Raw genomic sequence first — 1,153,433 nt, 5'->3', positions numbered from 1 at the left:
ATTCATCATTTCTAATGGCTGAGGAATATTCCATTGTATACATAGACCACATCTTTATCCATTCATCTTTTGATGGACACCAAGCCTCCTTCCACAGTTTGGTTATTGTGGACATTGCTGCTAGAAACATCGGGGTGCAGGTGTCCCGGCGTTTCACTGCCTCTGTATCTTTGGGGTAAATCCCTAGCAGTGCAATTGCTGGGTCGTAGGGTAGATCTATTTGTAACTCTTTGAGGAACCTCCACAGAGTTTTCCAGAGTGGCTGCACCAGTTCACATTCCCACCAACAGGGCAAGAGGGTTCCCCTTTCTCCACATCCTCTCCAACATTCATTGTTTCCTGTCTTGTTAATTTTCCCCATTCTCACTGGTGTGAGGTGGTATCTCATTGTGGTTTTGATTTTTATTTCCCTGATGGCCAGTGATGCGGAGCATTTTCTCATGTGCTTGTTGGCCATGCCTATGTCTTCCTCTGTGAGATTTCTGTTCATGTCTTTTGCCCATTTCATGATTGGATTGTTTCCTTGCTGTTGAGTTTAATAAGTTCTTTATAGATCTCAGATACTAGCCCTTTATCTGATAGGTCATTTGCAAATATCTTCTCCCATTCTGTAGGTTGTCTTTTCGTTTTGTTGATTGTTTCTTTTGCTGTGCAGAAGCTTTTTGTCTTGATGAAGTCCCAATAATTCTTTTTTGCTTTTGTTTCTCTTGAACAGGGCTATTTTAGATAGGATATGTAGGAATCAAGGGGCTAACTTATAAGCAGCTGAAAAATTAAAAAGAATTAAAGCATATGGAATATCAAAGAGAAGGGAATAGCATAGTCTCTCACAAATTGCCACCCACAGCTCAATCATATTTTAGTGCCAGGTGAGAAAAACTTTTTACATGTGTGTGTGCATGCATATGGTTTCAGGGTTAACAGGTACATGGGAGGAAGTTCAGGATTTATAGAGTGATATCCCTCCAAGGATTTTGAGATCTTAAAAAAGAATTTGGTATTTTCTTAATAGTAGTGGGAGAAATCACTCAATGAGTAAACAAAGTTATAGTAGCACATTGTAACACACAGCATGTGACTGACAAAATGTTTTGGCAATTGATACTATAACATTGCCAATGAGGAAAGCCTGTTTGTACTACCAGTTGAAGAAGTGAGAAACCTTAGTGACATGATCTTGCTTTTGTCTTTTGCCAAAAAAAAGCAGGGAGGTGGATTCTCTCTTGTGAAGATGGTTGAGACTGATGCATTGTCTTATACTAAGTGACATAGGCCCTGCCTCCTGTGTAAATTATTTGGCTTCAAAACAAAAGTAGTACAGAGGATGTGCTCAGGAAATACTAGAGTAAGGAAGAAGGTCTACAATCTTCTTGAGCAGCTCATTCTTTAACAATTCAGCTCTAGGAAAGCTAGCTATAGCACCAAAGCCAGACTGAATTAGAAAAAATCTATCTAGAGGTGCGCCTGGGTGGCTCATTCAGTTAAGTGGCTGCCTTCAGATCAGGGTCCTGGGATCAAGCCCAGTGTCAGGCTCCCTGTTTGTGGGGAGCCTGCTTATCCCTTTGCCTCTGCCCTTCTGTGTCTCCCATGAATAAATAAAATATTTTTTAAAAAGGAAAAGAAAGAAAAATCAATCTATTAATTTACAGTGAAAATATAACTGTCAAATGATGACTCATGTTCATATTAGAGCTTTACGTTTTTGGGAGAGAAAAATCATAGCAGGAGTACCCTTCCCTTCTCTAATGCATTGGAGGTGTGCAGTTGGTTGGTTCTTTCATTTAAACTTTTTATTTTAACAAATTTTTTAAAATACAAAATCATTGTGAGGAACTGCCATGTACCATGTATCCATTGCTCAGATCCATCAACTATTTACATTTTGCCCCATTTATATTCTCTTTTTTTGTAAATTATATCTGTCTGTACACAAGACACACATACATGCATGTGTATTTTTTTCATGAATTTTTTCAGTAAATTACTGACATGGTGCCCCTCACGTACTCCAGTATGTATTTTCTAAGACATGATAAATAAGACGTGATTACCAAAATCAGGAAATTTGACATTGGTTCAATCCAAACTTGTTATCTCATTCACAGTCTATTTTCAAATTCACCCAATTATTTTAATAATGTCCTATATAGCTAATGTCTTGCCTGGTATAGGATACAGTTCAGGATCATGGATTGCACTTAGCTGTGTGAATTGAATCTCCTTTATTATTACTATTTTTTAGTTGAGGTATAGTCTATGTACAACATATTAGCTTCACATGTGCAACACAGTGATTTCATAACTATATATTATGAGTGGTCAACCCAGTAAGTCTAGTTAACATTACATAGTTAACATTATATATCACACATAGTTTCAGAATTTATTTTTTGTGTGATGTGAACTTTTAAGATCTACTCTATTTGTGATTTTCTTTTCTTTGTTTAAAAAAATATTTTACTTATTTATTCATGAGAGACACAGAGAGAGAGAGAGGCTGAGACACAGGCAGAGAGAGGAGCAGACTCCATGCTGGGATCCCGATGTGGGACTTGATCCCGGGACTCCAGGATCACGCCCTGGGCCAAAGGCAGATGCTCAGCTGCTGAGCCACCCAGGCGTCCCTCTTTGTGATTTTCAAATATGCAATATAGTATTAACTGTATCACCATGCTGTACATCCCCATGACTTACTTATTATAACTGGAAGTTTGTACCTTTTGAATCCCTTTACCCATTTCACCCACTCCTTGCCTCTGGCAACCACCAGACTATTCTCTTTATCTATGGGTTCGGTTGGAGTCCACATATAAGTGAAATCATATAGTATTTGTCTTTCTCTGTCTAACTTCACTGTTATTGACTGTAGGGTCTATATCAATGTCCCCTCTCTTATTCCTGATCTTGATATTTTGCGTGTTTTTTTCTATTTTTTCCTTACATTTTCAATAAACCAGCTTTTATAGTTTTATTGATTTTTCTCTATTGGTTTTCTTTTTTTCTATGTCATTGATTGATTTCTGCTTTATTCTATCTTCCTACTTTAGTTTAAATTTGCTCTTTTTTTCCTAGTTTTTTTAAGGTAGGATTTTAGAGCATTGATACGTGAACATTTCTCCTCCCTATGCCCCCCCAGTATAAGCATTCAATGCATGATTGAGATGCATCCTACAAATTTTGATGTTTTATGTATTTGGTTATCAGCTCAAAATATTTTTAAGTATTTTCCCTTGATTGTTGATTCTTGGAATTGTATGAAACCATATTTAAAAATGTTTATTCAATTACCAGATATTGGGAGATCTTCCACTTTCTTTCTGGTACTGATTTCTAATCAAAAATTTATTGTGGAGGCGGAGCAAGCTGGCGGAGGAGTAGGGTCCTCAGCTCACCTGGCCCCAACAACTCACCAAGATACCTTCAAACCATCCGGAACACCTACAAATTCAACCTGAGATTTAATGAGAGAATAGCCAGAATGGGACAGAGAGAAGGGTTTTCGCTTCTAACAAGGTAGGAAGGCGGAAAAGAAAAAATAAAAAAGAATCCAGTGGAGGAGGGGCCCACGAGGAGCCAGGCTAAGGGGGGCGGGGGCCTCGGGACAGGGGAGCCCCGCCTGGGGAAGCGGGAAATTTAACTCTGCCCGGGATTCTTCCTAGAGGGAGAAGGGCTCAGGGAAACTGGGCAGAACCCAGTTCTGGCAGTGGAGCCCCCAGGTTCCCGGGGGTCACTAACAGGAGGGGCGCCCGGCGGGGGGGACCCACTCCACGGGCCGAGCGTGGTAAAGGGCTGGAGCACACCCGGCAGGGCCCTGGGAGCAGCTCAGCGGTGGCTCTGCGTGGAGGGGGCTGCGCGGCCCAGGAGCGCGATTCCAGCTGAGCGCGATTCCAGCGGAGCAGGCCCCGGAGCCCAGGGCAACGGGGGACACAGCCCCCGATCCTGCAGTCCCCCTGGGACAGGTGAAGGCGGGGAGGGCCCAGGACAGCGAGGATGCTCCTGCCACTGGGCAGCCCTGAGCTGTGCATGTCAGCGCCCCCACCCCCAGAGCATCCAGGCCTCTGCGGATGGGGAGCTGCGGGAGTTACTGCTGGAGCTGACTCTAGGGCTGGGGAGCTGGCCACCGCCAGTGGGGTTGTTCCTCCTGGTGTCACCCTGTCCCTGGGACAGAGGGGGGCCACCAGGGAGCAGAGGCTTCACGGGGTCAATAGCTCCCCCTGAGCCGTGCACCTGGCAGGGGGCAGGGCAGCTCCCCCAGGTGCGCACACCTGAGAGTCAGCACAGCAGGCCCCACCCCCAGAGACCAGCTGGAAGGACAGGGGAAGAGCGAGTCCGTGGCCGAGCAGCGCAGGAAACCTCCAGGGGAAGTTGAGGGGCTTACAGTGTATAGAACCAGAGGGTACCCCTCCTTGTTTTTTTTTTCCTTTTTCCAGTACAACTCGTTTTTATATCAAACTGTAAATTTCCAATTATTTTTCTCCTTTCCCACCTTAACTACAATATTTTCCCACCTCTTCATTTTTAAGTTTCTACCTTTTTGACTTTCATATTCTTATAATTAGAGGTCTTAGATATATTTTCCACTTCTAGATTCCCTTCAACATACTCAACTTAATTTTGGGAGATATACAAGATATGTATTTTTTGTTTTCTCTGCCTCATGTTGTTTTACAATGGTGGAACTTAATACCTCCTAAAACATGACCAGCATGCACCCAGAACCAAGTGGTATACTGTGCTGGTTCATTCTGTGAGATTCCTCATTCCCATTCTGCCTCCCTCTTTTATCTCGTTTATGTTTTGGAGGTCAATGTTGGGGCCCTCTACAAGTATTTCTGGTTTATGTAAATTTGGGACTGAGCATCTTCTAACATACAGAACTTAATATACTCAGACCAAGAGGATCACCCTCTAGGACCCCTCAGGTAGACTACATTCTCCCTCCACGACAACTTCTTCACCACCAACACTTCCAGTCTCCTCCCTTTTTTTTCTCCTTTTTTTCCCCTTTTGCTTTTTTCTCTTCTTTTTTTCTTTTCTTTTCTTTTCTTTTCTTTTCTTTTCTTTTCTTTTCTTCTTTTTTTCTTCTTTCTTTCTTTCTTTCTTTCTTTCTTTCTTCTTCTTTGGGATTCTTGGCCTTTTATTTTTTACTACTTGGTTTAAAATTTGTTTTTCACTTTTGTGGTCCTTTATTTTATTTCGTTCTGATCTTTGTTTTCAATTTCTGGGCTGTGACCTCAGCAGAATCATATAGAGTGGAATTTACTTAGGTCATGGTTGACATTCTTGACTCCGCCCACTGATACAGCCACTCTGCACTGAGCAATATGACTACAAGGAAGAACTCATCACAAAAGAAAGAATCAGAAACAGTACTCTCTGCCACAGAGTTACAGAATTTGGATTACAATTCAATATTATAAAGCCAATTCAGAAGCACAATTATAAAGCTACTGATGGCTCTGGAGAAAGCATAAAGGATTCAAGAGACTTGATGACTGCAGAATTTAGATCAAATCAGGCTGAAATTAAAGATCAATTAAATGAGATGCAATCCAAACTGGTGGTCCGAACCACGAGGGTTAATGAGGTAGGAGAAAGAGTGAGCGACATAGAAGACAAGTTGGTGGCAAAGGAAGGAAGCTGAGGAAAATAAAAAAACAATTAAAAGACCACAAGGAAGGATTAAGGGAAATAAATGACAGCCTCAGAAGGAAAAATCTATGTATAATTGGGGTTTCAAAGATTGCGGAGAGAACCAGAGGGCCAGAAAGCATGTTTGAACAAATCATAGCTGAGAACTTCCCTAATGTGGGGAGGGAAACAGGCATTCAGATCCAGGAGATAGAGAGGTTCCCCCCCCCAAAATCAATAAAAACTGTTCAACACCCTGACATTTAATATGAAACTTGCAAATTCAAAAGATAAAGAGAAAATCCTTAAAGCAGCCAGAGACAAGAGATCCCTAACTTATATGGGGAGAAGTATTAGATTAACAGCAGACCACTCCACAGAGACCTGGCAGGCCAGAAAGGGCTGGCCCGATATATTCAGGGTCCTAAATGAGAAGAACATGCAGCCAAGAATATTTTATTCAGCAAGGCTCTCATTCAGAATAGAAGGAGAGATAAAGAGCTTCCAAGATAGGCAGAAACTGAAAGAACATGTGACCACCAAACCAGCTCTGCAAGAAATATTAAGGGAGCCCCTGTAAAAGAAAGAGGATGCCCAAAGAAATAATCACAAAAACAGGGACTGAGTAGGTATTATGATGACACTAAATTCATGTCTTTCAATAGTAACTCTGAATGTGAATGGGCTTAATGATCCCATCAAAAGACGCAGGGTTTCAGACTGCATAAAAAAGCAAGACCCATCTATTTGCTGTCTACAAGAGACTCATTTTAGAACTAAGGACACCCACAGCCTGCAAATGAAAGGTTGGACAACCATTTATCATTCAAATGGTCCTCAAAAGAAAGCTGGGGTAGCAATCCTCATATCAGATAAATTAGAGTTTATCCCAAAGACTGTAGTAAGACATGAAGAGCGACACTATATCATACTTAAAGGATCTATCCAACAAGAGGACCTAACAATCATGAATATTTATGTCCCTAATGGGGAGCTGCCAAGTATATCAATCAATTAATAACCAAAGTTAAGACATACTTAGATAATAATACACTAATACTGGGAGACTTCAACACAGCGCTTTCTGCAAATGAAAGATATTCTAAGCACAACATCTCTAAAGAATCAAGAGCTTTAAATAATACATTGGACCAGATGGATTTCACAGATATTTACAGAACTTTACATCCAAACGCAACTGAATACACATTCTTCTCAAGTGCACATGGAACTGTATCCAGAATAGACCAGGTACTGGGTCACAAATCTCGTCTCAACCAATACCAAAAGATTGGGATTGTCCCCTGAATATTTTCAGACCATGATGCTTTGAAACTTGAACTCAATCAACAAGAAGAAATTTGGAAGAACCCAACCTGTGGAGGTTAAAGAGCATCCTGCTAAAAGATGAAAGGGTCAACCAGGAAATTAAGGAAGAATTAAAAAGATTCATGGAAACTAATGAGACTGAAGATACAACCGTTCAAAATCTTTGGGATGCAGCAAAAGCAGTCCTAAGAGGGAAATACAATGCAATACAAGCATCCCTCACACAATTGGAAAAAACTCAAATACACAAGCTAACCTTGTACCTATAGGAACTGGAGAAAGAACAGCAAATAAATCCTACACCAAGCAGAGGGAGAGAGTTAATAAAGATTTGAGCAGAACTCAACTAAAAAGAGACGAGAACTGTAGAACAGATCAACAAAACCAGGAGTTGATCCTTTGAAAGAATTAATAAGATAGATAAACCATTAGCCAGCCTTATTAAAAACAAAAGAGAAAATACTCTAATTAATAAAAATCACGATTGAAAAAAGGGAGATCACAACAAATACCAAAGAAATACAAATGATATTAAAACCATATCATGAAAAAAAATAAATAAAACTATATCATGAGCAGCTATATGCCAATAAATTAGACAATCTAGAAGAAATGGATGCATTTCTGGAAAACCATAAACTACCAAAACGGGAACAGGAAGAAATAGAAAACCTGAACTGGCCGATTACCAGGGAGGGAATTGAAGCAGTCATCAACAACCTCCCAAGACACAAAAGTCCAGGGCCAGATGGCTTCCCAGGGGAATTCTATCAAACGTTTAAAGAAGAAACAATACCTATTCTACTAAAGCTGTTCTGAAAGATAGAAAGGGATGGAATACTTCCAAACTCATTCTTTGAGGCCAGCATCACCTTAATTCCAAAACCAGACAAAGACCCCACCAAAAAGGAGAATTATAGACCAATGTCCCTGATGGACACGAATGCAAAAATTCTCAACAAGATACTAGCCAATAGAATCCAACAGTACATTAAGATTATTCACCATGACCAAGTGGGATTTATCCTGGGGATGCAAGGCTGGTTCAAAACTTGTAAAGCAATCAGTGTGATAGGTCATATCAATAAGAGAAAAACAAGAACCATATGATCCTCTCCATAGATGCAGAGAAAGCATTTGACAAAATACACTATCCATTCATGATCAAAACTCTTCAGAGTGTAGGGATAGAGAGAACATTCCTCAGCATCTTAAAAGCCATCTACGAAAAGCCCACAGCAAATATCATTCTCAATGGGGAAACACTGGGAGCCTTTCCCCTTAGATCAGGAACACGACAGGGATGTCCACTCTCACCACTGCTATTCAACATAGTACTAGAAGTCCTAGCCTCAGCAATCAGGCAACAAAAAGAAATAAAAGGCATTCAAATTGGCAAAGAAGAAGTCAAACTCTCCCTCTCTGCAGATGACATGATACTGTACGTAGAAAACCTAAAAGACTCCACCCCAAGATCACTAGAACTCATGCAGCAATTCGGCAGTGTGGCAGGATACAAAATGCCCAGAAATCAGTGGCATTTCTATACACTAACAAAGAAACTGAAGAAAGAGAAATTAAGGCGTCAAGGCAATTTACAATTGCACCCAAAAGCGTAAGACACCTAGGAATAAACCTAACCAAAGAGGTAAAGGATCTATACCCTAAAAACTACAGAACACTTCTGAAAGACATTGAGGAAGACACAAAGAGATGGAAAATATTCCATGCTCATGGGTTGGAAGAATTAATATTGTGAAAATGTCCATGTTACCCAGGGCAATTTACACGTTTATGCAATCCCTATCAAATACCATGGACTTTCTTCAGAAAAGAGTTGGAACAAATCATCTTAAGATTTGTGTGGAGGGATCCCTGGGTGGCGCAGTGGTTTGGTGCCTGCCTTTGGCCTAGGGCGCAATCCTGGAGACCCGAGATCGAATCCCACATCGAGCTCCCGGTGCATGGAGCCTGCTTCTCCCTCTGCCTATGTCTCTGCCTCTCTCTCTCTCTCTGTGACTATCATAAATAAATAAAAATTAAAAAAAAAGATTTGTGTGGAAGCAGAAAAGACCCCTAATAGCCAGGGGAATGTTTAAAAAGAAAACCATATCTGGGGGCAGCACAATGCCAGATTTCAGGTTGTACTACAAAGCTGTGGTCATCAAGACAGTGTGGTACTGGCACAAAAACAGACACATAGATCAATGGAACAGAATCCAGAATCCAGAAGTGGACCCTCAAATTTACGGTCAACTAATATTCAACAAAGGAGGAAAGACTATCCACTGGAAGAAAGAGAGTCTCTTCAATGAATGGTGCTGGGAAAATTGGACAGCCACATGCAGAAGAATGAAACTAGACCATTCTCTTAAAACAGACACAAAGATAAACTCAAAATGGATGGCAGATCTTTTTTTAATAAGTTTATTTTTTATTGGCGTTCAATTTACCAACACACAGAATAACACCCAGTGCTCATCCCATCAAGTGTCCCCTCAGTGCCCGTCACCCATTCACCCCCACCCCCTGCCCTCCTCCCCTTCCACCACCCCTAGTTCATTTCCCAGAGTTATGAGTCTTTATGTTCTCTCTCCCTTTCTGATATCCTACACATTTCTTCTCCCTTCCCTTATATTCCCTTTCACTATTATTTATATTCCCCAAATGAATGAGACCATATAATGTTTGATCGTCTCTGATTGACTTACTTCACTCACCATAATACCCTCTAGTTCCATCCACATTGAAGCAAATGGTGGGTATTTGTTGTTTCTAATGGCTGAGGAATATTCCATTGGATACATAAACCACATCTTCTTTATCCATTCATCTTTCAATTGACACCGAGGCTCCTTCCACAGTTTGGCTATTGTGGACATCGCTGATAGAAACTTCGGGGTGCAGGTGTCCCGGCGTTTCATTGCATCTGTATCTTTGGGGTAAATCCCCAACAGTGCAATTGCTGGGTCATAGGGCAGGTCTATTTATAACTCTTTGAGGAACCTCCACACAGGTTTCCAGAGTGACTGCACCAGTTCACATTCCCACCAACAGTGTAAGAGGGTTCCCTTTTCTCCGCATCCTCTCCAACATCTGTGGTTTTCTGTCTTGTTAATTTTCCCCATTCTCACTGGAGTGAGGTGGTATCTCATCGTGGTTTTGATTTGTATTTCCCTGATGGCAAGTGATGCAGAGCATTTTCTCATGTGCGTGTTGGCCATGTCTATGTCTTCCTCTGTGAGATTTCTCTTCATGTCTTTTGCCCATTTCATGATTGGATTGATTGTTTCTTTGCTGTTGAGTTTAAGAAGTTCTTTATAGATCTTGGAAACTAGCCCTTTATCTGATACGTCATTTGCAAATATCTTCTCCCATTCTGTAGGTTGTCCTTTAGTTTTGTTGACTGTATCCTTTGCCGAGCAAAAGCTTCTTATCTTGATGAAGTCCCAATAGTTCATTTTTGCTTTTGTTTCTTTTGCCTTCGTGGATGTATCTTGCAAGAAGTTACTGTGGCTGAGTTCAAAAAGGGTGTTGCCTGTGTTCTCCTCTAGGATTTTGATGGAATCTTGTCTCACATTTAGATCTTTCATCCATTTTGAGTTTATCTTGGTGTATGGTGTAAGAGAGTGGTCTAGTTTCATTGTTCTGCACGTGGCTGTCCAATTTTCCCAGCACCATTTATTGAAGAGACTGTCTTTCTCCCAATGGATAGTCTTTCCTCCTTTATCGAATCTTAGTTGACCATAAAGTTGAGGGTCCACTTCTGGGGTTCTCTATTCTGTTCCACTGATCTATGTGTCTGTTTTTGTGCCAGTACCACACTGTCTTGATGACTACAGCTTTGTAGTACAACCTGAAATCTGGCATTGTGATGCCCCCAGGTATGGTTTTCTTTTTTAAAATACCCCCTGGCTATTCGGGGCCTTTTCTGATTCCACACAAATGTTAAAATAATTTGTTCTAACTCTCTGAAGAAAGTCCATGGTATTTTGATAGGGATTGCATTAAACGTGTAAATTGCCCTGGGTAACATGGACATTTTCACAATATTAATTCTTCCAACCCATGAGCATGGAATATTTTCCATCTCTTTGTGTCTTCCTCAATTTCTTTCAGAAGTGTTCTGTAGTTTTTAGGGTATAGATCCTTTACCTCTTTGGTTAAGTTTATTCCTAGGTATCTTATGCTTTTGGGTGCAATTATAAATTGTCTTGATGCCTTAATTTCTCTTTCTTCAGTCTCATTGTTAGTGTATAGAAATGCCACTGATTTCTGGGCATTGATTTTGTATCCTGCCACGCTACCAAATTGCTGTATGAGTTCTAGCAATCTTGTGGTGGAGGCTTTTGGGTTTTCTATGTAGAGTATCATGTCATCGGCGAAGAGGGAGAGTTTGACTTCTTCTTTGCCAATCTGAATGCCTTTAATGTCTTTTTGTTGTCCGATTGCTGATGCTAGGACTTCCAGTACTATGTTGAATAGCAGTAGTGAGAGTGGACATCCCTGTCTTGTTCCTGATCTTAGGGGAAATGCTCCCAGTGCTTCCCCATTGAGAATCACATTTGCTGTGGGCTTTTTGTAGATGGCGTTTAAGATGTTGAGGAATGTTCCCTCTATCCCTACACTCTGAAGAGTTTTGATCAGGAATGGATGCTGTATTTTGTCAAATGCTTTCTCTGCATCTAATGAGAGGATCCTATGTTTCTTGGTTTTTCTCTTGCTGATATGATGAAAATATTGATTATTTTACGAGTGTTGAACCAGCCTTCTGTCCCGGGGATAAATCCTACTTGGTCATGGTGAATAATTTTCTTAATGTGTTGTTGGATCCTATTGGCTAGTATCTTGTTGAGAATATTTGCATCCATGTTCATCAGGGATATTGGTCTGTAATTCTCCTTCTTGGTGGGGTCTTTTTCTGGTTCTGGAATTAAGGTGATGCTGGCCTCATAGAATGAATTTGGAAGTATTCCATCTCTTTCTATCTTTCCAAACAGCTTTAGAAGAATAGGTATGGTTTCTTGTTTAAACGTTTAATAGAATTCCCCTGGGAAGCCATCTGGCCCTGGACTTTTGTGTGTTGGGAGTTTTTTGATGACTGCTTCAATTTCCTCCCTGGTTATTGGCCTGTTCAGGTTTTCTATTTCTTCCTCTTCCAGTTTTGGTTGTTTGTGGCTATCCAGGAATGCATCCATTTCTTCTAGATTGCCTAATTTATTGGCGTATAGCTGTTCATAATATGTTTCTAAAATCGTTTGTATTTCCTTGGTGTTGGTAGTGATCTGCCCTTTCTCATTCATGATTTTATTAATTTGAGTCTTCCCTCTCTTCTTTTTAATAAGGCTGGCTAATGGTTTATCTATCTTATTAATTCTTTCAAAGAATCAACTCCTGGTTTTCTTGATCTGTTCCACAGTTGTTCTGGTTTCGATTTCGTTGAGTTCTGCTTGAATCTTTATGAACTCTCTTCTTCTGCTTGGTGTAGGATCTATTTGCTGTTTTTTCTCTAGCTCCTTTCTGTGTAAGGTTAGCTTTTGTATTTGAGTTCTTTCCATTTTTTGAATGGATGCTTGTATTGCGATGTATTTCCCCCTTAGGACTGCTTTTGCTGCATCCCAAAGATTTTGAAGGTTGTATCTTCATTCTCATTAGTTTCCATGAATCTTTTTAATTCTTCCTTAATTTCCTGGTTGACCCTTTCATCTTTTAGCAGGATGGTCCTTAACCTCCACGTGTTTGAGGTCCTTCCAAACTTCTTGTTGTGATTTAGTTCTAATTTCAAGGCATTATGGTCTGAGAATATGCAGGGGACGATCCCAATCTTTTGGTGTTGGTTCAGACCCGATTTGTGACCCAGTATGTGGTCTACTCTGGAGAAAGTTCCATGTGCACTTGAGAAGAATGTGTATTCAGTTGAGTTTGGATGTAAAGTTCTGTAAATATCTGTGAAATCCATCTGGTCCAGTGTATCATTTAAAGCTCTCGTTTCTTTGGAGGTGTTGTGCTTAGAAAACCTATCGAGTATAGAAAGAGCTAGATTGAATTCACCAAGTATAAGTGTATTATTATCTAAGTATGTCTTAACTTTGGTTATTAATTGATTGATACATTTGGCAGCTCCCACATTCGGGGCATATATATTGAGGATTGTTAAGTCCTCTTGTTGGATAGATGCTTTAAGTATGATATAGTGTCCTCTTTATCTCTCAGTACAGTCTTCGGGGTAAATTTTAGTTTATCTGATATAAGGATGGCTACCCCTGCTTTCTTTTGAGGACCATTTGAATGGTAAATGGTTCTCCAACCTTTTATTTTCAGGCTGTAGGTGTCCTTCTGTCTAAAATGAGTCTCTTGTAGACAGCAAATAGATGGGTCCTGCTTTTTTATCCAGTCTGAAACCCTTCGCCTTTTGATGGGGTCATTAAGCCCGTTCACGTTCAGAGTTACTATTGACAGATATGAGTTTAGTGCCATCATGATATCTATTCAGTCCTTGTTTTTGTGGATTGTTCCACTGAACTTCTTCTTAAAGGGGAATTTTAAGAGTCCCCCTTAAAATTTCTTGCAGAGCTGGTTTGGAGGTCACATATTGTTTCAGTTCCTGCCTGTCTTGGAAGCTCTTTATCTCTCCTTCCATTTTGAATGAGAGCCTTGCTGGATAAAGTATTCTTGGTTGCATGTTCTTCTCATTTAGGACCCTGAATATATCCTGCCAGCCCTTTCTGGCCTGCCAGGTCTCTGTGGAGAGGTCTGCTGTTACCCTAATACTCCTCCCCATAAAAGTCAGGGATTTCTTGTCTCTTGCCGCTTTAAGGATCTTCTCTTTATCTTTGGAATTTGCAAGCTTCACTATTAAATGTCGAGGTGTTGAACGGTTTTTATTGATTTTAGGGGAGGATCTCTCTATTTCCTGGATCTGAATGCCTGTTTCCCTTCCCAGATTAGGAAAGTTTTCAGCTAGAATTTGTTCAAATACATATTCTGGCCCTCTGTCCCTTTCGGCACCCTCGGGAACCCCAATTAAACGTAGGTTTTTCTTCCTCAGGTGTCGTTTATTTCCCTTAATCTATCTTTATGGTCTTCTAATTTTCTGTCTCTTTTTTCCTCACTTTCCCTTTTTGCCATCAACTTGTCTTCTATGCCACTCACTCGTTCTTCCACCTCGTTAACCCTTGTTGTTAGGACTTCTAGTTTGGATTGCATCTCATTCTATTGATTTTTAATTTCTGCTTGATTGGATCTAAATTCTGCAGTCATGAAGTCTCTTGAGTCCTCTATGCTTTTTTCTAGAGCCACCAGTAGCTGTATGATAGTGCTTCTGAATTGGCTTTCTGACATTGAATTGTAATCCAGATTTTGTAACTCTGTGGGAGAGAGGACTGTTTCTGATTCTTTCTTTTGAGGTGAGGTTTTCCTTCTAGTCATTTTTCTCAGTGCATAGTGGCCAAAAACAAGTTGTATTGGGAAAAGGAGAAAAAGAGAGGAGAGAAAGAAGGAAGGAAAAGAGAAAAAGAAAAAAGACAAAAAGGAAGAAAAAAAGAAAAAAGAGAAGAAAAAGAGTAAGAAAAAGAAAAAAAGGGAAAAAAGGGTGGGGGAAGCAAACAGAAATCAAAAAGCAAAAACAAACAAACAAAAAAAAAACATGGGGGAGTATCTTCTGTTTCTGTATACTTTAAGTCCCTTGACTTCCCCTGGAACTTCTCCGTCTAGTTGGTCTTCTGGGGGAGGGGCCTGTTATGCTGATTTTCAGGTGTTAGCACTTGGGGGAGCTGCTCTGCCCCCTGCCTGGTGCAGGGCTCAGTGGGGGTTGTTTACCCCCTGATGCCCCAGGAGGAACAACCGCAGTGGTGGCGCCCAGCTCTGGAGCCCTGGAGTCAGTTCCTGCAGTAACTATGGAGCTCTCTGTCTGCCAATGCCTGGATGCTCCAGGGGCGAGGCCACTGATCTGCTCAGTTCGGGGCAGGAGCATCCTTGCTGTCTTGGGCCCTCCTGGCCTCTGCCTGTCCCGGGGGGAGGCCGGATCCTGGGCTGTGTTCCCGGCGCCCACTGCTCCCAGGCCTGCGCTGTTGGATTTGTGCTCCTGGCCGGGCAGCCCCCTCCACGCGGAGCCGCCACCCGAGCCCCTCCGAGCTGCTCCTAACTCTGGGAAATGAAGAAGACGTAGTGGAAGGGGAGGTGGGTGGGGGGATGGGGTGACTGGGTGATGGGCACTGAGAGGGGCACTAGACAGGATGAGCGCTGGGTGTTATACTATATGTTGGCAAATCGAACTCCAATAAAAAATATACAAAAAAAATAACAATTAACAAGTAAAAAAATATATAAATAGATAACATGTAGTAGAACCTTGCCTTTTTTTTTAAACCTTGCTTTTTTCTATAATTTGTCCACCTTTGGCTATTAGTCAGCAGATTCAAGTCATTTTAATTTAGGGACGCCTGGGTGGCTCAGTGGTTGAGCATCTGTCTTTGGCTCAGGGCATGATCCTGGTGTCCTGGAGTTGAGTCCTGCATCAGGCTCCCCACTGGGAGCCTGCTTCTCCCTCTGCCTGTCTCTTTACTTCTATATCTGTGTCTCTCATGAATAAATAAATAAAATCTTTAACAATAAATCATTTCAATAAATCATTTCAAACTTTAAAAAATAACTCATTTCAATTCAGTGTTTTTTAAGGTAGTTGGGTTAGTGTAATTATTAAATTATTTTGACTTAAGTCTACCATTTTCCTTTTTTGTTTTCTAGTTGTCTTCTTTTTCCCCATTTATTTCTCTTTTCCTCCTTTTAGGAGGTTAATTGATTATTTTTGGTATTCCATTTTAATTGCCCTATTGACTTTAAAATTTTACCTTTTTACTATTTTCCAATGATTACTCTACAGATTGTAACATGAAACTTTAATTTTGGTGGTCTACATAGAATTAATACTGCATTATTTCACATAAACTAAAGGAAACTTATAACTCACTTCACAATTTTATTTAACCTCGTCTTTTGTCCTGTAGTCTTCATATATATTACATCTATGTATGTTTTAAACACAAAATACTAAAAATTTAGGAAATAAAATTATGTATTTTTATATTTACCTACATATTTACTAATTCAAGTGCTGGAGATGTGAGTTTTACCATTTGGTGTTCTTCCCTTCAGCCTGAAGAACTTTCCTAGGTATAGTGGTGACATATATTCTCAGCTTTTTTTTCCATTTAAATATTAAAATGTCTGTTTTGTCTTCGTTTTTTTTGTCTTCATTTTTGAAGGATACTTTTGTGGATGTAGAATTTTGAGTGAAAAATTTCAAGCTTTTTTCAGCACCTTAATAAACATGTTATTTTTTTGTCTTCTGGCCTCTCTGTTTTATTTTATTTGTACTTTTTTTTATTGGAGTTCGATTTGCCAACATATAGTATAACACCCAGTGCTCATTCCGTCAAGTGCCTCCCTCAGTGCCCGTCAGCCAGTCACCCCATCCCCCCACCCACCTCCCTTCCACTACCTCTTGTTCATTTCCCAGAGTTAGGAGTCTCTCATGCTTTGTCACCCTTTCTGATTTTTCCCGCTCATTTTCTCTCTTTTCCCCTATGATCCCTTTCACTATTTTTTATATTCCCCATATGAGTGAAACCATATAACGACTGTTCTTTTCCGATTGACTTACTTCACTGAGCATAATACCCTCCAGTTCCATCCACATAGAAGCCAATTGTGGGTATTTGTCATTTCTAATGGCTGAGGAATATTCCATTGTATACATAGACCACATCTTCTTTATCCATTCATCTTTCGATGGACACCAAGGCTCCTTCCACAGTTTGGCTATTGTGGACATTGCTGCTATAAACATCGGGGTGCAGGTGTCCTGGCGTTTCCCTGCATCTGTATCTTTGGAGTAAATCTCCAATAGTGTAATTGCTGGTTCGTAGGGTAGCTCTATTTGTAACTCTTTGAGGAACCTCCACACAGTTTTCCAGAGTGACTGCACCAGTTCACTTTCCCACCAACAGTGCAGGAGGGTTCCCCTTTCTCCACATCCTCTTCAACATTTGTGGTTTCCTGCCTTGTTAATTTTCCCCATTCTCACTGGTGTGAGGTGGTATCTCATTGTGGTTTTGACTTGTATTTCCCTGATGGCCAGTGATGTGGAGCATTTCCTCATGTGCTTGTTGGCCATGTCTATGTCTTCCTCTGTGAGACTTTTGTTCATGTCTTTTGCCCACTTCATGATTCAATTTCTTGTTTCTTTGCTGTTGAGTTTAATAGTTCTTTATAGATCTTAGATGTAGGTCATTTGTAAATATTGTCTCCCATTCTGCAGGTTGTCTTTTCATTTTGCTATTTCTTTTGCTGTGCAGAAGCTTTTTATATTGGTTAAGTCCCAATAGTTCTTCTTTGCTTTTGTTTCTCTTGCCTTCATGGATGTATCTTGCAAGAAGTTGCTGTGGCCAAGTTCAAAAAGGGTGTTGCCTGTGTTCCTCTCTAGGATTTTGATGGATTCTTGTCTCATATTTAGATCTTTCATCCATTTTGAGTTTATCTTTGTGTCTGGTGTAAGAAAATGGTCCAGTTTCATACTTCTGCATGTGGCTGTGTTTTCTTTTGGGAATCCAGGCATCATTTGCATTATTGTTCTCTTATATATCATGTGTCATTATGTCTTCTCATTTTCAAGTTTCTTTTCATGTTTTCATCACTTTGAATATGATTGATTCAAGTGTAGTTAATTTTTCAGTGACAGTTGTAGGGATTATTGAAAATGTTTATATAAAAATATGTTTTAATTTGGAACACAAATTTACATTATTGATAAGTATTTAACGTCAGATTGAGTTTTTTCCTTTGCATTAACTGTACCTCCTTTAACATTTACAGTTTTTAATTCTTTAAACTGTGTAATGAATTTGATAATGATACTATAGTACAACTGAGTATAAAATCCTTCTAGGCCTTTACTATTCTTTTCATTAGTTCATAGATGTCTTGCCCTTAAGTGACTGGCATTTATAACATCCTTATGTATTCAATTTAACTTGTTTAGAATTAAGACTATTTTTATAGCAGTTTTAGAATTGTTAAAAAAATTGAGGGAAGGTACAGAGATTTCCCATATACCACCTGCTTCCCCACAGGCATAGTCTTCCCCATTATCTGTATTCCCCACCACGGTGATACATGTGTCAGTGGAGGTTCATCATTTGTAACAAATCTGTCATCACCCAAAGTCCATATTTTACATTATGGTTCACCCATAGTGTTGTGCATTCTATGAGTTTAGACAAATGTATAATGATATATATCCCTGATTTTAGCAGCTTATGGAGTATTTTCACTCCCCTAAAAATATTTTCTGTTGTGCCTGTTCATCTCTTCTTCCCTCTTCCAACTCTTGGCAACTAATAATAATTTTATAGTCTCCATAGCTTTGCCTTTATATTGCTGGAATCATAAAGTATATGGCCTTTTCAGATTGGTTTCTTTCACTTAGTGGTATGTACTTAAGGTTCCTGCATATCTTTTTTTGTCTCGATACTCATTTCATTTCAGTGGTGAATAATGTCCCATTATCTGGATGAGTGACAATTTATCTCCTCACTCCCTGAAGGGCACTTTGGCTGCTTCCAAGTTTTGGCAGTTATGAATACAGCTGCCGTAAATGTCCATGTGCAGGTTTTTGTGTGGACATAAGTTTTCAACTCTTTTGAGAAGTACCATGGAGTATGATTGCTGGATTGTTTGGTAAGAATCAGTTTAGTTTTATACGAAACTGCCAGACTATTTTCCAAAGTGGTGGTGCGATTTTGCATTCTTACCAACAGTGAAAGAGAATTCATGTTGCTCCACATCCTCATCAGCATTTGGTGTTGTCAGCATTAGATTTTTGCCATTCTAATAGGTGTTAGTGGTAACTCATTGTCTTAATTTGCATTTCCCCAATGACATGTGGTGGGGAGCATCTTTTCATATGTTTATTTGCCATCTGTATGTCTTCTTTGGTGAGGTATTTATCTGTCTTTGGTCCATTTTGTAATTGGGTTGTTTGTATTCTTGTTGAGTTTTAAAGTTTTTTTGTATATTTTGTGGACTTCACAAATTTTTTTCAAGTCTATGGATTTTCTCATTTTCTTGACATTGTCTTTCACCTAGCTATTGAGTTTAACTTTTATACAAAGAACAATGCACATTTTTACTAAACTTGGTTATTTGATTTAACTAGTATTTTAATTAAATCTGATAATTATAATTTGAATAAATAGACTGGGTATAAAATGAAACTTATATTTAGTATGCACACAGCGTAATAGTGGAAGGAGTGTGGGTAAATATACTAGAACATTGCTTTTTGTCCTTGGGCATTCAGCATACTATGACCATTGGACAATATATTTTACAGATGGAGTGAAGTATTTCATTAATTTTTTGAGTAATTTAAATGGAAATTGTTTAACAGAGATTCTGTTTTCCTTGGGAACTTTGGAAGAGCAGAAGGATACTTGATTAAAACAAAGTCACAGCAAATGGATTTGGATAATACTAAAGTGTATATTCAACCAGCTGTTGTGACCAGATAAATTACCCTTTTACATTGTAGGGATATTTATACCTGCCAAGTTATCTGGATACTTAAGTCACCAAGATGCAGGAGACATTCAGTCCCACTGATTAGATGGAGAATGTTATGGACTGAAATTAAAAACATAGGGAAAATGCCACGAATTAGGTACTACAGAGGAAAAAAGATAAAACCAAGTTATGCCACATGAAGCTTTTGGAGTATGAGGAAATAACTCTAGGACTCACACAGATGGTAGAGGAGTAGGAGGGGATTGGTATAGGGGAGGCTTCAGACCTACTCCAACTGCTTACCCAGAGCAACTATAATTTTTATCCATATACCTTTTGGGCTTCTGCTTAAAAATTCATTGAAGAATTATGACTTTAAAAGTTTTTAAAAATTGCTGTAGAAGAATGGAAATGGAATAAGGTACCCAGGGATCCCTGGGTGGCGCAGCGGTTTAGCGCCTGCCTTTGGCCCAGGGCGCGTTCCTGGAGACCCGGGATCGAATCCCACGTCGGGCTCCCGGTGTATGGAGCCTGCTTCTCCCTCTGCCTATGTCTCTGCCCCTCTCTCTCTCTCTCTGTGTGACTATCATGAATAAATAAATAAAATCTTTTTTTAAAAAAGGAATAAGGTACCCAGTAATTCACAAGGTAAATATAGGAATATAATTTCCCATGGCTTCAGATATTAATTTCCACTGTATATAGAATGGGTCATGACCAAAGTGACCTTAAAGATTTCATACATGCAGTTAATATTATCTCCTAGATTTTTCTGGGATATATGAGTGGAATTCATGATTAGAATACTGTAATAGGGGATGCTAGGGTGACTCAGTGGTTGAGCACCTGCCTTTGGCTCGGGGTGTGATCCTGGAGTCCCGGGATCAAGTCCCACATTGGGTTCCCTGCATGGAGCCTGCTTCTCCCTCTACCTGTGTCTCTGCCTGTCTCTCTCTGTCTCTCATGAGTAAACAAATAAAAAACCTTTTTAAAAAACCAAATACTGTAATAGATGTATGCACTTTATCTAAAAAAAACTCATAGGGGTTTAGAGTCATAAGATGTACCTCACAATCTAAATACAAAGACACAAGGAGAAACATGAAAAACAAGTGGGTGGTGATGTTTCTGGGAGAGTAGTATGGACTTTTTGAACTGATAGCTGTTTTGGATAATGGTTACATGGTGACAGTAAAAAATATAAAAGCAAGATAGAGCAGTGATGGTACCTTTCAACTATACTTATAATGGCCAGAGTTCTTCTCTTGCATAGCATCTGGAAGGTTCTTTGCGTACCTTGCTGGCAATTTTAACTCTCAAAAAGAGGGCTTTGTGTGCTTGAAGTTGAGAAAGACATCCCATAAATAGCAGAACTTGTTACCTCTTAAATACCTCTACAATAGTATTGGTCAAAATAGCAATACAAATTAATTTCTAGAAGTTATCTCATGATTTGCAGTGACATAATTTTTGCAGATGGAGGACCCCTCTCTTTGTGATGGTGTGTCCACTTTGGGTTCTCTTTTTCCTTATGCCTTCTAATCAGTAATAGGAACTGAGGCCACATTCTTTCTTAGAGAAGGCCCCTTTATTAGAATTTCTTCCCTCTGCATTCTCAAACTCATCTCTACAAACCAGCCACATTAGAATGGTCTGGCAGGACCAGGATAGGGCTAGGGAGAAGTGCTTTAATTCTCAGAATTTGTTTTTCTGTACTACCCATGGAAGATTAAGTCAGAAGGCCAGCATTTGGTGGGTGGGAAGGTGGGTTGGACAGGAGAAAGGCATCAAGGCATAGGCTGCATGGCCTTTTCCATATCTGAGCAAAAGGAATTCTTTTTTTTAGATTCATTCATTTGAGAGACAGAGAGGGAGGGGCAGAGAGAGAGAGAGAGAATCCTCAAGGAGTTGAGTACAGAACCAGACACTCAGCTTGATCCCAGGCCCCCAAAATCATGACCTGAGTCACACAGGTGCCTCTGAGCAAAAGGAATTATTAAAGCCTCACCCTACTAATCAGATAAAAGAGCCCACCCACAGATTTGGGACAGTGTTCCAGCTCAGTGTAACCAATAGGTATTTGGCTTTAATGTTATATTCTTTAGTACAGTAGTACTAAAGACAGTGGGACTGATGCAAAGATTTCAGCTTAGGTACATTGTACTAAAATTAAGAGAAGTAATGGTAACTGTGAAAGATGAGGAGTACTAGTGTTTATAAAAGCAAAGAAATGGAATGGGTCACCTAGCTGGCCCAGTTGGTGGAACTCATGACTCTTGATCTCAGGGTTGTGAGTTGAGCCCTATTTTGGGCTAAGGTAACACAAAAAGAGATTAGTGAAATCTCTTAGGTAAGAGATCTAAATCTAAATCTCTTTTAGGTAAGATATTACCTAAAATCTTTTTAAAAAAAACAAAGAAAGGAGAAGCTGTGCACAAAAGCCCATCATAGACTGTGATTTCAGAAAGTTCAATAAAAAGTATTAATTCATTGCCCAAGACTCTAGAAAGGGAGATTAAAACAGGGAGATTAAAGCTCAGATTGAGTTTAGAGTGTCAAAAGAAGACAGTGCATGACTAAAGTGCTTTTATCAATACTGAATGGGAACATGGAATAGATGACTTAATTCTTTTAAAAAAATTTTATTTATTTGAGAGAGTATGAGCTGGTGGGGGGGATGGGCAGAGGGAGAGGGAAAAGCTGGCTCCCCACTGAACAGAGAACTCAACACAGGGCTCGATCCTGGGGTCCTGGGATCATGACCTGAGCTGAAGGCAGATGCTTACCCAACAGAGCCACCCAGGCACCCCAGGTATAATTCTTAAGGCAAATGGCATATGATAAGAAATGGTGTCAAGAAGGTTGATTTGCTTAAATTTTTATTTTATTCCTCTCCCTTCTCTCAAGAGAAATGGCCTTCTACAAATTCAACCCTGATTGATAGTGGCCTCAATATTTCTTCAGGTCATTGTAAGCATAAGGACAACCATACCATGGGTTGTGATTGCTTTCTGCTTTACTGCCTTCATTCTTTACCTGCCTCTAGCATCACCATTCTACTGCTACTGGTAAATAGCAGTAAGAAGCTTAAATGTCACCATCCCCATAGCCATCCCTGGTGCTTTCTGTCTAGCTGAGAATAATCCTAAATTGTTTCTGCGATGTTGAAATTTGGTAGTTAAAGGCAGCAGTTTGGGGTCAGAAAGACTTGGATTCCAAATCTTCACTACATACTACTTTATGAACTTGGATGCTTTCTAAACTCCAAGCCTCGGTTTTCTAATCTATCAACATATTCCCTACTTCCCAAAGTTTCTGTGAAAACTAAAATGTTTTAAAACCTAAAGAATAGTGTCAGATTCATGTTAGGAGCTTAGTAAATATAGATTTCCATGTCCAAAGTATCTCTGGATACTTGGCCCTTAAGAGATGATATTGTGTTCACACAGTTGCTGTTTGCCTATTGCAGGCCCAATGCCTAGTAGGAAATTATGTCTCATGAGTCCTAGCCTGAATATCCAAAACTTAAAAGTTGCTTCTGAAGCAGTTTTTTGATCATTCATTTTATTGCCACCTAAACTCAAAAGTGTGCCAGCTTACTTAAACAACAAAGACTGCCAAATGTAAAAACCTTTCTTTTGGAAATATATTTTTTGAAGACTCAATTTAATTTAAAAATTATTGATGATCCTCTTTATATCTGTCTACATTCTTTGGCATATCAGAGGGTTTGGCTGGCTGTATGCTCCACAGATGGGCTCTACTTTAAGAAAACCTAGTAAAGCAAAAAATCTGAATTTATAGAACATAATCAGTGTTACCTTGCCTCAGGGGTTTTCAGTGTGTGTGTGTGTGTGTGTATGTGTGTGTGTGTGTGTGCGTGCATATGCATGTGTGTGTGTGTAGCCTCAGGTATAAGATTACCCATTAGGGGTTTGTAAAATGATATATATTCCCATATTTTTCTTCTCCCCTTTTACTATCTCTATAAGTATTCTGGCAGTAAAGCATGTATTTCCTTAGGGAGCAGCATGAGCAGCTTAAAAATTCAAAAAATTACAGGTGACTCTGAAACAATCCTAATGTATTTGCTTTACCAAGGTTTTGGTTTACAAAATTACTTGTCAATGATGCCACAGGGAAGGTACATATTGTAACTGCACTCATTGAGAAAATACAGCTAAATTTATAATGACTCATTTCACACTCTGGAAACCTATCTACTGCCTAATGTAAGGAATGTGTGGAAGTGTGATTGTCACTACAAGCTCTCCAAAGCATTCTCTCTTCTAGTCAGCATTATTTTCTTCCTTCTGTCAAAGAAGAGTTGGATGTTGGAGAACAAGGAAGGCATGAGGAAAGGAGTTTTCTACAAAAGGATTTGGGGTACTATATTGGTTATTTTCACCCTCTACCTATTGTCCATCCATAAAGCATAGAAGGATGTTATGCTTTCACAAGGAGGTGACATTTAGGCTGAAACCCAAAGGAACATCAGATTGGGGCAAAAGGACAAGAACTGGCAGAGAGCAGGACTGGTAACTCCATCGTGATCACATGTCAGCTGTTATCCAGAGGCATAGAACCAATAAGAGGCATATGTAGATATGCCCCCTCCCTCTGTGTCTGTTTGCCTCTCTGCCTCTCTCTCTCTCTGCTGGTAACTCATGTTTGTGGTAGGAATGCAGACAAGAGATGAATGGAGCTCTCCATAAGAAGGAAGGAAAGAGAGAGTGAAGGAAAGCATAAATGGATACTTTTGAACACTTGGCACTATAGGGTTTGAGGGTATGACACTGTAACATTGCCTGTTTCTCAAAAAGCAGTATAAATAACATAGCCTGTTTAAATCTAGTTAGGTGCCCTCTGGCCCATATGAGTATAGATGTTAATCAGTATGCATGAGTTCAAAACATGTCCGGCTAAATTTGACAAAGCAACAGGGAAAGGGTTCATTTTCATAAATGCTATTGAGATAACTTGACACTAGCATAGGGAGAAAATAACTTATACCTATATCCATGCAACATATCATGATCAACAACATAAAAATTAAAGTGTCAAATGTTTAGGAAAATTTAATTACAAGGAAGAAGAGAAAATAGAGCAATTATGGAGTCTATGGAGGGAGATAATGTTTGACTAAAGGAGAAAAATAAATTATAAAGGAAAAGATAAGCAGTGTGATTGAACAGAAAATTAAGAGAAGGAGTCCAAGATGGCAGAGGAGTGGGAGATCTTAGTTTCATCTGGCCCCAGGAATTCAGCTAGATAGCTATCAAATCATTTGGAACTGCTGTGAACTCAACTAGAGAGCTAAGAAAATAGCTGCAACTCCACAAATAGAAAAGCAACCACTTTCTGCAAGAATGAAAAGACAGAAAACTTATCTCCAAAAAGGGAACAAGAGGCAGTACTGACTGCTAGGGACCTAACCAGTATGGACATAAGTAAGATGTCAGAACTAGAGTTCAGAATAACGATTATAAAAATACTAGCTGGGCTTGAAATATGCATAGAAGACACTAGGGATAATCCCTTTCTGGAGAAATAAAAGAACTAAAATCTAATCAAGTCAAAATAAAAAAGGCTAATAATGAGATGTAATATAAAATGGAGGCTCTAAGGGGCACCTGGGTGGCTCAGTGGTTGAGCATCTGCCTGTGGCTCAGGGGTCTTGGGATCAAGTCCCACATTGGGATCCCTGCAGGGAACCTGCTTCTCCCTCTGCCTATGTCTCTGTTTCTCTCTGTGTGTCTCATGAATAAATAAAATCTTTTTTAAAAAATGGAAGCTCTGCTAGGATAAATGAGGCAGAAGAGACAAATAATGATATAGAAGACAAATGATGGAGAATAAAGAACTGAGAAAAGCTGAGAAAAGGGGAGATAAACTACTGGATCACAAGGGGAGAATTTGAGAGATAAGTGATACCATAAAGTGAAACAATATTAGAATAATTGGGATCCCAGAAGAGGAAAGAGAGAGAGAGGGTTAGAAGATATACTGGGGCAAATTATAGCAGAGAACTTCCCTAATCTGGGGAAGGAGACAGGTATTTAAACCCAGGAGGGGGATCCCTGGGTGGCGCAGCGGTTTGGTGCCTGCCTTTGGCCCAGGGCGCGATCCTGGAGACCCGGGATCGAATCCCACGTCGGCTTCTGGTGCATGGAGCCTGCTTCTCCCTCTGCCTGTGTCTCTGCCTCTCTCATTCTCTCTCTCTCTCTCTCTCTGACTATCATAAATAAATAAAAACTTAAAAAAATAATAAACCCAGGAGGCATAGAGAATGCCCATCAAAATCTATAAAATAGGTCAACAGCCCAACATATAATAGTCAAACTTGCAAATCTCAAAGACAGAAAATCCTGACAAGCAGCTTGGGACAAGAGGTCCATAACCTACAAGGGTAGAAACATTAGATTGGCATAAGGCTTATCCACAGAGACCTGGAAGGCCAGAAAGGACTGGCAAGATATATTCAGGGTGCTAAATGAGAAAAATATACAGCCAAGAATACTTCATCCACCTAAGATGTCACTCAAAATCAAAGGAGAGATTAAAAAGCTTCCAGGACAAACAAATAGAAACTAAAAGAATTTATCAACAATAAACTGGCCCTGCAAGAAATATTAAATGGGATCCTTTAAGCAAAGAAAGCCCAAAAGTAACATAGACCAAAAAGCAACAGAGACAATCTACAGGAACAGTGACTTTAAAGGTAATACAATAACACTAAATTCATATCTCTCAACAGTTACTCTGAATGTAAATGAACTAAATGCCCCAATCAAAAGACACAGAATATCAGATTGGATAAAAAAGCAAGAACCATTGATATGCTGTCTGCAAGAGACTCATTTTAGACCCAAAGACACCTCTGGATTGAAAGTGAGGGGGTTGAAAACCATTTATCATGCTAATGGGCATGAAAAGAAAGCTAGACTGGCAATCCTTATATCAGGCAAATTAGATTTTAAACCAAAGACTATAATAAGAGATGAGGAAGGACACTATATCCAATAAGATCTAACAATTGTAAATATTTATGCCTCTAATATGGGAGCGGCCAGTTATATAAACCAATTAATAACAAAATTGAAGAAACACATTGATAATAATACAATAATAGGGGACTTTAACATCCCACTCACTGCAATGGACAGATTATCTAAGTAGAAATCAACAAGGAAGTAAAGGCTTTGAATGACACACTGGACGGGAAGGACTTAACAGATATATTCAGAGCATTCCATCCTAAAGAAACAGAATACACATTCTTTTCTTTTTTTTTTAAGATTTTATTCATGAGGGGATCTCTGGGTGGCTCAGTGGTTTGGTGCCTGCCTTTGGCCCAGGGCGTGATCCTGGAGACCTGGGATCGAGTCCCACATCGGGCTCCCGGCATGGAGCCTGCTTCTCCCTCTGCCTGTATCTCTGCCTCTCTTTCTCTCTCTGTGTCTATCATGAATGGATAAATAAAATATTAAAAAAAGAGATTTTATTCATGAGAGACAGAAAGAGAGAGAAAGGCAGAGACATAGAGGGAAAAGTAGGCTCCCCATGGGGAGCCCGACATCAACTTGATCTTGGGACCCTGGGATCATGCCCTGGGCTGAAGACAGACACTTAACCACTGAGCCACCCAGGCATCCCAATGCACATTCTTTTCAAGTGCACATGGAACATTCTCCAGAATAGATCACATATTGAGTCACAAATCATGTCTGAACTGGTACTAAAAGAATGAGATCATTTCCTGCATAATTTCAGACCACAATGCTTTGAAACTTGAACTCAATCACAAGAGGAAATTTGGAAAGAACTCAAATACATGGAGGCTAAAGAGCATCCTACTAAAGAATGAATGGGTCAACCAGGAAATTAAAGAATTTAAAAAATTCATGGGAACAAATGAAAATCAATACACAACTGTTCAAAACCTTTGGGATGCAACAAAGGTCTTCCTAAGAGGGAAGTATATAGCAATACAAGCTTTTCTCAAGAAACAAGAAAGGTCTCAAATATACACCCTAACCTTACACCTAAAGGAGCTAGAGAAAGAATAGCAAGTAAAGCCTAAACCAGCAGGAGAAGAGAAATAATAAAGATTAGTGAAAAAAAAATGAAACAGAGACCAAAAGAACAGTAGAATAGATCAATGAAACTAGGAGCTAGTTCTTTGAAAGAATTAATAAGATCAATAAACCCCTGGCCAGACTTATCAAAAAGAAAAGAGAAAAGACCCAAATAAAATCATGAAAGAGAAGAGCTCACAACCAACACTGAATAAATACAAATGATTTTAAGACCATATCATGAGGAACTATATGCCAAGAAATTAGGCAATCTGGAAGAAATGGATGTATTCCTAGAGACATATAAACTACCAAAACTGAATAGACCCATAACCAGCAAAGAAATTGAAGCAATAATCAAAAATCTACCAACAAACAAGAGTCCAGGCCTGGATGGCTTCCCAGGGGAATTCTACCAAACATTTAAAGAAGAATTAATACTATTCTTCTGAAGCTCTTTCCAAAAATAGAAATGGAAGGAAATCTTCTAAACTTGTTCTATGAGGTCAGCATTACCTTAATCCTAAAACCAGATAAAGACCCCACCAAAAAGGAGAATTATAGATCAATATCCCTGATGAACATGGATGCCAAAATGCTCACCAAGATACCAGACAATGGGATCCAACAGTACATTGAAAGGATTATCCACCATGACCAAGTGGGATTTATTCCTGGATAGTAAGGGTGGTTCAGCACCTGCAAATCAATCAATGTGATACTCCACATGAATAAAAGAAGGGACAAGAACTATATGATCCTCTCGGTAGATGCAGAAAAAGCATAGGTGCATTGATAGATGCAGAAAAAGAATCCTATCTTGATAAAAAAAAAAACTCTCCTCTGTGTAGTGTTAGAGAGAACATACCTCAATATTATAAAAGCCATTGACAAAAAGCCCACAGTGAATATCATTCTTTATGGGGAAAAACTGAGAGCTTTACTCCTAAGGTCAGGAAAATGATAGGGATGTCCACTATCACCACTGTTGTTCAACATAGTACTAGAAGTCATAGCCTCAGCAATCAGACAACAAAAAGAAATAAAATCCATCCAAATTGGCAAAGAAAGAGTAAAACTCTCTAGTCTTCACAGACAACATGATACTCTATGTGGAATACCCAAAAGACTCCACCCCAAAATTGGTAGAACTCATGCAGCAATTCAGCAAAGGGCAGGATGTAAAATCAATGCACAGAAATCAGTTGCATTCCTATACACTAACAGTGAGACAGAAGAAAGAGAAATCAAGGAGTTGATCCCATTTACAATTTCACCAAAACCCATAAGATACCTAGGAATAAACCTAACCAAAGAGTTGAAGGATCTATACTCAGAAAACTGTAGAACACTCATGAAAGAAATTGAGAAAGACACAAAGAAATGGAAAAACATTCCATGCTTACAGATTGGAAGAACAAATATTGTTAAAATGTCTATGCTACCTAGAGCAATCTATAGATTCAATGCAATCCCTATCAAAATACCTTCAATTTTTTCCACAGAGCTGGAGTAAATAATCCTAAAATTTGTATGGAACCAGAAAAGACCCTGAATAGCCAAAGGAATGTTGAAAAATAAAACCAAAGCTGGTGCCATCATGATTCTGGACTTCAAGCTCTACTACAAAGCTGTTGTCATCAAGACAGTATAATACTGGCACCAAAACAGACACACAGATCAATGGAACAGAAGAGAGAACCCAGGAATGGAGTCTCACCTCTATGGTCAACAGATTAATCTTTGACAAAGCAGGAAAGAATATCCAATGGAACAGAGACAGTCTCTTCAACATATGGTGTTGGGAAAATTGGACAGCCACATGCAGAAGAATGAACCTGAACCACTTTCTTACCCTATACACACAAAAAAAATCTTAAAATGAATGAAAGACCTAGTGGTGAGAAAGAAATCTTTCAAAATCCTAGAGGAGAACATAGGCAGCAACCTCTATGACCCTGGCCACAGCAACTTCTTGCTAGACATATCTCTAAAGACAGGGAAACAAAGGTGAAAATGAACTATTGGGACTTCATCAAGATAAAAAGCTTTTGCACAGCAAAGAAACAGGCCACAACAAAACCAAAAGACAACTGACTGAATGGGAGAAGATATTTGCAAATGTCTTATCAGATAAAGGGCTAATATCCAAAATCTATAAAGAACTTATCATACTCAATATCCAAAGAACAAATAATCCAAGCAAGAAATGGGCAGAGGACATGAACAGACATTTTTCCAAAGAAGACCTACAAAATGGCCAACAGACAAGTGAAAAAAGTGCTCACATCACTTGACATTAGGGAAATAGGAATCAAAACCACAATGTGATGCAACCTCACACCAGTCATAATGGGTAAAATTAACAATTCAGGAAATGACAGATGTTGGCAAGGATGTCAAGAAAGGGGAACCCTTTTACACTATTGGTGAGAATGGAAGCTGGTGCAGCCACTCTGGAAAACAATATGGAAGTTCCTCAAAAAGTTGAAAATAGAGCTATACAACCCAGTAATTACACTACTAGGGATTTACCCCAAAGGTACAGTGATCCAAAAGGGCACCTGCACCCCAAAGTTTATAGTAGCAGTGTCCACAATAGCCAAACTATGGAAAGATTCTGGATGTCCATCAACAGACGAATTGATAAAGAAGTGGTATCTATATACAATGGAATACTACTCAGCCATCAAAAAAGTGAATCTTGCCATTTGTAATGATGTGGATGGAACTAGAGAGTATTATGCTAAGCAAATAAGTCAATCAGAGAAAGACAATTAGCATATGATCTCACTCCTATGTGGAATTTAAGAAACAAAACTGGATCATAGGGGGAAACGAAAAAATAAAACGACAAAATCAGAGAGGGAGACAAAACATAAAAGACTCTTAATGGTAGGAAACTAACTGAGGGTTAATGGAGGTGGGAATTGTGTAACTAGTTGATGGCTATTAAGGAGGATGCACAATGTAATGAGCCCTGCGTATTATATAAGACTGATGAATCACTGAACTCTACCTCTGAATCTAATAATATATGTTAATTGAATTTAAATAAATAAACAGAAAATTAATATAACTAAAATACAACAAACCAAGATAAAAGTTAAGTGACAAAATAGCAAGTTATATTTAATAATCTGATGGCATTTCCAAATATATTGAGTTTTTATAAATTTGAAACAAGTTCACTGTAGATGGTGGTCAAAGTATATGAAGAATCAAAAAAAAAGTATATGAAGAATCATTACATAAGATGAAACACCATTAGTAAATTAACACAGGGATCAGTGTGTAGTCTTGCCAACAATTAAAGAAATGCAAATTAAAACAATGATGAAATGTCACATTATAACTCTAAAGTTGGTAACAATAAAGGGATATTAATAAAACTAGTAAGACAGCTTTTGGGTAAATTGAAACATTTATACATTTTTGGTGACATAGTAAATTATTTCAGTCAATTTGATGAACAGTCTGGCAGTTTTTAGCAAGAGTCATAAAAATGTTCATACCTTTTTACTGAATAATCTCACTCTGGAGTATTTGTTTTAAGGATATAATTCAGAAGAAGGAAAGCATTATGGGTTATTTATGTATCATGGAAAACTGGATATATCCCAAACAGCCATTAATAGAGAGATGGTTATAAAATTATTGTATTTTAACTTAATGGGCTTGTATGCAACCAATGAAAATGATAAATATGAACATTTTTGAGACATAAAATTATATACGAAATATTAAATAGTAACAAATTATAAGAGCCTATGTTAAGAAGGTCTGAAGAGGCTAGAGGTGTGTATTCTCTATGATCTATTAAAATTGACCTACTAGGACTCCCCATCCATGATGGAGCCTCATATTAAGGAAAAATCTTAGCAGTTGAATGCAATTTGAACGTATGAGCAGTAATAGAGAAGAGGGAAAGAGAACGTCCAGATAAGAGGTGGGGAAGGGAAACAGATCTAAGAAAGCTCAGAAAATGAGAGGCCAGATTGTTTAAGAAAGACAGAAGATGAGACCCTGTAAAGTTAGAAAATCTTTCTGAATTCTTCCTCTTTCTAAAAGTTGAGTCAAACTGGGACACTGGGTAGCTCAGCAGTTGAGCCTTCAGCTCAGGGCATGATCTCCAGGTCCGGGATCGAGTCCCGCATCGAGCTCCCTGTGAGGAGCCTGCTTCTCCCTCTGCCTGTGTCTGCCTCTCTCTCTGTGTGTTTCTCATGAATAAATAAATATAATATTAAAAAAGAAAAAAAAGTTGAGTCAAACTAAATTGACATTAAAATAAGCAAAAGAAATGTCTCATGTTAAAATTTCATGTGTAGTTACTTTAAGAAAAGAGAATAAAGAGCAAAATAATACCTATTCAGAACATGGAAACATATCAGAAAAGGCATGATTTAAAAACAGATCAGGGACACCTGGGTGGCTCAGTGGTTGAGTGTCTGCCTTTGGCTCAGGGCATGATCCTGGAGTCCCGGGATTGAGTCCCACATCGGGATCCCTGCATGGAGCCTGCTTCTCCCTCTGCCTATGTCTCTGCCTCTCTATCTCTCTGTGTCTCTCATGAATAAATAAATAAAATCTTAAAAAAATAAAAACAGACCAATATTGCCACGTATTAGTTTTTAAAACCCAAAATACATAAAAATGATAACAAAACATGAAAGAATTATATAAATCAGAATTAGACAAATGTATAAATGTTAGTACCAAACTTGAATGAGAACTGGAAATCGTTGGGAAAGTTCAATCTAGAAATGAATAATAAACTGGAAGAAATACAAGAGGGAGTAAGCATAATAAATAATGCTTTAAGAGAAACAGAAGATTAAGATCAAGAGAGCAAGATTTGTACACTCTGTTAACTGAGCCACCTAGATGCCCTGAGAATGAACTTTAGATAACCAAAAGATCTGTATATATTTCTAGAGATATGTCAACATACGGATTAGTGGTGAATATTAAATATATTCTACAAGTAAGTCTAAATGAGAGTTAAAAGGGAGATAATATATGATGAGACATTGTATATGTAGTATAATCATAAAACAAATGGGGGAAGGAAGGGGTTAGCATATGCCAAATGTTTAAACTAGTCAATAATGATCTTGGTGGGGGCAGTAATAGTGTTGTTATGCAAGTATTACTGTGTGTTATAGGAGTGTGGAATAATCTGTCAATATTCTCAATACTAATATCACCCTCAATGAGGGCAGAAAATGATTCTTGGAGAGTGAAAAAAAAATTGACACAGAGTTCACCTATTGCAAAAAGACTTTTCCTTGGGGGTTTTTCTTAAAATTATTTAGGGACAATTGTTTAAACTTCTCTTCTGTCTGAGCCAGTTAAATGGCACAAACAATAGCTAATGAAAAGCAAATGGGACAAACTTTGGCCAATCCAAAAGCTTAAAAAAAAAAAAAGACAGCTGGGGAATGAGCAGTCAATAGGGACTTTGAAAATCTCCAACATATTCCTGGGAATTTATCTTATTTATTTATTTATTTTTAAAATATTTTATTTATTCATCAGAGAGAGACGGAGAGAGACAGAGAGACACAGGCAGAGGGAGAAGCAGGCTCCCTGCAGGGTCCCTGGGATCATGCCCTGGGCTGAAGATGGCGCTAAACTGCTGAGCCACCCAGGCTGCCCTATTCCTGGGAATTTAAAGGACACATTCATTTTTAGGGCTGGTACATGCTCAATAAAAGCACGAGAAGACCCTAAACTCACTGCAGACTCACACTTGTTCTCTGCACAAGGAAGAAGACTGAGGCATGGTTGAAAACTGCCCAGCTGACTGTTGGAAGTGGGCCACAACATGCACACACAACCTCGGGGTGATGACTGGGAGACTTCATGGTCCCAGACATCTGTGTACTCATTAACAGAGCATTAAGCTACCCAAGCAGAGACTTCAGTGACCACACACACAACAAAGAATGCTGACTTCACGTAATTAGTGTAGGAAATTCTCCAAACAAATAGCAGTGGCAACACACTGTGGTAATGATTGTGAAAACACTAAAAACCACTGAGTTGTAACCTTTAAAATGATTAATTTTATGATATGTGAGTTATAGCTCAGAAAACATCATTCTCGTCAGAGTGAAAATAAAACCGTAGAATGTGAACATTTGGAAATTGAGCATCAATGGCTAGCTAACTAGGCCTGGGACTGATCCAGACCTGACACTGCCAGGATATACAGAGGAATGTGGTGAACCTCACCAGGAGTATGCAGTCAGCAACATGCAGACACTGGGGAGCTCTGGTAAACAGCAGGAGCTCTTTGCCATATAAATTGTACAGAAAGAAGAACTGGATTAATAGAGGCTTAAAATCAAGTTTTTAAAAAATTGGGCAGGATTATTCTGTAGTGCCTAGTGATTGACTGTTGGGTGATGAAACCATAAGGAGGGGGGAGGAGCAAGATGGCGGAAGAGTAGGGTCTCCAAATCACCTGTCTCCACCAAATTACCTAGAAAACCTTCCAATCATCCTGAAAATCTATGAATTCGGCCTGAGAATTAAAGAGAGACCAGCTGGAATGCAACAGTGAGAAGAGTTCGCGCTTCTACCAAGGTAGGAAGACGGGGAAAAAGAAGTAAAGAAACAAAGGCCTCCAAGGGGGAGGGGCCCCGCGAGGAGCCGGGCTGAGGCCGGGGCGAGTGTCCCCAGGACAGGAGAGCCCCGTCCCGGAGGAGCAGGAGCTGCACCAACCTTCCCGGGCGGAAAGGGGCTCCCAGGGAGTTGGAGCAGGACCCAGGAGGGCGAGGATGCCCTCGGGCTCCCGGGGACACTAACAGACACCTGCGCGCCCAGGAGAGTGCGCCGAGCTCCCTAAGGGCTGCAGCTCGCACGGCGGGACCCGGCGGGACCCGGAGCATCTGGGAGGGGCTCGGGCGGCGGCTCCGCGGCCCCGGGAGCAGCTCGGAGGGGCTCGGGCAGAGGAAGAGGCTCCGTGCGGAGGGGGCTGCGCGGTTCCAGGAGGAGCTCGGAGGGGCTCGGGCGGCGGCTCCGCGGAGGGGGTTGCGCGGCCCGGGAGCGCGAATCCACCAGCGCAGGCTCCGGAGCACAGGGCGCCGGGACACAGCCCAGGATCCCGCCTCCCCCGGGACAGGCAGAGACCGGGAGGGCCCAGGACAGCAAGGACGCTCCTGCCCCAGCTGAGCAGATCAGCGGCCCCGCCCCGGAGCCTCCAGGCCCTGCAGACGGAGTTCCTGCCGGAGCTGAATCCAGGTTTCCAGAGCTGGCCCCACCACTGGGGCTGTTCCTCCTGCGGCCTCACGGGGTAAACAACCCCCACTGAGCCCTGCACCAGGCAGGGGCACAGCAGCTCCCCCAACTGCTAACACCTGAAAATCAACACAACAGGCCCCTCCCCCAGAACACCAGCTAGACGGACAACTTCCAGGAGAAGCCAAGGGACTTAAAAGTACACAGAATCAGAAGATACTGCCCCGTGGTTCTTTTTTTTTTTTTTTTTTGCTTTTTGATTTCTTTCCTTCCTCCACCCCCTTTTTTTTCTCCTTTCTTTTTCTTTCTCTTTTTCTTCTTTTTTTTTCGTTTTTTTTCCTTCCCTTTTTTTTCTCTTTCTCTTTTCTTTCCTTCTTTCTCTCCTCTCTTTTTCTCTTTTTCCCAATACGACTTGCTTTTGGCCACTCTGCACTGAGCAAAATGACTAGAAGGAAAACCTCACCTCAAAAGAAAGAATCAGAAACAGTCCTCTCTCCCACAGAGTTACAAAATCTGGATTACAATTCAATGTCAGAAAGCCAATTCAGAAGCACTATTATACAGCTACTGGTGGCTCTAGAAAAAAGTATAAAGGACTCAAGAGACTTCATGACTGCAGAATTTAGAGCTAATCAGGCAGAAATTAAAAATCAATTGAATGAGATGCAATCCAAACTAGAAGTCCTAACGACGAGGGTTAACGAGGTGGAAGAACGAGTGAGTGACCTAGAAGACAAGTTGATAGCAAAGAGGGAAACTGAGGAAAAAAGAGACAAACAATTAAAAGACCATGAAGATAGATTAAGGGAAATAAACGACAGCCTGAGGAAGAAAAACCTACGTTTAATTGGGGTTCCCGAGGGCGCCGAAAGGGACAGAGGGCCAGAATATGTATTTGAACAAATTCTAGCTGAAAACTTTCCTAATCTGGGAAGGGAAACAGGCATTCAGATCCAGGAAATAGAGAGATCCTCCCCTAAAATCAATAAAAACCGTTCAACACCTCGACATTTAATTGTGAAGCTTGCAAATTCCAAAGATAAAGAGAAGATCCTTAAAGCGGCAAGAGACAAGAAATCCCTGACTTTTATGGGGAGGAGTATTAGGGTAACAGCAGACCTCTCCACAGAGACCTGGCAGGCCAGAAAGGGCTGGCAGGATATATTCAGGGTCCTAAATGAGAAGAACATGCAACCAAGAATACTTTATCCAGCAAGGCTCTCATTCAAAATGGAAGGAGAGATAAAGAGCTTCCAAGACAGGCAGCAACTAAAAGAATATGTGACCTCCAAACCAGCTCTGCAAGAAATTTTAAGGGGGACTCTTAAAATTCCCCTTTAAGAAGAAGTTCAGTGGAACAGTCCACAAAAACAAGGACTGAATAGATAACATGATGACACTAAACTCATATCTCTCAATAGTAACTCTGAATGTGAACAGGCTTAATGACCCCATCAAAAGGCGCAGGGTTTCAGACTGGATAAAAAAGCAGGACCCGGGATCCCTGGGTGGCGCAGTGGTTTAGCGCCTGCCTTTGGCCCAGGGCGCGATCCTGGAGACCCAGGATCGAATCCCACGTCAGGCTCCCGGTGCATGGAGCCTGCTTCTCCCTCTGCCTGTGTCTCTGCCTCTCTCTCTCTCTCTCTGTGACTATCATAAATAAATAAAAAAAAAAAGCAGGACCCATCTATTTGATGTCTACAAGAGACTCATTTTAGACAGAAGGACACCTACAGCCTGAAAATAAAAGGTTGGAGAACCATTTACCATTCGAATGGTCCTCAAAAGAAAGCAGGGGTAGCCATCCTTATATCAGATAAACTAAAATTTACCCCAAAGACTGTAGTGAGAGATGAAGAGGGACACTATATCATACTTAAAGGATCTATTCAACAAGAGGACTTAACAATCCTCAATATATATGCCCCGAATGTGGGAGCTGCCAAATATATAAATCAATTATTAACCAAAGTGAAGAAATACTTAGATAATAATACACTTATACTTGGTGACTTCAATCTAGCTCTTTCTATACTCGATAGGTCTTCTAAGCACAACATCTCCAAAGAAACGAGAGCTTTAAATGATACACTGGACCAGATGGATTTCACAGATATCTACAGAACTTTACATCCAAACTCAACTGAATACACATTCTTCTCAAGCGCACATGGAACTTTCTCCAGAATAGACCACATATTGGGTCACAAATCAGGTCTGAACCGATACCAAAAGATTGGGATTGTCCCCTGCATATTCTCAGACCATAATGCCTTGAAATTAGAACTAAATCACAACAAGAAGTTTGGAAGGACCTCAAACACGTGGAGGTTAAGGACCATCCTGCTAAAAGATAAAAGGGTCAACCAGGAAATTAAGGAAGAATTAAAAAGATTCATGGAAACTAATGAGAATGAAGATACAACCGTTCAAAATCTTTGGGATGCTGCAAAAGCAGTCCTAAGGGGGAAATACATCGCAATACAAGCATCCATTCAAAAACTGGAAAGAACTGAAATACAAAAGCTAACCTTACACATAAAGGAGCTAGAGAAAAAACAGCAAATAGATCCTACACCCAAGAGAAGAAGGGAGTTAATAAAGATTCGAGCAGAACTCAACGAAATCGAGACCAGAAGAACTGTGGAACAGATCAACAGAACCAGGCGTTGGTTCTTTGAAAGAATTAACAAGATAGATAAACCATTAGCCAGCCTTATTAAAAAGAAGAGAGAGAAGACCCAAATTAATAAAATCATAAATGAGAAAGGAGAGATCACTACCAACACCAAGGAAATACAAAGGATTTTAAAAACATATTATGAACAGCTATACGCCAATAAATTAGGCAATCTAGAAGAAATGGACGCATTCCTGGAAAGCCACAAACTACCAAAACTGGAACAGGAAGAAATAGAAAACCTGAACAGGCCAATAACCAGGGAGGAAATTGAAGCAGTCATCAAAAACCTCCCAAGACACAAGAGTCCAGGGCCAGATGGCTTCCCAGGGGAATTCTATCAAACGTTTAAAGAAGAAATCATACCTATTCTCCTAAAGCTGTTTGGAAAGATAGAAAGAGATGGAGTACTTCCAAATTCGTTCTATGAGGCCAGCATCACCTTAATTCCAAAACCAGACAAAGACCCCACCAAAAAGGAGAATTACAGACCAATATCCCTGATGAACATGGATGCAAAAATTCTCAACAAGATACTGGCCAATAGGATCCAACAGTACATTAAAAAAATTATTCACCATGACCAAGTAGGATTTATCCCTGGGACACAAGGCTGGTTCAACACCCGTAAAACAATCAATGTGATTCATCATATCAGCAAGAGAAAAACCAAGAACCATATGATCCTCTCATTGGATGCAGAGAAAGCATTTGACAAAATACAGCATCCATTCCTGATCAAAACTCTTCAGAGTGTAGGGATAGAGGGAACATTCCTCGACATCTTAAAAGCCATCTATGAAAAGCCCACAGCAAATATCATTCTCAATGGGGAAGCACTGGGAGCCTTTCCCCTAAGATCAGGAACAAGACAGGGATGTCCACTCTCACCACTGCTGTTCAACATAGTACTGGAAGTCCTAGCCTCAGCAATCAGACAACAAAAAGACATTAAAGGCATTCAAATTGGCAAAGAAGAAGTCAAACTCTCCCTCTTTGCCAATGACATGATACTCTACATAGAAAACCCAAAAGTCTCCACCCCAAGATTGCTAGAACTCATACAGCAATTCGGTAGCGTGGCAGGATACAAAATCAATGCCCAGAAATCAGTGGCATTTCTATACACTAACAATAAGACTGAAGAAAGAGAAATTAAGGAGTCAATCCCATTTACAATTGCACCCAAAAGCATAAGATACCTAGGAATAAACCTAACCAAAGATGTAAAGGATCTATACCCTCAAAACTATAGAACACTTCTGAAAGAAATTGAGGAAGACACAAAGAGATGGAAAAATATTCCATGCTCATGGATTGGCAGAATTAATATTGTGAAAATGTCAATGTTACCCAGGGCAATATACACGTTTAATGCAATCCCTATCAAAATACCATGGAGTTTCTTCAGAGAGTTAGAACAAATTATTTTAAGATTTGTGTGGAATCAGAAAAGACCCCGAATAGCTAGGGGAATTTTAAAAAAGAAAACCATATCTGGGGGTATCACAATGCCAGATTTCAGGTTGTACTACAAAGCTGTGGTCATCAAGACAGTGTGGTACTGGCACAAAAACAGACACATAGATCAGTGGAACAGAATAGAGAATCCAGAAGTGGACCCTGAACTTTATGGGCAACTAATATTCGATAAAGGAGGAAAGACTATCCATTGGAAGAAAGACAGTCTCTTCAATAAGTGTTGCTGGGAAAATTGGACATCCACATGCAGAAGAATGAAACTAGACCACTCTCTTTCACCATACACAAAGATAAACTCAAAATGGATGAAAGATCTAAATGTGAGACAAGATTCCATCAAAATCCTAGAGAAGAACACAGGCAACACCCTTTTTGAACTCGGCCACAGTAACTTCTTGCAAGATACATCCACGAAGGCAAAAGAAACAAAAGCAAAAATGAACTATTGGGACTTCATCAAGATAAGAAGCTTTTGCACAGCAAAGGATACAGTCAACAAAACTCAAAGACAACCTACAGAATGGGAGAAGATATTTGCAAATGACATATCAGATAAAGGGCTAGTTTCCAAGATCTATAAAGAACTTATTAAACTCAACAGCAAAGAAACAAACAATCCAATCATGAAATGGGCAAAAGACATGAACAGAAATCTCACAGAGGAAGACATAGACATGGCCAACATGCATATGAGAAAATGCTCTGCATCACTTGCCATCAGGGAAATACAAATCAAAACCACAATGAGGGGATCCCTGGGTGGCGCAGCGGTTTAGCGCCTGCCTTTGGCCCAGGGCGCGATCCTGGAGACCAGGGATCGAATCCCACGTCGGGCTCCCGGTGCATGGAGCCTGCTTCTTGCTCTGCCTATGTCTCTGCCTCTCTCTCTCTCTCTCTCTCTCTCTCTCTGTGACTATCATAAATAAATAAAAATTTAAAAAAAAAAAAAAAAAAAAAAAACCACAATGAGATACCACCTCACACCAGTGAGAATGGGGAAAAATAACAAGGCAGGAAACCACAAATGTTGGAGAGGATGCGGAGAAAAGGGAACCCTCATACACTGTTGGTGGGAATGTGAACTGGTGCAGCCACTCTGGAAAACTGTGTGGAGGTTCCTCAAACAGTTAAAAATATACCTGCCCTATGACCCAGCAATTGCACTGTTGGGGATTTACCCCAAAGATACAAATGCAATGAAACGCCGGGACACCTGCACCCCGATGTTTATAGCAGCAATGGCCACGATAGCCAAACTGTGGAAGGAGCCTCGGAGTCCAACGAAAGATGAATGGATAAAGAAGATGTGGTTTATGTATACAATGGAATATTACTCAGCTATTAGAAATGACAAATACCCACCATTTGCTTCAACGTGGATGGAACTGGAGGGTATTATGCTGAGTGAAGTAAGCCAGTCGGAGAAGGACAAACATTATATGTTCTCATTCATTTGGGGAATATAAATAATAGTGAAAGGGAATATAAGGGAAGGGGGAAGAAATGTGTGGGAAATATCAGAAAGGGAGACAGAACGTAAAGACTGCTAACTCTGGGAAACGAACTAGGGGTGTTGGAAGTGGAGGAGGGCGGGGGGTGGGAGTGAATGGGTGACGGGCACTGGGGGTTATTCTGTATGTTAGTAAATTGAACACCAATAAAAAATAAAAAATAAAAAATCTAAAAAAAAAAAAGAAACCATAAGGAATACAATGACATAATAACTCTAAAATTGAGGCTAGTGGTTATATTTGGAAGGAAAGAGGGGGCTGTGTTTGAGATTGGGCATTTGGCAGAGTTTCTGGGGTGGGCTTTTTTTTTTTTTTGTCAGGATGGTGGTTACAAGTCTATTATTCACATAGTTCACTGAGCTTTACTTTTTTTTCATGCGGTTTTCTGTGTCTGTTTTAAAACAAGAAGAGGAGTGCCTGGGTGGCTTAGACAGTTAAGCATCTGACTCTTGACTTCGGCTCAGGTCATGATCTCAGGGTCATGGGATCCAGTCCCTTGTCAGGCTCCGCACCCAGCATGGAGTCTCCTTGTCCCTCTCCCTCCCTGCTGGCCCCTCCCCTCTCTCTCCCTGAAATAAATAAATAAAATCTTTAAAAATTTTTTAAATAAAGCAAGATAAGAGACCTACATAAAGCTAAAGGTTAGAAGAGGTTAGAAGGACAAAATATGGGTTATTGGCATATGTCTTCAAGTAAAAATAATAAGACTAATTATTAGGAATTGACCTTCTATCCCATCCTAATTATTGCAGTGGAGGAATTGTAAAGGAGAATAACCTCACACTATATCTAGAATGATATTTTGGATAAAAGGAACTGTGTCCTACTATGCTAAAAAGGGAGCCTATATAATTGGGCCACTCTACACAAGGAGCATCCATCTTATACCCATGAATTGTCCAGGATGAATTTTTAATTTAGTCAGCCTCTACAGTCATTTTTCAAATATTACAAACAATGGGACCTTTATTTAAGAATGTCATGTTGATTCAGGATCCTTGATGTAGAATTTCAAGCTTCTCCATACCCAAGGGAGTTCCTTCGACCAGTTATTTCAGATCTCCCCTTCTCTCCTCAAGCCTCAATCCACTCCTAGTCTTAGCAGATGACCTCTTCCACTTTGTGGAGACTCAGTCCCTTGTATGTCTTCTTATCTCAGCCTCAACACATCTGTGCCTCTATATATGTTTATTGTTCTTCTTTCCGTTCTTACAGGAAGAACAAGGGCAACATCCTCCTCCCTAAAAAGTGGTCCTTCTGTCTCCACTTTAGTTTCCAAATGTGTGTTGAACACTTCAATCTTGATACATTGCCATGTACACCTTACTTTCATCAAAGACATCTCTAAAGTATGTAGCCTCAGAGACTGGGAGATTCTCTATGCCACTGATGCCAACGACAGAGGTGTAAGGGAGATGATAGGAAAGCTGGTTTTGGGAAATGAAGAGTTCCATTTGGGATATGATCCATTTGGAAAAATGGCAAACGAGCACAAACTGAAGATCCTTGGCCTGTGGTATGCCTGCTATTAACCTGTCACTGTTATGCTTCATTTAAACAACATTTATTATTCACCTAGTATGTAAAAAGTAATGCCCTAGGTGCTGTGGGGCAGGGTGGACACTGAGATGAGTGAGACATAGTCCTTGCCTTCAAGATACTAACAATATGTAGCTTATTTTAATATTTATAATATACAGGGCAGTGGATAAAGGTCAGGGTGGGATGAGTGGGAACAAAAGAATACTAAGTGTGGGGTAAACATGGAAATAAGCATTTGACAGTTTTCCAATTGGAAAGTTCTAGGCAGCATTGGTGTGTTCTGTACTCAAGAGTCTTTCAGAACAGGTGGAAGAAAACATAGCTCTTTTGGGCATTACTTTACCCCTCTTTAGTATTTCAAAATTCCTTTTCTTTTCCCACAGATGCTATAGGAGGTAGATACAAAGACATAAAACCATGGCACCTGACTTCAAAGAGTTTACATTCTAGTTGAGATAAGGTACATCTATGAACTTAGAGACAAATCATGAATTAAAGGGTGCCACAGAAGTAAATATTATTGAAATGCCTTTTATGAGTTAAACAGTATTCCAGGAATGAGAAGAAAGATACCAAGATGATGAAAATAGATCCTTGCACCTATTGTGGTTAAGCCACGTTGATCTTGTTTTAGTTCTTGGAATATGCCAAACAGTTAGAATCTGATAAGATTTAGAGAGCAGTGATAAAAGCTATTAGTAAAAGCTGGGCTTTAGCAAGATTAACCTGAAAACATTTTGTAATAAAGGCTGAAAAGAGACAGTGAGGTCTAATAAGGCATTGGAGTTAGAGAAGTGAGAGTTAATACAGGGTCTTATCTGTCACGGTGCATGAATATGTACTTTGATGTCAGACATACGTGGGCTAGAACATCAGCTCTGCTGTTTATGAACTGCTTGAACTTGGACAGGTCACTTGTCCTGTCTGAGACTCGCTCCATGTACTAGTCAGGGTTCTGCAGAGAACAGAATATCAATATATAGTGATTTATTACAGGAATTAGCTGATGTGATATGGAGGCCGAGAAGTACCACAATCTGCTGTCTGCACGCTGGAGAGCTGGGAAAGCCAGTGGTATATTTCAGTGCTGGTTCTGAAGGCCTGAGGACTGGGGGAGTTGATGGTGTTACTTTGGACCAAAGGGGTGACAACCAGGAACACAGATGTCTGAGGGCAGGAGAAGGTAGATGTCAGATGTCTCAGATCAAGAGACTTCTTGAATGATGAATTTGTATGTTCTCTGCCTTCTTGTCCGTTCAAGTCCTCAACAGATTGGATGGTGCATTGGTGAGAGCAATCTTCTTTATTCAGTCTACTGTTTCAATTGCTAATCTCACTCAGAAACACCCTCGTAGACACACCCAGAAATAACATTTACTATCTATCTGGGCAACCCTTAGTCCAGTCAACAAAAAAAAAAATAAAAATAAATAAATAAATAGCCATCACAGTACCTTCAGATGTTGGAGATGGAGAAGAGGGAACAGATGGGAGAGATACTCTGAAGGTAGAATATAGAAGACTTGACAATTAGAGGTGGGGAGTGAGGGGAGTGGAGGAATCAAAAATGTCATCTCTTTGGACATGGATGACAGGGATGTCCTTCATAAGTCCAAGGAGCAGAAGATGAGAAAAATAGGTGACAATGGCAGGCAGAGAGCTGGAAACTTAGAACTCTGGAAGGTGTTTGGGTCTGGGAATAAGTTTTTGGAGTCATACGCAGAGTGTATACTCTTAGGATTGCAGGAAGCTGTACGTATCTTACCTTTCCTCCTCAGCTTTCTAAGAATATTGAATAATGTACACAGAGATGAGGAAATCTGTAATCAGGGGCATATGCATTACTTTCAGAATCAGCTCAAAGGGCAGAACAGCTATTCATAGTGATTTATTTCCCCTGGGCCCTGATTCCCCTAATTGTAATCATCACACTTAAGACAAATAGTGAACTAGATGACACATGGGAGGGCAGAGGTATAGGATGTGTCAGTCTTGTGAAGTTCCTAAGATTGGCTGTTAGTGGTTTTCAGCTCTGAGAGCCCAGACTTTCATCACTCCATGTTCATCCTCTTGCACAAGCTTGGCACATAGCAAGTGCTCAATAAATATCTCTGGGATACATGGCTATTGAGTAAATACCAACCCTTTAGTCCTGATGATTTTATCTTGGAAATATCTGTTCATTGTCTTCCTACAGCCACTGCCCAAGTTCCAGAAATAATGAAAATTATTTCTCATCTGATCTCTGAGGAGTCGAAAAGGCCTGGGGTTCTGGTCCTGATTCAATTCATTATAGCTCCTCGACTTGATAGAACTGTGTTTGGTTTATCTCCCTCCTTCTGAAACAAATATTAAACAATTCTCAACTAATGAAAATACGGCCACAGAATCACTGTGAGTTTGGTAAAATCCATGATTGATGCTGATTCCTTTGACAGAATGCTACTTGTATCTTAGTGTTTCCATATTACAATTGATGGAGAAGAGAGAGCATTGTTTTTTGAAATTTCTCGACAAAGGAGAATATAAATGTCTCCTAGTCCTTTGTAAATTGTTGAGAGGACGTGGCAAATAAAGGGAAACCTGGAAGGTGCTCAGTCGCCAAAAAGAGGTCCTTTGGACTCTTGATGGCAAGAGAACACCGGTATTTTTGGTTCTAGAGCAAATGGACCTCATATGTGGGTTTAGAGCTCAAGCAGGTGATTTATAGACCATTAAGAAGCAGCCATGCTAGGAAGCTGCAGGAAGACAAATCTGCCTTGTTTATTATGTATCTCTAGCCCCTAGCACCGTGCCTGGTAGTGGTTACGTGATGTTCAGTTCGGTGGTCGTTGCCTAAATGAAACAGGGGCAGGGGTACTCCTATATTTATGACTGAACTGAGTAGGATACTTGGCTTCTTGTCCTGGTTCTGCCAGTCTACCACTTCTGTGACCTTAGGAAAAATCCTTTCTGTTCTTGGGACATCAGTTAGCCTATTAAGAAAATGATTTTCTTTCTTTTTTTTTTTTTTTTTTTTTTTTAGAAAATGATTTTCTTTGTGTTCTCAGGTTCTGCAACTTATATCAGTAAGTGTGGTTTTTCACAATGAATCTACAGAAAGTCTCCCCAATTTGAATAAACTCTTGTTACAAAGCAAGGCACAGGAGCTGACTCTCTCAGTCTGACAGTACACAGTGTGATGTTTGGCTTCATCTTTGTGCCTTAAAAAAATTGTCCTCTGTGTGACCAGAATGTTGGACTCTAGTGGGGCCATATTAAAGAACTAATCCTCTGAACAGGATAAAGACATGCCCTTCTGCAAACCCTTATTACCACCCAGAATCTTCAACTGCAAACCAGGCAGTCATTTATTCATGAGGCCATGGCATCAAGACATTCTACCAATGAAGTGTTCTGTCCCTGGTATAAAGCTTGTTCAAAGTGATAATTAGAATAGAGGCTCTTAATAGTAGAACCATTCAGTGTCAGCCTCAGGGGGCTACTAACTCATGTTGGAAATTCTCTCGGCTGCTTTTAATCAAGAACGAAGCTACAGAGACTTTTTTTAAGTTGCTACTTCAGTAGGGAAAGAACAGTACAAACGTTGCTACTTTAATATGACCTTCAGCTTCACAAAGCATCATGGGAACTTTTTCCCCCAATGGTGCAGAGCAGGGATCCCAAAACAATTTATTAGAATGGGCTTGTGTATCTTGAAGCCTTATCTAATTGGCATTCAAACCTGTTGCTGTCTCTTCTCCTTTCTCCTTATCTCTAAGGGCTCTCAGCAGAGAGGAGAGAGCATCCATTAATCACCCCTTCCCTCTCCCTACACACATAATTGCATGCACATGCTTAGGTGAAGATGCCCACCTCTCCCATCCCATTCCACCCCAAACCCTAAACACACTCGGGACTTTGGAATAGAATTGTGTTAGATCTGGAAAGGACCAGAAACATCGTCTGGGCCACCTCCCTCCTTTTATAGATGGGGAAGCTGAGGCTCAAGAAGAAGGTGTACACAGCAAAGCCAGCACCCAAACCCAGGTCAGGTGTTGTCAGTTAGCATCACATTTCTATATTTCCCCACCATGAACTCAAGGTTTCAAAGTATAGAAGCTTTTCAGTTCAACCCAATATATACATTATTCACTCTCTTTGTATATGAAACATTATCCTAAATCCTTGGAGATATTCTATAGGGGTAAGAACCATAATCCTGATCTAGTGGAGGTAAATGGAGCTGTATGTAAATGTGTTGAGTACAAGCAGATTGCTAAGTGTTTACATAGACGCACCAAGTAATTTGGAGATTAAAGTCAGAAGAGATTTGTACAGGAGTGAATTGTTGGTTGGAGGTGCCTGCTCTCAGTTTCATGAAGAGAATTTTCATGATGCTTTGAGAAGCTAAAGATTATATATTAAAGTATTAGCATTGGCATTGCTCTTTCCCCCCTTGTTTAGGGAAACTTCAAAAGTACTTCTAATTAAAATAAATACTATCCTTTAGCGTCAGCAAACATCAAGAAATGAAAGGAATAAAAGTAGGTAGTTTGGGGAAGTGCAAGGAAATAGAAATATGCATACATTACTGTTGGAAATTATGAGAAATTTCATAGTGTATACTAGGAGCTTTAGACATGCACATATCTTGTTACCCAGTATATTCGACTTCTAGAAATATATCTAAAGGAATGAATATGTGTTTGTGTGTTTAATTGTGTACACACACACTGTGTATGTAAAGGATGAATACAAGAAATATTACAGTACTAAGTTAAATCAAGGGACAAGACAATTGTTCTGTTAAAATATCACTATATTTTTATATACTCATGTGTATCATACATAACCCAAATGTAGACCTGTCCTGTTTTTACCAGGTGTCCACCTTGAGGTCAGTAACATATATCACATTAAAATACACCCACAAATACAAGTCTAAAAATAGACAAATGATGTGAGTTTTAAGGATTTCATGGGAAGATAGAGTTATTTCATTTGTCAAACAGCAAAACCTTTAAACCACTTTCCCTTTACCCTTTCTCCCTTGTCAATGTTTGATGTCCTTCTGTAGCTACTATTCTCCTTTTCTTTTCTCACAAACCCCTTCAGAGATTCTCTCCCTTTCTGTTGCCAACATCTCCTTTTTTTCCTCCTCTACTACCATTGCCACTGTAGCCTTCTTTGGTTCCCTAGTCAAGCATTATCCAATAGAATTTTCTGCAATGAATAAAATGTTTTCTAAACTTCTCTGTCAAGTATGGCAGTTGCTAGCTACATGTAGGTACAGAGCACTTGAAGGGTGATTATTGCAATTGAGAAATTGTTTTAAATTTTATTTGGTTTTATTCTTTTAATATTTATTTTATTTATTTTCTTTTTTTAAATTATTTTTTTAATTAGAATTCAATTTGCCAACATATAGTGTAACACCCAGTGCTCATCCCACCAAGTGCCTCCTCCCTGCCGGTCACCCAGTCACCCCTATTCCCCGCCCACCTCCCCTTCCACCACCCCTTGTTTGTTTCCCAGAGTTAGGAGTCTCTCATGGTCTGTCACCCTCGCTGATATTTCCCACTCATTTTCTCTCGTTTCCCCTTTATTCCCTTTCACTATTTTTTATATTCCCCAAATGACTGAGACCATACGATGTTTGTCCTTCTCCGATTGACTTGCTTCACTCAGCATAATACCCTCCAGTTCCATCCACGTTGAAGCAAATGGTGGGTATTTGTCGTTTCTTTTTTTTTAATAATAAATTTATTTTTTATTGGTGTTCAATTTGCCAACATACAGAATAACACCCAGTGCTCATCCCGTCAAGTGCCCTCCTCAGTGCCCGTCACCCAGTCACCCCCACCCCCTGCCCTCCTCCCCTTCCACCACCCCTAGTTCGTTTCCCAGAGTTAGGAGTCTTCATGTTCTGTCTCCCTTTCTGATATTTCCTACCCATTTCTTCTCCCTTCCCTTCGATTCCCTTTCACTATTATTTATATTCCCCAAATGAATGAGACCATATAATGTTTGTCCTTCTCCGACTAACTTATTTCACTCAGCATAATACCCTCCAGTTCCATCCACGTTGAAGCAAATGGTGGATATTTGTCATTTCTAATGGCTGAATAATATTCCATTGTATACATAAACCACATCTTCTTTATCCATCCATCTTTTTTTAAAAAAGATTTTATTTATTTATTCATGAGGGACACAGAGAGAGAGGCAGAGACACAGGCAGAGGGAGAAGCAGGCTCCATGCAGGGAGCCCGACATGGGACTTGATCCTGGGTCTCCAGGATCAGGCCCTTGGCTGAAGGCAGCACTAAACCGCTGAGCCACCCGGGCTGCCCCTCCATCTTTCTTTTTTTTTTTTTTAATTTTTATTTATTTATGATAGTCACAGAGAGAGAGAGAGGCGCAGAGACACAGGCAGAGGGAGAAGCAGGCTCCATACACCAGGAACCCGATGTGGGACTCGATCCCGGGTCTCCAGGATCGCGCCCTGGGCCAAAGGCAGGCGCCAAACCGCTGCGCCACCCAGGGATCCCTCCATTCATCTTTCGATGGATACTGAGGCTCCTTCCACAGTTTGGCTATTGTGGACATTGCTGCTATAAACATTGGGGTCCAGGTGTCTCTGCTTTTCACTGCATCTGTATCTTTGAGGTAAATCCCCAGCAGGGCAATTGCTGGGTCATAGGGCAGATCTATTTTTAACTCTTTGAGGAACCTCCACTCAGTTTTCCAGAGTGGCTGCACCAGTTCACATTCCCACCAACAGTGCAAGAGGGCTCCTCTTTCTCCACATCCTCTCCAACATTTGTTGTTCCTGTCTTGTTAATTTTCACCATTCTCACTGGGGTGAGGTGGTATCTCATTGTGGTTTTGATTTGTATTTCCCTGATGGCCAGTGATGCGGAGCATTTTCTCATGTGCTTGTTGGCCATGTCTATGTCTTCCTCTGTGAGATTTCTGTTCATGTCTTTTGTCCATTTCATGATTGGATTATTTGTTTCTTTGCTGTTGAGTTTAATAAGTTCTTTATAGATCTTGGATACTAACCCTTTATCTGATATGTCATTTGCAAATATCTTCTCCATTCTGTAGGTTGTCTTTTAGTTTTGTTGACTGTTTCTTTTGCTGTGCAGAAGCTTTTTATCTTGATGAAGTCCCAATAGTTCATTTTTGCTTTTGTTTCTCTTGCCTTCATGGATGTATCTTGCAAGAAGTTACTGTGGCCAAGTTCAAAAAGGGTGTTGCCTGTGTTCTCCTCTAGGATTTTGATGGAATCTTGTCTCACATTTAGATCTTTCATTCATTTTGAGTTTATCTTTGGGTCTGGTGTAAGAGAGTGGTCCAGTTTCATTCTTCTGCATGTGGATGTCCAATTTTCCCAGCACCATTTATTGAAGAGACTGTCTTTTTTTCCAGTGGAAAGTCTTTTCTGCTTTGTTAAATATTAGTTGACCATAGAGTTGAGGGTCCACTTCTGGATTCTCTATTCTGTTCCATTGATCTATGTGTCTGTTTTTGTGCCAGTACCACACTGTCTTGAGGACCACAGCTTTGTAGTACAACCTGAAATGTGGCATTGTGATGCCCCCAGCTATGTTTTTCTTTTTCAATATTCCCCTGGCTATTCGGGGTCTTTTCTGATTCCACACTAATCTTAAGATTATTTGTTCCAACTCTGAAGAACGTCCATGGTATTTTGATAGGGATTGCATTAAATGTGTAAATTGCCCTGGGTAGCATTGACATTGTCACAATGTTAATTCTTCCAATCCATGAGCATGAAATATTTATTTATTTTAGAGAGTGAAAGAGCATACACGTGGAGGAGGGGCAGATGCAGAGAATCTTCAAGCAGATTCCCCACTGAGCATGGAGCCTGATGTGGGGCTCCATTTCAGGACCCTGAGATGAAACCAAGAGTCAGGGATCCCTGAGTGGCGCAGCGGTTTGACGCCTGCCTTTGGCCCAGGGCGCGATCCTGGTGACCCGGGATCGAGTCCCACATCGGGCTCCCGGTGCATGGAGCCTGCTTCTCCCTCTGCCTGTGTCTCTGCCTCTCTCTCTCTCTCTCTCTGGGACTATCATAAATGAATAAAAAAAAAAAAAAGAAACCAAGAGTCAGATGCTTAACCAAGTGAGCCACCAGGCACCCCACAAATTTTATTTAATTTGAATGTAAGTTTAATTAATCACATGTGGCTATTAGGTTTTTGAAATATGGTTAGTGCAACTGAGTGAGTTTATTTTTAATTTTATTTAATTGTAGAGAATTTAAATTAAATTACCCATATGTGGCTAGTAACTATCATATTGGGCAGCACAGCTCTAGTGCCTTCATAGGCAGAACAAGCTAGGTTTCCTCTGGATCTTCAACTTTGCTTCGTTGAGTTCAGAGTATTTGATGGGTGACTCAATGACTGTTCCTTAGCATCCACCTTGGTTTGAAAATAGTGGAAAGGGTAGGAAGCATTGTAAATAAGCAGTAATTTTAGTTATTTTCACAGGTATCCACAGGGAAAAAAACAGATATAAATGAAAGTCATTGTTATGGTTAACTTGGATAATGATGACTTCTTTTTACTTTTTCTGTTTTTTAAGTAATATAGAGTGGGCATATATTACTTTTATATTTAGAAAACATGTAAAACAAATATTATTAAAATATCTCTCATACATGATTTAAAAAAAATCAAATTAAGGAAGGCACCTCTTCAAGGGACCTGTAACCAGTTCCCAGAGCAGTCTCTCACTTGGCAAATGGGGAAAAGCCCAATGGCGGGGCCCTCTGGAGCAGAGCCTAGGAATGGCATGTGTGTACATTCTCCCAGCTGCTTCCTCACATCAAATAGCTAACAAACCAGAGCTCCAAAGCCAACCCAGTTCCCGCTGTCATCATTGATGAAGCCTGTACACAGATGGAGAAGTAAATAAAAGGGAGAGGTGGTGAGTTTTCTATATTTGACCCAGTTACTATTTTTGCCGAATAAGGAGAAAAAAGCTTGGGATTTCAAGCATGAAGAAATAGATCCTGATTTTGTGAGCAAAATCTTGCAGCTCTCTTTTAGCCCTTACTGGATGTGTGTTTCCTTCTTGGAATCAGGGCAGAATTTAGCAGAATCCATGTGGACTCAGAGTTGTGACCTTACAACCCAGCCCAGAAGAGGGAGGCTGTTGGAGTTAGGCCCAGAGGAACCACACAGAGGGTCTGAAGAAAGCCAACTGACCTAGAGACCCATGGAGTAGACATGAAACTGAAACTTTCAGTTTAATATTTAGAATTGTCATTACCCAGCCTCCAGATTTGGATTCCAAAGCTGCCTAAGAAAAGGGGTCCCCTCTGAAAATGGCAAATACAGTAGTAGGATCAATGAGGCCTTTGTGCAGTCTTATATCTGGCTTAGCCATACCAAGGCCAGCCAAATGCCCATGTCTTTGGCAGTATCCTGTCCCTCTTCAAAGTACCTCCTCCTCAGAATACAATGCCAGAAGATAGCTGTGACCCTCATTTACTCTCTGCCTGGTACATGAGAACTGCAAGGGTTCATGCTTTGATACCTTCTAGCATTTTCATTGTTTATTTCTTACAGGGCTCTAGAAGGCTGAAATGCTTTATGATATTCAGAAGTATGAAGCTAGAAAGAGGCAAAATGTTATGGTAATTGGGGGTTACTTAGGGGCAAGGGGCAGGGCCTTTCCACCATCATAAAAGCAAACATTTCACATTGTACTTGCTTGCTGTGTGGCTTTATAGGTGAGCTGCTGTACTCTGGGCCTTGTTGTATAGCAACAGAAGGTAAACCACATTTTAGCTTTTGATTTTGTGTTCATTTTTACTAGTTATTTTTAGTTTTAGGTTCAAGTCTAGGAAAACTTAAAAATCACTCCTTCCTGAAATAGCTCTAGTTCCCTGAAATTGGAAAACTAAGATGCTCTCAAGTTGCAAATCATTGCATTGATGATTATAAGACATTCTTTCTATTAAACAACCAGAGATTAAGTGAGCAGGAAATAGACCCTCTGGAGTCCTGAGGTGTTCAGTGCCTCTACTTTGCTTGATCATATTGCTCTTGAACAGTGCCCATGGAGCAGATTCTGAAATATTTTCTTCTGGCAGACTTCAAGTGGCTCTAGAGAGGCAAATGCACACGCTCCTTGTTTATTATACACAACATGGCTACCAATGGGTTCTTGACACCGTTCATTACAAAGTGCTGTCTTATCTCTAATATAGAAGTGCCTTGAGGTTATTACTTGTAGTATGCCCACAATAGGCCATTCAGCTCTCGGTTGGCTAGAGTCCAGCACTGAAGACGCCAAGGACATAGATTTAATCCCAAATGGACCATCTGGCTTTAGATAGAATAGAAAGTTAATAGTTTTGTGCTTCTAGATTGCAGCGGTCCCATTACCTTCCAAGTTGCAACACAGTATGCTCATTCAGTGGGACTGTGACCTGGAGTCCAGCCTGACTAAGGGTCTGTAAGAGGTTTTACCAGGAGGAAAACAGGGGCATGAGAATTCACAACTCTAGGTCACAGTAGAAGGACCATATTAGGAAAACAGTGGAACCAGGAGATCAGAGATGAACCCCAGAGTAGTGCAGGTGTTTGGCGAGGCATACCCAGGGCCTCAAGTAGGAGATGGCTAACCACACAGATTGAGTATGGGAGCTAAAGAGTGGTGGGTCAAGGAATGGTGAGTTTGTGTGAAGGAACTACCAGAGTTGTGTAAGGAAAGTCTAAGAAAACTTACTGTGCCTCTAAAATATTTCTTTTTCTCCCTCCACCCCAGATTTATTGAGATATAATTTACATATGATATTGTATAATGTGATAATTTCATATACATATGTATTACAAAATGATTACTACAATAGGGCCAGTTAACCCATCTATTGCTCCCATAGTTACCATTTTTTTCCAGGGTATTAGAACTTTTAGGATCCTACTCTCCTCCTATACTTCCATTTTTTTTAAGGATTTTATTTATTTATTTGAGAAAGAGCACATGCACATGAGAGAGAGCATGACTGGGGGTGTGGTGGAGAGTCAGGGGCAGAGGAAGAGGGAGAAGAAGACTCTCCGCTGAGCAGGAAACCTGACACAGGACTCAATCCCAGGACCCCAGGATCATGACCTGAGTGGAAGGCAGACACTCAACTGACTGAGCCACCCAGGTGCACCTCCTCATATACTTTCAAATGTGTTACTATTAATCATCATCACCATGCTGTACATTGGATCCTGGAATATTTATTATGCTGCTTCAGGACTCTATTGGTGTTGCCGCATTTCTGAAATTTCCAGACCACCAGTCTCCTATGCAGGCAGAATTTGGTATGATTCACCTCAAATTCCATAGGATCCTGAGATTACCCCTATTATATCACTAACCACATTGTGTTTTACTTGCATTTCTATTTCAGTTTCTCTCAGTAGACAGCAAGCTTCTTTGTCTTTGGATCCCTAGAACCCAGATATCATATAGGCTTAATGCATGTCTGTCGGCTGACTGAATTAATGGAAGAGTGGAGAAACAGGGATGAAAAAAAGAAGAGATGTGTGGATTCTTAAAGAATGAGTACATGTTTGATAGGAAGAACCTGCTGTGTTCTGGAGAGAGGGAGACCTTATACTTGCAACCAGCAGAGATCCCCAGAGGCCGCTGTTGTGGAAATGGATCTCCAAGGGTCAGGGTAGCAGAAATTCCAGGTGACTTCCTAGAACCTGATATACCACTGCAATTTAAAATTTTGGATTCACAGTGTGTTGCATATGGCAATCAACACCTTGAAAATTTTCAGAAACCCTCACTGGTCCTTCATGAAGAAATAAATGTTGCGGCTATATTTGTTTATCTCTGCTCTCCTCTCCCCATTTTGTCTGTGGTTGTATAATGTCATGGTTAGGGGCCCATGGTTGGAGTCAGACCGAAGTAGTTTTGACTCCTGACCCAATTGGCATCACATCCTAATCTCATGCCATTCTGTAAGCCTCAGTTTCCTCATCTGTAAAACAAGGGTGTTAGTACCTTCCTCACAGGACTGTTGATGGTGAGGGTTAAATCTGCACATATATGTAAAGTATACCACAGTGCCTGGAACATTAATAGGTGATCAGATGACTATCTGTGACATGTCAAATACCCTTAGTGGTCACCTCTGGGCAGTGTGACTGGAAGGGTGGAGGAAATTGAAGACTTTCATATTTGACTGCTGTATTGTTTCAAATTTATAGATGGCACAACTTACCTTTGTAATTTTTGAAAGTACCCCCAAAAAACAGACACAAAAGAAACTGACCTCCAGGGATCCCTGGGTGGCGCAGCGGTTTGGCGCCTGCCTTTGGCCCAGGGCACAATCCTGGAGACCCGGGATCGAATCCCACATCAGGCTCCCGGTGCATGGAGCCTGCTTCTCCCTCTGCCTGTGTCTCTGCCTCTCTCTCTCTCTCTCTCTCTCTCTGTGACCATCATAAATAAATAAAATTAAAAAAAAAAAAGAAACTGACCTCCATGTCATGACCCTAGAGAGTCTCCAAGAAGGAAAAGAAGTCAGACGTTGTCCAGTCTGTGCCCTCTGCCCACCATAAGTGCAAGAAATTTTGTTACCATCACCCTGAGATGCATACACTTTCTACTGCACATTCTTTAGGGCAGGATTTCATGTCCAGGCCATTTCATTTTTCATATAATTGAAAATGCTAGAAAGTTATCTATTTATATCGAGCCCAATTCAGTCTGCCTGGGATGCCCTCCCATTAAACCTACTCAGTTTTTGCCTTGTGGGGGCTCCCAGAATAAGTTTAATAGATTCTGCTGTATCTGATACCTTATGACAAGTCTTGATAAATTTAAAAAGAATTCTCCTGTCATTCTGAAATTATCTCTTTTCATAAAATCCCCAGATGTTTCAGCTATTCCTCTGAGGATATAGGCCCTCCCCCCACACAGTCACAGATTTGGTTCCGTGGAAGTAGACATCAAAATGGACTTCAGGGTGCAAGCCCTTTATTATGGATCAATGCTTGTGAAAGGATCAAGGAAAAAACTGATTGCAGGGAGGAAGAAGTGGAATTACAGTTCAGGATCATCAGAGTTTCAGCTAACCAGGCAGGGAGCTCCGGAGAGAGTATTACCTGTCGGAGTTGCCCAGTGGCAGGCTGAAATGGCTAGGCATTGTGCTCTACCTCCCTCAGTCTCCATGTATGGGACGTATCACCTCAAATGAGGCAGTTCCTCCACAGTTGAGCCTGTCTGCCAACTGCACTACTCACAACTGGGTCACAAGTCCTTCTTTGGAGAAGAATACGGGTTAGCACATTCCCGTATCTATCACAGTCTACCCATTGTGTCATGTTGATTCACTTCTCCACACAAATTCACTGACTGCCTTACCAGTTCTAGCATTTCAACTTCAACAAAAGTCTTCAACATTTCAACTGGGTGATCTTTGATCTTTTCTATGCTTGTAGGAGCCATCCTATTAAGGAGTTCACACCATTTCCTGGGGTCCTCCCCAGGGTGTTGAATCCTGTATCTCTGGAGAATACTCACAAGTCAACAAACTCTTCATATTTAATTTTATGATTCCCCTCACCTTATCAAGCAACCTCCGAATCTAGCCCCCTGTGTCATTCCTCAAGGTCCTGTGGTACATGCTGCCTCTGCCATATGGAACACCGCCGTCCCAGCTAGGTTATGCCACAACTTAGCCTTAGTTATAGGTCTAGTTGTCAGGAGAGGGAGAGGGGGATACTAAGGAAAGAGCCTGCTGCCTTTTGGATAGAGACTTTTGAATTATGTCCTGGCGATGACACGGAGAACTTACTCTTACTTAGATGGACCACTTCTGTACGCTCACAAGGTTCAGAAGTAAGGACTATTTCCTCCTTAAAAGCTTGATACATCTTGCCCACTGGTGCCTGCCTTGCCACAAACACCCTCTCAGTTCTGGTGAATGTTTTAACACCCAGACCACTACTTTGGGGTGGGAGCCATTTGTGCCTCACCTATTACTAGTGAGGGGATACTCCTTACTGCCCTGGCCGTGTGTGATCCAGCTTCAAAGACCTATCTTATTACCTGCTTCCTTGGACCACTCCCAGCCCCAGCTTCTTTACACTGGGTTTCTTGGAAGCAGACACTAAGATGGAATTTAGAGGACAGGATATTTTTTAGGGACTGACACTTGTGAAAGGAAGCACGCTTGAGTAGAGGAAGGAGTCCAACTACAACAGAGGCCAGTATAGCAAGGAGCCCTGGGGCAAGTGTTACCCTTCACAGTTACTCTGTGACAGGCTGAAATGCCCAGACCTTTTTATTCCCAAGCCCTCGGCCACTTGGCTGTTGCCAGATGATGATGGCAGTCTTGAGAAAGGCATCACTTCAGGTCACTTTGCTCTCTGCAGGCATTACCTCAGGCAAGGCAGCTCTCTGCTTCTGAGGCAGACCCTGAAGGAGCTGACAGCTGGAGGCCATGTGTGAGCACACTTCCCACAGGTGGGCAGCCAGTCCTTCCTTGAAGCGGGATCTGGGCAGTGTGTTTGCCACTGCCTATTGACTCATTATATAGCATGTCTATTATATAGCAAGCTTTACACATTTTAAAAAGCACACTCTTCCTACTGCTACAAGTTGTTCTTCCACTCTTCCTTAGCTTTGTGCCAATGTTTGCTGGTAGCTTGGTGAATGGAATGCTGGGAGACTTGAGCATGGCCCTTCCAAAGGAACTGCTCCCATAGTACCAGCACATTCCATTTACTAAGCTCAGGTCCGTTAAATACCTTCTAAGAAAACACTGATTTCAGGACGCCCAAAGAGCCAGTTTGGGGCTCTTTGTTATTCTTCTCCTTTGTCCTTAGAATCCTGAATACAGCAAAATGTTCTTTCTGGCCAGGTGAAACTAGGCCATAATTAGCCTTGCTCAGGGCTCTCAAATGTACAGGCAGCCCTGGATCTTCATCTTTAATCTGGAGACCAGAATCTCATGTGCTTTTCAAAGTGTGCAAAGCATGTTATATAATACTCATTTCGGTGTTGGCTCACAGCTGAGATTAAACCTTGACTGATGAATGAACCTTTCAGATCTAAAGGCAATAGCTAAGTATGAAAATCCTTGAACTGGCAGCAGCATGATAGCGTCCATGCTAGGAAAGCATAAGCAGCTTTAAAAACAAGCATTTTCTGCTAATTTTAGCTTTCCTACACTGTAAGAAGACTCACCAATTCTTTGGCTCCATATTTAAGAAATAATGAGAACCGCTATGCTCTTACCCCTTATTCTTCATTTTCTCACATGAGGGGTAACTTTTCCCAGCCAGCCATCATCAGATCCTTACTTCATGATCTGCAGATTATAGCTGTTACTATCATCATTATTATAGAACACGATCCTGCCCTTGCCTGAATATTCCCCACAAGCCTGCTTTCTTCAGGACCCCTTGTCTAAACCATTTCAGAATTCTGCACTCTGACAGCCACCATCAGCATTCACTTAAAATTCAGTGATATTAAAAAAATAAAATAAAAAATAAAATAAAATTCAGTGATATTATATTCTTTTGGTCTAGTGTGTGCCTCTTCTGTTCTGACTCTACAAAAGAGAAAATGTGTGTGTGTGTGTTTATGGCATTTACCAGCAAATCCAGTTGCTACACTTTCAAAAAATATCCAGAATGTGATTGTGTGTACTCAATATTTTATATGTAATCTCTAGCCTGGCCCACAGCCAGAGCCTCCTAACTGGTCTCTCTGGTCACTCTAAGTGATCTTACTTGCTCCAGTAGCAGGCTGAATGATTCTTGAGTAATGCGTATGACATCATGTCACTCTCCTGTGCAGAAGCTCCTGACCACTTGTGATTATATTTGGAATAATACCCAGACTTCTTGCCATGTCCCACGAGGCCCGTCTGACCTCTTAAAGTTCGTCTCACTCTCCTCCTTTTCTCACGGCCTCAGCCATGCTGGATAAAATGAGATAAGGCAGATGTTATAGCATGCACGATGGGACATTTCCCATAGTCCTGGAAATTTGGCTGAGGCTCAAAACCATGGGCAATGGGTGTTAAGTAAATTAATAATAATGAAAGCTTGCAGCCATTCATCACTTACTATGTGCCAGGTATGTTGCTAAGTGCTTTCACACGGGTTGACTCATTTAAACACAACCCTGCAAAGCTGGTACTATTATCACTCGCAGTTTGTAGATTAGGAAACTGAAGTACAGAGCTAATAGGTCCCTTGTCTGAAGCCATACTGTGAGTACCAGGGTCGAGAGCAGAACCCAAGTGGTCTGGTTCTGAGTCCATGCTCTTCATGGCCACATTTCAGCTGCTCTTCACAGTGTTAAAGGTTCAGCCAAGGAGCCACCAAACATACTTTTCCAATATTTGCTAAACTGTGCCTTTTGACCTTCCCTCCTTCCCCCATCCAACCAAGATAAGCAGAAGAATTGGGCTTTTTGAAGATAGGATAGTCTTGGAAGAGAGGAAATTTATATTAGTGAGGTGCTATCAAGCCAAGTGGGGGTTACCACTTGAGGAAGGGGGTTTCCTTCCTCATAGGAGGCCAACGACTCCTTATGTTCAAGCCACGTGAGACTGCACTGCTGATGTGTCCTGGAGTATTAGTTGCACTGAGCTCTTTAATGGCAGGGGCTGTCTTTTTGGGTCTCTGTATCCACAGTTCTTAGCACAGTGCAAGGTAGGGGATAGGAGTTCAGTACATGGAGTGAGGCACAGATGCACTGGGGAATTTGCATGTAGAGCACTTCCTTCAGCTGGCTGAGGAACATCCAGGAAATGAGATGGATGGGTTGGGCCTTGAGCAGCTTATGATCTAGACAGAGAGATGGAAAGTAGAGAGCATATGAAACAGAGAGAGAGAGAGAGAGAGAGAGAGAGAACAAAAAGACACACACAGAAGTCCAATCACCAAGTATGAAAACTAAAGGAAATCAGCAAAGAGGGCTTAAGAAAGTTGTAGTTACTGTAATCTTCATTTAGTAGTTGTCAAAACGAGATGCAGAAAGATGATGAAGGCCAGTGGATTTATGCCCATAGTGCAATCAGACAAAACAGGAAGATTCAGTCACTTTGATTTGCTGGGTCTCATCTCCTAAGTCCTGTGATTCACGGGGCCCCAAAGACATGGGAGTGTTATTGCAGGAAAAAGCTTGATAATGAAAGTTGCTGGAGAATAATGACTACGTCTTAGAGCCGCATCTGATTTCACTACATCTGTGCCCATCAACTTGGTTAGCAGTACCAGAGTCACTTGAAGAATTGTAGCCAGAGTTAGGGAGGCTGCCAGCTATGACCCCTGCAGCAGACACTAGAGCTGGGAAATTGAGTAAGGAGGTGAGGGAGAGGGATATACTTTTGACAAGAACTGTGTGTAAGGGGATCAAAGAGGTCTTTTTACAGATAGGTGGCATGGTAGTATAGACAATCACCTATGAGTTAGGGACATTTCAACCACAGTGTCTGGCTTCCAATTCTGACTGCTTTTTAAAAAATTTTTATTTGCATTTATTCTATGCAGAATTTACTCCCAGGCCATAAGTTTTTGTTTCTTCAATTTCTTCTGGGATACCTTTTTCTTCTGTGCAACCTCCTCTTCTGGTTTAGGAACAATCTGCTCTTTTTCAGTAAGAATCATCTCGATGTGGCAGGGAGAGCCCATGTATGGATTAATCCGGCCATGAGCCCTGTAGGTTCTACGTCGCATCTTGGGGGCTTTGTTCACCTGGATGTGCTCAATGACCAGAGAATCTACGTCTAAACCCTTAAGTTCAGCATTACTCTCCGCATTTTTAAGCATGTGCAATAAAAATTCAGTACTCTTCATGAGCCACTGACCCTGTGTCCAGCCCCACTGTTTGGTCTGCGCACATCTACCAACTCCACCATTGTAGCGACGGAATGGCACACACTGCTTCGGCAAGGTGACATCTTTAAGATACTTGGTGGCTTTTCAGATATGCATACCCTTGATGGCCTGGGCAGTTTCATGCATGTTCTTAAAGTGAACACGAAGATTTGAACCTCTCGACTTGCATGATTTTGTAGGGTTTTCTGGGTCCAGCGAGTAGCGAACCATCTCTGGATGTGACCTCAGGCCACTTGGGGGAAGAGCCAATTCTGACTGCTTTGTAACTGTGATTAACTTATGAATTCTAGCACCGGCATGTGACATGTTAATTAACTCCTATGTGACTGTTTTCTCATCTGTAAAATGGAACTATTAACATTGCCTACCTCATCGAATTGTTATGAAAGTTAAATGAAATAGTGTATGTACAGTGCTTGGTATTTAGTGGTGCTTAGCAAATACGTCCTTTTATTATTAACTCCTACCAGTATTTTTGAGACTGTGGTTTCAACCCATTAGCAGGTGAGAAAAATCATTTAGGTAGTCATGACTTGGATATTTCGTTAATAAAATAGCATTGGGTAAAAAATATGAGTGCCTTGAATGTTGCAAATATTGTTTCATGAAACTTGTGGCAGATATTTATGTGTGTGAATGTGTAACACACATAGATACATGTATCACAAACAGATGCATACACAGGCATATGCAAAAATATGTACATAATTATATGTTTAAGTATACACATACACTTATACAAACATAAACCTAAAAACACATATTCCTGTGTTCATACATAGTTGCACACATATTTACAGATATACAAATACAGACACATGCACATATATACAGATACAAAATATCCATATGTATATACAAGTGTGTAATGCACAGATACATACAAGCATGCTCATATAAACATATTCATCTAAACCCTACACACAACACATACATGCATTAATGTACAAATACACATACATACTTCCCAAAATACAAATGAACATACACACAGTATACACACATATACAAACATAGCATACTTATCCAGATACATGTTCACACATATGCTGTTGTGGACACACATGTATACATCCACCCTCATACCACATGCACAGATACAAGGACACTCATGTATACCTACACAATACATATACATACATACACATAGAGCACTATTTTGTTGGCATGAGAACCAGGCTCTAAATTTCAGATATGCCTTTGCCTCTGATTCATTTTCAGACTAGATCCATCTTCAGACCCTAGCGCACTTGGTGCCAGTGGAGAAAAATATCACACCAGAAGCATTTTAAAATAATTATTTGCAGATTTCATTGCTGCTTTTAAACCAGTTACATTCATATTACTTACCAAAGCAAAGATTTTAAAAGTAGCTTTGACTGAATTCATTTACAGTTTTGCCTTTGAATCTTTAAAAGGAGGAGAAACAAAAGATGCCAGTAGCTACCTCTTCAGCCAAGGAAGGACACTTGGTGGAATTACTGAGTTTGGCTAACTACCACTCAGAAAAGACTGGTGACAGGTGCTTGGCTGGCTCAGAAGAGCATGTGACCCTTGATCTTGGGGTCATGAGTTCAAACCCCATGTTGGGCTTAGAGATTACTTAAATAAATAAACTTAAAAAAAGACTTGGGGCACCAGTCATTCCTATTCAGATCCTTTAGCTTCTAGAGATGTTTGGACTGGTGTTGTATCACCAAAGCTTGACTCCATGAGACAGACTAATGCTTCTGGGAATTGTTTCAACTGACTAATTCCAGAATGGCTGATCCCTAACTAGAATTCAAGGAGAAAGGGAACTTAGATGAACAACACATATTACAAAAACAGAGAAATCCCAAATTAGAAGACCTTTTATATTTATGCAACATAAAGGAATTTTAAAATAAGTGACTAGAGAATATGAACTGTACTTTCAAACTGTCTTTAAAAAATGTATGGAAGAGAAGCTCATGGTCTTCATTAGGTTGGAGGAGAGGGAAGTACTACAGGTATGTGAAAGCCAAGAATCCTGGACCCCTCATCTGTGGTGATGGAAAAGACTTGGGGAACTCTAGGCTTCAGTCAATATATGAAGGATGAAGGGGACATAATTATAAATGTTGAGGATGGAGAGTACCAGGTAGAGAGACCCAGTAGAGATAGGTCACAAAAAAGAAGAATTTAAGATTATCCTGGCACATTTCCAACTTGACTTCTTTGTCCCCCACAAAGAAATCATCCCTGTGTTGAGTCTGAAGATACTGAAAGAATAGAAGACAGCCTCTGGTCTCTAAGAGCTTAGAGTCTTACCCTACCCTTACTCTGCCCGTTCCAAGCTTGCTACCCTAGAGCCTAGATAGAGATGGCTAGCTGTCTGACTAATCCTGTTCCCCTTCCACCATATGGAGTGGTTGCTGGAAAGTGGCTGCATACCCAGGGACTTCATTTCCCAGTTTTACAGTTTGATGGGGTCATGTGACTAGTTCTCATCAATAGCATTAGAGTGAAGAGATGTGTATCACTTCTAGGCCAATTATGTGCGTTTTCTACATTCCATTTTTCCTTTTCACTGGCCTGATGCAGAGGAGCATGGCGATCTGGGAAGCCATGTATTGAAGATAAAAGGGCCACAAGGTAGAAGGAGCCTGGGTCCCTGAGTCGCTGCTTAGAAGACAGCTACCTACCTAATAATACCTATTTGGGCTTTTAAATGAGAGAGAAACAAACTTCTATTATGTTTGAGCCTATCACATATTTGAGTCTATTTTTTTCTAATAGTTACCCTACTCTAGTTAATACAAATACTTTATGTGAGATGTATCTTTCTGGATTTATAATTTATATCAGAACATTCCCTGAGTTTGGACATTGTCTTAGTCCGTCCAGGCTGCTATAACAAAATTACCATAGACTTGTTGGCTTACAAGAAAACAAATTTATTTCTCATAGTTCTGGAGGCTAAGAAGTCCAAGATCAAAGTGCTGGCCAATTCCATGTCTGGCAAGGGCCCACTTCCTGGCTCGTAGAAGACTGCCTTCTCACCATGTCCTTTTTTTTTTCTTTTTTTCCCCACCATGTCCTAATATTTCCTAATACCATCACATTGGGAGTGGATATAAACATACAAATTTTGGGGGGACTATTCTGTCTATAACAGTCATGGATTCAAAGTAACATGAGGCTATCTAAAACCCTCTCTGCTGATTTTGGCTGCTAGTTCTTGTGCTTTGCAAGTAGGTTAAAGATTTTTAATAAAGGAGACAAGCAGCTGAATTACTCTTGACGTTAAGATACTTTACTTGGTACCAAACATGTAAAAATTATTAATTTTGTTTAATAAACAATTAAAAAACACTCTGCCAGGCACTGTTATAACTGCTTTATACATATTAACTCATTCAATTTTCTAAACACTTGTGTGAGTTAGGCTCTATTAATGCCTCTGCTTTACATATGAAGAAACTGAGGTGCACAGAGATTAAATAATTTACCCCAAATCACACAGGTAGTCAGTGGCAGAGTGGGGAGAAAAACCCAGACAACCTGGTTCCAGAGCTCATGCTTTTATCCACCACGGCAGATTGCCTCCATTAGTGGATGAGCTCCTAGTAGAGAGCAGATCCGATTCTTTCCCTCAACCCTCATAGGGGTAATGATTTCTCAAGCTTTGAGAAGATCATAGTTTTGCTTTGAGCAGAAGACAGTCTCCCATCCCCAAACTCTCCCTGAATTAAAAAGTAGATGACTGCCACCTACTGCCTCCATGATACCATTTTGAGTGTTCCTTGGAGGTTGCATGTGTGCAAAGGGAGGGAGGCAGCCAGCCCCACATAGTTGCTTAGCTTGTGAGAATTAATAGGATCACAGCACACAGTGGTATGATTGCAAATAGAAATACTGCTCTGTTCAAACAAATCTGTTTCTTTCTTCATGCCAAGAACTACAGTGGGTAAACTTGCATTCAAATTGGCCTTGGTGCATACAGTGTTGTTTCTTCTGTAACAAACCCTTGGCCTTGGCCAGATCTCACTAGTCCACAGTCCTCATCAGTGAGTGTTCAGTAGGGCAGAAATGGACCATGGCACTGAGTTGTCAAGGGAGCGATGACTTTGGATGAGAGGGGCACAGAGAGGCAAGTAGCCCACTACCTGCAGTCCTCGCTTGTCATCACTGAGACTGATTGAGATTGGGTTGTTGATTTTCATATATCCCTTTCTGTACTCCTTACTTAGAAGTTCCTGTGGAAATTTTCTAACTCTTTTTTTTTATATAAATTTTTATTTATTTATGATAGTCACACAGAGAGAGGGAGAGAGAGGCAGAGACACAGGCAGAGGGAGAAGCAGGCTCCATGCACCGGGAGCCCAACGTGGGATTCGATCCCGGGTCTCCAGAATCGCGCCCTGGGCCAAAGGCAGGCGCCAAACCGCTGCGCCACCCAGGGATCCCGAACTCTTTTCTTTATCGCTTTTTATTCCTAGGGTTCAACTCATCACTACCTCCACTAGCCCCATTATTGAGGTACTTCTTCATCCTTCTGTCTCTATCACTTCTTTAAAAATCTCAACATATTTCTACATGTTTAAATCTCTAGATATAAAATCATGAGAAATTAGAGAATCAGAGCTGAAAGGATCCTGAGAAAAGACCTACCCGACCCCTCATTTTAAAAGTAAGGAGGTGAGAGGCACCTGGGTGTCCGGTGCCTTGTGTGTCCGGTGTCCAAGTGTCCGGCTCTTGGTTTGAGCTCAGGTCATGATCTCATGGGTTATGAGATCAAGCCCTGCATTGGGCTCTGCACTCAGTGGGGTAGTCTCCTTGAAGATTCTCTCCCTTTGCCCCTCCCACCATGTGCACACACATTATCTCTCTCTCAAATAAATCTTAAAAAAATAAAAGTGAGATTGTGAGGTCTGTAGTTGTGTGACCTGTTGCAGAGTTGTACACCTGGAAGTAGAAGTGAGTAAAACCAGTACTGAGGGGGCAGCCTGGGTGGCTCAGCAGTTTGGTGCCACCTTCAGCCCAGGGCGTGATCCTGAGGACTCGTGATCAAGGCTCACATCCGGCTTCCCTCTGCCTGTCTCTGCCTCTCTTTCTCTCTCTCTGTCTCTCATGAATAAATAAAATCTTTAAAAAAAAAAAAACAGTACTGAGAATTGATCTACGCTTGTAAGTCAGGGCTGTTACACTAATGAGCCACATTCTCCCAGACAAAATATTGATGCTCTTTGGGGTTGGCCTCCTAACTAGTGTACTTGGCAGAGTCCTGGCTACCATTCAAAAGGCCACATGATTTAATGAGTGTTCTGGGCTGGTAAGCAGAGGTTGCGAGCCAGTGCAAAAAGTTAAAATAGATATAATACAAACATCATCCATGCTTCTCGTTCTCTCCCACTATTGCCTGCATCCTAAGCACATCTCAGGTTTCTCCCTCTGGAAAACAATGAAATCACAAATAAACTCCTTCTCTTTTGAAATGCAATAATTCCTCAGAAACCAAATCTATGAACTTTCCATTTCCTTCATGTGAAAGAGTTTATGGTGTAGATTATTTGTAGAGCAACTTCAGCAGGCCACCTGGCAGCTGGTCACCTGGGGAAATGATGAGTTACTAGGGGCCAATGGACTGTGAAAGCCAAACTTCTGCTACAAAATGGGGCCCAACTTAAGGCCTGGTCACCAGCCAAGACATGGTTCTGAGACGCTACTACTGATTCTTCCAAAGCAAACAGGCATAGAGCTGTCAGACTAGTGAGAGCAAATCTACACATACTTCTGGGAGCATCTGAGTATCTCATATTGTGGCCACACAGTCCCCACTTGGCACTGTGTAACATGGAGACTCTGAGGCCACACAGAGCTAGGTGTGAATCCTGGGTATGCCACTACTTGCTATATGATCCTTGGCAAGTTACTTAATGGATCTTTGCCTCAGTTTACCCATCTGTAAAATAATAAAACCAAACTTGGAAGATTTCTGTAAGATGACAAAATGAGATACTCTAGCTGTGATAATAGTTGTCTCAAAAAATTGAGAATATAAGCACACAGTACAACAGCTGAGCTAGAAGCATGGAGGGAGTTCTCACTGGACTAAAGCTGAGATTCCTTTCAGTGCCATCTTGATCTTACCTGCTTCTGTCTTTAACCATGTAGTGAAGAATAGAAATGATAAATCAGTTTGTGTCCTCTGAGTATGTTCTTGAATGAAGCTGTGTGTCCTGGTACTTAGAGAACTGGGCAGAAGCCAGTGATAATAGCTGGTATTTATATAGCACTTAGTATGTGTCAGATGCTGTTTTTAGTGCTTTTATATGTTCATTAATTCACTTAATCCTCATAATGACCTTAGGAGATTGGCACACTTATCATCATTATCATCACCATTTTATAGGTTTAGAAACTGAGGCATAGAGAGCTAATGTAACTTGCTCAAGATCACACACCTGGAAAGTGGAGAGGCCAGCCTTGTAAATCCAGCTGCTGTCTCTAGGGTGTATGCACATGGTCATCCCGCCATCCTGTCTCAAGGGGAGAGAAAGTCGTCAAAGTGGGATCAGCCTACCTTTTGAAAACAGGCTGTGTTATGACTCTAACTTGGTCTCAGTACTTTCCAGGCCATTGATAAAGAGTGGAGTGTGATACATTGACCTTTATGGCATATGTATGTTTGTTTGTTTGCTTGTCTGCCATCCCTGCCTTGTGTGCCTAATGTCAGAGCCAGCAAGAGCAAGAATGGTCAACATCCAGGAAATAAAAACTTTGGATTTATCCCCTTTCTTCTGCAAAACTGCAAATTGAGCCCTTTTTCCTACTCCATAGATTCTATTCTTGCTAACTCTTTAATGGGCCAAGTCAGCCTTTTGTTGAAATGAATGAAGATAAAACCAACATTCACCTTGTTAAGTCTTCTCTCCAGAGAAAAGTGAGCAAGCAGGTTTATCAGTAGTGTAGTCAATTAGACTACAGTTGTAGTTTGGACTCCAACCGGACAATTGAACTGGTAATTGTAGTGAATTGGATCAGTTCTAAGATAACTTTCAGCTACAAAAGTATATGATGCTGCCAGTGAAGATTGGGAATTCCAAGCGTTTTTGTAATTTCTGCCAATTACAAAAAAAAAATTAAAGCCCGTCTTCAAGAATTTCATAGTCTTGAACTTCACAATTTCACTGCAAGGGAGAAGCAAGTGGCAAGGAAAATTTGATATTTGTTGCCCTACATTCAGAAAAACACAAATGTTTTTAAATATTATAAACATTTTTAGAATCCCCTAGCCTCTTACTCTAGGTTTAGAAGGCTGATCAAAAATAAGTCAGTAGTGGTACCTGGGTAGTTCAGTTGGTTGAATGTTCAACTCTTGGTTTCTGCTCAGGTCACGATTTCAGGGTTGTGAGATGAAGCCCTGCATTGGCCTCCATGCTCAGCTCAGAGTCTGCTTGAGGTTCTCTTCATCTCCCTCTGTTCCTCTCCCTCATGCATGTCTTCTCTTTCTAAAATAAATAAATCTTAAAAAAATAAGCAAATCAATAAGTAATAGATGCATAAATAAGTAGCTAGTTAGCTAGCAATGATTTCTACCCAAATTAGGTCTCTCTCAGTTTCCATGACATTCAGTCTGTGAGCACCAATATTCTTTTTTTTAAATTTTATTGAAGTTTAATTTGCCAACATTTAGCATAACACCCAGTGCTCATCCCACCAAATGCCCCCCTCAGTGCCCATCACCCAGTCACCCCAACCCCCTGCCCACCTCCCCTTCCACTACCCCTTGTTAATTTCCCAGAGTTAGGTGTCTCTCATGATTTGTCACCCTCACTGATATTTTCACTCATTTTCTCCCCTTTCCCTTTATTCCCTTTCACTAATTTTTAAATTCCCCAAATGAATGAGACCATATCATGTTTGTCCTTTTCCGATTGACTTATTTCACTCAGCATAATATCCTTCAGTTCCATCCACGTCGAAGCAAATGGTGGGTATTTGTCGTTTCTGATGGCTGAGGAATATTCCATTGTATACATAGACCACATCTTCTTTACCCATTCATCTTTTGATGGACACCGAGGCTCCTTCCACAGTTTGGCTATTGTGGACATTGCTGCTATAAACATCAGGGTGCAGGTGTCCTGGTGTTTCATTGCATCTGTATCTTTGGGGTAAATCCCCAGCAGTGCAATTGCTGGGTCATAGGGCAGATCTATTTTTAACTCTTTGAGGAACCTCCACACAGTTTTCCAGAGTGGCTGTACTAGTTCACATTCCCACCAACAGGACAAGAGGGTTCCCCTTTCTCCACATCCTCTCCAACATTCATTGTTTCCTGTCTTGTTAATTTTCCCCATTCTCACTGGTGTGAGGTGGTATCTCATCGTGGTTTTGATTTTTATTTCCCTGATGGCCAGTGATGCGGAGCATTTTCTCATGTGCTTGTTGGCCATGTCTATGTCTTCCTCTGTGAGATTTCTGTTCATGTCTTTTGCCCATTTCAGGATTGAATTATTTGTTTCTTTGCTGTTGAGTTTAATAAGTTCTTTATAGATCTTGGATACTAGTCCTTTTTCTGATACGTCATTTGCAAATATCCTCTCCCATTCTGTAGGTTGTCTTTTAGTTTTGTTGACTGTTTCTTTTGCTGTGCAGAAGCTTCTTATCTTGATGAAGTCCCAATAGTTCATTTTTGCTTTTGTTTCTCTTGCCTTCATGGATGTATCTTGCAAGAAGTTGCTGTGCCCAAGTTCAAAAAGGGTGTTGCCTATGTTCTCCTCTAGGATTTGGATGGATTCTTGTCTCACATTTAGATCTTTCATCCATTTTGAGTTTATCTTTGTGTCTGGTGTAAGAGAATGGTCCAGTTTCATTCTTCTGCATGTGGATGTCCAATTTTCCCAGCACCATTTATTGAAGAGACTGTCCTTTTTCCAGTTGATAGTCTTTCCTCCTTTGTTGAATATTAGTTGGCCATAAAGTTCAGGGTCCACTTCTGGATTCTCTATTCTGTTCCATTGATCTATGTGTCTGTTTTTGTGCCAGTATCACACTGTCTTGATGACCACAGCTTTGTAGTACAACCTGAAATCTGGCATTGTGATGCCCCCAGCTATGGTTTTCTTTTTTAATATTCCCCTGGCTATTCGGGGTCTTTTTGGATTTCACACAAATCTTAAGATTATTTATTCCAACTCTCTGAAGAAAGTCCATGGTATTTTTTTTTTCTAAACCGCTGAGCCACAGTCCATGGTATTTTGATAGATTGGATTAAATGTGTAAATTGCCCTGGGTAGCATGGACATTTTCACAGTATTAATTCTTCCAATCCATGAGCATGGAATATTTTTCCATCTCTTTGTGTCTTCCTCAGTGTCTTTCAGAAGTGTTTTGTAGTTTTTAGGATATAGATCCTTTACCTCTTTGGTTAGGTTTATTCCTAGGTATCTTATGCTTTTGGGTACAATTGTAAATGGGATTGACTCCTTGATTTCTCTTTCTTCAGTCTCATTGTTAGCACCAATATTCTTGCCAAGATCTGTGCTTAGCCTTTAGGATGGCAACATTTGCTTTAAGGTTTATAGGACTTGTAAGACAATGGATTCCATTATATTCAAGGAAAAAGAGGATTGTGGAAGCCAACAGGTGATACTGTATTTGATTCCTGGCATCAGTGTTTGGTGCTAGCCTTCATGTGACTGGGCACCTGGGATTTGATCGAATTAAACATGATATATTCATGGTAAATGGCCTCTAGCTACATTGTTCTTCAACAACCACTGCAGGTAACATTCCTAGACTGACCCTACTGAAAGGGTACCCCAAGGAAGTCATTCCAATACAGAGAATATGGAAACAAGCAGGGTTTGAACAATGTGCAAATATTAATTTTGCACTTCAATAAACTTAACTGAAAGGCTCAAGAGAACTTTTTCCTGTGTCAGTGGGTCCACACCAAATTTATTTTCTCAAACAAATAGACAAATAGGCAAACATATAAATAGTACCTTTGTAGGGATACCTTTGGGAAGAAAATAGAATTACTTATTTTTTTAGAGAGGGAGAGGGACAGAGAGAGAGTCTTAAGCAGGCTTCATGCCCAGCCTGATATGCGGCTTGATCTTGCAACCCTGAGATCATGACTTGAGCCAAAATCAAGAGTTGGATACTTAACCAACTGAGCCACCGAGGCACCCTGGGAAGAAAATATAATTAAACTTTTATGTGCAATTTCCAAAGAAAGTAATAGGAAGGAAAGTGTGGACTTAATTGTTAGAGTACACATGACTGTGAAATAAAATAATGTATAATAAATTTACTAAATGGAATGGTGTTTCTTTTTTTTGGGAGAAGATATTTTCTTTTTTTATTTTATTTATTTTTATTTATTATTTTTTTATAATAAATTTATTTTTTATTGGTGTTCAATTTACCAACATACAGAATAACACCCAGTGCTCATCCCGTCAGGTTTTTCTTTTTCTCTGGACCTATCATTTAAAATTATATTCCATTTAGAAAATACGGTGTACTCCTGATTCTCGGAGTTTATTAACAGTATTTTTTTGATCAGATGACATCTCTTAAACCTTGTCTTCAATTTCTTTTAAGTTTTCTATTTTTAATCGAATTGTAATTGGAATATATCATTGAGAAGATCAATTGAGATAGGCCCTTCCTGTTAGCTTCGTTGTCTTTAAAAGGAAAATGTTACATTAGAATACAGATTCTTAGTCTGGACCCCATGGATTTGGGCTGCAAGAGGGGTCTCTAAGCCCCAGGAAAGTGTATGAAAAATTGTGTGTGTGTGTGTGTGTGTGTGTGTGTGTCTATGTAAATACGTATGTGCAGTGTTCTGAGGAAAGAGTGTGGGGCTTTCATTAGAGTCTCAGATGTTCATGTAAACCCCAGAAAATTACGAATTTCTGAGTTAAGTGCTTTCTCAGTTCCTGTGTAACTCTAAAGTTCAAAGAGATTTGCCAAGCAGATTAATTACAGCTCTTCCTTGGTTGATAGGAAATGCAACAGGTGGCTCAGTGAAGGCTGTATCTCATGTACCATAGACAAGCATAAATGAAAATCTGTGTAATGAGATAATGTAATGTATGATTTAAAGTAATAAGAATCAATCATTTGCAAGCCCCAATAATTTTAGTCAAGTTAGTAATATTAAAAGATTTCTTTAAACCCACTTTACTTTCAGTGTTCTTTATTATCATGCTAACTGCCTACTTCTCTTTTTTTTTTTTTTTTTTTTTTGCACATCCACAGATATCCCATGGCCTTTCAGAGTAAGCTACCCAAATGCAGAATAAACATGTGAGGGAGACAAGATGAGAATGAAGCTGAGTATGATTGCAACTAGGTCAAATCTATTAATATGTGATATTTATGTCTCTGCATGGTTGAAGCTGCAAATCCTTTTGCATAACATTTCCTCTCGCTTTGATAGAAAATTTCTCACTCAAAATACTTCAAAACCATCATTTAAATTTTTGTCACCCCTGAAAATTTCATTTTTAAATGGATCACAATGTTATCATGCTGAAATAGATGTCATAGGATTACATCACTTCGCATGGTGTGAAACTTTGTCTCTCTAGAGTGAATTTCACTGCTGCATATCAGAAATGTGTCTGTGAACTTGGGAGGGGGTTAGAAGACAGAGCTAATGAGGACAAGGTCACAGGTTCAGTCTCTGTAAAAGTATTAATTCAGTAATGTTCTCTGGCCACAGACTGTACCCCAACTCCAGCCAGAAGACACTTGGGGTTAAGGGAATCCAGGAAAGAAAGGGAGATGATTTTGTAAACCCATCCCCCATGACTAGAGAGACAACTCAAAGGGCACCCATTTTGTAATCTCCCAATGTCAGTGTTGGAGAGAACCTCAGAGCTCTTCTTTTTCTTCTCCATCTGATGTGCACTAACTTTGTCAAGTCCTTATTGAGTCTCCTCTGAAATACCTCTAGTAACAGGTCATTGCTTCTCAGTGCCACTCATTCAATCTTGGAGCAGTTCTGATAAATTCTTTCTTATGTGAATTACATAAGACAGTTTACAGAACTGTCATTCTGTAAAGTAGTCTGAGGCCTTCACTGTGGGATCCACAGAATACTCCAAGCCAATCTTTTGCAAGTTAGGAAACAGCAAAAGGGTTGAAGTAGGGGCTTCTAGCTTTACTCCACATTGCCATCCTTACTGGCTTATGTCAGCAGAGAGAGTCCTTGCTTAGACAAGGAAGCATTAGAGGCAGAGGTCTTTTTTCCTTTATATAAAGGACTTGGTGTGAGGCACCTGGGTGGCTCAGTGGTTGAGCGTCTGTCTGCCTTTGGCTCAGGTTGTGGTCCCAGGGTCCTGGGATTGAGTCCCACATCAGGCTCCCCGTAGGGAGCCTACCTCTCCCTCTGCCTCAGTCTCTGTGTTTCTCATGAATAAATAAATAAAATCTTTGAAAAAAAAATAAAAGGACTTGGCGTATAGCATGTGGGAAGGGAATCTAAATTCCCTTTCAGGTCTTGAGACCAGTTCCACACAGCTTGGTAATACAAAATGGACCATTAGGGAAATATCGTTTAACCCTCAGCCTGTAAAGAATATTGCAATGGAGCACTGTCTCAGATTTTGCATTCGGGACATTAATCAGTGGTCCATACCAGTCTGTCCTTGCTTCTCTAAAGAGCTTAGTAGGGAGACCTTTACCTTTGAATGATAAGATTGACTTTTAATCCCTTCAGATAACATATATTAATTCATTCATCTATTCAAAAAGTATTTATTGAGGGCCTTCTATGTCCTAGCTGTTAGGGATATAGTGTTGAGCAAAACAGATAGGGCCAACTGGGAGAGATAGACATTAAACAAATAATCACACAAAATAATGTATAAGTCCTAACCATGATTGTTAGAGAAATGAAAATTACAGATGATTTTCAGAGCATATAATAGGCCTGACTTAGTTGAGGGCTTCAAGACAGGCTTGCCTGATGTTTGAGTTAACCTGTGAAGGATGAATAGGAATTAACAGGAAAAGATGTAGAGATGGGGGAAGCAGAGAGGCAATAGCCTCCTCAAACAGAGAAACTGAATTCTTATACATTGGTGGTGGGGATGTGAAAATGGTGCAATCACTTTGGAATCAGTTCATTAATTGCTTCACATAGGACTCAGCACTTCTGCTCCTAGAAATCTACCAAAGATAAATTGAAAACATGTTGCACACAAACATGTGCATTCAAATGTCTACACCACTTTATTCATGTCTCAAAACTGAAAGTAACCCAAACAACTATTAATACATATGTAATACAAAATGAAATGTGGCATATTTATACAATGGAGTATTATTTTTTAATTAAAAAGAATAACTATTGGTACATGAAACAATATAAGTAAACCTGAAGAACATTGTGATAAGTGAAAGAATCTAGGCACAAAAAAATCCCTTTATTGTGTATGATTCCCTTTATTGAAATACCATTAAAAGGCATATTTATAGAGACTTGAAACAAATCAGTGGTTGCAGGGGGAAGGGATACATAGATTAGTTGTTAAAGGGTATGAGCAAACTGTTTGAGGTGATGGAAAGTTTCTAAAACTGGATTGTAATTCTGGTTGTAAAACTCTATAACCTTACACAAGTTATTTTTAAATGCTTACAGTAGATGAATTTGGTATTATGTAAATTATACCTTAATAGAAGTATTAAAACTAAAATAAACACTTTTATAAAGGCTGACAGAAGCCTGGTCTGGGAAGCACCTTTGTCCCAGTGAGCCAGAGAGTTTCTTCCCTGCTGAGAGACACCAGGACAGACAGAAAAACTGGAAAAAGGAACCTAGTCAATAGCTAGTGGCCGGATCTTAGAAACCTTTTTATCCTCATAGGTAAAAAATTCTTTACCTTTCCCCACCAGAAACACCATAGCAGTTGAAGGCATCAGTTAGGGCATCCCAACATACCCTTCCCTTCTCCCGCTGATAACACCTTGCAGCCTGACCTTATGGTAACCCTCTGTGTACCCCTTCATCAGTCAGCACTAGCAGGAAACACAGGGAGCCCCAGTGGCACCAGATAAATGAGGTAGCCCAAAATAACACCGCAAAGTCTCTGAAAACAAATTGCCATTGGAGACACAGCCCACAAAATTAGGCCAAGACCTGCATGCTAAACTAAAACAGGGTGACTGCCTGCTGAAATAAAAGAAGTAAATAGTTCTCAGAGTGTCCTAACATAATGAACAAAATGTTCAAGATAAACTTGAAAATCACCCATCATAACAACCAGAAAATCACAACTTGAATGAGAAAAAACAATCCACTCATGCCAACACTGAGATGAATCAAATGTTGGAATTATCTGACAAGGATTTCAAAGCAGCCACCATAAAAATGCTTCTGTAATCAATTACAAATTCTCTTGAAACAAATGGAAAAAATAGAAAATCTCAGCAAAAAAAAAAAAAAAAAAAAGTCATAGAAAAGAACCAAATGGAAGTTAGAGAACTGAAAATTTCAACAACTGAAATAAATAGCATGCTGAATAGGCTTAATAGTACCCTGAAGATGACAGAGGACATAAACTTGAGAGAATAATAGAAGCCACCCATTTTGAACAACAGAGAGAAAATAGATTGAAAGGAGACAGAGCCTCAGGGACCTATGAGATAATAAAATATTCCAACATTTGTATAATCAGTGCCTCAGAAGGATAGGAGACAGACAGTGAAGCTGAAAGAGTATTTGAATTTGAAGAAATGATGCCTAAAAAGTTGTAATTTAGCAAAAGACACAAACCTACCGACCCCAGAAGCTGAATGATCCATAAATAGAAAAACTAAAGAAAAAGTCTAAGACAGATCCTAATTAAACCTTTGCAAAATAAAGACAAAAAGTCTTGAAAGCAGCCTGAGTGAAATGACATATTACCTAAAAGGGGATGCCATTTCAAAAGTATATTTCTGATCTGAAAATATAAAGGCCAGAAAAAAGTGACATAACATTTTTCAAGTGCTGAAGGGAAAGAACTGTAAATAAATTCTCTATCAGTTGAAACTGTCTTTCAGGAATGAAGAAGAAATAAAAACATTTTCAGGCAAAGGAAAAGTAGGAGAATTTTTCACTAGCAGACTTACCATTAAATATTAACTAAAAGAGATTGTTCCAACAGAAAGATCATGATAAAAGAACAAATTTTGAAGGATTAGGAAGGAAGAAGGAACAATGAAAAGAGCAGAAATATGAGTACTTACAATAGATTATCCATTCTCTCATGAGTTTTATAAATCATATTTGATGATTAAAACAAATAGTATAACGCTAATACCCAAAACAATGATATTTAAAAGTGGGAAAGGTAAAGAGACCTAAATAGAACTGAAGTTTCCACAGTTGAAATGGTAAAAAACTGATACCAGCAAACTGTTTTTTTAAACCTTTTTAAAAAAGATTTTATTCATTTATTAATGAGAGACATACAGAGAGAGAGAAGCAGAGACACAGGCAGAGGGAGAAACAGGCTCCATGCAGGGAGCCCGACATGGGACTCGATCCTAGGTCTCCAGGATCAGACCCTGGGCTGAAGGTGGCGCTAAACCACTGAGCCACTGGGGCCGCCCCAGCAAACTGTTTTTTATTTTATTTTTATTTATTTTTTATTGGTGTTCAATTTGCCAACATATAGAATAACACCCAGTGCTCATCCCATCAAGTGCCCCCCTCAGTGCCCATCACCCAGTCACCCCCACCCCCTGCCCACCTCCCTTTATACCACCCCTTGTTCGTTTCCCAGAGTTAGGAGTCTCTCATGTTCTGTCTCCCTTTCTGATATTTCCCACTCATTTTTTCTCCTTTCCCCTTTATTCCCTTTCACTACTTTTTATATTCCCCAAATGAATGAGACCATATAATATTTGTCCTTCTCCGATTGACTTATTTCACTCAGCATAATACCCTTCAGTTCCGTCCATGTCGAAGCAAATGGTGGGTATTTATCGTTTCTAATGGCTGAGGAATAGTGCAAACTGTTTTAAAGCATGTATTTGTGGTGGCTGCCACTGGAACTTTCACCACTATAGTCACCAGCACCGGAAATACCAGGAGTAAGGGTCAAATTCAGTTAACTCTAACACTGAAAAAATGGATTTTTTTTTTTACTTTGAAAAAGTATTGTCATAACTCTATCAACATACTCAAGCACCTGTGATGCATTTCTCTTGTGGATGGATTAAGTCTTCTCAGCAGCCTTGCCTGACTCTGTCCAACTTCATGCTCCCTGCAGCTTATCTCGAGAAACAAATCAAGCACACCTACTTAAAGGTCCAAACACTCCCCACTATAAGCAAGGAGGAACTCTGTAGAGGAAGGACCAGTGGGAAAGGACAGCTAAAACACAACAGCAGAGTGTGCACAGCACACACTAGAAACACTTTCTGAAGTTTTTCTTCACTTTCTGTTGTTGTTTCTTTTTCTTTCCTGCACAAAATGACGAGACAGAGAAATACACCACAAAAGAAAGAGCAGGAGGTAATACTCACTGCCAGGGATTTAATCAAGGTGGCTATAAGTAAGATGTCTGAATTAGAATTTAAAACAATGAAAATAAAGATTCTGGCTGGGCTTTTAAAAAACATAGGAGACACTAGAGAATACTTACTGTAGAAATAAAAGAACTAAAATCTAGTCAGACTGAAATTAAAAATAGCTGAGATGTAGTCCCAAATGGAGGCTCTAAAAATTAGGATGAATGAGGGCAGAAGAGAGAGTCAGTGATATAGAAGATAAAATGATGTAAAATAAGGAAGCTGAAAAGAAGAAAGAAAATTACTAGACCACAAAGGGAGACTTAGAGAACTCAACCATTCCATAAAATGAAATAATATCCGGATACTAGGATCTTCCCAGAAGATGAAGAGTAGGAGAGAAGGGCAGAAGGTTTATTTGAACAAATTTATAGCTAAGAAGTTCCCTAATCTTGGGAAGGAAACAGGCATTCAAGTCCAAGAAGCACAGAGAACCCCTCCTCAAAATCAATAAAAATAAGTCAACACAGTGACATATAATAGTGAAACTTGCAAACTTCAAAGAGAGAATCCTAAAAGTAGCTTGGAACAAGAGGTCCTTAACTTACAAGGATAGACACCTAAGACTGAACGCAGACCTCTCCACAGAGACCTAGCAGGCTGGAAAGGACTGGCGTGATATATTCAATGTGCTAAATGGAAAAGCTATGCAGCCAAGAATACTTTATCCAGCAAAAGCTGTCATTCAGAATAGAAGGAGAGATAGAGTTACCAGGACAACAAAAAGTAAAGAAATTTGTGAACACTGAACCAGCCCTGCAGGAAATATTAAAGGGGATCCTTTGAGCAGACAGGGCCCCAAAGTAATGAAGACCAGAAAGGAACAGAGACAATCTATAGGAACAATGACTTTACAGGTAATACAATGACACTAAATTTGTATCTTTCGGGCAGCCCGGGTGGCTCAGCGGTTTAGCGCCACCTTTGACCTGGGATCAAGTCCCACGTCAGGCTCCCTGCATGGAGCCTGCTTCTCTCTCTGTCTGTGTCTCTACTTCTCTCTCTCTCTCTGTCTCTGTCTCTCATAAATAAATAAATAAAATCATTTAAAAATAATAAAAAATAAATTTGTATCTTTCAATAATTACTCTGAATGTAAATGGGCTAATTGCTCTAATCAAAAGACAATAGGATATCAGAATGGATAAAAAAAAAGACCCACTGATATGCTGTCTGCAAGAGACTCATTTTAGACCCAAAGACTCTCCAGATTGAAAGCGAGGGGGTTGAAAACCATTTATCATTCTAATGGACATCAAAAGAAAGCTGGGCTGGCAATCCTTATATCAGGCAAATTAGATTTTAAACCAAAGACTGTAATAAGAGATGAGGAAGGACACAATATCATAATTAAAGGGTCTATCCAATAAGAAGATATAACAATTGTAAATATTTATGCCTCTAATATGGAAGTGACCAGTTATATAAACCAATTAACAACAAAATTAAAGAAATACATTGATAATACAATAATAGTAGGGGACTTTAACACCCCAAAATGGACAGATCATCGAAGCAGAAGACCAACAAGGAAGCAAGAGCTTTGAATGACAGACTGAACGGAAAGGACTTAACAGATACATTCAGAGCATTTCATTCTAAAGGTAGCAACACACATTCTTCTTGAGTGCAAATGGAAAATTCTACAGAATAGATCACATACTGGGTCACAAATCAGGTCTCATGGATACAAAAAGACTAAGATTATACCATGTGTATTTTCAGACCACAATGCATTAAAATTTGAAGTCAACCACAAGAAAAATTTTGGAAGGACCACAAATACATGGAGGCTAAAGAGCATCCTACTAAAGAATGAATGGGTCAGCCAGGAAAGTAAAAGAAGAATTAAAAAAATACATGTAAGCAAATGAAAATGAAAACACAATTTAGAACCTTTGGGATGTAGCAAAGGTGGTTCTAAGAGGAAAGTATATAACAATACAAGCCTTCCTCAAGAAACAAGAAAAGTCTCAAATACATAACCTAACGTTACACCTAAAGGATCTGGAAAAAGAGAACAGCAAATAAAGCCTAAATCCAGCAGTAAAGGGATCAAATAAAGGTTAGAACAAAAATCGATGATATAGAAATAAAAAAACCAGCAGAACAGATCAATGAAGCTAGGAGTTGATTCTTTGAAAGAATTAATGAGATTGATAAACTCCAGGGCACCTGAGTGGTTCAGTGGTTTAGTGTCTGCCTTTGACTCAGGTCGTGATCTCAGGATTCTAGGATCGAGTCCCATGTCAGGCTCCCTGCAAGGAGCCTGCCTCTCCCTCTGCCTATGTCTCTGTCTCTCCCTCTGTGTCTCTCATGAATAAAAAAAATCTTTTTTAAAGAAAGATTGATAATCCCCTAGCCAGTCTTATCAAAAAGAAAAAGAAAGGACCCAAATAAATAAAATCATGAATGAAAGAGGAGAGACCACATCTAACATCGAAGAAATTCAAACAATTATTAGAGAATATTATGAGCAATTATCTGCCAACAAATTAGGCAATCTGGAAGAAATGGATGAATTCCTAGAAACATATAAACTACCAAAATTGAAACAGGAAAAAATAGAAAACCTGGACAGACCCATAACCAGCAAAGAAATGGAATCAGTAATCAAAAATCTCCCAATAAATAAGAGTCCAGGCCCAGATGGCCTCCCAGGGGAATTCTAGCAAACATTTAAAGAAGAATTAATACCTATTCTAATGAAACTATGGAAATGGAAATGGAAGGAAAACTTCTAAACTCGTTCTATGAGGCCAGCATAACTTTGATCCCAGAACCAAAGACCCCCGCAAAAAAGGAGAATTATAGACCAATATCTCTAATGAACATGGATGCCTGAATTCTCACCAAGTTACTAGCTAATAGGATCAACAGGATCCTATTAAAAGGATTATCTACTATCACCAAGTGGGATTTATTCCTAGACAGTAAGGGTAGTTCAACATCTACAAATCAATGTGATACTCCACATTAATAAAGGAAAGGACAAGAACCACATTATCCTCTCAATAGATGCAGAAAAAGCATTTGACATAACATAGCATCCTTTCTTGATAAAAAAAAAACTCCCTGCTGTGTAGGGTTAGAGAGAACATACCTCAATATCATAAAAGCCATCTACCAACAGCTCACAGCTCACATATCATTCTTTATTGGGAAAAACAGAGCTTTTATCCTAAGGTCAGGAACATGATGGGGATGTCCGCTATCACCACTGTTGTTCAACATATTACTAGAAGTCATAGCCTCAACAATCAGACAACAGAAATAAAAGACATCCGAATTGGTAAAGAGGAAGTCAAACTGTCACTCTTTGCAGATGACACGATACTCTATGTAGAAAATCCAAAAGATTCCACCCCAAAATTGTGAGAAGTCATACAGCAGTTCAACAAAGTGTCAGGATATAAAATCAATGCACAGAAGCTAGTTGCATTTCTATATACTAACAGAAGACAGAGACAGAAGAAAGAGACATCAAGGAGTTGATCTCATTTACAATTGCACCAAAACCCCTAAGATACCTAGGAATAAACCTAACCAAAGAGTTGAAGGATCTGTACTCTGAAAACTATAGAACACTCATAAAAGAAATTGAGGAAGATACAAAGAAATGGAAAAACCTTCCATGCTCATGGATTGTAAGAACAAATATTGTTAAAATGTCTATACTATCTAAACCAATCTATACATTCAATGCAGTCCCTATCAGAATATCATCAGCGGGGCATCTGGGTGGCTCAGTGGTTGAGTGTCTATCTTTGGCTCAGGTACTGATCCTGGGGTTCTCAGATATGGTCCCACATCAGGCTACCTGCATGGAACCTGCTTCTCCCTCTGCCCGTGATCTGCCTCTCTCTCTGTCTCTCATGAATAAATAATAAAATCTTTTTTTTAAAAGCTGTAGTCATCAAGACAGTATGATACCAGCATAAAAATAGGCACATAGATCACTATAACTATAACAGAAGAGAGAACCCAGAAATGGAGTCTCAACTCTATGGTCAACTAATCTTTGATAAAGCAGGAGAGAATATCCAATGAACAGAGACAGTCTCTTCAACATATGGTGTTGGGAAAATTGGACAGCCAAATGCAGAAGAATGAACCTGAACCACTTTCTTACACCATATACAAAAATAAGGTAAAAACGGATGAAAGACCCGTGAGACAGAAATCCATCAAAATCCTAGAGGAGAACATAGGCAGAACATGTGACCCTGGCCACAGCAACTTCTTGCTAGACATATCTCTAAAGGCAAGGGAGACAAAGGCGAAAATGAACTCTTGGTACTTCATCAAGATAAAAAGCTTTTGCACAGCAGAGGAAACAGGCAACAACAAAACCAAAAGACAACTGACTGAATGGGAGAAGATATTTGCAAATGTTTTATCAGATAAAGGGCTAGTATCCAAAATCTGTAAAGAATTTACCAAACTCAATACCCAAAGAATAAATAATCCAACAAGAAATGGGCAGAAGACATGAACAGACATTTCTCCAAGGAAGACCTACACATGACCAACAGGCACATGAAAAAATGCTCCACATCACTTGTCATCAGGATAATACAAATCAAAACCATAATGAGATACCATTTCATGGATGAAATTAGCAATTCAAGAAACAACAAATGTTGGCAAGGATGTGGAGAAAAGGGAACCCTCTTACACTGTTGGTGGGAATGTAAAATTGTGTAGCCACTATGGAAAACAATATGGAGTTTTCTCAAGAAGTTAAAAATAGAGCTACCATTATGAAAGCAACATGAAGAGATAGATTCAAAAATAGTGTAAATGGGGAGCCTGGCTGACTTATTTGGAAGGGCATGGGACTCTTGATCTTAGGGTTGTGAGTTTGAGCCCCATGTTGTATGTAGAGATTACCTCGAAAGAAAATCTTTTTTAAAAAGATTTTATTTAGGTGCTTGACAGAGAGAGAGAGAGAGAGAGAGCGCACATAAGCATGGGCAGAGGCAGAGGGAGAGGGAGCAGCAAACTCCCCACCATGCAGGGAGCCTGATGTGAGGCTCGATGCCAGGACCCCAACATCATGACCTGACCTGAAGGTAGGCATTTAACTGACTGAGACATTCTGGCACCCCACGAAAATCTTTTTTTAAAAAGAATTAAACAAAAAATTATTTACTCCAGCGAGAGTAAGTGAGCAGAAGGAAGGGCAAAGGGAGGAGGAGAGAATCTGAAGCAGACTCTGCACCAAACACAGAGGCCAATGTGGGGCTTGATCCCAGGATTCAGAGATCACGACCTGAGCCCAAACCAAGAGATACTCAATTGACTGAGCCACCTACGTGGCCCTTAAAAAGAAGATCTTAAAAAAAAAAAAACACCGTAAATGAATCAAGATAGAACCATTAAAAAATCTCTAAGCAACCAAGAAGGCAAGAAACAAGGAATTAGTAACCAGAAGAATTAAAAAGAAAACAAAAAATAAAATAGTAAATTTAAGTGTTAATATATCAGTAATTACATAAAATATAAATGGTGTTAATACAACAATCCAAAGACAAAGATTTGACAAGTAAATAAAAAAACATGTCCCAACTATATGCTCCTTAAAAAATTTCAATGCTTTTTCTAGTTTCTTGAGGTAGGTTCTTTAGTTATTGATTTAAGACTTGTGTTCATTTCTAATGTAAGCATTTAGGGCTTTAAATTTTCTTCTCAACACTATTTTTTTTATGACAAGTAAATTCAATGGCATAAATAAATTGAAAGTAAAAGGATGAAAAAAGATGTATATTGTATATATTAATTTAAACAGGCAGATATGACTTAATATCTGGTAAGATAGACTTCTGATAAAAATTATTACAAAGAGATATTATAGAATTATAACTTTTTATAATCATGCAGGAAGAGATTACTATCTTAAATGAGTGTATGCCCAAAATCAGAGCCTCAAAATACATGAAGCAAAAGCTGATGGAGTTAAAAATAGTGATAGGCAAATCCCTAATTATACCTGAGGACTTTAAAACCTCCCCTTTCAGCAACCAATAGAACTACTATACATAAAATCAGCAAAGATATAGAAAATTTGAGCAATGCTATCAACCAACAATATCTAATTGACGTATATAGAAGATTCCACCCAAGAATGATAGAATGCACAATTTTTTCAAGCACCTATGGAACTTTACCTAGATGATACACCATATATATTCTGGTCCATAAAATAATCCTCAAGACATTTAGAAGAATTCAAACTATTTGGTGCATTCTCTGACAGTAATGGAAGCAAACTAAAAATCAATAACAATTACAGTACGAAATTTCTAAACACCTTGAAATGAAAGTATCGTTCTAAATAATCCATTAGTCAAAGGAGAAGTCTCAGTGGAAATAAAAGAAATACATTGAACTGAATGAAAATGAAAATAAAACACATCAAGATAAGTAGGAAACAGTTAAGTAGTGCTGTGAAGGAAACTTATATAACCAAATGCTTAAATTAGCAATTAAGACAGGTCTCAAACCAATAACCTAAGCCCCTGCCTCAGGAAACTAGAAGAGCAAAATATAACCAAAGGAAGAAGAGGAAGGAAATTATAAGATCAGAAATCTGTGAAATGGAAAATATGGAAACAGAGAAAATGAGTGAAGCAAAACGATAAATAAAACCAGTAAATTGATCAATTGAAAATTGGTCTCTAGCAAGACTGATGAAATTAAAGACAAATCAGGAGTAAACTAGGGGATACCATTACAGATCCTACAACCAAGAAAAAGATAAGGGGATACTAGGAACAACCCTATGGCAATAAATTTGAATACTTAGAAATGGACTAATTCCCTGGAAATCAAAAGTCCAGAGACCTAAGGTGAAATAGATAATCTGAATAGGTCTATAGCCATTATAGAAGTTGAGTTCATAATTTAGAAATCCTTGAAGAAAGAATTTCTAGGTTTCACTGGGGAATTCTATTAAACACTTAAAGAATTACTGACAATTTTATGTAACCTCCTCCAAAATAAAGGGAGGAAGTACTACGTGGTATGTTTTTTTAAACAACAAACATTTATTTTTTATAGTTCTGAAGGCTAGAAGTCTAAGATCAAGGTGCCGGCAGAGTTGGTTCTCGGTAAGGGCTCACTTTGTGGCTTGCAGATAGCTGCCTTCTCATTATATCTATGTATGGTGGAGAGCGAGGGAGCTTTGGCCTTTTCCTCCTGTTATGAGGGCATGAATATGATCATGATGGTCCCTTACTCACAATCTCATCTAAATCTAACCAGCACCCGATGTCCCTACTTCCAAATACTATCACATTCGAGGTTAAGGCTTCAGCATATGGATTTGGGAATGGAAGAAACACAAATATTCAGTCCATAACCTCCTTTAACAAGTTTTCATGGTAACAGAATACAAGAAATTCACCAAAAATTCACATTTATTTAAAAAACTATTCAGTAATTTCACTCCTCCCCATATAATTTTTGGGCACCTGTTAAGGAATGCCTTAGTAACGATGGCAAAGCTTCTCAGCACATTTTATGAGGACAATATTATCCTGATTCCAAAACCAGATAAAGACAGTACAAAAAGAAAGGAAAAAAAGAAGAAAATGATAGACCAATATATCTCATGAATTTAGATGCCAAAAATACCATGAAAATATTAGCAAACTGAATTCAGCAATGTATAAAAAGAGTTTTTACACTGTGGCCAAATGAAATTTATTCCAAGTTGCAAGGCATGATCGACATTTGAGGAACAATCAATGTAATCTGCTGTATCAAGAAGCTAAAGAAAGATAATCATATGATCATATCAACTTATACATAAAAAGCATTTGTCAAAATCCAACATTCATCAATGATAAAAACTCCCAGGAAGTTTGAATTGGAGAAGAATTATCTCAAGTTTATAAAGAGCATCACCAAAAAACTTACAACTAACATACTTAATGGTGAAAGAATGGTTTACTTTTTTTTTTTTTTTTTTGGAGAGAGAAGGGGAGGGGTGGTTGTGTGGAGGGACTGAGAAAGAATCTTAAGCATGCTCCATGCTCAGTGTGGAGCCGACAAGGGGCTCCATCTCACAACCCTGAGCCACAATCAAGAGTTGGATGCGTAAGCAACTGAACCACCCAGGCACCCCAAGAATGGTTTACTCTTCATATCAGGGACAAATCAGGGATATCAAGGATATCTGCTCTTGCCACTCTTATTCACCATAGTACTATAATTTGTAACCTCTGCATCAAGGCAAGAAAAATAAAAGGCATACAAATTAGAAATAAAGAATATCTTCCTGTTTTGAGGTGACATAACCATATATGTAAAAAATACAAAGAGTCTATAAGAAACTTTTAGAAAAAATAAGTGAATTCATCAGAGTTGCAATTTATTAAGAGCAAAACACAAAAACCAATCACATTCCTGTACTAACCGCACCTGTGGAAACAAATTAAAAACACAGTACTAGGGATGCCTGGGTGGCTCAGGTCATGCTTCCCCCTCTGCCTGTGTCTCTGCCTCTCTGTCTGTGTCTCTTATGGATAAATAAAATCTTTTAAACACACACACACACACACACACACACACACACACAGTATCATTTATAATCACTCCAAATAGAGTGAAATCCTTGGAGCAAAACATGTACCTGAACTATATGATTAAAATTACAAAATGCTGGTGAAAGAAATAAAAAAAGTGGAGAAACATACCAAGTTTATGGAATGGATGACTCAACATACTAAAGAAATTAACTCTCCTCAAATTGATCAATGCATTTGATGTAAACACTACCAAGTGGGTTTTTGGAGGAAGGGGGTACAGATATAGACAAACTTATTCTAATTTATATAGAAAAGCATGGGCCCTGGGACAGATTAAAGAATGTTTTTAAAGAAGAATAAAGTGGGAGGAGTTTCTTTACCTGATAATAAGTCTTACATATACCTACAGTAATCAAGATAGTATGAAGAGGTAGACACATAGGTCAGTGGAATAACATAAAGAATCTAGAAACAGATCCTCACAAAAATATGCTCAATTGTGTTTAACAATTGCATGAAAATAATCAATGGGAGGATAGCCTTCTCAATAGAGAGTGCTGAAGCAATTTGACATCTATAGGCAATAAAACAAAAAGCTTCCTCCTAAATCTCATACTCTAAGACAAAAATGAACTCAAAACATGTTAGAGACTTAAATGTAAAACATAAAAGCTATAAAACTTTTAGAAAAATCATAGGAGACAATCTTTGGGAACTAGGGTTAAGCAGTGTTCTTAGACTTGATATCAAAGTGTGATTCCTAAAAGGAAAAATAGAAAAATTTAAGCTCATCAAAATGAAAAACTTTTGTTCTGTGAGAATCTATGTGAAGAGGATGAGAGATAAACTATGGGCTGGGAGAAGGTATTTGCAAACTGTATCTGAAAAAGGACAAATACTAAGAATATATAAAGAGATCTCAAAACTCAGCAGTAATAGGGGATCCCTGGGTGGCTCAGTGGTTTAGCGCCTGCCTTTGGCCCAGGACGCGATCCTGGAGTCCCGGGATCAAGTCCCACGTTGGGCTCCCGGCATGGAGCCTGCTTCTCCCTCCTCCTGTGTCTCGCCTCTCTCTCTCATAAATAAATAAATAAATAAATAAATAAATAAATAAATAAATAAATAAATATTTTAAAAAAACAAAACACTCAGCAGTAACAAAACAGTTATATTATAAAATGATCAGGAAACCTGATGAAGAGACATTTCACCAAAGTGGATACACAGATGGCAAAGTCCATGAAAAGATGTTCAACATCATTGGCCACCAAGGAACTGCAAACTGAAACCAAAATGAAATGTGACTACCCATCTACCAGAATGGCTAAAATAAAAAATAGTTACAGCACAAGCCTCCAAGGTATTTTGGAAACAAGGTTTCCAGCACTTTGAGGGGACTAGCTATTATTAGGAAAAGATCATTTATTACTATTTAGTAAAAACTCCTTCATGAGACCCTTCAGATGTATATCAGTGGGTCGTGTTGGGGATGATTGCCAACATATATCTTAGGAGGTAAAGAAAAAGGAAGTTTCCAAAGGAATTTTTATATGTTCAGGTAGACTTATAGGATCTTGGGGGTTGGGCTAAGATTGCCTTTTGCCCTTAGCAAAGTATTAACATTGAGGCATCTGAGTTCCTAGAGGAATGTCACTCTGCCTATTTCAAGGATTTGTCAGTGGACTGTAGGCCATACGAAAATTTAATTGCTGAGAAAATATAAAATGTTACAGCCACTCTAGAAACTAGTTTTGCAGAGTCTTACATGTAGTTTTCATATAACCCAACAAGGGCACTCTTGGGCTTTTATCCCAGAGAAATGGAAAATTTATGTTTATACAAAAACCCATACACAAATCTTCATAGCTGCCTTATTCTTTTATAATCAGATGTGTTAATCTATTGTACATCTGGCTCACCACAGCTTTAGTCTTAATAGCCAAAAATTGGAAACAGCCCAGATGTTCTTCAAAAAGTAAATGATTAAACAAACTGTGGTATATCTATACAATGGAATACTGCTTCTCAGCAATTAAAAGGAACCAACTATTAATACATGCAACAACTTGGATGAATCCCCAGGAAATTATGCTGAGTAGAAAAAAGCCAATCCCCCAAATTTTTTAAAGCATGATTCCATTTATATATCATTTTTGAAATGACAAAATTTTTAGAACGGATACTTAATTAGCAATTGCCAGTGATCAGGGTTGAGGGAGGGGGCAGCAAGAGGGAGATGAGTGTGATTACAAAGGGAAACAAGAGGGATCGTTGGGTAATTGGAACTGTTCAGTATGTTGAGTTTTGTGATGGATACCTGAACCTACACAGGAGGGAAAAATGTATAGAAGTAAACACAGAACACACACACACAAGTGAGAATCAGTAAACGTAGGGTAATTTGAATAAGATTGGTGGATTATATCAATGTCAGTATCCTGGTTGTGATATTATACTATAGTATGCAAAATGTTGCCATGTGGGTAAACTGGGCAAAGCGAGTAAGTGATCTCTCAGTTATTTCTTTTATGGACATAGGACTTTTCGATTATCTCAATAAGAATTTCAATTAAATGTGCTACTGCAGAAATATAGAGAGGAAATGAGGAAATTGGATTTGAGTGATAATGGAGGTCTCAATCAATGAATTAGTCAATCAAAAAAAACAAGGTACAGGATAGTTTGTGCAGTATATTCATGTTTATGATTTAAAAGGATGCATATGTACACATGGGCCTCTGCGAGGTCTAGCATGGGGGCTCAGGAGATTCACTTTTTAAAATATGCCCTTCTGTGGTACTTGGTTTCTTTTTTAACCACGTGCGTATATTACTTATGTTAATTTATACTAAAAAATACATAAGAACTAGGCAAAATATAAACCTCAGTGTTTTAAAATACGAATTTTTATGGTCAGTACTATCGTAATTATTACAAGAGGTAAAAGAATCTACAGAGATCTTGTAGGGGGCAAACAAATTTGCTAATTTTGTTGGAGGAGGAAGCTTTAATTGAAAAATGATTCCTGGGCAGTCCCGGTGGCTTAGCAGTTTAGCGCTGCCTTCAGCCCAGGGCATGATCCTGGAGACCCGGGATTGAGTCCTGCCTCGGGCTCCCTGCATGGAGCCTGTTCTCCCTCTGTCTGTATCTCTGCTTCTCTCTCTGTGTCTCTCATGAATAAATAAATAAATAAAATCTTTAAAAAGAACAAAAATAAGAAAAATGATTCCTATTGCTCTGATAACCCCAAACCCCTAGACTCTAGGCCAGAGCCAGTCGCAGAGGAAGCTATCACAAGGGAGTGTAATAAGTTGTATTATCAGCTTCATGGTAGTTTTTTTTTTTAAAGGTTTCTGAGGACCCTGTATTTTGATGTCAAACTGTATGGAAGAAATGAATTCGGGATCCCTGGGTGGCGCAGCGGTTTGGCGCCTGCCTTTGGCCCAGGGCGTGATCCTGGAGACCCAGGATCGAATCCCACATCAGGCTCCCGGTGCATGGAGCCTGCTTCTCCCTCTGCCTATGTCTCTGCCTCTCTCTCCTTCTCTCTCTGTGACTATCATAAATAAATAAAAATTAAAAAAAGAAAAAGAATTCTTTGTGCTGGTGTTTTGTCATTTATACTGTCTCACTGATAACATTTTAGATCTGTTCATGAAAAGAGTCATATATAATTTAAAAGCTTATATCCTCCTAATGCTCAGGTATAAATATCAACGATATTGACAATGGTTGGCTTCCAGTATTTCCTACCACCTACCGGAAGGGAAGAGATAACTGATGTGCAGATTATATAAATCAACTGGGCCTCATTCTGGGTGCATCAGAACTCCTGAAAAGGCTGATCCATTATGATTAAATGAGGAACAGCTATGGAACAGGTCTGCAGTACAATTAATTGATGTATAAATTCTCCGAGACCTTTTGAACTAAATGTAAGCCTCAGCCGTATGCAGAGGCAAGACTGCACAAAGGAGTCTTTGTGCAGTTGTAAACAGCTAAGGTGGTGGGTCACACTTATGTTACTTTGGGCCAAAGTGATTTAGAAAATGTTTGTTTTTTGACATTGATGAAAGATCTCTGATAAATGACTACTCCACAGCAACATTTTCATCATAAAACCTGTATGTTTGTCCCCTTTACTTTTATATCCTGGTTTATACCTTAGGAAGGACTTGACAAGCAGCTGATTGAAACAGCTTTAAAAACAAATACTGTGGGCTTTTGGCTCCCTCTTCCACAGATCTTAAGGTTTGGAAAGTATCACTTTGCAACATTGCTCTCCCTGCTTTGGTTTTGTTAAGTGATCACACTTATGCTTAATACTCAGTGACTACTGTGCTCTGCCTCATATCCTTTGAGAGACCTTTGCAAATGGAGATGAAAACTAATCTTGGTTCAATTCAGCCATGCAACATTTGGCTTGAGTAGAACGTGTCTAATGAATTGGATTGTAGTTGAAGCTAGTCTCTAGGTTGGCCCAGTGGTTAAGGTAGAATGGCCACCCCCTACCCTGTTCTGATATCTGGCTTCCAGAGGAACTCCTGATGGGTCTGGGTGACTGACTGGTGAATGACTTGGGATTACAGATAATTTTTGACTGTGCAAGTCTTGGCAACCATGTGTTTGATACTGTTTTCACAACACATTGCTCTCCTTTCCAGTGTGTTGGCCAATCTATCAGGACAACTTGACTTGGAAGACTTGTAGGTATCTCAGACTTACATTATTCCAAAATGAACTCAGGACCTCCCTTCCAAAAGTTAAGTTTCATCCCTCACCTCTTCTAGTTGCAACTCTAACTTCTTATTCTCTAGTCCCTTGTACACTCAGTGAACAAGTCCTGTTGATAATCTCTCCAAATGCCCATCAACTCTGCCCTTCTTTTCTATTCCCACTATCAGTGCCTTAAGTCAGCCCCATAGCATTACCCAACCAGATGGCTTTAACATATTCTTTTTTTCCCATTCTTGCTCTTCCAAGAAATATTGGTATAATATTTAACGTATACAGAGTTCTTATTGTGTACTGGGTATTTTCTAAGAACTTCATATTCATTACCTTGTTTAATTCTCACAACACTATAAGGTAAGTGCTGTTATCATTGCTGTGTTACAGATAGAGGAAGCTGAGGGAGAGAGCAGTGGAAATACTTGTCGAGGTTTGCACACATCTAGTAAGTTCCCCAGTCCATCCTGTATTGCAGTTATTCTCATGCTTTAGTGAACATAAACATCATGAAGGGGGAGGATTATGCTAAATGCAGATTCCCAAACTCTACTTTTTGATAGCCTTCTGCAACAGGTCTGGAGTTTGTCAATCTGCATTTATACTAATACTACCAATTCTGATGCAGGTGGTCCAAGGAGTATATTTTGAGAAACACTCGTCCACAGCTTTTAGAGTGAACTTACTAAAACACAAGTCTAATAATTTCATTCTCTGCTTTTAAACTTTTCAATGGTTCCCTGTTGCTTTAAGGACAAGTTCCAATCCCTTGGTATGGCATACAAAACCCTCTAAAAGTGGCTCTTGACAGGCTCTCCAGCTTAATCTTCAGTGCCTTCTTCCTATACCAGACTTCTCATAATTGCTTAGGCTATTCATTAATTCACTCATTCACCCCACCATCACTAACAAAGTTTTTACTCATGCTGTACTAGATGTGGAGATATAACTAAAAAGATAGAGTACATTCTCTCAAGAAACTTAAGCTAGTGGAGGTTCATTTTAAGGGGGCAAGTACAAAACACAACGAAAGCAGAGTAGAAGAAGCACTTAACTCAGCACGGGAGTCAAGGGAGTCATCACTGAGGAAGTAACATCTGAACTTAGACTTAAAGGATCAATAGAAGTTTACCTGATTGACAGACGGCGGGAGGAACACTCCAGGTAGAGAAGTGCAGCATGTACCAAAGTAGGGAAATACATATTCCAGAATCTATATACATATTTCTGTAATTCTAGAGTGAAATTATAAGGGGATGACAGAGAGTTGTCAGAGTTGAAACTAGACAGGTAAGTAGGGCTAGGGAATTATATACTGTAAATAGGCAGAAATTTAAGATGGTCCCCAAGATTCCTAGTGTTAACTGGTCTGGTTTTCTTGTTCAAATTCTCCTACCCTTTGAATGCAGGAGGCAGGACCTATGACTATGATAGGATATCACTCCATTGTGTAGGTTACTAATTCACCAACTTTGAGTTGATCACAAAGGGAGAGTATATTGTGTGGGTCTGACACAATCAAGTGAGCTCTTAAATAGGGATTAAAAAGTCAGAGACATGTACCTCTGCTGGCCAGGAAGAAAGAATGAAAAATTGTTGTGAACTGCCTATGGGGAGCACGTGACAAGGAATTGCAGGTGGTCTTTAGCAGCTGAGAATGATCTCTGGCAAACAGCTAGCAATAAAATGGGGCCATTATTCCTACAAATGCAAGGAAGTGAACACTGCTGACACCTGAATGAACTTGGAAGAGAACCCCAAGCCTCATATGAAAATTATAGCCCTAGACCACACCTCAGTTGCAGGGTGGTGAGACACTGAGCAGGGGACCCAGTTAACCTATGCCTGGGAACTGTGAGATAATACATTTGTATTGTTTTAAAGTACTAAGTTTGCAGTAATTTGTTATTTGACAATAGAAAGCTAGCATATATTTCATGTAAAAGAATTTAGATTTTGTGCACATTTGAGAAATATGAAAGGAGTCTAAGCAGAGTAATGCCAATATATCCACGTTAGAAAGAAATCTGACAGCAATATAGAGAATGAATGGTAGACAGTGAAGGGGGAAATCCAGGGCATTTTCCTCTCCTTTTTGTTCTACTTTGGACATCATGTTCAGTAATGGCTGTGCTTTCTCTGTGTTTCCTCATAGCGCTTGCCTACATGATCTCATCCCCTACCAAGTAGTCGCCACCATGGTTCTAGTTCCCACTGGAAGGTTACAAATTCTGGCCTACGATAACCCTAACTACACTTGTTCTTTAATCCTTGGTGGGCAGGTAGTAATTAATCTCTGGGTTACCTTATGATTGCCGTTTGACTTCCCGGCAATTTATTTACCTATTCAACCAGTCCTCTCCTTTAAAGTCCCCATGTTTGAAATTTCTAGAATGGTTTCTCTTTCCTGACTAGGTTCTTACTAATACAGGTGGTAAATTGACAAGTGTGGGTGATTGATAATATGTAAGATGGAGTCGACAGTGAAGGATCTCAGACTTAAGAGTCTGAGCAACCAGCTGGATGATAATGCTGGCGACTTTTCACTGGTGAATTAAATAAAATATTTAAGTAATAAATGCCACTAATCATACAAAAACTTGTTCAGAAAATGGAAAAGGAATTTGATTTAATACATTTTTTCTATGAAGTAGCAAAACCTTTATACTGAGATCTTGTTAAATGTTGCAGAAAAAGAACTATAAACCAATATACTTAGGGTACACAGATGTAAAAGTCCTTTATAAAATATTAAGTTAAAACCAGCAATATGTAAAAAGAATAAAAGGAAAAAAGTATGATCATTTCAACAGACATAAGAAGATTTTGACAAAATCCAACACCTGTTCATGATACAAACCAAAACCTCAGTAGACTAGAAATGGAAGGAACCTTCCTCCATATGATAACCCACAGGTCTCATGATATTTGATGATCAAATACAAATATTTTCCCCTTAACTCAGAATTAGGCAAGGATACCCAGTCTTACTGCTTCTATTGAACATTGTTCTGGATATCCTAGGAAGTTCAATAAATAAGATAAATCAAAGGCATAAATATTGGGAAGGAAAACCTAAAAGCATCTCTATTCATATACAACATGATTGTTTATGTAGTAAATTCTAGAGAATCTACAAAACAATTATTGAAACCTACTAAGTGAATCAACCAAGGTGATGTGACTCAATATAAAAAAATAATAACGGTAGATTTCCAATCCAAGATAATGATGTAGGAAGCCTCTAAACTCACCACCTTCATGGAACACACCAAATTACACCTATTAATAGAATAATTCCTCCTGAACAAGAACAAGGATTGGCTGAACAACTACTGAACAATCAAAGATAGAATGACAAGAGACCAGTAGAGAGACAGACACACACCATGGTTTAAAAGAGTAACTACCAATAGGCATTAAAAAGCCAGCCAGCCAGCAGAAGTCACTAAGCACACATAGTCTGCATACACAAGATTACTCCTTCAACTTTAGGAGAAGTAGAAACAAACACAAGAAGTCCTAATCCATAGAAACAAACACAAAAAGTCAAGCAAAATGGGGAGACAGAAATATGTTCCAAAAGAAAAAAATAAGAAACAAACTTAGAAAAACAACTAAATAAAATAAAGATAAGCAATGTGCTTGGGAAAGGCCACTATCCCTGATGAACATAGATGTAAAAATCCTCAACAACATATTAGTGAGCTGCATACAATGATACATTAAAAAAATCATTCATCATGATCAAGTGGGATTTATTCCCAGGATGCAAGGATGGTTCAATATTGGCAAATTAATAAACATCATATACCACATCAACAGAACAAAGGATAAAAATCATATGGTCATCTCAAAAGATACAAAAAAGCATCTGACAAAGTATAACATTCATTCATAATAGAAACTCAACAAAATGGGGTTAGATGGGACATACTTCAACATAAAAAAAAGCCATGTGAAAAACCCACAGCTAACATCATCTTCAGTAATGAAAAACTGAGATCTTTCTCTCTTAGATCAAGAACAAGACAAGGATGTCCACTCTTACCACTTTTATTGAATGTAGTACTGGAAGTCTTAGCCACAGCAACCAGGTTAGAACAAGAAATCAGAGGTATCCAATACTGGTAAAGAAGAAGTTAAACTGTTACTACTAGCAGACAACATAATACTATACATAAAAAATCCTGAAGACTCCACCAAAAAACTACTAGAAGTAATAAATGAATTCAGTAAAGTGGCAATATACAAAATTAATATGCAGAAGTTGGTAGCATTTCTATACACTAACAGTGAAGTCACTGAGAAATTTTAAAAAACAATACCATTTATAATTATAAAAAAAAATCACCTAGGAATAAATTTAACCAAAGAGGTGAAAGATGTGCACTCTGAAAACTACAAAATGCTGATAAAAGAAATTGCAGATGACGCAAATAAATGGAAAGATACTCCATGCTCACGGTTTGGAAGAATTAATATTGTCAATATTTCTATATTACCCAAAGCATTCTATAGATTCAATGCAATCCCTATCAAAATACTAACAGTATTTTTCAGAAAACTAGAACAAACAACAGTAAAATTTGTATGAAACTATAGAAGGGGGATCCCTGGGTGGCACAGCGGTTTGGCGCCTGCCTTTGGCCCAGGGCGCGATCCTGGAGATCCGGGATCGAATCCCACGTCAGGCTCCCGGTGCATGGAGCCTGCTTCTCCCTCTGCCTGTGTCTCTGCCTCTCTCTCTCACTGTGTGCCTATCATGAATAAATAAAAATTAAAAAAAAAAAGAAACTATAGAAGGCCCTGAATAACCAAAGCGATCCTGAGAAACAACAAAGCTGGAGGTATCACAAGTCCAGATTTCAAGATATACTACAAAGCTATAATAATTAAAACAGTATGGTACTGGCACACAAACAGACACATAGATCAATGGATCAGAATAGAGACCCAGAAATAAACTCATTTTTATGTAATCAATTAATCTATGACAGAGGAGGCAAGAGTATATAATAGGGAAAAGACAATCTTTTCAATAAATTGTGGTAGGAAAACTGGACAGCTACATGTGAAAGAATGAAACTGGATTACTTTCTAACACCATACACAAAAATAAACTCAAAATGAATTAAAGACCTACACATGTGACCTGAAACAATAAAAATCCTAGGAGAGAGAACAGGAAATAGTTTCTTTGACATTGGCCATAGCAACATTTGTCTAGATGTCTTCTGAAGAAAGGGAAACAAAAGCAAAAATAAACTATTGGCACTACATCAAAATAAAAAGCTTTTGCACAGTGAAGGAAACGATAAAGAAAACAAAAAGACAACCTACTGAATGGGAGAATATATGGAAATAACATATCCAATAAGGGATTAATATCTAAAATATATAAAGAATTCATATAACTCAACACCAAAAAAAAAAAAAACCAAAACCAAAACCAATTTGATTTAAAAATGAGCAGAAGGCCTGAATAGATATTTTTCCAAAGAAGACATCCAGATGGCCAACAGACACATGAAAAGATGCTCAATGTCACTCAAATCAAAACCATGATGAGATATTACCTCATACCTATTAGAATGGCTAAAATTAAGAAGAAAAAACAAACATGGCAAAGATGTGGAGAAAAAGGAACTCTTGTTCACTCTTGATAGAACTATAAATTGGTATAACTACTGTGGCCAGAAGCATAGAGGATCCTCAAAAAATTAAAAATAGAAACACAGTACTATATAATCTAAAAATTTTACTATTGGGTATTTACCCAAGAAAAATGAAAATACTCACTTGAAAAGGTATATATACACCCCTGTGTTTATTGCAGCATTATTTGCAATAACCAAGACATGGAAGCAAAGTAAGTGCCCATCAGTAGATGAATGGATAAGGAATATGTTGTGTATGTATGTACACAGACATATATACGCACACTGAAATATTATATAGGCATTAAAAAGGATGTGACTTTTTGCCATTTTAGATAAGATGGATTGACCTAGAGAGTATTAAGCTAAGTGAAATAAGTTACTGAGAAAGACAAATACCATTTGATTCCACTCATAAATGGAATCTTAAAAAAGGAATAAACAAAAAAAATCCATAAATACAGAAAACTGATGGTTGCCAGAGGGGAGAAGGATGAGGGGCAGTGGGCAAAATGAAAGAAGAGGAGAGAGAGATACAGGCCCCCAGTTATAGAATAAGTCACAGGAATAAAAAGCAGAGCATAAAGGAATACAGTCAGTGATAATTTTTTTTAAAGATCCTGATTTTTTAAAAAGATTTTATTTATTTTAGAGATAGAGTACACAAGTGGGAGAATGAGCAGAGGGAATCTCAAGTGGACTCCGCACTGAGCATGCAGCCCAATGGGGGGCTTGGTCTCATGACCATGAGATTATGACCTGAGCTGAAATCATGAGTCAGACACTTAACCAATTGAGCCACTCGTGCACCCCACAGTCAATGATACTGTAATAGCAATATAATGTAACAGATGGTGGCTATACTTGTGAACATAGCCTTATATACTTGTCAAATCACCAAGTTAAAACTAATGTAACATTGTATGTCAACTATTCTCAAATTTTAAAAATTATAATAAAATACTAAAAAAATAAGAACTGAAAAATAGTATATATTTATAGTGGCAAAAACAATTGAAAAAAAATTTGGGAAAACAGTTATGTTTATAATTGCATCAAAAACCTGAGTTGGGGAAAAATAAGACATATATGAGATCTCTACATTCAAAAGCACAAAATTACTGGTTAAAGACTTGATATTATTAAGATGTTCATTCTCCCCAAATTAATTGCTAGATTTGTCCAATAAAATAAAAATCCTGAAAGTGTTTTCTAAAATTTATGTAGAACTTCGATGGACCTAGAATAGCCAAATTTCTTCCCCCTATCTTTATTGAGGTATAATTGACAAATAAAAATTAGGTATGTTTTAAGTTCAAGACTTGATGTTTTGATACATGTGTACATTGTGAAGTAATAGCCACAATCAAGATAATTAACATATCCATTACCTCACATACTGTTTCTTTTTTCTTCTTTTCTTTTTATGGTGAGAACACTAAAGAACACCCTCTTAGCAAATTTCAAGTATACAATACAGTATTTTGGACTGTATTCACATTGCTGTACATTAGATCTCCATAATTTATTCATCTTTTATAACTGAGACTATGTATTTGTTGACTATCTCTCCCCCAACAACTCCATCACCAGCTTCTGGCAACCACAATTCTACTTTGTACTTCTGTGAGTTTAACTGTTTTTGATTACACATGTAAGTGAGATCATGCAGGGGTGCCTGGGTGGCTCAGTTGATTAGGCATCTGATTCTTAGTTTTGGCTAGGGTCATGATCTTGGGGTCTTGGGATTGAGCCCTGTGTTAGGCTCTGTGCTGGGTGTGAAGCCTGCTTAAGATTCTCTCTCTCTCTCCTTCTCCGTCTTTACCCCCTTCTATCCCCCTCTCAAACAAATAATAAGAACATGCAATATTTGTTTTTATGTGGCTGGCTTATTTCACTTAGCTTAATGTCTTCCACGTTCATTCATGTTGTTGTAAATGGCAGATTTTCCCTCCTTTTTAAAAGGTGAATGATATTCTGTTAATTATGCATACTAATTTTCTTTATAAATTCATTTGTTGATGGGCACTTAGATTATTTACATATCTTGGCTATTTTGAAATAATGCTGCAATGAACATGGAATGCAGATATATCTTTGAGATAAAGATTTTAATTCCTTTGTATATAGGTATCTAGAAGTGGGCTTGCTGGATCATATGGTACTTCTATTTTTAATTTTTTGAGGAACCTCTTTATTGCATGTTCATTTCCATACAATAAAGTGAATATTGTAGTAAAGCAAGTCAAATTATGTTTATGGTTTCCCAGTGCTGGAGAATCTCCAGCAAACTCCCCACTGAATGTGGGCCCCACATGGGGCTTGATCTCACAACCCTGAGATCATGACCTGAGCCAGAACCAAGAATTGGATTTACTCAAGATTGGTTTGTAAACGTATAAAAGCTATGTTTACACCATACTGTAGTCTATTAAGTGTGTGATAGCATGTCTGAAAAAAACAATTATATACCTTAATTAAAAAATACTTTATCACTAAAAAATTCTAACCATTATCTGATCTTTCATCAAGTCATAATAACTGATCCCAATCAGCATAACAAATATGAGAATAATAAAAAAGTTTGAAATATTGTGAGAATTACCAAAGTGTGACATAGAGATGTGAAGTGAGCAAATGCTATTAAAGATGTCACGTTGGTGGGTAGCCCCGGTGGCTCAGCGGTTTAGAGCCGCCTTCAGCCCAGGGCCTGATCCTGGGGACCCTGGATCAAGTCCTATGTCAGGCTCCCTGTATGGAGCCTGCTTCTCCCTCTGCCTGTGTCTCTGCCTCTCTCTCTGTCTCTCACGAATAAATAAATAAGATCTTTAAAAAAAAGATATCACGTTGATATACTCACTTGACATGGGGTTTGCACAAACCTTTAATCTGTAAAGAACACAGTATATATGAAGTGCAATAAAACAAGGTATGCTTGTACTGTTTTCTAGTGGCTGTGTCCAGTTACATTGTCATCAGCAGGACACCAGGTTTCCCTTTTCTCCACATTCTCACCAATACTTGTTACGTTTTGCCTTTTTGATAATAGATATCCTAACAAGTGTGAGGTGATTTCTTATTGTGGTTTTGACTCACATTTCCTTCATGATGAGTCATGTTGAGCAACTTCTCATACCTGTTGCCTTTTGTGACGTCTTCTTTTGAAAAACATGTATTCAGGTCCCTTGCCCATTTTAAAATCAGGTTATTTGGAGGCTTTTTTGTTTGTTTTTGCTGTTGAGTTGTATGAGTTACTTACATATTTAGAATATTACCCCCCCCTTATTGCTTGATGTATGGTTTTCGAATATTTTCTCCCATACTGTAGGTTGTCTCTTCACTCTGCTGAATGTTTCTTTTGCAATGAAGCAAATTTTTAGTCAGTGCAATCCCACTTGTCTATTTCTGCTTTTGTTTTCTCTATATAGAGGTCATATCTAAAATAATAATTGCCTGGATCAATGTGAAGAAGCTTTTCCTTTATGTTAGTTTTTATAGTTTCAGGTCTTATCTTTTAGCCATTAACCCCTTATAAGTTGATTTTTGTATATGATGTGAGATATGGGTCTAATTTCATTATTCTGCAAATGAATATCCAGTTTTCCCAAAATCACATTTTTTTGAAGTAGGCTCCACACCCATCATGGAGCCCAACATGGGGCCTGAACCCACAATCCTGAGATCAAGAGTCAGGCACTTAACTGACTAAACTACCCAGGTGCCCCCGTGCCCACCCCCCCCAAGAACTGCTTATTGAAGAGAGTATCCTCTCCCAATTATGTGTTCTTGCCATTCTTTCAAAGATCTGTTGACTGCAGACATGTGAATTTATTTCTGGGCTTATTACTCTACTCCATTGGTCTTTGTGTCTATTAGCATGCCACTGCCATACTCTTTTTGATTACTGTCACTTTGTAATATGTTTTGAAGTCAGGAATTGTAATGTCTTCAGCTTTATTCTTCTTTTTAAAGATTTATTTATTTTGGGAAGGAAGAGACAGAGATTGAGTGTTCATGAGTGGGGCGAGGGGCAGAGGGAAAGAGAGTGGGAATCTATCTGAAGAGAATCTCCAGCAGACTCCCAACTGAGTGTGGGCCCCACATGGGGCTTGATCTCACAACCCCGAGATCATGACCTGAGCCAGAACCAAGAATTGGATGCTCAATCAACTGAGCCACCCAGGCACCCCCAGCTTTATTCTTCTTGCTCAAGATTGGTTTGGCTATTCTAGATCTTTTGTAGTTTCATATAAATTTCAGGATTTTTTTTTTATTTCTGTGGAAAATGCCATTAGAAATTTGATAGGGTTTGCATTGAATCTTAGACCATGTTGGTAAATATGGACTTTTTAATAGTATTATTTCTTCCAATCCATGAACATGAACTATCTTTCCATTTATATATGTGCTCTTTAATTTTATTCATTGATGTTTTATAATTTTTGGTATACAGGTCTTCCACCTCTTTGGTTAAGGTTATTCTTAAGTATTTTATTCCTTTTGTTACTATTATGAATAGGATTGTTAGTTTCCTTCTCAGATAGTTTATTAATGTAGAAATGCTGTTGATTTTTGTATGTCCATTTTGTATCCTACAGCTTTACTCAATTGTCTTAGTTCTAATAGATTTTTTAAAAGAATAGTTCCCTCTATTCCTTACACTCTGAAGAGTTTTAAAAACTTTTTTTAAAAATTTTTATTTATTTATTTATTGAGAGAGAGAGAGAATGGCTGGGACACAGGCAGAGGGAGAAGCAGGCTCCATGCAGGGAACCTGACATGGGACTTGATCCCGGATCTCCAGGATCACACCCCAGGCTGTAGGCAGCGCTAAACTGCTGCGCCACTGGGGCTGCCCCACTCTGAAGAGTTTTGATCAGGAATGGATGCTGTATTTTGTCAAATGCTTTCGCTGCACCTGTTGAGAGGATCATATGGTTCTTGTTTTTTCTCTTGTTGATGTGATCTGTCACATCGATTGGTTTACAAGTGTTGAACCAGCCTTGCATCCCGGGGATAAATTCCACTTGGTCATGGTGAATAATCTTCTTAAAGTATTGTTGGATCCTGTTGGCTAGTTTCTTGTTGAGAATTTTTGCATCTGTATTCATCAGGGATATTGATCTATATTTCTCCTTTTTGGTGGGATCTTTGGTTTTGGAATTAATGTGATGCTGGCCTCATAAAACAAGTTTGGAAGTATTCTGTCCCTTTCTATCTTTCAGAACAGCTTTAGTAGAATAAAAAACTGTGTGGAGGTTCCCAAGAATTAAAAATAGAGCTACCCTAGGACCCAGCAATTGCACCGCTGGAGACTTACCCCAGAGATACAGATGCAGTGAAAAGCAGAGACACCTGCACCCCAATGTTTATAGCATCAATGTCCACAATAGCCAAACTGTGGAAGGAGCCTCAGTGTCCATCGAAAGACGAATGGATAAAGAAGATGTGGTCTATACATATAATGGAATATTTATTACTCAGCCTTTAGAAACAACGAATACCCACCATTTGCTTCAACGTGGATGGAACTGGAGGATAGTATGCTGAATGAAGTAAGTCAGTCAGGGAACGACAAACATTATATGGTTTTATTCATTCAGGGAATATAAAAAATAGTGAAAGGGATTATAGGGGAAAGGAGAGAAAATGAGTGGGAAATATCAGAGAGGGTGACAGACCATGAGAGACTCCTAACTCTGGGAAAAAAACAAGAGGTAGTGTAGAGGGAGGTGGGCAGGGGAATAGGATGACTAGGTGACGGGCACTGAGGGGGGCACTTGACAGGATGAGCACTGGGTGTTATTCTATGTTGGCAAATCGAACTCCAATAAAAAATATACAAAAATATTTTTAAAAGATTATTTCTTTCTTCTAGAGAGAGAGAGTATATCAGTGGGAGGAAGGGCAGAGGGAGAGTGAGAAGGAGAGAATTTCAAGCAGACTCACGTTGAGCATGGAGCCTGATGCAGAGCTCGATTCACAATCTTGAGATCACAACCTGAGCCAAAATCAAGAGTCAATCAACTGAGCCACCCCTTAATAGATTTTTTTGTTGAGTATTTAGTATTTTCTTTATTTATGATCATGTCACCTGCAAACGGAGATAATTTTACTTCTTTCCTTTCTGTCTGGATGCCTTTATTTTTTCTTTCTGTCTAATTGCTCTGGCAAGGACCTCCACTGGTACTAGTCTATGTTAAATAGAAGTGACAAATATAGGCACCCTTGCCTTGTACTGGAACTTAGAAGGAAAGCTTTTACATTTTTCCAACTGATCATGCTGTTAGCTGTGGGCTTTTTACATATTGCCTTTACCGTGTTGAAGTATAGAATAGCCAAATTTTGAAAACAAAGAACATAGTAAACTCATATATATTAATCCCAGTGTTACTATAAAGTTTCAGTAATTAAGACAGTATGGTACTGGCATAGGGATAGAAAAATAGATCAGTGGAACAGAATAGGGATTCTAGAATTAAATCCAAACTTCTAATGTCAATTGATTTTTGGCAGATGTGCCAAAGTAATTCAGTTGGGAAAATAAGTTTTTTTTTCAAGAAATGATACTGGAATAGTTGGATAACCATATAGGAGAAAAAAATGAATCTTGACCCCCAACCTCACACTATACACAGAATGTAACTCAAGGTAGATCACAGATATAAATATAATGCTTCAACTACAAAGCCTCTAAAAGGAAACAAGTGTTTTTCCAATTTGGGGATAGGCAATGTTTTTTGTAGATAGAACACAGAAAGAAAGAAATCTAAAAGTAAATATTTTGATCAATTAGATTTCATGAGAATAACGAATTTCTGTTTATCAAAAGATACCATTTAAAAATGAATAGGCAAGCCAAACGCTTGGAGAAAATATTCACAAAACATAGTAAGCATAATACAAAGGTGGAAAAAAATTTCCCTCTATCATAATATCTAATTATTCAGTTGCTTGTTTACCTGTTTTTTCTCTCTCCCACAGAAATGAAATTCCCATGAGAGCAGGGTCTTTTATCAGTTTCTAGTTTAGTGCACACTGTAGGTACTTATGAAATATTTGCCGAATAAATAAATAGTAGTCGTTCATTCAGTTAGTAGGGGCTGTGAGTGTACATTTATTCACTGTATGAGGATTGACATCATACAAAGAGCCAACTTGGCTGTGTGTGGGAGGCTGTAACTGTGTATGCCTCACAGCTTAGGGTGGATCTGCTTTGTATTTCCTATTGTTGACAACTCGAGATGTCTTTATTCCATGCCTCTGCCTTAGAAAGTGAAATTTGATGTTTGTTAGTCACCAGGATACTGAACCAATCTTTGAGGCTTAAATTATTCCTTGAGTTATTCCTGTGCTTAGCTAGCAACTAAATTGGAATGTTCCTAAGGTAAATCTTTTGGTTTGGAGTATGGCAAACCCCAGAATTTTGTCATGGTTTCAAAGTTGTTTTCGCATATTGATGAGGATATCCAAGTTTTGCAAACTCCAGATGAAAGCACTTAAGCAAACTGCATACCACCTTCGTACAGCGGCTCATTAACAAACGGGACTTACCAACCTTATCCTATATCCCAAAATGCCAGCAAAGATAGTGAACACTAGGAAAAATTTGGCTATTGATTGTTTATATACCAGCCAGTGTGAAAATTTTGCTTACAAATTCTCAAAATCAATTTCCATTTATTTGCACACAAGTAAAGAGGGCAGGGTTTTGAACTCAAATTGGCACCTAAATAAATGCACCCGATAAATGCTTGCATTTGGCCAGCATTTCTAGCCACCATCTGGAAGGGCCAAAGTGGGCAATTTGCAAAGCTGTGTTTACTCTGAATAAATTCGAGAGATTCTATTTCAGTCCAGTATATACTTAATAATAAAACATTGGATTAGACAAACTGAAGACTACCGTTAGAGACACTTGTTACAGATTAGCTAGCCTCAGTCATAGTTTCACCAATCAAAGAAGGGATAATAGCATGCTAGGTGGTGTGAGGAGAAAGCGACTAAGCTGCCTCTGAGAAGAGGATTCATCTGTGCTCTTGAGTGACTATTCAATGTTCCAGTGACCCATCACTGAAGAACTCTCTAACTTACATTTCATTACAACTGAACATTTCTTTTTTTGTATATATTTTTTATTGGTGTTCAATTTGCCAACATATGGCATAACACCCAGTGCTCATCCCATCAAGTGCCCCCCTCAGTGCCCGTCACCTAGTCACTCCAACTCCCCGTCCACCTCCCTTGCCACCACCCCTTGTTCATTTCCCAGAGTTAGGGGTCTCTCCTACAACTGAATATTTCTTGAATACTTTCTGTATGCCAGGCACTAGGCTGCCTACTTAATTTTTACATTTACAAAAGGCTTTTATATGCATGTCCTCATGAAGTACCGATCAAAGTCTGCATCATGAGCTCCCATTTAAGAGATGAAGAAACTGAGGTCCAGAGGGGATCAAGTGATGGCACATCACCAGTGGGTGGAAGAGTGGGATTCTGATTCTTCTCTGTGTCACTCCAGAGATTTGCCTTGGTTTTTTTTTTTTTTCCCTTCCCTATCACAGATATAACATCCACTAAAAGGTGTGGTAGACTTAGATGAAGACAGAGACTAAGATAGCAAGAGGGATTCCAGGGTCATTCAGGGAGGCTCTTCTGAGGTCCCAGGGCTCTAGTGCTTTTCTGGAACTATATCAAAGGTGTGGATCCTATGAGAACTGCCTCAGAGAGTCTGGTAATTTCTCAGGGAGCCATGCAGAGTGATCCCTGAGGTCTCCTGAAACCCACTCCAACCTGTAGGAATGTGTCCAAATCTCTGACTCCCCACCTGGGAAGGGAAGCCTTCAGAGATGAGTCGTTCTACCTGTACCTCTCTGAGTAGACTCCATCTTCCCTCTGCCAGACTTCAGGACATCTGGGATGCATATGACTTGGGGTTCTCTGAATGTTAGAAGGACCAGTGAAGACAGATCTCATCCTTCAGGGCTCAGTTGAGATTTGTCCTGATGGGCAAGTGGAGAGGTTGTAGGATACAGTTTTTTTTTCTTAGTATGTGCACAGGAAATGGATGGTATGTATGGACCAGGGGCTGGTGGGGGCTTTGGCCCCAGGTTCAGGAGATTTCTGACTAAGAGCAGAGGCTGGCTGCTTTTTGAGGGTATTCACTGATTCCATTATCACTGAGGGACTTGACAGATGGCTGGGCCTCTTTAGTTTCAAACAGGACAATGGCCTAACACCCACAAATCAGAGAGACTTCCTGGAGTTTCAATATTTGGACCAGGATTCTGACTCTGCAAATCATTCTGGAACTCAGGATTCATTGAAGCCTGTCCCTAGGGCGCTGATAAAGACCCAGGGCTACAGGTTTGGGAACCTGGAGCCTAGGGATGCTATCAGCAGGAGGCTTTGATGCAAAGGGAGGCAATACTCCTCAGATAGAAGGGCCCAGGCTTGAGAGCCAGATAGGCATGGGTTAAAGCTCAGTTCTGCTACCATTTAGCTGTGTGACCTTGAGAAAGTTGCCTAACTTCTCTGAGCTTTAGTCTTCTCATCTGTAAAATGAGGATAATAATGATACCAATTTTAAGGGGCTGTTGTATGGTTAAGGGCATGTAGAGCTCTTAACCCACCACCTGATACATAGTAAGCATTCAGCCAATGATGGTCAGTTTTATTATTGTGAAAGATCAAACCATTCTTCTCTGAGGTCCTTCCTAGGTCTACAATTCTACCATTGTGGAATTCAGATCTTGCTATCTAGGTCTGAATAGAGGACTACCTTCCGAGTCTACTTCTGTCAGAAATCTACTTCTGCCTATAGCCCTGTGAGGATGGGGACTTAGTCTTAATCATCATGTGTCCAGTAGCTAGCACATAGTACTTGATAAATGTTGAAATATTTAAATTAATCTATCAGTAGATTACCATGAACTCCCTTAGTGCTGTCTGACATTCCTGTTCCAAGTGCCTACTTGGTGACACCCACTTCCTCCTCTCAGACAGTTTTGCCTGAAGGCCTAGTTAGGAAAGTAGGCTTCAGAAATGAGAATATGGTATTTACACCATTGACTCAGTCAATGAATATATTCATTAAGCATTGTTGGAAAAACAGTCTCATCTGTGCATGCAGTCTTTTGACCCCTACTCAGCTGCATAAGAATGGGCCTTCAGCCTGGAATGCTTTCTTCCCAACAGATAGAGTTCTCACAGCCCGTGCTGGGCTTATCTCCTTGAGTGGGGATCTTTCCCTGTTTACAGACTTAATGCATACCCCTTTGTTCTACTTACGCATGTACATCATATGATACCTGGCCAGTTTCACTGCTCTGTTCCCAGTAAAGAGAAGGCAGGGTTCTTTGTTTGCAACAGGAGAGTGATGGGTGCAGACCTTCTCCTTGTGCACCAAGATCTGCCAGCCATAAGGGACTGATGCCCACTACTGAAGCTGATCTTACTCTGTTTTCTCTGTGTGGGTGAAGTGTTGTTCTATCGAGTGCCTGTACAACTCATATCTATTTTGGTGACCTCAAACAATAGTTGATATAGTGGACTGCTGTTCCCGGTGGCAGGCATTTTTATCCTCTGTTCTCTACTGCATACAATGGGACTCCTTCCCTGGAGGTGGTGACAGGTGTCACTTGCTTGACAGGTTAACAACAATCTAATATTTTCCAGGCATCATGGAAGTGAAATTCTAGGAAGGTGTAAAACTAATTAAAACCTGCTCTCTTCACTCTAGGAGGCTCATTATTTATTAGGGAGTACAAGTACACAAAAATAATAGTATCATTTCTTCATTTGAACTAAAGCTCATTCTCATTACATTAAGCATAAAGTTACATATATCTTGGTTTCCTTGGAAAGTACTGGTTTATTCTTATTCCAGTGAAATGATCAATAGCACCCTTTTTACTCTCAAAAATGTCTTGATTTGAACCATAAGTTATACGGTCAGTTTAAGCCACATGAGTTTCTCCAATATGCTGTTTTGGAAGTATAACCAGAGTATTGTGTGAATCACAAATAAGGAGCGATTAGATTTTCCCTGGGGCTGGATGAGGGAACATGATTATGGAGGAAGTAGAGTTTGAAGAACATTAAATAGAAGTTTTGGCAGCACAGGTGGTGATTATTGATGTTTTCCCTTTTCTTTTGTTATGAATATTTTTGTACTTGGATGTCCATAGCCAGGATCCAGGAGTCTTGATAAAAAAAGCTTAGGGATCTCCATTTAACTTCAGAAAGTATATGATAAAAATTTAGAGATTCCATTTATTGATACACCAGGAACTATGCCAAAAATGTCATGCTTATCATCTCATTGGATGTTTACAAACTTATGTGATGATGTCTACAAACTGTCATCCCCTTTCTATGGGAGAGGAAATGAATACTACATGAGGTTAAATGACTTGTTCAAGGTCATACCCAATCTTGATGGAGTCAAGGCTCAGAGGTCATTCTGACTTCAGAACTCACGTTATTATTTTCAAAATTGAGGTACAATTCTCATATAACACCTAAGTTTAAGGTGTCAGCACATTGATTTGAGATATGTATATGTTGCAATATGATTATCACCATAACATAGCTAACAGCTCTATCACATCACAGAATTTTCATTTCTTTTCTGTGGTGAGTATATTGAATATCTAATCTCTTAGTAACTTTGAATTATGTAATGCAGTATTGTTGACTATGATCACAAGGCTGTGCGGTAGATACCCAAAACTCGTTCATTGTTTTATTCCAAGTTTGTTCACTTTGTCCAACATCTCAATTTTACCCTCCCTGGCCCCTGGTAACTACTCTTCTCCTCTCTTTTTCTTTCAGTTTGGCTTTTTTAGATTCCAAATATAAGTGAGATCATACAGCACTTCAAGGTTTATTGCAGAATTAATTACAGTAGCCAATATATGGAAACAAGCTAAGTGTCCATCAGCAATTGAATGAATAAAGAAGTTATTTTCCTATACATACATATCTATGATAAAGTTTAATTTATAAATGAGGCTGGGACACCCTGGCTCAGTTGTTCAAGCATCTGCTTTCAGCTCAGGTCATGATCTCAGGGTCCTGAGATTCAGCCCCATGGCGGGCTCCACTGTTGGTAGGGAGTCTTCTTGTCCTTCTCCCTCTGCCTCTGCCCATTTCCTCACTCATGCTCTCTCTCTCTCTCTCCAATAAATACTTTTATTAAAAATAATATATTTTATGTATCTTATTTACTTTTATATATCTTATTTTATACATTTTATTTACTTCTTCTATATGTCTTCCATATATATACAAATGGACTATCATTCAGCCATGAGAAAGAAGGAAATCCTAACATTTGTGACACCATGAATGGACCTTGAAGGAATTATACTAAATGAGGTAAATCAGAGCTCACATCCTTAAATCTTTCACTGTCCTACTTCCAGAAATATCCATAATCTGGAATCTATAATTGCCTGTACATCTTTCAATTTCAGTTGATCATGGTAACTGTCTTAGGGACCACCATATATTGAGTATCCACGATGTGCCAGGCACTTCACAAAACTTATTTTGATCTTCATGAAAACCCTGCTAAATAGGTACTTCTCATTTTATGAATAAGGAATCTGGGGTTCAAGAGATTAGGTCCCAACTCTTAATTGTAAACTTTCCATCTTTCAAGATGGAGAAGAATGGTAAGCTTGGTAATGCCTTTGTGGAGTACAAGGGCTGTACACTAATGGATTTCATTAGATACTTCCTGAGCTGGTAAGAAACGCAAAACCTGTTCTTTTTAATCAGTGGACCTCTGAGAAATAACATGGGCAGTGGAGTGTTATCTCTTTGCTTTCTCAGAGTCACCAGCCATGTCATCCTGGCCAAATTCATTCCTCTCTAGGAGTTTGTTTCTTCATCTGTATGGTGGAGATAACTCCTACCTCACAAAACTTGCCAGGAAGATGAAATGAGAAAGTGCATGCAGACTATCTAGCCCAGCATCTAACTGTTCATTGCCCTTCCCTTCCCTGTAATTATATATCTTGCCTTTCTGTGGATAGTTGGCAGGATTTGTTTCACCTTTGTAGTAGTTATGAATGAAATTCAGCTCAATGCTTTTTTACATGAGAAATATATAATTTTTTTTACATTCGAATTTGGATAAATCAGGGAAATTAAGGTGGAGCAGTTCTGTACTTGATTCTCTCCCTCTGTAAAATCCAAGAATTCTGTGCTCTGAGTGTTAACATGAAGATACTAACCTCTCAAGTAATGTACATCTTGGAGGATTCCATAATTTGACCTTTTTTCCTTTATGTTTTTAATAATGCATACACAGAGGAGAAAGGCAAAAGCTTGCAAAGGTTATACACTGAAGGATAAATTGCTCTTCCGCAACACTCTCAATCCCCCAGTCATCCTTCCTAGAAGTAACCACTGCAATTATTTCGTGTGTCTCTGAAGAGATACTCTGCTCACATACAAGCATATTTGTATATTTGTATCTTCCTCTTTTTCACAAACATGATCTCATATTCTACACACTGTTTTGGGCCTGTTTTTATTATTTAGCAATGTGTCTTGGCGTTCTTTCTGTTTACATATGAATAGATTTCCCTCATTATTTTTAGTGGCTACATGATATTCAAATATATGGATATCCTATAATTTATGTAAACAGCCCCAAAGTTGTTTATGGTCTTTTGCTATTATGAATAATTTTGAAGGCATTATCTTCATACACACATCATGGCTCACGTGCACAGTCATAAGAAAATGGCTGTTACCAGAATTCCTAGATCAAAGTATATGTACATTTACAATGTTGATAAATATTGCTGAATTGTCCTCCAAACAGGGTGGCTTGGTTTAATTATCACAAACAATGATTGAGGGTGTTTCTTCACATCCTGGAACCCAGTATTGTTTTGTATCCTTTTTAATCCTATGTTGGAAGATGATCGTTTATTTTAGTTTAATTTAGTATCTCTTTTACTCTGAGTTGATCATCTTTTCATATATTTGAAAGTCATTGCTTTTTTAAAAAAGATTTTATTTATTCATGAGAGACACAGATAGAGAGAGAGGCAGAGACACAGGCAGAGGGAGAAGCAGGCTCCATGCAGGGAGCCTGATGCGGGACTTGATCCCGGGTCTCCAGGATCACACCCTGGGCGGAAGGCAGGTGCCAAACCACTGAGCAACCCAGGGATCCCCATCATTTTTTCTGTATACATATTCTTTGCCCACTTTTCTTATGGCTTATTAAATTTATTTGTATGTAAATCATATATTAAAAGATTTAGATTTTTTACTGTGTATGTTGAAGGCATTTTGCCACTTTTCTTTTAACTTCATGTTATTTGTGGTATTTTGATACATGAAATAATTTTAATGCCTCTGTCTCTTGTTTAATGGCTTTTGATGTATGCATTATACTTAAAAACATTCCTGAGGATGTAACAAATCAATTTTCTTTGTTTTTTTACTTTACTGGTATCATTTTAAAGAAAACACTAACAGGGGATCCTTGGGTGGCGCAGCGGTTTAGCGCCTGCCTTTGGCCCAAGGTGCGATCCTGGAGACCCGGGATTGAATCCCACATGGGGCTCCCGGTGCATGGAGCCTGCTTTTCCCTCTGCCTCTCTCTCTCTCTCTCTCTCTCTCTCTCTGTGTGTGTGTGACTATCATAAATAAATAAAAATTAAAAAAAACTTTAAAAAAAAGAAAACACTAACAGTTATTGATCTGATGTTTATTTTAGTATAAGAAATGAGGCAGGTATCCAACCTCATTTTTTTCAAATGCCTAGCCAGTTGGCCCAATACTATTTATTGAAGAATTAATTTCCTCTTGTTGATTTGAAGTGCTTCCTTCATAATCAGACATATATATATACACACACGTACACATCAGATATATATATTCTCTATTCTGTTCCATTGACTCTCTGTTCATTTACCAGCATCAAACTGTGTTAATTACACAAGTTTTATAATTTTTAATAGGTATTCTTGCTAGCCCCCTCTCACTCCTCTTCTTTTTCAGAATTTTCCTTGGGTTTCTGACAAGTCATGTTTCCATTTGAACTTTAAGTGTGGCTGATTCAAAATAGACTTTTATTTGTATTTTACTGGGATTGTTGAGTTTTACAAACACTCACAAGAGGATTATTTCAGTAAGAATCATTCTGTTGCTAATTTAAATGGCTTATTTGATTACATTTTCTAACTGTCGGATATAGGAAAGTTAACGTTATCTTTGCTAAAGAATTTCTTATGAAGTTATAAAAAGTGTGATGGGGAAACATATGTGTTGAGTGTACATGATGAGCACTCTAGTTCCAGTTTTGAAATACAGACATATATAAAGCCTCCTAGAAAATATATTGATAAGACATGAGCCAAAATGTCAATCTTGATTATCTCTGAAAGGTGGATGATGATTTAAGATAATCTTTGGTGTGTTTTTCATGTTGTTCTGTGTTTTCCCTAGTTCTTGCAGTAAGCACATTTTACTATTATTTCAGGAAGAAAAGAAATATTTTTACAGAGTGTTGACAACACAATTAAGAAATGTAACTTTGGAATATAATTGTAATGCTCCTATAGGGAGGAAGGGAACAATATGTTCAACTGCATAATCAGAGTAGACTAAGTGGTATAATAAATTAACACCAAAGATTCAGCAGCTGGAAATAATAAAAGCTTATGTCTTTCTTTCAGTCTCATGTGGGTCCACAGGGACTGTGGCATGGAGGGGGCAGCTGTTGCATATAGTAGGATTTGAGGGGCCAGCCCAGACTGATAGGGTCACTTCCATTCACTTTCTGTTGGCTAGCATTTAGTCATAAAGACATATCTAAGTGAAAGGGTCACTAGGAGGTATGATCTAAGTGTGTGCCCAGGAAGAAAAGAACCTAGTGAGCACTCACAGACTCTAGTTAGTCTAGTGAACGATTCCACTTGTACACTAGCAGTTTTGCATCATGTTCCAGGGAAGTTATTTGGTTTGGGAGTGTTCTTCCTCGGGAGCTTTCTTAAAGTTGTTGAGCATACCCAGAATAGTTGAACAAGCGGAGATGTATTCCACCCCCCAGGATTCCCATGCAAATTACTCGGTTTCTTGTTACCTCTGTCCAGCATTGAGCCATCTCCAATCTCAAGTTAAATTTTCAGACCCTGATTCCCTAACCCTCATCTGCTCTGGCTTGGCATCTTCATTTAACTCAGTATCTGACCTTTGTCTATGCTGGGTGCTGCGTTTTCTGTGTGCAATCCTTTGATGAACTGTCTACATTTCCTTTCTTGGCTGAACTCAATCCATCTCCTGCTTCCTGACCTGACACTGGGTTGTGAGGCTGACATCTCAAAAGGACGCTGTGTCATCTTACCTAGGGCTGATTACTTCCTGGAGAAGGAGGGAATATGTTTTCTTACACTGGTTTATCGAGTGATCGATGTACTGCTTATAGTTCAATTCATGCAGTCACCTGTCCCAGTGGCCTTTGGTACCCTGAGTTTGTGTAAGGAAGCTGATGGATGTGTGCAGTACAGCCCAACATGGTTTCTCTGGAAAGGATCACTGGTGGACACCTGACACCATCACCTTCTCTCAAAATATCAAAAGCATGATATATTAAAAATATTCTGGGATCCCTGGGTGGCGCAGCGGTTTGGCGCCTGCCTTTGGCCCAGGGCGCGATCCTGGAGACCCGGGATCGAATCCCACATCGGGCTCCCGGTGCATGGAGCCCGCTTCTCCCACTGCCTGTGTCTCTGCCTCTCTCTCTGTGTGTGACTATCAAAAATAAATAAAAAAAAATATTCTGTGGGTCCATAAAAGACAAACCCTCAACAAATATCACAGGAAGCCAGGATCCTATTTCACCAGTTCTGTGCTCACACAGAAAGAAACTATTTCTTTCCCATAGGGGTTTCAGAGTGTAACTCCTTTTTCACCCAGGACAGGTTTTCTGTGATGTGTTTTAAATGGGGCCTTTATTTAAGCAGTCTGTACTCTGTTCATGTTTTGCTTTCCAACAAGCTGCTAGACAAGCAAAATGCCTTGAGCCTAAGACCAGCCTTGATATTGAAGTCTAGAGCTATTTTTAAAGTACCATTTTATTTCTGATTATAAAAGCAATGCAAAACCATAACTTATGCTTTTGAGTACATACTAAGAACTCAGTACTGGGTGTGGTATTTTGCGCACACTGACTAATTTTCACAGCAACTTTCTGAGCTAAATATAATTTCCATTTAATTTAGAAGGAAACTCAAGTCCGAAGACATCCAATGTCTTGTTCAGGTTCTTATAGTTGGGAGGTGGTGTTGCTAGAATTAAGACTTGGCTTTTCTGATACTGTTGCCTACAAACCTACAAACTGCCTCCAAATCATGCCTCTATACGTGACTCTTACAGCAGGTTTGAAAGAGGTACAATATAATGAGGAAAACAATAAGAATAAATGTTACCATAATACCTTAACTTAGAGATATCTATTGTATTTGGTACATTTTTCCCAAGTCTTTACCCTGATGGATAAATTAATAGATTTTTTTTGATGAACAGGTTTTATTCATGGTTTTGTATTCTGCTTTTAACATTTAACCTCTTATTGTAAGCATATTTTCAAGTCATTAAATTTTGTTGAAAGCCTTTTCATGGTTGCAAACCGTATGACTGTGCCATAACTCATTTAACCAGTCTCTTATCACTGGACATTTTTCTGCTTTCCTTTTTTGCTATTAGAAAACCAATTATAGGGATCCCTGGGTGGCGCAGCGGTTTGGCGCCTGCCTTTGGCCCGGGGCGCGATCCTGGAGACCCAGGATCGAATCCCACGTCAGGCTCCCAGTGCATGGAGCCTGCTTCTCCCTCTGCCTATGTCTCTGCCTCTCTCTCTCTCTCTATCATAAATAAATAAAAAAAAAAAAAAGAAAACCAATTATAAATAATTCTACCATGAACTCATTTGACTATATTTTGATTGATTATTTCTTTGTTGTAATGCATATGTTTAAGGGCCTGGCACATGTTGTCAAATATAACAGATTCTCAATAGTTTCTGTATCAATCAGTCATAATTGACCTTAATATATTTCATAATTGATTCTAACCAACACTAGAGGCATCTTTTTCACATGGCCATCGAATACCAAATAGATCTGGATTTTTTAAAAAAGGATATGGATTATTTTTAAGTGCCATATCTTTTTCCTTTTCTAAAGATCTGTGTCTTGAGGATAAAGGCAGGATTGGGATTCTACCCCACTGGCTCAGGAAGGGCTTGATGACCTCAGGATACCTGAGGTCGGGTGGGATGGCATCTGCAGCAGTACATGGCTACTATTTAGGAGGACCTACAGAACAGAGACTGAAGGCATTCTGCATGGTATAAGGATTGTACATAGATACAACATTTGTAGCTACATTCCATTTGTGAGATTGGCATTCTTGAATAAGGAAGAGAGGGAAAAATAACAGCCTAGAGAGTTTCTTCCAGTTTAGAGACTGAATTAAAAATACTACCCATTTGAAGCTGTCGTGCCTTTTCCTATACGATGCCTTTGTAACTGCCCCCATAAGGCACACAGATTATATACTATTATCTTTACTTTATGGAAGATAACAGCAATAACAGTGGAAATTGATCCAGCACATACTATGGGAGAGGCATTGTGGTAATACTTAGCATGTATTATTCTCCTTAATGTGCAAAAGTACCCTATGAAATAGGTACTGTATTTCATGGATAAGGACAATGAGGTACAGTAATTTAAAATAACTTATTTAAAGTCACTAGTTTAGCAAGTGACAGAACTGGAATTCAAACCTACTTAATTAATCTGTCTCTAGAGAAATCTCAGGGAGATTAAGGGCCACATTTAAAGTCTCCCAGAGACTAAGCAGATGAACTGGAACTCATGTAGAGATCTGTGTGTTCAGTGACTTTTCCTCTAGGAAAAGGCTTCCTCTACATCAAGGCTCCACTGAAGCCATTTGGATATGGTTGGCAATGTCAACCCTCATTGAAAGTGCCCAACACTGTTAAGAATCTCTCAAGCACGGACCATCTTTGCTCACAGAGGCACAGTGGCAAATATTGTTTTTTTAAAATAAATTTATTTTTTATTGGTGTTCAATTTACCAACATACAGAATAACACCCAGTGCTCATCCCGTCAAGTCCCCCCACCCCAGTGCCCGTCATCCATTCACCCCCACCCCCCGCCCTCCTCCCCTTCCACCACCCTAGTTTGTTTCCCAGAGTTAGGAGTCTTTATGTTCTTTCTCCCTTTCTGATATTTCCCACACATTTCTTCTCCCTTCCCTTATATTCCCTTTCACTATTATTTATATTCCCCAAATGAATGAGAACATATAATGTTTGTCCTTCTCCGATTGACTTACTTCACTCAGCATAATACCCTCCAGTTCCATCCACGTTGAAGCAAATGGTGGGTATTTGTCATTAAATATTGGTTTTGTTCCCTGACATCTGTGTATGCCTCTATGTGTGTTTTTACCTGTGGGGACCTGAAAGTTCCCACAAGCACCATTTACCAATGAGTAGGTAGAGAAAATGAGAGGTGAAATAATGTGTCCAAAGTCACATAGTAATGAAAGCAGAGATCATAAAACCCATCTTTCACAGCTGTTGAGAGTGTGCTATGCAGGTTGGAAAGTGCTTGTCGCAAAGTAAGCATTTAGTAAATAATAGCAAATATTAATAACAATGATAATAATAACAGTTATCCTGTTAATATGATACGGTAATGAGTTCTTCTGCCTCATTAATCCTGTCCTCAACTAAGGACCACTGGAGTCATTCCTTGTCTTACTGGACCAAACCCTACCTGAGAGATTTGACAATATTTATTCTACCTTGTATGAAGAATGCCTCTCAGGAAGTTGCTGATAAGCTTGGAGAAGCTGGCTAACCCCAATACCCTCATATTTGTACCAAAACTACAGAGGCATCTAAGCAGAAACATTATGTCCAATGTGTCAACCTCACACATATCTTTGATAAGCAGAGGGAGGCACTTCTACTTTTTCACACTGTACTTGGACACAAGTCTGCCTAAGCATGATAGGAAGCAACAAGCTATCCAGTCTCTGCCATTTGAAGTATTGAATAGCAAAACCCTGTGGCAGTCTAGGAAACTTACCTCTACAGAATGTGCTGACGTAGTGGAATGAAATTAAATGGGACCTCATACCTAGTGTATTTCACCACCAACATGTTTTATTCATCCTTGCTTACTGTGTGAATGGGCAATTTTCCTCCCAGATGAAGAGGCACTCTAAGAACAGAGCTATAATTTTCTAAGGAGAATTACTGGGCCCCAGTCTTGAAGGAAGAGGTCATTTTGGCCAAGAGAAATGAATAGTTTTCTGGTATAGTATTGTCTTTACCACTAAAATATATGCTGTGTCGATTCTAGCTTGAGTTTTCATATGAGCGGTGAATGCAAATATTGAGAGGCTCTAGTCCCCTGGTATCAAAGCCATATATTCTAGTGAGGCTAGAGCTAGACATGGCTCTGTTTGGAGTTCTGGCTATAATTATACTAGGGAACACTTTACTTCCATGTACATTAGATTAGTCTTCTCACTGGGAAATGGGAAAGCAGAGCAAGTGATGGCTCTCAAAGAGTCATAGTGAGAAAAGTGGGTTTGTATTATTAGCCCCCAAGGGTTCTATATTGACATGCCCAGACCAGCCATTACCATGAGAGCAGGCAAGAGAGGTATGGCAAATATTATAAACCCCATTCCCACTACCAAAATAAATTGTTAAACTAATGGAAGACTTGGTTCTTACTGAGCATTGACTATGTAAAGGAATATTATAGTACATGTCTTACTAACAGTATTGCCAAACCTCAAAACAATCATGTAGGATAGATACTATATTACCGTCATACCCATTTCAAAGATAAGGAAACCAAGTCTCATCAAAATTAATTTTCCAAGGACAGCTTGTAAGAGACAAAGCTAAGGTTGAACCTAAGTAGTTTTATTCCAGAGTCTCTGTGTTCTTTTTTTTTAATTTTTATTTATTTATGATAGTCACACAGAGAGAGAGAGAGAGAAGCAGGCTCCATGCAGGGAGCCCAACGTGGGATTCGATCCTGGGTCTCCAGGATTGCACCCTGGGCCAAAGGCAGGCGCCAAACCGCTGCACCACCCAGGGATCCCTCCCGAGTCTCTGTGTTCTTAACCACTAAGCCCTGTTATGAAAAACAGGTGCATTGCAGTGGATAACAGATCAACACAGACATTTTGCAGTGTATTCATTAGAATACTTGTGACCAGTTCTGTGTGGAGCATTTCATAAAAAGTAACCTCATAGTAGCCTTAAATGTTAAGTATCATTATCATCTCCACATACAGATAAGGAAACAGGCATCCACAAGGCTGTCTACTTGTACGGAGCTGAGACTCAAAACTCTATAGTTTTTCTGGTTTGAAAACATCAGCCTACAAGGAGGCTACAAAGAAGAATCAAACAGGGCCCTTCCCTGTTATGAATGTGTTTTAACAAGTGAGGGATGACCTTTAACCTGAATCACTGTGATGCAAAGTCCAGGGCAAGTTCCATATGAGTAATGAAAATGAAAAAAGAGAAGAAGGAGAGAGGGTAAATAAGTGGAGGGAAGAGGAAGGAGGTAGAGAAGGAGATGTAATCCAGTAGAAGAGGGAGGTCTCACTTCTGTTCAGGACTGGCTCCATGAAAGAAGAGGTATTACATATATCCTTGAGGGATGAGTGAGACTTGAATAGACAGAGCTTTCTTTTATTTAGAGCATGCTAGATGCTGGGCATTGTACTAGGAACTTAATCCATTAAGACTGGGTATCACAAGAACAGTGTCATTATTTCTAGTTTGTAGATGAGGAATCAGAGGCTAAGCAAGATGTTGCCAGATGTGGGTGACTGGCATGAACAAAGTCCTGACCCAGGGACCATGAATAGAAGTGTTGTTGGAACAGAGAATTCACAGGGATACTAGAAAGGTCCACTGGGCCCAGATTACATGAGTTCTGGTCCTCTATCCCATTGCCAATGGAAATAATGAGAGCTGGGTTTTAGGAAGATTCTCAGGCATTGGTGTGCAAGGATGAATTGAATGATACTAACTAGAGTGGGTAAAGACACTTCTTCTATACTCTGAGCACAGGGTAATAAGCACAGGCCTCAGAGGGCTGAGTCTGAAGTGAAGCTCTGTCCTTGATTAGCTGTGTGTTCTTAGGCAAGTCGTTCTGTGTATCTGGACCCTCAGTTGTCTCAGCTGTAGATGAAGATTATAATAGAATGTCCCTGTCTCACGGGGATGCTGTGAGGAGTAAACAAGACAAACTATATTGAAATGCTGTGCCCAACGCTTGACCCATCATAATCATAGGCTAAGCAGGAATTTCTATTTATTTTCTTCATGAAAAACACTGAGACCAGCTCGAAAGCTTGGAGGCTGTTATTGTAACGCATGCATGAGGTGATGAGAGCCCAGCCTGAGGTGGTGGAAAGAGAGGATGAGAAGAAAAGAAATAATGATGTTAAGTATAAGACAGCAACTCCTCCTGACATTGTTGGGTTGTTGAGGAAAACAAAATCTTACTTTAGCCAGAATATTCTGCTGTGAAATGCAAAACAGATTTGAAAATGAAAATTATCTATCATGTGGGCTATATTCATCGGGCTCTTGTTAGACTATAAGACATTGACTCCAATTTTGTAGTATCTGTATCATTCTTTAAGCATTCAGCACGTTGATTTCCTATCTCTTGAAGACTTTCCATTTTGCAACTATTGAAATGAAAGGTTTAAGATAAAGCAAGGGATTGGAGAATATATGAAAATGAGTCTAAAAATGGAAGATTGAGTTTCATGTTTACCACCTTTTATTCTGTGATTCAGAAAGACTTGCATTTGCATCATTTCCATTATGTTTTCTGAACTGGCATTAATGTTGTAGATATTAAGTCTGATATTTAATTAAAGGGAGGTTGTCTGTTCCTGCTATTGCTATCCAGAGCTATTAGTCACTTGTCTTAGGTGGCTAGAGCTGAATCTTTCTACCACAAACCCATGTCAGTTATTTGATACATAAATTAGGTCCTGGAGACAATGAGTTTATGAATTAAAAAGTGTCAGACATACCTTTGATTTAAATATTCAGCCCACTATTAAAAAATCCTAGAATGCCAATCTCCAGTCCTTTCTTAAAAATGAGTTTATTAGCTGGTCATTAAACATAGTGTATATGCCACACAATTAATTTTATAGGAAGTTTGCTGAAGCCTAGATAAATGGACAATTAGCCTCTCTTCTGAGAACAGATCTATTATCATAATCACTAATGAAAACAATATTCACATGCATACATAAGACAAAAATGGCCTCTCCCTCTGTCTTAGGTATTTGTTATAGAAGCCAAAAGCTCAATCTGTACCATCTAGTAGGAGTAGTTCACTTCATTTTTTTTCTTTCCCTTAGAGTGATAATCATGTTTTCTCATGGAGCTCTCTTATCTTATCTATATTTAGTTCTTCAGCTTCTCTTATTTGAAATCTAAACCTTGTGTTTAACACTGGAATATACATATATTTTAAAGATTTTATTTATTTATTCATGAGAGAGACAGAAAGAGAGGCAGAGACACAGGCAGAGGGAGGAGAAGCAGGCTCCAAGCAAGGAGCCCTATGTGGGACTCGATCCCGGAAATCCGGGATTGGGCCCTGAGCCAAAGGCAGACGCTCAACTGCTGAGCCACCCAGGCTTCACTGGAATGTATTATTAACTAGATTTCAAATACCTAGATAAAATAGAGAGCATATAGATTTCAGTAGGAGGCTTTAAAATCATAAATAGATCAATTATTTATAATGTGTCTATACATTTATAGCTTAGATATCTTTGAATGAAAAATAAGAAGAATGACATATGTGGAGATGGTGCATACTTCGATAATTGCTATAGACAATAGCATGGATGGATAAAATATAGAAAAGATAAAAATGCACAGCTGATCTTAGGTGGAATACAAGCTTCTGCAGGATCAGACACAGGAAAGAAAAGCCTGAATATGAGTAGAGTTCAATGTTGCTGGGCTCCTGCTCTAGTAATAGGCAGTGATAGCCAAGAATTTAGGCCCTTTTGAATAAGATAGCTAACATGCTTCAAGTATGAAGGAGTATTAAGACTAACTCAAAGCTTAAAATCAAGGACTGGAAATAAGGGGCAGAACACTTCATCTTGACTCATGAAAGGAAGCTACAGAAATGTTACCTGAAAACCTATTCCCAGCAAGATACAGGCCTTAGGAAATAGGAGAATATAGAAACAGCCTCATGACACAGGAATAAATCAAGTTGTCCATTTGTTTGATAAAAGGATCTGTCAAGTCCCCAATATTACCACAGGACAGAACTTCCGAAATGACACTAATAAGGCCTCGTTCTGGAATAGGGACCTGTAGGGCTGGGTGGAGACCAGTATAAAAATCTAGATTAGGGGCAGCCTGGAGGGCTCAGCGGTTTAGCACTGCCTTCGGCCCAGGGCCTGATCCTGGAGACCCAGGATCGAGACCCACGTTGGGCTCCCTGCATGGAGCCTGCTTCTCCCTCTGCCTGTGTCTCTGTCTCTCTCTTTCTCATGAATAAATAAATGAAATTTAAAAATTCTAGATGGGAAGAGATGAAAGTAGAGACAGAACAAACAGGCCCTAGGCATGTCCCTGTTTTCTTAAGAATTTATTTATTTATTTATTTGTTTATTTATTTATTTATTTATTTATTTATTTATTTATTTAGAATGAGTGTGAGCCAGGAGAGGAGCAGAAGGGGAGGGACAGAGTCTCCAGTAGACTCTGCATTCCACATGGTGCCTGGGGTGAGTCTCAATCCCAGGACCCTGAGATCATGACCTGAGCCAAAACCAAGAGGCACATCAGTTTTAAGGCCACTGGCGTAACAGTAAGAGGAGATACCTCCTTCATTTTTGTGCCCTAGCTACCTAACTTTCCTTCACTAGGCCCAGCTAGGAATCTGGGAGCCCATGCAAATATAAATGAAGCATAAATAAATAAGTTAATGAGAGTGCTTTCTTACAAAAAATGTTAGTAAAGATAGAAGGAATAATAAAGGCCTCTGAGCACATGGACTCTGAGATCAAAGACCCTGGTGAAACTGAACCTCTGTTAAGCTGAAGAGACAAAAACTCTCCAGATGTCTTCTAATAATGACCAAGTTTGTATCCCAATGTCACAAAGAAGCACCAATGACCTCTCCAGGATGACCTCCAACGACCTGAAGACATTTACTGAAGTAGCCATGTTAAGTTTTCATAACATTTACTATCGAGTAAAAGTGAAGAGTGGCTTTCTTCTTGGTCGAAAAACAGTTGAGAAAGAAATACTAACAAATATCAATGGTGTCATGAGACCTGGCCTCAATGCCATTCTGGAACCCACAGGTGGAGGCAAATCTTCATTGTTAGAGGTCTTAGCTGCAAAGGAAAGATCCACATGGATTATCTGGGGATGTTTTGATAAATGGAGCACCTCGACCTGCCAATTTCAAATGTAATTCAGGTTATATGGTACAAGATGATGTCGTGATGGGAACAGTGAGAGAAAATTTCCAATTCTCAGCAGCTCTTCGGCTTCCAACAACTATGATGAGTCATGAAAAAAATGAGCAAATTAAAAAGGTCATTCAGCAATTAGGTCTGGATAAAGTGGCAGATTCCAAGGTTGGAACTCAGTTTATACGTGACATGTCTGGAGGAGAAAGAAAAAGAACTAGTATCGGAATGGAGCTTATTACTGATACAGCCATCTTGTTCCTGGATGAGCCCATAACTGGCTTAGACTCAAGCATGTCTGAATAGGGACGAACAATCATCTTCTCCATTCATCAGCCTCATTATTCTATCTTCAAGTTGTTTGATAGCCTCACCTTGTTGGCTGCAGGAAAACTGATGTTCCATGGGCCTGCGCAGGAGGCCTTGGGGTTCTTTGCATCAGTGGGTTACCATTGTGAGCCCTATAATAACGCTGCAGACTTCTTCCTGGATGTCATTAATGGAGACTGCTCTGCTGTGGTATTAAACAGAGAGGACCAAGAGGGTAAAGTCAAGGTGACTGAAGAGCCTTCCAAGAGAGGTACTCCACTCATAGAAAGAATAGCTGAGTTTTATGCCAATTCTGACTTCTGCAGAAAAACAAAAGAGGAATTAGATCAACTCTCAAAGAGTCAGAAAAGGAAGCGCTCAGCCTTTAAGGAGATCACATATGCCACCTCTTCCTGTCAGCAACTCAAATGGATTTCCAAGCGTTCATTCAAAAATTTACTGGGTCAACAAAACTAAAAGACAACCTACAGAATGGGAGAAGATATTTGCAAATGATGTATCAGATAAAGGGCTAGTTTCCAAGATCTATAAAGAACTTATTAAACTCAACACCAAAGAAACAAACAATCTAATCATGAAATGGGCAAAAGACATGAAGAGAAATCTCACAGAGGAAGACATAGACATGGCCAACATGCATATGAGAAAATGCTCTGCATCACTTGCCATCAGGGAAATACAAATCAAAACCACAATGAGATACCACCTCACACCAGTGAGAATGGGGAAAATTAACAAGGCAGGAAACCACAGATGTTGGAGAGGATGTGGAGAAAAGGGAACCCTCTTACACTGTTGGTGGGAATGTGAACTGGTGCAGCCACTCTGGAAAAGTGTGTGGAGGTTCCTCAAAGAGTTAAAAATTGACCTGCCCTATGACCCAGCAATTGCACTGTTGGGGATTTACCCCAAAGATACAGATGCAATGAAACGCCGGGACACCTGCACCCCGATGTTTCTAGCAGCAATGTCCACAATAGCCAAACTGTGGAAGGAGCCTCGGTGTCCATCGAAAGATGAATGGATAAAGAAGATGTGGTCTATGTATACCATGGAATATTCCTCAGCCATTAGAAACGACAAATACCCACCATTTCCTTCAACGTGGATGGAACTGGAGGGTATTATGCTGAGTGAAGTAAGTCAATCGGAGAAGGACAAACATTATATGTTCTCATTCATTTGGGGAATATAAATAATAGTGAAAGGGAATATAAGGGAAGGGAGAAGAAATGTGTGGGAAATATCAGAAAGGGAGACATAAAGACTCCTAACTGGAAAACGAACTAGGGGTGGTAGAAGGGGAAGAGGGCGGGAGGTGGGGGTGAATGGGTGACGGGCACTGAGGGGGGCACTTGACAGGATGAGCACTGGGTGTTATTCTGTATGTTGGCAAATTTAACACCAATAAAAATAAATTTATTATAAAAAAAGAGCAAAAAGGGATCCCTGGGTGGCGCAGCGGTTTGGCGCCTGCCTTTGGCCCAGGGCGCGATCCTGGAGACCCGGGATCGAATCCCATGTCGGGCTCCCGGTGCATGGAGCCTGCTTCTCCCTCTGCCTGTGTCTCTGCCTCTCTCTCTCTCTGTGACTATCATAAATGAATTAAAAAAAAATTAAAAAAAAAAGAGCAAAAAAACAAAAACAAAAACAAAAATTTATTGGGTAATCCCCAGGCCTTTATCGCTCAGATAACTGTAACAGTCATCCTGGGATAGGTTTTAGGTCCCATTTTCTATGATCTAAAAAATGATTCTACAGGAATCCAGAATAGATCAGGGGTGCTTTTCTTCCTGACGACCAAGCAGTGTTTCAACAGTGTGTCAGCTGTGGAGCTCCTTGTGGTTGAGAAGAAGCTCTTTATATATGAATATATCAGTGGATATTACAGAGTGTCATCTTATTTCTTTGGAAAACTGTTATCTGATTTACCACCCATGAGGATGTTACCAAGTATTATATTTACTTGTATAACGTACTTCTTGTTAGGATTGAAACCAGTTGTGGAGGCCTTCTTCGTCATGATGTTTACTCTTATGATGGTGGCTTATTCAGCTAGTTTTATGGCACTGGCCATAGCAGCAGGCCAGAGGTGGTATCCATAGCAACTCTCCTCATGACTTTGTGTTTATGATGATTTTTTCAGGGCTGTTGGTAAATCTCAGAACCATTGGGCCTTGGCTCTCATGGCTTCGGTACTTAAGCATTCCTCGATCTGGTTATGCGGCTTTGCAGTATAATGAATTTTTGGGACAAAACTTCTGCCCAGGAGTCAACGTAACAACGAATAATACCTGTAGCTATGCAATACATACTGGCAAAGAATTTTTGCTAACCCAGGGCATCGAGCTCTCCCCTTGGGGCCTGTGGAAGAATCACGTAGCCTTGGGATGCATGATTGTTATCTTCCTTACAATTGCCTACCTAAAATTGTTATTTCTTAAAAAATATTCTTAAATTCCTCTTTAATTTACATAATTGATTCACACATTAAAAAGGAAGCATCTTGATTTAAGTAAAAAAAAAAGAAGGAATAGTAGAAAATCACTATTTGGTAATTGTCAATGGATGACAAAACTATTGGGTTACATTTTGATGAGGATATTTACATGATTTGAAAGGATCTCCTCTACAAGGTACTTTGTAATAACAAAGGGGCAAATAGTAACTTTATAGTGAAGAAACCAGAAGACATCATAACTAAGTGATCAAAATTAGCATCCCCAAGTAATGGGACACATAGGTAATTGTGTGTATCTTGGTTAGACGCAATAGGAGGGGTGTATCATTTTTGAACTAGCTCTGCCAAAATTATATAACCTGAATTGAATCACAAAGGAAAATCAACTCCTAATTGATGGACATTCTACAAAATAAATTTGTGGAATTTGGGATGTAGAACATAAGAATTGCTTTTACTGTCAGCATTAAATTATTTGAAAATGAAACAAAAATCTATATGACAATAAAAGTACTATACTACCAAAAATAGTTTTATCTTGCTAAAATGATAATTAAAGGTAATTTTACAATCTTTACTACTTTTAATAGAAAACTAAAAATAAATGAATTAAGTATTCAACTTAAAAAAGAAAAATAAACTGGAAATATGGAAATTGTAAAGAGCAGAAATTAATGAGTTCGGTAAAAGACAAATAAAATGACAGGATCAATAGAAGATTGGTTATTTGGGGAAAAAAGAATGAGTACAACTAGAAATATCAACAACAGTAAAGAAAAGACTGTATTGGGGAAAAAGAATACAACAATTATGTAGATAAATTAGAGATTTCAGTGATCATAAGATATAATAAACCTTGTGCCCATAAACATGAAAACATAAAAGAGTATTTTCTTAAGAGGGGTGTCTGGGTGGCTCAGTCCATTAAACATCTGCCTTCAGCTCAGGCCATGATCCCAGAGTCCTGGGATCGATTTCTGCATCAGGCTCCCTGCTTGGTGGGGAGTCTGCTTCTCCCTCTCCCTCTGCTGCTCTCCCCTGCTTGTGCTTCTCTCTTTCTCTGTCAAATAAATAAATGAAATCTATTTAAAAAATAATTTTTCTTAGAAAAGTTATCAAAAATGACTCAAGGTAAACACAAACCTCTATAAATCAATAAACTGAATTGATAGCCAAAAATTTTCTACCTTAAAAGACATTAGGCTCAGGGAGTTTTACAGAAAAATGTTACCAAGTCTTTTGGGGTCAGATAATTACTCTTTTACAAACTCTTATAGAGAATAGAAAAAACAGGGGAGAAATATCTAAATGATTTTGGAAGAACTAAGCAGAGGCTCCTGCTCTACCTGCGATTAAAACTTTCTATAAAGCGGGATCCCTGGGTGGCGCAGCGGTTTGGCGCCTGCCTTTGGCCCAGGGCACGATCTTGGAGACCCAGGATCGAATCCCACGTCGGGCTCCCGGTGCATGGAGCCTGCTTCTCCCTCTGCCTATGTCTCTGCCTCTCTCTCTCTCTCTGTGTGACTCTCATAAATAAATTCAGTATGTGGTTCTACTAGAATTGGGGATGACATGGGACTAAATAAAATTAAAACTCAGGGTGCCTGGGTGGCTCAGTTGGTTGAGCTTCAGATTGATTTCAGCTGGGGGTCATGATCTCAGGATCAGGTTCCACACTCAGTGTGGAGTCTGCTTGCCTCTCTCCCTCTCCCTCTACTTACCCCCCACATACACTCAAGCACACTCCACACTCTCTCAAAATAAATAAAATCTTAAAAAAAAAAGAAATGAGAACGTTTAAAAATATTAAATATCTGTTAATCATAATATGAAATCAAACACAGACCATCTTTATCATTATAGGACAGGAAAATTGTCTTAAATCAAAAAACAAATCATAACGAGCACAACTAATAAGTTTGATTCTGTAAAAAAAATTTCTGCAGAGACACCATTGAATATCTTGAAACCATAATGTTGAGTGAAAAAACCATGTTACCTCATGGTGCAGTATAATTCCATTTGTTAAATGTTGAAAAATACACTCATGGTATACATTGTTTATGGATGTATATATGTATTACAAAACAATTTTTAAAATGAAGGGAACTTTAATACTGAATTCCTAACAAGAAAAGTGGGGAATCGGATTGGGAAGAATACAATGGGGTTCTCAACTTTATCTGAAATGTTTTCTTTTTTATTGAGATATGATTGACATATAACATTATTGGTTTCAGGTGTACACCATAATGATTTGGTATATATACAGAAATGATCACAGTAAGTCTACTTTGCATCTAATACCATACATAGTGACAAATTTTTTTCTTGTGAATAAGTTTTTAAAGATATACAGTACAGTATTATTAACTATAGTCACAACGCTGACATTATATCCCATGATTAATTTTTTTGAAACTAGAAGTTTATACATTTTGACCCTCTTCATGCATTTTGCTCATCCCACTCCCTTTGCTCTGGCAACCACTCTATTTTAGGAATTGTTTTTTATTATTTTTTTTTATTCCACATAGGAGTTCATAAATATTTGTCTTTGTCTGACTTATTTCACCTATTCCATCTGTGTTATTCAAATTCCAAAATTTCCTTCATTTTTATGGTGAATAATATTCCGTTGTGTATCTATCATCTATCTATCTATTATCTATCTATCTATCTATCTATCTATCTATCTATCTATCTATCAATCATCTATCGAGAGAGATACCACATTTTCTTAATCCATTCATCTATCGATGGACACTTTGGTTGCTTCCATGATTTGGCTATTATACATAATACTGCAATGAACATTGGGGGTATATGCATCTTTTTGAGTTAGTGTTTTCATTTCTGTAGGATTAGTGCCCAGAAGTGGAATTGTGGATCGTTTTGTAGTTCTATTTTTAAGTTTTTGAGGAATGTCCATATTGTTTTCCATAGCAGCTGCACTGATTTACATTCCCACTAACAGTGCATGATGATTCCCTTTTCTCCACATCTTTGCAGACATTTGTTGTCTCTTGTCTTTTGGATGATCACCATTCTAACAGGTGTAGGATGATATCTCACTGTGGTTTTGACATGCATTTCCCTGATGGTTAGTGATGTAGAGTACCTTTTCCTGTACTTGTTGGCCATGTGTTTGTCTTCTTTGTAAAAATGTTTATTTAGATCCTCTGCCCATTTTTTAAGTTAGTTTTTTTGGCTATTGAGTTGTATGAGTTCTTTATATATTTTGGATTTTAACCCCTTATCAGATATATGATTTGAAAATAATTTTCCCATTCAGTGAATTGCCTTTTCATTTTGTTGATGGTTTCTTGTGCTGTGCAGAAGCTTTTAAATTCAATTTGTTCCCATTTGTTTATCTTGTTTTTGTTGCCTTTGCTTTTCTTGTCACATACGAAACATCATTGTCAAGAGTTATGTCAAGAAGCTTACTGCCTCTTTTTCTTCTAGGAGTTCTATGATTTCAGGTCTTAGATTCAACTCTTTAATCCATTTCAAGTTAATTTTTGTGTGTTGTAGAAGATAGTAGTAGATTTTCATTCTTTTACATGTTGCAGTCCAGTTTTCCCGGCACCATTTATTAAAAAGAATGTCCTTTCCCATTGTATACTCTAGGCTCCTTTGTCATAGATTAATTGACCTTATGTGTGGGTTTATTTCTGGACTATTTCTGTTTTATTGATATATGTGTCTGGTTTTTGTTTTAAGTATTTATTTATTTTAGAGAGAGCAAGAGTAGCGGGGCACAAGGGGAGGGAGAGGGAGAGAGATAATCTCAAGCCGACTCCTCACTGAGCACAGAACCTGATGCGGGGCTTGATCCCCTGACTCTGAGATCATAACCTAAGCTGAAATCAAGAGTAAGTCATTTAACTGACTGAGCCACCCAGGGGCCCCTGACTTATGAGTCTGCTTTTATGCCAGTATCATACTGTTTTGATTACTGTAGCTTTGTCATATAGTTTAAAATTAGGAAGTGTGAGGCTCTGGCTTTGTTCTTCTTTCTCAAGATTGCTTTGGTTATTTGGAGTCTTTTGTGGTTCCATACAAATTTTAGGATTGTTTTTTCTACTTCTGTGAAAAAAATGCCATTGGAATTTTGAAGGTAATTGCATTGAATTTGTACATTGCTTTGGGTAATATGGACATTTTAATAATATCCAGTTCTTTCAATCCATGATCATAGAATATCTTTACATTTATTTTGTCTTCTTCAGTTTCTTTCATCAGTGTCTTATAGTTTTCAGTGTATAGGTCTTTCACTTCCTTGATTATATTTATTTGTAAGTATTTTATTCTTTTTGATGCTATTATAAATAGGATTGTTTTCATAATTTCTCTGATAGCTTATTATTAGTATATAGAAATGTGGCAGATTTTTGTATATATATTTTGTATTCTACAACTTTACTGAATTCATTAATTCTAACAGTTTGTGGTGTCTTTTAGAGTTTTCTATATGTTATATCATCTGCAAATAGTGACAGTTTTACTTCTTCCTTTCTAATTTGGATACCTTTTATTTCTTTTTATTGCCTAATTGCTCTGACTAGGGTTTCCAATACTATGTTGAATAAAAGTGGCAAGAGTGGGCATCCATGTCTCGGTTCTAATGTTAGTGGAAAAGCTTTTAGTAAGATATTAGCTGTGAGTTTTTCATATGTGACCTTTATTATGTTGACTCATGTTCTCCCTATACTCACCTTATTGAGAATCTTTATCATAAATGGATGTTGAATTTTGTCAAATACTCTTTTGAGCATCTACTGAGAGATCATATGATTTTTATCCTTTGTTTTATGAATGTGGTGCATCAAAATGACTTGCAGATGTTGAACCATTCTTGCATCCCTGGAATAAATCCACTAGATTGTGGTGTACGATCCTTTTAATGTATTGTTACATATATGTTCATCCGGGATGTTGACCTATAATTTTCTTTTTTTGTGGCGTCCTTGTTTGGTTTTGGTATCATGAAATAGTTTTTATTTCTTAAAAAAATAAGGTTTGAAACAAATATGGCTAAAATTAAGATTTGATAATGCAGAGCATAGGTAAATGGATGTTTGTTAATATCATCTCTTCACATCTATATGCTTGAAATACCAATACCCCATATCCAACTGGTGCACTATAGTGGAAAAGCATTAGTCTAGATCATGGTTGAAGTCCACTTGCTAGGTGTGTGACCTCTGCCAGATGACTTAATTTCTTAGTATCTTAGTTTCTTCACTCGAAAATTGTGGATAATCGTAGTACTTAAAGTGTTGTTCTGAGAATTATATGAAATGATTCCTGTGAAGTGTTTTGCACATTGTGTAGTACATAATAAGTACTGAATGCACTCAGGCCTTTGTATCATTCTCAACAAATCACCCAAATTTAGATTTTTGGGGCCATCTTTTATTGTTTTAATAATGTTTCATTTTGAAATAATTTCATACTTGCAAAGAACTCCCGTTTACCCTTCACATAGATTTTACCACAATCATTCCTATTGTATTGTTTGGATTAAAACATCTTCTTGAATGGGAAACCAAACCATCATAGAGCCTATGCTATGGTGAAACTGGACTGTGTGGAAGGTAGTATGTAACCATGGTTAAGATTGTAGGCATTGTATTTTGACAGTCATCAGTGGGATCTCAGCTTTCCTACTAACAATATGTTAGTTTCCTAACAATTCCTAACTAACAATATGTATGTCTCCTACTAACAAGATGTGACTGGGTAAGTCACCCAACTTCTGTGAGTCTAAGAGAGAAAAAGTTAGCACATTGTGGCAATAGTGGCCAGTGGTCCATCCTATGAATCAATAAGTAGCCCCTACATTTCTGAGCTGGGATTATCTTTGTAGCATTTTCTGAAATGCTTAGAGAGGCTTATTCTGGTGTGTGGAGCAATCTAGGGTATGGCATTTTTCTCTGTGAACCAGAGTCACATGAATGAGACTTAGATTCAGATGCCCGAGGCCAAATTTTAAATTTCCTGGATTTTTCTTTTGGAATGTGTGTGTGTGCATGAGCACACATGTCCTCTTGATTTGTTTGATTTTTTTCCAACCCATCAAACCCAGCTTCCACCTTATTCTCCTCCTTGTTCTCTGCTGAGGCTTTTAGATATGTCTGTTATTTTTCTCTTGGAGAGGAGAAGGCCTGATGGCATCGTCTGTGATGGGTTTCTGACTGGAGTGGCAATGAGTAAACGTGGCAGAAGGGATCATCCACTTAGGGTGACTTAAGGGGAAACAGAAGAAAGTTTTGGTCCTGTAGAACATTGAATCCCCAAAGTGGGTCTGAGGGACTTTGTCAGTCTTTCTTAAACAGTGTTTCCCATGTCTGTATCTAAATGAGAAAAAATAGACAAGTTAGTGCATTTTTCATGAAGCTTTTTAAAAGGAATGAACATAATGGCATGTCCTCTGCTTTGAGATTATGTCCTTCCAATTCTTTTGGTAATATAATGTCTTGCCGTTTTTAAAATTATCATGGTAGATTTTTTCTTTTTAAAGTTGGGCATGGAGCCCAACATGGGGCTTGAACTCAATAACCCTGAGATCAAGACCCAAGCTGAGATCAAGAGTCAGATGCTTAACAGACTGAGCCCCTCAGGTGCTCCTATCATGGTAGATTTCTAACTGTCCTCATTTGGTGATCAAACTTTGTAAATCTTACATATGTGTCCAGTATATCCATGGGAAATGTTACTGGTCCATAAAATCAAGAAATCTGGGGACCATTGATTCGGACTGCCAAAGATGAAAAGTTTCTTTGAAATTAAGTGCCAATCTCAGTCATACAGATAATTGAGGAACTTAAACTCACATAGCAAGTTTGTAGCAGAACCAGGACTCGAACCACTTTGCCTGATACTCAGCCTACTGAGCCTTCCTCTCCTCTGCCTTGCTGATCCAAAGAGAAAGAAACACTGAAGAAAACATCCCTTGACCTTACCATATAACAAGTTTTTACCATGCACAGTTTATTTCCTGTTTTGTTTTAATTTCAGGAACTAAAAGAATAGCCAAAATCCCAATGGGAAATGATGATGCCTAAGTTCCCTGCCTCATAATCGTTAACCCTGTTGGAGTGGAGGCGGGCAATAAAATGGTCACTGAAGTTTTTGCTGACTTGTTTTCACTGTTGAGTCAGAAGAAGCGCCTACTCAGAGCATTAATTTCTGATTACCCCTTAATCCAGCCAGGTTAGAAAATAAGATGGAGAAGAATAAGAATTTACATATCCTTTTCAGATCGTTAAACTAGCAATGGCTTGCAGAAGTGGGTCAGTGCTATTACAGGGAGGAAACCTGGAGGTTTCTGAGTGCTACCTAAAGTAAGGAAATCAGCTTCTGGCCTAGAGAAACTGATGGGTGTGAAAACGGTTCAAAATTGGACCATCTAAGTAGCTCACACCTAGAATTTTGACTACAGTGTCAGTATTATAGGGACCCTAGAGTCATGAAGAGGCACTGCTCTGAGAAAACATCTGTCTACATACACTCTGGTTAAATAAGACCTGGCCTTTGATTAGAAGGGCCTCCAAACATCACAGTGTTTTATACTAGTGTATTCATTCATTTCCTATACCTGCTGTAACAAATCACCACGAATTTAGTGGTTTAAAAGAACACAAATTTATTATCTTACAGTTCTGGTTGTCAAAAGTTGAAAACAAATCTCACTGGACTAATATCCAGGCGTCAGCAGGGCTGTGGTCCTTCTGGAAGCTCTAAAGGAGAATCCATTCCTTTCCTATTCTGGCTGCTAGAAGCTGCACATATTCCTTGTCCTGTGGTGGGATCACTTAACTTTCTGCTTCTGTTGTCACATTGCCTTCTGTCTTTCTGACTCTAACCCTCCTGGCTTCCTCTTATGATTGTGATTATATTGATCCTACCGGGATAATCTCAGATAATTTGCCCTTCTCAAGATCCTTAATTTAAAACATACCTGCCAAACCCTTTTGCCCTGTGGGATAGCATTCACAGGTTCCAGGAATTAAAGATTTTATTTATTCATGAGACACACAGAGAAAGGAAGAGACACAGGCAAAGGGAGAAGCAGGCTCCCTGTGGGGAACCCCATGTGGGATTCAATCCCAGGACCTTGGGATCACACCCTGAGCCAAAGGCAGATGCTCAACCACTGAGCCACCCAGGCATCCTAGTTCCAGGAATTGAGATGTGGATCTCTTGGGTGGGGTGGTGGTGGTGATGGCAGCATTATTTAGCCTACCACATCTAGTAAAACTACTTTTTCAAATGAAATCATATGAGGAACCCCAATACATAAATTGCATCAAAGCAAAGCAGCTATGGTTTTTTTTAAGATTTTATTTATTTATTTGGGAGAGAGAGAAGGAGAGAACGGGAAAGCACAAGTGTTGTAGAGGAAGAAGCAGGCTGCCCATCTAACACGAAGCCCAGTTGTGGGACTCGATCCCAGGACCCTGGGATCATGACCTGAGCTGAAGGCAAGTGCCTAATCGACTGGTGCCCCAAAGCAGCTATAGTTAAAGTCTTACCCATTTAGTCTCTACTACTAACTATCTGTGACAATCCCAGTAGGACCAGTTTGAATACAGCCAATTTATACCTGAAGAGAGGACATCATTTGGAAACACCCCAATCACCACATCCTTTGTGTTCATTTTATTCTTCAGTGAAATCAGATGCCTCTTGATGCTTATCAATTAGATCCATAGGCTAAGAGACCTTGCTCATTTAGCCCCACATCACCAGACTCTGAGGTGCTCAATGTTTGCTGGATGAATGAATAATCAATTAATGGTGAATGGAAATCCTTAGGTAGCATCCATTTCCTGTTTCCCTGCTGACAATTATTCATGAGTCAGACCTATAAATCAGCATTATTGGAAAAAATAAAAATGGAACTGTTCCACCTTGTGCTCCCTCACTATCTCCTGCCCCAAACCATTCATACACATGCACACACACTGAATTAACTGCTTGTCATGAATCTTCATAGAATGTATTGTTTCAGATCTTGATCATGGACATCTTATTTGCACATCATGGAAATACAGTGGTATTGTGGTGTCTTTCTCTTCTGTTTCCCAGAAACTCATTCCTAAGGGCAAGATTAAAATGGGAAAGAGAATATTAGAGACAAAGGTGCTTTATAGGCAAGAATGTTACAGATGTGGATTCTAAGGCCTAAAGAAGGTAAAGGACTTATCCAATATCATAATTTATAATTTATAAATTTTATAATTTTATAGGCTCTAAACTAGAGCCCAGGTCTTCTGCTCCTGAATAGTGTTTTTTCCATTCATCCACAGTTGTGCAAAGCTGAGTATTTCTATCAAGAAGATGTTTAGCCAGAGAGATCATAAAGCCTGAAGTTTCAAGGATGGTACAGTAATCTCTTATCTCAGTAGACGAAAATTGGCAATCTGATGGCTCTAAGGCAAATACAACTTACAGGCCTATTTAATTTGTTTCAGTTTTTAAAAATTAAATTGATATGTCTTCAAATAGAACAGGCACACTCCAGCTCACCAACAACCCACCACTCCCCTTTGTCTTACATTTACCTCATTTCACTCACTTATATATTTGACCTTGTAGACATTTGAGTTTTTAGCCCCTGACATAAACAATGAAAATGTACAAGACCTGTCAGTGTCTGGGGGTTACAAACTCTATTTCTTAGTGTCTTTCACACTGTAAATGGTATAAACATTTATTTGACAGACCATATGTCTTGAGGATTGATGGTTCAGAAAATAATCACCACAGCTAACCCATGTTTTAGTCAGTGTGTGAGCAGGGAGGGATGATCAAGCAGACCATAGCTCCTTCTTTCCTCTAAAGCAATCATCACTAACTTCTCACCTGGATATTTCCTCACCAACCCCTTTGGAATCTTTGAGTCTGACTCTCATTGAAATAAGTCTTACATCACATATAACTGTGACTTTGGCAGTGTAACCTTACAGCATATGCAAAAGATGATTGTGAAGCTAGTTATCATGTGAATTCTTGGGCATGAGAAAAATGTTAATAGTGGGGGCGGAACAGAGCTCCAGTCTGGGGGGTGGTTGGAAATGAAATGATAATTGAAACTATTGTTGGACACATACAATGAGATTTGGGGTGAAGGCTTTATTTCAGTTGGGATATGAGTGCCCAGAGTCTCCTCTTAGATACACCAGAGAACGGGTTCCAGGTAGTAGGACTAAGACTACCCTACCCTTAACTGAGGTTGGGCTTCTGGTATCCTATTTTGCATATATTTCATAGCTTTTTGTACTAAAAGTTGGGCAGAGCCGGGGAAAGTAGGGGTTGACAGTTACCACACTTCTGGGTACATCATTGGCATCCAGTCAAAACATTTTAATTGGAATGGCTTGTTGGAGGTGATACCAAATCTACTCAATAGAAATATAATTGGTTCCAAGATGTGGTTCTGGGTTTGCACACTGAGAAATATCAAAACGGCCTTAGAACTTTAAGCATGGTACACCATGTAGAGTATTTTTGGAAACTCTGGTTTTATTTGGAAAATTATATCTGATATTTGGTCAAGGTTTAAAGTTTCCTGGGCTTTGAAGTAATTCTGGCTCCTAAACAGTGAGCCTTCAAAAGCTTTGACTCTGCCACAGGGCATTGATGTGATCTATAAATGAGAAGAGAACAGTATGTAAAAGGAAAAAAGTGCCAATTTTGACATTAGATATAACAAAGAGAATCCCTTCTCCAATTCAGCAAGAGTCCTATCCTTTAGGAGCATAAGTCCAGGCAAAGTTTAGGAAAAGGCATGAGCAGGAAAACAGGGTACAGCACTTAACCGGCTCTGCCGCTGATGTCATATGGCTGGGGGACTGCCCTGTTTGCCTACTTCTTGGAGATAACATGTCGCATAAGTGATAGTGAGAGAAGTGCAGTTCACTCCAGAAATGTCACCTGAAAGACTGGAATATATAAGCTCCATGAAGACAAGAACTCTGTTGATGACACTGTTATATCCCTGTGACTTGGACTATGTGCCTGGCACACAGTTGGTTCTTATGGAGGCCTCCACAGGCCTGAAAGTAGAGTTCCATTTCATCATCCAGATTCTGAACAAGTTAAGACATACACAAAACAGGAAATATCACTTCATTAATGATGGAGGCCAGGCTAGGACACCTAGTTTAATGAGCAAGCAAAATGTGTCTGTTAAATGAATTGTAAAAATTAGGCAAATTTACCCACTTAAATAGAAGCAGCATGGGACCAGGGCAGGCTGCCTACCTGGAGGAGCAGAGTAGAACACCTGCTCCCATGAGTACAATTGCTCCCAATAGAAAAGAGGACTGAACTGAATTGAGCATGTCCAGTAATCTACTGAAATTTACCAATCCAATAAGTGTTCCTTGCCTGTGGTGCCCAATAAAGATTTTATAAAGCCATACATGAATGGTACCTGTGGAAGGTGGAAAGTGAACTTGAACTGCAAAAGGTCAGAAACACCACCTGTAATAATTAGTATAGCCCAAATACTGACATTCATGTTTGCTTGAATAGAACTGGGATAGCCCAAATGGGGTTCTTATGTAAAGAGCTCCTTGGAGCCCACAGTAAGTTTCTATAGCAGACTTTAGATCGTCTCACATGAAAATAAGATGAGAGGAAGGACTTCTGGGGAAGGAGAACTAGGAAAACCTCTTTCACCCTCAGGTAAGGTGAATTCAACTGGGGGTCAGGGCAGAGGACTATGGATATAGCCCAAATAAGAGATACCAGCTTATGTTTTCTCTGATACCAAACTGGATGAAGAAAAAGAGATTCAGTAAGCCAAAGCAAGTTTTATGCTTTGTTGTGCTTTGTAGAATGCCTCTATTTTCTAGATAGGTTTCTCATTGAACTAATCCAAGACAACAAAAAGAAGAGCCAAGGGGCCTAATGCTATCAGAAGGAGATCCTTGCAAGGGGCCTACCTTGTTTCTGAAGACCTCTCTGATTGAGAGCCACACGCTAGAAGGGGAAAACATTTGAATCTTCATTTCCTTAATGCACCAAGTTCAGTAGTTGGCAGTGATTGGAAAGGATTGTCATAAGGGGTGCCACACTTTTGAGATAATAGGACTAGCGGGTTCTGCACTAGCATTACTTTTCCTCTCAGGGAAGGTGTATGCAAAGAAATCACACCATCACCATATGCCCTGGTGTGGGAGCCAATGTGCTGCGCTCAACTGTAGCAGAACAGAGTTGACAATCTTGCCATCCACTAATGAAAAATCATCCACACTTAATCTAAGTCTGTTTTTGCTTACAAACTTTGCCTAGACCATCCCTGTTACTCTAAATGATATCTGAGAATCAAATCCTTCCTCGGTCTAGGATTTGCCTTAAATCCGAATGACCTGTCTAGTTTTCCTTATGTCACGACCATCCATATTCTCTCAGTCCTGCTTAAGCTTTAGAAACAATTAAATTCATTTTGATATTTATAGATGGTCACTAATTCAACATTTATTGAGTGCCTCCTCTGTGCTCTTTTTTTATTAATTTTTTCTCTGTGTTCCTAAAGCCCTTTGCATACACTATCTCATTTAACACAACAACCCTGCAAGTTTTATGCTATTCTCCCAATTTCCCAGATGAGGAATCATCTCATTAAAGAGATGAAATCACTTGCCGAAGTTCCACAGAGAATAAATGGTGGAGCGGGGATTCATACCCAGGTCTGTAGAGCTGCCAAGCTCCAGAGGCTCTTTCTAATAATAAGCTCAGCTGCTTCCAGTTGCCTTTCTAGCTCATCTCCAGATCAGGGGAACCAGTCCTGTTCATGCGATGTTTACTTTGTTTCTTCCCCCAGTTGAAACAGAAAGAGAAGCTGCCCCCATCACAGTAGGATGGGATCCTTGATGGTAAAGGTTGCTTACTCATTTCACCTTTGGGGAAGAACAGAACAGTCCTCTTTTTATGTTTTCTGCTTCTTTCTCTGGAAACTACCATCTATGAAGAAACATAACATTAAAATGTGGTTCAGAGTTTCTTTCAGTAGCTGCTGGGACTAACAAATGGCCTTATTTGGCAGAGCTTCCAAGCACAAAGTGAGGCTTTGTTCCACAACAGAACCTTTGTAGATGTTTTAACCTAATCATCGACAAAGGTTTCAAATGGAGACCTGAAGCAGTTGCATTCAAGCCTCTAGTCAGCAGAAGTATAGAGCCCCATCTCCACAGATGGTTGTTAAGGTCAAGCACCATGGGTCTGGCAAGTCCTGACCACCAAACTTGCCCATCCCTATTATGGAGGTCAAAAGACAGGGGAGGATGCCTGGCTGACTCAGTCAGAAAAGCATGTGACTCTTTGTGTCAGGGTTGTGAGTTTGAGCCCCATGTTGGGGGTAGAGATTTCTTAAAAATAAATAAACAACAAAAAAAGGAGGAATGGTGGGAGAGTAGGGGTGTTATTATTTCTCAATCTCTGAATTGAAATGTCCCAAAAGATTGTTTTCTTAGAATATTCTTCCTCACTTGGGCGCTCAGGAAACAAGAGTGGGGCATCTGGGAAATATGAGCTTAGAATTACACAGTGGATTTCAGGGTCCTGTTGGAGTCAGGCAGTGTGTTCCAGAGTGTGGCCTTCCATCCCAGCTGACCCGAGATAAATCATCTAATAGAGAGTGGATCTTATATTACCCATTGGAGAGTTCCTGTAGCTCTGGTACAAATTGGTGTTTTTATTTCTGTAAACAGAAATCTTGTACAAATGCTTTCTCATTAAAGAAGCCTTGTTGGTGAATCCTTTTGTAAACTGAAGAGACCTTTTATAATGCAAATAAGCTCCCTCTAATCTATCTGTATTGTTTCTGAGTTTGTGTGTAGGATTTTCTTAAAGAGGATGTATTAGTAATGTCCCAAATCACAAATATATTGTTTATGTATAAGTGACTCATTTTAAACACAGCCCACCTAGAAATTCATATCCCATTGTTTCTCTATACTTTTAATGAGTCTTGCAAAATACTGATTTTAAGAGCCATTTCACCTTGCAACATCAAGCTTTGGGATATTTGCGGGAGATTTTCAAAACAAAATAAAAATCAAGCAGATCGTGAAATAAAACAGAAGCCAGGTATCAAATATCAGGATAATGGCACTAAGATCTTTGTTTTTGCTTTTGTGTTTGTTTTTCCTTTAAAGATGAAGTAGGTCGCCCTGTGTTCTCCAAATAGTAGCAGAAATGCAAAAAGGTTTTCCCTTTTTTGGTTCTTAAACTGGAGTTAGGGCACTGATATCTTAAAAAAGAAAGAAAGCAGTTAAAACCAGGAAGTTTTGTCTTTTTTAAAAATTTTTATTTATTTATGATAGTCACACAAAGAGAGAGAGAGGCAGAGACATAGGCAGAGGGAGAAGCAGGCTCCATACACCGGGAGCCCGACGTGGGATTCCATACCTGGTCTCCAGGATCACGCCCTGGGCCAAAGGCAGGCGCTAAACCACTGCGCCACCCCAGGGATCCCTTTTTTTTTTTTTTAGATTTCAAACCTCTGATGATGGGTGTTGAGTCCTGTTTGCTTCTTAGTTGACTAATTTGTATGTTGTGCTCCTTTGGTTCCATCTCGATAGATGAGGCAGAAACAAGAGACTAGAGAAGGCTTTGAGATTTGGTTATAGTCCTCTAAAAAAAGAAAGTACCCATTTTTAAGTGGTACTGGAAGAAAAGTAAGTTTGGGCGACAGCATTGGTCACTCTGACTAGAAATCTGTTTCACTGATCACCAGCAGTAGCAGCATAAGAAGGACTTTATAAAGAAAGAGATACATTTTTTTTCCTGAGGAGACATTACACTGGGCTGGTGATCCCAGTGTGGGTGGTCTCTTTCTTAAAGGATAGAGCTTTCTAGAAGATAACTAGAAGCAACAAGGACACAAACCAGCAAACCCCAGGAGAACCTGGGAGACCAGACAATGAGAAGGAAGAGTTCTAGAAGCAGATCCTCATCTGAGTCAGAGGCTGAGTCCCAGAAACGGAATGGAGACCAAGCCTATTGTTGTGAGGCCAATGTCAAACAGTAATTGTTTTTTTTTTAAATTTTTATTTATTTATTTATTCATGGGGGTGGGGGCAGAGACATAGGCAGAGGGAGAAGCAGGTTCTCTGCAGGAGCCTGATATGGGACTTGATCTGAGACCCTGGGATCACGCCCTGAGTCAAAGGCGGACGCTCAACCAATGAGCCACCCAGGCATCCCAGTAATTGGTTTTTAAAGTTATTTGTAAATTCAGGGACACTGGGTGGCTCCATCAGTTGAGCCTCTGCCTTCTGCTCCGGTTATGATCCTGGGGTCCTGGGCTCAAGCCCAGAGTAGAGGGGCCTGCTCAGCAGGGAGTCGGCTTCTCCCTCTCCCTCTATCCCTCCCCCCGCAACTCCTGCTCTCTCTCTCTCTCTCTCAAATAAATAAATAAAATACTTAAAAAATAAAGTTATTTGTAAAACCAGCTGAAGAGTCGCTGGTAAAAAGTGCCCAGCTAACTGAGAGGATACATTCCCCACATTTGGGGGTGGGGCCAAATGTTTTGCCCAGAACAGTGGGCAAAATTCCTAAAAGAATTCTCCAGATTCCAGTGCTCCCAGTGAACCATACAGGAATATGTACATATCACATTTTGTCTTATTTTCCTTCCCCATAATTATATGATATTTTTGAGATGCCAAATTGGATAGATAATACTCAATTATATTCCTAATAAATGCAAACACAACTAGAGAGCAAGAGGAACCATTTTGTCCAAATGTTAGTCACTAATGACATCTTTGAAACTAAACTTGATGAGAATCCTCAAAGGAAGAGATAATGGATGAACTCGTACAGTATAAAGTAAATCCAACCGCAATTATGCTCTGCTTTCTTATATAAGGAAACAACTAATTTTGAAACAAATAGAATTGCAATCCTGCATTTGATTTAATCATGAATTTATGTGTTTTTTAAATAACTACCCATTTCTCAGTGACATCTGCATCATCAAATTTCCTACCAACGGTGGATCTGAAAGTTCTTGTCTGCCACTATGATAATCCAGCCTTGTGCTTTAATTTTTATGTATTCATACAGGGGTGAGGAAAGTAGTTCAAAGTTACCTGAAAAGGAAGGTATCTGGAGTATTAAAGAATCAGATGGGCTTCTTGAAGTCTAAATAACATTTTGTTTCGGATAATTTGCTCATTCACTTATTTATATAATTATGTAATTATAGCCTCAAAAAACACATTTTATAGTATAGGATTAAAAAGTACTATCATTGCTGAGCCCTTCAAAAGTAATTGTTGGAATAAATTATAGCTAATGCATAACTATTAGCCCTCAATGAAAGGCAAATGACATGAAGCCAGCAAGAGGACCAAACTAGAGGGAAGTGGTAGTTATATAAATGATGCTCTGAACGCTGGTTGGGCTGGCGTTGCCCAGAGACCTGAAGCACCCAAGGAGCTGTACCGAGGGGGGGGTCTGCTCAGCCACTAGCATTGTCCTTGGCACATGGGTGGGCCTGGGAAAAGGGCAAAGGGACACGTGAAAAACTGAGCTCGCCTTCTGGCACGTAATGCCAGTCACCTAAAGGGTACCATTCAGCTCAAGGGGAGAATGGGAGGAGCAGGGCCGGTACTTCAGCCTGTCCCACTACTTCTATGTCACTAAGTCCGATGGATGTTTTTCAGTCCTCATCTTCCTTGGCATCTGCCCCAGCAGCTACTGTTGACCACACTCCCCTTGAAGCACTCATTTTCCCGGCCACCATTCTGGCTGGTTCTTCTCAGCTTCCTTAGTTTTCTCCTCTAGCTGACCTGTAACTCTTTGAGCTCAGTAGGCTTGTCTTCAGTCCTCCATGCTCACTTTCCACAGCCCCCAGGTGGACACTCTCACCCCTTGGCTTCAGTTACCATCTCTGTACTAAGTCAACAGAATTCAGATTTCTCTTTTCCTCTGAGCTCCAGATTCCTAAATGCAACTGCCAACTGCCATGCTGCTGGGGCACCTCTGTTCAGCACATTTCAAAATGGACTCACTGTCCTCCCCCCCAGATACACATCTGCTCTTTCTGCTGTGTTTCCCATGTGAGTGAGCAGCTCCTGCTGTCCCCCCTCCTTCAAGTGAGCAAGCCTGTAAATGAGGCGTCCTTCCCAACCCCACCTCTCCCTCACACTCTACATCCAGTTCATCAGGTCTTTTTCAGTATAACTCTGACCCCTCTCAAATCAATCCACTTTTCTCATTCCCTCTTACCACCCTCCTATCCCAAGCTACCATCATCTCTCACTGGACATCCTAACTGGCCTGAGCCCTGCTCTTCTGCTCGGCCTTCCCATAGCCCATTATCTTCACAGTAGCTAGATCTTTTGAAAACATCATTCAGATCATGCCACTTTCTGGTTTAAAATCCATCAACAGCCCCCCATCCCCCACTGCCCCTGAAAGAGAGTCTAAACTCCTTATCATGAACAAAAGGCCTTGTGTGACCTGTGCCTGTGAAACTCATTACTGCATTTTGTACCATTCTTCCCTTTGCTGATTACCCCCAGAGCCAGCCCAGAGTTGGCAGTGTCTCAACTCCTTAAACTTGGCATGTGCTTTCCTTTCTTGGGGCCTTCTCTAATGTTTCCTCTGCTTCTAATGGTTTCTCCTACCCACCAACCTGTATCCTACTGTCTTTGCATAGGTAACTCTGCATCCTTCAGAGATCAGACCAAATGTTACCTCCTCAGGGAAACTTCTGTGATCATTCAAGCTGGGTCAGGTCCCCATTATCTGCTCTATTAGCAACCTGTTCTTTTTCTTTCTATCACCTAGACATCAAGCAAGTAATTACAAGAAGTATATAATTACAATTATATAGTCCCCTCCAGTAGTTTATAAGCACCATATGGCCAGGGATGGTGTCTGCTTTTGAATCACCAACATATTTCTTACACTGAGCATAGGACTTGACACAAAATATGTGCTCAAACTATTATCCGGGAAAAAATTTGAAAAAGAAATGTGAAGAGCAGAGATAACCCTATCAGATATTTACATGTATTCTAAATCTATTCTACAGCAGAAATAATCAAAACTATGATACATTAATAGTATACAATGTAGAATGTATAGGAAGTCACCCAGTGTATATAGGAAGTTACTATATGATCAAGTTGTTATTTTAGAAAAAGGATTTTTATCCATATTTGGTATGGATCAATTGGCTGCCCATCTGTAAAAGAAAGAAGTTTAGTTTATATCTTCATATATTATACCAAAATAAATCCCACACGAATCAAAGATTTATTTATTTATTTATTTATTTATTTATTTATTTATTTATTTATTTAAAAAAATTATTGGAGTTCAATTTGCCAACATTTAGCATAACATCCAGTGCTCATCCTGCCAAGTGCTCCCCTCAGTGCCCATCACCCAGTCACCCCATCCCCCTGCCCACCTCCCTTCCCACTACTCCTTGTTCATTTCCCAGAGTTAGGTGTCTCTCATGTTTTGTCACCCTCACTGATATTTTCACTCATTTTCTCTCCTTTCCCTTTCTCCCTTTCACTAATATTTATATTCCCCAAATGAATGAGACCATATAATGTTTGTCCTTTTCTGATTGACTTACTTCAGTCAGCATAATACCCTCCAGTTCCATCCACATCAAAGCAAATGGTGAGTATTTGTCGTTTCTAATGACTAAGGAATATTCCTTGTATACATATTTTTTTAGATTGTATTTATTCATTGAGAGACACTGAGAGAGAAAGAGGCAGAGACACAGGCAAAGGGAGAAGCAGGCTCCATGCAGGGAGCCTGATGTGGGACTCGATCTCAGGACTCCAGGATCATGCCCTAAGCCGAAGGCGGATGCTGAGCCACCCAGGCATCCCCTGAATCAAAGATTTAAATGAAATCCTTAAAGTACCAGAAAAAAAATGGGATATGGGAACAATTGTCTGTTGAGCCTATGCTCTAGCTCAGTGCCTGATGATAGTGAGTGAGCAGTCCCAACTTGTGGGTTGTTGACTGAATGATGGATTGATTGTCAAGTTCTGTACTTGATGCCATGTAGGGGCTGCCAATACGAGGGCCTGGACCAGATTTGCTGCATGTAATTCGTTTGGTTCTACCAGTGTTAAAACTGTTTTGGTTTGATCTAAAACTGGAAGATTTCACATAAAAACCTGGATTTCAGACTTTTACTGAAATGTCTGGGATCCCTGGGTGGCGCAGTGGTTTGGCGCCTGCCTTTGGCCCAGGGCGTGATCCTGGAGACCCGGGATCGAATCCCACGTCGGACTCCCGGTGCATGGAGCCTGCTTCTCCCTCTGCCTATGTCTCTGCCTCTCTCTCTCTCTCTGTGTGTGTGACTATCATAAATAAAAAAATAAAGAAAATGAAATGTCTTTTTAAAAAGTGCTGAATTCATGGTGGTTAAATAAGTAAGTGAATAACTCTAATACCTGTTATTGTTACCTCTTGCCCAGTCGAGTGTTGTTTCTGATCACTGAGGGCAGAGACTCTGTCCCTCTTGCTTACCACCATAGGCTTAGTGCCTGGCAAAGGGGTAAGGGAGAGGTTCAGGGAGAGGCACCAGCCTTAGCTCAGGGGTACTGAGTAAGGCAGCTATAGGAATCTGCTACTGAATGCCAAACCTGTGGGAGGCCCACTCAGTATTCCCAGCGTGAGAAGCCATAGCTGGTAGGGAAGATTTGCCCAGAGGGAACTCCTAGAGCTAATCCTTCTGGGGCTCAGCTATCCCAAAAGGGGCATTCAGAATGGGGGCACTGAATTAGGCCCTCCATTTTCCAGAGTCCCATAGAAATAGATACCTCACCAGTGTGAGCATTGATAGTGAGGGCCTAAATGTCATAGGTAATGGGTGTGAGCAATAGACAATGAGGCAAGCTTTGAAGGATGGTTTAGGGGCAGCAGTGATGAAGGACAGCAAAGATAAATGTGGCAGGGAGTAAAGTTCCAGAGAATTTGGAAAAGGTAATTAGGAGCTTCTCTGTATTGAATGCTTTAGCAGGTGCCAGGCACTGTGCTAAGGGTTTTACAGGCATTCTCTCATTTAAGCCTTGAACAACTCCATGAAGTAGGCAATTCTTTATAGATGAGGGAATTGAAGCATAAAGAGATTAGGTAGTTTTGTCAGGGCCATGCAGCTTGTAAGGTAGCAGAGTCATCTTGAACTCCAGTATAGAGGCCTCCTCTCTGGACATATAATAAAATAGACTCACGAGACCTGGTATCCCTATGGGAGAATTGCAGAGGTTGGACAAGATTGCCATCGAGGGCCTTTCTTAGCGTTTTCATCTGGCAGTGACAGCTTGTTTTCCTGGCAGAAGTGGCTGAGGCCCCTTTTAGGCCCAGCTATCACCTCCCTGGTCTCACTGTCCTGTGCTGTCATCCTGCACCTAGAAGCCTCTGTTCCACTTCTGTTAGCTATCTGCTGCTGCAACCCCTGGTGCCCAGGGCTCTTCTACACCCCAACACCAGCTGACTTAAGGCCCATCTTCCCCTTGCAGAGCACCTTTCCTGCCTCCATCTCTAGTCTCCCAATCGAGGTTGCACGGGAGGTAGTTGAGGCCGGGGGGTGGAGCGGGGTGAGGGGGTGGGTGAGCTTTCTGGTGATTGTATGCCCAGCTTTATGTTTCACAGTCTCATGGTCTGACTTGCTTCCCTGCGTTGGCATGTTCTCTGGGCCAGGCTCTGTGCTAGATGCTCTGTACTCCAGTTATGGCACGTGACACTTGCCACAACACTAAGGTAGACATAGTCATGCGCATTTTATGTGTGAGCAAACCAAAGCTCAGGGAACTGATGCTGAAGAGCTCACATCTAGAAAATGGCCATTGATGGAACTCAAAGGCCAATCATTTTCCTCCTACACAGCTTTCCTGTCACTCTCTGTGTGGGTTTTGGCAAGTGACCCAGCCTTTCAAGCCTCAGTTCCCTCATCTGTGCGATGAAGATGATAATAGTGTTTAGCTCATAGGGTTGCTGTGAGGCTCACAACACATAGTGTGCATAGCATATAGTGAGTGCTCCATACACTGTGGCTGTTGTGCTTTCAGTGGCTATGGTTACTATTATGGTACCATTACCACTGTGAGCTCTTCCAGCCATCCCTCTGCCCACACAGCCGGGGATCCAGGGTATAAGAGCAAAGCCTCTTTGTGGCAGGGGAGCATGGTGACATTTTGTCTCTCAATAGTCAACTTCCCCTTTTCCATCCCCTCTTCCGTGGGAGAGTCGGCTTCCAAGTCCCGCTCTGCCCAGGTGACGATAATAATGAGATATCTACATAATAGGCGACGGAGTTGCTCAGGCCTAAGAAAATGTGAAATTCCTGAGGCTAGGCAGCCAGTGCCTTTAAATAAAATGGAAATCAAATGAAAGAAGAGATCCTCACGATTGTTTAAATCATTGCCTCTTGCACCTGCAGAAGGGAATATGTGGAGCTCACATGTTGAAATCTAATATGCGGGCTCCTAATCTCTTAGAACTGATTAATGAATTTTAAAGATAGAGCTTTAATTAAAACAGGTCTCTGTGGACAGAAAGCATGCTATTTTGTGAGCTCTGTAAATATTGCCTTTTAAACTAATAAGTTCAGTTACCAGAAATACTACTGCATATAAACAGTTGGCTTTTTTTCTTCGTGTGCTGTGGAAACATAACCAGATATTGAAGAGAGGCTGCCTGCATTTCAAAGCCTCACATTTGGCTTTCAAAATAATAGCAACGTAGATGTGCAGGGCATCTTTTTCCTCTGGAGCACAAAGAACTTTCCAGGCATGATCTCATTCTGTCTTCAGACATCCCCCCTATGAGGCTGACCTAAGGAAGACAGCATTCATTGTGGCAGCATCGCCAGGCTTTTTTGACTCGCCTCAAGACCTCCATTGCACCCCCATCTCCTTCTTCAAGCCACTGAGAAAACTGAGACCAACCAAAGAGATGCCACAATTTCTTTCCCTTTCTCCTCACTCAGCCAGTACCACTTCCCTCTTGTTCTGGAGAATAAATGAGTGCTGTTTACAGTTATACCAATACCTATGTGCTAGGTACTGGGCTAAGCATGGTCATATTATTTTATATAACCCTCCAAATAAACCCGTGAGCTAAGTACTAATATTAGCCCCAGAGGCTACTCCACTCCCTCAGAATAACAGTCAAAACCTTTGCAATGGGCTGCAAGTCCCTGTTAGCTCTCTGATCTCATTGCCTCCTCTCTCTCCTTTGTTTGGTTGGATATCTGAGAGACAGGTTAGTGCAGCAGGCCTCACACTTAGGCGTTGGCTTGCCACTATTTTAAAAAGGAGACCCTCTATTGGGCATCTTCTCTATGCCAAGTTTCATGCCAATCTTTTTTTAATTATTTTTTTAAATTTATTTTTATTTATTTATGATAGTCACACAGAGAGAGAGAGAGAGAGGCAGAGACACAGGCAGAGGGAGAAGCAGGCTCCATGCACCGGAAGCCCGACATGGGATTCGATCCCGGGTCTCCAGGATCGCGCCCTAGGCCAAAGGCAGGCGCCAAACCGCTGCACCACCCAAGGATCCCCCAATCTTTTTTTTAAAGATTATTTATTTATTTGAAAGACAGAAAGAGCACAGGAAGGAGCAGAGGGAGAGGTGCAAGCAGGCTCTGTGCAGTGTGTGGAGCCTGATGCAGGGTTCAATCCCAGGACTCTGCGATCAGGACCTGAGCTGAAACCAAGAGTTGAATGCTTGACTGAGCCACCCAGGTGCCTCCCATGCCAATCATTTTTACATAAGCTATTTACCCTTCCCAGAAGCCCTGTGAGAAAGCTATCATTATTATACCCATTTTAATAATGAGAAAACCAAGGCTCAGGCCAAGTTCTTTTCCCAAGGTCATAGATTTGGTAAATGACAGGGCCAGGGTTTAAAACCAAAGTGTCAGGGTGCCTGGGTGGCTCAGTGGGTTAAGTGTCTGCCTTTGGCTCAAGTCATGATCCCAGGGACCTGGGATTGAGCCCCACATGGGGCTCCCTGCTCAGTGGGGAGTCTGCTTCTCCCTCTCCCTTGCCTGTGCTCTCTCTTGCTCTCGCTCTATCTTTCAAATAAATAAAATCTTTTAAAAAATAAAAAAATAAAACCAAAGTGTCTACCTCCAGAATCTGCTCTATTTTTTTTAGAGATTTAATTTATTCATTCATGAAAGACACACACACACAGAGAGAGAGGCAGAGAGACAGGCAGAGGGAGAAGCAGGCTCCATGCCGGGAGCCCGATGTGGGACTTGATCCCGGGACTCCAGGATCACGTCCTGGACCAAAGGCAGGCGCTAAACTGCTGAGCCACCCAGGTGCCCCAAGAATTTGCTCTATTTCCATTAAACCCACTGCCTCCCAAAGTCTTAGTGATGTGCATTCCTAACTGAAAATCAAACAGTGGAGGATTTGACCTTGGAGTATTTGGCAGAAAGCCTTAGCAGTAACCAATATTTGTATTCTCCTCTTCTTAGGCACACAGCTTACTATATCCCCAGGCTCCCCTGCAATAAAGGGGTGGCCATGTGACTATTCTACATAAAATATAAGTGGAGAGGATATGAACTTTGTCCAGACTTAGCCCTTAACAACTCCATGTGCTCCTCACTCCCTTTCTTATATATCAGACTGATGGGGGAGAACTTGAAGAGTTGAGGAGCCTAGGTCTAGGATGACAGTGAGGGAGCTGCTCTATCAAGAAGACTTATGTTGGATTGTGACATAAGCAACAAACAATCCTATTTTTGTTAAGCCACCAAAGTTTGAGTTAAAAGACTAGCTTTGCTTACCCTCACTAATACAGAGGAAAACAATAATTTCTGGGTGTCCATAATATAGATGGGAAGGATGGAAGTATAACAAGCCAAAGAAAGTAGACTCCCTAATGAGGAAAAATCTGACATATGGTAAGTGAATAACCTCCTTTCTCCATTTTCATGTATTCTTCCTTTTATTTCTCTCTTCTCTGTCCTTCAGAGGAATCAGAAGAATTTTTTGAGAGACAGAGAGAGAGAGAGAGAGAGAGAGAGAGAGAATGCATACATGCACACAAGCGGGGTGGGGGTGGCAGAGGGCAGAGGAAGAGAATCGCAAGCAGATTCCTCATTCAGCAGAGTCCAATGTAGGGCTCCACCCCACCACCCTGAGATCATGACCTGAGTTGAAGTTAAGAGTAGAATGTTTAACTTATTGAGCCACCCAGGCGCCCCAAGAATCAGTAGAACTTTGAATGAGACCATTTCCTCCCTAATTAAAAGCAGTAGACACCAATGGGTAAATAACTTCTGTGTATATGCAAACGCATTGATCAACCTCAATGTCTCTCAAATTGGTGGAATATGGGAGAGATATTTTGAAGAGAAATCTAATGTGTAGAAGTCACTACTGACCAGTCAGGGGTCTTCCTTCCTCAATACCAGTCCTAATGAGACTTTCTGGAGATCAACCTGTCCTCCCAGTCCTCTAGCAGGGACTCTGACCCATGAGAGTCAACATAAGCAGCATCATTCCATTGGATGAAGGGAGTTCTGCATGTTTAATACCAGAAACCCTAATGGAAACGGCTTTGGGCAGGAATCCAAAAGTCTTCTATATTTTTCACAGGTGACACAGAGGCTTACTGCAGCTTTCATCCACCTGTGGAGTCATTACTCTTAGATTTGGAGGGAGTTTTGATAGACTGTACAGATGCGGACACGGAGACCTCGAGTGGGTGGACATGACCTATTCAGCATCTTATAGCTGGTCAGTGCCAGAGTGAGAACTAGGTTAAAATTCACTGCTCCAGATCCTTCCAAAACAAACTTGGGATTAATCATTTCATAAAGATGAGAAGTCATTTTAATTTAATAAATCTTTTACAATGTGCTAGGCTTGGAGGCATATCTTCCCCCAAACTCAGGGAAAGTTGTAGAAATATAGCTGAGTGAGTAATCTCTTTGTATATATATATTTATTTGAAGATATCAGGATATTGTAAATGAAGTATTTCTGAAATATTAATTTGGAGATTTGCCTGAAATCATGCAGTTTTTGCCTCAGCTGTGTTTTGTAAAAAAAAAAAAATTGTTTCTTAATGAGTGACTAATAGCTGCATATCTATTTATCATTATTCAGTCATTAAACATTTAGAGGCCACTTATTGGGGAACTGTGCTGGGTGTTGCTTGGAAGAGTATGTGGATACATGAGCCAAAGAGAGTGCCTTGCTCTGCGGTACAAGCCATTAAGCTCTTGGGACGCATTCCCTGTATTCCTCCACAGGAGCCTTCCAGAAAGCCAAAGCAGCTTTGACCATACACCAAAGTCCTGCCTTCCCCTGGTCAGCACTCCTTTATCCAGGATCCATCTTTTCAGGTTCATGGATTCATTACTACTGTTTTCCCCACTACTGAGCCTCTTCTGCTTTAAATGGTCTGTCTTACTTTTTATTAAGCATTAAACTTTTTAATTTTTACATTATCTTGGTACAAGATATACAACATATAAACAAGCAAATGGAGAAAAAAAAGTGCTAACTCCACCAATCACAGGAAACCACTGTTGACATTTAGTGAACATACTTCTAGTCTTTTTTTCCTGTGCATAGAGATACATTTGTAATTTATACTCATGGAACTATATTTCAGACACTATTTTATAACCAGCCTTTGATCTATTATGAAAAGTTTTCCATGCCCAGAAATACATACTACATTTTAGTTTTTATTTCTAGTGGCTATATGACATTTCACTGTGAAGGGTAGCTATAATCTACTTAATAATGTCGTTGAACATCAGATTATTTCCAATTCTTCACTGTAATGCATAAGTATTTCTGTATTCATCCTTATATATACATTTTTATGCCTGATATTATTAATAATATCTAATACATAATAAATAAAATATTTAATTTATATTTTATATACAATATATTTCAAACTGTATACTAATAATCTTATAAATTCCTAGAAACTGAATTTCTACATCAAGAGTTATATACTTTTTCAAGGTTCTTAATCCCTATCTGTTTTGCCTTTGATCCAGCTTCTCCTAAAAATATTGCCTCCCAGATTGTTCCAGTTTTGGCTGCAGAAACCTCAGACCAAATGTTGCCCCACCAGTCAAGACCTCAGTTCACACAGCCAGGTAACTATTGTCAGGGCTGAGGCTAAAACCTGCATTTCCTGACCCAGTTGACTTAGAAACATTTGGGTTGCTCCTGAGGTTTAGCAAAGGCTGCTGCCAGTTCATTCCTTCCCACCAACAGTGACCTGGCTGGTCCCTGGGAGAGGAGAACCTGGTCTGTAACAAGGCTTATTTTAGCATTTTTACCTATGTCCAAATGGAGATCACATTACTAGAAATACAAACATGATTTATTGATTTTAAAAATGTGTAGCTGTCTCCATTCTGACTGCCCACTAAGGTGAGGAGAATGCTTTTAGAATGATATACGGATAAATGTGAAACAGAGTGAAGGGATAAAGGAGAAGCAGCCTGGTCTGGTAGAGAACAGTAGATCATGATCCTGACTCACTCTACCACTAAATCTCTGTGTGACCTTGAGAAGTCCTTCTGCAGAGCTGGGACTCAGTGTCCCATTGTGCACAAAGAGGAGGTTGGTCATTGCTCTTTAGGATTCCTGCCAGTTTTAATGACCTAGGATTAAAGATCAATAGGTTGAAATTTACACCTTTTTCTAAACTATGAAGTTTATAGAGAGGGTAGGCATTTGAGGAAGTCTAACAATAGACCCTTGGTCCAGAGCATGCAGAGAAGAAATAGGATATTTTCTGGTCACTCTTATGAAAAACCTTTAAATCAGCTCACTATGAATTTAATGTGCCTTGGGATGCTTGGGCGGCTCAGTGGTTGCGTGTCTGCCTTCGGCTCAGGTCATGATCCTCGGGTCCTGGGATCGAGTCCCACATCAGGCTTCCCACAGGGAGTTTGCTTCTCTCTCTGCCTATGTCTCTGCCTCTCTCTCTCTTATGAATAAATAAATAAAATTGTAAAAAAGAACTTAATGTGCCTTAAAGCCTCCTGAATTGAACTAACTTAATGTACCTCATATAAAATCTAAAATGCCTTTTTTGTAAGATGTTCTCTTAGGTTACCATTAAGAAATTTTTTTAAATGCTGAAAATGAAACTATGAAACAATGCTATCTTATACATCAATTATGCATTCCAATATCAGTGATGTTAAAATTGAAAAATAAGTATACCTTAGAATGAGTGAAACAATATTAATATATTTCATGATGAAAACTTAAACTGCATTGACAATGTAAGAAAAATGATCTTGAGAATATCTAGCCTTCATACCCACAGACATTTCTGTATTGTAGAGAAGAAGAGAGCCCAGAGAAGTAATGAGAGTAACCCAAATTCACAGAGACAGTATGGGACTGGAACCAAAAAGCATTAGAGGAGAGAAACACTTGCAGAATGGAGGAGTAAGCACCTTCAAAAAATACTCCTTAATGAAAGCAAGGGAAACCATGACAAATTGTCAAAATAAACTTTTCTACAACTCTGGTAATTAACCAAAGACTTGCAAAAATCCATGGAGCATTTTATTCAAGGGAAAACTGTATCTTGATAACATCAGAGGCCTCTCTTGTCTATTAACTTCCTGTATTCACATCTTCCTCTTCACAACTAAATGGCAGCCTTGAAAAGCAGTAGCCTAGTAGCTACTGGAAGGAGAACAACAGAGCATCAAACTGTGTAAGGCAAAAATAATAGAATTGCACAGAGAAATAGCTGAATCTACTACCATAGTTGAAGACTTCAACATCCCTCTATCAGAAAAGAATTGATCCAACAGGGAGAGTATCAGTAAGGACAGAGTTGAACTTAAAATTACCATCAATCAACTGGATATAATTGACATCTATAGACTATTTCATCCAATAACAGCAGAGTACACATTCTTCTCAAGCTTACATGGAACATTCACCAAGATAGACCACATTCTGGGCCATAAAACACACCTTCACAAATATAAAAGAATACAAATCACACATTGTCTGCTCTCACACAGCAATGGAATTAAACTGGAAATCACTAAGAGAAAGATAAACAGAAAACCCCAAAATACATGAAAATTACACAACATACTCTATTTATTTATTTATTTATTTAGGATTGCAGATTTTTTTTAATTGGAATTCAATTTGCCAACATATAGGATAACACCCAGTGCTCATCCTGCCAAGTGCCCTCCTCATTGCCCATCACCCAGTCACCCCAACCCCCCGCCCACTTCCCCTTCCACTACCCCTTGTGCATTTCCCAGAGTTAGGTGTCTCTCATGCTTTGTCACCTTCACTGATATTTTCACTCATTTTATCTCCTTTCCCTTATTCCCTTTCACTAATTTTTATATTCCCCAAATGAATGAGACCATATAATGTTTGTCCTTTTCCGATTGAATTATTTCACTCAGCATAATCCCCTCCAGGTCCCTCCACGTCGAAGCAAATGGTGGGTATTTGTCATTTCTAATGGCTGAGGACTATTCCATGGTATACACAGACCACATCTTCTTTATCCATTCATCTTGATGGACACCGAGGCTCCTTCCACAGTTTGGCTATTGTGGACATTGCTGCTATAAACATCGGGGTGCAGGTGTCCCGGCGTTTCATTGCATCTGTAACTTTGGGGTAAATCCCCAGCAGTGCAATTGCTGGGTCATAGGGCAGGTCAATTTTTAACTCTTTGAGGAACCTCCACACAGTTTTCCAGAGTGGCTGCACCAGTTCACATTCCCACCAACAGCTCAAGAGGCTTCCCCTTTCTCCACATCCTCTCCAACATTTGTTGTTTCCTGCCTTGTTAATTTTCACCATTCTCACTGGGGTGAGGTGGTATCTCACTGTGGTTTTGATTTGTATTTCCCTGATGGCCAGTGATGTGGACCATTTTCTCATGTGCTTGTTGGCCATGTCTATGTCTTCTTTGGTGAAATTTCTGTTCATGTCTTTTGCCCATTTCATGATTGGATTGTTTGTTTCTTTGGTGTTGAGTTTAATAAGTTCTTTATAGATCTTGGAAACTAGCCCTTTATCTGATATGTCATTTGCAAATATCTTCTCCCATTCTGTAGGTTGTCTTTTAGTTTTGTTGACTGCTTCTTTTGCTGTGCAGAAGGTTTTTATCTTGATGAAGTCCCAATAATTCATTTTTGCTTTTGTTTCTCTTGCTTTCATGGATGTATCTTCCAAGAAGTTGCTGTGACCAAGTTCAAAAAGGGTGTTGCCTGTGTTCTCCTCTAGGATTTTGATGGATTCTTGTCTCACATTTAGATCTTTCATCCATTTTGGGGATCCCTGGGGGGCTCAGCGGTTTGGCGCCTGCCTTTGGCCCAGGGCGCGATCCTGGAGTCCCGGGATTGAGTCCCATGTCAGGCTCCCGGCATGGAGCCTCCTTCTCCCTCCTCCTGTGTCTCTGCCTCTCTCTCTCTCTCTCTCTCTCTCTGTGTCTATCATAAATAAATAAATAAATCTTAAAAAAAAGGTCTTTCATCCATTTTGAGTTTATCTTTGTGTATGGTGAAAGAGAGTGGTCTAGTTTCATTCTTTTGTATGTGGATGTCCAATTTTCCCAGCACCATTTATTGAAGAGACTGTCTCTTTTCCAGTGGATAGTCTTTCCTGCTTTGTCGAATATTAGTTGGCCATAAATTTGAGGGTCCACTTCTGGATTCTCTATTCTGTTCCATGGATCTATGTGTCTGTTTTTGTGCCAGTACCACACTGTCTTGATGACCACAGCTTTGTAGTACAACCTGAAATCTGGCATTGTGATGCACCCAGATATGGTTTTCTTTTTTAATATTCCCCTGGCTATTCGGGGTCTTTTCTGATTCCACACAAATCTTAAAATAATTTGTTCCAACTCTCTGAAGAAAGTCCATGGTATTTTGATAGGGATTGCATTAAACGTGTAAATTGCCCTGGGTAACATTGACATTTTCACAATATTAATTCTTCCAATTCATGAGCATGGAATATTTTTCCATCTCTTTGTGTCTTCTTCACTATCTTTCAGAAGTGTTCTGTAGTTTCTAGGGTATAGATCCTTTACCTCTTTGGTTAAGTTTATTCCTAGGTATCTTATGCTTTTGGGTGCAATTGTAAATGGGATTGACTCCTTAATTTCTCTTTCTTCAGTCTCATTGTTAGTGTATAGAAATGCCACTGATTTCTGGGCATTGATTTTGTATCCTGCCACACTGCCGAATTGCTGTATGAGTTCTAGCGATCTTGGGGTGGAGTCTTTTGGGTTTTCTATGTACAGTATCATGTCATCTGTGAAGAGGGAGAGTTTAACTTCTTCTTTGCCAATTTGAATGCCTTTTATTTCTTTTAGTGGTCTGATTGCTGAGGCTAGGACTTCTAGTACTATGCACAACGTACTTTAAATAACATATAAGTCAGAGAAGAAATCTCAAGAGAAGCTTAAAAATATTCTGAACTAAATGAAAATGAAAACACAACTAACCAAAATTTGTGAGATGCGGCAAAATCAGTGCTTACAGGAAAATTGATAGCATTCAGTTTATGTACTAGAAAATGAGAAAGATCTAAAACAATTATTTAAGTTTCCACTTTAGGAAACTAGGGAAAAAAGAGTAAATTAAATCCAAGGACTTAGAACAAAAGAAGTAATGAGAATTGGAGCAGAAGTGAATTTAGAATAGAAAATTAATACAGAAAATCAATTAAACCAAAAGTTAAGTCTTTGAAGAAAGATCAATAAAATCTAGGCAGACTAAATAAGAAAAACAATAGACATGAATTAATCTCAGAAATGAAAGATAGCCATCACTATAGATCCTATACATATTAAAATGCTAAAGGAAATCACAAGGATAATTAGAAAATACTTTTGAGTGAATGAAAGTGAAAAGACATTATACCAAAACTTAATAGATGCAGTGAAAGCATTGCTCAGAGGGACATGCATAGCCGCAAACTCCTACAACAAAGAAGGAAGATTTTATACTTTTTTTTTTTAAAAAGTTTTCTGTATTTGAGAGAGAGACAGCCCATGAGTATATGGAAGGAGGGGCAGAGGAAGAGAACCCTCAGCAAACTCCCTGCTGAGCACAGAGCCCCTTGAGGGGCTGGATCCCATGATCCATGAGATCACGACCCAAGCCAAAACCAAGAGCCAGACATTCAACTGACCGAGCTTCCCAGGTACCCCTTTTAATACTTTTTAAAGGATTTATTAAGAAGAAAGATTGTAAATCAATAATCTGTTTATACCTTAAAGAACTAGAAAAATAAGAGTAAACCTAACCCTACAATAGCAGAAGGAAGGAAATAATAGTTTTTTAAAAATTAAAGAATGGAATTTGGGGTGCCTGGCTGGCTCAATCAGTAGAGCCTGTGACTCTTGATCTTGATGTTGTGGGTTTGAGCCCACAGAAGGTACTGAAACATAAAATCTTTGAAAAGAAAGAAATTAAATAAAGAATAAAAAGAAAATAGGATCAACAGAACCAAAAGTTGGCTCTTTAAAAGATCAACAAAGGTGGCAAACCTCTAGCTAGACTGGCCATAGAGAAGATTCAAATTACTAAAATCAGAAATAAGATTGAGGGCATTACTACTGGCTTATAAAAATAAAAAGTATTATAAGGCAATACTATGACCAGTTGCATGCCAACAAATTAGATATCCTAGATAAAGTGGATAAATTTCTAGAAACATTCAAACTAGCAAACTTGAGTCAAGAACAAGTAGAAAAATATAAGTAGATTCATAATTGAGGTTGAATTGGTAATTAAAAACCTCCCATCAAAGATAGCTTAGGACCAGGTGGTCTCACTGATTCTATCAGACATTTACAGAAGAATTCACACCAATCATCAAACTTCCAAATCATAAGACGAATGAATACTTCATAACTCATTCTTTCAATCCAGCATTACCCTATCAAAGCCAGACAAAGATGTCACAAGCAAGGAAAACTACAGATTAATATCCATCATGAGTATATATGTAAACATTCTCAACAAAATACTAGTGAACAGAATCCAGGAGTATAGTATATTAAAAGGATTATAAGCCATGAACAATTGAGATTGGTCTAAAGAATACAATGGATTCAACATTCTAAATAAGTAGCCAATGTGGTTAAGTCTGCTAGGGCTGCCATCACAGATGGGATTTGCCAGTTGTTTACATTTTCCTCATTTGTTTCATTATTTTATTCCTTATTCTCATTCCCTCGCTCTCTCTCCATATATACACTATGTATACACTATGACCCTTGAACAATGAATGCATGGATTAAGGGCACCCATCCCCATGCAGTCAAAAATCTGTGTATAACTTGGGATTCCTCCCCAGACCTAAATAATAAATAGCCTAGTCTTCACCAGAAGCTTTACCGATAACAGAAGAGTTGATCAACACCTATTTTGCATGTTAGATGTTTTAGATACTGTATTCTTGAAGTAAGTCAGGGAAAAGAAAATGTTATTAAGAAAATCATAAGGAAAAGAAAATACAGTACTGTGCTGTATTTATTGAAAAAATCCATGTATAAGTGGGCTTAACCAATTCAAACCCATGTTGTTCAAGGGTCAGCTACAGATTTGTGTATACACACACACACACACGCACACATGCATGTATATAATTATTTTGAACCACTGTAAGATGAAAACATTGTGCCACACAACTCTTAAATATTACAATGTGTATTTCTTAATAACAATGCCATTCTCAGGGTACCTGGGTGGCTCAGTGTTTGAGCGTCTGCCTTTGGCTCAGGTCGTGATCCCGGGGTCCTGGGATCCAGTCCCACATCAGGCTTCCTGCAGGGAGCCTGCTTCTCCCTCTGCCTGTGTCTCTGCCTTTCTCTGTATCTCTCATGAATGAATGAGTAAATAAATGAATCTTTTTTTTTAAAAAAGAACAATGTCATTCTCTCTTTTTATTGCATACCACAGATTGGGTGGCCTAAACAACAGAAATTTATTTTCTCACAGTTATACAGGCTTCAAGTCCAAGATCAAGGTGCTGCCAGGAGAATGGGCAATGGGGAAAGGGTAGTCTTTTAACAAGTGATCCTGGGAAAACTTGATATTCACATGTAAAAGAATGAAGTTGGGGGACAGTCGGTTAGGTATCTGACTCTTGATCTCAGCCCAGGTCTTAATTTCATGGTTGTGAGTTCGAGCCCTGTGTTATGCTTAAGAAAAAATGAATTTGGACTTAAGAAAAAAAATGAATTTGGGCCCTTACCTTCTAGCATATTGATTGACTCAAAGAGGATTAAATTGACTCAAAGGGGATTAAAGACCTACCATATAATAGCTTAAAATTATAAGACTCTCAGAACAAAATGGGAAAAGCCTCGTGAAAATGTATTTGGCAATGATCTCTAGAATATGACACCAAAAGCACAGGCAACAAAAGAAAAAATAAATTAGACTTCATCAAAATTAAAAACTTCAGTGCAACAAAGAAACGCTATGACTAGAGTAAAAAAGCAACCCACAAAATGGAGAAAATATTTGCAAATCATATATTTAAGAAGGGATTAATATCCAAATATATATTTTAAAAAACCCTACAACTCTACAACAAAACAATTAAAAATTGGCAAAGGGCTTAAATAGGGTTCTCCATAGAAAATATAAAAATGGGCAACAAGCATATAAAAGATGCTCAACATCATTATTATTAGGGTAATGAATATCAAAACCACAGTGAGATATCACTTCATACCCATTAGATTAGCTGTTGTTAAAACAGTAAGTGTTGGTGAGGTTGTAGAGAAATTGGAAACCCTTGTGCTCTCCTGGTGGGAATTTAAAATGGTGCAAAACATATGGAAAACCGTTTGATGGTTTCAGAAAAAAATTACAATTACCATATAATATAGCAATTCTACTTCTGGGTGTATGGTCAAATCAATTGAAAGCAAGGACGTGAACAGGTATTTGTGCACCCATGTTTAAGGCGGTATCATTCACAATGGCCAAAAGATGGACTTAATCCAAGTATCCTCAATGGATGAAGGCATAAACAAATGTGGTCCACTCTTACAATGGAATGTTAATCAGCCTCAAAAAGGAAGGAAATTATGACACATGCTACAACCTTAAAGACATTATGCTAAGTGAAATAAGGCAGTTCCAAAAGGAAAATACTGTATGAGTCCACACATGTTATGCAAGGTACCTAGAGTAGGTAAATTCATAGAGACTGAAACTAGATGGTGGTTATTGGGGCTGGAGGGAGTGGGAAATGAAGAGTTATTTAATGTGTAGAGTTTCAGTTTTGGAATGATGAGGAAGTTCTGGAGGTGGATAGTGGTGATAGTTGCACAACAATGTGAACATACTTAATTCTCAGAATTAAGGAATTTACAAAGAGTAAAGATGGTAAGCTTTATGTTCTATATATTTTACCCCAATAAAAAAAAGAGAATGGCATTGTTCTTTTTTTTTAAAGATTCATTTATTCATTCATTCATTCATGAGAGACACACACAGAGACAGGCAGAGACATAGGCAGAGGGAGAAGCAGGCTCCCTGCAGGGAGCCTGAGGTGGGACTTGATCCCAGGACCCTGGGATCATGACCTGAGCCAAAGGCAGACGCTCAAACACTGAGCCACCCAGGTGCCCTGAGAATGGCATTGTTATTAAGAAATACACATTGAAAAAAAAAAAAAAAAAAAAAAAAAAAAAAAAAAGAAATACACATTGTAATATTTAAGAATTATGTGGCACAATGTTTTCATCTTACAGTGGTTCAAAATAATTATATACATGCATATGTGCGTGTGCGTGTGTGTGCGTATACACAAATCTGTAGCTGACCCTTGAACAACATGGATTTGAATTGGTTAGGCCCACTTATACATGGATTTTTTTCAATAAATACAGCACAGTACTGTAAAGTATTTTCTTTTCCTTATGATTTTCTTAATAACATTTTCTTTTCCCTGGCTTACTTTATTATAAGAATACAGTATCTAAAACATCTAACATGCAAAATAGGTGTTGATCAACTCTTCTGTTATCGGTAAAGCTTCTGGTGAAGACTAGGCTATTTATTATTTAGGTCTGGGGGGAGTCCAAAGTTATACACAGATTTTTGACTGCATGGGGATGGGTGCCCTTAACCCATGCATTGTTCAAGGGTCAGCTGTATACGTAGTGTATATACGGAGAAAGAACGAGGGAATGAGAACGAGTGATAAAATAATGAAACAAATGAGAAAAATATAAACAACTGGCAAATCTAGGTAAAGGGATACAGAGATTCCTTGTATTATTCTTACAAATTTTTGCGTTAGAAAGCATATAAAAAAGAAACAAATTAGATAAATGATCTGTATAAAGTGGTTAGCATGGTGCTCAGCCAAGCTCAGTCTTACCCCCGCCCCCTTTATTTTCTTTAGCATTGCCTGAAAAGAAAAAGAGAAAAGATAATTTTTTTTTCCAAATTAGTCAGTCTTTCTTCTTACTCCATTGCTGCCTCCAGGGCTGTTATTCTGAGGGTTTCAGGATCGTAAGGGCAGGTGGTTGGATGGGTAGGCTGACAGTATGGCTAGTAGCTAAGCCATCCCAGGATACACTTAACCCTGTTGGGGTCATTTGTCAGTTTGGAAATCAGCTTTCTGCAATAGAATCATGAGTACCAGGGACAGGTCGTGGCCACTCTTTCTTATGCCCCCTTGGAACTGCTACCCTGAACATGGCAGTTAGAGAATCTCTCCCTCCAGGAAAGTCTGCTGAAGTTATCTTACTTTTTTAACGGCCCTGGGAGTTTAACCATTGACTCCTCGTCTCTGATATGGGTAGGCCTGGCAGAGGCAGTTAGCTTTTGTATTCCTTCTGTTCCTTTAAAATCCTTAACTACTGATGTTTTCGCGTTTCTTTCTTCTAACACTTGCTAGGAAGTTCTGCAAGAAGTGTGCTTGGGCAAATAGGGCCACTGAGGATCAGGAGAAATAGCCAGGGGCCAAAGATGACTTCTCTTGTGTCACAGAAACTGTATCTCATCTTTCTCTGAGGCCCCCTAACTCGTTCTGTTTCCACTAAGACCTTAATATGCAGTAGCTCATTAATCCTCACAGTAATTACATGATATAAGCCTTTCATATTTAAAGTGCCCCCTACTTTAGGGACGCCTGGGTGGCTCAGCAGTTGAGTGTCTGCCTTCTGCTCAGGGAGTGATCCAGGGTCTGGGGATAGAGTCCCGCATGGGGCTCCCTGAAAGGAGCCTGTTTCTGCCTCTGTCTCTGCCTCTCTCTCCGTGTCTCATGAATAAATAAATAAAATCTTTTTTAAAAAGTTCCCTACTTTAGAGATGGGGAAACTGACGTATTTTTTTATAAATTTATTTTTTATTGGTGTTCAATTTGCCAACGTACAGAATAACACCCAGTGCTCATCCCATCAAGTGCCCACCTCAGTGCCCGCCACCCAGTCACCCCCACCCCCCGCCCTCCTCCCCTTCCACCACCCCTAGTTCGTTTCCCAGAGTTCAGAGTTTTCCATGAAACTGAAGTTTTTTTTTTTAATTTTTATTTATTTATGATAGTCACACAGAGAGAGAGAGGCAGAGACACAGGCAGAGGGAGAAGCAGGCTCCATGCACCGGGAGCCCGACGTGGGATTCGATCCCAGGTCTCCAGGATCGCGCCCTGGGCCAAAGGCAGGCGCCAAACTGCTGCGCCACCCAGGGATCCCGAAACTGAAGTTTTTAATGTTTAAAAGATCTGCCCCAGCTCATGTAGCTAATAAGTAGTACTGCCCTAATTAAAACCTTGGAAATCTGAATCTTGATCTGAAGTCCTACCATTAGGTTGTGATGCTTATGAAATGGAGACACTAATACTTATTCCATATGATTACTGGAAGATTACCTTAATCCAGGACATGCCATGATACAGTGATTAGCACAGGTATATGAAATTCAGTACTCAGTAGGTAAATGTTGGTATATTTTATTAGTCATGTTGATGTCATTAGATCAATTAGGATCTTTTAATCCAATGTTCATCTCATGTAGATACTGAGCTCATCCTACCCTAAACCACCAGTTTATTAAATAAAAATAGACGATATTTTTATTGAGTGCCAGGCACTATTCTCAGCACTTGACACGTAGTGACTTCGTTAATCTTCATATCATCCCTCTGAGGAAGGTACTGGCATTACCCTGGTTTTACAAAGGAAGAAATAGAGGCCGAGAGAGATGAAGTAACTTACTCAAGGTCCCTGGCCAGTAAGCCAGGATCGGAACCCAAGCACTTTGTTCTCCAAAGTGCCAAGCTATATGCTGCAGATGTATCAGCTACCAGTGTTATTACTCAATTCCATAATTATATGCTAGAGTTCATATTATGGGCCAGAGTTCTCTTTCAAATCCAGTGAGTGACCAGTGTGTACTCATTTTGCTAATCCTTTAATAGAGAGGTTGGAATAGGTGACTTGCATAAAAAAAATCAGGCGGAAGACTTTGTTGACAATTCAGGATCTGATTTCTGCTGAGGAACATTTTAACATAATAATAATTCAAGATGTAAATTAGTGATTTTTTTCCAATGCAGACAGTACAAGTAAAACAGAAATTATGTTCCTCAGCAGTATTTGAATTAAATATACACATGACGTGAATACTTAAATGATATTTTTAAATGCAAATAGAAATGTGATCATTTAAACTATTGTTTGATTAAAACTAATCTTGGAATTAGTCATGTGTCCTATTATCACACCAAATGCAGCAGGGGTAAAATAAAGGAAATTAAAAAATGAAAAATTGTATATAAATGTCAAAATATCAGTGTATCTGAAAGTATTTTAAGGAAATAGAAATGTAATTAAGATTATAGAATGTTGAAAAGATGAAAGTTGAATTGAACTATCCAAATCTCAGTACAGTTACATGATAAGGTTGGGGCCACATTTATCTAGAGAGCTACTCTGATGAAGATGGGAAGGGTGAAGAGAAATTCAGAAAGATGATACATGCATATCACCCTGTAACATTCCTTCTTAACTATACAAGAGTTCTGATAGAGACCAAATTTAATGTATAAAAACATTTATTATTTTTAATTACATTAGCTATACATGTTCATATATACAAATTAGGAAAAGCAGGTAAGTAGATGTAAGAATTTAAACACTCAATCTGTCACTCAGAGATATGTGTTATTTAAATCTTGATGTTTGTCACAGCTCATTCTTACACACACATGTTAGTTTCAAAAAAATTGCTACAAATACTGTTTTAAGCTTAAAAAATATTTAAAACACATTTTAATAAATAATGATCTACAATGTCTTTTTAAATGATTGAATAGCATTTCTTTATTTGAAAGAACCATACATTATTCATCTGGTCCTCTATTACTGGCATTTTATCTAGTTTGTGGTTTATATCTATTAAAAACACTATACCTGAAACTATTTACCTTATGTTGGCTAATTGAATTTAAATAAATAAAAATAAATAAATTTTAAAAACAAAAAACCCTAATACTAAAGTGAAGATACGTTTTCAGGATACAGATCTTGCATGTACTTTGTTAGATTATACGGAATTATTTTATGATTTTGGTGGTACTGTAAAAGGCATTACTTCATTTTAAATTTCAATTCCAATTGTTCGTTGCCAATATGTAGAAATACAATTGAATTTTGTATTTAGACCTTATATCCTATAAGTTTAAGAAGCTCATTTTTTTCTAGAAGCTTTATAGTAGACTATTTGACATTTTTCACGGAAACAATCATGTCTTGTAAGAATGAAGGTGGTATTATTTCTTCCTTTCAACTCTTTTTTGATTGGAGAATAGGAAAAAGTATTTTCTTCTATTTTATTTGTAGCTAGGACCTTTAGTACAATGTTGAATAAGAGAGGTACAAGTGGACATCTCTGTGCTATTCCTGATCATAGATGGAAAACATTAACTCTTACCATTTGAGTGTGATAGAGAAATTGCTTTTAGAGAATATCTGCTGGCTGTAGTTTTTTGTAGATGCTCTTTTACCAGTGTTAGGAATTTCTCTTTTATCCTTGTTTCTTGAGAGTTTTTAACATGAGTGGGTGTTGAATCTTGTCAAATATTTTTGTGGCATGGAGTGAGATGTTTTTTAAAAATTTTAAATTCATTGTTATAATGAATTACATTATTAGTCTTTTGAACTTTGAACCAACCTTACATTCTTGGGTTAAACTCAACTTGGACATATTATATTATTCTTTTTATATATTATTAGATTAAATATACTAATATCTTACCAAGGTTTTTTTATATCTATATTCAAGAGGGATGTTGTTCCCTGGGTTTTTGTTTTTGTTTTGTTTTGATTTGTTTTTTACTTTTAATGTCTTTGGTTTAGTATCAGAATAAAGATGGCTTCATCAACTGAGTTGTTAACTATTCATTCCTCCTTTGGCTCAATAATTTTCTTTGAGGAGGTTTTTAACCTGGGACTGGGGTTTTGTTTGTGGGAATGTTTTGACTACAAATTCTGTATCTTTAATAGCCTTAAGGATATCAGGTGATTTCTTTTTCTTGGATAATGTTAGTGGTTTTGTTTTTCAGTGAAAATTTCGGTTCCATCAGGTTGCCAAAATTATTGCTACAAAATTATTCAGAATATGGCCTTAATAATTTTTAAAGCTGTAGTTATAACACTAGTCTCTTTTTGGGATGTTGATGATTTGTGTCTTCTCTTTTCTCTTTTTTTTGTATATATTTTTTATTGGAGTTCGATTTGCCAACACATAGCATAACACCCAGTGCTCATCCCGTCAAGTGCCCCCCATCAGTGCCTGTCACCCAGTCACCTCAGCCCCCTGCCCACCTCCCTTTCCACCACCCCTTGTTCGTTTCCCTGAGTTAGGTGTCTCTCATGTTCTTCTCTTTTCTCTTGAGTAGATTTGCTAGAGATTTACCAGTTTTACTGATCTTTTCAAAGGAACAATTTAGTTCCATTGCTATTTTTTGTATTTCTTTTTTTAATATTATCTTCTCTTGATTATTTCCTTCTTTTTGTTTGCTTTGGGTTTAATTTCCTGTACTCTTTCTAGTTTTTGAGGTTGCAGCTTAGATTATTGATTTAAGACTTATAGTTTTTTTCTAATTCATGCATTGACTGCTGTAAAATTTCCCTGTCTACACTGATTTAGATGAACATAACAGAGTTTGACTAACGTATGTTTTAATTTTTATTCAATCAAGTTTTTTTTCTGATTCCTCTTGTAACTTCTCTCTTGTTTCCTAAGTTACTTAGGAGGAATCTTTTAATTTCCACATATTTGGAGATATTCCAGATAGCTTTCGGTTTTGATTTCTAGTTTAATTATTTTTTATCCAGAGAACATAATTTTTTTAGAGATTTTATTTATTTATTCATGAGAGACATGGAGAAAGAGGCAGAGACACAGGCAGAGGAAAAAACAGGCTCCCTGCGGGGAGCCAATGCGGGACTCCATCCTGGACTCCAGGGATCGCACTCTGAGCCACGGCAGACGCTCAACTGCTGAGCCACCCAGGTGTCCCCAGAGAACATACTTTATATGATTTTAATTCTTTAAATATTTTTGAAGGACTTACATTTCAAAGAAGATGGAGTAGATATACTTTATCGTATCTTTTCTGCTAAGTACAACTAAAAGCCATGGAAGTTATAGATATACCAAATATAAGAAGACTTTGAAACACAGAGAAGAATGCAAACCATCTATGGACCTCAGGATCTGAGGCACAACATGATAGTGAATTCGCTGGGTTTTCTTTTTCCTTGTATGTCTCAGACTTGGAGCTGGAGAAGTCAGCAACACAGAAGCAGCAGTGGGCACATATACCAACCCCCCCCAAAAAAGAAGAAGAAGCCTTAATAAAAGTACATTCTCTCTAGAAAAAGGACTAGAAAAGAGGCAGCCTAGCAGGACAGAATCTTTAAGATAGTACTGCTACACTTCCTCCAAACACCATAGAAAAAACTGTGGCCCTAGCCCCACTCATACCAGTAAAGACAGAATGGGGAGGCTAGAGTGCCACCTTCGCAGATTATAACAAGGTGACCCAGTACTGCCACCAAGTCAGTGTCAAAGAAGTCCAAGTAGGGAACAACTTTCATTCCTGGAAGCTAGAAATGAGCCCACTACCTCGTGGTGTCAGTGAAGATCATTTGGGTGCAGTAAAAGGATGTCGTACCCCTTCAAGCCAGGGATATATTAATTGAGACCTAATGGGAAACCCAGAACTCCTACTCACCATTTTGCAGTAATGAGGTGGCTCCTCTTGACTGTCAATAGAGGCCAAGCAGGAAACTTGGATTTCTAACCCCACTTGTCAGCTATGGGTATATTTCACCCTCCCCCTGCCATAGTAGTGTCAGAGAACAATAACTAAGTTTTAAATAAACTAGATTCAAAGTTTCATAAACAGTATGAAGTTCCCCAAGTTTCAATAGAAAAATATGAAAAGCCAGGAGGATCTCAAACTGAATGAAAAAAGATAATCAAGAGATGCCAACACCAAGCTGACATAGATATGAGAATTATCTGGCAAAGATTTAAAGGCAACCATCATAAAAATCATATGAAGGGGTAATTGTCCCCAAGTACAATCAGGAATAGTGAAAAAATAAAAAGGCATAGCAAAGAAATAGAAAGTCTTAACAAAGGTATAGAGGATGCAAAGAAGAACAAAATGTTAACTTTTACAACTGAAAACACAACTGGAATAGAAAGCTCTGTATGGGTTCAACAACAAAATGGTGGCAGGGGTAGGGGTGGTGAAGAAGGAAAGAATCCATGAACTGGAACAACAACAAAGAAAATATACTAAAAATATTTTGAGTAAAGCTTCAGGAACCTGTGGAACTATAACAAAATATCTAATGTTAATAAGAGACCTGATAAAAAAAAAGAGATTAAAAAAAAAGAGAACAGAGCTGAAAAAATACCTAAAGAATAATGGCTGAAAATTCCCCAAATGTAGCAAAGACAGAAACAGCTTCAAGAATCTGAACAAACTGCAAAAGGAGAATCCCAAAGAAACCCATGCCAAGACACATTACAATCAAACTTTTGCAAAATAAAGGCAATGAAAAAAATCTTTAAAGCAGTAAGAGAAAATTGACACCTTGATTATAGGGAGAAAACAATTGCAGTGAGAGATTCCTCCTCAGAGTCCATGAAGGCAAGAAGAACATGGCATCAAATTTGGGAAGTTTTTAGTCATAATTTCTTCCAATATTTTTTCAGTACTGTACCCACTCTCCTCCTCCTTCTCAGATTTCAGTGACATAACTGTTAGGCCTTTGATTTTGTTTCTACATGCCTGAGGCTGTGTTTTTGAATTTATGTTTTACTCTTTGTTTTTTTCAGATTAGATCATTTATATTGATTTATCTTCAGTTTCATGGATTTGTTCTCTTCTCCCCATTCTGCTACTGAGCCTATCTAGTCTGCTTTTTTATTTTAGTTATTGTGTTTTTCAGTTCTAAATGTACTTTTTTGTATACATATTTTATTTTTTCCCAAGACCATCTTTTTAGTTATTCACCCTTGTTGTGGCATTTTTATAACAGCTTCTTTAAACAGATAATTTTTAAATAGCTGCTTTGTCAGATAATTTTAGCATCTGTGTCATCTTGATATTGCTGTCTATTGATTATTTTTTTCCATGCAAATTTACATTTTCCAGGTTCTTCATAGGTTTAGTAATTTGAGCTTTTTATTGGGTGTTTTAAATATTATATTATGAGATTCTGGGTATTGTTTAAATCAAATGGAGAATGTTGATATTTTACCTTTTGCAGATAATCAACACTGTCTTGTTCAGGGCACAATTTCCAACCAGGCTTCTGTGAGTTGTGATTTCAGTGTTCCATTTTCTTTTTTTAAAAAAATATTATTTGAGAGAGAGAAAGAGAGAAGCACGAGCAGGGGGGGGGATGGGCAGAGAGAGAAAGGGAGAAGCAGATTCCCCACTGAGCTGGGAGTCCGACTTGGGGCTCAATCCCAGGACCCAGAGATCATGACTTGAGCCGAAGGCACTTAACTGACTGAACCACTCAGGCGCTCCAGTGTTACACTTTCAAAGCCTTTGTATGATTTTTGTATCTGTATCATCTAATGGCTAGTCTGGGACCTGAGTAATGGGCTATCCTTTTTCTCAATTTTCAAAGTCTATATTCTATTGCTTAGGGTCAGATTCACATATGCACATGATTCCATAAACAACTTCATGGGTTTGATATCCTGATCTCTCTCTGTGACCTCATGGGTACTTCTGGTGCCCTAGGCCTCCCTATTTTGGTCCCCTGGCTCAATAGCTGGGTCTGTATTTACCCCATGTTGCTGTGCACTTCCCAAATACACACTTGGCACAATCTATGGGAGAACAGAGAGGGAAAAAAGGCAATGCAGATTCAGCCTACCCATTTTGGATTTTAGCTCCTTTGATTAAAAAGACTGGTTTTTCTCCTTCAGAGTTTTTGGCTCTTACCAGACTCTGTTCCTGCTTTTGTTACTGCTACTTCCTCTGATACAGAATTTCTTGAAGGCTGGAGTGTGAGAGAATGGAGAAAAAATTTTAAATGTGGACTTCCTCCACTTTGTGGATTAGCAAGTTGCTTTCTTTCTTTTTTTTTTAATTTTTATTTATTTATGATAGTCACAGAGAGAGAGAGAGAGAGAGAGAGAGAGGCAGAGACACAGGCAGAAGGAGAAGCAGGCTCCATGCACTGGGAGCCCGATGTGGGATTTGATCCCGGGTCTCTAGGATCACGCCCTGGGCCAAAGGCAGACGCCAAACCGCTGCGCCACCCAGGGATCCCAGCAAGTTGCTTTCCTACTCAATGAGCAATAACTATAAGGTATCTCCTGAATTTCTCTTTGACCATGTCAATTCTCACTTCCAGGTTTTAGGCTGCATTAGGTCTAGGCTTGATGATAGCAGAGGGAGTAGAAAATGGTAAATTAACTGCACACTTGGTAATATCTTGAATTATGATCTAGTGCTTCAAACCACCTGCTAATTATTTTTCAGAGTCCTCAAATAGAAACTCATACATTCTATCAAGATTTTACAACTGATCTCAGTGGGAAAGAGCATAGGGCTATGCTTTCTCCAAGTTACTCAGAATTTGAACTTATCAATTGTCTTTTAAACAATTATAATGTAGAAAGAATATATTTTATATTTACCTTAATTTTTACCATTCCTTCCACTCTTAGTTATTTACATATACCGAAATTTCCCCCTAGTATCATACTTTTTCAGACTTTAGCATATTAATAATATTTGAAGTCCCTGTTTAAAAGAAATAATAATGTCCCTGTTTAAAAATTCCAACAAATGGATCAGCTTTGAGTCTGGTTGTGCTGATTATGTCATCTCTTGACTGTGTGTGTGTGTGGTAGGGAAGTGTGCGTTTAACTTGTTTTTCTGTGTTTCTTGTAATTTTTAAATTGATCTCTGGGCATTATGAGTAGAAGAGCATCGGGAATAAGGGTGAATAGTATTTAGTTTAGCAATGAGTACATCTCTTATGCAAGGCCATTGGTGTTAGGGGTTGAATCAGTCTAGTCAGTCATTTTGTGGGGTTTGGGTTTTGTTGTTGCTCTTCCCCTTAAATATGCTACCATCTTCAAGTTCCTCCAGATATTTTGTGCTGTTACTTTGTTCTTATAATGGGACTGGGTGCTGATGGGTTTTCCCCAATGTTTCCATTATCCCTCTTGGTAAATTACTAGTTCTGATACACATACCCTATGGAGGTTGACTCTCTCTATATTCTTGCTAAACTGCTATTGCTTGTTACTTAGTGGTACACTCATAGTAGGGGATAGAAGAGTCTTCTTTTGTTTTGGCTCAGCTTCTTTCTTAAGCAAGTGCTGATCACTTGGGTCTCAAGGGTAGGGCTTTCTCCATGTTCTTTCCCTTCTTGTCTATAGTAGCCAAACTTTGCCTTGTTTTTGTGGTTGATCTGGTAGGAGAGTTCCTTCCCCGTTTCCTAGATGATATGGATCATTATTTGGTATCTTACAGTATCCTGAGCCTAAGAAGGAATCCTGCCCCTCCTATAGGGACAGAAGGTTCTTGATTCTATCTCTGTCCTAAAGTGATAGATTTCTGCTTGGAGCATGAGCAAAAGGATTTACTGTCATTCCCCTAGTGACTTAAAACTTTTGTCATAAAATATAAGGTTTAGGGAAGCAGGTGCGACTTTATACTAGTTCCTCAGCAGCAGGCTACCTACTTCCTCTATGCCTATGTTAATAAAGTGAGTTCTTTCCAGTCTCCTGACCTCCCTTTAGTATTTCTAGCGAACACCACTGGGTGTTCTGTGGAGGTCTGTGGAAATGACTGTGAGCTCTCCTAATGTCTATGGTTCTTAGCTATTCCAAACGTAGCTATTCCAAATATGCTAACTCATACTTGGCCTTTAAAAATTCATTAGAATGGGGACCTCTGGCTAGCTTAGTACCTAGAGCATGCAACTATTGATTTCTTGATCATGAGTTCAAGCCCCACATTGGGTATGAAGCCTACTTTAAAAAAAAAAAAAAAGAATGCATTAAAATGTTAGTTGATACCACTTGTGTGGCAGCCTCATTTTCCCTCTGCTGGCCAAGGATGAAATAGATTATGTGCCTCATTTCTAAGAGGGCTTAGTCCCCCTGGAACTCATTTTACTTGCTTTTCCTGTGACTTCAGATTTCTGTTGGGCTCAAGATATATTCTGTTTTTATAAATTACCCAGAGTTTTTTCATGGTTAGAGTGGAAGTGATATTCTCTTACACCTTTCTACATTCTGAGTGGAAGTACAGTCTTGTGCATGTATCTTGAATTATTTGTTACTATAAATTCCTAGAAGTGCAATTGAAACAAAGGATATGCATAAACACATAATTTTAAGACTTCTTTGTACATATGGCTAAATTGCTGTTGGGAGAATTTTGAACACATGCTTCCTTCAGCTACTGCTATAATAATCCAACATTATAATTTCCATATCAAAAAAGCTATCCATTTAACTAAGATGTGTATGTATTTAATTTAAAAGCTTTGTCTTGGGGCTCCTGGGTGGCTCAGTCAGGTAAGTGTCCAACTCTTGGTTTTGGCTCAGGTCATGATTTCATGGGTTGTGGGACGGAGCTGAATCATGCTCCATGCTCAGCAGGAGGTCTACTTGGGGATTCTTGCCCTTAGCCCCTCCCATGACTTGCTCTCATGCTCTTTCTCTCTTTCTCTCATAAATAACTAAATCTTTAAAAAAAGAAAAAAGAAAAAAAGCTTTGTCTTTTGAACTAAGTAAAGATATCTTTGAAAAACAGTTATGTATTACTAAACTAATGGGAAGGACAATAGGCTAGTATTGTCATCATTAAAACATTTGCTAATGAGATTTTTGGGGGACTTCAATAATCAAACCTTCTGAGAGAATATATAAAGATCACCTTTCACGAACTTCTGCCTTATGGGGAAAAAGTGTTTCTTTGAAATGCCAATACAGCTGAGATAAACTAATGCCTCAAAACATAACTGGAAAGATAAGGGAAAATAACAGAAATAACCAATTGATACTGGGGGAAGAAGAAAGCTCAGCTGATCTCTGGATGTCACAGTTTGGCTAGATATCCAAATCTACTAACTTTCAAGCCATTTTTCCTCTTACTGCTCTATAATCTGGAAGTTGTTGAAATCATCTCCAAAAACACATTAGTAGCTGGGGCTCTGGCTCCAGATCCCTATGTGACCAGTCCTCCTCTGGTGAGCTGGTCTGGATGACCCAGACTGTTTTTGGCCAGACCAGAAGCAGGCTAAGCAAACTGCTCCTTTTCTTCTTTTCTCTTAGAGCCACTCTGGTTCTTTATTTGTCGTCTGAGGGCAGAGGCATCCCCTATCCTCTGATCAAGACATGTTCTGGGGCCAGTAGGGAAATGTACCTCCACCTTACCATACCTTGCTAATAACAAGGGCAGTATGGAATGGTTAGAAAGATGCTGCCTGACATACTCTCCTTGCTCTTGTTGCTTTGGGATGGTGCTTAACAGCAGACCAGTGGATGTGAGGGGACTACACAGAGCAAGAATGATACAGAACAATCTGCAGGGTCCAGGGCAATAAAATATTAGAGGGAAACATCGGCACTTTGGCAGTCAGTGGATTCAGCAATGTCCACTCAGCCTGGGCAGACCAGGATGACTGATCACCCTACTGTATTCCCTCTTGCCCATTTATTTACAGAGCTTACTATCTCTCTTCCCACCCTTCATGTTGTCCTTGTAACTCAACCTAGGGGGAAGAAGTGGGATGTCATTTGCCAAAGGACTACCAAGAACAGGCAAGCCAAATGGCATGGACAGTCCATGCTAGCTTAGAACTAAGACTGATCAAAGATAAGGAGCAGGTCACAGATCCCTGGAACCTGTGAAGTCTCTCCCTGTCTACCTAGCATTAAGAAAGAAATAAAACAAGGGAGAGAAAATATCCTGGATTTTCTAAGTATTTACTTAAAAGAGAATAAAAAAGGGAAATCACCCATAAATGACTGAGTTTACTTTGAACTGGTAAGGTTAAGTTTCCTGTCTTCAGTAGATATAGGAGGTCTAGAGCTAAGTTTAATATGTACACGTAGGTATTTGTTTCTCAAATTCACATCTGCAACACAAGACTGAGAATTTTCTTCTCTCTCGACACATTCTACAATCCATCTAACTTCTGACCAAAGATTTTTCTTTGGTTTCTAAGAAAGTTGTAGACCATGACATTACCTTGAGCTTTTTTTTTTTTTTTTGGATTTTTTTTTTTTTGGGGGGGATACCTTGAGCTTTTAAAGCATCTGGATTCTAAACATGAGTATTACATTTGAATTCAGTTTTATTTCTTCTGCCCTGCAGCCCAAGAAGAAGATTAACCCCCGCCCCCAAAAAAGGGGTCCCTATTCTGCTATTTCCCTTTGTTGATGAACTCGTATGAGACAAACCCAAACCTGGGATTCCTGAAATATTCAAGTATGATCAATTATCTTTAGAGGATGTGTGGGCCTTGCACTCCCCTTGATGACCTCAGGTCAGCAGGTTATTGGGTGAGTGATTTTCTGTTGTCTGTCCAACCATGCTTATCCACAAAGATCAGAGCTTATTCATATGATGAACAGGCACCCTCAGGCTCACTTCATAGGCCCATAATACCAAGCAAGGTATGGAGCAGAGGGGAAAAAAAGAAAAATTTACAAAGCTAACCAGAAGGCAACCCACAGGGAGGAAGGGAAATGCATGGTACCTTCTCTTCCCCTCTGAAAACACAACTTCCTACTCACTGTGTGTTTCCTGCCCACATCAAAGCTCCTCTAAGTCTCCCCATCCCTCTCCTCTTCCATGCTTTTCCTCTTCCTTTTGGGAGATGTAGAAAGATGGGGGAACTGGAGGTTATACCTTGTGTCCCTAAAAGTGCCCACAGCTGCAATGATAATGGCTAACTTTCTATAAGCAATGATAATCTTCTACAACTGCACCAAGAACATGAACTTTCCTGAGAATGTTTGGGAAGGGGCAGGGTTATGTAGTGCCCAAACATGAAATATGAGGAAGGCAGAAGAAAGATGCTGGACACTTGGGTGACCAGCCATCCCAGTTTGCCTGAGACTCTCTAGCATTTTGCACTGAAATTCCTGCATGCTGGGCAAGCCCTCAGCATGGGAGATCCAGGATGATTGGTCACCCTACCATGTTCTCTCTTGCCTTTCTATTTACAGAGCCCTCAGCATGGGAGATCCAGGATGATTGGTCACCCTACCATGTTCTCTCTTGCCTTTCTATTTACAGAGCTTACTATCTCTTTCCTCACTATTCATGTCCTTGTAATTTAGGTTAAGGGGAAAAAGTGGGATGCCCTTTCCAAAGGACTGCATCCTAACCCTCTAGCCTTGTGATCATAGCTTTTCTCTGCTCTACACATGATAGATGACCTTCAGAGGCATGGCATGCACTATAGACAACTACACTGTGCTCGAGAGGGCAGCACAACCAGGGTGGAGTGTTCTTAGGGATTTGCTTTGCCAAGATCCCAGAAGATGCCATGTTCTTTCTTTGAAGCCCCAAAGTCTCTACATCCTCCTGGACCTGGATTGGAGCTGTGACAGAAGGAACCCATATGCCCCTGCTCTGGCTGAGCCATGAAGCCAGCTAGATCCCACTCTGTGTTCAGTGGGAATGCTGGGCCTGGCCCACCCAGAAAGCACACCAAGTCTACCCCACCTCCTCCAGTCCCTTAACACGGCTTTCCAGACACCACCCAATGCCTCTAAGGCCAATAACAACCTGGGGAACAAGTGATACCTTTGGAAGAGCAGCCTGTCCCTACCTCCCCCAACATTCCTCCAAGGGCAGCCCCTCCAGTCCTTACAGGGTCACCCATGTGAAGAGATGGCATTCTCTTGTTCTTCCCTAGGGCATGGAGTGTGAAGTCTTCTTGGTTTCCTATAACTCTCTGTATATTTGTATAAATAAATGAGATTTTAATGGATAAAGGAGAAAGATGATATGGCCTCTGAATCTATACTCAGTTCCTGGGAAATGTGCTATAATTGCATCTTTCTCTTATACTACACAAGTACTCAAGTTAAAGATTTTTTTAAATAGAGAAAGTAATGAATCTTCCCCTAATTTGTTTTTAGAGAAAGTAATTAAGTTCTAAATTACTTGTGACACCTCACAATTGTCCGTGGCACAGAAGTATGCCACGCCACCACAATCAAGAACTATTTTTCTAGTTCTTTTCCACTCGAGGTATGTGTAGTCCATGGTGTAACATGGGCATTGCCTGGGAGCTTAACAAGAAATACAGAATCTTGGGCTTCACCCAGGCCTGCTGCATCAGAATCCACCTTTTAACAAAGACTGCAGATGATTCATACTCATGTTAGAGTTTAAGAAGCACACTAGAGCAGTGGTTTGCTAAGTGCAGTACCTGGACCAGCGGCATCAACATCACCTGACAACTTGTGAGTAATGCAAATTCCTAGGCTTCACCCCAAATCTAAAGTATCAGAAACCCTTGGGATGGGGCCCAGCAATCTGTTTTAATAAGCCCCTTGCCAGGTGATTCTGATGGGAGTTCAATGTTTGAGAACAATGCTCTAGAAGATAGTCAGAGATGTGTGCTGAATGTGTTCCCATGCTGCTATACACAACACATGGCAGGCAATGCTTATTAGTCATGCCCTTGTGTCTGACTGAACCTGGCCATAGCCTCAGAACTTTTCAAAACAGCACTCTAGAGGCACCTGGGTGGCTCAATCAGGTAAGCATCTGACTCTTGATTTCAGCTCAGGTCATGATCTCAGGGTCATGGGATCGAGCCCTGCATTAGGCTTCATGCTGGAAAAGCAGCCTGCTTAAGATTCTCTCTCTCCCTCTTCGTCTGTTCCTCCCCTAACCCCCTCCCCACCCACCCCCCTCTATTGCTCAAGCATGAGCTTTCTCTCTCTCCCTATAACAAAACAAAACAAAAAATAGCTCTCTAGTCAGTCATGACCACTGTAATGGAGGTGACCGACTTGTCAGACCAACATAAGGGGCTACAGGACTGCCTCCACAGTAACGTGTGTGCATATCTTAACCAAAGAGAGAAGCATTCTTTTGGGGTGAGGGAGGAGCTAAAACAGCCTCTGTGTAACATTTATGAAGATGCTAATAGCCAGAAGGATAAGGATTAGATCCTTTAATCTTCAGTCTCATAAAGCAATACCATGATAAATTCATGTTTTCAGTGGCAGTGTTCAAGAGACATTCCTGCCAAGCTTGTTCAATACACTAACTCTGTTCTAGCCCTTGCCCAGCCATCTCACCCTTGTGGCTGGTTCACATGTGTTACAGGGTAGGAGAGCCATGGCTGTGAGCTTGCTAGTATAGAAACTCACTACCCATTTGTAATACTCCATGACCTTCTCGATGTTTTTAAAATTAGTATCTGTCCTATCTGTTCCATGAACACAGAGATCATTTGCCTGGCTCATTGTTTGTACTAATTTCCTAGGGCTGCCATAACAAATTATCACAGGTTGGGTGGCTTGAAATAACAAAAATGTGTTCTGCCACATGTTCAGAGGTCAGAAGTCTGAAATCAGTATCACTGGGCCAAAATCAAGGTGTCAAGTAGGGCCATTCTCCCTCTAGAGGCTGCAGGAGAGAATCTGTTTGTTACCTCTTTAAGCTTCTAGTGGCTTCCAGATTTCCTTGGCTTGTGACTGCATCACTTTAATCTCTGCTTCTATCATCACATCTCTCTTTGACTTGGATCCCTCTGCCTTCCTCCCATAAGGACCCATTGTGATGACAGTGAGCTCACCAGGATAATTCAAGCTACCTTCTGCTCAGGAGCCTTAATTAAATCACCTCTTTTGCTCTGTAAGGTGATAATCACAGGTTCTGAGATTCGAATGAGGATGTCTCTGGGGGCAGTCCTTAGCCCAGTGCACTACTGAATCCCCATCAGTGCCTGGCTTACAGTGGGCACTTAGTGAAACTATGTGAAATAAGTGAATGCAAGAATAAAGGAATGAAGAGGCAAGAGTAGATAGGATCACCTAGGAATTGTCATGACAGATCTTGGCAATTTATCTAGCTTTCCTGAGCCTCTGTTTTTTCATCTATAAAATGGGTGTGACAAGACCTACTTTGTAGAGTTATTGTAAGACTTATGTGAGCTACCGTGCATAAAATTCTTAGAATAGTGCCTGTCATGTTATCTAATATAATTTACTATCTCTAGCACAAAGCAGAGGGCCAATCATGCAGAAGGTGCTGAATAATGTATGTTGAATGAAATCAGGAAAGAAGGCACAGACCTTGTTTTCCTGACACTCTTGGCTTGGTAAAGATTTTAAGAAAAATCTCAGAATTGCTATAATACCCAGAAGAATGTGAAAAGTGGCCTAAAAAGGGAGAATGAAAGCAACTCTGAGATGGTCCTTAAGGAACCAGATGGATTTCCACAGTGGGCACAGGGGCAGTTCAGATGGAGGATCTGCTTGAACAAAGGGATGCATGGTGCATGTCTCCCTTGAACAAAGGGATGCATGCATGTATAGCTGGAACCTCAACAGCAAGTAACGAGAGGAGAGAAACCCATAAAGTTGCTTAGGCTCAGACTGAACAGCCTTGAATGCCAGGCTAAGATGTTAATTGAATAGGCAAGGGGAAGTCCTCAAAGATTTTTTAGCTGGGTAAATTATGTATCCAGTATGTTTTAGGAATACTGACTGGGAAATGATGGATTAGTGAGGGGAGAGGCAGGGGAACCTGGCAGGATGCTATTGCACCATACTAGGAAAGGGTTAAAGAGGCCTTTGTAGGAGGCAGATGGCAGAAAGGACAGAGGAAAGGATGACTGTAACACATGTTGCAGGGATTAAGTTAATTTTTAGTAGCAAGGGATAGGGGAAGAGCACAGATTCCAGGCTTTCCCACTGACTGGCTGTGAGGGTTAGGAAAATTAAGTCCTTAGTGGCTCAGCTTCCTCTTCTGTAAAATGGGACTGGCTGCCTCACAGAAATGTTCTAAGGCACCCCATGACATGGACTACATAGAATAATTGTGACTTTGGTCGGCATGTGGAGCGTATAGGAACTATTTCTTTGAAAGTAAAAGAAAAACAATTCAATTGAGTTTAAACCAAAAAAGAGAGGAGGAGTGTAGGGGCACCCGGCTGGCTCAGTCAGCGGAGTGTGTGACTCTTGATCTCAGGGTTGTGAGTTCAAGCCCTACCTTGGGTGTAGAGATTACTTAAAAATAAACTCCTAAAAAAGAAAGAGAGAGAGAGAGGAGTGTATTGGTTCCTGTGCTCAAGCCAGGGAAGCTGGCCTTGGGGACAGCTGGCAATCAGGAAGAATGGTTTTAGGCATTTGTTCTTCCTCCACGCGCCTCTCTTTATGTGTCAGCTTCATTCTTTCCTGCTGGAGGCTGGCACTCTCCATGCGGTGAGAAACCTGACCACAGGGCAATCTCAAGCTCATGTCTTTCCAGGCCACTGACCCAAGGACAAAGAATGTCCTTAGAATGTCTCCAGCTCCAATTTGTAAAATGCCAGAAAAGGATGTATATTGGCCAGGCTTATATCTTACCAGTGCCATTTGACCTCTGTCTACAGCCTCAGTGGGGATGTGAAGTAGGGTACTTTCTAGAGTCACATAGTCACCGTGCGGAGAATACTTTCTCAAAAGACAGGTGGGGTGGAGCACCTGGGTGGCTCAGTCAATTGAGTGTCTGACTCTTGATTTCAGCTCAGGTCATGATCTCAGGGTTGTGCAACTGAGCCTGCATTGGGCTCCATGCTCAGCGCAGAGTCTGCTTCTCTCCTTCTCCCTCTCCCCAGCCCCATGCCCATGGGCAGGCACACACACACAAACACACACACACACACACACACACATACACACACTCTCTTTCTTTTAAACCAGTAAGTCTATCTATCTCTCTATCTCTCTTTAAAAAGGAGAGAGAGAGAAAGGTGGGGACCCCAGTTCAAGCCCCACACCTTGGATGTAGAGATGTAGGTAGAAAAGAAGATTCCCCAAGGAAAGGTCTGAGGAAACTTCTGAGACATGGGCAACTACCATAATGCAGGGCCCATAAGAGTTGAGGGTGATGAAGGAGTGAAGGTGGGCTAACAGTTCAGGCCTGATGATATCATTCAAAATGAAACATTGGGGATTCAGGAGATGGAGCTCGTGTGTTGGGGCATGTGCCCTGTGTGGTTATATTCCTGCTGCCCTTGACCTCCAGCATATATAAGGGAACTGCATTCCTAATGACATCAACTCCAGCATCCCTTCAATCCCCAGCCCTGCCTAGCCTTGTTAATACCTGGGTCTGCCTTGAGAAGCCCTTGGCCATTGGTGATGTGTGGCTCTGTTGAGCTTCCCTATTCTACTTTCTTACTTCTTTGTGTATGTAGGGGGTGAGTGGCTCTGTCCTGACCCTCTTTTCAGCCATTGCCAGGAGGCATACACTTGATGGTTAATTAGACACTCCAAGTGTGACTACAATGTGACCGAACTCTGTGCTTCATGCCAACTCATCCTTCTTCCCTCAGGTTATGTAATTTTTTCTCAAAAGTGTTATCAAATCAGGGCTGTGCAAGCCAGTAGCACCTCCTGGGCATTGGTGACCCTGGCCTTGGACTTTTCAGGTTAAGCAAGTGTGATAGTACTTTAATAGTGATGACAACAGCAGTTAGGATGAGTTTGAAGAGGAAGAGTCCTATATGGACATAGATAATTATCTTCATAAGACCTGTCTTCTTTTCAAAGTCCCAGTCACACTCATCATCTCCTTAGATCCTCACGATGACTCTGGGAAGAAGTTAGGGCTAGTGGAAAGAACACACCTGGCCACTTGAAAAGACCTGGTTTATATCAAATTTTCATCATTCATAGGCAGGCCATTTCACCCTTTGAGCCTCAGTTTCCCTTCTGGAAACAGAATAAGATCTATATTGCAAGTTTCCATGGAAGATTCCTTGTGAAAAAATACAAAGTGCCTGACATAGATGTTGAGTCAATCTCCGTTCCTAATCTTACAGACAAAGGACGCCCAGGGTTATGATCATTTAGCTGTATTACCTTGGACCAGTTACTAAACCTCTCTGTGCCTTGAGTTCCTCATCCATAGAGAGGGGAAGGGCTACTAATAATGTATTTAACTTGTAAGGTAATTATGAATGTTAGATCATGTATTGATTTGCAAAGCACATAGAAGGGTGTATTGCCTAGGGTCAGGACTCAATAAAGTAAGTTTCAGAATCAGGTAGAAAGGACTCTGAATGCAACTTCACTAAATACTAGCTGTTTGACCTGGGGCTAATTACTGAAGTACTCTCAGCCTCATCTGCAAAATAAAGATGATTGTATCATCTGCCTCCTACAAAGGCTTGTGAAGATTAAGTGAGTTAATGCATATACAACCCCCAGCACTATGTCTGGCACTAATTTGTAACTGATAGATTTTCCCCCTGACTCAAAGGTAATGACATCATTTAAAACAAAACAAAACAGGGGATCCCTGGGTGGCGCAGCGGTTTGGCGCCTGCCTTTGGCCCAGGGCGCGATCCTGGAGACCCGCGATCAAATCCCACGTCAGGCTCCCGGTGCATGGAGCCTGCTTCTCCCTCTGCCCCTCTCTCTCTCTCTCTCTCTCTTTGTGACTATCATAAATAAGTAAAAATTAAAAAACAAAACAAAACACCTTATCACCAGGCTCATAAAAGCTGGAATTTATTCAAAGAAATAAGACCCGTAGTGGTGGATTGAATGGTGGAACCCCAAAATAATGTCCACGTCTTAATTCCCAGAAGATGAGAATGTGATCCTTTTTAGAAAAAGGGTCTTGGCAGATGTAATTAAGTTAAGGATCTTGAAGTAAGATCATCCTGGATTGTCTGGATGGGCCCTAAATCCAACAATAAAGATCCTCCTAAAGAAAGGAGAAAGAGATTTGACACAGAGCCACACAGGGAGGTGGATAAGAAGATGACAGCAGAGATTGGGGTGCTGCTCTATGAGCCAATGAATGCCAAGGATTGCAGGCAACTTCCAGAAGCTAGGAGAGAGAGAGAGGCAGTGAATGGATACTTCCTCAGAACCTCCGGAAGGAACCATCCCTTCTGGTTTATAGAACTATGAGAGAATCTGTTTTTTTTTTAAGATTTTATTTATTTATTCATGAGAGACACAGAGAGAGAGAGAGAGAGGCAGAGACACAGGCAGAGGGAGAAGCAGGCTCCATGCAGGGAGCCCGACGTGGGACTCGATCCCGGGTCTCCAGGATCACACCCTGGGCCGAAGGCAGTGCTAAACTGCTGAGCCACCCAGGCTGCCCGAGAGAATCTGTTTTTGTATGCCACCCAGTCTGTGGTACTTTTGTACAGCAGCCATGGGAAATTGATACAGAAGTTAAGCTACTGATACTAGAAGTTGAGCTAAGAGATCAGTTGGGGTGGTGGAGGTATTTTCTGGCCTGACACAGCATCTCCAGCCCTTGTCAAAGTCCTTTCAGGTAGAAGAGAAGATTCCCCAAGGGAAAGAATGACTTCTTGCCCTAACCAGTAATCACATCTTTATGGTATGGTACCCTAAGGGGCTCCAAATAATCTAAGATGTTGGCTATAAAAAGACAGTTGGGAAATGAGGCCAGATAGACTAGTCTGTATGATAGAAGAGGTGAGAGAGAGAGAGAGAGAGAGAGAGAGAGAGAGAGAGAGAGAGAGACTCCATAGGAATCAAGAAAAGATCAATCTACCCTTTTGGCTACATTGTCGTTTCATTGCTTTTGAAAATTAAATTCCACTTAGGGAAAGGAAAGGGAACTATGACTTATTGATTGCCAAGTCTCTGAAAATGCTTTACACACAATTTTGCATTTGATAGTAACAACTACCCTGAAAGAAGACAAGTACTATTGTTCCTCTCATTTAATCAAAGAGGTAACAGGCCCAGAGTCTCATGACTAGTGAGTAAGAGAGCTGAATTTTAAGCTTACTTGTGAAAGGGGGAAATGTGTGTACAAGTTTATACATATGCCATTATCTAGAAAGATACATTTTCATCATATTTTCCAAGGGTATTATGACTCCAGAAGCTGAAGAACTCTTTTTGCTGGGGAATCCCACTGTTATTTTCCTAGTCTCCTCTGAGGTGTGCTGAGGTGTCGCTTTCTTGGGCAAGTCTTTATTGATACTTCCCTCTAAAAATAGTTAAGGGAACAAAATTGGTAAGGTACCCCTCCTGCATGCCTTTATACTATTGTTTCACTGTGGTTTCCATGCAGGTTCATACTTACTCTTCTTCTGGAGGAACTGTGAACAACCCAAGCATGGGTAATATGTTCTCTTCATCTCTGTATCACTGACACTAAACATAGGCCTTAGTTAATAGGATGAGCCTGGCATTATGTTGGATGGATGGAAGGGTAGGTATATGGGTGTGTGGAAAGATGATTGGATGGATGGATGGATGGGTGGATGAATGGATGGTTGATTGGGTGGGTGGATGGATGGATGGATGAGTGGATGGTACAGGGTCTTTTCATGGTCAATACCCAGGCCTCTTTCCTTGTTTGAAAGCTTGTGATACATTAAGAAAAGAAGTAATAGCAAAGTAGGGTTAAAACACTTATGCTATGTTTACAATATTATTACTATATTAACAATTTTGACATACACTTAAAATATCACTGTAGTATAACTTTATTTGGATTAAATGAGTTATTACCTACAAAGGGCTCAGAACAGGTCCTGGAATATACCAAGTACTGTGTGTTCACTGTCATTGTTATTATTTAAAAATGATGTCAAAAGATGAACTTTGAGGCCTTCTGTGAATATGTGGCTTAGGCCCAGGGGCTTCCTTCCCTCACACCCCCCATACCACATAATCTGCCTTGGTGGATGAATAGTAGAGTAACTTTCTTCTTTGAGGAGCAGTTCTCATTTAATCCCTTTGTCTCATCTCTGAAAACCCTTCTTGCAGATCCAAGTTGAAAGACATTAGTTTAGCTAATAAAGTATATTATACTTTATGAAAATGAAAAAGACTTATAATCAGGCAATAGAAAGAGCACAGGTCTTTGAGTCTCAATGTCTACTCCTGACTCTGTCTTTAAGATACCGTGCAACCTTGGCCAATTCCTTTCCCCCTCTGGCCTCAGTCTTGTTATATGTAAAATGGGGTAGAGAATTAGACCAGATGACTTCTTTTTTTTAAGCTTAAAATTTTTTTTAAATTTATTTGAAGGAGAGAAAGCACACAAGTGAGGAGAGGGATAAGCAGACTCCCACTGAGCAGGGAGCCTGACTTGGGACTTGATCCCAGGACTCTGGGATCATGACCTGAGACAAAGGCAAACACTTAACTGACTGAGCCACCCAGGAGCCCCTAGACCAGATGACTTCTAAGGCTCATCTGAGTTTTGGAAATACTATGACTCTCTCAGTCCTCTGGTAGAACAGGATGGGCAGAATGAGCTAATAGCATCTTCTGATTCTTGAGTAAGGCAAGATATGACTATTTCCACTCCCTCACAAAATAAGAGGAGATGGGCCATTGGGAAGTTCCCAGTGACCTCAAGGAGTGAGGAGGATCAGAGGGATAGGATGGTTTAGTTCTGTTTTCAGGATTTCAGACTATGGTTCAGTTGACTAGTTAACAGATGCTTTTAGGAAAATAAGTTGGCTAGAATGATCTTGGAGCATGGAGGGGTAGAACAAAAGAAGAAATAGCCATTTTTGCATGTGTGCCATGAACCAAATAGGATGCTAGGCATTTCCAAATGCACCATTTTTTTGCATTTTTTTAGAAAAGGAGAGGAGGGAGAGAGAGAGAGAGAATCTTAAGCAGGCTCCACACTCAGTGTAGAGCCTGACACAGGGCTCAATCCCACAGCCCTGAGATCGTGGCCTGAGCCAAAATCAAGTCAGACACTTAACTGACTGAGCCACCCAGGTGCCCCTGCATTTTACAGGTAAGGAAGTGAAAGCTCAAAGATGGAGTGCCCCCATCAGGCTGATAGACTTTCAGTTTCTTGTTCCTACTCTCTCTCCTACTTCCCTGGTAACTGGTGGAGCCAGACTGGTGATACATGAGTCCTTTCCTGGTGTGCCTGGCTCCAGGATGGCTGTTGGATGGTATTAATTATTTTAGTCTTTGTGATAGCTGAGATCTGTGAAGAAGGCGGTTGGACCAGAATGATTTGACTAAAGAACCGAAGAAATACCAAACAACAAAAAATAAAACACTTGCTTGGCCCAAGTACACCTGTTTTGCTGCTTCCCAATGCGTGTCCAGGTTGAGGCCCTCCTTGTTTGATTAGACCAGCAGAAGAGCATTTTCCACCAATCCTGTGAAGAATTCTGTTGCTGCCATAAGCACAAGGCAAAAATCTCTGAAGGCCATTCCAGAGTTTCACAAAGTGCCCTTCTCTCCACTGACATCCTCCTTCCTCATCCTCATCCAGTGCTGTTTCCTCATCCTGCCTGGGTTTATTCCCCTCAAGGGGTTTTTTAAAAAAGATTTTTATCTATTTATTCATGAGAGACAGAGAGAGAAAGAGACAGCGAGAGAGAGACAGAGACCCAGGCAGAGGGAGAAGCAGGCTCCATGTAGGGAGCCCGACGTGGGACTCGATCCCTGGTCTCCAGGATCACACCCCAGGCTGAAGGCGGCGCTAAACCGCTGAGCCACCCGAGCTGCCCCCCTCAAAGGTTTTTGAATGTACAGTTGACCCTTGAACAATGCTGGGGTGAGGTACGCTGACCATCTGCCCCCTGGCGCAGCCAAAAATCTATGTAAAACTTTTGACACCCCCCAAACTTAACAACGGATAACTTACTATTGACCAGAAGCCTACAGATAGCATAAGCATTCGATTAACCCATACAGTTGACCTTTGAACAGCAATTGTTGGAACTGTGCAGGCCCACTTACGCAGGGATTTTTTTCTAATAAATACAGCACAATACTATAAATGTATTTTCTTTATGATATTCTTAATAACATTTTCTTTCCCCTAGCTTACCTTGTAGTAATACAGTATGCCTTACCTAGAGCATACAAAATATGTGCTAATGGAAAAGAGGTCTCTTTACTAAGATTATATCTTTGAGGTTCTCAGAGAGGGACTAGCCTGATAGAGGAGGGGATTAGCCCCGTTTCAGTTGGGTTTCAATCATTTGCAATGAAAAGTCCTAACAGATACATTCAGGGAAACCCCTCTCTCCCTCAGCTGTCAAACCAGAAATCCACTGGTCTCTTAGTAAGGTTGCCCTAACCTTTTGCACGCTGCAGCGTGCAGGAGGGATCTATATAGCTGAGAGCTCAGGTCTGTGTTTTCTGCCTCTATGGATCTCCGCATCAAGGAAACAGTTTTCTTCTTTCACCATGCTCCTTTAACCCAGCCTCCTTATCTCCAGAAGTGCCTATTCTATTCTGTTGTCATCCTCATAGGACGTTTCCGACCCCAGGCTCCTGGGATGAAGGCCTGCTGCTTCCCTTGCAAATTTCATTTTCCCAGATGACAGTCTCTGTGCCTATTAAAGGCAATTTCCTTGATTAAATTCTTTTTAATGATGGATCATATGGCTTCTGGAAGCCTGGGTTCCACCATTTACTTTACTTGACATTTTGAAACATTTTAGATATATAACAAATGACAGCAAATAAAAGCAGTACCCCTCCCCCCATTACCTATTTTGTGTTTCTGGGAAGCATGTCCAGATAGCTTTAGGTAGGAGCTTCAGGGAGCGGCTAGACAGCTTTAGGAAGATACTGCTGTTTCCTGGGTTTAAGGGGAACGACAGCATTTTCTGTCTTTCACCAAGTGCTGCTCACTATGTCTCTTTTCTGTGCCAAGCCATGTGCTTGGGGCTGAGGCACTGAGAGAGAAGGAGGGAGAGAGATGGACAAAGAAGTCACAACTCCTGTCTTCAAACCACACATGTGACCTTATTCTAGAGAGTCCACATCTGTCAGCTATTTCATCTTCTGCCTTTGTCATGGTGCTGCTGTGGAGAACAAGTAGGTTTATGGCTGGGGAAGCACCCCAAGAGTCTCTCAGGTGGGAGGTGGAGGTAGTAGTATTCTTGTGGTCAGTCTTAGTTACTTCCAGGCTGATCCAGGGTCTCCTTTTCTTTGACTCTGCCTATGCCATCTGACCTAGGGGCTGGACCCATCTGTGTGAGGTCCCAGAAAAAAAAGCATCTAGAAGAACAGAGATCACGAAGAGCACAGACCCAGCATAGTCACCTCAAAAATGCTCACGGGGCCAGTAATGAGGAGTGGGGTACCATGACACCTCAGGTTGCTCGTTGATTTAGCCTATGGCTTGTGCTGAGTGAAAGGATGTTATCCAGACTTAGTCCTCAGCCTGGTGAAGCCACTATACCCTTGCTGAACTGCTCAGCAAGCACTGGACACCAAATCCAAATCTGATCTCACAATCTTCACTGTCCCCTAAACTTGTGCACCCCATCCTCATCCCCACCCCTTCCATCTAGCTTTTCTGCACAAAATCTTAGAAGTCATCCCTGACTCCTCCCACTCCTTTCTCATTTTCAAATAGACACTGAATTCTGTTCATTCTATTTTCTGAATTCTGATCTCATCTGTCTGCTTCTTTCTCACCTCCCTATTCCAGGACAGGCCACCACTGTCTCTCACCTAGTCCTCTGTAATAGTCAACTAGTTGGTCCCATGCTTGTACTCCTATCTACATTTAAAAGGGAAAATCAGAGCATGTCAACCCCTTTCTTAGAACATATATTGGCTTCCCATTGCTTTCAGGAGAAAGCCTCCATTCCTTACTATGATCTGTAAGGCCCTGTGTGTAATCTGTTCCCTCTCTGCCTCTCTATCTTCATCTCCTACCAAACTCTCCCTAAGTCTATGCGCTGCAACCTCACTGACCTTCTTGTGAGGTTTATCCTATTTCAGAGTCTTGCTTGTACTTGAGAAGCTTCCCTCTCAGTCCTACCCTTTCACCACCAACTTTCTTTACTTTCTGGTCTCTGTTAAGACTGGATTGACCTTCCTCTCATACCTCCTTAGTACTCCATATATTGTCTTCTTCACATTTCTCAAAGTGGATTGAAATTAGTATGCAATGAGTGGTTATATGTGGCCCTCATCTTCCCATCTTGAGCTCCATGAGGGTGGTGGCCATGGCTCTGCTCACCACTGGGTCTACAGGCCATGGCCAAGGCCTAGTACAAGTGTGGCACAGAGCAGGAACATGCTGACTCATCTAAGTTTGGTTAGTTTTCTAAACCAGTTGACATCCAATCTCTCTGCTTGCTCTAGTCCTGAACCTGAGTGAAAACCATTAATAAGTCGATTTTGAGCTACATTCTTTGCCTCAAATCCTTCTACTATCTCTCTGTCCTACTCAAAGCCACCATCATTTGTCTCATCTAGATTTCTACAGCTGCCTTTCTATCTGGATACCTTTCAGCTTTTTCTCCTCAAACTCTTTTTCACTTACCTTAGACTTACTTTTTTTTATGCCACTCTCATGCCTGTGCTTATGCTGTTTTTTTCTACTGGGAATGTTCTTTCCTGATATTTCATCTTGCCCAAATTGTACCCATTCTTTAGGACATACTTTAATTGATAACCTTTGAATTTAGTTTTCTCTTATTCTCTCCTTCTCCTAGCTGAAAGAGATTCTCCTCCTCTTCTGAACTCCAATGGTATTTTTATCAGTACTTCCTTCATGGTTCTGATGACTTTCTGTCCTGTATTAGTGTTGTGAGTGAACAAGATAAACTCTGACTACCACTTATCTGGGCACTGGGAGCAAAAAGTCATCTTTCTATCCCCCTTGGTACCTGGCACAGTGCCTGCCACATCAGAGGGTCACAATACATGTTTGTGGAATGAATCCATGAACTCTCCTTCAGTCTCTTCCTCCCCTACTCACCTGACTACTCAGATATGCTGTATTAGTTTCCTACAGCTGCCATAACAAAGTACCAACACTGGGTGGCTAAAACAGCAGAAATTTATTGTCTCTCTTTTCAGAGTCTTGAAGTCCAAAATCAGGGTGTTGGCAGGGTCGATTCCTTCTGAGGGCTGAGGGAAAGATCTGTTACAGAACCCTCTCCTTGGCTGCTAGTTGCCTGTCTTCTCCTTATAGGCAAACTTCTTCTCCTTTACATTGTCTTCCCTCTATGCATGTCTGTCTTCATGTCCAAATTTCCCCTTTTTATAAGGGTATCAGTCACATTGCTTTAAGGCCCATCACCCTAATGACCTTATCTGTTAACTAATTACATCTGCAATGACTGTATCTCCAAATTTGGTCATATTTTTAAAAAGATTTATTTATTGGGGTGCCTGGAGGGCTCAGCGGTTGAGCGTCTGTTCAGTGGTTGGGCGTCTGCCTTCAGCTCAGGGCATGATCTCGGGGTCCTGGGATTGAGTCCCATGTCAGGCTCCTTGCATGGAGCCTGATTCTCCCTCTGCCTGTGTTTTTGCCTCTCTCTCTGTCTGTTAGGAATAAATAAATAAAATCTTTAAAAATATATTTATTTATTTATTTTAGAGAGAGAGATAGAGAGCACGATGAGGGGAAGAGGGGCAGAGGGAGACAGAAAGAGAGTGTTAAGTAGACTCCGCACTGAGCATGGGGCTCAATCTCACAACCCTGAGATCATGATCTGAACTGAAAACAAGAGTCCAGCACTTAACTGACTGCACCACCCAGGGGACCCCCAAATATGCTCACATTCTAAGGACTCTGGTTAGGACTTCAACATAAGAATTTTATGGGGAACATAATACAATCTACAACTTACCCCCCAATCAAGACAAAGGAAAATTGCTCTTCAGGACCTAAACCTTAATTAATTCCAATTCTAGTCAAGTGCTTACTGTATAGGGGATGCCCAAGTAAGAGCAGTAGAACGAAAGAAATACATATTTCTCTGCCTATTTGGATCTGAGGGTGGGATGACAGTATAATAGTGCCTAGCATGGTTCCTGGAGCATAGCAAGTATCCTATAAATGTTTAAAGAATACGGTGCTGCTATGGGAGTCAGTGGCCCCAGATTTTAGACTGCCAATTTTGCCACTTGTTTGCCATGTAGCATTGAGAAGTCACTTCCAGCCTCTCAGACTTAGTTACCCCACTTTAGGACCTTAAGGTCTGTCCAGGTCAAACACAGCCTGTCCATTCCTGATGGAATGTCATGGAGAAGAATAAAATCATGATCCACATCAGTGAGGAATGCTCTTGTCCTGCCTTGTCAGTTCTACAGCCAACTTGCTTGTGGACCTGTGGCCCCATGCTGGAGCCCCACATTCCTTGTTCTTGGCTTCCACAGCACAGGAAAGGTTGTGCTTATTTCACATGGCTGTCAGGAAAACTCTCTAGGTGATTCAGACTCTTGGAATTCTTGAGAGCAGGTACCATGACTTTTGACTTTTTTAAAAAATTATTTTTATTCCTCTGTTATAGAAAATTTCAAGCAGACATGAAACTTAAAGAGAAAAGTATTGTGAGCTGCCCTTACCAGTTACCCAGCTACAACAATCATCAACTCAAGAGCATTCTTTTCTTTAAAAAAAAAAAAAAAGACTTATTTATTTATTTATTTATCTATCTATCTATTTATTTATTTATTTAAGAATGAGTGAGAGAGGGACAGAGGGAGAGGGAGAGAAGCAGACTCCCAGCTGAGCAGAGAGCCCACAACAGGGCTCAATCTCAAGACCCCAAGATCATGACCTGAGCAGAAACCAAGAGTCAGACACTTAATCAACTGAGCCACCCAACTCAAGGGCATTCCTGTTTCATCTATATCCCTACCTATTTTCTCCTATCAATCATATATTGTTTGAAGCCATTCTCACACATCAGGCCATTTCATCAATAAATGCTTCAAGATATGTCTCTAAATGGTAAGGTAATTTTATCATCCTATCATATCTAAAAATTAACGATTCCTTAACTACCAAATATCCTGTTCACATTAAAATTCCCTCAGTTGTGTCACAAATGTGTTCTTACATTTGGTATATTTGACCCAGGGACCAAACAGGGTCCATACGTTGTCTCTCAAATATCTTTCAATCATGAAGTTCCCCCTTCTTTTTTTGTCTCCTTGAAATTTCTTCATTGAAGCAAACAGGAGACTATAAACTCCTGCCTCTCTGTTTCCCTGGTGCCTAGTGTGGCACTAATAAAAGAATCAGAACTTAATTGATGTTGAGAGAATGAATTAACAGGTACGTGAAGGCTCATAGCCTCATCAGCCTGGTGCCTTGCTTGGATGGGGCTTCCACTTCTCAGCTGCCTTTGCTTGTTGTCCATCCTTGGACTGGTGTCTCTTTGTTGAGCCTCAGTTTCTCGGTCTGCAGAGTGGAGCTGCTGATCCCTGCCTTCTGCTCCAGCTCCTGGGAGGTTGTGACAAAGGCTGGGATTTTAAAAATAAAGCCTAAAACAGCTTTGAGCAATTGGTGCTATAAATACCAGAGGAGGAATTCTATTATTAAATGTCCTTTGTTCATAGAAGCTTCAGGCAGAGTGGTAAGGTTGAGAAGTAGAACCCCTTTTCTTTTTCTTTGGTGCTTTTAGGAGTGTGGTGACTAAAACAGGCTGGGCTAGGCGCACGCCCCAGGGGTGGGGAGTCCGGTCAGCGCCGCTCTGGCTGGGGCAGGCTTGCAATATCCTATTGCATGCTGGCAAAAATAGAATAGCCAGGAGAATGTGAGGACGGGGACAACTGTTCCTGTTTTGAAAAGCGTCGGAAGGATGTAGCTACAGGTGGGGGTGAAGGTCTGCCCCTAAGAGCAAATCCCAGCCAGGAAGTTGCTGGGCCCCCAAGCTGGAGAGCTGAGATTTGGGCTGGACTCCCGACAGCACCCATGGCCCCAGTGTCTGGTCATGTCACTGATGACAATGGAGAACTTCTTCCCTGGAAATTCTGCACGTGTTTATGAGTCCATTAGTTTTCATTCCAAACAAAGAGATCAGAGAAACTCTGATGAGTGGCCAAGAACTGCTACAGAAGAATGAATAGCCAGTTAGGTCAAGTTTCAGCCTTCCCTGGTTTAAAGAGAATTCCATGCCAGCAGCCATGAGATATTGCTCTGGCTCATGCAAGCAGCCAGGAAACAAAAGAGGGCCTCCCCTTTGGGGCATATTTGACCTAACCTGTACTCCAGTGGGAGGCTTTAGGTGGTATTTCCCCCCCTACTCCCCCCTTACTCATCTCCTCTCTCACCCCCAGCCCCACTTTTTACTAGGTGGCACTTGTTGAGACAATACCTCTGGTCTAGAATATACTGGGTGTCCTTGTAGGGTGTGTGCTATGGGAATTACAAAAATCACAACAGAACATGGGAGTTTGCAAAATGATCACTAGGAATTTAAAAAGTAAATTTAAAAGTAAGGAGGACCTAAATGTACCCATATGTGAAGTGGGAAGTTTTAAAGTTTCAGCCTTTTCTGAGCTTTCTGTGTGCCCAAAAGAGGAGCTTATTTTGGAAGTGGAAGAAGTATGATTTTTTTTTCCTCATCAACTCAAAAGTGGTTGAACCAATTTAGCTCAAACTATAAAAAGACAAAAACCAAATGCGCTCTGGTACAAGATTTCTGTGTGGAATTAGAGTGGAAGCAACTAGAGGGGTAAGAGCATGGAGACCTAGTGCCTTGAAATCCTGTTCTTCCAGCTGATTTTCTGAGGCCCACCAGAGGGTCTTAAGGGTGGGTTTAGGGCCTGGGGTTCTGAGTCAAATAGGCAACTAATTCAAAATAAAATCCTCTTTTTAATAGGAGGTTACTGGAAGTTTCCTGGAATCTGAAATTATTTTTCTAAGCATTCTCACTTTTGTGTAAAGCTTCCAGCACAACCAGGATTTTCATTATGTGTTTAATGAATGAATTTAACTATATATTGACCTAAAGAAGGAAATGGTCTAGAGCCGTTAAGAATACAAACTTTGGAGACAGGTGCATCTAGGTTCATAGGTTCACCCAGCTCTTACCCTTATCCCCCTTTCTAGCTGCTTGAACTTGATGCTGCGCCTACGACTTTTTCTGTAGAACCCAGATGAATTTACGTCAGGCTTTGATAAATATTAATTAAGATGATAAACATGAAACACTAAGAATAGTGCCTGACACATAATGAAACCCCAAAATAGGGCAGCCCCGGTGGCGCAGCGGTTTAGCGTGGCCTGCAGCCCAGGGTGTGATCCTGGAGTCCTGGGATCGAGTCCCATGTCTGGCTCCCTGCATGGAGCCTGCTTCTCCCTCTGCCTGTGTCTCTGCCTCTCTCTCTCTCTCTGCATCTCTATGAATAAATAAATAAAATATTAAAAAAAAAGAAACTCCAAAATAGTGGTTATAGTAGTTGTAGTAGTAGTGGTATTTACAACATTGGGGATGGTCTGAGGGCTTGCCGTCATGTGCTTTTCTACCAAATCATCTAAACTAGTGTTTTTCTTTTTTTAAAATTTTTTGTATTGGAGTTCAATTTGCCAACATATAGCATAACACCCAGTGCTCATAGGTTAGTGTTTTTCAAAAAAGTAAAAATTTTCTGGTGACCAGCAATAAGAAATATTTTATGTGGTGATCAAGTACCCATAAACACAGAAGAAATAAAAGTTTCACAGAACAATACTCACCCTTACTGTGTGCAATGCATGATATTCTAGTCTAGTCTACTTTATTGTATTCAATTCTATTCTATTCTACTCTATTTTATTTCCTTTCATCTTTAAATGTTGATACAGCCTGCTATATAGCTTTCACTACTATCTAATGGGTCATGGCCCACTGGTTGTTAAATGCTTACCTAGATGAAGCTGGGGAAGGCACTTAGCACTCTCAGGAGCCCAGAGAGCCGTCTTCTTCTGAATTAACACCTCTGGCTAAGGGTTTGGAGCCAAAATAGATGTTTCCTGAATTTTCTTCCCCATTAAAACTACCTGTCGGAACAATGACTGACAGTTACAAAGTGATTAGACATCAGACCTCCTCATGCTTTCACCATTGTTCTGGCTCCTGGATGAGGACGTTCTTTTCAAGACCCTTCTTTGCCAGTCAGGCCGGCATCCGGATTTGGCTGCAGAACCTGGCACAGACATGCAAGTGCAAGTGTGTGCGTGAGTGCATGCATGCATGCATATGAGCGAGAGAGGGAGAGGGAGAAGGAAAAACAGAGAGAGAGAGAGAGAGAGAGAGAGAGAGAGAGAGAGAGAGAGAATGTGTGTTAGGAATTGGGGAAAACAGGGAAAGGACTGCCAACTTCTCAATGTTTCTCTCTAACATCTACCTATCAAGTTTCTGCCAGATTGGAGGGGAATGCCCACTCCTCTGGGTAGTAACACTTTCCAAAAGGATCCTCCTTCTCTGGAGATGCCTGACACAGTGGAAAAGAGCCAAAGCACCAATAGTCGCCAGTTCTTTGCTCCGCCTCCCTGGTTTGGTCCCTTCGCCTTGACAGAGCCTTGGTCCCAGTAAGATGATCTGACCACAGCTGGTCTCCTACACTTAGAACAAGTTGGAAGCAAGAGAACTTGGGGAAGGAATTTGGTTTCACTAAAAATAGCTGCAATATAGACCCTGTGACTTACCACTCCTCAGAACAGTCTGATGTGAACTGCACAGGGTCCACTGACCCCTGCGATTACTTTGGACTTTTTGCTTTCCTTGCTGGGAGCCGTCGAAACCAGGAGGGGCTTAGGGAGTTGGGGGTGCTTTGGCTCAGATGCAGACTCTTGCAAATCTCAGAAACGCTCGATGATGATATGATCAAGAAGCTTCCTCCCCCCCGGGAGCGCGTGACTGTTGGCACTAATAACAACAGATCCCTTTAAGATTTTAGTCCATGGTGGGATCTTGTTTGCTCCTCACTGCCAGGCCCATTGCGTCTCCACTTCTAAGGTAGGTGAAAACAAACTAACTGGGGAAATGTTACTGGAATTGTGATCCTGTTGGGTAACCCCTGCCTGGGTTTCCTTGGCCGAGGGCCGGGGGGGCAAATGTCAGGACAGGACGTAGCTTATAAATAAAAGTCTAAGTCCATGCTCCCAACACCCTGATCAAGCCACAGTAATGTTTGGGAAGTCATTCCTTTCCTTGATCAAGCCACGGTAATGTTTGGCGATTATTTCCTTTTCTCTCACCCTCCCACCCAAAAACCAAGGTAGTAGCTAGCAAGAAAGTACCTCAAATGTTAAATTTCACCCTTTATCAACTTCTCTACCTAGAGCTGCTTTATTGTAGATGCCCTGTCCTTCTTGTCCTGCTGGTAAATCTGAGAATGTGAATTTGGCTCAGAACATTGGTTGTCTGCGTTTGCCTCTTGCTATTCAGCCACAGAGATATTATAGAGCTGCCTAAAGTAGGGATTCCCATAATCCAGGCAGTTGCCTCAAAAGAGGGAAGCCAGTCCAGGTACACAAAAGATTTGCTTGGATTCCATTTTCTTCCTGAAATGCTGCTGTCAGAACTCATCTCTGATTTCTAACCCGTTTATAGCAGTGAGCCTTGGAAAAGGACTTGGAATCAAAGGGTAGCTAGAAACTTTTAGGGGTAAAATTAGGAGCCCTCAGAGAGAAAAAGAAACTGCCTTAGTTGTTGGGAGGTGAAACACTAACAACTTCTTGCTTAAAGTTGACTTTAGAGCACTGTGCTAAATGAACTCCTGTGCCAACATTCCAGCTTGCCAAACAAAGGTGTTTTCATGTAAGCGAAGAGACACTTCAGTAACAGATATGCTTACTTTAAATGAAAATCATAATCTTAAAATATTACATGGCTGGAAGAAATGAATCTTCAGATGCCAACTCATCATCCCTGTGCATTTTGTAGAGGAATGGATTATTCTAACTAACACTTGGACATTGTATCCCCTCCTCACTTTTTTTTCTTTCATCCATCGTCAATGTAGATGAGTGTCCAGAGAGCATAAACTTAAAATCTTAAACCTAGAAGAAACATCTTGGGAGTCATATGGCGTGTAATTCTTATTGGAGGATAAGTTGGGATGAGTGACCTCAACATGGATATGCGGTGGATATTTCCGTTTTGAAGCCAGGGCTCTATCAGCATCACATCCTACTAGCACTTTCTTCTTTCCCATATTATTATTTTAAGGTTCATTTGTGTTGCTGCAAAGCTAGATGAAACATTTTGAATTATTTTCCCCATGTTGCATTTGTGCAGCCATATGGCATCATCAATACCAGGTGCTGGTCTTACCACCCAAACATGTTGTCACATCTTATTGAAAGTTGTCAGGGGTTTTGCATTCAAATTAGGTGTGTGTTTTATTGAAGCATCTTAGAGAAAGTGAGTCTCTGAAGGTTGCCTCCAAGTAGCACACTTGCCTAGTACTTTGAACAAGGGATTCCACTAATAAAACCTCCGTGAACAAACAGCTTTTCAGGAATGCATTGTCAGTAAAGCAATGATTCTCAAACTCCATTTCATGAACTAGTGCCAGGCTAGGTGCTCAGGAATCACCTGGATTATTTAAGAATATAATTTCTGGGTCACATCCCTGGAAATGCAGATTTAAAGGGTCTGTGAATGGATCCCTGGAACCCGGACTTTTAGCAAGCAATCCTGGTCCTTCTGATGCATGGCCAGATTTGGGGAGCGTTGTAAAAATCAATGTCCTCCTGCTTTTGTTTTGTTTGCCTATCTCAAATCTCTCAATGATTTTCTTTTGTCCTTAAAATAAAGTTCAAACCTTTTTGCCTGGCATTCCCCAGGCCCTCCATGATCTAGCCCTAACCCGTCTTTTGAATCTTATTCCTCATTATGCCTCTTCACCAACCCCTGCCCCCTGTCAAGTCAAACGGAGCACTTCCAATTTTTGCTTTCATGCCCAAATACTTTACTAATGCTATTGCCTTCGACTGCTGTGTCCTTCCTCACTTTCCTGCACACCCAAATCTGTCCCACTTTTTTTGTGGTCTATACTTTAGTGTGCATAAGAAGAGCTTGGAGGACTTCTTTAAAATACTACTCCTGGGGATTCTGATTCAGAATACCACTTCTGGGGATTCTGATTCAGCAGGTCTGGAGCACCTCAGAGGTTGTGATGCTGACCTTGCTTTCAGAAACAGTGCATCTGGGATCCCTGGGTGGCGCAGCGGTTTGGTGCCTGCCTTTGGCCCAGGGCGCGATCCTGGAGACCCGGGATCGAATCCCACATCAGGCTCCCGGTGCATGGAGCCTGCTTCTCCCTCTGCCTGTGTCTCTGCCTCTCTGTCTCTGTGTGTGTGACTATAATAAATAAAAAAAAATTAAAAAAAAAAAAGAAACAGTGCATCTAGCTCAAATGCCCTCTCTCTCTCTCTCTAAGTAGGCTCTATGCCCAACATGAGGCTTGAACTCATGACACCTCCCCCCCCCCCCCCGATCAAGAGTCACATGCTCTGCTGACTGAGCCAGCCAGGTGCTCCTCCAGTGTCATCTCTTTATAAAACTATCTCTGTTTTTTTTTGGTATATTTTTTATTGGAGTTCGATTTGTCAAGATATAGTATAACACCCAGTGCTTATCCCATCAAGTGCCCCCCTCAGTGCCCGTCACCCAGTCACCCCATCCGCCTGCTCACCTCCCCTTCCACTACCCCTTGTTCATTTCCCAGAGTTAGGGGTCTCTCATGGTCTGTCACCCTCTCTGATTTTTCCCACTCATTTTCTCTCCTTTCCCCTATGATCCCTTTCACTATTTTTTATATTCCTTGTATGAGTAAAACCATATAATGTAAAACCATCTCTTGAAGCATTCATGTTTCCCCATGTCAACTTCCATAGCATTTTGTTTAGAGCTCTGAAATTTAAAATTTCATTCTTTTTTTTATTTGAATTATTGCTGGACATCATCATTTGCCTCATGCGACAGACATTCATCAAGTACCTAACATAAAAGGTGTATCTTTCCTTCTAAAACCCAAGCTTTTTAGGAGATAGGATCTCTGCCCATTGATCTCTGGAAACACCTTGGGCATGACTGTGGAGTGTGTCAGTGGGCATAGCAAAGCTTACATCACTCTGCGGTATATGAGGCAAGGAAATCCCCTATCCCAAGATAAAGCTTTATTTTCCCTAAGAGATGTGTATGCGAGGCAGGTCCTTTTTGTCTCCATGCCCCAAATCTGAGATTTATGCACAAGAGTGGGATCTGAGAAGTCTTCTGGGGTTGGGCAATCTCAGAGCACAGCGATGACTAGATTCCAGGGAGTCTTTTGGCTTAGGTAGGATGGGAAAGTACCGGCATTTCTAAATACAGTAGTTCCGTCATAAGGGAGGGATGAACACAGTGCCAAGGGGTGCAGAGGAGGTGCAGGAGACATTGGGTGATGGGGATCTGCAGGGTCTTCCTCCACTTGAGATGGGCTTCCTTTCATTGCTTTACCAGGTGTAGCACTGCAGCTCCTCTGGAATTGTTTGTCATTGAAATGCTGAGGCTCCTTAATTATTTTTAATTAACTTATATACATATAAAATAACTATATAAAACATATGTAATAACCCATGTTACTAACTTAATATGTACCCTTCCATGTTTTTATTCTCATGTAACTATGTGAAACATGCATATGTACACATATATACATGCATGTGTCTTTTATATTTTACAGAAATTATATCATGTTACACTTTTCTGCATTTTATGCTTCTTGCCATTTACCTTACCATTTATGAGCTGTGTGACCTTAGGGCTTCAGTTTCCTCATCTAGGAAATGAAGGTGGTAATACTGCCTGTCCACAGGGTTGCTGTGAGGATTCATTGAGTTAAAATACATAAAGCTTTAAGACAGGGCTCTATGTGAGTGTTTGCTATTGTCATCATGACGGCCATTCTCATCAAACAAAACCTACAAATCGGCTGCACTTGCTTAAGTTCATTTTTTTTTAAGTTCATTCTTTTTGATGGCAGCACAGGATTTTGTGATATAGATGGTGACCAGGTTATTCAACCATTTGACTTTTAGCAGACATTCAATTTGCTTCCATGTTTTGGTCACTAAAGAGCAACATGGCAATACACACCTCTGTATATATACCCTTACGTGCACTTGTTTTTCTTATGCTAGGAAAGATTTGTGGGAATTTAATAGCTGGGTTGAAGGGTATACATATGTTGCTTTAAATTTCACCAAATATTGCAATACTTCTTTTTAAAAAGCATGTAACAAATGCACAGTTCCACCAATAATATATGGATGTATGTATAGCTTTTCCTGCGATCCCAGCAACAGATGATTTTACTACTCTTAAATTTTAACAGTCCTATGGGTGAAAAGTGTCATCTCATTGTTACTTAAAAGTTGAGTTTCTCTGGCTACTCATGAATGTGAGCATTTTTGGAAAAAAAAAACTGTTGACCATTTGGATTTGCTTCATATGTGAAGTGGTTCTTCATGTGCTCTGCCTATTTTTGGTATGGGTTGTTTTTCCTTGTCAATTTGTAAGAGCTCCTTGTACATTATAGCTATAAGCCCCTCATCTGTTCTTTGCATGCAGCTATGTTTCCAATTTCTTGTTTTATTTTAACTATTGTGCCTTGTGCCAAAATTTTGAAAAATTGTTTATAGCCAAATTTCTTTTCTAACTTCTGGGTTTTAAGGATTGGTTAAGAGGGTATCCTTACTCCTATGTTGTGCATGTAGTTTCTCAGATTTTCTTGCAGGGCTTTTACTGTTTCTATATGTAAATATGTCTTTTTCTAGAAACTGTATTGATTTTTGGCATAAAGTATAGGTTCAACTACATATTATTTCAAATTAATAGCCAGTTGCATCTGTATTGTTCATTAACAATCCATCTCTTTCCCACTGAAATGAAATACCGCTTTGGCCATGTATTAAATGCTTATATATGGGGTTAAATTCCACATTCTCTATTTTATTCCTTTATCTAATTGCCTACTATTCCTATGCCACTACTAAGTTTCAACTTGATTATGGTGACTTTAGGGTATATTCTGATATCTGGCTTGAGATGTGTGTCTCTCCCATTATCCTTATTTGTCATGGTTATTCTAAGGGTTTTATTCTTCTGTAAAAGTATAGAGATACTTATATTATGTCTATAAATAAATGTTCTCTTTTTCTCTTGAAAATTTTCAGGAATTTTTTTTTTTAATTTTCAGGAATTTTAATTGGATTAAAAATATTGATCTGGGGAGAATTAAAATTTTATGATATGAAGTCTTATGATTTTTTTCATTTATTCCTTTTTTTCAGATTTTGTTTTATGTCCTTCAGTAAGCTATTGCTGTTTTCTTCACACTGGTCTGGTGCTTGTTAAATTTAGTCCTGTGTATATTATATAGGCTTTTTTCATTATTCTGAATGTCATTTTTCCTATATTCATTTTGTGGTGTTGATCCCTTGAATAGAGAAACACCGTCTTGTATAGCAACCTTGTATTTCTTTACTGTACCACTTGCTCTAAATAAGTCTCACAGGCTTTACTATACTGCTTTGTCTAGATGTACAAATATACCATTAACAGGCAAGGAAATCTTTGTATTTTCTGATATTTATAATAGTTATTTCTTTTTGAGGGGAGGTCAGGTCTTTTTTTATATATATATAAGCTAGACTTTCCAAGACAATGTTGAATAATAATAGGGATGGGGGATTCTTGTCTACTTCAGTATTTTATTTGAACAGGTGAGTGCTTTGTCATTTGAAATAGTATCTTGCACCTGCTTTTGGTAAATAGTCTGTATTAAGAAATTTTCTTCTAATCTTGTTTATTTTCTTTTTTTAAAGATTTATTTATTTATTCATGAGACACACAGAGAGAGAGGCAGAGACATAGGCAGAGGGAGAAACAGGCTCCTTGCAGGGAACCTTATGTGGAACTTGATCCCCAGACCGGGATCACACCCTGAGTTGAAGGCAGACGCTCAATCGCTGAGCCACCCAGGAGTCCCCATAATCCTGTTTATTTCCAAAATGTATTACGAATTACAGCTGAATTTATCAATTGACTTTGAAGCTTTTCTTGATATCATTATTCACATGATTTTTCCTCATTAATTAATTGATGTAATTAATTATGCCAATAGATCTGCTGATATAGAGCCTCCTTTACATTTTCAAGTGTAGTCCTATATGTCAGTTAGTAATTTCTGTAAAACAAGCCAGCCAAAGCCTCAGTGGCTTCAAAAACAGCAATCATTTGTTTTTGCTCATGTTTTCTTCAGGTTAGTTGGGGTCTGGGTGATAGAGTCTGAGCTTGGCTTAGTGGCTTCGCTTGTCACTTTAGGTCTGTTGATCTTTTGAGGCTGCTTTGCTTCAGGTTGTTGTGGCTGGAGCAGCTCTGACCCAGGTAACTCTTATCCTCCTACTTGCCAGGGCAAGTAGACTAGCCAGGCTAGTCTTAAAGTGATTGCAGAAGCTCAGGCAGGAAAGAAGATGGAAATGTATGAAGCCTCTTAATGCATAGGCTGGGTAGTGACACACTTCTACCTCATTTTATTTGCCCAAAGTCATTTGGCTTATTCTAAAGTTAAGGGGCAGAGAAATGTATTCCATATTGATGGCAAGAATTCCAAAATCACTTATATCAATAAGATGTTTTAAGTAAACCTCAGGGTAACCACAAAATACAAACCTGTAGTAGATATGCACAAGAGAAGGAAATCAAAATTTACCACTATCAAAAAGCATCAATTCACAAAGGAAGAAAGCAAGAGAGGAAGAAAAGAACTCTCAAGATCCAGAAGACAATGAACAAGAATGCAATAGTAAGTCCTTACTTGTCAGTAACTACTTGAAGTGGAAATGAATTGAATTCTCTAAACAAAAGGCATAGAGTGGATGGATGAACAAAAAATCAAGACCCATGTATATGCTGCCTATGGGAGACTCACTTCAATTTTAGGGCACTCACAAACTCAAAGTGAGGGGATAGAAAAGTACATTCCAAAAGAGAGAATGTGTAGCTATACTTACATCAGACAAAATAGACTTTAAGTTAAAAACTGTAACAGGAGACAAGGTCATTATATAATGATATGGGGGTCAATTCATTAAGAAGATATAACAATTATAAATATATATGCACCCAATATCAGACTACCTAAATTTATTAAGCCAACTCTAACAGATGTGAAGGGTGTTATAGACAGTAATATAGTAATAGTAGGGGACTTCAGTACCACACTTTCAGCAGAGAAAGGATCATCCAGATAGAAAATCAATAAGGAAACATTGGACTTCAACTATACTTTAGGCCAAATAGACCTAAAATACACACACAGAACATTTTACCCAATAGCAAAAGAATACACATTTTTGTCAAGTGCAAGGAACATATTTCAGGATAGATCATGTGTTATGCCACTAAACAAGTCTGGCAATTTAAAAAGATTGGAATCATACCAATTATTCTTTCCAACCATAATGGCATAAGACTAGAAATTAATGACAGGATGAAAATTGGAAAAATCACAAATATGTGGAAATTAAACAACATACTCCTGAACAACCAGTAGTGCCAAGGGTAAAATCAAAAGGCAAATAAAAAAGTATCTGGAAACAGATGTGAAAATGCAAATACAGTATACCAAAATGTATGAGATGTGGCAAAAGCTGTGCTAAGAGGGAAGTTAATAGTGATAAATGCCTACATCAAGAAAAAAGGAAGATCTCAAACAACCTAACTTTATACCTCAAGGAACTACAAAACAGGAACAAACTAAGTGCAAAATTAGCAGAAGGAAGGAGATAACAAAGATCAAAGCAGAAATAAATGAAATACAGAATAGAAAAAACAATAAAAATATAGCAATGAAACCAAGAGTTGTTTTTTGAAAAACTAACAAACAAACAAAAAAACCATGGACAAACTTTTAGCTGGATTTACCAAGAAAAAAAGAGAAAGGACTTAAGTAAATAAACTTATAAATGAAAGGGGAAGTATTATAGCCAATACCACAGAAATACAAAGGATCATAAGAGAATACTATGAACAATTATATGGCAACAAATTGGATAACCTAGAAGTAATGGATAAATTCCTAGAAACATACAACCTATCAAGTCTGAATCATGAAGAAATAGAAAATCTAACCAGACCAATAACAAGTAAGGAGATTGAATTGGTAATAAAAAAATGTCCCAACACAGAAAAGCTCTGCACAAGATAGCCTAACAGGTGAATTCTATCAAATATGTAAAGAAGAACTAATGCAAATTCATTTGAACGCTTCCAAAAAATAGAAGAGGAGAGAATACTCCCAAACTCATTTTATGAGACTAGAATTGCCCTGATACCAAAGCCAGCTAAAGGTACAATAAGAAAAGAAAACTACAGGCCAATATCCTTGATGAATGTAGATGCAAAATTTCTCAAAGAAATACTAGCAAACCGAATTCCACAGAAACTTAAAAGGATCATATTATCAATAGGTGCAGAAAAAGCATTAGAGAAAAATAGCATCCTTCCATGATAAAAATAAAACCTCTCAAAAGGTTGTGTATAGAAGGAATATACTTCAACATAATAAAGGTCACATATGACACATCTACAGCTAACATCATACTCAAAGGTGAAAGGTTGAAAACTTTTTCTCTAAGTTCAGGAATATGGCAAGTGTGCCCACTCTTACTACTTCTGTTCAACTTAGGACTGGAAGTCCTGGCCAAAGTGATTAGTAACAAAAAAGAAATAAAGGGCATCCAAACTAGAAAAGAAGGAATATAATTGTTTCTGTTTCCTGATGATATGATCTTGTATTTAGAAAATCCTAATGACTCCACCAAAATCTCTTAGGACTAATATGTGAGTTCAGCAAAATTTCAGGATACAAAATCAACATTTAGGGTTGCCTGGGTGGCTCAGTCGGTGAAAAATCTGCCTTTGGATTAGGTCATGATCCCAAGGTCCTGTGATTGAGCCCCACATTGGGCTCTCTGCTCAGCGGGGAGTCTGCTTCTCCCTCTACCTCTTCCCCCTGCTTGGGCTGTCTCTCTCCCTCTCAAATAAATAAAAATCTTTTAAAAATCAGCATTTAAAAATCACTTGTATTTCTATACACTAGCAATGAACTATGTGAAAAAGAAATAAAAAACACACTCTCATTTACAATAGCATCAAAAAGAATAAAATACTTAGGAATAAATTTAACCCAGGAAGTAAAAAATCTATACACTGGTAACAATAAGACATTGATGAAAGAAATTGAAAACAACACAAATAAATAAAAAGATATCCTATGTTCATGGATCAGAGGAGTTACTATTATTTATATTTATTTTTATTTTTTTGTATATTTTTTATTGGAGTTCGATGTGCCAACATATAGCATAACACCCAGTGCTCATCCCATCAAGTGCCCCCCTTAGTGCCCATCACCGGTCACCCTGTCCCCCCACTCACCTCCCCTACCACCACCCCTTATTTGTTTCCCAGAGTTAGGAGTCTCTCGTGTTCTGTCACCCTCTCTGATATCTCCCACTAATTTTCTTTACTTTCCCCTATAATCCCTTTCACTATTTTTTATATTCCCCAAATGAATGAGACCATATAATGTTTGTCCTTCTCCAATTGACTTATTTCACTCAGCATAATACCCTCCAGTTCCATCCACGTCGAAGCAAATGGTGGGTATTTGTCGTTTCTAATGGCTGAGGAATATTCCATTGTATACATAGACCACAGCTTCTTTATCCATTCATCTTTTGATGGACACCGAGGCTCCTTCCACAGTGTGGCTATTGTGGACATTGCTGCTATAAACATCGGGGTGCAGGTGTCCCGGCGTTTCATTGCATCTGTATCTTTGGGGTAAATCCCCAGCAGGGCAATTGCTGGGTCGTAGGGCAGGTCTATTTTTAACTCCTTGAGGAACCTCCATACAGTTTTCCAGAGTGGCTGCACCAGTTCACATTCCCACCAACAGTGTAAGAGGGCTCCCCTTTCTCCACATCCTCTCCAACATTTGTTGTTCCTGTCTTGTTAATTTCCCCCATTCTCACTGGGGTGAGGTGGTATCTCCTTGTGGTTTTGATTTGTATTTCCCTGATGGCCAGTGATGCGGAGCATTTTCTCATGTGCTTTTTGGCCATGTCTATGTCTTCTTTAGTGAAATGTCTGTTCATGTCTTTTGCCCACTTCATGATTGGATTGTTTGTTTCTTTGGTGTTGAGTTTAATAAGTTCTTTATAGATCTTGGGTACTAGCCCTTTATCTGATACGTCATTTGCAAATATCTTCTCCTATTCTGTAGGTTGTCTTTTAGTTTTGTTGATGGTATCCTTTGCTGTGCAAAAGCTTCTTATCTTGATGAAGTCCCAATAGTTCATTTTTGCTTTTGTTTCTCTTGCCTTCATGGATGTATCTTGTAAGAAGTTACTGTGACCGAGTTCAAAAAGGGTTTTGCCTGTGTTCTCCTCTAGGATTTTGATGGAATCTTGTCTCACATTTAGATCTTTCATCCATTTTGAGTTTATCTTTGTGTATGGTGTAAGAGAATGATCTAGTTTCATTCTTCTGCACGTGGCTGCCCAATTTTCCCAGCACCATTTATTGAAGAGACTGTCCTTTTTCCAGTGGATGGTCTTTCCTGCTTTGTCAAATATTAGTTGACCACAGAGTTGAGGGCCCATTTCTGGATTCTCTACTCTGTTCCATTGATCTACGTGTCTGTTTTTGTGCCAGTACCACACTGTCTTGATGACCACAGCTTTGTAGTACAATCTGAAATCTGGCATTGTGATGCCCCCAGCTCTGAGTTTCTTTTTCAATATTCCCCTGGATATTCGGGGTCTTTTCTGATTCCACACAAATCTTAAGATGATTTGTTCCAACTCTCTGAAGAAAGTCCGTGGTATTTTGATAGGGATTGCATTTAATGTGTAAATTGCACTGGGTAGCATTAACATTTTCACAATGTTAATTCTTCCAATCCATGAGCATTGAAAATTTTCCCATCTCTTTGTGTCTTCCTCAATGTCTTTCAGAAGTGTTCTGTAGTTTTTAAGGTATAGAACCTTTTCCTCTTTGGTTAGGTTTATTCCTGGGTACCTTATGCTTTTGGGTGCAATTGTAAATGGGATTGACGCTTTAATTTCTCTTTCTTCAGTCTAATTGTTAGTCTAGAGAAATGCCACTTATTTCTGGGCATTGATTTTGTATCCTGCCACACTGCCGAATTGCTGCATGAGTTCTGGCGATCTTGGTGTGGAGTCTTTTGCGTTTTCTATGTAGAGTATCATATCACTGGCGAAGAGGGTGAGTTTGATTTCTTCCTTGCCAATTTTTTTTTATTTATGATAGTCACACACAAAGAGAGAGAGAGAGAGAGAGGCAGAGACACAGGCAGAGGGAGAAGCAGGCTCCATGCACCGGGAGCCCGACGTGGGATTCGATCCCGGGTCTCCAGGATCGCGCCCTGGGCCAAAGGCAGGCGCCAAACCGCTGTGCCACCCAGGGATCCCTCTTCCTTGCCAATTTGAATGCCTTTTATATCTTTTCGTTGTCTGATTGCTGAGGCTAGGACTTCTAGTACTGTGTTGAATAGCAGTGGTGAGAGTGGACATCCCCGTCGTGTTCCTGATCTTAGGGGAAAGGCTCCCAGTGTTTCCCCATTGAGAATGATATTTGCTGTGGGCTTTTTGTAGATGGCTTTTAAGATGTTGAGGAATTTTCCCTCTATCCTTACACCCTGAAGAGTTTTGATCAGGAATGGATGCTGTATTTTGTCAAATGCTTTCTCTGCATCTATTGAGAGGATCATATGGTTCTTGTTTTTTCTCTTGTTGATATGATCTATCACGTTGATTGCTTTATGAGTGTTGAACCAGCCTTTCATCCTGGGGATAAATCCCACTTGGTCATGGTGAATAATCTTCTTAATGTACTGTTGGATCCTACTGGAGGAGTTACTATTATTAAACTGTACATACTGCCCAAAGCCATCTATAAATTCAGTGCTATCTCTATCAAATAATTTCAATGTCATTTTTCATAGAAATGGAAAAACTATCCTAAAATTCATATGAAGCCACATAATACCTCAAGTAGCCAAAGAGATCTTGAGAAAGGAGGAAACTGGAGACCTTACACTCCCTTACTTCAAACTATATTGCAGATCTGTAGTGGTCAAAACAGTATGGTATCGGCATAAAAACATACCAATGGAAAAAAATTAAGAAGCCACAAACTAGGCAAGAATACTTAATGGAGAAAGCACAGTCTTTTCAAGAAATAGTGCTGGGAAAACTGGATACTTAGGCAAAAGAAATGCAATTGAACCCCTATCTTATACCACTCACAAAAATTAACTTGAAATTGATTAAGTATTTAATTATAAGGCCTGAAACTGTAAAACTTGAAAAAACTCCAAGACATTGGTCTTGGCAATGATTTTTTTTTATATGATGCCCAAAGTACAGGCAACAAAAGTAAAATTAACAAGTGAGACCACATTAAACTAAACACTTCTGCACAGCAAAAGAAACAATCAGTAAAATGAAAAGGCAACCTAGGGATCCCTGGGTGGCGCAGCGGTTTGGCACCTGCCTTTGGCCCAGGGCGTGATCCTGGAGACCCGGGATCGAATCCCATGTCGGGCTCCCGGTGCATGGAGCCTGCTTCTCCCTCTGCCTGTGTCTCTGCCTCTCTCTCTCTCTCTCTCTCTGTGACTATCATAAATAAATAAAAATTAAAAAAAAATGAAAAGGCAACCTAAAGAATGAAAGAAAATATCTCCAAACTATGTATCTGATGAGGGGTTAGTATCTAACATGTCTAAAAGAAATTCATACACTTCAATAGCAAAAAAAGAAAAAAAATTCAATTAAAAAATGGGTTAAGGACCCGAATCAACATTTTTTGAAAAAAGATATACATTTGTGGCCAAGAGAGGGTGCCTGGCTTGCTCAGTAGGTAGAGCATGCATGCGGTTCTTGATCTGGAGGTCCTGAGTTCTAGCCCCATATTGGATGTAGAGATTACTTAAGAAAAAAATCAAATGTTAAAAAAATTATAATAAACTAATGTGGCCAAGACATATGTGAAAAGGTGCTCAACGTCAATAATAACCATGGAATTACAAGTTAAAACCACAATGAGAGGGATCCCTGGGTGGCGCAGCGGTTTGGCGCCTGCCTTTGGCCCAGGGCGCGATCCTGGAGACCCGGGATCGAATCCCACGTCGGGCTTCCGATGCATGGAGCCTGCTTCTCTCTCTGCCTGTGTCTCTGCCCCGCTCTCTCTCTCTGTGACTATCATGAATAAATAAATAAAATCTTTAAAAAAAAAAAAAAAAACCACAATGAGATATCACCTCATTAGAGTGGCTGTTGTCAAAAAGACAAGAGATAACAACTGCTGGAGACGATGTGGAGAAAAGGGACCCCTCGTGTGCTGTTGGTGGGAATGTGTATTGGTATAGGCACTATGGAAAACAGTATGGAGGTTCCTTAAAAAAGTAAAAATATAAGTACCATATGCCCCAGCAATCCTACCTCTGGGTATATAGTTGAAGGAGATGAAATCACCATCCTGAAGCCATACCTACATCCCCATGTTCACTGAAACATTATTCACAAAAGACAAGACATGGAAACAACCTAGGTGTCCATTGATGAATGAATGGAAAAAGAAGATATGGTGTATATATACAATGGAATATTGTTGAGCCATAAAAAGAAGGAAATCCTGCCTTTTGTGACAACAGGGATGGACATTGATGGCATTACACTAAGTGAAATAAGTCAGATGTAGAAAGGCAAATACTGTACAATCACATTTGTATGTGGAATCTGAAAACATTGAACTCATGGAAACAGAAGAATGGTGGTTACTACCGGCTGGTGGGGGAGGGTAGAAACAGATGTTGGTCAAAGAGTACTTCCAGTTATAAGATGAACATGTTTCAGGGATTTAATGTACAGCATGATGGCTGCAGTTAGCAATACTGTTTCATTTATTTTAAAATTGCAATGAGAGCAGATCCTTAATGTTCTCATTATAACAACAACAGCAAAAAGGTAATTATGTGAGGTGAAGAATGGGTTAACTAATCTTAGTTTGGTGAACATTTTGTTATACATATATAACATATATATAGATTGTATATTTCAAATTGATATATAGATTATTTATTTCAAATTGTCTCATTTGCACACCTTAAACGTACACAATGTTATGTGCCAATTATATATTAAAAAGGGAATTTATACCCCCCTAAAGCTGGCAAAAGGGGAATTAAGGTGCTTTTCTTTTTCTTTTTTTATGTCCTGCAGTAATTTAAATGATATTGAAACTACCTGTTTTAAAAAACAAGTTGAAGGGCACCTGGGTGGCTCAGTGGTTGAACGTCTGCCTTCAAGCTCAGGGCGTGATCCCAGAGTCCTGGGATTGAGTCCCACATCGGGCTCCCTGCATGGAGCCTGCTTCTTCCTCTGCCTGTGTCTCTGCCTCTCTCTCTGTGTGTGTCTCTCAGGAGTAAACAAATAAAATCTTTTTTAAAAAGTTGAATTATAACAGATGAACCACATTGTTATGATGATTTTTTAAATTTTATTTTAAAAAATATTTTATTTATCAGAGAGAGAGAAAGAGAGAGAGAGAAAGAAAGTAGGAAGAGGGGCAGAAGGAGAGAATCTCAAGCAGACTCCCCACTGAGTGCAGAGCCTGATGTGGGGCTCAATCCCACCATCCTGAGATCATGACCTGAGCTGAGACCAAGAGCCATATGCTCAACTGACTGAGTCACCCAGGTGCCCCAGAAAGTGTTTGTTTTACTTGCTTTTGAGATAGTTCATAATTTTTCCATCATCCAACAAGTGTTCTAGGAGTATATTTCTTAGTTTCCAAACAGTGACTTTTTGCATTTTAAAAATTATTCAAATTTTATATTTATTTTATATTTTAAGTATTAAACATTTAAATATAAAACTGTATATTCAAATTTATCATATGCTATGCTCCGAAAAGCTCTTTGTAATTATCTTTTAGAACAAGTACTGCCTTCCTCTGTCTCTTCCCTCTTCTCCTTCTAGAAGACTTCTTCAGGATCTCTGCACCTCTTAGATTTTCCTTATTTCCTTCTCGTGATATTTTTGGCTTTGTGCTTTGTGATTCTTCTAGTTTATCTTCTAGGTTAAGTGGTCTCAGCAGTGATCATCCTCTCCTTCTGTTCATCTACTGTACTGTCTACTTAGGAATCATGTTGTGTAGTTCCAGAAAGTCTGTTTTTATGCTGCACTTGAATCTCTCTCTGTGTTCCTATTTTGTTATTCTCGTTGTTGTCGAAGTGATCATTTGTGTCTCCTCTTGCCAGTCTATTTCTTTAGGCATGTGTTGCTTAGTCAACCTTTTTCTGGGTGCTGGTTGGTTGCTGCACCCACAGAGATGGTTATAAAGTGTTTTGTCATCAGCCCGTGGGGGTCAGCTGATGCTGGAGCTTTCTAAGTGCTGGTAGGCCCTCAAGTGGTGGGAAGCCATCTTCTTCCCAGGCCTCTTCACATGGTCCTTCTCTACACTGACCTGCACTGTTACTTTATTCTTTCTTGGCCCCTTGGAGGCCTAGGAGACCAGGGACACAAGTTTGATATTGCTTTCCCAATGTCCTGGTGTCCCTGTGCTGGCCTTGCTGGCACTGGATCCAGGCTTTGCTCAGCACACAAGGAAGATAGCCTGACAACACTTCTTTGTGTGAAATTCCCCAATGCCTAGGGCCTCACATCCGGCTCTTCTCCAGAGAACTTGATAGCCATTTGGCTAAGGAGAAACAGGTAGGTTGGAGTTGGAAATGGGAAATAACCCATGCTTAGGTCACCATCTTTCCAGAACTTGCTATGATTTCTTATAAAAAAGAAAGCAGGCCTTTATATGACTGGACCTTGGTTCTATTACTTCCTAGGGAGTTGCTTTTTAATAACACATGGCCAGTGGTGAAGTTCAGGGTGAAACCTATATCAGTGTCTGGGTAAAAATAGAGCTACTAAAATATTGCAATAAGGGGTTAAGTAAATAAACAGAGAAATAGAAACACACACACACACACACACACACACACACACACACAATAGCAGTGAGAGGAACTTAGGAGAGTGAAGGTCCAGAAGGTTCATGCCAGAGGATCAGACAAAGGTCTGTAATGACTTTAATTAGAAGCAGTGGAGAAAGTGAGGAAGCCAGAATGCACTGGAATCCTGAGAAGTCACCCAGAAGGTGACTGGGGAGTAGAAGCTCATAGGGAGATCTGTGAAGCTGCGCGGTCTGACTGCCACAGGCTCTTGAGCACAGCGACTTCTGCTTCATTCCCACCTTCCAAGTCTCCAGTGAGTTTTTCTCAGTGGCAAATGCTAACCTGGAGCCACATGGGTAAGGGGCCTCTGGGTAACCTAGTTCTGGACTGGGGCGGGAGTGGCAGTGGTAGCTGTGCTGAAAACTGACCACGTAGCACAGTACCGCAGAGGCAGGCCAAAGAAGAGCAGTGTAGGATCATAGATGTGGCTACAGAGGCCTCTGGAGAGGACTTCTCTCCTTTCGGTCTCAGTGCCATACCTCTTCTGACTGGCATGCTTTGTTATAGCTCTCAGGGATGTTCTCTGACACCGAAGCTAAAGCGTTATGCACTTGCTAGTCATGGATTCTTCCAGAATCCTGTGGCCCCTGCCAACCAGTGCCAAGACAGGTACCTAAGCCTTCTTGACCAGGTCAGCAACTGGCAGTGCAAGTGCACAGCCTTTGGCAACAGAAAGACCTGGGTTCAAAGACTGCCAGTGCGATTCGCCAGCTGTGGGAACTTGAACAGGTGAATTGCTCTTTCTCGGTTCTTTTCATTATTTGTAAATAAAGGGTAGCAGTATGTAGCTTTAGGGACAGGAACAAGGATGAAATGATAGTTTCTATAAAGCACCATCTATTAGATGCCATCCTCTGTTTTTGGTCGTTAGTCTTGTGTGGGAGACCCTCAAAGGGGGCTCCTCTTTTCCCAGCCTGGAGGCAGGGGGCAAACCTCCTTCCAGCGATCTGAGATGCTCTGTCCAGAAGTGCACAGTAGCAAATGTTTGCAGGCTGGGTGACGTAGGGAGGAGGGAGGTTTTATGTAACAAAGGGGAATAAATATGGGGGGTGGGGAGTAACAGGAAAGAGTCATGCTAGACCCTGGCAGTGGGTGAGAGGATGAGAACACAACCCTGAAAATGACACTGGGGGCTGCGCTGCTGGAAGTGGAATGGGGAAGCGTAAATAATTCCAGCAATGGGCAACAGAGTAGGGAAGTCCCTTAGAGAAGACACAGGTGGCTACAGTATGGCAGGTACAGTCACGTCAAGAGTGTGATGGTACAGTCACTCCAAGCACGTGCATGTCCATTTGGTGCCGGGTCAACCCCACCAACTGAGTTACACATAGTTTCAAGGGAAGGAAAGTGCAGGTACAACTGTCTCATCGTTAGAAACTCAGCTTGGCATTTGTTAACCATCTGCAGGTTGCTCCTCTTTCCCTAAAATGTAATATCTATTTACAGTACCAGCTGGGTATCAGTGCTCTGGGGAGCAGTAGAAAGCCAAGCCCCAAACCCTGGAGCTCCAAAGAAGGCTCCAGGCAACTTCCCAAGAAGACAGGGAAGTTGGAGGCAAAAGGCACTAGCAATACAGTGGAGATCACTTAAACTGGCAGAGGAAGAGGAAGATTCTAGAATCTCTCTTTGTCAAAAGCCCGGGCAAAAAGACAGGGTTGGAGAGAAAAAGAGACAAGTCACAGGCTGCGATCTCTGAAAGATGAAATTTATGAAGGAAAATATTCATTAGGGCTCAATGGCTGCGAAAGGAAGGGGGAAGAGGCAGGACTGGGCAGAGGGTACAGTTGAACCACAAAGCAGGCCCAACAAAGCCTTTGGCCAAGCAAACTGGAGTGAGAACTGCCTGTCAGAGAACTTGTGTTGGTTCTAAATGGCCAGGCCTCTCTCGGTCACTGGATGTGGCCTGCCCCAGGAAGGGCGTGACCTCAGGTGAGGTTAGGATTCTGCAGCTGAGGCAGATTCTGAAGGAGCTGACATCCAGGGGTGGCTCACAGCTGGGCAGCGAGCCCTTCCTGGGAGGGGAAGCTGGACGGCACACATCTTTTTCTCCCACACAGAGTGGCAGGTGCTGGTAGAAGGTGAATGAAAGCCCAAGAAGCCCCGAGTGAGACCTCTGCTCTTGCTCTAATGCTTGGCTTTATCTTTGGAGAAATTTTAGAGGCACCAATTATTCCATAACACTTAGAAAATATGCAGCATCATGTAAGGGAAAGAGGGGGGACTTGGGAAGCAGAAGGTGCTACTTGAGTCTTCATCCTGCGTGTACCTTTTTCCTGCAATCTTCACCTTTTGGAGCTTGTTTCCTCATCTGGAAAATGGAGGCAATCATGGTCACTAACTCAGGGTTGCCTTGAGTATAAAGTTGCATACTTTGGATAAATATTACTATGGAGCAAGAAACTCAGTATATTGAAGAAATGATGTTATGATGATGAGGCTGTTTATCATGCCTTTGATGTGCTCTGTGCTATGTTACCACAGGGTGGGCATGGAGGGAGTTCGTCTGAGCAGAGTTTAACCCAGTCCTTCTCATCTGGGAGTATACAATCTCAAGATAAGTTATCTCTCTAGATAAGAGCAAATCAAAGTGGGCTAAGCACTTACTACCATATCCAAATAGTTTTCAACAAATACAGTCCTTCTATCTGAAAATGTTTTTCATTGGCATCATCACTGTAACCACTGGAATAGAGGCAAGAGCACGATTTGAAAATCTTCTGGAAGCAGACCAGAGCCAAAGTCTTTTTAAAAAAATTTTTAATTGGAGTTCAATTTGCCAACATATAGCATAACACCCAGTGCTCATCCCACCAAGTGCCCCCCTCATTGCCCATCACCCAGTCACCCCCACCCCCCACCCACCTCCCCTTCCACTACCCCATGTTCATTTCCTAGAGTTAGGTGTCTCATGTTTTGTCACCCTCACTGATATTTTCACTCATTTTCTCTCCTTTCTTTTTATTCTCTTTCACTAATTTTCATATTCCCCAAATGAATGAGACCATATAATGTTTGTCGTTCTCCGACTGACTTATTTCACTCAGCATAATACCCTCCAGGTCCCTCCACATCGAAGCAAATAGTGGGTATTTGTCGTTTCTGATGGCTGAGGAATATTCCATTGTATACATAGATCACATCTTCTTTATCCATTCATCTTTCGATGGACGCCGAGGCTCCTTCCACAGTTTGGCTATTGTGGACATTGCTGCTATAAACATCGGGGTGCAGGTGTCCCGACATTTCACTGCATCTGTATCTTTGGGGTAAATCCCCAGCAGTGCAATTGCTGGGTCGTAGGGCAGGTCTATTTTTAACTCCTTGAGGAACCTCCACACAGTATTCCAGAGTGGCTGCACCAGTTCACATTCCCACCAACAGTGCAGGAGGGTTCCCCTTTCTCCACATCCTCTCCAACATTTGTCATTTCCTGTCTTGTTAATTTTCCCCATTCTCACTGGGGTGAGGTGATATCTCCTTGTGGTTTTGATTTGTATTTCCCTGATGGCCAGTGATGCGGAGCATTTTCTCAGGTGCTTGTTGAACCAAAGTCTTTTGTGTGTTATTTACTGGGAGAGACGATGGCGAGGTCCTCTGTTTCGGACATAGAGAAAAACAGGAGTTTGCTGTGAGGAAAAGGCCACCTTTGATTACCTATTCCCCTTGACACAGGAGATTCTTGAATGCTATAGAATGATGGGAATTCTGGGTGGGAAACCAAAGCTGCCCAGTGATGTTCTTTGTTTGGGAGCGAGACTGAATCCTTGAACAAGGTATATCTCATTGTTTCCTTCTTCCCTGGACAAGAAACTGCTAAAACATTTAAAGATGTTCATTCTCTCTCTCCTTTTTAAAAGTTTCCTTGTTTTAGTAGCCTTCTACGTCCAATATGGGACTCAAAGTCACAACCTTGAGATCAAGAGTCACATGCCCTCTGACTGAGACAGCCAGGTGTCCCTACAGATGTCCATTCTTGTCCAGCCCAACATCACATCATAATGGTCTAAATGCTCAATTTCAAGAGAGGCAGAAAAGTCACATTTATGTGGATTGGAAAGGTCTTGGTAGGAAGCTGTTTTTGGATAAATCATTGACATCTGGTTTATAACTGGCACCCACTCTAAAAACCCATTCTACTCTGAAAAGAAGACCAAGGAACAGAGACAACTTGTTCCCAAAATGGTTCTAGGAGTCTCATTTAAGTTATCTCTTGCTGTGTGTAACAATTTATCCCCGAATTGAGTGGCTTAAAACAGCCATTATGCACATAAATCGGTGGGTCGGGAATTTGGACAGTGTGTGGCAAGACTGGCTCTTCGCTCCATGAAGGCTGGGGCCTCGCAGCTCACAGGGCTGGAAGCTGGCTGGGATGGCTTGACTGGGATCACATGTTGGAGCTTTGTTCTTGCCATCTGCTGGGTTCCTCAGATGGCCTTTTCATATAGCCAGCTTGGGTATCCTCATGACACAGGTCTCAGGGTGTCTGCCTTCTTATAGGGTACCTGGCTCCCCTCTCCCCTGGAAGAAAGGAGAGCTCCCACATCTCTTAAATGCTAGGCCTTGAACTGGCACAGCATCATTTGGGCCACATCCTATTGGTCAAAACAAGTCATGAGGCCAGCCTGGATTCAAGGGGCCTTTACCTCCAGAGGGTGGTATGGCATATGCCATAGGATTAGGAGAAACTCTTGGTCACTATTCTACTTACTATTTCCAGATAGCTTATTACGCTAAAACATAGCAGCTGAAAACATCCATTTAGTTTTGCTAGGAAGCTTGTGGGCTCGGCATTGGAGAAGGGCTCCACTGAACAGTTCCCCACTGAAGGGTGTCTCACCAGGTTGCTGTCGGACGTCAGCTGGGGCTGCAGTCATGTGGTGGTTTGGGCTGGATGCCCAAGATGGGTCTCTGGCTTGGCTGGCGGTCAATGCTGGCTGTCGGTTGGGAGCTCAGCTACCAGTGTCAGCCCGAGAGTCCAGAGGTGAGCTCTCCAGCATGCCTGTCTCAGTCGGCAGATTTCATGCATGCTGCTGGCTGGCTGGCTTTCCCCAGAGCACACATCCCAAGAGGCCCGGGCCAAAGCTGCATGGCCCTTTATAGCCTAGCCTAAGAGTAATAGAGCATCACTGCTGCCATACTCTATAGACTGAAGCAGTTACAGGCCTACCCAGGGTCAAGAGGAGAGGCCGTAGGGCCCAGTGGCCATGTTTTAAAATTGCCACAGTGACCATCTTTGGAGATGATCTTACCTAACTCTTTTATCACAGAAATCCACAACTGAAGATCCCGATCAAAAGCAATGTTAAATGGTGATGTAGATGAACACTGTAGGGTTTGAATCAGAAACGAATGCCTTTCAGAGCTCTAGCCTTTGGATCCCAAAGTTCAAATCGCTAAGATGTGAGCTGAAAAAATGAAAGTGACTTCCAACTCCTAGATCTTGGCCCAATGGGCCTTTCTTTATCTCAAGTACCCGGGCTGCAAGTCTAGCTTTTGCCAGGCTGCCTCCTTTAGAACCAGCTTTCTGCTGTTAAGTGTTTTTGCAAATGAAAAACACATTTGGTCCAGTGAGAAGCTGTCTTGTCACTAAAGCGTCTAATTTGGTGGTGCCTGATGATAATGGCTTTACATTCAGTCAGTCCCAACTTGCCAGGAAGAAGCCCTAAGTGTATCTGTCCACCGTGCCCCGACTCACCCCAACCTTACCCTCCAGCACAGACAATGGAAGCATGTGGCATCTTGCCCAGAAACATTGCTCAGAGCTGCCGGAGGATGAGTGAACCTGGGATCCAGAGGCTGGTGTCTTGAGGCATTTGGGAACTGGCATGAAACAGACACCAGAGAGATGATGGGGCCAAGGGAATGAAACTCTCAGGACCTTTTCTGTTTTCCTTCCAAAGATTCAAACCTCCACCCCTTACTCTTGAAAGCACCCAGGCCTCTTTAGAGGTGTGGCCATGCGGCATTTTGCTTTGGCATATTGCTTTAATTCCAGGATCAGGTTACTCAGCTCTACCAGATAACCCTTGTGCCCCGTGTTTTATCAAATATAGTGGCTCTCTCTCTTGTAGGGTGGGCAGAGACAGGAGGGACAAGACCATGTTACCATAGTGACAAGGCAACCAGAAGTGAAGAGATCAGTAGGGCCAGTTGCTGGGCTGTTGGCAGAAGGCCCTTCTACCCCAAGGGAAGGGGCAGAAGGATCTGGGTGGGGAAGAGGAAGTGCTACAGAGCTGCACTAGATGCTTTAAGATTACTCCTTTTGGGCAGCCCCAGTGGCATAGTGGTTTGGCGCCACCTGCAACCCTGGGTGTGATCCTGGAGACCCAGGATCGAGTTCCAGGTCGGGATCCCTGCATGGAGCCTGCTTCTCCCTCTGCCTCTCTCTCTCTCTGTGTGTGTGTGTGTGTGTGTGTGTCTATGAATAAATAAATAAAATCTTAAAAAAAAGACTACTCCATTTGGTTGTGAGGGAAAGACTACCCCCCTGAATGCCCTCACACAGATGGCAGATCCTCTCCCAGCTGACCACCCCAAATTACCAAGTGACCTGGGGGCACTGGAGCATGCGTTCTTGTGAGCCAATACCAACATTCTGTTCGTATTAAACACAGGGCTTTGAAAAGGGGAAAGCCCCCATGGCTTCCACAAAAGAGGCTGCCTGTGACCTCCCTGGTAGGGTCTTCAGCTTTGTTTAGATGAGATTGCTTATCCTGGTACTTTGTAATCCTTGGGCTCTGGCATGAATGCACACACTTACGATGTCACTGATTTGCCCCCGTATAGACACACATCATGGTTTTGGTTTTGCATGTGGTGTCTGTTGTCTTTATCCTCTGATTATTTCTTTTGCAGAGTGGCTTATAGTGAAGAAACACACTTTAGTGTTCATGGGTAGACAGATCCTGCAAATACTCCCAAAGTGACATCTCAACTCATCTGAATCATCTTAACTAACCCAGGTTTATTCATATGATAACTAGTTAATGTTCTTCGAGGAACAGGGTAACATCTGGCTTCCAGGAAAGTTAGCTCTGCTAGAGATGCCATTGGTTCTAGGGTATGGAGGGGAAGGGGGAAGTCTTATCAGTGCTGAGAACTTGCCTGAAAATCTGGAAATGTTAATGTAGCAGGAAGGCTGAGATACTCAGGACAGACCTAAGTGTCATGCTTAATATTTCCCAAGACAGAGACTGACCCTTTCCCCAAAAGGTCTTGTGGCTTATTGGGGGTATGTGGACAAATAAAATGTGTGTGTGTGTGTTTGTGTACACATGCATGTGTGTTTGAATGTGCTGGGTTAAGGGAGTTTGCAAAGTTTTAGAGGTTTAGGTCTGGCAGAGACAGGTCCAGTAAAAATGTGCCCCCCCCAACCTTTCAATAGGCTAGTAGGAGTGTTGAGAGACTATGTGGTCTAATAGAGCACTGTCTAGAATGACAGACTCGCCTTGTTCCTATCCTGGCTCTCCTAGTTTTTTTTTTTTTTTTTTTTTTTTGTCTAGGCTTCCTCACTTACCAGCTGTGTGACCTCCAGGCAAGTAACTTAACCTCTCTGAGCCTCAGTTTTCTCACTTGTAAAATGGAGAGAACAGTATCAACACTCCTTAGGGCTGTTGTGAAGATAAACTAGGATAATGATGTAAAGATTTTAGTGTGCTGCTTGGTGCAAGGTAGGCACTAAATCCATGGTAACCGACTATTGGGTGTTCGCTCTCTAAGGACTCTATACCATCTTTCCCTCGACTTTTCCTCTAAACACATCCAAGTCTCCACCCCCTTTGATTTCCGGTCATTTTAAGAGAGATTCCTTCTTTCCCAAAGTACGGGTATTAATTAATGGTCTAACCTTGGGTTGGATAATTACATTGTGTCATCAGCCTCCCGATTATCAGATATAATTTACAGGAAAAACAGACCTGGAGTTCCTCCCAGCCCGAGGACGGAGGCTGCAAATTGAGTTTAGAGAGTTGCTGACCTTTAGACCCGGGCCGGCTTGGGAGGCAGCCCACTCTCCCGGTCTTGAAAGCCACAGCAGGCTCTTGTAATTGAGTTACCGCCTGGGATTCAGTGGGACTAATCCATCTATATAATTTCTTTGCCTGGTTTAATGCCATTAACGAAACCGAATTAAGGAGCGGGTGGAGTTGGGTGGGAAACGGATTTTCTGCGTGGGAGTCGCTGCCGAGTCTCCACCGCCAGGCTGGAGCCTTGGGTCTGGTTAATGGACAGCTCTGAGGACCAAGGCACGGTAGCGGCCGCCCCCCACCCACCCCCAGCCTCTCAACCCGGCGCCGGGCTCCCGGGTCTCCGCGCGCCCAAAAAGGGGCCATCGCGGACAGGGTTCCCCAGATCGCCCCAGGGCTGATTCCTAGCTACTCTGTAACCCCCCCTCTTCCATTTCCTTGGCTCTATCTCCCTCCTCAGTCGCCCCCTCCCTTGTACAATTTTCCAGCAGTTTTCCTTGTAGTTGAAATCTTCGGGGTCCCTCCCTGTGTTTTGTCGCTAGCGCGCCCCAGGCGAGACGCCGATACCACTGATCCCTCTACAGCCCTCGCCCCCAGCGCCACCTCACTCCCTTTGCTTGGGGTTGGCTGTCCTGGATGGTGGGCACTCTTCGCGCGCAGCGTGCCAACCAGAGCGATCAGCCCTGGGAGGAGGGGCCTGCGTGAGGGGGTGGGGGTGGGGGTGGGAGGTGGCAGCCGCCGCGGCCAGTTTCACTCTCTGCCCTAGTGACACTCGGATCCCAGCGCGCCCTCCTCCCTGCCCGGAGAGCCCGGCTGTCTCAACTTGGGCAGCTAGCCGGAGGCAACGAGTCGCCGACTTCCCGGACTGAGATTCCGCCGCTCGCTGCAGGCAGTTGCCAACAGCGGAGTCCCCAAAGTGTAGGTGACGGCTCGTGCGGGCCCGGGCAGCGCTGCGGGCTGAGGGGCGGGGTGGGGGCTGGGGGCGCGACGGGCTTCGATCCCGGCGGCGGACGGCGCGAGCCCGTTGCGGCGGCGCCCGCGGGCCCTGCCCGCCCAGGAGGGGCCGGGGACGCCCGGCCGCCACGCTCGCCCGCTCTCCGCTGGGCTCGCCGGGGCTCTGCCAACCGGCGGCTGACGTCGGCGCGCCCCTGCCGAGCTCTCCTTTTACTACAGGCGGCGGGTGGCTCCGAATGGGCCCCGCCCTCGTCGCCCCCGCCCCCCGCGTGCCCACACCTTGCCGTTTATATAGAACGCGCCGCGGGCTGGATCGCGGCTCTCTGGGACCGGAGAGTTGTCGGGGAGGAGAGCGCGAGCGAGGGAGCGGGCGAGCTCCGAGGGGGTGTGGGTGTAGGGAGAGAGCAGGTAAGGGCCCTCGGTTCCCGCTCCTCTGCTCGCGAGCCACTCGGGCCCCCCTTTTGGCAAAATCACAGCAACCTGAAAATTGATTAAACAGAAAGAAAGAGGCGACCCTCCCCTCTCGATTCTCCGCGGGCGAGGAGCTGCGCGGCTCTGCGGTGTAACAGGCTCACACGTTGCTCATCACATGTTCAAACATTTCCCTTTCGGGGAGGCTCGTTATTTTTAAGTGAATATTTTCGTCTTTGTTTTGATTTTTTTTCAACCTTCCTCGGGTTTTTATTTTGATTGAGTTGGCGGCCCGCGGCGGATTGAGAGAGGCGGGGGCAAGGAGCCCGCCGGCGCGCGGGCAGCCCACCCAGGCGATTCCCCGCGCGGCCCGCGCCGGCCCGGAGAGCGGCCCGCGCGGAGCCCGGGGAGGCCGGCGGCGGAGCCCAGAGCGCCGGCCGCACCTCTCGGCGGCCCCGGGGGTTGCGAGCGCGGCCCTGGGCGAGCGGGCGGGCGGGCCGGAGCCGCGGGCGCGGGGCGCGGAGGGAGCGCCACGCCGCTTTGTCTCTTCACTTCTGGAGCAAGGCGAGCGGCTCCTCCCGTGGCCGGCCGCTCGGGCTTGAGGCGGCGGCGGCGGCGGCGGCGGCTCCTCCTTCACCCCTCTCCTTTCCTCCCCACTCTCTCGTAGGCAGCGGCGGCGGCGGCGGCGGCAGTGGTGGGGAAAAGCGGATTCCGCCCCGAGCCACACCGAGGGGAGCTCGCGATCGCGACTTGCCGCCCTAAGCACTCTCCGAAGTCCGGCCCGCTCGGCGAGGACTTCCGTCTCCTGGGCGACCCTTGTCAAGCAAGCTGGGATCTATGAGTGGAAAGGTGACCAAGCCCAAAGAGGAGAAAGATGCTTCTAAGGGTAAGCCCGCCCGCCCAGTCCGCCGGCTTCCCTTCCCTTGGTTTCCCTCGCCCCCTCGCGTGCGCGCCGCCCTTCGGTGGCTCCCTGCCTTCCTGCTGGAGCCTAAGCTGCCCGTGACCTCTGCGACCCCGGGCGAGAAGGGGGGGGGGGGGGGCTGGCCGCTGGGTGGGTGGGGGGGGGCTGGGGTTGCACCACTTTCCCTCCTTCCTCGTGGAATTGTCGCCCCGCGAGTGCCTCCAGCCTCTTCCACTCCCCCTCTGGACGCACCGTGGTGGCGCTGCGGGCGACCCGAGCTGCTGCAGCCCCGAGCGCCGGGAACAGCGCTGCCTGCTACCAGCCGGCCGCCTATCTGTGCGAGTGCATGTGTGTGCGTGTGCGCGAGTGTGCATATGTGTGCTGCGCGGGTGCAACATGGTGACATACTCAGGAATCTGCCCCACTCTCAGAAACCCAAGCTCCAATCCACCTTCAAACCCCTCTCCCCGCCCCCAATGCAAACAAAGAGCCTGGCCGAGACGCCTAACCCCTCCCCCCACGCTCCTTTCCCCCTCACACCCCCTACTCCCCCAACTCTCTACCCCCTCCCCAGAAGGCAGGAGCTTGCAACCTTCAACACGCCGCGTGCAAAAGTGAGCAATCCCGGTGCCCCGGCGCCGCCCGCGCCGCGCCTCGGCAGCGCAGCCTCGCCAAGCCCCGGGAGAACAAAGGCTGTTGTCCCCTTGCCACTAGTGCCCAGCGGGAGCGGGCCTCCGCTGGGAGGGAGGAGAGTCCCCTCCCTCCCCTCTCTGGGGTTCAGCCGCCTGGCCCGGGGCGCCAGCCGCCGGTCCCCCGGAGTGTGCATCTCGGCCTGGGGCCTCCCACCGGCGGGTTGGGGAGGCGCAGCAGAGTAGGGCTCACACCCGGGGAGAACTCAGAAGAAGGAAGGGGGGGTTCCTTCTGACCCCCGCCGGCACTGGCCTTTGCCTTGCGAAGGACCCGGCGTCGCTCCGGAATGCAGACTGGAGACCGCATCCTTGGAGACCCGGGTGCGGGGAGAGGCACAGAGAGGGGTGTGGTTAGAGCAGTTGGGAACCGGCAGGTGCCTTAGAGGCGAGCGTCGGGCGGCCACAGAGCAGACGCTCGAGTGGGCTGGGCCGGCTCGAGGTCCTCAGGCGCGCTGAACCGCAGCCCAAGTGGGGCTGCACAGAGGGAGCCCCGGCTTTCGTTGACGGGGCCCTTCATTCCTCCCTGCACTCTGGGGCCCCCTTGCCTCCCACTCCTGTCCCTATTCCTTTTTCTCATCTCCTCCTTCTCGCCTCTCCCCATCTGAGAGCTTCCCTTCCCCAGGAGATTCTAGGGCAGCACCAGCCCTCCCCCGCTGAAAGTTGTCAAAGTCTTCAGCTCAGGGCCTTTATCCTTATTTCTAAATGGAGTGGATCTCTTCCAATTAGGCAAAGCGTTGAGGAAAGGTGGGCAAGTTTGGGGGGGGGGCTATAGATCTGTGGTCCTGAGGGTCAGTGTTGCCACTGGCCTGGCTCAAGGCTCCTCCCTACCCACTCCCAGCTGCTGGCTGAGGTGCGCAGATTGATTGAAACAGTCACTTAGAAAGTAGAACTCTGGGTGTGCATTTCCAGAGCTTTCCTATTTGTAGTTTGTCTTAAACAGGCATTCATAGGTTTAAAAGAAAATGCCTTCAGATTTGCTGAAAGGTTTTGTTCTGCCGTGAGGGCCTGGAGAGGTAACTGCAATGGAAGATTGTAGCGCCAAATTGTTCTAGGCCAGTGATTCCCTTCTGAATCTGGGAGTACTTGAGATTTGTTTCTGGGATTTTAGTTCCCGATTTCCAGCAGGTGGTTACCTAACATTTATTTTAGGTTACCTTTGGGAGGACCCTGAGTCCGAATTCATTCATGGAAAGTGAGTTGCTGTCTTAGGAATATAATTTGCAATTGTCCAAAATGAGTAACAAGTCTGGAAACATTAGGACAGGTTTCTGTAACTAGATAATGATAATTTTTACTAGGCGTATGTCATAATATTTTATGATGTTGACTCACCACATTTGAAACGGAATACCTCTCTGTAGGAATTATGTAATTAGCATTTGGAATTATGGTTGTAATTAGAAGAACTTAAAGTAATTTTATAAGACAACTTTTAAGAAGGGAGTTTACTTTCCCCAGGAGATGGGAATCTTATGGCTGCTGAGAGCGGGAGTCCCATTTCTGCCTCTGTTGGTTGTTGAATTTAGAGCATTTTGAAAATAGTCAATGCGTGATAGTTAGCTTTTCCTCCTTTCAAGTATGTTCAAAGCCTTATGTGACCAAATTTTAAAGACTACTTTTTGTGTTAGAGATGAAAGATACCAGGTCTATTTCTATTTTAACCAATAAAGTTTCATGAAGAGGTTTGGTTATTTACACATTTCCTACAATTGGATCATTTTTAATATTTTTCTGAGTTTAAGGGACTCATGAGCACACTCTTTGCATCATGGCAGAATATAGAGTTGAACGTTTAATAGATACTTTGAATATACACATATATGATTTTGAACAACAGTGTGACAAATGGTTGAATCAAGTCAATTATTTGAATGAATTTCATAATCTGCTTTCAGAGCCTCCTGTTCATTTAAATTCAGCCTCCCACCCCATCATCTGGGGTTCATGCCCACAGCCTAGAAGATTATAATACAGTATAGTGTTTCTAGAGTTCTTAAAGCACAGATAGTAGGGAATCACTAAGTTATTTTGTGCTGCTGAACGAAATACGGCTTTCACACACATCAATTGCCAGTTGTATTTAAATGACATTTTCTTCAACTCATGAAGGTTAAGACCAGTCTCAGTGATGGGCAGTGATCCTTTATAATCTTTTCAGTAACGTAGCCAGATGAGATAGTCTGTCCCCTTGGAGGGTGGGGTGGGATGGGAATCTTGATTTTGTTTGAAACTATGAAAATGGCTTCTTGTGTAGCAAATCACCTTTTGTGCATTTCTTTAGGCTTTGTATAAACTTTTAATTTGGCAGATAGGTGTATAGTTAGCTGCATTCAGCTTCTGAACAGGAGGACCTATTTCCATTTCAGGGAAGAAGAAAGCATAACATTTGTTTGTTCAAGTAGATAGTCCCTTAGCTTTGACTCACTCTTCTCTACCTTGTCACATAAAATCTTCTCGGCAGTTCTCTGTTGGTAAAGCACTCGGTTAAGGCTGTGTCTGGTTTACCGCAACTGTGTTATGTGACATTCAGAAAACGTGTAGCCTGCTGACAGATAAAACCAAACCATCCCTGGATTGAGTAAAAGTGCTAGCCAATTCTCGTTTTTTGGAATTACCATTTGGCTTGTAGTTACCTGTTTGAAGTTGGGTATGTGTTTTCAACCATGTGCCTAGGGAGAGCCATCTCAACCAGGCAAGTTTTGAGGCCGTGTAATGTAGGCTGTGGTTTCTCTTGGTGAGACGGTCTGTAATAGCGTCAGGCTGGGCTTATGCTGGCTGCCGGTGATGGACGACAATTCCACGCATAGCCCAAGAAGCCAGCCACTTGCACAGCTGTTGCTGTAATAGATTGTGGTGCCAGTGTGCATTTGTGGGTATGGCTCATTTTCTGCTCCCTTCCTGTCCATTTCCAACAGTCTCTCTAACCATACCTAAGGACAGGGCATTGTGGTTACACAGCCAGCATATCCAGTATTGAACCATGAATGCCATTCCAAAAGATCATCTTGGTCTTGGTGGATTACTGCAATAGCTTCTGTCAAGTGTCTCTCTCAGATTTGGGCCGGGCAAAGCAGGTGTTTAGAGGTATTTTACCCACAAGAAATCATGACGTTGGTGACTTCTCACTAAAAACTAACAATCATAATCTACCTATTACTCATGTAGGGACTTGTTTTTTCACCTTGTGAATAAATCGTCATGGACCAGTGGTTTTACGGAGTGTCATAAACCCCATGTTTTCTTCTATGCTGAGGATAGTGGTCACTGGCTTGATGAGAGTGTGTGGCCAAGGCGATCTCGAATCAGAAGTGTTAATCTGTTTGTGGGGATAGGTGTAGGAGAGGACTGCACAGTGCCCCCCGCCCCAGTCCTCTTCATTATGATTTCTAGTGGTGTGCAGCTTCTTTATTGACAGAGGCTGAAGCGAGAAGGAGGAGCATGTTGGGACATGGGTTAGGGTTGCTGTATCTTCTTCCTTCCTGAGTGTTCCTTCCTTGAAGTCTCTTTCGGGTACAGTTCAACCCATTCAAGGCGTTTAGTGTGCATCCTTGGGGTGGAGATGTGGGTGAGGTTGGAGGGGGGAATGGACTTGGGTTTGGGGCCAGGGTGAGAAGCAGAAAGTGAGCTGTGGGTGAAGGGGAAAGGGTTGAGGCCCATGCCTAGGGCAGGGAAATGTATAGTGGCCCTGAGAACAGGATCAGAACAGGGGACAGATTGGGGGGTCACAGTTTGGGTGGTAAACTGGGGGGCTGAGTTGTGAGGCAGTGAGTAGGGAGATGAAGCTGTTAACATTCCAGGTCTCTTTGCAGCTGTGCTGTTTTATGTTCAAATCAACTCCTCATTCTGGGAATTACAATCAACACAGAACAACCAGAATGTGTTGCAGCTCTTCAAATATATCCAATAAAAAGGCTTTCTAGTGTCTGGTTCATTATGGCTTATATTTTTGGAGTTGAGAAATTTGAAAGGAATAGAAAATAATTGCCACGATTAAACGATCCAAGGAGAAAAAAAACCCATGAATTAAAATCCTGCTGGTGGAGGGGATCCCACTTGACTCTTTCCTGGTCAAGCTTAACACATATGCTTTTAGTATTTAGTAAGGAAGATAAACGTCTGCGTAAATCATTGTCTGTGGTCACCAATTTCTGTTTGCCTCTCTAGAAGACACATTAGCCTCAGGATTTCTCAGCACAGGCTGAGGAGTGGACTTAAGGTTCATTGTACTGGGAAACACGATTCATCTTGGTCCTTATCAACTTGAAAGATAGCTTATCTGTTTGTGATATACTGGTTCTACAAACTCACTTGAATCAGATTTTTGACAGTTTTTCTACTGTGGCATTCTTGTCACTTTGGTGAATGCCATATCTTGATGAACCACTCATTAGGGATGTGGATATCTGGGTAAAAGCATTAATTTCCTAAAGAACGTGCAATAGTGTATAGTGATCATTATGACTACCACGCCAGCCTGCAGGTCTATTTTCTCCTTGAATTGGAGGACCATTTATTTTTTTCTCTAAAGCAGTATTTTCCACTGCTCCTGAAAATGGCAGTTTCATATTAGGAAAGAGAGAAAATCTTGGCTCTTGGGGCACGATGGGAATGGGGACTAGTTTATTAAAAATCTGGGTTTGTAATAGACAAGAAACCCAAATTACAATGACTGTATGTTGAGATTACTGTAAGTAAAGGCCCTATGCTTTATGCTTGCCTTTATGCCCTATGCTTGCCTCTGCCCTTTGAAATTACTTTTAGCATTGAGTTGCAGATGGAAACGGTCTTAGTGTCATTGGCTAATGACATTCTCCAGAGCCAAAGGGCAGAGAGGGTAGTAGGTATCCTTGTTGATTCTTTTATTTTATTTTTTAAAGATATTATTTATTTATTCATGAGAGACACAGAGAGAAAGAGGCAGAGACACAAGCAGAGGGAGAAACAGGCTCCATGCAGGTTGCCCGACGTTGGACTTGATCCCGGGACCCCAGGATCAGAACCTGGGCTGAAGGCAGACACTCAACCACTGAGCCACTCAGGCATCCCTGATAATTTTGAACTCTGGCAGCACCCTTGGCTTTGGTTGGTGTAAGGCTGGGGTCAACATTCTAGGAGGTGCAGTAGGGTTGGTGTGACCTGGGTTGCTTGCTTGGCCTGCCTGCTCTCACCTTTCTGTGGAGACCTCAGATCTGGTTTGGACAGTCACTATTTGGCCTAATGGAATTCTCAGGTGTACATGTCTTTTCTTTCTGGATCCTGTCAGGAGGGCTGGGGAAAAAAGAAAAAGAAAATATCTTTTGGTGAAAGGCAGGCCTGGTCAGAAGCCAAATTAGAAAATAGTTCATTAAAAAAAAATAGAATGAACCCAATTTCCTTTTGGGTAATTGATGATTATACACAGTAACTTACACAGATCTTAAGTGTGCCTCTTGATTAATTTTGACAAAAGTTTACACCCATGTAATCAGTATCAAAATCAAGATATAGAATATTTCCATCGCCCCAGGGAGTTCTCGCATGTTCCTCTCTTGTTATTCCCTCTTCAAAGGCAGCTTCTCTTTTGATTTTTGTCATCATATTTTAGTTTTGCCTGTTATTGAGTTTAATATAAATGGAATATTGCAGTATGCCCTTTTTGTTTCTGACATTCAGTCACCTCCCCTTTCAGGAAGATTCCTTTCCCATCCTTTCTCTGGTTTCTTGGGGACTCCCCCAGTACAAAACCCTGTTGAGTGCCCATAAAGAGTATTTGTTGAATGTTCTGGGCAAGGTAAGGAATTCCATTAAGCAAGGGTATGTTCGATTCATCATTTAATAACAATGACAATAATAATGATAGTTATCATTAGTATAGTAGCTTCTAAATTACTGAGTACTTGTACAGTAGGCATTTATTAGTTTTACATATATCTCATTTAAACCTCATGACAGCCAAACAAAGTAGTGATTAGTGTTTACCGGCTATAGAGATGAGAAAATTGAAGCTTCCACATAGAATGTAGCGTTATGAGGTCACATAGATAGTGGGTTGCACCTAGCACTGTGACTGGCATTGTAGTAATTAATGAATAATTGTGGAATACATGTACCAAAACTCATTGGTCCTATGCTATGTTCTATGTTCATTTCCAGTTTGCTGTCATATCAGAAAGTTGTCTGTTACAGAATGGCTCTGTCACTGTCTCACTTTGGTTTAATCTGATAGATGCCTGGGGATATTATCATTTTAACTAAGGACTGCCAGAGGCAGAGGTTTAACCCAAAGGAACTGATAATGTCTAGTTGACTTTCTGGCATCTAGGTTGGTTGGGAAAATACTTTGGGTTAGGGTCTTAATAGTTTTTCTAAGCACTAAGGGATTTGGCATGAACTATCTCCTGAGATCTTCCTAACAGTTCTATCAAGGATAGATATACATACTAATAGTATTCCCATTTGACAGATGAAAAAACTAAGTCTCAGAGACTAAGGCCAGTCTTAAGGTCACTCAGCTAGCAAGATGGTGGAGTGAGGGTTTGAGCCAAGTTTGACTGACTTCAAATCCACGTCTTTTGGGGGCGAGGGAGGGGCAGAGGGAGAGAGAGAGACTCTTAAGCAGGCTTCACCCCCAGCCCAGAGCCTGAGATTGTGACCTGAGCCGAAATCAAGTCTGCCACTTCACCAACTAAGCCACCCAGGCACCCATCAAATCCACCTCTTTACCACTGTGTCATAGTGTCTCCCTAGGCAACACAGGTGATTCTTTATCTAATCTCGGTTTGCACAAAGACAAAATTGCTTCCTGTTTGCCACTGTGGGCATGGTTAGGAAGAGTGTGCCTGTGTATACGTGCATGACAGCTCTAGGGCTATGGTCCTCTTGCAGCTGAAAGAATCTCTGAACATTAGTTGGGCGACTCTTCCCTACCGGGCACTATGCTGGGCCTCTGCACACAGAGACAAAAGAAACTCAGCCCTACCTTACAGTTACCCTTCCTTTTCCTCTGGCTTTGGACGTTCTTTTTTTTTTTTTTTTCATTGTGTACATCTTCCCTCAATTGGCCACTACTGTGACTTATAAGATTTAAGCATCTGTCAGTTTGAAAATAATGGTGCTTTTCTCCAGAACTGTGTCTTGGAGTTTGTTTCACCTGTGTTCTAAAGATGCCACTTCCTCTTAATTCACTGCTGGGTAAAACTCCCAGTTGTTTATTTTTTTCCCCTATTACATGGCATATGCTTTCAGCCTGCCTCTCATCAGAATCATCTGTCTCATTTCCTTCTCTTTCTCAAGCCTGCCCCATTCTCTCTGCTTCCCTCTCTCCTTTTCTTCCCCCTCCTTTTCTTGTCAACAGATGTCAGTGGTTTCATTAGCTGAATGGCGTTCCTTAGGATATATACTGGGCTCATTGGAGAATTCTCATTTCTGAATTTTCTCCCTTGACAGCTATATTAACTCGAGTGAAGAAATCTACTCCTTAAAGTGTAGCTCCATGGAAGAGGCTTTTCACTACTTATTATATAACTCATTTTAAATGGAAAAATAAAGTGTGAGCTTTATTTATTCATTCATACTGTTTATGCTGCCTTCCGTTAGATAATATTTCCAAAAATATATCTTGTTAATGGAGACACAGCCTTGAACTAGCATATTAATTATAGTTTTCCCAAAGTTCGGAATCCTGTAGTTCTCTGTGCTGCAGAACCTATGTTTAGGGGCTGTAATGAGCAGTAAAGGGTGTATCGCATGGTTGTAGGTAAGTTGAATAACAAACATGAAACCCAGGGCTCAAACATCCCTCCAAATTGTGGAGGTGGCATTTCTACTGCTCTTGAACTGGGGGCTAGTCAACAGATCGAGTTCTTAAAATATTTAGCTTGCTGTTAAAAGTAGAAGTAAACAACCGAAAGAAGGCAGGCTGAGTGCAGTTCTTGAACATGCCTATGGATATTTTCAGAATCTTCTTTCAAGCGTGACTTTGAAAGTATTGTGAATTGACCCGCTTATTTTGCCTTTGCTTTTGATTCTCTGTGTGTCTGCTTGCCTCTCCCCTCGGGGTGCGAGGGGCGGGGGGGGGGGGATCGGGAACGTTCAGACTTCCAAGGGCTCTTGCGTTTGCGCGCGGCGTTCGGAGCGCTGAGGACGCTGCGAGCCATTCTCCGGGCTCCGGGCAACCGGGCCGGCCGCTCCTCGCTCGACGCTGCGGGTCCAGGGAGTGTTCGTTTCCCGACCAGCCGGGGACCGGACAGGACGGTGGCGCTGGGCGCTCGGGTCACCCGCGTTCCTCGGTCGCCGTGGATCTGGCAGGCGGGTCTGTTACAGACCTCGGTGTGCTCATGAGCCTCGTGATGTGGCGGCTGCCTAAAAAAGAAACACGGAAAAGTTGTGTCACCGAAGGTGAAACTTGGCGGAGCGCTGCTCAGCGCCGGGCATGACAAAGCGCCTTCCAGGCGGCGGCGGCGGCGGCGGCGGCGGCGGCGGCTGTGCCCACTTGTCCGGTGCCCACGGCCCGGCCCACCAGCGCGGGGACGCTGCGGAGGGAGCGGCCGCCCCGCTGGAAGGGTTTCGTGATCGCCGCGCGGCCAGGGGGCCGAAGGGCGCGAGGTTGGGGGGGGCCCTCCAGGCCCCCCCAGGCGTCCCGGCTCCCGCTACCCCGACCCACCCGCTGCGCCTCAAAGGCAGCCCCAGGAGACAGATCCCCATCAAAGCCTTGAAGTCAGGGCTTGGCCACCCGGAGAGCTTTGCTTCCTCTAATCCTCACTAGCTAATTCGGTTTTAGCTGTTCAGAAACATAGGAGGAGTCTTGAGCAGAACATTCAGGGCCGATCTGAATTCATTTGTACGCTTTTTACCTTCCTTCTGTTTCATTGCACTGATTTTTTTTTTCAGATTTACAAAATAATGCATGTTGACCGGGGACAATTTGGAAAATCTTACAACCAGAGATAAGAGTATCACCCAAGGGTTCCACTCCCAGGTTAATTTTCTGAGATTGTCCTTCCAGTCTTTTTTTCTCTGAATTTTAGAATACATGCATATACATGGGTAATCACCTTTGAGTCTTGGTGGGATCATGCAGTATAGACTTTGACCTGCTCTTTTCACTCATTAACATATTAGAATGCTTTTCTACATTATTAAATAATCTTCAGCGCCATCCTTTTTAGCATATGCACTCTGGCTGTGGACTCAAGGGTGAGGAAGGGGAGAGATGGTGATTTTGTGCCTGTGGGTGTGAACAGTTGTTCCGTACCACCTTGAACTCAATCTCACTGGGTGCCACAAACATTATCAGTATTTTATAAATGTGCATATATGAATATGCATATATAAAGATACATAATATATGCATGGGTAAATCTGTAAACATAAAATTAAATGCATGTAGACAAACATGCATATGTCTGAATAAAGGGACATGCAATATGCTTAGAGTAAATCTTGAAAGAATTGACAGTAAAAGGAATCTCTGAGTGGTTGATTGGCTTATAGAATATTTATAGTTTTCAAAAATTTGTATCTTCTATTTTCCCGACAGTGGACATATATAATGATAATAATCATATAATAAAAATAATATAAACAAAATATTGCTCATGAATTGTCTTCAAACTGCCTTTTCTGCTCCAGCTCCCACTGTTTCTTGATCTGGAATGTTCTACCTATTATTTCTACATTTTATGATTCTCCTCTTCTTCCTCCAGGAAGCCTGTCTTCCACCCTCCCCATAGGAACTGCTTACCTCCCAACACTGGGCTTCTGGCAGTGCCCATGGGCTACTTTGGACAAATCTCATGATGAAGTTTTCACTTGCTTATGTTTTAGCTTCCCAAATAGATTGTAACCTCCTCAAGGGCCCTTTTCGCAAAACACATGTTCAGTAAATGTGTTACTCAACCACAGCGGTCAACATCCTTCTTAGGTTTCTTTTTTTGGAACTCCAGACTATACCAAAAGCCCTTAGAATGGCAGCAACATTCCATCTGGATTTAATCTTACTAATTTAATTTGGGGTATAATTTCTACTTTATAGTAGGCCATCTTCCACGTAAACATGGCTACATGGTTAAAAGCACGGATTTTAGAGACTTGGGTTCACATCTGAGTTCCTGTACTTACTCTTTGTGTGATCTTGGGCAAATAATCTTTCTAAGCTTCTCCAACATGGAAGATAGTTATATTTTTCTCACATGCCTATTTTAAATATGGAACGAAATAATGTATGGAAAACATCAAAGACAGTGCTAGCAACATTGGGTTTGGTCAGTGGTGATATTGATAATACACAACTAAAATAGTAGTAATTTCCATATTGATTATTTGAGTTAGAGGGTTCTTATTAGTAGGCTTGTTGGCAACTGAAACAAATCTATAGATTCACACATTTGACAGTCATACTCCAATTTAATGGATTTCAGTTATACTAATTCATCCTTTAATTTGCTTAATATTTATTGAATTTTCTATGTACTGTAAACACTGCTGTAGACACTGAGAATACAGCAGGTAGCAGACAGATAACGATCTGTGCCTTCATGGAGCTGATAATTTTGCAAGTTTACTTTGAAGAAACAAACTATCATTACACCAAGCACTCTAATCCATGTTGGTCATATGTCAGTGAATGGTGCCCATCATAGTGCCCATCATGGCCACTGGGGCCCTGGCCAGGCCAATCTACCAAGGGGGCAGCCTGCAGGGAGTCAGACGTGGGTTATTCATCTTCAGTCCAGGGATCACCACAGGAGAGCTTCCTGTACCTGCCTGGGCATCAGCATCACTTCCTCCCACATATATCCCCCAGCAGTGGCTTAGGAACCCATATTTTTTATGTCTCATCAGTTACGTCTAAGGCACAGTCAGTTTTAGGGACTTACTGCTTCTGGGCAGTGTTTCTCAAGCTTGCCCGAAGAATCACCTATAGGTTTTGCTAGAGAAAAAAATTGCCTACCCTCTTCCTGGTGTGCGGAATCAGAACTTTAGGAAGAGAGCTTGGTAATCTAAATTGTAAACAGTGTCTAGGTGATTCTTAATCATCAGGTGAGTTGGGAAAACAGTGTCCTGGAGACATCAAAGGACCCCTGGAAATTAGGTGTCATTGGGGTCCATAGCTTTCAACTCCTCACCTATATCCTCATTATCTCCACAACTGTTCAGTGAGTTGGAGCCCTGACGGGTGTGCCCAGCATCGTTAATGAACTGTGTGCTTCGGGTCCTCGGTGTTCTCCTGGGTTGGATTAATTAACCTCTTGCATTCCCCCAGCCCTGCTCATCTTGCCCATGCAGATGTTCTGTTTGGGACATTCCTTTCTTCTTTGTGTTCCTCTTCTCTCTCCTCCTTGACAGTATCACCTCCAATTCTTCTTCTCACTGCCTCCTCTGTAGGAGAAACTAAGGAAGGAAGAGAACTTCACAGCCTTGACCCTTCCATAGAGGGCAGGGCTGGAAGGGAGCTTGGGAGATGCTCTCAGAATGGTAGAGGTGAATGCTCAGTTTGACCATTCTGGTGGCTTGAGCCTCTGTGGATCTTTGTGGGGTGGGCTCAAGGAGGTGAGAGTGGGACTTCTCAGATATCCTTCTGCCAATCCAGAGCACATGACAAGGGAACTCCCCTTCTTGGGTACCACCACTTTCCTGTCTATATCTAAGATGACGTGCGGGCGGGTAGGAGTGTGAGGGTTAGGTCAGGCCTAGGTACACCCCAAGCTCTTCTCATCCTCTAGGCCCCAAGTGGTGTCCCTATAATTTGCTTATGACCAATCAAGTGCATTCACCTGCTACTGCTAGTTACTTTGAGTTAAAAATGGTTCCTATTTCCCCTACGGAATTGGGGGTTCAGGCTGTATAGAATGACCTGGTTTGTATCACAAGAGCCTTTGGGACTTTGACAGATTTCACCATTTAAAAAACACACAGCTTTCTCCCTCCACCCCACTGGACATAAAAGCAACCTTTGAATTTGCAGAACAAAGAGCATGTCTTTAAAGGGCAGCATGCACAGAAAGGGAGGAAGGGAAGTAAGATAGTCCATCCTCTTTTCGGAGGCCATTGTCTCCAGACAAGTGACAAAACCGAACACCTTGGAAAATCTTGTATTGATTTTTAGTGCAGAGGGTATCTCCCTAGGATCTGAAAAACCTGGCCGAAGATAATAAACTTGTCCTCCTGCCTTTGAGCCAAAAGTTGAGTTGCTTAGTTTCCATGGCTGGAGGAAATGAGAGGAGTTGCTCTAGCGAGAGTGACATTTTTGCTAGGGTGCATGCTCTTGACCATATTGTGTACAGGTGAGGCTCAGTTCATGAAAGCTTTACTTGTGCGGATTGGACTCAGATGGTGAATGGGAGGTAGTTCCAGTATTAAAGGATTTACTGTTTTATGAAAAGGTTTTCTTTTAATAGCATCATCTTCCATGTATCTGAATGTTTCTTTGGGGACCAAGGATTACTTGATTAAAAATAAAGAAATAAACGCCAAGCCTGGAGGCCTCCTGTTGAAGCATTTGGGTTTCCTGCAATTCTAAGTTATTGCTCAAAGTGGCTGGTTTTGCTTCCCAGATTGTTTTTGAAACATTTTCTTTGTTTTATTTTTTAAAAAGATTTATATATTTTAGAAGTGGGGAGAGGGACATAGAGAGAGAGTGAGAGAGTCTTAAGCAGACTCTGTGCTGAGCATGGAGCCTGATGCAGGGCTCGATCCTATGACCCATGAGATCGTAACCAAGAGTTGTATGCTCACCAGACTGCACCATGCAGATGCCCTGAAAATTTTTATTTATTTAAAATTTTTTTATTGTGGTAAAGGGACAGCTTAAAATGTACCATTTTGATGATTTCTAAGTGTGCTGTTCAGTGGTATTATGTACACTGGGATTGTTCTTCAGCCTTCACCACATGCTTTACAGGCTCTTAATCAGAGCTTATAGCTATCGAAAGGGACCATAAAAACCATTTGATCTAACTTTCCCATTGTGGAGAAGAAGGAATCAAACCCATAGAGAGGCAGTGACCTGTTCAGGGTCATAGAGCCCATTAGTGGTAGGGCCCTAGCTTAGTGCATTTCCTTGTACCCACGCTGAGAGACTGAGCCAGGTGGCATCCTTTACCTGATAGCAGTAATCAAAGCTTGGCATAGATACTTAGGATGCTTCCCTGATATTTTAAATCAGCAATCAATTGTTGTGATTTATGGCCAGAAGGCCCTTCAGGCACCATCTAGTCCAAATTCCAAATTTAAAATATTGGCCCTATTTGCTGTTTCTAAATCCAAATTGAACATCAAAAAGATGCTAACATTCTAATTTTTAAAATCTGGGCAAATTCTTTCCTCTAAATTCTCTCTTCCAATGACTCCATGGCATTCCATGGTTGAAAACCAGGTCCTTTGTGGGTGGCTGTTATTAATAAGCTTTCCTTGGGATGTTTACAGTAACTGCTGTGACCTAAATAAGATTGCTTGTATTGTTTTCCCCCCACAAAGGCAAGAACATTTTTAAAAAGTATGTTCATCTCCTTTCATTGTACTTGCCCATGACTGAAAGAACTGAAGCATTGCATTTTTTTCTATCTATGCATTAAATGAAGAAGCTTTCATTAGAAGGAGTAGAGTATTTCTACACGAGTTAAACATTTGGGGCCTTTGTATTCCATAAGCACTTTTTCTTAAAGGAGAGGTTCATGACACTGTACCATGTATCTTTATAGCATGTTCCTTTTTTAAAAATTTTCTTTTATTTCTAATTGTGGTAAAACACACGTAATATAAAATTTACCTTCTTAACCATTTTTAAGCATATGGTTTAGTGACATTAGGTATACTCACATTGTTGTGAAACCTATCTTTGGAGCTTTGTCGTCTTGCAAAACTGAAACTCTATACACATTAAATAACAACCCCTACCCGACAATGCCCCTTCTCCCAGCCCATGGCAGCCACCATTCTATGTTCTGGTTCTAAGAGTTTGGCTAGAGATCTTGTATTAGTAGAATCCCACAGTATTTGTCTTTTGGTGACTGGCTTACTTCACTTGACATAATGTCCCCCAGGTTCATCCATGTTGTAGCATGTGTCAGAATTTCCTTCCTTGTAAAGGCTGAATATTTCATCACATGTTGTATTAGGGTTCTCCTAATACATACCTATCTGTGTCGATATCGATATAGATAGGTAGGTAGATAGATACAGATCCATAAGAGGATATTTACTATAGGATTTGGCTCACATGGTAATTGAGGCTGAGAAGTGCCGTGCTTTGCCATCTGCAAGGTAGAGAACCAGGAAAGCCGATGCTGTAACTCGCACCAAGCATGAAGGTGTGAGAACCAGGGGGTCTGATGGTGTAGCATCTAGTCTGAACCTGAAGACCTGAGGGAGGGAGCTGGTATAAGTCCCGGCATTCGAAGGCCCAGGAACCTGGAGCTCTGATATCTGAGGGCAGGAGAGGAGGACATCTTAGCTGAAGGAGAGAGAGAGACAGAGAGAGAGAGACAGAGAATGCCCTCCTCCAACCTTTTTGTTCTATTGGAGCCCTCAACGTAGTGTATGATGTCTGCCCACATTAGTAAGGGCCATCTTCTTTACTTAGTCTGTTGACTCAGATGCTATTTTTTTCCAGGAACACCTTCTTAGATACACCCAGAAATAATGTTTTACCCAGCTGTGTGGGCATCCCATAGCCTAGTCAAGGTGATACATACCTCTTTGGGTTTTTCCAGTCTTTGGTTTTGTGAATAATGCTGCTTTGAACATAGGTGTTGGTTCTTTATTTTTTTCAATTGATGCGAGAAGTTGTTTTAACATACTCAGTTGGTCTTCTCAATCTCTAGTCTTAGATCATCAAAATAACATGGTGAATATAGTGAAGGAAGAGCCCAAACCCTCAGGGACCCGGAGAGTTCCAATGACTTGCAAGTTTAAGAACCATGAGAAGAGTGTATAGGGCTTTCCTTGGTCCTATTAGGTCTATTTATTGTTTATGGTGTTTTCTTGTACAGTGATTTTTTTATAAATTTATTTTTTATTGGGGTTCAATTTGCCAACATATAGAATAACACCCAGTGCTCATCCCATCAAGTGCCTCCCTCAGTGCCCGTCACCCAGTCAACCCCCAGCCCCCACCTACCTCCCTTTCTACCACCCCTAGTTCATTTCCCAGAGTTAGGAGTCTCTCATGTTCTGTCTCCCTTTCTGATAATTTTTTTGTAGAAATAATTTAGTTCCTCTGTGATAGCCTCCAGACCCTTCATCCCTGCATTTGGAGTGGATCATGCCTTCCTGTGCTCTTTGCAGTTTATTTCCATTTCCCCTTTGCTTTGTATGTCTCTCCTACTATACTGTAAACTTCTTGATGCTGTCATTCTTCTCTGGATTCCCAGTCCCTCGGACAGAGCCTAGCCCACGAAGCAAAATGCAATAAATGCTAGTTCGAATAGAAATTTGACTCATTCTGTCATTTGGAAAATTTAAACTTCCTAGTTAGTCTTGGAACAATTTGACATTTTTATTTGTTTTCTCTGTTTCTTTTATGTGTGAGACATGGCTTATGTTCAGGAGCACAAATTAGGTTTAAATATGTGGCAATTAAGTTTTTTTTTTCTCAATCCTTTGTGGGGAATGGGAGAAACATTTGCTGAGTTCTTGGCATCGTATTGGGGAAATAACCAAGCCTGGACTTTAGTTTTGGTTTGGGTAGGCCCCTCTGATCTTCATCCCTGGGCAGTCTCCTCTCAACCACCTCCCAAGATGGTGAGCACAGGTGCAGTGTGAGTGCTGTATTTGTATCAGGGCACAGATTTCCCACTCCATGTCTTGGCTCCTAAGCCTTGTTTTTCATGCGCCCCCCACCCCCGCCGTCTTCTGAATCCTTCCTAACATCTCCGTATGTTTCCAGAAATAGAAATTTCCCAAAGTGGGCTCTGGTTTCTAATAAAGCCTCTCACAATGTTTAATATATTCTGTTCCCCATTGGTGCGCGAGAGTGTGCAGATGCATTTATTGCAGGTGATAGACAACACTTTAGAAACACGTGCCTGAGAATCTGGACACCATTCAGAGAGCACCAGCCATATGGCAGGCTCCGTGCCAGGCTCCGGGGAAACTGATGAGGGAGAGAGCCCCTGTTCTGCACACATGGAGCTGATGGTGGGAGGAATAGACGAGGCAGCAGTACCCTTGTGCGGGGCCAATGGAGAGGTCAGGAAGCTCACAAAAAAGGGAGCTAACGTAGTTAGGTAGGGGTAGTAGTGAGAACCTTAACCCAGCACCTGAAGATGGGTAAGGGTTTGCCAGTTGATGAGAAAGCAGAGATATGTCCTGGACCATGGGGACAGTAGGCACAGAACACGCGGCTTACCTACACAACCAAAGGAGGTCGAGTATTTGAGAGGAGCGAGTCGCGTAGTCCATGGGCAGCCCTTGCGTATGCTGACTTAGGCCACTCTCCATTCAGCGGACTTTCCATTGATTCCAGTATATCAAACCTACCATTTCTCTGTGCATTAACAAGGAGGTTCCTTGATTGGAAGAGATCCATGAAAAGACAAGTAACTCAGAATTCAAGCAGGCTCAGTGATAACTTCATAATGTACATGTTTAAATGCCAACTGTGAACAAAACCATGGGATATCATCTTTTCCAATGAATAAAACTCATTAGATTTTAAGTGAAATCCTGTTTGTTGTTAATATTTATTTATTTATTTATTTATTTATTTATTTATTTATTTAGTTTTTGCTGATAGGATCAGAGGCCTTGGAGCTCTGTCCACTGTGGGCTCCGTGATCAGAATCTACATATGTATTTGCAGTGTGATTTTTTAAAAATTGATAACAGGAGTGAGAGGTAACCTTTTAGCTATCCAGAATAAGGATTGTTTAGCAGTCAGACACTACCAGTGCAGAAGGCAGCTTAATCAACTTTATTCTTAATCAACTTTATTCATGCAAAGGTACATAGTCATATGGCTAGTATTAGTAGATCATGAATCTCTATTAAGGCAGAAGACCATTGATAGTTACAGATATCATTCTTGAGAGCTGGGGATATGGTTAGGCAGGACACAACTCATTTCTGACTTCAGGTTACATCTGTTGGCTCTCAGCTTTGACTTTAGCAGTGGTGTGTATTCGCAAATACTGCCCAGTATTTGTATTTAGCCGTATTTAGCAGTGAGTGTGTATTCACAAATACTGCCCAGATGTTGCCACGGAGAACTTTCGGGATGGCTCCATTCATATCAGTTGTTCATGCACTGAACGTGTATTGGGTACCAGCTCCATGTCAGGCATGATCCTAGGTGCCAGTGATACAAAGGTGAGACTAAAGGTAGTCTAGTGGGCAAGACAGACCAGGAAGTAGCCAATTGGGTCAAACACAGTGTGAGCAGTGCTGTAATAGAAGCCTAGGACACTGTGCGAACCCAGAGGAGGGCAGCTAACTCTGCTCTGAAGGGTCAGGGAAGGCTTCCGGAGGAAAGGACATTTAACTGAGATCAGGACAGTGAGTTAAGAGCTGAGCAGGCAAAGGGAGGGGGAGAGAATTTCAAGCAGAGGGACCATCACACTTGAAGACAAAGAAATGAGAGGAATAGAGGGAAGGGAGAGACAGGGCAAGGCAGAAGGAGAGAGATTGCAACTATAATTATAAATGTGAATAATTGAATAACACTGTGGCTAGAGAGGCATGAGGTGCAGCTTAAGACGTAGGCAGGGGCCAACATGCAAAGGCATTGAGGGCGAGGAGCTTGAACTTCATTTCGCATGCATTGGGAAGCCCTTAGAGGCTTGGTATGGTAGGGAGCCCTATGCTCTGATGTACATTTTTAGTTCTGTCTGGGCTGGGACAGCAGTGAGAAAGCTGGCACAGTGGTCCAAGCTCAGACTCGGGAGGGTAGGAATGAAGATGGACAACGTCTTTAGGTTTGACAGCAGTATTCAGGGGTTGGAGGAGATTGGGTATAATGCTAATAATAACGTAAGTGGTCCATTCATATCCCAGTTAAGGGGGAGAGAGGAGTCAAGAACAATGGCTTTCATGTTTCTAAAACCCAGTTCCCTCGCTAGCACTTATAAACTGCGTAATTGGGCAGTATCACCTCTCCTCTCCTTCTATTCATCCCCTAAGTCTCCCCAGTATGAGACCCATTTTCACTGGTGACTGGTAATGACCCTGATTTCATTTATTTCTAAGGTACGTTACAGAGCCTCAGTAAATGTTGGTCAAATAAATGAAGTAACATTAGCCAGTCACCCCTCATATTTTATGCAACTACATTTCTTAGTTATGTACATATTAGCATACACAGTCTCTCTTATCTACAGCTTACTGCTGGGAATATTATTTTCAAATGAGGACTAACCCCATAAAAGTGGAAATCAAACCTTAGGTGAGTGTCTTATAATGGTCCTCATATTGGAGTGGGACTGGAGAGCTCAAGTTTTATGTCCTACTTTACTATTCTCCAGCCTTTATTTAATGCAAGAGAAAGTCTCTTAAGAGGTTGATTTCAATATTCGTGTCTGCAAAATGTAGATGATAATGCCAGATTCTGACTTGAGTTTTAAGGGGTGCTATTATTAACAAGATAATAGCATTTAGCATTTAGTGTTTATAATAGACCATTCTCCTAAGAACTTAAGGGTGGGTGTCATTGAGGGTGGGCCAAGGCTGAAGAATAGAAGCCCTTGAGGTGCTTTTCCATTGAGTGTGTGTCCTGACGGCACCGTGGAGGTGAGACTGGACGTGCACAGCGGCTGCTGCGGTCTGGGGAGTCCCTCTGCCTGGTCTTGGGCAGCACTGTCTTCCCTTCTTTCAGAAACACCAAATGTTAAAGCCGAAACTGCAACTGGTAAGAACCCAATCTCAGTTAAGGAGAAAGGTGCAAATACTGGTATTGCCATTTACAGGGGCTAGATTTTAAGATCAGCCCAGTGTAGTCACACTGCTCGGGAATCATTGCATCAGGGGATTGGTGTCATCTGAAGGGTAGAAAGGAGAGCAGGTATTATGTCATGGGGTGAAAGGAATACTTTCTTATGCACAAGCATGCAAAGTAGACTGAACTTCTAGCTGGCCCAGTTTTATAGATTTCATGGATTTTGTGATTTTGCCATAATGAATAAATACATAGCTTTTGAAATGTTCTTATTGTTTTTAGAACATATTTATTGCTAGAGTGTTTGGTCCGGTGTTGCAGTGTACTCAGAGGATGCTACATAGGTAGCTCAGGGTTGGCCCCAGCAGGATTTGTGAATTCTGTTAACATTGAATCTCTTTTAATGAGTTTCACTCGGGTGCACAACAGAGTTAATACAGGTACTGCCCAGGGTTGGTTTCGTCTGTGCACGAGCTAGAACTAAATGGTTTGTGTTTGAGGCTATGATAGTGAAAGTTGGCCTGATACTGTGTTCTGGAATATGTATTTGAGTGTTTTCTCAGAGGAAGACAGTTATGTTAAGACAGAAATGCATTCTGAAATAGTTTGTATGGGAAATTTTATTTCAATGTTGATGCAAGGATTTTTTGCATATAACATTTGTTCACTAACTTATTGAATATCTACTATGTGCCAGGCACTATTCTAGGTGTACATGATACAGCAGGGAATGATACTTAGATCCCTGCCCTTCTGGGCTTATGTTCATGCACACATGCATGTACGTGTGTGTCTGTCTATATGTATGTTGGGGACATATAATGAGTAAAATATATGGGCAAAAAACTGTCTGGGCACCCGGGTGGCTCAGTCTATTGGGCATCCCACTCTTGGTTTTAACTCAGGTCCTGATCTCATAGGTCCTGAGATGGAGCCCTGTATCGGGTTCCGCACCCAGCGGGAGTCTGCTTGGTTATTCTCTTGCTCTGCCCCTTCTCCCACTTGTGCTCTCTCTCTGTCTCCCTCTCTCAAATAAATAAAAAGAAAATCTTAAAAAAAAAAAGATATGTTATCCGTCAACAAATGTATGGAGAAAAATAGATCTAAGAATGTGTGGTGGTGGCGGTGGTAATTGGCTGCAGTTTTGTGTCTGTGGTCAGAGACGGACTCACTAAGATGGCATTTGAGTGAAAACCTGAGAGACAGCCATGCGGATATCTGGGAGAAGAGGATTGCCAACTTTTGCACGTTGCCTGGGGAAAAAAAGTGTCCAAGAATAAAAAATGTATTTTCTAGAAGTCAGGCAGTCAGGGCTGTTTCTTTTTTACCGAACAGGAGTGAAGCCATCCTTTCTGGATTCCTGTATAAATTGTGCAAGGCAAAATTTCAAGTGCAGCCTACAGTTATGTGAAACTTAAAAAATGCAGAGGTTTTTTATTGCGTTCTCTGAAATCTGTGTATATATGTACATAACATTTGCATGTACTAAATTGGTCTGTACCCATGTATACACCTGCTTTGGTGTTGAAAACTACCTACCGATTTGCAAATGCAAGCATGCCAAATTTTCATTCATGCAAAAGAAAGCATGAACCACTCTGATGTCTTGGAAGAATGAGCATCTCCCTGGTATGGGAGGTTCAGTTTGAGCTACTTTGGACCATTTGACTTCTGAAAGGAAGGAGGAGCATCAGTTAGGTAGATAGGCATCTCTCCTGAGGACCTGAAAGGTGCAGACGAGTGCAGCATTGAAGCACTCTCATTGAGTAGAGTCAAAGCCATGAGGAGAGGTTCTTGTTCAGTATTTGTTGTGGATTAAGGCTGGAATTAATAGATGTATATTCCCTTTCTTTCTCAATACTGCATGCTTAACCCTTGCCACTTGTGGGTAGATAAGGTGGGAGAGAGCCCACTAGGTATGGAAGCGCCGAGTTGATTCTATACTGGGGAGACAATAAATCCAAAGTGAAAAATATTGGCCTCTCCTGGACAAGATTTGGGTATGTGTTGCTTTATCTTTGGTACAAGCAGCCAGCTTCTTGCGTGCAAACCGGCCGAGCGTGAGAGTGGATGGGTGCTAGGACAGTAGTAGCTCTTGTAGTTGGGAAGAGGCTGCAGACAGGCTGTCTCCTCTTGTCTTTATTTAAGTGCTCATTTGTTATAGAAGGATTTGAATGGGATGAGAGAGGAGGAGGAGGAGAAGGAGGAGGGAATGGTGTATATTTGTAGAAAGAGTACAAGAACTGGGTGCCCTCAGGTGAGCTTCTTTGTTTCAACGGGTCTCAGTTTCATGAACCTGTACAATGAGAGTAATATTTTAAAGCACCTACCAAGCTTATTGGAGAATAAAATGAGATATGGCATGTGATAGCACTGTACATGTACAGAGACTTTTACAAATGAATAGATTTGCTTCTCCAGAAGGCCTTTATTTTCTTATTTATTTATTTTTAAAGATTTTATTTATTTATTCACGAGAGGCATAGAGAGAGTGCCAGAGACATAGGCAGAGGGAGAAGCAGGCTCCCTGCAGGGAGCCTGATGTGGGACTCGATCCCAGGACACCAGATTATGACCTGAGCCAAAGGCAGATGCTCAACCATGGAGCCGCCCGGGTGTCCCATCCAGAGGGCCTTTTTTGGTGGAAGATTGTTGCAAATGACATGTGGCCTTTTATTGGGAAATTTCCCTAAATTAGCATTATTCACGTATGGCATTACATGTTTGTAACCACTAAGATTACATCACTTATTTAGTTTCGATACTTTCCCCACCCTACCCCAAGGGAACAAGTGGGCAATTTACTTTTAACAAATAAAGACAAGGTACTGTGAAAGTGACAGGCCCAAATCAGCAGGAGAGCTTGCATTTCTGTTGCCTTGCTGTCATTCAGGGATGGAAACATTATAGAACGTTTTATACTATATGTATTAGAACAGTCCGCAATTTCGCAGAAGCAACCTTATGACAGACACTTCAGTTTATTTAACATAAAAGACTGATGGTCCCATTGACGATCCAAGATAGGAAGGTTCAGCTTAAAATATTTCCAATTTAAAATGTTTAGGGTAATGCCTTCCATTGCCCCCTTTCAGGCTTTGCCCTTTGATATTTAAGTGAAGGAACCCGTGAGACTGCTCACTAATGTCACTTTTGCTGTGTGGGGCTTCAGCGTCTCATGATAAAGAGACAGTGTGGTGTAATGGTTAAGCACACAGTGTGTGCCTTAGTTTTCCTATCTGTAAAATGAGAATAACAATAGTACCTACCCCAATGGGTCGTTGTGTACATTAAATCAGTTAATGTATATTATACTTAGATTAGTGTCTGGCATATAGTGAGCATCATGTAAGTGTTTGCTGCTATAGTTATTACTTAAACCCTCATTACCAAGAATATCAGCCTAGAGGGTCTCTGTGAAAACCAAAGTCTGGATTCTGTTAGAGAGGGGAAAGGGGGTGATAAAGGAATTCTGTTCTGTAAGGAACCAGTAGGATCTGCCGCAAATGTTTTTTCCTACCTCATCCACCTGGCAAAGCCCTTCAAGTCTCTTCAAGACCCAGTTCAAACATCTACCTCCCCTACCTTCCCCACCCTTCTCCCTAAACCTAGTGGATAATTCTTACTATAATATCAACACTTCATCAGTAAGTTCCTGGATTATCTCATTTACTGTACTGTACTCTAATCTGTTTGTGGGTCTCTCCCCTTCACTAAACGCTGGGCTCCTTGAGGCCTGGGACTGCTATAATTCCAGCACGGTGCCTTGGTACCCAGTAGGTACTCATTTTATACTTGTGGGATAGCTGACTCTTGCTGGGCAGATTTCTCTTTCACTGCTGGCCTTCCTGGTGGTCACTGCCTTCCCCACAAGACTATCATAGAGCCAGCCCCAAGTTGGCTCGATTCACTGCCTGGCCAGAGGTGTGCACTCTGCAGTGGGCAGCTGGACAGCTGAAGGAGGCGGTCATCACAAGCAAGGTGGGTGGTGGTGGTGGCTGGAGCAGAAAGAGAAAGAGGCAGTTACGAGACAGTACATCTCTCCTTCCTGGGGTGGAAGGCTGGAGGGGGCTGCTCTCTCTCCCCCTCCCTCCTGCTAGACTGAGGGCCTCGGGACAGGACTGGTAGCTCTGTGCCCTGCAGGCTGGTCGTGTGGCTTTCCCAGGGCCCCTCCTCCCCGGTGCTCACTGCAGTGGGTGCAGCTACATGAACAGGTGAATTTACAGCATCGTAAGTAATAATACCTACATCGTACTTTGTTGGCCTGTCTGCTCCTCACTAGACTGTGAGCCACAAGAGGTCAGGTACTCTGTCTTTTTTTTTGGCTCTGTTGAGCAGCCAGGGGTAAATGGTCGGTAAATGAGTAAATGAATAAGGGAACTGGTTTATCTTTCTGCTGTTACTTCCATGATCTGCTCAAGTACATTGAAAAACGTATCTAATGACTTGTGTATCAGCCGGCTTTTCTGTTTGAGCCGACCTTCATTCAGCAGAGTGTGGACCCATTCTCTTTCACTGGCACCTGGCACACAGGAGGGGTTCAGTTGAATTGAATGGTCCCCAAAGGAGTACGGGTATAGGGTACTTTTGCCTTCTGGGTGGGTGTATTGGGTGGCAAGAATACAGATCAGCAACCCATAGTGCAGTAGTCCCTGGGGGAGGACATTGTGCCAACCTGTGCTGTTTAGAAGCCGTTGGGGCGGTGACCACACACAGTTACATGGGCACCAGCTACATCAGGCAGCCCCATTACACGTCCTCTTCAGCCACATCTTGTGTGTACAGCCCAGCCCATTGGAATACTGATGCACATAAGGTGGCCGATCATGTTTGAGATCCTCTGCTTAAGTAGCTAGAGAAGTATATCCTAGCTGCGAGAATGAGTTCTGTCATCCAGTGCTTCGGTCCATCTCAATAGAGCTAAGAAAAAACATTAACCCCTAGTATTTCAGAAGACTCAAAATGTGAGGCTTCTGATTACTAGAATTTTTGCAGTGGCCATCCCGGCTTAGAACAATTTGGGCATGGAATGCCCTTAGGGAATATCAGTTCTAGAAGGCCACCATTTAGCCAAGTGCCCAGCATGGTGCGAGTTCCACAGATTGATAAGGCCTGATCATTGTCCCCAAAGAGTTTGTGTTGGTCTCTGGAAGGATTATATCTGAAAGGTCAGGGAGCAACCATGAAACAAAGCTGTGTGTTTTGCACACGTGTGAGGTGTTCAGGAGGAGCGTGCTGTGGGGGGGAGGGGAATGAACCAGGGAAGGCCCTTTGAAAGGGGGGAGGGCACCCTTGGATGGCAGCTGCAGTCCAGGAAGGGACAGCTGGGAGACAGGAATGGCAGGAAAAATGATCATGGGTGTTAGTGATGGGCCCGGCCTGACAGGATCACTCATTCATTCATCAGGTGAAATTTATTTGATCGACGACTATGAGCCATGTCCTGTGCTGGATACTAGGAAACAGAGATGCATAGGACAATGGTCCCTGCTCTTGTTGCTGTGGGGACACATGGGGACTGCATTCCTTCACTTATCACTCCTTTGTGCCTCCATCAAACATCTAATAAGTGTGTTGTTTGAGTCTCAATACTGGATATTAGGCATACAGACATAAATCAGATCCATATTCTAGGTAGATGCATATATTAAAACATGCAGTCAGCCATTGGCTGTTTACAAAGCACTTTTTCACAGATGAGGCGGGTCTAATTCCTGTAGCCATCCCTTGAGACTGTTTCCATTATCGTCCCCATCTGGCAGATTAGAAAACAAAGACCCAGAGCAGTTAAGCGATTTGCCTGTGATCCTGCTGCTAAGAAGCAGTAGCAGCCGGGTTGGGACATGAACCCAGTTCTGCATGTTTTTCCTTCCATCCTGGAATCACAGGATTACTTGCTTCAGAACTGTATGAGCAGAAATAAAACTTGAAACCAATTGTCTGTGGAAAGAGATGCGTCTTTTCCTAAAGAGATGCAAGAATGATTTCTCTGAATGGGAAAATTTGCTGTCAACTCAGGAAGAGTTATGAAAAGTTTGAAGATATGTCACGGGAGGGCAACAAAAGTACTAAAACTCAGAGGGGACCACATCTGGGTACATTGTTTCCCCAGTCCACGGTGAGATACCTTGGATTTACCATGATTTGTGGTACATTCTGTGTTGTTATTTCTTGCCTAGGAGCCTACATGCAATTGTGGAATCCTTCCAGACTGACTCCTGAGGACTAAAGCAGTCTTAATATTTGGAGTGGACTTTGACTAAAAACTGAGAACTTAACCAGACACGAGCCATTTCCATGTGAAAACTCTTTCCCCTTCACACCACTCTTGGGATGGTTGTGATCTCTGCCTTTCCCGAATAACCAGTGCTAGGCCACTGACAGATGAGTCAATTGGCATCATGGAATATTGACTGTAGAGTTAAATGTTCTGTAAAGTAAAACTATTGTTATAAAGTCACTTGTGATATCTTATCACGTGCAAGTGTCAGGTGTCATTAATCTTGGCTGGCTTGCAATTTATAAATAAATTTTTTAAAAGAGAGACTTTGTTAGGTAGTCTGGGTGACAGATCTCCCTTTCTCTCCTTTTCCTTCTTTCCTCCCTCCTTTCCTTCCTTTCTTCTTTCTTTGGCTGAGTCAGTAATTTTCAGATAAGGAAAGAGATATAAAAAGGGTCTAGAACACTGATGTGCAGTTTATTCCCTCATTCTTTCTTGCAATCAGAGGATAAAGTAGGGAAATAACTGGAATGGGCTTGTGAAAAGAATGAAAGAAAGAAATTGACTGTGATTACAGACCTCACACCAAAATTATGATTATAGACCTGACACCCAAATTATGCAGATTGAGACCACACAAAACACATGGTGTCGTGTTTTTCTAGGCATCGTTCGCTTGGTCTTTCTTTACAGCCCTTAGACATAGAGCTGACTGTTATGAAATTCCGTCTCTGGTAATCACAGTCCAGGCCTGCACCCCCTTGAGATTTTCATGGAGAATGTCCAACTTTGCAGGAGTGTAAAGTTATGTGACGTGGTGTGGAGTGTGAGCTGGTGGCTCTAAGTTGGAGATGGGATTGTTGGGGTGTTAGCATGAAAATACCATATACTTGATAGCATTCTCTCTGGGGCTGTTAGAGCTGAATGGATAGAAATATCGATTTGGTTTAGTTAGAAGTCTCCTCTGGCAATATGGCATTAGAGCTGTCTCTCACATCCCTTCTTCCCATTTTCTCTGTCATCATCCTACACTCAGTGACCTTAGAGATCACTCGGCATTCTAACAGTTGAAGGAACTGAGGCATGGAGGGGGTAAAGGATGTGGTCAAGATGTTTTTGTACAGCAAAATATAGCTTCTGGAAATGCTTTCCATTGATCATATCACTTGATCTCTAAAACAATTTGATGAGCTAAGTGGGGCAGGTAGTTTTATTCCATTGTCCAGATGAGACACTTGAGAGCCAGAGAAGTGAAATTGCTTGTTCAGGCTCCAGGAGATAGCCAGTGGCATCGCTGGGCCTAAAGCCCACCTTTTCTGATTTCTGGTAGGATGCCTTAATGCCTCTGAATCCTTTTCTTTCAGAGCAGACACTTCTGTTGTGTTGAGGTTGTCAGAGTACCTCCTACGACATTTTTTGGCGCTGTTATTCACTGGTGCTTGTAAACTGCCTTAGATTGTAATTAACTTTTAAAATTGATCGATATTTTGTTTCTCTAACTGTCTTAGTGCATCTGAGCTGCTATAACACAACGCCACAGACTGGAAAGCCGAGGTCAGGGTGCCAGTGTGCTTGTGCAAGGGCCCTCTTTTCAGTGCAGATGTCTTGCTTTGCCCTCAGATGGCAGGAAGGGGCTAGGGAGCTCTCTGTGGCTGCTTTCCTTTTCTTTTCTTTTTTTTTTTGAAGATTTATTTATTTATTTCAGAGAGAGAGAGAGAGAGAAAGTATGAGTGGGAAGGACAGAGGGAGAGAGAGAATCCCAAGCAGAACCCACTGGGCTTGGGTGCAGAGCCTATCTCAGGGCTCTATCTCACAACTGTGACATCACAACCCCAGCCAAAACGGAGAGTTGGGTGCTTAACTGACTGTGCCACCCAGGGGCCCCTCTGTGGCTGCTTTTCTAAGGGTACTCATCCAGCTTCATGACCTAATCAATCACCCCCCAAAGGCCCCACCTAAAACGGATACCGTTGGCATTACATTTTCAACATATGAGTTTTGGGGAGGACGGAACATCCAGACCATCGCACTTCCCATGTTATAATCTCTCTGAAGATTGGAGACAGGCAGGTTTTGTACAGCATCTGAATCCCCCTTGGTACCAACCACATGATATATGCTTTATGAATTTTTGTTGAATTCAGCTGGGGGCTGAGCATATGTCTGACATAAATCCGGAAATTAAAGTGTTTTTTGGTTCTTGGCTGAATATGAAAAAAAAAAAAAAAACCACGGGTAATAGAATTTGCGAGTCTCTTAGCCTAATCAGGTGTTATGTAAAATTTGTATCTTGATTTGAGAAAATCTGTGTCTGCCAGCAGATCTTGACTCTGTTGGAACATGAATATACAGATTAATTTGTGGTTGCAGAATTCTGGCGGAGGGCTTGTGTAAGGAATACTATCTAAATTATCCTCAGAGCTTTCTGGTTTCTGCCAATAATGAACAAATTGATTTTGTTTCTCCTTTAAAAATTTCTGTGTCCAGAGCTTTGTGCACAGGTTCACGGAGTAATATTCTACTCCTCAAACCAAGACCTTGGAAACCTAGAATGGATCAAATACCTGGTTTCTGCTAAGAGCCAAGAAAGCAGAAGCGAGATTAGGCAGGGGTGGAAAATGGAGAGAGAAAGAGAGAGACAGAGAGCAAGAGGAAGGAAGAAATGGAAGGTGTGAGTGATGTGAGCAGGAGTTTGGCATAAGCCTACATTGGATTCAGGAAACAAGGTCCCCAGGGGCCTGGCTGATTGTCATCTCCCCACCAGCTGGCCAGAACGAGTTAATAAGTGTTCCTTCACTAAGGCTGGCCTTCCAGCCTGCTGCAGAACTAGCTCAAGAACTATCAAATTCATCACATATAACTTTCTACTCAAATTGGATTGGGGTCCTGATATTAAGGAATAAAAAAATAACCACTTCAAATGTTTATGAAAGTATATGGGATTTTTATGGACCAGTAGGGAATGTAATACAAATGAAAGAGAAATACGGAGTAGTGTCTGAATTTTTACGTTGGAATCAAATCCAGATGAAGCTAGTTTTAAACAACTGTATTTATGGAGGACCCACTGGAGGCAAAACACATTCTATGTATGCTTTTCAGTTTGTTTGTTTTTATTTTTTTTCAAGAAAGAGACAGAACCAATCACATCCAAGTGACTTGAATGTTTATAAAGGAAAATAATAGAACAATGCATGTTCTTTATTCTTGAAAAGTTTATGAATCAGCTGCACATCAAAGCAATATCATAATCACAATGTAGAGAAGATAATCCATTGTTTTCTTGCATAGAGTCGTTAACATCCTAACTTATTCATTTGGAAATCACACTTTGAAAAGAAAACAATTAGCATGCTCTTTCACTTGACTGTGATAAGTCCTCCTTACTCAGGAAGCTGATTTGTTATTAATGCCTTATATATTTTAGAAAAAAAAGCAGATTTAGATATGACACTGGTTTTTGTTTTTACAAAATAAAAGTCATTATGGATGGTTATAAGGAGACAAGCAGGTAGACAAACAGGCTGTAAGGTAGAGCTTGGATTGGGGTGTAGGGTCTGCTCACAGCCCCATTTCTGCAGAGAGGAGATCATAGTCTAAGAGCATTCAGTAAAGGGTTGGATTAGAACCTCAGATCAGAAGATATTCATAGACATCCCCTCCCCCTACTCCCTTGCACTTGTTTCTTTAAAAAGCCTTTTAAATATTCTTTTGGTACTCTGTTGTACAACCTACGAGAAATTAGGCATCTAATAATAGTTTTCTTAAGGAGGAAAAGGAGCACAATCTAGACTTTGCATTTCACACATTCCTAATAAGGATCCTTCTTTTAAAAATAGCTGTGAGAATGGATCCTTCTTTCGTCAAGCTTGCGGTTGAGCACCTGCTGTCCGCTCTGGGGACACAGAGATGAATGGGACATATTCTGCTTGCCAGAAGCTCACTATCTGGTAGGCCTCACAGGATGAGACACACATAAAGACACCCTCAAAGGCCTCTGGGAATTCAGGGGAGGTGGAAATTGATTCGTGCTGGGGTGGGGGGGGGACTCATGGAAGAGGGCAATCCAGCTGGTCCTTTACAGGTGGGTTGGATCTGGATATGCAAAGAAGGGGGAAGGCAGAGGGAGCGGTCACAGGGTTGTGAAGGCATGTGGCATGGTGGCTACCTGGGAAGTAGGTTTTTCTTGGGGTGTAAGGCTTGGGAAAGGGAATGGACAGAAAGGTTAGTCATGTAAGCTGAAGCTAGATTGGTAAGGACAGCCTTGGATGTCAGGCCAACGATGCCTTTTGGACTTTATTTAGCTTTATTTAGCTCTGCTGTGCTAAGACATAGCCAGAGGATTAGCTAGACAGCCTTACAAACAGATATTTACAGCATATTATGGCAAGAAACATAATAGAAACAAGTACAAAGTGGTTGAAAGCACAGAGGAGGGAGCCACTAAGTTGCCAAGGTGTGGAAGCCCTGGCACACTCAAGAAAGGCTTCATGTAAGTGATGACGCTTAGCTGAGTCTCAAAGGATGGCTACGAATTATCCAGGGTATGAAGTGGGGACTAGCCTTCCAGGCAGAAGGAATAGTACCTGCAAGGGCCCAGAGGTCTGTGAACATCGTCATGCTGGGGAATGAAGGCTACTTTGGTAAAGACAGTGTAGGTATTCAGGAAGCGGGTAGCAAGAGATAAGACTAGGAAGAGGGCAAGGACCAGATGGTGACAGACCTGACAGGCCTGGCTAAGCAGCTTGAACTTCAAAGGCCCACATGCAGGAAAGAGGCCTATTTGGATGCCTGCTTTAGAAACAGCACTCGAGCTGAGGTAGGGAGGGTGTGTTAGCACGAAGGAGGGAAGGGTGGCTTGCTGGGTGAGGAGAGATGGCAGTGGGACCAAAATGTGTGAACGGTGTCTGGGGCTTAGAGTCCTGGACAGATGGGGAGGGTAGACTAAAACGATTTAGGGGAATGGTTTTAATGCCTTTAATTAATACTACAGTTTTAGCAATAGGTCTCTTGGTTCAAAGGAAATCTCATACAAACTCTTTCGCCGGTTTGGGCACTGAGAATGCAGGCTTAGCCGGGGACAGTCAGCTGGCTTTCCTTAAATGCTCTCTCTGTCCCTGGTGGCCCTCTGGCGAGTTGTCTGGGGGTATTCTTTGATACCTAGGTCATCGGTGATCCCCAGGCATTCTAACTGTATTCCAACCGGGCTACATTTATGAAAGGGTTTCCGGGGCTCTAGGAAGAAAGCAGGTAAAAGTGGTACCTAGGCCAGCAGGGGGAGCAGGTAATAGGGTCGCTGTACAAAGGCATCTGGCTCTTGGGGTGAATGGGCCTGAAATCCAGATAGCGCTTGGCAGCCTGGCAAGGGTCTGGGCTCTTCTAGAGGGGATATACTTTTGAATTCACCCCAACACCTCATGCTCTAAGCCCTGGGTATTTGGGAAGATGGTAGGAAGAGGTGGTAAAAAGCAGGAGAGGATTGAGGAATGGAGTTGGATTCAAATCCCTACCCTACCCCTTACGAGGTATGTGACCTTCTCTAGCTTTCCCTACCGCATAGGGCATCAACTTCATTATCAAGCAAATGTAAATCATACTAGTATCTTCTTCAGAAGGATTTTATGAAGGTGAAAGAAGAGAATTTGCATAAAGTGCTTCACACAGGGCCTGCCACATATTAAGTGTTGGATACATTTTGGCTATTGATATTCTTATTTGTAATCAGAAGACTGTTTCCTCATTTACACCAGTGGCTTCGGGCTTCATCTCCTGATAAATTTCTCTTGAGTACAAAAAGTCTTGGTTCAACAGTGTGAGCATCATTTATTTGTAGTTATGTCCCATAAAGGGAACTCCAGGAATTAACACCAGCACTGGGTTTTGAAAATTCTTAGGAAATACTTCACATATAAAAATGGTATGAAGGGGGCGCCTAGGTGGCTCAGTCGGTTAAGCATCTGCCTTTGGCTCAGGTCATGATCCCGAGGTCCTGGGATCGAGCCCTGTATCAGGGTTCCCTGCTCAGCAGGAAGACTGCTTCTTCCCTTTCCCTCTGCTATCCCCTCCCCCAACTTGTGCTCTGTCTCGCTCTCTGGCAAATAAATAAATAAATAAAATCTTTTAAAAAAATGGTATGAAGAATAATCTAGTGAACACTACTGTCACGTAACTAAATATTACAGATACAGTTGGAGCTCCTTGTGTATCCCTCACTGATTGTACTGCCATCCTTCCTGGCTGGAACTTACCAAGATTTCTGAATTTGGCACCAGTACTTACATGCGTGATTTTATATTGCTATTCCATTTAGAACTATCCAAAAGAATATATCATTTGTTTTTCATCATTTCTACTTTGTATAGAAGACCTCTTACTGTATTTCTTCTTTCACAGATCACTTTTTCCCCCTCAGTGTTTATCCAGCATAGATACTAATATATACTTGTTGCAGTACATGAGGGAGGGAAGGAAAACTTTCGTTACTTCTTATGGAGAAGACCATTGCCTATTTATCGTAAAATAGACAGATTTTATATTTTTTAAATAGGCATGGTATTTAAAATTGGTTTTCTGCATGTTCTAGGCAGCAAGAAACTCAGATTTTGGAATGTTCTCTGATACACCTATAGGCCAATCCTGAGTCCAGTGTGCCAGTGCTTGATTAGATGGCTTTATCAATGAAACTTCCAGAATTTTGTTTACACAACAGTCACCTGGATTTAAAGACTTGGCGTTTTGACTAGTAAGCATGAGACTTTCGTGAAAAGTAATATGGAAAACAGTTCAGTTCACAAGTGGTTATAACAAAACACCATGCATCTGGAAACTGCCCTCTCACATTTAGGCATTTGAGCATGAAATAGTATCGTAGTGTCCATTTTGAATGCCAGCATCTTCTATTTATGAAGTATGATGTCCTCTCATTAAGCGTGATTGAATAGTTTTTGAAAAGATGGACGTTTGTAGTTTATATTCTGGTAAAGTTGGCAGATCATTACTCTGCAGCATTTGCACTTTGGCATTTGGGAGGGGACCTATGCATTGTTATTTTATTTTATTTTATTTTATTTTATTTTTTTATTTTTTATTTTATTTTATTTTATTTTTTGCGTTATTTTAAAAGCAGTATATGTCATGGGCATTATGATATCAACCCTCATTTTTGCTACATGGAATTTGTCTGGTTTTGTGGGATGATAAAGGATGCCATATTTATCTTCGGGATCAAACATGTGGCCGATCAGTGCTGATATCATACACAGGCTCTGAGATTGCGTGCTGGGACTCCACAGACATTGGTGATTAGAGCATTCATCATTACATATCACACATGAGAGATTGGGGCCACCAGAGGTTTGGACACCTGGCCATGTATCGTGGGGATGGAACTCATCTGGGAAACTGTTATTACCAAATTCCAAGTGAGATGTCCACATTCTTGAGGTGTTGCCACCATTCGTATCTCAGATATTGGTAATAGTTGCCTGGAGTGACTTGAGATGGTTGACATTGACTGAGTTTCTACTTTGCTATAAGTAGTGCAATGTTGACATATTGGCTTGATGTGTGTGTGCGTGCATGTGTGCATGCAGAAACGTAATTGCTGACTTGACTTTCACTTTTCTTCATCTCTGTAATTAGAATATATTTGGTCTCAATGTTTAGATGAAATCTGCCATTTTCCCATGAACATTTTACTGTGTGTCAGCTACTATGCCAAGTACAAGGTGTAGAGAGATTATTTTACCCTTGAAGAGCTCACAATCCAGGAAGGGAGACAGACAGTGTACTTCCACAAGGCCTTCATTTGAGTTACGTGTGGTGTATTAGAGCAACACGGAGAAAGGGGATGTTAATTTCTAAAGGATAATTCTTCAAGGGAGGCTTCTCGGGGGAGGTGATGTTTGGCATGAGCGTTAGTGGAGGAATAGAAATTTGCCAAAATGAAATGCAAAGAGAATACTAGTTGCAAAGGCACAGGATCATGACAGGAGGATGAGTTTGGGAAGCATGTGGTGGGGGGGTGATGGGTAAGAGGAGGAAATCCGGACCTGGGCCAGGTCATAAAGGACCTTTGTTTCAAAATAAGGAGCTTGGACACTATCTCTGAGGTAGTGGAGAATTGGTGGAGAGTTTTATATGGCAAAGTGGAATGTTCAGATTGGGTTTTAGGAAGAGCTCTGTGGTGGCTGCCTGGGGGAATTATACCTGAGATGATGGTGGAAGGCAGGGCCCCATTAAAATCTCATTATGATCTGGTCTAACGCAAAGAGCCTGGGGCTAAGTCAAAAAAGACCTTGGTTGGAGTCCTTGCTCTATCACTTACTGGTGGTGTGACTTCAGACAAATGATAGAGCTTCTCTGAGCTTCAGTTGGCCCTTGGTGAAGTGGGGGTGACAGTTTGTCCCTTGCAGAGCTGTCATGAGGACTAAATAATGTCAGGCGTGTGCTACCTGCATCATGGGCCCAGTGCATGGTAGCTGCTCAGCAAATGCCACTTCCTTTCCTGGTCTCACGTCTGCATTCCTATCTTTTGGACGATGCCGAGAATAGTCTATTTTGCTCTGATATTTTCCCAACAGCATCTGTTTGGGTCTTGTTTTTCTCAGATGACTTTGTGGGGTTTATTTTATTGCACTTAGCTTTTGACTCGTCGCTTCAACTTGCCCTAACTAGCAGCTGAAGGACCTGTTACTTTTTCCTCACCTTCATTGATGATGGCCTGTAAATCTCAAAGGTGTTGGCTTGTGGACCACACTGTACTTGCCTTGCCTTAGATTTTAAGTATGTTCCTCATGGTGATGCACAGTAATATCTACAGGCAGGAAATTTGTTGGATGGCACTCTTTTTCCTGTAAAATGCTGAATTTAATTAGGAGTTGATGCTCCATTGGATCCAAACCATACTCACCAGTTTCCAAAAGATGTAATGAGTTACTTTCTATAAATGCCCTATAAGTTTCATTTCATTTCAGCATTACTTTTATTAAGTGTCTGTGACATCCAGGTCTCTGGGTCAACTGAGGCAGTGAGTGTTGATTCACACATGCCTGTGCCTTCCCCATACTTGCTTTCCATGGTGTCGAGAGGCATGTGAACTGCCGTGTGATTGAAAGTAGAATTGAATGAGTGAGATGAATGAGCAGATGAGCTAGCAAAAGACTTGTTGTAGTAAAGCAAAGGAGGGGGACAGTCATCAGGAAGGGATCAGACAAGTGCTTCTTGGGAGGAGGTAGCTTTTGACGTGACAGTTGGAAGTTGAGTAAGACATCTGAAGGTGGAGAGGTGGCAAAGGAAGGGGCTTCACTCCAGGCCAAAACAACTGTGTAAGCAAAGACAAGGCATGTAGCTGAAGAAGAGCACGTTGTTCTTTGTGATCAGAGGATAGATGTATTTGAAGACAAGACCAAATACAAGAGCAAGGGTCCTGGATGGCCTTGACTGCCAGCTGTAGCGGCATACGCTTGACATTGAGGGGGTCCTAGACATTATCTGCAGATTATTTTGTTGTGTGCGTTTTTAGTACATGCTCATTATGAGAAACCTGGAAAATATACAAAACATTCAAAGACAGCATAATTTACCCTAGGGAGAAACCACTCAAGTTTTTGGTGGATTTCTTCTCAGTGTTGAATCTGTTCAGTGGGGATCATACATGTTTACGCTATACTTCTATATTTACAAGTATAGTTACAGCTGTACTTCTTGTATTTTTTCACCTATCATTTTGTGAACATTTTATGATGCGATTAGAATGTCCTTAAAACATCATTTGTCATGACTGCATACTGTTCGATCACATGGGTGTGTTGCATTGTATCTAATCGTTCTTTTATTATTGGCTGATTCAGAAGTGTATAATTCTGTATTTGAGGGCTGTGATGAATGACTTGGTTAATCTTTGCATTGGCAGTGAAGGTTTTTAAAGAAAGGCATTGATATGATCCCATTTCAGTTTAAGGACGATCTTTCTGGGGGGTACTATGAAAAATCGATTAAAAAGATAGAGGGATTCGAAGCAGGGAGAAAGGGTAGATTGAAGACTATTCCATTAGTGTAGGTAAGATGAGGGATACAGCTCGCAGGTGGCAGTGGGAACGGAGAAGAGGTGGCGGACTGAAAAAGACTCCAGACAAGAAAATGAACAGGAATTAGGATCCATTGTTGGGCAAAATGTGACTTCACAGTCACCATTTTGTGAAAAATGCTTTGGAGTCTTGAGGTAACCCCCCACCCCCCACTAGCATTCCTGAGGAAGACCTTCGGGGCGGGTGGGCCCTGATTTTTGGTGAGCTCCCTGACTATTCTTTGCATACCAAAGTTCGAGAACCACTTACTTAGTTCTATGGGTTGTCGGGCTGAGGGCCTCAGTTTTTTCCTGGCTGGTAGGAGATGTCAGGTAGGCACTTAGCTTCTTCAGTCTGGAGCTTAACAGAAAGGTCAGTCGGCCAATGCATGGGTAGCTGATTGCAGAATGGGAAAGCTGTCCATTACCACCAAGCATACCAGGTCCCTGGAGCCCAGCCTCAGGTGATTTCTTTGTTCTTGTTGGAGGAATCTTGGCTGCCCAGAGCTCACCATGACAAACAGCCCCTAGCTGTGGCTTGTGACACCTTGGCTTAACAGCTGTTACCAGGAGGTGGTCATTAGCAGAGGAGAAATCCCTAAATCACCATCCCAAGCACTTTCTGAAGAATGTAGAGGACAAGTTCCAGAAGACTGTGCCTGTATCTGGTCCAGCATTCTTTGAGGGCTCATGCAAAGCAAAGAGGAGGAAATAGAAGTCTCAGGCAAGCATTTGCCACACTTGTCTCTACACATCTGTCTTCCACTAGGAGTCTGTATCTCCGGGGCGAATGTGCTGCTGGTTCCAGGCTCCTGTGCTGTGGCCAGAAAGAGCCTTTGAATGTTTCTGCACTTCTTTCTGTATCCAGACTTTACAGGTTCTTACCCCAGGACAGTGACTCAGGGAGTCCACATTTAGCTACAGTATCCTGAAGATAACTCACACGGGACAAGCTAGCAAGTCAAATAAGTCACATCCTTATACCTCCTGCCATCTGAGTACTGGGGGATTGCTTTGCCCAAGGAGTGGAGACTTGAGGGGCTTTTCTTCTAGTAGGTACTTGACCAGCACTGACCTGGCAGGGACCTCCATGGAGATGCACAACTGGACTAGGCTTTTGGGTATCTCTAGCACCGAGTCCCAACCTGTGAGTCCTGGAGCCTGAGAATGGAGGGGGTGACATGAACGCCTCATACTAAGTATGTACAGCTTATATTAGCTCTAGACTAAGTGATCAACATGCTCTGCGTGTGTGCTCCTGGCTTTCACGTGGATGTGCTTATGCTCGTCACGGCAGATGAAGAACAGAGGCTCTGGAATCTGAACACTTGGTTTGAGATTCTCCATCTAGAACACACCCGTTGTGTGATGTGTGATGATGCTGGATAAGTTACTTAACTTCTCTGAGGCTCAGCTTTGTTATCTGGGAAATGGGCACAATAATAATACATGCCTCAAAAGGTTGTCGTCAGGCTTAAGATAGATTTTCCAAGAAGGTGCTCAGAGCAGCACCGGGTACAAAGTGTCTGCTATATGTGCTACCCTTTGTTATTACTAACGGGCACATGAAAAGAATTGCTCAGTGCATCCTAGCTGTTTTTGGTTCATGGTTTCTCAGTCAAAGGACACAAAAGTACAGCTGCCATCACATCCGCAAATAAATGCAGAGCTGGGCTGGGGCCCAGGGCTCCTGATTCTAGTTGCCACGTTGTTTTGCTATTGTGGTCTCTACTTTTTGTCTCTTAAAGCCTTTGCTTAATGAAAATACATTGAGCTTTTTGTTGTTTTTGTTATTGTTCAGGGCCTATGGTTGTTTAGTAACCCCATTTTGATATTAGGGAACTCCTCAAATTGACAAGCAGGCACTGGGCACTCTCAGGTAGTAAATGCAGAAGAGCCCTTGTTCGTAATTGTTTCTTTCTATGGTCGTGTTATATGTTCATCTGACCCTCTCCTGAAACCATGGACATGTTGTCGTGGATACCTCTCTGCTGCTGATTTGGGGTTGGTAAATACACTGTTACATTGCTGCTCCCAAAATGGTGACTTATTGTATGCTTTGTGAGCAGCACAAAATGTTCTGAATAGAAAAAAACCTCCTGGTAACTCTAAGTAAGGCGATTTTGAGTCCCCTTGTCCACTCCTGCACATGTGCCTGCTTTCTGTATAGCCAGAACCTTGTTTCACTAGCAGCTGTCCTAGGAAGTCCTGTTACTACCAGGACCCAAGGACATGCCAACCAGGGTTAGTCAAGGGGTGTTAGGTCCTAAGTAAAATGAGAAGACCTTTTCTGTTATTTGTTTTTGTTTTTTCCTCAAGATGGTACCTGTGTTAGTTTCCTAGGATTGCTAACAAATTACCATAAATGAGATGGCTGAAAATAACAGAAATTCATTGTCTCACAGTTCTGGAGGCTAAACACCTAGAATTCAAGGTGTCAGTGAGCCCGTGCTCCCTCTGAGGACTCTGACGGGGAGTCCTTCTTTGCCTCTTCTAGCCTCTGGCATTGTTGGCAATCCTTAGCATTCCAATTTTGGCTCCCATCTTCCCATGGCCTTCTCTCCAGGATGTGTGTGTCTCCTTTTTTCCAGTGACCAAATTTCCTTCTTCCTATAAGGACACCGGTCATTGGATTAGGGTCCACCTTAATTCACTATGACTTCATCGTACCTTGATTACATCCGCAAAGACTGTTTCCAAATAAGATCATATTCACAGGTACTGAGATATCTTTGTTTGAGCTACTATAACAGAATACCATACATAGTCTGGGGGGCTTAATTAACAAACATTTATTTCTCGTAGCTCTGGAGGCTGGAAGTCCCAGATCAGGGTGCCATCATGGTCAGATTCTTGATAAGGGCCCTCTTTCTGGTTTATAGACAGCTTCTCACATGGTGGAGAGAGAGTGAACTCGGGTCTCTTTGATCCCTTGCAGGGACACTGGTGTCATCATGGGGACTCCACTCACATGACCTCATCCAATCCTAATTACTCCCCAAAGCTCCCACCTCCAGATGCCATCACATTGGGGATTAAGGCTTCAACATAGCAATTTTGGGATGTCACAAACAGGCAGTCTGTAGCATAAGAGTTAGGACTTGAATACATGTGTTTTGAGGACACAGTTTGACCCACAACAGTAGGTATATCCTTTTCTTTTTTTTTTGAAGATTTTATTTATTTATTTATTCATGAGAGACACACACACACACAGAGGCAGAGACATAGGCAGAGGGAGAAGCAGGCTCCATGCAGGGAGCCCAATGAGGGACTCCATCCTGGAACTCCAGGATCATGCCCTGGGCAGGCAATCAACCATTGAACCACCCAGGCATCCTGATTTCTTTTTGTTTTCCTTATTATATTTTATGAAAGGAGAACTCCCCTCAACCCCATCCAGCTAATGGTATAGGAATAACTTGATTTGTAAATTAGGATGAAAAGTCATCGACTGCTAGAGCTGGAGGAGGAATTAGAAGATACCGTCCTTTTATTTTACCAACTGAGGCCTAGTGGGGGGAGAATATTTGGTTGAGGTCAGATATCTGGTGAGGGGTAGAACCTTTCATCAATCTCCTTAGGTTTCCTCACTCCCAGGTCAGGTTTGTTTTTGTTTTTGTTTTTTTTTTTTTTTGTTTTGTTTTTTTTGTTTTTTGCATTACTTCTTGATAACGATGTTGACAGTTGTGGTTGAAAACCTTCATGGGGCACCAGTGCATGGAGGCAAATTCCTGTAAAACCAGAAATAGCTGAGAAAGTAGAAGCCAAAGTTGGTCTGGCCAATAGTTGGAGTTCTTGGCTCTCAATTGGGGAGAGGGGAGCTGATAGCCAAAAGAACCCTTGTCAGACTCCCAAGTCTGTCTTCTGCCCATTTCAGCTTGATCCATCAATATTTTTATTGAGTTATTAACCTAAAGGAGGCCTCAGGGATTGGCTGATAAGAAGAGTAGGTAGTGTTCCTGCCCTCACAGAGCTCATAGTCAAGTGAGGGCTGAAACAGTGCTAGACTCACCTGTCTGCTCATTTATCTGAAAGCTGTGACAGGAGAAGGGCCTGACAGGTCCCCCAGTTCAGCTGGGGGTTGGGGGTGGGGAGCCGAGACCCAAAAGATGATTAGGAGTTCCAGAAAAGGAAGAATGGAGAAGGGTTGGAGGTATAGGAGCTTTCCTGACAAAGGGAAGGTGTACGTGGGGGCTTTGGAGGTGACAAGAACAGCATGTGTTGGAAGAACTGAATGGAAGTTCAGTGGTGGTGGTGGTGGGGGCATGTCATGAATAGCTTTGCAAACTATTTCAGGGATTTGATTTGATTTCCCCTGAGGCAATGCTGAGTCATTTCAGGGGGGTCTGGGTGTGAAGTAAGCATTCAGGATGGGGACTCCAACCCCCAAGTGAGAACGAGCAGAGCTTTATTCTGAATGAAGAAAGCATCAGGATAGCTCCATTCAAGATAAAGCCACCTTTCTGGACTTTTCTCTCCCATATATGTGGGTTCACAATTAGCTGCAGCATCTTCTTCAGGCCCTGGAGCTAGAGAGTTCTCTTGAGAGCGTGATGCACAGGTTGTAGTCTGTGGTTGGTTCTTGGAGGGGGTGTGTACGTGAGCATGTGTGTGCGGGTGCACACTCAAGTGCACATATACCCTTATGCTGGCCCACACAAGAACACTTAAAGCCTAGGACACATTGGCCTTGTTTTTTAACTTACTCGCCTTGGTAATTGCCCCAGGGCCTCTTCCATCTTTTTGCAATAGTTCACTCATTGCTTAGAGTGAACTCGTTGCTTTCTCTGGATCTACTTTCACCTTCCTGCACAGGATTTGAGCTATGGTTTCCTCTTTGCCTGTGGATCTGAGCTTTCCATCTCCAGGGAATTCCTCAAATTCTAGTACAGGGAGTATCCTCTTGCCTCCCAATTGTTCACGGTGCTGCAGTTAAATCCTGTTAGACAATGGAGATTAGTTCATTGCCTTTTTAAACAAACTATTCTCCCCTAAAGAGCCCTTTTAGCCATTTTTTCCCTAAACCCCCCTCTCCATGAAATTTTAATACCAGAGATATGCTGCAGTTCTCTTTATGTATTATATGTATATCTGTGCTTCATATAGAAAAAGAATAAGGCTTACTTACATTTTGATAACATGCAGGATTAAGAATGACATTTTAAAGATAAAAGTCAAATTAAAAATGAAAAAGCTACTACCAATAAACTTATTGGTTTATTTGTATTTGCAGAGTAACTTTTATATACTTAAAAATTGTAATGGGCCAAATTGCATATACAGATTTACAATTTCTAGAAATGTGTAATAATAGTAACGATGTGATCAGATTTTTATTTTTATTTTTTTTAAGATTTTATTTATTTATTCATGATAGACACAGAGAGAGAAAGAGAGGCAGAGACACAGGCAGAGGGAGAAGCAGGCTCCATGCCGGGAGCCCGATGCGGGACTCAATCCCGGGTCTCCAGGATTGCACCCTGGGCCAAAGGCAGGCGCTAAACCGCTGAGCCACCCAGGGATCCCCTGAGCCACCCAGGGATCCCCAAGATTTTTAAAAATCATTCTAAACTGTTCTAGTAAAAGTAAACAAGTGGAAAAAATAAATTCACTTAAGAGCACTTTTAGTGAACTCTTAACTATTGTTTGAACTGAGAAAATAACTTCTAATTTAATTATCTCCTAGATACTTATTCAGATCTTTGCATATGACATAATTAATGGTGGTTGAGTGATCTTTTTAGAAATAAATAGTGTAATAAAATATAAATTGAGGGCGAAATGTAAATAATATTCCCAAGGTAGCCGATGGCAGCAGATTGGCACACATATGCCATCTCTTGCTATATGATTTCTGGGATGAACAATCCATCCAAAGAAAGTCTTCCAATCACAACTATGTATTGATTATAGTTTTGTAGTACTGATCTTGTGTATGTTTTTTGTATCAACTATGAATTAATTGTCATTGTTGTTCATCAGATAGCTAAGAAAACCTAACAGGAGAAATTAAACTCTAAGCAAGGGGATTTTGTTAGGTAGGGTGAAGTTCGGAGGACCACAAGCCATTGTAATATGTAAGTTTTTTGCCTTCCCTCCCTAAGAAACAACTTTCACCCTCTTGGAGTCTGTGTTGTCTCCAAGAGACTGCGTGGTTTATCGGATTATATCCTCTTAGGAATCTTAATTCCCTAATATATAGGGCCCAGAAAAGTTGGTATTAAAAGGATATAGGGTGGAAGATTAGAAAAGACTCAGGGCATGAACCATGGCCCTGGGAGAGCAGCCCAAGTAGGGTACTGAAACAAGGGGAGGACTCAGCCTACTTCAGGGTGTAGATGAGGGCTGGATCCACCAGGAAAACAGAAGGTGCACTATTTGCTAAGAATCCCAAGCCACCACGTCCAGACAAAGCTTTCTCTTCCACACCAGCTCAGCTACCTGAGCCCCAGGAAGGAGGTCGTTGTGGATAGCTGAGTTTGACTATTTGCACTTTAGGTTGCCAAAGTAGTTTTAACGTGAAAAGTTGGAGCGAGTATCTTTTTAAGATGTCCTAGTCACCACTTGTAGAAAATATTGCTGAATATAACTTACCTTTGATTGGAGGCTTAGAAGCTTCCTAAGAAGAATCAAGTCTTGAGGTATGAGGAACACTTTATCTACCAAATGCTCTGAGACCACTTTGGGTTCTTGGGCTGATGTTTCTGAGTTTTGTTTTTGACTCCTTCCCTGGCAGGCTAGTAACTGTCACTTTGAGTTGTTGTTAGTGGCCTACTCATAGCACTCATTCTCCTTCCTATCATTTGATGGTACTCAAATGTTCACCTGGACATCAATAGCCAACCCTGTTAAAACTTTGTATCAAGTAGGAGAAAGGAAGGTTTTTTTTGTATATTTTTTTATTGGAGTTCGATTTGCCAATATATAGTGTAACACCCAGTGCTCATCCCGTCAAGGGCCCCCCTCAGTGCCCATCACCCAGTCATCCCATCCCTCCACCCATCTCCCCTTCCACCACCCCTAGTTCATTTCCCAGAGTTAGGAGTCTCTCATGTTCTGTCACCCTCACTCATATTTCCCACTCATTTTCTCTCCTTTCCCCTATGATCCCTTTCACTATTTTTTATATTCCCCGTATGAGTGAAACCATATAATGATTGTCCTTCTCTGATTGACTTACTTCACTCAGCATAATACTCTCCAGTTCCATCCACATCGAAGCAAATGGTGGGTATTCATCATTTCTAATGGCTGAGTAATATTCCATTGTATACATAGGCCACATCTTCCTTATCCATTCATCTTTCGATGGACACTGAGGCTCCTTCCACAGTTTGGCTATTGTGGACATTGCTACTAGGAACATTGGAGTGCAGGTGTCCTGCCGTTTCACTGCCTCTGTATCTTTGGGGTAAATCCCCAGCAGTGCAATTGCTGGGTCGTAGGGCAGGTCTATTTTTAACTCTTTGAGGAACCTCCACACAGTTTTCCAGAGTGGCTGTACCAGTTCACATTCCCACCAACAGTGCAAGAGGGTTCCCCTTTCTCCACAAACTCTCCAACATTTGTTGTTTCCTGTCTTGTTAATTTTCCCCATTCTCACTGGTGTGAGGTGGTATCTCCTTGTGGTTTTGATTTGCATTTCCCCGATGGCAAGTGATGCAGAGCATTTAGGAGAAAGGAAGTTCTTAGTGAGGAGCTGTCCTGTGAATAAAATTTTGTAGAAGTGTGTGTGTGTGTGTGTGTGTACGTGTGCATGCACGTGCACACTTGTGCACATGTTCTGCTTCTCTTCCTGTTATCATCTGAGTTCTGGATTGGTGAAATGCACTAGTAAGTTTTGTGCTGGATAAGCAAGGGATTGGTACACTGTCTTCTCAGAAGAGTTTATAGAAAGTAGACATATGAAGAAGTTTACCTCAGTAGGCCATTCAAGACTACTTTTAAAGGGTTTCAGCCTTGGATCAGGGAGTACAAATTTCCAATTCATAAAAAAAGTAACCCGTGGGAGAGCTAGGTTGCTGTGTGCATGGTGATAGGTACCTGTTCAAGGAATCTTACCAAGTAGCATTATCCAATGGTGGTTTTTTAGAAGTACTAATTAACATTTGGTTGGTAAAATGTAATTACTTGAATGGGAATCTTGACTCAGATACTTAGCTGGTATTATTTTTTTAAAGATTTTATTTATTTATTTATGAAAGACCCAGAGAGAGAGGCAGAGACACAGGCAGAGGGAGAAGCAGGCTCCATGCAGGGAGCCGGATGTGGAACTCAATCCTGGGACTCAAGGATCACGCCCTGAGCTGAAGGCAGATGTGCTCAACGGCTGAGCCACCATTAGTGACTTACCCTTAGCTGGTATTCTTAGGCCACTTTACACTTAAACACACTTTTCTTTCACTAAACGTACTAACTGGATATAATGTTTGTAGCCCTTATAAGTATGAGCACTTCAAATTTTCCACATTTGTACAGATCAAGTCCTTGTGTATTGACCCTGTGTCTACTTAACAGAGTATTCTCTGTATAACACAGTACGTGGGCACTCTTGATGTCAATTCCATGTGTCTGGCTTAATTTTTCAACCTTTAATCTTACGTATTGTAACAGTATATATTACGCAGAGGTGTCTTGAAATGGAAAGCCTTTGAAATGGGGCAAGTTAATGATGTCTTAAGTCTCACAGTTTGAAGAAGGAAGTGAAAACATCCTAAAAGAATAGAGGAAGAGGAAAGAAAGAAACCTTTGAAATGAAAGAAAGAAGCCTTTGAAATGGGGCAAGTTAATGATGTCTTAAGTCTCACAGTTTGAAGAAGGAAGTGAAAACATCCTAAAAGAATAGAGGAAGAGGAAAGAAAGAAACAGAGAGAGACAGAGAGAAACAGAGAGAGCAGAGAGAGACAAAGAATCCTCAAGGGGAATAATAGGGCTTTGCAAGTACATTGCCAAATCACCAAGACTGACAGCAGAAAAGGTCAAGGCCATTTTAACATCGCTGGAGATGATGTCCAGGTTGCCTTTGAGAAGAATGCCGTTTTGACTAACTCAGAATTGTACTAAAGATGAGGTGTTGGGGACAAAAGGGAATCACAGTAGGGCGGAGGCCCTCTACCTCATTGTCTGACAGATTCTTGTGTTCTGGGCAGAGGGGGTTAGGGCCCTACTGGGCCTGTCCCCATGAGTGTTAGAATACTCTCTAGGAATCCAGGCCTTTGGCAACCGGCAAGGCCTGCTGTGTGTTGAGGGCAAAACTGACATTAGGACATCAGGGACTCACTCATTCCTGCCAACAGCTCAATTACAGGTCTCCCCTTGTGGGTGTTGTTGAACCTTCCTGGCCTTTCAGTGTTAAAGACGGACACACCATATTTATGTCTTTCTGGTTCTCAACAGACTTTGTGGTGCTTTACCGCAACATTTCATGGTGTGTTGTAACCAGTGGCCACTGCAGTAGAAGCATGCTGGATCGGTGCTGATTTGGGAAGGCATTTTTAGGGTAATTATATTCAGAGTCATTTTTTCCCTTTTATTCATTCGAAAAAAGCTGGCCTTTACAATTTATTGTGTAGGCTGCATACACCAAACATATCCTCTCACTGGGAAATTCTACCCTTCTTGCTGAGAAATTTTAGCATTAAATTATAGTCCCTAAGTATAAGGAGGCGATTCCTGGATAGCATCTGAACAGGCAGGTGTGTGTTCTGTATGGGGCTGACCATGCAGGGCGGGGTGAGGGAATAAGGAAACAGGGAGGCAGAGCAGTTGTGGGAGGAGGATAGGAGCCGAGAAGAAAGGTGGTTATCATCCACTTCTGTCTTTCATTTCCACCAGCCTCTCCCATTTGGCAAGTAAGCGTGTAAGTAGAAAGCCTACAAGCCTAGGCCATCCCCCCAGTGAAGGGAGCACTTGGCTACTCATCTGCATCTGCAGAAGGAAGGGAGGATGGTCACCTCCTGGGTGGTGGTACCTACTGGGTACCAGGCACTCTCTCATGTGCTCTGTGTGTTCTCCTTCAAACTCATGTCTAATCACAACCTTGGAATGGGACTTGATTTGGAAATAGAATCCTTGTAGATGTAATCAAGTTAAGATGAAGGTCATACAGAATGAGAGTGGGCCATAGATCCAACGACAGGTGTCTGTATAAGGAAAACAAGATTCGGAGATACAGAGAGATCTACGGGGCCACGTGAAGATGGGCACAGAGATTGGAGTTATGCAACTACAAGTCAAGGAACCCTACAGTTCACTGGCAGGTAGGGGAAGCTAGGAGAGCCTTTCGAGGAAGCATGGTCCTGTAGGTACCTTGGTCTCACACTTCAAGCCACCAGGACTGTGAGAGAATAAATTTCTCTTGTTTGTGATATTTTGTTATGGCAGCCCTAGGAAACTAATACCCTCTGTAATTAAGGACCGAGGACAACCCGTGTCTTCTCAGATGCCATTTGTGGCCGGAGAAGCTGAGTCTTCTGCCTTACTTGCAGCACCGGTATTTCGTGGAGCCCTGCTATGTGCCAAGACCTTAGAGGGTTGTGGTGGCTAAGTGTGGTCCTTGCTCTCAGGAAGCTCTCTGAGTGTGTATATGGAGTCGTGATCACTTCCTTTGTATGGGGTGGGGGCTGGAAATGGACTTGGATTTTCCTCAGAGGCCCTGTAACACTAGGCTGTTAGCCCTGGGCTGCCTTCATCTGCTTGTAGGCTCCTTTTTTTTTTTTTTTTTTTTTTTTTTTTTTGCTTGTAGGCTCCTTGGAGCCCCTTTTTTGAGTGTCTCTTCTCGATTCACAGAGGATTAACAGGAAATAGGCCAGTGTGAGGAAATCCAGATGGAGATGTGTCCCCTCCCCCAGGTGCTCTCACTTGATTCTTTCCTCACCCACAAAAGTTGAGGGGACAGTAGCTTAATTTTCCTTCCAGAGTGTGTTGGGATCTGGGAAGGTTTCTTAGGCTGATAATATTTGATGTGGATTTTGAGGAATTTCGCTAGTGGGAGAAGGGAGGGAGGCAGAGGGTGGAGGCATCATGGGTGGGGAAGGCATTTCAGGCCAAGGAAGGGGTAGGAGGAAAGATGCCAGGCTGGCTGGAGCTGAGGTGCCACTGCAAAGTACCACAGAGCTGGGGTGTAGGTTGTGTGGCTCTGTAGGGAGTGGAGGGAGAGGAGGAAGAAAGGGAGGTCGAGGCCATGATGAGCAGATTTTTTCTTTTTTCCTGTTTTTAACAGCTTTCTTAAAGTATGATTGACATAAACAGCATATATTTCAAGTATATAGTTTGTTAAGTTTCTATGCATGTGTATACCGTGAAACCATCAAGACAGTGGGGGAATGTGGAAGTCCTCCCTTTCCTAATTACATCTCTGGGTAAGACTGGAGTTTCCTCACACACCTCAGCTATAACAACCTATCCCAATGAATCGAATACAGAAGCAAGTGTGAAAATCCAGCTTTCCTCTATTAAACCAGACATTAAAAAGATCTGCAAAAATACAAGCATTGGTACTCTTGTCTACGTTTTTGGTTGTTTTGAAAAATATGGTTATTTTCAGTAAAATGTGGTTATTTTAAATAAAAATTGATATTTATGTATCCATGTAATTATGTTATTTATATTCACATGTAGTAAGTAGGTTTATAATGGCTATTTTTAAAAGATTTTATTTATTTATTAGAGAGAGAGAGAGAGAGAGAATATATGTGGATGAGCAGAGGGGAGAGACAGAGGGAGAGGGAGAGCCAAGCTGAGCAGGGAGCCTGATGCAGGGCTCGTTCCCAAGACCCTGGGATCATGACCTGAGCCAAAGGCAGACGCTTAACTGACTGAGCCACCCAGGTGCCCTATTATGGCTAACTTTAAATGCATTAATACCTGAATATTTTACAAACTTTCAGTTTTAATTTCTTTTTTAAAGTTATTTATTTATTTATTTAAGTAATTTCTACACTCAACATGGGGCTCAAACTTACGATCCCGAGACCAAGAGCCACATGCACTTCCTGCTGAGCCAGCCTGGTACGCCTCAGTTTTAATTTCTAGTGTGATAAATATTGACAGATATAACCCTATGAATAAAGGCCCTTAGGGCTCCTTACCTATTGTTTCAAGAAATTATCCTTTATTTCCCCCCTGCCACCTCTCAATTATTTTTAAGAATCTGAGATCACCACATTTGAGGATGGTTGCTATAGAAGGCTTTGAATGCTATGCTGAGGTTCATGAAATTGATTAATTAATTAATTAATTACCTAAGTGGCAGGGACATATTGAAGATCTTTCCAACAGAGGAGTGATGGGCTCTGCCTTGGTTCTAGAAGGATGCCTCTGGCAGCCTAGAGACTGGGGAAGACTGCAAGGGTCCAAGCACAGGAGAAGGAGCACCTGCCCAAGGGGCATGGCCCTGGGGGCTGGTGGGAAGTGCTCTGCCTTGAGGGGTAGTTGGGACAGAAGGTACAATCCCAAGACATTGTTCTCAGAGGATGTGGTAGTGAAGTGGTCCCCAGAAAGGGGAGGGTCTCAGGCAGTGGTTAAGAGGGAAGCAACTTCTTATCTCTAGGGTTTCTGGCTGGACTGTGGCAGCTCTTCCAAACTAGGGGGCCTATTGCTTGGTCATGAGTAATGTGGAATTGGCAACCCAGATTACCAAGTAAATATCCAAATATAAATGTGCTTAAAGACCCTGGCTCTCTTATCAAAATCTGCATAACAGGGCTCTCCGAGGCAAGAGGTCCCCAGTGGCCTTTTAATCTCATGGGTTGCTTGTACTGTTCATCTGGCTTATCAAACGTAGAGGGAATGAAGTGTGTGCATTGCTGAGCCCTGTCTTTGCCAGTGTGTTGTTACGTGATTATTTTGAATGGCCTTACATCACTCTCCAAATTCTCATTCTTCTTCCCATTAAAGGAAGGCTAGCAGGACCTCTACTTGCCAATATCTCTTTAGCTTTAGCTCGTGTTCTATGTGGATGATGGCAACTAGCACCACCATAATGAAAATAACATTTCAATGAGTGCTCATTCTGTTCTTTTCATATATGACTGCATTTAATCCTCATAAAACCTATGAGAAAAGTATTATTTTTGTTCCATTGTACATATGAGGAGGAACCCAAGGCTCACAGTGGTATCACCATTTGCCCAAGGTCCCATGACTTGAAAGGGGCCGCACCTGGAGTTGAACCCTGGCAGATCCTTTGGTACCAAGTCCTCTTTCTTACCCACTGCACCAAACCTAAAAGCCATAAATCATTTCTTCCCCCAAACTGTTAAGAATTAGAGAGGTCTACTACTTAGTAGCAGTTTTGAAGAATCATGTACTTAATTAAAGTTTCCTTGGAGAGAGTACTTTGTTATTCTCTGGAAGTTTTCACATTGTCTATTTTTATTATTTGCAGTTCCATTTATGATGTTTTTATGTGGTCATGTTTTTATCTTTCCCTTTCTGTTAGCTGTCATTTTTATCTAGAGAACCTATAGCTGATTATCTGTGGTATTTTCTCACATGACAACTAAAATATTGACAATAAACATCTCAGTCATTGCTTGAAGCTTAGAAAAAAATGTGGTAAAACACATTTATGATAACTCCGTTTTGGGTATTCCTGTCTTCATATTCAGGTGACAGGGGCACTTGTGAATAACTGGTGTTTATAGCACTGATTTATTTATTTTTTTAAAAAATATTATGTATTTATTTATTAGAGAGACACACACACACACACAGAGACAGGCAGAGGGAGAAGCAGGCTCCATGCAGGGAGCCTGATATGGGACTTGACCCCAGGTCTCCAGGATCACGCCCTGGGCTGAAGGCGGCGCTAAACCGCTAAGCCACCGGGGCTTCCCTATAGCACTGATTTAGATCTCATGAATGGAGTGTGGTGGTCTCACTTAGGAGCAACTGTGGGCTCCTCCGCACAGCCTGTACCTTGAGTCCTTGAGCCCTGCAAAGTCATAACTTGGCCTGAGCTCCAGGGAACTCTGTTTCTGGTTCTCAGACTAATCAGTATGTCAGTCCCAGGGTGCACTAACCCCATGACCTTACGTTTGCAGAAGTGAATATGGTTTGAGTTGTGTTATCAGGCACAAGCTTTGAACAATCAGTTAAGAAGTATTTGCTGAGTACCTACTATGTGCCTTTTAGGCATCAAAGTACTGAATAAGATATGATCTCCGTCTTCATGGTTTATTGGAGGAAACAGAACATCAAAGAGCTAAATAGAAATGTTAATAAGAGAAGTAGAGAGGGCACCTGGGTGGCTCAGTCGGTTAAACGGCTGCCTTCAGTTCCAGTTATGATCCCAGATTCCTGGGATCCAGCCCTGCATTGGGCTCCCTGCTCAGTGGGGAGTCTGCTTCTCTCTCTCCTTCTGTCTCCCCCTGCTCAGCTCATGCTCTTCCTCTCACTCTCAAATAAATGAATAAAATCTAAAATAGAGGAGAGAGAGAGAGAGAGAGAGAGAAGTAGAGAAAGGCTATAGAGAAGATATACAAGACTGGGAGGGCTGCCCTAGTCTAGGGGTTCCAAGAAGGCTTCCCCAGAAAGTGACTTTTCAGCTGGAATGGGAAGGATGTGATGGAGTTAGTCTCTGATGAGAAGGGAGGAGACAGCATTGCCCATGGAGGGGTCAGCAAATGTGAAGCCCCATCAGTGGAGGAAACAAGAACATGGTAGAGAACTGGAAGTCCAGCAGGGCTAGAGCGAGAGAGTGAATGGAGGGTGGCCCGAGATGCTTCTGCCTTGGTACCTTTTTCTCTGGCAATGGGAAGTCCTTAAAGGAGTTTAGGCCTGGGGTAACATGATCCAATTTGCATTTACATTTTGTAAAGGTCAGTGCAATTACTATTCATTCCACAAAAAAATTAATGAGCATTTACTACATTTCCAGTTTTTGTCCTGGGTTCTGGGCATATATCATGGGATAAAATAGACCAAAAAAGTCCCTGCCCTCATGGGATTTACATTCTTTTGTGTGTGTGCGTGCATGCATGCACCTGTGTGCGGTGGGGGAAAGACAGTCAAGAGAACAGCAGGTACATAGAGAAGAGCAGCAGTGGTGCGGGGGTGAGCCGTGGGGGAAAGGGTGCCCGTTTCCGTAGAGCCGTGCTGGAGGAGCTCAAGCAGAAGGCCACGTTTCGGCAAAGGCCTGAAGGAAGTCAGAGACAGAAGCATGAGAGGAAAAGAATGTTCCAGGCAGAGAGAGCAAGGTATGGAGGCCCTCAAGAGGGAAGATAATGTGGATGTTTGAGGCCCAGGAACAAGTCCAGTGTGGCTGGGATGGAGTGAGCAAGGGAGAGTGGTGGGAGCTGAAGTCCCTGAGAGAGTAGGGACCAGGTTGTGGAAAGTCTTGTTGGCTGGGGTCAGGATTTCAGTTTTCCCACTTGGTGAGAGGGGAGCCATAGGAGGAATGGTATCAGGTGCATGATGGTTTGACAAGACCCAACTGGTTGCTGCCTACCTCCTGGATTCCCTGGCCACTGTCTTGTGGACAGAAGGAGATGACAACTTGGACCAGGGATTTGAGTGCAGAAGGCAAGGTCAGAATGACTTAGTATAGACTGGATTTGTAGAAGCGGAGGAATAGAAGCAGGGAGACCTGTGAACCAGCTTCCCCGGGGGATGGAGCAGTGTGGGCAAGTCTGAGAGAGAGTTAGAGCACGCAGCTGCCCCGAAGGACTCGCTGATGGGTGGGATGTGGGGAGTAAGGATATGACTCGCAGGTTTCTGATTGGAGCAACTGGGTGATGTCATTAACTGGAAGCACTAGACTCAAGTAAGGTGGGTGAACGATTCCACTTTGAACCAGGGTTGAGCTGGAGATACTGTGAAACCTGAAAGGGGAGAAAAGGAGTAGCTCATTGGATGGACAAGTCGGAATTTCAGATGCATGACGCATTCTGGAAATGAAGATTTGGAGGTGGACGATAAAGATATGAATGCAAAGTTAAGCCATGGATTATGGCTGAGCTCATACAAGAGCAGAGTGTTTACAGAGAAAGGGGCATGACCCAAGTTGAGGAACGCCATTTTTTAAAGTTGGGAAGAGTAAAATCAGTAAAAAATGGAAAGTCCAAGGGAGTGGAAGGAAAATCAGAATGGTGTTTGTCAGGTAAGCAGAGCGTTTCAAGAAGAAAGAATTGGCCAGTAGCAGTTGCCTTACTTTGTTGCTTCAGTGAGTTTGTACACACTGTTCTTTGTCCCTAGGCTTTCCTTCTCACCCTGCTTTGTGTATTTCTCCCACATTGTGCCTCATTTGACCTTTTGTGCCTAGCATCTAGCATAATGCCTGACATGTAGTTCTACTTCAGTGTTTGTTGAGAAAATGAATGAATGGATCTGTAATGGACCCATGGCGATGACAGGTCTTTCTACTTTTAGTTTTTTTCTTTAAGGTACATACAAATCATTTTAAGATAACCAGAACAAACCATTTCTACCCCGTTTCAATTACCATTGTACAGTTCTGGAAGCCTGAACACTCTTAGTGCCTTTAATTGGCTGCCCTCCTTTGTGGAGTCTATGTTTCAACATTGTAAGGAGTTTAACACTTTATGTAATAAGCTCTTTAAAAAATATGCTAACATTTTGTTGTATTTTGAGTGATCTGACCATTCTCAAGTGTCTGTGTAATCAAGAGAGGGCACATAGCTCATGCCCAGTTTTGTGGATTCCCAGGTGTTTCTTATAGTTCTTTGTAGACAGTGAGGCACTCAGTAAATCTTTGCCTGACTTACAGGGTGGGATGATGACAACTCAATATATATTTTTTAAAGCAGGCTTTATTTATTTTTTTAATATTTTATTTATTTATTCATGAGAGACAGAGAGAGAGAGAGAGAGAGAGAGAGAGGCAGAGACATAAGCAGAGGGAGAAGCAGGCTCCATGCAGGGAGCCCGACGTGAGACTCTATCCTGGGTCCCCAGGATTGCACCCTGGGCTGAAGATGGCACTAAACTGGGCCACTGGGGATGCCCCTCAATATATATATATTTAAAGATTTTATTGATTTTTTTCATGAGAGACACAGAGAGAGAAAGAGGCAGAGACATAGGCAGAGGGAGAAGCAGGCTCCATGCAGGCAGCCTGATGTGAGACTCGATCCTGGGACTCCAGGATCACACCCTGGGCTTAAGGCAGGCGCTAAACCCACTGAACCACCCAGGGAATCCTCTCAATATTTATTAGTAACAAATGTGATTTCGTATAGACAAGCTCAAGGTTTGGAATCAGAAGACTTGGGTCAGAGTCCACACACTGCCTCATACCAACTGTGATCTGGACAAGTTGCTTGACATCCTTGAACCTCAGGTTCCTCTAATCAGAAGTGAGGGACTCACACCTCACTCAGAAGGTTGCTGGGAGGATCAGGTGAGGTTGTGCAGGCAAAAATGCTCTGTAACCTGGAACTCCGTCCCCCTGCAAGGTATGATGCTTATTATTGAAACCCTAGCCAGAACATTCTGAGGCCTGGGGAGACAGGATCTTAACCCAACCTGTGCCATCGTTTCTCCCACAGTGTATGTCTCTAAGATGTGACAGTATTAAGTGAGTTTTGGTAGCTGTCTCAGTCCCCTGTGCATTTGGGTGTGAATGGAGAGAAGCTGTTCTTGTGAAAAAGGCTGATGGGCTATGGAACACGGATCTTCCGTGGTAGACCTGCCATGACCACACTGTTTTGTCCTTAGTGCAGAAATAGCCCCTGGGTTGTAGGGGGAGGGAGGAGCAAATTGGCTAGATCCCGCTGCCTTGCTGCCTTACTTCCTCAGCCGGCCTTCCCTAATTCCACACTAACTTCTCTAAGGCAGTGAGTGAGGTGAATGGTAACTTGGGTTTTGAATTTTTTTAAGATTATTTATTTATTCATGAGAGACACACAGAGAGAGGCAGAGATACAGGCAGAGGAAGAAGCAGGCTCCCCGTGGGGAGCCTGATGCAGGACTCAATCCCAGGACCCCAGGATCACGACCTGAGCCAAAGGCAGATGCTCAACCACTGAGCCACCCAGGCATCCTGTGAGTCAGGTTTTGTAGTCAAGTAGAAGTGGGTTTGAATCCCAGCTTTACAACTTATTGAATGTTTGGGCTTGAGAAAGCTACTTAACCTCTCTAAACCCATTTGCTCCTCCACAATGTGGGGCTAATATGACTTCCTACCTCACAGGGCTCTTATGAAGAGGAAAAGAGATGATGCGTGTCATGTGCTTAACACAGCACCTGGTGTACCCAGTAAGTGCTTAATAAGTGGTGGTTGTCATTGTTATTATGGTTGATGTTGGTTCCAGTGGGTCTTTTCAACTTTGCATCGGGAAAGGATAGTCCCTACAGTCAATCTTGGGAGAAGGGAGCAAGAGAACTTCCACTGTTGACCCCTTACTCTATGTCACAATGTTCAAGGACGGTGACTGGAACTTGTTCATCTCTGTAATCCCGAGGCCCAGTGTAGTACTCTGACCAGAGCAGGCACTGAATAAAGGCAAAGAACTTGAACTGGAACTGGATACCTAAAAGTTGCTTCACAGTGATTTGAAAGTTTTTCCCTAAACATACATGACCCCTAGGTCATTACATGAGTCCGCTGCTGTCCAGTCTCAATGTTAGTTCCATCAGTGGGTGGGAGGGTTGACACAATCAGAATGTTTTTGGGAGGAAGTTGGCCAAGGTGAACGAATGTTCCTGAAGTAGGGCCCGGGGACTCCGGTGCTTTGGCTACTTACAGCTCTCCTTCTCTGGGCCAGGTCCCAAGTGGAGCCCTTTGGTGGGCTGGTGTCTGCTTAGCCTGACAGGCACGGCTATGAGTCTGGCATGTTGCCTGAGTTCGACATGGTGGTTCAGTATATAACTTAGCCATTGCCCCCACCAAAGTAGCTACCTCAGGAGAGTGGCTGGAGACCAGAAGAGAACTGAGCAACTTCCACATCAGACAATGCATGAATGCCTCTTGAGAACTTTTTTTTTAATTTTTATTTATTTATGATAGTCACACACACAGAGAGAGAGGCAGAGACACAGGCAGAGGGAGGAGCAGGCTCCATGCACCGGGAGCCCGAAGTGGGATTCGATCCCGGGTCTCCAGAATCGCGCCCTGGGCCAAAGACAGGCGCTAAACCGCTGCGCCACCCAGGGATCCCTCCTCTTGAGAACTTTTACAAATTTCTTTGGCACGTGTCCTGCAAGTCGAGTAGCTTCTGTGGGTGTGTGTGTTTTTCTAGCCATGCAGTTTCGGCTGTTCTACTCTATTTGTGTGCTGCTTGTGTAATCCCCACTGGGTAAGCAGTTGTGGGAAAGCGCAGAAGGCTTGAGGTCTGGGTCAGGCACCCAGAAGTGCAGATCCTCATCTTGCCATTTTAATGAACATGTTGTTTAACCTATCATCCAGTTTCTTGTCAACGGTTAGAATAGCACCACGTATGATGTGGAGTGATTGTGAAAAGTCATGGGCTTACCAAGGTAAATTGACTACTTAAATGTCTGATATTTATTCATTCTTTTTTCATTTTTTGAATGCCTCCCCTGGGTCAGGCTCAGTATGAGGTGTTAGAGACTATGCCGAGAAGAGTTAGCATAGCAGGCCTGACTGCTGTCCTTCAGAAGCCTACGTATAAGGTTAGTGTGGTCCTTGGCCAGCATCTGAGAATTTGGATTTCAGGAAGGTTCCCACCACTCCTGAAATGATAAGAAGGCTCACTGTTCCTGAACTGTTTGTACAAACATTGTGGTTTATGTTGAATCTGGGGAGTCGAAAATTTTGATAGGTTCTTGGTAGAGTATCTGTATTACTGTCCCCAAAGAAAAACCTTGGACATTTAGTTGAATGAGCTTCCCTGGTAAACAACATCTCACTTGACTAGTCATAGCTTGTGACTATAGGAATTAAGCATGTGTACTGTGACTTCCCTGGTAGAGGACTCTGGAAGCTTGCATCTGGTTACCCCCCTGGACTTCGCCCCATGTGTTTTTTTACCCTTTGCCCATTTGGCCTTGTATCCTTTTGTTGCAATAAATTACAGCCACGAGTGCAACAATTTGTCAAGTCCTGTGAGTCTCCTAGGAGATCATTGAACCTGGGGGCGGTCCAGGGTCTCTGGTACATGGATAAAGATGTAAATGTAAGGCACATTCTTTGCCCTCAGAAAACTCACACTTTTAAATAGAAAGATCATCATGTAACTACTTACTTATAATATAGTGAGTGAGGTTAATGCAGGGGGCTGTGCTAGCCCTGAGGAGGGGCATTGGCTCTGGCCCCAGGGGGAGCTGGAAAGCTTTCTGGAGGAGTTAACATTGGACTTGACTCTTGAAGGGTAATTAGAAGTTATTTATGTGGAGCAGGAGGAAAAGACATGATAGACCCCTAAAGTCTAACATGCTCTTCTGAATCATTTTAGATGCTCTCACTCTTTTCTATAATAGTATTTAATGGCACTAGGCTCACTCATTCATTTAACCTGGGTTGAGGACGGGCTTAGACCTCTATGTGCTGAATATTTGGGTTTCAGGAGTAAAGAAGAATGGCCCCTGCTTTCAAGGCAGGTCTGGCAGTTTATGGGTTGAAATGGTTGGGCTTTGAGGAAATTATGATGCAAGGTGATGCACACAATGATGAGAACACCTAGGCTAGCCTGTTGGGTAGGGAGTGAGGTAAAGCATTCTGTGAGAGGCAGTGTCAAGATAGAAGGAGATGTAAGCTTCAAAGAAGACAGGAGAAAGGCATTCCAGGAAGAGGAAATCACATGTGCAAAGTCCCAGTGGCAAGACAGACCGTGATGTCTTCTGAGAACAATAAGTAGTTCAGTGTGTTTGGAGAGTGGCCAATAAGGGGTGGTAGGCAGAGGGTATATTTTGCAGATAGTAAGGTCAAGTGTAAGGGAACAGGTGAAAAGATTCAGTGAGTTGTATTATGGAATGGGAAAGAAACCAGAGTGGGATATATGAAAGAGTTGTGGGCCAGGATGAAGGCACAAGTAAGGTTGGACAGTATAAATACATAGTAGCACCACTCCATATTGCTCCATGACATATGTTCTGCTGTCAGAACATGTCATTCTTCTGCTGTGTTGATCTGGAGTTGCGGGTTTGCCAGGTGGGGAAAATGGGAGGAAAAGGAAGCACAGGAGTTAAGGATGTTGCCAAAAGAGGGAAGTTCAGGACTCCAGTATCTAAGACAGAGGCAAGAGTGGCCTAATAGACTTCTTGGAGCCTTCGTCATCTTCTGACTTCTCTACTTTCGAAGTACCAAAGTGTGAGAGTCACAGGCTGAGAAAACTAGTGCCCAGAAAAAAGAAGCTGAAGCTATCAGAGTTGAACTTGAACTGTTGTAGGTGAATACAAATTCTGGAGGTCAACCTGGATGTATGGATGTGACCTCTGGAAAGGAGGAGAGCAAGGAACCGAGAGGGCTGAGGTCAGACGTGTTATCTACTTGCACACTGAAGTCATATTGTGTGCAGGTGGGGCTTACAGTGGAGTGAGGGGACTGGGAGCCCCCAGTGAATGTGAGGGAGTGCTTGTGAGGCCTGAGGTGACCGTAATGAGGAGTTGGAGAGGGCATGCTGCATGGCTGTGAACCTCCAAGGAGAAGGGACATGTTTCTTATAGTATGAGGTTGCTCTTCTTTCTCTGTTATCTAAAGCTCAGTTTGACCTGGGACAGTCTCTGTTTTGGGGCTCAAGGGATGGACACCCCTTGGAATCTGTGGAACAGTAATCAGTGCCCTCTTTTCACTACTTGCCCCCCTATCTTCTGCTTTTGTTTTGCTCACTATCTCCTACTTGACCTCACTGGGTCTCCTGCTGGGGCCTTTGTGTTTGCCCGGGGTAACTTGCTTCCAAAGGCCAGGCTGGAGAACTGCTTTTGTTATTCAGCAGTAGTGTTTCGCAAAGTGTATTCCATGAAAATACAGGGCTTGAACATGGTTAGCAATGATAGGTTTCGTGGTCAAATACTGGGGAGCCTATATCCCTTTTTTTTAAAAAAAGATTTTATTTATTCATGACACACACACACACAGAGGCAGAGACACAGGCAGAGGGAGAAGCAGGCTCCATGCAGGAAGCCCCATGTGGGACTCGATCTCGGGTCGAGCCTATATCCCTTTTTAAGAAATTCATAATCTCCATTAGTACATAAAGACCCTAAGACGTTTTGCAGTAAGGAAACTTTAGTGTAAACCAGCTTTCCCATTGTAACTGACCACTGAAGCCTTTCCCCCCATTAACCTATGGAAATACATTGGAAAGTACTGGTCAGCTGTCGGAAAAGAATGATGTGGGTTTTCCCCCTGATCAGTGGCTATTTATCTAGAAGAGGAACATTATGACAACACTAGTGTATTTTGAAACTACCAAAATGAGATTTCCCTGCCTTTCCGAGTTTAAATACCATGAATTACTGCATTTAGTTAGAATTAACACATTAAAATATTTTGTTTAGACTGTCATTCTTACGTTAAGTGGCAACATTAGGAAATTAACAGCATTTCATTTTCCTTTGGAAGAATTCCCATAACTAAGATTAGAATCTAAAGAAGAAAATGCACATTTTCAGGGTCCTCTTGCTCTTACTTTAATTAAAAATGACAACATAAATTTCAAACTAATCACATTATTTACTCTTAAGGTGGTGATAAAATTTCTTTGCAAATGCATGCAGACCATTCATAAAAATTAATGATATGCCTAGATTTAGATACATTTAGGTACATATTTTGAAAATATAAAAAGACAAAAGTACTAAAAAAACACTTTATGAAACCATAAAGAAATGCGAAATAAATAAGGGAAGTTAACAACACACTGTCTTAAATAACATCTTCTGAGAGAAGTGCGGAACCCAGTAACCCAGACTTTTTAATAAGCAAAACGAACATAAATATGAACATATCAAAATACTGTGGGATGTTGCCAAAGTGGTGCTTACAGGGAGATGCATTATTCTAGGTGTTTATGTTGCTAAGAAAGGAAAGGCAAAGCATAATGAATTAAGCTTGCATCTAGATGTTTTTGAATAGGAGCGATGTCAGAAGCCAGAAAGAGGGGGCAGAAATAATAAACCTAAAAGTAGAAAGAAAATGGAGAAAAAGCTGATAAACTCTATAGCTGAGTTTTGAAAAAATGAACAGTGGTTTCATCACAAATTCACTAAAAGAGAAATCACAAATTCATTACATTAGAAATGAGACAGGAGATCTGATAACGGAAAAGATTTAGAAATCTGCAGATAAACAGTACTCTTTACTGTATGCTAATAAATCAGATAAATCAGACTGGGAATGAATGATGCCTCACAAAATTACAAAATATAAAAGCTCATGCAAGATTAACCAGAAAACATGACCAGACCAATTACAGAGAAAGAAACAAGACGTTATTAAAGTCTTACAGTGAAAAACTCAAACAAACCATGCGTATTTGGACAAAATATATTAATAGAAAGATCCCGAATTTTGAAAGCCATGGTATGGTACGTTTTGACCACCTATCATGGACTAGATCATACACACACACACACACACACACACACACACCTGTATAGGTTCTGATCCATACTATGATTATATTATGGGAGCTATTAGTAACACCAGTTTACAACTCATATGTGAGGCTTTGAAAAGTTAGATGGCTTTCTTGAATCACATAGCATATAAGTGGTGAGCTAGGATTTGAACTCAGATCTATCTGGCTAAAAAGCTTATAAGAGTTTCCTATACTGTATTTTCTACAAGTATGAAAAAATCCTGTCTCCACTAAATTGTTTTTAAAGTTGAATTGATGCTGGTTTACTCAATTTCCAATTTACTTTTTGAGAAAATATGATTTCAACCCCCAAATTGGTAGGAAGTACAAAAAAAGAAAATTACAGGCCAATTTTCTTATAGATATTCATTCTTTATTAACAATTATAAACAGAAAATAATTCCACTTAAAAATTTATCTCTGACCAAGTGATATTTAATTCCAGAACACAGGACTAACTGATAAAATTAAAATTATTATGACAGTTCATCCTATTAATAGGAGAACACAGTTAAAGTAAGATCTCAATAGATATTGAAAAGGCATCTAATAAGTGGAACAACTATTCTCGGACAGTATATATAGCAACCCAACCCCCAAAAGAATCTGGTTTTCATATATTTAAATATAAAATCTAACACTGTCCTTCATAGAGAATAGAGTTTAATAAAAATTGGAAAAATTATGACTGATGAAGGTAGGACTCTTATTGTTTTTTTTTTTAACACTGTACTAGAAATATAAGCCATAGTCATTGGTAAGGAAAAAGAAATTTGATGAACACCATCAGCAAAGCAAGCCATAACTTTTCTTCAGTAGGCCTATCACTTATTGTATGCCAGACTCTCATAGATACTGGAGGGATGCCCCAGAAAAACTGCATTTCTAGAACATCCAAGGTTAACATATACTAGTTGTATAAATGAAGTTAACAAGCATCTTGAAATTCAAGGCAAATTAACACAAATAGTCATGTTCTTGGTTGCAAACAACTGAAGAATATACTGACGAAGAGAATTCATTTACAATGGAGATAAAATATATTCAATACTTGGAGATTAATTGAATTTGGGACATGAGATTTATTTAAATAAAATTATATAATCCTAAAGGGAAGAATAGAAGGCACTAAATAACTGAACAGAAAGATACTTTGTTCCAGTTGGAAAGACAAAACATGGGAAAGATTACCGCGTTCTTTGAGTTAATGTAATAATACCTGCCAATTAAAGACCTGGTGGGAGACTTCATGAGATGTGACAAATTGCTAGCAAAATTCATCTAGAAAAAGAAGCAGTAAGAAATACGAAACAGTTTTTAAACTAATCATTTGAAATGATACTTTCTGTGGTGTGTCTGTTCGTTATTGAGTTAGTCTTTCTTTCCATATCCATCCAGTTCCCAGCACTGTGCCTGACTCATGAAGTTCCTCTGTAAATACTGAAAGAAGAGGGGGAGGGATCCTTATTGTTTTTATTTTATTTTATTTTATTTTATTTTTTATTCATGAGATACAGGGAGAGAGAGAGAGCGAGAGAGAGAGGCAGAGACACAGGCAGAGGGAGAAGCAGGCTCCACGCAGGGAGTCCGATGCGGGACTCGATCCCGAGTCTCCAGGATCACACCTTGGGCCGAAGGCATGGCACTAAACCACTGAGCCACCTGGGCTGCCCGGGATCCTTATTGTATAGGAGCTTTGAAAATGAGCTAGAGACTGACTAGTGGCTTTCTCCAAGGTGTCAGAGAGCTAATGAGATAAAACATCAGTAACTTGGCCTCATCTTTAAGCAAGCAGGCAAGAGTGGTCATAATCAGAAAAGAGAATTTTCCAGGATCTCGTAGCTTGCTGACATTTTTCAAGCAGAAGGGATCTGCCTGTTCTTTGCCTGGGCTTTTCCTCAGCACGCAGAGTGCTCAAGCACTGCAATCATGGCATTTAGTGTTTATTTGTTCCGTGAAGAGCCTAAACCAGGCCATGTTAACTCATGTTAACATAACAGGTATGCTTCCCCACCAACTTCCTTGGGGGATGGGATTTAGGCCTTCCTTTCTTTTTCCTCTATCACATCAATTCTGAAGCTGGGCTGGTTCTCAGAATCACCTGAGCCTTAAAAGAGACCAATATCTCTGACCTTGGTGATTCAGATTCTATAAGTCTAGAGGTATAATATGTATACAATGAATATATTACGTTACATGTTATATTACATACACACACATGCGCACATACATACATACATACGTATGTAAATTTCCCAGATTATTTTGCTGAAGAACCAGGTTTGGGAAGACTGGTTCCGTAGCATTGGGCAGAGTATCTTCACAGGGGAGGCCCCTGCACACAATTGTTGAATGAAGGGATGAAATTAGGCACAGTGTTCAGTGATTATAGTGCGTTGCTATGACCACATGGATGATCCATCCAGGTGCTGGAATATACCTCAGGAGCTAGTGAACACTTATAATGGAATGCTCTAACTAACATTTTCCTTACTTTAACTAACAATTACAGAGCATCTGCTAATTTCTACTAGGATATTAGCACTAGGTGGTCCCACTATATCCTCCGTTGACTGACTAGCACAATGTCTTGCACATAGTACGAACTCAACTATTTAATGAATGAAAGCAATATTTATTTTTTACTCATTCTCACAATGACCCTTTATTTATTTATTTTTTACAATGACCCTTTAAGATGGGTACTCTTCTTATCATTTCATAAATGAGGAAGTTGAAGTAGGCCGATGTGTTCAAGATCATATAGCTAGTGAGCAGTAGAGCTGTGGTTTTCCTTCATGTCTTCGTCATTCCAAAGCCCAAGTCCCCAAAAGTTATGTAATAGCAGAAGGCACCTTTTCAGCCCTTGGACTAGGCAGTGGCCAGGCCAGGAAGTACATGGATGCAGGTAGCACACACCCCAGGCAGGATAGCACAAGTGCTGGGGAGAATAATGTGCAGCAAGGCCTTGGAGAAAATTTAGAATATGGTATCTGGAGATACCACTGTGGGGTTGGTGACTGGAAGTTGTGGCAGTATATAGTGATTGGGAGTCCAAGTCGGGGCTGAAAATATGCATTCCAGGCCCTCAGAGATGGGGAAAGAATAAGACAGGAGCCCAGGCCTGGAGGAACCAGGGAATACTATTAGTCTTGGATGCAGAGGAACAAGACAAGAAACAAGTGACTGGATTTGGGGGACATGGCAGGGCCTGCCTCTAAGGAACAGGGATGACTCCTGCAATGAGAACTAGAGGCCAGGGCCAGTCTTAAAGGTGATTCTGGTGCTAATGCTGACTGAGCTCTTGAAGCCGATTGTGTTTTCTGACTGAGAAGAGGCTGGAACCCAAGTGAAGGTAGTGCATGCCTGTGAGTCCAGGCTGAGGAACTATTTAGAGATAGAGAGAGAGGTGGACTTGGGATACAGGGCCAAGAAGCACCCTCAAAGCAGGGCTGCTCCTAAGGTGACCTCTAGTCCCAGACCAAAGTGAAAAGCAGTGACACAAATGGCAACCATTTTAAAATGGTGAGACACGGTTTTGACTCCTTCTGATGTGCTAAGGGTCACTGGGGAAATTATTACAAGCATATACCTAACACTGGTCTTGGGGCAGGTTTACTTGCTCCTGAAAGGTGGTCATATATCTTGAAGTTACCAGCTCTTGCTCGAGCACAGCTTCCTAAGGGTGTGCTGAAAGAATGATTTAAAGTATGTTCAATGTGTTCCCTTCAGCCCTCGTAATGGTGAGAAGTAGGGGTCTGGGTTGCCTGTGGTAGCTAGTAGCCTCAGCTGTTTGCCCCGGCATGCTAAGTAAGGTGGGCATTATGTGTAGATGCCATGACATGAAAACGTTAGGGAAACATCACTGGAACCCCATGCCTTCTTGGCCTTTTCTTCAGCACTGACAGTCATGTCCACTTCCACCTGTCCAGCAGCACAGTGGTCCCATTCAACCTTCTTCTTGCCCCAGACCCTTGAGTGACAACACCCTTCCAGTGGGCCAAGGTGCTTCACCACAGCTCTGAATATCAAGAGAAGAAGGCCATGTTCCAGATCCCTCCAGAGCTGGACATGGTTTGAAAAAGCCCCTCAGATGACTCTAAAATGTCTTCCGGGGAGAGAGGCCATGTTCCTATCATTTGAGAATTAGTACTTCCTGGAGTGAAGAGCATTTTCACTCCTCTGGTCTCCTCACTTCCTCTGATCTGGTACCATTATTGTCTTCAAATTATATATAAGGAAGCTAATGCCTGAGCTGCCCAAGGTTCTCACAGTTAGAAAGTAGGGGGAGGGGCAGCCCAGGTGGCCCAGCAGTTTAGCGCCACCTTCAGCCCAGGGCGTGATCCTGGAGACCCAGGATCGAGTCCCACGTCGGGCTCCCTGCATGGAGCCTGCTTCTCTCTCTGCCTGTGTCTCTGCTTCTCTCTCTCTCTCTCTGTGTCTCTCATGAATAAATAAATAAAATCTTTAAAAAAAAGGAAGTAGGGGGAGCCAGCAGTAACACCTGGGTCTTCTGACTCCAAGTCCAGTGCTTTTTTTCTGTGGCACTGTGCCCTATCCCTGATATTAAGATTAGTACCTAAGAAGAAAATGTCAAGGTAAAAAATCAGGCCCATGGACATGCTAGCATACCTCTAGGAGATAGTACTTGAGACATGGTGGGTGTGGCGCAACTGGTGGGTGATTGGCCAAAGCAAGGTATAGGGAGCTGGAGTGAAGTAGGTAAGCCCTTTGGAGAGGCAAGAGAACCCAACAGCTTGCAATGTGGCTCAGCCAACAAACCTCTGGGTAAGCTGTGCTCAGAGCTGAAAAGAGCCTTTAAGGCTGCAGGCCTGGTGGATGAACCTTCTCTGCAAGCAGCAGGGGCAGGTTGGACTCTCCTGATGATGTCTCTTTGGCCACACTTGGTTGTTGGAGAATAGTTTCCTCAAGTGGTCCTTATTCTTACTGATGGGCCATGACCTTGACTTCAACAAGTGCCATGGCAGTTGTTGAGTAGGGGGTGGTGTAGCTTTGCGTGACATTGCAGATGCAGCATAGCCAAGCTCGTTCATTCCATCAGGATTTATTTAGTACCCTTTCTGGGTCAAGCCCTGCGTGCTGGGTGGTCAGGGTCCATAGATGAAAGAGCCATAGCCCCTGCCCACAAGGAGGTCACTGTCTTGAGTTTCTGACACATAATTCCAACCCAGTGTGATTAGTGCTTCATAGGGTCATGAACTGAGTGCAGAGTGGGGGTAGGGGTACATATTAGAGGAAGACTCCAATGTCCTTGGTGGGGTAAGAGGTCTAGAAAGGTTTCCCAGAGAAGAGGACTCGACCTGAATTTTGAAACATGAATGGGATTAATTAGAAGGAAGGAGAGGACATTCTGGGCAAGGATCTGCAAACGTTTTCTGTAAGGGGCCAGATAGTAAATATTTTAGGCTTTGTGGGCCACTCTGTCCCAACTATGCAACTCTGCCTCGTAGTTCAAAAACCTGCCATAGACAGTATGTAAGCAAACGAATTCGGCTGTGTTCCAGCCATTGCTGCCTGCCGAAGCGCACCCCGCCGTATGAGGTTTAGGTGCACTGAGTGTCCCCATTTGACATGTGAGCAGATGGAAGCTCAAAGGTGTGAAGTGACTTGCTCAAGGTCAACCAGTGGCTTGTGTGTTAAGCACCATCACCCGAGCAGATGAGAGATCCCTGGCACTAGTAGCAGGGGCCAGAGGGACACATGAGATATGCAGGTAAGTGAGCTGGAGGAGGTGGACATGGACTAGACCACAGCAGCCAGGACTGGTCCTAGCACTTGGACCAATTGCTACTGTCTACCCTGGTCCTTTCCACCTGCTGGACTTCCCCTTTCCGAGGCCACACATGAGACCTGGCACTGAATAGGTGCCCAGCCCACATTTGCTTCATTGATTTACTTAGGATTCAGCTAAGGGCTATGGGTCATTTGAAGTGCTGTTTGTAATATAACTAGAGTCACAATCTTTTGCTCTTTCTATTCGTTTTAATTGATACAGCTTACTGCTCATAAAAACTAAGACATTCAACTCTGTGGAGCTACATCACAAACATAGGATGTTTTCCAGATTATATTGGAGTTTCCCCAAGGGGAAAAAATAGTTTTCATTCTTAACTAATTATTTTTTAAATGAATGGCAGGTGGAACACTACAAAATCCATAATTCTGTAAGCTGAAAATAAACCCGAACATCATTTTCATGCCAAAGAAAAATTTACTGGTGTTAGTGACAACAGTTTTATTTCCCCTGGATCAGATTGAAGACATTTATGAAATAATCAGTCCTAAATATGAATCTTCCCACAGGGAGGCTGTTTCTAAGGATACTTAAAAATACCCCTGAAGTCAGATGTGTGGCACTATCTATTTCTGTGACTTGCCCCACCTCGCTCCCATAATGGATTTCAGTTGGTTGAATCCTTGTTCCATGTCATACCATTTTGGCTTCATGATTTTGGGGGGGAAAAAGCTAAAAGGGTTTTTTTCTGTATCATGGAGAGAAGCATAAAACAGATTATCTGGTTTTGGTTGTTGAACTTTTGTTTTAAAACCTGAAGACAGTTCACTGTCCATGCAGCTGGAATGAGAGTTAGCAGTAGCAACCTCTCCCCAGAGAGTTCATTTGGAACCCCAGGCCGCCTGTGCTCATCCTCAACTCACTCTTGCCCACCCTCCACCCCCGGCCCCTGTTCACTCCTGTGTACCATTTGTCTTGTCTGACTTGATCGTGGTAAAATAGCAAAACAGCAAGTGTTTAATGAGCACCAACTCTGGGCCAGACACCAGACGAACATGCTTTCTGTCGAGCCTCACAAAAACCTTGTGAGTGTCTTGCTGTTATTCCCATTCTTCAGATGAGCAAACCGAGACAACAACTGGCCAGAGTGAGTGGAAGCTGAGGGGCTCTGATTTGACTCCAGAAATGGTATCAACTTTGGAGCTATGATGTTTACATTTTGGTAGCTAGCCCACTTGTGGCAGGAAGTGCCTATGCTTAGTCGTAAGCTCTACACTGCAAGGCACATAGGATCTAGACTTCTTGAGTAGTGTGTGAGGGTGGACAGTCTTGAAGTCAAGGCCTGTGTGGTTTTGGAGGCACTGAGTGATGTTTGTCCTGGGGAAGAAAAGACTCAGAGGAATTAATAGCTCAGTTTCCATCTGATGGGATTTAGCATGAAGAGATTTATTTTTATTTTTTATTTTTCTGTAAAGATTTATTTCTTTGAAAGAGAGAGAGAGAGAGAGAGAGAGAGAGAATGAGCAGGGGAGCGGCAGAAGGGGATAGAGAAGGGAAGCTGACTCCCTGATAAGTGGGGAACCCAACACAGAGCTCTATCCCAGGACTCTGAGATCATGACCTGAGCTGAAACCAAGAGCCAGAAGTTTAAGTGACTGGGTCATTCGGGTGTACCACAGTGAAGAGATTTCTTTGTTCGTTTATACACTGTTTGAATTGTCTCCTAATTTGCCCCATTGGTGAGGGAGAGATTCGTGCCATAGGGTTATGGGTGTGGTCCAACACAATATCTGCCACTGGACAGATGAGATGGATGACATTTTATTAGTTACATATACTCACGGCCCAGGGCAGTGGGCCACCGCCCTCCATGCAGTGCCACGCAGGAGTTGCACCTGTGAACAGAGTGAGCAGCCAGGGACTGTGGAACACAGAGTTTGCAGCATCAAGAGAGTAGGAGTGCCCTGACTCTGGGAAGAGGTGATTGGCTTGTTTGAGTAATTCTGTAGGGTGGCATGGAACTGAAACTCACTACTCCCATGTAAGACAAGGATCTAATGGTGGGTGGTAATAAATGCCTTGAAGGCAAAAGAAGAGAAGGGGATAGTGACTAGGGTGCTGTTTTAGCTGGGAAAGGCCTCCTCAAGGAGGTGACATTTAAGTTGAGACCTACATATAGTAGGTGAGCCATCTGAACAACTGCAGAAGAGCCTGTCTGCAAAGAGAAGAGTGGGTCTAAAGGGTCTCTGCTCAAGATCTGCTTGCTGTGCTTGAGGACCAGCAAGGGGGCCATGGTGTGGTGAGCAAGGGGAAGAGGGTCAGGAGAGGTGGGCAAGGTCCTGATCATATAGGGCTTTGTAAGCCATGATGAGGATGCCAGCATTTAAAAAAAATGCGACTGCAAGCCTTAAGAAGATTTTGAAAAAAAAAAAGATTTTGAGCAAACAATGCCATGATTTGACTTATTTTGAAAGGATCAGTGGCTGTTCTTTCGAGAGTAAACTTAGGAAGGAGGACGTGGGTGCAGGAATGTTGCCTATCCCAGGTGAAAGCTGAAGGTGGCTTGGATTTAGGTAGAGTTGTTTGAGAAGTGACTGGTTTAGGGCAGTGGTTCTCATCAGGGGCAATTAAGTTTGGGTGGGAGTCACGAATTCCAGTGTGACCGTGTTACTTTTGAGAAGGCTATTATGAATCTAAACATTCTTTAGAGGAGCTTGAGGAGGGGTAGCCAAAGAGGAAAAATGGGAATCAAGAGAGTACTGGGTATAGTTTCCATGTACCCAAGTGTCTCAAGTGTCATAGAGAATTGCCTATTGGATTGGGCTATGGGGAGATCATTGGCGATCCTCACAGATGTGGTGCCTGTGGAGTGGTAGAGGTGAAAACATGCTTGGAGCAAGTTCTTGAATCAATATCTGCCTTCCTATGATTTCTACCCAGCAGCTCAACTTGCACATGGCTTTGGGAGGTCATGGAGAAGCTCGCATTTATAGATAAGGTATGGACTCCACACCAACTCCACTCAACTCTTGGCTATCCCATGTTATAGAGAAGGGGACTGAGGCCCTTTATCAAGCATGCTTTCTATTTCCTCTGTTCTGGTGCTTTGACATCTTGGGGACTTGCTGACCTCCGAGGCACTGCTGTTCCAAGGTCATCACTTCCTGGAGATAGTAAGCAAGTTGCCTTCCAGTGTGCCTTTCTCATGCCAAGCAATCAGTTCAGAGCTCATACCCCCAACCACCGTCCATAGGGGGCTTTCACACTCCGAAGATTATTCACCTGCCCTAATTACTCTAGGGCAAGGTACCAGACAACTACAGGAGCCTTTCTGCCCCAGAGCCTGCTGAGATGATTAAAAGGTAGCCCAAACTAAATCTGCTTACCTCACGTCACCTGTCCCTTCCCAAGGAAAGCACAATCAAGGCTCTTGCTCACATTTTCTTCTCATTCCCTCTGCCTCCTGGCTGGCCCCAGTTCTTTCCCATGTGGCCCTGCTGGAAGGGCGTGCATCCTGCTTCAAGGGGATTGTGAGTACTGTAATGAATTTCCTTCATGACAGTCACTTCCATGTCTGTGTGTCTTACCACGCTTGATTAAAACAAATCCTGGGTACCATTACAGCCACCTAGAGTGGAAACTGCCTTGCTTACGATCACACAGGTGGTGACAGAGTCACTTCTGGAATCCAGATCTCCCAAAATACAGACTCATGCTCTTTCTTATTTCACAAACAGCACAGAGGCGCTGGTCTCAAGAAAACACTCCAAACACTTAAAATCCTGTCCAATCTTTTCATGGAGGATGAAAATTGGTAGCTCATTCTGTGACAGGCCGTATGGATGAGGAATAGAAGGAAATGCAATAAATTATAGTGATGTCAGAATTGTAACATTGGCGGCCCTTGGGGGAAATAAAAACAACAATAAATGATTATATGCTTCTCCCCATACCACTCACTACTATAAAACGGTACTATTAGATATAGAGTCATCCTTACTTGTCAGAAGAGTGCCACCTGAAATTATTAGTGAGTAAGGTTATAATTGTACATTTGTGATTTAAAAATGAGTAATATGCTTGTCATTTCTCCCACCTCCTCTGCCTTCATTAGTCATCTGTATTACAGTAGTGAACCTGGTTGTCAGCTTGGGCCTGACTGTAATCTAGGGCTGGGGAGGCAGGGGCTTAGGGAGGCCCAGGCTCTGCAGCTGCCCTTGGGGCATGTTCGGAGGTCAGGACAGACCTCCTGGTGGGGAGCCTCCTAGAGCAACCTACCTCAAAAACCACAAATACTTTTTCTTTGGCTAGAACTTGCTGTATTTGGGGATGATTTAATAAGGGATATAGCTGGGAGATGAAGAGAACTCATTAGGGCTCATTAGGGTTACGCGTACAGTGTGGTGGTCAAGAGCATGGACTCTGGATTGGATTCCAATCCCAGATTCTTTCCTATTGGCTGTGTGACCTCAAGTGAGTTACTTAACATCTCTGAACCTCAATGTCCTCATCTGTAAACATGGCGAGGATGGTCCCTGTCTCATAAGGCTGTTATGAGATGAGAGGAGTTAGTATACAAGAGGGAAATACAGGGATTAGGGAGACTATGGGACCTAGACTGCCTAAATTAAAATCCTCACTTGAGCACTTTACTATCCCAGGGCCTTGGGATATTGTCTTCACCTCTTTGTGGCAATAGTAATAGGGTTGTTGGCAGGATTAAATGAGCACCCTATGTTAAGCCACTCAAAGGGTTGCTGCCACATATAAGCACTGTTTCAATGTCTGCTGTTGTTACTAAGAGTGCTGATTTCAGCCCATAGCTAAGGCAGCATGGACTACAAGAGTTGCAGACCCTGTGTGCTTCAGAGTTCAGAAGAACAGGGTAGCTCAGAGGCTGGGGGTTCAAGGAAGGTGTCACAGAGCAGGTAGGCCCTAGGGTTGGGTTGCTGGAGGGGAGTAGGGCCATGGGGCCTACTGGAACTAGGCTTGGCTCCCTGTCCAGCCACTCATTAGCTGTGTGACCTTGGGCACCTCGCGTCACCTCTTTGCGTCTTGGTTTCTCCAGCTGCAAGATGAGGATGAGAACAGCACATCCTCAGAAGGATTAAGTAAAGTAAGTGCATAGCACGTGGTTAGTATTCAGTAAATGAAGATGTTGTTTACTGATCACCACTCATTCTCATGGTTGCAATGAGTGCAAGGAGTAACTCCTTATTAGCGGGCAGAGTTCCAGCTGCTGCTGTGAAAGGTGGGCAAGGCCATGGGTGCTCTGGCAGGAGAGCTTTGGGTACTAGCAAAGGCTGGTGGGGAGGGGGAGTAGAGAGAAGCTCCCCAGGCAGTTCTAGCGGTAAGGAGCAGACCAGTTTGGATCCCTTAGCAGCTTCCTGTAGCGGGACGTGTGGCTTAAGCTAGGCATTGAAGGGCATTGGATGCCAAGGCAAAGAGTTTGGTTTTATTTTGTTGGCAGTAGAGGCTATAAATCATTGAATACGGGGTATGTTGGGGGTTTCCGAAAGAGTCTTTTGTTTTACTTAAATATCAAAAGCCCTAAAACTAGAGTTGGATGCAGGTTCCTTTGCTGCCTATCTCCTCCTTTGTGGGTTGATTCTCCCAGGTTCCTCGCACATGTACTTCTGTAAAGAAACGCTCTGCTGCTTGCCTCTGGCCATGCAGGATACTTCCTCCAGGAAGTCTTCTCTGATTCTCCCAGATGCCAAATGTACTCCTTTCCTCCTGTGGCCTCTCACAGCACTGTGTAGCTTCCGGAGACTCTTATCCCAGTTTACCGGGTAGCAAATGGTTCATTGCCTCCCCCATCCCCTGTGAACCTGGGAGCCCCTAGAGGACCTGGACTGTGCCTTGTTTTTCCTCTAAATTTCCTTGATCCTTTGCTCCCGGCCCCAGCTTAGTGCCTTATACCAAGGAGATGATATGAAGAGGGTTGACTGCATGAGAAAGCAGGAAAGGGGATGCTTCATTGAGCAACCAAGTGGGCAGTGATTGAGGGAGGGCAGGAAGCTTGTTGTCTGTGTCCTGAGCAGCAGGAAGGTATGACCTCGGGCATCCGTGGGATGTAGTGTGTGAGTTGGGGGGTAGGGGAGTGGCTCTCTCTGCTCTCATTATGGCTGTACTTCTCATCTAAAAAATGATACTAAGAGGACTTAACTTGGAAGATTGTATGTTTTTCTGGATAGTAATGGGCTTCTTGGAAAATAAAAGCACCTACTTCAGCTTCTCTGAAAATATATCTGGGGGTAGAGCAGTGGTTTTCACACTTTTCAAAGTAGCAGGGCCCTTTATTCAAATGAAATTTTTAACTATGGCCAATAGACGAATGGATAGATAAATAGATATATAGATAAGAATGACTGTGGACAGAGGCACCTGGGTGGCTCAGTCGGTTAAGCGTCCTATTCATGGTTTCAGTTCAGGTCATGATCTCAGGGTTGTGAGTTTGAACCCCACATTGAGCTCATGCTTATTGCGGAGTCTACTTGAGATTCTTTCCCTTTCCCTCTCCTTCCTTCTCTTCCCCTCTCCCTGCTCAGCTCGCGCTCTCTCTCTCTCTCTCTCTCTCTCTCAAAATCTTTAAAAAAGAGAATGGCTATGGATAAGACACATTCCTTCTGGACTTTGATCTCCTCTGTACCATAAGGGGTAGAGCTCAATCTGGATTTCCCAAACATTGACATTTTGGACTGGATAATTCTTTGTTGTGTGGGATTGTACTGCACATTGTAGGATACCCAGTGGCATCCCTGAGTTCTATCCACTAAGACACCAGTAGCATCCGCTGACCCTCTCCCCAGTTGTAACAACTAGAAATGTCTTCAGACACTGCCAAATGTCCCCAGGGGACCCAAACCTTTTCCAGTTGAGAACCACTGAGCTAAATGGTCTCTGGTGCCTCTTTTTTGTTTGTTTGTTTGTTTTCTTCTTTACATTCTAAATGGTTATACCTACAAGGTTCTTAGCACAGTATCAGGCACATCACACATCCTCAGGGATGGTGGCTATTGTTATTGTTATTGTTATATAGGTGCTCCGCTTCAGTAGACCTTATAGCTTGACTAGTCCTCATCTCATACTGTAGCTATTTCTAATGTCTAATTTGGTAACATATCTCATCTTGGGAAGGGAAATGGTCTACTTTGCTTTCTCATTAGCAGTCTCCAGGGCAGTCTAACCATCAGTAATCAGGTGGTTGCCATGGTGGAGACGGAACATGGTCACTCTGTACTGTTCTCCCTCCTGCTGTATGTTCTTCAATTTGGCCTTTCCTGTCCTTACTAACATGCCCCCTGGTGTTCTTTTCTCTCTTCCTGGTTAACCAGACACAGTACAAAATGGAACTTTTTCCCACTCCTTGGTTTTCCTTTCTTTACCAACTAGAAGCAAAAAGCATTCAACCCCCAGAACAGCTTCCAGTATTCCTTTAGGTTGCTGCCGCTGAAAGCCCATTAAAATCAGCTTTTAGGTTTGTAAGGAGAAGGGGCATTTGCCATTTTTATATTAATATTCATGTGTTTTTAAAGATTCAAGAAAATGCCCAAACAATATTCATGGGAAGAATTCAACCACTAGAATAGACAAATCCACAATGGAATTATTATAGTCTGTCATATATTAATTACCCAAAACAAGTTGGTCTTTTGGGATAAATGAGAAATATTTGTTACTGTATTTTCTTGATCTAGGAGGAAGAATACCAATGGAAAAAATATGTTAGAAATGAGCGAAATAAATTAAGGGTATTAATCTTAATGCCACAATATGAGCATCCAAATTTTGGAACTTGTACATTTTTAATGAAAATGAGCAATAATCATTCACCATATCTTCCTTGTTAAAATTTCAGAGTAGCCCATGATCAGAGTCTGGTTGCTTTTGCTAACTTGCTGTTGAGATAGTTTTTGCATGAAGTGCTATGAAATGAATATTTGGGAAACACTTCTCTTTAGTCCTTGGCATAGGGCTCGGTACCCAGTGGGTGCTCAATGAACTTTTGTTGAATGGTGTTAACAAAGTGATCCTGGCAATCTATACATTACTCATTGGGTTAAAAGCTCCTCATTTTTCAAAATGGGAGTAGATCTGGTGCACTCACTGTATATCATACCATATTTAAGCTACTTGAATCATTTATTTGAAAAATATTTATTAAGCCTCTTTTATTCTAGGCACATGCTAGGAGATGGTAAGCCAAAAAACAGTCTCCATAGTCATAGAGCTGACATTCTAGTTGGGAAGGCAGACAAACAACAATAACAAAACCATAAAGAAATAAACAATTACATAAAAAATATTAAGAAATGTTATGAAAGGAACAAAGTAATATTTGAGCTGAGAACTTATATCAGAAAAGTCATTTAATACCAGATAACAGAAACTTCTCAAAATAATAGCTTAAATATGTTTCTCTCACATGTAAGAAATCTGGAGGTGTGCATTCCAGGAGGTAGATAGAGTAGTTCCATGATGTTATGAGGACACAGATACCTTCTAGCTCGCTTTTAGGTCCTCTGGATTTAGGATGGGGCTTCCATAAAGTCATTTCTTAGTCCAAGAGGTCAAGAAGAAAGAGGAAGAGAGGAGGCAAAAGGGTCTGCTTCCCAGCTAAGTCAGTCCTTTGAAGAGCAATCCTTGGAAGCCCACCCAAAACTGTCATTTACCTGACATTTGCAAAGGAGTCTAGGTCCTACTGTTTTTTAGCTTGACATGTGGCCAGAATAGAATGGGGGTTTTGACAGTAAGAAGGAAAGATAATAGATTTTAAGTAGTCAACTAACAGAATTTTCAATAGACTGGAAGGATGAGAAGGAGGTAGCCATGTGAAGAATAGGTGTACTGAGTTGGGGGGAAGGCTGAAAGGAACAGGTCTGGGAAAAAGGCAAGAGTTCAGTTTGGGACTCATTAAGTTTGAGATGGCTGTTGTGGTTTGGAGTTTTCAGGTTGATGTACCACTGAGCTCCAGGCTGGCATATGCAACTACTTACTCCTTGTGGTACCTCCAGGAATCCATAAAAAAGCTCTTATGGTTGGGAGGGAGAACTTAGAGATTTAACTCAAAGATGTAGAACACACACGCTTTTTAACTTAGATCATTTTTTATGGAATTTGCTAAAAATAGTAAAGTTTCCTGAATGAACTTCTTCCCTCTCTCTCTCCCTCTCTCACTCCCTCTCTCACTCCCTCTCTCCTCTCTTCCTTCCTTCCTTCCTTCCTTCCTTCCTTCCTTCCTTCCTTCCTTCCTTCCTTCCAGAACTATCTGATGAGCACTTACTCTAAGTAAAGCACTATCCTAAGTTCTGGAGATAATATATTAAGAACCAAACAGAGATCTCTGTCCTCATGTAGGGCATTTTAGTGGGATGAGACAGACAAGAAATAATATAAAAAGAAGCAAATTGTATAGGTCATGCTTTGCATAAGATTGAGAAAACATCATGGGTACTATTGTTATAGATTTTTATTGTGTTTTGTTTCTCCACTGATTGCCTCATTGACCACTCACATCAGTTGTGTGAGGCTGACTTCATTCCCCCATTGAACAGATGAGGAAACAGCTGCGAATGTGGGTAAGCAAGTTCAAATCTTTGCTCAGATGTCACCTCTTCCAGGAAGGCTTCCTGTTAAGTGTCTGTCTCACTCATGAGACAATGAGGTCCTTGTGGATAGGGACTGATTAGACGGAGTTTAATCAGTGGATCCCCTGACCCAGGACCTGGCATCTGGTCAGTACCCAATAAATGTACAATTGTTGAATAGAACTGGTTCAAGCTCATATACCTCACATTTAATTTTCTAAGCCAGGATTTGATTCCATCCAAGTGTGTTGAACTACAAGCCCGTGTTCTTCGTCGTGTGAGCAGTTGCCCGTGATACATCCATCTTGTACATTTAGATTTTATTTATTTATTCTTCCAGACTGCCCTGGATTGTTAATATAATATTACTATACGTCTAGATTTTAGATAATTGTGTTTTATTTAAAGATTTTATTTTTAAGTAATCTCTACACCCAACATGGGACTTGAACTTAAACCCTAAGATCAAGAGTTGCACGCTACGCCAACTGAGCCAGCCAGGTGCCCCGATAATTGTGTAACTGTGTTTTCTAAAGCAGATCCAGTTCCTTTTTTTTCTCTTAATATAGTTGATTCACTTCAGGGTAAAACAAGTTGGACTCTCCAAGGCAAATCATTCTGCACAAAAGTCATTCTCTCTGTGCCCATGAATTTCCTTTCATTCCCTTTAGTGAGCCAGCTTCCAGTGATCCAGGCCCTGAGGCCTGGGATGGAGACCTGAACTCTCTGCTCTTTTCTGAGGAGTTCATGATTAAATCACTTGATGACTCGCCATCAAAGGCTGTAAAGACATTAATTATTTAAATTAAGTGGGTGTTAAGAGAATCTGGAGTCAGTTTTTCTTTGCCTAGGGACATCAGCGAATCAGAGACTATTAGAGCTGGAAGGGGCCTTAGTCATCCCTGGTTCAGTCCCCCTCACTTCCCAGGAAGAGGAAATGGAGATTTAGAGTAGCACAGGCACTTGGCCAAGGCAAGCTGTTAGTGCCCCTGTCATCTGACTCCCACTCCAACACTCTTTCTACTCGGTCATGCTGATGCTCATGCCACACATTAAAAGGGATTCTCACCCAGTGGAAGGAATTGTGAATGGACTCTTCTTCTAGAGTAAGGAGGTTATTTATTACAATTTAACCAGGTATTTCAAATATAATAAGCCAAGTATAGTCAACCCCCAACCTGGTTGGAAATAGCATTCACGTTACCTGCCACCATTGTAGAAGACACGAAGAAAGCAAGCAGAATTTTTTTTTTTGGATTCCTAAAAAAATATGAATGATTCTAATAAGGAAGCTGTGGGAAGTAGCCAAGAGAACATAGACTCTGGAGTGAGGTGGCCTGGCTTTGAATCACAGCTTCATAACCTACTAGCTTTGTGAGCCTTTGCTAAGAACCTTCTGGAAGCTGTAGGAGACTATGGCAGGTGTAGGTTCATATACTTGAAAGATGTGAGAAGGGCTCACGGTGAGGGGGATGATGACTTGGTCTGGATCTCTAGAGTGTGAGTTCATTCCATGTGGTCTCTGTAGCTGAGTTTAGACTGTGATTATGATCATTTGGAGCAGTGTTGATGGACACAGCCCTTGGATGTGCTTGCCTGTAGTTGGCCTTAGATGTGAACACTTTCTTTTGCTTTCATACTATTTTACTGATATTCAATAAATCATTTGCAGTTTTTTTTTTCTGGAATAGGATCTTGTCTAAAAGAAAAGAAACACACACGTGTACTTCCATGCATGTGTGCACATATACACAACTGCCATATGATTAAGTGTTGAGTTCATGAAATACTTATTGTGCTTACTGTGCAAAAGCATTATTCTAGACCCTGGGGATGTGTTTTAATGGAATGATCAGGAAAAACAGGTGAAGAAGGGGAAGAGAAAATTTTTTTTTTATTGGTGTTCAATTTACTAACATACAGAATAACACCCAGTGCCCGTCACCCATTCACTCCCACCCCCCGCCCTCCTCCCCTTCTACCACCCCTAGTTCGTTTCCCAGAGTTAGCAGTCTTTACGTTCTGTCTCCCTTTCTGATATTTCCCACACATTTCTTCTCCCTTCCCTTATTTTCCCTTTCACTATTATTTATATTAGGGGAAGAGAAAATTAAGCAGAATGAATTGAAAGGTGCTCACTGGTGGGCCAGCCATTGGCTGGTCCTATGTATGCATTGTCTCACCAGATCTTCACAGCTGGCATATAGGGTAGGTACTACTATCACCTCCCTTTTACAGTGAAGAAACTGAGGCCCAGTAAGGGTTAGTAGCTTGCTGAGGATCACACAGTAAGCAGGTGGTAGAGCTTGGACTTCAGCTCAGTTGTGACTGGCTCCAGGGCCCAAGTTCTTAGCAATCTTTGGCAAGATTAAAAAGGCAGTATATTGGCTGCTCATGGGTAAAAGGCTTCTTTTTGGGGTAACAAGAATATTTTAAAATTAGACTATGGTGATGATTGTCCAACTCTGAATTAATACAAAAATAATTATATTGCATACTTTAAATGAGTGAATTGTATGATATGCATATTATTATTTCAAAGCCATTATTATAACAAGGCAGGTTAACTTCGTGATTAGTTCTGATTGAGAGCTTACTTTGTGTCGTGCACTAAGTGAAGAGTTTTATAAATACTACTTTATTAAATATCCTAACAGCCCTCTAAAGTAGGTGTACCATAATCCCCATTTTACAGATGAGAAAATCAAGGCTCAAGTAAACTAAGACACTTGCTTGAGATCTAATAAGCCTTGGAACCAGGACTCAACCCCATAATTATTTCACTCTATAGCTTGTGCTTTTTCTATCTCCCGAGAACTAGATAGAGATTGGTATTCTTTTTGGTATCACAGAAATATGGCTTCTGTTTTTTTTTTTAAGATTTTATTTATTTATTCATGAGAGACACACAGAGAGAGAGAGAGGCAGAGACACAGGCAGAGGGAGAAGCAGGCTCCACGCAGGGAGCCCGACGTGGGACTCGATCCCTGGTCTCCAGGATCACACCCTGGGCCGAAGGCAGTGCCAAACCGCTGAGCCACCCAGGCTGCCCGGCTTCAGTTTTTATTGGTCTTAGAATTTATCATCATTTCTACTACTAAAAGGTCATGGCATAAAACTTTGCAATGTTTCTGCCACATTACCACTCACATGCATTATTTGTTCATGTAGAAGAAGCTGGCACGAGTAGGAGTGTTCATCTAGCAGTTTAGTGATTAAAATTTAATATGTCAGGTATAAGCTGAAGATTGGCAAATGCTTCATGTCTGAGGAATTTAGAATGGGGAAAATGTATTAGCTAGCTCTTGCACTCACTTTCGGTAGTACTGAAGCATTTTATTTTAAATGTACTGCTCGTTTTGGGTGTTCTGTTTTGTTTCTCTTATGTAAACTTTCCCCATTTATGACACATAGCAGAATTTTTTTTCTAGAAATAGATAGCATTCATAAACTGTAACAGTTTCATCGGGGAGATTTTTCTGTGGCACTGCGACAGGCTGTCTTGGCAGAGATACTGGAATCCTATAAAATAGAGTTAATATTGATATACTTTAATCAAAAATTTCCGTTTAGAAGCAATAAAATTGTTCATTGTTAGGCAGGTTCAGTTCCCTCCTGCTCTAAACATCTTTAATCTTTGGAGTACGACACCATAACTATATATCTCCAGATTTTCCTTTCCCTAGTAGTGATAGAGAACTTTTTGTTTTAAAAAAACTTTTTTGAAGAATAACTGACAAATACAATTGTATACGATTAAAGTGAACAGTGATTACCAAGATCAAGATAATTAGCACATCAATCAGCCCACATAGTTAACATAGGTAACCTGTTTTTTTGTGTGTGTGGCAAAAATGCTGAAGACCCACTCTTAGCAACTTCCAAGTATATGATACTGAATCGTTAACTATTGTTACCATGCTGTGCGTTCCATCTTCAGAACTTTTCTATACCTCAAGATTTGTGTCCTTTGACCTGCATCACCCCATTTTTCCCATCCCCCTGCCCCTGGCACCTACCATTCTGTGAAATCTTTTTTTTTTTCAAAGGGGGCTTTTGAGGCTGGTGATGGCACTAGTTGCCCAGCCTTGCCTCATGGGGGTGGCATACAGTTGCTCTCAGTCCTCTCTGATAACTGATAACAAGATCATGGGGTTCATTTTGTGGCATGAGTCCCCAGAAAGCAAACCTTCATCTCTTTCTGCTCTGGCAGGAGGTAACTTCTTATGCTCCCCGGACTGCATCCTGCCCATTCCTGCTGTGCCCCATGCTCAGGCTGGTCCCACTAGCTGGGGTGGGTTACTTTCTCTCTCCACTCCATCTCTGCCTTTTTTTGAGGTCTAACCCATTTGTAGCAATCAGCATTCGTCTGAGGGCAACAAAAGGTGCTCTTGCTGTTTTAGGCAGGTGTTTTAATTAGGTGCTTACAAAAATCGCTGAGATGGGGGGGGGTTGCTGAAGGCTGGAACTCCTGGAAGGATACCCAGGATACCACCCCTGAGCTGGCCCACCAAAGGGAGCCACTGCTGCTTTCGCATTTAGGGAGGTGGGGAATCAGGAAGCTTCTGCTGGAACACGGGGCCTCCGGGCACTTAGCTAGTGTGGTAGTTCAGAAGGACTGCCACCACTGCCACCACACTTGTCTCTCAGCAGACACACAGCAAGCACCCGGACCCTGAAACATTGCTGTGGAGTACTCTACGCCTCCTCTGCTCTGCTTGCCAAGAATAAAGAAAACAGAACAACCGACGATATGGGAAGACGGCCTTTACCTCACTCGAGTCTTCCAAATATACATATAATATACAAATAAATGACTTAATATATGTATACACATATATACCCACACAAATACATGTACACATATATTCCCAATTTACAATATATTAAAATGCTAAAAATAGATATGCCTCACCTATTCATATAAAAATGTAGATAGCTTATGTTCCAGGCAGTGTTCTAAGCTTTTAGCTCTTGACATGTATTCACTCAGTTAACCCTTTGAAGTAGGTATAATTATTGCCCCCACCTTTTAGATGAGGAAACTGAGGCATGGAGAGATCAAAGTATCCTGCACAGATTGTAAGCATTTTCACCTACAAGACATATTTTGTGACTGCCCCCTCCCCCTCCGAAAGTTCTAGAATAATGTTTGGCCCAAATGTTTACTAGGTGTTTACTGAATTAGTTGCAAATAGATGTGTGTCATTGGTAAATTGTCTTCCCCTCCTTGGGCCTTAGTGTTCTTCTCTGAGAAAGGAGGGGTTAGACTCCATGATTCCCAAGTTGTTTCCAGCTTTATGTACTTGAGGACTCCCTGGCTGAGCTGTGAGGACTTCTGCAAGACGAGCTACCATTGTCATTCTCTCACTAAGCCCCAGGCTCTGTTCTAAGCACTTCATATGCTTTGTTTCATTTGAGACTCTCTGTAACCCTGTGAGGGCAGTTACAGTTGTTACACATTCCTGTATCATATGTGAGGAAATGGGTGCTCAGAAAGGGGAAGTGACCTGTCCCTGCTCACACCACAAGTGAGTGGCTTAGCTCAAGTGCCAAATCATGTCTATCTGAGCTCAGAGCCTGTGCTCTTAATAATCACTCAGAAAGTCTTCAGTTTCTCGAAGAGAATCACATCTGAGGCATGGTTTTGTCTTCTTCTCCACTTTCCTTCCCATACATTCTTTTTTCATCCTCACTCTTTATCTTTGTCACCATCATCCAAAAACACTGCAGGTGCCCTGGCTTATATCTTACGATTCTCACCCTTTTCTTGGTATTGAAGTGAAGAGTACTTTTGTTGGTATTGAATGCACTTGACATGTGTTGACAGCTGGGAGCTTTTTCCTTGCTGGGCTGGTTGTTAATAAACACTAATGAGCTGGTCCCTTCTCCCAGAGTGAAGACAGATACCACAGGACCTACTTCTAACAGCTGTCAAGAGAATAAAAACTAGAAAACATTGTGGTTTCCACACCATATTATCCCATTTTTTCCTTGTGTTTATTATCTAATAGTCTTCTTTTTATAAAACCCATCTATTTTTGTAATAAAATATCCTTACTTTTAAAAAAGATTACCATGTATCATTGTAATCTTAAAGATCCATGTTTATATGCATGAAATGAGATCTGAAAATACATGTTCAAAGGTATTATCCATGGCTATATGTAGGTAGTGCAGTTATGACTTTGTTTACTTGATTCTATTTTTCATATTTATATTCTCATTTTTTCTATCATGACTTGGTGTGGCTTCTGTAAGAGCAAAAGAATGATAAAAACGAAGTGTTGACTATGGTCTGTATTGGCATGTTCTTAAAGCTGAATCCATTCCATGTCTTTCATCTGTGCCTTGTCTCTGAGCTTGTCAGATATGACATTTTTCTGTGTCAGCTGCCCAGACAGAGCCAGGGTTATATGGCATGAGGGTCTCATCAGAAGCCCAACTAGAGCATTGACCAGACTGTCCATAGCATAGAACTTCCAGTGACCAGAACTCTGTAGGTTTGTGGCTGTTGACCTCCAGAATATATTTTCGTACATGGTTTCCTGTGCCTTATTTGATGTGGAAACAGCAAAACTGTACCTTTCTCAGATCTGGAACTCAAAGGGAACTTGAGAAGGTACATTATTTTATGTCACAGTTAAATAGTGTTCCCTATTGGGAGTAAAAAGTATTACTAATGTTTGACAAGACTTTAGAGTTTCTATGGCCCATTCATTCACTTGGAACATCTCATTTGACTTTCACAGTCTTCTAGATGGTTAGGACAGGGATTGTTATTTAATTTTACAGATGTAAAAACTGAGGTCCAGAGGGACTAGCTAGGAAGTGGCAAAGCCAAAACTTGAATCCACATTTCTCTACCACTTGATCAGTGTTTTTTTTTAATATTTTTTAATTTATTCATTCATGAGAGACACAGAGAGACAGAGAGAGAGAGGCAGAGACACAGGCAGAGGGAGAAGCAGGCTCCATGCAAGGAGCCTGATGCGGGACTCGATCTCGGGTTTCCAGGATCACGCCCTGGGCCGAAGGCAGGCGCCAAACCGCTGAGCCACCCAGGGATCCCCGAGTGTTTTCATTAGTTAAATGAGATGATACTAGATATTCAACAAACTATGGCTCCCTCTTCTCCTCTTCCTTTTCTTTACCATCGTCTTGTCTTCCTTCTTCCTTCTTCCCTCTTCCCCTTCTTCCTCCTTCTATTCAGTATCTTTGTGGGCATTTATATTTTATAGATTTTGAGATACTGAATATCCATTCCCAAGGGAGCCCTCATAATTCCCATGTGCTAGAACCCCCAGAAAAGGAAAGGTGACATCAAAGGCAAAAATCATCCCTCTCACGTCTCCTTTTCTGTCTTTCCTCCCTCCATCCTTCTTCCATTCTTTAGTTAATTCTATAAATGTTTATTTTAAACTCTCCTTCCCAAGATTCAGGGAGATGCAGACTTAGCCCTGGCAGATGGCCTGAGAGGCCAGCTTTCATAACCTGATCCTTCTCTTTTCTGCAGTGAAGGATAAATATTTCATGATCAGCATATTTTATCGATGGCCTAAGGCTTTCTGATTACTTTCCATCTGCGGGGCCTAGTTTATTTTGTTGCCTTGGCTTTTTACGAGGTTGCTTGTATGTAATGCATTCATGACAAATAACCAGTTGCTTTTGTTGCAACGAAACTCATCTTAGAGGGGCACGTTATGATATGGTTTCCCCCTACAACCATAATTTTAGATATTATAAAATACCATCTATAAGTACCACTCCAAGGAGCCTGGAGCCCCTTATGGTAGTGCCTAGCATGTGCCTCTGTAGATCATACTGTGTTATCCTTGTCAATATACTTGTCCACTCCCCTCCTCCTCTCTCTACTGTGTACTCCTTAGGGGTAGGACTGCATCTTAATCACTTTCATATCCTCAGGGGCTGATACATATTAAAAGTAAAATAACGATGAGAAAATAACATGGCCTGTGTACAAAGGATAATTTATAAGCTTCCAAAGCCTTCTGGAAATATCCCAAGGCTTGAGTTCTGCATCTGTTCAGCGGGTACAATAGTGATTTTACAGAGTAGCTCTCAGGGACTCTTGCTGTTTCCCCTCCAGCTTCTTCTTGGTCTCCATGGTCTCCTTCCTGTCCTTCAGAGCAGTACTTGCAGTGGCACATCCAGCCTCCTTCACACTTGGCTATGATGAACTTAAAATCCATTTGTAGATTGAAGGCCCATTTTATTTTATTTTTTTATTTTTTTTTGAAGGCCCATTTTAACTCTATATAGCCGCTTTCACATATTTTCATTGGTAAATTTGGAGTCCTAAGTAGATCTTAGAAGTTGTGTCTTTGTTCACATATTCTCTGAGCCCAACCCAATAAAACTGATTTATTAAAATATTTAAATCAGCTACCAGAAAGCATAATGAGGATAAACATCTTGGAGGCCCAAATCGATGATCTCATGCTCCCATTCCATCTGTGAAGACTGATTCTCCATCCGCCCCTACAAGTTTGAAAGTACAGAGGCCGTAAGACCCTAGTCAGCAGGAAATTACAAAACCTGGGCTCCTACAAGCAAAGCCCAACCTTTTCTTTAGAAGTTTACAGCACTGGACTTAAACGAATCCATATCGCAGGTATTGTGAGTGGTAGCCCTGGATTTTGAACACCACTGCTGCGGCAGGCATGCAGAATGGCCCTGGGTAAGTCACCAAACTTCTGCATGGCTTGGTAGAGTAATCGGACAAATGGGTAATCAGTCTTGAGTGCCTCTGTGGAGTTACAAGGGCAGCTTTCGGGTGCCTCTGGGTCTAGAATGTGCTCCGTTGGCTGGAGGGCGCTGTCACACACAGGGGAGGGATGTGTTTTAGGATGATGACTCAGTCACAGATCTTAGATTAGAGGCAAAGATTTGCCTTAGCTCCAGTTAACAAACATACAGGATTAGCATTCCCATGCTGTGTCACTCCCATTACTTCTGGAATCCTGCCTGTGATTGCCAACAGAAGCCAGCATAGTGTTTCCCCTTGATGTGTATGAAGCAAGCCATCTTGGTTTACACAATGGAAGGGAATTTGAGGAATTGAATGAAAATCACATATTCGTACAGCAACTCCTATTTACTTAAAGGAAGTTTACTTTTTGCAGGAAACTTGAAGTGAAACCTGATGAATTATTGGATAGAGGAAAAAGTCCTTTTGTAATGGAACTAATCATCTTCTAGCTCTTCTATAAATTTAGATTCTTTCATAAAATTTTTTTGTAGTCACACCAGCCTGTAATGTATTCTAAAGTATTTTTTTATTCTAAAGTATTAGAATGTAAAATCATGTGCTCTATTCTAAAAAGATGATGTCTTTTAAATATTTAGTAAATAAAAAACCCATATTTAGTTATTGTGATAGTAATTGCTCTTGTTTATGGGGTGCTTACTATTGGGCCTCTTGTTTATGGGGTGCTTACTATTGGACCCCACACGGTGCTAACTGCTTAATATGCTCAAACTTATTGGATCTTCACTATTTGATAGATGTCATGAAGGTGAACTAGAGTCCTTTATACTGTATAGAGTTTGGAGCTGGAGTCATGAAGCTGGGAGGGACCATAAGGGTTCAGAGGGGGACTATGTGGCCCAGAAAGGGAAAGCAGTTTTCCTTGAGTCACTCAGCAAGTTAGTGGGAAGGCCAGGATTACAATTTCGGCCTCTTGGTTCCCTGTGCCCTGCCTCTTCCCCATACCGCCCTGTCTCTTCTGCATGGGGCACCTCACGATCTATGCAGGCCAGATAGTGGCAGTTGCAGGTTAAAGAATGAATGAATCACCAACAGATTTTATTTTTTAAAGTGTCCAGCAACCTGAGGCACCTGGGTGCCTCAGTCAGTTAAGTGCCTGCCTTCGGCTCAGGTCATGATCTCAGGGACCTGGGTTCAAGCACTATATCAGGCTCTGTACTCAGTGGGGAGTCTGCTTCTCTGTCTCTCTCCCTCTGCCCTTCTGCCTCACCCTAAAATAAATAAATAAATCTTTAGAAACAGAAAAGTGTCCGGCAGCCCTGAGTCCAGTGCCTTTTGTACCTGAGACTTGTTTAGTATGGCCAGATAGGGAATCCCACTGGAAAACAATGTTGATATTAATAATGTAAATGATGAAACTTGGTAAAACGCGGTAAAGAATCGGAGTTTAAAATGGGAAAAAGTCGAAAAAAAAATGAGAATCATACAGGACATAGTAGCATGCTCAATATAATTTAAACCAGGGTTGGACAAACTTTTTCCTTTTTCTGTAAAGGACTACATAACATATTTGAGGCTTTTGTGGGCCATACAGTCTCTGTTGCAACTATTGAACTCTGCCATCGTAGTATGACAAAAGCCATAGATCATGCAGAAACACACAGCCTTGTCTGTGTTACAGTAAAACTTTATTTACAAAACAGGTGGCAGCTGGATTTGGTTTCGGAGCTGTAATTTTCTGGCCTCTGAATTAAACAATCATACAAGGAATGTGAGTTGGTGTGCTTATGTGCACTTTGGAGTGCGCATTCTCCTTTTGTCAGGCAGGCAGGAAATGGCCAAGCTCAATTTAGGGTTAAGCAGTCCAATGTTGCCCAATGTCCCTGGTTACCCTTGGGTATGCCAAAGACCACATTTCTCAGAGGGTATTCCTTACTAATAGCCCGCCTATTAAGTTTCACTGTTCTTTTTGGAAACCCAGTGTAAGAAGTATTTTGAGCAGTGAAGTCACATCAGCTAATATGTATCTCAAATGTAATGACGAGAAGCCCTAGTCTTGGCCTCACCAGATACCAGGCCCTCTGAACTTAACCCCCTGCCCCCCACGTTGTTCTTCCCATTTGGTCAAAGGCATTTCTGAATAACGATAATGATAGTTGATCATGGTGGTTGATATTTATTGAGGACCTTCCATGTGTTAGGCAATTTACCTGACATTAATACATTTTTTTCCTAAAGCTCTCATTTATCCATTTATTTCTCAGAAGCCTGCCTTTGGGAATGTGGCCCCTGGCCAGACCTTGAGTTGTGAGGTTTGTTCTCAGTACCTCTTCTTCCTCCTTTATAAACCCTCTACCTGCTGGTGGCCAGTGGCCACTTCACTTTTCAGCCAGGTCCTGTGTTTAGAATGTTTCTTTCAATTCACAGACCTCAGGAAAGGTCCTCAAAAACTGATATTAATGCATTTTTCATCGTCAAATACTTACCATGACTCTATGAGGCAGATACTACCATTTCTTCCATCTCTAGCTGGGAAACTGAGGCTCAGAGAGGTTTAGTGACTTGCCCAAGGTCAAACAGCAAAAAGTGGCTGAGGCAGATGGAAAGCCCAGGCTGGGTGATGATAAAGTCTATGCTCTTTACCACTGTGCTGCACTCCTGTCCCGGTCCCCGGTTCTCAAGGGATCCTCATCTTCCTCTGAATCTGGGTCTGAGAATAGTTTCTCACTTCTTCCTGTCCCATGCTCTTGACTCTTTCCACCTGGACTGCTGCAGTGGCTCCCAACTGGCCTCAGCACTATTAGGATGTATTTCATAAGTTGCCTATGATCTATTTCAGAACATTCTTATCACCCCAGAAAGAAGCCCCAACCCTTCAGCTATCATGCCTCTATCCCCCTGTCCATGCTCCCTCCAGCCCTAAGCAAATCACCAATCTTCTTGCTATCTCTACAGATTTCCCTGTTCTGGAATCATAGAGAATGTGGACTTTTGTGGCTGGCTTCTATCACTTAGCATAATGATTTTGAGGTTCCTGATGTTTTCAAGGCTCATTCCTATTATAGTATATTTCAGGATCTCGTCCTTTTTATGGCTGAATAATATTCCACTGTATGGACAGACTATATTTGTTTATCCCTTCATCCACCAATAGACATTTGGGTTATTTCTACCTCTTGGATATCATGAGCTTATTGGCCTCTTAAATGTATTCTGGACAGGACTCTGGTTAATTTTCCTAATGTGTAGCTCTTGTCATGTCAATGCTCTGATTGAAAGTTGTCACTGATTTCCAGTGCTCTTGGACATTGTTTAAACTCCTCTGAGTCTGGACTTTGTTATGGGAAGATGTGACACGGAGTGGGTTCTTATGCTGGGGGAAGGATGGCAAGGGAGCTTTGCTTTCCTGCACATGGAGCCTTCCCATGATGGTGCAGCCTATGTGAGCTCTCCCTCCCTTGTCATCAGCCAAAGCTCTCACCTCTGTTACTGCCCATTTGGTCCTCAGCATGTGGGGCTGCACACTGGGAGGGAGGTGTGCTTCCCTCTGTATCTCATTTGCTTGGCTGGACTGGGAATGCTTTGAGGTCAGGAATCAAGTGTAAATAATAATCCTGATTGCAAGTATAATAATAATACTTATCATCTGTTTGAGGCATTGTTATGGTCCTCTAAGGGTCGTTTGGTTGATTAACTAACCAGGCAAGTCTTCAGGATAAGGACTATTATTCCAATTTCATAGAGGAGGAAATAGACTACGAGCATCTAAGTAAGTTGTATTTGATGACTTAGTAGGTAAATGACAGGACTCCGGTCCATCGGACTCCAGAGTTTGTCATTCCACAATGCCATGCTGACAAGAAGGTCTTTTCTCTTCCTGCTCCTCCTCCTCCTCCTCCTTGCCTTCTTTCTCCTCTTCCACCATCATGCATCACTCCCATTTTGCAGATGAGGAAATTAAGGCCCAGACAAGCTAAGTGTTTTCTTCAGGGTTACATTCTTGGTAAATGATGAAGCAGGGACTTTAAAATTAGAACTTCTGTCTCTAAGCACATTTCTACTCTCCCCGACTGTACCATGGTATTAGTGTATGTTGGAGCCTTGGCAAGCTGTTTGATGATGATAATTATCATGTTATAAAACAGTAGGGAGGAGAAGATGCACATACATAAACAAGTAGGGGAACTATAAGATACTATATTGTGAGGATTATAAATGCCATAGAAATTTTAGAAAAGTTATGAAGCTTTGTGGATGAGGGTATATTGATGTTAGGCATGAATTTAGTAAGGCAGAGAGGAGAGAGGCGGTGGGGGGTGGGTGGGGGGAAGAGATTGACATCTTCCTCTGGGGCCATTCTCCAGGCCAGTCCTCCACGTTGACCCAAATTCTCTAAGGGTTTGGGCACTGGTCTCACCACCACTGGGACAGCTGTTAAGAAAGAAATAAGTAGTTGCATAATATGGAAATGGGCGTGTGGCTCTATAATATGCTTATATTTCTCAAAGGGACAGGCCAAGGACATTATACATTTGGACGAGGTCCGTCAGTATCACTTGAAGTTCTATTTTAAATAAGTTTGTTGTGGTGAATGTAGCAACACCATTTTAAGTGACTGTAATTTGTGGGAGAGTTCACAAAAGCAACCAGCTACGCACCGAAGTATGAGTCACGCACAGACGTAGAGCAATGCTTGTGGCAGTAACAAGTCAGCCCTCTTAGTAAGGGCAGCAGCCTGAAGGAAGGGCCACGGCCTGTGTAGGTTCTCCCCTTTCCTCGTTTTGAATCTGTGCCATGAAATATGGAAGCAAAACAGCACATGAGCCTGAACTCTTGAATTGATCCAAGTTCAGAATAGGCCAGCATGATAAGGAAATATGGATAGTCCTGTAGGATGCCTTGGCTACGTGCTCCCACGAAGTCCCCAAGAAGCCATAGGAAGGAAAACAGCCCATGACAGATGCCTGGGCCTCTAACAGGGTGAGCCTGGGCTGGGTTGGAAGCCTACCGTTGCTTTGGGCCCTGTTTTGCATTCCTCTGAAAAGCCTTTCTGTGTCCTCAGAACAAAACCTGACTCGATTTTGATCAATCTGTCCTTTCCTAGGTACTTAACTTCTATTCCAGAGTACTGTTTTCTCCTCATCTTCTGAAACTGTTCTAAGTATAGTGTCACAGAGTTGTTTCAGGGACATGTCTGGTGGTCTGCTCAGATATAAGCTGATTTTTTAAATCTGCAATTAATTTCATTTACTACAGTTTTAAAGGGAATAGATTACGGCCTTAATGTATTTTTTCCGTTGCAGAAGTATTTTATATTTATTCTGAAGGTTTTATACTTCCTTGAGTTCTATTTTTTATTCCTCAAGCATAATAGTTCTTTCAGTTCTCTTGAAAGGCAAGATAATACCCAACCCGTTGAATATTCTTTGGCAAAATTGTAAACCTGTTTCTCACCTAAAAATATGATACTGTGTCTGATTAAAACCCACAAATAATAGCACGTGTTCAAAACTAATGCTGTAGTTGGAAGAGCAGTAAAATAAATCGCACCAGTTTGTAGGTGTTTGCAGCAGACTATTCAATAGCTTTTGGCTTCAAGGATGATTAAAAAGTACATTTATTGATTTCTAACCAAACCACTATATTAATAATCTCTGGAGGCATAGTGGACTATTGGCTTCTTGTCAGAATAGCTTTGAGAAGAATGTAGCCTTTGGTTCTTCTCAGCAGAGGTCAGAGTTGGGTCCCTGAGTCCATTGCATTTATGGCTTAGCAGCTAAGTTTCCCCAATCTCGGTGGATTTCTGCAGTTTGAAGGGACATGAGTCATATTTGGGGACCGGACAGACTCAGGGCATCTCAACCTTATAAAAGATTGCTCATCTTGCTCAATCTTTGGTTTGGATGCTAAGGCACAGCTGCTACCTTTCTTGGCTCATGGTATTGTGGGAAAAGAGTAAAGGATGAATGGTATCGAGTCCCTTTCCCTTGGGCCGGCCAAGGAGGGTGGCTCACATATAAAGTCAGTGATGCCCGTTTCCCCTTTGGCAGATGAGAGATCACATCCCTGCACCTCTGAGCTTTTACTTTTCTTATTCTTTTTTTTTTCTAGAGAGGGACAGAGTTGGGGGAGGGGCAGAGGGTGAGGAAGAGAGATTCTTAAGCAGGCTCCACGCCCAGCATGGGCTCCATCTCACCACCTTGAGGTCATGACCCCCAGCCGAAATCAAGAGTCGAACACTTAACTGACTGAGCCACCCAGGTGCCCCTGAGCTTTTACTCTTCTAGAAAGTGGGAATTACGAAATTCACCTTTCTTGGCTAGTGGATGGATCCTATTGTTTGCAGGTGTTCATACTTTTCAAAGGGAAAAAAAAATCTTCCATTCCTCTTCCTGGTAATAGAGCTTCCCTGAGGGATCTACAACTTAGCTTTCTAGGTAGTCTGCCTTCCTTGCAGTGGCCACCTTTTGGGGTTTGGTCTGCGCATCACATTCCTAGTGTTGTTTATTGTCAGTGCCGCTCAGAGCCTCTCACTCTTCTGATCTGCCTGTTGTCCCCCCTTCTCCCCCTTCCTCCTTCTTTCCTGTCCTTCTCTCCTTCCTGTCTTTGGTCACTCCCTCTTACTCCCTTCTTCCGTCTCTCCATTCCTCTCTCTGCTAGGTGCTAGGGTGTCCTTACTGAGGTACCTATTGGTAGTTTTTCCTTACCTCCTTAATCTTCTGCTTGTGTGTCCTTAGTACATGGCCTAATGTGGTGAACCAAGCTGGGGCCATCTGCTCTGCAGATCCTGCTCATACCCAGTCTTTGTGTGTCACACTATGCATGTCATGATGGCTTCCAGCCCCAAAGAAGTAGTTTTGCCTCGCTGCTGGTTGGTGTGTGTGTGTGTGTGTGTGTGTGTGTGTGTGTGTATGCTTGCTTGCTTTCCCCACTAAGGGGCTGGTTGACCTACATGGCTGTTGGATTATTCTGGGAACATGGATGGCCCAGAGTGTGAGGCGGGTCAGTTGCTGCCAGTACTTTGGGTTATGGTTCTGGGCTCGTTAGACTTACTCATTTTGGAGTAAGCTGTTATTTTCATGACCAGAGGTCTTCCAGTATAGCAGTTTTCACACATTTTTTGTATTTTGCTCTGTATTCTTTTAACAGGACTTTTTTGAATCCTCACGGAAAAATCTTATACAAAGTCCATTATGTCCAACAGGTCACCCTGGGGCTGCTGTGTTTGAAGTGTGGGTGGAAAATTCAGTTCCTGTCCTCCTCCTTCCCCAGCCCAGGGGCCCGCTGAGGGATTCCATGGCAGAATGCTCTGGGTCTTTGGAGCAGAGTTTGATATATTCCTGGACTGGTCCCCTTTCTTTTCAATCCATAGGGGAGATCCAGAGAGCGGGGCAGGGGAGAGGGCATGGTACAGAAAGACTTAAGGGCAGAAAGTCGAAGTGCCAGGAACCAAAAAGATAACCCTTGTTCCTACTTTTATGTCAGTATTCTACTAGCCAGGTGGCCAGCCTTGGGACACAGGATATAGAATTATTATTTCGGAGACAGAAAAGGTCCTCTCCACTACTATCCCCACCCACCAAAGCCCCAGACAGATTGAGCTATGGACAGCAACTTGACAGGTTACCATGCCTTTGCTAGAGATTAGTTAAGGAAGATTTGTGCTTATCTTTTTTTTTTTTTTTTTTTTTTTTTAAAAATGTTTATTTATTTATGATAGTCACAGAGAGAGAGAGAGAGAGAGAGAGAGAGGCAGAGACATAGGCAGAGGGAGAAGCAGGCTCCATGCACCGGGAGCCCGACGTGGGATTCGATCCCGGGTCTCCAGGATCGCGCCCTGGGCCAAAGGCAGGCGTCAAACCGCTGCGCCACCCAGGGATCCCGATTTGTGCTTATCTTATGAGGATGTTATTTCCTGTATTTATTCTAAGAAGAGAAGCTGGGTCATTCAGACCCAGGAAAGCATATTTACTCAATACATCCGGCTCTGTTTTTCTAAGGCCAGGGCTAGGACGGGCTGTGCTCGCAGACAAGAGTTGCCAGAGTTAGCAAGGTAGGGAGCCGAGATGAGACCACCAGTTGTAGCCTTGGGGGGGCACAAAGAAAGTGGTTCCCCCATCTACTACTGACAGGTACAGAGCAGAGCTGTCAGGAAAGGGATCCTGGGGCAGAGACCTCATTGACACGGAGGTGAAGGATGGCTCTGTGCTCTGTTCAGACTCTTCTTTCTCTCGCCTTTTCCCCTGAGCTCTGCTAGTTGTGGTTATATAGTGGGCTTCCTGCAGCAGCCCCCAGCTAGCCGTCCTCACTGTCCCTGCACTGTTGCAGACCCTCCTGTCCCTCACCTGAACTACCAGGAGAATGCAGCACTCATCTTTCTGTCCCCAAACTTTTTGTTTGTTTCTCAATGTTTATGATGAAATGTACATATACAGAAGCCTACATGTACCATATGCATGAAGGTTAAAAATAATTAAAATAAAAAAATGAACCCCCACCTGTCTACTGTATAGCCTGGACAATTGAATAATACCGCCTATACTTTAGAAGTCTGTCTCTGACAGCCTTGTTAAATTTGTTTAATAAAAATATAATGATTTATAAGATTCTTTTATTCTATAGAATTAATCAGAGTATTAGCAAATAATGATGGTTTTATTTCTTCTTTTCCCTTGTTTGGCCATACTGCACCAGTTAAGCCCTGCAGTGCAATGTTGAGTTAAGGTGGCACCAGCCCAAGAGTGTATCATGAACATTCCTCTTTTGTTCCTGATTTCAAAAGGAATTCTTATAATATTTTACCACTGAGTTATCATGCCTCCAAAATATTTTGTATGGATAGCTTTTATCAGGTAGCTAGTAGATTTCATTGTGGATGGATGTTGATTTTTATCGAATGCATTTTTCTGTACCTTTTGCGATGTTCATATAGCATAGTTTTTTCTTTCTCCTTTAATCCTTTGAAGCAATGCAGTGCTTTACACTCACAGAATTTTTAATGTTAAAACAAACTTAAATTCTTGGAATTAACCCAACATGGTCATAATTGATTTTCTTTTGTAGACATGGTTAGATTTCATTTGCTGGTATTTTGCTGGGCATTTTTACATTTATTTTCACAAGTTAGGTTAGTGTGCCTTTTGTCTTTCTCTATTATTCTTGACTATTTTTGGTACCAAGGTGAAAATAGCCTCATAAAATGCGTTGGGAAATATTCCTTTATTCTGTTCTCTAGAAGTGTTTGTGTAAGATTGGAATTATCTGTTTCTTGAATGGTTAGTCGATCTTGCTTATAAATAAACCCTCTTGGATCTGGCATTTGTTTAATATGATGCTTTAAATTTTTAAAATGGTTATAGGGCCATTCTTGGGTCAATTAAAAAATTTATGGTTTTCTGGTAATTTGCATATTTCATTGAAATTTCTGAACTTATGAGTATAAAGTTGCTTATAACATTATCTGATCTTTTCTCCTCTGCTGATCTATAGTTTAAACCCCTTTTAATTCTTAGTATTATTTATTTGCCACTCTGCTTTCAGTTCTTTCTATTCCTTTTTGTTTCAAAGCCCATATAGTCTTGCTCTGCATTAAAAAAAAATCTGTTTTCCTATTCATTACTTGGCTTTCCAGTCATGCTGGATTATTGCCTTTCTCCTGATGGATGCATAATTTTCTTAAGCAGTGCCTTCATTTATGGCCTTCTCACCATTTCGATCGCTCTTTCCTACATGTTCTTCCTTTGAGCTACTCATTTCTCAAGGCTCATCTCAAATTCCACCTGTTTTATGAAGCTTTCTCCTATTTTCCCTCAAACAGGATGAGTATCTCCTCCTCCTGTGTTAACCGCATATTCCCCCAACTGCTCCATACCAGGTCTCACGTTCCATTTTATATTTAATGAATTGTTCACATGTGTGCAAGCTCCTGCAGGTCATGAACCTCTGGAAGGTGAGATTCTGGGTTATTCATGCCCACATTCTAAGATCCTAGCGGAGAACAACTCAAGAGTCTAAGTTCTATCGAGCTGAATTAAACTGAGTGGAATTGAACAGGTATTCATCCTGTGGCAAAATGTAAAGTTAAAGAAGTGAATTGTAGGCCACACATTGTGATCTTGGCTAATGTGAAGATGTCCTTACCTCTGAAACCTCCCCTTTCCTCAACTGGCTGAAGTCTGAAAGTCCAACATTTGAATCTCATTCGTCTGTATGTGCTTCCTGCTTACTAAAAATGCTCCCTGGTCTAAGGAAGCCATGGCAGGCATTGACCCCACACCTCTCACCATTTTCCCTGCTTCCTAACAAGTGAGTGGATTTACTAGATCCTTTCCTGAGAGCAATACCGAGGAGACATGGACAAGGAGCTTCTCTTTGAGGGAACAAGGATGCAGAAAAGGATGGCTAGGCATACTCATAGTTGTTACGCTTTATCTAATATCTGCTATATTCCAAGTATTATGCCGGGTTGTATGCAATCTTTGTACCAATTCAAACAGGTAGGTACTATTATCATCTCTACTTTTACAGACAAAGAAGCTGAAATTCAGAGAGAGTAAGCGATTTCCTCAGTGATGTATTGGCCACCTGTTATGTGGGTAGCCTCTGCCTGCCTCCCATTATCCCATGGTCAGTTTTTCAGGTATTTTAGTGGTCACATGTGACCTCCTGTCTGCTGACTGTTCTTGGAGACTGCTAGATGAGGTAAGAATGTGTGCCGCTGCTTCGGTGGCTTCCTGCCCCAATAGCATCTCTGCCTACTTACCGACTCAGAGCTTCTGGGTTTCAGAAGGGTCTGGAGCTTCCTTCGAAACAAACATCGCTGCCTTGTCACGTCATTCCCACCTCATCTACAGGCTGTCCCTGAAACCTTAATGTACAACCTTTGAATTTTGGAATCAACAGCTTCCTTGATCAGAGGGAAGGGGGACAGCTGCTTCCAAGTAAGCTGGGAACTAACTCAGAGGTGCAACCAAAGACTGAATGTTTCGGTACTGTGTATATTTGGAGGCAATTTGGGGTTTACTGTTTCCAGGTAGTTGTCTGCTGGCTGGGAGAGCACGTTTTCCTCCCCTTACCCCACCAACCTACAGATTGAATTCAGGAGCTTCCAGATCAAGAGGCTTACAGGTCATCTGGGCCAAACCCATCATTGTGCAGATGAGGAGCCAGAGGAACAGAGAGGGGCAGAGTCTCACCCAGAGACACATAGAGTGGAAGTCAAGTCTGCATTAAGACTCGGGGCTTTTGATGGAATGTCCTAGATTGGGAAACTTTATTGCAGGCTACCCTTTTTTAAAAAAATAAGATTTTATTTATTTGAGAGAGGGAGAGAGAGATAGTGAGAGAGCAGAGCAGGAGGGAAGGGCAGAGAGAGGAGCAGGCTCCCCACTGAGCAGGGAGCCAGACACAGGGCTCGATCTTGGGACCCTAGGGTCATGACCCGAGCCGAAGACAGATGCTTCACTGACTGAGCCCCTCAGGCACCCCTGAACTATCCTTTCTTATCACTTATCTCTGTAAGGGAACATGCTTTTTATTTTCAGTCAGGCTGTAAAGTGCCTTGAAGACAGAAAGCACATTTTCTAATTGATTTTGGGCTCCCTACCATGACTCGCACATAGCTGGCTCTCAGTGGGGAGTTGGTGGCTTGATTGGGTCAGCCTTCTCCTCTTCTGACTCTTATCCCACAGGACTCCTGGTTTCTCTGTATGGCATTGCCCTCAGCAGATGTAGCCCTCTGCCATGTGTAGATCCTCTCACCCGGAGGTGGCCCCTCAGCAAACTGAACCTCTGTTAGCTCCAGTTTCAGGAAATACATTCCAAATTTTGTTTCTAATTCATGCAGATCTGTTAAAATGGTCCCTCACTACATACACACCATGTGTGGTATGTTTGTTTTTTTTTCCACCTAACTCTAGAGCTATATGGTGATTCTTCACACAGCACTAGTAAGTAATATGTATAATTGTGTTCACCATGTCCATAAGATGCAGAATAATTTGCTTATGAATCTTGGTTTTCTGGGTCCTATTACTTTAAGAAAGGAACCTTCCCTTGGGATGTTATTCCTTTTTGACAAAATGTTTTATTTATTTATTTGAGAGAAAGAGCGCACAGGAGTACAAGCAGGAGGAGTAACAGAGGAGGGAGAGAATCTCAAGCAGACTCTGTGCTGCAGCCTGATGCAGCGCTCAGTCTCATGACCCTGAGATCAAGACCTGAGCTTAAATTCCAGAGTCAGATGTTTTAAAAAAATAAAAAGTTTTATTTATTTATTTATTTATTTATTTATTTATTTATTTATTTGACAGAGAGAGAGCGAATGTGCGAGCATGAGAGTGCACACCAGTGGGGGGGAAAGGGAGAGAGAGAGAGAGAGAGAGAGAGAGAGACTCTGCAAGCGGACTCCCTGATGAGCCCCCAACATGGGGGCTCAGTCTCAGGACCCCAAGATCCTGACTTGAGCTGAAACCAAGAATCAGCTGCTTAACTAACTGAGCCACCCAGGTGCCCCAAGATATTATTCTTAACTGTAAGCAAACAAATAGACACTATAGAGGGCTTGTATGAGAGACAACCTTATTTTTGAATGGGAGATCAGATTTCCTCCTTTTTTTCTTCATCTAGATTTTTATATTACTCTGAGGTGTTACTCCGGCATCCTCTACCAAGCAGAATGATTTTGGTCATTTCATCTTTCCCAACCTCAGTCTCTTCGTCCATTGAGAGAGATAAAAATGTTGGGAGGATTCAATGTGGTAATGTCTGTCAAGGCCATTGGACATGGTGTATATAGAGTCCTCTGGGCAGTAGCAACGTGATTGCTCATTATTGGCAATCATAGAATATAATAAAATTTAGTTGTACAGGATTATTGTAAGAGCAAAGCCACTGTTGTGCTCCCACACATCCCCTAAGCCCAGAGTCCTGAGTGATACCCAGTATGTGTATCTTGGCTCCATGGAAACCTAATAGGCTGAGGCCACTGACACTTCCTGCAGTCTGAGGGCATTAATTGTCCTGGGCCAGAAGAGGAGGTTAGAAAGGTAACTCCAGTCCCCTAGGTGATTCTGGGATCACACCTTCTGTTAACATCCAAGTTATAGCTGTCCAAGTACCGTGGGAAGTCCAGAGCCCCCTTCAATATCTTTGAGAGCCCCCTTGCTTCCTGGTGGAGGAGGGAGCTTATATTTTTCTTGAGGCAGTTCCAGCTGCCACTTGTTTTTCCACTGTCTAGCTCTCCTAGCCAGAGCAGATGGTTAAAAGTATCCATGAGCATCTTGGAATGCAGCTGTCCGAAAGTTGTGGGCACATGCGGGGCAGTAAGTTGGAATTACCAAGGGACAGCTTTGGAGACGAGCGATCCCATGGATGTGTACTCTGGGGTATAATTGTGACGACAGCTATCCTCAGCCCACTGGAGCCATATCTCCTACCTGGTGTGATGCAAAAGGCCCACTGGCCCATTGATTTTACATCTCTGTCCATAGGGATGATTTTGCTTGTGGTTGGTTCTGGTAAATAGTACTCCACAGGTGTTTGCGGCATGCTCCAGTGCTCATCTCTGGAAGACTTTATTATTTTTGTCCCTGCCGATCACTCCAAGCTCCTTTGCTTGCTGGTGGGTGTTCCATTTTTAGTCTTGGTAAGGGTTGTGCAGCAGATTTTGTTATTAGGAGATTTTGTTATAGATTTGAAATGTGTTTTACTGGTGTAGACAAGGCTTTATCAAGTAATACTGCCTTATCCGAAGATCAGTAACTCATCAGAGGGGAGAAAACCAAACCCACCTAGTTAATTTTCAGCAGATATCTTCAGCGAACACGGAAAGGTTGTGCAGATTGCTGTGAGTAGGTCAAACATCAATATGTGGTGCTGAGGATTGGTCTCTCTGGTGGGGCTCTTGGGTTTCTTGCAGAGTCTAGGAGCTCGGTGGATCTTCCTCTGCTCTGTGCCTCCCAGATACTTTTGCAGAGTTTTAGTTGGGAAATACTGACTTCTGAATGGACATATCTAATTGCCAAGTTGCTTTCTCTGTTCGCTTTGATCCTGGGAGGCAGGTGCCTTTTGTCGAGGATTGGTGCAGCGAAAAGCTCCAGCTAGATCCAAGACCCAGGAAAAGCAGTGGTCACAGACAACGGGATGCAGTTGTCAGTTTGGTCACAGTGGAAGGGCTGTTGTCTGGAAGTGGCTGGCTTCTGTCTGTGCATCCCATCCTCAAGCTCCACTGGGGGAAAAAAAAGCAAACAGTTATGTTGTGTTGATGTGAAGTCATTAAAGTTTAGGACTAGAGGATGTAAAAAGGCACTCAGTCATGTAAGATTGGGTCAAACACAGGCCAGAGGGACTGAGTATTCTGAAGCTAGACAGTCCCATCCCTTCAGGGAGCAAAAGCCTCTTTAAGGAGTAAGGTGTGCATGAGCTGCTCCAGATCACCGAAGTGTCCCTGCAGTGAAACGCAGCGCTAGGGGAGGAAAGGACAAGTCTGTGGAGTGGGCCCGCTCCTCTGCCCTTTGTGGGTCCCTGCCACACTTTATGCCACTCTCGTCCCCTCTTGTCTGTTGCAACAGCCTCCTGACTCTTCTCCTCATTCCTACCGCCCTTCTCTTGGGCCTCTTCCCCCCGCAGATGTTTACCAGAAAGCAGTGCCAAGGGACATCTTTCTGAGGCCGGTTGTAGTTGTCTCGGTCTTATGCTCAGACTCCAACAGCTCAGGACAGTCTCCCCTCTTCTGCCTCCCGTCCATGGGCTTCCCAAACAACTGGACAGCCTTATGTTCCTCTGTTCTCCCTTACTTGTACTCATTCCCAGCCAAATTGAAGCCCTGCGAAGCTTCCTGAACACCCCCGAAAGGTTTCTCCCTATGGCTCCCAAACAGCCATTGCTGTTTGTATTTTTCCTTCTCATAATTTGACTCGTCGTTTGCTGATATCATCTCCTCTACTGACCTTCCCCTGCCACCCCGCTGCCCGCTGGAAAGGATTTTTCTTCCTCTGAACTCACCTAGCCTGGTGCCATTCAGCTTCCTCCTTGGCTTGAATTCCTGTTGCTTGTGACTTGTCCATCTCCCTCATTGGACAGTGAGCAAATTGAGAGCCAGGGCCTGTGCTGGATTCATTGTCATATTCCATCTTGGAGCACTGACAGAGCCCTTGGTAAATGTTGGAGTGGCCCCACCTGCCACTCTGAAAAGCTTTCAGAAACCCTGAGCTTCTTTGTGAGGTGATGAAAACGCATTGCTCCCCTTCTCAGGACTTCAGATTTCTGGTCTACCAATGATGGGGGGGTGGGTTGTAAAGTTTGTTTGCCAAGGTCTTGGCCATTGCCAGTATTCCATGACCCAACTTGACAAGAAGACTTTATGTGACTGGATTTTCTCCTTAGGGCCCAAATTGTTCTGTAGCATGGGCTCTTGGTACCTTTTGCTATCTTTGTATAAGGACAGAGACCAAGGGACAGCCTCTGTTCTTTTGCTTTATGAAACTCCAATTCTCCCAGTATTTCTAGTGCCTTTCTGATTTATGACCCTGGAAACCAAGGCAGTATTGTATAGCTGTGCAGAATCTGCTTAACATAGCAATAAGGCAGGTTGAATATTGGGTACAGTATCTGATAAGTGCTCATTGAAGCTTTGCTATTTTCATTATTATGATTAATAGTCACTTTACAGTAAGAAAGACCTGAGTTCAAGTTCTGGTTTGGTCACTTACTAGTGATGTGACCAGTAATAGAACTTTTTGATCTATAGGAACCTCTTCTGGGCATTTACACTGCAGATCCATTGTTGGTATTAAGTGAGTTACTTCATATTAAACTGCCTAGCATAGTCATGGTGCTTGACACATCACAGCTAAAAAATGCAGTTATTGTGGTGATCATGATTATAGTATACATTACAGTATAGTAGCCTAATAAATTAATCCAAAAGCCAATTTTAAGTGCCTATTTATTCTGGGAACTATGAAAAGCACCTTAATAGTAATAGGGACAAAGATGATATTAGTATTACCTGTCACTACGTTTATTAAATACTTTTTCTGCTGTGAAAAAGAGATCGAAAGAGATCCCTGGAGGTGCCTGGGTGGCTTAGTTTGTTAAGCGTCCAACCCTTGATTTCAGCTGAGGTCATGGCGTCAGGTTTGTGGGATTGAGCCCTACATCGGGCTCTGTGCTGGGTGTGGAGCCTGCTTAGGATTCTCTCTCTCTCCCTGTGCCCCTGACCTCCCCACCCCACCCTTAAAAGAGAAGAGATCCCTGGATTGGAGACTCTGAGTGGAGTTATATCATTGACATTTCTTTTGAAGTCTGGTCCATGTCTACCTATGAATAGTGGTCAAATTTAATGTTGGGGGTTATTTGGCTCTTTGGGATTTTTCTTTCAGATGATGATGAGTGAATCCAACTGTGGCTGGCTTTGTTGAATCTGCTTGGGATAGCTCTTCCATTTCTTTCCCTTGTGTCAAAAAACCCCACTGTAAAATTGGCCCTGGCTCTAGATTGGTTATGTGCACAGATGGGGCTGTGTTGACCAAATACGACTCCCTCCCCTCTCCTTCCCACTGAAGTTGCCACTTAACACATCATCATTGGCTTTCTGATAGGCAGGAAACAAGTTGAGCTCCTTTGTCTCATTCCAAAATCTAGGGAGTGATGTTGAATCCCATATAGGGCTGTGGAAGCATAGAGGACTTCGCTGGTATGGTGTGCAGTGGGTAAACCTCTGGAGGCTAGGATCCAGATTCAATTCAGATCATTCCCACCAGATGTATCCAAACTCGTCAGAGTGATCAGAGCTGCCCAGATGTTTCCTAAAACCTGCCATTTGCAGGAATGGGCACACCAGCTCGGACTCCAACCGTTGAATGGGGGTGTCACAAACTGCAAATTGGTGACACGTACATTAACAAAGTGATCAGAAAAATCTTTGCTGCCTCTGTCATGTCAGTACTCCTTTGATTCCAAGTAGATCACTGGCAACCTTGCAGTTCAACTATGGAGAGATGTATTTGAGAGCCATTTGATCACAGACCTTCTGAAAAATTAATCTGTACAAAATACAAGGAAGGTATAATTTTCTTGGTTGTGAATGGAAAGCTTTTTTGTCCCTCAAATAAACAATCTCACTGGGTTATGGAGTTAGGGCATTGTGAGAGATGCAGATCAAGAAACTGCTGTGTTAATGACAGTGTTTTTGAGACTCAGATGAAACCTGGATCTTTAGCTTTCCCAGGAATAAATAAGGTGTGGAGCATTACTGGGTTAATCCACAAGCATCACCTGCTTCTCATAACTGAAATAACTGTATTAAACAAGGATGAATTTGCTCAATACAACTATCAAAACACAAAGTACAGTATATCAAAGGATTTTGGGTGCACAAAGCAAAATCAGGAACAGGGCATGAGGCAGAGAATTTGATCAAACAATAGATAGTTATTTAAAAATAAGTTTAACGAGGCTCAGAAAATAAAATAAAAGACTAGTAGTGGATTATTGTGGCAAGAACACTGTAGAGACACTTGGCTTTTTTACAATTTGTAATTTACTGCTTTTGTAAATTACTTGCATATTCAAGTTTGCTCTAACCTCAGTTACCAATTCTGTAAAAGGAAGTGGCTGGTCAAACTATCTTTCAGTTCTAACATCCTGTGACTGTGATGACATGATAAAAACTACATATTCATTAATAACACACATCCCCCTTAAACAAAGTGAAAAGTGTTCTTTTGGGGTAAAGGTTTTTAAAATTTTTTTTAAAATTTAAATTCAATTTGCCAACATATAGTATAACACCCAATGCATATCCCATCAAGTGCCCTCCTCAGTGCCCGTCATCCAGTCACCCCATCCCTCCAACCTTCTCCTCTTCTGCAACCCTCAATTTGTTTCCCAGAGTTAGGAGTCTCTCATGGTTGGTTTTCCTCTCTAATCTTTCCCCACTCAGTTTCCCTCCTTTCCTTTATGGTCTCTTTCACCATTTCTTATATTCTATATACGAATGAAACCATATGATAATTGTCTTTCTCTGATTGACTTACTTCACTTCCTCCAGTTCCATCCATGTTGATGTAAATGGCAGATATTCATCCTTTCTGATGGCTAACATTCCATTGTATATATACCACATCTTTATCCATTCATCTGTCGATGGACATCTCAGCTCTTTGCACAGTTTGGCTATTGTGGACGTTGCTGCTGTGAACATTGGGGTGCAGGTGTCCCTGCGTTTCATTGCATCTGTATCTTTGGGGTAAATCCGCAGCAGTGCAATTGCTGGGTCGTAGGGTAGGTCTATTTTTAACTTTTTGAGGACCCTCCACACAGTTTTCCAGAGTGGCTGCACCAGTTCACATTCCCACCAACAGTGCAAGACGGTTTCCCCTTTCTCCACATCCTTTCCAACATTTGTTGTTTCCTGTCTTGTTAATTTTAGCCATTTTCACCACTGTAAAGTGGTATCTCATTGTGGCTTTGATTTGTATTTCCCTGATGACAAGTGATATGGAGCATTTAAAATTTTGATCTAGGGGAGCCTGCATGGCTCAGTCGGTTAAGCATTTGCCTTTTGCTCAGGTTGTGATCTCAGGGTCCTGGGATTGAACCCCATGTTGGGCTCCCTGCTCAGTGGGGAGTCTGCTTCTCCTTCTCTCTCTGCCTCTCCCTCTGCTCCTTCTCTCTCTCGAATAACTTTAAAAAAATAAAAATAAAATTTTGACTTAGGTGTGCAGAATATTTACATGTTGGACACACACAAACTAAAGAGGCACATTTCCCACATCCGTAATGAAGTTACCTGTCCTGCACTCAGTGTTAATAGCTTAATTTTAATTTTTATTTTATTGATGTGAAATTCACACAACAGCCAGCCATTTGAAAACATATGCTATGATGTTTAGTATATTCACAGTGTTGTGCAACCATCAGCACTATCTAATTCCCAAACATCTTCATCGCACCAAAAGGAAACCCCATATCCATGAAGCTGTCACTCTCCGTTCTCCTCTCTCCCCAGAATGGCTTCATTTAAAAAATGTATCTCTGAAGTGATTTCAAAGGGGGATTGGTTGCTTAGGAAGCTGAAGCAGGGAAAGCAACAAATATCCCTGCCTTTATTTCTCTGTCAGAACACATTTAGGGGACAGCAAGTCAGTGCCTGTCTGTTTCCTGGGAGACCCAAGGCTCCCTGAAACCAGTAGGTCTGCCTCTGAAACCAAGTTTTTTTTTTTTTTTTTGAAACCAAGTTTTGACTCCTTGGCAGACTTAGAGACTTAGGGTTAGGGACTCTATCTGTCATGGTGTTGAACAAATATGGTTTCATTCTTTTTTTTAAGATTTTTAAAATTTATTCATGAGAAACAGAGAGAGGCAGAGACATAGGCAAAGGGAGAAGCAGGCTCCTTGCAGGGAGCCCGACATGGGACTCTATCTGCAGACCTGGGATTATGCCCTGAGACGAAGGCAGAGGCTCAACTGCTGAGCCACCCAGGCATCCCCAGTTTCATTCTTTAAAAAAAAAAATCATTAAAAAAAAAAAAAACCTCAGAAAATTTCAGCTCAGTCCAAAGAAAAAGCAAAAAAAAAACACCTAAATTCCTAATATCCAGAGAGTCACCATTTAGTGTCAAGTTTTTGAGAAATTTTCCATACATTTTAACATATATGCTATACATTTGCAAAAGTGAGGTCATGTGGCATACACTTTTTATTCATCGTCAAGGTAAAATATGTTAAAATTCATTCAAGAGTGGTTTATAACGTATAAAAGAGGACATCTGTGGTTCTTGACTTCCCTTTCTTCCATTCAGCGTGTATCTTAGGCCTATTTTTTCTGTCAAATATGCTTTCAGAGCATTGTTTCAATTGCTGTCCAGTAATCTCTTACATGCATATGTTATGATGTCCTCAAACCTGGCTCCGTTTTTGAATGTTTGGGCGGTTTCCGATTGTCAGCTGTCATAATGATGCTGTGGCCGGTGCCGAAATTTGTGCCCTTATCTATGTATTAGTTCTTTCGCACAAACGTGAATACGTGCTTTTCGCTGCTGCTGCTGCTAAGGATGCAACATAATGAAACCAAGGCAGAAACTTAGTTACTCACATTCGAGTCTGCTATTGCACAAACATACTTCAGGCGTCTTTTTTTTTTTTTTTTTTGATTTTACGAAGCATGCCTATACCCATTATTTCATTTAATACTACCTGTGGCTACTAGCTAATACTTAAACACACATGTACTAGACATTGTGCTATGTGCTTTAGACATAGGGATCTTATTCAGTCTTTCTCCTTATGCACAATTATACCTTTGTTCTAGAGATGGGAAGAGTCAGGAGGTCCTTTAGAGAGATCTGAATTGCCCAACATATGACAGTGGTAGAGCCCAAATTTTACTTTTTTTTAAAGTAGGTTCCATAGGCGTGGAGCCCAAGATGGGGCTGGAACTCACAGCCATGAGATCTAAGACCTGAGCTGAGATCAAGTTTGGACGCTTAGCCGACTGAGCCACCCAGGTGCCCCCCTCCCTCAGATTTTACTTTTGTCTTTTGGATTCTAGATCCAGTATTCTTTCCAGCATACCACAAAGCCTCTGAATTACAAGATATTCTAAGGCGATATATGGACAAGTGAGTTCAATTCCATACTGGTTAACTTGGAAAATTCACCAATAAGGAAGGAAAATGGAGTTCATAGACCATGTCCCCTGCCTTCCCAGTACAGGGTGGTTTCCTCAGGGGATGCCTGCCTGTGGTTGATTTCACCATGTGGTCCATAGAACTTAAAGCGTGGTGCCTGCCATGCTGGAGCCTTTCTCAGAGTAAGACTAGAGTGGCTGTGCCTGAGGTGGTCAGGGATGATTTATGGATGTTCGAAAGGGACCAGGAGCAGAGAGCGTTTAGGGGGAGAGGTCTCATTTACATTAAGAGTCACTGCGTATTAGGCTCTGGGGTCAAGGGTTCCAATGAATTTATCATTTAAAGGGCCAATAAAAGCTATTGAAGGACAAATTGGCTGAATTCATTGGATTGTTTCATTCTGTACTGAGGAACAAATGATAGTCTGTGCTGTTATTCCTTCAGGGAAAAGAAGCTGTAAAGTGAGACATACATACCAGTAGGTTCCTGGGGAGAATGTCTTCCTGGAAAGTAAGTTGGGGGCTATGGGAAGGCAGCTAAGGCTCCATTCAGGAACCAAAATGATGTTGGCACTGGGAGTCTCTGCCTGTTTTCAAGGACATCTGCTAAAGCTCCAGACTGTGTTCTGGTTGGCCCTGGTGCCTGGTGGCTCCACTGACCCAGATCACGGAGCCAAGCTGGTGACTGCAAAGATTATGGATTTACAGAGGTCAAAGCCATGAGGGTCACTGTAGATCATCTTAGGATACCGGCTTCCTGTGTTGATTGGTGAAGAAACCGGGGGGGCAGACAAGGAAAGGTACTTGCCCAAGGTGTCCACACCGTGACTCCAGTGTCAGAGTTCAGTAGCCATGTTTGCCATCTCCAGTAAAAGTTAGATTCACTGCTGACACGGCGAACTAGATCACTTTTCTTCCTACTTTTTTTTTCTCCCTCCTCCATCTCTTCTACCTTTGCCACTCCTTCTCCCTTCCCCCATCTTCCCTTTCTCTACCTCTCCCACCTCTTTCACGTTCATCTTCTCCATTCTCATCTCCTTAACAACCTCCCTGGTGTGCATTATGCACACTATCTAATTAACAGGCTGCTTTTACATCGATTATGTCATTTGATCCTTCATCTGTCTTGGCCACAGCGCTCAGAAATGGAACTATTTATGCATAGACAGAAAGTGCAAGCCCAAGACCCCCTCCCCATTCAGGCTGGCTGGCTTCCTGAGCCTGGTGCAGATGGTATATACAAGCCATGGACTTCCTCCCTGAGATACTTTCTCTAGACATCTGAGGGTGGGACTTTCCCTGGCATAGCCTCAGGCTCAGTGGCAAGGAAGGAAGGAAGGAAGGAAGGAAGGAAGGAAGGAAGGAAGGAAGTTAAGAAGCTTTCCTGTCATTGGATCCGGATCCTAAATAGACCTTGGCTTCGCAAGCATACTTCCCATATTCCCTGGCTGGCCCAGGGTTGTGGGCCCCAGTGCCTGGCACCCTTTAGCCAAGAACAAATTCCATGGAGACATCATCACTCACATGGATGCCCAGGGTATGCTTCCCTGAAGAGTGTCCCTTTGTAATAACCTAGCCTCCTGGGACATTAGACCTCTATCCAGATGATGAGGAGGCTGGGGGAGGGAGGTAGGGGTATGGGATTGGGGGGCAGAGAGAGAAAGACTTATAAGCATGCAAAAGGTATTTTCACCCACAGTGGGAAATTCATGCTTTTCTTTCCTTCTTTCAGTTTTCTTGTTCATTCCACAGGTAATCCTTGAGTGCCTACTAAGGGCCTGAAACTACTTCTGGCTATAGACTACAACATTATCTGCAAGGAGTTTATATTCCAATGGGGTGGGGAAGACAGTAAAGAGAGAAACAAGTAGACCTATGTTATTTTATCAGGTCATTTCTATAATATAATACTGCAAAGACAGTGAGAGCAGGTGTGATTGTTGCTCAGTATGGGTGGAGGGTCATCCTTGGGAGCAGGGACATGTCATCCACAGTTAACAAAGAGCAGGCAAAGTTTACAGGTACGGATGCTGGTAGGTGGGTAGACATGGTATTGGAGGAGGTGGAAGTTCTCCTAATTGCTTCTTTTTTCTCACTGAAATCAGAAGCCAGGTCATCAGCTGGGAGCGGTGAGGAGGAAGAAAGGAGAGTTAGAGATGTGAGCAGAGAGGAGACAGTACAAAATAGTCTCAGGATGGGCAACCAAATGGTTGGGTGTGGGAACCGAGCAGGATGCAGACAGCATGGAGGGCCCACACTTAACATCTAGGTTTAACATCTTAGTTTCAAGGACAGCAGACAACGTAGTTGTGTGTTTTTCCAGCCATGTTAAGCTGCTTGGGAGCAAGTGTGGAGTCATTGTGAAGCGTTGGAATTAACTGGAGCTCCTGAGAGAAGAGGCGAGGGGGAATTGAAGGTGTATGCTAGCTTCTTCTTGGCTTTGTCTCCCTTGGCCTCCTTACCTTGTTACCTTTTTATGTCTTCCCTGACTTTATAATGTGGCAGGTGCCTGTCCTACACAAGTATGAAATATGCCCTCCCAAGTTACAAATAGATACGGCGGAGCTCCAGAAGAAGCATGTGTATGGAAGTCAGAGGGACTGGCACTGAGTTTGTAGGATATTTAATTTTAAGGAACTCTAAGGCAGGTATTCTGGGGGAAAACTCCCTACGATTCTGCTTTTAATGATCCTCTGAGGTGGCAGGGTCTCCAGTTTGGTCAATGTAAAAGCTTCCTGGTCATTTGTTGTTAACAATGATCATGGTGATGAAGACATTTCTTGAGTCCTTACCATGAAGAAGGCACTTCCCTAAGCACTTTAGATGCCTAAACTCACTTAATCTTCACAGCAGTCATAGGAGTTAAGTACTGTTACTCCCCTTTTGAGATGAGGTGAGGTAGCTTTCCCAATATGACACAGCCAACCAGCTTTAGAGCAGGGTTTTGAACCGAGGCCTTTAGGATCACATAGCCCACATTGTTAACCACTCCAGAACCGCCCTTCAGCACCCAACATTTTGCATGTTGGAGCTGGTACACTCATTCATCTGTCTGTCCTCTCAGTTCAGTGCAACTCTCCCTATCCCAGCTCCAGGCTAAGTCACTGTGTCAGTTGCTGGGTGGGGAGAGGGTGTGGGTGAGGCTCAGCCACCAATCCTTCCTCCCTTCTGTGCTCATTTAGAGGTTCTAAAAGAAGCCAGAGGGGGAGTTGCCTTTGTCCCCGGAAGCTGCTCTGGAAACATGAGTTTAAGGCTCTTGGTATATATTCTGATGACTAAGCCCGTGGGACTGTGCCTCTGCCTTCTTCCTCTCTGAGACCTTTATATCTTCTGGGTTTGCTGGTTCTGTGGATATCAGGCTTCTGTCTTGTTCTTCTTCCTGCTGTCATCCTACCTGCTGCTTCTTCTCTGAGCTCTCACCTCTTATAGGAGAGCCCGAGACCTGTTTCTGGCTCCCACTTCACTAGGCTTGGTGTGACAAATCGCCTTCTTATCATACTTAACGCTGGCATGTAAAATAGAATATGCTTTGTGTTTACATACTGCTACCATCTCCTGTATCCATCTAGATCCGAGAAGCCTGTTTCATCAACATAAAACCCATAGAAGCCACGCATGCTGGGAATCGGTCCTCCATATCCGAGCTGATCAGGATGGATCGGTGAATTCTGTAGATCGCATCTGTCCTAAGCAGCAAATTAGCTATGCTTGACTTCAGCTACCACATTTTGCCTGCTGTGAGCTTGCTCTACCCTCCTATGAAATGTATTTTCTAACAGTGTGGAAGAAATACACAAGATTGATTAGAGTTGGCCCAATTTGTGCATTCTTCTGCCGTTGTTATTGTAGCGGCTGCTTTAAAAGACTCAAAAAAAATCTTTCGGCCAATTTCATTCCTCTATAAAGTTCCATTTAAATTTTAGTGGGTATATTTATGTGTAAATCGGATCAACTTCCAAGGATAGCTCCTTATTGTTAGCGTTTTGATGTTTTGTTTGCCTGAGCAGATTGATTTGCCATTATGGGAAAACGTTTGAACTAAAAAAGTTCTCTGAACTTTGTTCCACTAATCTTATCAAAGAAAATAGAAGCAGAACACGTAGGCAGAAACCTGCAAATTAAATTGACTTTTCCAATTGAAATGTATTTGATCTGCATTCATTACGGAACTAGGGTAGTAGTTGTTTCTTGATTCGGCAAAAGCATGGAGGTTTAGACTATTTTCCTTTTTTTTGTTTTTTGTTTTTTGTTTAGACTATTTTCCAAAAGTCTTTAAAAATTCACTTGGGAGAAGAATAGGCAGTGTGAACTGCTAATAGCATCTTCTCTTTCGTATGAAGTTAGGATACCTCACAGATGATGTCACTGTCTTTCCAGTCCCATCTGTCAGACTCAGTGAGCACTGTGCAATGGTGCTGTCTGTGGCAACAGCCGGGCCAGCCTTGCTATGTGGTGACAGATTGTTCAGGGCAAGCCAAGAGCGACAGAAGTGTCAGAACGCTTGCGGACATGGTCTGCAGCCACGTGAAGGTCCTGTTTCCTTTGCTTGAGTCTCAGAGATGGGTTAGTCCGCATAACTTTATTCAGATGTGGAGAATTGTGCTAATGGTCTCAACTGCTAGCTTCCTTCCTAGCTCACGCATTTTTCATCATTCTCTAATTTACTCTTAACTAGGTGTATGAGTCAGGACCACCGTGGGAACTAAAGAAAGAAAAAAAGAAATGCACAAGCTTAAGCCCCAGTGGTGGTAGTCAAGTAACTCAAGTCCATGTAGCTGAAGTCGATGGAAGGTAGGAGGAAAGAGGAAGTCACATGGACTTCAGTCTGAATCCTGGTTCCATCACTTGATAGTCACGTGCCCTTGGGCAAACCAAGTCTCATTGTCTTCATTGCACAAGTGGGTAAAATGTTAGCGCTGCTTTCATAAGACTGTGGAGAGGGGTGAATGTGAGGTAACAATATCCAGTGGACAGTACATTGCAAAAAAATATGCCTAATGTTTGAGTGCTATTATTAACTGAAAACAGAAGCACCTTCCTTAAGTCAGTGCTTGGAAGCCAGTTTAGAGTCCATGCTACTACAATGGTGCTTTCTAAAAGGATGTATGTATGTAGGTTTGTATGTATGTATGTCATGTTGATGGTGTGCTGGGTCCTGAGGACACATGAAACACGGTCCCTATCCTGAAGAATTGAGTCACCTAATACTGTGTTCTGCTCCGTGATGAAGTGGTGCAATATTTCCAAATACAGTATTAACTAAAAGTCTTTGTGGCATTCAGAGGTGGGTTTTATTGCTAATAAGCTGAAGCTTTCTTCTCCAAACACAGTTGTTCTTTAAACTAATCAGTAACAAACTTTCCACTGGTAATTTTTATTTTGATTATCTTCCAGTTGCTTTTTAAATGGAGGTGCATTTTATTGAGGCTCAATTGGCATTTATTGACTACTACCATATGGCAGGCCTAAGTTTGATATTATTTCTTTACATTCTCATGACAGTCTATGAAGTTGTCCTCATGAAAATTTATGAGAAACCGAAGGCTCTGATAAGTTTAGTAATGTGGTCAAGGTCACATAGCTAGGAAAGTGCAAAGTCAAGATTTGAATCCGGACCAGCCTGACTCCCAAGTCACATTTTCTGTCCCCTCTCCCCCCTCATCCCCCGTGCACACAGGAGTTAAAAGATGGGAGCTAATTCCTGAGCAAAGTTGAAGGACCATCTTGGCTGATACATGTGAACAAGGCTAGGTAGACGGATGTGCTGAATGCATGGATAAGCTCGAGAAATATTAACTGTGCTGGGGTTAGAGATCCCTTTTAAGGTCGAGAATGGCCTGTGTGTTCTCTCTAGTGTGTTCCACTGAGTGGATCAAGTTTTTTTTCACAGATGAGCTCGATTATTGGTATTATGAATCAAATTAATACTTTGTGGTTATCAGCTGTGTGATCCTCAATACCACTGTTTTATATGGCTTTCAGCTCAACTAAGTCATCTCCATGACCTCTGCTTGAACTATGTGTGAGGTTGCCCACTGAATTTATATGCAGCTGAATCGAATACTAAAAACAACACAAGCCCAGTAAAACAATGTGTTTTGCATTTTGGTCCTGAAGTGTCCTATTAAGGTGCATATTAAAGTTTCAGAGGTGCCTCCTGCTGCTTAAATAAGGACCTCCAAGGGGGCTGGTGAGTAGGCAGTCGGAGCCCACTAGAAAACAGTGCCATCAACGTCCAACCAATGCCCTGGAACTGAAGCTGGGTCATCCGTCCCAGTCAGCAGCCCACCACCCTGTCCTTTTGTAGAATAGGAAGTCGATCCCAGATCCCAAACGTAGTTCAGGTGCAATGATCCAGGAAGAATGGTCCTGCGGTGCCGCAAAACCCAAAACTCTTCAAATCTGAACGTTTCAGGGAGTACATTCTTTAGCAGGTAAACACACCTGTGCTAGGCACCACCTTCCCCATGGGCTGTGGTCAGAGGTTAGGCCAGAATACATCCTCAGAGTCTCCAGGGTGGAATTCGGAGGCAGTTTGCTATATGTGCCAAATGGCCCCGACACTTTCAAGGCCTTGAAAGTTCTGAGTTGCCAGAGGATCATGGGAGGGCACTGAGGAAAACATGGAACTTTTTCTTCTCCCCAGTTCCCCGGGTGAGAATCGGATTCTTCCAGCCTCAGTTAAGTGATTCTTTTCACCTCTGCAGTGTTCAGATTTCTCTGTGATCATAACTCATTAGAAACATTATGATTGCATAGAGTTGCATTTTATTCATACTAATACTTGATGTTCTTATTTCACTGGTCAAAGAGATGATGGAGAGAACACATTAAATCGTTAAAAGAAAAAAAATTACCACCCACCAAGGTTGATTGCTTTGAAACAAATTAATCTCCCTGCTTGCAAAAGATGCTGTGGCCCTTCCCTTTACTTTTTCTTTTTAGGTTCTGGTGAGCATGATGGACAGTGCTTCAAGTAAATTGTTAGGTATCCAAATGAGTGCAAATTATGCTTCCATACCAGTGCATTTATTCCAGTGATTGCACTGATTGTATTTGACCATGGGATAATTAGGCCACATTCAGATCACAAATTCTCAATTTATACTTTTTGGGTTTTCTAATCCAGGATGCACTAATGGTCTCTGGAGTGCTTTGGTGTTGGGTGACCAGAGAAACCATTTGTATGATGTTCTTGCTAATGGGGAGGTTTAAATGTAGGGAAGGTGGTCTCCACACACAGAGGCTATAAATGGTCAGAGAAGGGCACCACCATAATCATTGGAGAGCACTCTTTCTTAGGGGTCATGTCTGATTGTTAGAGATTCAAACTATATAAATGAAGATAATTGGAGAAATACACATACACATGCCATTTACCATGGGGTTAAAATGGGTAATTTAATATACAGGTATATACGGGTCTAACATGAAGTTATCCATTCCAAACTAATGGGAAAATAGGCTGGAATGGAAAGACAGATTTAGCCTATGGCCAAACTGAGAGCCTTTTCTTTTTCCTCCATTCCTCTGCTTTCAGTTTTTTCTTCCATTTAATTATTTGAGTACCTCAGCCAACTCTGAGCCAGGTGAAGTGTATGACCTCAAAGGTGTTGACTTGGAGGGATAGATAAGTCAAATGTTACCTTCCTCCACAGTAGGCCAGTGGACGTTTTGAAAGGGAGCTACATGAAGACAGCCATCCTTATTGGGAAGAAACAATATCCTGATGGTGGCATTTTAGGTATTAGTAGGTAAGTGATCCTTCTTCCCATGACAAAAGCTGTCCCTAGATGAGGGGCACTTGTCAGTGAATGTCTAGGTAGAACTGAGAATAGCCCCCTAGAGGCACCACTGGAATTGGGCAATGTATGTTGTGAGGAGGCCACTGGGATGACTGAGGAACAGAAGAGGGGAGGACAGAGTGGGAAGGTAGAATTTGGGAATAGGAGGGAGTATGAGGAGATTGAGTCCTGGTTCAAATCCTGGGTCTACTACTTATTTATCCATTTAAAAAAATGGTCCTGGTGAGCCTCTTAGGCCTTACCATCTAGTCAAGAAGACAGACATTAATCAAATGATTTGTGCATTCACCAAACAGGTATTGAACTTACTATGTTACAAACATGGTCAGTGCTATGAAGAAACCTGACCTTGTCTGGAGCATCAGTGAACTTCACTGATGGAACTGCATGACCCTCAGATGTGAAACTTGAGGTAATATGAAGAATGAAGAGTCATTTAGGCAAGGGTATGTAAAGAAAACATTCCTGAGAGAGGGAAGAACAGGCCTAAGAGAATACAGTATGTTCTAATGCATTACATGAAGGCCAGCATTCCTGGACCATAGCAAATGGGGGAGAATGTGGCAAAAGTTGAGGCTGAAGGGATAGGAAGTGAGCTGAGTCTTCCAGGCCTACCTGTCCATGGAAAAGTGAACATTTCCCTAAGAACAGTAGGAAGCCATTGGTGGGTTTTATGTAAGTTCATATTTTCATTAGATGACTCTGGCTATAAGGAGGTGGATGGTGGATGAAAGCAGGAGCCATGGAGGAGAGAGGGAGACAATTTAGGAGGCTACTTCAGTGGACCAAACAAGGTATGGTAGTGGTTTAGACTTGGGTTGATGCAGTGGAAGAGAAAAATGGATGGATTGTGTGACCTTGGGCAAGTAGCTTTACCTCTCTGAACCTAATTAGGCTCATTTTTTTGGTTTCATCTATCATATCTAGTCATTTAAAAGTGGGCTTTGCTGCTCAGATCATCTGCTATCTACAACCTCCCTTTAGATGCCAACTATTCAACAAAATGTTTGTCCACACTTGATATGAAGGAAAAACAGAGCTAGCTTGGAAGCCCTTAGAATTGTATTTATTACACAATTCAGTGAGGCTGGTGGCCTGGATGAGTTATACATTTTTATGGTAAAAATTGGCTTTGAAATGAATAAAGGGACACTGACATAACACACACCTGTTATTCCTTTCACTCTTAAGTGCTAAACAAAAGAGCCAACAGAAGTCTCCCCAGCATTGCACAGTAATTAAATACAACTACGCTTGTATAGGATAACAGTATTCTATTTACTGATAACAGTAAATAGAAATTTAGTGCCAGCTATCTGAGGAGAAACAGTCCAAGACTACCTTTTGTTCTTATAGTTAGAAACATTTCCAACACAAATTCAAAAGAAAGTGCCTTTCAGGGTTATAGTGTCTTCCCTCAAACTTTTGCAACTTGGCATGAATTTCTTGCCAGCTCCTCACCCTATGCTTTGTAATAAGTTTGCTCAATGTCCAAAAAGGAACAAATGGCTCTGTGAGTGAAGATTTTGATTATAGGTATTCAAACAACTTTCCTGGTGGGAGTAGGAAAACACTGAAGCTACATGCCCAAGCCTTTCAAATGGTTCAATTCCATTTGATTGATATTTGTTGTGGTTGGCGAAAGTTCTCTGGGTAATGCTTTGTACTAGACATCTTCAGGGAAGACAGTAATTGGATTTAGCAAGCAAACAAATATTGGTTAGAATAGAGAAGATTTAAATAAATGAATGGCTAAATCAGATCCAAAGGATATGTATAGATGAGAGAATAAAATGATTAGAGAATAAAAATTGTTTTCTAATAAATAGGGCACATGTACAAAGATTGACCTTGTATTAAGCCTTAAAGGAAATCTCTAATTTGGTATTATACAAACCAAGTTATCTGACAAAAATGCAATACTGTGTGATATCCATAACTATAAAAATATATTAAGGGAGAAAAAAGCCCTGTTGTCCTTGTGATAGGTATATAAATCATTCAGTAAACGTTAACAAACATGCATGATTAATAACAAACAATAAAGCCACGTAACAAACTAGAAATAGATCCTCTGATGAAGGCTATCTGCTAAAACTATAGCAAATATTATGCTTAATGACAAAATATTGGATGTCCATATGTCTCTTTGAAGTCGGGAACAAGATTGACAAGAAAACCCTTAAAATTTTTAAAAAAAATTTTTAAGTCATCTCTACACCCAGCATGGTGCTCAAACTCGAAACCCCAAGATCAAGAGTCGCATGCTCCACCAACTGAGTCAGCCAGGCACTCCAAGACAACCCTTAATCACCTTTTTATTCAGCATTATAAATGAAATCCTAACCAGCTCATTGGGAAAAGAAAGATAAAAGTTTTGAAAGTATATTGTTATTTTCATCCATGGCGTGATTGCACAGATAATGAAGAGTACCTGTAGACACTAAAAGAACTGATACAGAGCTCAACAAGTTTTCTGGATACAGGGTCAATATAGAAAAGTCGTTAGTGCCCTTCTACAACATTAAGAACCTAGGAGAATACATGGATAAAAAAAGATGTGATATATATACACACACAATGGAATATTACTCAGCCATCAGAAAGGTGAGATTCAGAATGGAATATTACTCAGCCACCATTTACATCAGTGTGGATGGAACTGGAGTGGAGGGTATTATGCTGAGTGAAATAAGCCAGTCGGTGAAAGACAATTATCATATGGTTTCACTCTTAATATAAAAAATAGTACAAGGAACCATAAGGGAAGGGGGGGAACTGAGTGGGGAAAGATTATAGAGGAAGACAAGCCATGAGAGACACTGAACTCCAGGAAACAAAGAAAGGGTTGCAGAAGGGGAGGTGGGTGTGGGGATAGGGTAACTGGGTGATGGACATTAAGGAGGGCACATGGTGAGATGAGCATGGGGTGTTCTATGTTAGCAGATTATTTAAATTAAAAAAAAGACATGCTAATAACCAACATGGCATCCACAATTGTGCATTGGTATCTCTTCTTCCACCTTGTAGTTTCTTTTAGATCATGTTGTTTTTGCAAGATTTTCCTTGCTTTCCCCACAGTAAGCTTGGGCCCTGAGGTTTGTTCTTCCTTTCAGCCGGCCCTCTAAAAGGAAATTAACTAACTTAAAGCAGTGAACAAATGAAGAGGGAACAGGGTCACTGGAAAGAACTTTGAGAATAGCCCTTTGCAATGGTTCCTTTCTCAAGATTGTAGTGACTTCAATTTAGCCACTGCTATGAAAATTGAAAACCCATTAGTGCATGTGTTTCCTCAGTTGAGTGTATTTAAGTAAGAAGTTCATTAAAGTTACTTTCCTTTTAAACCAACTCCTTTGACTTTTAAAAGCTATTTTGGAAAAGTTCAAGGAAAAGAAGTACTAAAAAAGGAAAAAGGAAGACCAAAAGTAAATATAAATACTTCAAGACTTTAACGAGTAAATAAGAAACTATTTAAAGCTCCGGGTTCCTGTGAGTAGATTCATAGAATGGAGGGAAGCCATTCATATAAAAAAGAATTAGTCTTTGGGCAAAGCATTGCAAGTGGATTTTAGAACTGTATTAAAAAACTGAAGTATGATATCATTTTGAGGAATCTTTGAAACTTATGAAGGTTGTTGAAGATTTGGTAAAAAGAGATCTTGATGATTATAGATATGAAAATATAGATGGCTGTGGAAAATTTCACCTATTGGAGAATCCATTACAGAGGATATATGTTATGTTTAGTATGTAGATGTGTATGATAGCAAGTTGGTGGAAGATGGTTCCTGAATAATAAATACTGACTTACCGAAGAATATGAGCCTCTATCTAAAAGAAGAGGAAATTGTTGAAGAAGCAGCTTTGTCTATAAAAAAGGGATCTTCAGGACAGCCCAGGTGGCTCAGCAGTTTAGCTCCACTTTTAGCCCAGGGCCTGATCCTGGAGACCCGGGATCGAGTCCCACGTTGGGCTCCCTGCATGGAGCCTGCTTCTCCCACTGCCTGTGTCTCTGTTTCTCTCTCTCTGTGTCTCTCATGAATAAATAAATAAATAAATAAATAAATAAATAAATAAATAAATAAAATCTTAAAAAATACATAAAAAAGGGATCTTCAAAGATGAGAAAATTAAAAAAAAAACTGTCACTTCCAATAAACCTTCCCCTCTAAAAAAAAGATGAAAAAATTAATGTTTAACATAAGGACAGAGTGACTACAAATGGAGAACAGAGAGTAATATCAATACAGAACAAGCAAAACAGTATCAAGAAGAAACACTTTATATATTGAAAAAAAACAGATAAAGCGTGTGTGCCTGTGTATGCAAGTGTGTATATGTTTGTGTGTGTACACATAATATGTCCTCTAAACCCTTCTAAGGAGAAAAAAAAAACATGCCTACAAAAAGCATGCAGGTGATTTGGTTTATGTATACAATGGAATATTACTCAGCTATTAGAAATGACAAATACCCACCATTTGCTTCAACGTGGATGGAACTGGAGGGTATTATGCTGAGTGAAGTAAGTCGGTCGGAGAAGGACAAACATTATATGTTCTCATTCATTTGGGGAATATAAATAATAGTGAAAGGGAATATAAGGGAAGGGAGAAGAAATGTGTGGGAAATATCAGAAAGGGAGACAGAACGTAAAGACTGCTAACTCTGGGAAACGAACTAGGGGTGGTAGAAGGGGAGGAGGGCGGGGGGTGGGAGTGAATGGGTGACGGGCACTGGGGGTTATTCTGTATGTTAGTAAATTGAACACCAATAAAAAATAAATTAAAAAAAATAAAAAATAAAAAAAACAAGCATGCATATTAGAAAAAGTAAAGGACCAATACATAGTCTAAAGAATAAGAAAAAAAACTTTGTATTTAGAGCTACCACAGTTGAATGAGCCCTATATAGGGAAAGTGGAAGCTTTCATAGGAAAAAAATCTTTCTGAAACATAGAAACAATGCCAGACTAAAAAGCAGTCTCTGAGCACAATGGGAATTGTTCTACTTTAATGAAAGGATAAAAAGTGACTCTAATTTGGTAAGCTCAGGATGTCAGCTACTTTCAAGCACATAAGCTCTATTTCCTTAGCTGTTTATGTAATTCATGAATATATACACTAGAATTAGAGTTTATTTGCAAGATAAGTCACTAAATTGGAAAGGAAAAAATCCATTAACAATAGCAGCAAAATCCATAATAAATTGAGAGATACACCTAATGAAATACATACCTTTTAAGGAAATATTGTGAAATTTTATTGCTGAGCATAAACAATGACCTAAACATAAATAATGGAAGATATATGCCAACTTAATGGTTTGGAAGACCCAATATCATAAAGAAGTCAATTCTCCACAAATGAACTTGTATATCAGTGCAGTTCCCATCAAACCCTATAGATTTGTTTCATGAGACTCGAAAAACTTGTCCTAAAATTCTTACAGAAAGAGAAAAGGCAAAGATTGGCTGAGATTCTCTTGAAGAAGAAAAATGAGATGAAGAGACTAGCTCTATCAGGTATCAAGAATGGTTATTAAACCATATTAATAAAAATGTGAAGTTGGTACAGGAACAGAGAAGTGTACCAATAGAACAAAATTGAAATTCCAGAAGCAGGCTCACACCTATATGAGAACTTGGTTTATGACAGGGGACATTACAAATCAACAGAAACAGGATGAATCACTCTATAAATAGTCCTGGGAGTATTGGCTATTTAGATGGAAGAAAAGGAAAATTCTTTACCTTCTACCATACAGAAATGTGAATTCAAGGTAGATTAAAGACCTAAATGTTAAAAGCAAAAATAATTTGCTTCTGAAAATTTTGGAGAATATCTTAATGATTTCAAGGTGGGGAAGGATTTTTTTTTTTAAATCACAGAATGGAAGCCATACATAAAAGATTGGTGAATTTGACTTCATTACAAATAAAACCCGTAACTGATGAAATATACCATGAGAACGGTTAAGATAATGAGCCGCAGGCCAGTAGAAGGTATTTTTAGTTCTTACAAACAATACAAGATTAATATCCAGAAGCTATAAATACTCTAAAAATCATTGTGAAAAAGATCATTTGTGAGAAAAAATGTGCAAAGGATATGACCAGCCAATTTACAGAAGGAAAAAGCTGATTCATCTATAAACATATGAAAAGTATTTAGCCTTACTAGTAATGAGTTACATGAAATGTGAGTTAAATTCAAAAGAAGACAATCCTTCACAACCATCAAATTGGCAGATATTAAAAAGCAAGATAATGCCAAGTGGGCATCAGAAGGGAAGATGGAAGCAACTGGGAGCTCTTTTGGGAGCTTTAATGTATACATCTGCTTTGGAGAATATCTTGGCAATATCTAGCAAAGTGGGAGAAGATGTGTGTACATTATTGTGATCCTGAAGTCTGTCTTATAGGTATTTACCATGAAAAAAATCCTTGCACAGGTAAGAAGACATAAACAAAACTGTTTACTGTCCTATAAGAAATTAATATCCAACAATACTGGGAATGGATTAATATCATAAATAGCATATTTAAGGACTAGAAGACTACATGGCAGTTTAAATGAATGAACTATATCTCTGTGCATCAATAAAGATGAATCTGGAAACTATGGTTAGGCATGCAAAGCAAAGTGATAAAGTATCGGAAAAGTACATTTGTGCAAAAGGACAGGAAAATACATTTGGTCATGCCTAGAGGGTCTCTTGGGGCCTTTGTATTGGGCCACACAGACCCCATAATGTTCCCTGAGGAGACAGTTGGAAAAGTTTAATATTATCTCCTGGTGCCTGAAAACCCGAAGCAGGGAAGTAGGGAGACCTTCTTGGACATTTTTACTTAAAAAACATTCTTCTCTTTACCCTTGATGAAAAGTGTGGTGTAGAAACACCTATTTTTTGTGGCAGTGACTCAGGTATGCTGTGTGGTGGCTGTCTGCTGGGGAGTTGAGGGGTCAAATGACTCAGGATTCTAGATGAAAAGGCTGAAGTTTACAAGTTGCCATAGAGGAGCTTAAATTGTGGGGTTTTTTTTTCTCTTTATTCATCACTGAAAACATTTTGAAAGAAAAGGACTCTGTGGTTATTTTTTTAATCACTTTTGGTTGGTTTTTGAAGATCAGAAAGTCATATCTCAAAAATTCAGAATTTTCAGGCTTTTGGGCATATTAATAATGGTAGTGATGCTCAAAGTTTTTCCGATTTCCCCATACCTTCCTCGCATCTCCTTTTTTTCAATCTCAGAACACGAAAGATGAAGGCACTTCTGAAAAGTAACTTTTTGGTTGATTAATCCTCTTGAACTCAGTGTTACTTTCAAAGAGAGAAGGGGAGCCCAGCCACAAACCAAATCAGAACCTCATCTCATGTGGTGACCCCGGCTCCTGTTGCCATATTTTAGGTGGTAGGATTCATGGATTCATGCGTACTGGTGTTTGTATCTCTCATCCTCCCTGCACACATGAAAGAGCATGGCTGGGTTATGTATTTATTTGGAATTTTTTCTGTTCATTCTTGGAACCTGCAGTTAGTATATATATTTGTTGATGGACTGCTTTGTGCTAATTATAGAAACCATTGTGATATCATTAGTGATGTATGGACTTTTAAAAAAATCTCATTTCTCACAGCGTTATTTTGGGGATCAGTGAACACTGTTTATGTGACTGAAGGTAGTCAAATCAGCAAGCAATATAGGAAATTGGCCCAGCCCACTGTCTAAGAAAAGACATTTTAGTCATTAAATGACTACATCTATGGCTATGGAATTTAAAAAAGTCCCCAAAGCCTCAAGAAGATACTTGAACTTAGATGCAATTTTAGAATTTTCAATCATTTTGATGATTTTTTTGGTAAACCCCATGAGGGTGTGGGCTTTGGCAGTCTTGCTCACTGTGGGAGGTCCTAGCAAAGTGCCAGGCACGTGGTAAGACCTCAGTGTCTGTTCAGTGAATGAGTAGGTGGACAGAGGGTAGGTGGATGGATGGATGGATGGATGGATGGATGGATGGAAATGAGAATGGAAAGAGAGTAGGACAAATTTGATTTTAAAAGGTTCAGGGTGCCTGGGTGGCTCAGTTGGTTCAGCATCAGACTTGATTTTTGGCTCAGGTGATGATCTCAGAGTCATGGGATCCGGCCCTACATCAGGCTACCCACTGAGCATGGAGCCTGCTTAAGATTCTCCCCCTCTCCCTCTGCCCTACCTCGTCCCCCCCCGACCCCAGCACTCTCTCTCTCTCTCTCTCTCTCTCTCACACACACACACACACACACACACACACTCTCTCTCTCTCTCTCTCTCTAAAAAGAATAAACATTGAAAAAGGCTTTCATAAAGAGGGTATTCACTTTGCAGGAACATTGCCTTTTATATTTAAAACATCTGCCCCCTTCTTTAGATACCCAGGGTGCCAGCCACAGGATGCTTGCTATTTATGATCCTGAAAATATTCGAAGCCCATCCCAGGGACTAAGGGAAGAAAACCACATCAAAACTACACCGCTTCTTTTCTGTTTTTGAGTTCAAACAGCATTCAAGATGATGCAGGTATTTGATTGTATAGAGTTAACATTTTCCAATAAGGTAGAAACAGCTGAATTATAAATAGCCTCTAAGTTTTTTAGTAAACTTCAGGAGAATGACATTCATACAGCAAAGTGCACGAATCCTAAGTGTATAATTCACTACATGTTTACAAGTTGAACCAACCATTCTAACTAGCACCCAGATCAAGAAAGGTTCATTGCCAGTACCCTAGAAACATTTTCCCTGACCTTGTCTGGAACTTACTCATCACCATAAGAGTAGTAATAACTAGAGTTTCAAATACCAAGAGATTAGATTTTTATTCTAGACATTTATATAAATGGTATAATATGTGGCTTTTTTTCATTTAGCATCATAAAATTTTTATGGTTCATCCACATTGTAGCATGTGTCAGTATCCATTCATTCTTACTGCTGAATAATATTCTATTGTATGGATACACAGGGGAAGATTTGTTTTTCTTTTCTCTTCTTTGGCTATTGTGAATAATGTTGCTATGAGCAATTATGTAGAAGCTTTTGTGTGGACATATGATTTCAACTATTTTGGGGTTATACCTAGTTGAATTGCTAGACCATATGGTAGCTCTGTTTAACTTTTTGACCTGCTGCCAAATTGTTTTCCAAAATGGCTTCACTGCTTTACATTATTAGTTGCTTATAAGAGTTCTGGTTGTTCCACATCCTTGCCAACACTTGGTATGGTCAGTGTTTTAAAATTTAGCCATTGTGATGGGAAAGGTGGTATTTTTGTCTATAGTTTGTGTGTGTGTGTGTGTGTGTGTGTGTGTGTTTTATATACTTAGAAAATAACTCCAAAGCTAACTTGTACAAATTAATTGATCTTAAGTCATTTCCAATCCAGGGTTCTAATTGGAGCAACCAGTATTTCCCTGTATTTTCTAAAAGATAAGGGAAAAAAATTAAAGATGAGGATAGACCCTTCAAGATTTAGCTCAATTGCTGTTTCTATTAGAAGGCCTTCCCTGACTCTTCTTTACCAAGGCTTCTCTCTGAAGACCTGTTTGTTTTATGTGTCTTTTGGCACATGCTTGGCACAAAGTAGAAACCCAAATACACCTTTGCTAAGTGACCATATTTTACTGGTAGAGTCTTATTCTGCATGCTGTTATGTTGAAGAATATTAGTACCCAAGTTCTGGGAGGGCCTTAGAGTTCATCTACCCAATCCCATCATTTTACTGATGAGAAAGTGGAAAGTCAGAGAGAGAACAGGCATAGCCAGACAACCTGAGCTTAGTGGACAGGTCTCCAGACTCCTCCACTCATCTTTGCTTCCCCTCTGCTGCTAATTTGCAGAGAATGAAATTAATCTTTGGCAAGGGAAAACACACAGGAAAAACAATAAACAAAAATGCATATTTCCAGGGCTTAAATTCAAAGTCAAAGCAGCAGCTCTCCTATCATTGAAAGTTTGTGTGCTCCAGCACTAAGAACTACCATCGTTTAGGCCAGGGAAAGGAAACTTAAAGTGACTTTTCAGCAAATACAGTTTTCAATGATACACATATAATATCTTGTTCTGTTTTATACTCTGATCATGATTAAGAATTTCAAATAGCTCAGGAAGAATTAAGAAGATTTACACCCACATTATTACTCATAACCACTTAGAGCAAAGAAAGAAATCTTTTTAAAAGATGTTTATTGCTTTCATACCAAATGAGAATTTGAATTAAAATGATTCCCAGCACAATCTTTCGAGTTGAAAATACATTCAGCAGTTTTCAAAATCTCTTGTAATAACAACGATGCTCTGTAATTTCATATTGTTGGTATTTCTTCAAAGGAGATTAGGGGAAATGCTGCAAACATGAACTTCCTAATCCTAATCATGAACTGACTGCCCTAGATCAATCTTGTTACACTTGCTCCTCAGATGGAGATGGTAACACTCAGACTGGCTGGCCAGGTTTCAGGGTTTGACCCCTTGGTCCACTGTGAATTGATATCAAATGGAAGAACCTTATTTCTTAAGTAATTATCTGACCCTTAATTTCTAGGCTGTAATACATGATGATCATATTCCCATTTCAAGGAGAGGTATGTAAAGTACCTAGTACTTAGTAGATCTTCCTTGTCTGGTAGCTACTGTTAGATTCTCTGCTGGAGAAGGCTATGGACTAGAAGAAGATGGCTTTACTGATTCTCCAACCTCCCCAAATTATCTCAAGCTTGTCCATTCATTCATTTATTTATTGATAATAGATTGATTGCTTTCTAATCCTGTAAGTGTGGGGGTGGGGAGTGTGACGCAAAAAGTTTCCACATTCAAGCATGTCTCATCCTATTTTTTATTATTTTTAGCTTATGATTTTTATAAATAACCATTATTACCAGTGCTAAGGTCTAGCATACTAAAACAGGGCTAACAGTGTTGTGAAGAATGATTCAATAGAAAATCCGATATATCACATATCATAGACAGATGAGCTGAAGTAACTCCTCCTATCTAAGTAAATGTTAGTAATAAAGCTGTAAAGACTTGTAATTTATACTGATTCCTGAGTCTAGATCAATGGCTTAAAACAAGTGAAAAAATGTAGGATTTTTTTGCCAGGAGGACTTTAAGAACATGGCTGAAATCATTCATATGCTTAACATGGAACTCTTGGGAACTAGTGCTAACTCCTATTTTCCAGAGCAAATACAGGGCAAGGGAAATTGCAAGAAAGACTGCTAGGGGTGGAGACCTGGCTTCTAGTTCCAGATCAGTCACTATTTTCTAATGTGACCCTGAACAAATCATTTTGATAGTGTGGGTTTTAGTTTCCCAATCTGAAATGTACTGATCTAGCCAAAACTCTTAATTATAAATTTCATGCTACGGATTCATAGAGTTCTACAGAGGTACCTCAGAGATCACTGAAGGAGGTAGTCTGAGACCTCAACCCCCAAACCCAACCCAAGTGATTCCATTTTACAGTGGTTTATACATATGGGTTCTTCCTGGGGTTATATTTGAATAAAGGGTTCTGAGGTGTAAGATTGAAAGCCACTAGGCTAAGCGAGCCTCAAGATTATTCATGTTTTAAGGTTCTATGATATCTAAATAACCAAAGTGGATACCAGTGACATTTTTCAATTACTCATATGTTAGCCAGCCTTAGGGCTGAAATAACAATGGTAATAGATATGCCCACTATACTATCTAGGTACATCTCACACCTTGGATTACTGGATTCAGCAGAGCATCTGAAACATCAAAGATACGTTGAATTTGACTTTATGTAATTTTACTGTTGCACACTTCTGTGTTCAGAGTATTTATTGGGGCTCTAAGTATATTTGGTGAGTCTTCAATAAGTAGAATGTTTGATTAACCCACACATGCCATTCCCCACCTATGCCAGGCAGCAAGAAGTTTATAGAATCAGACAGTGAACAGTTTCAATTTGGGGCAGTGCTTCTCACACTCATACAGAAGATGTCATGATGAAGAGCCAGAGAATAGGTGTGTGTATTGAGTGTTGGTTGATTTTTATAGACATATAGTAAAGGCTGATTTATTTGTGGCCTAGAGTTATTTCAGACAATCTGAATTAACTATAACTGAAAATGGTTCTTCTGAGCTATTCCATTTCCAAGTGACTAAAAAACCCATGCACAAAAGGAGAAATATAGATTTTGTCAGGATACTCCCAGCATCTCCTGGAAAATAAACTGGAGGTCTATAACATTCCATTTTAAAACATCGTGGTTTCCCGCTGAGTGACAATAGTGCTATTAGTGTCATTGTAAATGGGGGAGAGAATCTTGTGGCACTGGTGATAATTTTTTGTGCATTTCTCCATTTGTTTTCAGCTTCCATGTCTATTTGCCTATTCATTCCTTCATTTTTTGCTTTGCCTTCTTCCTCTATATGTTTTGATGCTCTTGATACTTGACTACATTCATACATTTGTGCAATCCAGAACACAGATAGGCTGGCTGCCCATGTGGAGCAAGGTTGTGTATTAGGCACTGCAGGGATATAGAGAGAATGATGAGATTCTTAGTATGTTATTGCATTTTGGAAGGGAGTATTTTGAAGGATAGCATTGTAGGTGAGGTTCTTGTTTAAGACTAGTGAAAGAAAATCAATTATTATATCTAAAATGGAGGCTGAGGGGGAAGACTTAAAAGACATGGGTTCTGTACATCTTTCTTTTATCATATCTTATTGTATAATATTGATATGCTAACATATGTTTCCTCCTTACTAGACGTTGGGCTCCCAGAGCCTAATGCACTGCCTGTAGAGTTGGCTCTGCCCATCATATTCAATGAATGAAAAAAAAAAGAGGTCTGAGATATAACTTGGGAGGGGCTTTTCTAGAAAAGGAAAATGTGGTAAAGATGTATTCCTATGCATTGTTTGAAATTTTTATTGATATCAAGGGTGAGGAAAATTTTAATTGCTTGGGCTTTGAACTACCATCAGGTAGTTGAGGTAAAGATTTAGACCCTTCCCAAGTATTCATACCAGTCTGATCCCAAAGATAGTCCAAATTGTTCTCCTGACTGCCCATTATACAAGGGCACTGATCCCAGAAATCAGAAGGAATGTCATGGGATTCCAAAACTTAATTGCCATCTGTGCCATGTATGGCTGAACTATGAAAAGTCATTCAGTCAGCAAGATAGAAATAACATCTGCATAGGCAGACAACAAACTCAGACCACTTTCCCTGTGAAGTCCAGCTGCCATTGTGCCTCACGGCAAGTTCCTGCAGAGCAGAGGCCCCTACCCAGAGTGGAAACCAGAAAGGGCAGGAGCAGTACAAAAGCCAGTTTTTTTGACACCCTTAACAAATAGGTTTCCACGATCTCATTCATTTCCATGGACTCAGGTTGGCAAGTCGGCAGAGAAGAGGGAGAGGGGATGAGTGACAGAGATACTTTATCAAGTTGGGTTTATTCCAGGAATGCAAGGCTGGTTCAACAATTCTAAATCTATCACTGTGATAGATATAAAGCAGAAAAGCTATATTATCAGTAGATACAGAAAAAAGAAAATACTTTATAGAGTTTTTAAAAAAAATTGTGATCAAATACATAAAATTTACCATTTTAACCATTTTGAAGTATACAATTCAACGGCATTTAGAACATTCATAATGTCATGCATCTACCACTTCTGCCTAATTCCAGAACATTTTTATCAGCCCAAAAGGAAATCCCTGAAGGAAATTGTATACCCACTGAGCAGTCTCCCCCATAACCCTCTCCTTCAAGGCCCTGGCAACCACCAATCTATTTTCCTTCTATGAATTTGTCTGTTCTGGCAATTTCATATGCACAGAATCATATAATACATTGCTTTCTGTGTCTGGTATCTTTCACTTAGAATAGTACTTTCAAGGGTTCACCCATGCTGTAGGATGTATAAGTACGTCATTCCCTTTTTTTTTTATTTTTTTATTTTTTATTTATGATAGGCACACAGTGAGAGAGAGAGAGAGAGAGGCAGAGACACAGGCAGAGGGAGAAGCAGGCTCCATGCACCGGGAGCCCGACGTGGGATTCGATCCCGGGTCTCCAGGATCGCGCCCTGGGCCAAAGGCAGGCGCTAAACCGCTGCGCCACCCAGGGATCCCACGTCATTCCCTTTTATAACAGAATAATATTTCCATTGAATGAATACACCACATTTCATTTATCCATTTATTTGTTGATGGACATTTGGATGATTCTACTTTTTGGCTATTGTGAATAGTGCTGCTATGAACTGTCAAATTTAAGGATTTGAATACCTGCTTTCAGTTCTTTTTGGTAGATATCTAGGAGTAGAATCTCTGGAATTTGATAATTTTATGTTTAACTTATTAAGAAACAATCAAGATGTTTTCCCCACTTGTGGCCTTTTAATATAGATTACCCCTCCCTTATTAGGAAGTGTGGCCCAGTGGATGTGCCTCACAGTTGGACAACTTACTCTTCCTCTTTGTGGTAGATTAAGTAAGGGGTGGGGGTTGTAAAAAGCCAGGACTATTACTACAGCTGAAACTCATTCACATGTGCACCTAGGTCAGAGAAATGGAGTACCTCTACCCCCAAGAGATGACACATAGCTGGGGCTGATATCCACATATTAAACATAAACTTACTGAGGACCATAATTGTGGGAGTGTAACAAGCATTGTGAATACAGAAACAAGGAATGTTCATGTTCATGTTCTAAAAGCTGAGCATAGATCTTTAAGAAATGAAATAAGTAAATAAATAAATAAATAAATAAATAAATAAAGTGATATAAAGCAAAATAAATAAATGAAATAATGCAATAATCAGAATCCACGATACATTTAAAAATCCAATTCTCTCAAATACAAATCTAACATTATATGGTGATGGCTTTCAATGATACGTGAACTTGCTCTCACACTATGTCCACTCATAAAATATTTAAAGGGCCATGTCCAAAGAAATTACATATAATTCAGTTGAGATGAGCACTGCACAAAATTGAATAAATTCCAGTGAATCATCTGTCTTTTAAAAATAATATTTAAATTAAGAAACCAAATGGGATCATTAGCTGTACTTTATTATTAAAATCAAACATTTTTTATATAAATGGATGTTACTAGGTAGGCAATGTACACTGCACTGATTATATTTGTTAGCTGAGAGAGTTTACCAACATCGTGTAATATGTGAATCTGTCTCTAAATTCTTAAGTGTGGGTACTACCTGTGAACTGATTATATCTTCCCATACTCAGCTAGACAATTGTCAGGCACTACCTTGGATATCATACCAGCACAACACTCCATTTTCAGAATGACTCCTGGTCCAAATGACTAATTTTTTTTTGGATCGGCCTCCACATACCCCAAACCCATGTTCCGCATGCATGGGTACTACGTTAGTGTGGACCACAGAGAATACCCATCTGTGGCTAAAATAACAGCACTGTTCTATAGAGCATAGCTTTGGCTTTTGAAATGGAAATAGATACAGGTAATGATGTCTCCTTTACTGCTCTTATAAATTTTATTTAAAATCTTAGGTAATGTAGATATACTCATTCTTCTAGTTAATGGCTAAATGCCCAGTTTTGTCAGATACCATGATGCAACATTCTGACAGGTCAGCAGTTTTACTCATGTGACTGATTGTTCAGGCTATTTCCTCTGCATGACAAGCTACTAAACACCATAAATAATTTTTTGAATGTCTTCGATAGAAGAGTGAACATCATTTCCTTTTTAGAGAGTAGATCCTGGGGATCCCTGGGTGGCTCAGCAGTTTGGCGCCTGCCTGCCTTCGGCCCAGGGCATGATCGTGGGGTCCTGGGATCGAGTCCCACATCAGGCTCCCTGCATGGAGCCTGCTTCTAACCCTCTGCCTGTGTTTCTGCCTCTCTCTCTCTCTCTCTCTCTCTCTCTGTCTCTCATGAATAAATAAATAAAATCTTTAAAAAAAGAGTAGATCCTTTTGCAGTTTGTTATCGAAAATCTAGATGAATTCTACTAGGGCATTTTCCATGTTGTTCTTCCACTCACAATCATTGTGTTGTGATGTGTTTTCAAATGCCGCTTTTACAATTAAATTAAAATCCAAGTTGATGTGGTTAATGTAATTGGAAAATACCCATTGGGGTTACCTGAAAAAAGTTAGGAACTGTGATCCAAGCAGCTGAGTTCTATTAAAGTACCTGGGTTTACGTGGAAGAGCAAAGCTAAGATATGGCCAAGAGCTGTGCTGAAAATACACTAAGGGCTTAGTAGATGCCAGTTAAATGGATGAATACATGTAATTAACAAAAAAGGAAAGTAATCCAGAATATAATTTTGGGTGTCAGTAGGAGAAGTCCATCCTGTAGAAGAGACTCAGATTGAAATTCTTCCAACAAGCTCACCATATATGAGCCTTAGTGCTTTTGTATGCACGTTATAATCCTTGCTAATCCTCTCAAGAGTGCTATTCCATTCATTTAAATGTGTTATAATAGAAAATAGATCTGCCTATTTTATTCCACATAATAGATTTAAAAAAAAAAAAAACCTTTGTTGTATCAGCATACATATTGGTCTATGGAATGTTATGTGAGCTTGGGTTTTCTTAGGCAACTCTTGATCCCCCACTCATCCCCTCCAAGGATTTTGTTTCTTAAGTGTCCCTCGATGCTGCCAATCTAATCTACATCCTATTCCCAGCTGCTGAACATCTCTCTTGCCCTCTGTCTCTGATCTCCCCCCTCCCCTCCCACAAGTAATGCTTCAGTGAAACCCAATTCCTTATTTAGCCAGCCTTTTAGTTGACCTGTACACTGACAAGTGTCTTCAACTCCCCTGGCAGGTTTAGTCACAACAGGGATGAGATGGGGCTATTGTGTGCCTCACTTTCCTCAGCACTGAAAAGGAAATAGCGATAGTATTTTATGGGGCTACCATGAGGATTAAATGGGAAAACATACTTGAAACATCTACTACAATCCCTGCACAGTAAATGCTCAGTTAATGTCACAAAAGATAATGGTGAGCACTAGGGTTCCTTATCAAAAAGTTCTCCCCAGCCACTAAACAAACTGACCTGGGAAAGTAGCCCATTGATTTCATTTGATTTGTTTGAGAATGTAAACATTCAACCCTTTTGAAAATTGTTTGCCCATCCCTAGTTCTCCCACATGTCTCACATTCTTTATCTTTCCTTATGTTCCAAAGGGCCATTCAGAAATCTAATCTGCAGGTGCTGTCTTTGCTGGTAACATTACCTAAATGGGCAGGTGACTTGATTGATTTATTCATAAAATAGTGGTAGAGTGGTATGGGACAGTTGCCATTCTTGATTGATTTATTCATAAAATAGTGGTAGAGTGGTATGGGACAGTTGCCATTCTAGGGATACAGAGTAAATGAAATAACACCTTTGCCTTCAGGAATCTTCTATCACAGTCTCTTCACCAAGCTTTGCCCCATCCTAACCATTACTCTCTTATAAAGTACCTTAGTTCTGCCTTTTCCAATGGTCAGCTCATTACCTTTGATAGAGAATGTAGAAGCAAAGTAGGAGTTGAAAATCTCTGCTTTCCTTTTTCTCTGTTGTTCCCAAGAACAAGCCTCACACTTTGTTTTTCTTTCTGTCTAGGAAATAACAGAATAAGTAATTTCTAGGTAAACCTTACCTTATTCTTGATGTCAGTGTTTCTGACTCCTTTCTAAGGGCTCTTGGACTTACTGATGCCAAGGACAGAGCTTTGGAATCAGATCAAGCTGGACTCAAATCTTTATTCCTTTCTAGCTGTGTGATCTCCAGCGAGTCATTTTGCCTCTCTGAGCCTTATTTTCCTCCTTGTTAATGAAGGATAATGATTACTGCTTTGTAGGGTTGTGGTGACCATTAAAATGAGAAAATGTCTATTAAGCACTTAGTACAGGCCTGGCACAAAGTAAGTGTGCAATAAACATTAGCTATTATTAGCAAGAGCTGCAGAGTGTAAAGGATGCCTGGTTTCAATCCTCTGTTCCAAGCTTAGCTGATTAACATTTAGCAAATTACTTACTTTCACAGAGGATTGGCTTCCTTTTCTGTAAAGTGAAATTTAATATCTACTTATCCACATGGTTGTTCTACGGATTAAATGAGATAAAATTTTTAATGATACAGCAGAACATGGTCTTTCCACTCTTATTAGGTCTGTCGTTCACTATAAACATTTTTAATGTCTTGTGCTTAGCCTGGAGGTACAGTGGAGAGCAAGATAGACATGATCCCTTGCCCTCCTGGAGACAAATTAATTAATTAAATAAGCACAGATGGTGAAATATTATGAAGGAAACAAGCAGAGTTATTATAGAGAATAGTAGTTGTTGAAATCAAAGGAGCAGAAAGGACTTCTTTTATGAGATGACATCTAAACAGATCTATGTGATAAGAAGGAACTAGCAATGGGAAAAGCATTTAAACCAGAGGGAACAACGTATAGAAAGATCCTGACGGGAAGAGCTTGGCCTGTTCAAAGAGCTAAATAAAGCCTGAGGTCTTGATTATATTTTTTAAATATTTTATTTATTTATTTATTTATTTATTTATTTATTTATTTGAGAGAGAGAGAGCAAGAGAGCACGTGGAGAGCAAGCGCAAGGGAGGGGATGGGTGGCAGGGGCAAAGGTAGAAGCAGATCCCCTGCTGAGTAGGGAGCCTGGTGCGATGCGGAGCTCGATCCGGAATTCATGACCTGAGCCGAAGGCAGATGCTTAACTGACTGAGCCACCCAGGCGCCCTTGTCCTAAGTTTTTAAAGAGTACATGTACCCTTTATTTAGAAAAGTAAGGAAAAGCTGTTGACATCATCAGATATTCTAGAGAGGTCAAGGGAGTGAGGGCACGTAAGTTTTAAGGTGGTGGTCATGGTAAACTTTCCAAAAGTAATGCCAGTATTTTTATCAGGTTCCCAGCAGAAAACAAGTGTAGACCCAGAAGAGTAATTAAAGGATAATTTAATGAAGGAACTATTTACATAGCTTTGGTCCAGGTTTAAGGTTAATGGTTAAAGGAGACCAAGAAGCAACGAGAAAGCATCCAGGGCAAGCAACAGCAGGGACTCATTATTGCCCCCTGTTCTGATGAGGCTGAGGGAGGGGTGGTTACAGAGTCTGAAGAGAGCAGCAGCTGTTTGGACAGAGCTGTGGCCTTTGGTCGAGGAACACAGGTATCACCAACCTGTAGCCCAACACCAAGAAATGTGGTAGTGAGGACGCATACCCCATGCTTCATGGACTCTCTTGCCAATGCGTCTTATTGGCCAAACCTCACTGGAAGCCAGAGAGGAAGGGAGCTGGGTTGATGTAGACCATAGAGGTCAACCTTCCGGAGTGTATAGTGAGGTGTGGGGGGAGGGTAATGTAGGTATGGAACAGCACATGGAGACTATCACACAGCTCCTAATATAGTACTTTGGAGGCTGAATAATGCCCCTCACCCCCAAGATGCCCACTGCTTAACCCTGGATAATATGAATCTATTACCTTATGTTGTAAAAGGGACTTTGCAGATGTGATTAAGTTAAGGATTTTGAGATGGGAAGATTATCCTGGATTATCATCCACATGGGCCCAATGTCATCAGAATGGTCTTTATAAGGTAAAGAGGGGCAGAGATCAGAGTGACATGCAGATGTGAGCCACAGAATGTGGGCAGCCTCCCAAAGCTGGACATTTTTAATGACGCTGTTCTCTAAGGGATCCTCCCTTAGAACTTTCAGAAGGAACACAGCCCTGCTGACGCCTTGATTTTAGCCCAGTGAGACCTATTTTGGAGCTTGGAGAAAATAAATTAGTGTTGTTTTAGACACTAAATCAGTGATCAGTTTTTACAGCAATTGGAACCAAATACAATAAGCTCTTATTTCCATGTCATTTTTCAGTTGAACAAGCAGGTTCATGAACATCACCTCCTTTTAATGCTCACAGCAACTCTTTGAGGAAGGAATTCCTTTTTTCAGTGTATAGATAGGGAAGTGTGGGGGGGGGGGGCGGGGGGGGGGTCAGAGATATGAAAAGGCTTGCCCAGTGCCAGGAAAGGAGGCAGCTGGAGATAGAACCAGCTGTTTTGACTCTAAGGTCAGTGTTCTTTCGCTTGACACTATACTTACTGAACCACTGTAGAGAAGTGGCAGAAAGATGCCAGGTTGCAAAGAGTTAAGTAGGTGGTGAAGAGTAAAGAGATCGTAGAAGAGTGGTCTTTATTGGGGCTCATAGAGTCTGCCACTTGATCTGAGCCCCCCTACCTTCAATTTCAGGGTGTCACCCCTCATTAAACCTGTGCTTGTTACAAGGCAGTGGTTTTCAAGCTGAGCATCATAGAGACTTAGGGCTTTTTACAAGAGATGATGGGATGATGGGTTTCCTTCACCCAGAGAAGTTCTGTGTGTATCTATTTTTAAAATATTAGACTTCTAGGTCAGATTTCACTAAAACCAGATACTGGGGTTAAAAAGAAGTTTGAAAATAAGGTGGTCATTTTGCAAATTGTCACTGTAGAAAATAAAAAACAGCAGAAACTCTGGAGTGATGGCTAATCAAACCTCATGGACCTCAGAGAAAGGGAGGAAGAGCAGACTTTTTGGAGCCCCCCCAGAGGCCTGGCCTTCCAGCTTCCAAGCAGAGGATAGCTATGAGAAGCAGCAGAATGTCATGCATATGACAGCATCTGGGCTGTTATTTGATTTTTAAAGTGGATTATAAAAATTGGAGCTCTGTCACCCATGAGGCTTCAACACATTTGTGATGCCAGGGTGTTTCTGTTGCATTGGTAAAGGTCAAAATCAATAGAATTATCCAAACTTCCCCTATTTTATGGGTCATGTGTGCTATTATTCCATAGATCACTAGTGAGTTTCCCTGTGATCCTTAAGTATTTGCTTGACATAAAAATGACTTTTAAGGTTTACTTACTGGTCCCTTGGCAAATGAGGGACATTTCATATCTCTAATACCTCAAATATATCATCTGGGATGATGGCACATTGAGCTGTTGCTTTTTGCCTGGCTGCTGAGAAAGGTGCTTGAGTTTCAAAGGGCTTCTCTTTGGGGTGGTGAGTGAAGAAACTATATTTTTCTGTCTGCTTCTCTGGAAATGCTCTTTCTCAATGAAGTGAACACGTCAGAGAGCTATGTCCCAGAAAAGCATCTCAGGCCTCCTGAGCCCGTCTTCTCAGAATTGTACTTTAGCCCTAGATGCTGGACGTCCATGCAGCTCTGTAGGAACTGTCCATCAGAGGGGCACTGGGGTGGCTCAGTTGGTTAAGCGTCTGCCTTCAGCTCAGGTCATAATCCTGGGGTCCTGAGATGGAGCCGCACGTCAGGCTCCCTGCCCAATGGGGAGCCTGCTTCTCCCTCTCCCTGCCCCCCACTCATGCTCTCTCTTTCTCTCTTTCTCTTTCTCTCTCTCTCTCTCTCTCTAAGTAAATAAAATCTTTAAAAAGAAAAGAACTGTCTATCAGAGACCTGACATTGTGTTAGTGGTAGGAATGGGGTTAGGCACATTGTCCACTATATTCCATTCTACACACTTCAGAAGAAACCATGAGAGAGAGGAAGTATTCTCTGTCCTCACTGCAAGGAAAACTGTTTCTTATGAGCAACTGAGGTGTTTTCTAACAGATGGGCATTTGTTATTCAATGATCAGATCTACTGAGTAACAAAACCATAGCTGAATATTAGAATTATGAATGCATGGCCCCACTCTCAAGAAGTTGATTTTTCTAGAGTGAGGATCATTTCTAAAAGCCTTCCTTCCTCCCTCTAGTGATTCTAATGAGCAGCCAGGGCTGAGGATCACTGTTAAAACTGATTGGCTTTCTTTGCTTTGGCTACCAGAAAGCTCAAAATCAAGTTTGGGTCATTTTCTAATAGCTCTACAGGACTTCATGGTATGCAGTTCTGAGTGTGTTTCTGATCTGGAATTGATCTTAGTGACATATTTGGATTTACCTTTCATCCCAAATTTTTTACCTATTTTTTAAAAATTTTTTTATTTATGAGAGAGAGAGAGAGAGAGAGATAGGCAGAGACACTGGAGGAAGGAGAAGCAGACTCCATGCCAGGAGCCTGACGTGGAACTCAATCCTGGGACTCCATGATCGTGCCCTGGGCCAAAGGCAGGCACCAAACCACTGAGCCACCCAGGGATCCCCTTTACCTATTTTTTTTTATCATATTGTCTCTATGTATTGGGGCTCTTTTTAAATGATCTTTGATATGAGGCAGCAGATGGATTGGTGGGTGGAGCAATGATAGAAAGATCAGTGCCATACAGTGTTTACAGTGGGTCTGTTCCCTGCCCTGGGATATTTCCACACATTAGATGCTGCAAATGGCACTGTACTGGCCAGTCCTGCTGCAGAGGTAATAGAATACATTGTCCTTTGTGATACTATCATAAAAGCATTCCTCTAGTTATTTTACTTGTTATTTGAGAGGAGGAGTATTAGCAATCTTTTTAAAAATAAAACAAAAGGTAATTTAAAAAAATCATTCCCAGTTCTACCCCCACCCAATATAATGAAAACATTTCTTTTTCTTTCAGAACACCAAATTGTCATCAGGGGGCTTTTCTTTCAGCAAAATAAATAGGAGTAGAAAATTCAGCAAAGCAAATATATAAGGAAAGTAAGCCCAGTATTCAAGATGCTCAAAAGCCACATTTTCCACCTGTGAATCATGGACCCTAAACTCTACGCCATTTGTTTTAGTGGCTTCCTACTGTGCTCCAGACACCATGGTTTATAAGCTCCTCTAAGATAGGGCCCCCGTTGACCTCTTCAACTCTCAAACCATTCATTACCAACCCCTCACCCTCACTTTACTCATAACGTACTTATTTCAGTTTCTAGAACATGTTCTTTCTTGCCTCTGGGTCTTCACACATGCTGTCAGAAGCATATTCTCTCCCTCCTGCCCACATTCACCTGCTAGCTTCCCCTCATTATTTCCATGTTTTAGCTTAGATGTCATTTCCCACTGGAGATTTTCCTTGAGTTTCCAGATTATTTCTCTGCTATAGCTATGTTTCCTGTTGGGCTCCTTCTCCCACTAAGTGGTGATTACCAGATTCAGGTCTGTCTCCCCTCCTAGACTGTAGGCCTCTAGGACATTGACTTTGTCACTGAATTTCTAGCAGTGACCACAGCGGCTAGCACAGAGTTAAGTACTCAATAAATGGAATTGGCTATTATGATTATAAAGTATCTGTTTCCATGTTTAAAGGTGCTTGGTAAATGTTGGTAATGCTAATAGAAGTCATTTTGGGAGCAGGACAGCCATGATCGTTTAGTGAGAGAAGATAGAAGCTCAGGCAACATCTTGACTCTGTAGCCAGACATTACTTTTCCTGGCTCTTTAGATATTATGTTAGGGATAATAAGACGTACAGCAATAGAGAGAAATCAGCTCATTCCAAACTAATTTTCGCTTTTGGTTAACACTTGCTCTATGCAGTGAAAGGTCATATTAGTTGGGAGCTTGAATGCTTCAAGATGATTGCCTATTTCCACAACTCGAAAGAGCTTCTGGCTTTGCCCTGTGCTTCAGTCATTTGATCATGAGGTAGATGGTACCTGAAATACGACAGGTGGGAGGTAGAAGCACAGTGGTGGGTGTCATGAAATACCATGTGCATTTATATGGCTTTGTGTTTTGGCCAATAAGATTTTGTCTGTTTCCCTGTAAGAACACAGCTCTGTATACTGGAAAGAGCTTTGAACCTGGACTCAAACTTCTTACCTTTCTACTTCCTAATAATGTTACTTTGGGCACATGAGTTATCACTCTGGGCCTTTATTTTCTCATCTCTGACATGGGGACAGTAACTTAAGCTTCATGGCCATATGGGGAATATTTATCACGCACCTAAATAGGTGATTGATAAAGGCTTGTTAAATTCAAATATCAAAAAAAAGACCTACGGTATTGGGATTAATAAGTGTGAACCTTCTGGCTTTTCTCTTTCTCAAAGTTTGTGGGTAAACTTAAACATTTTTATTGTTACTATTAACATTACTTATTTACACAGTACCCTTCTGCAAAAAAAGATACAAAAAATGTCATGTAACTTACCTTTCCAAATAAAATTTATTTGTTTAATAAAGCAATAGCTGCCAGAAACTCTAATTCTGCTCTGCTTTGATACAAATGTGAACTGCGGATCTCCCTACAGAGCTGAGGGGGAAAAGAAGGCCTGCAAATCTCTCCAAATTAGCCCCTGAATATCAACTGCATTTCTTTTTAAGTATAATCAGATACTCTGCCTCTAGTCTTCTAATTATTTTACCAGGCTGGGGAAAGAGAGCTGACAAATAAGCCCGATTCTTCCTTGGCACCACAAAATTCAAAGAACAGAGAGCCCATTGAAGTCCTCCTCTGTTCTTTGGAATGCATTCGATCTGTCTCCTGAGATGGCAAGGTTGTGAACTTGAAACAGGAAGGTTGTAGAGAAATGAGTCAAGAAACATCCATCCATCTCACTTGTCATGGCTCGTCTGGCATTCAGAGCCCAGCGGAGCAGGAAGCACTGAGCTGCAAAGTGCAAACATGAGCTCCCACTTGCTGCTACTGATGTAGCAACACTCCTTAGGCTACTCAGCAGCTTGGCTCATGCCTTCCTACCTGTGCCTCCAGTGTCTAACCCAAGTCCTCTTTTGCTGGTGGCTCTGAGGGCTCTGCTCTTTCCTCCTTGGAATCTCTTTTAGTCATTTGCTCTCAGTACCTATCAACTTCTTTTCTTTTCTTTCTTTTCTTTCTTTCTTTCTTTCTTTCTTTCTTTCTTTCTTTCTTTCTTTCTTTCTTTCTCTTTCTTTCTTTCTTTCCTTCCTTCCTTCCTTCCTTCCTTCCTTCCTTCCTTCCTTCCTTCCTTCCTTCCTTTCTTAGAGATTTATTTATTTATATGAGAAAGAGAGCGAGAGAGAGTGGGTGAAAGCGCGACAGGTAGGTAGAAGCTGCAGAGGGAAAGGGAAAGACAGACTCTCAAGCAGACTCTCCGCCAAGTGTAGAGCCCAGTGTGGGGCTTGATCTCATAACCCTGAGTTTACTACTTGAGCTGAAATCAAGAGTCAAGATGCTTAACTGACTGGGCCACCCAGGCACCCCTCTCAGTACCTAACACTTCTTGTGTAACCTAGCTGGGAACACATCATAGGCTCATTTGGGACTTTGGTACAGTACATGGAGACATAGAGCTACAGAGAAGTATAGAAGTAAATGGGCTCTCAGGGAGCATCCTAACAGCTTACTTGGTGGTTTTCAAACTCTGTGTCAAAGGCCCTATTGATGTACTCTGGAGGAGTATCAAGGATGTCATAGAGAGGAAGTTGGTGGGAGATGAGTGTCAAAGAAAAGCTGAATAGGAAAGGCTATGGGCAACCTATCATTGCTTTGACCAAAGAAGTTCTATTTTTGTCTACACTTCACCTTTGACATCAGCATAAGATTTCATTTAAAGAAACAATTCTATAGCCAAAACAATTAGTCAGGAGAGCATTTTCTCAGTTCTGTTTCCTATCTATAGGAGGATAGGGATCTGTTCATTATGAATCATATTATTTTGTACCTGTTGGGGTTGCATTGATGCATTTTCTATCTCTACAAATGGAATGTGAGCTTGTGAAGACCAAGGTCTATATATGCTGACTGTTTTTATGCATAGACAACTAATCATCTCTCATTGGGCACATCTCTGGTCAGAGCAATACTAGAAAAAAACACTGGGCTTGGCATCAGCTGAAATGAGCTCCAGATCCTATTGCTGCCAATTTCTATGTATGTTTCCATAGACAAATCACTTATCTGAGCCTTAGTTTCCTTATCTATATAATGAGAATAATGATATTGCCTATTTTATAATGATCTCAGAGGGTTGTTGTGAGATAATGCACGCAAATAATTGATCATGGAATAGTATACTTGATCAAAATGTCCATTCCCTACAACTTATTGCAGAAAGGGCACCTGCATTGTGTGGGAAGTTGAAATGGATACTCTCTCAGGTCCCTTGTGATTCTGAGATTCCCTCTTGGTTTATCTTTTCTGCCCTGTTTCTTAGAATAACCCAGAAACTGTTATTTTCTTGCCTCGGATTTACTCTCAAACAGGCTTTGTGACTAGAATCTTGGGCAATGATTACTTTTTGCCTCAAAGGTCAGCTTTAAAAAAAAAGTCTTTAAAAAATATCCTCAGCTTCTTTGAAGAGATTTTATATCTTTATTTGAAAGTGGCTCTACATGCCCCTTAGGAAGGTGAGGAGACTGACCAAAACTTCTGACATGTTGTACTCTGTAGGCAAATAATCTAGGGAAGCACACATTTATGAGCAGATACTATAAGCTTAGTGTTTGTGATCTGATTTGGCTTCACACTTATAAATAATTCAACCAAATACAGTTCCAAACACTTGATCTTCAGAATGGATACCTTTTGACAGGCCTGTGGTAGCTCGTATCCAAAGATGGCATCTAAATGAACCATGCTTCTGTATATTGGGGCCCTCCCTTTGAACCTGGGCTGGCTTTTGACCAATAGAATGTGGTGGAAGTGACACTGCATGACTTTCCAGAAGCCTTGCAATTTCAGTCTGAGTCTCTTGGAATACTAATTCTGGGAGAAGCTAGGTACCAGGCAGGAAGTCTGACTACTCTAGTTCCATCGTGCTCGAGGAAGCTCAAATATTAAATAGGGCCACATGGAGAAAGAGATGTTTGACCAGCTCCCCACTGCTCTAGCCATCCTAGCTGAGGTGTCAGATGGAGTGAAAAAACCATCTTGCACATCCAGCCCAAGTGAATCTTTACAGGACTCCAACTGCCACCTGAGTGCAAGTTCTTACTTTGGGAGAGACCCAAGGTAAAAACTCTTAGCATAGCCCAGTTAATGCAGACAACTGTGAGACAATAAAGTAAATTGTTGTTTGGAGCCACTAGTTTTGGGTGGCTTTTTTTCTACAGCAATAGATCACTGAAAAGGATGTATAAATCACATGTGTGTGGTCAGACATAAACACTGGTGAATTGTATGCAGTTTCCAGCAGAATAGCTGGTAGAGTTGTTGGAGGGCCTGATGGCTTCCTAGTGAAGGGGCCACACTGGTTGCCATTGACTCCAGCTGTTGAGCCTTAACCCTCAAATCAAGAAAGTCACTTGTAATTGGGTTAAGACTATTGTGGCAAGAATACAGCTTATTTCTCTCCCACTGGCCACTTGGTATCCAAGTTTATACCTTCTTTCTTATTCTTAAGATAAGTGCTTTTTAAAAAAATATTTTATTTATTCATGAGAGGCACACAGAGAGAGACAGAGTCACAGGGAGAGGGAGCAGCAGGCTCCACACAGGGAGCCCATGAGGGACTCGATCCTGGGACTCTGGGATCATGCCCTGAGCCAAAGGCAGATGCTCAACAGCTGAGCCACCCAGGCGTCCCTTAAGATAGGTTCTGTAGAAGATTTTGTGGTATGGTTTCTCCAAATTACTTGCCAGGCTGATCTCATATAACTGTTAAAACCAGGGTTGGCATAGTAGAGTCTGCAGGCAGACCACCTATTTTTTTTTTTTTTGAGTAAAGTTTTACTGGAACCAGCTCATTTGTTTAAATATGGTCTATTGCTGGTTTTGTACTGCATTGGCAGACTTGAGTAGTTGTGACAGATGGCTTGGTGTGCAAAGCCAAAAATATTTACTATTTGACCTTTATAGAAAAGTTTGCCAAGCCCTGGTGAAAGATCAGTGAGTTAACTGGTTGATGACATTTTAGACTGTGTATGATATTATACTTAGACTGATTCTGAGAACTTGACTTCATGATGAAGTTCTTCTAACCTCATCTTTTCTTGGGACCACCAAGCAGGTAAATTTAGCTTCAGTCAACATTTTTAAAGACCTACTATGCACTAGGTACCTAGTGTCTGGATATGTGTTTTATATTATTCATTACTGCATGTAGTAATCCTGCAAGGTGAGTATTTTGTCTTCACTTTATAGATAAGAATATTTGAGACTTTGAGAGAAAAAAATGATCCCATTAAGGTCATGTAGCTGCTAACATGATTGAGCTAGGATGTGAACCCAGTCCATAGGCTCCAAGTACTGGATTCTTTTTCTTGCACCAGTGCTTTTCAAATTTTATGTTACTTTTTGTACTTACATATATGTATGTATGTATGTATGTGTGCCTGCAATTAAGTGTTTGGCAGCAGAACCTTCTTTTACTCAAAAATGCTATCCACGAACCCTATATATAAAACAGATTAAGGCAAAAATTTTTTGGCAAAAGTACTCTGTAATTATACCCCTCCTTCTTGCAACATGCATGCATGTATGTGTATGCCACTCCTCTCTCCCGCCCCAACTTCAGCCTGAACTTAAACATAGTGTGGATCTTTTCAGGACCTACAACAAAAGATGGAATGACATGAAATTTGGTCCATTATTATTTGGTCTTTGTTTTTCCTGTAGCATAGATATCTGATTGCTGTTTTGCCTCAATGCTAGTGACTTTCAAGGCATTCCATAAAATTGCCGCACACAAAAAAAGCTCAAGGACTAATATTTCTGTTTGTGTGACTACTTTGACCACTTCCAAGCTTCAAATTTCCCTATTCAAATCCAAAGTAATCTGAATAGTATCGTTCGGTATTTTTTATCTTATTTTAGTACATCCATGTGATGGAGCTTTATGTATAAATATTAGCAATTATGTTTATAATGATAGTAATATGAGAAAATACAGTGTAATGCTGATAAAACTAAAGAACTCTGTATACATTATGATCTCAGCTTTCATGATGGATTTGGGTCAGGGTGTGTATTATCTCATTCAGCCCTAGGCAAATAAAATTGGAGAGACCTGTGCGGAAATGTTGATGGTCATCTCTGGGTAGAGGGGTTCTATGTGATTGTTGCTGTTGGCTTTAGACCTTTGTGTATTTTCCCTTCTTTTGAAGGCTGTAGAAACAGTCAGTTTGCCAAATATAAGTTATCTGTATGCATTATATTGTGATACTTTCTGATGTTGTTTCAAAAATTGGAGAAGAAATGGCTAGGCTGCAAGAATCTAGGCATGCTTCTTGAATTCTTCTTGAGTGTCCCACTGTCCTTTCATTCCTTGTCTGTTGTCTGTCTGCATTTGTATGCCTTATTTACAAGGACCTTAAAGAAAAGGTACAAAAGGCCCCTGACCTTTTATTTAGCATGTTTAAGGATTTATCTCTACTTACGGCCTATCAGTAATGAGTGAAAACTTGACTTGAGATAAACCTGTTTGTATCTCAGACAGAAGTAGCGTAGATGTTAATTGCGTTATATGTTTTAAGTGTCACCATCAGTGTGTTCCTTTGGATGTAAACTGAATCCATGCAAAATATGAATGAGATGAAAAAAAATATGAATGAGATGTTATTTAGGCAGATAAATGGCTTGAGAAGTTTAAAGACTTAAGGATTCACGAGAGATGATGCGTGACATGCTGTATATTGCTTTGGACTAAAAGTTTCCTGCATCATAAAGTGAATTGACAATGGAAGTAGATTTTTAAACATTAAAATTTTTAGGAAAATGACAAAAGAAGCTGTATCCCATTATGGAAAAGTGTTATATATTAATGCCACTCTCGAATTCCAAAAGATCAGTGTCATGTTATGTAAACATCTCTGTATCAGTTAGATTGTAAGTGACAGTACATTTTATAAGGTCTAAGGAAGCTTACATAAGAACAAATATTTTCCCAATACAATCAAATGCCACTTTGAATAAGGGGCATAATGGAAGAGATGCAATGGGTATGTGTAATGTGTGCTAAATTCGTGATTGCCTTGGGCACTACTAAAGCCACACTGGGTAATTTCACTTGACAGCCAAAAAAGAGGAGCTAAAGAAATGTGGCAGTTTCACCTCCTGTGTCTATTCACAAACTCCCATGGTGACCTCATTAATCTTGGGGAGGAGAAGCACTCAAAGACTGGCTGTATAATGCCAGAATGACTGCTTGCAAAAATCAAAATCCAGTCCATCTGCCACTGGCTTTCTTTATGCTGGTGTTTGGCAACTTCATAAAGGGGTGTGCCAAGGTGTGCTGGGTCACAGTTGGGGGCAGGGGAGAATGTTGATTGAACACTGGTTGGAGTGGCAGCACATGTTTCCCATACCTGCTGTGCCTGCCAGCCATGGGAGCTCAGGCTCTAGCCCTCTCACCTCTTTGCTGCTACTGGTTCTCACCATGCTGCCAGCAGGAATGACAGAGAGAAGAATGGAAGCCGCCATTGGGCCTGCCATGGGAGACAGTGGACTGCCATGTCATCATTTGCATACTTTAGTACAACCAGGGGATGCTAACCTCTGGCCTTGATCTTAGTACGCCAGGCAATTTGTTGGATGGATACACTTTACTTACCTTGACTAACTTGGTGTTTTTTTTTCAACTGACCCATTGTTTAACATCCAGGGAGACTCGATGACTTTAGATTTAGATGCAACAAACCTTTGTCAGGCAACTTGCTTTATGCCAAGCAATGTTCTGGTCACTCTGGCACTTTTACCTCATTTAATTCTCATAGTATTTTTAGGGTAATGGCACTATTCCCATTTTTAAATGAATAAACCAAGGCCCTTTCTACTAACCTATGCTGTGGCCCTCCTTACTTTAGGGGCATTAATATTAGGAAGAATATTAACTAATAATTATGATTAGCTTCAGAGGAGATATTAATACTTTTATTAAAAAATACATAATGTGAGATAAAAATTATTATTATTTTTTTAATTTTTATTTATTTATGATAGTAACAGAGGGAGAGAGAGAGAGGCAGAGACACAGGCAGAGGGAGAAGCAGGCTCCATGCACCGGGAGCCCGACGTGGGATTCGATCCGGGGTCTCCAGGATCGCGCCCTGGGCCAAAGGCAGGCGCCAAACCGCGGCGCCACCCAGGGATCCCGAGATAAAAATTATAAGGCCATAATCTTTTAAAAGATTTATCATTGTAAAAATCTTAATCAGGCATCAAAAATTTTAACAAGGACACATTTCACTGGTGAAGTGGTATAAAGGCAGGGAAGTTGGGACAAAGGGAATTGAAATATAATGAGTAACACTGAGCTTACACGTGTTGAGATCAGTCTTGAATTCTGTGGCAGACATTACAAGAGAAACTATGAGTCAGATAGATTGGTAGAACCAGGAGCATGCATTGTCATGGACACCAAAGAAAGAGGAAACTTCAAGATGGAACAAGTGTTCAACATTGTATGCCTAGAAGAGAGGTCCAGAGTGGTAAAGTCTGAGAAGAGCTACAGGATTTTTTTTTTTTGAGCTACAGGATTTTGCATTTGAGAGACCAATGCTGACTTTACCAAGAGCCCTTTCTATGAAATGAAAAGGGCAAGAAGCAGATAGTGTAGACTGAACGGGTGAGTATGAAATGAAGGAAGAGAAGACTGTTAGTGAGTAGTTGGGTACTTCCAATTGTTTCGCGGGGGCAGGGAGAGGAGAAAATGTGGTTTCTAGAGGGCATGTCCTTAAGGGAGGGGCATTTTGTAAAACTTTAAAGCAATGAGGGGATTATAGCATACCTGTAGTTTGAAAGGGAAGAGCCTGTGTGGAGAGAATGGTTTGAGATATGGGAGGGAACTTGAGAGCCAATGTCCAAGAGGTAGACAGGAGAGGATGCAGACCAGGACACACAGGGGAAGGGTTGCTTTTGAATTGGATGAGGGAACTCCCAAACCTTATTCTTGAGGGAAGAAAATTATGAAAGTTGTGATTTGTGAATGTTTATGTTGGAGATATGGAAAATTCAGGAAATCATAGCCAAAGGTGCCAATTGTGTTAGTGAAACAGGGGGCAAGTCAAATATTGAAATGAGAAGGAGTAGGGTTGAGTAAGGGGCTTGTGAATGAGACAGTAGAGGCTTAACAAGATCCTCTCCTGAGGGAGAATAGAGTATGGACTAATGAAAAGTACAAAGGGATGTTGCTGAGATTCCAGCAAAGGTTGGAGACCATGAATTTATCATGATGCTAAACTGCCTGGTTTGCATGACTTTCTCTTGCTGGGTAGATCAGAAAAGTAGATTGTAATATTGGGCCAGGGCTTGGAATTTGTTATTGTGGCAGAAGGACAGTGGTGGAAAGAAGCCAAGGGGGCTGGAGGGCAAGTAGATTGGATTTGTAACCATCAGATCCAGGCAGCATAGAGCATGAAGACAGAGTCTGGTAGACTCAAAGGAAATGCAGGCATCAGTGGACTTCAGGACTCTCAGAGGATGATGTCAGGACTCAAAGTAGAAAAGGGAGGGGGCAAACCATAATCTAAAATCATCCTGAATAGATCCTAACTGGAGAAGAGTAATTAGAAGGCACAGAAAGCCATAGAGCTTGAAGGCAAGCATTTCAGGAGAACAGAAGTTTTTCCATAAGGATTTCAGGAATAATGATCATGATATTGGGTTAGTAAACAACAGGGCCAGCTCCCCAATATTCCAATATGGAGATATGAAGAATAGATGGAAGAATAACCAGAATGAGACTATAGGTGAGGAAGGGTAATGACCAAGGATGACACTTCTGGAATAGAGGATTCATTGAGATTTACTGGCCTGAGGTTGGTGCATGAGGCCCGTGGTGATGTTTGTGGAGTTTCTCTACAACCTTGTAAGTTGTAGATAAGTAAGTCATGGGTGAGAGCTCTTGGGGTCTAAAGCTTGAGTCTAGATAAGGACCCCAAACTTCAAAGTTAGGTACTTTGTCAATATTTCTTACCAGGCCATCAGTGTGCTTGGATACAGCTTCTTTGACTAGCAATATCTTGAGGACATTATTTCTTTATTAATACTCCATCTTCTGATTGCTTTCTAAAAAAGGCTTAATTGATTTATTCTTGAGAGACACACAGAGAGAGGCAGAGACACAGGCAGAGGGAGAAGCAGGCTCCTCACAGGGAGCCCGATGTGGGACTCGATCCTGGAACACCCTGAGCTGAAGGCGGACACTCAACCGCTGAGCCACCCAGGCATCACTTCTGGTTGCTTTTGCTATTTATTTGTGCCCCTGCCTTATTTCAAGGAAGATTTAAGGCAGAAATTTAGTATTGTGAGGTCCCTGGTGTGAAGCATTAATGGAATTGACTGGGAATGTATCATTAGTTAATTTGGAAAAGCCTTTCAGGGGGTTGAACTGGCCTTTTCCCCACCCAGTTTTTGGATATTCTGTAGCCTGAAAATATCCCCCATAAGATTGTAAAGAGAATATAATATCCAAATTACTCATTTTACAACAGTCTTTTTTTCTTCCAGGTTTAATATTTATTTGTTTGTTTGTTTGTTTGTTTATGCAACAGTCTTTTTTAAAAATGTCTTCCAGAGAAACTTCTAGTCCAAATGATGTTTTGGGAACTATCTGTGGATCTCACTGATTACTGCTTTCCTACTGCTTAGTGGCAGAACTATATGTACCTGATGGTCTTCTGTGGGTTCACTGATGTTGCCATGGATGTAAGAGCCAGCCCGTCAAGGGAGAAGTTTTTTTTCCCATGGACCTAAGCCAAAGATGTTTAAAAGTAGGAGAAGCATATAGAAACTCTTCAGAAGTTTTTTTTCTTTAAAGATTTTATTTATTCATGAGAGACAGAGAGAGAGAGAGAGGCAGAGACAGGCAGAGGGAGAAGCAGGCTCCATGCAGGGAGCCCGACGTGGGACTTGATCCTGGGTCTCCAGGTTCACGCCCTGAGCTGAAGGCGGCGCTAAACAGCTGAGCCACCCAGGGATCCCCCCTCTTCAGAAGTTTTATAGCACTACCTGACTGGGGTATAGGTGGTAGAAATTTAACTTCATTTTTCCTAATTATGAAAATAAGACATATTTGTTGTAAATATTTAAAAACAAAGGCTATAGAAAATCAAAAAAGAAAAATCACCTTTAATCATACCAGCTGCAGATATCCATTGTTAACAGTTTGATATATATTATTCTATCATCTTTATGTCTGTATGGTTTTTAGCAAAAATGAGAACATAACAAAACATTTTTTTCTTGTCTTTTGAACATAATCAAATGTCATTAATACTCTGCCACAAGATGATATTCAATATCATATTCCATTGATTTATTGTATTTACTTCACCAGTCTCATGCTATTTTCTGGAGGGTTTTTTTCATCTTTTTAGAATTATAAATCATGCTGATATGAACATCCTTGAGAAGAAATTAATCTTGCACACATTCATGATCACTTAAAAAAATCCTTAGAAATATAATGGCTCGATCAAAGTGTCTTCTCTCCTTCTTCTTCCCCTCCCGCTGTGTCTTCGCTTTCTCTTTGTCTCTTTCTTCCTGCCTTCCTGTTGGCCTTTCTTTTTTGGTTAAAATTACACTTGAAATCAAATTTATCCTTGGGATAATGGTGCTGTGGATTTGTTATCAGATACATTACTAATTTACACTGGTGGGGAGGGTAACAAATTTTAGACCACGTGCTAAATCCAGCCTGCCTCTTGTTTTTGTCTGGTCCTTAAGTTCAGAAGGATTTTTACATTTTTTAAATGTTTAGAAAGCATCTAAAGAATGATATTCTGTGATATGTAAAAAATATATTAAATTTAAGTTTCAGTGTCCATTAATGAAGTTTGGAGTACAGCCATGCCTAGTTGTTTTTATACTTATAGCCTATGGCTCCTTTCATGCTCATATAGCTGAGTTGAGTAGTTGCAACAGAGACAATAGAACCTACAGTGTCTAAAATATCTACTATCTGGCTCTTTAGAGAAAAAGATTGATAATTCCTGATTTAGGACAGAAGGGTCTAGAAAGTTATTATGGATGATACCAAAACTTTATTTTGACTCTAGATACTTTCCTTGTATGCTGTTCTCTATCTTATATTGTAAACCTGTGCCTATATTATTTCTTCATCTGTAGAATGAGGGTAATAATGACAGTCTCACATAATTTTTGTGAAGAGTGAATGAGTTAACACATATGAAGTGCTTAGAGTAGCTCCTGACTTAGAACTGATAAGTACTGTCACTGGAGAGTGTGTGGTTGTTGGCAAAGTGTTCACTAATAGGATGTGCCATTCACTTCAAAGGAGGAAAGTCCAAGTTTGTTTATTTCGGTGAAACTCATATATGTATGTTAGACACATATTTAACTTCTGAGACCATTGCAGATGCTCCCTTATTTGGCTGGGGTGGGAATTGTTCTTTATCAAGTGGCATCTTTGGGTTGCTCCCCTTTGTGGAAGTACCTTGGGTGTTTCTGTTAGTTGAAAGAGATTAAGTGGGTTTCACTTCCGCTACAAAGTCACCATCAGCATCACATGGATTACAAATGTTCATACCATCAACAATTGATAGAAAACAAGGACAATGAGGGAAGTGATAAGAACTTGGTTGGATAAAGAGTGTATAAAGAAAGAGAAGAGGGGCTTGCCAGAGTAGAGGGAAGCAGAGAGAAGAGAAAGTATTGGAGTGCGATGAGGTTTTTTTAAACTTTAAGGGGATTTAGGACAATGATTTTAAAGATGGCTGTCAGTATTATGTACCCAGAAAAGAATACAGGAAAAAATATACCGAAAACATAGGCTTTTAAGTACATCACTAGAAATGACTTCAGAACCCAAAGATTGCCATGTAACCAAAGGTTGGTTGTCCATTTTAAATAACTGAAGTCCTTTCTGTGCTTCTTCCCACACTCATCATTTTATCATTGTCTCTCATCTTAGAAGAAAACAGTCCCTCCTTTTCTATCAAGATTAGTCCATTGGTCTTGTTTCCCCTTTTTCCTCTTGCTCCTTTGTCAACTGGTAAATCTCCCATCTTCTTCATCAGGTATCCCTTAATCTTCAAACATTCCTGTTTGAAACAGGAATTTTCTATAGAAACTTTTTCACTGGATCCTCTTTGGTATTTGAGGACCACAGGGCAGGAAATTGAATACAGGATGAAAGAGGCCAGTCACTGATGTTTCCTAATACAGTCAATTCTCAGTCTTCCAGATCGATGGAATGCAAAGTTGATATGGCAACTATTTTTTCAAGTAACACCTTTTAAGTATATACCATGCTTACTCTATTCAAAATATTTTAAATCCCATTACAATGTTTTCTTTGATATATAAATTATTTAGATTGCTATTTCAGTTTCCAAACACACCGCCTAGTAGGTCTTTCTCTTTCCCTCCTTCCTTCTCTCCCTCACTACTCCTTTGTGGCCACTTGTCATTTGATCTTAGGATTTTTGGAAAGAGCTCATGTTCTTTTTGAAAGCATTTCTTTGGAATTTTTGAGAATGTGTTTATGGCCAGTGTGTGATCAGATTTCCTTAATGTCCTACGTGTGCTTGAAAAGAATGTGTATATGTGAATTCTCTAATCATTGGGTACAGGGTTCTTTATGGTTCAGTTAGATCAAGCTTGTTAATTATGTATTTCAAATTCTCTATGACTGTATTAATTTTTTGCCTGATTGATTTGTCACTTTCTGAGAGACGTTTGATAAAATTCTTCCACTATAATTGTGGTTTATATTTCCTTGTAAGTATGCCATTTATTTTTAGGTTATATTGATATATTTTATAAATAATCATTATATAATGAACTTCTTTATTTCTAATAAAACTAATAAAAAATAAAATAAAATCTTAAATACTCACCTTTTAGAAGTATTATAATATATAAGGGATGGAGGCATAATATTTATTTCCTGAAGTTTATTTTGATTTTTTTAACTTATGAAAAGCAATCCCTGGTCATTGTGGGAATTATTATTATTATTATTATTGTTATTATTATTATTTTAAGATTTTATTTATTTATTCATGAGAGACACAGAGAGAGAGAGAGAGAGAGAGAGAGAGAGGCAGAGACATAGGCAGAGGGAGAAGGAGAAGCAGGCTCCACTCAGGGAGCCTGATGTGGGACTCAATTCCGGGACTCCAAGATCAAGCCCTGGGCTGAAGGCAGGCGCCAAACCGCTGAGCCACCCAAGGATCCCCCTAGAATTATTATTGATTTCTTTTATCCGTACCTACATTTTAAGTACAACCCCATCACCCTGTCATAATCACTGCCAAGATTTCACCATACAGTTCTTCATTCTTCTCTCAGTACGTTTTTTCTAGTTGAGATCATATATAAAATATAATATTGGATCTTGATTTATTTAAACTTCACTTTACCATAAACATTTTCTCAAGTTACTACAGCCTATTTTTGGGCATCATATTTCTATATCTTTAACCACCAAGGGATTTAAAATGGACTTTGGGATACAATCAAATATACCTAAAATAGTGAATATAACAGAATCAAATGGTGAAGTACTGATAACAAAGACTATGACTTGAACATTCATCACATTTAGATGCCACAGTTTAGACAATTTGAATTCTAAAACTTGAATGATGGTTGTAGTCCTTGGCGAAAACTTCATTGCAAATGTGGAATTTAAGCTCAACATTGCTTTCTTCCTCAATGCTAAGTCACTTCTATTTAATGAAGGTATTAGAGCTGGCATGAAGCAGGCCCCATAATACAGGATGGGTGATGGAAGGTAGAGCAGGAACCAAAAATGTAAAGGAAGACCCATGAGCTTCACTCTGGAGGGAGGAGAAGATATGGTCCACTAATCAGGATGGCACAAGATTCTGGAGGACCTAGATTGTCAAGACAGTTGCTACTCTCTGTGCGAAAGACAGATGCTCGTGGCTGTGTTGTTGCCACATGAAGAAAAGGAAAGGAACTTTTATGGCTCCATTGGTCATGCTGTCTTAACTACAAATCTCTGCCGAGAAGGGAGGAACAGAACAGAACCACTTTAAGAAAGCAAAGTAAAAACCATTAAGCTGATTCTACTGGTGGATTTGTAATTCTAATTAAGTAAAACCCAGCATATCTTATCCTTCTTTCAAAGCTTTGAGGAAGTAGTATAATTATTCTGATATTAAATAGGAAGTAACCAAGGCTTAAGGAGGTCAGTTGAGTGATTCTATATGCCCATACCATTAGCCAGATCTTAGGGCACCTAGTTTGATGGTCTTTGCGTCAGTCTGCACTGCTTTTCCAGGCTAAACATGATCGTTTTTAACAATGGTAACACTGGTTGCTAGTATTTATATTGCACAACTTTCAGGCCCTTAAAGTATTAGGTTTTCCTAGAAGAATTCTGCAGTTCTAAATATCAGGGGGTAAAAAACCACAAACATCCCCAGAGAATACCAGGCTGATTGTTGTTTTATAATTGACCTCCTTTATTCTAGACTCGATTCTTGTAGCATTTTACACACACACGCACGCGCACACACACACCCCACATATTTATCTAGGTGTGGATCTCTTTTCACTGGTTTCTCCTGGAATTTGAGGCACCCATTTTATCAATATGCTCAGGTTTTCCTTCAGCTCAGGAAAGTTATCTTCAGTTATATTTTTAACCATCACATGTCTTCTAGTTATTCTGGTTTCTTCCTTAGGAATGCCTATGATGCATATCTATTATCCTTTATCTCTTTGCCATGTTTTAGTCTTTGTTACGTTCCAGAGATCTTCAGAATGTGAATATTTGCTTTTATTTTCTGTGGTATTAGTTTGCCTCTTAATGTGTCTCTCTTGACCTACCTTACTTCTACTTTTACCCTCTACTTGACCTACCTTGCCTCTACTTTTACCTTGGAACTTTCATCCATCCAGTTGCTCAAGCCAGGAACTCTCTGTCTCTGAATACCTACAGATAATTCATCACAGTCTTTTCTATCAAACATCCAAAGTCTGTATTGAATTATTTCATTTCACAAAGCAAAATACTGGCTAAGGCAAGGCTGGAATCCAGGTCTTCTGGAATGTATACGATGGAAAGATAAAAATAGCATTGATTTTAGATCCAGGGACACCCTGATTTGTTTCCTGGCTTCACCACTCTCTGCCTGTGAGACCATGGGCAAATTACTATTTTTCTGAGCTCCCATTTACTTCTTTATGAGAAGTTAAAATAGCCACATTTCAGAGTTATTTTTTAAGTTGTATAATTCCATTTATATGAAATACCCAGCATCGGAGAATATACTAAAAACCACGGAATCGTTCACTTTAAAGGGTGAGTTATATGGTTTCTGAATTATATCTTAACAAAACGGTTTAAAAAGTTAAAAAAAATAGTAAATAAAGGAAATGAGTTTCTGAGGTGACAGATAGTATAGTCCTGCAAAAGCCCAGTCCAACTTTTTGGCCTTCTTGAGTTTGGCCATGTGATTCTGTGGTTCAAAAAAGCCCCATGAGTACATGGTCCTGGGCCTGGACAAAGTCCCCTTGGGTGCAGCATTGTGGCTGTGGTGGAAGGATTGCCTCCCTTTAGGAACTACTGCTGGGAAATTTCTACCCCTTTATGGATTTTGGTAGTTGCTTTTTGCAGCTTCCTAAAGTATGCACAGTGCAAAAATAATTTGTCACCTGGGGCTTCATAGCAGATGGGAGCAAGTGGCCTCCCAAGGTCCCCATCTGAAAAGTTGAGATACACCTCAGGCCCCAATTTTCTAAGGGATTTGATCTTCTTGTCTTCACTGCCAACTTCTCTGGCCTGCTACTGCCAGTAATTGCAATGTGAATTACTTGAGATGTTTGATAGAGTTGTTGACATTTGATAGGGTTGAAGGCATACCTTTAAGGAGTTTGATTTGCTTATCTCCACTAAGAAAGATCCTCCAAAGTGGAGTTACTTTGATGCAGCTTTACTAGAGACATCTGACACAATCTGGAAGATTTAAGAGTTGGGGACACCACCTTGGGCCTCCATTTGTAAGGGGTTACATTGTCTGGTCTCTACAAGAAAACATGACCGGGGGGCTGAAAATAAATGGCACATCTTGGGCCTTGATTTTGTAAGGAGTTCAATCTATTTTTCTCTCCTTGAAACCATCCCGTATTAACACAGCACAAAGCAGAGTCACCTGATACAAATTTACTGAGGACATTCCATATGATTAGAAGGAACCTGACATGTGAAAACGTCCAGTAGGTCTGAGAAACCAATCCAGCATCATGATGTCCCATTTATAGGATTACTTGAAAAGTTAAGTGAAGTAATATGATTATAGTACCTAGCACACAGTAGTCTCTGAATGAATGCTAGTTCATGCATCCCTACCTCTGGCCCCATATTAGCACCTTCATTTATACAACAAATGGCCATTGTGTATGTGTGTGTGTGTGTGTGTGCATGCATATATACATTTGTACATAATCTATCCTCTAGGGTAAAATGAGTAGCTATTTGCGATTATGTCATTTGAAAAAATGCTGAATACCTTACCACAGAGGACAGTTTTGAGCATTTGGTATGAGAGAAGCAAACAAATATTTTGGAAAAACATAAAATATAATGTGACTTTGACTGAAAGAAATCAGTGCATCTGCATCTTTCTTAATAACACAGAAACTAAAATTAAGAAATATGCATACTTGTATGGTGTGGGGGAAAGCAACTGTCCCTTGAGTGGCCCATTTCTTTTTGGATCTTCATGCAAAAGGCAAACTGGAGTCATGCTGGGACCAGGGAGGCCGGAGCAACCTAGATAGGACATCGGTGGGGAGGCCATGTGATTGGCCCTGAGGCACCTCGCAGACTGTCATCTCAAGTACTGTTGCGGAGCCAAATGCTGAAGCGAATAAAATATGTTCTAGTTATGCTTGGGAGACCTCCCAGGCCCAGCTGCCTTACTTTCCTCCTCCCTTTGCTTTCTTTTGCCAAGATATAATCTAGAAGGGAAAGTCAAGAGGAGAGGAGAGGGCTGGGCTAACTCCATCACTGAATTATATATGTTACATTTTTATTTGCATTTGGAAAAGCTTGGGTTTCCTACCAGCTCCATGTTTACTTAGCAACTTCGGGATGGGGACTAGGAAGATGCTAGAAGTCCTGATCTTTCACTGACCTTGGGCAAACTACTCTGACTCTCTGAACATTCATTTTGTTATTTACAAAAATAGAGGTAGGGACAATAATAACTTTCCTACCTTTTCCACATATTGCTTGCTATCAAAATATAAAGCACCAAACTTACTAACTTTAGATGATATTTTAAAAGACCGCTACACAAGACCACGTAATTCACATTTAAAATGAGACTAAAAGCTGTAGCTCAACTAAAAGAAAAAAGTTAACACAAAATATTTTCTACATATTAAAAAAACAGAGTTTTTTTTTTTTTTTTTAAATTTTTATTTATTTATGATAGTCACAGAGAGAGAGAGAGAGGCAGAGACATAGGCAGAGGGAGAAGCAGGCTCCATGCACCGGGAACCCGACGTGGGATTCGATCCTGGGTCTCCAGGATCGCGCCCTGGGCCAAAGGCAGGCGCCAAACCGCTGCGCCACCCAGGGATCCCGTTTTTTTTTTTTTTTTTTTTTTAAAGATGACGTGTTGGTAAGGGTAGAGGGAAGTAGGACTTTCATTGTTTTCTAGAGAGGCTTGAAACATAATGCCCTTTCTGTGGACAACTTGGCTGTGTGTATCAAAACGTTAAGAATTTGTGAAGCCTTTGTTTTTTTGTTTTTTGAGAGAGAGAGAGAGAGCAAGCACGTGAAGGGGGAGGGCCTGGGGGAGAGGGAGAGAGACAGAATCTCAAGCAGGCTCCCTGCTGAATCTGGAGCCTGATTTGAGGCCTGATCCCATGACCCTGAGATCATGACCTGAACCAAAACCAAGAGTTGGACACTTAACCAACTGAGCCACCCAGGCACCCCAAGCCTTTGATCCAGGAATACGACTTCTTGGAATTCATTTGAAATAAAGGATGAAAGATGTGCAGAAAGCCATTTTTTTTTCAAGGAACTTTGGGGCAGGGTCATTTCTCACAGCAAAATGTTAGATATAATTTTTTTGTTCAATAACAAGAAGCTAGCTAAGAAAATGGAATGCATGATGAAATATAATGCACTTGTTAAAAAGCATAGTGTGAAAGAATATTTACTGACCTAGAGAAATGTTCCCAAAGATGAAGATCCTTGTTTATGTGTCTTTCAGCACCTTATACCATTGTTTTTAAGAATGATGGCAAAGTCATCTTAAAAAAAAAAAAAAAAGAATGATGGCAAAGTCAACTATGTCATATGCTAGAGTAGGGATAGAACTATAATACATGCTCTGATGAAATATTAGATGGTTAAAAACCCTAGATATTCTGTTTCCTAAATAAATCCATAGGTATATTGATGCAAATGCTAAGTGAAAAAATACCATATATTTAGTATAAATCACAATATCTATATATACTCATCATATGTGTAGGAAAGAATAAAATATCTTAAAAATCAGCCTTACAGAATAATGGGAAAAAGACATGAACACACAAAAAAGATCTAAAGATGGCCTTCAATTTAAGAAACAAAACAGATGAACATATGAAAAGGGGGAAAAAAGAGAAAGGGAAACAAACCACAAGAGACTCTTAAGGCTAGAGAACAAATTGAGGGTTGCTGGGATGGAGGTGGGCAGGTGATGGGTTTGATGGGGGATGGGCATTAAGGAGGGCACCTGTGATGAACGCACTGGGTGTTGTATATAAGTGATGAATCACTAAATTCTACTCCAGAAACCCAATATTGCACTGCATGTTTACTAACCAGAATTAAGATTAAAATTTTTTAATTAAAAATTTAAAAAAATGAAGATGGCCCTCAAACATAGGAAAAATGCTCCAGCTCACTCATAATTAGAGAAGTGCGAGTGAAAGCAACCCCAAGATGCCATTTCCCACCTATCAGAATGGTGACAGTTTCAAAGTATCACAACATAATTCCGTTGCTGAGGCTGTGAGGAAACAGGTGCTGTCATACATTGCTGGTGGGAATGCAAACTGATACAGAAAGGGACTTTTTAAACTACCTAGTGCAGAGGTTGTACAGAAGTTGAAAGCAGAAGTGTGTTCCTTTTTCTAGTGAAGTTTGGGAAAAGGCTGGTTTACAATATTCCTAAAGGTCACTGGAAATGTAAGTTATATTACGTAAGATTGTCCGACAGGCATTTATAGGTACTTGAAACACTTTTCCAAATACTCCCCATCCCCTATTTTTTAATCATTAAAGAAACACATTCATGATTGGGAAGCCATCATTGTTGATTTTGCTTCCCCTCCCCACCCAACTCTGGGATCTGATGCCTCTAGAAAATGTAAAGGGAGCTATAGAGCCATAAAGGTCAGAGCTGTTAGGACCCTTGGAGATGATCTAATCCATTCCTGAATGATCTAAAGGAGGAAATGAGGCCCAGAGAGTGTCAGTGACTTGCCCAGGGTCACACAGTGAGCCAAGCCTGGAAGAAAAGAGTCCTGACCAGAATACTTCATAGTCTCTTGCAAGGTACTGTAAAGTACGAGACAATCAGGCACACAATCTATGAGAGCAATAATAAGCTCTTCAGTTCTGTTCCATGAGAGGAACTCGTATTCTGAGTACCAAAGCTGAGAGAAAGTGTATACTCTATTTTTGTGAACATCAGGAATCTTCCCAGAATCCTTATGTAGCAGCAGTTCGTTAGCAATTACATCCATAACATCATGGAAAGGCACCAACAGGTGAGTTGTGTGTCCACCACTAAATCCTGGACCAGCACCATTATCCTTTGCGACAGATGGTTTAACTCCCAAGTTTCAGTGTCCATGGGCCTTGCACTGGGCCTGGGACCTCCATTTCAAAGGCTTGCAGTAAAGATGCCTGAGGAGGGAGTTGATGGGGGCTAGAATCCAGCCTATGCTCTGCTAACGAAACCATGAGCCCTAACTCAGAACTGCCTCCTTCTACGAAAGGGGCACTGTTCTCCCATAGGCTCAGAATTCCTGTGCCTACAGGGTTGTAGCCAAAAAAGAGCTGAGTGGATATCTAATCCAAACCTTACCAGTTAGAGATAGATGAAGTGTAGGCTCCTAGTGGTTAAGAGACTGCACATGGTCACGTAGTACAGATCCAAGCCTAAAGGTCAGGACGGATAGTCCAGGACTGTTTGTACCATCAAAAAGGTTCATACAGTGCAATTCTGGAGAAAAAAAAGGGAAATCTTTAATTTCTCAAATTAAGAGGTCTCCAGGTCTGGACACATCCTGCCCAGACAGATTCTTTTAAATGCCCAAAAATTTCTCCCAGCTTTATTTCTCCAAAATCTTTTACAAGCTCTGCTTAGAAATGTGTGCTAACGCTTCATTCAGTTCAGCACTGGTCGATGTCATAGCTTTTTTGGGGATTCCAACCTTGAATTTGGGGCTGTTTTTTTTTTTTTTGAGAAAGAGAGTTGGGGAAGAGCAGAGGGAGAGGGACAAGCAGACCTCTGTGCCCAGCACAGAGCCTGGGGTGGGGCTCCATCCCACGATGCTGAGACCAAGACCTGAGCCCAAATCAAGAGTTGGATGTTCAACCAAGTGAGCCACCCAGGTGCCCCAAATTTGTGGGTTTTAATGTGACATGGGGATGTGAACATGGTTTGAGGTTAGATGAGTCTTGCTTCTTATCCTGGCATTCCCCATGGTAGTTATATAACTCTAGGCAAGACCTTTAACCCCACTGAAATATGTAAATTGCTTTTTTCCCCATTTAACAGTACATCACGAGTATTTCCCCATGTCATTATTCTTTTACGTCATTATTTTTATGTCTGCATAATATTCATTGTGTGACTCAAGTATCAAATTAATCTGTTTCCTGTTATGGTTAGATGTCTGTGCTGTTTCCCGTATCTGTGATGATTTCCTTTGTAACTCCAGCTCTGTGAGACCCCCTAGTTTTGAATGTTATTTTCAGATGGCATCTTTCCACTCCAGGTATCTATGACAATAGCACAAAGTTTCTTTAGCTTGGAAATTTCTAAATATGAAAAATCAATAATAATAGTTATTGTTTATTGAATATTACCGTGTGCCAGGTCCTTCCTAAGGAAATACTTTGGGTTAGGAAAGTTTCAGAGAAACACCCCCTGAGGCTCTTGTGTGAAGTGTGGCTGTGGCCAGCGTAGCCTCTGGTGTACTGGCCAGGACATCTCAGCAGTAAAATAACATCCCGGGACACCAAATCAGTTGACTTGCTAAATGGAGTCCTTCCCTATTGACAAACTGGCTTCCAGGGGACAGAGTTTTTATTTTGATACAATTCATAATGAGACCTTCCTGATCCTTAAATACAAGTACCATTTCTCTCTTGGTTCTTGGCATTGTTCCTGGTTGGAGATGTTAAAAAGGTAGCATTCGCATAAAGGAAGAAATCTATCTCCCAACCTGGTATGACAAGACAGGATAGGTTTGATCCACCTATACGTGGCAGCAGATGCCCAAGGATACAAGTTAAAGGGAAAGGGTAAAAACTCCAGTCCTCATTTTGCTTCTCAAACTATTACTTAGGGATGCCTGAGTGGCTCAGTGGTTGAGCATTTGGCTTCAGCTCAGGGTGTGGTCCCAGGGTCCTGGGACTGAGTCCCGCATCAGGCTCTCCACAGGGAGCCTGCTTCTCCCTCTGCCTGTGTCTCTGCCTCTCTGTGACTCTCACAAATAAATAAATAAAATCTTAAAAAAACCCCGATTAATTATTCTTAATTTCTAATCTCCTCAGCAGTCTTCAGGATATTTGTATATGCCTAGCAGTGGCCAGAAAATGAAGTATAGAAATTCACTGAGACAGCAGCTACCATAGAGAAGGTGTCAGCAGGCATGCTCAGAATGAGGCTGTGGGTGTACAGTTTACTCCTTTACCCCATACTTAAACTTCAAAACCCTCTTTATGCTAGTTCTAGGTCCTTCTTTTTGTGATTGTATTTTTAAATGATGCAGCTGGATAGACTGGCTCCCATTTACCTAAGTTTTTTCTTAATCATGACATGAACACTTAACATGAGACCTACCCTTTTATTTTGAAGTGTACAATACTATATTATTAACTACAGAAGCTGTATGGTACAAGCAGACTTCCAGAACTTACTTTCCTTGCGGTTCTTGGTTCCAGAAGTAGAGGAAGTCCGGGCCTCCTGTGCAATGTACACGGTGTAGCAGTCCTTTCCACCAATGCTCTCATACTCCCTCAAGCATACTCCTTCTGCATGCTAATGACAGAGCAGAGTTGTTTGGAATGACAGTATTTACATTCGAAAACTGGAGCCTTTTAGGAAAATAGTAGCAAATTTTGGTACATTTCCAATCTGTGTGCTTCCCTACACATTTATGCAGCATGATTTGGAGATCCCAGCTGAGGAGCCTGTGATAATAGCCCATCATTATATAATATAGATCCATTCACTTTTTCATTCGTTCATTTAACAAATATTTATGGGGGACCTGATATGTGCCTGTTCACCTGTGGTGAGAATTAGAAGTCTGATTTGCTCACCTAATTGCCTCGTTAGTCCTGCTATGGAAAATAAGGCCATTGGAGGGTCTGTAGCATATGGATAGCTGAATCAGGAGAGCAGATGACGTTCACAGCAGGAGAGAGAACAGAGGGAGAAGAGAAGGGGCTTAATGAGGGAGGTTCTGGTACGCCTAGATTTAAATGAGAGGTGTAGAAATGAAAAAGAGCCCACCAAGAGAACACATGGTGAGTTAGGTAGAAAATGATTCTGCTTATTTTTGCTAACTTAGGGAAGTCCTGAGAACCAGAGAGTGAGTAGTGACTGAGCTTCATAAATCAAACTATTATTTTGATCTATGATAATAAAACTAGGCAATTTCCATTATAATGAGGAGATTCTTTCCTATCTTTAAAGGTGTTATAAGTTACTAATGGAATCCTATAGATTGGGTTTTTGGCTCCTCATCAGCATTGGAAGTGAACTCACAAATGAAGAGCATATGTTTTATATATACTTAGTTTATCACTAAAATGCTGTACATGTATTTTATAGCCAAAACCTGAATAATAGCTATCACGAAAACAAATATTAACCTCACCCACCATCCCTGAGAAATTTCCAATATGAGTTCAAGAACTCATTCCCCCCCCCCATGTATCTGAGTACAATTACCATCAGCTAATTCGCTAATGTTAACATTTTTGATTGTTTGTTCATTTTTTAGACCAGCAGTCTATCCACTATTCAAGCCAATAAGAAGTCATTCTGGTCATTGTTGAGGTTATTCAACTATGGGAACACCAGCCAAATCTTTGCTTTAGCTGAGGATTATCCGATTTTGAATTTCAAGATTTGATTTAATGAATTTAAGTCATGAATTACCTCTGTGGAGCTGCATATTTAGAGCTACTTGCAGGATTTGTCCCTTGCATTTTGCCGCTGATGCTGGTTCCAGCAGTCCTGACAGGTTATTCAGAAGAACCCAGGGGTTTATTAGTAGAGGAGGAAGAGAGTCTAGGAGCTAACACTCTAGGGGAAGGGAAAGGAAGAGGCAAAGCATACAATGACCCTGGGCAGATCTGAATATTTATTTATTTTAAGAAGTTTTAATTTTTAAGTAACATATCCTGCATTATTAGTTTCAGGGGTAGAATTTAGTGGCTCATCAGTTGCATATAACACCCAGTGCTCATTCCATCAAGTGCCCTCCTTAATGCCCATCACCCAGTTACCCCATCCCCCCACCCAGATCTGAATATTTAAAATAATGAGATCCCTAGAAAAGCAGAGGTGGCTTGCATTTCCTCCCACTGAAAGTAATGCTGCCTTTGTGGCCATATCACAACATTCTTGCTCTGCCTTCTAAAAATCTTAAGGAGTCTTTTGTAAGTTGTCTCCAGCCAGTTTCTTGGTATGTAGGGGTCAAATCTCCTGGAGTGTGGTTGGGCCACTGAATTCAGTACACACCGCCAGAGGGACACATGCATTTACAGAGCTGTGCTTTGTTTTATTTCCTTAGAAGTGTTTTGAGGTTTTGTTCATTTTGAATATTTGTTGCACAAGCAACATTATAATGGTATTAAATATTTGGCTTGAAGAGATGGCAGGATAATGGGTGATTTTTTAAAAAAATGTTCATTCTATTTCTGTTAATTTTCCATATTTCCTTCCTGTGACTCTTTATTTTGATACACTTTTCATAATATCCTGTGACAAGAAAATTGAATATAAAATATTCCTATTTTTTAAAGTGGATTCAATGGGAAAATTGGGTTGCTTTACAGAAGTTAACTCTAGAGCCTCTTTAGTGGGTATGCCAGCCTTCTCTTTAAAAATATTTCCATTATATGGGAAAATGTACCCCTTTCCCTTCCTATGTGATATGGTGATTAACTGGATTTGCTAACCCAGCAGAGGGCATGTTCAGCTTCGACTACATGGTGTAGTGGAAGAAATTCAGGCTGAGGTGATGTAGAGTCTTGGCACGTCTGTGCCATTCACTGGTTGTTTGATCTTGGACTTTGCTTGCACTTTGGTTTCCTTATGAGTAAAATTAGAGAAATTATGACAGATGAGTTCAGAGTACTACTTTGGTTGTAATTACAATGCCCAGTCATGGAGCTGGGTTCTCTTAAGGAACAAAAGCACAGACAGGAATGATCCCATTTTTGGTAAGTTTCCATTCACACAGGCAGCAACACATGATGGTTAAGGGCATAGGCTCTGGAGCTCGGCTGCTTAGGTTTAAATCCTATTCCTATCACTTATAAACTCCATCATTGTAGGCGAGTTTCTCCATTTCTCTGTGCCCTAGATTTCTCATCTGTCAAATGGGATAATACAACATAACAACAAATGATTGTTCTAGGGGTAAAATAAGCTACTGTATGTAGAGCCTGCAGATTCAAGAGTCAGTTACAAACAAGGTGCTAAATTTTATTCAAGTAGTCAAGCTATATGGTGTCTGTATAGATCACATAATACAGCAGTCTTTTTTCTCTTAAGGCACCTTGTAGAAAAAATGCCATGTTTAATTTTATGACCAGAGGGCTTTTATTCATCAGCAAGATAATAGTTTCTCCTTATAAGATTATTCTAATGCTAATCATTGCATTGAGGAAATGGTATTCTAATTTACTAATTTATTTTTGAACAACAATGATTGAGTAATAATTATTCCATTCCTTTAAGATCAGTGTTTGGTAAATTAGCAATTGCATTCAGTAATCACTCATATTTGTAGACAACTGGCTTCTTAGGGTTTGGGAAGAGTCAAGGTCCTTTTGATGGCTTTTTTCTTCCTGGAGACTCTCAGCTGGAAGCCAGCACACTGGGGTGGGTGCAAAGCTCAGTGGAGGGTCCTCTCAGAGTCCCCACTTGTCTAGATGGACCTTGGGCAAAGCCTTGAGGCACTTTCAAGCTCTTTTAACCTGTTCAGCCAGCAACAGTTCTCATCTTCTAAATTTTCCTCAGAACAAAAGGATAGTAGAGGATTTTGCTTAAGGGTCACTTTTATTTGTAATCTATGTGATAAACCAGAATGGTTGGGGAGGTATTGTTGCAGTAAAGTCCATCATGTTTACCAGATAGATTATGTGGAAAAAGCATCGGCTGAGAAACAGCTGACCTGAGTCCTGTTGCATCCCTGCCACTGTTTACTGGCCCCTCTCCTTTAGGTATCTCTGGAAGACTGTGATTGGATGAGCTTTGTTAGCTCAATTGGGTAACACACACACACACACACACACACACACACACACACGTGTACACATACACACACACAGCCAAAAAGAATTGCCTAAAAAACTGGGACATCAGTCCCTCTCTGTGAATCTGTGAAGCATTTAGTTCCTTGCCACGTGTTTGCTGTGATCTAGACTTAGCCTCGGTTTTGTCTTCCACGTAGTCCTATGGCCCCTTCCTAATGGATGATGCTCATGTTCTTCCTTCCTTCACAGTGGCATCCTGAGGACAAGCATGCTAAAAGTAGAGGCCATGCCATTTGAGCTCTTTGGGAGGAAGCAACTATATAACTAAAAGGCATTAGTATGAATACATGCGATGCCATTAATATTTCCCCAAACTGCCTTAATCCTGTTTGTGCTGTAGGTAATTTTTGTGGCTGGGGAAAATCTCCAGTTGTGTTTTTATTTTAATGAGGACCGATGACAGTGTTACTTCATAGCTCTTAAAGGGAAAAAACAAAACCAAATAAAAAGCCCGACACAGGGAACTGACACAGAAGCTTAATACATCACATTTTTACCTTGCTTCCAGTTAACACACACACACACACACACACAAGCAAATCAAATGCTGAGGCCCCTTCCAGCTCTGGTCTTCATTGGCACCAACTATTCAAAGCTCCTCATTTTATAGATAAAGAAGCTGGGGGTTCTGAGAGGAATATACTTTTCCTGAAGACTGTCAGCTAGGCTGGTGGCAGAGCCAGGATGAGGACCTTAGCCTCCTGATTCCTGAGTCGTGCCTTTTCCCACTCCAGCTTGTGCTGATTTTTCCTCCACCACTGGATCATACATGTTCAGGTTTCTCTTCTCTCAGTCTGTGAAGGCATGTATTGGATCATATTTGGCTGAAAGAATGATTTTTTTCAACGTTCCTTGTACAGCTTCCTCTATGGCTTCTTTCTAAATGCCTTCCTGAGTTCCAAGCAGAAATCTGTTACTGAAACACAGAGTCCATTTCTTCCCACTTCTTTGGTGAGAAATACACATTCTGAGTTTGGGCTTTATCTTTGGTTTTCCCTGGCATGGGTGTGCTGTGACTACAGGGATAGGCTGGATGAGGATTGTGACATTCCATAGGAGAAAGGGTTAGAGATATTGGCAAAGTAGAGAAAATAGGCATGAAATAAGAAAAAAAGGAAGTGTAATTATTCCATTCACAAATATTCTCTTAACTTCAATCAGATTCATGAATTTTGACAGCACCCGAAAACTCAGATGATTTCCCCCACACCTGTCTGTACCCTATCTCTGGTCCCACCTGCATTCCTGACCTTAGGGACCTTCCCCCAACCCTGATTAAATCCTGCAGCCTGAAAGAGCCACTTCCACTGAGACTTCCATTCCATTCACTGAGACATCCATTTATCCCATTAGTCAAATCCTTAACTGTTGACTATACCTCTACCCTCATGCTCCCCAAAGTGGCCACACCTCAGTTGTATTGGAGGTACGGATCCTGACTCTGCTTCCAATACTTGCCAAACTACTCAGCCCTGATCAGAAGCTCAGTCTGATCCCTGATCCTGCCTAGCTACTAAAGCAAAGATGAGAGCAAGGGAATTAAATGAACCAAGAGGTTGTGTGTGAGGGAGAGAGAACAAGAGGTGAGGAAAAGGGTGGGGAGTGCTGATTATGAGAGGTGCTTCGTGATGTGGCTTCTGAACCTAAAATTAATGCCCTGTGGTTTTGGATGGAGATTGAGGATGAGTTAAATAAAAGATGTAGGCTGCTTCCCAAGTTCTAAAACTCTGTGGACTATGGAGCAAGTGGATTATTGGACATTATCATCTGAACCTGAAAGGAAGGACTGATTGAAAATTCTGTGGAAACCTATCTGTTGAACACAGGTATAGAACTGGTATAGATAGTAGATAGTGTATGTAGTGTACAATTGGTCTGTGGCCCTTCATGGAATATGTCCTACCCCTCTTCATGTCTTCCTCCTCACTCCTAGCATACTGGCATATAGCTGGTATACAGTATTTGCTCAGTAGAAGATCTCTTATTTGGGAGAATTCTCAAATTTGTTAGCATGACACATGGAGCCATGATTCTTGCCTGCTTCATTTCATACCATTATAAGCCTCCTGTCTGATGTTCATACACACACATGCACACACACACACACACGAACACTTCCATTTCAGCTGTGCTTCTTTGAGCCATATTCTTTTACATTTCCTTGCCTTTGCACTGGCTCTTTCTCTGTCTAGAATGACCTTTTGCCCTAACTCTCGTTCAATCTTCCAGTCTTAGAACAAGCATCACTTTGTCCAAAAGATGTTTTCTGCTGACCCTACAATTCCCCCAGATGTTCTTTCTCTGTTCTCATAGTATTCCACTCTTAGGGCATCGTTGTCATAAAAGTGAAATAAACATAACAGTTTTGTTTCTGATCTCATCCCATATTGAACTATGAGCTCATGGAGGGCAGAGGCTGCATCTTACTCATCTCTTTCTATCCCTAGTGTTTAACCAAGGCCTGGCGCATACTAAGCCTTCACCATCTGTTTCCCAAAGATGTGAATGTAAACCTTTCTACTTATCTTGTCTGCTCTGTTTGACCCTTTTGTTCACCTCTTCTATTGTTTTTGTCTGTGAACAGAATACATAGATCATGAAGGCGCCAAAATTAATGAGCGTTGACAAGCAAACCCTATTCATTCTTATCATCTAGGAAACAAAAGATACCTGTATCTCTCCAAACATGAATTTCTCCTATGCTTCCCCTCCATTAGTGCCAAAAAGTATGTCTGGAAGCGTCTATAGTGCTGACTATCATTATTACTCACTAGAGATTATTAGCATTTATCAACCAGCTGTTTCATGGGAAGAGCTTTAGCAATTGTTTTGCATTTTTGCAGCTAATTGCAGGGACAAAGTGGATACCAATGCAAAATTTGTTTTTTAAAAGAAAACATTTTCTCTCTAATCAAATCCTCATGGTAAAGACAACATGAAATTATAACTGATCAGCACTCATGAACCAGGGAGAGATGAAGGGGTAAATTCTTTTTGATTCCTACTTAATAAATTGAAAGGTAAGATGTCACATATTTCAAGGAAATTTGCAGAATCCAATGATACAAATGCTGGAGACTTAGAATGAGATAAGGTTTGGCTCAAGGATTAAAAGGAATGGGTAAGGAGTGCTTTCTGAACATTATAGAAACCCAGACTAATAGAGCTGGAAAGGCTTCTAACATCTAGTTCAGTGATCCTCAAAATTTTTGCTCACATTCCCTCTAAAATGATGAAAGTATTTTGAAAAACTGCATAACTATTCACATAATTATTTTTATTTATATAAACCAGGAGCTTAAATGATTGCAAAAGGGAATGCCAGTCTGGGTCAGTGAGAACATGCGACTCTTGATCTTGGGGTCGTGAGTGGAAGCTCCACGTTGGGTGTAGAGGTTACTTAAATAAATACTTTAAAAACTTTAAATGGTTGCAAAAGACATAATTTTCAGCATATTGTGTATTTTTTATAGGCTTTAAGTCTATTTTTGTCACAACCTTGGAAATGGCTGAGTTAGCTCATTCAGTTTATGGAAAATGTCCACCATATAACCTCTAAGATTAGTGAACCCAGTCTTCATTGTCAAACCAGTCAACTCAGATAGACTTTCTATTAGAATCTGATTTTATTATATTCTCCTGTGACAAATGTTACACTACCAAATTCTGACGTGAAGATAGGTAGGCAAGCCACAGAGCTTTGCCACGGTTTGTCAACTGGATGACATAAAGGCATTGCCTCATCAGTACTTTTTACCTGAACACTTTGCTTTGCTCTACTGGGACTCTCCTTCAGGAGCTTCTCTGTTCTTGAATTCTCCCTTTGTTGTTTGGTACTCCAGAGGGTTTTACTCTCTTCAACAGTGCTCCAAAGTAAAATTCAGGATGGTCAAGGGGGTCTATCTCTCTTCTGTCAAATGGGAAAAGGAACACCGTGGAAGTGGAAGTGAGGAAGGAGAATCTATAAATGAGTGGCAGCTGTCCCAGCCTACTTACTTTCTGGAAAGTCAGATACCCAAATTTGAAAATTTCTGATCTTGTGTACTGTTCTCTAATTTTCCTAATGTTTCAACTAAGCCCTAAAAAGGAGCAAGTACTAATTCAAAGCGGCAGTGCTTGTTAACCAGTGGTGGAGCCAGTCCTGGAATATAGATGTTTTGATTTCCTAGTTGGTGTGTGCTTCTTATCCCATGATGTCTTATTAATCTGCCCTACATTTCAGTGACTGTAGTCTCTTTAGACAATCACAGTGGAGCTTTCTCTTAGAAGACAAGAGGTCTGACCTTGATATTTCTTCACAGGGAGATGTGTAAACAGAGAACTCAGAGGTGGTAGTTATTTGTTTGTAACTGTTCTGACATTACTTGAAGGCTAAGCAGGTAGGGTTACCACTTAGCAAGCTTTCATTCAAATGCCTGTGACTTAACAGGTCTGTTCTATGTTCGTGGAAAAGGTACTTTTAACATGAGACCAAAACCTCTTAGTAGTTATCAATTTTTTGAAATGCTTACTGTTTACCTCATTTTGTTAGCTTCTGGGATTAAGTTTTCCAAGTACATAAACTCTGTCTTGTTTCTTTACTTCATAGTCCTCTAAAACACTGTTTTAGTACTATGATGCGTAGATGTTTCTGGAATCAGAGTGCCTCCATTCCAGTATTGGTTCTGTCACCTGCCAGCAGTATGGCTTTGGGTAAAATATTAACCTCTCAATACCTCTGTTTCCCCGTCTGTAAAATGGGTAGTAAGGTTTGGGTATATGGTAAGAATCAAGTGCATAGAAGTATAATTATAATAAGTACTCAGGAAGTGTTAGCTATTTTTATCAATATAGTTAAATGAAACCACCAAGTAATCTAATCTTAAGAGCATGAGGGGAGCTAGCCCATGAAAAGAAAGCAGGTTAGAAAGTACATTAAATTCACACAGAGGTAAGCTCTGAAGGAGAGAGAGCAGGCCTGCAGAAAGGAAGGGACTAGACAGTTTTATGGAAGGTTCATCAAGCCACATATGAAATAATGTTTTAAGACCATGCTGACCAATAGAACTTTTTAATAGAATAGAAATGTTCTGTATCTACGTTGTCTGATATGGTAGCCACTAGTCACATGTGGCTCTTAAACACTTGAAATGTGACAAATCCTAATGAAAAATTGAATTCTTCATTGTATTTAATATTAACTAATTTCCAGTTATATTTAAATGGCCACTTATGGCCAGTGGCTACCATTTTGGCTAGTACAAGTTTAAGACTCCAGCTTTGTTTTGTCTGTTACCTCAAATCTTTGAGTAGTAAGATAGCTTAAATAGACTATGAGAATAGTGAAGGTAAAAGTGACTCCAGGATAGCAAGTGCCATGTTTAAGTAAAGGCCAGTTCCAAATGATATGCCATATGTCCCTCTTCTGGCTCTGTTCCTCCTTTCTTACCTCCTTCATCTCCCTCTAGACTGTTTCCTTTCTCACTTTTCCTCTATATACCCCTCCATCATTCCTCTTTGTTTCCCTGTGGTCAGGCCTCTCAGCCAAGTATTTTGAGACCTATGTCCTTACCAATTAAGTCCCACTAATTAAGGTCAAGGAAGTGTATTAAGATACCTGTGGTATAGTGGCTGATTCCTTAGGAATGGAAGCTAATTGTGAAAACATTGCAAGCTGTGGCAAAAAAGAGATCTTTTCCCACACTATTTCCATATGAAGTACCTTTTTCTATCAATTTACTGTTAAGTAGTAGATCCATTAAGTAGATCACAGGCAAAATCATTTAAGATTTTGTAAGACTGTTGGGGCACCTGGGTGGCTTAGTCGATTGAGCATCCAACTCTTAGCTTTGGCTCAGGTCATGATCTCAGGATCTTGAGAACAAGGCCTGCATTGGACTCTGTGCTCAGCATGGAGTCTGTTTGAGATTCTCTTACTCCTTCTACCTCCCCACCCCCTGCTCATGCTGTCTCTCTCTCTCAAATAAAATAAATAAAATCTTAAAAAAAAAGATTTTGTAGACTATCTACAAAGGCTACTACTGTATACCATAACTAGATACAGATGATATTTCGATGCCTTCCTCATCTCACGACATATTATATTTTGAAAGTTTAGTCCTTTAAGGGAAAGAAAAACATTTATTTTTTTCAAGATTTTATTTATTTATTCATGAGAGACACAGAGAGGGAAAGAAAAACATTTAATTTAAGTCAGGAAAATGAATCGCACTTAATGCATTTGGAAGACAAAGAAGTACTATCTGGACCCTACAGATTGAGAATCATGCATATTGTCATCTGAGCACTATTTAGGGCCAGTGTTTCCATGTGAACAAAGTTATAGACCTTCTGAAAACAACCCCTTTGTGCATTTCTAATATTCAGGTTAAAGTAGTTCATTGTTAGTATTTTGAATATCTTAAATGTGCACTGAGTCATAGTTAATATCTTAAATGGCTTTAACATTTGCTATTGTAAAAGAAGCTATTTTTTAGAGCACCATAAAAACTCTTTTATCTGTGGAACCCATCTATATTAAAATTATAACTTTATAGCAGCTTTCTGTGGGGGAAAATGGTGACTCTGACATTTTATTCCATTTGACCATGGAGAAGAGGACCATAATTTCAACAGTCAAGTCCCAAATGCATTGTTGTGCCCATTTTCTTTATACAAAATGTCATTTCATCTGTCTGCTAATAACCCACCTTAATCCATTTTCAACTGCCACTTTTTCTTTCAAGAAACTCTCACAAGCACTTTTCATTTTCTTTAAAATAGAAGTAACTGTTGTAACTTCTCACACATGTTCATAGAATAAATGTATTTAGTAAAATTGCAAGTCACTTGGAAAGTCATGAGAGAGTGGGCCTTGCTTTGGGGTGGCCCCCAGGGTTCAAGATCCTTTCTGAGTCCTGTGTCTACCACAGGTAATACAGTGCTAGAAGGCCAAAGTGAATATTAGTTGCCCATAAAGTTCAGGGTCCACTTCTGGATTCTCTATTCTGTTCCATTGATCTATGTGTCTGTTTTTGTGCCAGTACCACACTGTCTTGATGACCACAGCTTTGTAGTACAACCTGAAATCTGGCATTGTGATGCCCCCAGATATGGTTTTCTTTTTTAAAATTCCCCTGGCTATTCGGGGTCTTTTCTGATTCCACACAAATCTTAAAATAATTTGTTCTAACTCTCTGAAGAAAGTCCATGGTATTTTGATAGGGATTGCATTAAACGTGTATATTGCCCTGGGTAACATTGACATTTTCAGAATATTAATTCTGCCAATCCATGAGCATGGAATATTTTTCCATCTCTTTGTGTCTTCCTCAATTTCTTTCAGAAGTGTTCTATAGTTTTGAGGGTATAGATCCTTTACATCTTTGGTTAGGTTTATTCCTAGGTATCTTATGCTTTTGGGTGCAATTGTAAATGGGATTGACTCCTTAATTTCTCTTTCTTCAGTCTCATTGTTAGTGTATAGAAATGCCACTGACTTCTGGGCATTGATTTTGTATCCTGCCACGCTACCGAATTGCTGTATGAGTTCTAGCAATCTTGGGGTGGAGACTTTTGGGTTTTCTATGTAGAGTATCATGTCATCGGCGAAGAGGGAGAGTTTGACTTCTTCTTTGCCAATTTGAATGCCTTTATTCGATAAAGGAGGAAAGACTATCCATTGGAAGAAAGACAGTCTCTTCAATAAATGGTGCTGGGAAAACTGGACATCCACATGCAGAAGAATGAAACTAGACCACTCTCTTTCACCATACACAAAGATAAACTCAAAATGGATGAAAGATCTAAATGTGAGACAAGATTCCATCAAAATCCTAGAGAAGAACACAGGCAACACCCTTTTTGAACTCGGCCATAGTAACTTCTTGCAAGATACATCCACGAAGGCAAAAGAAACAAAAGCAAAAATGAACTATTGGGACTTCATCAAGATAAGAACTTTTGCACAGCAAAGGATACAGTCAACAAAACTCAAAGACAACCTACAGAATGGGAGAAGATATTTGCAAATGACATATCAGATAAAGGGCTAGTTTCCAAGATCTATAAAGAACTTATTAAACTCAACACCAAAGAAACAAACAATCTGATCATGAAATGGGCAAAAGACATGAACAGAAATCTCACAGAGGAAGACATAGACATGGCCAACATGCATATGAGAAAATGCTCTGCATCACTTGCCATCAGGGAAATACAAATCAAAACCACAATGAGATACCACCTCACACCAGTGAGAATGGGGAAAATTAACAAGGCAGGAAACAACAAATGTTGGAGAGGATGTGGAGAAAAGGGAACCCTCATACACTGTTGGTGGGAATGTGAACTGGTGCAGCCACTCTGGAAAACTGTGTGGAGGTTCCTCAAACAGTTAAAAATAGACCTGCCCTACGACCCAGCAATTGCACTGCTGGGGATTTACCCCAAAGATACAGATGCAGTGAAACGCCGGGACACCTGCACCCCGATGTTTATAGCAGCAATGGCCACGATAGCCAAACTGTGGAAGGAGCCTCGGTGTCCAACGAAAGATGAATGGATAAAGAAGATGTGGTTTATGTATACAATGGAATATTACTCAGCTATTAGAAATGACAAATACCCACCATTTGCTTCGACGTGGATGGAACTGGAGGGTATTATGCTGAGTGAAGTAAGCCAGTCGGAGAAGGACAAACATTATATGTTCTCATTCATTTGGGGAATATAAATAATAGTGAAAGGGAATATAAGGGAAGGGGGAAGAAATGTGTGGGAAATATCAGAAAGGGAGACAGAACGTAAAGACTGCTAGCTCTGGGAAACGAACTAGGGGTGTTGGAGGGGGAGGAGGGCGGGGGGTGGGAGTGAATGGGTGACGGGCACTGGGGGTTATTCTGTATGTTAGTAAATTGAACACCAATAAAAAAAAAAAAAGGCCAAAGTGAGAACAGTAGTTGCCAGTGAATGGCCATGAATGCAAGTCCAGGCTTTCAAAAATCTTTTTTTTCCCAATTAAGACAGTGTGAGAAGTATCTAATGAACAGTGCCTCAAAATCTAATACTGCAGGTCCCAGATAACTTTCTCAAATCCCATTTTTCTATATAGATCAAACTGCAGCCTTTCCAGTATATTCTCAGTGCTACTACAAGCTTAAGCTCCCTAAAGCATAGCATAGTGTTCTTGCCCTTTGCTATTCTCTCAAACCTCTGTACCACCTTAATGTCTACCAGATACAGTCTTTTCTAACCTAAAAGTTCAGATTCTTTGCAGTTGTGCTCTTACCCTTGTTCTCAGCCTTTTTCACTGTTCTACTCCCCTGAAGCCCCAGTGAACTGCTTTTGGTTCTCTTATCATCCCCCGTGCTTTTTGGCTATCCCCTCTTATTCATAGCATTCTTCCTCCAGGATCTTTTGCCTCCTCTGGATTCTGATGGCCAAAGAACTGTCCATCTTCTAATCCTGGATCATATCCTGTCTCCTCCAAGGAACCTTCCCAGAGTCCCCAGTGGAACAATGGAAGGGCTTTTTCTCTGTAATTCTCTCATATTTTTACATTATGGTACATGGAAGAGCTTGAAATCAGCAACCCTGGATTTGAATCCAAGTTCCACCATTTGCTAGATGTATGATCTTGGACAAGACATTGAACCTCATTTTCAGAGCCTATGCCTTCATTTGAAACATGGGGATCATAATACTTTCCCTGCACATGTCATAAGCTTGCTGCACACCTCGAAGGAGATAGTGCATGTGAAAGTTCTGGGTATACAATGAACATGGGGAGTGTTGTTCCTCTTGTAATTGTTCTTCCATTGAAAAACCAGCCAATGCTGCCACGAAACAATCATTTTGAAAGGTTCAGAGAGGACAAGTGTGTCATGTAATCCCTTGGCATGATTATCAAACTGTCCCAGAAACTAGGGTTTCAGCCTCCACACTCTACTTTCTTTTTTTTTTTTTCACACTCTACTTTCTAGTTGGTTTCCAGCACCAGACAGGCCCGAATACATTAAGTCATACTACATGTTCTGATTTAGGGTTTGAAAATCAGGGTGGCTGTAGTTACAGCACTTGCTTGCACTAGTGAGTTCCATGAGGACATAAATCGCAGCTGGTTTAGCTCCGTGTCTTCTACACTGCTTAGCACCATGCTGATGCTGATACATACGATGTGCTCGTTCTCGTAAGTCTCAGTGAGCTGTGACGAATGCCAGAAACCTCTTCTGGAATGCGTCTAGTTGAAATCCTAGCTGTTAGGTTCTAAAACCCGTATTTTGCCAGTCTGATGTAATGTTAGGCATTTCTCTTTCCTTAGTTGTCTTACAGGGTTGGGGGGAGGTGTCCCAACTCTCATTAAATATCTAAGAGCTGAAGACTTCAAAGTAGAGAGGAGATAATGACTCAGCGAAAAGGGAGTTGAGAGGTGGGAATGAGGTCTCAGAGTAGAGACATGGCAGGGTGGAGGACTTGCTGGAGCTCTTGTTCTCAGGGTCAGGAGCTCCTAAGCAGGCTGTATTATAAAATAACCAAATGGCACCAGCCAGGGAGATCCATTCTCCATCCCACTCGTTCTCTTTTAACCAACTCACCATGTCCCCAGCAACCAATAGCAAAGTTATGGGGTGGGGTGGGGGGCTTGCCTGGGTGGCCCAGTCAATTGTCTGACTCTTGATTTTGGTTCAGGTCATGATCTCAGGGTTGTGAGATTGAGCCCCGCATCAAGCTCCAGGCTGGATGTGGAGCCTGCTTGAGATTCTCTCTTTCCCTCTCCCTCTGTCCCTCTCCCACCCACCTCCTTAAAAAGAAAAAGAGTTATGGGCAGCCTAGTTCTGTTAACACCATAGACTTTTCTGCTTCATATATTCTTTCCAACTTTCTCCCATCCCACCCTCTCCAATTCTGCATCCACCCAACTGCTGGCCTCTGATCCTTATTCTACTTTCTAGCCCCAAACTCACTATTGATGTGACTTTGATACTCAGGAAGAAATTGTGGGCTCAACCTGCAAATTGTCCTCTTGCTCAGTCTAATTCAGGTGTTCCAGCACTCAACTCCAGCATTGGCTAACCCGACAGGCTCTTTTGCCCCCCACTGAGGCCAAGGCAACTGCTGTGAGGAAATTAGCACGCCCTGGGTCTGGTGACCATTTGGGGGCTCTCTATCCTAGAGGCAACGAATGATCTGTTTGTCTTATCCTTCCCTCCTTCTGCTGAAGTTCAGATCTCATGAGCTGCAGTAGGCTAGCTCCAGCCCACCATGCTAACCTGAGATCAGGAATTGCTTTCTGAATGAGCTTCATGGTAATAACCTCCATGCCTGAACTCCAGTGATTTCTTCCACTTTCTACATCAAACTTTCCTTTATTCAGTTACTCACAAAATAAACACTAACTGCCATTCAGGTGGTGTAATCCTGTATGTCTCATGTATTTGTCTTATCTGTATAGCCAAAATGTAAACTTCAAAGTAAGTCAGTCGGAGAAGGACAAACATTATATGTTCTCATTCATTTGGGGAATATAAATAATAGTGAAAGGGAATATAAGGGAAGGGAGAAGAAATGTGTGGGAAATATCAGAAAGGGAGACAGAACGTAAAGACTGCTAACTCTGGGAAATGAACTAGGGGTGGTAGAAGGGGAGGAGGGCGGGGGGTGGGAGTGAATGGGTGACGGGCACTGGGGGTTATTCTGTATGTTAGTAAATTGAACACCAATAAAAAATAAAAATAAAAAAATAAATAAATAAATAAATAAATAAATAAAAGGAAAAGAAAAGAAAAAAAAAGGAAGGATCCTCTTGAAGGAAAAATATCAAACCACCCAACTGATTCTTATGATTCTATTAATGTGCTCAAGATAATATTAAAAACACCTAGCATTTATTCATCCCCACTATGCAGTAGGCTCTGAGTTAAGTGCTTTACATGGAACATTTTATTTAAGTCTAACAATATCCCTATGAGGTAGTTGCTGTTGTGTGCATTTCCCAGATGAGGAAGCTGAAATCTTGAGAGTGTAAGTAACTTGCCAAAAGCTGCACAGCTAATAGACACTAGAACCAGTTATTAAATGTATCTCCATTTGACCTCAGGGCCCTGAAGTCAAAGCAGTAAAAAAAAGTCCTACCTTTCACCCAGGGAACACTGGCACAGTTGGCCACCATGGTTAGTTCTGTCCAAATTTGCTTATACCGGGTTTCACTACTTTTCTTTTTTTTTTTTTTTTTTAAATTTATTTATTTATGATAGTCACAGAGAGAGAGAGAGAGGCAGAGACACAGGCAGAGGGAGAAGCAGGCTCCATGCACTGGGAGCCCGATGTGGGATTCGATCTCAGGTCTCCAGGATCGCGCCCTGGGCCAAAGGCAGGCGCCAAACCGCTGCGCCACCCAGGGATCCCTCACTACTTTTCTAAGTAATATTCGCTTTCTGAAGTCTAGCTGAATAAAGTGCATTGTGAACAACTGTAGTACCTAAGAGTGTTTTATTACTTGCCATATTTGAAAATAGAATGTGATTGCTGCAAAAAGTATGGACAATGGGTGGGAACTTAAAGAATCTGAAAGGCCACATGAAAACTCAAGTAGTTCAGAAATTATTTCTGCCATTCACCACGGAGACTTGTGTGTTAGTCACTAGCAGATGTCATAGGCCCACTTGGTGCTTTGTAGGAACAAACATTTCTCCGAAAGTTATATTTGGTATAAATAGAAACACTCTTAAACTAGAAGGATCAAAGGCTTTCATGGGAGGCTGTTTGTGGGGTATCTGAATTGGCACTGTTTCTACAGCACACCAATCCCTGGGCAGGGTTCCTCTTGTCCTGATCCCCATCTCATTGAGGGGAACAGTGTGACAGCATAGACATAGCATAGGCTGTAGGGGCCAAGAGCCTATAAATCCCAGCTGTGCCCCCTTTCTAATTGCCTGAGTCGCTGGAAAATGGGGCTTGATGCCCAGCCTCCTTCTCTTCCCCATTCAGTTATATTAAAGAAAGCTTCTTTTTTTTTTTTAAAGAAAACTTCTTGAGAGCCAACCATGTGCCAGGCACTGTGCTAGGAAGTATGGCTATAATGGCGAATAAAACATTCTCCTTGCCCCCATGACACTTAAAATTTAACAGATTATACCTATCTTTCTGTCTTTCTTCTTTTCGTCCTTTTATTTTGGCATACCCGACCCAATCATGCACACCTGCACATGTGCGCACACACACACATTCAGATCTCTGTGACTTGTGTCTATTTCAATCCAAGATTGTTGCCATTCGCATGCACAGCCCTTCTGGCAGGTGAATCAGCCAGTCAAAAACAGGCTTGATTGATTTGCTTGAGTGACTTGCCTGCCAACAAAGTATGGATATAGTCCTTGAGTCAGGTGGCTTTCAGGGTTTCCACTGGTGTTAGAATTTCAAATTTAGTTCCCTGCTGCTGGTTATACATGGGAGGCAATGACAAGCTATCAGCTCTGCAATTTGTTGTAGTGATGTGCTAATTAAAAGGCATCCCTAATACGTTGAATTTTAGGTTCAGAAGCCAGTGCTCTTATAAGAAAATGACACTAGTAATGAAAAATGCACTATGCTTTCCTGTGACAAATTACAGGAATATGACACCTCACAAATTCACTTGATTTTGCAGGCATTATATAAGTTATATTGCTGTACTGCGATTATATGTGGCTGATGGATCATCCTCTTCCACAAAGTGCTCTGCCCAGTGGATTTCAAATCTCTGTGAAGGATGTTACCAATTAAGTCCGAGACCTGGAAGTCAGCCTGGACGTTTTGTTCTCTGCCCCCATCCTCCCCCAAATGTGTTTTATCCCAAAGTTCTCTTGAATTTGCTCCTTAAATAGGTCTCCTCTCCGTCCCCACTGCCACCACTGTAGTTCAGGCTGTTGTCACCTCAGTCATCAATGACAGCAATGACATACAAGGCCTGTTGCCCTCCGGTCAATCCTCCTCTTTGTCTTTTCCCACCTGCTGCCAGCCTTCTTTCAGAATACATTTCCTACCACTGTGTCCCTTTCCTCTTCAGCATCATTCAATGGCTCCATGTTGCCTACACAGAATAAAGCCTAAATGCCTTAGCATGATGTGTACAACTCTGCCCAACTTTGCCAACTCTATCCAGCTTCAACTCTCATCATCCCTGTTTATTTCCCAAGCATACCCAAATACTTCCACTTCCAAGATATGTCGTTCATTCACTAAGGAGTTATTTATGTCTGGACACTGGGTATGCCTCGGTGAACAAAACAGACAAAAGTTCCTTTCTACATATAGCGTATATTCTAGTGGGGAAACAAGCACGAACGTTATTTCTACAACTTATCTTTTCATCTACCCTTTCTTCTGTCTGAGGAAACTATCTAGCCCTCTGTCTGTCTAAATATTGCCTACTCCCCTTTCAGGAATGAGCTTTGTTTTTTAAAAGTTTTTTTAAAAATATTTATTTTTAATTTTTTGAAATACTTTTAAATTTAAATCCAATTAATTAACATATAGTGTATTAGTTTCAGAGGTAGAGTTCAGTAATTCATCAGTCTTATATAACACCCAGTGCTCATAATGTCACATGCCCTCCTTAATGTCCATCACCAAGTTACCTCGTTCCCCCGATCCACTGCCCCTCCAGCAATCCTCAGTTTGTTTCCTATGATTAAGTCTCTTATGGTTTGTCTCCCTCTCTGATTTCATCTTGTTCTATTTTTCCTCCCTTCCCCTATGGTCCTCTGTCTCGTTTCTTCCACATATGAGTGGGATCATATGATAATTGATCTTTTTCTGACTGAATTATTTCACTTAGCATAATACCGTCTAGTTCCATCCACATTGTTGCAAATGGCAAGATTTCATTTTTTTGATGGCTGAGTAGTAGTCCATTGTATATACATACATATATACATACCACATTGCCTTTATCCATTCATCTGTTGATGGATATCTCAGCCCTTTCCATAGTTTGGCTATTGTGGACATTGCTGCTATAAACATTAGGGTGCAGGTGCCCCTTCAAATCACTGTATCTTTGGGGTAGATACCTAGTAGTGCAATTGCTGGGTCATAAGACAGCTCTATTTTCAACTTTTTGAGTAACTTCCATACTGTTTTCCAGAGGGGCTGCACCAGCTTACATGATGGTTCCCCTTTCTCCGCATCCTTGCCAACATCTATCATTTCCTGACTTATTAATTGTAGCCATTCTGACTAGTGTGAGGTGGTATCTCATTGTGGTTTTGATTCACTAATCACTAATCACTAATGCCAAGTGATGTTGAGCATTTTTTCATGTGTTTGTTGGTCATTTGTATGCCTTCTTTGGAGAAATCTCTGTTCATGTCTTCTGCCCATTTCTTGATTGGATTATTTGTTCTTTGAGTGTTGAGTTTGATACGTTCTTTATAGATTTTGGATACTAGCCCTTTATCTGATAAGATATTTGCAAATATCTTCTGTTATTCTGTCGATTGTCTTGGTTTTGTTGACTGTTTCCTTTGCTATGCAAAAGTTTTTGATCATGCTGAAGTCCCAATAGTTCATTTTTTTCAGGATTCAGCTTTTAAGCATTACACCTAAGGTAGACTGGAGCCTGCTTTCTTCTTTTCTCTGGACTTTTGCATCCTCTAAGTAGGGCTCTTATTTGTCATTGTTGGTGTGTCTTACCCAGCCCTCAAGATGTTCTCCATTTAATGGAGCACTATCTTTTTTCAGTTTGTCTTCACAATAGCCAGAACTGTGCCAGCACTTCATCAGGACTCAGAAAATGTATTTTGGTCCATGAAAGAATGAAAGGAAGGAAAGAAGAATGGAAGGAGGGAAGGAAGAAAACAAATTCTTTCCCATTTATTCTTAGCTTGGAAAAATTTTAAGTAGTTTTAAATTATGACCAAGTAGGATTGCAGTCAAGAAAATGCCACTAAATTCGACAACTAATAATAATTTCCTAAAAAGTATGGAAGGAATGAACATTCCTCTGTGATTTGGTGTATAAGTCATTGTCTCAACAGCTTTTTATTCAACTAAGAAATTAAGTGATATCTTTCTCACACACAGCTTAATTAATCTTTGCCTTCACATCCTCTATGTAATAATTGTCAGAATTTGTAAGACGTTAGAAAAGCAGAAATCACAAAGAAAATGAGTGATACACTCGACATACCAAAATTTTTAAAAAAACCCTCCATCCATCATAATACCAAAAAAAAAAAAAAAAAAAAAAAAGACCCAGGTCTTCTCCAACACTCCCTTTCATTGGCTGTAGATGTTAAAGAGACTTCTGGTCTTTAAGAGTGTCTTCAGGGCTGGCTTCATGGATGTGTGAACTGTGCTTGGTTTAATGCTCTTCTGTCACCATCTTGAAGTTCTCTTTGAGCAAGGGACAACCCACTCTTTCATTTTGTACTGAGCTCCCCAAATTATGTACCCAGCCCTGAATCTCTTGAATCATTCAAGAACCTCCCTGTTCCTAGTGATACTTCTTACATCAGGCCCACATGTGTGAGGCTTAGCAAAAGAATTAGGAAAGCACCTGCTCAGTAAATCTAGATTTAAAAGGAAGTATTGAGGGGCACCTACATGTCCCACACTTTGGCAATGTGCCATATATCCTGGCATTCGTTTATTTGTGCCTTCATTAATTTAACAAAACATTTTCCAATTCTACCCTTGGTGCCAAGCACTGTACTTTGCACTGGGGATAAAGCGGTGAGCAAAATGAGTGTTGTGAAAGTGATGTAGATATAAGTGAAAGATCACAGTACAATGTGGAGGTAAGTGCAAAGGGCAGCCCAAGCACAGAGCAGTGTCCCCTAACACAGCTTGAAAGAAGATTTAAGGAAAGCTTCTGAAGGGAGAAGACATCCAAACTGGCCTAAAGGAAGAAAAGAGGTAGATTTGAGAAGCACACCCTGGGAAGGGCAGTCAGGTCATGTAAACAGCATGCTCCCATGGGGCTGGAACAGCTGGTTGGCCTCTACTTGGGATGTTGACCCCAGTCCGAGCTGCATACTTCTGTGCTTGCATCCTTGGATAGGTAGAACTACATATTGTTTGATGTCCAGTATATTCTGCAGCAGAAGAAAGTGGAAATATCCACTGCATCCCATATCCCTAAGGCATCAGATCACCCACCTGGATATTTAGAAAGGCCCAGATTTCAAGTAGACTCAGATTCTCCTAAATTTATATGAGCCCTTGAAGAGCCACGCTTCATTCTTAACTTACGAGCCATAGAAAAACAGTTAGTGGGCTAGATTGGGCCATCGTTTGCTGATTAAGACCCCAGATCCTTTATTTGCATTTGTTTTTCCATTGCCAAGAAAACTTTCCCTCCACCTCCCTTCTGTCTTAGGGCTGTCCTCACTCTCGATGAAGCCCTCTTGCTCTCCAGATCAGGCTTGAACTTCATTCACTCCTGCTGTATGTCTCTATAGCATCCTTGGATCTTCCCTATCAAGTCATACATCATATTTTAATGTTTAACTCTCCTTATACACTGGAAACTGAATGGAAGCAGAGTCCCCAGCTGTATTCTCTTTCCACAGTTCAACCCATGCTGTGCTCCTAGCTAACTGCCTGCCTGAGAATAGCTGCTCAACAAGTGTTTGCTGAATGTAGGTATGAGTGAGTGAGAGTACCCCTGTCCTCATGTTACAGGTGATGAAAGTGAAGCATAGCTAGTTGATCCTGACCAAAGTCAAAGAGCTGTTAGGTGGTGAAATAGAAATAGCTTTCTAGTTAACCACACCCCTTTTGTAAACATTCAGAGGGCGTGTTTGGAAGCGAGACAAAGAAAGCAAGTTAAATAGGACTTTCTATAAGTAAAACATCAACTCTGAAGATTCTGTTTGATTTGTTTTCTCCTTGTTCCCACAGGGAATGAAGTGTAATAAGGGATGTTAGATATCTGCAGAGAAAAGAAGTCCAACAATCCAAGGCAGTAGGCAGCAAGGCAGCAAGTAGGCAGTAAACCAGGAGGGTTTGTGTAGGTGTGGGCTGCTGTGGTGAAGTGGGGACATGGAGAAGGTTGGAGGCATGCACTGACCTAAGTCACAGGAGTCACCTAGGCTGTGTCACTCCAGAGAGACCCTTCCATGGGGACTGGCTAGCCAGTACAACAGGAATAAGAACCTCTTAGGCAGATGTGTAGGGACATGCCTGGACTCTTTCCCAGGTAATTTGTCCCCCAGAGTGCCACACAACACACCAGTCTGTCACTGCAGGAGCACTGAGAGCAATGACAGTGGTCAGAGGGCCTTGCCAGGAGGAGGGTGGTTTCTAGTGGCTGCCCAGAAAGTTAGAGTAGGGATTTCATGACTCACAAAAAAAAGGACTCTGGGGCCTGAAAGACTTTAATCTTCTACCGCTGAGTAATTTGGGAGAGTCTCTTAAGCCATGTTTATTGAGTGCCTACTGTGTGCCAAGAAAGTCAAATGGGGATTCTATTTCTGGTGGCTGAACTTTTCACTCCTGTCCCTTTTCTTCATCTTGAGTTGAATATAAATCTGATTTAGAGGTGAAAAGTAAATCTATTTCTGTGCCTGTTCATTCTTCATCCTCCTCTCCACTAAACAGTCCCCAGCAGCTGTGCCAAGCCTTTCTGAATGCCATGAAATCATTTATGCACTTTGATACTGTATTATGGAAGTATTAATTGTTTCTCCTTATTATAATGTGTTCTAATTAGCTTGGACAATGCTCCTAGTGTCCTCTTTGAAGAGACTCAGTGTGGCTTGCAATGATTTCTCTCATTCTGATATGGGAGGTTCAATGATGGGCCTGATCTTTCCCCTGCTCTCCTTTTCTTCTCCTTTCTTTTGTTCTTTGTTTGTAGATATATATCTATTCCAATATCCTAATTTATACTCAAACTAGATTTACAGTGAAATGGATTTATATGGTAAGGGGGCTTTTGAACATTCCATATCCCTTCTAGCAGGGATCATGGATATCTTGAGTATCTGATGAAAGATATTAACCTTTTCCCAGAAAAGTATAATTTTGCATCTCTGCATATAATTCAGCCTGCAGGAGTCTCTTGATCCATGGATGTTTCCCCACAGCACATGAGAACCGCAGATTTTTCCATGGTGGATCAATCCTACAGGTCATTGAGTTCACTGGATTTCAGAATTATTTTAAACACATAATCCCCTGGTCAAAGGCAGTAAGGAAAGAGAGGCTGGGTGGTGCTCACCCTTCCCCTCCCTCAAAGTGCTTCCTAAGGACGTTCTGAGGAAACCCAGTGAACTAGTCCAGTCCCTTCATTCCTTTGCATGAGAATATTGATCCAAAGAGAGCAGAAATGACTAACACAAGGTCATGCATTCAGTCAGTGGAAGACCTGAGATTGGAACCCAGGCCCCTAATCTCCAGGGTAGAGTTTCAACTATCTCTCATTTCTCTTCTAATTGCAGACCTCCTACCACCCATACCACATTAGCTTCACGAAGAAGCTGGACATGACACAGTTTAAACTCACAATTATATAAAGTCACCACTCTCTCAACAGCAGGAAATGGAATTAAAGCTGACTTGTGTGCTGCTGTTCCATCAAGGTCTTCATCCTCTCTCATTTCTGCTGGTTCTCTTGTCCTTGTCACCTGCATCCATCCGGCAGTATGGACTTTAGTAGAATACCCATCACAATCAAAAGCATCCCCTGTGTCCTCAACAAAGCACCATCTCGTTGGCTTTCCACAAACACTCTGCCATAATTCTTAAAGAAGTGGCAGCCAGTTATGGTCCTGGCATGGTGCCTGCTTGGCTGCAGGCCAACCCAACTAGGCAACCTAGGCTATTATTGGGCTGGTCTCTACCCTCATCTTCCAACCTACTTTGTCACTGTCAGAAAACCTGACTGAGTCCCAGCTGTGGTCTCCAGACTCATTATGAACCTGACAATGGGCAAACCAAGACAAGTCAAGTCTGTTTTGGTCTCCTTTGCTGTTTGCTGGTCTGAGATGAGGACAACTTTGTATTCTGAATGTTGCATTCACCACTGATCATCTATAACTCTCTGTTGCATGGAGAGAACATGGGAACTGTGGCAAGGTGTGGCTATAAGAGCCCTGGTTTAGCCACTAGCTATTGTGAAAGCCATGATTTAGTTCCCTCTCCCCTGTTTGGCCTCAGTTTCCCCAATAGGGGAGGAGGGATTTGCACCTGAACAAATTGTTCTGTATGTGATCCAGGACTTCAGTATATCAAAATTATCTTAAGAGGTTTTTTTTTTCTTTTTTAAAGTACAGATGCCCACTGGAAAGTCTGAGGGGATCTAGAGTGTGGTCACAGATCTCTAGATCTTTCAAGTCCTCAGGTGATTCTGGTGGGTAGTCAAGTGTGGGAACCACTGATTTGGGAAGAGTTCTCCAGATCCTCCCTTCCCTGATTTCCTTTGGTCTTAGTACTTCTTACTTTCAACAAAATTCTCTCCCCATTAATCAGGCCCACCACTCAAACATGGTGGTTTTCACACAAAGTATTTGACACAAAGAGTATTTACAGTTTTTCTAGAGGACCTCAAAGATGAGATTCTCTTCCATGGAGAATTCCTTTTGTTCTTGCTTTAGTGACTTGGTATCAGATTTCAGGGGATGTAATACTAGAACAGGGTGAACTTTAAGGGATCACCTTTCTGTTGGCTTCCCCAGATGATCATTCACATCATCTTAAAACTGCATTTTCTCTATTTTATGCTGACGCCGAAGTACTGAAGTTTAACAGTAAATGTAATGGAGTTAGAAGTATCTCAGGGTAGATCATAATAATAGCTATTGAGCATCTTCTAAATGTCAGTTGGTACCTGTATTTCCATAATCCTTATGATAATGCTTGAGATAAGCATTAATATTTTTAACAAAGATAAAGCTCAAAGAGGTAAAGTGACTTATCTAAGGCCACAAAGCTGATAAATGATCTTCACTTGCTGAATGGGAAAGAATGATCTTTTGAAAATGCAAATTGGATATAGCTTTACTTCCTCTCTTAAAGTCTTCCAGTGACTCATTATTTACCCTTAAGAAAGTATCCAAACAACTGTATGAGGACAGTGGTTTTTGCCTGTTTTGGTCACTGCTGTATCCCCAGCAGGGAGAACAGTACTGCACATATAACATAGGCTCAATAAATACAGACTTATAGAAGAAGTTACATGATGGTGCCTGGATTCAACCCACGTCTGTTTGACATCAAAGCTCCCTTTTAAGTAGTTCCTCCCTATACACACATCTTTGACCTAGGTTAAATTTACATGCCATAAAATGTACTAATATTTAATTTGCATAAAATGTATAATTTAATGAGCTTTGACAAATCCTTACACCTATGTAACCCACAACTCTATCAAGATCTCAAACCTTTCCATCACCCCAGATGGTTCCTTTTTGTCCCTTTCCAGTCAACTTCTCCACATACACTGGGGGCCAAAGCTTTCTGTTTTTATTTGCATCATATGTAAGTATTGTGTTTTCTAGAATTTCATATAAATGGAATCATATATGATGAAGCCCCTTGTATCTGTTATTTTTCACCCAGTGTGCTGGTTCTGAGATTTGTCCACATCATTAGTAGATAGAAGTAATTTCTTTTTATTAATAAGTAGCATTCCAACGTATGAATATACCACAGTGGATCATTCTCCTCTTGATGGACATTTGGATTGTTTTTAGTTTGGGGCTTTTCCAGATAAAATTGCCATAAACATTGGTGTTCAAGTTTTTTTGTAGACAGGCATTTTCATTTCTCTTCAGTATCTATCTAGATATGGATTTCCTTGGTGATATGGAAAGAGTATTATTTCCAAATAGACTGCCATAGCAATGTATGAGAGTTGTGGACACCCCACATCCTTGCCAGCACTTTGATAATTGTGGTCCCTTTAATTTTAGCCCTTCTAGTGGGTGTGTCATGGTATCATTATGGTTTTAATGTGTATTTCTCTTATATGTCCCTGGTGAGCACAGTTTCATGTCTCTGGTCATTCATTTATCTTCCTTGTGAAATGTCTGTTAAAGTCCTTCACTATTTTTTATTAGCTTGTTTATATTCTGGATGTAAGTTCTTTATTAGATCTTTGTTTTGTGAATATTTTTCCCCAAACTGCGGCTTGCTTATTATTTTTCTTCTCTTCTTGTGTATAGGATCTTTTCATTTTGATGATATCTAATGTATCAATTTGTCAATGGTTCACACATTCTGTGTCCTAAGAGATATTTGCCAGCCCCAAACCATGAAGACATTCTCTTGTAGTGTCTCCTAGAATTTCCATTTGAACAACTATAAAATGTACCCTCTCTTTGACCTTATTTTTTATAGTGGATACATTCATTCATCAGATAATTTTTATCAGAATGAGCTGATGGGAGGCAGTATACTGCTGAATTCAACAGGATGGCTTTCAAGTATGACAGACCTGATTTCAAATGCTGACCAGCATTGTGACCATAGCACATTGATCTTTCTGTGCATCAGTTCTTTAATTTATGTAAAGGGGATGATACCAACTGCTCAATTCACAGAGTAATTACGAGTATTAAATGAACAATTGTATGATCAATTCTAAGCACAGGGCATAACACATAGTACACCCTCAACAAACAGTTCCTGCTGTTGATAAAATAATTTTCATTCATGTTCTACCATTCTCACCAAGAGCAATTAATGCTAGAGGCAAATAAAGGGGAGTTGCCTTTTATGCCCTTAGCAGACTTGAAATGGAATTATTGAACATAGAGATGATTCACCATGAAGAGGACAGGCTGTAGTTATGGACATAGTTCTTTATATATAAGTCTAAAATCACATCTTTATACTTTTTTTGATAATTCATTTTATTTTTTTAAGATAGAGACAGTGAGCACCCAGATGGGGTGGGGAGGGACAGAGAGAGAGGGAGAGAGAGAATCCCAAGCAGACTTCCCACCAAGCGTGGAGCCTGATGTGGGGCTTGATCTCACAACCCTGAAATCATGACCTGAGCCAAAATCAAGAGTCAGATGCGTAACTGCCTGAGCTACCCAGGCACCCCACATCTTTATACTTTTTGATTATTACTGATAACAGATTCTCCCAGCCCAGATATGACAGATACAATTATACAACTCCCTGGCATAAGAGGACATTTTTTTTTGAAACTGAAGTTGTGTGAAAAAACAAACACATGAAGTGCTTTTGCAAAAATGCAATTTGGTAGTTAAATGTGGTTACATGCAGGTGTTTAGGAGATTTTTAAGTCATTGTTATAGAGTGAAAAGAGCAGAGTCTTGAAGATGAAACAAACATGAAACTTGAATTCTTGGACACAGTACTTGATTTTTGTGAGCCTTACTTGTATCTCTAAAATGGAGTTTAAGTAAGTACTGGTGAGTGTGTTGTGAGTGTTCCATAGAATACAAGTGCACAGTGTGGCACATAGTAGGTCCTCAAAATGGTATTTATTGGTTAGCCTCATATTTAATGACTTATATTACTACTTTTATACATAATAGCAAACAAAAGTGATATCGAATTTCAAATGAGTTACATCCTAAGAGGAAAATAATATTTTTTGATGAACTTCTTCTCTGTGTTTGGAGAATATATTCACAAAATATATTTGTTTGATATGTGAAGCCGTGTGCAGATCACTCATTGATTCGGTGCTTTCCTGAATCATAGAGGAGGATCCCTGGCTATTTGTCATGTCTGAATGATGGAAACACACATTCAAATGATTCTTTGTAATGGAGAAGAATGTGGTATTTGCTCTGTACATTTACCCCTTTAACACCTTCCCTTCTAACATCTTCCTCTTGTGGTAGGGAAGGCAAAGGGAAGATGGTGCAGGTAAGTGGCTTTCTGCTACTACTATTGCTGCTGATTTCAGAATGAAGTGTATACCCAGCCAGAACATAGAAAGCTGAGCATTCTGTCTGCATTTTGAAGGCAACAAAAGACTTCAGTCAAGCCTTTGGGAGCTACCTGTGCTGACGTTCTCTCCATGGGAATCAATCTGGGCTCTTCATGCTCTGGTCTCAACCCGTCTTCATAGTCTTACCTCTTTTCTTACCAGAGTAAAACCATTTACCAAGTAATTCCCATGTCTTACTGTTTCCGCATCTTGGCTCATGCTGTTCCTTCCCCCTGACTTGAGAAGCCTTTCTTCTCATATCAGTTTGTTGAAAACCCAAATGGCTGTACTGAGTTAGAGTTCCCCTGAAAGTCACATCCACCCAGAACCTCAGAATGTGACCTCATTTGGAAATAGGTTCTTTTTAAAAAAATATTTTATTTATTTATTCATGAGAGACACGCAGAGAGAGGCAGAGACACAGGCAGAGGGAGAAGCAGGCTCCCTGCAGGGAGCCTGATGCGAGACTCAATCTCAGGATCCTGGGATCATGACCTGGGCCGAAGGCAGATGCTCAACCACTGAGGCACACGGGTACCCCTGGAAATAGGTTCTTTGCGGGTGTCATTCATTAGGATGAGGTCATACTGGATTAGGGTGGACCCGAATCTAGCAACTGGTGTCCTTATAAGAAGTCACTGACAACACAGAGGCTCAGACACACTGAGAAGGCCATGTAAAGACAGAGATGGCAACTGGAATGGTGCAGACACAGGCCAGGGCATTTCAAGGATTATTGGCAACCACTGGAAGCCAGGAAGGATTCTCCCCTAGAACCTCGAGAAGAAGAATGACCTTGCCAACACCTTGATTTTGGACTTCTACCTTCCACAGCTGTGAGAGAATAAATTTCTGTTGTTTTAAGCAACCTTGTGTGTGATAGTTTGTTACAGCAGCCCCAGGGAACTAAGACACCATGTTTCAAGGTCCACCTCAAATATGACACCTTCCCAGGTCTTCTCAACTAGATGTCATTTCTTATTCTTCTTGACCTCTGTAGCAACAGCATCACAGAAATATCCCCAACTTTGGTGCCAGAGAAATCTTGGATCTAATCCTAGCCCACTTGCTGACTGGATTTCTTCATCTGTACAATGGGAGTCATAATGCCTACCTTGTAGGGTTGTCATGTCCATAAATGTGACTCCCCCTCTCTCTCATCCACTCTGCCTTACATACTGTAATAGTTTTGTTAGAAGAGCAGTAGTTCTGTTATTACTAGTTCAGGCGTGAGAGAGAACATGGATGGGTATGCAGGCAATTTTGTCTACTGTAAGAATGCAATCCCTGGTAGAGACAAGCAGTGTTCAAAGAGTCTACTTTTCCAAAATGAGGGTAGCAAGAATCCAGTTTTTTCTACTAGGAGTTCCAGCCATAAATTTGTAAATTGAGTTATAAAAAAGGGGGGAAGTCTGCTTTTAGTCTCAAAACTCTGGAATTATAAGATCTGGGGTGGCTTGGGTCTCAGGGGCTAAATGTGGAGCAAGACCTTTGGAAACATTAGAGCCCTGTACTGATTGCATAGCTCAAATATAGGTGCTCGAACATCCTTATACCTGGCTGGACATGATAAAGCCAGAAGTTCTTTACCTGGTGTTCTGGTCTGTCTTCCTGCAGAACACCTTCCCAAAAGGCCTCATCCCTTAAGTATTTCTGTTCTTTTAGTCCTGGAGCCTTCACGGCCAGGCCCAAGTCTCTTTGACTGTCTGGACTCCTCATTCCCCCCCCTCACCAGTCTCTTCTAAAGGGTCAAGAGCAGCAGCATCCTTTTAAGACTTTTTAGTCCATCATCTCCTTTTCTAGATACATCATCAGAATTATTTGAGAGCCATTTTGTGAAATCACATTGAAGTGCTGATAAACATTGATTTGCTCTCTGGTTAGCATGGCCGAGTGAATAAGCACAAAACACTTGCCCGCTCTGCTGGGGAAGCCCTCATATTTGTTTGCTAGGTGCTGCCATAACAGAATAGCACAGACTGGGTGGCTCGAACAAGACACATTGATTTCTCACAGTTCTGGAGGCTGGGAAGTCTGAGATCAAGGTGCCAGCAGGGTTGTTTTCATTGTCAGGTCTCTCTGGCTTGTAGATAGCGTCTTCTCCCTCTGTCTTCCCGTGGTCCTTCTTTTGTGAGAGCACACATCTGTGTCTAAATTTCCTCCTCTTACAAGGACACCAGTCATGTTGGATTAAGGCTTTCTTTACCCTTACAATCTCATTTTACCTTAATTACTTTATAAAGGCCTTATCTCCAAATGCTGTTACATTCTGAGGTACTGGGGTTAGGACTCCAACATAATAAGTTGGGGAAGACACAATTCAGCCCTTAACAGGCCTGTAGTTGTTTTAGGATCAGGATCAAAAGGCTTGGAGATCTCTTTGTGATTAATTTATTGTTTCATCTTGGTTCTCTAGCGATCACATCTTGTGAGGCCTGAGACTAGACTCATGGCATATACATAGGTATTACTCAAGTACAACTCATGGGCTTTCCTTATCAGGAGAGGCAGACGAATCACAGAAGTTGACACTTGTTGAATACTACCATGTGCCAAGCAAGCACCGTAATGGGATTTTTTATTTGCTCCTCACAGTCACTCAGCAAAATAGATATTTATACCCTCAGTTTTCAGATGTGGAAATTAAGATTCAGAGAGGCTAAAGTGATTTGCTCAAAGGCACAAAACTAGTAAGTACTGGTGTTGGGATTTGACTGTAAATCTGTCTGATTGTAAAGCTGTGCCCTGTCTACATGCATCCCTTATCTGAAATTGGAAAACAAGGTTTTTTTTTCTCATTTCAAGCTGTTGCATTAAAATGGAAAAAAATACTTTTATGAAAGAGTTTCTCAGTGTTTATAGTCATAATTTATTCATACTTCCATTTATCCTATACCCATAGTTGACTATGCATTCTTTGTAGTATCATCTCACCTGGTGACTCTGTTTTAAAGCCTGTTATGTAAATTGCACACCTGAAGAAGTAGGAAATGGTGACAGCAAAGTAGCTAATTTTAAATTGAAAAGAGAATGAGGGGTGAGAGTGCACAGAGCCCTTTCAGCCACACCGGTGGAATGAAGTGATTCAGTTTCATCCTATGGCCTCTGCAATCAAGCTCCAACTCACTTTGTCACAACACGTGGCTTATGGTACAGAAAATGGTCTGTTTCTGTGCCTTGTTCCCTATGCAGTTATGTTCCCAAACTCTGAAAGCGGTCAGAGATTATATAGGAAAAATCAGGAGCATCCCAGTTCTCTGGATGTTTTCTATGATTGTGATACATTTTGTGAGAGTATTTCTACCCAGTGAATCGATCGGTTCCTAGGGATGAATTCTTTGCAGAGGAAGGGGGGTGATGGCAGTTCAAAGTGACAGATCAAATATATTTCAGGAGATTGGAGGGCCTGTTAAAAATGATGAGAGCAATGATAATAGCAATGCTTCATAGTGTTGAATTCTTTACAGTTTACATGGACCTTCTTGGTCTCATTTGATTTTCACAAAAACATATTGAAGTAATCAGTCTGGGCTTGTTACATCTACTTTCCAGATGTGAAAATTGAGGTTCAAAGAGGTTAAATGAAGGCCAACTCCCAAGTCTTTTGATCACCTCGACTCCCTTACTAAATTACTCTTTATAAGTCCAGCACACCGACTTCATTCACTTTCAACTCTTGAGCATTTCCAGGAGCATTTCCTCCTGGGAAAATTTATAAATGAATTGGGGCCATGAATAATCACTTACTAGTTTCAAATGCCTAGTGCATGCCCATTAAGATAGGGGGGCTCTTTTCTGCCTAGGTTGTGTAAAGCAGAGCATTTAGTTAATTCAGTCCATATTCCATTCTTCCATCCACTGCTTTCTTCTCGCTGCTAATAATTCATAACAAATAGCCACTGTTTATTGAACATTAGCCATGTGTCAAGTGCTATCTTTGCATCCCTTCTAATTTTCACAAGGACCCTGAAAGAGAGGTATTGTAACCAAACTTATGTGAATTCAGCTCCTTGGTGAGTTACAGGTAGAGACTACACCAGATGGAGGGAGTTGTTGCACAAAGAAAGCTTTATTTGCAGCAAATCAGGAGATCACTAGGGAAATCACTTCCAAAGCCATGACTCCTCCAGCAAGGGCGAATGGGTTCCCTTTATTTAAGGTTAGAATAAATATTTAGAAAGGACAGCCTTGTCATATATGTAGAGGCCAGCATAAGGTGGCGCATGGGCCCTGAGGAAACGTGCCTATATATACATTTTATGTTATCTAAGTGAGGCTTGTGCTCATCCTTGGGCTGAGATTTTAGTATTATAATGAAGTAAAGGTCATTGTCGGTCTCTCCATGGTCCATCTGCACAGGCATGAATTGGGGGTTGAGTTCAAGCTGGTCTGGGTGGTCTGGGCTGCCAGAGCTCTTTGTCCTGAGGGTCATTATTGCCTGAGGGGTAGTTTCAGTTCCCATTGTGGGACACTATGCCCCTTGAGTCTTTTGCCTGAGTTAAGAGAGAAGCTGGAAAGAAGAGCTTAAGGGAAAATGTGGGACAAAGATTATTAAGTGCAAGCAAGTCAGCAGTAAATGTCAGGTCTTGGGGTCTCGCTGGTGACAGTATTATCATACCTACCTTACAAATGAGGAAACTGAAGCTTGGAGCTGTTAGTAACTTTCTAAAGGTTATGTAGAGAGTAAGTGGCAGAGCCAGACCTTGAAGTCATCCAATCTGCCTCCAATTCATTGCTCTTAATCACTATACGCCCTAGACTTGAAGGAGTCCATTCCTAAAGAAACAGATTGTCAAACATAAATAATACTCTTGGAAAAGTACATGGAATGTGTACCTGGAAAGTGGAATTGTCAACTTATCTACATTGTCTAATTAGAGAATAGTCTTCTACAGGTGGGTAGAAAGCTTATGGTGTAAGCCACACTTCTCAGTCACTATGAGTGCTCAGACGCCTTTGTTGCTTATCCTGATATGAAATTATTTCTGACCTCATATCTCCCTAACCCACTGAATTTTTTCCACATACCTATTACTTCTAGTTCATGTCTAATCACTTAATTGGAAACACACTGACCAATAGGAGTCTCAGTTCCTGGATGCTTTCCTGGTAAAGGGTTAATCATTTCTGTTGGCAAGAGGTGTTAATAAGCATCATAATAAGGAGCCCTGGGTCTGTAGAGTCCTGGGTAGGCTGATCCTTTCCCCTAGGAATAGTCCCCACTGTTCATGGAGTAGGCAGGAGTATTGCACTAAACTGCCTTCCTTCAGACTCCATTGCCTGAATGATCTGTAGACATTGGACTACCTCTTTCATTGCTACCTATGATTTACCCTCACTGTGCAGGATATTGGAGGTCAGCATCTGTACTGGAGAAGCAGAGGAGGAGTCCCTACCTAAATTGTCTTGATGATTTAACATGCTGTTAGGACTTAGAATATTGCCCAGGAAGAGGACTAGTGCACATCCACAAACTCTTCCTTACATAGTAGTGAAGAACACCACTTGTGGTATAAATGTGTAGGAAATGACAATCCAAGTACTCCATTACACCACAGGCCTGATATGGGACTGCATTTCTAACTGCAGTAGCTACCTTTTCCTAGGCTGTTCCTTGCAGGTACACTTGAACTTCTCCTTAGTGTAAGCTGCCTCTGTATACTCAATACCTCATCGTGGTCTACGGACCACCAACACAGTCTTCTTTTTTTTTTTAAAGATTTTATTTATTTATTCATGAGAGACACACACAGAGAGAGGCAGAGACACAGGCAGAGGGAGAAGGAGGCTCCATGCAAGGAGCCCGATGTGGGACTTGATCCTTGGTCTCCAGGATCACTCCCTGGGCCGAAGGCAGGTGTTCAACCGCTGAGCCACCCAGGTGTCCCCCACCAACACAGTCTTGAGAGCAATGATGACCAACAGCTTTTATGGGAGGCCAAAATAAGAAAAAGAAAACAATGTTTGGGATAAATAGTAGCCATTTCAAATACATAGGACCAAAAGGAAGGAAGAAAGGAATGACAGATGAATGATTTTTTTTAAATTAAAATTGCTTTATTGGGGCACCTGGGTTGCTCAGTGGTTGAGCACCTGAATTCGGCTCAGGTTGTAGTCCCAGGGTTCTGGGATTGAGTCCCACATCATGCTCCCTGCGGGGGGTCTGCTTCCCTCTGCCTATGTCTCTGGCTCTCTCTGTGCGTCTCTCGTGAATAAATAAATAAAATCTTTTAAAAAATAAAATGGCTTTATTAATCCTATGAGGGTGGTGGGGTGGTGGGAATGTTTATTCTTAAAATTTTAGATTACCTCTTTCCCAAGTAGAATAATACTAGTGAGAAAATTGCTACTGCTTTTCAGCTACTAAAAAATTTAATATCTAAGCAGGTCTGAGGAGCAGCAACACAGTAGCTGCTTTTTAATCTTTCATCCTGAAATTAGCCTGCCTGGCTCTACGATGTAGCCTATGATCTATTGGCTGCCCGGGAGTACTTTAGAGGATTTTAGAACTGGAAGGGCCCTTGGAGATGATCCAGTCTAGTGGTTCCAAAAGTTTTCATCATCAAGGGCACCTTTAATTAATTTACCCCTGCATTCCATGTTTTCAAATATCTGGCCTACTAAATAAATTACATTTATCACATCGTAATTTATTTTCCCATTGCTTTTTGCTCAGAGCCATTGATAACTGCCCGTTAGAGCATCTGGTCAGCATGAAATAATCAATATGACCACAATACGCTGATAGAATTCCTTCCAAAGCAAAGGTACTCAATGGTTGAGTTAGCCTGGGGTCTGCTAGACCTCTGGGATCTTTACAATCATTCCATCTCTCTTTGGCTTATTGAAATGTTAAAAATAGCTCTTAGAGCTCCCATCATGACCTTCTCATAATCCTTATGGAGAGCCATTCATCTTCTCCTCCTATAAGGGCAGGCAGATGAGGAGACTAAGATTTAATAGCCAAAGTGATTGGCCCAAGGTCACATAGCACCGAGGACCAGAACTCATGTCTCCTGAGCCTCCATCCACTTGATCCACATCCTCGATTTGCACATGCTTTAAGTACAAGAGCTTCATTAATATTGTCTTTTCCTCTTTGGTGACAAAGGCTTTTTAATGAGGAGATGGGAACAAGAAAATGACACATTGTATCTGGAGAACTTTGAGGATGGAAATGTTGGATACAGACCTTTTGGAGAACAGAAGGCACTGGGGAAGCTGAGGTGACTATGTAGTTTTCTGGATAGGGCATAGGCTTAAGAGTCAAAAATACCTTGTGTTCATTGTCTGGCTCTGCCACTTAGTGGCTGTGTGACCCTGGGTGGGTTCCTTATTACCCTGAACTTACCTGTTTGGCACATAGAGGCATCCCGTAGATATTTGATGAGTCCGTAGAATAGAGACTATGCGGCTTAACTCATGGGGTTGTGTGTATATTGAACGAGCTGACAGAGATGGAGTGGAGTTCCCATAACATATCTAACACATAGGAGATACAAAAAATAAACATCCATCGTGAATTCATTAAGTAACCTGTAAAATAATACTAATAGTCAATTCTGAGTCCTGAATTTGTACCAAGCCTTCTTTCTGTAAATTGTTTTGGGCATCTCCCTAAAGAGTGTCTCAGGTGCTGTTGCTCTCAAAAAAGATTCACACAGGCAGTCAAATAGCATCCTGTCATTGTGTTTTAGTTTGTCCCCAAGGGCTGAAAAAGGCATGGAGTTATTCTCAGCAGTGAACCTCATGCAGGCTCCTCTTTTGCCTTCATCCCCTTTATGGTGCTGATCTTTACTAAAATGGTGAGTATTTGAATAAGAATACCTCTGGAAGGCTCATTCCCACTCCTTCTAAATGGAGTCCTAGTGAAGATCCACTCTGATTTTTTTTCTTCCCTTAGCAAAATGGCTCTGTTACCATTTAGATGCCCTGTAGTTCCCCATATGGGACACATCCATTGGTCGTTTAGTTAATGACATTATTGACAGGCAGACAGATAAACCTACTTCCTAGTAGGTCAGGTAGTGAAGTTTCAGTGGTACATACTTTATGTAATTTTTATTGGAATTAATATTGGGAGCCCTGCCAAACTCAGACTCTTAGCTTAGTGACATGTTGAGGCATGGGCTTCATTGTAGGGCTTTGGTTGCCATGTACTGTCCTACACGTAGGGTGCCATTCATGTCCACCAGACTGAGCTGTGCACAGCCCACAGGACTAGATGGCCAGGCCCTACTCCACATTCCATATCGGAGCCCACAGGGGGCCTCTACAGGCCCCTCTCACTGGTTGTGGGCTATGAGGGTTAGCCGACACCATTCTCATGCACATTGATGGCCAGGGGAGGAACAGCTGATCCCAACTCATCTCTGTTCAGCAGACTTTCTCACGTCCCCCACAATGCAAAAGAAAATATGCAGTGTGATTCTTATAAGGATTTAGGGTCAAGAGGAGAGAATTGGTGAGTTTTTCTCCTCCCTCATAATTCTAGGTAGTGTTGATATAAATTTCATGAGCAAAGTAGAATCTTGGCTGGTCTAATGCTTGCAGAAACTGTCAGGCTCAAATAAAATTTTTCAATCTTGTAAGTGGCCTAGAGCAATCTTGAAGATGAAAAGTTATATGTTGAATGGCAAAACAAACAAAATACTTGAAGAGCACAATGTGCAACGTGCTGGTGTAATGAGAATTTCTCCAGTTTTGTTTTCCTTGCAATATTGAGGGTTTTTTTCCCCCATTGTGAACTAAGGGGATAGAAAATACCTTTGAGTCTAGTTAAGAATGGATTCTTAATTAACTGTCCAGAGATTTGTTATGTGAGGGGGGATTCTGAGAAGAGTTCTTTCTATGGACAGGAAGAATTAGCTTTTTAGCAAAGAAAAAAAAAAGGTGTACTTCTTCTTACTGGTTTTTCTGAGCAAGCCAGGGGAGGAGAGTACCTATCCTATTGCTCCAGTGACCAGGTTTTTTTAACCTGGAGCTACGGCTGAGTCACAGGTGTCCCTGGAGCTATGGCTGAGTCCACGATGTCCCTTTCTTTGCCAAATTGTTACGTAGAAGTGTATATCAAAAACACACTCCAACTTTGGCTGTTTGTGGGGGGCTTCTTTCAGGATGGAGATGGCACTATGTTAATTGACTCAGGCATGCATTTTGTTCCAGACGGAAGTATGCAGGAGTGGGAGCATGGGCTCTGGGGTCTATGCTCTGATATTTATTATATACATTGCATATATGATCTGGCCTGGATAGCTTACCCTCTCTCAGCCTCAGTTTGCTCACCTAAGAAATTAGGAAAATAATAATACCAATGTTTTGTGGATCAAATGAGATGCTCCATATAAAAATCCTTCTCAGCATTCCAGGCATATAGTAAGTAGTTGCTTAATTAGAGGTCGATGATAACAACAGTGTTTTGTAGAATAAGGACTGTCTGGGTTTGTAGACTATTTCTTTGAATGTGACACTAATGAGAAGACCCCATCTTTTGGGCCACTGGGTCTCACTCAGGGAAGAATTCTGATGCACATCCACTGACTACAGGCTTAAACTCTGTCCAGTACTCGTTTAGATTGAGGACTTGGTTTCAAGGGAGTCCAGGTGAAATTGAGTATAGACACAGTAGTGAAGAGGGGGCTTCAGGCACCTGTAGATCAACAGAAGTGCCCCGTTTTCAGAGGAATGAGAGGCCATGGCTACAACCCACTCTGGTCTCCAATTCCAGGAACTAGGACCGCCTAGTTGAATGCTACTGGATGAGGTTTGAGGACTTTGTCCGTATAAGAAAGCATTTGTAATTTGTGAAATATGAAACAGCATCTGTAGTTTCTCATTTTTACCAGGTGAATAAAGGTGAGATCATTTGACTTAGGTCCTGTCCTGGGGCACTTGACCCATGGCTTGGTTTCCATCAATAAATTTTCACTAGCAGCGTTGGCAACGTCAACAGATGTCAGGCTAGGCCCAGATTCATTATTTCCTGGCAGTGCCTCAACCAAGCATGAACATCTTCAGATAAATCAGATTTTTGTTTTGTTTTGTTTTAGGAAATGGCTTTAAATACCAGCCTCTCTTACCCAAGCCCTTTAAAAGCAAAATAAAATTAAAATTGCACTTAAACCCAACCAAGCTGGGGAAACGTCAGTAAATGTCTCTCAAGGCTTAATGGACAAGCTTCTCATCAGAGCTTATCTGGCCTTGGTGTTATTCTGCGCTCCAGCCCACATGAAGAACTGGGTAGAAAAGACTACATTGTGTTCTGCATGAGAGACTTACCTAAGCATCTAGGTTTAGGGCCCAATTTGTAATTAGACAGTTTCTTGGCAGTACATCAAGCTCAGCCTCAAATCAGAACATCTCTTGGGGAGAAATCTGTATTTAGATGTTTCATTTAAAAATTCAGCATTGAATAACAAAGTATTTTGTTGCAACTCCTACTTGATGCATTCCAAATTCTCCCTAACTCTTTTTTGATTACAATGATATCATTAATAATAGATGGAACTGGGATAGTGAGAATGTGCCAGGGGCTAAGCAGCAAACAGAGGGCAGCACAGGCTGATCATTCATGGCTCTTTGGGGCTGGAGAATCCAGTGAATCTCAGGCCAAAAGCTTGCTACCCTGCCCCCCCTTTCTGGATGCCTGTTATTTGCATCCTAGAACTGCTCTAAGTTGGCCAGGAGAGAAATGTCTTTTTAAGTAGTGGGCAGGAAATGAACTACTAAAAAGGTATTTGGCAAGCATATTAAATTTCCCCGAAGGTTGGAGGAAGGACTTACTGTTTGTGTCTATAATGACAGCCTACTCTTCCTCTTCTCCCATTCTCTAGTGCCATTCTAGCCATCCCAACATTGAGACTACTCTTGGTGAAGGTCGCCAGGGACCTTGTTACCTGTGTTACCTGATAGAACAGTCCTTTCTTTCCGCGTCTCCTTTGATCTCTCAGTAGCACCTATCAGTTGATTGCTGTCATTTTTTCGATTTACTTGATTTCACGAAGTTTTCCTGGTTCTCCTTCCTCATTGGACACTCCTTTGCCATCTCCCTTGCTGGCTTGCCCCCTTCTAACTAATCTCTGAGTGCTTGCCTCTGAGCTTTCTTCTCCTCCCCATGTGAACCCTGCCCCAGTGATCTCATCTGGTCTCAGTGCTTTCATGTTTTCTGCAGTTTGGCTTCCATATTTCTTTCTCCAGTCCTAATCCTTTCCCCCAGTGTGTTGTGCTCAATATTTTCTCTAAAGCAGAATACTCAAGTAAAGAACTGTGGGGGCATTTCTCACTGTGAAGAACACTGATTGCTTACTGGCTTTCTCTTTTTCTCCATGGGCTTTGATTTTCCATGTCTAGATCATTCTTCTATAGGTATTCTTTCAGCAAATATTTTTTATTATAAATTTATTTTTTATTGGTGTTCAATTTGCCAACATATAGAATAACACTCAGTGCTCATCCCCTCAAGTGCTCCCCTCAGTGCCCGCCACCCAGTCACCTCCCTCCACCCCCCGCCCACCTCCCCTTCCACCACCCCTAGTTCATTTCCCAGAGTTAGGAGTCTGTCATGTTCTGTCTCCCTTTCTGATATTTCCCACTCATTTTTTCTCCTTTCCCCTTTATTCCCTTTCACTATCTTTCAGCAAATATTAACAGAGAGTCTGCACGATGTCAGACACAGTTGTTAGCTGCTGTAGAGATTGGGGATGGGGGGGTAGACAATAGCAGCATACAGGGATATGTGGTTTCATGAGATGACAAAGAAGGATATGTTTATTCATGCAGTCATTAATACAAATACTCATTCAGCAAATATGAACTGGAAAGCTACAGTACCAGATGCTATGCCACACACTAGGTACACCGTGAGGACTGGGGCACAGCTCCTGCTCACAAGCAGCCTAGAGTTTAGTTAGGGAGTCAGAAGGCAATCATAGGCAATGTTAAGGGTCCCACAGAGATGATTTGGGTACAGGGATGAATATAGCTGAGGGTCTCAAATTCAGCCCTTATGTATTTTTGTGTATATTTTTGTAAGCTGTGTTGGAAATACTGGTATTTGCCAGCTTGCCCCACAATATACACAAAGGAACCCTTTCTGGGGCTCTGGATCTCAACCCGACGCTGTAACCCTAGTCCTGGTGAGCTGAGCTGGACTTCCAAGACCAGAAGGGATCATGATGTCTACATTCAGTCTATCTGGGTTTCTGTTAAGCTCTCTAAAGGAGGGGATCAGAGATGGGCTGGAGGGCGGGGAGGGCACCTCTACTCAAGCAGAGGGAGTCTTGGGCCTGCTCCTGTCACACTAGTCAGGTAGAGAGAGATGACCTGCTTTTGTAGGGAGGTGTTCTCTCAGGCAGAGACAACAAAAGCCATAGTCACTCTCATTCTTATCCCCACCTTGCAGAGACACAGACCTCCAATCTTTCTCCTCACCAAAGTGACAACTCTGTCCTAGAGCATTGTGACCCATGCCCCCACCCATGGTCTTGCACTTTGTCAGGATCAGTTCCTGGGGTCTTAGTGCAGATAGGGGAAGGAGAGTGGTAGGCCATTGGAGCAAACTCCTCATAGAGACCAGTGTATGTGGATATTCATGGAAATTTTCCCGTAGAAGGTGTGCTTTCGTGGGGAGGAGCACATAAGAGGTGCTCAATTAATGTTTGTCAAGTAAATGACCGGATATAGTCTGAGCAGGAGTTAGCCTGAATTGATTCTGGCTCGCTGTTAAGCTTGAACACTAGGAAAGCAGAAATGAATGACACCAGGTCCCTGGCTCAGGGGAAGGAGCTTAGTTCACGATCGAATGTGAGAGACTGAAATGTTAACAAGGAGATGCCACGTGGTCTTATAATTATTATAATCACAGCTAATGCTTATGGAGCCCTGACTGTGTCCAGGTATGGCTCCATATGAATTATCTCCTTTCATCCTTACAATAACTCTGTGTGAGATGTTTTATTAGTTCCCACTCTTTGGTACAGAGTCAGTCACAAGGAAGTTAATGTTTTGTTTTTTAAAAAGTGACAAAGCTAGGATTAAAACCAGGCAGATGAACTCTAAAACTTGGGCTCCAGGCAGATGAACTCCAAAACTTAGGCTTTTCGGTGCTGTTGACATTGCCTGTGGATCTGGATGGAAGCTTCTGGGAGTTTTGACATGTACAGAGAGAGCTTTTTCTTGTGCAAGGAGAGGCAGCCCAGGGATGGAGTTTTAGGGAGAGGCCATGGAATGTCGCAGGCCCGGGAGTCTGTGGCAGCACTCACGGCATAGACTGTGTGGCCTTCTCTCCCAAAGGTGACAGAGCCTTAGTGAGAGTTTTGAGATGATTTAATCTTTGCTCAGGTGTTACTTTGGGGCATTGGGGTCAACCAGTATGCCTGTCCCTTTCTATGGCCGTCAGAATGCCCAGGGGACCCAGGAGAAACAATCTGAGAGGTTCAGTCTTCACAAGTTTTTCTTGACCCGTCAGCCCAGGCAGGCTATACACCTAATTCCTCACATTTAAAAGCACCAGGGCCTGCGGTTGTGCCTCGTGCACATCGAGATGAAACACCAGAGAGGTTTTATTCTTCTCATTTGTGTGACGTTCTTAAAAAAAAAAAAAACAAAACCCAACCCATAGTGATGTAGAGAAAGCGATTATTAGGATGTAGAAGGGGGCAGGTATGACAAAGAAAGGCTCGGATGAGGGTGAGCTGGGGAGTGACGGATGTGGTGGTGCTTCCCCAAATCTATACATGTGTTACGACTCAGAACTGTGTGTTAATTTTGAAAAGCAGAATTTTAAGAAGAACCAAGCATACCCTACATAGATTTGATTTTTCACTTCTTACCTCCTCCTGTACAAAAACACAGGTACTCAAAGCCTTTGATGATCTTGCAGGGCTGGAAAAAGGATGGTAAGAGGAAGATTGCCTAAACTTGGCACCTGAGTCTTTTCAAGTCACAAGAAACTAATTTATCCTTCCACGTGCCATCTCTATTGATAAGGTGTCGAAGGCCCTTATTTGCAAATGGCTATGAGGGCGATATGGGGCGATGCGTGATGATAGTGTGCGCTCCAGAGAAGTAGCGTGAAGCTGGGTGGAAGAGCGTCTTGCCCGTGCTGCTGCCCGCAATCCTCACATGCTCTGCTTCCCAGCTGTGTGTCAGTATTTGTCATGACCTCAGTGGTTGTTTCTACTTGTGGCACAGAACAGGTGGATCTGGATTTACATGGGCCCTGATCCATTGGAGGGCACCCACAAAGTTTTCTGCAAAGACTAACGATTCTGGGAAGTTAGGGTCTGCTGCTACAGGGCCGAAGGACCACTCATAGCTGCCAAACTGGAGAGCTGTCCTTTCTCCTCTCCTTGTTCCTCCCCCTGAGGTCTCAGGTGTGCCCAAGTCCAGGGCAGGGGTGAGAAGAGAGGAAAAGCTTGGTCACTATCCTATTCCATCTAGACTAGCTTTACTAACACACACAGTATTTCTGCAGACTTCTTCCATTATTGGCTGTGGGACTTTGCCAAGGCATTTAGGTTTCTTTGATTCCTTTGATTCCTTCTTCATCTGGGGCGTATGGATAATAATATTTGCCTTGCTCAACTCACAGAAGGACTCCTGGAATCCAATTGCAAAGTGCTGGGTGATAAAGGTACATTGAATAGGACTTAGGATGGGCCAGCTTGGATACCTACCATTTCTTTCTGTGTGATCATGTGATTTGATTTCCAGCCTCCTAAGCAACCAAATCACAGATGCATGTTTGCAACCTATAGCACATTTCATCCAGTTTATTTTCAAAGCTGTGAGCAGAGAGCCACACTCCCTAAGAAAAACACTTTTGAAATAAAACACAGGTTCCCATCAAGGTACCCTGACACATTAGACAAGATGCCAAATTGTTACTGCGCTGCAGAACAATTAGACAAGATTGAAGAGCAGTTTTTATCATTATGGCAATTCATTTGTGCTTGCCCACGTTTAAACCAGACATATTTGAGGTGTGGTCATATGGGATGAGAACATTCTTGCTTCTGCATCCCTATCAGCATTTTGAGGAGAAAGCATCATCTCCTGCTTCCTGGCTATGGGCCCATTCCCTCCTCTGAACTCCCATAACATCGTGCCGGGACCACTCTTCCAGCTGTTGCTGCCTTTTGCCTTATGGCATCATTGTTCCTCTAGTTGCTGCATCCCCCAATTAGTCTAGAAACTCCTCTAGGGCAGCCACATCTCGCTCGGGGCTCTGTGAACAGTGTCTCATGCATTGCTGATATTTGGGACTGAGCTCTTGAGTTGAAAGTTGAAAGCCAAAGGGGTTGCACTGGAGTCTAACAAAGCAACCTATTTTTTTCAGTTAGAAAAGTAAAACCGAATCTTTTGATTACAGAAACTTTTGAAATAGTAATTAGCAAAAGCATGATAATTAAAATTATCAGTACTCTACCACTTAAGTAAAAAGATTCATCACTGAATCTAGCTTCATGTGGCTCGCTACTGTGACTGATGTGAATCTGCAGAGGACCGCGGCATGGTCAGTGCACTGACCTCATCAGTCCCCTCATAGACTGGTGGGAAAGGCAAATACGTGAGCTTAGTCCTGTAGGCAACAGGGAGGCAGTCCAAGTTCTGAGCAGGACGTTGACAGGACAAAACTATTTGAGGAGTATTTGTCTTACAGCAGTTTGCAGAATTGTGTGAAGAAAATGAGGCCTGAAGCCTAGAGACCAGTTAAGGAGCCATTGCTAAGAGGCCACACATTTTACTATTTGGCCTTAAGATAAAGACAATGCCATTCACCCAGAGTGACCTCCTTCCCAAGTTACTCAACCGGGGGACTTCCAAGAGTGAGACTTGGAGGATGGCCTTGCTCCCTTTGCATTTTCTGAGCAACAAGGAGCTCAGAGGGCCCCTCAGTGTAAGGGCAGCAGGCATCTCTCTCTCTCTCTCTCTCTCTCTTTCTCTCTCTGTCTCTCTGTCTCTCTCTCTCTGACTGGCTGGGCTCCCAGGCCACACTGCAGAAGCCGAGTCCTAGGGGACAATACCTTTAACCCACAAGTCAGCCAGTGGGTGTCTATGTTAAAAAATGTCTCAGAGAATCTTCCTAGGTCTGTCACTGTTATCCTCTAAGAAATAAAGATTTTCTTAAAAATCTGGATGCTCCTGGTTAGAAAGGCATAGAACCAAAGACATATTTCAAGCTAGAAAACACATCAAGACCTTTCTTTTTATAGATGAGGAAAGGAGCTCCGGAGAGGTCATACTTGCCCAAGGTCTCATATAGTGAGTAAGTGATGTCGATGGGCCTCAAATTTAGCTCCCAGCTACTTTGACCACAGCCCAGCCAGTAAATGGAAGTTGCTCACAAGCTGGAGGAAGTGGCTGAGCCTCTGCATGCCTCGGCCGGTGGAGCTGGAGGCCAGCAATGAAGCCCAGGCTACCAGGATTCCCATTGATTCTTGCAGACACTGAGCAGCAATTTAAAAACAAGAAGCAAACAAACTCACAACTTAACAAACCAAGGCATGACACTCCTGGCAGACTTTTTGCCTCTTCTACTTTTTGCTGGGATTATTTTTCACTGTATTTCAGGGAACAGGTTTAGTTTTAATGGCTCAGTAAGCTGTGACCTGGTGTGGAAGGCGTGGGGGGATTCTTGGGCCATTTTGTTGCAAAAGGGCCTAAACTCTTCTGACTCTACACCAGGTACCTCTTATCTTTGTGGCGATGTTCAGATTTTTTTTTTTTCTTGTGGAGATGTTCAGATTTAAGATGACACTGTTGGGAGGGACAAGTGCACCACTGGAACTGATCTCAGGAACAGTCAGTGGCGATGAGCTCATTTACAGAGGATACCCCATTGGCTAAAGCCAGCATTTGGGAGGGGTGAGCTACTCTCAACTCCACGGAGGAGTGACCTTTATAATGTCGTGTGCGTTGAGGGGGTGCGCAGGTGGCAGCTGGCTTTTCGATCTGTGTGGCCACCTAAGCTGCTGGGAAACGCACATGGGAAAACACTAGCTACAGAATCAGATTGCATCTGTTAGAAACTGAGCTGTGGTCATTCTTTCCTATTTAGATATGTGATGGTTTTTATTTGTGCATGCAAACCTATTTTTGAATGCTGCAAAGCGCCCTTTCTTAGGCTCTTCTCCCTAGGCTTGTGTGTTTAGGGTATAGCTGAGTAGAGTACACAAAAGTTTTTGGAAACAGTAAATTCTCCCATTTCTATATCCTGGGGTAAAATGAAAAATATACAGGCTTTTGTGTATCAGTTCGCAGAAGCTGATGACTCTATTCACAGAGAGCTACATTAAGGCTTTTGGAGGCCTGGAGCAATTTGGCCATGGCGAGCTGTTTTTTGGTGTGGAAGACAGCTCAGCCCCCAAACTAGATAATGTGACATGTTCTATTTTTAATGAGTGTATTTTCCTGTTTCAGCTCAGAGGTGTTGGTTCATCATTTTGATTCTTGACAAAAGGATTCTGCTCAAAATCTCCGCTCCCTGGTGGATTGGAGTTTTCACAAAAACATCTGCGCTGACGCAAAGGGGATTCAGACCATCCTAGACAGTGTTCACCAGAAGATTTCCCATAAACATCTGTAGCTAGAAGAGTCCCTGTCAGTCCCTACTCCGTAGCTAGGGATGGGTCTGCAGTCCTCACTGCTGGCTGGGGGGAAATCGGCAGTTATTAAAAAAGAGGATTCTTGTCTATCAACAAAGAATCAAGTCTGCTATGGGCAAATGAGCCATAACCAGTGCCCAGGTATTTCTCTGAGTACCTCCTCCAGCATGTACTCATGCTTGCTGAGCAGTGTGGGTAGTTAGAGAGTAAATAGCCCCAAAGATGGGCCTTGAGGGAGAAAGACATGATGAGAATTCGGATTATGGTAGCAAATCCTTTTCAATTTATAATCCGTGATAAATTTACTCCAGAAGAGAATTGACTCGAGAGTCCCCCCCACCGCGACATATCTACTGTCCTTTCTTTTCATTTTCTGTTTCCTGCAGACAACCGGTTATTAAATGGGGGATACGTGTGTACCTTGGTGACCCAAGTTGCTAAGGATACATCAAGTGCATCAGCCCGGAGAGGCTCAGGGAGGTGTGGGGTATCTCTATAGCCCTTGACTTTTCAACTTCAATTATAAATCTGTTTGGTCCAGTTGTGGTTTACCCTGTGTGTGGTCCCAGTGATGGGTGCATGTGGTAAACAGCTACAGTGCAGAAGCTTCTCAGGCTGGTGTGTTATCCTGTCTAAGCTGCCCGGGTCACTGCATGGGGAGGGGGATTTGGCAAGGGAAAGGAGGTCAAGTTTTATTTTTACTTTTTTTTAAAGATTTTATTTATTTATTCATGAGGGACACAGAGAGAGGCAGAGACATAGGCAGAGGGAGAAGCAGGCTCCTTGCAGGAGCCTGATGTGGGACTCGATCCCAAAACTCTGTGATCACGTCCTGAGCCGAAGGCAGACACTCAACCACTGAGCCACCCAGGCATCCCAGGAGGTTGAGTTTTATTTTTTATTTTTTTTTGTATATTTTTTTATTGGAGTTCGATTTGCCAAGATATAGCATAACACCCAGTGCTCATCCCGTCAAGTGCCCCCGTCAGTGCCCGTCACCCAGTCACCCCAGCCCCCCGCCCATCAACCTCCCTTTTTACCACCCCTTATTCGTTTCCCAGAGTTAGGTGTCTCTCAGGGTCTGTCACCCTCACTGATATTTCCCACCCATTTTCTCTCCTTTCCCCTTTATTCCCTTTCACTATTTCCTATATTCCCTGAATGAATGAAACCATATAATGTTTGTCCTTCTCTGATTGACTTCACTCAGCATAATACCCTTGAGGTCGAGTTTCAAAGTGTAGGTTCTTAAGTTCCTGAAGGGAGACCACGCTTGGCAAATGACTCTGACTTTAAAGAAAAAAAACTAAAAGACTTTCACATCTGTCCTCCCAAATCTCAGCAGAATATTTTGTTCATATCCCTTTATTTCTGCCCATTCTCTGGAGTTTGGGGAGTCCTCTTTGTGGGGGGGGGTAGTATGCCCCATTCAGAAAACAGCAGATCATATTTTCCATTCTGTATGCATTTTACTAGCCCTCTACCTTGTTTCTGTGAACATTAAAATGAACAGAGCTCTATAACCTAAATTTTGCTTTTACTAAATAAGTGAACACAGTCGTTATTAGTTGAATTCAAGTAGCTTTTAGATAAAAACATTATTCTATTATGGCATAAACACAGCAGAAATAAAAATCCGACACCCTACCACAGCACATGTTTCATTGGGAGCTTGACAAATGTGTTGGCCTCAAAGTAAACAAGCTGTATTCTTTCTGACTCGCTGAAGCGCATTAACTCTTTCAGGCCACTTGCTGCTAGGCACCCAGTACCCTGCTGGCTTGAGTCCATGGCTTCGAAAACTATCAGTTTCCTGCCAAAGATTGGCTCAGAGACTGAAAAAGGCAAATTTAGACTCCATGCTGCATTTCTTAGGCAAGTATTTATTTAGCGCCTGTTCAAGCCAAAGATAGTGCTAAGGATTGGAAATATAAAGAGAGGTAGAAAACAGGGTAGCCCCTGCCTTCAAGAGCTTTCAAGCTGTTGAGATGACTGAATGCATGCACACACGCATGTGCACACAGAAGCACAGCTAGGGCAGGGGCATAATAGTTCCTGACAGTATATGCCTGAGGATCCGCATGAATGGTGTGGACCGCACAGTTGCTGTAGAGTATTTTACGGAAAGGAGGTCATTGCTGTGATCACGGAGCCAGGGAAGGAGCTCTGGCAAAATGGAGCTTGAATTGGACCAAGGAGAACTAGGAGAATATTGTAAACACAAAGCAGAGGGAGTCATGATATTGCCCAACTAAGGCAAGCAGTTACCTCTTACGTGCTGAATGCTAGGGGCAGAGCGAAGGACAAGCCAGGCATTGTTTGGGCTGTCGGGCTTATCCAGTATGAGGACAATTATTTTAATTATGTTTTACTGGCTGAGTTAGTACAAATGTGCAAAGTGCTGTAAATAAGTGGAGAATCTATTTATAAACTGCTTCAATAAAAGAGGTGACCAGACTGGGGGAGTCTGGGAGTATAGCCTTCCCCAGATCCTGTGGCAAGACCCAAGAACTGGAAGGTCAAGGACCAACATTACTTGTTCCATCATGTCAGGTCATATAGACATTCATCACTGCTTCTCACAGCACTTTCTCTCTCCTCCCCTCCTCCCCATACTAAATGCACACACACACACACACACACACACACACACACAAGTTTTGTTTGTTTGTTTGCTTTTTGTTTTTCTGCTTTCACACACTTATGGCCACATCAACCTCAACTTTAAATCCACTTCCTAGTTCAAGGATCCAGTAGGGATTGGCCAGAAGTCCCGGGTTCTAATGTCAAAGTGGCCTCGCTTGTATCAGCTGTCCCAATCAGCTATGCCTAGTGGGGCAAGTCATATGATCTTGAGAAGAGAGCAAGAGAAATGATTGCATTTGCAGTACAGACAGTCACTGTTGGGGGACAGAGCCAAAGCCCAAGCAGCGGCTAAATATCTGACCGGAGTATGTATGCTTGATAAACAGTGGGGCAACTGCTGTCACTGAAAACCAGGCTCACTGTGGTAGGAAGTAGTGAGAGGTGGTGAGATTGTACCTGGAAAGAGAACTGGAGTGGGCCTGTGGGTTAGGAGATTGTTTTCATGTGGGCAAGGGAAGTGTGCATGTCTCATTGGTGTTGAAGCGTATTCTGACTGCCTGATGCATAGAGAAATGGTGGAGAAAAATCCTGCCCTGGCTGGGGAGCTGTGGATCTGGATTAAGCCTTTTCTGAGATCTCTTCCCAGCGTATGGGTCTTTGATTTGAGGTCCCTTCAGATTCCTCTCTGAGAGTGAGTTTGTTGATTCCTCTCTCCCGTGGGGAGCGTGGTGTCCTCCGGGGATCGGGAGACTCTGAGGAGGTGCAGGCACCCCCAGGTTTGGCCTTCTACCTTCCTAAAGCACTGTGCCAACACCTACCCACAAGAGGACAGTGTCCTTCAAAGGCAGAAATGGAAGAGATTCAAAACTCTCCTGTGCTCCCCGCCGCCATCTAGGTGTAATGCAATACACCGACGTAAGTAACACATACAAGCCAGTTTTCTTGGAGACCCCTGTTCCCAAAATTGGGTCAGTTTTTTTGTGTTATGCTTCTTGCTCGTCTTAGAATATTTAAATTATTTATTTAATTTAAAAATTTATAGATTTTACATGCATAAAATTTTAATATAGAAATTAGAATGTTTGGGATCCCTGGGTGGCGCAGCGATTTGGCGACTGCCTTTGGCCCAGGGCGCGATCCTGGAGACCCGGGATCGAATCCCACGTCGGGCTCCCGGTGCATGGAGCCTGCTTCTCCCTCTGCCTGTGTCTCTGCCTCTCTCTCTCTCTGTGTGTGTGACTATCATAAATAAAAAAAAAAAAAAGAAATTAGAATGTTTGCTCATTATGAGAGATCAGGAAAGTGCACACAGTGCCTGAAACTCTAAACAGCGAAAGAGCAAGGTGGCATTTTGTTAGATTTCTTTCCATTATTTCTGCCTCTCTGTGTCTCTCATGGATAAATAAATAAAATATTAAAAAAATTAAAAATAAAAAAAATAATAAAAAATGGGCAGCCTGGGTGGCTCAGCGGTTTGGCGCCTGCCTTCAGCCCAGGGCGTGGTCCTGGAGTCCTGGGATCGAGTCCCGCATCGGGCTCCCTGCATGGAGCCTGCTTCTCCCTCTCTACCTGTGTCTTTGCCTCTCTGTGTCTCTCATGGATAAATAAATAAAACCTTTAAAAAAAAGTAAAAAAATAAAATAAAATTATAACAATGTAGTACGTACAGTTTTTATCCACTTTTTCCTATAGTTTATAATGAGCATTTCTCCATGTCAGTACATATTCCTAGTGGTTATAGAGTGATAGAAAAAATATTGAAATATTTACTTATTTGGAAGAATTTGTCCGCTTCCCCCCTCCCAGATATCAATGCAAACAAATATCTGTGTGTGTAAACATTTGACCACAGCTCTGTTTCCTTAGTCCAGCTTTCCAGAATTAAGTTTACTATGGGAAAGGAAGTGAAATGTTAAGGTCTTACTACAAGTTCCAAATTGCTTGCTACAGAGTGTATCAACTTATACTTGCATGGGCAGCTCATGGGAATCGCTGACCCTATTCTTTTTGGTGCTGCGTGGTAGCATGGCTTGTAATCTGTATCAGCTGGATGGCTAGGAAGCTTCTCTAGGGTGGGTACTGTGACATTCCCTTCTTTAATGGTGCCAAACACGCATCGGGCACAATACGCCCATTTGTTGAATAAACTCCAGTCAAAAGGGAAGGTGGTAAGATCTATTGGGATGGTGTGTGATTTGCTCCAGGTGTATGGGAGAGTCAAGGGGAAAGTCCTTAAAGCCAGTGTAGGAATTGGCAGTGGAGGGATGGGATTGGGAAGTGAAGGGCTAGTGAGCCCATGGTGTGTTAGGTGCATCGGAATTTAATAATAAGCAAATAGGGACAGGGAGAGAAACTTCTTAAAGATACAGGTGCTCGGAACGCCTGGGTGGCTCAGCGGTTGAGGGTCTGCCTTCGGCTCAGGGCGTGATCCTGGAGACCCAGGATCGAGTCCCACATCGGGCTCTCTGCCTGGAGCTTGCATCTCCCACTGCCCGTGTCTCTGCCTCTCTCTGTGTGTGTCTCTCATGAATAAATAAAATCTTAAAAAGAAAAAAGATATAGGTGCTCTACTCCATGTAGCAGATCCCAGGTGACTGCACAGTGGACTGTGAATCATTTCAGTCTAAAAATCAGTAGATCGAACTCTGGATCCCAGGTGGATAGATTCGAGGGTCCCCGGAGCCTAGGGACAAAGTGAGTCTGGATAGGCTCCAGGGAGATCAGGTTGTAATAATAAAAGTCAGATTTTTCTATTCATTCATGGATTCAGTCATCCATTTAACAATTTCTTTTTGAGTCAGTTTTCTTTTCATAGTGGGGATGCCTTCTTTGAACATCACCTTGGGGCTCTCTTGTTCTGGTAGTTTGTTCAAATGCATTAGGTAAGGAAGCTGGTTCAAGGTTTGCACTCTGGGCCTGAAGGAATCATCTTGGCTTTCTAAGAGACTACCTGAACAAGACTCATTCATTCTTCTCCAGCCACAGAGGCCTCCTTGCTGTTCTTCAGAAATGCCGGCTGTTCCTTCCTGAGGGCCTTTGTGCTGAGCCTTTGGGCCCTTAATGTGGAATGGCCTTTTCTTAGATACTAGACTAAATCCTTCAGGGCTTTGGCTCATCTCTTACAATGTCAATGATGCCCAAATCGACCACCCAGTTGAAAACCACAATCTCCTTAAAACCCTCAGCTCTGGCACTCTTGATCCCCCCTATTCTGCTCACATTTTCCTTTTTTCCTCAAATTATACTATGTATTATACTGTACAATTTACTTATTATGCTAATTACTTATTGTCTGCCCCACCCCCCCACACACACACTTTATGGAAACAAGAATCTTTGTCTGTTTTGGTCATGCTGTACCTCTGGAGTCCAAGCAGTGTTATATACCTAGTAGGGGGAGCATTATATATGTGGGATGAATAACTGATCATGGGATAGGCAGGTGCCACTGAAGAGGAATTTGGAAGAACAAGGGAGAAAAGTCCTCTATCCCCTGGGCTGTGGACTCCATATCAAAGTCTGATGAAACACCCTCCTCTATTTCTCAGGGGTGGTGGTCGTGAGATCAATAGGAGAATTGGGATAAAACTGGGAAGAATCAGGGGTTCGAGTATTCTGGACAGCTTTGTCATGCAGGCCAGCTTCTCAGAGCTGTTTACATGAGGGGCCGCATCTAAATGTGGAGACCAGATTGCCATGGCTGCTATTGCTGCTTTTACTACAATCTGAATCTTTCCTTGACCACTTCCCCCTCTGATCAGTGGTCTCAGCAAACAGATGCTCACTGCCACTTATCATTTGCATGACATGTTCCATAGCCCAACTGTGCCCTGCCTTCAACACCAGTATGCCAGAAGATTATAAGAAAAAGATTGACGAGGAGTAGACTCTTTGGGAAGTGGTGCAGAAGCCTCAGTGTGGGGAATGTGGGGGGGCATCCTGAGCAAGTTTTGAATTCTTTAGTGAATCTTGGGGCTGTTACTCATCCCTTTCGGGGTGTGGGTAATGGGATGCAGAGAGATCCACAGCTGGTTTGTGCTGAGTCATACACTTGTATTTGTACTTTGCCTTGCATGGAGGAATCCAAGGTTGCTTTACAATGACTTGGTTAAAATTAGCACTGTCAGAGAGCTCCTTAAAGAGTCTTGTGAAAAGTCTTCCCAAATAAATCAACATGGGCTTTAGTCATCCCCCTTGCTTCTTTCTTCAACTGGAAATGATTTTAATGTGAAGGTGAGCCTGTAAGATTTTTGTGGTTTCCAGCTTTGAAAATACAGGTTGTGGTAAGGTAGAGGGGTAAGGTGGAAAGGGTCAGATAGACGGTCAGATGCTGGCTTGGTCACTAACTTGCTATGTGACCTTAACTAAGTTCTCTAACTTCCCTGATATTCATGTGTTGCATAAGTAAAACTTTGAGAGGCACTGGCTGTGTAATTAAGTGGAAAAACGTATATGAAGCATACTTCTAGGCACAGATGGGCCCTAAACAAATGGGAACAGAAATGATAATGATAACTGCTTTCCATATATCCTTCAAACAAATATGTCCCAAACCATGCTCATCACTTCCTGCCCTACTATTCCCATTGAGAACTGCTACTCCTTGAGTTCCCTGTAGCTGTCGGCGAGCACCATTCTTTCTCTCTGACGCCGTGATGGCTCATCACTTCCTTTCTATCACCACTGCCAATACTCTAGTTCTGTCTCTCATCACTTCATACAGTAGTTTACCAGTATTTTTTCTTGACTTCCCCCCTACCTCAACCACTTGGAAGTTTACCTACTAGCATGGTCCATGCTCCTGGTTATGATATCCCTTATGGTTTCCATCCTATTCTGCTTGCTGGGTACATATTTGAGTTATTGGGGAATAGTGCAGTACTGTGTGTCTTTCAAGGACAGGGACTTGATTGTTACATTCTGCTCCCTAACCCTTTGATCCGGGGTGGCACAGAGTTGGTATTCTGTAAAGATTGGCTAGAATTCAAATATATGAGAAGCTGTGACCATTGTGTCCCAAGGATGTGTTTAACAAATTTTTTTTTTAATTTTTATTTATTTATGATAGTCACACAGAGAGAGAGAGAGAGAGAGGCAGAGACATAGGCAGAGGGAGAAGCAGGCTCCATGCACCGGGAGCCCGACGTGGGATTCGATCCCGGGTCTCCAGGATCGCGCCCTGGGCCAAAGGCAGGCGCCAAACCGCTGCGCCACCCAGGGATCCCCCAAGGATGTGTTTAATACCACTATAAGAAATGATCATATTTATTTCTTTATATCCATCTGTCTATCTGTCTGTCTCTCTTTCTCTCTCCTTGCTGTTTGCATTGTTGCCTCTTCCACTCCTGTGGCATGTCAGATAGGAGAAGATGCCTATATAGCTCATCATTCCCCAAGTCATGCCTCCAAGAGAACAGGGAACGTGTCTTTCTTATTATTCATTGCTATGTCCCTAGCAGAGAGCCTAGTGCTTCTTGTGAGCATCTTTGCCAAATGTGAGAAAATTCTTCCTGAAAATGAAGTCAACAGAAAGAAGAGCTGAGATACAGAGAAGAGAGGAAGAAAACTGTTGACATTGCTCAAATCCTCGGAACCTGTCATGCCTGAAGCCAACTTGAATACCCCTCTCAGGATGTCCCATTTGTGAGCCAATACATTCCCATTGTTATGAAAGCTAATTTGAGTGATGTCCCTGCCATTTACAATCAAGAGAGGACTGACTAATACACCCTTTCTCCTGTACCTCATAAAGCCTTGGGAAAATCAAAAGGAACATTTCATCAGCAAAAGGTTATAGGTTCTGGTGTTAAAATTTCTCCATGGTTATCCTCTTCTGCCTTGATCAATTCAGGAATGCAGAGATAGTGATGCCACTGGAGACAGGCTGTCTTGGTAATGGGCTAAGGTGCACCTGAGGTAGTGGGGAGGTTTGCTACTTTAGATAAAAGAAGTGACATTTGAGCTGACATCTGAATGCCGAGAAGCAGCCAGACATGTGCTTATCTAGAGGAGGCACATTCCAGGTAGAGGAGGCACCAAGAACAAAGGCCCAGAGACAGGAAAGAGCTTGGTGTTGGTTTGAGAACTCCACAGAAGGTCCATGTGGCTAGAGCTTTGTGAAAGGGGAGATGGATGGGAATGGAGAGGGAGCCAAGGGAATGGAGAGGGAGCCATACATCTTTCAGGAGAAGGCATGATGGCGAATGATGAGTAGCCTGGGCATCTACCCCCTCTCATATGAGACAGGAGTGAGAATTGGCAACAACCAAGACAGTGAGGAAGTCCCATATTCATTCAATAACATCACCTGGTGGCTTGCTGGGCTGTGTCGTTCGGTGTAGTTGTATAAGATGGCTTCTGCAAGGTTGTAGGAGCAAATCAATTGCTGTACTACCAACCTAAAAAAGTCAGTGAATCATCCTTCTGTTTTGATCATATAGTTAAATATATTCTGTTTGATCCTTTAGTAAGTTAGCAGAGCTGGGAATAAATGACTCAGGTTTGAGAAAGAAATTAACCTCTCACATTCACTAGGGCTTAATTTAGTGATTGCCTCCTCATTGCCCTAGATGGGCCAGTAGGACACCCTATCTCAGTGTGAGCACCTTACTTTCAGAATGTTGCATAGTTTCCAAAGGGCAGTACCATAAAATATGAACTCATAACATTAATAAATTGGTATTATGAAGTTCATCATACCTCAAATATGCTGGCAATTTAATGGAATGTGAATATAATAGAAGTGCATTTTTCTTTTTAAGTCCTGGGACATTATGCTTGCAAAATACCTTGAAATCATGTTTATTCCCTGGCACTGAAAGCATCCCTAAATCATTCATGTGCACATGTTCTGAATAAGAAGTTTTACTGCAATTTAATTTACCTCAATTCAGTGAACACATATGAAGTGTCAGGTATGGATTTGCAGTGTGGACAGAAGACTCTTCCCATTGAGAATGACTGGATGGGGGGAGAGGCAAGAAATGAAGCAGGGAGTCCTACTTTTTTTTTTTTTTGCTGTCTACAAGAGACTAATTTTATTATTTATTCATTTATTTTTATAAATTTATTTTTTATTGGTGTTCAATTTGCCAACATATAGAATAACACCCAGTGCTCATCCCGTCAAGTGCCCACCTCAGTGCCCGTCACCCAGTCACCCCCACCCCCCGCCCACCTCCCCTTCCACCACCCCTAGTTCGTTTCCCAGAGTTAGGAGTCTTTCATGTTCTGTCGTAGGCAGTCCTATTAAGAAACACTTCCAGTCCTCTGGGGAAGGGAAAATATTTGCATGAGCTGCAAAGGTGACAGTAGAGATGGTAAGTGGACAGATAGAGATATTTATGGGCTAAACTGTCAGGGCTTGGAGACAAATTAGATAGGGAAATAGGGAGCAATGGGAATCAAAAATATGTCTGTGGAGTCTGTTCACTGATGGTACTTAGATAGACTTGGGAACATTTGAGGAAATCTAGTTTGGGAAGGTTCTGACTAATGGATATCTGGAAGGCGGGTCTAGAGCTGAACATGAGGTTAAGTCTTGAAGATGCAGCATTGGAGATTACCACCACCACCACCACCACCTGCCTCCATGAAGGATGGTTGCTAAGGCCATGGAAACGGATAGGCTCATCCTATAAGGAAATGAAGAAAGAAGAGAATTCCCACAGATTGAGGCTTGCAGAGAGAGTTCTATGCAGGCCATACTCCATGACTTTCCCCATGAGGTCCATCTTGATTTGGAATTCAAGCCTTATACAATGGAAGAGGGAAATTTATGGGAACATTCACATTTTGCCACTGGAAGCCTGTTTGATGGTTGAATGATGGACCTTAAACACTGAATATAAACATTGCTTCCACCAAAGTTACAGTTAGGAATCCTTAATTTAACATTTAAGTAACATTAAGTATTTTTAGAAATGGGTAGTGATTTCTTAGAGAGGCTCATTTGGAGGCATAGCCAGCAGCAAAATCAGCTGTTGACACCCTGAACCATAGACCAAAATGAGGAACAATAGTTCAGGGATTTGTATCTTTTTTTTTAATTCCATAAGAAAGACTTGATTGGCCAATTTCTTTGGCTGTTTTATGTGTGTAAATCTTATCTCCACAATGAATTTTCAGTTCTTTTGAAGCCTAGGTTCCACCTCATAATTGTGGCACCTTCCTGCAGCTCCTAGCACACTACAGGACTAGTGCAACAAAATTCACGTATCTCTTGTGGGAAAGACTACATCCCAACAAGTGCAATTATAAGGGTAGATGGAAAGATCTGTGAAACGCCATCAAATCTGTTCATATGCCTGTGTGCAATATTGCAATCAAGCTGTTCCAGGAATATTGACTTCCTTCTTATAAATCACAAGATATATTTCTTAGGCTGAGGCAAAAAAAAGTCATGTGGAGAAACCACAGCTTCAAGGGCTCTTTATAGCTAGCAGTCAGAAAGACCCAGGGAATTAGCAGTCATAGAGACGGGAAAGAATAATTGTAAGACTTACCCTAAGGAATGTGGTAATAGCATTTCTTATAATACATATCCCATCAACATAGTCACTAAAGAGGCAAGGCCACTTTGGAGTTAGAAATACCATAAAATGAAATAATAAATTTGCAAAGAACTTGATAAATATGCATAGTATCACCACCTAAGTTCACACAGTAAAATAAAGCCTTTACTTGCTCTGGAGTTCATATTACACAAGTTCTGTGTGGTAGCAATGATGAGGGGGTAAATGTTCTAAACCAATTCATTTCTTATGACCTGTTAATTCCCTGTATGAACTTTTAAGACATGATATTGTTGTCAGTAGAGTTTGCTTTTGATATAAGTCATACTTAATGGTTGGACAGATTGACATTAGCTAATTCTTCAGTGTTACAATATACCTAGCGCCATGCTATGTGTTATATATAGATTATTTCATTTAGTCCTTAAAATAACCCTATGAAATAGCTTTTATCATTTGTATGTTTATAGACAAGAAAACTGAGGTTTAGAGGGGTAATTTGTCTGAGGGCATACAAGAAGTAGTGGCAGAGGGATCCCTGGGTGGCGCAGCGGTTTAGCGCCTGCCTTTGGCCCAGGGCGCGATCCTGGAGACCCGGGATCGAATCCCGCGTCGGGCTCCCGGTGCATGGAGCCTGCTTCTCCCTCTGCCTATGTCTCTGCCTCTCTCTCTCTCTCTCTGTGTGAATATCATAAATAAATAAATAAAATTAAAAAAAAAAAAAAAAAAAAAGAAGTAGTGGCAGAGCCAGGTCTCAAATCCAGAGCTAAATCTAAGATCCATGGTCTTAAGAGCTGGGCTGGGATACCTGGCTGGCTAAGTTGGTGGAGCATACAGCTCTTAATCTTGGGGTTGTGGGTTTGAGTCCCACGTTGGGTGTAGAGATTACTTAAAAATAAAACCATTTTGGGATCCCTGGGTGGCGCAGCGGTTTAGCGCCTGTCTTTGGCCCAGGGCGCGATCCTGGAGACCTGGGATCGAATCCCAGTCGGGCTCCCGATGCATGGAGCCTGCTTCTCCCTCTGCCTGTGTCTCTGCCTCTCTCTCTCTCTCTGTGTGTGTGACTATCATAAATAAATAAAAATTAAAAAAAATAAAACCATTTTTTTAAAAAAGAGCTAAGCTATACTGCTTACAGGCTATATTAACTCCCAGCCATTAGTCACATTCATGCTCTATGCCAGGCATGTTATATCCATTATTTTAATTAATCTTACAAAAAGAAATCTCTTTAAGGCAGGGATTATTATGCTAACTTGATAAAAGAGGAAACTCATATTTCCTCTGAGAGATTAAGTAATTTTGTCATGGTCACACAGCTAGTCAGTGACAGATCTATGATTTGAAATTAGATATGCTTTAGTTACTGTACACAAGACTTCCTTGGGTTATCCTTTATAGCCCCACCTGCATCTTCTCCCCTCTCCCTAATCTCTGGCAACAAACCTATTCTCTCTTTAAACTGTGTTTTTCCTGTTACTGTTATTATTTATTATGGTCACAAAACAATCCAAACGTAGAGTATTGGTACAGAAAATAATGTTACCTGCTCTTACATGCCCATCAAAAAGACAGAGTTAACATTTTGTCTACTTTGCTTCTGATCTACCCTCCCCATTTTGAAAATTATTTTAAAATGTTTTATTTTTAAATAATTATAGATTCATAAGGGATTGTAAAGAAGTGTACAGGGAAGTCCTTTACACCCTTTCCTAGCTCCTTCCAGTGTTAACGTCTTACACAACTATAGTGTAATATCAAAATCATTGATACAATCTTTAGATCTTTTATTCAGATTTTACCAGTTATACATGCACTCATGTGTCTCTGTATGTATGTGTGTATAGTTCTTTTTTTTTTTTTAAGCCCAATGCAGGGCTTGAATTCATGACCCCAAGATCAAGACCCAAACAGAGATCAAGAGTTGAATGCTCAACCGACTGAACTACCTAGGCGCACCTGTGTGTGTGTAGTTACACGTAATTTCATGTTCTGTGTAGCCTTGTATAACCACCACCACAGTTAGCACACTTCATTATACACAAGACTTTTCCGTGTTATTCCTTTATAGACATACCTTACCCCTCTCCCCCTCCCTCATCTCTGGCAACTAACCTGTTGTTCATATCTATAATTATGTTATTTCACAAATGCTACACAAAAGGAATCATACAGTATGTAACTCTTTGAGGTTGGCTCTTTTTACTCAGCATGGTTTTCTTGAGGTTTCTCCAAGTTGTTGCACATAGCATGCTCTCGTATGGTATACCACAGTTTAACCAGGTAACCATGGAAGGACACTTGGACAATTTATGGTTTTTGAAAACAAGCCTTCATTTCTCTGGGATAAATGCCTGAGAGCGCAACTGCTGGGTTGTATGGTCTAGTCCATTTTCAGTTTTGAAAGGCACTGCCAAACTATTTTCTGAAGTGGCTGAACCTTCTCCCTCTTGATAATTTGCATTTTCAAGATTATATTGGAAGTGAACATCTTTTTATATATTCCTTGGCCATTAGGGCTTTCTTTTCCTTGAAATTCATATTATCTGCCCACTTTTTTTCTGATGAGCTTTTTGGCCCTTTTCTTACTGACTTGATGCAGTTCTTTATTTATTATTAATAGTTATCCTTTTTTGTTAAATATTACAAGTGCTTTCTGATATGTGACCTGTTGAGTTAATTTTTCCAGGGTGTCTTTTTTGTGTACACATTTCACATTTTAATATAGTAATATTTGTCATTCTTTACCTTTATGGATTGTGGTTTTTGTGATCCTGAATAAGAAATCCTTTTGCACTTTATTCTTAGGCACTCCCTTTAGAGTCTCAAACAGTCTCTTGGCTCTTAATTTATAAATGATACTAACACTCCTACTGAACTGATTTTGATGCGCCTCACACATTAGAAGCAGTACATTGGAAGGGGTAGGGAAATTCTATAGACAGATACTCTGATGACAGCAAATAATGATTTTCAGTTCATGTCAATTAATATTACTATCTGCCAGCCAGTCGTTCACTTTTATTCATCCTTCAGGATTTAAGTTAATATCTACTCCTCTGGAAAGACTCCCTTGCCACTTCTCAAGTCTTGTTCTGAGCTCTTCCTTTATGTTTCCATGTCATCTCATGCTACCCTCATTATAGCATTTCTCACACTGCCGTGTAACTGCACATTGACTCATCTATATCCCCCATATGGCTTTGGCTTCATGAAAGAAGAGATTGTGCCTGTCTGTCTAACAGATATATCCCTGAGTACAGTGTCAGATCCCATGGTAAGTGGTCAGTGACCTTCACTGAATGTGGGAATGAGGGAGAATCATTTAAAATAAGCAAACACCAGACCTCACAAAGCATTGTGGCTTAGTGTACTTCATGTAGAGAGGCATTTGCTTGTGATCCAGGACTCCTTTTCTCCTGGGAGAAGTAGGCTGGCCAGAGCTCTGTGGGCTGAGATGCTGAGGGCAGAGAACAGGGTCTGGGTGTCATAGGCTACAGTGTGGGGGATTTCATGCTTAAGGCAGTGGGGGGCCTTGGTAATGGAGGGGGTCGGTTAAATTAAAGTGAAGGAAAGTGAGAGAGAACATGGATGAACAACAAGCTTCAGTGCCAAGAGCTACATGAAAATAATAGTGAAGAACAAGTAGACAGGGACTCTTACATTATTTTCTGTGCTCTATTTAATGAGACAGAGAAGTGCGCCAGTTGTTTTAGGAAGGTTTTGCCCCAAGATGTTTAAACTGGTGGTATGGTTCCCCTTCCCCATCAGATGTGTACACGGAGACACAGAGACACAGACACATGTTCTTTCTGAGGGAGATGGGTCAGACCTCATAAAACTCCCAGCAGCTTCTGATTTCAGATGACGTGATCATGTACTCTCCTTTCTGAATCCTTGTAACTCATGAAAATTGTTCCACTGGCAAGCACGAAGAATATAGGGCCTCTTTTTTGGTACCTCATGCTGCTTTGGGGCTTCAATCTAATCGTGGAGTGAGAAGACTCTTTTTAATCAGAGAGCTGAAAGCCGGATCTTATGTCATGGCAACCTGTTGCAGATGAAACACACACTCCTGGATTCTGCCAGGAGCAAAAATATGCCCATAGCAAGGCGACTTACAAGTAAAAACAGGAAAATAAACAGCAGAATTCAAGAAAGCATGAGACATGATGAACACAATCGGATAATCTTTACTGAACCGGAAGCAATTGTCCAGAAGTGAACTATCATTTAGCATTTGTGGTAAATTATAGGAAAGTAAATTCCCTTAAATAGGTCTTGCTGCTCAAAAAGTGAAGTGAAGGTGCAGGAGGCTCACAGCTAAACATGCATTTATTTAAGTCTTAGACTACTTAGTTATTTGGTCTAATGCTGCTCCTTTTCTTTTTTTTATTTCACCTTATTCTTGCATAATTAGCAGTGCTCTTTGAAGCCAGTACACGACTATAGTCAGAGTTAGCTTCAAAAAAAGCTTTTACGTTTCATACTGTCTTTCTCTTATGCTCTCCCACTTTCTCTCCTTCACTCTTGCTCCCCCCTCTTCTTTTTGTTTTTGTAGTTTAGGAACCATCTGGCTTAGTAAAAGAGCTTTGGTCCTGAAGCTAAAACACATTGGCTCTAGTCGTAACTCTGCCCCTAACTCACCATGTGAACTTCTCCTATGTAGAAGTCAGTCTTCCCATGTATGCAGAGAGGATGGGACAACTCGATCTCTAAAGTTCCTTCTGCCTCTGCTCATATTGGTCTCATTGAAATACGATCACTGCTCAATTGGGTATTGATGTGATGCCTGAACAAGCAATAATATCATTCTCCTAACTGAAAGTGCTTTTTTAAAGCAATCAATTTGTCAAAAATGAGTTAATGTGTTCCGCCTGCTTCATATTAATATTTCTATTAGTGATATCTCTGTCCACATCAGAAATAGGAATTTATAATCAACACGATATGCTGCAAGCTAGCCCTTCTCTGACTCATTGCTGCCCCCTTCTGATGGTGGTCTATTAGAATGTGGACCCTTGGCATGTAGTCCAAACACTCCTGCAAATTTTTTTGTGTTATGAAGCCTGTTTTGTTTTTGTTTTTGTTTTTGTTTTTTATCTAGTCTATCCAGATCAGAGATTTCAAATGGACTTCCTTCACTTGCCAACTCCAGTCAATTGGTGAAAGATGCCAGGAGTCTGTGTTCAGAAGCATTGTGAGGATTCTTTGGCCGCTGTGGACTTAGAATTGTCAGAGTGGCTGATATGTCAGGAATTTGCCATCCCAGACCTGGCATGAGATTTTCAAGTCATCTCCTGCTGTCTGACAATCAACTCACTGGGGTTTGTGGAGCAGATGTTGCTCTATGATCGATAGGCCTCCCAAAGCTCTGGGGGCACCTTTGTGTGACACCAGCAGGACCAATTGAGGGAAATTACCCAAACATCATAGAGCTACTTGCGGTTCACACTTTGCAGCTTCTTAGGATCCAGGACAAAAAAGAGTTTATGGAAGTATTTGCGGTGAAATGGATAAGAAGGAAGGGTGATCAGTGAGGGTGCTTGGACTAGAAAGAGATTAGAGAAACCGAAACCGTTCACCATGGATATGTATCGATCATTTTTTTGTATGCATATTCTATGCTAGGCATTTGGAAAGGCAGCTTATAGCTAATCCTCATGACAATCCTATGACTGTGGTGCAGAAGTTTTAGGTAGCTTCCCAAAGTTCACATGCCAAATAATGAGTATCTTTGCTTCTCTCAGAGGGTGTAGAAAATGATGACAATGATGAAGAGAAGCCCATGAACTCATCAGCTGGAATCCTTGAGGATTTGTAATTCCTCACCTGTAGATCCTTTCTGACAGTGGAAGGGATGATAAGACACAAGCTCCCGTTGAGGCTTTAGTGGATCAATAAATAATACCCCTTCATTCTCCATTCAAGTTCTGAACAAAATGAGAAATAGTAGTGAGGTAAATGGATATGAACATAACACCTTGATTTCTGATAAAACTATTTAGAGATCATGGCTTAGGTCCCTGGCCAAGCAGACCAGAATACATGTTCCTTCAAGCAAGCAGGTTACAAGAGAAGGGGGGTGGGGAGCTGAGCTGAATATGCCCAGTTCTTTCTTCCAAACTTATAAAATAGACTGGTTACTCTGTCCCTGGGGAGGGGTGAATGAGCTCATGGAAAGAGACCACAAATGTTATACTTCAAGCCATCCTTCCACATGGAATCATGAAGACGGCAGAAAACATTTCGCCTAATAGGTACAGAGAGCACGGTTGAATGGCTGAATCGCATGGGGTCAGTCACAGCAAAGCCATGTTCTCCAGACCAGAGCCAGGAAGTATGGTCCTGACTTTGAGAATCTTCTAGAGTGGCCAGTTGGGTGGACGAAGTGAGAAATCTTAGCATATAACTCCTAATAAATGACTCCTAGTAGCAGTTTTCATATCATATCCTTCATTGAGCATCTCTAGCCAACTCACCAAGTGTCCCTCCTTGTCATAGAGGATAGAATCCTGTGCTGCCTCAGAAATGCTGTAGGCCCCTCCCCCAGGGCAGAGATCGGCCTAGCAAGCCTCATAACTACCGTGTGTAAAGTGTGTGTAAAGTGCACATATGAACAGTCCTTGGAAAGAGCTGACAAGAGCTGTGGGCAAGAAGGTTACTGTCCACAGCACTGCTCCCAAACCCATTGGCTTTTTAGCAGACATGGTCATGTGGTGATGGCGGCAGCGATTGGGGAGGGGCAGTCATGGGCCTGGGGATGATAATGCTAAGGATCTTAAGTCAGCTTCTCCCTGAAGTAGACACTGAGGCAGGACCTGAGCTCAAGTGGTTTACTTGGGAGGGGATTCCAGGAAGCACCATTATTGGAGTAGGGAGGTTTAGGACAGGGAAGCAAGGAATGGAAGGTTATTTAGCAGGTTCCAACTGCAGGCATCTGGGATTCAGTCATCCCGGGAATCGTAGGAGTTGTGCAGAACATGCCTCAGAGTTTAAGAAACTAGAGTATTTATTCACCAACTCTATCACGAACTCCTGTGTGTTAAGGGCTACTCCTGGAAATGTCAACTGCCTGGCAATTACCAACTCTCCAGCCTACCCTGAGCCCAGGCTGAGCAAGTTCCCATGGTCAGAAAGTTGCACTCTGGCTGGCAGAAATTGCAGGTATGTGAAGTAGAAAGGTGTCCATGTGTGCAGAACACGGAGCACCAAGGTAATATGGGTAGGGTAGACACAACACAGCATTTGCTGTGAGACCTGACGGACCTGACCAGGTGGATTTTCTAAGAGCATTAACAAAACCTTTGCTTAGAACAGCTTTCCTGCTACTTCCTTTCCTCTGCAAGGAGTTCTCACCAGGACTGTCCCAACCTGAGCATGAGGGTTGGTTGGGGCACAAATAAGAAAGGTTATATTTTTCCTTCTTTCTCTTATTTTTCTGTTTGTAAGGCAAGACAGGTCCAAGAGAAGCTCAGAAACGCAGCAAGGTCTTGGCTTTACAAAAGCTTTGGAAACCATTAGTGGGTTTGGAAGCTGTCAACATGCTGTCAGGCAGATTGGTTTTAAAGAAAAAGGGCAGAGATAAATGTATCCTGAGCCATGGATGACCCAGCCCTACTGTCTAGGGAGGCCGAGAAGGAGTGCGTAGCACGAGGAGCTAGGCTTTATTCTTTGCGCGTGGGGAAAGAACAGGCAGGGACCAGGGAGTTGGCCTACATTACAGTGTGGGGTACCTGCAAAATAATGGCAAGAGGAAGATTCAAGAAAAGGACTGGCAGCATATTTGTGGGAAAGGCAGTAGCTGCTCAGGGGAGCAGGAATAGGTCAAACCATCTGCTCCAGTGCCCCTTTGCCGGCATCTTAATACTTCCTTGGCTATTAGCTGCTTGCTGACCAGGGCAGTGGTAGAAGTGAAGGTGGGGAGCTGTCTCCAGAGGAGCCCAAGACTAAAATCTCTGAGAGTACTGATGATTGATCTGTAATTAGTGAATGAAGTTTGTCAAAGGCACATGTAATATTTCCGTGGCTTTTTGTATTTTCTTTATTTATAAGGCCTGGAAGAGGAGGAATTATCTCAGTGGTCGCCTTGCTCTCATTAATGAGGCATTAGCTCACCTGGTTCAAGCACAGAACAAATAATCCTAACAGGATAGCGGTGAGAGCCTTCCCTCAGGGTAGGTCTGGATTTAATCCTGGATTGGAGGCATGTTGCCTCCATTAAGTCATTTCTTCCTGGAGCCTTGTCTTTGCACCAAAATCCAAAAGCAAGCTATTCAATTCTTCCAATCATTAAGGATTCGCAAAACCGGTCAAATCATATCATTTTTTTGAAGGATGATTTAAAAATGCTAGTTATTAAACATGGTAGTCCTTTTTTTCTGTTTGGTTGGCTGGTGGGTAGGTTTTTTTTTCCCCTTTCCTACCCTGTTTATCATTGTTAACTCTGGGTAATTTAATTCATTATATTTTCACAAATCCAACAGTAACCCAATTATAATTGGGGTTTCTAAATAGTAGAGGCTTTTTCTGCTCAGGTACAAGAGAAGAAAATCATAATACAGTCCTGTCCCTAAAAGGGGAATGATGCTGTCTGGTTACAAATGGGTTTTAAGATGATGTAATGAAAGCAGTGTTTGCAGTTTATTGCTGTGGAATAAACAATATGCCTGGGTTCGAATGAGTTGTCTTTGCTAGCAGGTTGTTTTCTCTTCATACCAGGATAATATAAGAGTGAAAAGCACATCCTCAGGAAATGTCAGGGCCAAATACTGGGTGCAGCCAGAAGAAGGATCAAGATACTCTCTCCCAGGGATCCCTGGGTGGCGCAGCGGTTTGGCGCCTGCCTTTGGCCCAGGGCGCGATACTGGAGACCCAGGATCGAATCCCACATCGGGCTCCCGGTGCATGGAGCCTGCTTCTCCCTCTGCCTGTGTCTCTGCCTCTTTCTCTCTCTCTCTCTCTCTCTGTGACTATCATAAATAAATAAATTTAAAAAAAAAAGATACTCTCTCCCAGAGACTTGTACAGGACTCTTTGAGGAGTTCTTCTTCCTTGGATGCAGCCTGAGGACTGTTCCACTTTCTCCCATGCCCTACTGCCATTTTTAGTTGGGAACTCAAAACAGAACCTGGATGAGACTCCAAATCTTACACCTTTGTAGTGACATAATCCCATGGACTCAAACATAGTTGCACAGCAGAATCACCTGGAAGTTGATTAAAATGCAGATTCCTGGGCACTGTTTTCGAGATTTGGTAGGTGTTGGGTGGAGCATGGTAGTCCGTGCTCTTCCATCCGCTCCTTGGCTTGCCCAACTTTGGTCAGTTTGTGTCAGTCTCTTCCTCGAGTCAATTAAATAATAATGTGTTGATAGAAGAGGTTTTTAACTCTAATTCAGTTACATTTTTCTTCCTTTCCTTTGTACGGACAGCTGGCTGGTTGATTAATAATGCCTTCAGAGCCCAAGTTTCGATGTCAGTGTACTGTTCTCAGATCTGCCTCTGATTTGAAGGATGACCTTTAACATCACCGTGGTTGAGTTTTTCCGTCTTTTGTGTGGATTTAACCACTCTTGTTTAGCATGCTGAATGCAAAAGGAAAATGACTGTGAAAGGTTCAAAATGTAAACTGCCATGGAAACATTATAGTGTCAGTAAAACATGGACACTGCGGACAAAGGGGGAGACAGATCAAGGGGATGAAACTTTCCATTCACCAATGGTGGATTAATCAGTCTCTCCTTGTTGCCTTAAATAAAGTGATTTAAGAGGAAATTACAGATTTGGGGACCAAATTTGCCCAAGTTATTATTTTTTATACCAACCCCAAACATTTTTTATAAGATGTATTGTGCTGCTTCTGGGATAGACACAAAGACCAATCTCTAAAAGAGCAGGAAGTTGTTTGCTAAGGGACCTCGGAGGAGGTGTTACTCATTATTCCCTTTCTCCAGGAAGGGGAAGGAGCTGTTCTTTCAGGATCCCTGTTGGGCATTTATACATCCTTTTTTAAGTCATGGATTTTTTTCTGAGTACTTTCCAGGGACAGGGGTCTTTTTCTGGGTGTTTATTATTCTGAGTGTTTTAGGACTTATAAATGTAGGGAATATGCAATCTCTGCTTTGACAAGCTCACAGCAATGCTTGGGAAGTTTAGAGTAAATGTAAATTATGAGTTGCTTGTGATATAAGACAGTATATGCCCTGGAGATTCAGAGCAGTGAGGGGTCCCAGCGTGTTGGGAGAATGAACAAATACTTCATGGTGGGAAACATAATTTAAGATGGACTCTGGAATTTAAATAAAATCTTGGAAGAAAAAAATAGAAATGAGCTCTGAAAAACACATAAAATGTGACAAAATGTAGACATTCACACTACAGGAAACAGTTAGAACAATGGCCTGGCAGTGGGCACAGGCAAAGTATATTTCAAATTGTCTTCAAAATCTACTGAAAGATTTTCAGAGTGTCCTGGAAAAGGGGGTAATTTTCCCTTTATTGGCATAAGCTGGGACTTCTTTTTACTACTTAGTCATCAAGGGATTTATTAGGCATCACAACACCTCTCTTGCATAAAAGGGGCCTGGGATGTCAGGGCTCGTGAACTGTAGGAAGGAACAAATCGGCCAGCTGTAGGATGCTGGTAAGGATCCAGCCCTGGGACAAGTTACCACAAGAAGTCAAGAGGTGTAGGAAAGCCAAGCAACCTGTGTCTCTCTCAGTGTCAGTGAAAAAGCCTAGGCTTCAGAATCAGGTCAACCTGGATTTCAGGCCTGGTTCTGTGACTTACTTATCGGTGTTACCGTAGGCAAATGATTGAATAATAAAATATACTGTGCATGGTGTAGCTAGTATAGCTGGTACCTTGTAAATTTCAACAAATTAATTGCCCACGTCATATCCGTAGAGGCCAAGTTTCAGAGGGGGATGGTGGACGCTCACTTGGGTTTCCATAAGGCCACGTCTGTTTCTCTTGCTGTTTTATAACATGTATGTCTCCTTCGCATTTTTTAGCTGATGCTCCCATTTTGCTGTGCTTTGCCATTCTGGCCCTTACTTGAACTTTCTACTCTTGCTGGTTTTGCCCAGTCTGCATGGGAGCCTAACCGTAACCCTCCTGAGGTACCAGTGTTTTCTCTGGGCTAGGCTATGTTAATGTCTTCTTAAAGGTACTCCAGTGTTTGCATGTGGCAATTATTGCCAGCCAGTCTTACTGATGGTGGTCAAGGGTGACCAACCTGGTCGTGGCTGGGGACCTTGGACACTAGCTTGAAACCAGCCTGTGTGCTTGTTGACCTTGAGCTGGACTCCTCGGCCCTGGCAGCTCCTGAGAGATGATGCCCCTTAGGCAAAGGTAGGAGGACCTGTGGGTCATAGCTTGATCAATACACTTGGTCTAGACACTCTCAAGAAGTTGGTGATCCAGAATGGTTCCCTTGGGTCAGCCTAGCACTCTTGGCCGGCCTTGAGCTGTCCACAGCACTTCTGAGCAGATTCTAGACTTCACGATAGACTGAGAAGTTGGTGTGTAAGACTACAAATACAATAACTTCATTATTTTCAGAAATCTTTAGATCATGGTACTCTTCCTGATTCACATACATAGGCACCAACTACCCATTAACATATCTAGAAAATAGTTTCTCCATGCTTTAGGAAAATGTGCACATTTAATCTTCATAAACATGCTGCAAGATAGATTTATTGTCTTCATTTTATTAGTACAGAAAGTGGAGTTCAAAGAGATTATAGGACTCATCCGCTGTCACTTAATAAGCAAGTTATAGAGTCACTCACACCACTTGGAAATGCTGCTGTTTTTCTACCACACTCACTGTCACTGCTGTTACTGGCCCTTGTGAGAGAAACATCATGTTAGCCCAAAGTTGGGGAGCAGTACCTTCCAGAGGCTGCCCGTGTTCATCACAATCCAGTGTTAATTTAATGCCCTGAATCTTAACGGCTCTACTTTGGGACTGAATTGAACTGGGACCATGAAACAAAGTCAGGAAGTTTCTTACTGACATGTCATTCAGTCTTACACCCAGGAGCCTGCCATGGGGCCTTCTGTCATCTTTCCCTCTCTCCTGCATTTAGAATTCTCAAACGGGAGGAGCCCGATCCCGGCATAATCACCACCTGCTCTCACTGGGGATTCTCGGCCTCCTCCACACTCACCCCCAAGCCTCCCAGGCCTCTGGCCCTGGATGGGAGTGACTGTGGTAGAGGCTCTTGCAGTGCTGATCATTGTCTTTATGCCCCAGGGACTGAGGGAAAAAGCACAACAATAACAAATCCTTCTTCCAGAGGATTTGAAGTCCCTGAGTCATGGCGGAAAACCAGATAGAGACAGCTAGAAGCTCTGTGACGCCCCCAGTAAACTCTACTGCCCACAGTTTTGTTTCAGCCACATTGGTGGAGTTGCACTTAGCATGTCTGAGCAGACGTGGGTTCAAATGCTGGTACCTAGGTGCGAGCCTCTCGGAGCCTGTTTCATCACTCACAAAGTGGGGGTGATAATGCATATCCCTGTTTAATAGTGTGATTGCAAGCATTAAATGAGATAATTGACGTACTTTGTTATATATGTTTCTGATGAACACTCCAAGGCAGGATTTGAAATAAACAGATTGTATCAGCTGAAGGCAGATGTTCTGAATAGTTTGTTATTAATCCCACACATCAAGACCCAAGACCAGGCTGACTCACAAGCAAATGTAGGATAATAGCAACACCTGCTAGCTCTTGGACTCAATGTCAGAACCCTGCGGAACGGATTAGTTCCTACAGCGCATGGCAACTCTGGTCAGTGACTTGAAATTGTGGTAATGTTCCAGCTCTTTAAATTGCCTAAATCTACTACTATTACCCCTCAAAATGTGTTAGTAACACTGCACATTAGAGCTAAAGTCTCCTCCTCCAATTTCTGCCTTTTCTTTTTTTTTAAATATTTTTATTTATTTATGATAGTCACAGAGAGAGAAAGAGAGGCAGAGACACAGGCAGAGGGAGAAGCAGGCTCCATGCACCGGGAGCCCGACGTGGGAATCGATCCTGGGTCTCCAGGATCGCGCCCTAGGCCAAAGGCAGGCGCCAAACCGCTGCGCCACCCAGGGATCCCTGCCTTTTCTTTTATAAATGAGAAGACTAAGGACCCAAAGAAGGGACTGTACTAGGCTCCAAAGTGACACAAGTCATAAATGATTAAAAGGAGACTTTTTCTTAAATGATTTGTTTGTTTATTTATTTGAGAGGAAGAGAGAGAGAGAAAGAGAGAAAGAGAGAGAGAGAACGTGCACATGAGTGCAGGAGGGAGGGGTAGAAGGAAAGGGAGAGAGAAACTCAAGGACTCTAAGTTGAGCTTGGAGCTCGATGTGGGGCTCCATCCCAGGACCCTGAGATCACAAACTGAGCTGAAGGGACATGCTTAACTGCCTAAGCCACCCAGACACCCCTAACATGAGATTTTAATGCCAGTCTTTTATCTTATATGATGTCAGCATTCTGATTTGACATACTTACTAGATAAACTCTGAAAAATATGGAAAATGATAAAGAAGAAAAAACCACTCGTAATCCCACTCCACAGATATATCCACTATTACCATTTGGGCATATTTCCTTCCTTTCTGTCTTCTCCCAGTGCATTTTCTTGCATCTACTTGGGGATATACTGAAACCCAGGTCTTCTGGCCTCACATGTGATGCTTTTCTTGACCATGTCAGGCTGCCTTTGTTTTATAATTTTCTTTTTTATCTTTTTAAGGATTTACTTATTTATTCATGAGAGACATAGATGGAGAGAGAGGCAGAGATATAGGCAGAGGGAGAAGCAGGCTCCTCACAGGGAGCCTGATGCAAGACTTGATCCGGGATCCTGGGATCATGACCTGAGCTGAAGGCAGGTGCCCAACTGCTGAGCCACCCAGGCGTCCCATTTTGTATTTTTATTTATTTATGTTTTAAACTAAGTTCTATATGCAATGCGAGCTCAAGCTCACAACCCCTAGATCAGGAGCCACACGTTCTACCAATTGGGCCAGCCAGGTGACCCAGGCTGCCTTTCTAATCAGCATCCTTATTTGATTTTTGATAAGTGGTAATTAGGTTTTTAATTCTCAAAACCCAGTCAAGGTGCCAGTGACTTCCCAACCCCTGCCCCTTCCCGCCCCCATATGGCTCAGGAAGAAAACAGGTGTAATTATGAGATCAGAAACAAATGAGATCACTAAGATGACCCAGAACAGAAAGCCAAGAAGGTGCTAGATTCTCAGGGGAAATCCCCAAAAGCACCTCCCAGCCCTCCCCCTCGGGGAGCGTGCTCAGTGGCAGCGGCCACTATCTGAATGAAGCTGGGCCTCTAAGCCAGCCCTCTTGCCAGCTGGAAACCAGAGCAGAAAATGAAAAGGCCACAGGGGATGCTTTCTACAGTCCTGTTGATGTCGGGAATGTGATGCCTAGGCCCCAGGGCATTTTGACTCAGCTTCTGTTCTTTCTCCTCAAGGTTGAGTTACTGGAACTCCAGCTGCAGCGCCCGCTTTAACTCCTGTCCCTTCCCAGCCCACAGTCTTGATATCAGTCTGTTAGAGAAGGGGAGTGGGGGGGGGGTGCTCGTGGGGATGCGACTGAGGGGGACGGACACAAGGCAGACCGTCCTTCCAGTTGATTCTGCCTTAATGGAGTGATGCTGTACCATCCTGTGCACTGGGAGAGAGTAGCTCCCGCTCCAGTTAGTTAAGCTGAGCTAAGAAGCTCCCCTGCCACCCCCGGCTGCCCCCCGCCCCCCGCGACACCTCCCCAAGGCTTTTCCTACCAGGCGTCCTATGCGCCTCACTGTCTCATCATGTGGCCACAATTCCTTGGGGAGGCAGGAGCCAATGAGACTATCCTGGCCGACTTGAATAATAGGAATTAAATGGGCTCGAGAGCCATGCAGCCTCTTTGTTACGCAGCACCTTACTGAAGCAGCCATCTATTTTTAGAAGAGGGAAAAAAAAAAGGTAGTAGCTTATTCTTTAGGGATCGGCAGGTGGAATAACAATCTGCCAAACTCAAAAATTCTTTTTTTTTCTCTCTTTTTTTAAGCTGGGCTGCAAATGAGGCTTTTTTTTGCCTGCCTTTGTGTGGTGCTGGCAGCAAAATCGCACAACCCTGGGAGACCAAAACCTGAATGCTGGGGGAAGGAGACACAGAACTGCAGGCCCAGGGAGCCTGCATCACCGGTTGCCTAAGTGATTAAGTTGAGGAAAAAATCGGTGTCTTGGTCCCTGGGAGCATTGAAACCTCAGGTCTCTCCTCAGATGTCACCCTCAGTGAGGTCTTCCCTGACACCGACCGTCTCTCTGTCCTCCATTATTCTAACTGGCACACATCACTACCTGACGTTAGGCTTTCTATCTGCTTACTGATTTTTCTCCTTCTCTGTCTCACCTGCTAGAATGTAAGGTCCAAGAAAACAGGGACTTGGTTTCATTCGTTACTGTGTTCTCAGGGCCTAGAACCGTGCCTGGCACGTGGCAAGAGGCCAATCTCTCACCATCCATTCATTGGTAAAGACTGAACCTAGTATCAACAAGACAATGAGTACACCAAGGGCAACAATATTTTCTGAATGCTGCACATGAACCCCCTACCCTTTCAGCAACTGCACTCTCCTTATCCCCATTTTGGCAGTTCAGGAAAGTTTGATTTAGGGCTTAAGTGACTATCCTCTGTGATTTTGGGGTCACAACATGAGTAAGTGGCAGAGCTGGGCTGTGATCGCCGGCCTGGAGGCAAACCATGGCTGACAGGCCAGGCTGTGTGTTCATTCCCTGTATAATATTTTAAATTGAATTCTTAGGGATTTCTTTCCATGATTCTTCCCCAACTCTATAAAGCTCTTTCACAAAAATGGCCTCATGGGGTGGATAAGCTTCCTTTGTATCTCTTTAACCTATCTCACACCGACCCACGAACTGGTCCCCATGAATCCAAACTCACAGAGCAGACTATGGCCATGTGGCTCTGTCGGTGGAAAGAGCCACATTCTTCGGCACAGTTGTGGCTTGCTGGTGAGGCCATACTGCCAGATAGGTAAGGGGAGTCCCCTTCCTTGAAGATTTGGGAGAATTATATGTTCTCATTCATTTGGGGAATATAAATAATAGTGAAAGGGAATAGAAGGGAAGGGAGAAGAAATGGGTAGGAAATATCAGAAAGGGAGACAGAACATAAAGACTCCTAACTCTGGGAAACGAACTAGGGGTGGTGGAAGGGGAGGAGAGCGGGGGGTGGGGTGAATGGGTGACGGGCACTGAGGAGGGCACTTGATGGGATGAGCACTGGGTGTTATTCTGTATGTTGGCAAATTGAACACCAATAAAAAATAAATTTATTATTAAAAAAAAAAGATTTGGGAGCAAAGATTAATGACCATTCAGACCTGCTATGTTGTTGACTTTCTCCTGCAGGAGATGTGGCCCGGGCCACCCTGTGTACTGACATGCTTAGGCCTCTTCCCCAATATCATTGCAAAGTGCAATGCACATCTATTCCTCCTCCCAAAATAAAATGCGATGAAAATGCATCAAACCCAAACACCGCATCAAGTAAAAGCAGCCCACCAAACTCCTGAGGTCCCCAAGGGCAGCGAACATTGATATGTGCATTTGAAAGTCCCTAAAGCCCCCTCAGAGATCATTTCCTTCCCCGGGCTCTGTGGTTCTGTGAGCATGCTGGCTGGGGAAGCACAGGGAGTCTCGCTTGTTTCCATCCTGAGCATAGCTTATCCATGAGCAGCACCTGGTGCGATCCATCGTCAGAGTAGTCACATCATTATCGTGTGTTTATGAAAATTAAAGTCTCTATCATATGTTTGTATTCTAATTAGCCAATTACAGAGTTCTGTTATTCCTTTTAGAGGAGACCTACATATGAGAGAGAGAGAGAGAGAGAGACTCTGTTTCCATGGAAGATTCAAGGGGTCCCTGCCTTGTTATCAAAGGCAAGCTTCAGCAAAATTTATTCCGTGGATTCTGTGGTCAGTCAGATCCTTGGCCCAAGAATCCCCAATTGTAGGGAAATTCTGTGCTACCCAGCCCTCTCTGGACCTAGGTCCCTTCTCAGCGTTCAAATCACTTAGATTTCCTGAGCCATTCTTTCTTCCCTTCCGGTTGGGTTGCAACTGTATTTACATCTATGGTGAAACTACTGAGATTTCAAAGTACTTTTCTATCTTTCATATTGATCTGTAGATAATAAGTAAATCCCTAATAGTACAGACTCCTGACACTTGGATTCCTGTTATGTAAGAGAAAAATCTTTCTTCCTTTTTTTTTTTTTGCTTTCCAACTATCTTTCTTATTTTTTAACAAACTCTTACTTTTCATTTTTTAAAGATTTTATTTATTCATTCATGAGAGACAGAATGTGAGAGAGAGAGAGAGAGAGAGAGAGACATAGGTAGAAGCAGGCTCCCCGCTGAGCAGGGAGTCTGACGTGGGGCTTGATTCCAAGACCCCGAGATCATGACCTGAGCCAAAGGCAGATGCTTAACCTACTGAGCCACCCAGACACCTCATACTTCTCATCAGTTCAAGTCATAAATCATCAAGGAAGAAAATTAGCCCATGTGATTTGTTCTCTTGGGATGCACATGTCTCTTCTCCCAACTAGCTTGGGAGTTGTCTTCCTGGTTGTACATGAAAATCACTTGGGAGGGCTTCTAAAAATTACCAGTGTGCTGGCTCTGCCACTGGCCATGTAAGCCAGAATGTCTGGGGGGGGGGGTAGGCTGAGGGGATTTTGTTTTTTTAAAGATTTATTTATTTATTTTAGAGAGGGAGACAGTGAGTGGATGTGAACAGGAGGAGGGTCAGAGGGAGATGATGAGAGGGAGAGAGAGAAAGTGAGTGAAAGAATCCTCAAGCAGACTTCCTGCTGAGCACAGAGCCCGACATGGGGCTTGATTCTATGACCCGAAGATCATGACTTGAGCTGAAACCAAGAGTTGGCCACTTAAACAACCAAGTCACCCAGGCATACCCAAGGCTGAGGAGATTTTAATGTGTGTCTAAGATCAAGAATCACTGAATTAAGAATTTTCATTGTTCCCACCCAGAGTTTTACTGTGCAGCCAGTGCTGTTGAGAACCATCGTGCTGGAATGAGAGTAGCTGATGGGCAGGTCCTCCATTTGAATCCTTCTGTTTTCCTAGTACCTAGCAAAGAGCCTAGAACCTGCCAGGTGCTCAACACATGTATGCAAAGGATAATAGATATTCTAAATAATTCAGTTCGCACCTGTCACCTTGTGTCATTGTCGGAAATATTGTTGCTGTTCTGACCATGTTTTATTCTGAACCCAGCCACAGGCCCCCTCCCAGCCCACCCCTTCCCACCCAGACACACCAATGCAATTACAAAACCTGTGTCCTCCTGGAAATGGTGCTGTGCTTCCTTGGAACTTCAGCTGCACTGCTTCTGTGTCATCACACTTAAAGTATCCTGACACAAGTCAATGTCCTTTTGACCTACTAGTTTGGAGTTTGGGGAATTCTTATTTGGAAGGAGCAATAATCATGATGCAGCCTGAAGACATTTTCCTCTTTCATGAAACAATGATACAAACCATGTGAATGCAGATACTTTAATTACTTGAGAAGAGTTCTCAGCCTGACTTATAGTGTGGGTGAGATATGTGGGGAGCCTCCAAACACTAACACCCCAGGGTGCTGGGTTATGCCCTGCTAAACAGTTGTGGACGTCACTGCACCAGGAGAAACAGCTTCCCTAGACAAGGTGATTGCTTTTCAGCTGGTAGAGTATAGTTTTATTGGTCCCTGTTCATTTTACCATTTTAATTTTTTATAGACTTGTCAGTTTTCTTGTCTTCCGTTCTACAATAACATTTTCCAGCAGAATAGCAACCTAAAGATTTAACTATTGGCATATTCAGTAGTGGGAATTTGGAGAGCCACTTTTTTATTATGTCCTAGAAGCTTGTAAGCAAGGGACAATCACCAATGCCTGGTAACTAGTATTTTTTTCCTGTTTTTAATTGTTAAGCTTCTTTTAAACTGGTAGAGATTGGAGATTGTTTCACTGGGAACCAGATCATTTTTCCCCTCCTTTTTCAAAAATAATCTCTGCACCCAATGTGGAGCTTAAACTCAACAACCCCAAGATCAAGAGTCCCCCACACTCCAATGACTGAGCCAGACAGGCACTCCTCCTTTTTCTTTCCACCATTCCCAGAAACAGTAGCGAATCTCAGCTTCTCTGAAATTGATGTTCATTTAAACTCTTTTCCTACTGTAACAGATAATGAAAAGTTGACTGTCTAATCCAGTTCTCTAGATTCAAATATTAATCATCAGGCACTGATATATTCCACATGAGACATAACATTTTTTTTTTCTGTTGGTTCTTTTGATACTTAATTAAATCTTTTTTTTTTAAAAAAAAAAAAAAAATAAATCTTTTTTTTTTAAACTAGGAGGATTTAGCAAAATATAGTGATGGGTCTCTCAAAGGTGCCTATAAATGATTTTATGGTTTTATGTAAGCATTTAGGTGATACTGCACACCATTTATGTTTTGCTTTCACTACAGAGGCTAGTAGCCAATACATCTAGAATTCCTTCATAGATTTCAATAAACCACTGCCTGCATAAATGTCATTATGGTATTTAAGAATTTCTACCAAGGCATTTCTTTTTTTAAGATTTTATTTATTTATTCATGAGAGACAGAGAGGCAGAGACATAGGCAGAGGGAGAAGCAGGGTCCCTACCGGGAGCCTAATGAGGGACTTGATCCCTGGACCCTGGGATCACAACCTGAGCCAAAGGCAAACACTCAAAACACTGAGCCACCCAGGCATCCCTACCAAGTCATTTCTTATGCAGAGTTTTCATCACCATGGTTTTTCAGTTCTTCCTCTTCTTTCCTTTCTATTCGTTATTGCCCCGACAGAAAGTTGGGGCCTGACAGAAAGTTGGGGAATAAGCAGAGCTCCAATTTGTTTTAGAATTTTTTTTCCTTCCCTAAAAATAGGTAAAAAGTTGATGGATGGAAAGTAAAAGGGTTAGTGAAAATGAGATTGTGAGAATATCTTTGGAAAGAGAGGTTGCAGGACAGAGTGAATCCTGTTAGAAAAGGAAGGATGGGGGCTCCCGGGTGGCTCAGTCAGTTGAGCCTCCGACTCTATTTTGGCTCAGGTCATGATCTCAGGGTTGTGTGATCTAGCTCCACATCGGGCTCCACGCTGAGCACCGAGTCTGTTTGTCCCTCTCCCTCTGCTCCTGCCCTGCCCCCAGCTAGTTTGCTCACTTGTTCACTCTCTCAAAAAAGAAAAAAGGAAGGAAGGAAGGAAGGAAGGAAGGAAGGAAGGAAGGAAGGAAGGAAGGAAGGAAGGAGAAAGAAAAAGAAGAAAGAAAGAAAAAGAAAGAAGAAAGAAAGAAAGAAAGAAAGAGAAAGAAAGAGAAAGAAAGAAAGAAAAGGAAGGATGGTTTCCTTCAGAGAACAAGGGGCAGATGAGATGAGAATGAGATTGAATTACTATGGTAAGTGAAACATTCCCTCTGTTTCTTTGTCAGTTGATCGGCAACATTAAGAACATTTGTAAGGAAGACACGTAACAGGTGCCAACATTTGTAAGGAAGACACATAACAGGTGCCACGTTTACCCTTTGGTATAAGCATCAAAATAACCACTCTAGAATGCCCTCCTCCAGCAATCTAGCAGAAGTATCTGACATCATTAAATCTGCAAGTCAGTGGGCTCAAAGTTTTTTGAATCGTATCAAGACATCCTAGAACCTAGATTTCTACAACCGAGAACAGACTTCCCTTAGGTGTCTAGTTCTGTTATTTTACTGGTTTGTCTTTAAATGTTAAGACATATGATTAGCTTTACAAATCTAAAGCTATTCCATTTCTCTACGTTCCTCCCGAGAATTGTAAGGAACTTGGAATGTTTTTTCTTTGATCTCCCAATCAGTATTTATTTAGATTCGCTAGCAACTTCTTTGCCTGCCATTAGTTCCCTTACATTCGACTCCTTTCATTTGCATTCAGTTGCCTTCCTTTTGAACCATAGTATATCCTTGTAATGAAGTTCTCTAAGAAGTAAACTAAGTCTCCCTTTGTCCGAAGCTGTTGGAATTTTACTTTCACTCTTTGATTGATGGGTTAGAGACCCATTAGATCCGGCTGCCAACCTTAGTACTTTAAAAACACTACTCCATTTGCTGCCCATGAGAAGTCTTTTTTCAGCCCAACTGTCTATCTTTTGTAGGCACTTTTTTTGCTCTTCTTCACTTTAAATATTTTTTGCTTTTCTTCAAGGTCCTATAATTTCACTACAATGTACGAATTTCATGACAAAGGTATATCCTTCCTGGAACTTAGTATGTTTTAAGTCTGAGGAGTCATATCTTTTTCTTCAATTCTGGGAAATGATTGCCATTACATCTTAAATTGTTTTCTTTTTTCCCCTTCTCTCTATTACCTCCTTCTGGAAGTCCTGTTAGATGTCAGTTGGCATTCCTCACTTTGCCTTACATGCCACTAACCTGGTCTTCGTAATTTCCATCTGTGTATCTCTCTGTACTACAATCTGGGTTTCTGTTCTCAGAAAGCTTCCAGTTTACTTGATTCTTCAGATATGCATGGATTCAAAATAGCAAGGAATTCATTATTTAATTTGCATGATTTCTGACACCTTTAAACTAACTAGAAATTCAACTGGACTCACTATCAGTAACTGTGGTGCGTGTCATCATGGAAAGAACACTGGTCTTGGATTATTTTCCTAATAGCAAGTGCTCAAGAAATATCTAATGAATGACTGAATTGAAAAATGAATCCACGAACCCTGTGTAAATGGGAAAACCTAGTCCCTGACCTCATGGAGCTTACACTTTAGAAGGGAAGTCATCACATTGCTTTGTGATTTTTTTTAAAGATTTTATTTATTTATTCATGAGAGACACACACAGAGAGAGGGGCACAGACACAGGCAGAGGGAGAAAGCAGGCTCCATGCAGGGAACCTGACATGGGACTCGATCCTAGGTCTCCAGGATCATACCCTAGGCCGAAGGCCACGTTAAAACGCTAGCCACTCGGGCTGCCCTGCTTTGTGATTTTTGATTGACCTGTAAGATATATTGTGAGAACCAGTGGAAGGAATGAGAGTAAGAGAAATATTTGCAGATGCAGCAATGTTTATACTGGATTTTGAAGGATCTGTAGGAGTTTGGGATGTTGATAACGCATGGAAGAGAGAAAAGAAGCACTGTGTATTCAAAAGCTCAGAGGTTCGCAAGAGTCCAGGATGGCTCCTGACAAGGGGACTGCTATGGACATAAAGGGAAAAGGTGCATGCTATGGAAAAGGTGCATCAAAGTGGGGGGAACTTGTAACCCTCTGCCCTGGCTCCTGCCACAGCCAGCTCTGCCCACAGCATGCTAAGCTCCCCAGTGTGCTGTGCAGGTTTCCTGGTGATGTATAACAGAGAGAAGTGCACGATGGTCATCAAGCTTAGGGCCTGCAGAACTCCCAGGCTTGGGTAGGAATCCACCAAGCAGCCCCACCCTCATAATTTAATCAACTGCATCAGTCCAGATTCTAAATACTGAAACTGGGGAGGAAAGAGGAATTACCAACTTCCAAAAAAAAAAAAAAATTAGAAACAGATCTATCATGCCTTTCCACACATATTCACTGATTATGTGCCAGACGATCTGCAGGGGATACAGCAGCGCAAGAGACAGACCACGTCCCTAGTCATGTGCGGATTATGTGCCAGAATGAGGAGATGTGTAAGACCTATGTGACCCAGTGTGGAGCGAATATCATAAAGTCCTAAATGCTCTGAAGAAACTACAGCAGGGGGAATGGGTGGGAAGTAACTGGTGGGGCAGTTTCTTCAGCTAGGCAGCTCTGAGGTGTAAGAGTAAGACCTCAGTGAAGAAAGAGTGGTCCAGGCAGAGGGCAGAGGAGGTGCGAAATGCCTCCAAGGCTGACATAAGCAGCTTCTGTCGGAAGGACAGAAATGAGCAGTGACCTCGGGGGAGAGTCAGAGGAGATGAAGCCAGGAAGGTGGACAGGGCCCGTGTCATCTAAGGCCTCGTAGGCCACGCTAAGGAGTTTGGATTTCCTTCTAAGCAGCATGAGATACCATTGGATGGTTTTAAGCAGAGAAGTAACACAATCAGATTTAGGGTATAAAGGGTTGCTCTGGGGAAAAAAAAATAAAGGGTCGCTCTGGACATTATGTGAATAAGTAGAAAAGTGCAAAAATGCAAGTGGAGAGATAAATTAGGAAGCTAGCGGAGGAGTCCAGCGGAGCGCTGGTGGTATGAGGATGATGCATGATCGCACCTGGGGGCTGCTTTTTGTGGTAGAACCTGCTCGTGGATTGGAATTCGGGAGTGGTACAGAGAAACCCAGGTTCTGTACTGAGTTGCCAGATGGCGAGGCCCGGCAGGAGGAAGACAGGTGAGGGGATGAGGATCAGGAGTTTCAGCTTCCACATGCCAAGGGACAGAGGGTAACAGTGGAGAGATCTGTGTATGATGTGTGGTGAGGGAGTTAGGGCGTGATTCTGTGCGGAATTCTGAGTTACTGGAGGTTTGCACGCTGGTGGGTAACACAATCAAGCCTAAGGCATGTAAGAGTGTAGCCGGGCAAAAAAAAAAAAAAGTGTAGCTGGGCATCCATTGGGAGCCCTGAAGTGTTGGCAGATGTCTAGGAAAAATGGTTTTGACTCATGCACAAAAAGAATCTTGCTGACTTCTTTGGCCCGATAGGACCTGTGGTCATCTGTAAGGTAACTCCTAGTTCTTTTTCTCTTCTCCCATTCTCTCTCTTTCTCAAACTTAGCTCCTTCCATGATAATAAACCCAGGGCACACGCACGTATTCTCATGTGTGTGAGGACCCGGGCGCGCGCGCGTACACACACACACACACACACACACACACACACACATACACGCACAGAATCGTATCATTTCCAGTTTTCTGAGAATGAGTGATCTCACTTAGGGAGCTGGCCTGGCTCTCTGCTTCATGCCTCTAATTGCGGGCAGTCTCCTGGGGATGTGAGTTAGTTACTCATTTATTAGTAACATTAGGAAAGGCTAAAAATAGGCTTTTGGGCTAGGGGATGGTAAATATGCTGCATGGAAGTTTCTTTGGAGAAATCAGAGCCTTTGCCATGGCCTGCCATGTGTATAATCATTTTTGTAACTCTGGTTGCTTTCTGCTTAGAGACGTAGAGAAGGCTTCTCCAGGCATGTGTCATTTGGGCCCCAAAACATCAGTTCCTCATAAAACCTCACCACACTTTCCTAGAATGGCAACTTTGGTACCATTGTTCCAGAAATGGAGAGAATAATGCCAATATGACTGCAGTTTTGTGCTGAGGAACAGGCTGAAAAGATGACATTGCCCAGCCAAGAAGGCTGCTCTGTGGGATGTGAGGGCAGTGTACATCCTGGACAGTGTGCTTTGCTTTGTCTGGCAGGGGGAATTGTAATCAGCTTAACAATCATTACACTGAATATTGTATTTAAATATAGGCTTCCATTTCCTTGTGTTTCTCCTACTCACACATATCAACCTCAACCCACGGTCAGCAAGTGTTCAGGTTCTTCACATTCTGATAAGCCCCCACCTCTACACACACACACACACACACACACACACACACACACACACACTCATACGAGCTTTTTCTTTTTTTGCATCTAAGCCCTTCCAATATGTAAGCCACAACAACAACCGCCTCAGCCCTGAATAAAACACTAAATAAAGGCTAGAGGATCCGAGGGAAAACAACAGAGCACTGAATCCGGGTTCTGATTCTGTGGACCTGAGTGGATTGTGAAGGAGCAGGAAGGGGAGGACAAACCCACCAGCATGAAGGCAAATGCCAGAAAGATCTTTCCTCGGCGAGAGGAAATGTTCCTACAATTTCAGTGGGACAGTATCCTCCTGAGCCCTTGCTATGGGCCTAGGAGAGACAATAGGAGTAAAGAGAGGGTGACAACAATAAATCATCAAATAGCATCACTCAGCTATTTCACTTGCCAGCTGCCCATTGAATGCAGAAGGCAGGTGATGCAGATTCTCTCCTTTTCTTTCTATAACATCGCCCTGATGGTTCATGAAGATGTTAAAAGAAATGATTCTCCTTTTGATTCTCTTCATCTCACCAATCTGCTCCTCCCTAGCAAACTCGGGACATTGAATCATCTCTTAAGTATTCTTGGAAACTTCTATTTAAAAAAAGGTATGAATGCTTGAAAATAATAAGAAGGCATCGAGGAAAAGGGAGTCTTGACACGCTGATTGAGGGTGAACAAGGGCCTGTGTTTCTCCCTCAGAGAACCGAAGTATAAAGTGGGTGCGTAGGGCCCCCCAGGGTCTGCCCCAGTGACTGGATAGAAGGAAGTGTGACAACCATCAATTCGCTTCACCACACATATACCGAGCACCTGCTTAGCACCTAGTAAAGTGCCTGACCTGGCCCCTAATGGGTGTTCAAGAACTGTTTATGGACCACTTGCTTTTAGCTTCGATCCTGTGGTAGTCACCGATGACACAGGTGAATAACACAGATAGTGCCTGCCCTCAAACAACCTACAGATTTTAGCTAGTTAAAAGGTATGCAATGGAATAAAGTAGGGCTCTTTCCCCTCCCTTTTGCCTTGTTTGTTTCCAGATCCATTAGGAAATCTTAATTTGTGTTCTTATTGTTAATGTCAGAGGGAGCATTTTTAAACAGAAGAGTGAATGTGCCTCTTGTAGCTGGAGAAAGATCCCATGGCATGTATTTAGGCAAGTGGAATTGAACTTCAGAGGCTGCTGATATTATGGCTAAGCTGAGGTAATGTGCGAGAATTTGTCAGCAGTGTGCCTGAGAGCCTGAGGGGTTGCTCCGTGATCCAGCAGGTGTCTGAGAGAGTCCTGTGAATATTTGGCCTCATCAAACAAACACAGAAGCATGAGCTTTTTAGTTCCTTTATCACGGAGGGAACAGTCTTGGTTCAGATCTGAATCTGGACTGGTTCCCTGGCCGGAGCATTCACATGACAAACTACTAGAGCTGGCCATGCAGACCCTAGACGTGGTGGAAGGACAGATACCCATCAGCCCCATAGTGGTTTGGCAGGACGAGTTCTCTGGGCCCGTGTTCAGGTTAAACAAGAAAGTGCGCCCAAGAGTCTGGTGGCCTCCTAAAAATCTGCTCCAACCAGGCCAGTGGAAACAGTGCTGGTCCCGCAGGCAGAGGTGTGGCAGTTGTGCAACATCTGCCGTGGCTTGTTCTGCTGCTTCACTGGTGAGTTTCCCTTCTAGATTTCTCACAACTGTACCTGATGTCTTATGACCTTAGGGTCCACTCACATAATTGTCCATAGTAGTTAGTGATCAGTGGAGTGTGAGCCACTCCAAGCCTGGGATCCATGTTCACTTAGCCAAGCAAAGCAGAATTAAGCACCCCCCCTCCCCTGAACTTTGTACTGGATCAGGGATTTAGACCCTCACCGTCATTGAGCATCATCTACATTATCTCTTTACTCTTCTGCGTGATCTGCCACTGCTATTGAAGCACTGGTTGAAGGATGCATGGGAGCCATTGAGACAGAGGTGACAGAGGAAGGGTTGAGAAAGGCATCCCAGGCCGGGGAGGACCATGTAAAAGTCCCAGATGTGGAAGAGTAATTGTTTCCTTATTTTACAAGTAAGGTCACTGAAGTTTAGAGGAGCTGAAGTTTACATATCCAGTGAGCAGCAGAGCCCAGATTTAAATCCATCTGTGTCTAACTCCAAAGTCTGTTGTATTTGTACTTATAGCGCCTTATGAAGGCCAGGCTGAGGAGTTTGGCTGTCTCTCGTAAGAAGTGGGCAGCCAGTGAAAGGTGACGGAGGAGATTTACATGAAGGAAGCAATGTTTTAGGAAGATGAATTCAGTGACCATGTGCAGGCTGGATTAGCAAAGCAAGAGGCTAGTCATAAATGATTTAAGACTCATTACTGGGTGCTAAGCTACTGATATGTAATTTCTCCATCATAATATTGATAAGAGTTGTATTTTTATAGATTTTATTTATTATTTTAAAAGATTTTATTTATTTATCCATGAGAGACACACAGAGAGAGGCAGAGATATAGGCAGAGGGAGAAGCAGGCTCCCTGCAAGGAGCCGGATGCGGGACTTGATTCCTGGACCTTGGGATCATGACCGGAGCCAAAGGCAGATGCTCAACCACTGAGCCACCCAGGCATCCCAAGATTTTATTTATTTGAGAGCAAGCGAGTGAGGGAGAGCACATGAGCTGGAAGGTGGGGAGAGGCAGAGAAAGAGGGAGAATCCTCAAGCAGACCCCCTGCTGAGCAAGGAGCCTGATGCGGGACACAACCCCAGGACCCGGGGATCATGACCTGAGCCAAAGGCAGATGCTTAACCAATTGAGCCACCCAAACACCCCTTGAGTTGTATTTTTTAAAGCAGGTCTTTGCCCACTAGATTGTAAGCCGGATAAGGCCATGGACCATTTCTCTCTTCATCCTTGCTTTGTCTTTGATGCCCATACAGTTTCAGGCACATAGTAATGCACAATAAATACATGTTGGTTGAGAAAATTAATGCAGATGCAAGACAGTGAAAGAAGATTTGAAATGGTTTGGCTGACGTGAAGTAGATAAACATTTAAAAGTTAGAGAAAGGATGATAATAGCAACCATCTCATGAATACATGTTTTGAGTAAAGCAAGTGCTTTAATTACATTTTCTCAATTCATCTTCACAGCCACCATGGAAAGAAAATAGGTCCTATGATCATCCAAATTTAAAGCTAAGGAAATTCCCTTTCAGAAGTTGTAAAATGGAGCATGGTGACGATAGTTGACAATACTGTGTTGTATACTTGTAACTTGCTAGGACAGTGGATCTCAAATGTTCTCACTACCCATGCAAAAAAAAAGTATCTTTGTGAGATAATTGAGGTATTAAGTAACCTTATTGTGGACATCATTTCATAATATATGTAGGTTTTAAGTCATCATGTGGTACTTCTTAAACTTACACAATGTTAATGTTATTTGTCTACTCTATCTCAATAAGGTTGGGGGGAAAAAGAGTACAGTGTTTGGTCATGATACCAAGAAAAAGCTGAGCCAGCATTTGAATCTGAGTCTGACCCTAAGCCTGTAATTATAAGCATTATATTTGAGGGTCTGGGCGATCTTTGGGCCGAAGGTTGAAGCTAGGAAGTAAGGAAAGAATGTGCTCTCTGAGGTCCCTTTTGACTTATTAATCTGCGACTTTGAAGATTTGGGTTTGATTTTGGTAGCAGGCCGGTCTAGTACAGATGAGATGCCCAGCTGATGATACAGAAATGAGGCTTAGGGACGCCTGGGTGGCTCAGCGGTTAAGCGTCTGCCTTTGGCTTAGAGCGTGATCCTGGACTCCTGGGATTGAGTCCCACATCGGGCTCCCTTCATGGAGCCTGCTTCTCCCTCTGCCTATGTCTCTGCCTCTGTGTGTGTGTGTGTCTTTCATGAATAAATAAAATCTTAAAAAAAAAGAAATGAGGCTTAGATGAAAAGTTGGGCTAGGGGTAGCAATTTAGCAGCCATAAGCATGTGGGCAACAGTTGATACTTGGAGAATCTTTTCAAGACAAAGAATGTAGAGTGTGAAGACCACAAGCCCAAAGCCTTCACCTGGGCTGATATTTGTATTCAGCAGACTGGAGGAGGAAGAGGAGCTAACAAAGGACGTGCCTTACACAAGACCGGGCACCTAGAGTAGTGTAGACAGAGAACCCAAAACCATAGGGGCAGTATTGATACCCACTAACACCCAAACATCTGTACAATATGGCCTTGCATGAGTATTTATTCTTGGCTCCATTGCAAGTTTTTTGCTTTATGTTCTGAGTAGTTCCTGGTCTTAGATTCTCATAATGTTATTAACTGAAAGGTGTCTCTAGAAGAATCACTTCTTCAGCCTGTCTCCTTCAACCCACTTAGGACAAAAATATAAAATGTATTAAAGAAGCTGACAGTCATGCTAGCTGGACCATTCCATTCCATAGACTGAGACAGAAATAAATTCTTTCAACTTTTCTAACAGCTTTCCAACTATTAATGCAGGTGAGCCCTCCTTCCTTACTACAGCTTCATTGCCAGGAAGGAAGAGAAAAAAGGCCCAAGGGTCACTGAAACTCATAGTGATGAAAATATTAGTGTACTTCCACACAAATTGCCTCTAACTGCCAAGAACTGTCCAATGTATACCCACTGCTTCACCCTGCCCATTCCTGCTCTTGTGTGGTGGGCATTCTAAGAGAACATATTCCACATATCCCTTAGCCTCCAATGCCAGGAGCTACCTGTCTGCCTAAAATCAGAACCATCCTTGACATAGGATGACAGCTTTGGCAAAGAGAATAGCAAGGCCTTTATTATCTGAGAGGCATGAGAGCAGTCGTTGTTTAATATAAGTCATCATTTAGCTTTCTAGCTCCTTTTTGTTTTTTCCATTGTGCTTTGAAAGGATACTGATGTGTAGATTTCCAAAGAGAGATACTCATATGCTCTCTGTTCGACCTTGCCATTTTCTTGTATGTATGCAAAGCATCTTTGTCTTCCTTGCAGAATAGCAATTACAAGTAGATAGAAGGTTGTTAAAAAGAAACAAACATGATATTGGACTAAACACACACACACACACACACACACACACACACACACGTTAAGTGTCTCTCAGGAATCTCAGCAGTGGTCAGATGTACTCTAAAATTTTGAGCCAAAGGGACTCTGGCAGGGACTCCATGCCCAGGAGCAGTATGGTTCTTCTACAAGGCATTTGGCAAAGTGGTGGGAGTGTTTTTGAGTTGTCACCCTGACAGAAGGCAGCTATTGGCCCAGGGAATCCCTGAAGAGGACACTGGCGAGAAAGGCACAGGAGAGTTCCTATGGGATTTCTTGGATTAGCAAAGATCTGTGACAGGTGGTTAAAGCTGCTTATCAAAGTGTGGTTTCTAGATCATCAATACCAAAATTTCTTGGAGTGCTTGTTAAATAAAATACACTTTCTGGATCCCAACCAAGATATGCTGCATCAGAAGCTCTAGGAGATGGACCAGGAAATCTGTATTTTAACCAGTACTCCAAGTGATTTTTATGTGCACTAAGCCTTGAGAGCCATTAGACTAAAGGATCTTAATTTTAAAAAAGAAGAGGCTGAAGGTTGAACTAATTGATCTCTCTATATAAAGTAATAGAAAAAGTCGGCTATCCTCATTGAGGAAAGTTGGAAGTAGGTTTGGACAATAGAAAGCAGTATTTAGTATAAATTTAGGGAGAAAGAAGGAATCCTTATTTCTTCTTTGAAAATATTTAGAATCTCATTGACTTAAACATGGCCCCAGCCTCAGAAGGCTTCACAGAGTCTATTTACAGAATACAATCTACAAAGAGCCAATAGACCTATGAGAAAATGTTTAGCTTCCTTTTCTAGTAATCAAGGACATGCAACGTAATAAATCATTTATTTCTTAGATAAATATATTTTAAATAGATAAATATATTTATGATGTTGGCAAAAGGTGAGTTCATTTGTTTGTATTTTACTGATAATACACATTGTTAAAGAGTATTAAGTTAAGGCTGGTATTCAAGTATACTTCTGTTGGAAAGGTACATTCAAACAATCTTTCTGGAAATCACATTGACCAGATGTATCTAAAGCCTTAAAATGTATATATCCCTTGATGTTGTAATTATACATCTAGAACAAAAACTAAGAAACTTCATTATCATTTGTCTGCAGATCTGACTTAGATGCTCATTGCTATCTTATTTATGATAACAAAAATGGAAACAACCTAAATGTTCAACATTAGAGGATTGTTTGGTAGCGCATTATGTGGCCATTTAAAATTTAAGTGTATGATAAATTTTAATAAATTTGGAAAAATAGATAGTACCTGTTGTGTCATGTTATGTGAATAGACTGAGATATGAAAGTTTGAGTGTAGTTGTATGGGAGAAAAATTAACAATATGTAGGAAAAAGGGCTGGAAGAAAAAATAAGTGAAGATATCAACAGAGGACTCTCTGTTGTTGGTGGGCTAGTGTGTAGCTATTAGCTTCTTTCTGCTTTTCCCAATTTCCAAATTTTCCACAATGGGCATGTGCAACTTTAGTAAGCAGAAGTTAATTTAAATATATCTGTGGCACAGACTAGAGGCAGAGAAGGATGCAAAGTTCTTTAATTACATTTAAGTAATTTGAGGTGGGATGGGGATCCTAGATTTCATTTAACATAATGTAATCAATTCTGTGCCCCCTAGCTCGTATCAATATAGCATTATCTAAAAAGGAAATTTGTTAGTGCTTGCTTTCCCCTTTTGAGTACATTCTATTACTGGTCTCATATTGATCTAACTCATGCCATTCCCAATGGAAAGGTAGTTGGAATTGAGTAGCTCCCTGGGTGGTAGTGGAAAGTTGGGCTTTATTTATTTTAATTTACATTTCATGAATATCAAATAAATTAGATTGACCAGTAAATTTCAGTAAGGCATCAGGAACCTTTGCAAATGAATGTCACCTTTTGTTTAATTTTTTCTGAGTATGCCATTTGCATTCTATTCCCTTGAGCTATTTATTGTTTGTAGCCTCATAGAATTGCTAAATTAAATCTCTGTAGTGCCATTTATGAATACAGTACAGATGCAATGATATACTTATGGGGTCATTTTGGCAAGAAGAACTTGGTTTTTCGATAAATAAAATACAACTAAAAGTATTCATTAAATTCAAAACCACCAAGACCATAGTAATTACATTTGGAGATTAAGCCTGAAAATGTGAATCATTGCTACCAATTACATTTAAAAGACATTGATTGTGCATGTATGCAGCATGATTTTACAGATTCCCAGGAATAAATAGAATGAATTGCTGCAAATAACAGGAATCGACAGCTAGAGATTTAGCAAAGCAAATGGGCTGTTGATGGTATGTCACAACATGTACTTTGTTCACTTATTTTGATAAAGGGAGTTAGATTCTAATTATTTATAGAACTCTCACTGCATTCTTAGTAATAATAACATGGTCTTTATAATCAGATACTTCTGACTCTGTCCTGTGAACACGGGGCTGAAAAATAGGGTGTAGTAGCTCAGGTACTGCTTTTCTTCTTCTTCTTTTTAAAAAGATTTTATTTATTTGAGATAGAGTGAGAGTACAAACAGCAGGGAGGAGTAGATAGAAAGAGGGAGAAGCAGGCTCCCCACTGATCAGGGAGCCCACCCAAGGAGAAGCACCATTCCTGGACCCTGAGATCATGATCTGAGCTGAAGGCAGAGGCTTAACTGACAGAACCACAAAGGTGCCCCTCTTTTTTTTTTAAAATGAAATATTGCATCTGGAGACTAGTCAGAAAGACCTGGAAGAAGATTTTCAAAATCATACATGTGAAAATATTAAGATGCTTCTATGTCACAGGAAATAGAGCCTAAGGGGACCAAAAGGAGCCAACTTCAGAAACACCTCTATCTCTTGATTCTGGTGGAGATGATACACACAATAGCCACTGGAACCTTTGCATGAGGAAGTGAAATACAGAGTTCAGGCTAACCTACTGAATCTTGTTACAGAGTCAGTGGCTTGCCAGCCTTCCTGATGGATTGAACTAATAGTCTTTTCTTTTGCAATGATTTGACAGTCATTGCCACCACTTATAGATTGTTGCTGTTATAATACAAGCTCAGTCACAGCTGCAATTCCTAACTATATGAAAATCATTTTGATTTTCACACAGCCCTTTTTCTTCTGAACTCCTGGAATATTTATACCAACTTAAATTGTCTCCTTAGAAGAATTGTGTAAGATAAGCAGGGAAAGTAGTACACGTTCCCAGTCTTCTATCCAAACCCCTTGGAACCCAGTGCATTTTGGAATACAGGACTATTTTGGAGTGAGAATGGTAATAAATATTATGAAACAGAAGCTGTTCCTGGCACCCTGACTACCCTGATCATCTCTTGTGGGCTTCAGGTTGTTTCCTGGGCTGAAATTCCTTCATTATTCTTCTTTGTTTATTTTTAATCATTCTCCGGTGCTACCATGAAGCCTTCTCTTGCACCTGCTGTTTATATTGATCCTCACTCTGTGGACTTTCTGCAACACTTGTCTTCAGTACCACCGATTCCCTACTTAATTATTCTGTTTTATGTGATATGCATATATGTTTCACTAGTATAGATTGTTTGCTTTTAGTCAGGCACTGTATTTACTATTTTATATCCATCATATCACTTAATCCCTACAGCTCAGAATTGTCATTCTGGCCATCTTATAAGGTTCAGAGAGGTTAGGTAGCTTGCCACATGGCTACATAGTTCATTAGTGATGAGACTGGAATTTGAACTCAGTTCTCATATGAAATCAGAACCTATACTTTACTATTACATTGTTGGGTATTAATCTATACCATAAAAGAGCTCAAACTATAACTGGGAAGACAAGAGTTTTACATCGTGTATCTCATTTAAAGACTGAATGTTTGCATTCCCCCAAAATGTATATGTTGAAGCCCTAAGTCCCAATATGATGGTATTAGAAAATGAAGCCTCTAGGAGATAATTATGTTTAGATGAGGTCATGATGATAGAGTCTCCATGATAGAACTACTACCCTTATAAGAGGAAGGAAAAAGAAAAAAAATACTAAAATAACTTCAACCACATACAAAAGCTCTACACTTTTAATTCCCCTTCCACATTTTGTTTTTGATGTCATTATTTACATCTTTTTATACTGTGCATCCATTATTATATTATTTAGTTATAGTTAAGTTGTCACCTTACAATAGACTTTTAGTATGTTTTGAGTAACTTTCATGGTAAGTTCAAAACAAAAACATATAGTAGAAACAACAAAAAAAGAGAAGTTAAAGCATACCATTAGAGACAGTCATTGAGTCACACAGGAAGACAGCAAGAAAGGAAGAAAGGAACAAAGGATCTACATAGCACCTGGAAAACAACTAACAAAATGGCAGTAGCACTCCCTTGTCTATCAATAGTAACTTTAAATGTAAATGGACTAAATTCTCCAATCAGAAGACAGAGAATGGTAGAATGGATAAAAACAACAACACTAGCACCACCAACAAAAAACAAGACCCAACTATGTGCTGCCTGCAAGAGACAAAATAGACTTTAAGCCAAAAACTATAACAAGACAAAGGAGGTCATTATATAATGATAAAGGGATCAATTCATCAAGAGGATGTAATAATTGTAAATACTTATGCATCTGACATCAGAGTGCTTAAACATATGAGGCAAATTCTAAAGGACCTAAAGGGATAAATAGACAGTAATGCAATAAGAGTAGGGGATTTCAATACTTCAACTTCAAAAAAGGATACATTATTGATACAAAAAATCAATAAGGTAACATTGGACCTGAACTACACCAGATCAAATGGACCTAAGAGACATATATAGAACATTCCATCGAGCAGCAACAGAATGTACATTTTCCTCAAGTGCGTAAAGAACATTCTGTAGAATAGATATTATAGGTTGCAAAACAAGTAAAAAAATTAAGGAGATTGAAATCATATCAAGCATCTTTTTAACCACAATATTATGAAGTGAGAAATCAATAATAGGAGGAAAGCTGGAAAAGTCACAAACAATGTAGAGATTAGACAACATGTTCCTAAACAACCGGTGGGTCAAAGAAGAAATCAAAGAGCAGTCAGAAATATCTTGAGACAAAAAAAAAAGGAAACATAATTTACCAAAACTTATAATATGCAGCAAAAGCAGTTATAAGAGGAAAAGTTATAGCAATAAATATCTACATTAAGAAAATAGGAAGATTTCAAATGAACAACCTAATTTTACACCTTAAGAAACTAGAAAAAGAACAAACTATAAGCCCAGAGCTAGTAAGGAAAGAAATAACAGAGATCAAGGCAGAAATACATTAACTAGAGACCAGAAAGGCAATAAAAAATGAGTAACAAAACTAAGACTAGGTTTTTTGGAAAGTTAAACAAATTGAATAACCTAGGAAGAAACCAGAAGAAATGGATAAATTCCAAGAAACACACAACCTACTAAGACTGAATCATGAAGAAATAGAAAATTTGACCAGATCAATCATATGTAAGGAGATTAAATCAGTAATTAAAAATCTCTCAAGAGGGATCCCTGGGTGGCTCAGCAGTTTGATGCCTGCCTTTGGCCCAGGGTGTGATCCTGGAGTCCCAGGATCGAGTCCCGCGTCGGGCTCCCTGCATGGAGCCTGCTTCTCCCTCTGCCTGTGTCTCTGCCTCTCTCTCTCTCTATGTCTATCATGAATAAATAAATAAAATCTTAAAAAAAATAAAAATAAAAATCTCTCAAGAAAAGAATCCTAGGACTAGATGGATTCACTGGTGAATGTAACAAACATTTAAAGAAGAGTTAATACTGATATTTCTCAAAAGCTTCCAAAAAATTAAATTGTAAGCAACACTTCCAAACTTATTTTAAGAGGCCCATATTACCCTTAATAGTAAAGCTAGACAGAGCACTATGAGAAAAGAAAACTAGAGGCCAATATCTCTGGTGAACATAGATGCAAAAATCCTCAACAAAATACTAGCAATACAAATTTGATCCCAAGTGAGAGTTATCCCTGGGATGCACGGATGGTCTCACATACACATGTCATTAATGTAATACACCACATTAACAAAATGGAGGGTAAAATCACGTGATTGTCTCAGATACAGAAAAAGCATTAGACAAAATTTGACATCCTTTCATAATAAAAACTGTCCAGGGGCACCTGGGTGGCTCAGTGGTTGAGCATCTGCTTTTGGCTCCGGTTGTGGTCCTGGGGTCCTGGGATTGAGTCCCACATCTGGCTCTCTATAGGAAGCCTGCTTCTCCCTCTGCCTGTGTCTCTGCCTCTCTCTCTCTCTCTCTGTCTCTCATGAATAAATAAATAAATAAATAAATAAATAATCTTTAAAGATAATAAAATGAAACTCCAACAATATAGAAGAAATGTATCTCGGAATAAAAAAGTCCATATATGACAACCTCACAGCTAACATCATAGTCAAAAGCTGAAAGCTTTTCTTCTAAAATAAGGAACAAGACAAGGACTCCCAGCCTTACCACTTCTATTCAACATGGTACTAAAAATTCTAGGCAGAGCAATGAAGCAAGAAAAAGAAATAAAAGGCAAAAGGCATTTAAATAAAAAAGAAAGCAGTAAAAGTGTCTTTGTTTTCAGGTGGCATGATCTTATATAAGAAAATCGTAAAGACTCCACAAAAACCAGTTCAAAATAATAAATTCAGTAAATTTTCAGGATACAAAATCAACATACAAAACCCAATTTCTTTTCTATACACTAACAACAAACTGTTCCTAAAAGAAATTAGGAAAAACAATCCCATCTACAATTGTATAAAAAATAATAAATTATTCAAGAATAAATATAACCAAGGAGGTGAAAAATCAGTACACTAAAAACACTAATGAAGAAATTGAAGAAACCACAAATAAACGGAAAGATGGATTGGAAGAGTTAATATTTTTTAAATGTCCATACTACCCAAAGTAATCTCCAGATTCAATGCAATCACTATGAAAAGTCCAATGGCATTTTTCACAGAAAGAGGAAAAACAATACTAAAATTCATATGGAACTATAAAAGACCCCTAACAGCTAAAGTAATCTTGAGCAAAAAGAGCAAAGCTGGAGGCATCACACTTCCAGATTTCAAACTACATATTACAAAGCTATATTAATCAAAAAAGTATGGTATTGGTGTTAAAAACAGGCACATAAACCAATGAAACAGAGTAGTTGCCCAGAAATAAACCCATGAATATGGTCAACTAAGTTTTGACAAAGGGTGGTCAGGAATACATAATGGGGAAAGGATAGTGTCTTTGATAAATGGTGCTGGTAAAACTGGATATCCACTTGAAAAAGAATGAAATTGGGCCCTTACCTTACACCATACTCCAAATCGATTCAAAGTGGATTCAAGACATAAATAGGAGACCTGAAACCATAAAACTCCTAGAAGAAAGCATGGGGGAAAGTTCCTTGATAACCATCTTGGCAATGATATTTTGGGTCTGATACCAAAAGCCCAGGCAACTAAAACAACAATAAACAAGTGAACTACATCAAACCAAAGTTTCTGCAGAGCAAAGCAGATAATAAAATAAAAAGGCAACCTGCAGAATGGGAGAAAATATTTGTGAGCCATATATCCCAGAAAGAGTTAATATACAGTGTAAATAAAGAATTCTTATAATTCAATAGCAAAAAAAAACCAAACATATAACCCAATCAAAAAATGGACAAGGGACCCGAATAAACATTTTCCCAAAGGAGACTTAAAGACAGCCTACAGATAATGAAAAGGTGCTTAACATCACTAATCAGGGAAATGTAAATGAAAACCACAATGAGATATCACCTCACACCTATGAGGATAGCTATTTTTCAAAAAGTAAAATAATTACAAGTATTTGCAAAGATGTGGAGGAAAGGAAACCCTTATGATGAGAAGTTTGTACAGCCATTATGGAAAAGAGGGTGGAGTTCCCTCAAAAATTACCCTTATCTCAGACTTCCAGCTTTCAGAACGTTGAGAAATAAATTTGTTTCTTTTCTTTCTTTCTTTCTTTTTTTTTTTTTTTTTTTTTTAGTTTCTGTTTCTTAAGCTATCCAGTGTGGTATTCTGTTGTGGCAACCTGAGCAGGCAAAATCACTTCCCTTAGCATATTGAAACAGAGCCAGGAACCTCTTGGGTGGTCAATATTTGTATGTTGTCTAATTGCTTACTGAACCTCTTTAAGAGCGACCATGGCATATCTTACTTTGGAACATGGAAAGTGTACTGAAAACATTTCTAGGATGATGTATTTTAATTCCAGATTGTGTAATTATGCAAAAAATACAACTTGGCCAAGTTACTTAACCTGTGCCTTAATTTACTCACTTGTAAGATGGGAATAATAATAGTACCTCCCTCATAGGTTTATTGTGAGGAATAAGTGTATTAATATATGCACAGTACTTAGTACGCAAAGAGAAAGCCCTAAAGGTTTCTGTTGTTGTTGTTGTTTGTGTGTACAGTTTTATACAAACTGGAAAGGGATGTTTTTGATGATGATACCAGTGGCCCATATGTCTTAGGGAAAGAGAAGTCCTAGCACTGTTTCATATGCAACTTGGCACAGTGCTTAATGCCTGACAGGCACTACAAAAATATTTGTAGAATGAACAAGTTCTGGAATGATCTCAAACTTTAAAGTGCTAAGATATCTATGTAGAAAAAGTTCAAAAGGTAGAGGTTAGATATCTTTCCCTCATTTAAAAAATGATTGTGTTTCCAATGTATGCTAACATCCAGTCTTTCCCTCCATTCTGAGCCCCCAAAGCCCAATTTCTGGCTTAGCATCATGGCAGTGCCCCTCTTTCATGACAGATATTTTTCTCTTCTAGCCTTGATATACAGTTATAAGCAAGGATGCCACAGTAATAACTCTGTTCTCTGGCATATGAATGAGAATGATTTTTCTTGGAGCTCTCCATGCCTGCTGCTTTGAGTTATTTGTCATTTCCTTTATGGGCCTGTTGAAGAGAGCTGGGCTGTGAGATGTGTCATGAAAGCCACATGCATTGTCTTCTCTAAGACACCAGGGAGATTTGATGGGTTTTCTTTTTGTAGGATTCTAAGGAGATGCCTCTCTAATCTTGGAAAGACTGCCTATTGTTACCCTTGAGATTTGTCATGGTGGCATCAAATCAAAAGACTTTTGTTCTGTTGGGAGGGAAAACAATCAAATATTCTTGTTGGGAGGCACCTTTGAGACCATCTGGCTGAAATATCTACCTAAGGGCATGGACCAAGTTTGCCTTGTTTTCCTTTTCATCCTCAGTGTATAACATAGAGTAGATATTTGATAGATATCTGTTGATTAAATGAATATTTTGCAAGCTGAGGTCTGGAAATACTTTATGTGGGCCTGTTTGGATTTGGCCATTTTTGTCTGTACTGCAGCAAAGAAAGCCTTTTCTCTCCACCTGCACCTCAGTCTGAATTATCCAGCTCTCTTCTGTACCCCCAACACATCCTTAATTTCCTCCATTGCTGTATAATAATGTCTCTGTCTTTCTGCCCCTTTTTGAATCCCTGTAGTTCTGTGTTTGTTTTGTCTACTGCTGTGCTGAGCCAGTGGTTGGTGCTGAAAAAATATTAGTTGGATGAACAATTTTAATGCCTATGGTGTACAGCAAGAACAATTACCATGCCACACGTCATATTTATGTCACACAAAGGACTTCTTGTTGACAAAGATATCAGAAGAATGGTGGAATTCATGGGACATCTACTAGGGGAATTGTTGGTCATTGAGTTTCTTCATTTGCAACATAGGAACAATAATAAGAGTGAATTCCCAGGAAGGTTGTAGAGGTTTAGTGGGAAGATCCTCTAAAGGGAGCTAGTTCATGACTTTTATGGTAGCAGGCAAAATTTTGCTTTTCCCCTCACCTAAATTCTATGAGCAAGCAGAAGAATGGGGAAGAAGCAAAAATGGCAGTGCCTTGGGAAGCAAGCAAAGATGACTCTCTTTCCTCACCTTACTTCTTTCCCCTCCCCATCATCCTTGCTAAGCCAAAAGGAGTGGTAAAGGCCAGCCATCAACCTTAGAGAGTCTGGGAAGCACCCTAGGTGAGAACCTGCTAAGCATGGATCTTAGAGGCTCAGAACAGTAGAGCACTAAGCCAGGTTCCAGGTAAGCTGGAGAAATGGGAGCCTAGGGGCTCAAATGCTAGAGGTAGATAGGGAGGGTCCGAGGATAGGAACGTTTGTCATCATAACGAGGTAGATGGATGTCCACAAACACTGAGGTTGAGTGCTGGCTTTCTCAGTTTCAGTGTCTGAGAATCTGTTCTAGTACATGTTTCCTGTTAAGTAGTAGGGCTTGCAAAGTGATATTCTTAAGAGCATTAGATTGGAATGATACTACAGAATGGCAATAGTCTAACTAACGACCAGCGAGATCTGTAAAAGGGCAAGGTAGAAAGGAGGATCATTTTCATTTCATCTGCTTCTCATTCATTCATTTACTTTTCCATTCACTCATTCTTCCAACAGTTTAATAAGCTGTTCAAGTAGGTTAACAATTGGCCAAGAAACAAGAAATATGCTGGTGATCAAGATAAACATGAGGCCCTGCCCTGGTGATATTTACAATCCAATGGGAAGGATGAAATAACCATACAAATGTAATGTAATTTGAGTTCCATCGAGGACATATAGGAAGAGCTATAATAGCAGGAGGAGCTATTAAGAGTTGGAGAAAGGGCCTTTTGAGCTGAGAACTGATGGATGAATAGGCATTAACTAAGAAGCGGGTAGAAGGAGGAAGGAAATCATAAGAGACATTCTACTAGGCAGGGGGAACCAACATAAAAAAGCAGTCACAGGGATGCCTGCGTGGCTCAGTGGTTGAGCGTCTGCCTGCCTTTGGCTCAGGGCATGATCCTGGAGTCCCGGGATCGAGTCCTGCATCAGATCAGTCTCCCTGCAGAGAGCCTCCTTCTCCCTCTGCCTATGTCTCTGCCTCTCTCCTTCCTTGTGTCTCTCATGAATAAATAAATAAAATATTAAAAAAAAGCAGTCACAATTGAGTGAGATAAATGATAAGGGAAGGAGTGGTTGCTACGAGAGCCACTGCCTAGTCTCCAAACAAACTTGAGAGAGAAGGAGAAGGTACTGCAAGAGTCACTGCCTAGTCTCTGAACAACCTTGAGAGACAGGCAGGGCAACAACTGTTATCCCTTTGAATGCATAAGGAAGTTGAGACTGTGACATATGCATGTCTTTAAGTCATTTATGAGTCATTATCAAGCACCAATTAGGTTTAAGTCACTGTGCCGGAGCTTTATGACCATGTTTAGATATGGTCCCTGCTCTTCTTACTTTCTAGTAGGAAAGTAAAACGGGTTAGCCTAGGTCACAGAACTGAGAACTGGTAAGGCTGAAACTTGAAGTCTTCTGACTCCAAGTCCAATGCTCTTTCCATGTTGTCACATTGTGGCTCCACAAGGAAGAGATCTTGTCAGTCACATCCATGATGGCTCGGTCAGATGAGGCAGCTTAGCTTTTGTTCTAGCAGCTGGTGTTTCCTAAGATTTCATTGAGCATGTCAGGAACCTGGGACTATAAAAGGTAAAGTTGAAACAGAAACAGAATTTGGTCAACACAGCTCAACTGTGTGACAACCATAGCTTCCTCTTCTTGAATTATTTCTGTGGAATAGACATTTGACACACATCATGGATCTAATCCTAATAACCACCCTATGAGTGAGGTATATATTCATACTCATTCACCTGTTTTATGAATGAGGATGCTGAGGCTCAGTGAGGTTCTGCAGCATTGCTAAGGTTGCTCAGTTAGTAATTTAGGGCTTTAGAAAGCAAACCCATGGAGACTCCATAGCCCGTGCTGTTAGTTGCCATGCTATGTTGCATCTGTCTACCAGACTGAAATGAAGTAGATGACACTAGCCCAGAGACAAAGGGCAGTCTGGGACAAAGGCCAAAGATTACTCTTTGTGGCAGGACTCCCATAGTTGTTTAATAGGTGAAAAAGCACAAGACATAGAAGAGCATATTGGCCACATCTGCTAATTTCAAATGTGAGGTGACTATTATTGACTTTGAGTTTCCCACTGTCTTGCCCATTGTGGTCATAATTTATAAGGCCTTTCTATTGTCCTAGTGTGTATTTTCTCCAAGTAATTAAAGCTACAAAACATAACTTTAACCCAGGCTGAATTTTAGAATCTTGCTGAGAGGAAAGATTTACCTCAAACTTCATGTGTTTGTCTTGCTTTATGAAGTCCCTTCACATTCAATCCCAGTGAGGTTCTTCCTGTTTTATAGTTGAGGAAATGTAAGGCTGAGAAAGTTCAAGGTCATGTAACCAGCAAGGGTTTTAGAGTTATTCTGGGGCTGTTTTGCTGTTGGAAATGGGCGAAAGCATATTCATTTTTTGGGAAGCTTATCACCACTTGGCAATTCTGTTTTTGTGCCCCCACTGGAATGAACTAATCAGAAAAACATTTGACTTTTCAAAATATATACTGTGTATGTAGGTGCACAGTGATTTACTAAGATTTATTTTCCACTCCAGATTCAGAAAACTCATTCAGTAAGTATTGATTGTGTTCATAAACATTGTCATATGTTTTACAGAAGTAATGCAAAAAGTAGCACATATTATTTTCTAGGTTTCCTAAAGTAAGTACCATATCTGGATAGCTTTAGTTGGTAGAAACTATAGGGATTTCTATTCAGGTGCAACATATCTGGGTGAGGGTGGGGGTTTTGGTCCCTTTTAGGATATACCACATACCTTCAGTCCATTTGGATTTTGTCTACTTGGTGTCAATGAATTCTCTCTTGCCATGTCTTATCCCTCATGACTGGCAGGATTAGTTGCTTTAAACATTTTCACTTTCAAAACAAATATGACTCATAACCCATGTGGATATGATGACTGTAGTTGATTTGGGGAACATTTGAAAATATGAAGTGGGAATAAACAAGATCATTACTGTAAATGTTTTTTTTTAAAGCGAACCTAATGCACTGGAAATGGTGTAGATGAAATAGAAGGAGAAAATGTGAACAATGGAAATATATCCCAGTCAGCTCAAGCTTAGGGGAGAGGGCATTAAAATTAAGGAGATATTCACTCACTTTTTCAACAAATATTTAATGAACTGGGCATTGTTCTAGGTACTAGAGATACCGCAGTGAACTAAAAAATAAGTCAAAAATACCTGCTTTGTTGAAGCTGACATTCAAGAGGGAAGAGACATAAATAACATAAATAAACATAAATAAAACACATTTTATGCCAGATAGTGATAAGTGCAATGGAGAAATATAAAGCAGGGGAGAGAGATGGTGTTGCTCAAGTGTGTGCATGCGTGCGTGGGTTTGTGAGTGTGCGTGTGTGCGCGTGTGTACGGCAGGGCTAGAGAAAGCTGAATAGAGAAGATGGCATTCAAATAACGCCCTGAAGGAGGTAAGGGAGGAGTAATGCAGATATACGCACAGAAAAAGTTCCATGTAGAGCGAACAAGTACAAGGACCGTAAGATGAGAGCGCATTCAAGGACCGGCATGGAGACCAATGTGGCTGGAGTGGAGTGAAGGGAGAGAATTAAGAGGAGATGAGGTTGGAGAGGTGGCAGGGAAGCTGGCCCACCCATGGCAGTAAGTTTTGTTTTCAAGGTATCTGGTGGATGTTCAGCCAGTGGACACTGTTGGTGCCCTGCCCATGTTCTCTTTATTACTCATGTGGACCTATCCCTTAGCTGCTGAGAGCATTGCTTCCTAAGGCTCACTGTTGCCCCCTTCTCTGGAGCAGGAGGCCTCTTGCCTGAGAGCTACTGCTTCCCCATCCCCCTGGGGGCACTTCACAGCTCATGCTGGTTCGACCTTTTTGCCTCACGGGTGGGTCCAACCACCTGATGCAGTTTGTGCCCCAGAGCTCCTCAAGGGGTCAGGTTAAAGCTAGACTCCAGCTGAGACCACAGCCTTCCTTGGTCAGCTCCCTTCCTCCACCCTCTCTTTGATCACTCCGGTTTTCCCCAGAAGAATCCCTTACCTCAGGATCCACTTTTAGGGAACCTAGCCAAAGAAACCAACTTGCAGCAATATGATTTCAGAAAGCTAATATGCTCCATTTTTCTTTTCAAAGGTCAACTTTGGGTTATATTTTATTGACCCAGGCACCCCCTGGTCGTGAGGCAGATCATCAATGCCAGTCTCTACTACCTTCCATTTAAGAAGCCGAGAAAGATATCTGTGAGCTAGATGGCACTTGAAGAAGTGCCATTGTTGACACCTGTGACGGTCTTTTTAATTCTCCTCAGCAGAGGAGGGCACTTGAACTAGTGTCTTTATAGTATTGTGTTACAGTGATTGATTTGTTTTTACATGGGCAAGTAAATCCACAGGAGAGTCCCTTTAGATGCCTCATTTTGGTTATTTGAAATCCCAGTCAATACATATTGACTTCCTCCCTGTGGTCCTGCATTTGTGTGTGAGTGAATGCAGTACTTGCCCTTTTCTGAGAAACACCAGTGTTTTACACACCTTTTGTCTAACTGTAGCCTCTCATTCCTGGTCTCCACTTTAGGAAGGGGAAATAAGCTGTGGCTAGAAAATCTGAACCCATTTCAAAAATAATCAAGTAATAAATTTGCCTTTCCCCCACTACTCACTAGTGTGGGCAAACTGACTTGGTCCTCAGGGACAAGATTTCGAGAACAAATGTTTTGGGTAACAAGTGCCTGGCTATAAATCTGACCTTTAACAATTAGTGTGAGAGAACTCCAGCTGAAGGCCCTCTTTCCTGCGTGGGCTGTGAATGAGCAAAGCCAGGTTCCAGAAGGGCCTCTCCAAATCTCTGAGGTTCTCCACTACCCACTTTTGACACAGGATTTGCCCGTGTTCCTGAGGACATTTGATTTCCCTTTCACAGAGCCACGTGTAAACCACTGTATAAGAGACTTTGGAGTTCTTTGGGATCACTGCAACATAGTACCATCAAGACCTTAGTTAAAATACCCTCAGTCACAGTGGCAATAGGGGCATCTCTAGTGCTATCTAGCTCACAAATATCTCTCTTTGCTCCATGAGACAATAGAAGGTAGTGAAGACTGGCATGAATGATCCGCCTCGCCATCTCGGGTACCTGGTTCAGTAAAATATAGACCAAACTCAAGCTTTGAGGAGAAAATAGAGTATATTAATTTTCTAAAATTGTTTTGCTGAAAGTTGGTGTCTTAAGTTTGGTTCCCTCGAAGCCGATCCTGAGACAGAGATTCTCTGCAGGAGAATAAGAGTGAACAGAAGAGGCTAGGCTGTGGTCTCAGCTGGAGTCTAGTTTGAACCTGACCCCATGTATTCAGGTCCTTTTGCCCTGCTCTCTCTTCCCCCAACATACTCATCTAGAGTCCAGATGGTGTGAGGTGCCCTGTTTCATACCTCATTTAATACTACCCTGTGAAGCAGGCAGAGGAAATGCAATTGTCCCCATTTTGCAGATAAAACAATAAAGATCCAGACACTTAAATGACTCACCTAAGATCACAAAGCTAGTAAGCAACAGTCAGAAATAGAGCCCAGGTCTTTTTTTTTCTAATGTTTTAGTTATTTATTTTTAAAGTAGGCTCCACACCCAATGTGGGGCTCGAACTCATGACCTCAAGATCAAGAGTCACATGCTCTACTGACTGAGCCAGCCAGGCACCTCGACCCCAGGTCTTTGAATGGTTGTGCCCTTCCTGAGAAAAGTGTTATGAAAGTGCAATGACTTATGTTTAGCATTCTGCTTGTTAATACAGTCATTCTGCTTCCTCCTGGTGTGGGGGGGTGTCAGCGCATCTCTGTTTATTCAAGCCAAATCGTTGTTCCCTCCGAGTAATCTGTCTAGGTAGTGCTCTCCTCATGAAAGCCTCCACGTGGCCTGCTGTGCTTCCCTTGCCACGGGCCCCCAAGTCTGGAGCTGTTGGATCGTGGCTGGGATGCACCTGTGCTGTATCTTGCATTCCTTTTCCTCACTTGCATGGCCTCCCGTGTCCTTTTCCATCTCCAGCATCTGGCAACATATTTGCCTCTCCAGCTTATTACCTTGGCTCCTAGTTGATTATTATTGAGAAATGTCATCAATTTATGCCATGCTTTGTGTAGAATTCTGATCCGGACTCTTGAGAACGGGTCCCAGGGCTGCCCATGCTTATATACTGAGGCTCCAACCTATTCCACCAGGATTTGCCAAAAGCAAACAAGCAAATAGTCAAACACATTTACAACCCACCTCCTTATGTTTGGATCAGCTTGCTTCCAGTTCAGTTGGAAGGTTAAAGTCTTAGAGAGCAGGGGGCTGGTGGTGAGCTGTGGAGGGTAGGTAATGAGCAAGTACTCAGTGCCTGCTGGAGAAGTTGTTGGCTGTGCCTTTTATTTTTTCTTTTACAGAGGAAGGAAAGTAGATCCCTCCCAGTGATTCAGAGCATCAAAGATGGCAGGGGACCTCTCTTGCCATTATTTTATAGGTGGCCAAAGGGAAGCAATTCCATTATAAATGTTGACTGAGCCCCTGGGAAACTTTCTAGGGACCTTGACTTACAAGACCTCAACGGGCTGTCTTTGTGGCCCATCACACCTAAGATAGGGCAGCTCCCTGGAATTTGATTCCTTAGGTAATTAATTGCTAGGCTTAGGCAGACACTGCACGGCCTCTGTTTCCATGTCACCACTACCCTTGCACTTGGTTCTCCTTCTGCCCAGGGGTATATACCAGTGACATGCTGGCCAGGGCACAAACTGAGACTCTCACGTTAAATTTGTCCATTCTGTGTATGAAGTGGCCAAGCTGACTGGGGACAGACCCTGTGGTGAAGCTGGGTATGTGAGAGAAGGCTCCCACACCTCTGTGTAGATGCCAGGGCACCTGCTAGGTTGGCACTATGCCCTTTCCAGCAGGAGAGAAGAAGCCTGGTCTCGGCAAAACACCATTTGTAAAGCAACCATTTGGGCTTGGGTGACCTCTCTGGGGCATTTGGCTAAGGAGAGATTTTAGAGGCCTCCTAAATAATGCATATACCGAATGCTAAGTAATGTGTGGACCTCTAAATGGCAGCATTCACACATTTAGGGTTATGTACAGCCGACTGTATTTAGATTCATGCCAAGCCCAGGGGGCACAGCTACTTATAATTTTCTCTCCAAAACATGGGAAAATTAGAGGTTTGTTACATTTTAATTCAATGAGGAAAAATACTACCATCTCCTCCGCAGCTAAGTATGTAGAGGTGTCGATTCAATCTTTGTGTTCTTCTCTGGAAGTACAGTTCCTCAGTCTGGTTTTGGGGACTCCCCCTTCAACTCTTTGTTGTTGCTGCTGTGTTTAATTTCAAAAAGGAAAAAGATAAAGAGTTGTCTGGAGTAATTTTCTCTCAAGAGGCAATGCTGACAGATCTTAATTGAATAATCCCTGTCTAATGGTGTTTTCTTTACCAGATTTGCTTATAAAATCACCACTAGCCCTCAATTTGCCTAGCTCAGAAGGTTTTCAGGTTGGCTATGTCGGGCATGGTGTCCAGCATTGTGTGTCAGATGTTGGATTTAGGATCAGAGACCTGGTTCTGTTCCTAATTCTGGCATGTATTTTCCGGGCAGCCTTAACCAAATAACTCCTGGAGCCTCAGCTCCCCTCACTGTAATGATCAGGATAACACTTGCCTTGTTTATTTTACATAATTGTTAGGAAGATCAAAATTAAATCAAAATGAGGAACTAAAGGGGAAAATAGTTCTTAAACTGAAATGCTAATAAACACATCGAATTGATTACTATTCTACTGGTCACATGTGACATTAGGTTTGGGTCTCTGCCGTATCATTATGATAACAGTGTTTTTCATTCACTGCCTCAGAACATCTTGATAGCATTCAATAGAAATGTTGCTGATTATTGACAAATTTCAATTACAATAATTACCTCAGAGCAAAGAGAGCACAGAATTATGTTGAAATGTTGATTTTAACCTTTTCCAGTGTGTATTGACACATGGATATAAAATATGGAGGAAAAAGCCAAGTATTTTCCCATCCAACAAAAATGTACTCTCTCACGATACCGAAGGAGGGGAAGTTTCCAATTCTGCAGACCCAACGTACTGCCTAGGACATGTGGGACTCTGGCAGTAGGGATGGTGAAAGCACCGAAACCCACAGCTACTGGATTTATGATTGGGATGGATAAGTCTCAAATCTGGAAAAAGAGGAAGTGAGATGGTGAGTGTTAGGAGGGACAATGTCCTGCAACATTTGAGTAGGTCTGCCTCTTGATCTTCTTGCTGCTAAAACATCTACGGGCTTTTCCACATCAGGCATTCTGGCAAGACACTTGTGAAGATTCATAAAATCAATCACATGGGAAGAATGCCTGTGACCTCTTCAGCATTCAGTAAGCAGTAGCTGCTGTCATCACTGATATTTTGTTATTATTATTACTATTTATCATTATCATCATCACAACATGAGAGAGGTTGAAGCTTATATAATCAACACTTTGGGACACTCACCCAATCCAGAGTTTGCTTTTCAGGGCTATACTCCTATTGACTATGAGAGGAGTCCCTCATCCCCCAGCTGTCTCATTTCACAGAGGAGAAACTGGGACCCAGATAGGAACCAATGTGCTCTGGGTCCCACAGCAAAAGAGAGGTAGAGATAGGACCAGAACTTGGAGTTCTTTGCTTCGTGTAACTTTGCACATATCATTGGCTGTCTGCTCTGGCTCTTACATCACCATTGGAGACATGGGGATTTTTCAGCCTCATGGATTGAGTCTTAAAATCAGAAAATTCTCTGAATCCTGTGTTTCTCTTCACCACATATTCCTCTGATTGCTCTGGGCATTTCCACTCCAGAGGGTGCCTGGCTCATAGAGGCTGCTCAATAAAAAATGTAGAAGGAAGGGGTGATTTCTGATTTTCCATTCCCCACAGCTGAAGTAACTGAGCTCAGTCTCCTGTTTAATTAGCCTTTTTGGTGGCAATGACTTGTGACCCCAGATTCCTGGTGGTATGCCTTGAAGAGGTTGATCTTCCCTCTCTTAGTTCTGATTACGCTCCCAAGTGCAGACCTTGATATCTTAGTTTGGGGACGAGTTTACCTTATGGGCCTGAAGGAAAGCTGTCTTTAATGAGGTGGTATCACTTGTGCTGCTCTCTCATCTTGTGACCTCTGCCGCCTAATGCCTGACTCCCATACGTTGTCTGAAGATATGGCTCGATACAAATTGTGACTGATAGAGATTTGGTTGGGCTTTACCTCCAAACCAGAAATGGCTTACTTTTGCAGTCTCTAGGAATTTTGTGTTAGAAAATGTTTGCACTAGGCTGGTTTTATTTGCATGGTGCACAGAAGAATGGAAATGAGATAAGTGCTGACACTGCAGTATAGACCCACTTTGTTGAAGCCAGTGCCAACCTTGGACAGCTGATGCTAAAGATGGCAGCACTGCAGTTTGCCTGGGCTGTGTCTTGATAGAGCCATGTGTCTAGGTTTCTTCTCACATATGCTTTGTGCCTGACTTGGAACTTCAATTGCAAGGGGTGGCTGCCACTGTCCTAGAGAATACAAATGTTTTCTGGGGCAGGCTTTTCCATCCTTTCTCCTAGCCTCAAAGCCTGTGATTTAGGGCAGTGGTTTTCAAGGTCAGTTTGAGGGAGGGGAAGCAGAGGAGGAAAGCCAGCAGGGCTCTCTCTGTACCCCCTCCTAAAACCAGTTCATGTATTGGGTTTCATGCAAGAGTTCATTTGAAACAAAGTTCTACTATTGAAGGAAATTTGAAAAACACTGATCTGGTATACTAACTTCAGGCCTAAGTATCAGATGACCTGTGTTCTGAAACCAGCCCCATTCATCTCATCTCACAAAATGAGAGCTGAAGCTAACCACCAATTGATTTTACATGGCTTGACTTTTTTATTATTATTATTATTTTTTAATTTATTTATGATAGTCACAGAGAGAGAGAGAGGGAGGCAAAGACATAGGTAGAGGGAGAAGCAAGCTCCACGCACCGGGAGCCTGATGTGGGATTCGATCCCGGGTCTCCAGGATCACGCCCTGGGCCAAAGGCAGGCGCCAAACCGCTGCGCCACCCAGGGATCCCCATGGCTTGACTTTTCTGAGCCACAAAATGATACCATGCTTTTGTTGATGTAACACTTTACTTAGTGAGGGGCTTAAGGTTTTACTGGTTATCTATGAAGAATTTGGAACTCCTTTGAGGGTGAAGGAGAAAGAAGGAGAGTTAGTTTTTTAGAAAGTCATGTGATTCCAACATGAAAGCCATTTGATTCCAAACTTCTCCTCTTAAAAGGATTATTGTATAGAGTAACACTGCACACCAACTAGACTTAACAAGCATATATACAAAACACTTTGCCCAACAACAGAATTCATACTTTTTCTCAAGTACACATGAAACATTCTCCAGATAGACCATACATTAGGTCTCAAAACAAGTCGTAACCATTTTGTAAAGATTGGAATAACCAGAAGTATCTTCTCTGACCACAGTAGAGTAAAAATAAAAACCAATAATAGAAGGAAAGCTTGAAAATCCACAAATATGTATATATTAAGCAAACCACTCTTTTTAAAAAAATCCATTATAGTTAACATTCAGTGTTATATTAGTTTCAGGCATACAATATAGTGAGTCAACATTTCTATACATTACTCAATGCTTATCAAGGTAAGTATACTCTTTAATTCCCATCGCCTATTTCACCCATCCTCCCACCTCCCCTCTGGTAACCATCAGTTCTCAATAATTAAGAGGGTTTTTTTTTTGTCTTTTTTTGTTGATACTCATTTGTTTTATTTCTGAAATTCCACATATGAGTGAAATCATATGATATATGTCTTTCTTTGACTGACTTATTTCACTTACCATCATACTCTCTAGACCCATCCAACTTGTTGCAAATGGCAAGATTTCATCCTTTTAATGGCTGAGTAGTATTCCATTGTATGCATATGTACCACATCTTGTGTATCCATTCATCTCTTGATGGGTACTTGGACTGCTTCCATAATTTTGCTATTGTAAATAATACTATAGTAAACACAGGGGAGCATATATCTTTTTGAATTAGTGTTTTTTATTCTTTGGGTAAACACCCAGTAGTGGAATTATTAGATCATACAGTAAGTTATATTTTTAATTTTTCTTTAAAGGCTTATTTATTTATTTGAGAGAGAGTAGGGGGAGGGGAAGAGGGAAAGAATCTCAAGCAGACTCCCTGCTGAGCACAGAGCTTACACGGGGCTCCATCTCATGACTCCTGAGGTCATGACCCGAGCTGAAACCAAGAGTTGAATGCTTAACTAACTGAGCCACCTAGGCACCCCATATTTTAAAAATTTTAAGGAACCTCCATACTGTTTTCCATGGTGGCTGTACCAGTTTGCATTCTGACCAGCAGTGCACAAGGGTTCCTTTTTCTCCTCATTGTTCCAAACACTTGTTTCTTGTAGCTTTGGTTTTAGTCATTTTGACAGATGTGAGGTGATATCTCATTGTGGTTTTCATTTGCATTTTTCTGATGATGATTGATGTTGAGCATCTTTTCATGGGTCTGTTGGCCATCTGTATGCCTTTTTTGAATAAATATCTATTCATGTCTTCTGCCCATTTTTAATTGGATTATTTGTTTTTTGGACATTGAGTTGTATTAGTTCTTTATGTGTTTTGGATACTAACCCTTTATCAGAATGTTATTTGCAAATTTCTTCCCCCATTCAGTAGGTCGTCTTTTAGTTTTGTTGATTATTTCCTTTGCTGTGCAGAGAAAGCAACCCATTCTTAACAACCAATGGTCAAATAAGAAATCACAAGGGAAATTAGAAAATACTTAGTAATTAAAATGGAAACACAAGAGGTGCCTGGGTGGCTCAGTGGTTGAGCATCTACCTTTGGCTCAGGTCATGATCCTGGGGTCGTGGGGATCGAGTTTGCATCAGGCTCCCGATGGGACACCTGCTTCTCCCTCTGCCTATGTCTCTGCCTCTGTCTGTGTGACTCTCATGAATAAATAAATAAAATCTTTTAAAAATTGGAAACACAAAATATTAAAACTTACAGGATGCAGCAAAGGCATTGTTTAAAGGGAGATTTATAAATGTAAATGCCTGCATTTAAAAAGAAGAAAGACCTTAAATTAGTAAGCCAACTTCACACCTTGAAGAAATAGAGGAAGAAGAATAAACTAAATCCAAAGCTAGCAGAAGGAAGGAAATAAAAGGATTAGGGTGGAGATTTACAAAATACAGAATAGAAAAACAATAGAATGAATGAAACCAGAAGTTACTTGTTTGAAAACAACCATTGAAAACAAAACTGACATGGGATGCCTGGATGGCTAAGCAGTTGGGCTCTGCTTTCAGCTCAGGGCCTGATCCTGGAGTTTAGGGATCGAGTCCCACATTGGGCTCCCTGAGGGGAGCCTGCCTCTCCCTCTGCCTCCCACTCTGTGTGTGTGTGTGTCTCATGAATGAATAAATAAAATCTTTAAAAAAAACAAAACTGACAAAACTTTTGCTAGCATGGCAAATAAGAGAGAAGATGAATCAAAATAAAAGAAGAAGAGAGAATCAAAATAAAAAATGAAAATGGAGACGTTATTCTTGACCTTACAGGAATAAAAAGAATTAAAAGAGGACCTTACAGAATAAAAAGTACTATGAACAACTGCAACAAATTAGGTAACCTAGATGAAACAGACCAATTCCTAGAAATATACAACTGGTCAAGACTAACTAATGAAGAGATATAAAATCTGAATAGGCCTACAACTAGTAAGGAGACTGAATCACCAATTAAAAACTTCTCAACGGGGGATCCCTGGGTGGCGCAGCGGTTTGGCGCCTATCTTTGGCCCAGGGCGTGATCCTGGAGACCCGGAATCGAATCCCACGTCGGGCTCCCGGTGCATGGAGCCTGCTTCTCCCTCTGCCTGTGTCTCTACCTCTCTCTCTCTCTCTCTGTGTGACTATCATAAATTTAAAAAAAATTTTAAAAAAAATAAAATAAATAAAATAAAAACTTCTCAACAAAGAAAAGTACAGGGCCAGATGGCTCCACTGGTGCATTCTACCAAACATTTTAAGGAGAATTATCAATATTTCACAAAGTCTTTCATAAAATAGGAAAAAATACTTCCTAATTCATTTGATAAGGCCAGCATTACCCTGATACCAAAGACAGATGAAGACATCATAAGAAAAGAAATTACAGACTTGTATCCCTTATGAATACAGATGCAGAAATCCTTAATAAAATACCAGCAAACCATACCCAACAGCATATGAAAAAGATTACACATCATGACCAACCTGGGTCTATCCCAGTAATGTAAAGGTGGCTTAACATAAGAATATCAATCAATGCATCATATTCATAGAATTAAGGAGGAAGAAATCACATGATTATCCGAACAAATACAGAAAAGGCATCTTATAAAATCCAACACCCTTTCATGATAAAAACTCTCAGAAAAACTTAGGAATATAAGGGAACCTCCTCGACATGATAGAGGGCATTTCTGAAAAACTCAAGGCTGACATCACACTCAATGGTGAAAAACTGAAAGCTTTCCCCCTAAGTTCAGGAACAAGACAAAGATGCTTACTCTCACTACTGCTATTCCACATTGTACTGGAAGTTCTAGCCAGAGCAATGAGGTAAGAAAAAAAATCAGCGGGGAGGAGCAAGATGGCGGAAGAGTAGGGTGTCCAAATCACCTGTCTCCACCAAATTACCTAGAAAACCTTCCAATCATCCTGAAAATCTATGAATTCGGCCTGAGATTTAAAGAGAGAACACCTGGAATGCAACAGTGAGGAGAGTTCGCGCTTCTATCAAGGTAGGAAGACGGTGAAAAAGAAGTAAAGAAACAAAGGCCTCCAAGGGGGAGGGGCCCTGCGAGGAGCCGGGCTGAGGCCGGGGCGAGTGTCCCCAGGACAGGAGAGCCCCGTCCCGGAGACGCAGGAGCTGCACCGACCTTCCCGGGCGGAAAGGGGCTCGTGGGGAGTTGGAGCAGGACCCAGGAGGGCGGGGATGCCCTCGGGCTCCCGGGGACAGTAACAGAGGAACTGCGCGCCCAGGAGAGTGCGCCGAGCTCCCTAAGGGCTGCAGCGCGCACGGCGGGACCCGGAGCAGCTCGGAGGGGCTCGGGCAGAGGAAGAGGCTCCGTGCGGAGGGGGCTGCACGGTTCCAGGAGCAGCTCGGAGTGGCTCGGGCGGCGGCGGCTCCGCGGAGGGGGTTGCGCGGCTCGGGAGCGCGAATCCAACAGCGCAGGCTCCGGAGCACAGGGCGCCGGGACACAGCCCAGGATCCGGCCTCCCCCGGGACAGGCAGAGGCCGGGAGGGCCCAGGACAGCGAGGACGCTCCTGCCCCAGCTGAGCAGATCAGCGGCCCCGCCCCGGAGCCTCCAGGCCCTGCAGACGGAGAGCTCCGGAGTTCCTGCGGGGGCTGAATCCAGGTTTCCAGAGCTGGCCCCGCCACTGGGGTTGTTGCTCCTGCGGCCTCACGGGGTAAACAACCCCCACTGAGCCCTGCACCAGGCAGGGGCACAGCAGCTCCCCCAACTGCTGACACCTGAAAATCAGCACAACAGGCCCCTCCCCCAGAACACCAGCTAGACTGACAACTTCCAGAAGAAGCCAAGGGACTTAAAGTACACAGAATCAGAAGATACTCCCTGGTGGTTCTTTTTGTTTTGTTTTGTTTTGTTTTGTTTTGTTTTGCTTTTTGATTTGTTTCCTTCCCCCACCCCCTTTTTTTCTTTCTTTTTCTTTCTCTTTTTCTTCTTTTTTTTTTCCTTTTTTTTCTTCCCTTTTTTTTCTCTTTCTCTTTTCTTTCCTTCTTTCTCTCCTCTCTTTTTCTCTTTTTCCCAATACAACTTGCTTTTGGCCACTCTGCACTGAGCAAAATGACTAGAAGGAAAACCTCACCTCAAAAGAAAGAATCAGAAACAGTCCTCTCTCGCACAGAGTTACAAAATCTGGATTACAATTCAATGTCAGAAAGCCAATTCAGAAGCACTATTATACAGCTACTGGTGGCTCTAGAAAAAAGTATAAAGGACTCAAGAGACTTCATGACTGCAGAATTTAGAGCTAATCAGGCAGAAATTAAAAATCAATTGAATGAGATGCAATCCAAACTAGAAGTCGTAACGACGAGGGTTAACGAGGTGGAAGAACGAGTGAGTGACCTAGAAGACAAGTTGATAGCAAAGAGGGAAACTGAGGAAAAAAGAGACAAACAATTAAAAGACCATGAAGATAGATTAAGGGAAATAAACGACAGCCTGAGAAAGAAAAACCTACGTTTAATTGGGGTTCCCGAGGGCGCCGAAAGGGACAGAGGGCCAGAATATGTATTTGAACAAATTCTAGCTGAAAACTTTCCGAATCTGGGAAGGGAAACAGGCATTCAGATCCAGGAAATAGAGAGATCCCCCCCTAAAATCAATAAAAACCGTTCAACACCTCGACATTTAATAGTGAAGCTTGCAAATTCCAAAGATAAGGAGAAGATCCTTAAAGCAGCAAGAGACAAGAAATCCCTGACTTTTATGGGGAGGAGTATTAGGGTAACAGCAGACCTCTCCACAGAGACCTGGCAGGCCAGAAAGGGCTGGCAGGATATATTCAGGGTCCTAAAGGAGAAGAACATGCAACCAAGAATACTTTATCCGGCAAGGCTCTCATTCAAAATGGAAGGAGAGATAAAGAGCTTCCAAGACAGGCAGCAACTAAAAGAATATGTGACCTCCAAACCAGCTCTGCAAGAAATTTTAAGGGGGACTCTTAAAATTCCCCTTTAAGAAGAAGTTCAGTGGAACAGTCCACAAAAACAAGGACTGAATAGATATCATGATGACACTAAACTCATATCTCTCAATAGTAACTCTGAATGTGAACGGGCTTAATGACCCCATCAAAAGGCGCAGGGTTTCAGACTGGATAAAAAAGCAGGACCCATCTATTTGCTGTCTACAAGAGACTCATTTTAGACAGAAGGACACCTACAGCCTGAAAATAAAAGGTTGGAGAACCATTTACCATTCGAATGGTCCTCAAAAGAAAGCAGGGGTAGCCATCCTTATATCAGATAAACTAAAATTTACCCCAAAGACTGTAGTGAGAGATGAAGAGGGACACTATATCATACTTAAAGGATCTATTCAACAAGAGGACTTAACAATCCTCAATATATATGCCCCGAATGTGGGAGCTGCCAAATATATCAATCAATTATTAACCAAAGTGAAGAAATACTTAGATAATAATACACTTATACTTGGTGACTTCAATCTAGCTCTTTCTATACTCGATAGGTCTTCTAAGCAAAACATCTCCAAAGAAACGAGAGCTTTAAATGATACACTGGACCAGATGGATTTCACAGATATCTACAGAACTTTACATCCAAACTCAACTGAATACACATTCTTCTCAAGCGCACATGGAACTTTCTCCAGAATAGACCACATATTGGGTCACAAATCGGGTCTGAACCGATACCAAAAGATTGGGATTGTCCCCTGCATATTCTCAGACCATAATGCCTTGAAATTAGAACTAAATCACAACAAGAAGTTTGGAAGGACCTCAAACACGTGGAGGTTAAGGACCATCCTGCTAAAAGATAAAAGGGTCAACCAGGAAATTAAGGAAGAATTAAAAAGATTCATGGAAACTAATGAGAATGAAGATACAACCGTTCAAAATCTTTGGGATGCAGCAAAAGCAGTCCTAAGGGGGAAATACATCGCAATACAAGCATCCATTCAAAAACTGGAAAGAACTCAAATACAAAAGCTAACCTTACACATAAAGGAGCTAGAGAAAAAACAGCAAATAGATCCTACACCCAAGAGAAGAAGGGAGTTAATAAAGATTCGAGCAGAACTCAACGAAATCGAGACCAGAAGAACTGTGGAACAGATCAACAGAACCAGGAGTTGGTTCTTTGAAAGAATTAACAAGATAGATAAACCATTAGCCAGCCTTATTAAAAAGAAGAGAGAGAAGACTCAAATTAATAAAATCATGAATGAGAAAGGAGAGATCACTACCAACACCAAGGAAATACAAACGATTTTAAAAACATATTATGAACAGCTATACGCCAATAAATTAGGCAATCTGGAAGAAATGGACGCATTCCTGGAAAGCCACAAACTACCAAAACTGGAACAGGAAGAAATAGAAAACCTGAACAGGCCAATAACCAGGGAGGAAATTGAAGCAGTCATCAAAAACCTCCCAAGACACAAGAGTCCAGGGCCAGATGGCTTCCCAGGGGAATTTTATCAAACGTTTAAAGAAGAAACCATACCTATTTTCCTAAAGCTGTTTGGAAAGATAGAAAGAGATGGAGTACTTCCAAATTCGTTCTATGAGGCCAGCATCACCTTAATTCCAAAACCAAAGACCCCACCAAAAAGGAGCATTACAGACCAATATCCCTGATGAACATGGATGCAAAAATTCTCAACAAGATACTGGCCAATAGGATCCAACAGTACATTAAAAAAATTATTCACCATGACCAAGTAGGATTTATCCCTGGGACACAAGGCTGGTTCAACACTCATAAAACAATCAATGTGATTCATCATATCAGCAAGAGAAAAACCAAGAACCATATGATCCTCTCATTGGATGCCGAGAAAGCATTTGACAAAATACAGCATCCATTCCTGATCAAAACTCTTCAGAGTGATAGAGGGAACACTATAGAGGGATAGATATATAGATAGAGGGAACATTCCTCGACATCTTAAAAGCCATCTATGAAAAGCCCACAGCAAATATTATTCTCAATGGGGAAGCACTGGGAGCCTTTCCCCTAAGATCAGGAACAAGACAGGGATGTCCACTCTCACCACTGCTGTTCAACATAGTACTGGAAGTCCTAGCCTCAGCAATCAGACAACAAAAAGACATTAAAGGCATTCAAATTGGCAAAGAAGAAGTCAAACTCTCCCTCTTCGCCGATGACATGATACTCTACATAGAAAACCCAAAAGTCTCCACCCCAAGATTGCTGAACTCATACAGCAATTCGGTAGCGTGGCAGGATACAAAATCAATGCCCAGAAGTCAGTGGCATTTCTATACACTAACAATGAGACTGAAGAAAGAGAAATTAAGGAGTCAATCCCATTTACAATTGCACCCAAAAGCATAAGATACCTAGGAATAAACCTAACCAAAGATGTAAAGGATCTATACCCTCAAAACTATAGAACACTTCTGAAAGAAATTGAGGAAGACACAAAGAGATGGAAAAATATTCCATGCTCATGGATTGGCAGAATTAATATTGTGAAAATGTCAATGTTACCCAGGGCAATATGCACGTTTAATGCAATCCCTATCAAAATACCATGGACTTTCTTCAGAGAGTTAGAACAAATTATTTTAAGATTTGTGTGGAATCAGAAAAGACCCCGAATAGCCAGGGGAATTTAAAAAAGAAAACCATATCTGGGGGCATCACAATGCCAGATTTCAGGTTGTACTACAAAGCTGTGGTCATCAAGAGAGTGTGCTACTGGCACAAAAACAGACACATAGATCAGTGGAACAGAATAGAGAATCCAGAAGTGGACCCTGAACTTTATGGGCAACTAATATTCGATAAAGGAGGAAAGACTATCCATTGGAAGAAAGACAGTCTCTTCAATAAATGGTGCTGGGAAAATTGGACATCCACATGCTGAAGAATGAAACTAGACCACTCTCTTTCACCATGCACAAAGATAAACTCAAAATGGATGAAAGATCTAAATGTGAGACAAGATTCCATCAAAATCCTAGAGAAGAACACAGGCAACACCCTTTTTGAACTCGGCCATAGTAACTTCTTGCAAGATACATCCACGAAGGCAAAAGAAACAAAAGCAAAAATGAACTATTGGGACTTCATCAAGATAAGAAGCTTTTGCACAGCAAAGGATACAGTCAACAAAACTCAAAGACAACCTACAGAATGGGAGAAGATATTTGCAAATGACATATCAGATAAAGGGCTAGTTTCCAAGATCTATAAAGAACTTATCAAACTCAACACCAAAGAAACAAACAATCCAATCATGAAATGGGCAAAAGACATGAACAGAAATCTCACAGAGGAAGACATAGACATGGCCAACACGCACATGAGAAAATGCTCTGCATCACTTGCCATCAGGGAAATACAAATCAAAACCACAATGAGATACCACCTCACACCAGTGAGAATGGGGAAAATTAACAAGGCAGGAAACAACAAATGTTGGAGAGGATGCGGAGAAAAGGGAACCCTCTTACACTGTTGGTGGGAATGTGAACTGGTGCAGCCACTCTGGAAAACTGTGTGGAGGTTCCTCAAACAGTTAAAAATATACCTGCCCTACGACCCAGCAATTGCACTGTTGGGGATTTACCCCAAAGAGACAAATGCAATGAAACGCCGGGACACCTGCACCCCGATGTTTATAGCAGCAATGGCCACGATAGCCAAACTGTGGAAGGAGCCTCGGTGTCCAACGAAAGATGAATGGATAAAGAAGATGTGGTTTATGTATACAATGGAATATTACTCAGCTATTAGAAATGACAAATACCCACCATTTGCTTCAACGTGGATGGAACTGGAGGGTATTATGCTGAGTGAAGTAAGCCAGTCGGAGAAGGACAAACATTATATGTTCTCATTCATTTGGGGAATATAAATAATAGTGAAAGGGAATATAAGGGAAGGGAGAAGAAATGTGTGGGAAATATCAGAAAGGGAGACAGAACGTAAAGACTGCCAACTCTGGGAAACGAACTAGGGGTGGTAGAAGGGGAGAAGGGCGGGGGGTGGGAGTGAATGGGTGACGGGCACTGGGGGTTATTCTGTATGTTAGTAAATTGAACACCAATAAAAAAAATTAATAAATAAATAAATAAATAAATAAATAAATAAATAAATAAAGTTTCTCAGGTAGACTTTATGCATCTACCTAACCTTTGGCTAGAGTTCACAGACCTTTAATGAAGTGACTTGAAGTCTTGTTCAGATTTAAAAATCTATGTTTCTAGGTCAAAGAGATAAAGGAAAAATAAAAGTGAATAACATCCAAAAAAAGAAAAAGAAAAAAAATCAAAGGCATCTGAATTGGAAAGGAAAAAATGAAACTATTTCTTCACAGAAATACATACCATATGTAGGTAATCCCAAATTATCCATGAGAAAGCTACTAGAGCTAATAAACTCATTGGGGAAAGTTGCAGGGTACCAGATCGACCTACAAAATCAGTTGTGTTTCTATATACCAACAATGAACAGTCTATAAAGCAAAGTAAGACAAGAATTCCATTTATAGTAATATCTGAAAGAATAAAATATTCAGGAATAAATTTAAACAAGGAAGTGAAGACATATACACTGAAAACTATAAAATATTGCCAAGAGAAATTAAGTAAGACCTAAGTATAAATCAAAAATCATCTTATGTTCATGGATACAAAGACTTAATATTGTGAAGATGTCAATACTACTTAAAGTGATCTACAGAGTCAGTGTAATTTGTATCAAAATCCAAAAGCTTTTTTTTTTGCAGAAATGGAAAAGCCAATCCTCCAATTCATATAGAATGACAAAGGGCCTCAATATAGACAAAACTATTGTGAAAATGTAGAACAAAGTTTGAGGACTCATGTTTATTGATTTCAAAACTTACCACAAAGCTACAGTAACTTAAAACAGTGTGGTATTGGCATATAGACCAATGGATAAGAATTGAGAGTCCAGAAATAAATGCATACATCTATGTCCAGTTGATTTTTTTTGAAAAGCTGATTTTTTAAAATTCATTTTAGAAACATACTGTAATGCATACACTATTTGCATAAAATTCTCTACAGAGTTTGGAACACCATCCCATAATCAGACACATTTGTGTTTCTGCACAAAATGTATGAATAGTCACTAAATAGGATAAAAATAAAAGGCTACAATACAAACAACCTTACAGAAAAAACAAACAAACAAACAACCTCACAGAGGTTCAAGTCAGGTTTTGCTGCTAAATAAGATACATAAATTTGAAAACCAAAATTTTCAGAGCTTTTTGGAGTTCAGATTTCAATAGAGGTAAAAATAAGTGATTATAGACTACCCATTGGTGTCCTTTTTCTCCATGGAGATGTGATAACTTTATTAGAATGATGACAGGTGCTCTGGCAATGGTACCAAAGGAAAATATAATACCATGGAATTTAAGAAAAACATGCTAACTTATGTGGGACCAGAGATCCTTAACATGCTAAATCTGTAAACAGTTGCATAGACTGTGGGTACTCTAAAAAAGTGCTGCTCAGCACTGTAACTCTCAAGAAAACAGATTTTCTTCGTGGAGAACCTACTCCCATACTCCCTTTGACCTGAAAGTGATGGCCACAGATAAAAAACAGGACACAATACCAAGATCTACAGCTTTTTCTGTACATAACAATATATTCCTCTCCCGGTCACCTACAATCTACTTATTAATACACAACTGGAGACAACTTGTAAATTCTGGCAATATGTCAACATAACCCTTTTGGATTTTGAAATATCTATGACATTTGTACAAAGCCATCTTTTTTTAATTTATTTTTTATTGGTGTTCAATTTACTAACATACAGAATAACCCCCAGTGCCCGTCACCCATTCACTCCCACCCCCCGCCCTCCTCCCCTTCTACCACCCCTAGTTCGTTTCCCAGAGTTGGCAGTCTTTACGTTCTGTCTCCCTTTCTGATATTTCCCACACATTTCTTCTCCCTTCCCTTATATTCCCTTTCACTATTATTTATATTCCCCAAATGAATGAGAACATATAATGTTTGTCCTTCTCCAATTGACTTACTTCACTCAGCATAATACCCTCCAGTTCCATCCACGTTGAAGCAAATGGTGGGTATTTGTCATTTCTAATAGCTGAGTAATATTCCATTGTATACATAAACCACATCTTCTTTATCCATTCATCTTTCGTTGGACACCGAGGCTCCTTCCACAGTTTGGCTATCGTGGTACAAAGCCATCTTAATCGTGGACAAAAGAATATATGTTTTCTTTTTTTTTTTTTTTTTAGAATATTGTTTTCAATGAACCTCTAGGGCCTAACAGAAGGGAAAGATTTTGGAAAAACATGATCCGTTAAAAGTTAAAAAGTTGATTTTTTGACAAGGGTGACAAGTCCCTTCAATGCCGAAACAATTGTTCAATGGATGGGGCTGGGACAACTGGAATTCCACATGCAAAAGAATCACATTGAATCCCTACTTCACACTATATACAAAAATTAACTCAAATGGATTAACAAACTAAATGTAAGAGCTAAAACTGTAAAATTGTTAGAAGAAAACATAAGGATAGTTCTTCATGTACTTGGATTTGGCACCAGATTTTTTAGATATGATGCCAAAAGCCTGAGCAAGAGAAGAATAAATAGATAAATTTGGACTTCATCAAAATTAAAACTTTTGTGCAAAGGACAGTGTCAAAGTGAAAAGACACCCAACACAATGGTGGAAAATATTTGTAAATAATATATCTGATATGTGTTTTATATATTAAAAAAACTCTGTTTTAAAGATTTATTTATTTATTTATTTAAGAGAGAAAGAATGCACAAGCATGGGGGGGAGTGGAGGGAGAGGGAGACAAGCAGATTCCCCACTGAGCAAGTTGCCCAGTGTGCAGCACAATCCCATCTTGACCCCGAGATCATGACCTGATCAAGTCTTGAAATCAAGACTCAGATGCTTAACCAATTGAACCATCCAGGCACCCCTATATAAAGGACTCTTAAAACTCAGCAACAAAATGAGAAAAAAAAATGGGCATAGGCCTTGAACAGACATTTCTCCAAAGAAAATATGTAATATCCAGTAAGCAATGATAAAATGCTGAACATCATTAGCCATTAGATTAATGCAAATCAAAACCACAATGAGCTACCACTTCATACCCATTAGGAAGGCTATAATTTTTTTTAAAGGAAAATAACAAGTGTTTGTGAGGATGTGGAGAAATTGGAACCCTCATACCATGCTGGTGGGAATATAAATGGTGCAGCCACTGTGAACAACACTTTGGCAGTTTCTCAGAAGGTTAAGTATAGACTTACCTTATGACCCACCAATTACACTTCTAAGTATATAGCCAAAGCATTGAAAACAGGAACACAAACAGATAGTTGTATGCCAATGTTCATTTCAGCATTATTCCCAAGAGCCAAAAGTTGGAGACAACTCAAGTGTCCGTCAACAGATAAATGGATAAACAAAATGTGGCATATACATATAGTGGAAGTTCTGATTCGTACTACAACATGTATTAACCTTGAAAATATTTTGTGAAGTGTAATAAGCCAGACACCAAAGAATAAATATTGTATCATTACACTTAGGCAAATTCAGAGATTGAAAGTAGATTAGAAGTTGGAGGGGGTGGGGAAGAGGAGAATGAGGAATTATTGCTTAAGAGTTACAGAGTTTCTGCTTGTGGTGATGAAAAATTTTTGAACTAGATATTAGTGATGGTTGCACATCATGGTGAATATAATTAATTCCCTGAATTGTACACTTGAAAATGGTTAACATGGCGAGTTTTATGTTCTATATATTTTACCACAGTAAAAGATAGGAAAAAAGAAAACCTTTTCTAATTAAAAAGAAAGTTCCTCAAAAGTGATTATGTTATTTAAAATGAAATGACCGTGTTTTCAAATCATCTTTTTCTCTGAAAGAAGAAATAAAGCTAACCACAAACGAGCTTCTTCTAAGAATAGAAAATTTCTCCTAAAAAAGAGGCTTTTATATTTCATACTCAGAATGACTTTACTTCAAGTGGAAGAAATGTTACTGACGCTTTAGTCTACTCACATTCTATTTAGAAATTTTTCTTTTGTTGTAATCCTTCTAAGGTGACTAATGCTAAATATTGAGATAATTGTTTTTCTTTATCATGGTAATCTTTATGGAACAGGTAGAGAGCCATCCTAATTACTCTGGCTCAACAGCCTGGTCCTTCAGTCTTAACAATCAAAACCTCAGGATAACAGCACATTTGTAGCTGATAAAGTCCCTACCAATAAATATTTGGAGGCCGTGGCATAGCTGGCTTCTCTGTTCAGGATCTCACAAGGCTATAATGGAGGTATTGGTTGGGTTATCTTTTTTTCTGGAGGTCAGGGTCCTCTTCTAAACTCATGTGACAATTGGCAGAGTTCAATTGCTTGTGGCTATAGGCCTGAAGCCCCCATTTTCTTGCTAGCTGTCATCTGGGGGCCATTCTCAGGTGCCCAGAGTTCCTTGCTCCATGGCCCCCTCCTAAGGCTGCTCACATGGCCAGCAGGTGAGTCTCTCACTTTTAATGCTTTTGCTTGATTAAGTCAGGCCCGCCCAGATTTATCCCTTTTGATTAAGAAAATCAACTGATCTGGGAGCTGTATTACATCTTAATTTTTTTTAAATTTGCCATCACAGGTTTCATTTACATTTTAAGGGGGGGATGAAACAAGGGCATAACTCAACTCATTGGTTGTCACCCAAGCATCTGTCCACAATGTGGAGTTGTCACCCAGCATTGGAAGTAAATGGGGAGAAGAAGGATTATTTTTACAATCAAGAATCAATGTGGCTAAATTGCAGTTTGGTTAGAGAAATGGACAAATAATATTCCATGTCTCCCAGCTTCCTGTGGTGTTTGCATTAGTCAAGGTTCTCCAGAGAAATAGAAACAATAGGATATATTTGTTAATTATAAGGAATTAGTTCACAGAGTGATGGAGGCTGGCAAGTCCCAAGGTCCATAGGGTGAGTCAAGCTGGACAAACAGGAGAGCTAATGGATTAGTTCCAGTCTGTGTCCTAAAGCCTGTGAACCAGGAAAATTGATGGTATAGCGCTAGTCCAGAGGCCAACAGACTCGAGACCGAGGAAGAGCCAATGTTTCAGTTTGAGTTTGGAGGCAGAAATGAAGCTGATGATTCACTTCAAAGGTCATCAGGCAGAAGGAGTTCCCCTTTACTATGGGAATGTCCGCCCTTTTGGTCTATGCAGGCCTTCAACTGATTGGGCGAGGCCCACCGCATTAGGGAGAACAGTCTCCTTTACTCATTTTACCAGTTGAAATGTTCATCTCATTTCACAAACATCTTCACAGAAATACCCTCAAATATCTGGGCACACTGCAGCACATTCAAGTTGATGCATAAAATGAACCATTACAGTATTCTTCAATGATTGCATGCCTTTTTCCCTGACAAGTGGGACTAGTCCAATTATCATGGCAGTAGGACTCCTCTAGTTCCAGATTTTTCTAGGAACCTGAATCGAGCCTGAGGGACTTACCTCAGGTTGTTCCCAACAGCCATGGCTGGAGCATATTACAAGTCTGGTTAACATACTTTAGTCCACATGCCTCCAGGGAGCCTTTGGGAAAAGAGAAGCAAGTGGTACTTGCTCAGGAGCAAAGAGGCAAAGGTGAAGCCAGGAACATGGGCAGAGGCCTTGCTTTCCTGGGGAAGCAGGCTCCATCGGGGGAGCCCAATGCAGGACTCAATCCCAGGACTCCAGGATCACACCTGGGCCAAACTGCCGAGCCACCCAGGGATCCCCGAATGTCCACCTCTTCACAGACAAAAACTTAATCTCCCAATGTCAGACTTATTTAGAATAAAGGTAATATTTTATTCTTTATACACCTTTCTCTTTTGACTTGTTTCTTAATTTGTTCCCAACTTGGACAGAGGAAGAAAGAGTGTCCCCGCCCACCCCCGCAAATGCCATCAATATTTGCGAATGCTCAGAATCATGGCTTCTAGAGTATTGGACAAATCCTAAAACCTCTACAAGAACGTCAAATTCTGTTGGCCAATTTGACTTACAATGGTTACCACTGTTTTTTCATGGCCAGGATCAGTACCAGGAGACTTCTACTCCTAGGACAGGAAAAATGGTAAGGAGGAATGAGGAATAGGCAGGAAGGAGGGGAGACATGAAGGCTGGCTTGCCCCCTCCACAGATGGAAGGAGCTGGATGTTAATTTAAAAACCTTCTGCTAACGGACCCATAAATACAAAGAATAAACTGATGATTGTCAAATGGGAGGTGGTAGAGGAATGGGCAAAATGAGTGAAGGGGAATGGGAAGTACAGACTTCCAATTAGGGAATAAATTATAAGGATGAAAGGTAAAGCATAGGGAATATAGTCAATGGCACTGTAATAGGGTTGTATGGGGACAGAGGGTAGCTACCCTGGTGGCGAGCATAGCAGAACACACAGACTTGTTGAATCACTATGTTGTACACTTGAAACCAATAAAACTGTTTGTGTTAACTATATTTAGGGGCAGCCTGGGTGGCTCAGCAGTTTAGCGCCACCTTCAGCCCAGGGCCTAATCCTGGAGTCCCGGGATAGAGTCCTACGTCAGGCTCCCTGCGTGGAGCCTGCTTCTCCCTCTGCCTGTGTCTCTGCCTCTCTCTCTCTCTCTCTCTCTCTCTCTCTCTCTCATAAATAAATAAATAAATAAATAAATAAAATATTTTTTTTAAAAAAGAAGAGATGGACATTCTAATAATGAACCCCATAATTAGATGTATCTACCCAGCCGCAGGCAGCTCTGGATCATTGCAGATCCCTGTCTTACTCTTCATTCCTTTACCTGGCATGGACCTCTACCTGCAAAGCTTAAGGCATAGAGGAGCAGAGCAGAATGCATGCTTTCTGTGATGAGCTGGCTCCCAAGGAGAAAGGAAAAAGGAAGGGGCTAGGCTAGGGCTGCTAGTTTGTCTTTTCAGACCTCAGCAGTACCCCATCCAGGAAAGAGTGAATGATGGACCAGAGAGAAGCCAACAGTCTTATGCTAGTGAGCTTCATATTGAAAACATTATCAAGGAGAGAGAAGAACCCCCGACCCTTACCCTGAACTTAAGCAGTAAGAACCTTAGAGATCATCTGGTCCATTCCATTTGAGGTCCAAGTTTGGGCTCATACAGATGGTGTGACTTATAAGGCAAGGGGAAGGCTACTAGGCTGGGCTTGGAGTCCAGGCACCTGAGTTCTAAGGTTGTTTTCCCACCATTCCTCTTCTCTAGTAGCACTTGAAGTGTTAGACTTGTTTGGTGGAGTCTTTGACATGACAGAAGGAAACTAGGTTTATAGAAGAGAAACAAGAATGGTGTAAAGGGTCAGGGGAATTGATTTCTCAAGAATGTTGTTTTGCAAACTGCCCATCATCTCTATTGATGCCATTAATACTCTCCTGCAATGTTCATGTTTGCTGGATACCTACTTGATCATATTCCATATAGATGTATTTAGTCCAATGAGATACCACAGGGGAGAGCTAAGGGCGAGGTAGTATCTCTCCAATGTCTAAAGAACAGAATTAGCTAGTCCACAGTAAATATTTATCCTCTGGGAACTATATAGTCCATGTACCGTTATCAAAAGGTATCTGTATTAGTGTTGCTAGATGTTGCATACTGTTACATATAACTTCTTTTTTAATTTATTTTTTATCAAAGTATAATTGACATACAGTGCTACATTAGCTTCAAGTGTACAACATAGTGATTCAACAATTCTATGGTAAGGGTAGTGCTCACTGTGATAAGTGTAGTCACCCTCTGTCACCATACAGTGTTAATAGAATATTATTGACAGTGTTCTCTGTGCTGCATTTTTCATTTCCTTGACTTGTTTTATAACTGGAAGCTTATACCTTTTAATCTCCTTCACCCGTTTTGCCCATCCCCCCACCCACTTACCTCCGGTAATTACCTGTTTTTCTGTTTTTGAGTCTTTTTTTTTTTTGGTTTGTTCATTTGTTTTGTTTTTTAGCTTACACACATAAATGAAATCGTATGGTATTTGTGTTCCTCTAACTGATTTCTTTCACGTCACATAATACCCTCAAGGTCCATCCATGTTGTTGCAAATGGCAAGATATCTTTCTCTTTTTATAATTGAGTAGTATTACATTATATAATATATATATAATCAGATATATATACATATATATCTCATATAATCATATATATATATCTCACTTCTTTATCCATTCTAGATGGAACTTCTATTCATAAGAGTCTATGTTCCTAGAATGTGTACCCAGAATCCTTTCCACCTATACCACTACGTACTATTATCATCTCTTACCTAGATTATAGCAGTGGCCTCCTAAGCAGTCTCTCTGCTTCTTCTTCCTTGAAGTCCCTTCTGTACACAGCAGGAAGAGTGAGCTTTTGAACACATGAGCCAGATCACATCACTCTTCTGCCTGAAACCATGCCATGGCTTCCTGCCACTCAGAATGGAAAGCCAGTTATTACCGTGGCCTGCATGAGCAGACTTCCCATTTCTTTTCTGACCTCCTGTCACTCTTTCCCCGCATTCTCTCAATTCCAGCCACGTTGACCTCCATTTTCTACAAAAATAGCGATTCAAGGGTGCCTGGGTGGCTCCATGGTTGAGCGTCTGCCTTTGGCTCAGGTCGTGGTCCTAGGGTCCTGGGATCGAGTTCCGCATCGGGCTCCCTACAGGGAGCCTGCTTCTCCCTGTGCCTGTGTCTCTGCCTCTCTCTGTGTGTCTCTCATGAATAAATAAATAAAATCTTTAAAAAAAAACCCAGCAACTCCTACTCCTACCTCAGAGTTTTTGCATTTTTGATCCCTCCACTGGGAATGCTCTTCTAGATGTCTCCATGGCTCAGTGTCTTCTGCACTTCATTCTCCAACATCATCTTCCCAGTGAGGCTGTCCATATTATTTTGATGAGACCAAGTTATACTATAGTGACAGAAAGCTCACACAGCAGACCCTTACCTTGTAAAAGATTATTTCTCATGTATATGGGTCCAGCAGCAATTCAGAGCAGATCTCTTCCTGTGAGTGACTCAGAGACCCTTGGGGGATTCACCTTTCTGATTTGTTTACTGTTTATCCCCTCCCCTCAATGTGTAAACTCTATGAGGGCAAGGGTTTTTGTTTTTTCCCCATCTGCTGTATACTGTATACATTCACTAGTGAGTGCCTGACATATGGTAGGTTCCCAGTAAGTATTCGTTAAAAGAGTATTGAAAGGTACTATTATGTTGGGAATAGAAAATGAAAAGGCCGGAGGAAGCATTTTTGTACATATATTTTCTTCTCAGGCTGAAGATCAAGATATGTCAATTCCATATGTAATATTTGATTACTGTTATTAAGTGATATTTAATTACTGTTATTAAAATAACTGTAGAAGGCTTATGAGTTATAAACCTGAGTTAGGTTTTCAGCATTAAACTTTGAATATTGTATTAGTTTTTGATTTCTGCCATAACAAATTGTCACAGACTTAGCGGCTTAAGCAACATAAGGTTTTTATCAGAAGACAGATGCACATCTCACTGGGCCCAAATGGAGGTCTTGGCATGGCTACATTCCTTTCTGGAGGCTCTAGAGAAGGAGTGTCTCCTTGCTCTTTTGGGTTGTTAGCAGAGTTCAGTTCCTGGTTGCCTGGAGATCCTTGTTTCCTCGCTAGCTGGCATCTGAGGGCTGTTCCCAGCTTCTACAGGCTACATGGATTCCTTAGCCCCTAGCCTCCTTCCTCAGCATTAAAAGCCAGCCACAGTAGGTTGGGTCCTCTCATACTTTTAATCTGTCCTGCCACTTCGTTTTTTTCATTTCTTTGACCCACTCTTCTGCCTCCCTCTTTTGATTTTAAGAGCTCATCTGATTACAGTGGAACTACCTGGATAATCTAGGCTAATTTCCATCTAAAGGTCAGCTGATTAGCAACCTTAATTACATCTGCTGCCTCAAGGTAACATATTCACAGATTCCAGGGATTAGGATGTGGGCATCTTTGAGGGGTCATTATCCTGCCTATCACGGATACACAAATGATTATCAGATACAGTGTTGTAAGAATATAGGCTACAGAGGCATGAAGACCTGGGTTTGAATCCCACTCTGTGTCTTGATAGCTGGGTGATTCTAGGCATGTTCCTTAACCTTTCTAACATCGAATCTCCTCTGTGTCTCGTGGGGATAATAATGATACTTGTCTCATGGAGTTGTTGTGGATATTAGAAATGATATGTGAAAGTGCATAGTAGACACCCGGCACTCTATTTTACTCCTTTTAAAAATATAATGTGAGTACTCCCAATGTTTTAAACATGAGCACCAGACCCAGCTTGGAGACCCCCCTCCAATGACCTTATCTTGAAAAGGATGAAGCAGACTGAGTGCTCTTTTGTTAAAACCTTACTTAACCAGCTGGGTTTGTAGGGAATGAGGAGGAAGTTTAATCTAAGTGTTTATGATTCATTTACACCTAAATCATTAAATGCTATTTAAAGGACATTTGATGGCTTGAGGCTTTTAAAATAATTGTAATTCCTTTTTCTTAAACAGAAATGCTGCCAAGAGTAAACAAACTCAAATACCATGTGCTTTGAAATTCTTCTCAAACAAATTTAGAGTGGGTTCTAACCTGGCACAATATCTTCTCCCATCTGTAATTCCTGCAGGGACAGCCCTCCTGAGAAGAAACACCAGCTCTATTTACTGAATGGAGAGTTAGAAACTGTGACAGGCTTGAGTGCAAAGAAAGAAGCTCATTGAATTAGAATGCTTCTTGTTTAGAATTATTTTCTGGATTTCAGCTATTGTAATTGGGGATTTTGTTGTAATGCTTTCCATTAGCTAAAAATGTGCCTTTTTTTTAATGTGCCTCTTTTAACTATCCAAAGGGTAAGAATTCTTCTGCAGCATCTACATGAGAACTGTGTTTCTTGGAGGTGTTGAGGGCCATTTGAGCTTGCACACTGAATAATATGATGTTGCAGCTGAACTGAACTAACTGCCTTTTGATGAGCTTGAGTACAGTTTGTGACTAATTAGGGAGAGAAGGATGTAACCAGTGCATATTTTAAATGAAACAAGACCTGCCAGGACTCACATCTTGATCAATTGGAAAAGCCTTCTCCTCCCTCTTTTCCTGGACCTTCTTTCTCCTTTACCCCTTCTCAAATCACTGGCACAGTCACGTTATGTAGAATGCCAGGTAGCACAAAGCCACAGTGATATACACGTTTTTTATTGTTTCTGAGAAATGGCTTTTATAGATCAGCCCATGTGTTGGTATTTGCTTTATGGTTCCTGCCAAAGGGTCAGTCATGGCGGGCTGCTAATGGACGTGAGTGAACTTTCATCCATGTCACCTTGGTAGAAGGAGTGCCAGTAGGTGATAGAGGCACATATGACCACAGAACACTAGCAAGAATGGGAAATAAGGGAATTCCTTTTGCTTGAAAATAAAGGTACTATTTCCTGACTAATAAAGTACAATGAGTTTGCTACTTAGTTACCTTTTTGGGACAGAGAGGGAGAGGGAGAAGTGAGTTTGATGGCATTCATCACTCTCCCAGTCATAATTTTTAAGCAGCATTATATTGTTTTCCAGTTACGATTACCAGGACCAAGGACTTCCTGGCTGTCAATAGAGCCTGTAAAGTGGGGTTTCCTGAGCTCTCCAGAGACTTAGAGCAACCATGAGATTTATATCACAGATTAGCTTTCGAAATATGCAATAAGAACTCTAGGGAAATAATGACAACGACTAGTGCAGGACTCTTCAAGCATGCCATGTGAAGAAGTATGGTGTTGCTGAGCACATTTTCCAGGAGGATGTGGGTGTGGTGCTTGAGAGTGTGCTCTCTAGTATATTGGTGAGGAAACCCCAGTCCTCTGAGAGTTGGTGCTCTAAAAATGGAAACGATTGATAGGAGAAAATAGGCTTTCCCTAGCAATTTAGCCTGTGATATTGCCCAAGAAAGGTCTTAAGATCGAAGGCTGAGAAGACTTCAGGATGTTGCTATGAGTAGCTATGACATCATTTTGTGAGCCTAACCAGAGCACCTGTACTAACAATTATTAAAAGCAAAGCCTCAGACAGACAGACAGACAGAGACACACACAAATAGAGCAAAGCTGACTGGAACAAACATGCATTAGGCAGGGAATTATATGGGAACTGTCCCCTAGCTTATTGTGTCTGAAGAGAAAGGCCACTTATTGAATGATGCCATTGCCTCCCTATTTATGCATGGACGAAGAGGCAGAAAATTTGATGCAAAAGTAATACCCAGAGTCTGTCTTACAGTAATCTTTACAGGCTGCCTAGAGTTTCAGTTTTTTTTTTTAAGATTTTATTTATTTGAGAGAGAGAGTGTGTGTGAGTGGGAGGGAGAGGGAGAGAGAATGTGAAGCAGACTCTATGCTGAGCACATGGACCAAAGTGGGGCTCAGTCCCACTACTGGGAGATCATGATCAGACCTGATACCAAGAGTTGGACACTCAACCGACTGAGCCACCCAGGCACCCATAGAGTTTCAGTCTTTAAGAGACTGGCCAGAACCACTGCATTAGAAAGAAAATAAGTGAGACCAAATACAATTTTCTTCAATGAAGCCAATCATAGGTAAACATTTTCTAGAAATTCCATATGTATAGGATGCCTGGGTGGCTCAGAGGTTGAGCATCTGCCTTGGGCTCAGGGCATGATCCTGGAGGCCCGGGATCAAGTACCACATCAGGCTTCCTACATGGAGCCTGCTTCTCCCTCTGCCTGTGTCTCTGTTTCTCTGTCTCTCTCTCTCTCTCTCTCTGTCTCTCATGAAAAAATAAATAAAATCTTAAAAAAAAAGAAATTCTATACATCGTTCCAGAAGAAATACCTTTTGTCAGTCAATTTACTGCTCTATGGGTGGTACAGCCACCTTTTTTCTCCTGCAGGCCAACCCCCCTACTTTGATTAGAAAACTAAAATGAAGATTGTGTAAGCCTTGTGGAGACTAGGGAAAGACACTTTTGCATTAAGGGCGATTCAACCTCGGTCAATACTCAAGGAGTACTTCGTGTGTATGGAGTACCTATCAAGGGCTAGGCATTGTGCTACCCACATATGCTTCTACCCACAAAATCTCTCTTAATTCTTAAAACAGCCCTGTTGAACACTGTGATTCAGTTTGGTCATCTATAAAAGATGGGACATGGATGTGCCCAAGGTCATAGCAGAGGTGGCAGGGTTGCCACAAATATACATTGAAGTGCTGCCCAAATAGTTGTTTGGCCTTGAGAGAGAAGGAAGTAAACCCAGACAGAGTCTGCACTGTGTGCCAGCCACTGTTCTAGGCAAATCTTGACTTCTAGGTGTGTAGCAGTCACCTCAGAATGTTTTGAAAAGACTGATGCTGATTCTCTTGGTCTGAATTTGGTGAGGCTAAGAGCCTGCATTTCTAACAAGCTCCCATGTGGTATCTGTGCTGCTGGTTCAGGGCCTTCCTTTAAGAACAGCGGGCATCCCATTTTATGGGTGAAGAAACTAAGCCTCCGAGAGGGTACATAGCTTGCTCAACGCCACACTGTGGAGACCACTTATGGTCTCAGACCTGGGATTTGAAACCAGGACAGATTGGTTGTAAGGCCTTTGCCTATACACCCCTCTGCATTCCCTAAGGCTTTTGAGACTTTCTCCTTGAAAGATCCATTTGTGTTCCTTACTCAATTATAAGGCCTAGCACCTAAAAGTCCCAGTTTCTTTAGAGTTCTTCCTTCTTTGCTCAGGATAACATCTTTGCAGTTAATCATGCTTACATTTGTGGCTTTATTTTTTCTCTTGTTCCCTCAATTAGACATATTGGTTTGCCACCTTAGCTGCACAATTAGAAACATCCGAGAAGCTTTTTAAGGACTACTATGACCCACATCGTGCTATGCAACCAATTAAATGAGAATCTCTAGAGGTGAGCCTTTTTTAAAAAAGCTCCCCAGGCAATTCTGATTCTGGGGCTAGAGTGGAGAACCCCTGAATTACAGGGTTCAAAGAAGCAATTTCTGGGAAATGTATCCCCAATCTCTAATTGTCTGATGTCATGAAAGAAGTCCCAGCATATTTAGCCAATCACCAACAAAGTTCCCAATGAATTCTTGGCACCATTTTGTTTTGTGACTGGGAGCTTAGACTGTACTTGGTTAAGGCTGTAGCATATGGAAACTTGGAAATAGCTGTGTGGATCTTGAGGGTGAGGAGCCTATGTAAGGAGCTGATGTGGAGGGACCAGGGTAGCAAGATGAGGCATCATGGGCTGGCTTCAGGCCAAAGACATATGTTGTCACCAGCCTAAGACATTCACCTTGAGGGGTGTTGATAAGAATATAGCTTCATTTGACTCAGTTCAACAGAACTGGCTGGTGAGAGAATGAATCATTTTGAAAAAAATAATAAAGAGAACAGAGGGCAGGGATGGATTAATGTACTGGTAGAGCTGTGGCAAGCCATGGTGGTTGCTCCAGCTGGAACGGGGCTGCTATGTGGAGATATGGACTGCTGTACAATTTTATACCTCATATAGCACCGCCGCACAATGCATGGTGGCAATGCTGGGCTGAGATATGGAAAGAAATGGAAATCATAAGATGACAGGGGGCCAGGGCCCATCCTCCAAGGGGGGAAAGAGGACTTTTCACTGGGGACAATGTGGAAAGGCTTGAATTATTCTGCACCCCAGTTGTGCAGTTGAATCAGCTGAGGAACTTGGAAACCTACCAGTGCCTGGCCCCAGCCTGGAGATTCTGGTTGAATTGATCACTGTGGGTATCTTACTTTTTTAAAGTGCCCCAGGTCACGCTAATGCTCCAACACAGCTGAGAACTGTGGTTTAGACTGTGGTTGCACCAGGCTGAGGGGAACTCGGCTAGGTGGAGATAGCTGAAACAGGCTATTTTTCTTGTTAACGGACTCATTTCTGTCTTCATTAGGAGGATGCTTCCTCCCTGGTGACTTGGGCTTTTAGAAGATGGGAAGGCCAGGCTTCAAGAAAGCTCCCTGGATAAGGTCAGAGAGAGTTTCCCAGCCTCCTCTTTGTACTTCTCATACCCATCCAAGCCAGGTCTTTGGTTGGCTGTGCCTCACCTGTTATTCACAGCAGGTGTCTGAGGATGCTCACCATAGGTGCTGCCCAGTGTCATCATTTGCCGGAAAAAGCCTTTGCCCTAGGCTGAGCAATGACTCCACTGATGTGTAGCAGTTGTGCTTGACATCTTGCCAGTCAAAGGCTTTCTGTTACCGAGGTGATGGGGCACACTCACTGGTGCATTTCCTTCTCTTTCTTGTCTGGACTGTGCGGGGTAGTAATCATGCCCCAAACAGAATAGCGGAGTCCTGGCAGGATGCTTAGCATCTCTAAGGGTCACAAAGAGACTTCCAGGATTGGTACTTATTCTCTATAAAGAGGTTTATAAACCAGAGGGGCTTTATCCATCATCAAGTCCAGCGATTCTCAGCTAAGGTGATTTTGCCTTCATCCTGCTAGGAAGGGATATTTGGCAATATCTGGAGACATTTTTGGTTGTCACAACTTGGCCAGGGGAGGAGAGTGAAGGGATGGTACTGGCACCTCGTGAGGAGAGGCCAGGGATGCTGCTAAACATCCTTTGATGCACAGAACAGCCTCTTAAAACAAAGAATTATCTAGCCCCAATGTCAAAAGTGCCAGTGTTGAGAACCCTTGGCCTAGTACCCATCACTTTTGAAATGGGAAAATTGAGGCTCAGAGGTGAAGTGGCATTCCAAAGGTCCCCCAGAAGGTTAGCAGTGAGGCCTGGTGTCCTCACTGCCAGAGTGCAGTGCTCAACAGTTTCATCTCTCTCACAGATAGCATTTCTTCCATGGCTGTGTCCACTGTGTGCCTGCCAGCTGCCAGGCAACATGCTGAACCCCTTCCATTTATGATCCCTTCTCAGCACACACTTTCAGGGTAGGCATGACTCTCCCTAGAAGGGAGTGATCTTATGCATGCAGAGCTACCATGTGCAAAAGCATTCTAGGCCATTAGGGAAAGCAAAGATGACACCAAAAGACATGGTTCTTTCCCTCTGGAACTTACATTTAAGTTGTGGAGGAAAGACATACATATGAAAACAATTGTCAACCTAACGTTTCAGTAAAAGCCTATTATGATAACCCAAAAACTATAGAGTGATAAATAAGACAATTAATGTTCCTGCTTGAGAGAGCTTCTCAATATTCTTGTAGGGAGAGTGAGACAAGACACATGCACATGTGCATCCCTGCGCACATGCATACACATACATGCACACATACATGCACACATTTACAAATTATAATTGTGTACAGACCTACCTAAGGTAGCCAAGAAGACATTTCTGAGAAGGTGACATTTAAGTAGAACTTGGTAGGACATAGAGGGGGAGTCATAATCAGCAGCAAGTATATGGTCTTCGGGCAAGAAAATGTTTACCATATTCTAGATACTAATGGAAAAATCTAGTGTGAGGAAGAACAAGAGAGGTATTGATGGAATTGAGGAGGTGGGAAGCCACCACGACAGAGAGTCTGCATTTAATCCTACTGCAAAAAGAACAAAACAGCCTGAACAAACAAAATTTGGAGGAACTCCTAATAGTGGCTGAGGGGGCTGAATGGAGACGGGGGAGGTTGCAAAGAAGAAGGCAACTGAAACTTCTGGAAGAAGTATTTTAAAGTTGTTTTTAGGCTGATCATTAGTATTCAATTCCGTTAAGTGAATTACTTACTTCAGTTACTCATTTACCTTAGACCTGCCATCCGGGATCCCTGGGTGGCACAGCGGTTTAGCGCCTGCCTTTGGCCCAGGGTGTGATCCTGGAGACCCGGGATCGAATCCCACATCGGGCTCCCTGCATGGAGCCTGCTTCTCCCTCTGCCTATGTCTCTGCCTCTCTCTCTCTCTCTCTCTCTGTGTGACTATCATAAATAATAAATTAAAAAAAAAGACCTGCCATCCTGATCATTTTCACTCTGGCAGTAGAGTTTAAATATCATATACAGATAAGTAATAGGTAGTTAGCCAGAAGGCAAAATGGAGGTCTTGAGCTAACTCATCCTGTGGTTGAATGTACTTTTCAGCATGACAGGTGCTCGATGACATGGAAGAGTAATTGCTCCAATTACTCCTATTTTCTTCTCACTTTTTTTCTCATTATGTGAGGACATTTGATAATGTGTATATTTTGCCACATTTTCTGATTCATAGGTGTTTTTATGTAGTTGTCTCTTGGAGTCACTAATATATGTCTAATAACTTTGATTGGTAGTTCCAATCATTTCATTTCTGTTGCCCTGGTGATCTCAGATTCGCTTTGATTTAGAATCAGGTACCATTAATTACGTATGTTGAGTCATCTCTGTGAAGAGTTCATTTGAAAGCAAAAAAAAAAAAAAAAACCACCATCATCAAATAATTGAGGGATTGTTAACTGCTTCCAGTTTGAAGCCAGCAAACCTTGAAAATTACAGTGACCTGGCAAGGGGGCAAGGGCCTATGTGGCATTGTCGAAATAGTTTCCTAGGCTGTCTCTAGTTGCCTTTCTGTCTTTGGATGAAGAAAGAAAAATGTGAAAGAAAAATGTGTTAGAGGCAGGGGTAATCTTTTAAGCTAAGTCATACTGAAGTACCCTATTCCTTTTTAATTTAGTGTTTGTACAACGCAGTCTTACTTTAGATTTTGCTGGTAAACATGCTGGAATCATGGCTCTCAGGCTGGGCTTTGTCAAAGTACCCTTTCCTGAGCTTTATTTTTCTTATGTTTTGAGACAAAGGGGTTGCATTTAATAATCTCTGAAGAAATTTTGTTTGGAATGACATGGAGGATTACATTGTAGTGTTTGTGATATTGCTAAATATTTGGGTAGCTGTTTTATGTAGCCAATGTTATACTTATTGGTAAAGTTCTAGAGCAAAACAACTGGATTTTTAAAAATAGGGATAAATGTTAACTTCATTAATTAAAAACACCTTTAAAAGGTACATTACATTGGGATTATTTTTTTTTTAGTTTTTTTAAAGTTCAATTTGCCAACATATAGTATAACACCCAGTCTCACATTGGGATTATTTTTTATTGGTGATTAAGTTTTGCTATGGATTATTGCTTTCTCTGTGTCTAGTTGAAAATGGGAATACTGTATCTCTGTGAACATGAGTAGCTTAGACCAGGTCATCAGGCTTAGACTTAAACCCCCTTCCCTTGCCCTAACTGCCCCCCTACCCCTGTCCTTGATCTTGGTGATTGCTGAAAGACCTAGAGGACAGTGGGGATGGTTTAGTAACAATCCAGTGCTGCCGCTGGGACACCAATTCTAGATGCAGGCTTACCTACCTCAGTGGTTAGTCAATAGAACACCATTTATAACAGGCCCTAGTTCTTTCATAAATTGTGCTCATAACAGTCATCCCCTTCCTAAAGTCACTTATTCTTGTCACTTCCATGTCTGAGTATGCCACCTGCCAGTGTCTGCGTGTCTGGATGTGTGGATTTGCATGTGTGCACTTGTCTTCTCCCAGCTCTTGACCACTCCTGTGGGACTTTGCAATCCCGAGGAAATGGGCTGGGTGATCAAGGCCAAGGTCACTGGCTATATGGGTGCAATTTCCCAGGAAAGGCCTACCTCTTGGTAGCTGTTGTCATGGGGCTCAGCAACCTTCCTCAAAGCATGGGGCCACATGGTCTGGAAATCAACCATGGGCTACTCTTCCGGTCTTATTTGTCGTGAAGAGTTAAGTTGAGCCTCTGAAACTGGAGGAGGCTTTGTGTAAATCCACTGTCTACCTAATCACTGGAGTCATTTATCTCCCTCCAAGATCGGATAAATCTATTGTTGGGGAGGGCAGCAGGAGTCATTGCATAAATCTGGACAGATAGTTCAAATGAACAGAAGAAGGAGTGGCCTACAGAGGATAGAGGTCTTGGGCAAGAAGGGAATGTACTAGAAGGAGGAAGATGGCAGAAAACATTGGGCTAAGCCAGGGAAAAAAGAGTCACATTCTTTTCTTCCTGTTTTGATGAGTTGGTTACTTTACAAGCCTCCTCCCCCTTTTATAGAGCTAATGCTCCTTGAAAGCTTTGCATCCTCATCTCTTTTCTAAAGAAGAAGAATTAAGGTGCTCACCCGCCCTAGTGCTGGGGTCCTGTGGGAAGTCCCCTGCCAATCCTGTTGCTGTCATTGCACATATAGCCACTGTCCTACCTGAGGGAGCCCTGGGAATAAGTGGATTTGATACAATAGTTTTAATTTTTCATGTAGAATATCCTCAAGTTCGGAAATTTTATAGACCCAAGTGAGGTGTTGCCCATGCAGTGTCACTTCTGGTTAAAAAGTCCACAGTGGTTCTAGCTCTTGTGTCAACGTGACACCAAGCTATTGACAATTGACTTTTTTTTCTGTTTTGCCTGAATTGACTGATGTTTGGGGCATTGAGTAGCGACAGGCTGAGACCCAAAGCTGAGCCATTAACTCCCAGATGTTCACAATTTCCAAGGAAATGTTCTATGCCTGTGGTTATTACTCACATGGCTCCTTAAACGCTCTCATCTTGGCACCTTTTGCGCTTGCTGAATTCAATTTGAAGGAAGAACAGGAGAGAGAATTTTGTGGAAAGCAATTATCCTGCACTTTTGTGACCTTCATGCTTTCCCCATCATGATGAATTTTGGGACTGGTTCTTGTATCGGACAGCATGTCGCTTTTATTAGGATTTTGTTGTATGTTACAGATAACCAGTTGTATATAATTAAACAATAATGATGGCAGCGCAAGGCATTTTCTGGGAATTAATGACCAGCTGGGAAAAGCTGATGGCCGGAGAGTCAGCAAAAGGCTATTAGCTTCAGTCTGCCATTAATCTCCAGAAATGCCTATTTGTGACGTCATTGTTGGTATTGCAAAATGAGGGTGGAAGTCAATTTCCTGATGTTTATCATGGGCTTCTGAATGACAAGTTCCCTATGTATTATCAAAAAGTTGTTCTTTTCTTCTTATTCCTCCAATTGTCCTTTCATCGTAAAATATATTTTTTATATACAGTGCGTGAAAGTGGAATTTCTTAGCTTCTATATAATGATGGGAGTTCCTTTTTTTAAAGAGTTCCAAGTTTGGGAGGTTTTCTTTAAATATTTTGGGTGGTAGAACCAGAATTGGTCTTCAGCTGTGATGCTGGAATTTGATAAGTGTCTATATTATCATAACTCTGCTCATAGCAGGAAATGGTTGCAAATGTTTTGAATAGCAGCTGTTGCTAGGAAAGATGTGCATTTCACAACGAGATTCTATGGAGTTATAGTCACATTCCTAGTAGATGAAGGGAACTCTCTGCCAGGAAAAACTGTGATGGTGTGCCTATATAATATTTTTGATTACTGCTGCTGAATGCTAGAGGAAAATAGAGAGCTGACTAAAATATTCATCACCTTCTTGCATAATTTAATGGCTTATAAAGGAAGACAACAATTGCACATACAAGCCATCTATCAATAACTTGTTCTAAACTCATAATGCTAATTTAAAAGTTTTGTTGGTTTTTACACCATTTTTTTTAGCCCAACATGAAAGAAAGTTCTTAAAGGTCATTAAAATCCCAGCCAATGAGCTGGAATGCTTTGCCAAACACAGAAGCTTCAGGTCCCACTGAATACCAACCAGAAGCTGTTTATATTTTACAAACACCACAGAATTATTCTCCAGATAAGAGGGTTGCTGGTGGTATCGGTCCTTCTAAATGCATGCTAAGTGTATGCATTTGGGGGAGTAGGATGAGTCAGCATGCCATTAATCACAGCTTTAGAGGCACTGACTCACTCCTGGCAAAATGGAACGGCCTCATTGGGAAGGGTGTGAAAGAGAAAAAAAAATCCACTCTGGGGTCAGTTCCCTGTTATGCAAATACAGATCGAATTTGTACCCCACTCCCCTCAGTGGGTGGTTTTCAGGCTGAAGAATGTTGTGGTGGACCCTGTAAAAGCAGAACCCATGGGTTTGTTTTTTTTGTTTTTTTTTTTTTTTTTTTGCAGGGAGAAAGCGCTAGTTATTGACAATCTTGGTTAGGAAATCCAGAAAGGGTCTGGAAAGAAGGTGAGAGGGGCTTGGGATATATCTAAGGCCAGGCCAAATTTCGTGAACCAGGTAGGTCTTTCATACAGATCCGGTGTTGATTGTTAGGCTCTCAACTAGAATTTCTTGTTCTCATTAAGGGGTTCTGAATATCTGAAGAATATGTGCAACAGCTCCAGTTCTCTTTGAAAATCAAAGATTAAAGAGCAGCGCCCTTGAATCTTCTGTGTGACTGAGTATATGTTGTGCTAAAGTCAGGTTCTCCCGGGGAGCAGACCAAGGAAAGAAACATCAACTAAGACACTGACAATTGGGGGACATCAGCCAGTTCAACCTGCAGATATTTATAATTGTATCTTAAGCTGAAACATGTGAGCGAGTATATGGTGTTTATTTAGATACAATATGGTTATTGATGTTAAGGCTCCTGGCCTTATTTTTATCGGCCTTCTTATTTATTTATTTTTTGGTTTTATGTGCTCCTGGCCCAGTTTCACGCCCTTAAATTTTCGTTACACTAGCAACAGAGCTCTACGTAGTTGAGGAAGCTATTCCCAGGGCTTGGTTATTTTAAAGTCAGCCCCTAAGAATAACATCTGAAAGCCATTCAATGATTTGCTTTGAGACTTTTCTTAGGAATGTTGTTTCTTTGGTCTTCCCTGGGAGTAGATGTGATTTAAGACGTTCGCTGCTTTCATGAAGCTCTAACTCGAGTTCATTTTGTTATGTGGTGACCACAGTTCTGGATGACGCCCCCCCTGGCACACAGGAATACATTATGTTACGGCAAGATTCCATCCAATCTGCGGAATTAAAGAAAAAAGAGTCCCCCTTTCGTGCTAAGTGTCACGAAATCTTCTGCTGCCCGCTGAAGCAAGTACACCACAAAGAAAACACAGAGCCCGAAGGTTTGTGCACGCCGGCCGCGTGTTTTGCTTGTTTTCTCTCCTTCTTTCTTTCTCTTTCTTTTTGACTGTGCATTGCCCTCTGGTGTGCTGTGTGGTGGCGGGCCCCTGGCAGGTAGGAGGACCCCCGGCGCGCCGGTGACTGTGTCGTGCGGGCTCGGAAGGGACCCTGCGTGACACAGTCCCTGGGGCGCAGCACGCAGCAGCCTCTGCTTCTCGTGGCTGAGCCGGGTTCGGCTGCCCCATCCTGGCTGCCGACATTGCTTGCTCCCACAGCCAACCTCTGGCCACGTCTGGGTCCCATCACCCGGCATTCCTGAGACAGCAGTGGGCTGAGGAATGACACTTCCCAAATGACTGAGTGAGAAGATGGTTCCAAATTCTCGGGCTCTCCTCCGCTCCGTAAAGCTTCCTGCATTGTGCTTGAAGAATGCTCGCGATCTCCGTAGTCCGCTGAAGCCGGGCCTGCCGTCTCATGTAATGCACGCCCCGTTGCACTTTGCCATGGTGAAATGCATGCCTCCAGGAAACCATGAGTGGTTTGGTGGGGTTTTTTTTCCCCCTTTGCAGCTCAAGGACAGGTGTGGAAAATTCGACTTGCTGGTACTTAAAGTGGGGTCGGTAGTGTGGCCATCGCCATCCGCGCTGCGGATCTATCGCTAAAGTACCTCGTCTGTCTAGATAGAGTATTCCTGTTTTCCCCTCTTTTTTTTTTTTTTTTTTTTTTTTTTTTTGCACATACCAAACGGGAACATTTTTCACGTGACAAAATGTGGTCTTTGCCATTTGTGTACATTGCAACTCCCAAGGTGCCAGTTGAGAAGCCCCCTGTGTGTGCTAATTCCTCATGGTAAAAACAGCCTGTGTTCCCTCCAGGGCAGATCCTAGTGATGCAGTTGACCGGGGAGTGACATTGGAAGTGACAAAATGCACCTTCCCTTTGGCAGTGGGTGTATGTACACTTCTCCATAAATGGTGCTGGTATGATTTCTAAAAGCGACTTTGTTCCTATTTCAGGTTGCCCTTTTGCAACATTTCGGGTATCTGCCTTACAACTGTCTTTCCGACCTAGAAAAACTGCCACGTGGTTCTGTTTAAAGTTTGGTGTGGAAGGAGACGACTCCAGATTGACTCTAGTCCATAGTTCTGGACTCAATATTTTACATCGCAGAGCCCCCCTTCCCCTCACTTCCAACGAGGGTTTTAAATGTTCACTGGCAGAAAAGGAGTGGTGTACATTTTACTATGTTTCTTTATATTTCCGCATTAGAATAGAATGTTTGCCTTTGTTTCTTACCCATGCTTTGGTATCCCAGCTGTCTACTTTGGGCATGAGTTCTGATGTTAACACTTAACCCATCTGGAGATGTAGATGATGACCCTTTACAGTGAGTAAAATGAATCTTTTGGTGGTTTGGTAGAGAGGATACCAACTTGACTTTATGCTTCCATGAAACAAAAACTTTCAACGAGTGACAGTTACTTATTTATGATGCGTTCCAATATTTTCTGCTTTCTTTTCTCTAAAATGACATGTGTGTATTTGCAAGTATAAAACCAGTATCTGTGTTATAGATATAGAGCGTTTATTATGTAGTCATATATGTGAAACATATATAACACAATTAAATATATGTGTGACCGATACTATACTATTTTTCTACTCGCATGTCAGCCTGAAAAACAGAATTGGGTGAGAGGAAGAAAAAGAAGCAATTTGAGAAGCACCTGGTTAAATTCAGTCAAGCAATCAGAAACTTACTTCGAATTATTTTAACAGTACTCACTTAAGAAAAATACAGTTGGATACATTTAAACCCTCATCCCCTTTCTTACTACAGACAATTTTGGCAGGATCTGTCAATTTTTAGAATATCACCTGGAGCATATTGTATATACATACTGTTATGAATGTTTTCAGATATGAAAAATTCTTTAGGAATGGGTAGTGGTAAAACTCCTTATACAAGGTTTGGATAGTTTTTAATCTCTCATTTCATCCACACGTTGAGTGGCTGCCATCATGCTTTAATGTGACTATCATCCTTTCACTTGTACACTTTGATGATGGGCATTGTCTTCTTTCAGATTGAAGATTTTCCTTATCTCGCTCTCCTTCCAGGTCCTCTGGGATAGTGAAGCTAACATTTCCCTCCTTACCCCTATGGCTTATTCATAAATAGTACTAGACTCATTACAGGCTTTCTGAAATGACATTTGAATACTGTTTATACTTTTACTGTACCCCCTTCAAACAAGGTTCTCAGAAGTTAATGGCAAACCCAGACCTTGAAATGAAAACACTTGATCTCTGTACAAATTAGAGCGGTCCAGAAGATCTTAGATGGGGTGAGAGCAATCATGCTGTGGAAGCAGTCTAGGATAAATAAGGAGACTCTGCCAAGAAACTAACATGCTTGCTTCATGTAGGATGCCAAAGCTCGTCATTTCCAGGAGGTGAAGGAACTGCAGGTTTGGAAGGGTTCAGTGGTCACTCTGGCAACCTGGAAGATTTTTGCAAGACTGGTTTTTAAATGCTGTAAAGTACAGTCTTAAGTTTTCTCTTATAGTTGCTGTAACATGTTATTGCAATAAGTGGAAATAAAAGGCCTCTTACAAATAGAGTCTTAACTGTAAACTATATCCATACTTTGAAACATTTTATTCCCATGTGAAGCATTTTGAAGAGAGTTCCTCACATGGTTTCTGGGCCACAGCATGAGACCTTAACTGACCTTGGCTGTGGATACCTACCAGTTTCACGGCATGTGAAGGCAATGGACAGGATAACCTCTTCTAACGAGGTGGTTTTTATATAACCCTCAAGTGAAAAATGAAACCTTCGTTGAAATTTGGGAGGAAAATAAAAGTTTGAATTGGGTAAGTTTAGAAATGATGAAATTAGGTCAAAGAGCTTTATGTGTATTATAATAAAGTTGCAATTAATTTTATTCTTACTGAATTGATAAAAATCGACCAACCCTTTTTCTATTATTTTAGACAAAGTCTTGGTGTTTTGTTTGATCGGTGATGTCTTTGTGAGGGCCAGATTATCCCTGTGAGACTTGGTATAGACCATTTATTTACAGTTCACAGTCATCTGTCTTTTAAAAGGTATTTTTATATCCTGTCCAGGGCACTCAGAAGCCATGTGAAACAATGCATTGAAGGATGGAACTATCCCACTGGCTTTTCAGGATACACTAAAGCCAAATCACACTTTGCCAAAAACAGGTTTCTATTTCTGAGCAGCCAATTCCAAAATAAGTTCTTTAATCTGTTCCAAACGCTTGTGATTTTGAGAGATATGATTATTTCCATAAAAACCACTTATGATGTAATCTTATGTGAGTACTGGAATTTGGCTGAAGACGCACATACAAGTATCTGAGAGTCTAATGTGGCTCAGTACCAGCAACGCTCTTTGTTATAAGAAAAGCCACACAGAGAGTGGCGGTTGTTATCAAGATCTTTCTCCTTACTGTTCCAGGAGCCTTTTGAGAAGAGAAAATACAGTCTGGTAGCTTTTATTCTTTCCTTTCATTGTCATGTGTGCCAAAATGAAATCCCTGATTTTGAGTAACTTCTGAGAGCCAGCCTATTATCCTCATACTTGTTTCCTAAATGCCAGTCTCAGGGCTTTTTATGGATGTTTGAAGATTGTTCAAAGGAATCATACCAAGATATACAGGCTTGCAGGTCGATACTGTTGAAAATCTACTGAGAGAAATAAATCCTGGATTTTCAGTATTTGCTTTTAGGATTAAAAATCCTGTTTACAATAGTAAATTTGAAGGAGTCAACACAATGTAGAAAAAATATTACAGAGCTCGGGGGTTTGTCACCCAGTCTTTTGATCAAGCATTTGGCCTTTTTCTTACAGTCTTGTTTATATTTATATTCCATCTCCCTCAGGGCATCTATAACCTTTTAATTCAGAGAGGCATCCAACCATAGTGACTTTGGTTGGAGGAGAAGAGAATCTGTGCTCAAGAGTGGTGATGAAGGATGGCAGCTTTTACCAACCAAAGGAAAGCAAAATTATGTGCCAAATGTTAAGGGGGCATATTTGTAACTAGTGCCAACGACTGTTGCTCTGATGTTGGCTTGCTTTCTTTACACCCGAAAAAGAATATGTCTCCATGAATAGCATTAGTCTTGCCTAAATGGAAGGAGAGGAAGAGGGTAGAAGAATAGTAAAGCGCGTACAAAGGGAAATGTCTTTATTTTCATCCTTACTTTTTCTTCGACTTTGTTGTCTCCTGTCGTGTGTCTTCCTCATTTTTAATAATAATTGGCCTTTTGAGAAAAATGGGTCTAATACTATTTGAATTAATAGTATGATAAAAACTAAGCAACCTCTGATGCTTGACACCTTGAAAATGTCTTGACTTGCGGAAGGGATGTGACGGTTCCATATCTGTCCCCTTGAGGGTGAGAACTGAGGGATATTCCTATTAGAAGAACATGGAGTCATATGTTTGGGTGACTCTGAAGAGATAAAAGACTTTATTCTTAATCTTTTAATTTCAAAATAACTATGACTTAGGGTCACCTTGCCTTTTGATGTATTACCTGAAGGATGACAAAACGACACCAGAGGGTTTTCTTTGCTCATTGAAGCAAATGGCAGCTTAATTGCAGAGTCACCAGAAAGATTTTAAAACTGGTCCAAATTGAAAACAAATTAAAGCCAGAAATCTGAAGGCCTTGATGATTAGTAATGAGTAAATACTATCTTCTTCCCAGAAGGTATTCAAATGTGTTTCTCTCAGTTGCATGTCAGCTATTTCTTAATAGACGACTTATATCCTAAAACATTAGGAGACTAGTAATGGCACATTCTCTTGTGTCCTATTTCCCACCTACGGCAGCAAACAAAATTAAATCATATTTTGGGGATAGTTTCTACTCTCTAGAAAACTCATAATTTGATCAAGGAAGTATACTTAACAGCCAGTAATTCAATTTCAGGCCAGGATGGGCATTTATTATTCTCTTTTTAGTTACATGCATTTCAACTCACTCTCCAGGCTGGCCTTTGCAGTGGAAACTAGCAACCATTCATTTCTAGAAAATATGATTCGCTTTTTAAAGCAATAGGCCTCCTTTCTTACCTGAGCCTAGGTATTTTCATCAAGCTGGCGGTTAGGTTTTCCTGCGGTTTCCCTTTGTTAGTATCGAAGGTAGATATTTCTCCTATATGAAGCCAACACTGATGACCCATTGCAAGTTTTTTTTTATGTTTAAAAGAACACTGCTCTGGGAAAATGCTCCGAAATGTCTTTTGGATGAATGACAGTGTATGGCGATGATTTTGATAAAAAAAAAAAATGAAGTGAAAATCTAAGTGCCGATACTTGAAAACCTCATCCAGCCATATGGGTACTGCCCCATCAAAGCTATTATTTCTGAGTAATAGTGTAGTTTAATAGTATATGGCTTCTGAGGGTCTGATATCTCAGCAACTCCTCTTGTTTGTTTGTTTGATCTTCAGAGCCAGTGGATAAACCACTTAAGAAAATATACCATTCTGACTCAGCATGGTGGGACCCAGGGAGGCTATGTTCCTTTGTCCAAAAAGACATAGCCTGAATGACTTTCATCCATTTCCCAAAATCCAGCCCAACCCTAATGTATGAAGGCCTCACCATGTTAAGGAGATACCTAAGATTGTGCTGTAGCCTCCATTCTACTTTTTACTCTGTCTTTTGTTTTATTTATTTATTTTTTTGTCTTTTGTTTTAAATGATAACTTGCTTGCCTGGTTGAAGAGACTGTGGGGACTGACTATACTTTCTTCCACATGTTCTTAAATAATTAGCAGATCGATATTTTCCAAATTAATGTTTCATGAAATATTGATCATACATCTATGTGAAAAGACAGATTCTGTGATCAAATGCGTGTTTCCTAAATTCCACACCACTCTTAGAGGGTCTCAATTCATAAGAATATATTAAAAGTTTTGAGGAGCCTTATGAATCAGGAATCTGACTTTGGGCAAACATCTTCCAGCTACCAAGCACTTTTTGTTCGTAATTCCTATCAACATCCCACAAATCACTTTGGGAAACACCATGCTGGCTCCACTGAGCATCAGCTATTCCCCATCACAGCTGGGCTTTGACAAGTAATACACTTTGGGAATGAATGTTGTTCTTTATCTCTCTGCCCCCACCCTTTCCTAAGATAGGAAAGCTCCTCAAAGCGGGGTTCCACGGATCAGTGCTGGGTCTGAAATTATTTGTTACAAGTCAATGATGAGATAAGGAGCTTGTGCCAGAATATAAACCAATGCAGTGCTTTCTTCATCAAGAAAGTATTACTGTCTTGCTGTGAAAAATAATGTTAGTTGAATGAAATAAAAAATGTGTGTAGTGACATAGTTCACAGATCAGCACTAAGTCTGTGGACCATACTTTTGAGTGATGCTGCTTTAGATTACTTAGATGATTCTCAACCTTGGCTACACACTGGAATCACCCGAGGACCTTTGGAATAGTATTGATGCCTGAGCCCATCAGACCAAAACCAACCATTTAACTGATAACTTTTCCAAACAGAAACCTATAGAATCTCTCTTGGCAGAGGTAGTTTTAAAAAAGCTCCCCAGGTGATTCTAATGTGCTAACAGGGTTGGGATCACTGCCTTAGGAAAAATCACCTTGGCATAAGGTCTGGAGTGTGATGTCAACTGTCAATTCAGAATTCTTATCGTGCTGATTGCATGGGCCTCTTTAGGAGGTGCCCTGTGATGAGAGGGCACTGCTGGACAGCCAGCACTTATATGACCTTTAGAACTTGTGGCCATGTAAGGTATCCATCATTCGCAACACACACGCGTACGCACACATGCATGCGCACTCACACACACCCCTTTCTGTTGATTGTTTCCTTTACTGTGAGAAGCTTTTTATTTTGATGAGATTCCCAATAGTTTATTTTTTGCTTTTGTTTACCTTGCCGCAGGAGACATATCTAGCAAGAAGTTGCTAAGCTGATGTCAAAGAGATCGCCTGTGTTCTCCTCTAGGATTTTAATAGTGCCTTGCCTCACATTTAGGTCTTTCATCCATTTTGAATTTATTTTTATGTGTGGCATAAGAAAGTGCTCCATTTAATTCTTCTGCATGTTGCTATCCAGTTTTCCCAACACCATTTGTTGAAGATACTGTCTTTTTCCTGTTGTATATTCTTTCCAGCATTGTAAGTTAATTGACCATATACTTATGGGTTTTTCCTGGGTTTTCTATTCTGTTCTATTGATCTGTGTGTGTTTTTGTACTACTACCATACCATCTTGATCACTACTGCTTTGTAATATAACTTGAACTCCGGAATTGTGATACCTCCAGCTTTGCTTTTCTTTTTCCAGATTGCTTTGGCTATTCGGGGTCTTCTGTGGTTCCATACAAATTTAGGATTGTTCTGTGAAAAATACTGTTGATATTTTGATAGGGATTACATTAAATGTGTAGATTGCTTTGGGTAGTTATATACATTTTAATGACATTTGTTCTTCCAATCCATGAGCATGGAATGCTTTTCCATTTCTTTGTGTCATCTTCAGTTGTTTTCATTGGTGTTTTATAGTTTTCAGAGTACAGATCTTTTGCCTCTTTGGTTAAGTTTATCCCTAGGTATCTGATGGTTTTTGGTACAATTGTAGATGGGATTGATTCCTTGAATTCTTTCTGCTGCTTCATTATTGGCACACACCCCTTTCTGAAGTTCTCTTGCCTCTGCCACTCTCTGCTTTTAGATGAATTAATCAGGCTTCTCCGTAGGAGCATGGTAATCTGCCACCTTGTGACCAACATCCTTTCTTGCAAGCAATTGTTGCAACATGTGTCTTCTCAAACTACAATTCAGCTTGCAAATGCAAATGGAAGAGTTTCTTGGGACGACATAGGAGTGCACTTGAAGAAGAAGATGGAGAAGAAGGGTGTATCATATGTCAGAAAAGTACTATTACTTCTTTGCTTGATTGTTCCTGCTCTCGGTGAGATTGCAAAAGTTGGTTCAAACTGCTCATGACCTGTGTGTCTGTCCCTGAGTTACATGAGAGGCTGTTATCATCAGGACATTGCCCTCCTATCGTGCAGACATCACCAGCTCCTGCAGCATAAAATTCTTACAGCAGCATGTATGTGCTGAAGAATTTGACACAATCGGGAGATTTTAATTGCTATCCATGTTTCTAAATCCTGCCTAGCCTACATTGATTCCTATTCATTTGTTATACTCTACAGCATTTCTTAGTGTGCTCCAGAATACGCAGCTTGAATAATGCCCATGGGAAAGTGCAGAACAAGAGGTATAATATCCTGCATTTTATCAACACTTACCCTTGTCTTGCTTCACAGCTGATATCCACACTCACTCCAACACATCAAAATCACATGTCCACTTCCACCCATGTGCTAGCATATTTCTACTTACGAGCCCCAGCTATTTTAAGATATATATTCTTGGAACAGCTCCAGGTCATCCTTCAAGCCCATCCAGCTTTGGAAGCGACAAGTGTATGTTGGCTGGAAGACCAGATCTCCACAGAAGAAGGGAAAAAGTACAGTTCCACTTAGCTGCTCCTCCATATGAGAACACTGTGCGAAGCAACCTTAGAGGCATCATCACAAAATCTCTGTACGGTAGGGGCTGCTACCAACAGTTTACAGATAAGCAAACTAAAGTACGGAAAGGTTAAGTCACTTCCTTGTTAAATGACAAGAATTGATTTGAACCCCGTTTTTCTGCCCTCTGAAGCTCATGCCCCTTTCCCTCCGTGGCTTCTCCATATGTTCCATTTTTACCATCTTGCCTTCCATGTGAGTTTATTGTCTAACAGCAATTTAAGTGCAGAAGAGACATGTTAGGTTTAAAGGACTAAAATGCTATCCACACTCCATTCTCAGGCTATGCTATGAAAAGGAGTTGCCATATGTGGAAGGAACTCAGGAGTTATTTGTTAATTCCGTGGGCCTAGAGTTGGACGTAGTGCAGCACTCAAAAGAAGTAGGTGAAATGTCCCTTAGCTTTAAGGGTGTGATGACTTAATCTAGGACACACAAAAAAAGAAGATAGTGATTAGCTCTCTCTCTCTATTCTCTCTTCAATGAATAGCTGAATTCACTTTGAATGCGATAAAACTGTCCTTAGGTAGAAAACATAAACAGGTTACTTGGCCTCATCTCCTTTCTTTAAGTCGGGAGATGCTTTTCACCTGTAATGGTAGAAATGAGGAAAGGTCATTTCGAAGTATTAAAGAGCTGATTGTATTGCTGAATTTTTTCTCAGCTCAATAAAATTGCCACCATTGACAGGAATGTTATTAAGGCTTGCCCAATTCCATAAGATTAGGATTACCTGGAGGTCTGGATATTAGCAATGAATTCTCTTTCATCACTTGTTGGAGCCCTACTCTCTAGCCTAAGGTAAATGATAATAAAAACAGTAATTGACAGTTATCCAGAATTTACTATGTGCCAAGCATTTTATCTAACACTAATTCTCACAACAGTCCTTGGAAAGTAGGTATTTTTTTTTCTCTCTGTATTATGAATGAGGAAACCAAGAGTCAGAGAAGTGAAATAACTTGTCCAGTGTCACCCGAGTGGGCAGTGGTAGAGCCAATACTCTAATGCTGCCTGTCTCACTCCTAAGACCGTGGTCTCTAAATTACAAGAGACTATATCTCATAACAAGGCTGAACCTAGAAATATCTTCCATTTTGTTCTCCAGTTACTCCAGTGTCCTCTTATTGAGACAAATTGCTGTATATACTAAGTAAGCAGGAGGGACCTTGTGCCTGCCGTCGGAGAAACAATAGACTTAAAAGGTGCCTTGCTCTTCAGAGAAAAGAGAAACAGCTAGATTTAACTTTAAAATGTTTACAGGACAAATTCTCATCAAATTTGACTTGGTCAAAATGCTTTATATCTTGCAGTATCAGAATTCAGATTTATTCCCTGAGCTGGTATACGTTTATTTAGCTGCAGGCCAGATATTAATCCCTCAGGCCAACTGACCTCCCACCTCAAAACATCATCTCACAAAATATCTGTTGCGATAAGTCCCTGGATGATAAAACCTTCATTACAAGGTGAGAACTGACTTAAGGCACGTGAAGAAAAAGTCCTTCCAAACTGGGTTGGGTCACTGTCAAGATATTGTTCTGTGTGACTTTCACAAGGAGCGAGACTGCGTGAAATGGTCCATTTCCCTCCAGAAGCATGAAGAAGTAGGTCTCAGGAATTTGTGTGATACCTTCTGCTCAGGACATTCTATAGTGTGCTTTGGTGAGATGCTTCGCTATCAATTTTTAACATCTTTTATATGCCAGGCACTTCAGATTTATTACTGTTAATCTTCCCAACCCATGAGGTAGGTGTCATCAGTCTTCAAGGGTACAGTGGGGGAAACTGGAGTGCAGAGAGATGAAATAACTTGCTCAAAGTCATACAACTAATAAGTGTCTTAATTGGGATTTGAAGCCAAGTCTTTTTCTCTCCCAAGCCTGGTTGGTTTCTTCTACGTTGTGCTGCCTCAGCTTGTTCTATACCATGACCTCTGACTCCCCCTTTCAGGTGCAAGGCATGAGAAAAGAGCTCAGCACCATCCTGTCCACTGCTGGTGACAGGTGCTGTTTGGAAGAAAACTCTAGAGCTGTCTTTAACCACCCAACAGAGTACACATACCCAGTGCATACACTGGGAGATGTGTCATGTGTTTCTCTACAACCTAGTTTGAATGCTGGTCTAAGCAGGAGGCCAGGGGTTAAACAAAGCACCATATTTGAGATTTGTCACATGTTTCTTGTTTTTAACTTTTATTTTGTTTTGTTTTGAAATTTTCACTGCCTTCTTTGAATTTGGATAATCTTTCATGCACTCTCTTCTTTCCTTCTGGACTTTATTATTTAAATGGAAGTATAGTTCACATACAATGTTATATTAGTTTCAGGTGTACAACATGGTGAATTCACAGTTCTGTACATTATTTAGTGCTTACTACAATAAGTGCAATCACCATCTGTCACTGTGTGTTATTACAATATTGACGTTTCCTGTGCTATACTTTTCATCCCCCAGATTTCTTTACTTATTGATTTATTTTTATTGAGGTATAATTGACACACAATGTTACATTAGGCTCAGATGTACAACATAGTGATTTGACAACTCTATACGTTATGCTGTGCTCACAAGTGTAGGTAGCATCTGTTACCATACAATGCTATTACAGTATCATTGGATTTTTCACACATTCTTGTCCTTTGTTCCCTATATTCACGTCTACTAACTGTAGGTCATTTTTCCTGTAGTACTTCCTTAAATGAAACAATGCTTTAGAGCCATAGTTTTCCTCATGGAGCCACTAGACCATAAAGCAGCCTTTACTGGTTGTGCCATGAGCCGCCTCCCCAAGAAAAAAGGGTGATGTATGGTTCTAAGAGTGCCATGTTTCTGAGGTGGGATCCACACAGATAAAGCCCATTTTGAGACCATCCATCTTGAACACTCCCAGTGGGAACTCAGGGGTTCCATTCTGATGCTGGATTTTTGCAACCACCTTGGAGGAGAGCAATCTTGTGTGCCAAAGGTGGCCCCCTTTTTAGAGTAGTCTATCTGTAGATACAGGGAGATTACAGGGACAGACATGTCTGTAATGGGGTTATTTGTCCTTCTGTCCCTCTCTCCTGGATCTGGTGCAGAGCCTTGACTGAGGATCTCCATGTAGCCAGAGCTGTCCGGGTTCAACTCAATCAGAAATCTGCTATTGTCCTTTATGGTGACACTGTTGACTTTGCCCCTTCCAGAAACACAGCACACTGGGACAAGTGAAATATGCCCCTTGTGGTTGCTAATTGCCATTCGAAAAAGGTGTGAGCCCACACATGCATGCACACACACACGTATGCACATCTCTAGTTAAAATAGCTTATTGAGAAAAACACAAATAGTAGAGCTCACGTGGTCCCTCTACTGGAGCCCTTTCTAGGAGACAGCCAGCCCAGCAATGCACAGCCTAATCACAGACCTCTGTGGGATAATGTGGACTCAAGCAGGCCATTCACACAGTGAGGCCATTTGTCTAGCAGGCTGCTTCAGGCTGTGAACAAAATCTCTTTCTTTTCATGCAACAAGGAAGGAACAAAGGGCATTTCAAAAAGTAAGGGTAATAGACACTTCGAGCTACTTACTTTTTCTCTTTTGTTCCTTCTTCTGCCACTTTTCCTCTATAATCGCTTAATTTTTCTCCAAGAAGATAGCATTTTGTATCCGTGTTAGAAGGTTCATGAACTGATTCAGTAAATTTCTAATTGGCATGCATGGTTAGCTGTTCACTTAGTGGATAATTGGCTAAATATATCCAGAATATTTACTGAGGGAGGAAAAAAAAATCCCCAAAGCAAATCATGATAGTTTGGGAACCTTTTATTCTAGGACAGCTATTTCTTTGGGAGCAGTTACCAGTGTTTTAAAAGAGGTCTGTCTCCCTTCCCAATTATGACCCATTTAAACATCCATCCTTTATTTCATCCCTATAGAATAAGCTTTGTTAAAATAGATTCCATAGGCAGAGCAGTGTCTGTCAACAATAAATACTCAATAACATTTATTATTACTTCAAATAACCAATTTTGATATTCTGAGTTGAACCAGCCATTTGCCCTAATTCTAGGCAGCAAGTGGCAGACAACACTTTCAGTCACCATTAGCAGAATTAACACATTTGCTGATAGAAACTTATTGTGTTGGGATCCCTGGGTGGCGCAGCGGTTTGGCGCCTGCCTTTGGCCCAGGGCGCGATCCTGGAGACCCGGGATCGAATCCCACGTCGGGCTCCCGGTGCATGGAGCCTGCTTCTCCCTCTGCCTGTGTCTCTGTGCCTCTCTCTCTCTCTGTGACTATCATAAATAAATAAAAAAAAATTTAAAAAAAAAATTAAAAAAAAAAGAAACTTATTGTGTTATACAAGCCAATAATTTTGCTGGTTATTAGGCACAGCATTGAATAGGGGCACTCTCTGCCCTTGAGGTGGAAAGACTGGAAGGGAAGGCAGACTGAACTAGTCTATCAGTTAGTTCTTTGCATTTCAAGTCATCCTAAAACAGGCTTAAAACAGGAACAATTTTATTCTTTCTCATCATCTGTAGGCTGGCTAGGGCCATGTATAGGTTTTGCTGCTCTAGACTGAGTTCATGCATACATTTGTGGTCAGCCGCTGAGTCAGGATGGTTTGACGGTTCTAGGATGGGCTCATCTAGGACAACTCCGCTCCTGCACATGTTTTCAACTGAAGTCCTGTGAACCCATTTTTATGTTTCATTTGTTTATTCATTTAACACTTACCAAGCAACTTTTACATATCAGACACTACCGGGTCCTGCCTTCAAATGGCTTAAGAATGAGTTCCAGGTTGGTGGCAGACATGCCACCCATGGCATGGTATTAAAACCCAAGAGCAGAAGAGATCCCCTAGGGAGGGAAAATAGGCAGAGAAGTGAGCCCTGGAGCATACCAGTATTTGAAGGTGCTGTAGAAGAGACTCCCAGAAGTAAAAGAAAGGAAAAAAGGGGAATAAGGAAGCCAAGGGAAGAGTAAGCTTTAAGAAGTAGAGATAGATTAGTGGAGCAGAATGCAGTGCGGAGGTACTAATTTATTGTAAGCCACTCATATATTCATTTTTTAGGAGTAGGAGGGGCAGAAGAAGAGGGAGAGAGAGAACCCTAAGCAGGCTCCATGCTGGATGTGGAGCCTGACATGGGGCTCGATCTCACAACCCTGAGATCATGACCTGAGCCAAAATCAAGAGTTGGACACTCAACCAACTGAGCCACCCAGGTGCCCCAAGCCTCTTATATATCCCTTTTAACATCTAGATTTTGTGGCCCAATTCATTTCAATATAGAGCAGGTATCTCTCCACTTCTCTCACACTAGTAAATAACTGGCATAAATCACTGAAGTGCACTTGGTTAGAATGACTCCTGATAGGATGGAGTGCGGAGGAATTATATCATACCTGTTATTCCTTTAGCAGTAGGTCTTTATAAAGATGTCATTGATTTTTCTTCTCCATAATGCATCTAAAGTTTTAAGTCTTTGCCAAGACTGATTTATTCTTTTGTTGTTTGTCCTTTTTAATGTAGTTAAGTTTGCTCAATATTTTTTAATAGCCTCAAAATATTGGACCACCGGGAATTCAAATTAAAAGTAAATTGCCTCTTGAGTTCAGTATTTAAAAACAGATACACTTTGGAGTTGTATTAATATGCTGCAATCAAGGATGACATTATGTGAGTTTCCAATGCAGCACGTTTTCTGCCAACTTTACAAAGATGTGCACTTTTGCTAGACTATGGAAATTGATTCTTTGTCTAGTAGGGAAGGTTTCTTGCTGAATCGAAGAGCTAATGTTTAAAAAGAACAAATACACAGTTTTGTGGTAAAGAACTGTTGAGTTGACAATATGATATCGAGTCTATATATTTGAGCTGATTTGTCACCTAGGATTTGCAAATTTGGATCCCAAGGAAATGTTAACTTCCCATGCAAAACTGGACGACAGTTTTCTGTATAGGTTGTCCCCTTGTCCAAGGTCAAATAAGTCTTCCTTAGTGGCCTCTAGAGAGTCAAAAGAAGCTTTGTGTTTCTAGGATGAGAAAAGAAAATTTTAATTAGCTTTTCATAGTGCAGGCTGGTCCACAGGGTTTTGGGGGAAAAGTTTGTTTTGAAAGAAGCCTTGTACTTGGCTCACCCCTTAATTAAGACTATATTAGGCAGCTACTCATTTCTAAACTAAGATCAGAGGCTATAGTTACTAAACCCTTTTTTGTTCAGTACCCTTTTTACCAAGACAGGAAAATGTAGAAAATACTGCATTCATGCACCTACTCCTATCAGCATTCAATTTTGACCTTAGTCTATCTATTTTTTTTGAATTTTTTTTATTTTTTATTTATTTATGATAGTCACACACACACACACACACACACACACACACACACACAGAGAGAGAGAGGCAGAGACACAGGCAGAGGGAGAAGCAGGCTCCATGCACCGGGAGCCCGATGTGGGATTCGATCCCAGGTCTCCAGGATCGCGCCCTGGGCCAAAGGCAGGCGCCAAACCGCTGCACCACCCAGGGATCCCGTCCTTAGCCTATCTAGTGCTAACTTTCCTTCCTGCATCTCAATTTAATCTGTGCTGAGACAGCAATCTGTACCATAAAATGTGGGTGGGGTCTCAGTAGTGGAACAAGGAGGCTAACCAAGGAGACTATATATCTCTATGGCTTGTCAAACCATTTGGTACCTGTCAACCTTTTCTCCCTGTCTGTTGGCCTTGAGAAAGGGCTTTAAAGAGGAAGGAGCTATATCTTTGCACACAGGAGGAAGAAGGTTCGATTTAACACATAATGTGAACTTTGTCTTCTCTCCTGTTTAGTATCATTCCCGCTGGCTATAGAGGAGTGAACAGTGGAAAAATCAGAAATGGACCCACACCCCTAGAGTACTCCAAGTGGTAGTATCCATCATCCTTGTGCACTGGTGCCTAATTTTTTCTACATGGAGGATCTAAACAAGCCTAATTTTTTCTACATGGAGGATCTAAACAAATCAGCCAACACATTCCAATACTTGGTAATGAATGACACTGGATTAAAAATGATATCAAATTAATGTGGGAAACCAAGTGAGAACCCAGTGGGTATATTTTTTAATGCTTCTATCCTGCTATAAGAAGTAGTTGACATAACTATTTTTTTTATTCGGTCATGTCATGCCAGCCTTCGTGTTGAGCTAGAATAGGGATTCTCAACCTTGGCATTCCTGACCTTTGGGGCCAGATAATTCTTTGTCTTCAGGGGCTGTCCTGGACTCCACACACTAGATGCTAGTAGCATTCCCCAGAGTTGTGACAAAAACTGTCTGTCAACATTGCCAAATGTCCCATGAGGAGAGACATCCCCTGTGAAGAACCACTGGGCTATATAACAACAATGTAAATAAGAAAGATAAGGTCTACAAATTACTCTTTCTTTAAGAGCCAGTCCAAATGCTTCCATTTAATCACGACCAGTGTTCTCCTTCCTTGGAGAACTTAATCCAAATTCTGCGTCACCCCTCCCAATCTTTCCCCCACCTCTCCAAAAGCTTTTCAAGTTTTGTAAAGTATTTAGAAGACATTTCAGTAAAATTGAATGCAGTTATTTGGTAGAAGAAAACTTAGGCCTCTGGTTAAACGAATGATTCCATGGTCATTCATTGAGTACCTACTTGGTTTTTCCTGGAGTCTTCTCTGGGAGATCTGGACATATAAAAAGTAGTATGAATCAGTTTGTGTAAAGGGCCCAGGCTCAGCTACAACTGACTTCAGAAAGTTCTTTTCATTGTGGTCCTTTTAGAAAGCTTCTGTTCAGTCCACTCTCTTCAGCAGAGCTGATGATGAGCAGAGGTGAAAGTATTCCTAAATATTTTTTTTACATGTTTTCATATCTAGTTGAGAATTCAAAAAGTTTTGAACATTAAATCTAACCATTAAGACTCAACTAACGTTGGCTGCACTGGGCTTGTTGCTTCCCTTGGGGTCCTTAAAACAACCCTAGAAGATGTACTATCAACTTTTCCCTTTATCCTCTTGGTTCCTTTACAGCAACAAACATGAGATCAGGAAAAAAGGAATTTTGTGAAGCCTTGCATAATATTTTAGGGGATATACAGAAATTAAACTCATCAAAGTTCAGAAAAATTAATATTATAAAGGACAAAGAACAGAATTAAATTTACCTCTCAGCTAACTTAATTTTTTTTTTTCAAAAGCATTTGTGGTTTATCTAGTTCCTGTTTTTTAGCTTTGCTTTTATTCCCTTATCATAGTAAAGTGCCCCTGGTGGGTTATATAACTTTGGACAAGATCCCTTCCTTCCTTGGGTCTCCATATCTTTTTCTGTAAAATGAAAACAAAAATAGATTGAATATGTACTGATTTCTCTTGTTTTAAATATCTCAGATATATAAAATAAGAATCAGTAGGTTCCTAGGTTTCCTAACAGATTTATGTATAGTCAGGATGTAACTTGGATTAATAGATTTTGTCAAAGTGTATGATTTCATAAGTTTCAAGTGTTTGCTACCTTCAAGTGGGCCTTCATGGATCAAAAGCTAGAGCACTCCATGGTCTATATGCTGATGGCCATGGGCTTTTCCTTTTCCAGATTCTTGCTAAAGCTGGTGATCTTGATTCTGGGCTAGCTTTGAGAAGAATGAAGCCTAGGCATGGACTGGGGTAGGGATAGGGAGGAGTAACATTTTCTGAGTACTTGACTGTCTTCATGTCAAAAATTAATTCATATGATCAAATTAGCTAACTTGCTCAATATCACACCATTAGAAAATGGAGTAATTGAGGTTCAAACCTGAATGTGCTGCTTAAGCAATGCTCTGCTTTCTCCACAAGGGGGGCTTTTAGGACCTACCTAGAAGAGGTGACCCGTTAACCCCTCCCTTTAGTTCTTCTAAACTGGACCTCAGGGACCTAATGTGGTCATGGCCCTCATGTAAAGAACCTCATATTTGTACCCTATTGTGGAGAAGTGCTTTGGAGCAAAGAGGATCCCTTCACACAGACAGTCAAAAGCTGGGAGCAGAGAGAATGGTTGGTTGGTTGGTTGGTTGGTAGGTTGGTAGGTTGGTAGGTAGACCAGCACAGCTTGCTAGCCACTGGACTTCACACCTCTGTTTCCTGGCTCAGAATCACAGGCATCAAACTTCACATCACTCCTCAACTTCCCATCCCTCATCTTGGGGCTGTCCTGGCATTTATGCTCTCCTTGCATCCCCTTCCGTCTCTTCCAGACACATGGTGAGCGTATGTAGGAGGTGCGGGAGAGGCTCTGTTCTGAAAGTAGCCAGGTATTCTTTCATTTCTCTCTCCCTGTTTCATTTTGAACCCCACTGTTTCATTACAATTTCCCCTGTGGAGAAGCAGAAGTACATAGAGGCAGGGGGACTTGGACACATCAAATTTTACCATCCATCTACTCCCATGTTTTCCTGTTTCTGCTGGAAATTGAATAACAACCCATATCCTCCCAGTGTGTAAACTAATTCTGGGTGAGCATTAGGTATAATGGTGGGACGTTTATTCACCTAAGTTTTAGAGTCTTCCGAATGACCTAGTTTTCTTCCAGATGACAGCCTATCATCCAGAGAACCAGCACCACTCCTCTGTGAGTACCACACCTGCTCTGATATTCCTACAACTGTTCCAAATGCTGGTGGTTTCAGGGACAGAGGAGTTTAAGGAATGGTTAGAAAACCAGAGTGACATGCCAGGTTGATTGGAAATGAGAGAACCTTGGGGAATATCACCTCAAGGTAGGCTCTCTAATCTTATGTCTCCTCCCCACTGTCCCCAGCACCTTGCATTGGCCCGGGAGCAGCAGTAACCATAGCCGCTATTTATTTGAAGGCCCATCCAGGCCAAGTAAATGCCATGTCAAGTTTCTCTGATATCTCTATCAATCCTTTAATGTAGGCATATTTTATCCCAATTTTATACCTCAGGTAACTGAGGCTCAGTTGAGTGAGGCAGAACTAGAGAAAAGTAGGTACTTAAAAATACAATTTTTAAAAAGATTTTATTTATTTATTCATGATAGACATAGAGAGAGAGGCAGAGACACAGGCAGAGGGAGAAGCAGGCTCCATACCAGGAGCCCGACGTGGGACTTGATTCCGGGACTCCAGGATCATGCCCTGGGCCGAAGGCAGGCGCTAAACCACTGAGCCACCCAGGGATCCCCTTAAAAATACAATTTGATTTGAATTTTGAACGACAAGGGATCTAAACTGCTCTTCTGATATGTCAGCTCCTCCATCTGAGGTATCACCTAGGTTGGTGACTTGAATTGTTGATTAAGATGTGACTACATTTAAATGTGTATTTTTTATATACAAAATAATTTTATCTAGAGTAATAGGTATACTAGATGCATAAAACTCTGCTTTGGTAAATCTCTTATTAGCTCTAAAGATAGTAGCTGCATACATATGCATTCAAATCTGTTTGTCCATAAATAGCAGATCTGATTTGAGTATCTTCATCTCTGGACTTTAAAAAAACCCTGAAGATCTTTCCATTTTCTTTCACTGTGGACATCATCCCTATAAGTTCAAAGTCAGTCAGGTTCAAAATTCTTAAAAGCCTTGCTCAAATCCAACCTTAGCTTTTGCTTTCCCAGATCTGTTCCCAACACTTCCACTCGGAGGCCTCTTGGGATTAGTCTGTCCTTATCGATTTCCCTCCATGTTAGGCCTTACTACTGCCTTTTGTCTTCCCAAAGAGGGCAGGACCTGTGTCTTCCTCCTGGCACATAGTAGGCACAAGTTCTCCATTGAAGACTGCAATGTTGCTATGTTAGAGATGAAGCAGCATGGCATATCAAGTAAATAGAACCTTCTGCTACCTCTCGATGCACAAAAGAATACTTCTCAGGATTGGAAAATACTATGTGTTACGCAAGGCTATTAAGGGCATGTTTGTCTTACTAGCAAGAGGCTTTCACAGAATGTGTTGTACAATAACGTCTGTCTCTTGAGTGCTGTTTTACCTTAATGGAAATTTTAAAATGCAGAGTGAACAATAGATTGATTACTTTATCAAGGCAATTAGACTCCACATAGAATTTGCTTGCAGGTTACTTCAGGTTAAAAACATTTGGGTTGCTGATTGTATTTTTTTGTATTTTTAATTCTCTGCTGTGAGAATCCACTCATATATATCATTTTCTCCTAGTGCCTTCTGCTGGGTGCAATTAACTACAGCATAAACCACTGTACATGACATCCTACAGGCCCTTCAGGATTTGTCTTCACCAGTGTGTTCATGAGAGACAGCTGTAGTGGAATGGAAGGAACACAGAACTCATTGTGGAGCAGACCTGGCTTTCACTCTGACCTCCCTGACACTTGCTGAGTGATTGTGGCACACGAGGGGGAAATAGAGACAATACTAGGATTGAAATTATAGGGCTCTCTTTTTTTTTAATTTTTTTATTTATGATAGTCACAGAGAGAGAGAGAGAGAGAGAGGCAGAGACACAGGCAGAGGGAGAAGCAGGCTCCATGCACCGGGAGCCTGATGTGGGATTCGATCCCGGGTCTCCAGGATCGCGCCCTGGGCCAAAGGCAGGCGCCAAACCGCTGCGCCACCCAGGGATCCCATAGGGCTCTCTTGAGGACTGATTGACCATAGTACCTGAAACATAGCAAGTGATCGATAAAGGTGAACTATTTTATTATTATCATTGTTAAAGATAATGAAAGTTCAGCTCTGGATCTTTTAACCCATCAGCCCATCCATAAGCCAGTCCAGCCATTGTCATGTATAAATGGACCTCAGAGCCCTCATCAGTTTGTTGCCACTATGCTAAACTATTTATTTATTTATTTATTTATTTATTTAGATTTTATTTATTTATTTATTTGAGAGAGTGAGGGAGAAGCAGACTTCCCGAAGAGCAAGGAGCCCAATGTGGGGCTCCATCCTAGGACCCTGGGATCACGACCTGAGCTGAAGGCAGATGCTCAATCGACTGAGCCACCCAGGAACCCCACATCCTAAACTATTTCATGAGGCCCATCTTGGCACTATGTTTTTAGACTGGTTCCTGAGTTTCACATACTTTGTCCTTGCACTTAGTAAATACTAGTTATTATTGTTATTAAGATTGTCTTTAGAACAGCAAATATGGGGCAGCCCGGGTGGCTCAGCGGTTTAGCGCCACTTTCAGCCCAGGGCCCGATCCTGGAGACCCAGGATCGAGTCCCACATCAGGCTTCCTGCATGGAGCCTGCTTCTCCCTTTGCCTGTGTCTCTTCCTCTCTCTCTCTCTCTCTCATAAATAAATAAAATATTTTTTAAAAAAAAGAACAGCAAATATGTTACCCACATGAAATGCTCCCCTAGGAAAGGTCCCAAGTGTAAAAACTTAGAAACAGCTGCTTGCCACATCCCTGCCCTGGAGATTTATACTGTGCTTTGGAATATTAAAGTTGCCAAAGAGTCTTATATCATTCTTATTTTATGCATATGAAGTTGTTCTTGCAATTACAAGGTACCTCCGTCCAATGAAAACTCTTTAGTTCTTGCCATCTTCCTTTTTGTTTTTGCTATCTTCACTTCTATATCAACAACCCTTACCATTCTTCCATTGTCTTTCCACTTCAAGGGAGTCCTTCAATAGCCAGGTGCTGTGAAGTTGCAATCACTGCAATCAGACCACCAGGACCATAGAACGTGTCAGTCTGTTCACTGGAAGCTTCCAGGTGGTTGGTATTCATTGCTTCTTTCTAGCTTGCACGCAAGTTCTTCTAACATCACAACATGCTCTGGTAACTGGAAGACTTCCTTTGAGATCAGCTGAATTTTAAAGTGCAGCCAATTAAACAGGAAGTACACTCTCACATAGAGAAGGCTATATATCACATATTCACCACTATGCTATTCTATGTGTCACAGCTTATGGCTTGTCTTTCAGTTTCCTATGCATTAATATACCAGTGTACCAGTTTAGAACCATAATGCAATCTTGAAATAAAAGTTGCTCTTGGTTCATAGCTATTAAGCTAGGGTCTCCTGGGTCATAAGTAAATCCCACTTTAAGTATTACTATTCAAGCATTAGAATTTGTAGAAGAGGTAAATGGGAGTAATTATTCATTTTACTAATGGATCCACTGCAAGATTGATTTGTAAGGCCTTTGCAAAATATATTTAAATAAGCATTGAGCTATATACAACTTTCCAAGATCAAAGCATTTTATTAGATAAAGTAAGAAATAGCTGCCTTGGGCTATGTGGTTTGATTCCTTCCCTTAGCAGCGTTCTTTGGATCTGATTTTCTTGTTTCTGCATAGTTGGCATATCATGAAGAAGCTTTCATGACTAGAATATTTTGTGAAATATTACCATTCAGGTCTCTCCTACCGTTTGAGAAATCTGTGCTGTAGACCTGTGGTCCTAGGTTTTGTTTTCTGTGAAAAGGCACCATTCTTTGGTTTCATTTTGGATGGATTTTGTTTGAACACTATAAATGACTTGTAGGGAAATGAGTTAGGCATTTAAGGGATGTGCCAACTTTTAGACCACCTGAGTGCTGTTAGTACATTATAGACATACGTTGCCAAATGGTATTCATTTGGCCTAACAGAGATAAGAGATTTTCAGAAATAGCAGACTCATTCCCAAGAGCACAAAATGCATCAGGTGAATCATCCCGAAACTCTGAAGAATTATAATACTAAAGTCCTGTGGGAATTGGCACAGCCAAATATTTAAGAAAGGCCAGATATCATGATCTTCTAGAAAGGATCTTTATAAATCAGAAAGGCGACCTGACAGGGAGTGAGAGGATAGATTGCTTTTCAGTCAGGCAAAACTTTTCATTTAGGTGCTATTTCTGTAAATACTCTCACCCATTCTGTGAAAACCACCATTGCAGAGGAGGGGGTTCACATTTTCTAGAATCCGTCACAGATTGTTCCAGCATGGCCAAACTATTTCTTCATTCCCTGAGGAATTAGAAACTCCCTATCTAAGAAGCCAAAGAATTAACCATCCTGATGTGAGTTTGGCTGCTAGCATGGAACTGAGTATGGTCCAGGGCTCTGGACACTATTGTTTGGAAATCTAGAATTTGTCAGACTGTCCCCGGAAAATGTCATCTTTACTTCATGAGCTAAGAGTGAACATACTCAGTAAAATATCAATTGCCTACATTTTTAGCATGACCATATACCAATCACTGTGCTTTACATAAATGACTTTATTTAAAGAAAATTGGAGCCTAGAAAGGTAGATTATAAGTTGCAGAACAAGGATTCAAACTGGGGCAGTAGAGTCCAGAGGTCAAGTTCTTAATCATAGCAGTCCACTTTGAAAGGGTTTGCATGTTTATCATGAGGGCCTGGAAAGGTAAAGGACAAGTTACTTTTCCTTCTGAAACCCAGGCAAGAGGAGGTACTGAATTATTTTCACTTACCTGCACAATCTGGAGCACCACTGTGTGCCAGGTACCATGGAAAGGCTTTCCATGCATTACCTTTTGTGATTCCCTCCAACAATATTGTGAGGTTGCTCTTATTATTTGTCCTCAGGTCTGAGATGAGAAAATGGAGATTTGGAGCATAAATTTGAATTTACTCATCCAAGACCAACTAGCTAGTAAATTGTGGAGCTGGGATTTGAACCCAGATCTGCATGACTCCATAGACCATGGTCTTTAACTACTCTCTCTTTGTATATATTTTGTTCCAATGAGTAGCTCCTAATACTATCAGAACAAGTCATTTTGACCACCACATTTATCACCCACAACCGAGGTGCCGTAGTAACAGGTAGGAGAAGGGAAGATGAGTGACGTTGACAGTCCAACCTTCCTGTGCTCTTTTTCAGTGGGCCAAGAGTCATCCTCTTCAAAGGAATGCTTTACTCAACTCCTTGGGCTAGTGGTCCTGTCTGCATAAGACATGGACTGGAAGCTACCTGTGTGGGGGAGGAAATGCCCAAAGGAGAAAATGTCTGAGCACAAATACCATTCTAAAGCACAAATCAAGTAGGGCGTATAATTTCTTTGCAGCAAGATGTAATAGCCTGTTCTCTGAAGCAGAAAGACAGCATTACTTTTCCTTGGGGGCTGTGAAGCTATAGGGTAAGTGAAGGAAGGGATGTGAGTTTAGAGGGTTTTTAACATAGAAAGTCCTAACCACTCCCTATTCCTTCTCTTTAAAGTCCAAATGTTATATTATGGGCTCTTTGAATACACTTAAAGAGAATATAGGCAGAATTCTGTGAAACTAGGCCTGTATTTATGGCCAAGGTCTTTGACACATCTCTACTTTTAAGATGTGTTTTTTTTTATCCCTAAGAAGTTATTAGTACACGCTCTCAATTGTCCTTTAACATTTGACCTCTATCAGGTCAGTTTTTACAAAAAGTGTCATAGTTGGTCATGTTCTAGTTTTTTAGATTATTTATAATTTGGGACATAGTAAAAGAATTTCACCCTTTATAATGGAAAGTAGGGAAAATGCATCCAGGATGTATAGCCTTGCCACTGAAGGTTATCAGGTCAGTCCTATATCCTGTGTTGTCTCCATTTCATCTCCCACAGCAGATGTCCTAAACCTCTGCCACTTAGCTCAAGTTTCTGCCCTATCTGAAGCCTACCATATTGCTCAGGATTCTCCAGGGAAGCAGAATGAATAGGAAGGGAGGTAGAATGAGAGATTTTGATCCTAAGAACTGGTTCATGTGCTTATGGAGGCCAGGAAGACCCCCAATCTACCATCCACAAGCTGAAGAACCAAGAGAGCTGGTGGTGTAATTCATTCCAAGGTGTAAGAACCAGGGAAGCCAATGGTAGAAATTCCTGTCTGAGTCCAAAGGCCTGAAAGTCGGTGTGAGGGGCTTGTCAATGGTGTAAATCCTGGTTAGAGCTGTCAGGCTGGAGAACCAGGAGCACCAACATAGGAAGGCAGAAGGTGGATGTCCTAGCCCATGCAGAGAGCCTATTCACTCTTCCTCCATCTTTTTGTTCTATTTGGGCCCTCAATGGATTGGATGATACCTGCTGACATTATGGAGGGTGATCTTCTTTGCTCAGTCCATTGATTCAAATACTCATCTCTTCTGGAAACATCTTCATGGACACACTCGGAAATAATGTTTTACCAGCTATCTGGGAATCCCTCAGCCCAGTCAAGTTGCCATACAAAATTAACTGTCATACCTTCCCAGTGGATGTACTCACAATGTTGCAGGAAAAAGTCCAGGTGAACTCCCACAGCTTCCCCCTTCTGCACTTTCAGACTTACCAGCACTTGCAGTCGTAGTCCTCTGTCTCATTTCCCTGGTCACAGGAGATGCATCTCTTCCTGCTCAAAGGTTGTAATCCCCCATTCTGTGTGTGCTGCAGACCATTCTTCCTGCCTCTTTGCTGACCTTGTTCTCAATCAGTCTTCTGTCCCTTACAATTCTAGCATTTTCCGTCCCACTGGCTATGCGGTCTTTCAGAATATAAATATGTTCAGATAAAGGAGCTCTGGAGACAGGACACTTTCGGTGCTAATTTGCATGGGTATTAAACAATGTAGGAAAATGAGTTTCAGTTTACTCCCATTATCTATCCCCTATATAAAAATAATCCATTAAGGAAATGTTCTGATCTCCTAAATGGGTGTGATGAAATGGACATGATATGGTTCTTTTGAGGATCAAATGAAATAATGCTTATCACTGAACAAAGGTGTATCATCAAACATAGAAACTAGCACCTAGTAGGTGCTCAAAATGACAATGGCTGTCATCATAGTATTATTTATAGTACTTGTACTAGTCATAGGAATAATTTTTTAAAAGATTTTATTCATTTATTTATGAGAGACACAGAGAGAAAGGCAGAGACACAGGCAGAGGGAGAAGCAGGCTCCCCACGGGAAGCCTGATGCAGGCAGGACCTGATCCCGGAACTCCGGGATCACGCCCTGAGCCAAAGGCAGACACTCAACCACTGAGCCACCCAGGCCTCCCTCATAGGAATAATTATATGGGGGAATTGAGCTGAAATATCTTGAAGGTGCCCCTTACCTCTCCACATATAAGTCTGGATCTTATAATGTCCTGTCCAATCCTTTTCACAGTGTTTAATACATTGTAACTAAATCCAAACTCTCCCAATTTCATATCCTCTTGAAGCACCCTTGTTCCAGGCATACTGGACCATTTAGCATTCCCCAATTATGCTATGGAGTTTTGTGCCTTGTGACTATGTTCATGCTGGTTCCCCTGCTTTCCCTGCTTTTCCCCCTTCTTTACAAGACCTGGAATGGTACACCTTGATCGGTGATGTTTTTCTCATCCCCACACCCCTCTGGGCAGAATTGGTGATCCCATAGCCTTTATATATACTGTCCCACATTGTATGTTCCTTGTTGACTTGCTTTTCCATCTGCTACTCTTGGAACTCCTGGAGGACTTACATGAGTTAAACTTGACATCTCCAATGGCTGGGTACTCCTTAAAAGCCTCACAGTCCTGATAATGGACAGCTAATAGGACCTCGTGACACTGCCCACCAGTTGAAGAACTCTGCGTTCACTTTAACCAAATTTTTTATCCCATGATTGGAGAGTCGTCTTCTTTTACTTTTCAAGCCACTAAATAGCAATGCTCCTTTCTCAGACATTCTAAAGATGGGAAGTTAATACAATATTCAGTTCCCTCCTTTCTATTCCAATGGATGCCAAGAAATCGAGCCTTTTAGCTTCTTGATTATAAGGGGGAGGTAGCTTCTTAAAAATAATTGACTTCAATAAGCAGAATCCCTTCTCAGCCACTTTCCCTCATCTCTCTGTGAGGGCATGAGTGATTTTACTGATTTCTCATCAACTTGAAAGACAACTCTGCCATCTTCCCTGTTCAATGTGTATGAGGCCACTTAGCAAGCTTGGAGCCTGTGATCATCATCAACTTACTCTTTTATCCAAGAGGCAAAGCACGGCTTCAGCATCTAACAAACAGTTGCAGATAAGAAGATGATCCGATTGGTTCAGTCTCCATCCTGTTGGCAATGTCAGGGGCAGGATGTTGATAGGCAAGAAATTGATTGAGGAGGAAGAAAGAAGTATGCAGGGCTCCCTTAGCCAAGGGACTGGACCGTTGATTACTTTTAAGGTTGGCAACCTTGCGATAACTAATAGTTTATTTACATCTTAGTCACTGGCTACAGATACCCTAAAAGCCTTGCTTTGTTTTTCCTGCAGGGAGAGCAAATCCCTTCTTCCAAAAGTGGATTTTCTACTTAGTTCTTCATTCGTTGGCGCCCTCAGGTTTAAAAAAATGACCCAAAAGGTCAATTTCTTCAAACATCCTTTTATTCTTGCTTGAATCATTTCGTACTGGGCGTACCTCTATTTTGAACATTGTGGTTAAGATCCCCACACACACACCAGCTTAGCCACTGAACACATATTTGACCTTTGGCATGGCATTTAACCTCTCTGAGCCTGAGTTTCCACATATGTTAGATTGTCAGAATATGAGTACCTAATGTTAGGATTGTTGTAAATATCCCTTGGGAGAAGACAGAGGGAAAGTTGAATTTTGTTGTTATGAATTGATTTTAGTTTTTCTTTCTACCCCTACTACCTCCCATAGGACTATGCAGAGCAAGCTCAGTCACCTTCAGATAACATAAAAACATTTACTAATGTCCTCAAGAGTCTCAGTGAAGAAACTTTACCTTGTGACCATTACCTCCAGATGGTCACTGAATGCAGAGGTTCAGTCTGAAGCAAGTAGAGTGAGAGATACTGTATGTTGTTACCAGCTGTCCAAGAATTCTCAAGTATGAGGAGAATTACCCAATCAGTGAGCAATCTCACAGATGAAGGCCTGGCTTCAAAATAGTCATCTGAACACTTTAAGAAAGTCACTTTAATTTCAGGGCCTACTTTCATTTCATGTTGCAGAAACAGGCTATCTCAGAGTAAATGCATTTTCTGTTAGGAAGTTAAAATATCAGTGTTTTTTTTTAAGTTCTTTGGCATACCAAATCTCTGAAATTTTTTTACCCTCTTTTTTCACATTCTCACTTACTTAAATCAACCACAATACTTGCTTTTAAAACATGGTTTCTCAACAGTATTGACTTTTGGGCCAGATAGCTTTGTTGTAGGCAATTGTCCTTTTTGTCATAAGATGTTTAGCAGCATCCCTGGTCTCTTACCCTTGACATACAAGCAGTATACCACCCCTGCCCTCAAGTTGTGACAACCAAAAATGTCCCTGGAATACCATGTGTGCCCGGGGGTGGAGTGAGGTGGGGCGGAGTGGCAAAAACACTTCCAGTTGAGAACCACTCATTTAACACATTTTGTCCATTTTGAAGCCTCCATGCCAGAACATAGGAAGAATTCTCTATTTTAGAAAGGAAAAAAAAAAAAAAGGCGGAAATGATAGGCTGGGCAGGTTGTTCCAAAGAATAATGCAAGTCAATCTCAATTAATTTCCAGATATTTTTTAGTGCTTATCTAGTGTAAGGAATTGTGTGTTTTTATTTTTATCCTTATTAATTGATTTTTCTTTTGATTAGGTTCCTCAACATAGGCTATGCCTGTGTTTTAATTTCTACTGTAGATTTACTGTAGATTCTATACTTGGCCCAAAGAATGAATTTGGAAGGCAAAAATATTAACCATTTGCCCCTCTACATCCATTCTCTATCCTTTTTTTTTTCTTTTGGACCTCCTCTGACCATAGAGTGTGGCCTAAGTGAATCATCCAAAAACCTTTGCCCTCAAGCTTCAAGATAGTTCCATTAGAACAGGCCATTATGGAGCACTGACAAGAGATGAGAGGACAGGAAGAGAGAAAGGCTGATATTCCTCTGTCTTTGGCCAGAGTTTCTTTCAAGTGGTCCTTCTTCCAAGGCTACAGCTCTCTCTGGCTTCCAGTAATAACTTATCCCATGCCCTTTCAGGTTTACGTGAGATAAGGACATTTTACTCTTTCTCATCCCTGGGAGCTTCACTATTTCATAAGGGTCTTCTGAATGCTGCCCTTGTTTCTCTAAATGGTCTACTTATTAGACACTCTTCAGTTACTCCCTTGAATGTGCCATCTGTTTCCTTCTAGAAAGCTGCCCATACAAGATGACCCTTCTCTTTCAGTGAACCCAGGTAGCTTTTAGTAGCTTGTTTCCATCAGGGCCTTGACTGCCTTTGAGGTGTCTTGTAAGTTTCCCATTCCACTACTTGTAACTCTGGTCCTGAAAAGCTGTTGACAAACCTTAGCATTGTTATGAATAACAAAGTGAAACTAAGGAATTATTTTGACTGCTTTAATAGGAATATGATGGTTACATCTGTCTTTGTTTATGCAGGGAGATATAATGATGGCTTTCTATTTGCTTTAGAGTGGTTCTAACCAGGCACAGATAACCAAGACAGAGCTACCACATTTCTTGACTGATCTGAATTTGAGGTTCGATGTGTATTCATGATCATGTGATCTTCACCATCAGTAATAGCCAACAGATATCATGTGTCCTCCATATATGAGGACCTGTACTAGGTATAGGGGTGCAGAGTATAGGAACCTTGGTCTTCCTTCCCAGATTGAAGAACCTGGATGGGCATGTAGATTATGAGAAGGTCATTTGTTTTTTTTCTTTTTAAAAGCATTGAAATCATCTTTCTTTTATACTCTTCCTCTCATCATTCAATTTGATCACTGCTGTTACCCCTACTCTGTCCCATGTACTCATTAAATCATAGAAATCCTCCCTTTAAAGCAGTGCTGTCCAATAGCAACATAATATGAGCCACATGTGTAATTTTATATTTTCTAGCAGCCACACTGAAAAAGTAAAAATAAACTTAATTTTCTTTTAGGTAAATGTAAACTTAATAATATATTTTATTTAGTCCAAAATAGTGTAAATATTATCATCTCACATTTAATTATTATTAAATAATTTTACTAAGTATACTCTTTAAATACTAAGTCCTTAAAATCTGTTTACTTCACACTTACAGCACATCTCACTTCCAATACCAAATATTCATTGGAAATATTTAGCCTGTATTTTGATTTCATCAAATTTACTGTTAAAAATGTACATCTATATCACCCAAGTTGTTCCAGGCATACTTGAATATCTGCAATAACTGAACTGAATACTGGTTTTTACATTTAAATTTTAATTGAAAGTTTAAACAAATTAAATATTCAGTTCCTTAGTTTTATTACCTCATTTCAGTGCTTGTGGCTGCCATATTGGACCACGCAAGTCGAAATTATCCCCAGAGTGCATTTCCTCTTGTCATGTAACCAATAAAGCCCTAATGTAACCAAGCCTAATTGTAACCAATGAGAGCTGAGGTCGGTTGTTTGGACTATTACCATGTTCTCCTATCCAACCTCTTTGTCATTTATCTTCTTCTACTTCATCTGAGCCCATCATCCTTACTGGTTGATGCAGGGTTTTGGTAAAATATATATCTGATCGCATCATTTCATGGCTTAAGAATTCTTCAGTGCCGACTCTTTACTGCAAGAGAAAGCCAGATTTCCTCAATATGGCCTGCTAGGTAGGCCCTCTCTGACCTGGTCCTGGTCAACTTCTCCAGCCTCTTCTGCTGGTCCTCCTGTGCTTCAGACATACTGCATTATTCCCTGTTCTCTAAGAGCATCATATTACAAACAACTCTCTACAAGGAGAGTTGCACTAGGTTCTCCCAAATCCTACTCTTTATTCAGGGCCCAGATTAAATGCTATTTACTATAAGAAGCCTTCCCTTAGCCCTCTGCCAGGTAACACTAATGTCCCTACTCCTATCTCAAATGAAATGCTTTTCCCATTGTATTGTCTTCAGACGTGAGTTGATCTGGCTCGTGAGCTAATCTCAGAACTCAGAGCAGGTCACAAACTTTAGACTGCAGGCCAAATTGTATTATGCTTTACTAAATAAGCTCTTGCATTTACATATTGTCTGTTGCTGTGTTTATGCTCCATGGCAGAGCTGAATAGTCACAAGAGAGATGGAATACCAACAAAGGCAAAAACTTCTATTATTTGGCCTTTTATAGGGAAAGTTTGCCTACCTACATCCTAGAGGATGGGACTTGCATCTTGTCCACCTTTGGTGCCTAGCACTGCAATAGGCTCATGGCAGGTTCTCAGTAAATGTGGAATTGAACAATGGGTGAATTGGATGAAATTGCATTGATGAGTTGAATGAAAGTTGATATTTTTGTCTGTAATTGATAAGATTTTTGAGAATAGAGAAACATTTTTGCTACCTCTTTAGAGTTCTTTATGATCTCTACCTTATTGCCATTTTGTCACTATTTGCTTGAATAAAACAAGTTTTGTTTTACCACCTTCATTCTTTTTTTTTAATGCTATGTACCACCTACCATTTGTACTGTGATTTCTATTTGATTTCACTTGTTTCCCACAGATACAAATTGATTAACTCCTGAGAATTTGAGTGTCTTCAACACACAGAAGTGGTAGAAGCTGTGAATGCAAGTTTTGGCTTGATCTTTGGCCTAATTGGTTACTTTATAAAAGACACTTGACCTAACTTGTTAGTGTTATTTTCTGATTTGTTAGTGCAAATTACAATATCCCACCTTCAAGTTATTGCTTGTAGTGTGTGTAAGTATAATATGCAGCTTTGTAATGAGTATATTATTAACATAACACATTTTGCTAAAGTAAAAGAAGCTATTTTTCTTCTACAGAGAATGGAAAAATAAGCAGTATGTGCACCAATATTAAACATTGCTTACAGTCAGCCTCTAATACTAAAAGTTTCCTGTTTGGGGGAATAAATTACTGGCCATCAATAATCCTATAATAATTGGGTACTAAACACCAAAAGGCCGCTTGGCTATTCCTCCTAAGGTTGCATTTTAAAACTAGAATTTGAAAGCAAACATTGGAGATGGCTTCCACACTTGAGCCATACCTTTATGAAGCTACAGATCCTATAGAAAGGTCTAGAAGCTTTATGACACGAGGGCAAAAGATATAGGGGCTGTCATTGGGAAGTTTCATTTCTCGCAGAACTTTCTTGTAGCAGCTTAGAGGCATTCATTATCCATACCCACAGTTTGTTTCTGCCTCACAGTTTGCCCCCAAATTCTTAGGTCAGTGACAGATTCATTTATTGAATACTACTATATACTATTTATATATTTTTTTTATGTAATGCATCTCTTATCCTCACAATAGGCCTGTGAGGTAGGTACTGTTATCTTCAATTTACAGATAAGGATACTGAACCTCAAAGAGATGGAATTCCCTGCGCCCAAGTCATGAAGCAAGTAAGTGGCAGATCTGAGATTCGAACTCAAGTACCAGGGGCCCCTGGGTTTAAAACCACTATGGAAGCTGAAATATTTTCTGAAATGAAAGAAATTAGGTTTTGCAGGGGAAAAGTTGCCCATTCTGTGCTTTTAAATATTCTACTTTTTTCATTTGAAGGACTTCATCCTCGAACTAGAAGGGGCCAGAGAAATCACCTAATTTAATTCAAAGAGGTTGAACCACTTGCCTGCATTACCTCAGCTGAGTTAGTAATAAATACAATAGTCACCTGACTCCTAGCCCAGTGCTTCCTATACTACATCCCAATTCACATTTCTGGCTGCATATAAACAAGTGTACACCCATTTCATTTTATTTTAAGATTCATTTTAAGAAAAGTATTTCTGCTGAAAGAAGAGGAAAGAAAACAGTACTCCAGAAGTAAATGAAAGATGATTTATTTTTACCAAATCTGCGGGGAACCCAGCAAGGGATGCCAGCACACATCAAATTAGCTACTTAAGAGTTTTGCTGCTGACAGTCTGGGCTACTGTGAGTAACTCTCCAGATCTCTTTGAGCCTTAATTTCTTATCTGTAAAATGAAGAATCTGAACTAGGTGAAATCTAAGGTCCTTTCTGGCCCATAGTTTACAATTTCAGGAGAGCAATTAGGAGGTGCCAGGATCGATTAAAGGAAACAAATTTTGGCTCAGTGTAAGAAATTCTTTCAAAAGGGCACAGCCTTTTTAGAACGAATTGGGGTACCTTAAGAGATGGCCAATTTTCATATCCAAGCAGAGATGGACCGCAACTTGGTGGGAATATTGTAGAAGTTATTTTGATGTTATAGTGATGATTGGATGACAGTTAAGCTTAAGGTTATTTCTATACTTCACACTCTGTGAGAAATGAAATACATGGAGATTTTCAGACATAACCACACCATCTAACCTCCAGCTGCCTGTGTAGTCATTCAACAAGTAGTTATTGAATACCGTTGAAGACTCGAGGTACGGTGCTAGAACTGAGGATGTCAAGGCACAGCTTCTGCCTTGAATGTCACAGACTAGGGATCAACACATTATGGCCCTTAGGCCAAATCCTGTCCATCACCTTTTTTTTTCTAAATGTTATAAATAAATAAAATGTTATGGGAACACAGCCACATCCATTTACTTTCATGCTGTTGATGGCTACTTTTGCACTATGATAGCAGAGCCAAGTAGTTGCAACAGGGACCACATGGCCCACAAAGCCAGAAATATTTGCTTGTTCGATTCTTTATAGCAAAAGTTTGCCAACCCTTGCTGTAGATGCACACGTACATCTTTAACTTCAGTCTAGTGGCCTACGTACAGAATAGGAGGAGGCACAAAGGCAGCACATGTAATTACTTCTTCAAGAGGGATCAGAAATTTTTCAGAGGAATTAAACCATATAATCATGATGTCTTTGAGTGGGAAGAAACCTTAGCGGTTTCAACTAATTTTTCATCCATTCCTCTATATCTTGCCTCTCCAGCATCCCTGATGTACTGCATTTCTTGAAGAATGAAAGCATTCATGCTCCCTGCAGAGAAGTGGTAAAATCTTATAAAATTTAGCCTGCCAATTTATGCAGAAGTGCAAGAGATTCATAGGTGGCCTCTGCATTCTAAAAGGGATTAAGAACCACCAGTCTTAATGTTACTGTCTGAATTTCAGATGAAGCAAGTTCAGACTCTCTAGCTGGCCTATGCTGATGCCATCAACCTGCAGGAAGCTTGAGGGAATAAGGGCTTGGGGCCTGCCCTCCTTCCCATACACCAGGATGAGACCCCCCGCTTCTGCAGCCATGCTTTTATCTCCCTGGCAGTTGACCGAAGTCCTGGTAAACTGGACTCAGAGGTGCTCAATGACCTGTTGTAGGGAGACAGGGAAGAACAACCAGAACCACCTCCATCATTTTTGCCCTAATGTCACATAGGACCTCCTGGAGTATTCCCTTCACAGTAGGAATTCTCGAGATAAGTGGCATGGATTGATTGACTGACTTCTTCTACAATTTATTGTCAGTCTGAAGAGGACTACAACAGTGTGATTAATGATTTGTTAAATATCCTGCTCACTTATATGTCAAAGCCTTGATTCTCTATTTTTAAAATGCAATGTGAGATAGATACTTCGACAAAGGGAGTCTCGAAAATTCCTGATTCATGAGGGTCTCTTTAGAGGAAATCACCCCCCCTTTTTTTTACTTTTAATTTTGACATGATTTTAGACTCCAGAAAATTACAAGAATGGTACTCTATGGCATACTCCTGTTTCCCATATTTTTGCAATTACACTGTTGCAGTAAGTAACCTTGTGCTTCTGTATTTTCATATTGTTGGAGATATATGTTCAGGATAAATCTTGACAAATGGGATTGCTGAGCCCAAATGTTAGTACACATATAATTTGGTTAAATGTTGCAAAATTCCCATCAAAAGACTTGCACCAGTTTACATTCCCACCAACAATATGTGAGAGTGCCTGTTTCTTGACAGCCTCACCTACAGAGTGTGTTATACTTTTTAATTTTTTCCAGTATGGTGGATGAGAAATGGATTCTTAATGTAGTTTTAACTTTCATATCTTTGACTTACATATCACTTGAGTGAGGGTGAATGTTTTTTTTTTTGTAAGCTTAAAGGCCATTTTAATATCTGTTTTGTGTGTACATTACCCATATCTTTGTACATTTTTGTATCTAGAATTTGGGGGTTTTTTTCCTTCAAAATTTAAGATTTATTTTATTTATATAGTAGAGATAGTAGTCACTTTTCTGCCTTACATGTTGCAGTATTTCTCTTGGCTTGTCAGTTATCTTTTCATTTTGTTTATGGTATTTATTGACATTCATTAGCTGTTTTAATTGTTATGTAGCGAGAAGGTATTGTTATGCAGTGAGATTTAATAATCATTTGTTTTATTGTTTTTGCATTTGGCGTTCTAGTTAAAAGATTTCTTACCACACCCAGCTTAAAGAGGAATTCACCCATATTTTCTTCTAGTGTTTATATGGTTTCACTTTGCATTAGATCCCTGACCTACTTTAAATTTATTCTTGGGGTACCTGGATGGCTCAGTTGATTAAGCTTCTAACTCTTGATTTGGGCTCAGGTTATAATCTCAGGGTTGTAAGATCGAGCCCCGAATCTGGCTCTGCACTGGGTGTGGAGCCTGCTTAAGATTTTCTCTCTCTCTCTCCCTCTGCCCGTCTCCTGCCAAAAATTATTCTTATGTATGGTCTGAGATATGGATCTAACTTATCGTTTTCCAAATGGCTAACCTTTGTCCCAGCACCATCTGTCAAAAAAGCCTGTCTTTGCTCTAGTTATTCACGATATAACTTTTATTATATACCAAAGTTCCATATTTACTTGGGTCTCCTTCTGAACTTTCTTTTTTTAAGTGTCTCTATTGATGCCCTACTACCACACCTATTCAATTACAGAGGCTTTATGTTTCATTATACTGGTAGGGCTACTGCGTGCTCATCCTTTTTTAACTTTGTGTTTCCATAACTATCGTTAATTTTTTCACATGAGGTTCAGTGACAACTTGTCTAACTCTATAAGAAAGTTCGTTGATATTTTTATTGGGGATACATAAAATTTACAAGTTAACTTTATAAATTAAACTGATAGATTAAGTACTCTCTTTATACTGTTGAGTCATTCCATTAACAAAAAACAAAAAACAAAAAAAAAAATGTCCTTCCATTTCTCCAAGGCTATCTTTGTGTGTTTTATAAGTAAAAAAATTAAAGAAAAGCAGGCTTTTCTTTGGACCGTTGAAGTTATTCAGAACATGAGAGATATATTTCATGATAATGCCATTTACATTTAGAACAAATAGTCCAGGGAAGGACAAATCTGCTCCAAGCCTATTCCAGTTGTATTCCAAGATGAAATGTCCAGTGTTCACTCATTCATTCATTCATTCATTCATTCTCATCAGTGACTTCACTGAAGCCAAGGAATAGCTTATCAAAAGCCAAGAGAATAGTTATGGAAGATGACAGTCATGACAGGTAATAATGAAGATTCAAAAATATTTTGGCAGTCTGGAATGGTCAGCCCAAACTCAACAAGTAGAGAAAAATCTACCCTGAGCTTCAACAGTAGAATCACATATGTAAAATTCAAGAAAAACACTGCTCTAGCTGTAATACTTTTGATATCTGAAGGAGAATTCTAGATTGACCCATAAACTTAATAGGAGCCAATACTTTCTACTTAACTGTTAAAATAACACATTCATCCAAGCTTCATTCTACTTAACTGTTAAAATAACACATTCATCCAAGCTTCATTAAAACAAGTGTAGTGACCAGATCAGGCAAGAAGTGCACTGCTTTGGTTGGACCCACCTGTAGGTAGCACTCTCTTCATTTGAGAAAAAGAATCATAAATTGAGGGAAATACGGACAACAAGAGAGAATCTAGAGGAGAGCTCCCAGACATGTCAAGGTGTCAAAAAGTGTCTGTTGTTTGGAATTGTTGGAAGAGCTGGGGATCTTGGAGAAAAAGAAGAGAGAACTTGGAGCTTTGATAAATGGGTGTCAGGAACTCAGCACTGCTCTAGAGATCAGAACAAGGAAGTGAAACAAGGTGACAGCTGTTGGTTCAACTTGAATTTTCTAGAAAAGTTTCAGTTGACTAAAGAGTTTGTGGGAGAGGGGTAAGAGGTGGAGAAACGGGGTAGGGAGAGAAAATTAGAGTGAATGTACTATAATGGAGCAACTGCAGAAGCAGAGAGTTCAGTTAGGAGGATGTTGGTACAGTATAGACAAAAGACGATAGTGGTTTGGTCTAAACTCCAAAGTGACAGTGGAGAAGATGAGAAGTGTTGGATTTGGCATTTATCTTATAGGTAGAAGTAATGAGATTTACTGTTGGATTGAATGTGAGAGTTGAAGGAGATACAAGAAAGAAGGATGACTTTTAGATTTGAGAGTTGAACAACTGGATGGATGAGGGTGCCATTTTCTAAGGTGGGGAATATTGAGGGGTCAAGATGGAGTTGCGGTGGGGTTGGAAATCTAGAGTTCTTTTACGACCATGTGAATTTTGAGATGTACACTAAACATCAAAGCAAAGATATTTGGCATGCAATTGGCTTTATGAATGTGGAGGTAAAGGGATAAATTGGTGCTGAAGCCATTGTTTCTTCACAGCTCCCTCCTATATGATTGATTTTCAGAAGTTTGACCTCGAGCTAAGTGGTTCATTACTATATGTTATACAGTGTTTATCCTAAAAGAGCCTTCAGTCTAGCTTAAGAGACAGAAAACCATCTTAGAAAAATTTAGGAAGCAAACGTGAGCAATTAAAAAGAAGTGTGGTAGAAATGGTAACTGCAAATGGAAGTCTGAAAAGAGGAAGATTATTGCAGACTACAGTAGAAGGAAGAGGGCTTCCTGCAGAAGGTAGCATTTTTTTTCTGGGCCTTGAAGACTGTGCCCAGGGAGAGAACAAGGGTATGAGTGTTCAAAGCTCTGCTAAAATATAGCATAACCTTTGTTTTTAGTGAGAATGTGCTTCGAGATAGCTTCATTTGATGACTTTGACATTTCCTAAGCATGCTCTGGGTGCTGTGCTCCATTTTGCTTTGCGGTAGAAATGCCCCGATTCTGCTATAGTGTTTGCTCATGGTTAAGGGCTGTGGATAGTGGAGTGCAGCAGGGCACATGACTTTCAAAGAATCTGAAATACTTGTGCCCTATATGGCCTATCTTTGGCACTGGAGATAATAACCTTCTCCTGGGATTACAACCTCTGATTGGACCATGATGCAGAGTGGTTTCCTCAAAGTAGTATCAATGCAGTTTCTCAGGTAGAGAAGCTATGGAAGGAAATACAGATGTGTGGGTGGGAGAACACATGGGGAGAAAAGCACTTCCCACACTTGGAAGCGTTGACAAGGGCTGCATCAATGCACTCTGAATATAGACAGCAGGTTGTGTGTTTCTGCTAAGGCAGCTGCCACCAACAGGAGCACAGGCTGTGCTATTCTAGGAAGCCACCATAATCTGATTGTAGCTCTTGCTCATTTTACCTTGTGATACATTCTTTCAAGTCATTCCATGTTGTCCAGCTCCAGATTCATGTCCTCACATTCCCACCCTGAGATAGAACTTGGCTTTCCTTCTCTCTTCTTGCTGGAGGTAGTCCTAGAGTACCAGTTTTCAAACTCTGCTTTGGGGAACTCTAGGGATTCTGAGTGATGGGATGCTAAGACAGAGCTCTACTTTTTCATTGTTTTGTATTTTGAGTTATGGTTTCATTAACATAGAGTTGAAATTTACTGTTTTAAAAAGTATAAGGGGTAGATTCAAACTCTTGATTTGACTAGATTCAGATCCGCCACCCCAGATTTTTAACAGTGCCCCAACTTTCCCTCTTTCCTCTATGATTAAAAGCCACTGGGTCTTGGGGCACCTGGGTGGCTCTGTCTGTTAAGAGTCTGCCTTCAGCTCAGGTCACGATCTCAAGATCCTGGGATCAAGCTCCATGTCTGGCTCTGCACTCAGCAGGGAGTCTGTTTGTCCCTCTCCCTCTACTCTCTCTCTCTCAAATAAATAAATAAAATATACATTTTTTAAAAGCAGCTAGGTCCTAACATTTATGGAACTCAACTGGCCCTATACATTTTTGAACCATGAAATTTTATTCTGTTTTCATTAATTAGAGGATTAATTAGATTGTATGGCCCAATGGACTCCTCCACCCCTGCCCCCCACTTTCAGTTGCTGGAGCACAGGACCAACCAAATGTTGCATTTAAAAACTACAGTCCATCTAGTCAATTTAATAAGAGCATCAGCCATTTTTATATTTAGATTTCTTCCCTCAGTGTTTGTGTGCACTTATATTTATCACAATTCATCTCATTTTAGCTATAAAATATCAAGTATCTGAAAATATAGGAAAGAATTTTGAAATACTTTAAGGACAGGAGACAGATTTCTTCAGGCCCCAGTATCTGAAAATAACTTGGCATCTGATATTACCTTGTACAGTTATTTCCCTGAAGTCACTACATATAGATGGGTTTTCTCCTCCATATCCAAGTGTGTTTATTTAGAGTTGAATGCATAGGAGGTTATATGTACACTAATTTATATTTATATAACATATATAAACCCATGTCAGTTTGACATCTGACATAAATTTTGCACCTACCTGAAATGTCTGCCTTTTCATGTGATTAGTATCAACAAATCATTGCTAGGAGTCTTTCTTTTTAATCTCAGTTGATTCATTATTAGGTAGTCATTAGTCATACATTAGATAGTATGAAACCATATTAATGTTTTCCCTACTATCAGGTGATTAAATTGATATTTCAATATTTCTTTCAAAAGTAATGTGGGGGGCAGTCCTGGTGGCTCAGTGGTTTAGTGCCGCCTTCAGCCCAGGGCATGATCCTTGGAATCCCAGGATCGAGTCCCACATTGGGCTCCCTGCATGGAGCCTGCTTCTCCCTCTGCCTATGTCTCTGCCTCTCTCTCTGTGTGTTTCTCATAAATAAATAAATAAAAATCTTAAAAAAAAAAGTAATGCTGGATCTTTTAGTTCCCACAGTCTGAAATGAACTTGTAAGACTTTAGAGAATCCGTTTCTAGGGTTAAAACTATTTGAATGTAGTTCAATGGGAAAGACAGCCTCAGAAATTGAATATCCATCTGTTTTAAAACTTACCACAATGTAGTACAAAGCAAAGCTGAAATGAACTGTTTCTTCTGATACACTGATGCAAAGTAGATATGAATTGCAAAGAAGCCTTTTAAAAATAAGATGTGTGTATACAAAAAGAGCCTAAGTCACATTGACAAAGCAGAAATGCCCATGAAGCGCAGAGATAGAGTGATAGGTCATGTTAATGATTCTCCTTTTACGAACAATGAAGATCTTGAATATATATCTGGTTTCAGGTGTGTATGTGCGTGTGTGCATACACATCCCACATAGACGTGTAGAATATTGGACTAATCGTGATAAAGGATTATGGTAGAAGACATCACTGGCTCCTATGAATGATTGTGTCCACCTACCCTCGGTGCATGTAGGTGCGTACTGAAAATGAGAGTCTGGGCTTCTGAGTGATGCTTTCAGGCCTACAGTGTATTGCACCAGTCAGGTGCATGTGACTTATGACAGGTAGTGATGGTGATAGGAGGAGCTGTGACAATTAGATAGATAGCATTTTATGAGAAAACATAGTGCCACACTTGAAGCATCTAGCTGTCCACCAGAGGAAAGTGAATGGTACTAATTAGCTAAGGAAAGGGGTTTGCGAGGACAAATTTGAAGCAGAGTGCTTGCTGTTTAGCTTCCACACTTTTTCCTTGTTAGGGAACTGAAGATATTTTAAGTGAATGAAGAGGAAAATTTAAATTCTGTGGGAGCAAAGTGTGTCAGGTTTTATAAAGCAGAATAAGTCTAAATGTGGTAATGTGTGCTTCTCTTCAGAGGGGTCAACTCGAGAACTGGCTCCTTGCTGGAACTCAGGCAGAAGGAATGGCGCTGATGGCACCCAAGTGGGCACTGCTTTTCAGAGAGTGGGTTTGCATTCTGATTTTCTTCTTAGTCCCAAACTGGACTGGGTGCTGCCACCCCATCTGGCATCCAAACAGCCGGCTCTGTTGCCCAGGAAGCACATGTAGCTGCAAAGCTGCACCTTCCTGAGGGCTACGGTGTTGCCATTTTTTCTGAAGCATTGTGGAACTGGGAGGATGAGTGGAAGGCTTCACCAAAGCCTTGTCAGCCAATCCAGAAGGACATGCAAAGAGATGCCAATACTTGGCAGGAGATCCAACAGTGACAACTTTAGATAACTGAGGCACTGTCTTACCAGTTTCATACACTCTTAACCTAGAAATCACATTCTAAGGCTCAAGTACCAACTATCAGCTTGGCCTCCAGAATAGATTTATTTATTTATTTATTTATTTGTATGTTTGTTTATTTATTTATATTGGAGTTCAATTTGCCAACATATAGCATAACACCCAGTGCTCATCCCACCAAGTGCCCCCCTCAGTGCCCATCACCCAGTCTCCAGAATAGATTCTACAGGGAGTATGCATTTGGGTCTCACCCAGTAGGCTGTGAGACTGGGAATCCTGAGGGTTCAATCTGAACTGCCAAGACCTCCACCCAGAACAGTAAGTGTATGCAAGAGTCTAGCCCAAGCAGAGGTGAGTGACACAAAATGGGACCAAGTAACTCCTACTCCCAGGATACTCACCCTGACTCATTTTCCAGACCCTTGTCTCCTACCTGATACTAGCTATATAAAAGAATCATATAGATTTCTGCTCAAATTCTTTATCTGTGTGCTTGGATCACCTCTGCATCCCCTCCCCCTATACACACACATACACACACACATACACACACTTGCTTTTAGCAGTAGCAATTATGCAGCTAAGATGGGTCATGCTTTGACATCTAAATAGAGGAGACTTCAAACCCTAATGATTTGAATTGGGAAGCTAGAAATGAAGGCAGATAGGCTAATTAAAAGGTACATAAACTATAACAAGAAAAAGATGCTGGGCCAGAACCAAGACAATTGCCATTAGAGTTGGACAGATGTAGCAAAAATTGGGAGACCTTGGTATTGCCCTAGATGTGTGGCTTAGAGAAAGGGAAGACAAAATGATGAACCTGGGGTTTCAAGCCTTTGTCCCTTGACAAACGAAGATACCCTTCACAGAAAGACATCAGAAGGAAGAGTTGGTTTAAGATGGTAAATTCTGTTTCAAATATTATGAGCCTGGGGTACAAATGGAATACGACATTGCAGAACTGATGCTTTGGAGGGAGACCCAAGTTTGAGAATCATGTGAGTAGTACTCAGAGTAGATGAGACCACTAAAGGAACAAAGAAAGAGAGGACAAAGAGTTGAGGATTGATCTGGAAATACCTGGTTGTGGGGCAGAGGGAGAAAAAGGCAATGAGGGACTAGTAAAGGGGGCCAGGGAGCAGCGCTCAGAAAAGAAGAGAAAAAAAACAGCACAGTGAAGTGGAAACCAAGGTAAGAGAGATTGGCCAATAATATCCAATACTTCAAAAGATCAAGGAGTGTGTGAGCTGAGACAAAGCCATTGGATTTGGTGGTTAGAAGTCTGTTCTCTCCCTTTATGATAACACTGATGAGCCAAGACTATCACCATCACCAAGTCCTCAATAATGGTATACTAACCCCAGTGGTTGGTGACTGTAAGACTTTGGAGAAGTGATACAATTTTACTTTATCCATGTATTCAGTCAACAAACCTTTATTGAACTTTACTACACACCAGGCCCTGTGCAAAATGTCCTCTCTCTGATGCCAACCTGAGTTATATTAGCAGAACCCTCCCCCTGCCTTCTAGCTATGTCTTGATATAATTATTTTTTGGATATAATTATTAATAGCTCCTCAATTCATCGTCATCAATGTCCTGATTTGGACAGTAAATTATATTATTTGCCTATGGTCCACTTCTCCAGACTCCTACGGCCTCGTCCACTCCTATGATTCTTTTTGCCTGGGCAGGAGCTCCTGAACTCAACTGGAATGGGACCCCCATGTGTGCCAAGTTGTCTATGAATCATAACCATCATTGTTGTCTTTACAACATGGGTCATTTGTTCCCATACGTATGTCTTACAACATAGGCTGCATGTGTTTCTGAGATTCACCTGCCCCAGACCCACTATTCACATGTTACCTGCCAAGAATCCATGACAGCCATTCAGTTTGGATTGATCTAGCTGATTCAGAGTAGGTCTGTCATTTACTCGCAGGAATAAGTCATGGTACAAACCAGCCTAGATTCACTGTGTTTATTTTAGGACTGTAGACATCTTTGCCAAATCATATAGTGTGAAGAATAAGTGAGGATAGCAGAGCTGACTTGGCTATACCAAAATTTCTCAAGTAGAAGTGAGGATTAGGGTATTTTTAGCTGGTCAGTAAAGAGTTAAGTGTGTTAGCTAGAGGCACTTGGGAATCCAGGCTGTGCTTATTTCTCGGGTTTATAAATAACTTAAACCTATGTAGGAGTTAATTAATTTGACTCCTTTCCACCTACGGTTTAGCTTCTTGAGGGAATAACTTGACCCTTCTTATACCCAATGTTTGTAGTTGTAAAGAGAACTCCCAACAGAATGAATAAAACCTCTCTTGGATTGTGTGAGTTTGGCTTCCTGTAAACCTCCACGGAGAAATTCTGAGATGTCAGGCACAGCACAAAATGTCAAAATACCTCTTCAGTTAGGGACAAACATATGCTTTGTATTATTCCTGGCTGGACTTATTTGTGATTCTGGGAGTTTTTTTTTTTTTTTCTTTTGAGTGACTGACATCCTAAGGCAGGAGCTAACATGTAACTTAGTAACGGTAATAGAGACCTGTTAAAAGTACTCCAAATTTTGCTCACTCCATCCAGACCTCTCCTTTCCCTGGAGAATATTTTAAAACAAAATTATTGCCTTTGGGACGAGAGGTCAGTTTCTTCACCTCCGAGGTTCTCCATGATTAAATAAGAAGTTGCAGGAGTTTTCTCAGTTGTCAGAATCCCAGAACACAGGAACACTGAACAGTAGGAATACAAAAGCCCACTTGTTATGCTGACAGATCTTCCTTGTAACACCTCTAAAAGGATCTGATAGATTAGACTGCAGGTAAGGCCTGTGAACTGAGTGGAACAGACGAAAATGAATTGAGTCGTTTGATGTCACAATGCAAATGGAGTGTGACTTCATAGAAAGTATTCATTTCAAATGCCATGTCCCTTGCGTCATCCAATTCCCAGCTACTCGAGTGGATGCCATCACAGAGTAGCATGACCACATTGAGCCCATTAGCTGGGATGGCCATTTGTATTGTTTTGTGGACCTCATTTTAAAAACTGTAATCCCTATGAATCATCCCTAATATGAATGTGAGTAAATTTTATCCTGAGTTACAGAAAAGCCATCCTGTCTTTTCAGAGCTATGAAATACATTGGATTTCAACATGCCTCCCCCCCCACCCCGCCCCACTTTGAGAACTGGGCCCAGGATGGAGAGGAAGCTGTTGTTCTGAGCCGTCTTCCACTTAGGTGGCAGCATTGAGCATGAGAAGAAGCCCACCCCTTACTCCTGAACCAGCTCAAGGACAAGACTCCAGTAATGGGGCTGCACTCTCATGTAATGGCTGCACTCTCCAGTAATGGGGCTGCAGTCTCATGACCGAACAGAGTAACTACCATTTTTTAAAAGATTTTATTTACTTATTCATGAGAGACACAGAGAGAGGCAGAGACAGAAGCAGGCTCCATGCAGAGCCCGATGCGGAACTCGATCCCAGGACCCCAGGATCATGCCCTGGGCCTAAGGCGGCGCTAAACCACTGAGCCACCCGGGCTGCCCAGTAACTACAATTTATAGTGAGCGCTTACTTTGTGTCAGTGATACTACATGTAAACTTGGAATATTTAATTAAATCCTGACAACATCTCAGCGAGAGAGTTCCTGTCATTGTCCCAATTTTGCAGATAAGGGAACTGAGACACTTTCTAGTTATGTCAGCTCAATGACTATAGCTTTGGTCAGGGCTAGCATTCAAGCCCAAGGTTGTTAGACCATGCTCATTTCTCTACCTCATACAGCTTCAGATGAAGTTTAAAGGCAGGGTAAATTGCCCTAATTGAAGCCTCGCTGAAACCCACATGTTTATAGGCTAGTACATCTTGTGTGGTATTGATTACCAGGTCATTAGAATCCTTCACACCTATCAAGACTCTCCTGGCACACATATTAGACCAGCTGTTTCCAATCATGGGGATTTTGCTAGGCCCCAACTGACACCCACATACTCCCTGAGCCTTATAGTCCAAGAATTTGGCCTGCACCCTGAATTCTAAGCATCCTGGATTCTCTGACTGGGGATTTGTCATGATCAAGCTACTCAGCCCTAGAGGTAGACAGAGCTCTCCTTTGGTGTGTCTGCAGATGGAGGCACCTCAATCCATACTCAGGGCATGTAACAGTTTCCGGTGGCAGCCATAACAAATGACCACAAACTCAATGGCTTGAAACAACAAATTTTATTCTCTCATGTTTCCAGAGGCCAGTGACCACAAATCATGTTATTGGCAAGGATACACTCCCTCCAGAGGCTCTAGGGGGAGAATCTATTCCTTGCTTCTTCTAGCTTTTGGTGGCTCCAGGCATTTCTTGGCTTGTAGCTGCCATCGCTTCTATCCTTGCCTCTGTCTTCATGTCACCTCCTCTGTGTCTTCTCTGCTGTCTCAAATATCCCTCTGCCTTTATTTTGTTTTTTTTTTTTTTTTTTTTTTTTTTTTTTATTGGTGTTCAATTTACTAACATACAGAATAACACCCAGTGCCCGTCACCCATTCACTCCCACCCCCCGCCCTCCTCCCCTTCTACCACCCCTAGTTCGTTTCCCAGAGTTAGCAGTCTTTATGTTCTGTCTCCCTTTCTGTTTTTTTTTTTAAGATTTTATTTATTTATTCATGAGAGATGAGAGAGGCAGAGACATAGGCAGAAGGAGAAGCAGGCCTCTCACAAAGGAGCTCAATGCGGGACTCAGTCACCAGACCCCAGGATCACACTCTGAGCCAAAGGAAGATGCTCAACTGCTGAGCCACTCAGGCATCCTTCTGCCTTTCCTTTATACGGACATTTGTAATTGGATGTAGTGCCCACCCAGATAATTCAGGATGACCTCATCTCAAGATCCTTAATTTTATTACATCAGCAAAGACCCTTTTTCCAAATATGGTAACATTAACAGGTTTGGGGATTAGAATGTGGTCATACACTTTGGGGGATAGCCATTCAATTTACTACTAGGGCTTGATGTCCCCCAACAGTGTCCTGAACCACAGGGAATCAGGCTATCTAGGGCCAAATTGAGTCACTAGGATCATGAGGATAGTATTGTGGCTGCTGTCCCCTCCAACCTTTCTAAATACTGCCCCTCACCCACTGCACCCTCCAGTCCCCAGGCTTTCCTGACACCCCATGGGATCAAACTCAGGTCAACCTATGTCGATTTGTCAGGAAAACAGGTTAGTTTAAGAGAGAGCATGAAATTAGGAATCAGGCATCTGGGTTACAAATTACTCCAACACTTCCTGGTGAGGTGACCTGGGACAATTACTTTAACCTATCTCAGACTCAGTTTACTCACCTATGAAACAGAAATGAGATGAAATTCATTGTGGCCAGAGGCTCCTGCAAGAGGAAAAATACCTTGGCTTTGGAGATAGAGACATGAGTTTGTTTCCTGGCTCTGCCATCCACCAACTATGTGATTGGGGGCAAGACCCTGAAACTCTCTAAACCTCTCAGTTTCCTCATCCACAGAAGAGGGATAATGCCTCTTGACCTACAGAGATGTTAGGATTTAATGATAAAATACACAGAAAATATAGATGGTGTCAATGCACATTTATTAAACTTATTGTTGTCATTTAGCTGCAACTTACAGAGTGCCGGATCTATGGCAGACATCCTACCATGCACTTTGCTGCAATGCTGAGGTACCCCCTGGTCCCCCCGGAGAAGTGGTTAACTTAGAATGGGAAGGTGGTATTATTGTGAAAAACTAGAAACATCACTCGATTTGTGCCCCTGAAAACCAGTTCCTTGGGATACAGTTAAATCATCTTCACTCTTCGGTGAAATTGCATAAATTTGTGGAGTTCAGAAAAGAATGAAGAAGCTGGGGCTGAATTATGTTTTAATGAGCAAACATTTTAACCATGGTGAACATTTTGATATCAAGACCACAGATCAAAGCTAATGTCTTTCCTGTCAAAATGCATAGATTTTAAATATATCCCGAGGATAAGTTGAGAAATGTAGCTGACTAACAAATGAACCCTTTTTAATTGCATTTCACTTTTCTAGCCGAATGTGCATGGAGTTCTTGTTTTACTGGCAAATTCCAATTAGGGTCATTAGAGTGACAAAACCAGCTTGACTGTTCATAAATATCTTGCTTCATACAGAAATTAAAATGTTGCTGCAGACATCAGGATATTACCATTCATAGATAGACCACCGAGGGAGCCTTCCAGGACAAAAATTGAGAAGTCCACATTAGCCCTTCCCCCTTTGATTGCAGTTAAATACATAATAGCTGCTAAATCTTCCAACGTCATTTCCAATGTCATAGCACCACCAATGGTGGAGGAAAAGGACTTCCCTAAGTAAAACAGCCAATGAACAGTTTGACATATAAAAGGCAGGTCTTGCCATCATACTAAGCCTGTGGTCTAGGAAGCCCCATTTTTGATTCCTGAATGAGCAGATCCAAGATTAGAGGATCCATTCCTCTGCTCTTTTATTCAATAGGTAGTGACTAAGTACTTTGAAAATGTTACCAGCCTTATGCCAGGTGCTGGCAATACAGAGCTAAAGGAGACTCAGCCTTAACAGGTAAACTCTAAAGGTTATTATGCTACACTGCTGTGCACATTAGGAAGGGTATGGGCAGCGTGCAGGACATGCTGGAGAGTAAAGCGTGCCTATGTCTTGCAGACTCAGGGGAGGCTTTCCAGAGGAAGGGCCACTTCAGCTACATTGGAGAGGATGGATGAGAACTAAGAATGGGCATGAGAGGCAGAGATTTTACTAAAGGCAGAGGACAAAGACACAGAAATGTAAAAGCACACACACACACACAAAAAGCATGGGGGGGGGGTCATGGTGCAGGATGAAAGGGTTGGCTCTTGAGGTTGTTCCTATCTCTGAAATGTTTTTTTGAGGCAGATTCGCCAGGGCCAGGTGTTGGATAGGCTATAGGAAGAGTACTGGGAGGGCATGGAGGCAGGAAGGCTGTGAGGCTTTAGGCTTGGGCATTGGGGTGGAGGCCCACCTCAGGTTTGCCCTGGTGCACTTGGCCCATGAAACAAAACCTGGGCTGCCAGAGCTGACGCTCCTGAAGCTCCCACAGCCCCATCTGGCTGATTAAGGGCTAATTCAAATATCAATTAATCGTTCCTCATTTAATTTCTTTTAAAACATTTTTCACAGTGCAGATAATGAGGAAAAATCTTCTCCTTTGAAATATCAAGAGAGACCCACCACTTTAAAGAAATTAGTCCAACACTGGCAAATTGTAAACGAGTAAGGGAGCAGCTGTCGGCAGTTTGGTTCAGGAGCTTAAGGTTTCTGTCTCGCAAAAGAAAGACCAAATCATTGGTTAATCGTTAAGGTTTTCTAAGAAAAAAGGAAATGCCCAGGTTTTCCCCCCGCAAACTACCTATTGTTTCCCATCTTTGACCTGGTGCTAATAGAATTGGTGATGTGTTGCGACTTGAAAACAGTTGATTCTTGAATCGTAAGTCAGCAACATTAAGGCTCAGAGAGGTTATGTGGCCTGCCCAGGGTCACACAGCTGGTTAGTGTCATCTAGCTGGACCAGAAGACAGAAGGCCAAAGCTTTCCTTGCCTTTCTTTTGATCACTGTTGCCCTCTGGCCTTGGCAGTGAATGATGCTTGCATTTGGCTAGGTGGTGAGGAAGACAGTAGGAAGTGACATAAAGATAGGGGGTGGGGAATTGTAACAAATTCTTGGAGGCAGGAAACGAACTAGGGGTGGTAGAAGGGGAGGAGGGCGGGGGGTGGGAGTGAATGGGTGACGGGCACTGGGTGTTATTCTGTATGTTAGTAAATTGAACACCAATAAAAAATAAATTAAAAAAAAATAAAATAAAAAAAAATAAAAAAAAATAAAAAAAAAAAAGAAAGCAGTCTCCCAGGGAAGGCTCAGATTGGTGGATTGATTGACCCATGCTTAGGAAGAAACTGCCAAAGGTTTTTAATTTTCTTTGTTAAAGATTTTATTTATTTATTCATGAGAGACATAGAGAGGCAGACACAAGGCAGAGGGAGAAGCAGACTCCCTGCGGGGAACCTGATGCAGGACTCGATCCCAGGACCCCGGGGTCACGACCTGAGCCAAAGGCAGATGCTCAACCATTGAGCCACCCAGGTGCCCTGGCTTTTAATTTTCTTCAAGTAAAGCAGTCTCCTCTTCTTCAGGTACGGATACTGGGTAAGTGTTTATATGTTACTTCCTTTACCCTCGTCCACAGTAAGGTTTTTCTTTTTTCTGGAAAGTGGAGACCAACGCGCCTCCCTGGCTTTTCCCAAAGGACTTATTGGAAAGAGGTAGGAAAGGGAGTTTGGATTTTATTCTGTGTCTGCTGGGTAGTCCCTGGAAGATTTTAAGAAAAGAAGTGAATGATTTGATTTTTTAAAAAATTACTCTGGTGCTGAGTGGAGAATGGATGGCAGGGAGTTACAGAAGCTAAGAAAAAACATCAGAAGCAATTGCTTTAGGCCAAATGAGTATGGTGGATCAGATCAAGATGGTAATATTGTGATGGATAGAAGTAGACAGAATCAGGATGCAGTTTTGGAGGTAGAATAAGTAGGATTTGTGAAGAATTGAACATGAGGTGAGAAAAAGAATGTAATCCATCCTAGAGTTGTGATGTGAGCAAGTGGGAATGTCTAGGGGAGAAGAATTTTGCAGGAAGGATCATGAGTTTGGGGCTGACCACATTAGTTTTCAGGTACCTATCAGACGTCTAAGTAGAGATGGCCAGGAGGCACTTGGACATATGAGTAGAAATGTAAGCTTGGGAAGCATCAGCACATAGATAGTATTTAAAGCTATAGGACTGAATGAGGTCACTTAGGGTGAGAAGGAAAAGAGGCTACAGAACAGATTGAGGAGAGGCCAGTGAGATAGAAATAGAACCAGAAGAGTGCAGTGTCCTGGAAGCCCAGGGAAGAACAGGTTTTAAAATGGATGGAAGAGGGATCCCTGGGTGGCGCAGCGGTTTGGCGCCTGCCTTTGGCCCAGGGCGCGATCCTGGAGACCCGGGATCGAATCCCACATCGGGCTCCCGGTGCATGGAGCCTGCTTCTCCCTCGGCCTGTGTCTCTGCCTCTCTCTCTCTCTCTCTCTGTGACTATCATAAATAAATAAAAATTGAAAAAAAATATTTAAAAAAAATAAAAAAAAATAAAATGGATGGAAGAGTCAGCTGTGTCAAGTCCTGCTTGGAGTCAAGTAAATTAAGAGCAGAGAAGAGAGAACTGACTTTGATTACATGAAGGTCAATGATGACTTTGGCAAAAGCAATGTTTCTAGAGTGTCAGAGACAGTGGATTAGAGTGAATTGAGGAGAAAACAAGAGGCAAAGAGTGCAAGTGATAACGATATAGACTTATAAAAGGGATTTGGTTGTGAGGGGAATGGAGAAATGTGAGGTAAAAGGAATTTTTGGTAAAAGTAGGTGATAAATAGGGCATGCTTGTTTGCTGATGACAATCAGGTAGAGAGGGAGAAATATAAGACTCAAAAAATAGACAGGCTAAATGAGAGGAGAGTAACCCCTGAGAAGGCTGGAGGAGATGGGATGGACCCTGAGCCCAAATGGAGGAGTCAGCCACCAAGAGAAGCAGGGACATTTCACTGTCGTGTTCCTGCTTTGTCAATTAAGGGAGGCAAGGGCATCATCTGTGAGCATCGGGCTGGATGTCAGATGTGTTTGTAGGTTTGTAGCTGTGAAGTAGTTGTTTTGGAGAGTGGGAATGTGGACAGTAAAGCTAGTGTGGTAGGATGTCTGGGCAACATAGAGGGTTCATTTGAAATTTATGACCATGACTTTAAAATGAAACCTGTCAACACAGCTGTGTGTTTTTTCAGGAAATACTCAGCTGCGAAAATATAGGGATGAAAGGGGTACATGGGTGGCTCTGTCAGTTAAGCATCCAACTCTTGATATCAGCTTAGGTTATGATCTCAGGGTTGTGAGTTCACGCCCCACGTTGGGCTCCATGCTGGGTGTGGAGACTACTTGCAAGATAAATAAATAAGGGGGGCACCTGGGTGGTTCAGTGATTAGGTGTCTGCCTTCGGCTCAGGTCATAATCCCAGAGTCCTGGGATCGAGCCCTGCATTGGGCTCCCTGCTCAGCAGGGAGTCTGCTTCTCCCTCTCCCTCTGGCCCTCCCTCCACTCATTTCTCTCTCTCTCTCTTTCAAATAAATAAATAAAATGTAAAAGATAAATAGAATACGGGGATGAAGTAGGCAGAGAGAGTTGACTGAAAGTGGGACTTTGCAAGAGATGTGATAGAGGCAGAGAGAAATTAGGAAGTTTAGCTTGTTTGCAAGACAATGTGTATAATGATGGACAGTTGAATCTAAGGTCTGGATAGAGTGATGAACTACTAGGAGAAGGTGTAAGGCCAGTATCTTGCAGGTCTTAATGAAGTTCATCATTAGAATGAATTACACTTGACCTTTGAACAACATGAGGGTTAGGGGTGCCAACCCCCCCATGCAGTTGAAAATCCACATATATCTTTTGACTCCCCCAAAACTTAACTACTAACAGGCTGCTGTTGACTGGAAGCCTTACTGATGACATATGCAGTCCATTAACATGTATTTTGTATGCTATATATATATCATCTCCTGTATCCTTACAATAAAGTAAACAAAGGAAAAGAATATTATTAAGAAAATCATTAGGAAAATACATTTATAGAATTGTAGTGTATTTTTAAAAATCTGTATATTAGTGGACTGAGCAGTTTAAACTCCTATTGTTCAAGGGTAAACTATACTGTGTTGGGGGAACTGGAAGGAAAAGAAATAGGCAAATAGAAAAAGAAGAACCCAAAGTGAGATTAAGGAATAACCAGTAAGGTAGGAGGGGGAAAGAGTATTTCTAGAAGGAAGGAGCAGGCCACAGATTGAGGCATCTAGTAAGATTGGGACAGAAAGGTGAACACTGAATAGAAAGACAAGAAGTTCATTGTTAACCTTGACAAGAGCCATTTCAGTGTAACATGATAGGATCCATTGTGGTGGATTGAGAATTGATTGAGCAATAAGGTAGTTGACACAGAAGTCAGAGGACCTTTTCAAAATGTTTGGCTGTGAAGGGAAACTAAAACAACAAATAGGGTGGTAGTTAGAGAAGAGTTTGGAGTCTTAAATGAAGGCTTTTTAAAATTGAGCAACACTTGGTTATGTTTTTCTTTTTAGGGAGGATGAGGGAAGGGGCAGAAGGAGAGGGAGAGAGAGAATCTAAAGTAGGCTCCACACCCAGCATAGAGACTGATGCGGGGAATGATCCCACAACCCTCAGATCGTGACCTGAGCCAAAAACCAGAGTCCAGTGCTTAACCCACTGGGCCACCCAGGTGCCCCTTAATTATGTTTTTTTATTTGAAATTGCTATTGAGGTAACTGTAGATTCACATGCAGTTGCAAGAAATAATACAGAGATTCTTTTGCACCTCCTGCCCAGCATCCCCCAGTGGTAATATTCTGCAAGAACACAGTGCAATGTCACAACTAGGATGCTGACACTGACATACAATGCGAGTCCTACGCAGATTTCCCCAGCACCACTTACATCCACCTGTGTGGTTATATGTGTGTATACATATTAAATCCTATACAGTTTTGTCATTTGTGTATGTTATGTATGTGTCACCACTGTTAAGACTCCACATGGCTCCACCACAGGAGTCGCTCTTGTTGCCCTTTTATAACCAACCATACCTGTCCCCCTCCGCATCCTTCTCACAACACCACTCAGTCCCTAACTACCTTACCTGTAAACAGTAATCTGTTCTTTATTTCTGTAATGTTGTCATTTCATTAATGCCCTATAAATAGAATCCACAATATGTAAGCTTTGGGGGTTGTCTTTTCTCATTCACCCTATTTCTTGGGGATTCATCCATGTACCGTGAATATTAATGGTTGACTCCTTTTCATTGTTGAGTTCCATGATACAGACATACCACAGTGTGCTTAACCATTCACCCACTAAGGGACATCCAAGGCATTACCACTTTCTAGCTCTTACGAATAAAGCTGCTACAGACATTCATCTGCAGGTTTTGTGTGAAGACAGGTTTTCATTTATCTGGAATAAATGCCCAGGAGTACAATTACTGGGTCATACCGTGGTTTCATGTTTAACTTTTGAAGAAACTGCCGAACCATTTTCCAGAGTGACTGCACCATTTTACATTCCTACTGGCAATATATAAGGGATCCACTTTCTTGACATCATCACCAGAATTTTGTGTTGCTATTATTTGTCTTAGCCATTCTGAGAGGTGTATTTTGGTGTCTTACTGTGGTTTTAATTTGCATTTCCCTGATAGCTGATCATTTGTAATACCTTTTCATGTGTTTGTCATCTGTATGTCCTCCATGGTGGAATGTCTCTTCATGGCTTTTGTCCGTGTTTTCTTCAGACTGCTTGATTTTTACTGTTGAGTATTGACAGTTTTCTGTATGTTCTAGGTAGCCTCAATCATTTTTGTCAGATAAGTGGTTTGCAAGTATTTTTCTCCCAGACTGTAGCTTGTCTTTCATTCTCTTCACATGGCCTTTCTCAGAGAAAAGAATTTTCTTTAGTACTTGAAAAATATTGTGCTACTTACTCCTATTTGCCATGGTTTCAGATGAGAAGTCTGCCATCATTCAAATTGGTGTTTCTCTATGGGTAATGTGTTGTTTCTTTTGGGCTGCTTTCAAAATGTCTTCTTTGTCTTTATTTGTGAGAAATGTAATGAGGATTTGTCTCGGCTTGCATTTCTTTGGGTATGTCCTATTTGTAGTTTGCTCAGCTTCTTCCACCTTTCACCAAACTTGGGACATCTTTAGCCCTTATTTCTTTACATATTTTTTTCAGTTCCACATTTTCCCCCTTTTCCTCTGGCATTCCCATGATATGAATGTTAAATCTTTTCTTGTTGTTCCACAAGTCTCTGAGGTTCTGTTCATGTTGTTTCCAGTCCATTTAATCCCTGTTGTTGATATTGCGTGAATTCTGTTGATCCATTCTCAAGTTCATGGATTCTGTCCTCTGTCATTTTCACTCTGCTATTGATTCCATTCAACAAGGTTTTTTTTTATGTTATTGTAGTTTTCATTTCTATAGTTTCCATTTGGTTCTTTTTTTTTATCATTTCTATATGTTTTCTTTTATTTCAAGAGAATTTGTATTTGCTGTTTAAGCATTTTTATGAGGGCTGTTTTAAAATCCTTGTCTGATTGGGGCGCCTGGGTGGCTCAGTTGATTAAGCATCTGATTCTTGGTTTTGGCTCAGGTCACGATCTCAGGGTCCTGCCCTGAGATCAAACCCCACTTCGGGCTCCATGCTCAGTGGGGAATCTGCTCAAGATCCTTTCTTTCCCCCTATCCCTCCGTCCTTCTCTGCTCCTCTCCTTGTTCATGTTCTCTCTCTCTCTAAAATAAATAAATAAAAATTTGAATATCCTTGTTAGGTCATTCCAACATCTAAGTTACCTCAGTATTGACATTACTTGATTATCTTTCCCTGCCCTCCCCCCCACTCAAGATGTGATTTGCCTGGTTCCTAGTGTGACAGGTGATTTTTTTTTTTAATTATGTACTGGACATTTTGGCTAATATGTTAGGAGACTCTGAATCCTAGCTAAATCTTTTTTTTTTCTAGAAATTAGGCAGTCATTCTGTTTAGCTTTGGCACACAGGTCCTGGCCTATCTTGTGGGTTGTAGTTCCAATGGAAATTTAATTTTTGGAGCCTTTGCGGTATTACTTTGGTTGGCTTAGTTTATCTATACAGGGGGTTCCCACTGGCTCCTCCTTCTCCTTGCCTAAGGGGTCAGAGGTTTTTCCAGGCCCACATGGTTGAAGAAACTTACTGGAAGTCTACTTGTAGTGACTGGGTTCCCCCTGCCAGTTCCACCCATCTGCCCCAACATCCCTCAGCAAGGGAAAGGAACTCATGTTCCTCTGTCCCCTTTATGGTGACAAAAGTGCTGGTAGCACAGGGTACTTGTTAGGTAAGATCCTCCTACCTTGCAACCTGATGTCTCTCAAAGCAGAAGGGAGTGTCAGGTCTGCAGGAACAGAGAATCTTTCTGGACTAGGCCTGCTTATTGGCAGGATGCCCCTTACCCGTGCTGTCTGGCTATGTGGTCTTTCTCAGTAAGGGAGGAGAGTATTAGGCCAGCAGGAAGAAGGATGCTTTCCTTGCTGGTGCCACCAGGCTCACCTGATGTGGTCAGAAGGATGACCATTTGATTTGGGGAAGAATGAAGCCTACCTGAGATCCCTTCTGTTATTCAGGCCAGGATCAGGAAATGGCAGGTCTGGATCACCTTCTGATGGATAAGAGTGATCCTGTGACAGCCTGCACTGTGCTGTTACTCCAGTCTTGAGATCCTAGTCCAGTTAGCCTTCCTTCTTGCCACTTTTCAGAGTTCTCCTTTACTTGCCTCTTACATTATTCCTAAACTCTATAGTTACACTTTTTACAGAGGAGCAGGGAGAGATCCATATGATTGTTTTATTTATTATTATTTTTAAAGATTTTGTTTATTCATGAGAAACACACAGAGAGAGGCAGAGACATAGGCAGAGGGAGAAGCAGGCTCCATACAGGGAGCCTGATGTGGGACTCGATCCCAGGACCCCAGGATCAAGACCTGAGCCGAAGGCACACGCTCAACCACTGAGCCACCCAGGTGCCCTATCTGATTCTGTTTTAAATGCCAGTAAGTGGAAGCCAATAGAGAGAGGACAATGAATAGGATGAGGTCCCACAAATAGCTAAGAGGGAAGGGATCAGAATGCAGATGAGAATATCAGCATTAGCAAGAGGTTGGTTGGAAGGAGGAAAGGTGCAGATTCAGGTAAGTTTATAAGTTTAGTAGCAGGAATTTGAGGAGTTCTTCAACGGATGGACCTAATTATTTTTCTGTGAAACAAGGAGGCAGCATAAAGCCCAGACCCTGCAGTGTGATATCCTTGACTATGAAACCTGGTTGTGTTTCTTACTACTTGTAAGACCTTTGGCAAGTCACTTAATCCCTCTGTGCCTCAGTTTCCTGTAAAACGATGATGATAATAGCATGTATCCTCATGGGAATATTAGGATGATTAATTGAAATAAATGAATGTTTGTGAAGTGCTTAGAATCAGGTGTTACATAAGCGTTTCGTACACAAATGTGTAGGGTTCTCTTGAGTATTAAATGAGGTAAGTTTGCTAAGCAAAGCATTCAATAAATGTTCCTCTGACTTTCATACTTATTCTTTTCAGCCTTAGGCCATTTCTTTGAAATAAAATCATTGGCTTAAATCTGCCAAACTCAGCTCAGGCTTGTGCTTTTGGTGGAGAGGGACCAGGCGAGGACAGGCTTAGGCACCAGGAACCAGTCTGGGTGGGAACAGTGTGGGGAGGGAACAACTGAACTCCAAGATTCAGCTGGATCATTGACTTCCCTGGGAAGCTTTAGGGCAAGTGCCTTCTGCCCGGTGAGCAAATCCTTCTGGAGTGCCCGTTTGCCTGCAGTGTTATATGCAGCTTTCTGCCCTTCTTTTTCCATAAGCCTGAATGTTCCTCCATGGACCAGCAGTAACAGAGGATTACAGCCTCTTCACAGCATGCCCTCCATGTTGCAACATGTATCTTCTCCCAAAGTAACATTTGAAAGTCTCTGAGAAAACCATTTTCAAGTGTCTAAAATATGTTCATATGAGCAGTTAGCTACAGTAGTTGCAAAATAAGTCCTGGTTCTGTTCTGTTCATTCTCCCACAGTGGAGAAATCAGGCTCTTTCAAAATCATGATGGAGAAGGAATACAAAGAAGAATTAGGAGTGCCATCTTGTGGAGGGATCTATCATTACCACTTGAAAGTCAAAAAAAAAAAAAACAAAAAACAAAAACAAAAAACAAACAAAACAAAACAAAACAAAACAAAACACCAGTGGGAACTGAATCTGTTTGCTTAGTATCCCCCAAGGCCCAGTCTGGAAGAAATATTTGAGAATAATTTGCCAAATAAATGAATGAGTGAGAGAAGGGGATAAGGATGGAGTGGAGACTTGCTTTGGAAAGTTAAGCTGGATGTCATATCGATAAAATGTCTGATGCACTGACCATAGTTGGTTTGGAGACCTTTAAAAAATAATGTTGTAGATACCTAAAGGCATAATTACATACCTACCATAGAGGAAAATGAAGAATAAAATATTTTCATGGGGAAATCAAGGAGTTCCAACATTGCCATGTTCTGGCCTTTCCAATGGTAGGTGAGTAGACTATCTGATGGTATTATTCTCTTCCTATAAGTAGCATTATGCCAAAAACTAATAAAGATGCAAAGGGCATAAGAATATGGCTACCTTTAGAGCCATCTGGACCTATAACAATGTCAGTTTCATATGGCTTGGCATAATATTTCAAATTGGTTTACTTTTTAAAAAAAGATTTTATTTATTTTAGAGAGGGGTGGGGGAAACAGGATGAACAGGAGGGGCAGAGGTTGAGAGAGAATCTCAAGCAGACTCCATGCTAAGCATGGAACCCGACATGGGGTTCAATCTCATGACCCTGAGATCATGACATGAGCTAAAATCAAGAGTCAGATGCTTAACGAACTGAGCCACCCAGGTGCCCCTTAATATTGGTTTACTTTCAAAATGTCTTCTGGACCTATACTAGGCCCTGGGAGATACAGAGATAAATGAAACATAGGCCTTGCCTGCAAGTGTGTCACCATTCCGTGGGGGAGGTGGACACTTAGATAGCATGCCTCATATTCCAGTCATTTCTACTAAACGCCAAGAGCGTTAGGTTAAGCCAAAATCTGTGAAGGTGCTAGGAGAGCTGTACGAAGGGCACAGCAGTTTAGCATGGTGGATGAGAGCATGGACTATGGCACTAAGCTGTCTGGGTTTGAATGCTAGTTTTACCCCTCAGATGCTGGGTGACTTTGGGTAAGGTACTAAATTTCTCTATACCTGTTTCCTCATCTGTAAATGGGGCTCATATAGTGCCTGCTTCCTATGACTAAAGTGGGGACTAAGTGACTTCATATGTACATAGCACCTAGGATAGCTCCTAGCACAGAGCAAGCACTGTGTGAATTTTAGCTGCCAACATCATCATTATCTCTATTCCTGCTGAGGAGGCATTTCAGGTGTGCTGTGTAGGGTAGGCTAAATTTCATTATTCGTTCTTCTGTCTTTGTACTTGACAGGGATTTACTAGTGAGATACTACTTTTTTGCCAGTTTCTGGGAATAGCTGGACAAAAGCTTATCAAAATAAAGATTAAGGGGCACCTGACTGGCTCAGTCAGTAGAGCACATAAGTCTCAATCTTGGGGTCATGAGTTCAAACCCCACATTGGGCCTAGAGCTTACTTTCAAAAATACCATAAAAAGTAAAGGTTAAGGGTATGTCCCATTGCTGGCATATCGTACTCTAAGTGTCTCTGTAGACACTCGATGAATGCTGAATGCTCTGTGTTCTTACGCTGTGGAATCGTCCCTCCATGAAATACATTTCCTACCAAATTGCTTGATGGTTAATTACTTTTGCTATGGCACAAAAATTATTGACAGCTAAGAAGTAAGGTTATAAAAGTTTTCTGCTACGGTATATGGACAGTCAAAATCTTACTTGGGTTGTAACGCCATAGCCACCTAAAATAGAACACAGCATGGCTTTACAAAAAGTAAATAGTGTACATCATTTGATTGTTCAGTATTTCAAAGTTCTCAGGCTAGTGGGCAGTTGTTATTCGTATTTAATGTTTCATAAAATGTCCAGTGTCCATCTGAGAAGAATGATATGTTTGCACTACCCCTTCCAACTTGGACACTGAAATATGGGAAGCCCATCAGCTTCATCCATTGCTGAGTCTACCTTTGATTCTTTATTCTCTAGAGGCCCAGTGCGATCAGGATTTCTCTGGAAGGCCTGCATGTGACTCCCTGGCAGGAGCAGCACTGTGCATCAGGCCCGATTCCCAGGCACACCATAGACTGTGGTAGTACAGGCCATATGGGGGGCTGATTAATTTCATGGTTCTATTTGAATTAACTTGCCTTTTACAATACCAATCCTTCTTTTAATTTTATGTGGCAACTATCATTTGCTTGAGCTGAGGCTCAATTGATCACCTCTGTCATTTTTCAGCAAGACCATTTTTTAAACTAAATATAGGCCAGCCATCAGCTTGAACTTAAAATGACACAGCAGTGAGCTCAGTCAATGGTGCAGAAATAGTCTTCTGATGCTGTGATTTGAGCCCACTATATACATTCATATCTAGCTCTGCCAGCAAGACTCAATGAATAATACTTTGTCCAGATTCCTATTAGGAACTAATAATACGAGAAGTAATACCAGCTTAACACAGGATCTATTTGTAGTTAGAGTACTTCATGAGCTTTAAAAGTTTTCAAAGCTAATGGTGAGTTAAATAGGTCACAGGTAAGAGGAAAAGTGGCTTGCCCCAAACAATAATGGATCAATTTGTGGTAGAGTTTGAGTTGCTAATTTACAACCTGGCTATCAGAACATGCTTTGGAATAGAAGAGGAGACCCAACCTCTACCCATATTTCTGTCTCTACAGCTCACTAACAAAACTAGCAGAGTTTGCCCTTGGCCCATGTTAAACATGGTTGAAAACGGCGTGGAAGCAGAGGACTGGCACACAGAATAAAAAATAATCAAAACTGAACAGCATCAAGATTCTGTCTAGGTAGAATATTTGCTCTTGCTGTGGGTGCCACAATTTGAGGGCACAAATCCAGCCTTGAGGGTGAAACGTAAGGCATGGAAGCCCACTCTTTTCTCCTTCCCCCGATAGTTATGTTTGTGCTGTATTCCTTCCTTTTATGTTCTAAAAGAAAGGCAGCTCATCATAGATTGCTCCAGATTTAGAAATAATACCAACAATAAAGGTGATAATAGTATTAGCTCCAATTTCTGGAACATTTGCTCTGTTTAGGAGCTCAAATTGTGTTAGCAAATTCAGTTCTTGCTAAAGCCTTAAGACATAGGTATTTTTAAATTCTCTTCATTGTAATATTCTAAAAATTTAATTTTAAAGAAAAATATACATTTATATTTTCTCTAAAAGCAAAGAGAACAAAACCAAACAAACTAGCCGCAATAATGAAGGCACTCTCTACTTTTCATGTTAAATGTGTTCTGTTATCACAGCCTCCCCAGAATTTAGCAACCAAACCTTGATGTTCTAAATCCTTCCAAACTGAGTATGTTTCCTTCCTTTCTGGGAGAAAAGATTCTTTCTCTTAAAGTATCCTGGCAGTAATGCTTCTATTTACTCCATCCTGTATGTCAGGGAAGGCGTTGAGAGGGTGTTCTCATGTGTATCCATTAATTATTGCCCGAACTACCCTGTACCTTTCTCCAGAGGTTCAGTACCCAGAAAATCTGACTCTTCTATTCTAGCTATTGATACACAAGGGTATCGTGTGGTTGCCAGATTTAGCAAATAAAAATAGAGAATGCCCAATTAAATTTGAAATTCAGATAAACAGCAGCAACAACAAATTTTTTAGTACAAGTATGCCCCAAACAGTGCGTGGGACATATACTAAAAAAATTCATTGTTATATGAAATTCAAATTTAACTGGGCATCCTACATTTTTCTCTGGCAATCCTGAAGCTATTTATAATTTCCAAATTACATAAATAAAATACGGCAGTAAGGCCAATTTTAACTTATTTCTTTATAGTAGGAATCCTACAGAATGAGCTCTGCTTCCTTAGAGACAAATGAGCAGCAGATGTCCGATTTGGTTAATGGGCCATCAGCTGAGTACAACCAACTTCTATGATAATTTAAGCAAGAGAAAGGAAACATGCTAATTACATTTGGGTTTGCATAGAAATGTCTCTTTAGTTTACTTATTTTAAACTTATAGTGTTTCAGGTCTGAAAGGGCAGTGGAGGTCAGTCTGTGTAGCATTCCCTCCAAAATGCCACATCCCAGCTGAAACCCTGTTCTTTCATCCCAGGGTTGCTGGCAAAAAAGGTTCCAGGCCAAAGGGGTCAGTTGGAGCTGAAGCCCGGCCCATATTCTGCTTCCTTATTCTGCACCTAGAGGACAGGGCACCTCCCACCCACCCACACATGGGTGTGCCTTGCACTTGCCAAATAATGCACTCCCCGTCTGAGCCTGCTAAAGGCAGGTACCTTTTTATTTTTTTAAATTAATTTATTTATTTGAAAGAGAGAGAGTGAGCATGCATGAGTAGGAGAAGGGCAGAGGCAGAGGGAGAGGGAGAGGGAGAGAGAGAATCTCAAGCAGGCTCCACACTGAGTGCAGAGCCCAATGCAGGGCTTGATCCCATGACCCCAAGATCATGACCCCAGCTGAAGCCAAGAGTCAGACACTTAACCGACTGTGGCACCCAGGTGCCCCAAGTAAGTGCCTTTTAAAGCAATAATTTGCATAAAAGTCACCAGGCTGTTGGCCCTGGTTCATACAGACATTTAACATTTATTTGCAAAATCACTATGAGAGCCAAGAACTGTGCTAAATTCTGGGAATATGGAGATGTATTGGGCATAGTCCCTTCCTTCTTGCAGAGTCTGGCAGGAGACCAACAAGTAAAAAACACTATAATATGTGCTGTGATACGGGGTATGCCCAGGGCACAATGAGAGCACCAAGGAGAGGAAGCTATTTCAGCCTGGTGGCTTGAGCTAAGGGGCATACTCAAAGAAGTTGGAGCTTGAGCAGAATCTAGATGGAACAATGGGGCAGGGCAGGAGGGGCTTGAGGGGAGATGAGGCATCCCAGGCAGAGGGCAGAGTGGCACAAGCAAATGCAAGAGGTGTGACACTGAATGCCATGCTTTGGAAACCTCTAGATACTCATCTCAGCTGTAATGAGAGTGGGGCAATCAAGAAATGTCCAATCATGAAGGGTCTCTAAAATGAGAATGCCTTTGGAAAACACTGGGCTAGACAGTGCCCTGTAGGGTAGGTTTTTTTTCCCTGCTATATTCCCCCCTCCCCACCCCATGTCTAGAATAGTGACTGGCAAATAGTAAGCACCCAATGCATATTTTATTAAACTAACAAATGAATAGGTGATCAAATGAATGGCAGGTCTTTGTCAGAGCCTTTAATAGGCCAATGGCAGTTACGGATATCAAGAGGCATGGAGTATGTACAGTCTGCACCGCATTTGACCACAGAACTATTTTCTTTCACTGAATATATTTTCAGAGACTGTTATTTTTTGGAACACATTTGGGGAAGTCATGTTCTAAAAGAGAGAGGCAAATGAATAACTGCATGAATGAATATAAAGTGAGAGAAATCCAGGCTGAGATTTCAGGGATTACACTTGGGTAAAATGCTCCGCCTTTGCTGTAGATTGTCCCTGAACTGGATGATCGATGGCAGGTAGGCAGCATGAGTTAGCTGGGCCCAGTCCCAGGAGGCTTTGCAAGACCTTTTCAGGGAAAATAATTTATAGTCACTTTTTCCTTTCCTTCCTTTCCAAGTCCAGATGATACCCCAAGCTAGTCAGGAAAACATCCAGCTGCCCTGTGGGCCAAATGTTCCCACACCAGTGCTAATCTCTGAAACAGTGGTCTCAAGATAATAACAGCATTTATCAAGCACTAACTTTACATCAGGAGTTTTCTGCACTCTATCTCATTGATTATCCAAGATAATTAAGGGCATGATAATGCTGTAATAATAATTACTTACGGAGTGTTTACTCTGTGCCAGGCAGTGGGCTCAGTACATTCTACAAACATTATCTTTTTTAATCCTAACAACCTGACTCATTTATAACAAAACCGAGGCACATAGAGTTTAATTAATGTGTGCAAGGTGACACAGCTAGTAAGTGGCAGAGCAAGGATTCGAACTGGATCTGACACCAAAGCGCTCTTAGGTCTACTATAAATCCTTTGTGTATAACCAAATAGAAGCTGAATATACTTCCTCCCTGTGTTTGCACAAATGTATCTTCAAGAAAACAATCCTAGCATCAGTGATTACTATGCAATAGGGTCCATTGAGGACTACTTGCCAGGTAGTCATGGATTGAATATGTATCATTGCCATATACGTGATAGATCGAGCTTGTCGCCCATGTTAACTGGATTAGAACAGTCAGCTGAGTCATGGTCAATACTGACTCATAACTGGTCACTGATGCAGAATGTTGACTACCACAGCATAACACAATTAGATACCCCCTGGGACAGAACCAAACCAAACCAGTCAGGACCATGCTCTACAGGACCCCAAACTTCCCAGTTGCTCTTCCTCTCCCCACAGAATTCTAGGGTTTCATGATCCTGCTTCATGTGTCTTCTCATATGTAGACCAAAATAAAAGAGGTAGGCTGATTGGCAGAATTAATGAGATGTCACCAAGGCTGTTGGCACAGACACTGGCCACTTTTGAGGGATTATTTTAACCCTACTACTTCTTGCTTTTTGAACATAAAAGCATTAATTTACATCATTGCATAGTCTTTGTAGATGAGTTAGTAGGAACTGCATGTTTTAAAATTCATAGTAAGGTGGTTTCAGCTCAGGTCATGATCTCAGGGCCTTGAGATCAAGCCCTGTGTCAGGCTCTGCACTTGATGCGAAATCTGCCTGGGTTTCTCCCTCTTCCCCTGCCTCTTCTAAAAAATAAGTAAATAAACCCTAAAAAAATAAAATTCATAGTGAACTATAGCATACATATAATTAGTGATTCATGTTTACAGACTGCACACACCTATGTAAGGAGTACCCAGATGAAGAAACAGAATATTACTAGCACCCTGAGCAGAGCCTCTCTGGTCACTAATCCCTACAGGTGACCTCCATCCTGACTTTGAACAGCACACAAGCTAAAAGAGGTATGGCAATGGCCTATTCCAGAGCTGACGCATCAGATAATACATGCCGAAAATTATAGAACTTTCTGAATCCCATAGAAAGAAGAATGTTTCTAGATTTTTAAAAAAGTTTTTGATGGGGTCTGAAGATAAAATGATAGGTGCCTTAATCACCAGGCCTGAAAGAGCAGAAAGGGGAGTCTGGGAGGATGCTGTCTCTGGTAGGGCTGATGGCAGTAGCGATGTCAAAAGGCTAAGGGCCAAGCCCTAAACCTCTGAAGCTTTGAATTACCTTTAGAAGGCTCACCTCTTAGCAGGTATTCCCACAGAGGAAACAGAGGAAACTGCCAAGAAGGAAGCTTAGTAGACCAGCTAGTATGGGTCTTAAATGTAGCCAGGTTTGCTGGAGCCAAGGTGATCCTTAGCTGTGCTGATCTAATCACTGCCAGGCTCTGCCCTGTATCTCTAGTCTCATATCTTCCAAGCTCCTGTCTGCATTTGTGATCTCTTCACAGATGAGAAAACTGATGTTCAGAAAGGGCAAATGCCCTGGCCAGGGTCACACAGCTAGTGAGTGGCTGGGCCAAAATGCCCAGTCTGTTTTGACTGGCACCTCTGCTTGTAGTCATCATTAACCAAGGTTAAAACACCTCTTAGCTTCCCAGAGAGTTGCTTTATTGAAGCAATGCTTAACCATGACCCCCGGGAATTTCCAATTGGTGACCCAAATTTTTCTTCTTTGGAGGATGGTTCAGAAGGAATTTGCAGGGGAACCTGGGTGGTTCAGTTGGTTAAGCCTCCAACTCTTGATTTCGGCTCCGGTCATGATCTCAACATCATGAGATCAAGCCCCAGTCAGGCTATGTGCTGGTGTGGAGCCTGCTGGAGATTCTCTCCTTCTTTTTCAGCCCCTCCTCCTACCCTCCACTTGCTTCCACTTGCTTGTTCTCTCTTTCTCACTCTCTCAAATGAAAAAAAAAAGAAGGGATTTGCAGGGCCCTCATAATGGTCACTGATCCCATCAATCACTACTGATGATATCAGGGAATGATATCCAAGCGTGGCCCTTGGAAATGTCAGATCTCAAGCCTGCCCAGGACCTCCTGAGTGGAGATTTGCATTTTAACAGGATTCTCAGGGGATATGTACACACATTAAAGTTTGAGAAGCATAGTTGAATGCCAGAGAACAAAGTTCAGTGTAGTCTGCTCAAAATGGGCTTATGTGGAGCTTCTATCTATCTTTGGTAAGAGACATGGAAGATATGAGTGAGATTATTGATTGCCTCATTTCAAGAGGAAGAAAAAGAAGCTGCCTCTCTCTCGCTGAGGCACTGGGAGATTGTGAGCAGGTTATAATAGGAACAGCCTCCTTCACTCACTTTGTTCTCTTTGTAGGCACGTGCTATCATTAGCATTAATTGGATTTACAATATTCACATACCTGCTGGGGAAAATAGACACCTTAATTTGCTGCAGTGTAAGGAAACATAAGCCATCTCAGCTGTGCCTTTGCATAAATCATGTGCAATGTCAAAAACATACTTAAACTCCCTAAATATGGGCTGCGTTATATGGCTTCTAATGGCATTTTGACTAGCAACAGTGAAGAGAAGTAGGTTTGCCGTGAAGTTATGTCAGCGGAGAGGTTGGAACTGCTGCCTGTTCTCCAAGTCATTTTGTCATCAGTGAACTGACCACTATGCAGACGTTAGCCTTCTGGATCTTTGTTATCTGTGAGATGATAAAGTTAATGGTTCTTAAGAGAGAGCACGCCACAGAGTCATTCATTCATTTATCCAATAAGTATTTACTGATCACCTACAAGGTAGCAAGCGCAAATCCTACTGCTAGAGATAAAATGGTGGGTGACCAGACCAAGCCCTTCCTCTCATGGATGAGACAGACGCTCAACAAATAATATGTAATTTGCAATTTTTAAAATGGAGGTATCTATGTCAAATGGTAGTACCCTGGGGTACCTGGGTGGCTCAGTGGTTGAGCATCTGCCTTTGGTTCAGGTTGTGATCCTGGGGTCCTGAGATAAAGTCCCATATCAGGCTCCCTGTGGGGAGCCTGCTTCTCCCTCTGCCTATGACTCTGCCTCTTTCTGTGTATCTCTCATGAATAAATAAAATATTTTTTAAAAATAGTAGTACCCAGAGGTACCAGATGTGGTGATGGGTTCATGAGGAGGAATCAAACTAGTTGTGTGGATATGGTGGTGGCATTAAGAAGAGCTTTCTAGAAGGAATGACATCCACACTAAGGTCTGAAAGGAGAATGGCCATTAACAAGGTGCTAAGCAGGGGAAGTGGGATAGAGTAGAGCAGAAATGGAAGTTTCGTTCCCAGCAGAGAAAGTAGCAAATGCAGAGTCTTTTTGGTGGGAAAGAGCACAGAGCATTCAAGGACCTGAAACAGGTCCAATAAGGCTGAAGAGAAGAGAGGGAGGGAGAGTTGCAGATGAGCCAGATCCTGCAGGGCCTTGACAGTCATGGGAAGGATGGTGAATGTTGTCTGTGGAGTAAGGAGGAGACCTCGACACGTTCTCGATAGGCTCGATGACTTGTTCAAGGCCTCTCAGCTGTAAGGGGCAGAGTGGGGACTCGAATCCAAGCCCATCTGACCGCTTAGTCAGCTCTCTTCACTATGACAACATTGCACTTGTCCGTTTCCACGTGGCTACATTTATTCAGAAATCTCCAGGCCGTCTCTCATTCAAACTCTATGCTTTGATTTGTCTTGAAGTATGTCTTGGGTGCTTTCTGCTATGTGACTAACAGGAACTGGGTAGGGTGCCTGGCATGGTACCAGTGAGATGAAGGAGTCTAGCTTTCCATGTCAAACAAGTAAACAAACATGTATACTAGGCAACACGACCAGAGTCCTATGTCATGGCAGCAGGTGTCATTACTTTCTGTCAGGGGAAGCCATGCTTCATAGTTCTGGCAGTTTTGAAGGGGTTAGTAAGCAAGCGAGTAAGGGAGAGACAGTACATGTAAGAATAATCCCACTGGCATGGAAAGGATTTTATTATTGCATTTTGGAAGCACTTTGACATAGCTAAGTAAGTCTCTGGACCACTGGGAACGCTAAATGGAATGACATATTATCAACCCATTTTACAGCCACAGATCAGGAAAGAGGATCTGTAAAGTCACAGGTCTTCTCTGAGTTACATATTGAGCACACGGTAGAGCTGATATCCAAGGCAAGATCCCTCCAACTGTTGACTTCTTCATTTTTCTTTACCACTGGGGGGTTTAGTACATGTTTATTGCATTGAATAGGTCCTTGCCATTATCATGAAAGACCTAACTAAAGAGAGGAAGCTAACAGCCATCTCTCAGAGAACCCCAGATTTCTTTCCTGTCTCTGTGTTGCCTCTTAAATCCCCAAGAAGGCACATTTATATACATCAACTAATTTGATTCCTACGGAGGTCTTAAGGTGAAGATCGAGTTAACAATAGCATTCTATAAAAGAGGCCATTGGAACACTAAGAAAGGGGTTGGCAGATGTTTTCCATAGAGGGCTAGACAGTGGATATTTTCAGCTTTGCCATCTCTGCTCCAATAACTCAGCTTTGCCACTGTAGTTAGAAAGCAGCCACAGACAGTACCAGAACAAATGAGTATGGCTGTGTTCCAATAAAACTTTGCTTCTGGGGATCCCTGGGTGGTGCAGCGGTTTAGCGCCTGCCTTTGGCCCAGGGCACGATCCTGGAGACCCGGGATCGAATCCCACGTCAGGCTCCCGGTGCATGGAGCCTGCTTCTCCCTCTGCCTATGTCTCTGCCTCTCTCTCTCTCTCTCTGTGTGACTATCATAAATAAATGAAAAAAAAATTAAAAAAAAAACTTTGCTTCTGGACCATGACATTTGTATTTCACATAATTTTCATGTATCATGAACTATTACTCTCCTTTTGATTTTTTCAACCATTAAAAAATGTAAAAAACCATTCTTGTGGCCATGCAAAAACAGATGGCGGTGGACTGGATTTGGCCTTTGAACCATAGTTTGCCCACCTCAGCATTGATAGGGTGGAGCAGCATGCCTAAGGATGCCTACCTAATAACTGTTGAACTATTAATAAGAAGTTGGGTGTTTGCGTCAGCAAGAGTTAGAGGTTTGCTCTCTACCTAGATTTTATTCCAGGTAGAACAAGAGAATTTGATTTTATTCTAGAGTATCAGAGGCTTAATTACACATGCTTTCATCTGGAAGAGCTGCCAAGAGTCCATTGGTGCAGGTTCACAGTTCACATGCTACCTGACCATAGTTTGTGTCTGTGCCACTGGACTGTGCTCAAGGGGCCCCGAATCTGAGGCCTCCTGGGCAAAGGAAGGGGCCTCTCAGCTCAGGGTATAAGCCAAAAATGCCACCCACGCAGGGGGAGAAGAGAACGGTTTGGAAGGCCTGGATCCACCAACTTGACACCATCTTCCTACCGTGCCTCAGGCACAGAGTGGAAAGCCAGGTATCTGGCTGATAACCACTTGCTTCTGTCTAAAGAGCAACCAGCTGACAGTGTGAGCATTTACTGTACTTAGGTTCGCCTGATTCAGACACTTCCCCAGCTCTGTTTTCTCTCTGCCCCATAAATACAAGAGTGACAATGCCGTCCCATTGCTGAGGATGTAGCACTGGATGTAGCACGTAACTGCAGCTTACCATGTGGAAAAAGAATGGAAGGCCTTGTTTCACAACTGGTGAATTTGATGCAGGGAAGAGGTGGCACTTAAGGGGGGAGGGGAATGCCAACTTTGTAGTATCCACTGAATCAGCCCCCGTGTTGCAGTTCATGATTTAGGATAGAAGAGAATACTATGAATGAAGACACTAATTAACTGGTACCAGCACACTCAATCAAAAAATGAATGTTGACTTTAAGGTCTTCTCCAATTATCTTGCTTGCTATACAGGAGACACAGTGTCTATGGGTACAACAGCCACAATTTTGTGCACAGGTGAATATAGTAGGTATGACATGGAAGGACAGCAAATACTGGTGAAGTGAGCCATGGGTCTGTCCCCAAACCAACAAAGACACACAGGTTTCCCAACTAGAGTTGTAGGTACTAAGGATTCACTCGCACAGGGAAAACCCCTCCATTATTTAGGATATGCATGTGCATATGAGATATATCTCACATAAGATATTATATGATATGTATAATGTACACTTATATGTCTAGATAGTTAGACTTCAACTAGAGACAGTGGAGCCCTCTACTTGGCTCATAGCAAGCTTGGGAAAAATAGCTTTATGTGAGTGTATATATACATATATATGTATATATTTATGTATTATATATGTATATATGTACATGTTTCTATATTATATAAAATATATATGCAATATAATACATATTTGTATATTATCTGAACATATATATTTTTCTCCCAAGCTTGCTGTGAGCTAAGCAATGGGCTCCAGTGGTCTCTAGTTATAGTGAAATATGATGGAGTGACTCAGCCATTTTGGAAACTATCCTTTCATAAATCCAGAATATCTTGAAGTCCCATGGGCTAACAGAGGATGTGTCTAAGGCAGATTTAGTGAACTCAGAGGGTTGTGCTCCAGATCAGTATTAGCTACCACTGTTACCATCAGCATATGCCAGACATGGCACTAGGTGCAATTTTACACATGACCTCACCTAATCCTCACAATCAGTCTATGAAGTACGATCATTATCCCCATTTTGCAATGAAGAAACTTGCCCACGTTTACATCTCGTAAGTGGGAAAGCCAGGATTCATACCCAGACATTCCGACTGCAGATATCAAGGTCTTACCCCCAACACTATGCTGCTCCCCAAAGGACAGAATCCAAGTGCTTCAGGTCCTATGTGTGATGACAGAGTGTAATAATTTAGAGAAGAGCGTAGGTTCTGTCTTTTACAGCCAGCTAACTGATTTGTTCTTTGTTTGAACAGTCTTGTTCTCAGTCCAAAAATCTAGTACTCACAAGATTGGATGAAATTAAAATTCACTCACTGTTTTTATGCGTCCTCTCATTTAACAAGTATTTATTGTATGTGCTGAGTCTGTAAGTAGAGCTTTTACTGCAGGTAGGATCTGTGCAATTCTTGCACTCACAGTTGGTTATCAAGTCAAAGGACACTGGGGAGTCATAAACACGGAAGTGCTACCTAAAGCCATGCAAAGTGATCAGACTGCCACATGCCAGAGTCTACAGCTGCCCTATCCAGTAAGGTAGGCAGTAGCCACATATGCCTAATGAAGTTTAAATCAATTGTCATTAAATGAAATTTAAAAACCGGTTACACTAACCACACTTAATTGCTCAATTGCTGCATGTAACTTATGGCTACCACGTCGGACAGCAATGGTATAGAAGCAAAGGTGTAGTTCCATCATGGCAGAAAGTTCTATTAGACAGCACTGATCTCAGGAGAAAGAAAGGAAGAACTGAAGAGAGATGTTGACAGGATCTTGGCTATTGCCTACAATTAGGAATTGGGAAGTAGAAAATGGGGCACCGAAGGAGACAAAGGAAGACGTGGAGAAGTTGGAAAGATGAGCAGGATAATGCGAGCTCAGGAAAGCCGAGAGTGGGGGTATCGAGGAGCAAGGTTCTCAATGTCAAATGCTGGTAAGTCTTTTGAAGTTAAGAGTTGAGAAATCTCTTCTGAGGGCGCCTGGATGGCTTGTTGGGTAAGCATCTGCCTTCGGCTCGGGTCCTGATCTCAGGGTCCTGGGATCGAGCCGCACGTCTGGCTCCCCGCTCAGCAAAGAGTCTGCTTCTCCCTCTCCCTCTGCCCTCCCCACTGCTCGTTCTCTCTCTCAAATGAATAAATAAAATCTTCAAAAAAAAGAAAAAGAAATCTCTGGATTTCATCAGTAGGACACTTGGTGCCATATTGGTGGGCATTGATGATAGGACTGCTTTCTTTCTTTTTTTTAAAAAAGATTTATTTATTTATTTGAGAGAGGGCAGGGGAAGAGGCAAAGAGAGAGGGAAAGGGAGAATCCGGAGCAGACCCCTCACCGAACACAGAGCCAGGAGGGGCTGCATCCCATGACCCTGAGATCATGACCTGAGCCGAAATCAAGAGCCAAGTACAACTCAGAGCCACCCAGGTGCCCCGGTGGACTGCTTTTATGACAGACATTGTGCTGGACAGTGGAGGGCCCCAGCCCCTGCTCTGGGGCAGACATCACACAAAGTGCACTATGGACTTGCTTTTTGAGAGTCTGGTTTTACCACTGGCTTTAACAGCATGGAGGACAGCATGCCTCCTGACTACCCTGCTGCCTCAGTGGCCCTTTCAAAGCCTTTGACCTTGAACATTTTCACAGCAGTTCCAGGAGTGGTGAAGTGCTCTGAGCTCTGGTAGAGCAGTACTATTCAATCCAAAGGTGATGACTGAGTTTGGTAATGAGAGTAAAAAACTGTCTCTGCAACCTTTGTCAAATTCATAAGTAATCATTAATAAGAACTGAATGGCAAGTAAGGGAAGACCAGACAGCATCATAGAGGATATTAAATCTCAAGGGCCATAAAAAGCATTGGCAAAGGTCCTCTCCTTGACTTAAATTAAACCCCTGGGTATACAATGGAATATTACTCAGCTATTAGAAATGACAAAAACCCCTGGGGTTCTTTCAGGCACACTTAACATGGTGATTCTGCTGAGATCAGAGCGAGAGAGGAACATAAATCTGCATGTTCAGGATTTTGATCCAGTGCCTGTGATAATGCAGTGTGTGTCCAGACATGTGTTCCTAGAAGCTGGAAGACAGTTTAGCTTTCATTTTGACCTGTCCATGCTCAATTGTTCCAGATTTTCTTTTACTTGTAGCTGTTGGTAAAGTCCCGATGGTGAACTTGTTTACAGGAGTAGAACTGGAGGCCTTGATGGTGAGCTGTAGTGGAATCCAGGATGAGGTGGGATAGTGTGGACAAAGCCTGCTAGCCTCACTCTTCTAATCTGCAACAAATGCTCCACTTATTTCTTCTTTTGTTTTGGCCACATCCTCCAATGCTCTACCTCACCCCCATTGAGGGGTTCTGAAATCTCAGTTCCTTAAGGGGACTGCCTGGTCCTTGATTCCCAGGAATCAATCCTGGAACCCAAAGGCAGGAACTTTACATTTCTTTACAGTAATGGAAAGCAACCACCTTTCAGACGCTTGCAAAAGGCTTTCTACTCCTGGCCTTTCTCTTTGGCACGAGTGTGCATGCTCTTATTCAAACCGCACAGCAGCGCCCTTCCACCTCTTCCGCTGACAATGAACACAAGGACTTTTGAAGGAGGGCAGATGCGTTAGGTGGACTACCATGTAAATAATTTTGATCTGGATTGACTGTGCATTGTTCTGGGACTCTGACATGAACATTTCCAAGATTAATAGCGGTTGCTGAAGTTGGCAGAAGTTCAGGAGTCAGCTTATTCCTTTAATTATAATAACCATCATCCTCTTCCCCCCCCCCCCCCGCCCTTAACCCAAATGCACCCTTGGATGGCCCAATAAGGCACACGTAGCATCTAGCACAGTTCCTGGCATATAGCAAGGATTCATCAAAGGCTACTTTTATTCATGAAAGAACTGTGCTAATCAAGATGTGAAATGCAGGGTCCTGATCTGATTCAGTAGTAGCAGCAACAGCTGCCATTTATTGCAGGCCTATCATGTGTCAGCTGCTTTACCTGAATCATCTCCTTGGAGCCTCACAACAAACCTGCAGAGCCCCCAATTTACAGATGAGGAACTGAAGTCCAGAGAGGTGACGTCATTGCCCAAAGTCCCCCAGCTCCCAAGCAGCAGAGTCAGTCTGGGTCTCTGGCTCTGGAAACTGTATACCCTTTCCACTTCTACACATTGCACTCAAGAAGTAGGACAGAAGAAGCAATGAAGAGCCCAGGATTAGGCCACATAGTGAGGCAGGCAGAACTGTACTGAGCAGGGTTCAAGATCATCGCGTTCCTCTTGTGACCCACAGCCTGGGATAAGCCAGCGAGGCCTTTGTGGCTGTTCCACACATTTTCTTTCTTCTCAACCTATATTAGAACTTCATTCTTCCCTCGTTTGCTTGTCCAGAGAGACAGGTGATGAAGAAAGCACACTTGAGATGTCTGCAAGAGCAGTGCCCTGCTTTGCTGACTATAAATAGCTCCCACTCTGCCAGTTGCCATAAATCGCATTATATAGGGAAGGTGACCAGTTTAAAATAAGCCCTAAGGAGATGTCAGGACACCGAGGTTCACTGGGTATATGCCATGCTCCCAATCTGTTGCAGCAAGTTAGGAGTTTGCAATCTTGAAGCAAAAGTGGTCTGATGAGATTCATGATATTATCCCAAGCCCTTGGTCTGGGGATCTACAATTAACCAGAAATTTGCTTCTCGTGAACCAAAAGCCAACAGTGAGTTAGACTAACCTGCGATGGAAACCAAGTACGGGCAAAAAAGATTGTTTATTCATGAGAGACACACACAAAGAGGCAGAGACACAGGCAGAGGGAGAAGCAGGCTTCCTGTGGGGAGCCCGATGTGGGTCTCGATCCCAGGACCCTGGGATCACAACCTGAGCTAAAGGTAGATGCTCAACCACTGAGCCACCCAGGTGTCCCAACATCTTTACCCTCTTAACGGAAGGTCCGCGATATTCTCTGTGCCGCCAGGCAGTCTGAAAGAGTTAATGCTGTGCAAGCAGCCCTGAAGTGTGAACACATTTGAATTAGAGTCTGTGCAGACCATCCCAAGATGATTAAAAAGGGAGGGGGGTGTGAATTTATTCACATGAGCCACTGTCATTATTTTCCATTAGTGAATAGCCAAATAATTGATTGTAGATCTATTATTTAATTAGCATGAATAAAATGACTGTTATAAGATAAAATGCATCTATTGATTTGGGCTGCGTCCTTTAACAAGGATAAATGATTTTACTTCTGAGAGTTTTTGTAATCACAACTTGCAGCAAAGCAGAATGCTTCAGGGCAGGCAGCGGGAGGGGCCCCTTTGAGGAGGCCCTTCTTGAGTGACCAGGGGAGGGAGTTGAGAATCTGGCTGCCGGGTATGGGGACCCAAGGAGCCTTCTGTGTTTCTGTGGACCCGTTCACAGTGGCCCAAGTACTGTGCCTAGAAAGGTCCAGCTCTCATTTAGCAAAGGCTGTGTGAACCCAGAGCAGGCCCCCTTCCCCTCCTGAGGGTGCATTCCCTCAATTTCAACATTGGGGCGGGAGGACTGGCTCACAAAGGCCCTCTAGGCTCTGGTGGGAGGAGGAAGTACTCCGATGATGACACCTGTGGACAGCATTTGCTCCTCCCCTCTACCTTGACTTAGAGGGGCAGTCGAGTCAGCAGGCAGTCAGAGCCAAAGCATTAGGTGATGCTGGTGTTCGGTGCTGCAGTTGGCAGTTCAGCACAGTGGTTAATGCTACAGCCCCTGGGAGGCTAACAGACCCAGGCTCAAATCTCGCCCCTACTGCTTGTTGGGTGTAGGGTTTCCGGCAAGTCAGTTGGCCTTTTTGTCAAGTCCGAAATGGGTGTGGTAACAGGACTGACTTCACGGGGCTGCTGAAGGAATGGGTTCAGATAATGCAAATTGGGCCGCAGTTGCAGAACCTGGTACGGAGGGGGATCTCAGTAGATCGCCTGCCCTCCCCGCCCTGCCTGTCTTCCCACTGCTCCCGCATCTCCTTGCCCACCCTCACGGCAGAGCACTCAGCCGTCTTCCTCAGTGATCTGAGCATTTCCAGGCTGGGGACCCCGGGGGAAGCATTTGGTGCCGTCCTCCAGCTTCTGCCCCTGCCCCTGCTGGCACTCCGCCAGCTCCCGGTTGGCTCCCACGCATTGCTTGTCACAGGGAGCACCTAGCTCTTCCTTCAGGCCCTTGACTGACATTTCAACGGTGGTGGAAAATAATTGCAAGACACTTATTTTTAGGTTTTCTCAGAAATGCACCGAGGTGCCATGCTGGATGTGAATTCCCTTCTGCATGTTTATGCAACATCTACAAAGTTCAGAGAATTACAGGCGACTTGGGACTATATTTAGTGACACACACCCTAGGTAGAGCACGGATGATGGTGGGGGTGTGGGGAGAGGGGTCATCGTGGCAGGGGGAGCCTCGACGGAGCAGCCATCAACACACCAGAACGGATGGGATGACAGGGACTTAGTTCAGCCTGGAAGTAGCTGAAGGATCAGGGAGTAGACAACGGGAAGGTGGGCATTCCAGATGGAGTAGATAGTAGGAACACAAGCCCGGAGCCAGAATTATGCACAGCCCATTGCCACGGGGTGTGGGAGGTAGGGGGTGGGCAGGAGTGTGAGTTCACCAGGATAACTGAAGTGGGGTATTTGTGACCTGTCCTGGGTGATGCAGGGGCATCATTGTTTCCCCTCCTTGCACCCCACCCCCACCCCACCCCCGTCCCCGGCATGGAGGCTTTGCTCTGCTAAAGGGCCGAGCGGGCGTTGGGGGTGGTGGTGGTGGGGGGCAGGTATGGAAATTAGCCAAGAGAAAAAGATTCATTCTATAAGCTCTATAGGGCTCCCCATCCCTGTTAGAAACATATGGCCCTGGCAAGGGTCCTTGCTTTATTTGGGCTCATGCCTTATTCTCTTCTTGCCGCAGAATGTTAGGGAAAAAGCAAAAAGGCAGCTAGACTGCCTGAAGGAGTAATCATTAGCTAATGCTGCCATCTCCAGGAACCTGCCTGCTAATAACCAGCACACAGCAGGCCTGCTGCAAACTGTCTGCCCAGGCAGGCTCCTCCCCTGCCCCCACTGCAACCCCCACTGGCTGGTTTGGCTTCTCCAGCCAGAATTTTGACAGGGCAGCTGGAGGGAGGGATGAGCTGCCCAGCGCTCCTAGAATCTCTGACTGCCAGCTGCCTTCTCTGATCCGATGGGGATGTGTCATCTGGACAATAAGAAACCCCTTGTATAAGTTTGCTAGGGTTGCCATAACAGAACACCACAGTCTGGGCGACTCAAACTACAGACCCTGATGTCTCACGATTCTGGAGGCTAGAAGTCCAAGATCAAGTTGTTAGCACGTTCGGTTTCTATGGCGGTCTCTGTCCTTGGCTTGCAGACGGTCACCTGCTCACCATGTCCTCACGCAGACTTTCCTCTGTGTGCACACATCCTTGCTTCTCTTTGTGCATCCAAATTTCCTCTTCATTTTAAAAAAAAAGATTTTATTTATATTAGAGAGCAAAAGAGAGCACAAGCCAGGGAGAGGGGCAGAAGGAGAGGGAGAATCAGACTCCCTGATGAGCAGGCCGCCCCATCCCACAGCTCTGTCTGAGATCATGACCTGAGCCAAAGGCAGATACTTAACTGACTGAGCCACCCAGGCACCCCTAAATTCCTGTTCTTATGTGGACACCTTTCTGTTCGGATTAGGTCCCACCCTAATGGGTTCCTTTAAACTTAATCATCTCTTTAAAGGCCTTGTCAAATACAGTCACATTCTGAGGTGGTGGGGGTTGGAGCTTCAACATAAGAATTTGGGGGGAGACACAACTTACTCCCTATCACCCCTCATACATTGAAGAGGGTACTCTTGATTCCTTGGGACTTTGGCAAGTTCTTTCCCTCTATAGATCTTTATTTCCTAATCATTACAATAAATGGATTAGAGCTAGAATCTTAGAAAATTTGTTCAAAAAAATCAGTGATTCTATAAAATACAGATAAGTTTTGCAGAAAAGAATTGCAAATCTGTGATGATTTGCTAACAAATGGATTTTCACAGTCCAGACTGATTTCTTCTTCTGAGAGCCAACTACTGTAGCAATTTCATTATAGAGTTTGAACTTGGTATATATCGTCATTAATTTGTTTATTAAATAGCCATATTTTAGTGCCTTCTATATGCCAGGTGCTAAATGCAAGAGAAGAAAGCTGAATGTATTAGATCATCTTTTCTAATTAGCTCTTATTATGATTTTAGATATGCATTCCACCATAAATTGTTGGACCCTGAGGTATAAAAATCAACCAATACTTTTTAAAGATTTACTTATTTATTTTAGAGAGAGAAAAAGAGAGAGATTTTAAGTAGGAAGGGCAGAGGGAGAGTAGCATCTGAAACACACTCCATACTGAGCATAGAGCCCATCATGGGGCTCAATCTCATGAGCCTGAGATTGTGACCTGAGCCAAAACCAAGAGTTGGACACTTAACAGACTGAGCCACCCAGATGTCCCCAGAACCAATATTAATTAAGTGTAACCACTCTTTTACCTTTAACAATGAGTTTGTAAACATAGTCTTAAGTTTTTATTCCCCATTCTTAATTCTCTATTTATTTGTTCTTTCATTGATTTTGTACATTCTGAATATTTTAAATATCCTCAGTTTGCCAGGCATGGTGCTAGGTGCTGACAATACTATGGTGAATGAAGCCTCGTGGAGCTTATAGCTTAGGGTGACTGAGGCTGGTTTGTTTATTTTATGAAATATGATGAGTATACAGTGGAAGATATGTTGAGAGGAGCCAAACCCTTCCCCAGGTTTGGTGATTTCACTAGAAGGACTTACAGGATTCAGAAGGTAGTTGTGCTCATGGCTAGGATTCATTATAGCAAAGGAATACAGAGCAAAGTCAGCAAAGAGGTAAGGTGCATGAGAAGAAATCTGGAGGAAACCAGGTGTAAGCTTCCAAGAGTCCTTCCTCATTGGAGTCACATAAGACATGGTTATTTCTCCCAGCAATAAATGTGACCACATATGTGAAGGGGATGCTCATTGGAGACCCAGTGCGCAGGGTTTTTATTGAGGGCTGGTCATGTAGGCACCATCTGCCTGGTACATACCAAAATTCCAGGTGCCCAGAAGGAAAACAGGTAAGCATTCAGCATAAACCACATTGTTTGCACAAAGTTGTTTAAATGTGGTGAACCACTTTTATCATTTAGTGAAGGTTTATATCACTGTAGGGAATGTAGGGGACTGTTTGCCAACTGAGCTCCCAGACACCAGTCAAGGGCCAAAATGTGTAAGCAGGCCTTTCTAAGGACAGCAGTGTCAGGGCAGTTACCTTGGTAGCATAATATATGGGGAGTCAAGGGGCTAAATTTCTGGAAGTGAGCATTCCAGTTAGCAACAAGGAAAGATGCAAAATCCCAATGGAAAAAGGAGCTTGGCTTATTCACGAAACAAAGAAATTTGGTCTGCTTGAGGAGAGAGGGGAGCAATCCAGTTAATCAAGCAGATAATCTTCATGATACTTGTATCCATTCATTTATCCAAAAAATGTTTATTAAGTGCCTACCCTGTGCCAAATATTATGTGAGGCACTGACGACATGAAAGGGAACTAGATAAATGTCCCTGTCCTCACAGAGCCTACATTTTAGTGCATTTTATTTGCCTATGCTGAATTATGCTCCATCTATTTTACTGGAAGTTCTCTCTCCAGTTTTAAGCAGAACATCAACATTTAAGTATATTTGTGGCATGCTCCCTAATTAAAAGAAAGACGAGGTTTCACATTCTATCCAAAATTCCAGTTCAGCCTGTGTGTTATAACCTATTACACATACATATTGATTGCTGATAAAGTAGAGTTTTTTTTTTAATTTTTTTAATTTTTATTTATTTATGATAGTCACACACAGAGAGAGAGAGAGGCAGAGACACAGGCAGAGGGAGAAGCAGGCTCCATGCACCAGGAGCCTGACGTGGGACTCGATCCCGGGTCTCCAGGATCGCGCCCCAGGCCAAAGGCAGGCGCTTAACTGCTGCGCCACCCAGGGTTCCCTGATAAAGTAGAGTTTAAGTGGAAGCCATTTGTTGCTGCTATGATCAGACACTTTGGCATTATTTCAGTTGTGGGTCTCACAATCTGAATCCATTTGTATGTTGGCAGCAGGCTTTTGTTAGGTGGTGGTAGTGGTGGTGATAGTAAGTGAGGAATAATCTGTTAGCTATTCAGAAGTGATAAGACACAGCCAGTCCAGAAAACAGATTAATTAGCTTTATTTGAACAGAAAAGCACTGTTAGAAGTCTAGTATCTGATCAATTTTGATTAAGTCAACTAGAATACCATCACTTAACGGACTAAAATATTCTCATTAAGTGTCTAGTGTAATCAGCCAGGACACATCCCAATCCCATTTCTATATTATATTACTAATAGTGGTCTAAACTTGAGACATTTCACAAAAGAAAAATTTATTTCCACAGAGTTAAGTCAGAGACTCAAATATTGCCCAGATTTGGTCACACAACTAGAAAGATAGGATGGTTATAGGATTCATATATTCATGTCAAAGGTTCCAGGAACCTTTTAGTTTGATATTGTTTATTTTCAGCTGAATTAGGCTGTCTTGAAATTCTACCATACTGATAGGGTAGATGTTTGATAATTCAGACACAGCTTCATCTTTGCACGCTAAGAATTCCAAGTGTAGCTCATAACCATCCAAAGGGAAGCTACTTCTGGAACTGTGGGTTCATTTCTACCAATAAAATTAATTTCCACAATATTTCCAAAAGTCTTATCTAACAATTAAAACTAAGCAACTGACAGAGCCTCCCTTTTTACTATAGGTGGTCAAGAAACTCAGAGCAAGGGAAAAACAAGACTCCAGATAAGTAAAGCTTCACCTACTATGTAGCTCCTGGAAAAGACAAAAATTTGATATATGCTGACATAGGAGTTGAATGCTTGAATTCCTTAGGGCCTAAAACAGTGCCTGGAACCCAAAATGTTCTCAATAAGTATCTGACGAATGTATGAGCAAATGAATGGATGGACTAAATATATAAAGGTCAAAGAGTACTTAGGAAATGTGTGAAAATATGAAGCTAACCTGTAGTGTGGTTGGCTCTCTGGGTACATGTTTTAAATTTTTAAATTCTTTCCATGTTTCAACCATAAAAAAATCATCATCAATAAAAATGAGTAATGGAAGGTGCCGATTCAAACATAGATGCCTCTGATTTTTTTCTGACAATGAGGAATAGCCTCAGAAGATAAATGTCTGGAAAATAAATTGTTCACAAAACTATATTTTAAATTAAAGTCATGGTCTGTGCTTCAGTCCAAACAATACAAGGGATTTGTGTTAAGTCCAAGTGGTATGAAATAGAGAGGCTTGGGAGCATGGGCTCAGGGGACAGACAGTTCTATGTGTGACTTCTAGGAGGTCAGGGCTACTGAAGTCTCATTTGTCACTATCTCTACACCTCATCTCGCTCTATGTGTCCTTCCTAGGGCATCTCATCTACCCCACTGGCCATAAGTGCAACCACCATGGCTTTGCTCTTTGCCCCACCATCTAAGTTATCTCTAGTCCAGGTACCTCTTCCCTCTTCCAGACCTACTAATTTTACATCATCTCCACTGCCATACCCCCACAGGCATATCCAAAACTGAATCCGTGCGTGTGTGAAACAATTAGTTGGCAAAGAATCAGAAAACATCTGCTTGTAGTGCCAGCGATCACTCACTTTTTGAATGATGTTAGGCAACTTTAGTTTCCTCATCTGTAAAAAACAGAAAACTGGCAAAATGAACTCCAAGACACCTGATCTTGGTGAATGACAACACCCCAACCATCCAATTGCCCAAGTCAGAATCCTGAGAGTACTCCTTGATAGCTGCCCCTTTCTTACCTTCCATCTCCAGTCTATAACCTGGTTCCATTAATTCTGCAACCACAGTGGCTCTGAAGTCTCTTGCCTTTTCCCCAGTCACCTTAATGTAGGCTAGCAACATTACTTTCTGGACAATTGCCATCCTCTTCAAAAGTCTCCCTGTGTCAAGTCTTGCACTTGGAACCACGACGCTAGTCTTCACACCACAGTCCCTGAGATCTTTCCAAAATGCCAATCACATTATCTTGGCCTGTCCCTTGCTTAAAACCCTTGCGTGTTTCCCCTTGGAAGACAGGATTGTATCCCATCCCTTTCTGTGGTTCATGAGGCACCACATGATCCGGCCCCTGGCAACTTTGCAGCTTCATGTCTCATCCCATCCCTGGAAACCTGTGCTGCTAGCATTCCAAACTGCCTGCACTTCTTACCTGTGTCAGACCCACTCAAGCCTGTATATCTTTGTACCTGTTGCCTGTGCTTGGCATTCTCTTAGCCCTATGCATTTTCTTACCCACTTGCAAATGACTTGACCAATGACCACTGGCCTTCAAAACCCAGCTGCCACCACCTGCTCTGAGAAAGCCCCCCCCCCCCCCCGCCGGCCACCCCTGAGGCTGGGTTCAGTAGGTGCCTCCCCGCCCCCATGCTTGCATAATGGCTTGTGCCACATCTCTGTCATTTCACTTAGCACCTTATAAGGTGATTGCATGTGTGTTGGTCTCTCTCCTGGGAGCTAGGAGCTCACTTAGGGCAGAGAGATTGTAGGATTCCTCTCTGCACTTGGTTGCTTTCTGCTCTCCTTCAAGTCTCAGCTTCATATCACCTTCCTGGGATGCCTTCCCTGCCCCCCCCCCCAAAAAAAACCTCCCAAAGTTAGATGCCCTGCCTCTATAACACAGAACTTCTCCTTTGCTTTTTAAATGCCTGTTCACTCATCTCTCAACCACTAAGCACTGGTATCCTTGAAAGAAGGGGCTAGATTTTATTCAACCCCAGTCCGGCCCCCTACGGTCAAGCACTGAGCCAGGTACAAATTAGGCACTCATCAAAAATTTGCTGGTTTCATTTCTCATTTGGAGATTGCGATTTTGCCTCATTCCTATTTCATTAAAATTGAATTTCTGTTTTGAAACCACTCCGGGTTGTATCTGCTTATCCAAGCATGATACACTTTTACAAGTTTGGACTACTGTTTTGTCCTCTAGGTGGGGTTGTTTGGAAGAGAAATGGCAAAGTTATGTATGCTTTAGAAGAATAGTACTGGGGGCACCTGGGTGGCTCAGTTGATTGAGCATCTTGGTCTCTGCTCAGGTCATGATCTCCAGGTCATGAGATCAAGCCCCACACTGGGCTCAGTGTCAGGCCGTCTACTGAATGGGAGTCTGCTAGAGATTTTCTCCCTCTCACTCTTTCCCCCCAACTGTCTCTAAAATAAATAAATCTTTTTTTTTTTTTTTTTTAAGAAGAAGTAGTAGTACTATATTCGTCTGCTAGGGCTGCCATAACAGAATATCAGAAACTGGGTCACGTAAACCACAGAAATTTGTTTCTTCCCAGTTCTAGATGCTAGAAGTCTGAGATCAAAGGGCCATAAGGCCTGATTTCCGTTGAAACCTTTTCCTGGCTTATAGATGGCTACCTTGACACTGTGCCCTCACTGAGCTTTTCCTGGGTTTCCATCACTTCATGTGTCAGAAGAGGGAGCTTCTGCTGCTGGAGCAGTGCAAGGACAAGTGAGAACCCCAGGGAACCCTTGGGCTGGAGAAATGATATTTGAATTCTTTCCCTTTCTAGCCTTCATTGCCTCAAAAGCCTAGAATTGCTGTGGCAGGCCCAGAAGCTCCATTCTCTCTAGGTCAAGTGGACTACCTTCTTCAAGTGCTTTAGTTTTACCATTTTCTAGGTACCAGAGATCTAAAACCTCCCTAAGGGAGGCCTAGCTTGGAAACAAGTAGCACCAGAAGCAATGGTGTTGGCCCCATCAGAGGCAACTTTCTGACCTCATCCCTGCCACCATTGGATACATGGGTTGAGAATACAACACCAACCTGGGATTTGGGCCCTTGGGAGGCCACTGACAGGGGCCTCTCTACACCTCTCTATGTGATTGTGTCTGCCCTGGCAAAAGAGGCTGGTGCCCAGGAGACATTAGCCTGGCATGCACTCAAACTCTTCTTCACTAGATATTATTATTAAGGAATATTAGTAGTTTTTATAAGACATAAAGGCTTCTGGGGAATATTAGTAGTTTTTATAAGACATAAAGGCTTCTGGGGGGCAAATTAGTAAGGCTAGCCCAAAGTCTCTCACAGTTTATGGATTTCTTTAGTGTTGGCATTATTAGAACCCAAGTCAAATGTATAATATGAATCTCTAAGAGGGGATGTACTGAACAGCCTTTCCCAAACTGACTGATCACAGGATATGAGTTCTCAGTCAGAGAATTTTGGCTGGATTAGTGTTCCCAGGACTCAATTTGATGAATGCTAATTCTGGGAGAATCATGTTAAAAACCTTTGCATGAGCCATCTCTCCCAGCACCAGCAACCCAACAGCTCTCAGGGATACCAAATCCACCTGGCCTCCCATTGTGGCTGGGCCTTTTCTTATTCACCTCTCTCTTTCTTGGCCAATTTAGAAATCCCACAGGATGCTGCCGCCAGCCTTGTTTCCAGGCTCCGTGGCCCTGGTGAGAATTGGCAGCTATGTCGACCAGGCCCTCTGGACCATTATAACCTGGCTTCTTCTCAACTCCATCTGTAGATGTTACACTCTGCTCTGGTTAGGAAGGAGACAAACTGCTGAAATCACCTTTCAAATAGAAGTTTTCCTTACAGCCCAAGGTAGGGTACCTTGGAGAAGACTATGGGACTAGCCATCTTACAAAAGACCAGTTTGCCTGGTCACACTGAACAAGGAAGAGAAAGATGAAATGAACTAGCCCTTATCAACTGCTTCCTGTGTGCTGGGCACTGCAGCGAGGGCTTTGTACGTTACCTAATTGAGCTGGTACAACCATCCTACAAGTTAGATACAATTACTACATCCATTTGACAGAAGAGGAAACCAAAGCTCAGAGGGTCAAGGAAACAGGCCCAAGGAGGCATAGCTGACAATGGGTAGTAGAGCCAAGTCTTGTCTGAGTTCTCTGGGGCCCATGCTTTTCACCACTCTGTTCAGTTGCCTCCTTGTGAATCTACAACCAGAATGGAGCTCAAGTGCACTGTGTTGGTCAAAGGAGCAGCTTAGATCACTGTTTGAAGTAATCACTGCCTGCCCCTTTTCCCAACCCAAAAGTCCTCTTTTTATGGTCAGCAGAACTAAGTTTTTAAAAATATTTTATTTATTTATGTATTTATGTATTTATTTATATATTTATATATTTATTTATTTATGTGTTTATTTATTTATTTATTTATTTATTTATTTATTTATTTGAGAGAGAGAGCACATGTAAGCGAGTATGGGTGTGTGAGCAGGTGGGGGGGTTGTGCAGAGGAGGAGGGAGAGAGAGAGAGAATCTGAAGCAGACTCCCCACTGTCAGCATGGAGCCCAACATGGGGCTCGGGGCTCGATCTTACCACTGCAAGATCCTGACCTGAGCCAAAATTAAGTCAGATGCCTAACTGACTGAGCCACCCAGGCGCCCCGAGCTATTTGTTTTTTTATAGACAATGATCCAGGCTTTGGTGGGGTCTTCAGAGGGAACCTACGACTGCGGTTTCCATCCTTACAGTAGAGTACAATTTAGATCATCATCATCTCTCACCTGTATCCCTTAACAGAGCTCCTGGTCTCCAGGCTCACCCCCTGCGCTCTGATCTTCCAGGTGGCAGCCCAAGTCATCCATCTGAAAGCATTCTTGTGTTTTCTGGTATAAAAGCCAATCACCCTTGGGATAAAGCCCAAGCTCCTTAAACCAGCTTTCTAAGTTATCCCCTGCCTTACCTCTCTGGTTGATGCCTCCAAAATCCTTTCCTCTATGCCACTGTCATCCCTTAGCCTGTGGCCATGCCAGACGACTTTTAATTTACAATGTAATCCATCCGGTTTCAGGATGTTCCATACCTCTGAGTCTTTGCTCTCTCTACTTTTCCTACCTGGAATATCTTCTCTCCCTCATCAGCCCCCATCTGCCTTGGGAACACCTGTTCAATTTTCAGTGCTTAGGTCTGCTGTCACCTGCTTTATGTGGCCTGGCTGGTTTCCACTCACCTTTGAGTCTTATCAGGCCTGGTTCAGCCCCTCAGCCTTGTGCTTTTGAAGATGGCTTTTCATGGTTATCTCTCAGCTTTGAACAAACTACTCCCCAGCAGGGACCCAGACTGATTTATTCCTCTGCCTCAAGCACCCAGAAAAGACCTAGTACATAATAGGCCCCCAGGATATGTTTGCTGAATGAAAGAATGAAAAGGAAGTTTCCTTAAAATAGGCAAGTACTTGACATTAATTTTTAGATCAGCCAAGAGAATCTTCAGAATAAGTGAACAAAAGTAACTGGAATTGGATTCTCTATTCCTCTGGTCATGAGATATAAATCTAGAAAAATCGAAATATTTATTTATTTATTTATTTATTTATTTATTTATTTATTTATTTATTTTTAAATTGAAATATTTAATTTCTCCCTCCATAAAGCTCTTGAGAGGAAAATAAAGATCATGGACGGTGGATTAGCATGCAACGGAAATATGCTAGTTCTCCACCAGGGGGTGCTATGAACACAAAGAGAAAGTAGGCGCCGCTAATTTGTTCTTCCCTCAGAGAGAAACTGCAGAAACCAAATAACTTTTTAAAAAATTTTCCCTGCATTGCGTACAATTTTGCAAGGAATGTAACACTCCCCCTTCATGCTTGAAAATCATGTATGCCTGGAACAAGCCTCCTTGCTAATAAGATGCACATGTGCACACACACACACACACACAAACACACACACACACATGCCTCTAGCACCTTTAAAAGATCCAGGCATTAAGTTTGCAGCTGAGTGATTTGTTGTAGATCTGAAATTTGTGTATTGACCGATGTAGGTGTTATGTACTAGGCCGTCAGAAGCAGAATCAAGCAGCATAAAATGTGCTGCGCTTTTAACCCTGACATTCAGTGGAGTGTTACAGAAGACCCATCCAAATATCAGAGATGGGTTGTCAGTCAGCTCTTGTTACGAATAGTACAGACACAGCAGTACCAGATCGTGTGTACTTGTTCAGTTTTGGAGTTTTGGAGGCCATAATGGCAGGACACCCACAATGTGGTCAATATTTGGGGAGTTGTAGTTTGTATATCCAGTGACTTAGGCAAATCAAATCTCGTTTTCAACATCATAGCTCCAGCTACTGCCTTCATGCAGCACGTCCCTCCAAGTTTATCTTCCTTTTAGACTCTGAGCTCTATTTATGTGTATTCGTATCTTCTGCATATGGCAAAGGTCCATTAATACAAGGGTACATTGTGAGGACTCAGTGTTCATAGATTGCTTGCTTATTGATCAGTTTCCATAAAAATGCTGCCAAAAACATCAGGAAGGATAACAGTGAGATTACAGGGGATACAAGCAAATGGGCCAGAAGGTACTCAGGGGAAGATGAGAAGAGGACTAATTTCCATTGACGGCTCACACTGTGCCAGGCGCTGCCCTAAGCACTTTCTTTGAATTTCTCATTTCATTCGTGTAACAGCCCAGTGAAGAAATGATTATCATCTGAATCCAACCACCTATCTTCTCAAGCAGTCGTGGCTGGACATTAAAATACTCAACTACTAGTGGCCAAGGTTTCCCCTGTACCTGAGAGCCGTGGTGGCACGGATTGGATTGGAGCTGTGGGCAACAGAGTCAATGAGCTGTTACTGAAACTGAATCCTGTGCTTCTTGGAGTAGGGGGCAGCGTGCATCTCCCTGGAGTACTGAGGGCAGCCTGGGTCTCCCTGGCTCCCTCTCTGGCGCCTGCTATTCTGAGAAAATGCAAGGGAGGTGCAGCCAGTGGTAGTTGCCAGCAGTCAAGTGGCTCCTGTCTTCTGACTGGGCTGGGGGCTTCCCGGGTCACATTCTCTTTCCTTCCTGGGACTCTTGCCTGTTGTGGGAAAGGAGAGACATGGGCAGTGCCAGTGAACTTGGAGCAATTAGTGCACTGCAGAATGCTTTATGGAGGAGGAGGGACACGGAATGATGAAAACTCTCTGTTGGGAGAAACCATAAAGTGTGTCCAGTTTAACCACCCAGTAACAAAGGAAACCTTCCAGGGTTGCCATAAGAATTCAGAGAAAACATGTGCTCCGGGAACATGTTAGGTACCAGTACTTCTGATTTTTATTTTTAGAGCAGTTTTAGATGCATAGCAAAACTGAGGGGAAGGTACAGAGATGCCCCATGTACCCCTGTTCCCCCTCTCACACACACAAACAGCCTCCCCCATAATCAACATGCCCCTTCAGAGTAGTTGGTTGCACAATTGATGCACTTCCATTGGCACATCATTAGCACCCAAAGTCTATAGTTTACATTAGGATTTACCTTTGGTGTTGTATACTCCGTGGGTCTGGACAAGTATATAAGGACATATATCCATCACGATGGTATCATACAGAGTGTTTTCACTGCCCTATAAATCTTGCATTCCATCTACTCATCCCTCTGTCCCCTTCCCCTTTAAACCCTGGCAAGCACTTCTCTGTCTCCATTTTTTGCCTCTTCCAGAATGTCATACAGTTGGAATCACACAGTATATAGCTTCTCAGATTGGCTTTTTTTTTTCACCTAGTAACATGCCCTGAATGTTTCTCCATGTCTTTTCTTTTCTCTTTTTTTTTAGATTTTATTTATTCACAAGAGACACAGAGAGGCAGAGACATAGGCAGAGGGAGGAGAAGCAGGCTCCATGCAGGGAGCCCGATGTGGGACTCAATCCCGGGACTCTAGGATCACACCCTGAGCCAAAGGCAGATGCTTAACCACTGAGCCACCCAGGTGTCCCCCTCCATGTCTTCTCATGGCTCGATCACTCATTTCTTTTTATCATTAAATAATACTCCATTGACTCGACGTTCCACAGTTTATCCACTCACCTGCTGAAGGACATCTTGGTTGCTTGCAAGTTTGGAAAATTGTGAATAAAGCCATGGTACACACCTGAGCATTGATTTTTGTGAAGACAAGATTTCAACCCATTGGTACTTTTGAATAAAAAAGTATCTGTCCTTACTCCCATAAATTCTTCCTCCCATAACTTCTTCCCAATGGGAGGGATCCGCACAGCCAAGATGCCCAGTAGCAGCAAATTGCTCTTATTAATTAGCCAAGAGGCTGAGGGCACAGCAAGTAAACAATATACCACAAATCTGTTTACATCGGCTTCTCCAGACATTTTAAAACAATTAAACTGTCAAGGGGACCTGGAGACAGAGCTTTGCATTTTAATGGGAAATGATTAAATATCAGGCATTATTACTTTTGATGTGTCTGGGCCCTAAGAGGAGGGCAAAGTATTGATTGGGCCCTCCAGGAAGGCAGGAAGCTTGCTTGGGCCACTTGACCATAATGCCGTGAAAGCTTGGAGATCTGTAACTTCAGGGGCAGGGATTAGAGGCCACTCACCAGAGAGTTAACTAGACTTGTCAGCTTCTGTTGAGTTGCATCCTGCCTGTAGGGACAGATGACAGATTGTGACCTTAGAGGCACACTCCCTGTCGAGGGGCAGAGAGAGTTAGTTGTTGATGGCATCTATTAGAAGAGGGTGAGTTACTCGGCACTGAACGCTGATCCCAGTATCAATCCTCTCTGGATGAAACCCATTGTAAAGGAAGTGAAGGACGCCCATGCAGCCCCCACCTAAGTCAACTAATGCAAACCTGCACCCTACCACCTGTGAATATGTATGTGCCACAATCATGGAAGCCACACAGGTTCGGACTTCTGGTGCATTCCCCATAAGGATACACCATTCTCCAGCGATGCCCTTTATTCCCAGGTGCTTGTCAGATCACCTGTGGCCCTTGCCCTCTAGTCACTTACTTCCAGTAAATAGCGGGGAGGCGGGTGAGAATCGTGTAAACAGCCAAACGCAATCAAGTCTGATCATCCAGTGGTAGAAGTTTATGTTGGGTGCAGTGAAGGGACCAATGAGACCACTCTCAAGGGTCAACTTGAGAGCCTTCGTAGTAGATGTCCTACTTGAAAGATAAATAGGGATAAGGAGAAGGGGGGACCCCAAGGTGGGGGAAGATCCAGAACAGATCTTCGAAGGTGCGAAAGAACATGATCCAGACAACTCAGTCTGGTGTGTGAGGTTGGGAGTGGTGCCCTGAGCCAAGTGGATGGATCAGTTGAAAACCTATATCCCTGTGCCACTTTTTAAAGGGTGGGAGGACCTTAGCCCTAAGATTTAGAAACCGATACCAATAAAGATATGATAAAGACACCGACGTATATCACCAAGTAAGGCTAAGTAGGACAGGTGAGCACTATGATCCCTTGTGCCTGTCTAGCATTTGTTCACAAATCTGTGCAAAGCATGGAATCCGATGGCTTTCCTCCGTGACACCTGGCCGAGATCAGACACACCGAGGACTAGGAGGTCTCTATGAAATACAAAAGAAGGTAGAAGCATGGGCACTGAGGGGGGCCGCCAAGCCTTGTGGGGGTTACACCTGCCGGACAGGTCTAGTAGCTAGAGAGCAGCAGGAAGGCCCTGAGTGGCTGAGAATTCATTGGAGAGAAAGAACAGCTGAAATACATTTCACCTACCTTGCAATTTGGCTCTATGTCAACCCTCACTCTGTTTATTTCTGTGCAGTCTAGACATCCAAAGATTGAGTTACTGTCATCCCAGGGGACCTCCCCCCCTCCCCCGCTTCCCTGAGCACTGCAGACCCTGTAGGGCCATAAGAAGCCATGGCACAGTGAAAAGACGAATCTCTTGACTAGACCTGAGAAGACCACTCCTATTGAGATGACTTAATTTTGCCCCTTGGGAAATACTCTTCTTTAAGAGCCCTTATATTGGCCAAGAGACATGGCCTTCATGTTAGGGTTTTCTATTTTTGTTTGGAGGAATTTGGCATCTCTCCTGTGTAGGGAGTTCACTGAAGCCTAAATTCTTCCATTAGCCACTTTGGTTTGCAAACAGGGATCTGCGCATATACAACTGTATGCCTGGTGGCCTAGTCAGAGGGCAGTGGGGAAGACCCAATGGCCACACTCCAAAGCAGATCATCTGCCCCTCTAAGTCTGACTGACTATTTAAAAAATGCTGTTTGCAGGGCCCAGGACAAAATGAATATGTTCAAAAATTGTACCTTCTGTTGAAAAACCTTTGGCCAATAAAAACCGGTGACAGGAGAGCATTACATGAAGTGCAGGGTCTTTCTCAGAGTGTGTGTGTGGGGGGAGGTTTGGGGGTGGCCCTGTATAATGGCAGGAAGTCTGCTGAGAAACAACTCTTTGGCGCATTTGGGTTTTGAGGCCTCCTGATGTTCAGGCCCCTGGGCTGTGGGCGTCTGGTGGGGGTTGGGGGAGAGTGTTTGATTTCAGGGCAGAACAGATTTTCTCCACCCTCTGCCTACTGCTGAAATCCTGTCCTTACAGCTAAGCCAGTTTTGCTGGAGGCTGGATCCCTTTGGGAGGGGCTTACATTTGCAGCTGTTGTCTGTTACACTCTTTAGTGTTGGATGGAAAAGTGGAGGCAGAGAGAACAAGGCAGTTCTGATTATGCAGAGAAGCTTAAGGGGAAAAATTATGTAAGTTTATGGAATGCTTTTGGATATACATGATCTTCCTTTCCATATAGCGCTGAGCATGGGTGATGGGGCTCAATAAATATAGCTCCTTGTAGGTGTCGGTAATTCTTCAATATTCATTGATAGTGACGATATTCAGACCTTGAAACAGATTTCCTTTCTCTCTGACTCAAGGGAAGTTTTCCCAGAGCTACACAGAAGGAGAATCCAATCTGTTCAATAGGAAAGACTCATTTGCTCCCGGAATAACTAAATTTCCATTTTCATTTCAATTTTCAACCAAAATAGTGGATTTTCCATAAGGCAAAAATAAAAAGAATGGCAATTTGGTGTGGGGTTTCACTTTTTCTTAAAATTTTGATTCCTATATTAACACTGTTGAGTGCTTCAGTAACATGTATGGTATAATGCTAAAATAGTCTGTGTTTCTTGCTTTTGGTTGTAATTAGCTGAAAGCCTTGTCATAGGCTGCTCGTAGAGTCTCTGAATTTTTAACAAAGGACTCTGATGTGAAAATGTGTTTTTTGGCAAGAATCTCAAAAGTCAGGTAGAATTTCATCATTTTACAAGTAATTGTTACAGAGGACTGAGCAACTGTGATTCTTATAAATGTCTGTTTTGCTTGTAGCATTTTCTCTTCATCAATAATTCAATTTCAAAATAAAAGATACATTTTCTACATCCCCAAAGCTATTGGGGAGCATTTCAGGCTACAAGATTCCTGACAGTGGGAGAAGCGTCTACCAAAGAAGGCAGCTAGTTCCAGAAGCTCCTCTGATGTGCAGAAGGATCCTGTTACAGACCTTTTTTTTTTTTTTTGTAATTCTAGAAGGCAAAATAAAATTTTATGCTTGGAAATAATAAGTTTAAGCAAATAGTATGGGTGAAGCTTATATCTGAGTCCAAGCAATGGTCTGATTATTGCCAGAACAATACTGCTACATGATGAATCATTAATGATCTGTGAGAGTCATAATGGTCTGTCACTAATGCCCATTAATGATCTCTCTATACCGCGAGTATGGGCTTGATGTTTCTGGCCAGTACCTTGGAGAATACTTTAGATATGCCTCAAACTTTCTCTGATCTCCTTTCTCTGTGTCTGCTCCAAATGTAGACAGCAATTGTCTGGGTAGGACCAGCTTATAAAGAAGCATGGCTTTGTTAAGGAAGTCGTATTCAGGTAAGATTTTATTTAAGCAATGTTTTTGAAGGACGTAAATGTAAAAGCTTATCCTGGACGTTAACGCCTTTATAGAAATTAACAAAATTATGCCGGGGATCTTTCTGTTGAGATCTTTTCTTTCCGGATGGGACGAGGGCTCTGGAGTTTTCCCTGTACTCCATGATGTTTGGCTAGTGAGCAGGCTCTTTGAAAAATGCTTCCTTTGTTTTTATTTTCTTAGAAGAATTGTAGGGATTAACTGTGAGAGAAGAGCGAATGTGTCTATCTGTCTGTGTAAAGTCCTATTCGTCTTTAGAAAACTGTGACACCAGCAGATTCTGGAGATATTTCCTCCCTCCAGATCTGCATGTACCCTGCGGACAGCACAAAATATTAGTTTGAATTTCTCAAGGAAGAAGCAAGAATAAATCATTATGATAAGCTTTAAATGTATTTTGCTCTTAGCTTAGGAGAGAAAGAGAAGGCAACATAGAGCTAAGGAAAGGTGGACACAATCACTTTAATTCTGAGAATCGTATTAGGTGCATCTTCAGGGAAATCACAGAAGATGGGCACTCCGCAGTGTCTGCGTGAACCCAGGACAGGATCTGTCCCTCCATGGCGGCAGGGGAGATGCGGCAGACAGCTAATGGAACCAACGCCCAAGAGCCTCTGGCTCACCCAGAAAAACAAAATGAGAGATGGTTGCTGAAGCGGCCAGCTTCAAGCCTCTGAAAATAGCAAGACAGGGATGCTTTTGGATGGCTGGAATCTCTCCACTGGCTACTTTTTGTTGAGAAATTTTAGCACAGAACTAAATGGAAAATGACATCTTTTCTTGGAAAACATCCTGCCCATTTTCGTATTACCTGAGCGAAGTAGCTTCCTCAAGCAAATGCTTCCATTGTAAACCCTTTGCACTTTATCGTTGAACTCCCAACGGATCCCCGAGAACGCTAACTAACCCCTCTCACTGTTGTATTTTGCTAGAACCTTTCCTCCGGATGAGTGGTGACTCTTTGCAGTTTGTGTTTCTTCAAAGTCCTTCCACCTGTCCTCAAACTGCTGAGTAGCTTGAGTTTATTTGTGGAATTAACTGGGATTTATAGGCTTTCCCTTCTGAGGATCTCCTGAACTACTTGGGGTGGTCCCAGAGCATTCCCAGAGGAAGGGTTGGGTTGATCTGTCCTGTCGCATGGGCATTGTTTGCTTGGTAATTTTCAGTTGATTTCCCCATGAAAAGGAGGGTGTGGGGAAGCTCATTCGAATGGTTAGGGCATCAAGGAGATGAGTGATGAAAATCCTAGAATTCGTGAACTGAGTCCAGAATTTCATTTTTTTTATTCTCACAATTCATGCCTCTATAAACCCATGAAAGTTTCCTCCTGTCAAGATGGGAAACAGCTTATAGCCATCCTTAAAGGATGGAACTACAGACTCTATGTCCCTTCTCCCAGGACATGGTACATGTGGCAGAAGCATTTAAACCCATTGCTCTGTTTGTAAAGTATTTGAGTGGAATGCACACATTAATTCTTTGCTAAGTAAGGTCTGTGACACAGGTAATTTCCACCCCCCCAGACAATTATTGCATTGACATGTGCATGTATTCATTGGAAACAATCAGGTTGCCATCTGAGCTGTTTGGTTAGATCCGAGCACAGAGCAACTCTATGCTTACAAAAGACTTCTAGATTGATTGATGAAATGTTATAAATAGACGTGTCTGTTTTAAATAGATGCATGGCAAACAGAGCCCCCTTGCAGAAGTGCATGCCAACTAGGGGACAGATTGTCAGGGACTGGGAACATTACCATTTCTCTTTGAAAGGAATGTGAAAAGTACCTGGTGCGTATAGGAGAGGTGCCGAGTCCAGGGTAGCACTGTGCAAATGAGACCAGAAGAGAGGATTATGCTACTATGAAGGAATGACAAGTCCCAAGAAAGGTTGGGTAGTTTGTCCCTTTGCCTTTTGATAGGAAACACTTCGCCCCTCATATACAGATGAGACTGTCCCAGCCACAGCACCCATGAGCCCTCCAAAGGACCCATTTCAATAGGGGAGGCAAGAACACTCCCCTAAATCCCTCATTCTCTAGTTGAGTCTGGTGCCTCTCATTTGGTCCTCCGGGAAGTTAAAGAAAGGGCGGTCGTCATGCTCTGTGTAACCCTTTACAGCCTGGAAGCCCTCATGATCATGCTGATTGCCGTTAAAGGAATCCAAATTTCTTTAGCCTACCCTTTTAGTCTTGTGTCTAACCAGCCCTGTTTTAGCTCACCCATTTATTGCTCCAAGTGCTATGTCTTTGCTCTGCCACCTCCTGCATGTCCGTGACTCATTCTTCAGCTTTTCAAGGTCCCTTCATGCTCTTTCCTGTTTCTGGTGGGTTATGAGCATGCTATTCCGTGGCCATGCTTACACCTGCCCAATAGTCCACATATCATATTGACTTAGAGCTTCCAGAATTTAGAACACATAAGACAGATGTCTCTCTCTATGGGCAGTAGAGGAAACAATACATTTGTTAATTGTTTTCTTATTGATAGGCACTTAGGAAATGATCTATTTATTAACTGTGTTCTTATCAGTAATTGCTTAGTCCATTTATCAGGGGATGTAGATATGCACTTTCAGCTGTTCCATAGATCACTGTTTCTGAATACTGAAGCCCTTATCACCTGGGCAGTAAGTCAGCGTGCCTTTCCATAATATGCATTTCTGACTGCCTGGACCCAGGCCTGGTGCTTGGTAGGTACCCAGCATTTGTTGAGCAGACGATTATATCCACAATGGTTGCATAGGATACTCAAAAATATTTCTGTACATTTGCTTTGGACAAATGATTAAATGATCTAAGCTGAGCTTACAAAACTGACCGGAAAGATTGTCTTCAAATTGTGTCTTTAGAATGTATAGTGGAAGTCTGTATTTGCCTTGTGCCATTTGATTTAGAAACTGGAGGCTCTGGAGTCGTGGATACTACTGCAAGGGAAGAGGTCTCAGGTGGTAGGACAGTTCGCCCTGGCAGCTAAGCTCTTGTGAACAAAGAAGTATCCATAGGAAGCAAGTGCCTCCTGAGTAGAAAAGGTTCTGTTGGTTCCCTGAGAGAAAGATGAATATGCTGTAACTTTCTTTTTACTTCCAGCAGTGCCACTGAGCATGGCCTGAAAGTTTGAGCGTATCTCAGTCAACAGCACAGGTATATCCCACCCTATACAATTAAATTGTTTCCAGAAAATTATGTGTAAATCAAGTCCCATTTGAATTCTGCACAGAGTGTGTCGTAAGGAAAGGAACCTTTTGGTGAATGTTTTTGTAGGGTGAAGACTTCTTTTATAGTGGACAGATTTAAAGGATTACTCTTTAACCTATCCATTTGAAAGCCTAAATTTTTTGTACCAGAGTGAAAACATGATATCTACATTTTGTTCAGAAGGCATTGTTTGACTAGGACTTGCTGAAGTATGTTTTAATATAACAATACTTCATTTGTAAGAATGTGAAAATGGTCACATTTAAGTCTACTCACTTTGTTTTGCAAGTTTCTGAATAACTCATTAGTGTTTCTTCCGAGTTAGTGCCTATTATCTGATATGACACGATACTCTTGCCTTATAAAATAGAATTTTTAAATATCCTTACTTGGAGGGAGTTGTAAGTAACTGGCATGATCATTTCCATTTTTAAGGAGGGCTTACACATGCCTCCTGGACCCAAAACTCTTAATTGGTTACCCATGCCAATTCCCTGTCTAGTTCAACATGGAGCTGCACTGTCCAAATATTGACTCTTTTGCAACATATTCCATTCTTTACTCTGTTTTGAGAGGACAAAGAATTATGATCCAGGGGCCTTTCCTTGCTAAGATGGCTGCTAGTTAGGCATAGATGAGGGCCCCAGAAGACCCAACACTCCGTCATCCTTCGTACATTCATTGTTCTTCTTAGGCCTAACTACATAATTGAGTAAGAAGAAGGTATTTTTCCAGCTCTAATACTAGCTGTTATAATGGAATATGATAAGGTCTCCAAATGCCACATTCAACATATTCCTTCCCTGTTTAAAAACCTGTCTGTACTGACTTCATTCTGAATGCCAACCAGTTGGGGGGCAGGGGGTAGTTGACTTTATCCTGTAAGCAGATCTCACAATAGTCTGGCTCAGCATCCCTTTCCAGTTCTATGTCAGGAAGGCATAGTCCGATTGCCCAGCTAGCTAATACCAGAGGCACTGTGATGAGTGATCTAATGGAAATATACAAAAGCCACAAGGGATGAGGAATAGGAGAAACGCCCTCTGCTGGCAGGATTTGGGATGGCCTCATTGCAGAGGTGTAATGTAACCAGGGACTTCAATGTGTGACTTTGGTTCATGTCCTCTGAGTGGTTTTTCCTGTCCCCTCCCCCAACCAGAGAAGATTTCTTCACTGCTAGAACCCTCATAGTGCTTACTGACTAAACCAGTCATGACCCTCATTCTAAACTCCTTCATAGTGTATTAAACTTGGTGCTCATTTTCACCACTAGATTAGAAATTCCTAAGAGGCAAGGTTCATGTTCAGTCCTTCATCTCCCTAATCAAGAGCACAGGACTAAGAAGAATAGTAGTAACTAAAAATGTTATTTATATGGGAAAAAATCCCTCTTGGTTGGGTCCTGGGACTTCCTTGGCTTCTTGGTTAACCACTCATGCACCGTAATATGCCAAGATAGAGAACAAAACTAGTCAATTTCACTATTCCTGAGCTCGACGAGAGTGCGTACTGACCATGAAGATTCCTTTTGCTCCCTTCCATCCACTCGACAAACATGCCCTGGCAACCTCCTATGTTGCATGCACTGTGTAAGCCTCAAGATATACAATGCTGAATAAAACAAGGAATGTAGTCTAGAAGCAGCTCACTCAGCCGTTTTAGTCCCTTTCCCTTAAATCACATCATAATCCTATCCTAGAGACCTTAACAGTCCCAAAACAAGGAAAGATGAGCTCAGTATTTCATTCATTATCTTTCCTCTTCGTGATATTTCAGTCTCTAAATATGTGATCCACTTGATCCTTGCTCTTCATAAACAGTTTCTTTGTTGTCCTCATTAGGAAAGAGGCTGAAATAATCACCCTCATGGTTAGACTGTGTGAGCAAGTGCAAACAACTACCATTTTGCGAGCATTGACTATGGGTCAATTCCCAGTTTAAACATGTACTGGTGTGTAGCTCTAATTTTTAAAAAAGGTTTTATTTATTTATTCATAAGAGACACAGAGAGAGGGGCAGAGACAGAGTCATAGGCAGTGGGAAAAGCAGACTCCTTGTGGGGGAGTCCGATGCAGGACCCTGGGATCACGTCCTGAGCCAAAGGCAGACGCTCAACCACTGAGCCACCCAGACATCCCTGTGACTCTAATTCTTAACAACAACCCTGCAAGGTAAGTGAATAGGCCCTCATTTTACTATGGAGGGAACTGAGAGCTGAGACTCAGAGAGGTCAACAATGAGACAGAGTTCCCCATTAATGAACATTAGAGTCAGTCTTTAAAACCGATCCATATAATGCCATATGATCCCCAATATAATAGATTTTGAGCAAATACTGGTTTGCTGATTGGCTGATTATTACTGCTCTGATCGCAATATCTTTATATATTTAAAACTCCAGTGGAAGAGGTTGGTAGTCTTTGGTCACTGTCAATCCCAAGCAGGTGTTTTTATGTTCCGATGGCAAGACTACAATGTTTTATGCTTAATAGAAGCAAAATTATTGTTTTGATACAACATAACTCACTTACCTTAAACATTTTTACGTGACTCCATATTGACAATTCATCTAAATAACAGGAAAATTTAGAGTCTTGGGTAAAGTTATAGTTTCTATCAGATGCTTAAAATTTCAAGCATCCAACTAAAAATTATGATGTCAACCCTTCTCAATAAAATAAAATAATCTGATTTTATAGACATATGAAAGCTGACTCATAACATCCATAACTTGTGAAAATATCCAAAATCACATTCCAAGCATTAGCTTCAGTGTTGTCTAACTACACTATCTCTATATGGTAAAATTCTGTGTTCTGGACTGAAAATTCTATAACCCAGCTGTTCCCAAACTTTAGTGTGTGCCATCAGTTTCCTCTGTGAAACTGGTTAAAATTGGAGATTCCTAGCTAATTTGGTTGGAACCCAAGAGTCTACATTTTAACAAGTACTCCATGAGATTCTGGAACAGGAAAACCACATATATATCACTTAGAGAAATCCTCCTCTTAGTATTCTTCTTCACTACTCACTGTCTTCCCAATCTTCATTGTTGTCTTTCCCTTACCAGTCCCCCACACCCAAGAAGTTGAGTGTATGTTACTTTCAAAGCTTTCTGCCATTTAGGTATCATTTATGTACATTTAAGTGTTCAGATCTTAAGTAGACAGTGTGATCAGTTTGGAAAAATGCATACACTCAAGTAATCTATATTTAAGATATAGAACATTTCCATCACCCCAGAAAGTTCTCTTATACCCCTTCCTAGTCAACACCCCTCTGTTGCCAGGGCCACCACTGAACTTACTTCTATCATCACAGGTTCATTTTCCCTATTCTAAGAACTTCATATAAGTGGAAGATTATAGTGTGTGTGTGTGTGTGTGTGTGTGTGTGTGTGTGTAGCTTCTTTCACCCAGAATAAGTTTGGAAATTCACCTATGTGTCTGTATCAATAAGTCCTTACATTGTTTCACTGAGTAGCATTATTCCATTGCATGAATTTGCCAGTTTGTTTACTTATTTTTTCATTGACTGACATCTGGACTGTTTCCAGATTTTGGCTACACTGAGTAAATCTTCTACAAAGAATTTTTGCAAATATTTCCATGGACATATGTTTTAATTTCTTTTTTAAAAAAGTATTTATTTATTTTAGAAAGAACCCAAATGGAGCAGGGAGAGGCAAAGGGAGAGGGAGAGAATCTCAAGGAGAGTCAGAGTTGGATCTCATGACCCTGAGATCCTGACCTGAGCTGGAATCAAGAGTCAGACGCTTAAGCTACTGAGCCACACAGGAGCCCCTTAGTTTCTTTTGGACAAACACCTAGCAGTGAAATTGTTAGGTCATAAGACTGATGTAAATTTAATTTTCAAGCCGCTGCGAAGCAGGTATGTGATTGTTCCATATAATCACCAACACTTGGGCTTGTCAGTTATTTTCATTTCTACATATTCTTGTGTTGTATACTGGTATTACATTTTGGTTTTAATTTATGTCGGCCTGATGACTAATGAGGTTGAGTGCTTTTTCATGTGCTTTGTGGCTATTTGTAGATCTTCTTTATTGTAGATCTTTATTGAAGTATCTGTTCAAGCATTTTGCCTATTTTCACTGGGTTCTTTGTCTTATTGAGTTGGTCACAATAGCATCTCATTGTCCTTTTAATGTCTGTAGCATCCCTAGTAATGTCCTCATTTCCACTTATTTTATTAATAGTTTATATTTTTCTCCCTTTATCCTGATCTATATTGCTAGCGGTTTCAAATTTTATTATTTTTTTCAAAAAATCAACTCCTGCTTTTGGTGATTATCTCTACCTATTGTCCATCATTGATTCCCTTTTCATTTTTATTATATCCTTCCTCATACTTATTTGGGATTTAGTTAGTTCTTCTCTTTCTAGTTTCTTTTTTGTTTAAAGATTTTATTTATTTATTCATGAGAGACACAGAGAGAGAGGCAGAGACACAGGCAGATGGAGAAGCAGGCTCCCTCTGGGGAGCCTGATGTGGTACTTATCCCAGAACCCTGGGATCACAATCTGAGCCAAAGACAGACACTGAATCACTGAGCCACCTAGGTGCCCCTCTTTCTAGTTTCTTAAGGTGGAAGCATAAGTCATTTATTTTGTACCTTTCTTGTTTTTCACTAATGGCATTCAAAGCTATACATTTCCCTATAAGATGGCTTTAGATTGGTTTCTTTTTTTAATATCATACATTAATTATCATTCAATTCAAAAGATTTTCTAACTTCCTTTTTTTTAATTTATTATTTATGATAGTCACACACAGAGAGAGAGAGGCAGAGAGAGAGGCAGAGGGAGGAGCAGGCTCCATGCACCGGGAGCCCGACATGGGATTCGATCCCGGGTCTCCAGGATCGCGCCCTGGGCCAAAGGCAGGCGCTAAACCGCTGCGCCACCCAGGGATCCCACTTCCTTTTTTGATTTTTCTTTTACTCATGACTTTTTTAAATGTGTGATATTTGATTTCCAAATTTGGGGGGATGGTCTATTTATGTTCTCGATGTTGATTTCAAACTTGATAGTTTTACAGTCAGATAACCTATTCTGTTTGATTTTGATCTTCATAAATTTATTTAAACTTGTGTTATGACTAAGCTTATAGTCTATTTGGTGAATATTCTAGGTACCCTGGAGGAGAATGTGTTTTCTGCTGTTGGGTAGTGTAGTGTTCTGTATATTTATGTCAAGTCAAATTGATTGATAGTGTTGTTCAAGTCTATATTCGAAATTTTTTTTGTCTATGTGTTCTATCAATGCCTTAGAAGTAAGTATTGAAACCCCCAACCATGAGGGTGCATTTATCTCAATCTTTTTTATTGATATCAATTTTTGCAATATGTATGTATGCAATATGTATGTAGTATGTTTCTTAGTAAGTACAAACATATAGGAACTTATATTTCTGATAAGTTGACCACTTTATAATTATCAAGTTTCCTTCTTTATCTCTGGTATCATTCATCACTTCTAAGTCTACCCTATCTTATATTAGTAGAGCCACAGCATCTTTGATAGGCTTAGTGTTTGCAATATGTATATTTTCTATCTTTTGACATTCACCCCCTTTGTGTCTTTCTGTTTAAAGTGTGTTTCTGGTGTGTATATGATTGAGTCTTTCCTTCCAGTCCTCACCCTTTTGTTTAGGGTTTTCACACCATTCATATTTAAATAATTACTGATACATTTTAATTTAAATCCTCCATCTTGATCCTTGGTCTCTATTTGTCCAGTATTCTCTGTGTCCCCCTATTTCTCTTTTCCAGCATGTTTGGGGTGAATCAAATATTTTTTCTCATATTATGTTCTAGGTATTGCTTTTAGCAGTTTCAAAAGATTACAATATGCACCTTTACCTTTACTACTTTGAATATATATTCTATTCACAAGCAAGGTAAGAAATTTGCAGCATTATTCTTCCAATTATCGCATTCACGGCCTTTATCATAATTTTCTCATCTACTTTATTCTGTACGTTCTTGTTACTTGATTATTAATTTTACTATAAACAGTCAGTAGTCTTCTATGTGATTTCTACATGTACACACACATAAACACAATACTATTTTTTTTTTGATTTACAGATTTAATACAATTCTTAACAAATACCAAGCAAGATTTTTTGTGAGGACACAGACATGCTTTTATATGGAAAGGCACAGGCTCTAGAATAACTAAAACATTTTTGACAAAGAAAGATAAAATAGAAAGAATTACTCTATTTATTATTAAGGCTTACAATATAGGCATAATAATCAAGGTAATATGATATTGGAGGGGAACAGACACAGGGAAATGGGACAGAATAGAAGACTCAGTAATAGACCTACACAAACATGCTCAATTTATTTTCGACAAAGATGAAATACAAATCCAATTCAGTGAAGGAAGTTCCTCTCCTTCTCTGATGGGTCTAAGGCTCCTCTCTGCCACCAGGAGACAGTTAGGCAGGCTGATGGAACTAGAAAAAGAGACTCAGAAGTAAGGGAAGATAGTCTGGAGCAATTGGACTTCTGTAGGCAGCAAGAAAAAAAAAACAGGGGAAAAAAGCAAAGAACAAAGAAAGAGAACAAAGAAAAATAAGGAGAATGTAAACCTCACAACTACAAAAATTAACTCAAAATAGATTATAGACTTAATGTAAAATGAAACACTATAAGCATTTTAGAAATAAACATAGGAGGATGATCTTAGGATATAGCACCCGGCAAAGAATTCTTAGTCTTGACATCAAGCACACAATGCATCAAAGAAGAAAATTGATACCATGGGCCTCATCACTTTTACTCTATGAACCACCTCTTCCCCATTACTTGTTCTGCACATGTCTTCCATCTGGCTGTTCCTGAGTTAGATCCCTTCCTTATAAACTGGCAATGCGGTAAGAAAAATGCTTCTTTGAGTTCTCTGAGTCCTCTGGCAAATGAACCCAAGGAGGGGGGTTGCTGGAACTTCCAATCTATTGCAAATGGTTGGAAGCAGTAACCTAGGCTTCCAAATGGAGTCTGCAGTGCCAGTGAGGGGAGCGGTCTTGAAAGACGGAGCCCTCACCTTGTAAGATCTAACTCTACCTCTAGGTAGAGAATGTCAGAATTGAGTTTAATTGTAGAACACCCCACTGGTGTTGCCATTTCCTGGGAGTGTGGGAAAGCCTCCCATGTACATATTGGGATTGGGTCTCAGAGCCACCGTCAGAGATGAACAGACAGTTCACCAATGTGTATATACGAATGGCAAATAAGGGTATAAAAATTGTCCAGCAGCATTACCCATTGAAGAGATGTAAATTAAAGCCCAAATGAGAAAGAGATACATGTATTTTGATACATGCAACAGCTTGGATGAACCTCTGGGGAATTATTTTGAGTGAAAAAAGTCAATCCCAGGAGGTTAAATATGGTATGGTTTTATTTGTAATAACAAAACTATAGAAATATAAACCAGATTAGTAGTTTCCAGGGGTTGGGGATGAGGACTGGAGGGAGTAGGTGTAGTTATAAGAGCAAAATAAGGGATCCTTACGGCATTGTGCTTTCAGTAACTATAATGTGGTGGTGGAGACACAAACATACATGGTGATAAAATTGTATAGGCCTTAACACACACGTACAAAAAAATGAGTAAAACTAGGGAAATATGAATAAGATGTGGATTGTATCAATGTCAATATCGTGGTCATGCTATTTTGCTGTAATTTTGAAAATGTTATGCTTGGAAAAAAACTGAGCAAAGGATATTATTTTTACAACTGCATGTGAATTTACAAGTATGTCAATTTTTAAAAGATATTTATTGGGTTTATTTTTTATTTTTTATTTATTGGGTTTATTATCTGCCTTTGAATTTATGGCAAGCAGCAGTTTCACCCAAAGTTCACTACTGTATAACATGCCTTCTTTTCCTTCCAGCCCTGGTAACTGTGTCCTTAATGCCTTCTCCTCAGCCCTCAAGATAATGCTACATTGTTTGTAGCATTGTTTGTATTATTATTGTGTTGCTGTTGTTGTTGTTATCATTGTTGTTGTTATTGTTGTTGTCATAATCTTGGCAGCGTACCATTGGTCATTGAAATTCAGTTTCTGCTACTCTAGAATGACCCTGATGATCTAGCAGCCACCATCTTGAACATTACGGTTGCTAAGAAAAATCAAGCAGTGGATCCTCAAATTTGCCCCATGGTGACATGTACCACTTAGGGTTGAGTTTTGAGTCACATGGCCACATCTCACTCCAAGGAGGCATAGAGGTCTCCTGTTATTTTGTGCTTGCAACAGACAGAACTAGAGATATTTGGTAAATAACCCATTCACTACCACAAGTAAAATAATTTTGTGTTGTATGTGTGTCTTATGATTTTGACAACCAGACCGGAGTATCTTCTTTAACTTACTAGGTCAAAATATATATGAGGCCAAACTATTTTAACTGAACATGGTGATGTGAGAAACACAAAGAACTGTAGTAGGTGGTGAAGAAAGGGAAAGTCCAGATTAGGACTCTATTTGAGAAGAATTAACTGTGATCTACAAAGAAGGATAGTTAGGAGAGAACTGGAGGCAGGGAATTTTTGGTAGTGTATGTAAGTGATGGATCTGATGGCAGAATGGAAAGATGGCAATGGTTTGGATCCTGTTGATAATGTTGAAAAGATCTAATACTGGGACTGTTTCTCCCTCCCCTTCCCTTCTACTTATTTGTTTACATACATATATATTCAGTTGTATTTGTCAGAACTACACTTCTGGCCTATGATTTAGTAATTCTGAGCTACTATCAGGTCTTCAAATATATTCGGCTTTTTTTCTCCATGCTTTGGTGGGCTGTTTCACATGCCGAAATGCGCTGGCATGGTGAGTTCTCTCATCTGTCACCTTCACCAGATTGCATACTCCTTATGAGTAGGGATGGTGTCAGACCCCTCCTCCCCCTTGCAGGGTGGAGATACTTTGAAAGTGTGGAATTACTAGTTGCAAAGTGTTGAAGTAAATGGTTTATCTCACTAGTAATGGAAGAACATGAAGCTAAGCTGTGCCCTACATTTTTTCTTTTTTTTTTTATTTATTTATTTTTTTATTGGTGTTCAATTTACTAACATACAGAATAACCCACAGTGCCCGTCACCCATTCACTCCCACCCCCCGCCCTCCTCCCCTTCCAACACCCCTAGTTCGTTTCCCAGAGTTAGCAGTCTTTACGTTCAACACAATACTATTTTTAAAAATAATGATCCTTTATGCTTACCAATATGTTTACTCCTACTGCTGTTTTTTTTTTCATTTCTTCCTTCAGAATTAGATTTCTATGTGGTATAATTTTACTTCAGTAATAGCTTTTTTTTATTTTTAAGCATGTCTTACAGTGCATATCTGCTGGATAAAAATTCTTTCGGCTTTTTTTCTTCCTAAGGAATTTCTTTATTTCACCTTCCTCCTTGAAGAATATTTTTTTGCTGGGTATGTAATTCAGGTTTGACAGGGTCTATTTTGCTTTCAGCAGATGAGATGATATTCTATTGTCTTCTGTCCCTCCTTGTTTCTGATGAAAAGTTATATATGGTTCTTATCATTGCTCCACTGGATGTAGTATTTCTGTTTTTTCTGGATGCTTTCAAGATTGTCTCTTTATCTTTGTTTTTTTGTACATTGACTATGATGCCTAGCTGGGTTTTGTTTATCTTGCTTGGTATATTCTCTGAGCTTTTTGGATATTTAAGATTGGCTTTCATAAAGTTTGAAAAACTGTTAGCCATTATGCTCTCACACATTTCTACTGCTCATTTCTCTCATTCTTCTTCTCTAGGGACTCTCATTACTCATATGTCAGAGGCTTTCTGTTGTCCCACAGCACTCTGTTCTAGTTTTGTCACTGCTTTATTTCATTCTGTTTCTTTTTAGATCCTTTCTTAAAAAAAAAAAGATTTTATTTATTTATTTATTTATTTATTTATTTATTTATTTATTTTCGAGAGTGTGTGTACACACAGGAGGGAGAGGTAGAGGGATAGAAAGGCAGAGAATCTCAAGTAGACTCCGTGCTTATTGTGAGGAGTCCAATACAGGGTTCCATCTCAGGACACTGAGATTGTGACCTGAGCCAAAATCAAGAGTCAGGCACTTAACCCACTGAGCCACCCCGGTGCCCTCTTTTAGATCCTTTCTATTCACATGTATCCAAGTCATAAGTTCCATTCTCTGCTCTATCCAGCCAACTGATAATCCGTTCAAACAAATTCATCCTCTATGATACTCCACATTTCATTCCTAGCTTTTCCAGTTTTCTCTATTTATAGCTTCCAGCTCAATGCTGAAGTTCTACATCCATTTGTGCATGTTACTTACCTTTCCCACTAGATCTTTTGAAATATTTATCATAGTTATTTTGAAGTCCCTGTTTAATCATTTTTCCATCTAGTCCATCATTGGAATTGGTTCTGTTGACTCTTCATCTCATAGGAATGTTTCCTGTTTTCTTCCCTTTTTTTGTAAGTCTTTTGTTTGTTCCTGTAGTTTCTGTTGGAATACAAGTCACTGTGTATAAAAGAACAGAAACTGTGGTAAATTATGTCAGTACTCAAAATGGGAACACCTTTTCTCCTATTAGGCTGTGAGTACTTGATTTGGGATCAATCTTTTGGTAGGTGAATCTGGATCTGTGCTTTGTTGTCTCTTGAGTTATATTTAACCCATAAGCTTCATCTTATTTAAGAGCAAGAACACAACCTTCTCCTCAGAAGGGCTTTCTTTTTTTTTCATTCGTTTGTATTGAAGTTCAATTTGCCAACATATAGTATAACACCTAGTGCTCATCCCATCAAGTACCCTCCTGAGTGCCCGTCACCCCGTTATCCCAACCCCCTGCCCACCTCCCCTTCCGCAACCCTTTGTTCGTTTCCCAGAGTTAGGAGTCTCTCATGGTTTATCTCCTTCTCTAATTTTTCACACTCAGTTCCCCTCCTTTCCCCTCAAATCCCTTTCACTATTTCTTTTTTTTTATAATAAAATTTTTATTGGTGTTCAATTTGCCAACATACAGAATAACACCCAGTGCTCATCCCGTCAAGTGCCCCCCTCAGTGCCCGTCACCCAGTCACCCCCACCCCCCACCCTCCTCCCCTTCCACCACCCCTAGTTCATTTCCCAGAGTTAGGAGTCTTTATGTTCTGTCTCCCTTTCTGATATTTCTCACACATTTCTTCTCCCTTCCCTTCTATTCCCTTTCACTATTATTTATATTCCCCAAATGAATGAGAACATATAATGTTTGTCCTTCTCCGATTGACTAATTTCACTCAGCATACTACCCTTCAGTTCCATCCACGTTGAAGCAAATGGTGGGTATTTGTCGTTTCTAATGGCTGAGTAATATTCTATTGTATACATAAACCACATCTTCTTTATCCTTTCACTATTTCTTACATCCCTGTATGAGTAAAACCATATGATGATTGTCCTTCTCTGACTGACTTACTTCACTCAGCATTATACCCTCCACTTCCATCCACATCAAAGCAAATGGTGGGTATTTGTCCTTTCAGAATGGCTTTCACTCTGTGTCCCTGGATAGTTTGTGTCTGTTCTCTTTCCTTAACCCCATACTTCAACAGGTTCTGTAACCTGGAGCCCTGGCTGGAGGGGCATTATCTTTTTAATCTCCTGCCCCTCATAGCAGTAGAGGGCCACTGAATGGTACTCAGTGTTCTCAATGGACTCATCACCTGTGGGGGTTCTCTCAGTCATTACTCTGCCCCCCCCCCGCCCTATACACCTCAGATTGAGGGCTTCCCTGCACTATGGCACCTCCACTACCCCACCCCTCCTCTAGTGGCAGATGACCACTCTTATTCATTGTGAAATCGAGAGTGTGAAAGGAGTTCTAATTTATATTTTCTGAGTTTTGTTTACCATCCTGCCTTAGATTTGTGCCTGAGTAGCATTCTTAACAAAGCAATAGAACTCAATATGATGTTAGTAAAATATCCATCATCCACACAATACTCCAAAATTCTGTGTATGCTTGACTAAAGCAAAAATGACGCATATGGCCTACTTCAAAAATCTCCAGTTTAGGGGCACCTGGGTGGCTCAGCAGTTGAACATCTGCCTTTGGCTCAGGGTGTGATCCCAGGGTCCTGGGATCAAGTCCTGCATCAGGCTCCCCACAGGAAGCCTGCTTCTCCCTCAGCCTATGTCTCTGCCTGTCTCTCTCTGTGTCTCTCATGAATAAATAAAAATTTTTAAAAAGTCTCCAGTTTTGAGATCAGAGTTTTTTCATGGTAAATCTTCAGTGAAAGGTCTTTGAAGAGTCAAGAGGCCATGGCTCAAGAGATGGATTATTTGGGAAAAGGAGAAAGGGGAAACATGGTCTCTGTCCACCCACATTTAAATGCTAGATGAGAGATTGACTCCTCTTTGAAATTTCAGAGAACCTGGCAGTATAACCCAGAGCACCAAAACAGGAAAGCTGCAAAAATTGTATCACCTTAAGGTAGAGTGTAAGCAATAAGCCATCGCATGACAGATTATTATTCATAAAAGGCTTTTATTTCATATAAACATCTTCATAATTTACTGAATATAAGGTTCCTCAATGGAGTATGGATTTGTACATTTTTTCTTCAGTTTTTGCTAACTGTAGCTTTGGAAAGAATATTATAATATTAAAATACTGGGCAAGTAAAAGTTACTGTTATGATTAAAAATATAAGTTCCCCCATCTGTCTTCTTTTCCTGATTCATGATATGACCCTGTGGAACTTGAGAGACTTTTCTTTTTTACACAAAATTAAAATAAGGAATTATATACAAGTAACATCCAGTAGCAATAGCATAAAAGCCACAGAACTTACATGTTTTTCCATTTCTTTGTTGTTCGCTATGATGCCCTCTGGAGCATTCTTTGTGGGCTATACTTCCAAACTCTAAAGAGAAGGAAATAGCAATCATTAGCTTCACTACCCATTTTCCTAGGTACATTTTCTTAGTAGATCACAAAAAGTATATCAGTTTCATTGATATCGTATGTATTTTTAGGGTAATCAAGAAGAATTGTTCTCCCACAGAATTAAATAGAGTGAATTTGTTCCACAGTTATTTCTTCCATGCATCTCATTGTATTTCATCATGTAAAAAGTGATGTGATTATGGGCTTTAGTCAGAATGTTATTTTGTTCACTTAAGATTCATTCTCGGGAAGGTTGAACAAATTTGAATTTCATATGAAAGCTTTCTTTATGTGCTTCAGTAACTCTTTCCCTTTATGTTAGAGAAGATCTTCTTGTTGGAGAAATCTACAGATCTCCCCAGTGCCCGTGGGACCTGGACCAGCAACAGGGGGCCTCCCTGAATGCTACCGCTTCCTGAGCCTCATTAATGAGAGTGCTCTGCATATTTCCCAGAGAGAATTTTGGTGTTGTAGTTATCCAAGTCTCCCAGAAATCTTACACTCAGTTAAATTTGCCTTCATCTCCTGCTAGAAAGCCTCCGAGTTAGAAACCAAAATAATCAGGAGTCCCATTCTTGCTAAGAGACAACACAGAGGAGTGGAGGTTTGTAATCATATGGCACTTAGTAGGCACTTAGCACACACGAGCTGTTATTAGGGTGGCTAGGCATAGTGTTAAAAGCAGGGATTCTGGAACCAGACTGTTTGGGTCCAAGTCCTGCCTCTGCTATGTACTAGCTGCCACTTAGGCAAGTTGCTTAATAACCTCCTTATACCTCAATTTTATCATCTAAAAATGAGGGATGATAATAGCACCCACCTCATCAGTAGGATTAAATTAATTCATACATGACAGGTCCAGTGTTTGGCACACTGAGTAAGTGCAGTATACATATTTGCCAGGATTCTCTTCCATTCCCGACAGCCCAGACCAGGGCAAGCTCGGGAGAAGGGAAACCATCGGAGATCTCAACTAACATCAGTCCCTTCTCTTGGTCTACAGTAGATGGAAAGTTCTGGCTGATTTTGTCAAGATAGGTATGCAGATAAAGTTGGCTTTAATAACCTACATAAAAAAAATAACCTACATCAACGTGACGAAGGCAACAACAATTTACTGTGTGTGTACTGTATGCCAAGTACATACTGAGCTCTTTTTTTATAAACATGCTTTTTTATAAAGATCTTATTTATTTATTCATGAGACACACACACACACACACACAGAGAGAGAGAGAGAGAGAGAGAGAGAGAGAGAGAGAGGCAGAGACACAAGCGGGCTCCCTGCATGGATCTCGATCCCGGGTCTCCAGGATCACACCCTGGGCTGAAGGCGATGCTAAACTGCTAAGCCACCCAGGCTGCCCCATACTGAGCTCTTTATAAACATTAGCTCATCCAGTTCTCACTATTACCCTAGGCGGTAGGTACCATAGTTCTTTTCCCCTTACAGTTGAGGAAGCTGAGGAACAGAGCAGTTACTTGGCATTCTCTGGTCATACATCTAACATGCTATGAAATCAAATTTTCTACTTGCAGAACCCATGCGGCCCACTATCTTCTGCATTAAGTGAAGGGCCTGCCCTGGGCCTTCAGGCTTCCTATGCCTCATGACTTTTTCCATATGATAAAACAACTAAATATGATAAACAAAAAAGACTATGACTACATGATAAACTCCCACGACCATTGTTTACTGATTAGTTGTGGATGAATTAAATTCAAGGAGGTTTGGTGTACATAGGTCTCTTATTTTATAGATGAGGCAATAGAAGCCTGAAATATAGACAGTTTTCCTAAAGTCTCAAGATTAGTTAGTAGGAGAACTGAGACTCAAACCCAGATTCTTGTTTTGATCATTCTGTTAAGCCTATAGTTGTTGTTTTTAAAGTAAACTCTACCCCCCAAGATGGGGCTTGAACTCACAACCCCGAGATCAAGAGTAGCATGCTCCATTGACTGAGCCAGCCAGGCATCCCTCCAGGCTATGGTTTGCAAAGTGGATATGACAGTTTACCTTGGACACAACTAAATACTCTTTCTAACTACCACGTGCAAACCCATAACAAAAGTTACCTTATTACAATGCAGAGTCCTTATTTTTGCAAATGCAAAGTCATGCCTTGTCCATTGCTAATAATATCAATATTTTTGCAGGGAGGAGAAAAGGATCTTCAAGCTTCCTGGGCACATAAAAGTAAATATCAGTGGGAATGTGTGCCAAATACCCTTAGTTAGGGAAGAAGCCATTATATTATCAATATTCCTTGCCCTAAATGGCATCTCCTCTGCTGCAATCACAAACACCATCTGAAGAGGTAAAGACTTGAAATTCATAATGCCTGGTGCTGGCAATCTTAATGCTGAGAAATCTCACAGTCCAGCTTAGAAGAACAAGGGTGCAGTTTCTGATTCAATAACCGTGTCATGGGCTTTTCCAGTTTTTACAAGTTGCTTTGCTGGTAGCAGTGAAAGAGGATGTGCGTGCCTCCCCCTTCCAGACTTAGCAGCTAGCTTTCTGCTTCCCTGTTGGTGTGGGATCATTGTGTGTTCATGATCATCCCCTTAACTCAGGAATTTATAAAATCAGAAAAAAAAGAGCGAGTGAAAATAGGTCTCATTTTCGACACTTCTTTTCCAACCCCATCAAAATCTATGACTTATTTCCCCATAGGTTGGGTTAAATAGAAACTCTTTTCTGACTAGAGGGCCTCTGAGATGTTTTCTAAATCAAGGTGAGAAACAGACCAAACCATGAGTTACAAAACAGATTGAACTATTACTCACAAGATAGATAAACTGAAGCAAGGCACAATGTGCAAGACAAATGCAACTGAAGCTGCCTTTTAATAAACTTTCAAATTTGAGGAATAATTTCAGATTTACAGAAAAGTTGCAGAAGTCGTACAGAGACTTCCCATATATCCTTCACCTGGTTTTCCCCAATGTCAACATCCTAAATCACAATGGTACACCTGTCAAAACTAAGAAACCAACACTGGCGTGTTAACTGTCAAACCCCAGACCTTGTTTGTATTTCACTAGTTTTTCCACTAACGTTCTTGTTCCCTTCCAGGGTCCCATCCAAGATATCATATCACATGTTGTCAAGTCTTCTTCTCCTCTGGTCTGTGACAGTCTCTTGGTATCCTGTTTTGTTTGTTTGTTAGTTTGTTTATTTACCTCCAACTGTTTTAATGGTAACTCCACATAGCTCATGTGTCCCCAAAATAAGACCACTGTAGCCACTCCAAGTTTACAAAATCTGAACTGAATTTGTAAGGACGGCGCTTACAAAGTTCTGCCTTAAAACACCTTATGACCAACCTCAACCCCTAAAACCCTGTAAGTACTCTTCAGCAATGTTTGAGCTACTGCTGAGACTCTGTCTAGGGGGTACTTTCTCTTCCACCTCATGTTTCACATGCTCAGCTTTTTATGATCAACAGGTTTCTCTGGTGGTCTTTGTGTTGGGGTTTTGACAGGGGGGTTCATAATGATTCAAATCATTCACTTAATGCAAGAATCTCTTCTATAACATCTAAGTAAGTCTTTACCAGGTCTTTATGAACCCCACAGGCCCACTTCCAATGACAGGGCCCTGGTTACCTCCCAAAATAATCCATTCTCTCCATTTTTGGACAGCCCCCATTGTTAGAAATGGCTTTGTCAAAGTGAGCCCTAACCTGTTTCCTTGCAGCTTGTCTTTATTGGCCTTGTTTCTGTCCTCTAGAGGATCAAGATATTGGATAGAAAGTAAGCTCCATCTACAGTCCCACTCCAGTGGTATGGAAGGAGTCAGACACATTTTGGTGGTTCAGCTTTGTTCAGATGGTTATCCCTTGATGTGTCTGAATCTGAGCGTGTGATTCAATTTCTCTTCTTCTGGCTTCATAGGATTATTGTGAGAACAAAAGGAAATAATACTATGAAAGAACCTAGCACACTGCCAGGCACACAGAAAACTCTTCTTAACTGATAGTTGGGATGCTCAACTCCTGAATACCCAGATTGAAATGTTCCACTTAGGTTGTTTTATATTCTCATATTCTTTGCTCTTCCTCACAGCAGTGGATTCTAACTCCCCTTCTCATTAGCTAATTTCCTAAAAGATTTATTTTTATTTTTCTGTTGACCTTCCCCCTCCCCCCCACCACCGGCAAGGTTTAATTAAGCTGTTACTGAACAGAACTGGAGTGTTAAATAACCTGAGAGGATCAGTTCCTAACATTCGTAAATCCCATACATCACCAACACATGAGATTAGTCATGGTAGTGGATGGGAGGGATTAGCAAATACCCCTGCTAATCAACAGAATATGCAAATTAGGTCTTGATTTAAATCTCCATGGCAACACCAGGGCTAGCTATGTACATGTAAAGAAGTGATTTGAAAGCCACAAAGTATGATGGAAATCACTGCAATGAGCACTGAGGGGAGAAAAATAGAAGTATTCCCACCTTTTGAAAGAATTCATGGAACTTTCTAGAAGTTTAGTAGTATCCTTACTTTCCCTGAGCCTCTACTACTGGAATGTTTGTTAATTGGCAATGATATAAACAGAAAAAGGTAGCAGGGAGTATAAAAGATCAGAAATGATTCTCAAAATATATAATCCATCTATTTGACCAAGCAACTATAGATTAGGATTATTTGCGTGTCTACATGTAGCAGGATTATGTAGATTAGTACCCCAGTTCCACCACTCATTAGCTGTATGACCTTAGGCAAACTTTTAACCTCATTTTATGCCTCTTTGTCCTCATCTATAACTTGGGGATAATAATAATAATAATAATAATAATAATAATAATAATAGTTCCTACCTCGTAAGATTGTTGTGAGAATTTTGAATAAGTGAACATATGTAAAGTGTTTAAAACAATGCCGGGCCCCGAGTAAATGCTCAAACATTGTTGGCTGCTATTATTAACACTCTCTCATTGTGATTATCATCCCTGCTAGGTGGTCATGATTCTGGAATAGAGACTACCTTTCAATTTTATATCCTGTGAAGAAAATACAGGGCTAGAAAGGTTATATTTTCCATTTTCTAATTTTGTTTGTGCTGGGGAAGAGACTTGGAAATGTCAGCAGTAGAGAGGCTTTATAGGTATTATCATTTTCAATTTCAGTAAAACACTTAGGAAAATGGTAACTGTGAGTCTGGTTGAGGCATAGGATACAAGTAAAGCCACGTTATTATTTAAACTCTCATCAAAATCTAGAGCAGATGGATGTCTACAAAACATGATGTGATCAAAACTGAATTCGTTTATCTCAGAAACCGAGTGACCTCTTGATCTAATTAATTTTATAATATATATGTAGCTCTGAAAAACAAGGCCCGGTCCCTGCCCTCTCATGGACCAATTTTCTTTGTGGTCTCAGCTCATTTCACCTTGCCTCTCTCTGTTGCTTGATTAGGTCTCTAGTCCAAGCAGGATAATTGCAGTGATTCAAGTTTGGCTTTAATTTTCAGTGTTTACATTTGATGGGAGAGTATTTCAATAGATACCAGGCTACTTGCTTTGTGATGTCAAAATTGTTGCTGCTTTTTTTTAATGCAAACAAAACTCCTACGGATCACCACCCAGTGGTTCAAAAGCTTCCGGAGGCAGCCTAATAGGACCTTGGGTTTGAATCCCTGCTGGCCATCTTTGGTGTCTGACTCTTCTTTCTTCATGCTGATGCCCTTTGCTTTGCTTCCCAAACTTATTTTCCTTTACACCTTGTAAGCAACTACATTCCCTCTTTGTAATGAGATAGGGGCTAAACTGATTAATAAATAAATTAGTTGTGTGATGGAAGGCAAACGATGACCTCTCAGTAAGAAACATTTTTCTTGTCTGTAAAATGTATACAGTTGAAACCTACTCTGGCTACCTCACTGGTTCCCATGCAGATCAATAAGACAATAGCTGTTGTAAAAGGGCTCTGTAAGTCAAACCTTAAACTATTGTAGACTTCTGAGAAATATTTTATTGATTAAAATAGGGGCCAATCTCATTACTAACCTGATTTAACTTTCCCTTTCACAAGAATCCAGTAGTTCCCTACTTCTAGTGCAATGACTGAATGATATAGTTATGTTTATAATTAAAACATGGCCACACTGAGACACCTAGGTGGCTCAGGGGTTGAGCTTCTGCCTTCAGCTCAGGGCGTGATCCTGGGGTCCTGGGATTGAGTCCTGCATTGGGCTTCCCACAGGGATCCTGCTTCTCCCTCTGCCTATGTCTCTGCCTCTCTCTGTGTGTCTCTCATGAATAAATAAAACCTTTTTAACAAACAAAAAACATGGCCACACTCTACCATGAGTTGCATATTAACCTACTCTTATCAAAATAGACCTGTCCTGCATTTCACTGCTCTAGGTGTGCTTTTTAAACAGAGAAGGAAGAGTTGCCTAATTTGTTTAGCCATGACTATCATTTATTGAGTCCCTACTGTGTCTAGATGTGGGGATCCAGAGATGAAGTCCCAGTCCCTGTGTCAGGGAGTTCACTGTTTAGTGGGCATGCAGACAAAGTAGACAGAAATAAATAGTACAAGTGCCGTAATAGCTACATGCATAGGATACTACAGAGCAGAGGAGAGGAAACTGTCTTTATACAGGGATTGTTGAGGAAGGTTTCCCAGGGGAGATGATGCCAGAAATAAATCTTGAAGAGTTTGCCAAGGAGGAGGGAGTGGAATTTTCAAAGGTACAGCAGTTGGAGTGGCTAATGGGCTGGAAGAGGGTGTTTGGAGGAAGGTAAGTTCTTTGGTATGTCTGAAATACAGTGTGTCTGAGGCAGGAAATAAAGGTGACAAGGATGTCTGAGGCCAGATAATGGAGGGACTTGTAAGTACAGAGCCACTGAGACTTGTTAACAACATGATCAAAAACAACAACAACAACAACAACAACAACATGATCAGATTTGTCTGTTAGAAATGTAGCAGTGAGCAAAGTAGTTTGATCACAGGCCACAGAGGAGGCTATGGTAAAATTCAGGCAAAAAATGAAATAGATATAGGCAAAAATTTTAATAGGAATCTAGAAATGATATTAAGAATGTAGACACTGCAGTATTTGGTTACTCCTTGGATGTGAGGTTGAGGAAGGAAGAATTCAGGATAATGCCCAGATTTCTGGCTTGGGTGAGATGGTGGATGAATCCAGAAAGGGGTATGATACAAGAAACAAACTTAATAGCCATATGGAATAAGAGAAGAGGACTCAGTTTGGGGAGAGGAGTTCAACTTTAGATTTGTTGAGTTTGTGGTCCTGAGTGCCCTTTGGGTAGAAGTATCCATATAGAGAGCTCAGAGGAGCTGTCTGAGCTGATGAAAGTGTAGGGGAGGAAAACGTTTCCTATACCCTCTTAGCGTCGTCCCTCCCTGGATCTGAAAATTAGACAAAAGACTGACAAGAGAAAAACATACAAAATAATTTCATACAAGTTTTACATGACATAAGAATCTTCAAAAGGAAATGAAGACCTGAAGAAACAATTAGACCAGAGTATTTTTATACTAGGTTTGGTGAAGAATGCACAGTCCGAACTCTGATAGGCCCAGGAGTATGAGGTAAGTGTAGTAAACCAGGGGAAACTTAGCAAAGTCTCTCAGGATTCTTCTTGGTATCTCTTTGTCTTCAGAGATATGATGTTTTCCTGTTTGTACAAGGAGGTCACTTTTCACATGAGAGGTTTATGGCCTGTATCAGGGGAGAAGAGAGGAGGGAAAATCAGAGTGACCTTTCTGCTTCGGCTGTTTCCTCAAACTCCTTTAGCTTTAAACATTCAATATGCCAAAGTACCATATTTTGGGGTAGCATGGCCTGATTCCTATAAAAAAAGCAGTAAAGATTTTTAGACTTGTTTCAGTAGAAAAGGTAGTGATATCCTGCAGTATTCATAAGGCTGAGCCAGTATCATATTTCAAGAGTCAACAAAATGTTGGAATAATTCCAATCTCAATTAGCTTTTTCTGTATTACCCTTGAATGACATTCTATCCTTTTGTGTTATAGCAGTTATCACGATTTATAACTGCATATTTATGTTTAAGTGTTTACTATCTAGCTCTTCATTAAACTGTAATTTCCACATGAGCAGGATCACATCTGCCTTGTTCACTGCTGAATACCTACAACTCAGTCTGGCACAGAGCAACTGTTCAAAGAACATTTGTTGAATGGATGAATGAAAAGTAAATACCTAGAAAGAGAAGAATAAGGGAGAAAATTAGAGGGCATAAGGCAGATCCTAAGGAACTCAAATGGTGAGTAGGAAGAGAAGAAGACTGAGAAGGTACAGTCAAATATAGGTAGTAAGAAAATCAGGAGAATGTAGTCTGGGAGAAGTCTATGGAAAAGTATCAAGAAGCTAATGGCCAATAGTGTCAAATGCTGCTGAAAGGTTGTGGGAAGTAATGACTGAGAAACAGTCATCAACTGTGACAATAAGGTTATTGATCATCTTGGTAAAAGCAATTTTACTGTCATGGTGAAAGTAGGTTGAATAGGGACTTCCAGTCAATGTATTGAACCCAGATATGGCAAAAAACCCCTATCCTTCCATGAAAACATAGAAATAGTGGATAAAATATTACCTTAAGTCTGACAATACACACACAAAAAAATCAAAAGTAAGAAAGGGAAATTTCCTGGTGATAGGGACAAAGTAGCAATTTAAAGCCAAAGCAAAGTGTCACAGTTGGAGCTAATTGGCCATCAAGAGTATCATATACTGAAGGTGAACCTAGAGCCCTGACACAGAGCCCTGAGCTTTTTATATAAAGCAAGGAGCCAGGATGTCCTGTCCAACTGGTGATAGATCAGGACTCAAGGCCTAAGGTCACAGAATGTAAGCAGAGTATTCATTCTGTGCCTGGAGGACAAGAAATTGGATCCCCACATCTTAATTTGTATTTAAAAGCTGGGAAATTAAAATGAAAAACTGGATCTGCATCCAGTGGAATCCATAGCGTGCTGGCAGAGAAAGAACACAGAACCATAGAAATAGATAACTGTGCTATCCAGGGCTCACATGAGACTTCTACAGAAAACAGCTCTCATGCTAAAGGTGAGCCCACAGTCAAGTTTACAGAGCAAGAAGAGAAATAAACCACTGCAACAACAATAAGGAGAGTAATGCACATTCCAGAGAAGTTGTATAATAAGGCAGTATAAAAGGGACTTTAACATAAGCACCTTCAAAACATTCAGTGAGATAAAGGAAGGATTAAAATCCATCAGGTATGAACAGCACATAGCGAAAAGAATAGGAGGCTTATTAGAAAAGATGAAACAGCAATTGTAAAAATTATATATACATATGTATGCCCACGTGTGTATGTCTGTCAATGTATATAATTTCTAACATGTCATATATATTATTGGATAATATTGTGATATGGTATTGTGTGTGTGCATGTGTCAATGAAATCAAACAGTCAAACAATAGACTAAGCCCAGAGTGGGGGATCAGCAAAGCACCCAGATTCTACACAGAAAAATAAAGAGAAGGAACTGGGGAATAGAAGTGAGGATTCATGAGGAAAGAATGAGTCACATAACAGAAGTTTCAGAAGACTAGAGAGAGATTTAAGGAGAGGTAGCGGATGAAGTGTTGATGGTAAATTTCTATAACTGAAGAAAAATAATTGAACAAGGGAAGGAGCACAACTGAAGAGAAATACAATGACTAGGAATATTTCAATTTTAATGACTGAGCAAATACTCGTCCATCATCAAAAGAGATATTGAAGGATATTGAAATCTATATATAAAAAATGGCTAGGAATACACACACACACACACACACACATATATATATATATATAATTTATAATAAAATCAGAGTGAATGGGGAAAGGAAGTAAGGAAGTGGGGTTCTTTTTTTTAAAGATTTTATTTATTCATGAGACACACAGAGAGAGAGGCAGAGACACAGGCAGAGGGAGAAGTAGGCTCCCTGGGGGAAACCCAACGCAGGACTTGATCCCAGAACCCTGGGATCACGACCTGAGCCAAAGGCAGATGCTCAACCCCTGAGCCACCCAGGTGCCCCAGGAAGTGGGGTTCTTGGTAAAGACTTCGAATAATCTTGGCTGTGAAGAGAAGGAAAGATTGAACAGGAGCTAAATGAGTGTGTCTGACACATGTACGTGAGGTGCATGAATAGCCAAATCAGCACAGCAGCCTTATGTGTTCACTCACGTGCACACACAGTCATAGAACCAGTACTCTAAAGTGGCAGGGAACTTTTCAATTGAAGTGTTCTCTCCAAAGCTCTTCCTGCCTCTAAGCTACTCCAGCAGCCTGTTCTGTCATTTAAAATGTTACCACTAGAATGTGAACTGGTGCAGCCACTCTGGAAAACTGTGTGGAGGTTCCTCAAACAGTTAAAAATAGACCTGCCCTACGACCCAGCAATTGCACTGTTGGGGATTTACCCCAAAGATACAAATGCAATGAAACGCCGGGACACCTGCACCCCGATGTTTATAGCAGCAATGGCCACGATAGCCAAACTGTGGAAGGAGCCTCGGTGTCCAACGAAAGATGAATGGATAAAGAAGATGTGGTTTATGTATACAATGGAATATTACTCAGCTATTAGAAATGACAAATACCCACCATTTGCTTCAACGTGGATGGAACTGGAGGGTATTATGCTGAGTGAAGTAAGTCAGTCGGAGAAGGACAAACATTATATGTTCTCATTCATTTGGGGAATATAAATAATAGTGAAAGGGAATATAAGGGAAGGGAGAAGAAATGTGTGGGAAATATCAGAAAGGGAGACAGAACGTAAAGACTGCTAACTCTGGGAAACGAACTAGGGGTGGTAGAAGGGGAGGAGGGCGGGGGGTGGGAGTGAATGGGTGACGGGCACTGGGTGTTATTCTGTATGTTAGTAAATTGAACACCAATAAAAAATAAATTAAAAAAAAAAAGTAAAATGTTACCACTAGAGGCACTCTTTTGTAGTATAATATTGCCTCCATAAAATTCCCGTTAGAATGAGCCAATTGGGGGAAAGAGAGTGGGTTATGAGGATATATTAGTACTTAACCCAGCTCTGATGAGAGTTTCTGATCAACTAGCTGTCGTCTTGGAAAGCAGTGTCGCAGGGATGAGATATAGGAAAGGACCATTTGAATGAAGAAGAATTAGGACAACCTGGATCCTAGAGCCTTATCTGCGAAAGCAGGTTCCTGTGGGGCCTTATAAGGACAGTGGGCATCTGGGCTGAGGTGCTGGCTTTTCAACATTGCCTGAGGCCTGCCTGGAGTAAACACACACACACACACACACACACACACACACACACACACACACAAACACACAATGTGTTGTTTGGTTCTTTTTTTTTTTTAAGGAGGTGACATACATATATTAGTTTCAGATATTCAATAAACTGATTTGACAATTATATACATTATAAAATGTTCACCAAAATTAATATAGTTACCACCAGTCCCCATATAAGTTATTATAATATTATTGACTATATTCCCTATGCTATACTTTTCATCCCTGTGACCTATTTATTTTATAACTGGAGGTTTGTACCTCTTGATCCCCTCCATCTTACACCCATCCCCTAAGCCCCCTCCCCTCTGACAACTACCAATGTGTTCCCTGTATTTATGAGTCTGTTTTTGTTTGTTTGTTTTGGTATTTTGTTTATTTATATATGATATTTATCTTCTCTAACTTATTTCACTTAGTATAATACCCTCTAGGTCCATCCACGTTCTCAAATGGCGCTATTTCATTCTTTTTTATGGCTGAGTAACAATCCATCCTGTGTATATACGACATCTTTTTTACCTATTCATCTGTTGATGGACACTTGTGTTGCTTCCATATCTTGGCTATTGTATATGATGCTGCAATGAGCATAGTGGTACAAACATCTTTTCAAATTAGTGTTTTTGTTTTCTTTGGTAAATACCCAGAAGTGAAATTACTTTACTGTATGGTATTTCTATTTTATTTTTTTTAGGAGCATCCATACTGTTTTCTCCAGCGGCTGCACCAACTTACATTCCCACTAATAGTGCATGAGGGTTCCCTTTTTTAAAAATATTTTATTTATTTATTCATGAGACACACACACACAGAGAGAGAGAGAGAGAGAGAGAGAGAGAGAGAGAGATACAGGCAGAGGGAGAAGCAGGCTCCATGCAGGGAGCCTGACGTGGGACTCAATCCAGGGTCTCCAGGATCACGCCCTGGGCTGAAGGTGGTGCTAAACCACTGAGCCACCCGGGCTGCCCAAGGGTTCCCTTTTCTCCACATCCTTGCCAACACTTGTGATTTCTTATCCTTTTGATAATAGCCATTCTGACAGGTGTGAGGTGGTATCTCATTGTGGTTTAGATTTGCATATCCCTGATGATGAGTGATGCTGAGCATCTTTTCATGTGTGTGTTGGCCATCTGTGCCTCTTGCTTGGAAAAATGTCTATTCAGGTCCTCTGCCCATCTTTTAATTGGATTATTTGTTTTGGTTTCGTTCTTCTTAGAGTGAAATAAGGCACTGTTGTTTCCCTTAACAATTCTGTTAAATATTTATTTTTTCAGACTGAAGGATACTAAGATTCGGACACAGCAAGTAGGCATGGTATTTTAGTGGCAGAAAGAGGAATGTAATAAGTAGGAAGACTTTTCAAATAGGTTCTGAATATATTCAAATACCAACCAAATCCTAGTTGTCTCTCTCTAATAGGAATTACTAGGATTATCTATCTGGCTTGGACAGTCATTTTCTTATCATCTTTAATTCATTTGTTAGCTTCATTTATCATAATCATCATAAAATTATTTAATAACTGCCCACATGCAAATCTCTGGTCTCCAAGCTCACCCCAGTTATTGCAGGCAGAGACTGCCTGACTCACTGTGGCATACATGCCAATTGAATTTTCCTTTTGATTGGCATCTTTCCAAAGGGGTTACTTCTACTAAACCCTCTACTGATGGCAGTTGTAAATCAATAAACTACTGTACACTTGAACATCACCAGTGACAATATGTACGGAACACAATCAGTGAGAAAGGGCAGACGATTGGTTTACAAGCATGGAATAAACAACTCATGAATGTCCATTGGAATAGCCACATAGTATATTTTATTTCTCCCAATCCCCACAATGCTTCATGACCACACCAGTAATCAATATTTCACAGAAAAGTAGGTTCCCGGAGAATGGTTGCAATAGGAGATCCACTTGTTGCCAAGTGATTTAAAGTGTAGGGCCATAAAAATCCAAGGTTTTGTGGGACACCTGGGTGGCTCAGTGATTGAGCGTCTGCCTTGAGCTCAGGGTGTGATCCCAGGGTCCTGGGATCAAGTCCCACATCAGGCTCCCTGTAGGGAGCCTGCTTCTCCCTCTGCCTATGTCTCTGCCTCTCTCTGTATGTCTCTCATGGATAAATAAATAATTTTTTAAAAAAAGAATCCAAGGTTTTGTAAGTTCTCAGCTGAGGGGAAGTCATACGGCCTCCTAAGAGTTTAGCATCAAGAGTCAGTTTAAGCCAAGTTTGAAATCTGGCTTTACCTAATTTTGTTCCCCAACTTTCTAGCTCCTCCTCATCCTCCAAAATTCATCTTCAGTGAGATGGTTTTGTGGTGGTGGTGGCGATTTTTCTGAAGCTGATCCCAATTCCTGCCCTCCTACCCACAGATTTAGCTGTGCCTTTTTTTTTTTTTTTTGAGTGCCCCACAAACTTCGGACATTTGGCACCGCTCTTACAGTGCTCAATCACATTTGTATTTTAGTTATTTTATTTACTTCTCTTTCTCCTCCACTTGTAGCTAGGGGCAGTCATGGAAGGGCAGTCGAGCAGTTTCAAGAACATGGGATATGAAGTCAGAATGCGTGGATTTGAGTGTACTTAGCTCTACCACTTCCTACGTGAATGAACTCATTAGCCTCCCTTTGCCTTAGCTTCTTCATCTGTAGAATGGGTATGAGTTCCTAAGGTTGTTGTAAGGATTAAGTGAGTAAACCAGGATAAAGTACTTAGTGCTGGGGATATAGGTAGTGCTCAGTAAATACATTATAGCTAATCGTTCCTTTGCATCCTTTAGGGTGCAACTAGTACATGGCAAAGAGAACTCAGTAAATTTGGAATGAATGAATGAATAGCTTAGCCTAGGGCAAACTCATTTACTTCTCTTGCCTCACATCTCTTCTAAAATGAGATTGCTAATTGAGCATCAAGGTCCCTGTTACGAAATCAGGTTCTAAAAATTGCTCGAGGTCTTCAGTGGTTGCAGGACAAGTCACTAAACAATTTCAATCTGTTGATTATATGTTTCGCTGTTTGTCAGAAGGGACAAGCTAGAGCAAATCAGAATGGATACTGGAGACACCCCTGAGCTCGAAAGCATAGTCCTGGGCTTCAGACCATGCAAGTGAATACACTGTGTGCAATATTTTTCTCTCTTTTGGCTGAACTCAGGCTTCCCATAGCTGAAAGCAGATGGCACGAAGAAGCTTATGGTGTGGAAAGCCAGTTTTCCGGGTATGAAAAGAACCAAGAGAATTGGAGCACTTCAACTTCCTGCCTCTGCTAAGTAGTGATGAAGATAAAGTCCAGGAAGTGTCTTTTGGGTCTCATAGCACTCCAAAACCCCAGATTACCTGACTCAGAACAGGTCCTGGTGTTTTTTTGTTTTAAGATTTTCTTTATTTATGAGAGGGGGGGCGGGCAGAGGGAGAAGCAGGCTCCATGCAGGAAGCCTGATGTGGGACTTGATCCCAGGTCTCCAGGATCACGCCCTGGGCTGAAGGTGGCACTAAACCGCTGAGAAACAACACCCCCCACCCCGGGCGGCCCACCAGGCCCTGGTGTTAAAGAACTCCTAAGGGTGAGAAACCCAGAAGGATATTAAGCAGTGATTTGTAATCATTTAGTTTTAGTGAGAAAGGTAGTGATGTTTTCTTAACATATCACTCACTCTAAGAAGTTATTGTTCACAGGGTATGAACCAGGCTAATAACTGTGTATAGATGATATCTATTGTTTGTTTCAAAATTCACTTTTGTTTTAAAAGAACGAGAAAACATAACCAAGTTAAGTCATGCTATGTTCCATCTTCTTCTGTTACGCAAGCCAAGAGAGAGCTATATCCAGACACCACTGTTCAGGAACCCAAATTCTAGACCAGTGCCAAGGAGGAAAAAGTCGTAAGTAATGGGTAGGACTTATACACATATGTAGTGGCTGAGGACCCTTGGTTGAAATCTTGGCACTGCCACCTGTGGACATGCCAGGAGATCATAGATGTATCCCTTTGTCTCACTAGACTTCACTTTCTTCATCTGTAAAATGGCAATACCTTACCTTACGGGTTGTTGGAAGGATTAAAGAAAATAGTGTAACAGCACTTAAGTTGCTTGTCCAATTATAACCACAGCATTAATTGACTACCCTCACCATTTGAAACCCCAGCTTCCTGGGGGAAAAAATTAAAGCAGAGTGAGGAGTTTGAAACTTCCTACATCTGCAGAGTCCTCAGATGAATCATGGACCAGTCCTTCGTCCCCTCTTTCGAATCTAGAGGATACTATTTCTCCCAAGTTCAGCAGGTTCCCCTGCCCAAATCCTGGTTGGTGTCTGAAAGGAAATATGTTAGGACTGTTAATCCTGAAAGAGCACTGAAGCAGTTTCCATTACCTCTCTGCTCCTTTAAAAAATGGCAAATCTTGGTAGGAAATTGGTGGAAACAGTGCCACTGACAAATAGGAAATCCATCCAGAGTTGCTTATGCTGGTTGCCAATACCGCCCCCATAGGGTAAGTAATACTGAACATTAGATCATTTGCAAACACTGCATTCCCTTCTTCAAATTTTGAGTGTAGGTCACCTTCCTCCAGAAATCCTATTTCCTGAAACAGCTTAGATCCAGAAAAATTACTGATTGCCTGCTTTTGCCTCAAATCCTCACATCATTTTTCCCCTAGCTTTTCATTTAGATTATTTAGTTCACTGGGCAAGAAATGAACCCAGTGTTACAGATATTTTGCCTCTGAGTCTTGCACATTTTTAGTCTGCCATAAACATTTCATCATGGAAACACTTCATTTATGTTTGTTAGCCACCAGTCAGTTCATAAAATAGCAACCATTCCTTCAAAAATCTTTGAATATTACTGAAGAAAACTAAATAGAACTCGGAGAAGTTGGTGCTTTTTTTGCCTCTGGATGCTCTGTCACCACTGAGGCAACTCATTTGGTTAAGAATAAATTTACCGTTATCTGCAAAGTATTTCCTACCCCCTTGAACAACAGAAATTTTACAAAATGATTGTGCTGCCTTGACCCACATGTTTCGAGTTCACCCAGTATGATCTTCCAAAGGCAAAGGCACTGTCTCATGCCCCCTTCAGAGAGGGCCTTGAACTTTCTCAATAACAGTGCTGCTGCCCCTTTTCCAGTGATCATTTCTTGGGTGCAGCTCATGGGTATATTAATCATAGTGTGGTCTGATGGTTGAATGAGAGCCTTGACGAGAATCAACCCACATACCCGCTGAGATAGACAATGTTTCTGTTGTATTCATAAAACTTCCATAGGAGGGATGTCTGGGTGGCTCAGCGGTTTAGTGCCTGCCTTTGGCCCAGGGACTGATCCTGTGGTCCTGGGATCGAGTCCCACGTCAGGCTCCCTGCATGGAGTCTGCTTCTCTCTCTGCTTGTGTCTCTGCCTCTCTGTCTGTGTCTATCATGTATAAGTAAATAAAATATTAAGAAAAAAAAAGCTTCCATAGGAGAATCAGCATTCAATTACGTTTTCTTAAAGATTTTATCTATTTATTAAAGAGAGAGAGAGAGAGAGCATTCGAACTGGTGAGTGGAGGGACCAGGCAGGGGGAGAGGGAGAAGCAGACTCTGGGCTCCATCCCAAGACCCTGAGATCACAACCTGAGTGGAAACCAAGAGCCAGACTCTACATGCTCAACGGACTGAGCCACTCAGGCGTCCGTCAATTATGATTTTTAACAGCATTTACTGAAAAACATGTTTTCCTTGTGCAAAACTTAAATCCTCACATATGGAAGCTTAAGCTCATTTCCTGGTGTTCTCTTTTTATGATCAAGGGAGAAACGTCCACCCCAGCAATTGGCTATTTCTCTCCAGGTTTTCTTGATTAAATGACCAAGCAGGTAATCAGAGGCCTTGAACCCTTGATGTTGCAGCTTCTATGGCTAATTAAATGGCAAAGAACTGAATTCAGAGATATGATTAATACCATCAGGGTGCTCTCTGGTTTTAATGTTCATAAATTATGATTGAACAATAAAATTTTTATATGGGCTATAGGATTTTTCTTAAGGATCAGAATTCATCAGTGTGTTCCCCATTGAATTTATTTGCTTGTTCATTTGCTTTAGGAAACTCTAGAACTTATTTATTTGGAGAATGATCCCAGAGAAAGGACACGGTAAAGACCAAGCCACCATCCTAGTGCAATTGCAAGTGTAGGATTCTCTGGCTTTTCTTTCTGAATGTAAATCAAGAAAGCCAATCCATTTCTATAAAATTGGTTCTGGAGACCTTTGTTTCTGAAGCACAGTTCCCCCAAATGATCTGACTAGGAGAGACTCTTTGCCAGCTAATAAATGTGTCAAGTTGTATTCCAGAATACAGTAGTCACTCTTTCTGTCCCTGGAATTCCAGTGGGACGTTGACAAGATTTCTTTAAATTGCATTTTTCTCCCTGCTTGGAGTTAAGTGGCAAAAGCCTTTGGCAAATGGCTTTTCTCTAATCTCTTCATTTGTAGTTCTATCCAGTCGTTCCTCTGGGATTTTGAACATAATTAGATGGACACGAAGGGTGGTACTTGCCACCTGGTCTCTTAAACACCTCCTCTGCTGCCCTACCTGGTTAATGGTGAGACCCCAGTGTTGGTTGACCTTGGTACACTTGAACCTGTCCCCCTGTCCTCCCTCTGAGCTCATCACCAGTCTTGACCTGATAACTGGTCACTGAGAGGTTCTGAGGGACCGTTTGTGAGGATGGAGAGCAAACTGGCAAGTGGCACCAATTATGTGTATCTTCACGAAGGATGGGTGTTTGAAATCTCTCATTTTCAGAGTTTCAGAAAGACGGCCAACTCCTTTCTGCTCAGATAGTACTGAGACTGCTCCTGATTAGACTGTCTGAATTCCCTCATTTTTACTCATCACAGTCACATCTGTTTGGGTTTCTGTCTCTCTCCTGGAGATGCCTCTTGAGAGCAGATCCCCTCAGCTTCTTTACAACTCATCTGAGGCCTGCCAAAAGAGATTGGCAGAGAACGATCAGCATTCTATGCTCTGATAACTCACATAACTCTCCCTGAAAAGAATGCTAAAACCTGGTTCTCAAGTGAACCCAGGAGGAATGGAGCCAAAGAGACTTGTGGTATTTTTCTTTGGAATCCAATTTAGAGTTTATGTTCCAGTGGGGCAAGAAGGGAAAGCGAAGAGGGGGCCCATGAGGAGGGTAAGGAAAAGACAGAGCAGGAACAGGGGAATGTACCAACAAATCATAGGCTCCAGAATCAGAAAGACTTTAAAGAACATCTCATCCAGAGATTTTCAAATGCCTTGTTTTGAGCAGTGGAATCTTTCTAATTTTTTTCTTCGTAGGAAGTTATACAGGGGTGCCTGGCTGGCTCAGCGGGCTGGGCGTGCGACTCTTGGTTTCAGCTCAGGTCATGATCTCAGGGTCCTGGAATGGAGCCGCTCCGGCACTTAGCAAGGAGTCTGCTTAAGATTCTCTGCCTCTGCCCCTCCTACAGCTTGCACTTGTGCGTGAGCATGTGTGCTCTCTCTCTCCTCTCTCAAATAAATAAATCTTAAAACAGAAAGAAATCATAGTCCCAGTGTATAAAATAGATGAAAGCAGAGATGCTGTGGTTGGAATGTGGGTGAAGGAACTTAAATCACCTCCACCTACTCTTAGGGCTCTGCAGAATACAATTTGAAAGCCATTAAGGTTGTCTAAAGGATGACTTTAAGGATGGGAATACGGTAGCCCCAACAGGAGAAATGGCATGCCCAAGGTCACACAGCCCATTAGTGGCAGAGACAGGATGAAAATATATGCCCCCTGTCACCCAGGCTAGAACTCTGTGTGACTTGAGCAGGAGAAAGGAGCTAAGGGTGCTTTCCCACCGAACGTGATCAGGGAGGGAGCTCGGTGGACAGTGCACTGGGAAGAGGGGGTCCGGGAGGAGCAAAGGTGAGTGGACCCACCCAGCACAGAGCAACTGGGAGCCCTGGGCTTAAGCAGGGTGCAGTGTAAACGGGGAGGAACAAAGCAAGACAGGAGAAAAAGTCACTGTGGAAATAGGTGTCAAAGGAAGATTCCTCACCCTCCCACTCAGATGCCATCCTCCTGGTGGAGTGGCAGTGAGGCAGAAAGGCAAGGCAAAAAATGCTTTTCCAGGGTTGGCTGCAGTTCTTTCATTATGCCTTCCTAAGGTGGATTAGGTTTGGGCACAGTTCTTTGAGAATTTGAGACTTACACTCACTCTTTGAGTTGAGAAGCACCTGCGAAATATACATGGGCATTAGGAAGGGATGAGATATATCTGTGTGATTAATGGCTAAGCTGATTGCATGGTATGATTTGGACCCAAAGTCAAATGGCTTTCCTTCCCTTTCCCCATGGATGATTCCCCCCTCTAGTCACAGGTCTCTGGGAATTCTATTAAGGAAGGAGACAGGAGAATTCTTGTGTGGTCTGTAGGCAGACAGGCCACAGGTGCTCAGTAGAAGTTAAAAGCATGCTGAAAGGGAGTAGGAACCCTTTAAGGTCCATTCCACACCCTGAATATTTTGCCCCTGGTCAGATCTTCTGAGGCCTCTTTTGGTGAGATTATTTCTCTTTATGGTAATTGGGATTTGAGTCCCCTACATCCGGAGCCAGGAAACATCCTCCTTCCCTTAAGAAGCAACGTAAATCAGTCACTCGTCAATTATTTTCAACAAACTGTTTATTGAGCATCAACTATATGTGACAGGAACTGCGCCAGGAGATGGGAATATAGTGGGGACCAAGACCCAGTCCCGATTTTCAAGGTGTTCCAAGTCCAGTGGGGGCCCACCAGGGTTTTTCCCTCCTGAATTAATGTCTGGAGTAGTGGGTACTGGAGTTGACTTGAGGTGCTAAAACTCTCTTCCAAGCCCATCCTCCCTGTGCTTTCGAGAGAGCCAAAAACACAGAGCCCGCAAACCTGGGGGGAGTTTCAGCCGTTCAGGCATGATTGTCCTGTAACCCTCCGCCTCAGTCCCTGCAACCTTCACCCCAGCCTGCCTTTGCAGGCTCCTATCAGTGCTTCTGATAGGGCCACAGACATTTCCAGACTGGGGACAAGTGGAAGGGGAGGTGGCAGCAGCTTCCCCTGTGGAGCAGTGAAATCTCCAGAAGGGTCAGGTGCTACAGCTCTGATGCGCCAAGAAGCCCAAAGGAGTTTCTCCTAGTTGGGAGCTCGGGCAAGAAGAGACTGGGCTCTGGGCATTTGGTTTTGCATCTGCATCAATTCTGAAAAGATCTGGAAATGGGGGGGGGGGGTCCAGTAAGGAGCATAGTGGCAGCTCCGAGACAGCAGCCCTACTGTTGGCAGCTTCCTTTTTGGCATTAGAAATCAAGTAAAACGCTAGTGTATGTTTTGAAGATGGGAACGGGGATGGGGCATTCTCTTTGTTGCATCCTTGACCTCGAAACTCCTTTTTCTTCTCCAGATTAAAATATAGAACAGGGAAAGGACAGAACTTGTGAATAGAGTGAGGCGAGCAAAAGCCACACTCGATTCCTGAATTGGAGGGAGAGATGCTGCTAGGACTGGAGGAGGGGGGAAAAAAAAAAAGACGTTAGAGGAGATTGGAGATGGGCCAGGGCTACAATAACGAGTCTCGGCGCTGCGTTTCCCCAATACTGCTTTGTGCACACGACCCGAGCTCTCCGGCTTGGATACCAAACCCAAACGAATGGTTTGGGGCAAGAGGAGAAGCGGGGTTCGGACGGCACAGATTGGCCTGTAATGAAAAGTCAGCAGAAACCACTGGGTGGCAGCGTGGTGTGCGAGCGCAGCTCTGCAGTGCCCGCCGCCGCCGCCGCCGCCGCCGCCGCCGCCGGGAGGGCCGAACCGTCTGCGAGCCCTGGCCTCCCTCCCGAAGGGCTACAAGTGTCGCCAGGCGAAATGGCTCAGCGGGTGTGCGTGTCTGGGGGAGGGGGCAGTTGTGAGTCGTACACCCCGGCAGGGGCCCGGCGAACTTCCCAGGGGCGCTAGCCCGGGGCGGTGTGGCCCGCTAAGAGTCCCACGGTAACGAAAGAGCCCACACCGCCACCCCCCCGCCACCTGCGGGCGGCCCCCCGCCCCCGCTCCTCCGGCCCAACTACCTCCTCCCGGGGCCCCTGCATCACCGCTTCCTCCCGAAGCTCCGTTTGGCCAGAGGAGGGCGGGAAGCCTCGAGCGGTGGGGCAGTGGCCGAGCCCCTACAGGTGTTAGCCTGCGCCGCCCGCCGGGGCCCGGGGGGGGGGGGGGGGCGGGGGGCGGGGCGGCCGGGAGCCAGCGGGCTGGGCTCCGGGAGGGAGGGGCCGCCGGGGGAGGGGGCCTCGGGGAGGCCGCGGCGCTCTTCCGGAGGGTGCCTGCAGCGACTGGATTCCTATGCAGAGCCGGTGCCGCGCCCAGAGCAGCAGCAGCAGCCGCCACCGCCGCCGCCGCCGCCGCCGCCGCCGCCACGATGCGAGGCCGTTACCTGTTTGATCCCCGCCGGCCAGCCGGCGCGGGCCAACTTTTCCCGATCGCCAGGCCCCGAAGTTGCAAGGACTAGTCGGAGGCTCGGAGGGGCCAGGGCGAGGGCGCGCTCCCCCGCGCGCTGCCTCCTTCCCCCCTCCCGCCGCCCGCGCTCGCGGCCTCTCTCCCGCCCGCGCCGCTCCCTCCGCCCGCCTCCCCGCTCCGGCCCCCTCCGCGCGGCACAGGGCGGGGGGTGCCGCGAAACTCCGACCCGAGCCACTTGGACTCGCACAGTGTCCTCGGGGCGCAGGGGCCGAGCGCACGCAGCCGCGCCGCGCTGCCTCCGCCGCCAGTCTCGCAGCGATCCCGGCCCGGGCTGTGGCGTCGGCTCGGACCCAGGCAGCCCGCAGCCCGCGCGGGGGCCGGACCACCGCCCGAGGAGCGGGGACGGCATGCTGAGCCCCCTTCTCGGCTGACGGCCGAGCGCGGAGAAGCCCGGGCGAGCCCCGGCAAGGGAGGCGAGGGCGGCCGCGGCGCGAGACCGAGCGGACGCGCCGCGGAGGAGCGGGAGGCGAAGGCGAAGCCAGAGAGGGGCCGCCAAAGAAGTGGTGGTGGTGGGCGTCGTGGCCATGGCGGCGGCTATCGCCAGCTCGCTGATCCGTCAGAAGAGACAAGCCCGCGAGCGCGAGAAATCCAACGCCTGCAAGTGTGTCAGCAGCCCTAGCAAAGGCAAGACCAGCTGCGACAAAAACAAGTTAAACGTCTTTTCCCGGGTCAAACTCTTCGGCTCCAAGAAGAGGCGCAGAAGGAGACCAGGTTGGAAGGGGCGCTTGGACGGCTTTGGGGCTTTTTAAATTTTCCATACTTTACGAGAGTGGAGGGGGGTGGAGGGCGGGTATGTACGCGTAGGTGAGTTTGTCGGGGGCCCATCTGGTGCGGATGCGGCCACCTCGCCGGTGTGCGTGCGTGGGAAGCGATTGCTTTCTCGCCACGTTCCTAGCGGTAACTGGTTTGCTGCATTGCAACTGCCATGGGACGGGCGCAGAGCCCGGAGCCGCGCCGGCCCGGGGGCTGGGGGGGCGCCCTCCGCTTCGGACGCGCCGCATTTGTGCAAGCCCCGGGGGTCTCTGGCACGCGTGACCCAGACGTGGCTGCCGTGCGGAGCTGTGCGCGTGGCGTGGAAACTGCCGGCGCGGAGCCGGGCAGACACCGCCGCCCGCCCTGGTGAACCCGGAGAAACCCTCCTTTGCCTTTACCCCTGCAACTCTGACCCTTCCCCCGAGCCAGCTTCCACCCCCCGAGGGACGCGGGCTTTGGCTCTCTTGGCCTTGTGTTTCTTTGATCACTTTTAAGCTTATCGGGACAGACTTGACTTGTGGTGCACCCTGGAAATATTTGCTGGAGTGAGGGAGGCGGGGGGGAGTGGATTCCTAAAACCTTGGGGCAAAGAGCTTGGTGATCTGGTTAGGCTAGTAAAACTGGTTACTAAATGCTACAAAAATGCTGGATAGAGGAAAGAATTAAAACTCATCGCCAGATTGTAGGTCCTTTGGAACCTATTCGGTGAGAAGAGTAGCGCGCTGTTCCAGTGCCAGGGAAATTCACTCAGCTCTAGGTGTCAGGTTGCGTCAAGGTAAAGCTTCAGGCGAACCTGCAGCTTCTGTGGCTATCCTTCATCAAATGAATCCTTGACGCTGTTTTCTTACTTCTAACTAGATAAATAATACAGAATTTCAGACTTATTCATCAATTTGTGCCCTGTGTGGTTCACACGCTATGGAATGGAAACGCAGACATCCATTTTCTGTTTGCTCGAAGTTTTTAAGGCGTTCGCTGTGAATTGGGCTTGTTTTAAAAAAAGGCTTCAGCGGTTGCAAAGCATGATTATGTGGCCTGAATAATCACATACACATTATTTCGGTGCAGCTGTCTGTATTCAGTAAAAGCAAATTTTGGTAGCGCGGCTGTTATTGGTAAATTTGGTATTTTATTAAATCTATGGGGATTCATAATTGAGAATCCTTGTAATTGAGGACCCGTAGTTTAGATCTTCAGATTTCTGATACAAAATTTGAAAATAAACGTGAACTAATTTGCTTTCCTCCCCACCAACAAAAACACTGCTCTTCTTGCACCCATTTTCCCTAAGGTTATTTAACACGATAGAGTATGGTAATGGTTGTTTTTTTTTCCCCTTCTCCCCTCTTTTTCTGTAGCACAGCTCAGTTTTCTAAATGTGAGTCCTTTGATGGGGTTCCAGATTATTTATGCATTTTCAACATTATGATGGGAGGGGAATATTTATTCAAAGAGCAATAATTCCGAGAGAAGTCTTTGTTAGTGTGTTTTTGGTCTCTGGTTGGCAAACCACTCTAAATTATCTTGATTATTTCTCCTTCTCCTTCCACGCGCAAAGTGGCACATGGTTAAAAGGCAGAACATAACATTTGCCAACCCCTTCCGAATGCTCAATGAGATAGAGTACCACCCTGTAAGCCGAGGCACTCGGTATCAGAAACTAGCTACCACTGTCAGAAGAAGCTTTAGGGCTTGTCCCAGAGTGACGAGGTCAAAACCTATTTTTTTTTTTCCCGGTCTGGAGATTCACTCTGAAATTTGGAGTTTGTTGGCTTGTTTTCTTTCAGAGGACTCTTTAAAGTTGGGGCGTGACCTTTTACACGAAAATTTGAAACTAGAATTTTGAATTCTGCGTCTTTTCAGCTACACATGCACAACTTACCAATTGATCCCAATCCTCGTTGTCTTTGCAGAGCCACAACTTAAGGGTATAGTCACCAAACTCTACAGCCGACAAGGCTACCACTTGCAGCTGCAAGCAGATGGAACCATTGATGGCACAAAAGACGAGGACAGCACTTACAGTAAGTGACTGCAGAATAAATAGCATAGCCCCAGCGTGTCTTGGCATTGTGTTTTCTTCGTTTTTCTTTTAAGCTAACAACGCTTGTGAAATTCGGACCTGAATGCAAAAAAATACAGTCAACACTTGTAATCCTGTTGATGCTGGTGAACCTAAAGGAAGTTGAACGTGAAAATATGTAAAGTAGTGAACTAGAGCAGATAATGTTGACACCATCGGAAGAACAATCCAAATGTCATCTCCATGGTAATCTGGATATTATGGCTGTCCTTTGGATTTTATTACTTTTTTCCCACAGAAAATTTACTCACCCCCACACTGATCCTGAAATAGCATGCTATCTCTACTCTTAAGAACCGGTCTCATCCCAAGAGAGAGGAGTGGTTTCGTGTCATGAGAACTCATCATTACAAGCTTTCACTCCTGCAACCCTCACCCCCACACACACACACTGATAACTCTGAGACTAATTGGGAGTTTAACGACTGAGATACCTCCACAGGTGGGTGAAGGGATTTCTTTTAGTGATTGATTGATTGATTGATTGATTACCTTGGATTAAGTAAAGACCAAGTTGGGACCATAATGGTGAACCTAAAAAAAGGAAACACATCAAAAATCAAGGCAATTTTATTTCTAATTATTGAAGTAATGTGATGATGAGATGTTATATAACCTTTTTATCACATATGCTTTTATTTGTTTGAAGTAATAAAAACAAACTTGCAAATAGTGAAGCTTCTCTTCCCTCATGACTACTGTTTTCCTGCAATTCATAGATTTCTGCAGACCCATTAACTGTTCCATTAGGCTGAAGCACCTAGTTCTCACAATTCACTCTCTATTTTCCCTAATTTATATTGCAATTCCATCAGACTTCAATAATTTCCCAGAAACATCCCCTTTATGGGCTAAGAAAACAGCTAAGGAAAGCCGGTCAGAAGGCTAACAAGTCCTCTGAAGCATTTTTAGAGATGTTGGGCTGTAGACAGCAAAGCCATAGACAGGGGTCCCCATGCTAAGTGTCAAAGGAGTTTCTCACCTTTTAAAAATGCCTCCTGGGCTGATGTCCAAGCTAGGACGTCAAGAGGAAGTCACCTTTAATTACCCTTGAAGAAAGCCCTGGTGGTACCTAGGATGAAAAACATCCATACCAGATGAGGTCTTCACTGCTTTTGCGAAATGCTGTGGTACTGTTGTGATATGAAAGTTCTACAGTGAGTATCCTAGATGTTCTTTTGTGCATACTCTTCTATTTGAAAAAATTAGTCAGATGTAACTAGAGGATTTTACTGTAATCATATAATAGACAATTAATACATAATGATCAGTAATAAAACATTCCCATAAATCATATATACAAATCAGTGTTCGGGGAAGGAAAGGGCAGTGGGTGTGAGCCAGTCTATTTATTCGAAGTGCCTGGGCAAAACGGATCTAGTGGGCATTATTGAAAGCAAGTTTATGATTAGCTGCTAATGAGCACCATCAAGTTTTCCTCCATCTGTTTCTAACGTCTTCTCTCCATTAAAATCAGAGAAAAAATTATTTGGGGGGTCCAGTGTTCACATGTGTTTTCTTGAAAAGGAAAAACTTTTTAAAATCAGACAGTGCACTTGTATTTTGTAAACAGCAGCATACCAAATGTATCAAGATCACATGGTATGTAGTCATTTTAAGACATGTATACACTTGCACACTTGAATGCATGCACACAGGCAAACACATATATGTATGTATATCAAGATTCTGTTTCCTACAGTGGAGCTTTAAATCACGTAGTAGGTTTCATTCTTCAGTTCCTATATACTCATAGCTTCTGCCTTTGTCTTATACCTGTGACTGATACGAATGGCATTTCTGTGTACTAATGATATTATAAGACCTTGAAAGAGCTTAGCCTGATAAGCAGAGTCTGTTTTGAGGCAGAATGAAATAATAAGAGGTAAGTCAACCAGTGGTAAGTATTACCACAACGTGAAGCATTCAGATGAAGAGGATCTCGAAAGACATAGCAAGTCTGTGCGGCTTGACCCTACCCCAGATGCCAAGTGTGGCCAGAGGCCGAGGGGACCAGCTAATCTCCCCAGTTGAGGATATTGTAGGGCATAAATCATCATGAAGGATGTTTAATGATTAAAATGATCATCATTACAATGGAAGTCTAGCCATGTGAATTCATTCCTTTTTCCCCCCTAAAGCCAAGCAATTTTCTTGGCATTCATTCATTTTTTTAAATGAGTAGAACAAGAATACAAGTTGTTTTTTTTCTTCAACTGTAACTCTTTCATTTATATAGTGTTTCCTTAATATGTATTCTGGATACCACGTTTATATTTTTCTTATATTTATTTATTTTTAGGACCTTTCATCCTTTTTTTTTTCTCATTTTGTTCAAATTGAGTTGATGATACTTGAATTCTGACATGGTAAGCAAAATCATGACAAAACAAATTCGTTCACATTTGTCCAGATATTATCTCTTCCTAAAAAAACATATGTTGTATATTATTATGCGTTTAAGCTGACCTTTGATATATTATTACAATGGTTGATGTCAGTTCAATAAAATCTCATCGTGAGCAAATCATCCGTTGTAAATTATGTATTTTCCCCCTGAAAAGGATAAGATGATAGATACTTCGTGGCAGCAATTTTATTCTAATCTGCCTTGGGTGGGATGAAGGCTATTTTCAAAGAATAGGCAACTTTCCCTTCAAATCTCCAGCCATGTTACCCGTTCATTTTGTCAAGTCTTCCCAATCTACATTAAGATACACTTCTAGTAATTGCTCCCTTTGAGAAATTGACCTTAGCCCAACGAATGAAGAAGGATGACCTCAGTAATCCTATCCAGTAAACAGTAAGTGCCAACTTGTGCACATCTCTGAGAAGATGATCCCTTCAGGGTAGAAGGAGTTTAATTGGTTTTATGTAGACACACAGAACAAACAAGAAACAAAAGCCTTTTTATTTATTAAAAGATTCTTCAAAACTTTGATGGAAATGGAAGAGATTTTAGGTGTTGAATGGATGTGTTTTAGATACATGAATGAAGTCAATTATTTTCTTCTCATATTTAGAATATTTGCATCCTAATTGAAATAGTATCTTCTGTCCTTGAGGGAGTACTCCAGATTTAGAGAAGCACAGACACACAGGAAAATATTGATTCTGCCCAAGCTTACCGCTGATAACATTTCTTTGCATTCTTATCTGGAAAGGGTGCCCCTTCAGACTTTCAGCCAACCCAGTTTATGATCTATCTGGAATGTCTAAAGAAAAGAAAAGATTGGACTAGGATGACCAGCCACTGTTTACTTTTTCTGCTTTCTTCAATTTTTTTTTTTGTTTTAGGGTGCTGATTTTTGTCACAGAAATTTATGGTACATAATGAAAAATTCATGTTCTACCAGCTAGTTTGTGCCATTATTCAGGAACAGAGAATCTCAGACGTGGATTACTGATAGTTTTTGCTTTTCTTCCACCTCATGCTATCTGATATTTGGAATTCAAGCATTTTATTGCTTATTAAAACCCACACCAGAGAGTGATTGAGGCATGTGGTGAAAATCAAATCTTTTTCTCTCTCTTACTTTTGTCTTTTTTTCTTTTTTGCTTGTTACAAGCTGCATTGAGAGAATTAAGGAGGTTCTGAATGTTGTGAAGAATGAGGTTCTAGAAACATTCTGAATTTCATTTATCATTCCCTGTCCTCTATTACTATGACTGAACTAGGATTCAGACACAGACTGGTATTCTAGTTGTCTGGTGGTATGCAGTGGTATGGCTTTTACGCAAAAACCCATATGGAAGTTTTTGTTTTCTAGATCCCAGATTTTTTTTAAACGAGAACTTTTATATAATGGGATTATGATCTATCACATTCCAAAAATATGATATTATCATGCTTTCACTGCACAGATTGCTATCAATACACAAATGTGTGTTGAGCACCTCTGTGAGCAAGGCATCATCAACAGAAAGAGATACATACATGACATACGCAAAAATACAGACTCCTTTCCTATGCATTGCATTGTCAAATATAGCATGAGATTCTGGCTTGCAATCTGTGCAATTACTTTCCTTTACCTCACATAACAGAAGGGCACAGCTTTTAATATGATGAGCATTGAATGAGGTGCCATCAGTGGCATGTGGTAGGAACACTTGTATTTTGAACTGTACAATATGTCCTAGCTGCTCTCTGGTAACACCCTGATTTTAAGGGAAATATACATTGTAGGCTCCCCAAGGAATATTTAGTTCTTCATTAATATTTCTAATCCACATTACCCCACCTACTGCAGCAGTGTGTGTGTGTGTGTGTGTGTGTGTGTGTGTGTGTATCAAGGTGAGAGATCTCAGAAAAGCTATTCTTACCCATATGGTGACTCTCTTACATTCTTGTTCACAGAAATGATAGCAGACCAATATATCATCTTCAGTAAACTTACACACCAAGGCAAAAATCATCAACATTGGTCTATGACTCTTGAAAGGTGCACAGGCTAGCTTCAAAAGATGTGTGTGGCAAGCACTACGTTTTAAAAATGTACTGTTTTATTTTTATTCACAGTGTAGGAGGGAGTAGACAGCTGGTAGGGGGAGGACGCCCACTGGTTTTCTCCAGTGAGTGGTGTGTGATTGTGAGGAGAGGCTGGGTGTAAGTTTCACGCAATCAAACCTTCAAATGGAGAAATGAAGGCCTCTTTGGTACCAGCTGGCTGCCTACTTACAACTATTTTGCTAAATAAACAAACAGACCTCTTAGTTCATTATTTGTACTCCTATCACCTTTGTTACTAGACACTAAAAGCTAGGCACGGCCCCCCACCGCCATCCCAAACCCTATCTTGGAAAATGTTGGTTCTTTAAGAAATACTGAAATACTACTCCAGGAACATAAGACTACAAAATGACTTTTTTTTCAAGGCCTGGATTTATTTTTGGGTTGTTGCATTGGAAATAATACAGATAATTTAGATGAGGGAGTTAGACTAGTATCTTTTCTAAGATTCTAGGAATATCTCCCCAACTGGTAGATCATAACCATTTCTGTGAATTTTAGCAGTCATCTAGGCGGGGAGAGCAGTTTAAAATAGTTCGTTGAGGATAAAGTTATTTAATATATCGACCAATTCCTGAAACTGTAGCTCTCCAAAAGCATCGGGATTCCCTACTTCCAACACTATACAAACCATGGGATTGTCTTTCATTTCCCCAGGATGTTTGACAATATGCAGCCATAGCAGAGCGCCAGTTTTGTGACTGCAAGCAGACACACAAGCATACTAAGGGGTAGAAGAGGGCCTATCTATCTGTCTATGTGTGAATATGTAGACATATTTTTACCAAGCACACGTTACTTTTGGAGGGCCAGACCTGCTGGAAACAAAAGCTATGGAACTCAGAATGATAACATTATTTTCACATTCTCTTTTGATTTTAGCCCTATTTAACCTCATCCCTGTGGGTCTTCGAGTGGTGGCCATCCAAGGAGTTCAGACCAAGCTGTATTTGGCAATGAACAGCGAGGGATACCTGTACACCTCGGTAAGCCTTTCACTGGCTTGTGCTTTGACTACTCTGGTTTTCATCAGATGTGAAATAAAATATGCTGCATATGTGTTATCATTGCAGATTTCTGTGATGAGGAAGAATGTTCTTGATGGAAATATCCCATCTGAAAGGACAAATTAACTTCCAGTGAAAATTATATCTATTGCTGGTTAATCATTTGAAGCTAACGTTTTTGGTATAAAATCAAAGAGCCACTAAACTTTTTTGCATACGATGATACTTGGGTTATCATTTTATGTAGCGTATAATATAATGCTCTGCCTTGCTGTCTTGCTTTGCAGCTGTGGGAAGCAAAGCCATTTCTATAGCGCAGCTCAACATGTGTTTATCCATGTTTCCTCCTCAAGAAATCAAGGAGACCTCTTCCTCAAATTAACTGTAAGACATAAAAGACAATTCTGGAAGTGTCTCTATTTCTTATCTTCAGTTCAATTCAGTCACACTGGCTATCTCTACTCCTTTTTCCATCAGGCACATTTCAGCCTCTCCATGTGTACAAATTCCTGCTTTTCCCAAGAAATTTGTGGACAGTGTAGACAACAATTCAGTTAGGAACCTGAGGCCGAATTCCACTTTTTAAAAATGTTTAACATTTAAATACAGGCAGAAGCGGTACAGTTATCAGGGTGAAGATTTCACTCTTCCCACTAAATGTAGTTCCCTATCACAGGAGACACCTTAATCTGTGGATAGTCTGTAATCTTCGTTTGGAATTTCTTATCTTTCAAGAAAAGGCTAGGATGTGTAAAATGGAGAGAATTGCTTGTCAAGCTTCCCGCTGGAAGCTTGTCATGGAGGCTGTTCCAGTGGTTGGAGAAATCTGTTCCTCCAACTGCCAGAATGCTTAACCTGTAAATCCTTGTGCTCTCGAGTCTGTTCCCTGAGGTTATTGCAAAGCCAGGTGTGTAGAAAGACTGTTGGCAGGTGTGGTGGAAACCATGACATAGCCCTGGTTTTCAGAGTCCAGGCTGAGAGAGAGTTGGGAGAAGAGTAAGACCACAGAGGGCCGACTCATTTGCCAAACTGGGTAGTCTGTTTCATATTTACCAGAAAAGAGTAATCACCAGCATGATCCTCTCACCCTGGTCACTATCAGCTTCCTATCAGGCCATTTCAAAGGTCTTGTCGAATAAATGCAGGGGCTTTATCATGTTCAACAAATGAAAAATTTGGATTTATTGCTATATTCATGGGCTCTGCCATTTATCAATACATTGCTCTTATTATAAAGGATAGGAAAGGAGATTTGTTTTTCAGGTTTGTGTGTTAAGGTAAGAGAATTTAATAATGCAGGATTTTAACTAACATCACTTAGATCCACAGCCTACCTCAACAGGACCAGATACAAAGGTAGGTTCTTAATAAAAAGTAAATGCTTGTTTTCTGAAACTACAGTGCAGGCATGGGAAGGAAATGGAATATACAAAGCATACTTTTGAGAAGGTAAATACCAGATGGCATAGAAACTAATTATTAGCATTACTGGTCAAAGATCCAGAAGGTTGATTTTTTTTAAATCTTGCAACAATAACTGTAATTTTGGAAATAACAAGTTAGAGTGAGGAAAAAGTTATGTAAGTTAGGTAATATGTCAGGTGCCCCCACTGAAGAAAATTAGAGCACTCAGTATTACATTTAGGGAACTGAGATAAAAAATTTATAGCCTACCATTCAGACTGACCATTATTTTAGCAAACAGGTAAATGCCAACATGAGCTCATTTCTAAGGAAGACTTCCCAGGAGGAATCAGCATTATAGATTGATGGGCTTCCTTTCCACGCTTGGGCAAACTGATAGCGAAATGTGGGACACTTTGTATGTATTTCCCTTTAAGGAAAAGGAACCTTGAGTAAGCAAAGGAAAGAACCTTTGTTTTCATTGAGGGAGGAAAGCTGTCTGATTGATAACCCTGGAGTTCATATAGGGAAAACATCCAGTTAGTCTGCTCCAGGAAAGAATCTGAATCTCCTCCAGGATATATTTTCCAGTTCTCCTTATTACTTCTCTTGGATCATGGCTTGGAATCCCTTCCCTGTGTTGATCACCCATTTCGTCATCATTTAAAGTATGGTGCCCAGAGTCTGTTAGGATAGAGTCTATCTTAGTGACTTTGGCATCTTGTGGTGTTGCGACCAAAAAGCTAAAGGAAATAACCCTCATCAAAAGAGAGAGGATCATTCTTCACTTATATGAAACCGTGGCGCTTCTACTGCTGACAATTGTATGCAGTTTTGTGAAGTGCCACTTAGCAAAGAGAAAATGGTTTTGGACAACGACCTAAGGATGAAGCAAAAATAGGGTGATGTGGGCAAGTAAAAAAAAAAAAATCTATTAGAAAATGATCTCAGTGAGGCATGACTAAGGTGTGCCTTAGAGCATTTGCAGTGACACTGGCTAAAAGGACATGTATTCATGAGCTGTTTTAGAGGTGGAATCACCAGGATTTGGTGGCTGACTGGATTTGGAGGGAAAGCAGGACCATCATGTATGGTCGAACATGTACGCTTGCCATTCACTGCCCAGATGGGAGTAAAGTAGTTTCCGGTAGAGACACTTCTTAAAATTTGCACAATGACGGGTCATGAGGGACCGTGAGGTGTGGGGGAGAAGGAGAATCCTACCTTTGGCAGTTTGATGGTGAAGCTATTAGCCAACATAGAGAATAAAGGAAAAAGCAGACCTGGGAAAGAAGATACCCAAGCATAGCTTGCTATCGATACTTGAAAATATGAACGTGGAGTTTGAGAAAGATGTGAGCTAGAGATAAAATGTGGGAGTTATTGCATGTAGGTGGTGGTTGATGCCATGAGAATAGTTGGGAGAATATGTAGCACAAGAAGAAAAAGAGAGTTTGTCAAGTAATATTAGGGAATACCATCATGTAGGTGGCCAGCAGCAGAAAAAGACCTAATTGTGGCAGATATCATGGTGTTACAAAAGCTAAGAGAGGAGAGTTTTCAGAAGAGTCAGCAGTGTCAGATGCTTCCGAGAAAATAAGGAAAACAGAAACTAGGAAGAGGTCATAGGAAAGTCTTCAGTGATCTTGACAAGAACATTTCCAGTGGAGTCACGGGGACAGAAACCATGGACTGTACTGGATAACTTGAGGAGTGAATGGGAAGGGAGAAGTAGAGGCAGTAGGTATAGCATCTCCAACAGGAAGACATGAGTATTTAGAGGAGGACACAGGATGGAAGGTTCTTTGGTTAAGACACTTGAATATACCGGTCATGCGAAGGGAAAGAGCCAATATAGAGGCAGGAAGTAAAGACATGGGAAATGGAATCATTTATGGAGTGGGGTCCCAAAGGAGTGGAGGAGACTGATGGAATTGAGTGTTTTAAGTGAAAGGATTAAGTTCACTTTGGTAAGAAGGAGGCCACCCTGACAGTAGCAGCCAAAGAGATGAGGACAGACACAAGCATCAGTGTCCTAAGCCTGCAGCTGATGGATGAGAAAGTTGAGGAATTTGTAGCCGAATGACCTGCATTCTCCCTCAATGAAGTAGAATGAAAATCAGCCCCCCCCCGGGGGTGGGGAGTGAAGATTGGGAACACCCGTTTTGGGAAAGGGACATGCAGTCTACTGACCAGGGCTTCCGAGACTGAGGCTCCTGAACCCAGTCCAGCCCAGGACCTGTTTTTCGTAAATAAAGTTTTATTGGAACACAGTCACATCCGCTCACTGACTCCTTGTCTCTGACTGCTTTTGTGCTATCACAGCAGAGTTGTAGCAGAGCCTGTAGGACCCACAGAGGCTAAATTATTTACTATCTTCCCCTTTACCAAAAAAACTTTGCTGAATCCTAGTCAGACCGTGGTTCTCAGCTTAGCTACCTACTAGAATCACCGGGGGACCTTTAAAAAAATTCCATTCTACACTCAAACTAATTACATCAGAATAGTTAAAGGTGATGTCGGTGCAGGACATATTTTCTAAAACTCCCCAGCTGATGCTACCAGGTATCCTGGGTGGAACAGCACTGCTCTAGGGCCAAGACAACTAATTGCCGAATGGCACCAAGAACTGCTCCTGCCCCCACCATGAAGTCAGAAACCATTAACTCAGACGCATTTTTGGCCTTTAGCTGAAATTTCCAACACTAATCTTGTTTTTCTGCTCTTTGAAACAAATCGACTTTACATTTCTTTTTTTTTTTTTTAAATTTATGATAGTCACACAGAGAGAGAGAGAGAGAGAGAGAGAGAGAGAGGCAGAGACACGGGCAGAGGGAGGAGCAGGCTCCATGCACCGGGAGCCCGACGTGGGATTCGATCCCGGGTCTCCAGGATCGCGCCCTGGGCCAAAGGCAGGCGCCAAACCGCTGCGCCACCCAGGGATCCCTTTTTTTTTTTTTTTTTTTTTTGACTTTACATTTCTGAAGGACTCATTCTTGAGATGAAGGAAAATGCTGATCCTTGGAAGAGCCCTCTCACTTTCTTCCCTTGTATTTCTTTCTATGCTTTTGCATTTCCGTTTGTACGACTTCAATTTCTCTGAAGTTCCATTTTATGTTTTTTTTTTACTGTTTCTTCCCCTCCTTTTTGCCCATTACATAAACAATACCTCTGTGTTGTTGTTGCCACAGAGATAGTAATTTATTTTCCATGATTAATCCTAGGATTCCTGCACTGCACCCTCCCCCCTCCTTTTTTTTTTCTTGTTGCCACGGGGGACAGACTTGATGTAGGCTCAAGTGGCAGTGAGAAACCATCTGTGGCACAGAGAATCATAATTAGCCATTATTTCATAACATACTTACTTTTGTCGATGATAGAACTCAGGCTTTCTGGAGCTGTAAGGAAATTAATATTCATTGAGCATAGAGAACATTTTTCATACCTTTGGCTTTTCTTTACCAATAATGAGCTGTACACAAGCTTTTGAGAGTTCCTCAAAACTTTATAGTATAAATATTTAATAGCATAAAGCTGTTCATAATCCATATTTCAGAACCAGTTGAAATAAATAAGTAGTAACTGCAGAAAATCAAGAGTCTTAAATGTGAAAATATTATCAATGTCCTAGTATCTGTTTTTAGGAGGAGTAATACCAGATGCTAGAAACAGAACACAAACTCAAAGCTATACCAAAAGCATTTTATTTTGATTTTGGAATGTTACAGAACTCAGCAGCAGCCTTTTAACCTGCCTCATTACTTCACCTCTCATCAACACCGCTTTTCCATGTCCAGAGTGCACAATGTTGCTTGAGGTGTTCGTTGGAGTTGGGGGCAATAATGTGGGGTCAAGTAGAAACCCTTTGACAAGTAAACCGTTTCCATTCACACATTCCTAGAGAGGACTTACTGGAGTGATTTTACTGCCAGGTTTATGGTCCTGGGACTACCACAGCAAATCAGATGCAAGATCAGGAAGCAGGTCTCTCTGAGAGTCAGCTTGATGCCATGGGAATGAAGCGGGCTGTGTCCCTGATCCCAGGGGCCCAGTCAGACTTGGAATCTGAACTACAGGGACAGATTTTTCCTTCTCTGCTGGAGTATTTCCAAATACCTTAAATTTACCAAGTTTCTTCTCCCATCACAGATGTTCATCTTGATGATCCAATCAAGATATTGTCTGATTTTCCACCATATAGTTCTTGCTTTTTTTTTTCCTTTGCAACTAGTAAACAACCCATTGGCAGATGCTTTGAGTAGGTATCCTACTCCTTAAAAACCCAATTTTTAACATTATATTTTCAAGAATCCCAAACCTCTTTAGAAAAATATGATAAGTAATCAAAAATTTGAGAAATGACCATTGATTCTTAGCTATGTCATATAAGTTTACCAATAGCTAAACCAAGGTAGAGAAAAATGAACATGTTTTTTACAAAGTGAAGAAGCATCATAAAAAATAGGATCCAGAAGCAAAGGGTTTCCAGGGTTTAGCATTCTGGTCACTGGGCTTAAATATCAGCAAAAGGTTAGTTTATATCATTTGGGGGAATTAAAATCAGTTCTGAGGGGATCCCTGGGTGGCTCAGCGGTTTAGCACCTGCCTTCAGCCCAGGCATGATCCTGGAGTCCTGGGATGGAGTCCCAGGTCAGGCTCCCTGCATGGAGCCTGCTTCTCCCTCTCACTGTGTCTCTGCCCCATTCATTCTCTCTCTCTCTCAAATAAATAAATAAAATCTTAAAAAAATAAAAAATAAATAAAATCAGTTCTGATAGATGTTTTAACTTCAGACTGTGGGTGAGGGGCTCATTTGTGTTAAAAGGCCTCAGATGCTCAGCACACTTAGCTGTCAACTGCGAGCTTACTCTTGTGCAGACTTGTTTTGTTTCTCGTATTTCAGTATGTGACAATTTAAGGTCTAATTTTAAGTGATATGACTTCCCAGCTGTAGCCCATATTCTAATTAAGAAAGGATGTTAAAGTTTAGATGAATTCCTTGATCAATTCAGTGTGATGAATGTCCTCCTAGCAAACATTTGTAACATATAAAATGTTTGAGTCCTGTTAAATCCAAATATCAGTAAATCCATAAAATTTAACTTCTAGGGTTATTGTCATAGAGGCTTATAAATTTAATTAGAATTAAATGAAGGGCACTGGTTTAAACATGACAACTGTAATGTTTAGGGAAGTAAGAATGACCCAATTATATAAGGAAATAGATTTAAAATAAACACAAACGCTATTAATATCCAGGACAGAAGAACATGATCATTATCTAATCAAAATTGATTTCTTCGATGGATTTTGCATGCAGCCAGTAGCCGTCATGTAGAACTCCCCTACAGAACTAGGAGACACAAATTCTAACATGTCATTAAAAGTTTAGCTTCTTTGTATAGTTCAGTTAGAAATCCACAAAGTATTGGATTTGATTTATTTAATATAAAATTAGAAAAAGGTTGACTGAAAACTTAGGTCCCCAATTTTGGTGCCTATATCCAGCAGGCTTGTTGGATCAAATTATTTTACAGAAAGAAAAACAGAAAACAAGCCCATTTTATTTGTTAATGAATAGCTCTGCTAGCTCAAGAGCTAAATTTTATGTTTTAAAGAGGCTTTCAGATATTGGGTTGATACTATTGAGGTAGATATCATTATAATTATTGTATTGAAAAATATGCTGTATATGGTTGTATTCATCTTCAATATTCTTCAGAATACCAGTGAATCAGCATAATTTTCAAACTCAAAATACATTTCCCAAGTCACAGATTATTTCAAATGTTTAGTTCTCTTTCCATTTCGTGGAAGTTTCATTCAAATGTGAAAGAAAATCAAGCTTGGCAGTATTTGAATATGAAATTAGATAAATCTGGTTGTTTGTACCTTCACAGTCAAGTGCCTTCGCTTTATAGTCTCTGTAAAAACAGAGCCCAAACTGGTAAATTATTTAGAGTGAAAGTATAGTTTCTCAGATAGAAGAATGACTGAGGATGGTACTTTCTCAGGAATCAAAGAGACAATAGTAGTTGTAGCTAAATAGAGCGAGATTGGCTCCATATTCTGTTTTTGAGGCCAAGTTGAAAAAATCATCCAAATGAGAGGTCATGGGGCACATATTTAAAAGAGTGTCTCATGGCTTTAACTCAGAAGCTGCATTCATATTTGTAGGAAAAAAGCCAGTCTCACGGAGCTAAAGAATAAAATAACTGGCAAGAATGAGGAAGAGGAATTTTAGCAAGTATAGCCAGATGTAGGGGGGTAACCCATGAGTGCTCACACGCGTGCTTGTTCTTATGCACACACACAACACACATACACAAAGACAAATGGAAGAAGCCAGTCTTGCATTCATTGCTCTGTTGCTATTATGGGAGTAGTTATTTTGGAATTCCCAAAATAAATCTGTTTTAAATATATACCCTACACTGAACATGCAATACCTTTGGAGATTGCTCTAGCAACATTCTCAGTGATGCTTACTAGCTGTATAGAACAGAGCACATGAGACCTTGTAGGGACATTTCGTGCAGTTATCCAGTGAGTCTCATGTCTTGATGCAGGCAGTGCTTTTAGTCCTTCCCTTCTTACTTGTAGAACTTTAATCCATAGTGTGATGGAAAAAAACAGAGATCATCAAGGCTTTTTTTTTTTTTTTTTTGACCATCCTTTTCAGGAAAGTTGTGTTTTCAAATAGTTTACCTACCAATCCTCTACTCATTAAGTAGTAATTGATTTCTCTCCACCCCCTTAGTCAAAGAGCAACATATGCCAAAAACTACCTTTTTAGTAAGTTTTAAACTTATTAATAAAGATGTGTATAATAAAAAATAAAGGCAAATCATGCTATTTGTGTCAGGCCTTTTGAATATGTGAAATAAGTGACAGGGCCCCATTATAACCCTTCATGGATCCTCTCAAGTGTTAATAGTTCCAGGTTACCTAAGAAAGTGAATTACTAAGGGGCCCCTGGAGGGCTCAGTTGATTAAGCAATTAAGTGTCTGACTCTTGATCTCAGCTCAGGTCTTGACCTCAGGGTAATGAGTTCAAGCCCCATTTTGGGCTCCGTGCTGGGTGTAGAACCTACTTAAAAATAAATAGTGAATTAGTGAGACCCAAAAAAATTGAAGGCAGCAGCACTGGTTTTAGTGGTTACCCCACTCAAAGGGAATTGTGACTTCTGAACAGGGAAACTTTAAATGAAAGCATTTCTCTGATCATTATAATAGCTGTAACCAAGGTTAATGACTGGCAAGCCCCTGACTAATACATTTAATATGTTTTACCCAGCAGAATGTGTGAATAGATAACACGTCCATGCTAAAATTCTGATTAAGTTATTCATCAGATACTCTGATGCTAACTGCTTTTGACAGTCTGGAAGTGGAACTGCTGGGAAAGCCTCAATTGATTTCTTGGATATATTTTGCATACAGCCAGCAGCCATAATTTAGACCACACCCTTCCATAAAGGCCCCAGATGTGGATAGGAACTCTGGCTCAGCATATAATGGGTGTAGCCAAAATTAGAGGTGACGTGGAGTTTTACCCAAGAAAAAAATTATTACAGGTATTTGGAAAAGTCAAATGTAAATAACAACCCCAAGGCATGAACAACTTAGCAGTAATACAGAGGATGAAAAAGGCTTAACAGAGGGAGGGTATGAATCATCCCATAATACTTTCATAATTGACGATGAGACACCAGAAAGCGACAGTGATAGCTTTCGGAAAAGAGATTCCAACTGGTAAAACTCCATTATATATAGCAAACACTATAACAGAAAAGCCTGTGCGTAACAAATCCATTGCTCTAATCTGGCCAGGAAATCAGCAAGGTTACAGTAGCAACAAAAAGTATTTTGGTTGTTTGGTTAAAGAATTCTTAAAAATGTTGTGTAAAATATTCCCTGATTCCTGTCTACGTCCTGATGATTCCCTGTAATACAAGTGCTAATGAAAGAGCCTCTCTGCAGGCTGTTTGCACTGAAGAAGACTGAAGTTGAGCCTACAGGCAGAGATCTCCTGAAAACTCCTCCCATGCCTCTGGTCTCAAAAGCCCAGTCACATGTCTCAACTCCCAGAGAACCAGAGGCATGAAATGGTCTAGGAGCTCGGGCGGCCAATCAGTGACCAGATATCCGGGGAACATCCCCAAGGTACCAGGCTATAATCTGGCCACAGTGATCACATTGCTCCATACAATGGCTGTCCTATGTTCAGAGCCCTGATTCTTTTTTTTTTAAGATTCTATTTATTTATTTATTCATGAGAGACACAGAGAGAAAGGCAGAGACATAGGCAGAAGGAGAAGCAGGCTATCCCCAGGGAGCCTGATGCAGGACTCAATCTCAGGACCCCGGAATCACTCCCTGAGCCAAAGGCAGATACCCAACCACTGAACCACCCAGGCATCCCCAGAGCACTGATTCTTAATAGTTGATCTACCAGGGGAAGGATTGGCATGAACTGTTCCTCCCCAACTTCTGCAGCCTGGCAATGCTATTTTTACTCCTGAACTCACTGTAAGAAAATGCCATATAAGGAGGGCGGGGGGTGGGAGTGAATGGGTGACGGGCTCTGGGTGTTATTCTGTATGTTAGTAAATTGAACACCAATAAAAAATAAATTAAAAAAAAATAGAAGAAAAAAAAAAAAGAAAGAAAATGCCATATAGGGAAACAATTTGAATGTCCTTGGGGATGGGGGTGGGTTGAGGGTGCTGCTTTATGGAAATTTACCAGTTGTATTAAGCAGTATATATTGGGTATTTGGCACTGAAATCTTAGGAGATCACATTAAGACCATGTTTATATATCATGGGATGGTTAAATTGAATAGAATGGAAAGATGGTTTTCAATTATATCAAGAAATGATGGAAGTCGAAGGGCTTTAAAAGTCTTGTGAATGTGTTGAGCACCTGGGTGGCTCAGGGGTTGAGCTTCTGCCTTTGGCTCAGGTCATGATCCTGGGGTTCTGGGATTGAGTCCCACATCAGGCTCCTTGCAGGGAGGCTGCTTCTCCCTCTGCCTGTGTCTCTACCTCTCTCATGAATAAATACATAGTTTTTTTTTTAAAGTCTTGTAAACGTGTGACTCCACTTGCATAACATAAGTGAGTTACAGTGGATTCAACAAACCAGAGCTTTGAGATATGTCAGATTCCACCTGTCATATTTGGACAATGCCACTGGGAAATCTTTCCCTCCAGTTTTCTACAATTTCATCCTGTAGTAGTAGCCATAGCAAAGAGAAACGATGCTGACCCGTAGACCCAGATACAACTTCTTGGGGCTATAACATGCAAGATATATTAACACCTGCTATTTTGAGGAATACAAAGTACTTATTTCTCCAGAACGGAATGATCATTTCCTACCAGTGACTTTCATGATTGCTGAAGAAACAGAGTCAGATTTTTGACTCTACGATCTCCTTTTGTTCTGAAATCCTTGTTACTCATGTTCCTTCTCTTTGATTAGATGGGTGGTTACTTGGCAGGTTAACAGAGACATTAGGTAGATAAAAAAGCACATTTATTAAAGTCGTTTATTACATTTATATCCCTAATATCCTTTCCAACAAGGGAAGCCACTTAGCCAACTCATTGTGTTTCTCATACTCTTCTATTCCCAAAGAGGATTATTTGCTCAAACAAAAAGTTCCACTCCCAGTAGGACTGTCAATAAATCAAAGCATTTGTCTGCCACAAGGGTATTTGAATCTTAAATTGCACATAATATGGCACACGATGGCACACATAATAGGCTCAGGAAACACTTTAACTGCTAGTGGCTCTGATCTAGGTGTGAGACTTGATTTAAACCGATAATTAACCTTGAGAGTGGAGCTCAACAGAACCGTGATAAGTGGTTTTGCTCAGTACATTTCTTTGCTCTGGACCTTGCTGTGATTTCTGTTCACATGGAGGGCACGCAGAACAGTATTTTATTTTACGAGATGTGGAATCTCTTGGTCTGCCTTCCCTCCAGATTTTGAGGTGATGCTCTTTTCTCATCATAACTGATCGTTTTATTCACCACCCCTCACTAATAGCATCTGTCTTGAAGCCCTGAAGCCTTAGTGAGACTAGCAGAGTTTTGACATCAAGGGAGGTTTTTTCTGTTTTATTTGTTTTCCAGTATCTGTAATACATTCTGGTGATGTTCATCAATTGGCATGAGCCACTGCCAGTTCTTGCTTTCAGAGAGGTGCAGGCTCTGCCTCTTGGTGCTCGCACCTGGATGTGGACACACAGAGACAGTTGTTCTACAAGTTGCCGGATGGTAGTGTTGTTTTTGTAGTTGTGTACCATCAAAACACGCAAAAGAAGCAAGCGAACAGGTGAAGAATAATAATAGTAAAGGAATGTAAGAATTCCACATGTGTTTGAAAGCGTTCTGGATTAGGGACGCCTGGGTGGCTCAGTGGTTGAGCGCCTGCCTTTGGCTCAGGGTGTGATCCCAGGTCCAGGGATCAAGTCCTGCGTCGGGCTCCCTGCAGGGAGCCTGCTTCTCCCTCTGCCTGTGTCTCTGCCTCTCTCTCTGTTCTCATGAATAAAAAGAAAGAAAGAAAGAAAGAAAGAAAGAAAGAAAGAAAGAAAGAAAGAAAGAAAGAAAGAAAACCAATTCTGGATTAGATTCAATTCAGACTGTTGGTTTGGCAGTGAGGACCTTTGGTCTCGGCAGTGTTAGGGAGCTGAAATGAAAATAGAATGTGATTCCTTCCCCAGTGTTATCAGTACTCTGAAGTTCTGCCTTGCTCCCAAGTGCTAGGTTACACCCTCAGGTTCAGAAGTGTGGGAGCAAGTGGCCCTGGCCCTCCCTGATCCCTGCCCCAGCCTTAGTGGTAAAGATCTGCCAGGAGATTGCAGCTACTCGGTGAATCAGGAGAGGAGGTAACAGGATGGCACACATTTTCACGTAAGTTCACCTCGTTGCCTTTTACCCCTCATTTGTGCTACTATTCAAACAAGTAGCTGGGCCAACAGGGTTTTTTTTTTTTTTGTATATTTTTTTATTGGAGTTCGATTTGCCAACATGTAGTATAATACCCAGTGCACATCCCAGCAAGTGCCCCCCTCGGTGCCCGTCAGCCAACAGGTTTTAAATTATTTGATTACCTCCTTAAAGGTCAGGTTTTCCTATTTTATTTCACATTTTTCCAGAATATTTGACAAAGGGTGTTCTGTGGTGGTAAATATAGAAGCATACGTATGATAAATAGTCTTTTTATGTGGTCATTCTCCCATTTGGGAGGGGACTTGCCATTTTTGTCAGAATAATTGTGAACTACCATAGTTTAAAAATGGGAACCATAATGATATTCGATTGGTGCTATGGTAGGTTCTTGTACTGGCTACAGATAATATAAAAAAAAAGCAGGCTGAAATAAGATGGATGGTTAGTTGATTTGGATCTTTGCTTTAACCACCAATGCTTAATTGAGTGGGTTTTTAAATATTTTATTATTATTACACATTATTGTTACACATCCCTGAATGGTGACCTAAGTCAGCCTTTGAGAGGCTTTACAGACATAGAATCTAGCCTTTTTCTATGTATAACTAAGTAATCCTAAAGAATAGGTGTCATTTACACAATTTGTTGGAATCACTCCTTTAATGATATATATTTTTTAAGATTTTATTTATTTATTCATGAGAGACAGATAGAGAGAGAGAGAGAGCGACAGAGGGAGAAGCAGGCTCCATGCAGGGAGCCTGACGTGGGACTCAATCCCAGGTCTCCAGGATCAGGCCCTGGGCTGAAGGGTGCGCTAAACCGCTGAGCCACCTGGGCTGCCCAATGGTATAGTTTTTTTAGCTGACATTGCATAGACTTCATCAAGTCCAAAATTCAGTAATCCAAGAAATTCTACCAAGATACCAAATGTCATTTGTATAGAGGTAAAAGCATATTGAGGTTTCTCTGTGTGAAGCATGTCATAAGAGTATGAGATACCAACCCACTGATACACTGAATCAAGAGCATTTATTAGTAGTTAAATCCTCCTTTTTATATGGCTCTGCACTTCTCAACCTGAGGGACCTGAAACCTCATATGGTGCGTTTCAGTCAGGGGAAATGAAAATGTGAAAAAAACCTGGCGAATGTCTTCAGCAAGTTGCTCATTTCTGGCACATTAGTTAATTACTTTGCAAATTGTTCATCATGTTCCCATTTCACTTTTATAAGCACAATAACACTTCTTTTTCTAAATGTTAACAACGTTTAATTTCTTAATGAATCGATGACTATTCCATAGGTTATAAATTAGCATATGGATTCACCCAACCGACTGGCTACTCTACATTTTCAAACATTTGTTGGAGCATGAGGGAAAAATTGAAGCCAACTAGTGATACTTTGACATAAGTAATATATTTTCTCTTAGAGGTTAAGATTAAACTTTGTTCTTGGGCCGCCTGGGTGGCTCAATGGTTGAGCATCTGACTTTGGCTCGGGTTGTGATCCCGGGGTCCAGGATCTAATTCCGCATCGGGCTCCATGAAGGGAGCCTGCTTCTCCCTCTGCCTATGTCTTTGCCTCTGTGTGTGTGTGTCTCATGAATAAATAAAATCTTTTAAAAAGTAAAATAAACTTTGTTGTTAAAAGCAGCAAGATATTAAAAAAATACTCTTTTTTCATGGGGAATTTAAGTATTACAGTCATGAAAAAATTTTGTCTTTTCTACTCCATTTTATTAAACCTTTATTTGCTCTTACTATTGCCACTCAGCCTATTACCATTTCATCACAAATCAGTGTTTTATTCAGTGTACTGAGGAAATTAATCTTTCATGAAGCTACATGCAAGGCTGCTATACCAGAATCCATGATGAGTCAAAAGTTCCTGGGGGTCCCTTGATATAAATACACTCTCTTTATATAGGAAGATCCCATTTGAGAGAGTTTATTTAGTTTGTGTCATGCCAGAGAAATTTGGCTATAAAAAGAATTTCCATTCTAAGTTTGTCCCATCTCTAGGACTCCCAAGAATTTTATAGAGGCCCAGTGTAGTCATAATATTAAAATAATAATATTAAGTATGGTGATATATTCGTTTGGAGCCCTGCTGCCTACATCACCTTACATCACAGTCTGTGTCTTGAGAAGTGGTTGAGAAAAATTATTGAATTTGGATTACTATTTTGTGCTGCTGAATTAAATAAAAAGTCAAAATAGGTATGTTGTGTAACAAATAAACAGTAGTCTGAAATTCATCATTCTATTTAATTTTTTTATCATTATGGCTTGAGTTACACTAATATGGTTCTTTGTCCTTCTAGAAGTTGTAGGTGTGTATGTCATCTTTATATATTAGGCAGTGCTGGCCAGGAAACATGAAGTGGTTTTCTTGCAAGATACGTGAAGTTTTCTTTAGCTGTTTCATGAATTTTGAGTCTTCCACAGAATCCCACAATCTCTGCCTGTGTTATAATCTTGTAGCAGATTCATAGAGTTTCCAGAGTTTTCCTAGCTGTGATGTTGGCAGTCATTCCCAAGGCAATTATGTATCATGAGTGGTGGTCCCACATAATTCAAGAGCAAATTCTTCCTCTAGACAGTTTTGTTGTATTTCCTTGTGGGTGCTAAAAGAAGCTTCCTAGCCAACTGAGTTTTAATTCCTGCTTTTAATTGAAATTTTCTTTTGTAAGAATATCTAGTAGTTCATTTTTCCCTTCAGATGTGATGTTGTGATTTCAGATAGGAGGATTTTTTGTGCTGTTTGGCTTTATTGTGTGTTTTGTCTGTAGTCATTTCCTTTTCTCTTGGATTGCTCCTGGAAGGACTCACTGCCTCTACATTTTTGTTTAGCACAAGCCCCTCAGTAGAAGCTAGATTACACATCTTACATCTTTCAAGGCCGTACTTTGTTGGGGCTTCATTGAGTTAATTGTAAATATAGAGATTTAAGAAGGATCTGATAACACCAGACTGTTTTCTGGTAATGTGGCAACCTTGCCAAAGCCTGTACAAGCATCCCAGACCCCTCACTGTATGTGCGCAGAGTACAAGTGTCGATTCTTCACGTACCTCTCATATCGCCCAGATGTTCTCGTGTGTGAATCTGGTATTCTCCTCAATGATACTTCAAGCTTTTTGTGGCTAAGAATAGAGCCCTCTCCTTCTTTTCCATTGCCAATAATACCAAATTCATTGCTGAGGACCCAGTGGATAGACATGAGACTAATATTTTGTAAATAGGCGATAGATGGAAGTTTTACCATGTGAGAGGCCAAAATAAAGAGTAAATAAATGATTTGTTTCTTTCACATAGTAAGAGGTGACCAAATCAAGAGTGGTGCAGTTTGGGAAGGAACCATCTAGAAATCCAATTTACATGTGTTTTCATGCATGAGCACATGCCTGGGTCTCTCCCTCTCCCTCCTGGAGGTGTATGTATATTTCAGGTCTCTGTCACCATTCTAAAATAGTGGTGAATAAAATGCTATTTGATGAATCATGTAACACACACACACGAGAAACAGTGGTTGAACAGGTAGTGATGTCACGGTGGCACCACATGTCACAATAGGGGCACACTGAACCAGAAATCAAGAAATGCAGCTTCTGAGCCATGCTCAAATGAATCTACGAATTTGGGCAGCCCCTTTCCTTTGTCAGGATCTCAGTTACCTCAAATATTAAATTTAATTCCCATGGTCCGTAGAATCTGTTTTGCAAGTAATAAATACTTCAGCTTTGCATCCATCATTAAATGTTTAATAGAACCCATAGTGATGGGGTTGAGGAGAGCGCAGATCTAATGAGTACTCCTTAGTATTGGTGGGTCAGGGGATCATCTTTGAAGCAGTTCTTTTTTTAAGACTATTTATGAGAGAGAGAGAGAGAGAGAGAGAGAGAGAGAGAGAGAGAGAGGCAGAGACACAGGCAGAGGGAGAAGCAGGCCCCATGCAGGGAGCCTGACGTGGGACTCGATCCTGGGTCTCCAGGATTACGCCCTGGGCTGAAGGCGGCACCAAACCACTAAGCTACCTGGGCTGCCCCAGGGGATCATCTTTGATATAGATGGGTTCTACTGGGGAAGGGGACAGTTATTTTCTATTCATGATCAAAATAGTGGACATGGGTTTCTAATGCATCTTTCATGATAACATTTTCTTTTTCTCTCTCTTGGATTATCCGGTTTATTTCGATAAAAGTAACATTAGGATTCTACTGGGGACATAATTGGGCTTGACCAATAAAGGATGACAGTTTGTGTCTTCTAATTGCCTCGACTTAATGGTCCTGCTCTTCATCGCACTGAACTATGGAAAATGTCACATTTCCATGGTATGTGACTCAGATAATAAATGAATGTGTGAATAGTGTCAAAATACAGCAATTTTCTGTATGTACAGGGATGTTGACAGCTTTTGAAAATGGTAAGGTACATAACTAGATATTTCTAAGCTGAAAAATATCTCATTCGGCCTTTGGAGTACATTTAGTTATTGCATCCCCTAATGAGGGCTCATTTGCTTTCTCTGTATCTGTGTCCCACTGGTAATGACCCAGGAAGCAAATCAAGTAGACTTAGGACTCAGTTGTCATTACCCCCTACAACGAGGGAAAATACATGATTTTCCTTCCTCTTTTAATATCAAGTTTTCCTTTGCATTGGTTTGTTTAGTTTCCCCCATAGCATAGTCTTCCAAACATTTGTTATTTCTCTTTTCATGCAATTTGAATTAATGTGGATAATTGTGGTAGTTAGAGGCATTACTCTCTCAGATGGTAATTATCCATTCTGTAGTTTCATTCCAAACCCAGTAAAACAGTATTAGAAAAGTTGATGTTAATCAGAAGGGATCTCTGGGTATGTAACTCAATGTGTAAGATTTAACAAATGTATGCTCATAGATCACATTTAAATTAAATTAAAACAAATCTACCCTCAAAGTTACCCCAGTTATATACTATGTTAACAGGTTTTACTAGTGTTACTACAAAACATCAGCAAGCTTCCAGAATATTCATGGCAATCTTCTGTCTTCTATGAATTTATAAAGTCATGATTCTCCAGAATCTATATTGCTTTGGCTTGCAGGAAAACATGCTTGAGATTTCTTTGCCAGAATTGTTGGCAGATAAAACATCGAAGTTTTGGTGGTCTGAAGGGGAGTAAGGGCTAATGTACCCAATTTGACTTAGTTTGCTTATCTATCCTTTTGTATCTAATTCCATTGAGAATCAAAAATGCTGATGTTTGGAATTTCTGAAAATTAAACGCAAAGAGTTCTGTCCTATTCCCTTATAAATGAGCCGGGAAAAGCTGTTTCATAGCATGGTCTCCTCTCATCCATCTCTAAATGGCAGTGAAGTCAAAGATAACTTTTAGAGGACATCGAATCTGTCATAAAATTCCTATTTATGTGCAAGTTATTTCATTTTAGAGAAACATAATGAGATCAATGTTCCCAGGTTCCTCCTTTGAAAATATATTTGGAGATGGGAGTTGTGTATAATTCTGTTGGAACTCCTGGGTGGCTCAGGGGTTGAGCATCTGCCTTTGGCCCAGGGCGTAATCCTGGAGACCTGGGATCAAGTCCCACGTCAGGCTCCCTGCATGGAGCCTGCTTCTCCCTCTGCCTGTGTCTCTGTTTCTCTGTCTCTGTCTCTCATGAATAAATAAATAAAATCTTTAAAAAAATAATTCTGCGAGGTACTAAGAAGAGTCTGAATATGTTTAACTTGCAGGATATTGCTGAGGAGTTCATGGGGTAGCTTTCCAGTGTTAACAAGTTTTCTCTGTCCTAGGAAGACAGCCCACCTCAGTGGTACAACTTTTAGGGACAGTGTAATACTCCTTAGACATGGCAATGCACGAAATTTTCTCTCATGATATATTTATGGAGAGTTAGCAGAAGGGATTACAGGGGTAGCCACAAACAGCCTTATTGTCCATGTTCATAAGGTCGCAGAAAATAGAAGAATAGGAAGACCCACCTCTGAGACCCAATACAGGCATCATAAGGAGATACATTCTTTACTATCACTCGCCAGCCATGTAACCTTGAGCAAATTATCCTGTATTTCTGACCTTCAGATTCCTCATCTTATAAATGAGGTATTACATATTCCTGAGGTTCAGTAAGATTACTTCTATGAATTTTCTGGTACATCTGGGTGGCTCAATAAACATTTGCACTCCCATTACATTGGTTGAATGAACATCAGACTAAGGCAGGCTTCTCTGTAACAAAAGTTTGGGAAACACTTCTTGAGGTTCATGCAGTTATAGTTGTAAAATATCATTTTCGCTAAGAAGTGTGGCTTACGGAAAAGCAATCAGTTTTTTAGGGTTTTTTTGTGAAACATTTTTATAAGGAAAAACATCTCTTGTGGGTGCTTTGTTATGGTTTACTTGGTTGAGTGTACTTTGTGATTGGCTGAAACCTCTTGTAAGTTAAATTAATTAAGGAATATCAGTGGGAAAAAAAAAACAACACTCATGTAAGTTCAGGTTACATAAGTCTGGGATCATTTCAGAGCTAGGAATTTCCCCAGCTTACCTATCTGTCATGAAAACATAAGGTCCCCTCATAAGTGTGCACAAAAGGGTTGTTTGTGACAGCTCACAGTCCTAGATAGCTTTCTTCTTTCTAGCTTTATTGCAGACCCAAGTTAGGTGTGAGTGGTATATGCCCTATATTAGAAAAGAACAAAGATCGTAGGAAAGCTATGAAAAGAAAAATTGACATGACCGAATCTAACAGATTAAATAATCCATTCCACAGGATAATTTATTTGGAATGCTACTTTATTTCCCAAGATGGCATCCCATAGTTCACCACCATCCCTGCTATTCTGTTTTGCAGAGGTGTTCTAGCAGTGCATGATTTTAACAGGCAGTACATAATGTGAAAACAGGCAGTGAAATATGAAAAGCTCTCTGGGAAAGGATCAACTAAATTTGAAGGAAAAGCTGGTTTGAAATGTTAATCATATTCCCAACCTTAGACATTTCTTATTGGCTGATTGATGGGTAGGAGTTCAGAGTTTTGGGAATTCCTTACAAGGAGATCATGACAGTCCCCACAAAGATAGTCCACTGGAATTCAGATAATAGATCATTTTCCCTTGGTATCCTACCTTTTTGATAGATGAGACTGAGGATCTAGTTCATGCTTTCTGAATTCAGTGATCATAGCGGGGAAGAAAATGTGTATTCAGGGAAATAAACCATTAGCAGACATGTAGTTAGGTTTTCCATGCTCATTAATCCCATCTTTGCTTTGAACCCAGAATGGCCCCATGAACCTGTCCTGTATCTGATTCCAGCTCACCCTGTTTCCTGAGGCTACCAGGCTAGTATATCTCATAGGGACCAGGAAGCTGCAGACTCACTGGAGTAGGGGTTTTTCAGCTTTGGTCATCCATACAGCTTATAGTACATCTATACTAAACCATTTGACTATACACAGAAGACATTTCTATTCATTTAAAACAAACATTTTTCCTCTATGGCAAAAGCTTTCATTAATAGTAATGCCTTAGCAGCTAGCATGTATTCGCCCCTTTATTTAATGGGAGCTAGAATTACTACAAAATGCAGAGATTGAGAAGTTACAACAGAAATGCCTCTTGGAGGACTCAGGCCCCACCTCTTGACTCTCGTTCCCTGTAAAGGAGACACATACCTCAAAATATTCGGAATGGTTATTATCACATGATAGAATTGTGTAATTCTTATTTGTATGCCTTTATCAGATTTTCTAAAATTAATTTTATTGTATTACCTTTATAAAGGATAAAAAAGCCAAACAATGGGCTCTTTAGACAGTGTCTAACTTACCTCAATTTTCCACCCCCCCCTTTGTAGGTGTTGATTTATTTATTTTTTCAAGATTTTATTTATTTATTCATTCATGAGAGACACAGAGAGAGGAAGAGAGGCAGAGACACGGGCAGAGGGAGAAGCAGGCCCCATGCAGGGATCCTGATGTGGGACTCGATCCCAGGTCCCCAGGATCACGCCCTGGGCTGAAGGCGGTGCTAAACTGCTGAGCCACCCGGGCTGGCCATAGGTGTTGATTTAATATGTGACATTGTCACTAAGATGCATAGTAGATGATCAGAATTGCCCCAATGTGAAGAAACGGAGTAAAATAAATGATAAATTAGACATAAAAGTCATGAGAATTTTCCTTTTGTGGAATTACTATTACATGTGGTATACAATGTAGAATTAAAAACATAACAGATGACTGTTAGGAATTCTCCAGCTTTTCATAGTAAAATTATAAATAGTTCAAAGTTCAGGAAGATTTAGATTTCCTTTCTCCTTTGCCTTGGCATTTATTCAGTAAATCCTATTTCTTGGGCTAGGTGATGAGGACTTCTGAAAAAGTATGTATATCTAACCAACAGTTCTGTTGGGAGCTATTCACACTTGAGCTGGGCTTTTGCATCATACAGAACCTAGCTTGTTTCATTGGAATAAAAAAGGGCATGAAAGAATATTCATAGAATTCAAAACCTCATAGCTGCAGAAGTTAGCAAGTAGCAAATTGATGGGAACAGTGAACTGATTACTTAGGAAAGTGGCCAGAGTTTGGGGTGCTCTTCAGAATCCTAACCATGAGAACTCTCCAATGTTTGTCCTCCATCATTAGCTTACCTTGTGGTACACACACACCACTCGTCCATTCTCCTGTTGCTCCTCCTGTGAAGGGGGCATAAAGGGAGCTCACTTGCATTTGGTTGTCATTCTAGCACCACTATCCATTGCCCCTTGACATTTTTTTTAAAGATTCATTCATTCGTTCATTTGTTTGTTTATATTAGAGAGTGTGTGTACACGAGAGAGGGGGGAGGAGTTGGGGGAGAGAACCTTAAGTAAACTCCCCACTAAGAGCAGAGCCCTTCCACTGCTCACACAACCCATGAGATCATGACCTGATCCGAAGTCCGACACCCAACCGACTGAGCCACCCAGGCACCTACCCCTTGACAATTTTAACTCCTAGATCATTGCCACACCCTGCACCCTTACTCTTGCTATAAATCTTAATGATTTCAGTATTCATGCAGATTATTTTCAAGTTCTCTAACCTCTCAGTTCCTTGACCTTTTTCTGTAGTGATCTTGTCTATCTTATCTCAGCCATCACTCTGATGGAAAACTTTAAAAGTAACCTCTACCCCCCATGTCAATTTCAAGCATCTCACCCATTGACTCTCACCTTCTACCTTTACAGTTCATTCCTTCTAGTCTCTATTCTCTAACAATTTCTTGTTCCCACTAGGAGGGCTGTGTGTTTACTCAAAAATCTTTTTACCTTCCTCAGCATCCCCATGCCCCTCACTCATCTCCTTCCCCAACTTAGGTGACACAGTCCATCATGAGAATTGCCCTTTTGTATGTTACTGGTTTAATGCAATTTTCTTTCCCTCCCCCCATTTGAAGTGATTGGCCACATCCCAGCCCCAGTAAAATTCACATCTATATCAATTCTCCATCTATACCAGTGCTACTGGAAGAAAGCAATTCTGCTGATTTTGCTTTACATTCATGACCATTGGTAGGCCACAAGTGCTGTCCAATAAGCTTACTACACGGATCAGTTGCTGACTTTTGTTTTGCCATCTATAATAAGGGGGATAGTCTTAGGAAACTGTGTCCTAGAATGGAGAGATTTAAATAGGTTCCCATAGATAAAGCCCCTAAAATGGTGCCTTGTACATAGCAAGTGCTTATTTCTCCTCCTCCTACCCCCTCTCCTCATCCTTAACCTCCTTCTCCTTATTAGTATTATAATTTCCCTAGCTAAATTACGTTTGCACCAACCTTGATGATTTCATAACTTCTTTCCCCTAAAATCCTGAGTGTCTCATCCCCCTTCTCAGGCTAAGATTCTTGTGTCACAGAGAAAACAGAAAGAATAAAATTGCCTTGTACTTCACCACCATATCTACCTACTCACGTATATGTGTACCCATATAGTGTGCTTTTTTCCCCCTGTTATTATGGATCACTTTTCCTTGCTCCCATATAAGGCCAGCCCATACAGTTTTGCCATAGATTCAACTCTACATCTCTTACTCAAGATCATCACTCCAAAAATTGTCCCCCCCTTCCTGTGTCATCAGATTTCCCTCTCACGTATAATCCCCATCAGTACATAAACATGCTCCTGTTTTTCCCATTTAAATGAGAAAAATCTCCCTTTATTATGTATCCCTCACCAGCTACGATCCCATTCATTAGCATCCTATTAGAGCAAAATCCCTCAAAGAAGTAAGACTTGTCTTCACCTCCTCTCCTCTAGTCCCTCTGAAGCCTATTCCAGTCAGGCTTTTACTACCCCCAACCCTATTATTCTACACAGTGATTCTTCACAAGTCCACCAAATATCTCCATATTTCCAAAATCTAGTCACCAGTTCTCAATCCTCCTCTTACTTGACCTAACAGTGGTGTTTGATGCCGTTTACACTCCTTCCTCCTGGAAACACTTTTTTCACTTGGCTTCTAGAACACCACAATCCTTTGGTTCCCCTCCACTTACTGGCTCATCCTTGCTTCTCCTTGGCCAGCTCTTTCTCATCTTCCTCACCTTTAAACTTAGGTAGGTCTCAGGGCTCAGTTCTTGGACCTATTCTTTTTGTCTATATTCTCTCTCTTGCTGTGCCATTCTCGTGACTTTAAATACTGTTAGTATGTGGATGGCCCCCCAGATTCTCCAGCCTGGACCTCTTATCTAAAATCCAGAATCGTTATGTCCAATTACTTCCTTGACAGCTCCATTGGAATGCCTAATTAGCATCTTTCGTTTAACTTGTCCAAATAGACATCTTCATGTCCCTCCCCAAGAGTTGCTCTTCCTACCATTTTCTCCCGGTCAATAAATGGCAGCCCTAGCCTTCCAGGTGCTGAGGTCAACATCTTTAGAATGACCTTGCCTTGACCTTTTCTGCCTCTGACATTACACACCTAATACATCAGCAAATGTTGGCTTTTTCCTCAAAATACATACACTTGAGATCCAAACCACTTTTCATCCCCTTCACTTCTACCTCTTAGGTCCACCCTCTCATACCTGGATTATGGCAGCAGCCTCTTAATTAGTCTTCCCTCTTACATTCTCTGCCTTCCCACTCTGTTCTCCATATAATCATTCTTTTCAAATGTAAGTCAGATAATCTCCTGACAACTCTGTTGAGAGTCCTCCAGTGGCTTCTGCAGAGTCCATCAAACTCAGAGACCTTAGTAGGGACTCTGAGATGCTCTGTGACATGGTTGCCCAGCTATCCGGCTGACTGCACCCTCCTAACACTCACCAGCTTCTCACTCACCACTCACCACTCACTATGCTCAAGTCACATTGGCTTTCATACTGTTCCTTCATCCCATCATGACAGGCCTTCCTCTGCTTCAGAGCCTTCGTATGGGCTGTTCCCTCTGCCTGGACTCCTCTTCCCCACATATCCCCATTGCTCACTCCCAGTACCTTCAGATCCCTTTTAAAATATCACTTTACCAAAGAGGCTTCCCCAACTAACTTAAAATAGCACTCCCCCCCCCATTCTTTGTCTCCCCATTATCCATGATTTATGTAGCATATATGAATAGGTCAAGTCATGATAAATATGTTGAATGTATATTTGCTGACTAAAATGTTGATTTGTATATTTTGTTTATTTTTAGAGTTCATATCTATGTACTAGAATATAAATTACTTGCTGGTGGGAATTTTGTGTTCACTGTTTCTGTTGAATGAATGAATATGCACATGTTTGTTTATTGCCTCGCTCTACTAGAATGTCAGCTCCTTGAGGGCAGGGTCTTTATTTATTGTTCAGTATTCTATCCCCATTGCCTGGAACAGTGCCTGATTTATAGTGTGTGCTCAATACATGTATGTCGAAATATTCGACTAATTGATTAATTTGTTTAGGCTTTCAAGTTGATTCAACTTGTTGCAACAACTTCCAAGAGTAATGTGCAAACTTATATCAATGTGATGGATAAATATACAAGTGTTCTATGAGGAATATGTGTTGATAACTTTTGACTGTCTTTTTAAGATTCATAATTTTATCTGGCTCCATGATATGGAAATGCTGATTTATATTTTTTAATTGCCAAATATAAATATAAAAACCAAAGTTTTTTCTTTCTAAGAGTATTTCACTATATGAAGCAGAGATGTCATTCAGCCTTATTTATATTGAACCTCTATAGTCCAACCATTGATTCCTTTCTCACTTGTTTAGATTTGTTGCTAGGAAGCACTGTGAGTATTTTATTTTTATTTATTTTTATTTATTTTTATTTTTTTTATTGGTGTTCAATTTACTAACATACAGAATAACACCCAGTGCCCGTCACCCATTCACTCCCACCCCCCGCCCTCCTCCCCTTCCACCACCCCTAGTTCGTTTCCCAGAGTTAGCAGTCTTTACGTTCTGTCTCCCTTTCTGATATTTCCCACACATTTCTTCTCCCTTCCCTTATTTTCCCTTTCACTATTATTTATATTCCCCAAATGAATGAGAACATATAATGTTTGTCCTTCTCCGACTGACTTACTTCACTCAGCATAATACCCTCCAGTTCCATCCACGTTGAAGCAAATGGTGGGTATTTGTCATTTCTAATAGCTGAGTAATATTCCATTGTATACATAAACCACATCTTCTTTATCCATTCATCTTTGAGTATTTTAAGTATACATTTATTTCCACTAAGAGTTATGTGATCAGTTTTAATATCTTTAATATTCTTTATGATGATATAGATTAATAACAGGAATGCTGATGGTGGTGGTAGTGGTGATGTGTGTGTGCATGCGCACCACAGCTAAAGAACAACTTTGAGACTTGCCATCCAATTCACACACATACACACACACACACACACACACAACCCACTCACTACTAAAAAAGAATTACAAAGTGGGTCAGTCTTACAAAGTATTTTTAAAGAGATGCAATTATACCTATTCCCTAGATTAACTAAACTATCTAATTCCTTTATTTAGTAAGGGTCCTGAGATGACCCGATTTAATGAAATGATATATAATTAACACCTCAGTTATTTACATGTGAATTTAGGTTATTTGAAGACTCCAGAAAAGTTTGTTCACAGGTACTTTTTAACTTCCTAATTTTTATTTTATATGAAAATGAAATTTAACATCATCCTAAAGTCACCACCCACAGATTTTTGTGTCTGTCATCCATATGCCTCTTCATGTATATATACAATCTATGTACTTGATTGTACATAAATGTGATAGTACTTTTATCACTTATATCTTGTATACATATATTTATGTCAATAAGTATATTGACATTTTTAAAAAATAATATTCTATTGTATATATGTACCAGAATTTGCTTATGCAATCCTCTGTGGATGAATATTTAGATTGTTTCCTTGTCTATTGTTGTTATAAAACTATTTGTGGTGCACATCCTTATGCATACATGTTTTTAATTTTAGTTAAAATTATTTTTAAAGTTTCTTCTTCAGTGTCATAGTTTTGTACTCCATATAAATGGATTGTTAAACAAAAGTAAGTTTCTCCCCTATTTTGTTTTTTAATTATTGTAAGTTTCAAAGTAGTGACATTTAAATAAAGGAGATTTTACTGTGTACTTTGCCCCGGAGCCCTCTCTTAAAATATATTCAAAGGGAATGAAAGGGCTCATTAAGAGATAGAGCTATTTGAGTTAAAGATCAAATCTGTTGAACATTTTCACTTAAATATACCAATCTTATCTTCTTGACATTTTTGTTATGTTTGATGCTGACAATAAAAACTTTGGAATAAGCTATAATTTCTGCATCTATGCATATTCAGGTCTGAAAATGAAAGAAGAATATGACAGGTTTGCATGTAGCAACTTCCCACCCACACATTTCTTTCCTTTCTGATTCTGACACTTCAGCCTTTGAAACAGTTCCCATGAGCAATACTGAGATTCAGACTATTTAGATCTAAAGGAAAAAATACAAGATCTTCTACTGCTTGTATCTAGCACCTGGAAACCTCTTTGAAGAAGTGCTGAAATGTACATCATGCTGGTATTTGTTTTGCACACAGGAGAAATCCTAAAGATATTTTAGGGGGAAGCAAGAGGGGCTGTCTAGAGATAGTAAGGACTGCTCGGGGCCAGAAGTGAAGAAGGGAACCTCAATCCACATTATTAAAATGACATATTTCCAATATATTCTTGTCAACTTAAATGGAGATTGTATGTCACTCTAAAGCAAAGGTATCAAATTTCATTCTTGGCTCTTAAAAGAAACCAGGGAAAGAGAGACCTTTGTTGGAAAAAGTCTAGGTTTAGCTTCCAGGGAAGGGGTTTATTGACAGTATTGATAGTTGTCTGAAGTAGACTGGATCCTTGTAACATTACCTTGTTCTGTGACAGATAGAGCCAACCTGAGTCCATAGGAGTACATCTCTTTCCTAGTTTTCCAAAATTCAATACAATAGCTATAAGATATTTTTCATCCTTTATCAAAGAATATTAGTATTGTGCAGGGCCTTAACAGGTCATTGAGCTCAACTTCCCTCTCCCAGAAGAAGGCTTCCTCTTCCTTTTCAGCGTTGAGCCCTCTGATCTCTCCCTTCCCTAAGCAATATAGATCTAGATCCATCCATTATCTTTTTTTCCCATGCTTTCACTATTTCCTCGACTGCTGGCCTTTCCCCATTGGCATTCAGATCATTCCAGAACTACCTATCCTAAAAAGTCCCTCCTGGGACTCTATTTCCCCCTCAAACTGTTTGCCTGTCTATTTCGCTTGATAGCCAAGGGGCAACTTAATGCTTTCTTTGCTTTCTTTCTTTTTTTTTTTTTTAAAGATTTTATTTATTTATTCACAATAGAGAGAGAGATAGAGAGAGAGGCAGACAAAGGCAGAGGGAGAAGCAGGCTCCATGCAGGGAGCCCGACGTGGGACTCGATCCCGGATCTTCAGGATCGTGCCCTGGGCCAAAGGCAGGCGCCAAACCGCTGTGCCACCCAGGGATCCTTTTTTTTTTTTTTTTTTTTTCTTATCTGCATCCTAAGTCCTCTGCCCTTCCCATTCTATCTAGGGCCCTCATTACCATCCTCAAACTCCGTTGCTGAGGTCACCACTGACTGGCCAATTAAATCCATTGTTCCTTTCAGTCCTCCCCTTTCTCCTTTCTGCAGCACTGAACTATGTGGATCACTTCCTCCTCCTTGAAACTAACTCTTCTCTTTGGCTTTCCACTGTTTTCCTTTTGATTCCTCCCTTTCTTTCCCCTTTTCTTAATGTAGATGTCTTCCCTGCCCCCAGGTCCCAGCCACAGTCTTCTTTCTCCAGATGATTAAATTCCTCCTCCTGGCTTCAGTCACCATCCATATGCAAACAGCTTCCCTCTTGAGAGCCAGACCTGTATATCCAACTGGCTAACGGCACATCCCCATTTGTCTATCACTGATGGTTCCTCAGACTCAAAATAGCCAGCAGTGGATCATTGCCTCTATCTCCAAAGTCGAACAGAATACCCTGCTTGTCACGCTGTGGTGTCCTAGGTTTAAGCAGTCCCCAGCATCAGTAATACGGGACTTAATATTTGCCCTTAGGATGCTTGCATTGCAGCAGGTGATAGGGATGGCTCTGTCAGACAACATTGATTAGAGTCCATATAGTGACATAAGACTTCAGGCCAATACGTAGCAGCCTCTAATTCCAGGAAGACTGTGAAGATCTTATCATGTATTTAATTGTCGTATTTTGCTTTTTTTTTTTTCTGAGACTGAATTAATAAGATTTATATAAAGTCCAAGAGCACAGGGATTCACAGGGGGCAGACTAATCCACAAGGGCAGTCTACCCTCATCAGCCAGTGCTCATCAATGCAATGGGACAATTCAGAAGGAAAAGTAACTCACTGAGCCATCCATTTCTCACGCACAATCACAACTGAAGAGAGAAAATCTGAAGTGGAATGTTGAATCGGCTGCTGTTGGGAGACCCTGGTCTGCACTCTATCTGTATGCTTACTGAAGGGAGCGCAGGGCAGGGTTTCCCATACAGAGGGCACAGGCTACCACCGCCATTTCAACTGGAATCCACCCCACCAGTCCAGTGCTTCATGACAATTCAGCTGCTCTGCTCCTAAGAAGAAGCTTCAACCCTGATAAGTCTCTTCAGTAGTTACGAAATGTCCTTGTAACTCTCTTACAGTCTTCGTCTGAACAAGAATTTTAACTTTTTAACTCAATCCTCCCCCCTTCACCTCCCTATCTCTAAAGGAACAGTGATTTTGTACATGTTTCTTTTCTGTTTATCAATGAATTCTATGTTCTCTGTAGAAAAATTGGAAAATACAAAAATGTATACATAAAAAAAATCCCCTGAACTAGAGACAACCAATGTTAACATTCTATTATAGATTCTTGTGGTGGTTCATGTGCGCATAAGTGCACATGTGCATATACTCTCTCTCCCCCTCCATATATATAGACACAAACACACATGCACAGTTGGCCTTTGAACAACATGGGAGTATGGGGCAACAACCCCCACATAGTTGAAAGTCTGTGTATAACTTTCGAGTCCCCAAAAACTAAACTACTTCTAACCTCTTAGTGAACAGAACCTTTACTGATAACATAAACAGTCAATGATCACATATTTTGTATGTTATATGTATTTTGTACTATATTCTTAAAGTAAGCTAGAGAAAAGAAAATGTTACTTGGGAAATCATAAGGAAGACAAAATACATGGACAGTACTGTATTTATTGAAAAAGTCCACATACAAGTGGACCCACACAGTTCAACCTATGTTGTTCAAGGGTCAACTGCATATATAGATCTCTTTTTTGATATATATGTGTATATATCAAGGAGGGGTCATATATATATATATGTATGTACTTATACACACACAAACACACACTATACATACCATATTTGAAACCTTTTGTCATTACCATTAATATTCCCTCATATATAAAAAATAATCTCCCATGTTATCATTTTAAAGGCCGAATAGTTAACAGTCTATTTGTTTTCTGATTCTTTGATTTTGTTTTTGTGAAACATCTGAATGTGTGCAACCTCCGTGTCTAGATCAGGGCAATTGAATCCTTGAAAAAGTGTGAGGAAGTGGAATAGTTAATAATGATCTTTTACTTACAAATTATATATTGTTCTGTATCCTGTTCATCTGTAACAATAGAAATTGACATATGTCTGACTAACGCTTTAAAATATATAGTAATATATATAGTTTTCACATTCATCTCTTTGTTGGATTCCTGCAGCCACCTTGTGAGATATACAGGGCCATGGTTATGATTATGTCTTCGTAGATGAGGAAACTGCCATTCAGAGAGATGGAGTTATTTGCTCAAGGACACATGCTTAATAAATATGTGGCAGAGCTGGAATTTGAACTCAAGTCTTCTTACTCCAAACCAGTCCTCTCTCCAGTACGTTTTGCCATGTCCCAGTGCCTCTATTTAAATGCTTCTTGCTAAAAACTCTTATTCACATATTGTCTTACATATTTTTTTTGGTCATAACCCAGAAGAATGGCTTTCTCACCTTTTTCGTAATTAGCAGAAAACAGAATATGGGTAAATTCTAACTATAAAAACACATTCGTCCTTTCAGAAATGCAAATATGCTGTGTAATGTATCTACAAAAAAACTCTTCAATGCAGAATTCTCATTGCTGATGTTTATGAGATACCTCATAGAGAAACTCCGGCTTTTTTCAGGAAGACAAAAATCCATTCTTTTTCTCTAATAATTTAGGGGGACAGGACTGCAGCTGTTCAGAGTTGGAACTTCTTGATTTCAAAGTGTGGATAGTCAGGTTAATAAATCTAATAGAGGGATCCCTGGGTGGCTCAGCGATTGAGCGTCTGCCTTTGGCTCAGATCGTGACCCTGGGGTCCTGGGATCGAGTCCCACATCAGGCTCCCTGTGGGGAGCCTGTTTCTCCCTCTGCCTGTGTCTCTACCTCTCTCTGTGTCTCTCATGAATACATAAATAAAATATCTTTTGAAAGAAGAAATCTAGTATAAATGCCAGGCAAATAAACCACAGGGCAAAAACTCCCTATCAGAACTTCTTAGAAAGAGGATACATAATCAAATAAAAAGACACTGACTAAAGGGTGCTGGTGAGCATAGCCTGCCCAGTAGCCAGCTTATTTAAGCTGTTGTAGGTCAGCTAGTGCTCTTCTCAACTACATTCCCAGGCCGTGTGGAGCAGGAGTGAGAAGTGTGTGCATGCATGAGGGCAGGTATGTGTGTGTGAGAGAGAAAAAGAGAATGAGAGACACTAAAGGTGCCTTTGCCCAGAGTGGGGTCCCTCCTTACCTGATTTCCTGGGAAACTGATGACCATGTGCCTCCCAGTGCTCTATCAGCCTTAATTTAGGTGATGGCAGTTTTGCTCCTTGCCTTTTTTTTCCCCTTTACAGCAGATTGGTATTCTTTTTAATATATTTTAAAAGATTTTATCTATCTTAGAGAGCAGGGGGAAGGGCAACGGGAGAGAGAATCTCAAGCAGATCCCTTGCTGAGTGCGGAGCCCGATGCAAGGGCCAATCCCACGACCCCAAGATCATGACCTGAGCCAAAATCAAGAGTCGCCAATAAACCAACCCAGCCACCCTTGTGCCCCTGGTATTATTTTTTTTAACCTGGTATTCTTTTTAATTAAAAAGTAGCACTTTTGATGCCTTTTTTTTTTGTTATCGTGGTGCCTATTTAAAAAGTGGTAGGCACGCACTTTTGCCACCCATTCTGTGTGAGGTAAAGACTTTGCTTTTCTTTAGAGAATGAAGCCATTACATCTCAGCTAAATTGCCTGCATTTAATGAGCACTTACAGAATGCTAAAACTGTCTACTGTAAAACAATCCTCATATTCTTTGTAAACAGCAATGAAATACTTTTAATAGTATTCCTTTGCTCAGAATTAATGTTTGGGCATGAAGTACAGTCTACTAGGTACTGATGCTTCATTTTCAAAGGCCCGACCAGAAACGTACCTTGTAGATACACAGAACCGAAGGGCTTATGAAATCTTCCAAAATTGTTTTCCCTAAAAGGCACAAATATTGGCTCACCAGCTATCCCCTCAAACCAACTAGGACCAATTGCTAAGTATAATGGCTGTTCAGTGCACAAGGTTGGAACAGCCTTGATTACATAGTCAGATCAAGAATACAGGGCGCCTGGGTGGCTCAGTCAGTTAAGCCTCCAACTCTTGATTTCAGCTCAGATCATAATTTCATGGTTGCAGGATCAAGCTCTGTGACAGGCTCTGTGCTGGGTGTGGAGCCTGCTTAAGATTCACTCCCTCTCCCTCTGCCCATCCCCACTCCCTCCCTAAAAAAAAAGAAAGAATAATTTGGAACCATAAGAATCTCAGCTTGAACCATACCCCAGAATCAACATGATATTTAAAGGAGAATTGCCAAGTTCCCAGGCCTCCCAAGACCAAAGAAGGCAGGTGGTCTGGCATTGTCCCTTCAAATTAGTTATGAATTAAAGGCATTTGAGGCTAAAGTAAGGCCTGGATCTTGCCTTGAGATGATCTCTGGAAACTGAGCTTTAGAATACTCTCCAGGGCCAGATGCCTCTGAAGGAACTGAAGGAGCAGACGCCAGATCACTAAGAACCCCTTTCATAGAGAGACCTTGGCCGTCTGCCCTCACTTCCAGGGAGCTTGTTGCATTCAGCATGTCCTTGAGCCTTGAGGTCGATGCACAGCCAAATTTAAAACAGTCTGGGGAGGGGCATCTGGGTGGCTCAGCGGTTGAGCGTCTGCCTTTGCCTCAGGGTGTGATTCTGGGGTCCTGGGATCGAGTCCCGCATCAGGCACCTCTCAGGGAGCCTGCTTTTCTCTCTGCCTGTGTCTCTGCCTCTCTGTGTGTGTGTTTCTCATGAATAAATAAATACAATCTTAATCAGCATGGGGATAACCGTGAGTGCGGCAGTGGTAAGGAAGGTAGAAAAGGTTGAGTAGGGGACTGATTTCTTATACTTTGGATTTTTTGGACTTCTTAGAGCTGAACCAATTGTTCTGTGTTGCCTAGCTTCTTAGAACTAGACCACTGTTGGATATTTGGTTCTGTTTTGCCACTTCTTTGTTTCTTTCCCCCGTTTCTTGGTCTTTCTGCCAGTGCTTCTTTTAAAAAGAGGTAAAATAATTTTTCTTGGCCCTACGTGGGAAACCCTCTTGGCATTTTCTAACTGCCAAGTGTTCTATAACCAGCCATCTGTGGAAGGAGGGTTTTTTTTCCCTTAATTTAATTTTGTATTAATTTATTTTCCTTTTCTCTCTCACATATACACACAACCTCAGATTAGTGTTTGAGGATTAATGAGCAACCAATCTCTCTTGTAACAAGTTCCTTTTTTTCAGCTGAACTTTGTTTCTTGCTTTTCTGAATATTTTCTCCTAAAATATCCTAAATGAGGTAATTTCATTGAAACAAAGGCATGATCTGTCTTTCAGTGCCTGTACAGGTATTGAGTATAACATTTGAGAACCAACTCATAATTTGGACTAAATTTGAGCTTCAGGAGGGCCCTAGGCACCTCTCCTCTCCCCATAAAAGCAAGGTGGGCTTTCACATTATCGTCCTTAACAGATTACGTTAGTCAAAGTTTCCTCCCAATCTGGATAGGGAGCTTCATGCCATCACAATTTGCAGACTTCACTGCATCAATCAAACAGATTGTTCTTGTAGTGGTTACTTCCTGGGGAATTTGCCAGCTGGGAGTTTGTACCACTGAGCCAAAACAGGCCACTGGAACAGCCATTCTCTTTACTTACTCATTTAGGGAGCCCTTTAAGAAGTAGCTCTTGCAGGGGCGCCTGGGTGGCTCAGTCGGTTAACCGTCTGCCTTCAAGTTAAGCATCTGCCTTCAGCTCAGGTCATAATCTCAGGGTCTTGAGATTGGGCCCTGCATCAGGCTCCCTGCTCAGCAGAGCACCAGCTTCTCCCTCTCCCTCTGCCACTCCTCGTGCTCGCTCGCTCACTCTCTCTCAAATAAATAAAATCTTTTTTTTTTTTAAAGAAGTTGCTCTTGCAGCAGCTGCTCGTTTGTAAGAGCGGCCATGGAGGTGAACTAAAGGAGTCCTAAATGAGGCTGGTAGACGATCAGATGACAAAGGATACCAAAGAGGCAGGTGAATCACAGAAGATGATGCTATGGGTTTTTCTGTAGTGCTTCCCTCCGTGACTAGAAATAACTAAAGTTTCAGCTGCAGTGACGTTGAGTGAAGTATAAAGCATTGAAAATATAAACCAGATTGTGCATGCCTCTCTCCTGGTCTTTCCCTTCCTTCCCCTGCGTGCATACACACACACACATACACACATACACACACACTCACACTCACACAGAGCAGCCTTCTGATTTTTTTAAAGATTTATTTATTTATTCATGAGAGAAAGACAGAGACATATGCAGAGAGAGAAGCAGGCTCCTTGTGGGGAGCCTGATGTGGGACTTGATCCCCGGACCCGGGATCACGCCCTGAGCCAAAGGCAAATGCTCAACTGCTGAGCCACCCAGGCATCCTAGCCTTCTGATTTCTGATATAAAATTGGATTTTAGGGGATCCCAGGGTGGCTCAGCGGTTTAGCGCCTGCCTTTGGCCCAGGGCATGATCCTGGAGTCCTGGGATCGAGTCCCGCGTCAGGCTCCCTGCATGGAGCCTGCTTCTCCTGTCTCTCTCTCTTTCTCTCTCTCTCTCTCATAAATAAATAAATAAATAAATAAATAAATAAATAAATAAATAAATAAAATCTTTTTAAAAAATTTTTTAAAAATTGGGTTTTAGATGGTCAGTTTGCTTTTTAATAAATGAAACATGTGCCTGCCTATTTATGTGAACATCTGTAGCTGAGGTTATCCATGACCGTATGTCCATTCATGTACTGCATGCTTACATATTGGCAAGTAAGGGAGAGTAGTTGAGAATGACTCATTTGGGACTAGATACGGCATGCACATATAACTCAAACATTGTTATTCTTAGGATATTAATGGATGTCTGTACACAAGGCTTCAGTTTAGAAATGGACATTCTGGTTTCTGATGTGGATTTAATGTAAACTTTTCTCCTGAAGGGCAGCAGTTGCTTTGTAGATGTTGTTTCTTAAGACTCATTAGTCAACTTCCAGCTACCTGTATATAAATAACGAAGGTACTCTTAACTACTTTATGGATTTTGTTGAGCATTTCAGCTCAGAATTGATTGGAGACAATTAGGATGTTGAAATGATGGTTTGAATTTGTACAAGATGTTACATACTGGCCATGTCAGGCTCTGCTTTCTCCCAATTCTTCCGCCTTATCTAAGGAGGCTCAGAAGAGACACAATCTTTTTAATATCCACCTAAGCAAAAATATAATTAGGAAGATAAAAACTTCTGCCCTGAATCCTGCATTGCACAATAGAGAACTCCAGCAGAGACACATTTCAGGTCATCTGTTCTCTTGGATAACTTACACTATTTTGTTTTCTTCCCATTAGTCCAGAATCTAGCTTTTAGGAGTGAGAAAGGGGCTAGTCTCATCCAAGCTAGAGCTCCTTACAAAGCACAGGTCGTTTAGAAACCCTGAGGACAGCTTTGGACCAGATAATAAGAAAGGAAATGTGAACACTGGGAGCTTCTGGAGCAAAGAGACACTCCAGCTATCACGTCTGTCAGCCAGCTGGTGACAGCCCCCAGCAGCTACTCAGTAGACACTAGAGCCTCCAGCCCCCAGCTGATGCATTCTTTGGACATCGAGAGAATGGGCGCTAGCCGAAAGCTGTTCCCTCCTCCTTAATGATTATCCATTAGTACGCTGTGGGGGGTTTTTAAATTATTATTGCAGAATAGATTAGAAACAATTAGCAAATGGAAAACTGAAGGGGGCCCTCGCTGCTTTTAGTGTTGAGAAGCAACTTTTGAATGGAAGCAGGATGCTTTTTTCAGAGTCACATGTGCCATTTTACCTGAATTACATTTTATTCCTCTGTCATGGATATGTACTTTCTACCATCTAAAAACGGAAATTTTCCAAACATGAATTCAGTATATGTATTGCTGATTGCTGCATTTATTTTCAGATGCTTTTTGAAAACATTATTTAGTAAGCTAATTTCCTCATGCTGAACAACATATGTATTAAAATGATGGTTAGAGCATATTCCAAAGGCATCTTTCAAATCACAATAGCAAGAATAAGGAACCGTATTGACCACTACTTAGACAGTTTAATCCTTCATTGTTAACTGAGAACATTTTCAATTTTATTGTATTTGTCATTACCTATCACTGTACTTTTGCGTAAAAAGGAACTTTTTTTATAGGGAAAAATAGTAAAATTAAAGGAACAATGGATCTGATTTTGTCAGTGCTCAGGAAGAAAATCATTCAATGCCAGGCCTGTAGAAGTCAGGGGAATGTCATTAGGACCTCATGAATTTCAGCTTTAATAATGTGGAGTTTTTTATATTTCTCACACAGACTTGGATGACGCTTTATGTAAATACAAATCCTCTCATTTCTAATATTGAGGCTTTATTCATTCTTTGTTATTCTACTTCCTCCAAAGAGAAGCAAAACTTGATTAATATGCAAGTTAGAATTTTTGTTAAGGATTGTGTTTTAGTTTTCCTGACAACTCAGGCAGTAAAGGTTAGAACCACCTGATGAAATTGCATCACATTGAAAGAAATAGTGCTTAGTGAGTGAGATTTTGTCATGAACGTTTTCACAGCTTGATTCTCTTTCTCATTATATCCCAATTATGGAATCAAGTAAAACCATTCCTATAGAATAAAACACACAAAAATGGCAAACTACCTGTGACAACGAACAAAGAAACATTGATCTTCACCTATTCCTATACCTTATTTCTCACCTATGTGAGAAGCAAGGAAAACCTCCAAACAGAATTGTGGTGCCTCTCAGATTCCCTAGTGTGGAAAGCATCTAATACAATTAAGTAATGCAGCGGCAGTGACATCATCATAATTCACCATGGAATATTTTTGTTCATTCCCACTGGAGCTCCAAAGCACCGAGTAGACTGAGCATCAGAGCTTAGAAAACTCGAGCCTTCCTGACTTGTAGATGCCTTGGTAAAGAAAATCATTGTTTCGATTTATGTAAGAAGCACAAAACATTTTATTAGTCCATGTCCACAAATGCGAATCATAGAGGAGTACCAAGCCACTGAGAAGGTGAGATTTGAGGGTCATACTGCTTTTAATAAACTTTCCCAAGCTCTTCTTTATTCAGTGACTAGCCAAAGGAGAAGGCTGAGCAAGACAGCTGTGATGGAGAATGGGGCAAGGATGGAAAGTGACATGCACGTATACTAGCTAAGTATCACCATGCAGTTTGATCCATTTATTGGTCCTAACTCCTCTAGCAAATGAGTAGCAGTAGTAGACTTCCAGAAAGACAACACTGTGTATGTTGTCTAAAGCAGTAGAACTCCTCAGATGTTTTTATTGGAGGACCTTTGGACTATAGAAGATGGTCCTGGGGGGGGGGGGAGAAATTCTTCCTGTTTGTAGTTTGCTTCAATGGATACTAAAGTGAGTGTGTGTTTCCTATGTGACTCCCCCAAATATGATAAATTTCAAACCACTTTGTTCTAAAAGTGAACATTTCTTATATAGAGCAACATTCAAATAAAATGTATGTCATAGTGTACTTCTAGGGAGGGCACTCCAAATCATGAGCAAGTATATACATATAGGTTAAACAAAATATACAGATAGGTTAAAAAAATACACAGGTTAAAAAAAAATATGGGGCTTCTGTCACTTATTCACAGCCCAGAAGATTTTCAGGGAAGGCTACAGTATTTCACTTTTAAAGGAGTAGGTTCTAACAGTGATTTCCTTTTATAGATTAAATTGGAAATCCAGGTAAATTTCGTGTCCCTTGAGCCATGTTCACTAAAGACTGGTGACAGAACCAAAGGTCCTTCCCCACTACAACTCCTTGATCAAACAGGATGTAACTAGACTTATATAAGCTTCTCCAGACACTGGAATGCTCAAACATTTTTTAGGCAAACTGAAAAGTTATCTCCCATAGTATTTCATAAGAATGATTCTTCCGCTGTACCGGTAAATTGAATTCGAATTTGTCATAATTGTAACTTTTGAATTATCTCCCTAGCCAAAATAAATCAAAAAATGTAATTTAAAAAGTACAATTAAAATAATTGGATTAGCTAGTTGCATTCATTTAAGCATCTGTACAAAAGACACAAGGTTTTAAGGATTAGTTTCTTACATGTGCTGTGCAGCCTGGCTGATAGCTATTGTAGTGAGGGCAATTTCTGTTAGTAATTGTTGCTTGTATTTGCTCATACCTCTCTTTTAAAGGAAACTTGTCTGTTTTGACAAGCTCACCTTTTTTGCTCATTCTGAAAATTACTTGGGAAAATTACTTGAGTGCAGAAACTTAGTTTTCCTTCTCTCTTAGAAGAAACATCCTTCCTTCCTGAGCACAAATATTTTAGTCCTGGTGGAATCTAAATGCTCAGTCTCACTGGTTGGCTTTGTCTCATGGGGTTTCACAATCAGAACTGGGGGGCTTATTTCAGTCTCCGTTTTCATGACTCATTCTCAAGAAAAGAAAACAACCTATTGGGCATAATAAATATTCCATCGATTTGTACATGGTCACTTTAAAAATCCGGAGCAAATCAGTAAGTCAAGGTCTTAGAATCTCTTGCTATCTTATACAGTAATTGAAAAAGAAGGGCAGCCCGGGTGGCTCAGTGCCGCCTTGGGCCCAGGGCCTGATCCTGGAGACCCTGGATCGAGTCCCACATCAGGCTCCCTGCATGGAGCCTGCTTCTCCCTCTGCCTGTGTCTCTGCCTCTCTCTCTGTCTCTCATGAATAAATAAGTAAAATCTTTTAAAAAAAAAAGAAACGGAATCATCAAAGACCTATATTGATTAAGTATTTCAGGCTGTGATTTGTGGGATCAGAGCAGTAATCATAGTGGGGGGTGGTGGTTTCTTCTGACAGGCAAAATGCTAGGAAATAAACAATTTCTGTTGTGGATTACCAGAATAAGCCTTCATAAAGCCCAGTCATCAATAAAAGATCTGGTTTCTTTTAAGCATCTAGCCACAGCTGTAAAGTTAAAAATTGAGAAAATCAAAAGTAGGCAGGGGCACCTGGGTGGCACAGTTGGTTAGGTTGTCCAACTCTTGGTTTCCAATCAGGTTATGCTCTCAGGGCTGTAGGATCGAGTCCTATGTCAGGCTCTGTGCTCAGCGAGGATTCTGCTTAGGACTCTCCCTTTCCCTCTGCCCTTCCCGACCTCCCCCATGCTCGCTCCCTCTCTGGCTTGCTCTCTCTCTCTCAAATAAATCTTTAAAAACAAGTGGGCAGTGTGGTTCCAGCATCGCATGCTATATAGTTCTGTAACGCTGTGTCATTGTTTTCAAATAATATTTTCCAATAGACCATGTATACCTGTGATTTGAGGGGAAAGCTTCTAATAATGGCTTTTTAGGGGAAAAGACAGGTGCCCATCTTTAAATGATTATGCTAGTATGAAGTCAGTGATCGTTGGAGATCTGTGTCTGGTTCTAATAAGATCATTGAAGAGTGTGGAGTGATTAATGTTATTTTAATAGTAGATGCAGTCACGTAGACACCTAATATGTAAGTTAGTGGCTTTAATGGGTTGTGTTTATTCATGAAAAATGAGACCCTAGGGGATCAAAATTAAAACTAAAGATTCAACTAAATCTTTTCATTTGTTTCCAAGAATTGGTACAGTACCCTGCCCATAGGCAGTCAATTAACATATGCCAATTAATTAGCTTTGTTTTTGTAAAGATTGATTTCCTAAAATTTCTAAAGAACAAGGATTCAGGGGATCCCTGGGTGGCTCAGCGGTTTGGCGCCTGCCTTTGGCCCAGGGCGCAATCCTGGAGTCCCGGGATCAAGTCCCGCGTCAGGCTCCTGGCATGGAGCCTGCTTCTCCCTCTGCCTGTATCTCTGCCTCTCTCTATGTCTATCGTGAATAAATAAATAAAATCTTAAAAAAAAGAACAAGGATTCACTCAAGAAGAACAATTATAGGTAAAAAGAAGTCATTTTACCTATAATTGGGGCCTGAGCTCAGAGCGTGCAGGGGTGTTGCTGTGAACTGCCATCGTGTCTGAAAAGCTTCGGTAGGGGCCATTAAATTGCAAGGGATTATTCCATTCAACACTGTTGGTCAGGTTGAGGAAATTAGGCCTTACCAGTGCCTGCAGCTGGCACTTTATTTTCATAGTTAAGATGCCTCACCATGTTCCCAAACCAGGATTGCCCAGCCGTCCTGTTTTCCTGGACGTTGTGCCGATTTTTCCAATGTTCAGAAGAGTGTCTGTCATTCAACTTACAGTTTAGTGGTACCTACACAGAGGATGGAAAAAGAGGTTGTGTTTCCCCCACAATTTTTTCCATTTTTACCCTCCAGCATTAAATTAGTGGTTCTCAGGATAAAACAGCTATTAAACCTGGGTGTGGGATGGTCTTACCAGGCAGTCCTTGCCTGACTAGAGAGCCACGTGTTCTCCAAGACTCCCTAGTGCCCTGTGATTACTCCTTCAGTACTTAGCTTGCCAAACAGTACTTGCAGGGCTCACTCTCCTGTTTCCTTAACCAGGCTGTGAACTCCAATGAAGAATATAGCTACATTGCATCCACTGCTCTATGCCTGGTGCTTAGCCTAGCATCTGAAATTTTCATGTGTATAGTAGGTGTTCAGTGTTTGCTGAATGAATGAAGGAATCAAAGGTCCTAATATCACAGGTACTGAATGACTCCCACAGAGTGAGAGTGGTCCCCAAAGAAGGTGTGCGTTCTCTAGTTCCATCCTCAAAACATAGGGGTAGCATAATCATCATGGGTGCTATGAATACATGCAAAGCATTAATACTCCCAGTTATGCTCCACATGTTAGCCTCGGGTTAGATGCCATATAACAATCATACTTAGATGTTAATTGCAAACCCTTTTGATTGGACAGTAAATAATTATCCTTTCACCATCATTATGCAGTATCACGACTCCCTGGCTAAAATCTGCTCGGGGTAGCAGCCCCTAAAAAGGCATAGGCACTTTCCCTACTCTCACCAAATTATACACGTAATCTCAGCTTCTCCTGTTTTTCTTTAACAAGGTGGTAAGATCCTGAATAAATGTTTTTTGCTCCTTTTTCATCTGTACATTTCTGCTCCTTTCTTAATAGCTTCCCAATATATGTATGTATGTGTGTTTTCATCCTTCCATCCAAGCAATCAGTAATCCTCTGATTGCCTGATACTTGGCAAACACAGCCCCTGCCCTCTCTGAACTTATAATCAAACGGGGGAAACACACTTTGAACTGCTGATTACAACCAGATGTCTACCCAGGGTCCCCTTTGTACCAGTATCTGACCACTTCCATGAACAGGACTGTTGAAGAGCAATATTCTAAGAGCGTTCATAGACGTGCATATGAACAAAGAACAAGAAAGGCCTAGGAACGAGGATGCAGACAAGGAGGTGCACTAGAATGAGACACATTTTTAGTAGTCACTATCCAAAGTTAAGCTCTTGCGATTCATTGCCTGGCAACAGGAAAGGCGGCTTCACTCCTCAAAAGCTGAGAAAGAGCAGAGGAGGGGAAGAGCATCCCCAGAGAAATCCCCCAGGGATTTCTTAGCCAGATGTTTACAAACTATTGTTTAAATTCTGGAAGGTGAGGGATCCTAACCTGTGCTCTAAGGGTGATTGATTAAGGACAGAGGGAAAAACAGAATTGACTCCAAAAATGAATTCACTTGCCACCACCCCATTTTAGGAACCAAGTGCCTGGATCATCCACCCTGAAGCAGATTTGCTAGTGACTGCAGGCACGAATTGATTGGCATCCTGCTGTGGTTTCTACATGCAAGTGATGTGGCTCTGTTAGCAGCGGTCACTGTGCTGCTCTTTTACTCAGGTGCAAAGTAATTGTGCTTTATATAAATCCAAATGTCCTGCAATACTGCCATTGGGTCCTGAGTTGAAGACATCTACTTAGAAAATTCTATACCTGATTAGGGGCGAGGCAGCCCTTTACATGTTGTCTTCACCTATTTATCAATCCTCCTGACAACCCTATGAAGAAAGTACTAATATTTTTCTCATTTTAAAGATGAGAAAACTAAGGTTGGAAGTTCCAGTCTGTGCCCGACATTACCCAGCTAGACCTGAGTTCTAATCATTGCTCTGAGTTCTAATCATTTCTGACCTGAAAGCCTGTTCTTTCAATCCGTATACAAAGTTGCCTTAATATGGAACATAAAATGAAGAAGAAAAGAATGTACAGTGCTGCAGTTCTGGGCAGCCATTTGCTACTGGCCATAGTTAGGATCGTTTATCTACTTTTTCCTTCACCTGTGTGCTGAAATCAACAACAAAGACGTTTGATTGACATGCACAGATTTTTTTAAAAAGGTTTTATTTATTCATGAGAGATGCACAAAGGCAGAGACATAGGCAGAGGGAGAAGCAGGTTCCCTGCAGGGAGCCTAATGCAGGACTCGATCCTGGGACCCCAGGATCACGCCCTGAGCCGAAGGTAGACGCTCAACCACTAAGCCACCCAGGCGTCCCAATGTGAACAGATCTTAAAAACCAGTTTCCATGAAAAGAACAACTAGAGACTTAATATACTTGTTGCCTCACTCTGTCACATAAGGGATCAGGATCTAGTTCATTAGTTTATATCCAAAAGAGACTGTCTTGCAGGGAATACAGCCAAACCTCTATACGGAGATCAGGGCCCTGAGCCTCTGCTCCTGGCTAGCCCATCCCAGGCATCTGGTTAGATACCATTACTTATGGGTCTACTCATTAGCATTGCAGTGAACTCCTGGTGTACCTACCTATCCACTTTCCGCAGCTGGCTGTGGTCATCTGGTGAGTGGAATAGTGGTACACTTTGCATTTATTGCTGCTGACAAAATCAAGTAAATTGATGTCAAATGTGATTTATAATTTAAACCATTCTTTTTTTTTTAAATTTAAACCATTCTTTTCTCTGTTTCCTTCACTATGGTTCCTTTCAAATTATTCCTTTCTCTAAAGAATATCTGAAGTGTAGCACCAAAGTGAGTTTTTTCTATCCCATTGTACTTAATAAGCAAGTTGTGGCATTTATTTCTTTAACATATCTCTTTCTTAAAAAAAAAGTCTTTATTTTTGTTTTCATGAATTGAAGACAAAATGTGGTCCAGGGCAAATGCTATTATGACTTATTTTTACACTCTTGAAAACCATTACAGGCAGAGGTATGTACATAGCTGGCGATAGCTGAGTTCTGCACAGAGCCCATCTAGGCACAGACCACATTGGTTTGTAAGCCCTTATGAAAAATACATTGGAGTTAAACACTAGGTCCCTGGCTAAACTCCTCTTGATATTTTAGTGTTTTAATCTTTCTTTAATATGTTTTAATTAAATCATCAAAAATAATAGTGTCCTCTTTGGAAACAATGTATTTTTCATTTCTTCTGTTGTTCAGTACAACGAACTGACATTTCTCCTATGCTGAGGAGAAGATTGCACTTTCATATATTTTACCAAGATAAACCCGTGAAATTTACTAGCCATTTACTAGCCATTATTTGCTGCTTTTTTAAAAAAAGATTTTACTTATTTATTCATGAGAGACACAGAGAGAGAGAGAGAGGCACAGGCACAGGCAGAAGGAGAATCAGGCTCCATGCAGGGAGCCCGATGTGGGACTCGATCCTGGGTCTCCAGGATCAAGCCCCGGGCTGAAGGCGGCACTAAACCGCCGAGCCACCTGGGCTGCCCAAGGATTCGCTGCTTTCAATGATTAATTACCTGTTGGCAGGTAATTCTTTTTAGCTATTCAAAGGTATTCTTTTTAGCTATTTCCTTTCATCTTGACCTACCCTTTTTTATGAGTAACCTTTCATGTATAGCTCAAAAGAATTTTAGCAAAGGTTTATTTTGTTTCTTTGGGCAGAGATGCTAGTTTATAATTATAATGCAGATCATAACCACAGTGAAAATAAAAGCCCCAATAGCAAGTGGAGCCTAAATACCATTTTTTGACAGATCTATATCTTCAATGCTTATGCAAAGGCCTTATTAATCTGGAATAATTTGTCCATTTAATCCATCAGGCCAGTGACATTCATCCGTCTATTCGTTCAGCAGATCAAGGCACTGTTCCGCACACTGGAATAGAGCCGTGTACAAAAAACATAATCCCTGCCCTTGTGGAGCTTATGTTCTAGAGTAGGTTGACAGATGGTAGATAAATAAATTAATACATAGTTTGCTTTGGTGAATAAACAAGCTGGATTAGGGGATAGAGCAAGCTGAGATATAAGGACAGCTTCCGCATCGGTGGTCAGGGAAAGGCGCTCTGTGGAGGTGGCATCTGATAGACAAGAGGGAAGGGTTCAGGTGGATATCTGAAAGGAAAACATTCCTGACAGAAGTGCCATCGAATTCAAAGTCCCCGAGGTGAGAAGATGGATGGCATATTCAAGGGACAATCTGGGAAGCCAGTGTGACTGGCGTAAAATGCAAGAGAGCAAGTGACAGATGAGAACCCAGAAGTAGCCAGGATCTGAGAGAGTGTGGTCTTACCGCCCAAGGTTCGAACTTTGGCTCTGGCTGCAAGGGAGACGGGAAGCCACTGGAAGGTGCCGCGTGGAGGCGCGGTATGATTTGCCTTATGTCTTAAATGAAGGTTTCACTAGGAGTATGGCTTTTATCCACGATCTCCTCCAGCCCTCACTGGCTGTGCTTTGTTCCACAGCCGCAGATCCAACCTCAAACTTTAACCCCGCGTTGTGGGCATTCGCTCTGTGGGTCACCACGGAATTGGCAAGAATGTATAATTAGTTCAGTCATCCCATCCCCACTGCAAGGAGGAGAAAAACTAGTGCATTCATTTAACTCAGCCGTCAGCAATGAAGGAAAAACGACTCCCACTGAAGTGAGTCAGTAGCATCTTCATAAACCAAAGCAAGCATATTATGCCTTAAATGATGGCTCAGTGGCCTCAAGGAAGTAGCGCACCTTCCTAAGCACCTAATTTACTACCAGGCTGTGACTCAGGCTCAGGGAAAATTGAACCTATTATTGCTTACTGAAAATACAGTAAGCAACTGTGGATAAACATTGACACTATTTAGGACAGAGAGTCAATGCTGCGAAGAAGACAGATCTGTGATCTGCAGCAGTTCCCACACCGGCTTTGCATGTACGTCTGTCCTCCAGTGGTTGCTGCTTGCATACTCATCTCTTTGCTTTCCTGTTGGAGTTGCATATGTAATTTGATGTGTTTGCGCAAATACAGCACTGCAGCTCTAATGGCTTCACACCTATTTAATCTGCCTTCTCCTGTTCCTTTACTAATGCTAGAAAATTTGGAAAGTCCCTGACAACTGGGCATGGCCTATGGAGCCACCACCAAAGCTATGAGGTTTGAAACTGTGTTAGTGTTTGCTCAACATATTTATGCTGTCCTTTATTCTAGTCATTTAGCTTCGAGCCTCCCTGTTCATTCCTTTCCCCTATGATTTTCAGCAAATATCCAGCTTCTGTAAACATTCTCTCACTAGATCAGAATCGCAAGAAGTATAACTTCAGAGGGGCCAAGGTGTTTAAAGCATACTGTTTCTGGTGGTTGGCATACTAGTAATCTCACCATGCAGGAGGGTGGTTGAAAAATGGAACCTTGTTAACTCTTCCTCGGGCATATACTGCACAGTATCACTTGTAGTTCCCTACGATTACACTGACTCATGTTTGACTAGTCAGAGAATAGGAGTTTTATGTTCTTTCAAGTACCATCATAATGGCAACTTTGGTCACTCCCTTGTGATCCTGAAGGATCAGTTAGGTTTCAACATAAGCAATTGCCGTTCTAACCTACCTCTTGACCTAGGACAGCCATACTTTTTCCAGAGTGGTGAATGCTTAGCTGCCACTGCTGATGACACTATAACACTTAACTATAAGAGCTGAAATTACCAAATGAATCTTTTTTTTTTTTTATGAATCGTTTTTGAATGAAAGAAATGCTCAGTCAGGATGCTGGTTACCCATCGTGGATCTCTATCTGGCTGGGCCCACTGTAGACTCTAGAAGTCAGTTTGGGTCCATCCTCTCTGACTCTGAGAACATAGCTTGGGGCACTGCTTGAGTTCTGGCGGTAGCTTGGGGAACCTTCGTTGGACAACCATCTGGGGAAGGCGACTGCTATTCCCCAAGTGCAAAGCATCATAAGCGTCAGCATCTGGTGTAGGAAAGACAAAGTACCTGATAGGGCCCTCAAGAAGTTTTTGTTGACTTAAATGAGTATAATCCCCATAAAATGGTATCTAAAATAACCAGTCTTCGCAAGTCAGCCAGAGATTGGTACTGCACATTCGGCAAAACAATAACCGTTATATAAAGATGTTGTTCCGAGAAGCTGTGACTCACTAGGCAGATCACGCCACTGTGATTCTGTACACAAACCCGACTCCTTCCTGGGGCCGGAACTTTTACCTGCTTTACCTAGAGAACAGGGTAGAAGGGGCCTCCGAAAATGCCTTGTTTGATAGAAGCCAGCACGTGTGATTGAACGTCTGGTCACCAACCCTGAACACTTGGTGTGTGAGAGTCAACCAGAGAACAAGTCCGCGTCTCCTCTCTCCAGCGGTGGATTTCAGAGCAGAAAGAAAACGGATCCGTGGCAGGGAGGGGGAGGGAAGAAGTGGATGTCGAACCCACACCACCCGCTCCCTGGAGAAATAACTTGGGTAGAAAAGGAAAAGGCTGTGCATCTGGTACGCCCTGTCTTCCTGACAGCCGTCACCTCTCCGTCAACTATTTCAGTTGGAAGTCCCACATTTAACCAGTTCTGCCTGAAGCTAAGTGAGGAAGTTTAATTCTGGGGACTGTGATCTCCCCGAAGGGCCACATCCTCCTCTTTCTCTTGGGGAAGGAGCGTCGTTTGCACCCTCCTAATGCTGAGGAATAGAGCAGGCACCGTCACGTGGTGATATCCCTAGTTTGTTCCATCTGAGAGGTTAAAAAAAGAGAAGCAGCCCCAGTGCTAATGTGATTCATGGGTACGTGATGCCTTGGTGAGACAGTCTCTCATCGACCAGTCAAGTGCATTAGGAAGAACCTCTGTATGGAGTCTCCAGGAGCCGTAAGACCAACCGCAAATCTATTGTGAGCATTTATAGTTCTAGCACTCTCGATTATCTTTTAAATAATACGAAGTGCATATTTGCCAGTATGGATTTTTCATCACCAGCCACCTGGTACAAATTAGCACGAGATAAATAATTGAGCTTTCTTCTGTACAGATGTAATTTCATTACCCCCTCTCTTGATGCTGGGAAGACTCTTCAGAAATAATCAGTTACAAAGTGCTTTTGCTTTCTAGCCAGTGCTGAGCCTGGACGTTTCTGACATGCTGACATTCGGCCCTTTTTCCTCTGCGTGCTGCGGAAAAAAAGAGATGCTGATTATTAGCAAGCACCCCCCGCCCCCCAAAGAATTGCTTGCTTGGCGTGTGGAACCATGACAGGAGGCAGCTCGGAGGCTCAAGAAGTGCAACTCGTTTTTGTTTTCTTTTGTTTCATTTTTTGAATGTAAAACGTCCTAGTACTGCAGAACATAAGGAAGAAGCTCAGGCGGGGATGAGTTACGTTTGCCCTGTGACCCAGCACTTCTCTCTTAATCACGGTGACCGTCCCAGCCTCCGAAGCACAGGAATTGGTTTGGAGGAGAGACTTTCCCATTCACAGGACAGATCACTGCTACTTTTGGTCCTGGCCTCATTTCTCCAATCTGGCTTAAGTGGAGGAATGCTATTGCTAGAGTTGTAGGGGAACATGTGCGAGATTGTGAAAGACCTTGAGGACTGTAAAAAATAGGATGTGATTTGGATGCATGTTGAGTATAAAAGTGCAATGATAAGATATATTAAGGGAGTGTCATGGTTCTGTTCACGGCATGAATATGACTGCAGAATTCATCTCTACTAGCTGTCTGGTTCAGCTTTTACAGCATGCAAATTTTCAGGGCCAGCTGTAAGAGCTTGATGGTAAAAGAACAAAGTAAGAATTGATAATGTGAATGTAATTGTAAAGAGAGGGATTTTCGTGATCGAGATCACCGGAAGCACAGAATAATACTCGTTTTCACGGGTGACTATAGATTTATTTGTTATTTTGTTTGAGTTCTTTGAGACCACTTCTATGCTATATAATTACCTTAAGTTTTAAGTGTTCCTTGCAAGGATAATTTATGCATTTTGCATTCTCATGCAAATGCTTTAACAGTCTACACAGTTGAAAGTGAAAGCCGAAAATTATTCCAAATAGGTCGTGGTTGTGCAGAGCTTATGAAGTATTAATCATTTTTACAGATTCTCATCGTTTATATTATTTTCTTGCATTGTGTTTTCGACTACAGTAACACTTAGGTAACAAATATTTGAAAATTTAAATTACATATTTTGATAAAGAAGCGTAATTTGCCTATTTCAAAATTTAATGTCCTCAAAATCCCTTTGAAAAATTAATATAAAAATGGTACAGTATCTCAGGATAGACAGAACAAACCAAATTGAATTTAAGCTAAGCTACTGAAAGCTTTTTTGTGAATCATAGCTGGATACTTGGTCTAAACTCTCCTGAAAAGCATATTTTTAGAATTCAGGCTTCACTGTGGTGGTTTCTACACAACCATAATGTAAGATGATGGTGAGAATGCATGGCATCACTGGTGATGGCACTTTCGTCATAAATGGGGAACTGTTGTCGTGTTTACTGTGACATAGCTACACATCTAAGCATTACATTTCTCTTACGAAAATCCAATCCACTCTATGATAGCAGCATCCATTCAAAGTGTCTTATTTTAATGAATTTGCCCAGGACTTCTCTGCCATAATCCTGAGTTTCTCAAGAGACCTGGAGCTCTTTGTTGTCATTGTTTTTCCAGAGTTGGGTGTGTATTGCACATCGGAAAATCCTCAGGAAGAAATAGGCATACTCTTCTGTCTGGCTCCTCTAGAGAGGCTCACTTCATGGGAGAACATAACCAGCCCTGGGTGGCCTTTCAGATTTTACCCTGAGCTCAGAGCACAACTGGGAGTTTGGACAGGAAACAGATTTGTTTCCACAGAGGAAAAACAATTCACTTTTCCACCTTAAACCTCAATGGGGAGTGCATGGAGGGCAATCATTTCTCAACGGTCACAGGATTATAGAATTAGGGGAAACAAATCATCACGCTGACTTTCTCTGTTTTCACTTTTTATTGTCTTTCGCTGTCCCCCACCTCATCTCTCTGTCTCTGTCTCTCTCCAACACACACATACCTTATCAGATGGATCTCTATGTCTCCTTCCCGTTACCCACATCTACACCTAAAGAGGCAGAAGCCTAGTTTCAGTAAATGTGCTCTGGGGTCGTCCCCTAAAACCCCCTAAGGTAGAAAGGTCACTGGAAAGAAAAAAAAACTAAATTTGCTGAAATTCAGTCATGAACATTTTGCAGTAAAAGAAAGCTTTTCATGGCATAATGTAGGAGAACATCAAATCAACACACTCACGGAAAGCTCTCTGGCAAGGTGGGAAAGAAGTGGGCTGAGACAGGCCGATGGGCTTAGCCTGAGCCCTGTGGTAAAGCTCTTCCTTCACAGAACCAGTTAGGGCTGCAGGGTCCTAAGGGTTTGGCAGCCCTGGAAATGTCCCAGAGAGAGCTTGGGTTGCCTTTATAAGGACCTCTCACGTGTCAACACTAGCTACCTGAAACACATTCCGGCTTCCTCTAGAAGAAGCTGCTTCCCTGCTCTGGAGTTATTCTCTAGAACAAAGTGTGAAAACCAGGTTCCGGTTGATTAGCATCTCTGGTTCCATTTTTTTCAAAAGTAAAAAGAGTTCTCTAGAGAGAAGAAATAAGCCTACCAAAATCCATTATAATTATTACCTTTGTTATCATCATCACTATTCAACTGTCCCTTATCTGTCACTTGCATGCCATAACTGTGCAAGCAGTTGTAAAAAAAAAAACTTTAAAAGTAGGCACTGCTTCAACACAAGGTGCTATTAGATTTTTCATTATTGTTGTTATTAGTAACCTACATTATGAAAGTAGAACCAGCAAAACAGTAGTTTAGAACAAAAGAAATGAGATAATAATGTTGTACTTTCTTGTGGCATAGTAATTAAAATGAGACATGCAAATGTCATTTGGCCCATTAATACTGGATTATTTCACCAATCTCTTTAATATCATGTGGGTTCCACTTATACACATTATAGTAATGCAAATTTTAGAATCTTGGGATATTTTAAGCCCCAAATTCAAAGCTTATGTATTATTAGCCTTGAAAAGGAATCGCTACTGAAAGCATACACTTAATGTGTAACTTGAACCCCTCCCAAAAGTGGAAAGGTGCCTCTTTGCTCATTTGTTTTCATTGACAACTGCTAGTTTTCTTTTTTTTAAGATTTTTATTTATTTATTTGAGAGAGAGAAAGAGAGTATAGGGAAGAGAAGGGACAGAGGGAGGGAGAGAGAATCTCAGGCAGACTCCTGCTGAGCATGGAGTCTGACACGGGGCTCGATCCCACAACCCTGCGATCATGACCAGAGCTGAAACCAAGAGTCAGACACTCAACCAGCTGACCCAGCCAGGCTCCCCCAACTGCATTTTCATACCAGTTTCAAGTTGGTGTGGGGAGGATGCCGCATCTTCTTACATATCACATGATCTGAAAATGAAGGTGAGGAAAGGGACCCCATGGCCAGTGATCATATACACGTATGCTCGCTGCCTTCCATGGCCTCTGCAGTCCCTGCCGTGAGGCACAGGATTCCAGTCTCCTCTCACAGGTGCTGCAGCAGAGCACAGGTGAATTGCCCAAATTCAGAAAGCTGGAAAGTGGAAGAGTTGGGTTTGAGCAGAGCTCAGGGTTCAGAGAGGCAGGGCACGCCAGTAGGAGGAAGAGCTGGATATTCAGCAGACATTAGAACGGTCGTTTAGAGGAGAATTGACATCACAGCTTGTCCGTCTGTACAGTGACTAGCAAGGCACACTTGCAGCCAAATTTATAAAGGACTGGTTAAGGGCTTCTTTCCTGTTGTGGTTTTGTCTCTTGTGAAGTGGAAGTCTCTTCTCTCAGGCCAGAGGGATGTATTTATCACAGAGAGCTGCCATCAGGATGAAATCAGATTATTATATATATACAGGAACCTCCCATGGTGCTTGGCACACAGTAGGTGCATGGAAAATAGTAGTTTGGAATAAATCCTTCCATTTGTGTCTTGAATTAATGAGCTGAATTAATTAACTCAGACTTGTCAGTGACTGTCAGTAGCATCCTCATGTTAGCTCTTTTCAAGGGGCAAATGAGTTAGAAATGCACTGCCTTCATGGAAAGATGACTGTCCTTACAGCTTCCTATCCCTGGAAGCAGTTTGCAGGTGTCATACGATGTGGTGGTGGTCCAGTAGCCCTCTGTAACTCCTTTCTCATCCTTGATTTATTCTCATCCTTGACTAGGCCTTTGCACCTTGTCCTGCAATTCCAGGTTTTATGGTTTGCGGTGGAAGGTGTTAGTGACACGTTAGTGACTTCCATTTGAGCAGGCAGTATGGTCCAGCATTGCTCTCCTACTTGTGCAAGAGAAAAGATAAGTCTTCTTTGAAAGTCTTTGAAGAAGTAGATTCCTGGTTATTCTAAGTGTCTCTTCTGCAGATGCAGACCCTATCAAATTTAACACAACCACTGTCCAATACAAATCAAAATGACGATCCTCAAAGCTACCTGAAGTACTAGAACATCCTGTGCACCCATCTTGGTATGACTTCATTTTTAATAGGCCACCTACCTTGCTAGAGTTTTTTATTTGATCTATGAGGGAAGAACCTTTCTCCTTTGCATGACAGTTCATTGGATCTCTGGGAAAAGTTTTCAGAGTTCCCAGGATTTGAATTTGCACACAAGGAACTTGCAACAGCCACTTAAAAAGATACAACCTACTAAGCTTATTCTCTTGCTGACTACAAATACTTCCCAGGTCATTCTCTTGGAGATAGATTTAGATCCCACCCTGAAGTTATTACACTGAAGAGTACTGCCACAAATGAGAGAACACCATAGTAACAGAGAATATTTGCCCAATGGGCACAAATTAATTCTGGTAAGCAGCCAGAAGACAAGGAAGTTTATTTTTAGAAAGCATATCTGATATTTGATTCCCCTCTCAAAACACATAGGTCAGCCATTCTGTAGGAAAAACCAACATCCAGAGGTAATGCACATCACAGACAAAAAAAAAAAAAGTTTTAGGGAGTTATTCAGCTAAGAGAAGTATTCTTCCCTTGGGAAAAAAATACTTCGCTGCAGTCTTTCATTATACAGTGATTCAAGATTTTAATCTGGTAAAATTTGAAAATTAATGTGCTGGTCACACAGTCTCTCTGCAATGTGTCTTCCAGAACATGATGTCTTCTGCTACCTAATTGCATTGCCTAAACAAGCTGTATTCTTCCGCAAGGGGTGGGTCACACCAATACTGTCTTGAACCAATTACATAGCCTTGGAGACATGTGGCCCATCCATCTTCCTTACAAATCCTAGCAAATTACTTCCATTCCAAAACCTATTTGCTGACCAGGTTTGGAGCTGCGTGAGGCCTTGGGATCACAGAATTTTTCTATTTTGACAAAAACAACCCCTCTTAGGCTTTGTATGGCATGCATTGTTTTTGTTTTGCCTCCTGCTTTTTTCTAGCTTATTTAAGTGTATGTAAAAATAAAACAAATCGCTTAGTAAAATTTGGCAGCCCGAGTAATCCACTGCATGAGACTGCTTTACAAAAATACATGAAAATCCAAAACAGGCCAATACAAAGGACTAAATGAACCCCAGGCGTAAAATGTGGTCAGATCTGTGCCCTGATTGTTTTAAACAGGCCACTGATTGATAAGGTCCTTAATACTTTTGTTGTTGTTGTTGTTGTTATTTTGGTTTGCGAAGAATTGAGAAAAAGCAATACTGTGCCGGCATATTTTGTGGGGTCAACATACGATAAATCAAAATATCTTATGAAATATCCTGGAATATGTAAATGGTATCAAGAAATTTCACTGTACCATATGAGGAAAAATCATCCCATATCCATTTTCTTAATTATAATTTGCATTTCTTTACAAACAGTTGCTAAATAGCATGTGTACTTTGAAGTCATTTTGTTGCATGGTATTTCATGAAGCCCATTTGTAAGCACCTCATTTTTTTTACTGCTGCGGCTGGAAGCAGTGCAGCCTTTGCAGCCCGCTGCAGACAGAAATGAAAAATGAAAGGCAAAACGGTTTTCTGGGAAGCAGGCTTGGAGGAGAGCACTAAACACAAAGTGTAATTCATGTACAGTCCTAATTTGGGGGCAGAATTTATCTTCTCCCATGTTAATAAAACACGTATAAGCAGACCCTTTATAAATGGATTTCCGGAGTGAAGAAGAACCTTGGAAAGAAACAAGAATGTATTTCTTTTGCCCTGGTTTTCTGGGCATATATTTTGAGAAGTCATCCCACATTTCATGTTTATGGAGCTGTTTTCACACGCCTCGTCTCATCGGATCCTTGTACAACAATCCAGTAAGGTCAGCAAGACTGGCAGGGTTACCCACCTCCCATTGTAACAAAACTCAGGCTAATAGAAAGTAATTGAAATGTTTGGCTATTTGCAGACCCAGAGACCAAGAGGATAAGTTTTAATGCCCCTATCTTGGTTATTAACAAGGAAATCTATTCTTACAGCTTACACAGTGTTTTGTCTTTATTATTCCCTCTTACCATTTTGCATTCTGTCCCTCCTTCCCTCTCTCCTTCCTTCCCTCACGGCCCGTCCTCCCTCTTCCTCTCCTCCCTCTGCAGTCGTCTATGCAGAGTATTGCACACTTCACCCCTGGTTGGACCTGTACACGGGAGCTTCCAAGCTCCCTTCATATGTTATTCTGCTCTTTCATTTATTTATTTCATCCTATGTGTACTAATCATGGACTCTAAGCCAGGCCTGATGCTAGGAGCTGCCCTCAAGTATCTCACAGTCCACAGGATATTTGAATGAACAAACCATTGACTGTTGATCATGAATTAATAATTTTGCTTACCCGTGTTGCACTGGGTGAGTATCGATTCCTTCCCCTCCCCCCCCAGCCTCTCCCTTCCCATTCTTTGATCTTAATAATAATGAAGTTCATTCACATCACATATACCCTGGGAGAGAACATCAAAGTCTTGAATATAATAATTAATCCTGGAGTTTGAAGTTACTGATTGAGGGGAGACCTATATTAGAGAATATAGGTAGTTACAGTGTTCCCCCCCCCATGGGTCTGATTTATGTTTTAATAATCTATGTTTTAAATTTTTTGACAGAGTTGAAAATCTAATTTTTTTTATTTTTTATTTTTTTGAAAATCTAATTTTAATTTGCATAGTATTTTCATGAGTCTGGGGACTAATTGATGCACACGAGACAGACATGCTTAAGTAACCTGCAAACTTTAAATCTGGAAAATTGTCATCCGACCATGGCTCAGAATTAGAAGAGTGACCCTTGCTTTTGTCAGTAATTGTTAAAATAATTGGATTGTCAGGCTACTGAAAATGTGGCCGGAAGACAGGACCAAATGAGAAGATTAAAGGGAAAGATGAGTAGTTACAGTATGTTTATAGAACCTGATGAAAGGAAGATACTGTGTTTTACTACGTTTGTTTTTTTTTTTTTAAGTTTCTCTGAAAGCTCACTCACATATCTATAGACTGTGTTCATCTCCGTGTTCTGTGGTACCTGATGTAGAAAGCGTTGTGTGTGAACAAGACAGAATGTATTGAGAAATACTCATCTAGAGCAGGATGTGTGCACTCAGCATGTGTGTATGTGAAAGGCTACGCTGGACGTGTGACACTACTGCTGTCACAAGCTGTGTTCACTGGCCCAAGGCTTAGTGTTGCCATCTTACATATGGACATCCTCAGTAGACTCTATTACTCTCTTGAGACCCAAGGGAATCAGTGCAGCCCATTTGAAAAATATATCTTTTGGGGCACCTGAGTATCTCAGTGGTTGAGCATCTGCCTTTGGCTCAGGTCATAATCCTGGGGTCCTGGGATCGAATCTTGCATCAAGCTCCCCACGGGGAGCCTGCTTCTCCCTCTGCCTGTGTCTCTGCCTCTCTCTGTGTGTCTCTCATAAATAAATAAAATCATCAAAAATTTTTTAATTAAAATACCTATTTCAAGAGAAGTGCATTAAAAGGAAACATTTACAGTATACATGGCAATCTTCAAAGCTTCCCATCTTACTGACATATCAACTCAAATGAAGCACTGCCACCTGATCAGTGGTACCAGAACTGAAAACACAACAGCAAGGGAGAAAACGTATGAAAAATCTGCTACTGAGGCCCATGCTTGCCACATTAATCAGAAAGGCATTTTGTCATGGCATGTGTATCTTGCTTTTGCAGCGGTGTGTAGGGCACTGAGATGATGGAAATGACGGATAGAGACATTTCACTCTCACCCTTTTGGTTCTGGTGACCCAGGGTGCAGGTACACACAGCACCTGCTGAGTGACACGGCCCCTGCTTGGCTCCCCCCAGCCGAAGCACCATCACAGCCCATGCTGCTCCCAACCTGGTTCCCGCTCCAGGAAGCCAGAGACGTACTGCACCCTCTCCATCCTTTGCTTTCTGTGCCAGGGGCAACCCAGGGCCCTGTTGCTCCTTCTGACCCTAATAGACAAAAGCAATTGACACAGGTCCAAAGCCTTTTGTTCCTGGGGCAAAGATACTTTCTGGCCACCATTGGGTCTGGGAGTTGTTTGCACATAACCGACGTTACCGATTATATGAATGCTTTCATCATTGCCTCTCAGTCTGTGTAGAGGTCATGAGCCCTGATTAGGGCAGCTGACCATGACCGTTTGTGGCTGTAAATATTCTTCAGTCCATTCTGTGAATGTGATACGGATGGTTTCAGATGTTTTCTCCCTGTCAATGATATTCCAAACTCCAAAAATCTATTTCCCCCTTAAGAGTGAATAAATTAGTAAAAAAGAAATGCTGGATTTTGCTCCTGGATCTGCTCACTCTGCATGGATTCTTCTTCCTTATACAACATATAATCATTGTAACTAACTGGTACGGATTCCTCAGATAAAAAGGTTCAATACTCACCAAGAAAGCACTAACCTTGAACTTCAAGAAGAAGAGAGATGATGAATCAGAGGCAATTTAACGACAGGTTGATTACTTCATGAGCTAAAAAGACATTATTCCTCTGGAAAAAAAATACAGGTATGCGAGAGAAACAACTTTTAGGAGAAATCCATGCATAAAAAGTTGTAAGGTATAAAGCACCTTTTCTTATGTACTCATGCCAAGTCACTTCTCAGTGGTTGCCCAAGGAATGCATGGCATCTTTTGCCACCGTTCATTCATTCATCGTGATAGCAGATATTTATCTCATGCATATGGAATACTGAAGAGTGATGCTGTCACTCTTTTGGGTCTACGGTGTGTCAAGGCCATTATGGAACCTTTTTCAAGAGCACGAGTAATCCTCTTCCCAACAATCAAAGGAGCCGACTGCTTGCCATATGTCTACCTGGGCATCCTCCAGATGGGGCTTCCCTGATAGGGTCAAGCCCACTATCTGTTATTTATGTGAATCAGTGCTGAGGCCCAGAGAGACAACTATACCCCTCTTCCCTTTGCTAGTCCTTCCTGTGTTGGGTGGGATGTTCACATTTTTCCACACTGGGTAAAAATGAAGCCTCCCCTGCCTACTCATTCCAACACTGGATAAAATGACACTGTCACACACAGAGAACAGAGCACTCCTTTGGTTACTTCAACATTCTTTTTTTGGCCTCATTTTCCTCTCTACTGAGTTTCTGAGTCCAAATTTAGTGGTGATGACTAAGAAATTGCCAGGATGTGACAGAGCATTCAGTTCATTGAGTCCTTCCTTGCCATTTTTCAATAGTTGTAACAATCGCCAAGTTTCTCCTCCTAATGTTGTGCCAGTATCTCTGTAGTATCTGTTATTCTTAACAGATACTAAATCGCGCATGCAGGATCTGTCCGTGCAATGACAGCCTCCTTCTGCAGACAGCCGATCCCATATGGTATTAAGGAAGTTCCCTGCAGACTTTTTACTGGTTGAGACTTTCGAATCCTGGAATTTCTCATGCTGAAATCTGACTCTCTGCAAGCCAAATCCTATAGACAATGGTCAGGTGGTCTGCTGCGTGCTAGGCAATATGACCAGTCATCGGTGAGAGTGGAAGGTGGGTCCAGAAAATGTTCCCTGCCATCTGGAGCCTGTCACGCATACGCCTGAGTCACGGGACCAGCTAGAGATGTAGGTAGGGTTTAAGGAAGCACAGAGACCAGTGTCATGCAGTTCTGACTGAAAGAGAGCCTCTATCTGAGCCAGGCCATGAGAGGTGAGAGGACAACCGGCGGGCGGAGAGACAGAAGTGTGACATTCTCGGGGAGCCAGATTTGAGGTGAATAGTCTGGAAATAAGGATCTCCTACTGAGCGGACGGAGACTTGGTATTCCCTCACTGCCACTATAGGGCTCCCATGTGCCCTGCCCACCCTTCTGCAGGCGGGGGTAGACACCGGTCGGTTGACAGGTGGAAAGCACGGTGTAGAAGGAGGAGTCACCTGAGCCCCGTGGCTTTGGTTTAAAAGACACACAAGTACACACAGAGGTTTAGAAATAAAGAGTTGGCTGGTCAACTTGCATGTTACTGACAAGGGGTTATTGGGATTATTTTCTGATGGGACTAGCATGTCACTAAAGCAGGCCTTTTGATATATTAAAATTTTTTAAAAAGAAAAAAAAGTGTTACATTCTAAGCAAAGGAAATTAGTGGCATCTGGAAAGGGAATGAGGCACCCATGAGCCTGCGGCAGAGGATGAGGCTGAAGTCGTGGTAGTGGCTGAGTTGTGGAGAATTTTAGATGCCACATCAAGTCATGGTTTGTACTGCAAAACAGGCGGAACTGTCCACAATGCCTAAGGAAGGGGATTTTATGTGCCAGCAGAAGGGGAAAAGCCAGTTAGCGCGGTTATTACTGCAGGCCAGCAGAGAGGTCAGAGGGCACAAGCTACGACACTTGCAATGGAAATGAAAGGGAGAGATCGTGGGCTGGAGGGATTGTGGGTGAACTTCAAGGTCGCCTCAAGTTTTCCGTGGGAGCAGCTGCCAGGATAGGGTGGTGGGTGATACTGAGACACGGGGGCCCCAGAAGTGGAAGTTACAGAGACTGTAGCCCTGGGCTTCCAGTAATATCCTTCTGCTTTTTCTGTTCTGAATTCTTACCCACCCTTCAAAGCTCACCTAGGATGACACCCTCCCTGTGAAGCCCATCCCTCCGCTGTCCCCCAGTCCGAGTGAAGCGGGCTTCCTCTGTTCTTGTAAAACACCCCCTGTCCGTCTCCCCCACTGAACCGAATGGCAGCACACCTTGTGTTCCAAATCATTTGGGTATCTGGCCAACTCCTGCAAAGACATGGCAGGCTTTTTGAGGCTACTTGTTTACCTGTGAACTGTGACGCCACCCAAGCATCCAGTGGATCGTCAGAAACTGCGTATGAATGAATGCATGAATGCTGCCGTCACACAGAACATTAACTGCAGCCCTTTTCGGGGACCGACCTCAGCACATGGTCATCCCATCCCACCGTTTGGGAGTCGGTGATACAGTATGTTTATGCGCCTACCCAGTATCATTCACCTCGATCATATTTGTTCTTGACAATATTTATTTTTGAATGGTTTATGAAAGTAAAACTCACCTTCCAAGGATGAGATTTTTTTTATTTCCCAAATACTGATTTCTTTTTTTTTTTAAGATTTTATTTATTGATTTGAGAGAGAAAGAGAGTGCAAGCAGGGAGAGAGGCAGAGGGAGAAGCAGACTCCCCGCTGAGCTGGGAGTCTAGTATGGGGCTCCATCCCAGGACCCTGAGATCATGACTTGAGCTGAAGGCACATGCTTAACTGACTGAACCACCTAGGCAGCGCCCCCAAAGGGTGATTTCATTCCTAAAGAATTTCAGCAATGTTCTATGCAACAGTCTTCATCACTAGAAGAAACGTGGAGATTTTAGTCAGATTTCTTTGTAGGCATTCATTGGATTTCCCCGTGTTCCCCTACGAAGGGAAGTTTTCACAGCCCATGAAGAAACGTGGGTTCGTTCCCACAGGTGATAGTTGCCTTGGAAATACATTTCTTCTTGAGCAGGTCGAATTTGTGTGAATCCTTGGAGGAGCTACCAAGTGTGGCTGAAATAACCCCAAAAGATGACTCTCATCTGTGCTGTGGAGGCCAGATGGGGAGAATTGGTGAGATAACAGAGTCAAACTGGTTCTGTGGATTCCTGGAAGAAAATGTGGCTTAACTTTCAACACAAGGCTGCCTCATTTGAGGAATCTGTCCCTCTTTCCTGAAGTGACCCCAGATTCTGAGAGCACTTCAGATTCTGTTCTGCAGATAGCATGCATTGCTTCAACTGAGATCTAACATGAAAATGAAGGAAGCTAGGGCCATGGAGGCATTGTTCATAAAGGGCTGGTGTCCAGAAATCATACGATATTTTTACAAGGGTTTTTTTGTTGTTGTTGTTGTTGTTGTTGTTTTTTAGGGTTTTGTCAGAAGGTATTCCTGATAACAGCAACTTAGCCAATACCTAAGATGGCTTCCTCAGTGCCACTGACACACGTAGCTCAGTTAGCATTCTTCTCGTTGTCTTCGACCGCACATGGACCCCCTGCTACTCTTTGGGTTACTTAGGGATTAGAATCTGCTCTTCATTTCATTTGGCTTACAAATGGCTATTTTTAATGGTTGGTTATTGCATATGCAAAAATCCACAGAACTTAAAAGAAGGTTTTTAGTTTGTTTGTTGTTTTTGTTTTGTTCCTGAGATAGTCTGTTGGATTGAGAACCCTTCATTTGTATGGGCAGATCCAAAGAAAACATGGTCAAGAACATGGCAGAAATCCCATTCCAGGGTTCAAAGTCCCCTGGGCTTCTCTCTCATGTCTGCTTGTAGAATTACTGTAAATTCCTTGCTTCTCTATTGATTTGCTTGTAAACATTACTGTAAGCCAAGGATGAGGTGAGGGGAGAATATTTTTTCCTTTTTTAAGTCCAGGTCCAATGATTAAAAAACAAATCAATTTGGTTTCCCTAAAAGTGAAGGGTAGCTTTTCTTGGTAGCAACTCCCTACAAATGTAGGCAGCCAGTAATGTCACATTGTAACACAGATTTTAGCCTCAGGCCGTTGACAATTATAGTGTATGGTAACTGGAGAATCTATGAAAATTAAGTAGAAGGACCAAATGTTTATTTTCTCATATTTAATCCTGAAGGAAACAAAGCTCCATGTGACAGCTTTATACTTGTCTTTTCAATCTTTAGCTCTTGCATTTGTCCAATATATTACAGTTATGTAGCTTGTTCTAATTTTTCCATTATCTTCTTACAAAGAGAGATAGTCATTGATCAGTAGCACTTGCACTTAGGGCTTTTTTCCAAAGCATCACGTGAAATGTTATATATAGTCTTGGTTTCCAATGATAATAGTTTATGCTGTTAAGATAGAGCACTGGTCATAGAAGCTTGTACAAACTATGTCCTCAACTCCTGAAGGACAATACCACAGGCTTCTCCACAAAATTCAGAGCTGTAAATATTGAGCTTTGGTTTATTGACTTTTCTTGCAGGAACATTTTACACCTGAGTGCAAATTCAAAGAATCAGTGTTTGAAAATTATTACGTGACGTATTCATCGATGATATACCGCCAGCAGCAGTCCGGCCGAGGGTGGTATCTGGGTCTGAACAAGGAAGGGGAGATCATGAAAGGAAACCATGTGAAGAAAAACAAGCCTGCAGCTCACTTTCTGCCCAAACCACTCAAAGGTAAACCTCATACGATTAGGAACTATGGATTTAGAGTACCCATACTTTCTCTCTCTCTCTCTCTCTCTGACTATCATAAATAAATAAAAATTAAAAAAAAAAGGATCCCTGGGTGGCGCAGCGGTTTAGCTCCTGCCTTTGGCCCAGGGCGCGATCCTGGAGACCCGGAATCGAGTCCCACGTCGGGCTCCCGGTGCATGGAGCCTGCTTCTCCCTCTGCCTGTGTCTCTGCCTCTATCTCTCTCTATCATAAATAAATAAAAATTTAAAAAAATAGAATACCCATACTTAATCCTTCATCACACTTCTCTAAGTAGAACGTAATTCTTCCTCGTTAAAGGCAATTATACAGAAATTCAGTAACATTTTATAACACTTAAAACATGAAGCATTGACAATAGCATCCAATCTTCTGATCTGAATTTTCCCACAGTACACCTATAGATAGTAACACCTTGCTTATGTGGGAGCAGCTTGATGGCTAACTCAGGACAGCCAAAAACCCCAAATTACACCAAAATGGTTCCTGGACAGAAACACAGATGCTAAAACGTGCACACACTTAACACTTAATCCCTTTAAGGGCCCAGCAATATCATCCCAACAGTTTTCATTATACTTTGTCTGCAGCCATCGTTGGCAGATTAGTAGCAAACTGGAAAGGGTAAGGGATGGAAGTGGGATGCAGAAGATAAGGATGTCGGAAGTAGCTGAGACGTGGTAGAGAAGGGTTAGAGCACGCGGGCAAGGCAGAGCAAGACATCCAAGAGGTTACCGGCCTGGGGTTCGGATCAAGGTGAAAGTGGCAACAGACAGCCCCATCAGATCTGCAGAGCACTGCTGAGCAGCAAATGTTCTGTGGCCAGGCTGCTTGGATTTGAATCCCAACTCCACTCTATACTAACAGGGCGGTCATGGGTGGATTATTGACCTGTGTGTGTGCCTCAAATTCATCAACTGTAAAGTGTGGATAGAGCACTCGAGTCACAGGCTTCTCAGGTGGAACAAATGAGGTAGTGCATGTGAAGTGCTTTGGATAGTGTCTAGTACGCTGTAGGTGCCCTGTAAGTGTAAGCTAGTATTGTTACTCACGGCACCGCAATAACACGATTTACCGCTTCCTGCATTAAGAATTGCACTAATATTTAGATCCTTGGAGAACGAATGTCCTTTTCAGTATGATAGAAATTGGTGTTTTAAAATGTTTTAAATTTTAATATTTGGCTTGCACAGCATGCTGTAGATTATATTTAAACTTCTAAGAGCTTTATTAAATGCATTTTTCATCAGTCCCCTCATGTACATAACACATAAGTGAGGGCAACGAGGCATTAGAATTCTTTGCACACGACTGCACCAAGCCCAGATCTTGCTTAAGCCAAGCCAGCCTATTGTCGGCCGAGTCCTTGAAGGCAGCATTTTCAGCGTGCATCCTAAAGCACGGAAGCCTTAGTAACCGGACGAGAAGCTGAGGGCCAGTGCGGGGTGCACGTCCGAAGGCCACTGACCCGATGTTTCTGTGCTTTCCAGTGGCCATGTACAAGGAGCCGTCATTGCACGACCTGACCGAGTTCTCCCGATCTGGAAGCGGGACCCCTACGAAGAGTAGAAGTGTCTCCGGCGTGCTGAACGGAGGCAAATCCATGAGCCACAACGAATCAACGTAGCCAGTGAGGGCAAGACAAGGGCTCTGTAACAGAACCTTACCTCCAGGTGCTGTTGAATTCTAGCAGTCCTTCACCCAAAAGTTCACAGTTGTCAATGACGTTTACCAAACAAACAGGCAGAGTGCACTAGTCTCTCTGCCACTAAAACCTTCCTATCATCCATACTAACGCCCCATAATTTCAATTGAGCTTGTGCAGCAGACTGCCAAGCGCCATCAGTGGTGAACTAAATCCTGGAGAAGGACTGCCCAATTTCTCATGATCTCACCTGTGCTTTGGGGATGGCAAGCCAAAAACATTTCACAGCACTAATGCCGATAAAAATTTGCTCTCCAACCAAGAAAATTTAAAAGACCACAATTGCTCTTCAAAAACTAAACTAAACTAAACTAAAACAAAATTAACTGCTTAAATGTTTTGTAGGGGCAAACAAAATTATGTGACTTGTGTTGTTTTCTTGGCTTAATGTTTTCTATCTACGCTTGATTCAAATGTATTTACTTTGGTATAGTGCAACTTTATGATTTCTGAAATTCAATGGTTCTATTGACTCTGTGTCACTTAATCCAAATCAACCAAATTCAGGGTTGAATCTGAATTGGCATCTCAGGCTCAAGGTAACAGTGTTCTTGTGATTCTACCAATTTTTTTTTTTTTTTTAGATTTGTAGTGTATCCTGGTCAAGTTCTTGTGCTGTATTCTGTGCATAGAAATTGAGGTGTATTGTCAACCCCAGTCAGTAAAGATTACTTAAAAAAAAGATTATCCTCAAGTGTAGATTTCTCTTAATTCCATTTGTGTTACCATGTTAAACTACTGTTGTGGCTTCTTGTATAAAGACAGGACCTGTGGAACTGTGATGTCGTCTTTTGTGTTGTTAAAATAAGAAATGTCTTATCTGTATATGTACGAGTCCTCCTGTCATTGTATTTGGCATGTGAATATTGTGTACAAGGAAATGTTAAGACTGGTTACCCCTAAACAACATATACTTATACTTGCTTCTGGAAAAGTGTTTAAGACTTAGCTAGGTTTCCATTTAGATCTTCATATCTGTTGCATGGAAGAAAGTTGGAATCTTGGCATAGAGTTGCATGACGTGTAAGATTTTGTGCATTAATAATTGTTAAAATCTGTGTTCCAAAAGTGGACATAGCATGTACAGGCAGTTTTCTGTCCTGTGCACAAAAAAAGTTAAAAAAAAGTTGTTTAATATTTGTTGTTGTATACCCAAATACGCACCGAATAAACTCTTTATATTCATTCAAAGAAATCCTTCGACGTGTATTTATTGTCTGTCACGTGCCATTAACCATCATAGAAACTGGTGCTAAACATTGAATTATGTATATAAGGTCACTGCCTTTGGTCTACAGTCTAGAGATTCAGATTAACATGAACTCCCTTTAAACTGAGGCTGTTACCAGTTATTGGACTTGGACTTCAGATTGGAACAGAGAATTCTCATTCCCAGTGAGTGATGGAATTATACAAATGAGACCTGTGTTCTGGTATTCTCTCTGCCATTCACACTGTCAGTTCCCCTCTCCCCTGGTCATTTCTCTTGGAGGAGGGGGAAAGCACAGGACTGCATAAAGGCTTTTCCACCTCCAAAGGCTGAAGGAAAATGTAAGCATTTTTTAAAATTTATTCATGATAGACATAGAGAGAGAGAGAGAGAGATTGAGAGAGAGGCAGAGACACAGGCAGAGGGAGAAGCAGGCTCCATGCCGGGAGCCCGACGCGGGACTCAATCCTGAGACTCCAGGATCGATCGCGCCCTGGGCCAAAGGAGGTGCCAAACCGCTGAGCCACCCAGGGATCCCCAGCATTTTTAATGTCAGTGAGTTCACACTAGTTCCCCAAAGCTGCCACCACCTGGCAACACCTGCTTCAGGAGTAGCCGATACATGAAGGAAAGAGTGGAGAACAGGTAAAAACATAATCGACTGGTGCTTTCCGTGGCATCCATCAAACAAGGTTATTGGGGCCCTGGGCAGCATGCTTTTGCACAGAGGGAAGGCTCCCCGTTCCTGAGATGTTTGGGCCAGCTTCAATGGGAGCTCTTCGCCCAGCCCAGTCATCCAGAAATGGCATCCTAAGCCCTCACCCTGCCTGAGCTCCGAAGTCTGCCTGCATGAAGTGAGGCTGCCCGCCTAGCTTGGATTCAGTAGCCTTGTATTAAGTACCATGAATAGAATCACTCAACCCTTATTAAGTCTTACTGATTTTCAATCAGTAGAGAAAAGTAATGCATTGTCTTCCTCTTGTTCCGAGGACTTTCAGGTTTGGTTACTGACTATTTTGGTTGCTTTAGCTTTCTCATTGTTCACAAACAAGCGTAGGTCTGCTGGCTATAAACAAATCAGAGCACTGGTGTCTCAGGGAAGGCTGGCATAAATAAAAAGTGGTCAGAAAACCCAGGAAGAATCCGTTATTCCCAGCATTCTCTTTGAATTGCTTTTAACAGGAAGCGATGCTTAAATAAATCAATAATTCAGTAGCCATCAAAAAAACCTCCCAACAAGTGATGATACTTTCACACATCTTCACACACACTTACTTCCGTGGTAGAAAATATTAGCCCTGCTACACGCTTGATGAAAGAACGGTTCTGGGAAACACTGCAGAGACTGGGCTCTCAGACACATCAGACCCACCTAGAGGGCCTATAGGAGGTTGCTGAACCCCACCTCCAGAGTCTCTGATTGAGTAGGTCTGGGGTGGGCTCCAGACTTCAGATCTCCAACAAATTCCTAGGCGATGCTGAGGCGGCTGGTCCTGGGGAATCACTCTCCGAGAACCACTCACATACACTATTCCCTTGTTTGGGATTCAAAATGTGTGGTAGCACACTGAATTCTAAGAAGCCCCGTGTCAAGGAAGCCTGCTTGACTTTGAGAAACACTGGGATAAAGAAATTGATCTGGCCACGAAGCCAGAGTGTCAGAGAGCACCTATTAACACTGCGGCAGAGCGGTGATACTCCAGCCTTTCTCGGGTACCAAATCGCCTGTGGTGGCCACCCACTGCCTGGTTTTAGGCTAGGCCTGGGAATCTGCTGCATCTGCCACCCAGCCCAGCCCAGCTCCCACTCCTCGATGGCAGAGCCCTCGATTTCATGTTGTCTCCATGGTCGGTGAGTATGTAGCCAATCCCTGCATCGTTGTAAGCCCAGGGGGACAATACAGGTAGAAACCGCTTTTACCAAGCTACTTGTAAGTAAAATTTAGCAAAACAAATGCTGACTTTTTCCTTCAGGAGATGTGTCTGTATCTGGAGGGAACACACACTCCTTGCCACAGAACCCTCAAAGGCCCGAGAGGAGCCGTGACCTCTAACGCTTCTTCCCACCTCCCTCGGCAGCATGATGCCCCATCCCTAAGCCAGCCAAGTTCGCGGAAGAATTTGTTACAGACCCCAGCTACTAGTTTCCAAATTTTCCAAGCATCTATTGTCCAAGTGAACACTGGGGAGGGGGAATGGATGTCTTTTAGGATTACCTCTCCATCGGAAGCAGCCGATCATAACCGGTCTGGGGATAAGGGATGGCAAAAGCAGAACTGATCCACTTTGAATCGATGTCATTCAAATGTACCTTAGGAGCCTCATGTAGCCGAAGGTGCCATTCACAGGTTAAATTGAAATGTGCCCTCACTGGCATGTGCATATTTCTCCCAACAGTCCTTTCCAGGCAATCTAGGCTTTTCTGTCATGCTTCTCAAACTTCTTCCAGTCCTTACACAGAGCCATTTCCACACTTCAGGTACTGATTATAAGCAGCAGCCACTTGCCAGTCCCAAAACGTACAGGGATATGGCAGTGATATAATGGATGACCATTTCCAATCCCCAAAACCAGTAGAGCATTCAACTCTTGATCTCTAGGTGGTGAGTTCAAGCCCCACATTGGGCATGGAGCCTACTTTTTAAAAAAGGCAGTGGAGAACTGTAGGTTCTAGGCAGGTCACTAGCACCCCAAATTAGGAACCATATTTACAATGACAGCTTTTCATACTTTTTATCCCTCTGAATGCAAAGATGTGGTCCCATGGTTTGGCTTGATGCATTTAGTTACCGTGGAATGAAAGCAGCAGGCTGCCACCTTGGGTTGTGCCTTTTCCCCCCTAAGGATTGAGAATGCAATCAAACTATAGTACACACAACAGGATGTCTCTAATTCTGGGCTGCTTTTTAGCCCTGAGAAGAAAAAGAGGAAAATCCAAACTTAGAGAAACAGCATTTGGAGATGACTCTTTCATAGACCATCCTGGATCTTTTCTTTTTTAAAAAAGTTGTGTTTATTGAAGTAACCTCTACTCCCAACATGGGACTTGAACTCACGACCCCGAGATCAAGAGCCCCCTGCTCTTCTGACTGAGCCAGCCAGCTGCCTCTATCCTGGACCTTTTTAATCTCCTAAACACTGTGCTCCTTTCTAAATGTTAGTTTGAATCTGTTGCACTGAGAACAATAATCTTTGCCAAATCAACCAGCCCTTTTGCTAATATCACATGAGAACAAGTGTCTGGTATTTTCTTCATCACAATTACTCTAATAAAAAATACAGAAAAGTACATGGCATCATCTTGGGAATGTTCCAGTTTCTATGTGGGTATTCTTAAAGAGGGTTGTAACAGCTGCAGTTCTGTCATTGTGCAGGAAGTCTTTCTGGAACACTCAGCATGGATGGCTTTCAGTATTAAAATTCTAAACTAAACAAATATCAATCCAATTTCTCCTTTTCTATTTATTTGTGTTTCAAACAATGCCTCTCTCTCTCTCTCTCTCTCTCTCTCTCTCTCTCTCTCTCTCTCTCTCTCCACACACACACACACACACACACACACACACACAGAGTCACTTCACTCATGCACACACATGTAGAGGTGCCTCCCAAAGGTCTCAGAGATGCTCTATCCTTTGGGGAGATGAACAGAGGTCTATTCAGTAGGGAGCCTGGGACAATCAAGTTAAAAAAGCCAGGGCTCCCTGGCTTCAGAAGCCGTCCCGCCTGCTGTGACACTTAGGTACACTAGAGTATCACCCAGGGTTGTCCTTCAACATGTTCACATGTGTGCATATTTGGTACCTTAAATACTTGCACTGGCTCTTGCAATAATTTGTTTGCAATTCTGTAAAGTTAACAATTAGAGTAAGAGAAATCTACAAGGGTGATGAATGAGTGAAAGCTCAGCTCCTTTAAATCAATTGCTCAGCTTGTTGGCTCAGTGGATGTTTATTACTTTCTAAGCTGTCAATGCTGCACAGCAAGTAACTGAGGCCTGGATAAAGCATTCACGCAAGGACAAATGGATTGAGACTGAGTCAGTCTTGCAAGAAAAGAGATATTCTGGGGTTTAGCAACAGGGGAATTTTATTTCCTTATTGGAATTAATAAAGTGGAACTACAGTTGGAAATAACAATTCATTTCTACATTCCTCACATATGTAAACCTCTCTGTCACTAATACCCTTACACAAACTGGATGATTACTACTCAAGTGTTTTTTCCTTCTTTAAAAATTGCAAAACCAGGAAGAATTCATTCTCAAAGGCTGGCTACACTACAATTTTCCTCTAATGTAAAACAGCTGAACAAAACAGTATGAACAACGTTTGAGTTTCATGGGCTTTAGGGGCATTTCAAAACACATCATCATTACATTAACCCATATACTGAAGGCCAAATACACACAAAACACTGATTATGGGGTGTGTGTGTGTATGTGTGTGTGCATGCATGTGTGTGCACACCTATGTGTGCGTGTGTGTTGTGGGGCAGGACACAGTCTTGCTGTGTGTACTCTCAGGGAGGTTTCAGTAGAGAGATCTTCACATTTCCTAACATCATGTGACTAAACTGCACTAGAAACCAAACACACAGGTTCTACTTTCTAGAAACTCTCAGTGTAACATAGATAGCAGATATAGTCAGATTTCAACAAATGCTATAATACGATCAAGATCCCAGGAGAACGAAATGGGGAAGAAAAAGTTAATGAGGGAAACTAAAAGTTTCAAAGGGGAGTTAATTTTTACTTGAGCCTTGACAGTGGAATGGGAGGGGCACCTGGGTGGCTCAATGGTTGGCAGGTGCCTTTGGCTCAGGGCATGATCCCGGGGTCCTGGAATCGAGTCCCACATTGGGGTCCCCACAGGGAGCGTGTTTTCCCCCTGCCTATGTCTCTGCCTCTCTCTGTGTGTCTCTCATGAATAAATAAATAAAATCTATTTTAAAAAAAGAAAGAGAGTGGAGTGGGAATTCAACAGCTAGAAAGGTAGTATAGACAACCCTAGGCCAAAAACCACTCTAGGGAAAGGTGCAGAGTCCTGAAATAGCACAAAGCATCCAGAAAACATTAGCCTACAGTGTGGCTGGACAAAGGAGGCACAGCCCCTGGTATGGGAATGACACTCGGAGAAGAATGCCCTCCCCACAACGTTTCATTCTCTTACTGTCTCATTGCCTGAAGGACACTATAAGCCTCCCAAGCCTGGATTCCTGGAGTGTCTCTGAAACCTAGTTACTCTCTGTTATGTAGAAACCCAATGAGTAAATTAGTCTCTTTGGTAGACAGAAACCAAAGGAAATAGTTTATGAGCAAAGTATGATTCACGGCCTAGCTTATTAGACTGGAGTGGACTTAATAACAGTGCGTTCTTTGCCTGCCCTGAGAAGAATTTGTCAAGCAATATGGGTGGTTTGGCCACTACAATCTTGTAGAGAAAAAAAGGAAGCAAGATGACAAAAGGAAATGGTCCCTCAAATGATTTATCTAGTTGGCAACACCTGGTCTGTTTCCAGATTTGAACTGTTTTGAACAGAGCTGCTATAAACAGTCTTATGCAAGGTTTTTGTGGAATTCTATTTACATTTACCTGAGATGAATACTGAGGAGCATGTTTTCTGTGCCCAAGGTAGGTGTATGGTTCATTTTATAAGCTACTGTTAGGGACACTGGAGAGCTCAGGTGGTTGAGTGTCCCACTCCTGATTTCGGCTCAGGTCGTGGGCTCAGGGTCTTGAGATCAAGCCTTGCACCTCAGGCTCTGTGCTGGGCGTGGCACCTGCTTAAGATTCTCTCTTCCTCTCCCTCTGCCCCTCCCTCCCTCATGCATGAATATGCTCTCTCTCTCAATAATAATAATAATAATAATAATAATAATAATAATAAGCTACTGTTAAAACTTTTCCCAAAGTAGTAATACTATTTTTACACTCCTACTAGCAGTGTATGAAAGTTCCAGTTGTTCCAGATCCTTGTCAACATTTGGTGTAACCAGTCCTTTTAATTTTAGTCATTCTGGTATATGTGTCATGGTGTCACGTTTGGTTTTAATCTCCACTTCCCTAACAATTAGTAATGGCAGGCACATTTTCACCTCCTTATTGGCCATTCCTGTATCTTCCTTTGTGAAATGTCTGCTTCTCTGACTCGTGCATTTATATGGCATTTTCTTTTTATTATTGATTTTTAAGGAATTCTTTATATAATCTAGGTACCATTTCTTTGTCAGGTATATGATTTGTGAATATTTTCTCCCAGTTTACCGATTTGTGTCAATTTTCTTAATGGTGACTTTTAGTGAGCCGAAATTTTCATTTTGATAAAGTCTAATTTATAAATTCTTTTCTTTTATGACTATTGATTTTTCTGTCCTGTCCTTAGCTTTTATGTTTACATCTATGATGCAGCTCTAAATTAATTTTTGTGTATGATGTAAGGTTCTAGTTGAGGTCATGTTTTTTTCATATATGGATATCCAGTTTCTCCAGCTCCAGTGGTTGAAAATAATTTTCACATTAAGTTGCTTTGGTGTCTGTGTCAGAAATCAAATAGCCATGTTTGTGTGAATCTATTTCTAGACTCTCTATTCTGTCCTGTTGGTATATTTATTGATTCTTATGCCAGTAGTACCCCGTCTAAATTATAGACTAATTTTGTACTAGGTCTTGAAGTCAGGTAATAAATCCTTCAGCTTTGTGCTTCTTTCCCAGATAGCTTTGGAAAATTCTAGGTCTTTTGCAGGTAGCTGGAGGTATCCCTCTAGTCTCACTCTTGAGTCTTCTGTCTTTCTACTTTTCCATCCCCTTGAAGGGCTTACTTCATCTCATATTTACACTAATCATTGATGATTAATGAATCTCCAAACCTTAATCTCCAGCTAAATCCAATTCAGGGCCAAACCTTTGTATACATTCCCCTAAAGCTTAGGGGAATGTACTATCATATCAATAAGGGATTATACTCATTAGGTCTCAGGTCTCTTCCAAGCTGGTCCAAATCAGGACCAAGGACATCCTTACCAGCTTCAAGTTCAGACAAAGGAGGTCTTTGAATTGCCTGTCTCCCATACTCAGCCAATCGTTGAGGGTCACCAAGTATTTATTTGTTCTTTCTTTTCCTTTTTTATTTTTTTGGCCATTCTTACTGACACCTCTGGAATATTCTACCTAGATTAATGTTACTGTCTCTCACTATCTCCCCTTCATATCCTGGCTAGATAATCTTTCTAACAATCCTTTAAGCTGTATTATTCCCTTATTTAATAAAGTATGATCAATTCTAAACCTCTGGATTTGGCCTTGGAGACTTGCCTATGTATGGTCTTTCTCCAACTCTCACACTTCATGCCCTAGTCACCTTTATAAGTAAATGTGTAATCTGGTAACTAGTTGAGCCTTTTAACAATGTCATTTTGACTACATAAAATTCAGCCTTTCCAGATATTACAAGGTGTAACTATAAAGAGTTTCCTCTGATGATAAGTAAAACCCATCCCTATTATTTAATAGCTACACTATATTAAAAATTTTCACCCTTCAATGATCATTTAAGCTCAAATTTAGATTATTTAACCAATAGGTCCTATCTTTTCAAAGTATTCTTAGGTCTGTTAATTAGTCAAGTTCCCAGAGCCACTTCAGTTCCCTTCGTTACACTGTGACTTACTCTTCAGCATTGAGCAAGTAGTTGGTCAGAACTTCAGATCATCCTCAACCTGAACAATGATGCTGATCAGGAATTTTCTCTTGGGACACCTGGGTGGTTCAGTGGTTGAGTGTCTGAACCCAGAGTTCCAGGATTGAGTTCTGCATCGGGCTCCCAGTGGGGAGCTTGCTTCTTCCTCTGCCTATATCTCTGCCTCTCTCTGTCTCTCATGAATAAATAAATAAAATCTTTAAAAAATTAAAATTAAAAAAAGGAATTTTCTCTTGGCTTTATTCCTTGACACTTCTGTAGGCAGCAGATTAAGGGTGTTCTTTTGTTCTGTTACTTTGACTTCAACAAGAAAGTTATTATCAAAATGGGCCTTAGTAAACTGATAGGTTTCCTTTTTGCATTTTATACATGATGAATTTCTCACTGCATCCCTTTCAATCCATACTCATTGCTCCCTGATAAAATTCCTATCCTTGTAGAAAGAAGCTTCATGTGATTTTAGTTTTATTAGAATTGGGGAGATAGGCACTTTATCCAGTTCCACCCCTTTCATTCATTTGCTTGATGGCCTAAGATAAGACATTCCTCCTTTCTTAGTTGTTTCATTTGTTAAAATGAGGGATTTTGAACCAACGGTGTTGAAGGACACTCTGATTATCCTAGTATAGAATTATATTTAGGGCTGCTATGATTGGAATGTCTGTGTCCCCCCCCCCACCACCACCACCAAATTCATATGTTGGAATCCTAACTGCCAACTTGATGGTGTAAGAAGACAGGATATTTGGGACAGGCTTAGGTGGTGAGGATGAAGTTTTCATGAACCAGATTAGTGTTTATAAAAGAGACCCCACAGAAATCCATCATTTCTTCCTCCATATTAGGACACCACAGGGAAGTCTGCACCCCAGAAGAGGGGCCTCACTTGACAGCGCTGGTGTCCTGATCTCGGGCTTCCAGCCTCCAGAGCTGTGAGGAATAAATGTCTATTGTTTATGAGTTATTTGGTCTGTAGTATTTTGTTATAGTGGCCCAGATGAATTAAGACAAAGGCCTTTTGGGTATCTGAGGGAAGATATTTGAATGAAGTCCACCCCTCAAAACACCATACGTAGGCAATTCCCAGTCTATTTATACATTAAGTTGGCCCAAAATCTAGAACTATTCCACTACTGGACCATATTTGGACCTCATGTTCTGAAAGTGAAACTTAAAATGGTAAAGAGATGAAATATGTTACTCATATAATCAAGACTGGGGACCAAAGAATAAACATCTTCCAAGACTGATGAGTTCATCTGCCATACTCAGTCATTCGTTTATCAAAAAATTATGGGGTTCTTACTAAGGCCCAGTTCTCATGTAGATACTCAGAATACAGGAATGAAATTAATATGGTCCTTGTCCTGGAAAATAATACAGCCTAATGAGAAAGACAGGATGTCTACAAAGAAATTACCCTCCTGACCGGAATGTAATATAATATTTACAATGTGTTACAGGACCACATTCTGATAGGTTAGCAACATCACAGCAAATAGTAGGGTTTCTGTCACCAATTATGGAAACTGAGTCAGTTTAGTCCCTTGGACTGTAGGGCTTTTTTAAGGAAAACGCATCTGCCCCTTCTTTCCTGGCATTGCTAGCATAAGAACACATCAAAGATTTTACATTTTCTCAGAACCAGAATTGTTCACACAGAATAAAATAGAAACATAGTGGGAGAATGTCCTAGATCTAAAACTACCCTTAGTGAGGTTGAAAGACTATCATTTTGAAATCCAGTATTAGACATTTCCAGGGTAAAATTTTAACAACACACACACACACACACACACACACACACACAAGCAAACCTATAGTCTTTCAATTCTCTCCATTACTGCATTATCCTTGTTCTTTACTAAAAGGTAGTGGTACCAAAAGATAGTGTTTCAGAACCTTTCTTTCTGCCATGGTATGCACTCAAATGGATGTACCGTGGCTCTTTTCAATTTCCTAATGACTAGCCCTGACCTCTTCCCACCTCCTCTTTCTGAAGAAAGCTGTCAGAATGTAGTTGGGTGCAATACTATGACTATAAGAATAAGTGCAAGTTTTCTGATTGCTTCATACTTTTATCTTGAAATAATTATAAATTCATAGAAGATGCAAAGAGTACAGAGAAGTCCTATGTGCTCTTTTCCTAGTTCCCTCAATGCTCAATGGTAACAACTTACATGACTATAGTACAATATGAAAACATTGACGTAATTATAGTACAATATGAAAACAAAGAAAATGACTTTGGTACAGTCCATAGACCATTTCAGATTTCATCCATTTTACAATGTGCTCGTGGGTGTGTGTGGTTCCAATTTTATAACCTGTGTAGATTCCTGCAACTACCACAATGATCACAATATTATTACCACTGAGATCCCTTGTGCTATTCCTTTGGAGTCACACTTGTTTCTCTCATCTGCCCTGTCCATAAAAGCCATAGAAGCCACTAATCTGTTCTCCATCTCCATAATTTTGTTATTTCAAGAATGTTACGTATAAATACCATCACACGGTATGTCACACTTTGACATTGGCTTTTCTCAATCAGCCAAATTCCCTTGAGATCCATCCAAGTTGTTGTATGTATCAATAATAATAATAATCACTAAAATCAATCAATAATCATTTAAATCAGTGAATAATCCATCCAAGTTGTTGCATGTTCAAGTGCATTCCTTTTCATTGCTGCATGGTATTCTCTGGAAGAGATGTGCCATAGTTTGTTTAATCACCTACCTGCTGAACACATTTGTATCATTTCCAGGTTTTGTTTATTACCAATGAAGTTGCTATGAACATTCATGTACAAGATTTTGTGTTAACGTAAGCTTTTATTTCTCTGGAATGAATGCACAACAATGCAATTGCTGAACCATATATTAATCATGTTTAGTTTTGTAAGAGATGGACAAACTGCTTTCTGCATGGCTGCCATTACTTCAGGCTCCACGATCAATGCATAGGAATCCGATTTCTCTGCATCCTCACCAGCTTTTGGTGTTGCCCCTATTTTATTTTGTTATAGCCATTCTGATAGATGCATGTGATATATGATTGTGGTTTTAACTGCATTTCCCCAGGGCTAACGATGTTCCCCATTTTTTCATGTTTTCATTTTCCATTAATACATCCTATTTTGTGAAATATCTATTCGTGGCTTTTGTCTATTTTCTATAGGGTTTTTAAAAATTTACCATTGAGCTTTAAAAGTTTGTTATATACTCTAGGTATGAATCCTTTGGAAGATGTATGGTTTGCAAGTTTTCTTCCAGTGATTGATTATTCAAAGTATATACTTAGGGGAGCCCTTTGGGGATGGTAGAGTAAGGACCCATGAAAATATTTTCCTCCATAAAAGCAATGAGAATATTGGCAGAAATTCTAAATCAGCTTTTTAAGAACTCTGGAAACTAACCAGAATACATAAATAACTCTTACAACTTAACAATAAAAAGACAGTAAGTCACTTAAAAATGATCAAATGATTTCAATAGACATCTCTCTAAAGACACCATAAAAATTGCCAATAAGTATATGAAAGGATGCTCAATATTGTCAGTCATTTGGATAATACAAATCACAACCTCAATGAAATTATAATAAACCCACCCACTAAAATGGCTAAAACAAACACAGGGTAATGACACATATTGTTGAGGATGTGAAGAAACTGGAACTGTCATACAACTGATGGTGGGAATGTAAAGTGGTGCCACCACTTTGGGAAAAAAACGTCTGGCCATCCCTGAAAACCTTACAAGAGGTTAGCACATGACACAATTCCATTCCTAGGTACAGACGAAAAAGAAAAATGAAAACATCTGTTCTCAAAAAAACTTGTGCGTGAATGTTCACAGCAGCCTCAGTCACAATAACTAAAAAGTAAAAACAATCCAATTGTCTACCAACTGATGAACTGATAAACAAAATGTGGTATATCTATAGGATGGAATATTATTTGTGCATAAAAGGAGTGAAGTGCTGCTCTATCTACGACATGCAGGAACCTTGAAAGCATGCTGAGAGAAGCCAGACACAGAAGGCCACCTAATGTAAGATTCCATTTATAGGAAATGTCCAGAACAGACAAATCCTTAGAGACAGAAAGTAGATTTGCAGTTGCCATGGGGGGAGGGGGGCAGGAAGGGGAGATTGGGGAGTGACTTTTAATGGGACTGGGGTTCCCTTTGGGGATGAGAAAATATCCTGGAATTCCTAAAGCTGCTTGTACCACATTGTGAATATAACAAAAACCGAAACAAACTGATGGTTGCTGGATGGGATGGGGGATGGGTGAAACGGCTGAAGGGGTGTGGGAGGTCCTGGCTTCCAGTCATGGAATGAATACGTCCTGGGAATAAAAGGCACAACATAAGCTGTAGAGTCAATGATATCATATTAGGGATGTAATGGGACAGACAGATGGTATTTACACTTGTGAACACAGCATAATGTATACATTTGCCAAATCCCTAAGTTGCACACCTGAAGCCAATCTAACATTGTGTGTCAACTCTACTCAAAAAATAACTAAATAGATAAATAAACCTGTGCCATTGTACACTTTGAAAATTCTAAAAACTTTAGAAAAAAGCACATAATTAGCTCACTCTGGTCTTTGAACTAGTATTAATAACAAAATATGCCTGACATCTTTCACAACATGGGTATCCAGTCAACACAGCAGAGACTCGCAGCTCTACGGAACAAGGAGGGAGAGCACTTCCTACGTGCTGTCACCAGAAAATGAGTTCTTTGGGTTGATGTTGTTCCCCCCTCTGCTCTTTCATATGCTGGGGTGGCATTCTGATGATCTAGAACCCCATTTCCCCAGGTTTTTTTTAAGACATTATAGTTTTCTTACGAAGATTAAAGCCAAGAGCTTACAACAGGCACTGGCGCCTGGCAAATACGAAATATTCACTCTGTAATATAACGCAAAACACAGGTATAAAACAAAAACAGGGATGGAATAAGAGCTTAGTGTTTTCTATCATTATTATTGCTGCTGCTGCTTTATTTTCCCTTTTGGAAACTAACAGGAGCATATTGTGTAGCCCATTGGTTTTTGTTAGACAACCCCCTATGCAAGAATGATCATTTCTTTTTTATTATTAAATATGTGATATGTTGGGTGTGATGTTATGATTTATAGGAAATATGCTATTTGGTCATCTAAGGGACCAAGTATATAGTTCCTATATGTTTTGACTTTTGTCCAAGTTCCTGGCTCACAGCTCCTAGAACACTTGGCATTTCCTGTGATAAGGATGATAAAGATGCCTTTTGTTATGTTAATGAGATGATTTCTGGATCTCACCCAAGGGCAGGAGCGGGCTGCCAGGAGGACCTACTAAGTGATTAGAGGGTTGGAACTTTTAGTCTCATTCTCCACTTCCGGGGAGAGGCAAGGGCCAGGAAGTTGAATCAGCCAATGGCCAATGACTTCCTCATGAATATGCAATAAGGCTCCATAAAAACCTAAGGAAAGAGGCGGTTCCGAGATTGGTGAATACATGGGAGATGGGGGACAGTGGCATACCTGGAGGGGCACGGAAGCCCTGTGTCTTTTCCCAGTCCTCACCCTCCCCTCTCTTCATCTGATTGGTATCCTTTATCATATCCTGGACTGGCACGTGTAGATAAGGGTTTCCCTGAGTTCTGAGAGCCACTCTAGCAAGTTGAAAGAACCTGAGGAGGAAGTGGTTGGTGCCTCCAACCTGTAGCCTGTTGGTCAGAAGTATGAGTAAGAGCCTGAGGCTTGCATCTGGTGTCTGAAGTGGGGGAGCAGGGGGAACAGTCTACTAGGACAGTGCCCTGAACCTGAGGAATCTGATGCTAGCTCTAGGTAGTGTCAGAATTGAGGTGCAGGGTGGGGGAATTCCCCCCACGTTGGAACTGGCTCTGGCAACCCCAAAAGAATGACTATGTGGAAAATGTAGACTCTAAAATATATTTAAAATATAAAAAAATCACCAGATTAAAAATAAATAGCCAATGTGTATGCAAAGATATATATGTATATATGTAAAATTTTATATGAATGATTGCTTATATAATTTTTATTTATATGATTATATATATTTATATATAAATAATTATATGTAAATATATATAACGTGAATGTATTTCTAGGGAATGTGGAAGCCCATTTTTTACGAGAGTGTGGTAATTTCAAGAAATGTCTTGTCACACACTGAAACAGGCAATGTAGTAGACTATCAGAGCTAGAAAGAATCTTAGTTTGTTGTCTGTTATTTCATGCCTTGAAAACAGGCCCTCTTCTGTCCCTTTCTTCTGTTCATTTATACCCGAAATTTGTGGTACAAATTTTGGATAGTTTAATCTTCCTCTGTATAGCTTTGCTTGAGAACTAGATTCTCTTCCAAACATCTATTTTTACAGACAACGAAATGGAGACATTGAAATTTTAATTCCCATGCCCTTGGTCACAAACTTCATAACTGAGCCTCTGGGTCCCAGTCCAGTGAGTCCCCTCGCTGATTGGACCAAGATGCATTTGATTCGATGTCAAGTGTCCTTTAGCAGGACATTTGCATTTGGAGGTGAAATATTTAATTTCCTTCCGAATGCTTATGTGTCTTCATGTGTTTAAAGTGAACTGCAGGAGGGGCACCTGGGTGGTGCAGTCGGTTAAGGGTCACCTAAGCATGGGTTAAGCCACTCTTGGTTTCAGCTCAGGTTGTGATCTCAGGGTTGTGAGATTGAGCCCCACATCAGGCTCCACGCTCAGAGCAGAGTCTGCTTAAATTTCTCTCTCCCTCTGCCCCTCTCCTCTGCTCTCTCTCTCTCTCTCTCAAATAAAAAATAAATAAAGTGAACTTCAGGAACTCTACATAAGATGGGGTGTGAATAACAGTGCCTACTTCTTCCCAAATATATACCTGTGGAATAAGCAAAGGAATTAAAAGGCTGGCAGGGGACCTGTTTCATCTCTGGAAAGCAGGTAGGAGTGCTATTCATGCACTAGAAATTTCAAGGAATTTCTTCTAAATATTATGAACACGTCAGCATCCTGAAGAAAGGTGCAAATCCCAGTCTCTCTCTTCTAAAAAGACATGACAGAATTATGGCTCCATGTAGAGGCCATGATGGAAAAAGCCAACCATTACCATTTGGAAGGGCAAGGGCTGCAGGCAAGGGTGAGCCTTAGGGCAGATGTGAAACAAGTGTCATCTAGCCCCTATTGCCACTAAAGAGCCACAGTATCAACAAGCAGCTGCTCTGGAAGGCTCCAGGATGCACAAAACTACTAGAAGCAGATAGCCAGCTCTACAGATGGCTGCATTTCTGACAACAGCCCTGGGAAGAAGGCCAGACAGAACCATCAAAGAGCTGGAATGGCAGCTAAGCTGAAAGACATCTAAATACAAAAAGCTCTGCCCCATAGCTGAGTGGCTTTACCAAACAAGAAGGAAGTAGTAATCAGAGGGAGATGAAGATATTTCTGGAACTTCCCAAGGCACCATCCTCCTCTCCACATTCTACTCCCTCACCAGCTATTACATTGAATATATGTATCAGCCCATTCTCTTGAACAGCAAACTGATAAATAGTAAACATATAAAAGGAAGATCCACTCACATTTGTCTGTGTGTGAGAAAGAATTTTACCATAACCGCCCCCCTTTCTCCATGTAATAATAATCAGTATTCTACATTCACAAAATGTGTTTTGGGAAATAGTTTTGAGGGAAATGTTTTAAGCTAAATAATCTGTTCGTGTAAGGTCTTATCGATATATTTTCTGAGCCTTTGCATAACTGAATGACTAAATTATCCTTTCTGATAAATATGGTGTGTGTGTGTATAATTCAATGACATATATATGTCATATATAAATTCAATATATATATTGAATTGAATATATATATTCAATGACATTCATCAGCCAAAAGTTATATATATAAAAGTGAATAACCCCAAAATAAAAAAGTGTGACTTTTGTAACCAGTTAAATACAGTTAAATAATTTGAATCTCATGTAGCTAGTTGGTTAATGCGACATTTCATACACTCCAAAGGCTGAGATAAATAGGTGTCCTGAAACCTCTGCATCCTAAAGTGAGGAGCTAAGTCACCTATTAGGCCTTGCAAAGGCTGTGTCCCCAAACTATATCTACCACCTTGTGTCCAGCAATCATGTTTAAGTTATATAAGCAGAGGCCAAGAATTCTTTGAGAAGTTGAAGAGTGTGACAAATCTAGAGTTTTGGTGTGATGTATATAGACCCTTATGGAGATTCACAAGGGTGGAGAGGAAACTATTTCTTCCCACCTGAAGCCTAAATCAGGGTGACTTCAAGAGAACTGTTTGGAGACCTTGGCATATGATGTTGATACTACACTGAACCGGACTCTTCATTACTTGAACGTCCCTGGAGGATTTTCTGTTGCCTGAGGATGACCAGTGAAGATATGGGACATGCCCAATATTTTCTCTAAGGAGACAGAGTAGTACACTGATAGAACAAGTTTAGTAGAAGGTGGTGAGAAACAGTCAAAGAGCTTCCGCCAATCCCTATTGAGCCCAGGTCATTCAATAAACAGGTTCAATACATTTATAAAAGATAATTTAAGTGTCACGAATAATTCTCAGAATTATCTCAGGAAAATGCACAAGAAAAACATCTAACTCAATAGTAATCAACTTGATCTTGAATACCAGACTCTGAAAAAATACCAGGGAGTAAAAGGGAGAGAGAGTTAAGAAGAGCAAGTGTGCTTGTAAGAGTGTAATTTATATGGTGTTTGAGTTCATAGCACATTTCCCATCCCCTCTTTTTCTGGTAACAGAACCACTTATTCCTTTTGGGAGCCTATTTTATGTGCTTCTAATGAGATTGAGCTTTCCTTGGACCGCTACATGACTGAGCATATGTAGCCTACCTAGCCTACCCTAGCCTACCATGTTCGGGCCCAATATAATTGGCTCAAGGATGTACACACATCCTGGGCTAAGGCAATCTTCCATGGGACTTTTCCTGAAGTGGTATGACAATAGGTGCTCTTATTCCCTGGGATCAATAGGTGTGGTGATATGTGCCTAGAAGTTTTGTGGGCCATCTTTGTCACCCAATGATTCAGCCTGAAGTGAAACCAATCAAAAGAAAAGTAGAACTAAGAGCAACAGAGGGGCACCTGGGTGACTCAGTTGGTGAAGTGTCTGCCTTCGGCTCAGGTCATGATCCCAGGGTCCTGGGATCGAGTCCCATGTCAGGCTACCTGCTTAGTGGGGAGTCTGCTTCTCCCTCACCCTCTGCTCCTCCTCTTGCTTGTGCTTTCTCACTTCTCTCTCAAATAAAATTTGTTTTAAAAAGGAGCAACAGAAAATTGATGATATCATTTGTATCTCTGACTACAGTATTGCCTAAAACTAGTATCACTGCACTTTCCAGTTATATAAACCAGTAAGTGCATATCCCTGGTATTCAACTGTTTAGAAATGCTTCCAAATTTATTTATGATGTTATCATGACCATGACATTAAAACCCAACAGATATAATAGGAAATGAAAATCACTGACCAATTTTATGAAAACAGATGCAAATACCTTGAATGCTACCCTAAAAACTGAAATCTAGCAATACAGTAAATTAATACTATATCAATATTAAATATGCTTTACTTCAGAAATGCAAGGAATTAAATATTAGGAAATGTATTAATATATATCTTGCATTAATAATAGAGAAGAAAAACCATAAGATTACCCTCATGGATGCCAAAACACATTGTCTTTTTTAAAATATATCACAGTATTATTCATCTACAATAAAATACAACTTTAAGTGTGCAACTTTTTGAGTTTTGACAAATTGATACACTCCTATAACCACCACCACCATCAAGATAGAGAACTTTTCTATTATCCCAGAAAGTGTCTTTGTGCCATCAAAGTCCCATCATGATCCCATCACTGTCAATCCTCCCCCAGCCCATACATCTGGCACTAGCTCCAGGTAACTTCTGATCTGTTCTCTGTCACCATAGATTATGTTGTCGTTTCTCTAGTTTTATATAAATGGTATAATACACTATATGCTCATTGTGTCTGGCTTCTTTTGCCCAGCCTAATTTTTTTGAGGTTCATCTATACTGTATCCTTTATCAGTAGTTCATTCTTTTTATTGCTAATAGTATTCCATTGCATTGATGAATTGAAGAATATTTGGATTGCTTATATAGTTTTTGGCTATTACCAACAAAGCTGCTATGAACATTCATGTACAAGTCTATGTGTAGACATATGGTTTTATTTCCCTTGGATAAAAATGTAGGTGTGGGATTGCTGAGACATGGTAAGTGTATGTTTAACATAATAAGAAGTTTCTAAATTGTTTTCCAACGTGGTTATACTATTTTATATTCACATCAAAAATGTGTGACTGTTCCAGTTGTCATTTACCATCTTTTTGTAAATATTAGCCATTCTAATGGTATGTGGTCATATCTCCTTGTGGTTTTAATTGGCATTTTCTTGATGACTAATGATGCTGAGCATCTTTCCATCTTTCTTTACTGACCATTCATACACCTTCTTTTGTGAAGTGTCTGATCACATCTTTTGCTGATTTTTATTTGGTTGTGTACCTTACTGTAGAGCTGTCTTAATAGAGTTGAAAGTTGTAGAGCTCTTTGTATATTCTGTACGTAAGATTTTTGTCAGTATGCTTCATAGCTATTTCTCCAAATCTAAGGCTTGCATGTTCATTTTTTTAACCATGTGTTTTTTTTAAAGATTTTATTTATTTATTCATAGAGACACAGCTACAGAGAGAGAGGCAGAGACACAGGCAGAGGGAGAAGCAGGCTCCATGCAGGGAGCCCGATGTGGGACTTGATACCGGGTCTCCAGGATCACGCCCTGGGCTGCAGGCGGCGCTAAACCGCTGCGCCACCGGGGCTGCCCCTAACCGTGTGTTTTGAAGAGCAATACTTTTTAATTTTGAAGTTCAACTTTTCAAATTTTCTTTCCTTGTGCTTCATGTCCCTTTTAAGAATCTTTGCCTAACCTAAGGGTTGGAGTGATTTTTCTCCTTAATCTGTAAGTTTTATAAGTTTAGATCTTAGATTTAGGTCTATGGTGCAGTTCAAGCTAATTTTTATGTATGGTGTGAGAAAGCATCAGGTTGTTTTGCATCCAACTGTTTCAGTACAGTTTGTTTAAAAGATTATCCTTTCTCTGAATTTTCTTTGCACCTTTGGCAAAAATCAACTGATCATATATGTATGGGTCTATTTCTGGACTCTGTTTCATTCCATTGATGTAAATGTCTATATCCTTATGCCGATACCACAATATCTTGATTACTGTAGCTTTATATTAAGTCTTCAAATCAGATGAAGTAGATTCTTCATTCTTTTTGAAATTTTAGTTATTCTAGATACTTTGAATTTCCTTATACATTTTAAAATAATCTTGTCGATGTTTACCCTAAAAAGCCCCAAATTGCTCTTTAAAACTTTTTCAGCATTTATTCCCAATAAAAACTTGTACTAAATTAGAAGTAAGTCATTTTTTTTTACATTTTCATAGCATGATTATGTCTATTTCTCTATCATCTAATATATGTGCCAACAGCCAGCATCATACTCAATACATAAGTGTAAAAGGTATTTCAAAACCAATAATGACTACGATTAACATTACTAATAATTAATACTACTTGGGCAAAATGGATAATGCTTAGGAACACAGATTCTGACTTCTGAATTCCAGAGTTCGAATACAAATCCAAGGCTTATAAACTGTGAAATTTTAAGCAAGCAATGTAATTTATCTGGCCCTTAGATTTGCATCTGAAAATGAGGATAATTTTTGCTTACCCCTAAGATTAATATGAGGACTAAATTGTATAATACATGGAAAAGGCTTAACCCATGTCTAATTCATACTAAGTACTTAATGAATTTTAACTGTTAATATTGTCACTGTTGGAGTTTCTAGACAATGCAATAATAAATAAATGAGATATTAATTTTAGAACATAGAAGTCAATCCCTCCTTGAAATTTTCTCTTTTTTTTTTTTTGGCTCCTGTGACACTACTTGGTTGTCTGTCTACCTCATGGGCTACTCCTTTCTGTCTCCATTTCTGGGTCTTCCTCATTTTCTTGAATGTTGGAGTGCTCCAGGGCTCAGACTTTGAGATCTTGTCTTCATATGCAAAAGTATATGGTGATATCTAACCCAATGGCTTTAAAAAAATAGATAAATCTCGAACTTACATCTAGCCTGGACATGCCCCTGAACTTATTCTTCGTATTTTGAACTGGCTACATGCATCTCCACTTGGATGTTTATTTGGAAACTTAATCTGCATACAAGGCAGAACTCTTGAGTCCTTTTCGACCCCAAAACCTGTGTTTCCCCAGACTTCCCCATCTGCTTAACAAATAAGCCATTAACCCAGTTGTTCAGGCCCAAAACAGAGAAATACTTCACCCTTCAGTTGATCCCCTTTCTCTCATAATTTAAATCCTGCCCGTGAGTAACTATTATCAGTTCTGTTTTCAAAATAGGGAGAACTTTTCTGCCACAAGCATCCTAGTCATAGCCAACATTGTCATCTCTTATCTAGACTATCACCTTTCCTCTAATAGTTTCTAGGCATCCATCCTACCCCCATCAGCCTATTCTTTACCTAGTAGCCAGAGTAGTCATAAAATTTAAGTTGGATCATGTCACCCTTTTCAGTGAAGTTCTTTAGTGGTTTCCCAAAACTTGCTCAGAATAAAAGTGAAAATTTTGCAAGGTCATACACATTCTACCCTCCCCTACTTCTCTGACTTCACCTCCTTATTCTCTCTCTTGCTCACTCCACACCAGGTACACTGGCCTTCTTATTATCACTAATTCCTAATGTAGGGCAGCACTTTTTATGTGCTGTTCTCTCTGTCTGGAACATCGTTTACCCAGATGAAGATCTTGCCATGACTTACCCCCTAACTTCTTTCCAGTCTGTTTTTAAATGTTACTTTGTCAGAGCATCCTTCCTGAACCACCCTACTTAAAATTGCAACCTCTCTCTGCCATCATCACTCAATATCCTCTTTCCCTGCTTGATTTTTCTTCATAACGCTTATCACCACCTGATATATTGTAGAAGGTCTTGTTTGATCATTATCTCTTCTGCTGTGAGGGTAGAGTCATCGTCTGTCTGTTTCCATGGTTGGGGATATATCCCCAGTGTGAGGAACAATGTCTGGCAGAGATTAGGTACTGAATAAATGTGTGTTGAAAGAAGGAATAAATGAATCATTCTATTCAAGTGACATGATAATCAACATGGAAATAAAAGAGAATAAACTAATAAATAGTTAAGAAAAGTCAAAGTGGAATTATTACAAGAATGACAGGGCAAAAGTGAGGAAGAACTTGAAATAAGTGACAGTTGATGAAAAAATGGAGAGGAGAGAGGCTGAAAATAGAACAGTGATCATGATAAAATATTAGAAAGAAAAGGAAAGGAACTGCATCGGGGAAATCATTAATGAGAGCATACAGTGATTGTATTTTTGCAAGATAAGAACGTGAACTTCATTGTTTTTGGCCAGGGATGGAGTAGCTACAGATTTTGAGGAGGGGGAGTATTTTCAATTCAGGGCCATTGCAGTTGGTTTTATTAAATTTTGAAGCCACAACTTGCAATCTTCAGAAAAGCACATGGGCAGTTGGGCAAATACTCTCTGTATTTCATTTAACCACATGCTCATTTTGATTCTGAGTTTTAGAGTTTGAGGATCTGCCTAGGAAATAGATCCATAAATAATGGGGTAGGTTCTGCTGCTTACTTTTTCATATGAATAAGTATTTTCATATTTTCTTAACTTTTCTAAACAGACACCAGAAATAATGCTATATAGAATAAAGAAGACTTACAAAATTTAAATATCCAAGCCTTTTTTATATACCAATATTATTATTTCAAAAATATAAAGAACAAAAATCTATTCACAGTAGCAAAAAATGTATAAATAATTAAACAAGTAACATTTAATGTTTACATCAATAAAATAGTGAGATTTGGCTGAATTAGAAATTAAAACATTAAAATTTATATTAAAATAGAAAGGAGGAACCATGAAAGCTTTCATGTTTAATAAAGGATTATTTGCTTAAAGAGTACTCCCTCATCAATAAGGAAAAATTGAATAACTAAAAAGTGTTTAAAATGAAGGGATGAGTCGGGACGCCTGGGTGGCTCAGCAGTTGAGCATCTGCCTTTGGCTCAGGGCATGATCCCGGGGTCCTGGATTGAGTCCCACATTGGGCTCCTTGCAGGGAACCTGCTTCTCCCTCTGCCTGTGTCTCTGCCTCTCTCTCTGTGTGTCTCTCATGAATAAATAAAATATTTAAAAAATAAAGTGAAGGGATGAGTAATCATAAAATCAAAATGAACATTTTTTTAAGATTTATTTATTCATGAGAGACACAGACTGAGAGAGACAGGCAGAGACACAGGCAGAGGGAGAAGCAGGCTCTTCACAGGAACCCCAATGTGGGACTTGATCCCGGACCTTGGGATCATGACCTGAGCTGAAGGCAGGCGCCCAACCGCTGAGCCACCCAGGTGTCCCCAAAATGAACATTTTCAATAATATAAGACTGCTAGCTTTATTAGCATTTAAAGAAATGGACATGAAGATGAAACATTGTTTTGAAATAGGAAAGTATTCAGGGTTCAAAAGTCTTGAGGGAGGGGCAACTGACTGGCTCATTTGGTAGAGTACACAACTCTTGATATTGAGGTTGTGAATTTGAGCACCACGTTGGGTGTGGAGATTACTCAAAATTAAAAAAAAATATTTAAAAAAAAAGAAAGTTTTGAGGGTATAGGAATGCTCCAACACTGTTGATCAGGGTATAAATTAATAAAATCATCTCTTGAGAGAAATTCAATATGTATAAAAATAATATGACATTTTATATATTCCATGATCAGAAAATAAATTTATTTATTTATTTGTTACTTTTTCAAAAGTAAGCTTTATCCTCAACATGGAGCTCAAACTCATGACCCTGAGATCAAGAGTTGCATGCTCTACTGACAGAGCCAGTCAGGTGCCCCTCCATGACCTGAAAATTTAATTGTAGGATTCTTATCTTAGGAAATAGCCATAAAAATGAAAAATAGATTTTCTACAAAGATGTTCATCACAATTTCAAAAAAAATTAGAGGCAACTTAAATGTCCATCAATAAGGAAATGGTTAAACAAATTATGGTTCACACACATATAGAGATATGTTCAGGCAATAAAACAATCTTATTCTGTAAAAGAAATTTGTATGATATATAACAAAATGTTCACAAGAATATCTATGGGTAATTATTCTTTTCTTTCTAAGTTTCTGGATTTTCCGTATTTAATTAGTATCTACTACACTAATAGTCCTACAAAATGATGACTATTATTTTATGAAAAATAGATTTGGTTGAGCCAGATATTTTATTTTGGGGAAGAATAAATTAAATAGTTCCAATTATTTATTCATTCCACAAATAATTATTGAGTTTCTACTAAATGCCAGAGAGTGCTATATGAAGGAGTTAAAACTGTAAAGAAAATTTACAGTCCTCCTCCTACTGAGTGACTCTAGTCTAGAGGGAAAGACAATGATTAAGTATATAGCACAATGTCAAGTGCTATGAGGACAATATAGCAGGGTAGGATGATGGGGCTATTTCAGAAAGAGTAGATGAGAAAAGGTCAGTCTGAGGAGTGACAATGTTAGCAAAGATCTGACTGAAGTGAGGTAGCCAACTATGCAAATATTCACAGAAGGAACATTTAGTCAAAACAGCAGCAATTAGGGGACATCGGTGGGAATAGTGGAGTAAGGAATTTTGAAACCCTTTTCCTCCATAAAAGCAATGAAAACACTAGCAAAAACTGTTAGTATCAGTTTTCAGAACTCTGGAAATTAACCAAAGCCGTGGAACAATCTGGGAACGTTTATTCAAGAAAAAAAGCTGAATCTTGGTCAGGACAGAGAGCTTTGTGGCATTTTAAAGTTTAATATTTTAAAGATTTTATTTAATTATTTGAGAGAGAGAGCATGAACAGAGAGGAGAGGGAGAAGCAGGCTCTCTGCTGAGCAGGGAGCCCGACACTGGGTCTCGATTCCTGGACCCTGAGATCATGACCTGAGCAGAAGGCAGATGCCTCACTGACTGAGCCACCCAAGCACCCCAGCTTTGTGGCATTTTAATCTGCCCCATTCCTCAGCCTCTCTTCTCTGCTCAACAGTAGCCTAAAGAACTAACAACCTGCAACCAAAGTGAAAGGCAACAGTCTGGCTGCCAGCAGAGAATGCAGTCCCATTCCCATCATTGTTTAATCTGGCGTTCCCTGTGTAGTATAAGCCCTGACAGTTATGAGGGTTTTTTCTGTTTTGTTAACACAAGTGCCTGACTTAAGCTTTGGTTGCTGAGGCATCCACTTCAAAGCTGGCTATCAGGCTATCTATCTGGAATTAAAACATTGTCAGCCACATGAGTAGACAAAGATCTCCCTGCACTGAAGCTCCTTGGTTTTGGGGCTGTTGGTTGATTTCAGTAACTGACCATTTGGGCCACTTGTCTTTTCCCTACTCTTTAAATTCTTGCTCTTATGTTTTAAATTTACCAATAGAAATGAGCCCATGAAACCCTATGCTCCGCTTTTGACCCCAATAAAAGCAGAGCCCCAGCGCATTTGCTCCCTCACTTTCTCTCTCCTCACCCCCTCCCCCAACCTGTGTGGCCTCAGGTGTGCTGTGTGATATCCTACTTTTAGAAGTAATGAACCTGTATTTTTCAAAGTTTCCTGAGGGTTGTCGCTGGACAGAATCTTTCAATAAGAACTACAAGGGTCAGTCCTAACATTGAATGGGAAAAAGATGTCTACAGAAGCATCTCCAGAGACTTCTAGCCCATAACATTTCTAATGATAGGCTGAGACCAGCGTAAAACACACTAGAAGACTCCATTCCTGAGGCCTGTCTTTCTTTAACCTAATTCAAAACTCACCCAGTACTATCTTGTCTTGAAGGTATTTGTTGAAAACAATTACAGCAGTTGTTTAAACTTATAGCTGTTTGAGGCAGTTGGCAACAGGGCCAACAATAGGCCAACCAAAAAGCTTAAAAGGAAAGTTTGAGGGGCGCCTGGGTGGTTCAGTTGGTTAAGTGTCTGCCTTTAGCTCAGGTTATGATCTCGGGATTCTGGGATCGAGCCCAACGTCAGGCTCCCTGCTCAGCATGGAGTCCACTTCTCCCTCTCCCTCTGCCCCCCGCTCATATTCTCTCTCTCATAAATAAATAAATAAATAAATAAATAAATAAATAAATAAGAAGGAAAGCTTGGGAATAAGATGTCCATATGGGGCTTTGAAGAACTGACAGTTTCCTGAAAATCTAAAAGGTTATGCTGCACATGTGTAGATAAGTGTGCATTCCTAGCTAGGATTTTATGAATGCTCTGTACAAACTGAGAACATGCTAAGTTGTCACCTTGAGTTAAACTCTTCACAAGCAGGAAGTAAAGACTAAAGCAGTGTGGCAAACAGTCTCGAGTGCCTGAACAGGAAAGCAGAGCCCCTAGGCTAACACTGGGAGCCTTTAGTTCCAGTGTTTAGGAAATCTCTGGGTAGTCTTTAGTTGACCAATAATCTAACTAAGCAGAGACTTCAATGGCCACACACAACAAAGAATTTACTTATAATAGACACAAAACCTCAGAAAATTGGTTCAGGAAAGTAACTAGACCAACAAACAACAGACAGCAAAAATATCAAACCCCAGGGAGGAGGAAGAAGCCGATTTCTGGCACTGCCACATTGTTTTGTATAAAATGCCCAGATTTCAACAAGTTGTGAGACATGCAAAGAAACAAAAAAATATGGCCCACTGACAGGCAGAAAAGTCGTCAATGGAAACTGTCCCTGAAGAAGCACAGATGTTGTACTTCAGTAAACTTTAAATCAACTATCTTGAGTACACTCAAGATCTAAAAGGAAGTGTGGACAAGGAGCAAAAGGAAACCAGGAGGCCCATGTATCACCACATAGAGAATATCAATAAAGAGAAAATAGGTATTTACAGCTGTAAATTTCATTTGGAGCACTGCTTTAGTTTCATAAATCTTGGTATGTTGCACCAAAATGCCAGTGGTATGATGGGTGAGTGGGGGTTGAATTTGGGATATTTTTGAAGGTAGAGTACAATAAATTTGTGGAAACATTGAATCTGGGTATGAAATGAGAGAGAAAGCATGAAGACACTGAGGATCTTTACAGAAGCAATATGGTTTATGGTGGTACTGTTCAATGAGATGGGGAACACTGGGGAAATCAGTTTTATGGGTAGAAATCAAGGGTTTTATTTGGGGCATTTTAAGATTTAGGTGATTATTAGATGTGAGTCTGGATGATATAACCTTGGTAAGAGAGCCCCAGAGGAAATCCCCTAGAGACTCCAATATTTAGAGATTAGATGAAAAGAGCCAACAAAGGAGGTTGAAAAGGAAAAGCCAGTGGGGTATCAGGAGAATCATGGGACTGTGGAGTCCTAGAAGTCAAGTGAAGAAAATTTTTCAAGAAACAGGATATGATTAACTGTCAAATGTTGATAAATCCTTAATATGAGGACTTAGAACCGATCGTTAGATTTGGCAAGGTGAAGGTTGTTCCAAAAGAGTGGAGGAGGCAAAAACCTTCTAGGTGTGGGAAGTGAGAAAATGAAGATAGTAAGTCTACACTATACCTTTGAGGGGAGTGTGGTAGTGAGTCTCTGAAGTACGTACTCTCCCCTAATTCCCTGACTTGGTATTCACACCCCTGTGTAAGCCTCTCCCCTCAAGTTCCGGCTGGATATAGTGACTCACTCCTAAGAATAGAATGCGGCAGAAGTGATAGGGTGTCACTTCTGAGCAGGAAGATTAATTTACATAAAGGCTGTAGCTTCTTTCTTGGCTTTTCTCTTTCTCTGTCTCTCTGAACACTGGTGCTGGGAGAAGCGAGCTGCCATTCCAACTCTGGAGAGGACCAAGTAGTGTGGCAAGGAACTAAGGACTGCACTCCAATAGCCCACGAGAAACAAGGCCTCCCAACAACTTGGTGAGTGAACTTGGAAATGAATCCTTCAGCTCTGTTGGTGGTGGGACTGCAGCCCTGGCTAGCAGCTTGATCACAGCCTCATGAGAGAACCTGAGCTATAGTCACCAACTAAGTTGCTCCCAACTTCCTGATCCAGATGAACCATGAGATAAATCCATGTCATTTCTAGCTACTAAGTTTTGGGAAATTTGTTACACAGCCCTAGATAACTAATACAGGTGGGGGGAGGAGTGTGGAGAGTAGTTATATAGTCTAAAAAGGGTTTCTTTGGGTGGTTGTATAGTCTAAGAAGAGTTTTTTGTTTTTGTTTTTTTTTAACAGGGAGATTTCATAGCATGTTTGTTTTCTCTGCTTGTCATAGAGCACTCTCATCTGCATATAATGACACAGTAGAGAGGGGTGCTGATTGTAAGCCTTGCACAGGGGTCCAGGACAAGTGTGCAAAGGTTGCTGTTACATAGGAAAAAAGGATGAGGCAGTGTGTGTACAATGTAATTGGGTTAGTATATCTGATGGTAGGTAAATTCTCTTCTGGTTGCTTCTATTTTCTCAGTAAAAGAAGGGAGGTCACCACCTAAGAATGAGTAGAGAAAATGAAACTAATGATAAGTAATTTCTTTTAACAATTAACCTATGGTATAAAGACAGTTCATTGGATTTGAGAACAATAAAACTGTTGCCAGTACAAAGTAACTATGATTTCTCTCAGCTGTCCTCAAAATGTTCCTTTAAGCTTTTACATCTCCCATCCTTTTCCCTAAATGACATAAAGATCTAATAAATATAAGCTTCCCCGCAGCCAAATACAATGGCTGTAGAAATTCCTGGGAAGTCTTCTTTGGAGCATCTCTCCATGAGGACCATATGCACAGACAAATAGTACTGAGAAGAATATGCATTTGAGGGTGCCATAGGTGGACTTGGGGGCGCTTAGACCTCACACAATTGAGGCGATCACTGGGACTGGGACTGGAATTTCATGAGCTATGAAATCTGTGTACACTTGAGTCTGGTCAGGGTAATTTGAACTAAGGAAACTGGTCTCAGAACTGGAGAGCAGAAAGTGGGCTGGGAGCTCAGCTAAGGATTAGCAAGGGTTACAAAATAATGAAAAAATTAGAAATCCACAAATACAAAAGCAAAAGCGTCTAAGAAGCTACACATATAATGAGGCTTGGAATTGACATTCTAATAGCCCCATCATTGATAAATGAATAAATAAAATATGCCATAATTCCAATCCACTGAGAAGTTCTCAGAAGCATGATTAATAGGAATTGAACAGTAATTCAGCAAACTCATACTGCAAATAGCTTCAAAGTATAATCAATTTTGATGCTCAAGGTCTAACTATTATCTCTGAAAAGTTTACAGTGAGTCACTTTCACTTTGCCAGTGTTGGTGGGAAACATTTCAGATATGAGTCCACATATTTGGAAGCCAATCTGAAATAGAGGCTCCAGAGTAGCTCAACAATAACAGCAGTTGAGCTGACTTGACTATATGAACCAAAAATGTATTCCCCTTTCTAAGCTAAATCATAGCTTGAGCCCAGTGGCTGATGAATCTTCTAGCCTCATCTCACATTTATTTTTCCCTTGTCTATGCAGTGCACCTGGAAATCTTTCTGCTTATATATAGTGTGAGGTTTCTGAAGTTAATGTCTACATAATGGACACAATCCTCATAAAGATCAATTTAGTCCCACCAACTAGAAGTAAGGGGAGTACCTTTATAGAAGGAGTGTTGTGCTTGTAGGGCACCATGGCCCAATAGATCTCTTCCTCCTCTAAAGTCCCACAGTATTTTATTTAATCTCTCTTTGGCTTTTATCATATCTGCCCACTTTGTAGTTATTTGTGGGTGTGAGTAATGAACTTAGAGAACCTTGAAGGTATATATTACCTCATATTCATCATCAAATATGGTAGTTATTATAGCTAATAACCAAAATATTTCTGATTCTCCTTCCAGAAATGGTAGGAAGTGGGTGACACTTCCCTGTCCAGCCTCTAAGTTACATTGAAGGTAAAAGAGAATTCCCAAACTATTAGAACTACCTGAAGAGTTCAAAAAAGTTGCTTAACACAAGTCAACATAAAAACCCATAGCATTTCTCTAGATCAATAATAACCAATTAGAAAATACAGTAGAGAATAAGATGCAATTTATAATAGTAGGTACCACTGTAAAGCATCTGAAACTTAATCTAATCACAAAACACAAAATCTAATGAAGAAAATTTAAATGTTTACAAAGGACTTTGAAGAATGCCTGAATAAATAGAAGTAAATAAAATCTTTTTGTATTCATTTCTACCCGAAATGGTCTACAGCTTTGATGCAATTACAACAAAAATCCCACTGTATTTTGGGAGTAATTGGGCATACAGACTCTAAAATGTATAGGAGAAAGTGAATATCCACAAATAACCAATATAATTCTAAAAAATAAGACCAAAGAAGGGTCTTGCCCTACACAATTTTAAAATATATTACAAAGTTGTATCAAATCAAGGACAGATTATTTAATAAGTGGTAATTAGAAAAACGGACTTAACCATATTGAGAAAATGAAATGAAACCTGTGCCTGTCATCATGTACAAAAAGCCCCCAATGGAAGGCAAAGTTGCAACTTTATTGGAAGAAAATATAGAAGATCCATTTGTTGTTGGCTTTCAAGAGGATTCCTTAAGATACAGCAAGCACAAAATATAATGGGAAGAGTTACACTTGACCACATCAGAAGTCAAGGCACAGTTCATTAGAAGACACCACAAAGAAAGACGAGGGACATATTAGGGGAAAATCATTCGCAATGTCAAAAACACAAACAGATTAATATTTGGAACAGTATATCTCAATCCTTTCAGATCTAATGGTCTCTTTTAAAAAACTGTTGTGTAACCACCTTATATTACCCCAAAATAAAACTTGTAGATAATATTATCTACTAACACACATAATTAAAAATAAGTATTACAATGTCCTAATTGTCATATCAAAAGAAATAAAAGGATAAGAGTTATGTGTTTCAAAAGGGCCAAATATGTTAGAAGACATAGGAAGTAGAGAGATAGTTGCACACAGACATAGAATCACTAGGAATGGTACAGCTACAAATGTAAATTAATGTATGTTTTATTGTAAGTAAACTAGGCATGTTTTATTGGAGTCACAAATTCTTGAGCCTTGTTGCCATTGGTTACCTGCCTTTCCAAAATGATAAGCGAACCTAGGTAATCATTCAAATGAAAGAGAGTTGCATTCCTGAACAAGATTCAGGACTACTGGGATCCCTGGGTGGCGCAGCGGTTTGGCGCCTGCCTTTGGCCCAGGGCGCGATCCTGGAGATCCGGGATCGAATCCCGCGTCGGGCTCCCGGTGCATGGAGCCTGCTTCTCCCTCTGTCCGTGTCTCTGCCTCTCTCTCTCTGACTATCATAAATAAATAAAAAATTAAAAAAAAAAAGATTCAGGACTACTTTGTGCTTTAAATGATCTGAACTCAGAATCTACTGTGTTTCATATACAAACAGATCTGTCATCTCCTTAAGTATCTGACAAGACATTTGAAAGTTAGGAGAGGAAAAAAAAAAGAAAAAAAAAGAAGTTAGGAGAGATAGGGCAGCCCGGGTGGCTCAGTGATTTAGCACCACCTTCAGTCCAGGGCCTGATCCTGGAGACCTGGGATCAAGTCCCACGTCAGGCTCCCTGCACGGAGCCTGCTTCTCCCTCTGCCTGTGTCTCTGCCTCTCTCTCTCTCTCTGTGTCTCTCATGAATAAATGAATAAAATCTTTTAAAAAAAAAGAAAGTTAGGAGGGATAAAGGAATATTTTGTGTGTGTAAGATGTCTAACATTCCTGGCCCTCACTCCCTAAAACCCAATAATACCCTCTGACCATTGGGATAACTAAACACGCCCCCACTAATTTCCAAAATGTCCTCTTGAAAGGAATACTATCTCCACTGAGAATAGTTAGTCTAGATATATAAGAAACTTGTACAAGTCAGCAAGACAAATGGACTCTGCAGTATAGAAAACTGGGTAAAGATTATGAAAAGGTGGTTCACAGAAAGGCAGCATGATGCACAATAAATGTATGAAGGGATGATCAGTTTCACTAGTAATTAGAAATATGGGTGACAGACACTGAGGAGGGCATTTGATGGGATGAGCACTGGGTGTTAATACTATATGTTGGCAAATCGAACTTCAATAAAAATATATATCTAAAAAAAGTAATCAGAAATATGTGAGATGAAACAGCAACATTATTTTGCTTTATGCTCACAGCCCAAACTTCAAAAAATGGATACTATACAGTGCTAGAAAAGATATGCATAATCAGGAATCTTCACGTATGCTTGATGGAAATGTAAACTGATGGCAGCTATTATAAAAAGATATTTGGAAGTTTCTAGCAAAAACAGAAATGTGAATTTCCCAGGACCCAGGATTTCCACTCCTGAGTATTGGGCCCAGAGAAATTACTGTCTAGGCACACAAACACACATAAAAGTATGTTCATGGTAGCAGTGTTAGTAACATAGAAGTATTAGATGCCATCTAAATGCAAGTAGAGAAATGCATAAAGTAAGGTATGTGCAGACGATGGAATATTATATGGTAGTAAAAAATGGAATCGGTGTAGGTTTCAACAGCATAATGTTGAGTGAAAAGAAAAGGAAATGAAAAGAGTTAAGATGTGTAACCCAATATCATTTGTGTAATGATAACACCAAAATTAGACATTGCTGGAGATACTTATTGCATGTACATTAATGGTCTGGAAGGCTGATTGAAAAGGGCCGTGTGTATTCAAGATGAAATCAAATGAAACCGTGTGTTAGTTTAAAGTCCCTTTTGCATTTTGAGGTTGAGAGATAGGGGAAGAAACGGGGGAGGTAGTGCTTGGAGAATTGGAGGCAATAGACACATTCTGAAAAGCAGAGATTGTACGGAAAGATGAGTCATCAGTAGACAAACCACTGCATTCCCAGGGAAGTCTATTAGTAACTATTCTCTCGAAGTCCACAAAGGAAAAGCTAGAGGAGTCCACATCAGAATGACAACAATATATTCACATAATTTTGCAGGAAATCATGATGGTGTCAGAAATTGACAGTCTTTTTCTTTGGTTTCATCTCCATTGAAAGCAGAGCCAAAAAGTCAGATTTTATGAAGCTGAGATTTATCTGCTGCTTAAGTGCCTAACAAGACACTAAATGCCAGAAGATTTTTTTGAAAGAATTACGAAATCATTTTTTAGTTTCTTCTAGATATTGTCAAAGCTTAGGAAGCATAGGCCTTAGGGAGTTTGAAGGATTGACAGGTCTATGATGGTAGCACAGGGGTTGAGGGAGTCTGTTTCAGTCCAAATGGACTTATTAGGAAAAGTACCACCACTCTCCTAAGTTGATCATGTATTTATATTAGCTGCTGTCATTGCTCATGGTCAGCCCATTATGCTTGATTAACACAAATTAATCTCAATACCAATTTTCTTGTATGTAGAGTGACTCATCCCTAATGGTTGTGATTTTGTGTAATTACCAAATAGACTTTAAAAAAAAAGATCTGAGCTAAATTTATAGCTAAGGGGTAGCACAAGTAGTCACTGCTCTAATCTCTTCTTGCTTCACAGAAAGAAAATAGTTGCTCCACAAATGAGTAGAGGATTTTGTTATCATATGCTATCCAGAATAGTATCCTCTGTAGCTTGTGTATGGTACATTTCATTATCTCACAAAAGCACTGGAAAGAGTGATTGTGAGACTCTGCTGTATGATCCCAGGTTACATATATAATTTTAATAAATCTTTGTTTTCTATAAAATAAGAAATCAGCAGGGCACCTGGCTGGCTCAGTTGGTGGAGCACACAACTCTTGATCTCATTCATGCTTGTGTGTTTGAGCCCCATGTTGGGTGTAGAGATTATTTTTTTAAAATCTCAAAAAAAAAAAAAAAAGAAATTAGATGATCTCTAAGCTTGCTTCAAGCTAAAAAAAAAAATCTGACACTGGCTTTCAGGATTTTCCAGATTTGTTAATTTGGGTGAGAATAATTCAAAGACACACATAAAACTGAATCACAACCCTTCTCTAGAGGTACATCATTATTTTTGAATGGTAATCTTCCCATTTTAAAATTTGCTCCATTTTTTAAGACAAAACTGCATACTTAATGATGCATACACAGGGTAACAAATAGAAGGTACTGAAATTAAAAGCAAATATGCAATTCAAAGGAAGTTTTTTTTTGAGGTGTCAAAGCAAGTTATATTAGGAGAAAATTGAAATGACCTTCTAAGAGAGCCTCACTTCCTAATCTCTATAAAAGCTACATGTAACAAGATGTATCAGTCCATCCATTTTAATACCGCTTTAGCAAGAACATTTAAAGACTGTTTTTACCAACACGTGATATGTTAGAAATGAGATCTATGTACAGTTGTTATTTTCTTGCGCTGACCTTAATTTCCCTGTAGGTGTCATCCACCTTGCAGAGTGATTTTACCCCAAGCACATTAACAACTACAGGGAGTCTGAAAAGCCTGCAAGCCAAAAGGGCAGAACTGATTCCAGAGCCTTCTATTTGAGCTCTTAATAATATTCCCTTTCCGAAAAAGACCTAAGTCACAATTGTGAAAACCAGGGCCCAAGTAACCTCTGCCTTTAGATGTGACAGAGCTTGTTGCACCCAGAACCCAGTCCCTGCCTGTCATATTCCTTCCTTCTGTATCCGGGAGTAGGTTACATGTCCTGTTTCAGAGATGTGGGAGAAATACAAAAAATAAAACCTTTTGTCCAAAATGTCCAGAATCCTTGACCAGCTTCCTAGAGTGACCAGGAAGCAGAAGGAATTACTGATCTCTGAAGGAATGTTATGAAAGAGAAAATACCTACTTAAGATACCATCACATATATGACAGCGAAATTGTAAATCCACCGTAATAATTTTTCCTGTAACATTCAGCTTTAAAATGACTTCAGACTCTGGAAAGAGTTTCTACGACTTATAAGACTGATTGAGCTCTGAGAAAAAAGATCAGTGCCCCATCAGTGTTCTCCCTAATGCAACAGAGCAGCCTCATGTGCCTGCAGGAAAACAAGAACTAAAGATTGGGTCAAGTCATTAAATCCCAGGGTCTGCCTAGGATGCGAAGATTGAATAGATCACCAACCATTCCAAGCTGGGAAACCAAACAGTTATAGCTTCAGGGTCAAGTTGAGCCAGAAGTGAAGTAGACCTAATGGGTAGTCTAGGCAAGATGCCCTGTGGAAAGGAGTGTGGACTATTATGGGGCTTGAGAGAGCCCCCGAGCTGCCAGTCCACAAGGAAACTGTGAACTCAGTGCTACAACTGCAAACATTTTAATTCAACCACAACAGTGACAACTTGAAAGAAGCCTCTCGGCTTCAAATGAGAATGCAGCTTGCCCCAAATCTTGATTTTAGCTGATAAACCTCAAAGCACAGAGTTGTGCCTGAATTTCTGACAGAACTGTGAGCTAATAATTGGCTGTTGAATTAAGGGAATAAGTTTGTCGTCGTTTGTTAGGCAACAATAGAAAAATGATAATCAGCAGACACCTGGGAAACTGGAACTATCTGTCATCAACTGTAAGACAGATGTGTTCACTGTGCTTAAAGGAATTAAAGAAAAGCTTTAAAAGGTCAGTGGGAAGCAAGAACCCATGAAATTTATCACAGATTCCTGCCATCATCTATGGTAGGGTCATAAGGATCTGATTGACTCTCCTGATTTAAGCAACTAGAAAACTTGATAAAATACATGCACCAGTTGCTTTCAGGCTGGACAGCAGGCAGCACAGGCCTATTATCTCAAAGAGAAGAGAAATAAATGAGATGATCCCTCCAATTCCCTCAACCTATTGCCAGGAGGCGTTTCCAAGCTACGGTGCAGAGGAAGGGGGGAATGGAGTGCAAAGACAAAGATCAAGATTTAGGAAGGCCGATGCTGCTGGTAATCATGGAGCAGAGCCCCAGAGAGGAGAAAACTGCAGACAGAAGACTCCAGAGATCTGCCGATGTGTTCCCTTGAGCCTTTGGCTGATTACTCCTGTGCATGCATGAGAGGAAACTGCCAGACTCAGGAAATAGAATCTCTGTGAAGCACTAGGCTGAGCAATTTCCAGAGGTCCCAGAGGGCTGAGAATATTTTGTGCTCCTACCAGTCAGAGCGGAAAAACGTCATAACACACAGTGCATGGGGTAGAGTTGTCAGAAGGATAACACCACGGTAGAGGAGATAGATCAGATCTTGAGTAAAGAATACTCTAAGAAGGCTCAAAGGCTCCTAAAATGTTGGTCTTAGCAAAGACTTTTTGGATATGATGACAAAAGTGCAGGCCACAAAGGCAAAAATAAACAAGTAGGGGCTACAGCAAATGAAAAAGCTTCTGCACAACAAAAGAAACAATCAGCAAAGCAAAATAAACGACCTGTGGAATGGGGGGAAATGTTTGTAAACTATCTATCTGATAAGGTGTTAATATCCAAATTATGTAAGGAACTCAAACAACTCCATAGCAAAACAAAACAAAACAACCCAACAATCAGATTTAAAAACGGGCAAAGGACTTGAATAGATATATTTCCAAAGAAGATATACTACTGATACTACGGCTACTAGGCACATGAGAAGATGCTCAACATGGCTCATCATCAGGAAAATACAAATCAAAATCATGATGAGATACCACCTCACACCAGTTAGAATGGCGATCATCAAAAAAGAACTGTTGGCAAGGTTGTGGAGAAAAGGGAACCCTGATGCGCTGTTGGTGGGAACGTAAATTGGTACAGTTGCTAAGGAAAACAGTACGGAGGTTCCTTAAAAAATTAAAAATAGAACTACCATAAGATCCAGCCACCCCACTTCTGGGTATATATCCAAAGAAGATTAAAACATACCCCCATATTCATTGTGGCATTATTCACAACAGCCAAGACATGGAAACAACCTAAGTGTCCATCACTAGATAAATGGATAAAGACAGTGTGAGATATGGATATATATATATATATGTATATATATTCCTATATATATATATATATACATACATACACACACACACACACACACACACACACCCAGGCACCCCAAAAAGGGCTTTTCTTTCTTTCCTTTTTTTTTTTTTTAAGATTTTACTTATTTATTCATGAGAGACAGGGAGAGTCAGAGACCTAGGTGGAGAGAGAAGCAGGATCCCTTCAGGGAGCCCAATGCAGGACTCGATCCCAGGACCCCAGGATCACGACCTGAGCCTAAGGCAGACAGTCAACCACTGAGCCACCCAGGCGTCCTTCTTTTTTTTTTTTTTTAAGAAGGGTATTTCTTTCTTTAAAAGATTTTATTTATTTATTCATGAGAGACACACAGAGAGAGGCAAAGACATAGGCAGAGGGAGAAGCAGGCTCCATGCAGGAATCCCAATGCGGGACTTGATCCTGGGACTCCAGGATCATGACCTGAGCCAAAGGCAGATGCTCAACCGCTGAGCTACCCAGGCTTCCCAAGAAGGGTATTTCTTAATGATAATAAATAATACATCAGGAGGACAGAAGAATGCCAATTCTGAATGTGCCTGAAAAGCAACCAAAAAAGTTAATGAAACAAATTTGACTATATATTAAAGAGAGAAAATATAAACCCATAAACGTAATCAGAGATTTTAAAACATCTTTTCTGAATAACTAATAAAACTAGATAGAAAATAAGTAAGTATATAGAAGATCTGAAGAACACTATCAACCACCTTAACCTAAATTGACATTTATAGAATTAAACACCAAACAACTGCAAAATAGGCATTCTCTTTACATGTATATGGAATGTATACCGAGATAGACCATATTCAGGGACACAGACCAAGTTTCAATAAATTTCAGAAAAGTTTGAAACTTTACAGAGCATGTTTCTAATTAAAATGAAATTATATTAGGGATGCATAGGTAGCTCATTCGGTTAAGGACCTACTTGGGCTCAGGTCATGATCCTGGGGTCCTGGGATCGAGTAACATTCTCTGATGAGCAGGGAGGCTGTTTCTTCTCCCTCTGCCCTTCTCCCTCCCCATCCTGAGCTTGTGCGCTCTCTCTCTCTCTCTTTCAAATAAATAAATAAAATATTTTTTAAGAAAAGAAAAGGGGGAACACCTGGGTGGTTCAGCGGTTGAGCATCTGCCTTTGGCTCAGGGCATGATCCTGGAGTCCCAGGATCGAGTCCCACATTGGGATCCCTGCATGGAGCCTGCTTCTCCCTCTGCCTGTATCTCTGCCTCTCTCTTCCTGTGTCTCTCATGAATAAATAAATAAAATATTTAAAGAGAAAAAAAGGGGGCACCTGGGTGGCTCAGTGACTGAGCATCTGCCTTTGGCTCAGGTTGTGATCCCAGGGTCCTGGGATCAAGTCCCGCTTCGGGCTCCCTCCTGCCAGCCTGCTTCTCCCTCTGCCTAAGTCTCTGCCTCTCTCTCTGTCTCTCATGAATAAATAAAATCTTTAAAGAAATAAAAATTAGGGGATCCCTGGGTGGCGCAGCGGTTTGGCGACTGACTTTGGCCCAGGGCGCGATCCTGGAGACCCGGGATCGGGTCCCACGTCGGGCTCCTGGTGCATGGAGCCTGCTTGTGTCTCTGCCTCTCTCTCTCTCTCTATGTGTGTGACTATCATAAATAAATAAAAAATTTAAAAAAAAGAAATAAAAATTAAGAAAAGAAAATACATATGACTTAATGAAATTATCCTAGCAATGTAGTAAGATAAACATAATTCCATGTAATTCACAATTTAACAGAAAATAAGATCAAATATTGAAGAATTATATTTCATAAAAATTAAAAATTTCTCCTCCTCAGAAGATATCATTAAGAAATGAATAGGCAGGGATCCCTGGGTGGCGCAGCGGTTTGGCGCCTGCCTTTGGCCCAGGGCGCGATTCTGGAGACCCAGGATCGAATCCCACATCGGGCTCCCGGTGCATGGAGCCTGCTTCTCCCTCTGCCTGTGTCTCTGCCTCTCTCTCTCTCTCTCTCTCTCTGTGACTATCATAAATAAATAAAAATTAAAAAAAAAAAGAAATGAATAGGCAAAGTCCAGGCCAGATGCTATGTTTATCTTGGTCCCCATGTTTCCTGTAAAAGCCACAAGGACAGCTGAAACACAGTTCTTTAAAGGCATTGGTGGTATTGCTCTGCTCCTTGGCCTCACACCTGTGGGACTCCCCAGAGGGCTCAGCCTTCAAACTTCACTGCGGCCATCAAGGAGTATCTGAAAGAGTCTCAGAAGCCTGCCTCCTTACAAGAGTCATGACTGACCATTACTTACTGGCTCCTGCATGGACTGCAAAGTCCTGGCTGTAGAGAATGCTAACCTGGACATGGTCCACCCACCTACTCTGGCTTCTTGATACCTTTAACAAATTCCCTTTGTTGGGCTGCTCAATGGAGTACCCGGGAGACTGTGTTTCGTGCTATAAGCAATAGCTGTAAGTCCAGAAAAGAGCAGTTTTTAAAAAGTAGCTATTTAACCAACATGCTACAGTCTTAAGTATAATGATTAATTCTCTGGCATTCCCTACCACACTGTAGGCTGTAGGCTGAAGGGCATTGTAATACAGGAAACCAATGCCCGGGGCCAACAGATACTCCATTTTGGGGTGGGGTGGTGATAGCAACGTTGGTGTTATTATCTGATGGTGACTCTCCACTGGCAGTTACTGGGGAGAGGCCTGCTAAGGCAAGGAGGACTTTGTGGGCCTAACAAACCATGATTTCTGTGGGTGAACATTCTGACAGTGAGTTATCTGTAAATATATTTAATGAGCATTAGGTGACAAGGAAGATTTCCTGGACTTATTTATATAAGTACATGTTCCAAAGAGCTGCAAGCCCACAACCAGTTCTATTACTTTCATTCTTAGAGTACTCCTGTGTAGCAGGCAGAGGCCACGTGGAGTCCTTCTGCCTTGACGAAGGGTGGAAAGCAGAGATAGGGGAGGTCGCCAGGCAGTGGGAAGCCAAGAGGAACCCAGTGTGTGGACTGTCTAGTTCTGTTTGAACTCTGACTTCTTATCCTCATGGTACTCTTTTGTCTCTCCACGAGGTTTAGCAGGGTATGGCTTTCAGAGCCAGTGGCCCCAGCATCCAGCGATCACGGAAGAACCAGGCCTAGGGGCGCCTGGGTGGCTCAGAACAGTTAAGCATCTGCCTTTGGCTCATGTCTTGATCCCCTGGGGTCCTGAGATAGAGCCCCGTGTCAGGCTCCCTGCTCAGGGGGTAGTTGGCTTCTCCGTCTCCTCTGCTGCTCCCCCTGCTTGTGCTCTCCCTCCCTCTCTCTCTCTCAAATAAATAAAATCTTTAAAAAAAAGAAGAAGAAGAACCAGGCCTAAACATCTGGTATATGTGGAAGAAGATAGATGTAGCTACTCATTAAGAGTACTCTGTGCTAAACGACAGTTTGCAGGCATAAATTTGCTTCATTCTTGTAAAAACCCAAAGATGGATGAACTCGTAGTTCCCATTTTACATACGAGGAAACTGCTGTTCAGAGGGAATAAGTGGATGTCCAAGATCAAATGGCCAGTGAGTGGTGAGCTGCTATTTTGAACTCAGTCCATCTAATTCTGTTGCTCAAGTTATCTGGCCTCAGGTTACCAGCCCTCTACAAAAAGGCCAGAGGTGCAGCAGAGAGTGGCCTTGGAGCATTGACTGAACAAGTAAAAACCTCAGGTAATGACACAGTGGAGGGTGAATGGTTATTGTTCATAAAAATTCATCTCTGGTTTCTACATGTAGCACGACATCTATTTTTGACTTCATACAGTGCATGAAAGTGTTTTTATAAGAACTGTATTTGCTTTTATTCTTTGGAGCAGAATTTACATAGGATATACATACATCTTTTCAAACACTTATTTAAGCACTTTTAACTCTGATGTTCTATCAAATGTATGATCGTTAGACTCATTGGTGTTTCGTCGGAGAATGAGATTGATAATTGCATTTACAATGGAATACATTAACAAATCCGCTCATTAATATTTGATAACCATTGAGAACTGCTTGTTTTGCATGCCTTAGGCCAGAGGGTGCTTATATGCAATATTCCTATTTTTTGTCCGCTAGAGAGGACAGAAGGATATATTCTACCAGAAGAATCACAGCACTGTTTAATAATCCCTGCTTCAAGTCCTTCTTTGGGATGAGACAGGGTATAAATAAATAATCAATGAAACCAACAGGCCTGTAATTTCTCTATACTTGTTTACTTTTTCCTTCATCGCTCCCCAATCTTCATGTAAAAGCCCCTGTGCCATTAAGTGCATGCCAGTTGCTATGCCAGCCTCTCTCCCCAGCTCCATTGCTGTCTCCTTCTGACCTGTTGGCATTCCCTGGCATGAATGAAGCCTTCTTTACCTCCTCATCTTCGGCCCCACCCCAACTACTACCAGTGTTCTGGGAATTCAGCAAGCCTTGAAGCCTCACCTGACCCCCCACTAGCCAACTTTCTGGCCTCACCAGGTTTTCCTTCCTCAGAAGCAATGAGGAAGCCTTCTTACTCCTGCTATGTCAGCCAGGTGCCCCCACCATGGCCACCCCCGACACTGGTACCATTGCAGACTGCTCCTCTGAAGGCACCTGATTCAAGTACCCCACATGGACCACGTCCTCTATCCCTCCCAACTACTCATGGAACTTATTCTCTTAGATAACACATGGACGACTTCACCTCGGTATGACTAAAATTGAGGAGAGCCAGAAGCCTGCTGGAATTCAATTGGAATTCAATTCTTTAATGGCATGCGTAGGTGTTAGCAGCACAGGCTCCTTCTGTGAGAAGTCTCGGCACTGGATGAGGTTGTGTGGACTCCTTCCAGTCTCTGGGACCCAGGCATCAGCAGTTCTTGCTGGATCAGAACATTTCAGAGACCTGAGAAGTGGTGTCATCCTCAAAGAGGTGGCTGCTCTGCATGTTGTTGTTCACTGCCCTTTGAACCCTGCAGTCATTGTGGGCCTCATTGCCCACCAGCTCCAGAATGTTGGTGGCCACATATTTCAGAATGGCGGAGAGGCAAACCTGGCTGGAAAAGCGTAGGTGCTGGGCAGGGTGGTTTTCCTGCAGGAGATGGTCTTCATGGCTCACAGAGAATTTCAACTTGGTTTTTGTGGAAGAGGAGAGTGTCTGCTTCCCAAGCCTGCAGGAGTTCTGACTACTTCTTTTCCCAGACATGGTGTTTTGCTCTGATTGGTCTACCTCGAGTGTCCAGCTGGTCTGACTCTCCCAAGACACCAGTGCCCAGTGCTCATTACCGCCCTCTCTATCCCCATGCTCCAGCCACTCATTGGTCAGGGAGAGGCCTTTGTGACACCATAGACATTGATATGTCATTGATGTTCACTGGGCCCTGATCAGGCCTCAGCCTAGAAATGTGTGTGCTAGCACTTGGTCACCCTAATGACTAGACCAGAATGTGATACCAGTATACCCACCAGCATGGCTGATAACCCTAACAAGGATGAGGTTGTACAGCAGCTAGAACTCTCATACACTGTTATCAGGGTGGGAAAAGTCTGACAGTTTCTTTTTTTTTTTTTTTAATTTTTATTTATTTATGATAGTCACAGAGAGAGAGAGAGAGGCAGAGACACAGGCAGAGGGAGAAGCAGGCTCCATGCACCGGGAGCCCGATGTGGGATTCGATCCCAGGTCTCCAGGATCGTGCCCTGGGCCAAAGGCAGGCGCCAAACCGCTGCGCCACCCAGGGATCCAGTCTGACAGTTTCTTATATGAAACTAAACATACACGTACTATATGGCCTAACCATTTTCTTCCAGGTATTCAAGAAATGTAAAAATATATCTACACATGCACAGACACACACCCACTCACCCACTCACACACACAGACACAGACACAGACACATGCACTATGCACCAGAAAGTTTATATCACTTTTATTCATAATAGCCCAAACTGGAAATAGCTCAGGTGTTCATCAACAGAAAAATGGATAAACAAACCATAGTATATTCATAAATTCAGCAATAAACAAATGAACTACTGATGCACACAATAACTGGGATGGATCTCAGGGTACCTGGGTGGCTCAGTCAGTTAAGCATCTGCCTTCGGCTCAGGTCATGATTCCATTATCCTGGGATTTAGTTCTACATTGGGCTCCCTGCTCAGTGAGGAGTCTGCTTCTTCCTCTCCCACTCCCCCTGCTTGTGTGCTTGCACGCTCTCTCTTTCCCTCTCCCTCTCCCTTTCTCTGTCAAATAAATAAATAAATAAATAAATAAATAAATAAATAAATTCTTTAAAAAAAAACAAGGATGGATCTCACAGGCACTATGCTGAGCAGAGGAGCAGGGCACAAGTGTATATACTATATATGTATGTGTAGATGAAGTTCTAGAAGACTCAGAATTCTGGATGTCTCCAAGGTAGAGGAGGGCCAGGCCTGATTATGAATGAAATGTTCTGAACAGAGGTGTGCATTGCATGGATGTATCTACCTTTCAAAATTGTGCAGTTGAAATGTGTACATTTTAACATATGCCATTTTTGGTTATAAAAGAAGTGCATGGGGGCACCTGAGTGGCTCAGTCATTTAGGGAGCTGGCTCTGGTTTCCTCTCAGGTCATGATCTCAGGGTCCTGGGATCAAGCTGTGTGTTGGACTCCCTGCTCAGTGGGGAGTCTGCTTCTTCCTCTCCCTCTGCATTTCCTACACCCCACCTCTGCTCATGCTCTTCCTGTCTCTCAAATAAATAAATAATTTTTTAAAAAAAAGAAGTGTATGAATGTAATAACCAAGTGGCTTGGGAAGTAGAAGGAACAGATACAGTCGAAGCAGAAGTGGCAGAAAGTTGATACTTGCTTAAGCTAGGCAAGTACACAGGGTTTCATTATATCATTTTGCTTCTTTTATGTTTGAATTTTTTATAATACAAAGTCATGAAAAAGAAACAAAGGATAAAAGAATAAAAGAAATAAGGCAGGCATTAGTAATCCATCATAGTATCCTTGTCTCAGAATCCTCTTCAGTATATCAGTCTTCTCTAATAAGCAAAAGAGCAAGTGAAAGAGAGAACACCTATTTTCCATCCTTGGCCTGAAGCATACACTCCTGAGTTCATTCCACACAGACACACACACACACACACACACACACATACAAACACACACAAACACACAGCAAAAGAATAACTCAAACAACTTATTTCAGTATATTAAAGTGCTTAGCTTCAGGTAGTAGGATTATGAGTGATTTTTACCTGGTCTATATTTTGCTGCTTCTTCCAAATGTAAGAAATAGTGAAAGGGATTATAAGAGGAAAGGAGGGGAACTGAGTGGGAAAAATTAGAGAGGGAGACAAATCATGATAGACTCCTAACTCTGGGAAACGAACAAAGGGTTGTGGAAGGGGAGGTGGGCGGGGAGGATGGGGTGACTGGGTGATGGGCACTGAGGGGGGCACTTGATGAGATGAGCACTGGGGGTTATACTATATGTTGGCAAACCAAACTTCAATAAAAACAAATGGAAAAAATATATACCACACAATATTAAAATATCGTTTTTCATTGACTTTTTCCGGTATTGTTACTATGGTTTCAAAAATTCAACAGGCTTTACCACATTATCACTCTCAGGAAAAGCAATGCTGCTAATCGTATTATTTGTTAGCAAAAAAGCTTTTGCCAAGGTATGAGCCTCCAGGGTACTTTTTTTGTAATGATAAAAATGCAATACCGCACAGGAGATCTGCTTATTAGACATTGGGCACGCTCTCTGTAGAACCAAAATAACTCTTCAGAAATTTCCTGCCAAATTCACAGCTAAACTGTTATGCAAATGTAACTACATCTAAATTAAAAGTGCTGAGATGATACAGCCAACAGACTTTGAAGTTTGATTGCTTTCGGTGGTGTAGGCAGAAAGGTTGGGATGTTTCAAAGTAAACAAGACGCATCACACTTTATTTGGTTTCCTGTTTGACTGGGGGTTTACAGGATGCAGGAAAGCCAAGATGATAAATGAGAATCACATAGAGTGAAGGAGAAAGGAGAGAGTAGGATTAAGCGTTTGAGGGAAGAAGAGCCTCTGAGCCCTCAGAAAACAAAACTGGACATGAACTTAATTGCAGAGAGAATCTGTAAGGCTTAGGACTATACCTAAAAAAAGGAATGACCGCCTTTGAATGATCTATGTGAGAAAGTCTCATTATTTAACTTTCTTACATTTAAGTCTGGCCTTCTCAACTCGATTTTAAAATAGCTAGCTCCCAAGAGCAAGGAATCTATCTTTTACTTCTGGCTACTTGTCATTGAGCTGGCTAGAAGCTCTAAGAAGACACACTAAATTTTCCATAGCTAGACCCTTCGAACCTAGCTCAGTGCCTCAGACATAGGCATGCTCTCCATTGAACAAATGAAAGACCAGTCCCAATAGCATATGACCTGGTACCTGCCCCCAGCAGAAACTCAGTAGGTCTCTGTTGAAGTAGTTCTCTGTCAATCCATGTAGTCATCGCACAAATATTCCTGAGCGTCCGCCATGTGCCAAGCACACTTCTGGGTGCTGAAGACATGGCGTTGAGCAAAGGAACATCCCTACTTCCATGGCACCTACATTCTAAGCAAAAAAATCACCCTCTAGACAACATCACAGAATATAATTTTGGGTTTCCATGGCCATTATAACAACTATCCCCCATTTAAAATGTTACAATACTAAGCAACTCCTGGGTGCGCTGGGTGGACATTTCACTTCTGTGGCATTTCACATGAGGAGGTGAACGTGATTACAAGTGGCTTAAGATAACAAGTAGAAGCATACATAATTCTTGCAATTGGAGGACTTTCCAAGAAAACACATGAATTGCTACAGAATATACAGTTCTTGAAGATTACATCCTACGGACCAGGAGAGAGATGGTTTCCCATAGAAACAGAGATTCCTTTTATTGACAAAGATGAATTGTTCCACTATGACTCTCCTCTTTCTAATTTCCTGGCTAGTCGAGATCAATCAATACTCCTTAGACAGTACCCATTTAAGGCTCTGACAAGTGTGATTTTGTAGAGGCCATGCTTTGAGCTTCTCATTAATGAAAAGCAGTACTGTAGCATTCATTGCTACTTCCACTCTATTTCCTGGCCTTGCTCCGTCTGGTCCTGATATTACAAACAGCTGAAATCAGTACATTGTGATATTATGCAAATGAGCTCTGGCAGATTGAGCTAAGAATAGTGTGCATTGGGCTATTTCAATTTATTTGGTGTATAGATGAATTTGGCGTTTTTTAATTAAGGAACTTTACAGACATTTAAAAATACCTCTGCATTAGAAATATTTTTCCTTACAAAAGTTAAATAAACACCAGTCCAGTCTGTGAAACCACTTGACTGAGTTTAAAAGTAGGAATTCAGAAAGGAAGTAAAAAGAGGGCATCCAGAAAGCAGATATTAGCATTTTTCACAATGTCCTTTTGGATGAGCTACAGAAGCATAGGCTGGATGCCCAGTAGAGCTTGGTGAATTCAGCCTTGGTCAATTTACTGTAGCCAAAAGGTGCTGATTATGGCTCCCTGCAATCCTGGAGGGAACTTTCTAGTGTCATACTGCAGAGCTGGAAAGTTGGGATTGTCTTGTTCAACAATTTTTTAATGACTTGGAGGAGGACATTTGAAACATGTATAAAATCTGCTTATCACAAGAATTTGGTAGGGGTGGTGAATGGATTGTTATGACATAATCAGGAGCCTTAAGGATCTCTCCAAGGCAGACTCTTCATCTGAATCTAGAAGATGAAACTTGATTGATATAAATAAACGTAAAGTTTGATATTTATGATGAACAAAAAGCTGGTTTCTTATTTCAGGGGAATTCTTAGTCGAAGATCAGAAGATACTTCTTTCCAGGCCCTAAATTAATTGATTGATCATTTTTCATAAAGCAGCAAGTGAAAGATTTTGGACTTGAAAAGAAAGTTGAAAGTTTTTCAACAAAAGATATTAAGATAATATTTATTTATTTACTTATTTTTATTAGTATTAAAGAACTATTTGTTTTTACACGTAATGGATTTTCAACCCTATGCTGATAACATATTTTTTCTTTTTCAAAAGAATCTGGAAGGGGTGAACCCATCTTCACCTTGTCAGGAGAACCAAGCTCCTTGAACATTTCATATTTATTGCGTCTTTGGGGAGAGTACACCTGACTCCTATAACTGAGATGATAGTCTTATCTAATTACCAGTTTTCCTTTTTCATTTGGAACATAAGAAGTGGGCTTCCTCTGTACTGGAAAATGGCAAAGTAACCAACGTACATATTGTCTCAACAGAAAACAAGATTGAACATTTTTGCAGAACATCTCATGTTTTGTTCCCTTCCCTGGTAAAGTATGTGATGCTTAAATTATCATTTGAAAACAGGATGGCCAAGTACTGGTGATACCACTTTCTAGGAATATGGATGAGTTTATTAAGCCAATTTCCCTTTTTTAAATGAAGGATTGTCACGGGGCACTTGGATGGCTCAGTTGGTTAAGCATCTGCCTTGGCTCAAGTCATGACCCTGGTGTCCTGAGATGAGCCGGCCAGCATGGGCTTCCTGCTCAGTGGGAAGTCTGCTTCTCCCTCCCCCTCTCCCTCTGCCACTTCCCTACCCTCAGCCACCACCACCACCACCACCACCACCACCACCACCACCACCGCTTGTGCTGTCTCTCGCTCACACTTTCTTTCTCAAATGAACAAATAAAATCTTTTTAAAAATTAAAATTAGAGGATTGTCACATGGAAAATGACAAAAAAACCTTTCAAGTGTCTCTTGGCACAGTACTAAAAGGAGCATACTTGAAGAAAAAACACATAGGTTTTTAATTTACTGACAGCAGATATGAATAAAATATAAAATGCAACTTCTAAAAAAGTTAGTGTAGCCTTGGCTCTCTTAACCAAGATGGAATGTCCAAGGAAAACAAGTAATGGTTCTGCTTTGCTATACTAGTCAGACCATCCTCGTGTACTGTCTTATGTTCTGGACACTATTTTGAGAGAGATTGACAAAGAGGAGCATATCCAAATGGTGCTATCAGTAGAGAGGATGAATGTTCTAGAAAGTATGTGATCACTACAACTTTATAAACAAGTCTGAGCTAACCTTCTTAAGGAAGAGACACCGCAGAGAGATCAGTAGAGGCCCAGCCTTCCCAGCTGTAGCAGCCCCTGGAGCCAGAGCCCTGATGGGATAGAGAGAACATCTAGGAACAACCAATTCCCCAGCCAACCCACCAACAGCATGAAAATGCATCTCTGCTCCACGAGCAGAGATGAACCATGCAACTTGAGCCCTGCCCAAATTGCCAACCCACAAAATCATGAACAAATAAATGGCTGTTATTTTATAGGGAAGTTTTGTTATGCAACAGTAGAACCTGGTATGTGATTTTATCCAGCAAATTTTGCTTCTAAAAATAACTCGATGCAAGACATACATACACATATGACCACTGCAGTACTTCTGATAAGGATCTAAATAGAAAGAAGAGGACTGGTTAAAAATGATGGCATATCCAGGTAATAGAAGACTTAGCAGTGGAAAGGAATCAAGTGGTTCTCCTTTTATATATGTGGAAAGATGTCTGAGGTATGTTGTTAAGTGAAAAAGCAATGTTTAGAACCATATGAACTGTTAACCACGTTTGTGCCAGTAGACAAACATAGGCACACATGGAAATGTATACACACAGAAGCCATCCAGGGAATGCACAAGGAACTAGGAGCAGTCATGAGCTAAGGAGTTGGGATGAAAGTTGAGCAGGAAGAAGACTTTGTACCTTTTATTCCTTTCAAAATATTTTTAAAAGATTTTATTTATTTATTTATTTATTTATTTATTTATTTATTTATTTAAGAGAGGGGGCACAAGCAGGAGGAGGGGCAGAGGGAGAGAGAGAAGCAGACTCTCCACTGAGCCAGGAGCCCAATGTGGGGTTCGATCCCAGGACCCTGAGATCATGACCTGAGCCAAAAGCAGACACTTAACCCGCTGAGCCACCCAGGTGCCCCTATTCTTTTCAATATTTTACTTTGAGTGTATATCACTTAAATATACTAACTAAAAAATGAATGGAAATAAAAGCAAACACAACCTCTGACTCTTCTTCCCCCTGCCTCTAGTCACTGCTCCTTGTGACACAGGTTCCAAAGCATCACCCTGTAAATCTAATTATCATACCCTTTGTTATTATGTCACTCCTGCTCATCAGGTTTCCAGAACTCTCCACCACTTCACCATGGTCTTCAAAGTGGAGTATGTACTATTCTATATAGTTTCTAGCTCGAATAGTAGGAAGGAAAAAGAGCTGTATTTCTTTATTTTTTTTAAAAGCTGTATTTCTATTGTATACATGGATATAGGCTGGCGCCTCACTTGGTATTCACGCAACCACCTATTGCACAAGGGAGGCCCGGGCATCCTATGGAAAGAGTGGCAAGTTCTCCATACGCAGGGGTTTATGGTGGGGCCCTGGCTCATCCTTGCACTTTCCCCCAATTACAATTAATTACAGTTTCTGTGAGCCCCAGTTGACTTGTGGATTTTCAAAAATCTAGCTTGAAATAAAGAAACCTTAACAAAACTGATGAGTGACTTTAAAAAAAAGATTCCTTCAGAGAAACAGCTTTGAGGCTAACACAAATAACATAAGCACAAATTAATGTCAAGGAAATGGCATATGTGACACATGTTCTGACTCCCAGTACAAGCTCTCGGTCAGCTGGATTACAAGGTAAAAGCAGTGACTACCTAATAGATATGCCAGACTTTGCCAAAAGGAAAAAGAAGAGAGTTAATGCCAGAGTTTCGAATGTGTGAAAAATCGTGTGATACTTCAGTATTTCACCCAAGTTCATTTAACAACGATGAAAGTTTTGAAGCCTCTGCTGAGGATTCTTGCTTATTAACAAACTACAAAATTTCGCACACTGCTTGGAACACACTTACTCATTTGTCACGACAAAATGATTGACATAATACATGGAAAATATGACAATAAAACAGAAATGCGTCATCAGCAAATGCTGTTGGAGGAGACATAAAAATTATTGTGGCGACACGATAACCAAATGAAGAGCTTTCAAACTCAATATGCTGAACAAAAGAAGCTAGGTGCTGTATAATTCCATCTATGTGAAACTCTAAAAATTAGAGAGAAGGAAATTTTGTAGAAATTGTAGGACATGCAGACATACACATTAGTGGTTGCCTGAGGCCAGGATCGGAGATAGGGATGGATTGAGATAGGGGGGTCAAGAGAACTTTTTGGGGTGATGGAAATGTATCTTGGTTGTGGTGGTGCTTCTGTGGCTGTATGCATCTATCAGACCCTGTACATTTTCAATGAATTCAGTTTATCGTATGTAAATCTTATCTAAAGTTAAGTAAAAAGAACTATTAGGAAGTAAAGAAAGAAAGAAATATTAGGAAGTATACTAACTGGAGTACATGAGAGGGATACCAAATACTCTGCTAGGTGCTGGAGATGCAGTGGTGAGCAGAAAAATGCCCTTGGTCTTTTTCATGTTGATTACAGGTTATACAGTGAAAGTAACTACAAAGAAAATAATCATGGAGAGTTATAGACTCCAGGAAAGTGGAGGTTTTAGGAGAGCCTATAGTGAAAGGACTTGCCTTAGATTGTAAAGTCAGGGGAGGAAGGTAGAAATTGCCCCAAACAGATGGGGTATCATGAACTCCCATGAACCTTTATAAGCTATACGTCTTATGTGGCACATGGCATAAAGTTCAGGGTAGGGTTCTCATGCATAGATATCTTCACTGCCTCCCCAGCCTATAAGCAACTAGAGGCTAGAGTCTGGAGCCCATGTCACATATCTCTTTGTATCTCCCTCTTATAGTACTTAGAGGAGGGTGTGCACAGTAGGCAGTTCATATTTGCCAACTAACTACTTTGCCTGCAGGCCAAAGAGACTAGAGGCATCCAGTGTTGCCTCCTATGGGAGCTAAGTGGCTGTGAGAGGAAACAGGATGCCTGGCCCTCCCCCCTTGTCTCCTTGTCCCTTTCTAAGACCATCCCCATCTTGCTGCCCCTTGCTTATGGCTTTCCCAGTGCTTGCTCTCTGGACACACCATTTGGGGGAACTTTTAAGCTATCACTGCCTTGTTCACCCAGACATTTTCACTTTAACTTCTCACTTCACAAATTTGATCTGTGCTCTAAAACTCATCTTTCGCCTTCTAAGTCAATCAAACAATTTAGTCACTTTGACAGCCATGGACACATGGCGGGGACTCAAGAAATATCCTATCAGGCAGTTGAAATGTCAACCTCAGCCCATAAAAGGCCTCACTCCACTGTCCTAGACCACGTATTCAGCGTCTATCTGAACCTGAGCTGAAAATAGCTCTCCCAAAGTTGTGTGGGGGGCCCATCTTTACACAGTCCCGGATTTAGCCGTTAACCACATAGAGCTTTTAACAGCCAGGATTGGGGACTGTAACAGTGACTCTACATGTCACCTGTCTTAACATGCTGTTTCAGGTCACTGTTTGGCCAGGTTGCTCTATTGTGTGAAAATCGGCCATTAGCACGGCTAAAAATAGATAAGTGGCTCTTCTGTTAGACACAGGACTTTAGCAGGTATGGGGATATGAAAATGGTTGATGTCCTAGAACAAAGAGAATAACTCACAGACTTGAAGAAAGAATCTCCCAGAAAGTGCTGGGGGATTTTTTATTTTAAAGCTACAAGTAAGCAGACAAGCCATAAATGAGATTACCCTCAGCATGACCATTGATTACTTTCTAGGCTGCTCATTCAATTAAAAGTCTTTTGGTGATAGCTCTTCTAACTCAGCCTTGCTCTTTAAAAAAGAAAATTAAGAAAAGAAGGGGAATACTTTGTGTCACCACTAATTATGTAAATTGTGCCAGGTCGTCATTTCTTATGTACAAGGGCATGAAAACTAAGAAAAGGATTGAATTAGTCTACAAACCCGAGTTCTATACAAATGTCAGAGTCCTTGGCCCTCAAAATACAGCATCTCTTCAGTCCAAAGCTACCATGCTTTAGATAACTGACAAGGCACATTCAAAGTTAATATAAAGGGGAAACATAGACCTCCAGAACTTCAAATCAAGGAACAAGGCACTACCAAAACTGCATCGATGAATCATGTTAGGAGGTGTAGTGTATGCTGTGGCAGATTGGCTATTATTCATGTCACTGTGCTGTATTAGTCTCGATATTGACGTGATATATAAAGGCAGCCATTTCTGCATGTAAAAAAATCAGAGTGATGGTGTAATGGGAGAAATTGTAAGTAAAATATGGCAACAGCCAGTTAGCATGAATAATTAACCTTGCTAGGAGGCCCCAGGAGCCACAGGAAACTGGGATTTGGCACAGTACCTTTATATTTTAGATAATCATTTTCTTAGCCACTTTTTAAAGTGTCAAAAGCTTCATTCCTTTCATAAGTTTACTTATTTGTCTTTACTGTTCCAATCAGGATGGATTTCCTTTGCTTGAAAAGTGTTTTTGCTTCTGTTGCCTTGTTTCATTCTCACAACTGCCCTAAGAAATTGGCAAGAAAGGTGCTATCCTGTTTTATGCATGGGGAATAGCAGCCCCTAGAAATTAAGAACTTTCCCAGCATCGTCAGCTAGTATGTGGCTGAGCCTGGCCCTGCTGACACCTTGGTTTCAGCTCCATGAGACTAATTGTAGACCTCTGGCCTCTAGAACTTACAGTTCAGAGAACACATCTGTGTTGTTCTCAGCCTTCAGGTTTGTGGCAGTTTGTTATAGCTGCAATAGAAAATTATTACAGGGAGATATATAACCAGATAATAAAGTGAAGTGCGAGTGCCCACTTTGTCAGCATATATACTAAACTTGGAGCCATAAAGAGAAGAGTGGCCTAAAGCAAAAACACGAAGTGTTTCATAGTAGAGAATAAAGAACAGTTTAATACTTTGTTCTAGAAAAACAGATTAGCCATAGGAAAATTAAGTACATGTAGATTTCTACTCCACACTACATACAAAACTCAGTTCTAGGTGGCTCGAAAGTCTAAGGTGAAAAGCAAAACTTTTATTAATCATCTAGAAGAAAATCCAGGAAAAGATCCTTATGACGTTAGGGTAGAGAAGTAATTCTTTTAGAAGACAAAGGCAACATACACTGTAAAAGGAACAACCTGATAAATAGAACCACTGTAATTTTTAAACATTTTAATTAAAAAATAGGGTTTTTTGTTTTGTTTTGTTTTTTTAAAGATTTTATTTTATTTATTCATGAGAGACAGAGAGAGAGAGGCAGAGACACAGACAGAGGGAGAAGCAGGCTCCACGCAGGGAGCCCGATGCGGGATTCGATCCCGGGATCCCCGGATCACGCCCTGGGCTGAAGGCAGGTGCCAAACCGCTGAGCCACCCAGGGATCCCCCCCAAATAGGTTTTTTTTTTTAATTTATTTTTTATTGGTGTTCAATTTACTAACATACAGAATAACCCCCAGTGCCCGTCACCCATTCACTCCCAAATAGGTTTTTAAGGAAAAGACACACCACACGTTGGGAGAAAATATCTGTCATGCACATACCCAAGAAAAAAATATTAGTGGCCAGAATTTGTAAAGAATGCCCACAAATCAGTAAGGAAAAGTCTCTCCAGTGACAGTGAAGGTATGATTCTAGCTTGTGCTGTGGTGGCCCTACAGAGAAGGGACTGAAGGAATGAAAATTCTGCCCTCCATTCAATTTCCTTCTGATGCTCCCCACATGAGACCAAATAGAAATGACATAAGACCCATTACACTTTAAGTCTAACCACACTAAGTGTTGGAAAGTATGGAAAGCTAGGGCAAATCCAAGACAATTTTGATGGGAATATAAATTCCTATGACTGCTTTGGCAAGCAATTTGGCAATATTTGTTGAAGCTTAGCTCACACATACTTTCTTTTTTTTAAGATTTTATTTATTTATGAGAGAGAGAGAGCACGCTGAGTCAGGGGAGGGGTGGAGGGAAAGGGACAAACAGACTTGCCACTGAGCAGGGAACCCGACTCAGGGCTGGATCCCAGGACCCTGAGATCATGACCTGAGCTGAAGGCAGACACCCAACCGACTGAGCCACCCAGATGCCCCTCATGCATTGTGACCCAACAATTGTGTTTCTATGTATATTCTCTATGGAAAGATATACACCAGTGCAGAAAAAGACAAATATAAGAAAGTTCACAGCACAATTATCTTAAAATGTTTTGAAAAAAATCCATCCATTAGAAGAATTCATGACTATCTTGTAGTAGACTCAAACCTGTATACATAGTATATTCAAGGAGACAACACAGGAGAATCTCACAAACAACATTGAGTAAAAGTGCATACCACAGAAGGATACTTTGAGTATAATTCCATATAAAGTTTTAAAAACATAGCAAATCATACTATATGGTGTATAGTTCCACATCTTGTGTGTAGCTAAATGAGGTAGAATTGCATGGAATAATGGACATCAATTCAGAATAGTAGCTACCTCTGAGAGTTATGGAAGGGCTGTCTAGGAGGGGTCAATGTAGTGATGATGTCATGACTTTTTAACCTGATGATGAGTAAATAAGTGATCAAATATTGTTTTATTCAACTTTACATCAGATATATTTTGTAATGCTCTTTTGAATGTGAAGTGTGACAGGTACTAGAAAAGAGATATGCTCCAGGGGTCTCTGAGAGCACAGAGGAGGGGCCTGTACCCTAGACCTGGTCAGGGTGGTCAGAGAAGGATTGCTAGAGGAGCCAGCATTAATCAAATGGTTTAGACCATCATAAAATCTCTGAGACATCAGTGTGTGAAGAAATCAGTGTGGTGTGGCTATATCATTGAGGAGCTAGACTTTATTATTTTTTTAAGATTTTATTTACTTATTCATGAGAGACCCAGAGCGAGGCAGAGACATAGGCAAAGGGAGAAGCAGACTCCCTGCAGGGTGCCCAATGCAGGACTGGATCCCAGGACCCTGGGATCACTCCCTGAGCTGAAGGCAGATGCTCAACCACTGAGCCCCAAGGAGCTAGACTTCACACCAGCCTAAAAGAAGGTGGAGGAATTGCATGGAGAGAGCAGTAGTTGGAAATAAGTAGCTAAGTCAGAGAGAGGGGAGAGAAGCACATTTCTAGAGAGAGCATGTTTCCATGCAAGAAACAAGTTTTAGCCAGCAGGGCTTTAAATTTTATTCACTTAGGAATCAGAATTTCCTCGAGGAAAATTTATGCTCAATCCATAAAAGCTCAAGGTAGAGGAATTTGTTGTGTTATGGTTTGACTGTCATCCCTTAAGTATGTATTGTGCTCTCCTGCTCACAAAGCTTGTATATGGTCACAGACCTGAGAGGTAAGAGGACAGGCAGCATGATCTCCCCCTTTTACAGGAAACAAGTCAAAGCCTTAGAGAGACAAAATGACTTTCCCAGCTTACCAGACTAATAAGTGATGGGGTCAGGCCTAGAACCAGTTCTTCCAGGTGCAAGCTCAAAATTTATTCTACTAATGTCAGCCTATTCCACATTTTCACAACTGAAATTAGATCAACAGTTGAAAACATTCTCTTACATAAACACAAATCAGCTGAAGAGCTTTTTAGCAAATTTAAATGGAAAGAGAGTCCTCATAGACACATTGCTGATAATTTATTTGTAAGGAGCAATGATTTATTGCAGTAGAGTGAATTGCCCAATCCCTTGGGAAGGGTGGGTTGGCAAGTAATTGGGATATTGCAATATGCATAACCTTTTTAAAAGTACACAGCCTGATTAAAAGCATAGTCCTTCATAATAATGGGTCAGAGGTTATATTTCTTCTATTAGATGAGAAATTCTATAAATGAAATTAACAGAATAAAGCTGATGAGGTCTTTTAATAGAGTAGTTATGAAAATTGTCCTTTGGCAGATTGGTAAGGCAATCTATGAGCCTGTGGAGGGGACAAAGCATGACTTCAGTGCAGTTGTAGGTGGCCAATTGGGTTAAAAGATTAATTTTCCTTGATTTTATACTCGGAGAGAGCCATATAGTGTAAATGCCAGTAGCCAGGGCATTGAACGAGAAATGGTGCTGAAACCTGTCAATCACTTCACATTTGGGGACCCATTCTGACCCTAAGATTTCACTTGATCTTTTGGGGAAACCAAAGCATAATATAAGTTCTCTGCCTTCAAGAAGCTTACAGTTTCAACATTGCAAGACAGTAGATTATGAGGAGTCTGCTGCAAGAGCTGTTTGGAAGAAACTAATTACAATGCCTAGCAGATAGTTTTTACTCGATAAAAATAGGTGGGCTGGCATCTTGAGAAATTTTGTGCCAGTGGTTGGTTTCTTTGTAAAATATTTGAGAAATATGGTGAAACCACCATGCTTCTCAGATGGTTTGAGCCCCACACAGTATTAAAGGCAAGAAAGTACAAAATGCCTCCTGGACTGATTATTCAGTCAACAAAGGGGGTTGCTTCTGAAGCCATTGATCTGCAAAAAAGATGCAATATTGTTGCAATATTGTTTAAATTGCATCTACCTCGAACTAGTAATAGTTTAAAGAAATAAAAGTGGTTTGTTAAAAAAAAACTCCAAACAATATTCTGTAACTCACATTATTCCCCAACTAACAATGATACTTTATCCACTCTTTTAATACATGCCAAAATACGAGGCATTTAACCATGATTTTAAATACAACTGGAAATACTTTATAATTAGGACAAGATCTAAGAAAAATCTCATAAGGAAAAAATAATAAAACTAGTGTTTAGGGCTAAGAAAACAAAAGCAGTATGCAGTAATTGGATGAGCTCAAAGAAAAAGAACAAAGGATAAGCAATAACATATTAAATTATTGTTAATTGGAAAAGCCAAGATGTTCCTCCAGGCAGAAATCAGTAATTAGAATGTGGTGAAGCTCATTATCATCATCTGGGTTGGAAATAAAAAGTGGATTGCATCTCCTCTCTATTCAAGTTTCTCCCAGTCAACAACATTTGGATATTTCTAACTGGTGAGATAAAGCAGTTGGAGAAGTAAAATCTGGCATTTCAACCTTTATCCTCCTTCGAGACAGAGTATCCCTGTAGGCTTCTGAAGGCTGCTGGGACCCAGCAGGCAAGGCAGAGAGCAGCCTGAGGTAGGAACAGGCTTCAGCTCTTGTGGATCTCACAGATTTCCTGATTTCTGCTATTTGGATCAGTGACTAGACCTGCGGCCTACACCCTCCTCCCTCTGTCTCCTTTCCAGCCTTGAGTAACAAGCCCACAGGATTCCACCTGGCCTGCCCATTCCCCTGTCACCCCTGCGTCAGGGCTTACAAGATTCCAAGGATCCTTTCTCTAGGCCCAAAGCTCTGGATTCCCCAACCCGTTTTGGGCTTTAGTATGCAAATCATCCCACACACCAAGAAGCAGGCCCTAGATCCGTGTTTCTCGAAATAGGATTCATAGACCACCAGAGTCAGAAATGCCTTGGGTGGGCACGGAGCTTGCTAAAACTCAGATTTACTGAACCAGAATAGTGAAATTGGAGCCCAGAAATTGTCATTTAAATCAGTACTCTGGGAGACTTTACCATACATGAATATTCAAGAACCGGTCCTTGCTGCTTGTTGTTGTTTCTTCCCTTGGAAGCGCCTTGTTCCAAATCCACATACAACTTTTTCTCATCTTCCAGGTCTCAGCTTTTATGTCACCCCTTTCCCAAAGGCTTTCCAGGGCCACTCCAGAGCAAGGTGCCCGGCCCCCTACTTGAAGTCATTGTCTCATCGTCTTTCATTTTCTTCACGGTAGCTAACATCATCTAAGGTTCTCTTACTGTGTATATGTTTACTCACGTATTGTCTATCATCCCCCATGAGAATGCAAACTTCACAAAAGCAAGACCTGATCTTTCTTTCCCAGCACCTCCATCACTGTGCCTGTGATGGGCCCCAACACGTAGTAGGTAGGTTCTCAATAAATATTTGCTAAATTAAGCAAACACAGATCTAATGGAAACACCCACATTCCCAGGAACAGTGAGGTCTTTTTTATTTTATTCAGTTGAATTTTGTGTTTTAACAATCTGAACCTCGTATGTACGTGCATTTTGTACCTGCCACTATAGTTGTGTCGTATCTGTGTAAACTTCCAGCAGTTGCATGAGCCCTATAAAACTGAAGTTTCTGTGTGTGTCAGCTATACTTCAATTAAAAGAAAAAAAAAAACACTAAAAGCTTTGGAGAAGTAGTTATTTGGATAAACTCTTTTTCTAGGTAGATGAAGATTAATCCTTAAGTTTAATGGGATTATTTCTATAATGTTTTATGCACTTGCAGTATTATAATTTATAACAAATATATCTGAATGACCAAAATACATATTTGGTTTTTGTCCACAGGTCTGGTTTCACAGCTCCCAAAACCTCTGGGATTTCCTAAGTGATGAGAACTTAAAAGTGTCTTTTGTTATGATAATTAGGTGACTTGCAGAAAGCACCTGAGTGGGGGCTGGTTGCTTCTGGAGACCACCTTGTGATTAGAGAGAACTTTGAAAGTTTAAGTCCCACCCTCCCAACCTCGGAGGGAGTGGGGCTGGAAATTGAGTTCCATCACCAATGGCCGATGATTTAGTCAATCACGCCTATATAAAGGAGCCTCCATTAAAACCCCCCAAAAGAGGCCGGGTTTCTGAGAGCTTCTGGATTGATAAACACGTGGAGATTTGGGAAGAGTGGTGGTCTGGAGAGGGCAGGGAAGCTGTAAGCCCTTTCTCCAGAGCTCACCCTACATAACTCTTCCTTTTGGCTGTTCCTGAGTTACGTCCTTTTTCTTTCTTTTTTTTTTAAGATTTTATTTATTCATTAGAGCCAGAGAGAGACAGAGAGGCAGAGACATAGACAGAGGGAGAAGCTGGCTCCCACAGGGAGCCCGATGCAAGACTCGATCCTGGACCCCAGGAACAATCCCTGTTCCGAAGGCAGACGCTCAACCCCTGAACCACCCAGGGGTCCCTGAGTTACATCCTTTTATAATAAACCAGTGCTCTATTAAGTAAAATGCTTCTCTGAGTTCTGTGAGTCGCTCTAGAAAATTAATTGAGCCCAAGGAGGAGGTCTTGGGAACCTCTGATTTATAGCCACTTTGTCTGAAGTACAGGTAATGGCCTGGGCTTGCTACCTGCTTCTGAAGTCGGGGTAGGGGGCAGGCTTGTGAAACAGCCTCCGGAATCTGACTCTGTCTCCGGGTAGATCATGTCAGAATTAGGGTGAATTTTCGGACACCTCACTGGTGTCTTAAAATTGTTTGTTGGTGTGGGTGGAGGAACCCCTTTCCCAACACACATTGGAAATTGATTCTCAGAACACCCAAAGAGCACTTCTTGGCTTTAACGAATTTTTTTAAAGACTTATTTATTTATTTTAGAGAGAGCAACCGGCACAGGGAGGGGCAGAGACAGAGAAACTCAGGTGGACTCCGTGCTGAGCGCAAAGCCCAATGCAGGGCTCAATCTCATGACCTAGAGATGGAGACCTGAACCAAGATCTGGAGTTCCCTGCTGAACTGACTGAGCCACCCCAGGTGCCTCGCCCTTATATGTATTAATGGCCCAAGAACTTGGCATATGACTTGGAATCACCTGAGCAAAGATACTCAGGGGTTCAGATATGAGGGGTTCATTAAGGATGAACTGAAGCTGTTATCAGCATGTGTAGAATGCAGCAATCCTTTGAGTTAATAAATTTATTCTGGCAGTGTATCAATGCTTTCCTGAGCATCTGGGCACCTATGGTGGCTCATTTGAAGAAATGTACCTTGTTTTATTGAAATCCAGTGTCTCCAATGATCCTCAATGCACTGATTTTACCACTCTGTTTTGGAAGTTTGTCGTCACGGGGGCTAATACCATTCTGTAGAACTTGCTACACCCATGCCATTTAATTAAGAGTTGCAGCATTATATCATTATCATTATTTTACAGGTAAGCAACAAAAGCTCAGAAAATTTAAATAGTTTACCTAAAGTCCACACCAGTATATGACTATGTGTAAACTGATCTTCCAGAAATTGTTTACTTGGCTGCCCAGATGAGCAGCAAGACCTTGTTGGATTCCCAAATTCTAGTCTTTCCTAATAAGCTTTGTGCATTGCTTATTAAATACAGATGAGAAGGAGATGAGTGGATTCATTTTTTTCTTTATTTTTTGGTTTTTACATAGGCCTTTTTTGAGAAAGTAATTCATTATCATAATAAATTCGATCCAGTATAGAATGGTGAGATATACCTGAGGCAGTGAAATATACCTGAGGCAGGCACAGTGTGACCACCATTAATGGTCTCTTGTCTATCCTTCCAAAATATTTTGTGCGTAGAATACAAGAAACTACACACACATAACACACACACATACATATAATATTTAAAAATGTGTACATATGTATTACACAAATGGAAGCATCTGTACCTTGACTTTTTTCACTTACTGACATATTTTAGAGACCATTACTTTTTAAAAGCCTTTATTTGAGGGATCCCTGGGTGGCGCAGCGGTTTGGCGCCTGCCTTTGGCCCAGGGCGCGATCCTGGAGACCCGGGATCGAATCCCACATCGGGCTCCCGGTGCATGGAGCCTGCTTCTCCCTCTGCCTGTGTCTCTGCCTCTCTCTCTCTCTCTGTGACTATCATAAATAAAAAAAAAAATTAAAAAAGCCTTTATTTGAGAGACAGAGCAGGAGCAGGGCGAGGTGCAGAAGGAGAGGGAGAAGCAGAGCAGGGAGCATGATGCAGGGCTCGATCCAAGGACCCTGAGATCATGACCTGAGCCGAAGGCAGATGCTTAACCAAATGAGCCACCCTAGAGACAATTACTTTTCATTGTAAACCTATGCATCTCCTGTTGGTTTGATTTTTTTACCAGCATCTTTTAACTAAATCTTTGAAGCACACACAAATAATTAAAATAATGAGACAGTGAGTACAAATATACACATTATGTAGATTTTAAAATGAACAGTTTACAATACCTGTTTAATCTTGGATCTATCCACCGATAATTCACCTTATTTTCTGTAATGCATTTCAAAATAAATGGCAGGCATAGTTCACTAAAGAAGGAAACACCACAAGATGCCTATTGTCAACCAGAGTTAAATGTTTGTTTACAGTTTTTTAGGTAAAAGTTTCACAAAATGAAATGTAGAAACCTTAAATGTAACATTCAATGAGTGTTGATAAAGGATCCCACCATGTACTGTTGGGGATTTACCCCAAAGATACAGATGCAGGGAAACACCGGGACACCTGCACCCCGATGTTTCTAGCAGCAATGTCCACAATAGCCAAACTGTGGAAGGAGCCTCGGTGTCCATCGAAAGATGAATAGATAAAGAAGATGTGGTTTATGTATACAATGGAATATTCCTCAGCCATTGGAAATGACAAATACGCACCATTTGCTTCAACGTGGATGGAACTGGAGGGTATTATGCTGAGTGAAGTAAGTCAATCGGAGAAGGACAAACAGTGTATGTTCTCATTCATTTGGGGAATATAAATAATAGTGAAAGGGAATATAAGGGAAGGGAGAAGAAATGTGTGGGAAATATCAGAAAGGGAGACAGAACATGAGAGACTCCTAACTTTGGGAAACGAACTAGGGGTGGTGGAAGGGGAGGTGGGCAGGGGGTGGGGGTGACTGGGTGACGGGCACTGAGGGGGACACTTGACGGGATGATCACTGGGTATTATTCTGTATGTTGGTAAATTGAACACCAATAAAAAATTAATTTATTAAAAAAAAAAAAAAAGGATCCCACCATGTAACCTCAAACTTTCTCAAACTATAGAACATAACCATCACTCCAGAAATTTAATGCCTCAAAAACTATAGAACATAACCATCACTCCAGAAATTTCTTTAATGCCTCATTCCCTGTCACACCTTACCTACACCCTCACCAGAGGCAATGTTCCGATTTTTTTTTTCACAGTAGATTCGTTTTGCCCGTTGTAGAACTTTATATAAGTGGAATCAGACAGTATGTACTCTTGTGTAGAAAGGCTTTTATTTGACACAATACTTTTGAGATTGGTTCATGCTGTGTTTATCAATAATTTGTTCCTTTTTATTACTGAACTATATTCCATTGTATAAATACACACTATATATAGTATTTATTTATTTATTTATTTATTTATTTATTTATTTATTTATTTAAATATACAGTATTTTACATTTATGTCAATGATCCATCTCAAATTATGTTTTTTTTTAATGATGTGAGGCAGAAGTTAACCTTTATTACCTTGCCATATGGGTAGCCAGTCATTCCATAGCCATTTGTTGAAAAGATATCCCTTTCAAAGTTGGATTGCTTTAGTGATCTTTTTCAAACAATTAAATAACTATTGTAAGTGTGGGTCTTTTCTGGGCTCTGTTGCATTATTTCTTTATGCCAGTACTATGCTCTCTTAGTAAAGTAATGTACTACACTCTCTTAGTAATATACATATAGAGTAATATACATTACTTGAAATAAGGTAGTGTGTTTCTCCAAATTTGTTCTTTTTCTTTTTTTCTTTTTTCTTTTTCAAATTTGTTCTTTTTCTAACCTATTTTATTATTAAAGATCTTAATAGATCCATTAAGAGGATCTATTCTAGATCCTCTTAATGCCACATACATTTAGGGAAGTGTCTTGTCAGGTTCTACAAAAAATCATGATGAGATTATGTTTGAGATTGCATTGAATCTATAGATCAATTTGGGGATTGGTAGCTGACATCTTAGAAATATTAAGTTCTCCAATTCATGAACATGGCAAATGTCTCCATTTATTTAGGTGTTAATTACCTCCAGTAAAGTGCTGAATAGATATGGTGAAAGTGGTCATTCTTCCCTTGTTCTGAGGGGGAAAGAATTCAGTATTTCACCATGAAATGTGATGTTGACTCTAGGTTTTTTTGGTAAATGCCTTTAATCTAAATAAAGAAGTTTCCTTCTATACCTAGTTTGCTGATGGTTCTAATGATGAATGGGTGTTGAATTCTGCCATATGTGGCTTTTCCTTTATTTAATAAATATGGCAAAATACATTATTTAATTTTTTGAATTATACCAATGCTATATTCCTGCTATAAATGTTTCATGGTTACATCTTTCCATATTTTTGAGTTTTATTTGCTTATATTGTATTAAGTGTTTTTTTGCCTCTACTCATGAGGGATACTGTGTGTGTGTGTGTGTGTGTGTGTGTGTGTGTGTGTGTGTGTGTGTTTTACATTTTATTTACTTACTTTTAAGTAATCACTACACCCAATGTGGGGCTTGAACTCATAACCCTGAGATCAGGCACTGTAGGCTTCTCTGACTGAGCCAGCCAGGTGCTTCTGTTTTTTCTTTTTTTTTTTCCTTTTTCTTTTTTTGGTAATGAGTTTCTTACATTTTAAAATTATGTTTATGCTTTGTCTCCTAAAATAAGTTGTGAATTGATCCCTCTTCCTCTAATATCTGTGAATCAATCACTCTTCCTCTATTATCTGAAAGAGTTTAAGATTCATGTTAGTTCCTTCTTAAATATTTGATATAATTCACTGGTGAAACCATAAGAGCCTGAAGTTCTCGTTTTGGACAGTTAAAAAAAATAACAAAGTTAACTTCTTGAAGGTTTATTGTGTAATTTAAGTTTTCTGTTTTATTTTTTGTCAGTTTTGGGAAATTGTATATTTCAATAAATTTGAAGATTTCATCTAAGTTGTCTACTTTGATGTTCTAAAATTATCCATATTTCTTTTTTATACTTGAATATAAGATTTGTTGAGATAACCTCTCTTTCATGACTTATATTGCTAATTTATGTTCTCCCTCTTTTTTTCCTTAATTGGTCTAACTAAGGGGTTTATCATTTCTGTTAGACTTTTCAGAGAATCCAATTTTGACTTTGTTTGTATCCTCTGAGGGGTGTCTATTTTCTATTGCATGGATATCTGCTCTTCCTTATTTATTTTCTTCTGCTTAATTTAGAATTAAAAGTTGTTGGGATGCCTGGGTGGCTCAGCAGTTGGGTGGCTGCCGTTGTCTCAGGTTGTGATCCCGAGGTCCGGAATGGAGTCCTGCATTGGGCTCTTGCGAAGAGCCTGCTTCTCTCTCTGCCTTTGTCTCTTCCTGTCTCTTTCTCTGTGCCTCTCATGAATAAATAAATAAATCCTTAAAAATAAAAAGAGGGATCCTTGGGTGGCTCAGCGGTTTACCGCCTGCCTTTGGCCGGGGGCGTGATCCTGGGGTTCCCTGATGGAGTCCCGCGTTGGGCTCCTTGCATGGAGCCTGCTTCTCCCTCTGCCTGTGTCTCTGCTTCTCTCCCTCTCTCTGTGTCTCTCATGAATAAATGAATAAAATATTTTTTAAAAATTTTAAAAAAGAATAAGAATTAAAAGTTGTCCTCGCATTTCTTTTTCTAGCTTTTTGGAGTGGAATGTTTTTCTATTGCAAGCATTTACAACTACAAAGTTTTCTCCAGGTTCTGCTTTATCTACATCCCATAATTTATGTATGTTATATTTTGATTTATTTATATTTTATTACTATTGTGATTTTTTTGTTACTATTGTTATTATTACTCAGTTCAAAATATTTTCTAATTCCCCTTGTGACTTATTATTTCATCCCCTATCATTTAGTTGCAGGTTGTTTAGTTCCCAGATACTTATTTCCTTTTCTAGATATATGTTATTATGAGTTTAAAAGTCAACTCCCTTGTGATCAGAGAACTTATTTTGTATGATTTCAGTCCGATTAAATGCACTGGACTTTTTCTTTTGGTTCAGACAGTGGTCTTTCTACACTCAAATGGAAACATGTACTCTACTCTTATGAGGTGCCATGGCCCATAAATACAAAGCAACTCAAAGCGCTGGCTAAAAGTTGTTCGAGTCTTTTGTCTCTTTACCGATTTTTGTCTTATCCTACAGTGACTGAAGGAGAGATGTTAAAGTCTCTAGCTATGAGTGCAGAAATGTCAAGCTTTCCTTTTTACTCTGTCAAACTTGTTCATTATTTTGAAGCTCTGTTATCAGGTGCATAAACATTTATTATTGTTACATCTTCCTGATGAATTGACCCCCCTTTGTAAAATTATGAAATGCCTCCCTTTTATCTCTGGTAATACTCTTTTATTAAAGTCTTTCTTATCTGATATTAATATAGTGACCCATATCATCCTGGCATACTTTAATATCCTGTATCTTTTTTCCCATCAATATATTTTTTAAAAGATTTTATTTATTTATTTGAAGAAGAGAGAGTGAAAGCAAGAGAGTGAGCACAATCAGGATGAGAGACAGAGGGAGAGGGAGAAGCAGACTCCCCATGGAGCAGGGAGCCTGACATGGGGCTCCATCCCAGAACCCCAGGATCATGACCTGAACTGAAGGTAGTTGCTTAACTGAGCTACCCAGGCATCCCTCAATATTTTTAAATCAATTTGTTTCTGTACCTTTAAAGTGTATCTCCAGTCGATAGCATATACTTGTATCTTGGTTTTTATCCATTCTGACAACCTCTGCATTGTAATTGGAGTGTTTGTTTATCATCCACATTTACCATACAATTTGATACAGTTGGATTTAGGTTTACCATTTTACTATTTATTTTGTGATGTCTCCTTTGTTTATTCTACTAATCCTCTTTTCCTTGCCCCATTGGATTAATTGAATATACATTTCTAGAAATCCTTTTTGTTTGCTCTTTTGGCTTTGTAGCTATATCTCTTTCCTATTTTTATTTTAGTATTTACTCAAGAGATTACAGTATACTTCTTTAACTTTTCAACAGTCCACTTAGGGACGCCTGTGTGGCTCTGTCGCTTAAGTGTTGGATTCTTGATTTCCACTCAGGTTGTGATCTCAGGGTCGTGATTTTATTGATTCTAGGGGTTTGTAGTTTACATGTTAACATAGTGACTCTAAGAGAGGCAGGATCACGGGATCACAGGATGTCAGAGCTGGGAAGGATCTTAAAATCATCCAGTCCAGTGTTTCCCCTAAGGGACACTATTGGCATTTTAAGGGAGACAATTCTTTTTTTTTTTTTTTTTTTTTTTTTTTTTTTTTTTTATTGGTGTTCAATTTACTAACATACAGAATAACACCCAGTGCCCGTCACCCATTCACTCCCACCCCCCACCCTCCTCCCCTTCTACCACCCCTAGTTCGTTTCCCAGAGTTAGCAGTCTTTACGTTCTGTCTCCCTTTCTGATATTTCCCACACATTTCTTCCCCCTTCCCTTATATTAAGGGAGACAATTCTTGATTGTGCAGGACTGTCATGCACATTGTAGGACTTTCCATATCACTGGCACCTGCCTTCTAAATGTCAAAAATGCCGCCATACATTTCCACAGTCCCAAAGAGGGGTATTAAATCAATGTTAAGCTATTAGGTATCACTGTTACAAAATCACATTGTCTAGGTGGAGAGACTGAGATTCAGAGAGGGTAGATAACTTACTTAAAGTTGAACACCATTTTCTTTTTTTTTTTTTTTTTTTTACAGAATGGTCATTATACCCTAGTTCCTATTTTATTTTATTTTATTTCATTTTATTTTATTTTTTCATTTAAAATATTTATTTTTTTATTTTTTAATAAATTTATTTTTTATTGGTGTTCAATTTACCAACATACAGAATAACACCCAGTGCTCATCCCGTCAAGTGCCCCCCTCAGTGCCCGTCACCCAGTCACCCCCAGCCCCCACCCTCCTCCCCTTCCACCACCCCTAGTTCATTTCCCAGAGTTAGGAGTCTTTATGTTCTGTCTCCCTTTCTGATAGTTCCCACACATTTCTTCTCCATTCCCTTATATTCCCTTTCACTATTATTTATATTCCCCAAATGAATGAGAACATATAATGTTTGTCCTTCTCCGATTGACTTACTTCACTCAGCATAATACCCTCCAGTTCCATCCACGTTGAAGTAAATGGTGGGTATTTGTCGTTTCTTTTTTTTTTTTTCTTTTTTTCCTATTTATTTATTTATTTATTTATTTATTTATTTTGTATTTGTCATTTCTAATGGCTGAGTAATATTCCAAAATGAGATACCACCTCACACCAGTGAGAATGGGGAAAATTAACAAGGCAGGAAACCACAAATGTTGGAGAGGATGCGGAGAAAAGGGAACCCTCTTACACTGTTGGTGGGAATGTGAACTGGTGCAGCCACTCTGGAAAACTGTGTGGAGGTTCCTCAAAGAGTTAAAAATAGACCTGCCTTATAACCCAGCAACTGGGTTTTATTTACCCCAAAGATACAGATGCAATGAAATGCCGGGACACCTGCACCCCAATGTTTATAGCAGCAATGTCCACAATAGCCAAACTGTGGAAGGAACCTCGGTGTCCATCGAAAGATGAATGGATAAAGATGTAGTTTATGTATACAATGGGATATTACTCAGCTTATTTTATTTTTAAAAGATTGATTATTTATTTATTTATTTATTTGAGAGAGAGTGAGAGAGCACAAGCAGGAGGAGGGGAAGAGGGAAAGGGAGAAGCAGGCTCTATGATGAGCAAGGAGCCTGATGCGGGGCTTGATCCTGGGACCTCGGGATCACTACCTGAGCTGAAAGCTGGATTTTTACCAACTGAGCCACCCAGGCGCCCCCCTCATTCCCATTTTAATTCTTTTAACTGTGTTGTCCTCTGAGATTGGTCAGGGAAATGTTCCAAGTATACCTAAAATGTAAAGCTAGGAGATATTTTTATTTCTTGTGTCCTCAATCAATACCACGTGTTGGGAAAATCCCCCTAGAGAAGAGGTGGGGCTCTGAATAGGACTTCAGTCTACACTTCATGGACCTTTCAGAGCATGAGAGTTGCATTTGCTCTTATTCTCTGCTGGGCTGATTTAGCTACGTTTATAAAATGCTCCATGCAAAACCTTCACACACACCAAAAGGCTCAATATAATCTCAGTAGAATAATTAGTGCTTTATTTTGGTTCTGTATAAATATGTATACATTTCTATTTTTAAATTCTGTAAAGCTCAGTGCTTAGTATTTTTTTTTCTAGAGTTTAATGGGCATGAATACAATCTTTTGCTGCTTTCTGTCATCAGCATGGCTTCTCAAACAGCTTCTAAAAGCAGCTCGAAAACTCGCTTCTACAGCTGTACCTGCCCACACACAGCTCAGCCTGTCCGCACATTCCCAGGATGAGGCAGGTATTTAGCTCACTCGGGACAGGAGCTGAACATGTGTCAGATCAGGAATGTGGTGAGCCAGGGGCAGGTGGCCCAGACGGAGGATAACCACTGTGGAGAGGAGGCTGTGGTTCAGAATGCCTAGGATAAGAAAGAACACCAAGTCTTGAACAGGAAAAGGCTAAATATGTACCAGACACTGAGATTATGCTTCTTCCTTTGGACAAGAAAAAGTTTAGATGGGACTAAAAACAAAGCCACGAGGCAAATACATGAAGAGAAACATTTAGCAGATGGATAGGGCAAAGAGGGTTTTGTGTGGGTGTTGGCAGAGATTGTCATAATGCTTGGATCCTATCCAACCGGATTGAGGCTGCTTAAATATGTAGGACTTTCTTTGTTAGACTTTGCTAGTAATTAATAGGAAGAGTTTTCACTAGGGTATTTCGTCATTAGGTGACAAGAGATAATGTATTCCTTTTTTTTTCATGTAAAAATATTTGTTGAGTACCTACTAAAAGTCTGACATTATTCTAAAATTCTGTAATGAGAAAGACAAATGCTGCATCATCTAACTTACGTGTGGAAGCTTTAAAAAAACCCCACAAAACAAAAAGCCACTATTAGGTACAGAGAACAGATTGGTGGTTGCTAGGGGTAGGGGGGTAAGGAGGGGGCAAAATGGGTGAAAGGAGTTAGAAATACAGACTTCCAGCTATAAAAGAAATAAATGCAGGGATGTCATGTACAGCATGGCGACTCATTATAGTTAATAATGCTGTATTGTGTGTTTGAAAGCTGCTAAGAGAGTAGATCTTAAAAGTTCTCATCACAAGATAAAATTGTGTAACTGTGTGGTGACATGCTAACTAGACTTCTTGCGATTTTTTAAAAAAAGATTTTATTTATTTATTCATGAGAGGCACAGAGAGAGAGGCAGAGACACAGACAGAGGGAGAAGCGGGCTCCATGCAGGCAGCCTGATGTGGGACTGATCCCGGATCCCAGGATCACGCCCTGAGCCAAAGGCAGACGCTCAACCACTGAGCCACCCAGGCATCCCAACTTCTTGTGATTATTTCACAATGTATACAGATATGAAATCATTATGTCTTACACCTGGAACGAATGTTATGTGTCAGTAACACCTCAATTTTCAAAAATGCTGTAGGATACCCTGGGGTGAGTGAGGAGAGAGAGAGATTAAGACAAGAGCTTACTCTTCTGAGGCTAACCCCCTCACTGGGTATATCGATAATAAAGCGGGATAGGAAGTGCCGGTGAGGACAATTAGGGAAATTTCTAAAAAATATTGTGTGAGCAGAGACATAAAGGAAGTAAAGAAGACTGGCCCAGGCAGAGGCAAAAGCAAGTATCTCTCTAAGCCTGGGGAAAGCCTAATATATTCCAGGAATAACAGAGAGACAGTGTGGCTGGAGGGAAACAAGAGAGGTGAGAGTGCTAAGAGATGAGGAACACTTCCACTATTATAGGCTCATGTCTAATTAGAAATGTATGATGAGACTGATTCTGTGATTCTGTAAGAGGAAGAGGTAGCTATGGGTGAACCATGTTCTCACTGTTTTAGATCATCTTATGTGTCTCTTTCTTTTCTAGTACTGAACCTCTGCTCCCTTTATCCCTGTCTTCATCCACATCTCTGTTGATCCTTTTCCTTCTGCTAGAGAATTGAATTTAGCAGATGTAAGTCGAATAAATCCAAGAACTAGAGCAGACAGTTGTTGAAGACAAATGCAAGTTCTGAGTATTGTTTTTAAGATGGGCAAGTTGTATTCTCAAAGGCAAGTTCAGGGTGGTCATAAGAGTCATGGGTGCAAGCTAACTTCTCTCCAGAAAAGGAATCCAGGCCTCTCAGCTCCTGAATCTTACGTCCTAGATTCTCTATTAATATTTTACTATCAACTACGACCTTAGACTGTTCTGTAGAGGGCTGTGTGTCTTTCACAATAGTCTGCTTAAAGATGAGCATCTCCTCTTCTACGATTCCAGTAACTGATTTAACTCTTGATCACCTTATTTTACTCCTCTCCAGTGCTTGACAACTGCTGATTTGAATAACACCTCTGGGCCCTGTTAACATCATACTCTATGTCTACCGTGTAGAAAGTAAATTATAGTAGTCCAGGTGCAATAGGATCATGGCTTAGACTAAGGGAAAAGCTGTGGAAAGGGAGAAATATGGATAGATTTGAGAAATCCTTACCTGAGGATACTTCCAGGACTTGAGGATGGATTAGCTAGCAGGTGTTGAGGGAGGAGATGTTATAGCTGACTCTTAGGTTTCTGACTTTCCAAACACAATGGAAAGTGGAACTATTCACTGATGCATGGCATCTTGGAAGAGGACCTGGCTGGGGGAAGAAGGTTATAAGGAAAAATTGCATTTAAAATGCATTTGACTCCTAACTCTGGGAAACAAAGAAAGGGTTGCAAAAGGGGAGGTGGGTGGGGGGATGAGGTAACTCAGTGATGGGCACTAAGGAGGGCACTTGATGGGATGAGCACTGAACATTATACTATATGTTGGCAAATTGAATGTAAATAAAATATTTTTTAAAAAATAAAATGCTTTTGAAAAAATCGAATATCAAATAGACAAAGGAAGAGCTATGTTTCTTTGGTCAGAGGAGAGATTTGCCTTGGAAGTATACATTTTTGGAGTAATCAACATATACATACAAAATGGATCTTTGGATGCCTTCCAAGGAAGTCTCTAAAAAAAAGTGTAGAATGAGAAGAGATGCCCCCATGACTGAGTCCCAAAGTGCTCCATCATTTTCAAGTCAAGTTGTGGAGGAGGGGCCAACCAAAGGACTCTGAGTGGGCTGGGAGGTAAACCAGGAGAATATGTGGTCACTCTCAGTCTCTTATATTCTGAATTGTTTTCTTGAATGAAAAGAATTGCAATTATGACTAGTGCCCTAGGGCTTTCTCAGATGAGCAGGGTAAGCATATTCATGCTTTCCATTCCATGTACCATGGGAGAATCAAGTTGAGAATTGTTGCTTTGAGTCATGGTATCTTTCCATTTACAGTAGCCGGATAAATATGAAGATCTTTAAAAAAGATCTCTTTTTAACTACAGCCTGGAAAATTTAAGAATGCTAAGACAAAACTGTTTTTGCAAGCTAAAAAGGAGTGATTTTGGAGAATGAATTGGTGGTGGGAGGAACTAGGGGATTTGAAGGGATGGACTCTACAGTATTCTAATGATATTGGTGAAATGCTTGAAAAATAAACTGTTTTTCAACAACTGAGTCCCGTAATTCCTGGGAATATTCTAGCCCACAGAACAAAAACATTCTGCAGTTTAATCTCAACCATAACTGGGCCAATATATGTCATGGCAGAGTCTGCAGGTAACAGCTTGTAGGGAGGACAGAGCTATCGAGCCAACAGCAGTAGTGAGGGTGGAGGCAGTGAAGTGGCTTTTATAGTTCACACTTAGTGGGAAGTAATGGCCAATATCATAAAAAATGCTGCGAATGCATTTCTTTTGTGGTTTTGGCTGCTAATCAGCTGGGGCAGCCAATGGTCTTTGATACATAGTCACTCTGACCTCTGTGGTAGCCAAGACTAGAGAGACTGAAATGAAGGCCAAAGTGGTGCCAGAGATGGAAGTTCTGTTTTGTATCCAAGAAGGGAGGGTGGCATGTGGGGTGGAGGGGAGAAGGGAGACAGATTGGTTTCCCGATGCATGGCCAAGAAATAGCTCCTGTCTGACTTGAGTATCATCTACAGAAATTGTCTAGGATAATGTCCGGCTCCCACCGAATGCTTAATAAATGTTTGTTGGAGCTGATCTTCTCTTTAACTACTTCTCTCACAGGGAATAACTGCAAGTGACTGATGATTCTGATCAGTATCTGGCATACTGATACCAGATCGTTAAATGAAACAAGCAACAACCTGAGAAGCAGTGAAATATTAACACTTAAGCCCAGTATTCTGCATTATGTTGTGTGTTTGTGGTTTATCTTATACCAGTAACCTGGTTTCTCACAAGTCTGACAATTCTTCAATACTTCCTAGTAGGCAATTGAGTAGGAATGTTCTGCAAGTATAGGAATATTGACCTGGTGATGCTAAGCAGCTGTTTATCTTTACTGAGACAAGGACAAGAGAAAATGGATTTCAATTGTATAAATTAAACACCTCCTGTGACATCAGATAAAACTTACCTATATAGATTATGTGAAACTGACACAATACAGCCAGATTAAACTTTCAAAAGCATAGCTCTGATCTAATCATTCTCTACTCTGAAAGCTTTAATGGGTCTCCATTGGCTGGAGAATAAAATTAATCCCTTAATCTGGCTCTGTTATTTGTTCTGCCTTTCCAGGTTATATCCCGCTCTTCCTCTTAACAAACCCTAAAACTTGATCTAAACTATTCTTTCCGTGTTCCCTTGATTTTCCTCATGCTGTGCTTTCTAATGTACATGGCCTTTTTTCACATTCAAGTCCATTCCCATCCTATTCATCCTTTATGTTGAACTAGGTTTAAATGTTACCTTTTTTAGTAAATTATGGTTGATCCCTTCAGAATAATCATATTCTCCTTTCTCCAGAAACTTTAAAGAGTTCTTATGGTGCTAACACAGGCCAACCATTTCTTTCTTGCAATTCTCCAATCCCCAAAGCTATGAAAATAGAAAACGTATCATAATTCACTAAAGAATCAAACTGACCTGAATTTATTTGGTAGTAAAATCATACTTGAAGTAATGCGAGACTCTTTCTAATCTTTATTTATCTCACCTTCGTGTTAATAGTTGATTATTTCAGTTTAGAAATATAGATGTGTTTGCTAATGGGCTACTGCCCCAAATCCCACTCAGTGTGCTACTTAATATGTAATATATGGATCTTATTACTGTTCTAAGTCTGAAAATTTATGAATTATGAAATAATCTGTTTCTAAGTTTTTTAGATAGGGATTGTAAACTTCATTATAGTTATGTACAATTGTCATTTTTTGCCACCCAATATCTCAACAATCATTTAGTTCTGAGAGAATTGGCCACTGTGTGAGTCTTGGGAGCAATTAGTGTTCCATCTCCATCATGGATTTTGAAGTGGCCGGGTACTTCTACCTCTTCCTCCCTGGTGCCTAGTCATGGAGACGTAACCTAAACTTCCAACAAAGCCTAGGCTATGCTTCCTCCTGGGACTTTGAATTCAGAGGAACTGATGCAAGGAAACAGGAAACTTTGGAGATTATTAATTGAGGTGGTAGAGTCAAGTGGCCAGCGGCAGTGGTACTAGCACCAGCTATTCCTGGGGGGTGACATTGGCTGTATTTCTTGCTTCCTGGTTACCTTTGGTGCTTGACTGTTTCTCGACCTACTTTGCCAGACTCCCTGTTGGTCCTGTGAACTAGCCAATGTTTGCTCTTTTTTTTTAAGATTTTATTTATTTATTTGAGAGAATGAGTGGAAGGTGGAAGGGCAGAAGGAGGGAGAAGGAGAAGCAGACTCCTTGCTGAGCAAGGAGCCCAATGTGGGGCTCAATCCCAAGACCCCAGGATCATGACCTGAACTGAAGGCAGCTGCTTAACTGACTGAGCCACCCAGGCACCCCTCCAGTGTTCTTTCAAGAAACATTTCCCTTAAATTAGCCAGAGTTAGTCTCTATTAATTGTGTCCAAAAACCTTAACTTATTATAGACTATATTATCCTTCCATCTTTGCCTGACTTAGTCCATTGACGCTTCTATAAACAAGGTCCATAGACTGGGTAGATTATAAACACAACAGAAATGTATTTCTCATAGTACTGGAGATCGCAAGTTAGACATCAGGATATGACATCAGGAGTTAGTTTCTGATAAGGACTATCTTTCAGGTTGTAGACTGCTGACTTCTTGCTGTATTGTTTCACAGTGGAAAGAGCTGGCTAGCTCTCTGGCCTCTCCTTTTAAGGGCAGTAATCCTATTAATGAGGGCTCCATGCTCATGACCTAATTGCCTCCGAAAGGCCCCACCTTCTAATACCATCACATTGGGATTAAGGTTTCAACAGAAGAATTTTTTTAAAAAAGATTTTATTTATTTATTCATGAGAAACACACAGAGAGAGGCAGAGACACAGGCAGGGAGCCTGATGCAGGACTCGATCCCAGGACCCCAGGATCACAGCCTGAGCCACCCAGTTGCTCTCAACAGAAGAATTTTGAGGGGACATAAGCATTATTGGTCCATAACACCACCCTTATGTAGATTTGAAGGTCTTTAAAAATAAGAATCACAGGTTTTTCATCTTTGTATATTCAAAGTCCCTAGTAATAACAGATATTTGATTACTTTTATGTATGGTAGTGACAAGATCATACCGGTATTTTAGAAAGATCACTCTCTTTGATGTATGAAAAAAGAAGTAGAAGAGGAAAGGTAGGAGTATTCCAGTACTAGAATACCAGAAAGGTCAGGATTTGGTGATTGATTGATCATGGTAGATAATTGATAGAGAGGAAGAAAGATGACTCCCAAATATCTGGCTTCAGTCATTGTTTGGATGGTGGTGCCATTTAAAGAGCTAGGAACATAGGAACAGTAGGCGTTTGGGGTATGTTGAAGGAGATAATTGGGTCAGTTGGAATTGGGTTGAGTTTCAGGACCATTAACAAGGTCCTGTTGACAATGGGTGATGGGTCTAAAGCTCATTCAGAGTCAGATTAGGTATCATCACAATATCTATAGGCAACTGAAAGTGGCTGAGTATGGACTTGACCATCTTCATCTTCTTGGCTTGCTCTTGGCCCTTGAGTCTTTTCCTTTTCAGGAGGGATATTTTAAAGCACAAAGAAATCAGGACTGAAGAGAGGCATCCTTGTTTATGATTCCACTTCTGTTGCTCGTTAAATTTGTAATCTTAGAAAAGTCACTTTTGCCCTCTGGGCCTTGGCTGCTACATCTTTACAAGGGAGCTGCTACCTGGCCCAGACACCTCCCACGATAGCTGTGGGAATCAAGTGAGAACTTGACATAAAATCGCTTGGATAACATAAAAGTGCTTGTGGGAGACTCTAGTGCTCTTGCACTTTCCATATGCTCCCCTACAGATCCCAGGGTCTTTTGAGTTCTGTTGGGATCATGTGAATACTCTGGCTAATGAGCTGTGAGGAGGTGTGACACGTGTCACTGCTAAGTCAAAGCATTAAGAGTTCGTGTGCCATCTCCAAGCTCTCTGTTCCTCTTCTTTAGTAACCATGGGGACGATATGTTGAGATGGTGTTATTGTAAAAGAGAAGGAGCATCAACCTCTGAGTCATCAAATGGAGGAAAGAAAACCCCATCTCCCTCATGACCCTCAACTGACTTCTTGTGAGTGAGAAATGTTTGTGTCTTAAGTCTGTGATTTGGGGGCTATATATTATGAAAACATATCTCAGCCTCTCCCGGTTCACATGGTGTTGCAAGCATAAGGCATTGTTACTTGAGATTTTCTGTGGAAGATAACTTGGGGTGAGGGAGAACTTGGAACCTGGGGGATTGACTAGGAAGCTGTGGCAGTAATCCAAGGATGAGGGACAGCTATTTGAAAATGGACATAGAGGAGGGAAATAATATGAATGAAAATGGTCTTTTTTAAAGAAAATGGATAGATAGAATCTGTGACTAATTGGAATGAGAGCTACATCAGTAGAAATTACCAAAAATGTTTCAAATTTTTGAGCCTGAATAGTTTAAGAGAATACAAATAATATTAACATGGAAAAAGTTATTTGGAATGAAACAGAATTTGATTGGAGAAAGTAGTGGTGGAAAAGGAAGTTCACTTAAATGGCTATAATTTGTTTGGGTGAAAAGAGCTCAGAATCCAAGAAAATGTCTAGTATCCAGGCAGAGCTATTAGCACTGGGACTGAAGTGAAAACATCAAACTGGAAGCATAAATGACATGCGAAGCCATAGAATGATACATTGGTTACTACTCCTAAACATGGGAGGATGGGATGGAGGATGAGAAGTCCATGAGAGAAACTGGTAAAAACTACCAGGGATGTTCATTCATTCATTCATTCATTCATTCAACAAACATTTACTAAGCACAAATTATGTGTCATGTATTTACTCACACATATTTATTACTCCACAGACTGGTCATTGTGATTTGGGTTAATTTTATTATCTCAGTAGTTCCAAGATTGAAGGCAGCACAATAGTAAAATTGGCACACATATTTGAGAAGTTGTTTTGCAGACATTCTATTAAGAGCTTTCCTAATAAAAAGGCAACAAATACAATGAGGTAGCCTGCTGAGACTATAGCTATGACTTTATAGCTATAAAGCTTTTTTACTTTTTATATTAATGCAGCAGTAAGAGTCAGCATGCCACTTATAAACTTAGTGATTGTGAACATCACATAATAGTCTGGACAATATTAGACATTTTCAACACCTTCCTCTTTCATCAACAGAGAGGGAAAACCATTTTAGTTGCATAAGAAAAGTTACAAAACCTAGATGTAGAAGATTGTTTTATCTCAAATTCCATTAAATACCTTACAGATACATAAGATCTTTTAAAGAAAAACAGACATGTTAGCTAAATGTAATTTGACATTAAAGTATATGTAAGCAGAGAACTGAGAAACATATTTTAAATTAAATAATCTCCAAACCTCCTTTTATGAACAGGAAAGTAAAGTAAAGCCTTTACCACCCATAAAATAGGAGGGTGGACTATTTGATCACTAAAGAAATTCTTGTTCTGACTTTCTATAAATATGGAGCCAAGCCTAGAATCGTGGGATATCTTGAAGTTACAAAACATTGCTGCTAGTTTGTAAGCACTCCCACACAGCTTCTAGTGATAGCCACTTTTAAAAGACCATTCAATATTTTAATTATCATGACCACAAATCTGAGGCACTTTTTCGCTAAGAAATGAGGTCATTTGAGAAATGAACAAGATGATTCCGTAGGGGACACACAGCTTACTTTCAGCAGAATGGTGACAAGAATAGAGAACAGAAGAGTGTAGAGGGTGTCAACAGAAATAAAGAGGAAAGAATGGGTTTTCATAAACCAGGTTATCACCATAGCCCCAAAGATTTTGGGAGGAGAACCCTGGACTAGCAAATGACCATGCTTAGCCGTCAGTTGAGATAGAGTCTTTGGAAAATTTTTCTGTATTGCATAATTTGTTTACACTACCCTCCTGATCCAATTGCAATATTTATTAAGTAACAAGTCCTTTTGTTGCTGGTTTTCAAAACTCCAGGCAATATGCAGCCTCCATATTACATAAAGATGCGATTCCTGGAGTGCCCTTGGGAGTGCTTCTCCAGTAGTGCATGTGGAAATACACTGGTTCTTTCACTTTTATGCCCAGTGGCTGCATCACAATGCAACTACCCAGGGTTGAGTGGAATATTGAAGCCCTCCATAAGCTTCGACTTGCTTTGTACAATTTTTAACTGATCAAGTCAGCTGGCCATGGATCACATAAGGGTTGTTCGTCTGAAAGATGAAATCTGTTCTAGGAAACCTGCTGGATGTCAGATATTTTCAGAATATTGAAGGACCACTCTATAGATAAGGATTCAGGCAAGACATTTGCCAGATTGAACTCACTTAGCCATAAATGTGTTTGTGATGAGAACAATAGGATACTTTTGCTCTTTACCTTTGACTAAAGCTTAGCTACTTTATTTAATAGGGCTTTATTGATTTTATGGTTATTTTTGAAACAGTATGTGTTTCATATCAGTATTTAATTTATTTCCACAAAATGCCAAGTTTACCTTGAGAAGAAATTTTATCGTGTTTGAATGTTAGCTAAAATAGTCCAAACCAAATATCCCTGTACTAAGAAAATAACCCCATGATGGAGGGGAAGCTTTGCTCTTCAGCCAGTAAATCCTGCTTCCTAAGCTATAGTGTGCATAAGGCTTTCCCACACATCTCCTGTTGCTACGGAAACCTCTTTCAGTGTCTGGGCTCTAAACAGCTGACTCATTTCAAAGTCTGGCTCTCAAACTCTCAGCTCACAGCTTAGAGAGACGAATGGAAACAAAGAAAAACACAGAAACAATGAAATATCAATATATACCATTTCATTAAAAAGTTAATAAATTCTATGCCTTGACATATGGTGAAATGGTAAGGCCATGCAGATCGTTGGTCACTACAGAGTGCAGTAAAGGTACCATGGAAACACAGCAGAGGCCAAGGTCACTAAAAAGAGATTTCTGTCCTTTGGACTTAGTGACACAGAAGAAAACCAAAGCTTAATGAGAGATTCTCAGTAATTCCCTCATATCAAAATGGCCTAACCAGATGCAGAGGTAAGCACAAGCAAAGAGCATGAGCAGCAAAGTAGTTAGCTTGAGATGGGAGTGTAGGGAGAGAAGGAGGGGGTAGAGGTATCTTAGAAAGACCAAAGTGGTCTTGGGAAGTGTCCAAACAAAGCTCAAAAGCCTGTCTTCTGGGCATGTTCCAAAGGGGCCTTCCTGAGGTAGTGTCTTTGGTCCTATTAAGTCAACATATTCAGTGAATACACAGAAGTGTGTTTGGAATCTCAGGCCAAGGGAGTAAATGTCCCAGAACTCTCATCCCTGTCAACTGGTCCAGAAGTTCTGGTCAGATTTTCTATATTTTTTACATCTACAACTAATAATAGTCATATGTAGTAATGGCACTTTGAATCTGAACTCCTGAAAAAGTGATTTACTTTTATATATTGAGGATCAACTCTAGTTCACTAGTGAGAAAATTCCTTTTGAAGACCTAGGATGGTAGAGATTAGGAAAAAAATGCTGCCATGTGTATATGCTTTCACATTTTAACGTGGGGAGTTATATATGTAATAATATGTAAATTACATATAAAATTATATATATAATCTTTTCTATTTTATGTATATTTAGAAGAATTGTTTAGCTTTTGTGAGATTATATTGTCTGTTATCTTGCTCTGAAAGTACTGGTCATAGCATAGCTCAAATGAGCATCAGTTATTTAAGCACCAGTTATCAGTTTGTTCTATTTACCAGTGCAAATTATTTGTGATTTTATTTTATTTTATTTTTTGAGAGAGAGAGGGAGGGGGTAGAGGAGCAGAGGGAGAAAGAGAATCTTAAGCAGATACCATGCCCAGCGTGGAACTCAACGTGGGGCTTGATCTCACAACCCAGACAGAGATCATGACTTGAACCAAAATCAAGAGTTGGACACTTAGCTGACTGAACCACCCAGGGACCCATATTTGTGATGGTGGGAAAATGCAAGTCAATAATACATGCCATCAAAATAATATCTTGGTGAAAAGATGCAGAAAGAATCATTAACCAATGCATATCAAGTCTGAAAAATATCCCAAGCACTGCTCCTAAACAGGCAGAGTGTGAATGGCAGTAAGCAAGGCTTGTACTTTAATAAAAGTTATAACTCTAGAGAAGTCATTTTGTGTGTGTTCAGACGGTAGTGCAGGATAATTGGCATGTCCAGTTTATTGTGGTACTTTCTACTCAATTCATTCAGTGCATTGCAGTTAAATTAATGGGTTCTGCTGATGATCCTTGAAAGGCTAACTAGCCTGGTAAATCAGGGGAATACTGTTGAACCAATATGTCTGGAATTCAGCAAAAAATACTGTATTAGGCTGAATAATGGCCCATCAAATATGTTTGCATTCAGAACCTTGGTATCTGTGAATATGTTAATTTACACGACAAAAAGGACTTTGCAGGTGTAATTAAATTAAGGAACTGAGATGGGGAGATAACATGAAATACCCAGGTGGGCCCAGTGTAATCAGTCTTATAACAGGAAGCAGAATTAGAGTCAGAGACAGAGGGGTTGTGATAACAGAGGCAGAGTTGGACTGATGCTTTGGAGATTATTGAAAGAGCTAGGAGGCAAGGAATGTCGGCATTCTCCAAAACCTGAAAAGGGCAGGGAGACATATTCTCACCTGGAGTCTCCAAAGGAAATGCGGCCCTGCTAATGCTTTGATTTTAACCAAGTCAAGCTGACTTCAGTCTTCTGACCTTCAGAATTGTGAGATAAATTCATGTTGTTTTGAGCTGTTAGGTTTGTGGCAGTTCGTTACAGCAGCAATAGTAACTGATACAGATGCTCATTAAATTCAGCTAAGAATTTCACCATAGCCTTAGAAACAAGAAAGAGAAACATGGACTAGGTGATAGGATAGGTAACTGGCATCACACCTGGAGGAAATGTACACAGTATGAATGGAGCAATGTTAATTTGGGTAGAGAATGCTAGCTGGCTTTGTGCTTGGCTTTGGCCATTTCATCAGTTTCTCTGAAGACACAGAAGGCAGATGGCTTGGATGGATCTCAAGGGAATTATGCTGAATGAAAACAACTCATCTCAAAAGGTTACGTGCTGTATGATTGCATTAGATAGCTTTCATTTTTTGTATTGAGGTGAAATTTACATAACATAAAATTAACCATTTTAAGTGTACATTTCAGTGGCATTTAGGGCATCCATAATGTTGTTCAACCACCACCTGTGTCAAGTTCAAATCATTTTCATCACCTCACAAGGAAACTGTGTACGAGTTAAGTGGTCACTTCCCACTAAACCCCCTCCCAGCCCCTGGCAAAACCAGTTTGCTTTTTGTCTCTATAGATTTACCAAGTCTGCATATTTCATATACATGGAATTATGCAACATATATGATCTTTTGCGTCCGGTTTCTTTCACTCAGCATATTTTCAAGGTTTATCCACATTGTAGCATGTATCAATACTTCATTCTTTTTTATGGCTTAGTAATATCCTATTGTGTGGATATGCTTCATTTGTTTATCCCCTCACCCAATGATGGGCATTTCTGATGTTTCCACATTCCAGTTATTGTGAATAGTGCTGCTAAGAACGTTTGTGTACGTGTTTTTGTTTGAATGTTTTCAAATCTCTTGGGTTTATTTGTTCTCAGAAGTGGAATTGCTGGGTCATGGTAATTCTGTGTTTAACTTGAGGAACCACCAAAATGTTTTCCACAGTAACTGCACCATTTTGCATTCCCACCAACATTTCACTGCCCTTGCCAACACTTGTTATTTAGTATTATTTTTTTTATTATAGACATCCCAGTGGGTGTGATGTGATATGTCCTTGTGGGTTTTATTTGCATTTCCCTAATGACTAATGATGTTGAGCATCTTTTCAAGTGCTTGTCATTTGGATATCTTTTAGGATAAATGGCCATTCAAGTCCTTTATCCATTTTTTTTTATTTATTTTTTTTTCCTTTATCCATTTTTTAATTGGGTTGTTTGGGGCTTTTTGTTTTTGTTGTTGAGTTGTATGAGTTTTTCTATGTTTTGGACGTGAGATCCTATTCAGATATGTAGTTTTCATAGAATTTCTCCTATCCTGTAGGTTCTCTTTTTCCCTGTCATGGTAACATCCTTTGCACACACATTTTTAAATTTTGATGAAGTCCAATTTACCTATTTTTTCTTTTGTTGCTTGTGTTTTTGATGAATCTAGGGTTGTGAAGTTTTACACTTATGTTTTCTTCTAAGAATTATACTTTTAGCTCTTTCATTTAGAATATTGATCCATTTTGTGTTAATTTTTGTATGTGGTATGAGATAGAGGTCCGAATTTATGTTTTTGCATATGAATATACAATTGTCTAAACACCATTAGTTGAAGAGACTATTCTTTTTTAAAAAAATTATTTATTTGAAAGAGAGAGAGAGAGATAGCACAAGCTGAGGAAGAAGTAGAGGGAGAGGGAGAAGCGGACTCCCCACTGAGCAGGGAGCCCAATGTAGGACTTGATCCCAGGACCCGAGCTGAAGGCAGATGCTTAACCGACTGAGCCACCTAAGCACCCCTGAAGAGGCTATTCTTAACCCCATTGATTTGTCTTGGCACTCTTGTTGAAAGTTAGTTGGCTGTAGATGCTTGGATTTGTTTCTGGACTATTTTATTTATTTATTATTTATTTCTATTCCATTGGTCCATGTATCTATCCATATGCGATGCTACACTGTTTTGATCATGGTTGATTTGTAGTAAGTTTAAAATTGGAAAGTGTAAATTTCAACTTTGTTTTTTTTTCCAAGATTATATTGACTATTTGGGGCTCCTGGCAATATTGGATCAATTTTTGTATCAGCTTTTTCATATCTGCAAAAAAGGATGTTGAATTTCAGTGGGGTCACATTAAATCTGTAGATTGATTTTGGTAGTGTTTGAATATTATCTTTTTTAAAAAAAGATTTTATTTATTTATTTATTTATTTATTTATTTATTTATTTGAGGCAGAGACTGTGAGAGAGGCAGAGACATAGGCAGAGGGAGAAGCAGGCTCCATGCAGGAAGCCCAACGTGGGACTTGATCCTGGAACTCCAGGATCACTCTCTGAGCCTAAGGCAGATGCTCAACTGCTGAGCCACCCAGGCTTCCCAAATACTATCTTTTTTAAAAAAGATTTTATCTATTTATTTTAGAGAGAGATAGAGAACATGAGCCGAAGGAAGGCAGAGGGAGAGAGACAGAATCCCAAGGAGACTCTGAGCTGAGCGTGGAGCCCAACATGGGGCCCAATCTCAGGACCCCGAGATCACGACTGGAGCTAAAATCAACAGCTGGATGCCCAACTGACTGAGCCACCCAGGTACCCCTGAATATTGTCTTAGCAATATTATGTCTTCCAATCCATAAACATGGAATTTATTTACATTTATTTAGGTCCTCTTTCATTTCTTTCAGCAATATTTTATAGGTTTCAGTGCATGAACTTTTACCTCCTTGGTTAAATTTACATATAAGTATTTTATTCTTTTGGACGGTATTATAAATGGAATTTTCTCAATTTACTTTTCAAATTGGTCATTGCTGGTATATAGAATGACAACTGAATTTTGTATGTTGATCTCCTATTTTGCACTTTTGCTGAATTTCTTTTAATAGCTTTAATATTTTGTGTGTGTGTCTGTGTATTCTTTAGGATTTTCCATGTAAAAGATACTATCTACAAACATGGATTGATTTACTTTTACCTGTAGATTTTTAAAAAGATTTTATTTATTTATTTATTTATTTATTTATTTATTTATTTATGAGAGATACACAGAGAGAGGCAGAGACATAGGCAGAGGGAGAAGTAGACTAGACTTCCCACAGGGAGTCTGAGGCAGGACTCCATCCCAGGCCCCCAGGATCACGACCTGAGCCATGCGAAAGTTAGGTTCACTTCATAATCAGATTAATATATTATATATTTTTAAAGGATTTTTATTTACGTATTCATGAGAGACACACAGAGAGAGAGAGTTAGAGACACAGGCAGAAGAAGAAGCAGGCTCCTTGAGGGGAACCTGATGTGGGACTCAATCCCGGAACTCCAGGACCATGCCCTGAACCGAAGGCACATGCTCAACCATTGAGCCACCCAGGCAGCCCTTATGCTCAGATTAATTGAAAATATAAATAATATTAAGATCAAAACCAGTACAGATCTTCATAATGTATCCTTGCCCTCCATCCCCACTATTAATAGTAAAGCATTCTTCTTGATGCATTAGCAAAAAACAAACATTATTAGGAAAGTGATTTATTTTATCCTTACGGTATTCTCTGAAGTCACAAAGCTTTAAAAAGTAATGTTTAAAGTACTCCTAGTTCCCTAAAATAAAAATGAAGCACAAAGTAGAGTCAAACAAAGCTATAAAATACTGTGGAGGAGTCAGAAGAAAAAATACTTTTAAAAAATGATCTGAGAAAAAAAATAAAATAAAAAATAAAAAAATAAAAAATGATCTGAGTAGACATTTTTCCAAAGAAGACATACAGATGACCAACAAGTACCTGAAAAGATGCTTAACATCACTACTCACGAGAGAAGTACAAACTAAAACCCCAATGAGCTATAACCTCACTCCTGTTAGAGTGGCTAGAATAAAAAAGATGACATAACAAGTGCTAGTGAGGATGTGAAGTACAGGGAACTTTTGTGCACTGTAGGTCAGAATGTAAATTTGTGCAGCCACTATGGAAAACAGAAATGACCTAAGTGTCCTTTGGGTGAATGAATGAAAAAATATGGTGTACACACACACACACACACACACACACACACACACACACACACCACTGGAATATTATTCAGCCATAGAAAGAATAAAATCGGGCAGCCCGGGTGGCTCAGCAGGTCAGTGCCACCTTCAGCCCAGTGCGTGATCCTGGAGACCCGGGATTGAGTCCCACGTCAGGCTCCCTGAGTGGAGCCTGCTTCTCCCTCTTCCTGTGTCTCTGCCTTTCTCTCCCTCTCTCTCTCTCTCTCTCTCTCTCTTTCTCTCTCTGTCTTTCTCTGTCTCTCATGAATAAATAAATAAAATCTTTTTAAAAAAAGAAAGAATAAAATCTTCTATTTAAAACAACATGGGTTCAGACAGTCTGGCCTAACTTTAAGCTTCTTGGGTGGACATGTAATTCAGACCTGATCAATCAGCATATCCCATCTCCTTCACCATAGTGATTGGTTCTGGAATGGTTGTTTGATTCAAATTGGTCCAGTGATACTCAGCTGTAAGAGTTTTACTGAACTGTGGAGGAGAAGCTCAGAAGCTATCTTTACTGAGGTTGCTTGGCTTTGTAGTATAAAAGCTCTAACCAACAGGGCCCACCATATCAAGTGAGCCAGAAAATGAAGCAAGTGCAGAGGAAATCAGAGCCAAATGATGGAGAGACTTGAGTCCTGATGACAATGTTTGTGCCCCTGGATCCAACCTTGCCTGAAGCTAGTATATCCCTATGGACTTTTCAGTTATATGAGCCAATAAATACCATTTTTTGCTTTAAAAAATAAAACAACATGGGTGGACCTGTAAATCTTTATTTTTTAAAAAGATTTTATTTTTTTTTATTTATTCATGAGAGACACAGAGAGAGAGAGAGAGACAGAGACAGGGAGAAGCAGGGTCCATGTAGGGAGCCCGATGCGGGACTCTATCCCGGTCTCCAGGATCCACCTTGGGCTGCAGGTGGCACTAAACCGCTGCACCACCCGGGCTGCCCCCTGTAAATCTTCAGAAGCAAATTTAGGACCTACCACAGCTGCCCAACAATGAGATTGGTGACCTTTTGTCCTCCTAGTCACTGTGAATATTTGAGTAGGGACTAAAAATTTCTGTGTCAAGGATGTCAAAGAGGGATTCCTACACAGAAGAGGAAGTTGGACTTGATAAACCCAAATTGTTTTCAACACTGAGATGCTATGGCTCAAACCTAGGAAGGTAAATTGACATATGGCAAAACAATATGTTGGGTATTTAATTTCATTGCTATTCAGAGAGGGAGGGATCCATGTTACACCATTCCCTTTGAAGAACATTTTATAATGTGAACTGTGAATCAACCAGTGATATTAGAAATGGTTACTTTGACCATGATAAGAAAATAACTAGGGGTATATGTATTTTACATATATGTATGTGTAGATATATTTATATATATATGAAATTCTTAAGTGTAGACTTTGGAAATGATTGTGTTTCTGTAAATATTGAGCAACTTCTGAGTTTCACTTTCTTCAATGATGAAATGAAAGTGACCATTTACTTAGCTCATAAAATTTCTATGGAAATTGGCACATCAGGTTCTCAGTAATTCACCTATAAGCTTATTATTGATATACATACGTTAGCACCTTGATAGGTGGTGAAAGACTCCGTTTTATTGAACACACAATGTCTTTCTCCAGGTTAAAGTGCTTTTCATATGAACCTCACACTCGCATTTTACTCACATGTGATTGAATAAGCTCCTTTGCTACGTAAGACTACAACTCATGTTTCAGTGTAGAAATTTTAAACTCTATTAAAAACCAGAAATTCAATTTTATAAGTGCCTATATTGGCCCAGAGAAGTCATCTTGATTGCACCTTGTGATGAGGATAATATATACATTCTACAAAAATATTGTTAGCTTTTTCTACAAGTTGGCCTATTCCTAGCTGCAATCTCTCTCATTATACTCAGGTATATTAAATATGAGATAATTCCACAAATAAGATAAACAACTCCACCACATGGTTTGCAATAAGTACAGGGTCCTGCCATAATTGTGTATTCGCTGTATTGGATCTTTTTATGGTATATTGTTGAGCTGAGATTAAAACTACATTGAGTGGCAATTTTCTTTCAAGATTTCTAATTCTATCAACTGCAAGAATGAGTGCTCTTAATTGGTTCTCTGGCTTTTATAGTTTTAATTCTATCCTGATGATTCTCAAATCTCTACTATCAACATAGACTGCTCCCCTGATACTTTTCAGTCATTTTTATTTGGCTGGTCCAGTAGCATTACCAGCTTAACATGCCCAAAATATAATTTGTCCTCTTCCCTAAAAATCTTATCCCTTCTCCTACATTTCCCATGTCATTTTTCTAGTCACTAGGATAGGACATTTGGAGTCAGCCCTGACTCACTCTCTCTCATCGCCCCATGTAGTCAACCACTTAGACTTCTGGATTTTACTCCTGCTAGTTTATTCTATGATCTTATCTCCATTTCTCCCAACTATTGCACTGGTTTAAGCTAACATCATTTCTCCTGGACTAACCTAACATTAGTCTATAGTAATTTCCCTGTCTCTACTCTTATGGACTTGAATGCATATTCCATGTATTTTCAGAACCACTCATCTGAAAGAGACTATTACTCTTATGCTAAAAACTTTTCTGGGGGCACCAGGTCCTGGGATTGAGCCCCGCATCCAACTAGCTCCCTGCTCAGTGGGCAGTCTGCTTCTCCCTCTCCCTCTGATCCTGCCCCCTGCTTATGCTCTTGCTCTCTCTCTCAAATAAATAAATAAATAAACCTTTAAAAAATAAAATAAAATAAAAAGTCTTCAATGATCACCATTGCTCACAAAACTAAGATCCCTGACTTGGTAAACATACTTTTTCATGACCTAACATCTGCACCTTTCCAGCCCTGTCTCTCATAGTCCCTGAAGTGCACTTGACATTCCAACAACCCTGAAATATGTTTGATTCTCTACATAAAGAGCTGCCAGACATAGAAAATATAAATAGAGGACACCCAGCTAAATTTGAATTTCAAATAAACAACGAATACTTTTTTTAGTATAAGTATATCTCATGTAACACACTGTGTCTTATCTTTGCTTTAGTTCCTGCTAATCACATCTCCCTGGAATGCACTTGCCAATTTTAAGATCCAACTGAATTATTATCTCTTGTAGGGTACCCATCCTCCACAGTCTCTCCCACAAATACTGAATGAATTAGATGACTGCTGTCATCACATACTATAATTGTTGGGTTTTGTGTCTTTTCCTATCAGTGAAATTCCTTTAGAGCAGGGACCATTTGTCTCTGCCTTGCCATTGTCCAGCAGGGTGCCGCATATATAGTAGACACTTTGCAAATATTTGATGAATAAATAATTCTTTTATTATTAATATTTATGTTTTCTCTTTCTCTTTCTACCCAACATGAAGAATATTTTCACCACTCTACAAAAGAAAATTAGAAGAAAATTCTTTTTTAAAAAAAGATTTTAGTTATTTACTAGAGAGAGATGGTGAGAGAGAGCACGAGCAGGGGGTAGGGAGAGGGAGAAGCAGGCTCCCCTGAGCAGGGAGCCGGAAGCAGAGCTCCATCCCAAGACCCCAGGATCATGACCCGAGCCAAAGCCAGACACTTAACTGACTGAGCCACCCAGGTGCCCCAGATGAAAACTCTTCTTAAAACAGAGCCCCAAACTCAAAGTTGATAGGACAGTGTATTTTCCCCTAGAGATTAAGAAACTAAAATAAACTTAATGGAAACAATTTTTCTTTATCTTTTTAACATTGAGACCTGTCTTTTTTCATGAATTTTTTAAAAAAAGATTTTACTTATTTATTTGTTCATGAAAGACACACACAGAGAGAGGGAGAGGCAGAGACACAGGCAGAGGGAGAAGTAGGTTCCATGCAGGGAGCCCAACGTGGGACTCGATCCCAGGTCTCCAGGATCAGGTCCTGGGTTGAAGGAGATGCTAAAACGCTGAGCCACCTGGGCTGCCCTCATGAATTTTTAACACCTTTTTTGACCTCAAAACAATATGATGTACTGGCTAATATTATTTGATTTTGCATTTCTGTACCCACACATCTTTAAACTCATATATTTTCCATACTTCAAAGATCTGTGGGCATGGGAAACTGATATAAATCCCAGCTAACAACCCGAAAAGGAACTCACACTAACAGTTTGGTAGGTACAAGTATATTTGCCTGTTGCCTACATTTTATTTCCCTAAAAAGAAGTTTTTTACTTAGCGGTGGAAAAAGAGTGTTTGAAGATCCATTCAAAAGTGAGTCAGCTGCAAATTTGATATTCAACTCTATGCTCATGGAGAAGACAGGTAAACACATTAATCAATGAGTAAGCAAATGTTAGTCATATGGAGAATCTGAACACTGCAATGAAGTTTCTGCTACCAGCCTATCCTGTTTTCAAAGCACACTCTTTAGTGGTTCATTAAACTGCGCGGTGCTTCCTAAAAGGTTTAATATTTTGGAGTCTTACTCATAGAAGTTGCAGCAAATTTTCCTTTATACTCTCCTCAAGGTATCTTACGTCTGGCTGTTGAACAAATACCTGAAAATGGAATGATCCTAGGTTTCATAGGTTGCTAAAAATATTTATAATAATGGATGGGACTTGAAAGTTGGTGTATTGGTTTGCTAGGGCTGCTGAAACAAATCACGTAGCACAAAGTAACAGAAATCAATTGTTTCACAGTTCTGGGGGCCTGAAGACTGAAATCAAGATGTCAGCATTGTTGGTTCCTTTTGAGTGTTCTGAGGGGGAGTATGTTCCATGCCTATATTCTAGCTTTTGGTGACAGCTTCGATCTTTGGTGTTCCTTGGGTTATGGGAGCGTCACTCCAATCTGTCTTCATCTTCATATAGCATCCTCCTTGTGTGTCTGTCTCTTCACATTGTTTTCCCTCTTTCTGTAAGGACTCCAATTGTATTGGGTTATGGCCCACCCCTAATGTTTGGATTAATCTATAAAGACCCTATTTCCAAATAAGGTCACATTCATATGTACTGTGGTTAGGACCCCAACATGTCTTTTGGGGAACACAAGTCAACCTGTAACAGGGAGGAATCTATCAACCCTTTGAAATTATAGACAAAATTATGAGTTTTGTGCACAAACTAGAGAATTTTCTTGGCAAAAGTTTTCATCTCCCCTACTTCCATCAGATTCTGAAAGGGATCTGTAACCCCAAAACATTAAGGGTCACACTCTGAATGGAAGCGACATTGATGGGAATGGCAAAAAGGGTGTCCTTGACAAAATTGTGGAGTATTCTTTGAAAGCTGCTATGTGACTTCAGGATGAGTGTTGTATATCCAATTCATGATTCAAGAGTCTCTCTTATGCTTACTGTCTGTGAAGAGCCAAGTAAAGGAAAGTGAAAGCCTTACTAGATTTTTTTAAGTGCAGGGCCTGGCTTCAGATGCTCTGCCCATCTCCCATTCATGGCAAGTAATTATTCCTATTTCCTCATATAGACATTCCAGAGAACATTCCAACTTCCTGCCTCTATAATATGGACATTGTCATCTTTTGCTCTATTGAAAAAATATCAGAAGCCTTTAAAACTGCAGAATCTTTGCTGAATAGAATGTAATGTTATTTTATTAACCCAGCCCAACTTAGTTTTGGTTACTTTTTAAGTCATGCATGTTGGCTGATGATTGTTCCACTTCCGTGGTATTTGTAAGTTCCAATAAATTTGTTGAGATAAGTGTTTTGATTTAAAACAGGATGAAAACTTGTGAAATTATATAGCAACCAGACTTCTAGGTATATGATTCAGAATAATTAGGCAGAGATTTATAAGATTCTGATTTCACACTAATTCGATCTCATGACAATTATGTTGTAGGTTCTGAGTACCTAAATTGCAATTATGTATAGTTTGAGATGCATATATTAAATGTAAATATCTATTCCACTAACAATGATTTTAGCCCAATTTGAGCAATTTAACTGGCTTAGCTGTAATAACGGTTAGCCAGTTATTTGTGTAGATAGTTCAAGTGTGTGCTAATTAGGTTTGCAGATGACACTAACTAGTGAATTTGCTAGTACATTTAAATTGGGATTTAAATTCAAAGTGACCTAACTACTTAGAGATATTGTCTTTCAGAAACAGAAATTTAATAGTTGTAAGTGCATGATATGGCATAGTTGAGTAGAAGGAGTTACGTGCTACCTACCTACTTCCTGCCTCCAATCCATTGTATCCTTCAGAATTGTTTTTTTTTTTAATCAAACATACCTCTGATCACTATACTTCTCAAAAATCATCAGTTGCTCCCCATTGCTCAATACATTAGGTACAAACTCCTCACTCTGGCATTTAAGGCCTCAACATTTATTTAGTTTTCTTTTTATGTCAGCAGGATTCCAAGATATTTGGAATTAAATAATGCATTTTTACTAACCTATGTTTCAAAAGAAAAATTGAAAGAAATTAGAAAATGGTTTGAACTGAATGAAAATCTAAAGCAGTGCCAAGTGCGAAGTTTATGTCATTAAATGCTTGTATTAGGAAAAAGGACTCAATCTGATTAATATCAGCTTCCATCTTAAACTATAAAAAGAAAAAGTAAATTAAATCCAGAGCAAACAGAAGGATATAAGAGCAGAAATCAATGAAATTGAAATTAAAGAAATGGTAAATAACATCAATGGGACAAAAACTGTTTCTTTGGAAAGATCAGAGAAGCTAAAATAACCAAGAATTTTTTAAAAGATTGTTATAAAGCAATAGCTTTGGACATTGTCTTGGTTTAGACAGGTTAGGCTCCTGTAACAGAATACCATAAACCTGCTAGCTTATCAACAAAAGAATTTTATTTCTCACAGCTCTGAAGGCTAGAATTGTGAGATCATGGAACCCACCTGGCTGGGTTCTGGGGAGAGCCCTCATCTTCCAGGTTCTAGACTACCAACTTCTTGATATATTAACATGGCAGAAAGATGACCAGCTAGTTCTTCAGCCTCTTATGAGGATTCAGTCCCATTCATGTGGGCTCCACCTTTGTGAACTAAGTACTTCCCATAGGCCCCACCTCCAAATACATGAATTTGGGGAAGACATAAATATTCAACCTATTGTAGACATAGTTTAAAGTACATGAAACTGTGCATATAGAGAGATTTACATAAGCTTGCAGAAAGGACAAAAATGACAGGACACTTAGGGTCATAAATGATGTATTAGCAATTTGTAATTGTTGGCCTATAGACATCAAATTATTTAGATCTACACCAAATGCATATAAAGGCGATAAGGTAATGTGGGAAAATAAGGAACAGTTTTAATTTTGCAGGAGGGAAATGCTAGCTCAGTATTACGTGGTGTTGGTAAAAAAAAAATGGTATTGGCAGATACTTGTGCTTATTAATTTACTTGTATCTTTCTTTGGAGAATGTGAACCTATATTTTAAAAGGGAAAAAATAAAAGTATTACAAGGGGTTTCCATTGCAAATAAATAAATAATGTGTATATATTTTACTGCTTAAAATCTATAGAAACACCTTCGGATCCCAATCATCTGGTAAAATTTGGGAATTTTCAGTTTCAGAATGAGTGCCATGGTCCAAAAAATGAAGAGAAAAGGCTCACATGAGGAAAGAGGCTGTGTAGTTCTTCTAAAATAAAAGAACATGTAGTCCAGTAATGAGAAAATCCTAAGGTACCCAAATAATCTTGGGTGATATTGATGACCATTAACGGCTTTGTTTGGGCAGTGTGTGAATGAGATCATTAAAATGGTGGAATTATCGCATGCAGAATGTGAGCTAAAAACAAAGCACAGAACATATAGAGAAGCATTACCAAAATGATGAGTCAGCACTTTTAACATGATAGTTACTTTGTGAAGGATAATTCTGTGTTAAGAAACTGTGTTGATAGTTGTGTGCTAGTCTCTGAAAGAAGGATAAACATTCTTACGAAAATGTTGCATCCATCAGGAAAATCTAAAGTGCATTTCAGGCGTAATTTGGAATTAATGCAGTAATGACTGAAGAACATATTTTTAAAATAGCATGATTTATTTATTATGAGCCTTGACAAGAGACATAAACAACACTCCTAGTAATGAATGTGGTAATTCTAATTCCTTCTCCTAAAATTACTTGTATACTATGCATCCTATAAATATTGGATCCAATCAAATCATGGAGAATATGATTTAGATGTAAATATAATTTCCCCTTTTAAAATATGTGAATACTTTTCTGGAGAGAGGGCTTTAAAAAGAAGATAGATTCTTATTAGCATTAACTTTGAAAGTGTGGGGAAAGTTGCATTACTACACATAGCTAAATGGATTGCATGTTTTTTCTTTCTAGTCAAACAAGCAGGAGGCTTGCCAGAGGTGGGTAGAATCTGGCAAGAGGTTGATCACTGTTATAAACAAACCATCTAGAGAATGAGTATTAATTTTTGGTAGTCAAAACCACATTTAAAAATACTTCTATTTTATCATGGGACCCCTGGGTAGCTCAGCGGTTTAGCTCCTGCCTTCAGCCCAGGGTGTGATCCTGGGGTTCTGGGATCGAGTCCCACATTGGGCTTCCTGTGTGGAATCTGCTTCTCCCTTTGCCTGTGTCTCTGCTTCTCTCTCTGTGTGTGTCTCTCATGAATAAATAAATAAAATCTTTAAAAAAACAAAAATACATATATTTCATCATAATAAAGGTAATTCATGTTTTACAAATGTTGGAAATTTTTAAAACCATACGTAAGAAAATAAAGGGATGACTTAGGCTTCCACTAGCAGAGAAAAACACTGTTGGTACTTTACTGTATATTTTTTTGGTTGTAAATCAGTATGTCTATGTTTACATAAATGTCCACAGCCTTTCAATTCTGATTTTAATTTGAATAAGATTGAAATTTTGGGGGCATTAATCATGCCTAGATTATTTAGATTTTAAGTTTGGTTTATAGGTCTTTCAGCTACAATGAAGTAACAAGAACCAAACTCCTACATAGTATACCTAAAAATCCAGATGAAACATATGAAACAAGGGGTAGTGGAAGGGGAGGTGGGCGGGGTGTTGGGGTGACTGGGTGATGGGCACTGAGGGGGACACTTGGCAGGATGAGCACTGGGTGTTATGCTACATGTTGGCAAATTGAACTCCAATAAAAAAACTTAAAAAGAAACATATGAAACAATTTTCAATTTATTGGACATCAGGTCATGAAGGACAGTGATCTCTAAGAAATGGAAACCCAATGAGGTCAGTTCTATGATACCCTAGCTTATATGTCTGGGGAGATAATGCATGCCACAGTGCACAGATGGGGAAGCCTGGATAATCTCCTTGAATTGAGATGAAGCTGGGAGGCCAGGAAGGCCTAAAATTTGCAGGACCGAATACTAAGAAGAGATTGCTACACAGAAAGAGAATTCTGGAACTCACACGAGGCTGGGACAAATTCCTGTTCCTATCAGAGTAGAAATCCTCACAGTTCGTGTGGCATACTTAAGGTTCTTGAAAGGGTTCTGCCTTTGTAGGGAAATGTAGGTGCAAAGTCAATGAAGGCCCTCCATGTTATTTGGTGCTAAGAAGCTCCCACAGAAAGGCACTAGCTGGGACCTCTTTGCAGAAGAGAGATTGAAGCAAAGCTAGGAAGGAAGGAAGAGACAAGGATTGGGATCAGCGGGAAGAGCCTGTGAAAAATCCTAACAGAATCCTAAGGGGGAGAGTGTGGGTCACAGGGAAGGCAGCCGGTCCCATGCTGAAAATTGAGACTCAATGAGTGGGTAGGACAGCATGTGCCGGTGTGTCTAGGTCAGGGGTGGGACAGTGAGGAGTTGGGAATGAGAAATGGGGTGGTAAGGTATGCTGGAGACGCAGAAATTGGGGCTCACACGTTGTTGATGATGCTGCAGAGCCAGGCAGCAAAACTAGGATTCAGTACATTGGGTGGAATGGGGTCCACACAGATACATGCCTGTGAAGGGCATGACAGTCAACGGCCCAGGAAGGGGCTTCTAGCACCAGGCATTCCCCGGATTGCTCAGAGGGAAACTAGAGTTCTGTGGTTGGGTGACAGGGCCACTGTCTCATAGGAAGAGGGAAGGGTAGTGAGTGGACAGGACTCTAGGATAATAGCTCTCACTTCAGTTAGACTGCTGTGCCTTCTCATGTTCATGGATTGGATTTCTTTTGAAGTTTCATTTGCAATGTGATGTCCCACGTCTACAATTTTGACAATCATCATCCACCAATTAGGTATAAGACAGATTAGGGAAACTCTACCTCCAGTTACCAGGGACCTCCAGCCCCTTGTGTTTATGATGAGAAGCTAGTTACTGCAGAGCTTCCAGCTACTTGCAACAGATGCCCTAGGTTAGAAGATGATGTGGGACTTGATCCCAGGACCCCGGGATCATGCCCTTAGCCAAAGGCAGATGCTCAACTGCTGAGCCACCCAGGGATCCCGAGACACAGATTTGAACACATATTTGTACATCCATGTTTATAGCAGCATCATTTACCATTGCCAAAAGGTGGAAGCACAAAAGTAATTGTACAAAGGGGCACCTGCTTTCAGGTAACTCAGGGATCCAGGCTCCTTCCATCTGGTAGCTCTATCTCTCCACCTTGGGTCCCCAGGTGTGCTTCTGAACAGCAGAGGAAGCATGGAAATGGCATACTGGCTCCTGCCTAACTACAAGTGGGCTACCCAGGAAGGAGAGAAAGACAAGATGTGGATGAGCACTTGTAGTTTGTCTGGGAAGCCACCATGTAGTAGGTACTCAAGAAAAAGCAACTACTATAATCTGTTATGATGCCAATTCCTTTCATTTCTTGGAGGAGTTCCTGAGAAAGCCATATTTGCCTTGTACCAACTTTTTCAAGTGCCTACTGTGTGATAAGCATTCTCAAATATAGGGCCACATCTAGTTTTCAAGTGACCCTGTCAGCATTGTCAAGGAGTTCTGCTTTGCCCTTTCCAATAATCTCTATAATCTCAGTAGCCTGAGAATGTTCTCCTTTCTTATGATGTGTAATCACAACCTTAACCTGAGAGGTTCTGCTCCCCTCTGAATGACTGAATCTTCCCAAACACCTGCACAGGCATCATGAGGCATACTGCAAACTGGAATTTTCCTGTGGGCAAGATGTATGTACAAGAAACAGTGGAAGGATGGAAGGATGGCTAACTTGTTTTTCTTTTAATTTTTAAAAAGATTTTATTTATTTATTCTTGAGAGACACAAAGAGAGAGGCAGAGACATAGGGACAGGGAGAAGCAGACTTCCTGTAAGGGAGCCTGATGTGGGACTCAATCCCAGGACCCCGGGATCACGCCCCAAGCCGAAGAGAGATGCTCAACCACTGAGCCACTCAGGCATCCCTGTTTTTTTGTTTGTTTTTTGTTTTGTTTTGTTTTTTTAAACCAGAACATGTACACCAAAAAAAAAAAAAAAACATTGCTCATGCTAGGACTCCGAGGTTTTAGGGATTCAGCCCCTGTAGCTCTCTGCTTACATGGTGGTTTCTGTGCTGTTTCCTACCACTTAGAGGAGAGGTGTTTTGGTTTTTGACTATCCAGGTAAACTTGCTCATCTGCTGATGTGATCAGTGGCCTATTTTAAATTATACATCTTATTAGACTCTTATTCCAAATATTCGTGTGGTCTCAAAAACCCTCTCTAATATCAGGGTTACATCCTGAGAGCCAGTAGATTATGTGCAAATCAGACTCTGCTCGCCAGCTCATTTGAAAAATAATTTGGGAGTGTGTGTTGAAGAGGCCAGGACAGGGGCAGCTTGGGTGGCTCAGTGGTTTAGCACCGCCTTCAGCCCAGGGCGCGATCCTGGAGACCCGAGATCGAGTTCCACGTCAGGTTCCCTGCATGGAACCTGCTTCTCCTTCTGTCTGTGTCTCTGCCTCTCTCTCTCTCTCTCTCTCTCTCTCTCTCTCTCTATCTCTCATGAATAAATAAATAAAATCTTTTTAAAAAAAGAAGAGGCCAGGCTGGGTGCTCAGGCGTCTAACCATCCTCCAAAGTGCACTTTTATTGATAAGAGGCTGTTGCTATTGGGGTTCCAGAAAGAGGGATGGATGGACAGCCAGGGGGACATCCTTCTGTAAAGAGTAGGGATGCTCCATGACAAGGTGGGGAAGATGGGTGACTAGGGCTGTCCCACTGGGAGCACAGAGCTTCAAAGCTGGTCAGCAGGTCAGATTCTAGAGTGGGACAGGAAGGCAGGCAGAGGAAGACAGGGCAAGGGTGCTGTCACACAGAAAAGTGCTGGGACCGGACACACACACAGCAGCAGGTGGGCCGCATCAGTTCTCCAGGAGCTCTGGGGAGCTCAGGCTGGTAGACCCGAGGGAAATAAAGCCGACAGTCCCCAAGTCATGTCTGGTATCATTGACTTCTTCTTTCTTTAGGCCTACTTTGGCCAAAGGGCCCTTCTTTTTGTTACCAGAAAGACATTATAGAGCATGGAGAAGAGAAATGAGCAAAGAGACAAGAGATCAGCCTCAGGCTGGGAGGAGTGAGAACCGACAAATTTGGACCCAGGATCTAGTCCCAGGGCAAACTTCCAAGTGCTCTGGGCCTTCGGTTCTTCACCTGTGAAGTGAGTTTGATAAGCCTCTCGTAGAACTGCTAGAATGTATGTAAGTGAAGTGCCTGGCACAGTGCCTGGTATTTGTTGGATCTTTAACAAACAGCAATACTTGCTAATATGACTTTGACCCAAGACTCTATCACTCTGTCCTCTGGGATTGACTGTTTCTTTCCTCTGGGATTGACTGTGACTAACTGTGACTATGTTTTCCATGACATCTCAGAGAATATGTAGCACTCCAGAACACAAACCACCACATGAGCCAGAAATGGTGCTTTGTAAATAAAACTCTATAAAATGTCCCTGTTAGTGGATATATGATTTAATTTGGATATGGGGGAAGTCTACCCCAGCTGAATGCAACTCAAAGCTCCTAGAATTTGAGTCAAGGACTAACTCTGTTCCTCCCTCCCAGTTGTTCTTCCATTCAAACCACTATTTTCACTCATTTCACTCCCACCAAAGGTCTAGCCCTTGCTTAGAGCTGGCCAAATCACACTCAAGATAACCTAATTAAAATGTCCTTTCCAAGGAGTGGGCTCTGGGCTTTTCCAGGCCAGGGAAAAAGTGCTAGCCCCTGGGCACCACATCAAAGAAAATCACCCTATTCTCCAGAAATCTTGTAGACAATGCATATAGAATGCATGGTTTGTACATTGTGTTCAGTGGCATGGGGACATGGGTGCAGGGCACTTTCCATTCTTGCCACAGGTGGAGATTTCTCTCTGGTTTACCCATGATTCCAAAGGAACGGCTAAGGGTAATTTTCCTTTCTAGACTTTTTTCTCATCTGTAAAACACTTGTAAGAATAAATGAGCTAGTGAGCCAGGATTTTCTTTTATTAAGATTTAATTTCTCATGCATTCTTTAGCCAAACAAATCCAAGTACAGATCTTTAATTTCACTAACCAACAGACTAAATGGGTTACAGGAATCCTAGGATAACCATCTTTTCCATTTTCCCCTCTATTTCTTGAGTCCATCTATTTTATTGCTGGGCTCTTGCATATTTCTAAGGAAATTCTGCTATCAATGCTATGCTATCTTACTCCATATCAGAAAATAAAAGTTTCCCAATATGTTTTCCAGAAGAGCAAAATTCTTATTCTTAAACCTGAAAACGGCAATAAACATGTGACCAGTATCATTCATGGGCCTAGTGTCTGAAGCTCAAAAACCTTTTAGAAGAAAGAACATTTGAAAAATATCAAAAAGATAAAAAGATAAAATCTGCAATTCAGCCCTCCACTATTTAGAACCTTGATTGCCCTCTTCAAACACATAGTGGAGAATCTTCCTCAGACTTCACTTAGGGCAAGAGAAGCTGCCAGATGGGACACTGGAACTTTCTCTGGCCATGGCAGTAGTATCATCCGTAGCAGCAACTCTGGCCTCGGCTCGTGCTCTCTCATCTCTCATAGCTTCCTCATACCAGGATGAGAAGGAAGTAGGGGCAGTGCCACTGACCTTGGCCAAAAACTGCAAGACTTGCATCTTGCTGGTTTCGGCGTGGGCCCTGGGACCCCACAGGAATTCGTAGCGTGGAAGGTCACTGTTGGGCACCTGCCGGTACTCCAGGTACTTCTCCTGCACTAAATCTTTGGTGATGAGCTTCCTGGGCTCCCCATAGATGAAATCCTTCTTGCCGGCAAACACCCCGATCTTATTCAGCATATCCCAGATCTTCTCCTCAGGGGCACAATTGCCTTCCATGAAGATCACGCCCAGGATAAGGATCAGGAGGCCGGTCTTGGGCATGCCCTGCTCATTACTCAGCATCCCATCGTAGGTAAGGTTGAGGATCTTGACAAGCTCATAGGAGTGATTGACGGGGTCTACTTCCTTCACTTCAATGCCAAAGACAACCTCCATGCACTCACAGGCTTTCTTGAAGATCACAGGGAAATGGCCCTTGTGCTCTCGGATGACACTCTGCAGCATTTCTGCCGCCATGGTGGGCTTCTTTGTTACATACTTGACACTCAGGAACTGCACCAATTCAGCCACTTTCTGATTTAGCACTTCACTGAGCAAGGAATCAGGATCTGGTGGAGCCTGGGAGGTGCTTGGACCCTCTTTGTGACTGCTGGAGCCCTCATTTGGCTTGCTCAATGGAGCACCTTTGATGGTGGAGGGGGAGGAGCAGACTCCCTGAGAACTCTGGCAAACACTTGGTTTTCCAGCAGCCGGCACCACCTTTGGGGTGCCCTGGATCAAAGGGGAGAGAGAGGAGGTGATAGTTTCCTTCTCTGTTACAGGAACCTGTGCATCCACTGGGTTCTGAGCCCTTCTTTGGGCCTCATGGCTTGCTTCAAGCTTGCAGCACTGACTCTTCTTACTGTGAGGCATGTTGACTTGTGTTGGGGGCAGCAGGCAGGAGTGTGGGCAGGAGGTAGATGATGACAACCAACTGGACTGAGGGAGAGAGGAATAATGTGAGAAACTCAACTTTGTCAGCTCTGACAAAGGCCATCTTGACAGGTCTCCTATTAGATAGTACTCTGGGGGTCTCCCGTCTTGGCCTATCCCCTAAGAACCTATAGAAGAACCTGAGAAAGCTCCTCAGGGTATAGCCAGCAGGCATAGCCTGCGGATTTTAGGTAAGACAGTAGGGTGTGGAAAGTCAGGTGCTGTGGTGTCTCCTATGTTCTGGCATGAGTGGAGTCCTTGGTAGATATTCTCCCCTTGATAGAGTCCTCACCTTGACTGACTCCTTGTGCTGCCTGTGCTTCTTCTGCTCTGCTGGCCTGAGGACATATGCCTCAGACCAAGACCCTCACCCCTGGGATTATTTGAGCCCCTATAAGGGGAGTTGAAGGAACCCCTCAGGCTGTAAACTACAATCACAATTCTGGCCCTCCCAGAACTGACAGGAGAGGGAGGGCCAGACTTCGTGATATCTCTACTGTTCTGGGATAGATGGTCCTCTCAATGCTCACTCGGTACAGGTATCTGCGGGGACCTCTCTGGGGGTGGAAACTACCTTTGGCCTTCCAGCGGCTAGTCATAGTTACTCCTGACTGGGCCTATATTCTTTCCTTTCTGCAGACCTACATCCCTTATCCCAAGCCTCTGTCTCCCAGAGATGCCAGATAAGGAAGTGAGGGGGAGTTCAGGGGATTATAAAAAGATGGTTCTGCCTAACAGCCCTACTTGGAGTCTCAAAGGCTTGACAGCAGGAGCAGAACAGGGCTGGAGACCCCTTTACAGTTGAAGGTCCTCTCCACCCCACTTCAGAGTCTTCACCTTGACTCTTGCAGGACTAGGGCTCTTTTCTCTGTCCACCGAGGTTGCACCTCTCAGACCAAGGCTATCACCTCAGTAATACCACCAAGAAGCAAGTAAAACCTGGCCTCAGCCTGCCAGGCCTGCATGGTATATACTAGGGCTGACAGCTAGGGTTGTGTTGGGATCTGCACCACTCCGTGTTCTGGCTTGATGGTTACCCTTAGCTTTCCTCAAGGGATTCATATTTATTCCTGATAGGTCCTAAAGCCACATTTTGCTGACTTAAGAATGTTTCCCTCAGGCAAAGGCCCTCATCTCCCAAAGACACCAGGGCAAGGAAGTGAGGGGGAGTAGAGGGGACATCTGTGTCTGACAGCCTTGACTGGGACCTCTCACAGCTAAGAAAAAGAACAGGTTTCTGTGGGGCCCTCTATCTTCTCAGCCCTACCTTAAGATCCTCATGTCTTTATCTGGTAGGGCCTGAAACTCCTCTCTATGATCACCAGATATTGAGTCCTTCAGACCAAAGCCCTCACCTCCCCCAAACCCCCGATTTGAAAATAGAAGGAAGCTTAGCCTGACTGTATCTCCCGGGGTCTCCAGGGCTGACATAAGGGATCAGGATACATTTCTGTGGAGGTTTGTCCAGGTTCAGTGGTGGGGCATACCTACAGTCCTTCTCAAGGACTTCGTATTCATTCCTGACAAAGCCTGTACCCTGTGTCCTTTCTTTTATTTTTAAGGTTTTATTTGTTTATTAGAGCCAGAGAGAGAGAGAGGGAGAGAGAGAGAGAGAGAGAGGCAGAGACACAGGCAGAGGGAGAAGCAGGCTCCATGCAGGGAACCTGATGTGGGACTCGATCCCGGCTCTCCGGGATCACGCTCTGGGCTGAAGGCGGCGCTAAACCACTGAGCCACCGGGGCTGTCCCCTGTGTCCCTTCTGCTCACCTGGGAATGACCCTCAGGCCAAGGCTCCCATCTCCCAGAAACCAGTCGCAAAGAAGTACCAAGAATTGGGCGAGCCGCTTCCATCTAACTGCCCTGCCCGGGGCCTCCCTAGGCTGACAACAGGGAAGGGTACCCGTGTGCTCCTTTTGTCTGGAGGGAGGTCCCCTAAGCCCGCCACAAGGCTCTTCATCTTCAGGCCCAGCAGAGCCTGCGACTCGTCTGAGGAGTGGCTTGAATTCACGCCCCTCAAAAAAATGCCTCATTCCCTCAGACTCCCAAGATGGAGGGCTGGATATACCACATCTGATGCTCTGTGTGGGGCTTTTAAGGCACACAATGGGCAAGGTAGGAGTGAGGAGTTATGTCTCCCTCAATCCTTATTCTGGATCTTCACCTTAATGCCTGCCGGAACCTGGGACACATCCCTCTGACAACCGGAGTCCGGAATCCGCTACTGTCAGAGAAAGCTTCTCGTCCCTCAGACTCCCAAGATACACCACGTCTGGGGCCCTGCCCTCGAGGAGCCTTCCGAGCAAACAAAAGGTGGGGGGAAGGCTTGGGCACCCACTAAAGGGTAAGAGCTCCCCTCCGCCCTTTCTTGGAATCCTCACTTTAGCGCTAGCCAGGGCCTGGGACTCCTCCCTCTGGCAACCTGAATCAGCGGCTCCCATCAGAAAAAGCCTCACGTCCCTCAGACTCCCAAGATGGGAGTCTGGATAAAACACATCCGGGGCCTTGCGTGGAGCTTCTGGGCAGACAAGGTGCGGGGGGCGCGGTGGAGGGACGAAGTTGCTGGGGGATTGGGGGAGGAGAGGCGCAGACCCTCCGAGGTGAGTGTTCTCAGTTATTTCTCAGGAGTCCTTACCTTAACGACTGCCAGAGCCTGGGACACGTCCCTCCTACGATCTGAGTCTGACCATCTGAGTCCACACCTGAAGTGACACAGCCTCACGTCCCTCAGACTCCTAAGGCGGAAGTCAGGATACGTCACTTCTGGGAACACTGCCCGGGGGCCTTCCAGGGATGACTTAGGTGCAGGGCGGAACCGAGGGCCCCTTCTGTCTGGTAAGAAGTCCCCTCGCTCCTCCTCCTAGTTCTTTATTTTGAAGCCTGGCAGGGCCTAAGACTCCTCCCTCTGCTGACGGGAGTCCAGTTGCCTCAGAGGAAACCTCATCTACCTCAGATTCCCGAAGTCAGGACTCCACACATCCCTGGGTTTCCCCAGGTTGATGGTAGGGGCAGAGTGTGGTGGGTTCCAGTCTACTCGGGAGTCCTTACTTAACTTCTTGCACTGGCTGAGCGCCCTGTTGAGCTGAGACTTCATCTGTCAGGTTAAGGCCTGACTGCTTTCACCCACATACTAGTGAGACTGGGCCTTAGCATGACAGGCCTGTGTGGGGTCTGTAGGAGCTGAAAGCAGGTGTACATTCCTGTGGGGCCCCTCTGTTTGGGGTCAGTGGCTAATTCAGCCCTCCATACGGGTCCTCACCCTGATGCCGTGCAGGGCCTGGGATTGCTCCCTCTGCTGACCCGAATCCTGCCCGATCCAGGTAATCAGCATATCCACCACCTCACATAGTTACCTATTGTGTGTGTGTGGTGAGAACACTCACCGTCAACTCTTTTAGTAAATTTTAAGTATATGGTAGAGTATGGACAACTGTAGTCATCATGCTGCCTATTAGATCTCCAGGACTTATTCATCCCATGTAACTGAACCTTTATACCCTTTTACCACAAGCTCTCCATTTACCGCACACCTCAGCCCCTGGCAACCACCATCTCGCTCTGCTTTTATGAATTTGACTTTGTTAGATTACACCTATCATTGAGATCATGCAGTATTTGTCCCTTTCCGTCTGACTTATTACACTTAGAATAATGGCCTCCAGGCTCTCCATTATTGTCACAAATAGCAAGATTTCCTGCTTTTTTTTTTTTTATATGATAGTCACACAGAGAGAGAGAGAGAGAGGCAGAGACACAGGCAGAGGGAGAAGCAGGCTCCATGCACCGGGAGCCTGACGTAGGATTCGATCCCGGGTCTCCAGGATCGCGCCCTGGGCCAAAGGCAGGCGCCAAACCGATGCGCCACCCAGGGATCCCGATTTCCTGCTTTTTAAAAATTGGATAATATTGCAGTGACACAGTGGAATATATGTATTGATTAACATAATAATATATTAACATATATCACATTTCCACATGTAGCTCACATTTTTATATATATCGCACATTTTCTTTATGCATCCGTCCATTAGCTGACACTAGGTTATTTCCTTGAGTATTGCAAATAATGCTACAATGAACACAGAATGCAGATAGCTCTTTTAGATACTGATTTCATTTCCCTTTGGATATATACCCAGAAGTGGAATTGCTGGATCACATGGAAGTCCTATTTTTTTAAAAAGATTTTTATTTATTTATTTATTCATGAGAACATAGAGAGATAGGCAGAGACTCAAGCAGAGGGAGAAGCAGGCTCCATGCAGGGGCCTGACGTGGGACTCGATTCCGGGTCTCCAGGATCACGCCCTGGGCCAAAGGCGGCGCTAAATCGCTGAGCCACTGGGGCTGCCCGAAGTCCTATTTTTAATTTTTTGAAAACCTTCATTCTGTCTTTGATAATGATTGTACCAATTTACATTGCCACTGACAGCCTACAAAGATACCCTTTTCTCCACGTCCTTGCCAACCCTTGTTATCTATTGCCGTTTTTGATAATAGCCATCCTCACAGGTGAAAAGTGCTATTTCATTGTGGTTTGGGTTTGCATTACCCTGATGATTTATGATGCTGAGCACCTTTTCATATACCTACTGGACATTTGTATGCCTTTTTTGGAGAAGTGTCTATTCTGGTCCTTAGCCCATATTTTACAATTCAGGTTGTTCTTTGCTTTTTAGTTGTTAATATTTTGGATATTAACCCTAATCAGTTAGATGATTTGCAAATATTTTCTCCTATTCAGTAGGCTGCCTTTTCACGCTATTGGTTATTTCCTTTGCCGTTGCATAAGATCTTTAGCTTGATGCGATCCCATTTTTCTGTTTTTGCTTTTGTTGTCTGAGCTTTAAGATTATAACCAAAAAAAAAAAAAAAAATCCTTGCCAAGACCAAAGTCTGTTTTTTTCCCTAGTAGTTTTAAAGTTCCAGATCTTATATTTAAGTCTTTGATCCATTTGGAGTTGATTTATATATGTTGTGTGAAATAGAGGTCCAACTTGAGTCTTCTGCATGTGTACATCCCATTTTCCCAATCATTTATTGAAGAGACTATCCTTTCCCCATTGTTACTCTTAGCACACTTGCCCAAGATCACTTGACTGTAGATATGTGGACTTATTTTTGATCTTTATTCTCTTTCATTGGTCTGTATTTTTTTTTACCATACTATTTGATTACTGTAGATGTTTAATGTAATTTGAAATCAAGGATTGTAATGCCTCCAGCTTTGTTCTTTTTGCTTATGTTTGCTTTGGTTATCCAGGGTCTTTGGTGGTTCCATATAAAATTTTAGGGCTGTTTTTTTCTCTTTCTATAAAGAATGACATTGGAATTTTATTTTACTTTATTTTTAAAAGATTATTTATTTATTTATTCATGAGAGACACACACAGAGAGGCAGAGACCCGGGCAAAGGGAGAAACAGGCTCCCCTCAGGCAGCCCGATGCAGGACTTGATCCTGAGACCCCAGGATCATGACCTGAGACAGAGGCAGATAGATGCTCAACGACTGAGCCACCCAGGTGCCCCACCATTGGAATTTTGATAGGGATTGTATTGAATCTGTAGACCACAGATTTTTTTGGGTGGATTTTTTTTAACAATATCAATTCTCACACTCCATGAACACAGAAGTCTTTCCATTTATCTCTGTGGTCTTTAATTTCCTTCATTGATGTTTTATAATTTTCAGTGTACAAGTGTTTCACCTCTTTGGTTATATTTATTCTTAAATACTTTATTCTTTTTGTTGCTATTGTGAATTGGATCAATTTCTTAATATCCATTTTTAGTTGTTCATTGTGCATAGAAACACCACTGATTTTTGTATGTTGGTTTTTGTATCCTGAAACTTTACTGAATTTCTTTATTATTACTAATAGTTTTTTGTTCTTATTGAGAATTTTCTATTTATATGATCATGATATGATCTGCTTAGCATTGCTTCTAAGGCAGATCTAGTGGTGATGAACTACTCCCTAAGTTTCTGTTTGAGAAAGTCTTCATTTCTTCTTCCTTTCTGAAGGACAGCTTTGCCAAGTATAGTATTTATTTATGTTTGTGTTATTTCATTATTATCCTTTTAATGTCCATGAGATAAGTAGTGACGATCCCTATATCATTTCTGATATTGGTAATTCTGTCTTCTTTTTTCTTGGTTAGCCTGATTAGAAGCTTATCAATTTTATTGATCTTTCAAAAGAACCAACTCTGGGTTTCATTGATTGTCTTTATTGTTTTCCTGTTTTCAATTTCATTGATTTTTGCTCTATTTTTCTCTCCGCTTTGTTAGGTTGTACTTTTATTGTCAAGACAAAATACATATTTTAAATCTTTCTCTGGTATTTTTTCTTTGACCCACAAATTATTTAGAAGTGTGTTATTGAATTTCCAAATATTTGGGGAGTACTCGGCCTTCTTGCTCTTGCTTTGTAATTTAATTGCATTGTAGCTTGTGAACATGGTTTGTATGATTTCTGTTCTGCATTTGTTAAGGTGTGTTTAATGGCTCTGAATTTTTTCTGTCTTGATAAATATTTTATGTCATTTGAGAATAATATACATTCTGTTTTTGTTGGATGGAGTATTTTATAAATGTCAAGTAGATCAAGTTGATTGATAGTGCTCTTCAGGTCACCCGTATCCCTACTGATTTTCTGCCTGTTTGATCTATCAACTACTGACAGAGTAGTATTGAAGTCTCCAAATAGAATAGTGGATTTGTCTATTTCTCCTTTCATCTCTATCAGATTTTGCTTCACATATTCTGACATTTTTGTTTTTAGTTGCATATGCATTTAATATCTTCTTGGAGAAAATTGACTCCTTTTTCATTATGTAATGCCCTTCTGTATCCCTGATGTTTTCCCTTGCTCTAAAGTTGGCTTCTATGAACTTAATATAGCTACAACAGCTTTCCTTTGATTATTGTTAGTATGGTATGATTTTTTCCATCCCTTTACTTTTGGCCTAACTGAATCTTTGTATTTAATACTAATTTCTTATGGATAAAATATGATTGGATATTGTTTTCTATCACTTTGGCTGTGTCTTTTAACTAGTGTATATAAGTCATCCACATTTAAAGTGATTGTTAATGTAGTTGGATTGATATTTATCATATTTATAACTGTTTTCTATTTGTTTTGTTTATTTTACATTTCTTTTTTCTCCCCTTCTTTGATTTTGAGTACCTAATATTCCATTTTATCTCCTCTCTTATTCAGTCACTCAGTATATCAAAGAAACTTTTAATAGCTTTACTGAAACATAATTGACATAACATTGTATAAGGTATAAAACATAATAATTTGATATACATATGTATTGCAAATGATTACCCATTAAGGTTAGTTTAACATGTCCATTATAGTTACAATTGTGTGTGTGTGTGTGGTGTGAGAACTTTTAAAAATCTATTTTCTCAGCCCCTTTCAAGTATGCAATACAGTATTATAAATTGTAGTTATCATGCTGTGTATTATATTCCTAGAACTTCATCATCTTATAACTAGAAGTTTGTACCCTTTGTCCACCTTCACCCATTTCCACCCTCGCACCTCCACCCCAGCAACCACCAACCTGTTCTCTGTTTCTGTGAGTTTGGCTTTTTGGATTTCACATCTTACTTATAGTAAGATCTTAAAGTATTTGTCTTTCTCTGTCTGACTTGTCAAATATATGTCTTTAAAAGTTTTGGACAGTTTCCCTAGTTTACAATATACATTTTTAATTCATAAAGTTGAAAGAACATTCAACTGCTTCACATGTACTATATGTATTTTTTATTAAAGAGTGTTCCCAATTCCTTCCTATTATTCATTTTCTTATGCATATACTATAATCATCCAACACATTGTTACTAGGCAATTATCAGTTAGATCAATTAAGAATAAGAAAAATAAATCATTTTCTTTCTCCTTCATTTATTCCCTCTCTAATGCTCTACCTTTCTTTATGTAGATTGAAGGATTTGACCTATGTTTTTTTCCCTTCTGCCTGAAGAACTTCTTTTTAACATTTTTTTCGAAGTGTGTGTATAGGAAATGAATAGCCTTAATTTTTGTTTGTCTGAGGAATTCTTTATTTTCTCTTCCATTTTTTAAAAAGATTTTATTTATTTATTCATGAGAGACATAGAGAGAGAGAGGCAGAGACATAAGTAGAGGGAGAAACAGGCTTTACGCAGGAAGTCCGATGTGGGACTCAATCCTGGGACTCCAGGATCACGACCTGAGCCAAAGGCAGATGCTCAACCTCTGAGCCACCCAGGTGTCCCCTCTTCCATTCTTGAAGAACAATTTTGCTGGATATGGAATTCTATGTCGGTGGATTTTTTTCCTTTCAATCCTTATATGTTTCACCTCACCCTTTTTTTCTGAGTTTCTGTAATTCCACTGTCTACTGTAATTCTTACATATGTGTATTAGTTTCCTAGGGCTACCTTAACAAATTACCACAAACTGAGTACCTTAAAACATAAATATATTCTCTTTTTTAGATTTATTTATTTGAGACAGAGAGAGAGAGAGAGAGAGAGAGGGCACGTGTGTACATGGTAGTAGGGGGAGGAGGGGTAGAGGGGAAGTGAGAGAGTCTTAAACAGACTCTGTGCTAAGTGTGGAGCCCAACATGGGGATTGATCCCAGAATCCTGAGATCACACCTCAGCTTAAATCAAGGGTCAGACACCTCACCAAGTCACCCAGATGCCCCCCAAAATGTATTCTTTTATAGTTCTGGAGGCCTGAAGTCTGAAATCGAGGTATTGGCAGGACTGCATTTCTTCCCAAGACTCTAGGGAAGAATCCTTCCTTGCTTTTTTCCATCTTCTGGTGGCTCCAGGCATTCCTTGACTGGGGGCTGCATAATTTGAATATCTGCCCCCATCTTCTTATGACCTCCTCCCATGTGTCTCTCCTTTGTGTATTCTGTATCTTTTCCTGTTCTTATAAGGACATTTGTCATTGAATTTAGGGCCCATCCAGATAACCCAGGATGATCTTATCTTGGTCTTCTTTAATTAATTGCATTTATAGATAACTTTTCTTTTTAATATTTATTTAATTAATTTATTTATATGAGAGAGAGAGAGCACAAGTGCATGTGCATGCATGAGCTGAGGGAGGGACTGAGGGAGAGGGAGAAGCAAACTCCCTGCTGAGTGCGGAGTCCAATGCTCGCTCGATCTCCCATCCTGGATATCATGACCTAAGCTGAAACCAAGAGTTGGATGCTTAACAAATTGAGCCACCGAGGCACCCCAAGCTTTCATTTTTTTTGGTGGCTGAGTAATATATACACACCACCTCTTCTTTATCCATTCAGCAGTTGACAGACATTTGGGCTCTCTCCATAGCTTAGCTATTGTTTTTTTTTTTAATTTTTATTTATTTATGAGAGAGAGAGAGAGAGAGAGAGAGAGAGAGAGAGAGAGGCAGAGACACAGGCAGAGGGAGAAGCAGGCTCCATGCACCGGGAGCCCAACGTGGGACTCGATCCCGGGTCTCCAGGATCGCGCCCTGGGCCAAAGGCAGGCGCCAAACCGCTGCACCACCCAGGGATCCCCATAGTTTAGTTATTGTTAATAATGCTGCTATAAACATCAGGGTGCATGTACCCCTTCAAATCTGTATTTTTGTATCCTTTGGGTAAATACGCAATAGTACAATTGCTGGATCATAGGGTACTTTTTAACGTTTTGAGGGACCTCTATATTGTTTTCTAGAGTGGCTGCACCAGTTTGCATTCCCAACAGTGTAAGGGGGTTCCTCTTTCTCTCCATTCTCACCAACATCTGTGGTTTCCTGTGTTGTTAATTTTAGCTGTTCTGACAGATGTGAGGTAGTATCTCATTGTGGTTTTGATTTGTATTTTCCTGATGATGAGTGATGTTGATCACCTTTTCATGTGCCTGTTAGCCATCTGTATCTTCTTTGGAAAAATGTTTATTCCATGCCTTCTGCCCATTTCTTAATGGGCTATTTGTTTTTTGGGTGTTGAGTTTGGTAAGATCTTTATAGATTTTGGATACTAACCCTTTATCAGATATGTCATTTGCAAATATCCTCTCCCATTCTGTGGGCTGCCTTTTTAGTTTTGTTGGTTGTTTCCTTTGCTGCACAGAAACTTTTTATCTTGATGAATTCCCAATAGTTCAGTTTTGCTTTTCTTTCCCTTGCTTCTGGTGACATGTGTAGTAAGAAGTTGCTGCAGCTGAGGTCAAAGAGGTTGCTGCTTGTGTTCTCCCTAGGAGTTTGGTGGTTTCCTGTCTCACATTTAGGTCTTTCATCCATTTATTTTTGTTTCTGGTATAAGGAATTGGTCCATTCCATTTTATTATTCTGCATGTTGCTGTCCAGTTTTCTCCACACCATTTGATTGTAGTTTCTTGAATGCAAATGCTCAGAACAACTTCTAGCATGTGAATATCTGCCTCCTCTCCATCTATCCTGCAAAAGACCTTAAGTCTGGGTAATACAGTTTCTGAGATGAATTAACCCTTTGAGTTTAAAACAGTACTAGGCTACTTGGTAGGGCACGTTTAATTCAGTAACGTCTTGACAGAAATGATTGTATTGAAGCTTTGAAGGCAGTGCTTTTAGGCTGGAAACAGAAATCTAGGAAGTGTTCCATGGACACTGGGAAAATGATAAGGGATGGAAAAGTTACCTAGAAGTAGCCAAGAAGTAAATGGTCTTCAAGGCACATAAGGGAAATTTGTAGGAAAGAAGTGAGATGATTCACATATCTATGAAGACTTAAATATTAGATGTCACATTACCTTGAAGGGATCTTAGGTAAGACATTCAAAATAGTAGGTCTAACTTGCTGAAAGGTGGGAGAGAACAGAAAGAACCACTGAATGGGGTGGCTGTGATGAAAGACTTGGAAGAAGCATCCTGTCTTTGCTTTATGGGCAGTCACAATGGAACATGAGATGAGGAAAGGTGGAAGGTCATTTTGGGAAGGCTCTTTAGAGTTGTTATAAATACTCCTTTCTCCAATTAGAGAATATTGTCTTTCAGGATCCCCTTACACTGTACCCCCCACTCCTTGAGGTATCAGGAGTGGTGCTTTTTAATATCCAAGCTGCCCAAGAGTTACCATTGCTGGGGAAATCACTTAGTGACCAAACAAAGCTTAAGGTATGATTCTTCACTGTCCTGGGAAGAGAAATATATATATGGAAATGACAAAAATTATTCATTCATTCAGAGAACTGAAACCTTTGTCATTTGGCTCTGGTGAAATACATAATCAATTTTAGCATGCACCTAAAAAGGTAGAACTAAAAATTTAATGAATCACCATTCCAAAGTTTTCATGTTTCAAAACTAAACATCCTATCCCATTGAATTTGGGAAATCTTTAGTATTTCTTCAAATAATTTAAGACAAATAGTTTAGCATATAAGTGTGTATATAGATGTATATGTATATTTATATATGCTTTATATATATTATATGTATATATAAAGTGAAGAAATATGCTTAACAGCGGGAACCATGTTAAATAAAACTTAGCAGAAGTATATCTCTTTTACCATAAAAACAATGCACTCACCTTGTAATATTTTTAGACAATTGAAACATGCTTAAAATAGATGATAAAAGCCACATGCATTTCTTCTCCATTTACACTCCCAGAATTTACCACTGTGAACAATTTCTATATATCCTTCCGAGGAGTTTTATACATATACTAACATTTATATGAAAAAATTAAATTATGATATCTTTTTGGACTTAGTGTTCTGCATCCTGCTCTTCCACTTAACATTAGATCTTGGACATTTTTCCTTGTTAATATATATCTGTCTATCTCTTTATTTTCATCGACTGAGTAATACAGTCTTTAGGAGTTTTCCAACTTCTTATATTACAAGTAATATGGCAACAAACATTCTTCTATCTTAGTGTATTTACGTGACAGTTTTTGTAGGATGAATTCCCATAAATGGAACTGCTTGATCAAAAATGTATGCACATTTTTTAATTTGTTAGTTACTGTCACATTTTCCTGCAAAATTGTGCCAATTTATACTCTCACAGTGTTCAAAAACACTTGTTTCTCTTACATTCTTGCCAGCACATCTTAATCTTTGCCAATATGATTGGAGAAATGATATCTGAGAATTTTAATTTGCCTTTTACAATTATTAGTAAAGACGGTTTTAAATGCATATTGGACAGTTTTACTTTGTTCTGTGAATTCCTTTTTGTTTGCTTGCCCATTTTCTTTCTTTTTTAAAGATTTTATTTATTTATTCATGAGAGACACAGAGAGGCAGAGACATAGGCAGAGGGAGAAGCAGGCTCCATGCAGGGAGCCCGATGTGGGACTCGATCCCGGAACCACGGGATCACACCCTGAACCACAGGCAGGTGCTCAACCACTGAGCCACCCAGGCATCCCTCTTGCCCATTTTATTAGGGTTATTTGTTTCTTTTCTTATGGATCTGTAAGTGTTAATATAACAGCAACAATGATAAGTAACATTGTTAGAGCACCCGTGTGCCATAAATATGGTAAGTACTTTATATTTATTATTTTATTTATTTTTCACAAGAAAAGAATACATTAGCTCTACCTGACAACAAAACTGAAGTACAGAAAGGTGGAGTAACTTGCCCAAGGTCACATAGTAGGTAGCTGCATTATAGTTTGAACCCTCAGAATTTGTATCCATAGCTTACTCTCCTAATTGGAATTACATAGAATTTATACATTAATTTGGCAAGAATTGATAGCTTTACTCTATTGAGACTTCCCATGACTATTTATTGCTTTCCATTTATTGAGATTTTTTAAATACTTTTCAATTAAAATTTTACAATTTTGTATATAATGGTCTTGCACATCTTTCATTGGATATATTTCTAGGTATGTAGTATTTTTGTGGCTAATATAAATGATACTAAAATTTTTCTTTTTTTAAAAAAAAAGATCTTTTTTCTTTAAGTAACTCTACACCCAATATGGGACTTGAACTCACAACCTTGAGATCAAGAGTTGCATGCTCCACCTGACCCAGCCAGGTACTGCAATACTAAAATTTTTCATTTGCAATTTCCAACTCCTTTTTGCTAGTGTGTAGAGATTAAATACCTTTTTGTATGCTGGTATCACTTTCAGCAAGATAAATGAAACCATTCCTTAGTTCCAAAAAATTTGTCAGTATATTCTCTTGATTTTCTATGTAGAACAATATATCTGTGATTAATATCAGCCCTGTTTTCTTCCTTTCCAAATCTAACACCTTTTATTTCTTTTTCTTGTCTTATAGTGCTAGGAATTCTACTACAGTATTGAATGATAGGATTCTGGTCCATTTTTAACAACTAGACTCATAGATTCACAATGAACATAACCATAATAAAGCTATTGTGAAGCCCCTCGGTTAATCAATCTGCTACCAGTTATATAGCATTACTATGTGTCAGGCACTATTCTACATGCTTTCTATATGTTAGCTCACTAAATCCACCTAAAATTCTGTGAGGCAAGGACAGATACTGCCTTTATTCTGTAGTTGATGAATCCAAGGCACAGGAAAAATGTATTGTTTGTTCCATGTCACATGACTAGTAAGGAATGGCGTCCACATGGTGTGGTTGTAGGGTCCATCCTTTTAACTACCTTGGCAGACAGAATTAAAACTATATTCTAATGCATTTATTTTTTTAATAATAAATTTACTTTTTATTGGTGTTCAATTTGCCAACATACAGAATAACACCCAGTGCTCATCCCGTCAAGTGCCCACCTCAGTGCCCGTCACCCATTCACCCCCACCCACCGCCCTCCTCCCCTTCCACCACCCCTGGTTCATTTCCCAGAGTTAGGAGTCTTCATGTTCTGTCTCCCTTTCTGATATTTCCTACCCATTTCTTCTCCCTTCCCTTATATTCCCTTTCACTATTATTTATATTCCCCAAATGAATGAGACCATATAATGTTTGTCCTTCTCCGATTGACTTATTTCACTCAGCATAATACCCGCCAGTTCCATCCACGTTGAAACAAATGGTGGGTATTTGTCATTTCTAATGGCTGAGGAATATTCCATTGTATACATAGACCACATCTTCTTTATCCATTCATCTTTCGATGGACACCGAGGCTCCTTCCACAGTTTGGCTATTGTGGACATTGCTGCTAGAAACATCGGGGTGCAGGCGTCCCGGCGTTTCACTGCATCTGTATCTTTGGGAGAAATCCCCAACAGTGCAATTGCTGGGTGTAGGGCAGGTCTATTTTTAACTCTTTGAGGAACCTCCACACAGTTTTCCAGAGTGGCTGCACCAGTTCACATTCCCACCAACAGTGTAAGAGGGTTCCCTTTTCTCCGCATCCTCTCCAACATTTGTGGTTTCCTGCCTTGTTAATTGTCCCCATTCTCACTGGTGTGAGGTGGTATCTCATTGGGGTTTTGATTTGTATTTCCCTGATGGCAAGTGATGCAGAGCATTTTCTCATGTGCTTGTTGGCCATGTCTATGTCTTCCTCTGTGAGATTTCTGTTCATGTCTTTTGCCCATTGCATGATTGGATTGTTTGTTTCTTTGGTGTTGAGTTTAATAAGTTCTTTATAGATCTTGAATACGAGCTCTTTATCTGATACGTCATTTGCAAATACTTCTCCCATTCTGTAGGTTGTCTTTTAGTTTTGTTGACTGTATCCTTTGCTGTGCAAAAGCTTCTTATCTTGATGAAGTCCCAATAGTTCATTTTTGCTTTTGTTTCTTTTGCCTTCTTGGATGTATCTTGCAAGAAGTTACTGTGGCCGAGTTCAAAAAGGGTGTTGCCTGTGTTCTCCTCTAGGATTTTGAAGGAATCTTGTCTCACATTTAGATCTTTCATCCATTTTGAGTTTATCTTTGTGTCTGGTGAAAGAGAGTGGTCTAGTTTCATTCTTCTGCATGTGGATGTCCAATTTTCCCAGCACCATTTATTGAAGAGACTTTCTTCCAGTGGATAGTCTTTCCTCCTTTATTGAATATTAGTTGCCCATAAAGTTCAGGGTCCACTTCTGGATTCTCTATTCTGTTCCATTGATCTATGTGTCTGTTTTTGTGCCAGTACCACACTGTCTTGATGACCACAGCTTTGTAGTACAACCTGAAATTTGGCATTGTGATGCCCCCAGCTATGCTTTACTTTTTTTAAGTTTTTATTCTTAAATAATCTCTACACCCAATGTGGGACTCAAACTCACAACCCTGAGATCAAGAGTTGTGTGATCTACCAACTGAGCCAGCCAGGCACCCCTTCTAAAGCATTTACTTTAAGTAGTACATGGAACTGCAGTACCATTTGCCTATATTAAAACAAAAATTAGTATAGATTATGTTTATCTTGAGGTTGTAGGAGAAATGCAAACCATCTTAAATCATATGTATATGGAAATATAAAAAGAGGTCTCTTCTTGCCAGTTAATGTCTTAATCTTCCTTTGCCTATATGATCATATGCAGACTGTGTGAGCTGGGTTCTCCAATAAGGTGAGTAAATACCAAATAGCTGTCTAAAGTAGAACAGTGATCAAAGCATAGTGAGTAGACGGCTTAAGTGTATGTCAGAGTGAATAGTATATTTTTCCTTAGAGTTTTTAATCAGAACTTTTACATACAAAAATGGTTAGTTTAAGAAGACTCATTGGTGTCCAAAATTGGTGTGATATCACCAGCAGATCTTTTTGTTTATGTGTAATTATACCTGGGTACCAGTTCTAAAGTAGAATGGAACATTTTCCTACCCAGAGCCAGTCAGAAGCAAAATGCCAGTGCCACTCATATGGACTGAGTCCATTTTGAGGCCTCTGTAATAGAATGGTAGGTTGACAGCTAACAATATGAACTGGCTTATAGGAGTTCTGAGCCACTTATTTTATGTGGTCTGCTTATTTATAATTTATGAGTGACAATGAGTGGGTGAAACTCATGCAGGTTTTTTTTATTACATTTCCTCTGTAAACAGAAATGAGATTTTTATATAGGTGACATTTGCTATCATTTTATATAGGTGACATTTATAGGACTTCTCCAACTAACCTGGTACTAGTGTCATGAGAGATGGCAATGTGTGGTCTGTGGAAAAGAAATTCTGTGGTCAAATTAATTTAGCCTCTTCACCCTACCCTACAGCTTGATCATACTTTTGCCCTGCATAAGATTATTTATTTATTTATTTATTTATTTATTTATTTATTTATTTACATAAGATTATTTAAGTGAATACTTACAGCTATACTATATCAGCACAATTTCAGATATCCCTTTTCTTTTTTTTTCATCAAACCCATAAGTAATAAATACACCTTAAGAAAAATGAGTGTGATCTTTGCATTTTGTTAAGATATTTTTGGTCATAGCAGAAAAAAACATGTAAACCAACAGTAACAATACTGTATGATAAGTGGTAGACTAAAGCAGATAATGATATAAATATATATGTAGTAGAAAAGGGGGAACCCAAGTCTTCCAGGGAATTTGGGAAGGCTTCACAGAGGTGGTGGCCCTTAGATTGAGAGAGCAGGTTATTTTTATTTTGAAGATTTTATTTATTTTAAAGAGAGAGAAAGGGAGGGAGAGAGCATATGCATGTGAATTAGGAGGGACAGAGGGAGAGAATCTCAAGCAAACTCCCTATTGAGCATGGAATGGAGCCTGACACAAGGTTCATCTCATGACCCTGAGATCATGACCTGAGCTGAAATCAAGAGTCAGATGTTCAACTAACTGAGCCACCCAGGTGCCCTAAGTTCAGGTTATTATTTTTTTGAAGATTTTATTTATTTGTTTTAGAGCCAGTGAGAGCTGGGGAGAAGGGCAAGAGGAGGGAGAAGCAGGCTCTCCACTGAGCAGGGAGCCCTTAACTGACTGAGCCACCCAGGCGCTCCAGTGCAGGTTATATTTTTAAGTCAAGGATATAGTTGCTCTCACTTTTTAGTGCTCAGCATTAAATCATTCTTCTACTACTGACTTCTTTCTTGGCCTATTCCACTGTACTTTAAGAATCTTATTCCATGGCAAATAAATCTCCCTATACCCAGAATTTCTACATATAATACTTTGTTCTCAAGACATGAAGAAATATGAGAAACTATGGTGAATTGTCTCCTAATGCTGTCATCTGAACTGTAGACTGATACATATTCAACTGAATGCTGGATAGCTCTACTTGGGTGTCCTAAAAGAAATTTCAGATTAAACATGTTCAGGAGCACCTGGGTGGCTCAGTGGTTGAGCGTCTGCCTTTGGCTCCGGACGTGATCCCAGGGTCTTGGGATCAAGCCCTGCATTAGGCTGTGCATTGGGAGCCTGCTTCTCCCTCTGCCTATGTCTCTGACTCTCTCTGTGTGTCTCTCATGAATAAATAAAATCTTAAAAAAACAAAACAAATTAAACATGGTAAAAATTGAGTTCTTTTTTCCCCAAACATCTACATAACCCTTTCAGGGATGTTCACTTCTTTTTTTTATTAAGATTTTATATGAGAGAGAGAGAGAGAGAGAGAGAACAAGCAGGGGGAGCTGCAGGCAGAGGGAGAGGGAGAAGCAGGGAGCCCAATGCAAGACTTGATTCCAGGGCCCCAAGATCATGACCTGAGCCAAAGGCAGACACTCACCCAACTGAGCCACCTAGGTGCCCAGTATGTTCACTTCTTACCCAATGCTGAAGACAAACCTATAAGTCACATATAGAGCCCTATAGAAACAAAGAAAAAGGAGGACCCTAACTCAGCCTTTGGTGTCTTGAGGGTGGGCATCAGGGAGAGCTGTACAGAGGACATGAGACTGATAAAAAACCTAGTAAGTAAAAAAAAAAAAGGTTGAAGAGTATTGAAGGAAGATAGAACAGTGTGCCTATAATACATACATTTAGGAAATTATGGAATGTTGAAGACTTCCAGATATATGGTATGGTTAGGTAAGGTGGGTAGGGACAGAATCAGATTCGGGAGGAGGGCAGGCACACAAATGCACGGGGTGTCAACCGATTACAGGCACTAAACCACTGAAGTGTTAAATATAAATGACATCAGTTAATTCAAATTTCTATTCACAATTCATCATATAACAGGCAAAACCAGAAATCAGACTCCTTCTGACTGAAATATTCAGCACCTCAAGTAGAAATAAAAATGCTCCTAGTGAAACTGACTTCTAATTGTTTTTTTTTAAGATTTTATTTATTTATTTGAGAGAGAGACAGACAGTATGAGCGCGGGGAGGGGCACAGGGAGAGAGAGAGAAGCAGACTTCCCCCTGAGCAGGGAGCCTGATGCAGGGCTCTGATCCCAGGACTTCGAGCTCATGAAGGCAGACTTGAGCCACCCAGGTGTCCATGACTTCTCATTGTTGAATGGTTTTTGCAACAGACTCATGCAAATGGCAAGTTCCATCTATAGGTGACACAGCTAAACCTAAGACCAGTTATATACAGCCACCCAAATTCAGCAGCAAAGTATAGGACTATTTATCTGGAGTAAGAAATTTCATCCAGTAGCTAAATTTTAAATGATTCAGTGTGCCTCCCAAAAAGTTGTCAGGATTTGGAAATTGTATGGAATAAATTAATGTCAAATCTTTTACCTTAAACATAAAGAAGAATAAAATTTTACTATTAGGAAATTCATTTCTTCCCATTCTCATTTTCAAAAATGGCTGAAGAAGTATTTAAAGAGTATTTTGGATTCAATTTGGTGCCAAACTATTAGCAATTCTGGGAGTGCTAGTTTTTACCATTCTGACTCTGATTATAGGGGAGATATGAGGCCGCAGAGATCAGCAGGGGACAAATACCTAGCAGGCCATATAAGCAACATAAATAGGAAATTTGTTTCATATGTCATTGGGATCCATGGGAAGGATTAAGCTAAGAGATTCGAGTAATCCCATTTTCATTTCAGACAAATCACTCTGCTAGTCATGCAGAAGGTAGCCTGAGTAGAGAGAGGAGGGAGTATAACCAAGGGCCAGAAAACCACTTTGGAGGCTGCTGACACAGTCTAGGTATGAAATGATGAGGTATTGAACTAGTCAGTGCTTGCAGATATGAAGAGGATATTCAGAATCTTTTTTAAGAGGCAGATGCTGCCAGACTTGGTGACTGGTTGGGTGTGGGGGATGAAGTGGAGGTATGAGTCCAGAAAGACTTATTCATCCATTCATTCCAAAAATATATTGATCTCCTAATTTGTGCCAGGAATTGCTAGAGCCTAGAAATCCAAGGATAAGAAAAACACAGTCCTTGTTTTCTGGTAAAAGAAATAGACATGCATATAAATAATTATAAGGCAGCATGATAGTTCTATAGTGAAATTATGTACAAGCTAGTAGTGGGGAATGAAAAGGAGGAAGTGATTTACTGTACATCGGAAATTTGAGGAAGGCTCCAGAGAGGAGGTAGCCTTGAGCCAAGTCTTCAAGAGCATATAGGAGTTCCTATGAAATCATTCCTGGAAGAGGGAGCTTTGTGTGCAAAGCAAAGACTCAAGTTTAAAGCCATATAACCGTATTTGGGCAATGAAACTTCACATTGTTCAACCTGACCACGTGAGTGAATGAGAGGGTGAGGGATGAGAGAGGCCATATGCAATTAGAATGGCTAGCTCAGAAAGTGCTTTGGAAAACCTCATGCTATTGAGTTTGACCTTGTCTTAAAAGCCGTAAGTAGTCACCTAAGGCTTTAAAAGAGAGAAGTAATATGGTCTGCATTGTGTTTTAGAAAAAATCCTATTCTTTGAGACAGAATTATGTGAACAAAGTTGATTATGCTTTTTTTGTGTGTATTTCTACAGTACTTACTATTTTATCACTTATTACACTTAAGTCAGATTGAAAGGGCTTGAATCCTGGATCCAACAGCCACTTACCGTTGGACCTTGGGCAGGTTAGTTTCCCATTGATTCTTTTTCCTCTTCTTTTGAACAAGATATTGATAGTACCACCCATTGATTCCTGGTGGGGATTAAAAGAGACAATGTATGTAACAGTGCCTTAAATACAATAGGCACAAAACAAATAACACTATTATTTTTGTTTATGTGTCACCAAGACAATCTACCCTATCAGACTTTGACTATTCCAAGGGTAAGAATTGTGCCTATGTTTGTTTCCAGACTCTAACGTGGTACATAACTATGGTGGACAAGATGATGTGCCATCCAGATCCCTCTTTATTGAAAGGCTTGCTGCCCCAGTTGTTAGGAGAACTGTCAGCAGACTGTCTTCAGTTAGCCCCTTCAGGGATTACCTCAGCTACACAGAGCTGCCTTGTGCAAGGTCACATCCCTTTCCAAGGTAGCTCAGACACTGTGAATAGTTGATTTAGACGTATATAGGCCTGGTAATATCCACCCATGGAGAGGGCAGTTCTGAAGGGCAGCTATAGCCTCAGAGTACAATTGGGTTAGACAAGGCTGTCATTGGGCTACATCGTAACTTCTCCCTCTGCCCACTCCTACTCTTCCTCTCCCTTCCATAGATGTTTATCTCAAGGACAATCCTTAGTTAACATCCTGCACATTGAAGTCCATCTCAGAACTGTCTTTCTAGGTAATGTAACCCACAACTGTGGCATTTAGTAGGTAGTCAAAAGCTAGTTAAATAAATGAATGCTCATCCTATTTCTGTTGCTGAATGTGAAAATCATGGGCTTTATGTGGTATTTAACCTTTCCTCCTTTCATCTTTATGGGGTTGTAGTAAACAATGTGCTCCAAAAGGAGAATATACTCTTAGGTATGTGAAGCCAGGAATAAATTATTCTCTGGCAGAGTGCAGACTTTCTGTGCCAAAAGTATTTCTGTTGGTTTCTCTCCTTATAATTAAACCATGTTCATCCTTGAAGATGTCTTAAAAAGAAATGCTTAGATTTTAAGATAATGCAATATGAATCTCTGTTGATAATATCTTCTTTAAGGGCTATCTACTACAAGAAACTTTAAAAATATTACATAAAGAAAATCAACTCACTATACCATATAAAAAAGTAGTCTTTTTTTTTTTTTTTTTTTTTTTTTTTTTTGGTGTGAAAGGACCTTTAATTTCTTTTTATTCTTTTTTTTTTTTTGATAGAGAGTGTGTGTGCACGCAATTGGCAGCAGGGAGCAGAGGAAAAGGGAGAGGGATGATTTTAAGCAGGCTCCGCATCCAGCACAGAGCCAGACAAGGGGCTCGATCTCATGACCCTAAGATCATGGCCTGAGCTGAAATCAAGAGTCGGATGCCTACCAACTGAGCCATCCAGGTGCCCCAGGACCTTTAATTTAATGTAATTTAATTTCTTTATTCATCATGTAGTCATATATAACAAGGTGTTTTATATATTTTATATATTTCTGTGTAACTATGTCTATTAATCTATTATTAATCTAATATACATATAATCTAATATATATATTGAAATCATATATGATATATATATGTCACACAGAGCTCAGTTCTGCTGTCCTCTGGTTGAACCAGAGGTTCAGGTTCAGGTTGGAAGTTCCCTCTTGGATTTTGTCACAGTTTTGAAGGCATGGTTCTAACAACATTGGGCATGCATATAGATAGCTATTCTAATTAGAATTTTCTCCCCTAAGGAAGGTATAGATGAATCCAGAATTATGGATGTGGATAAATATGTAGGTGCACAGTATAAAACTATACATTTGAATGAAATTTCTGGACTGTGCTAATTGAAAGCTGACCTGATAAGAGGCAATGATTTCAATGTATTATGACTAGACATGTAAATTCTGGTTTCCAAGTGAAGAAATGAAATTATGAAGATATGATATATTTGGAAAATGCAATTTAAGAAAGAGTAATCAAATTAATCACTTTATAATGGATATCACTGAGCATGAAGAACCAAGTGAACCTTTAAAAATGGTCAGGCAGATGGACTTTGTAATTTAACAAATATGTATTAAGCTGCTGCTAAGTATAGTTATTACTAGATTGTAGAGGAAGGAATCATACCAGACCTGGCCCCAGAGCTTCTTTTTTCTTTTTCTTTTTTAAAAGATTTTATTTATTTATTTATGAAAGACCCACAGAGAGAGGCAGAGACATAGACAGAGAAAGAATCAGGCTCCTCGCAGGAAGCCTGATGTGAGACTCAATCCCTTGATCCGGGATCACACCCTCAGCAAAAAGGCAGACGCTCAACTGCTTAGCCACCCAGGTGTCCCCGGCACAAAGCTTCTACACTGCAGGGTTCTAGGCCTTAGTGTGGTCTTGCCTTATCTGGTAGCCTAAGCATACTCATGGCATGACTAATAGCATAGCATGGATCTATAGGACCTGTGTATTTCAACCATGACCTAAACTCATCATTGTAGATAACAGCTTCACTCCTGTAATGAGAGGAGTTTTGAGCCCTAAATTCCTCCAAGAGGAAGAAAAATTCCTCTGAAATTTCACATAAGGAAGGGATGTTACAGAAGAGAAATATATGCCATCAATGTATGCTTTGTGTGGTATAGTAGGCCCATATGCCAGTGAGGAAACCAGTTACTAGATATGTTTGTAGAGTTCAGGAAAAGAACTTGAAGTTGCTTTTATTTTTATGAACACTATGGAAGGAGAACAAAATTGAGATTTGTTTTGAATTTCATAATACTCAAATTCAGCAGATAGAACTGATCAAACTAGAGAAAGAGCTGGGTGCCAACTTGTACTTATAAGAGGCATTTCATGATATTCTTACAGTACTTTTGATGTAAATATGAAGCCAGTAGTTCAAATATATATAAAAAAATACCTTTCAATAAGTTGAAAGCAGCAAGTGAATCCTGTGTGTTGGTTCAAACACAAGGAACAAAATTTAATAGTAAAGAAAATAAGAACTAAAGAACAAATGCAAAAAGCCCAGGAGTGGTGTCAGCCTTGCCTTGGATTTGATGTAATGAGGGGCTACAATACTTCACATTGATCAGAGTTGATAATTTCTGGGGTATCCTCTGAATGTCTTTTTTTTAGAGATTTTTAAAAGATTTTATTTATTTATTCATGAGAGACACATACACACACAGAGAGAGAGGCAGAGACACAGGCAGAGGGAGAAGCAGGCTCCATGCAGGGAGCCTGACGTGGGAGTTGATCCCAGGTCTCCAGGATCAGGCCCTGGGCTGAAGGCAGCACTAAACCACTGAGCCACCTGGGCTGCCCTGAATGTCTTTATAGTCACTGACAGAGTAAGGGCTGTCCCAGTAGTTCACTTTCATCCAATTTTTAGCTTCAATATTTATTTTCCTTTGTCAATACATAGCCATTACTAAATGTAAACATTCATTAAACAGAAAAAAATAGGATAGCTTATCCCATTTTATAGCATTTAAGATTAAAATGATGGCTCTTGGGACGCCTCGGTGGCTCAGCGGTTGAGCATCTGCCTTAGGCCCAGGGCATGATCCTGGAGTCCTGGGATCAAGTCCCACATTGGGCTCCCTGCATGGAGCCTGCTTCTCTCTCTGCCTATGTCTCTGCCTCTCTCTCTCTCTGTGTCTCTCATTAATAAATAAAAAATAAAATCTTAAAAAATAAATAAATAAAATGATAGCTCTTAAGTGAATTGTTTCTCCAGAGGTATTAGCTGTGCAGTTACATAAGCATTCATCCATTCAGCAAACTTTTAAGGCAGCTTTATTATCACTGGCATATAAAAATTTTATATATTTAAGGTATACAACCTGAAGTTCTGGTAAACATATACATTGTGAAATCATCACCAAGATCCAGCTAGTTGGCATATCCATCACTTTTATGTGGTTACCACTGTGCATGTATGTGTGTGTGTTGAAAAGATTTAAGATATATCCTTTTAGCAAATTTCAAGTATACAATACAGTATTATTCACTATAGTCATCCATGCTGTACATTATATCTCTATAACTTATTTATCTCGTGTAACTGAAAGTTAGTATGCTCTGACCAGCATCACCCCATTTCCCCTGTCCCCGCTCCAGCCCTGGCAACCACTATCCTACTGTCTGCTTCTATGGGTTTGACTATTTTAGCTTCCACACATAAATGAGATCATGCAGCACTTATCTTTTTGTGTCTGGCTTACTTAGCCTAATATTCTCCAGGTTCACCTATGTTGTTGCAAATGGCAGGATTTCCTTATTTTTAAAGGCTGAATAATGTCCCATTGTGTATACCCCACATTTCCTTATTCATTCATCTGTCAAAGGACATTTAGGTTGTTTCCATACCTTGGCTATTGTGAATAATGCTGCAGTGAACATGGGGGTGCAGATATCTCTTCACAGTCCTGTTTTCAATTCCTTTGGATACATACCTAGGAGTGGGAATGTTGGATCTAGTTTTAAGTTTTTGAGGAATCTTCATACTGTTTTTCATAATGACTGTACAAATTTACATTCCAACCAATAGTGTACAGGGTTCCCTTTTCTCCACATCCTCATAAATACTTGTTATCTTTTTGTCTTTTTTACAATAGTCATCCTAATATATGTATTTATATATATTTTTATAATCATCCTGATAGATGTGAGGTGATCTCATTGAGGATTTGATTTGCATTTCCCTAAGATTACAGATGCTGAGTACCTTTTCATGTACCTGTTGGCTATTTGAATTTCTTTTTTAAAGAAGTGTAGATTTGGGTCCTTTGCTGATTTTTTTAATTTTTTATTTATTTATGATAGTCACAGAGAGAGAGAGAGAGAGGCAGAGACACAGGCAGAGGGAGAAGCAGGCTCCATGCACCAGAAGCCCGACGTGGGATTCGATCCCGGGTCTCCAGGATCACGCCCTGGGCCAAAGGCAGGCGCTAAACTGCTGCGCCACCCAGGGATCCCCCTTTGCTGATTTTTAAATTTGGTTATTTATATTTTTGGTTTTGAGATGTGTAGGTGCCTTACATCTTTTGGATATTAATCCCTAATCAAATATATGGTTTGCAAATATTTTTCCCATACTTTAGGTTGTCTTTTCTTGTTGTTGATTGTTTCCTTTGCTGCTCAAAGCTTTGTAGTTTGATATAATCCCACTTGTTTATTTTTGCTTTTGCTGCTTGTGCTTTTGGAGTTATATCCAAAAAATCATTGCCAAGACCAATGTCAGGGAACATTTTCCCTGTTTTCTTCCAGGAGTCTTGATTTCAAGCTTTATGTTTATTAAGTGTGTAATCCACTTGAGCTGATTGTTGTGTATTGTGTGAGATAAGTGCTCAGTTTCATTCTTTTACATGTAGATATCCAGTTTTCCCAGCACCATTTGTTGAAGAGACTATTGTTTCCCCATGGTGTAGTTTTGGCACCCTTTTTGGATATGAACTGACTGTAAATATCTAAGTTCATTTTTGGGTTCTCCGTTTTATTCCATTGGTGTACATGTCTGTTTTTGTAGCAGTGCCATTACAATTGCTTTACAATATAGTTTGAAGTCACATTCAACATACTTTCTGTTGGATATGTAGTTACATGGATAAATGAAAAAAAAAAAAGTTGAGGACCCAAAGGTGAGTAAGACTGTCCTTGCATTCATGGAACTCACAGTCATTGGGACATGAGAAAGAAACAGAATACTGCAACATAGTATAAGAACTATGAGAGAAGATGGAAGTGAGAACAAGAGGCTTTGGTTGCCCACAAAATGTATATTTAATTAAGAATGGAGGGATCCCTGGGTGGCGCAGCGGTTTGGCGCCTGCCTTTGGCCCAGGGCGTGATCCTGGAGACCCGGGATCGAATCCCACGTTGGGCTCCCAGTGCATGGAGCCTGCTTCTCGCTCTGCCTCTCTCTCTCTCTCTCTCTCTCTCTGTGACTATCATGAATAAATAAATAAAATCTTTAAAAAAAAAAAAAAAAAAAAAAAAGAATGGAGAAGCATATTTTCTAAGGTAACTTACTGGAGAAGATGGTGATGCCCAAGCCAAGTCTTGCATGACTGAGTATTAGGAGTGAATTAAGCAAAAGAACAGAGGAAAGGCATTACAGAAAGAGAAGTCAGTATCCAAAACAATAAGCTAATACTAAGAGAGTCGAAATGGGAATTCTGGAGGTAACAAAACAAGAACTTCAATAGGATAGGAAATTTCATTTTTTTTTTTTTTTTTTGGAAATTTCATTTTTAGTCCTAATGTGATATTTCATCACCTCTTTGAACAATTCAGTTCAGAATTTTCCTCTATATGGTGGTATATTTCTTTCACTTTATAACTCCTAAAATTCCCTGAGGAATCTTATGATTCCTGAATGTTTACTATCAGTTTTATTCATTTGAAAAATACATTTCAAATGGCTCAGCTTTTACAAACATCTACATGGCACTGATGGATTAATATAGCATTGATGCAGTAGTTTCACTATATGTTTAATACTGAAATTGGCTCAACCAATTGCACCCCATCCCTCTATGGCTCCCTTACTTAGTATTTAATATATCACTTCTTGGGATCCCTGGGTGGCTCAGCAGTCTAGCGCCGCCTTCAGCCCAGGGAGTGATCCTGGAGACTGGGGATCAAGTCCCACGTCCAGCTCCCTGCATGGAGCCTGCTTCTCCCTCTGCCTCCCTCCTTCTGTCTCTGCCTCTCTCTCTCACTTTCTCTCTGTCTCTATCTCTCATGAATAAATAATAAAATATGATCTTTAAATATATCATATATATATTATATCACTTCTTTTTGAGCTTATTGGGCTTTATTTCTAGTAGGGAACACTTAATCCTATTGGACGGTGGTGGTTAATACTGAGTCCAACAGGACATGTTCAAATTAAAGCTCTACCTTTTTAAATTGCTGTGAAACCATGCACCAGTTAATTGACCATATTAAGCCTCTGTTTCCTCATCTGTAAGATGGAAATAATTATAATGCCTTTGTCATAGGGTTGTGGTGACGATTAAATGACATAATGATAACACACTTCACGAAGTGGCTGGCACATAATAGATATGCATTAAATATTGAACAAGTACTCAGTAAATATAAGTTCTTTCATTAGTATTTCTCTAGGTATCTCTTCCCCTTTATAGATTTGGGCCTTCCAAAACTGTCTGGGTATGCACAGTACCTGTCATGGGCTTTGTAAATCATGAGGACCCAATAAACAGAGGTTAAGATGAATTAATTCTGAGTGGGGAAAAATTAGAGAGGAAGACAAACTATGAGAGACTCTTAACTCTGGGAAACAAACAAAAAGTTGCAGAAGGGGAGGTGGATGGGGGGATAGGGTAACTGGGTGATGGGCATTAAGGAGGTTGCACCATGAGATGAGCACTAGGTGTTATACTATATGTTGGCAAATTGAATTTAAATAAAAATTTTAAAATAAAGTAAATATAAAAAAATAAAAATGCCAATTCCTCTTATTTATTAAAAAAAGAATTGATTCAAAATGAGATATGTGGTCAGTTCCCTAGTGGATAAAGACATTTATGAACATATGAGAACTTGTACTGAGCCAATTTTTCTTTCCAAACATATATTTAACTATAACCAAAACTTTCAATTCTTCTAGGTTCCATAGCATTCTGTAAACACTATATTATCTGGGTATTATGTGACTTCTTATGGGGTTTCAGATTATGAAATATTGTGAAGCTTTTGACTAACAGAAAAAGATTTGTAGGAAATTTCAAATTTACATAATTGGTTCTTGTTTTTCTTTTTTTTCTATATTTAGAGTTCACTGAGTGAAATAATTTCCTAGTCACAGTTGAATGGAAAACCATAGTCAAGCTACAAATTAGAGTAAAATACTAGCTTCTTGATATATTTGTTCAAAATGCAATTTTCCTCTGCTCCCAATATAATTTACTAAATAAGTACAGTCTAATTACATGTCAAATATTTTTTCTTTTTATGATGAACCAAGATATTTTTCTACCATCTAGTGATTACTTGGAATCTTGCCAGCTAGGAATCATATACCAACTGCTGAACATCCCACTCAGAGTCTCCTCACTCAACACAAGAGGCTTAGGGAGTGTTGAAACATACATCCATTAGAGCTTGATAACAATCAGAGGGAACAATGTACAAATGACTAATAAATGCTTAGACCAGAATTTCAAAAGCACAAAGCCATTTGTTTTTCTTATCAAATTAAATATTCCAAAGCTTTATTTAAATAAATGTCTCTGGTTCTGGGCATACTGTGTAGGTCAGCACACCAATATAGCCCTGTATTAGAAATGTATGTATTTACTTATGTTGCAGAAAGTAGAATAAAGGCACAAATACAAAGACATTTTCCAAAGTCTGTGACTCTGACACTGAGTTGGCATTCTTGAAAGTAATTTTGAGGGAGTCTCAAAAGTCTTTAAAGTTTTGTTGAAGATTGCATTATTTGATTCAGACCTCATCCTTCCAAAAGTGTATGTTGCAGCAGTGTCCTTCCAAACCCAAATTTGAGCAGAGCTGTGTAATTTGCCTTGGGCTGCAGAATAAGATGGAAGTAACAGTGAGCGAATTCCGAACCTAGGCCTCAACATGTTTGCTTATTTCTGCTTGCTTTTAGACCTTTGCTGTTGCCAGAACATAGCTCAGGATAGCCCACCGGACTCCAAAGAAGGATGAAGGAAAAGTGGTGCAGAGTTGAGACCATAGCAAAACTCAGCCTAGATCAGCCAACTCCCAGGTATGTGAGCAAGCAAATCTGAGATTGACAGAGTTGCCCAGGCTATCCCAGATTAGATCAACCAATCCTTGAATGTGTGAGCCAGTATATCTGTGATAAGAGCTGTCCAGCTGAGCCCGACCTAGATACACCAACCCTTAGATGTATGAGCAAGCAAAATTGTGATTAGCAGATCTGTCCTGCAGCTTCCAGCCTTGATTACTTGAGCCACAGTGTTGTGAGCTAAACAAAATGCTTACTTACCATTTATGCCACTGAGATTTTGTGTTGGTTTGCCACATATTGCTACTGTGGCCATAGTTGACTGATAAGTTTGTACAAACATGTAAAAAGTTCTGTAATATTATGTCATAACAAGAATTCTATTATCATGAGTGAAGACCAAACAGATTTACATTATCTATATCTATTTATGTTACCTGTATTTATTATCATGAATGAAGACCAAACAGATTTGCAGAATATTACACAGATGTGTACAATCTGAATTATTTTATTTCCATCTCTCAACCTGTTTACTTATCATAACTCTAAAACTAACTATATTGTCTAATAAAAATTGTCAGGAATTAAGCCAACTAAGAGACTCTAAATTCCTGAAAATCTAAATCTAAATTCAGAAAGCTCTTGTTTTAAATCACAATTTTAGGCATCCAGTTGTTTATATGAAAGTTACTCTTCAACATTCAGCCTTGGATTTCGGAGGAAGAGGATACGTGGAGTTATTGTACACAGTCCTGGAAGCCATATCTGTGCAGATTTCTACATATTAACATGCTGTTAGCATTTGACCTGAAAGGGCTGGGAATGACCATCATAAGGTATTTCATGTAAGGCAATGAATAATCTGAAAATAAAATGTTAAAAGGTTTCATTCACAAAAAAAAATTAAAAAATAAAAAGTTTCATTCACAATAACATTAAAATGAAAACATGCTCAGGAACAAATTTGACAAAATAAGGGCAAATCTTATATACTGAAAACTATAAAAGGTTGTAAGAAATTAAAGAAAATTTAAATAAATGGAAAGACATTTCACATTCATGAATTCGAAGGCTTAATATTATTAAGATGGCAAATTGATCCATAGATTCACTGCAATCAAATTCTCAGGTGGCTTTTTGGCAGAAATTGACAAGCTATCCCTAAAATACATGTGGAAACGCAAGGAATCTGGAATAACCCAAAAGATAGTGAGAAAGAACAAAGTTTGAGGGCTCACACTTCCCAATTTAAAAGTTAGGATAAGGCGACATTAGTATACAGTGTGGTAGTGGTGTACAGATAGGCATATCAATTAACGGAACAAAACTGATGGCAAATCAAACTCCAATAAAAAATATACAAAAAAATTAAAAATAAAATTATTTTGAAAACATTAAAAAAACCTGAAATTCTTGAAACATCCTTATATTTGTGGTCAATTGATGTTTGACAAAGTTGTAAAGTCCGGTTTTTTAAATTAATTTATTTTTTTGTGAAGTCCGTTTGATAGAGAATGGATTCTTTTCAATAAATGGTCCTGGAACAATTGGATAGCAGATGCAAAAAAATGGACTTATACCACTTACCTCACACAATACACAAAAAGCAATTCAAAATCTAGCATACCAAATGAAAGATATAAAACTATAAAAAAATTTAGAAGAAAGTCTTTGTCTCCTTGGATGAGGCAGATTCTTTTTTTAATTTTCTTTTCTTTTTAAGCAATCTTCACATGAAACGTGGGGCTTGAACTCACAATCTGGAGATTAAAAGTCACTTGCACTATTTACTGGCTGAGCCAGCCAGGTGCCCCTTGGCAAATTCTTAAATATAACTCTAAATGCATGGTCCATAAAAGAAGATACTGATAAATTGGACTTTATACAAGAAGTTTTTATGCTTCAATAGACAACATTAAGAAAATGAAAAGATAACTTACAAACTGGGAGAAAAAATATTTGCAAGTCATATATCTGCTAAAGAGCTGATACAAGAATAATTAAAGAACTCTTCCAACTCAAGAAAACAACCAATTAAGAAATAGGCAAAAGATTCAAATGGACATTTCAGCAAAAATGATACATGGATTGTAAATAAATACATGAAAAATGCTCAATACCATTACTCATTATGAGAATGCAAATTAAAACCACAATGATAGCCACTAGAATGGACATACATTGCTGGTGGGAATGTAAAATGTTGCAGACAATTTTAAAAACAGTTTGACAGTTTCCTGGATAGTTAATCATAAACAAACCACACAACACGACAATTCTTGTCCTCGATATCTACGAGATACGAAAACATGTTCCCGCAAAGACTTATGATGGAATGTTTATAGAAACTTTTTTTTTCATAACATCTACAAACTGGAATCAGTCCAAGTATCTTTCAACTGGTGAAAGGATAAACAAAATGTGGTTTGTCCATACAATGCAAAACTATTCATCAATAAAAAGAAATAGAGTATTTATAATTCTGCAACATGAATGAACCTCAAAAACATACTGTTAAATGAAAGAAAGCCAAATGCAAAATATTATATATTGTATGATTCTATTTATATGTAATTTCCAGAAAAGATGAATCTATAGAGACAGAAAGCAGTTAGCTGGCTACCTAGGACTGGGTCTGGGAGTGGGTATTGATTGTGCGTGGACATGAGGAAACTTTTTGGAATGATGGACATATTCTTGAGCTAGACTGTAGTGATAGTTGAACAACTCTGTAAATTTACTAAAAGTCATTAAAATCTGTATTTAGAAGGGGTAAATTATATACTATAGAAATTATGCCACAAGAAAGCACATGCCCATATTTATGCTACCACCCCAAATCACATTAAAACAACAATAAAGAAATACCACACATAAAAACCACAACAGGGGGATCCCTGGGTGGTGCAGCGGTTAAGCGCCTGCCTTTGGCCCAGGGCGCGATCCTGGAGACCCGGGATCGAATCCCACGTCGGGCTCCCGGTGCATGGAGCCTGCTTCTCTCTCTGCCTCTCTCTCTCTCTGTGACTATCATAAATAAATAAAAATTAAAAAAAAAAAACCACAACAGGGATGCCTGGGTGGCTCAGTGGTTGAGCGTCTGCCTTTGGCTCAGGGCATGATCCCAGAGTCCCGGGATCGAGTCCCACATTGGGCTCCCTGCATGGAGCCTGCTTCTCCCTCTATGTCTCTACCTGTCTCTCATGAATAAATAAATAAAATCCTAAAAAAAACCCCACAACAACAAAAGAAAAAGATATTTGAAAAATATACAGTGAATGGAAGATTGGTAAGTGAGTTAACAGAATATAGAGAACGTAAGCCTAGGTAGCTATGGAGGGGAATAACAAGAAGTGAATTAATCTTTCTTTGTCAAAGCAAGGCTTTGATTTGGGGCCCCAAGTACTTTGGAAAGCGTGGGTGGACTTCAGGGGATATGAAAGCCTAAGGAATGGATAGAAATATAAAGAAAATGCTGTTAGACTTCCTGGTCTCCAGTACCAACTCACGTGGCCACATGTCTCTCCCAAGAAGTTAAGTGACATAGGTTTATTTTCTGGAAAAATTGTACATGCTAAAGAGGTTCTAGACTGTCTTATGTGATGTTTAATCAGTGGAAAACTTAGAATATTCCTCATTCTAAGGTCTTAAAAGCTTATGGTGAATTTTTAGGATGTGAATAAAAGTCACTGGTTCAGTAGAAACTGAAAAATAAACTTTCTCTGTGACTAAAACAGTAAAAATTGATCATCAGTGGAAAAATGTAAATTTTTGGAGATAATCAGGTTGAGGAAGCTCCTTTCTACTACTAGGTTTGTAGTTTTTTCCTTTTTTTAGCATGAATGGATGTAAAATTTTGTTAAAGGCTTTTTCTTCATCTATTGAGATGATCATATGATTTTGTCAGTTGGTGTGGTGAATTCTTCTGATTGATATTTGAATGTTGAGATAGTCTTATATTTCTGAGATAAACCCTGCTTGGCCATGATGCATTATCCTTTTTATGTATTGTTGGATTCTATTTTTGTGCTTCACATCTATTTTGTGTTTCGTAGAGGATTTTTGCATTCATGCTTATGAGGAATATTGTGTAATTTTCTTTTGTTGTAATGTTTTTGTCTGGAGTCCTTAACAGTGTAATGCTGGTCTCATAAATTGAGTTAGAAAGGGTTTCCTCCTGTTATATATTCTCGAGGAATTTGTGTGGAATTGTTATTATTCTTAAACGTGTGATAACATTTGCCAGAGAAGCCATCTGGACTGGAATCTTTCTTTGTTGGAAGTTTTTAAACTACACATTCAATTTCTTTGAATAACATGGCATTATTCAAGTTATCTATGTTTCCTTCAGTGAACCTTGAAAGCTCATATCTTTTGAGGGATTTATCCATTTCATCTAAGTTGTAAAATGTATTACCATAGTGTTGTTTGTAGTATTCTCTATTTTTTATTTTTTGTTTTTATTATTTTTTAAAGATTTTATTTATTCATGAGAGAGAGAAAGAGAGGCTGAGACACAGGCAGAGGGAGAAGCAGGCTCCATGCAGGGAGCCTGCTGTGGGACTGGATTGCGGATCTCCAGGATCAGGCCCTGGGCTGAAGCCGGCACTAAACCGCTGAGCCCCCAGGCTGCCTGTATTCTTTATTTTTTAAAAAAGATTTAATTTTTAAGGAATTTCTACACCCAACATGGGGCTCAAACTCACAACCCCAAGATCAAAGAGTCGTGTGTTCCTCTGTCTGAAGCCGCCTGGTGCCCCTGGAGTATTCCTTATGTCCTCTTAATCTCTATATTGTCTATGGTGATTTCTCCTCTTTCATTCCTTACATTTGTACTCGATGTCTTCTTTTGCTTTTGGTCAGTTCAGCTAGTTTATCAATTATATTCAGTATTTTATTTATTATTTTTTAGAACATAACTTTTTTTGAGAGAGCACAGGCATGTGAGTGGGGGGTAGAGGGGCAGAGGGAGAGGGAGAGACTTAATCAGGCTCCATGCCCAGGGGGGAACCCAACACAGGGCTTGGACCCCATGACTCTGAGATCATGACCTGAGCTGAAATGAAGAATTGGACGCTTAACCAACTGAGCCACCCAGGTGCCCTTATACAGACTTTTTAAAGGAACCTGCTTTTGGTTTCATTGATTGGCTGCTATTTTTGTTTCTCAATTTTACTGTTCTCATCTTTTTATTTTTTCTTCTTGCTTTTTCTTAAATTTGCTATTCTTTAGCTGGTTTCTTTTTGTGAAATCTTAGGTCTTTGATATAAAATCTTTCTTTTATGATATAAGCCTCAAATAATACAAATTTTCCTCTCAGCGCTGCTTTAGTTATGTCTCACAAACTCTGGTTATGTTGTGTTTTTGTTAAACTAAAACTCAGAATATTTTCTCATTTCCTTTGTGATTTCCACTTTGACCTATGGGGAGTTTCCTGAATACTACTTTTTCTGATGTTTCGCTTAATTCTGCTACGGTTAGGGAATATGTTTTGAATAGTTTGAACTATTTTAAGTTTACTGAGCTTTTTATGACCCAGAATATTGTTCTGTCTTTGTGAATGTCAGTTGTATACTTTTCTTAACAATACCATATAAAGAACTAACGTTTTAAATTTTGATGGGGTCCAGTAGGAGTTGCTGGTTGTTACTCAGTTGCCCTAATACCCTGCAGAGAGATAATAAGAAACTAAGGGTGGTTAACAAATGGCTAAAGGCCACGTGTGAGAGCCAGGTAGTTTGCAAAGAGGCCTCTACCTCTGCCAGTGAGAAAACAGGCATAGCTGAGGAACAAATTCAGGATCCGCTAGTTAGGATCTGACAGCTCCGCTCCAGAGATGTTTGAATTGTCAGCCAAAGGCAAATCTGTTGTTGGGAGGATCCCTGGAACATGAGATGTAGATATCTGAGAGGATGCTCTTGAGGATTCTGGCTCTGTAGATTCCCCTTAAACTCCTCAGAGCTTGCAGAGATGGTCCACCATGCTGGAGTAAAAGCTAGTACTTTTCCCATGAGGGAAGAAACTGAAGTATTCTCCAATGCAAGGCAACAGGTGCCCCTCAGTCCTCAGAGTTGCCTCATCTCCTCTCCTGTTTGCCCGGGCAACAACTTACGGTTAAATATGAGCATAACATAACTTAGGATGCAATGGGTCTGATAAGTAAGAAAAGGATTACACACTGAAGGAGCTGAAAGAATTTGCTCGCATGTCTTGTAGAAGCCATACTATTGTCTGGGATTGGATCTTAAGGGTGCTTCTATAAAAGAGCTGGAATGCAAGATTGGATTATGGAGAATTAATTGACTCAGGGCATTTTCTTAGAGCACAAGATTTAACACCTTGGCAAGGACCCCTGTGCATGGTACAAATTCCCTTAGTGTAGAAAGATACAGCTGATGCTTTGGGAAATAGATCCCAGAGTTTCCCTAGCAGGGGGTAGAGGAAGGAATAAAAAGACTCAGGGAAGTGGGATATATTATGTAGGGCCACAAAACCCACCAAAGAATTGTATTTCACAGGGGAACCCAAAGGACTCACCAAGGTTATCAGGAATGTGCTAGTGTAAGGGATACTAACATCATTAAGAAATTAAATGGTAGCTCTCTTCTGCAGGCCAGGAATGATGGTAGAAGAGGTGATTGCAGAGTGTGGCTTGTTAACAGTCATGAGGATGATGGGTAATTGAGTAATAGAGGCTTGGAGCCAGAACAAACACATTCTTCAATAAAGGTGATTTAAAAAAAAAAGAGAGAGTTATTTGGGTTATTCTAAAGTGCATGTAGTTTTGGGATCCCTAATCTCTGGTGACCAGCCCAGTGTTCTTTCTGTTAAATCATTATGGCCCCTCTCTCATTTATTTAACTCTGCTCATAAACCGACAATTATTTTTCTCCTATAACACAAGTAACTGTTCATTGTAGAAATTTAGGGTGAAGGAGATCAAAAAGTAGATTTAAAAATTTGGGGTATCACGTATAACACTGAAATGAGTTAAATCTCTATGTATTTCCATGATTATCTGTTTCAGATAAATTCCAAGAAGCAGAATTTCTGTGTCCCGGCCTATGTATATTTTTAGGGTTTTTTGGTGCATGCTGCCGAAATGCCTCCAGAGATTCACCAGATGACTTTCCCAATTTCAGGAATCAGGATCCCCATTCCCTACTTCATTGCCTACACTGGTTATAATTTTCTATGGTTCTGCCAGTATGATAGGTGAAAATTGTCTTTATTTACATCTATTATTTGTGAGTTTGAACTTTTTCATGGTTTGTCTTCGTGTTTGTTTGCCTTCTGTCTTTCCTTTTTGAATTCATATAGTTACCAAGTTGGGGAAAATGTTACTTTTCTTCTTTTTGATTTGTAATAGTGGTTTGCACAGTAGGTTTCTTACCCCTGATTTGTCATTTGACTTCAATTTTCTTCACAGTATTTTTTCCTTACGTAAGATTTTGTTGGTTTGCTGATTTTTGTGACATCACGTATGACAACTTTCCTTTTCACATTAAATTGACATGACATTTTAATCATATATTTATATTTGATGCATTCTTCAGTATCTCTCAAGAGTTCCTATTATATTTCATTGAGCACACTCTTTCTGTGGTAATATTATGCTTTTAAAATCATTTTGTGGGGCCACCTGAATGGCTCAGTTGGTTAGGTATCTGCCTTTGGCTTGGGTCATGATCCCAGGGTCCTGGGATTGAACCTCGGGTCTGGCTCGCTTGGCAGGGAGCCTGCTTCTTCCTCTCCCTCTACCTGCTGCTTCCCTTCCTTGTGCGTGCTCTGTGTCAAATAAATAAATAAATACAATCTTTTAAAGATTAAAATAAAATAATTTTGTAATACAAGTACCCTTTAAATTTTTTCTTTTACACAATTTCTTGATGGGTCACATTTATTCTTTCTGATGAGCGTAAGATTACTTTTAAGTCCCAGAGTAATTCCGCTGTCTTCAAAATTGCATTCAATGTATAGAATAATTTGGAAAAAAGTTAACATATGGGAAATGGCACATCTTCACATTTAGTAACATGGCATGAGACTTCATTTACTCTTGTGCAGTTTTGTTTCCTTAAATAGGTTTTGTGATAATTTGGTGTATTTTAAATATTTCTTAATAATCTATTCTTAGAATAATCAAGTTCTTAGAATTATCTATTCTAATAATAATCTTAGAATAATCAAGTTCTCTATTTCTTCTTCCTGCCACCCTCGTCATATGGTTCTCTTCATCACTAAAAATTTTATTTAGTGTTCTTATGCTAACAGACACTTCCTTGGCCTACCAAATAAATATACCATACTTTTCTTTTTTGCCAAAACAGAAAATGGACAGATATATAGGAGAATTCAGAAGGAGGGAAAACACTAAGATAAATGGATGTCCAAGTCAAGGATGGTTGTATTTTAGGGCCTTAGAGTGGATACTTGATGAAAGTTTGACTCGTTGATTCAATAAAGTACTTTAATTGATTCTCAGGGTTTGGTGTAGTAGATTGTTAGCTCCTGTCTCCAGGCAGTGGTTATTATAAGCCTGGCATTTCACTTCGATGACGAGGAAAAACTCCCTTCAGCAACTTGAAAAGCCATTTGGGCAGAGGACAGAGATGGCAGCACTCAGTGTGAAAGTGTTTGAGGAAAGCAATCACAGTTTCCATCAGAGGTATCATTCTCATTAATGAGCTTGAGATCTTAATGGAATTGTATGGCATTGTATGTATTTGAGTGTATGAGTGTGCTTAAAGGATGAAAAGAAAAACAAAATAATGTGAACACTTGAAAGATATACTAGTTATCTAGTTTTTTAAAAATTATTTTTTTTTTTCAAAGCAGCTTCTCAAACAAAGAGAATAAAGCCTGTGATTCTTTGTTGTATGTTCTGGCTCTTAATTATTTACAGTTCAGCACTTAATCATATACTCCCTTTCTTTGAGGGGGTTATTGGTGTGGAGAATGTTAATTCCATCTTCCCAAAAAGGTTGTAAAATCACTGAACGCATAGATCCACAGAGAGAGAAACACTTGCGTGGCACTCCGTGGTTGCAGTCCCCATAACAAGGTGTAAATGCAGTTAGACTCAAATAGTGCCAATTTTTGACTTGTTCTTCCATTTTCACTCGCTGTATCTTAAATGTGTGTTCAGATTTGCATTTAGATAACACCTTGGCTATTGCATGTAGGCCATATTTTAGAGAGATGAGAGTGGGGACGGAGAAAAGTTAAGGTACCATTGCAACAGTGTGGGGGAGACACAGGAGGAGCTTGGATTAGGTAGGCTAGTTAGACTAGCATGGAGAAGACGGTACAGATTTGAGGCCTGCTTAGGAAGCAAAATATGTGGGATTTGATTAGTATAGGAAGATGCAGTCAGAGATGATTGCTAGAGTTCATTTGAAGCCAGGAAATTTATATTTGAATTTTAGTGCCTTCTTAGTTAGTTGGCCACTTGGGGATTTATTTAAATGGTCTTTGGTCTTGTTTCCTCATTCACAAAATTGGATATAATAATGCCTGCTGCATAAGGTTGTTGTGTGGATTAAATTGAATACATAACAATGCTTTGTCAATTCTAAAGCACTACATAAAATTTAGACATTATTTACTTCATTAAAAATGCTATATCTTGGGGTGTCTGGTTGGCTCAGTTGCTTAAGTGGCTGACTCTTCATTTCAGCCCTGATCACTATCTTAGGGTCCTGGGATCAAGCCCCATATTGGGCTCTGAGTTCAGCGAGGAGTCTACTGTCTGCTTCTCCCTCTGCCCTCCATCCACAAATAACTCACTTGCACTCTCTCTCTCTCTGAAATAAACAAACAAATCTTAAAAAAATACTGTATCTCAAGAGGGTACTGATAAGATATTTACAGCTCCCTGTACAAAATAGATCAAATAATGAAATCTGTATCTTTTTTTCCCTTGGTGTGTGAGGATATCTAAAAGGAGACATTGATGAACTATTTTCAGTATCATATAACTTGTTTCTCTTTCTGCCTAAAAAGACATTAAGGTCTAAGAAAGAAAAAGAAAGAAAGCTAGAATGTCAACCATTTCTTAAGCCCTAGCTCAAATTCTAGATTCTTAATATATTTGGGGGTGAAGTCACCTTCTTTCCCTTGGCCTTGTTTTCCCCATCTGTAAACTAGAGTATGGGTCACGGTCTTATTTTTACACCTGGTAATAACTACTTCTTAACTCCCAACATCTGTATTAGTCCACTTCAAGAAGAGCTACTGAACTAGTTTCAGCCCTTGCCAAACTAATGGAAAGGATAAGCTTCTAGTTGGAGAAAGTAACTCTCATGTTCATGCAGCTTCATCTGGAAATAATGAGTGGTATAATTTTTCCTTTGCCCTTCTTCCCCAAACAACAATTGGAGTCTGGTATCTCAGAGGCTGATTTGTCCTAAATCCATGATTAAATATTGTTATTTCCTATAGTGTGGCCTCCTTGTTTTCCTCCATGGCAAAAGCTTTCTTCTTGGGACGCCTGGGGGGCTAAGTCGGTTGAGCATCTTGACTCTTGGTTTCAGCTCAGGTCATGATCTCACGGCTGTGAGACCAAGCCCAGCATTGGGCTCTGTGCTCAGTGCAGAGTCTGCTTGAGAGTCTCTCCCTATCCCTCCCCTTCCCCTCTGCCCCTCTCCACATGCTCTCTCTCAAATAAATAAATAAAATCTTGTAGAAAATTGTGAAAAAGCTTTCCTCTCTCCTTTCCACTCTACTATTAAAGGTTAGTCTTCCCATTCTTTAAGGCCCATCTCAAATTTTAGCTTCTCTGAGATTTTTCCCTCTTCCCCAGCGTTTGCTTTTTGATTGCTGAAATCTATAATAGTCTGTTTAGTGACTAACCCAAATTAACTTGTAAAGACATGTATTCCTTTTCATTTCTCTGAAATCTCTGTTCTTTAGCTCGTGTTCAGCTAGTGTTTTGACAGAGATCTCCTTGTCCTTCCAGAGCTAAAACAAACAAACAAATAATCCCTCTCTCCTGCATTGCAGATTGTCTCTGTGCCAGGGCACTCCAACACTTAAGCTTACACTGGTTCTAGGAGCCAGCCCAAGATCAAACCTTAGGGTATTCTTAGATCTTTTAGAAGCCTAAGTCTTGCCCAGGACATGCACATGGCTTTCCAAATTACCACAGGTGCACACCTGCTTTCAACTATCTTTAGTTTCACAAAGAAACTGTCCTCACCACCTTTCTAGCCTGAGTCTGGAGTTCAGCAGACCAGAAATGAGTCCCTTGTGTCAGTCTTCCAGAGGTTATATCCAGCATTCACAGTGGTTTGGGTGGAGGGACTCTGTGCTGCTCTGTCCAGAACCTGGGACTGTGGTCCCATAGCAGAAATGCAGGTTGCCACTGCTAGAGAGCAACACCACTACCATGGAGTGGGGGAGGGGAGCCAAGGACAAAGGGAACACCACAAAACTTTCTTTTCTTTATTTAAGTTGCCTTTTTCTTGATTCAGTGTTTATTTGGTTGCTTTAAAGTTGTGACTGTTTTCCAGAACTCTGACAGTGTTGGTTCTGACAGTTTCTGCTTGTTTTTGATGTTTCTTTGGGGGCGGGGGTGGATGTAAGTTTGGAGCTGCCTACACCATCATTTTGTTGATGTCACTCACCTATACTGTCTTTTATAATTACATAATTACCTTAACTTGTGCTGTGTGTGTGTGTGTGTGTGAGCACGCGCGCACGTGCATACACATGTTCTTGAATTACTGTCTGGGCTTACTAACTTTCAGCCTGAAAAACTTACTTTAATATTTATTGTATGGAACGTCTGCTAGCAGTGAATTCTCAGTTTTTTTTAATGTGGAATGTCTTTATTTCCTCTTCAATTTTTAAATATAGTTTTGCTGGATATAGGATTCTTGGTTGACAGGTGGTGTTTCTTTTTTGAGCATTTTGAATATGTTCTCATACTGCTTTCTGGCCTCCAATGTTTCTGATGAGAAGTCAACTATTTATCTTATTGGGACTCCCTTCTAACCAGTGAGCCATTTTTCTCTTACTGCTTTCAAGATTTTCTCCTTTTTGTTTTTTCAGCCCTTTTGCTATTATGTGTATGTTTTGGGGTCTCTGCTTTTATCCTATTTGGAATTTGTTGAGATTTTTGGATATGTTAATGTTTTTCAAGAAATTTGTCAAGTTTTTTTTTGAAGATTTTATTTATCTATTCATGAGACACACAGAGAGAGAGAGAGAGAGGCCAAGACACAGGCAGAGGGAGAAGCAGGCTCCATGCAGAGAGCCCAATGTGGGACTCGATCCTGGAACTCCAGGATCACACCCTGGACCAAAGGCAGGCGCCAAACTGCTGTTCTACCCAGGGATCCCCAAATTTGACAAGTTTTGAGTTATTATTTCTTTTTAGAGATTTATTTATTTATTTATTTATTTATTTATTTATTTATTTATAAGAGAGAGTGTGTGCACATGAAAGTGAGCATGAGTGGAGGGAGAGACAGAGGGACTGGGAGAGAATCTCAAGCAGACTCCACACTGAGCATGGAGCCTGATGCGGGGCTCAATCTCATGACCTTGAGATCATGACCTGAGCTGAAATTAAGAGTTGGATGCTCAACTGACTGCACCACCCAGGTGCCCCAAACCATTATTTCTTTAAACATCTTTTTTTGGGGGATCCCTGGGTGGCTCAGCGGTTTGGTGCCTGCCTTTGGCCCAGGGTGTGATCCTGGAGTCCCGGGATCGAGTCCCACGTCGGGCTCCTGGCATGGAGCCTGCTTCTCCCTCCTCCTGTGTCTCTGCTTCTCTCTCTCTCTCTCTCTCTCTGTGTCTATCATAAATAAATAAAATATTTAAAAAAAACAAACATCTTTTTTTTTCCTTTTCTCTATTCTCCTATGTCATTCCCATGGTGCTAATGCTGGTGCCCATATAGCAGTATCCCACATTTCTGTGAGGCTCTCTTCATTTTTATTCTTCTCTCTGTTCTTCAGATTGCATAATCCCTATTGATCTACAGATTCACAAATTATTTCTTCTGCCAGTTTATGTCTCCTGTTCAGCTCCTCTCATGAAATTTTTGCTTTAGGTATTTAACTTTTCAGCACCAGAATTTTCATTGAGTGCTCTTTTATAATTTCTACTTTTAATAGATATATTCTCCATTTGCTAGACATTTTCACCTAACTACCTTTATTAAGTGTGGTTCCCTTTACTTCTTCAAACATGTTTCTATTTTTAAAAAAGCATTTTATTTATTTATCTGACCAAGAGAGACCATGAGCAGGGGGAGGGGCAGAGGAAGAAGCAGACTCCTCACTGAGCAGGGAACCCGATGCGGAGCCTGATTCCAGGAACCTAAGGCCATGATCTGAGTGGAAGGCAGAGCCGCCTGGGCACCCCGTGAACATGCTTTTAATAACTACTTTGAAGTCTTTGTTAAATATGTCATCTGTTCCATTTTACAGGTTGTTTTCTGTTGCCAGATCTTCCTCTTTTGTGTGCATCGGTCCATCCTGTTTCATAAACTATTATGGTAACTGGACATTTTAGATAATATACTGTAGCAAGTCTGAGTGCTGACTGCACTCATAGCCTCTGGTCTTGTTATTATGGTTTTCTTGTTTGTTTGGTGACCTGCCAGATTACTGTAGTGAAGTCTACTTCCCTTGTAATATGAAGCCTCTGATGTTGTTCCCTAGAAGGCATGGCCTGGTATGCACATAGTCACCCTAGGATGACAGTGGTCTCAGCAGGGCTCCCTCTGATTATCTCTTTCCCTGACTACATGCAGATGATGATAAGCTCCATTAATTGCAGGTTTATTACTCTACTACTTTAATTTTTTAAACTGCCAAAATAATTCCACTTTACTTCTTTACAGAACACTCTCAACTCCTGGAGAAAGAGGTTGCAGAAAGCATGATGGCATTGGCTCTCAGAGGAGTCAAGACCTTGGGGGTTAGCAGGTATGACTTTAGCAGAGTGACAGCTGAGCAGTGGTAATAGTTGTAGTGACGCTGATGGTAAGAAATGGGTGGTGAGGTTAGAATTTGACTGGGTGACCGGCACTGAGATGGGCACTTGATGAGATGAACACTGGCTGTTATTCTATATGTTGGCAAATTGAACACCAATAAAAAATAAATATATTTAAAATAAGAATTTTAGAAAATCCTATTGTAAAGGGATGACAATGATTAATAAACCAAGTCTTCTGGTATTTCTTTCCTCCCACTTGCTAAAGAGAATTCTAGTTTGCTTGGTATGTGTCAGTCTCTTCTTCTGCTGTACCCTGGAAAGACAGCTCTGCCTTATCAGATCCATTCTTGGTGTTTTGTGATATAGAATAAATCAAGGGTAAAGGGGGAGAAGGGTGCCTGACTGGCTCAGTTCATAGAACATATGACTCTTGATCTTGGGGACATGAGTTCAAGCCCCATGTTGGGTCCAGAGCCTACTTTTAAAAAGAGTAAAGAGAGAGAACAAGAGCATAAGGCATTAATAGGAAGCATACAGAGTAGAGTGCTGGACGGATGTTTTAGGGATTATGAAAAGAAGAGCTGTGACTGACGAAGGAAGTGGATGAAATAGAAATGGGACATTTTAAGGAAGTGTTGATACGGCTTATGAATATTCACAGTTATGCTGGTTATTCTCCACTTGTTTGTACGGAGTCATTCTCCACCCTTCTCTGCTCTGCTTTGTACCCCTGGAGGCTCTAGGCACTGCACCTCCTGGGTCTGTAGATGGGGCTAGGGTCAGATTCAGTCAGTGGGAGGCACTAGCATAAGGTCAGTGGATGGGAAAAGAGAGAAGTGGGGGTAGGGCTTTTTTTCCCCCCTATCCTTTGATGGCTACAGCTTGCACTGAGTTCTAGTAACATCACTTCCCTTCCCTGGCTCCTTCAGTCCTAGGCATGGTAGCAGCTTCCCTCTGCTCTTACTCTCCAGGCCCTTTATCCTCTTTGTTGGATTCTTTTAACCTGCCTAGCCCTTTGTGAAAATGACCTCTATATTAAACCTTCCTCACTTACACCCTTTGAGTGTGCCATCCATCTGTGGCCTGCCGGGACTCTGACTGATACAGCAATATTTAAAAATACAAATAAAAACTTGGCTTGTTTTGAAATTACTCATCACTGTATAGGCTCTTTTTGGCTACCATCTAATTCCAGGAATAAACACAGAATAACAACCTTGTATATGTCTTACAATATAGGATAATTGCAGTTTCTTTTCTTTTTTTTTTTTATAATTGCAGTTTCTTATGTAAAGTTCTATAACTCTAGCTAGGAAGGGTGCATGATAAAGTGAATTATATTTCTGGTAGAGTTTTGAGGAAATACTGGGTAAATTTAGAAGGGAAATAGATTCCATACTTATTGCTCTATCTGTGGGCTTCATGATTTTAGACATGTAATTTGATTTCCTAATGGCTCTGACTCGTCTTAATGAAGTCAGCTAATGCTTTCCTTTAATTTTAATGGAAACTAATTTTATTTCCTTCTTGCCTTTCTAAATTATAATTTTTCCCCTATCACCAAAAGAACTGTAGCTAAGATGTGTAGACTTCCTGGGCCCTAGAATCAGTATTTAGGAGGTTTAACAATAGTATATAGTTATAGAACAGAATACTTATTACAAGAAATCCTGGTATACATAGTAACTTTGTGGAATGTTGATTGCAAACCACACTTAAAATTTCAGCTCCTTGGGTAACTTTCAGCTCTTCCTAGTAATTGGCTATTAACACAGGTTGACCAATGAGAAGATGGTTGGACAAATAAGAGTTGTGTCCAATTCATGCTTTCCTTGGCTCTTCATAAATCATCACTTCTTTCCACTTCTTTTTTTAGAGAGAGAACAACCAGAGGGGCAGAGGAGGAAAGAGAGAGAAAACCTCCAGCAAACTTCCAGCTGAGCATGGAGCCCAATGCAGGGCTTGATTTCACCACCCTGAGATCATGACCTGAGCCAAAATCAAGAGTCAGATGCTTAACTGACTGAGCAACTCAGGCACCCCACTTCTTTCCATTTTTGTACAAGACTTTCTGCCTTTGCTCAATAGGGACATTCACGAGAAGTTGCATATGGATAAAGGCTATTCTAAAATGCACAATTGAAAAAAAATCCTAGCGTGAGTCTTTTTGTAAAAAAAATAGTTTCTAATTTATTTTCAACTGATCCAACATAGGGAATTCCAATGTTATGTATAAACTAGGCTACATTTGTAACATGTTTGCTTTTCTCTAGCATTTCTGAAAGCACAGGCAGTGCCTATTTAGAGGAACAAATTGACTTGAATAAGCATTTGTAACTTTCAGCTATTTTTCTGAACTAAATTCTGTGTAACGTCTGAGCTTTAGGCCTCTACTCCATTAGGCTTGTCTAAAAGAAAACTTTGTGGCTGATTCTAGACAAGGGAAGTAGGGCTGCCTGCTTGGCAACACTGCTGTTGGCACCCTTCTTGCTTGGTCTTCCTCCTCTCCATCCTCACAAAAAAGGCTGCTTGCAAAGAATTTTAGCTCGTCTCTTCAATTCATAAACTTCTCCAATCAGTCAATATAGCTCTTCATATGTGGAGGTCTTTATGAAGCATTTGGGGCAAAGCTGTGGGGCTGCTGAGTCTCCTACAGAATACCCTACCCTGACAAGCCCATCTGGTTGAAGTCTTCAATATAAATATGCACAGAGCAGACCAAGGAACCTTGAGAGTTCATTAAATTTTCCTTCCTGCGTCTTGTAGTAACATTTTAAATGTTCTGGTTTAATGAATTGTTTATTGTAACCTCCCTTCTATACACCCCAGATTGTTAAAGGAGATCCTTTCAGAGCCACAAGGCAGCAATGGTTTATCTTTAGCCATAGTCTGGAGAAAAAAAAATGTAATGATCAGTTGCCCTTTACATTTTTTGGACTTCTCGGGCCCATGTCTGTGTCTGTGACTTAAGCCCTTGGACTCCAGGAAGCCAAGAAAAAAAAATGTGGGCAAAGTGTAGGGGATGTTTTTTTAAAAATTTTTTTTATTGGAGTTCAATTTGCCAACATATAGCATAACACCCAGTGCGCATCCTGTGAAATGCACCCCTCAGTGAGTGTCACCCAGTCACCCCATCCCCCGCCCACCTCCCATTCCACTACCCCTTGATCGTTTCCCAGATTTAGGTGTCTCTCATGTTCTGTCACCCTCACTGATATTTTCACTCATTTTCTCTCTTTTCCCCTTTATTCCCTTTCACTATTTTTTATATTCCCTAAATGAATGAGACCATATAATGTCTGCCCTTCTCTGATTGACTTATTTCACTCAGTATAATACCTTCCAGGTCTATCCACGTCGAAGCAAAAGGTGGGTATTTGTCATTTCTAATGGCTGAGTAATATTCCATTGTATACATAGACCACAGCTTCTTTATCCATTCATCTTTCGATGGATGCCGAGGCTTCTTCCACAGTTTGGCTATTGTGGACTTTGCTGCTATAAACATTGGGGTGCAGATGTCTCAGCTTTTCACTGCATCTGTATCTTTGGGGTAAATCCCCAGCAGGGCAATTTCTGGGTCATAGGGTAGCTCTATTTTTAACTCTTTGAGGAACCTCTACACAGTTTTCCAGAGTGGCTGTACCAGTTCACATTCCCACCAACAGTACAAGAGGGTTCCCCTTTCTCCACATCCTCTCCAACATTTGTTGTTTCTTGTCTTGTTAATTTTCCCCATTCTCACTGGTGTGAGGTGGTATCTCATTGTTCATGAAATCCCTATCAAAACACCAGGGACTTTCTTCAGAGAGTTGGAACAAATCATCTTAAGATTTGTGTGGAATCAGAAGAGATCCTGAATAACCAGGGGAATATTAAAAAAGAAAACCATAGCTAAGGCATCACAATGCCAGATTTCAGGTTGTACTACAAAGCTGTGGTCATCAAGACAGTGTGGTAACTGGCCAAAAACAGACACATAGATCAATGGAACAGAATAAAGAATCCAGAAATGGACCCTCAACTCTATGGTCAATTAATATTTGACAAAGCAGGAAAGACTATCCACTGGAAGAAAGACAGTCTCTTCAATAAATGGTGCTGGAAAAATTGGTCATCCACATGCAGAAGAATGAAACTAGACCATTCTCTTACACTATACACAAAGATAAACTCAAAATGGATGAAAGATCTAAATGTGAGACAAGATTCCTTCAAAATCCTAGAGGAGAACACAGGCAACACCGTTTTTGAACTTGGCCACAGCAACTTCTTGCAAGATAAATCTATGAAGGCAAGGGAAACAAAAGCAAAAATGAACTATTGGGACTTCATCAAGATAAGAAGCTTCTGCACAGCAAAATAAACAGTCAACAAAACTAAAAGACAATCTACAGAATGGGAGAAGATATTTGCAAATGACATATCAGATAAAGGGCTAGTATCCAAGATCTATAAAGAACGTACTCAACTCCACAGCATGGAAACAAACAATCCAATCATGAAATGGGCAAAAGACATGAATAGGGGATGTTTTAAGGAAGTGTTTATATGGCTTTCATTCATTGAGCACCCATTATGTGCCAGACTTTTATGCTAAGGGCTTATACACAGTATTTTAGTTCATCCTAATTAAACCTTCATAAATGCTATGATAAAGTTCCATCTAACAAATGAGAGGACTGAGACCATGTTGATTGAAGTCACAGAATACATATTCAGTGGCAGATCTGGGATCTCAACCCTGGGTTTCAAAATCTGTGCAATTTTCATCATACTATGGATACTGCCCACTTTGTAAGTCACCCATCTGAGTTTCCTTTATATTTTGAGCTACATCTTTATGGCTGGACAGTGTCTCTGACAGAATTATATCAAGCTAAAAAAGATATTTGGGCATTACGACCCACTTCTCTGCCTCTTGCTAAGACCATACCTACACCATGAAAGGACATTCAGGAATCATGAGCTTCTGAGAACCTCCTATACTGGCTTATAGGAATGAACTTAATCTTCTATTTTAGAATCAGAATGTTTGCATTTCATGCTACTTGTCTCACACTCCCAGCCTCTCTCACACTTAGCCCTCAGATTGCATAGGCAAATGGCTGGTATGGGCATTGTCCTTTGTGCTTTTCTCCTCATCCCATAACCACAAGCTGGATTGAAAAGGTGGCAGGAAACCAGCTATAGCCATGTGACCAGAGACACTGAATACTTCCAAATCTCAAAGAACTATGGAGGATGGGGGGGGGTCTTATCCTACTAACTATTTTGTACTACTACTGTTGTTTTAGCCGCTCCATCTACCATAGGTGCTGTTCGGGGGAATCCACCCAGCATGTCCCTGCTGTTACTTTAAGTTTTCTAGACTTTTATCTGCATGGCTTTTGAAGTAGTAGCTAGAACTCCTGGGGTCGCCTGGCTTTGGTGGAGATGAGCAGCCATGAGAATGCCCTTCAACCAGCAATAGAAGAAGACAGATGTGGTGAGGAGATGCTTAATAAGCTCCTGCTGGGACTCCTATACCATCTGGTATTTTACCTATATGGACCCCTTCCTTAAGTCTCCCCTGGCTTACTAACTTTGTCAACCCTTAAATAGCTGGTGGCAAAGGCCTTTCAAATGTGAAATAAAGAAGTGTGCTTAATGTGAACACCCCAGACCTCTCTCCAGTGACTCTCTGGAAGAGGGCTTCCTATCCATGACCAGTGTATCTCAGGCAAAATCCTGAGGAAACCTTATCTTTTCAAAAATTGCCTTAATGAGTACTATAACCTAATTGGACACTGGGTAATTAGAACAGATACAAACAGTAGATGGGACTATATAAGAATGTCTTGGCTGAATGTTAGCTTTAGTAGGGGTTATCATTTTACTGTTGGGGTTGTAGAACCAGAAAGATTGGAGACATGCTTTAGCAGCCATCTAAAGCCATCTAGGCTAACCCTTTGTTTCCTATTAGGCAGAAACGTGAATTTTCATTTGTCTCAAGGCTCTGCCAAGAGCTCTCTTGGAGAAACTTGCATGGGTGTGAACAGAACACTTAACAAAAGCTGGAGATTTGGGATGCTTCTCTAAATGTCCTTCTCCCTTATGACTCCCTTATTCCCTTGAGATGCTGTGAACCGGCCACTGAGCCCAGGCAAAGTCGTCAGTCCCCTGTGTTTCCCTATGACGTCCTCAGCTGGTGTTTATGGCTGTGCTGCTGGAGACTAGTGGCATGTTTATCCAGGTGTCAGTGAGAAAGGTTGATGTGTCATCCAGTCTGTCCTGCTGCCCCACTTGAGATCACATGTGACAATAGTTAGTCATGTCCCTCATAGTTCCCCGCATTGCTCAGAGAGAGGCCCCTGCAGATCCCTGAGAAGAATAAAAGATACTTGATGCTTCCTGTCCTTCACTCCTCCCTTCATCTGACACTCAGTCCTGTTTTCCTGGTTTCCTGTGGCCAGTGACAGGGAATAGCAGGGCAGTGTCCTTCACAGGCAACATCTCTGATGCCCCCAGAATTCTCAGATCTCTCTCCACCCCTCAAAGACTTCTTGCTGGCTCTGCGCTTTGATAGGTCAAAGTAAACCAAGGAGAAATTTGAATGAAGGGTGGAGAAACCAGGTCTAAAGAAGGCAAACACAGGAGCAGTGCAGGGGAAGGGCAGGTGTCCAGGACAGTGGGGCTTCTCTCTTATTTTGGAAATGTGGCTGTGATTAGTGTTGAAGACTCAGAGATTTGTGTGACAGGGATTTGAATTTCTTAGGTTTTTGCTTGTCTCTGGCCCCAGTGCTTTATCACTGCTTGTCTCTGGCCCCAGTGCTTTATCACTTTATCACTGTCAGAGCTCTGCTCCGTTGTATCATTCATAATATACTCTGTCAGCTGTGAGGTCTTGAAGAGCCACATCATGTCATTCTCCAGCCTTGAATCAGTAATATGGAGACCCCCAAAACCAAAAATAGGATGCCTCATTAGTAAACCTTATGCATGTAGTTGTTCTCTCAGTCCATTTTATTTTATTTTAGATTTTGCATTTATTCATAGAGACAGAGAGAGGCAGAGACACAGGCAGAGGGAGAAACAGGCATCGTACAGAGAGCCTGATGTGGGACTCGATCCAGGGTCTCCAGGATCATGCCCTGGGCTGCAGGCGGCGCTAAACCGCTGCACCACCGGGGCTGCCCTCTCAGTCCATTTTAAAAGGAATTAAGAGCAGATGTAGTTCAGGAAACATTAACCGTAACTACTTTATAAGAATATGTATAGGGCACATGATATTACAATTCAAAACCTTAATATAAAGAACTACCCAGCTTGAGACATCTCTCGATGTTTACCGTGGGCCTATACTGATACATTGCTGTGGGATTCAGATGATTTTTTTTTAAAGGAATGTTATGATAGGAAGAGGTGCATAGGGAGTCAATCTCAGAGACTGCTGAGACTCCAATCTCAGCAAATCTATGACCTAACATTGTCTGATAATGATTTACAAATATCTGTAGTTGGAAAGGAGACTTGTATTTGTATTTTTTATTGAAAAGCATTTTTAGAAGGACTGTACATTTTTTTCCTTTATTCTTTTCCTCCTCTCCAGATAATTTAATGCTATAGCTATAACTTCTTAATATCATAACCTTTTTGAACTAGACATGCTGTTCAATCATTCAACATTCAATATGTAATGCACTGATCACCTGTACCTTCTGTCTAGATCAGAATAGGTTTTGTGATTAGTTTTCTTATCGTTTCAAATATTCTCCTCCTAACACCTTCTTAAATCCATATCCAGATAAGATAATGACGTTAGCAGTGATTTAGAGGCAGCGTCAAAATCAGAGCTCAGATCTCCTGATGCCTAGACAAGCAGTTATCCCAATTTCCAATATTCCTCACCATAGGGGCTCCAAGAAGTAAGACACTCAGTCTTCCCTGCAAGGGGCTTACTTGGCACTTGCTGACAGCTACATATTTTATTGGAGATTACCATATCTTCTGAGGTCCTTTTTTTTTTTTTCTTCTGAGGTCTTTTAGAAAGGACCTTCACAATAGTTGTCACCATTGCTAAACTAACACAGTTATCTTGACAATGCATATGCTCCTGACTTTACCTGTTAGAGCACTAATGAAAATCACCAAAAAGATTAAAATTGATAAGAATAGATGTATGAGTGTTAGTGTCAGTGACATGAGAAAATGAAGAACAAAATTTTTTATTATAGAAAATATTTCTGGGCACCTGGGTGGCTCATTTGGCTGGGTGTCCAACTCTTGGGTTTGGCTCTGGTCATGATCTTGGGTCATGGGACCAAGCCCTGCATCGGTCTTCTCACTCAGCGCAGAGTCTGCTTGGGATTCTCTCTCTCTCTCTCTCTCTCTCCCTCTGCCCTTCCCCCAGCTCACACTCTCTCTCTCAATAAATCAATAAATAAAATGTTTTTTAAAAAGAAAATATTTCCTGTGACAGTATGCACAATCATATCCCTATTTGTATAAAATATATTAAAATTACATAGTTTTACCAAATGGTAATAGGAATAATATCTGAATAGTAGGCTTCCAGTAGGAAAATTTCATTTTCCTTTGTGTTTATGTGTTTTCCAGATTCTTTACAATGATAAGGAATCACTCTAGTACCTAGAAAAACATTTTTTTAAAATTTTTATTTATTTATGATAGTCACACAGAGATAGAGAGAGAGAGGCAGAGACATAGGCAGAGGGAGAAGCAGGCTCCATGCACCGGGAGCCCGATGTGGGATTCGATCCCGGGTCTCCAGGATCGCGCCCTGGGCCAAAGGCAGGCGCCAAACCGCTGCGCCACCCAGGGATCCCTAGAAAAACATTTTTAATTGCTTTGAGACAAGATAAACATATATCATATACAAGATTCGGAACTACTGAACTATGTGCCTCATGGAATGGTTCTCTCATAGAGTGATTATTCTTATTTTTTTATGTCATACAAATGAGGCATATTTATGTACTAATACCTCAACTCTAAAGTTATATAATTTGTTTTTACTATTCTAGCACATACATGGTGTGGTATCAGGCCATCTCTCCTGTTACTTGTATTTAGGTCATATGGTTCAAAGAAGTTGGGTCAACTACATTGACCTAATAAGTGTACACATATTGACTGTTTTTAGGAACTGCCTAGTCAGATGAATGTCCTTACAAGAAAATACTTAATCATTTTATTTTTCATACATCTATTAAGCTGGCACCATGGTCCAAATGGAAACCATTTTGCTATGCTTCAGCGTTATCTGGTTTTAATGAGTCTCTCGAGGTCTCTGGATGGATTTTGCTGCCAAATACGATTCAGCCTAACACTACAAGTGAAGCATTGGACTCAGGGTGTTTCGTTTGCCAATAGATTTTTGCTTGGACTAGCATCCTATACATTTGGAAGATTTTCAATGGACAAATTCCTAATACTTTACCGCAAGACCACTCAGATGAATTCAATATGGTTCTAAAAAGTTGCATATACTTATTTTCACATAACTAGAAAAATAGTTGATACTATAAAAATACCTCATACCTACCTTTAATAAATGAGTTGATTCAATAAGTATTTGATTTCTAGTTAACAGCTATATGCTGTTTGTGTGCTGTATAGCTATTAAACAGATTTGTGATATTTGTGTGAACAATGATAGGGGTTGATACTATAATCTTTGTCTTCAAGTTGTTTACAAAGGGTTTGGAAGAAACAAGAAATAGTCCTCCCCCCAAATATCTGATAAATGTGTACAGAAGAAATGGGTGAGTGCATTTTAGATAGGAGTGACAAGAGCAAAAGAAAGCCATTCTTCATAGTGTCACTACATAAAAGAATGAGGGAAATCAGTACAGCTTTTGCAGTGGTCCATGTCTGAAGTGATAAGGGCCTAATCCAAGGTGGTAAAGGTGCAAGATAGAGACATGAGTTCCAGAGAATTATAATGAAAAACACATAACTGGCTTAGAGATTAATTAATAATGAGGTAAACATTAATGAAAGTATCAGAGATGGTTTAGCTTTCAATCCTGGGTTGCCTGAAGGAGAGAGGGCCTCTCTGTTGGGAATAGGAAAATCAAAAGACAGAGCCTTTTGATGATAAGGTAAGGTGATGAGATGGACTATGTTGAATTTTGTCAGACTGTTGGATAAGGAGAATTCTGTGAAAATAGTGTGACTGGATTTCTATGTGGCATTTTACAAAGCCTGATCTAGTATCCTATGCATAAGATGGATAAATTGGGACCAGACAATTGTGTTGATATATATCGGGTTAAATTATCTTTGTTCTAATTAACACATCAATGTTAACTCATCTCTAATGACTATCTTATGCCTTGTCATATTAATCATTTATATTAATGAATTGAGTGAGAATGTAGTTGACATGCCTATTCAACCATTGGTAGATACAAAGCCAGAAGGGATAATGACTTACATTGGAAAATAGATTTTGCCCATTTCTTGAGCCTGTTGATATAACAGATTTTGGATTCTGATTTTAAAAAGGTGATACTTAAGGGTGACACATTTTGATGTTTTGTTTTTGTGTATAAAACACACTTTGTAAGTACAGTAATACAGTTTTGGGGTGACTTGCCTTATAAAAGTGAGGGACATGTAAAAGATATTTCCTTTCTTACTCAGAAGGTTCCATGAATCAACAGTGTTATGTGGCTATATCTATAAGATATTTAGTTTCTAGGGATCCCTGGGTGGCGCAGCGGTTTGGCGCCTGCCTTTGGCCCAGGGCGCGATCCTGGAGACCCGGGATCGAATCCCACATCGGGCTCCCAGTGCATGGAGCCTGCTTCTCCCTCTGCCTGTGTCTCTGCCTCTCTCTCTCTCTCTGTCTGTGACTATCATAAATAAATAAATAAAATTAAAAAAAAAGAAAAAGAAAAAGATATTTAGTTTCTAGAATTGGAGATAGGCCTGCTCCATTTTGCATAAGCTAAAAGATAACTGAAAAATGTACCCAATTTTTGGTTTGACATTTTGGAGGATTTATACCAGGATGTGCTCAGAGAAGTACCAGGAACAGACTCAAAAGCTCAGCATCTTCCAACATTTCAAGGATCTAGAGATGTTTAATCTCAAGAAAGCTCATAGAGGAAATCTGAAAAATATTACAAATTGGCTCACTCAATACCCCTTGTAGTCCTCTTCTACCATACTTTTCTCGGCCATAAGAGTCCTGCAATCACAAAACTGCATTTCCCAGATTCTCTTGCATCTCAGCATCTGCATGTGATCTAGGCTTCACCAATCAGATGCACTTGTTCACTAAATTTGGTGGCTGTGAATAGAGAATCCTCTAGGAAACTATGGCAAAAGGTCCTACAGTCTGTCATCCAAAATCATAGGTGCTGAGTGACAGTGATGTTAGTGGTATTAGCCAGTGCTCATGGTATGGCCGAGTGGTCCACTTGGCCGTGCTGTTATTGGCTGGATAATATCTGAGGTTAGGTCCCGCACACTCCCAGACATTCTGTAAGTTACCTAAGTAACCTGTAAAAATTCCCTTTCTGCTTCAGTTAGCTATAATGGATTCTGTTATCTGTAATTAAAAACTCAGACGGATACAGGTATAGGTCTCAGACCAATGGATAGGTGTTACAAGGATAATGATTTCATTAAGCTGACCAATGATGGAATGGAATACCTCAAAAAGATCATTCGTTATGCTCTATCATAATAAGGTGGGCAATCACTTGGTGGAGACAAAAGCACTAGGATGTGCTTAGATGAGACAACTTTTAAGTCTCCTTCTGATCACCTGAGATTGTATTGGCACACATGAAAAGTATCCAGTTACCTGCTCAAAATGATTCTCAGTTTGATGTGAGTGCAGATAGATTTACCCTTTTACTGAAGCCTATAAAAACAGCTTTTTACTTTCTATTAGTCCCATTGTGAAGTTACAGAGCAAAGGTCTTTGAGGAAAGAGGACTTTCTAGTACTTTGTACGTACTCTGGATAGTCCCCCCGACCACCTCACCCCTCTTCTTCCTGGTCTCAGACAGAGAAGGCTGATGGACAGATATTTCATAATGTATGTAATTGCTCATTACTTGTGCAAAACTGGAAAGGAAATAGAAGACTTCAGACAAAAAAAGATTGCAATATATTTGAACTCCTCTGACTCAATATTATGAAGCCACGTGATTATGTAACCAACAGTCTCTGTAGACACTTTTGTATTTCTGAACCAGCACTTCTTTATCTGTTCCTAATCTCATAAAAATCTCACCTTGTCCTCAAGTTCCTTCACCCACACCACCTCTCAAAGATATTTACCATGAACACCCCAAATTTATGTCTTCTTCAGAGGCTTTACATTTGCTATTCCCTCTGCCTAGAATGCTGTTCCCTTAGACACAGGCATAGATGACTCCTTCCCTTCATTCAGGTGTCAGCTCAAATGTCCCTCTGTAGAAATAAAGATCTGGCTACCCTAACTTAAATAGCAATACCAGTCATCTTCATTCACATTACTCCATCTTATTTTTTTAATTTAACTTACTACTCTCTGAAGACTATCAGGCCCTAAAAGCACTCTGCTTACTTGTTTTCATATTTGGTGTGAAACTGAATTCCATGAGGGTGGGGTGCCTGAGTGGCACAGTTAAGCATCTGACTTCATTTTGGCTGGGTCATTATCTCAGGGTCATGAGATCGAGCTCCGTATAAGGCTCTCTGCTCAGCGAGGAGTCTGCTTGAGATTCTCTCTTCCTCTCCCTGTGCCCCCGCCCTGCTCATGCTCTCTCACTCTAAATAAACAAACAAACAAACAAATAAATAAATAAATAAATAAATGATTAAATTCCATGAGGGCAAGGAGTTTTTCTTTTTTTTTATTACTGTACTTGCAGAGCCTAAAATAGTAATTGACCTAGAGTAGAACTTAATAAATATGTGTTGAAGGAAAGAAGGAAGGAATGGACATATTCTCTCAATGGGATATGATGTCTCCTTTCTCTAAATTTCCCTTCTTTGTGCTCATACTTTGTTTATAAGAGTATTAACTGTCATGTGACAACAGAGACCATGTCTTGTTTTTTATTTCTCCTGCAATCCCTACCAATATAATAAGGGCTTAATATATACATTTGTCAAATTGGACACAATCAGTATTTCCCTATAGGTTTTTTTATCATATCCTATACAAATAGAAGTTAAAATAACATTTCAAACATGTGGATGATTTACATGTTATTATCTTTAGTTTGAACAGAACTGCAAACAAAACAGGATCAAATATAATAAGGGACACAAACCATATAAGAAGTAAACAAATAGAACCATATTCTTAACAGTTCTTATCAAAAGTGTGATTATTAGTTTTATGTGTGAAGTGAGAGGATGTTTTTGGATGAGATTAACTTTTAAATCCATGAACTTTGGGTAAAGCAGAGTGTCATCCATAAGGCAGGTGGGCCTGATCTAATCATTTGAAGGTCTGAATACTGCAGAAAGACCAGTCCGCTTGAGCAAACAGGAATTCTCCAGCAGACTGCCTCTGAGCTGGAACTGCAGCATTGGCTTTCCTGGGTCTCCAGACTGCTGGCCCACACTGCAGATTTAGACTTGTTAGGCTCTATAATCTTGCAAGCCAATTCTTTTCTTTTTTAAGATTTTATTTATTTATTTCTGAGAGACACTGAGAGAGATGTGGAGACATAGATGGATGGAAAAGCAGGCTCCTTGCAAGGAGCCCAATGTGGGACTCGATTCTAGGACCCCAGGATTGTGACCTGAGCCAAAGGCAGACGCTTAACCACTGAGCCACCCAGGTATCCCTGCAAGCCAATTCTTGAAAATAAATCTGTGCGCACATGCGCGCGTACACATGTGTGTGCACATGCACACTCACACACACCTTAATGGTTCTGTTTTTCTGGAGAACCCTGATGAAATCAGTGGCCATTTGATTTATTTGCTGTGCCCATTTCCTTGATGGACAAATTCTACAACTGAGATTTTATTCTTTTGGCTCAGAATTTCTTGTTTTCCTGATAAAATGAGACTATTCATGGAGGAGCAAATACCTGAAGCCTTATTAGACATGTATACTTTTGCAAGTGACTTTCAAATCATTTCCTTAGAACAGGATTTGACAAGAGAGGGAAGCGAAGGAGAAACAAGGTTGAGAGAGAGTGATCCTCCAAGTCTTGGCAAGCTTTGTTAAATGAGGTTTGATGAAATATTGGCTATAGCTTGATTTAATCTACAAAAGAGGTTTTAGATATATTGTGCCTTACATCTAAAATGCTTAAAACTACGATTTCATCATTTGGACCTAGTCACAGCTAATACACTAATTGACCAAACCATTACTGTTACTGCTTCCCAGAATAATGTAGTCTTTACACCTGAGAGAAAAGCCTAAGGACATCCAGGAAGAAGTCTTAGGTCATTAGAGTGATTGAACATTTATCAGGCTTTCACAGCATACTAGACTGGCTGGGATGCACGAAGACATATGTGTTGCTTATACACAGCCCCGTTTGAAAGGAGAATGGCAGTACTCTGCTAAATCACTCTCTGTTAAAGAAGCAAAAGAAAATTTAAGTTCATTTGACTGAATTCTATGATCTTGTTATTTTGAGCGGGGGATGTCAGTTGGCAGATAAAGGGGAAAACCATCTTTGTAGTTGTAAACACTAATAATATCTCTCAACCTAGAAGCCATGTAATGTCTGTCTGGCTTTATTTTATGAGCAGAGTTTCTAGGTTAAATTGGCTTCCTATTCTGGAAGAGTAAATATCTGTTCCCTCAAATCTAGAGACCATCTACTGTCTAAAGCCCCTAACTGTGGCAACCCACTTGGAGGATACCCCTCAGTGCTCCATATTCCCCAGATATCTTTCTGAGTCTTCCTTCTTCCCTCTCTACCTCATCCTTCACCCTTCTCATTTCTCTCCTCTTCCCCCTTCCACAAATAAAATCTTCACTTTCTCACTGCTATAACTGAAACTACCTTCTTAAAAGGTAGACACTATTTGCATAAGTTTAGTCAAAGAGGCTTGAATTTTCATCCAGATTCTCTCCTTACTGGCTGTGATTACCAAATATACCCCCAATCCACTTACTTATCATCATCTCCCCTACCCCCAAGTCTACACAATGCCTCCATCATTTCTCTTGTGAACTACTGCAGTGTTCTCCTAACTGGTCTTTCTGCTCCCATTTTTATTTATTTATTTTTTGGGGTGCTCCCACTTTTAAAACTATAAAGTTCTTTCTCAACAAAGCAGCCAGAAATAGCTATTTTAAATTTAAATCAGACCATGACACTCCCTTGCTAAAAGCCTTCCATGACTTCCCATTTCAGCCAGAGCAAACTTCCAAATCCTTCTATGTAATCAAGGCCCCTCTGATGTTGCTCATCTCATGTTCTGATATTCCCCCATTCTCTACATTCTAGTTGCCCTTGCTTGCTTTCTTTTCTTTTTTTTAAAGATTTTATTCATTTATTCATGAGAGACACACACGCACACGCACACACACAGAGAGAGAGAGAGAGAGAGGCAGAGATACAGGCAGAGGGAGAAGCAGGCTCTATGCAAGGAGCCTGACGTGGGACTTGATTCAGGAACTCCAGGATCATGCCCTGGGCCTAAGGCAGGTGCCAAACCGCTGAGCTACCAAGGGATCCCGCTTGCTTTCTTTTCAAAGTCATTACTACCTTAGAGTTATGGCTATTCTTATTTTTTGATAGACTCTGTCCTAAAGCTTTATACATGGCTACGTCTTTCCTTACTCCTATCTCAGCTCCAGTGTCTTCTCCTCAGAATGGCCTTCCTAGATCCCAAACAAAAGCAGCTTCACCCCCATTACTGTCATTCACACAGCCTTTTCAATTATTTTCATATCCCTTTCTTTTATTGCTAGAATAAGAACTCCTTGTGAGGAGAGACCAACTCTGTTTATTACTATATCTCCAAAGTTGAAGAGCATCTATAGTATGCACTCGGTAAATAATTTTTGGGTAAATAAATAAATGATCTTGGATAAGTGGTTAAGAACATAGGCCCTTAGAATCAGACTGCCAGGATATGAATCCTGACTCACTGGTTACCAGTCCTCTGTCCTTGGGCAAGGTACTTAACTTTTCCATCACTTGGCTTTATCATCTTTAGAAATGGTAATATAAATAGAAGCTACCATGTAAGGTTGATGTGATGGTCAAATGAATTAATATATGTAAAGTACTTAAAGCAGTGTCTAGTATATAATATGTGTTACAGAAAGGTTTATCATTACTATCATGAATAGTACTGCTGCTCCTACTACTATCACCACTACTACTATTATAACCACCTAAGCCATATGGTTCTGATGAAGATCAAATAAGCTAAAGGAGGTAGAAATAATTCCCAACGTATGTAGTTCCCAAAGTGTAATTGTTCTCTACAAAATACAGAACACTATGCATATTGTAGAGCCTGTTACTTGGCTTTATCATTGGGTTGATGTGGTTACCCTTAGATAGTTTACATTTTAAAAGAGACTGCCAATCAAAATGGGTGAATTAGAAACAGTGAGAAGTGTGGGACACAAATAATTTTGGGCAGAAGAACATATCTAGGTTTCCTTACATGATATCACCAATAATGTCTGTGTTATCGAAGACCACTTCTTAATATTGGCCTAGTTTCTTTCTTTGGAGCTACAAATGCAGATTATTTTATAAATGCCATATATGGAAATATTTTAGCTAAGAGATAGCTATTGCACAGTGAAAAAACACTGGACATGAACCTCAGTTTTAGTTATTCAAGCATTGTTTTTAAGTATGATTCCTGGTAAAGGCTTATATTCTTATAAGGGGTTATTTACAGACAGAGTAACATGATGATAGAGACAAAGCTTCATAACTATTGTACCAGGAAGGATTATTGTATTGTGACTTACAAAAATGTATCTTTCGAATGGGGAAATTCTGATTAACTACAGGTAACTTCCCAATATGACTAAAATCACTTAATATGACTAAAAACAGAATCTTATTCCCCCTAGTGCTCTATGACAAATGATAATTTTCATGAATATATTTATAAGTAGAGTACTAGTGTAGGAAGAGCTGCAATTTTCGAGTCATGGGTTCACCATAATTTGGCATTTTTGTCATAGCTAAGATCATCTGTTGTGTTTGATGGAAATATAATACATTATGTTGGGTGTTCTTATCCTATCTAATCATATTTGGGAGTCAGTAGCAATAGGATTTGGGGTCAGAAGTTCTGTAATGTAATTTTTGTTTACATATTTCTGTACTTACTCAGCCACTGTTGATGTGACTTGAATCTGAGAGGGATGTTAAAATCTTTCAGCTTTAGTCATTTCTAATTTTTCTCTATATTTTGAGTTTCGGTATTTGATAAAAAAGAAATCATAGACTATCAAGCGCAAAAGTAGGCAGCAACAGGTCCATATGTAATAAGGAACTTTCGGGAATCCCTGGGTGGCTCAGCAGTTTAGCGCCTGCCTTCAGCCCAGGGCATGATCCTGGAGTCCCGGGTTTAGAGTCCCACATCAGGCTCCCTGCATGGAGCCTGCTTTTCCCTCTGCCTGTGTCTCTGCCTCTGTGTGTGTGTGTGTGTGTGTGTGTGTGTGTGTGTGTGTGTCTTTCATGAATAAATAAATAAAATCTTTAAAAGTAAATAAATAAAAAATAAGGAACTTTCAAGAAGTTCAAAGGTTAGGCCTACATATAAATAAGTATCAAAATGATGAAGCTAGAAACTTTTGCTGCTGGAGATTTTCCACCTCCTTTTTAAGTACTCCACTATCAAGATGCAGAAGAAAAATGTTGACGTTAGAGTCAGGCCTATATTTGAATACTGAATTTGCCACTTACTAGCTGAGGGAACCTGGGCAAATAACTTCAACACTGAAACACAATTTTCTTATCTGTAAGATGGGAAAATAATGCCTACGTTTTAGGAAAAATAAAAGTCAGTAATGCATATAAAGTCCTTAGCACATAGTAGGTCCTTAATAACCGGCAGCAAGTAAGGTTGCTTTTGCGTTTGAAAATCGATATAATTTTCTGAACATTAACATTAGCAGAATAAAGGAGAGAAATTATATGGACATTTAAGTAGATGTAGTAAAATCCTTTGATAAAACTGAATACTCTCTCCTGATAAAAACATTCTCAGCAAACTAGGAATCCAAGGGAATTTGCATAACATATGACAATTACCAGAAACCTACAGTTAATGTGGTAGATTTTCTACAAATACAGCCACCCACAATCAAACACGTATCACTTCTCCCAAAAAGTAGTGAGGCCTATTTCCTCTCTCTTTGAATGTAGGCTGGTACTGCGGCTTCTGTTGACCAATAGGTGTGGCAGAAATGTCCTCCCTGACTTTTGGGCCTAGGATTTAGAGGCCTTATAGCTTCCATTGTTGCTTGCTTGAAATCTTCTTGCAGCCATGTAAGGAAGCGTCATCAGACTATTGAGAGATCAGAGACCACATGGAGAGAAAAGTCCTGAGATTTCACAGAGAAAGGCCTTGGCTGTGCTAGCATCCAGTTGAGCCAAGTATGTTATGCTGTACATCACACTAACCCACATGGGTTAGCCTAGGAGAAACTAGCAGAGTAAGGCCCTATCTGCTCCACAGATTGGTGAGAAGTAATAAATCAGTGTGCTTTTTAGCCACTAAGTTTTGTGTTAGTGTGTCAAATGGTAATTGATAGCATTACACATAACCATGAAGTATAGAATGCTTTCCCTCTGAGATCAAGAACAAAGCAAGAATATAAACTTTAACCATTTCTATTTGACAGTGATGGAGAGGACATAGCCCATGAAGTAAAGTAAGAAAATGAATAAAAGGTATTGGTAGAAAAATAATAAGTAAAATTACTTTGTTCACAGATGACATGATTATTTACATAAATATCCAAGGAATCTACAAAAAACTACTGAAGTGTAAGTAAATTCAATAACATTGAAGAATACAAGGTTCAATATATAAAAATCAATTGCATTTTTATATACTAGCAGAAAAGATGGAAAATAAAATTTTTAAATATTACCTTTTACAATGGCATCAGAAATACTTAGGACTGTATTTAACAGAGGAAAGATGAGACTTCTATACTGGAAATTATAAAATATTGGTGACAAAAAAAATAAAAAAAAATTGGTAACAGAAATCAAAGAAGGCCTGAGTATTTGAATTGGAAGACCCAGTATTGTTAATATTAATGGTCTACAATTTATCTGGAGATTCAGTACAATCCCAATTAAAATCCAGTTTTAAGAAACTTTTTTTGTAGAATTAACAAGCTGATTATATGATTAGTACAGAGATGCAAAATATATGTAACAGACAAAACAATGTTGAAAAAGAACAAAGAAAACATAGTATCTGATTTCAGTATTTACTGTAAAGCTGTGGTAATCAAGACAGTGTGGTGTTGATGTAAGGACAGACATATAGATCGATGGAAACCAAAAGGAGTACAGAAATTATTTAAACATATACAAGAAATCTTTGGAAAACACAAGTAATTGAACGGGAAAATAACATATTTCTGACAGACAGTGCTAGAATAATTAGATAAACATACAAAGAAAAACTGAAACTTGATTCTCTACTGAACACTTTACAAAAGTGATTTATTATTGGTAATAGATCAAAACATAAAAGATAAAATTATACTTTTTCTAGAAGAACACATAGCAAAATACATTTATAGCCCTAGGGGTAAGTGGATGTTTGTTAAACCAGACACAGAAAGCACTAACAAGACAATGAAAAAAATGTCTTGCGTTAAAATTAAAGTATTCTTCTTTTTAAAGAGATGATGAAAAAAAGCAAAGAATGGGCAAATAAACTGTGGTACATCCATACAATGAAATACTATTCAGCGCTAAAAAAGAAATGAGCTATTATGCCACAAAAAGACATAGAGGAACCTTAGATTCATGTTAGTAAGTGAAAGGAGCCAATCTGGAAAGGGTACATATGGTTTGATTCCAACTAGATGACATTCTAGAACAAGCAAAACTAAGGAGATATTAAAAAGGTCAGTAGTTACCAAGAATTTGAGGGAAGGAGGAATGAATAGGCAGAGCACAGAGGATTTTTAAGGCAGTGAAACTCCTCTGTATGATACTAAAATGGTGGATACCTGGCCTTACGCATTTGTCCAGACTCAGAATGTACAACATGAAGGGTGAATCTAACGTAAACTGGACTTTGGATAATAATGGTATGTCAGTGCAGCTTCATGAATTGTAACAAATATACAATTTTGGGGGGATGCTGATAATGGAAGAGGCTATGCATGTGTGGGAGCACACGGCATATGGAAAATCTCTATACCTTCCCCTCAATTTTTCTGTGAACCTAAATCTGTTCTTAAAAATTCAATCTATTAAAGAAAGAGAGAGAGAGAGAGAGGATGGAGGGAAGGAGGGAGCAATAAAGAGGGAGGGAGAGGAGAAATGAAGAAAGGGAAAGAAGAAAGAAGGGAGGGGACAAAGTAAAAAAGGAGGAAGAAGAAAGAAAAGGAAGGAAGGAGGGAAGGAAGGAAGGAAGGAAGGAAGGAAGGAAGGAAGGAACGAAGGAACGAACAAGCCGGAGACTGACAGAAGACTTAAATAGAATATACAAAGAACTCCTAAGATCAAAATGAAAAAGACAGCCTAATAAAAATGTGCAGAATACGTGAACAGAAATTTCACCAACAGAGCTCTACATGTAACCATTAACCATGTGAACACATGTGCAATATCATTAGGCAGCAGGGGAATGCAAATGAAAACCACAGTAAGATATTACTACACACCTACCCAGATGGCTAAAATTGAAATACCTGACAATGTCAAGTATTGGTCAGGATGTGGAGCAACCGAAGCTCTCATACTTTGCAGGTAGAGGTATAAAATGATAACCTATTTTGGAGCATCATCTGGCAATTTCTTAAAAAGTTTCATATACACCTACCCTCTGACCCAGAGAATCCATTGCTAGGTATTTACTCGAGAGAAATGAGGCATATTTTCATCCTAAGAGTTGTAAATGGATGTTTTATAGGAGCTTTACTCATAAGAGTATAAAACTGGAGGCAACCTAAAAGTCCATCGAAGAGAGGATGGATAAACAAATTGTATTATAGTCATATAATGGAACACTCCAGTAGGATTTAAAAACAAAACACTGATACCTACAACTTGAATGAATCTCACAGTATATTGAGTGAAAGAAGTCAGAACAATAAACAGGTAAACACTTCATGATTCCATTTATATGAAGTACAAAAACCAGGCAAAATAAATCTATGGTAATAAAAATCCAAACATGGTTGTGTTGGGGTTGCATTGGAACTGACTTGAAACGTGAACAGGTGTACTTTCTGAGGTGATGGAAGTATTCTATGTTCTTGATTAGGTTGTATTTACACAGGTATGTAGAACTGTCAAAACTAATCCAATGCTACACTTAAAATATGGGCATTCACTGTATGTAAGTGTTACAATAACAAAAAAAGGACAAAAAAATAAGTAAGGAAATATAGTTGTTGACCCTTGAACAAAAATGGTTTGAGCTGCCCACGTTCAGGTATATGTGGATTTTTTACTGTACAGGACTGTAAATGTATCTTCTCTTCTTTATTCTTTTCTTAATAATGTTCTCTTTTCTCTAGTTTACTTAATTCTAAGAGTACAGTATATAACAAAAATATGTGTTAATCAATTGTTTATATTGTCGGTAAGGCTTCCTGTCAACAGTAAGCTATTAGTAGTTCAGTTTTTGGGGGAGTCAAAAGTTATGGGTGGATCATCAACTCTGTAGGGGGTCAGTGCCCCTAACTCCCATGTTGTTCATGGGTCAACTCTTTTATTATTGGTGGTATAATTATTATTGTGTCCCAGTGCTGAAATTATAACCTAAGTGTCGTTTGTATTCATGATGTTTACTGTGTCATTCCTCACATGCCTGTGATATGCACAACAAAAATGAAAGTAATAAACTCCATGTAGGGTTTACCTCCATTCTTCATCTGATCAAAATTATCATTTTGCCAATGTCCCCAATTCAGATGGCTCTTGCAGAGGAATATAACTGCATTTCAAAGTAATGTACAATCGTTTTTTCAGGTTCTGGATTATGGCATAATTATATTTGTATTGAATGTGACCAAGTAGCTCTGTAAATATCAGGCAGGTCATTTTACTTTCCTGAGCTTTGGTTTCCTCATTTGTAGAATGAAGAGGTCTAGTGTGAATGTTTTATAAATTTTTTGGCTTATAATATTTCTACAAAATATTACATACATTATATAACATAAATATATGCTATAAATGTAAAATATTAAATATAATATTTAATGTTTATAGTATTTCTACAAAATCAGTGAGGTATTTCACAAGGGCTTTAGCAGAGGGGTGTAAAGGAGCACATGCATTTGGAGTGCCAGCCTATGGGAGGTCACCAAAGGCAGTTTTTGCCAGTCCTAACATGGAGGTGGCCTGTAGGGAGAGATGGAACCAAACCACTGTGTTGTCATTGGACCCCACTTCTTGCTTCAAGTGGGTTGCTAAAGAGATGAGGTAAAGTTAACTTCTATAAGCCACCTCTTTTATTTTAGCATGGTCAATACTTGGATATTCAGGAGGAGAATCAATTTGGACATGAATCAGGCTCACCAACTTTCTGCAGTTGTTTGAGGTCACAGTAATATACAAAAACCAAGTTAGTTATGTAGTCGTAAGCTACAATTGAACTATATGTTTTTACTACAATTTACTTCCCATCTATACAAATACAGACACTTAGAAAGAACAAGGTAAACCAGAAGTGACCAAGAATAATAAGCACATTCAATGAATAAGAAAGATATGCAAAGCATCACCTCCCCTATGATTTCCTTTCTTTAACTCTTCTCCAGATAATGGGAATGGAGAAAAATGTAGGGGCACATGTTAGGTGGGGGGGGGGGGAAACCAAGCTTTTTATTGGTCACAATCTGATGCTGCTGTTTTTTTTCTGGACTGTTTGAATTCATGTTTACCTCCAATTATGGTTTCTATAGAGCTGATCATTTTTAAAGGTCTCTAGTATATCTTTTAGATTAAAATTAATCTCATAGAATATATTAAATATTATTTAATCAGTTCCGCAATTTAATTTCTAATTAACAGTCTCTTCATAGCCCCTGATTTTCTGGTAATCAGTCTGTAATTCACCACGAATCTACTCAGAGCCCACAGCACTACACTGGCCCTTGAAGGTCCATAATCAAGGTTAATTAGATTTCCATCCTTAAAAAACCAACAGCTTGAATCAAGAGGTGGCTCTTTGTCTTCAGATATTTGGAAGGGAATTCCACCATCTATTCAGCACATAAAACAAAACTGGGTACATGAACATGGGGAAACTGCTTTAAAATGTCAGCATTGAAAAAAATAAAAAATAAAAATAAAATGTCAGCATTGGCACCTACAAATCCTTTTCTTGTACCTATGGCTATTACTAGGACTACTGGCATTCAGGTTTACAGTGGCATAGAAAAGTGGACAGATGGGGAAAATGCTTGAAATACTGATCCTAAAACACGTATGTTGAGAACATCTAGACAGATAAATGAATGATCGTCATGATTTTGATAAATGCCTTCAGCTGACCACAAAGACTGAATCAGTTCAAACAAATTTCAGGTAAACAATCCACATGTGACAGGCTAGAAATAGCCACACAACCTAAATCAATGTAAATAAAGATCCTCCAAGGAATACTGAGGAAGAAAAGAAATTTAGTCTGGTTTATGGTGTAAAATGACATTTGCATTTCTTGTTTTCAAAATCTCAGGCAAATCAAAGCAGAAAGCTAGCTCCTAGCTACATATATCAAGGGGAAAACTGACTGATCACACTGAAAAAATGTGATCAAGGCAGAACCATCTGTGGCAATTTAATGATATTTCAGGCTTGTACCAAAAACACACTTAATAAGAAATTAACAGCTAAAGGGAAGACAATTTCAAAGGGATTTGAACACTGAAGGAAATATCTGTATTTAACTGTATATAGATACAGCTAACTGATGATTTGATTTTAATTCTCTTGGAACAAGATGTCATCAGTGGAATCAGGAAGATTTAAGAAGAGAAAATAAACTGCCTTAAAGCCTATATTTGTCCTTATTTGGGGCAATTTTTTTTAAATTCATTTCTCTACCTCTTTTTTGACATCTCAGTCACCTAAGGTAAAAACAAATAGAGACCCAGCTTAAAAAGAAACAAAAACAAAAAACTAGACAGGTCTACACATTTTTAACTCAATTATAACACATCATTTGCTAAAAGCATTTTTAGCACATTGTTCCATGAATCAAAATGCTGGTGTTCTCTCAGTTTGAGAAGTTTGGCCCTACTTAGTGAGAAGGGATTGCTCTGAGGCTGGTGCACACAATACCTAGTAGCCTGCGGAGAGGAGTAGGCAGGGACTCTTGGAACTCTGTCATCACGTTATGGCCCTGTCCTACTTATCGAAGTAGACAAACCCAAATATAATATAAAAGAGGGCATGAGTGGCCTGGCAATTTCAGAGAATTATCTTTTCCATTGCCCACTGAAATGAATGAAATAGAAATTTTATGAGTCAGAAACAAGATAGAATCTTTCCTTAGTCCACTGAGAAATTCATCAAAATAATTTCCCTGGGTGAAAGTCTTACTTTGCAAGTAATATCAATAATAATACTGAGGTCAAGAAACCTAAGATTGATCTCTGTTAGTTTAATGTGCTCAACAAGTGATAAATACAATAAAAGCAAAATTAACATTCTGATTTGGCTAGCTGCCATTCATTGGGGAACCTTTCAAACTTTATTAGTGCTCAGTCACCTTTCATTAATGGTTTTACTAATTGTCCGAGGAGCATAGTTATAATTTTCTTAAGTCAATGATTACATTTTGAAGGAAGTAGTTAGGTCACACCCTCCCTCCTCAACTCAAATTTTCTGATAACACACTCTAGACCAGTTTTCAAAGAATACAATGGAAGAGTGCCCCACTTTGCAAATAATTTTTTATTTTATTTTATTAAGGGGTAAATATGTGTGTGTTTATATCATGCATCATATCTTTAGTGTTCTAGTAACAGTACAAGTGACAGGAAAGAGCTTCAGGTGGAGAATCCACAAAGACAACTCTAGACCACTTAAAATCTTACAATGGGGGATCCCTGGGTGGCGCAGTGGTTTAGCGCCTGCCTTTGGCCCAGGGCGCGATCCTGGAGACCTGGGATCGAATCCCACTTTGGGCTTCCTGCATGGAGCCTGCTTCTCCCTCTGCCTATGTCTCTGTCTCTCTCTCTGTGACTATCATGAATAAATAAACAAAATCTTTAAAAAAAAATCTCACAATGGCAAAAAACGCAGATGCTGTAAATGTAGGGTATTTACGCTGTCCCTTTTGTTTTCTAGAAGCTTGTCTGGAAGTTGTGGTATGAGGGGACAGGAACTTACATTCCCATGACCAAGTCAACCTCTTTGTCAAGAATGCCAAACAGTGAGCGAGAAAAGGAATACCCACCCAGCCAGGGAGACTGAACATCCATCCTGCCAATCCATGGGGTATAAATGGTGCCACAATAGTGCTCTCACCTTCCCTTACAAATGGTTAAGTTAGAGGAATGAGAGGATGGTTGGCTAGTTCATGGCCGTACAAAGCTCTCTGCGAAATCCATGTGGCCATAAATAAATGTAGTATTTGGGTCGCCATAAATAAATAATTTTCCTGATTATCAAGGGAGGTTGGAAAAAAGCAATCATTAAAATACAAGGCAGACAGTATAAATACATGGGATCAGTAACTAAATCCACCTCTATTCAAATATGAGCTGGCTCAATGCTTGAAATGTCCGCTCCGATGCACAGCAGGGCCTTTGACTGCACCAGACTAATCCTTCCGGTGGAATTCTTTCCACAGAGAAATCCCTTAAAGACTAAAACCTGGTAAAGGTTCATGAGCACAATGATGAAGGCCACAATGTGCTCCAAAAAAGGCCAGAAGGAGTGAAGCCTCCCACTGTCCCTGCTGCACCCGAGTCTCAGTCATTTGATAAGATTCTGAAATCAGTGAAACTTCTCACTTAGCATTAGCATCGTTCAATGATTTGAAGCCCCGAGATGGAATCCGCCAGTTGGAATGACTGCTCTGTGCTTCACAGGGCAGTATCACCCAGCTCTACTTTGGGGTCAGAGGGATTTCATCGATTTCATGTGCTAGATTTAGCTCATTTGGGGAAATGTTTGAGGAAGTTGTTCCTTCAGCTGTAAAAAAAGATAACACCAGTACCTACCTCATAAGGCTCTGGTATTAAATAAGTTATTATAAATATAGTGCTTACTCCAGAAACCAATGTTGCAGTGTATGTAAACCAAGTGAGGTTTAAATAAAAATAGAAATAAAAAATATAGTGCTTAGAACAGTGCCTTTGACAAATTAAGCATTAAAAGGATGTCAGCATCATCATCCTCATCCTCTTGCTCATCATCAGTGCTAGTAAGATTATTTAACCCATTCAAAATTATTTTACTGACTGATAGCGTTAACCAAAATAATGTGACAGAAGAGAAATGGTACAAGTTCTGAGCCCAGGCCTTCAAAGACTTGGTGATTTCCTTTTATGCTCTTGAGAACCCTGTAACCACCTTTATATAGGTGAGTGAGCCCAAGAAAGTCTGCTGGAGGGTGAGAGGCCACATGGAGAAGGTCTCAGGTCATGTCAGAAGACAGATTCTGGGATTGAGACTTTCAAGCGGGAAGTTTACTAGGGAGTGCTGTTGGCAACAACTGTGAGGCAATAATAAATGTGGGATTGGTCATGGGGAAGTTAGGCTGCAACACAATTGAGACAGAGGTCTCAAGACGCTGATCCTTTGGTGGGGCTTTAGAGCTGAGATGACCCTTGAAAGTTGTTTCAAGTTGAGGCCAAGGGGCCAGGCATTTTAATGTCTGCATCAGTCAGTCATTGGATGAGGGCTGCCCTTGAGGAAGGAATATAATCTTGGGTAAGGAAACTCCTTTTGGCAATTATTGGGGTAGAGACTCAGCAGTAACTGTTAGTGGCAACACTTCTAAATACCATGGGGGAAATGTGTCCCTGAAGAGGGGGACTTGGGTTGCATGTATAGTATGCACTATAGAGGTGAACCTAGATGTTCCATTCAAGCCTGACAAGTGCCAGTCATGTGAGTGAGGCCATCCTAGATCATCCAGGTGCCATTCAACCCACCAATTGATGACAGACATCAGTGAACCTGGAAAAGCTAAATCAAAGCAGCCCAGATCAGACAAGTATCACAGAATCTGGAGGGACAAGAAATAGTTGCTTAATCAAGCCATTAAGTCTTGAGGTGAGTTGATTATGTAGTAATAGATAACTAATACAGAATATGACATGATGATAGTAATCATTAAAAGCCAAGAGTATATAAGATTAGGGTGATTCTACCTGTAGTTTAATAACAGTTTTTTCCCCAAATGCCCATTGCCAAGGGCATTACGATCAACATACATTTGAAATTAAATCAGCAACACAGATGACACTGATGGAAGCTGGGCTGTAACTGCAGTACACTTCTTACACCCAGAGGATGCCAATTGCCAGCACATGGGGTGGGCACGCAGGCCTCTTGGGAAGGACTAGTGTACACTTCTGGGAATCCATGTTCAAATCATTTATGTCATCCAGACAGCATAACTGCACAGAGTTGTCAAGAGCTTTCCCCAAGGTATTCTTTGAGAAATTGGAAACTTACAAAGGGGAACCAATGTCACTCTATTTAAATATTGGTATTGTACCAATTTACGTGAAAGCTGGGAATATTTTTTTCTGTAAGGAAAAGAAAGTTGAATCCGTTGAAACTTTAAAAAGTTTATTTATTGAGCAAACATAACTAGGAAAAAATCACCTACAATCACCATTGTAACAAATCATCTCTTTATTCTCTCTCTGAAAATGAATATTTTCAGTTCTTGTCCGTATCTATATAAACGATTAGATAGTTTAACGATAAGGGAGATATAGGTTTGTATTAGAGTAAGACCTTTTGAAGAAAATAATCTGAACTGGGAATTTTTTTACATGGAGCCTGAAATCTTTACCCATCAAATGAGATTAGGAACTCTAAAGGCCTTCAGGAATTCTTTGCTGTCAAAGAGTGCTTATGCTTTAGAAATTCTCTGAGAGGGATCCCTGGGTGGCGCAGCGGTTTGGCGCCTGCCTTTGGCCCAGGGCGCGATCCTGGAGACCCGGGATCGGATCCCACATCGGGCTCCCGGTGCATGGAGCCTGCTTCTTCCTCTGCCTGTGTCTCTGCCTCTCTCTCTCTCTCTGTGACTATCATAAATAAATAGAAAATAAAAAAAAAAAGAAATTCTCTGAGAGACCTGTCAGAAGATGCATTTCAGAAAGAAGGAAATTGATCCTACAAGGAGTGGGATGCAAAAGTTAAAAAAAGAAAAGGAAGGGGGTGGGGAGAACTGAAGTGGAACCTGAATAAACTCTGAGTCTATAAACCAGGATTCTGCAAACTCTTGCTGGTGGGCCAGATGCCACCCGCTGCCTATTTTTGTACATACAGTTTTATTGGAACACAGCCATTTGCATTCACTTACTTATTGTCCGTGGCCACTTTCATGCTACATCAGCAGAATTAAGTTTGTGGGGTCTGCAAAAGGGACTGCATGGTCTGCAAAACCAAAAATATTTACTGTCTCATCTTTACAAAACTAGTTCACTAACTTCATGTTAATGACTGATCATTAATGAATAATATTGAGATAATGTGATTCTAGAAAAGGTGGGGACTATACTAGAAAACAATAAGGTGGAAAGTGGGAGGGGTGACTGGAGCTATTTATAAGTTACTTGTATTGCAGTGCCTCAATGGCCCAGTCAGTGAATTGTCTAACTCTTGATTTTGGCTCAGGTCATGATCTCTAAGGTCCTGGGATCGAGCCGCGTGTAGGGCTCTGTGCTCAACGGGGAGTCCGCTGGAGATCCTTTCTCTCCCTCTCTTTCTGCCTCTCCCCCTGAGCTCTCTCTCTCTAATAAATAAATAAATCTTCAATAAAAAGATCCTTGTATTGTTTAGAAAGAAAGAAATTTCCAGGAATTCAAGTTAAAAAAATAAGGCTATCATTTTAAAAAATATATACTATGGTACAGCAATCTTAGATTTCATATTGAAAGCTTAAAGTAATTTCAAGTGACCCTTCAGGTGGATGTGATAATTTATCTTTTCCCCACACCACTAGCAACTTTTGGGATTCACTCAGATGGCAGGTAAAGCCAGTGGACTGGCAAGCGCTTCCTCTGCCAACGTCATGCTTGTTCTCTAGTCAACCTCACATAATTCTTTTTTTAAAAGATTATTTATTTATTTATTCACTAGAGACACAGAGACAGAGGCAGAGATATAGGGAGAGGGAGAAGCAGGCTCCATGCAGGGAGCTGATGTGAGACTTGATCCCAGGATCCTGGGATCACAATCTAAGCCAAAGGCAGACACTCAACCACCAAGCCACCCAGGTGCCCCAACCTCACATAATTCTAAATGATTAAAATTTATGTGGTGGAAATGTAGCCCCCAGGAGAAAGTCCACTGTTGGTGATGTATGTAAAAAAAGATCGAAAAATTAATGATTTTTAACCATAAAACAGAAGTTTGAGGGGGAAATAATTTGCAATCTTAGTATTTGTAAAGTTTAGAACTTGAAAAGAAAATGCCCTTTGTAGGGATCCCTGGGTGGTGCAGCGGTTTGGCGCCTGCCTTTGGCCCAGGGCGCGATCCTGGAGACCCAGGATCGAATCCCACATCGGGCTCCCGGTGCATGGAGCCTGCTTCTCCCTCTGCCTGTGTCTCTGCCTCTCTCTCTCTCTGTAACTATCATAAATAAATAAAAATTAAAAAAAAAAATTTGAAAATGCCCTTTGTAAATACAAACTGCCTAATGTAACTGTAAGAAGGCAGAAATGTACTGACGCAACAGTTCTGTGAATCGGTGTTTGAACATTGCTGTATTTATTAAAAATATTGTTATACTAAAATCAGAATGAAGTAGATGAAAAACAGTTGACCAAATCTTATACTTTCAGCTGTTGATTTTTGACATTGTGTGTATAGTCTCATGTCATAAAATTGGAATTTAATCCAAGGAAAATATTTGAAGCAACTTCGCACAAGTTAATTTATAGAAATTGTAATTGCATTGTGAATCGTTTTGGAACTTGAGCTTGCAGATTATTTGTGTGCACAGTACAACTCAGTAAAATTGCTTGTTAACCTTCCTCTGACATTTCTGAGTCTTTGAAATATACATAGTTCATGCAGAATTTTCTATTTTTTTAACCTTACATGGGTGATATGACTTTTGGAAGGTTGAGGGTTCCAAATATTTTAAGTTTTTTTTTTTTTGTTATGATAACCCATCTGATGCAAATATTTTTAGCACTTCGCAATGCATGGCTCTGCTGAATCATGAGCTCCTCAACAGAAGGAAACGTGTCTTACTCTTTTTCACCCCATGGGCTGGCACATAGTGGGAACTTATTAAATGTTTGTTGAATGTACTAGTTGGCAACATCTCACGTCCTTAGCTCTTTGGAACAAGTTGTGCTTCTCTTCACAGTGCTTCTTCTATCTCTATCTAGTCCTACTCTATTGGAAACATTTATGTTCTGTCTTCACTAGGTACATCTCATTTGCCCAAACAAAAACTTTATCCAAGTACTCCTACTCACTAGCACTGGTACCAGTACTCTGACACATAGTAGTAGGTACTCAGGAGGAGATTGGTGGGCATTGTTTTCAAGATTTTATTTATTTATTTATTTGACTGAGAGAGAGGGAGAGAGAGAGCCAGAAAGCACAAGCAGGGGGAGAGGGAGAAGCAGGCTCCCTGCTTAACAGGGAACCTGATGTGGGGCCTGATCCCAGGACCCCAGGATCATGGCCTGAGCTGAAGGCAGGCCCTTAACTGACTGAGCCACCCAGGCACCCCAGGAGATTGTTGAACTGAAAGTATCTTTGGAAGTTCTATCCTCTTCTGGAGGGTAGACTTCAGACTGGGAGGAAATAGAAAGACTTGTCCCTTGTGATATTCTCTCTCTCTTCCCTTTGATTCTTCTCAATAGACTGTGGGCTCCTTGAAGGTAGGGTACGAGGCCTAGCCATCCAGCCTTAGTACCCAGCACTATATGGCACACATGCTCAAATGTTGAACTGAATTGAACTCCCACCTCTAATCTTTATTACAGATTAACCCAGCCCAACCATTAGAGGCAAATAGCTTCCTGGCTTGATTCAATAAATGCAATCAAATGCAAATCTTGAATGTCTGCATAAATCTTAGGGTTTAAAGTGCCAGATTAGACTATTCTGCCTTAATTAGTTTAGCTTTCTTTGATTTGAACACGGCTCATTAATTTAAATTAAATAAGCAATTCACAGCCTGTGGACAATAAATTAGATAAATGTAAACGTCAAGAACTGCAATACCCTGGCTATATTTTAAAGATAGTAAATATGTAAGACTTCAGAACCAGATATTCCTTTTGATGATGATAATGAGATGTTCCAGATCGGGGTAAAACCGGAACTTATTTTTAAAACCCACAGACACTAGAAGCATCCTGGCAACAAATTCTCTCTATTTCTGTGCATAGAAGTTGCCCTAGTTCAAGTACAATTTTAGAAGTTATCGCCAAATTGTTGCATTGTTGTGCTATTTTTAAAGAATGGGGTTGCGATGGTGGTTCAGGAATCTTTTTGTCATCCCTTACTATGTGCCTTGTTTCTGGTAATCATTTGTGGATGTGCATTACAAAGTCACCTACATTGCTCTCATCCATGCACTAGAGTTTGTCAGAATGTACCCCCAGCTACAGAAAACCCCAGCAACTAGTTATTTGGTTGGATGTGTCAAAAGCGGCAAAATATAGGAGTTATTTGAATCAGCTGAGAGTTTGGTGTAGGGCACCAATCAGTAAATCCATCAAAAAGAACTGATGCAGTTTTCTAACACCGAAGAAGCATGTTTGTTAACGTATTTGCTCACGCTTTCTCTGTATTATGCTCTTCAGAGGGAGGACTTCAGAAATTCGACTCTGTCACCAGAGCTCTCACTCTTCAAAAGTTCATGCTCATTTGAGCTATTCGGTAGGCATGTATATCTACAAGCTTTGCTCCTCCATATGGATAATTGCTCCCAGTAGCTCCCTGATTTTTATAGAGGCTCTTTTGTTTGAGTCGTAGGTGCTAGCCTGCAACACAGTAATCCGTTTTCAAAGGGCTGCCTTATAGATGTAGAGGAAAGAAAATGTAGTCAAGGAAAAGCAAATTTAGGTTGAGAGTACGTGGCAACGTCAGTACTTCAAATAATAACTCTCTTCCCGTAAACAAATATTCTTTGCATAAGAATTCACTGTCAGTTTTCTTTCCTTCTTTCAGTAAAATAGTATAGAGAAAGGCACTGTCCAAATGACAAAAGCAGTTTTTTGGATTCATGGTTATCAAAATGTAGGAGTATGGTGGATTTTTCTAGTGCACGATCAACTGTTTAAGGTTGATGGTTTTAGGGACACCTGGGGTTCAGTAGTTGAGCATCTGCCTTCAGCTCCGGTCATGATCCCCGGATCTTGGGACCCAGTCTTGCATCAGGCTCCCTATAGGGAGCCTGCTTCTGCCCTATGTTTCTGCCTCTGTCTGTGTCTCTCATGAATAAATAAATAAAATCATTAAAAAAATAAAGTTGACAGTTTTAAACAAACCTAGACCCAGCTGATACATATGCCCTGTGTTTGTGAAATGGGTCACATTGAGTCTTGCCATTAAACTCACACAATTACATTTAAAGCACCAACTCCATCACTTTTAAGGGACTAAAGGGTTGTATCCTTGACCGCTAAACGCATCCGCATCCAAAGAGATATTCAAATGAATAACTAAGAGCCAGCACTGGGACATGATCTGGGGCACGGTAGCTTGAGAATACCCTGGTGAATATCTGATGATTATTCAGAAACCAGGAGAAGAATGTCAGAAATGGGTACAAGGAAACAAAAAGAAAAGCTAGGAGCTTCACAGATGGCATACTCTTCTATCATATGAGGATTAATTAATACAGGAATTATTGACAAAAGCATGGGTGGGGTTTAGGAAAAGCAACAAGGAATTGTTACATACCCCATGGATAACATGGGATTACCAACCCTCGGCTTGAGGGGACAAGGGAGGGAATGATTATTGGGAGCCAAGGGGGATAGTTATAGGGCAAGGGCCACATGACAGGAGCTGTGGCTGTTGGTAGAGTGTCATTGCCGTCCCACCAGCTGGGAGGGAGGCAGGAGGATACATACCCCAATCACACATCACCTTCTTCCCTTGCCCACCAGTGCCTCCCAGCTGGTCAAACCCAGCAGGAAGCCAAAGGCAAGGGAGCTCGCTGGTGTCAGTACAGAAGTCAAACTCCCAGGGCAATTAGCAAGGTGTAGAAGAATGCAGTTTTCCACTGCAAGGATTTTTAGAGAAAAGTGACCTCATTGTCTATGTGTCTCTCCAGGTGGATATGATTATAAGTAGATTTATAATAAGTAGGTTTATTGTGAGGAAGTGAATTAATTCAATTTAATTTTAATTGATATAATTGAAGATTACTCTAGGACAATTTAAGTACAATTACAATTGCGTGGCATAATTTGCTCTGTAAATGTGTTGCACATTTGGGTAAATAAAGTGTATGGCTGAGCAGAGAACAAAGAGTTTAGCACCAGAAGATCTGGATTTTAGTCCTGGCTCTGCAAACTGACAGGCTCTGTGACTTTGGGCAAGTTACTTTACTTCTCTGACCTTAATTTAAATATGAGTAAAATGGATAATAATACATCTATTTTTCCATATCTCAAAGGGGGGTGAAAACATATTTAAACACCACTTTATAAACCAAACTGTCTCTTCTAACACAAGTATCCACTCTTCCAGCATTGCAGAATGGTGTTTATAGATAAATGCTGGGCTTGTAGAGAAGTAAGCTGACTTTTCGATATTTTTTTTTATACTGACACATCTATCTCCTTCCACCCAGACAGGACTCAGCCAGCTCCCCACCAGATCTAATTAGGTTTTAAATGAGATTCAGGAAGACATAATAGCTTATTCTGATTGTTCTTTTTATATCATACGGTCTCTAAATATTCATTGTGCTCATATGATTAAGCTGTAAATCAATAGAAAAAGCCAATGAGCTTCTTTGAATTTTTTATTTTGCCCCATATATTTGGTTGTACGAGTCATCTCAACTTTATATCAGTTTTTACTTTCACATGGCCCTTACCCATTTTGCCATGCCCAAAGAGCTCCTAATTATATTTCAACACCCTAAGTAGATACCCCTTCCTCGGGGAGCTCAATGTGGGACTCGATTCCAGGACCCCGGGATCACGACCTGAGCCAAAGGCACCTGCTCAACCACTGAGCCACCCAGGTGTCCCCTGAGAGGTGCCATTTCCCATCTGAGTTTCTATCTCTGTTGACTGGCACTGGTGCTTTGTGTGGGCTCAGTTAACTAGGAAGTAGGTGTAGACCTGCAACAAGAAATGCGGAGGCCTGCTTTAACTGAAGGGTCATTTCCCCTCCTCAGATCAGTTCAGCAGATTCAAACTGCTAATGTTTGGGATGAGACACTCACTCTTTTCTTTCAGGGTAGAGCTTCAGCAGAAGATCAAACACCAGACTTCGATGAAAGTCCTCAGAAGTGTTCTAAGCTGAGAGTGATCACAAACCCATGTGTTGAAGAAAACCTTGCCTGAAAAATGAACTTGAGAAAATTTCCCAAATACTTTAAAGCTATACTCATTTGACAGGGGTGGGGGAGTGGAGAAGATTTTTGTAAGCTTTTTTCCTGTTAGTACCTGCTTTCTATTTGCTAATTAGTTTTTGTTATCTATGAGTACTCACTAGCAGACATGTTGTGGCAGGTGCCAAAGGTTAAAGAAAAAGATTTATGGGAAGAAAGAATTCAAATGGGAAAAATTATATCTATTGACTTAATTCCACCCCCTTACACACACAGAGACAGACATCTCAGTGGTAAGCACACCTATAATCAGTGTTCTGGGAAGCCTAGTTTGTTATGTTGGCCTTTTTCTTAGCCTGGATTTGTGAGGCTTGAAGATAAAGCAGTGGCTCCAAAGGCTGATTGCTCCATCTCTGCCTCAATGAGATAGATTAACTGGAGGCAGTAGAGAACATTTCTGAAAGTTCTATTTGTGATTATCTGATCTTAACTGGTGGGCTAAAGAATAGTGAAGTCGATTTTAGACTTTGCATGTGAGTTTCCCCATTTTGTAACAAAGCCAAATAAAGGCTAAACTCGTGCTCAGATTTTAACTGTTTTTTTTTTTTTAATGTGTTCTCAGAATACCTCACATTTCAAAAGATGACTCTGTACTGGTCAGTATGACCCAGTCAGAGGAATGTTTTGAGTTAAATTTTCTCCTTAATGAAGATAATATAGCCAAACCAGTATTGCTGGATCTTCCTCTCCTTTGTCTATGTTTTAGGAAGCAGTAAATCAATAAGTCAGAAGTGCCTGTCCCCGCTTCTAATGGTCCAGGCTTAGGCGAGTAGGACCAGTGGGAGGTTGGTTGTTCTCAGATGGGCAAGATTTATAAAAGGCATTATGAGCATCCATGCCAGCAGAACCAACTCTGCGACCCACTAGTGCTCCCAGGGATGGGGAAAAAAGAATGAGGGTCAAGTGCTATCATGATACTCAGGCAGCTGATTCAGTGGTCCAGTAGGAGCTATTTACATCGTCCGTCATAAGAACATTCATCCCTAAAGTGGAACATTGCCCAAACCATAAAAAGTGTTCCATACTGCAGCTATTGGGAGATGGAAATAGTGATTGGTCTCGTTTCTGTTTTCCCATTTTTAGCAATCCTTTCAACACATAAGCTTCTTTTTCAATGCCCAATTTTGAGGACTGCTTAATTTTGTTGAATCATGTGATTGTGTTAGGGAGAAGTAAAATAGAAGGTAAATTATTGAAACTAGCTCACAGAAATTCTGGAATATTACTCAGCTATTAGAAATGACAAATACCCACCATTTGCTTCAACGTGGATGGAACTGGAGGGTATTATGCTGAGTGAAGTAAGTCAGTCGGAGAAGGACAAACATTATATGTTCTCATTCATTTGGGGAATATAAATAATAGTGAAAGGGAATATAAGGGAAGGGAGAAGAAATGTGTGGGAAATATCAGAAAGGGAGACAGAACGTAAAGACTGCTAACTCTGGGAAACGAACTAGGGGTGGTAGAAGGGGAGGAGGGCGGGGGGTGGGAGTGAATGGGTGACGGGCACTGGGTATTATTCTGTATGTTAGTAAATTGAACACCAATAAAAAAAACAAAAAACAAAAAACAAAAAAAAAAAAAAAAAAAGAAATTCTGTGATACATGTGATACACACGTGTCTCCTGTTTAATTTTCATTCTAACTTTTGGAAAGAAAGCTAGCAGATCTGATTTTCAAGAACCCAAATCCCTGTAATATGTTCATCTACTGTCGCATCCTCTAAGCTAGGTTCTTTATAGCAATCTTAATTTCTTCAAGGGCCATGACATTTTAGTAACCAGTATAGTACGAGAGACCTGGACTAAAAATCAGAACAAATGAATCCCACCCTAACTCCATCTTGTAGCTGTGTGGCTTTGGGCAACTCACTTTATCTTCTTAGACCTCAGTTTCTTCATCAATAAAATGGATATATTACTGTTCTGCTTACCTCACAGAGTGCAATCATAAGAGATTATGGATGTGAAGAGTACTCTGTCTGAAGAGGAATATGCAAATATAAAGAATTCTGTCTCTGTTCCTGTCAGATGGTAGGAGACAGCACAACTGTCTCCTGCCCAAGAATAGTCTAGGGCTACAAAGTAAAATGAATAACATTTTTTTTAAGATTTTGTTTACAAGACACACAGAGAGAGGCAGAGACATATGCAGAAGGAGAAGCAGGCTCCCTGCAGGGAGCCCGATGTGGGACTCAATCCCAGGACCCTGAGATCCCTACCTGAGCCAAAGGCAGATGCTCATTGCATTTGTATCTTTGGGGTAAATCCCCAACAGTGCAATTGCTGGGTCGTAGGGCAGTGAGCACATGGAATATTACTCAGCTATTAGAAATGACAAATACCCACCATTTGCTTCAACGTGGATGGAACTGGAGGGTATTATGCTGAGTGAAGTAAGCCAGTCGGAGAAGGACAAACATTATATGTTCTCATTCATTTGGGGAATATAAATAATAGTGAAAGGGAATATAAGGGAAGGGAGAAGAAATGTGTGGGAAATATCAGAAAGGGAGACAGAACGTAAAGACTGCTAACTCTGGGAAACGAACTAGGGGTGGTGGAAGGGGAGAAGGGCGGGGGGTGGGAGTGAATGGGTGACGGGCACTGGGGGTTATTCTGTATGTCAGTAAATTGAACACCAATAAAAAATAAATTTAAAAAAAAAGGCAGATGCTCAACCACTGAACCACCCAGGCACCCCACGATGAATAACAATGAATAACATTTAATAGCCTCTCCAGCCCTAGCCCCCTGAGAATGGGCCTATTTGTTGAAACGGTGCATGCACAGGCCTAGTATACATACAGATGTGTCTAAGACAAAACTCACAGAGTCAGAAAAATTGAGAGCTAGAGGTCACCTTCGAGAGCTAGTCCAACTTCTTTCATGTACAAAGAAACTGAGGTTCTCTTCTCTCCAAAAACAAGGTGTTCCTCCTCATTTTCCAGTGTATCTTTTGGCCAGGCTTCATTTTTTTTTTTTTATTGGTGTTCAATTTACTGACATACAGAATAACCCCCAGTGCCCGTCACCCATTCACTCCCACCCCCCGCCCTCCTCCCCTTCCAACACCCCTAGTTCGTTTCCCAGAGTTAGCAGTCTTTACGTTCTGTCTCCCTTTCTGATATTTCCCACACATTTCTTCCCCCTTCCCTTATATTCCCTTTCACTATTATTTATATTCCCCAAATGAATGAGAACATATAATGTTTGTCCTTCTCCGACTGGCTTACTTCACTCAGCATAATACCCTCCAGTTCCATCCACGTTGAAGCAAATGGTGGGTATTTGTCATTTCTAATAGCTGAGTAATATTCCATTGTATACATTTTTGACTCTCTCAACTTTCATCCAGCCTGTCAGGTACCTAAATTGCAAGGGCTAGTAATTTCTTTCTATTTAGTCATGCAGCTGCACGCTGCATATGTCATGCCTGCACCCTTACAATAACCTTCTAGCATGATCCATCTTCCTTTCCCTATTCCTCTTCCTGTTCCCAGGGCGGTAGGACTAAATGATTACTTTTCTCATGTTGCTGCACTAACAAATATTTGTAATGGCTCCTGTGGCTGTAGGATAAAGAACAAGCTCTTTAGTCCAGCTTTTAAGAGTCCTCACAATATGGTCTTGATATCCCTCATCTGTCTCCTACTACAACTCCACATGAACCCTGTGGCCCTGGGAAACCGGGATCCTTACTGTCCTTCCAAATGCTTACCTCTGGTAAACATGCCCTTCCTTTGTTTTTTCCTACCGATATCCAGTCATCTTTTTCTGGTAGCACATTTTGCTCTGGGAAACAGCCCAACCCCTATCAGGCACAATCTTGGCGGACATGGACCATCCAATGAAGTACTGCAGTGGGAATGTGGCCCTCACTGGGCTGTCGCCCTCTCTGGAATTTTCACTCAGAATGAAGTTCTAGAAGTATCGAACACAAGGGCCAGGCCTAATTCATTCAGAAAGTGATTCCTGAAATATTGTGAGATTTTACTGCCTCGGATTCTCAGCTCTCCATCCTTTCTGAACTTTTTGGTTCCTTGGCTTTCCTTCGATTTTTCTCACCCCTCTCATATTCTTTCCAAGAAATGTTCCCTTTTGTGCACTTAGCCAGAACAAGGTGCTCTTACCTGCTCTCAAGAGCTTGGCTGAGCCTGGAGAGATGGCTGTGCTGCCAGGTGTTAGAGTCGCTGATGGAAGCCACAAGCCAAAAATGAAAGTGTGAAGCCTTTAATGGTTCTCTGTGAAAGCCAAAGCAAGAGCCTCAAGCTGAAGCAAGTGCTGATGCCCCCCCCCCACCCCGTTTCATTTTTGTCTGCAGAACCTCCGATCAGTTGAGGGTCAGATGATCAGCGCAGGTGTGAAGGTTATTTACTTCGCTGTTGCTGAAGTCCAGAACCAAAAGCTCCAGCAGTTTTATGAACCCTGAGGCTGATGAGAGAGGGACGATGGAGAAGGGCTCTAAGTGGATCAGTCCTGGGAAGTAGAGTGGGGAAGTGTAGAAATGCAGGGATCTAAGTCCTTGACCGCAACCCCCCTAAGAGACTGCAGTGCTCTGACTGCACCACCATCTGGTGCCAGGAGGGCAGCACCCTACCCACCCCCACACACACACCCCTGCCACGGGGGACCCGTAAAGATGTAACTGCCTATGTTTGGGCCTGAAAAATCACACGAAGGTTTTTTTTCCCTCGTGCCTTTCTCTCCTTCCTTGTTTCTCTTCCTCTCCAAGGCTAAATTTACTTTTATATACATAAAGCCTTGCAGATTATCTCAGACCATATTGAATCTTTTCCTTTGAAGCCTCATACCACCTATTTTGAATAATTCTTTTGAGAAGTTATTGGAAGGTAACCATCTTGATCACAGCTAAAAATTACTGACTTTGTATTCCTGTCTCCCTATCTCAAATGCCAGTGTCTTTAGGCAGAGTTGTTTATACCTTGCACACATCTGTAACCCTTAACAAAATTCCATGGGTAGCAAACAATACAGTTGTGGGGGAGTAGTCTGTAATGTGTGGTTGGAAAGGCACATGTCCGAAAATCTCACCCAAATAATTCTTGAGATGACTATCATGTTAAGAAAATTTTATCTGCTACCTACAAGGGCAGCATGGTATCAGTGATTGGTTTTCCCATTATCCATTGGCATTCATCTTAAGGAAAGATTTATTATCTATCTGAACAAAGGGTAAAAGGAAGAGTAGCATTATTTAATGACCACCATGTGCCAGAACCATGCAGACACTTTCTGATACTTATTGATTCTTTATGGTAATCCTGAAGCAGGCATTTTCTCCATTTTCAAGAAGAGGATATTGGGGCATAGAAAATGATCTAATTTTCTTATGATCCTTCAGTTCTTAAGTGACAGAAGTGGTATTAAACTAGGTCTACTTGAATATCAAGGCTCTTATATTTTCCAAGAAAAGACCTTAAAAGCATGGCCTAATGTGGATGCCAGAAGGAGGTGTCACAGTGTGATCAGAGATGGATGACTGCCAGAGACTATCCCTTCCAAAATTTTCCTTCTATGAAATTAAGTTATTAAAGATTATTAAGTTGAAAGAAATGAAAGAACAGCTAATCAACTGAAAAGACATCTTGTGTTCTTGGATTGGAAGACTTAATATTATTAAGATGGCAATAATCCCCAAATTGATTTACAGATTCAACATAATTCCTGTCAAAATCCCAGCTGCTGTTTTTTTTTTTTTGCAGAGATTAATAAGTTGATCTTAAGATACATATGGAAATATAAGGAACCCAGAATAGGCAAAACAGTCTGGGAAAACTTAACACAAAGCTAGAGTAATCAAGATAGTGTGGTACTAGCCTAAAGGAAGACTTATAGATCAATGGAATAGAATTGAGAATCTATAAATTAATGCATACATCCATGGGCAATTGATTTTTGACAATGGTGCCAAGATCATTCAACAGGAAAATAGTAGTCTCTTTAACAAATGGTCTGGGGACAACTGGATACCCACATGCAAGAGAATGTAGTTGGACATCTAAACTGCCTTACACCATATACAAAAATGAGCTCAACAACCTAAATTTAGCAATTAAACCTATACAACTCTTAGGAGAAAATGTAGGAATAAATCATATGACCTTGGATCAGGCAGCAGTTTCTTAGATATGACACCCAAAGCACAGGAAACCAAAAAAAAAAGATAAATTGGACTTAAAATGTTAAGTTGTATGTCAAGAGGTAGCAGTAGAGAAGTGAAAAATAACCCACAGAATGGGATAAAATATTTGTAAATCATACATCTGATAAAAGACTTATTTTTTAGAATATATAAATAATTCTGATAATGATATAATGACAGGTGACCCATTTAAAATTGGTTAAAGCATCTTAGAAAATATTTCTCCAAAGAAGATACACAAATGGCCAATAAACACATGAAAAGATGCTCAATATCATTATTCATAGGAAATGCAAATGAAAACTACAATGAGATACCACTTCACATTTTAGGATACCTATAACCAAAAAGACACATAATAGCAAAGGTTGGCAAGGGTGTGGAGAAATTGGAAAGCTCAAGCGCTGCTCGTGGGAGTGAAAATGGTACAGCTGCTTTGGAAAACAATCTGATAGTTCCTCAAAAGGTTAAATGTATGAGTATCATAATTCAGGAATTCTAGTCCTAGGTATATATAGCCAAAGTGAAACGAAAACGTATGGCTAGGACACCTGGGTGGTTCAGTGATTGAGCATTTGCCTTTGGTTCAGGTCGTGATCCCGAAGTCCTGGGACCTAGTTCCACATCTGGCTCCCCACAAGGAGCCTGCTTCTCCCTCTGCCTATGTCTCTGCCTCTCTGTGTGTTTCTTATGAATAAATAAATAAAATATTAAAAATAATAAAGTTATAAAAATAAAACGTATGGCCACACAAAACTTTCCATGAATATACATAGCAGCATTATTCATAAGAGCCTTAAAGTAGAAACAACCCAAAGGTCCATCACATGATGAATGATAAATAAAACTTGGTACATCTATATGATTAAATGTTATTAGGCAATAAAATGGAATATGTCCTGATGTGTGTGTCAACATAGATAAGCCTTAAAAGCATTATGCTGAGATAAGCCAGATACAAAAGGCCACATACTGTATGATCCCATTTTATGAAATGTCCACAATAGACAAAATTATAGAGACATAAAGTAGATTAGTGGTTTCCAGGGGCTTAGAAAAGGAGGGGAGAATGGGAATTGACAGCCAAATGGGTACAGTATTTCTCTTTGGGGCGATGAACATTCTAGCATTGAATAATAATGATGGTTGCACAACACTGGGAATATAATAAAACTGGATTCTCTATATTGGTGAATTACACTTCAATAAAATTATTAAAAGTAAGTTATCTGCATTAGTTTTGCTTCCATAGGGAATAGCAATTTTCTAATCAGGTTCTTTTGTGGTCTTTGTTTTTGTTTCAAATTTTGCGTCCTCCCCCCCTCAACTTGGCCCAAACTCATCTGGACATTTAATAGTTCCATATTTGCTTCTGATTCTTGATGCAGCCTAAAATGAAATAGGTCAGTTTCTCCAATTGCACTAGTTCTGAGGGAAGACTTGGGTCATTGAGTGACAGGCATCCATGTGCCTATCTAAATGAGCTTAGTCATCTCCATTCCCCTTACACATAGATGGCATAGTTTTGAAAGACAGGATAAATTCCTAGCCACCACATTTCTAATCTAAAATAAGATAGCTACAATTCTTTAAACCAAGTGACACAGCTAGATTTTCTACTCACTGGAAGCTACTTGAGTCTATTACTTATATTGCAATCTTTCAAAAAGAATATTTCATCATTTTGGCAAATACTTTTTATAGTAAGTATGTTGCTCTTCTCTGGAAATGTAATGATAATGTTCAGCACTTTCTCTACTAATCTGGAGAAGTCCCATGTATTAGTGAAATGTAATTAATTATACTAACTAGCAACCAACTAAAGAATCCAAAAATTTATGTATCTAAATCTCAAAATTATCTGTAACTTTCATTTCTCTCTCTTACTTTATGTGATAGATAAAAAAGAGGATTTAACATGTAAGATACCACTTTAAACTTATATTATCTGGATATTACTCCTTATTTTACAGATGAAAAAACAGGTACAGAAAAAGGGATTTGTTGAAGGTCATATATGACATACAGATTCTGATTCTACATCTTCCTGACTTGAACACCTGTCTTTTTATATCTACTCCCAATTAAGTGAAACTAATTTCATAACAGAATGTTAATCACAGATTTTTATTAATAAGTGGCATATATGCCTATATAATGGAAAGACAAACATTTATTGGGTCATTGGGTTAGAAAGCATACTGAAAATGAAATCCTTTCATAACTCTGGTAAGAATGCTATAAATTTCAGATAATATCCAAATGTTATCACCATGGTAATCTTCAAAGGCTCAGACCTGGCTTACTCTCCTACTTATATAGACCAGAGTTCACTTGCCCGTATAATGTATACATGTTGGAAGGTCGCTGATTATTTTTGCTCCCATTCATCTGGGGTTTTTGTTGTAGTTTTATACAATTACAATTTACTACCAGCATATTCTGGCCCTTTCTGCCTTCATTTTGTTGTTTCTTTGAATATTGATAAATTATGAATTTTTCATTTATTTAATATTTTTCAGGAGGAATTGTTTCAAGTAAGAAAGATATTAAGAATAAAAGGGAAAAAAGAAAAAAAAGAATAAAAGACTGCAGCAGTATCAACATATTTATGGGTAATTTTTAAATCAAATTAATGAGGATCAAATGGACATTGTAACACTTTCATGAAAGAAAAAGAAAAAAATCAAATGCCTTTGGTGAATATTCTTGCTGTATCCAGTAGTCTTAAACCAACATATATTAAATAATGGTCTCCACTAAGAACATTTTCAGAGACATACTACCTATCAGAAACATTATTTTACATCATCAACAGGATGAAATAATTTAGAAACACCCAAAGGTTAAAACCAAAACCGCATGCCTTTCAATGTATTCCAACTGGTATGTTGTCGGAGAGCCAGTTACTATCTCTCTGCCCTCTAGTGGTCAGGTATTGTACCTGTACTAGGTAGGAGCAGAGCCAGAGCAACCTTTTCCCACATGCGACTCTGTTGTTGACTATGCTAGTTTTTTTTTCATTGAGAAATCACTAATACCAGCCAACACCATCCTTGATGTGACCAATTTCCCTATGATTTTATGCCAGGGGGGTTGGATTTCATTCATTCATTCAACATTTATTGTGTTTATTATGTGCCTGGCACTTACAAAGGTGTTCGGGGCACGATTACAAATAATGCACAGTTTAAACCCTCACAGAGTTTCCATTTTAGTGAGTAACATAACTTACATTAACATATGCCAGAATTCATCATAAGCACTTTATACACATAACTTCATTAAATCCTAACAACACTAAAAGAAAGATACTCTTCACTACCCATTAAAAAACAAATAAACTGAGGCACAGAGATATTAATAAATGGGAGATGTGATGTGAACCCAAGTTGTTTGTATCACAAATTTTCACACAGAATCGATCTTAAAAGACCACACAGAAACCTGTATTTCAAAAGTCTATTTGGGTCTTTTGATTAAGCAATCAATCACTCATGGTATTTCTAAAAACGTCCAAAATAGAAAAGACATTCATTTTCTTTCTTCTATTATCCCATGCCACAAAGACCAAAAAACAGTCACTTTTTTTTCTCCCACTGATACTAAATATTTGCTACTGAGCTAATGCAATTTTTATGTTCTGTAAAAGTATTGAGAACCTAGATGCTCTAAGACAAAAGTCAGAGAAACAATAGTTACAAATAAGTTATCACTGAAATTATAGTCCTACCATCTTCCTACATATTTGAATATTCTGCATTTGTTTCCTCTTCATTTTTGAAAACCCACTCTTTGCTCTCTAAAACTCAATTTTCTCATTTCCTCTAAAATGAAGTTTTTATGGATGAGTCTGAATTGTACCAAATATAACACCATGAAAGGCCCATCATTTGCACTTCATCAATTAGCAGTTCTTTTTAAGATTGGTTACTTGTTATTCAATATGCCTCCCATTTCCTTTTGCATTTAACGAGCTGAGACATTACCATGTAGGTTTTTCATTTGTTGGGTGATTCTGAACAGTATACAGGAAAGAGGGGGGAAAAGAAAAGTTGAAGCAGGAGTTTTAACAAGCTCTTCTCTCTCTTCATAAACCTTATTAAACTGCTGATGTTGGAATAAAAGGGCAGAAAAAGTCTCCAGGAAGCCCAGTTAGCAGTTAAGCAAGATCATTGCTTATTTTTCATAAGAATGTTCTGAAACTTCCTATTCCAGCACATGAAAGAATCCTTTTAGCTTTCCTGTCTTTGATCAGGTCTAGGAGTTTTATAACGGTATAGCAACCACACTTCAACTTCTTTCCACCAGGCTTACCCCTTCTTCCCCGGCCTATTTTCTCCACTTTTATAGGTCAGTACTTAACCCATCAAATAGAACTATTCCAACCCTTAGCCTTTCAATAAAGTGGGACTAGGTGTTTTATGTGCTTCTTCTCAATGCCTTCTGTCTCACCATACATTTGGAGAAGCCAACTATAGTATCTTCAATTGTGGATTAATCATAAAAAATACTGTGTATTAAATGAATGGCTTTGTTATTTTTCGGAGAAAGGAGCAAAAAAATTGTGTTTATTCCTACTAATGTGATTGCATATTTGTAAGGTTTGATAAAAACACCTATTTAAAACTTAGCTCATTTATATTTGTGTCTAAAATTTTATATCTGAAAATCTGAAAAAGTTTATATTGTGTTATTCAATGTAGAAGAAATTGAGGTAACTAACTTTGTAGATGCTAAACAAATATCCAGGAAGATTTTTGAACGACACACAAGTTTGAGCATCAGCTGATGGAAAAATAAGATGTCAAAGAATAATCAAATTAATTGATCACTTATAACAGATGGAGAAAGGTCTCAACACTTTGCTACTTGTCAGTTTCCAGGCATATGCTAATTCACACAATTTGGGCATTCTGTCAATAATCTACTTGCTTGTTTGCTCCCTCACTAGATGGTAATTTTCTTGAAGGACTGCATTTAATCTCTGTATTCACAGTACACAGTACAATTGACCTTTGAACAATGTAGGGGTAAGGGGCACAGACTCAGTAAAAAATTTACATAAAATGTTTGACTCCTCCAAAATGTAACTACTAATAGCCTACCATTGACCAGAAGCCTTACCAATAACATAAACAATTGACTAACTCCTATTTTGTATGTTACATGTTGTAGGTCCTGTATTCTTATGATAAAGTGAACTAAAGAAAAGAGAATTTTATTAAGAAAAATCATAAGGCAGAGAAAGTACATTTACAGTACTGTATTAATTGAAAAAAAAGTACATTTACAGTACTGTATTAATTGAAAAAAAAAACACGTGTAAGTGGACATCCAGTTCAAATCTGTGTTGTTCAAGTCAACTGTGGTGTGTGTGTGTGTGTGTGTGTGGTATTACATAGTAAAGGTTCAACAAATGTATGTTGTTTGAAAAATTAGAAAGCTCATTAATGTGAAGGGAAATAGGAGGCATAATGAATAACAAGTAACCAGTCTTAACAATAACTGCTAATTGATGAAGTATTAAACAGCAGCACAGATGATGGACTTTTCATGGTTCTATCTTTAGTATAAGTAACACTGTCTCCTTACCGTCAACTGAGTAATTCTGGTCTTGTAAATATAATTTTATAAAGGGATGATAAGGATATTGAAAGTAGATCACTTCGATATCCAGAAGTATACCCCATGTCACTGACCAGAGACATGGTGATTGCAAACAGCTACCACTGGGAAAGGAAATGAATGAAAAATAATATGATTTCCAATCATGATGGAGTAACTGGTACCGGATTAGCCTTCCCAGTATAAGCAACCATAAAACTGGATAAAATATATAAAGCAAGTTTTCAGAGTCTGGACAACAAATGGCTCTCTGCCTAAAGACAATTTCTCGAACATGGTGCAGAGGATTGGAATTCAAGCTGAGCATAGTGGTCCCATTGAACTGAGAAGGAGGAAATGGGAGTTCAAGGAAACTGAAAAACCTGGAATCTGAAAAGGCAAGTGCAGGGCACTGGAGAGAAAGGAGCTACACAGAGGGAGCATGGCCAGGAATTTGAGTCATGAGGACTCCCCGACTTCTTGACTGCCCTGTGCAAGTCGTATGGTGAGAGTGTGTGATGCTTACTAGAGAGCAGCTGCTATGAGCCTGAGAAGAGAACAGAGAGGGAGCGGCTCCTGGGTGGCTCAATTGGTTAAACATCTAACTCCTGTTTTTTTCTCAGGTCATGATCTCAGGGTCGTGATCTCAGCGGGGAGCCTGCTTAGGATTCTTTCTCTCCCTCTGCCCCTCCCCACACCCCCATTCAAGTACTCTCTCTCTCTCTCTCTCTCTTAAATAAATAAGTAAGTAGCAAGTAAAATCTTAAAATGAAAAGAACAGAGATACTAGAGGTCAATTGGTGCTGGGAAACATTGAAGTCTGACCTCGCTAGTGTATAAAATTTTAATTAACACTTCAATAACATCCTGAGCTGAGACACCAGAAAGGCTATACCTTAAGATCAAGAACTACACTATGGCTGACTCTAGATCTGCTTTAACAAAGACTAGAAACTGAACCCTGACGAAATTTGCAGGGGATACAAAGTTTGGAAGTTGAGTACTACCAAGTAAGAAGAGCTTAGGAAACACAGTGCAATTTCCATAGATCTTACCAACCAAAGTGGAAGCCTAGAAGCTAACACAATTTTAAGATGATGGGTCAGCAATTAAAAAGAATTCAACACTTTCCAGATGAAAATAAAAGAATCTAAAGTATTTAAAATGTGTCATCAACAATATCCAGAATAGAATTTTTAAAAAATTAGTAGACTTGCAAAGAGATAGGAAAATGTGAGTCATATTCAAGGAAAAAACATGTATAGAATCTGACCCACTAAAGGTCTAGACTTGCATTCAACAGATAGACTTTAAAGCAGTCATTATAAAAATGTTCAAAGAACTAAAAGAAGGTGTATTTAAAGAATTAAAGGAAAGCATGACCTTAATGATGAGGAGATAAAGAATTTTAGCAGATAACGTGAAAACATGAAAATGAAATTTCTAAATGTGAAAAGCACAATAACTGAAAGGGATAATTCACTGAAAGGAACAATATCAGATTTCAGACTGGAGATAGCACAATTATGAGTCAGTGACTTTGATGACAAAACAGTAGATGTTAACCAACCTGAAAGATGGAGAAAAAAAGATTGATAAAATAAGAGCCTCACAGACTTATGGAATAATATTGAAGGATATACCATACTTGTATTTGGAATCCCAGAAGAGAGTAGTATTAGAGTGGAAGAAATTTAAAAATAACAGTCAAAAATTGCCCAAATAAGAAAATATTGACTTGGAGATACAAATAGTTAAAAAAAAAAAAAAACAAGCAAAGCCATAAAAAATCAAAATTGCTCATATAATAATCAAATTAATGATCAAAAAATTAGAAAAAATCTTGAAGGTAGCTGCAAACTGGAATGTCATTACATATGATAAGAGTGGCTACTAGCTTCTCATCAGAAACAGTAGACCAGAAGATTGTGATGTAGCATCTTTAAAGTACTTAAAAGGATAACAATAAAACCTATCTGTATCCAACAAAAATATTTTTCAAGATTGAGGGTTTAAAAAAGGTATTTTCCAGGTAAGTGAAACTGATAAAATTTTCACCATCTGAATTGTAATATAAGAAATGCTGAAGGATCCTCATTAAATTAAAGGGGAATGATACCAAATGGTAAACAGCATCACTGACTATTAGGGAAATACAAATTAAAACCACAATGAGATACCACCTCACACCAGTGAGAATGGGGAAAATTAATAAGGCAGGAAACAACAAATGTTGGAGAGGATGTGGAGAAAGGGGAACCCTCGGGATCCCTGGGTGGCGCAGCAGTTTAGCGCCTGCATTTGGCCCAGGACGCGATCCTGGAGACCCGGGATCGGATCCCACGTCGGGCTCCCAGTGCATGGAGCCTGCTTCTCTCTCTGCCTGTTTCTCTGTCTCTCTCTATCTCTCTGTATGACTATCATAAATAAATAAGAAAAAATTAAAAAAAAAAAAAAAGAAAGGGGAACCCTCTTGCACTGTTGGTGGGAATGTGAACTGGTGCAGCCACTCTGGAAAACTGTGTGGAGGTTCCTCAAAGAGTTAAAAATAGACCTGCCCTATGACCCAGCAATTGCACTGCTGTGGATTTACCCCAAAGGTACAGATGTATTGAAACGCCGGGACACCTGCACCCCGATGTTTATAGCAGCAATGGCCACAATAGCCAAACTGTGGAAGGGGCCTCGGTGTCCATCGAAAGATGAATGGGTAAAGAAGATGTGGTTTATGTATACAATGGAATATTACTCAGCCATTAGAAATGACAAATACCCACCATTTGCTTCGACGTGGATGGAACTGGAGGGTATTATGCTGAGTGAAGTAAGTCAATCGGAGAAGGACAAACATTATATGTTCTCATTCATTTGGGGAATATAAATAATAGTGAAAGGGAATATAAGGGAAGGGAGAAGAAATGTGTGGGAAATATCAGAAAGGGAGACAGAACATAAAGACTCCTAACTCTGGGAAACGAACTAGGGGTGGTAGAAAGGGAAGTGGGTGGGGGGTGGGGGTGACTGGGTGACGGGCACTGAGGGGGGCACTTGACGGGATGAGCACTGGGTATTATTCTATATGTTAGCAAATTGAACACCAATAAAAAATAAATTTATAAATAAATAAAAGAAAGAAGAATATCAGAAATTACAAATAGGTAAATAGAAAATGCTTGGTTTTATTTTTCTTCTCATATGTAATTAAAAGACAATTGATTAAACTAAAAACACCACATAATGAGGTTCATACTATGTGTAGAAGTAATAAATATGCCACCAATAGTGCAGATGATAAAAAGAAGTAAATGGGATTAAATTGTTGTAAGATTTTTATATTTGTGAGTGTGAAGACAGAAGTGGCAGGTGTTAGGTGAGAATTGTGAAGCAGGGATATGAAGGGTCAGCTCTCTCAAACTGTTACAACAGCCTCACAACTGTATCCATTCTTTAACTCCGCCCATCCTTTCATCTACTTTCCACATTCCTGCCACAGGGGCCAGCTTCACAACCATGTGATCAGTGCAATTACAGAAGGCTCCATGTTCATAAATGCTCTGAGCTTGCTGTCTTATATTTTAAAAATGATTTTACCTTTAAAATTGTTTTGTAAGTTAAGTCAGATGGGACAATGGAGCATGCATCAGAGGCTTGGGTCTTGGCTCACATGAGGTCTCACCTTTTGCAACCTCTCAGAACAGGTTCTTGACTATGCGTTCCTTATCCTCTGGCACCCTGGACCCTGCCTGGTCTCCTATCTTTCTCTAGGCTCTGCTGCTCTCTTATTTGAGCAAGAACCTGGGTGCAGGTGTGGGGAGAGCTGGAGTAAGCTGTGCATGTTCTATGACATCTCAGGGTGGGGCATAGGGACAGCCATCCCCACACCAGGTTGACAGCACCACAGCATGGCTGCTGGGTAGCCAGCCTGAGTCTGCATTTTGGTGAGGGCAAGCCTCTTGCCCAACCACCTCCAATCCAAGTACAAATTATGGCCCAATACAGAGGTCTAAAGATCTTTGAGAATCATTTGTCTGCCATGGGTTGTGTGGCAGATGCCTAAGTTGACTTCCCCAGACCACTTCCCCATCCAGGGTACGGTGCATAGGTCTAGTGGCTGGTGGGGGAGGCAATACAGCAGCATTAATGCTTCATGATGTGATACAAGGCCTCTGGGCACCTGTGAGGGTGACCTCTCAACTTGCTAGTATCCCAGTGCCCAGGAGCGCTCCTTCAGCCAGCTCCAGACCTGAGGGTAGTCTCTCTTTCTCCTTCCAGCTTTCCCTATTCTGACTTTTCTCTTCTGGCCAGCTAGAGGAACCCTCCAGAAATGAGCCACAGAGTACTAATGTGTGACGTTAGCCATCTTGCATACATGTTTAATGCTCTGATATTTGCATGTATACTGGCATTGCACAATATAAAGATGAATGGTAAAATTCATGTTAATAATTTAAAATTCTAACTTTTCCTTACTCATAATGACATTCAATAGCAAATATAAAAACACTGTGACAAGTTGAGAGGCTGAAGAAAAAAAGAAATATCTTTATATGTACAATTAATGGCACGTTTTCTTTCATTTTGAACAAGGAACCCCAAAGATTATGGCTCTGCCTGCTATACTTCCCTTTGAAAAACAAAAATAAATTGACCATGCCTCTTCCCTGGTGAAGTATCTCCTACAACTCCCCATTGTCTATAGGATAAGGTGCAAAATTCCTTAGATTGAACTTTAACTCATTTTTACACATATTATTACACTATTCAAGAAAAAAAATGATCTACACAATATTACCTGAACTCATATTGTGATTTCCTTCCTTCATGGCTTCTCATGCCCATTTTCTTCTCAATTCTAACTATTAAGACTAATCACCCACCAAAGTTACACAAATTTAGCCTTTGTCATTACCCCTGGATGGAAGTGACCTCTCCATCTTCTGGACATTTATAGAAATTCTGTGTTTGGACTGTTTGAGCAGAAAGGACCTCAAAGATCATCTGGTCTAAGTGGTCCTCAACATCAGTCACATATTAGAACGTGATCAAATAAGCCAATGACTCAAGAAATGACACTTCAAATATATCACTTCATCAGGAATCCTTCCTGATCTCCCCAGTCAGACAAAACTCAGTACTTTTGCTACATACACTCTATCCAAGTCTCTGTTATGGTATTGCTCAGCGAGTCCTAATGTTGGACTTATGTATTTGCCTTATCTCGACAACTAGACTATCTGTAGGCTCCATGTCTCAATCGCTCGAGTATTCCTCCAATCACCTTAATACATCATCTCTCAGCGAATATATCATACAGCTATATTCTGAGATGTACCACACATTAGTAGTCAAGATAATAGAAATTAAAGCAGTGATGAGATATTATCTTTCACCCATTTGATTGTCAAAAGACTATAATAACAATGACTTCTTTTCCTGGTGAAGATGCAGGAAAAAGAACACTCTGATAAATTGCTGTTCAAATATATAAATTACTAGTCTTTCTGGAAGTAATTTTGTAATATCTATCAAAATAAACATTTCACATACCCTTTAGCTTGATGATTCCCTTAAGAAATAAAATCACCATAGTTATATAAATATATTTATTATAGCATATTATGTAGTGTCCGAAAAAACTGGTGTGATGTATTGTAAAAGTGATTAAATTCTTCTTCTTCCAACAAGGAGTAGATTCTATTTCTCTATCCTTTTCATTTGGGTTGACCATGTGACTTGTTTGGCCAATAGGACATTAGCTAATATAATCCAAAGGCCTCAAAAGTGCCTGTGCCCCGGGGCTTGATTGTTTGCTTTTCTGAAAGCTTAAGGCTACTATGTGAATGGACCTAGCCAAAATGCTAGATGGTGGGAGATCTGTGTACTTGCCAGTCCTGTTACTATGTCCAACTGTCAGTATGGCCAAGAGCTTGCCAACTGTCAGTGATGTGATTGAGGCCATCCTGGACGTCCAACTTTCTGTTAATTTTCCAGTATATCATAGAAACAAGAGTGAACCCAGCAGAGATGAGCAGCATTGACCCAGATGAGAAAAACTTTCCAGCCAACCCATAGAATTGTAGGAATTAATAAATGTTGCTGTTTAAGCTACTAAATTTGGGAGTAGTTAATAACACAGCAAAAGCTAACTGATTTTTTTAAAAGCTAACTGATAAAACTGGTAAGAATATGATTGCTTGTTAATAGGGGAATACTAGAATAAATAGAAGCACATTACGGGAAATTATGCAGCTATTAAGAAAAGTAAGTTAGATACATATCTATTGATCATCCTCTGTTTCTACCTTTCCAACTTCACTGTGAGCTCTTGGGAGGACAAGAAGCTTGTCTCTCTACCTTTGTTGATTTCCTCCAAAGCACAGTGGTAGTTCACATATTTGTTGATCGATTTGATTGTTCCATGGCTCCATTCTTAAAAGTGAAACAAGTAGCGTGTAGCTGGAAGAGTTATTCTACAGGTATAGTCTCGAGAATGTACCATCCAGTGGAATTAGCTCAGTATGTTTGCCTATTAAAGCTATAAAAGTGTAATTGGCAAAAGCCCCCATGTAATGAGCAATCATTTGATCCACCTGGTCTGCCTTCATGACCACATTATCAGTGCAGTTATTTGGGGTCCTGTGCTCTGAAGGACCCCACACTCAGGGATTGAAGCTCTGTGGTTGCAATCTTGAAACTCCTAATAATTTTACCCATGAAAATGTGTTTTGTAAGTGAATTAAGATAAGACAATGGAGTCTCAGCTCACATGTGGTTCCACTATTCCATCTGGCTGAGATGGGTTCTTAGCCACAGGGTTAGAGCCCAGAGTAATGATATAACCAGCCTACATCAATTATATTAGAAACTGCAAAGGAAAGAAAATACATATTGGTTCAATACAAACAGAAAAGCCATGGCAGTGTATGAAATAACAGTGTTGCTACCTTTTGCTTGTGGTGGGAGAAATGAAATTAGCCTAAGATGGCACATTTGATAAAGAAGAATATAAAGAAATGTTTCTAGGGCACCTGGGTAGCTCAGTAGTTTAAGCTTCTGACTCTTAATATTGGCTCAGGTCATGGTCTCAGGGTCCTGGCATGGAGCTCTGTGTTGGGCTCTGCCCTCAGCAGGGAGTCTGCTGGAGATTCTCTCCTTCTCCCTCTGCCCCTGCCCCTGTGCTTGCTCTCTCAAATAAACAAATAAAATCTTTTTAAAAAAGAGAGAGAGAGAAAGGTTTCCTGGACCTGACAGTAGCTCTTGCTAGCTATTTGTCTCTTCCCCGCCCCCCTTCAAAGAATCAGCTTTTGCTTTTGTTAATATCCTCTACAGTTTTTGTGTTTTTTGTCCATTTTTGCTCTTGTCCTATTAATTTTTCCCTGTAGTTTGATTTTACTCTGTTGTTCTCCTTGTTTTTTGGATTAAATGCTTGATCTATGTACAGCTATGTGCCTTATTAACAAGAATAATTCTACAAGTTGCCTGATACTATGCTTAACCAATTTTCTGGAGCAGGTGGGGAGAGTTCCACAGCTACACAACTATAGCTGAAGTTTAGTTTGAAAACAGATTTACGTAGAAAAAAAAACAGTTTAATGGAAAATATGGAGTGACACACCAATCAAATGCTGTTACAGTTCTTCCTACTGTGAATCTTTACGGTTAGGTTTTGTCATCTCTTTATTACTTGGGACCATACCATAACTCCTGCTCACTGTCAGCAGGTGAAGCAGTGCTAGTGGTTAAGTGGCATGGACAGCCCTGTTGCTGAGAATACACATAAACCTGAACAAAGCAATTTAGGGAAACTCACAAGCACCTGTTTGTCAAGCTGATGCTCAGTGTAGGCTAGGAGCTAAGAGCATAGGCTATAGTATCAGGCAGACCTGGTTCGATTCTTTTTCTTCCAATTACTAGCTGAGTTAGCGGCTGACTCTTTACTTACTAAAAATCTCCCTATTTCATGTTTGTAAAATGGGGATAATGACACTTTTCACTTACAGTTATCTTGAGTTTTAAATGACATGAGTCCCTTCCTCCAAAAAGCCTTCCCCAGCATACAATCAACTTGTAAGTACCCATGTTATTTTCCCTTAGTGCACACAATTATTTTCCTTTAAAGCACCTATCTCAGTTTCTATGTATATATTCATTCATATATTCTAGATTAATTTGTGTAATATTTGCTTGTCCTATTAGACTGTTCATTTGAGGAGTACAAGGACCATATCTATTTTGTTCATCACTTTATACCTGTACCAAGTAAAGTATCTGCCACAAAACAGTAGCCCAATAAATATTTGTGGTGTGAACAAACAAAATGCTTAGCATTGTGCTGTGTGTTTAAAGTGATAAAGTAGCCAACTTAGGACCAAAGTAAATACGAAAAAAAAAAGAATGGTAATTTCTTTTCTAACTTACTTGACCTAAAGTGGCCTTGACCTTCTCCCTCAGCCCATTCTTGGTCAATTTAAGCCCTGGAAGTCTCAGCAGGGTTCAGTGTCAAGCTTAGTTTATTTCATTGCTCACTCATTTATGAAAAGCCTTCTTTTGCTGAATTTCCTGTGCCTGACAATTTCCTATTATCAGGAGAGCCATGGTTTCAGGTTTCTGGGGGCAGTCTCCCACTAAGAGAAGGATGGCCCTTGCATAGACCCAATATATTAGTCCATTCTCCCTGACTCTTTTGCTGCTTTTTTTATACTGAAGGACTGCCTGTCACCAATTGCTCCTGACTGACTCACTTCTGTGTGAATTATGCCTTTTTTTAAAAAAAATCAGTCTACATTGAAACATGTTCAACCCAATAAATCCACAAGTAAAAAAATAGAACGCTCAGTTTTTACTTCTTATTACCCACAACACCCCATACCCAATACAAACCTCTGTGTAACAAAGATTTCAAAGCCTAGATTCTGGCTAATGTATTCTAAAGAACATTTTTAAAAAGGATTTTATCTATTTATTATAGAGAGTGAGCAAGAGAAAGTGTACATGTGAGGGGAGGGGCAGAGGGAGAGAATCTTAAGCAGACTCTGTGCCAAGTGTGGGGCCCATTGTGGGGCTTGATTCCACAACCCTGAGATCATGACCTGAACCAAAATCAAGAGTCAGACACTCAACCAACTGAGCCACCCAGGAGGCTCATTGGAATATATTTTTTTAAAGGTTGTATTTATTTATTTTAGAAAGAGCAGGCAGGTGCAAATACAAGTAGGGGGAGGGGAAGGGAGAGAAAGATAGTCTCTAGCATACTCCATGCTGAGCATAGAGCCCAATGAGGGGCTGATCCTACAACCCTGAGTTCATGACCTGAGCTGAAACCAAGAGTCAGATGCTTAACTGACTGAGCCACCCAGGTGCCTCTGTGTTCTAAGGTGCATTCAAATACTTGTACAAGAAAATCATATGGCCAGTGTCCTAGCAGACACTACAGCATTGGCCAGCACCAGCTTGATTTTAACCAACAGCCAGAGACAAAAGTCCCTTTATGTAGTTAGCAATTTCTTGTGACATGAATAGAGATCTCATTTATATTTACTTTGCCTTAAAATCTCAGTGTCAAATTAATATCAGTATATTTCCCAAGCTTTCTGAATTTGGTATCTGATTTTAGGTATGCAGAAAACAAATCAATGAAAATTACTCTTAAATTTCCCTCTACATATCTGATGTTTCCCATGTGTTGTTTCATTGCATCTTAGCATTTATCTGAATCAGACTTGACTTGGAAAATGCTAAATCACTATGTTGCCTGTGTTTAATGCTATAATTTATAAAACTTTCTTGAGGAAAATAAATAGGGTCAACTCATATAGCTATTATGCATAGCAAAGCATTTGCTAGTTACTATGAATTATTATATTTTGTGAACTCATACTTTAATGTTTTCATTTTTATTTTTCCCAAATTTCTCATATATAAAATTGCACATGTTGGTATCTTCTAAAATGGAAGTAAACGAGTAGTTCAGCATATAAATCTTAGTATATGCTTGTGGACTTATTCCTCGATGTGCCTGCCAGAGTGATAAAGGCACACTGACTGAAATATGGGCAGACAACCCTACCATTATTTTTGCACTTATTTTTCAAACTTCTCTGCAAGGACATCTTTGTTTGGTTCATATATTTCAGGTATGTCCTTTTTTATTTTTTTTTATTTTTATTTTTTTGCATTTCAGCTATAGAAAGAATTCTCAGGCTCTGAGCAATGAGTGGCTGTGTGGTTTGTCAGATAATGTCACTTTAGAAACTATGATCCCTACATGACAATATGTAGCTCCTACCTGGATTCCTGACAGTCATTCCTTTTGGGAGTTATTTTGAAGTGAAAGGAAAGCTTTATAGGAAAGGGTGACCGTGAAACCTGGTGCATACATGAAGACAGGCTTGAACAGCAAATATCCTGAAGCCTTGCTTGTAACACTGATCATGGGGTCAACACCATCTTACTTGTGGACTATTGTCATAGTGGCCAAACTGGTACCTTTGACTTTAGCCCCCACACCAAAATGTCCTTCTCAAGTATTGGGTTTCCCTTATATTACCGTTATGCTCAAAACCTTTCAAAAGTAATTATGGTCACCATATTACAAGGCCTTGGCTGTGTATTTAATGCTTTATTTCTCATTGTCATGGTTATACTGCAGGAGAACAATTATGGCACCCATTGTATTTCTTATGCAAATGATGTGGCATTAGTTAACAGTGATTGTGTTAAAATATTAGCCAGATCATATCCACTCATCTGCTCAACACCCTCCAAAGAATGCCTTCCCTGCCACTGCTTAAAAATCAGAGTCCCTGCTATAAAGCCTTATGTGATCCGATCCCCATCACTTCTCAGACCCCATCTCCTCTTTCACTCTTGGGTGATGGTTTCCCTGCCACCCATCCTCCATCTTTTTTAACTCCTTTCCTGATTTATGTTTTATCCTTAGCAATTATCACTCTCTAAAATACAAACGACTGTCATGATTGGTTTTATGTATTGTTTGTTTCCCCTCACTAGAACGTAAGCACCATAAAGAACAGGGATTTTTGTCTTCTTGTTCACTACCATATCCCCAGCACCTAGCATATGGCAGGCATTTACTAAACATTTGCTAAATAAAATAATAAACTCTTTCTTTTACAATTTAAACTGATGAAATGTATCATCTACACAAAGAGCCTGTATAATGATATGTACAGTTTAAAGACTACTTCAAGAATCATCAATACCTTAGATGTCCCCAGTATGTCCCTTCTCTAGGTGTCCACCTTCATCCCTCCAGAACTCTAGATCTAATGCCATTGGTCTGATCTCTGGATTCTGAGAGCTATATTCCTGAAATATAGGGTTGGGTCAAGGAAGCTTCTAGATGTTAGGAATCATGAACTCCCTGTAGCTCTAACACAACTCATGTTGGAAGAAGGAGAAGGAGAAGGGGAAGGGAAAGAAGAAGAGGAAAAAAGGGGAATAAGAGGAGGAGGAGGAAGAAAAAGCAGTAGCACAAGCAGAATGTGGAGGGGACTGTTTCCTCCATTTCAAGTAACAGAGCCATCATCAGGTGTTTTGTTTTGATAAATGAAAATTATACTTATGATCCTCTCACCTCTTGTTGGTAATGCTGCTATAAACATCGGGGTGCATATACTCCTTCAAATCTGTATTTTTGTGTTCTTTGGGTAAATACGCAGTAGTGCAATTGCTGGATCATAGGGTAACTCTGTTTTTAATTTTTTTTTTTTTTATTTATTTATGATAGTCACAGAGAGAGAGAGAGAGAGGCAGAGACACAGGCAGAGGGAGAAGCAGGCTTCCATGCACCGGGAGCCCGACGTGGGATTCGATCCCGGGTCTCCAGGATCGCGCCCTGGGCCAAAGGCAGGCGCCAAACCACTGCGCCACCCAGGGATCCCTGTTTTTAATTTTTTGAAGAACCTCCATACTGTTCTCCAGAGTGGCTGCACTAATTTGCATTCCCACCAACAGTGTAAAGAGGGCTCCCCTTTCTCTGTATCCTTGCCAACACCTTTTGTTTCCTGTATTGTTAGTTTTAGCCATTCTGACATGTATGAGGTAGCATCTCATTGTGGTTTTGATTTTTTGCCTCTTGTTCCTTATGTTTGGGGTCTAATACTGCTCAATTCTGTTCTATTCCTCCACTAAGGAAAGCCACCCAGGTTGATACTACCAAAAGTACTGCAGGACACAAAACTATCTTCTTCCTCGTCTCAACCCAAATCTCGATCCTTACAAAGCAAGGGTTACGAGGAAGTTCTCACATTTTCAAAGAAGATGCATATTAATACAATGGAGCCTATAACCGGTAGGACTTCTTGCAGTGAAAAATTCAACAGGGTGTGTGAAATTTAGGATTTAGGCATCAACTACAGGGTGTGACTATGAGTCTGTCATTGGGTCTCTTCTTAAAGTGATTGCTTTATTAAACAGTCTTCCCTTCCATTTGCAAACCTACAGCTTGTTTAAAAGTTCCAATTGTTTTTACATTGACAGCAACAGTTGGGGTAACTGTGGTAAACTGCATATATGAATCATTTATGAGTCAGATGCTGCTAAGTCAGGGATCGCTTATCTTTCTATTTAAGAGTATTCTTAAATTTTCTCTTTGAATGTTGATTTTGAAGGGTTTGTTAAGAGATAGACTCCTATGGAAAATAATAAAGGTGTATTTGTGTATTGTGTCTCAGTTTCCACAGGCATTTCCTTTGAGCCTTCAGTGGGCCTGAGAAATGACTGAACAGCATTATCACGCATCCTTTCCAAATGAAGACATAAAAGCTCTGAGTCTAAATGGCTTGTAGAAGGTTAACCACTGTTAATAAAAGAACAAAGCTTGGACTAGAGTCCAGGTTCCTCAATCCTGGATTGAACTCTTTCTACCACATCAAGCTTCCTCAAAAAGTAAGTCTAGGTGAGGCCAATATCTGGATAACTATAAGCTCTGGATTTAGGAAACATAGCTCAATTATTGGTTGCTAAGGAGAACATGTGATAAAAATATTTTACACCACAGTAAGGTACAGAAGTACATATGATAGGTAAGGTGGGGAAGAGCAAATGAAGAAGATAAATCTCTTACTTCTTTACAGAGAATAAACGAATCATCACTTTTCCTCTAGGTGAACTAATCCTAGGAGGGGGAGTTCTATTCACAAAACCATGACTAAGTTGCCACTGCTCATTTGGTACATAGTAGTTTACCCAAATTACACAGAAAATCCTTCAGAGGAGATGGAGTTTTGCACATTGAGCTTGTAAACACTATGTATATAGTGACAGTAACATCAGAGGAGTCATAAAAATAAAATATGTATTAATTTTGGGGAAACAAGTTACTAAGTTCCTCTTAATGCTGTTACAAATTCTTTAGGGAACACTAACTGTTAAGGAGTTAATGTTAACTTAGGGAAAATATAAGTTGAGGCAAAACTATCTGGATAGAAAATACATATAAACTATGAAAGTTGGAGAAGAGAATTAAAGACAAGTTTTTTTTTTAGATGGATTTAGGACAAACAGATCGTTCAATACAGAAACATTGGGAAAAGACAAGAGAAAGGAGGAGCACTTAAAATAAATATTCTATAGCTGTAAATCCAAGAAGGTTGCGATTTGTTGTCCAATGAAAAACAAATATCTTCTGTCAAATACCGGTTGATTTTTGTGTTGCCATATATGCTTCTTTTTACAAACTATACTGGCATCCTGTTATAAAAAGTAGTATCATTGCATGTGTTCAAATAGAGTTCATGCCCAGTCATTTCTTTCAAATATAAAAGTTAGAAGCTGCAGCAGGTATTGTGGTGGACAAAATCCTGAACTATAAGTTAGAACACCTGAGTCCTGTTTCTTGTTTTGAAAGCCTACTAACTTTGGCTTGTATTCTAGCAATGCCCATTATTTCACTATGCCTGTTCCCTTCTCTTAGAGAATCTGCCTTACCAATAGCATAAAGTGAGCAGCCTACTTCCCATGTGACCCTGTGACCCTGTGCCCCTGGCCACAGCTAAATGTTCCAGGGATGAAAACCTGTCTAAAAAAAGAAAGAAAAGAAAAGAAAAGAAAAGAAAAGAAAGAAAGAAAGAAAGAAAGAAAGAAAGAAAGAAAGAAAGAAAGAAAGAAAGGAGAAAGAAAGAAAAACTTGTCTCAAGCTTGGACAATCAGTTTCTCTTTTCTGGAAATTTGATCATGTAAACTTGGGGCCCAAGCTGCCATTTGCTGGAGGCAGGCATGCTGGCCCATATGGAATGGTTAATTAAGCAGAAAAGAATAAAGTAGAGGTGTAGAGAGAAAAAGGTGTGATGTGTATATGTAAGTAAGAGAGAGGAAGAGCAAAAGAATGAATGAGAGAGAGATAGAGATTGGTTACTCTGACAGAGGGAAGAGAGAATGTATTCAAGCATAGACAGGCTGTAAAAACTTCTACCTAGAAATGACACATGTGTTTACATTTCATTGGCCCAAACAAGTTATATGACTACAACTAACTTCAGGAGGTAAGGGCAGTGCAATCTTTCCACATGCCAAGAAGGAGAGAGAGCTTAAATGTTTGTGATCAGTGCTAATGACTACCATGTTCAGGTATCATCACTGGAGTTCAAGGAAAATCAAATGAGGTAATGAATCAAACAGCAGGTCTTTTGTAACTTTAAAGTGGCACTTAGATGTACGAGATGATTATAACTACATGGTACAAGTCTGCTATAATTTAACTATCATACATCTGGAGTTCATTACACCTATCTAGCTTCAAAAATCAGTTCAGGGTAGGGAGTAATATAGGTGTGATGGGATGCATCACTTTATTCCTGCTTTATTCCTGCTTTCCTTATTGGTGTATGAGGCAAATCTAGGCCAGAATAACTAAAGTTGTTCTCTGGTTCTACAACTCTATGCTAAGAAGGAACTAGAAATTCTTTTGGCTGAGTAATGGAGAGTGAAAGTGCTAGGAGTAGTTTGATCTTGGGCATATTAAGTATCTGATTGTTTTGTAGATGCTCCACCCTGAAGGCAAAGCTAATAGCTTCTTTCACCCTTTCCCTTTTTATCCCTCAGAATCTAAAACTTCAATTTTTCTAATACACCAAGTAATCTTCCAAGTGTCCAGGGATCAGAATGCTTGCCAACCCTTTTCACAGGGCAAGAGGAAAAATCGGTGGGTGTAAGTAGCTGCATGTGAGAGAAATGAGACAGAGTGGTTTCAAAAGGAAGAGGTTTCTCTCCAGTGGGAAAGGGTTGGCAAAATGGTTCATAAGCTGAAAGAGTGGAATGAAGACCTCATGTTCATTAGGAGACTTGGCATGAATTGAATGATATAGAGAAGACAATCTTTATTCTGTGGACAAGGTGCAAATGATTTGAAATATATAGATAAGCTCAAAGTAGAGAATATTTTTATCTTCTTTTGGACTCCTCTGACAATCAGACATTTTGGTTAAGGTCTGCATAACTCTCCATTTTTTACTCTTAAGGGTCAAATTCTGATCCTACCTCTATTTGATGAATTGATTTTTCCAAATGAGGATATGAAGCAAATTAATTGGGATCAAATTACCAGCTATTGGGCAGCCCAGGTGGCTCAGCGGTTTAGCGCTGCCTTCAACCCACAGCATGATCCTGGAGACCTGGGATCGAGTCCCATGTTGGGCTCCCTGCATGGAGCCTGCTTCTCCTTCTGCCTGTGTCTCTGTCTCTGTCTCTATCTCTCATGAATAAATAAATTAAAAATTATTTAAAAAAAAAAATTACCAGCTATTATCATCCTCACATCACAAAAGAGGTCATTTGATTACCAAAAAAGCAGGAAGGACATGATCCGAGACTAGACAGTACAAAACACAAAATGTTTTTGACAATTCATATGAATTTGAGGAAAATGTCATTTTGGAAAGTTGGAAAGGTAGGGACAGAGATATGGTTCAGTGTCATGTGGGCACTTATTCTATGGCCTTACCATATTTCATGAACCCACTGTATTTTGAGACCGCAGTATTTTGAGAACATTACTGGAATAATACTGAACACTGTTGTAATTCTTCTAGCCTAGTTATGTAAACCTCAAGTATGAAAATTCTTGGGTGCAATAGGCATTGATTTCACAGGCAGTTATGTACTCAACATCCATTTTCCACTTCTTCCTTACTTACAGAACTCAGCTTTTGTTTGGATTGACAATTTAGCCTCTCTTGTCATAATTGACATTTCTAGGAATTCTAGGAATGTGACTCAATTCTAGGAAACAAGATGTAATCTGAAAGTCATGACTCTTTTTAGAGGACAGATAGATAGTAGACAAAGCCCTGGCCAGAAGTTGCTTACTGTGTGTGTCTATTGGGTCCATAAACCCATGCAATGTCATTTTCCTGGTCCCAAATGTATTATTGGATTGGCATACTTGGAAGCAATCCACACACTGAGACCTTTGCCTATAGGGTAAAAGCTGCCCCTACCCCAGCCCCAGATGAAGATAGTAAATTCAAACCAGTTATGACATCCTGCAGAAATTCGTACCACCAATAAGGATATGAAGGATGCAGAGGTTGTAGTTTCCATCACATCCCCATTTAATTCACCAGTCTGATCCCTGCGGAAAAGCAATCGATCCTGGATGATGACCATAGAGGACCATAAACTCAAGCAAGTGGTAGTTGAAATTGCAATCACAGTGCCAGATGTGTTTGTTAGAAGGAATTAATATGGTCTCAGGTACATGACATGTTGCCACACTTTTGGCAAATTCTTCTCTATCCCAGTCAAAGAGGATCAAAAGCAGTTCACATTCTCAAGGATGAAAAGCAATATACATTTGCAGTTTCACCCCTATGTTATGTAAAATCTCTGACTCTTTGCTATAAGTAGCCTGAAGAGGTCTGGACGGTCTGTACATCCTGCAGAATATCACATTGATCCTTTAAATCAATGACTTCATGCTAATTAGGTCACAGCAGCACAAGATGGTTAGCATGCTGGAGATGTTGGTAAGACATGTGCAGTCCACTCTAAGAGGTATGAGATAAAGATTCAGGAGTCTGCCATGTAAGTATAGTTTTCAAGGGTCCAGCTGTCAGGAGTATGCTGGGCCTTTGTCATCAAAGGAAAAGACAAAATTTTTCACTTGTTCTGCCTACCACAAAGAAGAAAGCGCTGTGTTTGGTCAACCGTCTTAGGTTCCTCAGGCAGAGGATGTGTATATTTCACATCTTGCAATACTGCTTCAGCCCATATATCAAGTGAAAAGCAAAGCTATCACCTTTGAGTGGGGGCACAGAGCAGGAAAGCTCTCTACAGCAGGCCAAGATGCAAGCAGCCCTGCTGCTTGAGCCTTACAGTTCTGCAAACCATCTGGTTCTACAGATATCGGTCGTAGGGGGAGATGTTATGTGGAGTTTGTGGAAAGTGTAGTGGGGGAATTATAACATGAGACCCTGGAGTTCTGCAATAAGGCCATTCCCTATACATTGAAGAGATAAAAGCTTCTTGAAAAACAACTCATTATGGTACTGGACACTGGCAAAGATGGATTATGTGACTTTAGGACACCAAGTGACCATGCATCTGGAATTTCCCATTATGAGCTGGGTTCTGTCAGACATATCAGTCATAAGGTCTGGCAAGCCCAGAAACAACCTATCATCAGATGGAAGTGCTACATCTGAGACTAAGTGCAAGGAGAAACAGAGGGTACCAGCAAACTGCATGATGGTAACTCAGATCCCTGTGTCATCCACCACATTTGTACTGTCACTTCTCCCTCAGCCATGCCTATGGTTTTTTTGGGAGCCCCTATGATCAACTGATGCTCAAGTTTTGAAAAATATCAAGCTTGGTTAAAGATGAGTCAGCTTGGTAGATAAGTATAAACCAAAAATGGAAGGTAGCTACATTACAATCACAGGAGAAATTCTCCCAGTGGGTAAAGTTTCAGGCAGTACACCTCACTGTCCCTCTTTTGTGGAAGGAGAAGTGGTCAGATATTAGAATGTATTATAGACTCATAAGCAGTGGTGAATGGCTTGTCTGGCTGGTAGGGGCCTGAAAAGAAAAAAGATGGAAAGGTCTGAGAGAAGAACACTGGAATAGAGCCATGTGGATAGACATATTTGAGTGGGTGCAACGTATGAAGGTCTTTGGTTAGTATTTTAACTAACCAGAAAGCATCTACTATGAAAGAGGCACTTAACAACCAAACTGATAAAATGAATTGATCAGTTGTTATCAGCTAGCCTTTGATATCAGCCACCCCAAAGCTGGCTTGTGGACACATAGAGGCAGAAAATAAGGCTATACATGGACACAGCAGCATGGGCTTCCATTCTTCAAGGCTAATCTAGCTTCTGCTGGTGTCAAATGTCTACCTGTCCAGCAATAAAGGCCAACCCTGAGCTTCCAATATGGAACTATTCTTTGAGGATATCATTTGGCCACGGCTGTGGCACTCTGGTCCCTTTCCATCATGGAAGAGACAAAGGGATTCTCAGAACTAGATAGGTATTAATTTGGCTGTTTTTGGTCTGCAGGGCGTCTATCGACACCATTATCTGAAGGTTCATAAAGGGATCCATCAAAATGGGATCCTACATATCATCAGAAGATGGCACCCAGGAAGGGGCACTTAGAAAAGGAGTATGGGAGTAGGGACCAAACCATGAGCTCCACTGGTTGTTTCCCATATTGCATGGCCCAGAAATTGCCAGCCTGACAGAACGTGGGTGGGCCTGCTGAAGACACAGCTGGAGTGCCACCTTGAAGACAAAACTCTGAAGTCCCCTATTCTAGGATGCGGTATATGAATAAAATCAAAGACTTATATATGGTTCTGTGACCCAACAGGATGCATATATGGTCTGGGAAACAATAGATATAAAAGTAGGAGTGCCCCCACTAACTGGTACTTCCTGCTTCTTGTCCATGGAACTGTGGGCTCATCAGAGTTGGAATAGAGGTCCTTGTCACCAAAGGAAGCACACTTCTACCAGGGGACACATTAGAGGTAACACTGACTTACAAGCTACAACTAGCAGTAGACCACTTGGGGATCCTTGTGTTCTTGGACCACAAGAGACAAAAGGAGTCACCATCTTGGCAGGCGTCATTGACCCTAATCAATCAACAGGAATAGGTGGGGTTGTTTCACAATGGCAACAGGGTGAATACTTATAGAACACAGATGATCAACTTGATCATCTCTTGATACCCTCACATATCCATTGTAACTTGCAAGTGTACAAGTGCAGCAGTCCCTCTCCACCAAAAAAAAAAAAAAAAAAAAAAGCAAGTGCAGCAGTCCCAGGCTGAGAAAAGTATGGTGACCAGGGCTCAGACCACTCAAGGATGAGGGTCAAGTTTACACCATAAGGGAAGCACCAAGTCCAGTATGTGTGGTAGCTGGCAATGAGAGGAATGTAGATTGGATAGTAGACAAAAGAAAACAAGTATCAGTGGCAACTCTGAGCTTAACTGCAGTGGCAGATGCTGTAGTTAGCTCCACTAACTTCCTTTTTCTAGTGTCTCCTCAAGAAAAAAAAAACAAAGCACCAAATGATTGGGGGAGCTTCTTCTCACACTTGTGAAGTGAGTCCCAGTGGCAAAAGGGTAGACTATGGTGGACACAGAGATGCTCAGCCTTGAAGTTCCCCTTCAAGGAAGGACTGACTGCCCAGCTGCTAGCAGTGGAGAACCCAACTGCCAGCTCCTCCTGGGCCTGCTTCTTCTGAGCCACTTCACCAATGAGGATGCATTTCTCTAGGGTCCCAAATCTGATGACTGAACGAGGTGAGAGTATAAAAGCCTAGTCACTCTATGCCGATCGGAAGTACCCCTTGTCAGGTTGAGCACAACCCCACTTCCTCCCTTTTCCTTCCAAAAGTGCTAAGCCAAAACATCATTCACAACATTCTGTCCTGAAGTATGCTTCTGGAGAGCTGTGTTAACGGTCTGTTTGTGCATGCATATATGCATGTGTATACATATCTTCCCTTTTTCCAGTGCCTAAATGAATACCTTCTCACAGACCAAAGCCAGGTAAGGGAATGGAAATTGGAGCCATTATGACATAGTGCTTGCTATAACCAGGATTTTGTGCCACCTGCTTCCGACCTCACCTTGTTGCTATTTACTGGTTAAGGGTGATATTGGAGAACAGAATGTGGACTGACCAAACATTTGGCCACCCTGGTCTCCTGACACACACCTCCATTGCTGACTTGGCTTCATAATTTGATTGGGTGGCAGTGGGAAGGTGGCAAGAGGCAAATTGACAAGGCACTAACCTGGTCCTCAGTAAATGGCTCATGGTAAGGAAAAATTTGGTGGATTCCTCAGATATGTGGTCTTAGGTTTGCATTGCTAGTCTTTAACACTATACATAAAATTTATTTTCTAAAATAGCTATGTTTCAGCATTGCTGAAAATGCATGCACATATCCAGGGGGCAATAATAAGCTACAGCTAAAATACTTTAATTGAATTAATGAGCCAGAGATCTGAGTTATTTCCCACCCAAAGCCTAGCTAATTGATTGATTAAATTCATACCCAACTTTATATATTTGGTGTTTACAAATATAAGCAGCAATGCATCCACAAACTGGGTTTCTCTGAATGCAGTAGACAAACCTCTGGGGAAAAAAAAAACATTTCCCTGCAAGGCTCTAATTCTGAACAAGGGAAACTATGAGATATTTTTACTGTGTGTGTGTGTGTGTGTATGTGTGTGTGTGTGTGTGTGTGTGTGTGTGTTGGATTTTGATGTCCTACAAGGGTAAACTGAGTCTCTTCCTCTGTATTTGCTGTGGCTTCTCATGGATGGACACACATGCCCCAAACACCACATGAAAGGATAATGGAAAGGAGTGTTTCTCAGACCCATTGCAAGGACCTAGTAGCAGTAAGTACCATCTCATATGTGGCTTCTAGGATGGCATGTTCTACTTCTTACATATATACACCTCACCGGATGTTTGTTTTCTTATGTAGCTAGCCATTTGGACATTATGTATAGGATAGTGGTTAAAAGAGCAAACTTTGGAGTCAGACATATGTGGATTCTAGTCATGGCTCATCACTCACTAGCTGTGTGACTTTGGGCAGACTACTTCACTTCTGAGACACAGTTTCCTCATATGCACAATAGGTATTCTAATAGTACCTACCTCACAGGTCATTGAGGAGAGGAATCAGAGCAGTGGTTTGTGGTCTTTACCAAAGCCAGAGCCTATGTACTTATTTATTTTCTTATTTATCCTGCTCTAATTGAACTTACCCTATGTGGAAGCACCGTTCTAGGCACTGGGAAAACAGATACATGAATGAAATCCAAGATCCTGTCCATCAGCATGCTCATGTTCTAAAGGAGAAAACAAACATGCAAATGTATACTTAGACTAACTACCACATGTTAAGGACAACAACAGGTGCTAGTATGGGATGCTCTAGCAGCACAGATAAAGGGCTTCTCCTGCAGATTAGTTGTTCAGAGGAGGATTCATGTAGGTTATAGATATGTCGGGTTTTAAAAAATAAATCGGGAGTAACCGTATGAAGAAAGGCTTCTAGTGGGAGCTCCAGACAGAAAAATATATGCAAAATCACAGAATCATTTTAAAAAAAAAAGCAAGACTAGAGACCATCAAGCAGTTTGACAAGGGAAGGGATGAGGTATGAGGCAGACAAAAAGAGCAAGGGCCAGGTAATCTAGAACCTTGCTAGCCAGGTTAAGGACTTTACCCTAAGGTACTCAGGAGATATTGAGGGGGTTTTAGCAGGTGACTGATAGATTTGCCCATCAGTGGTCTTCTTACAGCAAAAGTGTCACCTGGGAGCTTTTAGAAATACAGATTCTCAGACCTGGCCTGAGACCTGCTGACATGGAGCCTGTGGGAGTGAGCCCAGCGATCAGTGTTTTAACAAACCCTCCAGGCAATTCTGATGCATACTCGATTTTGAGAGCCATTGATTTACAGCACTTAGCTGCAACAGAACACAATAGATTGTCAGATGTGGGAGGGGACAAGACTGAATGTGGGGAATAGTTAAAAAGCTCTTATGATAATTCAGTTCACAGTGGACATGAGCCCTGAAGATCCTACACCTAAAAAGCAGATCATTCTTTATCAATCTTGTAGTTTTTTGTTTTTTTTTTTAAAGAATCAGTTCTTGAACAACAAGTGTTGGTGAGGATGTGGAGGACAAGAAGTGCTCATGTACTGTTGGTGAGAATGCAAACTGGTGCAGCCGCTGTGGAAAACAGTATGGAGGGTCCTCAAAAAGTTAAAAACAGGGGAACCCTGGGTGGTTCAGCGGTTTAGCGCCGCCTTCAGCCCAGGGCCTGATCCTGGAGACCTGGGATCGAGTCCCACGTCAGGCTCCCTTCATGGAGCCTGCTTCTCCCTCTGCCTGTGTCTCTACCTCGTGCTCTGTGTGTGTGTGTGTATGTGTGTGTGTGATAAATAAATAAATAAAATCTTAAAAAAAAAGTTAAAAACAGAACTACCTTATGATCCAGCAATTGTACCACTGGGGATTTACCCAAAGGATACAAAAACACTCATTCAAAGGGATACATGCATGCCTATGTTTATAGCAGCCTTATTTATAATTGCCAAGATATGGAAGCAGCCCAAGTATCTATCAGCTGATGAATGGATAAAGAAGATGCGATGGAATATTATTCAGCCACAAAAAGGATGAAATCTTGCCATTTGCAACAACATGGTTGGAGCTAGAGAGTATAACGCTAAGTGAAATAAGTCAGAGAAAGACAAATACCATATGATTTCACTCTCATGTGGAATTTAAGAAACACAACAGATGAGTAAAGGAGAGAGAGAGATAGGATGAGAGAGAATGAGAGGGAGAGAGAAAGGGAAACAGAGAGAAACCAAGAGTCTTATCTATGGAGAACAAACTGGTGGTTACCAGAAGGGAGGTGAGTGAGGGATAGGTGATCAGGATTAAGGAGGGCACTTGTGATGAGCACTGTGTGATGTATGGAAGGGTTCAGTGACTATATTGTACACCTGAAACTAATATAACACTGTATGCTAACTAACTGGAATTTAAAAAGAAACAAAGAGAATCAGTCCTGGAGCTTTCACTTGCTCCAACCCCACTTCCTGACTGGTTTTTCTTATAAATTTTTCCTGAAACTCCATAACTACTGCTGAAAAGAACACACACTGGACTGAATCCTATAGGCCTAGTGTTTTGGAAGACCCTTAGCATGATACAGAGGGATTTCACAGTCTGGCTTTATCACCCACTATTCTTTGCAAGCTCTTAGGGTGCTTTATCTTTGCATAGGCTCCTCTCTCTGCTTGGGTGCTAGAATAGTCTTCTCAGGCTGTCATAAAATGTTATAGACTGGGTGGCTTGAACAACAGACATGTATTTCCCACAGTTTCTGGAAGCTGGAAGTTTGAGATCATGGTGCCAGCATGGATGGTTTCTGGTGAGGAATCTCTTCCTGTGCAAGAGTGTGCTGGTGACCCTTCTTCTTATTAGGTTACCAGTTCTATTGGATCAGGGCTCCATCCTTATGACTTTATTTATCCTTAGTCACCTCCTTAAAGACTCTATTTTCAGCATAGTCACATGGAGGGTTAAGGCTTCAACACGTGAATTTGAGAGGAACGAAATTCAGTCCATAGCAAATCCCATTCCTCCCATCTCTCAACTGGCAAACTTCTACCCACCCCTTCAAAATTCAGCACATCTCTTCTGCTTGTGTACTGTTCCTTGGTGTCAAGCTCTTAATGATAGGAAAGGATTAGTCTTCAGCCCTTGCTAATGAAAACAACAAGGTGTTGATGTATGGACAAGTTCCTGGTGTAGTAAAATTCTTCATAAAAGACCTTTATTGAATCTTGAAAACCTGATTCTTAAAATAGATTGCTTGGTTGGTGCTCCTATTTTAAATAAAAGAACAATCCCAAGAGAGATTGGAAACTGACAAGGAACTTTAATTCATAGTGAAAATTTAAGGTATCTTCAAGATGAGCTCTAATGTAAACCAGAGATTTTTGGTGATAATGATGTGTCAATGTAGGTTCATCAGTTATAACAAATGTACCACGTTGGTGCAAGATGTCGAGGGGGGAGGCTGTACATATGTGGGAGCAAGGGGATATAGAACTATCTGTATTTACCACTTGGTTTTACTGTGAATCGAAAACTTCTCCATAAAAATAGTTTATTAGTAAAAATTCAAGTACACAAGCTAAACAATTGAAGAACTTCAGGTTTTCTAGGAAACTTGTAGCTGAAAAAGCACATGGGTCTAAGGAATGAATAAACTACTGACATCTTACCACTGTCACTTTCTGGAAACCACTTTTTGGAAAATGGTACCTGGCTTTGATGCCAAAGAGACTGATAAATTGGTCTATCGGTGCTCAGGATATGTTGATAAAAGTAGTATGAAGAAGGGTTCTGTGGTCAAATAAGTATGGAAGCACCGGGCTTACACAGATCAGGTTTCTTATAGTACTCTTCTCAGAGTTTTCAATATACCAGAATGCATGGAGAATGCCCAGAAGCAAGAATATTTTAAGAAGTACATCTCAAACTTATTTAGCAACCGAATCCCAGAACACATTTTTGGAAATGCAGCTGAGGTTATAGGGAACCACTGGAAAGGGTATTCCGAGGATAGTAACATGGTCAAATATTTGAATTTTAGAAAAATCACTCTGGGAACAGTGGAAACGAAGAGTTGCAGGATCCAAAAATAGAGCAGGGAACCACCTCAGGGGTTATTGTGAGAGCCCGGATGAGAAAAGAGGGCTTCCTCAGGGCAGGAGAATGACAATTTAGTGGCAAAGCTGACCTATTCAAGTATGGAACTGAATCCAACTCAGAGTTTTCTTGGATCACATGAAGGTTTGGTTACTCAGTATATTTGCTATAATATAGTCCCCAAAGGGAACCCTACGGACAAGTTCAGGGATTGTGTATTAAAATGGGCATTTATGTGTGGCAAGAGTTGGCATAATTATGCTCTGAACCATCTTCACATAGAAGTGCGTGGGGTGCTTGGGTCCTGTTGTCCACTTCTATAAGCTATGCTTATTGTGTTTCTATGGTAACAACGCCTCTGCAGCTGCTGCTATTTCAATGTAATTGATTGAGACACCACATTGCAATTGCAAGGCTCCTGAAAGCTGCCCTATACTTGTTTCATAAAGGTGATTGCTGCTCCTTTAGCATCCATTCTAGCTGTAAAAAAAAATCCTAGGGTAACAGTTTCTTAATAAAATAGAGGCAAGTGACTTGGTTTCCTGAGGGGGGAAAAAAAAGATCGTTTAAAGAGCTTTAGAAGAGCCTGGCTTCCTGTCAATTGTCTGATTATCTGTGAATAGTCACTCCTGCAAATATTTTTAACCTGAGTTATTTGGTAGCAGTTTCTTACTGAGCTGGACTCTGTTCAGAAGCTGTGTCCTTTGGCATTGACTTTCCTGGCCTAATGGATTTCTTTACAAACTGATTTGTAAAAAAGCTACAGAATGGGACGTTTTATACTCGATAGTGTCTCTGGAAGGCCCAGGCCAGATTGGGCACTACTGTAACCTCATCCCACATGGCCCAGGGTAAGATATCTGAAAACTCCAACCAATAAGAATAATAATACTGATAGCAAAGTTAAAGACCATACACTACAGCAAATGAGCTGGACAAGGTGTCAAGAGATAGGGGCTACCCTTCTCCTTGACCCACTCATTGTATCACCTTGGATAATGAAGTATATACTTCACCACCTGTAAAATGGGTATGCAAATGCCTGTAATACTTGCCTCGATAGAATATTTTCAAATAATTTCAAATATGTTTTTATGTTCAGAGAGAACTTTCACAATCATTACTTCAGTCATTCATGTGCTTCTAATTTCAACAAATATCACTGAGAAACTACCATGTGCCTGGCCTTCTGCCATGTTCTGGGGATACAGCGGGTCTTGCCTTCAGGAAACTGTTACTCCACTGGAAGTACACAGATAAGTAAAAGAAATTAAAGCAAATTTAAAATGCTATGAGAGGCACAAGTGTAGAATTCTGTAAAGTCTTTGCATGAACTCTGTGAGACAAGCAGAGAAGTGTTGTGCCCAAGATCGCGAATCCGAGAAACCGCCAAGGAGCCGACACCGATGCAATCACACGAGGGTTTATTTAAAAGCTCGAGCCTGGGTCCAAGTATACCCGACGCAGCGGAGCAGGGACTTGGACCCTGAGACTAAGAGGCTTAGCAACTTTATAGGGGCCAGTGGCCAATGGGATATGCAGAAAGTTGCACAGTCATGCTGGTCCGCTGAGCCGGATTTCCGATTAGGGTGTGTCCTGGTCTTTGATTAGGGCGGGGCAGTGCCCTAAGTAATAAGCAGGTCAGCACAAGGCGGGTGCAGCCCAAAATAAAGTCAGTCCTGCTCTGCTTGTCCAGGGATAGGAGATTTTGTTCAATTTCCTGGGTCCCACAAGAAGCAATGATCATCTCAATTTTACAGATGAGAAAACAGGTTGAACAAATAATGTGATCTGTCCAAGGCCACAGAGCTGGTTAATGGTATCCTGAGAACTTAAACCCAGTTTCTCTGATTTCTCGGTCTAATACTCTTTCCAGTGCAGAACCCCATTTCAAGTGTTTTCCAAAACAAAGGGAATTCTGTGTACTGACAGTGCATGGCCGATGTAGAACACAATCTGGACATGTCAACAGTTCTAGAGCAGGACTTACAAAGGAACTGGTTGGGATGTAGGCATGAGTAGAAGATATGTATACACTGGAAATCAACTGCAGAATCACAAGATGAAATATCACATTGTACAGAGACCTGGTGACCTCTGTGGACTGTAGCACCTTCAGCCCTGAACAATATAAGTGAGCTAATATGGTCCCTACCCCACTGGAGGGGATGAGAGGACTTTAGAGCAAAGGCTAAGGTTATCAACCTAATCAAAGGCACATATTTTTGACTTGACTCATTTTACATTCATGTGTATTTTAGGGGAGTAATAAGCAAAAGGAAAATGGTAGGAAAAAGGAAAGGAAGAAAGAGGAGAAAGAAAGTAGAAGAGAGGAGGCCTTGGCAAATTAAAGGAAGATATTTGTCTCCAGGGGGAAGAATGACTCTGAAATGAATGGGGACTTTTAAACTCAACAGCAAAGAAACAAACAATCCAATCATGAAATGGGCAAAAGACAAACAGAAATCTCACAGAGGAAGACCTAGACATGGCCAACAAGCACATGAGAAAATGCTCTACATCACTTGACATCAGGGAAATACAAATCAAAACCACAATGAGATACCACCTCACATCAGTGAGAATGGGGAAAATTAACAAGGCAGGAAACCACAAATGTTGGAGAGGATGTGGAGAAAGGGGAACCCTCTTGCACTGTTGGTGGGAATGTGAACTGGTGCAGCCACTCTGGAAAACTGTGTGGAGGTTCTTCAAAGAGTTAAAAATATATCTGCCCTACACCCAGCCCAGCAATCGCACTGCTGGGGATTTCTCCCAAAGATACAGATGCAATGAAACACCGGGACACCTGCACCCCAATGTTTATAGCAGCAATGTCCACAATAGCCAAACTGTGGAAGGAACCTCGGTTTCCATCGAAAGATGAATGGATAAAGAAGATGTGGTTTATGTATACAATGGAATATTCCTCGCCATTAGAAATGACAAATACCCACCATTTGCTTCGATGTGGGTGGAACTGGAGAGTATTATGCTGAGTGAAATAAGTCAATCAGAGAAGGACAAACATTATATGGTCTCATTCATTTGGGGAATATAAAAAATAGTGAAAGGGAATAAAGGGGAAAGGAGAAAAAAATAAGTGGGAAATATCAGAAAGGGAGACAGAACATGAAAGACTCCTAACTCTGGGAAACAAACTCTGGGGTGGTGGAAGGGGAGGTGGGCGGGGGGTGGGGGTGACTGCGTGGCGGGCACTGAGGTGGGCACTTGACGGGATGAGCACTGGGTGTTATTCTGTATGTTGACAAATTGAACACCAATAAAAAATAAATTTATTTAAAAAAAGATATGCATAGGAAAAAAAAAGAATGGGGACTTTGGACAATAAATCATTGGTAATTGTGGCTGAGAGGGTTTAAGAGATAGGCAGGGGACAGAGGTATCCTGAGATATTCCTAAACCAGGCAGGGAGGTCCAGTTACAATTGGTGAAAAAGAATGTAAACTGTGGTTCTCCTTTTTCTGTAGCCCACATCCATTCACCATTTTGTCACTTCATCATCATCATCATCATCATCATCATCATCAATCAAACTAATATTTTAGGGCCCATGTAATTTACATACCATTTTCAAATGGATGTTTTCATATAATACAGCAGTTCTATCAGGTAGGCATTCACCTTCATTATAGTGCAGATGAAGAAACTGAGTCCCAGAGAGGTCAAAGAACTTGCCCAAGGTCACTCAACAAGTAAATGTAGGATTCCATATCTTACTGACTCCCGGTCTAATGAACAATTCTGGGATCACAGCAGATCCTAAAGGCGTGACATTTTGATTGGCATCTTCCTGAGGAAATTTTAGGGACTTGCTTTCATTTCATTAGTAACACATTTTCAAGTCATCTCTTAGGGTTGGTTGCTTCTGAAAAGATTTCCACAGATGGCTAACCCCATCTATTCCGTTTTCAATTCTTATTATCCCAATCAGAGTGACACTGCCTGACCTTGTCCCCCAATTCTGAAGACTCATCTTATAAGGCAGCTTGTAGTCTTCTGTCCCTGACTAACTTGCCTTCCAAATATAAGGTAGTGAAATGATTTTAATGATGAGTCGCGAGAATGCCCTCTGTTTCACCTTTTGTTACATGCTGTTTTCATTAATGATGCAGCTAGCCTGATGCTTGGAAAAACACAATTTAAGCTCTGTAATCTCTTTCTTGCCCCACTGACCACACTGAATAATTCCCAGCTCTTCCTTTTATCGTTTCTCCTCCGATATTTAGAGACAAATATCCTTTCATTTACCAACTTTTTTCTCAAATGCACAGATGAAACCACAGTAGTGGAGGCAGGATTGATGGCAGGGAACTCATGTCCTAAAAATGGCCAATTAGTTCCTGATTATAGGAATCATATCTTGCACCACATGAGGTCAGGCCATATAACTTTTATAGGTGCTTAGGCTATGTTTTTATTATTTATTGTCAGCTTATGGGGTCTTCGGGGCTGTGCTAGCCAGAGTCTGACCTCAAGGCTTGTTCCCAGAGATTCTTCTCTGTCAGCCCAACTTGCCAGAGGACTGGATGTAGAGGAAGCTGGAATGCAGGCTGGAGCCCTGTGATTTTAGGTGCATGCTACTCAGAAGTCAAGTAACAAACCAGACTAATCATTGCATTCTAATCAGGACCTCCAGGTGATGATAAATTCCCATGGGGGGGATTTTTCTTCTTGTGATTCTGGCTGATGAGAAGTGCATTTTCCCCCATCTCTCCTTCCACTGAAAAAAGAATCTTGATAACACCTGATCAGGAAGCAACATGGCTACCTAAGGAAAATCACAAGAGACTTTATCCCATTGTACTAGAACAAGCTGTGGGAACATGGAGTATTGTCAAAAGAGCCGCAGGATGGTCTGGAGAGAGGGCAATAAAAACAAGCAGGAGTTTGATTTTGGAGGCTTTTGCTGCTGGTAACAATTTGGAAATTTTTTGGAGTCATTTTGAGGAGAGCTATAAACATGATTGTGTTGCAGAAAGAAAGAAAAAGAAAAGGAAGGAAGGAAGGAAGGAAAAGAAAGAAAAGAAAAGAAGAAAGAAAGAAAGAGAAAGAAAGAAAGAAAGAAAGAAAGAAAGAAAGAAAGAAAGAAAGAAAGAAAGAAAGAAAGGTTGGTTGCAAGCAAGGGGCTTGAGGTTTGTATGAAGGAAGGCTTGCTAATTGTTTCTACATTTGGGATGGAGTAGAGCAGCATGAAGTATTTGTTGCAGACTAGATAAGAACTTGAAATATAATAGGAAGCACTTGGGGAATGTGTGTGGAGCCTCTGACACACAACATACTCATAACAGTTGTCATCCTGGAGCACCTACTATGAGTCAAACACTCCATTAGGAGATTTATACCCAAGATCTCATTATAACCACCAATCAGGTTGGCACTATTGTCATGACCATTTTACATATAAAGAAAATGTGGCTTAGAGAGGTAAGTGATTTTTTTCAAGATCATGTACAGTAAGCAAGAGGTTAAGAAGATTCCAACTCAATTCTGACTCTGTAGTCTACTCTGCTACTCTTCTAGGAAGGTTTTCACACCATATCAAAGATCATTGGTTATCTTCCTCTTCTGGACTCTGAAACAGTAGAGTAGCTGTGGGCTGGCCTCAGTACAGATTTTTCTAGCTCTTTAATACCTGGGAAGAGACCAAGAACACCATGGCCTGGTTTCATACAGCTTTGCCTTCAGGAGATTTAAGCTTTCTGTCAGAAATCCTGGATCACTGGTCCTCACCAAAGACAAAAATGGGTGAGAATCAGAGATTTTCTAAAATTCTGCCACTTGCTGGCTTTTCTTCCCAGAATAATGTAAATCAAAGATGAAAATAAATGTCAGAAATGCTGACATAATAGGAGATATTATCTCAAAGCATTAAGTTGCTTGGTAAAATGTTCTGATTGGCTGAACAGGCTTACTTTAAAATCTATACCACTCATTCTCCTGATCCCATCTGGGACACCAGTGACAACTGCCAGGCAGAAGGAGCTTGCAAGGGCCCTGTGTTCATGGAAGCTAAACAGACTGCTTTCAAGTGCTCTTCACAAAGCACATAGCCAACCTGGAAGCCATGATCATGAAAGCACTTTTACTATTTCAGATGTTCTTTCTCTGCTCATCCATTCAAAAACTACTTCTGTTGGTTGCAGCAATTCTGTTCACAAATTGGTCAACGATTGTGTTAGATTATATCCAATTAAAAATGAGAAAATCTTTATAAACAACTGTGGATCAAAGTTTCCTGTGGCTTCTTAGGGGTTTGTGTGGAACTGAAATGATAGGCTCTTTCATTAATTAGAAAATCTTCCACTCTCATTTTATGGCTCTTCTAATTCACTCAACAGGCTTTTATCAAGGACCTACTATGTATCTGGCCCTGTAGTCAGCACTGGAGACACAAAGATAAATAAGACAATATTTCTGTCTCCAAGGACTCACAGTCTAATTAGATGAGGTGAACACATACCCAGGCAAATGTAATAAAGATGTTACAGGTGATGTTAGAATAATGCAAGAACCAAACTAAAATAGCTCCTATGTCTAACACATGAAAATTTGAGCAACAAAATAAATTGCAATAGTATTGGATTATAACCCAAATTATAAAACAAATACCCATAAGACCACATGGATATAAACAGGTGTTTAAATAAATAGATGGGGAGAAGGGACAAATCTTCCTTACAGAAGAACTCCAATTACAAATGTGGAAAGAATGGGAGAAAGATGATTGCTATTAGAACACTCTGGTGATTGTGCTGCAGGCAAGATATAATGGATGCTAAAGTTAATATAGGCAGAACAGGGTATCTATATAGCCTCAAAGTATCCCCTCAGATATTTAGTAATTACCCTGGTGGTTTTAACAAATGTCTACAAATTATTTGATGCTCTTTCCCCCAGGAAGAGTAACTTCATTCCTCCCTTCTTGAGTGTGGGCTGGACTTAGTGACTCACTTCTTATGAATAGAATATAGAAAGGGAAAGATAATAACTTTACAGTGGAGGAACATGACATTTTGAAAAATATCTGACCAGTACTCTTCAGAAGTGTCAAGGTTATAAAAAACAAGGAACTGTCATAGATTGGAGGAAGCTAAGCAAACATGACAGCAAAATGTAATGTGGGATCTTGTATTGGATCTTGGAACCGAAAAAGAATATGGGTGAAAAAACTGGTGAAATCTGAATAAGTTTTGTAGTTGAGTTAGTAGTATCATAACAAGGTAGATTTTTTAGTTTTGATGAATGTACAGTGACATTGTAAGATGTTGACATCAGAAAAAGCTGAGTGAAGGGTTTATGGAAACTATCTTTGCAACTCTTCTGTAAACATGAAAGCATTTCAAAATAAAAAGTTTTAAAACATCAAAGGTGCGTGAAAATAAAGCCAGTCTTCGAGTATTGCTGGAGGGTTTTCCACAGGAGGTAGGACTTGCATTTTGAAAGAAAAGTAGATGTTTGCTAGGTAGACAAAAAAAAAAGGGAGGCCACTCCAGAGAAGACACTCTAGGTACAGTGAGTCCCTTGGGGAAGCTGTAAAGGAATAAATTAGCTAACTAGTTTTGGAGAAATGAACTAGCTACAGGATTTGGAATTTGCATTTCTTAGATACACATTGCCCTAGATTTCTAACTCTAACTGAAAGCGTTCTCTCTTCCAAGATCAGACTGCATGGAGGCACGTATGTTGAACTTCTTGGCTAGTTTCATTTTCTCTTCTGGGTGTTTTCTTTCTCTACCTGTGTTTTCTCCCTGATAGCAAGCTGTCATTCTGGCAGCAAGATACTGTACATAGGTGAGAAATTAAAATGGAAAGAGCTGGTGATGAAGCATTATTTATAATTTGAATTAGTGTCTGTTGAATGTAATAGCCAAGTTGTTAAGCCAGCTTAACAATTAATGCCTTCAAACAATTGTAAAAAGCTCCTCGATTATAATGGTGTGTTTGTTAGACTGATATTGCAAGGACAGCAATGGGGTTGGAGATAGAGTGGGGGAAGATACATGACAAGAATAAAGCCTAAAGCAAATGAAATGTTCCTGGATATCTCATCCTTTTGGCCTACTCCCCTCAGCCCCTCACCTCCCACCCCGCCCCCTGTTTTTTTTTTCCCTAGCATATCTAATGAGTTGTTGGCAGGGAACATAAATGTCAGCTAAAGAACAGAACCATATTCTCTAGGAGTTGAGAGAGTAGAACATTTATTTCCGGATGCTCAAATGGGAAATAAAACAGTCTCCTGATATGCTAAGTGATAGAGTAAGATCAGAGATGGTACCCTCTCCTGTTACAACCCCCACGTGCCTTCTGAAGCAGGGTGACCATTCATCATTCCAAGATTTTAGGCACCATTGTTGAAGGATAGCTTATGCCCTACTCTGTTTGAAGAACTACAAATGGACAAAAACATAAGTATGGTAGTGCAGAGGAAAGCAATTTTAAGGCTCTAGGCTTTAGGGTGAAAAAAGAGGAACCAGGGGTTCCATGGTCCTGACTTACTTCCATGACACTACCTTCTCTCATCTAACTAGGTCAGGGCTCCTGTCTTCTGAAGATCATCATCAGCACAGAGAACCCAGAGCTAGACGCTGAACTAGAGACATTCCATTCCAACGGAGAATCCAATGTTAAGGAGGCACAGTGAAGTGCTAGAAAAAGAAGACAAAGCTATTGGAAGTGGGTATGAGGTCTAGGTAGGCCCCAAAGAAGGCTGACTTCATCCTTCTTCTACTGGTTACTCCTATTCCCATCCTGCCACGGTGCTGTATCCCAGGAGACCTTTTGTCAATAACACTTGTTTCTTCCAACTAACTCTCCTTTCAGAGTAGAAATGACTGGATCTGCATGCTTGTGGGGTGGTGGAGAGGGACAGGTGTTGAATTTGACACATTTAGGCAAGATTTATTTAGGGTGATCATGAAGGGCCTCTTAGAAGAGGTGACATTGGTGTACGGACCAAAAGCATTAGGGTACTATTTGGCAGAAGAGCTTTCTGGACTGCAGAAGAGCAAGTACAAAGACCTAAAGATAGAAGTATCCCTGGCACATCTGTGAAGCAGCAGGGAGGCCACTGAGGCTAGAGGCAGAGGTAGTAAGGGCAGAATGGAATAAGATCAGAGAACTAGCCAAGGGATAGAGCCTCTGTCACTTCTGGCTCCATTTTTGGGGGTCATTATTAGGACTTTAGCTTTTACTCAGAGTGAAATGGGGAGCCATGAGAGGGTTTTGAGCAGAGGAGAAGGGCCTTATTTACATTTTAAAAGGATCCACTGGCTTCTGTATGAATAAAATATAGAACAGCTTAGGAGGGTACTGTGGGAGCCAACTTGACATCACATAAGTCAAATAATTTGCCAGGACTCTGGAGACAATGGGACTGGTTTGGAATCCAGTGCAAAAAAATCCATATTCAATTATTTTAATCTAAAAATCTCCAAGAGGGGATCCCTGGGTGGCGCAGCGGTTTGGTGCCTGCCTTTGGCCCAGGGCGCGATCCTGGAGACCCGGGATCGAATCCCACATCGGGCTCTCGGTGCATGGAGCCTGCTTCTCCCTCTGCCTGTGTCTCTGCCTCTCTCTCTCTCTCTGTGTGTGACTATCATAAAAATTTAAAAAAAAATTAAAAAAAAATAAAAATCTCCAAGAGATTCAGGAAATTGTTTTTGGTACTAGTGTGTGCAGCTCTGTTGTGTCATTCTGGATTGCATCCAGAGTGAATCCAGGGAGGAGGGCAGACAATCATTAGATCATAGGAACATAAGAAAAATTTACAAGTGTACTTCCCTCTTTTTAAAAAAAAAAGATATTTTATTTATTTATTTATTAGAGAGAGAGAGCACGCACCCTCACCGGGCTTGACTCCACGGCCCTGAGATCATGACCTGAGCCAAAATCAAGAGTCAGATGTCTAATAAACCAAGTCACCTGGGTGCCCCAAAGTTTACTTTCCTGATGAGGAACTAGAACCTCATAGGATCTCGAAGTCAACATGTGTAAAATGAACCGTCATCATATCCCCCAAACTTCTTCCTCCTTTTCTTTTCATCTCAGTAAATTAAATCACTATCTACCGGGAGCCCCAACCAGTAAACTGGGTGTCAACTTAGACTCTTTTTCCCTCCCTAACATATTAAATCCATGACTAATTCTTGGGACTTCTACCTCCAAATTATCTCTAGATTACAATCACTTATTTCCATCTTCAATATCAACCCCTTAGTCCAGGTGGCCACCATCTAGTACTTGAACCAGTAACTGTCTCCTCTCTGGTCTTCTTGTTGCTAGTTCTCCATTCTCTGCCCTCCTCAATTAAGTTTCCACATCATAGTCAAAAGAATTTTTATAAAATGAAAATCCGGTCCTTCCATGGCTCTTCACTGCTCTCAGAGTAAAGTCTTCAGTTTTTGGCTTGACTTATAAGATCCTTAGGGATTTGTACCCTATTTGCCTTTTTTGTCTCAACTATTACAAAACCTCCCCCTCCACATGAGTTCTGCTCCCTATGGTTCTGCTCCCTCAACCATGTTTTAGCAACTGTGATGGTTAATTTTATGTGTCAATTTGGGTAGGCTATGGTATACAGCTATTTGGGCAAACATTATTCTATATTTTTCTGTGAAGGTATTTTTTAGATGAGATTAAAATTTCTATCAGTAGACTTTGAGTAAAGCAGATTACCCTCTGTAACATGGGTGGTCCTTGATAGAGAAGACTGAACATTCCCTGAACAAGAAATGGTGCCAGCAGATTGCTCTCAGACTTGAACAGCAACACCAACTCTTCCCTGGGTCTCCAGTCTACTGATATACCCTGAAGATTTGAACTTGCTAGCCTCTATAACTGCATGAGGCAGTTCCTTAAAAATTCTCTCTCGCTCCCCATTCACACATGCACGCATGCACACACACACTGTATTAATTCTGTTTTTCTGAAGAATCCTCACAATACTCACTAATACAGCAACCCAAACATACTTTGTAATTAGACTTTGCGCTTCCTTTTCTGGCTACCAGGAGTGCTATTTCTTCCCCCTCACCCATGTTTCCATCAACTTAGTAACTTCTACTACAGGATTATGATATTTTACCTCCTCTGTGACATTTTTCTTCATTCTCCCCTCACTACAGACTTTGAGATAGGTACTCACACTACTTGTACTTCCCGAGTACTCTAGGCTTACCCCACCAAGGCTCTCATCATACTCCATTGTTCTAATAGGCTTGTTTGCCATTCCCACTAAATTGTGAGACCCACAAAGGCAGGAACTTTGTCTTACAGTACCCCAACAGCTAAGGTAGAGCCTGGCACATAGTAGATACTGAGGACTATTTGTTGAATCCATTAATATATTTCATAATTATTTGTGGTATACCTATTGTGATAGTTAATTTCATGTATCAACTTGAGTGGGGCATGGGATGCCCAGATATTTGGTCAAACATTATTCTGGGTGTGTCTGTAAGAGTATTTATGGATGGGATTAACGTTTGAATGAGTAAACTGAGTAAGGCAGATTGCCCTCCATAATGTGGGTAGGCCTTATTTAATTAGTTGAAACTAGAACAAAAAAACTCTGACCCTCTCATGAGTAAAAGGGAACTCCTTCTGCCTCACTGCAGAGCTGGGACATCAGTCTTTTTTTTTTTTTTTGCCTTTGGACTTGAACTGAAACATTAATTCTTCTTGGGTCTTGAGCCATAGGTTTTTGGACTAGAACTTACACCATCAGCTCTCCTTGTTCTTGGGCTTTCAGACTTGGACAGGAGCGGTATCATCCTCCTGGGTCTCCACCTTGCAGACTGCACATCTTGAGATTTGTCAGCCTCCATAATTGTGTAAGCCAATTTCTTATAATAAATCTCTTCTCTCTCTCTCTCTCTCTCTCTCTCTCTCACACACACACACACACAAATATATATTTCGGATAAATCTTTTATATGTATATATGTATACACACACATATATAAATAATAAAATACATAAAATTTCCTGTTGGTTCTTTTTATCTAGAGAACCCTAGCTAATATACCTACTAAATGCCATGTCTTGTGCCAGATCCTCTGGAGATTAAGATGAATTAGACTATGTGTGTAAGTATAAGGTATTTCTACTGTTATTAATATTGTCATCGTCTGGATGAGTTACAACTCTTGTGTCAAAGAGCTTTCAACTTAGAAGGTCATATAGACTGTTGCACCATCCAGCTATAGGCCTATTGGCCATCCAGCTCTGTGCACTTAAGTTTCATCTTGCTTTTACAAGAAGGAAGATACATTAAGACAACAAGCCAAGAGCTGTTTTTTGAATGGTATAGAAGGGTTGTACCATGTTGTTATCCATCCACTCTTCTCAGACCCTCTTGTCATTCACCATGCTTTAAGGTATCTAGGCAGGGCTAAGCGGTCTGGGTACTATGTACTATGTACATGACTACAGTTAAAAGTCAGTTGATTCAGTCATAAATACAGTCTGCTTAGGCCTTAAGGCCATTCTCACATATTGTTTCAGGACAGAGCAAAATGAACTTTGCATAGAGTGCTATGGCTTGGCATAGGCTTTGAAATGGTCTTTGGGATTTTTAGAAAATTGAAAGAGGCATATGGATTTGCACAGGCTGCTTTACTAGTAGAACTGACATTGTTGCAGCACATTCTGGAAATCAAGTTTTTTTTTTTTTTTTTTTTTTTGGAAATCAAGTCTTAGCTTTGGACTATCAGTGACCCAAATCATCTCTTGACATAGTCCAGTGATACCAGCTGATAGACCACTAAAGATTTGACTCTAGGACGTTAACTACTCAGTCCTTAGAACACAGAAAGGGAAAATGGGAGGAGAAATGGCATAAAAGATGGTAGCAGATTGTATTTTGCAAGATATTCCAGCATCAATATATTTATCCCATTTGACATGATCTTTGTATAATGTGACTGACATTCTTCCCACTAGGAAGGCTTCTTTCTCAAGTATGGATGGGGGTTTGTCACTTCCATGACCAACAGACTTTGGGAGAAGTGATGATATGTGACTTCCTTGGTGAGATTATAAAAACAATATAATTTTTTATTCTTTCTGTCTCTGCTATTCCTCTCTCTGTCTATGTGTCTGTCTACATCTGCCTGCCTGTCTGTCTCTCTGGAGTGCAGCCACCATGTTGTGAGGAAACCCAGGCTAGCTAGTTGTATTCTGGTTGAGCATACCAGCTTGGCCATCAAATTACAGTCAGCATCAACCACCAGCCCTGTGAGTGAGTGAGCCAGGCCTCAGATAATTCTAGTCATCAGTCTTCCAGCTGAGGCTCCAGGTGTTGTGGAGCAGAGATAAGTTATTCTCACCGTACCCTATCTAAATTCTTGACCCACAGAAACCATGAGAGATAATAAATGATTATTTGTTGTTTTAAGTCACTAAGGTTTGGAGTAATTTGTTTATGCAATGCTAAACAACACAGGAGCTAAAAGCACAGATGCTCGAATGAATGCCAGAGAAATGGTGCCTCCTCCAATTCAGTCAGTTTCATTAGTCTAATGGGACTGACACTTAGTATTTTTTTTGGTCGAAGAGATTGTCTTAACTAATGAACTTCTACATAACAATAGGATTTCTGTATGATGATTCCTGAAAGTTTGTACAGTAATTTTCAGCTATTGTATCTCTCAGACTAGTTTAACAGTGAGACTACAATAGGCCAGGTAGCCGTGGAGGCCAGCTGATATGAATGACTAGCGCTGGCTTTGGACCCTGGGACTCTGGGTTCTCATGTCATATCTGAGTCTATGTACATGACTACAGCCAAGTTTCCTAGCTTTTCTGATCCTAGGTGTATTCAATTACGAAAAGGAAATAAGGCCATTTGCTCTGCCTTCCTTAGAAGGTTTGTGTGAGAATCAAAAGCAACAAAGAGTGAATACACTAAAAGACCATGAAACACTATGTCTGGTAGTTTTTCTTATATAAATTAATTTAATTTTTATATACCCTGGAACTTATGCGAATTTAATGAGGGGAAAGATAAATGCCACCCAATACATTTTATTTTTTTAGTATGATACATTTTAAAATACTGAATAGTTAGATTCTTCAACACTTGCAGTAATATTTGGAAAGTCCTATCTATATCCATCCTAAATATAATATATTTCCATGTCTATGACCACTACCTTTTTGGTCAGTGCTAGCCCTTAGGACTTCTTTGTGTGAATTAGAACACAATGCCTCTTTATCCAGAAGGGTAAAGTCTCTTCCCAAGGCACAGACTCTGTGACTAGAACACAGGCTAGATTTCAGCTCCCATGGGCCCCCTTAGACAGGCACCCTTGTGCAGTAAACAACCTGAACAACTATATTCAGCCACCCTTACTGTCCTCACTCAAGTCCATGAGATCACACCTAGATTATGACAATAGTTCTTCAGTATACTATCTGATCCTGCCTCTGCTTGTACTCCCCCTCAACTCACCAAACACATTTCTGCCAGAATATAAATCTAGCCATGGTATTCTCATGCCTGAAATCCTGTGATGGCTCTCCATTTCCTAGAGAATAAATTCCTGATGCCTTGGCTTAACACAAAGAGTCCAAGAGCTAAGCCCTATCCTCTAGACTCGTCTCTGTGCTTCACACTCCAAGCTCCTCAAAAAAATGTATAGTTCTTCACATGCTTCCTGCTGTTTTATGCTTCTCAGTCTTTGTCCCTACTGATTCCTCTGCAAAGACTGCCTCATAGGCTCACATCTCTTCTTTCCCTTTACTAAATCCTATTCATCTTTAAGGTTCAATTTGGTGTCACCTCCCCCGGAAATCTTCCCCTTGATAAGTCAGCTTGTGCTAAGGATGGCAGGAGGATAGGGTGTCCTTCCACTGTGTTCCCTCAGCCCCCAGTGCAAAGCTCTAGCTCTCTACCGCTGTGATAGAACTGACCACATGGATTGTCAATGTTCTACTTATGTCTCTCTCTTCTCTACTAAAAAGATCAGTGAAACAAGAGTGGTTTCTTATGGAATATTTAATCCCAGCAACTAGCAGTGCTTGGCACGTATTTGGGGCTCAAGAAATATGTATTGAATACATGAATGAATGAAGAATCATAGAACGTTAGCACCAAATGGGATTTAATAAATTATCTGCTCCACTTTCCTTATGAAATCTGGAAGAAAACTCAGGCTCAGAGAGGGTAGATAGCTGATGAAAGTCACAGAGCTAGTTAAAAGTCAAACCAGGCTCAGGATCAAAACTCCTTTCCTCCCTATCTTTCCATTTTCTTACACTAGCCCTAGATTGATTATCTCTTAAATATATGACCAAATAGACAGGTACTATTCTTGAAAGAATCTTCAATTTCTAAATCTCTGTTCAAATGCTTTTCTCCCCTATTTTCTGGCAAATACCATCTGCCAACTGGTATTTTATGTGAATGGAATAACAGAAGGTTTGTGCTCTTCAGAAAGTGTTAGAAGTTAATACTTCCCGCTGTGATCCATATTTGGTTTCTTAAAGAGAAAAGGTCTTTTTAAGCACAAATAAGGAAAAATCAACTGGAAGCTTCACTAATTCTTTTACAAACTGATTGAGTTCGAGGTTGCTTTGATCATCATGAAACCTTTTTGGAAGTGTGACATGTTTGTTCTTTTTTTTTTTTTTTCTTACATAGCTTTATCTCCCCAAAATTTTAGAACAAGAGATTAATAACATTATTAGACTGGAGTCAATTGAAGAAGCTACAAGGGAGAAATGGATGGTGTACACACCATCTACATACACTGAAAAATGGTTAAAATAACAAGGCAAATAACAGATGAGGAAAAGTTATCAGTAAGTATGACAAAGGGTTAATATCTATATAAGCTAAGAAGTTCATACAAGAAAGACATTAAGACACTCAGTAGGTAAGTGGACAATGGAAGTAAACAATTTATAAAAGGAAGTGCTATTAGTAAACAAGCATACAGGAAAATATTTGAACCCTCTAGCATCAAAGAAATAAAAATGAAAACACTAATGAGGTGCTTTTTGTAGCCATTAAATTATTCAAAACCAAAATGTTATTGACTATCCCTGATGTTTGTAATGTTGTGGTAAAATTGGCACATGCCTGTATCACTGGTGGCAGTGTAGATTGGAATAAACATTTTGGGTTTGGATGTGTATAGCCTTTGGCATGGTAATCCTACTTCTGAGAATTCAACTTCAGGAGACAATCCAAAAGGAGAAAATATACTGTAGTCATAAAAATGTCCATTTAAGTATTATCTAGGGTAGAAAAATAAGAAACCACCTAAATATTTAATAAAGGTAAATAATCTGGTGAAGCAGTAATTATCTAAATGATGATACATTTATGCAATTATGATTTGGAAGACAATGTAAATGACAGAAAATGTTTATGACATAAGTGGAAAAAGTATAAGGTAAGAATATAACTATAGTACAAACATAGTTATGGCAAATATTTTGTCAGTGTGGATCTTATTCCCCTGTCCTTATGTTCCCGTGAGAGATCTTTTGCTCTACTCCCCAGGAGGAAGTAGTATCAGAAAAACATTTTAAGGTATTCTCTTCATCTCTTTTTTTCTCTTCTAGGGAGGAAAAACTATGTATATGATTAACAAGGTAGGGGGAGGATCACTGGATACATGCATACATATGTTTCTTACCTGCTCTGTTTGGGGGCACTTGCTCTTTCCTCTAACACTGCTTCCATATGTGGAAAAGACTGCTGGCTCAGGACTCAGAACCTAGCTTCTCCAGGTAAGAGTAGAAGTCTTCCTTCTTCTTGTTCTTTGACTCCTGCTCATCCAAGATATATGTCAAGCCATGGCCTTCTGTGTGGCTAACTAGGTAATGCTTGGTCTAAAGACCCAACTCTCATGTAAGTCCCATGATATAGACATGAAAGGAAGTGATATGGAACCTCTACTTTGGCAACCAGTTCAAACTACTTCTTCCAATCTACCTTTACCACCTATAGACAAATACATCAATTTTGCCTGGTTCCTGTATCTATTTCTCAGCTGTTTTCAGAAAGAAGAAGAAAAAAAAAAAGCCTGAGTAATGAGCTCCTCCAACCCCAAAACGGTCGCCTTGTAGGCCTAGAAGGGAATCTAACAAAATGAAACCCATTTGATTTATTGGAGAGATAAGTATGGTTGTAAATTCTTTCCCTTTCTTTCATTTGGTTTTACATTAATCTTGTTTGAGATATGAATAGCTCCAAGCTCCAGGCAGGTAGTAACAACTGCTCCTGGATTTAGTCCAGGTAGTGCTTTGTGTCTGGCATACACCCGGAAACCACTTTTCTAAGGTTTCTGCAAGCTTCATGGGGGCATGGATGATCTTATATTTCCCAGATGCAGCACTCAAAAGATCATTCTTTGGTATAAGACTGGGAATCACACACAAGCTAGAGCAATAAGCTGTCTTTCCAAATATTTTAAAAGCAAATCTGAGACAATAAAACTGATGTCGAAAATGACTGGCAATGGAGAAAAAGAGCATATTTAGGGGCCGATGAAGTCCTGGTTCCAGTCATTGCTGACAACCAGCTATGCTCCTTCTTCTTTTATACTTGGTAACCTCAACAGATGAATTCTCACTTTCGCATAAACTGGCTTGAGTCAGAATACTGACTACTGCAGAGATACCTGCATCTGTGAAACTGTGTCCCATCAAGGGGTGCTTTTGTGGCAGTAATGAAGCTGCCTTGATCACCATCCCAGGTGTCTTTAAGAAAGTTGTACCAAATTACATCATTAAACTTAATTTCTGTCAGAGAAAGACTATTCTGCATATAATCCATAATAAGAAGTCATATTTTAAATAATCTCAAGACCAAGTGTTTTTTTTTTAGAAGATTAAATCAAAATTGTTCAAAATCACTTACGATTGCATTTCATCAACTCTTAGAATCACAGCAGGTATGAATGAGTAGCAAATTCATGAATTGTGCATTAGTTTATATCTTTTCCCCAAGGCTAATTGTTTGCTTTATTTTTTCTTCTATTAGGGCTGTCAGCACAGTGATATATGGTAAGCCTTGCATCTTGATGAGAAACAAAAAGAAAATTTTGAATATGGGTATAATTATACAATGCCATAGAGTTTGTTTCTTTTTCCTCCCCACCAGCTCTCATCAAGGCAAGAGTTTTGGGAAATTAACACAATCAGCTTTGGGAATAAATATGTCAACAAACAGAGTTTATGTGTCTGCCGACTGCTCTCCTCATGAAGAACATTATCCAGAGTTGATCTTTAACTATTGGATGGCACAAAGGTTGTGGTGTGTGTGTATGGAGGGGGGCTGTTTTCCAAGCTGAGAGCTCCCTTTTTTAATATAAACGGCTGCGTGTGATGATTATAGACTCTGCATCTGGAGACAGGATCCCTTTCTCTCCTTTGCACACTGGGGATTCTTAGCTTGTACCAAGCTCACAGGATAAATCCTTGAGATGGTGGTCAATATTTACTTTGCCTGAGGTCAAATTCTGTTTCTCTTTTACTGTAAGTAACATTTTAGAATACAGAGAATATTGGCGGCGCCCAGGACCTCCAGAACTAATTAATACTTTCCACTACATATTGACTTAAACTCCTCCTCTGTCTCCATTTTGTAAATGAATGGGATCAGGTTCTAAATAAGTCCTTGGACACCATGGAACGAGAAAAAAAAATGAGGGACGCCTCAGGGCGTGATCCACATTGGGCTCCCTGCATGGAGCCTGCTTCTCCCTCTGCCTATGTCTCTGCCTCTCTCTGTGTGTGTCTCATGAATAAATAAAATCTTTTACAAAAAAGAAAAAATGACATCACATAGCTATCCCTCAAGGTCTTTTTGAAAGTTTCATTTCAATACAAGTTTTATTTCTCTTTTCTTTCCATGACTGTCTCATTTTTTAAAAAGACATTATTATTTGTTTTGTTTTCTAATCTGATGCTCCTCTTTCCATAACTATGACACTGACCTCAAGCCGCTCTCCAGAAATTTGACTCATTCTGTTTATGTTTCTCCCAGATATTATGCATCTATTGAAGACAGAAGAGAAAGTGTAATCTCTCTGGGTAGTATATATATATATATATATATATATATATATATATATATATAGGCTGATGGGAAAATTTATTGACATCTTCTTAGATTCTGGCTATTAGTGAACAAAGACATCTATGGTGCCAGTAAGTATGTGGCAAAGGTTTGAATTTCATATCAGGGGGTCCCTGACTCAGTCAAGACTGTCATGTGCTTATAATACAGATGAAGGTGGTCAACAAAAAATATTAATAAACTTTCTTAAAGGGTGAATGCATAGAAATGTGTAAAGTGAATTTGCTGGTTATGGATATTAGGAAGTGATTGCCTTTTATCATAGCCAAATTATTTGTGCATAAACTTGACAACTTGCAAAGCACCTTCATTGTAATTGAGTAAGATCAACATTGTTATCACATCATTTCTCTGCTCCTATTCATAACAAAATTCTTTAAAATAGTTGTCTGTACTCATTGACACTCCTTCACCTTCCCTTTCATTGTCTCCTCAACCAACTTCAATAGGATTTCACCAAGCATTCTTCAGCAACCATCTTTATTATATTTCTCCATTACCTCCACGTGGCTCAGTCTGTTGGCCAAATCTCAGGATTTCAATCTTTCAGCAAAATTTGACATGGATTTCCACTTTCTTCCTGCCTTGAAATGTTTCCTTCTGAAGCACCACTCTTACTTCTCCTCCTACCTCACTAGCTGTTCCTTCTCAGTTTCCTTAGTTGGCTCCACCTAATCTACTTAATCTCTTAATGTTAGGGGTAGCCCAGGTTCAATCCTGGAACTTCTTTCCTTCTTCATCTACACTTTCTCCTTTAGGAGGTGATTTTCCATTTCTGTGGCTTCCCAAACCACTATTACACTGAAATTTTTCAAATGTCTGTTTCTCCATATCTAAGCTCTAAGTTCCAGGCACATATATTTAACTCCTGACTTGACACTTTCATTTAAGTATCCAATAAGAATGTCAAACTTCACGTGTCCAAGGGAACTTATGATTCTTCCCCCCAAACTGTGTCCTCTCAGTCTATCTATCCCATGTCTGTTGATATCAATTTGAACCTTTCATTTGATCAGGCCTAAAACCTCAGAATCATTCTTGGCACCTCTCTTTCCCTCATACACCATATCTAATCAATCAAGAGACTTTGTTGGCTCTGCCTCTAAAATATGTCCCAAATCTGACTGATTCTCACTCTCTCTGCTGAAAACAATCAGGATCTAAGCCAACATCATTTCTTGCCTGGATTATTGTAATAGCTTCCTAACTGCTCTCTATTTCCACTCTTGCCCCACCTAAAACCCATTCTTTGCATAGCAGAATTATCTTTTTAAAACTGTTAAGTCAGGGACACTTGGGTGGCACAACAGTTGAGTGTCTGCCTTCGGCTCAGGGCGTAATCCTAGGTCTGGGAATCGAGTCCTGCATCAGGCTCCCTTTGGGGAGCCTGCTTCTCCCTCTGCCTGTGTCTCTGACTCTCTCTCTCATGAATAAATAAGTAAACTCTTAAAAAAAACCCTGTCAGATAAAATCACCTCCTTGGTTGAATTCCCAATACCTTCTCATCATACTTAGAATAAAACCCAAAATCATGACCTAGAAGGTCGTCTATGACTTTGCCGTATCTCCTACTGCTTTCAATTCTCCTTACTCTGTTCCAGCCTATACCTCCAATATATTAAGCATACTCACCTTAAAGTCTTTGTGTTGTCTCCTTCTAGAAGGAATACTCTTCACCCAAAATTTTTGCATGACTGGATTACTTATTTCATTCAGGTCTCTGCTCAGAAGTCTCTGACTCAAAGAAGGCTTCATGGAACATTCTATAAAAAAAAAAAAGTCCATCTGCTCTATTCATCCCTCTCCATTCCCTTATTTTGCTTTATTTTCTCCATAGAACATACTATCCTCTGAAATACTACATTATATCATTTGTTTATATATTTATTGGCTATCTCTCCACTTAGACTATAAGCAACATGAAGCCAAGGGCTTTGTCTTGTTTATCATGACAATCTTAGTGTTGAGCATATAATAGGTACTCAGAAACATCTGTGGAATTAATAAATCAGACATCCTATTTTACACAAGAGAAAACCAAGGCATGAGAGGTTAAGTAATCTTGCCTGAGGTCACAGAGAATTTTAACTTGAAGTCATATCTCCGTGGTATTTACCCTGTTTGAAATTACCCATACACCAAGTTCTTTCATTATAAATACCAGCAATGTGCTGAATAGCACAAAGCCCAACAGAAGAGCTAGCAATAAATTTCTAAAGCACACACCAATAAATGAGATTTAAGTTAGCTTTCCAAAGACAAGCCTGTCACTGAACCCAAACTTCAACTGATGATGACTGGGTTTTTCCTTAGATATATCCTGTTTTTTAATGGATGGGTTAATTACAAATAACTCATCTTTTCAGTTTGATCATTACTTAGAGAAACAGAGAGACAACGCCAGCATCCTTGCTGCTGTCTCCCATAAATGGAAGTGGGGCTCAGACCTCCAGGACTGCATATTAATTTGACTTTTTAAAAATAGGGACAGACAACTTTAATAATTCAAAGAATAGATGTCTCTATCTTTGCACATGAGCTTTTTTAATCTTTGGAGACTGGGATAGAAATCATTTCTTTGATACAAAGTAAAAGAAAGTTTTCTTTAATTGTAGTCTTTTGTAGATAGCTCTGCCTCATGGTACATTAGTGCCAAAAAGCTTTTATTATTCCCTGAGAAAAAGAATGCTCTGCAGTCCTAGATCTGCACCACAGTCCATAAAATGTCTTTCAATGTATGAAATTCTCATATATCTGATTCATTTTTTATATTTCTTAAGTATCAGTCTTCAATTATTTATCTCTTTGAATGCAAATATCGAGGCCCAGAGTCCCCTCTTCTCTCAACCAGCACTATGCTTTAAATGGTCTGTGAAATCCAAAGGGATCTATTTTATCCACGGTGCTTTGATGGTATGAGTGTTGGCAAAGAATCATTTGTATCTGTAAGTGATATATGTATGGGCAAAATCTTCAACTCTTTTGATGAAATTAGTCGGTTAAGAATTTTTTGGAGTTAGAAAGTTGATATTAGCATGTTTCCTCCTGGATTGATCCGTATTTACAGAACAGAGCCAAACACTATATTGAGTGAAGTGGAAACATGTGAGTCTGTGTGCAGAGAGAGTCTTGGGCTTTTGGAAGCAGAACTACCAATAAGAAGCATAAAGTAAAATTTTAGATCTTTGTTCAGCACTAAGATTATTTGAACATGCTTTTATAAACTGGATGGTCCTTGGAGTCCATCTTGAATTTTGTCTTCTATTTTAGAACAGGACTGTTAAGAATTTGGGAGTCAAGAGAGACCTGAATTTAAATCCTTAAATCCCAGGTTATTGGCTATTTGCTTGTGGCAGGTTATATAATCTTTGTGTCTCCATTTGCTCACCTGTAAAATGGAGATAACATTAGCTCCTGCCTCCCAAGGTTTGTGAGGAGTAAATGAACTGATGCTTATAAAATGCTTAGGGTAGTACCTGACACGTAATGCAACTCACTAAATTGGTGGTGGTGGTGGTGGTGATGCCTCCCTTAAGTGGTGTCATGCTGTATCTTTGGCACTTACCAGTTGTGGAACTTCAGGCAGGTCAGTTCACATCTCTGGGTCTCTGTTTCCTCACCGTTCAAACAGGGAAAACAACAGCACCTACTTGAAATGGTTGTTGTGAGGATTACATAGAAAAAATCCACGTAAAGCTCTTAGCAAAGTATCTGGTATATTATAAATAGATATATGTCAAAATTATTCTTTTTTAAAAAATTTTATTTATTTATTCATGAGAGACACAGAAAGAGAGAGAGGCAGAGACACAGGCAGAGAGGGAAGCAGGCTCCATGCAAGGAGCCCGATGTGGGACTCCATCCTGGGACTCCAGGATCACACCGTGGGCTGAAGGCAGGCGCTAAACTGCTGAGCCACCCAGACGTCCCAATGTTGATATTATTCTTGTTACTCTTGACCAACTCACATCTTTTGTCTGAAATAAGAAACCTCTTAGTAGGGAAAATAGCGGGATGGGAGTGGGGAGAATCTGAGTGCGTGGTTTCTGGATACAGAGAAAGGTGAGGGATTGATGAAGCATCAAATATCTTGACACAACCACATAATTCATACATAGGAAAAGAATATAAATTAAATTAAAGCACTAAAATACATTTTTATTTTCACATTGTAGGAAATGACAACATAATGCACCAAATTTGATTAAGAATGAAACTGAGACTAGAAATTTTTCCACAGTGTAATAAAACTGGAAGACTTGTTCAAATCATTAACTCCCCCATCCCTTTTTGGGAATTGAAACTCTTGTCTGCTTTGAAGTTACTGAAGTTACTGGAGTATTTGATCTACTTATGTGCCCACTGGCACAACCCTGTTCTCTGTCATCCTACTACACAATCCTCACTCTTTGAATCCTGCCCATAGATCAGTTTTTGCCAAAGTAGGTGCTCAGTCTAGACACATTGAAGAAGTGTTTGCTGTTTGTGCCATATATGAAGAAAATATTCAGTACCTTCGATCACAACTGCAATTTCTGACTTAAAATGAAATACAGAAGAAATGAAAAGGATATATCTAAAATAGTCAAATGCCTGCATCAGTCAGAACTGCCAGTCTCACTGTCTAATCAATTGAATATTCTTTTAGAAACTGAAAGCTGGATATCATTTTGGTATGTGTCACTTATTAATGCTCTAAATACCCTTTAGTTGTCTCTAGATGACTTTTAGAGCCTGTACAAAAAATATTCTAGACAGACTGTGTGCTGATTCTAATCGAATCTAATAAATACACAAATAACATAAAAATATTTCCGAATACCCAAATAGCTGAGTTATAGGGCTGGTGGACCTTTAGAAGTCTTGCATGATGTAGTTCATGGTTTAAAATAACATATTTTCCTATGAGTGCCAGAAAATTTGATCTACCTAACTTTCTGTAAAGCCAAATGTAAAGTACTCAATTCCTATTTAAACTATTTTTTCCAAGAACTTCTATTCTAAATACCTATTCCTAAGCACTCAGATATATTTATGGTATTGATTTTTGCTAAGAGTAGTTTTATAGGAAACTGGTGACCCAACAGACTCATGTTTTTAAATGATTTTTGCTTCTGCTGTTATTGGTCTTTGATTGCCGCAACTGGTTAGAAATAGAAAACCAAAAATAAAACAGAACAGGTTCAGGTAGCTTAGGTACAATTTAATTGGACCATAACCCAAGTCACAAGTCACAAGTCATAACTTAGCAGTTGCTCAAAAAATCTTGGGAGGTAACCAAAGGGGTTTGATTTCAAATAGTTATTTTTTAGTAGTTAATAATCAGTTTGTAGGAGACTATTGATCTCTAGTCAATTCTTTCTCTTTTTTGTTGTTCTAAATTGCTTTTTATGTAGAAATAGAGGCTCTTGCTTTGGGGAGTCTCATTATTGTTTTTTTTAAATTGATTTTTAACTATATTTATGAAGGAGGTGAATATTTTACCAGAAAACAAATGATTACTGAAGGAGATCTGTATGGATTCCCAGAGCTGCAATAAACTTACTGGTGATAATAAATTGTGGTTCCTAGCTTTGATTTTTTCTTTTTTTTTTCTTTTTTTTTCTTGGTGGTGGTGGTGTGGGGAGGTGATTGTTGTTTACAAGGAAACATCACACTTTAATGAATGCTTTTTAGTGGCTATCACCGATGCAGCCATTTAGGAAGAACAGAAATATTTGTTACATATCTTTATTTACACATTTCACTTTTTTATTGTCAAATGATACATGGTGCAGTGAACACATCATGGATGTAATACTGCCACCTCTTGGTTATGTAAATGAGGTGTTCCGTAGTCATAATTCTCTGTGTTTAAATTTGAAAATACAAGTGCTTAAAAGTCAACCAAGGCTTTTCTCTGTTGGTTTAGCAAAAACAGTTGTAAATAAATATCTATGCATGTGTGGATGCTTTCAGAGCCTCTATAATATAAAGTACATTATCTATGCATTAAAAGATACCTGTGCTTATGAAACAAAAGTGACAGTGACATTTTGTGCTGAAGCATTCCAGAAAACAATGTTCATACTTGGAATAAGTTTAAAGTGTCCTTTATTCAATCAAGATCAAGCTAATTTAATCTGTGCCTAAGTATAACCTAAAGCATAGAAATCCAATCATTTTCTTTTTTCTTTCTTTTTTCAAAAGAGCATTCCTTCCTCATTTTAATCAATTTTAATCACTTTAGCAAGGTATTAGATCACCAGATTACAGGCTTGGAAAGCTGGCATTTTCTTATTAAGGAAGATCTAAAACCTTGCCTAAAAGTGCCCTAGGAACATAAAGGCTAGATGACTATTTTTTTTTCTCTCACTCAGGTAAGGAGGAGCTTATGAAGACAGCAAGCTGGGTTATCTTCCTGTGGTTAGGCGGATGCTCATTTCAACAAAACTGGCAAGACCTAACCACAGTGCTACATCAATACTGCCATCTGGGTAAATGTTTTACTCTTTTAATAACAGCTCTCATTTCTACCATGCTTTATATTTTACCCAGCCCCTCCACATCAATCAGCTCACATGATCAGATAGTCAGTTTCCTTGACAGTGGGAGAGCATTCAATGCCGTCATAAAGGACCCGCTGCCTTTTTGTCTGTCAGGTAGTCAGTGGCGCTGTTATTCAAGTTGAGCAATAATACACATATGCTGTTGTCCAGACACAAAGGTGACCCCACTGACACTGTCAGCGGGATAGATACACACTTGGCAAATGTCAGGGGCTGTAAGGATCGTCATACGCTTCTGCTTGCCTGTTTACCCTGGCAACCGAACACTGGTCCAGGACTGAGGACAGAGTGTGTGACTTTAGAATGGGTGATATTCTGTGTAAAAGCTTTAGGGAGAAAAACCAAATATCAACAGCAGATTAGACCTTAGAGATCATCCATTTTGACTCTCTGTTTCTCAAAATGGAAAAATGAGTCCTCATAGTGGACGTGAAGAGGTCACCCAGCAGGTGGGTGGCATAGTGGGACCAGAAGTCTGGTTCTCTGACTGCAAGGCTGGTCTCCTTCCATGCCATCAGTCTTTCTCTGGGCTTTTTAGCTCTGGCTGCAGCCTTCAGGTAGCTTCACTTCTAGAAGTTGACATCTGGTTCCTTCAGAGTAGCTTTCCAATCACAAGTGGTAATCAAAGGCTTTTAGGTCACCCTCCCTCACTCAATGCCCTGATCAGTGAATCCTGTTGGTTTTAGGAAATGATTCTAGGTACAGGAGCAGCTTCTAGGTCAGGGATACTTTTCAGATCTGGGACATAATCTCCTCCAGTGTTAGAAGTAAATGGGTACACCTCAAATAACAAGTCACGGAAGAGGAAGTTGCAGAACATGGCCTCTGACCTTTACATAGCCAATGGAGAAACTGCCACCTCAAAGTGAGTGAAGAGGTGTCTTGCACCAAGTGTCACAGCAAGGTTGGGGTCCTTTGAAGGCTAGTGCTTTTCCTGAAGCAGGGTGACACCTGTATCATTGTTCTAGTGCAACAACTGACAGGGCACTGGGAAGAAAGAGTTTTTAAAGAAGGAAGGAAAATTTGAGACTGGAGGGTGCCCCATGGAGGCTCGATAATCCTGAAGGGATAGTCATTGTGTAAGGCAGCAGCTGGAAGAGGGGGTACTCATTTTCTTCAACTGAATTTCCCTCAAGTAGCAGGTTTGTCTGCTTCCCACTGTTCTCACTGACCAGCCTGAGACCTGACGCAGTGTTGTGCAGAATATAAGATATCCGAATAAGTTGGAGTCCAGCCACACTGTGTTCTTCTGGCCCAATAACCAATACCTGGCTCCCGAACTATGGAAGACCATAGAACATTTGTCAAAATGACTGTTTCCACAGGCCGCAGAGGCCCTCCTGTTCTCTGCTGTGATTCTGCATGGGCCTCTGAGGCAGCGATTACAGCTATGATGGTGATGCCGGAAGGGACTCTGTGTAATTGGGCGCCCATACAGTGTTGAAAAGGGAAGAGTTTTGAACTTCAGGTAATGAAGGCCTCACTCAGTCAGTAAATATGAGACATTCTCATTCATTCAGCAGCCAGCTGGACAGGGGCCTCGCAAGGCCAGCCTCAGCACATCATTTCCATTAAGAGATGAAGGGCACATAATACTGTGGAGGAGGTGGCCTCTAGGGTCACAGTGTAGGTCCGGGGCACTATTCTAAGCCTACATGTTATAAGTGTCATTATTGCTTTTAATGGTCTTGGAACAAGCAAGAGAAAGAGAGAGAGAGAGAGAGAGCGCCAGAGTGTATGTGTGAGCAGTGTGGGAGGTGTGTATGAGAGCATGCTCTGAATGATGTGTGGAAGTGTGATGTTGTGAGCCTGCATGTGTTGTGTGTCTGTGGATATCTTTTGTGGTTCGGGTGAAGCACTGTAAAGGGGTGGGAATTATAGGGTGTGTGTAGTGTGTTGGTGAGGGGGTGGGGAGGGGAACATTCCACCCACCAATGGCCCAACTAGGTAAGGAGGATAGTGACTTAGTATCCAGCAGTCCCACTGGCTGAGGGATACTGAGTCACCTGATATTTTGGGCTCTCTGGGACTCTAGAGCCACGCATCACCCTAATCCAAAGTTCTGAACTTTCTTCGCTTGCCGACCACCGGTAACAATAATAGCTATAATTTATTGAGCATTTACCATGTATCAGGTACTGTGCTAAACTCTCTCCATATATGAGTTTATTTTATTCTTATAACAATGTTGTGACATAGGCTCTATTACTGTCCAGTTTCTGTGGATGAGGAAAATGAAGCACAGAGTGTTTAAGTAACTTCACCAAGGCCACTCGACTTGTAGATGACAGGGTCAGAATTTGAACCTAGGCAACTTGGCTACATAGCCCGTGCTCTTTGCTACTATTTTCTACAGTCTCTTATCTATCACTTCCTTATCAAAGCCCACTATTTGGAGGATCCCAACCCCCTCCTGTTACAGATGAGAGAATGTAAGGAGAGGAGAGGCAATTGGCCTTGGGCTCAAGTGGTCATCGGTAGAGCCCATTGTTCACATGCACTCTGCCCCTTCCTGGAAGTTGGGCAGCCAATCTCCTGAGGGGAGGCATCTATTCCATGAGAATCGTACACAATTCTGTCCCTGCTACCATTAGCAGCCTTTATTTCAGGGGCTTGAGCACATTTGGTTAGGAACAGAGTCCCTTTGCCAGTTTGTGAGCACATAGAATCATTCCATTTTGTTTCTCCTTTGTCATTTATATTGTGAATGGGGGTATATTTTGCTTAAAGCTGCACACATATGCACCTTTCAAAGTACCATAATATATCGGCCTTGGAGTATTAGGGGGAAAGCAAGTTTGACAAATCTAGTGAAACACCTCAGAGGACACTAATCCAGAAAGGTTATAGCCTTTAAAAAAATAGCCAAAGTGTTAAGGCAGGATCTGTGATAAGACTGGAGGCTAAGCCATAGGAATATGAAGATTCATTTATGAATGGCTCTTGGTGATATGACAAAATGAAATGAAGTATAAGGAACTGTAAAATTGCTTTTTAAGTTTAAATTTTACACTGTGTAGCCATGTGTATTGGATAAGCAAAACAAGACTGCAAATGGTTGATCAGTGTTTTAGACCATCTTAATGGCCAAATTGTATGGACTGTTTGGATGCTAGAATAATTTGTGCACAGATCAAGCAAGGCTACCATGTCCAAAATGAGCTGCCTGGGGAAAAAGTAACCTTAGCAGTGATCATGAGATATCCCCTCTCTAAGTTTTTTGAGCAGCATATGGCCCATCTAGTTGTCTACTAACTTGGAAATATGATGTTTTTAACCAAGAAGCAAATTCTAGACTTAGAAGAAATAGATACAAAGCCCAGCTTGTAAATCAGGAACACACATTATGCTTTTTACTCTGGAAATGTGGCAAATGAGCCCAAAAATGAACTCACTATATAAATCACTGGATGAGCCAACTTTCCAGAAAACTGTCAGAACAACCATGGAAGATAAAAGGGAGCTTATTTAAGAGTACAACCTTCAAAAATGGCTAGGCTCCTCACCTCATACCAGCTAAGAGGACAGGAGACTGGCAGTTCTGGCAGGTTCAGGCTCTTCTGTGTTTTTTCTCCCAACTTTCAGTAAAAGTGATACCAGGTAACTGCCCATCCCTGGCTGGAAATGGGGGGCAGGGAGTGGGAGATTGACAGTGGCTTTTGACACACAGGAAAAATACTATTTTAAATATTTGTTTCTTTTTTTTGAAAGACAGCAACAACAATTTAATATCAGCTGTCAACAGACAGAAGGACAGAAGAAAGAGGAATACAAGGCATTTGGAAATTAGACAAGTAGGCACAAATTCCTCCCCAATATTTCCATTCCTGCTTTCTGAAGAGTTAGGCTAATGTTCAGAAAAGCGATAGACTTGCAGCTGAGAAATGATGCTCCTGAGATTTTAATTGTTATTTAAAAATAATGCGAACTACAGCAAGAACTTGACAGTATCATGGCTGCTAGTCACTCTGGTAGGTTCCAACACAAGACATGTCAGGCATTCTCTGCAAGGTTTCCTGTTCCTTTTGATCTTTTTCTTTGTGCATTTCCTAACTTACAGTTTTCTTCAATAACCATAACCATTTCTTCTGTTAAACAGGACAACTTTTAAGCTATTGTACTTAAACCTTGGAAAGAAACAATTATCCTGGTCCCAAAAGCTTGAAATGGCATTCGACGGTGTTCAAATACACAATCTCATTTGAGCCTTACAAACGTCCCTCAGGTATGTATGTAAGGCGGACATGGTTATTTCCATTTTCCAGATAGAATACTGAGGCCCCAAGACATGAAGCAACTTACTAAGATTATCTTGTGAGTGGGTGGTGGAGCTAAATGTAAGCCACATCTTCTGACTCTACTTCTCTATAGTCAGACTATGTCTGACTGCAGAGCAAATTGCAAAATATCTGATAACTCAAAGATGTTTACCACTGGATACTGGAAAGAGAGCAAACTTCCACTGAGTAAGGCCAATTGGACATGCATCTTCCCACCAGCCTTCAATCCTCTAGGAGGGACCTGGGGTGGGGATGGGAAAGATCGTTTGTGTGAGCATAGCTCCCCCTGGCTGCAGTGGGCCAAGGCCCCATCTGGGATTATGTGATTTGTGAGGCCAAGCATAAAATGCAAATGCAAGGCTCCTTGTTCAAAAATCATTAAGAATTTCAAGATAGTGAAAGGGAAAATAAGGGAAGGGAGAAGAAATGTGTGGGAAATATCAGAAAGGGAGACAGAACGTAAAGACTGCTAACTCTGGGAAACGAACTAGGGGTGGTAGAAGGGGAGGAGGGCGGGGGGTGGGAGTGAATGGGTGACGGGCACTGGGTGTTATTCTGTGTGTTAGTAAATTGAACACCAATAAAAAAAAAATTAAAAAAAAAAAAAAAGAATTTCAAGATAGTAACAGCAGAGCATCTAACCAAGTCCGGGGCCCTTCTCAACACAGGCCCTGTATAACAACACAGGTTGCCCTGGAATCTGGCCCTGTCCCCGCCCAGAGCACTGATGGTGAGTCCAGAAGACTTCTTCTCAGGCACTAGCTCATCAAGAAAGTGACCAGAGTGGTCTAGTTTCATTCTTCTGCATGTGGATGTCCAATTTTCCCAGCACCATTTATTGAAGAGACTGTCTTTCTTCCAATGGATAGTCTTTCCTCCTTTATCGAATATTAGTTGCCCATAAAGTTCAGGGTCCACTTCTGGATTCTCCATTCTGTTCCACTGATCTATGTGTCTGTTTTTGTGCCAGTACCACACTGTCTTGATGACCACAGCTTTGTAGTACAACCTGAAATCTGGCATTGTGATGCCCCCCAACGAAAGATGAATGGATAAAGAAGATGTGGTTTATGTATACAATGGAATATTACTCAGCTATTAGAAATGACAAATACCCACCATTTGCTTCAACGTGGATGGAACTGGAGGGTATTATGCTGAGTGAAGTAAGTCAGTCAGAGAAGGACAAACATTATATGTTCTCATTCATTTGGGGAATATAAATAATAGTGAAAGGGAAAATAAGGGAAGGGAGAAGAAATGTGTGGGAAATATCAGAAAGGGAGACAGAACATAAAGACTGCTAACTCTGGGAAACGAACTAGGGGTGGTAGAAGGGGAGGAGGGCGGGGGGTGGGAGTGAATGGGTGACGGGCACTGGGTGTTATTCTGTATGTTAGTAAATTGAACACCAATAAAAAAATTAATTAAAAAAAAAAAAAAAAAAAGAAAGTGACCAGACCTCGCCTGATGTGGCTAGCCCAGAGTGCCCAAGAGAAACTGCTATGGAAGTTTCTGTTTTTCCAACTATACAGTAGAGGAAAGCAAGCAACAAGATAAAAAAAATAGTTGAGGGGATCCCTGGGTGGCTCAGCAGTTTAGCGCCTGCCTTGGGCCCAGGGCATGATCCTGGAGTCCCGGGATCGAGTCCCACATCGGGCTCCCTGCATGGAGCCTGCTTCTCCCTCTGCCTGTGTCTCTGCCTCTCTCTCTCTCTCTTTCTCTCTCTCTCTCTCTTTCTCTCTCTCTCTCGTCTCTCATGAAAAAATAAATAAAATCTTTAAAAAAATAGTTGAGGCTCCAATGAAAGAAACAAGACATCTGTGCAAACACAACTGACAGTGACAAGGGCAGATCAAACTTGACACCGGACACAGACAAGGTACTCAAAGAGTATTTGCCAAAGGACTAGCAGGATAGAAGCTGTGCTTTGTCACATTCCCCACCCCCACCCCCTAAGCCCAGAAGGTTCTGTAATATGGAAATATGAGGAGACACGGATTATGCGAGTAAGTGATCTCAGCAGCTTAGCACCTGGGGTCGATATCATTGGAGGAAGAAGCAGTTTTCTACCAGGTAAAACCCTCCAAAGGCTTGGCCAGGGCTGGTTCTCACCGGGCGGCATCCCCAGGATTTACGCCTTTGAAGTCAGCCACAGGGTTGCTCACCCCACTGATGGCTGTGATCAAGGATTCTATAGGGTTGCTGCTACTGAAAGGAAAAGTTACATGGGCGCTGGGAGCGAGACACTAAATAGGAACAAAAATAGCTCCTTTCCTGTTAAAGTTGAAAATAGTATCTTGAGAGCCAGTTAAGAGTTCAGACACAGGAATGAGGCCAACCCAAACCTGAAATCCCCCTCTGCTACTTATGAATTTGGTGGTCTTGGTTGAGTCACTAATCTTTCTCGCATGGGGTTCCTGCTATATAAAATGAGGATAATTCCTATCCCATTAGGATGTTGTAAGAAATTAATGAGATCATTAATGTATGCAAATTGCTCAGCATGGTACCTGGCATTTGGTAAGCATGCAATGGAGGCAACTGCTATTATTCTTGGAAGAATTAGATAAGCATTGCTAGGGTTAGGGCCAGACATTAAAGCCCACGTTTTCAAGTTTTTATTTAAATTCCAGTGAGTTAACATACAATGTGCTATTAGTTTCAAGTGTACAATATAGTGATTCAGCACTTCCATACATCATCTGGTACCCATCACAAGTGTCCTCCTTCATCTCCATCATCAATGTCACCCATCCCCCCCACCTCCCTTAAAGTCCATTTTAGCTCATGATGAGCATAATGGTCCTACAAAAATATCAGGTATGTTTTTTGGATGTCAGGTTTTAGGCTGGTGAAATATGAGTGGATCTCCTAACAGCTTGTGTGACTTTAGGTGTAGTTTAGAGAGAGTTTGGGGATCATTACAAAGTTGTGTCAATACAGCAATTTATTTTAAACTCTGTTTTGTGACATTTTTGTTCACTTTTGAGAGTTTTCAATTAAAAAGCATTCTTTTACTATGTAGGTTTAAATGATAGTTATATAATTAACTGCAATGACAATCATGTAAAATAAATTTATATATAGGGATTAAATCTGCAAAGGAAGATGGAAAATAAAAAGAGTTTTACTCTCAGGGGCAAGAGCTTATTTTTTAAAATTCATTTTATTTTTTAAAAAGATTTATCTATTTATTTTATAAAGAGACAGTGTGTGTGGTGGGGAAGGGCAGAGGGAGAGAGAGAATTCCAAGCAGACTCTCTGCCGAGCGTGGAGTCCCACTCAGGGCTCGATCTCACGACCGTGAGATCACAATCTGAGCTGAAACCAAGAGTTGGACGCTTAACTGACTGCACCACCCAGGCACCAGCCTCTACCACAAAAAGACATAAAACTTAAAAATTCACTTGAATGTTATAGAATTGTTAACTTAGCAAGAAATAGTGTTTTGGTTGTATTTAGGTTTAAAGAAGGCAAGATATTCACAGGAATATAAGACACTTTTACTCATGCATAACCAGAAGAAGAAATCAATATTCATCTTGTTCTTATATTTCCTTTAAAACATGAAACTGGAAGAAGAGGTCAAATACGTCCAAATCACTGAAGAATTGCCTATTGATTTTATGTAAACAACATTCTTTGATTTTTGTGTTTAAAATATAGTGTGTTGTTTTCCATAAATCCCCACGCTGAAACAAGGGCTCCAGTTTTACCTGTTTCTTCTCCCTGAAATCCACATCTCCAGGTTTTGGCTCCATATGTCCATCTACATCATCATTCCCCCACCACCTACCACCAACAAATCACACCTGGAAGTCAAATGAATACTCCTACAAAACTTTTTGCAAAGTGTATCCATCTCTTTTTCCTATCAAATGTCCTTAGTGGTACCCAAGTGGCTATAGGATAAGGTGCAAACTCCTTCTTTAATGTGTCATCCATTTCACAGTTGGGCTTTTCATTGTCGTCTCGTAGTAAAATTAACCTCCTTTCTCTATTGTTTCCCACACCTGACATACCTTTTACTTCTCAGCCTCCCAGTTATTCAAGGAACAGCCCGGAACCAGCATTCTGCAGGCAAGCTACTTCTTTCTCTTCAGGCCCTCAGGATCTCTGCTTTTGCAACCTCCTCTGCACATCGATGTACCTGAACATTCTTGGCCCTGGTCACTTGCTACCTGAGGCGTGGCCTTGATCTCCATCCTGACATGGATGCTTCCTTTATTCCCCATTCAGCAAGGCAGACACACATCAATGTTTATTGTTGTTGATGATGATGATGGTTGAGCAATCATTGGGGGGAAAAACTGATGGAAAAATAGCCCTAATCTTTTCCCTTAGTGTATCCTAAGCTGTTACCTATAGTTCCAGTTTAAAGCATACATCTGGGTCCGTGCTACCATGTTACCTATAGTTGGTCTCAAGTCATTTTCTCACGGGCATGCTATCTTCCCAACCAGATTCTCAGCTCCCCAAAGGCAAAACTGACTACTTTCTTTTGTTTCTCTTCATCTTGCATTATATTGGACTTGGCAGGGCCAACCTAGAGATTCAGTTAAAGCTTCTTGCCTAAATAACCATAAGTAATCAAGAAAGGAGGCATGGATAGCATTTGAAAGGTTAAAAGTATTAGCTGAACTCCCTGATTACCTCCTTCCATGCTTGGTTATTTTCATTGACAATGGTATACCCAGCAGCTTGGCACAAAGGCATTTCTTGGTAAAGAATTTAATGCCACCCCTTCATGGGTGTGTGAGTAAGAGTCATTCATCATGGTGGTGGAATTTTTTGGAAGATAAGGTGTTATACTTAAGGTGGAATGCAACTTAGGATGAAACACATTTAATCAAAGAGAGCTTTCTAGAAGGAGTGAGATTGATGGTGGGTTTGGGGCAGTAGTATGCTATAGTGAGAAAAAAACCTTGACTAGAAGTCAGGACACCTAGGCTTTTGTCCCTGTTCATGTACTGACATGCATCTCTATAAAAATCTAGCCTTAATTTTGTCATTTGACAAATGAGAGGGTTTGGCTCACTGAAGTTTATAGGATCTCAGAATTCTTAAGGGATTCATGAGATATTTAAACCTTCCCTCCAACATCTACACCAATGGGGCATTGAGGCACTGTTTGTGTATCTCCTGTCAAGGGAATCTCACAACCTGTTGAGGAAGTCCATTTACTTTTCATGCAACTTTAATTCTCAGGCAGTCTTGTTTTCTCCAAGATGTGCTTTCTGGCTGCAGACCTCTAAAATTGGATGAGATGTCTGGGGTAATCTGGCAGATTAAATTGGAGACCACATTGGACATGGGAGAGTAAACAATGTATTTGAGAAATGTGTTTGGGAAAATAAAAAACCCTGGAAGAAAGGAGTTCACAAAAGGCAAGGGAAGAAGGAAGAAAAGGACAAAAGTATCAGATAGGATGCAGAGAGGGTTAGAGAGGCAAGAAAAACATGGGGAAGAAGCATGTCGTGGAGAAGCTGCTAAGACAAGTGGCATAAGACCATAAAGAGGGCTACGTTTCATCAACACCAGGTGGGCTATGAGGCTCTTCAGTGGCAGCAGCTACTCTCCTAGCCCCCATTTTCTTAGCACATCACTGAGCACATATCAGCTCTCAAGGAAATCTGAAACCTAGTTTGAAACCTCTGGCACTACATGTAAATGATCAGGTTTGCTTCTGCTGAGATTTCTCTAATTTGGCAAAGTATCTAAATGAGTCGGAATCTTGAAATATTCTAACAGAATCCGTCTCTGCTAGACCTCCAGTCACCCACAGGGCACCTTTTCAGCTTGCTGAGAACAATGATCAGTGGGCACTTGAACTCACAGAGTTATTTCTGCCTCCAGACTACCCTCTCGTCTGGTTGCAGTTTCCATCACCCTGTTGACACTGTCCCTGAGTCACTTGATGTCTGAACGCGCACACCAGCTGCGTGGGAGGCAGTCTCTAGAGGTGCTGAAGGAAGACAGCCTGGAATGAAATGTTTGCTGCAGTAGTCTGAACAGGGCTGCCTGGAAGATGGTGAGGCTATGTGTGTGCCGGGGAGTGGGGAGAAGGGGTGCTAACATTTACTGAAACTCTTGCTGCTATGTGCCAGGAGCAGGGCTAAAGACATGTATCTTCTCATTTACTTCCCACAAGACTGCTGTAAACTGAGTGTTATCATTATCCTCATTTACATTCATGTATTCATCCATTCAGTTAACACGCATCATCACATACCTTGTTGGACAAGGATGCTGAGCCTGGGAGGTAAAGGAACTTGCTGGAAGGCGCAGAGCTAGTGTGCCACTGGGGAGAAGGAGGGTAAAGCAGCTTCTTTCCTCATCTTCTGAAAGTGATAACATAGACTGTAGTGAGAAAGGCAGAAGAAATCAGGTATTTATGGGAAGGGGTTCTGCAAGCATACTAAATAAGAGGACAAAGTGACTTGTGATTTGGCAGTTCATCAGCACACCGAATGATCTGGTGGTTAGTTCCACACCCACGTGTCTTCTGACGTGCTACTCTGCTTTGTAAGAGTATGTGATATTTTGGCCTGTTCCCTTGACAAGACCACCTCTAAGGAAGTCCCGCTATTCCATATCTACTCCAACTGGAGTGACTTCCAAAGGGTCATTTGACTGGATTTTTTTCTTCTTTCTATCACTTGAATTAGGTGTCAGGGAATTCAGTAAAGTTAAATGAATGCTGTTACTCCCTCTTAGCTCTGTGAAGCATTGTGAAGCTTGGAGGCCTTCAGGGTTTTCAGGCCGAAGAGGCCAAGACTACAATCTAAACATAGGGCTCCAAAGAGCTTGGGCATCAGAAAGTTGGCAGCTGCTTCTAGGACCTCTGCTGTTCCCCACCTTGCCCCGCCGTGGGGCCCCATGAGGCTGACAATGACCCTAGCCATGCCTTAGTCAAGTTAAAGTTCATAAAGCTGTAGAGTAAAAGAAATAAAGCCCAATGCCTCTCTCTGCTGCCTTAAAGCTGGGTCTTGGGCATGGCCAGTCCTTGTGGCATTTGGTTAGAGCTTTGAAGGAAGCCATAAGTTTTGATAGCCTCCTCCTCCCTTACCAACTTATCCAGAATCAAGGATCTGCCAGTGCAAGAAAAAGCCAGGGCTTAAACCAGTTGCCAATTTACCAAAGGCATCAGTCTCACTAAAGAGGACTCCAAGTAAAAGAAGAGATTAATCAAGATGCTATAGGCCAAGAGTCCTGGACAATTGTGACAACAGGGGCTGCTTTTATTTTCTGGAAATCCTTGGATTCCTGATAAAGGAGTAAGGGGTCCTGACCAAGAGGGGAAATCTTAGCAAGTTCCCAAACAGAAGTAGGGAAGGCAGGCAGGTAGCAGGTACACACTACAGCCCTTATGTGGGCCAGGGGAGCAGGGAGGACTGGGGCATCCAAGTGATCCAAAAGAGGTGTGGGAATTACTTCATGCTTAGAGCAATAATGGGGAAAGAGTAATATTTGCAAAGTGACTACTAGGTGCCAGGCACTGTGCCAAGTGGTAGATATGCTCTTTCATTTAATTCTCCTGTCAACTCTATGAGTGAGCTCTTCTTGTCTTGATTTTGTAGATACGAAGATGAGGCTCAGAGACATGAAGTCACTAGCCCAAGGACACACAGCTAGTGAGCATCCAAGTCCAGGAGTGAAACCTAAGTCTGTTTCACTTTATAGTTCCTTTCACTGTATCAGCTGCCTTTAAGGAAAGGGAGCTAAAAGTGCTGAAGCATGCATAAGTCCATCCAGAGTTCCAGAGTCACCACTGGGAAAACAAGAGGCCAGTGTGGGCAATAGGAGAGAGGTGGGATAAAGAAGGCGGTATTGCTGCAGGATGCTGAGAGAATTTGGTCCAATAAACATCCTGTCACTCCCCGGTGGCCTCAGAATTCTTGGGAACAACACAGGCAAAGGCCCAGAGAATTTGCACTCAATACTGGAAAAGCAGGAGCAAGGGTGTGACGTCATTAGCACACTATCTTCCTGGCCATTTTCACACAGTTCCTGCTGCAGGAAGCAAGTCCTTCACATCGCAGATGCTGGCCTAATGAGAGTACGTGCCACAATGCAGCAAAGGGCTCTTGAATCAATAGTGCTTTCTGGCATACACCTCCTTGGTAAGCACTTTTGCAAGGTGGACATAAAAATAAATGTGCAATGTAATATTTAAGAGTAACCTTTAGCTATTAAGCTGATTGCCTATCAAGCTGTTACCTTTGCAATAGAAGCTCACTAATTTATGTTCACATAAAGTCCCAACAGGCAGGTATATCATGCAACCTATCTTAAACCTACTGCCAGGGGAAGAGAGAGGGGGATGTAAGTAAGGAGGGTTTGCAGCCGCCTTAACTCAGGAAGCACACCATAAAGGACTTCAGTCTTTGACTTTCCACTGTCCTAATAAACAGCAGTAAAATGTCTGTTGCCTTTCTGTGTTTCTGCATTTATGTGCTTGTCCATTATTCCAAATGAAACAGTCTGCAACAGACCTTTCAGTCCCTAGCAGGAATCAGCCGAATTTAAGGAACCTTACAAATAAGTCCAGCTCAGAGAGCTGGTATCAGAAAATGAAAACTCTTTCTGTGCTTTCACCAATCAATTCTTCATGCGGAATATTATCTGACCCAACAGCTACTCTCATTTTTTAAAATCTTTTCCTGGCAAGGAGAAAATTCTTCACATGCTTAATTATCACCTTTCTAGCCTCATGTCCAGAGATCTCCCAGGATTTCTGATACAGCACATTCAGAAAATGATGTGAGGGGAGAGGGGGATGAGTGAAACAGGCAAAGGAGATTAAGAGGCACAAACTTCCAGTTATAAAATAAATAAGTCACAAGGATGAAAAGTACAGAATAGGGAATATAGTCAGTAATATTGTAATAACTTTGTATCCTGACATATGGTAACTAGACTTATCTTGGTGAGCATTTCATAATGTATATGAATGTTGAATCTCTGTGTTATACACCAGAAACTAATGTAATACTGTATGTCAACTATACTTCAGTAAAACCAAATAGAAACAAAAAATGAGGGATCCCTGGGTGGCGCAGCGGTTTGGCGCCTGCCTTTGGCCCAGGGCGCGATCCTGGAGACCCGGGATCGAATCCCACATCGGGCTCCCGGTGCATGGAGCCTGCTTCTCCCTCTGCCTATGTCTCTGCCTCTCTCTCTCTCTCTCTGTGACTATCATAAATAAATAAAAATTTAAAAAAAAAAAAAAAAAAAAAAAAAAAAAAAAAGAAACAAAAAATGATGTGATATTTTCTTTTAGGAGGCAGAGATGGCAAGTCCTGAATTCACCCTTAGTCATTCGGCTGGCCTAATGAGCAGGGGCATTTGAAACAACTGTCCTTTCCCTGAGCACATCTGCCCGCAGTCTCTGCACAGATACTTAAAACAAAAATTGAATGAGCAATGATTAAGAAGCATCTGCCTATTCTATTCATCAGTTATCTATGGCTTTTCAAGTCTCTCCTTGATGGCTCAAATTCCAAATACATACATATGTATATGCATGCATATGTACATATACACCACATGAGACGCAGCCCTGACTTCCGTGCTTGAAAAAGATGAATTCTAAGCATCAGACCAGGCTAACTGTGCTTTATGAAATAAATGATTAGAACATGCATTTCTTGAACACACCCCATGGGCCAGGCAAACTGTCAAAATGTTTTCCTGACATTATTGGATCTGATCCACACATTTTATTTATCACCATTTCATATATGAGAGAAATTGAGACTCAGAGACTTCAAGTAATTTGCCCAAATTCACACAGCTAGTAAGTCAAAAAACTTGGCCTGTAGCCTAGATTTCCCTGACCCACTCTGCAGATTCTTTAGTCATTGATTTCACTGCCTACAGAAAATATGGCAACCCCATTCAAGATCTGGAGGGTTTCTCAAGGCTCTATCAACTCTCACTATGGATGGAACAAATGAATGCAAGTGCAGGTCTTATGCAGTGATCAACAACCACTCTAGTTAGAATAGTTGCCTCACATAGCACTATATCCATTTGATGTCTTCAATTGCAGATGTGAATGTAGTTTAAGACAGTGCCATTAGAATACTTTTCTAGGGAGGGAGGGGCAAGATGGCAGAAGAGTAAGGTCCCTAAATCACCTGTCCCCACCAAATTACCTAGATAACCTTCAAATCATCCAGAAAATCTACGAATTCGGCCTGAGATTTAAAAAGAGAACAGCTGGAATGCTACAGTGAGAAGAGTTCACGCTTCTATCAAGGTAGGAAGACAGGGAAAAGAAATAAAGAAACAAAAGGCCTCCAAGGGGGAGGGGCCCCGCGAGGAGCCAGGCTGAGGCCGGGGCGAGTATCCCCAGGACAGGAGAGCCCCGTCCCGGAGAAGCAGGAGCTGCACCAACCTTCCCGGGCGGAAAGGGGCTCGCGGGGAGTTGGAGCAGGACCTCAGGAGGGCGGGGATGCCCTCAGGCTCCCTGGGACACTTACAGACACCTGCGCCCCGGGGGAGAGTGCGCCGAGCTCCCTAAAGGGCTGCAGCGCGCACGGCGGGACCCGGAGCACCTCGGAGGGGCTCGGGGGCAGCTCCGCGGAGGGGGCTGCGGGGCGGGAGCAGCTGGGGGGGCTCGGGGGCGGCTCTGCGGAGGGGGCTGCGGGGCGGGAGCAGCTCGGGGGGGCTCGGGCGGCAGCTCCGCGGAGGGGGCTGCGGGGCGGGAGCAGCTCGGGGGGCTCGGGCGGCGGCTCCGCGGAGGGGGCTGCGGCCGGGAGCACGAATCCAACAGCGCAGGCCCCGGAGCACAGGGCCCGGGACACAGCCCAGGATCCGGCCTTCCCCCAGGACAGGCAGAGGCCGGGAGGGCCCAGGACAGCAAGGACGCTCCTGCCCCAGCTGAGCAGATCAGCGGCCCCGCCCGGAGCCTCCAGGCCCTGCAGACGGAGAGCTCCGGAGTTACTGTGGGAGCTGAATCCAGGTTTCCAGAGCTGGCCCCGCCACTGGGGCTGTTCCTCCTGGGGCCTCACGGGGTAAACAACCCCCACTGAGCCCTGCACCAGGCAGGGGGCTGAGCAGTTCCCCCAAGTGCTAACACCTGAAAATCAGCACAACAGGCCTCTCCCCCAGAAGACCAGCTAGACGGACAAGTTCCAGGGGAAGTCAAGGGACTTAAAGTATACAGAATCAGAAGATAACCCCCCCCGTTTTTTTTCTTTTTGATTTCTGATGGCTTCCCCCACCCTTTTTTTTCACCTTTCTTTCTTTTTCTTTCTCTTTTTCTTCTCTTTTTTCCTTTTCTCTTCCTTTTTTCTTTTTTCTTTTTCTCTTTTCTTTCCTTCTCTCTCTCTCTTTTTCTTCTTTTCCCAATACAACTTGTTTTCGGCTACTCTGCACTGAGCAAAATGACTAGAAGGAAAACCTCACCTCAAAAGAAAGAATCAGAAACAGTCCTCTCTCCCACAGAGTTACAAAATCTGGATTACAATTCAATGTCAGAAAGCCAATTCAGAAGCACTATCATACAGCTACTGGTGGCTCTAGTAAAAAGCATAAAGGACTCAAGAGACTTCATGACTGCAGAATTTAGAGCTAATCAGGCAGAAATTAAAAATCAATTGAATGAGATGCAATCCAAACTAGAAGTCCTAATGACGAGGGTTAACGAGGTGGAAGAACGAGTGAGTGACATAGAAGACAAGTTGATGGCAAAGAGGGAAACTGAGGAAAAAAGAGACAAACAATTAAAAGACCATGAAGACAGATTAAGGGAAATAAACGACAGCCTGAGGAAGAAAAACCTACGTTTAATTGGGGTTCCCGAGGGCGCCGAAAGGGACAGAGGGCCAGAATATGTATTTGAACAAATCCTAGGTGAAAACTTTCCGAATCTGGGAAGGGAAACAGGCATTCAGATCCAGGAAATAGAGAGATCCCCCCCTAAAATCAATAAAAACCGTTCAACACCTCGACATTTAATAGTGAAGCTTGCAAATTCCAAAGATAAAGAGAAGATCCTTAAAGCAGCAAGAGACAAGAAATCCCTGACTTTTATGGGGAGGAGTATTAGAGTAACAGCAGACCTCTCCACAGAGACCTGGCAGGCCAGAAAGGGCTGGCAGGATATATTCAGGGTCCTAAATGAGAAGAACATGCGACCAAGAATACTTTATCCAGCAAGGCTCTCATTCAGAATGTAAGGAGAGATAAAGAGCTTCCAAGACAGGCAGGAACTGAAACAATATGTGACCTCCAAACCAGCTCTGCAAGAAATTTTAAGGGGGACTCTTAAAATTCCCCTTTAAGAAGAAGTTCAGGGATCCCTGGGTGGCGCAGCGGTTTAGCGCCTGCCTTTGGCCCGGGGCGTGATACTGGAGGCCCGGGATCAAATCCCACGTCGGGCTCCCGGTGCATGGAGCCTGCTTCTCCCTCTGCCTATGTCTCTGCCTCTCTCTCACTCACTGTGTGCCTATCATAAATATAAAATTAAATTAAAAAAAAAAGAAGAAGAAGTTCAGTGGAACAATCCACAAAAACAAGGACTGAATAGATATCATGATACACTAAACTCATATCTGTCAATAGTAACTCTGAACGTGAACAGGCTTAATGACCCAATCAAAAGGTGCAGGGTTTCAGACTGGATAAAAAAGCAGGACCCATCTATTTGCTGTCTACAAGAGACTCATTTTAGACAGAAGGACACCTACAACCTGAAAATAAAAGGTTGGAGAACCATTTACCATTCAAATGGTCCTCAAAAGAAAGCAGGGGTAGCCATCCTTATATCAGATAAACTAAAATTTACCCCGAAAACTGTAGTGACAGATGAAGAGAGACACTATCTCACACTTAAAGGATCTATCCAACAAGAGCACTTAACAGTCCTCAATATATATGCCCCGAATGTGGGAGCTGCCAAATATTTAAACCAATTAATAACCAAAGTGAAGAAATACTTAGATAATAATACACTTATACTTGGTGACTTCAATCTAGCTCTTTCTACCCTCGATAGGTCTTCTAAGCACAACATCTCCAAAGAAACGAGAGCTTTAAATGATACACTGGACCAGATGGATTTCACAGATATCTACAGAACTTTACATCCAAACTCAACTGAATACACATTCTTCTCAAGCGCACATGGAACTTTCTCCAGAATAGACCACATACTGGGTCACAATCGGGTCTGAACCGATACCAAAAGATTGGGATCGTCCCCTGCATATTCTCAGACCATAATGCCTTGAAATTAGAACTAAATCACAACAAGAAGTTTGGAAGGACCTCAAACACGTGGAGGTTAAGGACCATCCTTCTAAAAGATGAAAGGGTCAGCCAGGAAATTAAGGAAGAATTAAAAAGATTCCTGGAAACTAATGAGAATGAAGATACAACCGTTCAAAATCTTTGGGATGCAGCAAAAGCAGTCCTAAGGGGGAAATACATCGCAATACAAGCATCCATTCAAAACTGGAAAGAACTCAAATACAAAAGCTAACCTTACACATAAAGGAGCTAGAGAAAAAAACAGCAGATGGACCCCACGCCCAGCAGAAGAAGAGAGTTAATTAAAATTAGAGCAGAACTCAACGAAATCGAGACCAGAAGAACTGTGGAACAGATCAACAGAACCAGGAGTTAGTTCTTTGAAAGAATTAATAAGATAGATAAACCATTAGCCAACCTTATTAAAAAGAAGAGAGAGAAGACTCAAATTAATAAAATCATGAATGAGAAAGGAGAGATCACTACCAACACCAAGGAAATACAAACGATTTTAAAAACATATTATGAACAGCTATACGCCAATAAATTAGGCAATCTAGAAGAAATGGATGCATTCCTGGAAAGCCACAAACTACCAAAACTGGAACAGGAAGAAATAGAAAACCTGAACAGGCCAATAACCAGGGAGGAAATTGAAGCAGTTATCAAAAACCTCCCAAGACACAAGAGTCCAGGGCCAGATGGCTTCCCAGGGGAATTCTATCAAACGTTTAAAGAAGAAATCATACTTATTCTACTAAAGCTGTTTGGAAAGATAGAAAGAGATGGAGTACTTCCAAATTCGTTCTATGAGGCCAGCATCACCTTAATTCCAAAACCAGACAAAGACCCCACCAAAAAGGAGAATTACAGACCAATATCCCTGATGAACATGGATGCAAAAATTCTCAACAAGATACTAGCCAATAGGATCCAACAGCACATTAAGAAAATTATTCACCATGACCAAATAGGATTTATCCCCGGGACAGAAGACTGGTTCAACACTCGTAAAACAATCAATGTGATTCATCATATCAGCAAGAGAAAAACCAAGAACCATAGGATCCTCTCATTAGATGCAGAGAAAGCATTTGACAAAATACAGCATCCATTCCTGATCAAAACTCTTCAGAGTGTAGGGATAGAGGGAACTTTCCTCGACATCTTAAAAGCCATCTACAAAAAGCCCACAGCAAATATCATTCTCAATGGGGAAGCACTGGGAGCCTTTCCCCTAAGATCAGGAACAAGACAGGGATGTCCACTCTCACCACTGCTATTCAACATAGTACTAGAAGTCCTAGCCTCAGCAATCAGACAACAAAAAGACATTAAAGGCATTCAAATGGGCAAAGAAGAAGTCAAACTCTCCCTCTTAGCTGATGACATGATACTCTACATAAAAAACCCAAAAGCCTCCACCCCAAGATTGCTAGAACTCATACAGCAATTTGGTAGCGTGGCAGGATACAAAATCAATGCCCAGAAATCAATGGCATTTCTATACACTAACAATGAAACTGAAGAAAGAGAAATTAAGGAGTCAATCCCATTTACAATTGCACCCAAAAGCATAAGATACCTAGGAATAAACCTAACCAAAGAAGTAAAGGATCTATACCCTCAAAACTATAGAACACTTGTGAAAGAAATTGAGGAAGACACAAAGAGATGGAAAAATATTCTATGCTCATGGATTGGCAGAATTAATATTGTGAAAATGTCAATGTTACCCAGGGCAATATACACGTTTAATGCAATCCCTATCAAAACCATGGACTTTCTTCAGAGAGTTGGAACAAATTATTTTAAGATTTGTGTGGAATCAGAAAAGACCCCGAATAGCCAGCGGAATTTTAAAAAAGAAAACCATATCTGGGGGCATCACAATGCCAGATTTCAGGTTGTACTACAAAGCTGTGGTCATCAAGACAGTGTGGTACTGGCACAAAAACAGACACATAGATCAATGGAACAGAATAGAGAACCCAGAAGTGGACCCTGAACTTTATGGGCAACTAATATTCCATGAAGGAGGAAAGACTATCCTTTGGTGAAAGACAGTCTCTTCAATATATGGTGCTGGGAAAATTGGACATCCACATGCAGAAGAATGAAACTAGACCACTCTCTTTCACCATACACAAAGATAAACTCAAAATGGATGAAAGATCTAGATGTGAGACAAGAGTCCATCAAAATCCTAGAGGAGAACACAGGCAACACCCTTTTTGAACTCGGCCACTGTAACTTCTTGCAAGATACATCCACGAAGGCAAAAGAAACAAAAGCAAAAATGAACTATTGGGACTTCATCAAGAAGCTTTTGCACAGCAAAGGATACAGTCAACAGAACTAAAAGACAACCTACAGAATGGGAGAAGATATTTGCAAATGACGTATCAGATAAGGGCTAGTTTCCAAGATCTATAAAGAACTTACTAAACTCAACACCAAAGAAACAAACAATCCAATCATGAAATGGGCAAAAGACATGAAGAGAAATCTCACAGAGGAAGACATAGACATGGCCAACATGCACATGAGAAAATGCTCCGCATCACTTGCCATCAGGGAAATACAAATCAAAACCCCAATGAGATACCACCTCACACCAGTGAGAATGGGGAAAATTAACAAGGCAGGAAACAACTAATGTTGGAGAGGATGCGGAGAAAAGGGAACCCTTTTACACTGTTGGTGGGAATGTGAACTGGTGCAGCCACTCTGGAAAACTGTGTGGAGGTTCCTCAAAGAGTTAAAAATAGACCTGCCCTACGACCCAGCAATTGCACTGTTGGGGATTTACCCCAAAGATTCAGATGCAATGAAACGCCGGGACACCTGCACCCCGATGTTTCTAGCAGCAATGTCCACAATAGCCAAACTGTGGAAGGAGCCTTGGTGTCCATCGAAAGATGAATGGATAAAGAAGATGTGGTTTATGTATACAATAGAATATTACTCAGCCATTAGAAATGACAAATACCCACCATTTGCTTCAACGTGGATGGAACTGGAGGGTATTATGCTGAGTGAGGTAAGTCAATTGGAGAAGGACAAACAGTGTATGTTCTCATTCATTTGGGGAATATAAATAATAGTGAAAGGGAATATAAGTGAAGGGAGAAGAAATGTGTGGGAAATATCAGAAAGGGAGACAGAACATAAAGACTCCTAACTCTGGGAAACGAACTAGGGGTGGTGGAAGGGGAGGAGGGCGGGGGGTGAGGGTGAGTCGGTGACGGGCACTGAGGGGGGCACTTGATGGGATGAGCACTGGGTGTTATTCTGTATGTTGGTAAATTGAACACCAATAAAAAATTAATTTATTAAAAAAAAGAATACTTTTCTATTCAGACTGTGTTGTGGCATAAATTAGTTATTCACCTACGCTGATGTGCCTTAAAGACACTTGGGCAAATTAATGGGCAAAAACATGTATATTTTTTCAGTAAGTTTCTCTGAGAGAAACCAAGAACGCAGAGGGAAAGAAAGAAATTGCCCAACCAGATTATGAGTTTTAAATTGAGCTTTTTCAGAGCAGGGACAAAATGAATTAGTACAGGAGCTAACCAGATGGTGGGAAAAAGACATTGCTTGACTCAGTGGTCTCTCAGGAGAGGTAAGGAAACAGGTTTTTTGAAATATATAAACTAACCCAGCTGTTCTATTTAGGCTCTCTGGCTGAGTCGAGTATCTGATGTTGAACTAAATACTGAATCTGAAAATCTACCCAGCCACATGCTGACATAAATTCTTTTGCTGTAATGTTAAAAATGTTAGAGGCTAAAAAGTTACTTGAATACTGTATATTTAGTTGAATGCCTTCAACTAAATGAAGAAGAAATGCATGATGGAATTAGAGGCTAATTGTGAGATGTTGGACTTTTGCATAGATTAGTACTCTTCAAACTTTAATGTGCTTACCAGTCACATGGGATCTTATTAAAATGTAGATTTTGATCCAGTTAGTCTGGAATGGAGCTTGAAATTATGCATTTCAATGTTCTCATATTCCCATAACATGTTCCCATGTTATGCTGGGTAGCAAGGGTCAGTCTACCTTCTTAGGAATAAGCTACCTGGGCTGCTAGTTGAGTGAGGGAACCACCTATGTTGGGGAAGGATACTACTGCATATTAGTGTTGAATGCAAAACCTGGACATTGTTCTACAGTTAATGATATGGGTTTCATCAAAATCAAAGTTTTTTGCCCATCAAAAGATACCATGAAGAAAACAACAAGCCTCAGAGTGGGAGAAAGTATTTGTGGTAAGTAAATCTGGTAAAGGACTTTTTTTTTTTTTTTTTTTTTGGTAAAGGACTTGTATGAAGAATGTATAATGAACTCCTACAACTCGATAATAAAGAAAACAACCCAATAAAAATGGGCAAAAGACTTGAATAAACTCTTGGCGAAAGAAGATACATGAATGGCCAATAAGCACTTGAAAATGTGCTCAACGTCAATAACCTAGGTTCAGCCATAAGAGATACCATCTATTACATGCAAGAGAGACAGCAAATACTACTCAGAAATAAAAAGGAATGAACTGCTAAATATGCAACAACATGGATGAATCTGGAAACTATTATGAAAAGTGGAAGAAGTCCACAAAAGAGTTAATACTTTAGATTACCATGTCTATGGAATCTCTAAAAAATAAACTTAATCGGCTGTGACAGATATAAAAAACTGCTTACCTCTGAGTGGTGAGAATTAACTTGAAAGGGGTACAATGGAATTTTCTATGTCTTGATTGGCTAGAAGTCACTTGGATGTATACAATTGTCAAAATTCTCCAAACTGTGTATATAATATCTTTGCATTTTATGTAAATTATACCTTAATTTTAAAAACCCATTTTACTTCAGAATAGTTCAAAAAAATAATTTTCACAAATGATGATTGAAACAATGAAATTCTAAAGCCCTTTCTTCCCGAGCAGAATCAGTGATAATATTGATATACATAATCTCCACTTTTAATAAACATTTTCCCTCTAATTTATAATTTCAAAGTCATATTGTTAATGCAAGAAAATACTGAAAGGCAGAAAGAGGAAGGAAATAAATTAATCCCTTTTTCCATAGAAAGCCACTATTAATGTTCTGGTATATGTTCCTTCAAAAATATTTTCTATTCATACTTATAAATTTTTAAAGCTTATCTGAAACTTATTACTTGTAATAGTTTTTCAATTTTTAAAACTTTCACATGTCGAGATTTTCCACTGGAATGGTTTTTAATGGCTACATAGAATTCTACCATATGGACATACCATGATGTATTTATTCAATCTCCGATGAATGGACATCTAGGTTTTCCCACATTTGTACTATTATTAATAATACTGAGATAGGCATACATGTCACCCATTACTTGTACACATTCCTGATTATTTCTTGAGATTAAATTTCAGCATTATCAAGTCAAAGAATTACCACAACTTTATGATATTTATTAACAAATCAATTCCCTTTTGGAAAGATGTATTCACTACTAAATATACGTGATAATAGTATTTATCTCATTTGTTTACATACAATGTTGATAGAACAATATAGTGTCAATTTTTTGTTACCTTGATATAAAATAGTAACTCATTGTTTCAATTTGCTTTTCATTGATTATTTTGTGATTGAATATTGTTCACATTTTTTGCCACTTTTATAATTTTTTAATTGCCAGATTAGAGTGTTTATCTACTGGCATGTTTACTTTTTTTCCCTTTTTTAAAAAATTTTATTTATTTATTCATGAGAGACACATAGAGAGAGGCAGAGACATAGACAGAGGGAGAGGCAGGCTCCTCACAGGGAGCCAAATGCAGGACTCAATCCCAGGACCCTGGGATCACGGCAGAGACAGACACTCAACCACTGAGCCACCCAGGCATCCCTACTTTTTTTCTTAGTGATTTCTAAGTGATCTTTATATATTAAGGCTATATCTTTTATCATATGTGTTGCAAACGTTTTTCCTATTTTATCATTTGAACTTTAATTTTCTTCATGATAAATTTGTTATACAAGTTAATTTTTATGTTGTCAAATCCATCAATGCTTCTCAGTTTTAATGACCTTTTCTAGTAATAATGGGAAAAAAGAATAATAAAAACCTCTACATTAATTGGCTCAGATATGACCTAGAAATATTGATACCCAGAGAGTATAAAGAGCTGGTTAGGGCCAGGGAGAGAAACGGGGGTGGACTTGCTGAGTATAACATCCTACCAGTATCCTCTACATGTCTAATGAAAACAAACTCCATTGAACACTTTAAAATATGGGTTATTCAACTGTCCTGCCCCAAACCTGACCAAGGAAGAGAGTTCAAGAGGTTGGCCCTCCTGGAGGATTGTTAGAAGCTGTGGAAGGGGGACTGTAGAAGTTTGGAACATAATTCCAAACCTTTCAGCAACATTAACAATTACACCTCAAATATGCAGGATGTCAAAGGTCAGCTGGCTTGATGATGGAGATCTGTTTAATCTACTTCTCTGTCTTGCTGTGCAGTACTCTGAGGCCAAGTGTCCTGCCAAATAATTACTATGGAGTCAGCTCACTGCTTGTGGCACAGGGTACTAGATATGTCCCTCAGACTGCTCATTGCCTAGACTGACCCTGTTAAGGATCATTGCTGTCATTAGGGCAAATGGCTTTATCAGTGAGGCCTAATTACCACTCAGCACAATAACGATTTTGTCATTACATACGTGACCAATTAATTCTGATGTAAGTTCCATTGATTCCCAACACACTATGCCCCTGTGCTCAGTCTGTAATTTGTTGTTCCTTGTTTAGCAGGGCCTTTTGACCAATTCCACCTAACCCATACTTCACCTACCCCAATTTTGATGAACTCTGAGGAATTACAAAGTCCAAGGTCAGTATCTGTATTTACAAATCACTTCCATGGTTTTAATGTCTACCTATCACAAACTCATGAGTCTGGATTTAAAAACTCCTAACTCTGGGAAAGGAACAAGGGGTAGTGGAAGGGGGGTGGGGGGGTGGGGTGACAGGCACTGAGGGGGGCATTTGATGGGATGAGAACTGGGTGTTATACTATATGTTGGCAAATCGAATTCCAATACAGTCTGAATAACTTAGACATTAAGAAACTAGGAGCCAAGGAGCCATCTTCCTCTGCTTCCAAATGTATATTCTCTACCTTTTTGCTACTCAAAGTGTGGTCCAGGGACCAGCACCATGGCCGTTGTCTGAGAACTTGTTAAGTATGCATAATTTTAGAAGATATACTAAATCGGAATCTGCATTGTAACACTGAACATTTTCACAAGTAATTAATATACACATTAACATTTGAGAAGCATTTATCTAGACTAAATTAAGTGCAATTAAAAGAAAACATAAATTAAGAATCGCTATGCTGGTCTAGCCCAGGAAATGTCTACATAGGTACCTAACTCATACTGATAACATCCAGTATTTTGATGGCCTCAGTATTTCATAGAAAAAAGTCTACTATCACTATCAGACCCCTCTTTCTGAAGAGTAAATACATCTTATAGGCTCTCCTTTCCTAAGCCTGACTGATTTCTATCCAAAGTTTTTGCTTCTCAGATACTCAGTTAAAGGCAATACTGTCCATTCAACAACTTCAAGTGAGTTTTCTACAATTTCTTCCTTATTGGCTTAGAGTTTTATTACCTGAAATGATTTGCTATCCATTACAAACTTGGACAATTTTCTGGATACTCTTATTTCCAAATTAACATTTTAATTAAAATACTGGAACCAGAGTTTACTCAAAGAAACTCTACTGTTAAAAAAAAAAACAAAAAAAAACAAAAAAAAAAAACCTCTACTGTTTGTTCATTCATTCATTCAACAAATACCTAGGGAAGATTACTAGCTAGATATACAATGACAAGTCACAGAGATCACAGTCAAAGACAGGAAATTCACAGATAAACAGATCCTTGGTAATCCAATATGATGTGTTATGATGGGTTAAGTATTAGGTTGAACATATTATATTGCCAATGCTAGATCATTTTATAAAGCACTATTTCATATGATTTGACATAATATGGGAAGAACCCAGCAATGTCAGGGAAGACTTCCTTAAAAAGTGATGATTAAGCTGGGAAATTAAGGGCAAGTAAAAGCTGACCATGTGGAAAAGGATAACAACAACAACAAAAACCCTCTGCATACAAAGTAGTCTCTAACTGTACCCTTTACTTCCTATCTCTAAGCTGATTTCCTGATGATGGATAAAGCTCTCTGTCTCATCACTTTATTCTTTTAATAAGTAGTTTGTGTTTTCTGAAAAAATGTCACCATTGTTTAGACACCACTTCTTTCCTGTTGATGACAGATATCTAGTCATGTTTTAAAATTATCTGGGTAAGTAAATACCTACAGAATTTTGCGTATATAGGTATATGTTTTAAAGAACACTTCAGGTTTAAGAGCTGTTTCTAGCTACATGAAGGAGATAAGTTTACACACACATACACATACACACACTCACACACACGCACACACACGGATTGCAAAACCCATTAAAAATACCACAAGCTATACTTCCAGTGAAGAGGTTCTTATCAGGGGTAAGAAGAAAAAACTTTGAAAATTTAATGAAAAGCTTGTGTTATTACTGTTTCCCAGTAAGAAATAACTGGTACCTTTTGTGAAAAGGAGGGGGAAAGTAGATAGCTCACTCTCTACTTTCTTAAGAAATTCTGAATATCTTTTGAGTATAGTCAGTACATTTTTTTTAGTCAGTACATTTAAATAACGTCTACATTTAAAGCAATTTTAAGGGGCTCTTGGCTAGCTCAGTCAGTGGAGCATGTGATTTTTGATCTCAGGATTATAAATTCTAACCCCATGTTGTGTGTAGAGATTATTTAAAAATAAAGTCTTTAAAAAATAAATTTTAAACACTGAAAAATTAAGTGCAAGTTTACTGAGGCTTTAACCAACATGTAATTTGACATCATACTGTAAACATACATATGTGTGTGACTACGAATGTAGGAGAGGGGTACAGGGAGAGAGGGAAGGAGAGAGAATGAAGCCTGGAGGTATTTTCATGTTCTAACACCTCTCAAATCTGCTTTTTCATGCTATGCTACCATGAATGTGTTTCATTCCTTCATTCATCTAACAAATATGTACTTGTGGCTACAATGTTACAATGTGCCTGTACTATGCTAGGATACAGAATCTGTTCTCTTGGAGTTTACATTACATACTAGTTGGGAAGACAGATAATAAACAAATGAATAAACAGAATAATTAAAGAATTATAGACAAAAATCAAAGGAAATAAACAAGTAATCGGGGCATGCCAACATGAGAAAGAATGGGTAGGCAAGGTGCCTATAAGAAGGTGCCATTTCAACTGAGAGTGAGAGTGAAGATACTCTGGGCAGAGAAAATTGCAAACACAAAACTCTTGAGATAGAAAAAGGTATCAAGGAACGTAAATGAAGTTGTTGGAGCTAGCTAGAGTACAGGTGGCTAGTGGAAAGAGCAGTAAGATATGAGATCAAAGAGTTAGGTGACAGGCAGATCACATAAAGCTTTGTAAGCAAATATGACAGAAAGCCATGTAAGGGTTTGAGGGAGGGTAACATACCTTGATTTTCATTTTAAAAATATCACTCTAGCTGCTGGTTGATGTATGGTGGTTTGGAATAAGGAGACCCATTAGTACTATATGGCAATAATATAGACAAGACTTTTATATTCTGCTTTTCTACCTAATTTTCTACAGAATACCTTTTCATGTCAAACACTGTAAATCTTTACCATTTTGAATGAGGGCACAGTATTCTACTGTATGTTTATAAGAAAATTTAGTCAATTATTTCTCTATTGTTGGACGTATGGACTATTTCCAATATTTTGTTACACCAATAACATCAAGAATTGGGAGACACCATTTTGACTTGTGCTAGTAGCTTCACCACATAGGGTCAGTCTTGGGCATATTCTGTAGCATGCTTTATATCACTGGTTGGCAAACTATGGCTTTCAGGCCCAATCGGGGCCCCCAGTGGTTTTTGTAAATAAAGGTGTTTTGTTTTGGGGGTTTTGTTTTTCCTTTTTGAGAGATTGAGAGAGAGAGAGAGAGAGAGAGAGAGAGAGAGAGAGAGAGCATGAGCAGCATGGGGGTGAGGGCAGAAGGAGAGAGAGAGAGTCTTAAGGAAGCTCCATGGCCAGCACAGGACCTGACATGGGGCTCGATCTTATGACCCAGAACCTGAGCCAAAATCGAGTATTGGATGCTTAACTGCCTGAGCCACCTGGATGCCCCTGTAAATAAAGTTTTATTGGAACACACCTAGACTCATTCATTTACGTATCATCTATGGCTGCTTTTGCTCTCAGTGGCCGAGTTGAGTAATTACAACAGAAGCCATGTGATCAGCAAGAACCTAAAATAATTACTATCTGATCTTTTTGCCAAAACAGTTTACTGATTCCTGCTTTGAAGTATGAATTTATTAGGGTACCTACTGTATGCCAGCCTTATGATGGACACTGGGTAGACAGACATGAATGAGACATTTTCTCTTCTTCCTCTGGGATAACTGCCCAATTATCCAGATGTTGAGAACATCTCCCAGCTCCCTTCTCTATGTGCCTGTTTGAAATCAGTGAGGATATAGAAAACTTAAACACCATCAAATAACTTGACCGTGCTCATAGAGCATTCTATAATGCTAATCACATTCTTCCTTAGGATATGCTCACTTGAGTACATTTTCTAACTCCTACCCCTGTATTGAAGCTTAAGAGAAGGGCTGATACTATCTATGTAAAGGAGATACTGGTCTGTAGTTGCCCTTTCTTATAATGTCTTTATCTGGTTTTGTTATCAGGGTAATTCTGACCTCATAAAATTAGTTGGGAAGTATTCCCTCCTATATTTTCTGAAAGAATTTGTGAAATTGGTATTATATCTTCCTTAGACATTTGATGTAATTCATCAATGAAACCAAGTGGGCTATGGTTTCTTTGTTGAAAGGTTTCATTTATTTTTATTTTTAAAAAAATATTTTATTTATTTATTCATGAGAGACAGAGAGAGAGAGAGAGAGGCAGAGACACAGGCAGAGGGAGAAGCAGGCTCCATGCAGGGAGCCTGATGTGGGACTCAATCCCGGGTCTCCAGGATCACGCCCTGGGCTGAAGGCAGAGCTAAACCGCTGAGCCACCCGGGCTGCCCTGTTGAAAGGTTTTAAATTAAAAATTCAATTTCTTAAAAAATTCAATTTCTTTAATGGATATAATGATATTCATATTTTCTATTCATTCTTGTGTCAGATTTGGTAATGTGTATTGCTTATCCATTTCATTTAAGTTAAAATTATTGGTATATATTCATCCCTATCATACTCTTATCTCCCTTTTATTATCTGTAGAATATCTAGTGAGTCTCTGGATTCATTCCTGATATTGAGAATTTGTGGTCTCTCTCTTTTTTTTCTAATCAGTCAGACTGGAGGCTTTTCACTTTTATTGATCTCTTCAAAGAAACAACTTTTGGTTTCATTAATTTTCTCCATTATTTGTCTTTCTATTTCATTGCCTTCTTCCTTGTTCTTATTATTTCCTTCCTACTACTTTGGTAACTGGTTTTTTAGTTTCTTATGATGGAAACTGAGATCACTGATTTTGAAACTTTATTGTTTTCTAATGTATTCATTCAATGTTATAAATTTCCTTCTAGGCACTGCTTTAATTGCTTCCCACAAGCAGTGATATATTGTGTTTTTATTTACTCAGTTCAAATATTTTCTAATTTCCCTTGTGCTTTCTTCTTTGACCCATGGTTATTTAGAAGTGTGTTGTTTGTTTCCAAATATTTGAAGATTATAGTCATTTTCATTAAGTTTTTATTGATTTCTAATTTAATATTGTTGCAGGCAGAAAACACACCCTTTATTGTTTCAGTATTTTAAAAGTTATTTAGACTTATTTCATGATCTAGAAAATGGCCTATGATGAATGCCCAATGGGCCCCTGGAAGGAATGTGTATGCTGCTGCTAATGGATATAGTAGCCTATACATTTCAGCAAGGTCAAGTTGTTTGATGGTGTTCACCTCTTCTATATTCTCATGGATTTCTTTCTACTTGTTTAACCAGTTATTGAGAGAGCAATATTAAAATCTCCAACTAAGATTATGCTCTTGTCTAATTCTTATTTCAGTTCTATGAAGTTTGCTATATAATTAGATGCATAAACATTTATGATTGTTGTATCTTCCTGATAAATTGATCCTTTTATCATTGGCAATGTTCCTTATTCTAAAGTCTACTTTTTAAATATTAATTAGCTACTTAAGTTTTCTTAAGTGATTAATATTTACATGGCATATCTTTTCGATTTTTTTACTTTAATCTGTGTGGGCATATTTAAAGTATGTCTCTTTAGAGAACATATGGTTGAGTCTGTCCTTTTTATTAATTTGACAAAGTTTGCTTTTTGATTGGTATGTTTTGACTATTTAAATTTGATGTAATTATCTGTATGGTTGGGTTGAAATTTACCATATCAATATTTTTTTCTATTTACCTTACCTGTTCATTCCCCCCTTTCCATTTTTTCCTGCTTTCTCTGGAATTAGAAGTTTTGTTTTTGTATTTTGGGGGGGGTTTGTTGTCTGTTTTTTTTGTTTTGTTTTAGGATAGAATTTTTTCTCCCCTGTTGGCTTATTAGATTTATTTTTTGTTTCTCTTTTTAATTGTTGCTCTGGAGTTTGCAATATGTATCTTTAACTTGCTACAATCTGCTTTGTATATTAATATATCACTTCATGTATAATGTAAGAATTTTGCAACATCCCTCCTCAACTTTATGCCATTATTTTCATACATTTTACTTCTACACATTACCTAAATCACAATACATTGCTATTTAATTTTTTAAAAACAGTCATGCATTTTTTTAAAAAAATAATTGGAAGTTTTACAATTTCCAGCATTCTCTTTATTTCTTTGTGTAGATCTGAGTTTGCACAGGTGTTATGCCCCTTTAGCCTGAAAAATATTTCTTTTTCTTTTTTTTTCTGAAAAATATTTCTTGTAGTCAATTCTCTCAGTTTGTGTTTACCAGGATAAAAACAGTCTAGATTGACAGGTATTTTTTTTTCTTTCAGCATCATTTCTGATGGAGAATCAGTGTTTATTTTTATATTTCGTTTTTTATATGTAAAGTTTACTTTTTAAACTTTTTTTAACATTTTCTTTTTATTGTTAGTTATGATGTGTCTTGATGTGGTTTACTTCATGCTTTTTTTCTGCCCGTGCTAGGTTGAACTTCTCATATCTGTATATTTATATTCTTCATCAAATTTGAAAGATATTTGGCCACTATTTCTTCAAATGTTTTTCTGCATTCTCCTTCCCCTTCTGGAAATGTGATTATATATTTGCTTTATATCTTTTTTTAAGATTTTATTTATTTATTCATGAGAGACACAGAGACATAGGCAGAGAGAGAAGCAGGCTCCCTGAGAGGAGCCCAATGCAGGACTCGATGCTGGAACCCCAGAATCACAACCTGAGCCAAAGGCAAACGCTCAACAACTGAGCCACCCAGGTGCCCCATTTTCTTTATCTCTTGATATTGTTCCACATATCATTAAAATTCTGATCTTTCCAGTTATTTTTCTGTATGCTTCAGTTTATATAGTTTCTACTGCTACATCTTCAAGTTCAATTACATTTTCTTCTGCAGTGTTTCATATGCTCCTAAAATTATCTGGTGAACATTTAATTACAGCTATTGTATTTTAAAGGTTTTGAAGTCCCTTATAGAGATTCGATTTCTTCTCATTATGTTTTCCTTTAAATTCTTTAACATATTTATAATACTCATTTAAAACTCTTCATATGCTAATTGCATCTGCTATTTTTGAATCTAATTTTTTTACTAACTTTTCCCTTTGTTATACATCACATTTTCTTGATTCTTTTGAGGCCTATTAATTTTTTATTGGTTGATGAATATTATAAAAGTTATTTTGTTGAGTGTCCAGATTTTATTATCTTCCTTTAAGGAAGAACTTGTTTTGACAGGCAGTGATTTTACTCATAAATCAGCTTGATCCTTTTGTGGTTTTTAAGGAAACTGTTAAGTGCAGTCAAGTGTAGCTTTTTTCTGGGACTATTTTAATTTTGCCACTAAGGTGTGATCCTTTTCGAGGTGAATTCACTTGCCTAAGGGCATGTTAAGCCAAGGCTAAAGCTTAGGTGTGCCTTGACAAAAGCCTGTGCTCATGTCATGTCATGATGTCCAGAAATAAAGCTACTGAAGGGCTCAGTTGATGGCATTGACAGTGATTCCTACTGGAGATCAGAGAGGCCATCAGTTTGAGCTGGGATGGTCAGAGACCTTGCTACGCAGGGGGTACTTGATCTGGCCCTGGAGGGTAGCTAGAACTCAAATAGGCAGAGAAGATAGCAAAGAGTTTTCTAGGCGGGGAAAATTCCAGAGGCACAGCTATAGACATGGCAATGCCCAAGGCAGGACTGTTCCTGCAACAGTGAATTATCCAGCTGGGTTGGACTGGGTAAAGTAGAAATAAAGCAAAACAGCAGTAATGAGGGCCAATTCTATCACTCCTCAGTGATGAAAATTGGAGCATGGACAGTTTGGGGAAGCTTTATTCTTCTTTAAGATCCACCTGGATCCACATGGTGGCTCCACAAAGCTTTACTGGCAAATTTGAGCAATGCAGAGCCACCCAGCCTATTAACTGAACTGGAGCCATATTCAAGGGCTAATGAGAAACACATAATGTACCATTTCTAGTCCAGCTTTTTGTAAAGTAATAAATTGCTTTGAAAATACAGTACTTATGCAAATGTGGTATTACTATCAGTTACCACATTTGCATAGCCATCTGCTACATTTTTAGAGCTAAGCTCAGAAATCTTTCCACTCCAAGACTCTAGATAAGGCCTTGCAGTATCTATCAGGTTATGTGCCACCAATGGGCTTTGAGGATCACCAGGAATCCATCCTATGACCTAGTTTTGAATAAAAAAAACTATCTGGACAAAATGATTATTAATAAATACTCAATTAATGTAATCTTGGGCTTAGATTTTATGCACCATTTCTACCCAGCCATATGCTAAATATGCACCATGATAGCCTGGGAACTTCCTCTGGCTGTTAAATACTCAGGGTCTAGCAAGGTGCAAACGGAAATCCACTCACTTAATCATTCACTCAATCAATCAACCAATGACAAACATTTAGTGAGTATCTATTATGTATCAGACACAGCTCTAGGAGTTGGAGATATAGATATGAAGACAAAAATCCCCATCTTCATAAATCTTATATTCTAGTGGGGGAAATGGAAACAAATTGGTCTAAAATATGTCAGATAGTGATAATGAAGCAAGACAGAGGGACAGTGTGACTGGAGTGGTACTCCAGATAAACTAGCCATGGAAAGCTTTTCTGATGAAATGACATTTAAGCACGGCTGAAGGAAGTCAGGGGATGAACCGTGCATATGTCTGGGGAGGGGGAGAGCTCCAGGCAAAGGGAACAGTAAATGAAAAGTATCTGAAGGAGAAGCTTGCCTGGCACATTTGGAAAAAAAAAAAAAGAAAGCAAGAAGATGCTGTGTTTGGAACATAGTGAACAAGGAGGGAAGTAGCAGGAGCTCGTTAGAGAACAGGCAGCCACCTAATCATACAGACTATGGTTAGAAATTGTCTTTTACTCAGAGTGAGAGAAGATACTAAAAGGTTTCAGCAATGGAATAAAATGTTACATCAGGGGTTCAGATTTAACTTTTTGGAATAGGGTATTTTTTAAAGTTCCTCGAGTGATTCTAATGTGCATTACAGTTGAGAATCATTGCTTAGCAGGATCACTATGTCTGCATTTTGAGAACAGATTTTTGGGCCGAGGGAGCAAGGGTAGAAGCAGGATCACCAGTTAGGAAGCTATTAAATAATCTAGGCAAAAGTTGATGATGGCTGGGATCGAAGTAATTTGAGAACAGAGGATCATGAGCAGCTCTAAGCATCCCTGCCAACATCTTGGCTGCTCTATCCCTTCAGCCTTTCTTTCTCTATAGCTGCATCAACTGAACCCACCCCCATGCAGACTCAGAGACTTATTTCCACCCAGCATGTTGGACTCGGGGAGTCTTGGTTAACCATTTCAAGGACCTCAGCATAAAATCATTCTCTAATACAGTGATAAAAATTCTAGAAACTGAGCTTTGTTCTTATGGCTTCACTTCCCAACCCAGATTAAACTAAAGTTCTGTGATAAAATACTTGGTCTCCCTGGTATCTGATTACTCAGTCACTTCAGCTCCAGGTCCACCCTTTCCCAACCTTCTTCCAGAGTCTAATTTTGATAATGAGTACTACTTATTGAGCATTCACTCTGGGCTATGTACTGTCCTAAGTACCTTAATATTAAAAATTCAATTTTTACCACACACCTAGGAGGTGAGTGCTGTAATTATGCCTGTTCAACAGAGAATATAACTGGGATATAACTGAGGAAGCAGAGGGAGTTAAGTAACTTGCTCAAAGCCACACTCTTAAGTGTGAAGGCCAATATTTAAACCTAGATCTGTATGACTCCAAAGATTGTGTGCTTCTAATCACTTAACCATCTGCCATTCTAGAACCCAGCTTTCAGGCAAGACCTGAAACCTGCTGACAAACACTTTGACTTTACTGCCTCCATAGATCTCCACCTCCTGTCTGTCCTTCCACACAGGCACTTTTCCTCTGCTTCCACTGCCCTGAACTTCAAGCTTGTTTGATGTGTTCAGATTTTACCACTCCAGTTTCAAAGAAGCAGCTGTATCTGGTTTCTAGGTTGCCCTTAAAAGTGGGGTGACTCTCACTACATCTCCAGAAGTTTGCCTTCTTCCAGAGCAGTGAAGTTTGAGTGTGTATCAGCTGGACATCCTCATTCCTTATAGTGACATCTCCTCTTGCCCCTCTGGGGAGTTCAGTTTGCTCTTACTCTGGGAAACCAGCAAATTCTTTTGGAAGAGACGGTGCCTTTTCCTCTTACTAGTGTTCTAATTTGCACCCTGGGGAATGTGTACTTGTAAAGGCCTTGGTAGAGCCAAAACTCTGTCAGCACCTGAAATGTTTCAACATCTCTGACAAATGGAAGCAATGCTTTCCTCAAGGTTTACTCTTTTCCTCCCATAGGTTATATATATAAAATGCATGTGTGTGTGTGTGTGTGTATAATGTGCATTCTTGCACAGGTCTGTGCACATACATTTCTTTTAACAATGCACAGTGAATTATATAGTGGATTATCTGTTTGTAACTGACAAAATGCATTTTAAGGGGGAGCTCCTTGACATCTTCCAAGTGCCTAGGTGTGGAACAATGACCTTGGGTGGCTTCAGAACACCCAAGGTGTATTGACCTTGGATGTAGAGTGTATGACAACAGACAACAGAGAATGTTGGAGTAGGCAAGCTGAGCACCATCAAATGATTTATTAAAAACTGCCCCAGAGACAAATTAAAAAAAATGTTAATATAAAATATGAACAAGGAAAAGTGATTGGAATATAAACTATTAAGAAAATTGGGAGAAGATCTAATTTGTATCTGATATGCAGAATTAAAATGTAATGAATTTTGTAAAGCCTGGAGTTTACTGCAACTGCCTGTAAATATATAGAGAAATAATTCATCTTCTTGTGCAAAAAAAAAAGTGCTCAGATTGGAGAGTCATTGTGATATTTGCTAAAAAATCTGCTTTGTTTTCAGAGTACAGATCTTTCATTCTTTGGTTAAGTTTATTTCTAGATATTTTGCTATTTTTCGTCAACTATAAGTGGGATTGTTTTAATTTCTTTTTCTGCGGCTTCATTATTAGTGTATAAAAATACAATGGATTTCTGTACATTGGTTTTATATCCTGTGACCTTACTGAATTAGTTCTAGTAATATTTTTGGTGGAGTCTTTAGAGTTTCCTATATATAATATCATGTCATCTGCAAATATATCAAAATTAAAAGCTTCTGCACAATGAAGGAACAACTAACAAAACTAAAAGGCAATCTATGGAATGGGAAAAGATACTTGCAAATGACATATCCAATAAAGGGTTAGTACCCAAAATCTATAAAGAACTACAATTCAACACCAAAAAAAAAACCCACAAAATAATTCAATTAAAAATGGGCAGAAGACACGAACAGACATTTCTCTAAAGAAGACATACAGATGGCTAACAGACACATGAAAAAATGCTCAATACCACTCATCATCAAGGGAATGCAAATCAAAACCACAATGAGATGTCACCTCACAGTTGTCACAATGGCTGAAATCAAAAACATAAGAAACAACAAGAGTTGGTAAGGATTTGGAGAAAAGGGAACCCTCTTGCACTATTGGTAGGAATGCAAATTGGTGTAGCCACTGTAGAAAACAGTATGGAGCTCCTCCAAAAATTAAAAATACAATCACCAGGGGATCCCTGGGTGGAGCAGTGGTTTGGCGCCTGCCTTTGGCCCAGGGCGCGATCCTGGAGACCCGGGATCGAATCCCATGTCGGGCTCCCGGTGCATGGAGCCTGTTTCTCCCTCTGCCTGTGTCTCTGCCTGTCTCTCTCTCTCTCTGTGTGACTATCATAAATAAATAAAAATTTAAAAAAATACAATCACCATATGATCCAGTAATTCCACTACTGGGTATTTACCCCTAAAATATGAAAACACTAATTTGTAAAAATATATATATGCCTCTATGTTTATTGCAGCATTACTTATAATAGCAATATATGGAAGCAGCCCAAGTGTCCACAGATGGATGAAGGGATAAAGAAGATGTGGTTTGTGTGTGTATACACATTACACATATATAAACATATGTGATATATATGTATACACACACAATGGAATACAATTCAGCCATAAAAAATAATGAAATCTTGCCATTTACAACAACATGGGTGGAGCTAGGGAGTATAATGCTAAGCAAAATAAGCCTGTCAGAGAAAGACAAGTATCACATAATTTCACTCATATATGGAATTTAAGAAACAAAACCAAACAAAGAAAAAAAGAGAAATAAACCAAGACTCGTAACTACAGAGAACAAATTGAGGGTTAACAGAAGAGAAGGAGAGATGGGTGGATTAGGTGATGGGGATTAAGGAGTGCACTTGTGATGAGCACCCGGTGGTGTATGGAAGTGTTGAATGACTGTATTGTACACTTGAAACTAATACAACACTGTACATTAACTATGCAGGAATTTTTTTAAAAGATTTTATTTATTTATTCATGAGAAACACCGAGAGAGAGAGGCAGAGACACAGAGGGAGAAGCAGACTCCATGCATGGAGCCAGACCTGGGACTCAATCCCGGGTCTCCAGGATCAGGCCCTGGGCTGAAAGTGGCACTAAACCGCTGGGCCACCGGGGCTGCCCACTATACTGGAATTTTGTAAAGCTGCTTTGTGCTTTTTTGTTCACAAGTAATGGTGGGTTTATTTTCTAGTGCTTTCAGTCAAAAATTCATCTATGTGTCATGGGCCTGATAAAAGCCTTCAAGTATCAAACAGAATCTGTCACTGTAAAGGGCATGAAGTGACACCTTGGCTGGTTCCTACTGCAAGTAACAAAGATGTATGGGGGGCGGGTTCAAGGAACTGGGTATCTCTCACATTCCCTTTGTAAGTCAAGGAAACTGAATTTATTGGTAATGGATTTTTCCTTCTGTTCTTCCCAGAAAACAATCTCATAGTAAGCACTTGGCAAGCCTGAACCTGTGGCTGCGCCAAGTGTAATAATCTTGTCTGTGGCTGTTTTCTTTCTATCTTATATCTCAAGATTCTTTTTCATCATACCCCAGTGACACTGGGGATCCTGGAAGGTCCTTTCCCCTAGCTTCATGATTGCTTTCTTCCTATTTTCCTTCACTCCCCTTCTTCCATACCCAAACCAAATTCACTTTAGCATTGACCTGAAGTAAACAAAGCTGAAAAGAACTAGCTTCTAACTAAAATGACATTTATAGGCACTATAGGGGGATGACAGTGCATTATTAGGCTACTCTGGGAGGTGGATTACCATGTTAACAGGTTTGACAATCAGGCAGATCTATGTTCTCATAGGAACTGTACTAATTTTTTTCTAGTTTACTGAGAAATTATTGACACCACTGTATAAATTTAAGGTGTACATCATGGTGATTTGATTTCCATATATTGTGAAATGATGACCACAGTAGGTTTAGTTAACATCTATCATCTCATATAGATAAAACAAAAAAATTCCTTCTTGTGATGAGAACTCAGGATCTCCTCTTCTAAGAAATTCCCTATCTATTACATAGCAGCAGTAACTATAGTCATCATGGTGTATGCTATATCCCTTATATATACTTATAACTGCAAGTTTGGTACTGTACCATTTTAATAGCCAATTTACTCTGTAGAACTCTGTAGAATTGTGAGGATTAAATTAGGTGACACATGTTAAGTTTTCAGTACAGTACCTAAAATAGTAAATATAGCAATTACTACCCTGAATCATGCCACTAAGGGCAACCTCAGGAAGACTTTTCAGCACTGAGGCCCTACTGTATGATAAAGCATATTCTGTTCTTAAGTTTCTCACAGACTACCAGGAAGATCACACTTACACACATGTATTTGTAATATAAAATAGATATTGGCCAGGTTTTGTTTTTGTTTTTTTTTTAATTTTTATTTATTTATGATAGTCACACAGAAAGAGAGAGAGAGAGGCAGAGACACAGGCAGAGGGAGAAGCAGGCTCCATGCACCGGGAGCCCGATGTGGGATTCGATCCCGGGTCTCCAGGATCACACCCTGGGCCAAAGGCAGGCGCTAAACCGCTGCGCCACCCAGGGATCCCTGGCCAGGTTTTGTATGAGGAAACCACAGAAGGAGCTGAGAAGGGAAGGGTAGGGAAAGGAAAGGAAAGAAAGGAAAGGAAAGGAAAGTAGAGTATAGGAGAAGGATGAGGATGAGATTCAGTATAGTAGAGATCAGAGTCTGCTATGACCTATACCTTCCCTTCCTTCCCTTCCTTCACTTCCCTTCCCTCCCTTCCCTGCCTTCCACCTTCCCTTCCCTCCCTCCCGCCCACTTCACCCTCCCGTCCCCTCACCTGCCCTTACTCTCTTCCTTTGTCTCTTCTGCTTCTCTGCTCTGCTACTATGCTCTGGTCTCTGAGCTGATGCGATTGCTGATCACTCTACTGAATGCATGAGCACCATTTACCAGAGCAAATTTCATGGAAGAGGCAGTGTGGACCTGAGCTTTGAAGGATGAATAATTGTTTGAGGTACTTTGAAGCTCAAGGGAGAGATATTATCAATAAAAAGGGGGTAAGATGGCTCTAGACTATATCATTATATCATTATTATATCCTTTCATAGTGTCTGGCACATAGTAGTCACAGGGTCAGTATTTGGGGAAGGAATGAAAATAAGTGCAGAGGGGATCCCTGGGTGGCGCAGCGGTTTAGCGCCTGCCTTTGGCCCGGGGCGTGATCCTGGAGACCCGGGATCGAGTCCCACATCGGGCTCCCTGCATGGAGCCTGCTTCTCCCTCTGCCTGTGTCTCTGCCTCTCTCTCTCTCTCTCTGTGACTATCATGAATAAATAAATAAAAATTAAAAAAAAAAAAAAGAAAATAAGTGCAGAACTTTGTGAATGGAGAGAAGAGACTTGCAGGACATGAATGACTCTGGTTAGGTAAAGTGATAAAATGCACTCCTGCGCATACAACTTCATCTCAGCCCAGGCATTCAGAGTCTCTGGTCTTCCCAGCCAGAGCATTCCAAGATATTTCGCCTTCTCATGGAGCTTCATTCACTTTGACACTCCTCAGGATCCTGCTTTTTAGAAATATATTGGCCTGAATAATGGTCATCAATGGCTTAAATCTTTTATTTGCTTTCCAAAGGTCCTGGGCTTTTCCCTGGTAGTATTTTTTAAATTTTAATTCAATTAGCCAACATATAATACATCATTAGTTTCAGATGTAGAGTTTTGCATCAGAGCACCCAGTGCTCATCACATCATGTGCCCTCCTTAATGCCCATCACCCTGTTATCCCACCCCCACCCACCTCCCCACCAGCAACTCTGTTTATTTCCTAGAGTTAAGAATTTCTTAAGGTTTTTCTCCCGCCCTGGCAGTATTTTGTAAGGCTCCATCACCTGTTTTGAGGTCAAGGCTATGTCCATATGCTTAGCATTTTCTGTTGGAGAACAAACAATGTCATGAAATTCAAATAACCAGGGATCTTTTCTCTACCAAATACCCAATCATGACATATGTCTGCATTGTTGGTTGCTCCTTTTGTTAGAATTGCAGGACTTTGAAAATGGCCTAGAGATTATGTAGCATTCAAACATATCTTCTTCATTTTACAAAGAGAGAAACTGAGGCTCAAAGAAGTAAAAAAAAAAAACATTTGCCCAACATCATATATCAAGTTATACTAGGACTGGAGCTATACCCATATATCCTTCCTTCCTTTTCTTTGATTCTTGTATCATGTAATTGGAGTTACTAACATTTGTTACATTCTTCTCATGAGAATTCCTACTTTTCTCCCAATCCAATTCTCACCTCTACATAGGGACATATGCAGGGAATTTCATCCCTAAAATGTTAGTGATGCTATCTGACATTTAGCTTTCCAGTCTGAGAATATTAATAGCCCTCAGAGTGTGGCTACTGGGGATGTAGATAATCATTTAAGACCCCTGGCTTGCTGAGAGGGCTTCAGAACATGCTTCTTTAGAGACAATGAGTGTAGGTAGCATATCTGGATTCAAATTTTAACTGTGAAACTTAATCTCTAAATGACCTTAGGTGAATTTAGCTAACTTGTGGATGCCTCAGTTTCCTTATCTATAAAATGGGGATGAAAGTTTATTCAAAGATTGTCTTCAGGATTAAATATAATAATGCACATAGAGAGTTAACAGATGGAGAGGAAGCCTCATCTGTACCTGATATAGACAATTTAGATGATGAGATTTGGATCTTTTAGCTGATGAGATTTAAATGAGATTTTTGGATTTGAGCCGATGAGATGATCAGATTTAGGTTGTGTGACTTTGGACTTTGAGCTGATGCTATAATGGGATGAGACTCTTGAGAACACTGTGAATGTATTTCACATTAGAAGGGATGTGAGTCATTGGAGGTCAGAGGGCAGGTTATGGTCGGCAAAATTCTAAAAGGGCTTCCAATATTCTTATCCCCTTGGTGAATGATCTCTTCCATGTGGGCAGAATCTGTGACTATGATGCACATCACATCTGTGATTACATTATGTTGTGTGGTAAAGATGAAGGGGCTTTGCAGATGTAATTAAGATCCCTAATCAATTTGACTTTGAGTTAATCAAAAGGAGATTATTCTAGGTGAATCTGATATAATCAGGGGAGCCTTTTAAAGTAAAGTATAGAGATCAGAGATAGAAGTCTCTCTCCTGCTGGCGCTTCATGCAGATAAACTCTGCCAACAACCACCTATAAGCTTTGGAGGGGACTCCAAGCCTCAGGTGAGACTGCAGCCTTGGTGACACCCTGACTGTAGCTTGAAACTGAGCAAAGGACCCGGTTAAGCCATTCCTAGACTCAACTCATAAAACTGTGAGATAACAAGTGGGCATTGTTTATAAGCAACTAAGTTTGCAGTAATCTGTTACACACCATAGGTGCTTAATACATAAGGGTTCCCTGGGACACCTGGGTGGCTCACCGGTTGAGTGTCTATCTGCCTTTGGCTCAGGGCATGATCCCGGAGTTCCGAGATTGAGTCCCACATCGGGCTTCCTGCGTGGAGCCTGCTTCTCCCTCTGCCTATGTCTCTGCCTCTCCCTCTCTCTGTGTCGCTCATGAATAAACAAATAAAATCTTAAAAGAAAATAACAGCTCCCTTCTACCACTTACTTGCTTATTTGAGTGCTTGACACTTATTACTTCTGTATTCTGTGTCATGGATTTCTTCTGAGAAAGCTCCCATGCTTCTCATCTCAAAATGACTTTTCTAAAGTGCTCCTGGTATCCATATACCCAGCCTTGTCCTGTCTGAACTCTACCTGGAGGTCATAGCATCCGCCTTGCTTCTCTGTCCCTGTAGCCACACCTACTAAAGGGGCTGGTGCTCCTTATCCTGGAAAGACTCTTCTCTACTTTTTTTGGTTCTTACTTCAGTTGGTAATTTTTGGTGAGACCTCAGAGTCCCTTTGGCTGTTCCAGCATTAGGCAGCTCCAACGGAATGCCTTGGGGACCAGATGTCCTCCACTCAGGAAGTTTCAGCTGCCATTATTGACAGTTTCTTAATGGGCTTGTCATGGAGAACTGACAGCTCCTGAGGGTGCTGTCCTATTACTTCAATGCCTACTCCTTGGCGCCCCACAGTAATTAGTTAATCTTCCAAATGTTCCTCATGCTTTTGACTATGCCAGGCAGGCATGGGAGCACTTGCTTAATCTCAGGCCTATGGGAAAAATCTAGTACACATCTGTGGATGTGCTTGGCCATGGCCTCCCCTTAGCATATCCAGGGGCATGCATAGCCTTGGACCTAAGCTGATGGTTGGATCTTTTCCTCCAGTGTGGGAGGCACCACAGATTATAAAGAGTACTATCTCCTTGGCTGGCCTCACAGGTCCGCAAGCAGGCTTATTATGCACATAAGAAACTGAGGCTCACTGGGGTTGAAAGACCTGGTCAAGTGGCAGAACCAGGTCAGTTGGACTCTAAACCCCATGACCATAACAGTTTATCATATTGTATAACCTGCTATCTTGGGTTATGAAAAACTCTGGCTCAGCAATTTGGAGACAGTTTTTGGTCCTGATAGTGCCATTCATTTAATGTGTACATTCAGCCAGTCTTATTTGTTCCTCTGTGAATCTCAATTGTCCCATCAATAAAATGGGGGAAAGAAAGAGGACTGTTATGTGATCGGGCGTGTTCAGGGTGGTATGGCCGTAGATGAGGACTGTTATGTGAAATGACCTTTTCAGTTCTGCCCTTTATAGACTTTATGAAACATACATTAGGGCCTGGAGTTTACCTGACTATATTGGAATATCATGCTTTGTCACTATAACTGTTCAAGGACCCAAGGCCACTACTAATTTTAATTGACAGAATATGGTAATGAGACAATGAAAATTGATGGTTTATGTCAGGTTGTGATATATCATTTCTGGTTCAATCAATACATATTTGCTTAATGCTTATTCTGTCCAAAGCAATGGATTACATGCTGTGGGGAATTCAGAGAAGTAGGATAAATATCACCTACCCTCCTGGAACTCAGTACTAATCAAGGATGTGGGAACCAACTGCTTATCTATATTCTAAGACAGCAATGTATAAGAAACATGGGGTACATAAAAAGGCAGTCAGCTGGGGTAGTTGTCAGTGTCTTGGCTTGAGATACCAGAGACCTAGATTCCAGACTCACCTTTGAATCATCAACTCACTGTGCCACCATTACAGGACACTTCTCCTCACTGGGTCTCATTTTCCTGAAGTGAGAAGGTCAGGCTAGAGTATATTTGAGAGAATTTTCAGTGTTAGTATTATGATAGTCTATAAAATGAGATAATTTTTAGTGGAGATGAATGAAAAGGCTTGTTCACTATTAGATTCCCAGAATCATTCCTGGAAAGAAGGGTGGATGGAACAAAGGTAACCAAACTGGGCTCCAACAGATGGAAAGAATATTGGTAAATGGTAAGAATAAGTGAAAGAATTGCATTTCAGTTTAGACAGACAGCATGAGTAGAAGACTGGCAAATGGACTTTGAGACTGAGTTTGAGGGCTGGCAGGACACTTGTATAAAACAAGTAATCCAAAGTGCCAAACTGAAGCTCATGAGTGAGGTCTGACCTGGAGCTGGAGCTGTGAAGTTTGTTAATAGAGAGGTGGTGATTAAAACTGTGGGGATGACTGAAATATTTGAGAGTGTGTAAGTACAAAAAAGAAAACTGAAGACAGACATGTGGGAGAACTATCACATTTATGGGAAGAAAGAAATATTTTACTCCTGCTCATTCTTTCAATTCTTCCACATACACTTTCTGCTCATTTTTTTTATCCTCTGCTCACAAACATGCCCCAAGCATCTCCATTTTTTTTTTAGATTTTATTTATTTATTCATGATAGTCACACACAGAGAGAGAGAGGCAGAGACACAGGCAGAGGGAGAAGCAGGCTCCATGCAGGGAGCCCGACGTGGGATTCGATCCCGGGTCTCCAGGATCGCGCCCTGGGCTAAAGGCAGGCGCTAAACCGCTGTGCCACCCAGGGATCCCCCAAGCATCTCCATTTTTGAAGTAACATTGTTTTTGACCCCTCTTCCCAAGTCCTTCCTCTATCACCTGGGTACCTCTCCTCAACCTCTCCACATGTTATGTACTTCTCATTCATCTGCATCACGGACTTCTGATCTAAGCAAATTCTAGAAACAAAAATCACTGAGATCCTCGATGATCTCATATCACCGAATTCAATATGATTTTACTTAGTTCCTTCTTCTTACTGATACTGCCAATGGCCTACTCTTTGTTTAAACCTGTTTCCTTGCATCTTGATTTTTTTCTATTCTTCTCAAGACTGTTTCAAAGAATGTGCAAATATTGAGTGAGAAAGAGAAGTGGTAATGAAGAGATACAACCAACTGAAGAAATTGCAGGTCTAAACTGGGATAGAAGAAAGATCCTGGGGCAGCCCCGGTGGTGCAGTGGTTTAGTGCCGCCTGCAGCCCAGGGCATGATCCTGGAGACACTGGATCGAGTCCCACGTCAGGCTCCCTGCCTGGAGCCTGCTTCTCCCTCTGCCTGTGTCTCTGCCTCTCTCTGTGTCTCTATGAATAAATAAATTAAATCTTTATTTTTTTTTTAATTTTTATTTATTCATGATAGGCACACAGTGAGAGAGAGAGAGGCAGAGACACAGGCAGAGGGAGAAGCAGGCTCCATGCACCGGGAGCCCGACATGGGATTCGATCCCGGATCTCCAGGATCGCGCCCTGGGCCAAAGGCAGGCGCCAAACCGCTGCGCCACCCAGGGATCCCTAAATTAAATCTTTAAAAAAAGAAGAAAGATCCTTATTTTTAATATATTTATAATAGTAGCCTTGGAAAATGTGGCAGCAAGCTTTGTGCTTGATTGCCCCTAGCAATATGTGGACACAACATTCGTGGACTTAATCAATCCCTTCCATTTTTTATCCCTAATAAATTATAAAGGACTCTCTTCCCTTTCTTCTTCTGTCTTAGAACTTGGCAGGAGGGGATCCCTGGGTGGCGCACCGGTTTAGCGCCTGCCTTTGGCCCAGGGCGCGATCCTGGAGACCCGGGATCGAACCCCCACGTCGGGCTCCAGGTGCGTGGAGCCTGCTTCACCCTCTGCCTGTGTCTCTGCCTCTCTCTCTCTCTCTCACTGTGTGTCTATCATAAATAAATAAAAAAAAAATTTAAAAAAAAAAAGAACTTGGCAGGAATAAACACTTGAAATCACAGGCAAGAAACATGAATAATCTCTCAGGGAAGTACAGGTTCCTTCAGAAATGTTTATACTGAGCTATTAAGAAGTTTGTATTATTTGGGGATCCCTGGGTGGCGCAGCGGTTTGGCGCCTGCCTTTGGCCCGGGGCACGATCCTGGAGACCCAGGATCGAATCCCACATCGGGCTCCCGGTGCATGGAGCCTGCTTCTCCCTCTGCCTGTGTCTCTGCCTCTCTCTCTCTCTCTCTCTCTCTCTCTGTGACTATCATAAATAAATAAAAATAAAAAAAAGAAGTTTGTATTATTTAATGATTTTATCATTCTTGTCTACAGCTTGTTTTTGCCTGTTTTTTGAGAAGATATTCTAAAGAAAGGAGTCATCAGATACCCCAATTTTCTCATAACCAGAGGAACAAGGACATAGAGATAGAGGACTACCCTTGGACAAACATGAGACATATGTTCTGCTGAGAAGAGAAAGTGAGTAGAGGTGCAGATACAAATTTATAAGAGTAAGGGCAGGAAGTTGAGAATATCGTGTCTCGGAAAGCCTTTATTTGCTTAAAGGAAAAGGCAATGCCACATGTTAAGACATACTGAGGCATGGGGCTTCTGGTTCAATATGGTAGTATAGGTATCTGGAAATCCCATGAAAATTATAGTAGTAAAGCTATTGATAATTCAATAGGTTTAAATGTCCAATAGAAAGAGGACTGGCAGAAGGACCATCTCTGGATGAGAAATAGCAGTAAATTTCTAGAGGATAGACAGAAGATAGAAAAGTGGTGACTATCAGTGTGAATCAGAGGAAAATACAGCTGAGAATCTGTGCAGAGGCAACTGCAGCTTAGCAGGAAACTGAGCTGCCTGCTGGGCTCACAGTAAGGCTCTGAACTGGGAAACACCAGGGGACTCCTGCCTCATAACATCTCTCTGTTCACTTCCCAATGGCAAGGCCAGCCAGGTGAGAAGCCATGCATCCCATATGCCTAGAGTTTCCAGTCAGCTTTCCTATTGTTTGACTCTTTAATATGGATGGAGGGCAGCCTGGGTGGCTCAACGGTTTAGCGCCGCTTTAGGCCCGGGGTCTGATCCTGGAGTCCTGGGATCAAGTCCCGCATCAGGCTTCCTGCATGGATCCTGTTTCTCCCTCTGCCTGTGTCTCTGTTTCTCTCTCTCTCTCTTTCTCTCTCTCTCTCTCTCTCCCTCTGTGTCTCTCATGAATAAATAAAATCTTTAAAAAAATATGGATGGAAAACCAAAGACCACTGGTACACAGTATGAATGAGAAAAATCAAGATAAGTAGATCAAAACCAAAAAAGACCAGTAAACAGATTATTCAGGAAACAAGATCTTATGGTGTTGTATTGAAAAGAAATGGGACAGACAAAAAGAAAGCACTCTACAAAAGAAAATGATTGTTAAAATATTGTGTTTAACAGAAAGATTAGAAGATCAAGTTGATATAATCTCCAAAAGAGTTAAATGCAAAATGACAAAGATTACCATAACATTCACTACCAGTACCCAATTCTATAGATGAGGAAAACAGACACGTGGTGAAGCCCCAGGTCACATGGCTACAAAGTAGTGCAACTAGGACTTGAATCCATATAGTCTGGCTCTATGCTAGCCTTCTATTGCTGCTGTTACAAATTCAATAGTACTCATGTTTTAGCTCACAGCTCTGAAGGTCAGAAGTCCAGGCAGGCCCAACTGAGTCTCTGCTTAGGGAGGGACAAAGTTCCTCTTGAGCCCACAAAGTCTTGATTGCCTTCAGCTCAGAATAATCTTCATGCTGAAGTGGCCCATCTTGGCATCCCCTGTTCTCAGCCCCTACAATTACATGGGTATATATGCAGTTAAAATAAGTGCATATTATCTTACCTGAGCAATAGTGCACTAAAGTTGATTTTTTAAAACTCACGCCAGGAGGTCCAACAGCTGACTAAAAAGAATTCTAGAAGAAAGAGCAGAGAAAATAGAAGGAGGTTGTCCCTGAACAAAAGGGCTTATCGAGTGCTCAAAACAAATGCTGACAAATGATTTGCTTTCTCTCCTGTACACATGCACATTACTGAAAAATTTCAGAACAGCACAGATAAGGGGAAAATCCTAAAGACTCCCAGAGATACAGAATTGGTCACCTATAAAGGAGTAAGAATCAGACTGCCATCAGATTTCCCATAAACAACACTGGAAACTAGAATACTATAAAGAAATACATAAAAAGCTATAAGGAAAACTTAGAATTTTATCTCACTGACACTATTAGTCAAACATTGTAGTAGAATAAAGACTTTTTCAGACATGAAAGGACTCAGAAAGTTCATCCTTGTAACTCCCTTCTAAAAGGCATTTCCTATAACTGTAACCCAGTAAAATAAGAGAATAAATCATAAAAGAAGATATTAGATCAATCCTGGAAGAGTATTGTAGAAGAAATTACTAGGATATCACCATAGGCCTGAAACATAATCAGTTTGAAGTTTGAGTTATAGTGGATAGCTAGAGTGTTCTTTAGGGCTTACCCCCACAAACACACAAACACACATAAAAGCTCTCCACAGATCAAATCATATGACTGAAAATTCAAAAGGACTGCTAAGCTACTGAAGTAGTCCAACCCCTATAGGCTCTCAAAATTGGATGTGGTTTCTTTTGAGTCCCATACTGAGGAAAAGTTAGTGGTAATGGAATCAAAATTGAGCAGGACAGGGACCAGAGACAAAACAAAGCGAAGGTCCAAAACAAATTACAGGAGAGGAGAAGGCCAGGGAATCTCAGAAAGCTAGCCACCATGTCTGTGAACACTACAACCACAATATAAAATTAGTGGCTCAGTTGGTTAGTGTCCAACTCTTGATTTTGGCTTAGGTCATGATCTCAGGCTCCGTGCTCAGTGGGAGTTTGCTTGATATTCTCTCTCTCTCTCTCCCTCTCCCTCTGCCCTTCCTCCACTTATGCACACACACTCTCTCTAAAATAAATAAATCTTTTTTAAAAAATGGACAACCAAAGTTTACCAAGGCCAAATCTCATACAAAGTCATTATAAGAAAAAAGAAAATAAGAGGCATAACATCACATGATGAAAGCATGCCAGAAAGACCTGCCCACAAAATAGATAACCATGGTAACTTATGATTTCAAACACACTACAATGTATTAAGAAAATGATACAACAAATAAAAGAACAATACCTATCAAAATTTAACACACTCAGAAGGAGGTTGATAGAACTCAGTTAAGAATTATAAATAAAAAAGAATCATTTGAAAAAGGGTCACTAGAAGGAATAATGGAGTGAAAAAATGCAAGTGTCCTTTAAAATAAAAGATAAAGGGATCCCTGGGTGGCGCAGCTGTTTGGCGCCTGCCTTTGGCCCAGGGCGTGATCCTGGAGACCCGGGATCGAATCCCATATCGGGCTCCCGGTGCATGGAGCCTGCTTCTCCCTCTGCCTGTGTCTCTGCCTCTCTCTCTCTCTCTCTCTCTCTCTCTGACTATCATAAATAAATAAATTTTAAAAAAATAATAAAAAAATAAAGTAAAATAAAAGATAAAAAAGATGCTTTGTAATAACAGAAAGAAATGGAAATAAAATGGGTTTGAGAGGAAAATATATTGATTATAGACAGAGGATTCTTTTTTTTGTAAATTTATTTTTTATTGATGTTCAATTTGCCAACATATAGAATAACACCCAGTGCTCATCCCATCAAGTGCCCCCCTCAGTGCCCGTCACCCAGTCACCCCCACCCCCTGCCCACCTCCCCTTCCCCCACCCAGTTCGTTTCCCAGAGTTAGGAGTCTCTCATGTTCTAGACAGAGGATTCTGAACACAGAAATAATAAGAGTTCCTCAAGAAGGTCAAAGGAACTGAATGCTGAAAACTACAATTGAGAAAAAAAGTTCTTTGAATGAAAACATTATTTGAAACTACATATTGAAAATGCGCACTGCATATCTTAGAATATTGACCCCAAACCAACAACACAAAGGCACATTCTAATAAAACTAATGGACTTTAAAGAAAAAGAAAAATCATTTGGACATCTAGAAAAACAGCAGTTTATTTATAAATGACAGAAAATTAGATTATCATCAGACTTTCTGCCAGAAAAAAAATGAAGTAATATATTTAAGACATCTAGGAAAGAAAAGCTGGAGCCAAGAACTCGATATCATCCAAACTAACTTTTAAGTATAAAGGGCCACTAGTTGTTACAACATGTAAGAAATCAGGGGATATTACTCCCATGAGTACTTCCTGAGAAATCTATCAGAGAATGAGCTTTAGACAGCCAAAATAACTAGAGAGACTTCAACTGGACTGGTGTGTAAACAAAGTAATAAGTAAAAGTAATGAATAGATGTTAAAGTTTATTTTAAAAATTAAAAAGAAATCACACAATCAATCTATAGAAAAAGCATGGAAAATTTAAACATGGTTGCCAAACAAAGCACATACCTTATCAACCTTGACAACACAAAAAGTAAAGGAGCAGCTTGATACAAGCTGGAAGAGGGTGAGGAGATGTAAGACGAAAGGTACCACATAAGAAGCCAAGGGATTTTGTTCATTGCCTATGGATCCACAAATGGAATAGGTTAATTATGCTATTTGAAGTTGCAGAGGTGATCAGTGAGGCTTGCCTTTCCATTATAGAAGTCAAAAGGGTTCTTGGAGACTCCTTCTGCCTACACTTTTTCCAAATCCAGGAGGCCAGCACATGACCCAGATGGAAACATCTGGGCTCTAAACCCAAGAACTTCCAACGTGAAGCAGAGCAATGCAAGGACAGAATGTATATGACTGGGATTCATCCATGCACATAGCAGCACTCTGAGTTCAAATTGTTTCTGCGCCGGTTCCTTCCACTTTCCTAGCCTTGTCTCCAGCCTCCCATTGCACCTGCAAACTTCCCAACATCCTGCCAGTAAAGTCCTTTGTTGCTGTTCTTTAAGTTACCATGAGACTATGATTTATAAGAAAAATATATTTGGTCAGATGAACAAAATTAATTTCTCATATGTATTTGGTCTTTGTCTGTGGTTCCTGAGTCAAAGCTCCCCAAACTCTTGGAATTTCCTGAGCAATAAGAGCAATAGGAGCATCTTTTATCATATTTGATCTCTTGTCCTCAGTTCCTGAAATCCCTTCAGAGCCATAATGGTGAAATAGGTGTCAAGATGTTATTCAAGATGCTCCTTTCCACCACAACTGGATTTATGTTAATGAGGCGACTTTGGGAAAGCACCATAGGATAAGGCCAGTTGCCAGGGAACTAACCACAAATGGAGGATTGGAACTTTCAGTCCCACCCCCTGATTTATGTGGGGGAGGTTGAGTTAATTACCAATGGCCAGTGATTTAATCAATCATACTTAATGAAGCCTCCATAAACACTCTAAAGGACAGGCTCAGAGAGCTTCTGGGTTGGTGAACACGTGGAGGGTGGCATTCCTAGAGAGGGCATGTGAGCTCTTTCTCCAGACCTTGTTCTGTGCATCTCTTCCATCAAGCTGTTCCTGAGTTATAACCTTTTATAAACAACCAGTTATGTAGTAACATGTTTCTTGGAGCTTTGTGAGCCACTCTAGCAAGTTAATCCAACTGAAGGTGGGGGCCGCTCTGATCTATAGCCAGTCAGTCAGAAGTTTGGTGATAACCTAGGCTTGTGATTGACTTCTGAAGTTGGGGGCAGTCTTACAGCACTGAACCTTTAATCTGTGGAATCTGATGCTGTCCCTGGGTAGATAGTGTCAGAATTGAGTTGAATTGTAGGAGAACCAGCTGATGTCAAAAAATTTCTTGCTGATATAGGGAACACCCCTCCCTATGTTGGAATTGGTTGTAGAACTCCTTTAATTACTGAGAGACTTTAGTATTGTTGGTAGTGATGGAGGTAGGGGTGGAGAATAACCAGTAACCAATCCAGTGGATTCCAGAGTTCCTCCTGGTTCTCCTCTAGATTACTCAATTAACAGAGAAGATTGAGACAAAGAGAAGGAAAGAGACTTTCCCAAGTCATACTTTGAATTTATAATAGACATACTAACTTAATAAGTGCACCAAAGAAAGTTGAATGGGGGAGAGATAATGACAGGAAATGTTTCTGGGCTTCCACATACAGGGTGCTGAGTGTTAGGCCACTCCTATGGTAGGAAATTAGAAATGCTGAGAGTCTTCCCTCTTTCCTAAGCTACTTCCTTTCCGCCCACGGAGAGGCCTGAAATCCCAACAGACCCAGGCTTTGGAGTGCTGCCAATCCCTGGCCCAAGCCGTTCAGCCAACCTGCTGGAACACACTGATGACAAGAAGATGCTAATTACTGGAGATTTGTTTTCATATGGAACATGAAACTTTCTCATTATCGGAGAAGTTGCATCAGTTAAATTATATAGATTCTCAATGATGACAGAACATGCTCATTTGACTGGGTTGTACAAATACCGCATAGACACCTTACCTCCTAATTGGCAGCAAAACAGAGACCAGAATGAAGCAGTAAAAACCTGAGGGAAGGTCAGGAGGAATTCTGGAATTTCCTAGGTATATGATGGGAATAAAGAAGTAGAAAGCAAGCCCAGGCAAAAACAGAGGTCTAAGCCCAGAGAAGGAAGGTGCTCTCAGGCTGTCCTTACGACAAGGTGAGGGACATGAAGGAGATGGACAACTATCAGTTGAGTGCCTACCATGTGTCAGATCCCTTACATGTGTGATCTCATTTGATTCTCCTAATCCTATGGGGAGGGGGATAATTATTATTATTCCCAGTCTCAAAATGAGGAAATTGAGATTCATAGAGCTTAAGTGATTTCCCAAGGTCAACAGCAGGTCAGTGGCATGCCCAACTCCAAAGCCAATGCTATTTCTAATATACCATTCCTGAACATATTAGATAGTTAATACCTGGGTGTGGGTGGGTATCCCACTATGGACTTGGAACCCCAAGTCTGATTTTCATCCTGGTCTCTGGCCTGCAGAGCAAAGGAAATGCTGAGTGAGGCTGTGTTTTTCGTACTCATTTTAATCTAAAATGTTTGACAGGTATTAGATGCTGTGGAGGATAAAAAGCCATGGCAGGCCCTTTGAAAAATGTGGCTGTATTATCTACTTAGTCGGAGCCTCTCTGAACATCAGAATTGCATTTCATTGAATATGGTAGGGGAGAGAAAGCAAGCGCAGACTTTCTCTAAATTGTTCCTGGGCCTTTAATATTCAGAGAAGATTGTTTGTTCTTGGGCTGGGCAAGAAGACGGATGGCTATCACTGCTCCCTCTGGCTGCCTGGCTTCCTGGCTGAAGAGATTGCATGTCTGAATATAGTGTCTGTCTGTCTTATTTTTTCTCCCAAAGCATTAGGCTTTGTATAATAGAAAATACAGTAATCTTTACCCAGTCACAAGGTTATGTTCCTGAGTGAGTGAATTGAAAATCTACAGAGAGACACAGAACATTGTTGTAAAAGAGATCAGCTCAAGGAAATTGGTGGGGCAACTGGGGGAAGGGCTACAGGGTTCTCTCCCCTCTCCTGATTTTGATGGCCCAGTAGGCTGTAAGCGTCATTAGGTCTGGGAGTCTATATATAATACACAAACTTACAACTCCATGCCTAGCACTTGGCACATGAGCCTGGCACATGGCTGTCATTGATAAGTATTTGTTCTACAGATGAAAGAATTTCCTGTCATCTTGTGAGATATACTAGATTATGAGCTCCTTGAAGGCAGAGACGGTGTCTTATTTGTCTTTGGATTTCCTTCTCTAGTCTAGCACAGCATGGGCTCTTAATAAATGTTGAATGAAAAAACTTTTTGCCAGAAAATCTCAGGCCAGCCCACTCCTTCACTAAATCTATCCTCATTTACCGCTTGCTCGCTCCCAGTTCTTCTGGACTCTGCTTTGCTGTCCAGTGTCCTAAAATGCCCTTTCCCTTTAGTAGTTTCTTAAGGGGCCAAACTCAATGCATGGTATCCAGCACCTTCACAAGAAATGAGAGTTTTCCAAACTAGGAGCATTTCATCACTGGAAGAAAATTGAATTTGCCGGTGGCCCATCTTTGCTATCCAGAGCAGGCTTTCAGGTCTGAGAAATGTGTACCAGATAAAGAAGCAGCTTTTGTGAACACTAAAGTACACTCTGAACCTGATAGTTCTATTTGCATCTGATAGCCTGATTTGTATGTCTGGGCTGTGCCATTACTTCAAAGGGCATTAGGGCTTGGGCTGGATGTGGCTACAACCTGGAGCCACTAGTAAGAGTCGTATCACTGGTAACATTTCCACTGGTCACATTTTGCTCTGTGCAAATGGAGAATTTAGACAGGGATCTTGAATCAGGTGGTGAAGGGGAAATGCAAAGGTTTACTCTGTGCCTCACTGTTTTGTCTGTTAATTGTGCATAATAATATTTAAATCTCATTTTTTTAAAGAATTAAATAAAATACGTGACTGTATTAGTCAGAGTTCTCCAGAGAAAAAGAACCAATAGGACAAGCCTATATAAAGAATGAGATTTGTTATAAGGAATTGGCTCACGTGATTTTAGAGATTTGGCAAGTCCAAATCTACAATGTGGGCTAGCTGGCTGGAGACTCAGGAATGCCAGTGGTGCAGATGAAGTCCAAAGATTGTCAGCTAGAGAATTCTTTCTTAGGGGGAGGGTCAGTCTTTTTGTTCTATTCAGGACTTCAGCTAATTGTATGAGGCCCAGCCATATTAGGGAGGGAAACTTGCTTTACTCAGAGTCCACCAATTTAGATGTGAATTTCATCCAAAACACCCTCACAGAAATACCCAGAATATTTGGCCAAATATCTGGGCACCCTGTGGCCCAGTCAAGTTGACATATAAAATTAATCATCACAGTGACAGAGGCAGGCACATAGTAGATGCTTAACAAACAACAGCTTTCTTTTCTTTGTTTTTTAACAGTAATGATATAGTCCACATTGGTTAAAAGCAACCAAAACGCTTCTTTATTTAATGAGAACATAATTTAGGCAAAGTGTGGAGAACTTAAGCTCCAAATGCCATTTTGCTCAATTTGAATAAAATTTCAAGGGAAACATATACATACACATATGATGCAGTGTTCCTGTTTTGTCGTGCAAACGATTGAGATTTTCATGCAAAAAGAGGACTTTTAATACCTAGAACTGAAAGAATTCTGACTTTGTCTCCTGTCTAAAAAGCACATTAGTCCCAGAATGAAGTGCAGGTGGGGGGGATCCGAAGCAGGCACAAGTGCAAGCAAGTTGTCCCAGAGTGCTTCATACAGAAATGCCCTACCAAGGGCACTTGACAGGATGAGCACTGGGTGTTATTCTGTATGTTGGCAAATTGAACACCAATAAAAAATAAATTTATAAAAAATAAATAAATAAAAATAAAAATAAAAAATGAAAAAAAAAAAAAGAAATGCCCTACCAAGTTGGGGCTGGGGTCTGGTAGCTTCCAAGGGGAATACAGTCTTATGCTAGTGCAGTGGTCCTGAACAAGGGAGTGGTGGTAGGAGTGACTCAATCTGAAATTTCAGCTCGGCCATTTCCTAGCCGTGTAAGCTTGAGCAAGTGTAGTACTCAGGGTTCTCCAGGGAAACGGGACCAGTGAGACCATGGATGTGTGTGTATACACTCTTGCACATTTACACTCATGTAAATTATAAAGAATAGGCTCGTGTAATTATGAAGGCTGATAGGCAGGCAGCAGGCTGGAGATCCAAGAGTCTGTGGTGTGGTTCCAGTCCAAGTATGAAAGCCAGAGAACCAAGGGAGCCAATGGTGCCATTCCAGTTTGAAAGCCAACAGGCTGGAGACCCAGGAAACTCCAGGGTTTTAGTTGGAGTCTGAAGGCAGGAAAAGCCCTGTAGCTCAGCCAAAAGGCAGGCAAGCAGATGTTCCCTCACACTCTTCTTCTTCTTTCTTATTCTGAGGAGGAGGAGGAGTCGGATGAGGAGGAGGAGAGGGGAGGAGGATGCGAAGAAGATAAGAAGAAGAAGAAGAAGCATACTCACCTCCTCCTCCTTCTTCTTCTTCTTCTTCTTCTTCTTCTTCTTCTTCTTCTTCTTCTTCTTCTTTTCTTCTTCTTCTTCTTCTTTTCTTCTTCTTCTTCTTCTTCTTCTTCTTCTTCTTCTTCTTCCCTTCAATGGGTTGGATAAGGCCACCCACCCAAGGGAGGGCAATCTCCTTTATTCTGATGATTCAAATGTTGGTCTCATTTGGAAACACCTTCACAGACATCTAAAGAGCCATTTGACCAAACATCTGCCACAGCTCCATAGCCTCGTCAAGCTGGCACAAAATTCACCACCACGGTGAGCTAGTTCAACCCCGAGCCTCCTATTCTTCATCTGTAAGTGGAGGAGAGCAACATTTTTCTCTGAGTTGGTGTGAGGATTTAATGAGATAAAGCATGTGAGAGAACGTCACCCAAAGGCTGGTGCGGGGTAGATATGTGCATACGTGTGTATGCATATAGCATGTGCAGATGTGGGTGCGCACACGCGTACATGTTGGATTCCCAGCTCTCTCTGAGGCTCAGGTAGAGTTGCCGGCTTTAGTGACACAAAGAGCAGCAGATGGCAATAGTAGTTGTGAGATTGGTTTTCCAGAGCTGGTAGAGCCAAATCAGCACAAGAAAGACTTCTGGAAAAATCATTCCCTTTTTTTATCTCCTTATGGGACTAGGATGGCAGAAACCCGAGAATGCATGAGAAGAATACTCTCTGTCTATAGCACCCGCTGCTTTAAAAAGAAGGAAATGAATAAATATATACTCTTTTCTTTTCCAAACACTTCTTGGATGACAGAAACTGTGCTGAGCACTTTCCATGGATTGTTCATTTCATCGCCACACCCCTATGAGGTAGGTTTCTGTGTTACAGAGGATAGTTCTTTTGTGGTCTTATCTGTGGGGCCCATAGAAATTAGTGACTTGCTCACAGTCGTACACCCTGTAAGTAAGTGGTAGAGCCCAGATATGAACTCCGGCTAGTCCAAGTGCCTGATCCCTCTGTAGAAAAGTTTGCCCAGATTCTCCTGCTGCCAGGTCAGACCTGGTTGCCCTGCTCTGTGCTCCTACAACCGCCCCCCAAGTCCCACAAAAGCACAGTGCTTGTTGCAGGGTACTCTAAGTTTTCGTCTGTATCTCTGACTTATTCTACCGTGAAGCCCTTGAGGGTAGGGATGCTGTTTGGTTCACCAGCGACTCTCTGGAATTCTTTGTAAACGTGTGTTGAATAGACAAATGGATCCAGGCAAATTCTAAGCTGCATTTGCCTATTTCCAACCTGGAGTGGTCGGTGGTTGTGTTAGGGCTTCTGCACTGGAGCTGCGTGTGATTATGATTCATAGCTCGTACTTCTAGCCCCGAATTGCACATGAGCTATAAAGATCCCTCACTGAATGCCTGCTCATTACTTGCCTGCATTTTACTGCTCTTGGCCATAACAAGTCCCTTTCACATTCCATAGATCCTTTTTATTAGAGAAAAGTTTCCCTGAACCAAGCTGAACCCATTTTCCTTTTATCGTCCTTGTCTCCTTCTATCTTTCCCTCTTGTAATTTTTATTTGTCCCCTGGAACTCATTTAAACAATTAGTCTCCATGCTGGTTGTTAGCCATTTATGTTTGGTATGCTGGCTTGATCCGGGTTTGCTCTGAAAAACATTCCATATTGATTTTAAAATGTAGGGCTGGTGTTCGCCACATTTATCAACTCTGTCAGGAACAAAAATGCTTTCTTCCTGTCAGGGCAGATTAATAACTAGCAAGCTTTCCAACAGGTGCAAATTGGGCCCTACCTCACTGACAATGCATTGTCTTTTGGCTTTTGTTTTGACTTTTTTTTTTTACTCTCAATAAATTATTTGTAATTAAATCTTCACATCCAACTATTGAATGATGGACATATGCATCCTTTGGCATATGTTTCTCGGTGCAGAAACTGGTGCCCTCGGCTCAGGATCTATAAACACTACTTTAGTACTGATTTTTTTTTCCTCCTAGAGGGAGGGCAGTATGAGGGAAATAACTGTTAACTTTCATGAAATATCACAGGAGGAGGTATGCTGGAAAATTGATATTCAAAAATTTTTAAAGATTTATTTATTTATTTATTTATTTATTTATTTATTTATTTATTCATGAGAGACACAGAGAGAGAGGCAGAGACATAGGCAGAGGGAGAAGCAGGCTCCCCACAGGGAGCCTGATGCGGGACTCGATCCCAGGATCTCAGGATCCTAACCTTGGCAAAGGCAGACACTCAACCACTGAATCACCCAGGCACCACTGATATTCAAGATTTTATTTATAACCCCCCAACTTAGATTTTATAACTTTGGATAAAATCAGCTCAGAAAGATGGATCTCCTTAAATTGGGACACTAGGTCATGTTTGGCCATTAACTTCTTTTCCTCCATTCTCTTGAGAGGACTCAAAATCCCTGAGACTCCCTGAAGAAACCATGGCCAACAGGTTTTGCATTATTTAGTAGGGTGATTACCGATGGCCTGTTGGCCTGAAGGTCATCTAGAATGCCAGGTAATAAATCTTCAAAGCTTCCTCTTGCATCTTCCTCAAGATGAATAAAAGCAGTCTTTTTGACACTGTATTTCAAAGCTCTTTTCCCACCCCTCTTTTCTCCATCAAACTAGTCAAAAGGTGAAATCTACATCTTTGCCTTTTGGCTTTGAACACTGATGGAAGCCTTCAACTTTGGGTTGTTGGATGGAAGAGCAAAGCACTCTAGGACCCAACAGGGAGAAGCCATTGGTTTGCTCTGGGTGTATCGTACAGAGTACATACACAGTGTGTCTGTTGCAAGCTTCATCCCCCGAGCTGGCATGGAGGAGACAACCCCTGGAGTTGTGTAAAGAGGCAGGCTACAGAGGTGGTGCTTCGACTCAGTGAAGCAGTTCTGCGGTTAGGTGAGATCAGAACATGGAGCTTGAGTGTGCAGGCCTGTCAGGGCAGCTGTAACAGGCACAGGCTGTCTCCTCTCAATTACCTGAGATGTAAAAGCCCTACAGTCTTAAAATGTCAGGCTGCTTGCTCTGAGGTCCTTTGCCTCCACCAGCTCCGACCCCTGAGCTGACTGTCCCCATGCTCAGATGCCTTGACGGTCAGGCAAAAGGCCTTGAACTCAGTGTTGGGGCTTCACTGGGGACAGGTCTGCCATCACACAAATGCCATAGCCCTGAATGGGATGTGGGAATGATCTCTTTATACTGTAAGTGCTAGCTGATCCAGGGCAGCTTTACCATTTATAGCACTAGAATCCTGGTTCTCAAACTTTTTCCACTTCAGAATCATGGTGGGGGAGGGGAGGAGAGAATTCAGATCCCAGTGTCCCACCTTTATAAATTCTGATTTAGCAGGTCTGTGTGTGTGTGGGAGGGGGCATCTAGGAATCTATGTTCTTAACAAGTGGCTGCCTAGGTGGTTCCTGGACCATACTATGAAAGAAGAAGGCCCAGAATTTTGGGGAAAGTTCGTGATGACCATCTGAGCAAAACCACTATTTTATAGAGGAGTTAACCAGAGAGGAAGGTTTATCTGAGGTCACACAATGATGTAATGCCAGAGCTAGAACTAGAAGCAAAGTCTATCACCCCCTTCATGCTTTGTCCTGAGGAGAAGGAGACAAAGTGAAGCTATAACTCTGTATTCTTCTAAGTGGGCATGGCCTGTTGTAGGCCTGCAGTGATTCTCATAGGGATATGTTGGCATTTTGTAATATGTGAGGGTCTAGTTCACTGCAAGCCCGAGTATTAATGCCAGTAGCTCTCCTACCCTGAGTCATTCTGACAACTCAAAATAACTGCACACATTTCCAAATGTCCCTGAGTGGTAGTGGGGAGATGGTGCTGCCTCCAGTTGAGAATCACTGGTAGGGAAAGGAGCTTTAATTGATTATTCATCAAAGCAATTCTGATTTTGAGTTTTAATATTGCCATGAATTTCCTGTGACCTGTGGGATATCCCTGACCCAACCAATGAGGCTTTGTCCCCATTTCTTCAACTACGCAATGAAGGGGGGTCAGAAAGATCTCTTGGGACCCCCACAGCTGACTTTGTAAACCCGAGGTGCTGGTGGAGTACACAGATAGGAAGCGAACACTCATGTTTTCTCTTGCATGGCTGTAGTCAGCACAGGCCATGAATAACACTGTCAGGAAATGTATCCATTTCCAAAAGAGATGAACAAGGGGAACTTCAGGGCCTTAAGCCCCATATCTGGAGCCATTTATCAGGCACTTTAATGTCTCCTGCCCTACTCAGTTTGCTTTATATCTTTGATTCTTCGCCTTTAAGAGAACACGACTTGGCTGTGTTCATCATGTCAGCTCTGGGTTGACAGCGATGGAGAGCCTCTGTATCCAGAGGTAATGTGGACCCCCATCACGATTCAAGTGAATTGAATTCAAGGTGATAAGTTCCTGTAATCCCTAGCCAGACTGAAGAACTGTTAGCTACTACACCTTCTTTATGAAATTGAGAAGGCTGTGCTTGCTGTGTTGAAAAGTAAGCCCTAGAACATTGTGAGGGTACTCCGTTTTGTTTAAGGGGAGAGGAAAGAGCACTCAGGGATGTGTGTGTGTGTGTGTGTGTGTGTGTGTGTGTGTGTGTTGGGGGGTGCTCCGTATACCTCCTCTTTAGGTATGGGAGCCTTTGCCCAAGTCTACAGCCACCTTTTGCATTAGCAGAGGCTTCCCAGCCAACACTCTTGGGCAACACTCTGGCCAACTGGTGTTCTCTCAAAAGAACACGGAGCTTTTTACCTCTCAGAACTGCAATTTGGCTCTTTCAGGAGAAAGGCATCAGATTAATTTCTAGGATGGGAACATGATTAATGAAAATAATAAGCTGGTTTAATTATCTTTTAATCTACTGGTTACTGCCTTCTCAAAGGGCTCTGCAGCAGAGCTGTTGACCAGAGCTGTTATCCATTTTCAGCTCAGCTCATAGTAGTTCATAGTAGTTATGTCATCATGACTTTATTCTTCATTCAATTTCCCAGAACAGCAGTGTTGAAAGGGACAGATATTAAGTCCAGTTTTATTATTTTATAGCTGGGGAAACTGAGAGATCTAGTGAAGAGAAGGATCTTGCTTAGGGTTATATAGCTAGTTCATGATAGAGGTAAACCCAGTACAGAGATCTTCTGACTCCCAGTCCAGTGCTCTTCCACACGTAAGTCGCTCATGGAGGTTGCCTTTGTACCAAATTCCCACTTTAAATTCTATTACTAAAACTTCTAGACCAAAACATACCAACAAAGCTCCCCAGCCCCACATATACACAGGCACATACCAAATGTTGTGCTATGGCCAGTTTCAACTGACAAAATCCCAAAGATACGTCACTAAGGAAACTACCAAGAAGAAATTCCAGGCAGGAGCACTTTTCTCTGGTAATGTGCTCATTTTTCATCCTACTACCTGATATAATGTTTGGAGATGTGGCTCCATTCTGCTGAACTTAATTGCCATAACGGTGCTAAAAAGGAACCTTTAAGAGAGTGATAGTCTCAACATTTTGAGGAGTCGCAGATGAGGCAGGGCTTTGTAGATGAAAGGAAAACCCTCTACCCACGTCTGTGAGCAGAGCTACTGAACTGACATTAGGTGAAATATCCTCAAGTAGATTTTCTCTTTCATCCCTTTGGAAACCTTAGGACATTACTCAAGCATTGGAATTCCTGAATACAGAGACAGACACTACTTACTAAACACATACACACACACACACACGCGCACACACACACACACACACACGCACACACACCTGGATTAACTGTGTGTCAGACTGTAGACCATTCTCAGGTTCTACTTCCTCTTCAGAAAGACCTGAATTCTTTCTCAGGATATGACACAGACACCTGGGACAAAACCAAATCTAGAAAGATCAGTACCACAGTCAGCTCCTTTAGCCAGTTCCATGCCTTACCAGGCTTCCAATCCTGATTTAGCAGTCTCTGTACTTGCCTCAGGCTCCTGGGCCCTCTCTTTGTGAATGATATCACCATCCACTTACTTGCCCAAGTCAGAGGGCTGAAGGTTTTTCTTGATTCTGCCCTTGGCTCTTCCCTCCAGCTCATCACAAAATGGGATGTAGTCTCTCTGTCCTTAATATCTCTGATTCTTCCATTTCTTTCTCTGAGCCATCATCTGGTCTACAACAACCTCTTGTACCAGGTCACATACTCAACCTGGGGAAAAGGCAGTAAGCGAAGCAGACTAGAACACTGTCATCGAGTTTGGGCATGTATTCTAATTGGCCATTTATCCATTTGCCTCCTTCAGTGGGCCATGAGCTCACTGAAAGCATGGCCCACGTCTAACTCGCCACTGTATCTCTAGACAGTGGCAAGGTACTCAGTGCATATTAGGCACTAAGCAAGTAAATGTCCATGGTTGAATATTCAGTTTTCACAACTGTGTAGTAGCTAAAGCATGGCTCTGTCTATTATAAGCCCAGAAAATGGCCCAAACTTTCCTCCTTCCCATTCCTGACCTGTTTCTCCTGGTCAGGCCAGCCTTTTGGGACACTCTTGTGTTATCCTACTCATTTCTTTCATGTCCTATGCTGTGAGCTGGAGTTCTGGGCTGTATCTCTTTTTCTGGAGAGCCCTCTCCAGCTTCTCTTTTCTCTCCAGGCAAATTGCTACCAATCTTGTCCCTGGTGGCCCAGCCTAGAGGTACAGCCAGTTGGGTTCAAGGCCTCTGGTAAGGTTGCAGGGTTAACTAGACAAGGTCTGAACAGACAAGGTCTAAAAGCTTGGCAACTCTGGCCAAAACTGGAATCTCCAGCCTCCGATAATCTTTAAGTCAGGAAACACTCAAACTATATGTTCACGACCACCACAAAAACAGTTTCTAGGCCACGTAAATATTAACTTAAAACTTGGGCAGAATTTGTACTATTGAAAAGAATCGCCTAATTGAGCATTGGTCCTATCACAGTGCTTCCACTTCTCTGATGCAAGGGAGGGAGGAGAAAGACTATGTCTACCTCGCGGGATCCAAGAGGTGAAGGAGCTGAGGCTGTCTTTGTCTATCTTTGAATTTCCAGTGCCTAGTGCATAGTGGTATCTCAAGAAATGTTTCTTGAACAAAGGATGAGAACCATAGGCGGTCCTATGGGTTTATACATCATGGCAACTGAATTCTTCATTCATAGAAAGTGGGTAAGAAAAAGTCTTAGAGTACAACAAATTAAAACTCTTCATTTTACAAGTGAGAAGACTCAGGGCAAAAATAACTCAGTAACTTAGCTAAAATCACAAAGCAAGTTAGTGGCAGAGCCTGGACTCAAATCAGGATTCCTGGTCTCACTGTTCTTTCCCCAGCACCAAATCACCCACCTCAAGCTTAAACCAAAGCAAGAGATCTCTATAAAGATTTATGACCAAAGTCAGGCCTATTGTTCCAAACTCATATAGTGTATGTTTTGATGCATTTTTAAAAAGATTGATTGATTGATTAATAAGAGAGAATGAGAGAGCGAGTGTTCATGGGGGGAAGGGGCAGAGGGAGAGAATCCCATGCAGATTCCCTGCTGAGCGCAGAGTCTGAGGCAGGGCTGGATCTCAGGACCCTGAGATCACGACCTGCGCCAAAACCAAGAGTCAGTCACTTAACTGACTGAGCCATCCAGGCACCTCTGTTTTGATGCATTTTTAAAAAACACAGATATTAAACTTGTCAGAGAGCTGCTCCCTTTCATTCCCATCCACATTCCTCTATAAAGCTATTTTTTTTCTTTTTGCAATAAGATTAACTTTTAAAGGGCTCTGTATTTTTAACACATAGAAATGAAGCCTATCAAAGCCAGATGCACTAGATAACTATAGATAAATAAATCACTTGCTCTAGTGTCAGAGAATTCTGTTTGGTGCTGATTTAATAGATTTTGGGGAAAATAAGCAAAGAAATTCAATAACTAGCACCTGCTCTTTGCAATAAACTTGCTGGGAAACAGTCAAAAGTGAAAGGAATTAATTTAGATGTAAGTGACAAGATAACCGCCTATCTGCTGGGAAGACTTGAAGCTGCCCCAGCTTTGCATGCAGCCCTTCGTCCTCTCCTGTCCTGGTCTCTGTGTCATGATGGTTCAGTGCTCTATCTCAGGTGTAACATTTCCATCTATGCAGAAGAGCATCCCTCTCACCATCCTGGCTTCCATGGAGAACTAGATCTGTAATGTTGGGGCTTTTTACCAAATGCTTTCACATCTCTTATTTTGGTCTTTTTAGTTTACTCCCCTGACAGTCCTGCAGAGTCAGGTAGAGGACTTGTCATGCTGAAGCGATGAAATGATTGTGAGGGGTCACTGGGTTTGTCAAGGGCAGAGACAGGGACAAGAAGCTGGAGCTTCTGACATACAGGCTAGTCCTCCTCTATGAATGCCATTTCACCACTGAAGGAGACACTCTACAGGGCAATTTCTTCCTTTTCACAAAATTTATGGGCTGATATATTCTAGGGGAAGCAATTAAAAGGTCACAGGTCAGCATCACTTTACTTCAGTGTTGGCAATAGGGAGCCCTAAATGGAATAATGAGATAGATTTATTCATTTCTCTCTTCTAGTTCATGACAGTGATGCCCAAAAATGTGGCCCTAGGATGACACTGCTCAGGAAATATCTGGACTCCAAAATTTTGGAAACAGGAACATGTTTCCATAGGTAGCAAAGTTCTAGTTGTTTTATGCTATGTACCAGGGGTTGGCAAACTATGGCCCACAGGCCAAATCTGGCCACTAGCTATTTTTTTGGAGGAAGTTTTACTGGCACCCAGCTACAGTCATTCATTTCTGGATGTTCTAGATCCACTTTTACACAGCAACAGCATGGCTGAGTTGTAGCAGAGATGGCTGTCAAAGCCTAAATTATTCACCCTCTGGCCCTTTACAGAAACATACTTGAAATCAAACTCTAACCCCACTCAGGAGGAAAGGTTCCTTTTGTCAGGATAGGGAAGTTCGGTCTAAGACAGAAATTTCTGGGGCTTAGAAGAGACTCCACATTGTTGAAAATCCCTGAGCAGGTTTGTGGGAATGGGTATTGCACCTGGGATAGGCACAAACATTTTTTTCTTGCCCTTATTTATAAAATCAGTCTTGAGCCCTCATTTCTACTGTGAAAAGATCTACTCTAGTGTTTTCCAGCTATGTAACAATTCTTGGCAGTATTCTCTTTGTTACCAGTAATATAATATCAGCCCGGTGCCAGAGGGTTAAAGGACAATGAAATCAATAGCCTGCACCAGACACTGCAGAGATTACGGATGTCTCTTCCTTCAGTGTCCTGTTTTTAGCTTATTCTTTCAAGCAGGGCCATCAACAGATATGTGAAGGATCTAGCTTCCTGGGATCTTCTGAAGTTCGTGCACATACAAAGATGTGGGCTAATTCAGGGCAACACTGGCCTCAAAGAAGCCACAGTCTATGAAGTCTCTGCAGACTTTTGTGTAAGAGTCCATAAGTGGCAGTTCCCATACACTAGGATCCAAGGACCTGGACATCAGAATTAACAAGGAGAATGAGGAAGCTCCCTTTCCTCTTCTAGGAAATCACTGCTTCGTTTCCAAAAGCCTTCACAGGGTCTTGCCACAAGGAAGCTACATCTGCATCTTCAGAATGCCAGATTGGGTTGTGGCTGAAGGTAGGAGAGGCTAGGATGAAGTATCAGCCAGGATGCCTACCAGGAGCTGTAAGGTTTTTGCTCTACCTCAGGCCTCCCATTGCCTACTCCTACTGTATTCGTTTGCTAGGGCTGCCGTAACAAAACACCACATACTGGTGGCTTAACCTACGGAAATTTATTCATGTGTGGTCAGGGTTGGTACCTTCTGAGGTCTGTAAGGGAGAACTCTATTCCACGCCTCTCTAGTAGTTTGTGGTGGTTTGCTGGCCATCATTCCAATCTGCCTTCATCGTCCCAGAACATTCTCCCTATGTGTGTGTCTATGTCCAAATGTCTCCCTTTTATAAGACCACCAGTTATATTGAACTTAGGTTCCACCTTACTGAAATCTGACCTCATATTATAGTAATTATAGCAATTATATCTGCAGAGATTCTGTTTACACATAAGGTCACATTCTGAAGTACTGGGGTTAGAACTTCAATATGTGAATGGGGGGGCACAATTCAACCTCAGACACCTACCCACCAACTCTAATCCATATTTCCTCCACTCTCACCTCTTCAGGGTTCTACTTTTCTGCATCCAATTCTGGGCATGTTCTAATACCACTAAAGCTTGTCAGAAGACTATAGCCAGAGAGCATGAAGTATATTGTCATCCTTCATTGGAACTCAGTTACTTCTTAGGTATGTGAAAGGAATAAGTTTCATAATGTCTTAAGGCCTCAGTTGCTGCATTGGGAAGCTGGGAAGAACAACATTCTTTACTTCATGGGATGGTTGGTGTGGATCATATTACATACCCTGACTCATAATAGCAAGGCTCAATGAACAGTAACTACTATACTTATCTGCAGTAGCTAACTATGGCTTTGGCACTGGGGACAGCCTTGGCCTCAGAAAAGTAGGAGAGAGCTGAATAGAGCAGATCTGGCAAGAGTTCATTCCTTTGTCCAAAAGAATATGTGTTGAGCTAGGGACTTTTGTAGGGCCTGGGGATTCAGCAGTGTAGACAACAAAGTTCCTGCTGTCAAGGAGCTGACAATCCAGTGGGAAAGATGGACAAGATACAAAACAAGGAAATACATATGATCAAATCAGATTATGATAAAGGCTATAAAGAAAAAGACCATGGGGTGAGGGGATAAATAGTTAAAGTGGCTGGCTAGTAAACAGTCCTGAAAGGAAGTAGGAGATTGCTGAGAAGCACAAGGAACTGACTAGGTGACATTTGTCCTCATCAATTGGCTTAGATGTGAATATTGATTACAATTCACCTTTTCTCTGTCTGCTGAACCCTTATGTCTCTTCAAATCAGTACTGTACCACTGAGTGCTCAATTATGTTCTCCCCAGCATTCCTATTATTTCTCCCATGCCAGTGTCTTCTTGGCCTGACTGTTGGCTCCTTGGAGGCAGGGTCCCTGTATCACACATCTTTTGTAATGGTCTCATTCTTAGTACAATGCTAAAACAGGTACTAGTTTCTCCATAATACTGGTGCATTAAATGATTAAACAGAAGAAAACAAAGTTCCTCTATTTTTTTTATTTTTTTTTTAATTTTCTTTTTATTTTTTATTTATGATAGGCACACAGTGAGAGAGAGAGAGAGAGGCAGAGACACAGGCAGAGGGAGAAGCAGGCTCCATGCACCGGGAGCCCGACGTGGGATTCGATCCCGGGTCTCCAGGATCGTGCCCTGGGCCAAAGGCAGGCGCCAAACCGCTGCGCCACCCAGGGATCCCCAAAGTTCCTCTATTTTTATAGGAGGTAGTGACTAGAGCAGAAATCCCAGATTTATTAGGCCTATCTTGAGAGCTAAAAGGAATCTCTGCCTCCTGGGATCACCAACTGATTGAATAGCATCATCTGGATACTGTTTCAGGGGGCCCAGTATTCCCCATGCTACAGTTGATAAGACTGAATGGCCTGAGAGACAGTATAGCAAAGTGGCCAAGGGACTGGCTTTGGGATCAATTCAACCTGGCATCAAATACCAGCTTGGCAACTTCAGAGATGTGTGACCTTGAGCAAGTAAGATTCCTTGTCCAAATCTCAGCATCCTCCTCCATAAAATTAAGAATAAAACTAGTACCCACCTAATAGGATTTTAGGAAAATCAAATAAACTAATAAAAAGCGCATAGCGTAGTGTCTGGCATATGATAAGGACAAATAAATGTTAGCATAAGTTATCCAAAGCGCTTAACAGGCAACTGGTTGAGGGGTTTAATCACTGACCCTTGGAACTACATAGACTGGATACCATCATACCATCCAGTTGGGTATTCAGCCAACTGGGCAATGTAGCACACCTCTTGGGCTTTTCAGAAAGATGTCATCACAGTTTAGGTGGCAGGTTGTAGTTGTGGCTGAAACTGTGGCAGAAACTGGGGTGTGGGATGGGGACTGAACATTCTCAACTTGATTTCCTCTGTAACAGATTTTGCCAACACAGACAATCCCTAACCATGCTAAAGGAGGAATGAGCCTGCTGAAAGCCTCATGGAAAGTAGGTGGTCTCCATACATTTCAACTATCAAGCCAGAGCTTGTTTCTGATTAAGCCGGGGTAAAGAGGATGGACATTTTTTTTCCAGGTTCCCATAGGGCTTATCAAAATGTATCAGGTAGGGCATAAATATACCTGTTAATGTTTCTTACAAGCAGAGGAAAGGCAGCCCATATGTGAAGTAGCATACTGTTATTGGGCCACAGTGTTATTTCTCTCTGCCCTCTGCTTCTTACAGCAAGGAGAAGGGTCCAAAGTTCACAATATATGACTAAGGGCTTGAAGCAAAAGACCATTCCCAGATACTGCTTCTCTATGTGTGCTCCCTCAAAAGGCCCTGCAGCCTTCTGCCATGCTGGCCTCTGACCCATAATCCTACAGCCAGATGTATGGCAATCTAAGGGGCTTCTCCAGGAAACCATGTAGCCAGCTTTAGACAGCATTTGTCTAAAGATAACTTGCTAACTTTATTTTAATCTTACTTTTCTCCCTGGGAAATTTACTTTAGTAATTTTATACATATTTTTGAAACAATCCCAAACTACCACAAAAGATTCAAATACAGCCAATAAAGTTCACAGACCTTTTCTTCCCCCCTGAATCATTTGAGAGCAAGTTTCTATCCTGATGCCCTGTTGCATTACTATACTTCACTATTTCCTATAAATAAGGGCATTCTCCTATATAACTGCAATGTGACCATTGAAATCAGGGAATTAAGGTTGATATATAACTATCATCTCGTCCTTAGACCCCACCCAAGCTTCACCAATCAATCATGTTGTCCCAATCATGTCCTTTATAGTAAAAGGATCAAGTTCAGAAACATGTGTTATATTTAGTTGACATGTCTTTCGAGTCTCCTTCCTATGCAGCCCCTCAGCCTCTCTTTCACTCTCTAGATCTCAACACTCTTGAATATTTCCAGCTAGCTACTTTATAGAATGCCCTTTCATTGGAGTTCGTCTGATGTTCCTTCATTATTTGATTCAGGTTGTGTACTTTTGGTAGCAATACCACACAAGTGATGCTGTGTTCTCATTGTGTCCTATCAGAGAGTTCCAGAAGAAACAGTTTTTAGAGTTAGCCGTCATAGTGAGCTCCTGAATCTGTTTCACCATATATTGTAACAAACATCCAGTTGCACTTGACACTGGGCTCAGAATGCATAAAGTGGGGGCACTTGGGTGGCTCAGAGATTGAGCATCTGTCTTTGGCTCAGGTTGTGATCCCCAGGTCCTGGGATCAAGTCCCACATTGGGCTCCCTGTGGGGAGCCTGCTTCTCCCTCTGCCTATGTCTCTGCCTCTCTCTCTGTGTCTCTCATGAATAAATAAATGAAATATTAAAAAAAAAAAGAATTCACAAAGTGATCTGACAGGTACTTATAGTGGCCCCACACTAAAATCTACTCAAGTGTAGTCTTCATCTACCTTTATAGCTTTACCTCCTGCAGCCTTACAGGTATATACCACACCAACTTGCCTTTCTTCCACATGCCCAGGAACACTTTCCCATCTCCATTCTTGCCAATGTCTCAGGCCAAAAGCTGATTTGTCCTTCAGGGGCCACTTCAAATGCCACACTCTATATGAAGTTTTTTTCAACATCCCCCATCCCTAACTTGGAATTTTACCTTTCCTTTAGCATATTTTGCCTTTAAAATTTTTTAATCATCATATTATCCCTTATACTAAAAATAGATAATAGACTGCAAGCTTTTTATAAGCAGTAGCTTTGTGTTATCCATCTCTGTTTTGCCCCTAATCCTGCCCCCCTCCACCCATGCACTGACCATTTTATGTAATGTTGTGTGTGTAGTAAAAATAGCTAACATATTTAACTGCTAACTACGTATAGGCACTGTTCTAGGTTGTCTGCACGGATTATTTCACTTAATGATTATAAAGCTCCATAAATTAAGGGACTATCATTGTTCCAATTTTATAGAAAGTAATTGAACAATAATGGATGATAAATAAATATCCACTGATGGCAAGGATCATTTCATGAATCCAAAATATATTTAACAAAAAATTATTATGCCATGCTATCCTCAGGGCCTTTTAGTCCATGATCTGGAAGGTACTGTTTCTAATTAGAAGGTAAGATTCACTATTGGGCAGGAAAACCAAGCCATTGAAAAATGAAAGTCAGAGGCCAAGGAATTTCATTTGGAAATAGAGAAGAAAAAAAAAAGCAGATGATGAGTAGAAACCAAAGCACCAAGAGCTAAGCAAGGTTGCACCAAACGGAGGCAAGCACCTCAGATCCACAGACAAATCCCAAGCACAAGAGACTAGCTCAGCAAAGAGGCGTATGTTAACATTGACAACAGGACTGGACCTTGGGGCCCAGGGGCTCCTTAGAGTCGCCTCACAAGTAGCAGCTCCAAGGACCACTTGGAACATAGATACCACAATAATCTCATACCCAGAGTTTACTTTCTATACCTTTGGTCAGTGGTCTCTGTGTCCAGCCCTGGATGAGTTGGCTTTCTCAGTATACAACAGCCAGACAGCCTCAGGATATCTGGGTGGCTCAGATGGTTAAGCACCTGCCTTCGGCTCAGGTCATGATCCCAGAGCTCCAGAATCAAGCTTGGCATCAGGCTCCGTGCTCAGCAGGGAGTCTGCTTTTCCCTCTGTTCCTCACCCTGCTTGTGCTCTCTCTCTCTTTCTCAAATAAATAAATGAAAATCTTTAAAACAAAACAAAGGCCAGACAGCCTGGATAAGAGATGGCTAAGATCTGAGAATTCCAGAGGAAGTATCCTCTGGCAAGTCATCTTACCTGTGTGAGCCCCAATTTTCTCCTCTATAAGATGGGATTCATACCCACACCACCTATCTCATGGTGACTATACAGCACATATAATTAATAACTTACAGTAATCCATTATCAGTATTTGTTCATTTCTCACATACACAAACAGCTATTTCTTATGGTTCAACCAAACAGGATGCAACTGTGAGACCTTCTTTATTGGTGTATTCTCAGCATCAAGTACAGTGTCTGGCACAGGGGAAGCATCCAAAAATCATTTTAACAGATTTATCGAGGTATAATTGACACAATAAACTTCCCATAGTTCAATTCTACAATCTGACGAGCGTTGATATGTATATACCTGCAAACCACCATCACAACCAAGATATAGTGAACATATCTACCACTTCCCAAAATTTCCTCTTCAAGAAATATTGGTTGGAGAAATTAGAAACACATCCTACTGCTCTAGAGACTACAAAACACCAACACCAAGGGATTATTGCTAAAGCCTAATGAGGAGACTGTTATTCCTCACCTCTATACCTAGGGTGCAGGGCCCTGGGAAGGAGAGCAGGTAAAGGAACCCTGGATCATGATGGGTTTGGAGGTCACAGCAGAATCTACTGCCTGTCTGGAGGAATTAATGCATTGATGAAGCTTCAGGTCACGTTCCCAGCTTTGGTGCCAATTGACTTACAATGTTCTGTAGTTTTGTTTGCCTAATTCTTCTTCTTTTTTTTTTTTCAGAAAAAGCCTTATTGATCAGGAAAACATTTTAGAGTTGATTGGGTGGCTTTAAATCTCATTCTTTTATGAGATTTTCTTTTTACATTGTCTTTAGCAATAAACTTGGACAGAGATGGATGGTAAGGAGTGCTAAAATAAAACCGAACTGTAACTTCGAGTGATTTCACAGCCAAGATGGGGTGCTTTACTCATATTTATGACAGTATGCAGTACTGGAAACTTCCACAGGGCAGTAGGGGCTGCCTAATTAGCTAGGGAATTGGAGATTGTCCCAGCCTCATCTAAGTGGGGCAAACCTAATAGCTCACCTCTCCCTCAAGTGACTTAGAGAACTGAGGACAGTCCCAATTTCACCCTGAACTTTTGCTTTGCTTTGCCTAGGACACTGAGTCTAAAGGCATAAGCTTACCCAGCCACTCATATTTGCATTTCATCTTGGCCCTGTCCAGATCAACCTGGCTTTCTATGTGGAAGTCAAAATACTGTGAGTCATAACAAGTTCAGGAATGTCTGTTTCTATAGTAAGAGCAAAAGAACAACATAGACTATTTCAAAATCATGTGATAAATTGAGGCTCCCTAATGAGAGGGCCCAGCAGATGTCTACCTTTTAGTATTTTCTTACAGAGACTAGATATTGTATGTCATGTTGAAGACAGACAGGATCTTTGAGATGACTACACTCAATTGTCTTTCAATAGCAGAATATAGAATACAAAGAAAAATTTACATGGAAATTCAATATATACAACTATATATACATGTATATATATATAAAACTTCATATTTTATATATATAATAAAAATTATATATAATAGAAATTATATATGTACAAATACACATATAAAAGCAAAGCAGGTTTCATTGAAACTGGGGGTCAAGGTATCTACCCTTTAACTACCTTGAGAGTTGCAGAGGCACCTTCATGGACTCTTAGGGTTGTGTTGAGCAATATTTGAAACTTCTAGTTTCTCTGAGCTTTAGCTTCTTTGTAAGATGGAAGAATGATAGTGTTGGGGAGACTAGATGGCTCAGTCAGCTAAGCAACTGCCTTTGGCTAAGGTCACAATCCCAGGGTTCTGCGATAGAGCCCCATGTCAGGTTCCCTGCTCAACGGGGAGTCTGCTTCTCCTTCTCCCTCTGTCCTTCCCCACACCACCCCCGCTTGTGCATGCTTTCTCTCATTCTCTCTCAAATAAATAAATAAAATAAAATCTCAAAAAAAAAGAATGCTAGTGTCTACCTCCTATGATAGTTTTGAATGAGATAAGGTATTAAAGAGTTTGCACAGTGTCTATCATATGGAAAACTTTCAATAAAAAGGAATGTCCTTCTCTTCTCATGCCCCGGGGCCTGTCACCTTGTAAACAGGAGAACCACATCCTAGACAGTGAAGTTATTGCCCTCCATTAGATAGCAAGTTAGTACTGTTCCTAAAGCACCTTCCCCAACTCCCTCCCACTCCAGGGCACCTTTCAGTATGCTACAGTTGTTCCCTGCCCTCTACTGAAACTGTGATGGAAGAAAACAGTGCCTGGTCCCCAGTGCCTCTGAGATGCTATCGGGTCAAATCCTGAGAACAGAATAAAGAAAGTTGCCCTCCAAGGTTCACATAAGTAAGTTAAGAAGAAGCCTGGGTGTTTTTCAAACATAATCACAGTTCTGTTAGCTGTAAGTCAATCTAAATCCATAGATTACTAAATTCATAGAACCTTAATGATAGTCACAGTCTCCCAGAAAGCCAATCCACCTAGACAGTAAGCAACTTAAAGAGGTGTTGCTAATAAAGTCACAAGCAGCATTCTGTACTACCTCTACATGGTATCAAAACCATGCATCGAGGCATTAATGTTGAGTGACCTCCAAAATGGCAGAGCCCTGCATATGTGATCTGACTGCATTGGTCTTTGAACACGACTTTGAATGACTTTCTAAACTGAAGAGTCCTTGCCCATTAGCATTTGGTGAATTAAGGCAAACAAGACTCACAGGAACCCCAAAAGCACTTATTTCAGCATGTTTTTTTCACAGAAGTGTATTTAAAGTATCCTAAGGGGGATCCCTGGGTGTTCAGCGGTTTAGCGCCTGCTTTGGGCCCAGGGCGTGATCCTGGAGTCCCGGGATCAAGTCCCACTTCGGGCTCCCTGCATAGAGCCTGTTTCTCCTTTCTTCTGCTTGTGTCTCTGCCTCTCAATCTCTCTCTCTCTCTCTCTCTCTCTCTCTCTCTCTCATATGAATAAATAAAATCTTTTTTTTTAAAGTAGCCCAAAGGGTGCCTGGGTGGCCACAGTTGGTTAAGTGTCTGACTTCTGTTTTCGGCTCAGGTCATGATCTCAGGGTCATGGGACTGAGCTCCATATCTGGCTCCAAGCTGGTTGTGGAGCCTGCTTGAGATTCTCTCCCTCTCTTACCCTCTGCCCCTCCCCACTATTCTTTTCTCTCTCAAATAAATAAATAAATCTTTAAAAAAAATAAAGAAGCTCTTCTGCAGTCCCTCTATAACTTCAGCCTTTTTTTTTCAAAAAAGAGTAATTAATGTCATTATTATTCAACATGTGGAGTATTCCCACCCTCCCCACACCAACATGAAATGTTATTTAGAATCAAGTAAGATTCTAATTTCCATACTCTGGCTGAGATTTGTAGTATGGAGCTAGGCAGCTTGAAGGGAGGCTTTGGCATTCCTCTCAGCCAGGCCTCTCTGTTACTACATGATAAAGCCATCTTGTCCATAAATGGAGATACTTTGCATATTGGTTAGAAACTCCTCAGGCATGCCAGTAAATTGCACCAGCCCTGCCAATAAGCATGGATAATCTATGCCGTCACTTTCTCATGAGCCCAGGGCCAAATGTTTTCCATGTCTGTACAAAATGTATGTGTCTCTGATGGATGATTATATTCCTTTTTCACTTACAAACACAGTAACCCATGAAATCCAGGGGAATTACAGAAATAATTCAGATGACAGATTTAATTCTATATGCAAAGAATTGGTTTGTGGGGCAGGATTCACACACTGGAAGGTTTAGGTTATATTGCTGGAATAATGGATCCAAGATTTCTGTGGCCCATGATTTACCATGCTGAGTTAAAATAAGAGGTGGAAGAGCGCACTTGGCTAGATCACTTGATAGGGCACGTAACTCTTGATCTCAGCGTCATGAATTCAAGCCTTACAGTGGGCATGGAACCTACTTTAAAAAGAAGGAAGGAAAGAAGGAAGAAAGGAAAAGAAAGAGAATGAGAGATGTAGGTCATTGTGACTTTCTCAACACCAGTTGTCATGTAGGTTGTCATAACAAACTTCTGATTCTCACCTCTAATGAGATAATTATGAATTAACAAGGAAATTACTTCCTGTAATTATTAAGGCTCAGAATCAGGTGTGACTTTTCATAATTGAAAAATGGATAAAAATGAATTTCTAAAATCAAACATCATTTGGAAATTTCATAAAACATAGAATATTATAGCTGAGAGGGACTTTCAAGGTAAAACCAGTCTAGTGGTTTCCAATCTGATATCATGGGGTTCCTATTGGCTTTCTAAGCCAAAAATATGATATATGTAGCTATTTTCCATTGGAAACCCTAGCTTCTCAAAAATAAAGTTACATAGGCTAACTAGAACATCAAATGTCTTTGCTTTGAAGTTTTATGAGCTTAGTATGGTTTAACTGATTACCTCACATTCATCAGAAGCTCTTATTGACAGATCCCTATGTAGCTAATCACTTAAATATGAGAAAATAAATTACTACTTACTAAAAAGCAGTTTGTATAGTAGATTTAGTATTTCAAATCATGGGGTCTGTGGTATTATTGAGGGTGAGAATAGGGATTTTTTTAAAAGTCTGGTTGTGAGAAGGTTGTAACACACCAAACTTATCAAAAGTCTTTATTTTCAAAATGATCAAACTGAGGCACAAAACATTCTTGTCCCTTGTCAGTAATCCTGGATCATTTAGAAGTACAAGGGTAATAGCCTATGTATTAATAATGTCTGTCTCAGCACCTCCCTTAATACATTCCTTTTTTCTGTCCATCAGCCCTTCATTTAATCACTCATTCTACTGAGGAAAAAAGTTTCAAATTTATGAGTCACATAAGTCTTTAGTGGTTATCCTTAAATTCCCCAGTCCAATTTGATTCACTTTTTTTTGGCTGTTATCTACACAGTTGAGTGGGTCTACCATTTTAACTGAATTGATTAGTCAATTCAGTTAAAATATCACAGAGTATTTCATCCATCCCAATGGAGTCACACTAGATGCAGTGGAGTATAAATAGATCAGAAACATCCTCAGTACTGGTAAAATCTCAGCAACTCCTAGGCTGAAAGTAGTAGGCCAGGAATATGGTATTTTATTACTAATCCAGAAGAAAGGAGGAAAACCCAGCTTTAGAGATCCTCTGTTTCTAGCTAGCGCCATCTCTACTTTCCCCTTCTGGCTTAGGCCAAATTTTCCAAGAAAGAGACTTTGAGATGAAAACTTGTGTGCAGGTGTTTTCTTGGGTAGTGCTGTCTGAACAGTACTGTAAAGGGGTGGAGAAAGCAGGATTTAGTAGAGGGAGGGTCTACTGATATGCAGTTGCAACAGAGGCCTCAAATGATCTAGAGTTCTACAGCTGGGATGGGCCTCTTAAATTGTTCTCAATAAACATAAAGGGTATTGGCTTTCTACACCCACATTGCCAAGTACTGGATGTGGGCTGTCCCTGGGGAGTAACAGTAGCCTCGGATGAGGAAATTCCCTTTGGATGACAGTGATTCTCAGAAAGAAATTCTGTTTGAAGCTTTCAGAAGCTAACACTCTAGTTAGGATAATGAACACCTCATTCCTGATGTGGGAATCTGAGGATACACCAAACATGTATCACACCATCTTGCCCTTAACACTCCCTGTGTACCCCCATCTGTAGACAATGTCCCCTCTGCATCATTCCCATAGAAAGAGGAACCTAGGGCAGCCCCGGTGGCGCAGCGGTTTAGCGCCGCCTGCAGCTCAGGGCGTGATCCTGGAGACCCTGGATCGAGTCCCACGTCGGGCTCCCTGCATGGAGCCTGCTCCTCCCTCTGCCTGTGTCTCTGCCTCTCTCTCTAGCTGTGTCTCTACGAATAAATAAATAAAATCTTTAAAAAAAAAAAAAAGAAAGAAAGAGGAACCTAGATAATAGACCTAGACTTCCTTCCTTTCCCCACAAATTCCTTATAGATGGTACAGCACTTTTGAGAGCTGGCTAGCTAGGGTTAATGTGAAGTTTATAGCTGATGGACAGAGAAAAACAGAGATGGGATAGTCCCTGTGAGTGTTTGAAGTTCCCTGCATTATTTAAGGTGCTTCTTTTGCTATTCAGTTATATAAAGATTAGAAGACAAAGTGGAGTCAACAAAAGAAATGAATCATTTGAATAGCACGATTGCCATTCTGCAGTGATCTGAAAAATCCAATATCGCCATTTAAATCAGATTCACTTTTGTCTAGAGAAAGAGACGTGACCTTTTCCCGTGGACCTAAGTAGAAGGTCAGACAGACTAAGAAAATGCTTCAACCTTCTTTAAGTTTCTTTTTATTCTTTTAGCCTTACCTTGTTCCAATCTATTCTGCATCTTTAACATTTTTTCTGCACTGAAAATCTGTTTATCAGACCGTGTCTACATGAAGCCAAAGTAAGTATCTGAAAACAAAAATTCCATTAGTTTAGTTAGTTGAAATAGTTTATAATCCCTTCACCTTTGCAAGTACTGGCTGGACTTAAATAGGCATGTGTGTAGGGGCACAGCCATTAAAGTTATACGGAAATTTTAACATACCACATTTTAAAAGTATCTTTACATAAGCTATGGCTTCTTAAGCTACAGATTATAGCTTATCAAGTAAGAAGCAACTTGGATTATAATATACCTGATCTTGTATATGTAATGGTATGTTAACCATTTAGGAAAAAATGAAGGCAAAAGAGCTGTCATTTTGAGGGTTATTTCTTCTTCATTTAGTTTGTATTAAGAGGCCTACCAAAAAAAAAAAAAAAAAAAGAGGCCAACCAGAAGAAATTGCACAATTTAGAGCTTTACATTTGTAGGTTCTAATCCCAGCAGAAGATAACTACCAGTAACATATTTGGCTTTAACTGAAGCATTTTGTGAATCCTAAACTTATGCCATTGAGCCATGTTTTTCTACTATGGGGAACTGGTTGTTGTTGGAGGGGAAGAAGAGATTGTTAGAGCAGATTCTCCTTTCCTCTTGTGAAATAAATCGATAATGTAATTTTCGAAACATCAAATACTTTTGCAAAGAATGATCTGGTGATGCGCCCAAAAATCTCTGGCTGTGGAAATGTTGACACATCTCTAGGATTTGACTACATCAAAGAGTTGTCTTAATACCTGTCAACACATCGTGCTTCTGCATCTCAGTTTTCATATATTGCAAGAAAACTATCAACATTTGCTTCGTTACATAGTACATTTGAGGGAGGAATGGGAAGAAAAAGTAAAACTGTGTTGTTGGAGGTCACATTTCCTTCTTTGGTTTTAGCTAACACACTCATTCTCACATTCCTTGAAACTCCTCCCACTTTTAAGCTCCAGGACAATATAAGTTAATTTCTCTCTGATTTCCTTTTGATCTCACTTGATAGTTTCCTTTTGTCACTCTCTAGTAAACCATGAGCATCTTCAAAGATCTGATCATCAGCCTCTGCTTTTCTCTAGCCACACTCACACCTTTGGGAGAGGTGGTCTATCTGAGACCATAGCTGCAAATCCAGCTGACCTCTCCCTCTTTTATGATCCAGTCCTATATCTATATCTTCATCTCAAGATCACAGATCTGTTATCTGTGAGCACTCAAGTCCTATGACATTTTCTTTTTTAAAAAAGATTAATTAATTAATCTGAGACACACAGAAAGAGACAGAGACAGAGAGACAAAGAACAGGAAGATAAGAGGGAGAAGGAGAGAAGCAGACTCCCCACTGAGTGGGAAGCCCAACATGGGGCTTGATACCAGGACCTTGAGATCATGACCTGACTAGAAATCAAGAGTTGGCATTTGCTTCGATGTGGATGGAACTGGAGGGTAATATGATGAGTGAAGTAAGTCAATTGGAGAAGGACAATTATTTATGGTTTCACTCATACGGGGAATATAAGATATAGTGAAAGGGATTACAGGGGAAAGGAGGGAAAATGAGTGGGAAAAATTAGAGAGGGTGACAAAACATGAGAGACTCCTAACTCTGGGAAACAAACAAGGGGTAGTGGAAGGGGAGGTGGGCAGGGGGAATGGGGTGACTGGGTGACGGGCACTGAGGGGGCACTTGATGGGATGAGCACTGGGTGTTATACTATATGTTGGCAAATCGAACTTCAATAATATATATTAATTTATATTAATAATTTATATTAATATTAACATTAATATGTATTAATATATATATTTACAAATAGTTAGCTGCTTAACCAACTGAGCCACCCAAGTGCCCCAACATTTTCTTCTTATAAATGTCCATGTCTCTGTCTCTGTCTCACTCTCTGTCTATATTTCTTATTTATTCAAAAGTTTTATTGTGTGCAAAATGGGGATACCTATATACCTATTTCATAGAGTTGGGTGCTCAATAAATGTTTGCTGTAATAATTATTAAAAGTTCTAGCTCCCAGAATGTCCAGTGTAGAGTTCCACATATAGCAAATATAGTGTCCTTGAAACATACCTATGCACATTATGACACTAACGCCTATCTTCTTCAGAATATTAACCACTTCTCAGATCCTTATCATTCTTTACTTCACATTATACTCTATTTGTACATCACTTCTTTTTTTAAATTTTTTTTTATTGATGATAGTCACACACACACACACACACAGAGAGAGAGAGAGAGAGGCAGAGACACAGGCAGAGGGAGAAGCAGGCTCCATGCACCGGGATGCCCGATGTGGGATTCGATCCCGGGTCTCCAGGATCGCGCCCTGGGCCAAAGACAGGCGCCAAACCGCTGAGCCACCCAGGGATCCCTGTACATCACTTCTTTAAATCTCTTTATCTAGCAAGCCTTTTTCCATGTTTTCTTAATCTTCTTTGTATATGCCATTCCCCCTACTGAGTACATACTGTTGTATGTCCCTCACTTTTCACCTTCCTTAGGCCTTAACTTAGATATCACTTCCTCTAAGAAGTCTCATTATTCCCCAAGTCCAGGTTGGATTCCCTTTCTAGGCACTCCCATAGAATCCATCACTGTACAGTGGATTATAATAGCCTGTTTATCTGTTTCTATTCCCCACTAGGTCATAAGTTCTCTGGGGTCAGAGACTTTTTCTGTCTTATTTAGTATTATAATACCATTGTCTGGCCCAGAATCTCATACATAGCAGTTTCATTTTAAAAATGAGCAAATATTGTTTTTGTAATATCTTGCCAACACAAACATACACACACAGTTGCCTCTTGTGAACTTCCCTTGGAATTCATTTAAACCTTATTCTGCTATGAGAAAGTCTGACACAGGAGCATATACTAAGCTTCACTTCTCCAGAAAGAACATTTACTCACCCAAAGTAGATATAGCAATAAAATCTCTAGGGTCTTCACAGACTCCTATATCCCTGATTAACTGTAGCCATTACCAACCTCTGCATATCTCACCCTGCCAAGGTGTCTGAGTTTCTCCAGTTCAGGGCATTGCCAATCTCAAACCACGGGGCCATTCTCAGAGACAACAATCAAAAGGTACTAACAAGGAGAGGAAAGAGGAGTCAAGCAAAATCCTTTCATTTGTCATAAGATTTTCTGCAGCCAGGATTGGTCAACAGCTTGGCACTTAATAGAGCCTTGTATTCCCTGATATCTTTTTGGTATATAAGTTAAATAATGACTAAGAGAACATGCCAGCTACTGAATCACCAAAAGATACAATTATCAGCAGAGCTGGTACTTTGGGAGAAATAGATGCAATTGCACCCAATTCTTTTGCTCCTGCCATCTTTTTTCTCTATAAAAATAACTTAATAAATTTGCTGTTCTTCCAGGAGCTGACCTACCTTGCCAGAGAATCGACATCTTCTAGCCAAAAAGCCTGACTATGAAACGCTTTAGAAAATTGAAGGTAACTAACTCATTTCCAATTTCTGGAGTTTAGGGTTCTAATAAAATCAGAAATTACTAAGAAAAGAAGTCAACAGCACTTTTCATGTTTAAATTTGTTAGGGAGTTTCAGTATCAACGAATGAATGTGTCACGCAGCAGATGATCCTCTAGGATGAATTTGATTAATTCTCCACAACAGGAAAATTGCATAATCAGATGGTGCTGCTTAAGGCCTTCTCTTGCCTTGTTGTTGAATAACCTAAATTGTGCAACCTCTAGTGGATTTCTACTCTGTCAAGTATCAAAGATCATCCCTATAGATGGAAAGAGAAGATTTTCTTTTGGGCTGCATGTGATCTCAGTGGGAAAGGTAAAAACTGGATGTATGTACTTTATTAAATTTAGCTCCCTCCTGACAGGAATATGCTAGAATCAGTGATATTTCAAGTATGGTGACCATAAAAATGAGAGGGAGGGAGCTCTATCAGAAAAAAAAGGATTTCAGTTCCAATCTTAACTACTAGCTTGCTGTGTGACCTTGGGCAAGTCTTTTGCTCTCTTTGGGCCTCAGTTTCTGCTCTGTACAGTTAGGGAGAGTAGACATTTTCACTGATGATCTCTAGGTTCTTTCTACCTCATGAAGTCCATTAAGTCAATTAGTTAAATGTCTCAGGTGATCGCATTTAGGGTACAAATTAATTGGATGGTCCTCTCAATTCTGCAATTAACTTTGTGTTTGGCTGCCTTACACCAAATATCTGGATGGATGTCTTCTTTTCACTTTTCATCTGGATGTTTGAGTGCCAGGTAGATGTTGAATTTGTGAATCTAAGCCACACTGGCTAATATCAGTTGAATAAAGGGCTAACTTTTTTCTTGCAGAATACACTTGATCTCTGAAAAATGAAAGGATTTAGGGGTGCTGACCACCTGCACAGTTGAAAATCTGTATTTAGTTCCCCAAACTTAACTATGTATAGCCTACTGTTGACCAGAAGCCCTATCAGTAACATAGTCAATTAGCACATATTTTGTATGTTATGTGTATTATATACTGTATTCATACAATAAAGTAAGCTAGAGAAAAGAGAAAGTTATTAAGAAAATTGTAAGAAGGAGAAAATACATTTACAACCTTGTATTATATTTATCGGGGAAAAATCCGCATATAAATGAACCCACATAGTTTAAACCCATGTTGTTCAAGGGTCGACTGCACACATTTTCTAGAATAACTTGTACCATTTATTTATATTGGAATCTGGTATACATTTCATATTTGGAAGCAAATTGGCACTGATAAGTGCCTGTTTATACTCATCTTCTGTCACCCTTCAAACTATGGAATAACTAAATTGACTTTTACTACCTATAAACAGTGTTGTCCTGACTGGAACTATATCAGACCCTAAAGAGAATAAATTTTTAAAGAGGTTGTTTTTCTCTGAAAACCCTTTTATTATCTCCCTTTTTTCACCCAACATGGAAATGTGGCTTAAACTGTATGTCAGTTAGGCTCTCTCTGCAAAGCAGATGATGAAACAAAGGAGTGCAGAGGTTTATTGCAAGTAATGCCTGTGAAGAGTAAAAGGAAGAGTAAGCAGAAGTGGGTAGAGAAAGACTTTAGACTGTGATGCTACTGTGAAAGGAAAAGGGACAGGAAGTAGGATTAGACAAGAGAGTCAGACTGAGGTTCAGATCTCACAAAGCCTCATCTATGTTAGGTTGTAACATAGAGCTCTCAAGCAAAAATGTTTCATTAAAGAGTCTCATGATGGAGAGAAATGGCCAGGCCCTAGTGCTTCTACACATGCTCAGTCATTGACTGGAGGATGACCATGAAATCATGGCAGAACCTGAAGGTAGAGGTTGTCAGATAAACGCATTCCTTACAGCTGATTGACAAATGCTTGAAGAGGCAGCCCAGGTGGCTCAGCAGTTTAGCGCCGCCTTCAACCCAGGGCCTGATCCTGGAGACACGGGATCGAGTCCCACGTCAGGCTCCCTGCATGAAGCCTGCTTCTCTCTCTCTCTCTCTCTCTCTGTGTGTGTGTGTGTCTCATGAATAAATAAAAACAATCTTTAAAAAAAAATTCTTGAAGAGTGATGCAGGCAACATGCCTCCATAACTGCCAGAAATGCCATTTTTCATTATATTCCAGTTTGAGCCTATAATTATATGCCTACCACATTAAACCTAAACTTTTGTTTCATTTCAAAGAGAAAAAAATACTTAGGATTAAGTTTCACAAAGAAGTGTAAAATGCATATTCTAAAAACTACAAAATATTGTTAAAAGAGATTAAAGAAGACCTAAATAAATGGAAGCCTATCTCTTGTTCATGGATCAGGAGATTTAGTATTGTTAAAATTACAATACACCTCAAATTGATCTATAGATTCAAGGCAATATTTGTCAAAAGTGTGGCTGTCTTTTTGATTCTTTTTGCAAAAATGGATGAGCTGATCCTAAAATTCCTATGGAAACTCAACAGATCCGAACAACCAAAACAATCGTGAAAAAGAATAAAGTTGGAGGATTCACACTTCTGGTTTCAAAATTGTTACAAAGCAACAACACTTAAAAAAGTCTGGCACTGGTGGGGCGCCTGGGTGGCTCAGTTGGTTAAGTGGCCGATGCTTGATTTCATCTCAGGTCATGATCTCAGCATTGTGAGATCAAGCCCTGTGTTGGGCTCCATGCTGGGCGTGGAGGCTGCTTAAGACTCTCTCTCCTGTCCTTCTACCTCTCCCCCATCTCTCTAAAAAAACAGTCTGATACTGGCATAAGGAGAGATCTATAGAACAACGGAATAGAATTTCAAATTCAGAAATAAATTAATTCATCTATGGTCAATTGATTTTCGACAAGGATATCAAACCTATTTAATGGTAGAAAAAATGATGTTTTCACAAATGATGCTGGGACAACTGGATATCCACATGCAAAACAATGAATTTGGACACCTTCCTTATACCATATTTAAAATTAAAAAGTGCTTCAAACGACACTGTCAGAAAAGTAAAAACTTAATCCATGGAATGGGAAAAAATATTTGCAATATATCTGACAAAGATCTAATATCTAAAATATATGAAGATTTCTTTTGACTCAATAGTAAACAGATAAGCAACACTATCATAAGTGTTCCAAAAGATTTGCACAGATATTTTTCAAAAGACAATATGCAAATAGCTAGTAAGCACATGAAGAGGTACTCAACATCCTTGGTCATCAGATATATGCAAACAAAACCACAAGAGGATATCATTTCATAACCACTAGGATGGCTATAAAAACATATACTTTTTAAAGTGGAAAAGAACAAGTGTTGGTGAGAATGTGGAAAAATCGAAATTCTCATGCATTGCTGGGAGGAATGTTAAATGGTGGAGCCACATGGCAAAATGGTTTCCAGTTCTGCAAAAAAATTCAAGAGTTACCACATGACTCAGCATTTTCACTCCTAGAATTATATCCAAGAGAACTGCACACACATGTTCACACAAGAATTTGAACACTGAGCGCTCATGACAATCTTATTCTTAGTGGCCCCCAAGTGGAAACACAAAATGTTTATCATCTGATGAATGGATAAACAAAATGGGCTATATTCATATAGTGGAATATTATTTGGTCATTAAAAGGAATATTCTGATACATGCTACCACATGGAAAAACCTTGAAAATGTTATGTTAAGGGCAAGAAGCCAGACATTGTACGATTCCAAGTGTATGAAATGTCCAGAATAGAAAAACCTGTAGACACAGAAAGCACTTGCCAGGGGGATGGGGTGAAAAGGGAATTGAAGATGACTTCTATGTTACTGGGCTTCTTTGGGAGTGATGAAAGGATTCTGAAATTAAGGAACATACAGGGAATATGGAAATTCATAATGTACTAAAAACCACTGAGTTGTACACTTTTTTTAAGTTTTATTTGTTTGTTCATTAAAGACACAGAGAGAGAGAGGCAGAGACATAGGCAGAGGGAGAGCAGGCTCCATGCAGGGAGTCCAATGTCAACTTGATCCTGGGACTCTGGGATCATGCCCTGAGCCAAAAGCAGACACTCAACCACTGAGCCACCCAGGCATCCCTGAGTTGTACACTTTAAAGGTGAACTTTATAGTATGGGAATATGATCTCCAGAATACAGTTAAAAACAAGCAAACAAACAGTACACAGAAGAGGACCTTGCCATGAGGACAAACTAAGATTTTAACAACAAAGAACTTGTCCCAGACAAAGTATATCCATCCAATAAGGAGCACAGGACAATTATGAACTAGACAATGTCATGGAATCTAAGTAAGGTACTGAGTTAAACCAATAGATTTCATTTATCTGCTCAAAATAAACCTACTTAGTACATATTGTGTTCCAAGCCTATTTTAGGGTCTGGGATTATGGACAGGGACAAAATATGGTCTCTGCTTTCAAGGATGTGACAGTTCAGAAACAAGCAAGAAAACAGGCAACCTCAATATGACATGATAAGTGCTATGAGAATTATACACGGGGAACATGGGAGTTTAGAGGAGCAGCACCCACCCTAGTACAGTCAATAGATGCTTCCTGGCAGATATTTAATATGAGCTGAGTTTTGGAAAAAATGAGGATTTAGCTAAATTAAGGTGGTCACATAGTGGGTGTGGGAAGATGGTAGAGGCAGCATTACAGCAAAACAAAATAGTATATGTTCAAAAACCCAAGAGTGCAAGAGATAAATAATAGTATATTTGTGGAACTGCAAGAGTTTCAAGGTGACTGGGGTAAAGGGTGCATGTGAAGAAGTGGTGAGAGATAGGATTTCAGTGGTTGTGGGTGCTTGCTCATGAAGAACCTTGAGTACTACTTGAAAAGGTACGAGCCAAAAGCCTATCTCTCAAGACATGATTCCTTGAGGAACTCCCCGGTGGAAAAATCCAAAAGACTTTAAAAATTGTTGTTATATGTCTTCCTCCTCAGGAATAGAACTTTCACCAACATCTGCCTATTTTCTCTAGTTTATTATTTCCTTTGGGCACCAGACATCTTGCTTTCTCAGACATAGTGACTCCGTTTAATATGGTGGCAAAGGCAAATGTCAATTTATGGAGCGTCATAGTAACAGTAAAGACACTGAGACTGGAATTCTCAGAGACAACCACAGCTCTTGACCTCTGCCAGGAGCATCTCTCCTGATGCCAGGAAGAAAAAAAACGGTCTGTCTTAGCTTTTGTGTCTCTTTGTGCACCCGGAGTAATGCTGTTTTCTTGCCAGGCATTTTACTGACGCCTGCTGTGGTCTCCTATCCCTTCTTCTCATTTATTCAAGAGATCAAGGCAGCAAATATACTAGCACTTAAGATTTTAAAATAGGGGGGCAGCTGGGTTGCTCAGTGGTTGAGCGTCTGCCTTTGGCTCAGGTTGTGATCCTGGGGTCCTGGGATCGAGTTCCGCATCAGGCTTCCATGAGGAGCCTGCTTCTCCCTCTGCCTGTGTCTCTGCCTCTCTCTGTGTGTCTCTCATGAATAAATAAATAAAATCTTTTTAAAAAATTTTAAGGGATCCCTGGGTGGCGCAGCGGTTTGGCGCCTGCCTTTGGCCCAGGGCGCGATCCTGGGGACCCAGGATCGAGTCCCACATCGGGCTCCCGGTGCATGGAGCCTGCTTCTCCCTCTGCCTGTGTCTCTGCCTCTCTCTTTCTCTATCTGTGACTATCATAAATAAATAAAAATCTAAAAAAAAAAAATTAAAAAAAAATTTTAAAATAGGGCTTTGTGTTATTTCATTCCTGGTTAGAGATGGTAACAGAACACCGAGAAGTAAGTTAGGTAAGGCAGAGACGATCTTACAGAGATAAACAGCACTGGGTGTTGTTCTCTAATTAAGAACACTACCTCATCACTGGGGAACAAATGTGAGAACAATTAGGACTATTAATAAAGAGCATATAGGTTGCGTGTGCAACACAGCCTCCAAAGTGTTAAAATTGGTTTATTTTTTTCTTAAGTAGAGTGATAATTTGGTAAAGATACCGCATGCATTTTTCCTCCTTCAGAGGCACAACAGAGCTTGGTCCTCCACTTTCAGCTTCCCTGCTTGCTATGTGCTTCACCAGTTACCGGGACTGACGAACAATTATTGCTACTCTCAAATTGGAACACTTTTTCAGTTAACTTCCGGGAGGTGGCCTTTTCTGCTGCTCCTCCTCTGTTCAACTTCTAAATACTGAGAGTCTCAGGGCTTGGCACTAGTCCTCCTGGTCTTCTCTGACACACTCTCCCTAGGTGATCTCATCTGATTATATGACTTTGATATTGTCTATTAACTAATGACTTCCAAAGATTATGTCTTTAGACCTGACCTGTGCTCCAGGTTCTAATCTTGTACATCCAGTTGCCTCTTTGTGCATCTACTAGCCAGCTAAAACTTTTTTTTAAGTATAATTAACGTACAGTGTTATATTAGTTTCAGGTGTATCACACTATAGTGATTCAACAATTTGATACATTTCTCAGTGCTCAGCAAGATGTGGGTACTCTTCATTGCCTTCACCTATTCTACCTATCCCCCTACCCATCTCCCCTCTGGCAACCATCAGTTTTCTGTATAAAGTCTGGGGGTTTTGTTTTGTTTGTTTTTCTTTTTTTGTTTGTTCATTTATTTTGTTTCTTAAATCCCACATATGAGTAAAATCATATGGTATTTGTCTTTCTCTGATTGACTTATTTCACTTACGTTTATACCCTCTAGGTCCATCCATGTTGTTGCAAATGGCAAGATTTCATTCTAGACAGAAAACATTTTCTTATGTCCCAAACAAAACTTTTTTCTATCCTGCCCCACATCCTGCTTCTCTAATCCCTCTCAACTCAGTGAATGACATCACCACCTGCCCAGTGGCTCAAGCTAAAAACTTTGGATTCCCCCTCTTTCTCTTTCTCATCTGTTATTGCCATTGATTCTGCCTCCATAACAGATGCTGAATCCACCCACTGCTGTCCATCTCCATCATTATTACTCTAAGCAACACTGCCATCATCTTTCATCTGGACTACCTAATCTTCTACTCTTCCTACAATCCACTTTCCACATGGCAGCAGATTTTATTTTTTAAGGTGCACATCAGATGATACTGTTCTCCAATAATATCACCCATATTTAGAACAAAATTCAAACTCCTTACCATGGTCTACAAGGCCCTATGTGATCTGACCACTCTACCTTTCTCTTAAGCTGGTATCACTCTTTTTTGCTCATTATATAATAGTTATACTGGACATTTTGTTCCTATAAAACACCAAACTCATCCCTGATTTAGGATTTTTGATTTTGCTATTCCTTTTGCCCAGAAGATTCTTCCCCTTTCATGGGCCTATTTTTGTAAATAAAGTCTGATTGTAACACCCAGCCATGACCATTCATTTGCAATTGACTACGGCTGCTACTATGCCACAATGGCAGAATTAAGTAGTTGCAACAGATACCATATGACCCACAAGCCCTTTGAGCAAAAGTTGGCCAAACTCAGGTGTATCTTTGAATGGCTGTCTCCTTATTTAGGTTTGTGTGCTAGTGTCATCCCCTTAGAGAGACATGTCCCCTAGTCACCCTTTCAATATTACCTTCTCGATTTCTTCATAGCACTTCTCTGAAATTATCTTATTTGTTTGATTGGCTATTGTCTGTTAACCCCTGTTAGACTATAACTTTTTTTTTTGTCATATTCCTGGTGGCTCCCTAGGTTCTGGCACTGTATTTGGCACACCATAGGTCCTCCATAAATACATGTTGGATAAAATAATACATGAATTTAGGTGGGACATCAAGATGTTTACAAAACAATGAATCCATATGCATATAGCCATAGAATTTATTTACATCTAGCTTATGAGCAAATGTATGGTCAGGAAGAGAAAAATCTCTTAAAATAAGGGTACAAGAGCATTAAAAGATGGATGGAGAAACACTCTACGGTAAAACAAACCTCAAATTAATTTATAATTAACTGGATCTTGAAGAGCAAAGTTTTAACATCTATTTTGGAGCGATGGTTAAAGAAATCAAGTAGAAAGTTCCCACAATTGCTTAGCTACTCCCTCTGTTTGGAAAAAGATGTTAATATTACCTTGTGGAATTCATTTTGATCAGCAGATGGAAGGCAGTGGGAGGGGTAAATGTGGGTGTTGAAGAATGACCCTTTTAATAGATTCCCAAACTTGGCTTCATTTATGTCATCTCTGCACTTTTTTGGGCAATTATTTTTGCTGCTGTCTTTCTTCCGAATGATGCACTTTCTTGAGCACCCTCCCACCCACCCTCAAAGGCCTTCGTTCTCCTGCGCATTGCTGCAGCTTCGCAACTTAGCTTTGAGCTCCCTCTGCTGGCAGCGAAAAGGCTGCTCAGTTGGTTTCTTCTGGAGTCCATACCCTAAACTAAAGGATGCAGGATGAAAATAACCAGATTAAAAGAACAACCTTTTCTCCCTTTTAGTTCAAGAAAATTAAATGGAGTCTTGATTTATACATTGTAGTGAGATCATCAATTGAGGCATTTAGCAGGCATAGCCTGAATGACTGGCTCAATCAAAATCCATGTTAATGAAGCTTTTCTCTCTTCATCTGGAGCAGTGTGATTACCTTTATTCTTTCTTCCTAAATATTGGATCTGTGCAAAAGTCCACATAGCCTGTGCAGATTCTCTGGATGTCTGGTGGGCATGATGAGATGTATACACATGTGTTTTTAAAGCAACACAAAGATATGTGATGCGTATATCAGTGCAATTACCTCTTTCAGCTGCTGTTCTTTTAGACTCCTTTGGACATGGGTTTGGGGATGCTGATAATTTCTATATTCAACATGACTGATGGCTTGATTTTTTCTTTTTTCTTTTTCTTTTTTAAAAGATTTTATTTATTTATTCATGACAGACACACACACACACAGAGAGAGAGAGAGAGAGAGAGGCAGAGACACAGGCAGAGAGAGAAGCAGGCTCCATGCAGGAAGCCTGACATGGGACTCGATCCTGGGTCTCCAGGATCACACCCCAGACCGAAGGTGGCACTAAACCACTGGGCCACTGGGGCTGCTTTTGATTTTTTTCTAATAACTGGAGGTGCAGTAGAAAACATTGGTTGAGGATTGATTTTCCAGATAGATAGCATTAATTTAAAGGAAAGGATGAGAGTTACAAGTTCCCCCACATATAACTTTAATAGCCATAGGCACTCCACTGTCTGTCCTGAACTGCAACCGAACTGGCAGTATGATCTCAGGAAAAGAGTTTAACTTTTATGGATCTATTTCATTAAGTACCAAATGAAGAAATTGTATGAGGCCATCTCTAATGATTTGATGATTTGGTGTTAATTGATACATCATCCACAAAAAGACTTTTCCAACTGTCTGGTAAAGATTCATCTGAACATTTAAACTATTTTACATTTTGCAACTTGGATGTTTTATGTTTTGACATTTGAAAAGAATAGGGAAACAATGACGCTCATGGAAAACTGCACATCATGAGCATTCACTCCAGTTATATACATTTCACTGGTTTATGAACAGCCTCTAGTAGGCTGAAAATAGCTTAGGTGTGGACAACAAAGAGTAAAAGGGATGGAATGCATTAATTTTTCTGTCCTGTTAGTTTTTGCTGCATAATAAATAACTCCAAACGCAGTGACCTCAAATAACAACATTTTTTTAGTTCAAAAAAAAAGGAATGGAATGGGAAAAGATATGAAAAGGAATCTTTTCCTCTGGAAACTTGCCAGTGAGTGGAAGGAGCTGGCTATTGGAAATTTTCCCCAAAGTTACCCATCCAGCAGGATGACATATTACTAATAAGATTAAAATGTCTCCCTAGGAAGCATCCAACCTTAAATGCAATCAGTGTAAAATAAGTTATCAACCCGGAAGTTATAACAGGTTCTACAAATCTATTAAAATAAGAAGGATGATGTAATGCTAAGTACCAATTGGGCAGCACTCATGTCAGAGTCTAGAAAAAGAGTAATTGGAGTGGGCCCTTGAGAGTGTCTCTGGCTACATTCAGGGAGATAGTATCTTGACCTCTTAACATCTGGTTTGGAGGCACATGGAGTGGAGGGAGCACTCATTTGTCACCATGGCTGGTGACCTTTTCTGCATCCTATTTCAACGAGGACATCATCTTCATCCACCTTTAGATCATATGATCTTGGGATGCTTGGTTGGCTCAGTGGTTGAGCGTCTGCCTTTGGGTCAGGGCATGATCCTGGAGTCTCAAGATCGAGTCCCACTTCAGACTCCCTGCATGGAGCCTGCTTCTCCCTCTGCCTCTCTCTGTGTGTCTCTCATTAATAAATAAATAAACTCTTTAAAAAATCATGTGATCTCCCTTCTGGAAGGAGACTGGGCTTATTTGGCCAACAGGGACATTTCGGTTTCCTTATAACTTTTATTTATTGTTCTAAATTAATTGATTTTCTGTGTGATTTATCAACAAGTCTAATGAAAACTTAGGTAACGAGAGTTGGATCATTCCTTCTTCATGATCATTTACCATTCCAGGAAAAAGTGCTCAAAAGTGAAACATTAGGCCCGGGTGACCTACACAAGAGGTGTAGTATCCCTTAATGTCTATTCAATTTCGAATTCCCAATCTCTCACTCTCAAAAGTTCCTATAATCATCAACACTGAGCGTATAAGACCACAACCTGGACTTTGTAATTACCAAAAAACATTCCATCTCTTAAATCTCAAATGTGAATACCAGTTTCAGAGTTACCTTTTATATAGCTCCCTTACTCCCTTTACTACTGCTCTTCATCTTAACTAAAAGACTGTGTTCCCTTGACTCCTTCATCAGCTTCCAGTTTAGCAGTGCCTCAATCTCACTTTCTTCTTAGTGCTGCCTGCAGCCCAGGCCAATAGCATGAATTTCTGTTTCATCAGTCCTCTTAGCTCCCCCTAACCTCTGTTTTAGTTTTTTTTGTGTGTGTTTAGCTATGATTTATTGATGGCTTATTAAGTGTCAGGCAATTTACATTGATTCTTCCACCTAATTTACCAACAATTAAGTCGTTACTATTATTGCCTCATTGTAAAGATGAGGAACTGAAGTTTTTGAGAGGATACGCAAATTGCCCAAGCTAACACACTTTAGTAAGCAGCAGAGCCAGGACTCCAAGCCTTGGCTGTGCCTAAGACCTTCACTCTTAACCACAACACAATACTGCCCCCTGCTGCTAGATCTGCCCTACCGATTCTGAGCATACAACCTGCCTTCCTTCCTAGAACCAGAGGGCTGGTAAAGAAAACCTCATAAAATCGTGCAAATGAATGCCTCTAATAATCCCTAATTTCTGACCTCAGTGGAGCCTACCAATCCCTTTACCTATTATGAGTTTATTCCTATTTCTCACCATAACCATTCCAAGTCTTTGTCTCTCAAGTTTTCTACCCAATTACCTCACTCTCAGATTCTTATATCATCAATTCTAGGCCCACTGGGGGAAATCCTTTATTGTCCCAGTATTCCACCTATGGAATTCTCTCAGTATCACCCATTCTTCTTCCCCATTGCATGAGCAGGAACATCTCTCTTCCTACTGAAGGCCAGCCTCTTCACTTGTGCCCTCTGTTGTTTCTTCCTGAAACTTGCTCCTTCGTTTTTTTCTTTTTTTTTTTTTTCTGAGACTCCCTTCTTGTCTTTATTGTAAGAAAAGTACAGCAAAGTCCCTAAACTGAAAGCCCCAAGCTGGTTTTGCTGTGCATGGATACCTTTCTACTGCACCAGGAAAGTGAGGAGATGATATTGGTGGTTTTTTCCCTCAGCCCTCCATTCTTTTTTTTTTTTTTTTTAGACATGAAGAGAAATCTCACAGAGGGAGACATAGACATGGCCAACATGCACATGAAAAAATGCTCTGCATCACTTGCCATCAGGGAAATACAAATCAAAACCACAATGAGATACCACCTCACACCAGTGAGAATGGGGAAAATTAACAAGGCAGGAAACCACAAATGTTGGAAGGATGTGGAGAAAGGGGAACCCTCTTGCACTGTTGGTGAGAATGTGAACTGGAAGAGCCACTCTGGAAAACTGTGTGGAGGTTCCTCAAAGAGTTAAAAATAGACCTGCCCTATGACCCAGCAATTGCACCGTTGGGGATTTGCCCCAAAGATTCAGATGCAACGAAACGCCGGGACACCTGCACCCCGATGTTTCTAGCAGCAATGTCCACAATAGCCAAACTGTGGAAGGAGCCTCGGTGTCCATCAAAAGATGAATGGATAAAGAAGATGTGGTTTGTGTATACAATGGAATATTCCTCAGCCATTAGAAACGACAAATACCCACCATTTGCTTCAACGTGGATGGAACTGGAGGGTATTATGCTGAGTGAAGTAAGTCAATCGGAGAAGGACAAACATTATATGTTCTCATTCATTTGGGGAATATAAATAATAGTGAAAGGGAATAGAAGGGAAGGGAGAAGAAATGAGTGGGAAATATCAGAAAGGGAGACAGAACATAAAGACTCCTAACTCTGGGAAACGAACTAGGGGTGGTGGAAGGGGAGGAGGGCGGGGGGTGGGGGTGACTGGATGACGGGCACTGAGGGGGGCACTTGACGGGATAAGCACTGGGGGTTATTCTGTATGTTGGTAAATTGAACACCAATAAAAAATAAATTTATTATTTAAAAAATCTTGCTCCTTCGTATGTTTTCTCTCAGTACTTGATTTGCAATTTCTTCCCATTATGTTCTTACCTTCAGTATGTAAGTAGGTTTAAACACCTTCTAACCCCAAAGACTCAATTGGTGTTGAGTGTAACAAGTAACAAGGCACTGCCCAAGTTACTTTCTCCCTTTTTCTCTTCTCAGCAAACCTTCTATAAGAGTCACTTACTTTGGATATTTATTTCTCTGCCTCTCCTTCTTTCCTGACATTAAGCCTTCAATACTCCACTTAACCTTTCTCCATTTGCCTTCATAATGTCCTACATATGGATACTATCTATCTTTTTTTATTTTTCAAGCTTAATTGACATACTATGTTATGTTAGTTTCAGGTGTACAAAATATTGATTCGACAATTCTCTACAATGGCTACCATCTATCTTCATTTTGCCTGACCAATACTAGGTCATTTGGTTTTTATCTCTTTTAAAAACTCCTATCTCAAAAAATAAAAATAAAAAAAAAATAAAAAAATAAAAACTACTATCTCCCTCAGTTTATATGACATCAGATTCTCCTGGGTTTTTTTCCTTATCTCTCTGTTCATATCTTTTTGGTCTTTTTTCCTGGTCTCATCTTGGCCTCTCTGCCCCTTAATATTACTTTTCCCAAAGACTTTAACCTTGATTCTCTTCTGCCTCTTTCTCCTCACTTAGGAAAGTACATAAAATGAGAGACCATCAACTTCTATAATTTTAATTTTCATCTATGTGCTATTTTCAGTTGATGACATTACCTCCTTCTTTAATGAAAAAAAATAGAATCTACCAGAGGCAAAATTATTTATCCCTCCCTCCCCCTGCAAAATCTGAAATCACAACTTATCCAAGCTGAATACAGAATAAGACATTTCCACTTAAATATGCTACAAGTCCTCAAAGTCAATGTGCCCTGAATTCAGCTTAGTCTTTCCACTAAACTAGCATTTCCTACTCATAATTTCACTCAACAAATATTTTTTGCATCCCTGTCCATTCACTGGCTAATGCAATAAAAATGAAACAGGTAAACTCTTGCTCATATGAATTTACATTTTAGTGTGTGCCGGAGTAGGTTGGGGACAGGCAGATAATAAGCAGACAAACATATTATGTCAGGTCATAAATGTCAAAAAGAAAAATAAAACCAGGTAAGGGCACAGGGAGAACTGAATGGAGGGGTATTTTATAAAGGATGGTCTAGAAAATTTTCACTACTAAGGAAAACAGGAACCTAAATTAAAGAGAAACTGTGAGCCATGTGGACATCTGAGAGAAGAGTCATCCGGGCAACTAGAAAAGCAGATGCAAAGGCCAGGAGGTAAGACTGTACTTGGCAAAGAGCTATGTTGTTCTTGAAACAGAGTAAGTGAGGGGGAGAGTGGTAGAAGGTGAGATCAGAGAGATAGTGAAAGTCAGAGTAAAATTACTCTGAGTGGGACAGGAAGACACTTCAGTTTTTTAATTTTTTTTTTATTTATTTATGATAGTCACACAGAGAGAGAGAGGCAGAGACACAGGCAGAGGGAGAAGCAGGCTCCATGCACCGGGAGCCCGACGTGGGATTCGATCCTGGGTCTCCAGGATCGCGCCCTGGGCCAAAGGCAGGCGCTAAACCACTGCGCCACCCAGGGATCCCGACACTTCAGTTTTTTAAAGAAGAAGAGTACATTTCTTGACTTATAAATTTTTAAAAATATACAGTAAAGAGAATAACACAATAATTATCTATATACCCATTACCTAGACTCAGCAAATGTTAACATTATGCCATATTTACTTCATATATACTTTATTTGTTGAAGTATTTTAAACTAGAAATGTCATGACCTTTTAGCCCCAAATACTTCAGTATACATCTTTTTAAAGAACAAAACATTTTCCCACATAATCACTGTATGTATTATCATACCTACCCAAACTAACAATCCTAATCCCCAGTTAATAATCATATTTCCCTAGTTATCCCCGTAATTTCCTTTATAGTGGTTTTGTTTAAACCAGAATTAAGTCAAGGCCCATGCATTCCATTTGATTGTTAGGCTTCTTACTACCTTTTCATGTAGAACAGCTCTCCGATCCCCATCCTTTTTCCCTATGGCATTAATTTTTTGAAGAACCAGACTCAGTTATCCTGAAGAGCTTTGTCTGCTTGTTTTCTTGTGTCATTTAACTCATTACTTCATCAGCTGTTTTTTTGTAAACCAGAAATTAGAAATAAAGGCTTGATTAGATTGGCATACATTTAAATGAACCATCTGGATGATTTGTTGGAGAACATACTTTGGAGTAGGAGTAGAGACAAAAACACTAGTCAGGAGGCTATTGTAATAGTCCAGGTGAGAGATGATGATACCTTGGAATAGGGTAGAAGCAGTGAGATTGGTGAGAAATAGTCATATTCTGTGTGTGTTTTGAAGATAGAACTGACAAAATTTAACTGCCATATGGGATGTGGGGAATGAGAGAAATCAAGAATGAGTTCATGCTTTGAAGCTGAGTAAATTGAAAGATGGCATTGCCATTTACTGAGACAAATGAGACTGAAGCATTAACATATTTGGGGGTAAGATAAAGAATGGATATTTGAACATGGTGCCACTTATTGAGTTACTTTGATATTTTGACGCTATTCTCCACTCCTCCTACTTGATCACCAATATTTTCTGATTTTACCTATCAAGCACAACAAATCTATCCTGTCTTGTTTATCTCTGTTGCTGCTGCCATTGCTCAAGTCCTCATCTCTCTACTGGATTAGTAATAATCTCCAAATTCACTCTCCCTCCAGTCTCTTATCCACAAGTCACCTGAGTGGTCTTTCTGGAAAGGAAGTATCAGTTTGTGTCACTCTCCATCTTGAAACCCCTTAGTGATGCCCCTTTGTCTTCAGGCTTGAGGTCAGTGTGCCTTGGCATAATCCATAAGTCTCTCCATGATCTGGCCCTAGACTCATCTTCTGTTACTCCTTCACTATCCCCTCCCCACACATCCTTATACTCTATTATCTGCTCACAGTGAACTCTAGTATTTCTTTTCTTTTTTATAGTAGGTTCCAAAAAATAAAAATAAAAAAAAATAAAGTAGGTTCCATGCTGGGCACAATTCACAACCCTGGGATCAAGACCTGAGCTGAGAGCAAGAGTTGGATGCCGAAATGACTGAGCCACCCAAGGACCCTGAACTCTAGTATTTCATCAGACAGACCATGCTGCTTTATATCTCTGGGCCTCTGTATCCACTGTTCTTTCTACCATGAATGCTTTTCCTCTCTCAAAGGCATGGGCAATGTTACATTCAAATATGATTTTTCAGAATTTAGCACATGTGACAACTGACTAAGAGGTAATCAGTTAAGGCTGGCTGTTGAACTAATGTACCCTTGAAAAAAACACAACTTATTTTGAACTTTCATATCACAGTTCACAAGGCTACACATTACCATTCTCAACCAGCATCACCCCAAACAAACCATAGAAATTTCTGAATTCTGATCAATGTCATCTATACTGATTTAAGCATAATCAATCACTCTATGCTCGGCATGATAAAATTGAAGCTTTAATATCTCTTTGAATTTTCTTTGACTTATCATTTTGGATCAATTTTTTAAAGTCCTACTTTCCTCTCTGAACTTAAAGAAATTAAAATTATGAGTAGTATACAGGAAGCACTTTACAGAGTAAAATTATAAGGTGTCATTTTTGTTATTATAATAGTAATTGCCTTCAAATGAAAAAGTCTATCAAAAGCAGAGCGTGAAAATTAATGATTGATTTTTTATTTGTCTTCAGGGCCAATTTGCTATAAACAGAACAGGCTTCATGATTCATGTCTCTGATTCATGTGAGCTCTCAGCTTGTGGATCCTGTCTTTAATTTAGCACTAAATGTGTTATATTTCATTTTCCCTTGGCCAGTACTCACTTGGCCTTGGATGGTAAATGAAGGCCTATTCACCTTCCAGGAAGCCAATTACCCAGAGAAGGACCACTCAGTTGATGTTCATCAGAGTGGGTTATTTTTCTTCCCCTTCATTGCCAGAAAACTTTGATTGGAAAGTTGAAGGACTTGTTTTCCTGGCACCTAGAAGAGCACCAAGACTGTGTCTGGTTCTTTGGTTATCAGAGGAATGTCTAGAAATTTAGGATCAGATTTTCCTTGTGAACAACTGTGGCAGGAATGATGGGGAAAAGAACATTTCTCAAGTGTTTCTACTTCCCCTATTGCTACATTCCCAATTGCATACCCTAAAGAAAAAGATTTCTCTTTCAAAGATTGATGATTGTTCCCTTTCATTCTTCTCTAGCATGTGTCCATTTCAATTACTTCCTGACCTAGCATACTGTAAGCCAGTCATTCTGAAGGTAAAAGTGACTACTATTTGAGGACTTCCTAAATAATAAATGATATCCAGATGTGATAATTCACAGATGCACAGTCTCCTTCTTCACAGGTCACATTTATCTAGATTTTACCACCCTGAGTGTCGTTAAGTAAAAGAGTACTTACTGAACTAGAGATTAGAAACTCAGGTTCTAATCTGGGGGCATCACAATGCCAGATTTCAGGTTGTACTACAAAGCTGTGGTCATCAAGACAGTGTGGTACTGGCACAAAAACAGACACATAGATCAGTGGAACAGAATAGAGAATCCAGAAGTGGACCCTGAACTTTATGGTCAACTAATAGTCGATAAAGGAGGAAAGACTATCCATTGGAAGAAAGACAGTCTCTTCAATAAATGGTGCTGGGAAAATTGGACATCCACATGCAGAAGAATGAAACTAGACCACTCTCTTGCACCATACACAAAGATAAACTCAAAATGGATGAAAGATCTCAATGTGAGACAAGATTCCATCAAAATCCTAGAGAAGAACACAGGCAACACCCTTTTTGAACTCGGCCATAGTAACTTCTTGCAAGATACATCCACGAAGGCAAAAGAAACAAAAGCAAAAATGAACTATTGGGACTTCATCAAGATAAGAAGCTTTTGCACAGCAAAGGATACAGTCAACAAAACTCAAAGACAACCTACAGAATGGGAGAAGATATTTGCAAATGACATATCAGATAAAGGGCTAGTTTCCAAGATCTATAAAGAACTTATCAAACTCAACACCAAAGAAACAAACAATCCAATCATGAAATGGGCAAAAGACATGAACAGAAATCTCACAGAGGAAGACATAGACATGGCCAACATGCATATGAGAAAATGCTCTGCATCACTTGCCATCAGGGAAATACAAATCAAAACTACAATGAGATACTACCTCACACCAGTGAGAATGGGGAAAATTAACAAGGCAGGAAACAACAAATGTTGGAGAGGATGCGGAGAAAGGGGAACCCTCTTACACTGTTGGTGGGAATGTGAACTGGTGCAGCCACTCTGGAAAACTGTGTGGAGGTTCCTCAAACAGTTAAAAATATACCTGCCCTACGACCCACCAATTGCACTGTTGGGGATTTACCCCAAAGATACAAATGCAATGAAACGCCAGGACACCTGCACCCCGATGTTTCTAGCAGCAATGACCACTATAGCCAAACTGTGGAAGGAGCCTCGGTGTCCAACGAAAGATGAATGGATAAAGAAGATGTGGTTTATGTATACAATGGAATATTACTCAGCTATTAGAAATGACAAATACCCACCATTTGCTTCAACGTGGATGGAACTGGAGGGTATTATGCTGAGTGAAGTAAGTCAGTCGGAGAAGGACAAAGATTATATGTTCTCATTCATTTGGGGAATATAAATAATAGTGAAAGGGAAAATAAGGGAAGGGAGAAGAAATGGGTGGGAAATATCAGAAAGGGAGACAGAACGTAAAGACTGCTAACTCTGGGAAACGAACTAGGGGTGGTAGAAGGGGAGGAGGGCGGGGGGTGGGAGTGAATGGGTGACGGGCACTGGGTGTTATTCTGTATGTTAGTAAATTGAACACCAATAAAAAAAAAAAAAGAAACTCAGGTTCTAGTCCAATTCTCTTACTAATTGCTGGTTCATTGCATGCAAGTGTCTCTCTTTTCTTGGATCTCATTTTTCCTAATTGTTCAATGAAGTCAGGAGAATGAGCTTTAAGTGCCATTCCACAAGCAAAAGTTTTACTCTTTCCAGTATGGATGTATCCCAGCTCTTCTTTGCTCAAATCCAAACTCCAGCCCAGTGAGCTCTCCTAGTAAGATATAGGCAGGTATCTATTAGAATAATTACCTGTGGCCTCTTAATCCTCAGAAAGGAAGTAGGAGTTATTAAAAGGAAAAACTAATTCCAAAGTTAATTACACTTCTTTTCTGTATCAAACAGAATGGTGCTTTCTCTATTATTCATCTGAAAAACATAATAATAACTATAAGCCCAGATACTTCACTTAACTGATCACTGGAAGGTAACAATAAGGAGAATTAACTCTCCTAGTATGCAGTGCCTATCAGAGTGCTAAACTCAATAGTAGGCCCCCAAATCAATGTTTTTAAAGAGCATTTGGGGAAATACTTTTATTTCCATACATTAACTTTAATATTTCAACAGGAAAATTATACTTTAACAATAAACAAAATCACATGCAATAGAGCATTTCAGCTCAAAACAAACTTCTCACTGAGACAGAATATTTATGTTTTGTATATATTTTCCAGAGATCATCAGAAAGTTTAAGATTGGCTTTATACCATATAATGAGGTCAGAAGGCATTTTTCTGCTCTGTTTGGATGTGAGAGAACAATCTAAAGAACCAGAAAGAAAGCAGGCTAACAGTTGACCTCTGGTCAGAATGTGTGTGACCTAAAATCTGATTGCATTTAGTTATTTTGAAAATAGCCTATTAACAGTTGGTTGGCTGAATACAACTGGTAGTTTGCAAATCACCTGCTTTTCGACAAGATTCAACCTTCTTGATTTTTCCTCATATGGTTTAACTGTATTCACACAGGTGCTTATTATTCCTGTCCCCACTATGAAACCTGAATATACATACAGAAACATTCAGAGATGCACCTGGCATGTAATAGGTGCTCAATAAATGATTGAACTTTAAATTAGGGTTGTCAGTTGGCCTTAAGATCAGATAAATATCCATATCCAGTTGTGATGATTGCTTATTCTATTCTTGAAGATTTTGAAGCTATTCACTATAGCCATTAAGCTAACACAATTATAATTAAGTTAACTGCTTACTGCCAAACTTGGTTTCAAATTCTCTACTTCAAAAAAAAATTCTCTACTTCAGGAGGATCAATGAATTACAGAATTAAAAGGTGTCATGTAAGATAATTGGTTCTTACAGGAAGACTTACCTCATTGCTTCCACAATTAACACAAAAATAGGTATAATGAAGACTAAGTATTTTAGTGAAGTTAAGTCATTAACAATGGATTAGGAATAGAATCCAATTTCCTCCTCTATCCATGATATATTGGGCATCGCTATTATCCTTTCAGTAATGAGGAAAAGTGTGTTATACTTTATTTCCTTCCTTGGTAACATCCTGATGACTAAGTGGATATTTCAATAAAGAACCAAGGCAAAATTTTAAGCTAGGAACACACTTAAAGGATACTCCTTTCCTCAGAAATAGAGGCCTACTTATTTATCACAAGAACCAGTCAAGACTAATACTAACCATATAGCTAGGACAGGGATATAATATTCATTCCTTCCTCCCTCCCCACCATGATGTTAAAATTCAAATTTGAAATCCAGTAGTTGGTTAGTCTCATGCTCCAAGTAATCAACCCACATTCCACAGTGTCCCTCTGCTACATTTTGCCCACTCCAATCAACTACCATTAGTGTTGATTCTATGGCAGCTCTTCACCAACCTATCTCTATTCCCACTGGTTGGGAACTAAATAACTGGAGTTTGTCCTCTCTATCCAGAGAGATTAGTCTTAATTCAGTGGATAATGACCCAGAAAGCTCTAATCCTAGATTTGTGTACTAGCATCTAAGAAACTGTCCCTTCCTTGGCAGTGCTAGATGATGTTCTCAAGTGCTGTGAACCAGTGACTTACTGCCATGAGCTGTAATCGTCATTCAGTAGCTTTTAACATTCCAATGGGAATTCAGTCTGAAATGCAAATATGAAAAGAATTTTAAAGGTAAAATCAGCTCTTTAGAAAAATTCCATCATTTCTTCAAGAGAATTTTATGTTACTTTATTATTTTATTTCCTTAAAACTCTTTTATCCAAACTAAAAGGTTTGCTCTAGAAAAATACCCACTCCATTGGTGAAGTCTTTCACTCTAAAGTCATGATAAGTGACATTAAAACATGAAAAACAAGTGCATTCCCTAGATAAGTTTATTCAATTTCTGCATCATTCTTGTTTACAATTATTCTAAAGATAGCAGGGCCAGAAAAATGATGAACTTTTCATTTTGAATCGCATTCAGCAACTGGCTTGATATTTCATAATGAAGTAAAGGTCTGAAAAATATATTCTAAAGAGGAAATGGCTAGCCAATGCTTTGTTTGGGGTGTATTTCATGAATATTTTTGGGAATGGCCCTGTGATGGGAAAGGGAATCTTTAAAATAAGGGAAAAGGTGGAGTGCGTGGGTGGCTCAGTTGGTTAAAATAAAGGAAAATGTAAGCTGTAATAAACAAACACTTAAGTCCACAATTGTCAAATTGAACTGAGAGTAAGAATGCGTGTATTAAATATCTTAATTTTCTTATTCTGTAACCCTAGTCAGTGTGGTACAATAGGAAAATCAGGTAGGAAGCAAAAAACTGGGTCCTAGTCTGGATTTTGCCACCCACCAGCTATACAGCCAAGAGCGAGTGGCTTAACTTCTTGATCTGTACATGTGTGCTATACTTAGCCCACTGAACTATTGTGGGAACCTAGTGAGATAGGAACCAAACATGAAAAGGCTTTATGAACTGTGAACTGCTATACAAATGAAGAGTTACACCTAAGATTTTTGCAAACTGAGAAGTATGCACACAAGGACTTAGAAATCTATGATCTTTCTTCCTTATGAAGGGGCAGAACCAAGTTGGAGATAAAGGGAGTCCTGAGACTTTAAAGAAGTCTTCTTTAACTGTTTCCATTTTTTGAGGTTCTGTTTATATTAAAAATTAAGAAGTGCCAAAATATATTTCTAAGAATTGAGGTGCTTTAAAAATTTGTAATACATATATCTGTATGTATAATATCTTGTGGAAAGCCTACATTTGAGGCCATTTGTGAATTTCGGACCTTGGCCAAATGGTCTAGATCCCACCTAATAATAGGATCTGCCAATGAATTATACATAAACATGCCTGGTGCTTTTATACTGATTACTTTCTCTATGTAAGTTTCAGAATAGGAGAAATAGAAGTCAGACTTAAGTTTTCCTTTTTGCCACCAAACAAATAGACCATGCACATATTCCAAGTTGGTGGCAGGGATGAGAACTGTAGAGGGAGCCAAAAAGAATGAGAACGTTCAGAGTGTCTAAGTAAATATCAAACTACTGTCTTGTTGAACATGAGAGACTCTTAACTCTGGGAAATGAACTAGAGGTGATGGAAGGGGAGGTGGGTGGGGGGTGGGGGTGACTGGGTGGCGGACACTGAGGGGGGGCACTTGATGGGATGAGCACTGGGTGTTATTCTATATGTTGGCAAATTGAACACCAATAAAAAATAAATTTACAAAAAAAAGACAAACTACTGTCTTGTTTCCCTTACTATGATTCTGGGGAAAAAAAAGAAAAGAAAGAAAGAAAAGAAAGAAAGATGGTCATCCTGGAAATCACCCAGAGGGAGTCCAAATGTGCCTGCAGAGGAAAAAAAAAATCACATTCAGAATTGGGATTCAGTCTCAGAGTGGTGTCACATTCAAAGAAATAGAACTCAGAAAAACTCATTTCAAGAAGTAATTCTGAATTTTACTCATATATTTCAAAAAGCATTAAAATGGCTACAATCCATAACCACCACCTCCAACACCTTTAAAAGCTCCTGTCCTCTCCATTTCTCTCACGACCTTCAGCTTCTACAAGTCTTCTCAACTCTTCAGGAAACCATGGCCTTGGGGCACCTGGGTGGTGCAGTTGGTTGAGAGTCCAACCCTTGGTTTCGGCTCAGGTCATGATCTCAGGGTCATGAGATCCAGCCCTGCATCCAGCTCCATGCTGGGCATGGAGCCTGCTTGGAATTCTCTCTCTCCTTCTATACCCCACCCCCCACTGGAGCTCTCTCTCACTCTCTCTCTCTCTCTCTTTCTCTCTCTCTCTTAAAAAAAAAGGTAGGGGGAATTCTGATTTCATGAAAGCATTTCTTTCTTTAAAAAAAAAAAGATAATCCAATAGAGTAGGAGAATGAGTATATGGGGGTTTATTATATTATTTTCTTTATTTTAGCATATGTTTGAATTTTTCATAATAAAAAACTTTGTAAAATTATGTCTGTTTATCACCTGTATGGGATCTTCCTTCAAAGAGGATGCTAGAAACACATCTACATCATTCCAATACACTAAAGAAAACTTATTGCCTTAAGGAAAACAGCAGCTGATCTGAAACTAACCAGGGCCCAAATCAGCGCCTCCATTTGGTCATTCCTGTTGAATAGGACTCTAATTTATTTGAAATTTGAATCTTCGAAATAGACTCTGCAGTAGCCAGGCAGAAGCTTGTATAAAGAAATGTCCCCCCAGTGCTCACCCACAGAAGTAAGATTTGGATGAAATGCTTGGTGGGTAGAACCTGTTAATGCCAGAGCCCCTGGATACCACTGCATTTCTCTCAAAGCGTCTGTGTAGGGCTGTGTAGAAATAGTTTCTCATCAAATATGGTATTGGGCTGGAATTCTAAATTACATCACTACCATCTTAGTTCTCTATTTTTAGGAAGGAAAATCTTTTTGCTATTGTGAACATCCAAGGGAAAAGCCAAATCCTGACAGCCGCAGAGACAGTTGTCCAGAATAAAATGTACCCAGAAATGCTACATGAACTGCATACAGAAACCTCTCTCCTCAACTGCATAGGCAAACAATTTGCTTAACCACCACCCTGCTGCCCACAGTTTTGGCAGTTTTTATAAAATGATAGAAACATCAACTAAAGGAAGAAAAATTCATCAAATTGAGGTCCAGTGAACCAGGGTTGGTTTTTTTCCCCATTAACTCTGGAATTGCAAATAAATTCAAAATTCTGTTGAATAAAGACATAGTGCAAGGGCACCTAGGTAGCTCAGTGGTTGAGCGTCTGCCTTTGGCTCAGGTCATGATCCCAGGGTCTTGGGATGGAGTCCCTCATTGGGCTTCCCACAAGGAGCCTGATTCTCCTTCTACCTATGTCTCTGCCTTTCTCTGTGTCTCTCATGAATAAATAAATAAAAATTGTTTTTTAAAAAAAGACATAGTGCTAGTAGGTGGAATTTGTTTTCATTCAATTAATTACTTATTTATTTAATAATATTTATTGAATAACACCTATATGCCAGAGACTGGGTTCTGGAAATTTTTTGAAATGGGCCTTGTATACATAATAAGAAGATAGTCAGTGGTGACTTACAAATGACCAGGCATCTTCTAGAGATTGTGTGAAAAGTAAGGGTCTTTGGGCATTACCTGTTGAGTAGCTGAGTGTCACCTGACTGGGATGGACTTGGAAGCCTCGCCAGGTTAAGTCTGCCAGATTCTTAGCAAACTTGCCTTTGTTTATGGCAAGTAAATAAGACACCAGTATAATGTCAAAACTGGTGTCTGAAAATTGAAATGTTAATATATTTGACTACTGGTCCATCAACCAGATATTTTTTTTAAGATTTTATTTACTTATTCATGAGAGAGAGAGAAAGAGAGAGAGAGAGAGAGAGAGAGAGAGAGAGGCAGAGACACAGACAGAGGAAGAAACAGGCTCCATGCAGGGAAACCGATGTGGGACTCGATCCCTGGACTCCAGGATCATGCCCTGGGCTGAAGGCAGGCACTAAACCACTGAGCCACCCAGGGATCCCTCAACCAGATATTCTATCTGAAAGGCACACACTGTTATAATGAGAGCAAAGGCCTTGGAACTCACCATCTGAGCTGGAATTCCTGTGCCTCCAACTCACTAGATGTTCAACCTCTGAAGCCGTTACTTAACCCTGATGAATCTCAGTTCCTCCTCGGCATGAAGGATAATAACACAGATGCTGTTGAGACTTTTGGGAGGGATTAAATGTCCTTACAAATGTTGTTTCTTCCACTTAGAATTCCTTTATCTCTTCTGTCTCTTATTAACGGCTATGCACTGCTTCACCAGTCTAAGACCAAATGCTTTTACCTTTAAAAGCAAAAATGAAAAGGGTGCCTGGGTGGCTCAGTTAGTTAGGCATGTGCCTTTGGCTCAGGTCATGATCCTGGGGTCCTGGGATCGCCCCAAGCTGTGGCACTCCCTGCTCAGTGGGGAGTCTATGTCTCCTGTCCCACCCCTTACTCGTGCTCTCTCTCTCTCAAACAAATAAATAATCTTTAAAAAAAAGTAAAAAAATAATGACTCTGAGCACTTATTTTGTCACCATGAGAACCTCTTTCTCTCTGTCACAGGCTCACTCCTACTGACATATTCTCTTTCCTCATTTCTGGTAACTCCCACTTGGCCTCTTACAAATCTGCCACCTTGACACTGAGAATGCTACCACTGCCACCAGAACTTGCTCTAAAAAGCCTGCTGGATGGTGACATCATGCCAAAGACCATAATTCAGTACTGAGAAACTCCAAAAAGATTTGGCATCCCAACTACCACCAAAATATCAGCATTGCTACCACCAACGTGTTTTCCATGGGGCCAATCTCAGTTCTTCTAAGCATAATATAGAACAAACAAGTGTGCTGTCATAGATACACTGGTAAAAGCAAATCATCTTACATACCAATATTTTTCCTTATTTGTCACTGTGGTGGCTTCACTGCTACTCTTGCAGTAACTTTCTATAGATCAGAGAAGAGGAGTAGAGGAAGAAAGTCTCTCCCCTAGAGTCATGATCGGCTATGCTGTTCGACACCTTCACCCATTATCAAATGGCCATTAATCCAAAAGCACACACACAAAAAAAATCCAAAAGCACACCTACAGTGCAGGGGAGGCCAGGCCAAGAACACTTTTCACTCTCCCAATATATTGTGTTGTAAACAGATTCTCCCCTCAAAGAGGAATGTAGACTCAAATGCTGAGCCTGGATCACTAATCCATATTCCATATTCCCGCATGATGAATTAGTTCTTACAGGACTGCTGGCCTTTGTTCCTGCTCATGATCTCAACTGGGACCAACTATCTCATCTCAGACATCAGTGATGTCCTAATAACATTTAATTTCAAAAGGGAAAAGTATTGGGGTCCCCATGCTTTCTTTTATTTTTTATTTTTTTAAAACATTTTATTTATTCACAAGAGACACAGAGAGAGAGGCAGAGACACAGGCAGAGGGAGAAGCAGGCTCCATGCAGGGAGCTCAATGTGGGACTCTATCCTGGAATTCCAGGATCACACCCTGAGCTGAAGGCAGACACTCAACTGCTGAGCCACCCAGGCAACCCCTTCTTTTATTCTTTTACTGTGGTAAGATATATGTAAAACAAAACTTACCATTTTAACCAGTTTAGTGGCATTGACTATATTCACATTGTTGTGCAACCATCATCACCATCCATCTTCACAACTTTTTCATCTTCCCAAACTGAAACTCTGTACCCATTAAATAACAACTCCCATTTCTCTCTGCCCCTAGCCCCTGGTAACCACTATTCTACTTTCAATCTCTGTAAATTTGACTACTCTGAGTACCCCCTATAAGTGGAATCATACATTTGTCTTTTTGTGTCTGGCTTCTTTCACTTAGCAGTATGTCTTTAAAGTTAATCTCTGTTGCAGCATGTGTCAGAATTTCCTTGGTTTTTAAGGCTGAATAATATTCTATTATGAATATTTTTATTTGTCTATCCACCCATCAATGGAAACGATCCAAAGACTGCTTCTACTTCTTGGCTATTATAAATAATACTTCTAAAAAATATAAATCAATCAATCAATCAATAAATAAATAAACAAATAATACTTCTATGAACATGAATATACAAATCTGCTCAAGTCCTTACTTGTAATTCTTTTGGGTATATACCTAGAAGTAGAATTGCTGGATTGTATGGTGATTCTATTTTTAATTGTTTGAGGTCCACCCCTTCTCTGCTAGGGTTTTCTTGCTTCCAGTGTAAATTTGCCTGTACTTTCCCTAGCTATTTCTCCTTTAGAAGTTAGTTGAAGGGATACTTTCTCCAGAAGACTTCTCTTACCATTTCCTGGCCTTGTTAGGTACTCCACCTTTGTATGTTCCTATATAATGCTCAGAATGCCTCAGTCTTACTACTTATCAGATTTCACTGCAGAATTGCTTACTTTCCTATCTTCTCCTCCATAATGAGCTCCATTGTGAGCTCTGTCAGGACAAAGATTTTGCCTGTTTAGCACTGAATTCTGAGCATCTGGCATCTCACCCAGCACACAATGGGTCCTCAGGAAATGACAGGCCCTTCTCCACAACCCCAAACATTCATTTGGTTTGCTTTCATACCCACCCCCTCACAATGAATTTATCTGGTTGTTTTATCCAAGTGTTTCCTGGAAGTGTTCCCTTTAAGAGATTTCTGCAATATCAATATCTTTCCTACCCTCACATCCTTCCTAGAACGTCAAGAAACATTTTGGGACAATTTGTCCCAATCTTTAAAAGCTATGTCTAGACATTTTCAAAGACTGACCAATTTATGACTTACTTAGTCAAACAGCAAATTTAGTAATGTTAATGCAATATATTTTGAGTTTCTAATATCAAAAATCGTAATATACTCGATTTAAATGAGATCCCAATTTTATCTCCTCTGCTTCTTGAGTTGTTAGCCTCACAGGTACAAGGTTAGGCTTGCTTTATTGTTTAGTGAAAATGAAAGTTGACAATTCTATCCATATTAATCACATTAATGAGAAATTTTGGAACAAGCAGTAACAAGGCAACCTACTCCCTCCATCGTATTGGCATAATAGCCCCAAGGGACCTTGCCTATTCACTCTGTGTTTCCTCTGCAGTATATAATTAAGAAACCAGCACCACAAGAAGAATGGGATGGCTCTGCATCATTCTTAAGTTCAAGTGCAAAACTCTAGATGAGTTTCTTCATTAGTCAATTTTTTGGGAAAAAGAATGGTCACAATTTTTCAGCCAGCTCCCTTTAACAGATACAGAGAGCTTCTCCCCAAGCATCTGCAGATGGAAATGCAAATGCAGATTTATGAGAGCCATGAAGGCCCTCCATTGAAGTAGGAGTCACACAGACACCAGGGTCAGAGGACTTGTGACCAGACAATAATGAAAGACCACAGGGTAGAGCACAGAGCTTCTCTAATTTTCCTAGCCAAGTTCCCCCATAGAGGGGTGGACTTCAATATACTGCTTTTGGATCTCATATTTTATCTTCTAAATACTGCTTTTAGATCTCATATTTAATCTTCTAAATTCATGAAAATTTTGTGTTCTAACCAATAGCATCCTCATATTTGCTTTAAATTTTTTACACTTTCTTTCTTCCAAATCTCATACATTAAACAACCCATTTTATAGACAATGAATTAAGACACAGAGAAGCTAAGCAAGTTGCCTGAGGCCACAAAAATCAGAGATGGTAGAGATGGGTTGATGGACCATATTTCTCTTTTCATGGTTTCATGCCTTGATGATCAAGGCATAGGTATTCCAGTTGGAAATACACTATGTAACAGAGAAATGTACTAAGTAAAAGTCAGCAAGCTGACTATCTATCACTACTGCCTTTCTTGAAGATCCTTTTGAGGATTAATTTCCACTTCTGAAAATGATGGCAAGTGATACCTCTAAGGGTTTTCCAGCTCTAATCTGTTTCATCACTTCAAAGCTTCTAAATTACTTACTGATGATGGGAACTAGAAATGAATGAAGTCTATACTTATGGTTTTACCATTATTCCTTCTAATCTTTAATGAAGATACCCGCTGGCTTTCAGTGCTCTTAACAATGATAATCAAAATCAAAATCTTTTCTTAAACATGACTCATGGTGGTCAGTAAACATTTTCTTTACAGGTAGTAAATATTTTAGACCTTTTGACTGTCACAATCCAATTCTGCCATTATAGACAAAAGCAGCCAAAATTATATATAAGGGAATGGTCATGGCTATGATCCAATAAATCTTTAGAAAAACATGTGTTTGGCCAGATTTAACCCAATTGGGTTATAGTTTGTGGATCCCTGCTATAGACAAAGAATTATGCAGAGCTGGGCCTTGTTCTCAGTCAGTTTAGATAAATCAAGTCATTGTGATATCCCAACAGAGTTAAACATAGACTTGCTATGGTGATTTATTTTAAAATATTTTGGTATAAAGAGGTTGATGCAGACAACTATGTAAGGTAGCATTAAATCTATAACTCAGGGGTTAGCTACCAATCCAATTTCCTGATCAGGAATCCACAATCCAGGACAGCTTAGTGAGCTTTTACCACTTGAAAGACCTTAAGTCAGGCTTCTACACTCCAAAGTGGGCTAGAGCAAGTGCTTTCAACAGTGTTATCTAAATCTATAACAGAGACTGTTAATTGGCATAAAAGGTATTAGAAACATATCATTGACAAATGAATGTTGTTCAAAATATGATTGAATAGAAAGATTGTACAAGTTCACTCATCCTTGAACAAAGTCCAATAACCAATGAAGAGTAACATCCTAAGTCCTGAACCAACTCTGTTTGTCCCAGAGTCCTGTCACAAAAGGAGGACTAGATGTTGGCTCTTTCCTGCTGTCAAAATTTCATTATGGCAGCCTTGAGAAACCGTTTTAGGTAAGACATTTAATAGAGTGTCTGAAGGTTCAGTCAGGAGAGAGCATTAACAGTAGTGATTTGAACATGGAAAATTATATAAAGTCTTATTAATTAGGTAAATGGTAGTTAACTATTAAAAGGTCACAAGAGAATTTCAAAGTGTAAAGAGGTAGCAAATGCTGAGGGAAACATGAATGAGAAAGGAACTTGGACAATGAGAGGCGGAGCCCCTGCCAGGCTGAATTTCAGATTTCTGAGGAGCATGATGGCTGTCACAGAGTCAGGCTGCACTTCTGTGGTAATGAAGAAACTTCGAGGGTGGAGCTCTTGCTGGGAACTGTGAGATCTGCAGCCACTGTGGTGACAAACTTGCCAGAGAATGCCTGCCTCTGATGTGCAAGAGCAGCCTGCTGCTCTGGAGGTGAGGAAATTTGCCAGATCGTGTGCATTGCTGAGATATGAAGGTCAATAGGCCTCTCCATATACCAATGTGCTTGCTGCCATGAGGAAAACAGCACACTGGCACAAGAGTCACTTTGAGCTTCCACCTGGCAGTGTCCATGACTGCACTCTATTGGCAGAACTTAACATGGAGCAAAGGAGAACTGTAGTCAGCAGGGTCAAACTCCAGTGTCACAAAGTAGGCAAAGAAGGATAGGTCTGACGCCAAGAAGCAATAAATTACCAACTGGTGCAGTGCCCAAGAACACAGTGGGATTTCATCAAGTCTTCAGAACAGGTGGCATGACTAATTGGGCCTTGCTAATTTATGCTTACATATACCTGAGACTTGCTTTCTTTGTAATTTGCCACCAGGTAGAAGGGTAATAGGACAAACAATATTCTCCAAAACAACCTGACAATTTTTAGACTACTAAATTGCTTATATCAGTTTGTAATACATTGACTCAGATCTTAGCAACAGTCTACAAGTTGCATGAATTTGGGCAAGGTACTTAACCCCTCTGAACTTCAATGTTCACATGTGTGTAGTAAAAATTAAAATTAATTCCCATCATACAAGTCTAATGTGAAAATTAAATGACTTAAGCTCCTGGTATATAGTAAGCACTTAATGAATGGTATTACTAAATAAACATATTCTTACTGAGTTCAAACTATGCTCAAGGCTCTGATTCTAAAATTTATTTGGAAGGGCAAAGGTACTAGAATAGCTAAAACAGTGCAGAAAAAAATAAAGTTGGAGGCATTGTAGTGCCTGATTACAAGACTTACTGGGAAGTTACAATAATCAAGATAGTGGTATTCGTGAAAGAACAGATACAAATCAAGGGAAGCAAATACAGAGTCCATAATAGGTCCACACAGAGGTATTCATCTAATTTTTGACAAAAGTACAAAGCCAACTCAGTAGAGAAAAGACAGTCTTTTCAACAAATAGTCCTGGAACAAGTGGACATCCATAAGTAAATAATAAATAAATAAATAAATAAATAAATAAATAAATAAATAAAATATAGACACAGACTTTAACATCTCATATAAAAATTGAGTCAATGAATCTTAGAATTAAATGTAAAACATAAAACTATAAAACTTGTAAATGAAAACATAGAAAATCTGTGTGATTTTGGTATGACATTTTAGATAGAACACCAAAAAGTACAATCCATTAAAAACTAGATTTTCTTCAAAATTAAAAATTTCAAAGTAAATTTAAAAATCCAAAGGAATTTGCTCTTCAAGGACACAAAACTGGTTCAATAATTAAAATCAGGGGTGCTTGGCTGGCTCAGTCAATAGAGCATGCAACTCTTGATCTTGGGGTTGTAAATTCAAGCCCCACATTGGGTGTAAAAATTACTTAAAATAAAATCTTAAAAAAAATCAGTTAATGTAATTTATCATATTAATAAGCTAAAGAAAAAATTGCATGACCACATTAATTGTAGCAAAAAAAAATCACTTGATAAAAATCAAAATCCATTATTTAAAAAAGCATTTTAAAAATAGCAATAGAGGGCATTTCTCAACTTCATAAAGAAAATATAGAAAGATTAAGAGCTAATTTTATATTTAGTGATGAAAGACGAAAAATACCCCCTCTAAAACCCTCTTACACTATTTGTGGGAATGCAAACTGGTGCAGCTACTCTGGAAAACAGTATGGAGGTTCCTCAAAAATTTAAAAATAGAACTACCCTACAATACAGCAATTGCACTGATAGGTATTTACCCAAAAGATACAAAAATACTAATTCTAAGGGATATATGTACACTGATGTTTATAGCAGCATTATGTACAATAGCCAAATTATGGAAACAGCCCAAGGATCCATCAACTGATGAATGGCTAAAGAAGAGGTGGTGTATATATACAATGGAATATTAGTCATCAAAAGAATGAAATCTTGCCATTTGCAATGTGGTGGATGTAACTAGAGGGTACTATGCTAAGCGAAATAAGTCAGAGAAAGGCAAATATCATAGGATTTCACTCATATGTGGAATTTAAGAAACAAAACAAATAAACATGGGGGTATGGAAGAGAGGAAAACCAAGAAACAGACTCTCAGCTATAGAGAACAAACTGACGGCTACCAGAGGGGAGGTGGGTGGGAGGATGGTTGAAATAGGTGATGGGATTAAGGAGAGACTTATGATGAGCACCAGGTGTTGTATGTAAGTGTTGAATCATTAAATTCTACACCTGAAACTAATATGTATTACACTGTATGTTAACTAACTGGAATTTAAATAAAAACTTGAGGAAAAAAATAATAATAAAGTTTCTTAAACCCCTAAAATGGAATCACAACATAACCTAGCAAATTCACTATTAGGCATTTATCTCAGAGAAAAGAAAACTTATGTTCACACATAAACCTTTGTAATTGCTTTCTTTATATTGGAACCCAGATGTCCTGGAGTGGGTGAACTGTTAAACTGTGGTAATCCTTGCCATGGATTATTACTCAGCAATAAAAATGAATGAAAAACTGGTGTACACAACAACCTGAATCACTCTCCAGACAATCATGCTTTGGAAAGAAAGCCAATTTCCCAAACTTACATATTGCATGATTCCATTGATATAACTTCTTGAAATGACAAAATTGTATAAATGGAAAACAAATTAGTGGTTGCCAGTGGTGGGGCCTGGGGGAAGGGGGTGTGGTTATAAAAGGGCAATATGGGGGATCCTTATGGTGGTTATAATATTCTCTATCTTGACTGTATCCATATCAATATCCTGGTTGTGATATTGTACTACAGTTTTGTAAGATGTTGCCTTTGGAGGAAACTGGGTAAAGCATATATGAGATCTCTATTATTTATTTATTTTTTTATTTATTTTATTTTATTTTTTAATATTTTATTTATTTATTTATTTAGGATAGTCACAGAGAGAGAGAGAGAGAGGCAGAGACACAGGCAGAGGGAGAAGCAGGCTCCACGCACCGGGAGCCTGATGTGGGATTCGATCCCGGGTCTCCAGGATCGCGCCCTGGGCCAAAGGCAGGCTTCAAACCGCTGCGCCACCCAGGGATCCCCTATTATTTATTTTTTTAATAAAGATTTTATTTTTATTTATTCATGAGAGATACAGAGAGAGACAGAGACATAGGCAGAGGGAGAAGCAGGCTCCCTGCAGAGAATCCAATGAAAGACTCAATCTCAGGAACCCAGGATCATGATCTGAGGCAAAGGCAGATGTTCAACCACTGAGCCACCCAGATGCCCCCAAGATCTCTATTATTTTGTATAACTGCATGTGAATCTACAGTGATCTCAAAACAAGAAGTCTAAGTTAAAAAAAAATCTGTTTCCCTGTGAAAGATATTGTTAAAAGAATGAAAAGATAAGTCATATACTGATTTATCAAGGAAATTACATATCAAACAAAGGACTTGTATACAGAATGTATAAAAATAATATTAAAACTAAAATAAGAAACCAACCTAATGAAAAGATGTTAAGAGATAATTCACCAAAGAAGATATATGAATGGAAAATAAACATACAAGAAGATGCTCAAAATCATTAGTCATTGGAGGAACACAAATTAAACCACAATGAGACAACCACACATATCTATTAAAATAGCCAAAATAAATGAACCCACTGATATGAAACATTCCTGAGAATGCTGAGTAAAAAGAATGCTCATTTATTGCTGTTGGGAATGGAAAATGGTATATGTACTCTGGAAAACAATTTGGCAGCTTCTTAATAGAACTAGATATGCACTTACCAGATGACCCGACAATCCTACTCCTAGATATTTACCCAATGAACTGAAAACTTATGTTCACACAAAGATATGTATGCAAATATGTATAGCAGCTTCATTCACTATTGCCAAAAAATAGAGATAATCAAGATGTCCTTCAAATGGTGAGGGGATACACATACTGTGGCACATTCATACATACAATAGAATACAGTTCAGCAATTTAAAAAGAATAAACTATTGATTCACACGACATGGATACATTTTAAATATTTTGTTAAGCAAAAGAGGTTAGACTAAACTGACATTCCAGAAAAGGCCAATCTTTGGGAAAAAATAAATTAGGGTTGCTGGGGGTTCTGAGAGGACAGTCAGATTGAGTACAAAGCTGCCTCATAAAATGATATTTAGGATGATGGAACTGTTCTGTATGGCACTGTGGTGGTATACAAACATAACTCTGTGCATTTTAAAAACTCATAGACTTGTCACACCACAAAAGTGAACATGACTCTATGAATTTTTTAAGATAAAAAAATAACCTGGATATCAGGGATCCCAGGATTGAATGCAAACTGACAAATGAATTTAATACAAAACATATGGTATGACTTGCTGAAAGGGGTGGGGAATAGATACAGCCAACAGGATATTTTAAGGACAAAGGCAAAAGGAGCTATACAGACATTTTCCTACTCTGATTTATATTTTTTTCATGATGTATAAGTTAGCAATCCTGAAACTTCTTTGTAAATATACTGTGCATACTAGGAAATAGATTTCTCACCATTGGAGAATGAGTTTGCAGATAAGCAGGAGAGCAAGGTCAGAATGAACCTGAACCCTTCAGTGATGAACTGTAGTTGGAGATATCAACATGAACTGCATTTAACATGTATTTAGGGTTTCTCTACCTCAGCATTATTGGCATTTGGGGTCAGATAATTCTTTGTTGTGGGGAGCTGTCCTGTGTATTGTAGAATGGTTAGCAATATCCCTGCCCTCTACCCACTAGATGCCAGTAGCATTCCCCTAGTAGTGACAAGCAAAAATGTCTAAAGGAACTACCAAATGTCCCTTGGGAGAATTGTACAAACACCCACAGTTGAGAACCAGTGAGACAGAGAAATAAATATAGATGTTTGTAAATACATGTTACAATATACATGTAGACAGTTAGTATACAAACATATTTCCAATCATGTCCACTGAGAAAGCAGGGAAGCAATGTCAGCCCAGCAGCAGCAAGTACAACAAAGCACCTATTCTTTGGTTTCCAAATACCTTTTTTACATCAAAGGAATCAAGGCTCCCTGGAGAAATGCCTGGAACTAGGACTGAAACAGCAAAACTAGATGAGCATGGGACAGCTTACAGTGTCAGAAAGGAAGAATGTGCTTTAAAAATTAAAAAAGATAAGGTAGGTTAAAAGAACACAGGTGTCCATCTGAAAGTGACCAATGATCAGAGCTTGATTAATTTGAACAACAAAAATAAATAACAATATTGTATTATAATCCAAATAATAAATGTTGATGAGTCCTTATGGATATAAATAAATTATTGAATAAATAAATAAATGAGAAGGAAGGAACATATTTTTATAAATAGAATTTCCAATATAGAAGGAATGATGGAAATAGAAAATCATCATTAGGAAATTATAGTAATAATTGCTATAAGCATGATGCACAAATGAATGTGAAAATTAATGGGGGAGGGAGGAAAAAACAGTATATTGCTCAGTTCAAAGTTTATTGCCCCAAATTCACTAATTACTGGGATGGCTTTAGCATATGTACACAAATTATTTGATACTCTTCCTTCCAGGAGGTGGAGCTTATTCCTCTCCCTTGAGTGTGGGCTGAACTTCAATGGCACATTTCCAATGAATAGATTATGGAAAAGGAAATAGTAAAATTATAATAAAGAAGCCAAGTAGACACTATCTCAACCAAATGATTAATGCTAACATCACCAGTAATAAGGCAAGTTTATATCATGTGCCCTTGATACTATGTAATAAGAAGGACATATCACCTCTGTGGTATTCTTTCCAAAAATCCAAACCCTAGGTGTAATCATTAGAAAATATCAGCCAAATCCAAATTGAGATATGCACCAAACTTCCTAACAATTACTCTTCAAAAGTGTCCAGGTCATGGAAGACAAAAAAGACTGAGAATCTGTTATAGTTTGTAGGATATTAAGGAGACAGAATGGCTAAATGTAATACATGATACTGGACTGCATCCTGAAACAGAAAGGTCATTAGTGGAAAATCTGATGAAATCCAAATAAAGTTTGTAGTTTAGTTAATAGAATTGTATCAATGTTCATTTCTTTGTTTATACACACACATACACACAGTGGTTACATAAGATGTTCACATTAGAGGAAGCTAAGGAAAGGTTTAAAGAAATATTAATATATTTAAAACTTTTCTGTAAATTCAAAATTATCTCAAAAGTTTCTAAAATTTTATGTAAGAACAGGAAAGATAGAACTAAATATGGTTGAATAAGGAAGTCGATAGAAATAACAAAAAGTTAAGGTCATGTCAACATTCAATAAAAGGAAAGATAACTATTAGCAGTCTATTCACACTTCAACAACTTGAGATGAAGAATAAATTGTTGAATTGTTAAAATGTGTCAAAGTCTTGACAGTAATATGCATCATGTCTGAAAATAATCAAGCACGTACATGTTCCTATTTTTTAGGAGTAATTTGAGTTCAAATTACATCCGTAGGAACTGCAAGTTTTTGGCCAAAATGAATACTTTTGATTATTTTTTTCAAAACGGAATGATACCTAAATATTCCCATTTCAGAATTTGACTGAATTAATCTAAATAGTAGATAATCACATGAGTTACCAAGTTCACTAAGAATAAGTTCCAAATTTAGGGTGAATACATATCAGAGAGCTTCCCACAACTTGAAAAAAAAATCTCAGTTGATCTATGTAGATCAATGGGCAATTTGCAATAGTTTTTTCCTAATGGATCCATTGTAAAAAATTATTTTCACTGAACATCTGTTTTTCCTTATCCATATCCCTTCACACACATATAGACATCCCCACATAACCCACCATATGATTCTCCATTGTCTGTGCAGTATTATTCACAAAATGGATAGTGGCTCAGTCACATGTCATCATTCATCTACGATATACAGTACAAAAAGAAATGTATTGTAATCCTTGCATGGAAAAAACTATAAATCATGAGAGAAGTACAAGGGAAAATTATACAGATGGGACTGTTGCCTGGGTAAAGAAGGAAAGCAGATGTACACATCTACCAAAAAGTCATAACTAAAGTGAACACATTTCACAGAATAATATACTTGAAATATCTTTGCTCCATAATCTGGTAATAGCCCTATATTTTCATCATCAGGATCCCCACACTTATGGACAAAGAACTGCACTTGTGATCACTATGAAGCCCCATTTTATTCCCATCCATCCCTACCATGCCACATACAGTCCAGTTAAATAAAACTCCTTACCACCTCCCAAACATACCAGACTCTCTCACAGTTCTGTTTTTACACATTCTAGTCCCTCCACTTAACATACCCACCCCTCCTACCTGTCTAACATGCTTTAAAAAAAACTAGTGAGTTATTCCTTTCTCTTTATTAACATTTTCCACACTTCATTGTAATCATCCATTTAACTGATTGTCTCACATGCTAGAGTGTGAACTCATTGATGGCAAGGACACAGTGTCTTTTTTTAAAGATTTTATTTATTTATTCATGAGAGACAGAGAGAGAGAGAGAGAGAGAGAGAGACAGAGACAGAGACAGAGACAGAGACACAGAGACACAGGCAGAGGGAGAAGCAGGCTCCATGTAGGGAGCCCAAACTGGGACTCCATCCAGGGTCTCCAGGATCATGCCCTGGGCTGAAGGCGGCGCTAAACCACTGAGCCACTGGGGTTGCCCAAGGACACAATGTCTTGATCACCTTTTATCCTTGGCACCTAGCACAACCCTGGCACAGAGCAGGCTTTGATATAAATTTTTTCTAATAGTAGAACCATTGCCGAAAGAGAGATATGGCCAGGGGATCCCTGGTGGCTCAGTGGTCTAGTGCCTGCCTTTGGCCCAGGGTGTGATCCTGGAGTCCTGCGATCGAGTCCCATGTCAGACTCCCTGCATGGAGCCTGCTTCTCCCTCTGCCTATGTCTCTGCCTCTCTCTCTCTCTCTCTCTCTCCCTCTCTCTCTCTCTCTTTTGTAAATAAATAAAATCTTAAAAAAGAGAGAGAGAGATATGGCCAGTGTGGCCAGTGTGTGCCCTATAGGTTCCAGCACAATAGAAAGTTCTACTATGGAAATGGGGAATTTTGAATGATCACAAGTTGCATATGAAAGATTTGCAATCTCAATAAAGCCACGAGTATATTTTCCTACTATGAAATGAGGTGGTTACAAATTACCAAAATGTAATACACCATTGTTTATCCATTCAACATCTAGTTGTAGGTGTCTGATAGGGGCCAAGCATTTGGGGTCACTTGAGTTATATTAGTTAGGCAAATGTGAAATCCTTGCCCTCTTGGGGATGACACTCTAGTCAAGAGAGTCTAATGAACAGGAAAAAAAGGCTAAGTAAAATGTTTTGCATATTAGAAGATATGCATAAAGGAAAAAGTAAAGAATGGCAAAAAAAAAACCCACCCAACACTCCTAGTTAGATATATTATGGGGAAACTGTAGAACATTAATAACAAAGAGAAAATTATAAAATGTCTAGAGGGGAAAAGTAGATAATATACAAAGGAATATGAATCACAGGGTGCCTGGGTGGCTCTGCTTTTGGCTCAGGGCATGATTCCAGAGTCCCAGGACTGAGTTCCACACTGGGCTCCCCTTGAGGAGCCTGCTTCCCCCTCTGCCTATGTCTCTTCCTCTATCTCTCCGTGTCTCTCATGAATAAATAAATAAAATCTTTTTTTAAAAAAGGAACATGAATCACATTGATGTCAGACTTAGTATATGCAAGAAAACAATGAAGTAATATTTTTAAAAATTGAAGAGAAAGAATTTTAAAGCTAGGATTTTATTTCTAACTCAATGGTCATTTAAATGTAAGGTAGAAGTAAAGATTCTCAGGCCTGAACAACTTCATAAAGGATACTGCACAGTGACCCTCTTAGAAAGCACCCTTGAAGGACATACTCTAGAGTAATGAAAAATATCAACCTAAAAGTCAACAAAGAGAATCTAAAAGTGATGGTGAGTAATTAACTTTGTAAAGTTCATAACTTAAAAAAAAGCAATGACACCCACCAAATAAAATAATTCACAATAATACTAAAAAACAGTAGATGACAGTATAATGTGTAACCCTAGCTACACATTATAATCTCCCAGAGACCTTTAGAAAATATCCCTATGCCCAGGTCTTTCTCTTGGGGATCCTTGTTTAATTGTTCTGGTGTAAATCTGGCATCAATAAGTTTTTAAGTTCCCACAGGTGATTCTAATTGCAGCCAGGGTTGAAAAGCACTATGATAGTCATCCTTGACTGTTGTCTTTTTTTCTCACTCCCCTGCCCTCCATCCAAACTGTCAGGAATTCCTGTTGGCTCTACTTCCAAAGATTATTTTTAAAGATCTTATTTATATATTCATGAGAGACAGAGAGAGAGGCAGAGACACAGGCAGAGAGAGAAGCAGGTTCCATGCAGGAAGCCCAATGCGGGACTTGATCCCAGGACTCCAGGATCTTGCCCTAAGCCAAAGGCAGACGCTCAACCGCAGAGCCACCCAGGTGTCTCATCTACTTCCAAAATTAATCTAGATCTAGATCTAGAGGCCCTAGCTAGTTCACAAAGGAAAAACAAACAAGCAAACCAAAACTGAAGACATACAGATTGGAAGGAAATAAATAAAATTCTAAATCGTGATTGTAGATCATAAGGAATCTGCAAAAAACTTCTAGAATGATTGAATTTAGTATGGGCAAAGAATGTAAGATCAATCTTAAAAAATTATATTTCTATATATATGTCACAAACCACTGGAGATTAAAATAAAAATTTATAATAGTATCAAAATAAAAGACATATTTTGAGATAAATTTAGCAACGTTAGCAACATATGTGCAATGCCTGTACACTAAAAGCTACAAAAATTACTGAGATAAATTAAAGATGACCTAAATAAATGAAGAAAAACATCAAGTTAATGTATCAGAAGATGTTAAGATGTCAATTCTCCCTAAACTGATTCCTAAATTCAATGCAATTGCAATGAAAATTCCAGCCATTTTTTTTGGTAGAAGTTGACATATAGATTCTAAAATGTATGCAAAATATAAAAGTACTTGGAGTAGCCTAAACAATTTTGCAAGAATAGAGCAAAGATGGAAAACATATACTACTTGATTTCTAGACTAACTGTGAAACTACAGTATGCATTTTCAGGGGACAAGATTATGGAAATCTTAAAAGCTAGAAATAAATTAGGATTTAAACAAGTTGTTAAAGACTCTTAGTAGAATTACAATAAAATAAAAAATGGTGACTCAGGCAGCCAGGAAGTGTGCTGCCCAGATCTTCCTTCAAGAAAGAGCTTGCCATCCAGCTACAAGGACTGCAGTTAGCTGCATACCTCTTGCTGTTAGCATTTTCAGAGACCTCTTCAAATTTCAATCTGAGACATGTTTTCCCCAGTCAGCCCCATTTTTCGGTGACTTAGTATGGTATGGGTACCACAGCCTGGCCATTTCCACTCAAAGTAGGTTTCCTCTAGTGGGTAGTATTTGCTCCACAGTTTCTTTTTTTTTTTTTCTCCACAGTTTCATGCTGGTTTGACCAAGATTGTCAGGTCTGTGTCCAGCTTCTCCCTCTTCCTTTCCGAAGTATCAGGTCTGCATTATGGTCTGAATGCACTGCATGCCCAATCCTGCTTCCTTCCCCTTTTATCTCTCACAAGTATTACTCCTCCCAACTTCTGATAAAGCTCTTGAACTCCACCTAGTGTCTTACTTCACAGAGCAATCAACAGACACAGTGTTTAAGGAAGATTCCTCTGACAGCAGAATCTGGTAAAGAGGGTAGAAACCGGGCTCAGAGATACGGGCTCATTGATTTCACAGCAATATACATATGATATAAGTGTGAGAATATAGCAGAAGGGATGAAGGGAGCAAGCATGATGCAATTTTGATCCAGGTGCCCAGGATAGTGGTGCATGATGGAATAAGTTGAAAGGGGGCTCTGATTTGGGCTAGAGATTGACTTGATGTTAGATTTCAAAAATACTGAGTTTGTAGTTATGTTGGAGTATGCAATATCCAGTAGATGGTTGAAGATATGAAGTGAATCCTGAATGTGCAGGAAAAACTTTTGAGGAATATTTACAAGTTATTGGCATGAGGGTGGTAGCAGTTAAGGGGTTAGCTCTCAAAGGGTGACAATGTAGAGTAAGACATTGATTCTCATGAAATGCCTTCAAGTGAAGACTTTTTCCTCTAAGGCTCTGGTTGCCCTCTGAGCTAGGTGTTCTATTACCATCTTGCCAACCAAATACATTGAGTTAATGACTAGTGCATCAGTATTTTGTTACTGTTCTTAGATCTACCGTGATTAAAGAAGTAAAGTGGGATGCAAACAATGGAAAGCTTCTTAACTGTATGTGAGCAGAAACCTGGCATTCTGACTGCTGGGAAGTAGAAATGTGAATATCAATGCCAGTATATTCATTATGCACACCAGTAGTAATGGAGTCTAAAATTAAAGTGGAAATAACTCCAAAAGGGTATATGCTAGAATTCTTTAGAAATAGAGTAGCAAAAGTTTTTATTTCTTTTTGATGAGGGACACATCTGGCTAGGTTGACACTCCAAGCCAAATGGAAACAGTGGCCAGATATTCTCTTGTTCCCCAACCATCATGGAGATAGCTCTGGATTTATTTCAAAACTACAGTGCCTCTCCTGGCTAGTTCTATAAATGTATAACCAAACTGGAGTGAGAATAAAGTGAGGCCAACTTCTTTTCTTTCTTTTTTTTAAAGATTTTATTTATTTATTCACGAGAGACACACAGAGAGAGGCAGAGACACACACAGGCAGAGGGAGAAGCAGGCTCCACGCAGGAAGCCCGATGTGGGACTCGATCCTCAGACCCTAGGATCACGCCCTGGGCCGAAGGCAAACGCCAAACCGCTGAGCCACCCAGGGAACCCCGTACTTCTTTTCTTGTATGTTCTATACCTTGGACATAATACTGAATGGCCATTCTACCTCCAGACCTTTCCATAGCATCAGTTGAGGTTCTTGGACTTCATCGCATCATGACGTCTCCCTCTGACTATCCCTAGTCCTTTCACCTCCATTCCACAATGTTAATCCTAAAAGTACCCCTTAATAAACACTCCACCTATTGAACTCTACCTTAAGAGTTTGCTAACCCTGGGGAACTCAACCTGCAACAATAATCAAGTTGAACTCAGTTATAGGAAAAAGGAGAATATAACATTTCCAGATAGAGTTTATTCCAGAAATTTAAGGGTAGTTTAACATTTAAAGATAAATCAATGAAATTCACCTAATTAACAGAAGAAGAGAAAAAGCATAGGATTTCTTAATAGATACTGGAAAAAGCATTCAATATCCATTCAAAACTAAGGGGAAAACTTTCTCAACAAATTATGTAGAGAAGAAAAAAAAGTTATGTAGAGAAAGGAACATCCTTAATCTGATAAGGAATATTTGCCCAATAAAAGCTCACAGAAAAAAACAAACAAACAAACAAACAAAAACAAAAAACAAAAAAACCTCACAGCAACCATCATAGGTAATGGCAAAATATTTAAGGTTCCCACCACTCCTCACCCTGAGATCAGGAACACTATAAGGATGCTTTATACCAGTACTTCTATTAAATCTTACACTAGAGACAGAAACCAATGGAAAAAACAAGTGAAAAAATAATAAAAGATATAAAGATTGGAAAAGAAAAAATAAAAATGAAAATATTTGCAAATTACCTGATATAAACTTAAAGTACAGAAGAATCAACAATAAGAATTAATAAGTAAATTTTCAAGGTAATTGGTCAATGTAAAAAAATGTATTTCTACAAACCAGTAGCAAATAGTCAGAAAATAATGTTTTTAAAATGTACATTTACAATAGCAGCAGCAAATACTTGTATGGAAGTGATGAATCACTATATTGTACACCTGAAACTAATATAACACTGTATGTTAACTAACTGGAACTAAAATAAAAACTTTTAAAAAGGAAAACATCAAATAGTAAGGGAAAAAAATTAACAGATGGGCAAGACCAAAAAATTACAAAACGCTATTGAGAGAAAAATTTTAAATCCCTAAATAAACAGTTGAATATAACATTGGAGGATTTGATATGGAGAGCATAGAAACTTTTACAAATTGATCTATAGATTCAACACAATACAGATGAAAATCCAACGTTTGGAGTTTTTTGGTTTTGTTTTCTTATTTTTTGTTTTACTGTGTACCAAGTGTGGTAGAAGTTTTATTGAATGTCAACTTAATGTTTTCTACATAAGAACGTACCCATTTCTTTTTCTACCACATTATGAATAGTCTTAACATTTGGTCTGCTAAATAACTACTCATCTTTTTAACAGAAAACAAAGAGCTGACAAACTTATGAAAACATGAACGAAGATTCCCCTCAGTGGTTTTTTAAATGAAATTTGACAAGCTAATTCTTATATTTATATGGAACTCAAAGAGCCAAGACTAGCCAAGACATTCTTGATGTAGAATAAATTAGAAATACCACATAATCAGTGCTAAGACTGAGAGTCAAAGCTCCTAATATGTGGGGTGCCTGGCTGGCTCGGTGAATCATACAACTCTTGGTCTTGGGGTTGTAAATTTGAGCCCCATTTTGGGTGTAGAGATTACTTAAAAATAAAATCTTGAAAAAAAGCAACAGTAGCAACAACAACAAAAAAAACTCCTAACATGGCATTGAAGTCTTCATTATTTGATCTGCCTGCATCTCCACTTCTCCTGTCCTCCCAATGCTCTATTATTTCCCCAAAGGTGTTATGCTATTCCAATCCCATACCTTTCCTCTCTCTAGAATTCTTTCCTCCTTTTCTTCACCTGGTTAACTTCAACTCAGTCTTCAAGAGTTGGTTCAGAAATTACTTCCTCCATTATGCCTTCTTTTTATACTTTCAGAATGCCTTAGGCACCCCCAACTTTGCATTTCAGTAGCACCAGTAGGTACTTCTATCATACACATTACCTCAACAAATATCTATTGGGCATCTTCTAAAAATTCTAGGTGATTGTATTTGTTATAGCACATGTTATAGCACATGGCACATTATAATCAGCAGTTGACATAACTGCCTCCCTCTGCTTTTAGACTGTGAACTTTCTTAACATCAGGGCCTGTGTCTCATAGCTTTGTATCTTAAGCACTTAGCATAAAGCCTGATAGTAGGAAGAGCCTGATAAGTGTTTGTTGGATTCCTGTATAATATGGTGGCTTAGTTCTGTGTGGACTTAGCTAAGAAGGCTGGAAATTTTTTTTCTGAGTTGCACTTCTTGTGTGGTTCTGGGTTAAACTTTTCCACAAGAGAAATTTACATGAGATTGAGAAAGCAGAAGTAAATTAGTAACCATTCTTATGCTCTGAAATTTGGTATAGAACCAGGTATTTTGCAGTTTAGACATATTGCCACTGATCTGGCTTATCTTGCTGGGTGGGACAGCAACAAGTACTGCAGTTCCTGCGATTCATCCTGCAGGTCTGCATTATCAAGTTTGGATGAGGTTTGTCCTTATAGGCTCCAGTTTATCTATTCTATTCCCTCCTTCATATCCATTTCCCTTCTTGACTGCTGGTTCAGAGGACTCCATACCATCACAAGACTAATAAACAATGCCTTTGTATTGACTGCTTGCTTACATGGATCCCTCAGTAGCAAAAAGTAAAATCGCTATGATAAATCCTTTTATTCTATATCTTCCATACTAGTCTGCCTCTCTGACCAAATACATGCTAACTGATACAGTGTTTGGGACCAGAAGTAGTTTCAGGGTACCAAGAGCCTCAAGAATAGATTCTCATTTTTAAGGTGATTTACAATTGATTTTCTGAACTGATGAGATCAAAAGGCACTAATTACTTTGTTTCCATTGGTTAACAGGAGTACTCTCAGCCCATGCTAGGTAGTAGCAAATAGTAACTTAAATCATAACCTGTAAGACATCTATAATAAAGGACAAGATTTGGGGGCAACCAAACATTTGCTGTCACTGAGCATTTTAGTGGGAAAAAGGGAGTATAATGGGTTGGTTGGTTGCTTCTAAGTGTACTGGAGAGGGTGGGAAAAGAGATATGTGTCTATTTATCAGGGTGAATATGTATTGAGGAAAGGGGAATAATCAGAAATTTGGGGGATTACTAGATACTGGCTATGAATGACACTACCTATTAAAGACCCAAAAAACCACTGTGATCTACTACTCAGAGTAGGGTTTTTTTGTAAGTCAAGTAATCAGTGCAGTGTTACCAGGTCTATCTCATAGTGAACCAGCAAGTCCTCAATCCCACCCTGTGGTTATTTCTCCATTTCCAAATGCATAGTTCGAATAGACTTACTCAGCAACTGGCTGAGTCCCTTGGTTTCATAATCTACAGAATGAGGACCATCGGGGTAAGAAATAACAAGTAGAATCCATTAAAACTGCCTCTACCTACCACATCCCGACCAAATCAACTGTTAGCTTGTGCAGAAGGCAGAAAGCATGGAGAATGAATGACAATGTATTATCATAAACTTAATCATGTCATAACCATAATTACACCTGCTCTTCCAGACATGGTTTCATTGCTGGAACAAATCGACATATTCTTTGGTGACAGAAGCCCAGGTGCGCTGGGCCTTTTTGGATTTTCAAGGCATTTGGGCCTTCATTTGAGCCTTCATTTGGGTCCAATCCATCTAATGAGTAACCCAAAAGCTGCCAGGTTTTTGTGGGCTCAGAACAAGAGAAGGCTCTACATCTGGTTCAAATTCCTATGCAAAAGAACTCAACCACTCAGGCTGTATTACCCAACAAATCTAATGGTGCTTGAAGTGTCAACAGCAAATAGAGAAGCTGCATAGAGTTTCTGTCTGGCACCTGTCGGTGAAGCACAGCATATGCCTTTATGACTTGGGAGTAAAAAATGCCATCCTCTGTAGGCATTCTCCTTTTGACAAACAACTTACTATTGTGCCTCTGTGGAGACTTCCAAGTTACCATGAAATCTAAGTTGCTCCTCATAAATTAGGTGTTGCTTGATCCACTGAGACAAAAAGTTGGTCCTGCAGAGCAGTAGTCTATCATCTGGTAGATGGTATATATTAGTTCAGACTCAAGCAAGTCCTGGAGGTACAAGTAAGTTGCACGAGCAAGTGGCCCAGACACCCATCACCCTTATTACTGCTACATTATCTTCTCTCTCCCAGACCACACTCATCTCCTGGGGAGTTACCTATGACATTATCTGAAAAGGAACAAACTCAAGCTCAGTTTACAGTATGTAGGCACCACCCAAAATTTTCGAGGTGTACCACTCCAGCCTCACTCTGGATGCCCCTAGAAAAAAGTTGTGAAGAGAATTCTTCCATTAGGCAAAACTTTGATCAGTGCACCTGGTTGTTCGTTGTGCCTAAAAGAAGAGATGGCTAGAAGCACAAATCTACATTGATTCATGAGCTTAGCTAATGGTTTAGCTGGATGTTCAGGGACTCGGAAAAAAGTACAATTAGAAAAAATGGTGACAAGGAGATCTGGAGAAGAAATATATGGATTGTCCTTTCTGAATGGGCAGCATATGAAGATATTTGTGTTCCATGTGAATTTCAATCAAAGAGTGACCTCAGCACAGGAGTATCTTAATAATCAGATGGATAAGTTTAACTGTTCTGTAGAAGTCAGATAGCCAGCCTATTTTCCCAGCTACTTCTGTCATTGCCCAGTGTATTCATGAACAAAGTAGCTACTGACAAGGCTGGAGATTATGCATTGGCTAAGCAGCGTGGACTTCTACCAAGATTTATCAGCTACAGACACTGCTGAGTGTCATCCAAACTGTCAGAGCAGAGATCAGCAGTGAACCCCTAATATGGCACCATTCCCCAGAGGTATCAGCCAGCTTCTAGGTGGTATGACAGTTGCATTGGACTACTTGCATTAATGGAAAAGGCCTATTCTCACTGGAATAGACACTTACTCTGTTTATGGATTTACCATTCCTACTGCCAAAACCACTCTTGGTGTCTTCCCATTCATGATTTTCCACATAGCATTGCTTCTGACCAAGAGACTCGTTTTATGGACAATGAAGTGTGATAATAAGTTCATGTGATGAAGATCATGGAGGTCATCTGCATCACTGAAGTTCGTGATGATGAGAGCAAATACAGTTTCCAAATTGTCTTCTTCCAGGATTCCAGTTTGTCTTCGCAAGGTTATTTGCTCTTGTAGCTTGGAGTTTGTCCTTGATGGTTTTCCTTCATTCTCATATATTCCAGTTTATCCTCATGAGTTCCAGTTTGTCCCTGTTCTCTCTACTTCATGCCCACATTTTCTCCCTGGTTGCCAGCCCTGATGACTTCATACCTAACATCAGATGCAGAAGCAGCAGACTGCTTAACAAGATTCTATAGTAGGGGCAGCCCAGGTGGCTCAGTGGTTTAGCACCGCCTTCAGCCCAGGGCGTGATCCTGGAGACCAGGGATTGAGTCCCACCTCAGGCTCCCTGCGTGGAGCCTGCTTCTCCCTCTGCCTGTGTCTCTGTGCCTCTCATAAATAAATAAAATCTTAAAAAAACCCCAAGATCCTATAGTAGCATAACGCTAAATTCCTATAGTAAATCCCTTCCTTTTATCACTCATAGTGGCTCTGCCTCTCTGACCAAACCCTGACTGATGTATGCAAGTTATATGAGTTACCCAAACAGGTTCCAGTGTTTCTGGTGTTACTAGTTAATTCAAATGAGTCAGGATTTGTCCTTTTTCCTTTGTTTTGTTGACTTTAAAAGGAAAATAAAAAGGTTGTACTTGTTAGTGGCAATCTTCCTTCATCTTTGTTCCTGTAACGTGCTCCTTCGGAAACTAATGTAGCATTTCAGGCTCTAATTAATATGGCAATGCATTTCAAAATGCTGAAACCAAAAGTAAACCTAAGAAGTGGGGTGTCCCTTTGACCTAAGACTTCATATAGGTCAGGCAATTCTATGTTTCTGTCCTCACTCAACCTGCCATTCTCTATGCTGTGCTGATTTAGAAAATATTTTTAAATTTGTAATGAATATGAAAATGACTACCAATATGAGCACAATGGACCTTACTTAATTATGGCTGGCAGAATATTCAATATACTCAATGCAAAATCAATCTGGTAAAAGATTTTCTGCATAAGTTCTGTCTTCCTCTTGAGCTCAGCTCAACTGTCCCTTGGAGATTGCAGTCAGCACGAGCAGCCATAGCAATTCCACACATCATTTGGTCAGATGTTTTCTTCTAACACTTTTTTTTTCATTTAAAAAGAAGACAAATAAAACCTTGAGGTCTCAGGGGATGGTGATGGCATTACAAACCCCTGCCAGGATGTGGGAGGGCCTCAGGGGATCTATCAGATCCCTGGCTCTAGAGGGATATAATGCAAGACTAGCTGAACCTCAACTATCCATCCACCTGCACTCTCAGGGCCGGCACATAGGTTGCTGGTTTCAATATTCCATCCAGTAGTTGTAGCTACCTAGTGTTTTACAGATGCCCCAAGGCAAGATCCAAGGAATGTTGGGAGCCTCTGCCCAGCCTTTCTCTCATTTTGCTCCCTGATCATAGTTCTTCTTCATATCCTCATGTTGCACTGGGCAGGCCAGGTATAGAATAATGAGTCTCCTCCCCAAAGATGTCCATTGCCCAATCCTCAGAAATTGTGAGTATGCTAGGTTACATAGCAAAGGGGAATTATGGTCAAAGATGGAATTAAGTTTGCTTAATTAATTAACCTTGAGATTGATTATCCATATGGGCCCAACGTAACCTCTTGGGTCCTTATATATGGAAAAGGGTGGCAGAAGAGAGGCAACCAGGAAGATGACAGCATGAGAATGACTTGGCCCAATATTGCTGAAAATGGAAGAAGAGAGCCATGAATCAAGGAATATAGATAGCTGCTAGGAGCTCAAAAGGCAAGAAAATGCCTGTAAAGGCAAGAAAATGGATTCTTTCTTGGCACTTCCCGAAGGAATGCAGGCCTGCCAACACCTCACTTTTAACCCAGTGAGACCCATTTTGGACTTTTGACATCTCAACGTTTAAGTGTAAATAATGATTTGCAATGTTTTAAGAACCACTAAGTTTGTGATAATTTGTTAAAGCAGCAATAGAAAAATGAATACACCAGACAACAGGCTTGTGTCAACATTAAACTGTTTCTGTCCTGACCAAATGGCTATTTTGGAGATCTCTTTTCTGGCTTTTTCTTTCTTCCTCTTTTCTGCTCTGTTTTGTACAAAGTTTGAGTTTTTAAAGCCTTTTCATTTCCTCTGTTAAATATGTTTGCTCAAACTAACTTAGATTTAAGCTCATAACTCTGCTTATGATTTATTTTTCATGCACCTTTATCTCCTTCTCAGCCATCTCTCCCTTTACTCAATCTCTCTGTGCTTTTATATGCCTATATTCATGCCTTGGTTCCCATGCCAAGATTCAACACATAGCACTGGTCCTACTCCTATATTAAAAATCACATTTCCTCAGTGCGGCTTGCTTACTTAATGTTAGAAAAGCAAGTTGATTAAACTAATTCATAGTAAGTCCCTTTCCTTGAGCTATCTGAGGAGTGCTTACCTCCAAGGAAGAAAGAAATGGGATGTGTGTGTATGGAGGGGAAGGATGGCATTAGGATGTAAAGGTTATTCTTTTTAATCCACCAACATTGTATGACTGCTGAAACAGATTATTTGTCTGATTCCAGAATGATCTCTTTACCTTTGTACCCTCTCCAAAACTCTCTCAGACCAGAGGAATTATTTCCTATAGTCTCATAGACTTCCCAAACTCTTCATTTATTATCCTTCAAATTATTCTGTCTCCTTGTCTTTATATGATACCTAGACTGAAATACCACCTATATTTATTCATACATTTATTCACTGAACAAAAGTTGTTGAAGATTTGCACCATGCCAAACATTGTTAGTAATTAGCCAGTCTTAAATATCTCAAATGAGTAGGTATTTTTCTTGGGGACAAAGGGTGAGGGAAATCATTTTAAGCAAAAGCAGCTATATGGGGAAAACTACATTGGCATGGAAATAAATTCAATGATTAAGGAACTTAAAATTTTGTTGGTATGAATAGGGAATGTGTGTGTGTGTGTGTATGTGTGTGTAAGGCGATGGCAAAAGATGAAGCTGGAGAAGTATAAAAAGGGCATCATTGAAAGCCAGACCAAAGTGTTTGTTCCTCGCCCTAAAAGAAATGATAAACTCAAACAGTATTTTTTTTAAACTCAAACAGTATTAAGCAAAGGAATAACATGGTTAAATTTGCAAGTAAGAAAAGTTAGTCTGGCTACAGTGTGGATGATAAATAAGAGGGGGGAATAGTACAAGCAAGAAAATATCAAGTCCAGAAGTAAGGTAGTAGCAGTAGTGATGAAAAGGAAAAAATAGGTTGGAGAGATTGTCTAGAAGTTGATTAATGATTAGATGTGGAAGGATTAATAAAACAGAGAATCTAAGACGTCTGCTGAGTGATGAATATGATTAAATTATTTACGAATATTTACTGAGCACTTATTATGTGCCAAACATAGAACTGCAAATATAAAGGAAGATGTAAGCCTAGCCAATATGGAACTTATCATCCAATAGAGGAGAAAAATAAACAGAAAATTTCAGTAAAATATGGCATATACTATGCTAAAAATGTGCATAAATGTAATGGGAATTCTGAAGGGGGGCACATAGCCTAGCCTGGAGTCTCTTTTTTTTAATGTTTATTTATTTATGATAGAGAGAGAAAGAGAAAGGCAGAGACACAGGCAGAGAGAGAAGCAGGCTCCATGCATCGGGAGCCCGACGTGGAATTCGATCCCGGGTCTCCAGGATCGCGCCCTGAGCCAAAGGCAGGCGCTAAACCGCTGCGCCACCCAGGGATCCCCTAGCCTGGAGTCTCGTAGAGGGAATTGTTGCTGAAAGTATATTGTAATTTTCTAAAGGAATAAAGGTAAAAGAAAAATATGGTAGGTCTAAGTCAGCATAGTATTTACAGAGAATGATGTATAGTTTAATAAGAGTAGACTGTACAGAAGTGAGAAATGGTAGGAAAAAATGCTTAAGAATCACATAGGAACCAAGTCATGACGAACCTTGTAAGTCATGGTAAGAATTGACCTTTAATCTGTAGATGCTGAGTATCCATTGAGAATTTTAAATATGGAGATCTAATGGTCAATTTGTTTTAGAAAGATTATCCTGAGCACTAAAAGTGAGAATAGCTATTCAGAGGCAGCTGCAGGAGTCCATACAAAAGATATTGGCAGAGAAGGAAGATAATGTATGGCAGAGAATAGTTTGGATAGAGATAAAAAGCCTTGAAAAATGTTTAATAGGTAAAATCAGGAGTTTATAGTGATTGATGAAGGCTAGAGAAGGGAGGAGCAATAAAGAAGAGAAAGGAGTGTAGAATTATTGTCATGTCACATTATTAGGTGCCTAGATAGGTGATACAATTTACTGAAATGAGTAGTGAATTATGAGTTCAGCTAGGGTCACAGTTGGACTAAGATACTGGAGATATACAACAGGAAGTTATAAACTTGATCTGGAGCTCAGGAAAGGGGTCTGAGTGGAATATCTTATTTCAGATGTCATTGCCAGCCAAGTTGTAGTTGAAACCATGGGATATGATGATATGATTTAAAAAAAAGCATTTAAAAAGAGAAAAACAGTGGGCCAAAGAGGGACACTTGAATCTCACCAATGTTTAAGGAAGAAGAAAAGAAACTAGTGAAGAATATTGAAAAAGAGTGGACAGAGAGACAGAGGGGAAAAAAAGACCTTGTATCATGGAAGCCCAGGAAATAAAGTATTTAAAAAGAAAGAGGGAATGGAAAATCAATTTCAAATATAGCAGAGATCCAAAGAGTTAGAAATAGTTATCTGTTGTATTTTTCAACTTGAAGATCACTGGCCACCTTGGTAAAAAGACTTGGTGGTAGTGAGAACAGAAGATGAATTACATTGCAATGCAATTTCCATGACAAATGAAGTGTAGAAAGCAAGTATAGAATATTCTTCCAAGAAGCATGGCTTTAAAAGGAAAGGGGAAACAGGTGACTATTACAAGGAAATGTAAGCTCATGAGAATTTTTGTTTGTTTTTCAAACAGAATTATTTGAATATAGGTGCATATGTGTGTAGACAATAAGATAGATGAGTGGTAGACAGATAGGGGATAGAAAGATAGACTGCGGGGAAATTAGAAAGAGGGAACATGAAGACATAGAATAAAGAGTAGCTAACTGGTCCCAGAAGAGGAGCTAATTCACAGTAGAACCAAGAAACAGGATAATTGAATGGACTTGAATGGGAGAAAAAAAATACATCTTCCACTGAAAATAGAAAGAAGAAGAAAGATTGGGTATAGGTGAAATGTAATATAGGTGGAAGAACAGTGGGTAAAGTCATGTCTCACGACTATAACTCCTGATGAACATTATCTGCTAGTGGCTGAGTAAGGGACTTACAGAGACTAGGAAGATTTTGGGAGAATCACTGAAAGAAATGACAAGAAAAATGATGGCCAAGAAGTATCAAGGACCCACCTGAGATTAGGGGCTATGAATTTGCCTCAAGATTTTCTCTGGTGGCACAGACAGGCTCTAGGGCAAAAGCAGATAAGCAGATTATGGGATCATTTCAGATGGTATTTAGCCAAGAACATTCAATGAAAGAAGAATGCAGTAAGTGGTGGTGCCTCTCACTTAGAGAGGAGATACATTTTCTTTGACTTGCTCTTTCTCCTAGGAGATAACTTAGGGTAGTGGAAAAAACAACAGATTGAGGTGTCAGAGACCAGAGTTCTAGACATAGTATGCATTATCTCTAAGACCTTGGATAAATCCTTTTCCCTTTCTGGTCCTCAGTTTCTCCATCCAGCCATGATAAGTTTGGATAGTCCTTTCCAGTTATGACATGCTATGACTCTGTGAAGCATATCGTGATTTCCAGAGTTCACATCCAGAAAGTCTGGTAGAATCCAAATATGTGCGGACATATTGTGCTGCCAAATTCACACTGCAGTTTGTCCAAATCCTCTCCTGTCTTCACTGATCCAGACCACACTTAATTTCTTAAATCTTTGAGTGCAAAGACACAGACACAGGTCGCTAAAAGCAACATTCGAAGCACCTAAGGTATTTCTAGCTAGCATCAATCACATGGCTCAAGTCTCACCATGCTTGACATATTCAGAAAGGTAAGAGCACATACTCTCTACTCAGGAGCAAAGGTCAAATATACCCTTCTCCTTATAAATGTCAATACATTTGTGCTGCCTCCAGGCCTCTTAGTCCTATGCTTTCACAGATATTAAATTCATTCCAAAATTTAAAGTTAGAATGATAATACTCTCAATATTTAGGCCATAAGAAACAGAATGCTTTTCAGAATTTCTGGCCCCCATGGAATATGTTAAGGCACCTCAAATTTAATTGGCTTGAAATTCTAAACCAAGAGGATGAGCATTATGTTTGAGGTCACATTTTTCTTAAATCACATAAGCCCTGTAACAGATTTGACATATGAAATTCATCTTCCTCAAATGGTTAAAGGACTAGATGTTTTCTTCCACCTCTGAAGAGCTGAGGTAAAATTCTGAATGCAAGACTACTACTAGAGCAAGGCGTATGATCTGGATTGAATTTCAGAATGTATGGATCTTGGATGAAGTATCTGACTGGACTTTTTCAGTGTTCTGCCACATAGGCTGGTGTTCTATAATCTTCCACAGCCCAGGACCTACATCTGCTCCAAGCCACATCTCTGTCTGGTGCACACATTCATTCATCTATTTACTTTTTAAAAAATATTTTCTTTATTCATGGCAGACACACACACACACACACACACACACACACACAGAGGCAAAGACACAGGCAGAGGGAGAAGCAGGCTCCATGCAGGGACCCCAATGTGGGATTCAATCCCAGGGCCCCAGGATCATGCCCTGGGCCAAAGGCAGGCACTAAACCGCTGAGCCACCCAGGGATCCCCTTCACTCATCTATTTAGTCAGCCAATATTATTATTAGTATGAGTGTATAACATCATATTATGACTGCCTACCATGTGCTAGGTATGGTGCTCAGGTGTTGAAAATGCAGAAATAATAAGATACAGTACTTGCATTGAAGGAGCACACAGGCTAGTGGTAAAAAGAGGCACAGAAATATGCCTCTATATTAAGAGAGAAAATCAATCATAAGCATATACAGTTAAGACTCTGATCTGGGTTTGAACCAGAGCTCAGCTATTTTTAGCTGTCTGACCTTGGGCAAGTTACATGTCTTCTCTTAGTCTTAAATTCTACCATACATTTTCAAAAAGGACAATGTCAGGATTTACTTCAGAGGGTTGTAGTCAGGATTAGAGGTTGACATATAATAAATGCTTAATAGAGGTTACAGACAAGATGGTGCTGCTGGTGCAAGTCTCTCCACTCATCAAGCTCAACCATGACCCTGTCCTATTCCTCAGTGTGGCCTATGGAGTCAAGCGCTACAGTTACCTGAGACCTCAGGCAAAAGATGAAAGGAGGAGAGCAGCTGAGGAGAAAAAGAAGCAGGATGAGCAGAAATGGATTGAGAGAGAATTGTCAGAAGCCCAGGATGACAGCTTACTAAAGTGAGACAGTCTTTCTCTGGAATGGTGTGGATGAATAAAGCTTTCTGTGTTATGTAATGAAAAAAATGCTTAATAAATGGCAGCTATTGCTATTCTTATTGACAGTAATAGTGGTAACAATAATAACAACATGGATTTTTCCTGTAGGTGTAACTGATGGAAGCCTCTATCCTCATTTGGATGGTGCCCTGAGAAATAAGTTTTCTGATAAAGATAGGAAGGTAAAGGTAATTCCAGAGGATTAGAGATATATGAAAAGACACAGAGATACATGGAAAATCTTAGCATACTGTGTGAGAGTTAATAATTAAGCTGTAGAAGACCTGAAAGGAATAGAAAAATCTGAATCTAGAAAAGTTGCCTCACAAATGTGGGGTAATTTGCTTTCTATTATTTAGCAATAAGAAGATCAAGTGGGGGATCCCTGGGTGGCGCAGCGGTTTGGCGCCTGCCTTTGGCCCAGGGCACGATCCTGGAGACCCGGGATCGAATCCCACGTCGAGCTCCCAGTGCATGGAGCCTGCTTCTCCCTCTGCCTGTGTCTCTGCCTCTCTCTCTCTCTCTGTGTGTGACTATCATAAATAAATAAAAATTTATAAAAAAAAGAAGATCAAGTAGATGTGAAATTCAAATGTTAATCAAAACTTCAGAGAGGTGCACCTGGGTGGCTCAGTCAGTTTAACATCTGACTCTTAATTTCGGCTCAGGTAATGATCTCAGGGTCAAGGGATTGAGATGGCATTGGGCTTTGTGCTCAACAGGAAGTCTGCTTGAGATGCTTTCTCTCCTCTTTCTGCCCCTACCTCTCTCTCTCCCCCTCTAAGGTAAATAAATACATCTTAAAAAAAAAAAACTTCAGATAAAATAAGATTTCTTCCAGCCAAGATGGAGTAACAAGAACCAGATTTACATGCTTTCATGAAACAACCAAAACAAAACAAAAAAGCAGGCAAATATATTTTTAAATGATATTCAAAAATAATGGAAACATCAGACAATGAAGGACAGTGAAAGATATGGAAAACAAACAGGATGATCTCTATAGTAACCCAAGCTGACTGGAAAATTTTCCAGAATTCCAGAGAAGAAAGAGCTATATATAGAGAAAATCCTAAAGATCTGCAGAGGTCCCCTCTCAAGTATTTAGCAACATATTGATCAGTGCATGTCTGTGAAGAAAATATCAAAGGCTAAGGAGGCAGCTCAGGCTGCCATAACAAATTACCATGGACTAGGTGGCTTAAACAACAGAAATTTATTTATCACAGAACTGGAGGCTAGAATTCCCAGATGAAGGTCTGACAGGGTTGGTTTTTGGTGAGGGTTCACTTTCTGGCTTGCAAAAGGAAAAAAAGTCAGCAGGGCATGAGTTATATGTGTGAAACCATCAAGTATGTGAACATATACATAAGGGAGGTCCCACAAGAGGAGTGAAAACAGGGCAAAAGTGTATTTGAAGAAATAATGGCTGAGAACTTCCTAAATTTGATGGAAAACATTCGTCTACACATTTACAAATTCAATGAACTCCAAATACAAATTTTAAAAGATATAGTCAACTTTTTGAAAGATGAAGAATCTTGAAAGCAGAGACAAGTGACCCAATCACATAAGTGATCTGTAACAAAATTAAACAATACTTCTGGGGATCCCTGGGTGGCGCAGCGGTTTGGCGCCTGCCTTTGGCCCAGGGCGCGATCCTGGAGACCCGGGATCGAATCCCACGTCGAGCTCCCAGTGCATGGAGCCTGCTTCTCCCTCTGCCTGTGTCTCTGCCTCTCTCTCTCTCTCTCTCTCTCTCTCTCTCTCACTGTGTGTGTGTGTGTGTGACTATCATAAATAAATTTTAAAAAAATTAAAAAGAAAATAAATAAACAATACTTCTCATCAGAAACCATGGAGGCCAGAAATATGTGAGAGGATACATTCAAAGTGCTGAAAGAAATGATCATCAACCAGGAATTCTATATCTTGCAAAACTGTCCTTCACTAAATAATTTGAATCCACACAAAAAAAGAGAACTAGAGAAAGATTCTACATAATTATAAAAATAGTAAATGTGTATTTTTATTTTAATAATTTTTATCCTAGTTGATTTAGAAGACTACATAAATCAGTAAATCAAATGTATGTTGATGGGCATATATTGTATAAAGATGAAATGTGAATGACGAGAATAATATAAAGGGGAGGATAGACCTATTTTGGAGAAAAACTTTTGTGTACTCTTTAAGTGAAGTTGCTATTAAATACAATTAGATTGGTTTTTTAAAAGACTTTATTTATTCATGAGAGACACACAGAGAGAGAGAGAGAGGCAGAGACATAGGCAGAGGGAGAAGCAGGCTCCATGCAGGGAGCCTGATGTGGGACTCAATCCCAGGACTCCAGGATCACACCCTGGACTGAAGGCAGGCGCTAAACTACTGAGCCACCCAGGCATCCCTAATTAGATTGTTTAAGATGTTAATTGTAGCAGTGCGTCGCTGGCTCAATTGGTAGAACATCTGGCTCTTGACCTCTTCGAGCCCATATTGAGTGTAGAGATCACTTAAGTAAATAAAAATTTTAAAAAGATGTTAATTGCAATCTCAGTGCAATTGCTAAAAACAATCTTCAAAAATACATTAAGAGAAACAAGAATGTAATTTTAAAACGATATATTAGAAAATTTCTAAGGAAAAAGAATGAATTAATGAAAGAATAAAGTCATAAATTGTTTAGAAAACAAGTACCAACATAGCAGTAATTCACACATTGTAAATATGTGCAATTTATTATATTTTCATAATACATCAGTAAAACAGTAAAAAGAAAAAGGAAGATAAAGGAAAGCATTATACAATATATAGTATTGTATGATGCTGAGTGAATGTAGGAGAATTAAAAAAACACCAATTTTCTGGTTAAAATAACTATAAAGATGTGTATATCAATTGAGAGACAATGCATGAAATGTAAAGTGGATCTGTGAAAGGGAATGGATAAGTAAAATTTTCCTCTTTTCTCAAGATTTTATATAATGTTGATGTTATAGTGCCATTTATAATAAGGAAGATTAAATGTTTTTTTAAAATAGATTAAATAACAAAGGCATTAAAAACTATAGTTGATGGCTTGGGGCATTCCATTGAAATCCTTCTACTGAAGTTTTTTTAAGAAAAGCTAATCTGTTTCTGGGGCAGCAAAATCCACTTGATATTCACAGGAATAGGAAAGATCTCTGTGTGTAGCATCTTTTTAGGATAGGGAAAAGAAGCATTAAAACCCAGGTTTTCAAAAAGGTTGTCTGAAAATAATCTTGCACTCAGGCTTAATGGAGAAGGACCAGAACTGCTAACCACTTCTAGCCGAGAAAGGAGCATTTTGGGACTTGTGGCAATGGTAACCTGGCTACTGAACACAGACTCTGAGCACTCTGGGTCTGGAATGGATAGAAAACCTTGGAGGTTTTTGAGCAAACACACACTCCAAGCCCATACCTGTCTGATAAAGTTTGGCTGCTGGTGGTAATATCAAAAAATCTCTTTCTTTTCTGGCTTGTTCCACCGTAAAATATGAAGAGTATCTCACAGGGATACCTGTGCCAAAATAGGAATGAATGTTCAAAGAGACCCTGTATTCGGCACTCCGTTCGCTAATCCATGCATCAGAGTTCAGTTCTCTCATCCCCAGGGCTGTTTGGAAAGGTTTTATCCTCTCCCCAAACAATTTCAGCAATGGTTGTTTTTTTTTCGATCACTAATTTAAAAACATACAGCTTCCCCCAAACCATGTGATTATTCTTCAATACAAAGGGGTGTGTTTTTTGCCTCTCAAGAGAGAAAACAATAATGATTTAGGATATATGTTTATGAAATAAGCAGTGGCAAGCCACATGTATTTAAAATGGGTCTTCAGAAGCAGAAGAGTGAAAAAATGCAGTTGGAAGTGAAAGCAAATATTCTAGAATCTTAGCTTGCTTTCTTAGCCTCGAGTGCTGGGCAATCAACAGCTGGATTTTCAAAACTCAGATCCACAGGACTCGGAGGCAGAAAGGACTGAAGATATCATCTATCCAAATGATTTTTGAACTTTTAGAGCCATATAAATGCTTGTTAACATGAAAGATTTCTTGGAACCTCACTACTATCTAAAACAAAGGAAAGTGATTCCTTTTTGTAACAGAGGTAGGAAGCTTCAGAGTCCTTCTTCTGATCCTTGCTTCACAGCCTCTGCCCATTGACTCCTAAAAGGGCTCTGCAAGGTAGTTTCTTTATTTGTGGAAAATGAGCCCCACGGGGAGAAAGAGCTTTACCCAACATCTCTAGGTTAGTCAGTGGCAGAGTTGTGGCTAGAACCATGGTCTGTAAGCCCACAGTGTTGTGCTATACCATATTTCTGAAAAACCTACAAACTTTGAAGAAAGCAACCATAAATTTATTTTCACTCATGCCAAGTTTACTTGAGTGGGGAGGTGGGTTCTGTGCGACTGGTCTCATTTCTAAATTGTAGGGTTTTATCTCACTTCCCTTGCTCATCTTTTTTTTTTAATTTTTTTATTTATGATAGTCACAGAGAGAGAAGAGAGAGAGAGAGAGAGAGGCAGAGACACAGGCAGAGGGAGAAGCAGGCTCCATGCACCGGGAGCCCGACGTGGGATTCGATCCCGGGTCTCCAGGATCACGCCCTGGGCCAAAGGCAGGCGCCAAACCGCTGCGCCACACAGGGATCCCCCCCTTGCTCATCTTTTACTTCGGTTTCTTAACTTGCATGAGTGGAAGCCAGGGATTGGAACAGTGACATGATTTCAGGGAACTGTACATCCTAGTTTCAAAGCTTTCCAGAGCAGCAAAAGATTTATCATTGTGAAGTTGGCACTTAATTTGATGATAAAAGGTCTACCAGGATGGCGCCTGGTACTTAGTAAATGTTAAATAAATGTTAATGCCCTTTCTTTCTCCTCTTCACTTGACAAATGATAGATTGGAAGCCATGCTCCCAAGTGCCAGGATAAGGAAAACACTGGCAAAAGAATACGATTCTGATAGTGTAGCTGAACACCTTAACTGGGTTCCTCAGGAACAGGGGAGATCTTGAACATTTTATTTAAAGACATACAAGGAAAGGTCCTCATGTTTTTCTCTTCCTATCTGGTGTCTAAGCAGCCATCTCTTCCGGCAAATACTCTGTGATATGTACTCCAGATCAGAAAACAAAAGATATGAGTTAGTCCTGCTTAAGTGCATCGTTGTGCTAATGAAATTAATCAGTCGCAATGACAGCCTTAGAGCAGCAGGGAAGCTTATAAAATGGTAGCAGTTAAGAAGTGGCTGCTGGAGAGAGAAGCAGAATGCAATCAAGGATGAAATAAAGCAAAACAAGATTGGGTTTAAAAAAAACTCTCAGCAATCAAGTATCAATAGGGCCTCGGAATAAAGGGAGAAGAGGGTTATTATTTGAAGTCTAATGAAGAAAAGGCTTGCAGAGATTGTGATCCCTTTCCTGTTTTATTGTTTCTTTTTCACAATAGTTCCAATTTCAATAAATCTAACAGAGAGAAAACATTCTCAGTAATTGTACAAATATGTACAAAAATATACAAATATGTGGACTTAGTATAATTTTGTAAACCAGTATGTAGGAAAAAGGGGACTGAAGTGCAGGACCCCGGGTTCAGCTCTGCCAGTTGTCTGTCTTCCAATAAGCAAGTCCCTTACCTATTTTAAGTCTGAGATTCTCCATCTAGAAGATGATAGGGTAAACCCGATACTCTAAGGTAGATCCTTCTAGTTCTAACATTTCAAAATCCTGTGGCTCTTGGGAGAAGTTCTATTACAAAAATAATTTGGAGTGTGTCATAGATACTCATTGTAAGGTGGACTACTGGAGTCCTAAGTACTAAAGCTCAATTTTCTTGATGATGTTATGGAATCTTCATACATCTGAGATAAAAAGATGTTGTGAAGCAAATGGATAAATAGCTTTCTAAATGGGTTTGCTTTGAATACTATTTATATTTTTTTTTCATCACTAGACCTCAGCCACTATCTCTAGAGATAGTACTTCCAACATTTTCCAAATCCATAGCTAATAGACCTCACTGCAAGGAAGCGTTGTGTGATGATTATCATAAATTTTCTCTTCTGCAATTTTTTTCATTCTCGTTTCCTCAACTACAACCTCTCCCTGCCACGTACCAATAGAAGGATGGTTGGTTTTTCTTTTTTAAGCTGGTGTTTAGTAGCCTAAGGGAAAATATTAGAAAATCTAGACAATTTCTTTTAAGGTTAAACAGGTAGAAAAAGGTCATAGCAAGTAATAGAACTTTCTCTGAGCCCTGTGAACCTGGAAAATCGCTGTTTGGATTCACTCACTATAAATCCAAGTAAAGAAATGTGGTCCCTGGAGTGAGAAAGAGGTTCTTACATCCATAGGCATGCCTAAGTGATCAAGTGTATGGTCCCAGGTCAAGTTAGGGTCCCTAAAGGTGATTACCTCCTATGGTGCTGCAGTGGATATTTGGAAGTTGGGTTTAGAGAAAATTTACGTGAGAACTCTTTAATAAATTTCATTTGAGGGCAACCCTGGTGGTGCAGCAGTCTGGCGCTGCCTGCAGCCCGGGGTGTGATCCTGGAGACCCGGGATCGAGTCCCACGTCGGGCTCCCTGCATGGAGCCTGCTTCTCCCTCTGCCTGTGTCTCTGCCTCTCTCTCTCTGTGTGTGTCTCTATGAATAAATAAATAAATAAAATCTTTTAAAAATTTTCATTTGAGGAAGCTCAGAATTGGAAACTTCTCCATTATTTACCAGAAAAATCAAAGAAATGAAATGGTGCTTCTAGCACCATATGAACTACTTCTTAAAGTGGTTGTGGGGAAAAAAAGTGGTCGTGGAAGCTTGTGTAGCTTGGAGCTTGTGTATCTTTAGCGGCAGAACCAGCATGACTTACAGTGAATGCAGTGTGAGCAATGAGGAAAAGAGAGATATCAAGGATGACACTTAGGTTTCAGATTTAAGCAAATGGTATCATTTCCTGATGGCGAAATCTATCATGAGATAAGGAATTCTAAGGGAGAATAAGGGAATGATGTGGTAAGATCTGAGGCCTGGGAATGAGAAGAAAATTAAATCAATAGTTAAGCACATTAAAACTAGAAAATGATAAAATGAAAAATTGGAGACATTAAGGGAGAGAATTAATAAAATGACTCCACAGAAGGAGAGGAAACAGATCAAATTAACTTGTTTTTTGGCCTTGGTCTTGATCTTTTTCACAAAACCTGAAGAGTTTACAATGTGAGTCGTGTCTGCCCAAGTTAGTAGTTGTAAGGGCTGCACAAACACTTAATCATATTAAATATTCCTGGAGGAGTTTCCCCTTTTGCAAATAGGATACAGTAATGTAGACCTGATCCTATTTTATCAAGGAAGCATCCTGATGAAATCACTGTATCCTGCTAATCAGAATCTTCTACTAGTGCCTACTTCCTGAGGATTGAGGTGGAACTCTTTAGCCTGTCAGCAGGATCTTCACCATCAAAACCCAACCTACCTCACCTCCTCCTGCCATTCCTTTCTTCTGTCTATATTCTAGCTCCATGGAATTTTCCTCAATTCATTAAAATGATGTTTTTTTATGACTAAATGACTTTGCATATACTATTTCCTATCCCCGAAATGTTCTTTATTTTTTTTTGTTGTTGCTATAAATAAAGTCCTTGATTTCCTTTTAGATTAAAAAAAATGTCATCTCTTCCAGGAAGGTCTACAAGACTTCCCATTCAGATAAGATTTGGTTGTTTGGACCACTAGAATCCCACTGCCTTCTGCAAATCATTCTATTAGAGCACTGGTCACAAAATTGTAATTTGGAATTTTCTCTTATGTGTCAGTTTCTCTTATATACTGTGACCTCATCAAGGGACCAAATAATCATCTTTTTAAGAAAGATTTTATTTAATTATTTATGAGAGAAAGAGAGAGAGTGCACACACAAGCAGGAGGAAGGGTAGAGGGAGTGGGAGAAGCAGACTCCCTGCTGAGCAGGAAGCCCGATATAGGGCTTGATCCCAGGACCCCGGGATCATGACCTGAACCGAAGGCAGCCACCCAACCTACTGAGTCACCCCAGGTGCCCTCCAAATAATCATCTTTATAACTATATTACCTAGAGAATAAAACCTAATCTTTGTTAAATTTTCAATTCTTATCTTCTTCTTGTAAGTCATAAATTTTGTGAGAAGAAAGGTTACTTCCTATCTATTCATTGTTGTATTTCTAGTGCCCAGCACAGAAATTATGAGCTAATGGTATGGTAGTTTCAGAGTTTAGGAGATGATATTGGGCACACATAATTAACAGTATTTAGAGGTGAGAAATAAATGAAGGAGGAGAGATCAAGGCATGACATGGGCTCTTGAATACATGGTGGTTTGATTTGCTGAGATTGTATTCACTGGAAGAAGATTGAGGGTGACAGGACAAAGACATGTGTTTTCTTCATTTAACACATTAATTATTTTAGTAGGCATCAGATACCATTTTAAGTGCTTTAGAAATATTAATTCATTTAATCACCATGACAATCCTCTGTGGTAGGTGCTTGTATAATCTCTTTTAAACAGAATTGAAGCAGATAAGTCCAGAAATACTCCCGAGGCCATCCAGATGTATGAAGAAATGTATGAAGCAATGTAGATAAGCTTCAAATTCAGTGAATTCATCTGTAGAATCCATGCTCTTAATCACTTTACATGCTACTGAATTCAGTTTTGGATTTAAATTCTGGATTAGTTCAGTTTTAGACACATTGTATCTGAGATACCCACAAGGAAATCCACTAGCTGTTACATAATCATATGTTTTATCATAATAATTCTTGATAGGGAAGGCTTGTGGTTCAGTGTCTGTATGAAGTGGGACTTAAAGAATTATTGTTTAATAGCCAAAACTAATTTACTCATTTTTTAAAAAGATTTTAGAGTACATTCCAGTATAAATCTATAGCAATCCTTATTTATATCCTCTTTGCTCTCTAATTAACTAACCTTACACCATGAAGCCCCTAAGACTCTACTCTCTGACAGTCCCCTGTGGGGATAACAGTTTTCCCTTCCCCAACTTTGTCAGCTTTCTTCCTTCTTTCTCTTCTCTGCCCCTCAAAATTTTCTTAAGTATATAAACAGCCTTTTCTTCACCAAGAAATAATTATTTCTTTCTAGGATGCTGAGAGAAATGGAGAAATTAGATGACAATTATAAGATTCTCTTTGAAGATCTGGTGACTAAGTCTGTAAACACTCCCAATGTGAAAATTTTTTCCTTATGTCACATAAAGATCTGGGAGAAAGAATTCTGCATTATTCACTATAAGAACTATTTGTATATATGTGAATGTGATCAGTGAGAGAGTTTGTGCGTGCGGAAGAAAAGTGAGCCAAGGATGAATCTCTGACAAATTAGTTTAATCAGCCAGTAAACACTCTAAAAAGTAGACCATAAAGAAGCAGTCTGAGAATTTAAAGTAGGAGAACCAAAAGACTTGGTATTTTAGAAATCAAGGAAGTAGAATTTCAAAAAGGAGTAAAGTGGTCAACAGCCTTGAATTACAGAAAGATCTAGTAAAATAAGGTCTCAAAAATGTCTTTGAATTTTACAATATAAATTTCACTGGAGATCTTGCATTATATACAGTATGTTCAGTGGAGTGGTGAGCTCCAAATTATAGTGGGCTGATAAATATCTAGAAAATGTAGAGGTCAAAAGAGTAGGTAGTGTTATTTGGATAAAGAAATGATCATTGGGAAAAAAAAAAAAAAGAAATGATCATTGGGGATCCCTGGGTGGCTCAGTGGTTTAGAAATGATCATTATTAAAATCTTTCTTACCTCTTAAAAAATTCAAATGCATGATCCATTTTATTTATCTCTAAACTTTTATTATTATTTTCAAATATTTTATTCATTTATTTGAGAGAGACAAAGAGAGCACAAATGAGGGGGAAGGGCAGAGGGAGAGGGGGAAGGGTAGAGGGAGAGGGAGAAGACTCCCCACTGAGCAGGGAGCCTGACACAGAGCTAGATCCTAGGAACCTGGGATCATGACCTGAGCCAAAGGAAGATGCTTAACTGACTGGCCCACTCAGGCACCCCAAACTTTTATTGTTTTTATTATTGAGCTCTCGTAATCAAAATAAACAACTGAAGCAGTTTAAAATGTAAATACATATGCATAGGACATTTAAAATAATATTACCAGATATTTGAAACTATATAGAGCAAATTGGTAGTTCATTTTACCAGAAACTAGAAATGATACATTTACTGCAACTGAACAATAAATTTCAACTTGTACTTCCTGGCATTTAAGGCAAAACATTTTTTTTTCAGTTTTTTTTTGTTTTATTTTTAGTTTTTTTTTTAATTTATTTTTTATTGGTGTTTAATTTACTAACATACAGAATAACCCCCAGTGCCCGTCACCCATTCACTCCCACCCCCCGCCCTCCTCCCCTTCTACCACCCCTAGTTCGTTTCCCAGAGTTAGGAGTCTTTATGTTCTGTCTCCCTTTCTGATATTTCCCACACATTTCTTCTCCCTTCCCTTATATTCCCTTTCACTATTATTTATATTCCCCAAATGAATGAGAACATATAATGTTTGTCCTTCTCTGACTGACTTACTTCACTCAGCATAATACCCTCCAGTTCCATCCACGTTGAAGCAAATGGTGGGTATTTGTCATTTCTAATAGCTGAGTAATATTCCATTGTATACATAAACCACATCTTCTTTATCCATTCATCTTTCGTTGGACACCGAGGCTCCTTCCACAGTTTGGCTATCGTGGCCATTGCTGCTATAAACATCGGGGTGCAGGTGTCCCGGCGTTTCATTGCATTTGTATCTTTGGGGTAAATCCCCAACAGTGCAATTGCTGGGTCGTAGGGCAGGTCTATTTTTAACTGTTTGAGGAACCTCCACACAGTTTTCCAGAGTGGCTGCACCAGTTCACATTCCCACCAACAGTGTATGAGGGTTCCCTTTTCTCCGCATCCTCTCCAACATTTGTTGTTTCCTGCCTTCTTAATTTTCCCCATTCTCACTGGTGTGAGGTGGTATCTCATTGTGGTTTTGATTTGTATTTCCCTGATGGCAAGTGATGCAGAGCATTTTCTCATATGCATGTTGGCCATGTCTATATCTTCCTCTGTGAGATTTCTCTTCATGTCTTTTGCCCATTTCATGATTGGATTGTTTGTTTCTTTGGTGTTGAGTTTAATGAGTTCTTTATAGATCTTGGAAACTAGCCCTTTATCTGATATGTCATTTGCAAATATCTTCTCCCATTCTGTAGGTTGTCTTTTAGTTTTGTTGACTGTATCCTTTGTTGTGCAAAAGCTTCTTATCTTGATGAAGTCCCAATAGTTCATTTTTGCTTTTGTTTCTTTTGCCTTCTTGGATGTATCTTGCAAGAAGTTACTATGGCCGAGTTCAAAAAGGGTGTTGCCTGTGTTCTTCTCTAGGATTTTGATGGAATCTTGTCTCACATTTAGATCTTTCATCCATTTTGAGTTTATCTTTGTGTATGGTGAAAAAGAGTGGTCTAGTTTCATTCTTCTGCATGTGGATGTCCAATTTTCCCAACACCATTTATTGAAGAGACTGTCTTTCTTCCAATGGATAGTCTTTCCTCCTTTATCGAATATTAGTTGCCCATAAAGTTCAGGGTCCACTTCTGGATTCTCTATTCTGTTCCACTGATCTATGTGTCTGTTTTTGTGCCAGTACCACACTGTCTTGATGACCACAGCTTTGTAGTACAACCTGAAATCTGGCATTCTGATGCCCCCAGATATGGTTTTCTTTTTTAAAATTCCCCTGGCTATTCGGGGTCTTTTCTGATTCCACACAAATCTTAAAATAATTTGTTCTAACTCTCTGAAGAAAGTCCATGGTATTTTGATAGGGATTGCATTAAACGTGTATATTGCCCTGGGTAACATTGACATTTTCACAATATTAATTCTGCCAATCCATGAGCATGGAATATTTTTCCATCTCTTTGTGTCTTCCTCAATTTCTTTCAGAAGTGTTCTATAGTTTTGAGGGTATAGATCCTTTACATCTTTGGTTAGGTTTATTCCTAGGTATCTTATGCTTTTGGGTGCAATTGTAAATGGGATTGACTCCTTAATTTCTTTTTCTTCAGTCTCATTGTTAGTGTATAGAAATGCCACTGACTTCTGGGCATTGATTTTGTATCCTGCCATGCTACCGAATTGCTGTATGAGTTCTAGCAATCTTGGGGTGGAGACTTTTGGGTTTTCTATGTAGAGTATCATGTCATCGGCGAAGAGGGAGAGTTTGACTTCTTCTTTGCCAATTTGAATACCTTTAATGTCTTTTTGTTGTCTGATTGCTGAGGCTAGGACTTCCAGTACTATGTTGAACAGCAGTGGTGAGAGTGGACATCCCTGTCTTGTTCCTGATCTTAGGGGAAAGGCTCCCAGTGCTTCCCCATTGAGAATGATATTTGCTGTGGGCTTTTCATAGATGGCTTTTAAGATGTCGAGGAATGTTCCCTCTATCCCTACACTCTGAAGAGTTTTGATCAGGAATGGATGCTGTATTTTGTCAAATGCTTTCTCTGCATCTAATGAGAGGATCCTATGGTTCTTGGTTTTTCTCTTGCTGATATGATGAATCACATTGATTGTTTTACGGTGTTGAACCAGCTTTGTGTCCCAGGGATAAATCCTACTTGGTCATGGTGAATAATTTTCTTAATGTACTGTTGGATCCTATTGGCCAGTATCTTGTTGAGAATTTTTGCATCCATGTTCATCAGGGATATTGGTCTGTAATTCTCCTTTTTGGTGGGGTCTTTGTCTGGTTTTGGAATTAAGGTGATGCTGGCCTCATAGAACGAGTTTGGAAGTACTCCATCTCTTTCTATCTTTCCAAACAGCTTTAGGAGAATAGGTATGGTTTCTTCTTTAAACGTTTGATAGAATTCCCCTGGGAAGCCATCTGGCCCTGGACTCTTGTGTCTTGGGAGGTTTTTGATGACTGCTTCAATTTCCTCCCTGGTTATTGGCCTGTTCAGGTTTTCTATTTCTTCCTGTTCCAGTTTTGGTAGTTTGTGGCTTTCCAGGAATGCGTCCATTTCTTCTAGATTGCCTAATTTATTGGCATATAGCTGTTCATAATATGTTTTTAAAATCGTTTGTATTTCCTTGGTGTTGGTAGTGATCTCTCCTTTCTCATTCATGATTTTATTAATTTGAGTCTTCTCTCTCTTCTTTTTAATAAGGCTGGCTAATGGTTTATCTATCTTATTAATTCTTTCAAAGAACCAACTCCTGGTTCTGTTGATCTGTTCCACAGTTCTTCTGGTCTCGATTTCGTTGAGTTCTGCTCGAATCTTTATTAACTCCCTTCTTCTCTTGGGTGTAGGATCTATTTGCTGTTTTTTCTCTAGCTCCTTTATGTGTAAGGTTAGCTTTTGTATTTGAGTTCTTTCCAGTTTTTGAATGGATGCTTGTATTGCGATGTATTTCCCCCTTAGGACTGCTTTTGCTGCATCCCAAAGATTTTGAATGGTTGTATCTTCATTCTCATTAGTTTCCATGAATCTTTTTAATTCTTCCTTAATTTCCTGGTTGACCCTTTCATCTTTTAGCAGGATGGTCCTTAACCTCCACGTGTTTGAGGTCCTTCCAAACTTCTTGTTGTGATTTAGTTCTAATTTCAAGGCATTATAGTCTGAGAATATGCAGGGGACAATCCCAATCTTTTGGTATCGGTTCAGACCCGATTTGTGACCCAATATGTGGTCTATTCTGGAGAAAGTTCCATGTGCGCTTGAGAAGAATGTGTATTCAGTTGAGTTTGGATGTAAAGTTCTGTAGATATCTGTGAAATCCATCTGGTCCAGTGTATCATTTAAAGCTCTCGTTTCTTTGGAGATGTTGTGCTTAGAAGACCTATCGAGTATAGAAAGAGCTAGATTGAAGTCACCAAGTATAAGTGTATTATTATCTAAGTATTTCTTCACTTTGGTTAATAATTGATTTATATATTTGGCAGCTCCCACATTCGGGGCATATATATTGAGGATTGTTAAGTCCTCTTGTTGAATAGATCCTTTAAGTATGATATAGTGTCCCTCTTCATCTCTCACTACAGTCTTTGGGGTAAATTTTAGTTTATCTGATATAAGGATGGCTACCCCTGCTTTCTTTTGAGGACCATTCGAATGGTAAATGGTTCTCCAACCTTTTATTTTCAGGCTGTAGGTGTCCTTCTGTCTAAAATGAGTCTCTTGTAGACAGCAAATAGATGGGTCCTGCTTTTTTATCCAGTCTGAAACCCTGCGCCTTTTGATGGGGTCATTAAGCCCGTTCACATTCAGAGTTACTATTGAGAGATATGAGTTTAGTGTCATCATGATATCTATTCAGTCCTTGTTTTTGTGGACTGTTCCACTGAACTTCTTCTTAAAGGGGAATTTTAAGAGTCCCCCTTAAAATTTCTTGCAGAGCTGGTTTGGAGGTCACATATTCTTTTAGTTGCTGCCTGTCTTGGAAGCTCTTTATCTCTCCTTCTATTTTGAATGAGAGCCTTGCTGGATAAAGTATTCTTGGTTGCATGTTCTTCTCATTTAGGACCCTGAATATATCCTGCCAGCCCTTTCTGGCCTGCCAGGTCTCTGTGGAGAGGTCTGCTGTTACCCTAATACTCCTCCCCATAAAAGTCAGGGATTTCTTGTCTCTTGCTGCTTTAAGGATCTTCTCTTTATCTTTGGAATTTGCAAGCTTCACTATTAAATGTCGAGGTGTTGAACGGTTTTTATTGATTTTAGGGGGGGATCTCTCTATTTCCTGGATCTGAATGCCTGTTTCCCTTCCCAGATTAGGAAGGTTTTCAGCTAGAATTTGTTCAAATACATATTCTGGCCCTCTGTCCCTTTCGGCGCCCTCGGGAACACCAATTAAACGTAGGTTTTTCTTTCTCAGGCTGTCGTTTATTTCCCTTAATCCATCTTCATGGTCTTTTAATTGTTTGTCTCTTTTTTCCTCAGTTTCCCTCTTTGCTATCAACTTGTCTTCTAGGTCACTCACTCGTTCTTCCACCTCGTTAACCCTCGTCGTTAGGACTTCTAGTTTGGATTGCATCTCATTCAATTGATTTTTAATTTCTGCCTGATTAGCTCTAAATTCTGCAGTCATGAAGTCTCTTGAGTCCTTTATACTTTTTTCTAGAGCCACCAGTAGCTGTATAATAGTGCTTCTGAATTGGCTTTCTGACATTGAATTGTAATCCAGATTTTGTAACTCTGTGCGAGAGAGGACTGTTTCTGATTCTTGCTTTTGAGGTGAGGTTTTCCTTCTAGTCATTTTGCTCAGTGCAGAGTGGCCAAAAGCAAGTTGTATTGGGAAAAGTAGAAAAAGAGAGGAGAGAAAGAAGGAAAGAAAAGAGAAATAGAAAAAAAAGGGAAGAAAAAAAACGAAAAAAAAAAGAAGAAAAAGAGAAAGAAAAAGAAAGGAGGAAAAAAAGGGGGTGGGGGAAGGAAACAAATCAAAAAGCAAAAAAAAAAAAAAAAAAAAAAAAAAAAAAAAAGAACCACGGGGAGTATCTTCTGATTCTGTGTACTTTAAGTCCCTTGGCTTCTCCTGGAAGTTGTCCGTCTAGCTGGTGTTCTGGGGGAGGGGCCTGTTGTGCTGATTTTCAGGTGTTAGCAGTTGGGGGAGCTGCTGTGCCCCTGCCTGGTGCAGGGCTCAGGGGGGGTTGTTTACCCCGTGAGGCCGCAGGAGGAACAGCCCCAGTGGCGGGGCCAGCTCTGGAAACCTGGATTCAGCTCCGGCAGGAACTCCGTATGCAGGGCCTGGAGGCTCTGGGGCGGGGCCGCTGATCTGCTCAGCTGGGGCAGGAGCGTCCTCGCTGTCCTGGGCCCTCCCGGCCTCCGCCTGTCCCGGGGGAGGCCGGATCCTGGGCTGTGTCCCGGCGCCCTGTGCTCCGGAGCCTGCGCTGTTGGATTCGCGCTCCCGGGCCGCGCAACCCCCTCCGCGGAGCTGCCGCCCAAGCCCCTCCGAGCTGCTCCTGGAACCGCGCAGCGCCCTCTGCACGGAGCCTCTTCCTCTGCCCGAGCCCCTCCGAGCTGCTCCGGGTCCCGCCGCGCGCGCTGCAGCCCTTAGGGAGCTCGGCGCACTCTCCTGGGGCGCAGGTGTCTGTTAGTGTCCCGGGAGCCCGAGGGCATCCCCGCCCTCCTGGGTCCTGCTCCACCTCCCCGCGAGCCCCTTTCCGCCCGGGAAGGTCGGTGCAGCTCCTGCGTCTCCCGGACGGGGCTCTCCTGTCCTGGGGACACTCACCCCGGCCTCAGCCTGGCTCCTCGCGGGGCCCCTCCCCCTTGGAGGCCTTTGTTTCTTTACTTCTTTTTCCCCGTCTTCCTACCTTGATAGAAGCGCAAACTCTCCTCACTGTTGCATTCCAGCTGGTCTCTCTTTAATTCTCAGGCCGAATTCATAGATTTTCAGGATAATTTGAAGGTTTTCTAGGTAATTTGGTGGAGACAGGTGATTTGGAGACCCTACTCTTCCGCCATCTTGCTCCTCCCTCCCCCATCTTGCTCCTCCCTCCCCCATCTTGCTCCTCCCTCCCAAGGCAAAACATTAAACCCAATTGGTTATACAGCTTTTATTCTTTTAGAAACTACAGCTTCATCACAAAAGAACATTTGAGGCCTCTAAAATCTAGAATTCTGGAATTAATTTTCAAACTAACCTGAGCTTTCTTTATATTCTTACCCCCTTTTTTCTGGTTCCCCATGAAATATTTTATATGACTGGATAAATATTCTTTAAAAATCAGTATTTTTTTCAACCAATGAATAAATATTTCCAAGCATCCTAGAACTTTCCTTTTCCTTACATTTCTCTGCAGACCAAATAACCAGCCCAATGCTCTTAACACACTTATTTTTCTCATGGTGAATATCAATTGGAATGAAACTGTGTTTTATTTCCCCAATGACTTGGAGGGGAATTTTTTTTATTTTAAATAAGACCATAATTAAAAAGAGAATGGAAGTTACAAACTATATCTTAACCATATTTGATTAGAAAAATAAATGTCACTTAGGGAGGTGGGCGGGGGGTTGGGGTGACTGGGTGACGGGCACTGAAGGGGGCACTTGACGGGATGAGCACTGGGTGATATGCTATATGTCGGCAAATTGAACTCCAATAAAAAATAGATTAAAAAATGAAATAAAACAGTAATAGATTTTTAGTCATGATAAAGTAATTGTTATGGAACTTTTCCTTTTGCCATAGACAACTAGAAAAAAAAAACATGAAATAGTTGTTTCAGATATTGGATGGCAAGCAAGTCAAAATTGTAATATCTGACAGAAAGTTCTACAATTTGTCCTGGTTTTTGCATGGGGACATCTTCTGGGAAAAGAGGAGGATCCCAAGCAGAGTACAGTAGTCTCATTAGGTTGAGGAGAAAGACATCAGAGTTTAGGAACACTGAGGTGGCTGGAATTTGCAGGAAGAATACTAGGGAAGATGGAACTCTCAAGAGAAAGAGCTTCATCAGTTTTACCTAGGGGTCTTTTTAAGACTGTTGGTGAATACTAAATTGTGCATGCGTAGGAGACATTCCATGAGGCGTAGCAAAGAATTACTACTAGTGAGAAAACAATTACTGTAAAGCTGTAAACACACACCAGAATTTGCACAGGCTGGAAAATACTTGAGTCCAGCTAGAGTAAATAGAACTCCCTGAGCACTCCAGAAATGTAGTAGTGAACCCTGGAAGATCAATCTATTCTGATGGGGCTAAACTAGCCCAAGAGTAAAAGATATTCTAGATCTACATTAGCAAAGCCTAAAAACAAATCTCAAGATCTTGCTTCTGGCCATGATTGGCTCCTGCCAATTACCTTTTCACTACAAAAACCAGAAACTGGACAAAACATATAAAACTATTTTTAGACCTTGAACAACAGGATCATTGAAATGTGATTCCTGAGTGAAAGGAAACAAATGAGATAAATCCTACAGTCTTCCTGGCTTTCTATCTGTCAAAATATTCTGGATCACAGAGTAGAAAGGATGACAAAAATACAGCAGAGTGGGCTCATTGAGTTGAAAAGATAGAGTTGGAGTTCAGGGAGGCTGAGGCAATTGGGAGTTTTGGGGAAGAGTTCTGAAAAGTAGGTAGCTACATAGAAATAAAGGGCTTCAGAAAATTTCAGAGGGATTTCCTTTATTATTGGTTAAATACTAAAATCTGTATGGGCATACTAAAATTTTTTGAGACCAAGCTAATTACAATCATGAAGTTATGAGCTGCTCGGTCTCTGGAGGTCACATGTGAGGCATTTGAATTCTAACAAGCCAGAGTGGAGGATCTTCATTGATCGCTCACAGTATTCAGTAGAAAATACAGAAGGGTCACATCTTAATAGTGAAGTTAAACTATTCCTAGAGTAAAAGCTATTCTAGACCTTACCTTATAAGGCTTTCTAAAAAGCTTCAAAATGATCAAACTGAATGACAGTTATTTAATTGCATCAAGAAAAAAATTTAAAAGATACTAAAAAAAAAACATAAAATCACAATATCCAGCCTATAATAAAACATGATTAGACATGGCCTAGTTGTACTAGCAGGAAAATATGGCAAATAAACTATAAAAAAAAACTCAATAGAAAAAGACAGAAAAATGACTGAAATTGAGTTACAAGAAAGTAAAAACAGCTATTATAACTAAATTCATATATTTGAGAGCAAAGGTAAACTCAGTAAGGAGAAAAGTGAACAACATTTAAAAAAGAAACAAATAGGAGTCCCGCATCTAAAGTGGCAGAAGTTCTGTGGACCTGTTCCTCAGTAAACATACATACTGGTGGAGATTATATTCTTAAAGTGCCATTTAAAGTTTCTAGATGGACGCCTGGGTGGCTTAGCGGTTGAGCGTCTGCTTTGGACTCAGGGCATGATCCCGGAGTCCTGGGATCGAGTCCCACATCGGGATCCCTGCATAGAGCCTGCTTCTCTGCGTGTGTGTGTGTCTCTTATGAATAAATAAAATCTTTTTTTAAAGCTTCTGAAAAAAAAGTTTCTGGAAATAGCTGTAAGGGCATTCAGCAAATGAATAACATATATTCAGGAAAACAAATGAAAAAACAAATGAAACCTCAGTGAAAACAAAATGAGTCTGTGACATTTGAGCCAAGACTTAATCTTTCCCTCTTTCTCCCAGTTCAAGATGACAGTGGCTCCACTCTGACTGGGTGTGGTGAAAAGTGACAGGGATCCCTCTCTCTTCAGCTCCCTTTCAAAGGAAATGGGATCTTACTGGGAGGAGCAGGCCACCAGCATTTCTCATCTTGTTCAACTCCAACTCACAGCAGCTAGTTTTCTGTTGAGTGTGGCTGAGAGTTCATGGCCTCTACCCAGTCCTAACTCATAGAGTGGAAGCTCTACCCTAAGAATGGCATACCAAGAATACTAGGACCACAACTGCCCTCATTGCAGCCTACTTCTAGGGCAGAGGATCCACATCAGGAGAAGCAAGCCAAGGAGAACAGGGCCCTGTGAACAGAGCATGGGTGTCATTCCTCCTCCCAGCTCCACAGCAGTGGCTCAGAGTATAGCTAACAGGCCAACAGAGAAAATAAAATGGAATTATTTTTTTAAAGTTAAATAACACAAAAGAAGGTTGAGAAAGAGGAAAAACACAAAGAATGGATGAGACTAATATAAAAGAAGAAGCAAAATGGTAAAGTTAAACTCAACATATAGTAGAGTTACAATTGTCAAGATAAACAATCACATTAAATTTGAATGGCCTAAACACTCTAAATAGAAAGCAGAGATTTCCAGACTTTTGTAGAAAAGAAAGCCTTAACTTTGGACTGAATACAGTATATTCATTTGTAATGTAAGGACACATACCCTGAAAGCTAAAGAATGGAAAAATATATACCATGCAAACACTAAGTAAGATGAAGTGCCTGTAAAAATATCATATGGAGTCAACTTCAGAAAAGTTAAGATTACCAGGGATTCAGATGGATAGTTCATATAATAATAAGACCAATTAATTGAGAAAGTATCATAACCTCAAATGTATATTTGCATAATAGAAAAACTTCTAAATACATGAAGAAAGAGCCGACAGAACTGAAAAGATAAACAAGTATATAGTTATTGCTGATGGTAAGCTAAACTCTTTGTAATTGTTGAAGTAGTAGAAAGAATCAGTAAGGAAGTAAATGACCTGAACACTACCACCAAACCAACCTGTCCTAATTCTAACCAACAAGAAGAGCATACAGATTCTTTTCAAATGCACATAGATCACTGACCAAGATAAATGATGTGCTGGAACACAAAAAAATTCCAGATCAATTTTTAATTATTGAAACTCTACAGAGTGTGTTCCTTGACTACAGTGAAATTAAATTAGAAATTTAAAACAAAGACTCTGAAAAATCCCAAAGTATTTGGAAATTAGGCAACATAGCAAATGAAAGTTAGGTTAACTAACACATTAAAAAAGGAATTACAACATATTTTGACAGGAATATAAAAATGCAACATACCAAAATTGGTGTGAAGCAGCTAAAGTACTGCTTAGACAACTGAGTGTTGTATGCAACTGATGAATCACTAAACTCTACCTTCATAACTAATAATAATAGAGTATATGTTAATTAGTTGATTTTAAATAAAATAAAAAAATAAAGTACTGCTTGGACATAAAATAATAGCATTAAATGCTTATACAAAAAGAGTTCAAAGGTGTCAAGTCAGTGTCCTAAAACTCTACCTGTAGGAAGGTTGTAACAACTTAAACTCATAATAAGCAGGAGAAAATAAATAATTAAGATAATGTTCTGTATCAATGAAATTGGAAAAAAAAGAATAAATGATGCCAAAAGGTGACTATTTGGATATGTCAATAAAATTGAAAAGTATCTAGCCAAACTGATCATGAAAAAAGAAAGTATATATCAATTATCAGCATTAGAATCGAAAGAGTGAAGATCACTACAGATACTCAAACATGGAAAGAATAATAAGGGAATAAATACCAGGACAACTTTATGCCAACACAGTCAGCACTTTAGATTAAATGGAGAAATCTCTGGAAAGAAACAAACATACAAACCTCACTATTAATGAATAGATAACCTATATGTTTCTATCCATATTTATCACATAAATTTGAGTTGCATTTAAAAATCTCCCAAAATTCCAAATTTCAGTAGTTTCACTAGTGAATTTTACTGAACATTCAAGGAAGAAATTATGCCAAATTTAGACATAGTGTTCCAGAAACTAGGCAAGAGAACACTCATTTAATGAAACTAGCAATACTCTGACATCTATACCAGCCAAGACACTATAAGAAATGAAAAACTACAAACCGATATTCTCTATGAAAATAGATGTAAAAATCTTTAACAGAATTTTAGCAAACAAAATACAATGATATATAAAAAGGATAATACATCATGACCAAATGGGGTTTTTCTCAGTAATACAAATGTAAGTTACCATGTGAAAAATCAATATAATTTACATTACCAAAATAAAGAGGGAAAAAACTAAATATTTTTCACAATAGATGCAAAAAATGCACTTGATAAATTCTAACACTAACTCATGTTACAAGCTCCAAGCAGACAGTAACTAGGGAAGATCACCCTCAAAATAATAAAGGATATCTACAAACAACCCAGCAGCAAATATTATACTTAACGGCGAAAGGCTGAATGCTTTCACCTTACGATCAGGAACAGGGAACAGATGCTGTTTCTCTACTATTAACATTGTTCTTGAGGTCCTATTTAATCCTTTGAGTCAAGAAAATGAAGTAAAAGCATAGGAAACAGAATGAACTAAGTAAAAATATTTTCTTCATAGATGACGTGATAGTGGACATCCACCAAAAAAAAGTGAGTAGAACTGATAAATGAATTCAGAAATGTTCCATGATACAAGGTTAAACTATAATATACAATATACAAAATTAAATTCTTAAATGTAAGCAACAAATTATTTGAGGTTGAAAATTAGAAATAGCAAGAGGAGCATCATGAATAAGGAAATCTAGAAAACTTTGAGAAATTAAAGACTAAATAAATCCTATGTATGGCTTAGAAAATGCAATATTGTTAAGATATTAGTTCTCCCCAAATTGATCCATAAATTCCATGCAATCTAATTAAAATCCCAATAGACTTTTTTATAGCAATTAATAAGCTAATTCTAGTATTTATACAGAAATAAAATTTAGTTAGATCAGTTAAAGCAATTTTGAGAAGAACGATTATTGGAGGGGTTGGACTACTAGATTTTAAGAATTACCATAAAGCAACTGTAAACCAGGCAGTATATTATTGATATATGTATCAGCTTATAGATTGGTAGAGCAGATGCTGATTGCATTTGACAAATGCCCTGGGTAAGACTATTTGCACTAGGCAAGTCAAGTCAAAAAATAGATAAACATGGAAGTGGGGTCTTCCATGGAGCCACCAAAGAGATCAAATAATGACAATTCTCTGGAAATGGGGCTTTTGATGATTTCCAACTCAACCACCTCTGCCAACTCCCCAGTTACTACTAGGCTTTTGGTTTTTAAGGTCACACATTACAGCATATGTACCTAACATGTATATATATACAGAACGTTCCATCAAAAAACAATAAAATACACATTCATCGCAAGTGCACGTGGAACATCCTCCAGGATAGATCACGTGTTAGGGCCACAAAACAGGTCTCAATAAATTCAGGAAGACTGAAATCATATCATGCATCTTTTTTTATCACAATTGTATGAAACTAGAAATCATTTTTTAAAGTTATTGGATAATCATTTTTTACTACATTCACTAATAACTTACTCAGATAATAATTAGTAAATGATGACCTCATTGCAATTCCTTTTATTAAAGTGGTATAACCGTATTATAGAGAAGCTTTTCAATATAACCAAGTAAAATATATATGCTTTTACAATTGTCTTTAATATCAATGATAGTCTTTTTGGAAACCACTTACTCCTTTCCCTTCTACTACACCATACTACCATATTTGCCCATCTATCCCTTGAATCATTCTTCCATTTCCTTCTAGAGCTCCTCTTTCTCCTTCTAAAGCTTTAGTTATTTCCCAGGTCTCTGTTCTCAACTACATTGTCATCATTGATCTTATTCACTTCCATGCTTCACTCATATCTGTAAGTTGTGAATCCCAGATCTATATATTGAGCCACAGTCTTTCTTTTTGGATGCACATCCAGAGTATTCAGCTATTCACTAAACTTTTCTTCCTAACTTTTCCATAAGAATGTAAAATGTAACATGCCTAGAACTGATCATTCATTTCCTTCATCTCAAGCCCTGGACGTGATCTGACGGATCAAGAGATCCATCCTATCAAAACACTCAATAGAATGTCTCCAAGCAAACACATGCTAATTGATCAGAAACAATAATGAGAAACAAACCTTTTCCAGAGACCATATCCAATTGATCATCTCATAACCTAAGGCTGAAATAATGGTTAGTACTACTATTTGAGAAAGACCAAGAAAATGGGTTGGAGTCTTTGGTGGCAGAATGAAGAATGAATCTATCTATCCATCCATCTATCCAGGTTTATTATGAGGAATTGGCTCAAGGAATTATGGAGGCTGAGAAGTCTCATGATCTGCTGTCTGTAAGCTGAGATCCAGGACAGCTGGTGGTATAATACAATCCAAGTCCAAAGGTCTAAGAACCAGGGAAGCAAGCCTATGATGTAAGTCCCAGCCCAAGAACAGGAGAAGACTGATGTCTCAGCTCTCACAGTCAGGCTGGGAAAAGTGAATTCTCCTTTCCTCCACATTTGTCTTCTATTTAGGCCCTCAGTGATAATGCCCACTCACATTGGGGAGAGCAATCCCCTTTACTCATTCTATGAATTCAGATGCTAATCTCATTTGGACATACCTTCACAGACACCCAGACATAATGTTTAACCAACTACGAGCACTCCTGTAACCCAGTCAAAAAGCCACATAAAATGAACCATCACAAGTATATCAGTACTTCGATCCTTTCTGTGGCTGAATAACATTTCACTGTATGGATATATCACATTTTGTTTATTCATTCATCCAGTGATGGACACTTGGGTTGTTTCCACCTTTTGGCTCTTGTGAATAGTGCTGCTATGAATGTTTCTGTACAAGGATATGCTGGAATACCTGTTTTTAGTTATTTGGGGTACATATCTAGGACAGGAATTTCTGGATTGTATTTTAACTCTATGTTTAACATTTAAAGTAAGTGCAAAACTTCCAGAGGCTATAGCATTTCACAGTCACATCAGGAATGAATGAATTCCAATTTCTCCAGTCTCACTAGCCATTGTTATTTTCCGTGTGTGTGTGTGTGTGTGTGTGTGGTGTGTGTGTGTGTGTGTGTGTGTTGGTACCTGGGTGGGTCAGTTGGTTAAGGGTCCAACTCTTGGTTTCGGCTCAGGTCATGAACTCATGGGTCATGGGACTGAGCCCTGCATTAGGTTCCACACTCAGCAGAGAGTCTCTTTGAAAGATTCTCTCCCTCTGCCTCACCCCACTCATTCTCACTCTGTCAGATAAATAAATCTTTTTTAAAAAAAAAAAAATATATATACATATAAACATTCAATTGTGTCTGTGAACTGATATATCATTGTAACTCTGATTTACATTTCCCTAATGACTGATGATGTTGAGCATCTTTCATGTGCCTATTGACCATTTATATATTTTCTTTGGAGAAATATCTGTTGAAGTCCTTTGCTCACTTAAATTTTTTTTTCTTCTTGTCATTGAGTTGTAGGATTTCTTAATATATTCTAAAAAATCAATCCTTATATGATTTGTAAATATTTCCTCTCATTTTTTATGTCTTTTCGCCTTCTTCATAATGTCCTTTGAAGTACAAAGTGTTTAATTTTAATATATCTGTTTTTCTCTTATTGTGTGTGCTTTTGGTGTCATATATAACAACCCATTACTAAATCTAAGATCTTTAAGATTTACTCCTGCTTTTATCTAAGAGTTTTGTAGTTTTAGCTCTTACATTTCATTCATTGCTGTATTTTGAGATAATTTTTGTATATGCTGGAAGGAAAGAAATCTAACTGCATTCTCTGCATGTGGATTTACTTAAGTATCTAATTTAACCATTTTAATTTTTTTTCTCTGTATGATTCACATTGTCTAGTGTCCTTTCATTTTAGCCTGAAGGAATCCTCTTAGCTTTTCTTATAAGTCTGCTAGTGATGAACTCACTCAGTTTTTAAAGGAGAATGTCTTCATTTCTCCTTTATTTTTGAAGGGTAGTTCTGCCAGATAAGATTTATTTGTTGACAGTTTTTTCCCCAGCATTTTAAATATATAATCTCACGTGTATCTCATTTCTTCTGGCCTTCATGGCTTCTGATGAGAAATTGAATGCTAATATTATAAAGTATCCTTTGTATATAATTAGTCATTTCTCTTGCTGTTTAAAAAAATTCCTTCCTTGACTTTTGACAATTTGATTATAATGTGTCTTGGTGTGAATCTTTGATTTTATTCTGTTTGAATTTTATTGAGCTTCTTGGATGGGTAGATTTGCGTTTCTCATCAAATTCAGGAAGTTTGACTCTATTTCTTCAAATATTCTTTCTCTCCTCCTTCCTCTGAGACTTATTTTGCATATGTTCATATACTCTGTTGTATTCCACAGTTCTCTTAGGCTTTGTTCATTTTTCTTTATTCTTTTATCTTCCTGTTCCTCAGACCGGAAAATTTCAAATGACCTATCTTTGAGTCCACCAATTCATTCTTCTGCCTGTTCAAATCTGCTGTTCAACCCCTCTAGTGAATTTATCATTTCTGTTATTATACTTTTCAGCTCCAAATTTTTTATCTCATTACTTTTTACAATTTCTATCTCTATTGATATTCTGCATTTGGTGAAAACAATCATTCTTCTGGTTTTCTTTCTTTGTCAGTGATTTCTTTAGCTCTTTGAATATGTTATTTAAGACAGATGATTTAAAGTCTTTGCTAAGTCCAACGTCTTGGCTTCATCATGGACAGTTTCTTCTTAGGGTTTGTTGTCGCCACTTATTGCAGGTTGTTGCTGTTTGCTTGTTTAGTACATTTTCTACAGCATGTTTGTAGAATCTGTATTCTTCATCATGTATTGTTGTTCTGTGAGTTCTGTGTCCTATGAGCTTAATGGTCAGCTTGTATTTTTAAAGTTATTGTAAACACCTATAGGTGTTTGGAGACCACCACCACCACCACCACACACACACACACACACACACACACACGTGTGTGTAGGAAAAGTAGAGGAAAAAATATTCTCCTAATCTGCAGATTGACTCTTTGTTGGGTACTTCAGTGTTCAGCCAGGCTGCTTACAACTCTACCCTTGCCTTTACTTCCTGTTGATGCAGAATCTGAAGGCCAATTAGAAGTGAAACCTTAGGATTTTCTCAGTCATTTACTGAGAGAATGTTCAGTCTTGGGTATGCAGATTGCTTTCCAATTCACCATTATAACAACATTATATCTTAAGGCTTGAGTATGACCTTCTTTAACTTGATGTTTCCTTCTCTGGGTGGTGGGGCCCTACCTTCCAGGAACACTGGGGCTTTCCCACCCCCATGGCTTTGGTGGACATACCCCACAAGGGAGTTTTCCCAAGCTGGAATCATGTGCCTATGGCTCTACTGGTCTGATGTCTCAGGGACAGCCCCAATTTCATAGCTTTAGTGGGGATGGCTCCGCCTCCACAGTATTGGGTGGGGTTACCTGCTTGTTGAAACCCAGGTCATAGTGCCCCCTTTTGAAATTGAGTGGGCAACTTTAATGATCCTGAATCACCTTTGGGGTCCTTCTTCCTTTGTCTTGAAGAATAGTTTTATGGCCCCATCCTATAAAACCTAATAAGTCTGATAACATTTATTCATTCCTTCCTGTCTCCTTCCCCTTCAGTTCAAATTGGTTGCTTTCCCCCTGAAATGGCTGATTAAGTTTATGGTTCACATTTATACTAATCTTAACAAAACATCAGTTGGCCACATGCTTAGTGTTCTCCTCGAACATGTTTTCTCTCTCTTTTTTTTTTACAATATAATCAGGCTGAGAATTTTCCAAATGTTTTATTTCTGCTTCCCCTTTTACTAACAATTCTACATTTAAGTCCTTCCTTTCTTCTTGCGTTTTACTATAAGCATTTAAGTGAAGCTAAGCCTCACCTTCAACACTTTGCTTAGAAATAGCTTCAGCCAGAAACCCAATTTCATCACTCACAAGTTCTTCCTTCCAAAAAATATTAGAACATGAACACAATTCAGCCAAGTTCTTTGCCACTCTATATCAAAGATTGTTTTTCCTCCGGGTTCCAATAACATGGCCCTCATTTCTGAGACCTAATCAGAATGGCCTTTACCATCCATATTTCTATGAGCATTTTATTCACAACCACTTCAGTTTTCTCTAAGATTGAGGCTCTATCTGTAAGCTCTTTTCTTCCTTTTCTGAGCCCTCATCAGACTTGCTTTTAACACTCCAACCATAGCAGTGTAGGGTTTTCCTAGCAAACATTTCAAACTCTTATAGCTTCTACCCATTTCCCAGTTACAAAGCTGCCTCCACATTTTTCAGTATTTGTTACAACACCCCCACTTTTGAGAGCCAATTTTCTGTCAGTCCATTGAAACTGCTACTATAAAATATTTGGTAGCTGATAAACAACAAAAATTTACTGTTCACAGTTCTAGAGACTGGACGTCCAATATCAGGGTCAGTCAAGGACTTTATCCTGGGTTGCAAACTTCTCTTTGTGTCTTCACATGGTGCCAGGTGCTAGGGATCTCTCTGGAGTTTCTTTTAAAAAGCACTGATCCCATTCATGAGAGCTTCACCTTCATGACTTTAGTACTTCTCAAAGGCCCCACTTCCTAATATCATGATCTTTGAGGGTAAGGATTTCAACATATGAATTTTAGGGGTACACAAACATTCAGACCATAGCAGGGCTGAATAGCAAATCTGAACAGGCAGAAGAAAAAATAGAAAGATTGAAGACAGGTCAGTTGAGATTACATAGTCTGAGGAGCAGAAAAAATAATTAAGAAAAAGGAGGAGAGCCTCCGAGATGTGTGCAAAATCATCAATCATACCAACGTAGTATGCACAGTGGGAGTCTCAGAAGGAGAGGACAGGGAGAAAATGGCAAAAGGAGTGGATGAAGAAACAATGGTCAAAATCTTCCCATATTTGATAAAATCTAAAATATACTTCCAACAACATCAACAAACTCCAAGTGAGAAAAACTCAGAAAGATCCACACCTAGACTTATCATAATCAAATTCTCAAAACCCAAAGACAAAGTGAAACCCTTGAAGGCAGCAAGAAAAGCAACCCACCATGAGAGATCCTCAATAAAATTAAGGGCTGATGGTTCATCACAAATGATGGAGACCAGACGACAAAGGGGTGACATAATTAAAGTACTGGAAAAAAACCTGTCAACCAAAAATGTTCTATACAGCAAAACTATCCTTCAAAACTGAAGGAGATGGGGCGCCTGGGGGGGCTCAGTGAGTAGAGTGCATGACTCTTGATCTCACGGTCTGAGTTCAAGCCCCACATTGTGCGTGGTTTCTACTTTTAAAAAAATGAAGGAGGGGTACCTGGGTGGCTCAATGGCTGAGCATCTGCTTTGGTTCAGGTCATGATCCCAGGGTCTTGGGTTTGAGTCCCACATCGGGCTCCCTGTGAGGAGCCTACTGCTCCCTCTGCCTATGTCTCTGCCTCTCTCTGTGTGTGTCTCTCATGAACAAATAAAATCTTTTTTAAAATGAAAGAGAAATTAAGATATTATCAGATTAAAATTTAACAAAACGCAGTGCTAGCAAACCTGCCCTATTATGAGTACTAAAGACAAGTCATTCACTCAGGAGGAATGAATTGAGCTATATAGAGAAAAGTTTTTTATGCTACTAAATGCTACTAAAATTAAGTGGGTAGTAATCCAAATGAGATTGTTGTAAATTAGCATGTTAATTGTAATCCCAAGGACAACCACTGAAAAAATAACTACAAAATGTAGTGTGATTGAAAGCAAGGCCTCAAACACATATTTGTACAGCAATGTTTAGCAACAGCATTAAATAAACTGATTATAATATCAAAAAGTGGAAACTGTCCCAAGTTTACAGATACAGAGAGTAAAAAGGTGATTGCTTAGGGCTGGGGAATACAGAATGGAAGAATGAATGGTTCTGGGCTGTGTATCAGAGCATCCACTATACTGCCAAAATGCTGACACCAACCTCTATGCTTGGGGAATTTCTCTTACCTTAAGAGTCGTCATAGAAAGCAGAGCCATCTCCTGCTGTCCAGGATTACACTTGCCCTTGCAGCTAGAGTGAGGGCAGGTGGTTTGGCCACCATCCATCAAACACTTCTGTCCCATGGGACAGAGAGGAATATTCTCTCTGGAAGTGGTGACAGTCATAGGAGGCTCAAGCTCCAAGGACACTAGTGGCACTCATGTGCTCAGTGGCAGTAGCAAAAATAGTATTCTCGCTTGATCACTTTTGCAGTGAGATTTCAGCCATTGCTCCTGGTTATGTGTTCCCAAACATGGGAACAGCCTTCTCTGTGATTCTGGGGATTACTGAGTAAATTTTCCACAAATTTCTTTCTGATTGAAATAGTCAGAGAGTTTGTTTCTGCTGTTTATGACTAAGTACTTTGCCTGGTGCAGGGGAGGGCTAAGGAAGTTAAGACAGAGAATGGAAGATGTGCCTGAAAAGGGAAGAGGAAGAAAAGAGAACAAACATTGATCATGGTCTACCAAGTCCTGAACTGAACTTTGACAAATCTCTAATGTTAACTCTTCCCCCCATCAACACTGGTATTAGTATTCCCATTTTACATGTGAAGAGACTGAAATTCAGAGATATTAAGCGAATTGCTCAACATGATACTAATAGGCTAGGATTTGAACCCAGTATGTCTGACTCCAACACTCAGGCATTCCTTTATACTGGTGTTTTTATTTTTTATTTTTTTTAAGATTTTATTTATTCATAGAGACAGAGAGAGAGAGAGAGGCAGAGACATGGGCAGAGAGAGAAGCAAAGCAGGCTCCATACAGGAAGCCTCACGTGGGACTGGATCCCAGGTCCCCAGGATCACACCCCAGGTTGCAGGAGGCACTAAACCACTGTGCCACTGGGGCTGCCCTATACTGGTGTTTTTAAAATGTGCTCCATGAGGTTCTCTCTGAGGGAATGGGACTGGGGGGTTGGGTAGGCAGGCTGAGCCAGGTGGATGTGTGCCAGGCCCCACTTCAGTTTCCACTGGAGTGTCTTTGACTTGTCATTTTTGTATAGTGCAGTTTTATTTAGGATTTCTGTTTTGGAAAGTAAATTACTTATAGTTTCAGGAAACGGCCCTCTCTGGTCACTTACACTGCTGCTCCCTCAGCCTACCTACCTCCTCTCCTCCTCTTACACTTGGTTGATAGCTTATTAGGGTCTCAGCGGGATCATTACATCCTCATAAATGGTCAGCCCCTGTTAGATTTACCTGCATTCTCCAATTCTGGGCCTCTTGGCGACTATGTTCTTGGCTTTCATAATCACTGAGTCAACACCTGTCTTTCCTACGAGATCTTAAGTTCTCAAAGGGTAGCAACCATGCCTGCATGGCTCATTGTTCTGGTCCCAGCGCACAGCACACTTCCTGGCATGTAGGGAATGCCACAAACATGTCTGTCAAGTGCCCAAATGGCTGTCACATGGGATAATCACTCTAGTGGGATTGATTTGTATTTTAGCAAATTCTTCCCTCCTTACTCCAAAAGAATGGCTGAAGATGGAGTGAGGCTTTCCATGAAATATAGATCCTGTGAAGCAGATGAGCCTTCCAACAGCCTCACAGTTTATATTATGGCATCAGCCTTGCCCTCGGCCCTCATCTGAAAGTCCATTCTGCTCCCTGGGACTATATCATCAGTATGTCCTTCCCCACCTGTTAGTACCAGTAACAAAGAGTGCTTTCTTTGTCCTAAGGTCCAGTTGGGATATAATAGTTTTAATGGAGGCTGAATTCAGTTAGTGGCACGGTCAGTCAGAGAGCAGGTCAGTCCGAGGCTTGGCCACCACCCTGGCCATGTGGAATCCTTTGGACCAGTTATTGTCTCCAAGGAAACTTGAGGTTTCTGCTATTTCGAGGGCATAGTTGTGCCAGCAAAGGCTTTACCATATTGGCTCACAGCTTGTGGGTGGGCCTTATGCAAATGGAGTGCAGAAAGCTCCACATCAATGTCCTAAGGAAAACATCAAGAGCCCAGCAGTCTCAGGGGAGGTCAAAATCATGTATCAGGCAAGGCCAGCTGAAGGTATTCACATGCTACTCTCTGCCAACATCTCCTAGGAGGCTATCCCTGGCAGAATCAAGAGGGAGGACTGCTCTAAAGGCTGCTGGCCATAGGAGTAGCTGTGATGAGTGCTCATTACAGGGTCCCTTGAAAACTCTGCTTCACCCTGCCCATCTCATCCATGACTGAGGGGCGGATGAGATGAGCAACCTGTCACTGGGTCCATGCTCAGTTTGGAGCATTGAGAAACCAGAGGGCTTGCCAAGAAAATGATAAGGAGGTTCCCACCATTTTCCTCCTTTTCTGACGTTGCTCAGGAGGGTATTCCTAAGGGAAACTGGCAGGGAGGGATGAAGGGAGAGTACAGTGATGGGCTGAACACACAGACGCAGAGTCAGCCAGGCCTGGCTTGCATTTCCAACTCTGTTACTTATAAGGAACTGTTAGTCAAGTCAACTCCTTTTTGAGTTAAAATTTTCTTTTTTAAAAGATTTTTTTTTATTCATGAGAGACACAGAGAGACATAGGCAGAGGGAGAAGCAGGCTCCCTCTGAGGAGCCTGATGTGGGACTCCATCCTAGGACCCCAGGATCACGACCTGAACCAAAGGCAGACGCTCAACCACTGAGCCACCCAGGTGCTCCGAGTTTTAATTTTCTCATCCACAACATGAACATGGCTCTATTTCTTAGCAGTGCTGTGGGAAATAAATTTAAAAAAAATTATACCAGGCCTAGCAAGGTGCCTGGTATAAACAAAGTACTCAACATATATTAGTGTCTATCTTATATCATAGGCCCAATTTGTTGGGCAAGGCAAGTCTTCAGCAGAGGCGAAAAGGCAGCACATACATGTCCTTCCCCCTACAGGTAGTCGCCCCGACAGATGATGCAGCCACAGCAGGAGTTCATTTTACACCATCTCTGCCACTCCTCTCTACTTTTCCACCAGCCCCCACTTTCTCGATGCTCTTTTGGGCAAGTCTGGCCTTTCCCTCACTTCTTTATGCAGGTCCCTAGAGGACCAAAATCCTAAAAGAAAAACATCAGAAGGGACTTCAATGCCATCTAAGTTCAGTTTCACATCAAACGTAGAAAGCCCCTCTTGTTTCTGTTTGAATGCCTCCAGTGACAGCTAGCTCACTGTCCATCGAAGCAGTCCCTCCCATTTTGGGATAGCTTCAGCTATTGCACAGCCCTTATAAAGAGGGACCCCAAATGTTAGCACATGTGACCACCTGCTGACAGTCTTTACTGAGACTCAAGTGGATACACGTGGACAGACAATGGGATTGAATGCTTGAAATTGGCACAGTCAGGAAAAATCCAGAAAATCTGTTTAACAAGGAATTACAAGAGCCATGCAAAAGGGAGAAGGAAGGAGGGACCAAGCTCAGAATGAAACAATTAAATGAGTGAGGAGAGTGGGCCACGTTTCCAGTGGCCTCTACTGAAGGAGGGGAATGGGAGTGGTTTAGCAGTGGGTGCACACACACATCCGCATTATAACCCAAGAAGAGAGTGTGGGAAAGGCTCTAGAAGTTGCCTATGGAGGTTTAAAAGTCTAACCTATGGGCTGCCACTCCAGAGCATGTAGTACTCTTGGCACACTTTATCAGCTCACCAGTTCTGGCCGTATCCGAGACTCACCAAGGTGACATATGCTGGAAGTGGAAGCTCTACCATCTCTAGTTTGGGGGAGTGTTTATCTTTTATGATTTAAAATTTTTATTTATTCTTGAGAGACACACAGAGAGAGGCAGAGACAGAGGCAGAGGAAGAAGCAGGCTCCTCAAGGAGAGCCCGATGCGGTACTTAATCCCAGGACCCCAGGATCACGCCCTAAGCCAAAGGCAGAAGCTCAACCTCTGAGCCACCCAGTGGGGTGGCTTTAAAGACTGCATTGGGCCCAGACATAATTTGAAGCTTTACCTACATCTGAGGCAGATCTTGTGCCAGCAGAAAGGGAAGCTGCCCAGAGTGATGGAGCTGAGGATACAGACTGTTAGACTTGATGCTACCAAACTGACACTCTCTCCTCTCCTGGCTAATGTCTTTAAGAGCCATGACGTCAACTGCTACTACCCCAGAGAGAACAGGGTCCATCTTTTGTTGGTGAAAGCCATGCCAATACTGAAGTTTTGTTTTCCACACATTATTTCACTCTAGCCAAACTATCCTCAAAGGTGCTTGTTGGAGCAGCCTGAACTTTTCCCTGGGAATCGTGAGCACATGAACACTCTCTATGAACTCCATGTGGTTTGAAAGTGCTTGTGATAGCATTCTTCAGTTTTTAAAAAATCAATAAACTAACATTAATTATTGATGTCAAACTGTTTTCTGCCACTCTGAGTGTGACCCAGCTTCTGGAAAGATAATGCATTACTCATGATTGTTGCTTAAAATCAAGATAACAACCAAATACTACAAATATTCCCATCTGAACACATGAGCCCATCGCAAGCATGTTGTGGGTCATGTACTTGCAGAAGGGGAGCTCTCAACTGCTTCCCCCAAATGGACATGGTCTCCAAAAAGGTAATGACAAGGTGGCTGTGGGGTTGTTGTTGTGAGTTCACGCCTTCAGTGGACAAGAGTGGAACTCTATTCCATTCCTGCTGACTCTTAATCACAAATTCTGATCAGTTTTTACAAGTGCTGATAAAACACTAACTGGATTGTCACTTCAAAAGAAGTCTTTTTTTACTCTTTTACTCTCTTAGGATAATTATTCAAGCAGGAGTCATCTAGGACCATGTAACATGTGTGATTCCTCTTTATGGTCAGATATTTGCTTTGTGAATTAGTGTCTGCACTACAAGCACTGAAGTTACAGCTGTGTTCTTCCCAGCTGCCCTGCCAGCTTTTAGCGTGGCCTCCGCTTTCTCCTGTGGGAATGGGAAGACTGCACTTGAGAGTTAGCCAGAAGGGTAAAAGGGGTGAAATTTGCCAGCACCTAGATACAGCACCTGGTACATAGTAGGTGCTCAGTGGTACTAGATATTTTCATGTCTGCAGGTTACGAGTATATATTTTATTAAATAAATTAGGTCACAATACAATATGGCCACTGCCTTTAAGCTCAGATGGAACATAAAACAGCTTATCACGGCTTCTATATATTTTGGTTTCTTCTACTAAGAGATCTACTTTTAGTTGAATGATATCCACAGGGGTCCAGAAATTCCTTTGATGAAAGCTTGTTTGTTTTCTACTGATCCATATTTGATGCAGTTTATTTTTGGAAGTTAGTCTTAAATGTAACATATCATCTTGTTTTGTTTTATTTTGTTTTACTTTCAAGAAAAAAGAATAAGATTCTTGCTTTTATTTTCAAGGGATTTGACTTTAAAATGTTCCTGAGAAATGTTTACAAACCCTTTATTTATGTATGTATTTTTTGGTAGACAGAGAGCCTGATATGAGAGTCATGGAATGAAATGAAGGAAGATGGGGCAGCTGGGTGGCTCAGTTGGTTAAGCATCTGCCTTCAGCTCAGGTCATGGTCCTAGGGGGCCTGGGATTGAGTATGTGGAGGGGCTCCCTGTCCAGCAGGGAGTCTGCTTCTCCCTCTCCCTCTGTCCACCCCCCACCCGAGCTCATGCTCTCTCTCTCACTTTTTCTCTGTCTCTCCCAAATAAATACATAAAATCTTAAAAAAAAAGAGGGAAAGCATTAGTTTAGAGAAATTAGCCAATGGCATGAGAACCAAGGAGAATTGCTGAGCTCAAGATAGCTAGAATGTGTGGAATGGGCTCCTAGCTAACTTCTATTTCTTTTTTTAATCACATATTATTTATTTATTCATAGACACAGAGAGAGAGAGAGAGAGAGAGAGAGAGAAAGAAAGAGAGAGAGAGGCAAAGACACAGGCAGAGAGAGAAGCAGGCTCCACGCAGGGAGTCCGACGCGGGACTCGATCTGGGGTGTCTGGGATCATGCCCTGGACCGAAGGCGGCGCTAAACCTCTGAGCCACCCGAGATGCCCTAATTTCTATTTCTTATGCATAGAAGAGGAGGGGACCAGCGCAAGGGCATGATAGGAGTGGAATTTAGACCACAAGTCCATCAAGGAGAGCAAAATGAGCTTCTGCAGCCAGACAAGAAAGACAAATTCAGAGAGGGGGAAGAGTGTGAGATGCTGGTCAGTAGCAGCTGGAGGTCTAGAAAGAAGAGAGGCTGCCAAAGTGGACAGCTGTTAAGACAAAAGCAAATATTAGCTAGCTGAGGTCCTGGTTTTCATGTCTGTGCTATGTGTCAATGAATCACAGAGAACCCAGGATGAGAAGTCAGAAGGCCTGTGGTCTTCTATGGCTCTATCAGTAAAATGAAAAGTTCGAATGAGGAGACCTTTAGGGGGCCTTCCAACTTCATTACCATTCTGTTTGTCAAAACCCAGAGATGTGAAAACAGAGTTTTCTGTTGTCAAAACCCAAAGATGTGAAAGCAGAGTTTTTGGTGTCAGCCTGTGTTTCTATGCCCTCCTCTCCAGGAAAGATCTGGTTCTTTCTAGGTAGAGACCATGGGGAAACACTGCTTACATATGATTCAGCAGACAACTACCTTTAAATACTTCTCACCACTTTGATTTCTATGGAACTTATGGCTTCAGTGCCTAATTCTGGGCCTAAATAGCCTGGGTGTCTTTGGACTAGCCAAATCAAGTTGAAGTACTTGAGCTTGGAAATGCTGTAGGAAGACATACTCCTGGGCAAAGAGCCTGGGCTGGGCTGTGATTGCAATCCCAGAGGTGCCAGGGCCCCTCCCACTGACTTCAGCACTTCTCTGAAGAGCCAGGCAAATGTTCAAGTGTGAAAGTTCCCATCGAAGCCTGATCTTTTTAGCAGAGTTGTTTTGAAAGTAAGCTCAAGACCACAGGGGTTGCTGGGCTTAGTGTGAACAATCAAATTCCAAGTAAACACCCTCATCTTCCACCCTTCATCTCCCTGTCTCCTTCTGGGTTTTGCTATCCATTTGGGAACTGCTCTTTCATTTGGTTTAGGGGACCCCCTTCTGAGCCAGATCCCTTTGTTTTAGTCAGAGGAGGCTCCAGAGATGTCAGAGCCTGTGTTAGCCTCACTGTTTGGCAAGGTGTTATTTGAAGCTGCTAACTTGCCCTTTGGTGACTATGCTAAATGTGTATGGAATGAAAAGGACCATTATTCCTTCCTAATTCTTTCACTAGGCCGATCTGAAGGTATAATCATTCCCCGGGATGACACAAGGTGGTGAGAGGCAGCTGCCACAGCCCCAGAGTTGTGAAGTTCTTATCTGTCCTCAGGCCTGCTTGTCCAGGTCGCACCCTGTGGTCAGAATTCTCGAGTGCTCTCACATACACAGCAGAGACCAGGCCTCCTGGATTTTTCAGGAAAGTTCTCTTTTCCGAAAAAAAGTTCTTTTTTCTCTTTTCAGGAAAGTTATCTTTCAGGAAAGTTCTGCCCACTCATACTTGCATCCAGATTTCGGATTTGAACAAGTCATTTCTGCATCCACCTGCAGTGGTGTGACCGAAGTTCTCAATGAGTACACTGTTTTTAACTTAGAATTATCCTAAAACATTGGGTCATGTGTCCTTTAAATTCTTACCTCCAGGCACTCGGGTGGCTCAGTGGTTGAGAGTCTGCCTTTGGCTCCTGTCATGATCCTGGAATCCTGGGATCGAGTCCCAAATCAGGCTTCCCACCGGGGGCCTGCTTCTCTCTCTGCCTGTGTCTCTGCCTCTCTCTGTGTCTTTCATGAATATATATATTTTTCCCTCTGCGGTACTCATTTGTGAACTTGGGAGGTGGGGTGGAGGGTCAGTAGAACAGTTTTATCTCTACCTTCCCAGGCAATCAAGTGAGAATGGGAAAGGTCCCTAGACTGTTTATGCAGTATTGTCCTTTGACATTGAACTTCCAGCCACTGGGTGTCTGAGCTAAAAGGAGCCCTAGAGATCACTCCCAACTTTTATAAATAAGGTCACTGAAGCTCGAAAAGGGAAGTAATTTGTCCAGGGGTGCCTGGCTCAATGGGCAGAGCATGTGACCCTTGACCTTGGGGTTGTAGGTTCGGGACCTACATTGAGTATAGCAATTGCTTCAAGATAAAATCTTTTAAAAGAGTGATAGAACACTTCTGAAAGAAATTGAGGAAGACACAAAGAGAAGGAAAAATATTCCATGCTCATGGATTGGAAGAATTAATATTGTGAAAATGTCAATGTTACCTAGAGCAATTTACACGTTTAATGCAATCCCTATCAAAATACCATGGACTTTCTTCAGAGAGTTGGAACAAATTATTTTAAGATTTGTGTGGAATCAGAAAAGACCCCGAATAGCCAGGGGAATTTTAAAAAAGAAAACCATAGCTGGGGGCATCACAATGCCAAATTTCAGGTTGTACTACAAAGCTGTGGTCATCAAGACAGCGTGGTACTGGCACAAAAACAGACACATAGATCAATGGAACAGAATAGAGAACCCAGAAGTGGACCCTGAACTTTATGGTCAACTAATATTCGATAAAGGAGGAAAGACTATCCATTGGAAGAAAGACAGTCTCTTCAATAAATGGTGCTGGGAAAATTGGACATCCACATGCAGAAGAATGAAACTAGACCACTCTCTTTCACCATACACAAAGATAAACTCAAAATGGATGAAATATCTAAATGTGAGACAAGATTCCATCAAAATCCTAGAGGAGAACACAGGCAACACCCTTTTTGAACTTGGCCACAGTAACTTCTTTCAAGATACATCCACGACTGGAGGGTATTATGCTGAGTGAAGTAAGTCAGTCGGAGAAGGACAAACATTATATGTTCTCATTCATTTGGGGAATATAAATAATAGTGAAAGGGAATATAAGGGAAGAGAGAAGAAATGTGTGGGAAATATCAGAAAGGGAGACAGAACGTAAAGACTGCTAACTCTGGGAAACGAACTAGGGGTGGTAGAAGGGGAGGAGGGCGGGGGGTGGGAGTGAATGGGTGACGGGCACTGGGGGTTATTCTGTATGTTAGTAAATTGAACACCAATAAAAAATAAATTAAAAAAAAAGATACATCCACGAAGGCAAAAGAAACAAAAGCAAAAATGAACTATTGGGACTTCATCAAGATAAGAAGCCTTTGCACAGCAAAGGATACAGTCAACAAAACTAAAAGACAACCTACAGAATGGGAGAAGATATTTGCAAATGACGTATCAGATAAAGGGCTAGTTTCCAAGATCTATAAAGAACTTATTAAACTCAACACCAAAGAAACAAACAATCCAATCATGAAATGGGCAAAAGACATGAAGAGAAATCTCACAGAGGAAGACATAGACATGGCCAACATGCACATGAGAAAATGCTCTGCATCACTTGCCATCAGGGAAATACAAATCAAAACCACAATGAAATACCACCTCACACTAGTGAGAATGGGGAAAATTAACAAGGCAGGAAACCACAAATGTTGGAGAGGATGCAGAGAAAAGGGAACCCTCTTACACTGTTGCTGGCAATGTGAACTGGAAGAGCCACTCTGGAAAACTGTGTGGAGGTTCCTCAAAGAGTTAAAAATAGACCTGCCCTACGACCCAGCAATTGCACTGTTGCGGATTTACCCCAAAGATACAGATGCAATGAAATGCCGGGACACCTGCACCCCGATGTTTCTAGCAGCAATGTCCACAATAGCCAAACTGTGGAAGGAGCCTCGGTGTCCATCGAAAGATGAATGGATAAAGAAGATGTGGTTTATGTATACAATGGAATATTACTCAGCCATTAGAAATGACAAATACCCACCATTTGCTTCAATGTGGATGGAACTGGAGGGTATTATGCTAGTGAAGTAAGTCAATCGGAGAAGGAGAAACATTATATGTTCTTATTCATTTGGGGAATATAAATAATAGTGAAAGGGAATAGAAGGGAAGGGAGAAGAAATGTGTGGGAAATATCAGAAAGGGAAACAGAACATAAAGACTCCTAACTCTGGGAAACGAACTAGGGGTGGTGGAAGGGGAGGAGGGCAGGGGTGGGGGTGAATGGGTGGTGGGCACTGGGGGGGCACTTGATGGGATCAGCACTGGCTGTTATTCTGTATGTTGGCAAATTGAACACCAATAAAAATAAATTTATTTTAAAAATAAAATTAAAATTAAAATTAAAAAAAAGAGTGAGGGGCAAGAAGTAATTTATCCAAAATGAAACACCAAGTTGGTGGTTGAGGTGGGGCTCAAACCTGTACCTCCTATTAGAACCTGCTAATATTTATCGAACAAAAGAAGCAAGGTCTAAGAGATGAAGGAAACATAGTGATACAAGATAAGAAAGAGCTTTGGGCTTGGAAACCATTAAAAGGCAAAAAAGCTGTCCTGCCTTAAAGGACTGTTCACCCCAGGAGCAGCTGAAGAAAGTTGAGTGGAGAGCTATGTGCCCAGAGGAGAGGAGACAAATTCACCCTCGTGCTGTTCAGGGAAATTGATGGGGAACCTGCGAAAGGACTTTGTTTTTGCAGACACTAATGACGCTAAAGAAAATGGTTCTGCTTCTAGACTAAACCATGGATGACACAGGCTGCAATGGGAAAGAAGTTCAGAGTGACCTGCAGAGGGGCCAACAAGAGGGGTCACCTGAGCTCTAAGAGGGGAATAAGGAGGGCTTAGAGGAGCATAAGTAAGGTTTGAGACTAAGTCACTAGTGTGGAACTATTCTATATAGGAGATACACGTTAAATTCCACCAACTGTATGCACCTTCCATGCAGCAGCATCTGAGCCTGCCTGCTGCTTTGCAAGAAGAAGCCTTGTAGTTCAGTGGACATGAGTGGTGAGTCTGGGGTCAAACAGACTTGAATTTGTACCTTGGCCACACCTTACATCTTGTATGACCTTAGATAAGTTTCTGACCTTCTCTGGGGTTCATTTTCCTCATCTTTAAAATGCAAGGACACTCAAAGGATTGTTGTCAAGATTCAATAAAGTAACACTTATAAAAATGCCTAAGATACAGCATGCACTAATATATGCTAGCTGTTCTTAATCATGATCAGCTGAGACTGAAAAGGTTCACAGAATTCACAGAGTGACTTGGCTCACTAATGGGTCTGCTTTTTCTTGATGAGACTCTAAGAGCACTTTGGCTCTCTGAGCTGCACTCTCCTAATCTGTAAAATGAATATAATAATAATACCTTAGGGTTGTTACCATAATTCATAGAGCTGTTGTGTATATAGTATCTGACCCATTGGGGTGGTTACTCTGATTAAATTGGGGGGCAGAATTTCCACAAATGAAAAGAAAAAGGAAAAACCTGATCTTCACTCTTTTCCTCAAATTGTGTCAGTATAAGGATCCCAACACAACTATAGAAACATGGCAAGAGACTTTCCTGTTGGCAGCTTATCCAGGCTGGCTTAAGCCAGAAATCTCTAAAATAATTACAAATGCCACTCCCCCAACACACGTCTTTGATTCACTTAGAGTTGCCCAGGATTCCCAGCAGAATTGTTGACTCCTCTTGTACACGTCTCTGGCAATCCAAGGCTTCTCACACCAATGTCACACCTAAGATGGCCACAACAATGCTTATCCTGTAGTCACATTAATCATGGTGATGGTGGTGACATGACCTACTGAGGCTTTGCACCAGAGAACCCACTTCCACTTCTAGTGGCTGTGGTTTGAGTCCATAAACATCTATAGAGCCCCTACTGTGTGTAAGATTTTGTACCTGGCTCAAAGTAGGCACTCAAATATTTGCTGGTGGATGGATTGATTGGAGGGATTGCCACAGTTAGTAAAAAACATTCTCTACCTTCAGGATACTGACATCCAGTGAGAAAGACTGATTCGTACAAAGCTAGTTTGTGCTCTGAGTTACCTGTGATAAAGGTTATGTAAAAAGTATAAAAAGTGCAATTGGGACTAATTCCAACTGGAGGAAACTGGGTAAGTCTTTAGGAGAAGGAAGCATTCGATGTGGACCTTTGGGCTAAGTGAGATTTTAGCAGTCAAAGAAAAGGACATTTGTCACAGAGAACAGAGCAACCACAAGGAAGCAAGAAAGAGGAGACATTCTTATTGGCAAATGATAGTGTGGGGGTGGTGCGTGAGTGAGCATGTGTGCGCACGCATGCTAAAGTCAGATCATGAGAGCCACGATGGCCTTGCAAATAATTTTCATCTTCACTTCCATAGGTGATGAGGATCTAGGGAAGATTCTGAGCAAGGGGATGGTGAAATTAGCTAGTTATTCTGAGTTATATTACTAAATAATGACATTTCAAAATTACTCGGACACAAGTTTTCCACCACCACTAAGGCTGCTGGGGTCAGGAGAAAAATTAGAAAGCCACCAAGGTTTGTTGAGATGAATAAACAACTGATAATAAAAATGTTGAGGAGAAAGTATTTGACAACTTCCAGGAGATGGGCTTCCAGCCTGATGACTAACAGCTATGTTTGTGACATCAACATTTAAAAAAAATTTTATGTGGCATCAGCTGTTAACGTCAGGATCAATACTTGCTACAGCAGAGGTCACTGCTGGCAAATATTCACCAAACACTGATACAGTTTTATCTGGACTGAGTTTGAAAGAATGGAGTGCTCTCTAGAGTCCACAAGAGGGAATGCCTTGCAGATGAATATAATGTTGATATGAATTTCATAAAATATAATTTCTCCCAGATGTTACCAGATTTCAACATTTTTTAAAGATTTTATTTATTTATTCACGAGAGGGACAGAGAGAGAGAGAGAGAGAGAGAGAGAGGCAGAGACACAGGCAGAGGGAGAAGCAGGCTCCATGCAGGGAGCCTGAGGTGGGACTCGATCCCCAGTCTCCAGGATCACACCCTGAGCTGAACGGAGGTGCTAAACCTCTGAGCCACCCGGGCTGCCCTAGGTTTCAACATTTTAAAAAGGGTTCTAGGTCAAATAAGTTTGGAAAATGATCATCCAAGAAAAATTAAACTAGTTTCCTTGCTGCAGGAATGCTCAGATCCATCCCTGTGCTGCTGTGTGTTATGACTCATCAAGAAGGACCTAGAATACACAGCACTTTCCACATTTACTGGACCACAGAAACCTTTGATTTTAGTTCAGTACATGGGATGACAGTTCTTTCCAACTCATGTTGGGTAATGTTGCAGAGACCAGGATTAGATTCAAAACAGCATTTTGGACTTGGTTCTTACAGATCACTCATGTTGGTGTTTGCTGTAGATTGAATGTTTGTGTCTCCCCAAATTCTTACGTAGAAAGCAAATCCTCAATGGGAGAGTATTTGGAGGTAAGCCTTTGGGAGGTGACTAAGTGATGAGAGTGGAATCCTTAATGAATGGGATAAGTGCCTTTATTTATTTTATTATTTTTTTTATTGGAGTTTGATTTGCCAACATATAATATAACATCCAGTGCTCATCCTGTCAAGTGCCCCCCTCAGTGCCCATCACCCAGTCACCCCATCCTCCCACCCACCTCCCCTACCACTACCCTTTGTTAGTTTCCCAGAGTTAGGAGTCTCTCATGTTCTGTCACCCTCTCTGATATTTCCCACTCATTTTCTCTCCTTTCCCTTTTAATCCCTTTCACTATGTTTTATATTCCCCGAATGAATGAAAGCATATAATGTTTGTCCTTCTCCGATTGACTTACTTCACGCAGCATAATACCTTCCAGTTCCATCCACGTCAAACCAAATGGTGGGTATTCATCTTTTCTAATGGCTGAGGAATATTCCATTGTATACATAGACTTCTTTATCCATTCATCTTTCTTTTTTTTTTTTTTTTCCATTCATCTTTCAATGGACACCGAGGCTCATTCTACAGATTAGCTATTGTGGACATTGCTGCTATAAACATTGGGATACAGATGTCTCAGCTTTTCACTGCATCTGCATCTTTGGGGTAAATCCCCAGCAGTGCAATTGCTGGGTTGTAGGGTAGCTCTATTTTTAACTGAGGAACCTCCACACAGTTTTCCAGAGTGGCTTTTCCAGTTCACATTCCCACCAACAGTGCAAGAGGATTCCTCTTTCTTGGAACCCTCCACATCCTCTCCAACATTTGTTGTTTCCTGTCTTGTTAATTTTCACCATTCTCACTGGTGTGAGGCAGTATCTCATTGTGGTTTTGATTTGCATTTCCCTGATGGCCAGTGATGTAGAGCATTTTCTCACGTGCTTGTTGGCCTTGTCTATTCTGTAAATATCTGTAAAATCCATCTGGTCCAGTGTATCATTTAAAGCTCTTGTTTCTTTGGACATGTGCTTAGAATATCTGTCATTTACAGAAAGTGCTGTGTTGAAGTCTCCTACTATTAGTGTATTATTATCTAAGTATGTCTTTACTTTGGTTATTAATTGATTGATATACTTGGAAGCTCCCACATTAGGGGCATAAATATTCATTATTGTTAGGTCTTTTTGTTGGATAGACCCTTTAAGTATGATATAGTGTCCCTCTTCATCTCTTACTACAGTCTTTGGGATAAACTTTAATTTATCTGATATGAGGGTTGCTACCCCAGCTTTCTTTTGAGGACCATTTGAATGGTAAATGGTTCTCCAACCTTTAATTTTCAGGCTGGAAGTGTCCTTAGGTCTCAAATGAGTCTCTTATAGACAGCAAATAGATGGGTCTTGCTTTTTCATCCAGTCTGAAACCCTGCGTCTTTTGACGAGATCATTTAGCCCATTCACATTCAGAGTAACTATTGAAAGATAGGAATTTAGTGTCATCGTAATACCTATTCACTCCCTGTTTTTGTGGATTATTCTTTGGGTGTTCTTTTTCTTCTATAGGGTCCCCCTTGATATTTCTTCCAGAGCTGGTTTGGTGGTAACATATTCTTTTGGTTTCTGCCTATCTTGGGAGCTTTTTATCTCTCCTTCTATTCTGAATGAGAGCTTTGCTGAATAAAGTATTATTGGCTGCATGTTCTTCTCATTTAGGACCCTGAATATATCCTTCCAGCCCTTTCTGGGCTGCCAGGTCTCTGTGGAGAGGTCTGCTGTTAATCATATATTTCTCTCCATATAGGTTAGGGATCTCTTGTCTCTTGCTACTTTAAGGATTTTCTCTTTATCTTTGGAATTTGCAAGTTTCACTATTAAATGTTGAGGTGTTGAACGGTTTTTATGGATTTGGAGAGGGACCTCTCTATCTCCTGGATCTGAATGCCTGTTTCCCTCCCCAAATTAGGAAAGTTCTCCGCTATGATTTGTTCAAATATGCTTTCTGGCGCTCTGGCCCTCTCAGAGCTCCCTGGAATCCCAATTAAACGTAGATTTTTCCTTCTGAGGCTATCATTTATTTCCCCTAATCTTTCCTCATGGTCTTTTAATTCTTTTTCTCTTTTTTCCTCAGCTTCCTTCCTTGCCATCAACTTGTCTTCTATGTCACTCACTCTTTCTTCTACCTCATTAACCCTTGTCGTTAGGACCTCCAGCTTGGATTGCATCTCATTTAATTGATTTTTAATTTCAGCCTGATTAGATCTAAATTCTGCAGTCATGAAGTCTCTTGATTCCTTTTGCTTTTTTCCAGAGCCACCAGTAGCTTTATAATTGTGCTTCTGAATTGGCTTTCTGAGATCAAATTGTAATCCAAATTCTGCAACTCTATGGCAGAGAGTACTGTTTCTGATTCTTTTATGGTGAGTTCTTTCTAGTCATTTTGCTCAGCGCAGAGTGGCTGTATGAGCAGGCTGAGTCAAGAGTATCAACCACAACTTAAGTAAATTTCACCCTAGATAATTCTGCCGAGGTCAGAGCTCAGAAATTGAAAACAAAGATCAGAACGATATAAAACAAAAGGACTACTAAAGTGAAAAACAAATTTTAAAACAAAGTAGTAAAAAATAAAAGGCCAAGAATCCCAAAGAAGAGAAAAAAAGGGGGGGGGGAAGAAGAAGAAAAAAAGGGGGGTGGGACTGGGAGATGGTTGTGGTGATGAAGTTATATTGGAGGGAGAATACCTCCAGTATAACTACCTGAGGAGTTCTAGAGGGTGATCCTCTTAGTTCTGAGTATATGCAGTTCTGTATGTTAGAAGATGCACAGTTCCAAATTTATATAAACTAGAAATACTTGTAGAAGGTCCCAACATTGGCCACCAAAACATAAATGAGATAAAAGAGGGGGGCAGAGTGGGAATGAGGAATCTCACAGAATGAACAAGCACAGTATACCACTTGGTTCTGGGTATATGCTTGTCATGTTTTAGGAAGTATTAACTTCCGCCATTGTAGAACAAAATGAGGCAGAGAAAACAAAAAACACAAAACAAAAAAACCATATCTTGTATATCTCCCAAAATTAAGTTGAGTATGTTGAAGGGAATCTAGAAGTGGAAAATATATCTAGAACCTGTAATTGTAGAAATATGAAAGTCAAAAAGGAAAAATCTTAAAAATGAAGAGGTGATGAAATATTATATTTAAGGAGGGAAAAGAAAAAACAATTGGAAATTTACAGTCTGAAAAAAAAGGAGCTGTACTGGAAAAAGGAAGAAAAGAAAAAAAATAGGAGGGCTTCCCTCTGGTTCTATACACTGTAAATCCCTCAACTTCTACTGGAGCTTTCCAGTGCTGCTTGGTCCAGAACTTGCTCTTCCCCTGTCCTTCCAGCTGGTCTTCTGGGGGAAAGGCCTGCTGTGCTGATTCTCAGGTGTGTGTACCTTGTTAGAAGCAAAAACCCTCCTCTCTGTAGAATTCCAGCTATTCTCTCTTTAAATCTCAGGTCGAATTCATAGGTTTGGGGGATGGTTTGAAAGTAACCTAGGTAAGTTGGTGGGGCCGGGTGAGGTGAGGACCCCTACTCCTCCACCATCTTCTCACCTCTCCTGTGCCTTTATTTTTTTTAAAGATTTTTTTTACTTATTCATGAGAGACACAGAGAGACAGAGACACAGGCAGAGGGAGAAGTAGGCTCCCCATGAGGAGCTTGATGCAGTACTTGACCCCAGGACCCCGAGATCATGACCTAAGACAAAGGCAGATAGATGCTCAACCACTGAGCCACCCAGGTGCCTCAGGATTAGTGCCCTTATAAAAGAGAACCCAGAGAGCTGCCTTCTGCCATGTGAGAACACAGGGACAAAACAGCTATCTATGTACCAGAAAGTGAGGTCTCACCAGACACCAGATTAGCCAGTCCCTTGATTTTAGACTTCCCAGTCTCCAGAATTGTAAGAATTCCATAGTTGTTTATAACCTCCCCGTCTATGATCTTTTGTTACAGCCACCCGAACAGACTAAAATGGTGTTCTGACATAGGGCAATTTCTATCTACCCAGCTGCTCTCTATTTCCTAGCATAATGCCAATCAATTAGAACAACTCTTTTGCACCTACCTCGGTATATGTTTTGCAGGAAAATTTAATCCATGATTTTTCCAGGTGGACAACACATTGTCTTCCCTAATACCCTGCCTCTAAAAAAAAGAGACAATTTTATTTATTTGAGAGAGAGAGCATGAGGAAGAGCAGAGGGAGAGGGAGAAGCAGACTCCCTGCTGAGCAGGGAGCCTGACAGGTGGCTCCACAGGGGCACCCAGGGGGCATAACAGGGGGCTTAATCCCAGGACCCCAGGATCATGACCTGAGCTAAAGGCAGACACTTAACCAGCTGAGCCACCCAGGCACCCCACCTAATACTCTGCTTTTCACCCTCAAATGGTCTCTAACAGGTTCTTTTTTTTTTTTTTTTAAGATTTTATTTATTTATTTATTTATTCATGAAAGACTGAGAGATAGAGAGAGCCAGAAACAAAGGCAGAGGGAGAAGCAGGCTCCATGCACCGGGAGCCCGATGTGGGACTCGATCCCGGGTCTCCAGGATCGCGCCCTGGGCCAAAGGCAGGCGCCAAACCGCTGCGCCACCCAGGGATCCCTCTAACAGGTTCTTATGCCTGTGTTGTCTCCTCTTTCCAATCCACCCTATGTGATTTTGGTAGCACCGGTCTCATTAGGTTGCTGCTCTCAGAGTAAGAATAGTTTTCTTAATGAGTAGGAAATATCAGTGAGGGTGACAGAAGATGAGAGGCACCTAACTCTGGGAAACGAACAAGGGGTGATGGAAAGGGAGGTGGGCGGGGGGTTAGGATGACTGGGTGATGGGCAGTGAGGGGGGTACTTGACAAGATGAGCACTGGGTGTTATGCTATATGTTGGCATATCGAACTCCAGTAAAAAAGTATATATACAAAAAAAAAAGAATAGTTTTCTTGTACTTACTTTTTAAAAATTCTCCTCTATGGCATTTAAAGCCATCCAACTCAGGCCCCAATCTATCTTTCCAACTTTCTTTCTCTTGAATCCCTCATTCCCCCAGCTTGCATTATCGCCATGCTTGAATCAAACTGGTCTACTTGTGGTTCTCTCCTAATCTCCACTCTACCTTATTGCCTCTATCATTGTACTAAATCTGCTCTTTTCCCAGGAAAATCCAGTTCAGATACTTCCCTCTCCACAAAACCCCCCTCCGAATATGACCAAGAAACGAGATTACTCCCTCACTTGATCAGAAGCACCCTGTATTACTAAGAAAACATTTACACTGCTACATCCTATCATTGTTTGTATGTGTATTCAGATCCTAGCCTTGCTTCTTCCTAGCTGTGTGAGATTGGGCAAGTCACTTGACCTTTTTTAGCCTCAATTTTTCATTTGAAAAATGGGACAATCAGCATTTACCAACAGGGTTGTTGTGAAGATTGAAATAAGACATTTAAAGTAGTTGGCTAGCTTAATCAATGCCACTTTTCCATGTTATGTGATAAACTTATATTGAAAGCTCTTTGAAGAAAGTAATGAGCCTGATTCTTCTATGCATCCTAGGCACCTAGCTCAATATCTGTCCCTAGAAAGCGCTTATGTTTTTAAGTGAATTACACGTGATTGGCCTTGCTTCTTCTCTCCTGTCTCACTGCCCTACTATAAAGGCAGGGCTTACCTTACCAGGTTAAAGCACACAATTTAGCCTGTAGCCTTATCAGGCTAAGCACATATTTCTTCTATCTATGGCTCACCACTGCCTTTTAGTTTCAAGCACAATTGCTTGGAAGTTCAAGAATAAAGTCAGTTCTAATTTTTAAAAATAACTCAAGAAAGAAAAAAAAAACCAACTCATTAAAATACAAATGAAGTTTCACTATAGTACAAAGTGTCAATCCTGAGTCATATCAAAATTAATCAAAATGTCTTCTTTTATATTCTGCTATCTACATATTTTTCCCTTTTCTGTCACTGATTTAATTTCAAAAAGCAAATATTATTCCCTTTGATAAATTGATCAAGACTGCCACCTATTCACGATTTGGCTGAAATGCCATACATGTGACAATCTCTCCATACCCCAAAAAATCTAGCAAGCTTCTCCTGAAGAGCTGCCATTCACCTCAATGGATCCAGTGAGCTTGTCTAGGGATGAACATGGGGATAGGGATCCAGGTCAGAAACCATCTCTTCTGATACACAGGAAAATGTAATCCCATTCTTGCTGAGATACACATATTGGTATATAAAGTCATAGTTTTCTCATAAACCCAAATATTAAAAACATCTCTGTGTTGGTTATTTTCTAGTTAGAGTTGCCAGGTAAAATGAATGATGCCAAGTGAAAATTGAATATCAGAGATAATAATTTTAAATATACAAGTATGTACCAAATATTGCATGGGACCTACTTACGTTAAGTAGTTTCCATTATTTATGACTATAATTTATTGTAATTTATAATTTATATATCAAACTTAACTGCATACCCCATATTTTTATTTGCTAAATCTGGCAACCCTCCTCTAGTGGACCTTTCCCTATCTACCCTCTACCCTTTGGATATCCAGCTTTGTGTCCTGAGAAGCTGATCACAGATCATAAAACCTGGGCTCTCTCTGCTGTCTGCCTTCCATTTGAGTTTCACCAAGGGAAGTACTGGGGTGTGCGTTAAGGGTGGAAGGAGAAAGAAACCGACTACTTATCTCTACCTCTCATGCTTATGGAAGTGACTACATTCATCACTGGCCATAAATCTTGCCAGGTAGCCTCTATTCCAAGGCCTCGATTTCTCTCCAGGTTCTTGTAATTTCATTTCTTCCACTTGTCTCTTTAGGGTTAGGAATGGAAGGGCTTCCCACAGTTGTAGATTCCTGGTGCTTCAGTGTCCTATGAGGTTTCCTTAAGCCTGGCCATCATTCTGTAACTAGTCTCTTCATTTTGTAACTAGTCTCTTCATTCAACGATTTTCAACTAAACTCTTCAAGGGTGCCTTCAAGGGTTTATTTCCTTACTGACAATTTTCAAATGACCCAGATACATACCCACAACATGAATGTACATATCACTTTGGGTCCACTCAATTAAGGAATCTAGAGACCCAAATCAGATTATTTTTAAGTGTAAGATATTTGCACCTTGACTTCAGAAAAAAACTTTAAGAATAATATTGCCACTGAGCAATGTCCATGATAACAACAGCCCCGTGACCCTCATTCACTTATATCGCAGGATCGATGACATTCAGGGGTACTAACTAGTGGCAGCCAGTACCTTGGCAGCTGCCAGCTGCTCCACTCTGCTGGTGAAGTGACATGCTTCCAAGCCTGTCCAGGCACATAACTTCTAGAAGTTTGCGGGTCTGACACTCTGGCCATCATCGGGAAGAAACCTGACAATCTCCCAATCCAGATAGAGTCAAGCCCTTTCTGCAGAGGATGAAATCTACCTACAGAAGACCAGGTTTACTGACATTCTCTGTCAAAGGTCACCCTCCCAAATTTTCACCTGGACACCTCAGCAGAATCTTAAAGATAGGTAAGAGGATGTCTTATATATGCTGACAGCTATCTGTACAAGGAAGAGCAACACAAAAGAAGCAGTAGTTTTCAGATGAAATGGCCCTTGAGGTGAGTTTCAGAAATTGAGTAGAAGTTCATATGACAGACTGTCTGGGCAGAGGCTTCAGAGTGATGGAACCGAGGCATGGAGTCACACAGCAGCCAGGTGGGCCATGGGAACTGTAAATATCACAGTATGTACAGGACAAGTGTGGATTAGAGTGAGGGTGTGAGCTGGGAGGTAGGCAGAGGACCCCATCTGGGAGGTCTTTGTCTGCCATATACTAAAGACTAAATTTGAAAATCACAATAATAATGATGATCATAATAATAGAAAACACTTACCTGATTCTTAACATGTACCAGGCACTGTTCTAAGTGTTTTGCATACAGTCACCTCAAAATAACCCTGTGAGATAAGTACTACTTTTGACAGATGAAAAAACCGAGACACACAGAAGTTAAGTAAGGCATGCAAGTTCCCACAGCTCTTGAGTAGCACAGCTGGGATTCAAACAAGGGCAATCTGGCTGCAAGTTTAATACTCTTAACCATGATTCTCCTAATATATTCCATGCATCGAGGAGACAAAGGCAAGGAAGACGAGATCTTTGCCCATAAGGATTACAAAGTCTAGGGGGAAACAGACACAGAAACACGTCTTGATAGATCCAGGTGATTGCCAAACCTTTCCTTGACTTTAGATCTTCTCCCACTTGAAGCCAGTCCCTTTGCAGTGCCCGCAAAGCCTAGTCTGTCCACAGTTCTTTGGTTTACAGTCTGGGGCCTGCCACTTGGAACAGACTTTGCAACTGCTCTCTGGCGCGCCCAGCTGACAGGTCCTCCTCATGGGCTTTGGCCACTGGGCATTACTAGGTCTTCCTGTTCCAGATCCTAACCAGTCCCTTAGGCATCTACCCCTGGCCTGGAGGCACCAGCTGGCTAACTGGCTTCACCCCCTGTGAGAAAGAGATTTGGACATTTTCTGTGACCTGATAATTCCACGGGAACTCTCGTTACCATAGCAACAAAAATAAGCTGACAGCTGCCTTCAAATCCCCAAGCTTGGTGAACATGGAAGTGACTGACCTCAGAAAACACAGGCCTCTGGGTGAGGCACCGATCTTCTTTCCTCTGTTGGATGAGGGGTAGAGGGGCTCACCCCGTGCTTTTGCAAGCTGAAGCAGCTTTAGCTCTGCCCCCCTTGTTTTCCTATAGAAAGAAAAATCCAGGCAACATAAACTGCTGCTACTGTTTTAAGCAGCCTCAGTTGCTCATGAACACCTAGGAAGCATGGTTCAATGGTGGTGGTGGGACTGGAAAGAAGTAATATATGCCTTACTTAAGAAGTCAAAAGAAGACATTGCTTAAAAAACAGTAATAGCAAACAGTTGCTCACTATGTGCCAAACACTGTGCTAAGCACTTAACATATATTATTGTTTTTATTCAACCCCACGAAAATTCTGCAAGGTAGATATTATGATTATCCCCACTATACATATGCAGAGAGTGAGGATCAGAGAGGTTAGGTAATATACCCAGGATAACACAACTAGTAAATGGCAGAGCAGGGTTTTAAACCCCTCTCTGGCCAACTCCCAAGCCCAGATTCTTTACCACTTGTTCTATATTGAATAACTTCAAATTTTCTGCTGGGAGAATTACACGGGAGTTTTGGTCAACTTGGGACGTAGTTGGTGACACTGCCGGGGAAAGCACAACTAACAGAGTCATCTGACGGCCCTGGCTACAGATGGGGAAGGTCATGTACTGTGCCACAGGTTGAACCTGGTAGAGACTGTCTGACACTGTGTAGAACAGACCATGTTGGGCATAAGGTCCCAGTATAACCGATTCCGGAAATGCCACAGCCAGCCAGCATCAGAGGAACCAGGACACTTTGGTCCTTGATCCAGGCTCAGTATACTTCACAGATTTTGCAATTGCATATGCATATGCTGGCTGCTAATCACACTGAGAATGGCTGGCTCTACTAATGGATTCTAGGGAATTGACCAGCCTGGTAACCCAGTTCAGCCCAAACCCTCTTCCGTGGGTAAATTGGATAGGCAGACACCTGTATCTAGGCCAGGGGGACCCTTCCAGTCACAAGCCACCCCTGCATAGTTCAGCTTGAGGGAGTGCTCAGAGTGAACAGTGCCACCATCCACATTCCTGTCACCCTGGGCCTCATGTGATTGAAAAGTCACAGTGCCCCACTCCACGGTATGTGGGCAGCAAGGGGACAGCTAGCTACTTCACATCCACATCCCATCCTTACTTTTGGGGAACCTCCCCCTGTTAACCTCAGTGGGAGGCCGGTCTCCAAATCCCATAAAGGAAACTGCAAAGGCAAGATACCTGTTCTCCCTGCCCATGGCCTAGTGCCTAGTGCCACAGGCATATCATTTGTATGAGACCAATCAAATGTTCTCGATCTCTGAAGAAAATGGCACAGAGAAACAGGGCATTTTGGAAACCAGCTCCTAGTGGGAACAGTAGCAAGAAGATCAACACCGAGAACATCACCCTAACCAGCTGGTTCCTGGAGTGTGAATACTTGTGGCTGGGCAATCCTGGCAGTCACAAGTAATCCCTGAACCCCTCAGGCAACTGCAGCCAGCCAATCCCTGCCATCCACATTCCCCATCATCCTTGGTCTTCTCTGGCTGCAGACCCCACAATGCACCTCTTTATTATGTATTGGGCAACAGGGAAGTAATCATCTGTCCAGCATCTTACACTCCCGTCATATGTTAGCTGGGACTCTGACCACTTAGCTTCATCGGGCTCTTGTCTCATTCTGGTTTGCCAGTACTGACATTGATCCCAAGCATCTTTTTAAAAATATTTTATTTATTTATTCATAAGAGACAGACAGAGAGAGAGAGAGAGAGGCAGAGACACAGGCAGAGGGAGAAGCAGGCTCCATGCAGGGAGCCCGATGTGGGACCCCAGGTCTCCAGGATCACACCCCGGGCTGACAGCAGCGCTAAACTGCTAAGGTACCAGGGCTGCCCCCAACATCTTTTTTATGTAAATATTTACCTTCTTAACCCAATCAGAGACTGTTTCTGTTGTTTGTAGTTCCCAATCAAGAATCTTGACTAGATGGTCTGAAAACTTAGCTTTGCTTCTGATGATGCCCAGTGTCTCTCTCCCCCCAACTCCCTGGCATTCTTGGAGTCTTGAATAAATACTCTGAAAACAAGCAGATCATTTTGAACTAAGAGGCATTTCCCCCACACCAGAACTGCAATTGACACGGTGCCTAGGGGCATATCAACTTCCCATTCCCTTTCTTTTTCCCCCCTTTTCTTGTCCCACATTTCTCCCTATTGCCAACCTGCAATTAAGCTTTCAGCTTAGATTCCCCTTTCCTCTAGTGGCCTTCTCTGACCGAGCACAAGCTGGCTGAGGTGGCCCTTTCCTCCTGAGCCTTGAACTTACCTCTCCCTTAGGACACTATCACACTGATATAATTTTATGCCTCGCTTACCTCATTGACTTCCATAGGAGACTGGTTGCTCCTGAGGAGCAGAATCATGTCTGATTCATCTTCATATTCTCAGGGCCCAGTGTGATACCAGATACAGAATAAATATCCCCCACATATATGACAAAGGATTGATGACAGTGTCACACACATACCCCAAAATATAATCACTGTCAGAGTCAGAAGGCCCAATCCTCTGGAATAATTGGGAAGAAGCACTCATCAGATCCTCAGACTCCCCTGCTAAAGTCCCAGTTCTGTTAAGTAGAGCCAGGAAATCCAACTATGGCAGGACTACTGCAGCTTTCACATCATAATCTTTGGGGGCTGTGTTAACTTCCTGCTGCTGCTGTTAACAAATTACCACAAACTTCGTGTCTATTTTTATCCTTTCTTTTTAATTTTTTAAAAGATTTTATTTATTTATTCATGAGAGACACACACAGAGAGGCAGAGACATAGGCAGAGGGAGAAGCAGGCTCCCTGCAAGGAGCCCAATGCAGGACTCAATTCTGGACCTCAGGATCACGCCCTGAGCCGAAGGCAGACGCTCAACTGCTGAGCCACTCAGGCATCCCAAACTTAGTGTCTTTAAACAACACTTTTATTATCTTACAATAGTGGAGGTCAGAGATCCAAAATCAGTCTCACTGGGTGAAAATCAAACTGTCATCAAACTGTCACTATATTCCTTCTGGAAGATCTAGAGAAGAAGCTTGCTTTTCTAGTTTCTAGAGGATGCTCAGATACCTCGGCTCATGGCCTTTTTTTCCCATCTTCAAAGCCAGCAACATAGCATTTTCAAGTCTCTCATTCTGACTCTCCTACTTCCCACTTGGAAGGACCCTTCTGACTAGATTGGACTCACACACAGATAATCCTAGATAATCTCTCTAGCCCCAAATCATTAATTTAATCATACTGGAAATTCCCTATTGTCACGTAAGAGTAATGTATTCACAGGTGCCAGGGATTAGAACATGGACCTATGGGGGAGGAATCATTATTCTGTCTACCAAAGAAATCATTATCTGCCAGCTAATCCTTTGTCTATCAGAACCATCTAGAAGAACCTCAGTGTTCATGAAGTTGGATCTCTGGAAGTGCTTAGAATTTGCTTTGGCTATGAGTGAAAGTGTATTTTCAAGAAGTGTCAAAGTTGATGAGAGTAAATCATGACGTTTGTGGCATAGCTAATATCACGTTTTCCCCAGCCTTATTAAGATATAATTGAAAATAAAACTATATATATTTAAAGTGAACAGTGTGAAGATTTGATGTATGTATACACTGTGAAAGAATTACCATAGTCAAGTTATTAACACATCCATCATCTCACCTAGCTACCTTTGTGTGTGCATAGTGGAAATGCTTAACATCTACTCTCTTAGCAAATTTCAGGTATACAATACAGTAACTGATTCTTGTCAGAATGCTGTACATTAGACCCCCAGGACTTATTCATCTTAGAATTGAAATTTATACTCTGATTAATATCTCCCATTTTCCCCATCCCCACACTAGTAACCACACTGACCCTTTTATTCCGTTTTTATAAGTTCAGCCTTTGCTTCCATTCTACATAGAAGTTGAAATCATACAGTATTTGTCTTTGTCTGCCTGATGTATTTCACTTAGCATAATATCCTCCAGGTTCATCCATGTTGTTGCAAAAGGAAAGATTTCCTTCTTTCTTAAGGCTGAATGATATCCCATTTATATATATTCTATATACATAAAATTTTACATATATAAAATTTTCTTTATTCATCTGTCAATGATCACTAAAGTTATTTTCATATCTTGGCTATTGAGAATAATGTTGCAGTAAACATGGGAGTGCAGATGTCCCTTTGAGATACTGATTCTGTTTCCTTTGGGTATCTCTGGATCATATGGTAGTTCTATTTTTAATTTTGGCAGTGACAATATACACATTATGGGAGTCCCAGAAGGAAAAGTGAGTGAAAAATGGGGAGAAAACTTTTTAAAAGGAATAATGGCTGAAAACTTCCCCAATTTGGGAGCAATAAGAATATCTGGTTTTGTGGTTATCCAGTTACATATCATATAGATTCAATCCACTTAATTTTTCAATGAGACACACTATAATAAAACTGTCAAAAATCAAAGAAAAAAAGGAGCATTTTGAAAGCATCCAGAGAAAACAAACTCCTCACATACAAGGGACCCTCATAAGGCTAGCATCAGATTCCTCAGCAGAAACCTTGCAGGTGGGGATCCCTGGGTGGCTCAGCGGTTTGGCGCCTGCCTTTGGCCCAGGGCGTGATCCTGGAGTCCCGGGATCGAGTCCCAGGATCGAGTCCCGCATCAGGCTCCCTGCATGGAGCCTGCTTCTCCCTCCTCCTGTGTCTCTGCCTCTCTCTCTCTCTCTATGTCTATCATGAATAAATAAATAAATAAATCTTTTTTTCAAAAAAAGAAAGAAACCTTGCAGGTTTCTCATGAGAACAGGATTCCCATCTGTGTTACTCATTGCCATATCCTCATTTTCTAGCACAGTAACTATACACGGTGGGAACTCAATAGATGTTTACTGAACAAATTAATTAATGCAACAACTAACCTGCTTAACTGTACTGTTCAATTGATGTCTACAGCTCAAGACAAGAAACTAAAATGAAACAGATACTACATTCCTATCCATGTCATTGCCAGTTCTATTGCATAAGCTAGTTCATAGGGAGGGGTATGGCCTCAAAATGGAAGCAGTAAGCCTCCCTTTTCAAAAAGGCCCTAGGATACATTTCAGCCTTTCACCAAAAAGGCTATGCACATCCTACCTGTCAAGGCTTAAGGGTAGAACAGAGCTGTCTCTCTTGGTTCTGTGTCTTCAAGGCAACCTGACACTTCTAGGACCCACCAACCTAGTGATCCTTAAAGGGAAACTGAACCTCATCAGACTCTTATTTGCTTATTTCAGGTCTTTTCCCACTTCTTTTTTTTTAAGATTTTATTTATTTATTCATGAGACAGAGAGAGAGAGAGGCAGAGACACAGGCAGAGGGAGAAGCAGGCTCCCTGCAGGGAGCCCGACATGGGATACAATCCCAGGTCTCCAGGATCACGCCCTGGGCCGAAGGTGGCGCTAAACTGCCAAGCCACCTGGGCTGCCCTCTTCTCTTACTTCTAATCAACACCTACACCCCTCTTTTTCACAGCTGTTGGTTCTACAGTTTCCCATAAATGCATGCCTCCTTCCACTGGTATTTCGGATATCTGGTCTCTTTTGGCTCCTGACTTTAAGCTCCCTCTCTAGGACATGGGCTTGCATTTGCCCCACTGGTTCTCTCTACTTGGGACATCAGGTGGTGTACTGTCTCAGAGCCTTTATGGTTATGGTTATAGTTATGGTTATGTGTGTGTGGTCTTTCTCTCACTGCATCTCTTTGTTCTGCTTCCCTCTGCATAGACTCTCCTTTTCAAACAAGCCTTCTTCATGTGTCAGGGAAGATGATTACCCTCACATCTGTCTAGATCAGCAACCACAGAGGAAAAGGGCATCTTCCTGGCTGACTTCCACAGAAAAGTCTCAGAGATAATTATGTTTTGTCCTGTCTGGGTAATAAGTTCATCCCTGAACCAATCCCTGTGTCTGGGGTACTCTGCCAGACCGAGGCCACATTCACAGCCAGTGGCTTGGGGTGGCAGGTAGGTGGCTGAGACTGGTTAATAGCCTTTCTCAAACCACATAGAGTGGAGGAAGAGTGCTCCAAAAGAATAGAGTGTTGTTATTAACAAAAGGGTGAGGGAGATAAGAACATCTTTCTGACAAAACATGAGCTTTCATTGTCCTCTAAAATAGTCAATACAGTTGTTTATGAATCCAGATCACTGAATTGATCAAACTCACACATGTTAACATGTATTAATGTGATCACATTAACATATGATCAAATTCACACGTAATAACACACACACACACACAAAATTAGTTGACCTTAAAAGGGGTGGTATATAGGGGCATCTGAGTGGCTCAATGGTTGAGTGTCTGCCTTTAGCTCAGGTCGTGATCCCAGGGTCCTGGGATCGAGTCCGGCATCGGGCTCCCCACAGGGAGCCTGCTTCTCCCTCTGCCTGTGTCTCTGCCTCTCTCTGTGTGTGTCTCTCATGAATTAATAAATAAAATATCTTTAAAAAATAAAAAGGAGGTGGTATAGAGCAAGACAACATGGAAGGGCTATTCAGTAGTTGGAGGAACCTGAGTCATGCCAGCAAAAGGAGCCTTAAGAAGCTCTAAGACATCCTGGATTTCCCTTTTTTATTCACTGAAGCCTTCTAGCAGATGTGACAGAAATGAGGGATCTAGAAAGGTAGTAGTTTAATTCTACCTGGTACTTTTTAGTTAGAATTAGCAGGGAAGATTGCCTTTTGCTTTGGGGTTGCAGTCAATGAATGAACTACTAAGGATTAAGATTTTCAGAGGTGAAAAAATTCTTGGTGATTACAAGGTCCAGACAGTGACTACAGGAATAGCTGAAGTAAAACAGGAATAAGGTTTATTTGCTAAAGAGGACCAGGAACTGTCTGGTTGGTTGTCTGCATGGACAATGATGTGTTATGGGTAATGACAGCACTTAGGACAACAAAGAAGTTTGGGAAACTTGGATGCATTTCATGAATAGAACAGAAAATAGTAAAAGACAAACACAAAGAGGAGTAAGGAGTAGTAAATCCAGATGGCATGTGACTGCAAGGAGGAGGAATTCTTGTATAACAGTAGAAGAATACTTGTTGGGAGTCAGTGATGCCAAAACTCTACCCTATTTTAGTTTGCAAGGGCTGTTGTAGCAAAGTGCTACAGACTAACAGCAAAAAATTATTTATTTATTGTCCCATAGTTCTGAAGGTTTAAAGTCCAAGGTCATGGTGTTGGCAGTGCTGGTTCTTTCTGAGGGCTATAAGGCAAGGATCTGTACCAGGCCTCTCTTCTTGGTTTGCAGATGGCTATCTTCTCCTTGTGTCTCTACACTTTGCCTTCTACCTATACATGTCTGTCTTTGTATCCAAATTTCCCCTTTTTAGAAGGACAATGGTAATATTGGATTAGGTCCCACCCTCGTGACCTCATTTTACTCTGATCACCTCTGTAAAGACCCTATCTCCAAATAACATCATATTATGAAGTACTGAAATTTAGAACTCCCACATACTTTTTGTGGGGGGACACAGATCAATCTATAACATATGCCTTTTACATCTCTTCCATGAAGAGTGTCTTGCTCTTCAAGCCCTCCTTAGCATTGGAGCAGTGGTTCCCAACCTAGGGCTACATATTAGAATCACACTGGAACCTTTTTTTTAAAGATTTTATTTATTCATGAGAGACACACATACACACAGAGAGAGAGAGAGAGAGAGAGAGAGAGATGCCGAGACACAAACAGAAGGAGAAGCAGGCTCCATGCAGGGAGCCTGACATGGGACTCGATCCCGGGTCTCCAGGATCATGCCCTGGGCTGAAGGCAGCGCCAAACTGCTGAGCCACCCAGGATGCCCACACTGGAAGCTTTTAAAAATCTGAATGCTCACGTCACACTGCAGACCATTTAAACCATAATCTCCAAGGACAGTACATTCTGAAAACAGTATTTTTTAAAACTCCCTGGATGTCTCTAATGTGTGAAATTGAGAACCACTGCCTACAAAATTCAGAGGCATTCTCAGAAAGGCACAGCTGGGTTCCTAGGGTTCCAGCAGGCAGTGCAAATTTATTCAGCTCACTCTCAGGCAACACTAGACCACGTGATGCATATTTATCATCTAAAAACACCCAAACAATCACAATCCATGGAGGGAAACTGAGTTCTATGTAAAAAGTAACTAAACAATTCTCTGCATGTAAGTTTAAAGCAATCTCTCTTACGTGAATTTTCAATGACTTTGAATGAAATTCCTGATAGTAACATCATAAGGCAAATGGGGAGAGTGGTGACTTGGAAATTTCCATTTTTAAATATGTGTGATTCTGCACACCAGCCTTTAGAACATTTCTGGAAGCCAAGCATAAAAGAAGGTTAAATAAGCACTCCTTACTCCATCACCATGGTTAATGGTCTATGCCAACTGGCCCATGGAGATACATCATTAGCATGCTTGTATGGCTGAGCACTTTGCTAAGAAACTGTGTCTCCACAAAACAGGACCTACATTGCATCTGCTTCTGACCCGAAGCATGGGTTTATAAACGGCAGATGTCCCAGAGATGCTTCTGCACACGTAGAGACAGAATCCACATCTGAGTACATAGCAGACTAAAATGATGCCCACCAAAAAAAAAAAAAAAGGAACAAGTGGCTAGAATGAGTCACTTAAAAGCTATCTAATAGGGGACTTTTGTGACTTTGTCTCCTATAAGATTATGTCTTTATCTTACAAGGCTTAAAATTTCATGTGCTGCCTTGACATCTTTGAGCTTCACAGGGCCCTAACAGCGAATTCCCTTGCTGTCACCAGATATGCCCTCCCAGTCCAATGGCAAAAACTCTCCACCTAGATAGTCGGACCAGCTACATTGAACCCATTTCTCAACCCAATGGGGTTTTATCTCTGTGCTAGCATACGAAATTATTCAAGTAAGTCAGCCACATCCTTCTATGGGAACTAGGGGGCACTTCACAGCCCCTGCTTGTTTGCTCTATTTTAAGTGTGTCCCTCTATCGCCCTGTGTGGCACATCAGGTCTTCTTCTAGCACCATGTGCTTGATTTCATCTGTCTGATGCTGAATGTCTTGTGCTGGTCATCTTGCAGTAGGTAGGGCAGGGAATTCCTCTGTCACCAAGAGGGTGAATAGGGGGCAATCAAACCAGTCTTTGAGGAACAGTGTTTCCCATAATGTGATCTCAGGACCATCTGTGTCAGAATTACCCTGGGAATTTAGTAAAATGCTTATCACGTGGCCTCACATCACCCCGGACCTACAGAAGACCCTCTGGGTATAGGAACTGGGAATATGCTTGTCAGGTTCCCTAGAAAGCATATTCTGAAATGGATTAGCATGTAGGCAGTTTATGATGGAGTGCTGCTGGAATTGAAACCTGGAGGGGCATGAAGGAAAGGAAGCAAGATTATGCAGAGAAAGAAGCTGGGCTGTGACAGGGTCTCAGGAAGGAGCTCAGTTGACCCCATAGTGAACGCGGAAGCAGAGATAGCCCTTTAGAGTTGCCCTGAGTTAAAGCAAGGGTGCCAAGTCTTTCTAGTCCATCATTAACCATGCATTACATATGGGTTCAATCCAAGATGGTAAGTAAGCCTGACCTTAGGTGGAAGAGCTTACTTCAGCTAAGGAAAATTCCTAGACAGGGCTGACAACTGAATGCCATTCTCAGCTACTAGGATACCAGTACTTTAGCCTGAGAGTGGGCTTGGTGCCATACTTCCCCTCCACTACAGTCTATATCTTATGGTGCTTTGATCTACTTTTTCATATAAGTTCTAGGAACAACATCTCCAAGATTCTGATAGGCCTCTCTTCCTGGGGAAACTAATAAGAAGGTTGGTGGGACAAACTACTGTGCTGCTGCAGCTATAATCAAGGCCATAATGATGTTCATCCACTCCCTCCTCTATCACCCATTCTAGATTCCTCTCAACCACAACTAACTCTTCTGCAAGTCTAGACAGCTTGTTGGTGGCATGATCCACACCCCTCTTCCTCAGTGGTCACCATGCCATTCTCAGGATATGTCTGCTGCTGCATTTATCCATTTGTCTTCAAATTGGCACTGCAAGGGAGTACTAAGAGGTGGATCATCTGGGTGCCACACATATTCATTCCTTCCTGTCCCCATTATATGACAGTAGCTCTGTCTCCTGTGCTAATGACTAGAATCAATCATTCATGTCAAAATGGTAACTTTTCTTGCCTGCTGGCTTGTTGGCACAAGGATCCCAAAATGCCCAGGCATCAGTCATAACTTTAGTTCAGTGAGACTCTTGCTTCATTCCTAGCTGGTAGTCTTTCCCTTTGGGGGACTAGAACATTGAATCCCACAGAATGTATCAATACAATGATGGAAAGCACAAATTCCCCAACATGGTTTACTAGACCTGATGATAAGCAGGGATGCTCATACTTCTATACTTTGGTTGCCAGACTCACTTGTTCCACCAACTGGAAACACAGCAACTTACAAATGTCTTCAATTAAGGATATACACCACAGCCTGGAAGATGGTGCCCTACCTTACAGGGCACCAAGTTTGTGCCCTCAACAAGCCAGCAGTTTCTGAGTGGTATGGTATGTGATTCCTTGGTAATAGATTCTCTGATGATATACTCTCCTTTGCTGTGAAGAGGATCATTTAGTCCATGCAGTGTAATGTGGGATCCCATGTCAATAGACCAAATACGGATAAGGACCTGTGAGCAAACTCATATAAAGAAAGACAAACTCATACCAAAAATGTGTGTTGATCCTACCCCAAATAAACCTCTGCCCCTTCCAGGATGAAAGGGGTCCAACACAGCCAAATTGCCAACAAGTAGCCAGTGGGTCCCCTCAAGAGAAGATGCCATATAAAACAGAGTTGGTCCTGACAGATTTGATATTTGCAGCAGTAATGTAGCTGCAATTAGATCAACATTAGTGAGTGGGAGCTCAGGTTTTAGGCCCATGAATACCCTTCATTCTTCCATTATGGCTTTTCCTTTGTATACCCATTAGTTAACACTAGGGTGGCTGATAACAAAGCTTCACTACCATCATCTGGCCAAGTTATTACACCTACTTGGTTGTTTAATGTCTCTTCTGTCTCTTTAATGTCTCTTATTTGTTTTGAACATGAAACACAAAGATATCCACACTTCCAACCTACTCCTAAAAGTCCATCCACATGGCTCTACCATAGACCTTCTAAGTTCAATCTTCCAATCTTTCTCCTTGTGAGCTCCTGACTAACAAAATGACTTGCCACGGTTGATTCATCCATATATGTTCTAACCATAAGCTTCTAAACTCTCCTCTCCACACAAAACAGATGACTAGGTATATCTCCAAAGCTCTGCCAAGAAAGTGAGAAAATTTTCTCTCCCACTATTTATCAAGGCCACTCTTAAATGGGGGCTGACCTGCAGCCTTGCTGGTTTGCCCTTCATACCTAGATGACCCAGCCATGACCTAATTTTGGCCTTTTCCCTCTCCATCAGCTAATCATAAGAGACTCTCTATGTGGCCATAACTATGAGTTGAGGAAAAGGAGCTGGTGCAATAATGGTGAATAACATGGGAGTCTGGGAAACTGTTCATTGAGCTTACATCTGCCCTTTGGTCCTTCTCATGTCTCCAGATGTGCCACTTCCAACTTAAGGTGAATTCCTGCTTGCCTGCCCCAAGTTTTTACTTGATGAGACTGATAGAAAGCAGTTCCTGGTATACAGCTCTGGCTGCATGGTCACTTGTTGACCTGTAATATGCATTACTTTTGTGGGGGCAGTATTGGGGGATTAAATAGATATAGCATGAATTATTGCCCCTGAATTATTTAAGTCATTAAGTATGGCATTTATTTTTCATTCCATTACTGCCAAAACCATGAGGTTTTTGTTTTGTTTTTGTTTTTTTACTGCCTTAGTCAAGTATAATACTGGGAGGCACAATTGAACGGCTTCTATTTGGCCTTCCCTACTACAAGAACTTGCCTCACAGGAGTTTTGCCACTACCATGTATGTCCATCCATTCTAATTATATACTTGGAAATAAGTACTTGGAAATAAATGATCAAGGGATGGGTCCATGGTCCTAGCGTACTCACTGCAAACCAGACCTAGGCCAAGGATCCGTTTATTATCTGGCCTTCATATAACTTCTTTCTTTTTTTTTTCATTAAACTTTAGTTTTAATGTGTCTCAAAATTCTGTGACAGATTTTTGGTCAAGTTGTTTCCATTAAAAAGTACTGATTTTTAAAAACTAATAACTTAAAACTGCCACACACGCACAAAAAAAAAAATATGGTCCACAAAACATTCTCCCTTCCTTCTGAAGGTTTTACGATGCATTGTTATCATTTAACCAATCTTTTACTATTAAACTTAAATGTCCAATTGACACAAACAGTTCTGAGACAGTTCTTCCACCACTGATTAAGACTGGGGTGGCAGGTATTGGGGATAATATTCATTTAGCCTTCTGAGCTTTCTGGGCAGACTTGGTGACTTTGCCAGCTCCAGCTGCCTTCTTGTCCATTGCTTTTATGACACCCACAGCAACCATCCATCTCATGTCATGAACAGCAAAACGGCCCAGAGGAGGATAGCTAGAGAAGCTCTCAACACACATAGGTTTGCCAGGAACCATTTCAACAATGGCAGCATCCCCAGATTTCAAGAACTTGGGACCATCTTCCAGCTTTTTTCCAGAATGACGATCTATCTTCTCCTTCAGCTCAGCAAACTTGTAAGCAATGTGAGCCATGTGACAATCCAGCACAGGTGCACTGATTTGGCCTGGATGGTTCTGGCTAATCACCTGAGCTGTGAAGCCAGCTGCTTCCATTGGTGGGTCATTTTTGCTGTCACCAGCCATGTTGCCACAACGAACATCTTTGACAGATACGTTCTTGACATTGAAGCCCACATTGTCCCCAGGAAGAGCCTCACTCAAAGCTTCATGGTGCATTTCTTTTTTTTTTTTTTTTTAGCATGGTGCATTTCAACAGACTTTACTTCAGTTGTAACATTGACCGGAGCAAAGGTGACCACCAGGCCAGGCTTAAGAACACTAGTCTCAACTCGACCCACTGGGACAGAACTAATACCACCAATTTTGTAGACATCCTGGAGAGGCAGACGCAAGGGCTTATCAGTTGGACGAGTTGGTGGCAGAATTCAATCCAGAGCTTCAAGCAGTGTGGTTCCACTGGCATTCCCATCTTTACGGATGAATTTCCATCCCTTGAACCAAGGCATGTTAGCACTTGGCTCCAGCATGTTGTCACCATTCCAACCAGAAATTGGCACAAATGCTACTGTGTCGGAGTTGTAGCCAATTTTCTTAATGTAGGTGCTGACTTCCTTAACGATTTCCTCGTATCTCTTCTGGCTGTACGGTGGTTCAGTGGAATCCATTTTAACACCAGCAATTAGTTGTTTTACACCCAGTGTGTAAGCCAGAAGGGCATGCTCACGGGTCTGCCCATTCTTGGAGATACCTGCTTCAAATTCACCAACACCAGCAGCAACAATCAGGACAGCACAGTCAGCCTGAGTTGTGCCTGTAATCATGTTTTTGATAAAGTCTCTGTGTCCTGGGGCATCAATGATGGTCACATAATACTTGCTGGTCTCAAATTTCCACAGGGAGATATCAACAGTGATACCACATTCACGTTCAGCTTTCAGTTTATCCAAGACCCGGGCATACTTGAAGGAGATTCTCCCATCTCAGCAGCCTCCTTCTCAAATTTTTCGATACTTCTTTTGTCGACCCCACCACATTTGTAGATCAGATGGCCAGTAGTGGTAGACTTGCCCGAATCTATGTGTGCAATTACAATGATGTTGATGTGAGTCTTTTCCTTTCCCATTTTGGTTTAGGTTTAGCGGTGGTTTTCACGACACCTGTGTTCTGGCGGCAAACCCGTTGCGAAAAAGCCATATAACTTCTTTCTAACAATAGGGCCATGATGACATTTTGAATCACCAGATATCAATATTAACTTGAACAATGTGTCTGATCATTCTCAAAATGTTTGGGTGTTCACCTTTCCCCAGTGTTCAGTTCCCCAAGTAAGGCTCATGCGTCCCTTTTAGGAAGGACTGGAGAAATCAGTACAGTATGTATTTCCATAATATTCCAGGGTCCTTCCTTCTAAGGGGTCAGCTTCTCCCTCAGACAGCTTCTGGGTCAGAAACCAGGTCCACAGCTGGAAACTAGGCAAAGGATTGTGCCCTTTTATTAAGGCAGCTGCTCTCAGTTTCCTGACCATCCATCTTTGTTGCTTAATTGTATATACTGAAAAATACATGGCTGTCCATCCAT

The 1,153,433-nt window shown here is 40.7% G+C and overlaps 4 protein-coding genes, 1 long non-coding RNA gene, 1 other non-coding gene and 2 pseudogenes across 12 annotated transcripts; 5 read left to right on the top strand and 3 right to left on the bottom strand.

Moving 5' to 3' along the window:
- Nucleotides 1–59,593: 59,593 nt before the first annotated feature.
- On the bottom strand, nucleotides 59,594–60,160 carry LOC100685219 (annotated as a pseudogene).
- A 60,479-nt stretch (nucleotides 60,161–120,639) lies between these two features.
- Nucleotides 120,640–123,854, top strand: LOC100685140 (annotated as a pseudogene).
- A 68,144-nt stretch (nucleotides 123,855–191,998) lies between these two features.
- Nucleotides 191,999–715,261, top strand: FGF13 (fibroblast growth factor 13). 6 transcript variants are annotated; one of them, XM_038588435.1, is made up of 7 exons: nucleotides 191,999–192,269; nucleotides 218,401–218,619; nucleotides 514,122–514,289; nucleotides 646,172–646,282; nucleotides 651,737–651,840; nucleotides 712,123–712,321; nucleotides 713,852–715,261. In XM_038588435.1, exons 2-7 carry the CDS (start codon nucleotides 218,571–218,573, stop codon nucleotides 713,986–713,988), a joined length of 768 nt encoding a protein of 255 aa, XP_038444363.1. In that variant the 5' UTR covers nucleotides 191,999–192,269; nucleotides 218,401–218,570; the 3' UTR covers nucleotides 713,989–715,261. The 6 variants fall into 6 exon arrangements, with proteins under 6 accessions (XP_038444363.1, XP_038444361.1, XP_038444365.1 ...); XM_038588433.1 differs by lacking the exon at nucleotides 191,999–192,269 and adding an exon at nucleotides 217,127–217,286; XM_038588434.1 differs by lacking the exon at nucleotides 191,999–192,269 and adding an exon at nucleotides 217,628–217,730.
- Nucleotides 680,231–680,313, top strand: MIR504 (microRNA mir-504). The gene has a single exon (NR_049496.1). It is a non-coding gene; the product is annotated as a microRNA mir-504 (primary transcript).
- Nucleotides 715,262–756,038: 40,777 nt separating the features above from the next.
- On the bottom strand, nucleotides 756,039–756,356 carry LOC106558405 (histone H2A-like). Its single transcript, XM_038588843.1, has one exon. It carries the CDS (start codon nucleotides 756,354–756,356, stop codon nucleotides 756,039–756,041), a length of 318 nt encoding a protein of 105 aa, XP_038444771.1.
- A 55,541-nt stretch (nucleotides 756,357–811,897) lies between these two features.
- LOC492173 (putative MAGE domain-containing protein MAGEA13P) lies at nucleotides 811,898–816,239 on the bottom strand. Of its 2 annotated transcripts, none has more exons than XM_038586622.1 (2): nucleotides 816,097–816,239; nucleotides 811,898–813,469 (listed from the first exon to the last, which is right to left on the bottom strand). In XM_038586622.1, exon 2 carries the CDS (start codon nucleotides 813,401–813,403, stop codon nucleotides 812,360–812,362), a length of 1,044 nt encoding a protein of 347 aa, XP_038442550.1. In that variant the 5' UTR covers nucleotides 813,404–813,469; nucleotides 816,097–816,239; the 3' UTR covers nucleotides 811,898–812,359. The 2 variants fall into 2 exon arrangements, with proteins under 2 accessions (XP_038442550.1, XP_038442549.1); XM_038586621.1 differs by lacking the exon at nucleotides 816,097–816,239 and adding an exon at nucleotides 815,232–815,912.
- Nucleotides 816,096–843,001, top strand: LOC111094900. The gene is made up of 3 exons (XR_005386017.1): nucleotides 816,096–816,296; nucleotides 841,946–842,065; nucleotides 842,715–843,001. It is a non-coding gene; the product is annotated as an uncharacterized LOC111094900 (long non-coding RNA).
- A 244,458-nt stretch (nucleotides 843,002–1,087,459) lies between these two features.
- On the top strand, nucleotides 1,087,460–1,087,675 carry ATP5ME (ATP synthase membrane subunit e). The gene has a single exon (XM_038586620.1). It carries the CDS (start codon nucleotides 1,087,460–1,087,462, stop codon nucleotides 1,087,673–1,087,675), a length of 216 nt encoding a protein of 71 aa, XP_038442548.1.
- The last annotated feature ends 65,758 nt before the right edge of the window (nucleotides 1,087,676–1,153,433 follow it).

This window comes from Canis lupus, chromosome X (genome assembly GCF_011100685.1).
Source record: "Canis lupus familiaris isolate Mischka breed German Shepherd chromosome X, alternate assembly UU_Cfam_GSD_1.0, whole genome shotgun sequence".
Lineage (NCBI taxonomy): Eukaryota > Metazoa > Chordata > Mammalia > Carnivora > Canidae > Canis > Canis lupus.
The sequence above is the reverse complement of the archived record's forward strand: the minus strand, read 5'-3'. Positions and strand labels throughout refer to the sequence as shown.

Coding starts and splice junctions, on each gene's coding strand:
- ATP5ME (XM_038586620.1), top strand. CDS start 1,087,460: ATGGTGCTGCTGGTGCAAGTCTCTCCACTCATCAAGCTCAACCATGAC.
- FGF13 (XM_038588435.1), top strand. CDS start 218,571: ATGAGTGGAAAGGTGACCAAGCCCAAAGAGGAGAAAGATGCTTCTAAG. Junction 646,283..651,736: donor AGACGAGGACAGCACTTACA/GTAAGTGACTGC, acceptor TTTTGATTTTAG/CCCTATTTAACCTCATCCCT. Junction 651,841..712,122: donor AGGGATACCTGTACACCTCG/GTAAGCCTTTCA, acceptor CTTTTCTTGCAG/GAACATTTTACACCTGAGTG.
- LOC106558405 (XM_038588843.1), bottom strand. CDS start 756,356: ATGTCTGGGAAAAGAAGTAGTCAGAACTCCTGCAGGCTTGGGAAGCAG.
- LOC492173 (XM_038586621.1), bottom strand. CDS start 815,315: ATGGAAGCGGCTCGCCCAATTCTTGGTACTTCTTTGCGACTGGTTTCT. Junction 813,470..815,231: donor GGCCTGAGGGTCATTCCCAG/GTGAGCAGAAGG, acceptor TCTCTCCCTCAG/TCCAGTTGGTTGTCATCATC.